Raw genomic sequence first — 1,153,433 nt, forward strand, 5'->3', positions numbered from 1 at the left:
GGGTTGAGGGAGGGGACGAGCGATAAATGGGTGGGGGGTAGGGTTGGGGGAAGGTAGCTGAGAATATGGATAGATGGGAAAGGTAGTGGATAGGTCAAGAGGGCCATGCTAAGTTGGAGGCTTGGCACTGGGATATGGTGGGGGAGGGGAAGTGAGGAAACTGGTGAAATCCACATTAATCCTGTGTGGTTATAGGATCCCAAGATGAAAGTTGAGGCATTCTTCCTCCAGATGTTGGGTCGTTAGGGTTTGGCAATGAAGGAGGCCCAGGACCTGCATGTCCTTGGTGGAGTGGGAAAGGAGTTGAAGTTTTCAGCCATGGGGCAGTGGGGATTGGGTGGTGCGGTGTTCAAGAGATATTCTCTGAAATGATCGTCAAGTTGACGTCATGTCTCTCCGATGTAGAGGAGACCACATCGGGTGCAATGGAAACTGTTGATGATGTTTGTGGAGGTACAGGTAAATTTCTACTGGATGTGGAAGGATCACCTGGGGCCTTGGACAGAGGTGAGGGGGAGGTGTGGGCACAGGTTTTGCAATTCCTGCAGTGGCAGGGGAAAGTGCCGTGAGTGGATTTGGCAAGGGAGTAGTGGAGGAAATAGTCACTCTTGAACGCTGATACGGTTGGGGAAGGAAATATATCCCTAGTGATGGGGTCTGTTTGTAGGTGGTGGAAGTGGTAAAGGATGATGCGATGTGTATGGAGGTTGGTGGGGTGGAAGGTGAGGACTGGGGGGTCCTGTCCATGTTGCATTTGGAGGGATGGGGTTCAAGGTGGAGATGCGGGAATTGGAGGAGATGTACTGGAAGGCATTGTCGACCACATCGGAGACGAAATTGCAGTCTTTGAAGAAGGAGACCGTCTGGGATTTTCTATGGTGAAGTTGATTATCCTGGGAACAGATGCAGTGGAGGCGGAGGAATTGGGTGTAAAGGATAGCATTTTTACAAGAGGTAGGATGGGAGAAGGTGTAGTCTAGGTAGTTGTGGGAGTCCATGGGTTTATAGTAGATGTCCATGATTGTTGGTCACAGGAGATGGAGAGGTCTAGGAAGGGGAGGGAGGTTTCCAACATGGTCCAGGTGAATTTGAGGTCGGTGTGAAAGGTGTTACTGAAGTTGATGCACTGTTCAACCTCCTCATGGGAGCATGCGGGAGTGCTGATACAGTCATCAATGTAGGGGGAGAAAGGTTGGGGGATGGTGCTGGTGTAGCTGCAGAAGATGGACTGTTCCATGTACCCAACAATGATGCAGGCATAGCTGGGGCTCATGCTGGTGCCCATGGGCTACCCCTTTGATTTGGAGGAAGTGGGAGGATTGGAAGGAGAAGTTGTTGAGGGTGAGGACCAGTTCAGCCAAGTGGACGAGGGTGTTGATGGAACGGTACTGGTTGGGGTGGTGTGAGAGGAAGAAACTGAGGGCTTGGAGACCTTTGTCATGGCAGATCGATGTGTACAAGGACTGCATGTCCATGGTGAAGATAAAGTGTAGGGGACCGGGGAAATGAACATCTTGGAGTAGGTGAAGGACATGGGTGGTGTCCCAAACGTGGGTGGGGAGTTCCTGGACTAAGGGGGACAGGATGGTGTCAAGGTGTGCAGAGATGAGTTCGGTGGGACAGGAGCAGGCTGAGACAATGGGTCGACCGGGGAAGTCAGGTTTGTGAATCTTGGGAAGGAGGTAGAATCAGGCGGTGCACGATTCGCGGACGATGAGGTTGGCCGTTGTGGATGGGAGATCCTTAGAGGTGATAAGCTTGTGGTTGGTCTGGGAGATGGTTTGGTGATGGGAGTTGTGGTTGTGGTCAAGGGGGCAGTGGGAAGAGGTGTCTGTGAGTTGGCACCTGGCTATCGTTCCTAACATGCTCCTGGCTGAGTGCACACTTAGAGGGCAAATATCCAATGGTTGCAGCCCAATTGCACGTTAATAGAGTGGTACCTTTCCTTGTTGATAAAAGATGCAGGCTGATCCTTATCATTCACAATGATCCTCAACCTCCCATTCCACCTCCCCACCTCACCCCCCATCACACACTGACTCTCATCCTCCCCACATTTGCCCTTAAGCTACCAGCGATGAGTCACTTCCTTGATCCACACCCACTTCCAAGAAAATCTCTGAGTTGGGAAGCAGGCAGTTCCAGTTAGTTCCCCTTCCCCTTTCATTTGCTCAGCATCCATTACATTTCTAACTTCTCCCAGTTACAGAGTCAAAGAGTCATAGAGTTGTATGGCACAGAAACAGAATCTTCAGTCCACTTGTCCATGCTGACCAGATATCCTAATCTAATCTAGTCCCATTTGCCAGCACTTGGCCCATATTCCTCTCAACCCTCCCCATTCATGTACCCATCCAGGTGCCTTTTAAATGTTGTAATTGCACCAGCCTCCACTTCCTCTGGCAGCTCATTCCATACACACACCACCATCTGCATGAAAACGTTGGCCTTGAGACCCCTTTTAAATACTTCCCCTCTCACCCTAAATACCTCCAACCCAGGGAAAATACTTTGTCTATTTACCCTATCCATGCCCCTCAATGTTGTTTAGTATTGCCATTTCCTGGCTCCATCTAAAAATACAGAAAAACAAACTGAAACATAGAATATGAAAGCAGAAAGATGAACAAATAAGGAAACGGTATTCAGCTTTATGATCCATCTTGTTAAGTGCACTGTCTTAGGCCGTGGGCCTGGTGGCCTGGTATCAGCTCCCTTTGCTGCTGCCACTGCTGAATGAAAGTTGCCATCCTTCGATGCCAACTCACCTCCACCAATGCCCTTACCACTATGAGTCCTCCCAATGCAGATACTGTTGATGCTGGTGGGTACCATAGGCCAAAATCGACTCCACCTCCACCACGAGTCCGCTGAGAGCCCACCTTGCCCTTGCAGCCACTGGGCTGAAACTCACCCCTGCTGCCACCTCCACGAATCTGCGCAGTAGATGCCGTCGGGAAGCCAAACCCCCCTCCGCCACAGCAATGACGCATCGTCACTCGGGACCACTTTGTCAAAAGCTGCCAGAAACCCAAACTTGCCTCTGGCGCCAACACCATGAGTCCGTGCTGCTGGGCCCACTCACCGCCGCCGATGGATGCTATCACCGTGACAGAGTTCGTCCCAAGAGAAAAGTAAAATAAAAAGAGAAGAAAAAACACAAGAAGGGAACAAAAAAAAGAGAAGCAAACAGAGCGGATGAACCCAGAGGACTGAAGCCCTACTCCACCAAAGACTGCCTTTCCTACATTTGTGTCAACTGTAAATTTAGTTACCATACAAACCTTCAGTCCATTCATCCAGATATAAATTGCAAAATGAGTTGAGATGCTGGCACCGACCCCTATGGTTCACCACTTGTAACATCCTGCTTGCTTGAAAAAGACTCATTTCTGATGAAAGGTCAAAGACCTGAAACGCTAACAGTGTTTCTATCTCTGCATAGATGCTGCCAGACCTGCTAAATATTTTCAGCATCCTCAAGTATTTTTCTTCGGCGTTAAGGTGAAGTGAGATGGGAAATTGCCCACGTAGAGTAAAATGAATAATATAGCTGGCCTGAACAGTCTATGCTCTAAATTCCACATAACTTTGTTAATTGAGAGAATTGTGACCCTGACTTAGAATCAGTTAGGAGGCTCATCAAAACAGATTGGGAAGGCTCAGCTCATAAATTCCACATGTTGTTGGAAGCAAATTGTTGTCCTTCCACGTTGTTCACCATCTTAGTATTTCTAACTAAACGACTAATTTGAAATGATTTTCTTTCCCCCAACAAGGTGATAAGGGCACACCAATGAATCAAATTCTTGTTTCATGTTAAGGAGGAAATATTATTTAAACCATTCCGTCTGTGAATATTTTGTGCAGCTATTAGCTTGGGAGTTTAGCCTACATCAAACAAGATTGGTAGAATTTCTTCTAACTTTGTCGCTGTGTTGCAAATCATCCTAGAATGTAACCTGTCAGAAGCCTGTCACAGCTAATCAGGAACAAAAAGGTGGCCTGCTCCTGGGAACAAATGAATAAGGTGTCATGAGCATGTCTGCTGTAATTAATACTGCATGTTGCGTTTATAGGCATTAAGTACAGGTTTCGCTTTTTGCTATTATTTCCTGACTATTATATCAAAAGTGACTCATTTACTCCCACACAGCATTTTGTCAGCATAATGATATGCTTTTTAAAAAAAACTTTCCAATTCTGGGTGCCCATGCAGACTAATTATTAATTACTTAGTATTCAAAAAAATAGTAAAAGTTTTGAAATCTAATTCCTGCTTATAATGTGTTGGATTTTTCAGATAATTTCCAATTGATGTTGGTAGAATGCAGTATTGATTCTGAATCTTACCAGTCTATTCAGTGAAGTAACTGATTGGGGTAGCAAATTCAAAAAGACTTGTACTGCAGTAGTCATTTAAATATTTTGCCTACTTCGAACATTTACAAAAGCATTCAATAAGGAAGTATTTTTTGTCTGAAAAGAAAGGAAAAATAATGTTGTGTTGTCACCTCCAGCAATACAAATTTTATTGTGAATCGTTCCTGCAAATTCTTTTCATCATAGTGGTCCTTTGCTTAGTCCAGACAAGAGGCATTTGTAAACAGAAAATTTAGTTGAACAAAATAAATTCCTGGGAATAACTGTGGTCAACTAAAAGTATTGGGGAAGATTGACTTTTGTGGAATAGCGCCATTTTTAATAGCAAAAGGAAATTGTATCTTAGATGGTCATATAGTGGATGATCAGAACTCAGTACCTGGCATAATAAATGTTAGGGACCCATGTGCTGCTCCTGGCCCAGGGTCTGAACTAAGCACAGCCCCTTTAACCCCAGGCCCCATTTATACATCCCTCATGTCCTGCATCCCGCATCCAAATACTCTTTCCTTCTGGAAGCCTGATGTTCCTATGAACTGAAACTTAACCATGTGTGTGTGTGAAGTTAATGGATCAGCTGTTATCTGCTGTATGTGACAGTCTGGGGATCTGACTTGATTCAGTGATAAAAGACTCAATAGAGCTAGATGCCACAGAATTGCAGAAGGATAATTGCAAAGAGGACGCCATTTGATCCATCATGCCTGCATTGGCTGCCCAAACTTTATGTCATTCTCCTGCCTTTTCTCCATATCCTGCACATTATTTGAAAAGAAACAATCACCTGTTGTCCTCTTGTATGTCTCATTTTCCTAAGAATAATAGTAGGTCTTTGAACTTGTTCTGCCATTCAATCAGATCATGAATATTCAGTAACTCAACTTCAGACACCTTTCTTTAAAACATAGATAACCTTAAACTTTGATAATCCTACCTAACAAAATTCAATTGATCTCATTTTTGTAAATGTTGAGGGAAGCAACTAAATTCATTGCTATTGCACCTGCATTAGACCTATAATATATTCTCATACCATTACAATAATATTATTTGGAGTGGTTCAAACATTAAAAAGAAGGGTTGGTGATGATAACATAACTGTAACACCATTGAATTAGTTATCCAGAACCTAGGCTAACGTTGTGGGCATTAATCCCACAATGACGAATGTTGAAATTTGAATTCAATAAAGAAGTCTGGAATACAAAACTAATGGCGACCTTGTAACTACTGTTGATTGTCATTAAAAATACATTTGGTTCACTAATGCCCCTTTGGCAAGCAAATCTGTCATCCTTACTGGTCTGGCGTACATGTGACTCCAGACCCACAGCAATGTTTTTCACTCTTAACTGCCTCTAGGCAATTATGATGGGCAATAAATGCTGGCTGAACCGTGACACTCATATTCCATGAACAAATGAAGAAAATGCTCAGTGTCCAGACATTTTCAGTAACTTTTACTTTATCACATGTTAACAAGCTGGGACTTGTGGAATACTTTTCAAATATTCAAATTAAGGCAATAAGGTTGATACATGATTTATGCTCTGTTCAAGTATTACTTGTCCCTAAATCTAAGATGCTCAGAGTTGTATCTTATAGTGTAAGCACTGGTGGTAAAACAGCTTATTATTTAGCAAGTCTTATTTACCAATGTATTAGATTACATTGTGAATAAGATAATATTTCCATTCATGGTGCAAACTTGCAGCAAGAAGGGACTGGGATGCCTATTATGTAAGGAAATGTTTATAACAGCTTCCACAACTTTAGGATATCCCAACATTGTTATAGCCAATGAAATTCTCTTTAAGTTTTGTCTGTATTGGAATGTAAGGAAGTGAAGGTAATTAATTTATTCATAGCAACTCCCAGAAATAATAATTAGGTATACGATCAGATAATCGATTATTTTCATGGTGTTGCTTGAGAAATAAATAAATTCTGGAACAACTATGATAATCATTCATTAGTGCATGTTTATGTTGACTTGAAATTGTGGTCTGGGTCTCATTGCACCTGAATAGTGATTCCTCAATGCTGCATTGACTGTCAGTCTGAAGTATCTGGTGTAGGACATGAAACAGCTGAATTGAGCTACCATTGAGCCAGTGAACTATCATTGTGATGATTGATAAATTAAGTAAACATTTCATATTTATTGCATACGAGAAAAGATCTGCTGGTGAGGAAGTTGTTATTCAATCCTATTTTAGCAAGCTGTTTTATTTTTATGGTTTTGGACAATATTAGTAACCCCTGAAGAAATAATGGCTTGAACTGCCTGCCTGTTATCTGATACACAATTATACATTGCCAGTTATTGTTGCTATAAATGCATTCATAGAGTTTTCTTCCACTTTGTATCTCTTATTTTCTCCATGATTCCCTCCTGTTTGTATTTTATAAATCTGTTATTCTTGGAAATAATTCACCATGAAACTCAAAATACTAGCCAATGGAAACCTTCACAACAATGTTTATTATGGTGCTGCAAATTGCAACAAAAGATGTTTTTTAAATTTCCCTGCAGGCATCTTTTGGTGGGCCAGAAAGTAATTTGAAATAGCTGTAAAAAAATCAGCAAAGGTCTACCATTATTACCTGGGTCATAGATATGAAATATTTATGGATGAAATATGAACCAAATTACTTTGTAAAGAATCAAATTTTCTTTTATGCTGCTCATAAATAATGCTTATAATCAAACTAAACATTGCATATGGCGTATCTAGCTATCTTCCTCACATTTTAATATATTTTTCACATGTACCTCACTGTCTTTACTAATATCATGCATTAACCTGAAAGCCATAGTGGTCTACAACATAGAAAAAAGGCCCTTTGGCCCATTATGTCCACACTGGTCAAACACAACCACTTATGTATTCCAATCCCATTTTCAAGTGTTACTTCTTAATCTAACAGCAGAATTTTTTTTGTGATAAGCCTCATGATACAAAATTATTAGAATCCCGGTGGTGTGGAAACAGTCAATTCAGCCCAACAAATCCACACTGATCACCCACCTACCCTGTATTTCCCATGGTTAATCCACCTAACTTGCACATCTTTGGACAATGGGAAGCAACCAGAACACCCAAAGGAAACCCATTTAGATGCAGAGAAAATATGCAAACTCTACACAGACAGTAACCCAAGGCTGGAATTAAACCCTGGTGCTGTGAGGCAACAGTGCTAACCATTAAGCCATCATGCCACTCAATGTGACACATGTGAAAATCAAAAAAATAGTGTTTATGGAATCCATGACTGATTGCTTGACCAACTGCATACATTGTTTCTTCTTTGGAAAACCAACAATGTTTACCTCAGAATGATTGGAGATGTTCAGACGGATCAACTAATGAAGTCAACATTTGTATAACATTCACACTACACAAGTACCAGGCAATGACCACCTCAAATAAAAGACTCTCTAACCATCTCCCCTGGATATTTAAGGGCATTACCATCACTATCAACATCCTGGAGTTACCATTGATCAGAAACTGAACTGGACTAAGCATATAAATGCTGTAATTACAAAAACAGGTCAGAGTTTGGCAATTCTGCAGAATGCAACTCACCTACTGACTCCTCAATGTCTCCCAGCGACTACAAGGAACAAGTCAGAAGTGTGATGGAATGCTTTCCAGTTCCTTGGAAGGTGCAGCACCAACAACACTCAGGAAGCTGGAGACCACTGTGTATAATATCAACAGTCTGTACATCTAGAAAATGCACTGCAGCAACTCATTGAGGCTCCTCTGAAGATAACTTACAACTCAGTCTCCACCAGCTAGAAAGATAAGGGCGACAAATGCTTGGGAATACCACCACTTGCAAGTTTCCCTCCAAGCCACACACCATTCTGACACGTAATATATTATCATTGCCTCACTGTCTTTGGGTCAAAATCTTGGAACTCCCTCCCGCACAGTGCTGTGAATGCAACTCCACACAAAGGACTGCAGAAGTTCAAAAAGGCTCATCGCCACCTTTTTAAGGGCAATTCAGGGTAGGTACTAAATGCAGGCTAGATTGAATTTAATCATGTTAAGTGTGAGGTGATGCATTTTGGAAGCAGTAGCAATACAAGGGAGTACTCAATGAATAGCAGGGAATTACGAAGCTCAGAGGAACTAAAGGATCTTCAGTTGCTTGTTAGAGATCCCTGAAGGTGGAGGGAGACATTAATGGAATAGTTAAGAAGGCACATGGGATGCTTGCTTTTATCAGTCAAGGCATTGATTCAAAGTGTTCGAAGGTTATGTTGGAGCTGTGCAGAACTATAGTTAGCCATGGCTGAAGTGCTATGTACAGTTCTGATAACCACACTATAGGAAGGATGTGATTACATTGCAGCAGGTAGAGTAGACATTCACCAGGATATTGTCTGGTGTGGAGCAATTTAGCTTTGAAGAGAGGCTGGATAAGCTCAGATTGTTTTCTTTGTAGCAAGGAAGGCTGAGGGGAGACCTGACTGAGGGTTTAAGAGTGTGAGGGGCATGGACAAGACGGACAGAAAGTAACCACTCCCCTGAGTAGAAGATTAAATAGTAAAGATCTATAATTATAAAGTGAAAGGCAGGAGGTTTAGACAGGATTTGAGGAGAATTATATTCATCCAGAGGGTGTTGAGAGTCTGGAACGCACTGCATGAGAAGGTAGTTGAGGAAGATAATCTCACAACCTTTAAAAATTCCTTAAATTAACCCTTGAAGTATAGTAACACTCGAGACTATGGGCCTGGTGGTGGAAGGTGGGACTAGTGTATGTTGTACTGTACTTTTGGCAATATAGACTTGATGGGCTGAAGGTTCTCTTTTGTTCCGTATGATTCCATTTTTAAAAAAATTTTCATCCCGAATTGCTCTTGAGAAGGTAGTGGTGAACTGACTTCATGACAACTGATTTGCTGGTTAGGTCATTTTGATTAAGATTCAAACACTTTGCCCTTGGCCTATAAATGAAACTGGGAACAGTAGATAGCCTGTTTGTAAAGAACATCAATGTACATGACAGGCATATGACAGTCTGGTCATTTTATGGTCACCATCATTGACACTAGATTGATTGTTCCAGATTGATTTAATTAGTTGAAGTTATATTTCTCAGCTGCCATCCTGGAATTTGAACTTAAGTCTTTCAATTTGACCCACAACATAACTTACAGTGCTACCCTCCTCAATTTACAAACGGATAGAATGGTTAAAAGTGATTAAAAATGGTTAAAAATGGTTAAAAGGATCTGTTCTGAAATGTTGAGAAAAATCATTGTGGTTTGGCTGGGCTGTGAAGGTTCTGGGGTTGGCAGGGATTATTAAATAGCTCACAATGTTGTTGCTACCATTTCAGATTATTATAGAGATTTTGTTTTGCCCCTGAACACTTTCTTGGCAATTTGTATGGACGAAATCTTGCAGACTTAGAGGAGATGAGACAAGAGGCAGGAATAGCATTTAATTTGGCAGTTAAGATCTGATCTGTGACACCTCCCTGCCTCCACCTGAATTAAATTTGGGTTGAACTTTCCAGCTCACTGTTAAGTAAATGACTGAAGTGGGTAATATGGATCACTTAAAAATCAGAGTCCATTGGTGTTGAGGTTAATACAGGTGCAAGCAGTCCTCTTAATATGATTCTTTCCTTGAGGTAAAAAGTGTGGCGGCTTATTGGCTTATGGGAGGAGGATCAATCAATGGTCATATTGCTGTGGCTTCCTGCCCCTACCCAGCCCCTAAACAAATCATTTATGTTTGCCATGAGTCCTTCATGTCTGGGATTGCACTACCAGTAGCAGACACAGCCTTCTATGTGGCACTACTAAGTTTGGGAACTGCTGGCCTATGTTTGGCTGGCATCTCCTTTCAGGAGAGTTTTCACGGCTGAGGGACGTGATTCCATATGAACGCCCAAAGTGTCCATGGATTTGGCAGATTGGCAAAAGATCTGGTGGGCGCTCATCTGAAGAGTTAGCATGCACGTCTCTCTTCTTTGTCAGGCAGTACAGGATACACCCACTTAACCCAGAAAATTCTGTCTATGAGTGAACATCACTGCCTTCCAAAGTGACCACCCTTTGTAAAGGAAATAATCTATATCTCATCTTTCTTGTTTCTCAAGATGTTCCAAAATGCAATTCACTCATTGCACATTAACAAATACTATACGCAGAGTTGACCGCAGGAACTGTAATCACAGCGCGATATTTGTAAATAATATGGAGTTATGAAGCATTAAACAGGTAACTGTTTGAAGGATCATATAACTACAATAATGAAAGTCTGAATTAATTTTTATAAGGATTGTTTGAAGTAAGAAAACAATGTTTTGTGCCTGTAATGGCAGATTCAGGCAGTTCTGCACTGTTTTCAGGATTGACAAGTCATATGACAATGGAAACCAATGTTGCGAATAAAATGCTTTTTAAAATTAGAGTGATGCGCTGAATAGATACCAAAATAATTCATTTCTTTCACAATCTGTTGGAAATTCAATCATAATTACCAAAAGCCATCAATCAGCAATTGATCAGTACAACAAATCTGTATATCAGATGACATCATCTGCTTGTTAAAGGCAAATGCAATGAAAATTGCTTGATAAGTTTATTGAGAGACAGAGAACTTTAACTGCAAGAAATAAGTAAAAAGATCACGCTTGTTGTAGTGCTTCAGGAAGGCACCGAATCTGGTTTCTAATGGGTTATTTGCATTTCAGGCAGTATTTTGGGTTTTTTCAGCATTCCTGAGTTTGATCGTGTCAAAATTAGTCAGAGACTCAGCTTGTGATTCCTGCTGGAAGGTGCATTCATGCAGACAGCACATACAGGTAGGGATATGATAAGCTGCCATTCATGCCTGAACTGACAATCATTGTCAAGTTTCGCCCACAAGAAATGGCTCCTGGTGGGTGGATCTCTGTCACGCAACAATTGCACCTCTTGAATAATCAGGCAGGAAGTAAAAAACAACAAAGGAAAACAACTTCTAAAGACACTTTTTATGGTTGAGATTGAATCAAATGAACTATCATTTAGGTCCCCTCATAGTCTTACTAACAACGTTTAACATTTGTCCATTTATCTAAGGTATAGGAGGCAGCTTAGCAAAGTTTCACTAGATTGATTTTGGGTATGGAGGAATTTTCTTATGAGGCAAGGTTGAGTAGGTTAGAAGAATGACAGGAAACCTCCTTTAAACAAATAAGATTCTAAGGGGGTTTGAGAATGTTGATAAAGTGTTTGTTTCCATTGTGGGAGAGACTAAGGCCAGAGAGAACAATTTCAGAGTGAGCACTAGCCCATTTAAGGCAACGATGCAGAGCAATTTTTTTTCTCTGAGAAGGTAGTAAATTCTTTGTTGCCGAGGACTCTAAAGGTTGGGTTGGTACGAATAGTCAAGGCTGAGATAAACAGATTATTAATCAATAAGGGAATCAAGGGTTATAGGAAAAGGAAAGTAAGGTTTGTGAATATCATAGAAGACATGATTTCATTGAATGGCTGAGCAGATGCATTGGACCAAATGGCCTACTTCTGCTCCTATCTCTATGGTCTCATTTGCTAATGTAAGTTGGACCTTATTACGATCATGCAGTAAACTACATCTTGCTTCAGAAGCTCAACATCATCTATGACAAAGTAGCCCATTTGATTGGCACCATACCCACAAACATTCACCGCCATGACTGATGCTCTGTAGAAGTATTATGCACTACCTATAAGATACATTTCAGAGATTGGCCAAGGCTTCCTAATTAGCACCTTCAAATCCCATGACCACGTCCATCTTGAAGAACAGTGCAGTAGATTTCACGACCTGCAAGTTCACCTCTTAGAAATACATCGCCGTTTCTTCAGTGTCACTGGGTCAAAATTTTGGAATTCCCTCCCCAATGACATTGTGGGTCTACCTACTCTAAATAGACAGGAACTAACACTGCCGCTCACCATCACCCTCTCAATGAAAATAGCTAAGGGCAATAAATGCTGGTCCTGCCTGTGATGCCCACAACCCATGAATGAGTTAGAAAAATGTCAACTGAGGCTTGATGAGGACATTAATTGATTATTTAATCAGAAACAATATGCAAGAGTTAACAAAAAAGGCAGAATAATGGAACAAAGTCATGGTGCTCATTTAGAGAGATGGTGCAGATATGATGTAACATTTTAGTCATTCTGCCTTTGACATTGATCCAGCTCCCCCAGAGCCAGCTCTCAGAATGAACAGAACCTCTGACACTCCTGTATAGATCTGTCAGCCAGGGTTCCCTGTTTGAACCAGATTAACAGCCCCATTCAGGGAACTCCTATTCTATGAGGTCAACCTGGCTAACCTTGTTACAGTCATCACAGTGATTATAAAAGCAAATTTCAATTTTGAGGCAAGAACATACATTTTCTGTACATCAACCATAATACAAATGCATTTGTATGTTGTACAATTGTAATTTGTTTTAGTCATATGACATCATCTGTAAATTACCTTTTTAGTATTAGTAGCCTTTAAAGCAAACAAAATAAAACATAGGATCAGAAGTGTCCAACTGAAATTGTGTGAGTTTTCATAGTTGTGATAAAGTCAGCTACGATAAAGTACAACAAAGAAAAATTAAAATAGCAGACTGCAGCTGGTTGACATGGGATAACTGTTAATTTCACAATCCCTGGTGCTGTGGAAATGAAAGATGATATGAGACAAAATTGGAATCAGTCTCAGTGGGAACACCATGAGTTGGATCACAATTCAATAAGAAACCTGATCAAATAAGAACAAATTTGTTATTAGTACTGCAGACAAGTGATACAACATTCTAGACCTCACTGAGGAGTAGACAAGCCAGACTGAAGAAATTGTGAAGGTTTTTAAGTCAATGTTTTAATTCTGTACTCAATAGTATATGCAGAAATGCTATAAAAAACATCAAGGTCTGAGTTCAGGATGTAAATATTGCAGAGAACTCATGACAAAAGATGAGAAAGCACGTCAAGTGAGGCAAAAGTTGTACTTTAACTGCAAGAACCTGAATCACTTTGTACGCAAGTATTTAGCTAGAAGGTTGACTGCAAGATAGATGTCAGATATTGCTGCTAATGAAGCACTGTATATCATATAACAGGTCGACATTGTTAGGTCTAAAGGTGAGAAGTGATTTGTGACTTCTGGAATGATGGCAGAAGGAAAGTTTCGAGTGAATGAGAAATACCAAGTAGATGCTGATGCAATTTGCAAGATCCTGAACTTTGCAGATCTGTCTGAAGTGGTTGAGATGGTGATCCCAAAATGGAGCTCTTGAAGATAAAGTTGAGGCTTTATGGTTAGATGATGCTCATTCAAAGATGCCAAATGGAGCCAGAAACTGTGCAATGTGGAGATTGAAGTTCTGCAGTTCCAGATAGTAGACTTTAAGAAGAACTCACTCAATTCAGCTAAAATGAGCTGAAACTTGGACTGGTAAGATATCATAAAAGATTTACAGTATTTGTCAGTCCATTAAGCCATTGGCTTAGGGGTTTGGTTAGCTCAATTGGCTGTACAGCTGATTTGCAATGCAGTGTTGCCAACAACATGGGTTCAATCCCTGAACTGGTTGAGGTCACAATGAAGGTCCTGCCTTCTCATCTTTGTCCCAAGCCTGAGGTATGGAGATGATCAGGTTAAGTTACCACCAGACTGTCTATAATCTGAGAGTAGCTGTATTGTCCTCTGCGACTATGGTAACTATGGTCATAGACAAGGAAATCTCCTGCTGATAACCATGTACCATCCTCCATCAGCTAATGAGTTAGTATTCCTCTATGTTGAACAACACTTAGAGGAAGCATTGAGGATGACAAGGGTGCAAAGTATAGTGCGTGTGGGGGATTTCAATGACATCACTATGAGTGGCTTGGCAGCAGGACTACTGATTGAGTTGGCTGGGTCCATACAGCATAACTGCTTGACTAGGTCTGCAGCAGATGGTGAGGGAGTCATACTTCACCTCATCCTCACCAGTCTGTTGGCTGCAGATGCATCTCTCCATGACAGTATCAGTAAGAGTGTTCACTGCATATGCCCTAATGGAGACAAAGTTCCACCTTCATATTAAGAATATGCTCCATTGTATTGTGTGGCACTATCACTGTGTTAAGTGGGACAAACTTCAAACAGATCTAGCAACTCAAGACTGGGCATCCATGAAGCACTGTGGGCCATCAACAGCAGCAGAATTATACTGCAGCACAATCTGCAACCTCATGGCCTGGCATATCCCCCACAACCAGTTGTGAATGGTGGTTGACAACTAAACAATTCACTGGTGGAGCAGGCTCTATAAATAATCCCATCCTCAATGATGGAACAGCCCAACACATCAGTGTAAATGGTAAGGCTGAACCTTTCACAGCAATCTTCAGTCAGAAGTGCTGAGTAGATGATCCATTTCAGCCCTCTCCAGTACTCTCTAGCATTACAGATACCAGTCTTCAGCCAATTTGATTATTTCCACATGACATTAATAAACAGTTGGAGACACTGGATTCTGAAAAAGACTTTGGGCTCTGACAACATTCCAGCAATAATATTAAGACTGGTGTTCCAGAAGCTGCCGCTCCGCTAGCCAAGCTGTTCCAGTACAGTTATAACACTGGCATCTACCCGACAATGTGGAAAATTGCCCAGGTATATCCTGAACGTAAAAAGCAGGCCAAATCCAACCAAGCCAATTATCACCCCATCAGTCTACTCCCAATTATCAGTAAAGTGATGGAAGGTGTCACCAACAGTGATATCAGCAGCACCTGCTCAGCATTAACCTGCTCTGTGCTGCCCAGTTTGGGTTCAGCCAGGGTCACTCAGTTCCTGACATCATTACAACCTTGGTTCAAGCATGGACAAAAGAGCTGAATTCTAGAGGTGAGGTCAGAGTGACAGCACATGACATTAAGGCTGAATTTGACTCAGTGTGGCAGCAAGGAGCCCCAGCAAAACTGGGATCAATGAGTATCGGGGTTGGAGTCATACCTGGCACATAGAAAAAATGGTTGTGGTTGTTGGAGGTCAGTCATCTCAGTTCCAGGACATCTCTGCAGGTGTCCTCAGGGTAGTGTCCTTGGCCCAAACATCTTTAGGTGCTTCATCAATGACCTTCCGTCCATTATAAGGTCAGAAGTGGGGATGTTTGCCAATTTTGCACAAAGTTCATCACCATTCATGACTCCTCAGAAACTGAAGCAGTCCATGGCCAAATGTAACAAGATCTGGACAATATCTAGGCTTGGGCTAACAAGTGACAAATAACATTCATGCTTCAAAACTGCCAGACTATAACCATCAAAACACTAATTTTTACCTTATCTCAGTACATGACAATTATAATTCAAATCAAATCAAATCACCAGTAAGAAACAATCTAACCATAGCCCCTTGATATTCAATGGTGGTACCTTCACTGAGTTCTCCTCTATCAATATCCTTGGGGTTGCCATTGACCAAAAACTGAACAAGATCCACTACATAAACACAATGGCCATAAAAGCAAATCAGAAACTACGAATACTGCAGTGATTGGCTCACTTCCTAACTCCCCAAAGCCTGTCAACCATCTACATAGTGCAAGTCAAGAATACGCCCCACTTGCCTGGATGACTGCAGCTCCAACAACACTCAAGAAGCTTGACACCATCTAGAACAAAGCAGACTGCTTGATTAACACCACATCCACAAAAATCCACTCCCTCCACCACCAACACTGCAGAATGTCACCAAAGATCCGTGACAAGGTGACTCAGTGATTAGTACTATTGCCTCACAGTGCCAGGGATCCAGGTTTGATTCCAGTCTCAGGTGACTACCTGATTGGAGTTTGCACATTGTCCCTGTAGGTGAAAGTGAGGACTGGAGATCAGAGTCAAGATTAGAGTGGTGCTGGGAAAGCACAGCAGGTCAGGCAGCATCTGAGGAGCAGGAAAATCAATGTTTAGAACAGGAGCCCTTCCTCAGGAATAATGAAGGGCTCCTGCCCGAAATGTCAATTTTCCTGCTCCTCGGATGCTTACCTGACCTGCTGTGCTTTTCCAGCACCACTCTAATCTTGACATTGTCCCTGTGTCTGCATGGGTTTCCTCTGGGTGCTCCGGTTTCCTCTACAATCCAAAGATGTGCAGGTTAGGTGAATTGGCCATGCTAAATTGCCCATAGTGTTCAGGAATGTTTAGGTTGGGTGCATTAATTAGGGGTAAATGTAGAGCAATAGGGTAGGGGAATGGGTTTGGGTGGGTTACTCTTTGAAGGGTTGGTTTGGACGTCTTGGGCCAAATAGCTTGTTTCCACACTGTAGGGATTCTAATTCTAATTCTAATCCTCAGGCAGCATCTTCTAAACCCACAAGCACTTCAATCTAGAAGGTCAATGGCAGCCGACACATGAGGTCACCATCACCTGCAAGTTCCCTTCCAAGCCACTCACCATCTTGACTTGGAAATATATTGCCACTGTTGCTGGGTCAAAATGCTGAAATTCCTTCCCTAATGGCATTGTGAGTCGACCCACAGCAAGTGAACTGCAGTGATTCAAGGCCATCGAGAGATAGACAATAAATGAGGGCCAACTTGCGACATCCACATCCTGCAAGTGAATATGTATAAAAAAACTCAAAACAGTCTGGAAGTCATCAAACTATCAGAGACATTGAATCTGAATGCCAAGAGTTTTGATCTGATCCAACACTTGCTACCAAGAAGACACACTCAAGAGAAGGATCATCAACCTAATGCAAGCAAATATTCAAGCGTACTGTGCATGTGCCATTAAAAGATCTAAACGCTTTTAAGACTGTAGAAGAAATGCAAGTGCGGAGATAGGCAAAAGTAAGTAACAATTTGTTTCTGTTCACGAATCATAATTTACTTTATTGACCATTTTACTGGGTTACTTGTGACTACAAATGATGCTTCATACAATTGTAACTTTTGTTTTTCTATGCCAAGGGTGGTATTCAGAGAAATGCATTTATACATTGTATACTTCTGGCTGCCTGTAATCATGATGCCTTTGCTGGGAAGTGGAGCACTTCAGAATCTGAAGAAGACTGCAGAATATTGTATTTTTGCACAGATCTCAGAAAAGGCACTATATCTTTAAGATAGCTAGATGACATGACATCATTGTCTCAAGATGGCATCAGGGTGGGATGCTTCAGACAGAGCTTGTCCATTCCATCTGCTTTATTTTTTTTTCTCTCTTTTTACTCCTTTCCTTTTTCTCTCTTCATCTCCTGGCCACAGACTCCAGGCCAAGAATTCCTGGCCTCTGACTCCCAGCCTTGGACTCAGCTCAGATATGACATGGCGGCCACCTGGCCTGGCATGTTGGCCTCAACAAAGGCCCAGACATTGTGGTATGTATTACATGTGCTAACACATAGAGAAGTACCAAACCATTACTAACTTTGGTGTCTTTCCCAAATAATCCTACATCACAAAATATCATGGATCAAGTAAAACCGAGAAGTTTAAATTATGGATTGAGCATGAACACTCAAAACGCAGAAATAATGGTTGTTAGCAGGAACACACTGAAAGAAACTACAGTAAAAATTGAAGTGAATATTGGTACGCTCGAATAAATCGATCAGCTTGTCTCTTTAAGACAAATGGTAACAGAAGATGGCAGTTATGATGCAGAAGTCAGGATAGAGACAGTCAGAAGTAATTTTGCAAAGATGAAAAACGTGTTCACAAAAATAAAACTCAAGCTTTGTAAAAAGAAAAAAACTCATAAGATGCTACATTCAATCCACTTACAATATGACTCTGAAACCTGAACAATAAATAAAGGTCTATGGAAGAAAATTAAGGCTTTTGAAATATGGGTGCTAAGATATATGTTGAAAATTCCACATGAAGACCATATGACAAATGACAATGCACATGAAATTTTAAAAGCAACAAGAACTCTTAAAAAATGACACCCAAATAAGAAAATATGAATAGATGTTCATTCAGAGCTAAAAAGCTACAGAGTTTTCTTTGAAAGGGCAAAATGTAGGGCAGTGGAAGTTGACCTGGTATAGTTGGTTGATGAATGTAACAGTGTGCTTGAAAACCAGCTATAGTCAAATATACAATGATGGCATTAGGCAGATGAGTGTGGCATACTGTGGCAGTAGATCTGGTCAGAGCAGCTACAAGCAGCAGTAACAGCATCTAATACCCCACCCACAAATAATTCAATTTAAAGTTCCTGAAAATAACTGCAGAAAATATTGTCAGTTATTTAAAGATAATAGGAGTGCACTAAACCACAGTTTCATCAAACTAAAAACTATATTCAAAAGTTTTTGCGCTGAGAAAAGTGCTTAATTTTGACAGCTTCCTCAAAGGTCTACAAATGGAAATTAATATCAACTCGAAATGAGGATCAACTTTGAGGATTTCTAGCAAGTATTTCAAGATGGATTTAAAAGATTGCAGACATGCAATTTGCATTTGCAATTCCTTAAATCTTTGTGCTGATAGAAAAGCTTTCAGGTTAATTGCATTTTTAAAAAATCAACACAACTTAGCAGAAACACCTGCTTACAATGCACAATAGGCAAGGACGCTTTGAAAGCTTATGCTCCATGATTATCGGTACATTCATCGAGAAAGTTTAATAGGTTTAAAATGCCCTTTCCAAGGACCATGGCAGAGTTGGCAAAGCAAAATTGCATACCGCTCTGTTTAGACACAGTTGTGTTGGTAATACCTCAGAGAAAATAAGGCCGTCTCTTGCTCATTTTTACAACAAAATGAATAGAAAGAACAACACTTCATTGCTGTGAAACATGAAAGCAAACACAGCAGAGCAGAATGCTGAATGCCATAGTGATAAAAGCTTTCAGACTGCCCTGAGTGGCAGGATCACAATGGAGTGGAAGAATCTCAATTGAACAAAAGCGATTCTCAAAATGTAAGTAGTCAAATAAGCAGGTCGTTGCCATTATGTGGAAGATAATTGGGGAAAAATGAGACCTTGAGAATTTTACAGATGAATTAGTTTGTTTAATTAAGCAGTCAGCAATTACGGGAAAACGTGCCATTATGCATAACAAAATATGAAAGATTTTGCTTGCCCACAAATCTATTATTACTTCTCACCTCTTCATTCAGAGAAAAACTTTTAACTTGATTCATTTATTGTTTATGGGAATGTTCTTGATCTTTGATCATTTTGAATTAAATGAAGATCAAATTTAATAGACATACAAAGAAGCCTGGGAAGATAAATATTTAAAAAATATAAAACCAGGAGATTTAGAGTCTGCTCAGTTTAGGGGAAAAAATATAATCAGGAGATTTAGAGTCTCCTCAGTTTAGGGCCCTGAAAAAAAAGCCTGGGAAGATTTTTATTTTGTAATGTGTTATTTCACATTACCATTTAGTTTTCCCATCAGAAAAAAGCTACATTTACAACCTAAGATCAAGAATTACTATTATTCTGAGTAGTAAACTTTTCAGTTTAGGAACCTAAGAACAGGAGTAGGCCATTCAGCCCCTCGAGCTTGCTTCACCATTCAATGGGATCATGACTGATCTGTGACCTAACACCATATATCTGCCATTGACCCATACCCCTTAATACCCTTCCTTAACTAAAATATATCTATCTCAACTGATTAACAACTAATCTGGCATCAATTGCCCTCATGGGAGAGAGTTCCAAACATCTACCATCCTTTATATATCAAAGTCCTTTTTAACATCTCTCTTGAATGGCCTGGCCCTAATTCTTAGACTATGTCCCCCTATTTTGCTGTAAGTTTTTATTTTATTTTACTTCCATTTATCCAATGCTGTTGATAATGTTAGAGAAAGTGAGGACTGCAGATCCTGGAGCTCAGAGTGTAGTGCTGGAAAAGCCCAGTCAGGTCAGGCAGCATCTGAAGAGCAGGAGAATCGACGTTTTTGGCATAAGCCCTTCATCAGGAATGAGGCTTGTGGGTCGTGGCTGAGAGATAAATGGGAGGGGCTGGGGTTTGGGAAAAGGTAGCTGAGAAAGTGATAGGTGGATGAAGGTGAGGGAGGAGATGATAGGTCAAGGGGAGTGATGGACATGTCTGGAGGTGTTGCCGAGTTGGAGGCTTGGGACTGGGATGATGTGGGGGGAGAGGAAATGCGGAGGCTTTTGAAATCCATTTCATCCCATGTGGTTTCAGGGTCCAAGATGGAATATGAGGCATTCCTCTTCCAGGCATTGGGTGGTGGAGGAGGCCCAGGACCTATATGTCCTTGATGGAGTGTGAGGGAGAATTGAAGTGTTCAGCCATGGGGTGGTGAGGTTAGTGGGTGCAGGTGTCCTAGAGGTGTTCTCTGAAATGATCAACAAGAAGGTGTCCTGTCTCCCTATGTAGAGGAAACCACACCGGGTGCAATGGATGCAGTAGATGACATTGGTAGAGGTACAGGTAAATTTCTGACGATGTGGAAGGATCTCATGGGATCTGGGATGGAGATGAGGGGAGTTGTGTGGGTGCAAGTTTTACACTTCCTGTGGTGGCAGGGAAAGGTACCAGGTGTGGGGAGTGGGCTGGTGAGGGTTGTGGATCTGATGAGGAAGTTGCGGAGGGAATGGTCTTTTTGGAACGCTGATGGATGGGGAGGGAAATATATCACTGGTGATGGGGTCCGTTTGGAGGTGACAGAAGTGGCGGAGGATGATGCATTGTATGCGGAGGTTGGTGGGATGGAAACTGAGGATCGGGGAGTTCTGTCCTTGTTGCTTTGGGAGGGGTGGGGTTCAAGGGCGGTGGTGTGTGAAGTGGAGGAGATGCACTGGCGGGGAAGGGAAGTTGCGAACGTGGAAGGAGAAGGCTGTCTAGGACTTTCTAAGGTGGGATTGGTGATAATGTTGCCTGATTAAAGTTACCAATGTCAATAGTATTTACTAGAAGTAGTGAGCTTGGCTTTGTGTAAACAAATGATCCTTCAAGCCAATGAACATTGTAACACTCTCAATCTAGCTTCCTTGATGGGCAGTAATAGTATCGTTACCTCTGAGTTTGAAAGCCTAGGTTAAAGTCCCACCCACGACAGAGGTGTGTAATAATATCTCTGAACAGGTTGATTAGGAAAAATCTCTAGCTTCCCTTGTTGAAATATTTGCATTGATCAATTTTTTTTTTGACTTTGAAGCACCAGGTTTGTAAATGGAATAAAACTATTCTGCTAAGGCCATCTCTATCAGTTCACTGCTACAGCAATGCAAGACTATTCCCACTGACGGCTTGCCCCTTTTCCCTAACTTTATCTATTTTGATAGCTTTCCACACATTCTCTTAAAAGATTTAACTTTCTTTGCCTCAAGCACACCCTGAAGTAAACACGCTATGCTTCAGCAGGGAGGTTTTTTCCTAATATCGGTTGTCATGTTGGCTGTGATCATTTTGAATTGACGACCTATCATCATTGACTCCCTAACCCAAACTGTCAAAACTCTTTGATAAGTTAAAAACACAATTACATGAAATGTCCTCTGATTCTTTCTGTCTTGGCTTTCTTGGAAATAGTCTCAAATTTCTCTTCATAAATGTAGCTTGCCATCTTTGCCTTATGCTAATGAACTCTTTATCTATGATCTGCCCTTATAGCAGACTTCATATTGAATGTAGTCCTAAATGATCCAGTCTTTCTTCATACATCAGTCCTGACATCCCAGGATTCAGTCTGGTAAACTTAAACACTTGCACTTTTTCCTTAACTGAATTAAAATTTCCTAGTTTAGGTAAGTGAAACATCAGTTGAAATAATGAGACAAATTTTCCATGCATTGGGTCATCAGATCTAGCAATTCTAGAAGAATTTCCTGGGACGTTTGATTATCTGGTGGACAATTCCTCTGCTGCCCTGGACTGTTAGTGACAGTCTCGAATAGATAGTTCTGTGATACTTACCTGAAGAGTTAACCTGGAAATGTTAAACTGAACCTACTGAATGGTGAAGCAGGCTTGAAGGGCCGAATGCCCTACTCATATTCCCTGTTCACATGATGTGCTTTGGCTTTGACTTTGTGCAGCAATGTTGTACATTTTCAAATCAACTGGGAGTTTCACATTACTCCCATTTTCAATTTTCTTGACCATGTATTTCAAACCTTCTCCAATCTTAAATCTTTTCCTACTCCCTTCAGCCCTTTCACTTCATTCTTTGTGTAAAGAATCACCAAATGTTACAGTACAGAAAAAGATCACATGAACTGCACCACCTGAGCCAATGAGGCTTTTTGAAAGAGTTGCCCAATTTAATCCCAGGCCTCATGTTTTTTTTTGCCCGACACTAAAAATTAGTTGGGTTCAAGTCTGTGTTGAATTCCCTTTTGAAATTGCAATGGAATTTGCTTTGACCACTCTTTCAACTTAAAAAACCTTTTCCCCAATTCTTCCCTTTTGCTACTGTAGCAGAAAATTTGGGCCCCCAACTTTGAAAATCCGCTCAAGTCCTACAGTTTTCAAATAAGCTTTCAATTGTGTTTTCTAACACATGTTCCACAGGTCATTGGTGATTCTTTCACTTCCTTTGATCCACGAATTTTGTCCTTGTTTTCAAAAAATGTCTTGGAATATTATCCACATTAAATAAAGTTCAAATTTGGCAGTTATTATTGTCATTACTGCATCCACTTTCATTCCAACAATGTTGCCTTAGATTACATTTGAACATAATAATTCAATTTACCTTCGAGTGTTCCGTTAAAGTGTTTCACCGTATCTTGTCTTGTTGCAATAATCTTTTTTCTATTGCTAACCTATTTTAATTTCTCTCCCACACTATTTTCTCCTTCTTTATGATGTTCCTGAAAATTGTGTAATCAAGCTTTTAGTCACATCATGTGCAGAACGAATTAAAATGTTTGCTTGATAACCCTCCTATAAAGTTCCTGGGGCCCTTTTACAGTGTTAATGTTGTTACATGCATGCAAGTTATTGTTACTATTCAGCAAACAAAACGATCACCATAAAACTATTCAGTGAAGACTGTGTCTCTTTATAGGTTGGTGTACTTACTGATGAAGTGTCTGTTCAATTTCGATTAGAGAAGTCAAGTCTTCCTTGAGGATACTTTGACAGAACATGTTCAGCTATGTTGTGTGGTAAGCCATCATAATCTTCAGCAGGTCAAGAGCTTTGCAGATTTATACTTGACATTGGAGTCAAGTAAAGTGTTTTAAAGACTGCAAACTATTGAGAAAGAAAGTGATGTTCAAAGGAGGACAGCAACAATTGACATTCATAAACAGATTTGCTTATTGTCACTTATTAAAACTAGACATTAATTGACAAACTCCATTACAAAAGCACTCGATGTAAAAAAGATTTATGGTGTTTTGCCGTATAGACCACTGTAATATTTGTCTCATGTGTAGCCTTTATTAAGGTATGAAAATGCTGTTCATGAAGAACTTCTTAAAGATACTTGCTAACTGTTTGTAAGGCACCCGGCCGATTGCTGGTGCAGTTTCAAACAGTGCACGAAGAGCAGATCTCCTCCTGCAGGCATGTTTCAAGTGATCATATGAGCAATGCCACCTAATGGCACAAAAAAAGTTATTTTGTTCCAACCAGCTAGATGGTCATGCAGGGAAGCTGGAGAGGGGGAGGAAAGTTGGTGCCATTTCAGGGAACACTTTAGATAATACAAATTGTTATTACTGTGAAATAATTACATTTTAAAAACTCACAAAACATGGACAACATATGTTGGTGAATCACCAGAAAATAATATCATCAATAAGGAGAGACACTCCAGTTCCTGAGAGTTTTAGAACATAGAACATCGAACATAGAATATAGAACATTGAACACAGAACAATGCAGCACAGAATAGGCCCTTCAGCCATCGGTGTTGCACCAACCTGTGAACTATTCTCAGCTCGTCCCCCTAACTATCTCAAAATTATCCATGTGCTTATCTAAGGATTGTTTAAATCTCCCTAATGTGGCTGAGTTAACTACATTAGCAGGTAGGGCATTTCACACCCATACCACTCTCTGCGTAACGAACCTGCCTCTGACATCTGTCTTAAATCTATCACCCCTCAATTTGTAGTTATGCCCCCTCGTACACGCTAATATCATCATCCTAGGAAAAATACTTTCACTGTCTCCCCTATCTAATTCTCTAATCATCTTGTATGTCTCTATCAAATCTTCCTTTAGCCGTCTTCTTGCCAATGAGAACAGGTTCAAGTCTCTCTTTCTTCATAAGACCTTCCCTCTAGACTAGGAAACATCCTGGTAAATCTCCCCTGCACCTTTTCCAATGCTTCCATATCCTTCCCAAATATGGGGACCAGAACTGTACACAATATTCCAAGTGTGGCCGCACCAGCATTTTGTATAGTTGCAGCATGATATTGCAGCTCCAGAATGCAATCCCTCTACGAATGAAACCTAACACACCATATGCCTTCTTAATGGCACTATCCACCTGGGTGGCAACTTTCAGGGATCTATGTACATGGACTCCAAGATCCCTCTGCACATCCACACTACCAAGAATCTTTCCATTGACCCAGTACTCTGCCTTCCTGTTATTCTTCCCAAAGTGCATCACCTCACATTTAGTTGCATTGAACTCCATTTGCCACCCCTCAGCCCAATTCTGCAGTTTATCTAAGTCTACCTGCAACCTGTAGCATTCTTCCACCGACTTTAGTGTCATCTGCAAATTTACTAATCCATCCATCCATGCCTGCGTCTAAGTCATTTATAAAAATGACAAACAGCCATGCCCAAAACAGATCCTTGTGGCACACCACTAGTAATCGGACTCCATGCTGAATATTTTCCATCAACCACCGCTCGCTGCTTTCTTTCAGAAAGCCAGTTTCTAATCCAAACTGCTAAATCACCCTCAACTCCATGCCTCTGCATTTCCTCCATCAGCCTACTATGTGGAACCTTATCAAAGGCTTTACTGAAGTCCATGTATACCACGTCAACTGTCCTACCCTCATCTACATGCTTGGTCACCTTCTCAAAAAACTCAATGAGGTTTGTGAGACACGACCTGCCCTTGACAAAACCATGCTGACTATCTGAAATCAAATTGTTGCTTCCTGGATGATTATAAATCCTATCGCTTATAATCCTTTCCAAAACCTTTCCTACAACAGACGTAAGGCTCACTGGTCTATAATTACCTGGGTCATCTCTGATGCCTTTCTTGAACAAGGGCACAACATTTGCAATCCCCCAGTCCTCTGGTACCAAACCTATAGACAATAACGACTCAAATATCAAACGCAAAGGCTTTGCTATCTTCTCCCTAGCTTCCCAGAGAATCCTTGGATAAATCCCATCTGGCCCAGGGGACTTGTCTACTTTCACTCCTTCGAGAATTGATAACACCTGTTCGTAACTAACCTCGATCCTTTCTAGGTCAAAACAATGACTGCAGATGCTGGAAACCAGATTCTGGATTAGTGGTGCTGGAAGAGCACAGCAGTTCAGGCAGCATCCAAGTAGCTTCGAAATCGATGCTTCGGGCAAAAGCCCTTCATCAGGAATGGGGCTTTTGCCCGGAACGTCGATTTCGAAGCTACTTGGATGCTGCCTGAACTGCTGTGCTCTTCCAGCACCACTAATCCAGAATCTCGATCCTTTCTAGTCTAATATCTCGTACCTCATTCTTCTCCTCCACAATATTCTCCTTTTCCTGAGTAAACACCGATGAGAAATGTTCATTTAGCATCTCTCCGATCTTCACAGGGTCCACACTCAACTTCCCACTTCTGTCTTTGATTGGCCCTATTCCTACCCTAATCATCCTATTATTCCTCACATACCTATAGTAAGTTTTAGGGTTCTCCTTTGTTCTATTTTCTATAGACTGCTCATCTCCTCTCTTTGCTCTTCTTAACTCTCTCTTTAAATCCTTCCTAGCTGATCTGTAACACTCCATCGCCTCATCTGTACCATCTTGCCTCATCAACACATAAGCCTCCTTCTTCTTCATAACAAGAGATGCAATTTCTGTCGTAAACCACGGTCCCCTTACATTATCACTTCCTCCCTGCCTGACAGGGACATACCTATCAAGGACATGCAATATCTGTTCCTTAAACCAGCTCCACATTTCCATTGTCTGTATCTCCTGCATTTTGCTACCCCATTCTATGCTCTGGCACAGAGTCTGTCCCTGCTGCTCAGAAGGGAAGGGGGAAGAGGAGCAGAGCAGTAGTCATTGGCGACTCCATAGTTAGGGGGACAGATAGGAGGTTCTGAGGGGACGAGAGAGATTCACAGTTGGTGTGTTGCCTCCCAGGTGCCAGGGTTCGTGATGTCTCTGATCGTGTTTTTGGGATCCTTAAGGGGAAGGGGGAGCAGGCCCAAGTCGTGGTCCACATAGGCACCAACGATATAGGTAGGAAGAGAGATGGGAACTTAAGGCAAATATTCAGGGAGCTAGAATGAAAGCTCAGAGTTAGGACGAACAGAGTTGTTTTTTTTTAGATTAGATTACTTACAGTGTGGAAACAGGCCCTTCGGCCCAACAAGTCCACACCGACCCACCAACCACCCATACCCCTACATTTACCCCTTACCTAACACTACGGGCAATTTAGCATTGCCAATTCACCTGATCTGCACATCTTTGGACTGTGGGAGGGAACCGGAGCACCCGGAGGAAACCCACGCAGACACGGGGAGAACATGCAAACTCCACACAGTCAGTCGCCTGAGGTGGGAATTGAACCCAGGTCTCTGGCGCTGTGAGGCAGCAGTGCTAACCACTGTGCCACCGTGCCGTTGTCTCTGGTTTGTTGCCCATGCCACGTGCTAGTGAGGTGAGGAATAGGGAGAGAGAGGAGTTGAACATGTGGCCACAGGGATGGTGCAGGAGGGAGGGTTTTGGATTCTTGGATAATTGGGGCTCTTTCTGGGGTAGGTGGGACCTCTACAAGTAGGATGGTCTTCATCTGAACCAGAGGGGTACCAATATCCTGGAGGGGACATTCGCTAAGGCTATTGGGGTGAGTTTAAACTAATCCAGCAGGAGATGAGAACCAAAATTGTAGTGTGAGTATAGAAAAGATTGAAAGTAGGGAGGTTCAAAATCAAGTTTCAGGGATGCAAGATGGCACCGGCAAGCATGAAATTGGTTTGAAGTGTGTCTACTTCAATGCTAGGAGCATTCGGAATAAGGTGGGTAAACTTGCAGCATGGGTTGTTACCTGGGACTTCGATAGGTATTCCTGATGAAGGGCTTTTGCCCGAAACATCAGTTTTACTGCTCCTCGGATGCTGCCTGAACTGCTGTGCTTTTCCAGCACCACGGTAATCTAGACCCTGGGACTTCGATGTTGTGGTCATTTTGGAGACATGGATAGAGCAGGGACAGGAATGGTTGTTGCAGGTTCCAGGATTTAGATGTTTCAGTAAGAACAGAGAAGATGGTAAAAGAGGGGGAGGTGTGGCATTGTTGGTCAAGGACAGTATTACAGTTGCAGAAAGGATGTTTGGGGCCTCGTCAACTGAGGTAGTATGGGCTAAGGTTAGAAACAAGAAAGGAGAGGTCACCCTGTTGGGAGTTTTCTATGGGCCTCCGAATAGTTCCAGAGATGTAGAGGAAAGGATAGCAAAGATGATTCTCAATAGGACTGAGAGAGACAGAATAGTTGTCAACTTTCCAAATATTGGCTCGGAACACTATAGTACGAGCACTATGGATGGGTCAGTTTTGCCCAGTGTGTGCAGGAGGGCTTCCTGACACAGTATGTAGACAGGCCAACAAGGGGCGAAGTCACATTAGATTTGGTACTGGGTAATGAGCCCTGCCGGGTGTTAGACTTGGAAGTAGGTGAGCACTTTGGTGATAGCAATCACAATTCTGTTATGTTTACTTTAATGATAGAAAGGGATAGGTGTATACCACTGGGAAAGAGTTACAGCTGGGAGAAAGGCAATTACAATGTGATTAGGCAAGATTTAGGAAGCATAGAATGGAGAAGGAAACTGCAGGGGATGGGCACATTAGAAATGTAGAGCTTATTCAAGGAATAGCTCCTGAGTCTCCTAGATAAGTATGTACCTATCAGGCAGGGAGGAAGGTGTAGAGCGCGGAAGCCATGGTTTATGAAGGAAGTGGAATCTCTGGTCAAGAGGACAAAGAAGGCTTATGTTAGGATGAGATGTGAAGGCTCAGTTCAGGCACTTGAGGGTTACAAGGTAGCCAGGAAAGACCTAAAGAGAGAGCTCAGAAGAGCCAGGAGGAGACATGAGAAGTTGTTGGCCGATAGGATCAGGGTAAACCTTAAGGTTTTCTATAGGTATTTAAGGAATAAAAGAATGACAAGAGTAAGATTAGGGCCAATCAAGGATAGTAGTGTGAAGTTGTGTGTGGAGTCAGAGGAGATGGGGAAGCACTAAATGAATATTTTTCGACAGTATTCACTCTAGAAAACGACAATGTTGTTGAGGAGAATACTAAGATACAGGCTACTAGAGTAGGTGGGATTGAGGTTCACAAGGAAGAGGTATTAGAAATCCTGCAGAGTGTGAAAATAGATAAGTCCCCTGGGCCAGATGGGATTTATCCTAGGATCCTCTGGGAAGCCAGGGAGGAGATTGCTGAGCCTTTGGCATTGATCTTTAAATCATCATTGTCTACAGGAATAGTGCCATAATAGCAAATGTGGTTCCCCTGTTCAAGAAGGGGAGAAGAGACAATCCTGGTGAGACCAGTGAGCCTTACTTCAGTTGTTGGTAAAGTGTTGGAAAAGGTTATAAGAGATAGGATTTATAATCATCTAGAAAAGAATAATTTGATTAGGGATAGTCAGCACGGGTTTTGTGAAGGGTAGGTCGTGCCTCACAAATCTTATTGAGTTCTTTGAGAAGGTGACCAAACAGGTGGATGAGAGTAAACCGGTTGATGTGGTGTATATGGATTTCAGCAAGGCGTTCGATAAGGTTCCCCACAGTAGGCTATTGTACAAAATGCGGAGGAATGGGATTGTGGGAGACATAGCAGTTTGGATCAGTAATTGGCTTGCTGAAAGAAGACAGAGGGTGGTGGTTGATGGGAAATGTTATCCTGGAATCCAGTTACCAGTGGTGTACCGCAAGGGTCGGTGTTGGGTACACTGCTATTCGTCATTTTTATAAACAACCTGGATGAGGGTGTAGAAGGGTGGGTTAGTAAATTTGGAGTTGTGGATAGTGACGAAGGATGTTGTAGGTTACAGAGAGACACAGAGACCCCTGCAGAGCTGGGCTGAGAGGTGGCAAATGGAGTTTAATGCGGACAAGTGTGAGGTGATTCACTTTGATTGGAGTAACCAGAATGCAAAGTACTAGGCTAATGGTAAGATTCCTGGTATTGTAAATGAGCAGAGAGATCTCGGTGTCCAGGTACATAGATCCTTGAACGTTGCCACCCAGGTTGACAGGGTTGTTAAGAAGGCATGCAGTGTTTCAGCTTTTATTAATAGAGGGATTGAGTTCTGAAACCATGAGGTTATGCTACAGCTGTACAAAACTCTGGTGCAACCACACTTCGAGTATTGTGTACAGTTCTGGTCACCGCAGAATAGGAAGGATGTGGAAGCTTTGGGAAGGGTGCAGAGGAGATTTACTAGGATGTGGCCTGGTACAGAGGGAAGGTCTTACGAGGAAAGGGACTTGATGTTGTTTTCGTTAGAGAGGAGAAGGTTGAGAGGTGACTTAATAGAGACATATAAGATAATCAGAGGGTTAGAAAGGGTGGACAGGGAGAGCCTTTTTCCAAGTATGGTGACGGCGAGCACAAGGGGACAGAACTTTAAATTGAGGGGTGATAGATATAGGACAGATGTCAGAGGTAGTTTCTTTACTCAGAGTAGTAAGGGTATGGAATGCTTTGCCTGCAATGGTAGTAGATTCGCCAACTTTAAGTACATTTAAGTCGTCATTGGACAAGCATATGGACGTACGTGGAATAGTGTAGGTTAGATGGTCTTCAGATTGGTATGACAGATCAGCGCAACAACGTGGGCTGAAGGGCCTGTACTGCACTGTAATATTCTATGTTCTATGTATGTCCTAATTCTTGCCTAATTGCATTATAATTGCCCTTGCCCCATCGATAACTCATGTACCTATTCCTTTCCATCGCTAAACTAAACGTAACAGAATTATGGTCACTCACTCCAAAGTGCTCACCTACAACTACATCAAACACCTGGCCTGGTTCATTACCAAGCACCAGATCCAGTTTGGCCTTCTCTCTTGTTGGCCCTATGATACAATGAGACAGGAAACCCTCCTGTACACATTGGACAAAAACTAATCCATCCGATGTACTGGAGTTATAGCATTTCCAGTCAACGTTGGGGAAGTTAAAGTCCCCCAAAATGACGACCCTGTTCCTTTCACTCCTACCCAGAATCATTTTGCTAATCCTCTCCTCCACCTCCTGGAACTCTGCAGAGGCCTATAAGAAACTCCCAGCAGTGTGACCTCTACTCTCCTGTTTCTAACCTCAGCCCACACTACCTCAGTAGATGAGTCCTCATCAAACATTCTCTCAGCCACTGTTATACTATCCTTGGCTAACAAGGCCACGCCTCCCCCTCTTTAACCGCCTTCGTGTTCTTATTGAAAAGATCTAAACCCTGGAACCTGCAACATCCATTCCTCACCCTGCTCTATCCATGTCACCGAAATGGCACAACATCGAAGTCCCAGGTACCTATCCATGCTGAAAGCTCACCTACCTTATTTCGGATACTTCTGGCGTTGTAGTAAACACACTTCAAACCACTGCACTATCTGCCATCACAATCCCGTGACCCTGAAATCCTGTCCCTGTCCGTCCTACTCCCATCCTCCTGTGCACTGCAACTACACCTCCGGTTCCTATCCCCCTTTTAAGCTAATTTAAATCCACCCGAATAGCACCAGCAAATTTCCCACCCAGGATATTAGTACCCCTCTGGTTCAGGTGAAGATCGTCCTGTTTGCACAAGTCCCGCTTTCCCCAGAATAAGCCCCAATTATCCAAGAACCCGAAACCCGCCCTCATGCACCATCCTTGCAGCTACATGTTCAGCTGATATCTCTCCCTATTCCTTTCCTCGCTATCACTTAGCACGGGTAACAAACCGGAGATAACAACTCTGTGTCTTTTAGCTCTCAGCTTCCACCCTAGCTCCCTGAAATCCTGCCTCACATCCCTATCCCTCTTTCCACCTATGTTGTTGGTACCTACATGGACAATGACTTGCGGCTGGTCACCCTCTCCCTTCAGGACCCCAAAGATACAATCCGAGACATCACAGACCCTGGCAGCTGGGAGGCAACACACCAACCATGAGTCTCGTTCGCTCCCAACAAACCTTCTATATGAGCCGAGGAATCGACGTTTCGGGCATAAGCTCTTCTTCAGGAATGAGGCTGGGGTGCCAAGCGGGCTGATATGAAAGGTGGGGGGGGTTGGGGAGGGGGTGGGGGGGACTTTGGGGGAGGGGCACTGGCAATACGATAGGTGGAAGGAGGTAAGGGTGAGGGTGAAAGGCCGGAGGGAGGGTGGGGGTGGAGAGGTTGGGAAGAAGATTGCAGGTCAAGAGGGCGGTGCTGAATCCGGGGGTTGGGACTGAGATAAGGTGGGGGAGGGGAAATGAGGAAGCTGGAGAAATCTACATTCATCCTGTGTGGTTGGAGGGTTCCTAGGCGGAAGATGAGGCGCTCCTCCAGTCGTCGTGTGACTAACTCTGCCCCCACGCCTAACTCCGCCCCCACTCCCAGCTCCAGCCCCACACCAGGTCCTAGCTCCCAGCCCTGCCGTATTTTCACCATCCCTCCAGACCTCCCCCTCTCTGAGGATGAATGGTCAGTCCTCAGCAGAGGCCTCACTTTCATCCCCATACGCTCCCGGATCAATGAGTTTGACACGCAGCTAGACATCAAGCATTTCTTCCGCCACCTTTGCCTCCGCGCCTACTTTTTCAACCAGGATTCTCGCACATCCTCTGACAACCCCTTCTCCTGCCTCCAACACACCCCATCCACCTGGAGACCCCGTGCTGGCCTCTTACCCACCCTTGATCTCTTCATATCCTATTGCCGCCGCGACATTGACCACCTCAACCTGTCCACCCCTCTCACCCACTCCAACCTCTCACCCTCACAATGCGCAGCCCTCCACTCCTTCCGCTCCAACCCCAACCTCACCATCAAACCGGCAGACAAGGGAGGCGCAGTAGTAGTTTGGCGTACCAATCTTTACACTGCTGACACCTCCTCCCGCTGGCCCCTTGACCATGACCCCACCTCCCACCACCAAACCATCATCTCCCAGACTATCCATAACCTCATCACCTCAGGGGATCTCCCATTCACCGCCTCCAACCTCATAGTCCCACAACCCCGCACTGCCCGTTTATACTTCCTGCCCAAAATCCACAAACCCAACTGCCCCAGCCGACCAATTGTCTCAGCCTGCTCCTGCCCCACTGAACTCATCTCTGCATAGCTCGACACTGTCCTGACCCCCTTAGTCCAAGAACTCCCCACCTACGTTCGGGACACCAGCCATGCCCTCCACCTCCTCCTTGATTTTCGCATCTCCGGTCCCAACGTCTTATCTTCACGATGGACATCCAGTCCCTATACATTTCCATCCGTCATCACGAAGGCCTCCAAGCCCTCTGCTTCCTCCTCTCCCATCGACCCAACCAGGACCCTTCCACTGACACCCTCCTTTGACTGACTGAACTGGTCCTCACTCTTAACAACTTCTCCTTCCAATCCTCCCTCTTCCTCCAAACCAAAGGAGTAGCCATGGGCATCCTCATGGGTCCCAGCTATGCCTGCCTCTTCGTCGGATATTTGGAACAGTCCATCTTCCGCAGCTACACTGGCACCATCCCCCATCTTTTCCTCCGCTACATCAATGATTGTATTGGCGCTACCTCATTCTCCCACGAGGAAGTTGAACAGTTCATCCACTTTACTAACATCTTCCACCCCGACCTCAAATTCACCTGGACTGTCTCAGGCTCCTCCCTCCCCTTCCTAGACCTCTCCATTTCTATCTCGGGCGACCGACTCAACACAGACATTTACTACAAACCGACCAACTCCCACAGCTACCTAGCTTATACCTCCTCCCACCCTTCCCCCTGTAAAAACACCATCCCATATTCCCAATTCCTTCGCCTCCACTGCATCTGCTCCCAGGAGGACCAATTCCAATACCGAACAGCCCAAATAGCCTCCTTCTTCAAAGACTGCAATTTCCCCTCCGACATGGTCGACGATGCTATCCACTGCATCTCCTCCACTTCCTGCACTTCTGCCCTTGAACCCCGCCCCTCCAATCGCCACCAGGACAGAACCCCATTGGTCCTGACATTCCACCCCACCAACCTCCAGATACATCGTATCATCCTCCGTCATTTCCGCCACCTCCAAACAGACCCCACCACTAGGGATATATTTCCCTCCCCACCCCTATCAGCATTCTGGAGAGACCATTCCCTCCACGACTCCCTCGTCACATCCACAACCCCCACCAACCCAACCTCCACTCCCGGCACCTTCCCCTGCAACCCCAAGAAGTGCAAAACTTGCTCCCACACCTCCCCCCTCACCTCCCTCCAAGGCCCCAATGTATCCTTCCATATCCATTGCAAATTCACCTGCACCTCCACACACATTATTCACTGTATTCGCTGCACCCGATGTGGTGTCCTCTACATTGGGGAGACAGGCCGCCTACTTGCGGAACGTTTCAGAGAACACCTCTGGGACACTTGCACCAACCAACCCAACTGTCCTGTAGCTGAACACTTTAACTCCCCCTCCCACTCTACCAAGGACATGCAGGTCCTTGGCCTCCTCCATCGCTAGACCCTGGCCACACGACGCCTGGAGGAAGAGCGCCTCATCTTCTGCCTAGGAACCCTCCAACCACACGGGATGAATGTAGATTTCTCCGGCTTCCTCATTTCCCCTCCCCCACCTTATCTCAGTCCCAACCCCCGGATTCAGCACCGCTCTCTTGACCTGCAATCTTCTTCCTGACCTCTCCGCCCCCACCCCCTCTCCGGCCTATCTCCCTCACTCTCACCTCATTCCATCTATCGTATTCCCAGCGCCCCTCCCCCAAATTCCCTCCCCCCCCCCGCACCTTTTATCTCAGCCCGCTTGGCACCCCAGCCTCATTCCTGAAGAAGGGCTTATTCCCGAAAGGTCGATTCTCCTGGTCGTCGGATACTGCCTGGCCTGCTGCGCTTTTCCAGCACCACACCTTTCAACTCTGGTCTCCAGCATCTGCAGTCCTCATTTTCTCCTTCTATCTGAGCCTCCAGCTTTTAAGTCCCCAATGACTAACACTCTCCTCCTTTCCATCCTTCCATTATGTGCAACAGGGACAGGCTCTGTGCCAGAGACCTGGGCCCCACTGCATACCCCTGGTAAGTCGTCCCCCTCAATAGTATCCAAAACGGTATACATGTTTTTCAGGGCAACAACCTGGGGGATCCCTCCACTGACTGTTTTTTTCCCCTTCGAACAGTCACCCAGCTTTCTTCATGCCTAGGAGTAACTGCTTCCTTGTAACTCTTATCTATCACAGACTCTGCCTCCCGAATGATCCGAAGTTCATCCAGCTCCCACTCCAGTTCCCTAACACGGTCTTGGAGGAGCAAGAGTTGGGTGCACTTCCTGCAGATTTACTTGGTTGGGACATGAATGGCGTCCCTCACCTCAAACATCATGCAGGAGGAACATTACTCTCCCTGCACTGCCATCCCTGCTAGTCCCCTTATCACAAAGTAAAAAAGAAGAGACGCTTACCTGATATGTCCCTGGTCTTTAAGGTTAGAGGAGGTGATTGGGTGGGAGGCCCTACAAAGGTAGGGTCTCGGGTTGAGAAGACACTGACTTATATAGCTGGATGGAAATAAAAATAAGAAGTCCCTCCTTTCCCTGAAACCTCTGCTCTCTGACTTCAAATTTAAAAGCACAAATCAGTGACTCACTGTTCCCGGCAGGCCCCTGGTGCAAGTTCCCGCCATTTAAGTTGTTGCTGCCATTCGAATTGCATTTATTAACTGCAGCGCATAGGAAGTAAATGAAATACTGGAATGTGTGCAATTGTAATGGCTTGTAAGTTATGTATGTACATATAAAAATGCAGCTTTCAGAGTTTAGATTTCAAACTAGTGGCATATGGGGGTTGGTTAGCTTTGTGCATGTTTTGAAAAAAATTAACTAGGTCAAAAGCTCTTTTCAAAACCATTACCCAATCTATGTTAGAGAGTAGGGAAACCTGAGCAATAATGGAAAATAGTTTGTGTTATACTGGATTTGCAACTGTGAATGTAAACATTGAGGACCAATACTTGTTTTTTTTTGTTGAGGATAATCAAAGACTGGTTTTGGCTTCAGATATCCAGAGATTGAAAGCTTATCAGCAGTTTGGAGGAAACCTGACTGAGATCAGAAGCACAGTACAATATTTCTCCTCGAAAGGAGTGTACAATAGTTCATGAAATAAGTTGTCTTAATTGAAACTTAGTTTCATTAACTGCCAAATCAGGAATGTTTGTTTAGAAATCTGACAGCTATTGAAATCTGAGGAAGTCTAAGCTCATAGTTTTGTGAAATTCCATTTAAGAGGACTTCACAGTTCCCAGGAAGAAAAAAGGAAAGAATGAGTAGAGTTGAACTTAAAGATGTGACATCGACTCTGAATGTGAAATTTAAAAGGAATGATGGCTATTCCCTTGCCTTTCCCCATTCCCAAGGAGAATAGTCCCAAAATCTCCAATTTCTTTACATAACTGAAGTTTCTCATCCCTAGATCCATCAGGGAATTATAGGCCAGTGAATGTGACGTCAGTTATGTGGAAGATGCAATGGTAGAATCAGACACAGCCAGCATAGATTTACAAAAGAGACGTCATGTTTAACAGATCTACTGGAATTCTTTGAGGATGTAACTAGTCGAGCTGATTGGGGGAGCCAGACAAGTTGGTTTACCTTGACTTTCAGAAGACTTTCAACAGAGATCCACCTGAGAGATTTATGTGTAAAATTAAAATGCTTGGGAATTTCACAGTACTAGTTAGAAAACTGCCTAGTAGACAGGAAACAACGACGAGGAATAAATGGGTCTTTTCCTCAATAGTAGGGAGTGACTAGTGGGGTACTGAAAGGGTCTGTGCTAGGATCCCAGCTATTCACAATATATGTAATTGATTTAGATGAGGGAACTGAGTGTAATGTCTCAAAATTTGCAGATGACAAAGCTGGGTGGAAGAATAAGCTGTAAAGAGGATCAGAAATGTTGTAGTGTGATTTGCACAAGCTGAGTAAGTGGGCAAATGCAGGGCAGATGCAGTTTAATCTGGATAAATATGAGGTCATCCACTTTTGTAGCAGAAATAGGAAGGCATATTATTATTTGAATGGCTGTAGATTAAGAGAGGGGAATGTTCAATGAAGCCTGGGTGTCTTTGTGTACTAATCACTGAAATTAAATGAGCAGAAGCTGCAGGCAATTTATTGTTAAATACAAGAGACTTCTCTTTTTAGACCAAGAAGTGGTTCCAATTATCACAGTAGACCAAGTAGACCCTGTAGTTTCCCACAACCTTTAGTGTAAGCAGCTCATACAGGCCATAGTTTGGATGCTCAGATAAAATCCAGATCTTAAGGCTGCGTAAAAAAAAAGTCCTCTTAAATGGTTATTTCTCCATTCATTAAGTGTCAATGTGTGAAAGAATTGAACCAGGCTCCTTGCCAGTGTGCTCTCCTCCCTTCCTGATCTTCCTTCGTGTATCATGTTCTCTTCATCAAACACTCCTCCCCAGTTCTGGGCACTGAAAAGCCTACCTATGTCGTTCTACTAACGTTAATATGAGATCATGAAAACAAATTTGCTGTATGTCAAAAGATATTATTCTGCTCAGAAATAAAAATAAAATTCTATTTTGGAAGAGTGAGAAATACTCATAAACATGATGAGTTCAGTAATCAGAAATGTGAAATTTAGCATGTCCCAAAGAAGAAAATTCTCTGTTAGTGATTTATGCATTTGCAATTATTGATTAAATGGTATCCTTTAAATAGCTTGACAATCTGCCATTGAAGTGAAAAGTAGACTTTGTCACATCAGAAATTGAGAAAAACATAAGGCTGGTCTCTCTGCCCAGAGGAAGCAGAATTTAGGTGAAACGTACAGAACATTAAGTTGGCATGTGGGGGCTGAAGGTATCAGCTTCAAACTTGGTTGAGGGGTTCTGTGATTGCTTTTGATCGCTGTTTTCAGAGGAACATTTGCAGGCATTGCAACTCTGTCCTTGAGCTAGGGCCTGCTTGTGTCAAATTTAATAACAAATTACTTTTAAAAACATGCCTCCCCAGGCAGTCTGAATGCAAGGAGATTGTAAACACATTTTCTATTGGTGCTGACCTGACCAAACAAGTTATAGCTGGTATGGGAGCACCTGCCATTCCCCATCTCTAATCATGCCTGCAAACCTTTAGACACCGTCTGAAGTTTTCAAAACATGGCTTTCCTTTGTAACAGCATGAAAGAAAATCAGAACAAGTGGGAAATACATAGGAGGACAGGCATTCACTTCAAAGAAAGGGAATTCTGAATTCTGGATCAATGTTTTGGCTTGTATCCGATTAACAGTATCGTGTCACGTACTGTTTCCAAGAGTGCTTCCAGGACTGGGACATTTGTAAAGTGAGGCAGAGAGACATAGCCACTGCATTCCATGAAGCTTGCAGGAAGGTTTCTCGTCCTCATTTACAGACACTCAAAATATCCTCCTGTCTACCCAAAGAGCTACCAGTTATCATATCAGCTTCATATTGTGGTGTCTCTGTGAAAGAGATGTTCAGACACTGCTAGACTGAATTAATCTTGGTAAAGAGCCAAGAGGCAGGAAGGCTGACCAGGTATCCCAAGGAAGGCATTTAGTAACATGTCCAATATCATCCCATGCCATGTCATTTTGCCAGCAGTGGGAAAGGTGAAGAGAGCTTGATCAGTTTAGACTTACACTATCTGGAGTTCAGAAGAATGAGAAAATATCTAATTGTCGTACATAAGGTATTAAAGGGGATTGACAAAGTAGACTGAGGCAAGAAGTTTCCTTATGTGGGGCCATCTAGAACAAGAGATCATGATTTCAGAGTAAGGGGTACCAATTTAAATCAATGATGAGGCAAAATAAATTCTCTCAACAGAACATGAAACTGTGGGATTCATTACTCCAAAGTGCAATAGCTACTGGGGCAGAGAGACAACTTAAGGAGGAGATAGACAGAGTTTTAAGCATTATTTTGTAAGGGTCGATGGTTACAGAAAGTTGATGTTGAGGCTGAGATGAGATTAACCATGATCATATTAAATGGTGGAGCAGGCTCCATGGGTTGAACTGCCTACTCCTGCTCCTAGATCTTATGTTCTTATGATCTACCTTTCTGAAGTCTAATTGATCCACTTAAGTGAGAAGTGGCAGATGGAGCTTAATTCCAATAAATGCAAGGTGCTGCATTTTAGGAAAGCAAATCTTAGCAGGACTGATACACATAATGGTAAGATCCTAGGGAGTGTTGCTGAACAAAGAGACCTTGGAGTGCAGGTTCATAGCTCCTTGAAAGTGGAGTCGCGGGTAGATAGGATAGTGAAGAAGGCGTTTGGTATGCTTTCCTTTATTGGTCAGAGAATTGAGTACAGGAGTTGGGAGGTCATGTTGCGGCTATACAGGACATTGGCCACTGTTGGAATATTGTGTGCAATTTTGGTCGCCTTTCTATTGGAAAGATGTTGTGAAACTTGAAAGGATTCAGAAAAGATTTACAAGGATGTTGCCGGGGTTGGAGGATTTGAGCTATAGGGAGAGGCTGAACAGGCTGGGGCTGTTTTCCCTGGAGCATCGGAGGCTGAGGGGTGACCTTATAGAGGTTCACAAACTTATGAGGGGCATGGATAGGGTAAATAGACAAAGTCTTTTCCCTGGGGTCAGGGAGTCCAGAACTAGAGGGCATAGGTTTAGGGTGAGAGGGGAAAGATATAAAAGAGACCGAAGGGGCAACATTTTCACTCAGAGGGTGATACGTGTATGGAATGAGTTGCCAGAGGAAGTGGTGGAAGCTGGTACATTTGCAACATTTAAGAGGCATTTGGATGGGTATATGAATAGGAAGGGTTTGGAGAGATATGGGCTGGGTGCTGGCAGGTGGGACTAGATTGGGTTGGGATATCTGGTCGGCATGGACGGGTTGGACCGAAGGGTCTGTTTCCATGCTGTACATCCCTATGACTCTATGACTCTAAGTGGACAGTTAAGGACCTCTTTCTGCCTCTGCATAAGGAAGGGTCACTACCACAAGGAGAGAGCACCAAATATGCACTGTAATTGTGGGTACACTTTGATGGAACAATTTAATGCCCCTTTAGCAACAAATCTGCCTTTGCTCAATTAACATTCCCCTCCACACTCCCCACCCTCAGCCACCTGTCTCATCCCCTCATTGGGCTTTCGGCCATCCACTCCCACAGAACCCACCACTGGTACTGCTGGGTCTGGTGAGCTGACTGGCAGTTCTTGGAGGCTGGGAGAGTGGGAGAGCCAGGCTGTCATCCTTTATCGCTACAGCAACTCCAGCAACAGCCACTTCTTTGGCTGGTTCTGGCAATATGTGTTCCCAGGTCTTGTTACCCACTGAAGTAGTGTCCTCTCTTTCTTCTATCACGGTTGGCGTACTTCTGTTACCTCTGCAGATTATCCCATTGAATATCATTTCATTTAATAACAAACTTAAAAAAAAGTAAAGGTGCGTTAAAGTGATTTGAGACCAAATATATCATCTGCTGGTGATTTACTCATACACTCAGGCCTCATGTTTCAGCATGGATTCTGAATGTGTTATAATGCTGCATTTACTGTACATTTTTGAGAGAGCTAAAGACTCTATCACTTCTGATGTTCTAGTTTCACCCACTATACTTGTTATGGTGTAGTCAAAGAACTTTTCCAAGATGTTTTGGAGTAAGTTCACAATGCTAAATTGAGGGGCAAAATACAACAATTTATGCTTTGCATGGCCAGTCACACCTTTTTAAGAAACTTTGTGTCAATATCATCTCTCTGTCATAAGTCTTCCAAATTAAAATGGCAATGAATGCGAACATGGTGTAAAGAGTAGCTGGTTTCACCTGGCAACTGAGAAATTTGCCAAGTGTAATACATGTGAACATTACTTTATGAAGTTCTCAAGGCCTGTTCCAAAAGTAGAGTTTGACAACAGGGATGGGGAGGGGAAGGGATGAAACCGAATACAGAGGAACCTTGATTAGTGGGCGGCACGGTGGCACAGTGGTTAGCACTGCTGCCTCACAGTGCCTGAGGCCCGGGTTCAATTCCTGCCTCAGGCGACTGACTGTGTGGAGTTTGCACGTTCTCCCCGTGTCTGCGTGGGTTTCCTCCCACAGTCCAAAGATGTGCAGGCCAGGTGAGTTGGCCATGCTAAATTGCCCATAGTGTTAGGTAAGGGGTAAATGTAGATGTAGGGGTATGGGTGGGTTACGCTTCGGCGGGGCGGTGTGGACTTGTTGGGCTGAAGGGCCTGTTTCCACACTGTAAGTATTCTAATCTAATCTAATTATCCAAAGAACATGGACAGGCAGTATTTCGTTCAGTTAATTGAATTCTGGATAATCGAATGGTGAATAACATGGTTTAGCTGAGCATTGGGACCATGCAATCTTGCCGGATAATCCGTTATTCAGATAATCGAATACCAGATAATCGAGGTTCCTCTGTAAACTGTTCTTTGGAAGATGTGGTACTGATAGTAGTTTACATCCAGACTTTCATTTGTTGGTGCCTGGAACATCAGCTGCAGATGGAATCTGAGGCATCCACCAAAGACTGCTCAACTGGCAGAGCAATTAAGTCTAAAATAAGTATGAGGATGTCTTGAAATCTTATGATGGACAGGTTTGAAGCGACTGTTATGGAATGGTGTGGCAGAAATTGTGCAATTCTTTTTATGGGTGAAAGTCTCAATGATGCCGTGTCAGTTGGGTTATCTGTCGGAAATGTCAGGAACAGCTGTTTTAAGATAGACACAACAGAGACCTAGCTGGTGGCTGATTTTCATTAAAATTAGGGTGTTTCTATCAAACCTAATGCAGTTTTTTTCAGCTGGAAACAATTTGGCCCACATTTTCCGGTTACATTTCCCTTATTCATACACAAAGGCTGAGTTTAATAGGGACTTGCAGTTCCCTGGGTTGAAACAACCAGTTCTGTTGTATGATTCCATTAGACTTCAGAATTTGTCCTTTTATACCTTATTTAGAATGGAAGGTTAATTTGTCTGGGGCAGTAAAAAGACATTAACTGAAGCTATTATCCTTCTGCTAATGTGCTCACAGAATTAAGTAACATTGTTTGCCTTTGTGAAGGGATTTCTTTCTTCATTTGTTTGCCCCAATCAAACAAGCATTTAATTTGGAGACCTTGAATTAAATAAGTCATTGGATGGATGACTTTCTTTAATTTTGGATAAATTAAAATTATGCATTAAAAGATGCACTAAATTACACCAGATGATTGAATGGCATTGATACCCACTGATGTCAAGAAAATTTCCATGCATGACTGACAAGTGAAAGTGGTCTTGTCATCATTAAGTCCTTTAATTACATTGTGGAGTCAGAGCTATTCAAAATGTTCACTGTCCCTGCTAAATTAAAGCTGAACACACTGCCAGCTTGGTTTATAATGCTAAATGGCCAGCACTTGTTAATAGCAAATTTCTTCAGGAAGATTCCCCAGTGTTGCAACTGGTCACTGAAAATGATGTCTGTTCATCTGTCTTTAAACAAATGAACATGCATGCTCTCTCCTAAATGTACTGACTCTTGCTCTGGTATATTTCCATGAGAATTGGTCACATAATTTAATTCTTTGCAATAAGACACTTTATTTATGAATGCAGCGAGTGATATTGGTAGTTTTATTAAATTCGTTTAAATGACACTATGTCCTCTAAAGTCACATTAAGCTTTCCTTTGGAAGAATATGTGGATGTTGTAGTGGAAGCAATTCAGTTGTTAAAAGAGATTTCTAAAACAATGACTAAGCAGCAAATACTCAGCAAGGTCAGCTATAGTTCACCATTTGTTCTGGTACTTAAGACTGTGGATTCAAGCCTCACTTGAACGCAAAATCTAGCTTGATTGTCCAGTGCAGTATTGGACAGGTGCTGCACAGCTAGAGGTGTTGGCTCTCTGCAGTGATGATTTTCTGGTCAAAACCTATTCCTCAATCAATAAGCTATTTTTTTCAGATTATTCCTTGTGAGAATTTGCTTTGCTCAAATTGTTTGCAACATTTTCTACATTATAATAATGACAGCATTTCAAAGGCAAATTAGTTCTGTAAATCACTTGGCATGTCCTGATGTGATGTCCTTAATGCGAGCTAAAAGACAGACTGTTCCACTGATGAGTTGATTTCACATTTTCCTGAGAAACCGTTTTTTTCAGTGTTTAGCAATATAGATTTTCGACTGGTACTACATTTGTGCACACATTGACAATTATAAGCTTACAGCGTTCTTTTAAGAATTGCAGCCCAACCTGTTGAGTGGAAATCTGGTTACTTCAGCTTATCTCACTACAAAATAGCATCTTAGGGCATCATCCATGAGTCCCAGCCACTGTACTCCACATCCATGGACATTGGTGTCCTCACGATCCTCATAGCACCTCCCCAATCCACTTGCATGATGTTTAGGAAGCACAGACATTCATAGTATGATACACCAGCGACTAACATTGAAAGGCTGCTGCAAGGAGACTTTGCAAACAGCAAAAGGCACACAGCCCATGATTGGACCAAGCTGGATCTGTGAGCAGCTTGCTTGCTCTCTTAATAATCACTTAACACCAGCTTGTATGCTCACAGCATCCATGCTTTCTCTTGCCAATTGATGTCGTCTCACAACCGGGCAGATCACCTTGCTTGGCAAGCAGTCCACAGCAAAAAAGGGCTTACATCTTGCTGTATGGCAGTGTGCTCCATCAACTCAATGAATGCATCAGATGCCTGCAGCTTATATCGCAAATACATTGCATGTGCAGCAATGCAGAGGTGCTGGCACAATAAAGGAAGGGCAGCCTTCAATAGCAGCCTTAATGATGCTTGTTTGCGGCCTTGGTACTTTCTTCCTCAGGGGCTGAGGAAGTGGCTTCTGGCAGAGCAGGCTATTTCTCCTCTGAGGCTGTGGACATCCTGCTGGTACCTTCCAATACACAAGGGAGTGAAGGTGTTGTAGTCAGTGGTTAGAAGTAGGATGCAATAAATGGCACTAACAGCAGAGTCACGGTGAAAATTACAGTGGAATAAAGAATGCTACTTGCACTGTTGGCAGATCATGGATGCCTTGAATCCTCAGTGGAGCATTCCCAGCCATTTCTTGTGATGAGCAGGATGCCCTCCCCATCTGGGCCCTTTCTGCCCTCTTGTGGGCCTGTGTTTTCCTGGAAAGAAAGAAGTGAAGAGACTGAGTGAGATGTAATTTGCTGCTGGCACAGAGGGTTGAAAGATGGTGAGGTCTCTGAGATGAGTGAGTAAACAATGCAGACACAATGGAGTATTAGTCACATGGGAAATTGGAGGGTAACAAGAGTGAGTGAGATAAGATGTTGCAGGTTACAATGAGAGCATCAGAGCATGATCCCTGAAGGGTTAGGGCCTAGTGGCAGTAATAGTGTTAACAGAGAGAAGAGTGAGGCGCTTACCTTGACAAGGTGGAGAAGGCTTTTTACCCATTTATGGCATTACTTGCTGCTCCTCCACATCATGGAGACTACACTGACCCAGCTGGCAACCGGGCTGCCAGGATCTAGTATCATGGCCTCCTCTGCCAGCCTCCAGGAGGAGAGCATCCCTCCTCTGTAACTATCTCCGCCCCAAGGATCTCTGGCTCCCTGTGGGAAAATTACAGTGCCATCTTCCCCTTCTCCAACAGCTTCTGATATCAGCAACAAGAGTTCAGAATGCTGCTTCACTTGGTGTGGAGTGGCCTTCCAAATATGGTGTGGGTGTCCAGGATACTGGTCTTTTGGCTGAAAGATTGCTGAATAACGAGTTGTTTTGGGAATGGCGCATGAAGACGGAGCTAAAATGTGACATGAGGGATGCCCCGTAGGAGTGGGCACCTGGGGTGTGTTTGGTCAGATAGGACAAGCAATCTCGCCAGGCTTCAAGGCAAAACAAAAAAACCACAAAAATTTTAAACTAAAACTGAAATTGCTGGAAAAACACAGCAGGTCTTGCAGCATCTGTGGAGAGAAAGCAGAGTCAAAGTTTTGGGTCCAGTGACCCTTTTTCAGAACTTGAGAATCTAAATTTGTTGCAGCTGATACTTAGCTAAGTAAGTAAAGAGTAATATTCAGCCCAAAATGATTGCTGCCCATCATTTTTGCCAAGTGTTAAACATGTTGACCTCTCCTCAGTAACCATTGCTTTCACCCTTTATTGCTTTTGTGTGTCCGAGAAGGTGCCTGTGACTCATGTGCACACTTTTGTTGTGGATTACAAGTCGGGTAGAGTTTTGTTTCAGGTGCAGGAGCTTGTACTTGAAACTTTTTTCTGAAGATCTGCATCAAAATAAAAGTAATTACTGGATTAATATTCAATGTGTCCAATTTCAAGTTCACAAACCCTATAATTTGAGACTGTGGAGGCTCATTTATGTAGTCATCTTAAAAAAGACCCGTGATATGGTGTGTGCAGACTATATAACTAAACCTCTAATATATTACAACCTAGGCACAAATTATACTGTTACATGTTTTATTAAAATACATGTACATTGTCAGTTTTCAGGAAAAAAATCCTTCAGTGTTATAGGACTCTGCTTAATTATTGTTATTAATGATACTTCCATTATTTTCATTACTGCCAGATCAGTTCGGGAAATGTGCTTTTTGCTGTAAATGCATATATTCATGATGGGATATTTAATTTTTCATGCAATTATAAATATCAATCCAGATATTCCAAAAGGCATTGTTTTAATGCCTTTCAATTTGATATGAACACCATTTATATTTTTAAAATGTCTGATTTTGAAAATTGAAGCTTTTGTCCTGCATCGCTGAACTGGAGAAAATTTCCAGATGTTCAGGGGAGTGATTCTTCAAACTGCTTGCACACTGTTACCTGCTATAGGCATGTGACCTCTCATCCAATTGCTTCCTTTATTGAGATAAAGAGAGAAGATTAGAGAGAAAAGGGCCCTTCAAACTTCAGCAAGGTGGCCTTTGTGTGGAGGCACAGGAGATGGGGAGATGCTAAACAAGTATTTTGCATCAGGGTTTACTGTGGAGAAGGACGTGGAAGATATAGAATGTGGGGAAATAGATGGTGACATCTTGAAAAATGTTCATATTACAGAGGAGGAAGTGCTGGATATCTTGAAACATATAAAGGCAGACAAATCCTCAAAACTTGATCAGGTATACCCTAGAACTCTGTACGAAGCTAGGGAATTGATTGCTGGGCCCCTTGCTGAGATAGTTGTACCATTGCTAGTTACAGGAGAGGTGCCGGAAGACTGGAGGTTGGCTAATGTGGTGCCACTGTTTAAGAAGGGTGGTAAGGACAAGCCAGGGAACTATAATCTGGTGAGTATGACATTGGCGTGGGCAAGTTATTGGGGGAATCCTGAGGGACAGGACGTACATGTATTTGGAAAGGCAAGGACTGATTAGGGATAGTTAACATGGCATTGTGCATGGGAAATCATATCTCACAAACTTGATTGAGTTTTTTGAAGAAGTAACAAAGAAGACTGATGAAGGCAGAGCAGTGGACATGATCTATATGGACTTCAGTAAGGCATTCGACAAGGTTTGCCATGGGAGACTGATTACCAAGGTTAGATACAGGGAGAACTAGCCATTTGGATACAGAACTGGCCTCAAAGGTAGAAGATGGTGGTGGTGGAGGGTTGCTTTTCAGACTGGAGACCTATGACCAGTGGAGTACAACAAGGATTGATGCTGGGCCCTCTACTTTTTGTCATTTACATAAATGATTTGGATGTGAGCATTAGAGATACAGTTAGTAAGTTTGCAGATGACATCAAAATTGGAGGTGTAGTGGACAGCAAAGAAGGTTACCATAGATTACATTGGGATCTTGATCAGGTGGGCAATGGGCTGAGAAGTGAGGATGAAGTTTAATTTAGATAAATGTGAGGTGCTGCATTTTAGGAAAGCAAATCTTAGCAGGGGGACTTATACACTTAATGGTAAGGTCCTAGGGAGTGTTGCTGAACAAAGAGACCTTGGAGTGCAGGTTCATAGCTCCTTGAAAGTGGAGCCACAGGCAGATAGGATAGTGAAGAAGGCGTTTGGTATGCTTCCCTTTATTGGTCAGAGTATTGAGTACAGGAGTTGGGAGGTCATGTTGAGGCTGTACAGGATATTGGTTAGGCCACTTTTGGAATATTGCGTGCAATTCTGGTCTCCTTCCTATTGGAAAGATGTTGTGAAACTTAAAAAGATTCAGAAAAGATTTACCAGGATGTTGATAGGGTTGGAGGATTTTAGCTCGAGGGAAATGCTGAATAGGCTGGGGCTGTTTTCCCTGGAGCATCGGAGGCTGAGGGGTGACCTTATAGAGGTTTATAAAATCATGAGGGGCATGGATAGGATAAATAGACAAAGTCTTTTCCCTGGGGTTGAGGAGTCCAGAACTAGAGGGCATAGGTTTAGGGCGAGAGTGGAAAGATATAAAAGAGACCTACGGGGCAACTTTTTCATGCAGAGGGTGGTACGTGTAAGGAATGAGCTGCCAGAGGAAGTGGTGGAGACTAATACAATTATAATATTTAAAAGGCATCTGGATAGGTATTTGAATAGGAAGGGTTTGGAGGGATATGTGCTGGGTGCTGGCAGGCAGGACTAGATTGGGTTGGCATATCTGGTTGGCATGGATGAGTTGGACTGAAAGGTCTGTTTCTGTGCTGTACATCTCTGTGACTCTATGATTGTACATAACCAGCAAACTCATTATCAAAAGAAAACTGGCCTTAGCAGTTTTGCACATGGGGGTAATAGCTGTTTGGCAATTAAATGTGGATGTTGTTCTTCTCTATGATTTTACACACTTTTTAAAAAATCTATTTTAAACACTTACCTCATTGCTGTTCCTTATATTGTCAAGGTTGTTCTTGTCTTTCATTTTATTTTATTTTACCCCTTCAAAAAGAATAACTAACACTGATAGTATCTTCGAGTAATCCATTAATGTTCCACAAGCTGGCCTACAACTCAGTAGTTGTTCATCTGATTGGAGATTTTAATTTTTACGTTCCATGAGAACCAAGGTGAAGTCTCTTCTTGAAAGTTCAGGATGTTGTTTAAAGGCAGAAAAGAGTAATAAAGATATAGACTAGGTAAGACCATTAACAGTAATAAGAAGGAATGAGAAGAGCTAGAATTAATATCAACCTAATTACTCTGCAATTGAAATCTGTAGTTTACAGAAATACTATTGTTGAAGTGCTCCTCAGATCATTACTTGCCCTAGTGGCTAAACCACCAGCTTTTTGCTCTGTTCCTGTTGCTTCCTTTCCTCTGTAACACTCTGGTTCTGCTTATTTTTGTCCATTCCTGCTCATCAATCTGTGTGCTTGGGTTGCAAGAAAAATGCTATGGAAAATGTAGCAGTCAATTATTCTTGAAATGTGTAAACTGTCTCTGACCAGTTGAAACAGCTGAGATGGTGCTTCAGGCTCCCAGCAAGATGTTCCTCAATAACTCCATTTGCAGCATGAGCTACATTGTACCTCTGCTCGGCTCCTGACTATGTTTCATGCAAGTTTTTTTTGTCTTTTTTTATTATTTTTTAGGCTGGCACAATTACAACATTTAAAAGGCATATGGATGGGTACCTGAATTGAATCATAGAGATGTACAGCATGGAAACAGACCCTTTAGTCCAACCCATCCATGCCAGCCAGATATCCCAACCCAAACTAGTCCCAGCTGCCAGCACCCAGCCCATATCCCTCCAAACCCTTCCTATTCATATACGCATCTAAATGCCTCTTAAATGTTGCAATTGTACCAGCCTCCACCACATCCTCTGGCAGCTCATTCCATACACGTATCACCCTCTGCGTGAAAAAGTTGCCCCTTAGGTGTCTTTTATAACTTTCCCCTCTCACCCTAAACCTATGCCCTCTAGTTCTGGACTCCCCAACCCCAGGGAAAAGATTTTGCCTATTTACCCTATCCATGCCCCTCATAATTTTGTAAACCTCTATAAGGTCACCCCTCAGCGTCCGACGCTCCAGGGAAAACAGCCCCAGCCTGTTCAGCCTCTCCCTATAACTCAAGTCCTCCAACCCTAGCAACATCCTTGTAAATCTTTTCTGAACCTTTCAAGTTTCACAACATCTTAATTGAATAGGAAGGGTTTAGAGGGATATGGGCCAAGTGCTGGCAAATGGGACTAAATTAGGTTAGGATATCTGTTTGGCATTGATGAGCTGGACAGAAGGGTCTATTTCGGTGCTGTATGCCTTCATGACTCTAGTCTTTGATGAGTCCTCTGCTTAGCTCATTCCTTGTTCTCAATGCTGCTGCAGCAGATAGTGGGGCGTCCTTCACTGGTCACTCTTCCCGTGTTGGGCCACGATGCCTTCGCTGCTGCTGTTGTAGCTGCCAACTTCCCAGTCACCCCCTGCTGTCTCTGGAACATGCCTGGGCAGAACCCCCCCGCATTCTGACCTACTGCCAAACCAGGCTGAGAGACTGCCATGGGCTGTCAAAAGACCGAACTGAGAGATTGCCAAACTGGGCCAAGAGACTGCCACCGGCCAGGCCAGGCCTGGCAATGCGGGGTCAAGAGACTGCCATGGGCCAGGCTAGGTTAAGCTGAGACACCACCATTCTGGGCTGAGAGGCTGCATTGGCCAGGTGAGGCTGGGCCGAGAGACCACCATTCTGGGCCTAGAGACCAACACGGCCAGACCAGGCTGGTTTGAGACACCACCATTCCAGGCTGAGAGACAGCCACAGGCCTGGCCAGGCTGGGCCAAGAGACCGCCATGGACAAGGACAGACTGGGCTGAGACACCACCTTTCCGGGCATGGAGACCACCACGGGCCAGACTAGGCTGGGCTGAGACACCACCATTCCAGGCTGAGAGACAGCCACAGGCCAGGCCCAGCTGGGCTGAGAGACTGCTATTCCGGGCCAAGAGACTGCCATGGGCCAGACCAGACTGGGCTGAGTGACTGCCATTCCGGGCCTAGAGACCACTGTGGGCCAGACCAAGTCTTCAGTATTCTTACTGAAGACCATAAACCATAAGAAGTAGGAGTGGAAGTCAGGCCATTTGGCCCATCAAGTCCACTCTGTCATTTAATCATGGCTGATGGGCATTTCAACGCCACTTACCCGCACTCTCTCCGTATCCCCGAATTCCTTGCGAGATTAAAATTTTATCAATCTCTGCCTTGAAGACTATGGGACTTCCCGGCCTCCACTGCGCTCTGTGGCAGTGAATTCCACAGGCCCACCACACTCTGGCTGAAGAAATGTCTCCTCATTTCCATTCTGAATTGATCCCCTCTCATTGTAAGGCTATGCCCACAAGTCATAATATCCCTGCCTGACAGAAACAATTTCCTAATGTCCGCCCTTTCTAAGCCATGCAATATCTTGTTTGTCTCAGCCCAGTCTGTCCTTATCCATGGCGGTCTCTTGGCCCAGCCTGGCCAGGCCTGTGGCTGTCTCTCAGCCTGGAATGGTGGTGTCTCAAACCAGCCTGGTCTGGCCGTGTTGGTCTCTAGGCCCAGAATGGCGGTCTCTCGGCCCAGCCTCACCTGGCCAATGCAGTATAAGAAATAAGGTAGGTGAACTTGCAGCGTGGATTGGTACCTGGGACTTCGATGTTGTGGCCATTACAGAGACGTGGGTAGAACAGGTACAGGAATGGCTATTGCAGGTTCCAGGGTTTAAATGTTTTAGTAGGGTCAGAGGTGGGGGTAAAAGAGGGGGAGGTGTGGCATTGCTTGTCAAGGATAGTATTACAGCGGTGGAAAGGACGATGGAGGAAGACTTGCCATGTGAGGTAGTTTGGGCTGAGGATAGAAATAGGAAAGGTGAGGTCACCCTGTTAGGAGTTTTCTAACCTCCTAATAGTCTGAGAGACGTACAGGAAAGTATTGCAAGGATGATTCAGGAGAAGAGTGAAAGTAATAGGGTGGTTGTTATGGGGGACTTTAACTTCCCAGATATTGACTGGGAAAGCTATAGTTCGAGTTTGTTAGATGGGTTGGTGTTTGTCCAATGTGTGCAGGAGGGTTTCCTGACACAATATGTAGACAGGCCAACAAGAGGTGAGGCCATACTGGATTTGGTTCTAGGTAATGAACCAGGCCAGGTGTTAGACTTGGAGGTAGGTGAGCACTTCGGGGACAGTGACCATAACTCGGTGACTTTTACTCGAGTGATGGAGAGGGATAAGTGTGCACTGCAGGGCAGGAGTTATAGCTGGGGGCATGGAAATTATGATGCGGTGAGGCACGACTTAGGATGTGTGGATTGGAAAAATAGGCTTCAAGGAAAGGACACAAATGATATGTGGAGCTTGTTCAAGGAGCAGCTATTGGGTGTCCTTGATAAGTGTGTACCAGTCAGGCAGGGAGGAAAGGGTCTTGTGAGGGAGCTGTGGTTTAATAAGGAATTGGAATCCCTTGTAAAAGGGAAGAGGGCGGCCTATGTAAAGATGAGGCGTGAAGGTTCAGTTGGGGCGATTAAGAGTTATAAAGTAGCCAGGAAGGATCTAAAGAGAGAGCCAAGAGCAGCGAGAAGGGGACATGAAAAGTCCTTGGTTGGTAGGATTAGGGAAAACCCTAAGGCTTTCTATAGGTATGTCAGGAATTAAAGGATGACTAGAGTAGGTATCGGTTCAGTAAAGGATAGTAGTGGGAAGTTGTGCGTGGAGGCAGAGGAGATTGGGGAGACACTAAATCAATACTTTTCGTCAGTATTCACTCAGGAACAGGACGTTGTTGCTGATGTGAATATTGAGTCACAAGTGATTAGAATGGATGGCTTTGAGGTATGTAGGGAAGAGATCCGGGGAATACTGGAAAGGGTGAAAATAGATAAGTCCCCTGGGCCTGATGGCATTTATCCTAGGATCCTCTGGGAAACTAGGGAGGAGATAGCGGAGCCATTGGCCTTGATTTTTATGTCATCGTTGTCTACAGGAAAAGTGCCAGAAGACTGGAGGATAGCGAATGTGGTCCCCTTGGTCAAGAAGGGGAGTAGGGACAGCCCTAGTAACTATAGGCCAGTGAGTCTCACTTCTGTTGTGGGCAAAGTCTTAGAGAGAATTGTAAGGGATAGGATTTATGAACATCTGGATAAGAATGATGTGATCAAGGATAGTCAGCATGGTTTTGTGAAGGGCAGGTCGTGCCTCACAAACCTTATTGAGTTCTTTGAGAAGGTGACTAAGGAAGTGGACGAGGGTAAAGCAGTAGATGTGGTGTATATGAATTTTAGCAAGGCATTCAATAAGGTACCCCATGGTAGGTGTACTGGGCTTTATTGGTAGAGGAATTGAGTTCCGGAGTCCTGAGGTCATGTTGCAGTTGTATAAGACTCTGGTGCGGCCTTATCTGGAGTATTGTGTACAGTTTTGGTCACCATACTATAGGAAGGATGTGGAGGCACTGGAACGGGTGCAGAGGAGGTTTACCAGGATGTTGCCTGGCATGGTAGGAAGATCATATGAGGAAAGGCTGAGGCACTTGGGGCTGTTCTCATTGGAGAAAAGAAGGTTTAGGGGAGATTTGATAGAGGTGTACAAGATGATTAGGGGTTTAAATAGGATTGACAGTGAGAACCTTTTTCCGCATATGGAGTCAGCTGTTACTAGGGGACACAGCTTTAAATTAAGGGGAGGTTGGTATAGGACAGATGTTAGGGGTAGATTCTTTACTCAGCGGGTTGTGAGTTCATGGAATGCCCTGCCAGTAGCAGTGATGGACTCTCCCTCTTTATGGTCATTCAAGCGGGCATTGGATAAGCATATGGAGGTTATTGGGCTAGTGTAGGTTAGGTAGGCTTCGGTCAGCGCAACATCGAGGGCCGAAGGGCCTGTACTGCGCTGTATTTTTCTATGTTCTATGTTCTATGTTTCTATTAGATCTCCCCTCAACCTTCTGAACTCTAACGAATACAATCCCAGAATCCTCAGCCATTCATCTTATGTCAGGCCTACCATTCCAGGGATCATCCGAGTGAATCTCGGCTGGATATGCTCCAGTGCCGGAATGTCCTTTCTGAGGTATGGGGCTCAAAACTAGACACGGTATTCTAAATGGGGCCTAACCAGAGCTTTATAAAGTCTTAGCAGCACCTCACTGCTTTTACATTCCAACCATCTTGACATTTGCTTTCTTAACCTTGTGAAGGCCTGTCGTGTTCGCAGGTTACAACATCTTCAATCAGTTATTGACATTATGCAGAGTGAATTGAGTCGGTTGATGAGTGCTATCCATAATGTGAGGACTTGAACACAAGACTGAAGATGGATACAAATACTTCAGTCTTGTCTTTGTATTAATTTGCTGGGCTGCCCTCAGACTGAGAATTGGTATACTTTTGGTGCTTTCAGTCTTGTTAGTTATTTCATTGCCTGAATGGTATCATTTGGCATTGTAAAAGTCTGTATGACAGTGTGATGAAAGGCAGATAATTCTTCACTGCTGTGGGATAAAGGAACCTGCCAGTATCCCTTTATAAAATCTGCTTTGCTAAGAAATGTGGCACTACTAACTCTATCAATACAATCTTCCAAGCAAGGAATTGAATAGGAGTCTTACTGCACTGGCCTTTCTATAGTCTCTGTAGAACTAGTCTGCACCATCAAACACATGACTAGGACACTCCAGTTGCTTTGACTGTGTTCAATTCAGAAATATTCCAACATGTATTGGATTACTGCTTTCAGCTGGATCTTCTGTTCCAGTGGTGAAACTCTAAGGTATTCCTGAGCCAGTTTGTGGGCTCAAATGGGCCAGTCAAGAAACACAAGTACACAGCCCAACTTGTAAGACTTGTTTGTCAGTTTTACAAATATTAGGTAGTTTCAGAGGATACCTTACCTCATCCACAAACTAATTCACATCAAGTAAAAACAGTAACTTCACTTGGTGAATACTGGGTGGAAAATAAAAGAAAATCTAGCCGTTTGTCTCATCATGAAAGCATTCCCTGATCATCGTTTTGATGATGGAATGGTATTATTTTCAAGTCCATTGTGCCTGCTGTGATATATGGAGGACTTTAACTGTGTTTCACCCTGACTGCTCGTAACTTCCTGAAATATATGAGAGAAAACGTTTGGAACTTCAATCCAACTAGGTCTCAATCCGTCATCCAGATCAGGTGAAGAACTGAATTAACTTCATTCCCATTACCTTGGTAGAATTTGCTCTCAAGGAATTGCTCGCTGGGAGCTGCATAGCCATATCCATAACAGTAAAGATATACTGATTTTTAGTCTTATTTTCAGTCAAGTCTTTCACCATTGTATTAAATGTTTCTGGAATGGAAATTAGAGGAGCTAGTCTGATGGCAAGTTGCAGTTTTCCCATCATATGGCACATATGACATGTTTTACAAAACTGTACCATGTCCTTGTGAAGTCCTGTCTCGTAAAGTTGAATGCATGCTTGCAACTAACCACACTCTTCAGTCCTTTGCTCTGAAATTCTCATTCAAATTTCTTCCTTTCCAATGTAATTTGTGCCATAGTAACCTTGTATTCTAATACTACTCATCCCTCTGACTCTCTCAATTCAATCTTCAACTTTTTCCTGACTTGTTTCTAATTTTCTGGTTTCCTGGTTATCGGTGTAATATCTAACTGTAAGTTTGTGCACAATACTCAGCAGCTGTGCAGTAGACACGTAGCTATTTTTCTACTACAAGTAAATGATCCTTTATCCGAAATGCTCAGGACCAGCTGTTTTTCGGAATCCAAAATTTTTCGGTTTTCAGAATAAGTGACAGTTTAATGGTGAAACTTTTAAAAAATCTTATCGGAGGAGCAGACTTCTAAGTAAAAACAAACCAGTCGGTGCTTGGCCCTGCCCCTCCCCCGTCGCATCTGAGTGACACGCATCAAGTGGGTATTGACTTGGGTTAACTGTTTGCATGCCAAACAACCTTGTTAATGAGAAAAATACTTCACAAACAAAACCTTTGGATTTCAGAGCTTTTCAGTTTTTAGATGTTTGGATAAAGGATCGTCTCCCTGTATAAGCTTTCCTCAAATACACAAAAACCTGATGTCTTTTTTTTCATTGTTTCAAACCATTATTGCCTTTGTCCAAATATGTTTTCCTGTATTTGGGTTATCTTTTAAGCCCTCAAGTATCTTATAAGATTGAGACGGGAGAGCACATTATCATTCTAATGTTTTATCCGATCATGTTATTGCCAATTTTAGACCATGATATAGGCACAGAATTAGGCTATTCAGTCTCGAAAGGCTCCTTGAGTCTGCTCTGCCTTTTGGTTATAACTGAAATGTTTCTCAACCTATTCCCCTGCCTTCTCCCCATAATCCTCAATCCCCTTGCCAATCAAGAACCTGTCTTAAATATGCTCAATGACTTGGCCTCCACAGCCCTCTGTGACAAACAGTTCTACAGATTAACTACACTGTGGGGAAAGAAATTCTCCCTCATCTCAGTTCTATAGGTTTATCCCCTTCACTCTGAGGCTGTTCCCTTGGGTCTTAGCTTCTCTGACTAGTGGAAACATCTTCTCAACGTCCATTTTATCCAGGCTTCTCAGTAACCTGTAAGTTTCAACCAGATCCACCCACCCCCATCCTTCTAAACTTCATCGTTTACAGACCCAGAGTCCTCAATCGCTCCTCCTATGACAAGCCCTACAATCCTGGGATCATTCTTGTAAACCTCCTCTGGATGGCCTCCAATGCTAGCATATCCTTCCTTAGCTATAGAGCCCAAAACTGTTCACAGTATTCCAAATGCGGTCTGACTAGAGCCATATACAGCCTCAGCAGCACATCTCTGCTCTTGTATTCTTGCCCTCTTGAAATTAATCCTTCCTAACTGCCAGCTGAACTAGCATGTTAACCTTTAGAGAATCCTGAACTAGCAATCCTAAGTCACTCTGTGTTTCAGATTTCTGAAGCCTTTCCCCATTTAGAAAATACGGTTGATGAGTTCAAAACCAAAGGGCATAGGTTCAAGGTAAGAGGGGTGAGACTTAATATAGATCTGTGGGGTAACCTTTTCACGCGGTGGGTGGTGCAGTATGGAAAAAGTTGCCAGAAGAAATGGTGGCGGCTGGTACAGTTACAACATTTAAAAGGCATCTAGATGGATATATGAATAGGAAAGGTTTAGAGAGATGTGGGCCAAATGCTGGCAAATGGGACTTGGTCAGATTGGAATGTTTAGTCAGTGTGGACCAGTTGAACCGAAAGGTCTGTTTCCTTTCTGTATGATTGAATGACTCTATTGGCTTCTCTGAATAATGCATAGTGTCTTTGGTCAATTTGTAGACAGCCAACTGGTTACGTTTCTGCTGGGAAAAGAAACCAGCCTTGCCCACATAGCTTCAACTAGCAGCTGAGACCTCCCACTGGGATTGCGCATTCTATTCATTTTGATATTGAGTGGACAATAGTTCAAGTACTCTAGCAATATAAAACAATTAAAAACAACCTATGTTTTCTCCTGTCTTTGAGACCATAGGTAGACAGACTGAAGTTATCTTGCCTGGGGCAGATTTCTACTTTTCCTTTCTCCTTAGGCTGTTTACTGAAAGAAGTCCTGTCTGGATATTCCATTTAAAAAAAACACATGAACAGTGAATGCATATAAAGGATAAATATATATTGCTCACATCCCAAAAGAAAGTCACAACAGATTGAAACTTAAAATAACAACATCATCATCATGATTTTTTTTGTGACAAATAATGGTGAAGTGGGATGTATATGTTTAAAATGAGTGACAAACATCCTAAGCATTGAGTTATTATGACCTGGAATACAGCACCACCAGTTGTAAGAACACACTCAACAGTAGCACTTGATTTTCTTCATCAATCTGTTTGGAAATATTATTAAACATTACCAGAGCAAGCAGGACATGAACCCAGCTCTTACTGGTTCAGAAGCAGGGACTCTACCACTGCACCACAAGAACCTGAATACAGTAATGCTTGAAAGCGAATTAGTTAACTACTTGCAAGAAAACAAATTACAGCATAATATGGAAAGCAGAAGTAAATGGGATTAATTGGATAGCTCTACCAAAGAGCTCTATCTACCCTATTAACTTATTTAATCATCCTAAGTACCTCAATTAGATCAATGCCTAGTCTTCTGCACTCAAGGGAATACAAACTAGTCTGAGCAGACTCACAATTTATCCTGTTGGTCCCACATTATTCTGGAGTAAATTATTTAGTTTACAACTATGTAAATTTGCACCAATGTTAACTGCTAACTTTTCATTACATGAGAAAAGATATGTTTTTCAATTATTTATTATTTCTCCAAATGAAGAAAAGAAATCGAGATTTGTATTACTTTCTTCAAGTTAAGTATTTTAAAACATGCAGAAAATTCTAAGCTTCCTATTGTCAGATATTTAACTATTGCCTACACCTGTTGTTGATGTCTATTACTTAGGAGAGAGTGCATGATTACAAAGGAAGATCAAATAATTTGGGCAAAATTCCATTTAGTGCAGTGAATCCATTCCTTCTGATTGCTATCATACTGCATTATGTAGTTAATTCAACACATTTTGCAATCTATTATGTTTTAATTAATCTATTGCTACCTGCTGATAAATTAAGATTGCATCATTATTTGTATTATTCTGTAATTCCAATTAGCCAATGTAGCTAAAACAAAACTGATAAAATGCAAAACAAAAAATTCAAATGATCCAATTGTAATCCAGATGCCTTGTCTAATGATCAAGAGCTCTGAGTTCAACTTCACCACAGCAGCTGGGAAATCTAAGTACAGCCAATTAATTAATTAAATCTGAAGTAAATAAGCAAGCATCAGTAATGGTGACCATGAAATTACTGCTTAGTTATAACAATTCATCTGGTTCACTCATGTCCTTCAGGGCATGCAAACTGTTATCTTTACAATGCATTTACAATACTGCCATCTGTCTGGCAACATGGAAGATTTCCCACATTTGTTCTGCTCTCAAAAAAGCAGGACCAATAGAATTCAGGCAATTTACATCCATTAGTCTACTCTCAATTATCAGCAAAATGATGGAAGGCATTATGAATAGTGAAAATGGTAGGAAGGAGAACTCACACACCAGTAACCTCCTCGCTGATGTTTAGTTTGCGTTCCACCAATATCTGCTCTTGAGATCAAAGAAGCACTTGACCAAACAAGAGGTTCCAGTAAAGTGTACAGTAGTGGGAATCAAGGGGTATGCGTTTCACTGGTGGGGTTATACCTAAAAAGAAGTAGGCTTTTAGTGGTTGTTGCAAGCCAATCTTCTCAGTCCTAGGACAATCACATTACAGGGAGAAAGTGAGGACTGCAATTGCTGGAGATCAGAGTCGAGAGTGTGGTGTTTGAAAAGCAAGCAGGTCAGGCAGCATTGGAGGAGCAGGAGAATCAATGTTTCAGGCATAACCCCTTCATCAGGAATGAGTGATGAAGAGCTTATGCACAAAACGTTGATTCTCCTGCTCCTCGGACGCTGCTTGACCTGCTGTGCTTTTCCCGCACCACAGTCCCATTACGACCAATCATGGAGGGTAAATTTTCTCCCTTCTTTTTCACTTTGCCAATTGGCCACAACAAGATTTAAGTTCTCTAAGGACAAGGCTATACTTCTCTCCAATCAAAAATGTTATGAGCTAATTTTTACTGCATCAATAACATAGTCTTCTAGAATGAAAGAAATAGCAATTTTATTATTTGCTAACCCCAGGAAGAAATAGTAACAACACAATTTGAAATGCACACACATAAAGGGACAAAGTTTGAAAGGGAAAGCATCCAGTACAAAAGGAGATGAAAGAAGTACACAGTTTAAATTTCTCAAGCAATCTTTGAAACATAAGGTTTAACTTGATTCTGCAATTGTTTAGTCTCTTGGGGCTTCAGCAGTGGCAAATATTGCATTCAGCTTTTGAGTTTTTCCTGTCCTGTTGTTTCCTTTACATTTTGTTTGGTACATTAACTGGGAAAAACTGAAGTTTGAACGATGTTGTATTGCAAAGAATGAACCAGGTCTTTACTTAAGCAACTCAAACCTCAAAAGTGGAAGTGTGCATTATTCACTTATTCATGACTCTTGGTCATGTAACATTTGGAGAAGCTTGACTTGATAGTTTTGTGGATAAGCTGGCACCTGCTGACTCTTTGGTTGAAAGGCTGCTAAGCAATAGTCTTTGAATTATTTTAGTTGAAGCTTATCATGGAATCCAGGTGAGGAAGGGGGGCATTGGATTTCAGACCTCCAAGAAGCCTACAAGAAGGGATAGTATGCTCTTTATTACCCTTTGTAATCAGGAAATGACACTCAAAGACTTTGAAAGAAAAAAGAACTACTCTAGAAAAGACCTAAATCAGAACTGACCATTGCCAAATTGAAGACTTTCTATCATTCTGTGATCAACACCACCATGGTAGATGGTGGAATTTGAATTAAATAAATAATCTGGAATTAAGGGTCTCATGATGACAATGAAACCATTGTGGATTGTCAGAAAAACTAATGTCCTTCAGGGAAGGAAATCTGCCATCCTTACCTGATCCAACCTACATGTGACTGTAGATCCACAACAATGTGGTTGACTCCCAACAGCCCTCTGGACATTTAGGAATGGGCAATAAATGTTGGCCTAGGCAGAAACATCTATATCTCATGAGTGCATAAAGCAAACATGATACCGTTACCAAGTACCAAAACAATTGTGAAGAAGTCATCCAATTCTACCCTTTTGTTGTGTGCATTTGATCCACTGGATTTGCTCCTTTTTGCCTAAGGTTTTCACCCTTGCTATTTCTTCTGAGATAGCTCTCTTGTCTATCTTAGTTGTGAATTAATTGTGCATGTTTAGGTATTGAGGCGATATAGTTTAAATTTGTATGTAAGTAATTAAATAGTGAATAGTCCATTTTTCCAACTGTCAAAGGCTAAAAGATTATGTAGAATAAATATGCCTTACTTTTTTGTTTAGTAATGAAACCTGTCTGCTGTCTGACTTTGGTGCCTTTTGATAAAGTGTCAACTCTATACAGTGCATCTGTTTCACTGTTGAAACATAATCACTTGTGGCCAAGTGATGCTTCTCGCTTTTTTCAGCCATGATGTGGAGGTACCAGTGATGGACTTGGGTGGGCAAAGTTAAAAATCACACAACACCAAGTTATTGTCTAACAGGTTTATTGGGAAGTACAAGCTTTCCCTTAGTCAGGTTGCTAGTGGGTCAGGATCACAGGACACAGAATTTATAGTAAAAGATCAAAGTGTCTTACAACTAATGTGGTGTATTGAACAAACCTAAGTCTTTAATCATTTAGAATGGGTTGCAGGTTTCTATTCATTAATATATAAATCCTAGAACTTCTTTCAAGTCACACTCCCTAGAATACTGAAGGTTTTATAAACAAAAATGACATCTCAGCTTAGAACAATGCATCAACGGTGTGAGGTTAGAGTCTGCCTGTTTCAAAACCTTGATTCAAAATGGTTCTATTTCCAAAGAATGAATTTATAATATGTCATATGGACTGACTGCCTATAAATAGTGTGCATTTTGAACAATATAGAATATATCTGCAAAATCACCCCATAGACCTATATGTGTGTGTTTGAATGAGTGTGTGCACATGAGTGTCTGAGAGACAACATGTGGATGAGATTAGATTAGATTCCCTACAGTACGGAAACAAGCTCTTCAGCCCAACAAGTCCACACCGACTCTCTGAAGAGTAACCCACCCAGACCTATTCCCCATATTTACCCTGACTATGGGCAATTTAGTATGACCAACTCACCTGACCCGCACATCTTTGGATTGTGGGAGGAAACTGGAGCAAACCCACGCAAACATGGGGAGAATGTGCCAACTCCACACAGACAGTTGCCCAAGGTGGGAATCGATCCTGGGTCTCTGGCGCTGTGAGGCAGCTGTGCTAACCACTGAGGCACTTTGCTGTGCCAAAGAGAGGGAGTCTATGTGAGTCTGTGAGTGTGATCATGTGTAAGAGTGAGTGTGCATGTGTGCAAGAGTGTATAGTGTAGTGGGGTCACCTGTAGTGTGACATGAACGCAAGATCCTGGTTGAGGCCATCCCCATGGGTACCGAACTTGGCTATCAGCCTCTGCTTGGCCACTTTGCGTTGTTGTGTGTCCAGAAGTCCGCCTTGGATAATGGACATCCAAAACTCCGAGGTCAAATGTCCTTGACCGTTGAAGTGATTCCCTACTGGCAATTGTTGCATGGTACATTGGCGAGACCAAGCGGGTGCTATGACGAAAGGACACTGCACAGCAATCGTCAGACAGGGATGTTCCCTTCCAGTAGGGAAACACATCAGCTGTCAGGGACATTTGGCCCTGGATCTTCAGGTGACCGTCTTCCAAGGCGGACTTTGGGATACGCGGCAATGCAGAGTCATTGAGCAGAGGCTGTTCGCCAAGTTTGGTACCCATGAGGATGGCCTCAACCGGGACCTTGGATTCACATCACACTACAGGTGACCCCACTACATTATATACACTCTCACACACACACAAGCACACATGCACATACACTCTTACACACGATCACACTCACTCAGACACCCTTTCATAGATTGTTTCTCTCAGAGACACACACACACACACACACACACATCTAAGGGGTGAATTTGCATTTGCAGATTTGTATTTGAAGGTACATTCCATTTTGTTCAAAAAGCACACTGTCGGCAGTCAGTCCATGTGACATTTTATAAATTCCTACTATGTAAGTGGAAACAGTCTGACCCAAGGTTGGGAAATAGATAGACTCTAACCTTACACCTTTAATGTATTGTTTGACCTGAGATGTCATCTTTCTTTTAAAAAACCTTAAGTTATCTTGGGAATGTGACTTGAAATAAGTTCTGGGATTTACATACCAATGAATTGAAACCTGCAATCCCATTCTAAGTGATTAAAGACTTAACAGCAATCTAGGTTTGTTCAGTATGTCGCATCAGTGTATGACACTTAGATCTTTTATGATAAGCTCTGTGTCCAATGATCCTGCCCCACTAGCTACCTGACAAAGGAGCAGCACTCCGAAAGCTTGCCCTTCCAAGTAAACCTATTGGACTATAACCTGGTGTTATATGATTTTTAACTTTAGCCATTTTAAGTCAGTGTTTATAGTTCCTTTCCAAAAACAATGTTAACTAATGGATGACTCAGGTATTAAATCAAAGAATAAAATTTGAAATTCACGAGTTCATACTTTTCTAAGTCATATCCAGCCATTTTCAGCAATGGCCCTCCATCCATTTGTACATAAGACATGGTATGTTTGCTCATGATTGCACAACGTTCATTTCTATTTGCAGTTTCTCAGACAAGGAAGTCGTCTGTGCCTGCAAATTACAATGCCAAGACAATGTTCTGATTTGGGCTGATAAGTGACAAGACATATTCCCTCCAAACAGGTCTTCGGCAGTAACCATCTCAAAGATGAATGAAAGTAACCACTAGCCCTTGATATACAATGGTATTACTACTATTGCTGAATCTCCCACTGTCAACATCTTGGAGGTCACTGCTGAACAAAACAAAACTGAACAAGCCATGGACACACCTATTTTTCTGCAGGGATGATTTAGAAGTTGGCAATCCTGTAGCAAGTAACTCACTTCCTATTTATAGTTATAGAGTCATAGAGATGGAGAGCACGGAAACAGACCCTTCGGTCCAACTCATCCATGTCAACCAGATATCCCAACCCAATCTAGTCCTACCTGCCAGCACCTGGCCCATATCCCTCCAAACCCGTCCTATTCATATACTCATCCAGATGTCTTTTAAAAATTGCAATTTTACAAGCCTCCGCCACTTCCTCTGGCAGCCCATTCCACACATGTACCACCCTCTGCATGAATAAGTTGCCACTTAGGTCTCTTTTATATCTTTCTTCTCTCATCATAAACCTCTGTCCTCTCGTTCCCAAAGAGAAAAGACCTTGTCTATTTATCCTATCCATGCCCCTCATTAATTTATAAACCTCTATAAGGTCACCCCTCAGCCTCTGTGCTCCAGGGAAAACAGCCCTCACCTATTCAACCTCTCCCTATAGCTCAAGTCCTCCAACCCTGGCAACATCCTTGTAAATCTTTCCGAACCCTTTCAAGTTTCACAACATCCTTCTGATAGGAAGACCAGAATTGCATGCAATATTCCAAAAATGGCCTAACCAGTGTCCTGTACAGCCGCAACATGACCTCCCAACTCCTGTACTCAATACTCTGACCAATAAATGAAAGCATACCAAACGCTTTCTTTTCTATCCTATCTACCTGTGACTCTACTTTCAAGGAGCTATGAATGTGTACGCCAAGGTCTCTTTATTCAGCAACACTCCCTGTGACCTTACCATTAAGTGTATAAGTCCAGCTAAGATTTGCTGTCCTAAAATGGAGCACCTTGCATTTATCTAAATTAAACTCCATCTGACACTCATCAGCTGATTGGCCCATCTGATCAAGATCCCATTGTAATCTGAAGTAACCTTCACTGTCCACTACATCTCTAATTTTGGTGTCATCTGCAAACTTACTGACTATACCTCTTATGCTCACATCCAAATCATTTACATAAACAACGAAAACTGGTTAAACAGGTCCAGTCTGAAAAACAACCCTCTACCACCTTCTACCTTTGAGCCAATTCTGTATCAAAATGGCTAATTCTCCCATGGGGGAGAAAGTCTTCCATGGGGAACCTTGTCAAACGCTTTATTGAAGTCCATATAGATCATGTCTACCTCTCTGCCCTCATCAAAGCTCTTAGTTACTTCCTGAAAAAACTAAATTAAGTTTGTGAGACATGATGTCCCATGCACAAAGCCTTGTTGACTACCCCTTATCAGTCCTTGCCTTTCCAAATATATATACATTCTGTCCCTCAGGATTCCCTCCAACAACTCCAACAACTGACGTCAGGCTCACTGGTCTATAGTTCCCTGGCTTATCCTTACCACCCTTCTTAAACAGTGGCACCACATTGCCAACCTCCAGTCTTCAAGCACCTCACCTGTGACTGTCGATGATACAAATATCTCAACAAGAGGCCCAGCAATCGCTTCCCACAGAGTTCTAGGGCACACTTGATCAGGTCCTGGGGATTTATCCACTTTTATGCATTTCAAGACATCCAGCACTTCCTCCACTGTAATATGAACATTTTTCAAGTTGTCACCATCTATTTCCCCACATTCTATATCTTCCATGTTCTTCTCCACAGTAAACACTGAAGCAAAATACTCATTTAGTATCTCCCTCATCTCTTGCAGCTCCCCACAAAGGCCACCTTATTGATCTTTGAGGGGCCCTAATCTCTCCCTAGTCACCCTTTTGTCCTTAATGTATTTGTAAAAACCCTTTGGATTCTCCTTACTCTATTTGCCAAAGTTATCTCATATACCCTTTTTGCCCGCCTGATTTCCCTCTTAAGTATATTCCTACTGCCTTTATAATCTTCTAAGGATTCAGTCAATCTATCCTGTCTATACCTGACATATTGCTTCCTTCTTTTTCAATCCAATCACAAACCACATGTCAAGGCTATGGTAGAATATAAGCACAACTGCATAAGAAGCTCAATAACACATAGAGCAACCTTTGCTAAATAATCCTGAACATGCAAATTATACTGTTTACCAATTTAAGTTTATTAGTTGGGCTCAAAATGTGGCACACTCACACATACGCCAAGTAATGTATAGTAATACATAAGACGCTGTTATTTGCAGGCATAAAGAACAGGTACACATGTTCAAACATTCTCCTATTTATTTCTCCGGGTGATGACTTGACCAATTAGAGTCAGCACATCTGGTTTAAATTTAAATAAATCTTGGCAGTTAATTGTCAGTGATCATCGAAATGGTGTTTTCCCTATGGCAGTTAATCTAACAAATAGACATTGTTTAGTGTTTTACTCACTGCCATATCTCTTTTAAATTGACCCATCTTTAAGAAGTTCTGTTCCTCTCTCTAAGAGGACTTTCATTTTGAACTTGTCTCTTCTTCACCAATAATTATCTTCATTGTCGATTCTGCTGTTCAGTTGTACTCCTTCTTTGTTGTAGATCACTGTACCGCCATCTCGAGTGGGTCTGTCCAGCTGGTGGGACATTACATACTGAGGAGTGATGATGGTGGTGTCTGGGACACTGTGAAGTATGATTCCCTGAATCTGATTATGTTATCCTGTTGCTTGATTAGTCTGACTAGTCAAATATTGGCACTAACCTCTTGATGTTGATAAGAAGATTTTGCAGGTTTGAGTTTTTCACTGTTGCCAATTTCATTACTTTTCCACATTGTCATGAATATTTAAAACTAGTTGGCTAAGTCATTTCAAAGTCTGTTTAAAGTGAACTGTATTGCTTGTGGACTTGAATTACACAGAAGTCAGATCAGGTAAGGATGGCAGATTTCCTTCCCCACAAGATGTTAAGAATGAGATAGGCTTTTACAATGATTGTTAGACTAGATGTTAATTCCAGATTCATTAAAAGCCTTCAAATAAAACAAAAATAAATATAAAATCTAGCTCGTGATCTGAATCAAATTGCTGGAAAAACTCAGGAGGTCTGGCATCACCTGTGGAGAGAAAACACTGTTAATGCCTGAAATCCTGTGACCCTTCTTCAGAACAGGAGAATCTGTTTTCTCTCCACAGATGTTGCAGATCTGTTTAATAAAAGACATATTGGTTTTGAAAAAAATAAACTGTACATCCACCAGAATGATACCAAAGTATTTTAGATTAGGTGCTTTTCCTTGACTATCAGTGGTTGAGTATGGAAGTAATAGAGTTATGTAAAATGATAAATGGATTCAATAGAGAAACAATTTTGCTTGGTGAATGGGGGTGATGGGGACATTTGCTAAATAAGACTTTAGCATATTAGCAGTGAGATTGAAATCAGGACACAAACTTGCACAAAAAACTCTGTCCCACAGAAGTCAGTTGACACTGGATCACATTTAATTTTCAAAGTTAAGGTTGTTTTCTCATTAGGTCTAAGTATCAAAGCAAATGAATAAAATATAGGTCAATGGAGTTGAGAAACATATCAGTCCTGCTTGACACACATTTACACAATTAGCTTAACTCTGAATGTGCTAATCATACTCCTAAACTGCAGTGATCAATATGTATGATTAAAAAAATTCCAAGTATCAGCCCAAGATGGTTAAATATTGTCCAACAAACTACAGTAAGTAAGTTTAACAGTATGTTAAGAATGATGCCATAATTATTGCCAGTATGTTTTGTATAGTAATTTGTAAAATACTGTGTTAGTGCAAAGAAGTGCACAATGGACACCACTGCCTACATAGTCTGTCATACATGATGCACATAACTTCTTAAAGGTCACAATGTTTGAAGGTTGTCAAGCCAGATGATTGACAAATCAGCAATAATTCTGAGATAAAATGAAATATGTGGAACTTCCAAAGTGTATTATGAGAGATTAGAAAAGGCAATTTTAAATTGATGAGCCATTAAGAATGGGATGATACCCTGTCCTTGTGCTTGGTGTCCCAGACAATATTTTGCAAAGAACAAGTTAGCTTATGATAATTATTTTTGCTGTAAGCAGAACTAGCTTTCAATTAGTTGTGATATAAAACATGTTTACCTCATAAAAATTCTATAGCTAAAAGAACACAGGTCTCTGGTTGTTTGAACCCTGAAGTTTTAAAGCACTTCTGCATATCTGGCTAGATAATAATTTCATGATAACACTATTCATTCAATTCAATGGAAGCTGTTAGTCAAGAAATGTCCTGTGCACTAATTTTATCACCTTCCTCTTTTTCATTATCCACAATGATGGCTGCATGGTTTTCAAAGCTATAAAATAGAAAAGAGTAGATGCTATTTTACTAGCTTCAAAAGGCTTGGAGGAGACAATTTTCTACAATAAAGGGAAACATTAAATGAGTTTTCATAGTTTCCACTGAGGTCTAGTTCAGCAAATAATAAAGGGAAGATCGAGGTGCATTTCTCGCTATCCGTACATCGGAGCTTGAGAATAGAGATTGGATATCTGCAGTACATTTATTCCTTTATCAATGTATTTGTAACAATCGTGTTATAATTTTCCAATGGATTTCCACTTAAAATTTTATCCTAAGTTTCTCATCTGACTATTTAAGGTTATATTGATTTTACAAACTCTATCTTGACACAACTGCATTTTTTGCTCTGAGATACTGATCAGAATTGCATTGCAATCGGCAAATTCATGAAACTAAATGAAAATATAATTTAAACATTGTCCACTGACATTTAAAGTATCAAGCTTGCTTCTGAACCAGAAGGTATTGGTTCAGGTCTCACTCCGGGGGTGTGTTATAATATGCAGACTGACAAATTGGGACAGTAGTGAGGCAGCATTGCTTTGCCCGAGGTATGCTCTCTTTCTAGACAGACATTAAACTGGGGTCCTGTCTGCATTCTCAGGATATAACAGATTCTGTTGCACCATTTTGAAGGCAAGCAGCTGAGTTCTTCATTGGTGTCCTTGGTCAAAATTCATTCTTAAACCAAAATGACTAAAAGATCATTTGGGCAAAATCTTAGGGTTCTTTCTGCTCAGACTGAATTGCGTTAAAGTTTTTGGGAGGGATTTTTTTTGCGAGGCTTAGTCATTTTTCTCATTGTATCATATCAAGCACATTGCATTAACTATCTTCTGAACAAATAAGTGAAACAAATAATCAGATTGTTATTCTCCAACAGGAATCTGGAGGGTCTGGTTAAGGGGCTGATGCAGAAGAAAGTCATCCTCTTCCTAGAGGACTGACACAGGTGGTCACATCAGCAAACCCTGGCAGCCTATCCTAGTCAGTGCTTTCTCTGTGGTCCACAGGAGTTGTGGCAGACCCAGAAGAAGGTCTCTGCACTGCCAGGGTATGTACTACATTCTACTGTTTTCTCACAGTCACTCTATCTCTTATACTACATTCACCCCCCATCCAAAGCTCATGTTCTGATACTCTCACTGTTGCTTGCAACATGTTTCCTCACTTGCTCTTCTAACCTCCCATGCCACTAACCCTGTAAGATCTCTGTGATACCTCCCCAATACCTTGGCAAATGCTCTCCGACTTCCTGTCTTTACTTGAATTCAATATGTGCTTTTTATTATTTATTCCTATTACCTCAAATGTGGAAATGTCAAGTGAAAACATTTAAGGAAGCTGAGAGTCAATTCGATTCTGAGAAAGAAGTAAGACTGCTGAACCATTTGTGAAAAGTAATAGTTTAATTTAAAATGCATCTCTTGTTGGACAATTTCCCACTTTTGTTTTAAATGTTATGAAAGCATTTATTTTTCTCTGCTAGTCCAGTATTTAATGCATTTATGTGCATATTTTAACAATTATTGACCCATCTATTTTCAGTGACTGTACAGGATAATTTCATGCAAAGATTTACTGACCGTATTTTCAGATGGAATTGAATTCTTCATGTACCTAGATTGCAAACTAATATTTGTAATGCACTACTTCTCGGCCTGTGTTTGATCGAAGAGACAGGAATTAAATAAAGATAATTACATAGTAATAAATGCTTTGTTGGAGTGGACTGGGAAAAGAATTTAGCAGAAAGCACAGTTGAAGAATAATGACAGACGTGAAAAAAATAATTCCTGAATCACAGCAAAGGTTTGTCCCATTGAGATAGGGGGATTCTAGGAAAGGGATAAATTGACTGCGGCTAACTGAGGAATTTGAAAAAAAGATAATGGTAAATCAGATGATTGGAAAGTTATAAAAGCCAGCGAATGATGACTTAAAAATATCAATAACATGGGAGAAAATAACGAACAGAAAACAGAATTAGGATAAAGAGGGTATTTTCAGGATAGCAACCTGTAAATAATAAACTGTGATAGAAATCAGTGCTGAGGCCACAATTAGTTACAATCTACAGTACTGTCTTGAATGAAGAAAGTGAATGTATTATTGTCAAATTTCTGGATGACTCAAAAATTAGTGGGAAGGCAAGTAATGAGGATATCACAGGAGTCTACCAGGGGTTTCGTATCGGTTAAGAGTGGGCTAAAAACTGGCAGATGGAATATAATGTGTGAAATGTGATGTTATGCACTTTGTCAGGAAGAATAAAAAGCTGAATATTGTTTTAATGGAGCAAGGCTGCAGAAACAAGCATCACAGTGGGATGTGGGATCTTTGTGTATGAATAACAAAATGCTCATATCTAGGGTCAGAGGTAACAGGAAAGACAGATGGACTGTTGACCTTTTATTTCAAAGGGAATAGAGTACGAAAATAAGGAGGCCTTGTTAAAACAATACAAGGCACTAGCCAGTCCACAACAAAATATTTTGAACTGCTTTGGTCCGCTTATCTGGGGAAGTTATATCGGAATTGGAGGCAATCACAGAATTGCACTCAGTTGACTTCAGGTATGGAGGAATTTTGTGTCAGATGAGTAGGTTGTGCTGATTCTCACATCGCTTCATAATGTTGTATCATAACCCATATTGAGTTTTGTGTCTATATTACCAGTAGGGTTGCTGACCTACTTTAGCTCTGAGTTAATCAATATCTTCATTTTAATATTCTCGTTGGGATTTTCAAATATATGCATTCCCTCCCCCTAATTCTTGCTGTTCATTTTCAATATAATTGCTCTGCTTCAACTACCAAGGACCCAAGCTCTAGATTCCCCCCTTATACATCTTAGCTTCTTTACTTTACTTTCATCATAAGTTCATATTAGGAGCAGAATTAGGCCATTCGATCATGCCTCATATGCTCCTCACCCCCTCCTCACCTTCTCTCCATATCCCTTCAACTCTTTACCAATTAAAAATCTGTCGAACTCGTCCTTTAAATTTACTCACTGTCCCAGCATCCACTGCATTTTGAGGTAGTGAAGTCCACAGACTCACAACCTTTTGGGAGAATTAGTTTCTCCTCAATTCTGTTTTAAATTTGCTATCCTTTATTTTCGGACTATTACATCTCGTCCTAGAATGCCCCACAAGAGGAAGCATCTTTTATCAACTTGAATACCTCAATTTGATCTCCCCTCATTCTTCTAAATTCCAGAAAGTATAGGCCTAAACTGTTCAACCTCTCTTCATATGACAAACCCTTCATCTCTGGGATCCGTCTAGTGAACCTCCTCTGAACTGCCTCCAATGCCACTACATCTTTCCTCAAATAAGGGAACCAAAACTGTGCAGAATACTCCAGGTTCAGTCTCAGCAATACCTTGTACAGTTGCCTCAATACTTCCTTACCTTTATATTCTATTCCTTTAGCTATAAAGGTCAACATTCCATTCACTTTCTTTGTTACCTGCTATACCTGCATGCTAACTTTCTGTTACTCATGAATGAGGATACCTAGATCCCTGTGCACGAGGGCATTTAAGGCATTTCTTAAAAGATTTACCTCTTCAGTCAAGCTTTATTTTGTCTGATCTGAGTTATGTTGTTCAGTGCCATACCTTATTTTGTAATGCTCTTCTGAGGTGCATTTGGACATGTCGTGTTGTTGAAGGATCTATAAGTTGCTATCAAAAATATCAAAATTTTCAAATTCTTCATGGCCTGGTTCCTCCCAATCTCAGTAATCTCTCAATCCTTTGAGTTATCTGTGTGTTCTGATAATCATTTTTGGCTCTATCATTGGTGGCTGAAACTTCCATTGCCTTTTCCCTAAGTTCTGGAATTCCCTCCCTAACGTTCTCTACCACATTTGCCTGCTTTCAAGACAGTCCTAAAATCTACTTCTTTGACAAATCTTTTGGTCATCTGCCCTAATATCTTTTTATGTGGGTTGGTATCCTATTTAATTTTACACTGCTCCTGCAAAGTGCTTTAGACTATTTTATTACAGTAAAGGCCTCATAAAAGTACAAAATATTGTTAAAAACTAAAAGAACTGCAGATGCTGTTAATCAGAAACAAAAATAGAAGTTGCTGGTAAAGCTCATCAGGTCTGGCAGTATCCATAAAGAAAAGTCAGAGTTAACATTTCGGGTCCAATGAACTTGATGGTAGCTAACAAAATGTTGGTTTATGTGCAGAAAATAGGGTGGAGAGGGGTAAGTAGTACACAACAGGTGGGGATAAAGCCCAAAGAGAGAGAAGAACAGTTAGACAGACAAAGGAGTTGATGACGATCTGCCTGGGAGGGTGAATAGATGTTAATGGAGCCTGTTAGTGGCTAACAATGGGTGGTGTGTATTGGCAGACTAACATGATAAAAAAAGCCTGGTATGTATGTTAGGGGGCTAAGACATGGAGGAGTTCAGGCACTAAAATTATTGAAGTTGATATAGAGTCCAAAGAGTCCGCAGGGTCCTCAAGTGGAAAATGAGATGCTGTATTTCCAGCTTGCACTGATCTTCGCTGGAGCACTGCAGCAAGTCTGAGGCAGAGACATTATCCAAGGGACAGGGTGGTGTGTTAAAGTGGCAGGCAACTGAAAGCTCAGGGTCTGCAAATATCTATGTTCTGTCGGCAAAAAATGTCCCTGAGCTTCCAATTGTCTGTCACTTTAACACACCACTCTGTTTCCTGGCCAACATCTCCAGTGAAGCTCAGCAGAAGCTGGAAGAACAGCATCTCATTTTCCACTTGGGGACCCTACAGCCCTCCGGACTCAATATCGAGTTCAATAATTTTATATTCCTGTATTCCCCCATGTCTCAGCCCTTACCCCACACACCAGGCCTTGTTATCACATATTCTGCCATTACACACCATCTATTGATAGGCATAACAGTCTCCTTTAAGAGCTATACACCCTCCTAGTCAGATTGTCACTGACTCCTTTGTTCTCTCCAGCTGTTCTCTCTCTTTGGGCTCTATCCATACCTATCTTTTGCTCCTTACTTCCTCTCTTCTGCATATAAACTGACAATTTCTGAGCTACCATCAGTTCTGAGGAAGGGTCACCGGACCCGAAATGTTAAGTTTGATTTCTCTTCACAGATGCTACCAGACCTGCTGAGCTTTTCCAGCAACTTCTGTTCCTGTTACAAAATATTGTTGTTGTCATGCTCACTGTACTACATTGCTTCTCTGTCCAGCTATGTTTACATTTAATAGGTACAGAGGAACCTGGATTACAGAGGACATGGGCAAGGAGTATTTTAGTTGGTTAATTGAATTCTGGATAATTGAATGCTGGATAATATAGTTTAGCCAAGCATCGGGACTTCGTGATCTTGCAGGATAGTCCGATGTTTGGATAATTGAATGGTGGATAATCGAGGTTCCTCTGTACATCCTTGTCATCAATTCCCTTACAGCCTCACTCATTCCCTACTTTTGTAAATTCCTCGAGGCCCACAACGCTGTATGAACTCTGTATTCCTCAAATTTGGCCTTTGCCAATAATATAGTAATTTGTAACCATGTGATGCTTTTCAGAAACTCATTGTTTCTTCTATTTTGACATCATTGGCCACTCATTGATAACACTAACATTCAACCTTCAACCTTCTGTCATATTCCCTGGATTACCTCTCCTCTTCCCAACTCATTTGCAGCTTTGAATGCCAACCTGTTCAATTCAATTTTGAGGACTGATAGAATCATAGAGTCAGAGAGATATACAGTATGGAAACAGACCCTTCGGTCCAACCCATCCATGTCGACTGGATATCCCAAACCAATTTAGTCACACCTGCCAGCACCCAGCCCATTTCCGTCCAACCCCTTCCTATTCATATACCCATCCAAATGCCTTTTAAATGTTGCAATTGTGCCAGCCTGCACCACTTCCTCTGGTAGCTCATTCCATACACGTACCACCCACTGCGTGAAAAAGTTGCCCCTTATGTATCTTTTATATCTTTACCCTCTCACCCCAAACCTATGCCCTCTAGTTCTGGACTCCATCACCCCAGGGAAAAGACTTTCTCTATTTATCCTATCCATGCCCCTCATAATTTTGTAAACCTCTATAAGGTCATCACTCAGCCTCCGACACTCCAGGGAAAACAGCCCCAACCTGTTCAGCCTCTCCCTGTAGCTCAAATCCTCCAACCCTGGCAACATCCTTGTAAATCTTTTCTGAACCCTTTCAAGTTTCACAACATCTTTCCGATAGGAAGGAGACCAGAATTGCTTGTAATATTTCAACAGTGGCCCAACCAATGTCCTGTGTCCAAATTATCTTCTATACTGTAAATGCCCATTGTTCTATGTTTTTCATGTCTTTACCATGTTAGATGTATTCCAACCTACATATCATACTTGTTTGTTGTGTCATTGGCATCCATTGATTTCAGGATCATAATATGTTGGAACCATCACAGAAAGATGTTTCAAAAGTAATTCTGAATCTGAGAAAATAATGAATAGGTTGAGAAAGCAAATTGATGATAAAGGTAAAGTAACAATAATAAACTTGAAATATCAGTTTAAATGAGCGAGATTGAAATAGCTTTAAAACAAATGGTTTTCCAGGGTCTGGGAATATTTTCAGGAGTGTGACCTCTGCACTTAAATGGGCAGTGCTCTTCAATGAAATAAATACTGAATGTTTGCAAAGCCACTAATTAATTCACTGGATTATATTTCTAATGAAAGGACAGTTTTGCAATTTTGTACAGAGTTAATGCATGGAATTTATACAGGCTAGACACCAGCATATAGTATGTAATGAGGTGTTAAACTGATCCATTTGAGGAAACAATTTACAAGATTTTGCTAAATTGAGAAAAAGAACCATTAATTTGTTGCTCAAATATGCATTGAATATATAGAGTATAAAATACATTTAAATGAAGACGACTTATTTTAAAACCACATGAAGCAATATTGGTCTTGTTTAATCATAATCATTCCATTAAAACCAAACGAACAAGTTTGATCACATTGACAAAAATCAAATTAGACTAAAACTGCTGAATTATTTTCATGGGAATATTTTTAAACACATATTTTAAAATTTGATGTATTCTTTGATAAGTTGGCAGAGAATTGCTGTTATTGTGGGGAGTTTATCTCTTACACAAACAGAAGTTGCTGGAAAAGCTCACCAGGTCTGGCAGCATCTGTGAAGAGAAAACGCAGTTAATGTTTCAGATGCAGTGACCCTTCCTCAGAATTTAGAACTGTTCTGAGGAAGGGTCACTGCACCTGAAACTTTGATTTTTCTTTACAGATACAGCTCAGCTTTTCCAGCAATTTCCGTTTTTATTTCTGATTTACAGCATCCGCAGTTCTCTCAGTTTTTGTTTGGACTTTATCTCTTAGAGTTACAGTCATAGAGATGTGCAGCATGGAAACAAACCCTTTGGTCCAACTCATCCACGCCAACCAAACATCCTAAATTAATCTTGTCCAGTTGCCAGCATGTAGCCCATATCCCTCTAAAGCCTTCCTATTCATATACCCATCCAGATGCCTTTTAAATGTTGTAATTGTACTAGCATCCACCACTTCCTCTGGCAGCTCATTCCATGCATGCACCACCCTTTGCATGAAAAAGTTTTCCCCTAGGTCCCTTTTAAATCTTTCCCCCCTCACCGTAAACCTATGCCCTCCAGTTCTGGACTCAGCTAAACCAGGGAAAAGACCTTGTCTATTTACCCTAGATTTTATAAACTTCGATAAGATCACCCCTCACACTCCAGGAAAAACAACCCCATCCTCTCCCTATAGCTCAAGCCCTTCAACCCTGGCAACATCCTTGTAATTAAATTCTTAACTCTTCCAAGTTTCACAACATCCTTCTGATAGGATGGCAATTGCTTACAAATCTCCACATCTTCAACATTGCACAATAAACTCGTGGTAAACATAGATTATTAAGGACAGACAATGAGAGGTGTGAAAGCTGGTTTGATTGGTATTAGCATTAGAAACCCACCACAAAATTATAATTAACCTGGAGTGTCTTCTTCTCTATTGCTAGAGTTCCAGACTAACCACGTGAACAGACATCAATTGTGGAAAGGCTCACATGATATAAAAGTTTACAAGCAAAGTCAAATGGAATCACGGATGGTAATCCCTTCTTGACAAGCTCAATGCATTCTGTGCTCATTTTGAACAGAAGGTCAGTGAAATCACTTGCCCTGAAATCCTTGGTTCTCTATACCCACAGGCACCACCACAGGTGTCAGATTGATAACCTTGAGAGTGAATCCTTGATAAATGACTAGCCCAGATGAAGAACCTGGCCATGCACTCAGATCCAACATGAAGCAACTGGTGCAAGTACTTGCAGACATCTTCAGTCCTCTCTTTAATAAAAAGTGAGGCTCCTACCAGCTTCAAGAAGACCTCTATCCTCTCAGTGCCAAAGAAAAATCAGGCAACATGCCTGAATGATTACCACCCAGGAGCTCTGACATCATTATGAAGTCTAGATTAGAGTGGTGCTGGAAAAGCACAGCAGCTCAGGCAGCAACCGAGGAGCAGGAAAATCGATGTTTTGGGCAAAAGCCCTTCATCAGGAATCATTTCTGATGAAGAGCTTTTGCCCAAAACATCGATTTTCCTGCTCCTTGGATGCTGCCTGACCTGCTGTGCTTTTCCAGCACCATTCTACTCTAGACCCTGATTTCCATCATCTGCAGTCCTCACTTTTGCCTAATCCAACATTATGAAGTCCTTTGAGAGGTTAGTCATGGCACATATCAGCTCCTGCCTCCCAGATTGCCTTGATCCACTATAATTTGCCTACCCTTGTAGTAGATCCACAGCAGACACCATCTCCCTGGGCCTCCAACCATCCCCTGGATGTCTGGATGAAAAGGACAACGACATCAGATTCCTATTTATTGACTTCAGCTCCACCTTCAACACCATATTTCCGACTAAATTTATCTCCAAACTCCGAGACCTAGGATGCTGCTTCCCTCTCCGTAACTTGATTTCCTGACCAACAGACTGCAGTCAGTAAGGTTGGTGACAACACCTCCTCTGCAATAATCCTCAACAATGGTGCCCTGCAAGACTGTGTACTCAGCCTTTGGGAGAAGATTTGTAGCTCGGGTGCTTGTTGTTGTGGTTCTGTTCGCCGAGTTGGGAATTTGTGTTGCAGATGTTTCGTCCCCTCTCTAGGTGACATCCTCAGTGCTTGGGAGCCTCCTGTGAAGCACATCTGTGGTGTTTCCTCAGGCATTTATAGTGATTTGTACCTGCCGCTTCCGGTTGTCAGTTCCAGCTGTCCATTGCAGTGGCCGGTATATTGGGTCCAGGTCGATGTGCTTATTGATTGAATCAGGATGAAGGACCCGATACCCAGCATGAGCAAAACCAACGTAGTGTACAATATCCCATGCAAGGACTGTACAAAACACTACATAGAACAAACAGGAAGACAGCTAATGATCCGCATCCATGAACACCAACTAGCCACGAAACTAGCCACACACTCAGATGACAAGCAACATGAGTTTGACTGGGACAATACTACTATTATAGGACAAGCCAAACAGAGAACAGCCAGGGAATTCCTAAAGGCATGGCACTCATCCACAGATTCAATGAAGAATTCTGCGATAGAGTAATTTGAAAACGATTCCATAGTTTGCAACAAAATAGCAGGTTGAAGATAATTGCAAAGAGCATTAAGGAGATCCATTTTTACCCAACCTTAACCCTCCAGATCTGTGGCACTCAATTTATAGGTTGGACATAGAACATAGAACATAGTACATAGAACGCAGAAAAGGCACTTGAGTCCTTGATGTTGTGCCAACCTTCTATCCTACTCTAAGATCAATCTAACCTACATTCCCTTCATTTTACGATCATCCATATTCCTATCCAAGAATTGTTTAAATGTTCCTAAAATATCTGATTCTACTACCACTGCTGGCAGTGCATTCCATACACCCACCTGTCTCTGAGTAAAGAATCTACCACTGACACCTCCCTGAAACTTTCCACCAATCACCTTAAAATCAGGCCCCCTTGTGATAGCCATTTCTGCCCTGGGGAAAACGTCTCTGACTATTCACTCTAACTCTGCCTCTCATCATCTTCTACATCTCTATCAAGTCACCTCTCACTCTTCTTTGCTCCAATGAGAAAAGCCTTAGCTTCCTCAACCACTCTTCATAAGTTTAGATTGGAGTGGTGCTGGAAAAGCACAGCAGGTCAGGCAGCATCTGAGGAGCAAGAAAATTGACATTTCAGACAAAAGCCCTTCATCAGGAATGGAGGCAGGAAGCCTCCAGGGTGGAGAGATAAATGGGGGGGTGCTGGGGGAGAAGATAGCAAAGAGTACAATAGGTGAATGGGGGTGGGGATGAAGGTGATAGGTCAGAGAGGAGGGTCAACTGGATAGGTGGGAAGGGAGATGAGCAGGTAGGACAGATCATGAGGACAGTGCTGAGCTGGAAGGTTGGAACTGGGGTAAGGTGGGGAGAGGGGAAATGAGGGAACTGGTGAATTACACATTGATGCCCTGGGGTTGAAGTGTTCCAAGGTGGAAGATGAGGTGTTCTTCATCCAGGCATTGGGTGGTGAGTGAGCGGTGGTGGAGGAGGCCCAGGACCTGCATGTCCTCAGCAGAGTGGGAGGGGGAGTTGAAATATTGGGCCACGCGGCGATGGCATTAGGGTGTCCCAGAGATGTTCCCTCAAGCATTCTGCGAGGAGGCGTCCAGTCTCCCTAATGTAGAGGAGACCACATCGGGAGCAATGGATACAATAAATGACATTGGTGGATGTGCAGATAAAACATTGATGGATGTGGAAGGCTCCTTTGGGGCCTTGGATGGAGGTGAGGGAGGAGGTGTGGGCACAGGTTTTACAATCTCTGTGGTGCCAGGGGAGGGTGCCAGGATGGGAGGGTGGGTTATTGGGTCACGTGGACCTGACCAGGTAGTCACGGAGGGAACAGTCTTTGCGGAAGGCAGAAAGGGGTGGGGAGGGAAATATATCTCTGGTGGTGCGGTCCGATTGAAGATGGCGGAAATGTTGGCGGATGATGCGAAGGTTGGTACGGTGGAAAGTGAGAACCAGGAGTTTCTGTCCTTGTTACGGTTGGAGGGGTGGGGTTTGAGGGCAGAGGTGCGGGATGTGGATGAGATGCGTTGGACAGCATCTTCAACCATGTTGTAAGGGAAATTGCGGTCTCTGAAGTAGGAGGCCATCTGGTGTATTCTGTGGTGGAACTGGTCCTCCTGGGAGCAGGTACGGTGGAGGCGGAGGAATTGGGAGTAAGAGATCACATTTTTGCAGGAGGTAGGGTGGGAAGAGGTGTAATCCAGGTAGCTGTGGGAGTCGGGTTTGTAAATATGTCAGTTTCAAGTCTGTTGTCATTAATAGAGATGGAGAGGTCTAGGAAGGGGAGGGAGATGTCAGAGATGGTCCAGGTGAATTTAAGGTCAGGGTGGAACGTGTTGGTGAAGATAATGAACTGCTCAACTTCACGGGAGCATGAGGTGGCGCCGATGCAGTCATCAATGTAGCGGAGGAAGAGATGGGGAGTGGTCCCAGTGTAACTACGGAAGATGGACTGTTTTACTTAGCCAACACAGAGACAGGCATAGCTAGGGCCCATAGAGGTGCCCATGGCTACCCCTTTGATCTGGAGGATGTAGGAGGACTTGAAGGAGAAATTGTTAAGGGTGAGGCCCAGTTCAGCCAAACGAATGAGAGTGTCAGTGGAAGGGTACTGTTGGGGACATCAGGAGAGGAAGAAATGGAGGGCTTGGAGGCCCTGGTCATGGCGGATGAAGGTGTAGAAGAATAGGATGTCCATGGTGAAGATGAGGTGTTGGGGGCCGGGGAAATGGAAGTCTTGGAGGAGGTGGAGGGCGTGGGTTGTGTCTCAAACGTATGTGGAGAGTTCCTGGACTAGGGGGGGATAAGACAATATCGAGGTAGGTGGAGATGAGTTTGGTGAGGCAGGAGCATGCTGAGACAATGGGTCGGCTGGGGTGGTCAGGCTTGTGGATCTTGGGAAGGAGGTAGAATCAGGTGGTGCAGGTTTCCCAGACTACGAGGTTGGAAGTTGTGAGTGGGAGATCTCCTGAGGTGATGAGGTTCTGTATGTCTGGGAGATGATGGTTTGGTGATGGGGGGGGTGAGGTCATGGTCGAGGGTCACGAGGAGGAGGTGTCTTCGAGTTGGCATCTGGCTTCAGTGGTGTAGAGGTCAGTGCACTAAACTACCACTGCATCCCCTTTATCCGCTGGTTTGATGGTTAGGTTGGGATTGGAGCAAAGGGAATGGACGACTGCACGTTGTGAGGGTGAGAGGTTGGAGTGGGGGAGGGGGTAGACAGTTTGAGGCAGTTAATGTCTCGGCGGCAGTTGGAAATGAAGAGGTCAAGGGCGGGTAATATGCCAGCGTGGGGTGTCCAGGTGGATGGAGTGTGACATGCCCTCCAGTCCAGGCAGCATCCTGGTAAATCTCCTCTACACCCTCTCTAAAGCTTCCACATCCTTCCTATTATGAGGCAACCAGAACTGAACACAATATTCCAAGTGTGGTCTCACCAAGGATCGATAGAGCTGCAGCAAAACTTCGCGGCTCTTAAACTCAGTTCCCCTGTTAATGAAAGCCAACATGCCATACGCCTACTTAACAACCCTATCAACTTGGATGGCAACTTTGAGGGATCTATGGACATGGATCCCAAGATCCTGCTGTTCCTCCACACTGCCAATAATCCTGCCTTTCACCCTATATTCTGTATTTGAATTTGGCCTTCTAAAATGAATCACTTCACACTTGTCCAGGTTGAACTCCAACGGTCACTTATCAGCCCAGTTCTGCAACCTGTCAATGTCCCATGGAAATCTACAGCAGCCCTCCACACTATTCACCGCTCCACCAACCTTTGTGTCATCAGCAAACCTACTAACACATCCTTTCACTTCCTCATCCAAGTCATTTATACAAATTACAAAGAGCAGAGGTCCCGAAACAGATCCCTGTGGAACACCACTGGTCACTAAGCTCCAGCCTGAGTACTTTCCATTTACTATCACCCTCTGTCTTCTATGGGTCAGCCAATTCTGTATCTAGACAGCCAAATTTCCCTGTATCCCATACGTCCTTACTTTTGGAATGAGCCTACCATGAGGAATCTTATCAAATGCCTTGCTAAAATCCATGTACACCACATCCACTGCTCTATCTTCATCAATGTGTTTTGTCACATCCTCAAAGAATTTAATAAGATTTGTGAGGCATGACCTGTCCCTCACAAAGCCATGCTGACTATCTCTAATCAAACTATGGTTTTCCAAGTGATTATAAATCCTGTCTCTCAGGAACCTCTCCAATAATTTGCCCACCACAGATGTGAGACTGACTGGTCTGTAATTCCCAGAATTATCCCAATTCTCTTTCTTGAACAAGGGAATAACATTTGTCACCTTCCAATCATCTGGTACTACTCCAGTGGACAGTGAACATGCAAGGATCATCACCAAAGGCACAGCAACCTCTTCCCTCACATCCTGTAGTAACCTAGGGTATATCCCGTTTTGCCCAAGGGACTAATCTATTCTCATGTTTTTCAAAGTTTTCAGCGCATCCTCCTTCTTAACATCAACCTCATTGAGCATATCAGTCGGCTTCACTCTGTCCTTACAAATGACAAGGTCCCTCTCAGTAGTGATACTGAAGCAGGTATTCATTAAGAACCTCCACTATCCTTAATTGGCTCTACTTTTATGTTGGCCATCATCTTTTTCCTCACATAACTGTAGAATGCCTTAGTGTTTTCCGTTAATCCCACCAGTTGAGGATTTGTCATGCCCCCTTCTAGCTCTCCTAAGTCCATTCTTCAGTTCCTTCCTGGCTACCTTGTAACCCTCTAGAACCCTGTCTGATCCTTCCTTCTTCCTCTTGACTAGATATTCCACATCCCTTGTCACCCAAGGTTCCTTCACCTGACCATCCCTTCCTTGCCTCAGTGGGACAAACCTATCCAGCACCATCAGCAAGTGCTTCCTAAACAACCTCCACATTTTTGACGTGCATTTTCCTGAGAAATTCTGTTCCTAATTTAGGTATCCCAGCTCCTACCTATTAGCATTGTAATTCTCCCTCCCTCAATTTAATACTTTCTCATACTGTCTGCTCCTTTCCCTCTCCATGACTATAGTAAGTGTCAGGGAGTTGTGATCACTATTACCAAAATGCTCTCCCGCTGAGTGATCTGACACCTGGGCTGGCTCTTTGTCAAACATTAAATCCAATATGGCCTCTCCTCTGGTCGGCCTATCTACATACTGAGTCAGGAATCCTTCCTGGACACACCTGACAAAATATGCTCCATCCAAACTATTTGAACTAAAGAGGTTCCAATCAATATTAGGGAAGTTAAAGTCACCCATGGCAACAACCCTGTTACTTCTGCATCTTTCTAAAATCTGCCTCCCATCTGCTCCTCTGTGTCTCTGTTGCTATTGGGGCAAGTGTAGAAAACTTCGAATAAAGTGACTGCTCCTTTTCTGTTTCTGACTGCCACCCATACTGACTCAATATACAAACCCACCTCTACGGCCTCCCTTTCTGCAGCTGTGATACTATTCCTGATTAGCAATGCCACTCCCCCACCTCCTTCACTTTCTCTCCTGTTCCTTTTGAAACATCTAAACTGTGGAACACCCAACAACGATATCTGTTCCTGTGATATCTAAGTATCCATAATGACCACAACATCAGAGTTCCAAGTATTGATCCATGCTCTAGGTTCATCATCCTTATTCCTGATACTTCTTGCATTAAAATTAACACACGTCAACCCATCACACTGACTGTAACTTTGCCCTATAAACTGTCGATTCATCCTCAAAGATTCTCTGCACACCGTATCTGACGTTTTTTTGAGATCTCATCAGGAAATCATGAAACAAAAAGATTTTTATAATCATGCCCATGGTATTTCACTATCCATTGATGATATTAAGTAGTGTGCAAACAATACCAGTGAGAAACAAGGTTTTGGAAGTTGGTGCCTTAACTGGGCAGGAGGCCTAGCATGTTTTCTCTGAAACACCATTGCTTCCAAACCATTGAGGAAAGCTCCCATTTCCAAAGAAGCTGTAATTTGCTTATTTACACTTATTGAGATTGTTCCATCAGAAGTAAATTGAAGGCACAATCAGAAGCTGCTGAACGAATGCAATATCATATGCAGGGCTTGGGAAAGAGAGGAAAATAGTGTCCAGCAGTAAACAACAGGAAGTCATGTTTCGTTACCTTGGAATGGTTATGTACAGTTCATAAAATGTAAAAAAAAATGTTATGTAAAAGAATGCCCAAGGGGTCAGTAAATGAGTGTTTGACTTTGACATAAAGAGTCAATATCATTTTAAACATCTGTTGAGTGCCACAATGCTGGAGAAAATGCATCAGCAAGAGTTGCTGAAAGGAAAATTGACTCCAATCCTCAAAAGTCCCAAAGCATTTTGCGAAAGTGGAATCCTAGTAAATATGAAACGCGATGTGTTGAGCATAAATGAAAACAAAGGTTTACAGGTTAGTCCCCGATGAGTGAAAAACAGCCTCAGACATTTGATAAGGCGAGAATACATATTCCTTTCTGCGCAACCCACCCAGTTCAATTAAATGCCTTGAAAGCACAGTACATAAATGGGACCGTTGCTAATACTGGCAATGTCCTCAAAGTCTACCACATACAACTAGCATTGTGTCTGCTGAAAAGCCACACTTCACATGCTTCGATATGACAACCACACCAATTGGTCCCTGCAAATCCACTGGAAAAGGTAAGGAGAGGACCTTTGGCTTATGAATGACTTCAAGTGCTGACCCCACCATAATTTACCAGATCAACTCAAATATTTGTTCAGAGTTTAGCTGTACAACTACCATCTAACAAAAGTGTAGGGCACTGAGGAGTTTTCAAAAATTATGTGTGCAGCCTTTCAAAAACCAAAACTTTTAACGGATTCCATGAGTGGAAGGCTGGAGAAGATTGTAAAATCGCAGAGGGAAGAACCCATACATACCAACGTGAAACCCATATGGCATTAATTCAAGATCTGCTGGCATATATTGGTTTCGATCTGGTCAGATCTGGACAAATACTGGAAGTGGTCACGACACTGGACATTCTTACTGGTCAGAAATATGGCACCAGTAGCTCTCATAACTTTTCAGTGTGAACCAACCGTACTCAGCATTAAACCACATCCCGTCTCCTTGTGTCTTTTCATGCCATCATATTTAAAGTCTATATGAGCACTCTGTCATTGTCACATTTGTCTCAAAGCCTACCCTCACAGCTCATATATTGAATAATCCCACCTCCAATCCCTCACAGCTCCTGCCTCTGACTCCCTCCCATCACAGCTCTGCACCCTCCTCAGTTCCCCACTGTCACATGTATTTATGTGGATTCTCCACTCTCACAGATCCTGCTCCATTACTCTCTGCTTTTACAGCTTCTGCTCCACCTCAATGTCTATTCTCTTTTCATTTGTGATGGCAGCAATAAACTCAAAATGAAAACACATTAAAGCCATATGTTCATCATGCTGTTTCTCACTTTATTACAGTATGAAGTTTTGAGAAGTTATGTGCAAATGGCAACTTATGTTTTCAGACATGGAAATTTTTTATCGTTTTTTAAATTGCCCAGTTAAGAGTTATCCATATTGTGGGTCTAGAGTCACATGTAGGCCAGATTGGCGAAGGATAGCAGTTTCCTTCCCTGAAGGACATCAGTGAACCAGATGGGTTTCCAACAAGCAACTCATGGTCATTATTTGACTCTTAATTCCAGATTTTTACTGAATTCAAATTTCAACCATATGACATGGTGAATCAGTGCTGTGATTTGTATTTATATAAAAATGATTTTGAAGAGAATGTGGCTGGTCTGATTAGTAAGATTTCAGATGACAAAGATGGGGAACCTGCAGATAGTGAGGAAGATTGCCAATGGGTACAGCAGGATATGGATAGGCCAGGACTGAGATGGAGAAATGGCAGATGGAGATTAATCCATTCAAATGCAAGATGATGCAGTTTGGAAGATCTAATGCAGGAAGGAGGTATACAGTAATTGGAGGAACCTTTAGATGTATCACCATACAGAGAGGTCTATATGTACAGATCCTCAGTTCTCTGAAAGTTGCAACACAAGTGGATAAGGTGGTCAAGAAGGTGTATGACATACTTGTCTTCACTAGTCAGGGCATAGAATATAGAACATAGATCAGAGAATAATACAATGCAGAACAGGCCCTTCGGCCCTTGATCTTGTGCTGACCTGTGAACTGAATCTAAGCCCATCCCCCTACACTATCCCATCATCATCCATGTGCTTATCCAAGGATTGTTTAAATCTCCCTAATGAGGCTGAGTTAACTACATTGGCAGGCAGGGCATTCCATGCCCTTACTACTTTCTGAGTAAAGAACCTGCCTCTGACATCAATCTGAAATTTATCACCCCTCAATGTGTAGCTATTTCCCCTCATACAAGCTGAAGTCATCATCCGAGGAAAAAGACTGTCACTGTCTACCCTATCTAATCCTCTGATCATCTTGTATGTCTCTATCAAATCCCCTCTCAGCTTTCTTCTTTCCAATGAGAACAAACCCCACAAGTCTCTCAGCCTTTCCTCATAAGACCTTCCCTCCAGACCAGGCAACATCCTAGTAAATCCCCTCTGCACCTTTTCCAATGCTCCCACATCCTCCCTGTAATGGGGCGACCAGAACTGTATACAATATTCCAAGTGTGGTTGCACTATCATTTTGTATAGTTGCAGCATGACATTACAGCTTCAGAACTCAATCCCTCTACCAGTTAAACCTAACATACCGTATGCCGTCTTAACAGCACTATCAACCTGGGTGGCAACTTTCAGGGATCTATGTACATGGACTCCAAGATCTCTCTACACATCCACACTACCAAGTATTCCTCCTTCCTGTTATTCTTCCCAAAGTAAATCACCTCACATTTAGCTGCATTGAACTCCATTTGCCACCTCTAGCCCAATTCTGCGGTTTATCCAAGTCCCCCTGCCTGTCCACTACTCCACCGACTTTAGTGTCATCTGCAAACTTACTAAGCCATTCACCTATGCCTGCGTCTAAGTCATTTATAAAATTAACAAATATCAGTGAGCCCAAAACAGATCATTGTGGCACACTACTAGTAACTGGACTCCAAGCTGAATATTTTCCATCTAGCACCACTTGCTGCCTTCTTACAGAAGGCCAGTTTCTAATCCAAACTGCCACATCACCCTTAATCCCATGTCTCTGCATTTTCTCCAACAGCCTACCATGTGGAAACTTTCAAAGGCCTGACTGAAGACCATGTACACCACGTCAACTGCCCTACCCTCATCCACACACTTGGTGAGTATAAAACTTGGTAAGCCATGTTGCAATTGTATAAAACTTTAACTAGGCCATGTTTGGAATACTGTGCACAGTTCTGGTCACCACACTGCCAAAGGTTTGTGGAGGCTTTGGAGAGGGTACAGAAGCAGCCTACTGGGATGTTGCCAGGTCTGGAGGGTATTAGGTGTGAGGAGAGATTGGACAAACTTCATTTTAACTTGAATGTCAAGAGCTGTGGAGTGACCAGATAGAGGTTTATGGGAGGCATGGGTAGAACAGATAGTTGAATCTTCTTCCGAGGAAAGGAATGTCAATTAATGGGTGACAGGTTTAAGTTAAAAGGGGGAAAGTTTAAAGGAGATTTTCTTTTCCACTGAGGGTGGTAAGTGCATGGAATGCACTGTCACAGAGGAGGTGGCGAAGGTGGATACAATAGCAACATTTAAGAGATGTTTTTATAGATATATGGACAGGCAGGGAATAGAGGGATATGGATTGTGTAGAGGCAAAAGCTTTTTAGATTAGATTACTTACAGTGTGGAAACAGGCCCTTCAGCCCAACAAGTCCACACTGACCCGCCAAAGTGTATACCACCCAGACCCATACTCCTATATTTACCCCTTCACCTAACACTACGGACAATTTAGCATGGTCAATTCACCTAACCTGCACATTTTTGGATTGTGGGAGGAAACCAGAGCACCCGGAGGAAATCCATGCAGACACGGGGAGAATGTGCAAACTCCACACAGAGAGTCGCCTGAGGTGGGAATTGAACTGGGGTCTCTGGCGCTGTGAGGCAGCAGTGCTAACCACTGTGCCACCGTGCCACCCTTTAGGTTAGAAGGGAATCATATGTCAGTGCAGTCTTGGTGGGCTGAAGGGCCTGTTCCTGTGCTGTAGTGGCCTATGTCCTTTGTTCATTCTTCCCATTGCTTTGGACTCACAGCTTTGGTGAGTAATGTTCCATCAGAAGGACTCAGGTTGGACAACTTCATATTTAGATCAATATCTTGAGCCAGTTCACAACAGTTGATGCCTATCTGGCTCTTCATGTTCACTTTCTGCAGTTATCTGTCTAATAATGACAGACTGTTTAGATTTGACTTTATACTTGACAATGCCAACCTTGCCATGTGGAGTGGAATGACTCGTCAGCATCATTGCCTCACATCTCTCGAACGAACACTTTTCTCTGCTGGCTATACTTTCTTCCAGAGAAGCATTTGCCTGCAATCCAATTCAGCTTTTCTCACAAAACATATGTCTTTTTTTTCTTTTGTGCAGTGCTCTGCACAGTATTTGATCATTTTCTGGTCATTTCAGTAAATGTTTTTCATAGACAATTCAGAATGTATCTCCAAGGCCTTTCAAAATTTTGGCAGTTTGGCTCGTCTTCTCTTCACTGGGGTCGAGAGTGCAGTGTTACTTCTAACACCTGTTCCCAGCACTGATGACAGAGTTGCTACCCTTATTTGTTTAGTCTTGCTTTTCAATTCTGCATCTACCCCACAGTCTTGATACCAAGACTGGAAGAATTTCCGATTCTGTGTCAGATCACCTTTCATTTCCATGGAACTAAGGGGTGGACAATTCACAGCTGTCACCCAGTCATTCAAAGTCACAGATTGCTGTTTTAGTTCTTTTTAAAGCTCTGAAACTCTTCCAAATTTCAACTGGGCACTTCTAACAGCATTTTTCATGTAATATGCTTGAATGGCTGTTCTGTTCAGTTACATCTGAGTTCACATGACTATGGTAAGACACAAATGCATTCCTCCAGACAGGCATAGTTCTTTGCTGGTGCTATTCAACACAAAGCATCAGCTAGATTATCGAGATAAAGAAATAGCAGTGACAATGTCAAATCATACTTGCATGCCAATGGATAAAACAAACCATCCACTCTACATGCTTCATTTCCTGCTTCATAAAGATTGCTGGCGGCATTTTGGAGTCAGCAAATATCACAAAACCAGAGGAAATGCAAAAAAAAAGGGGCAGGGAGAGCTTGATATATACGGGAGAGCTAGCTAGTACATAAAACAGAGAACATAGAAAATTACAGTGCAGTATAGGCCCTTGATTAGATTAGATTACTTACAGTGTGGAAACAGGCCCTTCGGCCCAACAAGTCCACACTGACCCGCCGAAGTGCAACCCATCCATACACCTTACCTAACACTACAGGCAATTTAGCATGGCCAATTCACCTGACCTGCACATCTTTGGACTGTGGGAGGAAACCAGAGCACCCAGAGGAAACCCACGCAGACACAGGGAGAATGTGCAAACTCCACACAGTCAGTCGCCTGAGGTGGGAATTGAACCCGGGTCTCTGGCACTGTGAGGCAGCAGTGCTAACCACTGTGCCACCGTGCCACCCACTAATGTTGTGGTGACCTGCGAAACCAATCTGAAGTCCATCTAACCTACACCAGTCTATTTTCATCCATATGTCTATCCAATGACCATTTAAATGATCTTAAAGTTGGCAAGTCTACTACTGTTCCATGCCCCTACTACACTCTGGAAAAGAAACTACCCCTAATATCTGTCCTATATCTATCACACCTCAATTTAAGTGTGTCCCCTCATGCTAGCCATCACCATCCGAGGAAAAAGGCTCTCACTGTCCACCCTATCTAACCCTCTGACTATCATATATGTCACATTTAAGTCAACTCTCAACCTTCTTGTCTCTAATGAAAACAGCCTCAAGTCCCTCAGCCTTTCCTCATAGGACCTTCCCTCCATACTAAGCAACATTCTAGTATATCTCCTCTGAACCCTTTCCAATGCTTCGACATCTTTCCTATGATGCAGTGACCAGAAATGTATGCAATACTCCAAGTGCGGCTGCACCTTTGTTTTGTATAGCTGCAGCAATGACCTCATGGTTCCAAATCTCAATCGCTCCACTAATAAAAGCTAACACACCGCATGCCTTCTTAACAACCCTATCAACCTAGGTTGCAACTTTCAAGGATCTATGTACCTGGACACTGAGATTTCTGCTTATTCACACTACCAAGAACCTTACTATTATCCTGGTACTCTGTATTCCTGTTGCTCCTTCCAAAGTGAATCAACTCATATTTTTCCACATTAAATTCAATTTGCCACCTCTCAGCCCAGCTCTGCTGCTTATCTATGTCTCTCTGTAACCTACAACATCTTTTGTCACTAATGACAACTCTACCAACCTTAGTGTCATCCTCAAATTTACTAACCATGCTTCTACACCCTCATTCAGGTCATTCATAAAAATTACAAAAGTGGATCCAAAACAGATCCTTGTGGTGTACCACTAGTAACTAAATATCTGGATGAATATTTCCCATCAACTACCTCCCTCTGTCTTCTTTCAGCTAGCCAATTTCTGATCCAGAAGAGTTCTGAAACAAGAGTTTTTTTCAGATATCTGCTGGAAAGTGAGGCTGGAGAGGTAGTATGGGGAACAAAGAAATGGTATCGGAACTGAATAGGTACTTTGTAACAGTTTTCACAATGGCAAACAGTAACATACTATTACTTCAAGAGAGTCACGGTCAGAAGTGAATATGATGGCCATCACTAAGGAAAAGGTGCTGAGGAAGTTGAAAGATCTGAAGGTGGATAAATCACACAGACCCAGATAGTCTACACCCTTAGACTCTGAAGGAGATAACTGAGGAGATTGTGGAGGCATTGGTGGTGATCTTACAGGGATCTCTGGAGTCAGAAAAGGTCCCAGAGGACTGGAAAATAGGTAATGTATCACTTCTATATATAAAGGGAGGGTGGCAGTAGATGGGAAATGGGAGGCCAGTTAGCCTGACATCAGTTGTTGATAAGATTTTAGAGTTCATTATCAAGGATGAGATTGCTCAGTGCTTGGATGTACATGGTAAAATAAGGTTGAGTCAGCACAGCTTCGTCAAGGGGATGACAGACCTGACAAATCTGTTTGAATTCTTTGAGGAGATAATGAGACCCAGTGGACATAATCTGTTCAGATTTCCAGAACACCTTTGACACAGGAGGCTGCCAAATAAGATGAGAAGCTATGATGTTAAGAACAAAGTACTTATATGGATAGAGGATTGGCTGACTGAGGGGATTGGCTGAGGCGAACCAAGGTATATGTTGTGTTTGAAATTCCAGGAGGCATTCGATTTCTCACAAAAGGTTAACTCATAAGATAAGAGCTCATGGACAGGAAACAGCGAGTGGAATAAGGGTTTCCTTTTCAGGCAATCTGTGACCAGTGTGGTTCCATTACTGTGACTGCAACTGTTTACAATACATGTTAATGACTTGGAGGAAGGAAATGAATGTGCCATAGCCAAATCAGAAGATGATGCAAAAACAAGTGGAAACACAAAATGTGAGAGGGCTACAAATAGTTTACAAAGAGATATTGATAGGTCAAATGAGTGGGCAACAACTTGGCAAATGAAGTATAATGTGAGTAAGTGTGACATTGTTCAGTTTGGAAGGGAGAACAAAAAAAATACTATTTCAGTGGAGAAAACCTGCGAAAATCTGCAACACAAAGGGACTTGGATGTACTTGTGCACAGAACACAGAAAAGTAGCATTCAGGTGCAGCAGGTAATCCGGAAGTCTATGGAATATTGGCCTCTATTTCAAGGAGGTTGGAGTATAGGAGGAGGGAAGTCTTACTGCAACTGTATAAGGTGCTGGAGAGACCAAATCTGGAGTGCTATGAGCAGTTTTGGTCCCGTTATTTTAGGAAATATATAATTTCACTGGAGGCAGTGCAGAGATTGTTTACTCAGATGGAAGGATCATTTTATGAGCAAATCCTGAACAGTTTGGGGTGCTACTCACTGGAGCTGAGAAGAATGAGAATTGACCTCATTGAAACATATAGGATTCTTAAGGGGTTTGACAGGATAAATGCTGAGAGAATATTTCTTTTATGGGAGAATATTTCTCAAAATAAAGGGGTGCCAATATAAGACTGAGATGAGCATTTTTGTAAGGTTAAGTACTTTTGCAGAAGGCTGTAGACTCTAAGTCATTGTTTTGTCTTTAAGACAAAGATCGATAGGTTCTTCATTAGTAAGGGAATCAAAGGTTATGAGGAAAAGGCAGGAGAATACAGTTAAGAAACATATCAGCCATGATTGAATGGTGGAGCATGCTCAGTGGGCCAGGTCAGATAATTTTGCTCATATATTTTATGACCATTGAAAAACTAGATGCTCAAGAGCATCTAATTTGTATATCCAGTTGTCTTCTGATAAATCAACACTATGCATCCACCATGGCCAACATTTTTTTTTCTACAAAAAGGGGGGCTAAAACTGAACTCTGTACTTCAAGATTTTGTGAAACTTTGGTATGGCTTCTAACCTCTTGCAAAGAGGAACTTTAAATGAGATGAGGAGAAATCTCTACACCCAGAAAGTGGTAAGCCTGTGGAATGTTCTGTCACAGAAATCGGTTGAGGTCAAAAGATTGAGAGAAAGTGAGGATTGCAGATGCCAGAGCTCAGAGTTGAGAGTGTGGTGCTGGAAAAACACAGCAGGTCAGGCAGCATCCGAGGAGCAGGAGAATTGACGTTTCAGGCATAAGCCCTTCATCAGAAATGAGGTTTGTCGGCTGGGAGGAAACTAGCTGAGAATGCAATAGGTTGATAAAGGTGGTGGGGGGGGGGGGGGGGGGGGAGAGGGAATGTGATAGGTCAGAGATGAGGGTGGAGCGAATATATGGGAAAGATGATGGACATGTCAAGAGGGCGGTGCCGAGTTGGAAGCATGGGACTGGGAAGTGGGGGGAAAGGAAATGGGGAAACTGATGAAATCTACATTAATCTCATGTGGTTGCAGGGTTTACAAGGTGAAAGTTAAGGCATTCTTCCTCTAGGTGTCGGGTGGTGAGGATTTGGCGATTGAGGAGGCCCAGGACCTGCCTGTCCTTAGTGGAGTGGGAGGGGGAGTTGAAGTTTTCAGCCATGGGGTAGTGGGGTTGATTAATGCGGTTGTCCCAGAGATGTTCTCTGAAATGCTCCGCAAGTTGGCGTCCTGTCTCCCCTATGTAGAGGAGACCACGTCAGGTGCAACAGATACAGGAGATGACATTTGTGGACGTGCAGGTAAATTTCTGTGGATGTGGAAGGATCCTTTGCGGCCTTGGACAGAGGTGAGGGGGGAGGTTTGGGTGCAGGTTTTGCACTTCCTGTGGTGGCAGGAAGTGCCCCTCTCAATGCAACTAGGACAGAACCTCCCTGGTCCTCACCTACCACTCCACCAAACTCCACATACATTGCATCTTCCTCCGCCATGTTTGCCACCTACAAACAGACCCCTCCACTAGGGATATACTTTCTTCTCCACCCCTATCAGCAATCGGAGAGACCATTCCCTCTGTAATACCCCCCCACTAGTCCTCACCCCACTCCCGGCACCTTCCCCTGCCACCACAGGAAATGCAAAACCTGCGCCCACACCTCCCCCCTCACTGCCGTCCGAGGCCCCAAAGGATCCTTCCACATCCAACATAAATTTACCTGTACATCCACAAATGTCATCTATTGTATCTGTTGCACCCGAAGTAGTCTCCTCTACATTGGGGAGTCAGGAGGCCAACTTATGGATTGTTTCAGAGAACATCTCTGGGGCATCTGCACCAACCACCCCACCACCCTGTGGCTGAATACTTTAGCTCCCCCTCCCACTCTCCAAGGACATGCAGATCCTGGGCCTTCTCCATCACCAAACCCTAACCACCCGACACCTGGAGGAGGAACACCTCATCTTCCACCTTGGGATCCTGCAACCACACGGGACTAATGTGGATTTCACCAGTTGCCCCATTACCCCTCCCCCTACTTATCCTAGTCCCAAGCCTCCAACTTGGCACCGCCCTCTTGACTTTTAGATTAGATAAGATTAGATTACTTACAGTGTGGAAACAGTCTCATCATTTTTCCCATCTGTCTACTCCATCCTCCTCTCCAGCCTATCACCTTCTCCCCACCTTCACCTAACTATTGCATTCCCAACTACCTTCCCCAGCCTCACCATCCCCCCCCCTCACATTTGTCCCTCAGCCCCCCGCCCACAAGTCTCATTCCTGATGAAGATCTTATGCCCGAAACATTGATTTTCCTGCTCCTTGGATACTGCCTGTCCGGCTGTGCTTTTCCAGCAGCACAGTCTCGACTGAGGGCAAAACATTGCATGGTTTCAAGAAGATTTAGGTATCATTCTTAGGTCTAAAGGGCCCTGATGCTATGGAGAGAAAACAGAAACAGGGCATTGAGTTGGACGATTAGCCGAGATAATATTGAATGGTGGAGTAGGTTTGAAGGGCTGAGTGGTTTAACCCTCTTCCTATTTTCAAAGCTTCCATGATATGAATATAACTGATAGCATTCCATTACATTTTTTTGACCACCATTTTGTGCCTGATGTTTTACGTCCATTATTTTAAGCATATGGACCCTGTTGTTTCTTTGAATTTCCACTCGTATTAATTTGTCACCATTTAAAATGATTTTGCTTTGGTTCAAATTAGGTGCCTTCACATTTGCCTCTATTGATATGGAAGTGTCAGAGAGTCTTAACCAACCAATTGATTAATATCTCGATGTAGATTTATGCTTCCAGTTCATAGTGCTGCTTATCTTTTTGTCAGCAGCAATTTAAATATGTGACTTTCCATCCCATGATCTACTCCCCTGATTCAGTGCACAGTTGAGGCCTCACTACGGGTGAGTGACTGTTATTTAAGTACTTACCTCAAAGCCAATGGTCTTTTTGTAGCAGAGAGCGGCGGGAGCTGGGCAGAAGTGAAGTCGGAGCGCAGAGACGGTTGGGAAGGTGAGTGACTGTTATTTAAGTAGGTGTGTTCTACAAAAATGAGTGGGAAAACGGAGGACTGGGAAGCTTTTAAAGAACAACAGAGGATTACTAAAAAGAAAATACGCAGAGAAAAAATGAGGTACGATGGTAAACGGGCCAAAAATATAAAGGAGGATAGTAAAAGCTTTTTTAGGTATGTGAAAGGAAAAAAAATGTGAAGACTAAAATTGGGCCCTTGAAAACAGAAACGGATGAATATATTACGGGGAACAAAGAAATGGCAGAAGAGTTGAATTGGTACTTCAGATCTGTGTTCACTGGGGAAGACACAAGCAATCTCCCTGAGGTAACAGTGGTTGAAGGACCTGAACTGAAGGAAATTTATATTTGCCAGGAAATGATGTTGGAGAGACTGTTAGTTCTGAAGGCTGATAAGTCCCCGGGGCCTAATGGCCCACATCCCAGAGTACTGAAGGAGGTGGCTGTAGAAATCATGGATGCATTGGTGATCATTTTCCAATGTTCTATAGATTCAGGATCAGTTCCTGCGGATTGGAAGGTGGCTAATGTTGTCCCACTTTTTACGAAAGGAGGGAGAGAGAAAGCTGGGAATTATAGACCAGTTAGTCTGACCTCAGTGGTGGGAAAGATGCTGGAGTCAATTATAAAGGATGAAATTACGACACATCTGGATAGCAGTAACAGGATAGGTCAGAGTCAGCATGGATTTATGAAGGGGAAATCATGCTTGACTAATCTTCTGGAATGTTTTGAGGATGTAACTCTGAAGATGGACAAGGGAGATCCAGTGGATGTAGTGTACCTGGACTTTCCAAAAGCCTTTGATAAAGTCCCACATAGGAGGTTAGTGAGCAAAATTAGGGCGCATGGTATTCGGGGCAAAGTACTGACTTGGATTGAAAATTAGTTGGCTCATAGGAAACAAAAAGTAGTGATAAACGGCTCCCTTTCGGAATGGCAGGCAGTGACCAGTGGGGTACCATAGGGATCAGTGCTGGGACCGCAGCTTTTTACAATATATATTAATGATATAGATGATGGTATTAATAGTAATATTAGCAAATTTGCTGATGATACAAAGCTGGGTGGTAGGGTGAAATGTGGGGAGGATGTTAGGAGATTACAGGGTGACCGGGACAGGCTAGGTGAGTGGACAGATGCATGGCAGATGCAGTTTAATGTGGATAAATGTGTGGTTATCCACTTTGGTGGCAAGAAGAGGAAGGCAGATTACTACCTCAATGGAATCAAGTTAGGTAAAGGGGCAGTACAACTGTACATCAGTTAATGAAAGCAAGCAGGCAGTGAAAAAAGCTAATAGTCTGCTGGCCTTCATAACAAGAGGAATTGAGTATAGAATTAAAGAGGTTCTTCTGCAGCTGTACAGGGCCCTGGTGAGACCGCACCTGGAATATTGTGTGCAGTTTTGGTCTCCAAATTTGAGGAAAGACATTCTGGCTATTGAGGGAGTGCAGCGTATGTTCACGGGGTCAATTCCCGGAATGGTGGGACTATCTTACACTGAAAGATTGGAGTGACTGGGCTTCTATGCCCTTGAGTTTAGAAGACTTAGAGGTGATCTGATTGAGACGTATAAGATTATTAAAGGATTGGGCCCTCTGGAGGCAGGAAACACGTTTCCGCTGATGGATGAGTCCCAAACCAGAGGACACAGTTTAAAAATTAGGTGTAGGCCATTTAGAACAGAGATGAGGAGAAACATCTTCACCCAGAGAGTGGTGGGTGTGTGGAATGCTCTGCCCCAGAAGGCAGTGGAGGCCAAGTCTCTGGATACTTTCATGAAAGAGTTGGATAGAGCTTTTAAGGATAGTGGAATCAAGGGTTATGGGAATAAGGCAGGAACAGGATACTGATTGAGGATGATCAGCCATGATCATAATGAATGGTGGTGCTGGCTCAAAGGGCAGAATGGCCTATTCCTGCACCTATAGTCGATTGTCTATTGTCTACATGCCCCTCTGGAACAGCACTAACTATGTTCTGTCAATGATAGGACCTGACTGCTATTCTGCCTCCTGCCGCTCAGCCAAGTGCATAACCAGATTAAAATTTGCCCCCAATTCCATGAACTTCAACTTAAGCTAGTAGCCTCTAATGAGAGATTTTAGCGAGTACTTTCTGGAAATAAATGACATCTTTTTAGACATTCCCCTGTTCAATACTTTTGTCACATCTTCAAAAAAAAATCAATTAGATTCATCAGGCTCTCTCATCAGCAGAACATTTTCATGGCTTTCAGCCACTCTACCCTTAATTACAGACTCTAGCAATTTCCCAACAACAGATGTTAGGCTAACTGATACCTAATTCCCTGTGTTCCCTCTCTTGGCTTTATTAAATTGAGAAGTGGCACATTCAATTCTCCAATAAAAAGCAACAGTTCCTGAACCTTTGGATGATTACACTTTTTGAAATCAGCAACACTTGCATCATGTAAAATCCGAGAATGCAAAGAAGCCATAATCACCTTAATAGCCATAGGCTGTGCTATAATTTAAATAACATAGTTAGTGCATTATTTGGCGCTGTCCAAGTGCTGCTTTGAGACTGCAAAAACACTAAAAGCATTGTTCCGCACTGATGGGCTGGTAAGTAAATTTCTCCCTGAAATCCATCAGCAGGCAAAGCTCCTTGCCGAATATTTTAGCCTACTTCTCCTCCTCCTCCTCCAGCAGCTTGTTCCACTCTGCAAAACCTTTGTTCCTTTCGTCACCCATGCTGAAATCCAAGAGGGAATCCTTTCAAACTGTACATATCTGGTAGCAATTCATATCTCTAGACTTTGTTAAATGATCGAGAAGATTCTTCAGCATCAATTGGATTGCACACTACGGGACAGGAACTTGAGCAGGAGGGCAGAACTGTCCAAACATACAGAATTATACCAGCATTCAAAAGAACCAGCCTATGAATTGTTCGTGATCCCTTTAAATAGCACAGGTGAGGTTTTTTTTATATCAGTTAATCATGTGATTGCAGTGATTATAATGAGGTCGCCAGGTAGGCTTCATAGAATATGAATTCCCTGATTATGGTTGTTAACTTGGTCCAATTAAGGAGCCTTGGCTGAAGAATAAGAACAGGAGTGTCAGACAGCCCTGTTCATCTGAGAGCTGCCTCTGAGGGAGCTGGATCAATGTCAAGAACTCTTCACCTGTAAATAAAAGGTGACATGTTGATTGGATACTGCCCTCTGCAGAGTTATTTCAGCGATCGCCATTTTAAATGTCAGTAGATAGCATAAGTTGGAGTGTTAATTGAAAATGACAGTAACGATATTGAGATAAACTTTGTCTGCTGGATCTGGCAGGCATGAGATGCACATATCCATTTCACTTCCCATTAGAAGTGTGAGTATGCTGCACCATTATACAAGACCATTGAGAAGGATGGATAAGAGGTGATTTTGTGCAAGTGAGGAACAATGCAGGACTTGAGGCACTGTGGGTAATCAATAGCAACAGAATTGATCTCCAGCAGAATCTTCAACCTTATATCCATTACCATAAAGCCAGGGGATTAAGCCTGGTTCAAAGTGTAGGAGCAGCACCAGACATACCTAAAAATGAGGTATCAACTTGGTAAAGCTGCTGAACAGGACTAGTTGCATGCCAAACAGCACAAGCAGCAAGTCCTAAGCAGAGCTATACAACCCCACAACCAAAGAATCGGTCCTGCCATGTTCAGTTGTGAATACCAGTGGATGATTAAACAACTAACTGGAGGAGAAGCCTCCACAAATATTCCCATCCTCTGACAGAAGAGCCCAACACACAAATGCAAAAGATAAGGCTGAAACATTTGCAGCAATCTTTTACCAGAACTTCCAAGTGGATGACCCATTTCAGCCTCCTCTAGTGCTCCCTAGCATTACAGATACCAGTCTTCAGCCAATTTGGTTCGCTCCATGTGATATCAAGAAATGGTTGGAGGCTCTGAATACTGAAAAGGCTATGGGCTCTGACAAACATTCCAGAAATAGTACTGAAGACTTGTGTTCCAGAACTTGGCCCTCCCCTAGCCAAGTTCTTCCAATACAGTTACAACATTAGCATCTATCAAACAATGTGGAAAATTACACAGTTATGACCTGCGCACAGAAAGCAGGACAAATCCAGCCCAGCCAGTTTCTAATTTGTCTAGTATGTTGTGTGTCATCAGTGGTTATCTAGCACTGCACTGGCCGATGTGGTCCTTAATTTTGTTACTCATTTTTGGCCAGCTAGGAATATCACTTGCACTTTTCAAATTCATTCATTTCAAAGAACAATGGACTATACATCCCATGAACAGGCCCTTTGGACCACCAAGATTGCACTGACATATGTGCCCTTTTTATACTAAAATCCTTTTGCCTCTATGCTGTCTAAACCCTTCTTATCCCTGCCTATCCATATATCTGCCAAGATGCCTCTGAAATATTGCAATTGGTTCTGCCTCCACCATGTCTTCTGGCAGAACATTCCAGGCATTTACTACCCTCTGAGTTAAAAAATTTGCTTTCTCACATCTCCTTTAAACTTTCTCTCTTTTACCTCAGTAATTGACATTTCTACCCTGGGAAGAAGACTAACTATTAATTCTATCCACGCTTTTAATACTTTTGTAAACTTCTATGATGTCCTCTCATCCTCTGATGTTCAAGTGAAAACAAAGCCCTTTTTTTCCAATCTCTCCTCATAGCTAACACCCTAAAAACCAGATAACATCCCAGTGAACTGTTTCTCTCCCCTCTCCAAAGCCTCCACATCCTTCTGCTGGTGTCATGACCAGAACTATACTCAATATCCCAAATGTAGCCCAACTGAAATTCTTATACAGCTGCAACATGATTTGCCTCTTTTTATATTGTAAGCCCTGACTAATGAAGGTAAGCATGTTGCATGCCTTCTTGACAACTTGACTCAGTTATGTTGCCACTTTCAGGGAACTGTGGACACATATGCCTAGGTCCCTCTGTCTCCTGATGCTCCTAAAAATTCTGTATACTTCCCTCCTGTATTAAGTCTTTGAAATGCATCACCTCACTTTTCCCTGGATTATGTTACATCTGCCCTTTCTCCACTGAAGTGTCCAGCCTATCTATATTCTGCTGTATCCTCTAGCAACCCTCCTCACTATCTGCAGCTTCTTCAAGCCTTGAGTTCTCCATAAACCTACTAATTGGACCACCTACATTCTCTTCTAAATCATTTATATATATTGCAAACAACAGGGGTCCCAGCATTGATCCCACTGAAACACCACTGGACGCAGATCTCTTGACAGAAAAAAAAACCTTCCACTGCTGCTCTCTGCCTTTTATGATGAAGTCAGTTCTATATCCATCTTACCAGCCCACCACGGATTGCATGTGACTTCACCTTTTTTTTTAGCTTTCCATGAAGGACATTGTCAGTGGCCTTGCTGAAGTCCATACAGACAACATCTACTGCTCTACCCTTATCAGTTATTTTTGTCACTTCATCAAAAACTTGAATCAAGTTTGTGAGACACATCTTTCTCTGCACATAGCTATTCTGCCTGTTGTTTTCGCAAATTTTTCGCAATATTTTCGCAAATGTGAATAAATCCTATCCCAAGAATCTTCTCCAACAATTTCCCTACTACTGCCGTAAGGCTCACCAGACTGTTATTTCTTGGATTATCCCTGTTGCCCTTCTTAAACAAAGGAACAATGTTGACTATTCTTCAGTCTACTGGGACCTCTCTTGTGACTAAAGAGGAGACAAAGATCTTATACAAGGCTCTGGCAACTTCCTCACCTGCCTCCCTCAGTGTTGTGGGACAGATCACATCAGGTCCTTGGGACTTGTCAGTTTTCAAAATGCCCAACACCTCCTTTTTTTATATTGACATGCTTTAGAATATACCCCTCTTTAGATTCACCATTCATCATGTCTTTATCCTTTGAGAACACTGATGCAAAATATTTATTAAGAACCTCTTCCACTTCCTCTGGTTCTACACATAAATTTCTTCCTTTGTCATTGAGTGAATCTACCCTTTCTCTGGCTACTATCTTGATCATTTTATACATATAAAATGCCTTATGATTTTCCTTAATTCTGCTGCAAAGGACATTTCATGGCTCCTTTCAGTCCTCGAAATCCTTTGTTTGAGGTCTTTTCTACTATCCTTGTATTCTTCAAAATCTCTGTCTTTCTTTAACTTGTCTGCCTCCTTTTCTTTTTGATGAATTGTTTGGTTGCATTTTAGCATCTCTTATGCTCATAGAGTCCCTGCAATATGACAACAGGCCATTCGGCCCAACAAGTCCACACCAACTCTCCAAAGAGCATCCCATCATCCCTGGACATTATATTCAAGTTAGCACGGCCAATCCACCTAACCTACACATGTTTGGACTGTGGAAGGAAATCAGACCACCAGACAAGTGCAGGGAGAATGTGTAAACCCCACACAGACAGTCTGCCAAGGCTGGAATTGAACCCAGGTCCTTGGTGCTGTGAGGCTAGCAGTGCTAACCATTGAGTCAGAGTGCTGCCCCAAATCTGTGCTCCTCATGAGTCCTTAAGGATAACAAATCCATTTCATTTATTCAATATGCCACATTTAGCTGTCTGTTCTTTTCTGTAATCCCAACATGCTCTTGTAGCAACACGTGTGTTCTTGAAGCTTTTGGACCATGCTTTTATGACCACTTTTTTTGCAACATTTGGAGAGTTGTGTCTTGTTGGATAGCTTGCTTCATTTGAGCAAGACACTAACTTGTTTTATTCAAAACCCTTGCCTTTCAAGATTGTTGCATAGCTCTCACACTGTTATTCTGTTCTCTAGGAGATATTAGTTCTTGATTGCCTTTCTTCTTTTCAATCTCGTTTATCTTGGCTTTCAGACCGACCTTGCCAGCAGATGGAATATTCCTCACCAGATGCTGTTTTAGATAGAGTACAGGACAGCTTAGTGGCATGGTGTGAAGACAACAATCTCTCTCTCAATGTCAGCAAAAATGAAAGAGCTGGTTACAGACTTTAGAAGCAGAATAGAGATCATGCCCCCTCTCTGTATCAAAGGTGCTGAGGTGGAGGTGGTCAAGACTTTCAAGCACTGAGGTGTAACTGTCACCAACAAACTGTCCTGGTCCATCCACGTCAATGCTATAGTCAAGAAAACACACCAACACCCTACTTCCTCAGAAGCCTAAGGAAATTCAGTCTGTCCACAATAACACTTACTAATGTTTGTAGATGCACCATTGAAAACATTCTATCCAGATGCATCACAGCTTGGTATTTCATCTGCTCTGCCCAAGATCACAAGAAATTACAGAGAGTTGTGAACACAGCCTAGTCAGTCACGCAAACCAGCCTACCTTCCATTGACTCTGTCGACACTTCTCTCTGCCTCAGGAAAATTGCCAATATAATCACAGACCCCTCCCAACCTGGTTATAGTCTTTTCCACTCTCTTTCATCAGGTGAAAATATAAAGGCTTGAAACCACGTACCAACAGAATAAAGAGCAGCGTCTTCAACACTGCTAACAGATTATGAACGGACCTCTCATATAGTAGAGTTTTAGATTAGATTAGATTACTTACAGTGTGGAAACAGGCCCTTCGGCCCAACAAGTCCACACCGCCCCGCCGAAGCGTAACCCACCCATACCCCTACATCTACATCTACATCTACCCCTTACCTAACACTACGGGCAATTTAGCCTGGCCAATTCACCTGACCTGCACATCTTTGGACTGTGGGAGGAAACCGGAGCACCCGGAGGAAACCCACGCAGACACGGGGAGAACGTGCAAACTCCACACAGTCAGTCGCCTGAGGCGGGAAATGAACCCGGGTCTCCGGCGCTGCGAGGCAGCAGTGCTAACCACTGTGCCACCGTGCCGCCCGTTGATCTTTCTCTACACTTTATATGTAGCTATAACACTATATTCTGCATTCAGTTCTATTACCCTGATGTACTTATGGAAGGTATGATTTGTCTGTTTAGCAAGCAAAACAATACTTTTCACTCTCAGTACATGTGACAATAATAAATTTAAAAATTAAATATTGGTCTTATACATTCATTTACTTTGAGATGATATTGTCCTGAAAGATATCCAAATCTTGTAATAACATCATTGGACTTCTCTAGGGTTGATTCGACAGTCGATGGTTCAGTTTGCTGCAACATGTTGCAAGTATCCTTTGGCATATTGAGGGTTACCAGACCAAGCGTTAGATTTGGTCCAATTAAGAAATAAGTGTCTTTTGTTTCTCATCCAGGATTTGGAACTCCAGCTCTACTGGTCTGTTCTGCTCAGGTTGTAGCATGATGCACCGGTATCTGTCTGACACTTTATGTTAATACAATGTTCTTCTTCTGCAATCCTCATTCCAACAGTCTCAACTATGTATCACCAACTGACTTGACTGAACCAACCTTTGATACAGAGTAAAATGAGACATCAGAATCTTCAGTGCTCCATGTACCCATACTTTGTGTTTCCTTCTAGCCACATTTGTTCGATAAATGATTCATCTTCATTCCAAGCTGGACATGACATGACCTCTTCTACTTTACATGCCGTTTTCCACAGTATTTTTAACCTACCTTTTACCTTTGACTGGTTTGACCTTTGTGCTGGGAGCATCTGCCAGTATAATGCAAGATCTGGTCTTTTCTGCCATGAATATGATCTAGCTACTGATTTACAACTGCAGCAATTCTGTGCATATCAACTGCTTTCTTGGAAGCGAGATTCTCCTCACTCAGTAGAAGTGGTTGTAATGTCAAATGCCTAATACTTTAATTGCATAAAATAAATTCACAGGATTCTGCAAACTGAGTTAATGAGGTCACATATTAATCATATGACCATAAGATGTAGGAGCAGAAGTAGGCCATTCGGCCTATCAAGTCTGACCCTCCATTCAATGAATTCATGGAGGATCTGAATTCTCCAATCAATCATGATCAATCAATATACTGTTTTTTGGCCTTGGGCTGGAAAATTGAGAAGGTGCCTTTCATAAGTTATGTTCACTTGGTTTCAAAGTGTGTTTTTAAGCCTTTCTAAATTTCTGCAATTTTGTTTCTGTTCTTTAGAGACATTCTGGGTGGAACATACTTTGAAACAGTCTCTTTCCAATGGTGATAAGAAGGTAGCAATGCATTGCTTTTCTGGATGTTGAAAAATCTGTTGCCAACTTATGTGCATGGACAAATGTCAGTTTTGCTTCATGTCACATTTCTTTTCTCCCAGAGTTGTGAAAGGAAAAGTTGCAGAGATTTTCTCTTACTTGTGTTTTACCGACATCCTTATTTGCTACATTTTAGTTTGATTCAGTTGCTTAGACCAATGCTCACAGCTCTGAATATTTCTGGGTCACTCTGCACTTTTTACTGCAATCAATCTCAGCTCCACTTCTGTCACAATGTTCTTTATTCAAGTGTCTGTAAGATCATGGAATAGAATCATAGAATTCCTACAGTGTGGAAGTGGGCCATTTGGCCCATCTAGTCCACACCGCCACTCTGAAGGGTATCCCGCCCCCATAACCTTGACCCTATACCTGTAAGCGTGCATTTCCCATGGCTAATCCACCTAGCCTGCACTTCCCTGGACAATTTAACATGGCCAATCCATCTAACCTGCACATTTTTGGACTGTGGAAAGAAACCCCCTCTGAAATGGGGGGAATGTGCACACTCCACACAGACAGTCACCTGAGACTGGAATCAAAGATGACTGCATGCATTGTGTATGTCTCAACATCGTAGAGGTCATATGACTACAACTGGCCTGCAAGGATATTTGCACATGATTGCATTTCAATCCAAAAAAAAATGGCTACGGTCTTCAATATACTTTCATAACTGCAGCCCAGAATTCTCAGCTCCTCTGTCTGTAAAAAGTTGATCAAACTCAACTTTGATGTTTTGTTAAAAAGACGAAGATTGTGAAGCAATGATAAACAATAGATATAAAATGAGTATGCATGTCTGTATGAGAGAGATGTTAAGAAGGGTTGAGTATTTGAGAAAGTCCACAAAAATGAATGTTGAGGGCATATACAACAGAGAGAATAGAGCCAATTTTAGCAGTGTGTGTACATACACCTGTATAAGGAAACTGGAATGTGAGAACAAGATACAAAATGGTAGAAGGCGATGTTGCTGTTCTCATTGATGAGGTGTCCTTTTCTACTTTTAACTAGTGTTGACTGAAGGAATGGATTAGTGCCATGTTATGTGTGTCACTTCACTGATTAAAATTGATTAAACAAGTTCAGCCCATGTGGAACAAGTACTGAACCTTTCATTTGAACTGAATTTGGACACTCATGGGTCTCTCTTAATTATGTCTCTGATAACAGAGAACACAAATCTTTAAAGGTTATCCTCCATCCACTAGTAGGATCCTTATGAATAAGATCCGACAGTTTTGTAACTTTTCAGTGGTAATTACCATTGAATTATGAAATAAAATCACTACACTATACATAGATTTGAAAAATGGTTATCATGTACTCATTAATATTGTGCTGGAGCTTTGTCTTTGTCCTAATTATTCTGTGCTTCTGGATGACTAGTCCCCATGACTATTTTCTATGTTAAAATATGCAAAAGTACAATATATTCAACTCAATTGATTAATTACACTTTCACTCTGGTTACACATTTCATATTTACTTGTATGGGATTAAAGACTAAAGAGGAACTTTTGTTTTGAATATGTCCATGTTAACACTGCAAAGTACTATTTCACCTTATCTTTGTTGTTCTGTTCATTAAACTAAACAATTCATCAGAAATAGGATCAAATTTTGTCCATTATTTGATTTCCATTGTGTATATATGTATATTTAAATTTCATAAATGGTGAAATGTTCTGCATTTTTCAATATGCTTTTATAATTATTTCTTATAATTCAATGCAAGATGCTTTTATGTCTACCCTATTACTGAAAACATGCATATCACATATCCAAGGTTACCACTGACTACAAACATTAACTGAATTTGGCATATAACTTCTGTAATTACAAGAGCAGATCAGAGGTTGGATATTTGAGCTGGGTTTACTGAGTCCCCAACATCTGTCCACAATCTACAGACAAAAGACTGGAGTGTGATGGAGTACTCTCCATTTGCCTGGATGGATTCAATTCCAACAGCACTTAAGAAGCTTGACATCACCCAGCTTAAAATAGCCACACTAGTTTGGTTTGATTATGTTATGTATTTCAAAATGCTTTGCTTTAGAATCCTTTATCCATAGGCTGAAACATTTTCTGCTGAGAGATGTTAAGCTAACTAATTTATATTCACTTGTTTTTCTTCTCCTTTTTGAATAAAGGTGTTACATTTGCAGTTTTACAATCTTTGAGATAGTTTCCCAAGTCTAACAATTGTTAAAAAGAATACCAGTACATCCATTGTCTCTGTAACTATATTTTTTAAAGTCCTTGAATACATCCAATCAAGCTCACAGGACTTATCAGGCTTTGATTTTAGCTTGTTATTGACCTAGTGTGTTTTCACTAGTAATAGTTATTGTGTTTATTTCCTCCTCCCTTTAGTACTTTGATTATTTAGCATCCTCTCCATGAGTATTTGCTTAACTCCTCTGCTATTTTCTGGTTTGCCATTATTATTTGCACATTCTCTGAGGGGTCTAAGTTCACTGTTGTCTCTCTCTTCATTTGTTTTTATTTAACGAAGCTTTTAATGACAGTTGTATGGTACTTGCTAGTTGGTTGGTAGTTTATTTTCTCCTTTCTCAATCCTGTTTTATTGACTTTTAAAATTTTCTCAATCATCAATTTACCACTAATGTTTGCATCATCTTTTTTAAAGAAAAATTGTACTGTCTTTAACTTTTCTGGTTAATAGTCTTCAGATTATTCTCCTCCTAGAATAATTTCCCATCACTAGAATATACCTTTACTATAAAGATCATGAACTATAATGTCTACCATTGTTCCTCAACTATCTTTTCTGCTAACCCCACTTCCCAATCCATTCCAGCCAACTCTTTCCTCAATCCCAAGTAATTGGTCATAACTTTTAGAACAATTGTTTCCAACCCAAGTCTCTCACTCTCAAACTGATTGCTAAGGTCTACCGTGTTATAGTCAATATGCCCCTGGGGATCTTTTACTGAGATAATTTATTAAACCTGGGTAAAAACAATGACTGCAGATGCTGGAAACCAGATTTTGGATTAGTGGTGCTGGAAGAGCACAGCAGTTCAGGCAGCATCAGAGGAGCAGCATTACACATAGCAGATCCAAAATAGCTTGAACCCTGTTTTGATCCACAGCATATTGTGCTATGGAACTATCCCAAATGCACTCTATGAATTCTTCCTTGTGACTGATTTGGCCAGTTTGATTTTCCTTATCTATAGTGAAGATTAAAACCATCCATGATTAAAATATTGTCTCTTTTTTACATGTTCTCATTATCAACTGATTTAAATTCTGTCTGGGAGAAAAGTTAGAGAACTATAGACTACTCTCGTCAGTAACTTTTTCCCCTTGTTATTCAGCACTTCTACCTAATTGGATTATACATTGCCCAGTCCAAGATGATTGCTAATGCACTAATTCCATCACATACTATCAAAGCCTCCCACCATCCTTCCTTTCCTGCCTATCCTTTCAATTGTGATGATGTTGCTCCTTTAACAAGGTTACGGTGTCCTTCGTTTTTCTTCAGGAGGTTGTGAAAAATGAGTCCCAAAAAGTCTAAGTTTGAAGGGTTTTAGGGCCAATTTGATTATAGCTACCATTTACTGCATCAGGCAAAGGACTTTCAAGATTAAAAAAAATTGTATAATGAAAAAGCCAGTTCTCCCAACTCAGCTTTTCTCTGGTTTGGCTTGGTCTGATTATTCGCTAAAAGCAGTCAGGCAGTTATGAAGCTGCTGGACCCAAGAAACAGGTCCAGGCTGATCCTCCTCTCTCTGTGACTTCTCTCCTGTAAGACCCTGTGTTTGATTTTACTTTTGGGCCATGGGATATTTATGGGCAGTGTTGCAAGTATTGGGAACAGCAACACTAAGTTGGAATAATTTGTTGGATTTTCAGATAGGTTAAATTATTCGGTGCTCTGTCCTCTTCTTTGTGTTTCATTCAGTAATCTTGTGAATAAATTCTGTTTTGTTTAAAACTAAGTGGTTTGATCAACTGCATCCCTCCTGGAATATCCACTTGGACCTGCTTAAAACAACTAGGAAAGTTAGGGTCTGGCAATTTTTTGAAATGTTTTGAGTGGGTCTGGCCTGGTCCATAACATCATATCCCTTTGAATGTTCACTTGTCAGCTTCAATCTCCTGTTAACCATGTCTCCATGGAGAGATTTATAAGACCATACATATAAACGCATATATTATCTATTAATTTATACATTTTGTTCTAAATATTCAAATGCATTTAAGTGCAAGCTATACACATTCGAGTAAACTGCCATTACTTTTGCTTTATTACATTTGGTTTCCCCCTTTTCCCCTATTTACTGCTTTTATTTCACACGTTATATCTTGTCTCATCCTGTCCTACTCTGGATACCATTTTCAAAACAGTTGTCTTGAAATGCTGCCAAGTCCTTTTATTTCCAAGTTGAGAGTGTGGTGCTGGAAAAGCACAGCAGGTCAGGCAGCATCCGAGGAGCAGGAGAATTGATGTTTTGGGCATATATCCAAGCCCATATTTCCCTCCTACCAAATTCTTACTGCAACCCCTTTCCCCAAGTTAGTTTAAAGCTCCCTCTCTACAGCCAGAATTATTCAATTCACCAGGACACTGGTCCCAGCATGGTTCAAGTATTTTCTGCCTGACAGGAAGAGTTCCTTTATATCCCAGTACTGGTGCCAGAGTCCCATGAACTGAAATCCTTTACTTCCATGCCGATCTTTAAGCTGCAAAATAAACTGCTTTCTTTACTTACCTGATGCCAGTTTGCTCATGGCTCAGGTAGTAATTCTGAGATGATCTTCTTGAAGGTGCTGCATTTTAGTTTCGCTCTTACCTGTTCAAATCATTTCAGCACAAACCCCTTTCCAGCTCTATCAGTGCTTGTAGTATCAACAGGGACAACAACAACTGGATCTCACTCCCACCCTCTCGAAAATCCAATTCATTTTCCACTGAGGAGATGGCCTTAATCCTTGCACCAGGCAGGCAACTCCTTTAGGATTCACACCAATGCTGCAGAGAACAATATGTGACCCTTAATTATATTTTTCACCAGCACCGCTACAATCCTACTTCCTGGCCCCAAGTGAATGCTCCCTGTAGCATGGTGCTGTTGTCAGGTTTCTCTCCCCCTTACATTTCCCTCTCTGATTGCCATATTTGCAACTTTAAAATCCATTTTTAGTCCATGAATGTATTAAAGTCAAATGATTAAAGTTGAATCTTGAGTCCATTTTCACTATTATCATACCACTTGTCAAAAGTATCAAGAGGATTTATTACATTCACTTGTGAAAGGGAGCTGTCAAGACATTTGAAAGTCTTGCCCTTTAAATCTTTGGAAATAAAGATACTAGAATGTTAAAATACATTGCCTGCAATTTCTCTTGGTCCATTGTCATAATTTTAATGGTTACCATTACTAGATTCATACTGTAGGACTGACTTCACAGCCATCCAATATCATAGGAAAGTGACTGACATTTCACAGTTTGATTGACAGCAAATAGTGATTATAAACTTTTTGAGTGAACAAGAGTATTCACACATGCTGTTCTAAAGTACTATGCACTTCTGATGAAATATTTGCAAAATGTTTTTTCCTTGAGTGAAGTCTGTGAAGGAAACTTCAAAATTTATTTGGTTGAATTTTATTTTATTTCATTTCTGCATGGGTCCTGAAGTCTGTCCGTGATGGATACTAGGTGTGTTGGCATTTTTCCTGTAGGGGCAAAGGCTGGTCGTGGGAGGGCTTTGGTTGATATGAGTTTGGACTGAGTTGGCATAAGAACTGCAAAGAGCAATATGAGGGTGGATGGTTAGCAAAGCTTGAGGAAGATGAATGAGTTTCTGACTCATTTCTGATGAAGAGCTTCTGTCTGCAACATTGATTCTCCTGCTCCTCGGATGCTGCCTGACCTGCTGTGTTTTTCCAGCAGCACACTCTCGATTCAAAGATGAATGAGTGTATGACAGCTAGAGTTCAGAGTGAAGAACTGATCAATATTAGAACCCAGAAAGACACATAATCTCAACACTAACTTTCATCAGTTGACTTCAAGAAAGGCAGATCCTTCCTGACTAATTTCTGCATATTCAACAAATTATCACACAGTGAATCATGTGTCCAAAAGAAGTCAAAGAGGGTGATAATCAAATACGGTGCTTAATCCACTCTAAAACTTGAGTGCTACATCAAGTTTAGTTGCTAGAAAAGAGAGAATCACCAAAGCATTTAAGGCAGGATGGTTAAAAGCCATAAGACTGATCACCAGTAGCATAAACCTAACTTGAGTCAGGAAACTAAATGAGTGAGACCTTCCTTTATGGAAAGGCAGCAACTAATGAGTGATTTTATGGTGATATATAGAAAACAGCTAACCTGAATCACATATTTCAATTAAACCACAACTAAACGAGAAAACATGAGTTCAAGTAAGTAAGTGGCCGTTTTAGGACTGATATCAGGAAATCCTTCTTCACTTGAAGATTAATTTTGGAAGAAACTTTCAGATTGAGGAATGGAAGGAAAAACTATTGAATGATTTAAGATATAGGCAGTTCCCAGGTTGTGAACGGTTTCTGTTCTTGAATTCATTCACAAGTCGTTTCCTGATAAAGGGCTTTTGCCCAAAACATCAATTTTCCTGCTCCTTGGATGCTACCTGACCTGCTGTCATTTTCCAGCACCACTCTAATCTTGACTCTAATCTCCAACATCTGCAGTACCCACTTATGCACAGTTCAGACAGTGTCCTCTCTACTAATACATGGGATGGGAGAATATATTCTGAAGAGAAATTGTGTCGGTTGAGCCTGCATTGACTGGAATTGGAGGAGTTGATCTCATTGTGACATACATTATCCCGATAAATTTAAGAGGATAGATGTTGAAAGGATGTTTCCTCTTCTGACAGAGACTAAAACGAGAGGAAACAGACTAAAAGTAAGATATCTTCCATTTCAAGTGAAGATGTTGAGAGTTTCTTTTCTTTGAGGATTGAGAGTATTTGGAACACTCTCCAGGAGAATGGTGAAGGCAGGATAATTGAATATTTAAAGATAGAGATTAGACAGACAGACAGACCACTCCTGCTTTTAACGTATATGTTCTTATATAAGACTATCCAGGCCTTGGTTTACTGTCTCAGTCAAAAGTGGCATCCCCAGAAAGTGAGCAAGTCTTTAAGCAGTCCCCTCCAGAAACTATATTATGTTAATTTCAGAACATAAATGTCCTGCATATTCATATGCTGCTTTCCAAAAGTAAGTACCTAAGTGTATTCTTATCTGGTTGAGGTCACATAACATTAACGTGTAATGGAATAACAGTCCATGCTGCTTACATACCAGGGAGAATCGTAGAATTGGTGCTGGATGCTCAAACAACTACAGTGATCAATCATTAACACATTATATATTAGCAAAGGGAAGTCAGTGGTGTACTTGTAATGTCATTGGACTAATAATCTGCAACCTCAGGCTAATGTTCTGGGATGTGGGCTTGAGTCCCATTCTGGCAACTTGTGAATGCAAATTCAATTTAATAATCTGCAATAAAAATCTAGCCTGTTGGTCACTATGTAATTGCTGTCAAATGTTGTTAAACTTTATCTGTGAGTTTTCCACCTTGTCGTTCACAGCATATTTGTAGACTTTGATTATACCATCCTCCTCAAGCTTTTCTCCAGCTGGACAGGAACACAATACAGAGCTACACCTAAGTCCAGGATTTGTATATTCCATTACAAATGGCAAATTATGATGCATTCCCTCCAGTGACCTAGAAATGGTGAATAACATAAAGATTGTGGTCAGTAGAGATCACTGTTGTTTTTTTTGAAGCACAGTATAAACCCTAGCCAGTCCACAGAAATCTGTATGCCAGTTACTGTTTCTCTATTCTTCTTGGGCTTTTCCAATTTAGTATTGTTTTCTCAGACCTAGGTTTCTGACCTTGCTGTGCTTGACATACTACTAGAGTAATGCATGTCTCAGTTATCCAACTCCTATGATAAATTACAGTGAGGCAAACCACCTGAGCCATCTGATTTCACTTATTCAGAGAGATCTTAACATCACAGTCCTGTGCTATTTGTTTGTGCAGGGAGTCCCTGATTTATGACAATCTGAACACTTATATTTATGTACTTCCGATTTGCAAACTGTGATGTAATTCTAAAGATCTGACATATGAACATTTCCTAACAATTACAAATGGTTACTTAATGTTGTCCTGTATTGTGTTCCAATTTGATATAAATTCAGTCTGGATGTTATCTCACAATGCCCTTTACAATAGTAGTAAAACATGCCTTTTATGTTCTATTCTTCATGCCATAAATGATAACATTCCCGTTGCCTTCCTAACTACTTGCTGTATATGCGCACTAGCTTTATTCAATTCATGTAGGACACCCAAATCCCTCTGTACCTCAGAGTTCTGAAAGTTCTCTCCATTAAAATAATATGCTGGCTTTCTAGTCTTATCTTCTCAAGTAGATGTAAAAACTTTGATGGCTCTACGTAAAAGAGAAAGGAGTGTTTGCCATACGTTATCCTTAACCACCATTCCAAAACCAAAGTCAAGAACTTACTAATTATAGGTGCATACATGCACAGAATGGTCTACACTACAGTGACTTCACTCTGGCCATATCAAATAAAAAGTTGTAAAGCATTTCTCTTGAGTGAAAAAGTGTGGTCAATCCAACTGTACTTCGATTTGTCTCCCAATTCAAGGTAGAATTTGTTTATTTTTGCAGCACTACGTATGACAACCACAAAATCATTTACAGCATTCTTTAACTTTACCACTTGCAAATTAATTAAACCTTGTAATCTGTTGATGATTAGCTGCCCAAAAATAAAGCTCGCACCAGTAGTATCAAAACCAGCCAGTCAACTTAATGATGAGAGTGAACCTAGTTTTGTGTTTACATAACTAACCTATTTCACTTAAATAGCCTACATAGTTTGTAGGTTAGAACAAAAAAACACTTTGAAAGCATTGCAAGAAAATCCAGACACTGTAGTTATTTATTAAAGAAAGGAGACTGCAGGCTAAATCTTATTTCTTTTGGCTAAGTATCAGTTTGGTCAATTTCAAGGAGGGCTTCTCTCGGTGAGGCCTGGTGAGTTCCCTTGTTGCATCTTACCCAACTCGTCTTGTTAATTACCCACCCTACCTCTATGGCCTCACCATTCCCCCCCCCCCCCCCCCCCCGCCCCCCCCCCCCCCCCCCCCCCCGCCCCCCATCTAATTTGAGCTCTATGTTATGACTTTTGATACCCAATGACTCACTACTGCTGGGATATCTCAGAATGAATCAACATCCCAGGCTTCAAAGTCATTAGGTACCTTGTCAAACACTGTCAGTCCACAGCTGTACTGGAACATTCCTAACATTTGCTCCTGACAATGGCAGACAAAGGAAAATTGGCACCACACTTTGCAAACAGGGACCTAAAAATCCCTGGTGGATGGTGTAATGTGGAGGTGAGACATTCTCTTCCATCAGGACCAGTAGTGGAGGCTACAACAGCATACCATGCCAGCCTGTGCCAACGTTGTCACCCAGATCAGTGCAGTCACAACTGAAAAATGTTCAATGACCATTCACACTTTGCCAGTGTGAGTGCCGCCATTTTTTCTCTGATGCCTCACACTATTCTGGAGCACTTGACCAGAGGTTATCTCCCTTGAGGATCACTGACAAAATAGAACATAGAACATAGGACAGTACAGCACAGTATAGACCCTTTGGCCCTCGGTGTTGTTTCAATCTTTAATCTTTCTGTAAGATCAAACTAACCTGCATACCCTTCATTTTACAATCATCCATGTACCCATACAAGAGTTGCTTAATTGTATCTGACTCTACCACACTGCTGGCAGTGTATTCCACACACCTATCATTCTCGGCGTAAAGAACCTACCTCTGACATCTCCCCTAAACCTTCCTCCAATCACCTTAAAATTATGCTCCACCACAATGGCCATTTCCGCCCTGGGAAAAAGTCTCAGGCTATCTTCCTGGTTTTGTGACTATGCTAAATGGCACAGGCATGCAGTGTTACTGTCAGTCTGGTATCTCTGTCTGAGAGATAAGGCACAAAAGTGCAAAACAAGGATGCTCTGAGTATTCAACTAGAGTCAAACTGAGTGAACACTAAGATGGACAAACCAAACTGCTAATGACATTATGGAGTAGGATTTCCTGGAATATGTACACAATGTTTTTTTTAATCAATACATTGAGGAACCAATCAGTGAACACGTTATTTTAAACTGGGTACTGTATAATGAGACAGGATTAATTAATAATCTGGTTGTGTGAGGTCCCTTTGGAAAGAGTGACGACAATATGATAGAATTATTCATTAAGATAGAGAGTGAAGAAGTTGAAAACGATACTGAGGTCCTGAATCGAAATAAAGGAAAATATGAGTATGAAATGAAAATTGCCAACGATGCACTGGGGAACCTTACTGGAGGAGTTGATGGTGGGGGGCAGTGGTTGATCTTTAAAGAACAAGAGCATGAATCACGGCAATTATTCATTCCTGTTGGATGCAAAAATAAAACAGGAAAGGTGGCTCATCCATGGCTTACAGAAGAAATCAGGAATAGTGATAGATTCAAGAAGGAGACAAACTAAATTACTAGAAAAAGCAGCAAGCCTGAGGATTGGGAGCGTTTTAGAATCCAGCAAACAAAAATAAAAAGTTTGAGAAAGAGGGGGAAAATAAAGTATGAGAGTAAAATTAGATGGAACATAGACACTGGCCTTCCAAATATATAGACTCATAGAGTCATAGAGATGTATAGCACAGAAACAGACCCTTCGGTCCAACCTGTCCAGGCTGACCAGATATCCCAACCCAATCTAGTCCCATCTGCCAGCACCCAGCCCATATCCCTCCAAACCCTTCCTATTGATATACCCATTCAGATACCTCCTAAATGTTGCAATTGTACCAGCCTCCACCACATCCTCTGGCAGCTCATTCCATACACGTACCACTCTCTGCGTGAAAAAGTTGCCCCTTAGGTCTCTTTTATATCTTTCCCCACTCACCCTAAACCTATGCCCTCTAGTTCTGGACTCCCTGACCCCAGGGAACAGACTTTCTCTATTTATCCTATTCATGCCCCTCATAATTTTTTAAACCTCTATCAGGTCATACCTCAGCCTCCAACACTCCAGGGAAAACAGCCCCAGCCTGTTCAGCATCTCCCTATAGCTCAAATCCTCCAACCCTGGCAACATCCTTGTAAATCTTTTCTGAACCCTTTCAAGTTTCACAACATCTTTCTGATAGGAAGGAGACCAGAATTGCAAGCAATATTCCAATAGTGGCCCAACCAATGTCCTGTACAGCTGCAACATGACCTCCCAACTCCTGTACTCAATACTCTGACCAATAAAGGAAAGCATACCAAATGCGTTTTTCACTGTCCTATCTATCTGCGACTCCACTTTCAAGGAGCTATGAACCTGCACTCCAAGGTCTCTTTGTTCAGCAACACTCTCTAGGACTTTACCATTAAGTGTATATGTCTGCTAAGATTTGCTTTCCCAAAATGCAGCACCTTGCATTTATCTGAATTAAACTCCATCTGCCACTTCTCAGCCCATTGATCCATCTGGTCCAGATCCCGTTGTAATCTGAGGTAACCCTCTTAGCTGTCCACTACATCTCCAATTTTGGTGTCATCTGCAAACTTACTAACTGTACCTCTTATGCTCGCATCCAAATCATTTATGTAAATGATAAAACGTAGAGGGCCCAGCACCGATCCTTGTGGCACTCCACTGGTCACAGGCCTCCAGTCTGAAAAACAACCATCCACCACCACCCTCTGTCTTCTACCTTTGAGCCAGTTCTGTATCCAAATGGCTAGTTCTCCCTGTATTCCATGAGATCTAACTTTGCTAATCGGTCTCCCGTGGGGAACCTTGTCGAACGCCTTACTGGAGTGCATATAGATCACATCTACTGCTCTGCCCACATCAATCTTCTTTGTTACGTCTTCAAAAAACTCAATCAAGTTTGTGAGACATGATTTCCCACACACAAAGCCATGTTGACTATCCCGAATCAGTCCTTGCCTTTCCAAATACATGTACATCCTATCCCTCAGGATTCCCTTCAACAACTTGCCCACCACTGAGGTCAGGCTCACTGGTCTATAGTTCCCTGGTTTGTCCTGACCACCCTTCTTAAACAGTAGCACCACGTTTGTCAACCTCCAGTCTTCCAGCACCTCACCTGTGACTATCGATGATACAAATATCTCAGCAAGAGGACCAGCAATCACTCTTCTAGTTTCCCACAGAGTTCTCAGGTACACCTGATCAGCTTCTGGGGATTTATCCACCTTTAACCATTTCAAGACATCCAGCACTTCCTCCTCTGTAATCTGGACATTTTGCTGGATGTCACCATCTATTTCCCTACAGTCTATATCTTCCATACCCTTTTCCACAGTAAATACTGATGCAAAATATTCAATTAGTATCTCCCCCATTTTCTGTGGCTCCACACAAAGGCTGCCTTGCTGATCTTTGAGAGGCCCTATTCTCTCCCTAGTTACCCTTTTGTCCTTAATATATTTGTAAAATCCCTTTGGATTCTCCTTAATTCTATTTGCTAAAGCTATCTCATGACTCCTTTTTGTTCTCCTGATTTCCCTCTTAAGTATACTCCTACTTCCTTTATACTCTTCTAAGGATTCACTCGATCTATCCTGTCTATTCCTGACATATGCTTCCTTCTTTTTCTTAACCAAACCCTCAATTTCTTTAGTCATCCAGCATTCCCTATGATAAGATTAATAAAGACAAATGTAAGCTCCTTACAGTCAGGTGCTGCGAAAATTAAATAGGGAACAAAGAGATGGCAGAAAAATTGAACATATATTCTGGTTCTGTTTTTGCAAAATAGGGCACAAATCACCTCCCAGAAATGTTAGCGAATCCAGTGACTAGTGAGGGGAAGGAACTGAAGAATAATTAGTGTTGATGTTAGTATTCATAAGAAGAATGGTACGAGAGAACATTTTTTATTTGCTCATAGGAAGTGGCCATTGCTGGATGGCCAGTATTTATTTCCCATGTATTGTTACCTTTGAGAAGGTGATGGTGAGCTGCCTTCTTGAACTGCTGAAGTCTATGTGCTGTAGATTGACCACAATGCCTTGAGGGAGGGAAGTCCAGGATGTTTGACTCGGCAACAATGAAAGAAAGGTGATATATTTCCAAGTCAGGCTATTGAGCAACTTGGAGGGGATTTGTAGGCGGTGGTGTTCCCATGTATCTGCTGCTGTGGTCCATCTGAATGGAAATGGTCATGGGTTTGGAAGGTGATGTCTAATGATCTTTGGTGAATTTTAGGAGAGCATCTTTTAGATAGTAAACACTGCTGCTACTGAGCATCAGTGGTGGAGGAAGTGGATATGATACAAATCAAGTGGTGTCAAGCTTCTTGAGTATTGTTGGCGCTGCACCCATCCAGCAAGTGGGGAGTACTCCACCACACTCCTGACTTATGCCTACTAGAAGATATTGGATATATCTTGGAGAGTCAGGAGGTAAGTTACTCACCACAGTGTTCTTCACCTCTGATTGTCTGTTCTAATCAAAAATCATAGAACCCTACAGCATTGAAGCAAGCAATTCAGCCTACTGAGTCCACAACACACCTCTGAAGAGCATCCCACCCAGACCCACCTCATCCCTGTGATCCTGCTTTTCCTATGGCTAACCCTCCTCGCCCCCACAATTTTGCACAGACAATGCACCTAACCCAGACAGGTTTGGACTGTGGGAGGAAACCAGAGCACCCGAAGGAAACCCACCCAGACACTAGGAGAATATGCAAACTTTACACAGGCAGTTACCCAAGGGTGGAATTGAACCCAGGTCTCTGGCACTGTAAATCAGCAATGCTAACCACTGAGCCACCATTCTACAGCGTTTATGTAGTGAGTCCAGTTGAGTTTCTGATCAAAACCCAGAAATGTTGAAAGTGGGTGATTCAGTGATGGCAACACCATTGAATGCCAAGAGGTGGTGGTTAGATTGTCTCTTATTGGAGATGGTCATTGCCTGGCATTTGTGTGGTGCAAATGTTACATGCCAATTGTCAGCCTAAGTCTGGATATTGTTCGGATCTTGTTACATTTGTACGTGATGCGCTTCAGCATCTGGAGTGTTGTGAATGATGCTGAACATTGTGAAATCATTGGGAAACTTTCCCACTCCTGAGCTTATGATGAAAGACCGGGCATTGACTGAAGCAACTGAAAATGATTGGGCCTATGACATTACTTTGAGGAGCTCTTGCAGCAATATCCCACACTGAGATGACTGATTTACAACAATCACAACCATCTTCTTAGATGCCAGGTGTGACTCTAACCAGCAGAGAGTTTGCCTCTGATACCCACTGATTTTAGTTTTGCAAGGGCTACTTGATATCACACTCAGTTGAATGCACCCTTGATGTCAGTAACTCTGAGTCTGTAACTCTGACCTCACCCTCTGCAATTCAACTCTTTTGTCAATGTTTGAATCAAAGCCGTGATGAGGTCAGGAGCTGAGTGGCCCTGGCAGAACCCAAACTGGGCATTGCTGAGCAGGTTAATGCTGAGCAGGTGCTGCTTGATAGCATTGTTGATTACACTTTCCATCACCATTTAATGGGGCTAAAGACTGACAAATTACCAGAACTTGATCATTTTCAAGCCAGAGTACTAATGGAAATGGCTCCGGAAATATTGATTGCATTGGTAGTCAACTTCCAAAATTCTGTAAACTCGAGAGCAGTTCCCAGATTGGAGAGTAGCTACTGTAAACTCTGCTTCAAAAAGGATGGAAAGAGAGAGAAAAAAAGCACAGATTTTACAGCCCAATTGGCCTAACTTCAATCTTGGGAAAATGCGAGCGTCTGTTATAAAAGACGTGATAACAGAACATTTGGAAATTAGTAACAGGATTCGAGAAAACCAACGTAGGTTAATGAAAGGCAAATCCTACTCAAAAATGTGCCAGAGTTTTTTGAGGATCTAACTAGTACAAAAGATAAGGGAAAACCATTGGAAATGTTTTTTGGATTTTCAGAAGGCTTGTGAAAAGGTTCATTAAACATGTTAGTGGGCAAAGTTATAGCACATGGGATTGAGTAATAAATTGACATGGATTGATAATTGGTTGACAGACAGGAATCTGAGAGTGCGAATAAATGAGTCTTTTTCTGAGCGAAAGTGATTGATGATCAGTGCTTGGGCCTCATGCGATATTTCCAAGTTTGCTGACAATGGGTGGGATTGTGAGTTCTGAGAGGATGCGAGAAAGTCGCAACTTGATTTTGACAAGTTGAGTGAATGGACAAAGACATGGCAATTGCAGAACAATGTGGAGAAATGTGTGAGGTTATGCATTTCAGTGTGATGAACAGTAAGGAAGCATATTATTTAAATAGTGATATATTGGAAAGTGTAGAAGGACAAAGGCATCTGGGTTTCCTTTTATATCAGTCAATGAAAGTAGACAGTAGGTTCAGTAACAATTTAGAAGGCAAATGCTATATTGGCTTTCATTGTAATTTTGTGCAGTTTTGGTGTCCCTATCTAAGGAAGGTTTTATTTCTCATAACAGTGTAGTGGAGGTTTATTGGTCTGATAAGGGGATGGTGGAACAGGCCTGTGAGGAGATATTGCTTTGACTGGGCTGTATTCACGAGAGTTTAGAAGGATAAGAAGATATCTGATTGAAATGCATTGCATTTTAACAGATTTGGACCGACCAGATGCAGGGAGGATGTTTCCCTCGTTTGGGAAGGACACCGTCTTTGGGTAAGGAGTTGACCAAATAAGACAGAGATGAGGAATTTTTTTTGACTTTAAGTGTAATGAACCTATGCAATTCTCCACCTTAGAAGGCTGTGGGAGTCAACTCACTAAATATTTTCAAGAGATATCCTCCTGCACTCACTGTCATCCACCCCAACCCTCAACACCACTAATCCTGCCTGCCCTCTGCACTGCCTACACACTTACTCAGGACACCTCCCACTGGCAACAAAACTAATAACTGCCACCCACTTCCATCTCTCGGAATATCTGCTTCTCTCTTCATTCCAGGAAGGAAGAAGCCCAAAACAAGACAGAAAGGCTGAAGCCAAGTAGTGTGCTGCCTGACATTCAGCTTCTCATCCCTTGTATGTGGAGAGTAGCCTGACTCTGACTACCCTAAGTGACTGCCTGACTGGGTCCAAGACCCCAGATTAGTATTAGATGCTGCCCTTTACTGGGCTGGGAGCCCCTGACTGAGGGCTATTCACTTTGACTTGATTGAGGCCTGCTAACAATCATCTCAACCCTCTGTGTCTGTGTTAAGCAGCAAAATCAAGACAGAAGTCATAAGGGCCAATCTCTGTCTGATAGTCAAAACATGCTAGGCAAGGTGAGGGTAGTGTGAGTATTCAGGTAAGCCATGACAAGGAGTGAAGAGCCAAGAAAGGCAGCTTTGTCAAGTTCATGTTGTGGTTATACTGGACATCGGTTGGGCCACTTTTGGAATACTGCATGCAATGCTGATATCCCTTCTATAGGAAAGATTTACAAGGATGTTGCTAGAATTGGGGGTGTGTGGGTTGAGCCATAGGCTGAATAGAATGGGGCTATTTTCCCTTGAAGTTTGGATAGGGTAAATAGACAAGGTTTCTTTCCCAGCGTAGGGGATTCCAAAACTAAAGGACATAAGCTTTAGGTGAGAGGATAAAGATTTAAAAAGGGGCAACATTTTCATACAGAGGGTGGTGCATGTATGGAATGAATTGCCAGAGGTGGTGGTCGAGGCTTGTACAATTGTGTCTCGATGGGTATATAAATGGAAAGGGTTTAGAGGGATATGGGTCAAATGCTGGCAAAAGGGACTAGATTAATTTAAGATATCTGGTTAACATGGATGAGTTTCACTGAAGAGTCTGCTTCCTTGCTGTACAACTCTATGACTCTATGAGCTATATGCATATCTTTGAGAACAGTGTCTTTGCTACAGCATTGCAATGATAATTGCTGGTGCAATCTGTGGTGCAGCATTGACGTAGAGAAGTATCCTGTAAGTGAAACAGAGATGTGTCATGAAGGTATTTAGAGGTTGCCAATATTGGATGCCAATGTCTATGGACATGGAATGCATGTGGTCTGTGCTCATGGAGCATGCCCTGAAATGTTGCCGCCTAGTGTCCAACATCGACTTCCTTTGGAGCAAGCAGTGAGCTTGCCAGGTACCTACTCTGGTTTCTATGTTAAGATTCCTTGAGGTCCAGCTTGTTTGAAAAGTTTGGGAAGATGCAAGTTAGACTGTGAACAAGCGATTTGAGAACCAATGATCCCCTTTAATTGGAAACTTGCTGATGCCTAATGAGAAACTCGGTAAGATGCTCATCAAAAATATTAAAGTTGAAATGCATTGCTCCCAACATCCTTGCCATCTGATTCTACTACAGATCTTGCCCTAACCCATGTTGCTCTCACCCCCATACAATTTCACCCAACCGTGTAGAAAATGTGCTCGCTGTAGCATGACAATGCTGGATGCTGTTTTCACCCTGAGGTGCTGTATTGAGCTGCAGTTGTTTATCGTAACTGGATCAGAGGCAGAAGGATACGATAGAACACTGCATATTAGTGAGGTGAGTTCTGTAGTTCATAAGCAATAATCCTTGTTAATAGTCAACTAACTCACTGCTGCCCTGCAAGACTCACCTCAATACCGGGAATCTAGTTAAAAGATGCAATAAATTGTTCCTGATGCTGAGATAGCCTCCTTGGATTTGCCTGATTCTAGTACATTATTTTGCCATGGCCCACATTCGTCGGGCCACTATAAGATTCCAGCTGGTGTCACTGACCCTCTCATTATATCTAAATCTCATTAGTTTCCAGTCAACCAGCATCTTGTGCTCCTTTACCTGTGTTGCTTCACGGAGAGCATTGGTAGCTATTTTGAAATATTGCATTCAATATGGTCATGGACTGTATGTGGCTCCAGAATCAAGTTAAAGTCCAGGAATTTTGCTCGCAAGTGCATATGAGCATAACCATTCAGCCCCTCAATCCTTCACTACCATTTAATAAGCTCATCATGAATCAAATCCTAACCTCAAACCTGCATTGCTGTCTACTCCTGATAACCTTTCACCTTTTGCTTATCAAAAGTCTATCAAAAGCCTTAAAAATGTTAAAGGTCTGTATTACCACCACCTTTTCAGAAGAAGGGTTCCAAATCACACAATCATCTTGGAAAAAAAGCCGTGTCATCTGTTTTAAAAAGATGGCCCTGACTTTTAAGTAATGACAGCCCAACTGCTGGAATCACATGAATAATTGGAAACATTCTCTTCACAGCTTTCTCTTTGGGATCTTATCCATTTTAATTTAATAACCTTTTTCTCTTCTAACCTTGCCCTGATACCATAATGCCAATTCATTCCATACAAGACACAGGTCATGAGTGTGATGTAATAGTGCCCACTTAGTTGGATAGGTGTAGCTCTAACAACACTCAAGTTATTTCAAATCATTGAGAACAAATCATTCCACTTGATCCACCAGCTTCAACATTGTTTCCTTCACCACCAATGTAAAATGGAAAGATGATAACCTAGTGGTATTATCATTGGGCTGTTATTTGAGAGACTCAGATAAAATTCGGGGGACCTGGATTTGAATCACATCATTGCAGATGGTGGCATATGAATCCAATAATATTTTGTAAATAAGAGTTTATTGTCAGTTGTTAAGAAAAACATCTGGTTCACTAATGACCTTTAGGAAAGGAAATCTGCCTTCCTTACTTGATCTAGCTTACATGTTACTCCAGACCCACAATGTGGTTGATCTTAACTGCCTTCTATGTAATTGGGGATGAGCAATAAACGCTGGTGCAGCGACACTCTTGTCTCTTGAATGAAAAGAAAATGGTTGCAGTGTGCACCCCTGCAAGATGCACTTCGGTAACAGACCAAAGCTCCTTTGACAGCACTATCCAAACCCACTACCTCTACCACCTTGAAGAACAGGGGTCATTGGATGCATGAGAACATTAACACCTACAGGGACCTCTCCAAAATGCACTCCATTCTGACTTGGAACTGTACTGCTGTTTCTTCACTGTCGCTGGGTGAGAATCTTGGGGATTTGGCCATAGTCTGGAATGGCACAAGATAGAATATTGCTTGGGATGTTTTCCCCATGAAAAAAAAAGTAGAGATGTTTTGTGGGATTGCTTGGAGAGATGAGAGACATCAGTGCTATTCCTAGTTAGGGACCATTACTTGCTTCCTGGGTAGCTCCATAAAGTAACAGTGTGGCCTACAATGTTTGAATAGCCTACGAGCCATTCTGGAAACATGATAACAATAAATTGACTAGGAATGCAATTTACTAACAAAAGGGTGGTTGACTCAGCATATTCTTTTGACACGAACCACCCGAATAATTATAAATATGAGAAAGAAGCAATTTCAGGGTACTAAATTAAAACTAGAAGTGAAATAATTAATATTCCCTGACTATCAGAGAGATTGCAGACAGTAGCTCATTTGTGTTGATGGTATTTACACAGATCATTTGTTCTCTTTCAGGAAGCTATGATCTTCAAGGCATAAAGGATGCATTTTTTTTCCTGCTTTTATGGCTCTGCAGGGATTCCCATCTGTTTGCTCTGTGGGTCAAATTCTCTTTGGAGCAGTCTTAAATCCAGTCTTCTGTCTCGGCACGTGCTGAGACAGATCATTTTTACCAAGTCTGTTTCTCTGCACCTTACGCTTTACTAACTTGGTTGCAAGTATCTCTTTCAGAACACTTACATATATCTCTGCAGTGTTGTCAAGATTGGAAGATATTAATGTAACAACATCAACCTCTGGCTGCTGAAGTTGCAACAAAGTAAAAGTAGAATTTTTATGTATTTGTCTAGCCAAATTCTAGTTACTTTTCAGGTAACTATTCATTACTGGAGGAAGATGCACCCGTTTATTATTCAGCTTGTGGCCTCTGAACTGTGGACCTTGACTTCTAAAGCTAACCAACTTAAAATGATTAACTGAATGATAATGGCCTTGTTATTCCACTGGTCTTTCATGTTATTATCCTAGTTTTCAATAGATTCTCCATTTAAGATTCATTACTTATTGCTAGCTCAGTGTCATTATATAAACTTACCAACTTCATGCCTTCAAGTATTCGAATGGAAGGCAGGTGGTAGGTGGATTACTGCCTACTCTCACTTTTAGCCATTAAGAAGTATGGAAAGCATAGCAATACTTGTACTTACACTATTTAATTGTTTTTAAATAATGGAAACATTAGAAGAGTGTAGTATCATCCCTATTCTTTTGTGATAATTTTATGAGAATTTTAAAAATATTTCAGGATAAAATTAGTTATGGCCCATCCTAAGACACAGGAGGTTGCTGTTCACAACCAGTTATTGTTGAGCCAGAGAATGCGCTAACTTGATGCTACATCCCCATTCATCCAAATTGCAGCACTGTTTTGACTAGGGTCCAGACCGATAGCTATCTGAGAGTTCAGTCTCGGGAAGAGCTACATTCATTGAGATCATGTAAACCTATTCCTCTTAAAGACAGTCTATCCCTCTTATAGGGGAACTGATCCCACTGGCAAGGAGCTGCTCTCTCTTGACACCTTTCCCCTCTTATGATATGAAGACATCATAAACAGACAACTAGAAATGTGTGGGTAGCCATGATCAGAAATCCTTGGTCAATTGAGAACAATGTATAAAGACGGAGAGAATCTCAGAACTGTTGGTACATGAAACATTATGTTCCTAATGTAGGACTGAATTTGATTTAAGTAAAAAAGCTTCTTGAAATCACTGAGAGCGCCAATTTGTTTGATACTATTTGCCAATAGTGGGCAGTTAAGCTGTAAACTATGGGTAAACTATAATCATTTGTGATTGTGTCAAGGGTGTGGGGATAAAACAGGAGATTGACACTAGGTAATGATGCTCATTTAACGAGCTGCTGCAAGTAGACTGTGCCAAATCATCTCCTTCGGTGCCTGACACTTTTTGATTTGGTGATACTGCGGTGGATACTGACAGAAACCCCAAAGATACAATTTAATTGATATGACGACAACATCTTCATTGTTTTGATGAAGTTACGGTGACATGAATTCAATTAAAAGAATCTCGGAAGTCAAACTGCTTTGTGCTAAAACATAAGCATCATACACTTTAGCGTCACTCAAGGATGGTATGCTGCCCCTCTGGTGCAAAGTTCAAGGATGCTACAGGGTCTCAGCAGCTCATTCTTTTGGGAGGGAATGAGTTGGCTGGACGCTGGTTTGCAATGTAGAATGATGCTAACAACATGGGTTCAAATTATCTGAGACATGGTGACCCTCAGGTTAAACCACCACCAGGCATCTGCCTCTAATGAGAGAAACAGAAGAATTTTTAATGGGAAACAGGTAAAATGCAGAAAAAATAATTACTCTGCCTGTTTTCACAAAAACAGACAAAAATACTTACCCAGAATGAAAAGAGATTAATGAGACTTGTGAATAAGGAAATTCCAGGATTAGTAATGGTAAAGAAGTAGATCCTCATCCCCGAATGTTCAGATCCCTTTGTAGATCTGTGCTCGCCGATATACCCCCTCCCCTGCCTCCACCAGCCTCAGCCTTTCAGTTTGTCACCCCCACTCCCACCCCAAGTAATCAACCTCAGGCCCACTCTCCCAATGCACCCCTGCTACCTTGTGACCTAAGCAAATCTTAGCAGGACTTATACACTTAGTGGTAAGGTCCTGGGGAGTGTTGCTGAACAAAGAGACCTTGGAGTGCATGGCTACTTGAAAGTGGAGCTCCTGGATAGTGAAGAAGGTATTTGGCATGCTTTCCTTTATTGGTCAGAGTATTGAGTACAGGAGTTGGGAGGTCATGTTGCGGCTGTACAGGATATTGGTTAGGCCACTGTTGGAATATTGCATGCAATTCTGGTCTCCTTCCTATTGGAAGGATGTTGTGAACTTGAAAGGGTTCAGAAAGATTTACAAGGACCTTGCCAGAGTTGGAGGATTTGAGCTATAGGGAGAGGTTGAATAGACTGGGGCTGTTTTCCCTGGAGCGTCAGAGGCTGAGGGGTTACCTTATAGAGGTTTATACAATCATGAGGGGCACGGATAGGGTAAGTAGGCAAGGTCTTTTCCCTGAGGTGGGGGAGTCCAGAACTAGAGGGCATAGGTTAAGGGGTGAGATGGGAAAGATTTAAAAGGGACAAGGGGCAACTTTTTTCACACAGAGGCTGGTGTGTGCATAGAATGAGCTGCCAGAGGAAATGGTGGAGGCTAGTACAATGACAACATTTAAAAGGCATTCTGATGGGTTTATGAATAGGAAAAGTTTGGAGGGATATGGGCAGGGTGCTGGCAGGTGGGACTAGATTGGGTTGGGATATCTGGTCGGCATGGATCAGTTGGAAGGGCCTGTTTCCATACTGTACATCTCTATGACTATGACTATATTATCAGAGACATTGATGAGACTGAAAGTTGACAAATCCCCAGGAGCTGTTGATCTATATCCCAGAGTGTTGTAAATGGTAGCTATAGATGTGTTTGTGGGCATCTTTCAATATTTTATAGATTCTGGAGTGGTGTCTGCAAATTCAAGATTACAAATTTTAGATACAAAATAACACTTAGGAAAGAAGGGATGGAGAAAACAGGTAGTACAGATGTACAGTCAGTAGTAGGGAACATAACAGAATCTTCAAAGTTTGGTAGAAGATTTGTAGCTCGGGTGCTCGTTGTTGTGGTTCTGTTCGCCGAGCTGGGAATTTGTCTTGCAAACATTTCGTCCCCTGTCGACAAGCAACATGAATTCGACTGGGACAACACTACCATTATAGGGGAAGCCAAACAGAGAACAGCCAGGGAATTCCTAGAGGCATGGCACTCATCCACAGACTCTATCAACAAATACATCGACCTGGACCCAATATACCGGCCACTACAGTGGACAGCTCGAACTGACAACCGGAAGCGGCAGAGACAGGCCACTATAAATACCGGAGAAAACAGCACAGAAGCGCTTTACAGGAGGCTCCCAAGCACTGAGGATGTCACCTAGACAGGGGACGAAACGTTTGCAAGACAAATTCCCAGCTCGGCGAACAGAACCACAACATAACAGAATCTATTGTAAAGGATGTGATAACTGGATAATTAGAAAATAATGACCTCATGAGGTAGAGTTGGTGTGGATTTAAGAAAGGGAAATCATGTTTGATAAACCTGTTGGAGCTATTTCTGGCTGTAACTAACTGAGCAGATAAGGGAAGCCAAAGGGTGTGATATATTAAATTTTCAGAGGGGCGTCAATCAGATTCCACATAGGATCTTGGAACAATATTAGACCCAATGGGATAGGGGGCAATATCCTCCATTAATTGAGGATTGGTGAATAAAACAAAAATAGAATATAGGACCAGATGAATCATTCTCAAGGCTGACTGAAACAGGTGGGGTGCCACGAGGATCAGTACTTAGGTCCCAGCTATTCATAATTTTGCATGTAGAAATGACATTTCCCCTGGCCATGGGACTCAAGAATTATAGGCTGCAGTCTCAGAATAAGAACAATTCATTTAGGACTGAGATGAAGAGGAATTTCTTCACTCAGAAAACAATGAATCTTTGGAATTCCCTACCCTAATGGCTATGGAAACTTGATCATTGAGTATATCTATGGATTTCTACATACCAGTGAAAGCTAGGGATATGAGGATAGAAAAATGACATGGGGTAGATGATGAGCCATGATCTAGAATGGCACCGCTGGGTCAAGCTAAGTGACCTATTCCTGTTCCCATGATCCAATTTTCCTGTATATTGCTCACTTTGCCCCTTCTGGTACTAATTATCTCATCAGATCTATCTGCTCTAGTTCCATTTTGCTGCTGTATCTTTGTTTACTTTAAATATATTTTGTTTTCAAGGTCACACATAATTTCCTATTTTACTTTGACAACAATAGTTTTATTTCATAAAAGATATGTTACTATATTGGAACAGTTAATTAATATTAGATTGTGTATGTATACACACACACACTCACATACACGTATACAAACTAATACTTCCTCAGGCAGATGAGGAAATTAGGCATGATGGTGAATACCCTTGTCAATTTTTGTAGGTGAATGATTGAGAGCATTCTGTCTGGATGTATCACAACCTGGTATGACAACTGTACCATTCAAGATCGGAGACGGTTACAGAGAGTGGTGAACTTGGCCCGGACAATCACAAAGGCCAACCTCCTATCTATAGAATCCATCTACCAGGCCCACTGTCAAAGAAAGGCTGCCAGCATTCTCAAAGATCCTTCCCACATGGCATTGTTTTTCTACAATCTCTACTATCGGGGAGAAGGTACAGAAGCCTGAACACACACACCAGCCGGTTTCGAACCAGTTTCTACCCTACGGTTGTTAGAATATTGAATGGTCTCACAAACTCTTAACATTCACCTGTACCTGTGTTTTTGTTTTTGCCACTGTTTGCCTATTATTTACTTATCTATGCTACTTCTGTGATCTGCCTGCATTGCTCACAAGACAAAGCTTTTCACTGTGCCATGTGACAATAAATTCAATTCAATTCAATTAACTGTTCCAATATAGTAACATCCCATAATCACTCTGTTGGCAAAAGCAAATTCATTAAAATAGATTGTTGCATATGCAATTCTCACAGTAGGAAGACAATCTCAAATTTTAACTGTAACAGAGAGTGGAAAAAGAGCTTCCACATCTAGCTTCAAGACTCCAGTAACTACTGAAAGTTAAAACTAAAAGTCCTGGTTCTGTGTGAGCTTGATCCACCAATTCAGGCTGCTTCTATTGTAACAAATTTAAAAACAAACCCAAGATGTCAAATTAGTTCACTTTATTGGTTTTGAGCAGACCATTCTTCACCTGTCTCAACATTTCTTCATTTAAAAAGGGACAAAATACACCTTTTATGAAATAGTATCATCACAATTCATGTGAATTTATATATAGCATATACAGCTCTACAAGCTGAGGCTGAATGACTCAAAGAATCCCTCCAAAAATTGGGTTGACTTATTTGTTAAATCTAACTGTGAACTACTGGCATGTGTGTGGGTGGTCACTATACTAAGATTACATTGGCAAAGTGTGGGTGTGCCTTATACTTCAGAGCATCTTTGCAAAATAAACCTGCCTGAAAGTTTTGTATCATGCTTGCAGGATATTGCCTGCTTGAACCTTTGTAACTAGTTCAGTGGAATCTTTAAATGAAATGTGCATTTGTGTGTGGAAAATTTAGTCTGAGTATGAGCACAAATATAACATTTCATGGCTAAAAATGTTGAATCTGTGTATAATGTATTGTCCAGACAAAGCTATTATATTTGGGGCCTATAAAAGACATGTTGTCTTATATTTTGCTGACTACAAAAAATAAAAAGCAGGTTTCACGATTAACCTGACATCATTGGTTGCTTTTTGAGAGCCTTGTACATTTATTTCATTACAATATTCTCCACTAAAAATGGTAAGTTATAAATTATATGTAATATATTTACTAATTTGCTAGTCATCTGGATTGGAATCCCTATTTACAATGCAGAGCAGATCCTTTGAGTGCAAATTTTCCCTACCTGGAGGTGTCACGATACTATGTGAGCAGGACGTATATTTCTTAGTGTTAAATGGATCAAAAAGGTCGGAGGGGAAAGCAGGAACAGGATACAGAGTTAGATGATCAGCCATGATCGTATTAAATAGCAGAGTGGGCTCAAGAGGCTGAATGGTCTACTCCTGCTCCTATTTTTACTGTTTCTGCAGTCAGTGATTTGATATTTCCATTGAGTCTTAACAAGTATCTTTTGGAGTATGTTAGATTTCTGACAACCTAGAGATGGAAAAATTGGTCCAATATCTCACTCAAACTGCCATGTTCGCTCTCAATGCAGAGCGATAGTGGAAGCAGATTTTTTCATGTGTTTGAAAGCAGGAGAGTTAGTAAAATACATTCCAACGTATGATTTCAGAACATAATATGATGTGAAACCTTTAGCCCTGAAAGGTATAACTGGCAATGATGATGGTTGACAGAAGCCTAACAACCTCTTCTTAAATCCGAAACCTCCATTGCACTGGTCAGGAAAGGATTCTTTACACTAAATCCAAAACAAGGACAAAATGGCTTGAATGTCCTTCCAAATTAGTTGCAGTTTTAGCCTGAGTTATTAGGTATCCTTTGAATAGTGATTCTGACATCCAGAAATCAGATTTCAGAATTCCCACCTCTTTGTTGTTCAAGGAATCAATTGTTGTGAACTTGAACTGTGGACAAGCAATAGCCCCAGGGAGGGTTGCATATGGTTTCTGTTTAATATGATAAAGACCTTCAAAGTTTGGGAGAAGATTTGTAGCTCGGGTGCTCATTGTTGTGGTTCTGTTCGCCGAGCTGGGAATTTGTGTTGCAGACGTTTCGTCCCCTGTCTAGGTGACATCCTCAGTGCTTGGGAGCCTCCTGTGAAGCGCTTCTGTGATGTTTCCTCCGCCATTTATAGTGATTTGTACCTGCTGCTTCCGGTTGTCAGTTCCAGCTGTCCGCTGTAGTGGCCGGTATATTGGGTCCAGATCGATGTGCTTATTGATTGAATCTGTGGATGAGTGCCATGCCTCTAGGAATTTCCTGGCTGTTCTCTGCTTGGCTTGTCCTATAATAGTAGTGTTTTCCCAGTCGAACTCATGTTGCTTGTCATCTGCATGTGTGGCTACTTAGATAGTGACTACTATTATAGGACTGGAACTGACAACCGGAAGCAGCAGGTACAAATCACTATAAATGCCGGAGGAAACATCACAGAAGCGCTTCACAGGAGGCTCCCAAGCACTGAGGATGTCACCTAGACAGGGGACGAAATGTCTGCAACACAAATTCCCAGCTCGGCAAACAGAACCACAACAATGATAAAGATCTAAAATGATTTCAGGTTAAAACAGGGAGGAAAGAAAATCAGGGAAAGGAAAGTCAAGATCACTAGATTAAAATGTGCTATTTTTAGAAAGATAAGGACTAGCTTAAGGTGAAATAGAAGATAAAAAACAAAGAACTGTAAAATACTATTCATAGCAATTGCCAAGAGTGAAGAAAAGTAATTAGAAAGGATAAAATCACTGTAAATTTCAGTATACCATGGATTAAAGAGAGCATTTTAAGATCGGGGATAACAAGATATAGACAGAAAGGAGAGAGCATGAGGAAAATAACTGCAAGACAAAGATTATATCGCGGTCTATAGATATCACAACACAGAAACAGTCTATTGCCCAACTAGTCAGTGTTAGATTTTACTCTTTAAGCCAGCAAAGAAACAAAATCATATTTAAATCACGTGTGACAGAATATTCTTTGCTTGCCTGGAAGGGTACAGCCGCAACAACACTCAAGAAGATTGACTCCATACAGATCCAAAGCATCTACAGAACAACCTAGATTATCCGAATGAGAGGGGCGGGGGTTATTTTGTTCGGATAATTGATCACTTGGATAATTTATCTGATCATAAACGAGCGGTAATTTATGAATGCTGTTTATCCGAATGTGCCTCAGTTATCCGACAATGCATGCCATAATGCTGTTTAACTGAATGCTGAGTTGCCTAATACTGTTTTAGGGGACCTTGAGATCTTGTTCGGATCATCCAAACTTCAGATAATTGATGTTTGGATAATTAAGGTTGTTTGGTATTTGGTACCTTGGCTACAAATATTTTCTCCCTTCACCACAGTAGCAGCAGTGTGTACCATTTAAAGATGCTCTGCAGTAATTCTCCAAAGTTCCTTCTTACCTTCCAACCATGCAACCATTACCATCTGGAGGAGGAGGGCAGCATATACATGGGAACACCACCACTTGCAAGTTCCTCTCCGAGTCACTCACCATCCTGACCTGCAAATATATCCCTGTTCCTTTAGTGCTGCTTTGTCAAAATCCTGGACCTCCCTCCCTAACAGTTTTGTAGATGTTCTTGTACGCGAAGGACTGCAGTAGTTCACAAAGACAGCTCATCATCAACTTCTCAAGGCCATTTAGGAATGGACAATAAATATTCGTCAAGCCATTCTAGCCAATTCACAGGAATGATGAGCAAAAAATACACTATCTGTTCCTGGGTTTGCTTAACATATCTTAATGTATCTATTTATCTAATCTATACCTTGAATATGTGACATGGTTTCTGTCTTAAATTTTAATCCTGAAGGTGAAATCTATGTTTTCACAAATCTGCATTTCTCCTGGCTCTTTTAAGTACATTCTTATCGTAATTCTGCATCTATATCTTCATGTTTTTGGTTCCTCAACAATCTTTTCCCATCTAAGATGTCCAGTCTTTTCATAATTCAAATTGCTTTCAGCTATCATCATGTTACCTGTCCCCTTCCTAAAGTTTCCAACAAGCCTCTTCGATTGTCATGCTGAATAGTGCACACTGTATTCAAATTGAGGTCATGAAGGTTTCTGATAGTTGCATTATTAGCCTCTGGCTTTTAAATTCTATACGTACTGTAATAAAACTTTGAATTCCATTAGCTTCTATTATCACCTAATCAATCTGATTTGCTACCTTTAATGTCCCAAGCGGCAATACTTCTAAATCCCTCTGCTCTTTCACAAATTTCAGCTTCACAAAATGCAGAATACCATTTTAAATCAAAAGAAAGTATTCCACAGATGTATCAGTCAAAGGGAATTGTTAAGTGTGGTTTAGACCATGAGAGAAGAACACAGTGAAGAAGATATCTAAAGGCATGCCTGGGTGGGCCCAGAGACACAGGGAATAGATGAAAATCGGAGCAAAATCATGTTGCCATGGCTTCCTGACATGTGCCTTCCTCTACAGGTATCAATAAGAGGGAGGATGATACCAAGGTGACGTATCTGATCAGTGACTGCCACTATTGAACCGTGCCCCTTGAGGGCAGCCTTCCAGTATCATTACATATTGACGTGCTTCAATGGACAGTTAATGACCATTGTTCATCCACTACCACAAACTTTAACACAGAGGAGGGAGGGGGCTTCACCCTCTGAAAGGCGAACCACAGGCAAGCCCTGGTGTATTTGCTGACAGGTTCTTTAGGTGGTTGTCTAGGACTCAGTGCATGTTTGAGGGACCCAGCTCTTGTCAATAGGAAATCCATAATCTGGTGTCCTTGATCGAGAAATGCCCACTTCTGGCCTTTTAAGTGCTTGAGCGGCACAAACTTCAGTGAATCTTGGGTGGTTTGGGTTGCTGGCTGGCTGGCCAGAACATGATTGAAACTCCCATCATCTCCAGAAGATACTACCCTATATTTATCAATTCAGTTATGTTGTCAGCCAGACAAGATTGGTGAAGAAACAAATCTCATCCATTTAGTGAAATGTGCCACATCGAATAGTAAACAAAAACACCCAAAGAACTGCAAATTCTGGAAATTAGAAGGAAAATCAGAAAGTGCTGGAAAATCTCAGCAGCTCTGGCAGCATCTGTGGAGAAAAAGCTGAGTTAACGCTTCTAGTCCAGTGATCCTTCTTCAGAACATGCAATGTAAAGTATTACCAATAGCTGTCGATACTGTTTGACAACAGTATAGAACAAAATGAGAGAAGGAATACAAAAATTAACTATGAGCAAAGAAGAAACAGAGCAAAAGCAAAGTATCATTTTGAATTACTACGTGCACAATTCAGCAGCTATGCAACTTGTCGTTCTGAGGAAAGGTAACTGGACCCAAAATGTCACTCTGCTTTCTCTGCACAGATGCTGCCAGAACTGCTGAGTATTTCCAGCAACTTTTGATTTTGTTTCACAGTAATAGTCTGAGAGAAAAGTAAAATAATTGCACAGTTGCTGGTGTTATGACACACCCAGAGATAGGGATACTGTGGTAAATAGTGAGTAGGATCGCCTTAGAATACAGGAGGATATGGATGGGCCGGTCAGCGGCAAATGGAATTCAATCAGACAAATATCAGGTGATGCACTTGAGCAGGACAAACAAGGCAAGAGGAATGCATTGCAAATGGTAGAACCCTGGGAAGCTTTGAGGATCAGAGGGACATGAATGTGCATGACACTGGCTCCTTATGGTAGTGGGAGAGGTAGTTAAAGTGGATCAGAAGGCATATGGTATATTTGCTTTTATTAACTGAGACAACAATTTTAAGAGCAGGGAGAGTATGTTGGAACTGATTAAAACATTGGTCAGGCTACATACAGAGTACTGACTCAAAGAGTGTGGTGCTGGAAAATCACAGCCGGTCAGGCAGAACCTGAGGAGCAGAAGAGTCGATGTTTCGAGCATAAGCTCTACATACAGAGTGCTGTGTGTCATTCTGGAATCCACATTATAGGAAAGATGTGATTGCACCGCAGAGGGTGCAGAAGAGATTTATCAGGATGTTGCCTGGGCTGGAGAGCTTTTGTTATTAATAAATATTAGACATATTAGGGCTGTTTTCCTTAGAGATTGAAGGGAGCATGGTTGAGATTTATATAGTTACTATGGGGAATAAAATGAATAGACAAGAATGACCTTTTCTCCTTTGTGGGGATCCATGACTGGAGGCATAGATTTAAGTTAAGGGGCAGGAGATTTAAAGAAGATGACAGAAAAAGATTTTCACAAAGGATAATGGGAATCTGAAAATGATTACCTTGAAGGATTGTACAGGCAGAAACATTTAAGAAGGATGTAGATGTGCCACAACAAACAAGGCTATGAACTGAGGGCTGGGAAATGAAATTAGAATAGGTAAGTGATTGGCACAGACTCAATCAGCTGAACGGTCTTTTACTGTAGTCGTGTGACTCTATGACTATCACTGCACCATAATAGCTCAGGGTGGCGCGGTGGCTCAGTGGTTGGCACCGCTGCCTCACAGCGCCAGGGACCCGGGTTCAAATCCCGCCTTGAGCAACTGCCTGTATGGAGTTTGCACATTCTCCCTGTGTCTGCGTGGGTTTCTTCCCGATACTCCGGTTTCCTCCCACAGTCCAAAGATGTGCAGGTTAGATGAATTGGCCATGCTAAATTGCCCGCAGTGTTAAGTGCATTAGTTAGGGGAATGGGTCTGGGTGGGTTGCTCTTCGAAGGGTCAGTGTGGACTTGTTGGGCCGAAGGACCTGTTTTCACACTGTAGGGAATCTAGTCTAATCTCACCAGAGCCTGGTCATGGCGATGTAAATTATCAAATGTGAGGGGGAGTTTGGGAGAGGAGGACAGGTCTAAACCCAAGTAGTGATGGAAGGGCGTGAACACCCAGCACTTAAATGAAAAGTCCAATGAATATTATCTACTCTAATCAACTCTGAAGCTATTCTGGCTGTCTGTTCAAGGGACCAGCATTTTTAACACTTGACAGCACTGGCAATACTGACTGACCTTTAGTGCAAGTAGGACATTCTCCCTCAACTACCGTGAAGCAGAGTCACAACCTCAGGTTGCCTCATGACTGCAAAACCTGCTGGTGACTTTTAAAGGAGATGGAGATGGAGCTTATTACCAATGTTCCTGCCAGTGAGCAGTGCCACCATTACCTTATAGGATATAGGCCTGAGGTTCTTTCAAGGTAGCCTTCTTTTAAGGAGGGCATTTATTTTATTCAATAAATAATAATAATGAGCAACCAGGAAATGGCAGAGTTGGGGTTGAATAAACACTTTGTATGAGCCATTACAATAGGAGACCTTGATAACATCTCAAAATTACTAAATAATGAAGAGACAAAAGGGAGATAGGAAACAAATATAATAAATATCACTGAAGACAAAGTGCTAGGGAAAAGAATGGGATGAAAGGCTAGTAGTTCACCTGAACCTGACAGCTATATATCCTAATATAAAGCTATTCAGATGATGGGTGCAATAACATTATTCTAAAAATCCCTTGATTTTGGAAAAGTCCCAGACGTTGGCAAACTTCCAATGTAACAACTTATTTAAAAAGAGAGGAAATGAGAAAATCTAACACTAGACCAGTTATTTTAACATCTGATATTGGAAAAATATTAGTGTCTATTACAAAGATATGATAACAGAACAAGTAGAAATAAATAATGCAATAAAACAGTCAGCACTGCTTTTTGAAAAGGAAATTAAACCATACAAAATTATTAGAATACTTTGAGGAACTATGGGCAGGATGGATAAAGGGGGTCCAGTAGATGTAATATATTTAAATTTTCAAAAGGCATTCAATACGGTACCGCACAAAGGCTATTTAATAGAATTTGAGACTATCGTGTTAGGGGTAGTACATTAGCATGGATAGAAAATTGATTAACTGATAGATGATAGAGCGTAAGGATAAATGGAGAATTTTCAGGATGGCAGCCTGTAACTTGTGGAATGCCGCAGGGATTAGGGCTGGGGGAATGACAATTATTTATGATATATATTCATGACTCAGATGAAGAAAGTGAATGGACTGTAGCCAAGTTTGTGGATGACACAAAAATAAATAGGAAGGCAAATCGTGAGGATGACACAAAAAAGTATTAATAACAGATATAAATGGGTTATGTGACAGAGCAAAAACTTGGCAAATGGAATATAATGTAATGTGAGGTTATGTGTTTTTGCAGGAAGAATAGAAGAATTAAATATTATTTAAATGAAGACAGACTATAGAGAGCAGTAGCAGAGAAAGGTTTGATATTTTTCTGAGCGAATCATAAAAAGCTAGCGATCAAATTCAGTGGGTAATAGAATGTTGTCCTTTACTTCAATGGGAGTGAGATTTAAAAATAGGAAGATGTTGCTGGAACTATGCATGCACTTGTCAGACTACATCCAGAACAGTGTGGACAAATTTGGTCTCCTTAATTAAGAAATGTTGATATTGGAGGCTGTCCAGAGAAGGCTCTGTGGCTTGATTCCTGACATGGAGGGATTTTCTCACAAGAAAAGTTTGTGTCATTGGACTTGTACTCAATAGAATTTAGAAGAATGAAAACCAATCTTTTTGAAACAAAAGATTCTTAGAAGATTTGACATGGTTGATGTAAAAAGGTTGCTTCCCCTTCTGGGAGGCCCTGGAAGAGAGCATAATTTCAGAATGAAGGGTCACCCATTTTAGGCAGAGATGAGGATGAATTTCTTCTTCCAGAGGATGATTTGGAGATGCTGAGCTTGGACTGGGGGTATACAAAGTTATAAATCACACAACACCAGGTTATAGTCCAATTGGAAGCACTAGCTTTCGGAGTGCTGCTCTTTCATCAGGGGATGAAACTGCATGGATCCATGTAAGATTCTGTTAATTCATTTTTTTTAGATTAGAATCAGTCTAACCATTATGGCACAGGGGAACTCACATCTTCAATATATTATCTGGGCTGACAAATACCAATTGTTAAAGCAAATTGTTGGGTGGCACAGTGGCACAGTGGTTAGCACTGCTGCCTCACAGCGCCAGAGACCTGGGTTCAATTCCTGCCTCAGGTGACTGACTGTGTGGAGTTTGTACATTCTCCCCGTGTCTGCGTGGGTTTCCTCCGGGTGCTCCGGTTTCCTCCCATAGTCCAAAGATGTGCAGGTCAGGTGAATTGGCCATGCTAAATTTCCCATAGTGTTAGGTGTAGGGGTATGGGTGGGTTTCGCTTTGGCGGGGCGGTGTGGACTTGTTCAGCCGAAGGGCCTGTTTCCACACTGTAAGTAATCTAATCAAATTTTCCTGCTCTTTCGATGCTGCCTGACCTGCCGTGCTTTTTCAGTACCACTCTAATCTAGACCAATTGTTAAAGTTCACTTGAGAATGTAACTTTTAAAAATCAGTTTTGTGATTTACATATGAGAAAAACTGATACCAACATGGTCATTCTAAAAGATGAGGGACTTAACAAACAATCCAGGTCTTTTTCAATATATAATTTCAGTTACATCACACTGTAAACTTTTGCTATAAATTCTGTGTGTTACAATCTTATACTCCAAAACCACCTGAAGGAGCAGCGCTCCGAAGGTAGAGATTCCAATTAAACCTGTTGGAGTATAACCTGGCGTTGTGTGATTTTTAACTTCTTCCAGAGAGTAGTGCTTCTATGGAATTCTTTACCATATTCTTTAAACATCTATTTAAACCATAACATCATAAGATATAGGAGCTGAATAAGGGCACTCGGCCCATTAAGTCTGCTTGCTATTCGATCATGGCTAATATGCTTCTCAACCCCATTCTCCTGCCTTCTCCCCATTATCCTTGATCACTTTACAGTCAAGGACCTATCTATCTCTATCTTAAATACACTCAATGACTTGGCCTCCACTGTCCCCTCCAGAAACACGTTCCACAGATTAACCACCCTCTGGCTGCAGAAATTCCATCCCATCTCACTTTTAAAAGGTATTTCCTTCACTCTGAGGCAGTGCTTTCAGATCCTAGTCTATTCTACTAGCGGAAAAATCTTCCACACATTCACTCTATCCAGGCCTCTCGGCATTCTGTGAGTTTCATTGAGATTTCCCCTCACCCTCCCAAACTGCATCGAGTGTTGACTCAGAGTCCTCAACCACTTCTCAGATGAAAAGGCCTTCATCTCTCGGATCATTTTTGTAAACCTTGTCTGGACCCCCTCCAACACCAACACATTCTTCCTTAGATACAAGGCCCAAAACTTCATAATATTTCAAGTGCAATCTGACCATGGCCTTATACAGCCTCAGCAGAACATATCTGCTCTTGTATTCTAGCCCTCTTGAAATGAATGCTAACATTGCATTTTACCTCCTAATTATCAACTGAATGACTGAACTGTGAAGAATATTCAAGGCTGAGGTCAGTAATGGAATCAAGAGTTAATAGGGAAAAAGCAGGAATGTGGAGTTGAGAGGTTTATTCAGATCAGCCTTGACCACATTGAATGATGGACCCATCTCCCTGGGATGAATGGCCTACATCTTATGATGTTACGATTTGCAAATGGCTAGACATTCAGCACTGCTGTGGAAAAGGTTTTGCAATGTGTATTCCATCTTAAATTGCTCTGAAGAGCAGGAGAAGCAGCCTCCAGGAACTTTGAAATTCTAGAAGGCACACAATTAATGTAAATTATGAGTGGCATGTGTTCAACAGTAGAAATCAAGAATAAATGCCGATTCATCAATATGTGACTGCATAACACAGCCCATAGACATTTGTGAATTTGGGCAGCTGAAAGATGAATTATTTTCAGCTAATCTGGCTGAGTAACTGCTGAGGAAAGAGAGTCTGATTCTTGAAAAAGTTACAAATACATGTAGAATCTTTGAGCTTCTAAAGTTACAATTACAGCCCATACACGAGAGGCAAAGCATACCTTCAAGGCTTCTCACGCCAATCCCAATTGACTCCCCTTTGTTATCCATGTGGTAAACCTGTGGAAGTTTCCCTTGCAGTTCTTAATTCTTCCTGTGATTTAACAGAGTCCTCAAAACAATTAATGAATGTGAGCATTGACGCCACAATTGTGCATGTAATTTATCACGATAAGTTAGCCTTATTCATGACTTATTGCAACTTTGCAACATTTTCATTTGACTAATGAATGTTTCAGTGGTAATAAACTAATTTCACTGATCTTGGAAGCAATGAGTACACTCCGTGATTTATAGAGAGGAAATAATCATTTGTACTTTGGGATTTGCTGCAGAACACCTGCTTCATGACCCATATGAAGGTTTTAACTAGTCTCTACACCAGTGGGAGTCAATAAATGTTGTAAAATTATCATAAATGCATATTCATTGTAGGCTAGATGTTAGCCCAATGGTTAGTGGCAATAATTCATGTTGCCTGATAGGTTTCTTCAATGTAATTTCATCCACCTGCATAATGCAGTTAACTTTTCTTTAAAACCAGGTCTGATCTCCTTTCTCAAGGGTCTCCTGATATTTTCAGTCTACTTTTGGTTCATTAACATACCATGCATCATTCCCAGGCAGAAGGAGCTGGCAGAAACCTGTTCCCAAGCAGCTAATCAGTCACAGGAAATGTTTGAAAGCAAACCATGATTGATAGAGAGTTAGGTTTACCTAATAAAGCCTGGCACCCATCATCTGACCACCGGGAGATTTTGCGTCACAAAGACCATTAAAACCGATGAAGTCTAGTTTCTTAAGGTATACATGCATGGCACAACTGGGCAGTGTGGTGTAATCAAAATGAAATCCAATGGAATTATCCAGCGATCATGTGTTCAGTACATGAACTGTGTGTATCAGTTGGATGGCTGTATTGGTTGGTGATGTGATAAATTGTGCATGCAATGTGATCAATGTTATGAGTTATGATAAGAATGAAGTACAAAGTTGTTTGAAATCGAATCGGAGAGATCATGGCTTCAGCCTGAATGAAGGCTGTTCTCTCCTGCATATGCTTGAATAAAAGTGGCAGAAAATTAGAACGCGTCTTGACTGGTCTGTGGGAGAATGCACAATAATAGCATAAGTGCTCAGGGAAGAGAAAAAGAAATTATCAACACATGCTCTGAGTCATAAGTTAACAGCTACAGTGCACACACAGGAGAAGAATTGAGTAGCAGGCCAAACCTATACACTATTTTGATAAGCAGCTCAGATCTGTCCACTGTATTGAAAAGCAAGTTTGGCATCTCAAATGCATCAATGTGGAGAAAAGGAAAAAAATAGCAACAGAAGGGCCAACAGTAACATCAATGCTGAAGGACAAGTTGCACATATTGTGCAGATTATCTGTTGCTGGACATCTGTGTGGAACCACTCTAGCAGTTTTACACTGGATATCTAAACGTTAGTGAGCACTACAGGATTGAAAAGGCCACATGTGCTTTTTTTTGTGTTCTGATACAATGCCAGGATTGCTGTCACTGGACCAGTTGAATTGGTTATTGTGTTTTTTGTGTTTTACTGTGCAACTTCAGGTGGCAGCTAAAAGTCAATAACAATGATTTAGGATTGGAGTCAAACTCCGATTGACTTAGTAATGACAGCAAGTTTCATTCCTTAAAAGCATCAGTGAACAGTTAAGGATTTTTAATAATTTGACAGCATCTTATTTCTATTAAATTGGATTCAACTTCTCAATTTACCATGGCACTTGAACTCAGGTTCTCTGATGAACTCTCAAACATTCTTGTGGGTGGCACAGTGGCTCAGTTGTTAGCACTGCTGCCTCATGGTGCCAGGGACCTGGGTTCGATTCCACCGTTGGGTGACTCTCTGTGTGGAGTTTACATATTCTCCTCATGTCTGCGTGGATCTCCTTCAGGTATTCTGGTTTCTGCCCAAAGTCCAAAGATACGTGGATTGGCCGTGCTAAATTGCTTATCGTGACCAGGGATGTGTAAGCTAGGTAGATTAGCTATGGGAAATGCAAGGTTACAGGAATAGGATGGGTTTGGGTGGGAAGGTTGGTGTGGACTTGATGGCCAAATGGCTTGCTTCAAACCAGTAGGAGTTCTGTGATCCGATGCAGAATGTACTTAATACCCTGGAAATTTAGGCTGTCTCATTCTTTCTCCACTATCATTATTCCAAATATAGCTGCTATTATATCTAAATCAATATAAATTACTTGTAATCTTAATAACTTAGGTTTTCTCCAAAAGATGAAATCAATTACAATAATCATGTTCAGAGGTTATCCAATGAGTTGAATCTGTATTCGTTTGTGGGTGAAAAACTCATTAAAGTCTTCACCAACCTGTTACAATTTCTTCAACTCACGTACCTTCCTGAGTAAAGATTTGAGGCTGCAGTGTAATTCTTTCCAACTTATCAGTCCATCCCCCTCCATATTGGTTCAAAAACCTGTGCAGTCATTGAAAAATGATATGCCAAATATGCGAGTGCAGAAGGCAGTCAGATAGGAGGACTCAGTGTCTGCTGAGGCATGTATGTATGGGAGCTATTGTACCTAGGCCACTTTGCAATTACCGCACAGTGCCATCAGGTGGAGATCAGAACGTCGTTTATTCTTTTTTGATACTGGATCCAGTTCTTCCATGGGCACCATGGGCACTAGCCTGTGTTGCAACCTCCGTTCAGGCAGAAGTACCTCCTGTTGTCAACCCAGCTAGCCTGGAGGAGAATCTGTAGTGCAATGGTGCTGAACTGTAGGCACCAGTTACTGTACCCTCAAGAACAGCAAAACTCCTGGTCAACAGGTGGAAAGGAAAAGCAGCATTGGCAGTTCCCAACAACGCCTCAGATAGAGGGAATACTGTTCTTGGCTTACAGCCAATGAAACCTGCCTGCATGGGCTTTAGATATGGCACCCAGATTATTGATCTGATGCTGGCATGTAATCACGTGTAGCTAATAATCCTGCCCCAACCCGAAAAAGTTGCTCACTTCCTCTTCCAACTCTGACAACCTCACTGCCAAGAGGGAGACAATGGTCTGGTGGTATTATCACTCGACTATTAATTCAGAAACTCACCTGGGGACCCAGGTTTGAATCCTGTCATGGCAGATGGAATTTGAATTCAATTTTAAAAATGCTGAAATTAAGAATCTATAGAGGACCATGAAACAATTATTGGAAAAACCCACCTGGTTCACTTATGACCTTCAGCCTGACAAAGTCATACTTATGGAGTCATACCTCACAGACAATCTCACAGACACCACCATCACACGGTGATTCAGTGGTTAGCACTGCTGTCTTACAGCACCTGAGACCCAGGTTCAATTCTGGCTTCAGGTGACTGTCTGTGTGAGTTTACACATTCTCCCCGTGTCTGTGTGGGTTTCCTCCAGGTGCTCTGGTTTCCTCCCACAATCCAGAAATGTGCAGGTTAGATGAATTGGCTATGCTAAATTGTCCTATAGTGTTCTGGAATTTTGAGTGCGAGCAGCAGCTGAGTTTAAATGAACCCGGAGGCTACAGCTAAGGTAAAAAGTTTGTTTTAAAATTACTTACCGGTAGCGGGCAGCGGTGTTTTTTTATATTGGAGCGGGAGGGGGAGGATCCAGTTGTTGTGGTCCACGTTGGTACGAACAACATAGGCAAAGCTAGGGTGGAGGACCTGTTTGGGGATTATCGAGCACTAGGAAGGAAATTGAAGTACAGGTCCTCAAGGGTCATAATCTCTGGATTACTGTCCGAGCCACGTGCCAATTGGCATAGGGATAAGAAAATTAGGGAAGTAAACACGTGGCTAAGGGATTGGTGTGGGAAAGAGGGATTCCACTTCATGGGACATTGGCATCAGTTTTGGAACAGGGGGGATCTGTACCGTTGGGACGGTCTCCACCTGAACCAATCAGGTACCAATGTTCTAGCGAAGAGGAATAGGGTGGTCAGTAGGACTTTAAACTTCTGAGTTGGGGGGAAGGGAAAGTGTAAGCGACAGGGAGTATGGAGTTAAATAAGCAGCAGAATAGCATGTGTGCAGGAAGATTTAAACTTGAGGCAGACTGGGAATGCAGCAAAAAGGAAGGATAACTTAGGACATCTTATGACTTCCTATATCTCTAATGATAAGAAAGTTAGCATTAAGGCACTTCACCTGAATGCTCGTAGCATTCATAACAAAGCAGATGAACTAATGGCACAGATCATCGTGAATGATTACGATGTGATAGGCATCACAGAGACGTGGTTACAGGGGGGTCAGGACTGGCAGTTAAACATCCAAGGGTTTTCAACTTATCGAAAAGACAGGGAGGTGGGCAGAGGGGGCGGGGTTGCCTTGTTAGTGAGGAACAAAATTAAATCGATGGCACTGAATGACATAGTGTCGGATGATGTGGAGTCTGTGTGGGTGGAATTGAGGAACCACAAAGGCAAAAAAACCATATTGGGAGTTATGTACAGACCTCCTAACAGTGGTCAGGACCAGGGGCGCAATATGTACCGGGAAATAGAGAAGGCATGTCAGAAAGGCAAGGTTACATTGATCATGGGAGATTTCAATATGCAGGTGGACTGGGTAAATAATGTTGCCAGTGGATCCAAAGAAAGGGAATTCATGGAATGCTTACAGGGTGGCTTTTTGGAACAGCTTGTCATGGAGCCCACAAAGGAGCAGGCTATTCTGGACATAGTGCTATGTAATGAAACAGACTTTATAAAAAATCTTAAAGTAAGGGAACACTTAGGAAGCAGCAATCATAATATGGTAGAGTTCAGTCTGCAGTTTGAAAGAGAGAAGGCAAAATCGGATGTAATGGTGTTACAGTTAAATAAAGGCAATTATGAGGGCATGAGAGAGGGACTGACGAAATAGACGGGAAGCAGAGCCTAGCAGGGAAGACAGTAGAGCAAAAATGGCAGGAGTTTGTGGGTAAAATTGAGGACACTATACTGAGGTTCATCCCCAAGAAGAGAAAGATTTTCCGGGGAGGGATTAGACAGCCATGGCTGACAAAGGAAGTCAGGAAATCTAACAAAGAAAAAGAGAGATCCTATAAAGTGGCCAAGAGCAGTGGGAAATCAGAAGATTGGGAAGGCTACAAAAACAAACAGAGGGTAACAAAGAGAGAAATAAGGAAGGAGAGGATCAAATATCAAGGTAGGCTAGCCAGTAATATTAGAAATAAGAGTAAAAGTTTCTTTCAATATATAAGAAACAAATGACAGACAAAAGTAGACATTGGGCCACTTCAAACTGATGCTGGAAGCCGAGTGATGGGAGATAAGGAAATAGCAGGAGAACTTAATAAGTACTTTGCATCAGTCTTCACAGTGGAAGACATGAGTAATATCCCAACAATTAAAGGGAGTCAGGGGGCTGAGTTGAGTATGGTTGCCATTACAAAAGAGAAAGTACTAGAAAAGCTAAAAGGTCTTAAAATTGATAAATCTCCTGGCCCCGATGGGCTACATCCTAGAGTTCTGAGGGAAGTGGCTGAGGAAATAGCGGAGGCATTGGTTGAGATCTTTCAAAAGTCACTGGAGTCAGGGAAAGTCCCGAATGATGGGAAGATCTCTGTTGTAACCCCCTTGTTCAAGAAAGAATCAAGACAAAAGATGGAAAATTATAGGCCAATTAGCCTAACCTCAGTTGCTGGTAAAATTCTAGAATCCATCATTAAGGATGAGGTTTCTAAATTCTTGGAAGAGCAGGGTCGGATTAGAACAAGTCAACATGGATTTAGTAAGGGGAGGTCGTGCCTGACAAACCTGTTGGAGTTCTCTGAAGAGGTGACAAGTAGGTTAGACCGGGGAAACCCAGTGGGTGTGGTCTACCTAGACTTCCAAAAGGCCTTTGATAAGGTGCCACACGGGAGGCTGCTGAGCAAGGTGAGGGCCCATGGTGTTCGAGGTGAGCTATTGGTATGGATTGAGGATTGGCTGTCTGACAGAAGGCAGAGAGTTGGGATAAGAGATTCTTTTTTGGAATGGCAGCCGGTGATAAGCGGTGTCCCGCAGGGTTCAGCATTGGGGCCGCAGCTGTTCACATTATATATTAATGATCTGGATGAAGGGACTGGGGGCATTCTAGCGAAGTTTGCCGATGATACAGAGTTAGGTGGACAGGCAGGTAGTACTGAGGAAGTGGGGAGGCTGCAGAAGGATCCAGACAGTTTGGAAGAGTGGTCTAGGAAATGGCTGATGGAATTCAATGTGAGCAAATGTGAGGTCTTGCACTTTGGAAAAAAGAATACAAGCTACTTTCTAAACGGTGAGAAAATTCATAAAGCCAAAGTACAGAGGGATCTGGGAGTGCTAGTTGAGGATTCTCTAAAGGTAAACATGCAGGTTGAGTCCGTGATTAAGAAAGCGAATGCAATGTTGTCATTTATCTCAAGAGGGTTGGAATATAAAAGCAGCGATGTGCTACTGAGACTTTATAAAGCTCTGGTTAGGCTCCATTTGGAGTACTGCATCCAGTTTTGGTCCCCACACCTCAGGAAGGACATACTGGCACTGGAGCGTGTCCAGTGGAGATTCACACGGATGATCCCTGGAATGGTAGGTCTAACATATGAGGAACGGCTGAGGATCCTGGGATTGTATTCATTGGAGTTTAGAAGATTAAGGGGAGATCTAATAGAAACTTACAAGATAATACATGGCTTAGAGAGGGTGGACGCTCGGAAACTGTTTCCGTTAGGTGAGGAGACTAGGACCCGTGGACACAGCCTTAGAATTAGAGGGGGTAAATTCAGAACAGAAATGCGGAGACATTTCTTCAGTCAGAGAGTGGTGGACCTGTGGAATTCATTGCTGCAGAGTGCAGTGGAGGCCGGGATGCTAAATGTCTTCAAGGCAGAGATTGATAAATTCTTGATGTCACAAGGAATTAAGGGCTACGGGGAGAATGCGGGTAAGTGGAGTTGAAATGCCCATCAGCCATGATTGAATGGCGGAGTGGTCTCGATGGGCCAAATGGCCTTACTTCCGCTCCTATGTCTTATGGTCTTAATATGTAGATTTGGCACATTAGTCAGGGGTAAATGTAGGGGAATGGGTCTGGGTGGGTTACTCTTTGGAGGGTCAGTGTGGACTTATTGGACCAAAGGTCCTGTTTCCATGAGATTCTATGAAAGAACCATCTCTAGATGTGTCCTGTCCCACCAACAGGAGAGACCCAGTAGAGGTGGCAGTACAGTGGTATACAGTCAGAAGTGAGTCCTCAAGCTTGACATCTGACCCAATGAAGTTTCATGGCTACGGGTTAAAAATAGGCAATGATACTTCCTGCACATTACTATGAAATGTCCTCCCTCAGCTGATGAGTCAGTACTTTGCATGTTGAACAACGTTGGAGGAAGCACTGAGGATGGTAAGGGTGTAAAGTGTACCCTAGATGGGGGATTTCAATGTTACTTGGCATTAACATCACTGATTGAGCTGGTTGGGTCCTAAAGGACATAGATGCCAGACTGGGACGGTGGCAGGTGGTGAAGGAAAAACATATGTGACCTCAATCTGTTGGCTGCAGATGGATCTGCCCATAAAAGTATTGGGAAGAGTGACCACTGCATAGTCCTTGTGGAGACAAAGTCCCACGTTCAGATTGACAATACCCTTCATTGTGTTGTGTGGCACCATCACTGTGGTAAATGGGAAAAATTTAAGATAGATCTAGCAACTCAAGACAGGGCATCACTCATGTTCAGCACCATTCATGACTCCTCAGATACTGAAGCAGTACATGTTCAAATGAAACAAGATCTGGACAATATCCAGGCTTGGGCTGACAAGTGGCAAGTTACATACACGCCACACAAATGCCAGGCAATGACCATTACCAAGAAGAGATAATCTAATCACCACCCTTTGACATTTAAAGGTGTTATCATCACTGAATCCCAAACTATCAACATCCTTGGGGTTACCATTAAGCAGAAACTCAACTGGTCTCATCACATATACAGTGTCTACAAGAGCAGGTCAGAGTGTAGGAGTACGGTGGCCAGGAACTAACCTCCTGACTCTGCAACGCCTCTCCGCTGTCTACAAAGCAGGAGTGTAGTGGAATATTCCCTACTTGCAAAGATGAGTGCGGCTCTAAAAACATTTAAGAAGGTTGATACTATCCAGGACGAAGCAGCCTCTTTGATTGGCATCACATCCACATGCCTCAACCTTTCCACTAACACCCATTAGCAGAAGGCATTGCAGAAATTCGCCAAAGATCCTTTGACAGCACCTTCCAAATCCACAACAACTTCCGTCTAGAAGGACAAGGGCATCAGATAGGTGAGATGTACCTGCAAGTTCCCCTCTAAACTACTCACCATCTTGACTTGGAAATATGTCAATGTTCCTTCACTGTCACTAAGTCAAATTCCTGGAATTTCCTCCCTCAGGGGATTGTAGGCAACTCACAGAATGTGGACTGTAGCTGTTCAAGAAGGCAGCTCACTACCACCTTCTCAAGGGCAACTAGAAATGGAAAACTAATGCTGGCCAGCCAGCGATGTCCACGTCCCATGAGTGAATGAAAAAAAGTTGATACCGGTTAAAAAAATTTTGCACGGAAAGTTAAATTGTAAAGTAAGCATTCTATGAAGCTATAACATGAGACTACCTCAGGGTACTGGATCTATGTTTAATCAAAGTTTTTACAAATTGTTACAGAAAAATACTCCTCCGTGTGCAGTTAACAAGTCAGTTTTTTGCAAATTTGCCCAACCGAATTCCATTATTAAGGTTCCAGTACATAGTGTCTCTCTCCAGCAGATCACGTACTGACTCTTTAGTTTGTCAAAATACTCAGTCATTTGCAGATAGTGGGCAGAAAATTTAACAACTTAAATAAAAAGATGCTAGATGCCAGTCTTTTAAAAAATAAACGTTACTGTAATTTTGCTGGCAAGGAAAGCATTTATTGCCTATCCCTAATTGCCCTGGAAATAAAGGGCTAGCCAGGCCAACTCAAAGGGCAGTTAAGAGGCAACATGTTGCTGGAATCACGTATGGTCCAGACCAAGTAAGCATAGCATTTAATAAAGACTCATTCTGAAGGAGGGTCACGAGACAGAAAACATTAACTCTGGTTTTGTCTTCACACATGCTGCCAGATCTGCTGATTTTTCTCCTGCACTCAGGGAACAAGATGATAGCCATCAGACTAGCTTTGTACCACTGAGTATTTTTCCCTCCCAATGTATTCAAATTCGAACCATCAGTTATGGTGATTTAAACCCACATCCCGAGAACATTAGACTGCAGCTTTTGGACTACTAGCGCAGTGTCATTGCCACAGTGTCACTGCCTCACCTCATGGTTTTGAGGTATGTGGCATTCTGTATAAATGCAGCAGATTTTTGTGTGATTACTAACTTCTTAGCTTGCATTAAATGTACAATTATATTACTTGCATATTTTGAGTTAAAATATGGCATTTACAAGCTATCATTCTCATGGCATGAAAGAGCTTCATTTCAGGGTCAAGATGGTTTTGGCATTTGGAATGATATGAAATAATTGCAAAGAGTCAGCTTGGATATGATAAATCCATCATATATTAATGTATTAGCTAAAAGATGTTAACAAGTACTACAATGGAAACATGGTTTGCTTGAGTCAAATCTAAGACTTTGATGAGGAGTCTGATGTGAGATGATGCCAGGAAATTCACAGGTGGTGGTATTTTTGGCAACAAGATAAGAAGGATTTACCTGAGGCTGGAAAACTGTGAAATGAGGGGATGGATGTTGTGGTTAACATGGTTTTGAGGGGGTTCATGTAAAACCCAAGGTGTACCCAGATCCTCACATTCCTGTCCAGTCCCGAGCTGTCTCCTGTAACATGGTGAGTGGATGAGTGCAGAAATCACCAACCTGCCTGCCTTATATACTCAAATAAATAGTTAAAGGCATACAACGTTATGGAGCAAGTGCTGCAAAATGGAAGTAGAATAGTGAGGTGGTTGTTTTTGATCGACACAGGCTCAGTGGACCAAAGGGCCTTTTTCTGTGATGGAGACCTCTGTGACTCTATAAAACTCAACTGAGCTTGTGACTCGTTCAATTTGATTAGAATATAGGAGGCTAGACATTGTGTTCATTTTTTTTGAGTCCAATTTGTACAGGGAAGCATCATTCAGGATAACATCCTGTTGCTTATCAAAGCACCCATGCCCCAAAGTTATCAAGCTTCAATCCTTCTATACTTTTATCCTCACCACCTACCTTCCAAAATGTGTTGCCTGAGGCCTCAGAATCCTCTTGCCTCAGAATGCCTGGGCTTAACATGTCTCCAGCAGCCATCAGTTTTCTTTCTGGTTCTGACTGAATTCTCAGTTGTGCCCACCTCTGAGCTCTGGTTGGCAAACTAATCTGATTGGCTGGTGGGAGATCTCAATAGTGGGACTTCCTCCCATTCAGGGGCAAAAGTCCCAATCTCACCATGTTCAGTGCCACAGCAACATGTTAAAGCTGAGGGAGCTGGCTTTTTCTCAGTGCATCAGTTGCTGGCTCACTTCTCAGCTAGAAAATAAGTTATAGAAGTAATACTTGGTTGGACTAGGATGTTGTTTCCAAGTCTGCAAGCTAAGTAAGAGCTTTATGTATCATTTCCACATGTTGCTGTTTTTTTTAAAGTTTCTGTGGGAGAGGCAGGATGAGCAACACATCCTCCCCAATCCCTGTAAAATTCTTTGAGATTGAACTCTTTTTATTGGAGTAAGATTAAGGAGTGATGTGCTGGAAACAAGGAGATAGTTCAAGGATGCTTGATTTGATGAAGTTTAGAATAACTAAGGAATATGAGTGTAAATTGAAACATAACAATTTGAATTTACATAGGGCACTTTATCAGAGAAAAATACGCCAACACACTTCACAGAAAGTTCCCAACTATGTCAAAGAAAGGTTACAGAGTAAGTAAAAACATAGTGGATTTTGCAATGGGTCTGCAAGGAAGAATGAGAGGAGGTGAGATTCAAAGAAGAAATTTGAAAGAACTGGAACCATGTGATTTGAAGAGAGAGCCCCTAATGAGGTGGATAAAATACCTGAAAAAATGGTGAGCAAGATTATGGACAAATATGGGATCTTGGCACAATGGGAGGAAATGGAAGCTGATGGGCATGAGCTTGATGGACACGTATGAGTTAACATATGGCAAAATATGAACAAGAGAGTTTTATATCAGCTGATGTTTACAGACGGTGGAGATTAGGAGATGCTCCAAGAGAGCAATGGAGTAATCAAATCTGGAGGATTGATTAAGAATATCATCAGCAAATAGATCTAGGCAGGTTTCGAGATGGTTGGGGAGTTAACCCACTGTTTTCTAATTTTACTTAATTGACCAACACATTCACACAGAAGGTGCAAATGAGAAACAAAACATGAATATAAAAGAATTAAAATAAGAGTCAACAGTTTAACACATATTTGATCAGTTCCTAAATATATTTTAGATGTAGTGACTTGCAGTGAAAATTGCAACATCAAAAATCTGTAAGGAGCTGTCCACCAATTCATAGTTAAAGGTCAATGATTGCAAATCAGTCTCATTCCAAAAAAAACATCATGGTATTCATTAAGGAGATTTTGAAGAGCCTCATTACTATTCATTACCAATGATCAAACCTTATAATTATATGGAGGAATTTTAATGCAACTAAAAGGAAAAACCACAGCTTTGAGGATAATGTGACTGCACAACTGAACATTGTTAATGACTGAAATCATGAATTACAAAATGATTGCAGGTGCAAAGTCTTGCTCTGGGACCTTTCCTTTCAGGCGATCTATCAAGTTGTGTGGTGTAAGTGAGAGATTTCAGTCAAGACTAAAATCCTACTTAAATTTTAAAATCTGAATGATGAGGTGAATTATAACAAGTATTTTCTTTCCCATCAAATTGCTAGCTTATTCTTACATTTGTGACACACAAGTTCAGAATTTAGAATTAGATTCCTTACAGCATGGAAACAGGCCCTTCAAAATCTGAAGGGTAACCCACCAGACCAATTTCCCCTCTGCCTAATGCAATGGCCAATTCACCTGACCTGCACATCTTTGGACTGTGGGAGGAAACCAGACCACCCACAGGAAGCCCATGTAGACAACGTGCAAATTCCACACAGGATGGAATTGAACCTGGGACCCTACAGCTGTGAGGCAGTAGTGCTAACCACTGAGCCACCATGCCACCCTGTTAGTTCTGTTGTTACAATGTATTTGAATGGGTGCAGTGATACGTTTACATTTGACACCTACAGTGCCATCATAGGTACATGGTACAGATTCTTGGGTACAATTTCTTAGGGATAGAAAATTAGAAAAATAAATTAAAAGTCCAGCATTACAGATCATTGGAATAAATTTCAAAAATAAAGAAATAATAAGTTCAGAATAACAGTTCTTTCAACCCAGTCCATGCCAGCACCGCGCCTCCAGTCCACAATGGGCCTTGATTCCAGATTGCACTGGGATTCACCTCAAAGCTTACAAGGCCTGGAGACACTCTGGAATCATCTTGAGAATGGAAATCCATGCTGAGGCTACACGCTGCCAAGAGACCACCATGCTGGACTAAGACGCTAGGTAAAAACAATGACTGCAGATGCTGGAAACCAGAGTCTAGATTAGAGTGGTACTGGAAAAGCACAGCAGTTCAGGCAGCATCTACCATGCCGGCTGAGAGACCGCCATGCTGGGCCACTGAGAGACCATCACTCCAGGCCACGAAGCCAGGCTGCCGAGAGACCATCATACCAAGCCAGTAGACTGCATCACTGGGCCAAGAGATAGCTACATTGGGCTGAAAGGTCTCCAACCATCATTCCTGATGAAGGGCTTTTTCCCGAAACATTGATTTTCCTGCTCCTCGGTTGCTGCCTGACATGCTGTGCTTTTCCAGCACCACACCCTCGACTCTAATCTCCAGCATCTGCTGTCCTCACTTTTGCCGAGCCGTAAACTGGAGGTGGGATAAGGCAGTAAAAAATTGCTCAATCTGGCTTCATAAATGAGAAGCATTTTGTTTCCTTTGGAGGTTATTCACTGAACATATTTTCAAGAGGTACTTCGAACAAAGAAGTTCCCTTTTTTACACAAAAGGAAGCACAAGCTGTGTTATACTATACAAAAGCTATTTTAAACAGTCTTGTTACAAATCTCAAAAAGAAAGGCTCGACCACTTTGTCTGCATCAACAATCTTACAGACACACAAGGTAAATCCTTGTTGACAGTTGAAAGCTCCTGTTCAGTTTGCACATTTGTCATCAGTTTCCTTTCAGTAAAGTTGTGATGCTTTGTTGTTCATCAATGTATCGTCTTGAGATGTTCAAGCAATCTGTTAACTCAGCCCACATATTAGGAGAGTCATAGAGTCATACAGCGTGGAAACAGACCCTTTGGTCCACGTCAACCATGTTCCCAAACTAAACTAGTCTCATCAGCCTGCATTTGGTCCATATCCATCCAAACCTTTCCTATTCATGTCCTTATCCAACATCTTTTAAACACTGCAACCACCACTTTCTGTGGCAGTCCATTCCACACACTAACTACTCTCTGTGTTAAAATGTTGCCCCTCATGCCCTTTTTAAATATTTCTCCCCTCACCTTAAAAATATTCCCATTAGTTTTCTACTTCACCACCTTAGGCAAAAGATCTTTGGTATTCAATATATCGATACCCCGCCTATGTTCCAGTGAAAGACGTACCAGCCTATACAGCCTATTTTTATAACTCAAATGCTCCATTGCTGGCAACATCCTGGTAAATCTTTTCTGAACCCTCCCCAGTTTAATAATATCCTTCCTGTAATAGGACAACACCCAGTACTCACCAACCTCAACATGACATCCAAACTCCTAGACTCAAAGATCTGAGCAATGAAGGCAAACCTGCCAAATATCTTCTTAACCACCTTGTCTACCTGTGACCCAAGTTTCAAAGAATTATGTACCTGAATCCTCCGATCTCTCTGTCCTACAACACAAGCCAGGGCAGAATCATTAACTTTATAAATCCTGTCCTTGTTTGATTTATCAAAATGCACCACCTTGCATTTATCCAAATTAAACTTCATCTGCCACTCCTCAGCTTATTGATCCAATTAGAGTCATAGAGTGATAGAGATCTACAGCATAGAAACAGACCCTTCGGTCCAACTAGTCCATGCCAACCAGATATCCCAACCCAATCTAGTCCCACCTGCCAGCACTTGGCCCATATCCCACCAAACCCTTTCTATTCATACACCCATCCAAATGTCTCTCAAATGTTGCAATTTTACCAGTCTCCACCACTTTCTCTTGCAGCTCATTCCATGCATTTACCACCCCTCTGCGTGAAAAGGTTGCCCTTTAGGTCTCTTTTATATCTTTCCCCTCTCACCCTAAACCTATGCCCTCTAGTTCTGGACTCCCCAACCCCAGGGAAAAGACTTTGTCTATTTACCCGATCCATGCCCCTCATAATTTTGTAAACCTCTACACTGTCACTCCTCAGCCTCCGATGCTCCAGGGAAAACAGCCCCAGCCTGTTCAGCCCTCTCCCTATAGCTCAAATCCTTCAACCCTGGCAACATCCTGATAAATCTTTTCTGAATCCTTTCGAGTTTCACAACATCTGTCCGATAGGAAGCAGACCAGAACTGCACGCAATATTCCAATGGTGGCCTAACCAATGCCCTGTACAGCTGCAACATGACCTCCCAACTCCTGTACTCAATACTCTGACTAATAATGGAAAGCATACCAAACGCCTTCTTCACTATCCTATCTACCTGTGACTCCACTTTCAAGAAGCTATGAACCTGCACACCAAGGTCTCTTTGTTCAGCAACACTCCCTAGGACCTTACCATTAAGTGTATAAGTCCTGCTAAGATTTGCTTTCCCAAAATGCAGAACCTTGCATTTATCTTAATTAAACTCCATCTGCCACTTCTCAGCCCATTGGCCCATCTGGTCAAGATCCTGTTGTAATCTGAGGTAACCCTCTTCCCTGTCCACTACACCTCCAAATCTGGTGTCATCTGCAAACTTACAAACTGTACCTCTTATGCTCGTATCCAAATCATTTATGTAAGTGACAAAATGCAGAGGACCCAACACCGATCTTTGTGGCACTCCACTGGTCACAGGCCTCCAGTCTGAAAAACAACCTTCCACCACCACCCTCTGTCTTCTACCTTTGAGCCAGTGCTGTATTCCGTGAGGTCTAACCTTGCTGATCAATCTCCCATGGGGAACGTTGTCGAACGCCTTGCTGAAGTCCATATAGATCACATCTACTTCTCTGTCCTCATCAATCCTCTTTGTTACTTCCTCAAAAAACTCAATCAAGTTTGTGAGACATGATTTCCCACACACAAAGCCATATTGACTATCCCTAATCAGTCCTTGCCTTTCCAAATACATGTACATGCTGCCCGTCAGGATTCCCTCCAACAGCTTGCCCACCATCGACGTCAGGCTCACTGGTCGATAGTTCCCTGGCTTGTCCTTACCACCCTTCCTAAAGAGTGGCACGATGTTAACCAATCTTCTGGCACCTCACCTGTGACTATCGATGATACAAATATCTCAGCCAGAGGTCCAGCAATCACTTCCCTAGCTTCCTACAGAGTTCTAAGGTACTCCTGAACAGGTCCTGGGGATTTATCCACCTTTATGCATTTGAAGACATCCAGCACTTCCTCCTCTATAATTTGGACATTTTGCAAGGTGTCACCATCTATTTCCCAACAGTCTATATCTTCCATATCATTTTGCACAGTAAATACTGATGCAAAATACTCATTTAGTATCTCCCCCATTTTCTGCGGCTCCACACAAAGGCTGCCTTGCTGATCTTTGAGGGGCCCTATTCTCTCCCTAGTTACCCTTTTGTCCTTAATATATTTGTAAAAATCATTTGGATTCTCCTTAATTCTATTTGCCAAAGCTCTCTCATGTCCCCTTTTTGCCCTCCTGATTTCCCTCTTCAGTATACTCCTACTTCCTTTATACTCTTCTAAGGATTTACTCAATCTATCCTGTCTATACCTGACCTATGCTTCCTTCGTTTTCTTAACCAAACCCTCAATTTCTTTAGCCTTTCAGCATTCCCTATACCTACCAGCCTTTCCTTTCACCCTAACAGGATTCTCTGGATTCTCGTTATCTCATTGCTGAAGGCTTCCCATTTTCCAGCCGTCCCTTTACCTGTGAACATCTGCCCCCCCATCAGCTTTTGAAAGTTCTTGTCTAATACCGTCAAAATTGGCCTTCCTCCAACTTAGAACTTTAACTTTGAGATCTGGTCTATCCTTTTCCATCACTATTTTAAAATGAATAGAATTTTGATCACTGGCCCCAAAGTGCTCCCCCACTGACAGCTCAGTCACCTGCCCTGCCTTATTTCCCAAGAGTAGGTCAAGTTTTGCACCTTCTCTAGTAGGTACATCCACATACTGAATCATAAAATGTTCTTGTACACACTTAACAAATTCCTCTCCATCTAAACCTTAACACTATGCAAATCCAGTGTATGTTTGGAAAGTTAAAATCCCCTCCCATAACCACCCTATTATTCTTACAGATAGCTGAGATCTCCTTTCAAATTTGTTTCTTAATTTCCCTCTGACTATTAGGGGGTCTATAATACAATCCCAATAAGGTGATCATCCCTTTCTTATTTCTCAGTTCCACCCAAATAACTTCCCTGGATGTATTTCCAGGAATATCTTCCCTCAGCACAGCTGTAATGCTATCCCTTATCAAAAATGCCTCTCCCCCTCCTCTCTTGCCTCCCTTTCTATCCTTCCTGTAGCATTTGTATCCTGAAACATTAAGCTGCCAGTACTGCCCATCCCTGAGCCATGTTTTTGTAATTGCTATGATATCCCAGCTCCATGTTCCTAACCATGCCCTGAGTTCATCTGCCTTCCCTGGTAGGCCCCTTGCATTGAAATAAATGCAGTTTAATTTATTAGTCCTACCTTGTCCCTGCCTGCCCTGACTGTCTGACTCGCTTCTGCTCTCAACTGTATCAGTTTCAGATTGACATCTTTCCTCACTATTTCCTTGGGTCCCATCCCGCCACCTTACGAGTTTAAATCCTCCCGAGCAGCTCTAGCAAATCTCTCTGCCAGTATATTAGTTCCCTTCCAATTTAGGTGCAATCCGTACTTCTTGTACAGGTCACTTCTACCCCAAAAGAGATTCCAATGATCCAAAAATGTGAATCCTCCTCCCATACACCAGCTCCTCAGCCATGCAAACATCTGCTGTATTCTGCTATTCCTGCCCTCACTAGCTCGTAGCACTGTGAGTAATTCAGATATCTGGATTAGTGGTGCTGGAAGAGCACAGCAGTTCCGGCAGCATCCAAGGAGCTTCGAAATCGACGTTTCAGGAAAAAGCCCTTCATCAGGAAGGGCTTTTGCCCGAAACGTCGATTTCGAAGCTCCTTGGATGCTGCCTGAACTGCTGTGCTCTTCCAGCACCACTATTCCAGAATCTGGTTTCCAGCATCTGCAGTCATTGTTTTTACCTCAGTAATTCAGATATTACTACTCTCAAGGACCTACTTTTTAAATTTCTGCCTAACTCTCTGTAATCACCCTTCAGAATCTCAACCTTTTCCCTTCCTATGTCGTTGGTTCCAATGTGGACAATGACCTCTTGCTGGCCCGTCTCCCCCGTGAGGACATTCTGCACCCTCTCTGAGACATCCTTGATTCTGGCACTAGGGAAGCAACACACCATTCTGATTTTTCGCTGCTGGCCAGAGAATAGAATCCCCTATATTTTCCAAAACAGCATACTTGTTTGAAATGGGTATAGCCACAAAAGACTCCTGCACTAGCTGCCTACCTCTCTTACCTTTCCTGGAGTTAACCCATCTATGTGACTATCTGAGACTTTCCCCCAATCCTATAACTGCCATTCCTTCCGTACTGTTGTTGTTGCAAATTCCTCATTGCTTCTAACTGTCTCTCCAACTGATCCATTCGATCTGATATGTTTCGCAACCAAGAGCATTTATGGCAGATATAATCCGCAGTAACCCTCTCTAAACTCCCACATCTGACAAGAAGCACATTTCACTTTACTAAAGGCCATTTTTGCTTCTTCACAATCTATAGACCCAGAAAATAACACCGTTATATTCCTCTACAAACACTGCCCCAGGTTAAATTAATAGTTATAGCTTATATTTTAAGTTTAATCAATTGATCAAGATCTCTTTGTCATCTTAGATAATCTGCTTCACTGTCCACTATACCACCAATTTTGGTGACATCTGCAAGCTTACTAACCATCTCTCATATATTCTCATCCAAATCATTTATATAAATAACAAATAAAAGTGGACACAGTACCAAACCTTGTGGTACACCACTGGTCCCAGGCCTTAATATATGTTCCTTAAAGGCAAAAGTGAGGACATCAGATGCTGGAAATCAGAGTCTGGATTAGAGTGGTGCTGGGAAAGCATAGCAGGTCAGGCAGCATCAGAGGAGCAGGAAAATTGATGTTTTGGGCCAAAGCCCTTCATCAGGATTTCCAGCACCACTCTAATTTAGACATGTTCCTTAAATGCTCACCTTCAATAGTGTTTGGTTTCTGGCTTTCTTCTGAACAACTCAGGACTTTTCCTCCTGTCCTGACTGCTTTGACGTCTGCTATTAATATCACTTCTGCTGTTACAAACTATGTCTTTTTGAGTTAACCTGCACACTGCACAACTGCTTCTGAATTATTCTCACTTTCTGTGTTAATGAATTCCAACACTTACTTTCTCTCTTCTACCCGTTCATTTTCTAATACACTAAACTCTTCACCTCAAATGTTTTAAATACCTCATTTAAACACATGTAAACAAAACAGATTACCAGGCACTGACATTGTTCACAAAACAAATCTGAAATGAAACTCAGTCATGTCCTCCCATGCATCATTGAATGATGACTGATAGTTGACGGCCAGGCTTTGTTTAAATTTTAAACAAGGGAGGATACCTCAGATATATCAAGGCAGTGCTCTCAGAAATTAACCAGAGAATTGCTGTCACTGATTTTGTTTGTTTGGCATGTTATCCATAACAATATATCTACCATAGTCCACTTACAAACTAATCAGCACACTACTCTCATACACTGTAAATGTTGCATTTCCTTTACATTGATAGTTCCTGAATTGTCCTGATGAGTACAAGATCAAAATGCATGTTTTCTCAGCAATGCTGAAGCTCTGTGCCAATAAATGACTTTCTCTGTTGTGGCTTCATGCTGTTATAACCAAAGAAGGATATTCCATTTGGCAAATACTTTCAGTGACAACACATGAACTTTTGAAACACTTCCACTTTTGCTAAAAATAACAAACATGAGAAATTGTCCTGTCATATTTACAGTGCCACTAACACATTGTGGCCAGAGGAAATTGTCTGCTGTATCCCTGCCAAGGGAAATCAGTTAATGAGCTTGCATGTGTTAAGGTAATTTTCCCACTAGCTAGAGATGAAAACTGTCATTAGAGAGATAATTGCAATAGATTGGGATGAATTTCACAGTAGAAACTACGGGTCCCTAGGATTACAATTCTCTTGAAGTTTTGCTGTTTCCACAAATCAAAATGGTCTTGATTTTTCACTGAATGTCCTCATGGAATTACTCAAATTTACATAATTGTGTCACATGACCAATCTGAAATGCCTTTAATATCCATTTACATTTCTCATATCTCATTTTTGTTTGAGGCTGCTGGGACACTTCGTTGCAGCCATTGTTTTAATCTGATAAACTATTTCGGCTCTTGTTTCGAATTGTCCATCGCACTTTGATCATCATTCTTTTGTAATTGAATTTGTCAGGGGAGATCATTTATGTTTCTTTTCCACATTTCAACTTAGGTGTGATCTTCCAAGACTTGCGTGGATTTTTTCAGAAACCCTTTAATTTCAATCTGCCTTACATCTGATTGAAGTTTTACAATTCAAGCTCCAGTTAAAGATCTTTGTGCAGGTGGCTTTGGTTTCATTAAAATTTCTCCTTTAAAGCAATTTTCAGAGTACCTGAGAATATGCAGGAAAAGATTTAAAGTTTCTGTGAAGATCTGTAGCTCGGATTGTGGTGGAAGTTGTTAGTTGGTTCGCCAAGCTGGTCGATCTTCTGCAAACATTTTGTCTCCCATCTGAGTGACATCTTCAGTGCTGTGTAGCCTACAGATGAAGCACTGTTGCTGTGACCTGCCCAGGATTTATATGGTTCTGTCTGTCACAGCAGTGGTTCTCTTTCTGGTTTTGTGCTGTAGTGACCTGTAGATGGGGTCTATTTCAATGGATGAATACCCGACCTGCAGGAATTCCCAAGCTTGTTCATAGAATCACTGCAGTGTGGAAACAGACCATTTGGTCCAACAAGTCCACACCGACCCTCCGAAGAGTAACCCATTTCCCTACCTTATTACACTACATTTACCCCAGACTAATGCACCTAACCCACACATCCCTGAGATCTATGGGCAATTTAGCACTGCCAATTCACCTAACCTGCACATCTTTGGACTGTGGCAGGAAACTGGAGCAACCAGAGGAAACTCACACTACACAGTCACCCGAGGTTGGAATCGAACGCGGGTTCCTGGCACTGTGAGGCAGCAGTGCTAACCACTGCACCACCATGCCACCTTTGTTTTGCATGTTCCAGTATCGTAATGTTGTCCCAGTTGAATTGGTGTCCTTCATTGATGAGGGAGAACTGGTCTTGTCATTTTGTTGCAAGCTGACGCTCATGTATTCTGGTGGTGGGACTCCTTCCCGTTTGTCCAAAGTAATGTTTCTCACAGTTGCTGCATGGCCTTTTGTATATCACATTTTTCCTCCACATTGTGGTATGAGGTCTTTTGTCTTGGATAGCAGAAAAAGATTGCTAAGTTCAAAAGCTAGAGAAGGAAGGAACATAAGTTGCTCCAAGGAAGGAAGGGAATCTCATGTTAAGTACCACCATTCACACCCATAGCACAAGACAAATTGTGCAAAGACATTCAAGAAGAAGTCTGGTAAGGTAGCACATTAAACATCTTGCCTTCATAACTATGACACCTTAGTATTGCACAGCCTCACTTGCAAAATTGATTGACTAAGCATAGCATAGTACAATTAATTGGTTCTTGATCTCTTCCATCTGTTATCTGGGGAACATCCAGAGGTAAACATTTCCAATAATTATTCAATCAAACCTGAGATATGTGTCTGGGAAGCATCTTCATTTGCATGAGTTTTGCCAGAATTGACTAATTCTGGCAGGATGCAAGAGTATGTTTCTGCGTTTGCCTTAAGATACTATTGCCCAAATCTCTGGAATACACTTCTTAAACCATCCTACCTATCCTGCCTTCTTCAAATGCTCCTTAAACCTCTATTTCTTTGACCAAGCTTCGCTCAGATGACATGGCTCCTCCTTTTGTGGCTCTTTGCTTGTTGAAGGTCTCTCGGTTATACAGATTGCTGCCTTTGAATGTACGATTTTTTTTGGATAAAGTGTCAGATTGAGACTCTGCCTTAAAATTGTCTACAGATAAGGAATTTCTCCCTGATATTCTTACCCATAATTTCTCAACCAGCCCCATTAAAACAATTTACCTGGTCATTTAACTCATTGCTACTTGTTGGAGTCTTGCTGTGAGCAAAATTGGCTGCATCATTTCCAACATTACATCAATACCACTGTACTTATAAATTACTTAATGAGCTGTGAAGTGCTTTGGGATGGCTTGTGGATTTGTAAGGTGTTGAGTGACTCATGCTTTCAGATAGGCTTTAAAGTCCCTTTAAAGACTAGGTTTCCCTGCAAGATGGTTTCTTGTAAAAGGCAACTTGCTTCCACTAACTGATCATGTGACCAAGCTGCATGGAAGAAAAATGACCATAGAAAAAGATAAGCAAAATTCCTGGATGAGTTTCTGTTTTCAAATAAGGTTTATTTTCGAGCAAGCTGGCAATAGCAAACATTTATTTCACACAAGATAGTTGAAGTCCTTTCTGCTGGCTAAAAGGTTTAGCTTTCTTGATAACAAATAACTCTATTAACAGTGTGTTAAAGTTTTGGAACTGCCAAACTAAGAGAGGGAGAATTTTATATGCAAGTTTCAAGAGTTAAAGAACATTATAATGAAAGAGTTCTGATCTAAAGTGGCTATGCACGTTGAGGGGGTAGGTTTAGCTCAGTTAGCTGGATGGTTGATGTGAGAAACAGTATGATGACAACAGTGTGGATTCAATTCCCATCATTGGCTGAGATTACCGTGAAGGACATTCCTTCTCAACCTCTCCCCTTGCCTGAGGTTAAATTGCCATCACTTAACTCTCTTGAATGAGAGAGCAGCCTAATGGTTTGGTAGGACTATAGTGACTTGATGCACACTGTAAGTTTACAACCATGAGATGATTGGAGGAAGTGTAGAGAGAACCTTGCTGGAAATAAAGAGAAAAGCAATAAATCTCAACGTTCCCAATTTCTGACAAGTGCCTGACTACTTAAGACAGAGTATAATTATTCATTTTCACTGTTCTTTGATTTTTGTTTTGGAACATTCTGTTGGTTTAAACTTTGTCATATCATTCTCAAATAAAAAACTGTGAATTTCTGATTTTCCAAAACTAAAATGTTACTGGTTTCTATCGAGATTATAACTGAACAAATAAATGAAAATATTTCTTTCTGGGGTCATGAGGTAGACCATTAAATATATTGATTTTCAACTCCACCAGTCAGAAAGGCATTTATAAAGTCAACCACTTATGGTAAAACTATCCAAACCAGATATATTCAGGTGAGTATATACTTTGATATTTTCTTGATCTATGTATTAAAATGCATAGAATGGTAAATGTGTAGTTACAAAACAGTCGACAAGTCTTATTCATTAATCACATGCATTCTGCGCACTATTCATAACATTTAGATTACCCTTGAGGCCCCTCTGTGATATAATAATACTTATATACGTTACTCACACATTAATAATTGTGGAATTACTGGGTGATTCACTGATTATGTTGTACTCCCACTTCCATTGTAGACAATAAAGGTTGGCGTTAATAGGATTTTCAAAGAAAGGGGAGAATAAACAATATTTTGTGGCTTTTGAGATTTAGGATCTAAAACATGCCCAATCAGTTCACCATTTCACCAAATGAAATGAAAGTGCAGCCCAAAATGAAGCATTTTCCTGACTGGCTGCAGACTCAAGAGAGGCTCACTGGTATATGTGACTTAGCATGATGGAAAATTAGCTTTAATCTCTTGAAGGTAGCATGCCTCCACTTGAAGGGATGTTATACTCAGGATAAAGCAGCTACTAAATGTATCTCTTTAATATTTGGCTAGATGGAAAAACACCGAAAATGAAGCAATGAGAAAGAGTGGGGACTAATGTGTTTGCTGATGCAGCTTTGGAGGCCTTGGTAATGGAGGTAGAAAGGACAAAAGTTATCCGTGAGGAGACGAAAAGGTTTCTGGGGGCACTCTAAGAAAAGAACAGCAGCAGATGGACAGGTTGATCAATTCCTGAATTCTGTACTGGAGAGTTTGACTGCAGTGCTGGATATAATGCTTGTCATGGACAGTGAGTGCACTTTCAAATGACACCACTGGACCACGTTTTCACATTGCCGCTCAGCCCTGTCACTCATTCGGCTGCTGTACAGTCATTCACCTAACACTGAGAGTTATCTTTGCACTCTCACACACTCATCAATGCTGTCTGCCTTATACTGTTGCCTGTTGCTGTTTGATGTACTTCTAGCTTTTCTGTTGTGGCAGGCAGGACATGAGAGAGCACTGCAACACATGCAGTCACAATTTTTCAGATTTGTAGCTCATTTTGATGATAAGTATGCAAGTTAGCTCGCTGAGCTTGAAGGTTTGTTTTCAAAAGTTTCATCACCATACTCGGTAATATCATCAGTGAGAGTCTCTGGTGAAGCGCTAGTGGTATGTCTCGCGTTTCTATTTATAGGTCCTGGTTTCTTAAGGTGGGTGATGTCATTTCCGCTTTTCTTTTCAAGTGAAGGTAGATAGGGTCTGCATCGATGTGTTTATTGATGGAGTTCTGGTTAGAATGCCATGCCTCAAAGAATTCTCGTGTGTGTCTTTGTTTCACCTGTCCAAGGATGTGTGTGTTGTCCCAGTCAAAGTGGTGTCCTTCTTTGTCTCTACGTATAGAAATTAGTGATAATGGGTTGAGTCTTTTGCTGGCCACTTGATGTTTAGGTATCATAGAACATAGAACATTACAGTACAGAACAGGCCCTTCGGCCCTCAATGTTGCACTGACCTGTGAACTCATTTAAGCAGGTCCCCCTACTCATTCCCATCATCGTTCATATGCCTATCCGAGGACTGTTTAAATGCCACTAATGTGGCTGAGTTAATGAGATTGACAGGCAGGGCATTCCACACACTTACCTCTCTCTGAGTGAAGAACCTACCTCAAACATCTGTCTTTAAATCTATCACCCCTCAATTTGCAGCTATGCCCCCTCGTACAAGCTGACATCATCATCCTGGGAAAGCAAAAAGCTCTCACTGTCCACCCTACAGATAATAATCTTCTATGTTTCTGTTAAATCCCCTCTCAGCCTTCTTCTCTCCAGTGAGAAGCTTCCCTCAGCCTTTCCTCATAAGACCTTCCCTCCAGACCAGGCAACATCTTGGTAAATCTTCTCTGCACCTTTTCCAATGCTTCCACATCTTTCCCGAAATATGGTGACTAGAACTATACACAATATTCCAAGTGAGGCTGCACTAGCATTTTATATAGTTGCAGCATGACATCATGGCTCTGGAACTCAATCCCTCTACCAATGAAACCTTACACACCGTATGCCTTCTTAACAGCACTATTTACCTGGGTGGCAACTTTCAGGGATCAACGTACATGGACACCAAGATCCCTCTGCACATCCACACTACCAAGAATCTTTCCATTGGCCCAGTATTCTACCTTTCTGTTATTCTTCCTAAAGTGAATCACCTCACATTCAGCTGCATTGAACTCCATTTGCCACCTCTCAGTCCAATTCTGCAGTTTATCCAAGTCTCCCCGCAACTTTCAACATTTTTCCACACAGTCCACTTCTCCACCAACTTCAGTGTTATCTGCAAACTTACTAACCCATCTACCTATGCCTGAGTCCAAATCATTTATAAAAATGAAAACAGCAGTGGTCCCAAAACAGATCCTTATGGCACACCACGAGTAACTGGACTCCAGGCTGAATATATTCCATCAACTACCACTCGCTGCCTTCTTTCAGAAAGCAGTTTCTAATCCAAACTGCTAAATCACCCTCAATTCCATGCCTTTGCATTTTCTCCAAAAGCCTACCATGTGGAACTTTATCAAAGGCTTTACTGAAGTCCATGTATACCACGCCAACTGCCCTAATCTCATCCATATGCTTGGTCACCTTCTCAAAGAACTCAATGAGGTTTGTGAGACATGACCTGCCCTTGATGAAACCATGTTGACTATCTGAAATCAAATTGTTATTTGCCAGATGATTATAAATCCTATCTCTTTTAATCCTTTCCAAAGCTTTTCCTACAACAGATGTAAGGCTCACTGGTCTATAATTACCTGGGTCATCTCTTCTGCCCTTCTTGAACAAGGACACAACATTTACAATCCTCCAGTCCTCTGGTAGTAAACCTATAGACAATGCCGACTCAAAGATCAAGGCCAAAGGCTCCGCTATCTCCTCCCCAGCTTCCCAGAGAATCCTCGGAAAAATTCCTTCTGGCCCAGGGGACTTATTTACTTTTACACCTTCTAAAATTGATAACACCTCCTCCTTACTAACCTCAATACTTTCAAGTCTAATAGCCCATATGTCAGTCTTCTCTGCAATATTCTCCTTTTCCTGAGTGAAAACAGATGGAAAATATTCGTTTAGCATCTCTCCGATCTCCACAGGGTCCACACACAACTTCTCACTTCAGCCTTTGACTGGCCCTATTCCTACCCTAGTCATCCTTTTATTCCTCACATACCTATAGAAAGCTTTAGGGTTTTCCTGCTAAAGACTGCTCATGGCCCCTTCTTGCTCTTCTTAACTCTCTTTTAAAATCCTTCCTCGCTACTCTGTAACTCTCCATCGCCTCATCTGAATCATCTCATCTCAACATCATATCAGCTTCCCTCTTATAATTATAAATTATAAATTATAAGAGATATAATTTCTTTAGTAAACCACAGTTCTCTTACCTTACCACTTCCTCCCTGCCTGACAGGGACATACCTATCAAGGATATAAAATATCTGTTCCTTAAACCAGCGCCACATTTCCATTGTCCCCATCCTCTGAATTTTGCAACCCCAGTCTAGGCATCCTAGGTCTAGCTTAATCACATCATAATTCCCCTTCCCCCCTCTGTAAATCTTGCCCTGTGGCATTTACCTATCCTTTTCCATTGCTAAACTAAACGTACCTGAATAATGATCACTCTCTCCAAAGTGCTCACCTACAACTAAATCAAACACCTGGCCTGGTTCATTACCAAGCACCAGGTCCAGTGTGGCCTCCCCTCTTGTTGGCCCTTCGGCATACTGTGTCAGAAAACCCTCCTGCACACATTGGACAATAACTGATCCATCCAATGTACTGGAGTTATAGCATTTCCAGTCAATGTTGGGGAAGTTAAAGTCCCCCAAAATGACCACCCTGTTCCTTTCACTCCTACTCAGAATAGTTTTGCCAATCCTCTCCTCCATATCCTTGAAACCTCCCAGCAGTGTGACCTCTCCTCTCCTGTTTCTAACCTCAGCCCATAACAGCTCAGTAGATGAGTCCTCATCAAATGTTCTTTCAGCCACCGTTATACTGACTAACAAAGCCACACCTCCCCCTTTTTTACTGCCTTCCCTGATCTTAATGAAAGATCTAAACCCTGGGATCTGCAACATCCATTCCTGAACCTGCCCTATCCATGTCTCCAAAATGGCCACAACATTGAAGTCCCAGGTGCCTATCCATGCTGCAAACTCATCCACCTTATTCAGGATACTCCTCGTGTTGAAGCAGACACACTTCAAACCAGCTTGCTGTCTGCCAGCACACTCCCATTACCATGAATTCCTGGCCATGTCCTCCCTACTCTCTTCCTCCTGTGCACTGAAACTACACTACAGGTTCCCATCCCCCTGCTGAGCTAGTTTAAACCCACCTGAATAGTACCAGCAAATTTCCCATCCAGGATATTAATACCCCTCTGGTTCAAGTGAAGACCGTCCTGTTTGTAGAGGTCCCACCTTCCCCAGAATGAGCTCCAATTACCCATAAACCTAAAACCTTCCCTCCTGCACCATCCCCGCAGCCACGTGTTCAGATGATATCTCGCCTCTCTATCATGTGGCATGGGTAACAAACCAGAGATAACAACTCTGTTTGTTCTAGCTCTCAGCTTCCACCCTCACTCCCAAAAATCCTGCCTCATATCCCTATCCCACTTTCTACCTATGTTGTTGGTACCTATGTGAACCACAACATGGGGCTGGTCACCCCTCACCCTTCAGGACACCAAAGATACGATCTGAGACATCATGGACCCTGGCACCTGGGAGGCAACATACCAACTGTGAGTCTCTTTCATTCTCAACAAACCTTCTATCGGACCCTCTCACTATTGAGTCCCCAAAGACTAACACTCTTCTCCTTTCTCCCCTTCCCTTCTGTGTAACAGGGACAGACTCTGTGCCAGAGACCTGCACCCCAATGCATGTCCCTGGTAAGTTGGCCCCTCCCAACAGTATCCAAAGTGGTATATTTGTTTTTCAGGGGAACAACCATATGGGATCCCTGCACTGACAGTTTTTCCCCCTTCTAACAGTTACCCAGCTTTCTTCATGCCTAAGCATAATGACTTCCCTGTAACTCTTAGCTATCACAGACTCTGCCTCCAGAATGATCCAAAGTTCATCCAGCTCCCGCTCCAGTTCCCTAATGCGGTCTTGGAGGAGCAAGAGCTCGGTGCACTTCTTGCAGAGGTACTTGGATGGGACACTAAGGGCGTCCCTCACGTGAAACATCATGCAGGAGGAACATTCCTCTCCCTGCACTGCCATCCCTGCTAGTCCCCTTACCAGAAAGTAAAAAAAGATTATCTTACCTGATGTGTCCCTTGTGTTTTAGGTTAGAGGAGGTGAATGGGTGGGAGGCCCTACAAGGGTAGGATCTTGGGTTTAGAAGACACTCACTTATATAGCTGAGGGGAAAAACATGTCCCTCCTTTCCCAGAAATCTCTGCTCTGCGATGTCAGATGTAAAGATTTGAATTAGTGACTCACCTTTCCCAGCAGGCCCCTGGTCCAAATTCCCACTCTTCCTGCTGCTGAAAACAGAAATGGAGGTCTCTGATGCTTGAGGTAAGGTTTTAAGGATTTAAATTGTCTGAGTGGAAAGCTTCCTGCTAGTTTGTCTATCGTGGTGTTTTTTATAGTTCTTATATGGTATCTTGTAAATGACATTAATTTTGCTGGTGGTATCCATTGGATCGTTTAGGTTCATTAGTCGCTGTTTAAGTGTGTTGGTAAGAGTCTATAGATTTTGGTTGTGTTGTGTTTCCTTGTTTGAGTTCGTTTCTGAGGAATCAGCAGATTGTGTTTAAATTGTGTACCCACTTTTCTTGAAAATGTTATATAGGTATAGTCACATTACCTTACATCAAAGACATATCAGAAATGACTTCCAGGCTACTCAGACCCCTTGGCATTGTGGTAGCCAATCCCACAACACACTTAAACACTTAAACATACTTAAAGGATCCAATAGATACAGTCAGCAAAACTAACGGCATTTACAAGATACCATGCAAGAACTGTAAAAAACACTACATTGGACAAATTATCAGGAAACCTGCCACCAGGATACATGAACACCAACTGGCTACCAAATGATGTGACCCACTCTCATTCGTTTTGACACATACAGACAAAGAATTGACACCATTTTGACTGGGACAACACACACATCCTAGGACAGGTGAAACAAAGGCACACATGAGAATTCTTACAGGCATGACATTCCAACCAGAATTTCATCAATAAACACATCCATTTAGACTCTACCTAACTTGCCTTGGAAAAAGAAGAACCAGAAATGATATCACCCACCTTATGAAACCAAGACCTATAAATAGAGAGGCGGGACATACCACCAGCGCTTCACCAGAGACTCTCACTGATGATATTGTATAGTATGGTGATGAAACATCTGAAAACAAGCCTTCAAGCCCAGCGAGCTAACTCACATACTGAACATGCAATTACGTTTTTCCTTCTCTCTTGCAGACCAAGGTGGCCAAAAACTGCATAAAGTCAGTTTGGGAGAAGATTTGTAGCTCGGGTGCTCGTTGTTGTGGTTCTGATCGCCGAGCTGGGAATTTTTCTTGCAAACGTTTCGTCCCCTGTCTAGGTGACATCCTCAGTGCTTGGGAGCCTCCTGTGAAGCGCTTCTGTGCCGTTTCCTCCGGCATTTATAGTGGCCTGTCTCTGCCACTTCCGGTTGTCAGTTCCAGCTGTCTGCTGTAGTGGCCGGTATATTGGGTCCAGGTCGATGTGTTTGTTGATAGAGTCAACAAACACATCGACCTGGAAGGTAAAAACAATGACTGCAGATGCTGAAAACCAAATACTGGATGATGAAGGGCTTTGCCCGAAACGTCAATTTTGCTGCTCGTTAGATGCTGCTTGAACTGCTGTGCTCTTCCAGCACCACTAATCCAGTACATCGACCTGGACCCAATATACCGGCCACTACAGCAGACAGCTGGAACTGACAACCGGAAGCGGCAGAGACAGGCCACTATAAATGCCGGAGGAAAAGGCACAGAAGCGCTTCACAGGAGGCTCCCAAGCACTGAGGATATCACCTAGACAGGGGACGAAACGTTTGCAAGAAAAATTCCCAGCTCGGCGAACAGAACCACAACAACTGCAGATAATCTGATGGGGAAAGTCAAACCTTTGCTGACTATGCTGTCTGAAAGAGATAACAATCCATATCACATAGGGAGTGCTATTGAAGATGTTGCAATTGGTCCTACCAAGAATATACAGAAGGATGGTATGATTATCAAGTCCAGCATTGCATTTCACCAGCTCAGTGAGTATGACTAGGCTGGGTGACAGCGAAGACACTGGAGGAATGGTAATGGTGGGATTAGTAGGGGAAATGATAGCAGGTTTGTGATCCATGGAGCTATTGCCATTCCCCCAGGACCATGCCTTGTCAGACTGTGTAATTCTTAAGTACCATTTCATCCTCAAGGTGCTGCTTCCCATGAAGTGCAAGCTGTAGATGGTGAAATAATGGACATCTTGGTTTCCAATGACTCACCATTCTTGACCACACCCTACTCTTCTGCCAGAGGAAGTGGTGGAGGCGTGTACAGACAGACAGACACACACACACACACACACACACTCACAGATACACTTGTGGGGTGAATTTATACTTGCAGAGTTACATTGTACTTTGCTCAAAAACTGCATGAATCCACATAAGACTCTGTTAACTCATTTTTTTAGATTAGAATCAGTCTAAACAGTATGGCACAGACAACAGCACACAGGGGGCTTAATACCTTCAACATATTATCTGGGCTGACTCTAATTGTTAAAGTTAACCTGAGAATGTAACTTTTAAAAAAACAGTTTTGTGATTTCCATATGAAAGAAGTGAAACTAACATGGTCATTCTAACAGATGAGAGTTTTAGCAAACAATCAAGGTATTTTTCAATGTATAATTTCAGTTACATCACACTGTAAACCTTTGCTATAAATTCTATGTCTTACAATTGTATACTCACTAGCGCTCTGAAAGCTAATGCTTCCAAATAAACCTGTTGAACTATAGCCTGGTGTAGTTTAACATTTAGAAGTCAGTCCCATTTGGACAGGCATGTGGAGAGGAAATGTTTAAAGGAATATAGGCCAAATGCAAGCAAATACGACTAGCTCAGTATAGGAAACCTAGTTGACATCGACAAGTTGGGTTGAAGGGCCCATTTCTGTATTATGTACCTCTATGTATCTATGACATCTCCTTTCAGATCCAATGAACATGTTGCTTGGCCAACCAGCAAAACCATGTCATGAAGTGTAAGAGCACTGATGACCATATAAGGACTGATTAAGGCCCTATTCATGACTGGACTGCAATTCTCTCAGTTTCAGACGAGGCAAAAAAAGAACAGGTCTACCCAACCACAAAACCAGTGTGGGCATGCTGTCTACTTGTCGTAGAGATGGTTTCTTTATTGTACATGACTGAGGGATTGGAGGTAAGGCAGGACTATGGTACCTGACACCTACTCATTGATATTATGCCAATCCCTTGCCCCAGCCTTCGCCAGTCTGGAAAAATGCGGCCAGCAAAGTATTACTTTACACATTGGTCCTTGTGATGTCAATTGTCCCCCATCAACATACACAACCTTCTTAGTGATGCTTCCAACTGTCTAGAGGTATTAACATCCGATTGGCTGACAGCTGTCGCTGGGCAAAATGCCTGACCGTTCCCATCCCTCATACTTAATTTCAGTGGAAGGTCCACTGCTGCCCTGAAAACTGCCTGATTGGAGAACCACAAAGGAGGCTTTGCTCTGAAAGGTCAGCCACCTTTCTCAGTAAACAACCAATTAAAAAAAAAACATTTCACTGAATGTGTCAGAAATTTAGTAAGTGGAAGCTCAGAGTTCATGATGTCTAAACTTTGTGTCATGCAGACCCAGACTGCTGGCCTTATGGCTGTGTACCTTGGTGTTCAAATGGAATGGTGGCCCTCACAGCAAGCAGAAATCTATCCTCTATCAGATCACTCAGACTGGGGAGGCATGGACCTAGGGATCACAAACCTGTTTTCTTTTCCTTTTCTCTTGTGATTCCACATTACCAACTTTCCAGTCTTTTTGCTGTCACCCAGCCTAGTCACACCCACTGAGCTGGTTAAATGCAACGCTGGACTTCTAGATCCAGGGCTAACTGAGGTAATCAAACAAGGCAGGCTGCAAACTTGCCTCGTGAAAGTCAGCATCCCTCTGGCAAAAACTTGGCAGGTGAAATATCATTGGGAACATATGAGGTTAACCTACAGTTTTGGTAGCTTTGCTAGAGAAAAGATGTTATTAAACTGGAAAGAGTGCAGAAGAAATCAACAAGGACGTTGCTAGGACTCAAGGGACTGAGTTATAAGGAGAGGTTGGACAAGCTAGGACCTTTTTCTTTAGAGAGTAGGAGACTGAGGGGGGATCTCATAGAAGTGGATAAGGTCATAAGAAGCATGGATAGGGTAAATGCTCTCAGTCATTTTCCCAGGGTTGGGGAATTGAGGACCAGAGGGCATCAGTTTAGGGTAAGAGGGGAAAAAATAAAAGGAACCTGAGGGGCAACTTTTTTCCACAGAGGGTAGTATGCATATGGAATGAGCTGCCAGTGGAAATGGTTGAGGCATTTGGAAAAATATATGGATAGGAAAGGTTTAGGTGGAAATGGGCCAAGTGCAGGGAAATGGGGTTAGCGTGGATGGACATTTTGGTTGGCATGGACCAGTTTGGGCCAAAGGGCCTGTCTCCACGCTGTAGGACTCTGTGACTCTATGACTATGACTCGAAGCACTTTGGCAGGAAGAGTGTGTGAAGCATTTACAAGGGCATTGGATGGTTATTTGGATATAAATAATGTGCAAAACTATGGGGAGGAAGTCGAAATTTGGCATTTTGGTGCTCATTCAAAGAACTGGTGCAGGCATGATGCACCAAATGACCTCCTTCTTCACTTGAACACTTCTGTGATTCTGTGTAGACTGAAGGAGTGAAGATTATTTAAATGGAGAAAGATTGCAGAAAGCCACAGGATTTGTAAGTCCTTTTCCAAGAATCACAAAAAGCTGGTATTCAAGTTCAAGGGTGTAATGTGAAATGCAAATGGAATGCCATCCTTTATTTCAAAGGGAATGGAGAATAAAAACAGGGAAGTTTTTGCTCAAGTTGTACAAGACACTAATCAGGCCACGGCTGGAACACTATGAACAGTTCCTTGTCTCAGGAAAGATATACTGGCTTTGGAGGCAGCCAGGAAAGTCTTCGAGGCTGATCCTTGGGTATGGAAGGACTGTATTATGAGGTGAGTTTATGCAACCTATATTCATAGGAATTTAGAAGAGTAAGAGACATTGAAAGATATAAGGTTCTTTTGGCCATCTTAACAGGGTTGATGCAAAGAGATTGTTCCCCTTGTGGGAGAATCTAGGACCATAGGGTGTAATCTCAGAATATGGCATGACAATTTTAAGAAACATTCAGGAAAAAGTTCTTTTAGAAGAGAGTAAATCTGTGAAATTTGTTGCCACAGAGGGCTGTGGAGGCTGGGATGGTAAGTATATTCAAGTCTGAGGCAGACAGATTTTTAATCAGTAAGGGTATCAGAGGCTAAAGGGAAAAGGCAGGAAAGTGGAGTTGAAGATTATTAGGTGAGCCAGAATCTCACAGAATGGTGGAACAAACCTAAAGGGCTGAATGGCCTACTTCTGCTCCTCCACTTTATGGTATGGTGATCTATAATCTGAAGCATTTGGAAAATGTTCCCAACAACAGAGAACAGAGTAACTCCACTAACTCGGCATCAGCAAATGTATGTCAAAAGCTCTTCACTTGAAATGCGGACGACTTTCCCTTGAAAACCTGCTGTGAGAGCCCTTTGTACAACTTAATGAATATGCAGCTCGGACTGTTCAAGACAGGGCATAAGCAGCACCTAAATCGTTCACATGACTGCTCATGTGTCAAATCAGAATTGGTGGCCGTTGGAGGTCCCATTTCATTCATTCTGTCTGCTTTCTGTGCACATGTGGTATGCCCCTGCTTGTCAAAGTATGCCAAACCTGGCAGAAGCATTCCAGCTGCCATTTTTGAGGATAGGTTTCCATAGTACTGTATCAATCCAGAGGGGAAAACAAAAGCATATAAAAAAAAGCAATATTTGGAAAACAGTGAACTGGGCATCCGAGAGCTCCATTTTGAAACAGACTAGTCAGACCAGTTTGTGACAGTAGAGACAAAAAAAACTGCAGTTGCTGGAATCCAAGGTAGACAAGCAGGAGGCTGGAAGAACACAGCAAGGCAGGCAGCATCAGGAGGTGGAGAAGTCAATGTTTTGGGTTAACTCTTTTTTAGGACTAGGGGTGGGTTAAAAGGGAGCTGCAGATAAAGACGGTGAGGACTGAAATGGGACAGTATGTTGGGTGGGGAGAGAGAAAGGGTGGTGGGGTAGGGATAGATGAACACAGGTAGAACACAGGTCTAATCTAGTTGATCGATGGAAAGAATGAATCTGATTGGTAGCTGGAAGGGTCAGTTAGAGGAATGGAAGGGAGGGGAAGGGCTGGAAAGGGAGTTCGGGAATGGAAAGGGAGGTCATTTGAAATTGGAGAACTCAGTGTTGAGTAATCCAGGCTGTATGCTGCCCAGGCAGAAGATGAGGTGTTCATAGATTCATAGAGAATCATAGATTCCCTACAGTGTGGAAACAGGCCCTTCAGCCCAACAAGTCCACACCGACCATCTGAAGAGTAACCCACCCAGACCCATTTCCCCTACCCTATTATTATATATTTACCCCTGACTAATATACCTAAGCTACACATTCCTGAACACCATGGGCAATTTAGCATGGCCTATTCACCTAACCTGTACTTCTTTGGAGTGTGGGAGGAAACCGAAGCACCTGGAGGAAACCTAAACAGACACAGGGAGAATGTGCAAACTCCACACAGACAGTCACCTAACACTGGAATTGAACTTGCATCCCTGGCGCTGTGAGGCAGCAGTGTTAACCACTGAGCCACCGTGTCACCGAAGGGCCTGTTGTTTCTCCAATTTGCAGTCTGATTCGCTGTGGCAATGGGGAATGCCGAGAATGGTCATGTTGGAGAGGGAGTGGGAAGGGGAATTGACATGAGTGGTCAGGACAGGTTGGCCCCTGTGGGCCCAGCTGACCTGCTCGGTGAAATGTACCCTGAGTTTATGCTGGTCTCCTTCATGTAGAGAAGACGACATTGGGACCACCGGATACAGTAAACTGTACAGTTGGAAGAGAGGCAGGCGAACCTCTATCTCACCTGGAAGGACTGTTTGGGGCTCTGGATGGAGGTGAGGGGGTGGTGTGCCAACAAATTTTTGCATTTTTTACGGTTGCAGGGGAAAGTACCTGGGGGTTCGTGGAGGTTGGTGGTTTGGTGGGGAGAGTGGTGCGAACCAAGGATTGGCAAAGGGGATGGCCCTTGCAGAAGGCAGAGAGGGGTGGGGAGGGGAAGACCTTCTAGGTGGTTGGGTTTAATTGGATTGGTGGAAATATTTAAGGATGATGCATTGGATGAGGTGACTAGTGGGTTTGGTACATGAGGACAAGGAGAACTCTGTTTTTAGTGTGTTGGGGGAGTGGATTTAGAGCAGTGGGGTATGGAATGGAGCAGGTGGAGTAGAGGGCTGCCTGGATGATGGAGGGGGGGAAAGGACGTTGTTCAAAATAGGTGGACATCTGGGATGCTTGGGAATGGAATCTCTCCTCATCACAGCAGATGCGGCAGAGGCAGAGGAATTGGGAGAACGGGATGGAGCTCTTGCAGGATACTGGGTGGGAGGAGTTATAGTCCAGGTGATTATGGGATTCTCTAGATGGAAGTGGCAAGGTCAAGAAAGGAGAGGTAGTCTTCCCAGATAGACAACATGAATTTAAGGGCAGGGTGGAAGTTGTGGGTAAAGTCGATGAACTGTTCCAGTTCAGCGTGGGTGCCAGGATGCTGAATCGATGCAGTCGTCGATGTAATGATGAATTGGGTCACAGTGCCTGTGTAGATACTGAAGGGGGAACTGTTTGATGTAGCTGACAAAGAGGCAGGTGCAGCTGGGGCTCTTCTGGGTGCACCTGGCTATACCTTGGATTTTGAGGAAATGGCAAAAGTTAAAGAAAACATTATTAAGGGTGAGGACTAGTTCAGAGAGGCGGAGGAGGGTACTGGTGGAGGGGGACTGGAATGGCTGTTGAAGACGAAGAAGCAGAGGGCCTGGAAGCCATTCTTGTGGAGTGTGGATGTGTATAAGGACAGCACATCCATTGTGAAGATAAAGCTGGGGGCCAGGGAACTGGAAGTTACTGCGGGGGGGTGGGGGGGCATGGTTAGTGTCCCGGATGTCAGTGGCGAGTGCCTGAACCAAGGGGAGAGGATGGAGTTGAGATAGAAAGAAATACGTTTGGTGGGCAAGAGCATGTGGAGATGATGGGTCGGGTAGTTGTGTTCGTGGATGTTGGGGAGCAACTAGAACCTGGCAGTGCAGAGCTGGGGGAACTATGAGATTGCAGGCAGTGGAAGGGAGACCACTGGAGGCAATGAGGTCATGGACAGTGCGTGATTTTGGCATGATGGGTCATGTTGGGGTCATGGTCAAGGAGGAGATAGGATGAGGTGTTGGTGTTGGAGAGTTGGTGTTTGGCCTCTGAGACATAGAGGTCCATCATCCAGGGTACCACTGCCCCACCTTTGTCAGGGGGTTTGATGGTGAACTAGCAGTTGGTGTGGAGAGATTGGGGCACTGCACATTTAGAGGGTGTGAGGTTGGAGTTTGAGAGGTGGTTGGAGAAATTGAGGTGCCCGATATCATGTTGGCAGTCAGCAATGAAGAGTTCGAGGGACGGTACGAGGCCAGAGGTTGAGAAGAGGCGGAAAGGGTGACCAAGTGGAGGAGGAAAGTTGGAGGTGGGAAAATATGTCCTCGGAGGGTGGCTGGGGGTTTTTGTCAAAGAAGAAGGCATGGAGGTGGAGGTGGTGATGAAGAGCTCCACGTCCTCGTGGGTACAGAACTCGTTGAGTTGGTGCTGGTGGTGGTGGGGGTGGGGAAGGGGTGTTGGGGGTGGGGCACAAATGTGAGCCCTTTACTACAGGGGGGTGGCGAATATGTGACAAAGCTCCAATTTCAAATAATCTCCCTTACCATCTCCAAACTCCCTTTCCAACCCTTCCTCTTCCCTTCCATTCTTCCAACCGACCCTTCCTTCCAGCGACCAACCAGATTCTTTCCTTCCATTGATCAACCAGATTGTACCCTCTATCTATGTTCACCAATCCTTACCTCACTACCCTGTCCTCTTCCCACCCAAATTTGTCCCCCACCCCCTCACCCCCTTTATCTGCAGCTCCTCTTACACCCACCCCAGCCCTGCAGAAGTGTTCCAGCCTCCTGCTTGTCGACCATTCTTTTTCCATTCTGAAAAGCAGCATTCCATTGTCTTACAGCTTGAATACACAGATCTGATAACACAGAGACCTTGTACATCTGTATCATCAGTATCATTTAAATTAGATACAGCAAAGTTTACCCTGCTTTGAGCTCTTATCATAACATCTGAGGATGTTCAGGAGGAAAGCAATGTACTGTGGATGCTGGAGATTTGAAATAAAAGCCACAAATGTTGGAAGTACTCAGCAGGTCTGGCAGCGACTGTGAGGGGACAATAAGTTTTTTCCCTCTTGTTAAGAGAGCTACCTGCTGAGTATTTCCAGTATTTTCTGGTTTGATTCCACAACACAATGTAACCTGGTGTAACTGCACATCCAACATTACAAGTTGACAATATTAACAAAGAAGGTGTGCAGCTCCCTTCACCATACTCAAGACTGCTTTCTTCACTGCTTACTAGTTAGTATGCTCACAGAAAGTTTATGTTCCATGTAAATATAGTTAGCAGCCTGTGAGTACTCTTTTTCCTATGACTCCATGAGAACCTTTGAACTTAAATTTTCAGAATTACCTTTACAAATTATTTATGGGGTGACAATAAAAAGAAACAGGTGAATGTGATTAATTGGAAAGCTCTATTGAAGAGCAAACACGGGCAATGATGGGCTGAGGGGCCGTGTTCGTTATCACTCTGAGTTAGCACTGGCTGAGGTTAACATGCGGGTTACCTCCTTCTCAATGACTCCCCTTTGCCTGAGACTTGGTGATCCTTAGGTTAAACCAACATCAGTCCTCTGTCTCTCTCTCCATAATAAGTGAGCGGTGGTATTATCCTGTAAACAATGGCAACTTTTATAAGTTAGAATATACAGACTTGCCAGGGTTGGAGGATCTGAGCTATAGGGAGAGGCTGAACAGGCTGGGGCTGTTTTCCCTGCAGCATCAGAGGCTGAGGGGTGACCTTATAGAGGTTTACAAAATTATGAGGGGCATGGATAGGATAAATAGGCAAAATCTTTTCCCTGGGGTTGGGGAGTCCAGAACTAAAGGGCATAGGTTTAGGGTGAGAGGGGAAAGATATAAAAGAGACCTAAGGGGCAACTTTTTCACACAGAGGATGGTACGTGTATGGAATGAGCTGCCAGAGGATGTGATGGAGGCTGGTACATTTGCAACATTTAAAAGGCATCTGGATGGGTATCTGCATAGGAAGGGTTTGGAGGGATATGGGCCGGGTGCTGGCAGGTGGGACTAGATTGGGTTGTGATATCTGGCCGGCATGGACGGGTTGGACCGAAGGGTCTGTTTCCATGTTGTACATCTCTATGACTGTGACTCTATAATGCTTGTAGAATTCATTAGTTTCTTTCTTTGAGTTTTTTTAGCTTTCACATGACCTCATCTATAATTTTCATGTTGCCTATTATTTGTCATCATATATTTAGCCACCAGAAGTATACCTTTTTAACCTGGTTTCAATAATTGTAAGAAGCTTGCAATTAACTTTGAAATTTCATTCAGGCTTCTATGAATATTATTTCAAAGCCTGGACATTTTATTCAGTGTTCATTTGGAATTTTCACAGCTTAAATTTGTCACTTCCTCAATTTCTGCAGCCTCAAGCATCCATTTCCTCTTAAAGTAAATTCAAATATTAATTCCTGTGCTACGTGTGACTGTAGCAATGCCAGCATTTGTCACTCATTCCTACATGTCCTTGAGAAAGTGGCGGTGACTCATTTGTTGAACCATTGCAATCTGTATTGCAAAGGTGCTCCCACGAGACTGGCAAATCTGATTCTGGAGTCATGGAAATTATTTTAAAATTAATGTTAATACCTTAATCCCAGTGTTCGACTTTCCCAGCCAATGTTAATAGCTGAATGTATTGTAAGTCACCTCAATGCTCACTGACCTACATGTGTTCCTCTTCCAACAAAGTCCTTAACGTTTCCATCCTCATGTTCAAGACTCTCCATAGCCTGGCACTTCCTGATATCTTCAATGCCTTCAATTGCATTTCAATTCCATTTTTCATACTATTTGTTTCCTTTGCCTGTCCAAGATGGCTGTGCCTTCAGATACCTAACACTTAAGCACTGGAATTTTCTCCCCAAGCCTGCTTTGACCCTCCGCTCATCCCTCTTTCTCTTTCTTAGCAACACTCCTTAAAAGCTATCTCTTTGACCAATTTTCACTGACTGGTTCTAATGTTCTTCTTTTATTTCATGTTGATCTTTCTATAATTAAGTCCCATATGGTTTAAAGCACACTGGGCTACTTTCACTGCTATTTAAATGCAAATTGCACTTGCTGTTACTTTTTGGTCCCATTCTCTCTATATTTAGATTTTGTTTGCACAGTTTATGATGATATTTTGATGGGGATGCAGTGATTCTGTTCCAGCACAAGGAACTGAATATACATTGTTCTCAGTCACTTAACTAATTCATCCCGGAGAAAAGGATATGTCAAGATGCAGAAATTTGGATCTCATTTTCAAACTGTGTGTAACAACAGGGGAAATCTCCAATATTAAATGTAGCCTGATTTGAAGAATGTGAGACAGTTATATAATTCTTCATTCAAAAGCTGGTGAAGTTTTGATATAAAGTCACTGACACCAGTACTTGCGTACTGTAGTACTCTAGAAATGACTATTTGCTCCATTTGAGTGTATTAAAGCAATCAGCTCATAAAGTCTGGTTGAAGAAAGGCAAATTGTATATAATGTTCTGGCTGGCTTGCCACTGTCACCTCTACCTCTGCTGTGCTTTAATTTCAGTTTTGTGGCAACCATTAAAACACATTACATGAAACAAATTCTGCAACAAAATGATTCATTAATTTTCTAAATTCTGTGAGACAGAACACTGCATTAGAACACATGAATAATGAGAGAAACACTTTGTGTTTGGCTTTATACCAACCAAGAGACTGATTTATTTTTTGGAAAATAGCAATCCTGTGCTCCAAAACACTGATGTAATGAATGAGGTTTTAAAGACAAACTTGCAAATCTAAGGACTTGAAAGTCTACAGAAATTATTTTGTCCAATGTAGATTGTAGCAATGAATATAATTGTTATATGTAAATGATATTCTCCACGTTTTGGAAAAGATTCTTATTTATTGATGATAAATCATAAAATGAGAAAAACATTGTGCTTACAATACAAATGGAAAGTCCATTCTTAACAATGTGTTAACATTCCTAACTGTTTACTCTTCTCTTACTAAGTTGTAATACAAAACCATAGAATCACAGAAATTCTACATGTGAAAGATGGTCATTTGGCCATCGAGTCTTCATCAATCCTGTGAAGAGAATCCCAAATAAATCCAGCCCCTTAACCTATACTCACAATCCCACATTTCCCATGGCCAATCCATCTAACCTGTGCAATTTCAATTGTGGGAGGAAACTGGAGCACCCCGTAGAAGCCCACGCAGACATGGAGAGAACATACATAGACAGTCGCCCAAGGTTGGAATCGAACCTGGGTAAATAAAATAGAAAATTTTGGAAACAGTCAACAAGTCAGACAGTATCTGTACAGAGAGGTGCAGAGTTTAAGATCTGAACTGGCCCTGAAAATAAGACCGACACATGGTTTTGTTCCAGTGGATTGTGGCATCCCTGAATGGCATTTTATCACACTGGCCAAAAGGGGCTATTGCCTGGTTCACCATCCAAATGAAGAGAGCAGTCTGCTTCCCAAGGTTACTAGTCAAAAGGTGTGGTGCTGGAAAAGCACAGCTGGTTAGACAGCATCCGAGGAGCAGGAGAGTCGATGTTTCAAGCATAAGCTCTTCATCAGGAATGTGGGCTAATGCTCGTAACATTAACTCTCCTACTCTTTGGATGCTGCCTGAATGGCTGTGCTTTTCCAGCACCATAGTTTTTGATGCTGATATGCAGTCTTCACTTTTTCCCAAAGCTACTAGCATGATTAAAGGGTCAGTGGCTCCACTGTTCGAGGTGACTACTTTACCATTTTGTAGTTTACTATACATGTTCTTTTTGATATTCATTCAAAGAACACTGGTGTCTCTGGCTAGACCAGTTTTTTTAATCCTCTCTACTTACTCAGAGGGTGGTGTAAGAGCCAATCGCAGTGCTGTGGGTCTGGAGTCACGTATAGGTCAGCCCAGGCAAGGGCAGTGGTTTCTTTCCCTAAAGGAAATCAGTGAACCAGATGGAATTTTTCCAGACAATCAATAATAGTTCATTGGTCATCATTTGACTCTAAATTCCAGATTGTTACTGAATGCAAATTTGGCCATCTGCCATGGCAGGATTTGAACGCAGGTCCCCAGGACATTTCTTAGGTCTACCAGATTAATAATCTAGTGATAATCCCATGATGCCATCAAATCCTAATAATCTATACCATGTGAAGTCAGGTTCTCTTTGAGTCAGATATCTTGAAGTTTATTATACCACTAATTAGGTTTGGGAGATGATGATCTAGTGGTATTAACAAACTCATAACTGCCCTCTAGGTAATTAGGGATGGGAAATAAATGCTAGCCTAGTCAGAGATGCCCACCTCAGTAGATGAATAACAAAAAATGATATATATAAAAGAATTATATATATGACGGATATAAACACATAGTCCTAATTCCGTGCATGTACAAATATGTTAATACACATTACACACATAATGACTGACTACACTAACTCCATTACACAAACAGGGTGGCTAAAGGTGAGGCAGATATCTCTGAACCATCGTGTCACATATCAGGAATTCATGTAAGTATCTTGAAAAGTAAACTGCTTACGTAGTTTTACAATCTCTACCATAATATAACTGCTATTGGTGAGGCTGCAGTATGCAGGAGAGGTCACGTCAATACTAAGGCCAAATCAAAGTCAAGTTTTCTTTCAAGTTTGCCAGGTCTTAGCAAAAAGGATGCTTTCACTCCAAAGACAATGTGTGGCTGCAGAATGGAGTTTTCCCTGAGATACTCCTCTGAGGGCCATGAGGTACCGTAGCAGAGAACCTCTCCCATCCAGGAACCTGTTGGATCACCAAAGTTTAGCCGTTCAGTGCTGACTGCCTGGCAAGGATAAATTAGATTTTACTCAGCTCTGTCAAAAAAATGACATTTTCATTGTCTCTGACAATGAATTGGAAAATTTAGTGGACAAATTGCATTATAAGTTTCAGTATTTCAAATGGTCAGCTGTCTCATGTACCTTCTAACCGTACAAGTAATACTTTTCTACTTTTATTGTAGTATGCTAACGTTTTGGCCAGCAATTGTTAAGTACGTAACATGGGCCTAATCTGAGTTTAGCTGAATTTTTGTAAATGTATAACTTTGTATTTAATAAGAGATGCACTTGGTAGACAGTGGAATCTAGAATCGTTATACAGTCGGGCATTTAAGAATAGTACAGTCAAAACCACAACGATGAATGGGAATACAATGTTGTCGTTCTATATTTGGATCCGATAGGTATGATTTCTCCAGGCTTTGAGCATGATGTTCATTCCACTCTTGGTAGTGTGAAGTGAAATTAGGTTTTCTCTTGTTGATTTTCTATACTATTTCCTTCTTTTGCAGTAATTTGGCTGTCATTTATCACCCGCAGATTGCAGACTTCTTACTGAATCTACTGTAGTTAATGAGATGCTGATTGGCAATTCTGAAATTCACTTGCAGATGATTATGTGTTATTTTAACAAGAGAATGATAATAATTTCCTGTAATGCCACTTGTTAAAATAACTATGCTGTAATTGCCTTATCAAGGTGTCAGAGAGGAGAGGAGGAAAGAATCTCAGGTTTTTTTTCAATACTGTTATCATGTTCTTGTAAAGCTGTGATATCTTGAAAATACATTATCGTCCATCAAGGTTTACATTCTGCTTACATTTTGAAGTAATTAAAATTATATTTGAGATATATTGCATCCTGTTCTTCATGACCTGCCCCTTCACCATACAATGCCCTTATAATCTTTAAATCTTTATTTAAATAAGTAGGAGCTTATTTATTGCTAAACTATGCAAGCATGCTCATAACATATATTTCAAATAAAACTAATGTTCCAGTCACTTTTATGGATTCAATAAATGTAATTCATCAAAAGTGTAGCTAATCAAACTACTTTTGCGTACAACACTGGATAGGTATGATTAGATTCAGTGTTGAAATATTTCTATCTGCTTTGGGGGAAATAAGTGTTAACAGTGCAACAGTCTAATTTGCAGATTAAATAGGTCACAAACATACTGACCCAATGCTTGTTGGCCAATTAATCAGTTCATAATATATGCAATTATCAATCTCAAATTGACCAGCAAGTTCACTTGAAGAAAAGATGTGAATGCTGGTGGACTTACACTGTTTTACTGGCAACCTCACACACATGGAAGATCTCACTTAATTTGTGTACTTTTATGATGAAATCATCTAATTTGTTTCAACTCAAAATAAACTTGTTACATACAGTTAGAACTTGTACTTAAGCACAAGTATTGTTATGTTTGTAGCAGTTACTATATGCCTTATTTATCTCAGAGTAATTCAGAAATAACTCTAGTTCTAAATCCAAACAGTTTATTTCCAAAATTTACAGGAATTTCAACTCACACATATGTTTACAGCTAAGTCCCAATCCTTTCTGAAATTGTGTATGTGTGGAGTCAGTCATTTGACTCTCTGGCTCCACCCACAGGCTTAAGCAATTAAAATATTTACAATGTTGTGAACAAGACTTGAGTATTCAAACACAGATGAATGCTACATTCAACATGCCCTTATTTTCAATTAATCCATTGTAAACTACAAACATATGCACGCCAAGTTATGTTTTATAGTTCAATGTACTTCAACACAGATGGGGTGGTACAATGGTTCGTAGGGCTCTGGGTTCAATTCCAGCTTCAGGCAACTATCTGTGTGGAGTTTACACATTCTCCCCATGTTTGTGTGGGTTTCTACCGGGTGCTCTGGCTTTTTCCCACAGCACAAAGATGTGCAGGTTCTGGAATTGGTCATGCTAAATTACTCATTGTGTAGGGATGTGTAGACTACATTGATTAGCCACGAGAAATGCAGAGTTAGAGAGATGGATGTTGGTCTGGGTGGGATGCTCTTCAGAGGGCTGGTGTGGACTCAATGGGCCTAATGGACCTGCTTCTGCTCTGTAGAGTTTTTATGATCTGCTTTCTTTAAGTACATAAATCATCTTGGCAAAATGAAGATCTCTTCAGCTGACAGTTAGATCCATGGATGTTTGCTGTGGTTCTGTGTGACATGATCAACATCACTCAAAGAATGAAGAACAATACAGCACGGAAGCAGGCCCTTTGGCCTTCCAAGCCTGCATCGACACATTTTGCCCTTCCACATTAAAGCTGTCATCACTTACAGGATCTGTATCCCTTTATTCCCTTCCTGTTCATGTATTCGCCCCGATGCTTCTTGATGCTGCTATTGTGTCTATTTCCAAAACCTCCTTTCAGATTCCCTACAATGTAGAAACAGGCCCTTCGGCCCAACCAGTCCACACCGACCCTCTGAAGTGTAAGCCACCCAGACCCATTTCCCTCTGACTAATACATCTAATACTACGGGCAATTTAGCATGGCCAATTCACCTGACCCATGCATCTTTGGACTGTGGGAGGAAACCGGAGCACCCAGAGGAAACCCACGCAGACACAGGGAGAAGGCGCAAACAGTCGCCCGAGGCTGGACTCAAACCTGGGACCTGGTGCTGTGAGGCAGCAGTGTTAACCACTGAGCCACCGCTCCACCATTTTGCAACACATTCCAGGCACTCAGCACCCTTTGTTTGAAAAACCTGTCTTGCATATCTCTTTTAAATGTCCCTCTTCACACCCTGAACCTGTGTTCCCTAGTAATGGACCCGTCCACCCTAGGAAAAAGCTTCATAGTTTCCTGTCTATCCACGCTACTCACAATCTTATAAACTTCTATGAGGTCGGCCCTCAATCTCCTGTGTTCCAGTGAAAACAAATCCAGTCTATCCAAATTTTCTTTGTAGCTAAAATCCCCCAAACCAAGCAACATCCTGGTAAACCTTTGCTGTACCCTCTCCAAAGCATCCACACCTTTCTGGTAGCATGGCAACCAGATGTGTATGCAGTATTTCAAGTGTGGCCTAACTAAAGTTCTACATAGTGTAACTTGTCTATCCTAATATTCAATGCCCCTGCCAACGAAGGCAAACATGCCATAGGCTTTTTTCCGACCTTATCTATCTGTGATGCCACCTTCAATGATCTGTGGACCTACACATCAAGATCTCTTTGCATATCAATACACGTAATGGAAATATTGAGAAATGTAATTTCATCACAACTGTTTTCCACGTATCCTGGGCTGTGTGTTAATGAGCCTCTCCCATACAATGTGGAGTTGCCATGTAATAGATAAGCATTGGGACCGAGCAGCTGCATTCCCAGCTTTGCAATCATTTTGCAATTTCAAATTCTTTTTCTTTGACATTCTCCTTGACGAGTGTTGATTATTTAAGAATGCGCAGTGGACTGCAAAATATTGATCAATCAGAAGTCCAGTTTGTAATTCATATGTTCATCAAGACCTCCTCTTCTAACTAAAGCTTTGTTACCTTCTGAGTGCTGTTAAGTTTGTTTCAATGTCTGTTTGAATATGGAAGGGGGAAGAGATACAGTCACATAGATGGGTCAGTTCCAGGAAAGGTAAGAGAGGTAGGCAGTTAGTGGAGGAATCTTCTGTGGCTATACGCATTTCAAACAATCATGCTGTTTTGGAAAATGTAGGGGGTGATGGATTCTCAGGGAAATGTAGCACGAACAGCCAAGTTTTTGGTATTGAGACCGGCTCTAATGCAATGAGGCGTACATCGGGTTCCAAAAGACAGATTGTGTAAGGGGACTCTTTAGTCCAAGGTACAGACAGATGCTTCTGTGGCCAGTAGTGAAAAATCAGAATGGTGTGTTACTTCCCAGGTGCCAGGATCAAGGATGTCTCAGAGAGGGTGCAGTATGTTCTCAAGGGGGAGAGGGGCCAGCAGCAGGTCATTGTCCACATTGGAATCAATGACATAGGAAGGCAAAAAGTTGACATTCTGAAGGGGGATTACAGAGAGTTAGGCAGGAATTTAAAAAGGAGGTTCTCAAGAGTAGTAATATCTGGATTACTCCCGGTGCTACGAGCTAGTGAGGACAGGAATAGGATGATAGAGCAGATGAATGTATGGCTGCAGAGCTGGTGTATGAGAGAAAGATTCACATTTTAGGATCATTGGAATTTGTTTTGGGGTAGAGGTGACCTGTACAAGAAGGATGGATTGCACCTAAATTGGAAAGAAACTAATATACTTGCCAGACCTTCTCGGGAGGGTTTAAACTAGTAAGGTGGGGGTGTGGAACCCAAGAAGATAGTGAGGAAAGAGATCGATCTGAGACTGATACAGTTGAGAGCAGAAGCGAGTCTTTCAGTCAGGGCAGGCAGGGACAAGGTTGGACTAATAAATTAAACTGCATTTATTTCAGTGCAAGGGGCCTAACAGGGAAAGCAGATGAACTCAGGGCATGGTTAGGAACATGGGACTGGGATATCATAGCAATTACAGAAACATGGCTCAGAGATGGGCAGGACTGGCAGCTTAATGTTCCAGGATACAAATGCTACAGGAAGGATAGAAAGGGAGGCTAGAGAGGAAGGGGATGTCATTTTTGATAAGGGATATCATTATAGCTGTACTGAGGGAGGATATTCCTGGAAATACATCCAGGGAAGTCATTTAGGTTGAACTGAGAAATAAGAAAGGATGATCAGCTTATTGGGATTGTATTATAGACCCCCTAATAGTCAGAGGGAAATTGAGAAACAAATTTGTAAGCAGATCTCAGTTATCTGTAAGAATAATAGGGTGGCTATGGTAGGGGACTTTAACATTCCAAACATAGACTGGGACTGTCATAGTGTTAAGGATTTAGATGAAGAGGGATTTGTTAAGTGTGTACAAGAAAATGTTCTGATTCATTATGTGGATGTACCTACTACAGAAGGTGCAAAACTTGACCTACTTTTGAAAAATAAGGCAGGGCAGATGACTGAGGTGTCAGTGGGGGAGCACTTTGGGGCCAGCGACCATAATTATATTAATTTTAAAATAGTGATGGAAAAGGATAGACCAGATCTAAGAGTTGAAGTTCTAAATGGGAGAAAGGCCAATTTTGACAGTATAAGGCAAGAACTTTAAAAAGCTGATTGGTTTGCAGGTAAAGGGATGGCTGAAAAATGGGAAGCCTTCAGAGAATCCAGCGAAAGTATATTCCTGTTAGTGTGAAAGGAAAGGCTGGTAGGTATAGGGAATGCTGGATGACTAAGGAAATTCACGGTTTGGTTAAGAAAAAGAGGAAGCATATGTCAGGTATAGACAGGATAGATTGAGTGAATCCTTATAAGAGTATAAAGGCAGTAGGAGTATACTTAAGAGGGAAATCAGGAGGGCAAAAAGGAGACATGAGATAGATTTGGCAAATAAAGTTAAGGGGAATCCAAAGGGATTTTACAAATATATTAAGAATAAAAGGATAATTAGGGAGAGAATAGGGCCTCTCAAAGATCAGCAAAGCGGCCTTTGTGTGGAGCCGCAGAAAATGGGGGAGATACTAACCAAGTATTTTGCATCAGTATTTACTGTGGAAAAGGACATGGAAGATATAGAACGTAGGGAAATAGATGGTGACATCTTGAAAAACTGTCCATATTACAGAGGAGGAAGTGCTAGATATCTTGAAATGCATAAAAGTGGATAAATCCCCAGGACCTGATCAGGTGTACCCAAGAAGCTAGGGACATAATTGTTGATCACCTTACTGAGACATTTTTATCATCGATAGTCACAGGTGAGGTGCCAGAAGACTGGAGGTTGGCAAACATGGTGCCACTGTTTAAGAAAGGTGGTAAGGACAAGACAGGGAACTATAGACCATTGAGTTTGAAATCAGTGGTTGACAAGTTGTTAGAGGAATCCTGAGGGACAGGATGTACTTGTATTTGGAAAGGCAAGGACTGATTAGGGGTAGTCAACAAGGCTTTGTGCATGGGAAATCATATCTCACAAACTTGATTGAGTTTTTTGAAGAAGTAACAAAGACAATTGATGAGGGCAGAGCAATAGGTGTGATATATATGGACTTCAATAAGGCGTTCGACAAGGTTCCCAGTGGGAGACTGGTGAGCAAGGTTAGATTTCACGGATTACAGGGAGAACTAGCCATTTGGATACAGAACTGGCTCAAATGTGGTGGTGGAGAGGGTGGTGGTGGAGGGTTGTTTTTTCAAATTGGAGGCCTGTGACCTGGAAAGTGCTGGGTCCACTACTTTTCATCATTTATAGAAATGATTTGGATGTGAGCAGAAGAGATACAGTTAGTAAGTTTGCAGATGACACCAAATTTGGAGGTGTAGTGGACAGCGAAGAAGGTTACCTCAGATTACAACAGAATCTTGATCAGATGGGCCAATGAGCTGCAAAGTGGCAGATGGAGTTTAATTTAGATAAATGTGAGGTGCTGCATTTTGGGAAAGCAAATCTTAGCAGGACCTATACACTTAATGGTCAGGTCATTGGGAGTGTTGCTGAATAAAGAAACCTTGGAGTGCAGGTCCATAGCTCCATGAAAGTGGAGTCGCAGGTAGATAGGATAGTGAAGAAGACGTTTGGTATGCTTTCCTTTATTAGTCAGAGTATTGAGTACAGGAGTTGGGAGGTCATGTTGAGACTGTACAGGACATTGGTCAAGTCACTGTTGGAATATTGCGTGCAATTTTGGTCTCCTTCGTATTGGAAAGATGTTTTGAAACTTGAAAGGGTTTCAGAAAAGTTTTGAAAGGATGTTTCTAGGACTGCAGAATTTGAGTTATAGGGAGAGATTGAATTGGCTGGAGCTGTTTTCCCTGTAGCATCAGGGGGTTTATAAAATCATGAGGGGCATGGATAGGATAAATAGACAAAGTCTTTTCCCTGGGGTGAGAGAATCCAGAACTAGAGGGTATAGGTTTAGGGTGAGAGGGGAAAGATATAAAAGAGACCTAAGGGGCAACTTTTTCACGCAGAGTGTGGTACGTGTAAGGAATGAGCTGTCAGAGAATGTGGCGGAGGCTGGTACAATTGCAACAGTTAAGAGGCATTTGGATGGGTATATGAATAGGAAGGGTTTGGAGAGATATGGGCCAGGTACTGGCAGATGGGACCAGATTGGGTTGGGATATCTGGTCAGCATGGATGAGTTGGACTGAAGGGTCTGTTTCCATGCTGTGTATCTCTATGACTCTATGCATTTTTAATCCATATGTCTTGCTGCAAGTGGGGATACTGGGTAGGGTGCTCATCAAATATACAAAAAAACTTCTATTACTTACAAATTCCTGTACACAGTCTGGACAAATCTCCTCTACACTATGTTTCTTTTGATGACTGGAAATCTGTTCACAGTTGTACATGAGTCGGGTCTCTGCAGGAAGTAGAAAATCTGACACAAAGCCATACACACCTCACACAGGATTGGTCTCTCTTCTGAGTGTGTCGTTTTGTGGATCTGGTGCACAGTTTTGTGAGCAAATTCTTTTCTGCAAGGTCTGCATTCTTTTTCTGTGTTTTCAATTCATTGAATGAATGTTAAAAAAATTGGTTCGTGTAGAAAACATACAAGTCAATTGTCACATATTGTTAAATGTATTGATTGTCTCCTAGCAATGTCTGACAGAATATTTGCTTAATTATTATATTTTTCTTTGGCATCAAGTATTTTTTGAGAACACTTACTGCTTTAGCAAATATGGCATATCTTCTTGTGAGCTCGTTGACAGTGTAAATTAATCCTTTTTTAAATAATTACTGCTATATCTGAAGCAAAAACAGAAATTGCAGGAGGAACTCACAGCGCCAGAGACCTGGGTTCAATTCCCGCCTCAGGCGACTGACTGTGTGGAGTTTGCACGTTCTCCCCGTGTCTGCGTGGGTTTCCTCCGGATGCTCCGGTTTCCTCTCACGGTCCAAAGATGTGCAGGTCAGGTGAATTGGCCATGCTAAATTGCCTGTAGTGTCAGGTAAGGGGTAAATGTAGGGGTATGGGTGGGTTTCGCTTCAGTGGGGCGGTGTGGACTTGTTGGGCCGAAGGGCCTGTTTCCACACTGTAAGTAATCTAATCTAAAAACTCAGCAGATCCGGAGAGAAAGCAGAGTTAATGTTTCTTCAGAACGGTTCCATCCAAACTGCAAATCGCTGTAGCAGGCAAGTCACTTGAACTCCTAAATTCTTTGCTCTCACAACAATGGGAGGATTTCTCAGAAATTGTTCCATTGAAGGCAAAGTTAAACTTTTCTCAACCATCCCTGTTGATGGCTGTTGTTATATTTTTGTTGGTTAACCACCCCGACACCCTGTGACTGACCACTTCAACTCCCCCTTCCACTCCACCCAGAACATGCAAGTCCTGGGCCTCCACCACTGCCAAATTCAAGCCATCCAACACCTGGAGGAAGAACACCTCATCTTCCGCCTTGGGACCCTCCATCCACATGGCATCAATATCGACTTTACCAGTTACTTCACCTCCCCTCCCTCTTCCTAATCCCAGATCCAACCCTCCTACGTGGCATCACCCTCATGACTTGTCCTACCTGTCCATCTTCCTTCCCGCCTATCCGCTCCACCCTCCCCTCCGACCTATCACCTTCACCCCCCCATCTGCATCTGTGTATCACCTTCCCAGCTACTTCACCCCCATCCCCACCCCCACCATCCTATTTACCTGTCAGCACCCCTCTTCTCCCTCTTCATTTCTGATGAAGAGCTTATGCCCAAAACGTCAATGCTCCTGCTGCTTGGATGCTGTCTGACCTGCTGTGCATTTCCCGTGCCACACTTTCTGACTCTGATCTCCAACATCTGTAGGCCTCACTCACTCCTTATCAAATATTTTGTTTATCTCAGAGCAATGTAGATGCACTCCAGTATTAAACTCAAAAATCTTACTTATGGAATTTTGGAAGGTCTCAGAATTTACATTGGCTTCAATACACACGTGTTTCACATTTCAGAGGTCAGATCCTTCAGCAATTTTTGTCAGGGGTCAGTCGCTTAACCCACTACTTCCAAAGATTTAAGCATTCAAGCAATTTTACAATGATTAGTGAACAAAACATAGAATCAGTAAACCATGGGAGACTATACACATTTTGTTTAACCTTGTGGTCAATCTTAAGGCAATGTTGACAAGCATTAAAAAAAACCAAAAGGACTACAGATGCTGGAAATCAGAAACAAAAAACGAAGTTGCTGGAAAAGCCCAGCAGGTCTGGCAGCATCTGTGAAGAAAAATTCGAGTTAACATTTCAGGTCCAGTGACCCATCTTCAGACCCTTCTGTCCCACTCATCCATGCCAACCAAGTTTCCCAAGCTAAACTAGTCCCATTTGCTTGCATTTGGCCCATATCCCTCTCAACTTTTCTTATTCATGTACTTGTCCAAATGTCTTTTAAATGTTGTAACTGCACCTGCATCATCCACTTCCTCTGGCAGTTCATTCCACCCAATGACCACCCTCTGTGTGAAAATGTTGCCCCCTCAAGTACCTTTTAAATCTTTCTCTTCTCACCTTAAAATATTCCCCCACCCAAAGGAAAAGACTGTTGCTATTCACCTCATGCATGCCACTCATGATTTATAAAACTCTATAAGGTCACCCCTCAACCTCCTTTGCATTTGCAAATCTTTTCTGAACTCTTTCCAATTTAATAATATCCTTCCTATAGCAGGCTGACCAGAACTGTACACTGTACTCCAAAAGTAGCCTTATCAATATCCTGTACACCTGCAACATGTACACCTATGCTCAATGATCTGAGCAATGAAGGTGAATGCATTAAATGCCTTCTTTACTGCTCTATCTATCTGCAACTGTATTTTCGAGGAACTATGCACCTGTACCCCTAGGTCTCTACTGTTTTCCCAAAATTCTCCAATTCCAGAAACTTACAGAGCAAAAGAATTTTGAACAAAAATGTACAGCAAACAGTTTACTAGCTCATTGTAAAATTTAGCAAAGTTTTGATCATCGTTTGTTAAATGTTTATTCAGAAAATATATGTTTAGAGGCTTTGCAGATAAAGTATTCCTGTGAATAACTTTTTACTTTTTTTGAATTTAAATTTCTCATTTTGTTTTGTTTTTAGTTCAGGATACTGGTACTCACATTCCACAAAGGAACAGACAATGACACCCCTATTTATCCATGGTGAGATCACATTGGATAACCCCTAAGCTTTCAACTCTTCAATCGGCAGACCTTGTGCTGACCAATGTCTAGTCTGATCAGTGCCGGTTGCTATATTTTTCTCTCTTTTTGTTTCTGTCAGGTTTACATTTACCCTGCAACTTCCTCTTCTCTCCTGAAACTATTGACACCTTGATTGAGGGATTTAATTTGATGTTTGAAGGTTGATGTAATGCTACAGTTCGTATGACTCCTGGAGCCCTGAGTGACCCAGACTTTAATGTGAGTGATCCGTCACAGACTGGACCTCTGCGAAGATAAGGATACAGATGAGAAACTGAGAAGGTCCTCATGAGCAAATGCTAGTTATCATCTCCCACCCCATACCATTACCCAAACTGATGATTCAGAACCCCAACTTAATGTTATGGGGACATGTGTTTGAATCCCGATATAGCAGATGGTCAAAATTAGATTCAATAAAAATCTGGTAAGGAACACTAGCCTCATCATGGTCAATTGTTGCAAAAACCCACCTGGTTCACTAATTCCATCCTTACCTCTTTTCCTCAGGAGGCTAAGGAAATTCAGCATGTCCATCCTGACCCTCACCAATTTTTACAGATGCACCAAAGAAAGCATTCTATCTGGATGCATCACAGCTTGGTATGGCAACTACTTTGCCCAGGACCATAGGAAATTATGGAAAGTTGAAAACACAGCCCAGTCCATTACGCAAGCCAACCTCCCATCCATGGGCTCCACTACGCTTCTCAATGCCTTGGAAAGGCAGCCAGTATAATCAAAGACCTCTCCCACCCTGGTTATAATCTCTTCCAACTTCTTGCATTAGGCAGAAGATGCAAGAGCTTAAACATACATACCAACAGATTCAAGAACAGCTTCTTCCCTGTTGTCATTAGATTTCTAAATGGACCTCTCAAATTTCAAACCTAATGTTGATCTTGCTTTTTGTGCACCTTCTTTTCAACCGTAACTTTGTATTCTTCACTCTGTTAATCATGCAATGGTCTTTATACATGATGATCTGCCTGTACTGCACACACAACAAAACTTTTCGCTGTGTATAGGTACGTGTGACAATAATAAATAAATCAAATCAAAACCTTACCTGGCCTGGTCAGCATGCGATTCCAGATTCATATCAATGTGGTCGACTCTTAACTGCCCTATGGTCAACTAGGGATGAACGACAAATACTGGCCTAACAAATACAGCTCCACACAAGTACCATGAATGACAGAAGAAAATGACACAAAGAGAATGCTGCAATGAATGTGGTATGGCACAATTAAACCTGTTAATCACACAACTGCTCAGTAAATGATCATTGTGAGCTCCATATAATTGGCAGAATGGCAAGGCCCAAGCAGGGAAGCATATAATGGAAACATCAGCAGCATTTGTCAATGGTGAGTGCTAAGGCACAGTGCAGGAACGTTGGGATATGTGAATTATCTCCCTTCTGGAAGAATGAATGTCTTTAAGGGAATAATTCCTGATAGGAAGAAAGGTCAGACAGACAAAGGAGTTCCTCATCCAGATGTAAATGATAAATGTAATTACATGTGAATCTTGTGTCTTTCATGGTTAACCTTAATTCCCTTTATGCCTGTAATCACCCAATGCCAGGAGAATAAGCCCATGATGTTTGGGCTGTTATGTGTTCAAATCTAATGTAGCACTACCTTGAGTTAGGTGCTTCAGGTTTTTTGAGAAACAGATCAATTCATGAGGATGAACTCAACAGTTTGGAAATTGAGGGTGAAATCAGAAGACATCAGATGCAATATTACTGCTCTGAAACTCCCAAAATGATATATTAACAAGTAGAATGTACCGTGACTTTCAAGGAACAAAATGCACTGTTCTGTTTTCAGCATTTGTGGTAATATTTAGGTTCTGTTGAACTGGTGGACTGAACATCTCCTTCAGAAATGCATGCTCTCAAAATATTGTTACCTGCAGATCTGTGACTAATCTTCTTGAAAAACTAAAATTAATTAAGTTACGAGAGGAAATGGCATGTCCTATCTGTTCCCACACAAAAACCATGTTCATTATACTTTCTGAGTCATCAACATGATTTACACAGCAGTACATCACACTCAACAATAGTATGCTATCACTCCCAAAGACACGTTTGGTTATAGTTCTTCATTTGAGTTTAATGAACAAGGATGGTGCCAATTATTCTTCTCCCAATCTCATTCAAACTAAAGATATTTTAAGCAAATATATTTCACAAAACATATCAGCTACAATGCAGCTTACAGTCATAGAGTCAAAGAGAAGTACAGCACAGAAACAGACCCTTCAGTCCAACTCGTCCATGCAGATATCCCAACACAATCTAGTCCCACCTGTCAGCACCCAGCCCATATCCTTCCAAACTCTTCCTATTCATATACCCATCCAGATCCCTTTTAAATGTTGCAATTGTACTAGCCTCCACCACTTCCTCTGGTAGCTCATTCCATACATGTATCACGCTCTATGTGAAAATGTTGCCCCTTAGGTCTCTTTTATATCTTTCCCCTCTCATCCTAAACCTATGTCTTCTAGTTCTAGATTCTGGCATCCCAGGGAAAAGACTTTGTCTATTTATCCTATCCATGCCCCTCATGATTTTGTAAACCTCTATAAGGTCACCCCTCAGCCTCCGATGCTTTAGGGAAAACAGCCCTGGCCTATTCAATCTCTCCCTATAGCTCAAATCCTGCAGCCCTAGAAACTTCCTGTCAAAACTTTTCTAAAACCCTTTCAAGTTTCAAAAAATCTTTCCAATAGGAAGGAAACCAGAATTGTACACAATATTCCAACAGTGGCCTAACCAATGTCCTGTATAGCTGCAACATGACCTCCCAACTCCTGTACTCAATACTCTGACCAATAAAGGAAAGCATACCAAACGCCTTCTTCACTATCCTATCTACTGTGACTCCACTTTCAAGGAGCTATGAACCTGCACTGCAAGGTCTCTTTGTTCAGCAACACTCCTGAGGACCTTATCATTAAGTGTATAAATCTTGCTAAGATTTGTTTCCCCAAAATGCAGCACCTCACATTTACCTAAGTTAAACTCCATCTGCAACTTCTCAGCCCATTGGTCCATCTGATCAAGATCCCATTGTAATCTGAAGTAACCTTCGCTGTCCACTACATCTCCAATTTTGCTGTCATCTGCAAATTTACGAACTGTACCTCTTATGCTCGCATCTAAATAATTTGTATAAATGATGAAAAGTAGTGGACCCAGCACCAATCCTTATACTGCTGCACTGGACACAGGCCTCCAGTCTGAAAAACAAACCTCACCACCATCTCCGTCTTCCACATTTGAGCCAGTTCTGTATCCAAATGGCTAGTTCTCCCTGTATTCCATGAGATATAACCTTGCTAACCAGTCTTCCATGGGGAACCTTGTTGAATGCCTTACTGAAATACATATAGGTAACGTCTATTGCACTGCCCTCATCAATCCTCTTTGTTACTTCTTCAAAAAACTCAATCAAGTTTGAGACATGATTTCCCATGCACAAAGCCTCGTTGACTATCCCTAATCAGTCTTTGTCTTTCCAAATACATGTACACCCTGTCCTTCAGGATTCCCTTCACAACTTGCCCACCACCAATGTCAGACTCACTGGTCTGGCTTGTTCCCTGGCTCATCCTTACCACCCTTATTTAACAGTGGCACCACGTTAGCCAACCCCCAGTCTTCTGTCACCTCACCTGTGACTATTAATGATACAAATATCTAAGCAAGAGGCCCAGCAATCACTTCCCTAGCTTCCCACAGAGTTCTGGGGTATGCCTGATCAGGTTTTGGGAGTTATCCACTTTTATGCATTTCAAGACATCCAGAACTTCCTCCTCTGTAATTTGGACATTTTTTTCAAGACGTCTCCATCTATTTCCCTACATTCTATATCTTCCATGTCCTTTTGCACAGTAAATATTGATGCAAAATATTTGTTTATTATCTCCCCTATCTCCTGCAGCTGCTCACAAAGGCTATCTTGCTGATCTTGAGGGGCCCTATACTCTCTCTAATTACCCTTTTCTCCTTATGTATTTGTAAAAACACTTTGGATTCTCCTCAACTCTATTTGCCAAAGCTATCTCATGTCCCCCTTTTGTCCTCCTGATTTCCCTCTTAAGTGTACTCCTACTGCATCTCAGCACTTCATAAAAATGTCTTTGAAAACTTGGCATGCTTTTCCTTTTATTTTGGTCATATTTTTCTCCATGAGGGCGAGGATGTAGGAGGAAATAAAAACAAACAGATTACGCCAAATATCTGCCCAAGATACATTTGATGCAACTGATGACATTGATCTCAACTGAGGCAGCCCTCATTCCAGCTGGAAAGCTTTTATGGATCTTTAAATATCACATCCCATGTTATATTTGTGACTCTAGTACAATTTGGGGTTGATGTATCACTGCCCCTCCTGAACCTTAAACGAGTCCAATACCCATGTATGATGCAGGTTGTGAGACAGCCAGAATGAGCAATATTTAAAGTGGAGCCCACTGCTGCAATTTAAAACATTTAGTGGACAGCTATTTGCACGTGACTGATAAAATGTTTTGAAGAGTGGAAAAGATCCATCACAGTTCATCCAGGACTCCCTGAAACAGCAAAATAGGGCTCTGGGGTTTCCAGATATTGCAGATTCCCCTGCAGCCTAGGTATGATTAACTGCACACACATTACCCAAAGGTCTCCGACCACATGTGATAAAGTTTGCAACCACCTCAGTCTTCCATGCTTCTATTCTTTGATACCTGCACAGAAAGTCAGATTTTCATTGCTTGGGATCTCGGACTATTCAGTACACTTCTGGGTCAGGGCAGAAATCCATTCTCGCTAACTGTGCTGCACTATAACTCCATCCTTAGATTAATTGGAATCCTCAATAAAAATATCAGGAGGGAAATAAAAATTTGACACTGAACCATGTAACGAGACATAAGGCCAGATGACTAAAGACTTGGCCAAAGGGATACATTTTAAAGTGACATAAAGCTTTAGGGAAGATATTCCAGAGATTAGTACCTTGTTTCATAACTACTGATGTCCCAAAGCATTTTACAGTCAACAAAGTGGAGTGACCGTTGTAAAGAAGGAAACGTGGCAGCCAATATGTGTACAACAAATTCCCTCAAACTGCAATGTGATAATCAGCAGATGATTAGTTTCTTGTAATGCTGATTGACGGATAAATATTGATTAGAATATCGAGAATACTTCTGCTGCTCTTTGAAATCATGCTTCGAAACTTTCATGGGTATATCAGAAGGCTGAACTAGGATCCTGGTTGAATGTTTCATACAAAATTTTGAACATGAAAGATGGACAATGTAGCACTTATTCAGTTTGGGTGTTGACCTGGATTGTTGTGCTCAATTAAGATGGTAGAGTATATTATGCTCGAAATGTCGAGTCTCTTTCTCCTTTGATGCTGCCTGAGCTGCTGCGCTTTTCCAGCAACACATTTTTAAGCTCTGATCTCTAGCATCTGCAGTCTTCACTTTCTTCAAGATGGTAGGGTACCCAAGAAGTGATTTTGCTGTGTCAGCTGTTTGAATGGTTTCCTCAAGTGCAGAGGGAATTCCAAATCACTTAGTTTGTTCTTCAATGCCAAATTTGGCTTTTCATGAGGGCCAACCTTCAGTTACCATTGGATGAGAATCTTCAAGCAAATGACAAAAATTACACATTGAGCAAAATGGCTAGACTGAAATTTGGCTCATCCCAGCAACTCAGCATTAATGACATGTCCAATTGTATAGACAATAGACAATAGGTGCAGGAGTAGGCCATTCTGCCCTTTGAGCCTGCACCACCATTCAATATGATCATGGCTGATCATCCTTAATCAGTATCCTGTTCCTGCCTTATCTCCATAACCCGTGATTCCACTATCCTTGAGAGCTCTATCCAACACTTTCTTAAATGAATCCAGAGACTGGGCCTCCACTGCCCTCTGGGGCAGAGCATTCCACACAGCCATCACTCTCTGGGTGAAGAAGTTTCTCCTCATCTCTGTCCTAATGGTCTACCCCGTATTTTTAAGCTGTGTCTTCTGGTTTGGGACTCATCCATCAGTGGAAACATACTTCCTGCCTCCAGAAGGTCCAATCCTTTTAATAATCGTATACGTCTCAATCAGATCCCCTCTCAGTCTTCTAAACTCAAGGGTATACAAGCCCAGTCGCTCCAGTCTTTCAGCGTAAGGTAGTCCAGCCATTCCAGGTATTGACCTCGTGAACCTATGCTGCACTCCCTCAATAGCCAGAATGTCTTTCCTCAAATTTGGAGACCAGAACTGCACACAGTACTCGAGGTGTGGTCTCACCAAGGCCCTGTACAGCTGCAGAAGAACCTCTTTGCTTCTATACTCAATCCCTCTTGTTATGAAAGCCAGCATGCTATTAGCCTTCTTCACTACCTGCTGTACCTGCATGCTTACCTTCATTGACTGGTGTACAAGAACACCCAGATCTCTTTGTACTGCCCCTTTATCTAAATTGATTCCATTTAGGTAGTAATCTGCCTTCCTGTTCTTGCCACTAAAGTGGATAACCATACATTTATCCACATTAAACTGCATCTGCCACTCACCTAACCACTCACCTAACCTGTCCAGGTCACCCTGCAATCTCCTAACATGCTCCTCACATTTCACCCTGCCACTCAGTTTAGTATCATCAGCAAATTTGCTAATGTTATTACTAATACCATCTTCTATATCATTAACACATATTGTAAAAAACTATGGTCCCAGCACTGATCCCTGCGGTACCCTGCCATTCCAAAATGGAGCCGTTTATCACTACTCTTTGTTTCCTATCAGCTAACCAACTTTCAATCCAAGTTAGTACTTTGCCTCCAATACCATGCTCCCTAATTTTGCTCACTAATCTCCTATGTGGGACTTTATCAAAAGCTTTCTGAAAGTCCAGGTACACTACATCTACTGGATCTCCCTCGTCCATCTTCAAAGTTACATCCTCAAAAAAATTCCAGAAGATTAGTCAAGCATGATTTCCCCTTCATAAATCCATGCTGACTCTGACCTATCCTGTTAATACTATCCAGATGTGTCATAATTTCATCCTTTATAATAGACTCCAGCATCTTTCCCACCACTGAGGTCAGACTAACTGGTCTATAATTTCCTGCTTTCTCTCTCCCACCTTTCTTAAAAAGTGGTACAACATTAGCCACCCTCCAATCCGCAGGAACTGATCCCGAATCTATCGAACTCTGGAAAATAATCACCAATGCATCCACGATTTCTCGAGCCACCTTCTTCAGTACCCTGGGATATAAGCCATCAGGCCCTAGGGACTTATCGACCTTCATACCTAACAGTCTCTCCAACATCAATTCCTGGCAAATATAAATTCCTTTCAGTTCAGGTCCTTCAGCTACTGTTACCTCAGGAAGATTGCTTGTGTCTTCCCCAGTGAACACAGATCTGTAGAAACAATTCAATTCTTCTGCCATTTCTTTGTTCCCCGTAATATATTCCCCTGTTTCTGTCTTCAAGTGCCCAATTTTAGTCTTAACCATTTTTTTGCCGTTCACATACCTAAAAAAGCTTTGACTATCCTTTTTATATTTTTGGCCAGTTTACCTTCTGTTGTTCTTTGAAAGCTTCCCAGTCCTCCGTTTTCCCACTTAACTTTGCTATGTTATACTTTTTCCTTTTTAACTTTATATGTTTCTTAACTTCCCTCATCAGCCACGGCCACCCATGCCTCCTCCTAGGATCTTTCTTCCTTTTTGGAATGAACTGATCCTGCATCTTCTGCATTATACACAGAAATATCTGCCATTGTTCCTCCACTGTCATCCCTGCTAAGGTATTGCACCATTGAACTTTGGCCAGCTCCTCCCTCATAGCTCCATAGTTCCCTTTATTCAACAGAAATATTGTCACTTCCGATTGTACCTTCTCCCACTCAAATTGCAGATTGAAGCTTATTGTATTGTGGTCACTACTTCCCAATGGCTCCTTCACATCGAGGTCCCTGACCAATTCTGGTTTGTTGCACAATACCAGATCCAGAATTGCCTTCTCCCTGGTCGGCTCCAGCACCAGCTGTTCTAAGAATCTACCTCTGAGGTACTCCACAAAGTCTCTTTCTTGAGGTCCAATACCATCCTGATTCTCCCAGTCTACCTGCATGTTGAAATCCCCCATAACAACTGTAGTAACATCTTTGCGACAGGCCAATTTCAGCTCCTGATTCAACTTACATCCGATATCCAGACTACTGTTTGGGGGCCTGTAGATAACTCCCAAGAGAGTCTTTTTACCCTTAGTAATTCTCAGCTCTATCCATACTGACTCTACATCCCCGGATTCTAGGTTCCCCCCTCACAAGGGACTGAATATCATCCCTTACCAACATGGCCACCCCACCCCCTCTGCCCATCGTCTGTCCTTACGATAGCACATATAGCCTTGAATATTCATTTTCTAGGCCCTGTCCACTTGAAGCCACGTCTCAGTTATACCCACAATATCGTATCTGCCAATTTCCAAAAGAGCCTCAAGCTCATCCATCTTATTTCTAATGGATCGTGCATTCATGAAACTATTTTTAATTTGTTACTGCCCTCACCCTTCCCATCAACTCCTATTTCACTCAACCTTACAGCATGATCCCTTTTTGAGTTAAAAATTCTTCATTCACGGGATATGAGCAATTCTGGCCAGGCCAGCATTTATTGCCCATTCCTAATTGCCCAGAGGGCAGTTAAGAGTCAACCATATTTCTTGTGAGTCTGGAGTCACCCGTAGCCCAGACCAGGTAAGGAAGGCGGTTACCTTCTCTAAAGGATGTTAGTGAACCAGATGGCCTTTTAAACATCAATGGATTCATGGTCATCATTTGACTTTTAATTCCAGATATTTACTGTATTCAAATTCCACCATCTGCCAGACAGGATTCAAACTTGGGTCCCCACAGCATTGCCTGGGTCTCTGGATTAACAGTCCAGTGATCAGACCACTCGGCCATCAGCCCCTCCTGAGGGATGTGTCTCATCTTCCAACCAACAAGCTTTGCCCAAAAACTAACCATGATGTATGTGTCGCCACAAATCGTATGGTCAGCTGGAAATTCGTTAAGCAACTTGATATAATAGAAGAAAGTGTCAATGTGTTAAGGATAATCATCTGCAGGAAAGTCAATATAACACATCGTGTGAAAGGAGGTACCAGAAAAACAAAACATATTTCATAATCAAAATGTTGGTCAGGCTATAGTGGGAGTATCACATGCAGTTATGGACTCCACATTATAGGAGGGATGTGATTGTACTGGAGAGGAGATTTAACAGGATGTTGCCTGGGCTGAAGAGTTTTAGCTATGAAGGGAAATTGGATAGACTAGGGTTATTTTCCCTGCAGCTGAAGAGACTGTGAAGGGACATGATTAAGATATATAAAACTATGAGGGGTATAGCTAGCTATACAATAAGGAACTTTTCCCCTTGGTGGAAGATCAATGACAAGGGGGCATAGATTTAAGTTAAGTGTTAGAAGGTATAAAGTCAATTAAGAAAAAGGTTTTATCACCCAGAGGTTGATGAGAATCTAGAACTCACTGCCTAAGGGTGATACAGGCAGAAACCCTCATAGTTTAATGTACACTTACCAAGGTATAGAAAGGCAAATTGCTGGAAAATAGGATTCCGTTTGGGATTCTAGTCAGGGCTTGAAAGAATATGGAAAGCTTGGATAAGGCCTGTGTTGTTTTCTTAATAACAAGGGATGCTAAGGGGTGAATGAATTGTGATGTACAAAATATTGAAGGAGTTAAATAGAATGGACAGGGAAGACCAGCTTCTTTAGCAGGTGGGCAAGATAGGGGTACTGATTTAATGCGATTGGCAGAAGGATTAGGGGCAACATGAGAGAAGGGTTGTTTCTTTGAGAGGCTGGTAGATGTCTGGAATTTACTGCCCAGTTTGGTGGTTGATGTGGAAGCTCTCAACTTTTTTAAAAGGAGCCTATACCTGCACTGAAATACAGTGACTGGCAAGGCTACACCAGACCAGTAAATGGAATTAGTGTGGACAGCCAGTTTATTTGGTTGGTGCAGATATAATTGACAGAATGACCCATCTTTGTGCTGTAACTTTTCTATGGGTCTTTTCTAAAAGGAGAACTAGTCATCTGAAATAAAATAAATCTTTTTATGCAACAAGTAGTTGCTATCTGGAATGCACTGTCTGAAAGTGAGATGGTAGCAGATGCATTTGAGGCTTTTAAAAGAGAATAAGATCGAAAGATTAAAACAATTGTGAGCAGGGCTACAAGAGGAAGGGCAGGGGAATGGGCTGGATGAATAGCTCTTGCAAGGAGTTCAAATGGGGATGATGGGCTGAATAGGTTCCTTCTGTGCTCTAACAATTCTCTGTTTCGATTTTATGATTTGGATGCTGTTCCACAGTCCACTTTTGTTACCCGTCTGGTTTTCAGTCAGTCACCCACTGTTTCTCTGGCATTGATTCAAGGTCACTTTACATTTACTTCATCTCAAGTGCATAAAGGAGCTGTGACAATCTGTAGGTCAGAGATGAATAACAAAATGAGAGCAGTTGTCCCGGTCATTAGCTATTTGATTCAGATTTCTGAACAATCAAAGTGCGGGCAAGTGGTATCATTATTTAAATTATATTTCCTGGCTTGATTCAAAGAGTCAAGAAAGAAGAAATTACAGGATAATATTAAGTATTAGTGGATCCCTCATGGCATTCTGGTTAAGGTAATTTGTGGTCTAGAGCACACTTATGATGTGAAGGTGTAAAACTAGCTTCTTCCATTAAGGACAATGCTCTCTGTTTTGCTGGTAATTGCAACTACTCAGAAAGTTATTCAGAGGTCAGTTGCAACCATTTGTATGGTTCAGTCTCCAATCCAGAGTGGCTTTCTTTCTTTTTGAATGATGCTGGAAACAGAAAAAAATGGAGCCAAAATACATCTTGTACTCAACAGGACAGACACCAGAAAGGCTTCAGGAAATGTTTGCAAGGATGTTGCCAGGGTTGGATGGTTTGAGCTATAGGGAGAAGCTGAATCGGCTGGGGCTGCTTTCCCTGGAGATTTGGAGGCTGAGGGGTGACCTTACAGAGGTTTATGAAATCATGAGAGACATGGATAGGGTAAATAGTCAATATATTTTCCCTGGGGTGGGCGAGGTTTAGGGTGAGAGGGGAAAGATGTAAAATAGACCTAAGGGGCAACATTTTCATGCACAGGGTGGTGCGTGTATGGAATGAGCTGCCAGAGGAAGTGGTGGAGGCTGGTACAACTAGAACATTTAAAAGGCATCTGGATGGGTATATGAATAGGAATAGTTTAGAGGGATATGGGCCCAGTGCTGGCAGGTGGGGCTAGATTAGGTTAGAAGGATCTGTTTCCGTGCTGGACATCTCTATGACTCTATGACTCTAAGAACGCTAAAAGTCAGGCAAGAAAACAACATTGCATAACCTCTGGCAGCAAATATCGATGCTAAGGGAGAACTCATTAATTCCTCTCGGTTCCTTGCTTCTGGGATCGATGTATTTGCAAACTTGGGAAAGTTGGCAACTGAGACGATGGCCAAGAGACAATTAGATACAGCCGAAGGCCAATATTAATGATTAGAAGCTTCTGATGGTGGCTCAAGAGCCAGGAAGCAAAACTGGCCTCAGCATGCACTGCTGTACAGTTAACCAGATAGACTTACAGCACGCCTGAGTTGGAGCAGATTCCTGGAGAGGAAGAGCAATATAGAGCAGGACAGCAACCAACAGTAGTAGCAGAATGTAAGACTGGTGGATGAGCATTGGAGCCAGGCCTATGAACATTACAAACCATAGACAGTAACCAAGGCTGGAAAGCTGCAAATACTGGAGTGAGCCGACAGCTACAAGAGACCTAGGTTAACCATCTTGGCAAATCCCCTGAACTTTAGAGATTCCAGGGAGAGAAATATTCCATTGAGTCAAAGAGCTTTGACATGTGTGATGAGCAAAAGGCTGACATTGGAGAGGTGATTGTAGGTGTGGATGGGGGTGTAGATTCAAATTGAAGAGGCAGGCAGTACAGATTGCTGTGCAGCAAATAACAGATCCCATTGTTGCTATCCTAATCCCTGAGATGGCAGGTCTGGTGTATGAAGAGAGATTAGATCAGATAGAATTGTATTCAATGGAGTTTGAAGAATGGGATCACACAGAAACCTAGAAAATTCAAACAGGACTTGACAGGAAAAACGCAGGAAGGATATTCCTGATGCCCAGGGAGTTCAGAACTGAGGTCACAGTTTAAGTATATGGAGTACGCCTTTTGGAGTGGAATGAGAAGAGGTTTCCTCATCCAGTGAGGATGAATCTGTAGAATTTACTGCTGCAGAAAGTGGCTGAGTCCAGAACACTGAATGTCCTCAAGAATGAATTAGATATAGTTCTTCAGACTAAAGAGATCAAAGAGACTAAAGTGAGAAAGTTGGAACAGGATATTGAATTGAGTAATCAGCCATGATCATATTCGATGGTGGAGCAAGCCTACCCCTGTTCCTATTTTCAATGTTTCATTGTTTCGATCTGTACAGTAAACCTTACGCCTGCGCCTGTCTGAGGGATGGTCTAAAGAGATGCTGGAATTTTACAGAGCTGGGCACAAGCAGAGACTCCCCTCAGACACCACGGGTACCACTAGCACCCAGTACCATGACCCTTTCCAGAGCAACTATATTTCTCACACTTCACCAGAGAAGGTTCTAGCCTGGCAAGGATGATGAAAGAGATGATGCCCTCAGTCAGAAGAATGATCATGAAAGGCAATTCTTCTTTATCAGTTCAGAAAGGATCATGCATGATGTCACGCCCAGGCTTCAAGCAAATGGCAGCATTCATCCTCTAATCTTCTGCAGAATCTAGGCAGGGAATTGTCAAAGTGTTGCATATGAGGAAGATCCACACTGATACATAGGAATAGAGTTACGTACAGTTTCATTCATTAGAGCTTCGAATGGCCTATGAAGGCATTGGGCCATTTCACTTCTACTGGAAGACCAAGCATCAACCAACCCAAAACTGCCTAAAGGAGAGTGTGTGTGTGTAATTTTCCTGTCACAGCAACAACAACTTATGCTTCAGGAAGAAAGCATTCCCTACAGATTGGCAAGCTGAGGCATTGCCCTGGAGAAAGCAACAGGAGACTGTAAGCCTCTCATGCTCCCAGATGAAAAAAACACATGGCTTGAACATATTCCTTTCGTTTCTGGAGAATGGGTACCTGCATTTCAAAGTATGTCACTACTAGCAAGTGTAAATGACCCACATTACGTGTTGACTAGATTTATTTTCTTAAACTGGTTGTTGGTAAATCTATAATGTGCACTCAAGATTATTTAACATGTGCTGCTTAATCACATCTAATAGTGAACATTTAGTTATGGCTGATTAAACTTTGGTATGCTTGCATTTGACAGCAAGATGGAAATCTTCAGTAAAATGTTTCTCTTTTCAGCAATATTGAAGTTTAGTATTACGAATAGCTACGTACAAAACTTGTTTCAGAAGTAGAGCAAAGCACGTCACTTCAAATGCGATAGCTTGTGTGTAATATCTACATGTGACATAGCTTGCATCCTCACATATTGTTGCTATTGTGTTGTTTTGGAAGAATTAGAGTACCTAATGTGAAGGTAAACTGTGTTCATATAATGCTGTAAGGAAGGAAAACAGAAATAACAACAACAACAAAAAGAGAAATTGCTGGAAAATCTCAGCAGGTCTAGCAGTGGAGAGAAATCAGAGGTAATGTTTAGGGTCTAGTGACCCACCCTCAGAACAGTGCTGGAGAAAGGTCACTGGATCCAAATGTTAGCTCTGATTTCTCTCCATAGATGATGCCATACTGGCTGAGCTTTTTCAGCAATTTCTGTTTTTGTTTCTGTTTTCCAGCATCCACAGTTTTATTTAGCAAAAGGAAGACTTGTGTTTGTGCAGATCCTTCCATAACCTCAAGATAACCCAAGTCTGTTTGAACCAATGAAATACCATTTGAGAATCCAGATTACTTACAGCATGGAAACAGGCCCTTCGGCCCAACAAGTCCACACCGACCCTCTGAAGAACAACCCACCGAGACCCATTCCCCTACATTTACCCCTTCACCTCACACTACGGGCAATTTAGCATAGCCGATTCACCTAGCCTGCACGCTTTTGGACTGTGAGAGGAAACCGGAGCACCCAGAGGAAACCCACGCAGACAGTTGCCTGAGGTGGGAATTGAATCCAGGTCTCTGGCACTGTGAGGCAGCAGTACTAACCACTGTGCGACCGTGCCACCCACTTATCGCATTCTTACAAAGACAGTTCAACATCAAACATTAACCTTGATGCTCTCCACAAATGCTGCCTGGCCTGTGTATGTTTAACATTTTCTGCTTTTAATTCAAACACTCGCATTTGCAAGATTTTGCTTTTGCGTTGAAGTCTATATCGAAGCGTGGTCAATATTGTGATGTAGAAAAAAAATTTATGTATGGTCCTACAAACAGCAATATGTTAATCACTTCCTTACGCGATTTAATTTTAAATTGGACGGAATATCAGAAATAACTCCCATGCTCTTCTCTAACATTGTGCCATGGGATATATCACACAGAGAAGACAAAATCTTCGTTTAACAGCTTATTCAAATTGATTGCACCTCTAACAGTTCAGCCTTCCCTCTGAGATATCAGCCAAATAAAAACTGACTCAAATCAATTAGAGTTTAATTATTTTGGGAACTTTGTAACTTGAAATGGTCTTTTCAGTTTCAAATTTTAACTCACGCTGAATGACTATAGTCATTGGGAGTACAAAACATGAGCATTGCTTAAAAAAAGAAGAAAATAGCACCTTCCTTCGAGTGTTTGCAACAGGTGAGTTATGAACAATATTCAACTAACTTGTACCTCCAAACTCAGATGAATGTAGCCAGCATTGGATGGGATTCTGTGATGAGACATTTTGGAAACAATCCTAAATTTGTGAAGAATTATGTTGAAAAACAATTTAATGATGTCAGTCAGAATCAGAGTGGGACACATTTACACATTCGGAAATGACATGCATCAATAGCCAGAGCTCTGTTCCTTGCGGACAGAAAGAACATGCATACAACATTGGGTGGCACGGTGGCTCAGTGGTTACCACTGCTACCTCACGGTACCAGGGACCCAAGTTCGATTCCAGTCTTGAGCAACTGTCTGTGTGGAGTTTGCATGTTCTCCTTATATCTGTGTGGGTTTCCTCTAGGTGCTGCAGTTTCCTCCCACAATCCAAAGACGTGCAGATTAGGTGAATTGGCTATACTAAATTGCCCATAGTGTTCAGGGATGTGTAGGTGAGATGCATTAGTCAGGGGAAAGGGTGTGGGTGGGTTTACTCTTCGAAGAGTTGGTGTGGACTAGTTGGGCTAAATGGCCTGTTTCCACCTGTAGGGGTTCTTTGATACTTTCTGGGGGTAGACCATTTCAACCTTGAAGAGAAGTCATATATTCATAGACTCCCTACAGTGTGGAAGCAGGCCACCTGACCTATAAGATCCACACTGACTCTCCAGAGATTCAACTCCCCCCTACCCCTGTAATTTTGCATTTTCCTAGACATTTTGCTGAATTTTAGCATGGCCAATCCACCTCTTTGGACTGTGGCAGGAAACTGGAGCATCTAGAGGAAGCTCACACAGACACAGAGAGAACATACAAACTCCACATAGACAGTTGCCCAAGGGTGGAATTGAACCAAGGTTCCTGGCACTATGAGATAGTAGTGCTAACCACTGAGCCACTGTGCCATACAGATAAAGTTGGATTATTTTCTTTGCAGCAGAGAAGGCTGAGTGGGGAACCCGATAGAGGTAAGATTATGAAGAACATGGACAAGGTAGATAGATAACAGATGTTCCCCTAAGTTGAAAGGTCAGTCACAAGAGGTGCATTTTTAAGATGAAAGGCACGAGGTTGAGAGGACATTTGAGGGAAATTATTTTCACCCAAGGGTATGGGAGTCTACCGTCTAGCAGGTTAGTTGATTAGAAAGAAAATCAAGGCAGAAAGAGAAGGCAGGAAAATATGGTTGAGAACAGATCCTCCATGATGGAATGGTGGAGTTGACACAACGGGCCAAATGGCCTAATTCTGCTCCAAATTTTATGCTCTGATGAGGCAGGTAACCTCACAATCTTTAAAATGTACTTGGATGCAATTCGAAATGTCATAACATTCAATGCTATGGTCTTACTGCTGGAAAGTGGGACTAATGTGGATTTCACTCATGTAAAGTTCAATGGAGAGTGCAGAAGGTCATACCAGGAGCATTACCTGGCATACCTGAAAATGAAGTGTCAACCTGGTGATGCTACCAGACTGGGCTACTGGTGTGCCAACCAGCGAAAGCAGGAAGTGATAGACAGGGCGAAGCGATCCCACAACCAAAAAAAAATTCACAGGATAAGCAGGTCACTAGCTAGGCCAACATTTATTGTCCATCTCTAATTGCCAGAGAGCAGTTAAGAGTCAACCACCTTACTGTAGGTCTGGGGTCACATGCAAGCCAGACCAGGTAAGGATGGTGGCTCTCTTCCCTAAAGGAAATTAGTGAAGCAGATAGGTTTTTCTGACAATCAACAATGGATTCATGATCATTATGAGCCTCTTAATTCCATATTTTTATTCAATTCAAATTCCACCATCTACAATGGTTGGTTTTGAACCCAGGTCCCCAGAACATTGTCTGAGCTCTGCAGTCCTGCCACATCCAGTCATGAATGGTATTGGATAATTAAATAATTCACTGAAGAAGGAGTCTCCACAAATATTCCCATTCTCAATGACGGAAGAGCCCAACACATCAGCAGAAAAGCGAAGGCAGAAGCGTTTGCAACAATCTTCAGCCAGAAGTACCAAGTGGATGATCCATCTTGGTTTCCTCCAATGGTCCCAACATTACAGATACCAGTCTTCAGCCAATGTGATTCTCTCCACATGATATCAAAAAAATGTTTGGAGGCATTGGATACTGCAAAGACTATGGGTCCTGACATCATTTGGCAAAAACACTGAAGACTTGTGCTCTCGAACTTGCTGCTCCCCTAGCCAAGCTCTTCCAGTACAGTCACAACATTAACATCCCAATAATGTGGAAAATTGCCAGCTATGTCCTGTAGACAAAAAGCAGGACAAATCCAACCCAGTCAATTACTGCCCCATCAATCTACTTGCGATCATCAGTAAAGTGATGGAAGGTGTCATCAACAGTGCTATCAAGCAGCACCTGCTCAACAATAACCTGCTGAGTGATGCCCAGTTTAGGTTCTGCCAGAGTCACTCAGCTCCTGACTTTGGTTCAAACTTGGATAAAAGAACTGAATTCCAGAAGTGAGGTGAGAGTGACAGACCTGGACCTCAAGGCTGCATTAGACTGAATGTGGCATCAAGGGACCCAAGCAAAACTGGAATCAACGGGAATCAGGGGGCAAAATCTCCACTAGTTGAAGACAAACCTGGCAGATAGGAAGATGGTTGTGGTTGTTGGAGGTCAGTCATCTCACCTCCATGTCAACTTTGCAGGAGTTTATCAACATAGTGTCTGAGTCAAGACATCTTCAAATGCTTCATCAGTGACCTTCCCTTCAACGTAAGTTCAGAAGTGGGGATGCTCACCTAATTGCACAATGTTCAGCATCATTCATGACTCCTCAGATACTGAAGCAGTCTAGGCTCAAACGCAACAAGATCTGGGCTATATCGAGGCTTGGGCTGACAGTAGCAAGTAACATTCGTACTACACAAATTATCATTTTTAATGAGAGACAATCTAATCACCACCCTTTGATATTCAGTGATGTTACCTTCACTGAATTCCCCCACATTTTGGGCTTATCATTGATCATAAACTCAAATGGATTCATGTGAAGATAATGGTTACAGGACTAGGTCTGAGGCTTGGAATACTGCAATGAGTATCTCATCTCTTGAGTCCCCAGTACACAGATCAGGAGTGTGACAGAATACTCCCCACTTGCCTGGATGGGTGCAGCTCCAACAACACTCAAGATGCTCGACACCATCGAGGATAAAGCAGCCGGCTTTATTATGACCACATCCACAAACAATCATCAATGCTCAGTAGTACCGGTGTGTACTATCTACAAAATGCACTGCAGAAATTCAATGAAGATCCTTAGACAGCATCTTCCAAACTCATGACCACTTCTATTTTGAAGGACAAGGGCAGCAGATACATGGGAACACCACCACCTGCAAGATTCCCCTCCAAGACATTCACCATCCTGAGTTGAAAATCCATCACTGTTCCTTCACGGTTGCTAGGTCAAAATCTTAGAATTCCCTCCTCGAGTCAACTTACAGCATGTGTATTGCAGCATTTCAAGAAGGCAGCTTATCACCACCTTCCAGAGGGCAATAAGGGATGGCAATAAGTGCTGGATAGCCAGCAATGCCCACATCTCCTGAATGAATTTTAAAAATGTAATTTTAGCAGTACAGACTTGACTGACTGAAAGGCCTTTCCAAACTTTATAATTCTATGATTCTATTTTTCACCTGAAAAGAAAAGACCATTCTATGCTTCATTCTTTTGGGCAAAGCCTTGAGCAATGCAAGTCAACTGGCTTGGTTCAGATTTTGAACAAAACTCAGCAGTTAACTGTCAGTCATCACTAACTGATGCATTCCCTGTGGCAGCGTCACTACCAATCAGAGTTCAATTGCCAAACCAATCAGCCACTCTCGTCTAATGTAATATAAAGTGATGTGCATTCTTAAGAATGTTCTGCTTTCTAACTTAATTGAAGTTTTTGAGAAACTAACAAGGAGGATTGATTAGAGTAGTGCACTGGATGTTGGCTGTACGGACTTTTGCAAAACATTTGACATGATCTGACATGGCAGATTGGTCAGAATAAATGAAGCCCATGTGATAAAAAGAATGTGGTGAGTTGGATCTAAATTTGGCTCAGTGGCAGAAACCATCAAGCAATGACTATTTTTATGACTGAAGTATAGTTTCCAGTGGTGTTCTCAGAGCACAGTGTTGGGTCACTTCCCGATGGTGATGTAGATTAAATAATTTAGACTTAAGTGTGGAAGGCCTGACTAGGAAATTTGCAAGCAATATAATCATTAACAGTGTGTTTGATAGTGAAGAGGATAGCTGCTCCTTCCACGATGACGCCAGTTGTTTGACTGAATATTTGAGTAGGAAAGTGGTAATGGAATTCAGTCTGGAGAAATTTGAGGTTGTTCATTTGAGGAAAGCAAGTACAGCAAAGGAGTACACAGTAAAGAGTGAAGAGATATAAATTTGGAACTATATAAGATACTGAAAACTTCACAGCTGAATTTGTGGTACAGTTCTTGACATCTTATTATTGGAAGGCCATGATTGTTCCAGACAGATTATCAGGGAGATTTTCTAAAATTTTGCCAGGGCTTAAAGATTGCAGCAATGCAGAAAGGCTCATTTTGTTTCCAATGGAAAAAAAAGGATGCTGAGTCAGTGAGGTGTATGACACAGCGATGGGGTTGTACAGAGTGGGTAATTTCTCTAAGCAGAAATTAGAAGAACTAGAAGGGGTATGGGGAAAATGTTTTCACTCAGAAGGTAATGGCCTTCTGGAATTCATTGCCTGGTTTGGTGATTGATATGGAAATCCTTAACTCATTTAAAAGGAACCTGAACTTGCACCTATAGAACGGTAAGCTGCAGAGCTATGAACTGGGTATTGGAAAGTGTGATTAGAATCAGCAGCTACTTTGTTCAGCCAGTGCAGACATGGGGGGCTGAATAGCTTCTTTCTGTGCTATAACATTTCAATGGTTTTATGAAATGTAAGATGGCAAATATTAACTACTGTATTGCATCTCAATGTTCTTCAATGGCAATAAAAATCAGATTCATTAATATAATTATTGCTCAGTTATAAAGAAAGGAAAGAGTGGGTGCAAGAATTTGCAAACATTATTCAAATTGATGTGACTGGTGTAACATTTCTTTCTTTTAATTGGTAGCTGCCACTTACTACCCATGTTTTACCCTAGTTTATATAACTTGATGATTGCTGGTTTTAATGTCTGTTTCAGTGTTGTGCTCGTCTATTGGGTTATGAATCATTGCTGATTAATGGAAGTAAGATTTGCAGCAATTCATTCCAAGGGGAACATTTACCAATCTATCTACACGGGTGAGATGTGGTGGAAGTGGGAAGTGTGGTGCCATGAACTGTCTGTAGTGCTTTATTGCATGAAAATAACTACAGGTATGAGTACACTGAATGCATTATGAGCAGATGATGTTCACTATAATCCTCTGCAATGTGCCATAATCTCTGGATATAACCTCTGGTACAAGAGATACAATGTTAAGATTTTTTGTGCCTAACAGTGCATTACCTGCCTAGCATTCCATTTATGAGTGAAACATTTCTTGTGTGGTCTCCAAAGCGGATTCAGAGACAGCACAGTTTACTAAATACAAAGCGAGTGAACATTTGGTCCAGTTCCATCATTTCCTTGTATCTGTATAACAGAATCACAATATTTTACAATATTAGACTAAGTGATAGTCACTTCATAGTACAGAACATGAGTATTTCTGAAAAAAGGTACGTTTTATTAAAGCGTTTTTGCTTTGCACATAGTGTCACAGAGAATCATAGTGATGCGGCATGGAAACAAATCCTTTGGTACAACTCCTCCACACCAATCAGACATTCCAATCTGATCTAGTCCCATTTGCTAGAACTTGGCCCATATCCCTCTAAACCCTTCCTATTCATATACCCATCCAGACGTCTTTTAAATGTTGTAATTGTACCAGCCTTCACCACCTCCTCTGGCAGCTGGTTACATACATGGAGCACCCTCTGTGCAAAAACAGGTCCCTTTTAAATCTTTCCCCTCTCACCTTAAACCTATATCTTCCAGTTGTGGACTCCCCCACCCCAGGGAAACGGCTTTGTCTATTTATCCTATCTGTGCCCCTCATGATTTTATAAACCTCTTATAAGGTCACCCCTCAGCCTCCGATGCTCCAGGTAAACAGTCCCAGCCCTTTAGAATCTCCCTAAAACTCAAACACTCAAGCCCTGGCAGCATCCTTGTAAATCTATTCTGAATGCTTACAAGTTTCACAACAATTCTGTAGCCAGGCTCTGGCACAAGAAGATGCTGTTTTGCTCCACCCATCCCTTTTCTATTTTCCTCCTTATTTTGCTCCTTTAATTTTCTTCCCAATTTTTGACTTGGACCTGCCCGGGGGAGAGCCTCAGAGGGGAGGCAGGCAGACAGACACGGGGAGGAGAGTCCCAGAGCGGAGGCCGGCTCGGGGAGATGAATCCTGGAGTGGAGGCCGGTGCAGGGAGGTGAGTCCCACAGTGGAGGACCGCACGGGGAGGTGAGTCCTGGAGTGGGGGACAGTGCAGGGAGGTGAGTCCCAGAGTGGAGGACCGCGCGGGGAGATGAATCCTGGAGCAGGGAGGTGAGTCCCAGAGTGGAGGTGAGTCCCGGACCAGAGGCTGGTGTGGGAGGTGAGTCCCAGAGTGGAGGCCAGTATGGGGAGGTGAGTCCCGGAGTGGGGGACAGTGCAGGGAGGTGAGTCCCAGAGTGGAGGACCGCGCTTGGAGGTGAGTCCCAGAGTGGAGGCCAGTGTGGGGAGGTGAGTCCCGGAGCGGGAGACAGTGCAGGGAGTTGAGACCCAGAGTGGTGACTGGCGCGGGGAGGTGAGTCCCAGAGGGGAGGCCATTGTAGGCAGGAGATGTCCCAGAATGTACAGGACATTGGTTCAGCCTTTTCTGGAATATTGTGTGCAATTCTGGTCTCCTTCCTATCGGAAAGATGTTGTGAAATTTGAAAGGGTTCAGAAAAGATTTATAAGGATGTTGCCAGGATTGGAGATTTTGAGCTATAGGGAAAGGTGTAATAGGCTGGGGCTGTTTTCCCTAGAGCACCAGAGGCTGAGGGGTGATCTTGTAGAGGTTTATAAAATCATGAGGGGCATGGAGAGGATAAATAGACAAAAAATCTTTCTTGGGGTCGGGAAGTCCAGAACTAGAGGGATAGGTTTAGGGTGAGAGGGGAAAAATATAAAAGAAACCTAAAGGGCAACTTTTTCACACAGAGGGTGGTACATGTATGGAATGAGCTGCCAGAGGAAGTGGTGGAGACTAATACAATTATGAAATTTAAAAGGCATCTGGATGGGTATATGAATAGGAAGGGTTTGGAGGGATATAGGCCGGGTGCTTACAGGTGGGAATAGATGGGGTTGGGATATCTGGTCGGCATGGACGGGTTGAACCGAAGGTTCTGTTTCCATGCTGTAAATCTCTATGACTCTATTCAGCCTCTCCCTACAACTCAAACCCTCCAGCCTTAGCAACATCCTTTTTGAAACCTTTCAAGTTTAACAACATCTTTCTTATATCAGGGAGACCATAATTGAATGCAGTATTATAAAAATGGCCCAAACAACATACTGTACAGCCGCAGCATGACTTCCCAACTTCTATACTCAATGCACTGACCAATGAAAGCAACATGCTAAATGTTTTCTTCTACCTGCGACTCCACTTTCAATGAACTATGTGCATGTACCTCTAGGTCACTTTGTTTGGGCAACACTCCCCAGGGCCCAACCATTTACTGTATAAGTTCTGCACTGTTTGCCAACCAAAATGTAACACCTCTCATTTATCTAAATTAAACTCCAACTGGCACTCCTTGGCCCATTGGCTCATCTGATCAAGATTCCCGTTGTACGCTGAGATAAATGTCTTCACTGTCCACTACACCACCCATTTTGGTGCCATCTGCAAATTTACTAACCATACCTCCTATATTCAAATGCAAATCATTTATGTAAATGACAAAAAGCAGTGGACCCAGTACTGATCCTTGCTGCACATCACTGCTCACAGGCCTCCAGTCCAAAAAACAACCTTCCACCACTGCCTGCAGTCTCCTACCTCCAAGCCAACTTTGTATCCATTTGGCTACCTCCCCCTGGATTGTATGCAATCTGTCTTTGCTAACATGTGGAACCTGGTTGAATGGCTTGCTGCAATCCATATGCACAACATTTACCTTCATCAATCTTCTTTGTCGGTTCTTTGAAAAGCTCAACCAATTTAGTGAGGCATGATTTCCCACGCACAGAGCCATGTTGACTATCCATAATCAGTCCTTGTCTTTCTAAATGCACTGACCAATGAAAGCAACATGCTAAATGTTTTCTTCTACCTGCGACTCCACTTTCCTGCTCCTCAGAGTCTCCTCCAACAAATTACCCACCACTGATGTCAGGCTCACCAGTCTATACTTCCCTGGCTTTTCCTTTCCATCTTTCTTAAGTAATGGCATCATGTTAGCCAACCTCTAGTCTTCCAGCATTTGTGGCTATTGATGATATATCTGAGCAAGGAGCCCAGCAGTGTCTGCCCTAGCTTCTATAAATACTCTGAGGTGAAAAGCTAAAAGCCAGGACCTGTTGGACGTAAAATTGACAGCAGATTATATGGATTCTCTTGTGTGTTGCCTAACAGAGAAGGTTACATTTTTAAATGAATTTTAAAAAAATCAATAGAAATGCTCTCTCCCTAACTTTTCCTGGTTTCATGCTACATTTTAAGATCTCAATGTTAAACATGAAATGGTTGCTATTTCCCTTCTCTCAGGTTACAGTGTAATATTGCGCATGGACCCAGAAGGAAAGTGGGAGGGGAGGTCACCAGAGGAGGTTTTCTGGTCTGCCAAAGTTATAATTTTTTTGTCCAATTGCATTTACAATGACAGACAGCTTCTACCATAATTAATGCAAAACCTAAACAAAAGAGCTTGATTGCTGTGTTATTATTCATTCAAGAGTGTGGCATAGGCCGCGTGGATTGGCTTAAATTAGCAGCCACTGGGACAAAAAAAAATCATTTAAAATCTTCATGTAATCACAGCATGAGACCATTTTGAGTCTTCAGTTTATGATTGTTATGTCTTATTTCCCTTAAAAAAATGATTATATAGCACTGGTAAAATCTTGCAAGAAGCATACCAGATGTTCGCATCTTTCAAATAATTAATTACCACATAGTCTGCCTCTTCAGTTTTGAGTTAATTTACAAAAGCAAGTGTGATGCTGAAAGCTAGTTGAAAAGCAGCATTCTATGCAGATGAAATAACATTTATTATCATTACCTGAAGTCTGTGGCCAACGGAAAAACATTTCAATTTGTAGAAATAATCTAAAGGATGAATAGCTTCACAATTTTTAAGAAAAATTCCACCTTATCATAGTGGGTTGCTACTGGTGGACTGACTATCTCGAACTGTAATTAAAGCAATACGGCTTCTTCATTACAAATGATGTGGAATCAAATTCCTAGTTGTCTTATTAAAAATTGATTAATTGTGTTGATATCTGACAGCATGCACCTGTACTAGATTGCTGCAGCCTGATTTTTAGTTTCATAATCATTTGAAGGCGAAGTTGAAACCTAAACATTCATGTTTGTCCTTCCCTGCTGTGAGCCTTGACTTTCTTCAACTTCCTATTTTTCATTAAAAACGCTTTCCGAGTTCCACAGAGATAAACACAGTTGAACCCATGTTCAATCACATACAACTTAAGGAGTAGGCCATTCAGCCCCTCAAGACTGCTCTGACATTCAGTGTGATCATGCATGATGTGATTGTAACTGCAAGTCGGCAATTTCTCCCATTCCTAACCTCTCACCTTCTCTTTTGTCAAGGATCTATCTCGTTGTAAGTGAGGACTGCAGATACTGGAGATTCAAGTTGAGAGTGTGGTGCTGGAAAAGCACAGCAGTTCAGGCAGTATCCGAGGAGCAGGAGAATCGGTGTTTTGAGCAAATTCCCGATGAAGAGCTTTTGCCCAAAACATTGACTTTCCTGCTCCTCGGATGCTGCCTGACCTGCTGTACTTTTCCAGCACCACACTCTCGACAAGGATCGATCTACCTCTGTCTTAAAACTACTCAGAGACTGTCTTCTTTCACCAGCTTTTCAGGAAGAGATTTCCCAGGATTCATGACCCTCTGACAGAATCCTTATCTAACCTGAATTCACCGGTAACAAAGGCACAAATGGGGTTTTTGTCTATTCATTGGTTACTTGCAAAACAGAAGAGAGCCATTAGTCCATTCACAATTCAGAGAATGGGACTGTTATATCCGGCCTGAGATGACTCGCAAAATACTTCCTGAGGTCTCACTTGACCCTACAAAAATGAAGGAGTAAAACAAGACAATCACTCGGAATTAGCACATGTAAAGCTTCTTGGTATTGTGATCATCAGCTAGGGAAAGTAGCATAGGACTGGCAGACTGGCATTAGCATAATATCTTTAACCATGGCATGCTCTGATTCCAATGATCAAGAGTTGATGGGGTAACAGAGTGATGGCAGGAATCCTTGCGAGGGATAGGGACACTGCAAAGAAACAATCACTATCAGAAATAACACATATAAAGGTGTGAGAAATTGTAACAGTGCTGAACAATGAGAATGAAAAGTCATAGTAGAACTAAGCTTACAGGAGAAACATTATGGAATTCTGACAATATGCAATGTCACCAGAAGACTGGGATCAGTTCCCAAACTAAATCTTTGGATACTCTCTTCCCTTTCTCAGAGATGGTGCTCACTGAGTAGAGTCCGCAATGAAATTAATGGACATAATCTGTGACATGACACATTTAATGGGAAGAACTTTTTTTCTGTTTGATGGGTTATTAAATTCTGATTCATGCACACCCATCACTTCACTAGCATGGATTATGTTAAGAGCTTGGTAGCATTCTTATTTTTATGTCAGATGTTTGTGGATTCAAGTCTTTCTGCAGGGGGTGAGCAGATAATTCAGGCTGGTATCTCCCCTTGCTATTGAATAACTGGTGTACTGCTGAAGTGCAGTTCAATATCTAAGATATTAAAACTAAAGGACTGCCCATTTATTCCGAAATATTACAAGTGGACATCAGTGATCCTGTGGTATTGTTTTCAGAAAAGCTAAGAGTTTAACTAACTGTAGTGACTAATATTTTCCCTAGGCAGATGCTCTAAAAACAAGTGATCTAACTTTCAATTTATCTTTGTGGAATGCTATGGTTTATGAGATCTTACTAGGTAAGTGTTGCACTTCACTTTAAGTGATTTATTCTATCTTATTAAAATAATTAGCAAAAGAACCTCTGGTGAAACACTTTATGCAGTCAGTTGTTAAGGTCTTAAATCACAGCCTGAATGAGTAGGGGAAGCAGATTCACTAATAATTTTCAAAAGAAAAATGAATAAATACTTTGAGTCGGAAACATTGCAAAGCCACTGGGGAAAGAGCAGAAGAGTGGGACTTAAGGAGCATATTTTTCAAAGATCTAAGGCAAACAAAATAATTAGAAGGCTCTCCTTCTGCACTGTATCATTCTGTGATTTAGCAAATCTAACTACAGTCTGTCCTGAAATAACGGAACAGTTCTGTTCCCACGCAATCCTACATTATAAAAAAGTAATAGCAGCGCCATTTAAACCAATTGGACCAGCACTGCATTATAGCCAGAACAGGTAAGGAAAGTTCACTTTCAACTAAATTCTTCAATCGCATTTCAGCCAATTTGCGTCAAGGAAAAGCACATTATAGCAGAACCGACTGTACAGAGCAATGCTTCTGTGAGCAAGTAGTACAACTCCAATTCTTGCTTTGTTTCACAAAATTCTGGGAGTAATGAAGGTAAGTGCAGTGATAACTCTCTCTGTCTTTTGGCTCATTCTCAATTTTGAGGATTGGGCCATGGACTTCCATGGGATTTCTTTTGGAAAGCCACAGCAGTGGTTTGCTATTGTCCCCTGTAAGATTAATGAAGATTAGTGTCAGGGTAATGGTTAGGACTAGAGATATGGTGAGAAATTCTTCTAGTTTTGCAGCTTTCAATCATCTGTGTTGGAAAGATGTACAGACTGACTGTAACCTTTTGGTAATTTTATGAATTCACCTTTTGTGGCAAACAAGTCCTGGCATGTGAGTCAAAACTGAAGTTTCTGACCTCTTACACAGATTTATGATTTTAATTAAAATACCTTTGAATATGCAGATCCGGGGAAGTCTTATGTTTGGATCTCATTCATTCTAGTGCTCTGAAGAAGAGTCATATCGGACTGAAAAAATAATTTTGTTTTTCTCTCTCCACAGATAAAGCCAGACCCGCTGAGCTTCTACAGCCTTTTCAGCTTTCACTATTAGCAGCTGTCATCTGAAACAGGGGCAGTATGTGTATGTATCTGTCCTGTATGGAGCATATGGAACCTCAAGTACACACAAGTGTGCCTTACTACACAGCTGATTGACAATTCTAAATTCATAGCCATTTTATCAGATAAAGGCCCATTGGTCAATTATTCCCTTGAAGGAGATATGGGGCTGGTGTAGGGAAATTTGTTATTTCTGATAAAGAAGAGAGGCCAATTGATGGTACCATCAAGACTAACTCTGCATGATAAGCTTTGCTAGTTAAACCAACATTATTGTCTATTGAACTCTAACTTCCATTGCAAGAGTAAATGTTCCCATGCTAGCAGGGTGTCTGGGGTTATTCTCAGTAATCACATCATAGCAGGCCTATTATAGGAACAGCTGTAGGCCATTCAGCCCCTTGAGCCTGTTCCACCATTCAATGAGATCATGGCTGATCTATGGCCTAACTCTACATACCTGCCTTTGGCCTATGTCCCTTCATGGAATTGCTCAACAAAAGTTTATCTATCTCAGACTTAAAGCTTACATTTGCCATTTGTGGAAGTGAGTTCCAAACATCTATCACTTTTTGCGTGTAGAAATGCTTCCTAACATCACTCCTGACCAGTCTCACAATAATTCTCAGACTACACCCCTAGTTCCGGAATCTCCAGCCATGGAAATCGTTCGTCTTTATCTACCTTGCCTTTTCCAATTAATATGTTGAAGATTTTGCTTAGATCATCTCTTAACCTTCTAAATTCTAAAGAAAAAAGTCCTAATTTGTGCAATCTCTCCTCATAACTTAACCTCCAAAGTACAGGTATCATTCTTGTAAAGCTCCATTGTAATCTCTCCAAGGCAATATATCCTTCCATGTTGATCAGCTCACAGTGTTCCAAGTGGGGTCTACCCAGTGTTTTGTATAACAGCAGCATAACCTGTGCATCCTTGTAACTCAGTCCTCTAGATATAAAAGTAAAGTGTTATTGCTATCAGTATCAATTGAATTGTAACTAGCAATCCATAATCTTGAAGAAAAAAATGTAAGCTGCAGTACACATAGGGAAACTGATGGGTGAACAGTTGTAGTGAATACTGGGCAGCTTCTTATTGCTAAGCAGATTGGGTTAGCTCAGCAGCTGCATCATTGATAGAAAAATCCATGAATCCGATGTATATGCACATTAGTTGTGATCACCATACAGATTTTAACAGCTGAGGGCTAGGTGGTGGTGGATATTGTCATAAAAATAGCAGCATCAACAAAGAACTTTGGCGACACATTATCTGTAAACTACAAGAAGAACGGAGTATTATTTTCCCTGAATATTTACAAAAAAAAAATCATTTCTTGTTGAATTTACTTGTAAGTTCAATAGCAGAGTACACCAGAAGGAACATTCTTTCAGTGTAAAGGTTTGTCTCATCAGCAGTAGTAATAAACAGTCATTAAAATCATTTAAAAAGGCAAACAAATTTGTTGTGGCCAGGATAATATATTCAATATAACGGCTTGGAAGAAATGCTTTTTCTTACAATTCTAAGTTAAAAGAAAATCGCTTTATCAATTTTATGAACAGGACTTACAGAATTCTGACCAAGGTGTCTTGATTAATTTGCAGGGCACAAGTCAGAGTGAGTCGGACTCGAGCCGGTTAGACCATATGTATTGTGTTCAGTGCTGGTCCTCTATACACAAGAAAGACATTGTCAATCTTAAACACCACTATACAAAAAGCTATCAAGGCTGATCCTGAGTGTTCAAGTTCGTAGTTATACAGAAAGACGAAAGAAATTAGGCTTTTTCGGCTCCAAAAAATGCACGATAGAGATGATCTGAGAGTGAGATATCAAATGTTATGGAAAATTATTTTAAAATATATTATGGGAATACGATAAGCAATGCAGGTTTAAACTAATTGACTCAAGTTCTTTGAGGAAGTAATATTCATCATGAATAATAGGGAGCTAGTGGCCGTGGTGGATTTAGATTTCCAAAAGCTTTTTGATAAGATACTACATTAAAGCATACGGCACAAAATAAGTGCTTCTCATGTAGGGTAACAAATTGGCACAGACAAAAGATTGGCTGGCTGACAAGAAGCATGGAGTAGAAATGAAAGGGTATTCTTGGGAGCTTTGGCAGGCTGTAGCTAATGGAATATGACAGGGATCAGGGGTGGAAGCCTCAATTATTTATGATTTATATCCAAGATGTGGATGAAGGAACTGAATGGCTGAATTGGCCGGTAAACCAGTACAATTAGGAACATAAGTTGTCAAGTCAAAGTAGGGTGTCTACAAAAGTACTTCGATAGGATTAGATTAGATTCCCTACAGTATGGAAACAGACCCTTCAGCCCAACAAGTCCATACCTGCCCTTCAAACAGTAACCCACCCAGACCCATTCCCCTACCCTATATATACCCTGACTAATGCACGTAACGCTAATCAAATTTATCATGGCTAATTCACGTGACCTGCACATCTTTGGATTGTGGGAGGAAACCAGAGCACCCGGAGGAAACTCACGCATTCACAGGAAGAATGTGCAAACCCCACACAGACAGTCGCCTGGGGCAGGAATCAAACCCAGGTCCTTGGTGCTGTGAGGCAGCAGTGCTAACCACTGGGCAAAAGTGAGGACTGCAGGTGCTGGAGATCAGGGTCAAGATTAGAGTGGTGTTGGAAAAGCACAGCAGACCAAGAAGCATCAGAGGAGCAGGAAAATCAATATTTCGGGCAGGAGTCCTTCATGAGGAAACCTTCATCAGTCTTTCCTGATGAAGCGCTCCTGCCGGAAACGTCGATTTTCCTGCTCCTTGGATGCTGCCAGACCTGCTGTGTTTTTCCAGCACCACTCTAATCAGTGCTAACCACTGAGCCACTGTACTGCCCTATTAGATTGGTGAAGAATAGGGAAAATGGCAGATGGTGTATACAATAACAAATAAAATGAATTTGTCCACTTTGGAAAGAAGAATGACAAAAACTAGTACTATTTAATTGGAACAATGATTCAGAATTCTGTGGCTCAGCAGGGTCTGGGTATCTTGATACAGAGATAGGTTACTATCTAAGTAGTTAAAAATCACACAATACCAGGTTATAGTCCAACAGGTTTAATTGGAAGCACACTAGCTTTCAGAGCAACGCTCCTTCATCAGGTGATTCCAATCACCTGACGAAGGAGTGTCGCTCCGAAAGCTAGTGTGCTTCCAATTAAACCTGTTGGACTATAACCTGGTATTGTGTGATTTTTAACTTTGTACACCCCAGTCCAACACCGGCATCTCCAAATCATATCTAAGTAGCAAGTGATTTGCAAATCATATCAAAGGTTGGTATTTATTGCAAGGGGAAAGAAGTGTAAAAGTGGAGAAGTATTACTGCAGCTGGACATGGTTTTAGTTAGACCACATTGGTAGTTCATGAACATCTGAGATTGTAATGCTGCTTTGTACACACCCATCTCCTGCAGCAGAATAGAATGCACCTGTGGGCTGTTCACTTGCTTTCTTAATGCTCACTCATTTTGCATCTACTTGGACATTCGTAGCATTTGTGTTTTGCCTTTTTGCACATTTTTGCTTCATTTACAACTTACAGACTCACCACAGTTGTATCTTGGCTTGCCTTTTTGTGCAGACAGAAAGTCAAGCGGCTTGTCATGTTTACCAGCAGTGAACAGTCAAGAGAACAGTGAACAGTCAAGAGAATGGACAAGTTGTTGTACAGCACCATGCTACATCATTGTCACAGCTATACCAGCAGCTTCCATGGTAAACCCACTGCATGTGCTTATCCAAAGTCAAAGGAGAGTAGTCCTTACTCCCATCTGTTGGAATTAAGTCAGTCAGATGATGCCACTGCTACTAGTCAGGCACATGTAATCAAGGTCCAGGAACCCATACTCTCATAGCCCAGGCATTGAGTTACTGTCTGTCCTGCAGTTTGACCCCAGCCAGATTGAGGATTACTAATACATTTATTGGGGAACTGCATCAAAATAAGTCAGGGATCTGTTGCATCATCAGTCAGGACTGTCCTCCCAAGTTGACTCAGTGACAGGGTCACTGCCAGCTCTTGGAGTTTGGGTATTAGATTTCAAGACTTTATCATACGGTACTGCTTTGTTGGGAAAAGTAGGGAAGTCAAGTTTGGGGATAGGAGATGCTGGGATATAGAGAGAAAAATCTCTGCAAAACTAGATCTAAAAGTGATATAGCATGGGAGGACAAGTATATCCAGTCAAATTCTGGAAAATAGGAAGAGAATAGATTGGTGGTTGTTTTTGTTGGAGCAGACCTAATGGACTGAAGGTCCTTTTTCTGTGTTGTGGGTCTGTATGACACTGTGAACATGCAGTGTATTTCAGAAGGGGGATTATTGACTGTTACCAGTGCTCTGGGCTTGATGGGGAGGTAGTGCAACACTCTGTTAGACCTTGGCATGCAGTAGTCTTGGGGCTCAGAAGGTAAATTGAGGCAAAGAATAGTTAAGTAAAAGGGTGGGTGTGAACAAGGGGAAGCAAATGGGCCTGACAGGGACTGCAAGGCAAAAAGGAACATGAAAGTTGGGGGTGATGGAGGGGAAGGGTACCGAGAATAACAGGTGGAGCCTGCAGGTTACTCTGTTAAGCACAATGTGGGAAGTCTTCTATCTTCAACTGATTCTCAGCTGTGCAATAAACATGAAAACGGCTGCCAGCACAGCCGTTGGGTCAAATAAGTTGTCTTTGTCTATGGGTTGGGCTCCATTTGTGGGTAACGTGAGGCACTTAAAGGATGCTTTCATTAATCAGGCACTCATAGATTCAAGATTATAGACCCTGACAATCACATCTGCACGTGCAGCTCATGCCTGACCCAACTAAGTAGATTACATCTGCTGACCACACACAATGCTGACCATTTTACTATTCATTATTACAAATTAATCTTGATAATCTCTGTGCAGCAGAAGTGAGTATTACAGGTGACCTTTAAAACCTCACCCGTGGTCAGTTGATAATTCACAAACATATTCCAAAGTCTAATAGACTTCATGACAGCACAGGGCTGCTTTGTTCTCACATTAAATGCTCTCACATTATTGTTATACCACATGCTTATATGAATTGTGGCCTTTCATGGATAATACTGGTTGCTGGGAGTGAGAGCACAAGGATTCTGTTTCCAAGTATTTAGTATCCAAATAGATGCAAAGGGGGTGAGTGCTACGAAACCAAACAAGGACCCCTGAGATGCACCTTGGTTCAATCGATGCACTGGGTACTTGCCCCTAGATGCAACGTAGCATTGCATTGAAAAGTGCTTTTGTGCTCTAAAGTGCAACATTGAAATGGGGAACTGTGAAGTAAATGGGTTGGAAATGTACCACGGCAATGTGGTAATCTCAAGCTTCTTGGATGAGGTTGCAAGTGGTCACTTCCTATAGTTCGGTACCCATAGGGAGGGCCTCAACTGGGACCTTGGGTTCATGTCACATTACAGGTGATCACTATTGCACTACACACACACACAGGTACTCCTACACACACACACACTCTCATACACACACAGGCACTCCTATTCACACATACACACAGACACACATATACACAGATGAGCACACAGATACCCACACACACCCTTACAGACACACACACTCCCACACATGCACCCCCTCACAGACTTAAGACACTCTGCACTCACTACACACACACATACACTTTCTCACACTCACAACCCCCAACCCAGACAGATAGACACACAGACAAAGTCCCACATGCACACATATATTTTGTGGAGTGAATTTGTGCTTGCAGGTTTACATTGTACTTTGCTCAAAAACTGCATGAATTCATGTAAAACTCCGTTATCTCACTTTTTAGATTAGAATCAATCTAAACATCATGGCATAGACAGAGAACACAGGGGGCCAACACCTTCAACATATTGTCTAGCTATCACCATTGTTAACAGCTAACCCAAGAATGCAACTTTTTTAAAAAAGGTTTTGTGATTTACACATGAAAGCAGTGAAACTATTACGGTATTCTAACAGATGAAAGGCTTAACAGACAATCAATTTTTCAATGTATAATTTCAGTTACATCACACTGTAAATGTTTGCTATAAATTCTGTGTGTTAGGATTGAGCCCTCCATTACCACCTGATGAAGGAGCAGCGCTCCGAAAGCTAGTGTGCTTCCAATTAAACCCGTTGGACTATAACCTGGTGTTGTGTGATTTTAATCTTTGTACACCCCAGTCCAACACCGGCATCTCTAAATCATGACTTCCTACAGGAAGGACCTTAAGATGTGGTGACTGTGTCCATGATGGAGATTCAGAGGAACAAGCTGTGAGTGGGAGCTATCAGGTACCCACTTTGAATTTCATGCCTGAAATTGTTGTCATCTAGTTTCTATCAGGTACTTGGGAGAATTGAAAACTGCATATCTATGAAGTGAGATTAAGTTTTAATGAAATTTAAATGCATGCAAATAGGCATTTCACTGCTCATTAGTGAGATTCTTGTCTCACTCTTCAAAATTTAGTTGCAGAATTGGACTTCTTTCCTTCAACATCAAGAAGCTCATTTCTGTCTATCTTGCATATTTTTCCAACTGACTTATCATTTCCACATCATTCAGGGACTGGGAAGATTTTTTCCAAAAGTACTTGCGGCAAATACACAATGAATTTACATAAAATGCCTATCTATGCACAGGTCCATTTTGATCAAGACATTTTTTTCTTCCGTATTTTGTCAAATGATATAGAGAAATATGACTTTGTCAGTGACATTGATATAGTTTCTTCCTGTTACTTGAATCAGCTTTATTTAATAATCGTATGGCTGTCATATCAAACTCAAAAGAAACAGATTCCTGGTATGAAACATTGCAAGGAACTCTGCAGAGTAACTGGATGTGTAAATTTATTTATATTGTTGAGCCAATGCAAAACTCAAAGTCTTTTTCTTTCGCAGATGAATAGTTCTGTTAGAAGAATTTATCTGTTGTGAAATGAAAAGGCTATTTGAAAAGGCTCTTATCCTTATGTAATAAAATTGTGCCAACAAACATGTTACAGTTATCAAAAGCCAATTTAAATAACTTTATGCTGTTAAACTGACAATCAGTACAATTGTCGTGACAAAAATAATCCAAAGAACTGCTGATATGGGACATCAGAAATAAAATCAGAAATTGCTGTAAAACCTCAGTAGGTCAGGCTGCATCTTTGGAGAGAAAACAGAGTTTTTCAGGTCCAGTGATCCTTCTTTAGAACTCAGTCATGAAGATAGTTTGACACTCTTCTGCCCATTCAAATTTCTTGCTTTTTCTTAACAATACTGTCAGGGAGCTACACAGTGCTGCAATTTGAAACAAGCAGGCAATAAATTTCACTCATACTTGTACACTCACGACCTCTTTTTGTTTCTTTTGCTTGGGAAATCCACGATCGTTCTTAATTTTGTTTCTCTGGTCCTGATTGGTCTTAACCCACAGTGTAGCCCAAACAAACAACATACACTTTGACAATTTCATTTTTTGTCAAGTGTACTATCAGATTGGCTCCTCATAACTGATGAAACAATCTGTTCTCATGTTGTCAATGTTTCTCCCAAGTTTGGCTGAACACAACAAAATCATCTCCATATCCAGGATCATTATATAATCCATCACGAATCTTGTTGGTGAATGTCTGAAAGGATGTTGGTGTTTTTCATTCCAAACTAAATGGACCTTTCATTGACAAAATCCACCTGGGGTTACAGAACTGGATATTTCTTAGTCTGTACTGGTCACTGGAACTTCCCAATATCCTTTTTGTAAATTAATAATTTTAATGAACCTTCGAAATTATTCTGCACAGTTCTCCACTTGTGGTAAAGAATGTGAATCCCGTGTGTCATCACATTAATTTTGCAATGATCTATACATAATCATTGTCATTCATTTGGTCTTGGCATCAAATGCTTTTAAAGTTTGGTCGTGGGGAAGATATTCAGAACAAGCTGGAAGGACAGAAATTTAAATAATTGGGTTAGATCAAGGGAAGAAGGTCAAGAATAAAAAGCATTGCTAAGTACAGTTAAACAGAGAAAGAAAACCAAATTTGGACACTGGAAATGAAGACCTGGCAGCCTTGTCCCATCAACAACTGTCGAAGAAATTGATGGTAAAAACGTAAGAAGGAAAATATTGAATGGATAACATTAAGACTGAAGGAGTTTTCAAGAAAGCCAGCAAAGAAACTAGACAGTCTTAACAACCTTCCTAAAGCAATAAATCTAACAAACAAACACATTGCAGACTCCTATACCTTCAAGATTGATTGGCTTTGGTGCTATTCCTTGGAAAGGAGAAATTTTGATTCACTGCAGACAGGCAGGTCATTTATCAAAAAATTCTTCAAAAATATGTTCCTTCCATCAACGAAAAGGCAGCCATTCCAGCTAAGATTAGGAAATCAGTTGCTCTCAGTCAGTGAGCAATTATTACTAAGGGAGAAGAAAAGCAAGACAATTAACTTATTTTTTCATATGTTAGCAAATAGCTAATCCTGCCCACTGGCATACTCGTCTCTTATAGGAATATGATGAAAAGGAGATGCCTTTGAGTAATCAAGCCCTAACTGGTTCCACTCAGGCACTGACAGAGGTTTTTAGTTGGATAGATTTGCAAAACATAAAAAGTTGAAACAAAAAGAATCAAAACAACAGTTGGTGCTCTTTCTGGTTTAGGTGGATGAAAAGCTGTTCTTGTGCACACTGAGAGGTGAGGAGCCCCCATGCAGACTTCAGGCAGAACCTGATGATAAATAAACCTACCCATGCAGTCCTACACAGCAGGTAGTGAAAGATGTAAGATTTTAACTAACCAGCTGGATTCCTAACCCTCTCTTTGAACATTGCCTGCAGAATTCCCTTCAGTTGCAGATAGGAAGATTTGACACTTGATTAAGCAATTAGATCTTTAAATAGTGAAAAATAGAAGGCAAAAAAGGATGAATTGGTTCCATAAATTTATTTTGAAAAAATTAAGTGGCGACCACAGTAAGAACCAAACACATTAAGAGATAAAATAGGTGGAAACGTGTTTAAATATGAATTTAGCACAAAACTTTAGCTGATGCCGATTGTTATGGAGCTACACAAACAAAATTTGTTAATAGCATTGAGGTCTTTGGATAGAGGGATAAGTGCTCATTGGAATTGAAATGTAGGTGTGGGCCTACAGAGTGTTGCATGTTTCCATTAGTAGGTCAGATTCACTGAAGTTACTCACTCTTTCATTGGTTATCCATCCCTCCAGTGCTGCCATTTCTGTTTAGTCATTATTAGGTTTTAATATCTCAGCTGCACCAAACTGCTATCTCTCCCATTTTCCTTGTCCACCATGAGCAGTAGCATTTCCTGGAAGCTACATGAATGCTCAGAGGTTCCCTTTATGCCATTCAGTGTGCCATCATTGTCCCAGCACTGAGTTCTGGTTTTCCAAGCTGCTACCACACATAGACCTCAGAGGATGCTACCTCCTGCATTCCCACATCAGCGACTTGTTTGGGGCATTGCAGGTTAGGTTGGCACTGATCTTCCAAATGTTAAAATCCAGGGCCTACAATTTAAGCAGAGGCTGGGTTGAGATATTACAGGACACCAATCCCACTGGATTCTAGGGCTTTCAACCCAAAGCAGGCTACAAGATGAGGGGAGGACTAAAATCTGGCGAGGGGCTTTGCTGTGTCATAGATGAGGCCTACACTACTCTGAGTGAATGTGAATGTTTTATGAATCATCATCATTGATAATTACACCCTAAGGAGCACTTTGGAAATCCTAGGTCACTGTTCTGTATGTCATTGAGTAGCTGATGAGCTCAATCCCAGAGCCGCATCTCCAATCTTTAGTAACGGTTTTGAGGAGGTGGAATTCCTCCTTGGCCTTGAGATCATTGGTGGTCCTTTCTCTGGTTTCTTTTCTATACTTCCTCTTACTGACAGTATTTCAATGGACATAGAGGGTTTCTCAAAGCCAAAAGTTCTTCACCAAAACTGGTGTGATCTGACACAAATTGCAACAACAGTCTGAATACATCTGTGGGTGGACTATTGCAGGTTCTCGCAGTTTCCCAGTGGATCCTTGGAAACAGCCAGTTGCAAAAGAATTTTGTGCAGCTATCACCTTGACAGCCACTGGGATAGGATAGAAACCCACCACTTCATGTTCTGAGTCCACTTCAGCAGTTGGCATAGTTCTGTAAATATCCTCAGTCTGTGGCAGCAACACTGTTCCTCACTCATCAGGGAGGAAATGGTATCTTCACGTTAAGGCTGTTTGGTGGTGCATCAGTTTTTCTTCTGTTTCTCTATGTCTTCATAGTACGGTAGCCACTGTAACTGAATCAATTGGTTATGACTCCCAGGAATTTACGTGAAGAATAGAACTGGTCTTTAGGAATGTCATCAGTCAGCATTCTCATCATTCACAAATGGCAGTCTTGGCATACTGTTCCATTCAGTGGGACATGGAGGACTTCGATAAGAAGGGCTATGGAATACCTTCACATGGAGCTTTGACACAGGAACATTATTAGGCCATTTCACGGTGACACTGACTACGAGGACACCCTTCCCAGACCAGTGCAGGAACCTAGCCTAAGATTTGGACAGGCTCCATCTCAGACCTTCCCACTTCCTCTCAGCACTCACTCACAACCAAAATGTTGACTTCTCTGTTTCCTGATGTTGCCTGGCTTGCTGTGTTCTTCCAGCCTCCTGCTTGTCTAATTTAATGTTTGCAGCATCCTGCCTTTCCTGTTTGCACTTTGACCTCCTCCGCCAGATCTTAAAGCACTTCTGAATTGCCTTGCCCTGTAGCAAAGACACAAAGCTCCTCATGGTTGTCAGCAGTGGTTAGTCAAGGAGCTGAGTGTGTAGCTGTGTGGCACTGTCTTGCATCAATCTCACATTTATACCATCCACAGCTGAGTGCCTGCACTGGCACACACAATGTTGTGGTAGCACCATTGCAATGAATGGTGCCAGTGTGCCTCAAAGTGCAGCCCTAAAGTTCAGAAACTGAGGGAAAGTGGATTGGTGATGTGATATAACAATGTAGTGAGGCCCATATGATATCTGTGAATGTGAGGTGCGCAAGTTCATTGCTCATTGGAATTTGCCTAGGGTGTTAGTGCCTGGATAAAGGGAGCAAGTGGGTGAGCTGGAGTTGCCAGGTACCTACTCTGACTTCCATGTTGGGAATTCTTGACATCTGGGCTCTAAATGGTGGCTGAGAGAATGGAAGCTTGCATAGTAAAGAAATCAGAAAAGACCTAAAAAGAGAGCTTAGAAGAGTCAGGAGGAGACATGAGAAGTTGTTGGCGGGTAGGATCAGAGTTAACCCTAAGGCTTTCCATAGATATGTCAGGAATAAAAGAGTTTGAAAGGGAGAAGGCAAAATCTGATGTAATGGTGTTACAGTTGAATAAAGGTAATTATGAAGGCATGAGAGAGGAACTGACTAAAATAGACTGGAAGCAGAGGCTAACCGGGAAGACACTAGAGCAAAAATGGCAGGAGTTTGGAGGTATAATTGAGGACACTGTACAGAGGTTCATTCCCAAGAAAAGAAAGATTAACCGGGGAGGGATTAGACAACCTTGGCTGACAAAGGAAGTCAGGAAATGTATTAAATAAAAAGAGAGATCCTATAAAGTGGCTAAGAACAGTGGGAAATCAGAAGATTGGGAAGGATACAAAAGCAAACAGAGGATAACAAAGAGTGTAATAAGAAATGAGAGGATCAAATATGAAGGTAGGCTAGCCAGTAATATTAGAAATAATAGTAAAAGTTTCTTTCAGTACATAAGAAACAAACGACAGGCAAAAGTAGACATTGGGCCACTTCAAACTGATGCAGGGAGCCTAGTGATGGGAGATAAGGAAATAGCAGGAGAACTTAACAAGTACTTTGCGTCAGTTTTCACAGTGGAAGACATGAGTAATATCCCAAAAATCAAAGGGTGTCACGGGGCTGAGTTGAGTATGGTTGCCATTACAAAAGAGATAGTGCTAGAAAAGTTAAAAAGTCTTAAAATTGATAAATCTCCTGGCCCCGATGGGATACACCCGAGAGTTCTGAGAGAGGTTGCTGAGGAAATAGCAGAGGCATTGGTTGAGATCTTTCAAGAGTCACTGGAGTCAGGAAAGGTCCCGGATGATTGGAAGATGGCTGTAGTAACCCCCTTGTTCAAGAAAGGATCAAGGCAAAAGATGGAAAATTATAGGCCAATCAGCTTAACCTCGGTTGTTGGTAAAATTCTAGAATCCATAATTAAGGATGAGGTTTCTAAATTCTTGGAAGAGCAGAGTCTGATTAGAACAAGTCAACATGGATTTAGTAAAGGGAGGTCATGCCTGACAAACCTGTTGGAATTTTTTGAAGAGGTAACAAGTAGGTTAGACCAGGGAAACCCAGTGGATGTGGTCTATCTAGACTTTCAAAAGGCCTTTGATAAGGTGCCACACGGGAGGCTGCTGAGCAAGGTGAGGGCCCATGGTGTTCGAGGTGAGCTGCTGGGATGAATTGAGGATTGGCTGTCTAACAGAAGGCAGAGAGTTGGGATAAAAGGTTCTTTTTCAGAATGGCAGCTGGTGACGAGCGGTGTCCCGCAGGGTTCGGTGCTGGGGCCACAGCTGTTCGCATTATATATTAATGATTTGGATGAGGGAACTGGGGGCATTCTAGCGAAGTTTGCCGATGATACGAAGTTAGGTGGACAGGCAGGTAGTACTGAGGAAGTGGGGAGGCTACAGAAGGATCTAGACAGGTTGGGAGAGTGGTCCAGGAAATGGCTGATGGAATTTAACGTGAGCAAGTGCGAGGTCTTGCACTTTGGCAAAAAGAATAAAAGCATGGACTACTTTCTAAATGGTGAGAAAATTAATAAAGCCAAAGCACAAAGGGATCTGGGAGTGCTAGTCGAGGATTCTCTAAAGGTAAACATGCAGGTTGAGTCTGTGATTAAAAAAGCGAATGCAATGTTGTCTCTTATCTCAAGAGGGTTGGAATATAAAAGCAGAGATGTACTACTAAGACTTTATAAAGCTCTGGTTAGGCCCCATTTGGAGTACTGTGTCCAGTTTTGGTCCCCACACCTCAGGAAGGACATACTGGCACTGGAACGTGTCCAGCGGAGATTCACACGGATGATCCCTGGAATGACAGGTCTAGCATATGAGGAACGGCTGAGGATACTGGGATTGTATTCGTTGGAGTTTAGAAGATTAAGGGGAGATCTAATAGAGACGTACAAAATAATACATGGCTTTGAAAAGGTGGATGCTAGGAAATTGTTTCTGTTAGGCGAGGAGACTAGGACCCGTGGACACAGCCTTAGAATTAGAGGGGGTCATTTCAGAACAGAAATGTGGAGACATTTCTTCAGCCAGAGAGTGGTGGGCCTGTGGAATTCATTGCCACGGAGTGCAGTGGAAGCCGGGACGCTAAATGTCTTCAAGGCCGAGATTGATAGGTTCTTGTTGTCTAGAGGAATTAAGGGCTACGGGGAGAATGCTGGTAAGTGGAGCTGAAATGCGCATCAGCCATGATTGAATGGCGGAGTGGACTCGATGGGCCGAATGGCCTTACTTCCACTCCTATGTCTTATGGTCTTATGTTCTTATGACGAGAGTTAAATTAGGGCCAATCAAGGATAATAGTGGGAGGTTGTGTGTGGAGTCAGAGGAGATAGGGGAAGCACTAAATAAATATTTTTCGATAGTGTTCACTATAGAAAATGAAAATGTTGGTGAGGAAGATACAGAGGTACTTGCATCTAGACTAGAAGAGATTGAGGTTCACAAGGAAGAGGTATTAGAAATATTACAGAATGTGAAAATAGACAAGTCCCCTGGGCCAGATGGGATCTATCCTAGGATCCTCTGGGAAGCAAGGGAAGAGATTGCCGAGCCTTTGGCATTAATCTTCAAATCATCATTGTCTACAGGAATAGTGTCTGAGGACTGGAGGATAGCAAACGTGGTTCCCTTGTTCAAAAAGGGTAATAGAGACAACCCTGGTAATTACAGACCAATGAGTCTCACTTCAGTTGTTGGTAAAGTGTTGGAAAAGGTTATAAGAGATAGGATTTATAGCCATCTAGAAAAGAATAATCTGATCAGGGACAGTCAGCACGGTTTTGTGAAAGGTAGGTCATGCCTAACAAACCTTATTGAGTTTTTTGACAAAGTGACCAAACAGTTAGATGAGAGTAAACCAGTTGATGTAGTGCATATGGATTTCAGCAAGGCATTTGTTAAGGTTCCCCACAGAAGGCTATTATACAAAATGCAAAGGAATGAGATTGTGGGAGACGTAGCAGTTTGAATCAGTAATCGGCTTGCTGAAAGAAAACAGAGGGTTGTAGTTGATGGAACATGTTCAACTTGGTGTCCAGTTACTAGCGGCATACCGCAAGGGTCGGTGTTGGGTCTACTGCTGTTCATCATTTTTATAAATGACCTGGATGAGGGCTTAGAAGGGTGGGTTAGTAAATTTGCAGACGACACTAAGGTTGGTGGAGTTGTGGATAGTGAAGAAGGATGTAATAGGTTACAGAGAGACATAGATAGGATGCAGAGCTGGGCTGAGAGGTGGCAAATGGATTTTAATGTGAACAGGTGTGAGATGATACACTTTGGACGGAGTAATCGGAATGCAAAGTACTGGGTTAATGGTAAGATTCTTGGGAGTGCAGATGAGCAGAGAGATCTCAGTGTCTATGACACAGATCCCTGAAAGTTGCCACCCAGATTGACAGGGTTGTCAAGAAGGCATACAGTGTTTTGGCCTTTATTAATAGAGGGATTGAGTTCCGGAACTAGGAGGTTATGCTGCAGCTGTACAAAGCTCTGGTACGGCCACACTTGGAGTATTGTGTACAGTTCTGGTCACCGCATTATAAGAAGGATGTGGAAGCTTTGGAAAGGGTGCAGAGGAGATTTACTAGGATGTTGCCTGGTATGGAAGGAATGTCTTACGAGGAAAGGCTGAGGGCCTTGAGGCTGTTCTCATTAGCAAGAAGAAGGTTGAGAGGTGACTTAATAGAGACATACAAGATAATCAGAGGGTTAGATAGGGTGGACAGGGAGAGCCTTTTTCCAAGTATGGGGATGGCAAACACAAGGGGACAGAACTTTAAAGTGAGGGGAGATAGGTATAAGACAGATGTCAGAGGTAGTTTCTTTACTCAGAGAGTAGTAAGATTATGGAATGCTTTGCTTGCAACGGTAGTAGATTGACCAAGTTTAAGTGCATTTAAGTCGTCATTGAACAGGCATATGGATGTACATGGAATAGTGTAGGTGGGATGGGCTTCAGATTAGCATGACAGGGCGGCGCAACATCGAGGGCTGAAGGGCCTGTACTGTGCTGTAATGGTCTATGTTCTATTGAGGTGAGATGAGGTAGTAATGAAGGTGATAATGAGCTATAATCCATGCAAGTAAGCCTCTCACCACTCATGAATAAGAATCACATCTTGCCATCTAACACTTGGTTGGAAACTGAGACTGGGAAGAATGTGTTGGAATGTGTTTGGCTTGAACTGAGACCATTAGTTGTAATGTCAGCTTGTCTGGCATTTTTTTAAAGTAAAGTACTAATTTTATCACTTGCAGATTGTTTGTTTTGCAGTCAATATCGCAAACACACTGCATGTTTATCAACTGAGTGGCTATGTTTTTTTTACAGGATCCCTACAGTGTGGAGACAGGTCATTTGGCCCAACAAGTTCATACAGAACTTCCAAAGAGCAATCCACCCAGACTCATTTCCCTACTACTCTACATTTACCCTGACTAATGCACCTAACCTAAACACCCCTGAGCACTATGGGCAATTTAGCATGGCCAATTCACCTAACCTGCACATATTTATTGGATTGTGGGAGGAAATCGGAGCATCTGGAGGAAACCCACACAGATCAAGGGAGAATGTGCAAACTCCACACAGACAGTTTCCTGAGGCTGCAATCAAAACCGGGTCCCTGGCACTGTGAGGCAGCAATGCTAATCACTGAACCACCGTGGCACCTTATCTTAAAGACTAAGGGAGGCTCCTCAGTGAAGTCAAGAGAGACACCCTTCATGCAGTAAGGACAGCCTGCAGTATTGGTCCAGGGACTCAGACGTGGTCAGTTGACTGCTCAGGGCAGACAGCCGTTGGCATTGGCCAGGGATAGTCTAATTGGTCCAGTCCAACTAGAAGACTGTGGGTTGACAGTCAACATGCTCGATGGATATCAATAAGAGGTCTGTTCAGTCATCATTTGGAATGTTGATCAAGGGGATGAGCCACAGTCCTGGGTGTTCATTCTTTCAAAAGCAAAGGGTCCTGTTATCAGGGCCAGTGCTACAGGACACAAGCTGAGGAGGTTAACTATAGGGATTGGAGGCTGCATGCTGAGAGATGATTAAAATTGTGAAGGTGGGGGTAAAGTTGTAAAAGGAGGGGGAGCTCAATATATAATTTAGGAGACAATTGAGCATTGAAGGGAAAGCTGTAATGCAGGAAGATGGTGTCATCATGGTTACAAAACTCTGGCATTCTTGCACACTTCTAATAGAACTTCTAGTCTGTGATCTGAAGATACAACAGAGAGAGGATGGTAGTGCTTCTTCTGGTGGAGCAGAGAAGATTATTGACCTTTCATGAGATCGATGCCACCTCTTGTAAAGTGAGGTGTTAATACCCCCTTGTCTGCCATGTCCAAGGTAAACATTATAAACTATGCAGGGCATGCCCAGACTGACAGCATTTGACCGCCATGTGCAACGACATTTTAAATACGATGGGTCCTGGGATGTCACGGCAGTGGTGAATCCTTCTGCCTAATGGGAGGATTGGGCTGGCATCAAAGTGTCGTTTGGGCCATGGTATATCATTAATGAGGAGAGATTCAGCTGATAGAGCTAGAAAACTTGCTGGAGAAAGAAATCCTTCATGAAACTCAATAAAACTGACACTCAGCTAAATTCTGGTAAGTTTCAGCTCTCTGATTTGGCCAACAGACAGTCCCAAAACAGATTTCATTTTCTTTAAGGTAAATCAGAAATGGAAGCTGGTGAGTATCAGCAGCAGTGAACACCTTCTTGATAACGGTAGCAGTATAAGAAGTGTATGTCAGCAACAGCAGCTGCCTGTATCCCCGGCAGTACAGTCTATTACCCCAAAGGCCAGAAAGGAGACAATTGCTAAAGGCTTGAATTGTACAAGGAATGTTGTTAAGGTTTCATACGGGTTGGGCTAATTTACTCCCCATTATATGGGAGCTTAGACTTAAAGGCTTACAGTGTCAAGAATTGTGTATTAATATTATTAACAAGTTAGGATGCACTAATGTAAGATGCTTTAATATAGGAACATGTGGTTATTGGAAGCTGATGGAGTGTCCCATTGACACTTTGAGTCCTGAGTATAGCATTATATGAGTAAGGAATCCAAAGACGATGTTGCTATAATGTCATTAGCAGTGACTTATAATTTAAAGTTAAAAGGTCAACTGAAGTAAGTCAATTGGCTTGACAGGGCGCAAATTTAATCAACTGATTGGTGACTAGTAGAATCGTATAGCTCAGTATGGAACCATATGTAATGAGAAAAGCAGAATATTTTTCTGTAGCACTAATTCAGTCCTCAATTCAAAGCAGGTCTTGAGTGTAAATGATTATGCTTCCTGGTAGCAGGCAAAGTGCTTAGGAATTGTAATTTGTGCCTTGGGGTATTTGTAACTGTAGATTTGTAAGAAGCACAGTTAGAACAATGAGTTAACACAATGTAATGGCTTGAAATTTAATTAGTTACATTGAATTGTATATTGTGAAGATCTGTTTTGGAACTATTCCCAGCCATGTATACATGAAAGTTCAGGGCCTGAGTTTGAATTATCCTGAACCTGGAAGGAGGGAACTATCAGTGACTCACTGAATTCAGGAATTTTGTGGGATAGCCTGTCCAACAAGTTGCAACACTGTTTTCTGGATTTAGATGGGATTGGTGCTACTAAATCTGTAATAGCCCTCAAAGACCCAAATCTGTGTTCTTTACCAAGTTGAACAAATCAAAATGATTAAATGATCTGATTATCTTGCATATTTCAATGACTTTATGCACCCCAGAAGGGAAACGTTTCTGAGGAATTAAACTGGAAAATTGCAGCATATGCCAAGATATGATTGTGTGCCCTCAAGGGTTATATCATGATCTTGAGACAACCTGTTGGTTAAACACAATTAACACCAAGGCCAATTGTACTATGGAAGTAATGGATGTCAACTATAAACAAACACAGGCTGTTTTTGCTTGTTAGGGAGCTAATTATCAAACGTATTTTAGCAATTGAGATAAAATCTGTGAGCCACCTCACACAACCTTATGCTTTATTCAGAAATCTGTACCCAAATTTAGTGCAAGGAACTAATAGAAATATACCATTACAGAGTCACAGGTGACGTATGGGACTATATTGAAAAATGTGTTGCTGGAAAAGCGGAGCAGGTCAGGCAGCATCCAAGGAGCAGGAGAATCGGCGTTTTGGGCATAAGCTCTTCTTCAGGAATGCTCACGGGACTTATGGGACTATGTCAATATGTTCAGCTATTAGCGCTTGATCTGACAAACCATCTGCTTGAATGTTGCAAAGACATTGGCAAACAGATTTGTTACCTACAACATGCAGCAGAAGAACAAGGCTGTTAAGAAAGATATTAAGGACATTAAGACCTCAACTCCTTTGCAGGATTTATGGAATAATGTGCACGTCTGTTTCTGGATACGCATCACCTCACGTGAGTTATGTAATTGGTAATCTTTCCGCATTTGCTTCCCAACATATATAGCTGGAGATGCCAAAGGTGGAATGAGTGTCTGGACAACATTGTAGTCAAGAAATAAGGAAAAAAAGGGGGTTGCTGCTCTTGAAGGGGATTGGTATAGATATTTATAAAATCTAGACAACACACCATCATTAGGATACAAGTCAGGTCATTAGTGGTACAATGTAAATGTTTAGAGTTGTGATACCCTCAGACTCTGGAAAGATCCCTCGACATCCATCACGTAGAATATCCAGATAGGTGGCCTTTCTGACTCAAAGGGTTTTGGTGAAGGGCAACCAGGAGGAACTGAACTGAGATAATTAATCAATGTTAATATTATATCCTGCATTGAAAACCTTAGAATGAACAAAGGTAGCTGTCAGCACTTTTTCTAAGTATGATGGAAAACATAGACAACACTTTAGAAACGACTATAAGACCATAAGGCAGAGGAGCAGAAATTAAGCCATTCAGCCCATCGAGTCTGTTCCACCAATGAATCATGGCTGATAAGTTTCTCAACTCCATTCTTCTGCTTTCTCTCTATAATCCTTGATCCATTTGATACTCGAGAACCTACCTATCTCAATCTTAAATATACTCAATGTTGGATTGAATAGTCAATTCTGTGGAAAGCTGGCTCATAATGCAAGTCAATAAATCGAACAACTTTCACAAGGTTGGGTAACCACCTTACGGTGATAATGCAACGAACAGAAAGAGAATACTCGGCCCACAATGTTAACATTATTTTGCAAAGCTTTTGTGGAGATGAAAGAGAAGTTCATGTGGACAACTCTATTTATCGATTAAGGATACATGATGCAATATGACCTCTGATGAGAAAGGAAAACATTGTTATAAAATGAGAGACGACAAAGGAAAACATTTTTATGAAATAAAAGATGAGAAAGGAAAATATTGTTATGAGATGAGAGAATTAAGACTATAAATCACTATGTTGACAATGTATCAGAGATACACCTTGGTAAAGTTAACAACTTTTGAGAAGATTTGTAGTTCAGGTTGATGGTAAGTATGTAAGTTACCAGCACTTCACCTGAGACTCTCACTAATGATGTTACCTAGTCATGGTGATGAAACATCTGAAAACAAACCTTTCATCTCAGTGAGCTAACTTACATACCTTGGTAAAGTCTGTCAACAATATCTCCAAGTATATGCTTGTAAAATAAAGCTGCATCCAGGACTTGGAGAGTCTGTTTAGACAGTAGCAATTGGGAAACCTACTGGATTTTATATGTTCCTCTCCATCCTCAGGTCCACTGAATTTTTATTATTTTGTTTTATAATATTTTATGATTTCTGATACTTTCACACAAGTTTTTACTTAATACATGGACCTTGCTCAAAACCTTGAATTTGTTCTTACTTTGACTTGAGCCTAGGCTGCTATCTGAATGCCTTTTCCACAGTGAGAATATAGGTATCATCCAAGATACATCGCAGGTAGGATTTTCAGAGGCTGATGGGTGTGGAGACTGAGCTGGACAGAAGCCTATTATTTTCTCATTCCTAAGCCATTCTTGTAAATGTTAGATCTGGCAAGCAATGACTACTTGACTGCAAGAAGTCGGCAACTTGGTAAGGCCAACTTCGACCTAAAGAAGAAGTTAAATTGTATTTTCCTGATAGTGAGTTACAACACCATGATGATGTGAGAATAGCAACTGCTTTGAGGTGCAGATGGGAAGGCTAGCAATTCCTCGAAGTAATTGCCAATAATTGATGAAGAGACAAATGTAGGTGAGGACCTGGAAACAACCATCACGGAAGACGTAGTGTTACGTAAGCTAATGGAATAAGGATAGACAAGTCTCCTGGCCCTGACGGAATGCATCACAGGGTACTAAAAGAGATGGTGGGAGAAATGGCAAGTGCACTGGTGGTGATTTTCCAAAACTTGTTGGGCGCTGAGCAGTTCCAACAGGTTGGAAAACAGCAAATGTGACGCCACTGTTTAAAAATGCCGGTAGACAAAAGATGGAGGATTATAGACTGGTTAGCCTAACATCTGTAGTAGGGAAGATATTTGAGTCTATTATTAAGGAAGAAATAGCAAGGCATCTCGATAGAAATTGTCCCATTGGCCAGACACAGCATGGGTTCATGAAGGACAGGTCATGCTTAATAAATCTTTTGGAATTCTATGAAGACATTATGAACAAGCTGGACAACAGGGACCCAGTGGATGTGGTATATCTAGAATTCCAAAAGGCCTTCGACAAGGTGCCGCACGAGAGGCTGCTGCATAAGATAAAGTTGCATGGTGTTACGGATGAAATATTAACATGAATAGAGGATTGGTTGACTAACAGAAAGCAAAGAATGGGGATAAATGAGTGTTATAATGGTTGGCAATCAGTAACGAGTGGTGTGCCTCAGGGATCAGTGTTGGGACTGCAATTATTCATAATTTACATAGATCATTTGGAGTTGGAGACCACATGTAGTGTGTCAAAGTTTGCAGATGACATTAAGGTGAGTGGCAGAGCAAAATGTATGGAGGACTGTGAAGCTTTGCAGAGGAACATAGATACTTTAAGTGAATGGGCAAAGGTTCGGCAGATGGAAAGCAATGCCAATAAATGTGAAGCCATTCATTTTGGTAGGAGTAGCAATAAAAAGGACTATCACTTGAATGGTATAAAATTGCAGCATGCTGCTATGCAGAGGGACCTCAGTGTCCTTGTGCATGAATCATAGAAAATTGGTCTGCTGGTACAACAGGTAATTAAGAAGGCAAATAGAATTTTGTCCTTCATTGCTGAAGGGGTTGAGTTTCATAGCAGGGAGGTTATATTGCAGTTGTATAGGGTGCTGGTAAGGCCACACCTGGAGTATTGTGTGCAGATTTGGTCTCCGTCCTTGAGAAAGGATGTACTGGCACTGCAGGGGGTGCATCATTCAGATGTTGATTCCGGAGTTGAGAGGGTTGGCTTATAAGGAGAGACAGAGTAGAATGGGATTATACTCATTGGAATTTAGAATAATGGAGGAGGGGGGGGGGGGAAATCGAATAGAAACGTATAAAATTCTGATGGGAATAGATAAGATTGACATAAAGATTATGTTTCCACTGCCAGCTGAAACTAGAACAAAAGGCCATAGCCTCAAAATTAGGGGGAGCAGATTTAGGACTGACTAGAGCAGGAATTTTTTCACCCAAAACGTTGTAAATCTGTGGAATTCCTTGCCCAGTGAAGTAGTTGACACTACTTCAGTAAATGTTTTTAAAGCAAAGATGGTTTGTTTTTTGAATAATTAAGGTTATGGTGAGAAGGCTGGTAAGTGGAGCTGAGGCCACAAAAAAGATTAGCTGTAATCTTACTGAATAGCGAAGCAGGGTCAAAATGTCTACTCCTGCTCCTAGTTCTTTTGATTAGGCCCCTCGCTACTTAATTGACCATAGATGCAATTTCTCTCCACAAACTGGTGGTCTAGCAACTATGACAATTTGTTATTTTATTCGTTTCAAAAATGTTGAGATCATCTTAAGATGAAAGCATGCTCTTTTCTCTTAACGGAAAGGTTTCGGTCCTTTCAGTGCTGGAGTGCCTCCTATTGTCACTCCAGTTTTGACAACTTACCTAATGTCCTTAATTGGATGGCAAATTGTATCTTTTGGCCATTAATTACTTAATTAAAGGCAATTCAATATCATGGTCCTACGCCTGGACTGTGTAGACTTCCATCTGATGTCAATCAACTTGGGGATCCTGACACAAAACAAAAGATTTGACCTTATGTTTCTCATTAGTTTGAGCAGTATCTATCCAGTTATTTTACAAACTAATTTGAAGAAAAGTTGACAGCCAGCTTCCAAAAGCTGGATTTCATGAAATACATTTGTGTGGACATTTAACAAGGTGGAGGTGTACATAAATACATGAGAAGCAGAATATGTATCTATTTCAAAGATTGTGTACTGTATTGAATGCACTGTGTTGATATTTTTGCTATGTTTCTGTTATCAACAATTAACAAACATATTCTTCAGTGAAATAATCCAAATCATGTTGCTGTCAATCTGTCAAAATTGGATTTTGAAGATGACTCAGACACAGATTGATAGGAGGTTTAAAGATTTTGTTTTTCCATTATAAAATGGGTAAATTGAGATTGAGATGATGAGAGAAAGAAAAAGATATAACACAAGTCAAGAAGACAGAGGGAAAGAGGCAGATTTCAACTGAATGCCCTTCATTACGGTCATATGATCCTTCCCATCTGATCTGCCTGTGTTTGCTGCAGCAGACAAATCAATCCATCCAGGCAAAACAACAGAAAAACCTGGATCCTTGTGCTTACTGGTATAATAGCCATGGGATCTGTGGCCAAGAAGAATAAATCTGTAGCATTGTCTCTGCGAAGAACTAGTCTGGCTTTGAATCATAAATTGTCTATTTTTTTCACTGACCCTTGCTGTCTGTATATGTTGAGAACATTGTTGACTGTGCTTAAAAGTCAGGCAATTCAGTATAAATACAGGTGAATAACTTGGAGGCAACCTGGCGAGATTTGTTTTGTGGAGAAGCAGTAAAACAGAAAAAAAAGGTCTGAACTATTGAACTATGTATCTGAGGTAGCTTACACAAGAATCTTCAAGTGAATTGACTTGACAGATGTCAGTAAGAGTCTGAGAAGGCGCGCATTCAAGTTGCAGCACTTGGAAAATGATTTAATTCCTTGGGACTAAAGCTTGTTTTCTTTCATGAGCACAAGGGGTTACCTGGGGAGATTTCAGATGTAACAATATCAAAAGTTCCTTTTTTTTAAGTGTTTGTTTCTTTGTGTCAAAGAGTGTCTCCCATTCCAGATGTCTTTTAATCAAACTGACACAAATAGAATTAATTAGTTTACATAAGAACAGAAGAGCTATTTGGGTGGCATGGTGGCTCAGTGGTTAGCACTGCTATCTCATAGTACCAGGGACCTGGGTTCAATTCCCACTGTGGGTGACTGGCTGTGTGGGGTTTGCACATTCTCCCAATGTCTGTGTGGGTTTGCTCTGGCTTTTACCTACAATCCAAAGATGTGCAGGTTAGGTGAACTGGTCATGCTAAATTGCCCATAGTCAGGGGTAAATATAGAGTAGGGGAATGTGTCTGGGTGGTTACTCTTTGGACGGTCGGTGTGGACTTGTTGGACTGAAGGGCCTGTTTCCATACAGTAGGGAATCTAATCTAAGCTAGGGCCAGGAGTAGGCCATCTGGCCCTTTGAGCCTGTTCCATCATGGCTGAACTTTTCGTGGACTCAACTCCATCTACCCACCTTCTCAGCATAACCCTTAATTCATTTGCCATTCAAAAATCTATCTTTGTCTTAAAAACGTTCAACAAGTTAGCCTCACCTGCTTCACTGGACAGGGTATTCCACAGATTCACAAGCTTTTGGGTGAAAACGTTCCTCCTCAACTCAGTCCTAAACCTGCTCCCGCTTATTTTGCAACTAAACCCCCTAGTTCTAGTTTCACTCATCAATGGAAATAGCCTCCCTACTTCTATCTTATCTGTTTCCTTCATAATTTTATATGTTTCTGTAAGATCCCCTCCCCCCCCCCCTATTTTTCTAAATTCCAAAGAGTATAGTCCCAGTCTTCTCAATCTCTCCTCAAAAACAAACCATCACAACTCCAGAATCAACCTAGTGAATCTCTTCTACAACCTTTCCAGAGCCAGTACATCCCTTCTCAAGTAAGGAGTCCAAAACTATACACATTACTCCAGGTGTGGCCTCACCAGCTACAGAATAACCTTCCTATTTTTAAATTCCATCTCTCTAACAATGAAGAACAATAATCTATTTGCCTTCTTAGTTACCTGCTGCACCTGCAAACCAAGTTTTTATGATTCATACACAAGGACAGACAGGTCCCTCTGCACTGCAGCATGCTGTAATTTTTCATCATTTAAATAATAGTCCTTTTTGGTGTTATTCCTACCAAAATGGATGACCTCACATTTACCAATATTGTAATCTATCTGTCAGACCCCTGACTACTCACTTAACCTATCTATATCCCTCTGTTGACTTTCAGCGTCCCCTGCACAATTTGCTCTAGCATTCACCTTAGTGTCATCTGTGAACTTTGACACACTACACTTGGTCCTCAAATCTAATGTTTCCAAGGAAATTGTAAACAATTACAATCTTAACACTGATTCCTGAGGCACACCCCTAGCCACTAATTGCAAACCAGAAGAACACTCATTTATGCCCTCTTTTTGCTTTCTATTAGCTGACCAATTTCCTATCCATGCTAATACATTACCTGTAATGCTGTGCACTTTTATCCCATGCAGCAGCCTTTTGTGTGGCACCTTGTCGAATGCCTTCTGGAAATCAAGGGTGGCTGATTGTGGGTTAACTTAATCAAGATTAATGAAAAACGGCCCTAACTTTTGCAATTAGATTTATTTAGCATTGGTACTGATTTATTTGGAATAAGGTTCAATTCCCACCTCAGGCAACTGACTGTGTGGAGTTTGCACATTCTCCCCGTGTCTGCGTGGGTTTCCTCCGGGTGCTCCGGTTTCCTCCCACAGTCCAAAGATGTGCAGGTCAGGTGAATTGGCCATGCTAAATTGCCCGTAGTGTTAGGTAAGGGGTAGATGTAGGGGTATGGGTGGGTTGCGCTTCGGCGGGGTGGTGTGGACTTGTTGGGCCGAAGGGCCTGTTTCCACACTGTAAGTAATCTAATCAAATATATTTATAATAGCTGGGTTAATATTGTTTGCAAAAAAAATGGATCAGAAACCTCTGCTCGTACTTGTTCACCCACAGAAAACAAATTCTATTCTTGAATTTGTAGGTTAATATGTCAAGAAAAAAACTCTTGCTTACTTTTATAAATGTTATCTTTCAGTAACGCATCAAAAAAGGGAATCACACATGGATCTCAGTAAGTGTCTGCAATATTACTATGATAGCGGCTGTTCCTATGTAAGGGATTCATATACAAATGAAAAACATTGTCACAAGGACCTAATATTGCTGCTGCTGGAGTGGTCTGGCTTAAATCAGCCACACCAGTGTCAAATATCATGGAATGTTATATGAGTTTCCACTACCTTTTGCATGAGGCCATGCATGGATTCATGAACAAGGATGATATTTTTAAACTTGAGGTATTGCTTTACCAGGAGATCGTGTACGTCAGTCAGCACAAGATGATGGGCGAATCAGGCATAAAATGAATTCAGGCACATAATGCAGAACCTTCCTAAATTGACGGAGAGTAAAATGCAACACATCTGGCAAGAGAACAATGAAATAGCCAAGACCAGAAAGAAAAGGCATATGCTGTGGAAGGGTATGGAAAGATTAATGCTGAGGAGTGCATTAGCTAACACCTAATTTGGTGACTATAAAACCGACGGTACAGAAAGAGGCCATTTGACCTATTAAGCCTTCACCCACCCTCCGAAGGGCACCCAGACCTAGACCCTCACCCTGTTCCTGTAACCCCATTTCCCATGGCTAATTCATACAGCTGGCACATTATGGGGCAATTTAGCATCGCCAATCCCATCTAATCTGCATGACTTTGTTCTGTGAGATGGGGTTAAAAGCGCACATGTGGAAGAATTGCCGGTAAGAATCAGAGCAAGATTTATGGTCGGGGAGCGTGCAGATATCCAAGATGACATGGAGAAGATCCACCCTGACCTGTGAGACCCACCTTCAATGGAAAAGAGCCAGCCTTACTTTGGACAGGAAGATTACGAAAGCATATCTCAAATATGTGGATCATTGCAGGTAATATCTTTTCTCAAATGGATAGAGCTAGACATAGTCCTGCACAGATTCCTGACGAAGAGCTCTTGCCCGAAACATCGATTCTCCTACTCCTCGGATACTGCCTGACCTGCTGTGCTTTTCCAGCACCACACTCTCGACTCTGTATGCCAGCATCTGCATTCCTCACTTTCTCCAAGAGCTAGACATAGAGTAACTATTGTGGGAATTTGGGAGCTGCTCATAGTGTTTTTAGTAAGGAATATTTTGCAAATCAAACCAAATTGAATTCAAACAGAAACACATGTCCCTTTGCCTGTCTCACCAACAGGAATACTTGAGTAAAGTGCTTTTCATCCAGAAAATCATCAAGGTTTCCAGAGCATGGACAACACAATATTGGACATCTTAGAGAAAACAGTTCATCAGATATGGAATGTTTCCAAAATTAAATACTAGACCTCAAGGTGAACACATAATTTCAATATTGTATTAGTTCGCATCTATAGCAAATAGTGTTTTAAATTGCCAAAAGTTAAAAGGTTAAAAAAAAGTATATTCAAGAAATTCTAAAATCTTTTGACAATTACATCTAAAAGGTTTCTTTTGTGATTTAAAAGATAATACTTTGATTATAAAACAAAATGAATTTCTTCATTAAAAAGTCACAAAAATGATTAACAACTAAGGTATAATCCAAAATTAGAACTATATCCTGTTTTAATTTAAATGCAAACAAACAACATAAAAGACAAAGACTCTTCAGAGATGATATTCAGGTAAAAACAACAACTACAGATGCTGGAAACCAGAGTCTAGATTAGAGTGGTGCTGGAAGAGCACAGCGGTTCAGGAAGCAACGAGGAGCAGCAAAAATTCAGAAAGACAAAAGAATAGAAACAAGCCGGCTGGATAATTGTCTGAAAACCATTGCAGGTGGACTGGGTAAATAATGTTGCCAGTGGATCCAAAGAAAGGGAATTCATGGAATGCTTACAGGATGGCTTTTTGGAACAGCTTGTCATGGAGTCCACAAGGGAGCAGGCTATTCTGGACCTAGTGCTATGTAATGAACCAGGCTTTATAAAAAATCTTAAAGTAAGGGAACACTTAGGAAGCAGCGATCATAATATGGTAGAGTTCAGTCTGCAGTTTGAAAGAGAGAAGGCAAAATTGGATGTAATGGTGTTACAGTTAAATAAAGGCAATTATGAGGGCATGAGAGAGGAACTGAGGAAAATAGACTGGAAGCAGAGCCTAGCGGGGAAGACAGTAGAACAAAAATGGCAGGAGTTTGTGGGTATAATTGAGGACACAGTACAGAGGTTCATCCCCAAGAAAAGAAAGATTATCCGGGGAGGGATTAGACAGCCATGGCTGACAAAGGAAGTCAGGAAATGTATTAAAGAAAAAGAGAGATCCTATAAAGTGGCCAAGAGCAGTGGGAAATCAGAAGATTGGGAAGGCTACAAAAACAAACAGAAGATAACAAAGGGAGAAATAAGGAAAGAGACAATCAAATATGAAGGTAGGCTAGCCAGTAATATTAGAAATGATAGTAAAAGTTTCTTTCAATACATAAGAAACAAATGACAGGCAAAAGTAGACATTGGGCCACTTCAAACTGATACTGGAAGCCTAGTGATGGGAGATAAGGAAATAGCTGGAGAATTTAATAAGTACTTTGAGTCAGTCTTCACAATGGAAGACATGAGTAATATTCCAACAATTAAAGGGAGTCAGGGGGCTGAGTTGAGTACAAAAGAGAAAGTGCTAGAAGAGCTAAAAGGTCTTAAAATTGACAAATCTCCTGGCCCCGATGGGATACATCCTAGAGTTCTGAGGGAGGTGGCTGAGGAAATAGCAGAGGCGTTGGTTGAGATCTTTCAAAAGTCACTGGAGTCAGGGAAAGTCCTGGATGATTGGAAGATCGCTGTTGTAACCCCCTTGTTCAAGAAAGAATCAAGACGAAAGATGGAAAATTGTAGGCCAGTTAGCGTAACCTCGGTTGTTGGTAAAATTCTAGAATCCATCATTAAGGATGAGGTTTCTAAATTCTTGGAAGAGCAGGGTCGGATTAGAACAAGTCAACATGGATTTAGTAAGGGGACGTCGTGCCTGACAAACCTGTTGGAATTCTTTGAAGAGGTGACAAGTAGGTTAGACCAGGGAAACCCAGTGGATGTGGTCTATCTAGACTTCCAAAAGGCCTTTGATAAGGTTCCACACGGGAGACTGCTTAGCAAGGTGAGGGCCCATGGTGTTCGAGGTGAGCTACTGGTATGGATTGAGGATTGGCTGTTTGACAGAAGGCAGAGAGTTGGGATAAAATGTTATTTTTCGGAATGGCAGCCAGTGACAAGCGGTGCCCCTCAGGGTTCAGTATTGGGGCCGCAGTTGTTTACGTTATATATTAATGATCTGGATGAAGGGACTGGGGGCATTCTAGTGAAGTTTGCCGATGATATGAAATTAGGTGGAAGGCAGGTAGTACTGAGCAAGTGGGGAGGATCTAGACAGTTCGGGAGAGTGGTCCAGGAAATGGCTGATGGAATTCAATGTGAGCAAATGCGAGGTCTTGCACTTTGGAAAAAAGAATACAAGCATGGACTACTTTCTAAACGGTGAGAAAATTCATAAAGCCAAAGTACAAAGGGATCTGGGAGTGCTAGTCGAGGATTCTCTAAAGGTAAAAATGCAGGTTGAGTCCGTGATTAAGAAAGCGAATGCAATGTTGTCATTTATCTCAAGAGGGTTGGAATATAAAAGCAGCGATGTGCTACTGAGACTTTATAAAGCACTGGTTAAGCCCCCCTTTGGAGTACTGTGTCCAGTTTTGGTCCCCACACCTCATGAAGGACATACTGGCACTGGAGCGTGTCCAGCAGAGATTCACAAAGCACAGCAGGTCAGGCAACATCTGAGGAGCAGGAGAATCAAGGTTTCGGGTATAAGCCCTTCATCAGCATCCTCGGATGCTGCCTGTGCTGCTGTGCTTTTCCAGCACCACACTTTTCGACTCGGACTCTCTAGTATCGATATCCTCACTTTCTTCGAGTTCTTTCAGCAGATGATCAGGTTTGGTTGAAATGACGGATAGTCTTCCAGGGGTGAAAGGTTTAGAGGGGGATTTCCAGAGCTTAGGCCTAGACTGATGAATGCACAACTGCCAAAGGCGAGGTGATTAAATTCAAGAGCTGCCTAAGAAGTCAAAATTGGAGGAGTGCAGAAATTCCAGAGAGGTGGAGATCTGGAAGAATCTTCCCCCCGCTCTTCCCATGGCCCCTCATCTTTCCCCTCACTTCTCCTGCCATCTGCCCCAGAGCAATGATGGAGCTGGGGGAGCAAAGGGGGATGCAGAGAAATGGTCGAGGGGTGTGAGCAGGAAGGAATGAATGCAAAATACTGCAGTAGTTGGGAAAGACGAGAGAAAAAGAAGGGCTGAGTTGTCTTTACAGTTTTTGTTCATCTATCGCTTCAGTTTCCTCAAAGGTTCTGACAAGAGACTGGAAAGCGATCAGGTGAGAGCCAGCCAGAAAACATTGGAGAAGCATCTCCACTGGCAGACAGCACAGGCACAATCAGTGAGCAACAATTACACTAGGATACAGGCAGGGAAGGTTTAGATCTATTTACGTAGGAGTGTGCAAGATGGGAGACTAAGACAGGTCAAATGGAGGTAACAATGACAGGAATGAGTGGAATGGATGTGGTAATGAGCAGCTTTCGTGATGGTATGGATACGTAGCAAAAACCTCGTCTCAGTCCAATGTAACTGCGAGGGTGAAAGCAGCCTCCTTTAGTCTCAGACAGTTGCCAGCAAGAAGGATGGAGTTGGTGGTTCAGGAACAGACATTGTGGTGGGGACCAAAGACAATAGTCCAGTCTGGAAACAAACAACAAAAACATGAAAGGCAGAGCACAAGTGATGGAAGTGACATGTCAGCATATCAGTGACAAACATAACAACTTTTCATTTGCAATGTAGTAAGATGTCCCAGGGTGCTTCATAGGAATGTTATCAAACAAAACTAGGCTCCAAGTCACATAAAGAGACAGTAAGGTAAATGATTAAAAGCTTGATTAAAGAGGAAGGCTTTGAGGAGCATGTTAAAACAGAGAGAGTGAGAGAATTGGTGAACTTTAGTGAGAGAATCCAACAGTTTAGGCCTGAAGGTGGCCAATGGCAGAGTGATTATAATCAGGCCTATTCGAGGGATCAGAATTAGAGAATTGAGAAACTGAAGGTGTAAGTTTTTATAAACCAGATCCCTCATCATCCCTCCTCACACAAGGTCCAAGTGCCCAGTACTCACTTGGAGAACGTTCTGGAAACTTTCTCGGAGTGACAGTACACTGTGTGGAAGAGCCAGGAGAAGCTGAGGCAAAGAACAGCTCCCAGGAAGAACATGCCAAAGACGACCTTCTCCTGCAGAGGGGCCATGAAGTACATGTTTGGCCTCAGCAAGGTCAGAATTCCCAGGCACAGGAAGAAGACAAAACCTGTGCAAAAGCTGCAATTAATGAAGGGTTCATCAACCAATACACTTTAAAGACTTCGTCTCACACCACACCGCCCTCTGGTTAGGAACAGAGTGAAAATGTCCACCAAGCATAACACAAGAAGACCTGTGCTACTCTTTCCTGTCCCCTCACACACACGTACCTGGAATGGTAGGTCTAACATACGAGGAACGGCTGAGGATCCTGGGATTGTATTCACTGGAGTTTAGAAGATTAAGGGGAGATCTAATAGAAACTTACAAGATAATACATGGCTTGGAAAGGGTGGACGCTAGGAAATTGTTTCCGTTAGGCGAGGAGACTCGGACCCGTGGACACAGCCTTAGAATTAGAGGGGCTAAATTCAGAATAGAAATGCGGAGACATTTCTTCAGCCAGAGAGTGGTGGGCCTGTGGAATTCATTGCCGCAGAGTGCAGTGGAGGCCGGGACGCTAAATGTCTTCAAAGCAGAGATTGATAAATTCTTGATGTCACAAGGAATTAAGGGCTATAGGGAGAATGCGGGTAAGTGGAGTTGAAATGCCCATCAGCCATGATTGAATGGTGGAGTGGACTCGATGGGCCGAATGGCCTTACTTCCACTCCTATGTCTTATGGTCTTATGGTCTTAACAACACCTTGAAGGTGGTTAGTTTTCACAATCCACCAGATTTCTTTTGTTGGAGAAAATAAATTGTGACAGCCATCGACTGATAGTAAATCTTCTCATCAAGCCTTAGCTTGGAATGAATTGGTTCTAAATAAAATGGTTATAAGCCTTTGAAAAGTTGACAACACAGCTCTTCAGGGTTTAGATGGTCATCAACATACTGACAGGTAGAAATGTTATTAATTTCTCAGTTGCTTCAACCAAGTGATGGACGGAGAGATTTGCAACTTTGGATGTTTGTATTCCCTCTGGCTCCCTTAGATTTTTAAATAAAAATCAAAACTAGAAAGCATTGATCAGTAGTCATTAGGTCAGAGCCCCATAATCACTTCCAGGTTTGTAGAAGATTGTGCAGCTTTGTCCCTGTCGACAAAAAAAAACTCAAAATAATTCTGACCCAAACAATTACTGCTCTATCAGCTCAACTATCAGCAAAGTAATGGAAGGAAGTCTCCAGCAGAGTGATGAAACAGTTTTTTCTGTCTGCCAAGAATAACCAGCACATGACTTCAAAACTAAAAGCATGACATCCAACATTAGATGTGATTCACAATTGAATAACATTTGTTAAATAATCTTGAGTGTGCTAAGAATTACACTGACAACCAACTGGAGATTGTTATTTGCACTCCAAGTTCGACACATATGCAAGGATTGTGTAAAGATATGTAGCTCAGGTGCCGGTTGCCATAGTAGTGGGTATGTTTGCCGAGCTACTATACAAAGAACAGAATCCTGTGTATTAATATACGTAACATGCAATTCTTGCATGTGTGTCATGGTTGTGGGCATGTTCGCTGAGCTCGGAAGTTGCTTTGCAGAAGTTTCGTCCCCTGTCTAGGTGTGATCCACAGTACTTTGGATCCTCCTGTGAAGTGCTGCTGTCCTGTATCTTCTGGAATTTATTTGGTTCCATTTCTGCTGCTTCCAGTTGCTGGTTCCAGTTGTTTGCTGTCATGGCTGTTATATTGGGTCTAGGTCAATGTGCTTGTTGACGGAGTCTGTGGCTGAGTGCCATGCTTCTAGAAATTCTCTGGCTCTCCTTTGTTTCACTTGTCCTATTATTGTAGTGTTGTCCCAGTCAATGATCGTAGGACAAGCGAAACATAGGGCAGCCAGAGGATTTCAAGAATCATGGCACTCAGCCACAGACTCCGTCAACAAGCACATTGACCTAGACCCAATATAACAGCCATTGCAGTGAACAACTGTAACTGGCAACTGGAAACAGCAGAAACTGAACCGAATAAATTCCAAAGGACACAGTACAGCGGTGCTTCACAGGGGGATCCAAAGCACTGAAGATCTCACCTAGAGGAGACGAAACGTCTGCAAAGCAACTTCCCAGCTCAGCGAACATGCCCACAATAATGACATATATGCAAGAATTGCATGTTACATATATTAATACACAGGATTTTGTTCTTTGTATAGTATTAACATATACATACATCAGGCCTTGGTCAACTCAGCAAAGCAGATAACAACAATTTTCTGACCATTTTTCTGAGTATTTGTTTAATCAATCTAAGTCAAACTGCCTGATTTTAAACTTGAAAGAAACTTGCCAGTTGGCTGCCCATCTCTTCAAATTAGTTTATTCTCTGTGGCTGCCCTGACTGATCAGACTCCACTTACCAATTCAGCAGTCACTTCTCATGCTTCATATAAAGGTTATTTTCGCTTTACATTGGCATTTATTGCTAATTGTCCTGATAAGTACAAGACAAAAAGCTTCAACAAAATGTGTCTTTTTAATCACCAATAATGGTTGTGGTTGTTAGGTGTCAGTCATCTCAATCCAGCGTATCACTGTAAGAGCGCTACAAGAAGTGGTGTAGCAGTATTGTCATTACGCAACTAGTTCTGTTCTAAAGGCCATGGGTTCAAATCCCACCACGATATATGGCAAAGCGTAAATTTGCTAAAAATCTGGAGTAATGATGATTGAAGCTATTGTTAATTATTATGAAAACTCCCCTACTTTATTGATATCCTTTAGATAATAAAAGTGAAAATCCTCATATGCTGTGACCTACATGTGACTCCAGAGACTTAGAGACTAGTACAGAGGAACCTCGAGTATCCGAAGGACACAGGTGGGGAGTATTTCAGTCAGTTAATCTAATTCTGGATAATCAAATACCAGATAACATAGTTTAGCCAAGCATCTGGAACTTGCGATCTTGCCGGATAATCCAATATTTGATTAGATTAGATTAGATTACTTACAGTGTGGAAACAGGCCCTTCAGCACAACAAGTCCACACCGCCCCGCCGAAGCGCAACCCACCCATACCCCTACATTTACCTAACACTACGGGCAATTTTGAATGCTAGATGATCAAGGTTCTTCTGTAATGAGAAAAACGTTCTGGCCAATAATGCACATATCTCATGAATTAATAAAAATAAATCAGCTATTAAATATTAGTCTTCAGGAATTTTGTAACTTCTGAGATTAAATTAACTTTCAAAACTTAAAGAATATTTTGAGAAGTATTTTTTCTTTTTTTGCACCTTAATGAGCTACAATATAATCAGCTATAGTCCCAATCAAATATTAAATTGTATTAAATTTTTCAGCTTTGATTTAATATGTGTTTTGGAAAAAAATCCATACCTTAAGAATTAATTTCTCCCAGATGTCTAACTGCATTCTATTTGGCCCATCTCTAATATATCCATTGAGTTTATCAATGTTATTTCTGCTGCCATATCTTCCTAATATGATTATTTATTTCTGTTGCGTGAATGGCATTGTATACAAATATAATGGAAGGATCCCCCATGCATTTGCAATCAAACTGGATGATTCTCACTTTCGATTAAGTAAAATAGAATATTTCCACCTTTTTGCAAGCAGCATTGATGATTTTCACATTCTGCATTTAAAATAAATGGCTCTGCCTTTCCATGGATTTTGCATCACTCTTGCTGTTTGCGCCCTGAATAAATGGTTCCTATTTTCCTGAAGACCTTACTTGAGGAATCCCACTGCTTGTGGTTTCAATAAACAATTCCCACTTCCTTACCACTTTTATTGAATAAATCCTACTGCCTGCAGCTTTAATAAATGACTTCAGTTCTCTTAACAACTGCATGGAATGAATCCACCTCTTTGCGTCTGTATTAAATGAATCCAGTTTCTTTTACTGGTTTCACAAGATAATACACGCCGTATGTAGTGCAACAAAATTCTTGTTTCTTTATATTTTATTCCTGAATGAATCCTGCTGTCGTTTAACAAAATACTTCCCACATGGTTTTAAATCATGGATCTCCTGATACTATTTTTGTGGCCTCAATAGTTTCCTAAATTCCTTCTTCCATTTGAACTTGTCTGCTTATGTTTCTAAAGTGATTCTTATCATTTTAATTCAGGCTTTATAATGTTCCTGGGTCTGCAACTTCTTTTTGATTTGTTTCTGTGGCCATTGATTTCCCTGACTGTATTCATGCCTTACAGTGTTCACTGACTATGCCACTCATAGAGTCTGAGAATCATACAGTGCAGAAGATTATCCATGCTGACCAGGTTTCCTAAACTAAACTCCTCCCATTTGCCTGTGTTTGTCCCATCTCCCTCTCAACATTTCCTGTTGATGTACCCATGCAGATGTTTTTTAAATGTTGTAATTGTACCAGCATCCACCACTTCTTCTGGCAGCTCATTCCATACATTTACCACCATCTGCATGAAAATGTTGCCCCTCTTCACCTTTTAAATCTTTCCCCTCTCTTCTTAAACGTACCCCCTCAATTTTTGGACTCCCCCTTCCCTTGGAAAAAGACCTTGACTATTCACTCTACCCATGCTTGTCATGATTTTAGAAACCTCTGTAAGGTCATCCCTCAGCCTTCAATGTGCCAGGAAAAAAGCTCCAACCTACTCAGCCTCTCAACAATATCTCTTCTATTGCAGGGACACTAGAATTGAATTGACTAGAAAAAATATGGCCTCACCAATGCCCTGTACAGCTGGAAGATGACCTCCCAACTCATATACACTATGCACTGACCAATGAAGGTAAGTGTGCCAAACACTTCCTTCATTACCCTGTCAACCTGCAACTCTACTTCCAAGGAACTATGCAGCTGCACTCCAAGGTGTCTTTGTTCGGCAACACTCCCCGACACCCTACCATTAAGTGTATAAGTCCTGCTCTGGCTTGCCTTCATAAAATGCAATGCCTCACATTTCTCTAAATTAAACTCTATCTGTTACTCCAAGGCCCATTGGCCTACCTGATCAAGGTCCCATTTTACTCTGAGATAACCTTCTTCATTGCCCACTACACCAATCATTTTAGTATCATCAGTAAACTTACTAACCACACCCCTGATATTCATATCCACATCATTTATATAAATGATGTAAATCAGTGGACCCAGCACCAATCTTTGCAGCACAATGCTGATCACAGGCCTCCAGTCCAAAAAGCCACCCTCTACTACACCCTCTGCCTCGAACCTTCAAATCAATTTTGATTCCAGTTCACTAACTCTCCCTGAATTTCATGCAGTCTAATCTTGCTAACCAGTCTACCATGCAGATCCTTGTCGAATGGCTTACAGGTTTATATAGACAACATCTACAGCTCTGCTTTCATCAATCTTCTTTGTCACCACTTCAAAAATCTCAATGAAATTTGTGAGATAAGATTTCCATGTACAAAGCCACATTGCCTATCCCTAATCAGCCCTTGCCTTTCTAAATGTCTGCAAATCCTGTCCCTCAGAATCCCCTCCAACAGCTTGCCTATGACTGATGTCAGGCTCACTGGGCGAGAGTTCCCTGGCTTTTCCTCGCCACTTTTCCGAGATAATGGCACCATGTTAGCCAACCTCCAGTTTTCTGTCACCTCACCCATGGCTGTCAACGGTACAAATATCTCAGAAAAAGGCCCAGACGTCTCTTCTTTAGCTTCCCACAAAGTTATCGGATATACCTGATCAGGTCCCAGGGATTTATCTACCTTTTCATTTTTTAACCATAAGACCATAAGACATAAGAGCAGAAGTTAGGCCATTCAACCCATTTAGTCTGCTCTGCTATTCAGTCATGGCTAATAGGTTTCTCAATCTAATTTTCCTGCTTTCTCCCGTAACCTTTGATCCCCTTGGCAATCAAGAACTTATAAAGAACAAAGAACAAAGAAAATTTACAGCCCAGGAACAGGCCCTTCGGCCCTGCAAGCCCTACTGTCTAAACCTGTCTCCCAATTCGTACGCATCTGTATCCCTCTGCTCCCCACCTACTCATGCATCTGTCCAGATGCATCTTAAATAAATCTACTGTGTCTGCCTCTACCACCTCTGCTGGCAACGCGTTCCAGACACCCACCACCCTCTGTGTGAAGTACTTGCTGTGTGTATACCCCTTAAACTTTCCACCTTGCACCTTGAAAGCATGACCTCTTGTTATTGAATCCTTCACCCTGGGAAAAAGCTTATCTCTATCTATCCTGTCTATACCCTTCATGATTTTGTAAACTTCAATCAGGTCTCCCCTCAATTTCCTTTTTCCAAAGAAAACAAACCTAACCTACTCAACCTCTCTTCATAGTTAGCACCTTCCACATCCTCGTAAACCTTCTCTGCATCCTCTCCAAAACGTTCACATCCTTTTGGTAATGTGGCAACCAGAGCTGTACATAGTATTCTAGATAAGTCTGAACTATTGTCTTGTCCAATTTTAACATGACTTGCCAGCTCTTATAGTCAATACCCCATCCGATGAAGGCAAGCATACTATATGCCTTCTTGACCACTCTATCTACCTGTGCAGCAACCTTCAGGGTACAATGGACCTGCACTCCCAGATCGCTCTGCCCATCAACATTTCCCAAAACTCTTCCGTTCAATGTATAATTCTCTCTAGAATTAGACTTGCCTAAATGCATCATTTTACATTTGTCTGGATTGAACTTCATCTGCCACTTTTCTGCCCAACTCTCCAGTCTACCTTTATTCTCCTGTATTCTCGGACAGTCCCTATGCTTTCTGCTACTCCACCAATCTTCGTGTCATCTGCAAACTTGCTGATCATATCAACAGTGCCCTCTTCCAGATCATTTATGTATATCACAACAACAGTGACCCCAACACTGACCCTTGTGGAACCAGTGGGTCACCTCTCTCAAGCCATGTGTTCATCCTGCCTATTTTTTTTCATTTCTATGCTGGCAAGCACGTGGCACTGGTAGTAATCCCGAGATCACTACCTTTGAGGTCCTCCTCTTTAACTTCTCTCCTAGCTCCCTGAATTCTTCTTTCAGGACCTCATCTCATTTTTCACTTATTTCAGATCATGGAGATCATTTAAGTTGCTGGAGACAGTACTGCGGGATAGGATCTATTTATATTTAGTAAAGAATGGGCTTATCAGTGATAGGCAACATGGTTTTGTGCAGGGTCACCTTTCTCTATTTCAAGAAACTGCCTTCAACTACTACTCTCTGTCTCCTGTTGCTCAACCAGTTCTTTATCCACCTGCTAGAACACCCTGCACACCATGTGACCTCACTTTCTCCATTAGTCTACAATGGGGAACCTTATCAAATGCCTTACTAAAGTCTATGTATATGACATCAACAGCCCTTCCTTCATCAATCAACCTGGTCACTTCCTCAAAGAAATCTATTAATTGGTAAGGCACGATCTACCCTGCACAAAACCATGTTGCCTATCACTGATAAGCCCATTCTTTACTAAATATAAATAGATCCTATCCCGCAGTACTGTCTCCAGCAACTTAAATGATCTCCATGATCTGAAATAAGTGAAAAATGAGATGAGGTCCTGAAAGAAGAATTCAGGGAGCTAGGAGAGAAGTTAAAGAGGAGGACCTCAAAGGTAGTGATCTCGGGATTACTACCAGTGCCACGTGCTTGCCAGCATAGAAATGAAAAAAAATAGGCAGGATGAACACATGGCTTGAGAGATGGTGCAGGAGGGAGGGGTTCAGATTTGTGGAACATTGGGACCGATTCTGGGGAAGATGGGAGTATTACAAAATGGATGGTCTACATTTGAACCAGACTGGAACCAATGTCCTTGGGAGAGTTTTTTGCTACTGCTGTTGGGGAGGTTTTAAACTAATGTGCCAGGGGGCTGGGAGCCAGAAGAGAAAACAAGTAGGCAGCGAGGTGGAGACTGGAGACTGTAAGAATCATGAAGATAGCATTAATAAGGAGAAGAGTAAGCAGAGAGCAGATGAATGCAAAAGAACTGGTGGCCTGAAAGCATTTAGATTAGATTCCCTATAGTGTGGAAACAGACCCTTAAGCCCAACCAGTCCACCCTGACCCTCCAAAGAGTAACCCACCTCTCTCTGATTAATGCATCTAACAGTATGGGCAATTCACCTGACCTGTACATCTTTGGACACATTTTCAGCCAAGCACCTGGGAGGCAATATACCATCTGGGAATTGGCCACAGAACTGCCTGTCTACTCCGCTCACAATAGAATCCCCTATGACTATGGCCCTACGAGTCTTTTTCCCACCCTTCTGAACAGCAGTGCCTGCCATGGTGCCATGATCCTGGTACTGCTGTCCTCTCCTGGTGAGTCATCTCCCCCAACAATATCCAAAATGGTATACCTGTTTTGGAGGGAGATGACTGCAGGGGACACCTGCACTGCCGCCTTACTCTTTTTTGGCCTTTTGGTCACCCATTCACTGTCTCCCTCAGCAACTCTAACTGCGGTGTGATCAGTTCACTAAACGTGCTATCCATGACCTCCTCAGCATTGTGGATGCTCCACGTGAGTCCATCTGCAGCTCCAGAGCCATCATACGGTCAAACAAGAGGTGCAGCTGGACACACTTCTTGTAAGTGTCAGAGTCAGGAACGTCAACCATGTCCCTGAGCTCCCACATCAAGCAAGAGGCACATGCCACGGTTCTGAGGTTCCCTGCCATTGTAAGCTTAGCTTTATATCAACTAACTAAAACCAAACAATGCACTTAAATGTATGAAAAAGAAGATAAAGAATAAAAGGTTTAGCTTACCAAGTCTTTTTCTTCTGGTTAGAGGAGGGGACGTGGGAGGGAGAGACGACACATGTAGTATCTCAGGTTTAGCCACTGCCCAAATATAAATTAAGTCTTTACCATTCCCAGCAGCCCTTGCTTCACTCCACCTTCTCTCCTTGCCGCTCTGTTAAAATGTAGGTCCGACTTCCAAGGTAAGTGCCTTTTTAAGTGGGAAAACGTACCCTTTCTGGCATTCCTAGCTTCACTCCACCTTTTCTCCTCGCCGCTCTGTCAAAGTGGAGGCCCGACTCCCGAGGTAAATCCTTTTTTAAGTCGGAGAACCTACCCCTCCCAGCAGCCCTTGCTTCACTCCACCTTCTCTCCTCACAGCTCTGTCAAAATGGAGGCCCGACTCCCAAGGTAAATCTATCTCTGTTTTAAATATACTCAATGATCTGACCTCCACATTCTTCTGTGGCAATGAATTCCATCAATTCACTATTCTCTGGCTGAAGGAGTTTCTCCTTACCTTGGTTCTAAAGGGTCTTTCTTTTACTCTAAGTCTGTACTCTTGGGTCCTCATCTCTGCTGTCAATGGAAACATCTTCCCAATGTTTTAAGGCCTTCAATACCTCCTTCTCTATAAAATAGACACTTCGTCTGAACACTGTAAATGATTTGCTTAATTCCAGCTCTTACAGCCTGAGATTGTACTATTTATTTGAAGCTTTTCCTTTGCCCAGCTTTATTCATATCTCCCCTGATATCCATTCACTCTTCGGCGGATAGTTTTACCTGGGAGTCTCGGCATCTGGGTGTGACATATATTCCAGCTCCAGGGAATTCCTAGTTGATACTTTCTCTGCACATTTCTTTAGAGGTTAGTAAGGGTTTTTTAAACCCTTGAGTGCAGATTCTGTTTTGTCCAATCCTGTCCTGAGCTTCTCTTCGATAGGGATCTTGAAGGTTCAGCTCTTTCAGCTGCAGGATCAGATTGTGAGATGCTGAGGCCCTGAGCTATATCAAAGCTTAAGAGGTCCCTGTACAATTACAAAATAAAGTATTACTTCATTAGAGATTATCACAAAAATAGAAATATCAAAATTTTATATTTGCATCGATACATAGACGAAGATGCAATAAAAATCTAATAATTGCAGTAAAATATGTATCTTGCTGTAAACCTACTTACATTGTGAATTGATTTAAAATGAAAATATTTCATGATTTCTTAATTAGCTATATGAACACTTTTAATCTAAGCAACATAGGAAGAGTTATACAGATCAGCACTTACTAAATGGAAGCGGCAAGACATTTTAAAATATTTTCTTTCATGATTTTGGAGAGGAAAGTCATTGATAATATTCTTAAATGATAAGCTATGAAGGTTATCACTTTCAATCCACACAATGCTTTGTGCAGACCCCTTTTCTGCTGCATTGTTGTCTGCAATTCATTCTCAATCATTTTCAACCAGAGAAGAAAATCTTTCACCTGAGCAGTTTGGTACCATTAGACTCAAAAATCAAGTTGACAATATTGCTTTTACATTAGGGAAAGCCAACTGAACCTTATCTTCGATGATGACTTGATACGGATTCTGATGGACTAAATGTATTTTATCTGAATAAATTTTCTTGATATCAGCTTGGCAATGCTCTATTCCTCCAATGAGCTTGACATCAACATTATCAGAATAATCTTTTTTTCAAAAGCTTTATACCTTCACATGGCTGTTTTTTGTGAGACATCTAAATGAAACAAATAGAAAAATTGTTTGCAACATTTTATGTTGCTAAAACATTAAAACGTATGTGCTTCCAATGCTTTTACTTTTGTGATCCGAAAGTTAATCGATGTTGCCTTGTCAAATATGTAAGCAAAGCTTTTCAATGATTACCAGAATTCTCATGATACTAATTGTGTTTCACCAGTCATTAAACCCATTACTAATCAGTATTGTCAAAGATGTTGAGAAGAGTTTGCAGACAAAACAGTAAACACAACTGCTTGTTTGACGGTGTGCTGACTACTCCCGCTTGTATTTTTGACATTCATTGAATGAAATAGACAATTTGAACAAATCGCATTTTTCTTTCAAGGATCACTTTGAGATCTCAAATGGGCAATTCCAATGTTGACACTCTGAGAGACCTTTCTGCATCCAGAATGAAATATTGTCCTCGGTCAAGACACCCCAGAGACCAAGGTCATTGAACTTTGTGTAATTATTTCCTTCAACTTGGATTTCAGGCATTACAATATCCTTTGGTGTAGTAGTCACATTCACAACTATTTCTTTTTACCCTAGAAGAAGAGTGGATATGTAGAGCTGGCTGACTCTTGTGAGTACAGGGCCCTTCCTTTACTATCGTGAAATCCTATCAGATTTTGGTAATGTTTTAGCCACACTTCAAAGCTGCAAGTTCTTTATTCTTTTCTGAAATCCAGTTCATTTCATTTCATGAACTTTTCTTCAGTTTGAACAGGCCTGTCTGTAAAAATGTCATGCTCATTATGGGATCACTTTGCCCATTGAAAGCTGCTTCCTTTGCTTGGCACAAAGTAGTCTTGTGTTATAGCTTCACCTGGTTCATCACAGTTTTAGGTAGGACTGGTGCACTTATGGCATGCCTTCCTAAACTCTTTATTTAACCAGGTTAATATTTTCATTTGCTGGTAATGATATAAAGAATGATAAGCAGGATCAAGAGGTTACAGATTGTGTTGAAATATAGTTCTGCTGCGAATGTCCAATAGCGCCTCATGAATGTCCAATCTAGAGTTGTTAGATCTGATAGTGCCACACAATACGTTGGAAGGTTTTCTCATTGCAGAGATGGCACTTTGTCTCCACTAGAACTGTGCAGTGATTCATCTCGAACAACACTGTCATGGACAGATGCATCTGTGACAGGTGGATTGGTGAGTCAGGGGTCAATTAAATGCTTGCCTCTTTTTTATTGCCTTACCATTTGTCTCGGACCGATCCAAAAGCTGTATTCTTTATACCTTGGCCAGGTCAGTCACTAGTGGTGCTACTAAAACACTATTTACAATGAACATTGCCTTGCCTTTGCCATCCTGAATTCATTTTCCAAAAGGTGTTCAACATGAATAAGCACTAATTACAGCTGAGGGAGGTGCACAAAGCTAGAAGCTGTTCCTTGGCTCAAGGAGAGTCTGTCCTTGATTTTTTTCAGTGGGGCAATAAACTGGGCCGGGCTCCGATCAGTCTGGTTTGGTACAGAGATAAAAAGGATTTGAGAGGCATTTTGTATATATGTAAACAGATGAGACTTCAGGCCAATGTGGTCATGTTTTTGAAGTGACCTGTATAAAGAGAGGGGAATGGTCAGCTCTTTAGCTAGCACAGCTAGGCTGAGCAGTTTTTGTTCAGTCTTGAACTGGGAAGTTCAACAGGCAGCTGTGTGGAAACTCTCTCTCTTTTCTGCCCTTCAATTTTAACCTGTAAGCATGTGTCTCATTTATGCTGGCATTTAGAGAGAGTTTGCTTATTGGGACTGTTGTATGTATTTGGAACAGTATAATTAAGCGTAGCTGGATTGGTTGAGTTCTGTGGGTTCTGGATTAGTGGTGCTGGAAGAGCACAGCAGTTCAGGCAGCATCCAAGTAGTTTCAAAATTGACGTTTCGGGCAAAAGCCCTTCATCAGGAATAAAGGCAGTGAGCCTGAAGCATGGAGAGATAAGCTAGAGGAGGGTGGGGGTGGGGATAAAGTAGCATAGAGTACAATAGGTGAGTGGGGGAGGGGATGAAGGTGATAGGTCAAGGAGGAGAGGGTGGAGTGGATAGTTGGAAAAGAAGATAGGCAGGTAGAACAAGTCCGGACAAGGTATGGGGACAGTTACTGAGCTGGAAGTTTAGAACTAGGGTGAGGTGGGGGAAGGGGAAATGAGGAAACTGTTGAAGTCCACATTGATGCCCTGGGGTTGAAGTGTTCTGAGGCGGAAGATGAGGCGTTCTTCCTCCAGGCGTCTGGTGGTGAGGGAGCGGCGGTGAAGGAGGCCCAGGACCTCCATGTCCTTGGCAGAGTGGGAGGGGGAGTTGAAATGTTGGGCCACGGGGCGATGTGGTTGATTGGTGCGGGTGTCCCGGAGATGTTCCCTAAAGCGCTCTGCTAGGAGGCGCCCAGGCTCCCCAATGTAGAGGAGACCGCATCGGGAGTAACGGAAACAATAAATGATATTAGTGGATGTGCAAGTAAAACTTTGATGGATGTGGAAGGCTCCTTTAGGGCCTTGGATAGAGGTGAGGGAGGACGTGTGGGCACAGGTTTTACAGTTCCTGCGGTGGCAGGGGAAAGTGCCAGGATTGGAGGGTGGGTTGTTTGGGGGCGTGGACCTGACCAGGTAGTCGCGGAGGGAACGGTCTTTGCGGAAGGCGGAAAGGGGTGGGGAGGGAAATATATCCCTGGTAGTGGGGCCTGTTTGGAGGTGGCGGAAATGTCGGCGGATGATTTGGTTTATGTGAAGGTTGGTAGGGTGGAAGGTGAGCACCAGGGGCGTTCTGTCCTTGTTACGGTTGGAGGGGTGGGGTCTGAGGGCGGAGGTGCGGGATGTAGACGAGATGCATTGGAGGGCATCTTTAACCACATGGGAAGGGAAATTGCAGTCTCTAAAGAAGGAGGCCATCTGGTGTGTTCTGTGGTGGAACTGGTCCTCATGGGAGCAGATCCGGCGGATGCGGAGGAATTGGGAATACAGAATGGCATTTTTGCAAGAGGTAGGGTGGGAAGAGGTGTAATCCAGGTAGCTGTGGGAGTCGGTGGGTTTGTAAAAAATGTCAGTGTCAAGTCGGTCATCATTAATGGAGATGGAGAGGTCCAGGAAGGGGAGGGAGGTGTCAGAGATGGTCCAGGTAAATTTAAGGTCAGGGTGGAATGTGTTGGTGAAGTTGATGAATTGCTCAACCTCCTCGCGGGAGCACGAGGTGGCGCCAATGCAGTCATCAATGTAGCGGAGGAAGAGGTGTGGAGTGGTGCCGGTGTAATTACGGAAGATCAACTGCTCTACATAGCCAACAAAGAGACAGGCATAGCTGGGGCCCATACGTGTGCCCATGGCTACGCCTTTGGTCTGGAGGAAGTGGGAGGATTCAAAGGAGAAATTGTTAAGGGTGAGGACCAGTTCGGCCAAACGAATGAGAGTGTCGGTGGAAGGGTACTGTTGGGAACGTCTGGAGAGGAAAAAACGGAGGGCTTGGAGGCCCTGGTCATGGTGGATGGAGGTGTAGAGGGATTGGATATCCATGGTGAAGATGAGGCATTGGGGGCCGGGGAAACGGAAGTCTTGGAGGAGGTGGAGGGCGTGGGTGGTGTCTCGAACGTATGTGGGGGGTTCCTGGACTGGGGGGATAGGACAGTGTCGAGGTAGGTAGAGATGAGTTCAGTGGGGCAGGAGCATGCTGAGACAATGGGTCGGCCAGGGTGGTCAGGCTTGTGGATCTTGGGAAGGAGGTAGAACCGGGCAGTGCGGGGTCCCCATATGAGGTTGGAAGCTGTGGGTGGGAGATCTCCTGAGGTGATGAGGTCCTGTATGGTCTGCGAGATGATGGTTTGGTGATGGGGGGTGGGGTCATGGTCGAGGGGGCAGTAGGAAGAGGTATCCTCGAGTTGACGTTTGGCTTCAGCGGTGTAGAGGTCAGTGCGCCAGACTACCACAGCTACCTGGATTACACCTCTTCCCACCCTACCTCTTGCAAAAATACCATTCCGTACTCCCAATTCCTCCACGTCCGCCGGATCTGCTCCCAGGAGGACCAGTTCCACCACAGAACACACCAGATGGCCTCCTTTTTTAGGAACTGTAAAACCTGCGCCCACACGTCCTCCCTCACTTCGATCCAAGGCCCTAAAGGAGCCTTCCACATCCATCAAAGTTTTACTTGCACATTCACTGATATCATTTATTGTATCCGTTGCTCCTGATGCGGTCTCCTCTACATTGGGGAGACTGGGCGCCTCCTAGCAGAGAGCTTTAGGGAACATTTCCAGGACACCTGCACCAATCAACCACATCGCCCCGTGGCCCAACATTTCAACTCCCCCTCCCACTCTGCCAAGGACATGGAGGTCCTGGGCCTCCTTCACCGCCGCTCCCTCACCACCAGACGCCTGGAGGAAGAACGCCTCATCTTCCGCCTCAGAACACTTCAACCCCAGGGCATCAATGTGGACTTCAACAGTTTCCTCATTTCCCCTTGCCCCACCTCACCCTAGTTCTAAACTTCCAGCTCAGTAACTGTCCCCATACCTTGTCCGGACTTGTTCTACCTGCCTGTCTTCTTTTCCACCTATCCACTCCACCCTCTCCTCCTTGACCTATCACCTTCATCCCCTCCCCCACTCACCTATTGTACTCTATGCTACTTTCTCCCCACCCCCACCCTCCTCTAGCTTATCTCTCCACGCTTCAGGCTCACTGCCTTTATTCCTGATGAAGGGCTTTTACCCGAAACGTTGACTTCGAAGCTACTTGGATGCTGCCTGAACTGCTGTGCTCTTCCAGCACCACTAATCCAGAATCTGGTTTCTAGCATCTGCAGTCATTGTTTTTACCTGAGTTCTGTAGGTGTTCTTTAATCTGTTAACTGTGTTTTATTGTGTAATTATGTGAATAAATTGTTTTGTCTGTTTTAAAATTGAGTAGTCAACCTACCTATCTTACTCCAGGTAATTTTCGCTGTACACTTACTGAAACAAGTCGCAAAGTTATGGTCTGGGGCTGCCTGTTTAAGAATGCTTTGCGTGGTCTGGCTTAGTTCATAACAGAGTGTTTGGTGATAATCAGCAGGAGGTTTCCTTGCACATGTTTGACTTGATGCTGTGTGGTCTGGAGTTGATGATAAGACTCTCAGGGCAAATCCCTCTGAAATATATACCTATGCGCCACCAGCTTTGAATATGGGCCAGATTATACACAGAGAAGGTGATGTTGTTTGGGGCGTTTTCTGTCACAAACAATTCCATGAGCATGGTTACATCAGGCTGTTAGTTAACTCGTCTCTGAAACATCTTGCCCAAATTTAGTGCAAGACCCAAATTTTGGTCAAGAAGAGTTTTCAAGTTCAATAGGGTGAGGCCCTGGAAGACTGGAGGGTAACAAATGTTGGGCCATTATTCAAGAAATGCAGCAAAGAAAAGCCTGGGAATCATAAACCAGTCAGCCTAACATCTATGGTGGGTAAGATTCTCAGATCAGATATACAGAGGAACCTCGATTATCCAAATGAGATGGGCAAGCACTATTTCATTTGGATAATTGGATTATTGGGTTAATCGATTCAATGCCTTTCCTCTGCAGTTCAGCCCACCTGGCCCCTGCCCCCATCCAACAACACCATCCGCTACCCCGCAACCCCGTCCAACACTGGCCCAACACTGGCCCCACCCCCACCCGCCCCTTGCCGGACCCCATTCCCATCTGCCTCCCAACCCTGTCCAACACTATCCCCACCCACCCACCAACCCCATCCAACACCTCCCCCATCCATCCTTCAACTCTGTCCAATGCCAACTCCCCAACCGCCTTCCCGCCCTCATCCAACACCTCCCCCTGCCCGTCCCCCACTCTGTCCAACACTGCCCCAGCCTGCCTCCAACTTCATCTGCCCCCAGTCCCGTCCAATACTGCCCCCTGCTCGCCCCCAACACCGGCCAACACCTCCCCTGCCCACCCCCCATTCCAACCCGACCCCGCCCTCGTCCAAGTTGGAGTTCAGGTGCACCGTTCTCTGAAAGTGGAGCCACAGGTAGACAGGGTAGTGAAGAAGACTTTTGGCACACTGGCCTTCATCATTCAGGGCATTGAGTATAGAAGTTGGGAAATTATGTTGCAGTTGTACAGGACGTTGGTGAGGCCCCACTTTGAGTATTATGTTCAGTTTTGGTCACCTTGCTATAGGAAGAATGTTATTATTTTGGAAAGAGTGCAGAAGAAAATTACAAGGACGTTGCCAGGACTCAATGGTCTGAGTTATAGGGAGAGGTTGAACAAGCTAGAACATTTTTCTTTCGTGCGCAAGAGACTGACGGGAGGGGGTGATCTTTTAGAAGAGTATAAGATCATGAGAGATATGGATAGGGTGAATGCACTCATTTTTTTTCCCCCAGGATTGGGAAATTAAGGACTAGAGGGCATCAGTTTAAGGTTAGAGGGGAGAAAATAGAAGGGAACCTGAGGGGTAACATTTTTACTCAGAGGATGGTATGTATATGGATTGAGCTGCCAATGGAAGTGGTTGAGGCAGGTAAATTAACAACATTTAAAAGGCATTCAGACAAATAAATGGATAGGAAAGGATTAGAATGATCTGGGCCAAGTGCAGTGAAATGGGGTTAGTGTTGATGGACATTTTGGTTGGCATGGACCAGTTTGGGCCAAAGGGCTGTGCTGTAAGACTCTATGACTCTATGGTTCTCAGATTGCTGTTGTTTCCAGTATCTGGGTCAATGTTTGGTACTCTATCCGGTTTCGTCCCTTACTTTGCAGCAGGTTTGACATAACCGACTGACATGCTGGAATATTTCCGAGGGCAATTAAGGGTTAATCATATTACTGTAGTTCTGGATTTGATTTGATTTGATTTATTATTGTCACATGTACCGAGAAACAGTGGAAAGTATTGTTTTGCTTGCTATCCAGACAAATCATACATTACATAAGTACACAAGGGTAATAGAAATGAATGTCATATATAGAATTGTAGATACAGAGAAGGTGCAGTGAAAGATCAACTGTAATATATGAGATTCCTGTTCATGAGTCTGGGTGGCTGGGTCAAAATTCTGAAATTACATCCCAAAATCATCCGTTGTGTTTCAACCCACAGCACATGGACTGCAGCAGTTCAAGAAGTCAGCTCACCACCAACTTCTCAAGGACAACTAGGGACAGGCAATAAATGCTGACCAACCAGCGATGCCCACATTCCACAAATGAATATGTTTTTAAAAAGCTGTTCTTAAATCTGTTGGTACATTTTCAAACGTTTGCACCTTCTACCCGAAAGAGGGTGAAAGAGAGTATAACGGCAGTGGGATGGGTATTTTGTTATATTACCTGTTTTCCCAAGACAGTGGAATCAATGAAAGGAAGGTTGGCTTGCATGAATGGACTGGGCTGCATAACTCTCTGTAATTTCTTGTTGTCTTGGACACAGCAGTTGCTGTACCAAGCTGTGAAGCATCCAGATAGGATGCTTTCTATGGTGCAGCAATAAAAATTGTTAAGAGTCATTGCGGGCATGTTGAATTTCCTTAGCCTTCTGAGGATGTAGAGGCATTGGCACGCTTTCTTGATCGTAGCAATATGCATAGGTGGACCAGGATAGATTGTTGGTGATGTTTACTTCTAGGAACTTGAAACTCTCAACTATCTCCACCTCAGCACCATTGATAGAGTAACAAGTATGCCAGACCAGGTAAGGATGATAGATTCTGAAGAAGGGTCACTGGACTTGAAACATTAATTCTGATTTCTTGACTAGATAGAGCAGGACTGCAGAGCTTAGACCTAACCCATTGGTTGTGGGATTGCTTAGCTTGGTCTATCACTCGCCGCTTCTGCTGTTTGGCATGCAATTGATCCTGTTTGGTGGTTCCACCAGGTTGACACCTCATTTTCAGGTATGCCTGGTGCTGCTCCTGACATGCCACCCTGTAGTCTCCATTGAACCAGAACTGACCCAATGGCTTTATGCTAATGATTGAGTGGGAAATATACTGGGCCATAAGGTTACAAATTGTGCTGGAGTACAATTCTGCTACTGTTAATGGCCCATGGAGTTTCATGGATGCCCAGTCTTGAGCTGCTAGATCTGTCTGAAGTCTGTTCCTTTAGCACAGTGATAATGCCTCAGAACATGGTGAAGGCTATTCTCAGTATGAAGAGTGGTCACTCTTAATGATACAGTCATGGGCAGATGCATCTGCAGCTGGCAGATTGATGAAGATAGGTCAAGTATGTTTTTCCCTCTTGTTTATTCCCTCACCACCCTACTACATTCAGAGTAAAGGGTGATAAAGGACTGCCAACATTTGACCAGATACACAATTGGAGCTCAAAGATGACGCATGGCCAAGGATGCCAGGATATCTTGGCAGTGATGAGTATTTCTAGCTGCAGTGAGTAGGAGAAGTGAGATGGCATTAGACAAGAGGAGCTAGCTAGGGGCATCCTAGGTAGTTAAAGATCAATATGTAAGAAAACCCACTGGGCCTCAGGGAGAGAAACCCAATGAAACTCGAGGTAAATGGCACTGAGCCAAAGTACAGCAACATTCAGCTGTTGGATTTAGCACCTCTGGCACCTCAAACAGATGTTTGTACTTTGTGGATATATAATTGTCCCACTTGTGTAATTTATAAACAATTTGACACAGTAATATTTGGTAAAATCCACACTTCTTTCTCTCTGCATCAGAAAAGCATTACCAATTCAAGCTGATTGTTGGGCTATTAAACTGGACAGATGGAAGGTGACAATTAATATGAGATCTTTAGATCTAATGATTGATTCTTACACGATCTGGAATTAATAGTCACAACTAAGGTATCTGTTTCTCTTGTTAAGTTAAGTGAACAAGATAGTCTCAGCTTTTTTAGTGGTGACAATCACGAGTTGGCAAGTTCAAGATGTGGTACCTGAGTATGGTGATTACTTTTTATCCTGTCCCCTTGTTCTTTCATGATATCATCAGCACCTTCAGATCCCTGTGGTGGCACAATAACATCAATCCCTCACCTCCATCTGACTTTTGGCTATGAACCCGGCCCTGCATATTTTGTGGCAGCAATGGCACTTCGACATGTCAGGTGAGAAACATTCAGGGTCCCTTCTCTTCTCATCCAAGAGATAGATTTGAGCAGAAGGTTCCAAGGCAAACAATGAAGCCATGAGATTATCTGCCAGACATCCTACCATTTCTACCTGTGCTGAATTTGACTGGACATACCCTTATACAAAACAGAAATTAGGTGATCTGCATAATTTGCCAAAAAAGAAAATGGCTGATTTGACACAGTCTGACTATCTGTAAACTTTACACAATATTTTAACTTTTACAGAACAGGAGTTGGGAGGTCATGTTGCAGCTGTACAGGACAATGGTTAGGCCACTGTTGGAATATTGCGTTCAATTCTGGTCTCCTTCCTATCGGAAAGTTGTTGTGAAACTTGAAAGAGTTCAGAAAAGATTCACAGGGGTGTTGCCAGGGTTGGAAGATTTGTGCTACAGGGAGAGGCTGACAGGCTGGGGCTGTTTTCTTTGGAGCGTCGGAGGCTGAAGGGTGACCTTATAGAGGTTTACAAAATTATGAGGGGCATGGATAGGATAAATTGACAAAATCTTTTCCCTGGGGTCAGGGAGTCCAGAAATAGAGAGCATAGGTTTAGTGTGAGAGGGGAAAGATATAAAAGAGACCTTCGGGGCAGCGTTTTCACGCAGAGGTGGTATGTGTATGGAATGAGCTGCCAGAGGAAGTGGTGGAGGCTGATACAATTGTAACAAATAAGAGGCAGTTTAATGGGTATATGATTAGCAAGGGTTTGAAGGGATATAGGCCGGGTGCTGGCAGGTGGGACTAAGTTGAGTTGGGATATCTGATCGGCATGAACAGGTTGGACCGAAGGGTCTGTTTCCATGCTGTACATCTCTATGGCTCTATGACTCTATGACAGGTAGAAGCTGTGGGCTGACAGTGTTGCAGACACTTCTCCTGTCCCTTTGTACACCCAGCAATGTAACTTCTCTCCCAGAATTACAAGGCTCTTTTTTTTTGCCAGTGTTCATTTGGCTTGCTTTTTCCTTTCTGCCTATAAACATCTTTAGTCTGCTCAGTATCAAGCCCCAGCTGAAATCAGGTATTTATCAATAGTGGAATACATGATGAATTTATTCTGTCGATCTGTACTCCAAAACACAAATGTTGAATGATTGGATCACCAACAAAGTCTAATAGAAAAGATGGACATTATTGTGATAAATCAAGGACTTCAAAACAAATAAATTAATGCTGAAGTATAAGCCTACACTTGTGTTGTAAGAAGAGATTTGTTTTAAAATTCAGTAATTTTATAATCCACATTACCTAATTTCCTCCAAATTGTCTTGAAGGTAAGAAAAATGTTTAATTGTTGAACCATAACATTTACCACAAATTTACAAAAGGAGCATTGTAATCTTTTATTTAGACATAACAGGGTTAAAGTTGGAGAAAATTGGTCTTATTAATGGTAGACTATTCAGACAGAACGTGTTAGGATTCAATTATTCCTTAATTGTTAGCACTTCTCTGAATTTAGCAAAGAAGGGACAAGTATGTTTAAAAACAAGGCTGGGATAATTCGCACAGATAGAGACTCATTCTAATTCTGAGAGACATTTCAGTGACCATTCTGATATTGCTTTTGATAGTAAGATTAGCCCCAAGAGCATTTCTGAGTTACCACCAACTGTTACTGCAAATTCACAAACCTGCTGTGGCAAAGGGTTCTCTCAGCCTCCGGCTTACTGTCATGTCATTCATGCCTTTGGCTCAGTCACATAGAATAGATATAAACATTTGAGACAAGCAGTCTATAGACACACTACACTGATGTAACAGCTACTATTCCATTGTATTGTGACCATGCTGAAAGCCTAGCAGGGTGCTTCCAAATATGTTCACATCTTTGTGCCAAAGGGCAGGCGTGACACTTATCATTGTATTTTTGAATATTTCCTCCTTTGTAAATAAGCATGGTAGTTTGACACTCTAAAAATGAGCTTAAAACTTATGGAATGGAATAAATCCCAATGACCCAGAGATAAACATGAGGAAGAAAAAACATGAAAGAAGAGAAAGAAGGAAAATTATCATCTTTCACAATCATTTTTTTCATACAGAAGACAGGCTGGACCTCTATGTAATGGCTCTTTGAGAGTACAACAAAACTCTCATGGCAACATATTGTGAAGATATGTTTAAGTTTAGATTTTTATTTGCAGTTGAGGAGGGAGTAGATGCCTGGATTAGGGTAGATAAATTGAACTAGTAAGTATTCCTCAGACTCTGTTAAATTTAACAGCAACTCTTGACCAACAGCTTTTTCTCTCTGCCCTGACAACACAAATTATAGAGAAAATGTTGCTGTCTATTATAAGGAATGTAATAGTAGAGCGTTTATGAATACATGATATAATCAAACAGAATCACAATATCTTCATGAAGGGGAAATCACAACTGACAAAATTACTGGAATTCTTTCGGAAGCAATAAGCAGGATAGATATAGGAGAGACAATGGATCTAATACACTTGAATTTGCAAAAGGCATTTGCTAACATATCACATTTGGTTATTTAATAAGAGCCCATGGTGTTGGATATTGTGCATTAACAGGGATACAGGATGGCTAACTAATAGAAAACAGAGAGTTGGAATAACAGGGACATTTTCTTGGTGGTAACCTGTGACTAGAGGTGTGCCAAATGGATCAGTGCTGGGGTCACAATTATTTACAATATACATTAATAACTTGGATAAGGAAATGAATATTCAATAGCCAGGTTTGCAGATGACATAAAAGTAGCTGGGTAGACACAGACTCTGCAGAGGGATATATAGACAGGTTAAGCAAGTGGCAAAAAGCTTGCCAGATGGAACATAATGTAGAATGTTTTAGTAAATCTTTATGAGATCTGGGTGTCACTGCCTAGGCCAGCATTTATTGCTCATCCATAATTGTCCAGAGGGTAGTTAAGCGTCAACAACATTGCTTTGGGTCTGGAGTGACACGTAGGTGAGACCAGGTAAGGATGGCAGTTTCCTTCCCTAAAGACATTAGTAAACCAGATGGGTTTTTTTCTAATATTCAACAACAGTTACATAGTCACCATTAGGCTTTTACTTGCGTACTGTTTTTATTGAATTCAAATTCTATCATCTGCCATGGTTAGATTTGAATCCATATCCCCCGTATATTACCTGGGTCTCTGGGATTAATAGTCGAAGGATGATGCCACAAGGCTATAGGCTCCCCATAAAATGTGGGAATGTACACATTGACAAAAGGAATAGAGGAGCTGAATATTATTTAAACAAATAAAGACTACAGCAAACTATCGAACAGAAGGGTATGGGAGTCCATGTGCTTGAAGCAAAGAAATCTAGCATTCAATGAGTAATAGGGAAGGCAAATGGAATTGATTTCAAAGGGAGTAAAGAAGTAGGTAAGTTTTGCTAAAACCAAACAACGCACTGGTCAGGTCACAGCTGGAATAATGTGAACAATTTTGGACTCCTCATATAAGAAAAGGTTGGAGGCAGTCCAGGGAAGGTTTGCTAGCCTCATACTGGGTATGGATGGACTACCTTGTGATGAGAAGTTGAATACGTTGGGCCTACCTCATTATTACATTTAGAAAAGTGAGAGGCAACTTTATGAAACAGTCAAGATTCTTAGGGGACATGACCAAGCAGATTCAGAAAGATTATTTCCCTTTGTGGGAGAGTTTAGGATCAGACAGTATAACCTCAGAAGGAAGACTTGCACTTTTAAGGGAATTTCTTCTCTCGGGTGGTAGTAAATCTGTGGAATTCTCTACTGCAGAGGGCTATTGCGCCTGGGTCATTTAGCATATTCAAGGCTGAGACAGACAGATTTTTAATTAGTAAGGGAGTCAAGGACTATGGGGAAAAGGTAGAAAGGTGGCATTGAGACTTCTCAGATCAGCCATAATTGTACTGAATGGGGGGCAAGATACAATGGGCTGACTGGTCTACTTCTATTCCCATATATTTTGGTCTTACAGGCTTATGACCTTCAGTGCCAGGCTACAGCAGAGCAGAAAGAGTGAGGGATCTTTGGCTGAAGTGGGAGCACTTTGGCTATTGGCAGCCCACTTGATTGGGTTTGCGTTGAGAGGCCTGAGGCATGTGGTGGACTCACTGGTTGGATTTGAAGAACTAAGATTTTGACAGTGGCCTTACGGAGCAAGTCAGATGGAGTGTCTGATTGGAAAGGCAGGTAAAAGTGGACCAGCAGAAATGTGGGACTCAATTCCTCCTGGATCCAGCAGTCCTTAGTCTTCTTCAGCTTCCAGGTTTCCTGAGGCCTGATTGGAAGCAGTTTGAGGTCACAGTCCAATTCTTAAAACCTTTAATCTCCCAGCAAAATCAAACCTGTCATTGTATTTAAGGTTCAACTTACCCCTTTAGCCTTTCTATTAAAACTAATGAGTGTCTGGATGAATTCTTTTGCATCCCCGTGATGATATTAAGACAAAACCTCAACACAATGAATCCAGATGGTTACAGACACATTACATAAGTTCAGCTCTGCAACACTAACAATACAGAAACTGGCATCAAAGCACTGAAGATTGTGCCTTAACAATGGAGCTCTGATTCTCCAATGCCTTTGAGATCAGATCCTCAGCTGGAGCACACAATGGAAACATTTATCCTTATAAATCGTGAAAAGGGAGGGCTAACTGGATTTAAAATTGTATTGGCAACAAGAAGCAAAAGGTGATGATGAGTAGAAAAATGTCTGTCAGAGCAGTAGTGATTAATGGAGTTATATCTCCTTCTGCTTTTTTTTTTGTCCTCTGCTGATCATATTATCCTTCAGTAAATTCAGAGAAACTACTTCCTACTCCATTATGGAATCTGTTGATGATATCAGGCTCTGTGCTCAAGTGACAAAGGTCAAGGACATAGGCAGTAGCCAATATAATCCAGATCAATAAATCAGATACAAAATGGAATGACAAATATCTTTCAGTGTAAGCTTTTGGGAGAGCCTGATTTCTTAATTTATAACAATGGCATCCCAAATTGTATCAAACCTAACAAGATAGGAATAACCAGTATTTGTGAATTAGATGAAATTTATTCAGTAAGATGTTAGCTTTATTTAATTAAAAGTGTTGAAGGTAGGGTTGAATTTGCTTATCCTTCAAGGACTCAGCAACATTTTCACACAGAGGGTGGTTTAAATGTGGAATGAACTGCCAGAGGGTGCAGGTACAGTTACAACATTTAAGAGACATTTGGACTGGTACATGGACTGGAAAGGTTTTGAGGGATACGGGCCAACTGCAGGCAAGTGGGAATAAGTTAGTTTGGGAAACTTGGTCAGCATGGACGAGTTGGACAAAGGGATCTGTTTCCAGATCAATGGCTCAATGACTATGACTTCATGACTGGAATTACTTGAATGTTGCCAGGAAGGAAGTGAGGACTGAAAATGCTGGAGATCAGAGTCAAGACATTTGGCATTGGAAAAGCTCAACAGATCAGGCAGGATGCTACCTGACCCGCTGTGCTTTTCTAGCAGTACGCTTTTCGACCTTAAATGTTACCAAAATAGGAAATACCTTTCTTCTGATGATGGAATGGCATTATGTTGAATTATTTCACAGATGAGTTACAACACAGAAACCATGGTAAAACTATTGGAAAAATGACCCTGAATTTTTAACCCTCAATCCCCATTTCTGACTATCTCATTGCTTTGTAGAAAATGGCCTCAATTACCTTTTTCCATTGAATTAAGGTGACGATCAAATATAAAGGGTGGATTGTGTGTGGGCTCCTTCAGTGACAAACTGATCGAGTATGGATTAGATTATCCACTTTTTTGATCTAACCAGGAGAGTCTAGCTGAGTAAACAATATGAAGACTATTGCAGTACTATAACTATTTGCATATTACATGAATGTGACCTATGTTGTTATAGACACTATAGGCACAAACTAGACCCAAGTTTCTCTTATGCAATATCTATCTTTACTCTAACCATGTGCCCATGCATCACGACATTGGGTGGTGATTACTGTCGTCAATCAAGTATGAATCCTTTCAGACCCATGTCCGACAATCCATGAACACTCCTGACACTGTAGGCTGAGATAAATATCCTTCATTTCCCTTATTTCTCAGAAGTTTTTTTTTAATTCACTCATGGGATGCATGTTGCTGGCTGTCCAGTATTTATTGCCCATCCCTACATTCCAATGTAAAAAAAAATTGACACATGCTTTCAAATACAGTAAAATTGTACAATATTACAGCTTGTTATCAGTAATGCTAACTATTGTAAACATTTCACATAAAGCGCACTAGCCTATCCCCATGGAAACTAAGGAAATTAAGAACAAATGTCAGTAGTATTTCCTCACAAATGTCAGGAAAGATTTTTTTTAAAATAGGTGTTTTGTACTACAGATATAATTAATATATCAAGACATTTGATAAATGTGAGTCTTATTAAAAGACATGATCCTGCCTGTTTAAAGATAAGGTGTAAAATTAAGTCGAAGCTATGAAGTACAAATCTTACGCTCATTTCCTTAAAGCTGAAAACGAAGCTTTGAATGGCACATAGCAAAACTAAAACAAATATGATGGGCTGTGTTGAATCACAAAAACTCACACCTAGGTAGCTGCTGTAGTTGTCAGGTTATTTTAACCATTCATTGTCTCATTTAACAAGTAGAAATTCAAAATTTAATAATTTAAGAAGATAGCTCAGGCAAGATCCTAAAATGCTAAGAAAAATTAATACAGAACCCTAAAAGTTAGTAGTATTATCAAAATATTGCAATGGAAGAAGAAAGTACATTGACAATGGAAGAGCAATCATCAGCTGAGTGAAAAAAGAACAATATCTGTTAAAGGTGAAGCTAGTCAAACGATCAAATATATCCTCAGATCTTCTGGATAGAAAGGAAACCTGATATTTCAACATTGTACCAATCATTGCTGAAGCTTTTCTTAAAACATTTCATACAATTTTGATCACCAAAATCTTCAATAGCACAAGAATTTATTCAACAAAATATAAAGAACATGTTGCATGTACAATCTTCTTCAGAACCTCAAGGATACCCCAAAGTGCATTATAACCAATAACCTACTTTGGAAGAGTCAATGCTATCACAACCAATTTGACCAGAGTCAGATCTGTAATCAAATAAATGATCTAATCACCTCTATTTAGATGTTTTTATTTTAAGCAATTCATTCAGTGGATCTGGACATTGTCGCTAAGGCTAGAATTCTAAATTGCCATTGAAAAAGTGATAGTGAGTTGTCTTCTAGAACCACTGCCGTGTATTACTCCTGTAATGCCCCACAGATAGGGTATTAGACCCAATGACAGTAAAGAAATGGGGATACATTTCCAAGTTTGGATTGTGTGTACCTTTGAATTAACTTATAAGTGATGGTATTCCATACACCTGCTGCCATTGTCCTTTAAAATGGTTGAGATAGTAGGCCATTAACGGAGCCCTAGTGATTTATTGCAGTACATCTTGTTACACATTGAACATATATTGCTGGGGTAATTAAGGAAGGGAAGCCTAAGGTGGTGGATCCAATTGGTTGGGCCATCAGGCAGCCTGCCTTGCTCAATAATATTAGAGATTCATGAATGCTATGGGAGTTATGTTAGGGTGAGCAGAGTCTTTTCCATTACGCTCCTAGCTCTTGTCTTGTAAGGAGGGTAAAGGGTTTGGCAAGTCAGGAGATGAGTCACTGACCACAAAATACTCAGCTTCATAGAATCCTACTCTATTATCCTATATTTACTCCTCACTAATGCACCTAACCTACACATCCCTGAACAATATAGGCAATTTAGCATGGCCAATTCACCTAACCTGCACATCTTTGGACTGTGGGAGGAAACCGGACCACTACGAGGAAACTCACGCACGGGGAGAATGTGCAAACTCCACACAGACAGTTGTCTGAGTCTGGAGTCAAATCTGGTTCCCTGGCACTGTGAGGCAGCAGTGCTAACCACTGAGCTACCATGCTGCCCTTTCTATATGGTCAGGAAAGTTGCATTTCTGTTCAAAGTTGAACACAAGATGTTAATGGTGGGGCATTTGATGATGTTAATAATGATGAGTGTCAAGAGAAAGTGTTTAGACTCTCCTTCATTGGAGATGTCCATGCTTGACATTTGTGTGCACAAATGTTACATCCATTTACAGCCTGAGCCTTATTCATTATCTCAGGTGTTGTTATTAGTACAATTGTACATTCATCAATTAACATTTCCAGTTCCGACCTGATGGTGGATGGAATATCACCGGTGAAACTGTAGATGGTGAGCACAATACACTGAACAACTTGGTTATTAGGCCTCCAGCAGCTATAACATTTATAACTATAACTGTGCACATGACTTCAGCTACTGGAGAATTTCCCATTGAATTTCCTTGCTTTCATTTCCTTAAACATCCTTTGCTATCACACTTTGTCAAATGTGATCTTGATGTTGTTATGAACCAGACCAGACCCCCTACCCAGACCTTGACTTTCTTTTATTTTAAAGGCAAATATAAAGTACTGTGATCCAGATGCAATGTGACTGGTCAAACGATTCACAACACGTAAAACACAATTTATTCAAACACTATAGTTAAAATACAAAAAAAAGGAACTTAGAATAACTTCCTCAATTGGAAAATTTAATTGAATAATAGATGTTGTAACTATTACTAATTAATTGATCCAATACAGTAACATTTGATAAACACATCCCTTGACAAATGCAGAAAAAAGATTTTTTTTACATGTGTTCCGATACAGGGTAAACTTTCCTGCTTAATTTAAACCAGCAACACAGAAAAGATTTATCCCATGCAGTAATCTGTGAAAATACAAGAAGCTAAGAACTATTCAAAGTAAAAAGTAACAACTTTATTTCTTAAAGCATGACAGAGAATAACTAATGAACAATTATTTACAACTCCTTCCTCTAACCTATCTTTTACCTTGCCCTTCTATAATACTAGCCCAATAAAACTCCCTGATTTAGATTTACCAAAATTTCAAGTTTTCAAACGCAGCCAGCTGTCGGATCTTCTATTTTGATCTTCCTGTGTCTTCTTTTCTTCTTCTTGGGGAAGTCTGCTTCACAGGTCATGGATCAATAAAGGTACCTTTAAGAGAGCTATTCTCCAGGCAGTGTGCAGTTGTCATTGACTTGGCAGTTCTCCTCCCAACAGTTCAATTCTCCCAGTCCTATACCCCCAAAGCATCGGATTGTATCATTGGCTTTTAAGATTGTCAATATACTAAATTCAAACTTGATTGGCGTTTGGTATTTTTCAGGGTATAAATTAAACTGATTGGCCTAATTTGAATCTGTTTTGTGGTTTCCAGGCAACCAGCTACACTAGCTTTTGACCAAGTGTTACATTGCTACCTTATTCAGAACACTTGGTGCTGCATCAGGTAATTCTGAGAGCTTTTAACTCTCTTAAAGGTACAGTACACCCACATTTTCATAACACATGCAAGATAGCAGCAGACAAATAGAAAAAATATCAAGTGAAAACTTAGCAACCAGGAGACATTTACTGCAGCTTCCAACCCTTTTGAGATTCCAACAGCAACTGTTTAAAGCTAAACCTAAAAAAAACTTAGAAAAAACTAGAAATCCTGGCCTGTGAGAGCTGGACCACACCCACTCAGTCTGCTTTTATTGTTACAACCTTTAAAACAAAACTCAAGGCCTTCCAAACTGTTTACTTTATGGGCCAGCTCGGCACCTCTGCCTGAAAACCTTTCTTCAATACCAGGACAAAATACACCTGTTAAAGCCACAGCATTGTCATAATGTTAAGAACAGTCACTCTCACCTTATCTCTGGAATTCAGTTGCTTTGTCTCTGCTTGGATACGTCTGTAATGAAATCAGGAGATAAATGGTCCCAGTGAAGCACACGCTGAGAAACAATGAGAAGGTTATTATTGAATAAATACTATTGATGCCACTGTCAATGATATTTTCCATCACTTTGCATATGCTTGTTGACAGACTGAAAATTAACTGGATTGCATTTGATGGCAATTTTCTACTTAGTCTGGGGGATAGAGTTTCATTGCTGTACATGATGGCTAGAGTTGTAGTTATTCTTCAGCACTAATGCTGGAATGCTTATGGTACTCGTTTCTGTATCCAGTGTGATCAGGCATTTCATGAGATTGCATGGAATTGGCTGTCGACAGCTTGATGCTGTGGATCTTGGAAAGAAATTGAGATGATAAATTCACACAGCCTTTTTCTGGTTCAGCATAGTTTCAGATTTCTCGAAACCCTTTACTTATTGGACTGCATCGTCATTGAGGATGAGAATGTTCATGAGCGTTTTCATCCCACCTCTTACTTTTTTGTTTAATTGTCCACCACCATTCAGGACTGAACTATGAATGAATATGATGTGAGGAATAAATAAGAGGTGGACACTGAAATGAACCCACTTCTCCTCTTCATATAATGATGAGGGGGGCCTCAAATTGACAGATGTCTTAGTTCAATGCCTCATTCAGAAGACAGCATCTTAAACAGAACAGTGAACCCTTAAAGCTGTACTAAAGTCTGGACTTTTACTGAAGTTCTTGAGTAGAAACTTGAATCCTGAGTACTGAGTGTGCTTCCAATGAGCCACAGCTAAAAACATTCAAAAAAAAAGAGGATTATAATATGTTCATTTGTTATAAATAAAAGCGTTCAGGTCAACTGGGACATGGGCATGCACTGTCTCTATTCCTCTGTTCTAATTGTCCACCATTCTGTGGAACAGTTCTGGAACTGATAAAGCTTTCTCATCTGTCATGGGTCATATCTTAACTTTCTTTCCCTAATTAACTAACGTATCATATCAAAACTCAATAATCTATCAAAAAATTGCTATAAGTTGTCAACTGCCTATATTAGGTAATCTTGATCAAGAAACCTTCTTGGTAACTCACGACCCTAAAATCAACAGGCCTGTGGTCTGTTGTGTCCTGCTGATCTCACAGCACATTTCTGCACATTTTCAAGCAGCCATTTTCTGCATTGGGAAGAATCACTCCCACGTGGTAAAGCTGTTCCCTCAATTTGCATTTGTTCATTTCCCAAAACACTTTAACTCTTGCCTGGAATTCCCTCCCTACATCTCCCCATCTCTCCGCTTCAACTCCTTTAAGATATTCCTTAAAATCTACATCTCCAAACAAGCTTTTTGTCATTTAACATAATATCTGCTTATGTAACTTGATGTCATATTTTACTTTATGTTTCCCCTGTGAAGCACTTTGGGATATTTCATGAGTTTAAATCCGTTATATTAATACAGATTGCTGTTGCTGGGGTGAAAACTAAGGGCTATAAATTTAAGACTGTGTTACAACTCACTCCTCCACTGGCTGAAAAAAGTTTGGATTCAATAAGGAATGTGATATTGTGAAATATATTAGATTATATAGAGCCCAGCATCAGAAACTATTTGACCATGTTCTTGGAATTAACAAGTGCTTAACTAAATAATTGCAAACAAAGACTTATTCAAGCGAAGATGCAAGAATTATTAACAAAATATACTTTGGCCAAGAAACTTGGAACAATCACAGTTTGTTCAAATGCCAGTCTGTAAACAAATTCACTTTGTGTATAAGTTTTTGGCACAGGATTTTCTTCTGATCACTACAGCTGGTTGAATTCTCTTTTCCTGGAGACAGTGGCGATTTGGTCTTCTTCTTCAACACATTTCCACTCGGGATAATGAAGATTCCAATTGTTTAATAATAAGTGTTTCAGAAAAAAAAAGAGAGCAGAGGCTGATATCCCAGTGGGCAATTTTCTAACATAGTGTTCAAACTCCTCATTTTATTTATACCCATAAACTGGGTCATATGACTTCTCTCAGAAAATGTTGCAAATTAGATATCCTCACCCTAGGAACTTTTTCTTTACAAATACATCTTTGTCACTGCTGTAGCAAGAACTTTAATGTGTTCTTTCCAAAGTAGTTTATGATATATATATCCAGTCAATGATTTAATAAATTCAACACTTTGGATAACAAGTCTTCAAAATAATTGTTAATAATACATCCAGCAGAGATGGAATTAGATGAATACGAGCTCATATGGACTGATGGTGGGTTTCTGTTCTTCATTTTCTGTGGGACTCTTGTCATTCTCTATCTGAGGTGAGAGTGTTCAATACGGACCTTGGGTGATGGAAAATAGAAAATTGTTCTAATTGTGTGGAATCAAAATTTCTCATCTTGCAAAATAGAAGGTTTATGAAAAAAAATTTTAAAAACAATGAAGATTAAAACAAACCCTAAACCTACACAAATACAGCCACACAGCGCTCTGTCTGAAACAGCATAGAGATCACATTGGTATTCATACCATTTGAACAGGCACATGCCTTGACATCAGTAGGAGACACTGCATGCCTTCAAGCTTTCTGTCACAAACAAAGATATCAGGATCATTCTACATTTGTACTGATACTGAACAAGACTCCTGAGGGCATCAAATTCAGCTTTGAACCAAGAAACAGTGAGCTGCTGCTATATTGCTTGAACAAGCTAAATATCCTGTGAACATTATACATTAGACTAAGTGAGACTAGAAACAACTCTAAATATTAATGATGCACAAAATATTTTGCAATCATTTAATTATAATTGGAAAGGATAAACAACAATGATGAAAAGCCTATTGAAGGAGCAACAAGAGTTTTTCTCTTGATATTCTTTCCTCCTGGGCTTGAGAATTGCATGAGATAGTCTATTTACAAAGCACTACCCCAATGGATGCAGATATACTTGATTGATTGATTTGTTTGTTTGTTTTATTTTCATGCATACCAGGTACAGTGAAAAGCTTTTCTTGCAAGCAGTACAGGCAGATCGTAGTAAGCAAGGATGTATGGATCAAAAAGACTTAGACAGAGGCATACAAGCTACATTGCACAGGGCATGCACTCAGTGACATCAATTTTTGTGAAATCTATATTATTTGAGGCTAAAGAGTCCATCTATCAGTATAATTAAGGCTGGGAAGAAGTTGTTCCTGAACATATATCTTCTGCCTGATGGAAGAGGTTGTAGGAGATCAATACTGGCATGGGAGGAGTCTTTGAGATGTTGGCAGCCTTTCTGCATCAGCGAGTCATGTAAATGGAGTTCATGGATGAAAGGTTGGTTTTCCAAAATTGTCTGGTCTGTGCACACAACCTTTTGTAGTTTCTTATGTTCCTGGTCAGAGGAGTTGCCGTACCAGGCCATTATGCACCCAGACAGTATGCTTTCAATGGAGCATCTGTAGACGTTGGTTAGGGTCCTTATGGACATGCCAAATTTCCCGAGTCACTGGTGGAAGAAGAGGCATTGCTGGGTCTTCTTGACTGTTGCATCTACCTGGGAAGTCCACAATAGATTGTCAGTTATCGTCACTCCTAGGAACTTGACAATCTCCACCCTCTCAACTTCAGTTCCATTGATGTAGATTGGGGAGGGGGTGGGGGGATGTCCTCCTCCTTTTTTTTCTGAAGTCAATGATCAGTTCTTTAGTTTTGTCAACATTGAGAGAGAAGTCATTCTCATTGCACCACATTACCAAGCCCTCTGTCTCCCTTCTGTATCTTGACTTGTCATTGGTAGATATCCATTCCACTACAGTGGTGTCATCAGCAAACTTGTAGATGGCATTCATTTGGAGTTTGGCAACACAGTTGTGGGTGCACAGGGAGTACAGTAGGGGGCTGAGGATGCATCTTTGGAGTGCTCCAGTATTGAGTGTTATTGTGGAGGAGTTGCAGTTACTTCAATCCATCTTGAATAATAGTCAACCACAAGTGTATACATCTACTCTCTGAAATCAAACAAACTCATTACTAGCCTTTCCCTACTGCCTTTCCAGAACTCTTAGTGGATGTTTTAGTGCTAGATTGTGTTTGGCACACTTGGCGTGATGAAATATAATCCTGGTCACATGTGTACTTTATGATAACTCGATACCCCTGTGGTATTTATGTAGGATTTCTCTTCACATTGAATTTGATGTAACCATTCCATAGTCATAACCAAATGTATCTTTCAGGTATTGATTTCACTTGTCATACATCTTCACCATTTCATCTGCTGAACCATTTTTGTGGTCAGCTTTATAAACAGAATTCTTTGACCTTTGTGCACTGCTTGTCAAATTTTCAATGTGTATGGGTTTGTCTGAGATTGCTGTCTGCTGCCAGTAAACTGCTTGTTATAATTATAGATTAGATTACTTTATATTAGATTCTCTCCAGTATGGAAACAGACCCTTCGGCCCAACATGTCCACTCTGAGCCTCCAAAGAGTAACCCAACCAGACCCGTTCCCCTACTCTATAATTACCCCTAACCAATGCACCTAACATTATGGGCAATTTAGCATGGCCAATTCACCTGACCTGCGCATCTTTGGATTATGGGAAGAAACCGGAGCACCCGGAGGAAACCCACGCAGTCACAGGGAGAATGTGCAAACTCCACACAGTCAGTCGCCTGAGGCGGGAATTGAACCTGGGTACTTGTTGCTGTGAGGCATATTTTACAGGAAAAACATCATTTTTGCTTGATGAATTGCGTATCTGCCATTAGTTGCATACAGATGGCTCAAACATTGTCATATTTAAGTCTGAATCCTCTAATGCGTACAGCATTATAGGGATTTCTTTGTCAAGGCATGTGGTCTGCCTTGACCTGGAATTTCAGGTGCATGAGATATTCAGCAAACCTTTCACTTCCTCATGCAATGACTCATTTTTCCTTCTTTATGGTTGCCCAACTCCATTCAGTCTCCAGCAAAATTCTGCATGTAAAATAAACTGGCTTTCTTCTTTTATCATTTTACACTTGAATGAGGATTGTCTTGCAGATGTTGCATTTGCAGCTATTATGGTGAATAAGCATGCACTGGATTGCAAAATATCAATAGAAGGTAGAATCTGTTTAATCCATTCAAAACCCATTGTAATCTGTAGCCCAGCCAGTGACCCTTCGTCAGAACATTCTTAAGAAAGATTATTGGACCCAAAATGTGAATTCTGCTTTCTTTCCACAGATGCTGCCAGACCTGCCGAGTTACCCAACAATTTCTGTTTTTGTTTGTTAGCCTTGAGTGTCACTGTGTCAGTTATGTAACTGGTGAAATTATATCACTTTTAGTCATGCTGTCTAAGATTCTATTTCTCCCCTCAAGAGATGAGGAATTTTCTTCAAACCGTGTATGAAAATGGGTTAAGCATCTTCTTGCAGCAATATGATAAGCCTGCTTCAGTTTTTCTGAAGTTTTCGATAGTTTTGGAAATACTTATTGAAGTGCTCATTTGTCTTTATTCTCTCTGAGACATCGAAGTAAATTTCTGTCTTTCTGCTCAATAATGAGTTCTTCTGATTCCTCAGTATATAAGGTATCATAAATATTTTGTCATCAGTGACTGAGATTTGCCAATACATCTGAATATCTGCACCTTCCAGACCATGGAGTTCTATGTTCGTTGGTCTGTCTCTTATAGATTTCTAAGATGGCTAGCTGTCTACCAACACTGAAACACTTTCTCCTCTGTAAGCTTTAAAATCTATTTCAGACATTGTTCCTTCAAATTACTTCTCTGGTATCTGGTTTCAGTCTCTTTGACTTTCCCTAGGAATATTTCACCTTCAATTCTAAACCTTTAACCTCTTTAAATCTTTGGTTGTGACAGCACACACTTTCAAATATCTTTAAATAAAAATAAAGTACTGTAGGTGCTGAAGATCTGAAATAAAAACAGGAGAACAGTATCCTTGGACACAATTCTCTCTCCACAGATTTTGCCAGACATGCTGAGCTTGTCTAGCACTTTATGTTTTTATTTCAAACCTTTGTGGTTACTTGCTGGGCTTTGTCATCAGTAAGGGTAAAGATTCCTCCTCCACCTCTCATTACATATCTAACACCAATCAGAACTGGTGATATTGAACTGTGAATTAGTCTGATATGAGGAATATATATGACCGTTGTTATTGGATGCCAATGTCTCAGTCTTAAGACTTCACTGCAGGAGTTTCTCATGAAAGTGCCCCAGATTCAGTCATCTAAGTTGCAAGCAGATCTCAGGATGAGTCAAAGGGTGAATTGTGTGCTGCTGGTGGCTGAAAGCTCTGGCCACAGGTGCTATCTTCCTGGATCGAGGGTTCTGGTGCCATGTATAAAGGCCATCAGGCATCCTTTCACTCACCACAAGCCAGGAGCAAGATGGCAGCCTGAGCTCATCATTCTCACCACAAATTCTCACCCATCTTTTCATCTCTAGAGGTGAATGCATGTTGCCAGAAGATGTTTCCTTGCTTCACTGAAGCCTCATTAGACAATCTGAACCAGGCTCTCCTAGCCAGAAAGAGATTTTCTCACTCAGTGATGGACACTAGAAGCCTTCTCATCTGACCTGGGTGACATATACCAAAGTCTCATGGCATGTCAGCTCAGAGCAGGCATGTAAGAAGAGGGACCCAATGCAGACAGGGGATGAATGATCTTCCACACGCTGTAAGGTTAAGTGTCACCATCTTCTCACTGTAACCTCAAATGTAAGACCATAATTCATCCCTCTGACAGTACAGTGATTAATCCTTCGCTATTTAAGCCACATAGATGAAAATTATATAAAGGGTTGGAGGCATAAAATCTACCCAAGGAAGATCTAATCACTAGCAGAAGCATGGTGCCATTCAATTCAACTTGGTCATTAGGCTGTTCGAGTGACCACCCACACACCTCCCCACCCTTCCCATTGACAGGTTGACGTGATTGTAACAAGGTTAGACAATAGACCTCACAGAATATAAGCTCCCTGACTGGGGCTGTTAATCTGGCCAAATCAGGGAGCTCTGGCTGACAGATAAAAACTGGAGTGTCAGATATCCTGTTCACCCTGGGAGCTGGCTCTGAGGGAGCTGGATTAGTAACAAGGGCTCTTTACATATAAATAAAGGATGACTTAGTGATGGGGTAATGACCTCTGTGGAGTTATTTCAGCATCTACAAATTCCTTCCACTCTGTTCCTTCGTCACTTGTTTCCAACCCCAATTACTCCTATGACCTCTGTCCTCCCCTCCTGACCACAGGTACAATCACTGTCTCCATTGAGGACTTCAAGCTGCCTGGAAAATCCTCACAATTGCGGTCACTCTGCCCCATTGCTTTTCTATCTTCCCCAATAAATCCCCCAGTTTTGTCCCAAGTCCTTTTTCAAGTGAACTGCAATCAAACAGTACAGCATCAAAGTAACACTACTGATATTTCAATGGAGAAATCTCCTGGAACAATGTTAATCAGATTTGATTTCAATAAAGGGTTTCTGTCGTGAAGATCCCTGCAGTTACATCTGTTCTGTTGTATGGGTATGCCAGCTCACTACACTGTTTGAATTGCTGTAAATTGCTGACACTATCTTCTTCTTATGCAAAAACTACAGGACCTGCTTAGTCTAATGTAGCAGAGGAAAATCACTTCCTGTCCTAACTGGGAGAATCTCTTGAAGAAGACCAGATGTTAGGTCTCACTCCTAGTAGTAGGTGGTTTATATGGAACTCTTCAACATTAACCCTGTCAGATCCATACATAGCAGCCTGTATTTCAACTTCCCTTTAGCTGAACAAATCAGACCATAAGATACGTAAATGTCAGATGGCAGAGGTAGTTTCTTTACTCAGAGAGTCACAAGGGCGTGGAATGCACTGCCTGCAACAGTAGTAGACTGGACAGGTTTAAGCGCATTTAAATGATCATTGGATGAACATATGAATGAAAATGGAATCGTATAGGATAGATGGACTTCAGATTGGTTCCACAAGTCAGTGCAACATCGAAGGCTGAAGGGCCTGTACTGCACTGTAATGTTCTATATAGGAGAAGTATTAGCCATTCAGCCAATCAAGTTTGCTCCACCATTCATCATGGCTGATATGTTTCTCATGTCCATTCTCTTGACTTCTCCCTATAGCCGTTGACCCGCTTACTAATAAAGAACTATCTATCTCCGTCGTACAGACACTCAATGAGATGGCCTCCACAGCCTTATGAGTTTCACAGATTCACCATCCTCTGGCCAAAGAAATTCCTCCTCACCTCAGTTCTAAAGGGTCATCTTTTCTCGCTGAGACTGTGCCCTCAGGTCCTCGTCTCTCTTACTAGTGGAAACATTTTCTCCATATCAACTCTGTCCAGGTCCCTCAGTATTCTGAAAAATTCAATGAGATACCCCCTCATCCTTTTAAACTCCATTGAGTACAGACCCAGAGTCCTCAACCGCTCCTCATATTATAAGCCCTTCTTCCCTAGACCACTTTTATAACCCTCCTCTGGAACCCTTCCATTGCCAATACATCCTTCTCTGAATATAGAGCCCAACATTACTCACAAGGTTCCACATGTGATCTGACTAGAACCTTATGCAGCCTCAACAGTATATTTCTGTGTTGTATTCTAATCCTCTCAAAATAACTGTTTACATTGCATCTGCCTTCCTAACTGCCCACTGAACTTGCGTGTTAATCTTAAGAGAATCCTGAACTAGGCATCTCAAGTCTATTTGTGCTTCAGATGTCTGAAGTTGTTTCCTGTTTAAAAAATAGTCTATGCTTCTGTTCTTCCTATGAAAGTACATGGGCTGGCACAGTGGCTCAGTGGTTAGCACTGTTGCCTCACACACCAGGGCCCCAAGTTTGATTCCAGTCTCGGGCCACCATCTGTGTGGAGTTTGCACATTGTCTCCATGTCTGCATGAGTTTCCCCCGCCCTCCCACAGTCCAAAGATGTGCAGGTCAGGTGAATTGGCCATGCTAAATTGCCCATAGTGTCAGGTACAATTTTTGGAGGAAAATGGGTCTGGATGGGTTACTCTTCGGAGGGTTGGTGTGGACTGCATGGCCCAGTGGGCCTGTTTCCACACTGTAGGTAATCTAATCTAATCATAACTCCATACTTTGCCACTTTGTATTCCATCTGCAATTTCTTTGTTCACACTCCTAGCCTGTCCAGAGTCTTTCTGCAACCTCTCCACTTGCACAATACTACCTGTCCCTCCACATATCTTAGTGTCACTGGCAAACCTCGCAAGAATTACCTCAGTTTATTTTCTAGATTATTAATGTGTTATGTGAATACTTCTTTGGCACTCCACTAGTTACTGTTTACATCCTGAAAAAGATCCCTTTGTCCCTATTCTCTGCCTTCTGCCAGTCAGCTGATCCTCCATCCATGCCAGTACTATGCCCCTAACACCATGGGATATTATCTTATTTAGCAGTCTTCTGTGTGGCAACTTGTCAAAGGCCTTCTGGAAGTCCAAACAGATCACTTCCACTGGGTCTCCCTTGTCTAACTTGCTTGTTACTTCCTCAAAGAATTCTAAGAGATTCATCCCCTTGATGAAGCCATGCTGACTCAGTCCTAGTTTATAATGCATTTCCAAATATTCAGCAATCTCATTCTTAATAATGGACTCTAAAATCATAGCAATAATCAGTGTCTGGCTCACCAGTCTACATTATCCTGTCTTCTACCTCCCTTCTTAAACAGGGTGTTACATTAGTCATTTTCTAGTCCTCTGGGATGCTCCCTGACTCCAGAGATTCCTGAAAGATCAACACCAATGTCTCCACTATCTCCTCAACTATCTCCTTCAGAACTCTGGGTGTAATCCTTCTGATCTGGGTGACTTATCCACCTTCAGACCTTTCAGCTTACCCAGCACCTTCTCCTTAGTAAGGGTTACTACACTTGCCTCTGCTGCTGACCCTTCTGAAGTTCTAGATGCTGCTGGTGTCTCCCATCATGAAGATTGACACAAAGTACCTATTTGGTACCTCCGTCATTTCTTTGTTCCCCATTACTACTTCTCCAGCCTCATTTTTCAGTGGTCCAATATCCAGTCTTGCCCTCCTCTTAGTGTTTATACATCAAAAAAAAAATTGCAAACTTCTTTTATTATCGCCTAACCTCATATTTCATCTTCTCCCAACAAATTGCTTTATTTTCTGTTATCCTCTGCTTGTTTTTAAAGGCATCCCATTTCTTTGGTTTCCCACCAATCTTCACGTTGTATGCTTTTCCTTTTGCTTTTATGCTGTTCCAGACTTCCCTTGTCCTCCCCTTGGTATCTTTCTTCTTCCTTACGATGAATTTCTGCTGTGCCTCCTAAATTACCCCCAGAGATCCCTGCCACTGCTACTTCACTGTCTTCTCTGCTAGGCCCCTTGACAGTTTAATAGCTAATTAGTTTCTCATGCTTAACACTGTAGTTTGAAATGTGCATCACTTCACTAGGTTGAGTTTTGACAGAATTAATGTGCCTCACATATTATCAGAATTCACCTTACTACATGCTTGCATCACATTTCATTGCAATTAATCAAGAATTAGCAATGGCAGTTGCGGTGGTCAACTGTGCAGGATAAATTCCTTTGGATCTTACAGATGGTAAACTTAGAAAACATAATGAGAAAATAAGAATCACTAATATATTGGCTGGGACCAGTTATACCCTATAGGTGTGCACCCGTGACACATTGTTCTGTTAAGTAATGCCAGGTGTGTGAGTAGGGACAATCATTGAATTCCTACTGTGTGGAAACAGGCCATTGAGTCCACACCAATCCTCCAAATAGCACCCCACCAAGAACAATTCCCATATTCTATTCCTGTAACCCTGCATTTCTCATGGATAATCCAAAAGACACTATGGACAGTTTAGCACAACCAATTCACCTAACCTGTACATCTTTGGACTGTGGGAGAAAACCACAGAACCTGGAAGAAACCGACACAGACGTACGGCGAATGTGCAAACACCACACAGGCAGTCACCCATGGCTGGAATCGAACCCAGGTCCTTGGTGCTCTGAGGCAGCAGTGTGAACCACTGTGCCACCCTTTGTGGCATGTGAGCTCCGAGCAACCACTATCTCCAACAAGACAGAATCTAACCATTGCTCTTAATGTTCAATGGAAGTACTATCACTGAATTCCCCCACCATCAACAATTTTGGAGGTTGCTACTGGCCAGAACTTTAACTGAACTAGCCACATGAAACCTACTGTTACAAATGCAGTTCAGAGGATATGAATCTTACAGCATGTAACTCAAGTCTTGACTCCCCAAAATCTGCCCACCATCTACAAGCTAGAAGTCAGGAATGTGATGGAATGCTCCCCACTTTCCTGCATCTCCAATAATGTCAAGAAACTTGACTATGTCCAGGACAAAATATGATTTGGTGATGCTGGTGTTGGATTGCGGTGTACAAAGTGAAAAATCACACCTGATGAAGGAGCAGCGCTTCGAAAGCTTGTGCTTCCAATTAAAACTGTTGGACTATGATCTGGTGTTGTGTGATTTTTAACTCAGGACAAAATAGCTTGCTTGATTGATTGGTACCACATCAACAAACATTTACTACCTCCAGCATCAACACTGAATAAGAACAATGTATGCCATCTAGAAGACACATTGCAAAAATTCACTAAGGCTCCTTAGCACTTTCCAAAGCAATATCACAATCATCTCGCAGGACAAGTGCAGCAAAAGCACCAAATGTAAGTTCCTTTCCAAGCCACTCACCGTCCTCCTTGGAAATTTATTGTCATTCCTTTTAGTGATGCTAAGTTAAAGAAAAATTGGAATTATGCGTCTGCCTACACAGAAATGCACAGTTTAAGCAGGCAGCTCAGCACCACTTTAGAGACATAGAGTCAGAGAATCCTATAGCACAAAGACAGGCCCTTCAGCCCAAACTGGTCCATGCCGAACAAAATGTCCATCCACATTCGCCACACTTCCCTGCACTTGGCCCATATCCTTCGAAGTTGAGAGTGTGTTGCTGGAAAAACTCAGCAGGTCAGGCAGCATCAGGGGAGCAGGAAAATCAACATTTTGGGCCAGAGCCCTTCATCCTGCTGTGCCTGACCTGCTGTGCTTTTTCAGCAACATACTCTCAACTATGAACTCCAGTATATGCAGACCTCACTGTCTCCATATCCTTCTAATCCTTTCCTATCCATGATTTGTCCAAATGCCTTTTAAATGTTGCTAATGTAACCACCTCAACCATTTTTGCTGGCAGCTCATTCCATATGCATACCATCCTCTGTGTAAAAAAGTTGCCCCTCAGGTTCCTTCTTATTCTTTTCCCTCAAACCTTAAACTGATGCCCTCTCGTCCCTGATTCCCCAAACCTGGGAAAAAGACTGAGTCATCCTATCCATGCCTCTTGTGATCTTATACATTTCTATAAGATCCCTCCTGGTTCTCCTACATCTAAAGAAAAAAGTACTCACTTGTCCAACCTCTCCCTATAATTCAAACCCTTCAGTCCTGGTAACAGCCTTGTAAATGTCTTCTGCATTCTTTCCAGTTTAATAACATCCTTTCAATAGCAAGGTGACCAAAACTGAACACAATACTCAAATGCAGCCTCACCAATGTCGTGTACAACTGCAACATGACTTACTAACATTTATATTCAATGCCTTGACTAATGAAGTCCATTGTGCCAAAAGCCTTCTTCACTACCCTGTCTACCTGTGTCTCCACTTTCAGAGAACCATGCACCTGAACTCCAAGATCCCTCTGTTCCACTACACTCCTTACGGCCCCACCATTCACCATGAAACTCCTATCTTGATTTGACTTCCCAAAATGCAAAACCTCACACTTATCTATATTAAAAACCATTTACCATTTCTTGGCCCACATCCCCAGCCGATCAAGGTCCTGTTGCAATTTCTGACAACCTTCCTTGCTGTCCAGGATACTGTCTATTTTTAGTGTCATCTTTCTCAAGGAAATAGACACAGGCATTACATGCTGACCCAATCAGCAATTCCCATATCCCATGATTGAATTAAAAAATAGACAAATGCAAGTAAGTAAAATGGTAGGCACAATCAGTGGGTTGTGGTTTAAGATAAATGGAAATAAAAAAAAGTGTTCATACCAGGAGACTTTATTTAAGGCCTGAATTCTACGGAACTGCCTATCAATGCCACTAGCACCTTTATCTGAAGCTTTCATGATATCAATTATATGAGTTATGAAAGAGAACACAATGCCTCATCACTGTTTCATTCTTCTCAATAACAGCCCAGAAAGCACATTTACAAAAAATATACAGCACTGATGGGTTGTTGTGCACTGTGGTCGATGAGCTCTCCCAGAGTTGAAATTAAAAGGCAGTTAAAGGAAAATTGTTTTCACTGCACGGTCATCAGTCGCATCCTGAAAGGTTTTTCCATGGTGATTAATTAGATACTGAAAAAAGTGAGGTTTAATAAAGTAGCTGAATGGTTTCTCAGTGACAGTATCACAGGTTAATGGACAGTGGCTTACCTTGACTAAGTGTCATTACTCAAGTCCATAATTTCATCTTGAAAATAGGTTAGAGAGTGAATCTTCCTCTTGGTAATTGAGAATTGATTTGAAAATAAATAGTCGTGAAAGTCCCACTGAACTACAGGACATCGTATAGTTTGTGACAATAAATGGCCTTGAGTGGATGTGTAAGTCATGGTTCTGGATGATGCAGTTTTATATAAGCATTCTGCAGCAATCTGTTTTTCAGTGATACGTTCATTTTAATATTAACGTTTGAAGCACACAAAACTGAGAACCAAGAGTAATTCAAAATGCCAAGGGAATTGATGATAAGTTACAGATACATCAAAGTTAATTTTTCATTGAATTTTGTCTCAAAAATATAAATGGAAATTGGATTTTTAAATAAAAATGCTTTTGTTCTGTAATTTTCTGTGAATCGGTTATTTCTAGATACAGATCAGAACAGCAATCCAATTATCATATTAATAGTATTTCAAAAGCTATTTTCCCCCTCTAAAACAAAGTCCATTAGTTTTCCAAACCAGAATGATACTTTAGTAAATTATAAAACTAAAGCATTTGTTCAATGTTATGTAACTGCTGAGGTTTGTTTATCATTTCTGGGTACTTTGCTGCATTAGAAATCTTCTGAGGATAAACTTTTTTTAACAAGTTCTTTACTTTATTAACTGTGTTTCAGATAGTAAATGCTGGAAATTAGATGCTAAGGCACACTTGAATTTTTATTAAGAACAGTGTTTAATGCTCCCTGTCCCTTGACACTGCTTGATTCTAAAAGGAGAGTCATTTTGCCCAGCAATACTTTTCATCCATTGCATGATAGACTTAAAACAAGGGATTAATCTTGATATACTTTTTGCCACAGTAAGTAAATGCACAATGCATTAGATTGATTGTCTACAACTGATACTGACCATAAGAGCCACAGAGTTTAAAAGCAAGAGGAGAAACAAGTAGGATAGAGTAGATTTCCTAAAATGAATTCATAACCAATGGCACTGAAATAGATTGGCTGCCCAGAAATTGAAATTAAAATATTTTCCTCATGGTTGATTAAATGAGAACTTGCATAAAATATGAAAGCTCTATGTTAATATTTAAATGTCTCATAAACAAACAGCAACAAGTACAAGTGTCATATGACAGGATTTCATAAATAAGATTGTCATTTGAACATCAATGCCACCAAATATTTCAAGTTTTTGCTCAGGGTAGACAAGTCATTTTATAAACTTTCAAATAAAGTTTATTAGGCAACTGGCTGTGTGGAGTTTGCACATTCTTCCCGTATCTGCGTGGGTTTCCTCTGGGTGCTCCGGTTTCCTCCCACAGTCCAAAAATGTGCAGGTTAGGTGAATTGGCCATGCTAAATTGCCCGTAGTGTTAGGTGAAGGGGTAAATGTAGGGGAATGGGTCTGGGTGGGTTGCTCTTTGGAGGGTCGGTTTGGACTTGTTGGGCCGAAAAGCCAGTTTCCACTCTGTAAGTAATCTAATCTAATCATAAACCTTTAGACATTGTTTTATGTGTGCTCAATGAGGCTGCTCACCCAATTTGTGCGACTTTTAGAATATAAACTGCAAGTGCTGGAGAAACTCAGCAGGTTCATCAGCATCTGCGGAGAGCAAGACAGGGTTAATGTTTTGAGTCTAATATGACTTTTTCAGAACTGTTGCCATTGGCATATCACTTTTGGCATTTGAACTATGAATTCTTCAATGAACACTTAATTTAACACATCCTTACTGATATCTGAGGAATTCACAAATCTCAATGTTTAAGTGGGGGACAACACGTAAAGATGATTTAGTGTCTGGTCTGTCTCCTTGCTTCATGCAGTACAAAAGGGAAAATTGAAACTCATTTGTGATAAATGGAAGTGAATGGCTGCTATCTGATTCTGTTTGTATTACAATGCCCTCCCAAAAAGGACTGATGTTTCTCAGACTTGCCAACCCACAAACAGCATGTAGAATCTATAATGGCATTTGGAAAAAAACCTTGAACTTGTGAAAAGCCACATGGTTGGAGAATGTTTGTTTTCTATTTGTTTAAAAGAGCAGTTTACTGCAGGCAGATCTTGCAGAGCTATCAGAATTATCAGTTGTCAGACAGTCTGAGAAGAAGATTCTGAAACTGGATTCAAGTCAACAAGCATGCATGTGTGCAAAGGTAAATAATTTGCTTAATTTGAACTCACAAAAGCTTGCGATTGGAGTATTTATAAGGTGTATATATAATAGCACTGAAAATTTGCACTCTGCAACAAACCATGCCACTAGTCAAACTGTTACAGGACAGTGAGAACACTGACATCATTTCAGCTAGTGTGGGGATTCATTGTCAGGTATGTCCTGTTCACAAAAATCAGAAAAAATACAACTCAACCAAATGCTTCCCTTCCAGCTATTTTCATTCATCTGCAAAACATTGGAAGGGGTAATCAATGGTATTATCAGGAAGGACTTATTCAACAATAACCTATTCTCTGAAGCTCAGATTGGGTTCTGCCATACCCAGTCATCTCCTGAATTTACTGGTCCAAATATGGACAAAGAGTGCTGAACCCCAGAGACGAAGTAAAGAGGACTGCCCTTGACATCATGGAAGCAAACAACCCAGTGTAGCATCAAGGAACACCAGCAAAATGGGCATCTTTAGGAATATGGGGAGAAAGTTTTTCCTGAGTTTGGAATCATACCTAGCATAATGGAAGATGCCTGTGGTTATTGTAGTCAATCAGCTCAGTCTCTGCAGAGGTTCCTATAGCACCAGGCCCAACGATCTTCAGCTGCTTCATCAATAACCACCCCTCCACCAGACGGTGAAATATGCAGATGTTTCTAATGATTGCACATTGTTCAAATTAATTCATGACTGTTCTGATTTTGGAGCAGTCCATGACTATATGCAAGAAGACCTGATCAACATTCAAGCTTATGGTGATAAGTGATAAGTATCATTTATGCCTCAGAACTGCCAGGCAATGACTGTCTCCGACAAGACAAAGTTGAACCGTTACTCCTGACATTTGATGCATTGTTGTTCTTGAATCCCCTATTATCACCATTGTGGGGGTTACTATTGAAAAGAAACTGAAATGGACTAGCCATATCAATACTGCAGCTGTAAGTATAGGTCAGAATCTGGGATGTCTGTGGCTCCCGACTCTCAACGTTTGCCCAATTACAAGGAACAATCAGATTGTAATGGAATACCTTCCACTTACCTCAATTAGTGTAGTTCTAAGAATACTCACAAACTCGGCATACCTGGGCAATTTTCCACTTAGTCGGGTAGATGCCAGCATTGTAACTATACTGGAAAAGCTTGGCTCAGGGAGCTGCAAGTTCTGGACCACAAGCCTTCAGTACTATTGTCAGAATGTTGTCAGGGCCCATAGCCTTTGCACTATCCAGTGTCTCCAATCATTTCCTGATTTCACATGGAACTGAAGACTGGGATCCACTGGAAGACACTGAGATGGATCATCAACTTGGCACTCCTGGCTGAAGATTGCTGCAAATGCTTCAACCTTATCTTTTGCATTGAGGTACTGGACTCTTCCATCATTGAGGATGGGAATATTTGTGGAGCCTCATTTTCCAGTGAGGTGTTTAATTGTCCACCACCATTCATAACTGGATGTGGCAGGATGCAGAGCTCAGATCTGATCCATTGGTTGTGGGATCACTGAGCTCTGTGTATCACTTGCTGCTTATGCTGTTTAGTAGTCCTGTTTGTTAGCTGCACCAGATTGACGCCTCATTTTCAGGTATGCCTGATATTGCTCCTAGCATGTCCTCCTGCACTCTCCATTAACCAGATTTGATCCCCTGGTTTGATGGTAATGGTTGAGTGAGGGATATGCCAGCCCAGGAGGCTACAGATTGTGCTGGACTATAATTCTGCTGTTGTTGATGGCCCACAGCACCTCATGGATGCATGGTTTTGAGTTGCTAGCTCTGTTCAAAGTCTGTCCCATTTAACCACACAACACAACAGGGTTATTCTCAATGAGAAGGTGGGACTGCATTTCCACAAGAAATGTGCCGTGGTCACTCTTATTGATACTGAGTTAACCATCTGGGTGCACCTCTGATGGAATAGTTCACATCTGGGGGCCTCTTTGGATTGTGATGATCTCAAACCACTTTGAACTGGAGTAGGAACTGCTTCTGCAACTATTTCTTCTGCATCCAATACATATTTAAGGAAGAGAACAAAATATACATATTGTTGCCCTGAGATGTAACAGCCTCAATGCTTGGCAGCTTCCTTTATTTCTCATAAATAGTCATTCTCTCAGAGTACCCATTCTTTTGTATGGAAGCAGATCACTGACCAGGAATGAAGGCAGAGAGTGAAATCACTCCCACCATCTGATTCTTAGCAGCACAGGCAATCCAGCTAAGAGTGAAGTCCACCCCTTGCCTGCCATCAAAGCATTCCTAAGAGATTATTCCACTGTGCAAATGGCCTCTTTCTATGGATTCAAATGCACATGACACTGAAGTTGATGCATAACCATCACATTTTAAATAAACTTAAGTAGTGCACAAGATAACGTAAGGTACCATTCCTTGCATGACACCTTGCATTGTATAGAACACCACAGTCACTCAAATGTTGGTGGTCATATCACTCACTTGGTTTAAATCCATGTGTCAACATTTTGTATTCAATAAAAAGGACAGAAGTCTTCTTCTCTGCCATATTCTGAGACTTTGACAGTGCACCACCCTCGAGTGGATACATTAATGCTGTTTTTGCTACAGAGATGGTACCTGACACATTCTGATGTCCAGTGTTTTTTTCCTGAGTGACTCCCATTTGGGGCAGATTGAGCTGGTTCTCTTGGGAACACAAGAAAATAGCACAACCTGTGTGAATGCTGTTATATGTTTCTTCTCCTTTTATTTATTAAACATCAAGGGATTGGTTAATACAAAAATGCACAGGTTCATTTATTTAGGGTTTGAAAATTTTTGACAGTATTACACAGTTGGAGAGTTGTATCTATCTGAGTTGTGGATTAGTGGTACTGGAAGAGCACAGCAGTTCAGGCAGCATCCAAGTAGCTTCAAAATCGACGTTTCGGGCAAAAGCCCTTCATCTTTATTCCTGATGGAAGGGCTTTTGCCCGAAACGTCGATTTCGAAGCTACTTGGATGCTGCCTGAACTGCTGTGCTCTTCCAGCACCACTAATCCAGAATCTGGTTTCCAGCATCTGCAGTCATTGTTTTTACCTTGTATCTGAGTTGTAACCATCCATAGAACAATCTGAAACTAGTTCTGAATCACCTGAAGATACATTCATTAACTCGATAGCAATCCATATAGAAAACATACGCATACTCACTTAAATGTGTACTACAAGAAAAGCTGGTAGTAAAATACCTTTCCAAGGACTGTTGACTTAACAGTAACATAGGTTTTTCTGCTGAAGTTGATAGAGTCAGCTCAATATTGGACATCCCGATACCAAATATATGTAAATATAATCTTGTACAAGCAAGTAATGCCTTTAGTTTGTTTGTTGGATAAAGTAAAACTCCAATGTTTGTTTGTTTCTTCATATGCTACTGTTCAGAACCGAACTGCTTCAGTGATTATGTATGTACATAATGATATTTTTATGAATATCTTTCCATTTTTTGAAATAATAAAAATGTGGTTGAGTTAGTAAAGCTTAGGCAGCTGCTAGCAAGGTGCAGTGGGGAAAGAGCACTGATTATTGTCTTTCTGCCAAACAATAACGAGGGTCCATTAAGATCCAAGATCTTCTCATTGCCTTGAGAGAATGTACATAGTGTCCTTGCATGATTAGAAAATGCTTTTTTGCAACTGGATTGAAACTGAGGAATGTCAAACTTTTGAAAAGCCTGTGTAGATCTACTTTTGGACCTTTGAATGAAGTTATGGATAACTTATGAAAGAAGTATATTTTTGGAATGGAGAATGTGGCTGAGTCACGTGCATGCATAAAACGTTAGTGATTGAGCAGAAAAATCAATCAAGAAAGAAACCATTACCTTCAGGGAATGACTTCACCAGCTTCACTCCTTCATTTTTCTCTTGTCCAAGACTGTCTGGAGTGGCCTGTATAATGAAGAGAGAGGGCAGGTTTTTCCATGCTGTGGAGTTGGAAAATGGAGGAAACAATTTTGCCAATTGTCTGGGAGAGACCCTTGTCCCTTTCTTGTGACCTCACTGATTATGCTCTGAACGAGGCAGTCTACTGGGGACGTTCTCAACCTCCTATCAATTATGTACCTTAAATAATCTGGACTGGAAAACAGCATGACCTGTCTATCAGGTTTGCTGCTTTTCTTTTCCAAATTGCTATCTTTTATCTTTCCTGAAAGCACACACGGATATCGGTCTGCAAAACTGCAGCATTTTAAAAGCAGCATTATTCATGTATGGGTTACACAATGAGCATTAGAAAACTGCTTGGAGACAGTAAGGACTGCAGATGCTGGAAGTCAGCCTCAAGAGATATGAAGCTGGAAAAGCAAAACAGGCTAGACAGCATCTGAGGAGCAGGAAAGTCAACATTTCAGTCCTGACAAAGGGTTTCAGTCTGAAACATTGACTTTCCATCTCCTCAGATGCTGTCTGACCTGCTGTGCTTTTGTAGCTTCATATCTATTGTTTAGAAAGCGGTTCAATGTGATGGGAGTTGGAGGCCCTGACCCAGTGTAATTAATACAATATATATTACCATTAAACTGAAGAGTGGAAAAAAAAACCTTTGTGGATGTTGAGGTTGATAACAGTGCCTTCATTATTGCTTAAGAAAGAAAATCAAGATTTGCACTTACATAGCACCTTTCCTTAAAAGCTCTAAAGTGTAGCTAATGAAATACATTTGGAGTGCAGACAGGGTTGTAATGTAGGAACGACACAACCACACCTTCTATAAACAGTGATGTGACAATGACCAGACATCTGTTTTAGTAATGCTGATTAAGGATCAAATATTGACCAGTTTCACTCAGACCATATTATATTCACCCATGAGGGACAGTTGAAAATTGGTTTAATATCTTATTCAAGACAGCCTAGAATAACTCAACACCAACGTGGGATCATGCTTTGTTGTACTTTATGCCTTGTTATAATAACTCTCAGAGACACTGAGAGACCTCAAATGAGAGCATTTTAAAGGCAAATTTGTGAGCCACGAGGATATGAAAAGAATGTTTAATCTCATTGCACAGGACTCTTAAAAGGAAGCTTAACATGGCTCCTTTACAGCATTTAGAGCACTTTACTATTGGTAATTATAGGAGAAGGTATCCTCTAGAAGTCTCTAACCAAAATTAATTTACCAAGAAGTCACTCATTCCCATTTAGATTTAACTGTAGCTTTCAGTTCATGATAATGTTTGTGCACATTGACCAGTTAGTGTATTCTAAACTCTGATTTATAGCTTGTATTTGATTCAACGTTTTCCTCTGATAGTTTACGAGATCTGACACTTATTCAGTTGTGCAGGCTCATTTGTTCTGTAGTTTTGTAGCTCCTCAGATGCTGTCTAGCCTGCTTTGCTTTTCCAGCTTCATATCTCTTGAGGCTGACTTCCAGCATCTGCAGTTCTTACTGTCTCCAAGCAGTTTTCTAATGCTCATTGTGTAACCCATACGTGAATAATGCTGCTTTTAATGCTGCATTGATGCTTCATTGGATTTTATTAGAATCTATGCTTGCAAGTGAATTGATGTTTCGGTACCATCCTTTAACATTCTAAGGTGTTTCTGTACAGTTTTGATAGTCACTCTCAGAAATGTTTTGTTTTTCATTCATTTAATTAAAAAATTGTTGTCCGATTAATTACCTTCACAGCTGAGAGCAATGCTTTGAAAATTTCCACTGCGGAGTTTGAAACGTTTCTGATTTTTCCATGATTCATATTTACACGAAGCCAGGCCAGGGTGGCATGGTGGCTCAGTGGTTGGAACCGCTGCCTCACAGTGCCAGGGACTTGAGTTCAATCCAAGCCTTGGGCAACTTTCTGTGTGGATTTTGCTTGATCTCCCCATGTCTGTGTGGGTTTGCCCCAGTTTTCTTCCATAGTCCAAATATGTCTAGGTTAGTTGGATTGGCAATGCTACATTGCCCATGGTGTTCAGAGGTGTGTAAGCTAGGTGGGTTAGCCATGAGAAATGGACAGTTATAGCGATAACGTAGGAGAGTGGGTCTGGGTGGGATGCTCTTTTGAGGGGTTGGTGTTGATCTGAAGGACCGAATGGCCTGCTTCCACACTGTAGGGATCCTATGATTCTATTTACTCCTACTCCCCATTACCTGAAGGGCAGTGAAGATTCAGATGAGGTGAAGATGGTTGATTGCCTTCCCTAAAAGGCATTAGGCAACCAGATAAGTTTTGACCACAATCAACAGCCATTAGACTAGGTTTAATTCCAGATTTTCACAGAGTTTCAATCTCACTGTCTACTATGGTGGTGTTTGAAACCATACCTTGTGGCACGGTGGCACAGTGGTTAGCACTGCTGCCTCACAGTGCCTGAGACGTTCAATTCCCGCCTCAGGCGACTGACTGTGTGGAGTTTGCACGTTCTTCCCGTGTCTATGTGGGTTTCCTCTGGGTGCTCCAGTTTCCTCCCACAGTCCATAGATGTGCAGGCCAGGTGAATTGGCCATGCTAAATTGCCCGTAGTGTTTGGTAAGGGGTAAATGTAGGGGCATGGGTGGGTTGTGCTTCGGCGGGTCAGTGTGGACTTGTTGGGCCAAAGGGCCTGTTTCCACGCTGTAATGTCACCTAATCTAATTTGTCTGAGGTTCAAGATTACTAACCCAGCAACATTACCACTTCACCCTGCCTCCCCATAACTCTCATCTAAATTCATGTTGAACAGCTGGATGCTCTCTCTTTTGGTATCCACTTGTGGTATTCAAAATGCCATCTTTTTCTACAGAGAAATATCCTGCTTTAGTACTTGAGTTCTGCACTGATCAGCACTGCTTTTGTGTTTATGTGGCTTACTGTCACGTTTTGTTTCAGAATACCTCAGTGAGCTGACTTGAAATATTTTATGATGCTAATGTCACTATACAAACACTGTTACTATTGTTGAGCTGTTCATTTTAAGGAGATTCACTTAGTAGGCTTGGGTTTGAAAATTAGGTGGCTATCCTTGCTTGAATGTTTGATGATATGGTGCCAAGGAAGTAGCCTGTGGCATCAGCACGAAGAGGTTAATTGAAATACACAGACCATTAAAAATGGGACTCATGGTAAATCTATTGACTGTGGACAAGGCTATGTGTTCTGTATGAGCCTTAACTATACAACTGTGTGCAGTGAGATCCAATGGTCACAGGGGTGAGTGATCACAGTTTATTGTTCCTCCCTGCTGCCTTTGGAAAGTTGCTTTAAGAGCAGGTTAATGTTACGTAGTTGTTTTCAAGAATCTCACATTAAAGTATGAATTTGCTGGTTTAATAGTCATAGAGATTTACAGCACAGAAAAAAAAAGCCCTTTGGCCCACCTTATCTATACTGGTCAAAAAAGACACATCTACTCTTATTAAATTTTCCAGCACTTAGCCCATAGCCTTGTGCGCCTTGGCATTGCAAGTGCACATCAAATGCTTCTTAAATGTTATGAGGGTTCTGCATCTACCACCCTTACAGGCAGTGAGCTGCAGGTTCCTACCACCCTCTGGATGAAAATATTTTCCTGACATCTCCTCTAAACCTCCTGGCCTTTACTTAAACCTATGCCCCTGGGTCATTGATCACTTCGTCAAGGGGAAAGGATTTTTCCTGTCTATTCTATCTATGATCCTCATACCTTTACACATCTCAATCATGTCCCTGCTCAGTCTCCTCGACTCTAAGGAAAACAGCCCCAGCCTGACCAGTTTCTCTTCATTACTGAAACTCTCCAATCCTGGTGGCATCCTGGTAAATCTTCCCTTTAACCTCTCCAGCACGATCATGTGGATTTCTGAACTAAACACACTACTCTAATTCGATTCTAACCAACGTTTTACACAGTTCCAGTATAACTTCCCTGCTCTTAAATTATATACTTCATCGATAAAGTGAACTTTACCGTATGTCTTCGTAATGACTTTACTCAGCAGTCCTGATACCTTAAGGGACCTTAATGCACATGAACACCAAGGTCCCTCTGATTCTCAGTGCAGTCCACAAGCCTACTGTTCATCATTTATTCCCTGGCCTTTCTTGTCCTGCCAAAGTACATCACCTCATGTTATCTGGATATATTTCCATTTGTTCTGATCAGCCCATCCAGCCAGCCAGCCTACACCATTGTATCATTTAAGGCTGTCTTTCTCATTATTTACCACCCCACAAATTTTTGTATTGTAAAAACATAGAAAATTCAGCCCTTCAAGCCTGCACCGCCACTCAATATGATAATGGATGAATGTGTAGTCTCAATATCCCATTCCCACCCTCTCCCCATACACCTTGATCCCTTTAGCTACAAGGGCCATGTCTGGCTCCCTCTTGAATATATCTAATGAACTGGCCACAATAGCTTCCTTTGGCAGAGAATTCCACGTGTTCATAACTCTCTGAATGAAGAAATTCTTCCCCATCTCAGTCTAGAATGGCTTAGCCTCCTTATGTCTAGTCTGTGACCATTAATTCTGGACTTGCCCAGCAACAGGAACATTCTTCCCGCATCTAGCCTATCCAGTCCCATCAGGATTTTATATGTTTCTATGAGATTCCCCCTCATTTTTCTTCTTCTTCGTCATCTGCATTCAAGTTTAAATCACTTACAGAACCCACAAACAGAAAGGGCAACAATACTGACCCTTTTGAGACCCAGTGGACACAGATGCCCAGTCAGTAAAACACCCTTGACCATCACCCACTGCTTCATGCCACACTACCAATTGTGGATCCAATTTGCCAACATTCCTTGGATCCCATGGGCTCTTATCTTTTCTCTCAGTCTCCGATGCAAAAGCCTTACTGAAGTCCAAGTAGACTACATCAAAGGTATTGCCAAAATCTATACAGCTTGACACCTCTTTGAAAAGTTCAATCACGTTGAACTGCCATGATTTTCCCTTAACAAAACCATACTGACTATTCTTGACTAATTCCTGCCTCTCCAAATACAGATTAATTCTGTCCCTCAGAATTGCCTCCAATATTTTCCCCATCACTGAGGTTAGACTGACTAGCCTGTGGTTTGCTGGTTTATCCCTTGCTCCCTTCTAGAATAACATGAATGGCTGTCCTCAAATCTTCCAACATCTCTCTTGTGGCCCGAATGTTTTCTTACTTCACCCAACCACCTGAGATACATTTTATCTGACCCCAGATATTAATGTACTTTTCAGAGTGCCAAACCACTCAGGACCTCTTTCCTGTCAATGCTAACTTCTTTCATTATATCACAGACCTTATTCCTGATTGGTATACCCATACATATACCTGTACCAAACAGTGACACAAGGTATTCATTTACAATCTTATCTACATTCTCTGAGTCCATGCACAAGTTTTTGCTGTCATCCTTAATTGCTGTCGTCTTTCCATTGTTACTCTTTTACTCTTTATATACCAGATAGGTGTTCATTTTTGCCAGGGATTGCAACATTTTGGTCTTCAATTTATGACTGGAAGCCTATATCCAATGGTGTACTGGAGGAATTGGTGTTGGGTTCTTTTCTGCTTGTTGTTTGCATTAGTGATCTAGACATGAATGGAGGCAGTATGATTAGCAAGTTTGCAGATGACATAGAAATCCTTCAGCTGTAGACTATAGATTAATAAAAGCAGATGTATCAGATGGATGAGCAGTGGAAAATGAATTTAATTCTTAAAACTTGAGGTGATGAATCTTGGGAAATGTAAGAAGGCAAGAGAGGACAAGTTGAATAGTAGGACCCGAGAAAGCACAAAGGATCAGAGGGACCTTGGTGTGGATCTCCATAGATCCTTGAAGGCAGCCGGACAGATAGGTAAGTTGGTTAAGAGGCAAAAAGGATGTTTGCCATCATCAGTCATGACATTGAAAACAAGAACAGGGAGGCTATGGTGGAATTGTATATATTGTTAATTAGGCCAGACTTGGGTTTAGTACTGATTGCCACACTATAGGAAGGATGTGTGGATAAAAGATATAATACTGGAAGGATGTGACTGCACTAGAGACAATACAGAAGTGATTCACCAGGATGTTACCCAGGTGTTTCAGTTGAAAAGAGATTAAATAGGCTGATACAAAAAACAGAAATTTCTGGAGAAGCTCAGCATGTCTGGCAACATCTGTGGAGAGCAAAGTCAGTTAATGATTCAAGTGACTTTTCTTCAGAACTGAACTGTTTTTCTTTCAGATCTTCAGCGTACGCAGTTCTTTATTTTATCTAAGAAGGCTGGTCTTATTTTCCATCAAGCAGAGAAGGCTGGGAGAGGATCTGATTGAGGTGTACAAAGGTGTGAGGAGCATGGATAGGGTTGAGAGGGAGAAATGTGACCCCTCACAGGAGGGATCAATAAGGAGGTAGTATTATTTTTAAGGCAAGCAGCAAGAGGTTTCCAGGATAATTGACGTTATGAACCAAGTTTGCCTAGTCTTTTGTTACCTCTCGATCACATCACAAAACCCAGATGACTTTTTCACATTGTTGTTCGTAAGCATGTGTTGTGTGCAAATTTCCTGCAGTACAACAGTACTACATTGGCAATGAAGTAATTTTAGCTGTTTGGTGATTATGCCCGACTTTATATAAGCAAAAATCTCGTTATCCTCTAATAAGCATCTTCCTCATATTCAATAGCTACAATAAACCTGAGTGATCAGTCTGGCTCAATATAAAATCTCCCTTCACTAGCACTGCAGTTGTGTAATAATGTAAGTCCAACATACAGCGATCCTACCTTGAAGTTTCTGCTACCGCAGGAACATCCTCATTCTATCAGAAGAAAATATAGCACGGTTGAAGACACGTCTCTTCTGCACCATTGCAAACAATTAATCAATCAGACTGATTTTCAAATGTTGAGCAGCTAGAGCTGTTGTGATGAAAGTTCATGAAATATTGTTATTGTTATTTGGAAACTTGGGTTTTAAATTAGTTTTAAATAAATAGTTTTACGTTTGATTTATATTTCTGTATAGTGAGTACTAAGAAAGGAAGGATGTAATTGAGTATCTCCTTTGACTTATGTGAGGGCTGCTAGGTTGACCAAAATTATATTGCCGTAACCTTTAAGACTTAGTTGGATAAATATCAAGTATCAAAGATCTCAGAAGCAGCAGTTCTGGCAACTACCTATAATTGAACATGCAGACAGCTACATGTGGGGAAATGGTCATATGGGAATCAAGAAGGAAACTGAAGGAATAGAAAGTCTGGGTATGGAAATCATTTTAGTTCTAGGGAACAAAATGCAGGATGCCAAAATAATAAAGGAGAAAGGCTAGAACTTTATAGGGATGAAAATAAAATGATATTATTTCCATTGTAATGCAACTCGACATACTGAGCTAATTAGTGGAAGCTAAATGGGAGACCTATTGCAGGTGTAGGAATGTCTAAATAATACAAAGAAAAGGGTGTATCTGAAAGAAAAAGGATATTTAAAACAAAAACAGTATTATATGTAAAGTGAGATTCCTCAGAACCTATCAGGAAAGGGGGATGACTCAAGAAAATTTCTCCTTGATCATTGCTAAAGATTATTCTGACTGTTTTATTTCGGCAGGAGAAATATTTCCTTCCTATCAGTCAGTCGCTGGTTCTGGCTGATAGTGTAATTTGTCTTCCAGTGAAACTAATGAAGGGAAAACTATTAACTGAAGGTATACATGGAAATTATAAACCAGTCCCATTATCTTGTTGGATTAAAGAGTGATTTAGTAAGTGGAGAGGTTCTGGATGCATAAGTTCAACAAATCTCTGTAGAAGGAATCAATTTTACCTTGAGGAATGATGGATCTGGTTCAAAAATATCGGGCTCACTGAGGCTGTTAGAACAACCAATGGCAGTAAAAGGAACTGAGTTGCTACAGGAAGAAATCCCTGGATTGTTTCCTGACTTTTGTAACTGGACCTCGGGCTAATAGGTTTAGAGAGGAAGAGTAAATGTCGACACAAAACAGAGGCAATGTGGAAAATCAGTTATTTGACACAACATTTTTTTTAAAATCGATGCAAAGGAGAAAAGAGAATGTGGCTGACATGTTTAGCCCATCTTCTTTAATATAAACATAAAAGATGGATCTTGAGTTGATACAACTGTATCAAACAGCAAAGTCAGAAAATCGATCAGAACCAGTGCCTAAGTTATTATTTAAAAATGCACAATGTCAGTGAGGAAATGGAGTCCACCTCAAATATCAGTCAATGAAGAATGAACAAAGATCCATCATGTTTCATAATGATGTCCGAATGGCGGATTACTTAAGTATTGGGAAAATGCAGGCTAATCTACAAAAATATTTTTATTTAAGGTATAAAGATATTACATTTTGCCAGCCAGGGTGTAAGTTTCGGTTAGTGGGAAGCACCAACCAGCATTTAAAAGAATGAATGAATCTTCCCAGCCTCTGAATGACATGCACCTTAGAAAAAAATTAGGAGCCTTTTGTGAGCTGGCCAACAGGGAGCTTCTTGCTGTCATAGAACAGTCTTCTTCAGCGATTACGTAGGTTGAGTACAATTGCCCTCCGTGAGGGCATCTATTTGTGGGTCTTCAGATGGTTGAAGTGGCCAGTCTAGAATTCATAGATTCTCCTGCAATGTGAGCATTGGTGGTTGGAGATGGTGGTGGATTGTCTCTCCTTGTGCGAGAATTGCTTCTGTTCAGCAGATATCGTTTTCATGGCAAATAGCTCCCTGCTCGAAGATGTCTCTCCAGTGATTCCAGCCATGTACTCTCAGGTGTTAATGTTGATATGGAATTTCTTGAGGATGTTCTTTTGGGCACCGGAGGTTGCACTGACCTTCCTTCAGCTGCCAGTGCATGATCTGTTTTGGGAGGTGTGAGTAGGGCATTCGTATGACATGGCCGGTCCATCACAGTTGCTGTTCTATCATGGTGGTGGTAATGTTGGCCTCCTCCGAGACACAGGGGTCAGTGTGCCTGTCGTCCCAGGTGGGGAAGTGGTAAACAAGGGTGAGGTTCTCGACAAAATGTGATCCATCAAGACCTCAATGGCACAGCAGGTGGAGCATGATAGCACAAACTTAAATTAGAGCATCACCATGTTTGTGAGGGGGATTGAAGGCTGAAAATAAGAAGGGCCACCAGTTGTTTTCATCTCTATGCTACTGAGCTTCAATTCCCATTTGCCAAGGTCTGTGTGGTGACTGTCTGTGCACCAGCCGCCCCACACGATAAGACATCGTGCACAAGCATCCTCCCAAGAGGTACCAATCCTACTTACATGCCGGATAAAAGTCCGATAGCGATCAGTTAGTGATGGAGAGGGCAGGACTGTGATATCTGGAAGTCCTTGGTCACAGATGGACACACGAGACAGCATGCATCAGATTCAGTCACCTTGCTCCTTGACAAGGAAAATAGAGCATTTCGGCAGCTTCAACCACAGGTGAGCAGCCCTGTGTAGGCTCACACTGCTCATCTCAGGAGGAAAGGTGCCTGGAAAAGTTGCCCGAAAAATAGCCTGCCTTGAAACTCCTGATTGCATTACCATGTCCAGAGGGATCACCCACACATAGTCAGAAAACAAAGAATAATAAACTTTGGAATCTGAAATGTAAGAACCTATATGGACCCAGTGAACTATGACTGACCTGAGGAAAGAACACTGAACAATACATCTTAGGAATAGACCCTTTGGCCTCCTATGTCTATGCTGTCCCTGATGCCAATCTAAACTAATCCCATTTGCACATAGTCCATATCCCTCTAATCCCTGCCAATTCATATGTGTGTCTAAATGCCTCTTAAATGTTGCAATGGCATCTGCTTCTGTCACCTCCCGGGCACTTAACAACCTCTGTAAAAAATTTTTTCCTTTAAATTTCCCTCCTCTCCTTAAACCTATGTACCTAGTTTTGACATCTCCCCCTGACTAACCACCTATCCATCCAAGTGTTGAAGGATTGGTGAGATTCTCATGAGTGAGCAGTGAGAGGCTGGTTGAATGCATTAGTTTGCATTAACATCCTCCTTAGTACATTGCCTTGACTCATTGACGTGCACTTTCCTATTTTCCAAACCACTGCACAGAAACTAGCCAGTAACAATTCCCTTCAGGAAAATCAGGAAAGCAACCTGGTAACACCAACTTGTCTTCTGGACTTCCAACAAGCATCAGGGCATGTTCTTTGGGCACTGACCTCACTCACCCTATCCAATAGGACCTCTATGTCCTCACTTGCAAGGCTGTGAGCCAATTACCCTTTGTCTGACAGGTTTGAGCAAATAAAATAGCTTCTAATGTTTGACCAGGTATGTGGCTGGTCTTTAAAGATGGTGCCAGCTCCAGGAACCCAAGGACATCTTAGCAGTGGCTTTTACTGCTGCCAGTGGTGACTGGGAGAATACAATGAAGAGGCATCAAGGGTACATGGTGCATAGGCAATAAGGTGACTTTGGGATCTTAGTATAAGAAAATTCTCTCAGGCTTGCGGAGAGAAATGCTTTATGAAACTCACTAAAATTGATAGGTTAGTAAAGATCAGCCCTGTACCTTTTATTTGATACCAGCTTCCAAAAAAGATCTTTGACAGAGACCTAATAGCTTATGTAGCGTTCACATTTAAAACCAGAAGTAGGGGTCTGTATCTTGTAACAATTGTGGATGATGCAACGAAATTTTACGAAGCAATGACTTGGGGGAGAAATACAGAAAAAACAATGATAACGGAGAAGTCAATTAAACTTTTTTTACAAGGTGTAGAATAATCAAAGAAATACAATCAAATCAGTGCCCCAAATTTCAGTCATAAATATTAAAGGAATAATGAATGGTTCGAGAATGAAATAGTTCACATCTTCACCTTACCCATAGACAATAGGCAATAGACAATAGGTGCAGGAGTAGGCCATTCTGCCCTTTGAGCCTGCACCGCCATTCAATATGATCATGGCTGATCATCCTTAATCAGTATCCTGTTCCTGCCTTATCTCCATAACCCTTGATTCCACAATCCTTGACAGCTCTATCCAACTCTTCCTTAAATGAATCCAGAGACTGGGCCTCCACTGCCCTCTGGGGCAGAGCATTCCACACAGCCACCATTCTCTGAGTGAAGAAGTTTCTCCTCATCTCTGTCCTAAATGGTCTACCCCATATTTTTAAGCAGTGTCCTCTGGTTTGGCACTCACCCATCAGTGGAAACATGTTTCCTGCCTCCGGAGTGTTCAATCCTTTAACAACCTTATATGTCTCAATCAGATCCCCCCCCGTATTCTAAACTCAAGGGTATACAAGCCCAGTCGCTCCAGTCTTTCAGTGTAAGGTAATCCCGCCATTCCAGGAATTGACCTCGTGAACCTACGCTGCACTCCCTGAATAGCCAGAATGTCTTTCCTCAAATTTGGAGACCAAAACTGCACACAATATTCCAGGTGTGGTCTCACCAGGGTCCTGTACAGCTGCAGAAGAACCTCTTTGCTTCTATACTCAATCCCTCTTGTTATGAAGGCCAGCATGCTATTAGCCTTCTTCACTACCTGCTGTACCTGTATGCTTACCTTCATTGACTGGTATACAAGAACACACAGATCTCTTTCTACTGCCCATTTACCTAAATTGATTCCATTTTGGATCTTAATCTGCCTTCCTGTTCTTGCCACCAAAGTGGATAACCATACATTTATCCACATTAAACTGCATCTGCCATGCATCTGACTACTCACCTAATTTGTCCAGGTCATCCTGTAATCTCCTAACATCCTCATCACACTTCACCCTGCCACCCAGCTTAGTATCATCAGCAAATTTGCTAATGTTATTACTAATACCATCTTCTATATCATTAACATATATTGTAAAAAGCTGCGGTCCCAGTACTGATCCCTGCGGTACCCCACTGGTCACTGCCTGCCATTCCAAAATAGAGCCGTTTATCACTACTCTTTGTTTCCTATCAGCTAACCAACTTTCAATCCAACTTAGTACTTTGGCCCCAATACCATACTCCCTAATTTTGCTCACTAACCTCCTATGTGGGACTTTATCAAAAGCTTTCTGAAAGTCCAGGTACACTACATCTACTGGATCTCCCTCATCAATCTTCAGAGTTACATCCTCAAAAAATTCCAGAAGATTAGTCAAGCATGATTTCCCCTTCATAAATCCATGCTGACTCTGACCTATCCTGTTAATACTATCCAGATGTGTCATAATTTCATCCTTTATAATAGACTCCAGCATCTTTCCCACCACTGAGGTCAGACTAACTGGTCTATAATTTCCTGCTTTCTCTCTCCCACTTTTCTTAAAAGGTGGTATAACTTTAGCCACCCTCCAATCCATAGGAGCTGATCCCGAATCTATCAAACTCTGGAAAATAATCACCAACGCATCCACGATTTCTCGAGCCACCTCCTTCAGTACCCTGGGATGTAGACCATCAGGCCCAGGGGACTTATCAACCTTCAGACCTAACAGTCTCTCCAACACCAATTCCTGGCAAATATAAATTCCCTTCAGTTCAGGTCCTTCAGCCACTGTTACCTCAGGGAGATTGCTTGTGTCTTCCCCAGTGAACACAGATCTGAAGTACCAATTCAATTCTTCTGCCATTTCCTTGTTGCCCGTAATCAAGGGCCCAATTTTAGTCTTAACCATTTTTTTGTCTTTCACATACCTAAAAAAAACTTTTACTATACTCCTTTATATTATTGGCCAGTTTACCTTCGTACCTCATTTTTTCTCTGCGTATTTCCTTCTTAGTAATCCTCTGTTATTCTTTAAAAGCTTCCCAGTCCTCCGTTTTCCCACTTATCTTTGCTATGTTATACTTTTTCTCTTTTAACTTTATATGTTTCTTAACTTCCCTTATCAGCCACGGCCACCCATGCCTCCTCCTAGGATCTTCCTTTTTGGAATGAACTGATCCTGCATCTTTTGCATTATACACAGAAATATCTGCCATTGTTCCTCCACTGTCATCCCTGCTAAGGTATTGCACCATTGAACTTTGGCCAGCTCCTCCCTCATAGCTCCATAGTTCCCTTTGTTCAACAGTGATATTGTCACTTCCGATTGTACCCTCTCCCTCTCAAATTGCAGATTGAAGCTTTTTGTATTATAGTTTCAAGAAGCAATGGAAAGATGTCGTCAAACTTTGAAGACAATGATTGCAGTTTACTGTCAAACATATCATAATAATTTAAAAAAAAATACCCTGCTACTGTTTGCCTAATGACATCACAGGATTTAACCTTTCCAACTGATAAATAAAATGAGGTGAGAAGCTCCCTAAATGTAAATTGAGCGAAAAAAATTATAAACCAAAGGCCAGCGACTGCACTCCTGACAAATGTCTCAAGATTCTGAGAAGAAAATCTAACCAAATTGTGTGAGTCGGCCAAAAAGCATTTGAAGTGTGCTCATCAAACAACAAAAATGATAGCAGACAAAAAAGCCAAAGTTCAGAATTTTGTTGCTGGAGACAAGATATTAATATTGTGAAACAGTGTGATGCCAACAGCGTGGGTTCAATTCCCTCACCAGGTGAGGTTACCATGAAGGCCTCTCCTTCTCAACCTCTCCCCTCACCTGAGGTATGTTGACCCTCAGGTTAAATCACCACCAGTCATCTCTCTGTAATGAGAAAGCAGCCCTATGGTCTGGTAAGACTGTGGCTACTTTATACATTAATATTGTTACCTGTCTCTGGGGAACCATTAAAAGCAAGCTTCACTGGGTCACATCAAATTGAAAGAAGCTCAGTGATGTGAGTTATCTAGTGAGTACTCCAGACAGCAGGAAAGATCAGCAAGTGGATCATGTTAATATGTTAAAGTGATACTATGACAGGGAAGGTAGTAGAGGAACATATTTGCAGTGGTTAAAGAAATAAGAAGTTAAATGAAAGCATTGGAAATGATTCATGAGAGAATCAGAGTTTGAAAATTCCAACATCAGATTTTCAGTCATCAGAATGGATAATACAAATGTGCTTGAACAACTGGATGGAACACCATGCCAACTCCTAAAAATACTACCTAAAGAAACTTCTAAAAGGCATTTCATGCTCATTAATTGCCTTAAGAGGTCAGGAAAAAAAATGTTTGTGGCTACACATGCTATTAATGTACAGAATGTTTTACCCTTAAAACAATGTTAGAGACTAAGAATCATAGAATCGCACAGTTGGGCAAAGGCCTTTCGCCCATCGAGTCTGTACTGTCAAAATACGCTGCTGCCTTCTCTAGTCCCACTTTCCTGCACTTGGCCCATAGCATTGCATATTATGATACTTCAAATGTTCATCCACATACTTATTAAAAGTTGTGAGGTTATCCCTCAACTACACTCTCAGGCAGGAGGCAGTGAGATTTGCAGATGTTGGAGATCAGAGTTGATGGTGTGGTGCTGGAAAAGCACAGCAGGTCAGGCAGCATCTGAAGAGCAGGAATATCAACATTTTGGGCCAGAGCCCTTCATCAGGAATGAGGCTGGGAGCCTCGGAGATGGAGAGATAAATGGGAGGGGGTAGGGTTGGGGAGAAGGTAGCTGAGAGTGCCATAGGTAGATGGAGGTGGGGTAATGGTGATAGGTCGGAGGGGAGGGTGGAACAGATAGGTAAGAAGGAAGATTGACAGGTGGGACAGGTCATGAGGACTGTGCTGAGCTAGAAGGTTTGAACTGGGGTAAGGGGGAGGAGAGGAAATGAGGAAACTGGTGAAGTCCACATTGATGCCATGGGGTTGAAGTGTTACAAGGTGGAAGTTACAGCGTTCTTCCTCCAGGCATTGTGTGGCGAGGGAGTGGTAATGGAGGATAGCATTGAATTTGAAGAAAAATTATACATGCGATGGGGCAAAGATTAGTGATAAGCCATAGGACTGGGAAGTTTAATAGCAAAAAACAACAAAAAGTGAACAAAGAAAAAAGCAGAAGGAGAAGAGTAGAGGAGCTGTATACTCGTGAAATGGCCATGAAGTAGTGTTTCAATTTTACTGGGGCGGACTCAGTATTTTGGTTCTCAATCATTTCTTTTCATTCATTTCATTTCATGCCCTAGTAAGTTTTAATTACAGAACTGTATTTCAGTGTGAGGATTTTTCCTGGTCATTTTTTTTTCTCTCACATATTGGGAAAGCTGAATCTTCCAGCTTCATTCTCAATTCCCATCAAATTGGCCTTGTTCATTTGAGCATGAGCTCCCACCCACATTCCTGTGCTGTGCATTACAAATACTGCCTGTGCCTGTGAATTTTATAATTCTTTTCCTGTCAAAGGCCATCAATTTGGAATTGGTATCCAGGTAAAATTGTGATTTTCTATCTTTGAGACCTCAAATGTTTGAAGTAAGTACACAGCGTCAAGCATTACTGTTTACAAAGAGGCATTCTTAATATATTCTTAGGACTTTGGAGACCACCAGTCGAATCACTGCAACCTCAAATGTTTCAACCAGTGTCTACAAATGTGAACACCTCACATCCTTTTCCAAAGGTAGTAAAAGACAACCTGGTCTTCTTTTTAATTTTTAAAAGCCATGTCACCCAGGATTGTCAACAAGTAGTCTTTAGAACAGATCACATTCCCTGTTTCATTGTATTCTAAATTAACGAAACAATCCAAAAACATTCTAATTTATTAAACCTCATTATTGTAAGCATGCCCAAAAGTGGATAGATTCACACTGGTTTACATGGCAATTTATGTGCCAAAATATCTTTCATTCACTTAAACTGTCATATCTTTTCATGATTTTGCACCTTTATCTACACTACTGACAATCTTTAAGCCATCAACAAGTTTTTAAGTATGTAACTTTCTTTCCCATCATCTATGTCAATACTAGATATTGTATTTTTAATAAGAATTAACCAATAGATTCAATAAATTATAAGTGTCTGAGTAAAACTCAGGGCAATGACATTGACTCAAAGGGTCAAGTGCCTTGTATTGTTTTTTATTCACTCATGGGATGAGGGCATTATTGCATAGGCCAGCATTTATTGACCATCTTCGGATCAAACTTCAGCTATTCTACAGGGCCACATTCAAAGTGAAGCATATTCGTTGAATAAGGTGCCAAATGTTTTTTCAGTGACTTCTGCACTTGCCTCGCTCAAAAGTCTTGTCATGTTTCAGGATAATTGTCAAGTGTAAATACATTTAACATGTTTTTGTTTAACAGAATATGATTGCCAGATGCGCTCTGCTAAATGTCCTTGTTCAGTGAGAGTGAGCATTTGAATTACTTAAGCAGTATTTACTCAGAAAATGATTAACTCTCTCCTCAAAGCCACTAATTTATGTAACATGTACCTCAGTGCATTTAACCACTGTTAGATTGCATCGCATTCAATCCCAAGTAAAGAGATTCATTTCCCTTTTCACTTCTTTTGCCAAGTGTTCTATGAAGTAAAATACGCTCCTAAAAAAAGTAGCCAGGTTACTGAACTAAAAGAATTGCTTTAATCAAAGAACTGTGGATGTTAGTGATCTGAAACAAAAACAGAAATTGATGGAGAAACTCAGCTGGTCTGGCAGCATCTATGGGAAGAAAGCAGAGGCTGGTGACAACTCATCAGAACGGTTAGAAACTAAAAAAATGTGGTATTTGCGTTGGAGCCAAGGTGGAGTGGAAGTGTTGGGTGGGGTTGGGGGTGCTGGAGTGGGGGAAGATGCAGGAAGAGAGAGGGAGACATGAAAGTGGTAGATAACCAAGGAGATTAGAGACAGCAGGCAAAGACAAGAAAAGAAGCTGAGTAAGTGTTGACACGGATACCACCATTACAGGTGGGGACACCACGCATCATGTACGCTGCAGATGCTCATGTTACTCGGCCAACATTGTCGATCTGATATGCTGCAGGTAAGGATGCCCTGAGACATGGTACATTGGCGAGACCGAGCAGAGGCTACTGCAATGGATGAATGGACACTGCACAACAATCAACAGACAGGAATGTTCCCTCCCAGTTGGAGAATGCTTCAGCAGTTCAGCACATTCGACCTTGGACCTTCGGGTGACCATCCTCCAAGACAGACTTTGGGATAGGCAACAATGAGCCGAGCACAGGCTGATCGCCAAGTTCGGTACCCATGGGGAAGGCCTCAACTAAGACTGTGACCTCACAGTGCAGGTGACCCATTGCACTACATACACGCACACACACACGCACACACATATACATTTGTGGGATGAATTTGTACTTGCAGAATTACATATAATTTTGCTCAAAAACTGTATGAATCCATGTAAGAATCTGTAAATCTCTTTTTTAGAAATAGAATCAGTCTGAACATTGGGCACAGACAGCCTCACACAGGGCACCTCACACCTTCAATGCATTATCTAAGCTGCCATGGCACCCATTGTTAAAGTTCACTTGAGAATGTAACGCTAAAAAAAAGTTCTGGTATTTACACGTGAAAGAACTGAAACCAACATGTTGATAAAAGATGAGACCCTTAACAAATAATTCAGGTCTTTTTCAATATTTAATTTCGGTAGCATCACACTGTAAACTTTTGCTATAAATTCTATGTCTTGCAATCTTGTACTCCACAACCACGTGATGAAGGAACAGCGCACCAAAAGCTAGTGCTTCCAAATAAACCTGTTGGACTATAACCTGGTGTTGTGTGATTTTTAACCTTTTACACCCCAGTCCAACACTGCCACCTCCAAATCGTATTTCTGGGATCATTCTCATGAACCCGGTATGTACTGGATCCACTCCATGGCCAGTGCATCCTTCCTGAGGTATGGGCCCAAAATTGCTCACAATTGCTTTAAATGTGGTCTGACCAGAGGCTCAAAAGTACATCCCTGCTTTTATATTCCAGTTGTCTCAAGATGAATGACAACATTATATTTGCCTTCCTAACTATCGACTCAACCTGCAAGTTAACCTGAAGAGGATCCTGGATTAGGACTCCCAGGTCTCTTTGCACTTCCAATTTCTGAATTTTATCCCCATTTAGAAAATAGCCCATGCCTCTATTCTTTCTACCAGAATGCATGACCTCACATTTTCCAATATTGTATTTCATCTGCCACTTCTTTGCTCAATCTCCTAACCTGTCTAAATCTTTCTGCAGCCTCCCTGAGTCCTTAATACTACCTGTCCCTCCATCTATCTTTGTATAATTTGCAAATTTAGCCAGAATGCCCTCAGTTCCTTCATGCAGATTATTAATGTACAAAGTGAAAAGTTGTCCCAACACTGATTCTTGTGGAGCACACTTGTCACCAGCTGCCATCCTGAGAAGGACCCATTTAACTCCACTCTCTGCTTTCTTCCAGACAGCCAAGCTTCTATCCATGCTAGTACATTGCCTCTAATACCATGTGCTCTTATCTTACTCAGTAGCCTCCTGTGCGACACCTTGTTAAAGGCCTTCTGGAAGTCCAGATAGATAACATCCATTAGCTCTCTTTGGTCTAACCTGCTCATTATCACCTCAGAGAATCTAAGATTTGTCAGGCATGATCTCCCCTTGATGAAACCATCCTGACTTTTCCCTATTTTACCATGCACTTTCAAGGATTCAGAAATCTCATCCTTCACAATGGATTTCAAAGTTTTTCCAATGACCAAAGTCAGGCAAATATGCCTCTAGTTTCCTGTCTTTTGCCTTACTCCCATTTTAAACAGGGGGGTTACATTAGCGATTTCCCAGTCCTCTAGTACCCTCCCTGACTCCAGTGATACCTGAAACATCACCACTGACACCTCCAATGCCTCTTCAGCTATCTCCTTCAGAATTCTTGGTTGTAGTCCATCTGGTCCAGCAATTTATTCACCTTCAGGACGTTCAGTTTTTCTAACAACGTCTCGTTGATGATGGCCACCATACTCAGCTCTGCTCCCCAACTCTCTTGAATTTTTGGGATGTTACTCATGTCTTTCACCATGAAGACTGACATGAAGTAATGATTCAGTTCCTCAGCCATTTCCTCGTTCCACTTGACCATCTCTCCAGTGTTATTTTCTTGTATCCTTAATGTCCACTTTTGCCTCTCTTTTGCCCATTACATATCTAAAAAAACTCTTGCAGTCTTTCCAAATATTACTGGCAATTTACACATATTTAATCTTCTCCCTCCTTATTTCTTTCTTTGTTGCCCTCTGTTGGTTGTTGTAAGCTTCCCAATCCTCTGTCTTCCCAGTTTGCCACATTACATGCTTTCTCTTTTGCTTTTATGCTATCCTGACTTCCCTAGTCAGCCATGGTTGCCTCACCCTCCCTGTACCATGCTTCTTTTTCCTCAGGATGAATCTCTGCTGCGTCTCTTAAATTACTCCCAGAAACTCCTGCCATTGCTGTTCCACTGTCTTTCCTGCTCGGCTCCTCTCCCTACACAGCTCCTCCCTCATGCCTCTGTCGTTGCCTTGATTTGACTGTAATACCATTACATCTAATTCCACCTTCCCCCTATCAAACTGCAGAGTAAGTTCTATCATATTATGGACACTGCTTCCTCAGGGTTCCTTCACCTTAAGCTCCCTTATCCAGTCTGTGTCATTGCACAACACTAAATCCAGAATTGCCTGTTTCCTACTGGCGTCCACTGCAAGCTGCTCCAAAAAGCCATCCAGCAGACATTCCACAAATTCCTTTTTTCATGATTCGCTACCAACCTGGTTTACCCAGTCCACCATTTTGAAATCTCCCATGATCAATTTAACCTTGCTATTCTTACATGCCTTTTCTATCTTCTGGTGTATCTTATGCCCCAAATCCCGATGACTGTCTGGAGGCCTGTAAATAACTCTCATTATGGTTTTCTTACCTTTGCAGTTCCTCAACCCTTCCCACACAGATTCTACATCATCTGACCCTACTTCATTTATTGCTATTGATTTAATTTCATTTTTTACTAATAAGGCAACCCCACACCCTCTGCCCACTTGCCTGTCTTTTCGATAGGATGTGCATTCTTGAATATTTAGTTCCCAGTCGTGATCCCCTTGCAGCCACGTCTCTGTGATGTCCACCAGATTAATACCTGCCAATATAGATCTGTACCACAAGCTCATTTACCTTATTTTGTATACTGTGTGCATTCAGATACAACACTTTCAGTCCCGCTTCTCATCGTTAATCAATTATACAGTGTGTTTAAATTTTTATTCCTCACCCTTTCCAAACACTCTGTCCTGTTTTGAGTTCTGGAGACTTTAATAACCTCTCCTGAGTTCTCCTTTCTTTTTCTCATATTTTTCAGTGCAGTTGAATCCAGCCCCACCTCCACCTGTAGCTTTGTTTCCCATTGATCATTATACTTCTTGGAGTTTTACCCTTCTCTTCCCCCTCACTATCTAGTGCTGTTGACCACCCTATTTACCCTTTTCACTAGAACATTGGTCCCAACTTGGTTCAGTTGGAGACCGTCCCAATGGCAAATATCCCTCCTGTTCCAATACTGATTCCAATGCCCTATGATAAACAACTTCTCTTTCCCACACCATTTTTAGCTACCTATTTGCTTCCCTTATTCTTGGGTCCCTATACCAATTTGTACATGGTTCAGGCAGTAATCCAGAGATTATAACCTTTGAGAATCTGTTCTTTAATTTGTTCCTGATAATCCCTAAACAAGGGAGTAGAGGGGAATAAGTGCTTTGTTGTGCCATCCCATTGGAGGTGGCATAAATAGTGGTTTATAAACACAGAGGCTGATGGGTAGTAAGTGAGGGCCAAGGGGGCACCCTATCATTGTTGTGGGAGAGAGGGGACAGGGTGAGGGCAGAGGTGCAGGAGGTGGGTCAAATATGCCTATTGGCCCTATCACACACAGTAGTTGGGAATCCTCAGCTGAGGAAGATAGAATTAGTTGCATTTCCTGTTGTGGCCCCCACTTCCAGTGGTGTGGCAGCACCTGGAAAGCCACTTCTTAGTTTGATGTCTGGCAGCTCATGGAGGAGGGATTTCACTGAACAAAGTCTTACTCTGATTCTGGATTAGTGGTGCTGGAAGAGCACAGCAGTTCAGGCAGCATCCAAGTAGCTTCGAAATCGACGTTTCGGGCAAAAGCCCTGACCAAAGTCTTACTCTGAGCCAAATAACGGTAGTTTGGTCATAAAATCAGCCTGGAACACTCCAGCTATGAGGATGTGAGCTCCTCCTGACTTTTCCATTGGGATTTAGGGTAGTGCCTCCACATAAGATTATGGTTATAGGTTGATTGTTTAATTTTTTTTGCTGAATCTTACAAATTTTCGATAGCCTTTGCCATGTGTCATTTCATTTTGCTTTTTGGAAGATGCTTTGCCTAAATTATTTACTTGACATCCTTTGTAGTTTAGTGCTGTTGTTTTGTTCCATCAATCGTTCGACTGACTGACTTTTTCTGGCAGTTCATTCTGTGCTCTCGTTTCTACATGCATTTTGTTCTGCCAGTCGAGTTTGCTGATCAGTTTGTCAGCTAGTTCCAGAATGTCAGCCATTTTCAGAAGCATATCAGCATTTGTGAGGCCAAAATAATCTTGACACTTCCTTCAAAATAGTTCAGGCAGACAGACGCTGCATACAGCAATTTGAATTAAAAAATGGTTCACAATGGGTATTCAATATATTTAAACACCTAAAATTCGTAGCAAGAATAGGTCATCTGAAATGTCTGCATGATTTTTGACTGAGAGAAGCAATGTACATTTGTTCCTTTTACAAAGAAAAGCCCAGTACAGTCTATTAAACAAATTGATATGATAAAAAAAACTGTTTATGAACATGCATTTTATATTGTATATTGTTATGATTTACTTTGAATCAGCCAAAGTTGCATGTTTCGTTCAAAAGCAAGTGTAGAGATAATTTATGCACATTATATATTTCAAGAAATGCAGCAATTCAAAATATGACTTGTGTGGGAGTGCTAATGTCATTTATTTGGCTGAAGTATGGGAAATAATCGCCATAATTAACTTTGACTTAATATTAGTGAGGTGTAATTATTAAGTATTAAACAGCACAAGGAGGGTAGAGGGCAAATGAAGGGGAGGAGACCATAACTTAGTTATTCTCTGCAGCAAATTAAACAGAATCAACAGACTGTTAATCCTACTATTATCTACAGTTAGTTGGAAGTCTGAGAAATGATATTCAAATACCATTGAACAGACAGTTTAAGTGAGATAATTGGGTGAGTTGGACTAAATGTCCTTTTAAAATGCAATGTGAAATTAGTATCCACATTGTATGAATAGATTATGGCGAAGATGCAATATAACAGAGCAAAAAGAAGTTTTTAAAAAAAATATTTTAGGGGATTTGAATCTGCAACAGAATTGTCTAAAGACATTCATTAGAAGTATTGACCAATCCTTCACATTGATTGAGAGATTGGATTGATTGGATTCATTTATTGACATGTGTATTTTGTTACAAATCCAGTGAGGTGTTGCAAACTGTCGCCACTCTTCAGCACCATCTTAAAACACAGAAAAACACATCAAAACACAGAATATAAAGGCACAAGGATAAATAAATGAAGAAAAGGTATTCAACTTGACAGTGCCTCTTGTTTCAGTGCTCCGTCATGGGCCAGTGTCCTGGTGGCCAGGCACACGTTCCTTTGCCATGTGGCCACTGCTGGAATGCAAGTCGCCAGTCTTCAGCACCATCTCACCCTACCAATGCCAGTGCCACTGTGAGCCCTCACCAGACGTACCAACAAAGATGCTATCGCCGCTGCCATAACCACACCTGCCCAAACCTGACCCTGCTGCCGCCATGAGTCTGCTGCAGGCCCGCCTCACTGATGCAGCTGCTGCTGATTCCGTCAGGTCTCATATTGGGCCCAAACTCACTTCCTATGTTGCCTCCATGAATCTACGTGGGATGCAGGTGCTGCCAGGGACCCAAATTCATCTCTGCTGGAACAGCCATGATTCAATACTAGAACCGCCTAATCAATGCAGAAGCCATTGGGAACCCCAACTCTCTCTGATGCTGATGCCAGAAGTCCACACTGGGCCCAATCACCGACTACCAAGAGTCCACGCTGTGCCCACTCATTAACCACCAAGAGTCCACACTGTGCCCACTCATTAACCACCAAGAGTCCACACTGAGCCCACTCACTGACCACCAAGAGTCCACACTGTGCCCACTCATTGACTGCCAGGAGTCCATGCTGTGCCCACTCACCAACCACCAGGGCTTCCTGGGGATTTAGATGTTTCAGCAAGAACAGAAAAGACAGTAAAAAGGTGGAGGTGTGACATTATTAATGAAGGCTACTATTACAGCAGCTGAGATAATATTTGAGGACTCAGCTACTGAGGCAGTTTGAGTTGAGGTTAGAAACAGGAAAGGAGAGGCCAACCTGTTGGGAATCTTGTACAGGCCTTTGAATTGTTTCAGAAATGTAGAGGAAAGAATAGCAAAGTTATTCTTGATAGGAGCGAGAGTAACAGGGGAGTTATTATGGGGGAGCTTTAACTTCCCCAATATTAGATTAGATTACTTACAGTGTGGAAACAGGCCCTTCAGCCCAACAAGTCCACACTGACCCTCTGAAGAGCAACCCACCCAAACCCATTCCCCTCCACTTAATACTAGGGGCAATTTAGCATGGCCAATTCACATTACCTGCACAGTTTTGGACTGTGGGAGGAAACCCACACAGACATGGGGAGAATGTGCAAACTCCACACAGACAGTTGCCTGAGGTGGGAATTGAACCTGTGTCCCTAGCACAGTGAGGCAGCACTGTGCCACCATGCCACCCATGAACATTGGCTAGCAATACTATAGTTCAAGTAGTTGAGATGGGTCAGTTTTTATTCAATGTGTGCAGGAGGATTTTCTGACACAGTATGTCGATAGACCAACAAGGGGTGATTCCATATTGAATTTGGAACTTGGGAATGAACCCGGCAAGGTGTTAGATTTAGAGGTAAGTGAACACTTTGGCAACAGTGACCATAATTCGGTTCCGTTTATAATAGCAATGGGCAGGAATAGGTATACACTGCAGGGAAAGAGATTTAACTTGGGGAAATTATGATGCGATTAGGCAAGATTTAGGATGCGTAGGAAGGGGATGGACACACTTGAAATGTGGAGCTTATTCAAGGAACAGCTCCTGGGGGTCCTTGATAAGTATATACCTATTAGGCAGGGAGGTAGTTGTCGAGAGACGGAACCATAGTTTACTAAAGAAGTTGAAGCTCTTGTCAAGAAAAAGAGGAAGGCTTTTGTGAGGATGAGATGTGAAGGTTCAGTTCGGGGGCTGGAGAGTTATAAGTTAGCCAGAAAAAGATCTAAAGAGAGGGCGAAGAAGAGCCAGGAGGGGACATGAGAAGTTGTTGGCGGATAGGATCAAGGAAAACCCTATGCTTTCTATTGGTATATCAGGAATAAAAGAATTACTAGAGTAAGATTAGGGCCAATCAAAGATAGCAGTGGGAAGTTGTGTGTGGAATCTGAGGACATAGGGAAGCACTTAATGAATATTTTTTGTCAGTATTCATATTGGAAAAGGGCAATATTAGTGAGAATACAGAGATACAGGCTACTAGATTAGATGGGATTGAGGTTGACAAAGAGGAGGTTTCAGCAATTTTGGAAAATCAGAAAATAGTTAAGACCCCGGGACTGGAAGGGATTAATCCTCGGATACTCTGGGAAATCAGGGAGTAAATTGCAGAGCTTTTGGCTTCGATCTTTCTGTCATCATTGTCGATAGAAGTGCTGCCAGAAGACTGGAGGATAGCAAATGTTCCCTTGTTTAAGAAGGGGAGTTGGGACAACCGTGGTAATTACAGGCCAGTGAGCCTGACTTCGGCTGTGGGTAAGGTGTTGGAAGATTCTAAGAGATAGGATTTTTAATCATCTGGAAAGGAATAATTTGATTAAGGATAGTCAAGGATGAAGGGTAGGCTGTGCCTCACTAACTTTGTTGAGTTCTCTAAGAAGATAACGAAACAGGTGGATGAAGATAAGGTGGTTAATGTGGTGTATATGGACTTCAGTAAGGCATTTGACAAGGTTCCACATGGTAGGCTATTGCACAGAATGAGGAGTTTTGGAATTGAATGTGGTTTAGCAGTTTGGATCAGAAATTGGCTTTCTGAAGGAAGACAGAGAGTGGTGGTTGATGGGAAATGTTCATCCTGGAGCTCAGTTACCAGTGGTGTACTGCAAGGATCTGTTTTGGGGCCACTGCTGTTTGTCATTTTTATAAATGATCTGGAGATCGGCATGAAGGCTAAGTTAGCAAACTTGCAGAGATAGAGTTGTGGATAGTACGGAAGGATGTTGTGGTTATAGAGGGACATAGATAAGATGCAGCGCTCAGTTGAGAAGTGGCAAATGGAGTTTAATGCGAAAAGGTGTGAGGTAGTTCACATCGGAAGACATAACAGAGATGCCAAGTATTGGGATAATGGTAAAATTCTTGGCAGTGTAGGTGTCCAGGTGCATAAATCCCTGAAAGTTGCCACCCAGGTTGATAGGGTTGTTAAGAAGGTATGTGGTGTGTTGGCACTTTTGGTAGGGGGATTGAGTTTCGGAGCCATGAGGTTGTGCTTCCACTGTACAAGACACTGGTAAGGCCACACCTCGAGTATTGCATGCAGTTCTGGTCACTGCATTTTAGATAGGAGGTGGAAGCTTTGGAAAGGGCTCAGAGAAGATTTACTAGGATTTTGCCTGGTATTGAGGGAAGGTTTTACAAGGAAAGGCTGAGGGAACTGAGGCTGTTTTTGCTGGAGAGAAGGAGGTTGAGAGGTGACTTAATTGAGACATGTAAGATAATCAGAGAGTTAGATAGGGACAGTGAGAGCCTTTTTCCTCGGATGGTGAAGGATAACATGAGAGGATTAAGCTTTAAATTGAGGGGTGTTGGATTTAGGACCGATATCAGGGGTAGTTTCTTCATTCAGAGAGTAGTAGGGGCGTGGAACGGCCTGCCTGCAACAGGAGACGACTCACCGACGTTAAGGGCATTTAAATGGGCATTAGACATACACATGGATAGTAATGGAATGGTGTAGGTTAGATGGGCTTCAGATTAGTTTTGCAGGTCAATAAACATCAAGGCCTAAAGGGCCTATATTGCACTGTAATGTTCTATATTTGTGGGCGGCACGGTGGCACAGTGGTTAGCACTGCTGCCTCACAGCGCCTGAGACCCGGGTTCAATTCCCGCCTCAGGCGACTGACTGTGTGGAGTTTGCACGTTCTCCCCGTGTCTGCGTGGGTTTCCTCCGGGTGCTCCGGTTTCCTCCCACAGTCCAAAGATGTGCAGGCCAGGTGAATTGGCCATGCTAAATTGCCCATAGTGTTAGGTAAGGGGTAAATGTAGATGTAGGGGTATGGGTGGGTTACGCTTCGGCGGGGCGGTGTGGACTTGTTGGGCCGAAGGGCCTGTTTCCACACTGTAAGTAATCTAATCTAATCTAATCTAATTCTATGCTGAGTCCACTTACCAACCACCACGTGTCCATGCTGTGCCCACTTGCCAACTGCCAGGATTCCATGCTGTGCCCATTCACCAAGTGCCAGGGTATCATGCTGTGCCCACTGACTTACCATCAGGAGTCCACACTGTGCCCAATCACTGACCACCAGGAGTCCTCATTGAGCCCAATCACCGACCACTAGGAGACCATGCTGGGCCCACTCACTGACCACCACAAATCCACAGTGGGTCCACTCATTGATCACCATGAGTCCACATTGTGCCCACTTACCAAATGCCAGGAATCCACACTGGGCCCACTCACCAACCACCAGGAATTAACACTAGACCTATTCACTTACCATCAGGAATCCACACTGGACCCACTCACTAACTACCAGGAGTCCACACTGGGCCCACTCACGGACCACCAGGAATCCACATGGGGCCCACTCACTGACCATCAGGAGTCCACACTGAGCCCACTCACCAACCACCAGGAATCAACACTAGGCCCACTCACTTACCATCAGGAATCCACACTGGGCCCACTCACTGACCACCAGGAGTCCACACGGGGCCCACTCAATGACCACCAAGAATCCACATGGGGCCCACTCACTGCCAATGATGTCACCGTGACCGAGCTCTTCAACAAGAGATAAGTAAAATGGAAAAGAAAATATCGAAAGAAAGAGAAAAAAACCCCAGAAAAGAGCGAGAAAAAATGGAAAAACAAAGAAGGAGTGCTGACATAGTGGATGAGCCCTGGGCTCTGAAGCTGACTGTACTGCCAACTTACCAGATTTTAGAGACGTTTTCCAGAATACTTTGCTTTTTTTCCAGATCACTAGCTATGCTCATTCCATTCCACCTTTTCCTTTTTCTGTCGATATCGTATGTCTAGTGAGGGTCTTGTGACAATGTAGTGGAGTTCTGAGCGAGAAACTATAAGTTCAGGTACCATCCCAGGATATGAATCCAGAAGTTGAATTCATAATGTGGCCAAGAAGGTGCATATTATCCTATACATTCCTATACATCCTATGCAGAGTTGGTCTCGATCAACAATATAAGATTCGATCCCCATTCTGTTGCATTGGATTTCGAACTTACCTCCTTGTCCTTCCTCTGGTAGAGGTTATAACGCTATCTTTGGCCACTGAAGAAGATATAATGTTGACATGAGGAGTTGAATATTTCTGTCTGTGGGAAACAGGAATTAGAAATATTTTCAGGTCCCAAATCTGACCCATGGGGAAAATAGTCATCCTTTGGGATTTTCCCAGAAGCATCTGCTTAACTATGATAGAGACATGTTACCTGTTCAATAAACAGTGGCTTCTGATTCTTCTGTTTGAATTATTCCAACAAAACAAAATAATATCAACATTGCGATGGATAGTACTTGCTAACCAGGCACATCCTGTTAAAATGGAAGTCCTGAAGTCATGAAAACATTTAAATGGAAATAATCTAATGGAAATTTCATGCAATGGGACTGTGACTATTTCCTTTGGCAGTTTGTTGCCCTGTAGAATTATCTCTAGAAAGAAAATATGTTGAATTATTTTCTTGGGAACAAATGCTCTTCATAATTTGTATGAATGGCTGTCTCACATTTTGTTGTTTCTAGAGACCACTGCTGTCAATTTCTATCAGTCCATTCCATATTTTATAGAATATATATTTCCTCCTATGGTCTCATGACTTCCATTCCCAATTATTGATAAATGACTTGATATTAATGCAATTTCCATTCTGATTATGTAACATTATACAGTACATCTTTGGATTACTTTATCTTGTTTATAACTCTCGCCATATACGGATCCCATGCACAACTTGCCCAACTTCCTGTATTGGATAAATAACCATTTAGTAAGCTATAGCTCTGATCTTGTTGTTTAATACTAAAGATTCCTTCTCAGAAATCCAAGTTCTCTTTTTCATGTTATCTGCAATGGCTTTGTATCTATAAATATGACTTCAGATTTGAAATTTGTGAGTTAGTGAATTGTTTTTGATGATGATGATGCACATAATATAATGCTTTGTTACATAGCATGCATTGTCCCATTGGTCCTGCCATTTTGCTATCACATATCACTCTTCATGTTCTGCTGGTGAGAATATACTGGACCAAATTTAATAATGTCCCTTTGATTTCATAAAAGTGCAGTTTGGACAAGAGCTTCTCATGAGGAATGTCGCCATGGGCTTTAGAGAAATCTAATATTTCCACATGAGTAGTTTTATCATTTTGGAGATTTGAAGCTTGGTTACTGACAGCTTCTAGAAGCTGTGTTTCGCTGCAACTTATCATCTGAAAAACATGCAGTCTGTCAGGATGTTGTGGTGAGCTCAAAATGCTTCATGACATGAAAATTAATGAAATGTTCAAACATTTTGAAAATGACACAGATGCGAAATTTGTGTCTAGAATTTTCTAGCTGGTCTTCTCTTGAATGTCTCATACGTGTTCTTTGTCTCCATTGATCTGATAAATGGTTGGTGTTGACTGTTTCTTGAAAGACATTGGTCAATACTGGAACCACTTTATCAGCTAATAGCCACAAAATCAGGGCTGGATTTCACTTAGAGTTTAATTGAGACTTATTTCAATTTCAAATACCACTTGTACGACACTGAGGTTTAGTTTATCTGAGAGGTACTCACTGTCTAAATTGAGTGCCTGTATTAAATTTTCTCCAATGAATATACCAGAAAATTTACTAATTATTGGTTCTACTTGATTCTCAGGATAAAGTATAATTCTATTGTCAACTTTGATGTGTGAAGAATCAAATTCTTTATCAATGACCTGAAGCTCTTTGGGTTCTCCTTCATGGAGATTGTATGATATTCCAAAATGTGATCTTTACTTGATTTGTTCCTTAGACCTAGCTTTGTTGTAGAGCTGCTGTTATTTCTGCATTGCTTATGGTGATCTCTGGGAACCATGGGATTTTTCTCCTGTTGGTCAAAAATATGGATGATGCCTATTTGTCTGTGCTCCTGTAAGGCATATTGAAGATTGTCCCATTTTTAATGCATTGACAAAAGCATTAAGTGAATAAAGTAACAGTTCCTAAACTTCTTAAGATTTTAAAACATTTTTCCCTTGTCAATTTTTTTCCGATGACAGAAGTGGAAATTTTCTCTCAAGCTTTTTAGCTATATTTCCATAAGACGTATAGCTTAGATAGGAGTCTGAGTATTCACCAATTCTTAGTTCTGTAGTGAGCTTTATGAAGATTTGTGCTGTTCATGAACACAAGGCCCAGAAAGTTTTTCCCTCTTGCTGGTTGTTCAGCCACCTGGACTCTTCCAGCAGAAACAATCACATCTAAGAAATCTTTCATAGTTTTTCCATAAATGTAGTGAATTGGAATAGCATCTCCTACACTACTATTAACTTTGGGTTGATTAAGGTCTTTTCCTGTCATGATGTTAGTTTAAAGAGTCTTATTATGGATCCTTTACAATGTTTTGTTAACCTCCTCTTTACCACCATGCTTTGGTTGATAGACTGTTCCTATAGTAACTATATGTCTCTGGACAAGGAACTGAGGGTATTGTTGTTAAGTTTGCAGATGACACAGAATTAGGTGGAGGTGCAGATAGTATTAAGAAAGCAGGACAGGCTGCAAGAGTACTTGGACAGGCTGGAAGGGTGCTGAAGGAGGTGGCAGAATTCAATGTGGAAAGTGAGGTTGTGCAGTTTGCTCGGAAGAATGGAGGCATAGACTATTTTCTAAATGGAAAACTGTTTCAGAAATCTGAAGCACAAAGGTACTTGGGAGTCCTAGTTCAGGATTCTCGTAAGATTAATAAATGGGTTCAGTTGGCAGTTAGGAACGCAAATGCAATGTTAGCTTTCATTTCAAGAGGGCCGGAAAGTAAGAGTAGGACTTTACTGCTGAGGCTGTATAATGCTCTGGTCAGACAGCATTTGTAATATTATAAGCAGATTTGGGCTCCTTATCTCGGGAAGGATGTGTTGGCCTTGGAGAATGCCCAGAGGAGGTTTCTAAGAATGAGCCCTTGGATGGAACATTTGTCATTTGTGAAGCAGTTGAGGGATCTGGGTCTTTATTCACTGGAGTCCAGAAGGCTGAGGGAAAATCTCATTTAAACTACAGAGTACTGAGAGGCCAGGATAGAGAGGACATGGAGAAGGGGTGGCATAGTGGCTCAATGGTCAGCACTGCTGCCTTACAGCACCAGGGACCTGGGCTTGATTCCATCCTCAGGTGACTGTCTGTGTTTGCAAATTCTCCATGTGTCTGATGGGGATTCTGTCAGGTGCTCCTGTTTGCTCCCACAGTCCAAAGATGTGCAAGTTAGGTGGATTGGCCATGCTAAATTACACATAGTGTGCAGGTTAGGTGTGTTAGCGATGGAGAAATGCAGGGTGATAGAATAAGGGGGGGTGGGTCTGGCTGGGATGCTTTTTGGAGGGTTGGTATGGACATTTGAGCTGAATAGCTTGTTTCCACTGTAGGAATTCTATAAATACACTTGTACGAGAGACAAGTTCCTGAGGCACAGCCTCAGAATGAAGGGACAACCCTTTAGAATTAAGATGAGGAGGAATTTTGTCAGCCAATTTGTGGTCAATCTGAATAACCCATTGTTGCAGCAGGCTGTGAAGTCCAAGTGGGCAAAAGTAAGTACGGCAGATGCTGGAGATCAGAATCAAACACAGCAAATCAGGCAGCATCCGAGGAGCAGGAGAATCGACATTTTGGGCAAAAGCCCTTCATCAGGAATGAGGGCCCATTCCTAATGTAGGCTTTTGCCCAAAACATCGATTTTCCTACTGCTTGGATGCTGCCTGTGAAGTCCAAGTCACTGAGTGTATTTCAGACAAAGATAGATAGATTTTTGGATTGGTAAGGTTTACATGGAAAAGACAGGAGAATTGGGTGAGAAATGTAGCCGTGATTGAATGGCAGAGTATATTCGCTGGGCTGAATAGCCTAAGTCTGCTCCTAGGTCTTGTGGTCTCCTTTTTATTTCTACTTGATGCCATAATCTTTCAATCCTCGCATGAGTACTCAAGTCTTTTTGCTGTATCATAAGCTGAGTCCTACAGGTTAATGGACTTCTCCTTGACCATCTGTTTTGCAGTCTTTACAAAACTGTGCACAACCTTCAGGGAATACTGAAGAGTTGGCAACATCTGGTTGGAGCCATGTTTCTGTCCCTTGAATAATATCTGTACGATGCAGCTGTATTAATGCTTTCAAATCTGCTGCTTTATACTTTATGCTTTGAAGGTTTACCATCCTCAGGTTGTGAAGTTTTTCTTCCAGATATCTCTGAACACAGCTTGTCCTGATGCCAGTAAATTGACCTTGACGGGTTTGATACCTGTTTGACAAGTGTTTCACAGTCCCTGCTTCCCATTTTACTTTTTCCCTTTATGCCCTTTTTCCAGCCTTTCACTTCTATTTTCGCAGCCTCCCACTCCCCTTTTCTTTTTTAGCACCACTCTCAACTCATAACAGACCCTTTTTCACCTTTTCACAACCCCTCACAATTTTTGTGGCCCCTATCTCTTGCCTTTATATGGCCCCTTTTTTTTTACCATTTTGGCAGCATCTCTCTCTCTTTCTCTCTCTCTCTTTCTCTCTCCTCCCCCTACTTTTGCAGCCTTGCCATCCCAGATTAACTTTGACTTCTAGGTTAAGTCTCGCATCCCTCCCTGTCTCATATTTCCCCTTTTCAAGTGGATCATAGTTCATCTAATTTCGAATCAAACCAGTGTTTGACAGACAGCATTTCAGCATCAGACCAAGGGGGCCAGTACTTCACCATCTTGACAGGAGAGATCTTGAAATTGGAAGGCAAGTCAGAGAGGAGCAGCAGGCTTCGGAATAGGTTAAATAACTGAAAGGGTACTTCAAGTAGTGCAGGCCCTGGCCCTCTCAGCATGTGTGGTTGGCATGGAAATTGGAAATGTCATACCGGTGAAATAAGCAGTTACTGTGAATGCACATTATTTGATGCTCAAAACAGCTTAGACCATGTTAAGTTAGCATTGTGTCTCATATGGGAATTCTTGATTCTCAGAAAACTACACTTTTGCAGATCTAAAATAGCATTGTGTTCTTGTTATCAGGTGGAGAGGATAATGGAACAGGTATCTTCAGTGAAACAAGCTCCAAAATAATAGCAAGGCCCATACAAGGTCCCTCACAAGCTCCTTGCATAAATTTTATTTAAACTAACCAAATTGACAATAGGACTGGGAGGTACGAATAATTGTACAATTTGTATTTTATGCTCGATAAAGCTGACTGGCCAAGGGAAAACGCTAGCACATGAGCACACTTTGAAATTTCAATAAATTGAAGGTAGTAATATCATAACGAATAGGTGTAGAGTGCACTTTGTTTTGAAAACCTAAAACAAAGGACTCAGCAACCGGACCAACACTAATACAAGGCAAGGGCAATGAAGAAATTCCTCAATCCATTTGCCTTTGGCTTCTCCTGCACCCAGGCAAGTAAAAAGCACAAATCCTGCCTGTTCTACTGGCTTCCATGTTGGCCGCTGTATATACTCCTCCGGGCAGTCATATTGCACTCCTACTGCATTACGAAAACTGAAGACTGACTGGAATAAAGCTCTTTAAATCTGGACAACAGGAATATTAATGACCCTGAAGAACTGCAGATGCTGGAAACCTCAATTAAACTCAGAAGTTGCTGGAGAGACTCAGCAATGGCATTATCAACTTGCAAGATGGCGGAGATGGAGTAGGCAAACTCTGCAGTCCTGTGCCCAGGCTTGTCCTCTTCGCCCACTTTCTTTTTACTTTCTCTTTTTTCTTCTTGCCCTTCTTTCTTTTGCAAACTTACCGGATAAAGACACCTCTTTGGTGGGAAGGCAGCTTCGATGGGCTCCGGAGCGGGGGCAGCATCTTCAGAGGCAGCATGGTTACAGAGTCAATCAGTCATTCAGTCAGCCTGTGAAGCCTGGAACAGGACTCTCACTTCCTCATGGAGTAGGCCCCTCGCGGCAGCACAGTGTGGGCTGGGAAGCCTGAAGTGGACCTTTGGCAATGGCATGGTGTGGCGAGGAAGCCTGAAGTGGACCTTTGGCAATGGCATGGTGTGGCTGGGAAGCCTGGAGTGGGACTCTGGCAGCAGAATGCCATAGCGGTGGTGAAAGAAAGGCTGGACTCTCTTTAGGCTATCTTTTCTTTATTGGATTCTAAGTTAATGTGAATGACACCTGTATAAGGCAATGGCACACACTTTTTACTGTGTTTTATAATGACTCAATTCAATTCAATTCAAATCAGTCTGTGGACAAAGAGGGGAGCTAATGTATCGGATCCAGTCATTGGATTCAAAACGTCAAATCTGCTTTCACTCCACGGATGCTGCCAGACCTGCTGAGTTTCTCCAGCAATTTCTGTTTTCGCTAATGACTCTTCCTGATTGCTCCCCTCCTGGGATCCAGTAGCTCTGTTGGTTGTGAATCCAGAAAGACAGAGAAACAGTAAAACATCAATCAATACTGGGATCTGACTGGTCCTGTGTACCTCAACACAGAGCTCGAGCATGACCAGTGCATTCTTTTCCAGGTATAACTGCTTTGTTTTACTTTTGGGAATCTCTCCCGTGGCCAGGATCGGGAATGGGGTCAGGACATTGGCACACTGGTGATTGGCTGCTTCATTTTGGGCCCTAGTTATTACAGCAGGTCAGAAGTAGACTTTGAGGAACTGGGCAAATATCCAAATTCTTGACATATGCTTCCAGCAGGAGAAAGTGAGGACTGCAGACGCTGGAGATCAGAGCTGAAAATGTGTTGCTGGAAAAGCGCAGCAGGTCAGGCAGCATCCAAGGAGCAGGAGAATCGACGTTCCTGAAGAAGGGCTTATGCCCGAAACGTCGATTCTCCTGCTCCTTGGATGCTGCCTGACCTGCTGCGCTTTTCCAGCAACACATTTTCAGATATGCTCCCAGCAGGCAAACGTATATGAGGCTGCAGGCATTTATAAAATTACCCCTACAAAATGCACACTACAGCCATTCTTTATGATATTATTACCTTCATTTTATTGATGATTTGGAGATGCCAGTGTTGGACTGGAGTGTACAAAGTTAAAAATCACACAACACCAGGTTATAGTCCAACAGGTTTAATTGGAAGCACACTAGCTTTCGGAGTGTCGCTCTTTCATCAGGTGGTAGACTATCACCTGATGAAGGAGCGACGCCCCGAAAGCTAGTGTGCTTCCAATTAAATCTGTTGGACTATAGCCTGGTGTTGTGTGATTTTTAACGTCAATTTATTGAAATTTCAAAGTGTGTTTGTGTGCTAGCATTTTCCCTTGTCAGTCAGCATTATTGTGCATAAAATACAAATTGTACAATTATTTATACCTCCCAGTCCCATTGTGAATTTGTTTAGTTTAAACAAAATATGTGCAAGGAGCTTGTGAGGGACCTTGTATGGGCCTTGCTATTATTTTGCTCCAGGTGTTGGGCTACATTAGAACTTGTTTCACTGAAGATGCCTGTTCCACTACACTCTCCACCTGATAACAAGAACGCACTGATAGTTTGGATTTGCGAAAGTGTTGTTATCTGAGAATCAAGAACTCCCATGTGACACACCATGCTAACTAAACGTGGTCTAAGTTTTTTGAGCACCAAACAATATGCATTAGCGCTGACTGAAGTGAGCTGCTTAGTCCACCAGTATAACATTTCTGATTTCCATGCGAATGACATTTTTATCCTCACTGAATGCATCTCTAAGAGCACTATAATATTAAACACTAACAAATTATACAGGTTTTTTGTCATTGAGAACTTAAGCAGTTGGGAGATTGTATTTTCTTACCTTTGTCAGACTTAGTTGAGTTCTCTTGACTCAACTGACTAAAGTCCTGGCGTCTGCTAGCGCATAATAATTCAGAAGTGAATTCTGACTTTGAACTTTCAGTGAAGTTCTTCACTAGGTTAAAAAAGAGAAACTGTTTCCACAGGACTGTTGATAACCAGCAGCCAGGTTTTTAAATACTTTGCTAAACTACCAAAGGAGAGATGGAAATAAATTTGGCTGGATTTGTTTTACCTCTGGAAGTTAACTAAAAAGCTACCATCAGGACTGCTGTCCAGTTAAGGATTATGAGGAGGTGCTGGTGTTGGAATGGGGTGGACAAAGTTTAAAAATCTCACAACACCAGGTTATAGTCCAACTGATTTATTTGGAAGTATTAGCTTTCGGGGCAGGATCATAAGGCACAGAATTTATAGCACAAGATCATTGTGCCATGCAACTGATATGATATATTGAACAAACCTAGATTGCTGTTAAGTCTTTCATCTTTTAGAATGGGTTGCAGGTTTCGATTCATTAATATGTAAATCCCAGAACGTCTTTCAAATCACATTCCCAAGATAACAAGGTTTTATTAAAAAAAGTGACATCTCAGGTCAGACAATGCATTAAAAGTGTGAGGTTAGATTCTGTCTGTATTCCAATCTTGAGTCAGACTAGTTCTATTCCCAAAGTAGGAATTTATAAAATATTACATGGATTGACTGCCTGCACTGACTGCCTGCAGATTGAGGTAAAAACAATGACTGCAGATGCTGGAAAGCAAATACTGGATTAGTGGTGCTGGAAGAGCACAGCAGTTCAGGCAGCATCCAACGAGCAGCGAAATCGACGTTTCGGGCAGGGCTTTTGCCCGAAACGTCGATTTCGCTGCTCGTTGGATGCTGCCTGAATTGCTGTGCTCTTCCAGCACCACTAATCCAGTGCCTGCAGATTATGCACTTTTTGAGCAAAATTTGCAAATTCACCCCATGGCCCTATATATGTGTATGTGTGCATGTAAGGGAGAGAGAGAGAGAGGAAGGGTGTATGTGTGTGGAAGACAGCGCGAGTGAGTGAGTGTGTATGTGTGTGTGTGTCTGTATCTGTCTATGTGTGTGTGCATGTACGCGCGCATGTGTATGTGCTTGATAGAGTGTGTGCATGAGTCTGATGGAGTATTAGCCTGTGAGAGGGTGTGCGCATGGGTGAGAGTGTGAGAGGTGTATGTGCAGGTGTGTGAGAGAGACAGCATGTGAACGAGAGAGGGTCTGCATGAGTGTGTGAGTATGTAAGGGCGTGTGGGTGTGTGGGTGTGAGATCGTATAGTGTAGTAGGGTCACCTGTAGTGTGACATGAACTGTGACAACTGATGAATAGACATTGTGCAACAATTGCCAGACAGGAATATTCCCTAATAGTCAGAGAACACTTCAGCAGTCTGGGACATTTGGCCTCAAACCTTCAGGTGATCATCCTCCAAGGTGGACTTTAGGATACACAACTTTGCAGACTGGCTGAGTAGAGGCTGATAGTTAAGTACGGAACCCATGAGGATGGCCTCAACTGGAACCTGGGGTTCATGTCACACTACAGGTGGCCCTCTACCTTATACACTCATCATGTATGCGTGCATGCATGCCCGTGCACACGCACACACACACCCTTATATACTGTTATGAAGTTAAAGGTGTGTACTGTACCTTTAAGAGAGAATTAACACTGTTTTGCACTGTGTGCTTACAAGCACCTGTCAAATGACTAACTAGCAGTCCCAGAGTATACTGGAAAATTGAAAATATGTAACATTTGGCTGTGAAATAGATACCTGAGTTGGTTGCTTTTTTGACAACAGTACAAATTTAAATTATGCCCCAGGATTCTAAAACCAATCAAGTTTGAATTTATTGTTTTTTGCCAAAATCAAACCAATGAGATGATCTGATGTTGTCGGTATAAAAAAACAGGCGTTTTGAAAGTCAAACAAAGTAACAGCCATTGAGAGAGTAACTACTGCTGAGCGACCCAAAAGATTGAAACCCTATCTATCAAATGTACCTTTCTCATATGAAACATCTTCACAGTAAAAGAAAACAGATAATCCAGGGAGATCTTCACACCAGAGATGACAGCTGCTGTATGGTTTTGAAATTAAGTTGATATAATTTTAATAAGTGTTTTATTGGAACAGTATATTGTTCTTGAGTTGGAGGCAGATAATAAGCAGTTCAGAAAAAAGGGGCTTAGAGTTGTGAATAGTTGCTGTCTAATGTTCACTTTTAGAGTTAAAGAATAAATTGATAGTATTTTCTTTAGATAGTGGAATTTGGAATTTCTTTGTCACTCATATTTTAACAGATTGTGAGGTGAAGTGAGCTTTTCTGGCCATTTGGTTTAGTTAACAGAGGGGTTCACTGTTGTGTCATAACAATACTCACACACTCACACAGGCCTTTTCTCATACACACACACCCCACCCCCACTCATACCCACATGCACTTCCTCTCACTGGCTTATACTCGTTCACACTCACTCACACACTCTACGAAGCACAGACTCTCCTCTCTCCCTCTAACCTTCCTCCTCTGCCCCACCCCCCACCCCCTCCCCTCCTTCCCCTTTCTCTGTGAGCCACCATATTTGCTCTAATAATGTCCGTTATGATAGACTGCAAGAATTGCCCAACAATAAATATTGAGCAAACTGGCCTATAGTTATCTGTGTTTTATCTCCAATCTTTTTGAATATATTGGCAGTTTCCCAGTTCTCTGGGACTTTTATTGAATCTTTGGCTTCTTGAACATTTGCTGCCTATGCATGCATCGTATCTATAGCTACTTGGAAACCCTTGGATGCAATCCTTCAGGCTCAGATGATTTATCAGCCATTAACCTCATCAGTTTCCCTAATACTTTCCCTCTGAAGATATTGTGTTTATTTCCTCTACAGACAACCTCCTTTCTTATCCCCTTGATTTTTTTAAAGTATTTTTTGGAATGAAGACTCATGCAAAGTATTTATTCTGAGCCGCAGAGAGATTTAGATTTTTTGGTGTTTAAATCAGAGTTATTGTGGCAGACTACTGGGATGCTCTCCCTCTTGCCATAAGAAATTGAAAGTTCAATGAAGGACATTATGCTTTTGTTATACATGGCATTGATGAGATTACACCACAAATACTGTGTGTGCTGCTTTGCTCTCTTTATTTCAGATTGATACCTGAAATGAACAGATTATCGACTGAGGACAGGTTAGTCAGACTGGGCTGGTTTTCTCTGGAGTTTAGAAGAATGATTTGATTAAGTTCCTGAATGGTTTTGACAAAGTGGATGTAGAAAGGATTTTTTTTCTCTTCTGGATCAGTCTAAAATGAGTGGGCACTCTTTAAAATCAGACATTGCCTCATGAGGAGAGAATAGAGGAAGAACTCTTTCTATCAGTGGGCTGTGTGACTTTGGACACTTTTGTCTTAAAAGACAGTGGAGGTGGAGTCATTGATTATTGTATTTGACCAAGATGGATAGATTCTTGTTTGGTCGGACAACCGAGGGTTATCAACACTAGATCAGAAGGTGGACTGAGTAATGTAAGCAGATCAGCCTGATCTTACTGAGTAGCAGAGAGAGCTCAAGTGGCTGAATGCTTTTCTGTGTTCCTGTTTGATATGTTTGCATGTTCCTTTTTGTCCTGTACTTCTTACATTGACAATGATAAACTGATACACAATAGTTCAACTGCTGCGTGAGCAAATGGACATCATCGAGTAGCTGGAACTGTAGGACTGTCGTTCCAGATTGTCAATGGTGAGCATCTCGATTTGGAGTAACATGTGATACAATTGTATCTCAGTGCTGTTGTTTTATCATTATGTTTGATGAGTGCCTTTTTTTGTGAATGCTTTAATATTAGTTCTCAAACAGAGCGTAGCAGAATAATGGGAAACTATTAGTGGCGGCATCCTTGTCTACATGATATATTGCACAGCTGGCTAGCTTTTACCTTGGCGGATCTCTGAGAATATTAATCTCTTTTCGCATTTACTCTGTCTTGTGTTTGACACCATATTAAATCCAGTCGTCACCTCCTGTTGAACAGCATGGTCATCAATGCATGAGAACAAGGTACTTGGATATCAAAGAGTGACACTCCTTTTTTATTTGTCAAACAATGAGTTAAGTACAAAGTTGGCACCTTTTGTTGAGTGCTATTTTCCATTTTACCCTGTGTCCTCAAACATTTGCTCCAGGGGGGGAAAGAAACTCACCTTAGCCAACAGCTCAATGTGAATAATAATAATAAGACCAAAAGATATAAAACCATAAGATAAAGCGGTCAATTAGGCCATTCAGCCCATTGAATTTGCTCCACCATTTGAACATGGCTGAAATGTTTCTCAGCCCCATTCTCCAGCCTTTTCCTTGCAAGTCTTGATCCACTTATCAGTCAAGAATCTATCCCTTAAATACATTCAATGACTGGGTAGAAATACTGTTCCATGACTTGAACAAGGAAATGTAGGCACTTTTGACATACTGGGGTAATCTTTTGAGTGATTTGTTAAACTGCAGCACTGCCTGTCATAATCTGTGGATGTATAAGGTTCCATTGGATGGATTTAAAGGAATATTATCCTGAATATCATGGACAAAGTTTATTTTCAATGCATGTTGCAAAAGCAGATTATCTGGTAACTATCACATTGCTACATGTAGAAGTATGCTTTGTACTAACTGGCGGTCATGTTTCCTGCTTTATAACCCTAACCACCTGTTAAATGTACTTCATTGTATGTAAAGCACTTTGAGATATCTGGTGTTTTTGAAAGGTGCTATATGAATGCAAATCTTTACTCTTTTCCTTCAAACTCTTACAAGGAAGTTGAATGTAGACTGGAAACCTAATGTGAGTTAATAGAATCAACATTTGAAAATTTTGCCACTTTGACCTAGATTGAGACCTGGTGAGCTCTGGATTTGTTGCTCTGTGTTATTGCCAGTTTATCACTCACTTTGGAAAATTGATCCTCATATGCTGAATACTTTCGAGTAAGATCATGGAATGGCGTTTAATGTAAAGAACCGCTGTCCTTTGGCTTGATTTTAACCCATGTAAGATCCATTCCCATTTGCAACAACTTAACTTTGAGAAAGCACGCAAACTGCTAGGGCATTTTGGCATATCATAACATGTAGCGAATGTACACACTTCTAGTTTATCGCATTGAAGTGTTTGAACAGCTGCATACTTTATGCTTGATACAGATTATCTTTATCTTCACAAGAAATATGTCAAATTGTATGAATAATTCCAATGATGTAATTAGCTTGCATTGTTTATTCATTTATTGTTGAGACTATTCCAGGCTAACACACACTGCTGGTTAACTAACTTCATTTCTTGCTTCAGAAACTTGAGAGGGCTCTGTACTACAGTAATCACTAGCAGCTAACACACAATTGTCTGGATTCTGCTCCAACATCCAACATGATTGTGAAGGAGACTGATAGGAACATTATGTAGAAACATAGCAACACAGGAGCAGGAGTAGGTTATAAACCTACTCTGCCATTCAAATAGATCACAATTGATTGCCCACCTCAATTTCACTTTCCCAGTCTATCCTCACATTTCTTAATATTAGGAGTATCCAAAAATCTATTGATTTCTGTCTTGAGAATAGTCTGGAGAATAATCAGACCTGTTGCTACTGTGCTGTCCAACTTCCTTCTTTTCGTCAGTCCCTTTGGCATTAGTTCCTGCCAGTGGAAATATGGAGTGGGATAAGGCAGGGCTAATCTGAGGTTCTGGATTAGTGGTGCTGGAAGAGCACAGCAGCTCAGGCAGCATCCAAGGAGCAGTGAAATCAACGTTTCGGGCAAAACCAGGAATAAAGGCAGAGAGCCTGAAGCGTGGAGAGATAAGCTAGAGGAGGGTGGGGGTGGGGAGAAAGTAGCATAGAGTACAATAGGTGAGTGGGGGAGGGGATGAAGGTGATAGGTCAGGAGGAGAGGGTGGAGTGGATAGGTGGAAAAGGAGATAGGCAAGTAGGACAAGTCCGGACAAGTCATGGGGACAGTGCTGAGCTGGAAGTTTGAAATTAGGGTGAGGTGGGGCAAGGGGAAATGAGGAAACTGTTGAAGTCCACATTAATGCCCTTGGGTTGAAGTGTTCCAAGGCGGAAGATGAGGCATTCTTCCTCCAGGCGTCTGGTGGTGAGGGAGCGGCGGTGAAGGAGGCCCAGGACCACCATGTCCTCGGCAGAGTGGGAGGGGGAGTTGAAATGTTGGGCCACGGGGCGGTGTGGTTGATTGGTGTAGGTGTCCCGGAGATTTCCCTAAAGTGCTCTGCAAGGAGGTGCCCAGTCTCCCCAATGTAGTGGAGACTGCATCAGGAGCAACGGATACAATAAATGATATTAGTGGATGTGCAGGTAAAACTTTGATGGATGTGGAAGGCTCCTTTAGGGCCTTGGATAGAGGTGAGGGAGGAGGTGTGGGCGCAGGTTTTACAGTTCCTGCGGTGGCAGGGGAAGGTGCCAGGATGGGATGGTGGGTTGGAGGGGGGCGCGGACCTGATCAGGTAGTCACAGAGGGAACGGTCTTTGCGGAAGGCAGAAAGGGGTGGTGAAGGAAATATATCCCTGGTGGTGGGGTCTTTTTGGAGGTAGCGGAAATGTCGGGGGATGATTTGGTTTATGCGAAGATTTGTAGGGTGGAAGGTGAGCACCAGGGGCATTCTGTCCTTGTTACGATTGGAGGTGTGGGGTCTGAGGGCGGAGGTGCGGGATGTAGACGAGATTCGTTGGAGGGCATCTTTAACCACGTGGGAAGGGAAATTGCGGTCTCTAAAGAAGGAGGCCATCAGGTGTGTTCTGTGGTGTAACTGGTCCTCCTGGGAGCAGGTACGGCGGAGGCGGAGGAATTAGGAATTCAGGATGGCAATGGGGGAGAAATCAACGAGGTAAAAACAATGACTGCAGATGCTGGAATTGGGGAGAAGTCCAGAGCTAGGACCCTGGTGACTGATGACCAGCAGCACTCTATGAAGGACCGTCAGGGGAAGGGGAGCAGGAGATATGAGACCAAGCCCAGGCCCTAGCTCGCACATGGTGGTTGTGGGAGTAGAGGCAAAGCAGAGGTGGGCCTGTTACCGAGGCCGTGGAGCCTGTTACCAAGACCCCTGCGAACAGAGGAGCAGCAGAGGGCAACATGAAGAAGAGGGAAAGATGAACTCTATTGCAGTAAAATCTTGTATTATATTCAATGTTTCAAGATAATACCAGAGCATGGTGACTCTTTGTGTTTTGTGTGTCAAAATAAATCTAAAATTAATAGAGTCATACAGCATGGAAACAGGCCCTTCAGTTCAACTAGTCCATATCGACCATGTTTCTAAACTCAACTAATCTCACTTACCTGAGTGTGACCCATATGCCTCCAAACCTTTCCTGTTCATGTAGTTATGGCAATGTCTTTTAAATGTTGTAACTTTTCCTGTATCCACCACTTCCTCTGGCTGTTCATTCCACAAATGAACCACTCTCTATGTAGAAACATTGCCCCTCATGTCAATTTTGAAACTTTCTCCTCTCCCCATAAAAATAGACCCCCTAATTTTAAACTCCCCACCGCCCCAGGGAAAAGACCCTTACTATCTACCTTATCTATGTCCCTCACGATTTAATAAATCTTTAATAAGGTCATCGCTCAACCTCCCATGTTCAAGTGAAAACATTCCCAGTTCAGTTTTGCCAGTCAAACCCTCCAATCCTGGCAATGTCCTGGTAAATCTTCTCTGAGCCCTCTCCAATTTAATAATATTCTTCCTGCAGCTTGGTGATCAGAACAGCATACAGCATTGCCAGAAGAGGCCTCACTAATGTGTTGTACAATTTTGACATGATGTCCCAACTCCGATACTCAAAGATGCGAGCAATGAAGGCATATGTGCTAAACACCTTCTTAATCAACCTGTCTACCTGAAATACAAATTTCAAAGAATTAAGTACCTGAACCTCTAGGTCTCTCTGTTCTACAATACTATTCAGGGCCCTGCCATTAATTGTACAAGTCCTGCCCTTGCTTGTTTTACCAAAATGCAAAACCTCACATTTATTCAAATTAAACTCCAGCCATTCCTCAGCTTAATGACCCAACTGATCAAGATTTTTTTTGTAACCTTTTCACTGTCCACTATTGCACCAATGTTGGTGTCATCTACAAACTTACATGCCTTTTATATTCTCATCTAAACTGCTTATACAAATGACAAACAAAAGTACGCCCATTATCAATCCCTGTGGAACATCACTGGTCATCGTCCTCCAATCTGAAAAACAATCCTCCCTCACCACTCTTTGTCTCCTGCGTTCAAGCCAATTTTGTATCTAACCGCCAGCTCTCCCTGAATTCCTTTCAATCAAACTTTACTGAATAATCGACCACACAGACCCTTGTCAACCATTTTACTAAATTCCATATAGACAGCATCTACCTCTCCGCCCTCAGCAATATTTTGAGTTACTTCCTCAAAAAACTCAATCAGGTTTGTGGGACACAATTTCATTGCACAAAGTCATGCTGACTATCCCTAATCATTCCTTGCCTCTACAAACGCATGTAAATTCTATCTTTTAAAATCACCTCCAACAATTTACCTATCACCAATGCCAGGCTTACAGGTTTATAATTCTCAGGTTTCTCCAAGGAACCTTTCTTAAATAAAGACACAATATTAGCCATCCTCCAGCCCTCCAGCACCACACCTGTGCTTCTGGATGATACAAATATTTAGGCCACGGACCCTCAATTTCTTCCCTAACTTCCCACAATGCCCTCGGATACAGTCAATCAGGTCCTGTAGATTTATCCACCTTTGTTTTCTAAGTTCTCCAGCACTACTTCGTCTGTCTTGTGGACTGTTTTCAAAACACCATTAATTTCTCCATTTGTTTCTCTGCACTAAAAATGGACACAAAATATTCATTTAGTAATCTCTCCCATCTGTTGAGAGGGTTCAGCACACAAATGACTTTGTTGATCTTTAAGTGGCCCTATTCTCTCTCCAGATATTCTTTTGCTTTTAATGTGCTTGTCGAATCTCTTTGGATTATCCTGGACTTTATCTGCAAAGGCTATGTCATATCCTCTCTTTGCCCTCTTGATTTCCCTCTTAAGAATGACCCAATACTCTTGGCACTTTTCAAGAGATTCATTGTCTATAACAAATATGTTTCACTCTTATTCTTGATCAGAGCCTCAGTATCTTTACTTGTCCATTGTTCCCTAATCCCACCGGCCTTCCCCTTCACTGCAACAGGAACATAATACCCCCTGAACTCTTGTTATCACTCTTTTGAAAGCCTCACACTTGTCAGTGATCCCTTTTACCTGCAAACAGTCTAGTCCAATCAGCCTTTAAAGGTTCTTGTTTCATACCATTAAAATTTGCCTTAGAACTTTAGCTTGCCAGTTAGAACTTTAACTTTTATAGATAGGCTTATCCTTACTCATAACTATTTTAAAACTAATAGAATTATGATCACTAGTCCCAAAATGTTCCCGTGCTAACACCTCAGTCACTTGCCCTGCCTTATTTGCCGAACAAAGGTCAGGTTTTGCTCCTTCTCTAGTAGGTACATTTACGTATTGATAAAGAAACTTTTCTTTGACATTTTTAACAAATTCCTCACCATCCAAACCTTTACTGCTATGGCAATCCTAGTCAATGTTTGAAAATTAAAATTCTTTACCATTGCAACCCTATTATTCTCACATCTATCTGAGATCTCTCTGCATATTTGTTTTGCAGTTTCTCTCTGACCATAGTACAAATCCATCAAGGTGATCATCCCATTCTTATTTCTAATTTTTATCCCTAGAGTTTGACTGGAGGATCTCTCAGAAATATCTCTCTAATTACGGTAGTAATGTTTATCTTCATCAAAAATGCCAGCTCTCCCTCTTCTCTTACTTACCTCTCTATCCTTGCTTTAGCATCTAAAACATCTAATTTAAATCTCTCCCATTATTTTATCCTCAATACTTCGCTGCTGAGAGCTCTGATGTCAGCCAAACAGTGCAATGAATATCTTTTCCAATGTTTGTCACACAATCATCATTATTTATCTACATTCTCCTCATTAAACTGCAGAAATTTACAAATTAAAGTCCAAGGAGATATAAGCAATCTAACCTTCTTAATAATGAAGCAATATCCATGGCAATGAGATTCCATCTAGGAATGGCACATGTCTGCTTGAGGATACAGTGTGGCACATTTATTTCCTATGTACAGTCAGATTCAAGCTTAAAGTCTTCTCTTCTCAGTAAATTACAATGTATGTGTGTGGAGACAGCTTTCTACTGAAATATAAATACATGTTCTGTGAATTTATTTGTTTAAAGTTATTTGTACCGACGAAGTTCACTGTTTGGTTGTCATGGTGTGTAAAGACAGTTGGTAACTAAAGCAAGAATAACAGCTCAAGTGCCATTGATGATGGCTTTGGTCTGGTTGTTTTGATTGATTTTAATAGGAATCAATTCCAATGTAATTAAACTGTCTTCTTGTCCATTTTTAATGGCCATTACATGAGGTATTAGAGGGCTGTGTACGATTGTATGCCATACTTTCCAATTAAATGGTTTCACCCTTGGTCCGTATCAATGATAATTAACAGTTCTGCCACAGGCAATGACCATTGTTCCAAATGAAATGCTTCAATGTTTAATTCCATGAATCAATCGAACTTAGTTTTGTACGTCTGGAATCTTTGTTTGTTCATCTATCCAGCGTTACAGCTGAAGAAAGGATAGTATAGAAGGATACTAATTGAAGCACAAATTAAAGCCAGCAATGACAAGAAACAGTTTATCTGCAGAAAAATGAAAACTGTCAGAAAAACTTGGAGCAGATCCCATCAACAGGAAAGAAGAACTGTTTGATTTGAATAGTCATTCCCTGTGTGAACATGAGTACAAATCTGTGAGCAAGTTGGCATATGACCATCACTTGTATGCTATTTTGGTCTTACATCTGCACTTACCTTTGAATTTTCTGCCCAACCACTACAGGTTAAAACTGAAGCCTTACCAATGACATTAGTGTTAGAATTTGAAAGAATTTCTATGTCTATTAGTGCATGCCCTCTGATGTCCATGCAAATGTCACCCATTTAAAACATGGAGTCCTTGATACTTGAATGTATTGGTAGATCTCCCAGTCCATCAAATTCAAAGTCAGGAAGTCAGCTGAAATTGAAATTTCAGGACTTGGAGAAAATTCAATTCTGCTTATTGTGGCTTATTAATCAGGAGGTAGGGAAATGGGATAAAAGTTGCTTCACAGGGTTTTCTCAGGAATTTCCAATTGACAAGACAGCAATGTGTCTTTTTCTTGAGAGACCCCTTGTCCTGTATGAGAAAGAGAATGAGAACATCTCTGCTTTTGGAGATTTAGATGTTAATATATCATCTGAACCTGCAGGAGGCACTGTAACTTCAACCATTTTGACACTTCCTCAATGTAAGTCTTCCTATGCATTCACAGCATCTCACATTGTGTGCATAGTGCCTTTTATTTCCAATCTCTTGAAGCCCAGCTATCCTAGACGTAGCAGGGAATTAACTTTGATGATTTTAGGAGGAGTTTCACACTCATCACTGTGTTAGGAAGGGTGATAGCATCATTGGAAACATTCAGAGTTGCCAATGAGTAGCTTCAGTCAGTGTATAAAGTTGGTTTAACATATGACGGACAATTTTGAACCTTGAAGATTCTTGCAGAACTCTAAGCACAAACAGCTGAGCATCAGAGAATGTGTAACAGAATTCTGATTTTCAACACTTCAATAACCTGTTTTTGTTTGTTTAAATGTCCTCCTTAGACTTTTTTTGTGGGAAACTGCAGTAGTGCTGGTGAGCAATGGGGATTTGGACAGTCATTCAGATCTGAGAGGGAGATTCACCATGTCCAATGTAAGCAGTTAGCAATCAGAATGTGCACATTGATGATGCTGAATGGACAACAGAAAGGAATGGTATACTAAAATGTTGGAGAAGGTGATGCACAGGCACTGTCACTGGAATAATAATTCAGAGCCCCAATTTTAATGGTTTGGACAATTGATTAAATCTCATGCCTCCAAATGAAGAAATTTGAATTCAATAGCATCTGCAGTTAATGGAAAAAGCTAATGGTGACAATGTAATGATTGTGGACAAAAAAAAACACTTGGCTCAGTAGTGCCCTTTATGGGTGCAAAATATTAGCTGACAAGATCCCAATCACAGAAATATGGTTGATTCTCAACTGCCCTCTGATATGACATAGACAGTGAGTCAGCTCAAGGGCAATTAGGGATGGACAACACCCACATGCTATATGAGAATAAATAAAAATTGTCTCTGCTTCTTTGATCATTGTGTTCACTGACGTGCAGATGGTCACTACCCCTGTCATGTCCAGGATGACAGCTCTGAAGTAGAGAAAGAAACTCAGGCTCAACCAAACCTCCACAGTTTGGCCCTACATACCAGGCCTGAGTTGAAAGTTCAATAGAATCTACAGCAACAATAGGCTGACATTCACAGGAGACAAAGAGAATGGTTCTTACATTCACCATTTTGTCAATTTTTTCACAGGAGGTGGGACTCACTGGCTCAGACACCATTTATTGCCCTGTGGAAGATGGTGATGATCTGCATTAGGGCAGAGTATGCAGTCTCTCATCCAACATTTAATGTCACAGTGGTGACTAAGGATGGACATTGTAGTGGAATCAAACATAATGGAGAAAGGTAATGTTTTATGTCATTGAACTTCATGTTCTGTTGTCAAATGTTATTGTTGCAGGACAGCACTGTCAGTGTAGATTAAAAAGGACCACAGAATGGACCCTGAGTTGGTGAATAATGCTTAAGGCAATGAAATATTGGTGTATATCATGATGTAACAGTGGTATTAACAACCATGTGCAAGAGTGTGAGAAGAGAACAGAAGAAACAACATAGAATACTCTATAGAAGAGTCAGATGTGCTTGCATGGAGGTGTAGAATATACTATAAAGTACATAAAGGATTTATGAAGAATGTTACACTTTATGACCAACTACAGCACTTTAATATTTCTGTGTTAACAATTCTGAGCAATTCTTGGATTTGTGGAAAAGTATAGAGTGAAATTGTGGGGCATTGCCTGACAATTAGAACTGGCCTGTTCAGGAGTGATGGTCGGAAGGACTTGTACAAACCTGCTTCCACAAATGGCAGTGGATGCTGGATCAAGTTGTTAATTGTAAATCTGAGATTTAACCTTTTGTTAAGTAAAGACATTATAGATATGGCCCAAAGGCTGACATTTGGAGTTAGATCACAGATCAGCCATGATCTCATTGGACAGTGAAACAAGCTTGAGGGATTAAATGGCATACTCCTGTCCTTACGTCCCTATAAAATGGAACTGCAAAAGATAGAAATCCAGTGTAAAACTGCTGAAACTGGGTCTTATCTGAAGAGAGAAAATATTTTGGGGACAAACACAACTTCCTCATTTTTTTTTTAGCCATGTTCCAGTTTCTGAGGTTCTATTACTGAATTTTGTCTTATAGCATTAGTGAATGCCACCAACATTTGCATATTTGAAACTCAATTTTCACCTATGTCCCTATAGGCCAGTTTCCACCTTTCAATTAATGACTCTGCTCTGAAATGGATTGCAGTCATTAAAATAGCATGCTATATCCACAAGTCAAACCTGACCTAAATGGTCTTGTGTGCTAAGTTGTGGGTGGATTTATTGTGGATTGATTGTGAAAGGTCTGTATTAAACAGTTAATTGCTTTGATCCATTAACTACTTGGACAACAAGCTTTTATTTAAAAAAAAGACATTCAGATATTCTGCCAGAAACATACGTTTTTAATAGATTGCCATTCCTAAGGATATCAGGTGAATTGCTTAACAATGGTCCTCATCAATAATTAAGTATACAGCAAAGTTTGATGGTAACAAAAAAAAGGTCATACTTCACTGCTGTTATTTGTCCACCAAAATAACAATCCTTTACGACAATGAGAGATCAGAAGCTTCTGCCTTATGATCAAAGTTACAATAATTTGGTAGTACAGGTACACAATCCTGTATCCGAAATCCAAAAAGGTCTGAAATCCAAATGTTTTCTCATGAATGTTTTTTTCTAGTATAACAGGGTTGTTTAGTTTGTGAGCATCCACTCAACCCACATTACTCAGATGTGATATGGCAGTGTGGCCCACCACTGGCAAGCATCAATTGTGTCTCAGCGCTCGTACTATTCACAAGTGGGTCTGCTGTTCGGTAAATTTTTCTTATTTCAGTGTGAAAATGTCATTTATTCCGAAATCTGAAACATTCCAAAATCCAAAAAGACAACTGACCCCAAGGGTTTCAGATAAAGGATTGTGTACCTGTACTGCTGATTTTTAAGATATTTGATTGGTTTCAAGCAACATTTTATGGGTTTGGCTTTAGCTACCTTTATCACGTAGTTTTTAGTCAATATTGTATGTGTTTCTGTTAGTGTAACAACTAACAGAGCAGCCATATATGCAGAACTAGCCTTTTTATCTGAAAGATACAAAAGGTGTGAAAGGTCTGTATTAAACAGTTAATTGCTTTGATCCATTAACTACTTGGACAACAAGCTATTTTTTAAAAAAAGACATTCAGATATTCTGCTCGAAACATATGTTTTTAATAGATTGCAGTTCCTAAGGATATCAGGTGAATTGCTTAACAATGGTCCTCATCAATAATTAAAAGGGTATGGTATTGTTTATACAACTTCGTTCAACCTTCAAAAAAAAAAGTTATGTCAGTCAGTCACAGTTCCTCAGACTTGGGAAACAGAAGTAAACATTTGTAACAGCCTGTCATAAAAGTGGATGATGCCAAAAGTTAAGTGTTTGAAATATAGGATGTTTTGTAGCACAGTATCATGGTTTCTGTGGTATTCTTCTTCCAAGACAGAGTTCAACATAACATCATGTAGTGACAATGCTACTCCTTTAACAAGGTTAGCTTGTCCTTGGTTTTTATTTCAGAGGGATCGATTCCCAAATATCTGAGTTTATCTACTTGAAGAAGCTTTTAAGTTTTTAAACAAACACTAGTACAATGAAAGGGGAGTTATCAGTACTACCAGCTCAGCTTTTCTCTGATTTGGTTTGGTTTCAGCGAGCAGTCAGTTTTGTTGAGGCTACTGATCAAAGAAACAGTGACATGGAAGAAGGTGTTCCACGCTGAATCTCTCTCTCTCTCTCTCTCTTTCTCTGTCTCTCTCTTTCTTTCTCTTTCTCTCTCTCCCTCCTGTAAGACTCTGTGTTATCTTTTTGCCAAGAAGTGTTTATGGGGATTGTTGTAGGGATTTGGGAAAATCTGTTGGATTTTCGGATAGGTTAGGTTATTCAATATTCTGTTCTCTTTAGTTTGTATTTCATTCGGTACTCTTTAACGAAATTATTTTGTTTAAAACCAAGGGGTTTTGACCTGCTGCATCACTCCCACAATATCCACTTTATACCTGCTCAAAACAATTAGAAAAGTTAGGGTCTGAGCTACCTTATGAAATATCTTGAAATGGTCTGGTCTAGTCTATATCAAAGTCCCTTCAAAAGTGAAGGTAAAAGGTGCTGTTATTGTTCATGTGAACAATATTAGATGAATTGCTTAACAATTGAGTTAAGGTGAGAGTTGGAAAGTTTAAGGGGGATACACATGGCAAGTACTTGTGAGGTAAGAAAATCTTGTAGTCTGCATTGCTTGTTGTTTTAAAAAATATTGTTGAATAAATTTGACTTGATTTTATAAACTTAATTGACATATCTCACACATAAGTCAAGTGCAGCAGATAACTTTACTGTTATAAACTAAGAATTTTAAACTTAAAGTTCTTAAAGGTTGCTGCACAGGTGGATAGAGTGGTCAAGAAGGCATATAGTATGCTTGCCTTGATTGGATGGGGTATTAAGTATAAGAGCTGGCAAGTCATGTTAAAATTGTACAAGACATTGGTTCGGCTGCATTTAGAATACTGTGTACAGTTCTGGTCACCACATTACCAAAAGGATGTGGATGCTTTGGAGAGGGTGCAGAGAAGATTTACCAGGATGTTGCCTGGTATGGAAGATGCTAGCTATGAGGAGACGTTGAGTAGGTTAGGTTTATTTTCATTAGAAAAAGGGAGATTGAGCATGGACCTGATTGAGATTTACAAACTCATGAAGGGTATAGATAGGGTGGATAGAGACAAACTTTTTCCCAGGGTGAAGGATTCAATAATGAGAGGTCACGCTTTCAACGTGAGAGGTGGAAAGTTTAAGGGGGATATATGCGGCAAGTACTTCACACAGAGGGTGGTGGGCGTTTGGAACACGTTTCCAGCAGAGTTGGTAGAGGCAGGCACGTTAGATTCATTTAAGATGCGTCTGGACAGATGCATGAGAAGGTGGGGAGCAGAGGGATACAGATGCTTAGGAATTGACTGACAGGTTTAGACAGTACATTTGGATTAGCTCAGGCTTGGAGGGCCTGGGCTGTAAATTTTCTTTGTTCTTTGTTTATCTTTGTTTAATACCTCAAAACCCCTTACAGTTAAGACTGATACTCACTAAGACAATTCCAGGACTACTTGCAGTGCATTTTCAGCTTATTTTTGTTTTAAAACTTAAAAATCAATGATGAAAGAGGATTGGCATTTCAGTCTTTACCAGTAAGATGCTTTCGATAACATTTTATGCCAACTGTCTTTTGTTGATAATGTATAAGTTCCAAGTTATCAGTTTTCAGTATTCATATGAAATAGCATAATTATAAATTGAGAACATCAAGGCACAATGATCAGTGACACCAGATACAGAACTCTCGGTAGATAGTTACCACAAATGCCTATGTAAGAGTCAGAAAGCTCTTTCAAAGATGGTCAAATGCAAAAGTATTTACAACTTGAAATGCTACCAGTTTCCAATCTGAAGAGTATGTATGTCTTACCCTCCCACACAGCTTCACAATACAGTCCCTATTACTTGCTTGAAACCATCTTCATTTATAAGAAAAGCGTGTATTTGTGAGGAATAAAAAGTCTGAGGCTGACTATGAATACGAGTAGCTGTCATGGCTGAAGGAAGGTGTTGAATTTTATGCCAGGCATAGACAAGATGACTCATGGAGTGAGAAAAATGGGGTCACTGTATATGCTAGGATAGTTTACACGTGGCAATTACAATATTTGTTATTTAAGGCTGCTACTGATAGGGACGTTTCAAGCTATAGTCAAGGAATGCATGTCCTTCACTTCCATCATTTGAAATAGTTTTGTCATTTATTCAGGTCTACATCAGAAAAGATATTCTTAACAAACTGGTATTCGTTTAACTACTTGACTGTGTCAGTTGAATATTTGACTTTAAAATCATAGAGTCCCTTAATATTACTTAAATATTTGAAAATGTCGACTTTAAACTTTTACACCACAGATTACTCTTAAAAAGGTATTAACAGTATATTCTGAGCAAGGCAAATAGGTATTTTTTTGTCTGACAGTTTCAGATAAAATGAAGCTGACTGGAAGATTTGGATGACTGCATATTAAAAGCAACACATCCTAAATTGTTTTTTTCAGCTTGCTCAAGTAGATTAAAGAGCAGATTTTCTGATCAATCCAGCTAATTACATAAATGCAGAAAGATGCAGAGGAACTAGTAAGTCTTTAGACATTTTTTAAAGTAATATTATCTAGCCACCTGCACATGTTTTGTTTTGTTACAGAGCTGCTATACACATACCAAAAGGCACATTTAAGATCTCTGATTGCAATATTATTTAAAAAGGATATTTGGTGCATTTTCCCCAATTATAGTAACAGTGTTGCATGTTGCCTTTCAAAGTCCATTTTGAACTGGTTTCTGAGACATTCTGTCTGCAGTTCTGAACAGGGATATTTTTGTTATAGGCTTGTACATCTTTTTTATGTTGCATTGTTACATTATAAATTTTTTGGGGTCTTAAATTGTTCTTCTTTTCATGATCTTACATATGCAGTTTTTGAAAGAAGGTGGGGATAGTCTGATAAGTTTCAATTATCTGTAGAATTGCATAAATGATCTTAAACATTGTTTCCTCTCGGGAGTGGCACAATATTAAATTGGTGGTGACCCGAAATGCCACCTCATACAGCAGTATGTCCCCTTTATAATCCATTAATCAGCAGCCTCGAGTGATGTACTGCTCCATCACCTCCCTATAGATTATATTTATGCCCTTGCATTAAATCATCTTGGCTTTCCTTATTGCTTCTTCAGTCCTTCCTCTTTTTCTGGTGTAAAAGGTTGACAAGTGAGGGATCTATCTTGAGCCTTCAAGAAGGCTCTTAGAATTTTGCTTCCAATGGCTTTTGTGGTTCAATTCATAAGGGTTGCATGCTTGTGAGGTTTCCAGCAACCTAATCCCTAACTATTTCATGTGACTGCCTGCCAATTCATATTTTAAAGATGCTGTACATTTTCTGACATTTGAAGCTGGTTTGTCTTTTATGACCTTTTATTCGTAACGTTTTTCAATCTTGTGTGAATCCAAAGATAGTTTACTTATTTATGCTTTAGGTAGCACTGTCGTGTAATGTTATATCACAGTGCTAGTTCCTGTGCCTTTCTAAAGTAAAGTAGACAAAACTGCAATTTTACAAAAAGGAAACATCAGATCGTTGTAATTCATTGGCTTCTGGTCCCAATAGTTTCTCTCACACTTGTCCTGTCTTGACTTTGATTACTCGAAGTTCCTCTCGCTCAGTTGTCACATGATTTCACACCTTTTTTCTTCTCTGCCTTCAGGAAATCTACCAACTCCCCTTTATTCACAACATGTGTTACCTCCTCAAGGACCACCTATAACGGAGTTAACCATTTAAGTTTCCTCCACATAACTATGCTGAATCTGCCTGATTATCTTGAATTTTCCCAAGTTACATGATAGAACATCTTCAATAATAGATATTAACACTTCTTCTTTGATACATTTTAAACCACCTTACTTGCATTTTTCACTTTACTTTCTTTCTCTGTTTTTGAACAAATGATTTTTTTTATTCCAATAAACCATACATCTGAATCTAGAAAATTTTAGAAAGTTGAAAACATTATATCAACTATTCCACCTACTACTTGTTTTACCACTCCAGAATGAAGTCCTTCAGTCCTTCAGTCTTGAGCTCCAACAATTTGTTCAGGACTACTTCTCTGGTGATTGTAATCTTCTTGAGTTCCTCCCTGCCTTTCTTTTCCTAATTAACAGCTACATGAGATATTCCTCAAATAGTCTGCAGTGAAAACTGCTTTTTTAAAAAAAAGCCTGCAAAATTGATCTGCCATCTTCTTATTTTCCATTATTAATTCCCCAGACTCACCTTCTGTAGAACTGATGTTCATTTTGTTAACTCTTTTTCTCACAGCGAGTTTTGAGAAGATTTGTAGCTCAGGTTGAGGTTTTGGATGTAGGTTTGCTCACTGAGCTGAAAGGTTCATTTCCAGACATTTCATTACCTTACCGACGGTACTAGGTAACATCTTCAGTGGACCTCATGCAAAGCAATGCTGAAAATTCTTGCTTTCTATTTATACATTTGGATTTCTTTGGGTTGGTGATGTTATTTTCTGTGGTGAAGTCACTTCCTGTTCCTTTTCTCAGGGGTGGTAGATGGGGTCTAACTCAATGTGTTTGTTGATAGAGTTCCATTTGGAATACCGTGCTTCTAGGAATTCTCATGACAATGAGCAAAACTAATGTCATTTACAAAATACCGTACAAAGGCTGTAACAAACACTACATTGGACAAACAGGCAGAAAACTAGCCACCAGGATACATGAACACCAACTAGCCACAAAAAGACATGATCCTCTCTCACTAGTATCCTCACATATGGATGAGGAAGGACACCACTTGGACTGGGACAATATATCCATCCTAGGACAAGCCAAACAAAGACATGCACGAGGATTCCTAGAAGCATAGCATTCCAACCGGAACTCTATCAACAAACACATCGAGTTAGACCCCCATCTACCACCCCCTGAGAAAAGGAACAGGAAGTGACTTCACCAGAGGGAATAACATCACCACAGGAAATGACATCATCAACCCCACAAAACCCACACATATAAACAAAAAGCAGGAATTTTCAGCATTGCTTTGTATGAGGTTCACTGAAGATGTTATCTAGTAAGGTAATGAAACATCTGGAAATGAACCTTCCAGCTCTTTTTTTCGCTTTTAAGTAACTCTAGAAACTCTTACTATTTGTTTTCATATTTCTACCTAGCTGTTTTCATTGTCTACTTTTTACTAACCTTGAATCAATCTATGCTTTTTTTAGATTAGTCTCTCTATTCTTTAAACCTGCCACCCAACTTTGCACAATCATATGCATTTTCTTTAACTTAAAACTTGCTTTAACTTTTATAGTTTACCACGGTTGGTGGATTCTCCCTTGGAATTTTTCTTTCTCAGTTTTCTTTCTTAATTCTGTGTACTCTAAAATATCCCCTTAAATGTCTGCCATGATATCTCTATTTTGAACTATCCTATAACCTAACTTAACAAGTTTGCTTTAATTGCTTTTATTTAATTTAAAATACTAGTTTTGGACCAATTTGTCTCTCCATCAAACTGAATGTAGAATTCAATCATATCCTGAATGCTACTACTTCTGAGGCATCATCTCCACAAGGTCATTAACTCATTATATCTTATTTCATAATCTTAGTTCTGGAATAACCTGCTCTCTGGTCAGCTACAGAACATGCTATTCTATGAAACTATTCCACAAACACAAAAACTCCTTATCTCGGCTAGCTCTGATCCTTGAACTTTTCCAGTCTATCTATAGCTTACAATCCTCCATGATTTTTGCCATACCTTTCCAACAAATTCCCATTATGTCTTACTGTTATACTCCATCTCACTGTATGACTACTTTAAGAGGCCTGTACACCACTCCCGCAAAAATCTTTTGCCTTTATCACTTCTTGTTTCGATCCATATCCTGGTTTCCTGAACTTGGGTCATCTGTCTCTATTGTGCTAATACAGAGGAACCTCGGCTATCTGGCATTCGATTATCCAAATACTGGATTATCGGGCAAAATCGCAAGGTTTAGCAATGCTTGGCTAAACTATGTTATCTATTAAACAAATGAAATGCTGCCTGCTGTGTCCTTTGGATAGTCAAGGTTCCTCTGTACTATGATTAGCTAACAGAGCTGTGTCTTCACATTTATAAAGCTTCCCGTCCTTCCTAAATATTTTTAGCCATCCAATGTTCAGGTTCCAATCCATATCATCCTGTCGCATTGACTTGTTAATGGAAAACAGATCGTACCTATGAATTTTTACTAATGTTATCAGTTCATCTGTTTTGTTCTGAATGCTACATGCATTCAGATACAGAGCCTTAATTTTTGTTCTCTTATTAATTTTGTAACCTTTAGCATTGTCTGTTGATTCACTATTTGTTTTGATAGTTGATAACTTCTGGTCACAATTTGTTCATCATTTTCCACATGTTCTCTCGTCTTGTCTATATTCTTCAATTTACCACACACCTACTGAATTATTTAATTGAAAACCCTCTCTGCTTCTCTAGTAGAAGTGTGGGTTATTTGAACACAAACCCCAGAGCAATTCAGACATAGACCATCCTCACAGTCGGGATCCCACTTTCCCCAGTGTTGGTGCCTCATGAACCAAAACCTATAGCGTTTTTTTGACCATGCTTTTTTCTTTTGTCGTATGCCAGTTTACCTGCGGTTCAGGTTGTAATTTAGAAATAATTACCTTTTGATGTTCTGCTTTTAAATTTGCTGTCTGGTTCCTCATACTAAGCAGAACCTCTTTCTCTGCCCTGCCTATATTGTTGGTACCATTGTTGATCCTGATGACTGTATTTTCCCCTTTCTATCATACCTGGGGCAACATGGTCGTTCAGTGGCACAGCACCAGGGTCCTAAGTTCAATTCCAACCTTGGGTGACTGTCTGTGTGGAGTTTGCACATTCTCCTTGTATCTGCGTGTGTTTTTTCCAGTTGCTACGGTTTCCTCCAATAGATCAAAGATGTGCAGGTTAGGTGGATTAGTCATAAGAAATACAGGATGACAGGGACTGGGTGAGTCTGGATGGGATGCTCTTCGATGTGTTGGTGTCGACTTGATAGACTGAATGACCTGCTTCCACACTGCAGGGATTCTACGATTTCCTCTTTGATCAGGCGCTGGACAGGCAGTACAGTCTCTCATTGTTGGAGTGAACAGTGTCAATCCATTTTACTGTAATTTTTCCAACAACAACTTCATTTCTTTTTGTTGCCTCCCTTAAATGTACCTGAGCATCACCCACCACAGCTGCATTTACCTTTGATCGCAATGACATTCAGGTGAACCCACATCCTGCATCATCTCCTCTACCAACTTTACCAAATCTTAGTTGATTTATTTGTATTCATTTATAATAATGTGTTGCTGCTTGCAATAAGATTATTACAAATGTTACTAAATCTAATGAAATCTCACAATTATCAGAAGATCTACTGCCTACACAAGGCCACCTGCAAACTAGACAAGGAACACCTCATCTTCCACCTCAGGAGCCTACAATCACATGGCCTCAACACTGAATTCACCAATTTCTAAGTTTCTAAATTTCTGCTTGCCCCAGCCCATCCCAGATCCAACCCTTGGACTCGACACTGCCTTCTTGACCTGACCTACCTGTCTGTCTTCCTTCCCACCTATCTGCTTCACTCTCCCCACTGACCTATCACAATCACCTCCTACCTTCACCCATCTATCACCATCCCAACTACCCCTTACCCCTCGCCCCACCACTCCCATTTATCTCTTAGCCCCCTTTCCCCTCCACATTCCTGATGAAGGATTGTGCCCAAAACATCAACACTCCTGCTCCTCGGATGCTGCCTGACTTGATGTGTCTTTTGTAATGCCACATTTTATCCACTCTGACTCTCCTGCATCTGCAGTCCTCACTATCTCCATTTTCTGAGCTTTAAATAGCAAGGCAAAAATCTCACCTGTGATGTTAACCTATATACTAATATAGAGCAACCTCGGTTAACCAATTGAGACAGACAGGGAGTAATTTGTTCAGATAACTGATTCTTTGGATAACTGATCTGGTCATTGTGCAACTGTAATGTCTGTAGTCCAGGCTCAGTTGGAGCATTGTATGTCATCTTTGTCCTCACTTTTCACCAAAAATGTAGAGATTAGAAAGGACACAGATAGGTTTTATAGGGCTGGTGGAAAGGATGTGGGAGTATATTCATGAGATCTTGGAAAGGCTGCATCTGAACCTGGGAAAATTGGGAAGTAAACTGACAGCGCTTTTCCAGATGGTGCAAGGTTCAGGGTGTCTAACAAAGTGGGGAGGGGGTGGGGGGGAGGGGGGGAGCTTTCCTTCTTTCGAGTGAATCAATGTCAGAGATTCAAAAGTATCAGTGAATGATAAAGAAAACAATGGAGCAGTGTTTCTTTCACTCAGAGTTATTTAAGTCGACAACAATTTCCCAGAAACAAAGGTAGAAGCTGATTTCAGAATGTTTTAAAAGACTTATGCCAAACAGACAAGGAGTGAATGTGACGGGCAGTGAGAGAGAGTCTATGGCTGGATCTGACTGGGAAGGGTGGTGAGTGGCAAGATAGGGCAGGGAAATCCACTCGAATTTGAATGACTTTAGGCGATCATTGCACCCGTGTTGGTAGCACATCTTTGATGTAATGTTTTTCGCAGGACCTTGAGATCTTGTTCGGATAATCTGAAATTTGGATAATTGATGTTTGGATAACCGAAGTTGCTCTGGACAAACGTTTGTAAGTGGGTGTGCTGTTCGGAGCTGACCTCTCACTGATTCTCTGTTTGTTCATGTGCAGAAGCTCAACCCACACACCCTTGAAGATTGAGAAAGTTAGAAAAAGTAAGGTGCATTTCTCTCCCCTCCTCACTGAAATCTGTTTGAAGTTGCTCACACAATCAAGATGCTGCCACTTTATTTGAAAGGTTTCTTGCTCCAAGGAAGCTTCTCTTTTTTTGAAATCTGGTATCAGCAGGCACGATCTAGACTCTGAACGTAACACAGAATGGCAGCATGATGATAATAATCAGTTCCTTTTTAAGTGCATAGTTCATCAAGAAGAGCCGCACAGGGAGATTCAGTTTAAAAGTAAAACAAGAAAAGAAAAAATTCCCCAACACACTTCATCATGATGAAGAGTCATTTGTGAGCTCCAACTATTAATCATCAGTAATCTCTCAGGTAGGCTGGTTGACAGGTATTTAAATTTTATCACAAGATGGATATGAATAAGTGTTTAGGTCTTTAAATCTTCACATTGATGTGGGTAAGGTGAGTTTGATTTATTATGGTTAATTCCTGTATATTGTGTGTCCAGCTCTCTGATCATGCACAGATGAACCTTAGGATTTTAACACATCTAATGTGGCATTTTCATTCTCCACTCATGATTACAAATAATTTATGACTCAGCTTTTATAAAAAGTGCATAATCTTGCACTCACAGCGTAGAGACTGTCCAGGTTGGATATTAAATTGGAAATGGAATTCTATCATCCCAGGTTCTCCAAGCTTAGTTCTCAATGCTCAAAAATCTATACAAAGTTAAAAATCACAACACCAGGTTATAGTCCATCAGGTTTATTTGGAAGCACACTAGCTTTTGGAGCACTACTCGTTCATCAGGTGGTTGCAAAGTATAAGATCGCAGGACATAGAATTTATAACAAAGGTTTACAGTGTGATGTAATTGAAATTTTATATTGAAAAAGACCTGAATTGTTTGTTAAGTCTCTCAACTTTTAGAATGGGCATGTTGGTTTCATTTCTTTCATAGAAAATTCCAGAACTTTCTTAAAGTTACATTCACAAGTGAACTTTAACAATAGGTGTCATGTTGACCCAGATAATACATTAAAGATGGAAGGTGCCTTGTGTGAGGCATACACACACTCTCACAGACACTCATACTCCCTGCCCCCGCACACACCCACACCCACACCCACACCCACTTGCACACACATGTAAGTTTGTGGGGTAAATTTGTACTTGCAGAATTACATTTTATTTTGCTCAAAAACTGTATGAATCCATGTAAGATTCTGTAAATCCATTTCTTAGATTAGAATCAGTCTGAACATTGGGGCATAGACAGCCTCACACAGGGCACCTCACACCTTCAATGCATTATCTGGGTCAACATAGCACCTATTGTTAAAGTTCACTTGAGAATGTAACTTTAAGAAAGTTCTGGAATTTACAAATGAAAACCCTGAAACCAACATAGTCATTCTAAAAGATGAGAGACTTAACAATCAATCCAGGTCTTTTTCAATATATAATTTCAGTTACATCGCACTGTAAAATTTGCTATAAATTCTGTGTCCTACAATCTTATACTCCACAATCACCTGATGAAGGAGCAGTGCTCTGAAAGCTAGTCTTTCTACATAAACCTGTTGGACTATAACCTGGTGTTGTGTGAATTTAAGCTTTGTACACCCCAGTCCAACACCGGCACCCCCAAATCAAAAATCTTTGGGTCATCAACTGGGTGAATTGCCTTACAGTAATTATCCAGTGTCATCAAGGCTGACACTGTGTACAATTCCCACAGTTGCATTGTTGCAACTTGAAAATTCTCATACTCTTAAGGGAACATATAAACACTTTGTCATCAAGAGCTATACACAATAACATGACCAGCAACAACATAAATTTATAAAACACTTTTAATGTTCCCAAGCTGCTTCACAAAAAACATCATCAAACAAAATAGGATGATGAACCACATGCAATAATAGGGCTGATCATCAAACTGGTCAAAGAGGTAAGTTTGAGGAAGCATGAAGAGAAGGATGTAGAAAGTATCAATGATTAGTGAGAGAATTCTAGGGTCTATGCCTTGGGTAGCTGGAGGCAGATGGTTCAAAGGTAGAGTGACAAAAATTGAAAATGTACAAGAGATCAGACGTGGAAAAGTGCAGAAAACACAGAGGGGTATAGGAGCTGGAGAGCGAAGAGAAATGGAGGAGCTTAAGCAAGGACGAAAAATTTAAATTGAAATTAAACAGGGAGCCAAGATAATTCAATGAATACAATGGATAAACCAGAATTAAAGTGACACAGGATACATAACAAAACAGAGAAAAGGATCATTGTTCCAAATAGCTTTATGGCTCAGCAGTAAGTCATCTAATTCCCATTTAATGAGAAACTGGGTATGTTTCCTACAACATCTTATAGAGTCCTTTGGACGGGAAGCATGGAAACAGCCTCTCCCGATAACTCAAACTCTCCAATCATCGCAACATTCTTGTTAATCTTTTCTGAACTCTTTCAAATTTCACAACATCTCTTTGATAGCAGGGAAATCAGTATTGTATGCAGTACTCTTGTGGGACTTAATATTAATCCATGAAGAAAACAAAGGATAACAGCATCAACTACCTTTTAGACCATTATCCTGAATTGTAGCAATTTGAATAATAGACTTTTATAATCTCTAAAGCTTGGTTATTATATTTTCAAGCTTTTGTTCAATATAGGCCAATTAAGAGCTTGTTTGTGGATAATAATACTGATTGGTACCAATTTTCAGTTGGGTAAAATGAACCCTTTGGTGAATCATGCTCATAGTATGAATTTGAGTTGCTGCTTTGTCAGACAGGGTATAGATGTTGGTCAGTGTACCTGCTGCAATATATCCAGCAGGAAGATGTAGCAACGAATACATTAGATACTGCCACTGTTTTTTGGAAGTATTTTTAAAGTAAGAAATATTTTGCAACCTTTTTTGGCATCTACATGTACTTAAAAATCTCACCACTCTTCAAAACAGAACAGACCATTATTACAACCATTAATCAAGGTTATGACTGGACATTTATACCATTTCATTGGTAACTCTCTTGCCACAAAAGAGTGATGTGACTTATCAGCCTTGGTCTAGTCATTGCTCGCGTGCAGCTGGATCAGTAGGTTTGGATTTAAGTCCCTTTAAAAACTTTACCACATAACCTTGACTACAATACAACAACTACTTATGCTCAAGAACTTGCCACTCCCCTAGCTAAGGTCTTCCGGTACAGTTAAAACTCTGGCATCTACCTGACAATGTGAAGAATTGCCAGGTACGTCCTGTACACACAAAGCAGCACAATGCAACCTGGCCAATTACTGCCCCACTCTTGATCATCAGTAAAGTGATGGAAGATGTCATCAACAATGCTATCAAGTAGCATCTGCTCAGCAGTAGCCTGCTCAGTGACACCCATTTTGAGTTTTGCCAGGGCCACTCAACTCCTGATCTCACTATAGCCTTGGTTCAAACTCAGACAAAGGAGCTGAATTCCAGAGGTGAGGTAAGGGTGACAGACTTTGACATTAAGGCCACATTTGACCGAGTGTAGCATCAAGAAGCCCAAGCAAAACTAGAATCAATGGGTATCAGGAGGCAAACCCTCCACTGGTTGGAATCATACCTGGCATTTAGGAAAATGGCTGTGATTGTTAGAAGTCAGTCATCTCAGCTCCAGAAAATCTCTGCAGGAATTCTTCAGGAGTATCCTAGACACAACCATCTTCAGCAGCTTCATTAATGACCTTCCCTCCATCTTAAGGTCAGAAGTGGGGCTCTTCACTGATGATTGCACAATGTTCAGCATCATTTGCGACTCTTCAGACACTGAAGCAGCCCATGTTCAAATGCAACAAGATCTGGACAATATATGGGCTGGAAATGAAGTGGCAATTAATATGTGCATCACACAAATACCGGACAATGATCATCTCCAATAAGAGACAGCCTAACCATCATCATTTGATATTCAATGGTGCTATCTTCAATTATTCCCCAACTAACAACATCCTTGGGTTGCCATTGACCAGAAACTCAACTCGACTCGCCACGTAAATACAAAGTCTACAAGAGTAGGTCAAAGGTCAGGATTAGGAGAAAGTAAGGACTGCAGATGCTGGAGATCAGAGCTGAAAATGTGTTGCTGGAAAAGCGCAGCAGGTCAGGCAGCATCCAAGGAGCAGGAGAATCGACGTTTCGGGCATGAGCTCTTCTTCAGGAATGAGGAAGGTGTGCCAAGCAGGCTAAGATAAAAGGAAGGGAGGAGGGACTTGGGGGAGGGGTGTTGGAAATGCGATAGGTGGAAAGAGATAAAGGTGAGGGTGATAGGCCGGAGTGGGGGTGGGGGCAGAGAGGTCAGGAAGAAGATTGCAGATTAGGAAAGTGGTGCTGAGTTCGAGGGTTGGGACTGAGACAAAGTGGGGGGAGGGGAAATGAGGAAACTGGAGAAACCTGAGTTCATCCCTTATGGTTGGAGGGTTTCTAGGCAGAAGATGAGGTGCCCTTCCTCCAGCTGTCATGTTGCTATGGTCTGGCGATGGAGGAGTCCAAGGACCTGCAGGTCCTTGGTGGGGTGGGAGGGGGAGTTGAAGTGTTGAGACACGGGGTGGTTGGGTTGGTTATTCCGGGTGTCCCAGAGGTGTTTCTGAAATGTTCCACAAGTAGGCGGCCTGTCTCCCCAATATAGAGGAGGCCACATCGGGTGCAGCAGATGCAGTAAATGATGTGTGTGGAGGTGCAGGTGAATTTGTGGCGGATATGGAAGTATCCCTTGGGGCCTTGGAGGGAAGTTAAGGGGGAGGTGTGGGCGTAAGTTTTGCATTTCTTGCAGTTGCAGGGGAAGGTGTCGGGAGTGGAGGTTGGATTGGTGGGGGGTGTGGACGTAACGAGAGAGTCATGGAGGGAGTGGTCTTTTCAGAATGCTGATGGGGACTGCTCCCAGGAGGACCAGTTCCAATATCTGCTCCCAGGAGGACCAGTTCCAATACCGAACAACCCAGATGGCCTCCTTCTTCAAAGACCGCAAATTCCCCCCAGACGTGATCGACGATGCTCTCCACCGCATCTCCTCCACTTCCCACTCCTCTGCCCTTGAGCCCTGCCCCTCCAATCACCACCAGGACAGAACCCCACTGGTACTCACCTACCACCCCACCCACCTCCATATACATCGTATCATCTGTCGTCATTTTCGCCACCTCCAAACGGACCCTTCCACCAGGGATATATTTCCCTCCCCTCCCCTATCAGCGTTCCGAAAAGACCACTCCCTCCATGACTGCCTTGTCAGGTCCACACCCTCCCACCAATCCAACCTCCACTCCTGGGACCTTCTCCTGCAACTGCAAGAAATGCAAAACTTGCGCCCACACCTCCCCCCTTACTTCCCTCCAAGGCCCCAAGGGATCCTTCCATATCCACCACAAATTCACCTGCACCTCCACACACATCATTTACTGCAACCGCTGCACCTGATGTGGCCTCCTCTATATTTGGGAGACAGGCCGCCTACTTGTGGAACGTTTCAGAGAACACCTCTGGGATACCCGGACAAACCAACCCAACCACCCCGTGGCTCAACACTTCAACTCCCCCTCCCACTCCACCAAGGACATGCAGGTCCTTGGACTCCTCTATCGCCAGACCATAGCAACACGACGGCTGGAGGAAGGGCACCTCATCTTCTGCCTAGAAACCATCCAACCATAAGGGATGAACTCAGGTTTCTCCAGTTTCCTCATTTCCCCTCCCCCCACTTTGTCTCAGTCCCAACCCTCGAACTCAGCACCACTTTCCTAATCTGCAATCTTCTTCCTGACCTCTCCGCCCCCACCCCCACTCTGGCCTATCACCCTCACCTTTACCTCCTTCCACCTATCGCATTTCCAACACCCCTCCCCCAAGTCCCTCCTCCCTACCTTTTATATTAGCCTACTTGGCACACCTTCCTCATTCCTGAAGAAGGGTTCATGCCCGAAACATCGATTCTACTGCTCCTTGGATGCTGAAAGGTCAGGATTACTATGGCCAGTAACTCATCTCCTGACCCCCTAAAGCCAGTCCACCATCTACAAGGCAGAAGTCAGGAGTGTGATGGAATATTCCCCACTTACCTGAAGCTTGTCACCATCCTGGACATAGTAGCACACTTGATTGACATTCCACCCACAAGCATCCACTCTCTTCACCATCAACGCTCAGTAGCAGCAGTGTATACTATCTACGTGATGCACTGCAGAAATTCACTGAAAATCCTCAGATAGCACCTTCCAAAACTACAACCACTTCTCTCTAGAAGGACAAGGGCAGCTGATACATGGGAACACCACCATCTACAATTTGGCTTCCAAGCCACTCAACATCCTGACCTGGAAATATATCACTGTTCCTTCATTGGTGCTGAGTCCAAATGATAGAATTTTCTCCCTAAGGTTATAGTGGGTCAACTCACAGTACATGGACTCCTCTGGCCCAAGAGGCAGCTCAACCCATCTTCTCAAAGGCGACTGGGGATGGGCAATAAATGCTGGCCAGCCAGTGATGTCTCCATGTCATGATTGAATAAGTAAATCCATGTGATACATACGTCATCATTTTGCATAGAATAAGCCAGGGGCTACCTTGCCTTTCAGACAGACATAAAATATCTACTGGCACTATCTGAAGACAACCAAAATTGTCCACTGTGGTATCGTAGTGAATGTTCATTCCTCAACTAACATCATTAAAACAGACATCTGGTCACATATCTCACTGATATTTGTGGAAATCGTGGACCTGGCACTTTCTTGTTTCTGGGATCATTATCCCTCTCGCTCCGTTATGTCGTCACCCTCAAGCGTGCATGTGATTTTGTGTCTTTCAATCAATTCCCCAAATAATCAAAGTTCCAAGTAAAATTATATTGTTCACTGTTGCCCCCTTTGTATAAATACAGCATGGGTTGTTAAGATTTAGAGAAACAGCAATATATTGTTCTGTTAGTTTGTGTTTGTCCAAATGGTGATCCCACAGTGATTATTAAACAAGCAGAGACTACAAATTTTATTTTAACAAAGCAAAATTGTTAATTTCGCCTGGAACATATCCCTTTAGATATGTACAAAACTGTGCAGGTGATGCCACAGATTTCAGTAATTGCCTTATTTAACACCCTCTGGAAATTACACCCATCATGTACATGGATGACAGTGAATTCACAGTTGGTGGAAACATGCTAGCATTTATAAAGTCTCTTGTAAGCTATGTTTCAAGTTTTGTTTTATGTATCTTGCTGATCTGTTCTGTATAGAAATGGAAGACCATGCACATGCTGTGGATCGCATTGTTTCATTTCTGGAGAGATATAGAAAGGAAAGAGAAAGGGAGAGGTGAAAAGGAAGTGGGAGTTGGGGGAATTGGTCCCAATCACATATTGCTGCCGAAACTCGCTCTACATTCCATGGACACATTAACACTGCAGTCACCTCACTCCAGGTAACTCTCTGTATCAGTAAACGTGAAGCTCCAATTCATCTGAAGTGGCTTGTACTGCAGATTTGGATCTCAATTATGGCCTGGAATGATGGTGATAGACACCTCACTGGGATCTACTCTGCCCACATTACTGGCAGGGACCCTACCTTCATCTTCAATTTTCTGTTTGTCTGCCCCTGTGATGGTGTTTCCCCTTTAGCAAGGTTATTTAGTCCTTCTCCTCTTTTTTTAAGCGAGGCCATAAAGGCAGAGGTGCCAAAGTGTCTGGAAATGCCTATTTTAACAATGGCAGTGGAGTAGCCAGTTCTCCCAGGTCAGGTTCCTTCTAGTTTGGTTAAATTGTAGCAGCCACAGAAGCTACTGCAATGAAGAAAAGGTTCTATGCTTCAGCAAATGATTCTTGACTGACCTTTCACTCTGAAATCTTTCCTGCCTGTAAGAACATGTGTTTGAATGTACCTTTTGCCAAGTGGAGTGTTTATGGGATGTTACAGGAATTAGAGCAACTCCTTAATTAATTTGTTGTATCAAGTCAGTTGAGTTTGCAAATAGTTGTTTTTCTCAATTCTATTTTCTTTGGTTTGTGTTAAACTGTAGCGTTTAAATTCTGTTTTGCTTAAAGCCGAGTGATTTGACCAGCTGCATCACTCCTGGGTGATCCACTTCACATCTGCCTTTAACATCAGAAAAAAAGTAGTGTCTCTGCTACCTTCTTAAAATATTGTGAAGGGGGCTGGCCTGGAACACGCTCATGGGTTCCAGGAAGATGTCAACACAAATAGATATGTACCTGGAGCACTCTTGCATGTCGAAATAACTTGTTAATTTCTTTATCGTACAGACAGCGAAGTTGCAATGGTCTGAAAAGGTTGTCCAGCTATCAGCAATGTAAGTGAGAGGAACAGACAGCAGTGCACAGAGCTCCTTGGAAAGACAGTTTTGTTTACCCCATGCACTTGGCGAAATAAATGTTGATGTCTTGCAAAACAGCCATATTGCAGAGGAGGAGGCGCTGGAGGCCTTGAAAAGAACAAAGGTAGGTAAGTCTCTGGGACCTGAGTTTGGTGTATCCCAGTGTATCCCTCACCCTAGTTCTAAACTTCCAGCTCAGTAACTGTCCCCTTGACTTGCCCGGACTTGTCCTACCTGCCTATCTTCTTTTCCACCTATACACTCCACCCTCTCCTCCTTGACCTATCACCTTCATCCCCTCCCCCACTCACCCATTGTACTCTATGCTACTTTCTCCCCACCCCCACCCTCCTCTAGCTTATCTCTCCACGCTTCAGGCTCACTGCCTTTATTCCTGATGAAGGGCTTTTGCCCGAAACGTCGATTTCGAAGCTACTTGGATGCTGCCTGAACTGCTGTGCTCTTCCAGCACCACTAATCCAGAATTAGGTGTATCCCAGAACTTTGTGTGAAACTAGGGAAGAAATTGTGGGGTCCCTTGCTGAGAAATTGTATCATTGACAGCCACAAGTGAGGTTCCGGAAGACTAGAAGGTGGCATTATTTAAGAAAGATGGCAAGGAAAGACCAGGAAACTACAGATGGGTAAGCCCAACATCAGTAGTGGGTAAGTTGTTGCAGGGTATACTGAGAGACAGGATATACATGCACTGGAGAGGCAAGAACTGATTAGGGATAATCATCATGGCTTTGCACATGGGAAATCGTGTCTCACTAACTCAATTAAGTTTTTTGAGGAAGTAACCAAAAAGATTGAGGGGAGAGTGGCAGAAATTGTTTACATGGACTTTAGCAAGGCCTTCAATGAGGTTCTGCGTGGTGAATTGGTTCATAAAGTTAGATCACGTGGATCCAGGGAGACCTAGCCAGTCGGATTCAAAATTGGCTTAATGTTAGGAGACAGAAAGTGGGAGTGGAGGGCTCTGTTTTGGAGTGGAGGCCTGTGAGCCAAAGAGATCGATGCTGGGTCCACTATTGTTTGTCATTTGAATAAATGATTTGGATCAGAATTTAGGAGATATGGCTAGTAGGTTTGCGATAATACCAGAATTGGTAAATGGTGAACAGTGAAGGGTACAAAGGGATCTTGATCAGATGGGCTAATGGACTGAGTAGTGGCAGATGAAGTTTAATTCAGATAAATGTGAGTTGTTGTGTTATGGTAAGACAAACAAAGGCAGAGCTTATGTAGGTAGGGGCCCTGGGGAGTGTTATCGAGCAAAGAGACTAGCGGTTCAGGTACATAGTTCCTTGAAGGTGGCAACACACACAGAAGGCGTTTGGCACACTTATCTTCATCAGTCAAAGCTTTGGCATATAGGATCAAAAACAGAAGTTTGGAAAAGCTCAGCTGGTCTGGCATCATCTGTGGAGAGAAATCAGAGTTTTTTTGGCTTTAGTCATTGAGTATCAGAGTTGGGACATCATTTTGCAGCTGTACATAATGTTGGTGAGGCCATTTTTAGTACACTGTGTGCAGTTCTAGTCATCCTGCTATTGGAAGGATATTCTTAAATTGGACAGGGTGCATAAAAGATTTTCAGGGATGATACTGGGACTGAACAGCTTCAATTAAGGAGAGGCTGGAAAGGGTGCACATCTTTTTTTCTCTGGAGTGTAGAAGGTTGAGGTGTGATCTTATTAAGGTCATTTTAATGTAACAGTTGTAATCCTCTGCAATCCCTCGCTATAGGAAATCATGTTATGGAAAACAGTCATAGAAAATCACGCTGTAGAAGATCACTAATAGAAAATCTCTTCCCATTCAGCAGAAAATTCATGTCATCCAAACAATATCCACAATTTGTCAATCATATTACAGCCAAATCGCGCTAATGAACCTCAAGGTATAGCAGATGTTTATGACATCATAAGGAGCATAGACACGATGAATAGCTGAGGTCTTTTTCCCGGGGTAGGTGATTTAAAACTAGAAGGCTTAGGTTTGGTGAGAGCAGAAAGATTTAAAAAGGAACCAAGGGGCAACTTTTTCACACAGAGGATGGTCCATATATGGAATGAACTGCCAGAGGAAGTGGTAGATGCAGGTTACAACATTTAAAACCTGTTTTGACAGGTACATGAATAGGAAAGGTTGAGAGGGATATGGGCCAAACACAGACAAATGGGACTAGTTTAGTTTGAGAAACCATGTCAGCATGTACAAGTTGGATGGAAAGGTCTGTTTCTGTGCTATATATCTCTTTGGCTCTATACCCCGGCGGGGGGGTGGGGGGGGGGGGGGGGGGGGGGGGTGGAGGGGGGGGCAGGGATCAACTCAGTAATACTTGAAAATAAATGTACTGGTTATACAGGAGTACTGTTCTGAGTATACAATAACAAGTCAGACTAGTTTGCAAAATTTACCCTTTTTACTGTTTCTCTCTCATGGGAACCTAAGCTCCAGAAATCTGAGAATGGAGGAGGAAGAACTTGCACATCTCCGCGTGTGAGCACGTGTGTGTATGAGACAGAATATATATATGTATGTAATTGGGAGAGACAGACTCTATATATATTAAATAAGGAGAGAAAGAATCTGTGATCAGCAGAGCAGGTCTGTCTCTCCCTTGTCTGTCGCTCCTCCAGTCATTGCTCTGCTGTCAATTCCAACTCCCAGCCATTGACTGTTGAACTCATGATTAATGTCCTTTTTTTTTCAGAAACGCTAACAATTACCAAGACCTTGTGGTTTCTCAATGGAATTTACTGAAAAAAAAGAAAAATCAGAACCACACAGCATCCCATAGATCAGTATTAACAGTTCCTGCTTTGAGGAAACTATGAGTGAAATTGACCATTCTAAATCTTCCCCTTCCCACTGCAGGAGAGTTGAAACTGGAAACTAAAGCCAGGATTTTCTGTCCTTTGGCTCAGATGCACCCCGGCAGGCTATTTTATTCAATCCTAGGATATGGGTGTCATTGACTTGTCCAGCATTTATTGTCCATTCTTAGTTGCCCTGGAGATGATTTGCTTTCTTGAACTGCTGGAATCCACTTGCAGTAATGCCATCTGAGACACTGGCTGATCTAACAGCTGTTTGACACCTGACTCCTTTTCCTCGTGTCCCACACTCTCTCAATAACGCCCTTCGCCAACTGGAATCATTTCAGAAAGTCACACTGTGTGCACTCACATTACCAGGTGCGTTTCACACCTCTCAAGGCACAAGCTCTTCCTCAAGTTCAGTCAGGACAGTGTACAGCTCACTCTTAAAGACCTGGAACATTTTGCAGTGTGCAAACTCTATCAAGATTAAGAAGTAACTTCTGGGTACAAAACAAGGGAACCTACAATTGCAATATCTTAGAATGAACAGGACAGCATTTTTCTGAGTCAATGTGCATGGTCCAGGGGCCCCTGTTTGGCAGCAATGTTTGGGAGGGTGCTTCAGCAAAGAAACTATGATGACTTTCTGGAGCAATAAGTTCCTTCCTGATTTGATTTTGTCTCAATATTGAAAAGCTTGTATTCTCTTACACCACCTTTTCATTCTCATTTAATTGCCAACTCCAGATGCAATTACATGAATTGCACTGACAGCCCTCCCAAAGAGTGAAAAAAGAAACACGATTTAGGTCAACACACAAACATTAGTTGCTGGAGGAACTTGGTAGGCCTGGCTGACTAGCTTTCAGTAATGGTGTATGTGGAATGTGCATCAGAACCATCAGTGAATAATATTGCCACCCAATAATCAATGACTGTGGTAGCCTTGATGGCAGAGTGGTCTTCAACAGAGTGAAGCTGTCTTGGTTGTTGCCAGGTCACATACCACGTGGAGTGTATTATATATAAAGCCTGAAATCGATGAACTGTGTAAAAGCCAGACGTACTATTAACAATATATGCACTAAGCTAAAGGGGTGAGCTGTAGACTACCCAGATGGGAGATAGCTCAGACTCAAGAATGTACAAGAACTACAAGTGCAGTCATCAGCTGAAACTTGCAACAAACTGGACAGATTTAATCGTTTTTTTGAGTCAAAGTGAGGCACTGTCTAAATTTTGCCTGTCACGGATGATAAATAATTAACAGCTAATCAAGTGAGCTGAAATTGACTTGTGGCCGAATATGGTCAGAAATAGCAGATATGCCAACATCAATATAACTGAACTACAGCCAAGGATTTTCAAAGCCAGATTGCGAAAAGGCTGCCTTTGATTTAGAAAAAAACAATCAGGTTAGCCAATGGAAGATATTCAAGGCGTCATCAGTGGGTTGACCCCCAGAAGGCAGGTCCCAGCACACAATTGTTTCCTGCAACTTGAAAAATAATGCTCTTTAAGCAGCTTATCTTGCTCTGTCTATGATAATTCTCCATCTGAAGGTGCACACCAAGAGCAATACCCACTGATGCACCCATCTATAAAAACTGGTCTGTGAAGAATCCTTTGAAATTCAAAACCCCTAAACACATTTCACATTACAACTTGAAGACTTCTGAAACTCAAAGGTCATGGAAGTATTTAAATATTTGTGGAATTGTGCCAAAGGCCATAAGGTTGTGAGGTCCATTCTGTTCCTTAGGGTGTGGTCAGCTATGAGAGCTGGAATGGCAAACTCCTAGATAACACCACTGACAGTAAAGCAGCTTTGTATATTGTTCTGATGTCTTTACATGCCGATACAGAATACACCAGAGTGGCTGACATTGGCTGAGGCACCGAAAGTCTTCAACAAGATAGTATCTAGCTCAATTCACAGACGAAGTGGCTCATGCATGTCAAGCACTGCTTTGATCTCTGAAGAGTATCTATGGTGCTGAGGCACTAAGACCGCTTTCAGACAGGAATGTGGAGAAATCTCTTCTCTCAGAATGGCGACTCTGCGGAAGTCTTTACTGCAGTCGGCCGTCAAGTTTACTCTACTTTGAGACAGATAGATTTCTAATCATTAAGGCAATTCAGAGTTATGGGCATAAGGCAGAAAGGAGGACTCTAGGATTATCAGATCCGCAATTATCTCATTGAAAAGTGGAGTGGAATGGAATGGCCAAATCGTGTTCCTCTGCTCCTACCTCTTCTGTTGTTTCTGAGCTAAGTTTGCACACATTTAGAGTTTAGAAGGATAAGGTAGGCAGCACTGAAACTTACAGATTACTAGGAGGCCTGAATAAAGTGGAAATGGAGAAGATGTTTCCATAAGTTGGGAGACTAGGATCCAAGGGCAAAGCTTCAAAGTAAAGGGATACCCTTTTCAAACAGATGAGGTGGAATTTCTCCAGCCAGAATGTAGTAAATCTGTAGAACTCATTGCCACAGAAGGCTGTGGTGTCATTGAGTGTAATTAAGACAAAGATAGGGGGATTCAGGGTTATGGGAGAAGGCAGAAGAATGGGGCTGAGAAGCATATTAGCTACGGTCAAATGGTGGAGCAAACTCAATGGGCCAAATGGCCTAATTCTGCTCCTATTTATGGTTTTATAGTCTTGTGATCAATTTCTTTTGTTGCAGTGTCACATATTTTTAGTGGTAGTATCTGACTGGGATCGTATAGTTCAAGTCTGCTGTCTGGAAAAGTGATCAGGTACAGACAATCTTGTCTAGTGGCAGTAGCTGGAAACAATACTCACTCTGCTCATAAACACTGCTTAGTTCATACCTTCATATTATCTGTTCAGCTCAGCTACAAAGTGTATGACATTGTCCCTGCCCACAACCCAGAAATGTATAAGACATATTGAACAGCTATTGGCAGAGATTTTCATCATGGAGGCAAGAATCAGGAACTGGGAATCTTCCCAATGTTACAACCAGACTTCCCTCTCCTCCCACCAGTGCCACCAGGGGGGATTGCCATCTACGGAATGGTGGAATAGCCTGGAGAAGGTCCCTGGGACTCTGGTGACAGGCCTGAGGCAGAGACAGAAGTGACCTGTGCCAAGTCTCCCGCCCCAGTTAAAAGGCCTGCTTCTAGTCCCAGAATCACAGACCTGGTTCTTCAGAATAGTGTAAAGCCACCTTCCCTCTCCCACTTTATTCCCTGTCTCCCTTACCATCTCCATGCCTCCCTCCCCATCAAACCCAAACTGCATATCTGCTCACCCCTACAACTCCGTCACCTCCTAACACTCCTCAGACCCCATCCCTGCAATCCACTCAACCCTAAAATTGAACTTACATCCCTTGTGAATTCTGTTTATAACATATAATAATATTTAGATCTGTTTGACATTTTCATATGTCAAAATTAACAAACATCACTTGAAGAGGCATTTTAAACAACTAATAGTTACACTGAAACTCATATAATTGTCTCGACAAACAAATATCACATAATTAGTCATTAGTTATCATCCTCTTCAGAAGTTCTTAAATGATCAAAATATACATTTTATGATTTGAAAAGATACTTGAAAAAATATAGGCCTCTTCAGTGGGCAGCACGGTGACACAGTGGCTAGCACTGTTGCCTCGCAGCGCCAGAGACCCGGGTTCAATTCCTGCCTCAGGCAACTATCTGTGTGGAGTTTGCACATTCTCCCCGTGTCTGCGTGGGTTTCCTCTGGGTGCTATGGTTTCCTCCCACAGTCCAAAGATGTGCAGGTCAGGTCAATTGGCCACGCTAAATTGCCCGTAGTGTTAGGTGAAGGGGTAAATGTAGGGGAATGGGTCTGGGTGGGTTTCTCTTTGGAGGGTAGGTGTCTACTTGTTGGGCCGAAGGGCCTGTTTCCACACTAAGTAATCTATCTGATCTTGTAAATCTGACAAAATAAACAAACTAACATTCCACAAGGTAGCTCTATAAACAAACTCAGGGTTTCAGAAAGTAGCCAAACCATCCAAACAGCTGCCTAAACTGGTTTGCAAAGAACAAATAAAAACTCATACTTTGGTCTGAGATATCGACTAGCCAGTCAAACTGATGGCTGTGTTTTTTTGCAGACAATGAATGACAGAAATGAGGTAATCTTAACATAAGCGTTGGATTTCATGAATGATCATTCGTTCAACATTGGGGGGAAGCCCAGAATAATAAATGTTGTTGCAATATACCCTGGCTGATGGAAATCCAAGCGTTAATATGAGAAACCATACTATTGCAAGCTTTTTCAAAAACTCTCTTCCTGTGAGTCTGGGGAACAGTGTATGGACTGATATCTATCTATTCTTAGCTTCAAGCTTGAAAAGGTATCCAGTGCCTGGGAAATAAGGAAATTACTGCGGATGCTGGAATCTGAAACCAAAAAAGAAAATGCTGGAAAATCACAGTAAGTCTGGCAGCATCTGCTAGGAGATAAAAGAGCCGACCTTTTGAGTCTAACTGGCCCTTTGTCAAAGCTTTGACAAAGGGTCAGTTAGACTTGAAACGTCAGCTCTTTTCTCTCCTTACAGATGCTGCCAGACCTGCTGTGATTTTCCAGCGTTTTCTCTTCCAGTGCTTGGGAACTTGGGTGTGGCATCCTTTAAGGCAGGAATATCATGTGGATATTTTTCTAGAGCAATGATCAATTGCCTTCAATGTAAACGTACATGCAATGGCCATTCTTCTTGAAAATAAAAGGAATGGCACTGCACTAATCATTGTGGTGCTCAATTTTGCAAATGATGTTAGTTTGACCATCGAATGATGCCCCAGTCTGAACTTTTCTGAAATGTGAATGCTGCAGTTATTATGAGAGTCAATGCTGAGATGGGCATCATGTTTCTGTTGCACTGCCTTTGAAATTACAAGTAGAATCAAACCAGTCTGGATAAAGTTTAATCAGGTTATGGATTGACTCAATGTTGTGGTTTGAAAGGTTTTGTGGTGGAATTGATGTATTTGTTACCTCGAATAAAAAAGGTGGCGCTGGAAGAGGAATGGCTGATGAAGGGGCTCATGCCTGAAACATCGCCTCAGATGTTGCCTGACCTGCTGTGCTTTTCCTGCCAGCACTCTTTTCAACTCTCACTCTCCAGCATCTTCAGTCCTCGCTTTCTCCATATTTGTTCCCTCATGGATCATAACAATACACAGGTCTGTGCATGCTGGTAAACCGGTGAAAGAAGGTCCTACTGGATCTGCAAAGTAAACAGATGTAAGTGTCTATCCAAGGAACTAAATTAACAGTTGAGATGGATAATGCCCAAACATGAGACGTCAGAGCCGTAGTAAGCAGAAAGCTTATTGTGTTAGGACTGCGTCACCCTGTGTCAGTCTCCTGAGTATATCTTGCAGACGATGTGTAAAGAAATGACATTAGATTCCTTACAATGTGGAAGCAGGGTCTTTGGCCCAACCAGTCCACACCGACCCTCTGAAGAGTAACCCACCCAGACCCATTTCCCACTGACTAATGCACTTAACACTACGGGCAATTTAGCATGACCAATTCACGTGACCTGCACATCTTTGGACTGTGGGAGGAAACCAGAGCACCTGGAGGAAACCCACGCAGACACAGGGAGAACGTGCAAATTCCACACAGACAGTCACCCGAGGCTGGAATCAAACCTGGGACCCTGGTGCTGTGAGGCAGTAGTGCTAACCACTGAGCCACCGGCCTGCCCTAAAAACAGAGAAGACATTAGTATTTGCAGCATTGTAAGTTTTGGCTTATAGCATGTGATTTCCATTCCTTTTCGGAGCACATAACATGGATGTAGATAAAGGATTCAGCTTTTCTGATGGTGTCCATGTGGCATTTCAAAGTCACCATATGTCCTATCCAGCTAGGGCTTTTGATGTCGCCGATACTGCTTGGATTTCCTTTGGCGTAAATGTGTATTGTGGATGGAGGTTTGGAAACATTTTGATATTGATCCTTGGTTGGCTCTTCTTCACGTACTGCAGTAGAGTATTTTATTACACTCTGGATTTCTCTGGACATTTGAACACCTTGCACATTTTAGCCCAATGTCATCTTGTAGAAAATCATAGCAGGTCAGGCAGCATCCTGACGGCACAGTGGCACAGGCGGCACGGTGGCACAGTGGTTAGCACTGCTGCCTCACAGCGCCAGAGACCTGGGTTCAATTCCTGCCTCGGGCAACTGACTGTGTGGAGTTTGCACATTCTCCCTGTGTCTGCGTGGGTTTCCTCCAGGTGCTCCGGTTTCCTCCCACAGTCCAAAGATGTGCAGGTTAGGTGAATTGGTCATGCTAAATTGCCCGTAGTGTTAGGTAAGGGGTATGGGTGGGTTGCGCTTCGGCGGGGTGGTGTGGACTTGTTGGGCCGAAGGGCCTGTTTCCACACTGTAAGTAATCTAATCATCCGCGGAGAGAGAGTAAGCTAACATTTCAAGTCCTGATGACTCTTCATCAAAGCAACTAGACTCAGTGTTAGCTTGCTCACTCTCCATGGATGCTACCTGACCCGCTGCGATTTCCAGCATTTCTTTGTTTTCAGTACAGATTACAGTATCTGCAGTAATTTGCTCCTCTTGTAGAACCTAACTTGCATGTGTCACAAAATGCTGGACACTGTTTTGACAGGTGTAACAACCCACATCTCATCTCGTACAAGATTTGGATGCTTTACTGACCCAATTGACACCTATAAAAGCCATTAGGAGAAAGTGAGGTCTGCAGATGCTGGAGATCAGAGTCGAGAATGTGTTGCTGGAAAAGCACAGCAGGTCAGGCAGCATCTGAGGAGCAGGAGAATCAGGAATCCTGCTGCATGAATGAATCATGATGCATTCTTTGTGAAGGGCTCCAGCCCAAAATGTCGATTTTCTTGCTCTTCGGATGCTGCTTGATCTGCTGTGCTTTTCCAGCAACACACTCTCGACATATAAAAATCATTGCAGAGTCAGATACTTGCAGAAACAGCTAAGCTGCTACAATTGTTTTGAACTTGTGTCCTCCTTCTAGCAATGTATCGATGATGTGATCGTTCAGATTTGACCAGAAGTGCCTTTTAGAAAGGTTTGATAACTATTTAGGTAACAAGTAGTTCCATGAGCCTTTTTAGCTAAGTTGGCTTCACTGAAATCACACTCTGTACCATTTGCATGAACTATGAATTTATCAATATTTTCGCCAGGCTGTTAGCAATATGACATGAATGTAATCCTGACATTGACTTGGGCCTGAAGCTGATCCTCATGATAGAATGGGATTTTCTTCACAGTCCTTCATTTCCAAAAGTGATAGGGCTTTTGACTGCCTGTAGTTTTCATAAGTTATCTCGTAGTCCTTGAAGCGAAGATTCATTCTTTCTTAGAATAACTTCTGTGGCGATCCGCTGAGGTAATCTGCCATTAGTCGAGCTTCATTATTCCTGGAATCATATCAAATGTTAATTTTGCTGATTTAAGGTATGCCCAGTATCTCAGTTTACCTGACTTTCAGACCAAGGTTAATTTAAAAAGCACAGACCAAGTTTGGTACCAAGCAGTAATTTTTGTTTGTTATGAGTAATTCGACTATCACTACAATTAAACAGATCAGTGATTATCGTAAGGGATCAAAGGATATAGAAGAATGCAGGAACGTGGTACTGCATTGGATCATCAGCCATGTTCGTTCCGAATGGCAAAGCAGGCCTGAAGGGCTGAATGGCCTTCTCCTGCTCCTATGTTCAATGTTTCTATTCTAGATATTGGCGTATAATCTTATTTAGTAAAACTTTAATACCCTCATAAACTCCTCCTACTTATATGTGCACATTCCTCACCTCCTGAGATTGGCACTCATTTGTCATTCTCTGGAAACTTCCTTTGTCTTGTAAGAAGTAAATTAAAGTTACCATTGCCCTACTGTGTTACAGAGACGAGATATGGTGATTTTAACCTGAGGCCCACCTCTGGTGAGGGGAAGCATTAAAAAGGAGAATCCTTCATGGTAACCTCAGCCTGTACAGGAATTGATCCCCTGCTGTTTGCAATACTCTCGACATCACAAGCGAGCCACACAGCCTGCTTTTGTAAGAAGTACAGAGCAATAATTCACTTGGAAAATGTCTCTGATTTAACAACTTGAAACTCTTAGTTCACAGCAACTGCTGCAGGAATGATAACTACTAGTTTTCTTCATGGCTAAACTGTATTTTCTTTTCTTTCGTTAGTGGAGAGAACAGGCAACTTCTGCTGGGAGAATAATTGCCCATGTTTCAGCGTCCTTTTCTTTCGGAGCTCAGTTCTGAAGACGAGTAATACCAGATTCTGTTTCTTTCAGATGATGCCACAACTATTGAATGTTTCCAACATTCTGTGTTCATTTCAGATTTTCAGCATTCACAGTATTTTTCTTTTATCCAAAAGTACTGTGCCTCAATTATTTGGAGGCCAGAGTTCCTGTCGTTTCCATGGGGATTTCACTTCATTTCCTCCTTTCATCTCTGTGAAATCAAGATACAAATGTATTCCTAATGAGTGATGAGTATGAAAATTAAAGCCCACAGTAAAATACATAGAAGCAGATATTGAAACAATGGACAGAGATTGAGCAAAACAACCTTTAAAATACTTTCACTCCAGCTATTCAAACCTCTTAAATTTAACTCTCTTGTGTTTTGATCTTTATAGAACTCTTTTGTAGAAGTAGGAAAAAATCCCAATGACAGAAAGAACTGAAGGGAAAAAAAAGCTTAAAACTCTAAACAACAAACTAAAACCAGCGTAACATCAAGTTAGAATCCCTACAGTGTAGAAAGAGACATTTTGGCCTGTTGAGTCTGCACCAACCCTTCAAAGTCAAAAGTCGTGGTGCTGGTCAGGAATTCCTCATTCCTGATGATGAGCTAATGCTCAAACCGTCGATTCTCCTGCTCCTCGGTTACTGCTGGGCTGTGTTTTTCCAGCACCACACTCTTGACTCTGATCTCCAGCTTTTCGAAACACTTAGAATGCTGCATTAAAGGATTAGTTTAATAGACACATCCATTTTTCTGACAGCATTTCACTTCTCCCTGTCACACCAGGTTGAAACTTCCAGTGTCCTTCCATAATTGTTGCTCTCCCTGTTCAAATTTTCCTCGTCATGATTATCCCGAGCATTGCACTCCTCAAACTCACCATTGTTTTGTTCCCTTTCTTTTGAAGAGCAGCTGAACTCTTTAAAAAATAATCCTGCTTGATCTTTAATGCAAAAGAGTTCACCCTGATGGTCTGGAGCAATTGTTTTATTGATTCTGAGACTTGGCTTCAGCTATCCTTTTTCTGTGAGAGATTGTGAGAAGATATTGCAACTTTCACCTGACAGCTCAATGAGCTTCTGTTTGAGTTTCTCTCCCTATTGCAACTGGATCACATCGATTTGAAGTAAAGTGTTTATTAAAAATTCACTCTTCCCTCTTTTCAGAATGTTTCGCCTCGCTTTGAGATAAAGGGATATAGAGCCATAGAGATGTGCAGCACGGAAACAGACCCTTCATTCCAACTCATCCATGCCGACCAGATATCCTAAATAATCTAGTCCCATTTGAATTTGGTCCATATCCCTCTAAACCCTTCCTAGTCATGTAGCCATCCAAATGCCTTTTAAATGCTGTAATTGTACCAGCCTCCACCACTTCCTCTGGCAGCTCATTCCATGCATGTACCACTCTCTGCATGAAAAGTTGCCCCTGAGGTCCCCTTAATATCTTCCCCTCTCAACTTAAACCTAAGCCCTCTAGTTTTGGACTCCACCACCCCAGAGAAAAGACCTTGTCTATTTACCCTATCATGATTTTATAAACCTCTATAAGGTCACCCCTCAGCCCCTGGTACTCCAGGGAAAATAATCCCAGTCTATTCAGCCTCTCCCTTTAGCTCAAACCCTCCAACCCTGGGAACATCTTTGTAAATCTTTGCTGAGCTCTTTCAAGTTTTAACATAATCATCTTTTGAAACTCAGTACTCATGCAAATATCAAATTTTCAGAACCATGACATAAGTAGCATCTGCTGTAGATGAGGCCATAATGACTAAAGATTCAGGTGGAGATATAACTATTTTCTCACATAAATGAACCTGCCTATATTTTGGGCTTTGGGTATATAGTAGGCTTGGTGATGACAAATATATGAATCAAAACATTCACTGCAATAATCACTGAGCCCACTTCTATTCTGACTGACATGAGCTGCCTGGAACTTAGATGATGTGATACACCTCTGTCTTAAAATGACAGAGATCTGAACTAGAGCTGAAAATGTGTTGCTGGAAAAGCGCAGCAGGTCAGGCAGCATCCAAGGAGTAGGAGAATCGACGTTTTGGGCATGAGTCCTTCTTCCTCATTCCTGAAGAAAGGCTCATGCCCGAAACGTCGATTCTCCTGCTCCTTGGATGCTGCCTGACCTGCTGCGCTTTTCCAGCAACACATTTTCAGCTCTGATCTCCAGCATCTGCAGTCCTCACTTTCTTCTAGAGATCTGAATTAATTTTGCCATCTCTTTCAAAAAGGCCAGCAAATGAGTTGTGTTATGGATTGAAAAGAAGATCTTGGAAACAGCTAGATGTGTTCTCCCAAGATTTGGAACTAAGACAATGTTAAAACAGAGAAGAGAGATCATTTACTCTGCATCCAATTTATATCAAACAGATCTGAAAATATTTAATGCTCATTAAGGCCTGAACAAATGTTTATGTGATTACTGTAGATCACATTACAAACACATAATGTTTTACACATGCGAAGGAAGTAAGCTCAGAATTAGTTTGATTTATTAGCCTAATATGGTCTTGTATATTAAGATCTATTTAAATGGCTTAACTCATCTTTGAACAGTATTGAGCGGCTTGTTTCATGAGCACATTATGCTTTGTGCAATGCTATAATCTGTAATCTTGGTTAAATCTATAAATCAGTATAATCCCACTAAGTAACAAATCCAAATTCTGCGTTCCAGCTCACCTGGCCACAGCAAGGAAAAACTGGTTTAAAATATTAACAAAAGCAGAAATTGCTGGAAAAGATCAGCAGGTCTGGCACCATCTGTAGGGAGAAACCAGAATTAACATTTCAGGTCAAATGACCCTTCCTCAGACCCTTCCTTGTGGTCTGAGGAAGTGTCACTCGAATTGAGACCTTAACTCTGATTTCTCTCCACAGATGCTGCCGGACTACTTGAGCTTTCCCAGCTTTTTCTGTATTTGTTTCTGATTTACAGCATAGAGTCATAGAGATGTACAGCATGGAAACAGACCCTTCGGTCCAACCCGTCCATGCCGATCAGATATCCCAACCCAATCTAGTCCCACCTGCCAACACCCGGCCCATATCCCTCCAAACCCTTCCTATTCATATACCCATCCAAATGCCTCTTAAATGTTGCAATTGTACCAGCCTCCACCACATTGTCTGGCAGCTCATTCCATACACGTACCACCCTCTGCATGAAAAAGTTGCCCCTAAGGTCTCTTTTATATCTTTGCCCTCTCACCCTAAACCTATGCCCTCTAGTTCTGGACTCCCCGACCCCAGTGAAAAGACTTTGTCTATTTATCCTATCCATGCCCCTCATAATTTTGTAAACCTCTATAAGGTCACCCCTCAGCCTCCGACACTCCAGGGAAAACAGCCCCAGCCTGTTCAGCCTCTCCCTGTAGCTCAAATCCTCCAACCCTGGCAACATCCTTGTAAATCTTTTCTGAACCCTTTCAAGTTTCACAACATCTTTTCGATAGAAAGGAAACCAGAATTGCATGCAATATTCCAACAGTGGCCTAACCAATGTCATGTACAGCCGCACCATGACCTCCCAACTCCTGTACTCAATACTCTGACCAATAAAGGAAAACATACCAGACGCATTCTTCACTATACTATCTACCTGCGACTCCAATTTCAAAGAGCTATGAACCTGCACTCTAAGGTCTCTTTGTTCAGCAACACTCCCTAGGACCTTTCCATTAAGTGTATAAGTTCTGCTAAGGTTTGCTTTCCCAAAATGCAGCATCTCGCATTTATCTGAATTAAACTCTATCTGCCACTTCTCAGCCCATTGGCCCATCTGGTCCAGATCCTGTTGTAATCTGAGGTAACCCTCTTCGCTGTCCACGACACCTCCAATTTTGGTGTCATCTGCAAACTTACTAACTGTACCTTTTATGCTCACATCCAAATCATTTATGTAAATGACAAAAAGTAGAGGGCCCAGCACCGATCCTTGTGGCACTCCACTGGCCACAGGCCTCCAGTCTGAAAAATAACCCGACACCACCACCTTTGAGCCAGTTCTGTATCCAAATGGCCAGTTCTCTCTGTATTCCATGAGATCTAACCTTTTCTGCAGTTTTATTTTTATTTTTATTTGATTTAAAATATTGTCTGGTATTTCTTACAATTTTTAAAAAACTAATGGACAAGCTAGATGCTATTACAGTTTGTCTTTCCTTTATGATCCAAAGAAATATATTTTGATATATCTGTGAGTCAGCCTTACTGCACATTATAAAATTCAGGCGGCTTGTGGAACAGCAAAGTCAGGGTCTTTGCTTTGCATTGATGCACAAGTCAACAGTCAGCAGAGTTTTGAAATAATTGATCATGACACCAAACAGCTCCGTGTCTCATTTAGTCTATCTTGCACAGCTTGGTGAGGGTAATGTGCTTTAGTGAACATGGCAGCAATTACTGTAAAGCAATGAACAGCAATTCTTTTCTTGTATGCCACAGTACACCAGAGTTTTTGGACAGATTCTGAATGTGACATTGCTAATCAGGTTTTTTCTAATCCCTGACAAATTCGCAAATTCAAGGAATTTATCATCCAGTAACTCTTCAGATTGTAGCTGGTGGCAAGAAGATTAGGATCATCATCTCAACTGGAAATGAAACAACCTGCTTTACTCGTGATGATTTTAAAAACAATGTTTCTAATATGTTGTTTCATTGACAATTGTATCAAAATTTAAAAAGTAGCATAATAATATTGTACATTTAATTATTACCTAAAAGGCAAGGTGATGGGAGATGATGTTTTGTGGAAATTATATTATTTAATCAATATAATCACTGTCATAATCCTATCTCTAACACAAAAATGGCATAGATGGATTTGTAAAGATCGAAAGCCCTAAGACAGGCCGTTCAGGCCAGTTGGTCAAGGTTTATTTTCCACATGACGTACTTGCAGTCTGCCTTACCTAACTCATCATCATACCCACCTCTGCTCTTGCCTTCAGTGGTTCCCAGACCTAATATGGGAAATATTTTTATTTTTGGCCTTTGCAGAAAATTCTGACTTTTTTTTAAGAAGTCCCTCTCTATTGGCAATAGGGGTCTACCTATACCTAACGAACTCTGGCAGTTCGAGAAGGCAGCTCACCACTGCCTCCTCAGTGGCATCTGGCAATGAGCAATAAACGTTGGCCCAGCCAGTCATGCCCACATCCTATGAATGCATAAAAGAAAAAGCTCTATATTTTCAGGGACATCATTCAGGGAGAACTGAAATGATTGGTATTTTCCTGCATGAAACTGATTGTAAAATCATTGCATTACAGCCAGTAATATTAAGAACCCTTCAGTCGTGTTTTGTTTTCGAAGTAGAGTTTATAGTTTCACAGACATCCCTATTCACCTCGCTATCTTTCAAGAATGAACCTTGACAACCACAGCAGACTACTTCACAATGGCACTATTGTAACTGACCCCTATACCTGATCTGACCTTGAGTCTACAAGTACACACTTCTAACATGAATGCACTGCACAGCAATAAGGAAACAAGGCTGACAAATGATTTTCCCTCTGAGTATGTGCTTCAGAAATCTACTGTACGGGGTTGGATATTACAGGACACTGTCATTTTTATAAATGACTGGATGAAAGCATAGAAGGATGGGTTAGTAAATTTGAGGATGACACCAAGGTCGGTAGAGTTGTGGATAGTGACAAAGGGATGTTGTAGGTTACAGAGAGATATACGGGCAGGGCTGGGCTGAGCGGTGGCAAATGGATTTTAATGTGGAAAAGTGAGAGATAATTCACTTTGGAAGGAGTAACAAGAATGCAGAGTACTAGGTTAATGGTAAGATTCTTGGTTGTGTAGATGAGCAGAGAGATCTCAGTGTCCAGGGACATAGATCCTTGAACGTTGCCACCCAGGTTGATAGGGTTGTTAAGAAGGCATGTGGTGTGTTAGCTTTTATTATGAGAGGGACTGAGTTTCAGAGCCATGAGATTATGCTGCAGCTGTACAAAACTCTGGTGCGGCCACATTTGGAGTATTGCGTAAAGTTCTGGTTACCGCATTATAGGAAGGATGTGGGAGCTCTATAAACGGTTCAGAGGAGATTTACTCGGATGTTGCCTGGTATGGAGGGAAGGTCTTACAAGGAAAGGCTGAGGGACTTGATGCTGTTTTTGTCAGAGAGAAGAAGCTTGAGAGGTGACTTAATTGAGACATATAAGATAATCAGAGAGTTAGATAGATTGGACAGTGAGAGCCTTTTTCCTTGGTTGGTGATGGCTAGCACAAGGAGACATAGCTTTAAATTGAGGGGTGATAGATAAAGAACAGATGTCAGAGGTAGTTTCTTTACTCAGAGTAATAGCAGAATGTAATGCACTGCCTGCAACAGTCGTAGACTTGCCAACTTTCAGGTCATTTAAATGGTCATTGGAAAGGCATATGGAAGTGAATGGAATAGTGTATGTGAGATGAGCTTTGGATTGGTTCCACAGGTCGGTGCTACGTCGAGGGCTGGAGGGCCTGTACTGCGCTGTAATGTTCTATGTTCTATGTTCTGTGTTCTGTTAAATGTTAATGGAGACTGACCCCACTCTGGAAGGCTGCTTCTCAGTCATTTCATGGTGAATTCTTTATTAATCAAAGTCAGAAGTCACACAACACCAGGTCATAGTCCAACAGGTTTAATTGAAATCACAAGCTTTTGGAGCCCTGCTCCTTTGTCAGGTCAGGCACTTCACATGATGAAGGGCAGTGCTCCGCAAGCTTGTGATTTCAAATAAACCCATTGGACTATCACCTTATGTCATGTGACTTCTGACTTTGTCCACCCCAGTCCAACACTGGCACCTCCACATCATTTTTCATCAAACAGACATGGGACTTCAGCCCCTCAGCAACAGAACGTTCTAGCTCAAAGAAATGCCAACAGAACTCATCAGCTCTCATGGTGGCAGTGCCACTAGGAATGTTGGCAATTCAGGAGGCCAATTCTGGTACCGGATCAGGATTGACAGGCCCTCGTGATGGGTGTCAAGTGTAAAATTGAGCAAAAATCTCCAATATTGAAACATATGGACAAAACCCTGGATGTTTTGGCAAATCCTTGGACTTTAAAAGCTTTTAAAAGAAAAGGTACAGTCTGCGGGAAATACACAATCAGTAGGCTTGGGAACAGAGATTGTTGCCTGGGACTATTGTTCAGCCTGGAACCCCAAATGACACCTCCCCTCTAAAAGAACAACTGATTGAAACCAGCAGGCCCTAGACCGAGACAGGTTTTACACCTTGGGCTACACAGCACAGACAGACTGCGGCCTACAGAGACATTCAACTTTCAACGTTGAGCAGAACCTATTCACACATACTCTAACTATCGGAAAGCCAATTAACCTCAGGAGAAAACATCAAGAGCCCAATGAAAATGACAGAGATGGTGCAGAGATAATGAGGCCCCACATTCAGTATAATGACCACACATAAGCGTTCCTTTTCAACAACAAGCTTCTGCATGAGGTGATTCCTCTCAGGCTTCCAACCCCAACCAGTGGTTTCGGAACCAAGAATCACAGAGGGTGAACCAGGAACTGGGAACCTGGAAGCTGAACCAAAGGCCTCAGTGGGACAAAAGACATCTGAGACCCAACTGAGAACTCTGAACAAAGAGCTTTCAAGCACGGGCCTTTCAGAACTGAGGACACTGATAGCAAGAACATCAACGACTGACCACGACCATCAGAACCAAGCACTGAAAAACCAGATCAATCAATGAATCCACCAAAGCTGCACATTCACATGCATAACCTGAGGTGAAAACCCACTCACAACACCCATCAAAAGTGGAAAATATCGGGCATTCGCCAGGTACGTCCAAAATGTGCCTTACCACATCAACGGGCTCGACCCAAACTAAGATACCTCCGCAGGCTGAAGTCTTCATCCAGGCTTCGGGTACGGCAAGCCAGAACAGTGAGGCACACTTTGAAACCACATTCAGAGTGGTGAGCATAACCTTCTGAGACCCCAAAATTCCAACCTAGTTAGCAGTGGGAGGCATCAGTGCCTTGGAATTAGAATAGATTCCCTACAGTGTGGAAACAGGCCCTTCAGCCCAACCAGTCCACACCGACCCTCTGAAGAGAAACCCACCAGACCAATTTCCCTCTGACTAATGCACCAAACACTCTGGGCAATTTAGCATGGCCAGTTCACCTGACCTGCACATCTTTGGACTGTGGAAGGAAACCGGACCACCTGGAGAAAACACATGCAGACACAGGGGACACAGGGAGAATGTGTAAACTCCACACAGACAGTCACCCAAGGCTGGAATCGAACCTGTGACCCTGATGCTGTGAGGCAGCAGTTCTAACCGTGCCACCCCTATAGCCAATTCACTTAACCTGCACATCTTTGGATTGTGGGAGTAGGAATTCTGAATGTTAGTGTATTTAAAACCTGGTGGGTTTTTTTGGGAGAAAGTGAGGACTGCAGATGCTGGAGATCAGAGTCATAAGATGTGGTGCTGAAAAAGCACAGCCAGTCAGGCAGTATCCGAGGAGCAGGAGAGTTGACGTTTTGAGCATAAGCTATTCATCAGGAATATCGGATGTTGCCTGACTGGCTGTGCTTTTCCAGCACCATATTTTTTGACTTTGGTGTTTTTTTCTGTCCACCAATAAACGATGTCTAATAGTCGTAATCTCTTTTCATCATATATTCTTAAGTACTAGTGTGTTCCTGTGTAATCATTGCACTAACTTCTTCAAATTTACTGAGTTATCCATTTTTGTATTATAATTTACCTTTTTGCACCTTAAACAAGAAGAGAGATTCTTTTGCCCTTAAACACCTATCTACTGACTCTTCATTCACATCCCCATAAATAAGTCCAGTGTCTAGAACTTGGGGTCTGGGAGCAATTCAAACTGCTTAAACAGAAGGAAAATAACTGACTGCAAACCAGAGCCCTACATAAGAGTAGTTGGGAAAGTGAGGGGAACATTCCAACAACTTAAAATATTAGATTGCATTTTCTTGGCTCCATGAGGAAGGTTGGAGAGAGTAGGGGTAAGGGAATCTATAAAATAAGGAAGCGATGCAATGGGGCAGCTTCCCAAAGCATTCCCACCTCCAGATGATTTTCCCACGAATAACTACAGTTTAGCCAGCTCCCTGTTTAACAGAAATGGCCAGCCAATTGGTCCAATTAAGACTCCACTTTCTGATGGCAACAATATGAGCTGCCTTAGGAGTGGGTCACAAAATGCCAACCCAATAGCGGCTGCCCCCTGGTGGTAGGCGATATGGTCGGGTCAAAGAGTCTGTGTCTAGTGACGAGGCCACACGTATTCTACGGTCATTATCTCAGATGTCAATAAACATGCTGAGAGGTTTCCCCTCCAACCGATTGTCCTGCCTGCTTTGGATCCCTTAATTTCAATACATCAAAGCATGGACACAAGGCACCTCCATCTTGAGGCATGACCCTTGGCAATCAATCACATGACCATTGCTGACCTCCCACTATTGGTTACCAATGAGCAGAGACCGCACTTTACAGCAAGTAATTCCCCTCCTGTCCACCATCTATAATACACAAGTCATGAGTATGATGTAATACTCTCCACTTGCTTGGATGTGTGCAATCCAACAACATTAACAAAGTTTGACAACATCCAGGATAAAGCAGCCCGCTTGATTGGCAGCTCATTCAAAGCTTTTCACTTCCTCTACCAGAATTGCACAGTGGCAGCAAATGTGCATCATCTACAAGGTGCATTGCAATAATATTTGACAATACCTTCCAAACCTACAGCCTGTATCACATAGAATGTCAAGGGCAAAGGATGCATGGGAACACTATCATCTACAAGTTACCCTCTAAACCACTCACCAGCCTGACTTGAAGATATATTGTCATTCCTTCAGTGTGGGGTCATAATCCTGAAAAACTGTCCTGAAAAACACTGTGGCTCTACACACACCACATGATGTGCAGTGGTTCAAGAATGGACCTCACAGATTTCTCAAGGGCAGTTACAAATGGGTAACACATTTGGGCAGACCTAATGATACCCACAGAGTTTTTAAAAAGATGCAAAAGTGTAAAGAACTTTCTTTGTTTGGCAACATTCCCGCTCCCAAAGGAACTGTTGTCCTAGCATCACTGTGGGCCCTCTGATTCTGCAGTCACGTGACCAGAAACACCATTCCTGACAGGATGCTGGCAGCTAATCAGGAGGTCGCCTCCCAGCAGGTTGCCCTGGTGACGGGAGCTGACAATATGGTCAAGCTCTCAACCCTCACTGGGTCCTGGTAATGGGACTCTGAGTGCAACAAACTCAACTTATTAAATTTGTTATTTTTTACACCACTTGATTTCTTGAATGTTGCCAGAATTTTCAGCTATATTACAGATTTCCATAATCCACATCTTTTTTAGTTTAAATTGTTCCTTTGGAGTGTTAAACAATTGTCTCTAAAAGGGGCTACATGGTCTTATCAAATGTCACCATTTCTAAGTATTTTTGAGTCTTTTCACCAGTATATGTTCTGATTAAATGAAAATTCCCAACTCACAACAAGCTCTCTGTTGATCAGCAATTAGATTAGATTACTTACAGTGTGGAAACAGGCCCTTCGGCCCAACAAGTCCACACCGTCCCGCCGAAGCGCAACCCACCCATACCCCTAACCTAACACTACGGGCAATTTAGCATGGCCAATTCACCTGACGTGCACATCTTTGGACTGTGGGAGGAAACCGGAGCACACCCACACAGACACGGGGAGAATGTGCAAACTCCACACAGTCAGTCGCCTGAGGCGGGAATTGAACCCAGGTCTCTGGCGCTGTGAGGCAGCAGTGCTAACCACTGTGCCACCGTGCCGCACTAATAACTACTTAGAGACTGATGCAGTGTTGCATGTAAAAGTAACTGGGGCCTTTCAGATAGCCAGTGTGTATTGGTTGTAACAAGGTCAACCATCTGTACCTCATAGAATGTGAGCTCCCTGACTGGGGTTGTTGTTAATTTGGTCCAATCAGGGAGACCTGGCTGAAATAAAAAGATGGATGTCATGGAATATTGAGTTGCTGAATACCTGATTCAGTGAAGGCAGCGCTATTGTCAAAGGCTATACATTTGTAAATAAAGGACGATTGGTGATGGGATGCTTACATCTGAAGAGCTATTTCACATAGGATGGTTGAAGAATCCAGGAGCATTGCCAGCTGTTAATTTCTATGGATACAAAGTCATGGGCAATGTGAAATAAGTCAGAAAGTACTGGAATATGAGTACCTAGCAGTGGACATGCATCCTCACAGAATTTGACCTCTGGTTTATTTCTGACCCTGGGTCAAGGACCAAGCAGCATTTTACACCATACCACTGAAATTTGAAAAACAGGAGAGAAAATGAAATCAATCAAGAACAAATCATTACAATGAACTACAACAGGAAATAATAATAATGACTGCCAATGTATCCTGATCATAAGGAAGAATGAGTTAGAACAGAAAATTGAATAATAGGCCTGTATTCTCAACAGTTTGAACATAGGAACATATAACAAAATAAGAGCAGGAGTAGACAATTCAACTCCTCTAGCCCTTTCCACCATTTAATACAATCATAGTTGATCGCATCTCAGCCTCAACTCCACTTTCCTGCCCAGGTTAACCCTTTAAACAGTTACAAATTAAAAATGTGCCTATCTCCTCCTTAAATTTATTCAGTGTCCCGGTGTCTGATATTCTCTGGGGTAATGAATTGTACAGATTAATGACTTTTTGAGAAATATAATTCCTCCTCATCTCTGTTTTAAATCTGCCAGCCTGAGTTTAAAGTACCTTTTATGTCCAGAAGGGTAAATATTCACTTTCTGTCTATTTTGTCAATCACTATTAACATCTTATGTAACTCAATTAGATCTCATCTGATTCTTCTAAATGCCAGCGAATATAGACCTAAACTGTTCAATCTTTCCTCATAACGCAAGCTTTTCATCTCTGAAGGTAATCGAATGAACTGCCTCAATGCAACTAAATCTTTCAATAAAAGGGGATCAAAACTTTGTGTAGTATTCCAGATGTGATTGTACCACAACTTGTGTAGTTGCAACAAAAATTCCCTACTCTTATATTCTATTTCTTTAACAATAAGGATTCAGAAAATAAAAGAGCAGTGTGGTACGTGAAATCTGAGAAGATGATGCAAAATCTCTAAGGAGTCCCGTTTTGTTATTTAACATTAATTATTAATACATTGACAACATTCTATGCACCACATTGTTAATAAGCTGGAGTATGCAACAACCTTAGTAATGTTGTTTATGGCAATATGCTGTTATTGCATTCTAAATTGCAGTTCGGTTATTTCAATTTGAGGTAAATCAAGTAAATAAATCATTCAAATGTTGACAGTGAAGAAAAATATGCCTTTAATGTTCCTGAATACAAATTACATTAAATATTTATGACAGATATCCTTTTCTCACTTCCCAGAACAAAGGATTCTCCCACCCCTACCATGTTATTGAAATTTTACATCATTAATGTCATTGTTTGTTTTCCTACATTACAACAGGGACTACATTACAAACATACTCCATTGTCTGTAAAGTGCTTGGGGATGGCCTGAGGTTGTGAAATATAATATAAATGTTTTTTTTACCTTTGTTATTGTAGCACAGGATCCAATTATTTTTCATTGTGTAAGAGCAGATTTCCATTCCATGTCAATGGTCGCAGCAATCTTGTATGCATTAATTTCACACAGAAATACATGCAGCAATATTTAAATGTAATTTATTTCACAATTAATCAGACAGAACTTCTATTGTGTATGATACTTATTGGTTTTCTATCTTACAACCTAAAAATGGTATTGGAGCTTTGAACCGCTCTTCTTTTGAGATCATTACTCTTTAAAGCTGTTTTTCAAAATCTAAAATTTTCAATTTTAATCACAGTTTCAGTTTTCTAACACTAGAGAGTTATTGCACTTTGACAATTCAAAAGCACTAAATACATTCATTTCAGTCACTGGTCCCTATCACACTCAAACTTTTCATCTATCCTTCATTTGCATTATTGCATGCATTTGATGTTAAAATCTTTTATTTTTCTATTGAAGCCTTTGATTATTGACTAACTAGTCACTGTCCTTGGTACATTTTCAGAAGAGACCAGTGAGACAGAGAATGCTGTTCTGCCACCATTGAGATGAAACAGAAATTTGCTTTTGCAAAAGCGAGAAAAGGAAATTGGTTTTTATATTGCACTGATGACCACCTATTACTGATGGGAAATTTGAACATAAAAATTGGAAAGATAATGATTCTAACCTTCATGATTTTCACCTTGAACAGCACATTTTAGGCACGCCATACTCCAGAAGACCAATCACTGGAGGGACAGAATTTCCTCAAGCAATGACTGAGGTGGGCTTTCGCGAGAAATTTCAGAGAATTGTGAGAAGTTGAGAAATTCCTTTCTCCGTGTTAGGGCTGGCAAAGTTCGCAATCTGGTTCCCATGACCTTGGACCTTGGTAGGCAACATATGCCAGCCTCTCTAAACCATCACAGCACAACTCCTGTTCACTTACAGCACACTGCCACACTTTTATGATGCACGCTATAGTACACTAGCACCTGTCATTGCAAAGTTGCTGCCAGGACACTTACAGTCAGGGTAATAGAGCATGGAAACAGACGCTTTGGCCCAATTTGTCCATGCCAACCAGGTTTCCTAAACTAAACCAGTCCCATTATCCTGTATTTGGCCCATATCCCTTTAAAACTTACCTATCCATGTACCTGTCCTAATGTGTTTTAAATGTTTTAATTGCACCTGCATCGACCACTTCCTCAGGCAGCTCTTTCTATATACACACCACCCTGTGTGAAAAAATTGTCCCTCAGGTCCCTTTAAATCTTTTCCTTCTCACCTTAAATCTATGTCCTTTAGTTTGGACTTCCATACCTTAGGGAAAAGACCTTGGCTATTCACCTTATCTATGCCTCTCATGATTTTATAAGTCTGTTATAAGGCCACCCCTACGGTCCAGGGAGAAAAGTCCCAGCCTATCCAACACCTTAAAATTCAAATACTCCAGTCTTAGAAAATCCTTGTAAAGTTGGTATGCACCCTTTCCAGTTTAATAGCATACTTTCAATGGCAGGACGATCAGAATTGTACGCAATACTCCAAAAGTGGCCATACCAACATCTTGCACAGCAGTAACATATTGTCCCAACTCCAATACTCGATGCTCTGGCTGCTGAAGGCAAGTGTGCAGAGGGACAGAATCTTAGTTTATAGATTAGGCCAGGCTGCATCTCAGAGCCTCTTACATGCTCTCTTAGTATTCACATGCTTTGTGCCTATGTGGATGATCACAACATCTCTGCCTTGCCTTATGTTACAGTGCTTTGTGCACTCAGCACATTTCTAGCACTGTTGGAATAAAAACAGCAAGGGCTGAAGAAACTCAGCAGTTCAGGCAACATATTTGAAGAGAGAAACAGCAGTAGGATATCAAGGCCACTATAATTCTTCTTTAAAACTGAAAGGCATTGGAAACAGTGGCTTTATGTTGTAGACAGGGAGGAAAGCGTGAGCGGAACTGATTTGTGAGAGTGCACAGAGCATGAGACAAATGGTATGCTAATGATGGCAAAGAAGCAATAGAGATACAATATCGGTGGAACTCAAGGTGTGGAAAGAGAAAATGGTTCTGCTCTGCTTAGGCAATAGTCAATAAGGTACAGATGGGGAGAGAGGGTCGGAGGATATTAGAAAAATGGAGGACGGAGGTGGTAGAAGTTATAGACTTTAATATTGAGTCTTAGCATGCCTAAGAGGAAAGTCAAATATTGTTCCTCCAGCTTGTGTTGAGCTTCAATGGAACTCTGTAGCAGGGCATGAATGTTAATGTGGGCTTCGATAGTTTAGTGAAATGGTACGCAAGTAGAAGTTCAGAATCATTCTTAAAGGAAAGTGGAGGTGTTCTATAAAGCCTGCATTTGGTATTGCCAATGCAAAGGACAGAGAATAGCAAATATAATAGACTAGGCTGAAAGTACTTCTGTCTTGCCTTGCAGTTTGTTATGTTTGTCAGCAGTCAGCAGTCAAGGAGGTAGACATGTTGCATGGCAAGGTGCCACAATAATCTCAAAGTTACTTCATGTGCCAGCAGCATGTGTGGCAAATAAATGACTGTGACAATGTCTAAGATGTATTCTTCAGTCAAGAGAGGGGGAACAGGCTTCCATCGGGGGTCCTGGCACATTAGGTTAACAGCAATATCCAATATAAGGCCAGGGACTTTATCATAGTCAGTGAGCTACTTAGAGCAGTCAAGGTCAGTATTAGATTAGATTCCCTACAGTGTGGAAACAGGTCCTTCGGCCCAACAAGTCCACACCAACCCTCTGAAGAACAACCCACCCAGACCCATTCCCCTGCATTTACCCCTGCATCTAACACTATGAGCAATTTAGCACGGCCAATTCACCTACCTGCACATCTTTGGACTGTGGGAGAAAACCGGAGCACCCAGAGGAAACCCACGCAGACACGGGGAGAATGTGCAAACTCCACACAGACATTTGCCTGAGGTGGGAATTGAACGCAGGTCCCTAGTGCTGTGAGGCAGCAGTGCTAACCACTGCTCATTGTCTGCTCATTGGATATGAAGAGGTGGATGTTGGACACCTCACCACCCAACCTACCTCTTTCTTCTGTTAAGTCCTCAAGTGAGAGAAAAGGAGAAATTGAAAGTAGAGACATAACTGTTCTGGTGCAGATGGGAGAAAGGTGAGCAAATGGGTAGGAGGCACAGAGACTCTGAAGTATCAGTGTGCCTGTATAATTTTACCAATTACCCACATCCCTGCACACCATGTGTACCCCAACAACCATCCAATGTTCCCTTGAATGTTTCAATTGATTCTGCCTCCGCCACATTTCCCAGCATTGAATCAGGGCAATAAATGTAAACTGAGTGTATAGCACAAGGGTAGATTCTTTGGACTAGCTGGTTCATGTCAGATTTGACACACTACTGCTGCCTCCTCTCATTCATATTTGTCCATACCTATTATTTCTTTCTCCTACTTGGGTTCATTTAGTATTCCCTTAAATATACAGGAAGGTTTCTCACGCGATGAAACAAAGGGATGGGTTAAAGTGTGTCTGCTTTAATGCAAGGAGTGTCCAGAATAAGAGTGACGAACTTAGAGTATGGATCAGTACTTGGGACTACGATGTTGTGGCCATAACAGAGACATGGGTTTCACAGGGGCAGGGGTGGTTGCTTGATGTTCCAGGGTTTAGAACATTTAAAAAAAACAGGAAGGGTGGAAAAAGAGGAGGGGTGTAGCATTGCTAATCAGAGAGTGCATCACAGCTACAGAAATGAAGGTTGTTGAGGAAGATGTTTCGACTGAGTCAGTATGGGTGGAAGTTAGGAACAGCAAGGGATCAGCCACTGCTTTGGGGGTTTTCTGCAGACCACCTAATAGCAGTAGGGAGATTGAAGATCGCATAGGTGGGCAGGTTCTGGAAAAATGTAAAAGTAGCAGGGTTGTTATTATGGGTGATTTCAACTTTCCCAATATCGACTGGAACCTCCTAAGTGCAGATGGTTTGGATGGAGCCGTTTTTGTCAGATGTGTTAGAGGAGGGTTTCCTTACTCAGTATGTAGGCGGACCGACAAGGGGAGAGGCCATTTTGGATTTGGTGCACGGCAACAAGCCAGGACAGGTGTCAGATCTTGCGGTGGGAGAGCACTTTCATGAAAGTGATCGCAACTGCCTCATATTTAGCCTTGGAGAGTGAAAGGTGCAGTTACCGAGGGAAGATGTTTAATTGGGGAAAAGAAAATTATGACGCTATCAGACAGGAGTTGGAAAGTACAGACTGGGAGCAATTGTTCCACAGAAAGGGCACAGCAGACAGGTGGAAACTGTTTAAGGAGCAGTTGTTGCGAGTGATGCACAAATTTGTTCCTCTGGAAGAGGTAAGAAGGGGTAAGATTAAGGAACCTTGGATGATGAGAACAGAGGAGCTTCTCGTCAAAAGGAAGATGGCAGCTTACGTAAGGTGGAGGAAGCAAGGATCTAGTACATCTTTAGTGAATTACAGGCTTGCTAGAAAGGAGCTCAGAAATGGACTGAGGAGAGCCAGGAGGGGCCACAAAAAAGACTTGGCAAGAAGGATTAGGGAGAACCCAAAGGTATTTTACTCATATGTGAGGAATAAAAGAATGATCAGGGAGAAGGCAGGCCCAATCAGGGATAGTGGAGGGAACTTGTGCGTGGTTCTGAGCAGAAATGGGAAGTCCTAAATGAGTTTTTTGCTTCAGTTTTCACCAAGGAAAGGGAACTTGTTGTAAATGAAAACTTAAAGGAGCTGGGATACAGTCTTGGTCAGATCAAGATGATGTTGTAGAAAATTTGGAAAACATCAAGATTGAGAAGTCCCCAGGGCCAGACCAGATTTATTCTAGGCTGCTCCAGGAAGAGAGAAAGGAGGTTGCTAAGCCGCTGGTGAGGATCTTTGCCTCCTCACTCTCCACGGCAGTCGTACCGGAGGATTGGAAGGAGGTGAATGTTGTTCCACCTTTCAAGAAGGGTAATAGGGAAATCCATGGCAATTACAGACCAGTCATTCTCATGTCTGTGGTCAGCAAAGTTGTGGAAAGAATTCTGAGGGATAGGATTTATGACTATTTGGCAAAGCACAGTGTGATTAAAGGCAGTCAGCATGGCTTTGTGAGGGGCAGGTCATGTCTCACAAATCTTATTGAATTCTTTGAGGAGGTGTCAAGACAGGTCAACGATGGTCGAGCAGTGGATGTGGTGTATGTGGACTTCAGCAAGGCATTTGATAAGATTCCCCATGGTAGGTTCATTCATAAAGTCAGGAAGTATGGGATACAGTGAGATTTGGCTATCTGGATTCAGAATTGGCTGGCTGACAGAAGGCAGAGAGTGGTTGTAGATGGAAAGTATTCTGCCTGGAGGTCAGTGTCGAGTGGGGTCCCTCAGGGCTCTGTTCTTGGGCCTCTGTTCTTTGTAGTTTTTATAAATGACTTGGATGAGGAGGTTGAGGGGTGGGTTAGTAAATTTGCAGATGACGCAAAGGATGGAGGTGTCGTCGATAGTATAGATGGCTACTGCAGGCTACAGCACGACATAGTTAGGATGCAGAGCTGGGCTGAGAAATGGCAAATGGAGTTCAACCTGGATAAATGCAAAGTGATGCATTTTGGAAAGTCAAACTCGAATGCTGAATATAGGATTAATGACAGGATTCTTGGCAGTGTGGAGGTACAGAGGGATCTGGATGTACAAGTACATAGATCCCTCAAAGTTGCCACCCAAGTGGATAGGGTTGTTCAGAAAGCATATGGTGTTTTGGCTTTCATTAACAGGGGTATCGAGTTTAAGAGTTGCGAGGTTTTGCTGCAGCTCTACAAGTCCCTGGTGAGACCACACTTGGAATATTGTGTCCAGTTCTGGTCGCTCTACTATAGGAAAGATACAGAGGTTTTGGAAAGGGTGCAAAGAAGGTTTACCAGGATGCTGCCTGGACTGGAGGGCTTGCCTTATGAAGCAAGGTTGAATAAGCTCAGACTTTTCTCTCTGGAGAGAAAGAGGAAGAGAGGAGACCTGATTGACGTGTACAAAATAATGAGAGGAATAGATAGAGTCAATAGCCAGAGACTTTCCCCAGGGCAGGATTAACTGGTACGAGAAGTCATAGTTTGAAGATATTAAGAGGAAGGTAGAAAGGAGACATCAGAGGTAGGTTCTTTATGTAGAGAGTTGTGAATGCATGGAATGTATTGCCAGCTGAGGTGGTGGAAGCAGAGTCACTGGGGACATTTAAGCAACTATTGGACATGCACATGGATAGCAGTGAGTTGAGGGGGTCTTAGGTTAAGTTACTTTAGGACTCAGACTCGGAACAACATCATGGGCCTACAGGTGAGGCCTTTTATTTTAAGTTGGAAACAGTAGAAGCAACCTGAATGGATGGAGATCAAGTTTCCACAGAACCAAGATTTTTAGTCTTAGTTGTCAGTAGCAGTTGTTGTTGGGGTCTTGAAGCTGGGCGGAAGTTGCTGCTACTTTCGCTCTTTGTGTTTCTCTTTCATCTGGGACTGGCAAATTATCCCAGAGACAGTCTATTTTACTGAATTTGCTTTGCCAAGGGTGTGTTTATGGAATATTACTATATTGGAGCAGTTAGTATTTAGTAGTTAGTAGTTAAATAATCTATTATTCTGGTAAGTTTTTCAATAGCATTAAGTTATATCAATTCTTATCTCTTTTGTTATATTTTAACTATAATGTATAAATAAAGTATGTTTTGCCTCAAGCTTAGTAATTTAACCAATCGATTTGCATCCAGAACAGAAAGCCAGACTGTTGTCTTTAAAATAAGAAAAAGTTAGGGTCTAGGCTATCTTCTTAATATATTTTGAGGGGGTTTGGCTGGTCCATAATATTATAAACTGTTGTTACTTACCTACAGTATTGGGAATATCTCTTTAAAAAAAATACAATTTTGCATGCTGTTGCTTATTTGTGAGTGTGACCAACGATGCTAATAAAAGTTGTAATGTATTACAATTCTCTCCACAGAAGAAAAATCTACAGTTATTATTTTAAAATTCTTGATCTCAGATGAGCCAGATTTTGAACATCAAGTATCCACATGAAAAAAGGGCATTTTTTTTTCTGATAGGTTCAAACTTCTTTGAAAAGAGATTAACATAACCAATAAATGTCAATGTTTATTTCACTGTCACTAATGACGATATATTTTCCATATTTCAGGCTCTATTTTTCTGTCTACAGTTTCTCTTCTCTACCACCACTTAATGTACTGTACCCAGCAACTCAATATCTCAATTCACAAGTGACATATTAGGAGTCAAACTGTTGCATTGCATTTATTAACACATCTACATCGAACTAGTGTAACATAATGATATGAGAACTCACTACAAATTGAACGATGTGAATAGCACTTTTAACAGTTATTTTAAAAATTTGTGCAGAAAGATTGTTTTTTGAAATGGCTTGTGGATGCTCTTTTCAACATCCTTTTCAATAGACACTTCATTGCAAGTAAATATTGTGAATTACTCATGAATATGAACCCCAAATAAAATGGATGATAATGTTATCATGGAAACCTTACATTTAATACCAGACCTTCCACTTTGATTCAATGTGTGAATGCATAAGAAACAAGGTTGGAGGTTAATAAAGTCGAGAGTCAGGAATGAAGGGCTTTTGTGTGAAACGTTGATTCTCCTGCTCCCCAGATGCTGCCTGACCTGCTGTGCTTTTCCAGCACCACACTCTTGACTCTAATCTCCAGCTTCTGTAGCCCTCACTTTCGCCTGTAGGATAATAAAATTGGGCCAGAATTTGCTGTCAGAGCGCTGCTAACAATCTTTGACATTAAACTAGTCCTGCCTTCTATACCTTTTAGGTATTTAAGCTTTAGCTTGCCCGGTTACTGAAAATACAAACTGAGAGAAGCAGGAAGTCTGGGAACTGACAGAAAAGGGGACATACAACTGAATAATTCTAATTTTAAGGTTAAACCAGGTACAGAGGGAAAACAAAAAGATGAAGTATCAGAAAAAAAGAACAAGAAAATGGAGACAGTCGGATAGGGCTAATGTCAGTGGACTAACAATCCAAAGATTTGGGCAAATTCATCAAAACATGGACTTAAGTCTTATTACAGCAGCTGGTAAAATTGATGTTCAATGAATGAATTGAATTAACTCACCGAAACCTATAGCAAATGAAAGTGAGGCTCAGTAACAGTGACCAAGCATTGAATTGAGGGTAATTTAAAGTGTTGGTCAACATGGTGACACCAGGAAGACACAGGAAGACTGCCATAGTGTTAAAGGTTTAGATGGAGAGGAATTTCTTAAGTGTGTACAAGACAATTTTCTGATTCAGTATGTGGATGTACCTATTAGAGAAGGTGCAAAACTTGACCTACTCTTGGGAACTAAGGCAGGGAAGGTTACTGAGGTGTCAGTAGGGGAGCACTTTGGGGCCAGTGACCATAATTCTATTTGTTTTAAAATAGTGATGGAAAAGGATAGACCAGATCTAAAAGATGAAGTTCTAAATTGGAGAAAGGCAAATTTTGACTGTATTAGGCAAGAACTTTTGAAAGCTGATTCGAGGAAGATGTTTGCAGGTAAAGGGACGGTTGGAAAATGGGAAGCCTTCAGAAATGAGATAACAAGAATCCAGAGAAAGTATATTCCGGTCAGGGTGAAAGGGAAGGCTGGTAGCTATAGGGAATACTGGATGACTAAAGAAATTGAGGGTTTGGTTAAGAAAAAGAAGGAAGCATATGTCAGGTAAAGACAGGATAGATCGAGTGAATCCTTAGAAGAGTATGAAGAAAGTAGGAGTATACTTAAGAGGGAAGTCAGGAGGGCAAATTGGGGACATGAGACAGCTTTGGCAAATAGAATTAAGGGGAATCCAAAGGGATTTTACAATTATATTAAGGACAAAAGGGTAACTGGGGAGAGAATAGGGCCCCTCAATGATCAGCAAGGCGGCCTTTGTGTGGAGCCACACAAAAAGGGGGAGATACTAAATGCATACTTTACATCAGTATTTACTGTGGAAAGGGATATGGAAGATATAGACTATAGGGAAATAAATGGTGACATCTTGCAAAATGTCCAGATTAGAGCGGAGGAAGTGCTGGATGTCTTGAAATGGTTAAAGATGGATAAATCCCCAGCACCTGATCAGGTGTACCGTAGAACTCTGTGGGAAGCTAGAGAAGTGATTGCTGGGCCACTTGCTGAGATATTTGTATCATCGATAGTCACAGGTGAGGTGCCGGAAGACTGGAAGTTGGCAAACGTGGTGCCACTGTTTAAGAAGGGCAGTAAAGACAAGGCAGGATACTAAAGACCGGTGAGCCTGTCCTTGGTGGTGGGCAAGTTGTTAGAGGGAATCCTGAGGGACAGGATGTTCATATATTTGGAAAGGCAAGGACTGATTCGGGATAGTCAAAATGGCTTTTGACTAACTTGATTGAGACTGATTAGCAAGGTTAAATCTCATGGAATAAAGGGAGAACTAGCCATCGGGATACATAACTGACTCAAAGGTAGAAGACAGAGGGTACTGGTGGAGGGTTGTTGTTCAGTGACCAGTGGAGTGCCACAAGGATTGGTGCTAGGCCCTCTACTTTTTATCATTTACATAAATGATTTGGATGCAAGCATAAGAGGTACAGTTAGTAAGTTTGCAGATGACACCAAAATTGGAGGTGTAGTGGACAGCGAAGAGGGTTACCTCAGATTACAACAGGATCTGGACAGATGGGCCAATGGGCTGAGAAGTGGCAGATGGAGCTTAATTCAGATAAATGCAAGGTGCTGCATTTTGGGAAAGCAAATCTTAGCAGGACTTATACACTTAATGGTAAAGTCCTAGAGAGTGTTGCTGAACAAAGAGACCTTGGAGTGCAGGTAGATAGGATAGTGAAGAAGGTGTTTGGTATGCTTTCCTTTATTGGTCAGAGTATTGAGTACAGGAGTTGGGAGGTCATGTTGCGGCTGTATAGGACATTGGTTAGACAACTGTTGGAATATTGCATGCAATTCTGATCTCCTTTCTATCGGAAAGATGTTGTGAAACTTGAAAGGGTTCAGAAAAGATTTACAAGGATGTTGCCAGGGTTGGAGGATCTGAGCTACAGGGAGAGGCTGAACAGGCTGGGGCTGTTTTCCTTGGAGTGTCGGAGGCTGAGAGGTGACCTTATAGAGGTTTACAAAATTATGAGGGGCATGGATAGGATAAATAGACAAAATCTTTCCCCTGGAGTTCGGGAGCCCAGAACTAGAGGGCATAGTTTTAGGGTGAGAGGGGAAAGAGATAAAAGAGACCTAAGGGGCAACATTTTCACGCAGAGGGTGGTACGTGTATGGAATGAGCTGCCAGAGGATGTGGTGGAGGCTGGTACAATTGCAACATTTAAAAGGCATTTGGATGAGTATATGAATAGGAAGGGTTTGGAGGGATATGGGCCGGGTGCTGGCAGGTGGGACTAGATTGGGTTGGGATATCTGATCGGCATGGACGGGTTGGACCGAAGGGTCTGTTTCCATGCTGTACACCTCTATGACTCTATGACTTAGTGAGCTGAAGCAGCTAGTCAACTGCTCTCCCTTTCATGCCCGGTGATGGCATGTTCTCTACCTGGGAGAACTGCAACCTACTTGTAAATTAGGCCATATTAGGTCGTAATGAGATATTAATGTGTGTAAATGGAGTGTTTGACATGTAATCCGATAGCAACTCCTCTGATACTGAATCAATCTATCTCCGAATGCAGCAAAACTTGAAACATAACCAGATTTGGACTAACAAGTTGCAGTACTCTTTATAATCGTCAAACACAATGATGAAACAATGTAACCATCACCTGTTGACATTCAGTGGCATCACTATCACTGAAGCCTGCCCTGCACGGGCAGCACAGTGGTGCAGTGCTTTGCACTGCTGCCTCACGCTGCCAGGACCTAGGTTCAATTCCAGCCTTGGGTGACTTTTTTTGCTTGTGGTTCGTTGGTCTACTGGTATGATTTTCACCTCGGGTCTTCAACTATACAGACTTGCAAGAAGTCCTGGGGGTAAGCCCGAATTTCTGGGGGTGGTATGGTGGCCCAGTGGTTAGCACTGCTGCCTCACAGCAGAAGGGCCCCAGGTTCGATTCCATCCTCGGGTGACTGTCTGTGTGGCACATTCTCCTCATGTCAGCATGGGTTTCCTTGGAATGTTCTGGTTTCCTCCCACAGTCCAAAGATGTGCAGGTGAGGTGAATTGGCCATTTTAAATTGCCCATAGTGTTAGGTGCATCATTCAGAGGGAATGGGTCTGGGTGGGTTACTCTTCGGAGGGTTGGTGTGGACTTTTTGGGTCGAAGGGCCTGTTTCCACACTGTGGAAAATCTAACCTAATCTATCAACATCCTGGGAATGAAGTGAACTAATCATATCACTGCTTGGCTGCAAGAAGAGACCAGAGGCTCGGAATACTGCAGCGAGTAGCTCACCTCACTCCCCAAAGCCTATCCACTACCAAAAGGGTACAAGTTAGGAATGTGATGGAATATTCTCCACCTGCCTGGATGAATGCAGCTCCAACAACATTCAAGAGGCTTGGGTCCATCCAAAGTATAACAGCCTGCTTGGTTGGCATCACTTGCATAAACGTTCGTTGCCTCCGCCATCAACGATTATTACCAGCTGTTTGTGCCATCTACAAGATGTACTGCAGAAATACAGGAAGGCATGGTAGAACTAAGGAGCAGTTCCTGTGCTGTATTATTCTATGTTTTCTGTTCTCAAACTTAAAGGTGACAGTGCATCTGCTATTTTTATTCTTCCAAATTTTTTAATTCCCAAGTTTGCAGACAGCTGTTGAAAAACAACTTTGACCAATTGCATAGTGCCCCTTGCAGATCTTCTATAACAGAATATTCAACAATAGAAATGTGCTGCAAGTTAAGAAAACAAGAAAAAAAGTGGGGAAACCTAACAATAAATGCTTTGAACAGGATACAAATCATCACTGAGCAGTTTAGGGAATCATACTATTACCAACAGTTTAATTCAAACATTTGTGAAAGAACCATCAGGAAGAATAAAGAAATTTGCTACACAATTGTTAATTAAATATGTGTAACTCTAAAATAAGTCTCTCATTGTTCAAGCTAACTTTGGGACTAAAGACAGGTTTGAGTACAGTAACATATAGCACTGTTATAGGACTTTGACTAATGGATTGGCCTGTCAAATACAAACAGCTGTAAAAGGAACTGCAGCTTGATATAAAGGCTCTGGAACTTCAGGTGACTGCAGATTCATTGCAGACAAGATACATTTGATGCAGTGACATTGGAAAGGCCATAAAAAGTACCAAATAAAATATGGATGTTGTTACCAAGTGCTAATAGGCTTACAGATTTTGAAGACATTCAGGCAGATTTAGGACAGGTTAGAATGAAAGACAGAGTATCAGTGTTTAGATTTACCAACCTGCGATGATTTCCAGAAAACCCAACTGAACACGTTTTGGAAATAACAGTTCTTCGTTACTAAAACAATAACACATTTGCTTTGATTCACTAATGAGTTGTAAAATCATTCTAGATAAAGGGCAATGGACTTGCATTTTTCTCCAATTGTGGTTTGGTGCAAATATTTTGTATGATTTAAAGGGGCACTGTTAAAATATTTGCTCCTTTTTTTTAATTTCAATGTGCATATTGTGTCAGTGAAAGTTTTAGGTTGTATAAAATATAACTCTTGTAAAGGGAATTTAGGGAGCGAGGGTTGTAATCTCAGGATTATTCCCCATGCCATATATTAGTGATGCCAGAAATAGGAAGATAATATATTTGAATGTATGGCAAAAGAGCTGGTGTTGGAGGGAGGGTTAAAAATACCTGGATGATTGGGAATCTTTTCTTTGAGGGCAGGAGGGGCCTGTACAAGGACAGGTTGCACCTAAACTGGAAGGGCACCAATATCCGTCAGGGGAGGTTTGTTAGTGCCATTCATGAGAGTTTGAGTTGGTGTAGCAGGGATTTGTAAACCAGAGCAGGAGATTAGCATGTGGAGTGACTTGAGAAGAAAGTGGAAGTCTAATTGGAAGAACAGGTTAGTTCAGATTAATGAACATGACAAGATGTGTAGTCTGAAGCTTATTTATTTCAATACAAGGAGTATAACAGGTAAGCTTAGATTCTGGATTTGTACATAGAACTAAAATGTGGTACCCACTACAGAAAGGTGGTTGAGAGAAGGGCAACTCAATGTTCCAGCATTTAAATGATTCAGGCAAGGTAGAGAGGGAGTTTTCTATTGGCCCCCAAATTGTTCCAGGGATGTAGAGGAAAGGGTAGCAAAGATGATTCTCAATAGAATAACAGGGTAATTGTTATTGGTGACTTTAACTTGGCTGGGAATACAATCGTTCAAGGAGTTTAGATGGGTCTGTTTTTGTTCAATATGTGCAGAAGGGTTTTTTGACACAGTATGAAGACAGGTCAACAAGGAGCGAGGCCACATGACACTTGGTATTGGGGCTAGGTGTTAGATTTGGAGGTAGGTGAGCACTTTGGCGATAGTGACCACAATTTGGTTATGTTTGCAATAGCAATGGGCAGGGCTGGGTATATACTACAGGGAAAGAGGTAAAATTGGGGGAAAGGTAATTATGATGTGATCAGGCAAGATTTAGGATGCATAGGATGGGGAAGGAAACTGCAGGGGATGGATATACTTGAAATGTGAAGCTCATTCAAGGAACAGCTACTGCAGGTCCTTGGTAAGTATATACCTATCAGGCAGGGAGGTAGTTGTGGAGAGAGGGAGCCATGGTTTACTAAAGAAGTTGAAGCTCTTACCAAGAGGAAGAAGAAGGCTTATGTGAGGATGAGGCGTGATGGGCCAATTACAGGACTTGAGAGTTAAAATTTAGCCACAAAATATCTAAAGGGCTAAGAAGAGCCAGGAGACGACATGAGAATTGTTGGTGGATAGGATCAAGGAAAACCCTAAGGCCTTCTATAGGTATATCAGGAATAAAAGAATGAATAGAGTAAGATTAGGGCCAATCAAAGACAGTAGTGGGAAGTTGTGAGTGGAATCTGAGGATATAGGGGAAGTGCTCAATGAATACTTTTCATCAGTATTATCATTGGAAAAGGGCAATGTTAGTGAGAATACGGAGATTCAGGCCACAAGATTAGATGGGAATGAGGTTGACAAAGAGGAGGTTTTAGCAATTTTGGAAGACCTGAAAATAGATAAGACCCCCTGACAGGATGGGATTTATCCTCGGATTCTCTGGGAAGCCAAGGAGGAGATTGCAGAGTCTTTGGCTTTGATCTTTATGTCATCATTGTCAATAGAAGTAATGCCAGAAGATTGGAGGATAGATGAAAGAAGACAGAGGGTGGTGGTTGATGGGAAATGTTCATCCTGGAGCTCAGTTACCAGTGGTGTGCCGCAAGGATATGTTTTAGGGCCACTGCTGTTTGTCATTTTTACAAATGATCTGGATGTGGGCTTAGAAGGATGATTTAGTAAATTTGCAGATGACATTAAGTTAGGCAGAGTTGTGGATAGTGCTGAAGGACGTTGTGGGTTACAGAGGGACGTAGATAAGATGCAAAGCTGGTGGAGACGTGACAAATGGAGTTTAATGCGGAAAAGTGTGAGGTAGTTCACTTCAGAAGAAATAACAGGAGTGCAGAGTACTGGGCTAATGGAAAGATTCTCCTGCAGTGTAGATGAACAGAGAGATCTCGGTGTCCAGGTGCATAAATACCTGAAAGTTGCCACCCGGTTGATAGGGTTGTTAAGAAGGCATATGGTGTGGTGGTGTTTATTGGTAGGGGGATTGAGTTTCAGAGCCACAAGGTCATGCTTCAGCTGTACAAGACTCTGATAAGGCTACACCTGGAGTATTGCATGCAGTTCTAGTCACCGCATTATAGGAAGGATGTGGAAGCTTTGGAAAGGGTTCAGAGGAGATTTACTAGGATGTTGCCTGGTATGGAAGGAAGGTCTTATGAGGAAAGGGTGAGGGAATTGAGACTGTTTTCATTGGAGAGAAGAAGGTTGAGAGTGACTTAACCGAGGTGTATGAGGTAATCAGAATGTTAGATAGGGCGGACAGTGAGTGTCTTCTTCCTTGGATGGTGAATGCTAACATGTAGCTTTAAATTGAGGGTGATAGATTTCTGACAGATATTGGGGGTAGTTTCTTTACTCAGAGTAGTAGGGGCATGGAATGGCCTGCCTGCAATAGTAGTAGACTTATCGACATAAAGGGCATTTGAATGGGCATTGGGCATACATATAGATAATAATGGAATGGTGTAGGTTAGATGGGCATCAGATTAATTTCACAACATCAAGGGCTGATGGGCCTGTACTGCACTGTAATGTTTTATGTCCTATGTTCTGTGGACGTAAAAAGGGTGGGAGAGTTGCATTTTTGATTAAGGAGCATATGACAGCTGCACTAAGAGAGGACATCTCAGAGGACTCATCCACTAAGTTCATATAGGTAGAACTCAGGAATAAGAGAGGTACGAACACTACGATGGGGTTATATTATAGGTATCCCAATAGCCAGTGGGAAATAGAGAAACAGATATATCGAGGAAGATCACAGATAGATGTAAAAACAACAAGGTGTTTGTTCCTGGGTGATTTTTGCTTCTATAATATTGACTGGGATTCCCTTAGTGGCAGGAGCTTTTTTTCAGGCAGGATTTGTTTGGTGCATCTCGGTGGGTTTCTTGAAAAAAAATGCATTCAGTTCAAATTGGGAAGGGGTCGTACTAGACCTTGTATTGGATTAGAGAGGTGCTGGAAAAACACAGCAGTTCAGGCAGCATCCGAGGAGCAGGAAAATCAACGTTTCGGGCAAAAGCCCTTCATCAGGAATATTGTATTGGCCAGGTGATTAAAATTTCGTTGGTTGAGCATTTTGGGAATAGTGATTAAAATTCCACAGGTTTTAAGATAGTTACAGATAAGACTGGTCCTTGGGTGAAAGTACTCATTTGGGAGAAGGCAGAGGGAATCTTCCTGGTCTAATGATTTCTTGTACTGAATAAGAAACAGTTTAGTGCATTTTGTCAGCAAGTTACAGGTTACACTGATGTGAGAGAAATTGTTACAGAGAGTATGAGGTAGACCTGGATGTTCGTGTGATGTCATCATAGCGGTGGTGTTTAAGAAACTCCTCTGTATTTACCCTTTCAGCAACAAATACATATTGCTCAAAATCTTCCACAGAAAATAAAACTGCTACGAGTTCATTTTATTTCAAAGAAAGGAGAGATTCATTTGAGGAAATAATTTTCACATGCCAAAATTTAAAGTAGCACAGCAGTATACTATAAATGCCCAGGAGAACTCTTCCCAGACTCTCTGGCAGCCAAATACCTGAAACATTACTGTTCAAAGGGATCCACACATTAAAAAAGCTTATTGACAATGTTCTCCACTGTCAGCAGTTGGATGAGGAATGCTCAGATGCTCATTCTGTTTTATTCGGGGGGTTGGGGTGAAGGATTCGGATCAGGCTGTTGACTGCAGGCGTGAGTGAGAGCCTGGGTTCATGTCCCACCTGATCTAGAGCTGTGGAGAAATATCGCTGAGCCGGTTAATTAGAAATCATCCCCTAAATTAGTTTAGCCCTTCAATTTGTAGCATCTTAATGAGAAGCAATCACTCTGTTTCAAGGGAAATGGGCACAGAAGTGACCATCAAAATGGCTGCCTTTGCATTCACAAATTTTCTGGTAATGTCAGTTATTGGCAAGCAGATGAAGACATCTACATATATGAAGTTGGTTTCACTTTGTTCCATGCAGAAAAATCTGAGAGAGGGAATTATAGGCCGGGGGTGGGAGCGGTGTGGCGCATGGGAGCAATGGCAAGGATAGGATCAAAGGCCAGAGAGCAATCCTGATTGGACCAGATTAACAGCCCCAATCAGGGAATTCATATTCTATGAGGTGCAACTGGCTGACCTTGTTCCAATCATTACACCAAGGGCTGGTTCAATGGACCATGTTTCAGTTGGAAGTCAGTTGAGTGCATCACTTGGCAGTCGCATAGCAATGTCAGGAGATTTTTCTGTGGCTATGCATTCCCTGTGTCACCTAGAGGTGGTATCCCCACAACACAGCCTTCTTTTAAATTAAATGACACACTTATGGACCCTGTATTTAACATAAAATTTGGTGATAGCTTTATGATCATCTTTTGTCACAGATGTGTCCAAGCAAGCACTGTACTCAGCCAAAAATGACACTGCAAAGAGTATCTTACAGAGGTTTTTCCACTCAGTACAAGCATCCACTCATACTTGCAGTCCAACTATTCACAAAAATGCTTTCATAAAAGATCATCATGTATTTGTTAGACGAATTTACAAAGTAATGACTTGAGTTTAATTAATAGCTTACTACCTCTGTCAGAAGCCTCCTTTATGAATTCACAAATATTGCATTATATTTAAGTGCAGTCGCTGTTGATATACAGATGGACATCAGTTTGATGTTGGAATAGTTGTCCTCAAGCAGCAATAAAATTCATGTCTTGGAGGTGCATCTTTAGTGGTTGATTAAGTGAAGAATACTGACCAGGAGAACAAGACTATTTCCTGTGGTGATTTGGATATTAGTGTGGAATTTTAAACATTCATCCAATTCACTGATTTAGAGAGATGGAATTTCACCTTAATGTCTAATGGAAGGTATCATCGACAATTCAAACTTTCTTTAATTTTTATTATCGCATCAGAGCCATGGAATGGACAATGGGGAAATTCACCAAAGATCCTCAGACAGCACCTTCTAAACCCACGGTCACTTCTTTCTAGAAAGACGAGAGCAGCAGATATATGGAACACCGTCATCGTCAAATTCTCTTCCAAACCACTCACCATCCTGACTTGGAAATAAATCACCATTCCTTCATTATAGCTGCGTCAAAATCCAGGAATTCCCTCCCTAATGGACTGCAGCTCACCACCATCTTCTCAAGGGTAATACTGAATGGGCAATAAATGCTGTCTAAGCCAGTGATGCCCACATCCCACAAAATGAATATATATTTTTTAAATCAGGTTAGTGTTTGTACTATGAGGCCATTCAGTGGTGATGCTCCTATTGGAATTTACAATGTCAGCTGATGTAAGTCCATTCTTCAGCTCGTTGTTTGCCATGTACAATGGGCAGATGTTATCAAAATAGACCCATTTCAACATTGTATCAGGTTGTGAAGGGAAGCCAACATTGAGTCGGGAGCCCATTTATCTTATCGACAAGCTCATAATACTGTGACAGTCACAGACCTCGCACCTTTCCCAGACTTCTTGACCAACTGGCCATTGCACCTTTCAATAAGCAGGTCTCTTCTTAAAGAACCTTGCTAGAGGTCAGAGATTTCTTGTAAAAGCACCTTGGTAGAGGTCAGAGTGTTTGAACTATACATGCTATCCAGCGCCAGCACAGAAAACAGCATATCTTATGTCCAACAGAGGTTTAGTGCCAGTATTGTTGTTTTGAAATGGCACCTTCCAGTCTATTTCTGTCTTAAGCTCAGAAAATGCGATTTAAATGAACCATCAAGTACTTAAAGTAGTTGCTGATTTATTCTATTTGTTGATAAAATTCTATAAGTTATGTGTGCTTTAAGTAGTTGATAATCTGCAGGGATTGGTGTGGGCTTGCGAGACAAACCAGCCCACACCTTTAAAAGGCCCTGGTGAAAATTGGGAAGGTCAGGAACCATGGGGTTATTTTTGAAATGCTTCCAGGTCATCCAGATTCGATGACTTCCAGGCAGATGCTAGTACTTGAGATGACTCCTGGATTGATGAATGTGTATAGCACAGAAGGAGGCCATTCATCCCTTCATGTCCCACTGGTCAACAAAGATCTGCCAACAATGATCTCATTTTCCAATGCTTGACTCAGTCCTGGAGGCTATGGCAATGCAAATGGATGCATACATGCTGCATAAATGTTATTGGAGTTTCTGACTCAACCATTCTTTCAAGCGGTGTGTTCTAGAGTCCAACCACCCTCTGATGGGGTAAAGAATCTCCTCAATTCCCCCCACCCCCCAACCTTCTGCCTCTTCCCTTAAATCTATGTGCCCTGGTTATTGGTCCCTTAAAAAAAAACAAAGGTTTTCCTAAGCACCCACCTTAGCCCCTCATAATCTTATACACTTTTCTAACAAATCCCTTTTCAGCCTTTGCTGCTCCAAGGAAAGTAACTATAACCTAATCTTAGTGAGTTTTGAGAAGATTTATAGCTCAGGTTGAGGTTCTGGATGTATGTTTGCTCGCTGAGCTGGAATGTTCAAACCCACCAACACACTAAAACAGCAGCTAATGAACTTGAAAGACCCTATACAGACAACAAGCAAAACTAATGTCATTTACAAAAGAATGCTAACAAACACTACATTGAACAAATAGGCAGAAAGATAGCCACCAGGATACATGAATACCAACAAGCCACAAAACGACCTGACCCTCTCTCACTAGTATCCTTACATACAGATAAGGAAGGACACCACTTTGACTGGGACAGCACATCCATTCCTAGGACAAGCCAAACAGAGACACACACGAGAATTCCTAGAAGCATGGCATTCCAACCAGAACTCTATCAACAAACATATTGACTAGGACCCCATTTGCCACTCCCTGAGGAAAATAACAGGAAATGACATCACTAAGGAAATGACATCACCAGACGAAATGGCATCACCAACTCAAAGAAACCCAAACATATAAATAGAAAGCAGGAATCATCAACAGTACTACATCCGGAGGCTCACTGAAGGTGTTACCTAGTATGGAGACAAAACATCTGAAAATGAACCTTCCAACTCAGTGACAAAGCCCACATCCATAACCTAATCTTTTCTCCTTCCTCAAACCTTCCAGACCCGGCAACTTCCTGACAGATCTCCTCTGTACTCTCTCGATTTCAATCACATATGATGTGGTAACCAGAACTTCATGCAGTACTTTTAGTTATGACCTAAACAGTATAGGCTCCCTCTCTTGTATTCGATCCCTCATGTAATCAAGTCAAATATCTCATATGCCACTTTAACCACATTATTACTTGCCCTGCTATTTTCAGGATAAGGAGATATGCTCTGATGAAGGAATGCATTTAATGAGGTCTATGTGGACAGTGAAAAGGCACTTTTTTGATAAGGTCCTTCATGGCAGGCTGGTTAAAACAGTAAGAGTCTATGGGATCAAAGGCTAAGTGATATGTTGGACTTTGATCTTCAGTGTTTTGCTGCAATTCATCGTGTAATCTCTTATCTTTGTTAATCTTTTTCAAGTGCATTAACTCACACGTTTCTGGCTTGAATTCCATTTGTCACAGCTCAGCTCACCTAACCAGTCTGTTGACATCCTCCTGTAATTTTTATCCATTCTCCTCACTATTTATCACACCAATGGTTTTTATACTATCTGCGAATATTTAGATCATAACCCTTACATTTAAGTCCAAGTCAGTATTGTACACCATAACAGGTAGGCCCCAGCACTGAGCCCTGAGGAACCACCAGCAACCACACTGCCCCCCCACCCCAACCCCCACTGGAAACATGTATCCAGTCACAGGGACATCTCTCTACCATCACTCTCTGCTTCCTGCTTTCCAGCCAGCTGTGAATCCAACATATCACTTAGCCTTTGATCCCATAGACTCTTACTGTCTTAACCAGCTTGCCATGAAGGACCTTATCAAAAAAGTGCCTTTTCACTGATCACTTAGACCTCATCAAATGCATTTCTTCATCAGAGTGTGTTGAATAATAGGTTTGTGTGGTTTAGATGTTATTATTGAATAGTTGCCACTGCGTTTAAGTAAGTTTGAGATTCAGAAATGTGCTACATGCACAAGAGTGAAGAAAGGCAAATGATTGTCAGGTATGAACCTTAAATAATAAAAATCTTCGATAGATGAGCATCAGGGAAAGGTGAATTAAACAGGGGCTGAGGAAATAGCACAGTTGATAGGACAAGTTATTTGAAGATGCATCCACTGACTGAAAGTCCATAGGTTTCAGCAGCTGAGTTAGGCGACCTGGCACATCAAGTCTGTTCTGCCATTCAATCATGACTAATATGTTTCTCAAAGTCATTCTCCTGTCTTCTCCCTGCAACCTTTGAACCCCTCACCAATTAAGAACTTATCTATTTCTTTCTTAAATGTAGTCAATAATTTGGCTTCCAAACCCTCTGTGACAATGAGTTCTACAGATTAATTCTCCGCTGGCTGAAGAAATTCCTCCTCATCTCAGTACTAAAGAGTCGTTCCTTCACTTTGAGCCTGTGCCCTTGGGGTCCAATGTCTCCTAGTGGTGGAAATCTCTTCTCCACATCCACTCTATCCCGGTCTTTCAGTAAGGTTCAATCAGATCCCCCTCCTCCATCTAAACTTCATGGAGTACAGACCCAGTGTCCTCAACTGCTCCTCAACTGACAGGATCTTCATTTCCAGGATTATTCTTATAATCCTCTTTGAGACCTCCACGAATTCCTGCACAGCCTTCGTTAGATTTGGGGCCTAAACCTGCTCACAATATTCCAAATAAGGTCGGAGGCCAGACTCAGCACTATATCTCTCCTCTTGCATTCTTGTTCTCTTGAAATGAATGCTAACATTATATTTGACTTCCGAACTACTAAATTAACCTGTATGTTAACCTTAAGAGAATCCTGAACTAGGACTCCCAAGTCCTTTTGTGCTTCAGATTTCTGAAGCCTTTTTCCCTGTCAGAAAAAATCTACACCTCTCTTCTTCCTACCAAACTGTGTAATCTCACACTTTCTCACATTGTATTCTATCTGCCATTTCTTTGCTCACTCTCCTAGCCTGGCCAAGTCCTTCGGAAACCTCCATGCTTCGTCAAAACTATCTGACCCCCCACCTAACTTTGTGTCATCTGCAAACTTAGCAACAATGCCTTCCGTTCCTTCAGCACAATTATTAATGTATGACATGAGTAGTTCTGGTCCCAACACTGACTCCTGCAGAATTCCACTAGTCACTGGCTGCCATCCTGAAAAAGACCCCTTTTATGCCTGCGTTCTGCCTTCTACCAGTCAGCTAATTCTCTATCCATGCCTGTAACTTGTCCATGACACCAATATCTCATCTTATTTAGCAGCTTCCTATGCGGCACCTTGTCAAAGGCCTTCTGGAAATCCAAATAGATCATGTTAACTGGATCTCCTTTGTCTAAATTGCTCATTATCTCCTCAAAGAATTACAATTGGTTTATCATATTGGGGGGGGGGGGGGGGCGCATGGTGACTCAGTGGTCAGCAGTGCTGCCTCACAGCACCAGGGACCCATGTTTGATTCCAGCTTCGGGCGACTGTCTGTGTGGAGTTTTCACATTCTCCCCGTGTCTGCATGGGTTTCCTCCGGGTGCTCCAGTTTCCTCCCACAGTCCAAAGATGTGCAGGTTAGGTGAATTGGCCATGCTCAATTGCCCGTAGTGGTAGGTGCATTAGTCAGAGGGAAATAGATCTGGGTGGGTTACTCTTCAGAGGGTTGGTGTGGACTGCTTGGGCCGAAGGGCCTGTTTCCACACTGCAGGGAATCTAATCAGGCATGTCCTTCTCTTCACGAACCTATGCTGATTCAACTTTTGTTTACAATGCACTCGGAATCTCATCCTTAAGAGATGACGACTTGTGTGAGATCATTAAGTTTTTACCTGCATTGTGTTTATGTTTTAAACCTATTTTCCTGATATTTACCTCCTCCTTTATCTATTGCCAACATCTTTTGTGCAAATTTCTGAAGGATTTTGGGCTTGCAGAGTATATAAGTCATTCTTCCTTCTTTCCAGGTCTTCATCCAAGACCTCCAGTTCTGATGTTGTCCAATGATCAGCCAGCCTTCAGTCTCATTCCTACTTTGGAAATCTCACTCAGCAGTTATAGGATATATCCTAGATTGTTTTGGAGTCAAAATGCATCTTCCGTTTGAACAGAGTAGCTTTAAGTAGTGAACAGCAGTTTTCATCACTCACAATATTGGGTTATGTAATAGCACAGAGACCACAGACTGTCAGCAAAAGTCATAATGATGCCTTGATTCACTGAAAAGGACAGATAAATCAAATAGCCATGTGATAACCTTGAACTTTTAGTGGCCAGATTGAGACTTAGCTGCACAAACCTGGAATGTTGTCAACAAATTATTGGATGAAAGTTTAACAATTTCTCCATTGCATCTTTTGGAATAATGGATGCAAGGCTTGTCTTTTTAATTAGATGTTGGCATGTGTTGGTGATTGTCACATTGAGGATCATGCAAAGTTCACTGATAGGAAAAGCCCATCTACTCCAGTAGCCTTGTCTCCGACCAAGATGATGTCAGCCAAGTCAAACTCCTTCTCCTCTCCTTACTTCCCCTTCCCTTCCCATAGCCATGGGGCAGGCACAAATGATAACTGTCTTGACAGAAAAAAATTGCAGGATCAGAGTTGTGAAGGGATTCAGGCTGATACGTTGCTCACATCTTCTAGAACTGTTGCTTAGCCCATTTTGTATCTGCTATCAGAAATTCTGTCCATGGAGAGTGGTGAGAATGCTCACTCCCCTCCTCCTGACCCAATAATCTGGAGTTCTTTCATTGCTGACAACAATGAACTGAGCAAACCAGTGAGAGGAGCATTCAATTTTATGCCACATTTAAAATGGAGACAATATTCGGACAACTCCCAGAGTTTAATTACTTGCATACAGCTTAAGCAATGGATTAACACAAGGTTTCAGTCTCCGGTGAGAAGGGGAAATAATAACAGCATCAAAGTAGGTATGTTGCAAGTCCAATTGGAAATCTCCCCATAGTGAGTCTCTTTGATGTGGTTGTACTCTCCAGGCTAACAAGGTACTGATAACTCCCATTACAACATCAATATTGTACTCCAAATGGGAAATAAAGGACTTTCAAAGCACAGTGTAATTTTATAGTAACATTGAACATGAAGCTTTCCACACAGATGCTTTTAGACACAGTTACAATAATATTTTTAAGCACTATTAGAGCTTGGAGAGAGATTTTGAAAGCCTCTTCTGGAAATGGTCTCAGTAAAATTTCTGCAATTGTTTCCAAGAAGCTTTTACAGAGCCCAAATGTAAATCTATTTGATGTAGATCCATGAAGAATATATTTGACAGCCTCATTCCCAAGTAAATCAGTAGTAATCAAAACAGCTGAGATGAAGGTTAATGGGATATCTTTCAGCATATTAGTAAGCAGCAGCCTAAGCCAGAGTAATAAGATGATGTGAGAAACTGAGAACAAAGCTTTAGAGATTTCTGCTTGTTATGTGAATTGGATTTCATTCTTCTTTCATCTAATTTTTGCCAAGTTCAAAATCCCCTTCTTCCTCTATTTAAAAAAAATTGTTTTAAAAATTTAATGGTATTTTTAATCAAGGCCTGATCCAGATATTGTTGTTCCCCAAACCAGGTCAGTGACAGGGCTATTGGAAACTTTTCCGTGAGCATCATTAGTTAGTACCAGCCAATTATATTACCAGAGGTGTTGTGGAAAGGATGGTGGAACAGAGATTGTCTTGCTGGTGATCGGGCTGTGGACACCTCTATCTTGGAGATAGCTGATTGGTAGTTACCCACAGGTGAGGGACAAGATTGGGCGGAAAGAACCTTCATGGTGACTTCATGTAGTACAGGAATTGAATCTGCAGAATTGGTTGCATTGTAAACAAGCTGAGCTAACAAACAACATTCAAGTACTGTTAATGTGACAATGAAAGTACAATACGCAGGTGCTGATATTGTCACTGTGAAAGTACAATACACAGTCACAGTTATTATCACTGTGAAAGTATGACACTCAGGTGCTGTTATTGTCACTGTGAAACTACAATGCTCAGGCTCTATTACTGACACTGTGAAAGTACAACACTCAGTCGCAGTTATTGTCACTGTGAAAGTACAACACTGAGGTACTGTTACTGTCACTGTGGAAGTACAACACTCAGATGATGTTATTGTCACGATGAAAATACAACACTCAGGTGCTGTTATTGTGACGATGAAAGTACAACATTCAGGCTCTGTTACTGTCACTGTGGAAGTACAACATTCAGATGATGTTACTGTCACTGTGGAAGTACAACACTCAGGTGCTAATGTTGTCACTGTGAAAGTACAACACTCAGGTACTGTTACATCTGAGCGGATTTGCTCTATAGGTCAGCAGTTAACTGTACTCTCCATTTTGCCCAGTCTGGTTCATAGTCCTTCACTTACCATATCAACTCTAATGTCCCAACTACACCCACTTATTTACTGAGACTAAAATGATTATCAGTGTATCAGGAAACATGTGTCTGGAGCGAAAGCATTTCAGGTGTAGGTCTGTAGTCTGCTCTGTTACAGAGCTCAAGCCTGACTCACTAATCTGCCTGTTCTCTTCCCAGAAGTTGTCTGACCTAAACACTTGCTTCACTTGCCATTTTCACTTCAGAAGAGTATGTTCTATAGACAGAAAGATGTAATTCCTGTCCTGTGCTGAGGTAAGGGGTGACATCACCATGTGGTTATCTCTGAAAGTCACACAAAAATCACATGATAAGGTCCCAGCCATGTCTCAGAGTTAATACTTTTGTCTCTAAGTTTGAACATGGCAGATTCCCACCCTGGAGAAATGAGCACAAATTCTGGTCCCACTGTGCGTTGTGTTATTGAGAGAGTCACAAAGGTCCCATTGTCTTGGGATGAAACTTTAAACTGATCTGCCCCTCCTCAGATGTAAAAGACCCCATAGCACTACTTCAAAGAAGAGCAGGACTCCCAGTCAACATTTATACCTCAATCAATGTCACGAATACAGACCATGAAACCAAAACTGCACTGTCTTTTGTTGATGGGGTCAGGTCAGTTAGCTGGATGGCTGGTTTACAATGTACAGTGATGCTAATAATGTGGGTTCAATTCCCACACCAGCTGAGATTACCATGAAGATCTCTCTATCTCAACTTCTCCCCTCATCTCAGGCATGGTGACCCTCAGGTTCAATTGTTGTCTCTCTCTAATGGGGCAGCAGCCCTGTAGCCTAACTGAACGATGATGAGATTACTGTTTGGGGGTTATTCATTGCAGCAGTGAAAACACTTGGAAAGAGTGTTGAATTGGTCATCAAGCCTACCCTAATCCCACAGATGCTGTGGTAAGTGTTACATAAAAACAAGATTTTTAAAAGAAAACTGGTGAAATAAACCAATCAGGCCCACAGACAAATAATATTAAATAGTGAGGCAGAATAGGCTGGGGCTATTTTCATTGGAACATTGGAGGCTGAGGGGTGATCTTATTGAGGTTTTAAAAATCATTCAGGACATGGGTAGATGGTCTTTTCCCGGGGTCGGGGAGTCCAAAACTAAAGGGCATAAGTTTAAAGTGAGAGTGCAGCAATTTAAAAGTGACCTAAGGGGCAACTTTTTCACACAGAGGGTAGTGCGTGTATGGAATGAGCTGCCAGAGGAAGTGGTGGAGGCTGGTACAATTACAACACTTACAAGGTTTTTGCATAGGTACATGAAAAGGAAAGGTTTATCGGGATATGGGCAAATGGGACTAGATTAATTTAGGATATCTGGTCAGCATAGATGAGTTGGACTGAAGGGTCTGTTTCTGTGCTGCACATGTCTGTGACTGTGACTCTCAGCTTCAGAAGAATTTCTACAAGTTGCATGTTCTGGGGCAAAAACTAGACTGACATTTTCCTAACTACATGTTCTCTTTTACAGGGGACGGTGTGCCATGGACTCCAGGTATTGCACAGCAAAACAACTTTAACCAAGGCAGCAAAAAGAATCAATGATAAATTGCCTCCACCTTATAAAAAGAAATCATGGAAAAGCTTCATAATGCTGTTTAAATTTAATGCCTCTTCGATTTGCACAGATAGTTCTGAGCCTTATTTTCAGTCAATCAAAACACTCACCATAAATTATCCTCATCGAATCTTTCTTGCTTTTTTTTCATTTCAAGTTAAAGAATAATGGAGGCTCACAATACAAGTCATTTTCTGGATCCATTTTATGTTTTTGCTGTCCTGTTATATTATTTTATACTGGAAGTATATTGTACTCAAGACTTTCAATTCTTTTTTTAAAGGACCATGTCCACATATTAAAGCAAATAGGTGTTCAACCTGTGTTACTGCTCTCACTATAATATCAGGCATTTGTGCCCTGCTATTTTTATGTGGTTTTCAAACAAATTAACATGGAAGATTCCCTCAGGACACGATGCTGGTGAAATCATGACCTTGTTCATAAACGTCAAGGTTATGATTTAGTGGCTGGGAGCTGAAATGGAAAACCCTTTCTCCACAAATCACAAGCAAGACCTGAAGCAAGAAAATGGAGAGATGACAGTGAGAGACTTATGCTGCAGTTGAAAGGAACTCAGCTGGATTTACATAGCGCTTTCCATGCCTTCAACATATCTGGAGGTTAATGAATTTCATTTGTAATATTTCATCGGAAATCATGCCAGCCAAACAGGATGTGCACACTGCTACAACAGCAGTCAGCCAAGTAACCAGTTTGTGCATTTTAGGACTGAAGGTTTTGTCATTCTCAACTCCTCCAGCTAACAATTTCAGCACCTCTTCTCAGAGGCCTGTAGAACTTGCATTTAAACTTGCGTTAAAGTCTGAAACACACAGTATGAAATAACTCCACAGAGGCACGTATCCTTTCAACCAGTCATCCTTTATTTACGTGTGCACGGCACATATGCTCTGACCAGCCAGCTCAGAGCCAGTCCCTAGAATGAAAAGACTCGCTGAATCTCCTGTTTATGGCTGTCAGCCAGAGCTCCATGATTGACACAGGGTTAACAATTCCAATCAAGGATCTCGTAATCAATGAGATCGACCTGGCTTTTGTTCCAATCACAACACCGCCCCTTACCATAATGATATTTTGGTTCAAACTCTAGACAGCAAGTAACCCTTCCAGCTCCTACCCTATTTCCATTACTTTAGGGAGAGGAATTTGGGAGGTCAATTGAGGTCAGGCTTCCAACTTAAAAAAATGTTAATCCTCCCTTATTCCTTTCCACACATGGTGGGAATTTAAAATTCACTCTTAAAACACATCACCACATGAGTTATTGATGGTGGTGGTTAGCAGTTTTATAAAAATGTCATGGTGATTTGGCGGTGGGAAAGCTGCTTTATTCTGTGTTATATGTATGGGTATAATGAAAAGAAAAAATATAAAATGCTTAACAACCTTAGAAATGATGGTGCAGTAGAAATGTCCCAGAGACTGGAATGCAGAGGCCCTGGCTAAGTTTCTGAGCTTATGAGTTTGAATCCCACCATGACATGAGTTTGAAATACAAATTGGTGAAGGTAGCCTTATTGATTGCTGTTAAATAAAACATATACTGGAGATGGCCCAAATACTATCTCTTACACTCCAATCTCCAGATTACAGTGCAATGCATTGCTTTCATAATATTTTTCATGGAATCATGATGACTCTGCTGAGACTCTAATTTGACAGACTCACCTTGGATTCAAAGTCTTTCCTATTTCCACTAGATCCCATTTTCATGATCTCATCTCACAGTTATTTCATGGTCCCAACTCAAGTGATATGTCATGACTGAATGCCATCTAAATTGATCAGGACATGGAATGGCATGTATGTCATGTGGGGGTGGAAGGGTTGGCATGTTGTATGTTGGCATGTGTAGATGGGCATGCAACGTGGGTGAAGGCTCAAGACTCTAATATTTGACAAGATAATTGGGTTGAAATCCTAGGTCTTTTATTGCCCTGATGGTTGGATGCCCAGCAGTTACATCTAATCTGTTTGGGTCCAAACGGTGTGACTCCGTCACACGTCCATTTCTCTGCCGTGAAGATCCCACTATTCCATTGTGTTTCTCTTGCGGTGTGTGCAACAAGCTATTGTAGCTAAAATCCGAGCCTTTCCTTCAAAGCAAAATGTTACCACCTTTGTCACTGTTTCTCGTGTCCAGATCCGTTGTCCTGTGAATGATCTTCCAGCCATTTTAGTTAAATATGTCAACACGGCTATCATTGCACCCAGTTCCACCTCCCTTCTAAATGCATCAAATGACCTCTTAAATATTCTAATGCTTCATTCCCCAAGTAGTCCATCAGGCCCTTGCTCCACCTGAAATGATATCATTCATTATGCAGAGCACTTAAAATGAAAAAGAAATGGAAAATGTTGTTTGCCAGAACAAACAATGAACAGAAGATAAAAAATAAAATTTCTCATGTTAGTATGAACAATTGCAGTTAAGGTTGTTTTCTTTTATTATTCATTCAGGGATGTGGGCACTGTTGGCTAGGCCAATATTTATTGCCTGTTCCCAATTGCCAGAGGGCAAGTAAGAGTCAACCACATCACTGAGGGTCTGAAATCCCAGGGATGCCATGCTAGGTAAGGTTGGCAGATTTTCTTCCTGAAAGAATGCTAGTGAATCAAATGTGATTTAATGACAATCGACGGTTACTGTTAAACTAGCTCGTTATTCCAGATTTTATTGAAATCAAATTTCACCATCTGCTATGATGGGATTTGAACCCATGAACTCAGAAGCATTAGTCTGACATTTATGGATTATTTAGTCTGATGATGTTACCACTACACCACCACTTGACATGAATCAGTCAAGTTGGTTAATCTCAAAATTTATTGTCAAAGATAATCCTTATGTCACCAAATTTCCTCACAAGTTTACAGTTAATGAATCCAGTTACTTATTGAAGATCTTATAACTTGACATAAGCCTGTGCAATCTCCTTCTCACTTTCCACTTTCTCCTATTATGCCTTCAATGCAAAGACAAACACATTGAATTGCTACAAAGATTCAGGGAATTGGCATTTATGTTTATGCATATTCTATTAGAGTTTTGTTACTTTCCTTTCTCTGAGTTATTTACAGAGTTCTTTACAGAGCCTGGGTAGCAAAATATATAGGGTAATTTACTTAGGATCAAGGAATGTCTGAGTGCTCCAAAGGATGAAAAGGATGGAAATAGTTGCTTCTTACCCCAACCACTAGAATAGAGGATGAAACCTAGATCTGTGAAGATTCTAACCTATTTAAGGAGCTGGGATAATTATATTTGAGGAGGCTGCTGATGTGTTTTTCTTCCACTAAATCAGAGAAGCATCCTGTAAGTGTTCCCGGAATTCCTCCATATGTAGCTGTGTAGAACACACATACAATGCATTTATATAGTACCTTTCATAACCTCCGAATATTTCTCCAAGTACTTCAATAATGCCATAATGCAGAAAACATGGTGATGTGAAAGTAGTCCAATTGCCTAAATAGCATTGGGGTAACGATCAGTTATCCTGTTTTTATCAACTATAAAATTATTGAGCCCTTGAGTCTTTTGAGACTTTATCCTAGTCACCTGTTTGTTCCATATCACCCTGAAAATGTTTTCTTAAGTGCTTATGTAATTTCTTTTGAAAGCCGGATTAGCTTTTAGCAGTGCAGTCCATATTGCTATCATTCACTGCATTATAAACGTTTTATAAAAACAAATTACTGCGGATGCTGGAATCAGAAACCAAAAGAGCTTTTGACAAAGGGTTAGTTGGACTTGAAATGTCAACTCTTTTCTCTCCTTACTGATGCTGCCAGTCCTGCTGAGATTTTCCAGCATTTTCTCTTTTGTTTATAAACATTTCGGTTCCTGTCACCTTTAGTTCTTTGCCATTCACCTTAAATCTGTGTTCTCCGGTTGTTGACTCTTCTTTGAATAGGAAATTTATTCCTATTTAATCTGCTTCGACCCTTCATGATTTTAAACACATCAAGCAAATGTGCTCCAAGCCTTCTCTTATTCAAGTAAAATCTCCAATTTTTCAAATATGTCAATCTAACTCAAGTTTTTTTTTCCATTCTGGAACCTCATCAATCTTTTCTGCAACCCTCTTTAAAGTTTTCACAGCCTACCTCAAGGACAGGCTCCATTTGAGAACAAATAAAAGCTTTAACATGTTCATGATAACTTCTTTGCTTCTGTACTCCATGCCTCAGAATGCGATTTGAGCTTTTAAACACATTCTCAACTTGTCCTGCGATCTTCAATATATTGGGCACATCCACTCCAGTCGTTGTGCTCCTGCACCCCATTAAGTTTAAATGCTTTGGTTTACATTGCCTCCCTTCTTTGAACCAACCATATGTAATATTCTGCATTAAATGTTATTTGTTCCATCATTCCATAAGCCTGTCTATATTCTCATGCAATTTATCACTGTCCATGCTCACAGTTCACAGTACTTCCATGTTTTGGGTTGTTGGCAAAAATTGAAATCCCTAGATAAATCATTAGTGGGCGGCACGGTGGCACAGTGGTTAGCACTGCTGCCTCACAGCACCGGAGACCCGGGTTCAATTCCCACCTCAGGCGACTGACTGTGTGGAGTTTGCACGTTCTCCCCGTGTCTGCGTGGGGGTGCTCCGGTTTCCTCCCACAGTCCAAAGATGTGCAGGTCAGGTGAATTGGCTATGCTAAATTGCCTGTAGTGTTAGGTAAGGGGTAGATGTAGATGTAGATGTAGGGGTATGGGTGGGTTACGCTTTGGCGGGGCGGTGTGGACTTGTTGGGCCGAAGGGCCTGTTTCCACACTGTAAGTAATCTAATTAATTTGTATCCAGAAAAACAATGATTTGTAACAGTAAAATATTGTTAACAAACAACTTAATATTTTCATTTTTGCTCCTGATACTGTGCCAGCTTCACACTCATGCTATTGCCTTTATTTCGTGAATTTTGATATTGTCAACATGCCTACTATATGGCGATCAAAAATTCGTATTACCTTCAACAATAGTCTCCATGACTTCATCAAGAAACTCAATTCAGCTAATTAAAGAAAAACCATAAAATCAGTGGTGGCTTTTCTTATTTTCTTTCATTTACTTGTGGGATTTGAGTCTTGCTGGCTGGCCAACATTTATTGCCCATCCCTAGTTGTCCTTGAGAAGATGTTGAATTAGTTTTACGGTCACACGTACTCACATGAGTGCAGTGAAAGGTTTGTTAATCACCACTTATGTACCATCTGGGCACAAGATACCCAGGTACAGAATCTCAGGTACAAAGCAGAAAAGTGAAAAAAACATTATGAGGTTAAACATTATTGTCCTTCATAAAAAAAGTGGAAAACAAATACAATTAACAGTTTAACACTACATGGTTTCCTAAGTTTACAGATGACACTAAAATAGGCAGTCTCATGGACAGGAAGGTTATCAGAAATTGCAGGAGGACCTTGATCAGCTGGGGAAGTGGGCCGAGAAATGGCAAATGGAGCTTAATATAGAAAATAATGAGGTCTTGTATTTTGGAAAGTGAAATCAAGGTAAAAGTTTCATGATGAATGGTAGGGCCTGAAGGAGTGTAGTGGAACAGAGGGATCTTGGAGTTCAGTTTAACAGTTCTCTGAAAGTGGAGTCACAAGTAGACAGGGCAGTGAAGAAGGCTTTTGACTCATTGGCCTTCATCAATTAGGGCACTGCGTATAGAAGTTGGGAAGTTACATTGCAGTTGTACAGGATATTGATGAGGCCACACTTGGGAATATTGTGTTCAGTTTTGGTAACCTTGCTGTAGGAAGGATATTATTAAACTGGAAAAAGTGCAGAGGAAATTTACAACCATGTTGCCAGGACTCAAGGGACTGAGTTATAGGGAGAGGTTGGACAAGCTTGGAAATTTTATTTTCTTTCGGAGACGGAGGGGAAATGTGTAAGATCATGAGGGGCATGGATAGGGTGATTGCACTCAGTCTTTTTCCCAGGGCTGGGGAATCAAGGATGAGAGGGCATCAGTTTAATGTTAGAGGGGAAAGAATGAAAAGGAACCTGAGTGACAACGTTTTGACACAGAGGGTGGTATACATATGGAATGAGAGGAGAAAACTGCAGATGCTGAAATCCAAAGTAGACAAGCAGGAGGCTGGGAGAATGCACAAGTCAGGCAGCATCATATTGACTGGCTTGCTGTGTTCTCCCAGCCTTCTGCTTGCCTGCCATGCATATGCAATGAGCTGTCAGCGGAAGTGGTTGAGGTATGTACATTGACAACATTTAAAAGGCATTTTGGGCAAGTACATGGACTAGAAAGGTTTAGAAGGATAAGGGCCAAGTGCAGGGAAATGGGGTTAGCGTGGATGGACATTTTGGTTGACATGGATCAGTTTGAGCTGAAGGGCCTGCAGTAGGACTCCATGACACTATGACTCTATGACCACAGTCCATAAGCACCTGGCCATGCTGGGCTCGCATTCCTCACAGGGTTTCAACGTCCCCTGCTTTCGAGTTGACCTTGTCGCTGCTGTTGCCTGGGGCTGCCTGTTCCCACTTTCACCATCTTAGACCCTGTTTCCGCCCCTGTCACCATTCCAGCATACCTGCTCCCGCTGTTGCTGTCAGCTACCTCGGTCTGCTTGTTCCTGCCCTCACCTCTGCTCAGGGGGACTGCCATCAATGTCGGTGATCTCTCGTGTAGCCATGTTGGGCTCTCCTTCCCCGCGCTGGCTCCACCTCCTCTGTGATGATCCCCTCCGCGTTGCACAAACCCACACCTCCCAAAAGATAAATTGATTAAACTAAGGAAAAATGTGGTGAAAGAAGATCAATAAGAGTGAAGGTGATGGTGAGGTGCCTTCTTGAACCATTGCAGTCCATGTGGTGTAGGTAGAAATTAATTCACATCTATCTAACTGGCTGTTGATGTCCCCTGGTTTAATGTTTCTAAATCTTTTTGCATCGTTATGGTTAAACAGACTGACCTGGACTTATCAAAGATGTAACATTTACAATTTTTCAATGATCTGGCACCATTCCAACACTGGGGTAAGATGGGATGATCACAGCCAATGCCTCCACAATATCTAATTTGGTTATAATTAACTTATTCCTAAATAACCTGCTCAGAGATGTTATTACACACCTTTGGGGTAGCTGAAACTTGAACCCAGACCTCGTTGGCCTAGGGTCAAGAACACTACCACTGCACCACAAGAGGGTCTAACTATTAGCCTGGCGCTCTCGATTACTAGCCCAGTGACATCACCACTGCACTTTTTATTAAGTTTCCTCAGTTGTATTTCATCTGTCCAGGTGATTTATCAACTTCTGAGTGCAGGCGGAAGTGGGTATTGCCGGTGCTGGAGGTTACAGTCAAGATTAGACTGGCGCTGGAAAAGCATAGAAGGTCAGGCAGTATTCAAGGAGCAGGAAAATTGATGTTTTGGGCAAAAGCCCTTCATCAGGAATTTTTCTGCTCCTTGGATGCTGCCTGACCTGCTGTGCTTTTCCAGCGCCATTCTAATCTTGACTCAAACTTCTGAGTGCAGCTAACCTTTTAAATGTAAGTATTTATTGGGACAGCAAGGGTAAACCCCCCCCCCCCTCCCCCGGTCCTGTTTTAATGAGAGAGGGGGATTGAGGGCTAAAAGGCCATTTCCAGCTCCTATTGGCCAGTAGTGTTTCTTTTCTAATAATTCTGCACTTAGTGCTGCCAACCCTCAATTAATATTTTGCTGGAGGGTTTAATCTTGCAATATTTTATTCCATGACACTTAATAATAAATTACTAAGGCCATTTCACTTCTCTCCTCAATGTTGAGTCCCCTGTAGCTAACTTGAAACTCTAATTTTCTCCTTTCAAAGCACCGAAACAATAACGCTTGTTCTCATATTTTAGCATCAAACCCATATTGACTAGTCAGCTAAACCATTGTAGCTTGTTAAACAGTTAAACAATGTCATGCCTTTAAAGAGGTATTCATCAAAATACAAAAACAAGCTGTTTGGAAAATTGGAAGCCAGAAAGTAAATGTTTCAGTCTGTGCAACAGAGCAGTGAAAAATCAGTTCACTGAACTGAAATCTTCATTGTTAAACTCCTGTCTCCTTCCTGACAGTGCTACATGCCCATTAAATGTACAGCACTGCAGTAGCCACTTTTGAAATCAGCCTGACATAAGAGGGAATTCAATAGAAAAAAAAGTCAGCAAGTAACTAATTTGTCTACATTTGTTCAAAGCGGCGGGTGGGACTATTGCAACCAGAGTTCTACGATAATATCAATAGTTAGGATACTCCAGTAACTTTCACCTCAGAACTGACAAAGCAAAGCTTCCATTCCTATGAGAAACAATATTCTGCTTTCTCTGAAGACAAAGAAGTCCGACACATGTTGGGAGGCACAGATGTACTTATAAATGCTTTTTGCTCTTGTTTAAAATGAAAGGAAAACAAATTGCCACAGATACAGCTAAGCGTTAAAAATGGATACCAAATAAAATTCTTGAATTGAAAATGGACACGGATTATTTGCATTTTGTTCATCTGTAAGTTAATAGTATGATCTGAATGGCCAAGAACACGGGACAGATCTCTTCCCAGTAACGCAACACCATTATAGGATTAAAAAAACAGCCAGTATTAAGATTGTTACTTTGAATGTATTGCATGAGCATTGTAATCCATTTAGGTTTTCAAAATGTTAGTTGTAATATCTGTCAGGAAAAATTAATACATAAATATAGAAAATGTATAAAGTTTACAGAGGTTCAGTAGAAGGGACATTGGTCCAGAAACATTAACTCTGCTTTCTCTCCACAGTTGCTGCCAGACCTGCTGAGATTTTTCCTGCAATTTCTGCTTATGTTTCAGATTTCCAGCATCTGCAGTAATTTGTTTTATAACAGTTTGTAGTGTTGTTTAAAGACAATAGCTTCAAGTTTGGAGTATTCAGATTGTATTAGTATTCAGATGGAGAAAACTTCTGTTCATCAAGCTGTGAATATTGAACAAACGGCTTGATAAAGATGGAGGAAGCAAGGACAGTGTTGACCAAATGGATATCTCATCAGCTAATATTATGAAATAAAATATTGCATTTTTGGATAAAGTTACAAGGGGAAGCCTTATGTTTTATTATTTTTCATGATATCAGTATTGCTGACTAGGCCAGAAATTATTGTCATTCTCTAATTGCCCTTCAAAGGTGGTGCTGAGCTGCCTTCTTGAACTGCTATAGTCCAAGGGGTGTAGGTACACCCACAATGCTGTTAGGGAAGGAGTTTCAGGATTTTGACACAGCAATATGAAAGGAGTGGTAATATATTTTCAAGTCAGGATTGTGGGTGGTTTGGAGGGGAACTTGCAGCTAGTGGTGTTCTCATGGAGGTAAAGAATATATTGTTAGGAGATATAACATGGGTGCATGGGTGTGAAGGTAAGCCACTGCAATGATTCTTTGGCTATGAATAATTTAATGAGAGTTAGGCCAGGTTAATGCAATGCTATCCTGCAGGAGATCAGTGGAGAGGCTATCAAGATGAATAATACACTCAACTTGGTTAAGAAGATGGACCCCTCCAGAAGAATGAGGAGCGCGTTTACCTTCAGTACTGTTACAGAGGATTTTTTTTTGTCTTCGATATAAACTAATTCGGTCCTGTCGGAGAGTTGGAAACTGTAAGAAGGAATTCAGACATGGAGCGCTTGGAGAGATGTCATACATTATGAAGTCAACAGCTTTTTGAAGGACTCAGAGAAAATAAATCAGAACCTTTTAGAACTTAAAGAGAATGCATATTACAAAGACACTTGTTTGCAAAAACATTTGCCCACGAAGAATTGCAATGAATTTTACCTCATGTGAGAGCTAGCTGTGGTTTAGTTGGTAGCATTTTTAGTCAGATTCTGTGGCAATTTATTGTCCACTCCCTGTATCAAAGCCCAACTTCTGTGTTGAACTCTTCAGTGAAATATCGAGTGAGAGCTGCACTGTTAGAGATGCTGTCTTTCAGCGGAGACATTAAAACAACCCTCGCGGATAAACACAAAAGATTCCATGGCAGTACTTCAGGGAAGAGCAGTTGTGTTCTGCTGGCCAGTATCTATCCCTCTTTGAACATGACAACAACAAGTTATCTGAATATTTCACGACATGTGGGAGTCTGTTGTGCACGAATTAACTGCCGCAATTCTCTTCACTACAATACTGAAAGTGCTCTAACATCAATAGGACCTCCGGAGCATTTTAGATTAGATTCCCTATAGTGTGGAAACAGGCCCTTTGGCCCAACAAGTCCACACTGACCCTCCGAAGAGCAACCCACCCAGACCCATCTCCCTCTGACTAATGCACCGAGTCTGTGGGCAATTTAACATGGTCAATTCATCTGGCCTGCACATCTTTGTGAGTGTGGGAGGAAACCGGAGCACCTGGAGAAAACCCACACAGACATAGGGAGAATGTGCAAACGCCACACAGACAGTCACCCAAGGTTGGAATTAAACCTGGGACCCTGGTGCTGTGAGGCAGTAGTGCTAACCACTGTGCCACCATGCCACCCCAACCAACACTATAATGTGTTGATATGTATGGCCTGAACACTGGGTCTCCACAAAGAATGCCCTGACTTGGCATGCTTGAAGAGACTCACATAATGCTCCTAAACTCGAATGGCTGTAAGGATGTTGATAGCGCCAGAGAAGAATGAATCTCCCGTAGCTTCCCAAAGCCTGTGACTTTTCCTTGAAGTTGAAATGTTTGCCTTGGTTCCACAGGGAGCCTTCAAATGTGCCCTCTCCACTATTGATGGATAGTACATTTCTCAAATTAAAATTATACCCAAATATTAGATTGGTTTCAGCCACTTGCTAATTATATTGATCTGATGTCCCCATTGCTACACTCACTGTACACTCAATGTACTCCATGTATGATTTTCTGCATCATTTAAGCTCATCTTTCTGAATATGTTGGCTTTCAGGAGAATTTGCAGCACAGTGGAAGACTGTGGAACACCATTGGAACCATTCTGTAAGCTGTGCATCGAGTTAGTTTCCATTTTAATTAAAATTTTCCCTTAACCTTTATCACAATGCTAGTTGCTCACCTACTGCATTGTATGAGTGGAATATATGAAAAGGCACCTAAATGATCTATTGCTGGCATTGACAATTTTCAGTCACAATTTGGCTGCTCATAACTTCTAATTTCGCCCTTTGCTGAGATATAAATCTTGTTCTACAGTACACTTGTCATCTGGTTAAACAGTGAGCACTGATGTGACCAGGCAAATAGGTTTAGACGAACTTATGATTTAGATTTAGATTTTATTATCATGTGTACTCGAGTACAGGAATACAGGAATACAGTGAAAAGTGTACACAGTCATAGTCTGGCCCATTTTAGTATACAAAAGACAGATTAAAAACAGAAGCAAACATAATAGAATTTGCCAAAAGTTAATTCAGCAGAAATACTTTGCCACCAGTGTTCAACATTATAACTTGTCAATTGAACATGTATGAACATAGACCCAATTCCTGGCCAAGTCCAAACTGAAGTGGCAGGGAAACCCAGATAAACGACCTCTTTGCACGTGGTCATGCACTGAGTGTTACTCATGGCTGAATTTCTTTTTTATTTCAAAAATATACTTTATTCATAATATTTAGATGATATGTACAATTGGTCATGGCATATATACATAAACATTCCATTTCTTTGCATACAGAGATCGAGTAATCATTCATATATACAAGTCTGTACATTGGCCATCCATATGTTTAGCTGAGGTGTCAGCGGGGCCCAATTTCTGAGTGGGCCCCCTGTTCTTAGGTAGGCAGACGTAACACGGTGGTCTTTCCCCACCGTGCCTTGGCGGCAGCTGCCCCAAGCTTCAGCACGTCCCCCAACATGTAGTCCTGGACCTTGGAATGTGCCAGTCTGCGGCACTCAGTCGGGATCAACTCCTTCAGGTGGAAGATCAACAGGTTACAGACAGCCCAGAGAGCGTCCTTCACTGAGTTGATGATCCTCCAGGCACAGTTGATATTCGTCTCGGTGTGTGTCCGGGGAACAGACCATAGAGCACAGAGTCCCGTGTCATGGAGCTGCTCGGGACGAACCTCGACAAACACCACTGCATTCCTCTCCAGACTTCTTCTGCATAGGCACATTCCAGAAGGAGGTGTGTGACAGTCTCGATCCCTCCGCAGCCGCTTCAAGGGCAGCGTGCGGTGCAGCTGAGAGTCCGGGTGTGCATAAAGGATCTCGCAGGCAGAGCCCTTTTCACCACCAGCCAAGTCATGTCTTGGTGCTTGTTGGAAAGTTCTGGCGATGAGGCGTTCTGCCAAATGACTTTAACAGTCTGCTCAGGGAACTACTCGATAGGATCCGCCCTCTCCTTTTCCCGAAGGGTCTCAAGGATACTACGTGCTGGCCACTTCCTGATGGACTTATAGTCAAAGGTGTTTTTCTTCATAAATTTCTCTATGAAGGATAGGTGATATAGAATGGTCTAACTACTCAGAGCGTTCGGCGGCAGCGAGGACAGGCCCATCCTTCGCAACACCGGGGACAGGTAGAACTTCAGTACATAGTGACACTTTGTGTTTGCGTACCGGGGATCCACGCACAGCTTGATGCAGCCACACACAAAGGTGGCCATCAGGGTGAGGGTGGCATTTGGTGTGTTTTTCCCCCATTGCCCAGAGCTTTGTACATCAAGTCCCTTCGGACCCTGGCCATCTTTGATCTCCATACAAAATGGAAGATGGCACAGGTGACTGCGATGGCACAGGTTCTGGGAATAGACCAGACCTGTGCCACATATAACATTACTGACAGTACCTCACACCTGATGACCAGGTTTTTACCCATGGTGGAGAGCGACAGTAGCTTCCATCTGCCCAGTTTCTGCCTCACTTTCTTGATACGCTCCCCACAAGACTTGGCGCACATCCCAGCCCCTCCGAACCAAATACCCAGCACCTTCAGGTGGTCAGTCCTGATGGTGAAGGGGATGAAGGATTGGTCAGCTCGGTTCCCGAAGAGCATGGCCTCGCTCTTGCCTCGGTTGACCTTAGCCCCCCGAGGCCCGTTTGAACTGGTCATAGATGCACAAGAGTCTGTGCATGGATAGCGGATCCAAGCAGAAAACGGTGACGTCATCCATGTACAGGGAGGCCTTAACCTGCAGGCCTCCACTGCCAGGAATAATCACCCCTCTCAGGCTTGCATCCTTCCTGATGGACTCGGCAAATGGCTCTATGCAGCACACAAACAAGGCAGGAGAGAGAGGCCAGTCCTGCCTGACTCCAGATCTGACTGGGAAGCTTTCTGATTCCCACCCATTGATTGAGACTGTACTGACAATGTTGGTGTAGAGCAGTCTGATCCAAATGCAGATTCCCTCCCCAAAGCCCATTTTGGAGAGAACATCTCTCATAAACGTATATGATATCCTGTCAAAGGCTTTCTCTTGGTCCAGGCCGATGAGGCAGACGTTCAACCCCCTGTCTTGCATGTAGGCGATTGTATTCCTGAGCACTGCGAAACTGTCAGCGATCGTCCTGCGGTACAGCACAAGTTTGGTTAAAGTGGATCACCGATCCCAGAGCAGACCTGACCCAATTGGCGATGGTCTTTGCCAAGATTTTGTAATCTGCATTTAATAGTGAGATTGGACTCCAATTTCTGATTTCCTCCCTCTCCCCTTTCGCTTGTCGATGAGGGTGATGATGCATTTCCTCATGGTACCTGCCTGAAGCATACTGACATACACCTCCAGCAGGTCCTGGCCAATCAAATCACACAGAGCAGAATCGAGCTTGACCGGTAGGCCATCGCTTCCAGGAGTTTTATTCTTTTCGAAGGACTCGAGGGCCTTGGTCAGCTCATCCAGAGATAGCGGCTGATGCAGCCTCTCCCATGTTCTGCCGTCTAAGACCTCCGTGATAGAGGACAGGAATGACTGGGAGGCCGCGCTGTCAGTTGGCTTCGAGGCACTTAATCATGGCTGAATTAGTCCACCTTGCCACTACTGACTCAACAGCTTATCTCACTTGAGAGCCAGGGTTGTATCAGGATGTGATAGCTCTGCCTCCTCACTGTAATGATCCTGCAAAATATGCATCCATCAGCATTGGAAGTCACTTTGGTTGGGAGGGAAGTTCTTTCAAGTTCATAAGTTGCCTGCTCAAAAGAATGCTATATTAACCATTGGCAGTGAGAAGAAGCACTTAACTGGAACTTATTTGGCTACTTAAGGGCCTCAATTGGTTTAATTGGATATATCCACCATCTACCCTGTTGCTTTTAATAACACCCCTCACACCATCCCACTCGATTCCAACACTGAGGCAAGGGTGTGACCAATTCCAGTGCAGGTCTTCAGCACAAAATCTCAGCGAGCATTGCCCTGTAGTACTGAGGGAAAACTATGCTGTCAGTGTTGCAAATAAGATTTCCAACTTTGGCCCCCTCTGCCTTCTCAAGTTGAGACAAAATACTGTATGGTCTTGGCACACTTAGTGTTCTGCCCATAATTATTCTTCAATCAATATCACATATAGGCAGTCCCTGGGTTATGAACCGAATGTGTTTTGTAAGTCGATTTGTATGCAAGTTGCATGCAACATAGTACAATAAAGAAGACCATTCATAAGTAAGAGCGAACGATCACATTTCAGATCCTTAAAATGAATATTAACATTAAATTTTATTTGTAAGTATGAGTGTTCATGAATTGGGGCTCACCTATAAGCCAAGATCGGCATGCTGGGCTCAGCGCTGAGCACTGCTGCCTCATAGTGCCAGGGATCCAGGTTTGATCTCAGCCTTGGGGTGATTATCTGTGTGGAGTTTGCACATTCTTCCCAGATCTGCGTGGGTTTCTGCTCGGTGCACCGGTTTCTTCCCACAGTCTAAAGATGTGAACATTAGATTAGCCATGCCAAAAATTATCCTGTAGCTTCCAGGGATGTGCAGGTTTAGTGGGTTAGGCATGATTAAAAACCTCATAGGATTTATGGAGGTAAATCTAGGTGGCATGGTCTTCAGAGGGTTGCTGCAGACTCGGTGGGTTTAATGGCCTCTTTCTGTAGGGATTCTATGACTTTCTCATGATTACTTTAGTGTTGTTTGTGGAATTTTGTGTTTGCAATTTGGTTGCCTATATTGGAACAATAACAATGCTTCAAATGTACTTTATGGCTGCAAAACATTTGAGATATCCAATGATCATGAAAGTCACTAAATAAATGCAAATCATTTTCTCATTCTCAGCATGACTGAGTTTCTTAACATAGTTAAAAATCACATAATACCAGATTATAGTCCAACAGGTTTATTTCGAAGCACTAGCTTTTGGAGCACTGCTCCTTTGTTGGGTGGTTATGAAGCAAGACCATAAGACACAGAATTTGTAGCAAAAGATTTCAGTGTCATGCAACTGAAATGATATATTGAATAAACCTAAATTGTTGTTAAGTCTTTCATCTTTTCGAATGGGTTGCAGGCTTCAGTTCATTAATATGTGAATCCCAGAACTTCTTTTAAGTCACATTCTTGAGATTACTTAAGGTTTTATAAAAAAAAGGTGACATCTCAGCTCAGACAATGCATTAAAGGTGTAAGGTTAGAGTCTGTATGCGTCCCAAACCTGAGCCAAAGTGGTTCAATTTCCAAAGTGGAATTTACAAAATATTACATGGATTGATGCCTGCATTGAGAGAGAATCTGTGTATAAAAGAGGGTCTGTGTGTGTGTGTGAGAGAGAGAGAGAGTGTAGAGTGTAGTGGTCACCTGTAGTGTGACATGAACATGAGGTCTCAATTGAGGCCATCCTCATGGGAATTGAACTTGACTATCAGCCTCTGCTCAGCCACTCTGCATTGTTGCCTGTCCCAAAGTTGCCTTGGAGGATGGTCATCTGAGGATTCGGATCCAAATGTCCCTGACCACTGAAATGTTCCCTGACTGGGAGGGAACACTCCTGACTGGTGATTGTTCCGCGGTGTCTATTTATCTGGTGCCATAGTGTCTGCGTGGTTTCGCCAATGTACCATGGCTCAGGGCATCCTTGCCTGCAGCATATGAGATAAATAACATTAGAACATTGGCCGATTTGGAAGGAATCAATTTGGGCCTCTCTGGAGGGCCACTGCCCTGGGCTTGTCATGTTTGCTCAAACCGTCAGGAAATGTGTAAATGCCAGATTCATCAGCTGCACTCACAAAGTAGAGCAAAACATCACCTGAACACAATGTAATGCCATCCATGCTCTCAAAACAAATCGCAACATTGTCATCAAACCAGCAGATAAAGAAGGAGCCATCATCATGCAGAATAGAACAAATTTCTGCAAGCAAGTGTACCGATAGCTGACCAACCAGGAACACTACAGGCAACTACTGGTCAATCTGACCAAAGAGCACACCTGTGAACTAAACACATTGCTCAGGACTTTGGATCCAGTCCTTTAGTTTCCCTACATGCTTCCATCCCATATACTGCTCTTGTATGCGACTTCTACTGCCTCCTACACAAAGCCAACACACCAGGATGTCCCATAATATCAGGCAAAGGACCCAATGTGAGAACCTCTCTGGCTATGTTGAAGGCACCTTGAAACCCATTATACAGGGAACCCCCAGATTCTGTTGCGACACAACAGATTTCACACAGAAACTCAGCTCCCACACATCAGTTGAACCAGGAACATTACTCATCATAATGCACTCTACACCGGCAACCTCTGGCTGACAGCATTGCTGTAACACCCTCAGTACTTAACACCAACAACTGCCAATCTCCGAGCACCGTCTTACAATTCATCCGCTTTGTACTCAACCACAACTTTTTCACCATTGACAACCAGTTCTTTATCCAGACACATGGAACAGCCATGGGGACCAAAGTTGCACTCCAAAATGCCAACATTTTCATGCACAACTTCAAGCAAGTCTTCTTTGCTGCACAGGACCTCCAACCAACATTATACATCAGACATATTGATAACACTTTCTTCCTCTGGACCCATGGCAAGGAGTTACTGAAGCAACTACCTGGTGATAGCAACAACTTTCATCCCATCATCAGACTTATCATGGACTACTCTTTAGTATCTATCTCATTTTTGGAGACATGCATCTCTATCAACTCAGTACCTCATCCTCCTGCAATCCGATGGATAGCCTCAGGATGCTGCATTTCTCTAGCTTCCACACTAAACAAGTAAAACAGCCATCCGCTATGGACAAGCCCTAAGAATACATTTCAGGTGAGGAAAAACGTAACATATAGCTGAAGGTGCTCAAGGTTGCCTTCATAAGAAAAGGGTATGATGCTCAATTCATTGATCACCACAGGAGAAACCATAATTAGGGGATTAGGAGGCAGACATGGGTTGCAACCGATAGGGTACCCATCGTTGTTCAGTACTTCCAGGGGCTGGAAAACTACTCCATATTCTATGCAGCCTGCAATACATTATCGATGAGGATGAGCACCTCGCCAAGACCTTCCCCACACCTCAACTTCTTACCTTAAACAACCGCCAAACCTTAAACAGACCATTGCTCACAGTAAACTGCCCAGCCTTCAGGACAGCTTCGACCTGTCACTGTATAACCCTGTCATGGCAACCACTGCAAGATGTGTTCGAGTGTCGACATGGATACCACCATTGCATGTGGGGACACCACCCACCATGTACATGGCAGGTACTCATGTGACTCGGCCAACATTGTCTATCTCATACGCTGCAGGCAAGGGTGGCCTGAGGCATGGCACATTGGCGAGACCCAGCAGAAGCTATGACACCGGATGTATGGACACTGCACAACAATCATCAGGCAGGAATGTTCCCTCTCAGTAAGGGAATACTTCAGCAGTCAGGGACGTTTGGCCTCGGATCTTTGGGTGACCATTCTCCAAAGTGGACTTCAGAATAGGCAACAAGGTGCCCAAGAGGCTGTTAGCCAAGTTCAGTACCCATGGGGATGACCTTAACCGGGACCTTGGATTCATGTCACACTATAGGTGACCCCACTACACTATACACTTTCTCTCTCACACACACACACTCACATACACACACTCTTACATACTTATACACTCACACAGACACTCTCTTATACATACGCTCTCTCTCATATGCACAAATATACACTCCCCACACTCACACCCATACACACACCCTCTCACAGGCTTATACTTCATCACACTCACACACACGCTTTACCAAGCTTGCACACATGCAAACACATACACTCACAGGTGCACTCACAAGCACACACTCACTCTCTCTCTGTCTCATGCACATGCACACACATATAAGTCTCTGGGGTGAATTTGTGATTGCAGACTTATACTTGCAGATGCGTTCTGTTTTGCTCAAAAAGGACACAATCTGCTGGCAATGAATCCATGTAACATTTTGCAAATTCCACTTAGGAAATAGAAACAGTCTGACTCAAGGTTGGGATATAAACAGACTCTAACCTCACTTTAATGCATTGTCTGAGCTGAGATGTCACGTTTTTCAATAAAACCTTAAGCTATCTCAAGAATGTGACTTAAAAGAAGTTCTGGGATTCACATTTTAATGAACTGAAACCTGCAACCCATTCTAAAAGATGAAAGGCTTAACAGCAATCTAGGTTTGTTCAAGATATCATATCTGTTGCGTGACACTGTAATCTTTTGCTATAAAGTCTGAGTCTTATGGTCCTTCTCCACAACTACCCGATGAAGGAGCAGCACTCTGAAAGCTAGTGCTTCGAAATAAATCTGTTGGACTATAATCTGGCATTGTGTGATTTTTAACTTTGTCCACCACAGTCCAACACCAGTTCCACCACGTCATTTCTTAACTTACACATTTTGGTCTTAAAAAGTAAAGTTGAATAATATGATTCGAGTGTGTAATATGAGTGTTTATTAAAAATGAAAGCAGTTAGTCCATCAATCAGTGAAGATTCCGTTTGTCATATATTTGAGCTAGACACTGCAAAACTAATTACAGAAAGTCTAACCTGGGAAGGCAGTGAATTGTAGATAGGAAGTGTGACTGCCAAATCAACCACGAATAAGCAATAAATTGAATTTGCAACAATTGCATTATGGTTAAAAACTGCATTGCTATTTTTGGTGAGTTATTGCATTTTGTAAATAAATAAAAGCACATGCAGAGAAACACAAACATTTTCACTTTGAGTTGGAGAAATTTGTTTATATTTCTCTTTTATGTTCAGAAAACATCATTTAAAAATGTCAACTGCGCTCCTCAATATTCAACATAATTAAAGATAAGGCTGCCCATGAACATAACTGTAAGATCCTTCAGGTCATCAAAGGGTCACTGGACTGGTCACTCAAAAACTTAATTCTGTTCTTCTCTTCATTAATGCTGCCAGACCTGCTAAGTTTCTCCATCTTTTTGTTGTGGATTCCCAGCATTTGCATTCGTTGTATTATTTTGATGTTTAAGTTACTGCCACATCTCTTCCAGGAATGCCCACTCTGAAATTCTACTCCTCTCTGAGAATAGAATTATCTCTAACATTGCATGCACTCAAGTCAGTTCAGTAAAAAGTTTATAAGTTGCCACTTGTGGTGCCATCTTAGGTACAAAGGGACCTGGGTACAAATTTTGAAGTACAAATTCTTAGGAAAAAAATTATAAAAATAAAGAGATAAAAAATTCAACATTACAGATCAAATGAATACATTAGAAAGTACAGAAATATGAGGTTCAGAATAATAGTCTTTTCAACCTCATCCACCTCAGCATCTAGCCTCCAGCACACAGCAGGCCTTGTCTCCAGACTGCACTAAACCTCACCTCGAGGTCAGGAGAGCGCTCTGGAATCACTCAAGATCAGAAGTCCACACTGAGGCCATGCTGGGATAAAAGACCCCACACTGGGCCACTGAGAAACTGCCAAGCCGGGCCGCCGAGAGACTATCATGCCAGGCCGAGAGGCAGCCATGTTGGGGTGGGAGGGCGAACAACGGGCTGAAAGGCTGCCATGCCGAGCCAAGACATCACCAAGCCAAGCTGAGAGACCACAATGTCCAGAGGCTGCCATCCTGAGCTGAGAGATCACCACGCTGCACCCACGCTGAGGAAGAGAGTTCGAGCCTGTGCTGAGGCCAGGAGTTCAGGGCATTGACCAGAAGAAGGAAGAAAGAAACACACTATGGAGAAAAGGAAAGAGAGGAATGATAGAAAAGAAATGGACAGAGCCGACAAGCTCTGGCTGAGGAGTCCTACTCTGCTGCCATCTCGGATTTGACAGCATTTCCAACTCAATCCTTTTTCCTGTTCACCTTCAATACTTCTGTTTTTGATCCAAGTGTTTGACAAGGCATTTGTCAAAACTCACTTCCACAGCCACACCTCATTCCTCAGTGACTACCTCTGACTCAGACTTACCCCAAATGGAATTCAGTGGAAGCTTCACCCTTTGTGTTTTGAATCCATGCAGGATCCTTGGTGATGTACAACGCTCCTCGTACAATTATTCTCACTGCATCCTGAGACCTACACTCACTGCCATGTGCCATAACTTGTTCACTCTCAAGCTCTCTGGGTAACATGTGAGCATAAATTTCAGATAACACAGATGCAGTCAGACCTGCTGAGTTTCTCCAGCACTTCCTGTTTTTATATCAGACCTCCAGTGTCCGCATTCTTTGTGTAATTCTGTTTCCTTCCTGGTATGCTTCTACCATGAAGGTCCTGCCTTCTCAACTCACTCCTCGCCTGAGGGGTGGTGTCCCTCAAGTTGAACTATCATCAGCCATCACTCTGTCATGAGAGAGCAGTCTTATGATCATCCAGGAGCATAGCGACTTTACTCTTCACTGCTAGTGTAGTCAACTTAGAGGATTATAATCTTAAAGAGCACTCTTGCTGGATGATAAATCCTTTTTGTGAGATTGGGCTTGACATTTTCGATTGTTGGAAATAAAACTGTGTTTCCATGCTGCAGTTATGAGTTAATGGGGGTCTGTGCCAAGCTCATGTTGAGAGTATTTTTAAAGACTGTGATCTTATCTGTGATACAGACAGACTTGGCCGATTCATGATGATAAGATCCATACATTGTTAAACTGGATCCTGGCTGATGGATAATCTATATGGCAAATATTTTTTTTAAAGTATTTGTGGGATGTGGACTTCTCTGTCTAGGCTAACATTTCTTGCTTATTCCCAACCTGAGAAAATAATATCAACTAAAATCAAAAGAAAGTATTGCAGATTCTGGAGATTTGAAATAAAAACAGAATGTACGGGAGAAATCCAACAGGATTTCTTTTTAATTCACTCACGGAATGTGAGCGTTGCTGGCTGGTCAGGGGTTATTGCCCTGTCCCTAGTTCCCTTTGTGAAGGTGCTGGTGAGCTGCCTCTTGAACTGTTGTTGTCCATGTGCTGTAGGTTGACCCACAATGCCCCTACGGAGGGAATTCCAAGATATTGACCCATGAAGGAATGACAATATATTTCCAAGTCAGGATGCTCAGTGACTTGGAGGGGAACTTGCAGGTGATGGTGTTCCCATGTATCTATTGCTCTTATCCTTCTTAATGCAAATGGTCGTGGGTTTCGAAGGTGCTGTGTCAGGATCTTTGTTGAAATTCTGTAGTGCATCTTGTAAATAGTACACACTGCTGCTACTAAGTGTTGGTGGTGGGGGGAGCGAATGTTTTCTTTACTCAGCGAGTCGTGAGTTCATGGAATGCCCTGCCAGTAGCAGTGGTGGACTCTCCCTCTTTATGGGCATTTAAGCGGGCATTGGATAGGCATATGGAGGATAGTGGGCTAGTGTAGGTTAGGTGGGCTTGGATCGGCGCAACATTGAGGGCCAAACGGCCTGTACTGCGCTGTATTTTTCTATGTTCTATGTTCTATGTTTGTGAATCTGGTGTCAATCAAGTGGCTGCTTTGTCCTAGATGGTGTCAAGCTTATTGAGTGTTGTTGGAATTGCACCCATCCAGGCAAGTGCAACGTATTCCATCACATTCCTGACTTGTGCCTTGTAGTTGATGGACAGGCTTTGGGGAGTCAGGAGGTGAATTACTAGCTGCATTCTTGCTAGCCTCTGAACTGTAACCACCAATGTGTATGGTGAGTCCAGTTGATTAACCTGCCAAAGGGACGTAGAAGGTGATTTCTAACACTGCCTACACTAACTCACTTTCTTCTTCATCAGCACTGGCTTCTCTGCCTCTCTCTGTTTCTCCCAGCTTTATTCAACCTCTTGTTTTCTCTCTCTCTCTCTCTCTCTCTCTCTCTCTGTATCCATCTCTGTCACACTCTGTCACTCTCCCTACCTGGATTGATAATCTAGCGATAATACCTTCACCTCTTAATTTGGAGATGCCTAACTAGTGTGCTTCCAATTAAACCTGCTGGACTACAACCTGGTGTTGTGTGATTTTTAACTTTATCACCTCTTAAAATAGACTTCTAAGATCTTATTCAATAATGCAACAAATCTCTTTTCTATTCTTATAAATAAATACTTTCCTACATTATATCAAGTTGCCAGCTTGTTACCCACTTAACCTACTTCCATCTCCTTCCAATCTCTTTGTGTCTCCTCACAACTTTCATACTTACCTAGGTTTGTATCATCAACAAACTTAAATACATTTGTTGTACAGCTGTCTCTGCATCTATTGTAGATTGCTCTGGTCACCGCACAACAGGAAGGATGAGTGCACACAGACAGTGCACTGAGGCGTTCCCTACCTTGTAATCTACCTCCACAGCCAGCAGTGTCTGCTCTGATTTTGGAATCCAATCACATCCCAGATTGCCCTCGTACACTGGAGCAAAAATGCAATGTCTACCTACCTTTCTTCCAGATTGGATATGTGAATCAAGAAAATGTCCTGACTCTGTATTGCTGACCTGGAAGCAAAGATCCATAGAACATAGAACATAGAACAATACAGCACAGAACAGGCCCTTCGGCCCACGATGTTGTGCCGAACTTCTATCCTAGATTAAGCACCCATCCATGTACCTATCCAAATGCCGCTTAAAGGTCGCCAATGAATCTGACTCTACCACTCCCACGGGCAGCGCATTCCATGCCCCCACCACTCTCTGGGTGAAGAACCCACCCCTGACATCTCCCCTATACCTTCCACCCTTCACCTTAAATTTATGTCCCCTTGTAACACTCTGTTGTACCCGGGGAAAAAGTTTCTGACTGTCTACTCTATCTATTCCTCTGATCATCTTATAAACCTCTATCAAGTCACCCCTCATCCTTCGCCGTTCCAACGAGAAAAGGCCGAGAACTCTCAACCTATCCTCGTATGACCTACTCTCCATTCCAGGCAACATCCTGGTAAATCTTCTCTGCACCCTCTCCAAAGCTTCCACATCTTTCCTAAAGTGAGGCGACCAGAACTGCACACAGTACTCCAAATGTGGCCTAACCAAAGTCCTGTACAGCTGCAACATCACCTCACGACTCTTGAATTCAATCCCTCTGCTAATGAACGATAATACTCCATAGGCCTTCTTACAAACTCTATCCACCTGAGTGGCAACCTTCAAAGATCTATGTACATAGACCCCAAGATCCCTCTGTTCCTCCACCTGACCAAGAACCCTACCATTAACCCTGTATTCCGCATTCTTATTTGTTCTTCCAAAATGGACAACTTCACACTTGGCAGGGTTGAACTCCATCTGCCACTCCTCAGCCCAGCTCTGCATCATATCTAAGTCCCTCTGCAGCCGACAACAGCCCTCCTCACTGTCCACAACTCCACCTATCTTTGTATCATCTGCAAATTTACTGACCCACCCTTCGACTCCCTCATCTAAGTCATTAATAAAAATTACAAACAGCAGAGGGCCCAGAACTGATCCCTGCGGAACTCCACTTGTAACTGGACTCCATGCTGAATATTTACCATCTACCACCACTCTCTGACTTCGACCGGTTAGCCAGTTTTCTATCCAATTGGCCAAATTTCCCTCTATCCCATGCCTCCTGACTTTCCGCATAAGCCTACCATGGGGAACCTTATCAAATGCCTTACTAAAATCCATGTACACTACATCCACTGCTCTACCCTCATCCACATGCTTGGTCACCTCCTCGAAGAATTCAATAAGACTTGTAAGGCAAGACCTACCCTTCACAAATCCGTGCTGGCTGTCCCTAATCAAGCAGTGCCGTTCCAGATACTCGTAAATCCTATCCCTCAGTACCCTTTCCATTACTTTGCCTACCACAGAAGTAAGACTAACTGGCCTGTAATTCCCGGGGTTATCCCTATTCCCTTTTTTGAACAGGGGCACAACATTCGCTACTCTCCAGTCCCCTGGTACCACCCCCGTTGCCAGTGAAGACGAGAAGATCATTGCCAACGGTACTGCAATTTCCTCTCTTGCTTCCCACATAATCCTAGGATATATCCCGTCAGGCCCGGGGGACTTGTCTATCCTCAAGTTGTTCAAAATGTCCAACACATCTTCCTTCCTAACAGATATCTCTTCTAGCTTATCAGTCCGTTTCACACTCTCCTCTTCAACAATACAGTCCCTCTCGTTCGTAAATACTGAAGAGAAGTACTTGTTCAAGACCTCTCCTATCTCTTCCGACTCAATACACAGTCTCCCACCACTGTCCTTGATCGGACCTACCCTCGTTCTCGTCATTCTCAGGTTTCTCACATACGCATAGAATGCCTTGTGGTTATCCTTGATCCTATCCGCCAGGGATTTTTCATGCCCTCTCTTAGCTCTCCTAATCCCTTTCTTCAGGTCCCTTCTGGCTATCCTGTATCCCTCCACTGCTCTGTCTGAACCTTGTTTCCTCAACCTTATGTAAGCCTCCTTCTTCCTCTTTACTAGACATTCAACCTCCCTCGTCAACCAAGGCTCCCTCACACGACCATTTCTTTCCTGCCTGATCGGTACATACATATCAAGGACACGTCGTATCTGCTCCTTGAAAAAGTCCCACATTTCCACCACATCCTTCCCTGACAGCCTATGCTCCCAACGTATGCTCCTCAAATCCTGTCTTACAGCATCGTAATTTCCCTTCCCCCAATTGTAAAAACTTCCTTGTTGTGTGCACCTATCCCTCTCCATAACCAAGGTGAAAGTGACAGAATTGTGGTCGCCATCACCAAAATGTTCACCCACTAACAAGCCCACCACTTGTCCCGGTTCGTTACCGAGTACCAAATCCAATATGGCCTCCCCTCTGGTTGGACAATCTACATACTGCGTTAGAAAAGCTTCCTGGACACACTGCACAAACACCGCCCCATCCAATCTACTTGATCTAAAGAGCTTCCAATCAATATTTGGGAAGTTGAAGTCGCCCATGACTACGACCCTGTGGCTTCTGCACCTTTCCAAAATCTGTTTCCCAATCTGTTTCTCCACATCTTTGCTGCTATTGGGGGGCCTATAATAAACACCCAACAAGGTGACTGCACCTTTCCTATTTCTGACTTCAGCCCATACTACCTCCAGAGGCAGATCTCCCTCAAACTTCCTTTCTGCAGCCGTTATACCATTTCTAATTAGCAATGCCACCCCCCCTCCTTTTTTACCACCCTCCCTAATCTTACTGAAACATCTGTAACCAGGAACCTCCAACAGCCATTCCTGTCCCTCATCTATCCATGTATCCAAACCCAAGACTCTGGACGGTGCACAATTGTAGCAAGACTTCTTTCTCCCTATACTCCAATCCTGTTGCATTAAAATAAAATAAATCACCTTCCTAATTCCTTGCTGCATTAGAATGCTGACTTTCTGTATTCATTGTATGTGCGCAGCTAAGACTCGATAAACGTAAACAATTTAAAGGTTTACATCTTTTCAAATGAAACAACCTGCTTCACTGTTCATTTGTGAATAATCTCACATATCCCCCCCATCAAGCTCCATCTGTCTTGTTGTTGACTTACATAATGTCTTTATATCCCTTTGGAAATTGTTTTGTGTCCTCCTTACACGCATACCAAAATAACTTTGCATTGTCAACAAACTGAGATACATTACTCTTGGCTACTTTCTCTAAAGTAGCTTGTAAAAAGCTCAGTTCTCACTCAGATCCTTACCACATTCCGTTGATTAAAACCTGCCAATTCGATAATACTCCATTTTGTCTCCTTTGTGTTTGTGGTCTGTCATCTGTTTGTACCAGAACAAACTCCATGACCTTTAATCATTTGTGGTCCCTGATTAAGTATCTTTTGGAAATCCAGGTATGCTACACCTATGATTTTATAATTTCTTCTTGGACAACTCAATATGACTGCCTGTAGGTGCTTCTTCTCAATCGTTGTCACATCCTGGATGCATTATTCTAGATTGATTTTTATTATAAATATAATTGCTGTTGCTGAGTGGTTTGGTGTTCTATGGAGCTCTGAGTCCTACATTTGATTATAGTATAGTGAATACGTTTAAGTATATTCACCCACATCTCTCTTTCAAATAATGTCATTGAAAATAACGTAAAATTGTTTTCTGATAGACAGGACTTCAGGCCCTTTCATCTTAGCTGTTGCACGGATTACCAGAAAACAACTTCCATTCGAGGCTTTTAGCTGGCTCACATCTTCCCATATCACCTCAAGGAGTTTCTTTGACTGTCTTGCTATTGATGAAAGCAAGTAGACAAAAGGTTTAATGCACACATCATTTCAGAATGATACTTGCAGGCTGCAATGAGCAAATAATTATTTTGAAACAAAAAAGTACAGCAACAGATGCTTTGATAGTAAATTATTAGACAACCGTAGATAGCTATGAGAGATGCTGCATATCAGATTTAGTTTGTTGAGGCACAGGGAGAACTCATCTGAAAGAGAATCTATCTATTTTACAAAAAAACTTGTATATTTTGCACATTTCTTCCACAAATCATGCTTCTCCATCATATGAGCTTAACTAAGCTTCTCCATGAAAATTCAGTCTGATGTGGTGGTCTCTCATCACAGTGTGGTAGTCTCTCCACACGGTAGGGTGATTTCTCTGCCCAGTGTGACGGATCTTGGCCCAGCGAGGTTGATTTTCAGCCCAGCGAGGTGGACTCTCGGCCCAGTGTGACAGACTTTCGGCCCAGTGTGACGGACTCTCGGTCCAGCAAGGCAGACTCTTGGCCCAGTGTAACGGACTGTCAATCCAACGAAGCGGACTCTCAGCCTAGTGTGACAGACTCTCAGTCCAATGAAGCGGATCTTGGCCCACTGTGACAAGCTCTCGGGCCAACGAGGTGGACTCTCAGCCCAGCGAGGTGGACCATCGGCCCAGCGAGGTGGACTCTCAGCCCAGCGAGGTGGACCGTCGGCCAACTGAGGTGGATTCTCGGCCCAGCGAGGTGGACTCTTGGCCCAGTGAGGCAGACTCTCAGCCCAGTAAGGCGAACTCTTGGCCCAGCGAAACAGACTATCGGCCCAGCGAGGTAGTCTTGGTCTGGTGTGGTGGTCTCTTGACATGGTGTGGTGGTCCTTCGGCCTAGCATGGTGGTCTCTCAACATGGTGTAGTTGTCTCTCAGCCCAGTGTGGTGGCCTCGGCCCAGTGTGGTGGTCTCTCGACATGGTGTGGTGGCCTCAACCCGGTGTGATGGTGTCTCGACATGGTGTGGTGGTGTCTCAGCACAGAGTGGTGGTATCTCGGCCCAGTGTAGTGGCTTCGCCCCAGTGTGGTCATCTCTCGCCCCAGTGTGGTGGTGTCTTGGCCCAGTGTGGTGCTCTCTTGGCCCGTTTTGATGGTCTCGGCCTGGCGTGGTGTCCTCCTAGCCCAGCATGGTGGTTCCTCAGTCCCATGGCCTCAGCGTGGACGTCTGGTCTTAAGATGTTTTCTTGAAGTACAGTTCCACTGTGGAACTAAACAGGCACTTACAAAGGACTGTAATGTTTGAACTTTCAGCTTTCTTTCTTTATTTTCTACCTAAAACTAAGAAGATCTGCAATGCTTAACTTTTAACCTTTTTTATGTTTTCCGCTTTACTATAATTACTGCAATGTTTAACTTTTAACTTTGTTCTTTCTTTCTATCTTGTTATTAAGATTGTGTACCTATGTACTTATGCCTAAGATGGCACCTTGTGTGGAGACGGTATACAATTTTCACTGTACCCCTGTGCTTTTGTATTTGAGTACACATGACAATATAATCAAAATTAAGATTTTAAAAAAATCACTATTGCAAGTTGCTATGTCTGATTTGTTCAATGCCAACTGAAGAAACTAGAAATGAAATGGGCAGTTCTGGACCACTGAGCCTGCCCTTATTTTATGGCTGATTTTGATCTCCACTCCACATTCCTGGCATCTTCCCATATCCACCTTCTTCTTAGAGAAAATATGCATCCAACACCCCCAGGGATAAGTGATTCCAAAGATTCTCAAAGCTTTGAGTGAAGATGCATTTCTTCATCTCAGTCTTAAATAATCAGGCCTTTATTCTGAAACTGCGCTCCTTTGCTTTAGATTCCCAACCCAGTAGGTGAAACCTCCCATCCCACGGAGCAAGCTAATGAACCTTCACTGTAAAGCCGCCAATGCATGTCTACCCTTCTTTACATGTTGAAACTAAGACTGTGCACAGTATTCTGATTCACTACAGCCCTGCACATTTAAAGCAAGATTTTCTCTTATTCCTGTACTTCAATCCTCTCACTACTTTGGCAAGAAGAACAGAAAAGTAGAATATTATTAAAATGGCGAAACTGCAGAATGCTGCAGTACAGAGGAATCTGTGAGTCTTTAGACATGAATTACAGACAAGTCAGAGTTCAGGTACTGCAAGTAACTCAGATTGCAAATGGAATGGTAATCTTCATTGCAAGAAGGACAATGTCTAACAATGGGGAGATCTTGCCACAAGTTTATGGTGGAAGACTGCCATAGTTCCCCTCCAAAACACATACTTCCTGATTAGGAACTGCATTGCTGTTCCTCCCCTGTTGCTGTGTCAAGATCTTGTATCTCCCTATCTTCACTGTGCATGGGTCATCACCAGCACATACCTGTCCAAACCACATGTATTGGAAAAAAACATTCTCTCCCTTCACCTTTTCTGAGTTAAAGTGCTGGGACTCTCTTACTAAGAGCAATGTCCTTGTAGCTACACCAAATGGAATGCAATATTTCACAAAGATGGCTCCTCACCACATTTTCAAAGGACACTTAATGATTAGCAACAGATGGTGGCCTTGCTAACCATGTTCACCTCCATGAAAATATTCAGAAAAACCCAGGTCAAACAAGATAACTTATCACCCCTGTGGTCATTGATTTACATCGGTTTTCTATTCAGTAATGCTTAAAATGTAAAATTCTCATCCTAAGTTTCATGTCTGTCCATGGTCTTATCCCTCCCTCTATATGAAATTTCCTCCAATCCTTCAATCCTCTGAGACATGAGTGTACCTGCCCCTTGGACATCACTGATTTTAATTGCTCCACTAAGAGTGACCTTTCCTAACAGCTGTTCAGCCTCTAGGCTCTGGAATTCCCTCCATAAGCCTCTTCATCTCTCTAACTTACTTCCCTGATTTAAAGTGCTCCTTAAAACTTAACTAAGTTTTTGACTATTTCCTCCTGGTATCTTGTTCCATGAATCAATCTCAAATTTTGATTGTTAATTTTGTTTTGAAATGCCATGAGATGTTTTACAACTTTAAAGATATCAGATAAATATATAGGGTGTAGGTTTGCTTGCTTAGCTGTAGGTTTGATATCCAGATGTTTCATTACCTGGCTAGGTAACATCATCAGTGGCAACCTCCAAGTGAAGCGAAGCTGTTGTCTCCTGCTTTCTATTTATATCTTTCTCCTGATCTTATGAATTCATGTAACCTCAGTCACATTGACATCAGCAGACTGTAAATACTTTAAAATCATAACGTGCATTTGCAATACAATTGCTAGAAGCTAAAATCTGAATATTTCACCATTACAAAGTTGAGTTTGTATAATTCGAATGAAAGAGCTTACCTTGAATGAAGGAAGTCTAAGTATGTGCATATTCAAGTCTAAGGATGTGCATATTCACATCTCATCTGCCAGATATTGTTTGAGACCAGAATGGAGGGCAAAGATTGAACAAGTTTTAGAAATTAGAAGAACAAGGAACGACCAGGTTGTCATCTCTAAAAGAAAGTGTTAGGTTGAATTATCTCTTTCCTTGTTATGCCTTCTATACAAGTTAGAGAGTGAGGTTGACAGATTGTCTGGTGCTAGATTATCAGACCTTTCCATTTTTGCGTGTAGAAATGCCCTGAGGCATAAGGCTCTTTAAAATGGAATAAATAATTAACCCTAAAATGGAGAATTAAACAAATGTCAAATTAGAATGCTATGGCCTTTTGTATTTGAATGATTTTATTTGTCGAGATTCATAAGGTCAGAGCTGAGGTTTTGGATCTCTGTAAGTCAGGAGGAGAAAAATAAACATTGCAGTTACTGGGATCACATTTTCACACAGTGTCTTTTTCTTAAAACGCATATTTCTCCTCAAGGCCTTCATTAAATTCTTACAATTATTTAACTGATATTAGATAAGCTGCCAGTCAATATAAAAATGATGTCCTTTTGCCATAAAACCCATAATGTAATAAAAGTAATAGTGACTGACTGAAGAATTATGCCATTATAGTGAAACACCTACTCTGTAAGTCTTTAATGTGTACATTCTAATAAATTAATTTAAGCTTAATAACTTAAGAGAGCATTTGTATTCCATATGTCTTACTTAAATCATAAAATGAATCAAGTCTCTAAGAAGGTTTTTCAGCTACCATTACGCATATATGATTTGCAATAAAGCTGGGCTGTAAAATTAAATTATTTGTAGGATTGTAATGATTTCAATTATTAATTAAAACTCACAATAGCATGGTGATAAATGATTACATCTAATTTAGAGCAGAAGGTGGGAATTAGGATTAGGAATACAGTGTTCAGCTAGTGCTTGATTAACTATTCTTTACTCAGAATTTTAAAAGAGAGATAAAAGGAATAAAGCCTACAAAAGTTATCAGATATAAACAGGAACTGCTGTGAAAACACAACCAATCAGCAACTGAAAAGAAGGAGAGGAGACTGCTGACTTAAAACCTTTTGATAGCATTTTCATTATATTTAGGAGGCCTTTTTAGGAAAATATTTTTTCAAGCATAAGGCTGCACAAAGAATAAATATAAACAGTAAAGCGGTGAAATCCATGTTGAGTGAATTCACAATTGTACATTATTCGTTCCAAGAAGGATAGGTTTAATGGCCAGTTGCTGGCAAGCTATTATTGTATAAGAAGTCATTCCTCAGGTAGACCAAAGCAAATAGTTCACTACTTATTTATGTGAAAGAATAGTTTAATGACGATTAGGCTAGACCCTAACTGAAGCTTATTACAGATAAGAATGAAAAGTGCTGGAGAAAAGCAATAACAGATAGTATCAACAAATGGCTGAACTTTGAACTTTTGTATACATGACATTATTTTGCATGTGGATGCTATCGTTACAATGTAGGGGATGCTCTTCAGTTCAGTTGTGTTGGCAGCTGACAAAGGCTGGATTAGGGAAAGGTTTTCTCCTTAGTCGTCTTAAACGAAATCAGAAAAAGGTTCTTTGTCAAAATACTGACAATTTCAAGATTCTTGAATGGCTTATGCCCGAAGCGTCGACTCTCCTGCTCCTCGGATGCTGCCTCACCTACTTCACTTTTCCAGCACTACACTCTCAACACCGACAACTTCAGCTTATTGAACAGTTTATTATATGGAATCATACCAGCATCCAACCTTACATTCCAGGTGTGATTCTTGGGAATTATGGCACACTGTCGTCATAATTCGTATCTTTTGATTCTTTCAGAGTGGCACGGTGGCTCAATGGTGAGCACTGCTGCCTCACAGTGCCAGGGACCCGGGTTCAATTTCAGCTTTGGGTAACTGTCTGTGGGGAGTTTGCACATTCTCCGTGTTTCATCCAGGTGCTCTGGTTTTCTCCCACAGTCCAAAGAATGTGCAGGTTAGGTGAATTGGCCATGCTAAATTGCCTGTAATGTTCAGGGATATGTAGGTTGATCAGGGGTAAATATAGGGTAGGGAAATGTGTCTGGGTGGGATAGTGTTCGGAGTGTTGGTGTGGACTTGTTGGGCTGATGGGCCTATAGGGATTCTAACATTTGAAGAACCTTAGTGACATTACAGAAAATAGATTCCAATGTCAGACTTATTAATTAATTTAATTAAATTCCAACAGATACTTTGTTGGGATTTGAACCTATGTCTCCAGAGCATGAGCCCATGCTTCTGGGTTATTGATTTATAACATTATCAGCACATCACCATCTCTCCAATTTAAAAATGCATCATAGTGGTGTTCACCCAAATGCCTGAGAGGTGCTTCGGGAAGGCAAAGCTGTACTGGAGAATGTTACATCCAGGTCTGGGTGCTGCACTTTCGGAAAGATATGTAAGTATGATCGTAAATGTAGACAAGATTTTAACAAATGGTTCCAAGATTGAGGCACCACAATTATGAATAAAGAGATGCTGGGACTATTTTCTCAGGGGAGCAGATGGCTGAGAGGAGATTTAATAGAGGCATCCAAAAACATGAGGAGTCTGGACACAGTGATGGACAGAAGCTGTCCCCACAAGATTGGGAATGGCAAAAGAAACAAAGACAACTTGACAAAGTGGGTGGTTAGGATCTGGATCAGACTGCCTGACAGTGTCGTGAGCTTAGGGTCATCCAAAGCTTTGTAAAGGAAATTAAGTTGTCATCTGGAAAGAAACAATGTGCAGGGTTACATGGAAAGGCTAGAGAGTGGCTTTAAGTGAATTGCTAATTCTGAGAACGGACACAGACTGTGTGGCCTCCTCCTATGTTGTATGAATTCTGTCATCTTGAATCATTACTTTATAAAACATCTCATCACAAAAAAGGAGGTCTTCCTCCAGCTATACTTCTGTCACTCCTTTGTTTTGCCCTCTGCTTGTTTTTTTAAAGAAAGCACTTGCTTTAACAGGTTGCTCAGAAATATTTCAGACTGATATTTCAGATCCCACTGAATTGATTTAAACTCTTTTGATCATCACTGGGGAGGGTTGCCTAGTGAAGTTATTGCTAGACAATTAATTCAGACTTATACTTGACCTTCAGTGAAATCACTAATATCCTTAAGGGAAAGAAATCTACCATCCTCACCTGGTGTGGTCTACCTGCAAATCCAGACCCCCAGCAATATGGTCGACTTTCAACTGTGCTTTGAAGTGGCCTAACAAGCCACTCAGTTGGATCAATCACTATGAAGTCTCAATAAAGAAATTAAAACCGGATTCAGGCATCGACCTAAGCTCTGGAAACGAAAACAGCAAAAACAGTCCTGTCAACTCTGCAAGGTCCTCCTCATGAACATAACAGGACTAATACCAAAACTGGGGGAGCTGTCTCACAGACTAGTCAAGCGAAAGTCCGACATCGTCATTCTCACAGAATCATACATTACAGACAAAGCCCCAGACACCACTAGCACCATCCCTGGATATGTCCTGTCCCACCAGCAGGACAGACCTAGCCAAGATGGTGGTATAATGGGACACAGTTGGGAGGGAGTCTTCAATCTTGACATTAGATCCTATAAAGTCTCATGGCTTCTGGTTAAACATGGACAAGGAAACCTCCTGCTGATTACCATGCACTGACCTCCCTCAGCTGATGAATCAGTACTCCACCACATTGACCAACACTTGGAGAAAGCACTGAGGGTGGCAAGGGCACACAATGTACTCTGGGTGGGGATTTTCAATGTCAACCATTAAGAATGGCTTGGCAGCAGCACTGCTGATTGAGCTGGTCAGGTCCTAAGGGACACAGCTGCTGGACTGGGTCTGTGGAAGGTAGTGAGGGAACAAACACAAGGAAAGAAAATACTTGACCTCGTCCTTACCAACCTGCCAGCTGCAGCTGCATCTGTCCATGATGGTATCAATAAGAGCAACCACCGTACAGTCCTTGTGAAGACAAAGTCCCGCCTTCACATTGAGAATATTCTCTATTGTATTGTGTGGCACTATCACCGTGCTAAATAGGACAGACTTTGAACTGATCTAGCAGCTCAAGACTGGAACATCTATGAGGCATTATGGGCCACCAACAGCAGCAGAATTGTACTCCAGCACAATCTGTAACCTCATGGGCTGGCATATCCCCCATTCAACCATTACCTTCAAGTCAGGGGTTCGACCCTGGATCAATGGAGAGTGCAGGAGGGCATGCCAGGAGCAGCAGAAGACTCATCTAGAAATGTGGTCCCAATCTCGAGAAGTTGTCAAACAGAACTGCTTGTATGCCAAGCAGCATAATCAGCAAGTGATAGACAGTGCTAAACAATGCCACAGCTAAAGGATCAGATCTAAGCTCTGCAGTTCTGCCATATCCAAACGTGAATGGTGCTGGACAATTAATCAATTCGCTGGAGGAGGAGGCTCCACAAATATCTCCATCCTTAATGATAGAAGAGTCCAAGACATAGATAAGGCTGAGGCATTTGTTCAATCTTCAGCCAGATGTGCCAAGTGGATGATTCATCTCAGCCTCCTCCAATGGTCCCCAATATTCCACTCGGTAAAAACAATGACTGCAGATGCTGGAAACCAGATTCTGGATTAGTGGTGCTGGAAGAGCACAGTGGTTCAGGCAGCATCCAAGTAGCTTCGAAATCGACGTTTCGGGCAAAAGCCCTTCATCAGGAATCGGCTTTTGCCCGAAACGTCGATTTCGAAGCTACTTGGATGCTGCCTGAACTGCTGTGCTCTTCCAGCACCACTAATCCAGAACCCAACATTTCAGATACCAGTCTTGAAACAATTTTATTCTCTCCATGTGTTTTAAAGAAATGGTTGCTGATACTGGATACTGCAAAGGCTATGGGCCCTGACAACATTCCAGCAATAGCACTAAAGGCTTGTGCTTCACAACTTGCCAGTCCCCTAGCCAAACTTTTCCAGTACAGTTACAACACTGACATCTATCCAACAATGCAGTAAATTGCTAGCTCTGTCCTGTAAGCAAAAGTCAGGATAAACCCAACCCAACCCCCAATTACACTCAGACTTCACTTGATCATGGAAGGTGTCACCAACAGTACTGTCAAGCAGCACCTACTCAGCAATAACATGCTCAGTGATGCCCAGGTGGGGTTCTGGAAGGGCCACTCAGGCCTGACCTTATTATAACCTTGGTTCAAACATGGACAAAATAGTTGAATTGCAGAGGTGAGGTGAGAGTGGCATCAAGGCTGCAGTTGACCGAGTGTGACATCAAGTAACCCGAGCAAACAGGAATCAGTGGGTGTCAGGGGACAAACCCTTCACTGATTAAAAGCATTACAGGCACATAGGAAGATGGTTGTGGTTGTTGAAGGTTGGTTTTCTCAACTTCAGGGCATCTTTGTAAGAGTTTCTCAGGATAGTGTCCTAGGCCCAACCATCTTCAGTTGCTTCATCAGTGACCTTCCTGCACCCATAAGGTCAGAGGTGGAGATGTTTGCTAAAGATTGTATGATGTTCAGCCCCACTCGCCACTCCTCAGATTCTGAAGGAGCCAATATTCAAATATAACGAGATCTGGGCAAGATCCAGGCTTGGGCTGACAAGTGGCAAGAAACATTCATGCCACACAAATGCCATGCAATGACCATCTCCAATAAGAGGCAATCTAACCACCACCCCTTGACATCAATTGTGTTCAATCGTAATTTGAATAGAAAGAACAGACACATCCTTAATGAACATGATGGGAGTGGTTGTTTGAATTGTATTTATTTCAATACAAGGAGTGTAACAGGTAAGCCATAGAACATAGAACATAGAACAATACAGTGTAGAAAAGGCCCTTCGGCCCTCAATGTTGTGCCGACCTGTGAATTAATCTAAGCCAATCCCCCTACACTATCCCATCATTTTCCATGTGCTTATCCAAGGATTGTTTATATGTCCTGAATGTGGCTGAGTTAACTACTTTGACAGGCAGGACATTCCAAGCCCTTATACTCTCTGAGTAAAAAGCCTTCCTCTGACATCTGTCTTAAATCTATTACTCCTCAATTTGTAGATATGCCCCCTCATACATGCTGACATCATCATCCTAGGAAAAGGGCTTTCACTGTCTACCCTATCTAATCCTCTGATCATCTTGTATGTCTCTATCACATCCCCTCTTAGCCTTCTTCTTTCCAATGAGAACAGACCCAAGTCTCTCAACCTTTCCTCAGGATGTTGCCTGTGATTTGAGTGTATTATCTGTAAAGTGAGCTTGCACAAACTTGAATTGTTTTTGCTGGAGTGTCAGAGGCTGAAGGACAACCTGACTGAAGAATACAAACTTATGAGAGGCATATATCAGGTGACAGGTCAAAGTCCTTTTTCCAGGGTGAAAATGTCAAATACTTAGGGTCACAGGTTTAAGGTGAGAGGAAAAGATTTTAAATGAGATGTGTAAGGCGGCATTTAGGTGCCTAGAATATGCTGCCAAAAGAGGTGGTAGAAGAAAATATATTAACAATGCTTAAGAGGCATTTAGACAGGCACATTAACAGGCAGAGAATAAAGGGACATGGACCATGTGCAGGCTGACGAGATTATTTTAGAATGGCATTACGGTGTAGATGTGGTGGACATGTTACTGTGCTGTAGTGTCCTATGTTTGTCTTTTACCATTACTGAATCCTCCATTATCAACATCCTGCAGGTTACCATTGGCCAGAAGCCCATTTGGACTTGCCATATAAATGTAGTGGCTGCAAGAGCAGGTAAAGAGTAGTAATTTTGCAACGAACAACTCACCTCCTGATTTCTCAAAGTCTGTCCACAGTCTATAACTCACAAACCTGGAGTGTGATGGAATATTCCCCACTTGCCCGGATGAGTGCTGGTCCAACAACACAACATGAAGCTTGATACCATCTACGACAAAGCAACCTGCTTGATTGGCACTGCATACACTCCCTCCAATACCGATGCTCAGAAGCAACAGTGTGTGGTATCTACAAGATGTACTGCAGAAATTCACCAAAGATTCTTAAATTGCATCTTCTAAATACATGACCACTCTTATCTGGAAGGGCAAGGGCAGCAGATGAATGGGGACACCATCATTGACAAGTTCCCCTCCAAGCCAGTCACCATCCTAACTTGGAAATAAATCAATGTTCTTGCACTGTTGCTGGGTCAAATTCCCAGAATTCTCTCCCTAAGGGCATTGTAAGTCAACATACAGCACGTAGACTACGGAAGTTCAAGAAAGCAGTTCATCACCACCTGCTCAAGGGCAACTAGGGACAGGCAATAAATACTGGCCAGCAGGGATAGCCATATCCCAGGACTGATTAAAACAAAATCATTGCTCCATTGTACTTTTATTATGTGTTTACAATGGGCTATTACAACATCATTTACCGAACAATGAGGAAATCAGTGAAGCAATGATTGAAGACCAATAATGTTAGAAACTATGAGATACTATTCTACGAATCCACTGACCACAATACTCCTTCATGGATGAATCAGAGGACTCTGCTTAAGGAGCCTTCAGTTGAATTAGAAAACCGTCCAGGAATTTGTCCTATTATGCCCAGACTGCAAAGTATACTTTCGCCATTCACACTCCAATCAAGTGAACAAAAGAGCGAAAGAAATGACAGTTACCCAATTTTTTTATGGCATCAGGGCATCACAAGAAGTGCTTCACAAATCAGAAAAGTACTTTCAACTTCAATCAGCTTGCAGCTAACACATTCACTTGATTGAGCAGATACTGCTGTAAAGGTCAAATCGTTCACTCTTTTTTTAACAGGACACCATGACCTTCAACTAAGAAAAGCAACTGATGGGTTCAAATGTCTCTCACGTGCTAATATTCTCCAGGAATACAAGGGACCGCAGACATTTCCCACGACACAATACTGTTCTGGTCTTGGACTTACCTGAATTTATTTCATTTCATGAGATTCTACTCCTCAACGTTGGGGACTGCAGCCTGACTGGTCTTAATATCCCACTGATGTTGGATGGCCCAACAGAGGCCTTGACTAATTCAAAAATAATTTCTAAGAACCCACTGTCACTCAGAAATGTTAGACTAGAACAGGAAAAGAAGAAAAGGGTTGAGGATTACCAATAAATGTGGGTAGGAGTGAGACGACAGAGACTTTTGGCTAGTTAACCAGGGAGCCTTTGAAATAATGAATTGACTGTCAGTTGTCTTGGAAATGGCCCATATGTGATTTTGAGTCAAGTTCATTATGCATTTTTAATCTTTAAATGGAGGATATCCTAGAGGCACTTGAGGAAACAAAAGAAGGCCTGAAAGATTCACCTAATTGATTTACAAATACAATCATAGAATGATTGAATTTTACAGTAAAAAACGAGGCTATTTGACCCATCAGGTCTGCACATGCCTGGCCCACCATCGCATGATAGATTATACAATGACAGGCTCGCACCATCGTTATGAAATGGGACCTCCAGCAGCAGTCATAATGGAGACAAGGAACAAGGGAGCTGTTAGCTTATTGTCTGTCATAGAGTTATGGAGTCAGCACAGAAACAGACCTGTTGGTCCAACTAGTCCATGCTGACCATAAATGCTGACCATTAGGTACCCAACTAATCCCATGCTCCAGCCCTCTCTCTGTAGCTGTATTAATTCATCACTTTCAAAGATATACCAGACTGTTCATTGTGACCTCCTTGATAAATAGTTCAGCAGATCTGTGGAGAAAACAGAAACTGCCAGGATTTCCCACTTCAGAATTAAGGTATGCCGGCAGGCGTATAAATTGATGTCACTTCCATCTTGGCCCATGGGAAGCTTTGCTTTTATTTGCAAGGACTGGTGTAGAGGCGAATTACATGTGGTTAGTGGTTAGAGTTTCTCACCCATGTTGGCACATTCCTGGATTGAAGTTTCTAACCCCATACCCAGAGGTCACACAGGTATCCCTTTGCTCATTGCAGGCCAAGAGCAAGACTGCAACCTGGGCCCAATTATCACATCCACAAGCTGTCCTGCTGCTTCCATCCAACTTCAACCCCCACTATCCCCTCCAGTACCCGATGATGTCTGTAAGATGTCAGCTCCCACTTCAACGAAGCCTTACTTGGGACTCTGCCAGACAGAAGGTCTTCCCCCTCACTGAATGAGAGAACTTCTCCCATCAGACCTGACTGACCAGGGCTGAGATCACACACGAGGTCAGCAACTCAAGCAAGAATAAAAGAAGAGGGACTCATTGCACAAGGTGGATGAATGATCTTCTACGTTCCAGGTGGATATATGCCAGCACATGCTCAGAGGACCATCACTTACTCGAATTCTTCCACTTTACTGCCATGTCACATGGACATGCCTGGCCCACCATCGCATTATAGAATATACAATGACAGGCTTGCACCATCGTTATGAAATGGGACCTCCAGCAGCAGTCATAATGGAGACAAGGAACAAGGGAGCTGTTAGCTTATTGTCTGTCATAGAGTTATGGAGTCAGCACAGAAACAGACCTGTTGGTCCAACTAGTCCATGCTGACCATAAACCCAAAATAAACTGGTCCCACCTGCCTGTACTTGGCCCACATCCCTCCAAACATATCTTATCCATGTGCTTATCTAAATGTAATGGTACCTGCATCCCTCACTTGTTCTGGAAGTTTATTCCACATGTGAATCACTCTTTTTTTAAATCTTTCACCTTTCACCTAGTATATATTGCTCTCGAATCTTGAAATCCCCCCTTATAGAGAAAAGATACCTGCCATTCACCATATCTATGCCCCTCATAATTTTATAAACCTCTCAACCTCCTATGAAAACAGTCCTAGCCTATTCAGCCTCTCCTTATAACTCAAACCCTCCAGTCCCAGTAACATTGTGGTAAATCTCTTCTGAGCCCTCTCCAGCTTAATAATATCCTTCCTATAACTGGGTAACCAAATCTGAACACAATACTCCAGAAGTGGCCTCACCAATATTCTGTACAACCTCAATATAATTGCAGAGGGATAGAGACAGGTGAAGTGAGTGCACAAAAACTTGGCAGATGGAGTATGACTAGGAAAATGTGAGCTTGTGAACTTTGGCAGAAAACTTAAAAGAGATAGATATTATTTAAATGGAGAAACACTGCAGAAAGTGACAGAATAGAGAGATTAAAGTTTACTCATCCACAAATCACTAAACAACGAAAAAATGTTTAGCAAATAATAAGGAAAGCAATAGAATGTTGGCCTTTATTTCAAAGAGAATGGAGTACCAAACGAGGGAAGGTTTTGCTAAAATAATCCAATGCACTAGTCTGATGACAGCTGCAAGATTGTGAATAGTTTTGGTCCCCTTCCCAAAGGAAAGATATACCATCTTTTGTAGCTATGGATTTCGGCAATGTGCAGACAATCAGGAACAGAGAAGTTGCATGCATGTGAAACTGATTGGTTCACAGCTAACTGAGCAGATTTGAACTGGAAACAAGTTACAGAGATGCTGGCATACATCCTGAGAAGGATGTGATGTTCTCTCCAGCAGAAGCTGCCTGTTCTCTGCAGTAAAAAAGGCTCAGCTTAAACTTGAAACAAACAAGTTACCTTTGCTGCAGCAATTGCTGTGAGTTGTGACTCTTAAATTAATCAGCCAGAGGCCTTTTCCTAGTGTCATTCTGGACTTCTTAAAAATCAGTAGAAGCTTCCAGAGAAAGACAACTAAACGCCAAGGTCCTGACTAGCCGAAGAAAGATCATCTCAAAGTTGGAAAAATAAGACCAATTAATAGATTTTCTAATTTTTTCAACCAATTAATTAATATTCATTTTGCATGTGCGTGTATAATGTTGAGTTGTAAAGGGATTAGAATTGTAGCCAGTAGTGAAATATGTAAATGGTTTGTATTGTCTGCTTATAGCTATTGTCTAATGACTTAGAATGGAGAAACTTTTCTTTAGTACAGAAACCTGGTCCTCACTTTTTATCTACCTTGGTCTAAGAGTCAGGTAAATTGGGTACTGGACACAAGTTAGAGAAAACTTTAACATTGGCTCCTACACCACAAATAGGGAGGTTTGATATGCAGTGTGCTACCTCAGTGAGTTGGAACAGTAGCAGCAAAGCATATCAATGATAATTAGGGAACAGGATTCTTAGAACAAAAATAAGAAATATTTCTTTATATAAAATGTGATAAGCATTTACAATAAACTATCCATCTTGAAAATGGAAATGAAATAATGAGCTCATTTGAACCTTTACAGAGCTTTGATTGACTGAATGGCATTTTTCATTCCTGAATTTAATTCCAATCTTTGCCATTTAGACTCATAAAGTCACAGAGATGTGTAGCCCAGAAATAAACCCTTTGGTTCAACTCATTCCTGCTGATCAGGTATCCAAAATAAATCAAGTCCCATTTTCCAGCATTTGGCCCATATCCCTCTTAACCATTCAAATGCAGGTACCCATCCAGATGCCTTTTAAATGTTGTAATTGTACCAACTTCCACCACTTCCTTTGGCAGCTTATTTCAAACACACACCACCCTCTGAGTGAAAAAGCTGCCCTTTAATTTCTCCCTTCTCACCTTAAACCTATGCCTTCTAGTTTTGGAGTCGCCCACCCCTTGGTCTATTTATTCTATCCATGCCCCTCATGATTTTATAAACCTTTATAATGTCACCCCCCAGCCTCTGGTGCTCCAGGAAAAATAGCATCTGCATATTCAGTCTCTCCTAATAGCTCAAGCCCTCCAACCTTGGAAACATACTTGTAAATCTTTTCTGAACCCTTTCAAGTTTCACAGCATCCTTCCTGTAGTAGGGAGATCAGAATTGTCTTGTACAACACCAACATAACCTCCCAACTCCTATACTCGATGCTCTGACCAATAAAAGCAAGCACACCAAATGCCTTCTTCACAATCCTATCTACCCATGACTCCAATTTAAGGAACTATGATCCTGCATTCCAAGATCCCTTTGTTCAGCATCATTCCCCAGGGCCTTACCGTTTAGTCTTGCCATGATTTGCCTTCCCAAAATTCAGACCTCACATTTACCTAAGTTAAACTCCATCTGCCATTCCTCAGTCTATTGGCCCATCTGTTCAAGATCCCATTGTATTCGAGATAACCTTCTTCGCTGTTCATTACACCTTCAATTTTGGTGTCATCTGAAAACTTACTAACCCCCCCCATACCTCCTATGTTCTCATCCAGATCATTCATATAATGACAAAAAGCAGTGGACCCAGCTCCGATCCTTGTGGCACACCACTGGTCACAGACTTCCAGTCTAAAAATTAATCCTCCACCACCATCCTCTGTCTTCTACCTTTGACTCCATTCTATATTCAAATGGTTAGTTCTCCCTGTATTCCATTTGATCTTACCTTGCAAACCACCCTACAATGTGGAAGTTTGTTGAACATCTTACTAAAGTCCACATAGATCACATCTACTGCTCTGCCCCCATCAAACCTTTTAACTCATTGATTGCATTAATTATTTTTAGGGAATCAATTGATGTTTTTTCAAAGTTTGCACAAATTCTAAAATGCGTAATGCAAGGAAGTAAAAATATAGCATAAGTGTAACTATTTTACGTTTAAAAATAGTGACTGGAGTCTACCGATTGGAAATAGGAAAGAGTTCAATATTGTCAGAGGAAATATAATTAAAGGCAGTTTGGCAGAAGGGAGAGCAATGCAAGATCGTTCCGACTATAGGAAATAATCTCATCAGAGTCTAAAAGAGAAAAGAAACTGAAACTGCGAACACAGCAGCTTTGATTTTGTTGTCTCACTAATCTCATTGTTGCATGAAGGAAGCAGTGTTCTGTTACATACGTTGTCAATATCATCCATTATTTATCTGACAGAAGTGTTGGAAATAGTAGATATAAAGGACAGGTCACCATTATTCCATGAAATTCTGCTCCCCTCATGCAATTATGCACAGAAATTAATTTATAAAGAATTGTAACAAGAATTTACTGCATAGTACTTGTTTGTTAGTGAAATAATCATTCTATGTGCGTTCCTTGAAAAAAAAAATCAGCTGGTTCCTTTCATAAACTGAGCTTTCCTTCATAAATGTTACAATAAAGTCTCATTGCTTGGAAAGAATCGACTCTGTTTCTTATAACAAAGAATCATTGATTGAAAGGCAGTGGCTGCTCTGTTTTATTTCTATGACAGCAGGTGTTACATATTGACCTTCTAGCCCCTGGAATCATGGAATATGAATTTCCTCCTCTAACTCCTGGTCAGATAACCTACTTGTGACATTTAATAAATTGGACTGACTGTTCATAGATTCGGAATTTAATAACAGGATGAAGCAGCTCAAATGAAGCCACTCAGTGTTTCTTCAATATGTGAAATACAACTGAGGCCAAATCCCATATTGTTTAAAGGTTTCTTTGCAAATGAAAACCAGGAAGCATTTGTGTGGTGCATTGTAAGAAATGCCAGCAGAGTAATCTCCATTTCACATCTAACTTCTTCAGTTCTGAAGATCTGAAGAAATTCCTTTGTTTTGGTGGCCATAAATTTTCAAGTTAATGACAACAGAGATGTCATTTTACTTATTCATATTTATCTGTTGCACAGAGCCATAGATAACTTTATCCATGAGTCAGATTCTTTATCCCAACTGTTGGGCATTTACGTATATTGCATCCATCAACCCACAAAAATTTGTTGTCACTCAAGTTTTCCACAATTTCTCATCCCGTGTCCAAACAGGTTAGTTTAAAATAATTTTAGTTTAAACCACCCCATTTAAACAACTCTCTCTCACCCCCCTCCTTTCAGGTGCTTCTTAAAAGCAACTTCTTTGGCCGAGCACATTGTCATCTGCCCGAGCATGTCATTGTTTTATTCATATGTCCATTATTGTGCAATAACAATCCTGCGAAGACCCTTGTGATTTGATGACTCATTGCAATTATAATGAGCATATAAAGGACTCTTATAGTGTACTGGTAGTGCTGCTATGTCTGGGTTAGAGTCTGGAATCCCCCAGACAAAAGTGACGACTGCAGATGCTGGAAACCAGAGTTTAGATCAGAGTGGTGCTGGAAAAGCACAGCAGGTCAGGCAGCATTCAAGGAGCTGGAAAATCGACATTTTGGGCAAAAGCCCTTCATCAGGAATAGAGGCAGGAAGCCTCCAGGGTGGAGAGATAAATGGGGGTGGGGGGTGGGAGGGTGGGACTGGGGTGAAGGTAGCAAAGAGTACAATAGGTGAATAGGGGTGGGGATGGAGGTGATAGGTCAGAAAGGAGAGTGGAGCAGATAGGTGGGAAGGAAGATTGGCAGGTAGGGCAGGTCATGGGGACAGTGCTGAGCTGGAAGGTTGGAACTGGGGTAAGGTGGGCGGAGGGGAAATGAGGAAACTAGTGAAGTCCACATTGATGCCCTGGGGTTGAAGTGCTCCGAGGCAGAAGATGAGGTGTTTTTCCTCCAGACATTGGGTGGTGAGGAAGCAACGGTGGAGGAGGCCTAGGACCTGCATGTCCTCAGCAGAGTGTGAGGGGGAGTTGAAATGTTGGGCCACGGGGCGGTGGGGTTGATTAGTGGGGGTGTCCAGACATGTTCCCAGAAGCACTCTGTGAGAAGGCTCCTTTGGGGCCTTGGATGGTGGTGAGGGAGGAGGTGTGGGCGCAGGTTTTGCAATTCCTGTGGTGGCAGGAGAGGGTGCCAGAACAGGACGGTGGTTTGTTGGGGGGCGTGGACCTGACCAGGTAGTCACAGAGGGAATGGTCTTTGCGGAAAGCAGAAAGGGGTGAGGAGGGAAATATATCTCTGGTGGTGGGGTCCGTTTGGAGATGGTGGAAATGTTGGCGGATGATGTGGTTAATGAGAAGGTTGATAGGGTGGAAAGCAAGGACCAGGGGGTTTCTGTCCTTGTTACAGTTGGAGGGGTGGGGTTTGAGGGCGGAGGTGCAGGCTGTAGATGAGATGCGTTGGAGGCCATCTTTAACCACGTAAGAAGGGAAATTGCGATCTCTAAAGAAGGAGGCCATTTGGCGTGTTCTGTGGTGGAACTGGTCCTCCTGGGAGCAGATACGGTGGAGGTGGAGGAATTAGGAATACGGGATGGCATTTTTGCAGGAGGTAGGGTGGGAAGAGGTGTAATCCAGGTCACTGTGGGAGTTGATGGGTTTGTAAAAAAATGTCATTGTCAAGTCGGTCGTCATTAATGGAGATGGAGAAGTCCAGGAAGGGGAGGGAGGTGTCAGAGATGGTTCAGGTAAATTTAATGTCAGGGTGGAATGTGTTGGTGAAGTTGATGAATTGCTCAACCTCCTCGCGGGAGCATGAGGTTGTGCCAATGCAGTCATCAATGTAGCGGAGGAAAAGGTGGGGAGTGGTGCCGGTGTAACAACGGAAGATGGATTGCTATAGACCAATGAGCCTGACATCAGTGGTGGGGAAGTTTTTGGAGGGATTCCTGATACAGAATTGGCTCAAAGTTGAAGACAGAGGGTGGTGGTGGAGGGTTGTTTTTCAGACTGGAGTGAGACAAAAAAAAATGCAGATGCTGGAATACAAAGTAGACAGGCAGGAGGCACAGCAAGACAGGCAGGAAGAACACACCAAGCCAGGCAGCATCGGGAGTTGGAGAAGTCGGTGGGAGAATTCTGAAGAAGGATAGAAACCAACTTTTCCACCTCCTGATGCTGCTTGGCTTTCAGACTGGAGGTCTCTGACCAGCGATGTGCCACATGGATCGGTGCTGAGTCCACTGCTTTTTGTCATTTACATATGTGATTTGGATGTGAACATAGGAGGTATACTTAGTAAGATGACACCAAAATTGGAATTGTAGTGGACGACGAAGAAGGTTACCTCAGAGTATAATGGGATCTTGATCAGATAGGCCAATGGGCCTAGGATTGGCTGATGGAGTTTAATTTAGATAAATGTGAAGTGCTACATTTTGGAAAGGCAAGTCAGGGCAGGAATTAGAGCATAGAATAGAGAGCATACAACATTACAACACGGTACAGGTCCTTTGGCCCTTGATGTTGCGCCGACCTGTGGAATCAATCTGAAGACTGTCTACACCAAATTATTCCATTCTCATCTATATGTTTATCCAATGACCATTTAAATACCCTTAAAGTAGGCAAGTCTACTACTGCTGCAGACAGACCATTCCACATCCCTACTACTCACTGGGACTTATACAGTTAATGGTAAGGTCCTGGGGAGTGTTGCAGAACAAAGTGACCTTTGTGTGCAAGTTCATAGGCACTAAGGTGGACAAATCCCTAGGTCTGGATAGGATCTATCCCAGACGACGGAGGGAAGCGAGAGAGGAAACAGCTGAGGCTTTAACAGATATCTTTGCAGCATCCTTGAACATGGGGGAGGTCCCAGAGGACTGGAGAATTGCTAATGTTGTTCCCTTGTTTAAGAAGGATAGCAGGGATAATCCAGGTAATTTCAGACCTGTGAGCCTGCCATCAGCTGTAGGGAAGCTACTGGAGAAAATACTAAGGGATAGGATATATACTCATCTGGAAGAAAAAGGGGCTAATCAGCATGGTTTTGTGCAGGGAAGGTCATATCTTACAAAACCAATAAAATTCTTTGAAAAAGTAATAAAGTTGATTGATGAGGGAAGGGGTGTAGATGTCATATACATGGACTTTAGTAAGGTGTTTGATAAGATTCCCCAGGGTTGCCTGCTGAAGAAGGTGAAATCACATGGGGTCCAGGGTGTTCTAGCTAGATGGATAGGGAACTGGTTGGGCAACAAGAGACAGCGTAGTAGTGGAAGGGAGCTTCTCAAAGTGGAGACCTGTGACCAGTGGTGTCCCACAGGGATCTGTGCTGGGATGAATTTTGTTTGTGATATACAGAAATGATTTGGAGGAAGGTGTAGGTTCCCTCAATAGTGAGTTTGCAGATGACACTAGGATTGGTGGAGTTGCAGATAGTGAAGGGGTCTCTTAGAGAATACAGCAGGATACAGATAGATTGGAGAGTTGGGCAGAGAAATGGCAGATGGAGTTCAATCTGGACAAATGCGAGGTGATGCATTTTGGAAGATCCAATTCAAGAGCGAACTATACAGTAAATGGAGTCATACAGTCATAGAGATGTACAGCATGGAAATAGACCCTTCGGGCCAACTTGTCAATGCCGACCAGATATCCCAACCCAATCTAGTCCCACCTGCCAGCACCCAGCCCATATCCCTCCAAACCCCTCCTATTCATATACCCATCCAAATGCCTCTTAGATGTTGCAATTGTACCAGGCTCCACCACATCCTCTGGCAGCTCATTCCAAACACGTACCACTCTCTTTTATATCTTTCCCCTCTCACCCTAAACCTATGCCCTCTAATTCTGGACTCCCCAAACACAGGGAAAAGGCTTTGTCTACTTATCCTATCCATGCCCCTCATAATTTTGTAAACCTCTATAAGGTCACCCCTCAGCCTCCGACTCCCAAGGAAAATAACGCCAGCCTGTTCAGCCTCTCTCTGTAGCTCAAATCCTCCAACCCTGGCAACATCCTTTGAAATCATTTCTGAACTCTTTCAAGTTTCACAACATCTTTTCAATAGGAAGGAGACCAGAATTGCGTGCAATATTCCAACAGTGGCCTAACCAAAGTCCTGTACAGCTGCAACATGACATCCCAACTCCTGTACTCAATACTCTGACCAATAAAGGAAAGCATACCAAACGCCTTCTTCACTATCCTATCTTCCTGTGACTCCACTTTCAAGGAGCTATGAACCTGCACTCCAAGGTCTCTTTGTTCATGAACACTCCCTAGGACCTTACCATTAAGTGTATAAATCCTGCTAAGATTTGCTTTCCCAAAATGCAGCACCTCGCATTTATCTGAATTAAACTCCATCTGCCACTTCTTGGCCCATTGGCCCATCTGGTCAAGATCCTGTGTGAGCTGAGGTAACCCCCTTCGCTGTCCACTACACCTCCAATTTTGGTGTCATCTGCAAACTTACTAACTATACCTCTTATGCTCGCATTCAAATCATTTATGTAAATAACAAAAAGTAGAGGGCCCAGCACCGATCCTTGTGGCATTCCATTGGTCACAGGCCTCCAGTCTGAAAAACAACCCTCCACCACCACCCTCTGTCTTCTACCTTTGAGCCAGTTCTGTATCAAAATGGCTAGTTCTCCCTTTATTCCATGAGATCTAACCTTGCTAATCAGTCTCCCATGGGAATCTTGTCGAATGCCTTACTGAAGTCCATATAGATCACATCTGCCCTCATTAATCTTCTTTGTTACTTCATCAAAAAACTCATCAAGTTTGTGAGTCATGATTTCCCACACACAAAGCCATGTTGACTATCCCGAATCAGTCCTTGCCTTTCCAAATACATGTACATCCTGTCCCTCAGGATTCCCTCCAACAACTTGCCCACCACCGAGGTCAGGCTCACTGGTCTATAGTTCCCTGGCTTGTCCTTACCACCCTTCTTAAACAGTGGCAGCACGTTTGCCAACCTTCAGTCTTCCGGCACCTCACCTGTGACTATCGATGATACAAATATCTCAGCAAGTGGCCCAGTAATCACTTCTCTAGCTTCCCACAGAGTTCTCGGGTACACCTGATCCAGTCCTGGGGATTTATCCATCTTTAACCGTTTCAAGACATCCAGCACTTCCTCCTCTGTAATCTGGACATTTTGCAAGATGTCACCATCTAATTCCCTAAAGTCTATATCTTCCATGTCCTTTTCCACAGTAAATATTGTTGCAAAATATTCATTTAGTATCTCCCCCATTTTCTGTGGCTCCACACAAAGGCCACCTTGCTGATCTTTGAGGGGCCCTATTCTCTCCCTAGTTACCCTTTTGTCCTTAATATATTTGTAAAAACCCTTTGGATTCTCCTTAATTCTATTTGCCAAAGCTATCTCATGTCCCCTTTTTGCCCTCCTGATTTCCCTCTTAAGTATACTCCTACTTCCTTTATGCTCTTCTAAGGATTCACTCGATCCATCCTGTCTGTACCTGACATATGCTTCCTTCTTTTTCTTAACCAAACCATCAATTTCTTTAGTCATCCAGCATTCCCTATAGCTACCAGCCTTCCCTTTCACCCTGACAGGAATATACTTTCTCTGGATTCTTGTTATCTCATTTCTGAAGGCTTCCCATTTTCCAGCCATCCCTTTACCTGCGAACATCTGCCTCCAATCAGATTTCGAAAGTTTTTGCCTAATACCATCAAAATTGGCCTTTCTTCAATTTAGAACTTCAACTTTTAGATCTGGTCTATCCTTTTCCATCACTATTTTAAAACGAAAAGAATTATGGTCTCTGGGCCCAAAGTGCTCCCCCACTGACACCTCGGTCACCTGCCCTGCCTTATTTCCCAAGAGTAGGTCAAGTTTTGTACCTTCTCTAGCAGATACATCCACATACTGAATCAGAAAATTGTCTTGTACACACTTAAGAAATTCCTCTCCATCTAAACCTTTAACACTATGATAGTCCCAGTCAAGGTTTGGAAAGTTAAAATCCCCTACCATAACCACCCTATTATTCTTACTGATAGCTGAGATCTCCTTACAAGTTTGTTTCTCAATTTCTCTCTGACTATTGAGGGGTCTATAATACAATCCCAATAAGGTGATCATCCCTTTCTTATTTCTCAGTTCCACCCAAATAACTTCCCTGGATGTATTTTGGGAATATCCTCCCTTAGCACAGTTGTAATGCTATCCCTTATCAAAAATGCCACTCCCCTTCCTCTCTTGCCTCCCTTTCTATCCTTCCTGTAGCGTTTGTATCCTGGAACATTCAGCTGCCAGTCCTGCCCATCCCTGAACCATGTTTTTGTAATTGCTTTGATATCCCAGTCCCATGTTCCTAACCATGCCCTGAGTTCATCTGCTTTCCCTGTTAGGCCCCTTGCATTGAAATAAATGCAGTTTAATTTATTAGTCCTACCTTGTCCCTGCCTGCCCTGACTATTTGACTTACTTCTGTTCTCAGCTGTACCCGTCTCAGATTGATCTCTTACCTCACTATCTTCCTGGGTCCCACCGCCCCCCCCCCCCACCCCCCCACCTTACTAGTTTAAATCCTCCCAAGCAGTTCTAGCAAATTTCCCTGCAAGTATATTAGTCCCCTTCCAATTTAGGTGCAATCCATCCTTCTTGTACAGGTTACTTCTACCCCAAAAGAGATTCCAATGATCCAAAAATGTGAATCCTCCTCCCATACACCAGCTCCTCAGCCATGCATTCGTCTGCTCTATCCTCCTATTCCTGCCCTCACTAGCTCATTGCACTGGGAGTAATCCAGATATTACTACCCTTGAGGACCTTCTTTTTAAATTTCTATCTAACTCTCTGTAATCTCCCTTCAGAGTCTCAACCTTTTCCATTCCTATGTCATTGGTTCCAATTCCTATCTCTTTGGTTCCAATGTGGACAATGACCTCTTGCTATGGAAATATCCTGGGGAAAATTGATGTACAGAGAGACCTGGGTGTTCACATCCATTATTCCTTGAAGGTGGCATCGCAGGTTAGTAGAATGGTCAAGAATGCATACTTATGCAGAGGGTGGTGGGTGCCTGGAATGTGTTGCCTGCAGAGGTGGTGGGGCAGGAATGATAGCATCATTTAAGATGTATCTAGACAGATACATGAATGAGCAGGGAGTGAAGGGATACAGATCCTTGGTGGCTGGTTTGGACAGACGATCTGGATTGGCACAGGGCCTGTTCCTGTGCTGTAAGGTTCTTTGTTGTTTGTTTGTTGTTCTTTGAAAGTGGAGTCACAGGTAGATAGGATAATGAAAAAGGCATTTGGTATGCTTTCCTTTATTGGTCAGAGCATCGAGTATTGGAGTTAGGAGGTCATGCTGTGGTTCTGCAGGACATTAGTTCAGCCACTGTTGGAATATTGCATGCAATTCTGGTCTCTGTCCTATCAGACGGATGTTTTGAAAACTGAAAGGGTTCAGAAAAGGTTTACATGGATATTGCCAGGGTTGGAGGGTTTGACCTATAGGGAGAGACTGAATAGGCTAGGCTGTTTACCTTGGAGGATCTGAGGCTGAGGGGGTGACCTTCTAGAGGTTCATAAAATCATGAGGGGCATGGATAGGGTAAATAGACAAGGTCTTTTTCCCAGCATGGGGAAGTGCAGAAATAGAGGGCATAGGTTTAGAGTGAGAGGGGAAAAATTTAAAAGGGACCTAAAGAGCAATTTTTCATGCAGAGGGTGGTATGTGTATGGAATGAGCTGTCAGAGGATGTATTGGAGGCTGGTACAATTACCACCATTGAAAAGGCATCTGGATGGGTATATGAATCGGACGGGCTAGTGCTGACAAATGGGATTAGGTTAGGTGAGGTTAGGACATCTGGTCGGCATAAATGAGTTGGACCAAAAGATCTGTCTCTGTGCTGAACATTTCTATGAGTCTATGAATCTTTGAATGGCAGATAGAGCTTAATTCAGATAAATGTGAGGCATTGTGTTTTGGGATGGCAAATAAGGGCAGAACTTATACAATTAATGGTAGGGCTCTGAGAAGTGTTGCCAAACAAAGAGACATAGAACACATTTAGCTTGCCTTCATTGGTCTAAACATTGAGTTTAGGAGTTGGGATGTCATGTTGCAGCTGTACAGGACATTGTTGAGGCCATTTTAAGAAAACTGCATATAATTCTCATCATCCAGCGACAGGAATTGTTAAACTTGAGAAGGTACAAAAATGATTTACAAGGGTATTGCCAGGACTGAGGCTGAATAGGTTGGGGTTGTTTTCACTGGAGTCTTGTAGGCTGAGGGGTGACCTTATAGAGATTTATATAATCACAAGGGGCATGGATAGGATAAATAGACAAGTTCTTTCTTCTGGGCTGAAGAGTCCAAATCTAGAGAGCATAGGTTTAAAGTGAAAGGGGTAAGATTTAAAAAGGACCTAAGGGGTAACTTTTTCATGCAGAAGATGGTGCGTGTACAGAATGAGCTGCCAGAGGAAGTGGTGGAGACAGGCATAATTACAACATTTAAAAAGCATCTCGATGGGTATATGAATAGGAAGGGTTTAGAGGGATTTAGACCAAGTGCTGGCAAATGGGTCTAGGTCAGATTTGGATGTCTGATCGGCGCAGATGAGTTGGACTGAAAGGTCTGTTTCCTTGCTATGTGACTATGTTTGGAAATGTCAATTAAAATATCTATAAAACATGGAACATAGAACAGTATAGGCCCTTCGGTCCTCGATGTTGCGCCGACCTGTGAAACCAATCTGAAGCCTATTTAACCTACACTATTCCATTCTCATCCATATGTCTATCCAATGCCCATTTAAATGCCTGTAAAGTTGGAGAGTCTACAACTGTTGCAGGTAGGGTATTTCACACCCCTACTACTCCCTGAGCAAAGAAACTACTGCTGATATCTGTCTTATATCTATCACCCCTCAATTTGAAGCAATGCCTCCTCATGCTAGCCATCACCATCTGAGGAAAAAGGCTCTCGCTGTCCACCCAAAAACCTGGAAAATGATTTTGGTATTGAATCCCTAATATAACAGAAGCATAAATGTTTATCGTGTTCCGCAGTGATCATTCAAAGGATCCTGGGCCTGTGTCCCTCTGATCTAACGTCAACACTTCAATCCTGAAATATTTGAGTGACAGCAATTGAGACACCAATTTTTGAGAGTTTTGACAAGCCATAAGACCAAAAGGTGGAGAGGTGTAAGTAGGCCATTCAGCCCATCGAGTTTGCTCCAACCTTCATTGAGGTCATGGCTCATCCGATCATCCTCAACTCCATTTTCCTCCCTTTTATTCATAGCCCTTGATTTCCTTCTGATTGAAAGTTGGTCAGCCTCAGCCCGGAATACATTTAAGGCTCCACCTTCAACAGCCTCCACATCACCTTAAATGTGAAATCCATACTCTGTGATTACGATCTAAGGTCATAGATTCTCCCACAAGAGGCAAAGATTGATGAAAGGCTTTTGCCTGAAACGTCAATTTTTTGGCTCCTCAGGTGCTGCCTGACCTGCTGTGCTTTTCCAGCACCACTCTCTTGATTCTAATCTCCAGCATCTGCAGTTCTTTCATTCACCTCGAAAAAAATTTCCGTCTGGCCATGTCTCCTGGTAAACTTGTACATATCAACCACATCGCCTCTCATTCTTCCAAAACCCAATGAGTATATTTTTTTAAAACCATAGAATAAAAATACATCATTCTTACACTAATTATAAATTGCATCTTGCATATTCCCATGTCAGTCTTTGAGGCCTTCTTCCATATTAATTGGCAAGTCATGAATATGTAGCAATTCAAACAAAAAAAAGCTTCATTTGTTGTCCTGTGGAGGTGCTGGCGTTGGACTGGGGTGGGCAAAGTTAAAAATCACACAACACCAGGTTATAGTCCAACAGGTTTACTTGGAAGCACTAGCTTTCGGAGCGCTGCTTCCTTGTGCCATCTGATGAAGGAGCAGCCCTCTGAAAGCTAGACCTTCCAAGTAAACCTGTTGGACTATAACCCAGTGTTTTGTGATTTGTTGTTGGCTCTGCTAAACTGTTTCAATTACATTGGTCTCAATGTAATCTACCTGCTATAAGCAGCAAACAGCACAAGCAAAATGCAAGTAACCAACATAATCTGTGGAAAAGATGAGAGGTCACTTGGCAACTGCCTCTGCTAATTGCTAGCAGTTACATCCAGAATTTAATAATGCAGGACATCATGCTTTAATGAGCCCTTGACAGATTATTGAAATTAATGAAAGAACCAACTTGATGGAGCCTTTAAATTGGTCAGCATCGGTGAAATACATATTGAATTGCATCAAATTATCTTTCAGTTTAAAATGGTGAAAGAAAGAAGGAAGTGTTGTGTTGATGAAGTGACTTCCCTGATACCAGGGCACCCAACGGCACTTCACATCTGATGAAATACTATTTGAACTTTAACTCTTGTGTTATTCTTTCCTGAAGAAGGGTTATACTTGAAACATTGACTTCTCCACCTCCTGATGCTGCCTGGCTTGCTGTGCTCTTCTAGCATCCTGTTTGTCTACATTGTAGCATATGCCCCACCTCACCCCAGTTCCAAACTTCCAGCTCAGCACTGTCCCCATGACTTGTCCTACCTGCCTCTCTTCTTTTCCACCTATCCATTCCACCCTCCTCTCTGACCTATCACCTTCATCCCCTCCCCCACTCACCTATTGTACTCTATGCTACTTTCTCCCCACCCCCACCCTCCTCTTATTTATCTCTCCACCCTTCAGACTCTCTGCCTGTATTCCTGATGAAGGGCTTTTGCCCGAAGCGTCGATTTTCCTGCTCCTCGGATGCTGCCTGGACTGCTGTGCTTTTCCAGCACCTCTCTAACCTAGACTCTGGCTTCCCGCATCTGCAGTCATTGTTTTTACCCATTGTAGCATATGTGGCAGTCAATGTACGCACAGCAAGATCCAATAATCAGAAATCCTGCTACTTAGTGGTGTTGATTGAGGCATAAAAACTGCACCTTTATCGTTGATTCCTACATTTGCTCAGTGTAGGCGCTTGTCCGTGATAAGCTTTTCAAGTCTAAATGCTGTTGCTTGTACAGGAAATAAGAATTTATTAAGCTGGATGTTTTCATGTTTAGTATCCATTTTATTTATAAACATATCAGCTTGTGGTAGGCTTTAATTGCACAGCCTTGCTTCATAAGTGCCTTGGTGAAATCTATTTTCAGCTCTCCAGATTTTCTAGCCTTTGGGATGTTTCACACAGGCAATGATGGAAGTATTGTAAAGTATGTTGTTGCTTTCTTATGTATGGAGATTTCTGTGGCATTGCTTCTGCAATTTAAATGATTACATTTTAACATTTACATTTTAATGACACTATCTTTGTGGCTGATAGTCTCGTTTGCATTTGAAGCAAACACAAAGCAAACACATCAGAGTTGCTAATAGGAGGGGAGTGGAACATGAAAAATGCAGAGGTTGTCCCATTATTATGTTGCAATGCAAATTGGATTTAAATGATTGAATAAAGTTATCAAGCATAGCTTGAAGAGGAAAAATTCCTGCTTTGCCTTAATTACACTAAATTTGAATATTCATTAAGGCCTTTCAGTGTAGATGGAACAAACTAGCCACCGCTGTTTACAAGATGTTCATCAAAGTCTGAAATGTTGCAAGATTAAGACTATTAAAAGCTGAATGTGCATTGCAGGTGGGAGATTCACCAGCTCGTACAGTTTATCCCATAACTTTCATTTTCTTTTCATCATGTGAGATGCTGAGTGACTTGGAGGGGAACTTGCAGGTGGCAGTGTTCACATGTCGCTGCTGCCCTTGTCCTTCTAAAAGGTACTCGTCGTGAGTTTGGAAGATGCTGTTTACAGAGACTTGTTGAATAAATAAATCACGCTGCCACTATTGAGCACCAGGGGTGGACAGAGTAAATGGGAACGTGGTGCCAATTAAGTGGCTTTGTCCAGAATCATATCAAGTTTGTTTTTAGTGTTGCTACAGTCATCCAGTCACATGAAATGCATTTCAACATATTTCTGCCTCGCGCCTTGAACCAGTTGGTGGACGTGCTTTAGAGAGTCCATAGACAAGTCACTTGCTGCAGCAATCCTAGCTTCTGACCTGCTCTTGCAGTCGCACTAATTACATGGAGAAAGTCAGGTCTGCAGATGCTGGCGATCAGAGTCAAAGAGTGTGGTGCTGGAAAAGCACAGCAGGTCAGGCAGCGTCCGAGGAGCAGGAGAGTCGACATTTCGAGCATAAGGTCTTCATCAAAAGAAGAGCTTATGCTCAAAATGTTGACTCTCCTGCTCCTCAGATGCTGTCTGACCAGCTGTGCTTTTCCAGGCCCACACTTTTTGACAATCATTAAATGACTGCCAGATTAGTTTCTCATCAATGGTAACCTCAGGTTGTTGATAATAGGGATTTAGTGTTGAATGTTAATGGTTAGATTGAATTGAATTGAATTTATTGTCATGTGTACGGAGGCACAGTGAAAAGGTTTGTCTTGCGAGCAATACAGGCAGATCACATAGTTAAGGAACATAGATAAGTAAATAGTAGGTAAACAGCGGCAAAAACAAAAACATAGGTACAGGTTGAACGTTAAGAGTTTGTGAGTCCATTCAGCATTCCTACAACAGTAGGATAGAAACTGTTATGAAACCAGCTGGTGCGTGTGTTCAGGCTTCTGTACCTTCTCCCCAAAGGTAAAGGTTGTAGAAAAGCATTGCCAGGGTGGATTGGATCTTTGAGAATGCTGGTGGCCTTCCCTTGACAGTGGGCCTGGTAGATGGATTCTATAGATGGGTGGTTGGCCTTTGTGATTGTCCAGGCCGAGTTCAGCACTCTCTGTGACCGTCTGATCTTGAATGGTACAGTTGCCATACCAGGTAGTGATACATCCAGACAGAATGCTCTTAATGGTGCACCTATAAAGGTTGGCACGGGTATTTGCCGTCATGCCAAATTTCCTCAACTGCCTGAAGAAGAAGAGACGTTGTTGGGGCTTTGTAACCAGAGTCCACATGAAGAGTCCAAGAAAGCTTGTTGTGGATGACCACTCCCAGGAGTTTGCCACTCTCCACTTGTTCCACCTCAGTGCTGTTAATGTGTCAGGGAGTGGGGGGGAGCATGAGTAACATCCCACTGAAAGTCAATAATGAGTTCCTTGGTTTTGCCAGCATTGAGGGCTAGGTTGTTCTCAGTGCACCATTTTACTAGGTCTTCCACCTCCCATCTGTAGTCTGTTTAGTTGCCATCTGAGATTCGACCAACTATGGTGGTGTCATCAGTCAATTGTAAATGGCATGAGTCTGGTATTTGGCGACGCAGTCATGGATATATAGTGAGTACAATAGGGGGTTGAGTATTGTAGGACTTTGGCTCAATCTACCAACTTACTTTGTTCTATGTGTGAGCCGAGTCCTGCGTGTTCTTTTAAATGAAGCAATAGGAGAAGATATTCAGTCTCACACTCTTAATTTATTTTAAACAGTAAGTGGACAAAGCATTCAGAGGTCTGGGTCTAACCCTTTTTCCCTGACAAACTACCACGTGTGCCAGTTCAAAAAGTAAGACCTCGTTCTGTCCCTGCCCCAGTCTTTTATACAATAAAAAACGTCATACAAACACTGAGGTAGAATTTATCTTCTCATTGGCTGTTGATCTGACTCCATTCCCCGCCTCCTCGCATTCCCGGATGTCTGACCCCACGTGAGCTTCTTTTGCCTGCGAAACGGAGCATCATGTGACCTCCTTGGCCCACTTCTGGGGCGCGAAACGGAACGTCACGTGACCGCCTCGCACTCTTCCGAGCGCGAAACAGAATGTCACGTGACTGCCTCCTGCGTGGGTTACACAGCGTCTCCACAGGCTTCTGACTGCTGCATAGATTCACAGTCGCAGCCAGCCTTCAGTTTTTCGAGTAAGCCATATATTTACAAGTCCCCCTTTTGGTCTCATAAAAATGAGACCAACCAACCAACCAGTTCTATACATCACATTCGCTCTCCGATGCATAGTCTTCCCCTCGTGCCAAAGCCATGGTTTCCGTCTCCAGCTGTGACATCAGATAGGGCGGGGGAGCCTTCCCTTCATTTGCTGTAATAATTACCCTGTTTAACAAAGATCTAATACAGGGAATACAACAACATCCACACAACACTAACACAATAATCATACCACCGAGGGACATAAACACAGAGGCAATTAATCCTTTCCATTTCCCAAACCATGAGTCAAAAATACCTCCTAAAGGGTTGTCAATACCGGAATGTTCATGTATTTCTTCAGACAGAGTTCTTAGTCCTTCCAGGGCTCTGGTTACCGAGCCATCAGGGGCCGTATTATTGGGGATAAACGTACAACATTGGTCCCCGAACATAGAGCACACTCCCCCCTTCTCTGCTAACAACATATCTAAAGCCATTCTATTTTGGACTGTCATCAATGAAGTCGCTGCCAATTGTTCAGAGAGTCCCGCCACCGCATCTCTCGTTCTGTTGGCTAGCCTAAGTACATTGTAATGTATATAATTAATTCGGTCAACGTTTTTATTCAGCGTAACTGGGAATAGAACACCGATAATTGGGAGATTCTCAAATCCTGCTGCTATTTGGTCTGCCAATTTATATTCATCAGGTACACCACGGGGAACATCTATTGCATCTATGTAAGTGTTTGAGCCAGATGTGACATCAAACAAATCCCTGCGAATTCGTGTATGCGGATTTATTCCCTGTCGTTGTTCTCCTAAAAGAAATAAGGGTACCCCTAGCTGGACCATTGCACAGGTTCCAGACCAATCTGGAGGTAGACTAATATGCAGTGTTCTATCTCCACAGTACCAAAAAAGATCAGCTCTGGCCCAAACCATTGTGCTAGCATTCTGCCAGCTGGTTACATGAATTGTATCCTGACACCAGTCAGCAGGCATGTCTCCCAAGATTATCTTAGACCTTCGAACAAAACATGTAAAATTGTTGGCCCTTGGTGTAAACACTGGAGGTAACGTGGAATTCTTTACAGGTGGAAAAATATCACTTAATGTAGTACAATTTGGAGGGTCCGCCTGCATAGTAATGACCATCATACAATGAAATCCGATTGGGTCTATATTTGGGAACAATGGAGCTGGGGTAGTAAACAGGGTTGGCCTTGCCGAAGAACACGCGACGCAATTACTCATATTCATTGAAGTTGCTGTCGCTGTCATCCAGTCTAGCCATAAGTTCTTATCCCCATACCCAGTAGCTAATTTAATAATATCCCTTCTCGTAAGGTTGTTGTGGTCTATTACCACAACTCTTGAACTTGATGCTACCTCCATACTTTGTATTTTCAGTTTGCAGCTGGCACCTAGGAGGGTCCACTAAGGTTACCTTCAATAATCCCATGGTATCCACTCCAGATTGATCTACACCTATTACAAGATAAAAGCTTCTGTCATCACTCCCACAGTAAATCTGTACCTCTTTTGGACTAGGATTAATGTCAAATTTCGTCAGGTTTAACAAAAGTGGATTTCTTAACTCTGAAGAATGATCAAGTTGCCCCTTTGCCAGGCTCACATGGTCTCGAATGTTCCATCTATTATCCGAAAGTGATGACCTCTTGGGGGTCCATCGCACCCCAGTCCATGTTAGTACATTATCCCACAATGGGCATGGGTCATAGTAAATGGCATAGAAGCAAAGATATACATCATAGTCCCTCCAGCTCCCTGTATCTTGACCACAATCAATTACTTGGCATAAATCAAACTGGTATGTTGTACCATGATTTCTATCGTGTCTGATGTGTACCTGGCTCCTCGTCTCCCTTAAACATTTATCTGCCTCTTGTCCTGTTGATCTTTTATTCCTGAACCTTCCTCCCTTGCCTGTGTGTTTGTCCCTCATGGTTAATACTCCTATTAACAGCAGTGTAACACTTATACATAAAACAATAACAAAGACTCCCAACCTCCACAGCCTAAGGTAATGTGGGCTGCTTACAACAGTAGACATTATATCCCTCACACAACTTTGCTTAGAAATTTTGAGGACCTCTCCCCCCTTTTTCCAGAACCTTCTTCTTACAAACATTAGAAGTTTAAGACCCTTCTACTCTTTTTCTGTTCTTATTTGTTCTAGAGTTCACGTTGGAATTTCCGTAGCTGCACACTGGCTCCAATGGTACCAGCTTTCTCCTTTCCCCTGTAATCTGACCGCATGCGATGTCCTCTCCACCACCTTATAAGGTCCTGTCCACCTCGGCCTGACCACTTCCGTTTGATGACCTTCAACAGGAGCAAGTCTGTAGTAGATGGCGTCTGAGTCTGTAGTTCCCCCTTTTCCGATCCAACCTGTTTGGAGAAAGCTGACACCAGAGCTGTTAGTTGGTCATAGTAAGGTTTGTACCTTAGAGAGGCTCCTCCCTCCTCTAAGATCTGTACTCCCGCTCCCGGTCCCGGGAACTGCTGCCCTGTTGTTAACTCATATGGAGTGAACCCAGTAATAGAGTTTACTGAGCTCTTAATGGACATTAAAACTAAAGGTAGGGCATCCACCCAGCTTAACTTTGTTTGTGCACACACTTTTCCTATTTTTTCTTTTATGGACTGATTCATTCTTTTCACTTTTCCCTGTGACTGAGGATGATACACTCTTCCAAACACATGTTTCAGTCCTGAAGCTGCTTCAACTTCTTGCAGGTCTTTTGTTCTTGAAATGTGTGCCATTATCTGACCTGACTCTCTTTGGAAACCCATGCGTTGGAATATATTGGTTTATCAAGAATTTAATCACTGTCTTTGCGTCTTCCTTTTTCGCAGGTATTGCTTCTGGCCAACCAGTGTATGCATCCACTGCTACCAAAAGGTACCAGTATCAGTTTACTCTCTCTATCATATCAGTGTAGTCGATCACTATTTCCTGACCTGTCATTCTTGGGAGAGGGAATTTTCCCTCATGTGGTTTCACTGTTGGTCTCACATTGTATTCTGTACATGTTCTACATTCTCTGATGTAATTTTCAATCATTGCTGGCAAGAACGGATGCCACCAATGTGTCAGATACCTCTGCATCTGTGTTTTTCCACAATGTGTCAACCCATGAGCCTCCTGAAGCATGGAGGCTATCAACCCTGGGGGTAGGACTGGTCTACCGTCCGGTGACCTCCACATCCCTTCTGACTCTGTGGCCCCTCTCTCTCTCCATACTGTCAGTTCCTGAGGAGAGGCTTTCTGCTGCTCTTTTATTGACACATTTGCATCGCAGGCAGGTAGCAGGTCATACACTGTTCTCTCTGTTTGCATCATTATATACTGTGCTGTATACCCTGCTGCTTTCTTTGCTGCTAAGTCTGCTTCCTGATTACCCTTTGCTACTACTGTGTCTGCTTTATCATGTCCTCTACACTTGACCACCGCCACTTCTGCAGGTTTCATTAGAGCCTCCACTAATCTTTTCATATCTTTTTCATGTTTAATTGGGGTTTTTGCTGCTGTTAAGAATCCTGCCCTGATCCATTGACTAAGTTCTACCTGTAAAGCCCCTGCCACATATGCAGAGTCGGTATAGATATTTACTCTTTTTCCTTCTGACCATTCTAATGCAGCTATCATTGCCTGTAGTTCAGCCAACTGGGCTGATTCTTTGCCTGTCACTTTTCCTGTCAACACTTCCTCAAATCCCTCACTTGTTCATCGCACCACTGCATAGGCCACTTTAAGTCCTTCAGTTGGATGTCTGTAGCAGCAACCATCTGTGAACAGCACTTCTTCTGGGTCTACTAATGGAATTGCCTGTAAGTCTACCCTAACTTTGGTATCTCTCTGTACCCTTTCCTCACACATGTGTGGCTCTCCTTCTCCCATGTTATCAGCCATGTTAATTCCTTCATGTGTAAAAGTTATATGTGGTGCATTCAAAATTTTTTCTAACCTGGTTTGCCGCAGTGATGTCATTGTAAAGGCCGTTGAGTTCACATAGGCCACTATACTATGTGTCGTCAGTACTGTTAGTGTATGGCCCATGACTATATGTGCTACCTTTTGGAGAATTTTTGCTACCCCTGCTGCATGTCTTGTACATGGTGGGTGTTTGTCTTCTATTGGGTCAAGGGTAACACTTACATACATCAGCACCTGCCTGCCTCCCCCTTTTTTCTGAAAAAGAACACCATTTATTGTGTGTAATTTTTCAGAAATGTCGAGGAAAAATGTCTCTTTGTAATCTGGGACTGCTAAATCAGCAGCCCGCGTTAGGGCCTGTTTAAGAGATATAAAACTTTCGTCTGCCTCCGTGATCCACTGCAAATGGGCCGACAAATTTCTCATGCCTTGTTCATTTACCATGGCCCTTAGAGGGAAGGTGAGCTCCCCATATGATGCAACAAATTGTCTACTGTACCCTGCCAACCCAAGAAATGAGAGCATGTCTTTTACAGTGACTGGTTTGGTATAATACAGAATGGAGGGTCTATGGGACGGAGACACCTGTTCCCTTAGCAGAAATAATTCTACCCAAAAAAGACACCGTTTGTCTGCAGCATTGCAATTTAACCCGTGAAACTTTGAAACCGACACTGTACAGGTGAAACAGCAACGACTTTGTGGCTTCCAAACAAGAAACATGGTCGGGTGCTGCCAAAAGAATGTCATCCACATACTGGATCAATACCACCCCCTTTGGGAGTGTCAGATCCTTGAGCTGCTGTTTCAATACCTGATTAAACACCCCAGGTGACAAAATAAACCCTTGAGGGACCCTTGTATAACGTAATTGTTGGCCTTTGTAAGTAAACGAAAAAATGTCCCTCAAATGATCAGCTAGGGGCAAACAGAAGAACGCGTTGGCCAGATCAATGCACGAGAACCACTTATGGTCAGGTGTCAGCACAGACATCGCAGTGTATGGGTTTGGGACTGGAACTGTTGGAGTAGAAACGACACTATTAATCTGTCTAAGATCATGCGCCATCCTATATTTGCCTGTATTCTGCTTATCTACAGGTAAAATAGGGGTGTTCCAGGCTGACTGGGAGGGTTCTAGCACCCCTGCTGCTAACAATCCTTCAATTGTGTCAGCCTCTGGTTTATGTGAATATTGTCTCTGCCAAATCGGAGTGTGGTCTATTAAATCAAATGTGATTGGTGTGACGTATCTGCAGTAACCAACATCCGTTGAACTTCTGACCACAAGGTATCTGGTAGAGTGTCAAGCAGCCTGTGGATGGTCTGTTTTTTTCCCTACCATGAAACCTTTCAATCTGCCTAAGTTCCAGCAGCACCTTGTCAGTTGTTCTGTACATAATTCTATAGGCTTCCTCTGATGGTGAATATTGTAAACCGGGTAACTGAGTCCACATCCAGTCTGTCACCACCATCAAGTGGGACATAGGTCCCAGATCCTTGGCCTGATATTCTGCCTGCACGGCCAATGTGACATGAGGTATGGCTTCTTCAGACATCTCATACCATTCCAAATGTTCTGCGGTTAATTCAACCACAGCCGCCATACCTTCTTTTCCGGCAGAATGCAACTGGAGGAAATCTCCCATTGAGTCCCTTCTAAGTGCTGATAGAATTCATACTGATATATTTCATTATCATCTCTATCATAATATAAGGTAACATGGAGGGGATCTTCAGGAGGAGCATATCGGTGCAGCATCTGAACCCAGGGTCGCCATTGGTTGTATAAGGACTGTATGCCGTTATTCTGCCCATTTTCGGGTTCAAGCAGTCCCCAGTATATATCTGCCCACTGTCCTTCTGCCATTGGTGATATGTCCGGTGATAGCATCATTTGGGATCCAGAGTGTATCATTGTCATAGAACAGTTGACAGAATGGCCATTTGGAAAGGTCACTACCAGTCCGTCTGGTCCGCACAGAACCGAGACCCCACATCTCACCAGCAAATCACGTCCCATCAAATTCACGGGGCATGCAGGTGATAAAATATACTGGTGACGAAACGTCTGTCCGGCCAATGATGTGATCAGTGGCGATGTCAAAGGCAGATTTTCTGGTTTACCCGAGAACCCTACTAACTGGACGCCGAAGGATGACATATTTGACCGAGGTATATCACAAGTGATGGTGGAAAATCTTGCACCTGTGTCAACCAAAAAAGACAGATTCTTGTCCATTACCCTCATTTGCATATAAGGGTCTGCCAACCCCACATGCCCCTGGGTTCTCGGGCCTCGTCAATATTCGTACCCCTGTCCTTCCGGCATAGTTTGGGGGTACTGTCCTTGCACCGGGGCTGCAGCTGCATTTGGGACTTGACAAGGCTGAACAGCCTGTTGGAAAAGAGGCTGACTTGAATGGACATACTGTCCTAGGATCAATCCCTGACCTCCCTGGGGTGCCCACAACAGGGAACAAGTTCTTCTCCAATGCCCGGGTTGGCCACATTCAAAACAGCTGTTGGATGGCAGACCTCTGAATCCTCCGCGGCCCCTTCCTCTATCACATATTCCTCCTGGAACACCTATAGGCCTGCCCCCATATTGGGGGTAGGGTGGCATCCAATCAAATGTTGGGCCTGAACTCGGCAAGTTGTTTTGTGGCGACGGTCGCTGAACCATCTGACTAGTCGTCTTTTGGGAGGCCTTCTTTATATCATTAGCCTTCCTTCTTGCCTCATCGAGTTGTAACTTCATCAACTGCACTTGATCTGACTCATTCCTCTGTTTATCTTCATCCTGTTTCGTCTTGTAACGCTTCATGTGGTGCGTCAAGTGTTTCTCCCACTGTTCTGTAGAACAACCTGGGATATCGGGATTACTTTCCATTGCCTCTTTTACTCCCTTAGGCATCCCTGCCATAACAGCATTCCTAAATAATGTGGTCTGTAGCTGACCTGACCCTGGATGGCTCCCCGCAGTATCTGTCCATGTGCCCTTACACCTAGCCAAAAAGGTAGACATATCCTCACCGTCCTTCATTGTGAAGATGAGTGAGTGCATCGCTCCTAGTGGAATCGGGAATCTCTCCCTCATTGCCCTTCCCACACAGGTAGCATGCTGCGCAAATGGGTCAGAATCAGGCAATAAGGTGGTCCCCGCAGACACTTAAATCTGCTGTATTTCCCACATACTCAATTGCTTACCCAACAATGCTCTCCAGTCACCCATAGCTAACTTGTAGCTTAATGTATATTGGGAAAATTTAGTCATCCAGGGCCCACCTCCCTCCATGGGTGGGGGCATTTTATCCAGGATGCAGTTCATATCAGTATATGTGAAAGGCTGATAAACATTCCCCAGATAAGAGTCTCTGTAAATCAATGGCATTTGGTGGTGCTGATACTTTATAGGTTGTCGTAATGTGTCTCTTTGACGCAGGTTGTAACTTGGTTCAGGTAGGGGCTTCAGTAAAGGGCTATGTTCGGTATGCATTGTGAGTGAGCCTTTCAAAGTGACTGGATAGGTGTTTGGATCATCGTCTGTCAGGGATTCTTCATCCTCAATATCTATACTACTTTTGGACTCCTCCCCATCCAATCTCTCTCTATCCCGTTCTTCCCTCAAATCTCTCCGTCTTCTGGCTGAGAACCCATCATCCAATAACTGACCTGAATCATGTAACCTTCCCCTCTTCTCATTCTCAGCACTATACAGTGTCAAGTGAGCCTCTGGCTCCTGCACTGCTAAACATCTCCCCTGTTTTGGCTGTTCTTTGTTTCTACTATGCGTCATCATCACCCTATTTGCCTCCTCTGCTTCCTTAACCCTCTGATCAACTTCTAGTGTTAATTTTTCTACTTTTCTGATACTTTCTTCTCCAGCTTCTGCCAGTCTCTGTTTTACTACTTTATACTCTCTTGTTCCTACTTCTTGCACATCTAACACCCCTTCTTGAACATACATAAGTGGCATTTGTATTACAAAATATGGGGGCGGTGATTGTACCACAGGAAATTTAGGATATAATGGCGCAGATGGTCCTGACTTCTCTGTCTCCTTTGTCAATTCTATTGTAGAGGTACCACCTACTCTCTTTTGTAATATTTCTACTGCCATACAGCTAACGTCATGTTATGCAGATGAATCCTCCTCTCTTCTTTCTCCTCACCTTCTTTTGTCCACTTTCTTCTAAGTAATATTGACCCTTTCTTTCCCTTCATATGCTCTTCTACTTCTAATTTAGCTTGGTCTTCTACTTTTCCCAAAAACAGTGACAATTTCTTCCTCTCCTCATCCTTAGGGACTTTGCCCTGTTTCTGTAATTCCTCCCAAATCTTATCATATTTCTCCATCATTGTTTTTTGTTTGTTCCTTGCAAGCCCACTGACTAACTGACTTCTGGCTTTACCCCACTGCTGTTTTACGGGCAACATTAAATCGGAAGAACACCCTCCGTATTCTTCACACTCTTGATCAAACTCCCCTTCCATTTTATGTATTTTTGTTTTAATCCTCCCGTCCAGTAGTCAGTTGGTTTAGATATAAATATAACCGAGCAACCAACCCAATTCTCTCTCACTGACACACCACCGTCTCTGTCTTCAAAACACTACTGGCTTTTATACCACCCTCCGTACATTCCCCAATATAATTCTTAAAACTTACAACACATCAATCATAAACCAAAATTTGTGAGCGTTGCTTTTATGAGATCCTGCTCAATGGACTTTAAACCTCCTCACCCATACGTACCTTGTTGCTTTTATGGGGACTCTAACCCCACGGGACTTTAAACCTGTACGTACTAAACTTTGTTGCTTTTATGGGGACTCTAACCCCAAGGGACTTTAAACCTGTACGTACTATAATCAATACTTTATACACTTACTCTTACTAGGACACTTGCAGTATAATGACAACAATCAATTTAGTATTTCCAATTGCAGAACTTCGATATAAACAGGCGTCTGCTCACCTTTTTTTTTATGCGGCGCCACTTGTTGTTGTCATCAAACATCAGTTGTCCGTTGTTTCTATTTTTCTCTCTTTACGTCACTTCTCCGTCTTCATCACGTCAGGTTCACCAAATTGTAGGACTTTGGCTCAGTCTACCAATTTACTTTCTTCTATGTGTGAGCCCAGTCCTGCGTGTTCTTTTAAATGAAGCAATATGAGAAGATATTCAGTCTCACACTCTTAATTTATTTTAACCAGTAAGTGGACAAAGCATTCAGAGCTCTGGGTCTAACCCTTTTTCCCTGACAAACTACCACGTGTGCCAGTTCAAAAAGTAAGACCTCGTTCTGTCCCTGCCCCAGTCTTTTATACAATAAAAAACGCCATACAAACACTGAGGTAGAATTTATCTTCTCATTGGCTGTTGATCTGACTCCATTCCCCGCCTCCTCGCATTCCCGGATGTCTGACCCCAAGTGAGCTTCTTTTGCCCGCGAAAAGGAGCATCACGTGACCTCCTTGGCCCACCTCCGAGCACGAAACGGAACGTCACGTGACCGCCTCCTGCGTGGGTTACACAGCATCTCCACAGGCTTCTGACTGCTGCATAGATTCACAGTCACAGCCATCCTTCAGTTTTTCGAGTAAGCCATATATTTACAGTATGCACCTCTGGGGGGCTCCAGTGTTGAGTGTTAGTGAGGATGAAATATTGTTCCCAATCTTCACTGTTTGAGGCCTATAGGTCAAGAAACTGAGAATCCAGTTGCAGCGAGTGGCGATTAGTCCGAGATCACTAAGTTTAGTAATCAGTCTTGAGGGGATAATAGTGTTGAAGACTGAACTGTAATCAATGAACAAAGAGACCTTGGAGTGCAGATTCATAGCTCCTTGAAAGTGGAGTCGCAGGTTGATAGGATAGTGAAGAAGGCATTTGGTATGCTTTCCTTTATTGGTCAGAGTATTGAGTACAGGAGTTGGGAGGTCATGTTGCGGCTGTACAGGACATTGGTTAGGCCATTGGTTGGAATATTGCATGCAATTCTGGTCTCCTTCCTATTGAAAAGATGTTGTGAAACTTGAAAGGGTTCAGAAAAGATTTACAAGGATGTTGCCAGGGTTGGGGGATCTGATCTACAGGGAGAGGCTGAACAGGCTGGGGCTTTTTTCCTTGGAGTGTCGGAGGCTGAGGAGTGACCTTATAGAGGTTTACAAAATTATGAGGGGCATAGATAGGATAAATAGGCAAAGTCTTTTCCCTGGGGTCAGTGAGTCCAGAACAAGAGGGCATAGGTTTAGGGTGAGAGGGGAAAGATATAAAAGAGACCTAAGGGGCAACTTTTTCACGCAGAGGGTGGTACGTATATGGAATGAGCTGCCAGAGGACGTGGTGGAGGCTGGTACAATTGCAACATTTAAGAGGCATTTGGATGGGTATATGAATAGGAAGGGTTTGGAGGGATATGGGCCGGGTGCTGACAAGTGGGACCAGATTGAGTTGGGATATCTGGTCAGCATGGACAGGTTGGACCGAAGGGTCTGTTTCCATGCTGTACATCTCTATGACTCTATGACTCTATGAGCAGCATTCTTACGTAGCTGTTCTTGGTGTCAAGATGTTCTAGGGAGGAGTGAAGGGCAAATGATATGGCATCTGACGTGCATCTGTTGGTCTGATAGGCAAATTGGAGTGGGTCAAGAGTGGTAAGGAGTTGATTAATGCTATGATCAGCCTTTCAAAGTACTTCATGACCACCGAAGTTAGGACCACTGGGCTGTAGTCATTGAGACATGCTGAATGAGCCTTCTTGGGCACAGGGATGATGTTAGCCCTCTTGAATCAGGCAGGGACAGTGGCCTGCCTCAGGGAGAGGTTGAAGATGTCCGAGAAGACCTCTGCCAATTGATCTGCACATGCTCTGCGTGCATGGCCTGGTATTCCGTCTGGTCCCATCGCTTTCCTTGGATTCACATGAAGGAAAACTGATCTGACTTCTGATGCAGTGACTGTTTGGATAGGTTTGTCAGGACTTGTTGGAATAGGTGTTACCTCTCTGCCGAAATTCTGTTCAAAGTGAGCATAGAAGTCATTGAGACGATCTGGGAGGGATGTGTGATGGTCTGCTATCTTGCACAGTCTCTTTTTAGAACCTGTGATGTCATTCAGTCCTTCTCATAGTCGCCGGGTGTCTGTCTGGGTCTCTAGTTTGGATCGGTATTGGTCCTTGGCAATCCTCATGATTCTGTGAAGGTCATACTTAGATTCCTTATATTTGAGTGGGTCTCCTGATCTGAAGGCTTCACACTGGTTTATTATCAGGTTCTATATGTCCTGATTCTTCCAGGGTATCTTGTTGGGGAACACCCGGATTGACTTCCTCAGTATGCAGTCCTCCATATAATTGCGGATAAAGTCTGTGACGGTGGTGGCGTACACGTCCAAGGTACCTGCGGATTGTTTGAACACGTCCCAATCAGCCAATTCCAGACAGTGCTGGAGTTGATCCTCTGCCCCCTCCGACCAGCACTGGACCTGTATCTGCGAGGGGATTTCCTGCTTGAGCTTCTGCCTGTGAGCCAGGAGATTCTGTTTTGTTGGCGATTCTGTGGTGCAAATGTTGTTTGCTACTTGTCAGCCCAAGCCTGGATATTATTCAGATCTTCATGCAGGTCCTGGGCCTCCTCCATCACCAAACCCTAACCATCCGATGTCTGGAGGAAGAATGCCTCACCTTCCATCTTGAGACACTTCAACCACAAAGAATCAATGTAAATTTCACCAGTTTCCCATTTCCCCTCCCCTTTCCCAGTCCCAACCTCCCGACTCGGCACCACCTTCTTGAATGGTCCTACCTGTCCATCTTCCTTCCCACCTGCCTGCTCCACCCTCCTCTCCAGCCTATCATCTTTACCCCCACCTTTATCTACCTATCACATTCCCGGCTACCTTCCCCACAGCCTCACCTCCCATCTCTCAGCACCACCCCCCCACCCCCGCCCACAAGGCTCATTCCTGATGAAGGGCTTATGCCCAAGATGCCGACTCTACTGCTCCTTGGATGCTGCCTGAGTAGCTGTGCTTTTCCAGTACCACACACTTTGACCCTGTTCTGCAGCATCTCCAGCCCTCATTTTCTGCTCCACATTTGGACATGGATGGCTTCAGTTTCTGAGAAGTCATAAATGGAGCTGAGCAAAGTTGCAAACATCAGCAAATATGCCACTTCTGACCTTATGATGGTTGCACATGCATGCACACACACGCACAAAGACACACGCATGCACACACACCCACACAAAAACACACACATACATACACACACACACACACGCACGGGTGCAAACACACACCCACACAAAAACACACACACACACACGCACCCACACACACATGCGCATGCACACACACACAGACACACACACATGTACACACACGTGCGGGTGCAAACGCACACACCCACACAAAAACACACACATCCATACACACACACACACACCCCCACAAACCCACATAAAAACGCACACACACACCCACACATATACACACTCACACAAATACACACACATGCACACACACATACACTCACAAACACACTCACACACATACACACTCATGCACATACACACACATGCACGCGCCCACACATGCACACACACAGACGCACACACATGCACATACACAGGTGGGTGCACACACACACCCACACAAAAACGCACACATACACCCACACATATACTCATACACACATACACATACACACACAAGCGTGCACAAAGACACGCCCACACGCACACTCACACACACACGCACGCTCACAAACATATACCTGCACATGCACACACATCCGCGCACACCCACACATATATCTGTGCACACACATACATTCACACACACAAGCACACACATGCACACACACACAGACACACACACTTGCACATACACGCGTGGGTGTACACACACACATATATCCATACACACGTACACACACACACATGAGCGTGCACAGACACGCCCACGCGCACACACTCACACTCACACACTCACAAACACACACACATGCGCACACTCACACACACATCCGTGCACACCCACACATATATCTGTGCACACACATACATTCACACACACACACTCACACACATATACACTCACACACATGCACACACATGCACGCACATGCATGCACACACACATGCATACACACGCACTCATACATACATGCACACACGAGCGCACACAAAGACACAATCATACACAGACACGCACACTCACACACACATGCACACACGCGTGGGTGCACACACACACACACCCACACAAAAACACACACACACATACTCACACACACACCCATACACACGAACACAAAAGACACACTCAGACACACACACGCACACACTCGCAAACACACACTACTATAAAAACATGCACACATACATACACACACTCCACATACACATTCCTACATACACACATGCGCATGCACACACACACTCCTACACACACATGCGCACATACACACATGCACAGGCACACACGTTCACACACAGACATGCACACACACATGTACGCACACATACACACACATGCGCATACACAGACACACATAAACGCGCAGACGCACACACGCACACACACGAGCGCGCACACACGCACTCATACACACATGCACACACACGAGCTTGCACAAAGACACATCCACACCCACACAAAAACACACACGCCCACACACGCCCATACACACATGCACACACACACACGTGCACGCACAAAGACACGCCCACACGCACACACTCACACACACTCACATACACATGCACACATGCGCACACTCAAACACACATATCCGTGCACACACACATATATCTGTGCACACATACACACACTCACACACATACACACACATGCACGTGCACACATGTGCACGCACACGCTCATACACACACACACAAGCGCGCATAAAGACACACACACATGCGCACACACACGCACACACTCACGCACACACGCACATGCATACGTATGCACACACACAGACACACACATGCACATACGTGTGGGTGCACACACTCAACCACCACACACACGTACCGGTGCACATACACACACGCACACACACACTCACACACATACACACACACTCACAAACATACATACACATGCACGCGCACACTCACACATGCACACACATGCACACTCATGTACACACATACACACACACATGCACATACACAGACACACATAAACGTGCACACACACACACTCATACACACATGTGCACACACACATGAGCGCGCACAGACACACCCACACACACAAAAACACACACACACACCCAAACACACATGCACGCACACACACATGAGCATGCACAAAGACGCCCACACGCACACACTCACACTCCCACATACGCACACACTCACATACACACATCCATGTGCACACACACACACACATATATCTGTGCACACATACACACTCACACACACATAGACACAAATGTAGGCACACACATGCACTCACACATTCATACACACATGCACACACACGAGTGCGCACAAAGACACACACACACTCACACACATGTACACACACACACATGCACACTCACACACACCACGCACACACATACGCATGCACACACAGACACAAACATGCACATGCACACAACCCCCACACACACCCACACAAAAACACGCACATATACCCACACGCACACACACACCCATACACACATGCACACCCAAAAAGACACGCCCACACACACACTCACACTTACACACACGCACACACTCACACACACATGCGCATACTCTCACACACACATAACTGTGCACACACACATCCTCTCACATATATACACACACACACTCACACACACACACACGGAGCGCGCACAAAGACACACCCACACATACACATGCACACATGCGTACGCACAAACATGCACACACACACATGCACACACATATACGCATGCACACACACACATGCATGCACACACACATGTACACGCGCAGGTGCACACAGACACACATGCACACACACATTCTCACACCCACACACACACACCCATACACACATGCACACACACAAACACTAGAGCGCACAAAGACACACACACACACACTCACAAACACACACTCACAAACACACACACACATGCACACACACACATCCACGCACACACGTATCCGTGCACACACACACACACTCACATGCATACACACACACATTGACACATGTGTAAGCACACGTACACACACATGCACATACACAGACACACATGCATAAACACGCACGTGCACACACACACACGCGAGCGCACACACAATCATACACACATGCACACACACACACATGAGCACGCACAAAGACACACACAGACTCACACACACGCACACATCCGCATGTACGCACACATCCGTGCACACACACGCACACTCATACACACACTCACACACATACACACACAAGTATGCACACATACACACACATGCACATACACAGATACACATATGTGTGCAGACACACATGTACACACGTGCGTGCACACACACTTATACACGCGCGCGCACATGCAAACACACGTGCATGCACATACATACCCACACCCACGCACGCACACACCCATACACATATGCACACACACAAGCGTGCACAAAGACACGCCCACACTCACACTCACAGACATGCACACACTCACAAACACGCACATGCACACACATGTGCACACTCACACACTCATACACACACATATCCGTGCACACACAAACACACACGCACACACATACACACACACATATACACGCACACGTACACACTCATGCGCATTTGCACACACACACATGTACAGACACATACGCACCCACATGCACATACACACACACATACGCACGCATGCACTCACACACACATACGTGCGCACGCATACACACTCATACACACACATATTCACACATACATATACGCGTACACGCGTACACACACACACACACACACACACACACACACACCCCGTGCAAAACGGGGAATGTCAGCTGTGGTCCAGGCTGATGTTGGAGAATTTTGTTTTCCCTCTCTGTTCCTGAGTTGAGATGAATGTGGTGGGGAGATGGTATTTAAGCAGAGCAGTGTTATAAGATTTTCATTCAAATCTCTTAGTTGCCATTGGTTGATGGTAACTCATATGTAATACTGTTAATAGTTATTTTTTTGTCAAACAGACAACACTAGGGATGAATTGTATATTTTTGGGGCTAACTGTCAGCATTTGTATTTTGCCACATTTTACTAAATGTTTCTCATTTCCTCCAATTCTAGTCCCATCTCCCCACATCTCATTCCTGGGACAACTCATCACTCAGTGGATAGCCACTGAAAGGCCAGCATTCCTGATGCCCCTGTCATCTTTCAAAGACCTGCTGTGCATCAGACAAGTGTTGGTAATTCAGCATTTCCCTCACTGTCAACGTCATGGCACATGCAACCAAACACCCTCGCCACTCCCAGCACAGAGCCAGCACGCTGACACTCCCTCACACGCCCAATGCTACCTCAGCAGATTTTCTAATCATCGCTCCTCTGCCCCTATTCCTACTGTAGACATTTATCTTCTCAATAGGAGAAAGTGAGGATGGCAGATGCTGGAGATCAGAATCAAAATATGTGCTGCTGGAAAAGCATGGCCAGTCAGGCAGTATCTGAGGAATTGACGTTTCCAGCAGAAGCCCTTCATTAGGAATGCTGATAAAGAGCTTATGCTTGAAACGTTGACTCTCCTGCTCCTCGGATGCTGCCTGACTGGATGTGCTTTTTCAGCGCCACACTTCCTGACCCTTACCTTCTCATTGTCCATCAAGGCAACATGATATTTAGGCAAATTGTCAGACGATTCTAAAGAGGAACTTGAACCAAAACAAAACCGAAATATTATAGTTCACCTTTGCAGTGCAAAAAAAATTCCTGACATTTTTAAAAAATTTCAAATATATAATTTATTCATAAAATATCTTTGCATACATACTTAGTCACTAGAGTAGTCTTTATTACAGAGAACTACCAACCCCAAGATATTTCTTACTTATATAAAAGTATATTTACATACATTGGAGGCACAGGGAGGACCCGATAACTGAATGGACTCCCCCACTTAACTTTGACAAAAAGGCCTTAGACAGAGATCTTTCCACACTGCACCTTGGTGACAGCTGTCCTTAGTTTTAGTGCATTTTTCTGCATGTAGCCCAGCACCTTGGTATGTGCCAGTCTTCAACAGTCCATCAAAGTCAACTTCTGGCATCATCACTAATGGCTATTCCATAGTTCATGACTCTCATGGAATACAAGGGGAGCTGGACATTTGGATACAGAACTGGCTTGAAGGTAAAAGACAGACGGTGGTGGTGGAGGGTTGTTTTTCAGACTGGAGGCCTGTGACGAGTGGTGTGCCACAAGGATGGGTGCTTTTTGTCATTTATATAAATGATTTGGATGTGAACATAGGATGTATGGTTAGTAAATTTACAGATGACACCAAAATTGGAGGTATATTAGAGAAGGTTACCTCAGAGTAGAATAGGATTTTGATCAGTTGGGCCAATGGGTTGTGGAGTGGCAGATGGAGTTTAATTCAGAGAAATGTGAGGTGCTGCATTTTGGGAAAGCAAATCTTAGGAGGACTTATACACTTAATGGTAAGGTCCTAGGGAGTGTTGCTGAACAAAGAGACCTTGGAATGCAGGGTCACAGCTTCTTGAAAATAGAGTCACAGGTAGATAGGATAGTGAAGAAGGTGTTTGGTATGCTTTCCTTTATTGGTCAGAGTATTGAGTACAGGAGTTGGGAGGTCATGTTGCGGCTGTACAGGACATTGGTTAGGCCACTTTTGGAATATTGTGTGCAATTCTGGTCTCCCTCCTATTGGAAGGATGTTATGAAACTTGAAAGGGCTCAGAAAAAAGTTACAAGGATGTTGCCAGGTTTGGAAAAGTTGAGCTATAAGGAACTATAATGTGGATTATATCTGCCAAAAATGCTGTTGGATGCGAATCTTATCAGATTGAATGGATCATTTGGAGAAACAGATAGAAGCGATGAGGAATTTGCAAAAGCAACAGTATGTGATGGATGGCAGTTATGGAAGGGGGAAAAGTCTCAGATACAGTAACATAGATGGGTTAACTCCAGGAAGGGTAAGAGAGGTAGGCAGCTAGAGCAGGAGTCTTTTGTGGATATACCCATTTCAAACAGGTATGCTGTTTTGGAAAATGTAGGGGGTGATGGATTCTCAGGGGAATGTAGCACAAACAGCCAAGTTTCTGGTATTGAGACTGGGTCTAATGCAACAAGGGGTACGTCGGCTTCCAAGGGATCAATTGTGTTAGGGGATTCTGTAGTCCGAGGTACAGACAAATGTTTCTGTGGCCTGCAGAGAAAAATCAGAATGGTGTGTTGTTTCCCTGGTGCCAGGATCAAGAATGTCTTAGACAGGGTGCAGAATATTCTCACAGGGAAGAGGGGCCAGCAAGAGGTCATTGTCCACATTGGAACCAATGACATTGGAAGGGAAAAGGTTGAGACTCTGAAGGGAGATTACAGAGAGTTAGGTAGAATTTTAAAAAGGAGGTCCTCAAGGGTAGTAATACCTGGATTACTCCCAGTGCTACGAGCTAGTGAGGGCAGAAATAGGAGGATAGAGCAGATGAATATATGGCTGAGGAGCTGGTGTATGAGAAGGATTCACATTTTTGGATCATTGGAATCTCTTCTGGAGTAGAAGAGACTTGTACAAGAAGGACGGATTGCACCTAAATTGGAAGGGGACTAATACACTGGCAGGGAAATTTGCTAGAACTGCTTGGGAGGATTTAAACGAGGTAAAAACAATCTCTGCGGATGCTGGAAACCAGATTCTGGATTAGTGGTGCTGGAAGAGCACAGCAGTTCAGGCAGCATCCAACGAGCAGCGAAATCGGCGTTTCGGGCAAAAGCCCTTCAGAGGTGGGACCCAGGGAGATAGTGAGGAAAGAGATCGATCTGAGACGGGTACAGCTGAGAACAGAAGTGAGTCAAACAGTCAGGGCAGGTAGGGACAAGGTAGGACTAATAAATTAAACTGTGTTTTTTTCAATGCAAAGGGCCTAACAGGGAAGGCAGATGAACTCAGGGCAAGGTTAGGAACATGGGACTGGGATATCATAGCAATTACAGAAACATGGCTCAGGGATGGGCAGGACTGGCAGCTTAATGTTTCAGGATACAAATGCTACAGGAAGGATAGAAAAGGAGGCAAGAGAGGAGGGGGAGAGGCATTTTTGATAAGGGATAACATTGCAGCTGTGCTAAGGGAGGATATTCCTGGAAATACATCCAGGGAAGCTATTTGGGTGGAACAGGCAAGATAAGAAAGGGACGATCACCTTATTGGGATTGTATTATAGACCCCTCAATAGTCAGAGGGAAATTGAGAAACAAACTTGTAAGGAGATCCCAGCGATCTGTAAGAATAATAGGGTGGTTATGGTAGGGGATCTTAACTTTCCAAACCTCGACTGGGACTGCCATAGTGTTAAAGGTTTGGATGGAGAGGAATTTCTTAAGTGTGTACAAGACAATTTTCTGATTCAGTATGTGGGTGTACCTACTAGAGAAGGTGCAAAACTTGACCTACTCTTGGGAAATAAGGCAGGGCAGGTGACTGAGGTGTCAGTGGGGGAGCACTTTGGGCCCAGTGACCATAATTCTATTTGTTTTAAAATAGTGATGGAAAAGGATAGACCAGATCTAAAAGTTAAAGTTCTAAATTGGAGAAAGGCCAATTTTGACAGTATTAGGCAAGAACTATCGAAAGCTGATTGGAGGCAGATGTTCGCAGGTAAAGGGACGGCTGGAAAATGGGAAGCCTTCAGAAATGAGATAACAAGAATCCAGAGAAAGTATATCCCTATCAGGGTGAAAGGGAAGGCTGGTAGGTATAGGGAATGCTGGATGAATAAAGAAACTGAGGGCTTGGTTAAGAAAAAGAAGGAAGCATATGTCAGGTATAGACAGGATAGATTGAGTGAATCCTTAGAAGAGTATGAAGAAAGAAGGAGTATACTTAAGAGGCAAATCAGAAGGGCAAAACGGGGACATGAGACAGCTTTGGCAAATAGAATTAAGGAGAATCTAAAGGGTTTTTACAAATATATTAGGGTCAAAAGGGTAACTAGGGAGAGAATAGGGCCCCTCAAAGATCAGCAAGGTGGCCTTTGTGTGGAGCCACAGAAAATGGGGACGATACTAAATGAATATTTTGCATCAGTATTTACTGTGGAAAAGAATATGGAAGATATAGACTGTAGGGAAATAGATGGTGACATCTTGCAAAATGTCCAGATTACAGAGGAGGAAGTGCTGAATGTCTTGAAATGGTTAAAAGTGGATAAATCCCCAGGAGCTGATCAGGTGTACCTGAGAACTCTGTGGGAAGCTAGAGAAGTGATTGCTGGGCCACTTGCTGATATATTTGTATCATCGATAGTCACAGGTGAGGTGACGGAAGACTGGAGGTTGGCAAATGTGGTGCTACTGTTTAAGAAGGGCGGTAAAGACAAGCCAGGGAACTATAGACCGGTGAGCCTGACCTTGGTGGTGGCAAGTTGTTGGAGGGAATCCTGAGGGACAGGTTGTATATGTAGTTGGAAAGGCAAGGACTGATTCGGGATAGTCAACATGTCTTTTTGCGTGGGAAATCATGTCTCACAAACTTGATTGAGTTTTTTGAAGAAGTAACAAAAAAGATTGATGAGGACAGAGCAGTATATGGATTTTAGTAAGGCGCTCGACAAGGTTCCCCATAGGAGATTGATTAGCAAGGTTAGATGTCATGGAATAAAGGGAGAACTAGCCATTTTGATACAGAACTGGCTCAAAGGTAGAAGACAGAGGGTGGTGGTGGAGGGTTGTTTTTCAGACTGGAGGCCTGTGACCATTGGAGTGCCATAAGGATCGGTACTGGGCCCTCTACTTTGTGTTATTTACATAAGTGATTTGGTTGCGGGCATAAGAGTACAGTTAATAAGTTTGCAGATGACACCAAAATTGGAGGTGTAGTGTACAGCGAAGAGGGTTACCTCAGATTACAACAGGATATGGACCAGATGGGCCAATGGGCTGAGAAGTGGCAGATGGAGTTTAATTCAGATAAATATGAGGTGCCTCATCTTGGGAAAGCAAATCTTAGCAGGTCTCATACACTTAATGGTCAGGTCCTAGGGAGTGTTGCTGAACAAAGAGACCTTGGAGTGCAGGTCATAGCTCCTTGAAAGTGGAGTCGCAGGTAGATAGGATAGTGAAGAAGGCGTTTGGTATGCTTTCCTTTATTGGTTAGAGCATTGAGTACAGGAGTTGGAAGGTCATGTTGCGGCTGTACAAGTTAGGCTACTGTTGGAATATTGCATGCAATTCTGGTCTCCTTCCTATCAGAAAGATGTTGTGAAACCTGAAACGGTTCAGAAAAGATTTACAAGGATGTTGCCAAGGTTGGAGGATTTGAGCTACAGAGAGAGGCTGAACAGGCTGGGGCTGTTTTCCCTGAAGCGTCGGATGCTGAGGGGCGACCTTATCGAGGTTTACAAAATTATGAAGGGCCTGGAGAGGATAAATAGACAAAGTCTTTTCACTGGGGTCGGGGAGTCCAGAACTAGAGGGCATAGGTTTAGTGTGAGAGGGGAAAGATATAAAAGAGACCTAAGGGGCAATTTTTTCACGCAGAGGATGGTACGTGTACGGAATGAGCTGCCAGAAGATGTGGTGGAGGCTGGTACAATTGCAACTTTTAAGAGGCATTTGGATGGGTATATGAATAGGAAGGGTTTGGAGGGATATGGGCCGGTTGCTGGCAGATGGAACTACATTGGGTTGGGATATCTAGTCGGCATGGACGGGTTGGACCGAAGGGTCTGTTTCCATGTTGTGCATCTCTATGACTCTATGACTCTGAGAGGCTGAAAAAGCTGGGGCTGTTTTCTCTGCAACATCGGTAGCTGAGGGCTGACCATACAGAGGTTTATAAAATAATGAGGGGCATAGAATGGATGGATAGACAAAGTATTTTCCCTGGGGTGGGGAGTCCAGAACTAGAGGGCATAGGTTTAGAGAAAGATTCAGATGGAACCTAAGTGGCAACTTTTTCACACAGAGGTGTGTATGGAATGAGCTGCCAGAGGACATGGTGGAGGCTGGTACAATTACAACATTAAAAAGGTAACTGGATGGGTATATGAACAGGAAGGGTTTGGAGGGATATGTGCCAAGTGCTGGAAAATGTGACTATATTAGGTTAAGAAACATGGATGAGTTGGACCAAAGGGCCTGTTTCCTTGCTGTACATCTCTATAACTGTACGTTTCTATGATGTTTGCTGAACCCACCTCTCATCTGCTGGAACTCAATATGAATGAGGTCCTGTCTGACTTGGTGCCCATTGCAGCTGAGCCTCTGTCATGTACAAGGACAGCTTTGTCTTCCTCAAAGTCATTATTCTCCTCCTCCTCCTCAGAGGAAGAAGAATGCTCCCAGTCTCCCAGTTATGCAGCATCCAGCTGTGTTGCCTACTCTGATTGTAGTAATGGATTGGTACTATAGCACATTCTGTCTGGATGGAACCCCTTCTCAACAGCCTTACCCACCATGGCCCTGGTGCACCAACTTGCTGAAGGTGCCATATTGACTGAATGACCAATAGCTTACATCAAAAAAGGTGTCTATTGTGATCGAATTCCTTTCCTATCCCAGACCCACATCTACTCCTCAGGTTTCTATGGATTGAAATCTGAAACAGAAAGTGTTGCTGGAATTGAAACTTTCTCTCTCTACAGGTGCTGCTAAGTTGCTCCAGCATTTCCTCTTTATGCTTCAGACATCTAAAATCCCCACTTCTTTGTCTCTTTTTTCGTGTTTAATTCACTGCCACATCTCTTCGAGCTATGCCCAATTTGAAGAATGTCCACTTCAGATTCCGTGCTAATCTTTCTTCTTCGTCACCATCATTACTATCGCATTCCCTCTTGCTATTTTCCAAAACTCGCATCCACAGTCAAATCTCATTCCACAGTGATTGCCTCCAGCTCAGACTCATCCCACTTGGATTACAACTGAAGTATCATGCTTCATGTTTCAAATTCACCCAGGATCACAGGTATCTGAGCAGATTACCAGGAAAAGAGTGGGGGTGTATTTTAAACCAAAGGGGCAATCTATGCATGGAGTCAGTGAGTATGGGTGAGGTTTTAACTGAATATTTCTCATCTGTATTCACAACGTAGAAAGTCATTGTCACTGAAAATTTCAGTTGAGATGGTAAGGTTCTACATTAAGATTAATAAGGAGGATGTAGTTGTTGTTTTAGCAGGCATAAAGGTCCATAAATCCCCAGGGCCTGATGAGATGTATCCCAGACTGCAATGGGAGATAAAGAAGGAGATTGCTGGGGCCCTGGCAGAGATATTTAATACTTTACTGGCCACAGGCGAAGGTAGCTAATGTGGCTCCTTTGTTCAAGAAGGGCAGCTGGGATAGGTCAGGTAATTACTGACCAGTTAGTCTGATGTCAGTGGTAGGGAAATTATTGGAAAAAATTCTTGAGGGCCTGAATTAATCAGCACACAGAGAGGTAAGGATTGATCAGGAATCGCATGGATTTGTCAGAGGGAGATTCTATATGACTAATATAATTGAATTTTCTTTAAAAAGTGACTGAACATATTCATGAGCATAATGCGGTTGATGCGGTTTACATGGACTCCAGTAAGGCCATTGCTGGTCCAGAAGGCAGAGCCCATGGGAGCCAAGGCAAGTCGACAAACTGAATCCAAAAGTAGCTTAAATTAAGAGGCAAAGGGTGCTGGTGGAGATTTGCTTCTGTAATTGGAAGCCTATGACCAGCAGTGTACCACAGGGATTAGTGCTGGGACCCTTGTTATCTGTCATGTACATTAACAACTTGGATGTGAATGCAGTTGGTATAATTAGTGAATTTGCAGATGCCACAAAAACATTTTTGGTGCTGTTGATAGTGAGGTGAATGTTCTCATTCCACAGTCTGATATTGGCAACTGGTCAATTGGGCAGAGCAATGGCAGATGGAATGTAATCCTAAAAAATCTGAGGTGATGCATTGAGAGGTCTAATAAAATATTCACAATGCAGAGTAGGTCTCTAGGCAGTACTGAGGAGCAAATGGACCTTGGTGTCCTGAAGAAGGGCTGATGCCCGAAACGTCGATTCTCCTGCTCCTTGGATGCTGCCTGACCTGCTGCGCTTTTCCAGCAACACATTTTCAGCTCTGATCTCCAGCATCTGCAGTCCTCACTTTCTCCTTGGTGTACAAGCCCATAGATCCCTTAAGGTGTCAGCACAGGTAGACAGGATGGTGAAAAAGGCATATGGGATCCTTGCCTTCATTAGCCTGGGCATAGAATATAGGACCAAGGAAGTCTTACTACAACTTCATAAAATTGGTTGGATCACAAATTAAATACTGTGTACTGTTCTGGTCACCTCACTATCAGAAGGATGTGATTGCACTGGAGAGGATGCAGAGGAGATTCACCAGATGTTGCCTGGGATGAAAAAGCTCAGTTAGGAGGAGAAACAGGATGGACTGGGTTAGTTTTCCCTGCAGTGGAGTAGCTGAAGGACAATCTGATTGAGGCATAGACAGGATAGATCATGTGAATCTTTTCCTCATGACAGACATGTCTAAGACCAAATGGTATAATTTTAACATAACAAGTAGGTGGTTTAGAGAGGACCTAAGGGAAAATGTTTCTACCCAGAGAGTGGTAGAAATATGGACCATGCTGCCTGAGGGTGTGGTGGGGGCAGGTACATTTATGAATAATCTAGGTAAGCATTTAAAATGCTAGAGCATTGTAAGGTATTGACAAAGTGCAGATAAATGGGATTCATGTTGTTTGGTGCTTATTGGTCAGCATAGACAAGGTGGGCTGAATGACTTGTACCTAGGCCTCATGACTGTCTGGTATGTGTGACTATATCTTTCTAGTCTATCTCAAAGCATGTACACTGCTCATTGGACAGCTGTCTTCACCACCACCCGAGATCCATACTCAGTGCTACATGCCATCATGTGCATACACTCGACCTCTCTCTCCACAATGTTGCTTCACAATATCTCAGTCAGTCCAAAGATGTGCAGGTTAGGTGAATTGGCCATTCTAAATAGCCCATAGAGTTCAAGGATGTGTAAGTTAGGGGTAAATGTAGAGTAATGGAGATTGGGTTTGGGTGGGGTACTCTTCGGAGGGTCTTGCCCCCAATTTCACTTCATCCTTTGGCTGGCACAACATTTTATCAAGTTTCTCTTTCTTTCAGTTGTTAAAGGAGTCAAGCTGCAACAATTCATATGTACTCTTCCCCCTCTCTTTCCCCTTTTCCTCTGACTTCAGCCCTTTCCCCAACCTTACCACCCTTCATGTACTTATCATACTTCCTGTCCTTCTGGTCTTGGATGCTGAACATTCAGTAATCTGCAGAGACCTTTGTTTATCCCTCTGTGCCTGTACCTCAATGAATTTCTGTGGTGACAACATGTCAAACTCACACATTTTTTTGTCCTCTCCCACCTTCACCTCCAACAGTTGTACCCCTACATGGCTTGCTGTTCCTTCCACTTAGACCCCTCCCCTGGGGAGTCTTTTACTTGCACTCAAACTGCTCACTGAGAACTGACACTGTGACATCAGTCCCCTTAATTTCTCTGCTCTCCTCACCCATTCTAACTTATCTCCCTCTGAGCTACCTGCACTCTGTGCTCTCAGATCTAACCGTGATCCAAACCCGCTGACAAGGTTTCTGCTGTTGCTGTTTGCTGTACTGACCTCTATTTTGTGGAGGCTGTGGACCAGCTCTTGTCTGTGACCTCCTCACCCCTGCTGGACCATGACTCCACAATCTAATGTTATTGTGTCCATAACTGTCACTAACCTCACCTAGTCTGGGTATCTCCCTCTGCCCCATAGCTTCTCGCCTCACAGGCCTTATAACCAAGACAGGCTGCTTTTACCTCCTTCCTAGAATCCAAAAGCAAGACTGCTCAAGCTGACTCATTGTTTCAACCTGCTTCTGTCCCACGGAATTTATTTCTTCCTATCTTGACTTGATTTCTTCTCTCCTTATACAGTCCCTTTCAATTGTGATTCTTCTGACAGTTCACATTGGTTCAAGATTTCCAACACCATGGATGTGCAAACCCTTTACACATCCGTCTCCTATCAGGTGGCCTGGGGGCTCTCTACTTTTTCCTGGAAAAATGTCCTGATCCATCCCCATCCACCATCACCCTCCTCCTCCGGGTCAAGCTCATCCTCACTTTGAACAACTTTTTCCTTAACTCCTCTCACTTCCTTCAGGTCCGAGGGGTAGCCATGGGTATCCACGTGGGCCCCAGGTATGCCTGTTTCTTGGTGGATTACTTGGAACATTTCTTGTTCAATCTTATTCAGGCCCCTCCCCGCAACTGTTCTGATGAGGAGGAGCTGAATTCAAAGCACTAACCCTGTTTCTGTATCTCTACAGATGCTGCCTGACCTGCTGAGTTTCACCAGTCCTTTCTGTTTGCTTTTTAAGTTTCCATTGCATTCAATAGTTTCCACCGTCACACTTAGAATACTCATGATGCAGCAATATTCCCTTCCGCTCACTAGCGATGGGAGGTTTTTAGCTAACATTTGCCTCCTTTTAAGTCATTGTTAATAACTTGTCTGTCATTGAGATGCCAACGTTAGATTTGTAAGCACAAATCATTTGACCAACATTGGAACCTTAAGCATGTTCACTCCACATGCAATGCAATTAGGCAAAGGGATTATTACAATAGAAATGTAGCTGGGTTTTATATTTGTGCATTTACTCCGTAGTATCCCAGCATCCAGAAAACATGGATCCCATGTTTTTGTCCAACTAAACTGGCGTTGACTGTGTCCACCCTGGGCAGGATCTCAGTCATTTTACAGTTGAATTTTGATTCTAATTAACAGCAAGTCATGCAGGGGTACAACTCATGGTGGGCACCATCAGTACTGAGCACCGCCTGGTCACTAGTTACCAGCCCACATACCCCACTTCATGTCTCCCTGTCTCTTTTACCTTGCACAATCCAGCCAGCCCTTTTCCCCCTCTCCCATTCACATGGAGACCCATGGCATTCAACTTTTCTTCCAACTGCCATCTTTGTCCTTGACCCCCAACCTTATTCCTTCACAAGCAATAATCCCCCTTTATATGGTAAAGGGGTGCTGGAGAGCTGAAGCATGCTGGAGAAACTCAGTGGGTCTGGCAGCATCTGGAGAGAGAAAGACAGTTATAGTTTTGAGTTTGGTGACTCTTCATTAGAAATGATAGCAGCTCGGAAAAAGTAGTATTTTCACTGAAGACAGGGTTGGCATGGGAGGGTGGGGATTTGGGGACAAGAGAGAGAGAGAGAGAGTAGAGAGAGAGGGGGAGGTGGGGGTGGAGGTGGGGGTGGGGGGCAGGGGATGGTGGGTGGGGGAGAGAGAGAAAAGAGAGGGGGGGGGGGGAGGTGGGGGTGGGGGGGATGGTGGGAGGGGGAGAGAGAGAAAAGAGAGAGAGAGAGAGAGATGAATGTGATAGGCAGACAAGGGGATTATTGAGAGTAACCCCAGGACAGAAAAGAAGCTGAAAATGTGATAATGAGGGATAAGAATTGCAGAGACTGTGCTGAAAGCAAACGGATGTTGGAGTGGGTTAAGAACCTGGAAAGATTATGCTCTAATGTTATTGAACTTAATGCTGAGTCCTGGTGGCTGCAGGATCACAAAGTGAAAGATGAAATGCGCTTTTTTGTGTGGTTCACTAGAGTACTGCAGCAGGCCTGAGGCAGAAATGGTGGCTAGAGAACATAGTGGTGTATGGAAATGGCAGGTAACTGGAAGCTCAGGGTCCTAATTAACTGATGTATTGTATCTAGACTGCTGCTTCTTAACAAACTTAATGAACTATCAGAAAACTATCACAAGTCATTGACTGCGTACATCAGGTTACTGTGGTCACAAGCCTTCTCACAAAATCAAAGGTGGTGTTAAGAGTAGGATATATCCAAAGGTGAGATTTAATAGACTTTGTGTTTGAGAAGCTGGGAAACAGCAGTCTTAGATTTCAGTTAACAGGCTGTTGAGTAAATCTTGATGTAAAACAGGAAGGCAGGTCTGATACAAAAACAGAAATTGCAGACAAAACTCAGCAGGCCTGGCAACATCTGTGCAGAAATAGCAGAGTTCAAGTTTCGGGTCTAGCAACCCTTCATCAGAACTGAGGTAATTCAGAAAAAATGGCGGATTGAGGATTTTGATTTGGGTTTTTTTTCTGTAGGGTTCTTAAATCATCAGTGTTTCCCTGCTGCTGACTGTTATATGAGCAGGCAACCTACAGTCTAATGATTATACAGTGCTGTTCACCATGTCTTGTTTAAGCGCTCAAATCAAATTCATTTTGTTGCTGCTCACATTGGTCTGTGGACATGACAACTAACTTCGTAGAGAGTGTGTTACTGGAAAAGCACAGCAGGTCAGGCAACATCCGAGGAATAGGAAAATCGACGTTTCGAACCAGAACCTTTTATCAGGAATGGTTGGGCTAGTCAGATGCTGCCTGACTTGCTGTTCTTTTCCAGCAACACACTCTGATCTCCAGCATCTGCAGACCTCACTGTCTCTTAGTTGATTTCAATTTACTTTGCTTTGTGAGCTGCTACTTATCATGAACGTTGCTTCTTGCATCCTCTTTAACTGCAGAAGATTACCAGGTTTGGTTGGTCAAGTGTGGTAGGAGAAATCCACTTTCTAGTCTAACTAGAAAAGTCTCTTTTGGTTATCACCTAGCACCTGGTTTCATTTATAAGATTGATGTTGTCACAGAAACATTGAGGAGGACCAGATGTAAGGTCTCACTCCTTCAGTTCAATGACCCCAACTGCAACACCTTTTCTTCAGTTGTGCACCAGGTGGTTCAGATCGTGGTGCTCTGCACTCTAAATAAATATACTAATGTATTCCCATTAAAAGACTATCTCTGTTCAAACAGCAGACAGAGGAATTTAGCAACATGTCAACATATGTATTATTATGAACAAAGGACTATGAATCCTGGAAATGAAAAAACAACACAAAATGCTGAAAATACACAGCAGGTCTGGCATCATCTGTTAATGGCCTGGATTATCCAAGGTCACTTTTGGACTGCCACTCTGCTCCTGTATTTTTGCAATGGGGACTGAGCTCTACATTTCTCACTGGCAGTTTTGAGATTTTGAAATTCGGAGTGTGTCTGAGATCCAAGTATTCTGTCGCATTGCAGGATGGTCGGGGCACACAAACCACACTTCCTGTTATATCACAGCGGTCGATGTCGCCTTTCTGTGAAGTTGAAATGTCACAGAAGTGTGCATATATGACAGCATATATCACACTGCTTCCATTTCAGTCTTCATTGTGAACACCCACCTCAATAACCACCCCATACCCTGACAGTGATGCCCCCACACCTGCCAACCCCCAACCCCATTACAGTGGGATTTTCCTTCCCTGAACCCCGATCCCCTCACAGTGATCCCCCTTCACTCACCCCCACCCCCTCACAGTGATCCCCCTTCACTCACCCCCTCACAATGATCCCCCTTCATTCACACACTCACAGTGATCCCCCTTCACTCACCCTCACCCACTCACAGTGATCCCCCTTCACTCACCCCCACCCTCTCACAGTGGGATCCCCCTTCACTCACCCCCACCCCCTCACAGTGATCCCCCTTCACTCACATCCTCACAATGATCCCCCTTCACTCACCCACTCACAGTGATCCCCCTTCACTGACCCTCACCCACTCACAGTGATCCCCCTTCACTCACCCCCACCCTCTCACAGTGATCCCCCTTCACTCATCCCCACCCTCTCACAGTGGGATCCCCCTTCACCCACCCTCACCCCCTCACAGAGGTCCCCCACTCCCCCACACACCCCCTCACAGTGATACCCCTTCACCCAACCCCACTCCCTCACAGTGATCCTCTTTCACCCACCCTCACCCCCTCACAGTGATCCCACACTCCCCAACCCTACCCCTCACAGTGATCCCCCTTCATTCACCTCCCACCCTCTTCACTGTGATTCCCCCACTCCCCCATCCCCCATCCCCACCTCCTCACAGTGATCCCTCACTCCCCCACACCCACCCCCTCACAGTGGTCCCCCACACCTTCACATCCACCCCCTCACAGTGATCCTCTTTCCCCCACCCCACCCCCTCACAGTGAACCCACACTCCCCAACCCCACCCCTCACAGTGATACCCCTTCACCCACCCCCACTCCCTCACAGTGATCCTTTTTCACCCACCCTCACCCCCTCACAGTGATCCCACACTCCCCAATCCCACCCCTCACAGTGATCCCCCTTCACTCACCCCCCACACTCCTCACTGTGATTGCCCCACTCCCCCGCCCCCATCCCCATCCCCTCACAGTGATCCTCTTTCACCCACCCCACCCCCTCACAGTGAACCCACACTCCCCAACCCCACCCCTCACAGTGATACCCCTCACCCACCCCCACTCCCTCACAGTGATCCTTTTTCACCCACCCTCACCCCCTCACAGTGATCCCACACTCCCCAATCCCACCCCTCTCAGTGATCCCCCTTCACTCACCCCCCACACTCCTCACTGTGATTGCCCCACTCCCCCGCCCCCATCCCCATCCCCTCACAGTGATCCTCTTTCACCCACCCCCACCCTCTCACAGTGATCCCACACTCCCCAACCCTGCCCCTCACAGTGGTCCCCCTTCACTCGCCCCCCCCCACCCGCCTCACTGTGATTCCCCCATGCCCCCAGCCCCATCCCCACCCCCTCACAGTGGTCCACCCAACTCCCCCACCCCCACCCCCTCACAGTGGTGCTGCACACCCCCACCTCCACCCACTCACAATGATCCTCTTTCACCCACCCCCACCCCCTCACAGTGATGCTCACACCCCCACCTCCACCCCCTCACAATGATCCTTTCACCCACCTCCACCCCCTCACAGTGATCCCACACTCCCCACCCCATCCCCTCACAGTGATCTCCCACTCCCCCTCACCCCCTCACAGTGATCCCTCTTCACTCACCCCCACCCCCTCACAGTGATCCCCCAACACTCAACCCAAACCCTGTCAGTGATCCCCCTTCACTCAGCCCCAGTGCTCAACAGTGAGATTCCCTTTCAATCACCCCATCCCCTCACAGTGAAATCTTCCATCAGCCCCACTCCCTGACAGTGATTCCCCCTCTCTCACCCCCAACCCCCATGACGGTGATGACTCTTCCCTCACTCTCAGTAATGATCAACTCTCCCCCCTTCCCCCCAACCCTAGAATGCTCTTCTCCCTCCTTCATTTCAGGAGATGGGGGGCAGGACAGGGTGTTGTCAGTGCAGCAGGTGCTGTCAGGGTCATTGGGTTTGTACAGAATGGGGTTGGCAGCGAAGTGAGAGCTGTGTCTGAGTCAGAATCTCAAGCTGACAGTGGAAGTGGGCATTGAGGCTGAGGGAGTGGGTTCAAGCCAGCAAAGGAATGGGCCCAAAGGATCATGCCGGTGGGCCGGGGAGGATGTTAGGTCTGGGAGAGTATACTTCAGGTAATAGCAGAGGGGTATCTGACTCTGGATGGGTGGCTTCAGGCCTCGGACTCTGAGGGGTTGGTCAGGCCAAGGGTTGGTCAAGCCAGTGTGGGGATGTTGTATCCCAAGCCAAAACATCTCATGAAAGAGTTATAACAACTGGAAAATTGGGAAAAAAAATCAATTTGAGAAAAATCTCAGAAATTATCTTCCTTAACCACAAAGAAAACCAAGCATGGCATCAGGTTACATTAAATGTTATGGCCTATGTTACAATCACTGATGGCAATCACTCAATCCACTGCCTCAGAATTCACTGTGTAAAAAAAAGCTCCTTTTCTCTGATGTACTCTGCACTGTTAAGATTTAATCACTTTACATTCTATCCATGTTGCCTTGTTCTACATTTTCCAATCATGGAAAGACTGAACAGTTTTGGTTTTACTCCAACAGAAACTTGCAACATGCCAATCCTCTTTCCTAGTATTGAGGAGTAGATTCCTTCTTTGTTGCTCCTCTTACCTTTACTATCCTATCGCACCCATGATGTGGAGGAACTGTTGTTGGACTGGGCTGGACAAAGTTAAAAATCGCACAAAAATCACATTATAGTTCAACAGGTTTATTTGGAAACAATAGCTTTCAGAATGATGCTGATGAAGGAGCATAGAAGGTTTGTTGGGAACGAATGAGACTCACGGTTGGTGTGTTGCCTCCCAGCTGCCAGGGTCCAAGATGTCTTGGATCGTATCTTTGAGGTTCTAAAGGAAGAGGGTGACCAGCTCCATGTCATGGTCCACATAGGTACCAGTGACATAGATAGAAAAAGGAATAGGGGTGTAAGGCAGGATTTCAGGGAGCTAGGATGGAAGCTGAGAGCTACAATAAAGAGAGTTGTTATCTCTGGTTTGTTTCCTGTGCCACGTGATAGTGAGGCAAGGAATAGGGAGAGATATCAGCTGAACACATGGGTGCAGGGATGGTGGAAGAGGGAGGGTTTCAGGTTTTTGGACAATTGGGGCTATTTCTGGGGAAGGTGGGACTTGTACAAACAGGGCCATCTACACTTGAACCAGAGGGGTACTAATATCCTGGGTGGGAAATTTGCTAGTGCTATTCAGGTGGGTTTAAACTAGCTTAGCAGGGAACATGAGGTGTAGCTCCAGCGCACAGGAGGAAGAGAGTAGGGAGGACATGGACATGATTGCACAGTCACAGGAGTGTGCTGGCAGACAGCAAGCTGGTTTAAAGTGTGTCTACTTCAATGCAAGGAGTATCCAGAATAAGGTCGGTGAGTCTGCAGCATGGATAGGTACCCGAGACTTCGATGTTGTGGCCATTTCAGAGACATGGATAGAGCAGTGTGAAGAATGGATGTTGCAGGTTCCAGGGTTTAGATCTTTCATTAAGAACAGGCAAGGCGGTAAAAGAAGTCGGGGAGGTGGTGGAGGGGGGGGGGGTGACCTTGTTAGTCAAGGATAGTATAACGGTGGCTGAAAGAAATTTTGACAAGGACTCGTCTACTGAGACAGTGTGGGCTAAGGTTAGAAACAGGAGAGGAGAGGTCACACTGCTGGGAGTTTTTTATAGACCTCCGCAGAGTTCCAGAGAGGTGGAGGAAAGGATTGGCAAAATAATTTTGGGTAGGAGTGAAAGAAACAGGGTGGTCAGTATGAGGGACTTTAACTTCCCCAACATTGACTGGAAATGCTATAACTCTAGTACGTTGGATGGATCAGATTTTGTCCAATGTGTGCAGGAGAGTTTCCTGACACAGTATGTCGAAGGGCCGACAAGAGGGGAGGCCACACTGGATCTGGTGCTTGGTAATGAACCAGGCCAGGTGTTTGATTTGGTGGTAGGTGAGCACTTTGGAGAGAGTGACCATAATTCGGTTACATTTAGTTTAGCGATGGAAAGGGATAGGTACATATCACAGGATCAGAGTTTTCAATGGGACATGAGTAATTATAATGCAATTAGGCAAGACTTAGGATGCATAGAATGGGGTAGCAAAATGCAGGGGATGGGTACAATGAAAATGTGGAGCTGATTTAAGAAACATATATTATGTGTCCTTGACAGGTATGTCCCTATCAGGCAGGGAGGAAGTGATAAGGTAAGGGAACTATGGTTTACTACAGAAATTGCATCCTTTGTTAAGCGGAAGAAGGAGTCTTACATGACGATGAGAAGAGATGGTTCAGATGCAGTGATGGAGAGGTAGAGATCAGCTAGGAAGGATTTAAAGAGAGGTTTAAGAAGAGCAAAGAGAGGACATGAGCAGTCTTTACCAGGTAGAATAAAGGAGAACCCTAAAGCTTTCTATAGATGTGTGAGGAATAAAAGGATGACTAGGGTAGGAATAGGGCCAGTCAAAGACAGAAGTGGAAAGTTGTGTGTGGACCCTGTGGAGATCGGAGAGGTGCTAAATGAACATTTCTCATGGGTTTTCATTCAGAAAAAGGAAAATATTGTACAGAAGAATGAGATACGAGATATTAGACTAGGAAAGATTGAGGTTAGTCAGGAAGAGATATTATCAATTGTAGAAGAAGTGAAAGTAGACAAGTCCCCTCACAGTGGACCCCCTTCACTCGCCGCCCCCCCCCCACCCCCCTCACTGTGATTCCCCCACGCCCCCGGCCCCATCCCCACCCCCTCACAGTGATGCCACACACCAAGAATGAGTTGCGAGATATTAGACTAGGAAAGATTGAGGTCAGTCAGGAAAAGATATTATCAATTGTAAAAGGAGTGAAAGTTGACAAGTCCCCTGGGCCAGATGGGATTTATCTGAGGATTCTCTGGGAAGCTAGGGAGGAGATAGCAGAGCCTTTGGCTTTGATATTTGAGTCATCATTGTCTACAGGTTTAGTACCAGAGGACTGGAGGATTGCAAATGCTGTGCTCTTGGTCATGAAGGGCAGTAGAGATGACCCAGGTAATTTAGACCAGTGAGCCTTGCGTCTATTGTAGGAAAAGCTTTAGAAAGGATTATAAGAGATAGGATTTATAATCATCTAGAAACAACAATTTGATTGGAAATAGTGAACGCGGTTTCATCAAGGGCAGGTTACATCTCAGAAACCTTATTGAGGTTTTTGAGAAGGTGACCAAGCATGTGGATGAAGGTGGGGCAGTTGATGCGGTGTATATGGACTTCAGTAAAGCCTTTGATAAGGTTCCACATGGTAGGCTGTTGGAGAAAATGCAGAGGCATGGGATTGAGGGTGATTTAGCTGTTTGGATTTCTGTAAGAAGGCAGCGACTAGTGGTTGATGGAAAATATTCAGCCTGGAGTCCAGTTACTAGTGGTGTGCCACAAGGATCTGCTTTGGGACCACTGCTTTTTGTCATTTTTATAAATGACTTAAATGCAGGCATGGGTGGATGGGTTAGTAAGTTTGCAGTTGACATTAAAGTGGGTGGAGTGGTGGCCAATGTGGAAGAATGTTGAAGGTTGCAGGGAGACTTGGATAAACTGCTGAATTGGGCTGAGAGGTGACAAATGGCGTTCAATGCAGCTAAATGTGAGGTGATTCACTTTGCGAAGAATAACAGGAAAGCAGAATACTGGGTCAATGGAAAGATACTTGGTAGTGTGGATGTGCTGAGGGATCTTGGAGTCCATGTACATAGATCCCTGAAAGTTGCCACCCAGGTGGATAGTGCTGTTAAGAAGGCATACGGTGTGTTTGGTTTTATTGGTAGAAGGAGTTGAGTTCCAGAGCTGTGATGTCATGCTGCAACTATAAAAAATGCTAGTGCGGCCGCATTTGGAATATTGTGTACAGTTCTGGTTGTCCCATTACAGGAAGGATATGGAAGCATTGGAAAAGGTGCAGAGGAGATTTACCAGGATGTTGTCTGGTTTGGAGGGAAGGTCTTATGAGGAAAGGCTGAGAGACTTGGTCTGTTCTCACTGGAGAGAAGAGGAAAAGAGGGGATTTAATAGAGACATACAACATAATCACCCATAGAGTGGACAGTAAGAGTCTTTTTCCTGAGATGATGATGTTGGCTTGTACGAGTGGGCATAGCTGCAAATTAAGGGGGGTGATAGATTGAAGACACATGTCAGAGGCAGGTTCTTTACTCAGAGAGTGGTAAGGGTGCGTAATGCCCTGTCTGCCAATGTAGTTAACTCAATCACATTAGTAGCATTTAAACAGTCCTTGGATAAGCACATGGATGATGATAGGATAGTGTAGGGGGATGAGCTTAGATTAGTTCACAGGTCAGTGCAACATCGAGGGCCGAAGGGCCTGTTCTGCGCTGTATTGTTCTATGTTCTATGTTGTGCAATTTTTAACTTTATCCCATGGCACAATAGTCTAGAAGATTAATACACTGGAACATCACAAAGCACATCCAAGAGTATCTTTTACATGTTATTAAGCCTCTCTATTATCATATAAGAGGTTAGCAAATTAAGTTAGTCTGTCATTCAGAAATTCCTGATAGCTCACGTCCTTTATTGTCATCTTCATCTCAGTAGCATTGAGATTAATTTGTATCCTGCATCTCAGTAAGTTTATTAATGATATCGAAGCTCGAATCATAAATTGATGATTTAGACTTCATTTGATTTTTTTTTCTAAGTAGCTGCTAAATATGAAGAAGAATGCACAGCTTTGAAACTTGCATTGTGCATTTCTCTAGAGGGAATGATGCAATGTCATGGGACAAACTCTCAGTTTGCTAATTCCGTTGCTGGTCTTTCAGCACCAAACGTCGACTCTTGTTTGTAAGAAGCATCCATCAGCCTTGAGGCATGCTTCTTTTGTTATCTGTAACCCAACATTTCACCCAGCCAATGACAACAAAACTGCGATTTGCACATTTCTTTCATTAACAGGAGCTGACGTATTGCACTTTGAGATATAACATGCCGAGATATCTGAAAAGTTCACGTAAAGTATATCTGATTCCAACAAATGCAGCTTTAAAGACAGCAGAAGTATAATAATAGTCTCCAGAGGTATAGCTGTTGCTGCCAGCTGGAAAATTCTTCACCATTCTGCTTTAAAATTCAACGAGGCTAGCTCATTTGAAAATTTAAGAGCTGTATTTGGTAGGATATTGATTTTTGCTTTGCAAGGATTTTGCGGGTTATGAAGCAAATGTGAGTTCATGGAATTGAGATGTAAAACAGATAAGCTCTAATCGAAATTTAAAACAGGTTTGAACAGCCAACTCTTGTATTTCATTGTTCCTTCTTATAGAATCATAGGAACACACAGCACAGAAACAGACCCTTTGGTCCAACTCCTCCATGCCAACAAGATATCCTAAACTGATACAGTCTCACCTTTTAGCATTTGGCCAAATATCCCCTCAACCTTTCTTATTTGTATACCCATCTAGATGTCGTTTAAATGTTGTGATTGTACCAGCCTCCTCCCCCTCCTCTGCCAGCCCATTCCAAACATGCACCACCCTCTGCATGAGACAGTTGCCCCTCAGGTCCCTTTTAAACCTTTCCCCTCTCACTTTAAACATATCCCCTCTAGTTTTATATTCCCCTACTCTGGAAAAAAGAATTTGGTTATTCACCTTATCCATGCCCCTCATGATTTTATAAACCTCTACAAGGTCATCTCTCAACCTTTGACGTTCCAGAGAAAAAAAGCCCCAGCCTATTCAACCTGTCCTATAGCTCAAACCCTCCACTCCCAGCAACATCCTTGTGAATCTTTTCTGAATCTTTTCAAGTTTAACAAAATCCTTCCTACAGCAGGGAGACCAGAATTGAAAGCAATATTCCAAAAGTGGCCTTACCAATATCCTATACATGCCAACTTCTATAGTCAATGCACTGACCAATGAAGGCAAGTGTGCCAAATGTCTTCACAACCGTGTCTACCTGTGACTCCACTTTCAAGGAACTATTACCTGCACCCCTACATTTCTTTGTTTAGCAATACCCCCCTAAAAGACCCACCATTAACTATATAAGTCCTGCCCTGGTTTGCCCAACTAAAATGTAACACCTCACATCTATCTAAATTTAACTCCATCTGCCACTCCTCAGCCCATTGACCCATCTGATCAAAGTCTTGTACACTGAGATAACCTTCTTCATTGCCCAATACACCATCGATTTTGGAGTCATAGAGTCCTACTGCATGGGAACTGACCCTTCGGTCCAATTAGTCCATGCTGACCATGTTCTCAACCTAATCTAGTCCCACCTGTGTTTGGCCCATATCTCTTCAAACCTTTCTATTCATGTACTTAGCCAAATGTCTTTTGTAACTGCATCCACCAATTCCTCTGGCAGTTCATTCACACACAAACCACTCTCTGTGTAAAAATGTACTAACCGTACCTCTTACATCACATCCAAATTATTTATATAAATGACGAAAAGCAGCGGACCCAGCACCAATCCCTGCTGGTCACATGCATCCAATATAAGAGTATACAGGGGCAAGATTAGGCATTCAGCATCTTGGTGCCTATCTTTTTCCATGGGATTTGAGCATCACTGGCTGGGCCAGCATTCAATGACCATTCCTGCCTGTCTGTGAGAAAATAGTGGTGAACTGCCTTCTTGAGCCACTGCAGTCCATTCGGTATAATGGACCCCCAATGCTGTTAAGAAGAGAATTCCTGGATTTTGACTCCGCAAGCTGAAGGATGTTTCCATAAGATGTCGGAGAAAGACAAGATGCCACTTTGATGCTCTGATAAGAGCCAGGAGGTCGTAGCCAAGGGAATGGTGTAAAAAAAGGGATTCCTTTTCCAAGAGGGCCAGCAGACAAAACCATGACATCAGACCAACTTTCATCTTTCTCAATTCCTCCCTTTCTCTCCTTCCAGGAGAAATTAGCTCATAACAGGACATTGAAAACTCATAAGATGAACAGGTGCATGAGGCATGAATAAAGAAATAGAAGTAAAAAGATCAAAGATGAATAATCTTAGGTCACAGGGAACGTTGCACATCCAGTAATTAAAAGAAAACAGAAAAATTAGAAGCAGGCAGTGGTCATGGTCCCTTTAAGTGAGAGAAAGTTTGAACTCACAGGCACAGTCAGTACCCACTTATTAAAAGTAAATCCTTTATCGATCACACTATTGTTACATAATTCACAAGAGCCCCAAGAAATCAAATTTCTATCCACACAAAGAGGTCAATCAAGAAGAAGTCTACAGCAGATTAAAAAAAAAGTAAAGTGCTCTGTTGGACAGGCCATGGATTTTTAGTTGGAATAAAGATGGTAAAGAAGATACTTAGCTGTAATAACAGAAATAGCTTGTTTAGCTCAATGCTAGAGTGAGATTGCACCATGTTAAGCATCATTTGCGACTTTTCACATGCTGAAGAAAGATATGTTGAAGTGCAACAAGACCGAGACAATATCATGGAGAGTTGGAAGTAGCAATCATGCTACACAAGTGCCTGATACTGACTATGTCCAGAAAGACAAAATGTAATCATCATCCATTGACATTCAATGGTATCACCATCACTGATACCCCCACTATTAACATCCTGGCGTTTCACTGACTGGAAACTGAACTAGTCAGGTAAATAAAGTTGGCAAGAGCAGGTCAGAGGCTTGGAACACTGCAATGGGTAACTGACTTTCTGACTTCTGGGCAATAAGCAATCGCCTAGCAAGCCATAGTCAGATATTATGAATGAGTTATTAAAAAAAAAGACTAGCAGCAAACATGTGTTGGTTTAATCAAAAAGGATTATTTATTTACATGTTCAGATCAAAACTATCACTCATGCATACATGCATATGCACAAAGTTCAAGAGAATAATGTACTTTTACAAGCTTTAGACAAAAGTTCGTAGTTCATGTGTTTCTTTCATTGAAGTGAAAACAGCTGTTGTAAGCTCTGTTGAGGGCAGCATCTTCATCCAAAATGATAGTTCATGTATGTTCAATATCTGGAGTCAAAGATCAGGATTATTGCAGGATTCCGTTCGGATTTGAAGTTCAGCAGGTTAGTCACCTGTAGTTTTTCTGGCCAGGAAGTCTCAAGTTCCTTTACAAGTAAAATAGGAATAAGGCTGGAATGATATTACAATGTGAAAGCCACCAATTTTAAAACAGCAACAGTGTGGCTGCCCTGTTCCCCCATTGATATTCTGCTTTGGGTGCTCTTTGCAGACTAATATTTCTCTTTGTTCTGTAGTGATAATCAATTTGGTGCAGATCAAAGCTTTTATTATTTGCCCAGTATGATTTGAAGACTCAAAGCCATCGTTGCATAATAGAGAATGGATGGGGGAATCTTTGCACTTATTTCATGGTCTGTGTCCTTTACAGTCTCCTTTGGCCATGTTTATTGATTGGGAAAGTTGAAGTCTGGAAATCTATTGATTTTGAATTTGGAGCAAACCACAAACCATGTCAGGTTTCAATCTCAGAAGGATTCTGTCTGGGTTTGTTTTTCCATTTAGAGTACCTTCAAAGCAAAGGATGGTTAAACAAGGAACTTTCTGGAATCTTCAGGTGATATTGGTTGAATTTTCAATAGTCATCCTCCCTTGGCAACCACCTTAGTAACCTGTTTAGGAAACGAGAGGCTGTTCCAGAATATTATATGCTGAACAGAGTTCATGTTTAAGCTTCTGAAGAGGATATGCTTTCACTGGGTATGACAAATGTCCAAAGACATACTTGATCATTTAGTTTTGTTTGCCAGTATATCATTAATAGGAGAAAGTGAGGATTGCAGATGCTAGAGATCGGAGTCAAAATGTATGGCATTGGAAATGCACAGCAGGTAAGGCAGCATCTGAGGATGCTGCACTTTTCCAGTGCCACACTTTTATACTGTCATTAATAGGAGTTAATTCAACTCACTCTTGTACAAAGAGCATGAATTTATACTCTCTAGCCTTGCATGAGAATTGCCAATATTGAACTTAATATTTTTGTGTTTGGAATTACAATTTAACCGAAGCAATCTAGTTTATTTATTAAAATTGCTTAGCTCCTCAAAGAATCTTGATAATATTCTAAGTTGGGCTGTAAAACTATGTTTGTTTCCTTAAGGTCTTTTACGGAATATCTATAAAATGCTCCCAACTGTTATGGCTTATATCTGACTCACACTAAACAGTTTAATATCCTCATATTTTACTTTACCCCTTTATTTTCTTATCAGAACCAAATCCATAAATTTCTAGTTTTCAGGTAATTTGAGGAAATCCTAAAGTATAATGCAGAATTATAAATCAAATCTATTTATTCTCTAAACCCCAGTTGAGAGGTATCCATCTGCTCTGTGTGTTCTCTGGGCATGCTTTCGAGATGTTTAGTTTAACACATGTAATGCTAATCTAAACATATGTTATTTATTAAGACGGATGTGAAAAATACATTAAACACATCTGCCACTGCTGATATTATTAACCACAATATTCCTTAAAGAATTTATCTGGATCTTTGAATTTCTATTTACTCTGAACATTACTGACAAAACATTTACGAGGAATGATATGGAGATGCCAGTGTTAGACTAAGGTGTACAAAGTTAAAAATCACACTACACCAGGTTACTGTCTGACAGGTTTATTTGGAAGCACTAGCTTTCGGAGCACTGGTCCTTCATCAGATGGTTGTGGAGTGTAAGATCGTAAGACGCAGAATTTATAGCAAAAGTTTACAGTGTGATGCAACTGAAATTATACATTGAAAAAGACCTGGATTGTTGTGACCGTCCTCCAAGGCGGACGTTGGGACAGGCAACAATAAAATGTGGCCTAGCAGAGCCTGATAGCCAAGTTTGGCCCCCATGGGGATGGCCTCAACTGGGACCTTGGGTTCATGTCATACTACAGGTGACCCCATTGTACTATATGCACACACACAGTCCTACAGACCCACACAGTCGTACAGACCCACACACTGATGCAGACCCTCTCCCATATGCTCACACATACACTCCCAGACTCAGACATGTAACCTCTCACCAACTTATACCCCTTTATACTCACATTCACGTACATACACACACTCTCTCACAGACATCCAAGATGGAGGACGGGAAAAATTTCTAGCTGTAAGAGCTGCTCCTTTTTTTGAGGTATTTTAGGTGCTGGAGGTGATTTCCTCGAATTCCAGGAGCAGCAATTACTGTTTTAGATGCTGTTGCATTGTTTTGGAACTTTGGAAAAAAAAAGTCAAACAACAGCAGTTTTAAAAGGGAGAAGAACAGACAAAGGAAGCACATGGTGAGGTCAGTGCAGAGAGAGAGAGAGAGAGAATCTGCACAGTTACTGCCTTTGCTGTTTTTGAATTCATGTGTCGCTGGACATCGGAGGGCATCTGGGAAAATTAACAAACAGTAAATTTCACAACTAATCTTGGAGGAACCGGTTTGGGTGAAGTTCACAGCACAGAATCAGATAAGTTAATTGTTGTTTTAAGTCTGTACAAGAGAAAGGCTGTATTTGTGAGTACAGTGGGTTTTTTCTTGATTGTATGTTTTTGAAGATATGTCTCTTGATTAAACTTAAAACATAAGCCATAACTCTTAATTTAACCTGGTGCAGTGTTTTGTAGAGAAATAAGATGGTGTTATTTTCTGGGTCTGTAGATTGTGAAGGAGCAAAAATGGCCTTTGCAGTGATATGTACTTCTTGTCAGATGTGGGAGTTTATAGAGAGTTTAAGGGTTACTGCGAATTATATCTGCCATAAATGCTGTTGGATGCGAAGCTTATCAGATCGAGTGGATAAGTTGGAGAGACAGATAGAAGCGATGAGGAATTTGCAACAGCAACAGTATGTGATGGATGGCAGTTATAGGAAGGGGGGAAGGTCTCAGCTATAGTCACATAGATGGGTTAACTCCAGGAAGGGTAAGAGAGATCGGCACTTAGGGCAGGAGTCTTTTGTGAATATACCCATTTCAAACAGGTATGCTGTTTGAAGGATTCACATTTTTGGATCATTGGAATCTCTTTTGGGGTAGAAGTAACCTGTACAAGAAGGAGGGATTGCACCTAAATTGGAAGGGGACTAATATACTGGCAGGGAAATTTGCTAGAACTGTTTGGGAGGATTTAAACTAGTCAGGTGGGGAGAGTGGGACCCAGGGAGATAGTGAGGAAAGAGATCAATCTGAGACTGGTACAGTTGAGAACAGAAGTGAAGCAAACAGTCAGGGCAGGCAGGGACAAGGTAGGACTAATAAATTAAACTTCATTTATTTCAATGCAAGGGGCCTAACAGGGAAGGCAGATGAATTCAGGGCATGGTTAGGAACATGGGACTGGGATATCATAGCAATTACAGAAACATGGCTCGGAGTGGGCAGGACTAGCAGTTTAATGTTCCAGGTTACAAATGCTACAGAAAGGATAGAAAGGGAGGCAAGAGAGGAGGGGGAGTGGCATTTTTGATAAGGGATAGCATTACAGCTGTGCTGAGAGAGGATATTCCCGGAAACACATCCAGGGAAGTGATTTGGGTGGAACTGAGAAATAAGAAAGGGATGATCACCTTATTGGGATTGTACTATAGACCCCTCAATAGTCAGAGGGAAATTGAGAAACAAACTTGTAAGGAGATCTCAGCTATCTATAAGAATAATAGGGTAGTTATGGTAGGGGATTTTAACTTTCCAAACATTGACTGGGACTGCCATAGTGTTAAAGGTTTAGATGGAGAGGAATTTCTTAAGTGCGTACAAGACAATTTTCTGATTCAGTATGTGGATGTACCTACTAGAGAAGGTGCAAAACCTGATCTACTCTTGGGAAATAAGGCAGGGCAGCTGACTGAGGTGTCACTGGGGGAGCACTTTAGGGCCAGCAACGGTGGCACGGTGGCACAGTGGTTAGCACTGCTGCCTCACAGCACCAGAGATCCGGGTTCAATTCCCACCTCAAGTGGCTGACTGTGTAGAGTTTGCACATTCTCCCTGTGTCTGCATGGGTTTCCTCCAGGTGCTCCGGTTTCCTCCCACAGTCCAAAAATGTGCAGGTTAGGTGAATTGGCCATGCTAAACTGCCCGTAGTGTAAGGTGAAGGGATAAATGTGGGGAATGGGTCTGTGTGGGTTGTGGGTCGGTGTGGACTTGTTGGGCCAAAGGGCCTGTTTCCACACTGTAAGTAATCTAATCTAAAATAATTCTATTCATTTTAAAATCGTGATGGAAAAGGATAGACCAGATCTAAAAGTTGAGATTCTAAATTGGAGGAATGCTGATTTTGACGGTATTAGGCAAGAACATTGAAAACTGATTGGAGGCAATGTTCACAGGTAAAGGGACAGCTGGAAGATGGGAAGCCTTTAGAAATAAAATAACAAGAATCCAGAGAAAGTATATTCCTGTCAGGGTGAAAGGGAAGGCTGGTAGGTATAGGAAATACTGGATGACTAAAGAAATTGAGGGTTTGGTTAAGAAAAAGAAGGAAACATATGTTAGGTATAGACAGGATAGATCGAATGAATCCTTAGAAGAGAATAAAGGAAGTAGGAGTATACTTAAGAGGAAAATCAGGAGGGCAAAAAGGGGATATGAGATACCATTGGCAAGTAGAATAAAGGGGTTTTACAAATATATTAAGGACAAAAGGGTAACTAGGGAGAGAATAGGGTGCCTCAAAGATCAGCAAGGCGGCCTTTGTGTGGAGCCACAGAAAATGGGGGGATGCTAAATGAATATTTTGCATCAATATTTACTGTGGAAAAGGATATGGAAGATATAGACTGTAGGGAAATAGATGGTGACATCTTGCAAAATGTCCAGATTACAGAGGAGGAACTGCTGGATGTCTTGAAACGGTTAAAGGTGGATAAATCGCCAGGAGCTGATCAGGTGTACCTGAGAACTCTATGGGAAGCTAGAGTAGTGATTGCTGGGCCACTTGCTGAGATATTTGTACAGTCACAGGTGAGGTGCCGGAAGACTGGAGGTTGGCAAATGTGGCGCCACTGTTTAAGAAGGCCAGTAAAGACAAACCAGGGAACTATAGACCGGTGAGCCTGACCTTGGTGGTGGGCAAGTTTTTGGAGGGAATCCTGAGGGACAGGATGTACATGTATTTGGAAAGGCAAGGACTGATTCAGGATAGTCAACATGGCTTTGTGCATGAGAAATCATGTCTCACAAACTTGATTGAGTTTATTGAAGAAGTAACAAAGAAGATTGATGAGGACAGAGCAGTATATGTGATCTATATGGACTTCAGTAAGGCGTTCAACAAGTTTCCCCATGGGAGACTGATTAGCAAGGTTCGATCTCATGGAATACAGGGAGAACTAGCCATTTGGATACAGAATGGCTCAAAGGTAGAAGACAGAGGGTGGTGGTGGAGGGTTGTTTTTCAGACTGGAGGCCTGTGACCAGTGGAGTGCCACAAGGATCGGTGCTGGCTCCTCTACATTTTGTCAGTTACATAAACGATTTGGATACGAGCATAAAAGGTACAGTTAATAAGTTTGCAGATAGAACATAGAACATAGAACAATACAGCACAGAACAGGCCCTTCGACCCACGATGTTGTGCCGAACTTCTATCCTAGATTAAGCACCCATCCATGTACCTATCCAAATGCCGCTTAAAGGTCGCCAATGAATCTGACTCTACCACTCCCTCGGGCAGCACATTCCATGCCCCCACCACTCTCTGGGTAAAGAACCCACCCCTGACATCTCCCCTATACCTTCCACCCTTCACCAAAATTGGAGGTGTAGTGGACAGCGAAGAGGGTTACTTCAGATTACAACAGGATCTGGACCAGATGGGCCAATGGGCTATGAAGTGGCAGATGGAGTTTAATTCAGATAAATGCAAGGTGCTGCATTTTGGGAAAGCAAATCTTAGCAGGACTTATACACTTAATGGTAAGGGCCGTGGGAGTGTTGCTGAACAAAGAGACCTTGGGGTGCAGGTTCATAGCTCCTTGAAAGTGGAGTTGCAGGTAGATAGGATAATGAAGAAGGCGTTTGGTATGCTTTCCTTTACTGGCCAGAGTATTGAGTACAGGAGTTGGGAGGTCATGTTGTGGCTGTACAGGACATTGGTTAGGCCACTGTTGGAATATTGCATGCAATTCTGGTCTCCTTCCTATCGGAAAGATGTTGCGAAACTTGAAAGGGTTCGAAAAAGATTTGCAAGGATGTTGCCAGGGCTGGAGGATTTGAGCTGTTGGGAGAGGCTAAATAGGCTGGGGCTGTTTTCCCTGGAGCATCGGAGGCTGAGGGGTGACCTTTTTGAGGTTTACAAAATTATGGGGGGTATGGGGAGGATAAATAGACAAAGTCTTTTCCCTGGGATCGGGGAGTCCAGAACTAGAGTGCATAGGTTTAGGGTGAGAGGGGAAAGATATAAAAGAGACCTAAGGGGCAACGTTTTCATGCAGAGGGTGGTATGTGTTTGGAATGAGCTGCCAGAGGATGTGGTGGAGGCTGGTGTAATTGCAACATTGAAGAGGCATTTGGATGGGTATATGAATAGGAAGAGTTTGGAGGGATATGAACCGGGTGCTGGCAGATGGGACGAGATTGGGTTGGGATATCTGGTCGGCATGAACAGGTTGGACTGAAGGGTCTGTTTCTGTGCTGTACATCTCTATGACTCTATGACTCTATGACACTCATAACCCTCGCCACCCTCCCACCCACCCCCTCACACACACCCACATGCACATATACACATATAGATATGTGGGGTGAATTTGTACTTGCAGAATTAAGTTTTATTTTGCTCAAAAATTGCATGAAACTATGTAAGATTCTGTAAATTTGTTGTTTACATTAGAATCAATCTGACTATTGTGGCACAGACAGCCTCACAGGGAGTTAACACCTTCAATACATTATCTGGGCTGACATGACACAAATTGTTAAAGTGCACTTGAGAATGTAACTTTTTAAAAATGTTTTGCGATTTACATATGAAAGGCCTGATATCAACATGGTCATTCTAAAAGATAAGAGAATTAACAAATAATTTGGGTCTTTTTCAATATATAATTTACATTACATCACACTGGAAACTTTTGCTAAACATTCTGTGTCTTACGATCTTATACTCCACAACCCCCTGATGAAGGAGCAGCGCTCTGAAAGCTAGTGCTTCCAAATAAACTTATTGGACTATAACCTGGTTGTGTGTGATTTTTAACTCTTTACTAGGAATATCTTCAAAGCTGCTTTTTCACAGTCATTATATCTTCTTGTTTCCTAAATCCTTCTTCATTATTTCAATAGCTCCATGCTTCAATCATTATTGCTGCAGGTGTGAACATATGTAATCATTCTTCATCTATCTCTTTTAACCTCTGCAGTCTTTGGCACAATTAGCCATGTATTGTTTCTTCAATAGATTTCCTCCATTGACCAGTTGGTAGGACTTCCATGTTAAGTTCAATTCTTCCCTGATCAATTTTAATGGAGGAACCTCCAGCACTAACTTTACTTTCGGATAGCCTCTCTGATATGCTTCTGGTGACCAAGAATCCTCAGTCATTTCACTTCTTCACTTCCACTTTGCTCCTTGGTAACACCAGTGAAAGACATTTCCTCTCTCAAGGTTCTGAAATGTAATTTGAACCTTTTCACGTCTTTTGAAACACACACCAGAATCATGCCTGACTTTATCTGACAACTCCATGTTCTTTAAAGAAGGGACAAACTCCATGCTCAGTCTGCAATGCAGTGTAGGAGGTGTACAGTGCTGAAACATGGTCATTATTAGGCTGTCTTCAGTTATTGGGTACAGTAGCTCAACTTCCAAAATCATTTTTACACCTTGTAAACCAGACCAACCATCCCCAACCACAGACCAGGCACTCTTCATATCTGTAATTCTCCCCGTGTCCTGTCACACTCCCCACCATCCCTACGCCCTACCTCCACACCCATGTCTTCTCATATTCCCCACGCCTCCTCTATATTTCCCATGAATGCTCAATAACATTTACTCATTAGGCACAGTGTTCAGGTGTGTAAGTACATGTAATAGCAATGGGTGCAGTTGAAAAATAAGAAGTACCTGTTACAAATAAAATTCACAATCAAACTTCTGTCTTACATTGCAAATAAGACTTTAGTATCAGATCAATAAATGTTTAATGCCATAAAGAGCTAATCCTTAAAGAGTTGTCTCACCAATGAAGTCTCACCAGATTTGAAACATTAACTGTTTTCATCCCACAGGTGCTGCCAGACCTGCTGAGTTTCTCCAGCATTTTGTTTTTTGTTTTTGTTTCAGATCTCCGGCATCTGCAATTCTTTGCTTTATTTTTTACATTTAGGTTAACAGAGCTGACTATTTCAGCAAGCTTTTGAATTAAGTAAAGCATTTATAATTCAAAAATATTAACTTTTGGCTACAGACCACACTCTCTCCCCCCTTAACCCAAATCAGAAAGTATAGAGGTTGCCTTAAAAGTCGCCTATCAATCAATGGAATGGGTCAAATAGTTACATCACTAAACATTCTCTTGCAAGACAAAATTTCTCAAAGTAAAAATCTATCATTCAGAACTGAGTCAAAATTATGAAAGTATTACTCTCAGATTGTTCCATAGTTTTTATGTTTTACAGGAATTTCTCCATGTCAGAAGTGCTGTTATGCATGTCAGTGCTACCATTATACTGGACAACATACTGTTACAGGTCAAACTTATGTAATCAATCACGAGATTAAAAGCACACATACAATTTCACATTCAACCGTGACATCTGAAGAACATTTAGCATGTGCCGTTCAAGATGGTCCTAACTCCACAGCTGGTTTCCCCAAGTCACTAAGGTTATGCATGTTCCAATGGACTTCCAAAACCTGTACAGCACATGACAACAGCACGGGTTAGACATAGAACATAGAACATTACAGCGCAGTACACAACCTTCAACCATTAATGTCGCGCTGCCCTGTGAAACCAATCTGAAACTCATCTAACCTAAACTATTCCATTCTCATTCATGTGCCTTTCCATTGACCGTTTAAATACTTGTAAATTTGGCGAGTCTATAACCATTGCAGGCAGTGCGTTCCTTGCCCCTACTACTCTGAGTAAAGAAACTACCTCTGACATCTGTCCTATATCTATCACCTTTCACTTTGAAGCTACCCCTCGTGCTAGCCATCACCATCCTAGGAAAAAGGCTCTCACTGTCCACCCAATCTAACCCTCTGATTATCTTATACATCTCAATTACATCACCCCTTAATATTCTTCTCTCCAACAAAAGCAACCTCAAGTCCCTCAACCTTTCCTGTAAGAATTTCCCTCCATTCCAGGCAACATCCTAGTAAATCTCCTCTGAACCCTTTCCAAAGCTTCCACATCTTTCCTACCATGCGGTGACCAGAACTGTGCATAATACTCCAAGTGAAGCTGCACCAGAGTTTTGTACAGTTGCAGCATGACCTCATGGTTCTAAAACTTTATCCCTCTACTAATAAAAGGCAACACACAGTATGCCTTCTTAACAGCCCTATCAACCTGGGTGGCAACTTTGAGGGATCTCTGTACATGGACACCAAGATCCTTCTGCTCATCTGCACTACGAAGGATCTTACCACTCGTCCAGTACTCTGCATTCCTGTTATTCAATCCAAAGTGAATCACTTCATGCTTTTCTGCATTAAACTCCATTTGCCACCTCACAGCCCAGCTCTGCAGCCTATCTATGTCCCTTTGTAGTCTACAACATCCTTCGGCACTTTCCACAACTCCACTGACCTTAGTGTCATCCACAAATTTACTAACCCATCCTTCTGCACACTCATCTAGGTCATTTATAAAAATGACAAACAGTAGTGGACCCAAAACAGAACCGTGCAGTACACCACTAGCAACTGAACTCCAGGATGAACATTTCCCATCAACCGCCACCCCCCCCACCATCTTCTTTCAGCTCGCTAATATCTGATCCAAACCTCTAAATATTCTTTAATCCCATGCCTCTGTACTTTGTGCAGTATCCTACCATGGGGTATCTTGTCAAATGCCTTATTGGAATCCATATACACCAGATCTTATCCACCTGTTTGGTCACCTTCTCAAAGAACTCAATAACGTTTGTGAGGCACGACCTAGTCTTCACAAACTGCGTTGACTATCCCTAATCAATGTATTCCTATTGCGATGATTATAAATCCTATCTCTTATAACCTTTTTCAACACTTTACCTACAACTGAAGTAAGGCTCACTGGTCTATAATTACCAGGGTTGTGCCTACTCCCCTTCTTGAACAATTTGCTATCCTCTAGTCTTCTGGTGCTATTCCTGTAGATAATGATGACATAAAGATCAAAGCCAAAGTCCCAGCAATGTTCTCCCTGGTTTCCCAGAGAATCCTAGGATAAATCCCATCCTGCCCAGGGGATTTATCTATTTTCATACCTTGCAGAATTTCTAGCAACTCCTCCTTGTGAACCTCAATCCCATCTAGCCTAGTAGCCTATTTCTCCTCAACAACATTGTCTTTCTCCCAGTGTGAATACTGATGAAAAATATTCATTTAGCGCTTCCCCAACTCCTTGGACTCCACGAACAACTTCCCACTACTGCCCTTAATTGGCCTTAATTTTACTGTAATCATTCTTTTATTCCTTATATACCTATTGAAAGCTTTAGGGTTTTTCCCTGAGCCTATCCGCCAACAACTTGCCATGTCCCCTCCTCGCTCATCTTAGGTCTCTCTTTCTGTCTTTCCTGGCTACCTTGTAACTCTCACTCAGCCTTACTGAGTCTTCACACCTCATCCTCACATGAGCTTTCTTCTTCTTCCTCTTGACAAGAGAATAAACTTCCTTAGTAAACCATGGTTCCTGTGCTCGACAACTTCCTCCCTGTCTGACATGTACATACTTATCAAAGACACACAGTAGCTGTTCGTTGAATAAGCTCCACATTTCTATTGTACCCATCCCCAGCAGTTTCCTTCCCCATTACATATAATCACATTGCATCCTAAATCTTCTCTAATCGCACCATAATTGCCTTTCTGCCAGCTGTACCTCTTGCCCTCCAGTGTATAACTATCTCTTTCCATTGCTAAAGTAAACATAACTGAATTGTAGTCATTATCACCAAAGTGCTTAACCTACCTCTAAATCTAACACCTGGCCAGGTTCATTACCCAGTACCAAATCTAATGTGGCCTCTCCCCTTGTTGGCCTGTCCACATACTGTGTCAGAAAACCCTCCTGCACACAATAGTCACAAACTGATCCAACTAAAGTACTTGAACCATAGTATTCGCAGTCAATATTTGGGAAGTTAAAGTCCCCCATAACAACTACCCTGTCACCCTCATTCCTATCAAGAATCATCTTTGCTATCCTTTCCTCTAAATCTCTGGAACTATTCGGAAGCCTATAGCAAACTCCCAATAGGGTGACCTCTCCTTCCCTGTTTCTAATCTCAGCCCATATGACCTCAGTTGATGAGTCCGCCAACATCCTTTCTGCAGCTGTAATACTGTCCTTGACTAGCAATGCCACACCCCCACCTCATTTATCATTTTCTCTATTCTTACTGAAATCCAGGAACCTGCAACAACTATTCCTGTCCCTGCTCTACCCATGTCTCTGAAATGGCCACAACATCAAACTCCCAGGTACCAACACATACCGTTCACCCACCTTATTCCGGTGGACAATGCAAATTTCTTGTGATCATTACAATAGCAACCCCATTGTCATCAACGTGTACATTTTACACCAGAGTCCTTATCTGAAAAGGCCAGACAAAAGTCACTTGGAGTCAAGAATACCAAGGATATTTGTTCTTGCAGGCAAGCAAAATGATATTTTCATGAATCCTGACTGGATTCCTTTCTCAACCGGGAGATGACAACCTGACACATGCTATCAGGTTCCACATGTACATGGATAGCAGTAAGCTCTGCATTTCCACCATCTTTCTCAACCTTTCCATGGTATCTACTTTGTCAGGCCACGATCCAAAATCCAGTGTTGAATGGATTATAATTCTTCTGGTTAAACCCCTTACATCTTCGATAGCTTTGTCACAAATTCCACCCAATTATTTCAAGTTGTAGCCGGCCAGTTGCCATCTCATGTGCTATTTGGTGATCATCTATGATCATATTAAATGACAAAGTATGCTAGATGGGTTGAATGGCCTTCTTTTCTTATTTGACCCGGAGCTTCCAATCACATTTGTTCTCCAACAGCCAGTTTGTCTACTTTTCTTTCTGTAACAAAATTGGCTTCTATTCTAGCCTTCTTGCTGTTGGAACCCTTAAGTTAGATTATTGTAATGATAGTGCCATATAAGCAAAAGTTGTTGCTGTTAGGTTCTGATATATAGAACATAGAACCTTCCAGCGCAGTACAGGCCCTCGATGTTGCGCCAGCCTGTGGAACCAATCTGAAGCCCATCTGACCTACACTATTCCATTCTTGCCCATATACCTATCTCGTGACCATTTAAATGCCCTTAAAGTTGGCGAGTATATTACTGTTGCAGGCAGTGCGTTCACACCCCTACTACTTTCTGAGTAAAGAAACTACCTCTGACATCTGTCCTTTATCTACCACCCTCAATTTAAAGCTATGTCCCCTCATGCTAGCCATTGTCATCCAAGGAAAAAGGCTCTCACTGTCCACCATATCGAACCCTCTGATTATCTTATGTATGTCAATTAAGTCACCTCTCAACTTTCTTCTCTCTAATGAAAACAGCGTCAAGTCCCTCATGTTTTCCTCATAAGACCGTCCCTCCATACCAGGCAAAATCTGAGTAAATCTCCTCTGAACCCTTTCTAAAGCTTCCTATAATGTGGTAACCAGAACTGTATGTAATACTCCAAATGTGGTCGCATCAGAGTTTTGTCCAGCTGCAGCATGATCTCATGGTTCTGAAATTCAATCCCATTGCCAATAAAAGCTAACACACCGTATGCCTTCTTAACAACCCAATCAACCTGGGTGGCAACTTTCAAAGATCTATGTACCTGGACACTGAGATCTCTCTGCTCATCTACACTACCAAGAATCTTACCATTAGCCCAGTACAGAGGAACCTCGATTATCCAATGAGATGGGCAGGCACTATTTCATCTGGATAATTGATTATTCGGTTAATTGGTTTCCTCTGGAGGCTCGGAGTTTTCTGTGAAGTCTGTGCCCTGTTCAGGAGACTAGGCTGCAGCACACCGTACACGAGCCCACGCCCAGTGCCTGCTCCCCAAACCTGCTCCCAACCCCTGCCCAGCCCATGCCCCTAACCACGTCTGAACCCCCCCAACACAGTCCACCCACACCCTGCCTCCAACTCCACCGCCATCCCACCCCCAACCCTGCCTGTCCCCACCCTGCACCCATGTGCACTTCAACCCTACTGCCCAGGCCACCAGTCCCCCTCCCCCCCCAACACTGTCTGCTCTCATCCCGACCCCAACCCTGCACCCCACCTCCACACACCTGTCCACCCCCACCCACTGTCTGACTTCCATCTGCACCCTACACCCCCCTTCCCCTGGCTAACCCGCATTCCCCCTCTCCGTGGCAGCTGGACTAGACACCTGGACACCAACAATAAGACTGCTGCTGCCTTTGTGGGGTAAGTCTCCAAATAGCGCACATACACACACGCACCAACACACACACACACACATACACACCGACACACACACACCAACACACACACACACACACACACACACATACACACACACATATGCACACACACACACACCGACACCGACACGCACACATACACACCGACACACACGCACACACATACACACACACACCAACACACTGACACACACACACATACATACAAACCGACACACACATATGCACACACACACACCAACACACACACACACACCGACACACACGCACACACATACACACACACCGACACACCCATACACACACACACACACATATGCACACAGACACACCAACACATACACACCGACACACACGCACGCACATACACACACACCGACACACCCATACACACACACCCACACACACAAACTGACACACACACACACACACACACAAACTGACACACACAGCTTTTTACGACAACATTTTGACAGTTTCCACCTCTGCCTTGTACCAGATAATATTGGAGAGATTATCTGGGGAAGGGGGGTTTAGGGTTCACCCCTACGTAGAACTCCAGGGAAAGTGTTGGGGGGGGGGGGTGTGGGCAGAGGAGAGAGAGGGAGGGAGGGAGGTCAGTCATTTAGAGACGGTGCCTGGACTGTGCTCGGCAGCATTTCAGTGAGCCGAGTTCATTGTACCTGTAAACAAAAGATGCAATCAGGGTTGAAACAGCTGTTGGATGTAATGTTTCTATCGGGATCTTGAGACCCCCTTCGGATAATCCGAAATTCGGATAATTGATATTCTGATAATTGAGATTCCTCTGTACTCCTTATTCCTGTTGCTCCTTCCAAAGTGAATTAACTCACACTTTTCCACATGAAACTCTATTTGCCACCTCTCAGCACAGCTATCTATGTCTCTTTGTAACCTACATACATAACATAAATGTATATGAGAGAATCAACAGCATGAACATTTCTCCTAAAGTTCCACATCCATCAATGCAGCACATGTGAAAACTACAGCTGATAATTAACAAATGCTTTCTGATATGACCCAAATACTCTGCAACTGTACTTTAAATAAGTCATAGAATCATAGAACTTTGCAATACAAAAGGAGACTATTCAAGCCATCATGTCTATACCAGCTCCCAAACATTTACCCAACTGGCCCCATTTCTCCATAGCCCGATATGTTCATCACTTTCAGATAAATAGGTAACTCTCTTTTGAAACCTCCCAGAGAATCCATGTCCATCACTCTCCCAGGCGGCACATTCCAAATCCTAACAACTCTCTCCGAGTAAAGACATTTCTCCTCATCTCACTCCTAGCTGGTAATCTTGCTTGCAAATCTTTCATAATTCAGATGAAGGACCAGACCTTCCAGTCTTCTGTTGGTTCGAGACTCTGTTGGAATTGCCCTGAAAGTTTAAACTTCCAATGGTCAATGATCTGGCATCTGGAACCTGTTAATAAAGTCCCCAACTCTGATTTGTGGTTGGAGACTTCACAGGGCTCTGACTCACTTACACAGTCCAAGTTAGGGGAATTAAAACCTGCTCTCGCACTTGGACAACAACTAATGTAAATCTTCCTCAGTCACCACACTGATCCATCTGACACATGACACACCTTATCACTTATCAGCGCACACACTCGACACATTATTCCTTTAACCAGCTGCCAATTGTACCTGCTTACCCACCTGCCTTCTGTACAGCAGCAGCCCCCTGGCATTCTACCCACTTCAGGCAACTGGTTTGTATATTTCCTCCCCCATCAGGTACTCAACTTGCCATCCATTTGGCACGGCACAGTGGCACAGTGGTTAGCACTGCTGCCTCACAGCACCAGAGACCTGGGTTCAATTCCCGCCTCGGGCAACTGTCTGTGTGGAGTTTGCACATTCTCCCCCTGTCTGCTCCGGTTTCCTCCCACAGTCCAAAGATGTGCAGATTAGGTGAATTGGCCATGATAAATTGCCCGTTGTGTCAGGTGAAGGGGTAAATATAAGGAAATGGGTCTGGGTGGGTTGCTCTTCGGAGGGTTGGTATGAACTTGCTGGGCCAAAGGGCCTGTTTCCACACTGTAAGTAAGTAATCTAATCACTTGCACTCCTTATTCACCTGCCACCTTACACTCTCAGACATTTGGCACCCTGGCCTTCTTGCACTTAACAGCCTATCCCGTTACATGCGTGCCATCTTTCAGCAGTTGGCAAAGTGGCTTTGGGACCTTTCAACTTCGAATATGGTAGTCATTGTCATAAAGTGTAAGTGTAGTACAGCGATGATCAACTCTTCTTCAATTATGAATGTTCCTGCCTCACACCTACAGCTGGAAAACCTCTGTAAATATAAATAAAGAATGTTACGCCTGATCTGCATCAGAAATAGGGATTCCAACCCAAATCAGGAGGTTCACGTCCATATAACAAAACGGATAACGTTTTACTTTCATCACAAAAATACTTTAATTTACATGTTAAAGACAGAATAGGTTGTTGATCAATTCAAATTCTGGTGTCTTCACGTGTCAACAAATGTTGTAAACATTTCAAAAACAAATGAAGTACGGTGAAAAAAGATTTATAACTTGTATATAAAGATAATTTTGTGAGGTAAATTTTACCACAGATACGGATTTCTTTTTCTTTCTTTGTTCACAGAATGTGGCTGTCGTTATCTAGGCCAGCATTTATTGCCCATTCCTAATTGCCCAAAGGGCAGTTAACAGTTATCCACATTTCTGGGGTCTGGAGTCACGTGTGGGCCAGACAAGATAGGGATGGCAGTTTCCTTCCCTAACGGACATTAGTGAACGAGATGGATTTAGTAAAGGGAGGTCATGCCTGACAAACCCGTTGGAATTTTTTGAAGAGGTAACAAGTAGGTTAGACCAGGGAAACCCAGTGGATGTGGTCTATCTGGACTTTCAAAAGGCCTTTGATAAGGTGCCACACGGGAGGCTGCTGAGCAAGGTGAGGGCCCATGGTGTTCGAGGTGAGCTGCTGGGATGGATTGAGGATTGGCTATCTAACAGAAGGCAGAGAGTTGGGATAAAAGGTTCTTTTTCAGAATGGCAGCCGGTGACGAGCGGTGTCCCGCAGGGTTCGGTGCTGGGGCCACAGCTGTTCGCATTATATATTAATGATTTGGATGAGGGAACCGGGGGCATTCTAGCGAAGTTTGCCGATGATACGAAGTTAGGTGGACAGGCAGGTAGTACTGAGGAAGTGGGGAGGCTACAGAAGGATCTAGACAGGTTGGGAGAGTGGTCCAGGAAATGGCTGATGGAATTTAACGTGAGCAAGTGCGAGGTCTTGCACTTTGGCAAAAAGAATAAAAGCATGGACTACTTTCTAAATGGTGAGAAACTTAATAAAGCCAAAGCACAAAGGGATCTGGGAGTGCTAGTCGAGGATTCTCTAAAGGTAAACATGCAGGTTGAGTCTGTGATTAAGAAAGCGAATGCAATGTTGTCTCTTATCTCAAGAGGGTTGGAATATAAAAGCAGAGATGTACTACTAAGACTTTATAAAGCTCTGGTTAGGCCCCATTTGGAGTACTGTGTCCAGTTTTGGTCCCCACACCTCAGGAAGGACATACTGGCACTGGAACGTGTCCAGCGGAGATTCACACGGATGATCCCTGGAATGACAGGTCTAGCATATGAGGAATGGCTGAGGATACAGGGATTGTATTCGTTGGAGTTTAGAAGATTAAGGGGAGATCTAATAGAGACGTACAAAATAATACATAGCTTGGAAAAGGTGGATGCTAGGAAATTGTTTCTGTTAGGTGAGGAGACTAGGACCCGTGGACACAGCCTTAGAATTAGAGGGGGTCATTTCAGAACGGAAATGTGGAGACATTTCTTCAGCCAGAGAGTGGTGGGCCTGTGGAATTCATTGCCACGGAGTGCAGTGGAAGCCGGGACGCTAAATGTCTTCAAGGCCGAGATTGATAGGTTCTTGTTGTCTAGAGGAATTAAGGGCTACGGGGAGAGTGCTGGCAAGTGGAGCTGAAATGCGCATCAGCCATGATTGAATGGCGGAGTGGACTCGATGGGCCGAATGGCCTTACTTCCACTCCTATGTCTTATGGTCTTATGGGTTTTTCCAACAAATGACAATGGATGCATGGTTACCATTAGAATCTTAATTCCAGACCCTTTTCTGCTGTTGTGCGACTTTAACCTGAGTCCCAGGGATATTATCTGGGTCTCTGGATTAACAGTCCAGTGATAATACTGGACTGTTAATGTGACTAATTTCCATGAAGGTTTTCTTTAAACCAAGGTCATAGTCCTGATGAATCAATGATCTTCCTCCAGCATTGAGCAGAAAACAAATGGTTCTAGACCCTTGAGGTGTAGTTTGTACTGAGGTGGTTTATAACAGGTAAGTTTATATTGAAGGCCATTAGCTTGCTTGTAGTTCAGTGTAATCAAAGATTAATTTCGGTTTAAAAAATCTAGAGACTAAAAGTGTTTAAGATAGTTCAGAGGCTGAGAGCAGAAACAAGATTAAATTTGTTTTCTTAAAGTTGTTCAGGGAGAATGCATTTTACTCAATAGAAAAGTTTAGTTTGTGCAGGAGAGTTCAGTTAGAAATCTTCAGATTATTAGAAGCTGAGAAAATTTAAGTTCTTGATATTTTGTTCACATTAATGCAAGAAGATTCTACATTTCACATGAATGAAACTAGGGAGAATTTCTAAGCCAAACCTAAATATTGTTATGGAAGAATAATCTCTCTGGACTTTGATCTCTGCAAATTGATGGCAGTGGGATATAACATGAAAACATTGTTTTGCTCTATGTTTTAAAACTTTTTCTAAACTATCTCCTGTAACGAGATTGCATGCTTTTCTTTTTGCTTTCTTCTTCTGTGTAATAAGATTTTGTCCTGTTGTTTAAGAAACTCTGCAGCCCCATGTGAATATGTTACAGTGACTGGCCACAGTGTTGACTAAAAATAAAAAAAAGTGTCTTGAGCTACATGTCACTTTGGGATCTGACTTGTCAATTAGTGCCATCAGTTGGGATCATAACAGTAGTCAGTGAATCCAACTGATTTCTCATGTACAAAACAGTACATCAATGATGTCCTTCATGAAAAAAAATTAATTAGACTGACAAATGAATTAACCATTATATCGTTAAGTTTCCAAGTTCTTGGAAAATTTTTTAAGTCTTAAGCACTTTGGAACATTTGTCATTGGACATTTCCACCAGGGTGTTCTGCAACCCTAACCTCAAAAACACGTGAATCATTTTCATCATACAGAAATGACTTGAACAGATGTTATTATAGAAGGACATTAGGTTAATTAATCACCCATGGATTTGTCTCCTATTCTATTTTTCAGTAACCACCATCAGGGAGGTTCAACACCAATTGTACAGAAAGCTGAAATGTGGCACTAACCTTCTGACATCTCTCTCACTGATATTTAATAAACATTGCTGAGGCATGGGATTCCATCAGTTTTGTTCAATAAGACAAATTGCCAAAGACAAAAAATATCTCATGTATGGTGCATATTTCATACTGAATAAGGAAAATAATCTACCACAGAAATAGACTGATAAACAATTAATTGTGATAATATCACCCAGGAAAAGGTGTTTGAACTGAAGTGGCAATAAGACCATAAGATAGAGGAGCACTATTAGGCCATTCAGTCCAGGCAATCTGTTTTGCCATTTGATCATGGCTGAAATGTTTCTCAACCCCATTTTCCTGCCTTTTCCCTGTAACCCTTGATAGGCCGTTTTGAATTAATAATCATAGAGTCATAGAGATATACAGCATGGAAACAGACACTTCGGTCCAATTTGTCCATGCCGACCAAATATCCTAACCTAATCCAGTCCCATTTGTCAGCACTTGGCCAATATCCCTCCAAACCCTTCCTATTGATATACCCATCCAGATGCCTTTAAATGTTGCGATTGTACCAGCCTCCACCACTTCCTCTGACAGCTCATTCCATACAGATACCACCCGTGCTGTGAAAAAGGTGTCCATTAGGTCCCTTTTATATCTTTCCTCTTTCAGCCTAAATCTATGCCCTCAAGTTCTCAATTCCCCTCCCCCAGGGAATAGACCCTATCCATGTCCATCATGATTTTATAAACCTCAATAAGATCACCCCTCAGCCTCCAACACTCTAGGGAAAGCAGCCCCAGCCTATTCAGCCTCTCCTTGTGGCTCAAACCCATCAACCCTATCAATATCCCTGTAAATCTTTATTTTACTTTTCATAACCCTATACCTTTGGACCTGACTCGTGATGCTAACTGGTGCTGAAGTATGCGAAAGCCGTCGCTCAATGTACCTCTGCCAACACTGCAACATAACACATTGAAGGACAGGAATATGCTGTTGTTAAAGAGTGGAGATTAAAATTGGAACACAGTGTGCAAGACAGCTGACATAGCAACAACTGCAGAGTCCTGATATTAACTCTATTATTATTGATTTGCTCAGTGTATTAGTTAAAGTAATACTTGGGTATCTATCAGGCTTCATTCTGTGTGAAAACTACAGTCCCCACAAGGTCACACCATCACCATCCGTTTATAGAGCCTGAAGTGGAGTTCTCATCATCTTGGGATTTGTCTTGGGTGCGCACTCTCTCAGTGACTCTTACATCAAGTTGGCGATACTGAAACGTTGGCAACATAGAATCACAGAAAACAGGGGCAGAAGTAGACAGTTCAGCCTTTTGAGCTTGCTCCACTAACCAATACGGCTAAGTTTGATCATCTAATTCAGTCCCCTGTTCCTGCTTTTCCCCCAACACTAGCTGCTCTGGTGCCTTTCCCCTGTGCTCAAACCTTTTAAAATTGGGTGTTGACAAAAATGGGTTGCTACGTCACTCAGATCATTCTCCATGCCTATGGGTTTTGTCTCCCAAACTCATCCCTAGAACCCACCCCCATGCAGGATTTCTATGTAGCATGAAAGCCTTGTGCTCCCAGGTCATTGCCACAAAAGTAACATCAGGCAGACTTGAAGATTTAAGCATCATTTTATAAGCTGTTTAAAAATGCATGCAGAAAATTTCAGGCCCGCACTTTGTGTTACAAACATGATATTGTTGTGGTTCTGTTCGCCGAGCTGGGAATTTGTGTTTCGTCCCGTGCCTAGGTGACATCCTCAGTGCTTGGGAGCCTCTTGTGAAGCGCTTCTGTGTTGTTTCCTCCGGCACTTGTAGTGGTTTGTCTCTGCAGACAAGCCAAACAGAGAACAGCCAGGGAATCCCTAGAGGCATGGCAATCATCCACAGATTTTATCAACAAACACATCGACCTGGACCCAATATACTGGCCACTGCAGCGGACAGCTAGAACTGACAACCAGAAGCGGCAGAGACAAACCACTATAAATGCCGGAGGAAACATCACAGAATCGCTTCACCGAGGCTGGGGACGAAACGTCTACAACACAAATTCCCAGCTCAGCGAACAGGACCACAATAACAAGCACCCGAGCTACAAATCTTCTCCCAAACTTTTAACAAACATGATATCCCATGAACTTCAACAGTGTTGGAAAGTACAACATGCTGAGTTCCAAAAGAAGGCCTTGGGTTGTGTGGGCTGACTCTCCAGTTCTGATGCTTCTGTCTGCACCACATCATTAACTCTCAGAAGTATTGCCGTGATGAGTTTGTTTGCAGCATCAAGAGTCCAGATACAGCATAAATGATCCAATTATAAGGTCAGCAACAATGTATTGCCTATTGATGGGTCTGAATTTCCCATTACTTTCCTTCTTAACTAACAGAAAATAAATTACAAATATATCCTAGTTTGTGGAGGTGCAGTTACGAGCTCTGTGCCCAGATGTTTTCTTTCACGTGTTACACCAGCATTACCTTTTGGGCTATTACAATATTTTGCTGACTGCATCACTGAGTGACAGGTTTGAGCTCATGGACATATGCTTGTGCAGGAGAGAGGCAGCAGAGCAGCTCACGTTGCCAACTCTTCAGTATTGTCAGCTTGAGGTAAGAGTCACTGAGAGAGTACACACACAAAACAAATCCCAAGATGATGAGAACTCAACTTCAGGCTCTGTAGACTAGCTGAGAAGTATTGAGCCTCTCAGGTCTTGGCGTTCCTACGCAGAATAAAACCTGATAGGTACCCAAGGACTACATTAACTCACTCTAATCTTGAATACTGAGCAAATCAATAACAAAGGAGTGGGTATTATGTCTCTGCAGTTCTATGAAATGACAGTTCGACATGGTGCATATCACCGATTAGAAAATAATTAAGTGTGCATTATCTGTTATGAATTTTCTACTAATGTGTGTTGAAGCTGCAAGCTGTACTTTGTCATGCATCAATAATATGACATTTGGTAACAAATGCTGACAACAAAGGAAGCCAAAGGGAACAGGAGCACTTTGTAATTTTCTAGCATATACGTTACCACAAATAACAGCTATCTTGGAGCAATAGAAACTTAATGTTTGGATAACCTTTAGGAAATTGAACATTTTCTTCCCCATCTTCAGCTTTCGAATTACACAGTTGCACGACTGTCTCAAAAATAATTGCCATTTCTCCTAAAATTACTGAAACATTTCCAGCGAAGAATTCCTTCAGCCAAACTCAGCAAGTAAACGAATCATTCAGTTTATTTACATGAGCCTGTGGGCGGTGAGATGATTAGGTATATCCACTTAGCCAACTGCTAAGTAATACCTGGCAATTCAAATGGGTAATAACATAATGTGGTGGTCTCCTAACTGCAGCAGGCAACAACAGGCTTGCTTTGACTTGCGGTGGCTGGCACCAAAGAAGCCATAAGTCTCAAAATAGGGAGTCAAAACGCCGCCTTCTTAACTGCAAGGTTATAACAACCATAGGACATTTTGGAGAGTCTTAGGAAGTTCTATGAAGTCGTAGTTGGAGACGGAAAGGTATGTCCACCCAAGGACAAAGGAGGGAGTTTATACACAGAGCTAGAGGAAGTCGGTGATGTCCTTAATGAGTACTTTGCATCAATATTCACCAAGGAGAATGACATGGATGGTGGTAAGATTAGGGAGTGGGCATGGTGATATTGTAGAACATGTCTGTATGAAGAATAAGGAGATATTGGGTGTCTTGAAACGTATTAAGATAGATAAGTTCCCAGAGATTAATGGGATATATCCCAGGATACTGAATGAGGCAATGGAGGAGATTGCTGGGACTTTGACAGAGATTTTTGCATCATCTTTAGCCACAGGTGAGGTCCTAGAAGATTGGAGAATAACCAGTTCCTTTGCTTAACAAGGGCAACAGGGATGGCCCAGGAAATTATAGGCAAGTGAGCCTTACATCAGTAGTCGGGAAGGTATTGGAGAAGATTCTTAGTGAAAGGATTTACTCACTTTTGGAGAAGAATTGACTTGTTAGAGACAGTCAGTATGGGTTTATGCAATCGAGACTTTACCTCACAATCTTGATCAGGACCTGACCCACTATGTCAACTTTCCTGTTCCTCCAATGTTGTCTGACCTGCTGTGATTTTCCAGCTCCACATTTGATCAACTCTGACTTGTAGCATCTGCAGTCTTTACTATCTCCAATCATTAGTTGAGCATTCTTTTAAAATTAATCCCAAATTTTCATTGAATTCAAATTTCAATGCCTGCCACAGTGTGATTTGAACACACATTCGAGAGCACTGAGCTGGGGCTCTGGACGATTAACCCACATTACCACTATACCACCGCCTCCCCCATACAGTATGGAGTTGCTTATGTATATACTTATCTTATTTATATACAACACATATTTTGTTAACTACGATAACAGCTTCTTCTGCTTAGACATATTTATGGCTCATCCTTCTTCACAAGCGACTGGAAAGTCCGAGACAAGCACAGGAGAAAGGATTGGTGACTGTCTTCTACCAAGGTATCTAACCTTATCAACACCATTGCACTTTATCGTACTTTGGGACAAAGGAAAACTTTGCCAAATCAGACATGGGGTATCTTGAAACATGATAGTAGCAATAATGCATCAGAACTTCCTTGGTTCCTTCTCTGTTTGTGTGAGAGCAGTGACATTCGGATCCAACAAGTGCTGATTGACCCTGCTGGAATTTGAAGGGAGTGATCTTGAATATAATGAAGAGGGCAGCTGACACCAGCAAGAGTACATTCCCTTCCTCAAATCCTCTCCAATGCTGGGTTGAAAAGAAACTGCATTTTTTTTTCTTTAATAGCTGAAAGAGAACAGTTGGAGCATTTTCTAGTTAATCCATTGGTAGGTTGGTGTTCCATCCCTGGACCAGTCCAAATGTTCTTTGCTACTGCGGACATTACACGGGCTGAAAGCTTGGCAACTACCTAAGATAAAGAAGTGGGAGCATAATTCTTTTCACCAGGTCAAAGACCGATGGGGAGGATGTGTGATTTCAGTTGGTGGTGGGGTTAAATGTTTGTATCCAGTTTAACTCACTGTTTTAACCACTGCATTGGTTACTGCTCATTACAATATATTAAACCTCACATCCCCCAACAGCAAACCTACCTTCACCCACCACTGGCCCCTCGCTTCAGTCAGTAAAACTGAGGTTTCAAAAATTATTTCAACATCAATGATGAATTTAAGGAGTATAAGAACTGAATTTTTCATTCAAGATAGTTACTTCAGTTTTGCTTGGAAGTTGAGCAGATACGCAGTGAGATCTGATCCATCTGGGTTGCAAACTCAGTAAGATTTCCCCGAGTATGGCTGTGTCATTATAAACTTACATCATTGGACAATAGGCTAAATTATCCTGAAAATGTCTGTTTATTTCACCATCAACGTTTATAAGCCAGCTCCCTCAAAGGCTTTATGACACTAAGTCAAAATGGCAGGATGTCAGGTTTACTGATCCTTAAAGAACATTTTCAGTCAAAATATTGCCGTGTAAGAGTTATGATGAGCATATTTATGCAAGCCAGCTAGGTTAGGACAATAAATGAAAAAGAAGGACATCTATAAGCACACTGGCTTTAAACAATAAACCGGAACATTTGTGAATGCTTTTGAACTCACCCAGTGCTGGCAGCTGGTTAAATAAAAGATTGTGCATTTTACTGGAGAACATAAATATCAATTAGAAAATCAAAGAACAGAGGGATTAAATGTGGTCCCTTACTTTACTGCTGCTTTACTGCATTCCCTAATGTATCGGGTTATTGATACAGATGTGCCCAGCCGGTAATCTGAAATGAGATTGCAGAGATTCCCCATGGCCACCTGAAAAACCATGAGTCCTAAGTGGTCCATGCAGATGGTTGTGATATATCTGTATTTAATGCAATTGCTGGCCCTGCTTGTCTGTTCAGTTCAATGCATTTTTTTTTTCAATAGAGAGCTCCTAAAAAGGTCTTAATGAAAGCTGTTCTGCCAAAATTATGAAATATTACAAAGTATTTGCTGCTTAGATACTGCTCAGCAGGTCATGTTGATACTTATGAGCTTCCCTTCTGCACTTAGTCCAACAACATATCCATCAACTCATCTCTCCCTCACATGATTATTTGGCCTGTGCTGATATGAATTCTTTGGAGAATACCTCAAAATACATATTTTCAAATTCTAGCTCACATTCCTTTTCTCTCTGCTTCTGTTCCTCTTCTTCACCCTGATAAATTGCAGGAAATCATTTGCATATCCTCCGGAGAAGTTTAACAATCTGTGTGTTTGGGCAGGGGGAAGGGATAGGGGAAGAGTATGATGCAGGTGAAGAAGGTGGTAACTTTGTGGTTGTCTCACTGACAAAACAAGAAAAGATCCGAGTTGAACTGTACTCTGTCATTAACACTAACTATTAACAGCTACTTTGGATATATCTTACTTCTGTACAACCATTACCAATCTCTTTGACTTTTGTCTGGTGATCCTTAATTTTGTTCACACTTTAATTTTTCCTAACCTTCCCTTATGATGTAATCACTCATCTTTATGCACATTCTAAAACCCATAGTTTTCCACTTTTCTCTTGAGTTCTGTAAAAGTATCTTATTGGAGTTAAAAAATGAACTGTTTCTCTCTCAGTAGATGCTATTAACACCAAAGGCATCCAGGATTGGTATATTAATAAGAATTGTTTAGAGGAATATGGGCCAAGTACTGCCAAATGGGACTAGATTAGATTAGGATTGCTGGTCAGCATGGACGGGTTTGACCAAAGTGTCTGTTTCCGCGCTGTACATCCCTATGACTCTATGACTATGACTCTATCAGACCTGCCGAACTTTCCCATCAGTTTTTGTTTTCATTCCAGATCCAATACTTTCTGGGCTGTAAGAAAAACAAAATATGCCCCCAAAAGTGATTCCATAAAGACAGCTGATATTGCAATCAAAAATAAAGAAATTGAGGCTTGCTAAATACTTGTCCATGGCTTAATAGTTTCTATACCAGTGAATTATTAAAAATACTGAATAAATTGTAAATAATCAACTGGTCAAATTGATTAGTAAAGGATTATGAAACAAAGGTGGGTTGAAGAAGTTAAAACAGAAATTTGTTATGAACTCATTGAACAATAGTGGAATAGGCTTGATGCTATTTTCCACCGGCTCTCAGTAAATGTATGTATGTCAAAAGTGATTCTCTGGGTGGATAAGTAAACTAATGGGGGGGGGGGAAACAAAGAAACTTGCCAGGAAAAGAAGTTGTTTGAAAATGTTGAACACTTCCGTGACCAGTATGTTACTGACTTTATAAAAGTTAGTCAAAGAAAAGTAAAAATAAAAGCATAGAGGGAAGCCATTGGATTCATCACCACATTGATCTGGAAAGAGCTATTCACCAGAATCATGTTCCATAGCTCTGTAGGCTATGGTCTTTCTGTGCTTTAAATGTAATGAGATATTCTCTCCTTACTATCCTTGTAGTTAACAAGTTTCAAATCCCTCAACAATTTTTATACATGAAAAACATTACTTCTCACTTTTTCTATAGTCCTTCACCAATTTTTTCAAACCTATAGCTGCTAATTTCTGCCTCTTAACCTTAAGGGAAATTTGCCTTTCCTATCCCTTTTACCTCAGCCCCTCATATATTTGTGTACCTTAGTTAAATTTCCTTTCAATCGGTTTTCCAAAGAACCCGAGCCTATCCTATCATTCCATCAGCTAAATTTCTCCTGGCAACACTCATCTTTTTAAAAGCCCTCTGTATTTCCTCTAATATAAGCACATTTCTTCTGTAATGCAGTGAGCGGCGAACTTTAAAGATATTGATAGTGAAAAATACAGGAGTGCCATGACTCAAAAAATCTAACTGCCTAACAGTATTCAGCCACAATCTGAATAAGTCTAAATTTATTGATGGAGTAATTTATGGTACAGAAGGAGGCCATGCAACCTTTTGGGTCTGTGTCTAATTTCTGGTAAACATTTCAGTCAATGCCATTTCCCCTATTCAATCCCCATGAACTTGCCAAGTTTATTTCCTTCAAGTATCTACCCAATTTCCTTCTGATATCATTGATTGTTTCCACATCCACTACACTGGCGGTGGGCACTGAATTTCTTATCATTATCATTCATACAATCATAGAGTTGTACAGCACAGAAACAGATCCTTCACTCCAGATCGTCCATGCCAACCACATATCCAAAGTTACTCCAACCCTTTTGCCAACAATTGGCCCACATTTCTGTCATGCGTTCTTATTCATGTACCCATCCAGATGTCTTTTAAATGTTAAAATTGTACTCGCCTCCACCACTTCCCATTTGAAATAGAATCAAAATCAGAATCAGAATCCCGACAGTATGGAAACAAGCCTTTGAGCCCAGCATGTCCGCACCGACCCTCCTAAGGGTGTCCACCAGATCTATTTCCCTATTATTCTGCATTTATCCCTGACTAAAGCACATCCCTGAACACTATGGGCCATTTAGCACGGCCAATTCACCTAACCTGCAAATGTTTGGACTGTGGGAGGGAACCGGAGCACCCAGAGGAAACCCACGCAAATACAGGGAGAATGTGCAAACTCCACACAGACAGTCGCCTGAGGCTGGCATCAAACCCAGGTCCCTGGCACTGTGAGGCAGCAGTGCTAACCACTGAGCTACCGTCCCATCCCGTTGCTTTGTAAAAATATTGTTCTTCATTGTCTCTCGACAATATCTTCTCCAAAGCCTTAAATCAATGTCTTCTAGCTCTTGTACATTAGTTAATGGGAACAGCTAGACAAATGCAATTGATTTCTCTTTGAACAAAAATAGTAAAGAACTGTACAAACTTTGGAAAATGCTTTGTGTTCACATTAAAAGTCAATAAAATTTGCTTTCAGGTCATCCAATCACTTAAAACAATGTTATCATCATGGAAAATTGTCACAGAAGGCATCTTACTCTTTGTAGTATGTACAATAACACAGTCAGATATTTGATGGCATGATTGCCACTAATTATGCCTGTCATGGCAAAATCTATCTTCACATCTGAGTAAATCTATAATACAAATGTACAAGTTTGCACTGCACTGGATAGAAGAGGATAGATGCAAGGGGTAACCTTTGTGCATTCAGCAGTTCTAATATATGCTGATTGGTACTCATATTGGCTTTTTCAGAGTCGAGAGTGTAGTGCTGGAAAAGCATAGCAGGTCAAGCAGCATCGGAGAAGCAGGTGAATCGATGTTTCTGGCGTAAACCCTTCATCAGGATTATCAGGTAAATTAAGTAACTCTTGCAGACTTTAGGAGAAGTAATTCCTCATTGCAAATAGAATGAAACAGATCTCAAGGACCCTGTAACTAACTAGATGTTGAAATAATACACTTGAAATAACTCTAAGTTTTCTCATGTTTGAACTTTAAAAAGGGCACTGCAAATTCACTGAAAAAGAAGACTGGAATCTGTGTTCTGTAGGAAATTTTTCATGCAAAGTATCATTATCCTACAAGGTGCATGTACATAGAGGGTTTCTGTTCCAAGCTATCTATGACTCAATTCTTGATCTATTTCTTTAAGATGACCACATAGAGAGCTTGACACAAAGACCGAAAGGATCAGTCATCTGCGAATCTTCAAAATAAGTGAAACTTAATTCAAGAGAAAACACTGAATTTGTATGGTGTTATTTCTCTGATTAAGTGGAAGTTGTGTTGTGATGATAATATGCCTTTAAGAGAGGTGTGTTCTGTCCTGTTTCTTTTGCAGAGTGATCTTGTTGCAGTGGTGCTGAAATGTCTCCTTCAGATGGGTAGTTTGTAAACAGCTTGTGAGTTCTCCCTCGTGTCTTTTTTCAAATGAAAGAATCACGAGTGGATAGGATCAGGGCTCACACAGACCCAGAAAGGTTTTTAGTTTTGCTTTCAGCTTGTTGAAGATTTCTGCTGGCCAATGAGCTAAAAACTTGAGTTTCATGCTGCTAGAGTGAGTTCTTGGATGACAGGCTTCCTCTTGGGAAAAGAAAGAGACAAACTGTTTTCTTTTGTCTAGCCTGGAGAAAGACAGCACAAGAGAACTCGAACTGTTTGCTGAATTGCATTTTTGCCTAAGGGTGTGTGTATGGGATGCTTCCTATATTGTAACAGTTAATGATTCATGGGTAAATCACATATTATTTTATTAAGTATTTCAATAGACTTAAAGTTGTGCACGTTCTTCTTTTTGTTTCTATATTGTTTGTGTTATAAAGTGTATTTTGACTACAAGTCTAGTGGTAGACCAATCAAATTACATCTGGAACACAGTGCCTTTAAATAAATATAAAAATTAAGGTCAAGGCTACCCCCTGAGTATCTTCCAGATGATCCTTCTAGTCTAATCTAACTCCATATGACACCATGGCTTTTATACCCAATGATGTGTAGCTCTGTGACATCACAGCCTTAATATCCTTACACAATAGAACTCCATCAGACTTTTCTCCTTGTCATAAACAATGATTAATGGTTGTATACAATTTCAAGAGAGTTACTTAAGTTGCTTCTATGTATAGCATTCACTGTACATTTGTCCTTATCTCTCTCACCCGCATCAAGTCTTTGTCTTTGTTCGTCAATGTCAATAGGTGGGTGAACAAAATTAATAATATACTTGAGGCGATGACCATAAGTCCAGAAGATATAGAAGCAGAATTAAGCCGTTCAGCCCAGCAAAACTACTCTGCCAATCAATCATGGCTATGTTTCTTGACTCTATTCTTCTGCCTTCTCCCCATAACCTTTGATTCTCATACGGAGAAAGGACATGTCTATAATAAAATAAAGAACTGTGCCTGCTGGAGTTCTGAAACAAAATCTGAAATTGCTGGAGAAAATCAGCAGGTCTGGCAGCAACTGGAGAAGAAAGCAGAGTTCATGTCTTGAGTTCAGTTCTGATGAAGAGTCACCGAGCTCAGAATCTACCCATCTCTGCCTTGGCCTCCCCAGCCTTCTTTGGCAATGGTTTTTGAATATTCGCCACCCTCTGGCTGAAGAATTCCTTCTCAGCTCAGTTCTGAACTTGGTGATTACCCTGTTTCTACTCTGGCTTCCTTTAGAATAGAGATTCAATCATACTAGCTGAAGGAACTGTGGTTATATAAATGCAGGAGAGTAGGAAACTTATGTAATTATAAACATATGAGAGTTATATGTCTTCTACTCCATTGAGATAACATTGTTAGTTTCCCTAGGAAGTAACAAAGTAGTTCATCTGTGTATTACTGTTCTTCATGTGAAGTTTGTTCACTTGCGATACTGACATGTTCTTCAAGGTTCTATTTCAAGACATGAACTTACATATTGGGTTGAGAATGATTTCAAACAATTCTTGTTGGACATTCTTCAGACTGTAGCACATTTTCGAGAAATTATCATTTTTGTCAAAATAAGCATGTTGTTGGTGGAAGGCTGAACAAATATTTTTGCTTGCAACAACACACGTGACAATATCTTACCGAGTTAGATTGAGAAGTATTTTGTGATTATCTTTCCACATGCAGCATATTGTTCAGATCATTTACTGTGCATTCCAATGAACATGAAGAATGTTCTGTATTACACTTTTGGTTTGAAATGCTTCTTGAACATACAGAAGAACCTCGATTATCTGAATGACATGGGCAGGAAGTATTTTGTTTGGATAATTGAAATTCGCATAATTGAATACTGGATAACACAGTTTAGCCAAGCATCGGCACTTTGCGATCTTGCCAGATAGTCCGAAATTCAGATAATCGAATGCTGGATAATTGACGTTCCTCTGTGTATCCATACTCTGTTTTAGTGCCATTTAGATGGCTTGTTCTGGAGTTAAATTTTCTTTTAATTAACGTGGTTCATTAAATGGTTTATCTAAGATCAGCAACAACTCTGTCACAAACATTGTAAGTTTCCAAAGTTACATGTTTTGCATTCGTGAAACTGTCAACAGATTCTCCTGGGAGTTGGCATCTGTTACTGAAGCCTGATCTCTCCAGTATCTTAATTGTTCCTGAAGTAAAATATTTCACTGAAACATAAGCACACAAGGCTTAGATTTGCTTTTAACAATATAACAGAAGTTCATCACACAAAATAAAATAACATGAGCCAATATAACACAGTTTGAAGTATTTCAAAACACACAGCAAATAAAAATGTGAATTATTTTCTAATAGCATTGTTTACAGTTGCTCAAATAAAAACATTCCTTTCTTACCAAATCCTTAGATTTAACTTAATTGCTCCTTTTCAGTTCTGGGCTTTTGAGCTATGAAGTCTTTTCTTTGAATCCTCATTCACCTAACATGTTTGATTTTCTCAAATTTTAATAACTATTGTAAATTTGTAGCCAAACACTGCTGGTCTGGAAATTTATGTAACCAGATGCTTTTATTGAGGTCACTGATTTCCTTGAACAATCTCCTTATTTTCCATGAAACAATATGTTGGCATCAAAATACAGTCAAGTCTCATTCGCCCAAATGCTTTCCAGTCTCTGGATTTTTCTCATTCACTTCTAACTGCCTGATATGACATGTTTTGGTTATTCTAAAATGAGCAAACTAATATTTTCCAATGTGTTCTCTCTCCTATTATAAGCCCCAATAATATAAACAAACCTCCATTAACACTCCAGGAAGCACATACTGTGTTAAAATCATGATTTCAAAAATATTGACCTTATTAATTTTTGAAACCCATTACATAAATAGGCTAATCCCTATCTGCCAACACTGTAAAATCCAAACTGCTTAAAACCAGGTGTCAGGGCTTCAGATCAGGAGACCCACTCAAATATAAGGAATCCAAGTATAACCTTCGCAGAGACATTAAGACAGACAAGAACCAATACCAATCCAAACTGGAGACCCAGACAGACACCTGGTGATGATGGCAAGCACTGAATGACATCACAGGTGCTAAAAAGAGACAGTGCAAGATAGCAGACAATGACACATCCCTCTCAGACCGTCTCAACCCCTTCTATACTCGCTTTGAGCAGAATTTCAGCAGAGAGGCAACACCTATTCTGACAAGTCCTGGTGAACCTAGCAAAACAGTCACTGCATCAGAGGTCAGATCAGTTCTGCTTTGTATGAATCCAAGGAAAATAATGGACCTGGCGGAGTACCAGGCTGTGCACTCAGAGCATGTGTAGATCAACTGGCATTGGTGCTCTTGGACATCTTCAACTCTCCCTGAGGCAGGCCATTGTCCCTGCCTGATTCAAGAGGGCCAACATCATCCCTTTGCCTAAGAAGGCTCATGCAGTATGTCTCAATGACTACCACCCAGTGACCCTAACCTTGGTGGTCATGAAGTGCTTTGAAAGGCTGGTCATGACATTAATCATTTCCGGCCTCCCCACTACTCTTGAACCACTCCAATTTGCCTATCGGACCAACAGATCCACATCAGATGCCATATCACTTGGCCTTTGCTCCTCCCTAGACCATCTTGACACTAAGAACAGCTACATAAGAATCCTACTGAATGACTACAGTTCAACCTTCAGTACTATTATCCCCTCAAGACTGATTACTAAACTTAGTGATCTCGGATTTAGTGCCACTCTCTGCAAATGGATCCTCGGTTTCCTGACCCACAGACCACAATCAGTGAAGATTGGGACAATATTTCATGCTCAGTAATACTCAACACTGGAGCCGCCAGGGGTGCGTACTCAGCCCCCTACGGTACTCACTGTGTAACCATGACTATGTCGCCAAATACCAAACTAATGCCATTTACAAGTTTGCTGATGACACCATCACAGTCGGTCAAATCTCAGATTGCGATGAAACAGACTACAGACGGGAGGTGGAAGACCTGGAAAAATGGTGCACTGATCTCCAGCATCTGCAGTCCTCACTTTCTTTTAGTTTCAGGCCCTTAGAATCAACTTTTTTCCAATGTATTCACTTTTTTTAAAATCTCATTTGTGACCAACTTAATCAATAGCTTAAAATGTATTATATTAAGATCAGTGTTGCCTACATTATGATCATATTGCTGAAAGGTCCCTTACTTTTACCCTACCTCTCTGCTCTGGTTAGCTTAACATGTGTCGTGGGGAAAATACTTGAATCTATCTTCAAGGAAGAACCAGCAGGATATCTAGATAGAAATTGTCCCATTGGGCAGATGCAGCATGAAAGGCAAATCATACTTACCTAATTTACTGGAATTCTATGAAGACATTATGAGCATGGTGGACAACAGGGACCCTGCAGATGTGGTGTATATGGATTTCCAAAAGGACTTTAATAAGATGCTCCATGAAAGGCTGTTGTATAAGATAAAGGTGCACAGTGTTATGAGTACTGTATTGGCACGGACGAGGGTTGAAAGCAAAGAGTAGAGATAAATGAGCACTTTTCAGGTTGATGATCAATGACTAGAGGTGTGCCTCAGGGATCAGTGTTGGGACCACAGTTGTTTACAATTTACATGGATGGTTTGGAGTTGGGGATCATGTGTCATGTCAACGTTTATGGATGACACTAAGATGAGTGGCAGAGCAAAGTGCGTAGAGGACTGTCAAACTTTGCAGAGGGAAATAGATAGTAAAGTGAATGGGCAAAGGTCTGGCAGATAAAGTACAATGTTGATAAATGTGAAGTCATCCATTTTGATAGGAATAACAGTGAAAAGGACTATTATTTGAAGGTTAAATAATTGTAGCATGCTGCTATGCAAAGGGATCTGGGTGTCCTTGTGCAATAATCACAGAAGATTGGTCTGCAGGTACAACAGGTAATTAAGAAGGAAATGGAATTTTTCTTTCATTGCTAGAGGGGTTGTATTTAAAAGCAGAAAGGTTATGTTGCAGCTGTACAGGGTGCTGGTGAGGCCACATCTGGAGTACTATGTGCAGTTTTGGTCTCCTTACTTGCAAAAGGATGTACTGGCACTGGAGGGGGTTTCACTAGGTTGATTCCAGAGTTGAGGGGGTTGACTTCTGAGGAGAGACTGAGTGGACTGGGATTATATTCATAGAATTTAGAAGAATGGTGGGGATCTTATAGAAACTTACAAAAATATGAAGGGAATAGATAGGATGGACATAGAGAGGTTATTTCCACTGGCAGGTAAAACTAGAACAACAGGTTCAAGAGATTTACTCCCTGTATGGGTGGGAATGGGGACTTCAGGGAGGAGGAGCCAACTGACTGCAGCACCATGGTGCAGGGAGCCATTCAAGCGGAGGGAGAGAAGGGAAATGTTGTTGTAATTGGGGATAGTATAATTAGGGGTAGAGACACTGTTCTCTGTAACCAGAATCCTCAAAGGTTGTGTTGCCTGCCTGGTGCTTGGGTGCGAGATATCTCATCTGGGCTGCAGAGGAACTTGGAGTGGGAAGGTAAAAATCGAGTGGTCGTGGTTCACGTAGGTACCAATGATATAGATAACACTCGGGCAGAGGCTCTGCTGAGGGAGTATTAACAGCTGAGAACTAAATTGAAATACAGAACCAAAGAGGGAATAATCTCTGGATTACTATGTGAGCCATAAGCTAATTGGCACAGGGTCAATAAGGTTAAGCAGGTAAATGCATGGCTCAAAGATTGGTGTAGGAGAAATGGGATTGAATTCATGGGACATTGGCACAAGTACTGCCTGGAAAAGGGACCTTTTCCAATGGGACGGTCTTCATCTGAACCGTGCTGGGACTAGAACTTGAGCAAATCTCATAATTAGTTTTGTAGATAGGTCTTTAAACTAAATGGGAGGGAGGGGGGTGCGGGAGAGGGTGTGTTGGTTCAGTTATAGAGGAAATTAATAAACCTAAATTAAAAGTGCAGTAAGATTGCCGAAACAGGAGATGTTATTAAAATCTCCAGCGCAGAGACAAGTAGGACAGAGTGTATGGAAAGGGTTAGCAATCAAACATCAAGCACGCTGGACAAACAAATGACAATGAGAAGAGGGGCGGTTAATACAGAACTGATGGTGTTATATCTGAATGCATGCAATTTAAGACAAAAGGTAAATGAGCTTGTGGCGCAGATCAAAATTGGCAGGTATGACGTGGTGGGCATCATGGAGATGTGGCTGCAAGGGGATCAGGACTGGGAGTTGAATATTCAAGGATATACATCCTATTATAAAGATAGGCAAGTGGGTAGAGTGGGGTGGGGTTGCCTTATTAGTAAGAAATGAAATTAAATGAATAGTAAGAAATGAAGTAGGGTTAGATGGTGTAGAATCTGAGTAGGTAGAACTGAGGAACCACAAACGTACAGGCCTCCAATTACAGTAGTCAGGAGCTGGGGTCAAGATACACCAGGAGATGGAAAAGATGTGCAGGAAAGGTAAAGTTACAGTGATCAGGGGGATTTTAACATGCAGGTGGACTGGGAAAATCAGGCTGGTAGTGGTTTGCAAGAAAAGGAATTTGTGAAATGTCTATGAAATGGCTTTTTGGAGCAGCTTGTGGTGGATCCCACAAGGGATCAGAGCTGAAAATGTGTTGGTGGAAAAGCGCAGCAGGTCAGGCAGCATCCAAGGAACATGAGAATCGACGTTTCGGGCATAAGCCCTTCTTCCTCATTCCTGAAGAAGGGCTTATGCCCGAAATGTCGATTCTCCTGTTCTTTGGATGCTGCCTGACCTGCTGCGCTTTTCCACCAACACATTTTCAGCTCTGATCTCCAGCATCTGCAGTCCTCACTTTCTCCCACAAGGGATCAGGCAATATTAGATTTAGCATTGTGCAATGAGGCAGACTTGATAAGGGAGCATAAGGTGAAGGAATCCTTAGGAAGCAGTGACCAGAATATGATTGAATTCACTCTGCAGTTTCAGAAGAAGAAGATAGAATCAGAGGTAACAGTATTAGAGCTGAAAAAAGGCAAATATAGAGGCAGGAGGGAGGAGCTGGGAAGAATTGACTGGGGGAGGAGCCTAGCAGGAAAGGCAGTGGAACAGCAATGGCAGGAGTTTCTGGGAGTAAATCAGGAGACACAGCAGAGATTCATCCCAAGGAAAAAGAAGCATGGTACATGGAGGATGAGGCAACCATGGCTGACCAGGGAAGTCAGGGATAGCACAAAAGCAAAAGAGAAAGCATATGATGTGGTGAAGGGCAGTGGGAAACAAGAGGATTGGGAATTAACAGAGGGCACCAAAAAAAGAAATAAGGAGGGAGAAGATTAAATATGAGGGTAAGCTAGCTAGTAACATAAAGGAAGACTGTAAGAGCAAAAGAGAGGCAAAAGTGAACATTGGACTGCTGGAAAATGACACTGGAGAGATAGTAGTGAGGAACATGGAATTGGCTGAGGAATTGAATCATTACTTCGAGTCAGTCTTCACAGTGGAAGACACAAGTAATATCCCAAAAATTCAAGAGAGTGAGGGGGCAGAGCTGAGTATGGTGGCCATCACCAAGGAAAAGGTATTAGAAAAACTGAAGGGCCTGAAGGTGGGTGAATTGCCTGGACTAGAAGGACTATACCCTAGAGTTCTAAGGGAGATAGCTGAAGAGATAGTGGAGGCATTAGTGGTGATCTTTTAGGAATTGTGAGAACAGGAAGGGTCCCAGAGGATTGGAAAATTGCTAACATGGCACCTGTGTTTAAAAAGGGAACAAGGCAAAAGATGGAAAATTATAGACCAATTAGCCTACCCGCACTCATGGGTAGGATCCTGGAATCGATTGTGAAGTTTAAGATTTCTGAATACTTGGAAGTGCATGGTAACATAGGGAAAAGTCAGCATGGTTTCATCAAGGGGAGGCCATGCCTGATAAATCTAAAATTCTTTGAGGAGGTGAGCAACAGGTTAGACCAAGGGTAGCCAATGAATGTTATCTACCTGGACTTCAAGAAGGCCTTCAACCAAGTGTACAAAGGAGGCTACTGAGTAGGATCAGGGCCCATGGTATCAGAGGCAAGATGCTAGCATGAATAGAAGCTGTCTGGCAGAAAGCAGAGAATGGGGATAAAAGGGTTCTTCTCAGGATGGCAGCTGGTGACAAATGGTGTTCAGCAAGGCTCAGTGTTGAGACCACAACTTTTCACTTGATACATTAACGATTTAGATGAAGGAACTGAGGGTGTTCTGGCTAAGTTTGCAGATGATACAAAGATAGGTAGAGGGACAGGTAGCATTGAGGAGGCAGGGAGGCTGCAGACGGATTTGGACAGAATAGGAGAGTGGGCAAAGAAGTTGCAGATGGAGTACAACGTGGGAAAGTGTGACATCATGCACATTGGTAGGAAGAATAGAGGTATGGACTATTTTCTAAATGTGGAGAAAATTCAGAAATTTGAAATGCAAAGGGACTTGGGAGTTCTTGTCCAGGATTCTCTCAAGATAAACTTGCAAGTTGAGTCAGTAGTTAGGAAGGCAAATGCAATGATGGCATTTATTTTGAGAGGACTTCAAAATGTTTGAGGACTCTAGGCCTTTATTTGATGGAGTTTAGAAGGATGGGGAGGGGGGGAAACTAATTGAAACATACAGAAACTGTAGGGTCCAGACAGAGTAGATGTTGGGAAGTTGTTTCCATTGGAAGGAGAGACTAGGACCTGAGGGCACAGCCTTAGAGTAAATGGAAGATCTTTCAGGATGGAGATAAGGAGAAACTTCTTCAGAGACTGGTGAGTCTATAGAAGGCATTGCCACAAAATGCTGTGGACATCAGGTCATTGAGTATACTTAAGACTGACATATATAAATTCTTGAATATCAAGGGGATCAAGGATTACAGGGAGAAAGTGGGAGAATGGGATTGAGAAATTTATCAGTCATGATTGAATGGCGGAGCAGACTTGATGGACGGACTGGCCTAATTTCTGCTCCTATGTCTTATGGTCTTATATATTTGTCTCAGTGATGGCCAAGCACATTTTATAACTACCATTATGTTATCCCAAATAATTACAAAGACTCCACTTTCCCATTTTCTTTTTGTCACAGTGACAGATCACAAACCCCTGCTGGGGTTACTAAGGGAAGACAAGGCGGTGTCACCCATAGCTTTTGGTAAAATTTAGTGTTGCATCTTTATTCTCAGCATGTAGAAGTTAGAACACCATCCAGGAAGCTCAGTGGTTAATTGTCTCCCACTGGCAGATGTTCTACCGGTAGTGCCTTCTCTGGAAGAGTCAGTTTTGGTTTTAAATTTCTTGGACACCACTGACAATATCCGACTGTGGACACAGCAAGATCTAAAACAGCTGGTAGTGCAAATGGCACGAGATTTATTTTGGATATCTGGTCAGCATGGATGAGTTGGACTGAAGGGTCTGTTTCCATGCTGTACATCTCCATGATTCTATGAGTCTATGGTGATAATGAGTCATCACAACCAGGATTGAAATCTTTCTGAACCTGAGGAGACCAGTACATTAGGTGGTATATTACTGTGGAGAGCCAGGGTGATTGTCCTGAGTAAAGATCGCCACCAGATACTGGCTGAACTCTAGCAAGTTCATCCAGGGGTTTCCAAGATGAAGATGTTTGCTAGAAGTTTTGTCTGATGGCCAGGGTTGGATGCCAACATAGCTGCATTGGTAGGGCAGTGACCAGAGTGCCAACAGGAACAAAAATTGCCACCAGGGGCACCCCACAATTGTGCGAATGGCTGGAAGAACCTTTTCTAAGCTGTGGCCTAACATCAATTTACACAGTTCAGTGTCAATTATTTTTTATCTCTAAAACTCTTGTAAAACACCTTAGGTCTTTTTTTTGTCTCATTAAAGGCATGATATAAATGCAACTTGCTCTTCTTATTATAAGTTTTATATTGTAGCTACAGACATTTTATTTCCATCTTGCAAACGTTTAGCAAAATGTCAATACAACAGACAATGTATAAATTCCGCCAGTTTAACCAGGTTGAATACTGACAAATTGGAATTGTGTCTTCAGCTGGCTTCAGAAAGTATTTATCATCAGACAGAGCCATATCTCACAGCTTAAAGATAGGACTCCTCTCAAACAACCAAAAAAATGACTGTTTTATTGAAATCTGTTTCCATCTAATACAGGTACTCGAATTACCCACAATGATGATCCAGCATAAGGAAAACAGCCTGGACAAGAATTGATAAGAAAGAAAGGACTATGTGCCTACTTCATAGGTAGATACCAGATCACTGCCACACAACCTACAATTAATATGATTTTCCATTAATTAGCAACAAATGTTTATTTTTAACAGTTTTTTCAGACTTCAGGAAGTGATTTAGTATGATTACTACTAAATTTGGGGTTAGATATCTGACAGCATAAGCACTATGCTGTTCACCGAAACACCTCAGATTATTTCCAACTAGACTCCTGTGGAAGAGTACATCAAAATGTTAGAGGGATTGGTAAGGAAAATGAAGTGTGTACTTTTCTGAGAGTGGCTGTATTATTCTACATCAAGGCAACTGTCATGTCACTTCCCAGTTGAGGGTGATAGATATGAGAGCATCAGCCACGATAACTACTCAAATATGCGACTATTTATAATGTTCAGTACATGTCTTGGTGGCACTGAGGAATTGGGCCACCTTGATTTTAACAAACATTGAGAAGAGCACATTGTATCATTGTCAGCTGCTTGAACAGTAATGAACGTGAGAGAGCACAGCAGGCTGTAATGAAGGATGTGCTACTTGACTGATGGATGAGAGTGTCAGATCGAGTGCTTCAATCAAGCTACTACCCAGGGGTGGCCTGCCAGTGGAGAACATTAGCACACTAATATTGCTGCTCATGCAGTGGTAAAACACAGCTTCGCTCCTTAAGATTTGCACCATGATGACTTCCTCTTCACTAGGGCTGATGTATAATTCAAATGTTCTACGCATGTGCAAGTCCTATTCTTTCTGATTGTAGAACACTACAGAGTTTGCATGTTTGCAAGACAGTACTGTGACATCTGCTTGAGATTAGATATTTGAAAGGAAGAAATAGCTGGCACGGTTGATGCCATGCACAGTTTAGTGGAACAATATTGAACTTCTACCGTACCAGGAAGGTCAGTAGGAAAATGGTAGCAGAATTTTCCTGGTGTAACAAACCAAAGGGCCTGGGCTAATGTTCCAGAGACATGAGATTAAATCCCATGACAGCAGACTTTGATGTGAAGGATTTAGTTATAAAGATGATATCAGTGATGGTGATCATGGAATGCTTAGATTCTTAACGGTCTACAGCACCCCCCCACAGGGGGGCTTCACCCCCTCATGACAGCCTCCAAACCCTCACCTCCAGTCCGCGTTGGATCCTTGCCTGCTCTCGACAGCCTTCAGCCCCTCACCTCTAGTTCATGATGGAGCCTCATCTCCTCGTGAAGGCCTTCAAACCCTCGCCTCCAGTCCTCGTTGGAGCCTTGCCTGCACTTGACAGCCTTCAGCCCCTCACCTCCTCTCCTCAAGGGCCTTGTCTCCTCACGATGGCCTCCAGTCCCTCGTCTCCAGTCTGCAGACAATCTCACCTATCCACGACATCGATTCACCTCCCTACAATGACCTTCAGTCTGGGGACTCTCCTTCACTCTGGAGTCTCCCTCCAGTTCACACTGGGGATTCACTCCTCACAATGGTCTCCAATCTGGGGATTTTACTTCAGTTCACACTGGGGACTCAGTCCCTGCAATACACTCTAGTCCACGCACTCTCCTCTATTCTCAACCAGATTCCATCCAAGCAAGTTTAAAAAGTTTAAGAAAAATGTTTAAAATGCTTAACAACACAAACGAAGGCAAAAAAAAGAGAAAAAGAAGCAGAAAGAAAGATGGAGCAGATGAGTTCCAGCAGGGGAGCCCTACTCTGTCGCCATCTTGATTGAATGTTCTGGCCCAGCAATCTATTCAGTTGTATTAAATGCAACAGAGAGAAAACAAAATCAAATAAGGCTCAAACTGCAGATAAGCCACTGTACAAAGAAAAAGCAGCAAATACAGAAAGGTGGATCCTGCCTTGTAAATTCTACTTTACTTTTGTAAAGCCCTCTTTACTAATACCTGGGGACTTGTCTCAAAATTGGGAAAGCTGTGCTACAAACACCAATTTGCACTTCACCACATCATCAAGACTCTGTTGACAACAGATTCCAAACACACAACCGTGACCAGCCAAAAACACAACAGCAGCAGACACATGAAAGTGATGTTGTTTAAGGCAATTAATACCTGATAGAGTTAAGTCACATTACAAAATGCTCTCCGCCCATCAGAATATAAAGGACTGTTCCTGGGACTTCATCAATGTGCTGAACCACTGCTCTTTGCAATCTTGTTATAGCTATCAGAATATTTCCACGGCAATAATGTGTAATTAATCTGAAATTAATCCTGATGTCTCAAATGAGACATTAATACTTCTCAATTTTAATGTAACTAGTTATTAAGTAATAGGCAATAAACTTTTTTTTTGTTTATCATCATTGAATCTATTCTCTGCATAAGGCATTAGTGGTATCTGTTATGTAGATTATTAACAAAAAGGATTGTTTGTAGTAAATATAGGAGAAAGTGAAAACTATAGATACTGGTGAGTCAGGGATCAGATTCCTGATGAAGGGCTTATGCCCAAAAGGTCAACTCTCCTGCTCCTCCGATGCTGCCTGACCTGCTTTGTTTTTCCAGTGCAACAGTTAGTGACTTGTAGTAAATACACCCAAGGCAACACAAACGAATCCATTAGATGAACACATCATTGCAATGAGGAAATGGGGAGGGCTTTCTAGTCTCCCTGCTTATGTATTTATAGGTGAATTAAGTGCGCTAGGATGGATGGCTTTCGACCACCTTTTGATCAACTCCTGAAATGCTCCACATCATGCCGTAGGAGGATGTGGAGTCGACCAGCCCTCACACCTTTAAGCCTATTGTGATCCTTAAAAAGCCATTACAGTGGTTGTCAGCTCTCAGGGGTGAGGACTTCCTTGTACTGAGGGGTGCAACCCTAATCCTAACCCTAGCTTTAATCTTAAACGTCACCACAATCCCAATCCAAACCCACTCTCAGTTTGCTATGGCCTCTCCCAGGATATACGTGCTGTGGGGCAGCCTTTCTTAAAATCAATCAATTCAGGTCTAACTGTGATAAGAGGGAGGGTAGACTAGGCAATGAGCAATATATCCTTCTGTAAGGTTCACTCTTGGGAAGACCTCTCCAGAGATCTACCAGCCTGACCATCACATCTCCTTTAAACCTGGAATACCGTCCACTAAAGCATCATGAGTATATCTACACAAAGTTAAAGAACAAAATACAACACTCAAGAAGACAGCCTATCGCTAGCACCTTCTCAAGGCAATTAGGGATGAGCAATAATGGTACTTACACCTGTGAATGAATTAAAAGAAAAGACCTTGCACCTCATTTGGTATCACTGAATGTTCATTACCAGTATTCAATGTAAATCTCTGTTGAAATGTCCTCAATCTAGAAGAGCATCTTTGTTTCTCATTTAGATGTTGTATGATCTGCTGAGAGTTTTCACTTTTCAATGCTTTTATGTCAGGTATCCAGCAGTTTTAACAAGAATCTATAAGGCCCCAATTTGCTGTCCTTTATTCATGTATATCACAGCAATCTCAGCTAAGGCCAGACACAGTTCAGAAAGCCAAAAGGGCTTTTGCCTGAAACGTTGATTTTCCTGCTCCTCGGATACTGCCTGACCTGCTGTGCTTTTCCAGCACCACTCTAATCTAGACTCAGGACTGACACAGTTAACATTTTATAACAGCATCTTAAGATATGGATTCAAATGCATTGAACAGCATGTAGCTCCTGTTCTTGCATCACAGAATAAACATGCTCCAGGCAGTTATGTTAACCCTTGTCATTCATTGCTTTCAAAGATATACTTTTAAAGCAAAGTGACTGTATTTAATATTTTTCTTTCTCTTTTCCATAATCTACCAAATTCTAATTGTTCTTTCCTTCGCTTTACTTCTCTTCCTGTAACTGATTGTCATTGTGTTCAGCCACTTTAACTATCACTTTCTGATTCAGACATAAAGGATGAAGAATAGTACAGTAAAGGAACAGACCCTTCACCCCATCAAACCTGCGCTGACACATGATACATTTCTAAACTAAAAACCTTTCGGCTCTACATGGTCTGAGTCCCTTTATCCCTTGCCTATTCACATATCTGTCAAGGTGTTTCTTAACCATTGTTATTGTACTTGCATCGCTTACTTCTATTGGTAGCATATTCCAGGCACTTAGCACCCTCTGTGTAAAAATTTGCATCTCACATATCCTTTAACCTTCCCCCTTTTTACCTATGTCCCCTTATAATTGACATTTCTATCCTGGGAAAAGAATTCTGACTATCCATTCTATCCACGAGTCTCATAGTTTTGTAAAAGTTTATCAGGTCGCCCATCATGCCTCTAGCATTCAAATGAAAACAAATAAGATTGTTCAATCTGTCCTCATTGCTAACATTTTCCAATTCATGCAACATCCTCATAAATCATTTCTGTACTCTCTCTGAAACCAACGTATCCTTCTGGTAGTGTGGCAACAAGAACGAGACACAATTTTCCAAAGGTGGCCGAATCAAAGTTTTGTACAGCTGCAACATGACTTGCCAATGTTTATGCCCCAACAGGTGAAAGGAAGCAAGCTATATGCATTCTTGACCACCTTATCCACTTGTGTTGCCACTTTAGAGAACTGTGGGTCTGTACGCCTTGATCCCTCTGTATGTCAATGCTTCTAAGGATTCTGCCATTTACTGCATTATTCCCTCCTGCATTAGACCTTCCCAAATGCTTCACCTCGCATTTGTCTGTATTAAATTCCATCTGCCATTTCTCTGTCCAAGTTCCCAGCCTATCTATATCCTGTTGTATCCTTTGGCAATCCTCCTCACTATCTCAGTTCCCCTAATCTTTGTGACATTCGCAAACTTACAAATTGACCACCTACACTCACCTCCAAACCATTTATATATTGCAAGAAAAAGGGATCCCTGCACAGCATTCCTGGTCACAGATCTTCGGTCAGTAAATTGCCCTTCCACTGCTTCTCTCTGTCATCTATAACCAGCTCACCTTGGATCCTATGTGATTTCACCTTCTGTATCAACCTGCTGTTATAGACCTGGCCAGACCCCCTCAAAACATTTTAAAAAGGTAGCCTAGACCCTAACTTTATCTTCTTTTAAAGGAAGATGTGAAGTGGATATTTCAGGTATTATGCAGCTGGTCAAACCACTCAAATTTAGGCAAAATAGAAGTTATTTAAACACTGCAATTAAAACATGAACAAAAGAAAATGGAATTTAGAGTAATGTACCTATTGGAACACATAACCATCCAATTCAGAACTACTACTAAGTAACTATTCCAATACAGCAACATCCCACCAACACACTCCTTGGCAAAAACGTAAATTTAAACACAGATTCTTCCAAGCAGGAAGGAACGACATCCAAAGAGGATTTCAGAAGAAAGTCAGAGGAATTCCTTACTAAAGCTTGCAACTCCCCTGGACTCACACATCTTGCGACTGCTACAGCTAAAAACAAACTAGAAAAAAAACCTGGGTGAATTGGCTACTCCCCTTGTGTTATTAAACTAGGCACACCGGCACCTCTGCCTTTATGACCTCTCTTGAAAAACATACAAGAACAAAGTGACTTTGTTAAAGTGACAGCATTATTACATTGTCACAAGGGACCTTGCTAAAGTCCATGTAGACAGCATCTACTGACCTGTCCTCATCAATCTGAAGATCCTCATTGGTCTTGATATGGTGGATGTGAAAAGGATGTTTCCTTTTGTGGGTCAGTCCAAAATTAGTGGACGCTGTTTTAAAATTAAGGGTTGCTCCTTCAGGACAGAGATGAGGAAGTGATGTTGTCGCTCAGAGGATTGTGTGACTTTCCAACTCTCTGTCTAAGAATGCAGTGGAGGTGGGAGCCATTGAATATATTTATGTCAGAGAAAAATAGATTTGGAGTTTTTGTAGCTCAGGTTGTGGGTGAGTTCGTAGACTTGCTCACCAAGCCGATATGTTTTTTCTGCATACGTTTCATCATCTCGCGAAGCAACATTGTTGATGTGACTGCCGTGAAGGTTGATGGTCTGTCCCGCCTGGTATTTATGTGACTCTGTTTTCTGGTACTTCTGGTTCTTTATCTGAGTGATTTGTGTATGAGGTCCAGTTCAATATATTTATTGATTGAGTTCCGGTTAGACTGCCAGGCTTCAAGGAATTCTCTGGCATGTCTCTATGTTGCCTGTGCTAGGATGGTTACATCATCCCAGATGAATTTGTGCCCTTTGTTGTCTGTGTGGTCAGGAATGAGAGAGTGCTGATTGTGTGTGGCAGTGGTGAGCTGATGTTCGTGTCCTCTTCTCATCAGTTTTCTTTTTGTTTATCCTATGTGGTGTTTTTCACTGTCCTTGCAGGGTATCTTGTAGATTATGTTCACCCTGTTGGATGTAGGTGTTGGGTTTTTAGTTTTTGTGAGGAACTGGTGAAAGGTGTTGACTGTTTTGTGGGCCACTATGATTCCAGGAGTCTAAGTGACTGGGTAGTCATTTCTGATATGTCCTAGATGTACGGTATGGTCACTATCATGTCTGGTCGTGAAATGTTTTTTTCTTTAGGTTTGTTGCCTAAAGAGGATCATGCTCTTTGGATACCCATTCTGTTTAAATCTCTTGAATAAGTATTCCTGATCTGTCCTTTGGAATTCTGGGTTGTACAAAAATAGCTTTGTATTAGGCAAGAAGTTCAAAGATCATGAGGGTAAATGGGACGGTAGAATTCAGAACATAAACTGATCAGCCATGATATGTTGAATAGTGGAGCAGGCTTGTGAGACCAATGGTCTATCTCTGCACTTACTTCATATATTCATATTCACAAGCACATAAGTGTCTGGGCTAATGTTAACCTATTGGATTTCAATGAAGATTATCTCCCAGTAGCATATCATACTTCAAGTGATCCCTGCAGGAAGATAGTTAATGATAAAAACAAATTACTGAGGATACTGGAATCTGAAACCAAAAGAGAAAATGCTGGAAAATCTCAACAGGTCTGGCAGCATCTGTAAGGAGAGAAAAGAGCTGACGTTTCGATTCTAACTGACCCTTTGTCAAAGATAAATAATGAGTCTTTTGAACCTCAAACACATGCTTTTGTGCAGTAATGATTTCATGAGCATGTTTATTAAAGGTATACTGTTTACTGAATCTGAGGCATAGCATAACAGTCACTAGCCTCTGTGTGAAATATTTCATCCTCGTCTCAGTTCAAAATAGCACACCACTTATTCTGACACTGGATCCGTTGGTTCTAGAGCCATGAGCCTGGGGAACCAATCATCTTACATCGATGATTTGGAGGTGCTGGTGTTGGACTGGAGTGTACAAAGTTAAAAATCCCACAATACCAGGTTGTAGTCCAACAGGTTTATTTGGAATCACTAGCTTTCAGAACACTGCTCCTTCATCAGGTGGTTGTGGACATCGGTTGTGTGATTTTTAACTTCCTGCATCTACCTTGTCAGAATTTTATATCCTACAAATGAGCCAAGTGAGAATGAAAAATTTACATTTTAACCATGGTGCTTTAGTGTGCAAGATATGCAAACTAGAACAGGTTTGAGCTGCAAAGGACAAGCATAGGAATCAATGAAGAAAATGTTACTTTCTAAAGTTAAAAGATGATGACAAATCTAACAGTCTAACATATCAATGTCTTACAGCCATCAGTTAAAACATTGCTCCCTGAAAATGCAACCAACTTAACCAGCAACTGACAATTTAGTCAGAGGTGGGAATTGGCAGCATGGTGGCTCAGTGGTTAGCACTGCTGCCTCACAGCACCAGGGTCCCAGGTTTGATTCCAGCCTCCGGCTGTTGGCGTTTGCACATTTTCCCCGTGCCTGCATGGGTTTCCTCTGGGTGCTTCGGTTTCCTCCCACAGTCACAAAGATGTGCAGGTCAGGTGAATTGGCCATGCTAAATTGCCCATAGTGTTAGGTGCATCAGTCGGAGGGAAATGGGTCTGGGTGGGTTACTCTACAGAGGGTTGGTTTGGACTGGTTGGGCCTGTTTCCACACTGTAAGGAATCAAATTGAATCTCATCTAATCATAACTGAAACATAAACATCAGTACTAACAGGATGCCATCACCGGAGGCACCCAAGAGCTAAGAATTATTTTAAGTCTCAAATTTATTTGGTTTATTTTTGAAGAAATATGTATTTCCACAGCAAGGTGCCAATCTGAACAATTTAAAATCTGTCACACACAAGAATGCAAAGACACTGAATGCTGTAAATCAGAAATAAAAATAGAAAGTGCTGGAAATGTTTGGCAGATCAGATAGCAGCTGGAGTCTTGAATATATACAATCCCTTAAATGGTCACTAATATGATTAAGTGGGTCTTGCTGGGGCCATGCATTCTGTAACTGTCCATCTTTTTCACTTTTGTTTGAAGGAAATTTGGTGACAAACACACATTGAGAAAAATCCAGCACTGAGAGTTGATGGGAGGAAGAAAGCGAGGGTAGATTTTGCCCATATGTCAAATACTGTGGACATCAGTTACAGCAATAGATGGATCCTCGGGAGTGAGGTGGAGTGAGGGGGAGGCAGGGGAAAGTGTAATTTTGCCTTACCCTTGCAAAGTTAGCTGAGCTCACCTCCTGCTGCCAATTCTGTTCAGAGAAATGTAACGGGTGTCCCACCTGAATCATTCCCATGCAGTTTGAACAACATCTGTACTAACGTCTTCAGCAAAACAAAAGTCAACATTCAGTTACGTAATTATCTTGATAGCTGGCCACACTAATTAACCATTTAATGACCCAGTGTGCTCACCTATTAAAAAGAAAGGTTCTTAGTGGAACACAACATTATGGCTTTATAATTTTAGTGGTCACATTCAGCGCAGTACAGAGATATCAGGCTATCAATAATCCTTCACCTGCTTAGGGATTAAGGTCCAACTGGTGCAAATTGAGTGTTCCAATGTTCTCATTTCCTGTTACGCAACTGCCTAACGTCCATTGTTGGATGAGCTGCAGTTCTCTTCTCAAGTTAAATATTTGGCTATAATATGCAAATAAACATGTACTTTATTGTAGTGATGTGAGATCCCTGATGGCAGAGAGGGGTGGGATTCGATTAGCTGAATGGCCAATGTGGTTTTATTGGTGCCAACAACATGAAGCTCAATCCTCATTCTGGCTGCCATAGGTTCAAGACTGTCCTTCTTCCTTCCTGTTATAGTCACAATTGTCAAGGTTGACGTTTCCTGTCCCTTTGATGGATATAGCTGGGTTGGCCTTGAGGCCACACAATGTTGTCAGACTTTGACGCTGCACATGAAATTTGAAAAAGACATTAAGAATACCGCAAAGTGCATGCCACTACAAGCAAGCCACAAAGATGTTCTACCTGTCACACAAATGAGAAAGGTGAGAATTGAATTTCAATGGCCAGGTATGTAGGCCTAACATCAAAGTCTGGTGGATCCTATAAAACAGTATGTACCTTTGACTACTTATAACAGGCAAATAATGACCATATCAAGCCAGTCCATGCTCGCAAAACCCAAAACTATGTAAAATACTAAATGTGATTCCACACTTGGACAGCATTTGCTCAATAATCCTGAGTGTATGAGGATTTTTTTCTTCATTAAAGTGATTTATTACCCATTCCTAATTGCTCAGGGAGCAGTTAACAGTCAATCACATTGTTGTAGCTCTGGAGTCACTCTAGGCTAGACCAGGTAAGAATGGAACTTTCCTTCCTTAAAGGAAAATTACATCATGAATTTACAGTAATAAGTTAGATTCAGAGTGTGACGCACTTTTGTGTTCTGGGGTTTCTTATAATGCTATACAGGGCTTGCAGTTTTGCAGACAGAACTGATATGTACACACCCTGCATCTATTTCAACTCATCAAAACAGGAGATCTTCATTGATCATTTCCTAAGCTGATGCCTTGCCTTGGCCAATCAGAGTTAAGAGTTCTGTTTTAAAACATAAACTAAGGCTAGCAGTTAACCGTCAGTTATCATCTAGATGACACATTCTCCATGGCTTGTATCACCCAAAATCCACTTGCTAAGTAATCAGCACTTTCCTCTTCTGCTGTATACCTGTTCTCCCTTTACATTGGCATTCTTTTGTATTTTTGCTGATGAGGGTAATTTTTTAAAAAAACCTTAATAAAATGCATACTTAAAATTTAGTGAAATTAAAATCCTTCATCGTTAGGTCTGCCATTGAACCCCTGCCAGCTTGGGAAAAACGTAGTGTTAGAAATTGTGACTTGAGCTGAAAACCTAGGTTGACAGCTTGGAGCAACATTGAGGAATTGCTGCATTGTTGGACTCAACGCTCTTCAGATGAGATATTTACCAAATCCCAATCTGCTGTTGCTGGTGGACTTTCATGGCATTATTTTGAAAAAAAGGAAGAAAGTTTTCCCTAAATTCCAAGCCATTGGTGATCGTTAATTGATATCAAAACAAATAAATTGCAAGCTCATTATTTCATTAATGTTTGCACAAATTACTTTTTTAGAGTCCACCACTGCAACAGCAACTACACTTTAGAAAAATATTTATTGGCTGTAAAATGTTTTGAGGCATTCTGAAATCGTTTCAGTTGTACATAATGTTCTTGCTTCTTTGTTCACAGCTTCTCTTTATGAAGTGTAACAAGATTGTTGCAGGATACATCATGACTTTTGTCAATTTCTTAAGGGCCTAAGAAGGGAAATCAGTAACAAGACTGACATCTCCACCTGGAAGAATTTTAGACGGGTAAAAGAAATGGGGTCTGGTGTTGAGGGGACCTTGATTATCACTGGCAATACAACACAAATGGTTTATTGTGTCCTCATGTCTTTTTGGATCAGTTGACATATGTCAGTCACATCTCCCGACAGTTTGAGTTTCTTCATGCGCTGTTCCCCCCTTGTGCCCAAAAGGCTAAATTGTTCGGCAGGCAGCTCATTGCTTATGCCATAATTGCTTGCTCCTACAATTCCCCTAAATCACTAAGTCACTCCCCACCTCCTGTAGTACAAGATTATTCCTCAGATCTGCAAAAACTCTGAGGGCACAGGTTCAAATTTGACCATGGTAACTGGCAGAATTTGAATTCGATGAATATCCCTGCTATGGGGGAGTCTCACTAGGGGACATAGCTAGAGAGTAGCGGGATGCTCCTTTCAAATAAGATGTGAAATAACATTTACTCCCACTGGGGAATGAATGCCTGGAACTCTCTACCTCCTAGAGAATTGCAGATATGTAAAGAGGCAGAAGATGAAATGTTGAAGTATAAGGAAATTAACAGCTATGCCAGCCTGGTGAGGAAGATGATGCCTACCTTGCAAGGATGCCTACCTTGAAGAAGTTCTCCTCTCTCTACAAGAATCTCAGTGAGTCTCTCTTTCTCACTGCAACCCCCAGGTCTTCTACCTATCACCTCCATCCCCACCCCCATTCACCTGTTGTATTCTTTGCTACCTTCTCCCCAGCATCCCCCCCCCCCCTCCATTTATCTCTCCACCCTAGAGGCACCCTGCCTCTACTCCTGCTGAAGGGCTTTTGCCCAAAACATTGATTTTCCTGCTCCTCAGATGCTGCCTGACCTGCTGTGTTTTTCCAGCACCACTCTAATCTAGACTGGTGAGAAATAGGAGCTAAGGCATGAGGAAGACCAGCCATGAGTTTGCTGAATGGCAGGGCAGGCTTGATCTGCCAAATAGGCTGCTACCCTTCTTTGCATTCTTATGTGCTATGGTCTGAAATTGAAGGTTTTTCTCACTCCTAGTGCCCATGAAACTGTCATTCACTTTTGCAAAGGAAACATTTGATTTATCACCTTGTAGAGACCAAAATCTGTTGCCCTTAACTGTTCTTATCAACATGTGACTTCAGACCCACTGCCATGTGGTTGACATTTAAATAATCTTTGTTATGGCCTGTCAAGCTACTCCATTCAAGGACAATTAGGGATGAGCAACAAGTGCTGGTCTTGCCAGAACTGCATACATCCCATGAAGGAATGCGTAAACCCTGGTTATGCATTCCCTGAAATACCTCCATCCTGTGTAGTTCTGCCAAATCTTGCTATTCATTCCATTGGATTTCAAGACTTACATTCCCCAGTGTAATTGTACATGAGGTTTTATTGATTAGCTTAAACTATTTCTTTTCTTTGCCTAATGTTGAATTGGCCTTGCTATTAGTTTACAGGCAACATGCATCTATATTTCTACCCATCTAAGTGTCAAAATTTGTCTCAGCCTTTGGTGGATTAGATTTTTTGCTTTGTTATTTATTGCTAGGAACAGCTATATGGTTAGGATCAAGATTTAATGTTGTAATTATAAAAAAGTGCCAAAATTGTTCAATGCTATTTTCTGAAATGTAAAACTTATTTAACCCAGCTAAGCTTTTTATGAGTTCAGAAATACATTGACTTTAAAGTTGCTGTGTTATATAAGGTAACATTTCTGAAAGGGGCAGTTTTGGAGATTACGTTGCACTCCCCCTCCCAAACCAATGCTGACGCAGTCTTTGCTGCAGAATAAGAAGTCGAGCATGAGACCCTGATGGGGTCAGGTGTATTATGCCTGGTTCCTCATAGTCTTAGTGTCAAAACATTCAAAGTAAATTGCACTTATTGCTAGCATGTAGCAACCTGTATCTCCTTGTTAAGAAATGTGCCTCTTCTTGTAAACGCTCAATCATGGTTCATTCTACCAGGTCATTAGATCCAGTATAAAATGGCAAATTCATGACAGCACTCAACCCCAACCATTAGTTATGATGAAAGGTCACTGGACCCAAAACATTGACTCTGTCTTCTCTCCACAGTTTCTCCAGCAATTTCTGTTTTGATTAGGAGTAATTAGTCACGCAGCACATAAAACAATAAGATGGTTTTCCAACAGTTGCAATTTTGGAAACTTACCATTTAACATTTGGAACACATGGAGTATTGGAATACATAAAATGCAATTTCATTAGGTTTTGTTTTCCAGTTATTTGTTATTATGCTCTCAGAATGGCAACCTTCCCCTGATGGTGCCTGGTGATTAGGGTCATATTGTATCCTTCTCATCTGTTGCAGAGTTTGTTCTTGAATAATGCGGCCAATCTTTTGATGAATATATTCCAGAGATTTTTCCAGATAATGCAGTTACCAATAGCTGAGTAATTTAACTGACTGCATCCCTTCTTAATGGATGGGATGTTATTCTGAGCCGTGCCAGTTTAATGGCAGCCATGGTTAAGATCTGTTTAACGAAAATACTGTACTCTTTCAATAATGTGCTAAACTGGTGTCAAGTTAGCAGCCCGTGTCTATGTGTTAGACCGAAGCTGCTGCAGTTCATTGAATCTGCAATTTATTTTTCACTGCATCAACAGCAGTTTCGGCCGAAATCCCTGGAGACTTTATAGTGGGTTTCTGTCTCTGGAAGGCTAATGATGAATCTGATTTCCTGCCAATTTACTAACAGCATGAGTCTAAATCTCTGGTGGTCCTGTGACAGATTTTTGCTTGAATTCCTGGTGGTCTTTTTTGTTGAGAAAACAATGGTGAGCTATTTATTTAAACTGCTGGAGTCCATCTGGGTGTGGATGCAGCAGTGTTATTTGGGAGGAGGTTTCAGGATTTTGGGACAGTGAAGGAACGATTATACAGTTTCAAGTCAGGATGGTGTGTGGGTTGGAGGGGACCTTGCAGGTGGTGGGGTTCCCCTTTGTCTCCTGCACTTGTCCTTCTCGAGACAAAAAAAAACACATTTGCTGGAATCCAAGATAGGGCAGCAGAAGACTGGCAAGCCAGGCAGTGTCAGGAAGTGGAGAAGTCGACATTTTGTGGTGTAACCCTTCTTCAAGACTAGGGGTGGGTGTAGGGGGTGGGGGTGGGGGTGGGGGGGCTGCAGGTAAAGGGGGGCGGCAGGGGCAGCGTGGTGAAGTGGGGATAGGTGAAGACAGATAGAGGGTACGACCTGGTTGGTCAATGGGAGGAATGAATCCAGTTGGTGGCTGGGAAGAATGGAAAGGTTGGGGAGGGGCTGGGAAGGGAGTCAGGGAATGGGAAGGGAGGTTATTTGAAGTTAGAAGGTACGATTCCCTTTCAAATAAGGTCAAAAGGGGACATAGTAGAAAAAATGCAAATTTAATGGCTCTTTACATAAATGCCTATAGCATTCAGAACAAAATAGATGAATTAATTACACAAATACATGTCAATAGGTATGATTTTATAGCCATTACAGAGAAATGGTAATAAGGAGATTAAAACTAGGAACTAAAATCTTGGGGTACGAGACATTTAGAAAGGATAGGCAGCGGGAAAGAGTGGTGGGAGCAGATGATGGAATAAGTAAAATAACAAGAAATGACTTTTAATAGGAAGATGTCAAATTCATAAAGGTAGAGGTAAGAAATAAAAAGGGAAAGAACACTTTGGTAGGAGTGGTCTATAGGTCCCCCTCCAGTAACTGCATGATGGAACAGAGAGTAAACCAGAAGTGAATGAGGGCAGGTAACAATGTCAGTACAGCAATAATTGGATGACTTCAATCTACATGTAGATTAGGAAAGTTGAGTTCGCAGAGGAAGCCAGGAGGAAGAGTATTTAGAGTGTATTCCTACAATAACATGTTGTTTTCCAACCAGGGATCAGGCTAGATTAGACTGTTGATAATGTAATGAGACAGGTTCGATAAATGATATCAGAGTAAAAGATCCCTTCAAAAACAACTTGGTGGAATTTAGCATTCAACTTGAGAGGAACCTGGATTGGACTACAATTGTGCTAAACTTTAATAAGGAAAATTACAAAGGAATGAGGGCAGAGCTGGCTGGATGGGCAGGGAAAGGAGTTTAGCAGCAAAAATAATTGAAGGACAATGTCAGACTTTTATGAAAACAGCAAAAACATTTTCCAGTGAGGCAAAAGGATTCGAGGAAGGGGATAAGCTAACCACAGGTAACCAGTGAAGTAAAGTAGAGCAACAGATTGAAAAAACAAATAGCATACAATGGAGGAAAGATTAGTGGTCAGCCAGAGGATGGGAATGTTTGAAAACAAGCAAAACGGTGATCAAAAAAAGGGATTAAAGCAAACTTTGAGGGTAAACTTGCAAACAATATCAAGATTGACAGGAAAAGCTTCTTTGGTTATATGATAACCAAGTAAGCCAAAGTAAACATAGGTCCTTTAAAGATGAGGCTGGGAAAGTAATAGCACCAAATCACGAAATGGCAGAGGAAATATATAAAGACCATTACAGCTGAATGTCAAGCAGCGATGGTTAGATTATCACGTGTTGGAGATGCCTGACATTTGTGTGGTATTAATGTTACTTGACAATCATTAACCAAACACTGAATATTGACCAAGTTTTGTAGCATTTATACCCAGTCTGCTTCAGTTGAGGTGTTGAAATGCTGTTGAACATCAGTGAATATCCTCTCTCCTGAACTTCCAATGGAAAGAAGGTCATTGATGCAACAGCTGAAGATCCGTGCACATAGGACACCATCCTGAGAAACTCCTACAGAGCTGTTCTGCAACTGAGATGATTGATCTCTACAATCACAGCCTTCTTCCCTTTTAGAAACATAGGAAGACCATTCAGTCTACTGAGAATCCTCCACTATTCCTTTAGATCATGGATGATCATATACTTCAATGCCACCTTCCTGCACCTTCTCCATTTGGAACACAGAACATAGAACGTCGAACAATACAGCACAGAACAGACCCTTCAGCCCTTGATGTTGCACCAACCTGTGAACGAATCTAAGCCCATCCCCCTACACTATCCCATCATCATCCATATGCTTATCCAAGGATTGTTTAAATGCCTCTTATGTGACTGAATTAACTACATTGGCAGGCAGGACATTCTATGCCCTTACTACTCTCTGAGTAAAGAACATGCCTCTGACATTTATCTTAAATCTATCACCCCTCAATTTGGAGCTATGCCCCCTTGTACAAGCAGATGTCATCATCCAAGGAAAAATAGTCTCATGATCCACCCTATCTAATCGCCTGATCACCTTGTATGTCTCTATTAAATCACTCTTCACCTTCTTCTTTCCAAAGAGAACCGACCTAAGTCCATCAACCACCACTTGTTGCCTTCTTACAGAAAGCCAGTTCCTAATTCAAACTGCCAAATCACCCTTAGTCCCATGCTTCCGCATTTTCTCCAACAGCCTACCATGTGGAACCGAATAAAAGGCTTTACTGAAGTTCATGTACACCACGTCAACTGCCCTACCCTTATCCACATGCTCGGTCATCTTCTCAAAACAGTTAATGAGGTTTCTAAGATACAACCTGCCCTTGACAAATCCATGCTGACTATTTCCAATCAAATTGTTGCTTGCTAGATGATTATAAATCCTATCTCTTATAATCCTTTCCAAAACTTTTCCTACAACAGACGTAATGCTCATTGGTCTATAATTACCTGGGTCATCTCTACTGCCTTCTTAAACAAGGGCACAACATTTGCAATCCTCCAGTCCATTGGTACTAAATCTGTAGACAATGACGACTCAAATATCAAAGCCAAAGGCTCTGCTATCTCCTCCCTAGCTTCCCAGAGAATCCTCGGATAAATCCCATCTGGCCCAGGGGACTTATCTACTTTCACTCTTTCTACAACTGATAATATCCCTTCCTGACTAACCTCAATCCTTTCAAGTCTAACAGCCCATATGTCAGTCTTCTCTTCTACAATATTCTCTTTTTTCTGCGTGAAAACTGATGAGAAATATTTGTTTAGCACCACTCCAATCTTCACAGGGTCCACAAACAACTTCCCACTTCTGTCTTTGACAGACCCTATTCCTACCCTAGTCATCCTTTTATTCCTCACATACCAATAGAAAGCTTTGGGGTTCTCATTATTGTCTAGATCAGAGTGGTGCTGGAAAAGCACAGCAGGTCAGGAAGCATCCGAGGAGCAGGAAAATCGATGTTTCGGGCAAAAGCCCTTCATTAATAATGGGGCAGGGAGCCTATAGGGTGGAGAGATAAATGGGAGGGGGATAGGGTTGGGGAAAAGGTAGCCAAGAGGACAATAGGTGAATGGAGGTGGGGCTGAAGGCAATAGGTCGGAGAGGAGGGTGGAGCGGATAGGTGGAAAGGATGATTGGCAGGTAGAACAGGTCATGAGGATGGAAGGTTGGAACTGGTGTAAGGTGGGGGGGGGGGGGGGGGAAATGAGGAAACTGGTGAAGTCCACATTGATGCCCTGGGGTTGAAGTGTTCCGAGGTGGAAGATGAGGCGTAATTCCTCCAGGCTTTGGGTGGTGACAGAGTGGCGGGTGGAGGAGGCCCAGGACCTGCATGTCCTCGGCAGAGTGGGAGAGGGAGTTGAAATGTTGGGCCACGGGGCAGTGGGGTTGATTGGTGCGGGTGTCCCAAAGATGTTCCTAAAGAGTTCTGCAAGAAGGCATCCAGTCTCCCCAATGCAAAGGAGACAGCATCGGGAGCAGCGGATACAATAAATGACATTGGTGGATATGCAGGTGAAACACCGATGGATGTGGAAGGCTCCTTTGGGGCCTTGGATGGAGGTGAGAGAGGTGGTGTGGGCGCAGGTTTTGGAATCCCTGAGGTGGCAGGGGAAGGTGCCAGGAAGGGAGGGTGGGTTGTTAGGGGGGGTGTGAACCTGACCAGGTAGTCACGGAGGGAATGGTCATTGCGGAAAGTGGAAAGCGGAAAGGGGTGGGGAGGGAAATATATTCCTGGTGGTGGGGTCCGTTTGGAGGCGGATGATGCGGTTTATGTGAAGGTTGGTAGGGTGGAAGTTGAGGACCGGGGGAGTTCTGTACTTGTTACGGTTGGAGGGGTGGGGTTTGAGGGCGAGGGTGCAGGATATGGATAAGACGCGTTGGAGGGCATCTTCAATCACGTGGGAAGGGAAATTGCGATCTCTAAAGAAGAAGGCCATCTGGTGTGTCCTGTGGTGGAACTGGTCCTCCTGGGAGCAGATACGGTGGAGGCGAAGGAATTGGGAATATGGAATGGCATTTTTGCAGGAGGTAGGGTGGGAAGAGGTGTAATCCAGGTAGCTGTGGGAGGCGGTGGGTTTATAAAAAATGTCAGTGTTAAGTCAGTCATCATTGATGGAGATGGAGAGGTCCAGGAAGGGGAGGGAGGTGTCAGAGATGGTCCCTGTGAATTTAAGTTCAAGGTGGAATGTGTTGGTGAAGTTGATGAACTGCTCAACCTCCTCACGGGTGCACGAGGTGGCGCCGATGCAGTCATCAATGTAGAGGAGGAAGAGGAGGGGAGTGGTGCTGGTGTAACAGATGGACTGTTCTACATAACCAACAAAGAGAGAGGCATAGCTGGGACCCATACAGGTGCCCATGGATACCCCTTTGGTCTGGAGGAAGTTGGAGGATTCAAAGGAGAAATTGTTGAGGGTGAGGACCAGTTCAGCCAAACGAATGAGAGTGTCAGTGGAAGGGTACTGTTGGGGATGTCGGGAGAGGAAGAAATGGTAGGCTTGAAGGCCTGGTTATGACGGATGGAAGTGTAGAGGGACTGGATATCCACTGTGAAGATGAGGCGTTGGGGCCCAGGAGAAGAAGTCTTGGAAGAGTGCATGGCATTGGCGGTGTCTTGAACGTATGTGGGGAGATCCTGGACTGGAGGGATTAGAATCGAGGTAGGTGAAGATGAGTTTAGTGGGGCAGGAGCATGCTGAGACAATGGGTCAGCCAGGGTGGTCAGGCTTGTGGATCTTGGGAAGGAGGTAGAACCGGGCAGTGCGGGGCTCCTGGACTATGAAGTTGGAAGCTGTGGGTGGGAGATCTCCTGAGGTGATGAGATTCTATATGGTCTGAGAAATGATGATTTGGTGATGAGGGGTGGGGTCATGGTCGAGGGGGCGGTAGGAGGATGTGTCTTTGAGTTGGCATCTGGCTTCAGCGGTGTAGAGGTCAGAGTACCACTGTGGACTTCACCAGTTTCCTCATTCCCACCGCCACCCCCCACACCCCCCCACCCGCCACCTTACCCCATTCCAACCTTCCATCCTCATGACCTGTTCTACCTGCCAATCTACTTTCCCACCTATCCACTCCACCCTCCTCTCCGACCTATCCACTGTATCCCTTTATCTGCTGGTTTGATGGTGAGGTTGGGATTGGAGCAGAGGGCTGTGAGGGTGAGAGGTTGGAGTGGGGACAGGGGTTGGACAGGTTGAGGTGGTTAATGTCCCGGCGGCAGTTGGAAATGAAGAGGTCGAGGGCGGGTAATAGGCCAACACGGGGTGTCTAGGTAGATGGAGTGTGTTGGAGGTGGGCGAAGGGGTCCTCGGAAGGTGGGCGGGAATCCTGATTGTGAAAGTAAGCTCGGGGGCAGAGGTGGCGGAAGAAGTGTTTGACGTCACGGCGTGTATTAAATTCATTGATGCGTGGATGGAGGGGGATAAAGGTAAGGCCTTTGCTGAGGACTGATTGTTTTTCCTCAGTGTGGGGGAGGTCTAGGGGGGATGGTGAAAACTTGACAGTGCTGGGAGCTAGGATCTGGTGTAGGTGTGGAGCTGAGAGTGCGAGCGGGGCCTGTGACCGGAGTGGGTGTGGTGGCAGGGGGAATGGGGGTGGAGTCATGTACAGGGGTGATGTTCCCCTCAGGGTTCTGGGGGGTGGGGATGGTGACAATGGGATCCATGGGAGGTGGGAGGGTGTCAGCTGCCTGCTAAAGATTGCTCATGTATCCTCCTTGATCTTCTTAACTCTCTCTTTAAATCCTTCCTTCAGCCTCAGCTGAACCATTTCACCTCAACGTCACATAAGCTTCCCTCTTCCGCTTAACAAGAGATACAATTTCTTTAGTAAACCATGGTTCCCTCACCTTATCACTTCCTCCTTGCCTGACAGGGACATACCTATCAAGGACACACAATATCAGTTCCTTAAACCAGCTCCACATTTCCATTGTCCTCATCCCCTGAGTTTTGCTACCCCATTCTAAGTCTTGCCTAATCGCATTATAAATGCCCTTCCCCCATCTATAACTCTTGCCCTGTGGCATGTACCTATCCCTTTCCATCGCTGAACTAAAAGTAACCGATTTATTGTCACTCTCTAGAAAATGCTCACCAACCACTAAATCAAACACCTGGCCTAGTTCATTACTAAGCACCAGATCCAGTGTAGCCTCCCTTCTTGTCAGCCCTTTGACATACTGTGTCAGGAAACCCTCCTGTACACATTGGACAAAAACGGATCCATCTGATGTACTAGAGTTGTAGCATTTCCAGTCAATGTTGGGGAAGTAAGTCTCCATAATGACCACCCTGGTCCTTTCACTCCTGTCCAGAATTGATTTGCCGATCCTCTCCTCCTCATCCTTGGAACTTTGCAATGGCCTAAAAAAAAACTCCCAGCAGTGTGACCTCTCCTCTCCTATTTCTAACCTCAGCCCACTCTACCTCAGTAGATGAGTCCTCGTCAAAAGTTCTTTCTGCCACCGTTATACTATCCTTGACTAACAAAGCCACATCTCCCCCTCTTTTACCACTTACCCTGATCTTAATAAAATATCTAAACCCTGGAACCTGCAACATCCTTTCCTGACCCTGCTCTATCCATGTCTCTGAAATGGCCACAACATCGAAATCCCAGGTACCTATCCATGCTGCAAGCTCACCCACCTTATTCCGGATGCACCTGGCGTTGAAGTAGATACACTTCAAACCAGCTTGCTGTCTGCCAGCACACTCCTGTGACTGTGAAATCCTGTCCATGCCCTCCCTACTCACATCCTCCTGTGCATTGAAACTACACCTCAGGTTCCCATCCCCCTGCTGAGCTAGTTTAAACCCACCCGAATAGCACTAGCAAATTTCCCACCTCGGATATTAGTACCCCTCTGGTTCAAGTGAAGACCGTCCTGTTTGTAGAGGTCCCACTTTCCTCAGAGTAAGCCCCAATTATCTAAGTACTTGAAACCCTCCCTCCTGCACCAACCCTGCAGCCACGTGTTCACCTGATATCTCTCCGTATTCTTCCATCGCTATCAAGTGGCACAAGTAACAAACCAGAGATAACATCACTGCTTGTTCTAGCTCTCAGCTTCCACCCTCACTCCCTAAAATCCTGCCTTACATCCCTATCCCTCTTTCTACCTATGTTGTTGGTACCTACATGGACCACGACTTGGGGCTGATCATCCTCTCCCTTCAGGGCCCCAAAGACATGATCAGAGACATCGTGGACCCTGACACAGGGGAGGCAACCCACCAACCATGAGTCTCGTTCATTCCAACAAACCTTCTATCTGACCTTCTAACTATTGAGTCCCCAATGACTAACACTCTCCTCTTTTCCTCCCTTCCCTTCTATGTAACAGGGACAGAGCTTGTGCCAGAGACCTGCACCCCAGTGCATGCCCCTGGTAAGTCACCCCCCTCCCACCAACAGTATCCAAAATGGTATGTTTGTTCTTCAGGGGAACAACCACAGGGGATCACTGCACTGACTGCTTTCTTCGTGTCTAGGAGTTACTGCTTCCCTCTAACTCTTACCTATCACAGTGTCTGCCTCCCGAATGATCCGAAGTTCATCCAGCTCCCGTTCCAGTTCCCTAACGCAGTCTTGGAGGAGCAAGAGTTGGGTGCACTTCCTGCAGATATACTTGGATGGGACACTAATGGCCTCAATCACCTCAAACATCAGGCAGGAGGAACTCCTCTCCCTGCACTGTCATGCTTGCTAGTCCCCTCATCAAAAAGTAAATTAAAAAGCATAGAAGCTTATCTGATGTTTCCCTGGTATATAAGGTTAGAGGAGGTGGAGACCCTACAAGGGTAGAATCTCAAGTTTAGAAAACACCCACCTATATAGCTGAGGGGAAAAAATAAGTCCTTCCTTTCCCAGAAACCTCTGCTCTCCAAGATGCTGCTGCTGCTGACGCCTGAAGTAAGCTTTTAAAGTTTTAACTCAGTGACTCACCTTTCCCGACAGGGCCCTGGTCCAAGCTCTTGCTCTTCCTGCTGCTGAAAACAGAAATGGAGGGCTCTGATGCTTGAGGTAAGGTTTTAAAGATTTAAATCAGTTACTCAGCTTCCTCAACAGGCCCAAAGATATCATCTAATGTCATTAGGCTCCAGAAATCTATTGATTTCTGTCCTCAATTTGTTCAATGAATGAGTTTCTAGAGCTGCCCGGAGCAAAGAATTCCAAAGACCCTCCACCTTCTAAGCAAAGCAATTCTTGTCTCAGTCTTTAATAGACTTCCCCTAACTCTGAGATCATCCCAAAGTAATCAGCCATGGAAACACCCTATTTACATCCACCCTGTTATTCCCTGTAGGATTTTTTAAAAAGTTTCAATAATATCCATTCTCATTCTTCAAAACTCTGAAACAGTGGTTATTTACTGGTGCACTGAGCTGAAAAACCTTTACATCTGTGATTCCAATCTCCTTGCAATCAATCAAATTGGCTTTAAACTGGTAAATGTGATGCTGGGAACTTCAGGTGGAGGTTGAGCCAGGTTTTCCACTGGTTACTTCTGGCTAAAGATGGTTGGAATGCATCATTTCAACCCTGTTGTCTTTAATGGTGTGCTGCTCTCCTCCATTGGTGACAGTAGAGACTTTTGAGTATCCTCTTCTTCCTTGTAGTTGTTCAATCGCCCACAACCATTCATGAGGTAGATCTGCAAATATTTAATCTGATCTGTTGGTTGTATGATTGTATAAATCTGACTATAACATGTTCTATCCCATCCTAATTGTCTTTTTTTGTCCTCTAGAGACTGTGTTAATGCAATGATTGAAATCTGTATGCTTTTAATAGGACAGAGCTGAAGAGCATCCTACTTACCAGCAAGTGATATATATTGGCTATTTGCACTTGATAGAAGGCTGATTGTTGTCAGACCTTGTCAAAACTTTTCTCTTTCAGGTTCCAGCCTCTACATGAGATCTGACATCACTGATGCACTCTAACAAATAACTATTAACCTCTATATCACCGGCACTACATCCATGCCCTATATGTATTAGATGCCATTCAGTGTCTAAAACTGACAGCCTTTTTGCTAAAGTATTGCAGCTGCTTGAAATCCAAACTAAAATAAAACACACAACTAGAAAATGCTCATTATGACAGGTGGCATCTTTGAATAGAAAACAGGGTAAATTTTTAAATCAATGACCTTTCCTGATATTGGGTCAGAATGACTATTGATTTTTTAAAAAATGGGACGAGGGTATGCTGTTGGAGATAATAAACCACCTGAAAAACAGTGTAAATACTAAACGAGAATGATGGCTTGTGGGATGCGTGGAGTAACTGTTGACTGCACGAATATTAGTTCCTGAACATGTGTATAAGGAGTTAAATCTTTGTAATGTCAGATTACATGGACTGATTACAGATTGAAGGAGGCACCAATGAACCTTTGCTGTACTATGCTTATGATATATTTTATGGGCAATAAATGTGCTCATTTTGAACTAGCTTCATGTCTGAACCTCTTGGAACTTTCTAATGATAGCCATTTCTAATGTAGCCATTCATATCATTTTCTTTTAAGGATCTCTCCAATCTCACATTGAACAGATGACAGGGAACTAGAATAATTTCACTGATATTTTAGGCCAGTGTTACTTTAAGAGACTAAAGGAAGGGAGAACAAGTTACATTTACCTTAGGTGAAAACAGGTGTGACACAAGGAAGAAAATATACATTCATGGCATCATCAATACTTTAAAACTTCTGAGCAGGGCAATACAAGTGTCAAGGCTTTTAAGGCAGTTGTCTGACATAGCCAGTGAGTTAGGCCTGTAAACAATAGATTTTAATGGATCAAATGGTCTTTTCTCATCTCTGATCTTCTTAGTGTTATGAAGTCATTCCCTCATACACACTTTTCCTCGTTACTCAATAGAAATCACTGTTGGTGATCACTTATTGAAACAAGTTCTCATATCCCTATTGTAAACTTGGTGTTATTAGGGATTGAACTTGAGATTTCTCCAGTTTATGCAGCTCAGTCCTTCGTAATCATCCTTGAGTCTGTATCAAAATAGTCACTTGCCTTGAATTGATGAAAAATGAACAAAAAAGAACCTATTACATGTCTTATGACCAGAAACAACTTTCTGGTGCATCATTTCATCACACAATCTTCAATTGTAATTAAATGAATTTAATGATATATGCTTTGCTTTGAATCTCTCATTATTCAAAGTTAGTGAAGGTTTTGCTTTCTTAATTGAGCCATAGCAGTCATTAATGAGCAAGTTCTTCTCACACGTAACTGTATATTTCTCTATTATGTCATGGGCTGCCAAAATCTTTTCTGTACCCCATCAATTTTCCCTTAAGCACCAACCCATTTATTAAATCTTTTATTAGGTCTTATATTATGTATGCAAGCAAAGATATTAATATCAACTGCTGTATTGTGGAAATCTCCATAAATCTCCATAAATTTCCTTTAATAAAGAACGTGTTTTCATACTGCATTCTAATTTTTACTCTATAAGATGTTAATATAATTTAATGAAGCTAATCTGATTTATATTTCAACTCACTAATAAGCTAATTTTAGTTTAAAACCTTTCTACATTTAAATTTGTTGGCAGTAATCGGAGATTGAGGTAATTATTATAAGACTCAGGGATTGAAGTATGTTTTCAGTTTGCAACAGAAGTGTAAACAGATACAAGGGAGAAACAATCTCCTTTTTGATTGCAATATTTCCTCAAGTTTACCACTATTTTGCATAGATGTTCCTCAATAACTAAAACTTCTTATTTGAAAAGAATGCAATGCATGGGACTGATTTTGACCTTACCTGCCAGGTGGACGTGGTGGTAGATGCAGGAAATGAGAGAATAAGTAAGTTCAAACTGCTTAATTTGCAACACAACATGAACTCACTAATTAATATTGTAAGACATCTCAAGGTGTTTCATCAGGGAGTTATCAATTAGTTATTATTACTGTAACATGTATATAGTTTGCAAGAATGGTAGTTGAGGAAAAAAATCTCTATAATTTCTACTAGCTGAATGCTAAGGCTGGATAGCCTTTATTCCAATCCATATACAACATGGTAGCAGCTACTGGAAGCTAGAAACAGCAGTGAAGAACCAAAGAGAAAAACTCAGCAATTGAGTTACATGAAGACCCAATGACTCAGGGTTAGCATTGCTGCCTCATAGCGCCAGGGACCTGGGTTCCATCATTGGGCAACCGTCTATGTGGAAATTGCATATTCTCTCCTTATCTGTGTGGGCTTCCTCTGGGTGCTCTGGTTTCCTCCCACAGTCCAACAACATGCAGTCTAACGATGGTGGATTTGTCATGTTAAATTGACCATCGTGTCCAAGGATTGTAGACTAGGTGGATTAGCTAGGGAAAATGCAGGGTTGCAGGGATAGGGTGGAGGTGTGTGTCTGAGGGGAATATTCTATTGAGGGGCAACGTGGATTTGATGGCCCGAGTGGCTTGCTTCCACACTGCAGGATTTCTAAGATTCAGCTGTAGAAAGGCTGGATTGTTAGCCTTTATAACAAGAGGATTTAAATGCAGCAATAATAATACCTTGCTTCAATTGTGCAGATACTTGGAGCGCTATGTGCAGTTTCGTCTTCTTATCTCAGGAAGAATATCATTATCAAAGAAAGAGTGCAATGGAAGCTCACCAGAGATGAGGAGGAATTTCTTTACCCAGAGACTATAAAGCCTATGGAATTCTCTGCCACAGCAAACCATTGAGGCCAAACATTGAAGATTTTCAAGAAAGTTGTACTTATATTTCTTCAGACCAAAGGGATCAAAGAAAGCAGGAGCAGATGACTGAGTCGGATGATCAGTCATGATCGTATTGAATGGCAGAGCAGGTTTGAAAGGCTGAATGGCCTGCTCCTGCTCCTATGTTCAGTGTTTCTCATTTTTTCTCAGAGGCAAGTGACCCTTTGAAATTCTTTACCACAGAGAGCTGGGTTATATTCAAGGCCAGGTTAGATGGATGTTTAATCAGTAAGGGAGCCCATGATTAAAGGGATAGAGCAAGAAAGTGGGGCTGAGGATTTTCAGACCATTTCAGATTCAATGAAGTGATTTGCCTACTTCTGCTTCCTAGTCTTATGAAAGCATGGTCTTAAGGAAACTATTTTGACAAAAAATGAGTCTTTTCTCAGCAATGCTGAAGTTTTACATTGCCAAATGACTATTCAAAATAAAGTTTCTTTTAATTTGATTTTATGGTAACCTTATGCCATATGTTCTAGATAACATTCCAGTTGATTACGACCACTCTGTAAGGTTGTTTTCATCACAGCACAGCAGACATTATGATAGGATCATAGGACCTTACAACACTGAAGCAGTTTGTTTTGTTTGCGACTCCATCCATTGAGCTTCTTTAGTTCAATCTGCAGAAGGCTCGGATGATGCACAAAATGATCTGTTCGATGACTGTTAATTGCTCACGCTCAATGCACCACTCCCGTCATTGCGAATCTGTTGCTTTCTTATTCGAGCTGGGTGACTGACACTGAAGCTGACTTTTGGGAGACAACATTTCCCTTTGGAAAGATGTGGTTCCAAGAATTGCACTCTGTTGCCTATTGTTCTGTGACAGCCGTTTTTCTGCCCTTACCTCCTGACATGCATCAAACTGTTCCCTGTTCAACACAAGCAGATGTGCAAAGCTCCTCAATCCACAGTAAAGTAAACTTTGTTTTACTTCATTAGAGACTTAAGGGTTTAGTATATTCAGCAGAGTGTTTTAGAGTAGGGACCACTATGTAACACTTAATTAAAGCTGTATTGAACTGGTTTGAATTCCCATGTTTAGTGAAGTGACTGAATGGGAGCTTATATTTTAAGTTAAAAGATTCTTAATAGGACAAAACAGAATCTTATGGAACTTTGTGAAGATGATTTATTAGTGCAGAAAAGAAGGGGAAGCCAGATCTCCAAGCTCTAATTAAAGCAATTGAATTAAAACAGAAAGTACTGGAGAAATTCAGCAGGCCTGGCAGTAACTGTAGAGATAGCAACACAATTAACATTTTGTGTCAGATTTATCTGTTGTTTGGAACTGAAGTTCAGAACTGAACTCGAAAAATAAATTTTGTTCCCCCTCCAGACCTTCCAAATTTCTCCAGCATTTTCTGTTTTCAGTCTAATGAGGTCTAATTACATTGTCTAAAAATATAACAATGACCAGAATTTTACACATCCCCCTGGGAGTGAACTGGTAATGATTCTATGTCCAATCCTTCTGCAACCCCATTGCTCCTCTAATTATTTTTTCTTTGGCAGTGACTTGTGTTTAAGCCATTTGACAAGTTCAGGCTCTCCCTTTTAGTTCCTATTCACATCTCTTTCTTCTTTCGCCATCATTAACAACCATCATTGTCTCCTGCATGGGCCTCCAGACCATCTGTCTTCTTGCTTCTCCTCGGCCCCTGTCTGGTGGCTTCCACAGGTATCGGTACTGGTTCCACAGTTGTTCATGATACGTATAAACAATGTAGGTGAGAGTGTGGTGGAATGATCAATCCTGAACCTGTGTGAATGAACGTGGGACAATAGAGGGATATTATTGGTGGTAGTCAATTAGAAGGCCACCTCTAGCTGGGACTGCTGACCTTTTAGGGATGATGGCTTGCATTTCCAAGCTGTTGGTCCAATCTACTTTGTAAAAGGTGGACCTGCCATGGTAGAGTTGGGGTGGTGGGATTGGTCACTGCCAACTGGGTCTGTGTGTGGGAGATAAAGCTCTGGAGAACGTAGGTGTATCTCAGGGAGCCACTGTGGGTTGTCTTGATGTAACTTAGTGATCTCCCCACGCATCCAGATGTCATTCCTTGCTTTTTATTCATTCTTGGATGTGTAGGTCTTGCTGACTAGGTCTGCATTTATTGCTCATCCCTAATTGTTCTTAAGAAGACAGTGGTGAGCTGTATTCTTAAACTCAAGATTAGAGTAGCACTGGAAAAGCACAGCAGGTCAGGCAGCATCCGAGTACCAGGAAAATGACGTTTCGGGCATAAGCCCTTCATCAGGAATGAGCTGAGTGGATTGTGTTAAATTGCTGACATCCATTTGGTGTTGATACACGTATAAAGCCATCAGGGAGGGATTCCCAGAATTTTGACCTGTGACAGTAAAGGGACAATGCTATATTTCCAAGTCTGGGTGGTGAGTGACTTGGATGGGAAATTGCAGGGTATGGTTCTGCAATGTGTCTGCTGCTTTGTTCCTTCTAGATGGTAGTGGTTGTGGATTGATCAGATCAAGAATGACCAAGTTCCGCCCCAGGTTCTATTCGCCTTCTGTGCTTAAATGTGGGGTCTTAAAACAGGGTAACTAAAGCATTGCTATAATTGAGATTATCACACGGTAGATCTGAAATTAGCCGAGGTTCTTATCCTGAACATTATTCAATAACATCTCACTTTGCCATACAATTGTGCGTTTTCTTGTGATAGCTAGAAAAGTGAGATTCACCTCTATCTCTCCATCACATCACTCAATGCTTCCACCAACTCTTGTCCTCCAGTATAATTTTATCAAACAAACTATTGAGACATTTTCAGTCCTTTACAAACCATGTAATTTCACTACCAATATTACTCATTTGGACTCTACATTATTTATTCTACAGGGTAAAGTCCATATTTGTCACGTTTTCTCCACATGTTCCAAGTTAAATTGCTCAAAAAAAAACTTTAAGTAATCTCACGTAAGATGCCCCATGTAAAAGAATTTCATTTTATTTCACCACACATCTTGCTCCAGGTGCAATTCTGGATTTACACTGCACAATTACAACTTAAATTTATATGGGATTTTTAAAATAATAAAATATCCCAAGGCATTTTACAGATTATTGAGAGCTTTAGTGTTGGTTCAAACAATTTCATTTTGCACTGAGTTGTAAAGCGAATGAATGCAAGCTAATTCTGAAACATGGGGTTAGCGAACTATAAGTCCAAGCTTAATGATATGTTCATATTAGTATTGTTGGAAAGGCACATACTCAAAGAGACATTCCAGATACCGCATAAATAATACATGATTTTCATTAGAAATTGAAAATAAAATGTGGCTGTGCATTAGTAAATGCCCAAATTGGAAAAATTTGAAGAATAATGACATAAATATGGAGGTTACAATAGCTGAAAATAAACTGAATAAGCTCCTTGCAACTTCAGGCAACTCAAACAATACACACAGGACAAAATTCACCAGGCAACTTTTCAAGATTTAGAAGATACATGTTATTAGCAACAGGTTGGGGATTAACACAGATTTTTGATTTTACAGCCAGATCCCAATAAATCTCAGAGTGTTACTCATTATTTTGGCGACATTTATAAAGTCCCATCAGATTTTCAAGCAATATGACCAGCATTGCTGAAAAAAGAACTCACTAAACTGTGACCCACAAAACATCCACTTAGAAATCTGAATCACAATTGTACTAAGAAATAACTGATAAATGACATATCTGTGGTTATTTTAAATTAAACGCTTTTGGATAAAAATAAGAGATTTAGATTGTGTGTCAAAAGATAAAACTTACAGTTGACCTATGAAAAACATGAAATACTCATTCATAATAACCATGTACATCATGGCCTGCTTTGTTCATTGTGTAGTAAATAATAACTTTATTTTGCATTCAGAGATGTGACAAGGATAAATGTCAGGCAATGTTGTAACAATGGCAGACAAAAGGTCAGAAAATCTGATTCTATTTTAGACTCAGTAGTTTCTAACTTGCTGCAAAATGGGAAAATATTTCTTAATCCTTTTACATTATACTAAGAGTAATTCTAATGTTTAACTTCTAACTTTGTTCCTTATTTCTACCTTGTTTTAAGAGTTGGTATCTAGGCACTTGTACCTATGATGGTGCCGTGTGTGGCAACATTGAAAACTTTTCATCGTACTCCTGTACTTTCATACTTGAGTAAATATGACAATAAAGTCTAAATCTAAGTCTAAAGTTTAATATCTAAAAGGTGGAGGAATTGGAGGAAATGCAGAAGGCTTTTAGAGTGCTGGCACACACATGATGGTAAAATTATATGAGTCTGCTTTCTGTATAAAAAAAATGATTTAACATGAATCATTACTATGCTGCTGGAAATCCTGTGGACAGTTCATTGACCTGGAACATGAGAGTGAACTGCTGACAGGATCTGCCACTGGGGCTGCAAGTGAAGACATCCTACTTTGGCAGGTGATGGGACTTGGAATGTCACATTGGCTGCAATGGCCAGATAACAGGCTTCTACGAGGACGGGATTAAGGACAGTCTGATCCCAGGAATTGCCAGCACCGTCAGAGAAGACAAGCAGGAGGCTGGAAGAACACAGCAAGCCAAGCAGCATCAGGAGGTTGATGTTTTGGGTGTTTATCCTGCCTCATGCCTGTCTACTTTGGATTCCAGCATCTTAAGTTTTCTTGTCTCTAGCACCATTAGAGTGGCAGGAGAGAGCAATGGCCAGTGCCTTGGCTGCAGCTCCAGACAGAGAACGGCTCAATGGCCAGACACTGTTGAAGTGAGTTCGGGCTGTAGGGCATGGCAGTCAGGCCCAAGTCACTGTGTAGAGAGAAGCTGAGTAACAAGAGTCAGTGTATCTGTTTTAAGGATTGGTGGTGGTGGTGGTGGTGGTGGTGGGGGGTGGGGGGGGGGGGAGGGTGGTGGTGAGTTATAGAAGACGGGAGGGGGCGCAGGTTCATCAATGAGAACCACAAGCTCCTCATAACCCTCACCAGAGCTGGCTGGAAATGACACTGAGCAGCCTTCCCTTGTGGCTATAGGACCACATGATGCAAGTGGAATGCTAAGGGAGGCAGAATTGACCTTCAATTGGTCACATAAACAGCTCCATTAGCTTCCAGCTACCTGGCCTGCAAATTTGCCAAGATTTTCTGTGTTTTTTTTCGTTTCAAATATCCTGCTATAATTTTATCTTTTGCAGTAAGCTGACAGTCTCACTGAGAAGGTGCAGTTCAATGATGATCTAATTAAATGGCATAACAGACTGAAAGGACTAATGGGCCTTCGCCTCTTCCTGTATTTGATGTTGGAAGTGGAAGGATACACATTAATATTGTGAAGCAGTCTCCTTTCATGCAGTGGCATAAGGTCCAATATGAGGCAAAAGAAGGAGAGCTGCACACTGCACTTCATTTTAAATGGTTGCAGCCTGGGACACCTCACTATCGACACCAAGTCCTATGGGCAGAAAGGTATTCTGTTTCCTAGCACAGACTACACAGGTAAGCATCAGAAGGAATAAATTTAAAGTAAATGGGTTTCCCCAGTTTTTACACATTATTGTAAAATGTCCTTCAAATTCGCTGATATAGTAAATGGCAACATTCTTTTTTCTTCATTTTATGAGCCTTCATACTCAGTCTCATATTGGGAAAATAATAGGTTATCGATTAAATATAGGATGAGCATGACAAGTGGAGACAGTGTTTGCAGAAAATGATGTGACACAATATCACTCAGCAGGTGTTTTCTGAGTCCGTTTATAATTCTCACACTTCACTTTGCCGTAAATGTCAATAACTGTTCATTTAATTAATAATGAACTCATTCCACCAACTGTTTCAGGCATTATCCCAAGAAGAAAAAAAAGTAAGAATTCATCACTGAAATAAAGCAACCGTTATGTTCTTGATACAGAAGAATAAGGAGGAGGTTTTAAAAAAGGCAATGTATAAATAAACAATGGTCCAGTAAGCCTCAAAGAACCTTGCCAATTGGGATGGCATAGCACATCTTTCTTTGCTCTGTAGATTGGGAGAAGGCTTTCAAAACTTTGATCAGAAAATTCCATTTCAGAATTTGGCAGAATCACCACAGGTCAGCAAGATAATGCACCCTCCAACGTCATGTGAAATTTTGAAATGCCAGTCTTGGTCATCAGGGATGCAAATAATAAAATTCCAGAGATTCAAATTTATTCAAAAATTATGGTCATTTCCATTCGGTTGGGTCAATGTTGCACTTTTGTCAGCTGAGGATTTAAAAGCTCAGGAAATGTCGCATGATAATCATTTTGATGTCGACCATTAGTAAACCCAACATGAAAAACAACAAATCAGCCACTTGAGGTATTGAATTTGTTAATATTTGCACGGCGGAGTTTTCAGCATTTTGACCCTGCAGAGAGACAACTCATTTTGAGGCTCTCCGAAGGAAGCACAAGAATTTGGATAGTCTTGAAGGGTAAGTGTTTTGAAACCTGTTTAATAACCACTGACTAACTCCAAGAAAAGACAATCTAATCATCACCCCTTAACATTCAATGGTGTTGTTATCACTGAATTCCCCATGATCAACATTCTGGGGTTACCATTGACCAACTGAACTTGTCACATAAGTACCACAAGAGCAAGTCAGAGGTTAGGAATACTGCAGCCAGTAACCCATCTGCTGACTTCCCAGACCCTGTCCACTATTTACAAGGAACAAGTCAAGAGTATGATAGAATATTCCCCATTTGCCTGGATGTGTGTATCTCCAGCAACACTCAGGGACTTTACACCATCCAGGAAAAAGCAGTCCGCTTGATTGGCACTACATTCACAAGTGTTCACGCTCTCTACTGCAGATAATCGATAGAATAATGTGTACTATCTACAAGATGCACTGCACAAATTCACCCTCCAAACCTACAACAACCTCCATCAAGAACATCCAGAGTAGCAGATACATGGGAACACCATCATCTGCAAGTTCCCCTCCAAGCCACTCTTCATCCTGGCTTAGAAATATATTGCCGTTCCTTCATTATCATTGGATCAGAATCCCAGAATTCCCTCCCTAAGGACATTGTGGATCTACTTGCAGTGCATGGATTGCAGCTGTTCAAGAAGGCAGTTCAGCATTACCTTCTCAAGGATAACTAGGGATCAGCAATAGATGTTGGTTAGTCAGTGACACCCACATCCCACAAGTAAATTTAAAAAAAGATTGTCCATCCCTAGATGCTGAGCTGCCTTATTAAACTACTCCAGATCATGTGCTTTAGGTAGACCCATACTACTGTTAGGGAAGGAGTTTCTAGATTCTGCCCCAGCAAGTTCTTAGGCAGGGTGTCTGCGTTATTGGTCCCACAAAAGTACCACTATGTCTCATCTCCCCAGTCAATGCTTGTCATAGAATGCTTCTTCTCCATAGTGCATCTGGAGCAATAAAGCATGGTTTTACTGGGTATTGTTTCTTAATTGCATTCGCCTGCAAAAGGTGGTGTGCTTGTGATCTGGCAGCTGATTCCTGAATAGAACCTGTTGCAGATCATTACACCAGATTGTGGCATATGTTAAGAATGTGAAGTAATGTCAGTTTCCTGTGAACTGCATTAACTTTAGATAGGTTATCCAGTGTTGTCAGTGATCCTTCACATTGTGAAAACAAATATATTGAATTGGACACATCTGGATTACTGTGTCTCATTGTTCAGGGAAGGAGGAAAGGCATAAGAAACAGTTTAAAGAGGTTTACCAGAGTAATACCAGGAATGGGCAGGTCGGCTCATGAGGGGCATTTGAGCAGCCGCAAGGGACAAAATGTGACTTGATTGAAATATCCAAACTCCTGAGGAGTCCTGGATATGAAGAGAATCATTACTTTTGTGGGAAACATAGAAATAGATATCACTGTTTCAAAATAAGCAGCCACCCATTTAAAACAGGGATAAAGAGATTGTTGTTTCACAGAGGATCATGAGTCTTTGGAACTCATATCTTGAACAGGCAGTAGAAGCAGCATCCTTAACTATTTTGAAGACAAAGCTGGATGGATCCTTGCTAAGTAAGAGGGCAAAAGTTTATCAAGAGTAAGCAGATCAGCCATGATCTTACTGAATGGCAGAACAAGGTCCCTTGAAGGGCCAAGTGACCTGGTCCTGATCCTAACTGGTATTTTTTTCTTTACCCACTTGTAGGATGTGAATGTCACTAACTTAACAGCATTTATTATCCTTGAGAAGGTGGTGGTGAGCTGCCTGCTTGAACTGCTGCAGTTCACGTGCTATAAGTAATCATTCAAGGCCAGCCCAGTGAGTGATGCCCACATCCCATGAATAAATAAATATAACAATGTTCTGGGAACCAGTATTTAAATCTTACCATAGCTAATGCTGGAATTTGGATTCAATAAAAAATCTAGAATTAGAAGTCAAATCAGGACTGTGGAACCAAAAGTGATTGTTGTCAAAACTCATCTCTTGACTAGTGTTCCATCGGGAAAGGGATCTGCCATCTTGATATGGTCTGCCAGACATGTGACTCTGGTAGCAAGACATTTAGCTGCATGAACCACTAGAAACTTAGAATAGAAATGAAGCTGCATGGATCACCTACCATTAATCCAGACACCAGCAGCAAAATGAACCCTGTTGATGAAACAAAGTCTCCTTTACCAATATCTGGGGAATTGTGTCAAAATGGGAGGAGCTGCCTCACAGACAAGTGAAGTAACATAGTCGTACTCACAGAATCATATCTTGCTGAATTTGAATTAGAATGACTACTCTTGAATGAAGACTGTACAACACCCTCATGACCTGTCTTACCTGTCCATCTTCCTTCCCATCTATCTGCTCCACCCTCCTCTGTGACCTATCACCAACCCCCCCCACCTTCATCTGCCTATCACACTCTCAGCTACCTTCCCCACAGCTCCACCCCTCTCCCATTTATCTCTCCATCCCCTTGGCTCACAAGCCTGATGAAGGGCTTTTACCCGAAATGTCAATTGCCCTGCACCTTGGATGCTGCCTGCCCAGCTGTGCTTTTCCAGCATCACACTCTCGACTCTGATCTCCAGCATCTGCAGTCCTCACTTTCTCCTATTTGACTAATCTTGTCAACAATGTATCCTGAGTTAATGGGAATGGGGGGATTCTCCATTGGTTAGAGCCATCCACCACACTCATTATTGCTTGCAAACTTTTCCCTCACTCACTCTAACCGTCAGAGTGAGGCACATTATTAGCCTTGTTTGATCCCTAGACTGCTGACTGATTCACCCAAGACATGGGAGGAAAGAGTGGTCTTGACCTCATTCCTGGTGCTATTCCTCACAAGGATGGTGGTGACAAGAAAAAAGCACTGTCCATTGCTGTGCTCATTGATGTTCATTACAACCAATGTCACTGCATTCTTAACATGTAAAATCTTCTTCCCTTGTTCATGAAGTATTCTCTCTTTGTTTTTTTTTAACAAGTACCAGTAACATTTGCATGTTTTGATGGCAAGAGGCTGGATGGCCGACACACCTCCTACTCATAATAACTGCATGTTACTACAGATACCATCAATCTGTGTACAGAGAATCAGAGTGAGCCTTTAGAATTGAAGATGAGTTATATTTGACAGGAAATGTTAATTTTATTTCTCTCGCCTCAGATGCTGCCTGAATTTCTCAAGCATTTCCTATTTTTACTTCATCTCTCCTCCTCCACCTCTGAGAAAGAAGTAACAAATCCCAAAGAGGATGCAGCAACAAGGCTGCCTCCCGCACCCTCCACTAGTTGAGATACTGACGTCCCTGTGGTAATTGTGCCAGACTACTGTTGGAAGCACATGTTGGTTGATGTATCACATCCTGACAGGGAAGACCTCCAGAGTGAGGCAATCATATTCCAAATTCACATCAGGTTCTGATAATAGTCAAGCCTACTTTATTAATGCATGAAAGATGGTTTCCACAGCAGATGAACTGAGGAAGGCTTGAAGATGGCCCTTTGCCAGTTTCCAGGTCGAGAGATGAAAGTGGTGTTTGGAAAGTTGAGTTCTTGATGGGGAATGAAAGCAATGAATTGAACTGAATTGAATTGAATTGAATTTATTGTCACGTGTACTGAGGCACAGTGAAAAGCTTTGTCTTGCGAGCAATACAGGCAGATCACAAAGTTAAGTAGCATAGTTAAGTAAATAATAGGTAAACAATAAGTAAACAGCGGCAAAAACTTTTCTCAATATTTAATTGGAAGATGTTTCTGTTTATCCACTTTATGGGTTAGGCAAAGCAGCCTGATCATTTAGACAGAGGGGAGGTGTGAAAGGTGGTGCAAAGCTGGAGTTGGGTGTAGCCAGCAAATCTGAAGTGTTTTCAGATGACATCATTGAGAAGCACCAAGTAGATGAGAAATAGGAAAGGAGTAAACATAAATCCTTGAAGGGAATGAAAATTAATGATGCAGGAGTAGGAAAATAATCCTTTGTAGGTGTTTCTCTGGTTAAACTTTGAGAGAAAAAGAATGCAATCCTATGCAGCTGGAAGATGAGATGGGTGGAGAGATGATGGAATATGCTGTGGTTAACCTGGTCAAAGGCCATGGATGCTTCAAGAAGGCTGAGGAGGTATGATTTACTTTTGGTACTTAATGATCAGATGTCATTTGTGATTTTTCAAAGAACTGTTTCAGTACTGTGTCAAGGGTGACAAGCAAAGCTGGAATAATTCATCAAGGCCACATACATTGACATTTGAGACTTAACAATTTTTGGTTGTTGCAAAACATAAAATGCATTCATTCGCACTAGTTTCCAATGTTATCCATTGCATTCATACCCCCAAAAGGAATGTTGCCTTTCCATTTGTTTGGTGCTAATTGTGAACATATGGATTGCTGAGACCAGCTGGAGGATGTCCAGTGTATGGTTGATTAGAGGTGTGTGTGTGTGTGTGTGTGTGACAGTCGATGACTTCCTAGTTACATTTTTGTTTGTTATTTATTTTTTACTGAGGAGATTCTAATCTCCTGGTTATTATATTTTTGTTTCCCTTGCACTCCTGCCATGTGGCAATAGTGCTCATATTCTGCAGCACCCATGTTTTGCGTGTATAGGTGCAAGACACAGTGAAAACACCAAGTGTAAAGATATTAATATTCCACCATCAGGAGAGACACCGATGTGGCCAAGAGATCAGTGACAAGCAAAGCCCAGAGCTTACATGAAAACAAAAGTGAAGGGGAGGGTGTGGACTAAATCAAGATAGAATTGAAGGGAGAAATACCACTCCCTGAGCTACCAACATCTCCCAAAAGGTAAATTTCCTAGCTACATTGGTCCTCGTGACTAATTGAACCTTGGAGTTGATTACAAGTGTATCCTTTACAACTGAAGCAACAGTTGGAATTGCTGGTCTGGTATTGAGCATCCATCATCCCCATTCTCTTCTGCTTCTGAATTTGAATGATCACCCAATGATAAATAATGGGTGCTTACTTCAATCGTGCTCCTAATCCTTGTGCTGTTTTGTGCCAAATGCAGGACACAATGAACATTCTGGAGATGCTTCATAGTGAATACTGAAGGGTTACTCTAGCTGTGGCCTAGACAATATAAATGCACCTTCAGTGTGCCAATGGCTTGCTCAAGGTCAGATCTGGTGGGCATGTGGCTATCATTCCACTGCTCTTGATCTTAAAATCATAGAATCCCTATAGCATGGATAGAGGCTAATTGGCCCTCACTCACAGGCCTAACAGATAAGTACTATTGAAGGTAGTGATTTTTGAGAAGATTGTAGGTCAGGTTGGTGATATGGATTTAAGTTAGCTCAATGAACTGGAAGGTTTGTTTTCTGACATTTCACCACTATACCAGGTAACATCATCAGTGAGAGTCTCCAGTGAAGCGCTGGTGGTATGTCCCACCTCTCTATTTATAAGTCTTGGTTTCTTACGGTGGATGATGTCATTTCTAGTTCTTTTTTCAAGAGAATGTAAATGGGTTCTAATTCAATGTGTTTATTGATGGAGTTCTGATTAGAATGCCAGGCCTTTAGGTCATTGAAGGTGGTAACTTGCTCCCTGAGAGTCACCCTTTAGTTTATTTGCAGCTTTGCAATGGTTAAGACTTTTAGACAGCTGTAGGATCACTGAATCACAGAATCACAAAATTGGTATGGAAAAAAGGAGGCTATCCAGCCCATCGTGTCTGCACCAGATCTTTAAATGAACATCATTATCTTGTGCCAATTTCCTGCGTTATCCCCATACCGTTGCACACTATGTCTACCATCATAATCATCCAATATGATATATAATAATTAGTTTAGATTCCCTACAGTGTGGAAACAGGCCATTTGGCCCAACAAGTCCACACCAACCCTCCGAAGGGTAACCTACCCTGACCTATTTCCCTCTGATTAATGCACCTAACACTATGGGCAATTTAGCATGGCCAATCCACCTAAACCTGCACATCTTTGGACTATGGGAGAAAAGCCAGAGCACCCAGAGGAAACCTGCACAGTCACAGGGAGAATGTGCAAACTCCACACAGTCACCCAAGGCAGGAATCAAACCCAGGTTTCTGGCCACTGTGAGGCAGCAGTGAGCTACCATGCTGCCTATTTTTCCGCTGAATTCCAAAACCCTCTTGAACATCTCTGTTAAAAGTGAGGTGACTGCTCCAAGTTATTAATGCTTACCTCTATAAACTGGCAAGAGCAAGAAAAATGGAGAAGCTTATTCAATTTGGAAGTTTTGGACCTAATGTTAACTGACCTTTTCAGGAAGAACAGGGAGTTGGGAGCAGTTACTCTCTTCTAATCCCATTGCCTTCTCACCATGTCCCAATGCTAACTGATCCTTTTGAGCAGTGAAGAGGGATAAAGCAAAGACAATGAGCCGAGCTTTAATTATGCATATCACATCCCAGTTACTGAATCCATTTACTGCAATGCATCCTGAGCTGTGGTCGTGCTCAACAGAGATGTTCTGCAATTTGCTACTAACATCAGTAGAGGGCTCTGCGATGACAGAGAGGAATCAGCTGTTCGGATAGTAATGATTTCTTCATGATTCAACGTTGCACAATTTGATTATTGGGCAATAAGATGAACTCAGAAATTCTTGTCCAAAATATTTCAGTCCTTGCTCTTTCCCATTTGCGAGTTAACTCACAGGATAACACCTCTGTCGACAGTACAGACAGAAACGTCTGGCACATTCACTTGTGTTCCTTTCCAGACTATGATGATTGAAATATAACTGCAGGCCAAGTTACCTTTCATAGAAATTATGTGGTTACCAGGCAACATGGGGTACTGTTGTTTGGCAGAAAAAATCTCAGGTGCTTAATAGGGATGAGTTTTTTTTTTGACGATTGCCATTTTGATATGTTTTGCCCGAAGTAAAACCTTACTTATAAGTTTGTGTTAACTTCTTCTAAGATTCCAATTTAATTATCCATATCTTCTTCTATCTTATACTGATGGAGAATCATTTCCTTTTAGGAGAATCAACTCCTGGGAGGACCAATTAATCTACTCTGACAATGCCAGTCACGAAAACCAATGCCGTTCTCTGGCAGACTCAGAAGTCACATGACTCAGGTCCAACAGGTTTATTTGATATCACAAGCTTTCGGAGCGCTGCTCCTTTGTCAGGTGAAGTGGAGGGAAGTGCACGTGCACAGAATATATAGGCAGAGAGATCATTGTCGAGACTGTGGTACTGGAAAAGCACAGCAGATCAGGCAGCATTCGAGAAGCAGGAAAATCGACATTTCCGTCATAAACCCTTCATCAGGAATTGATTCTCCTGCTTCTCAGATGCTGCCAATCATAATCACAATCATCCAATGTGATATATAATGATTAGTTTAGATTCCCTACAGTGTGGAAACAGGCCATTTGGCCAAACAAGTCCACACCAACCCTCCGAAGGGTTTTTCCAGCACCATGCTCTCGACTCTGATCTCCAGCATCTGCAGTCCTTACTTTCTCTCTGCAGAGGGATCTTTGCAAGATAATTCTAGGTAATTAAGAGTGTCAAAAGATGGTACAAATGGTGTGAGTATGGAACTTGGCTATCAGTTTCTGCTCAGCGATTCTGCATTGTTGTGTACCTTGAAGGCTGCCTTGGAGGATACTTACCCAGGAATAGGAAGCTAGATGTCCTTGACTGTTGCAGAGTTCCCCAACTGGAAGGAAGCATCCCTGTCTGGTGAGTGTTGTGGGGTGTCCATTCATCAGTTGTGGTTGCATCTGCATGGTCTAGCCAATATACCATGCTTCAGGATATCTGTGGTCACCAATGTATGCAGTAGACCACATTGGCATAGTCACATGAATATCTGCCATGTACATGATGGGTGGTGTTCCCACGTGTGTGGGTACTATCTGTGTTGATGATCTGACATGTCTTGCAGAGGCTGCCATGGCAGGATTATGTGGTGTTGTGGTTCATGTTCTCCTGAAGCTGGTAGTTTGAGGTTTGATGGTTGTTTGAAGAAGAGATGTGGAGGCCTTCATTTCAGGTAACAGTCCTCCAAGGCAACCTTCGAAATATAGAACAAAGCAGAATTACCCAGCAGAAACTAATAGCCAAATTCCATACCCATGAAGACAGCCTCAGTCATGATCTTGGGTTAACATGTCACCCCACCATACTGTTCTGCATTTGTGAAACCTTTTTACTGTTCTGTTTAGATACTAGTACCTTGATAACTTGTTATGATCTCTCTCCACCTTTATTAGTTTGTACAGTGTTGGATTACTTCTAACTTTGGTTAAACTCTCATCAGACAACTCTTATACCTATTATGTTATTCCAGCTATTTGGTTTGACTCTAGCACCACCTTTTTTTTTACTTTTTATTTCTTATAATTATTTTCTGCCTTCATTAATCAAATCATAAATAACTCCTTCACTTGCTATTCAGCCTTTGAAGTTTTACTCACATTATTTGACACTTTTGATTACCTGCAAAGACTTGTTTTTCAGTCTGTCAACACTCCACTCACACCATAAGACCATAAGACCATAAGACATAGGAGTGGAAGTAAGGCCATTCGGCCCATTGAGTCCACTCCGCCATTCAATCATGGCTGATGGGCACTTCAACTCCACTTACTCGCATTCTCCCCATAGCCCTTAATTCCCCGAGACAACAAGAATCTATCAATCTCTGCCTTGAAGAGATCTAGTGTCCCGGCCTCCACTGCACTCTGCGGCAATGAATTCCACTATTTGCACCACCTTTTGACACTTGTAATTATCTAAAATTATCTTGTGATGATCTCTCCACTTATATATTCTGTGTCTGTGCAATTCCCTCCACTTCACCTTATGAAGGAACAGCACTCCAAAAGCTTGTGATTTCAAATAAACCTGTTGGACGAGAACCTGGTATCATGTGAATTCTGACTTTGTCCATTCCAGTCCAACAGAGGTACCTCTGCAACATGTTCTCTGACAGAGCTGAGGAAGAAACAGGTGACAACAAATAACTGGAATGTAGTTTCCCTGCAGCCAAAACCAAACAGTGATTAAACCCATCGCAGTGAAGCGGCAAAACTTGTTGAAGCAGTTATGGTGTCATCACTCGAATGGGGAAAGTGCTGCTTTCCATTAACGTTAAGTGCTGCGCAGAGTGACAAACATCCTGTAACTCCTCACAAATAGATTTTAAAATAACATTCTTTAGTGCCTACTTCAGACATTCCAATGACTATTTGAGAGATCTAAGTGACTGACAGTATCTGATGTCTGGCATTATAAATGGGAAAGCAGTAAACAGAGTCTAAAGGCTAACAGTGTGCTATCCTCTGTTTGTTTGGCATCTAAGACGAATATTGTATTGCACAAGATGGATGTGGTGAGCTCAGGGCTGTGAGCTACTGAAAGGTAGCAGTGCAGTGATGAATAGCAAAAGATAGCAAACCAGGCTCAACTGTTTGTGGTAAAGCTCTGATGTTATCTCTGTGCAATGAGGTAGCTGGTGGGCGTGACAAACTCTCCTGAACATTCTAGCATAAAACTCAGGCTGTTAAAAAACCTATTACCATTCTCAAGGACTATTCCCCAGATGAGCCGGGGAGAATTTCGTCAGTGCTGTTCCTTCATAAGGAAATTGCGGCTGGCTGTGCTAGATTGGTTCACCAATCATGCCGAAAGCAGAATTAGATTGCACCTGCCTCTCAGCAATGGCATCAGAAAGGTAATCACAGGTTGGTAGAGTGGCAGGGGTTGGAGATAAAGGACATGAGGTATCCAGCGATGTTTTTATGGAACTAAGACAAGCTCCTCTGTCTGTAAGAAAAAGGGTATGGAGGTGCCAGTGCAAGCTTTCAGAGCACTGCTCCTTTGTCAGGGGAAGTCAGAGTGTTCTACTGTTTGGAATGGTACCACCAATGAGCCCCTTGTTATTTCTGGTCCAAAGAGCAATGCTCTTGTTAATCTTCAGTAGGCAACAAGATGAGAGTGTCACCTAATTTTAATCATGCCTGAATAAAAGAAATTGACATGTGTCATCAATATAGTAACTGAAACAAATGAGCTGAACTGGAATGAACCAAAGCTAAGGAAGCTGAATGAACAAGTTGTTTCCTAACTAATCCATTCTTATTTTGCAAGTTCACTGCAAGCATTATTGGGAAACATGGGCAGTGGTGGTAGAGAAAGTTGCTCTCTCCTGAAATTCACACAAGCTTCCAAACATGAGTTAGGAGGCACAGTGGCTTTCTTGTTAGTACTGTTACTTCACAGTGCCAGGGACCTGGGTTCAATTCCAGCCTTTGGTGACTGCCTGTGTGGAGTTTACACATTCTCCCCATGTCTTCCTGGCTTTCTGCTAGGTGCTTCAGTTCCCTCCTACAGTCCAAAGATGTGCAGGTTAGGTGGATTGGCCTATAGTGTCCAGGGGTATGTAAGTTAGGTAGCCATGATGTTGCACTGGGTTGGACAAGGTCAAAAATGACACAACACCAGGTTTTAGTCTAATAGGTTTATTTAAAAACAGAGTGCTGTTCCTCCATCAGGCAATTAGCACCTGCTGGAGCAGCGCTCTGAAAACTTGTGTTGGACAGGTCACTGTGATCATGTTTGATCGTCAAAGGGGAACTGTCCTTAATGGGGTGATGGGAAAATAAGTCCATCAGGAGGTGCCACCACAGTGAGTCAAGGGGCTCATTCACTTTCAGTCCAGGGGATTGGTGATGGTCAGTTAGGTGCTTGGTTCTACTGGTCTAGGTTCTCTGTCCTTGTAGTCCTGGAAATGAGCATGCTCAGTCCTGCTGGTCTCATCCTGCTGACAGACAAAATCCATCCCAGCTTTTAAACGCAAAACACATTAAGATGTTTTATGCCTCTAACACCATGTTAATCCAATGCAGCCACAGGTTTAACAAAATCTAATGTGCAGACAATATGGTATAAGTGAATTTGATTTTGCTGCCAGTTTCTCTCTTTCTGTTCAGGAAGGAGTGAAGAGTTGAACTATTCAGCAAAAACTGGACAAAAAAAAAGAAATAAAAACAAATGACAGCAAACCAACTTCAGCAGGGTAAAACAAGATTAATAAATTACATCATTTTTGTTCTACTATGTTCTTCTAATTGCATGTTAATGAGGGATAGTGTTTCTTCCAGGGAATCTCAGTGTTATAATCAAGAACAGGAATAACCACACAGAAAAAGGAAAAATGATGAAAATGACTTTTAGAAAGAGAAGGCATGTTGGTTGAGTCTTTGGGGCAGGTAATCAGACTTGGTGATAATGATTTTGCCTGAGAGAGGAAGATGATTTTGTCTTATGTTTGACCAGTTTCAGGCACAAAGATAATTCAAGACATGTGAACATTTGAAACCTTGTTCTGTTTCAGAGTTAATGTCAATAATACAATGCCTCTGGGAAATTGTGCACACATAGAAGTGAAGCTGAGCTGAGGAGACTTCAAATGCCTAGTTATGGCTTTGGATATTGCTAATAACTTTAATTGGAACCAAAAATTTGGCTCTCTCTGTTAAAATGTATTATGAATAGCGGTACATGACAAAAGACAAAATTATCTGAGCAGTACTCTGAAGAAAGCTTCTCAGAGAATTCCTTTCCTAGATCTTGTATTTATTCACCTGGATGTCTGAAATAGGTTGAATTCCATCACCATACTTTAAGTTCTCCATAGCTACACCCAACTGTAGAATCTTGGTTTTCCATATTTATATAAAGCTGCAAACTGTTCTATATGCTACTTGCTTTAAACTGAATGGACAGAAAACTCCAACTATTCCCTCATTACCACATTTTAAGTCCAATTACCTATCCTCAACCATACCTTCTGAACGTCAGGCACACACTGTTTGACCAGCATTTGATCTTTTTGAAAATCAAAGCTGACCTTTACAATCATAAGTCATTTATCAGTCCTCAATTACACTTCATTAAAATAGCCAACTAACAAATTTTCATACGGATGCAGAAGGAGTAATTATTGATTCTCATGAGAAAAAATTATATAGAGATGAGCAGTAAATGATGGAGCCAGAGGAAAAAAACAAAAAAAATCAATAAGAAGTATGATTGCTGCTGTCTAATAGTTTGAATGCTAATCTGCATCGCTATTTGCGTGACATCCAAGTTTTCGTTTTTAATCAAACAATGAAGGGGTCCATCTGTGACACATAGTAAAGATCAACATTCACCTCAGATTACATCACTTGGGGCCAATAGCATTCGGAACACCATTGACATAATCACATCATATGTTGCTATGATCTGACATGCCAATTTCAATCAATCACAGTTTATTCGAGTGCTGAGTATGACAACCCATACTTAAATGACTATTTTGCTGTTCTCATTTCTGGTGGAATTATTATTCATATCAGATACTTCCTTTCATTTATTTTGAACAGTTGGCACTCACCAGGAGTATTAACTCCCTTCTAGCCTTCTCCCTCCTATTAACAGCAGCGAAAGCCTGGATACTTCAAGCAAAATATTAATTGGCTTTCCAGCCATATCCAGATGCTGATACATTGGTTACCTGGCAGCAGGCAAATGTGCAATCTGCTATGTACTGTTTCTTCAACGATTTGACCCATCCCTGTCACTGATTCAGTGGAACAAGTGTAGGTTTAGTGTAATTTTGGCAGAACAGAATCCATGAGCCAAAGGAGCTCCCCTGTCCTGTATGATTCTATGACTTCATAGAATTTCTTCCATCTCACAGTGTGAAACACCGGATGACATGATATGTTATAGGCAACATATTCACGAAATGTGAGATTTAGGACTTCAGTAAGCTTAGGAAATTAACAACAGGTAAAATAACTCAAGCTGCACCATGCGACTTTCACAACTTAAATCATTTACATAATGCAAAGTACTTCACAGAAGGTTTAAGAGGGGGCCTAAAGAGATTTGAAAACTGCTAATGTAATGTCCCTGATCAAGAGGAAAGCAGAGAGCAATCAGGAAACTACTGGGCCAGTTAGACTAGCATCTATCATTGGAAAAATGCAGAGTCCATGTTAAAGTGCTAGGAAGGAAAAACTGGGCATTTAGAGGAGCTTAATTAAAGCAAACGGAGTCAACATGTTTTTGGAAAGGAAAGTTTAACAGACCAGGTATTGAGACGATATTTGCATCAGCTGGGCATTCTTGATTTGGGGAACACAGTTACAGAATAATGGAGCCCCCATTTAAAATTGAGATGTGAAAACATTTCTTTTCTCAGAGGGGAGTGAATGTGTGGAATTCTGTATTACAGAGAGTTTTGGGCTCTAGGTCCCTAAAAGGGCAGAGTGATAGATTTTTGGAAATATTGAGGAATTGAGGACTTTGAGCAGCTGGCCAAAAAGAGGAGTTGAGGCCTTGGGCAGACTGACCATGAATGGCAGTGCAGGATTGATGGAATGAATCTATCCCTGCAGACTTATCCCTGCTCCATTTATCTTCTGCTCACATTTACTGATCACAGGCAATCATTTATATTTAAGTGGTGTGTTTATTTATACCTGCGATTGACTAAATCAGCCATAACCAGATGATGTCTAAAGCTCTTCATTCTTTGTCATGGGCAAATGTAACCATTCTACTAACAGCAAGTGAACACTAATATAGAAAAGAGCTCAAGAGGGTCAATAAGACCCAGGTGGATGAGAGCAAGTGGAATTATACCTTAGATTCAGTTGACCAAATTAATTGTCAACAGTTAGAAATGTTCAGCTCTTATTGTTATCAACATTTTAAACTGATAAAAATACATCTCCCAGGAGGTCTGTAGGTGACATTCTAGATTCTTATGTCCCACTGTGTTCACTGTCAGAGAGTTTTACATAATTCAGCAAATGTGGTATCCTAATATACTACTGCAAAATCGATTTGCATTTATATAGGACTATTAATATAGGAGAACCTTTGAAGGTGTTTCACAGGAGCAGTCACCATGAAGTAAGAGGATATTTGAAGGGTTGATCAAAATGTAGTCACGGTGATTATGTTTAAGAGAGCTTTAAAGGAAGAGAGTGAGGTAGCAAGGTTTATGGTGGAATTCCATACATTTGCGGCCAACACAACTTAGATTTTATGCGATTGGTACTTGCTGATCAGAAAGATAAAAAAACTGTTAATTGATTCAATCGGATATCATGTTAGAAGAATGGGGAACAAATGACAAAAAAAAGGAAGAGGACACAATGCCCAATTTAATTCTCCACACAACCCCACCTTCATTCAGTTGATAATTTCTAAAAAAAACTGACAAATATATGTTGGGCAACATTTCACAAAGGAAGACCAGGCTACTTTTTTGTCAGAGATTATTAAAATCATCAACTCTTCCAAACTCCCAAAAGCAAATAATTCATTCAAAACATATTTGAGCTTTATAGGAGTGATCTGAGATTCTGGTCCTAAGCACTTGTCTTCCTGACCCAGTCTCCTCACAAATCATTCTTAGTGTCTTCTTTGTACCATTAAGTCATGTTTTCACTTCCTGCCAAGCGCTTCTCTGTGATACAGCTTTGCTCATCTGTCATGGCTTTTCTCACTTGAGTTTTCACTTGGAATATGAATAGAGAGTTGCTCTTATGTACGAAAGATCGCTTCAATCTTTGATTCAATTTCCTCAATGAACAACATTTCTCAGTATAACATTAATATCTGATTTTGTACATCACAGGAACATGATGAAGGTGGGGGTGGTAGAAATTAACATTCAACAGTCTTCATTGAATGGGGATTATGTGGGATTAGATAAAACACTAGTTTTGCAAGGCACCCAACATTCCCTGTGCTCTTGGTAAAATGATTATTGTAACTATTCCCTTCAGTTTCTCGATGGATAGGTTGTGTATAAATTGCCACCATGGATTAGAAACTTTGCAATGCACCCTTCTTAATTACCATCACCTTGGACAAAGAATGACCTTTTGTTATTAACTGCAGCAAAATGATAAATGTGATTTTTGCATCCATGTACAACAGAGCCACAAATAGGACCGAGAGCGAGGTCACGGGGAGCATATTCCTTAATGGCCATCATCAGAAATAATTGCTAATTACCTGTCTTTGTTTTCTGGGATTTTACTCCTTATTGGAAAATATGTTGCTTCATTTGCAGAAATTAAAGACACTTATCAACTAATACTTAACCTCCTCATTTACACCTTCTTAAGAACTGTTGAGGCTTGTGATTAAACTTTTTAAAATATTATGAGAATGGCCAGAACACTGGTCATTGGTGAGAGGCTTCACTAATCATCTATTCTGTATCCTCCCTGCTGGTTAGGGGGAATTAATCCTTATGAAATAAAACAAAGGACATTCATGAGAGAGACTGGGATGAGTAACAGTGTAGGGGTGGATTTACGGTATAGCTGGTGTAGGTTTGCTGACCATAAGAGCAGGAGTTAGGCTGTCCTGTTGAACAGAAGGGTAGGGTGATGGCATGGATGGCATTAAAAGCAGGTTGGATTTGCTGGTGACTAAAACAGGTGGTGGTGGCGGTGATGAGGGGGCAGAGGTTCAAGAGGTTACTGAACATGAGAGTGGAGTTGCAAGTGCTGATGATGATGCAAATGGGAGAGGGAGCAGCAGGATGACCTTAAAGATGATGGGTGCATCCAGAGAGTATGACAACCTCTGGTGGCCAAAGGTCACTATGCATATGCTCAAAAGGAAAACAAGGAGTTCACTCTCTCACACTCACCTACAAATATGATAAAAATACATCCTTCAAGGAATACCAAACAAACAGCCACAATGAAGGATGACTACTTAGGATTAGGAACAGCTGGCCATTTAGCCATGCTTTACCTCCCCTCACACAGCCCAGCAGCCCTTCCTATGCTTTCATACTCAAACATCAATGAAAGGTTGGACTACTCTTCAGAAATTCCACCTTCAGGCCATTCTCTCAATCTCAGCCAATCCTCTGTTCTTGCAAATCTGCTGTAGGTCCAATCACATCTAACACTTGTGGTGTCCTGACCTATACCCATTATTCCTCTCAGGCAGAGCTACCCTTGTTCCATACAACAAGGTCAGGCATATATTCATGCTCATTCCTAGGCCTGAACCCTAGGTATCCCTCATATCCTTATGGACTGCAATCACAGCAGTTGAAACTGCACTTATAGAGCTATCATCACAGCATAGACGCCACAGTTTAGGCCATTCTTCGTTCCTTTTTCACAACTCAAGCCTCAACTAGCAGCCTTTTCACCTCATACACATTTACTGAAGCAGGTAAACTCTCACCATCCAAACTTAACCTCTGACGTCTCCCCATCCAATCTCATTATACTGCTTTCTTACAATCTTGGCTGACATTTCTTATCTTAAATCAAGAAGTTTGAAAGTGTTCCAGTAGAGATATAACACTAGCATCTGTCTGGCAATGTGGTAAGTTGCCAAGGTATGTAAGTACACAAAAAGCAGGACAAATCCAACCTGACCAATTACTGTTCCATCAGTCTAATCTCAATCATCAGTAAAGAGATGGAAGGCATCACCAACAGAGCTATCAAACAACATTAGCTTAGTGACACAGTTTGGGTACCACAAGGGTCACTCAGCTCCTGATGACATTACAGCCTTGGTTCAAAGAAGGACAAAAGGACTGAATTCTCGCGGTGAGATGAGAGTGACAGCCCTTAACCTCAAGGCATCATTTGACTGAATGTGTCACCAAAGAACCCATGCAAAATTAGAGTCAGTGGAAAGTGGGAAGATAAATATCTGCTGTTTGGAGTCATACGTGACACAAAGAAAGATAGTTGTATTTGAAGATGGAGGTCAATCATCTCTGTTCCAAGACATGTTGCAGTTGCACAGGACATTGGTTAGACCACTGTTGGAATGTTGCGTTCAATTCCGGTCTCCTTCCTATCGGAAAGACATCTTTGTAGGAGTTCCTCAGGGTAGTATCCGAGGCCCAAACATCTGCAGCTGCTTCATCAATGGCCTTCTCTCCATCAGAGGTTCATCCCCAAGAAAAGAAAGATTATCTGGGGAGGGATTAGACAGCCATGGTTGACAAAGGAAGTCAGGAAATGTATCAAAGAAAAAGAGAGATCCTATAAAGTGGCCAAGAGCACTGGGAAATCAGAAGATTGGGAAGGCTACAAAAACAAACAGAGGATAACAAAGAGAGAAATAAGGAAGGAGAGAATCAAATATGAAGGTAGGCTAGCCAGTAATATTAGAAATTATAGTAAAAGCTTCTTTCAATACATAAGAAACAAACAACAGGCAAAAGTAGACATTGGGCCACTTCAAACTGAAGTTGGAAGCCTAGTGATGGGAGATAAGGAAATAGCAGGAGAACTTATTAAGTACTTTGCGTCTGTCTTCACAGTGGGAGACATGAGTAATATCCCAACAATTAAAGGGAGTCAGGGGGCTGAGTTGAGTATGGTTGCCATTACAAAAGAGATAGTGCCAGAAAAGCTAAAAGGTTTTAAAATTGACAAATCTCCTGGCCCTGATGGGCTACATCCTAGAGTTCTGAGGGAGGTGGCTGAGGAAATAGCAGAGGCGTTGGTTGAGATCTTTCAAAAGTCACTGGAGTCAGGGAAAGTCCTGGATGATTGGAAAACCGCTGTTGTAACCTCATTGTTCAAGAAAGGATCAAGACAAAAGATGGAAAATTATAGACCAATTAGCCTAACCGCAGTTCTTGGTAAAATTCTAGAATCCATCGTTAAGGATGAAGTTTCTAAATTCTTGGAAGAGCAGGGTCAGATTAGAACAAGTCAACATGGATTTAGTAAGGGGAGCTCATGCCTGACAAACCTGTTAGGATTCATTGAAGAGGTGACAAGTAGGTTAGACCAGGGAAACCCAGTGGATGTGGTCTATCTAGACTTTCAAAAAGGCCTTTGATAAGGTGTCACACAGGAGGTTGCTGAGTAAGGTGAGGGCCCATGGTGTTCGAGGTGAGCTACTGGTATGGATTGAGGATTGGCTGTCTGACTGAAGGCAGAGAGTTGGGATAAGAGGTTCTTTTTCAGAATGGCAGTCGGTGACAAGCGGTGCCCCGCTGGGTTCAGTGTTGGGGCCGCAGCTGTTCACATTATACATTAATGATCTGGATGAAGGGACTGGGGGCAGTCTAGTGAAGTTTGCTGCTGATACAAAGATAGGTGGACAGGCAGGTAATAATGAGGAAGTGGGGAGGCTGCAGAAGGATCAAGATAGTTTGGGAGAGTGGTCCAGGAAATGGCTGATGAAGTTCAATGTGAGCAAATATGAGGTCTTGCACTTTGGAAAAAAGAATACAAGCATGGACTACTTTCTAAACAGTGAGAAAATTCGTAAAGCCAAAGTACAAAGGGATCTGGGAGTTCTAGTTGAGGATTCTCTCAAGGTAAACATGCAGGTTGAATTCGTGATTAAGAAAGCGAATGCAATGTTGTTATTCATCAATGGCCTTCTCTCCATCAGAGGGTCAGAAGTGCGACAAGGTTCCCCATGGGAGACTGGTTAACAAGGTTAGTTGTGAAACTTGAAAGGGTTCAGAAAAGATTTACAAGGATGTTGCCAGGGTGGGAGATTTGGGCTCTAGGGAGAGGTTGAATAGGCTGGGGCTGTTTTCCCTGAGGGGTGACCTTATATAGGTTTATAAAATCATGAGGGGCATGGATTGGATAAATAGACAAGATATTTTCCCTGGAGTGGGGCAGTCCAGAACTAGAGGGCATAAGTGTAGGGTGAGAGGGGAAAGATATAAAAGAGACCTAAGGGGCAACTCTTTCATGCAAAGGGTGGTACGTGTATGGAATGAGCTGCCAGAGGAAGTACTGGAGGCTAGTACAATTGCAATATTTAAAAGGTACCTGGATGAGCATATGAACAAGAAGGGTTTGGTGGGATATGGGCCGGGTGCTGGCAAATCGGGCTAGATTAGGTTAGGATATCTGGTCGGCATGGATGAGTTGGACCAAGGGGTCTTTTTCCGTGCTGTACATCTTTATGACTTTATGACTCTAAGTGGGGATGTTTGCCAATGATTTTACAATGTTCAGCACCATTTGTGACTCCTCACATACTGAAGCAGTCCATGTTCGAGTACGCCAAGATCTGGATAATATGCAGGTTTGGACTGAGAAGTGACAAGTGATCTTTGTGCCATCTAAGGGCCAGAATATGACCACTTCCACTGATAGAGTACCTAACCATCACTCTTTGCTATTCAATGGCATTACTATTGCTGAACTCCCAACAATCAACATTCTCACGTTGTCATTGACCAGAACATGGATGGGTCTCGCCACATAAAATGTTGTTAAAACAGTAGTTCAGAGGTGAAGAATCCTGCAGTGAGTAACTTACCTCCTGACACTGCAAAGAACATGCACAAAGCACAAGTCAGGAGGATGATGGAATATTCCCCACTTGCCTGGAAGGGTGCAGCTCCAAGAACATTCAAAAAGCTTGACATTATCTGGGACAAAACAGCTGCTTGAAAGGCACCACATCCACCCCCTCTACCATCGACGCTCAGCAGCAGAGATGTGTACTGTGCATGGGGTACACTGCAAAACTTCACCAAATTCACTACCTTCCAAATCAACATCTAGAGGAAAAGGGCAGCAGACACCCACTAACCCTCCCAGATTTCCTGTCAAGTCACTCACCATCCTTGCTTGGAAATGTATCATCGTTCCTTCAGTGTCACTGTGTCAAAATTTTGGAATTCTCTCCACCAAGCATTGTGCCTATTAGACTGTAAGCATGCTTCACATTTCAGTTGGAGCTATGATTGAAATCCTGTGGCAGGAATGTGGAGCCCAAATGAACTGTAGTGGTTCAAGAAGGCAGCCCAATACCATGTCTTCTCAGGGTAACTAGAGCAATAAATGCTGGTGCAACCAATGAATCCCAGTTCCCATGAGTGAATTGAAATAAATCAAACAAAAAGATACAAAATAAGTAAACATTTATTAAGAACCATTTACGTTAGAAACAGGGAGATAAAGGGAGAAATGTCCTGAGGAAAGTGAACCAAGAAACAGAGATACATAAAGTTAGAAGAAAAAAACTTCAAGATAGAGATTGCCAGAAAGCCAGTAAGTACTTTGCAAATAAAGTGAGAAGATTAAACAGTGAAACAGGGAATACAAGTAAACAGGTCATCATAATGAAAGGGACATTGGTCAATTTCTTTATCAAGAAATGGAAAATTGTCACGCTTCTATTTCTGGGATAACAGAGCTCCACATTTCTGTCACAAAATTCAAATCACAGCTCCATTAGAAATGTGGAGCATTCCTACAATCTAATAGCCTACTTGTTGCGTAAGGTGGTCATGGAGATGAAAATATGTCCCCTTTTTCACAGCAGTGGTTGCTGTCTTCTGTGAGTTAAATATCTGGTATCACTGGCAGCCATTTTGACAGCTCCTATGAAAGGGGACCTATGTAATGTAAGCGTGGAGTTAGAGTGCCTGGTGGGTAAGGTGTCATGTGGGTAGGTTGCAACGTGGATAGGGTGAAAGGGTATCAAGTAGGTAGGTGCATGGTCATAGTCCTATAGTCATAGAGATGTACAACACAGAAACAGACCCTTCAGTCCAACCTATCCATGCTGATTAGATACCCCAACCCAATCTAGTCCCACCTGCCAGCACCCGCCCATATCCCTCCAAACCATTCCTATTCATATACCCATCCAAATGCCTCTTAAATGTTGCAATTGTACCAACCTCCACCACTCCCTCTGGCAGCTCATTCCATCCCCGTACCACCCTCTGTGTGAAAAAGTTCCCCCTTAGGTCTCTTTTATATCTTTCCCCTCTCACCCTAAACCTATGCCCTCTAGTTCTGCACTCCCCCACTCCAGGGAAAAGACTTTGTCTATTTATCTTATCGATGCTCCTCATAATTTTGTAAACATCTATAAGGTCACCCCTCAGCCTCTGACGCTCCAGGGAAAACAGCCCCAGCCCGTTCAGCCTCTCCCTATAGCTCAAATCCAGTTAAAAAGGATGCCAGGTGAATAGGGTGTTGTTGTTCAAGGTGGGGCAGGTGCCAAGTCGATATGGGCATCATGCATGTTTAAGGTAGATTTTCATTCATGGGGCCTATTAGGTCTACCTGGAAAAGAGTATTTGTTCTGTCTGGCAAGGGGGAGGAGACATGTGAGGTTTGGCGGCAGGATGAAGTGTTGGACTTAGTGGCAGAGGATTCCAGTGCTGGTGGATCCAGAGAGAACTACAGCACATAAAAAAGCCCTTTAGCCCATTACATCCATGCTAGTCAAAAACAACTATAAAATCCTGAGGGGTACAGATAAGGTGAGCGGCAGATGTTTTTTCCCTCGGGTAGGGGATTTCAAGATTAGGGGGACATATTTTTAAGGTTAGAGAAGAAAGATTTAAAAAAGGCACGGGGGCAACTTTTTTACACTGAGAGTGATTCGTGTGTGGAATGAACTTCCAGAGGAAGTGATAGATGTGAGTACAGTTACAACATTGAAAAGGCCTTTAAAAAAATGCATGATTAAGAAATATTTGGATGGATATGGGCCGAGCACAGGTTGATGGGATCAGTTTAGTTTGTGATTATGGTTGGCATGGACAAGTTGGACTGAAGGGTCTGACTCTGTGCTGCATGACTCTATGACTCTATAACTACATAATTATTCTAATTCTCACCTCTAGCACATTGCACATAGGCTTTTATGCCTTGCATGCAAATGCATGTCTAAATATTTCTTAAATGTCATGAAGGTTTCTGCCTCTGTCTCTCTTACAAGCAGTTAGTTCCAGATTCCTGCAACTGTCTGGGTGAAAACCTTTTTTTCATAAACTGCTTTTCACCCTCCTCCTCCTTACCTTCAATCTCTGTCCCCTGGTCAGTGATCCCTCCATCAAGAATAACATTGTTTTCCTGTCTACCCTATCTATGCCCCTCACAATTTTACACACGTCAATCATGTCCCCCTCAACCTCCTCTGCTGTAATGAAAACAACCCCTGTATAGCCAATCTCTCTCCACAAACGAAACTCTCCAGCTCTGGCAACATCCTGGTGAATCCCCTCGACACTCTCTGCAGTGCAATCATATCCTACCTACAATGTGGAGTCCAGAACTACAGGCAGTACTCTAGGTGTGGCTGAACCAACATTTTATACCCTTCCAGGATAAGCTCACTGTCCTTAAACTCTGTGCATCAGCTAATAAAGGCAAATATGCCACATGCCTTCTTAAAGTCATAGAGTCATAGAGATGTACAGCATGGAAACATACCCTTCGGTTCAACCACTTTATCCACTTTATGTCTCTTAAACATAAGAGATCAGTAGACCAGTGTACATCTACATTGAGGTCCCTTTGATCTTTGGTGATTCCCAGGGTCCTATCATTTATCAGGTATTCCCTTTTCTGTTTTGTCCTGATCAAGATCATTTTTGAACACTAAAGGAATTAAGGGTTATGGTGAGAGGGTGGATAAGTGGGGCTGAAGTCACAAAAAGATCAGCCATTATCTTATTGAATGGTAGAGCAGGCACAAAGGACCAAATGGCCTACTCATGCTCATAGTTCATATATTAGACCATAAAACTGAAAGACATAGGAGCAGAAATTAGGCCATTCGGCCCATCGACTCTGCTCTGCATACAATTACAGCTGATAGGTTTTTTAACTCCATTTTCCATCTTTCTCCCCATAACTCTTGATCCCCTTGGCAATCAAGAACTTATCGATCTCCATTTTAAATATATTCAATGACCTGGCCTTCACAGCCTTCTGTGGCAATGGATTCCACAGGTTCCCCACTCTCTGGCTAAAGAAGTTTCTCCATATCTTTGTTCTTATATTCATGCAGCCTTCAGATCCTGAATTGGCTTGTCAGCCATCTTTGCACCCATGGAAGATAGTCATTCTCGCCTGTCAGGTAAAGTTCATTTTTAAAATAAAATTGTGGTACTCAGAGTCTGGTCATGCATGCACTTCATGGTTTGGATGCTAAGCACAGGATAACCACCCGACTGCCTCAGTCATCTTGCTGTCCTTCAAAATTACATCATTCAACAACCAATACCCATCATTGCCAGCATATCCAGGAAATTCTATTTCACTAAGCTTCAGTCTGAGCTCTGATCGGATTTATTCTTATCTCACCTCAGTCGTTATCTGTGTGTCACTCAGACACATTGTGGATTTAAACTGGAGAGGAAAATTGTCAGGCAATATTTCACCTCCATCTCTCCTCCAGACCAAAACCTTTTCAAACTGTCTTTCATATTTCAGTCCAGGTAGCTGAGAGTTTATTTATGAGCTGTATTAAAAATCTAACGGCAGTAAAGGTCACGTAACCCAGGTTTATAGAATTTTGAGTAACTGTGTTGTTAAATTTAAAGTGTTAGTTTATTCGGAAGAATTAGAAGTTAGTAAATGAATGTATATTCTTCAAAATAATTAAATTAGCCTGAGATCAGAAACACAATACAAAAATAAATCAAAAAAGCTTCTTTATTTTACTGTGGCTCTTTGAACACAAATTAATGTTGATAGTCTGTAAAACAAATGTTCATTAAACTTTCTTAATTGAGAGAAATGCAATCCTCCATATCAATTTATAATGGATTCCTATGACTCTTGGTAACATAACCTGGCCTGGAGTTTCTTTCACAATTGTGGCCGGACACCCATACAATCTGGGTGAAAATCAAATCTGTGATTTAAAATAATTGTGGGTTTTCAGGCATAAAGCAGAACAACAGCATGCAATATCCAAGTCTCTTCAATTTTTTACATCCATCCATCAAACAATCAACTGAATCAGTTTCCATTCAAGCAGCTAGTCATGCTTTCAACTCCTAAATGCCGGCATCATCCAGTTGAGTTTGTTTAGGTTGTCTATACAGATTATGTTGCATAGGGGAAAATATCCGCTTTCCCATTTTGTATTTCAAGTTTTTATTCAAGTTTAAAACCTTATACTTACCGAGACCCGCTATGCATGATCTCTTGCTTTCATTACCTTTCTGTGAGCTAAGATGTGTAAACAATTCTCATCCTTAAGGATGAAATAAGTTATGCAGTTACAGTATTTCTTTAGGTATCAATGATTTATGTTGATTTATGTGCATTTACACCCTTTTATATTTTGAGTGCATTTTAATACTATTCAGGAGTTACTACCTAGATATCATTAAAATGGGCATAATATTAGGTACATTTTTCATTCTAATATCCAGATGGTGTCTGCAGTGTAAAGTTCAACTCCATATGTCAATCTACATCAGAAAATATTCTTAAAGTACAGAAGATCCAGAATTTGAACTTCAGAAGTTCAAAAACCCTGCCCACCTCCCTCCTCCCCCCCTCACCCCATCTTATTTTTCAGGCTTTTAATTCAGTTCATTATTGTGCCAATCACAATGGTGAAATCTAATTTTCTTCAGCCACTCAATATTGCATTCTTTGCCTTTTTTACTATGGCAGTTCTTTGTCAGTTAATCTCCTTATCCCATCCTTTACCCATCACGTTTACTCTCCCTCCCCTTTTAACTTGTTTAAAATTGGAATAAGTTAACGGAGTTGATATCCCATCACCAAGTCACCCTTCATTTACACTGATGTGGAGGAGCCAGTATTGGGCTGGGGTGGACAAAGCTAAAAATCACACAACACCAGGTTATAGTCCAACAGGTTTATTTGGAAGCCCTAACTTTCAAAGTGCTGCTCCTTCATCAGGTAGCTGTGGAGCAGAATGTTAAGACACAGAATTTATAGCAAAAGGTTACAGTGCCATGTAACTGAAATGATATATTGAACAAACCTAGATTGCTGTTAAGTCTTTCATCTTTTAGAATGGGTTGCAGGTTTTGATTCATTAATATGTAAATTCAAGAACTTCTTTCAAGTCACATTCTCGAGATAACTTAAGGTTTTATAAAAAAAAGTGACATCTCAGCTCAGACAATATATTAAAGGTGTGAGGTTAGAGGCTGTCTGTATCCCAATCTTGAGTAACACTGGTTCTACATCCAAAGTAGAAACTTATAAGATAGTACATGGATTAACTGCCTGTATTGCCTGCCTGCAGATTGTACGCTTTTTGAGCAAAATAGAATGTATCTGCAATTGAAAATTCACCCCATAGAATTATATATGTGTTTGTGCATGAGAGAGAGTATGCGCATGCGAGTGTGAGTGCGCGTGAGAGAGTGTGGATTTGCTTGCGTATGTGCTTGGTAGAGTGTGTGCGTGAGTGTAACAGAGTATAAGCCTGCAAGAGGACGTATATGTGTGGATGTGAGTGTGTGGGGTGTTTGTTTGTGTGTATGAGAGTGGATCTGCCTGAGTGTGTGATTATGTAAGAGTGTGCGTGTATACATGCACACATACACTCCCCACACTCACACCTACAAACTTTCACAGGCTTATACTCTGAAATACTTATGCACACACTCCACCAAACATGCACGCACACAAACACACCCTCTCACGTGTATTTTTACACACACAGACACACACACACACACACATGCATGCATACAAAACACACACATGCACACATTCACTCTTTGTCTCATGCACACAAACACAAGAATAAGTCTGTGGGGTGAATTTGCATTTGCAGAATTGAATTTGCAGATTCATTCTATTTTGCTCAAAAAGCACACAATCTGCAGGCAGTCAATCCATGTGACATTTTATAAATTCCTGCTTTGGAAATAGAACCAGTCTGACTCAAAACTGGGATACAGCCAGACTCTAACCTCACACCTTTAATGTATTGTCTGAGATGAGATGTCACTTTTTTTTCATAAAACCTTAAGTTATCTTGAGAATGTGAATTAAAAGAAGTTCAGAGATTTATATATTAATGAACCAAAACCTGTGACCTATTCTAAAAGATGTAAGACTTAACAGCAATCTAGGTTTGTTCAATATATCATTTCAGTTACATGGCACTGTAACCTTTTGCTATAAAGTCTGTGTCTTCTAACCCTGCTCCACAACTACTGATGAAGGAGCAGTGCTTAGAAAGTTCGTACTTCCAATAAACTTATTGAACTATAACTGGTGTTGTGTGATTTTTTAACTTTATTTACACTTGCACAGCACATAGACTCTGACTAGCTCGCTCAGAGCCAGTCCCAAGATGACCAGAAGCCTTGTCACTCCTGTTTACAGAGGAACCTCAATTATCCAGCATTCGATTAACTGAATTTTGGATGATCCATACAAGATCACAAGGTCCTGATGCTAGGCTGACTAAGTTATCTAGGGTAAAAACAATGACTGCATATGCTGAAAATCAAATGCTGGATTAGTGGTGCTGGAAGAGCACAGCAGTTCAGGCAGCATCCAACGAGCAGCGAAATCAACGTTTCGGGCAAAAGCCCTTCATCAGTAATAAAGGCAGTGAGCCTGAAGCATGGAGAGATAAGCTAGAGGAGGGTGGGGGTGGGGAGAGAGTAGCACAGAGTACAATGGGTGAGTGGGGGAGGAGATGAAGGTGATAGGTCAAGGAGGAGAGGGTGGAGTGGATAGGTGGAAAAGAAGATAGGCAGGTCGGACAAGTCAAGGAGGCAGTAACTGAGCTGGAAGTTTGAAACTAGGATGAGGTGGGGGAAGGGGAAATGAGGAAGCTGTTGAAGTCCACATTGATGCCCTGGGGTTGAAGTGTTCCGAGGCGGAAGATGAGGCATTCTTCCTCCAGGCATCTGGTGGTGAGGGAGCGGCGGTGAAGGAGGCCCAGGACCTCCATGTCCTCGGCAGAGTGGGAGGGGGAGTTGAAATGTTGGGCCACGGGGCGGTTTGCTTGATTGGTGCGGGTGTCTCGGAGATGTTCCCTAAATCGCTCTGCTAGGAGGCGCCCAGTCTCCCCAATGTAGAGGAGACCGCATCGCGAGCAACGGATACAATAAATGATATTGGTGGATGTGCAGGTGAAACTTTGATGGATGTGGAAGGCTCCTTTAGGGCCTTGGATAGAGGTGAGGGAGGAGGTGTGGGCACAGGTTTTACAGTTCCTGCGGTGGCAGGGGAAAGTGCCAGAATGGGAGGGTGGGTCGTAGGCCCTAAAGGAGTCGGTGGGACCTGAACTTCGGCCTCCTGGTTAGAAAGGTTTCATATAGTTTGATGTCAAGTGGCTTTCCAGGCCCTTATACTGATATGGGAAAAAGTGAGGACTGCAGATACTAGAGATCAGAGTCGAAGAGTGTGCTGCTGGAAAAGCACAGTCGGGTCAGACAGCATCCTAGGAGCAGGACTGTCAACGTTACAGGCATAAGCCTTTCATCAGGAATCAACTCTCCTGCTCCTCAGATGCTGTCTGACCTGACTGTGCTTTTCCAGCACCACACTCTTTGACCTTAAATTGATATGGCTATATTGGCCTGGGACTGGACTCACACATTGGCCATCCAAGTAACAAAGACAGAATTTCATTCCAAAAACCGCAAGTGAACCAGTTGAGTTTACATGGCATTCCGATATTTTTGATGGTCACATTTACCAATATGATGTTTTCTTGTTATTTCCTGCTTTTAAAACTAAACTCAATTGAAATTTTCAAGCTGTCATGGTAGGATTTGAATTTCCATTGTCATTCTGAAATTTCCTTAAACTGAGTGGCTCACCAGGCCATGTTAGAGCACAGTTAAGAGTCAACCATATTATTACAGAATCTACTTTTTTATATATAAACCATAGAATCCCCACAGTGTGGAAACAGGCCATTCGGCCCAACAAGTCCACACTGACCCTCTGAAGAGTATCTTACCCAAACCTGTCCTCATAGTCCTGCATTCCCATGGCTGACGCATCCAACCTACAAATCTCAGGACTCTAAGGATAATTTAGCATGGCCAATCCACCCAACATGCACATGTTTGGACTTATTGCTGTGGATCTGGAGCTGCATGCAAACAAGACAAAGTAAGAACATCAGATGTCCTTCCCGAAAGAACCAGATGGGTGTTTTCAATAACTGAGGAGCTACTTTTTATTATTTCACTTTATGTTCCAAGTTTAATAATTACATTTAGTTTCCACAGTGGGAATGCTATGATGGAATTTGAACCCATGAACAGCCATAAGAGTCTCATCAATTATTATTCCAGAGACAATATTATTACATATTCATATCTCCATGCAATGCTCACAATGTGGCAGTGAATTTACATACAGCAAAGCTTCTCTCTCACACACACACACACACACACACACCACAAACACACACACACACACACACACACACACACAGAAATGATAATGAGAAGATTGTTTATTTTCATCATGGTGATTGGGAGCGATCAAATTTGGCCAAAACACAAATGGAACTGCCTGATAATTGTCAAAGTAGTGCCATTCACCTGAAGGTGAAAGCAGGATCTTGGTTTAATGTCTCATCCAAAAGGTTGGTTCCTCTCACAAAGGAGCATTCACTCAGCTCTGATTTGAAGTGTCAGCCTAGATAATTTTGCTCAAGGTGGTTGAGTGAGCCTTGAACCTACAACTTTCAAGCCCAAACAATGCATGAATGTGTAATATAATATGTAAGGTCAACTGAGTGATTATGCTTGCTGTTCCATGATCTTCACCCTTGGGGTCAGAGATCATAAATTTCCTTGAGCATCAGCATCAAAGTTGGATGAAGGAACATCCCATTACCTGAGTGTTTATTTCTGCTTTTATACCTACCCCCACCCCCACCACCACCACCACTATGAATGCAAACATTCAAATCAGAAGCAGGAGGACCCCACTTAACCATGGATTCTGCTCTGCTGTTCAATAAGATCACTGCCGATTTTCCACATTGCAAGTATTTTATATTCCCTTCTACTGCCAAATGACTTCTAACCAATTTTCTAATCAAGAATATATCCACTTCAGCAAGAAAAAATGTTCAAGGACATTGCTCGTATTGACTTTTGAGGAAGAGTTCCAAGGACTTAGCACATTGGCTCAGTGGTTAGCACTGCTGCCTCACAGCACTAGGGACCTCAGTTTGATTTGTGCCTCAGGTGATCCTCTGTGAGTAGTTTGCACATTCTCCCTGTGTCTGTGTGGGTTTCCTAACACAATCCAATGATTTGTAGGCCAGGTAAATTGGCCATGCTAAATTGCCCATAGTGTACAGGGTAAATGTGGGGGAATGGGTCTGGGTGAGTCACTCTTTGGAGGGTCAGTGTGGACTTGTTGGGCCAGTTGGCCTGTTTCCATACAGTAGATTAGCTTATAGGCACGGTGGCTCAGTGGTTAGCACTGCTGCCTCTCAGGAACAGGGATCCAGGTTCGATTCCAGCCTTGGGTGACTGTCTGTGTGGAGTTTGCACATTCTCCCTGTGTCTGCATGGGTTTCCTCCCACAATCCAAAGATGTGCAGGTGAGGTGAATTGGCCATCCTAAGTTGCCCATAGTGTTAGGTGCATTAATCAGGGGTAAATAGAGGGCAGGGGAATGTGTCTGGGTGGGTTACTCTTCAGAGGGTTGGTGTGGACTTGTTGGGCTGAAGGGCCTGTCGGGATCTAATCGACTCACAGCTCTATGAGAGAAAATAATTTTCCTTGTCTCTGTCTTAAATGGTTGACCTCGTCTTTGTAAATGATCACTCCTGATTCTAAATTCTCCCATAAGTAGAAAAAATTCTCTCCACCTCTACACTGTCTCGACCTCTCAAGATCTTAAACATTTCAATCAAGTTGCCTTTTACTTTTGTAAATTCTCTGTGATGTGACAGTTCTTCCCCAGAAACCATGCTTTCAGCAGTGAAAGGTTTAAAAGCAAATTGACTTTTGTACCTGGCTACACAGAAATGTTGCAGATTATTATCTCCATGCTATTTAGTGCCAGCACTATTTCAGGTGCTAATTCTTCACTATTAGATTCTATGCAACGCCTCTGAACACCATTTATCTTTAAAAGTAAACTCAGATAGACAATTCCACTGACCTTTCCAATTCACAGCCAGATCAGTACATTAATTTTGTATTTATTAATACTTAAAGTGAGTTCAGGTAATCAGACATTAACGCATAAAATAGCTCTGCAGGTATTGAACTAATACTGCTCCCACATTGCTACTTCAAAGACCATAATTACACTGCAAAATAAGCTTAATGAAGCAGCACATACTCTTCTAACACTCAAATGCTGCTACATTTTATTAGCACAATAATAAAATGCCTAATACATTATCTGTACATTTCAAGACTAAATTTTTTAAATGGAACTGAAACAGTGGATGGCATGGGTGGTTAGCACTGCTGCTTCACAATACCACAGACACGGGTTCGATTCCAGCCTCAGGACACTACCTGTGTGGAGTTTGCACGTTCTCCCCTTGGGTGTCCTTTGGGTGATCTGGTTTCCTCCCAGTTAAAAGATGTACAGGTTAGGTGAATTGGCCATGCTATCGTGCCCATAGTGTTCAGAAATGTGCAGTCCAGGTGGATTAGCCATGGAAAATACAGTTACAGGGATGGGGTGGGTCTGGGTGAGTTGTTCTTTGGAGGAATGGTGTGGACTTGATGGGCTGAATTGCTTGCTTTCACATTGTTGGGGGTCTGTGATGAATTTCAAACTTCCAGAAAGTGATAAAATCTGCATCACAATAGCAGATTTTAAAAATATGACTTGGGTAATCAGATTTGCCAATAAATTGTCAAAGAATTTTATTTGAGGTGAAGTCTGTAAATAATCGAGGATCAAAGACCCAATCAGGAGAGTATTTGCAGTGTTAAACATAGAAGAAATAGCAAGAAGCTATTGACTCTCTGATCTGCTACTCAGATCCAGTATTGTCCATTGATCTGAGCAGGCAAACAAATAGGCAGTGTCTCTTTAAAATGCCTGATAGCATTTTAGATAAAATGAAACTAGCACACTGGAAAATAATAATGTTCTGAAATTATTAAAAACAACAAAATAAATTATTAAACTTATTATTCTGAGAATTGAAAACATTTAAATTATTTTTTAAAAGTTTGAAATGAAATGCTTGGGATTGCCACCTTTCCTAGAAATGACGGAAGGTGATATATAATTTAAAACACACTTTGATGTTGAGAGCAGAACAATTCAAAAGAACTGGGATCAAAATGTAAGGATGGCAAAGTGGCACAGTGGTGCCTCCCAGTGCCAGGGTCCCAGGTTTGATTCCAGCTTCGGGTGACTGTCTGTGTGGAGTTTGTACGCTCTCGTGTCTGTGTGGGTTTCCTTGGGGTGCTCTGGTTTCCTCCCACAGTCCAAAGATGTGCAGGTCAGGTGAATTGGCCATGTTAAATTGCCCATAATGTTAGATGTATTAGTCAGAAGGAAATGGGTCTGGGTGAGTTACTCTTCAGAGGGTTGGTGTGGACTGCTTGGGCTGAAGGGCCTGTTTCCACACATTAAGGAATCTAATCTTAAAAAAAGTGATCCAAAAGAAAGGCTACCTGTTTTGTCATTCTCCCCATATTGACTGCTGGATGTGTTTGTAAACAGTGTGTAACTCACTTTCCATCAATTTCTAGATTTGTTTTGTACACATGACCATTAATGTTTTACTTGTAGGCCATTCTCCACATCATTATTTGCCACTGAATAGTGTAGCATTTGTTGTACAAGGCGTTACAATTGAATAAGGAGAATTGAGTGTCTCTCTTCTTTTCCCACTCTTCATTTGATTGCAGCCAGGTTTTTGAAAGGGATTTACTTGCCAATTCAGTGAGTCAGAAATCACGTGACATAGTCCAACGAGTTGATTTGAAATCACAACCTTTCGGAGCATAGCTCCTTTGTCAGTTGAAGTGAGAGGGAAGGGCACACAGACACAGAATTTAAAGTCAAAATGATCAGGGCAGAGAGATCAAAACGTCATACAACTGGTGTGAGTGGAGTGTTGAATAATACGAATCTGCAGGTGACCAAGGGTATTAGGTAAAAACAATAACTGCAGATGCTGGAAACCAAATACTGGATGAGTGGTGCTGGAAGAGCACAGCAGTTCAGGCAGCATCCAACGAGCAGTGAAATCGACGTTTCGGGCAAAAGTCCTTCATCAGGAATAAAAGCTTTTGCCCGAAACGTCGATTTCGCTGCTCGTTAGATGCTGCCTCAACTGCTGTGCTCTTCCAGCACCACTCATCCAGACCAAGGGTATTAGACAGGGTGTGTAAAGTGTCCACAGCTGAAGAATGATCAAAGGGATGACCTATTATCCAATTAAATGAGGCAGAGACATAATTACAAAACAATTAAAACTAAGGTGATACTGCAGACAAACCAAATGACCGGAATAACATGGAACACCAATAGAAGCTGCTAGAAAAGCCCAGCAGGTCCTGACAGCATTTGTGAAGAAAAACCAGAGGAAGGGCCACTGGGCCTGAAACATTAACTCTGATGTTTCTTCACAGATACAGCTAGACTTACCATGGGCTACTCTTCTGAATCTGTCTCATTCTTGGACACACATAACTCCATCAAGGACGTACACGTTACTACTTCACTCTGCCATAAGCCCATGGATAACCTCACGATGCAGCACTTCTCTAGCGTCCACTCTGAACATATTAAAGAAGCCATCCCCTATGGCCATGCCCCGCACATACACAGGATCTGCTCAGGCAAGAAGGAACATGATGGACACCTAAAACTTTTGAAGGATGCTCTTACAAGAATGGGATATTATGCTCAACACATTGATCGCCAGTTCTGTCATGTCACAGTGAAAAACTGCAATGACTTCCTCAGAAGACAGGCACAGAGTACGACTGATAGAATACCGTTTGTTGTCCAATACTTCCCTGGAGTAGAAACACTACACCATATTCTTTGCAGCCTTCAACATGACGATGATAACAAGCACCTTTTCAAGATCATCCCTACGCCTCCACCTCTCAACTTCAAACAGCCACCAAACCTTAAACAGACTATTGCTTGCAGCAAACTGCCTAGTCCTCAGGATAACAGAGACCACAACACCATACAACCTGTCATGGCAACCTCTGCAAGACATGTCAGATCATCTTCACGGATACTACTATCACATGTGGGAACATCATCCACCATGTACATGGCAGATACTCATGTGACTCAACCAATATCGACTTCATACGCTTCATGCAAGGATGCCCCAAGGCATAGTATATTGGAAAGACCATACAGACGCTATAACAATGGATGAATGGACAACTACCACCATCGCCAGACCTGAATGTTCCCTCCCAGTCTGGGAACACTTCAACAGTCAAGGACATTGAACATCCAATCTTCGGATAAACATCCCCCAAGGTGGCCTTCGAGATGCACAACATAGCAGAATTGCTGTGCGGAATCTGATAGCCAGGTTTAGTACACATGAAGACAGCCTCAACAGAGATCTTGGGTTCATGTTGCACTACATGTAACACCACCACACCGTTCTATTTCTGTAAAATCTTCCTTACTGTCCAGTGTTACCACTATCACCTTGATAAATTGTTATGATCCCTCTACCTTAATTAGGTTGTACAAGTTTGGATTGCTTATTACTTTGGTTAGACCCTTGGCATGTGACTCTTATACCTATCATGTTATTCCAGTCAAATAAAAACCAAATCAACTGTGGATATGATAAATCAGGAGCAGGGGTTGTAGGAGGGATTCAGTGGGTCTAGCAGTATCTGTGAAGAAAACTCAGATTTAACGTTTAGGGTCTGGTGACCCTCCCGCTGGTTTTTCTTCACAGTTGCTGTCAGGACCTGCTGGGCCTTTACTGTGGCTCCTGTCTGTGTTCCATGAATTCCCAATCATTTGTTTTGCCTTCAGCACCACTTTATTTTTAATTTTTTGCAATCATGTCTCTGCCTCATTTAATCAGTTTATAGGTCATCCCTTTGGTTGTTATTCAGCTGTTGACACTTTACATACACCATCTAACAGTCTTGGTCACCTGCAGAGACTCATTATTCGATATGCCACTCATACCAGTTGTACGGTGTTTTGATCTCTCTGCCCTTGGTCTCTCTGCCTGTGAATTCTGTGTTCTGTGTGTTTCCCTGTCACCTCACCTGACAAAGGAGCTATGTTCTGAAAGCTTATGATTTCAAATAAACTTGTTGGACAAGTGTGATCTCTGACTTTGTCCACCCCAGTCCAACACTCCAGCACTTCCAATTCAGTGAGTCTTTGACCACTTGCATCCTGTGATCAGTAAATAAAGGATCAAACTCATTTTCTTAAACTTTAAAAAAGGCAATTAGGATTATGATTGACACTGGGGAGACTGGATGCCTTCTCGTAGAGCACTTCAGAGAACATCTCCGCGACGTCCGCACCAATCAACCCCACCGCCCCGTGGCCGAGCACTTCAACTCCCCCTCCCATTCTACCGAGGATATGCAGGTCCTGGGCCTACTCCATCATCATTCACTTACCACCCGATGCCTGGAGGAAGAACACCTTAGCTTCCGCCTCGAGACCCTTCAACCCCATGGCATCAATGTGGATTTTACCAGTTTCCTCATTTCCCCTTCCCCCACCTTACCCCACTTCCAACCTGCCAGCTCAACACTGCCCTCATGAGCTGGCCCACATGTCAATCTTCCTTCCCAACCATCTACTCCACCCTCCCCTCCGACCTATCACCTTTACCCCCACCTCCATCCACCTATTGCACTCTCAGCTTCCTCCACCCCAGCCCCACCTCCTCCCATTTATCTCTCCACCTCCAAGGGTCCCAGCCTCATTCCTGATGAAGGGCTCCAGCCCAAAACATTGATTCTCCTGCTCCTTGGATGCTGCCTGACCTGCTGTGCTTTTTCCAGCAATGCACTCTCAACTCTGATCTCCAGCATCTGTAGATCTCACTGTGAACCAGGTAATTATGTAGATGCTGTGGTATTGGTGCAAAAGATGATCCCCATTCACACTTTTGCAAGGCAATTCCTCTTGATGTACTTTGCAGTCAGGTTCATAATGGTATTGGAATGTCAGAGGTACAATGACTCTTCTGAATCTACTGATTAAGGTATTTCCAATTTTTCAGTTCAAATATAAAATTGAAGGTAGAATAAGCTGTCAAATTCTGCAGGAAACATAAGAATTACACAATAAAAATCATTTAGCTTAACTTCATCCACTCTTACAGCAGCATGAGGCGATAATAATTGATTGGTGATTTGTCATAGTGGTCAATCTTTATCAATAAGCTCACATCAGACATGATCTGGAAAACGTTCAGTGGAAGAAACCTCTGAGAAACTGGAGACTAAAAGTGACCTTTGCTACAACAAGCCAAAAATGAGGCCATTTATGTCATAGAATGGCACATGTAACATCATGTGACTTTAAACTTGTGGCAGAAATCTCCCTGGTGCAATTGAATGCAAAGCAAAACAGACCAATGCAGCCTCATCCAGTCAATGCTGGAAAGCAGACAATTAGGACCATTATGCAATCAAAACAGTTGAAGTATTAAGAACTCATGTAAAAGCAACTGAAATTAGAATTAACTGGTGCATTAAAACATCTACTCCATCTACAGCTTCAACAGTAAATGTTCCAGTTAGGATCCAACGCTGTAGCTTCTTTAACTTTTAACACATCTAAACAACTGTCTGTCTCCTAAGACAGAGGCTCCCAAGTGCAAAGCCCATTCACTGATCAACCCTGTGCTCACTAATCAACATTGGCTCCAATTCAGGTTGCTAGTATCAAGTAATTTGAATCATTTCCTTTCAATACACAATAGACAATAGACAATAGGTGCAGGAGTAGGCCATTCAGCCCTTTGAACCAGCACCAGCATTCATTATGATCATGGCTGATCATCCTCAATCAGTATCCTGTTCCTGCCTTATTCCCATAGCCCTTGATTCCACTATCTTTAAGAGCTCTATCCATCTCTTTCTTGAAAGTATCCAGAGACTTGGCCTCCACTGCCTTCTGGGGCAGAGCATTCTATATATCCACCACTCTCTGCGTGAAGAAGTTTCTCCTCAACTCTGTTCTAAATGGCCTACTCCTTATTTTTAAGCTGTGTCCTCTGGTTCTGGACTCACCCGTCAGCGGAAACATGTTTCCTGCCTCCAGAGTGTCCAATCCTTTAATAATCTTACACATCTCAATCAGATCCCCTCTCAGCCTTCTAAACTCAAGCATATACAAGCCCAGTCACTCCAATCTTTCAACATATGGTAGTCCTACATTCCCAGAATTGACCTTGTGAATCTACACTGCACTCCCTCAATAGTCAGAATGTCCTTCCTCAACTTTGGAGACCAAAACTGCACACAATACTCCAGGTGCGGTCTCACCAGGGCCCTATACAACTGCAGAAAGACCTCTTTGCTCCTATAGTCAATCCCTCTTGTTATGGAGACCAGCATGCCATTAGCTTTCTTCACTGCCTGCTGTACCTACATGCTTGCTTTCATTGACTGTTGTACAAGAACACCTAGATCTCCTTGTACTTCCCCTTTATAATTTTACTCCATTTAGATAGTAACCTGCCTTCCAGTTCTAGCCACTAAAGTGGATAATCACACATTTATCCACATTAAACTGCATCTGCCAAGCATCTGTCCACTCACCTAGCCTGTCCAAGTCACCTTGTATACTCATAACATCCTCCTTACATTTCACCCTGGCACCCAGCTTTGTGTCATCAGAAAATTTGCTAATATTACTTTTATCTATATCATTAGTATATATTGTAAAAAGCTGCGGTCCCAACACCAAACCTTGTGGTACCCCACTGGTCACAGCCTGCCATTCTGAAAGGGACCCATTTATCACTACTCTTTACTTTCTGTCCGTCAGCCAATTTTCAATCCAAGTCAGTACTTTGCCCCAATACCATGTGCCCTAATTTTGCTCACTAATCTCTTATGTGGGACTTTATCAAAGGCTTTCTGAATGTCCAGATACACTACATCCACTGGCTCACCCTTGTCCATCTTCATAGTTACATCCTCAAATAAATTCCAGAAGATTAGTCAAGCACTATTTCCCTTTTCTAAATCCATGCTGACTCTACCATCCTGTTACTGCTATCCAAATCAATCATAATTTCATCTTTTATAATTGACTCCAGCATCTTTCCCACCATTGATGACAGGCTAACCAGTCTATAATTCCCCATTTGCTTTCTCCTTCCCTTCTTGAAAAGTGGGACAATATTAGCCACCCTCCAATCCAAAGGAACTGATCCTAAATGAATAGAACATTAGAAAATGATTACCAATGCGTCCACGATTTCTACAGCCATCTCCTTAAGTATCCTGGGATGCAGACCATCAGGTCCCGGGGATTTATCAGCCTTCAGACCTAACAGTCTATCCAACACCATTTCCTGCCTAATATAAATTCCTTTCAGTTCATCCATTACCTTAGGTCCTTCAGCCACTATTACATCTGGGAGATTGCTTGTGTCTTCCCCAATGAAGACAGATCCAAATTACCTATTCAACTCTTCTGCCATTTCCTTATACCCCATAATAAATTCTCTTGTTTCTGTCTTCAGTGGCCCAATTTTAGTCTTAACCATTGTTTTTCTTTGCACAGACCTAAAACAAGCTTTTACCATCCTCCTTTATATTTTTGGCTGGTTTGCCTTCGTACCTCATTTTTTTCTCCACGTATTGCCTTTTTAGTTATCCTCTGTTACACTTTAAAAGTTTCCCACCCCTCGGTTTCCCACTCATCTTTGCTATGTTGTACTTCTCTTTTATTTTCATACAGTCCCTAACTTCCCTCATCAGCCACGGCCAGCTCTGCCTTCCCTTAGGATCTTTCTTCCTCTTTGGAATGAACTGATCCTGTATCTTCTGCATTATTACCAGAAATACCTGCCATTGTTGTTTCACTGCCATCCCTGCTAGGGTATTGAACCATTGAACTTTGGCCAGCTCCTCCCTCATAGCTCTATAACTCCCTTTGTTCAACTGCAATACTATACCATAAAACAAATATATATCACAAAAAGTAGTGGTCCTAATGATACTACACTATATATTTTGTTTTTTTTTAATTCATTCATGGGATGAGGGCATTGCTGGCTAGGCCAGCATTTATTATTTCCTAACCTTTAGTCTAAACATTAACCATTTTTGACTACACTATACTTTTTCCCCCACAGACCATTTAATCACTACGTTGCCACTGATCCTTGAAGCCTATGAGTTTCAAATTTGCTAACATATAGTATACGATGTGGAACTTCTGCAAGTTCTCTTTCAAAGTGCTCATATCTAATGTCAAACACACAACCTTTATTAATGTCTGTGAGTTTCTTACAGTGATGTTTGCTGTGAGCCTCTATTCAAATTATGACCAGATTTCCAGGTAACACCATCATTTTCCTGTTTTTTTTATTGTAATTGTTTTGAGCAGTGCTGTTAATGTTTCCTTTGACTAATCCTTGTGTTTATGAATCCTTTCAATGTTTGTGCGTTTGTTCTTGCATCAGTACAAGTTGCAATAAAAATTGAAAGGCATCCTGAATTGCTAGTTCTCAAACATGTCATCCGAATGTGTATGAATGGTGGTGAAATGGAATGAGACAATTATTTCCATACTTAGAGGGAAGAATGATATGGTGCTCAGGAAAGTCACTTAATTTGAAATATTGAGATTGTTTCTTGCTCTGTGGATATTGCCTAATGTGTGAAACAATCCAGAATTTTCTATTTCCATTTCAGACTTCTAGCTCCTGTGGTATATTGTGTGAGTTCAGCAATTTCATCAGACCCTGCTTGTTTATTCTGTTTTTACATTCCGGTGTATTAATGAACAAGACAGGAAATTTGAGCGTAAGTTGGCACCCTCAACCCTTCCAATTACCGTATAAGCCAGAGACCTTCAACACCTCGAAAGAAATGACAGTAGCTACATGGGAACGTCACCATTTGTATGTTCCCCTCTAAAACACTTGAAAATATATGTCACCACTCCTTTATTATAACTGAGTGTAAGTCCTGAAACTGTTTCCCACACTGCATGTAGGCCAATCTATGTCTTAAGGATTGCACCACGCTGACCGAGACAGTGATGGCTAAATCCACAAATAATTTGTAAAACAAAACTCCTGAGCTGTTTAATCATCTTGATCTATTTGAATGTCCAACCCGCTTCTCTTATTGCCTACTGTTTATTCCTACACCTTTAAGCTTTTAGTATCCATTCTTTGGAATTCCCTCAACTTGTACAAGGCATTGCTGAGACTGAACCTGGAGTATTGTGCGCAGTTTTGATTCCCTTATTTCAGGAAAGATGTAGTGGTATTGGAGGCAGTTCAGAGGACGTTCATTAAATTTACCTTATGAAAAGAGATCGAACAGTTTAGGCCGATATTCTCTGGAATTTAGAAGAATGAGGGGAGATCAATTTGAAGTATTCAAGACTAAACATTGTGGGTAAAGTAGACATGGAGCAGATGCTTCCTCTTGTGGGGCATTCTAGAATGAGAGGTCATAGTCTCAGGATAGGGGGCAGCAAATTTGAAACAGAGTTGAGGAGAAACTAGTTCTGCCAAAGGGTGTGAATCTGTGGAATTCGCTATCCCAAAGTGCAGTGGATTCTGGGACAGCGAGTACATTTTAGGAAAACTTAGACAGATTTCTAATTAGTAATGGGTTGAAGGGAAATGGTGAGAAGGCAGGAAATGGAGGTAAGGAGCATATCAGCCATAATCGATTGGCCTAATTCTGCCTCTATATCTTATGAACTTATGAACTTGTCTATGCTCTTCTCCTTGTCTATAAAATCCATATCTTTCACTGAACTTCTATCAGTTCTCATAATATCTCCTTCTTTGACCTGTAAGATGTGCATGGTCAGGAAGGAGAGCTGATATCTGGAGGGGAGCACAGCCCAAGTGAATATATAGGTGGGGGAATTTGGAGGCAGCATGGGAATTGTGCAGTGGGGAAGAGGTATTTTTTGTTTGCTTTTTTTGCTGTTTGTAAGGTCTTTTAACACAATAAATTTTTCAAGGATAAATTGAAACCAAGGATGAGATTAGAGAAGTAGTAATAGAGTCATAGAGATGTACAGCATGGAAACAGACCCTTCAGTCCAACTTGTGCATGCTGAGCAGATATCCTAAATTAATCTAGTCCCATTTGCCAGCAATTGGCCCACATCATTTTAAACCCTTCCTATTCATATACCCATCCAGTTGCCTTTTAAATGTTGCAGTTGTACCAGCCTCCATCACTTTCTCTAAACCGCTCATTTTCTGCATGAAAATGTTGCCTCTTAGATCCCTTTAACTTTTTCCTCTCTCACGTTAAACCTATACCCTCTAGTTTTGGACTCCCCCACCCCGGGGAAAAGACCTTGTTTATTTACCCTATTCATGTCCTTCATGCTTTTCAACTTTTTTAAGGTCACCCCTCATCTTCCTAAACTGCAGGGAAAATAGCCCCAGCCTATTCAGTCTCTTCCTATAGCTCAAACCCTCCAACCCTGGTGACAGCTGAACCCTTTCAAGTTTCACAACCCCCTTCCTGTAGGAGGGGGACCAGAATTGCATGCAGTATTCCAATAGTGGCCGAACTAATGTCCTGTGCAGCCACAACATGACCTCTCAACTCCAACACTCAATACACTGAGAATAAAGGCAAGTGCACCAAATACCTTCTTCACTATCCCATCTAGCTGCAACAAAGAAATGATGGAGAAACTGAATAAGTAGTTTTCATCAGTCTTCATGACGGAAGACATCAATAGCATACCAGAACTTCAAGAGAATCAAGGGGCAGAGAGTGAGTGCAGTGGCTATCACTAAGGAGAAGGTGTTGAGGAAGCTGTAAGGTCTGAGAGTGGATAAATCATCCAGGTCAGACAGACTACACCCCAGGGTTCTGAAGATGATAGCTGAGGACATTGTGGAGGCATTGGTGATGATCTTTCAAGAGTCACTGTAGTCAGAGAGGATCCCAGAGGACTGGAAAATTGTGAATGTAACACCCCTATTTAAGAAGAGTGGGAGGCAGAAAACAGAAAATTATATGCTGGTTTTCCTGTCCTTGATTGTTTGTAAGATTTTAGAGTCCATTATTCCGGATGAGATTGCAGAGTATTTGGAAGTATTTGGTAAAACAGGGGTCAGTCAGCACAGCTTTGTCAAGGGGTGGTCTTATGGGTGACTTCAACTTTCGCAATATTGACTGGAATCTCCTTAGTGCAGATGGTTTAGATGGAAACATTTTCGACAGGTGTCTTCAGGAGGGTTTCCTTACTCAGTATGTAGACAGGCCGACAAGGGGAGAGGCCATTTTGGATTTGGTGCTCAGCAATGAGCCAGGACAGTTGTCAGATCTTGTGTGGGAAAACACTTTGGTGACAGTGACCACAACTTCCTCACATTTACCATAGCCTTCAAGAGGGAAAGGAGCAGTTATCAAGGGAAGATATTTAATTGGGGAAAAGGAAATTATGACGCTATCAGACAGGAGTTGGGAAGTACAGATTGGGAGCAATTGTTCCACAGAAAGGGCACAACAGACATGTGGAGGCTGTCTAAAGAGCAGTTGTTGCGAGTGATGCATAAATATGTTCCTCTGATACAGGCAAGCAGGTGTAAGATTAAGGAGCCTTGAATGATGAGAACACAGAAGCTTCTTATCCAAAGGAAGAAGGTAGCTTATGTAAGGTGGAGGAAGCAAGGATCTAGCACAGCTTTAGAGGATTACAGGCTTGCTAGAAAGGAGCTCAGAAATGGACTGAGGAGAGCCAGAAGGGGGCACGAGAAAGGCTTGGAGGGAAGGAATAGGGAGAACCCAATCCTCATGCATGAGGAATAAGAGAATGATCAGGGAGATGGTAGGGCTGGTCAGTGATCGTGTAGGGAACTTGTGTGTGGAGTCTGAGCAGATAGGGGAAGCCTTAAGTGAGTTTTTTGCTTCAGTTTTCACTAAGGAAAGGGACTTTGTTGTGAATGAGAACTTTGAGGAGCTGAGAAACAGGTTTGAACAGATCGAGATTAGGGAAGTTGATGTGCTGGACATTTTGGCAAACATTAAGATTGACAAGTCCCAGGACCAGACCAGATTTATCCTAAGTTGCTCTGGGAAGTGAGAAAGGAGGTTGCTCAGCCGCTGGCTAAGATCTTTGCTTCCTCACTCTCCACGGGAGAACTGGAGAGAGGCGAATGTTGTTCCTCTTTTCAAGAAGGGAATAGAAAAATCCCTGGCAATTACAGACCAGTTAGTCTTACGTCTGTGGTCAGCAAGGTTTTGGAAAGAATTCTGAGGGGTAGGATTTATGACCATTTGGAAAAGCATAGCATTTAAAGGCAGTCAGCATGACTTTGTGAGGGGTGGGTCATATCTCACAAATATCACTGAGTTCTTTGAGGATGCAGCGAGACAGGTCGATGAATGTCAAGCAGTGGATGTGGTGCATATGGACTTCAGCAAGGCATTTGATAAGGTTCCCTACAATAGGCTCATACATAAAATCAGGAGGTATGGTATACATGGAGATTTGGCTATCTGGATTCAGAATTGTTTGGCTGACAGAAGGCAGAGAGTGGTTGTAGATGGAAAGTATTCTGTCTGGAGGTCAGTGGTGAGTGGTGTCCCGCAGGGCTCTGTTCTTGGGCCTCTGCTCTCTGTAGTTTTGATAAATGACTTGGATGAGGAGGTTGAGAGGTGGGTTAGTAATTTTGCAGATGACACAAAGGTTGGAGGTGCCGTTGATAGTATTGTGGGCTATTGCAGGCTGCAGTACGACATAGACAGGATGCAGAGCTGAGAAATGGCAGATGGAGTTCAACCTGGATAAATACAAAGTGATGCATTTTGGAAGGTTGAACTTGAATGCTGAATATAGGATTAAAGACAGGATTTTTGGCAGCGTGGAGGAACAGAGGGATCTTGATGTTCAAGTGCATAGATCCCTCAAAGTTACCCCCAGGTGGATAGGGTTGTAAAGAAAGCATATGGTGTTTTGGCTTTCATTAACAGGGGGATCAAGTTTAAGAGCCACAAAGTTTTGCTGAAGCTCTACAAGACCTTGGTGAGACCACACTTGGAGTATTGCGTCCAATTCTGGTCACCCTATTATAGGAAAGATTCAGATGCTTTGGAGAGGGTGCAAAGAAGGTTTACCAGGATGCTGCCTGGACTGGAGAGCTTGCCTTACAAAGAGAGGTTGATGAAGTTCAGACTTTTCTCTCTGGAGAGAAGGAGTAAGAGAGGTGACCTGATCGAGGTATACAAGGTAATGAGAGGCATGGATAGAGTGAATAGCCAGAGACTTTTCCCCAGGGCAGGATTGACTGGCACAAGAGGTCATAGTTTTAGGATATTAGGAGGAAGGTACAGAGGAGATGTCAGAGGTAGGTTCTTTACGCAGAGAGTTGTGAATGCATTGCCAGCAACGGTGGTTGAAGTAGAGTCATTAGGGACACTTAAGCGACTGCTGGACATGCACATGGACAGGTTAAATTAGGTTAAATTATTTTAGTCTAGATTAGGAATAGTCCTTGGCACATCATCGCGGACCGAAGAGCCTGTTCCGTGCTGTACTTTTCTAAGTTCTATGTTCTATGGGAAGTCACACCTGAAAAATCTGGTAGAATTCTTTGAGGAGGTCATGAGCAAGTTAGACAAAGGAGAGCCAGTGGACGTGATCTATTTGGATTTCCATAAGGCCTTTGACAAGATGCCACGGAGAAGGCTGCTAACTATGATAAGAGCCCATGGTGTTAGAGGCAAGGTACGGGCATGGATAGAGGATTGGCTGACCAGAAGATGGCAGAGAGTGAGGATAAAGGGTGCCCATCATTTCAGAATGGCAGCTGGTGACTGGTGGATTTCTGTAGTGGCCAGTTTTGGGACTGCAGCTATTCACATCATGAATTACCAATCTGAATAAAGCAACTGAGGGCATTATTGTTAAATTTACAGATGACACAAAGCTAGGTGGAGGGATAGGTAGTGTTGAAGAAGTGAGGAAGCTTCCAAAGCACGTGGACAAGCTAGGAAATTTGGTAAGAAGTGGCAGATGGAAGACAATGGGCGGAAGTGTAAGGTTTTGCACATTGGTAGGAAGTATAGAGCATTGGATTATTTTCTAAATGGGGTAAAGCTTCGGAAATCTGAAGCACAAAGGACTTAGGAGTGCTAATTCAGGACTCTCTTAAGATTACCATGCAGGTTCAACTGTCAGTTAAGAAGGCAAATGCAATGTTAGCATTCATTTCAAGAAAGCTAGAATGCAAGAGTAGAGATGTACTGCTGAGGCTGTGCAAGGCTCTGATTAGACCACATTTGCAATATTGAGGGCAGTTTCGGACCTATCTAAGAAAATGTCTGCTGGCATTGGAGGGTGTCCAGAGGAGGTTTACCCAAGGATGATGCCGGGGATGAAGGGCTTGTTATATGTGAAGCAGTTGAGGACTCTGGGTCTGTACTAAATGTAGATTAGAAGGATGAGGCTGGATCTGAATGAATCTTCCAGACTTGTTAGAGGCCTGGATAGCCAAGTCATTGAGACAGAGATAGGTAGGTTCTTGATTAGTAGGAGGGTTAAGGGTGACAGGGAGAAGGTGTGATAATGAGGTTGAGAAGCATATCAGCCGTGATGGAATGGTGGAGCAGACTTGATTAATCAAATGGCCTCCTACTGCTCCTATGTCCTATGGTATTTTGGAATCCATTTTGCCATGTTACAGCTTTGTGAAACATTTTTGTATGTCCCCTTCTGCTACTGAACCAATGTAAATCCAAATTGTTTTTGCACAAATAAAGAAAATAAAGGCAACCTGTAATATTTAGACATGCGATGGCCTGTGCTGATTAAGTTACTAAATTAAGTAATAATAAAGATATTTATCCACAACATGAGTGCTTCAGTTTTCAACACAGAGAAATGTATAATGTATAATTTCAAATTTTAAAAAAGCTATAAGAAACAACAGCTATGTGCTTTTTTTTGGTTAGGAGAACTGAAGAGACATCTGAACTCAATGACCCCCAGGGAGAGAGAAACCTGGGGACATATGCAGATAAATCTGTGGATGTAGTCGGATAAGTTGAGAAGTCTGGTAAGATAGCATGCAGAAACCTTGGCTTCATTAGTTAATGAATTAATTGCAGCAGTGAAATAAATATTGATGAATAAGTTGATATTTAAAATCTTGAAAAACTCTTATGAAAACAGAAGTCAACTTATATGCAGAGCATAAAAGTGAGCAACTAACATGAGGGGGTCTGTAGTAATATAATTAGACTAGTAATGCAAAATACTAGGTTAATGTTCTGGGTACATGGTTTGAGTCTTTCTGTCTGGATTAGAGTGGTGCTGGAAAAGCACAGCAGGTCAGGCAGCATCCGAGGAGCAGGAAAATCGACGTTTTGGGCAAAAGCCCTTCATCAGGAATGGAGACAGGGATCCTCCAGAGTGGAGAGATAAATGGGAGGGGGGTGGGGTGCGGGTGGGAAGAAGGTAGCAAAGAGTACAATACGTGAATGGGGTGAGGATGAAGGTGATTGGTAAGAGAGGAGGGTGGGGGAAAGTAGCAAAGAGTACAATGGGTGGATGGGGGTGGGGATGAAGGTGATAGGTCAGAGAGGCGTGTGGAGTGGATAGGTGGGAAGGAAGATTGGTAGATAAGACAGGTCATGAGGGCGGTGCTGAGCTGGAAGTTTGGAACTGGGGTAAGGTGGGGGAGGGGAAATGAGGAAACTGGTGAAGTCCACATGATTCCCTGGGGTTGAAGTGTTCCGAGGCGGAAGATGAGGCGTTTTTCCTCCAGACATCGGGTAATGAGGGTTGAATCTCTCTGTGGCAGCCAGTGAAATTTGAATTGAATTACAACCTAAAAGGGAGAGCCAGCCCAATGGCAACTATTATCAATTGTTGGAAAAACTTATTCGGTTCACTAATGTCCTATGGGGAGGGAAATCTGTCATCCTTACCTGGTCTAGTTTACATATGACTGTACATCCACAGCAATGTGGTTGACTCGTAACTCTCCTCTGGGCAATTTGAGAAAGTAATAAATGCTGGTCTAGCCAGCGATGCCTGCATCCTGTGAGCAAACAAAAAAAATTGTAATGTCATTGACAATCAATATATTGGGTCAGTGTGTCATAAACACAGTTGTGAGGTACTGCTATGTAAAACAAGCTGATTATGTACGTACAATATGTCGTGGCTGAAATGTCAGGTGGAGTGGGTTAATTTAAAAGCTGAGTACATGCCAAGGCATCATTTCTGGGGCTGGAATATTTGTATTTCAAGTGTATGTACATGCTGCATTTGTGCTTGATGAAACTTTATGAAGTCCTGCTTCAATTGACCTGGAGTATTGTGTTTACATTTGAGGATCACACCTTAAGAAGGAAGTCAAGACCTTGGTGAAAAGGTAAAGGAGATTGATAGAGCTGGAAAGATGAAGGGCTTATGCCTGAAACATCAATTTTCCTGTTCCACGGATGCTGCCTGACCTGCTGTGCTTTTCCAGCACCACTCTGATCTAAACTTTGGTTTCCAGCATCTGCAGTCCTCACTTTTACGTAGGAGATTGATGGGCTGTTATTGAGGCTGAGGGGCTTCAGTTATTGGGAGGAGCTGGGGTTGTTCATTTTTAATAATGTTCTATAATAATCATTTATATATATAATATATATATATATAATATATATATATAGACCAAACTGGTTTAATTGAACCAGACTCCAACCATACACACCAGTGCTCTTGTCCTACACTAATATCACATTGTTCGTGAATACAGATTTGCTCAACCATGATGCTGCATCTGATCACATGGTTTTGCCATCAGTGAGAAGGAAGACATGAGTTGGGATGAACATGTGAAGGGAGTGGTCTTAGCTACAGCATTGGCGAGGTATATTTGATAACCTTTTAGGTAGAGATATAAATAAAGTTAAAAATCACACAACCCCCAGCTTATAGTCCAACAGGTTTATTTGGCAGTACAAGTTTTTGGAGCGCTGATCCTTCATCAGGTAGCTAGCTGTATAAACCTGCTGGTCTACAACCTGGTGTTGATTTTTAACTTTGTCCACCCCAGTCCAACACTGGCACCCCTGTATCACAGATATAAATAAGATGTGTAAAAGTATATCAGAGAACAAAGAGTTTTATTTATTGGTAAAGACCAAGCAGTCTCAAGGACATGGAGTCATATTTCAGACTGGTAACTCAACGTGTTTATAGCAGTATAGGCCTAAAACAGAAGGTAAAGAAGGTATTCTGAGTACATACTGTTTCCAGTTATGGATGTGTTGGTAAACTGAGAACACAAATTTATGGAAATCGGCAAATTAATGATAAGTGGCATATAAAAATCTTTTTTTAAACACAAAAGTCATTTGAGCTATCATGCACTTTGTGAAATAGTCATGGAGCAACTGAGATGTTCAAAAGTTTTTAAAGGAGAATTGACTAAAGACATGAAGGTGAACAATGTGGAGGGGAGTGGCGTTAATTGAATAGCAACCTACAGATGAAATAAGCATGATGGCTCAATAGTCTCCTTTGCTGTGTCATACCGTGATGATGTGAATTGACCTTTCAGAATCTAAATGTGATGAAAAAGTCAATAAATGAATAACTCAAGTCAATTTAAAAGAACAGTATTTAAACATGCTGTCCATTGAAAAATCCTTTCTCATTTCTCTTCAGACTGATTATGCTTGTCCCTGGAAGTCTTGTAAATTTCTGTCATTCACTTGTCACCGTTAATCTGGAAAGCAACAATTCTCAGAACAATTGCGTGCTTATGTTTTACTTTCTTTTGGAATTGCTGACGAGTGCGTTTATCCAGCTGAGTCAGTTAACCGAGCAGATGGTTAGTCAAACAATCCAAGTGGAATCTAAATGAATTGATTTCTGCTGATGGGATTTTCCCATTTTCAGTTAAGGTGTTTACTGATTCATGTTGCAGGGGCTACTAAGGCTTGGGGTGACTTTTCAGATGTTACACCCGTCACCAGGTCACCGTTTATTTACAGGTATGTTCTACATGACCCTCCTAGCTCAGACCTGGCTCCTAGAATGAATGGGACCTTTGACATTCCTGTTTATATCTGTCAGCCAAGGCTCCCTGATTGGACCAGGTTGACAGCCTCAGTCAGAGAACTCATATTCCATGAGATCCAGCTGGCTGATCTCATTCCAATCATTACATCCTTCCTCCCTCCAAGTCCTTGGACGTATGTGTATTCTTTGTCCTGGAGCTTCCCCTAGGGCATTTTCACACCAGGTCCTGTTCCTTAGATATTGTGGTGTATACCAGACCATAGCTCACCTCTTGCACCCAGAGCATCTCAGCTGAAATTCATCTTCTTTATCAGGTGGTATTGATGTTGAGGTTGTGATATCTACTCTGACCATCTCATCCTCAGAGGTTTCTTCAACCCTAGGTGAAGGGGGACAACCCATAGGTTGTCAGAGGGTCAGATATGTTTGCTTCTGCCCTGTTTACAAAGTTGCAGATTTCATGTGGTCCATGTGCTTGTCCAGGATTGCCTCTTCTACCCAAACTTCATACATCACGGGACCTGATCTCTCGTCAACCATGTATCTTACTCATGCAGGGCCATTCCCATGGTTTCAACACCAGCACTTCATCCCCTGAAGTACACTTAGAGGGGTTTGTGTTGGGTATTGATGTTCCTGATGCCATTTCACCCTCCCTGCCAGGTAAAGGAGGATGCAGAGTCAGGAGTTTACCTGATGCAGAGTCTTCTCCCTATAATGCAACTCTGTTGGGGTTGTCCCTGTAGTTGTGAGTTGATTTCCCGAGGAGTGTGCTTTTCTCTTGTTGCCACTTAAAGAACTCCACAGAGACTGGTATCCTACTACTAAGTCACCCTTTATTTATACGAGGAGAGTCCTTGACACAGGTCCACATCACTCAGAGCCAGCTCTCAAAGTGAGCAGAACCTCTAACTGTCCAGTTTATATCTGTCTGCCAGGGCTCCCTGATTAACAGCCCCAATCAGGGAACACATATTCTATTCAGTCCACCTGGTTAACTTCGTAATAGTTGCTGCATTTTAAATGCTCTACTTGTTCCATATGGGCCATTTTACAGTTGGGAAAACATCTAGATTCCCTTCACAGGGACATAATCAGACAAAGAATTACTATCAAATCAAATAGGTTTTTCATGAGATATTAAGACCTGTGATGAAAACTTTGATCAAACAGGTGTTGTTTCACAAGGATCTGAAAGAAACTTCAAGGAGCAATTTCAAGAGCTTGGAGTTTTGTTGTGACAGCATCATCGCTGGGTAGAAGGGAATAGAGATACATAATATCAGAATGCAGATATCGAAGAGGATTGAAGTTATGGTAAAGATTATAGAATGAAGCAGGAACGAGGTCAAAGAAGGAGCTGAAACAAAAATGTGGCCATGTATTTGAAGGATTAATACCCAGGAACCAATGCTGGTTAGCAAGTTGGTGATGGGTAAATGTAGCCTTGATGTATGTTTGGATAGATCTTGCTGAGTTTTGGGCTTTCTCCATCTTATCGAAGGTGGATGAAAGGAGGCCATGGACACATTGGAATTGGAGACAATAGACACATTCATGAAATGTTTCAATTGTGGGCAGCACGGCGCGGCACAGTGGCACAGTAGTTAGCACAGCTGCCTCACAGCGTCAGAGACCCGGGTTCAATTCCCGCCTCAGGCGACTGACTGTGTGGAGTTTTCACATTCTCCCTGTGTCTGTGTGGGTTTCCTCCAGGTGCTCTGGTTTCCTCCCACAATCCAAAGATGTGCAGATTAGGTGAATTGGCCATGTTAAGTTGCCTGTAGTGTTAGGTGAAGGGATAAATGTAGGGGGATGGGTGGGTTGCGCTTCGGCGGGTCGGTGTGGACTTGTTGGGCAGAAGGGCCTGTTTCCACACGGTAAGTAATCTAATCTAATCTAATCTACATGTGCTGCGGCAAAAGCAAAGACTAGTGACATTAACCACAAAAGTTCAGGTACTGCTGCAACTGAAATTGAAGGAAAGTATTATCTCAAACAAATCTCACTACTCCACAGGTCCTGAAGTTGTTTTAATGTTTTACCCAGTTCCAATATCACTAATTGTATGCTTTCTGTACATTTGACTTACAATAAAAATATCCATCAACCATGTTTCTTTAATAACATACAATAATATATCAGTATAGTATGAATAATAATATTGATTTATTATAAATCGCAGGTTATTCAGTGAAGATTCAAAACTGGGTAACACAATTTGTAATATGAAATTTTAGATGTTTACCAACATAAATGACCAAAGACACACACACACACATTAAATGAAAAAAAAGAAAAATTGATTTTTCTATATCAAGATTCATTTTGAAAGAAATAAACTTTTGGAAATACTGGTTAGTTATTGGATGTAAAGAGAGGGCTCAGATCTTTATCACTTTGGCACTCTCGTCCATATAAAAAGGTCACTTAAACATACACAGTTGTCTCCGGGGTCTTGGCAAATGCAGCTTCCTCAAGAAATGAATATCAAGATGTCTTCCAGACTCTCGTCAAGGGAACAATCAGGTCTCCCACTTTATATGTGATGATTATGTTTCAGAAAGACAGAAGGATGCACTAGACAGCCAATTTAGAGTCATAGAGTGATACAGCATGGAAACAGACCCTTCAATCCAACCATTCCATGCTGACCATGTTCCCAAACCAAACTAGTCCCACCTGTCTGCATTTGGCCCATATGTCTCCAAACCTTCCCTATTCGAGAACTTATCCAAATGTCTTTGAAATGTTGTGACTTTGCTTGTATCCATCACTTTCTCTGGTAGTTTATTCCAAACATGAACCACTCTCCGTGTAAAAATGTTGCCCCTCATGTCCTTTTTAAGTCTTTCTCCTCTCACCTTAAAAATATACCCCCTAGTCTGGAACCCCTTCACCCAAGGGTAAAGACCATTGTCATTTATTATCTGTGCCCCTCATGATTTTATAAACCTCTATAAGGTCACCCCTCAACCTCCTATGCTCTGGTGAAAAAGTCCCAACCTATCCAACCTCTCCTTATAAATCAAAGCCTCCATTCCCGGCAACATCCTTATAAATCTTTTCTGAAGACTTTCTAGTTTAATAATATCCTGCCTCTAACAGGGTGATCAGAACTGCACACAGTATTCCAGAAGGGGCCTCTCCAATGCCCTGTAAATTTCAACATGACATCCCAACTCTTATACTCAAAGTTCTGAGCAATGAAAGCAAGCATGCGAAATGCCTTCAGCAGGCACTTCCCCATTACAAACCAAACCAAAATGAGCTTTAAAATCTAGGCATCCACTGAACTAGAAATAAATCGACTCTTCCACAATACTCATAAGTCCATGTCCTCAGAAGAAAGAGGCCCAACTCAGGGTCAAATAGAATGCAAATGTTGCAAACATTGAGTTTTTAGCTTACTCACGGACCAGGCTGAAGATAGCAGTAACGGGCAGGGAACTGAGTTTATGGTGGAGGCCAAAGAGGTATTTATAACCATCACATTGATTGTTGGTTTTGATGAGGTTGGGTAAGATGTTAAACCTTTAAAACTATCAAACTCAAAGTTCATCTCAATCACATCCACTTTTAGGGTTAGCAGAGATGGGAGAGGGCAACCAAGCGTGTCTGAGGAGGTGAGTTGGTTACTTAAATATTTAAATGTGAATGTGCCTCGTATTTAACATGTCGTTCAGATTTAACCCTGACCAGGAGGCAAGCAGGTTGTATTACATTATCCATTGCAGGTCAGGTGGAGTAGGAATGCTATCCCTACTCTCCCTCGCCGTGCTACCCAATCCCCACAAGTTTACCCTTTCACCTCAGCCATCATCATACCATTCCTTGGAAAGATACTGATCCAGGATTGAAACAGGAAGCTAAACTACAACTTAGCTTCCAATCCTGTCCCTCAGAATCAAACACCACAGAGTCGAGAATCTCACAACACAGACATCTTCCCCAAACAATGAACATTCATTAACTTGAAAACAAAAGGTACAATCTGATTAGTACAATTTAAGAGTTAATATTGGATTGGAGATTGTGCATGTGAATGTTTGTGTATGTGTGAGCTTTAGTTTACATTTTTTTTATTTTCTTTGTTCCTTGGTCCGTTTACCACTTGCCTTGATCTCTTCCTTTTCTATTTGTCTGTCTATTCATTTTAACATGCTTTCACAGACACATTTCAAATTGTGAGTTTCTGATGATGTTGCAGTGGCTGATAATCGCTGCCCTTTCATTTCTAAAAACTGTCCACTGGTCTGACCCTATGGATTGCAGCTGAAATCTCATTGTTCCCCTTTCACTTTCATTCATACACTTAGAAATTTCAATCTGTCAGCTCCAAGGACATTTGTTTATGGTCCTCACGACACAATTCCTGAGAATCATTTTGACTTGGTGTTTATTGATTCTTTCTTCGGATGTGGGTTTCACTGGCAAGATCAGCATTTGTTGTTCATCCCTAACTGCCCTCGAACTGAAGGCTTTGCTGTGTCCATGTCAGAGAATGGGAAAGTGCCAATCACTATGCTGTTGGACTGCAGTCACATGGGAGCCAGTCTAGGTCAGGATGGCAGATTGTCTTCCCTATGAACCAGACTGATTTTTAAAACAATCAGCAATGGCTTCAGGTCACTACATGACAGATATTGAACAGAATTTCTTAGCACAATATATTCAACTTAATACCTGGTATAGCAGGACAACTCTTAGGCTTTGACACATTGCAGAATTTCACCAAGGATCCTTAGGCAGCACCTTCCAAACCCACAACCACTTCCACCTCCAAGGTCAAGGGGAGCAGATACATTGGAAAACCACCACCTGCAAGCTCCCCTGAAAGCCATTCAACATTCTACTTTGGAAATATGTTGCCAATTTTTCACTGTCGCTCGGTCAAAATCCTAGAATTTCCTCCCTACAGACACTGTGGGTTTACTTACAGCACATGGACTGTAGCAGTTCAAGAAGGGAGCTCACTATCAACTTCTCAAGAGCAATTAGGGAACAGGTAATAAATGCTGGCCCAGCAAGCAACACCAACATCGACATCCCATGACAGATTAAAAACAACTTGGCTTTGTTAAACCTGGAACAGTACTGGCATAAATTCCAAGTTTGGAAAGTCAAGAATTTGGAGCTGTGCATCAGGTAAAGTTTTATTCATTCACAGATTGTGGGCAATGTTTTTCATTGTCCATCACAAAAGAACTGAAAGAACTGTGAATGCCATAAATCAGAGACAAAAAACAGAAAATGCTGGAAAAGCTCAGCAGGTCTCAGCAGCATCTGTGTAGGGAAATCAGAGTTAGTGTTTCACCCGGCTGACCTATCATTATTGGGCTTCCTTGGTGCTACTCCTGGCATGCACTCTTATTGGAGCAGAATTGATCCCCTGGCTTGCCGGTAATGGGAGTGAGGAGAATAAGGTCTTCACAGGATCAGTATGGACACGATGGGCTGAATGGTCTGTATCCATATTATAGGTATTCTATGATTTCTGTATGTATTCTCTCAATCCTCCTCTCCAACAATATCATTTCAATCACAGCGAACTTATTCTGTACCTCAGTCTCACTCCTTCATTTCTGCAGGTCTGACAGGAGCACCTACTTTGGTTTCATTAACCTGCGTTTTGTTTTAAAAGAAAATCATTCCATTTTGAGAAGCTGAGAAAGCTACTTTGTATTTTCAGCATTTTTCTCTTTCACCCCCAGAGCCCATTAATGCTACAAATGAGAGGACCTGACATCCGTTTGCCAGGGATAACTAGCGTTGCTCCCCTGGGCAATTGATTATGAATATATCCTTGCAGCAATCATTCCCCTTTACAGATATATAACCTAATGAATTGTGAAGGTGGAATATTGAGCGACTGTCCTCTGAGGTTTCTCCGCATTATAGGAAGGATAATATTAAACTGGAAAGGGTTCAGAAAAGATGTACCAGGATGTTGCCGGGAATGGAGGGTTGGAGTTATAAAATAGACTGGAAAGGCTGGGACATTTTTCACTGCGGTATAGAGGTTGAGGGGGTGACCTTACAGCGATTGATAAAATCATGGGAGGCATAGATAAGGTGAATGAGGATCTTTTCCCAAGGGTGGAGAGTTTAAAACTAGGGGGCATATTTTTAAGGTGAGAGGAGAAAGACTTAAACAGGACAAAGGGGGCAACTCTTTTACACAGGAAGTGGCTCGTGTGTGGAATGGACGTAAAGGGGAAGTGGTGGATGCAGGTAGAGTTACAACATTTAAAAAACATTTATTTAAGTACACACATAAGAAAGGTTTGGAGGGACATGGGCCAGGAGCAGGCAGGTGGGTCTAGTTTAGTTTGGGAATGTGGTTGGCATGGACTGGTTGGACCGAAGGGTCTGTTTCCATGCTGTATGACAGTATGGTGCCATTGGCATTCAGAAGGCCCTCTGTCCTTTCTGGAACTGGCAGCTCAGCAAGGCATTACTCACAGCCAAAGTGAAGCGACAGCTTGGGCCATCAGATGAGTAGTTTATTAGGAGAATGTGATCATCGGTCACAAATTAACCATCATGCGAGTAATCAGTGCAGATGTCAGAGCACAGAAAATAAAATGACAAACAGTGCAGCGTTCACCACTGTTGCAATTAAAACTAACTGCAGTTTCCTTATCAAGGAGACATTTGCAGAGCTGGTGTATATGGCATACATGACTAATCAGGTCATAAGTGTATGGGAAACATCAGCATTATTTTCCATACAAAACAATTGTGAAGTGTCACTTAGCATTGTGGTGGCCAAATCTTAGGTGGTGCTTCATATGAAGCTACTATCTGAAGCGTCTGATATACTGCACAGGAGTGTCACTGAATCTAGCTGCTTCTGGTCCTCCTCTATTGCAGTTTAGTCATCACATTGGTGATTCAGTTGGAGTTGCTGTAGTGTTTTGTGTAGACAAATGGTCCATTTAGCTCACTGTGCTGTTGGTAGATATTGACTTGACACCAACGCTGTCATATAAATCTGGTGAAAATGAATTCTACTCTATCAGAGGGAAGAGAAAATACATATATTTACATGGCATCTTTCATAATCTCAGGATGTTGCTTTATTATAAATGAAGTACTCTGTTTTCCAATAGAAGAACAAGGACAGCAGATATATGAAAGTGCCGCCATCTGCAAGTTCCCCTCCTGATCATACCCTATCCTGATTTTATGTTCGCTTGCATTCATGGTATGTGGGTATCACTGGCTAGTCCAGCATTTATTGCCAATCCCTGGTTGGCCTTGAAAAGGTGGTGCTGGTGACCTGTTTTCTTGAACAGCTGTAATCCATGTGCTGTTGGTAGACTCTTAATGTGCCAGGAAGGAAGTTTCCAGGATATTGACTCAGTGACACTGAAGGAACAGCAATAGATTTCCAAGTCAGGAAGGTGAGTGGTTTGGTGGGGAACTTGCAGGTGATGGTGTTCCCAATGTTTGCTGTCCTCTCCCTTCTGGATGGAAATAATCATAGGTTTGGACAGCATTGTCGAAGGACCCTTGGAGAATTTCTGCAATGCATCTTGTATATGGCACACAGTGTTGCAACTGAGCATCAGTGGTGGAGAGGATGGTTGCTTATGGACGTAGTCCCTATCAAGCAGGCTGCTTTGCTCTGGATGCTGTTGAACTTCTTGAGTATTATTGGAGTTGCATTCATCCAGGCAAGTGGAGAATGTATCTTGTAAATAGTGGACAGGCTTTGCATGGTCAGAAGGGGAGTTACTTACTGCAGAATCCCTAACCTCTGAACTAGCCATTAAATTTATAAGACTAGTTTAATTCAGTTTCTGTTCAATGGCAACTCCCAAGATGTTGATAATAGAATTTAGCATTGCTGTGTCAAGCGATGATTGCTAAATTTGCTTTTGCTGCATATAATCATTACTTGAATGCTACTTGCCATGTTTCAACCCAGGTCCGATATTATCCACATCTAGCTGCATTTAGACATGGACAGCTTCAGTATCTGAGAAATCACAAATGGCACTGAGCATTGTGTAATCATTGGCCAACATCCCCACTTCCAACCTTTTGAAGGAGGGAAGGTCATTGATGAAGCAATTGAAGATGGTTGAGCCTAAAGCACTGCCCTGAGGAACCCCTCCTGAAGTGTCCTGGAGCTGATAAACGAGCTACAACAAACACAACCCATTTACTTTTGTGCCAAGTATGATTTATACAAGTGGAGAAAATTTACCCGATGCCCATTGACTCCAGTTTTGCAAGAGCTCTTTAACACCACACTTGGTCAAATACAGTCTTGATGCCAAGTGCAATCAATTTACCTCCCTGTTGAAAGTCAACTATTTTGTTCATGTTTGAACCAAGGCTGGAAAGGGGTCAGGAGCTGAGTGGTCTTTCTAGAACAAAAACTGAACGTCAATGTTTTGGAACTAAATTTCTGTTCAGTCTCTGTCACTAGGTCAAAATTAGAACATAGAACATAGAAAACTACAGCACAGAACAGGCCCTTTGGCCCACAATGTTGTGCCGAAGTTTAATCCTAATGTAAAATATAATAACTTAACCTGTGCACCCATCAACTCACTGCAGTCCATGTGCATGTCCAGCAGTCACTTAAATGTCCGTAATGACTCTGCTTCCACCATCACTGCTGGCAACTCATTCCATGCATTCACAACTCTCTGCGTAAAGAACCTACCTCTGAGGTTCCCTCTATACCTTTTTCCTAATATCATAAAACCATGACCCCTCATCCCAGTCAATCCTGCATTGGGAAAAAGCCTCTGGCTATTGACTCCATCTATTCCTCTCATTATCTTGTATACCTTGATCAGGTCTCCTGTCTTCCTCCTTCACTCCAAAGATAGAAGTCTGAGCGTATTCAACCTTTCTTCATAAGGCAAGCCCTCCAGTCCAGGCACCATCCTGGTAAACCTTCTTTGCACTGTCTCCAAAGCCTGTGTATCTTTCCTATAGGAGCGTGACCAGAACTGGACACAATATTCCAAGTGTGGTCTCAACAGGGACTTGTAGAGCTGTAGCAAAACCTCACGGCTCTTAAACTCGATCCTTCTATTAATGAAAGCTAAAACACCATATGCTTTCTTAACAAAATTCTCAAACTCCCACTCCCTAAGATGCTGTGAGTGTAGCTACCAAATATGGACGACAGTGGTTCAAAAAAATCAGCTCACCCTGACCTGCGCAAGAGCAGTCAGGAAAGAGCAAGAAATGTTCGCCCAACCAGCAACACCACATCCTGTGAAAGAATAAAAAGGCTTAGTCACTGCTGTAGCACCAGTCAATTTGCACAATGTAAGGTCCCTCAAACAACAATCATCCAAATGACCACCGAATCTGCTTTAGTGATGTTAGTCAAGGGATAATTTTGTCTAATACTTCAAGGATAAGCTCCAAATTCTTCTTTGAAATAGTTCTACCCTTTAGTGTTTTGAATAGTTAGGTGATTGTTTTTGACCTGTGTGGATGTGATGGGTCAATGAGACCTTTTCTGTGCTGCAGCTGTGTCTGACTCTCTGTAATCACCTGAGAAGGCAAACATGAACTTGATTTAATCTTTCATCCCACAGACAGCACCTTCAAAAGTCCAACACTCCCTCCATGCTCCACGAAACTGTCAGTCTAGATTTGGGGCAAAGTTCTTTGCAGTCAGGCTTGAATCCAGACGTTTCTGGTTCCGAGTTCAGAGTTTTTGTAACTGAGCCATAGGTGGCAGGAAGAGAACCTTTTCTCAAGGGCCTTCTATTAAGTAGCTGCAAGAATTCTCTGAGCATTTGACCTTGCAACCAGAAAAAGCTGCAGCATTTGAGCAACAGGGCATGTTGCTGCTGTTATATGGGTCCCTGCAGCATAATAGAGCCAGATGCTTATTGCAATTGCTGCTGTTAGTGGTGGCACAGCAAGTTGGTACTTCAAGTGACCAAATTATGCACACACCAGGCAGAACTAGTTACAATTTTCACCACCACTGCCTGTCTCTCTCACCAGGAGCTTGACGGAGTGGATCACTAGACTCATATAGAACCTACCTGACTTTCAATATCTTGAAGGAAAGCACCAGCATCAAAACGTGTTTCGCTGCAAGTTGGACAGGGAAAGTGCTGCAGTATTCCTCAAACATCTCAACCTGAAAGACTTAAAGTGAAGGTTTTAACAAACGAAAGAGAGATTACAATCACACACACGCAATCCTCTTGAATTCTTTCAATTCAAAGAAAATAGATCTTAAAGTTGGACTGTATGACCCCTTTAGTGCATCTTGGCTCTGTTGACAGTGCAAAAGCCTGTTAAAGCTTCACTTCCAACCTTCTCACAATAACAATGAATATCACAACAGACAGCTTTGCTGACTGTACCTTTCACACTATCTTAAGAAAGGAGGATGGCTTTCACAATCGATGAGTTCTGAAGGTGTCTGTGAAGATTCCCTCTGGTCAGCATTTTTTTCCAAAGACAGAAATTTTTGTTCTTTCAAAGAAAAACTCCCACCCATTTCTGACTACAATGTCATTGCACATAGAAACCAGAGCGAAATCAAGCTGTAATGATAGACTGAGCATCATTGTCATTGACATTATGAAGTTCTACTTCTTATATAATTCTTACTGGAGGTATAAAGAAGGCCTCGTTTTTTGACATTCTGACATTTAAAAACACTATTCGTGTACAACTGAGATTTGCATTAAGTTGTGTCACCTGGTAGATCACAGCTATGCTCACATTCTTTTCACACCTTCAGTCAGTACATAGGCTTAATAAAAACAAGATAGTTTGTGTGCAGTTTGATTGTAGCTCAATATTGATTACATACAAACGTGTTCCCTAATTAATTTTCATAGCTATTCCAGATGGAAAATATTGGGCTGAGGAAGGGTAGGGTGATTAAAACCATTTAATTTCACATAACTATCAGTTAAAAACTCAACTGACCTTAAACAGTCACATTACGGTTTTTCTCTAGTCAGGGTCCAAGAATGGCAACAGATCTCAATTGAATGAGACAGTGATCAGCTAACGTTATATAGTCATGGAGTTCAGAGTTTTACAGCATGGATACAAACTCTTTCATCAAACTCATCCATGCTGACCAGATATCCTAAACTGATCTAATCCCATTTGCCCGCATTTGGTCCATATCCCTCTCAACCATTCCTATCCATGTACCCATCCAGATGCCTTTTAAATGTTGAAATTGTAACCATCTAAACCACCTCCTCTGGCAGCTTGTTCCATACACACACTACCCTCCGAGTGAAAAAGTTGCCCCTTTTAAATTTTTCCCCTCTCATCTTAAAACTATACTCTCTAGGTTTGGATTCCCCTACTCTGGGAAAAAGACCCTTGCTATTTACCCTATCCATTCCCTTCTGTTATAAAGCTCTATAAGATCACCCTTCAGTTGATGATGTTCCAAGGGAAAAAGCCCCAGCCAATTTAACCTGTGCCCATAGCTCAAACCTTCCAATACTAGCAACATCCTTGTAAATTTTTCTGAATCCTTTCAAGTTTCGCAATATCTTTCCGATAGCAGGGAGACTAGAATTGAATGCAATATCCCTAATGTGGCCTGAACAATGTCCTGTAAAATAGTGTACAGGTACACATTTAAAAAGTTATTTCATAGAATGTGTGTCAGTGGCTAGGATAGTCTTTATTGCAGATTATTAACTGGTCTGGAGAAGGTGTTTTCTTAAACTGCTGCACTCCTTGGGGTGTAGAGACATCCAGAGTGCTATTACAAAGGCAGTCCCGAGTATTTGAACCTAATGACAGTGAAGGAGCAGTTCCAAGTCAGACTGTTGCATGACTTGGAGACTGATGGTGTCCCCATGCATTTGCGACTCTTGTCCTTGTCAAGTGGAAACTTTACAAATTTGCAAAATGCTGTTGAAAGAGCCTTGGTGAATTCTTGCCTTGGTTCTTGTGAATGATATGGGCACTGTGCTTTAGTGGTACAAGTGAAAGCCGAAGGTGATCAAGGGCATACTAGCCAAGTGGACTGCTTTGTCCTGGATGTTTTCAAGTTTGTTGAGTGTTGCTAGAGTAGGACCCATCCAGGCAAATAGAGACTACTTGAGAAACTGCTTTGGAGATGTCCTAGGGCTGAGTTGATTGGCATCCAAGAACCACAGACATCTTTGTTTGTGTCAGGTAGGACTCCAGCCAGATAGTCTTTTCCTCCTGATTTCCATTGACTGCAGTTTTATGAGAAGTCCTTGATGTCACACTCAGTCAAATGTTGCCTTAGGAGAGGTATAGTGATTCTGTATTGAGCTGTGCTATATTGGAGCTGGTAATGCAGGTTGTTGCATGCCTGCTGTGGACAGGGTTTCATCCTTGAGCAATAATATTCTTTATTTGACATACACAACTCAAAATACGTTACATCTGTTCAGGACGTTATCTCAATATCAGCGGCAATTTGATAAGGCTTGTGCTGTGAGTAACATATTTTCTACCTGCTCAGCCAGGTCTAAGGTAAACCTATCCATGACCAGAGGACAATGAAGATCAGCTACCACGCACAATTTACACTTGACAATTGTAATCATCACCCCTTAAATATTAATTTTATGGAAGGGTCTTGGTGTCTATGAAAGCGCTTCTCCCATCTCGTTTATGAATCAGAGCTCTTTCACTGGCGATACCTTCAGGTAGTGCTGAAATACAAATGGTGTAAAAGCATAAGGGATTTTTCCTGCACATTGAAATTTTAGTATTATTTCAAAGATTTTCTTGTCTTTAATCCTAATATTTCAGGAAAAAGATTTCCTTTACCGCTCCAACAATTCTGGCTTGAAACCTTCACCACAATGAATAAATCGATGATTGAGTGGTGATCGCCCTCAATTATTACCTCTGGCTTCCACTCTCATCATATTTTCACTGACATCATATTTTCACTTCACTCTATTTTATCACTCATCTTAAAGTCAGCTTTCTTCAGAATTTTATTTTTTTATTCCTGTCAAAGTTGCAGATGCTTAGTTGAAGAAGGTCTTCCCCATCTAATCCCCATCCCAACATCTTCATCATGTTGAAATGAAGACTCACCCCGCAGCCACCTAATTTTAATTAACTTTTTCTTTTCCCCAGCACTTCATGATGATTGAGCTTGAACCACACTCTGTTTTACCTTCCTCCTACCACTTCCCAGATTTTATTTGTGGCATTATCTCTGATACCGAAACCCATTCAGCCTGCTCCACCATATATACATCTACATCAATGTAACTTTCCAGTGCGATCTCCCAGATCCCTTGATGCAATTTGTCTCCTGAAATCTATCTTGAGTATTTTCTATAATTGATATTCCACAGATCTCTGGAAAAGGAGGTTTCCAAAGGCTCACTGCCCTCTGACTGAAAAAATACCTCCTCATCTCAGTCTTAAATGGCCAATCCCTTAGTGTGAGATTATGTTTCCAAATCCTAGAGTGACTAACCATGGAAACAACCTATATACATTCAACCAGTCACACCTTGTCAGCATTTTTAAGTTTCATTGAACCCACCAGCCATTCTTCAAAGCTCAAATTAATGCAGGCTCATTTCCTCAATATATCTTCAACACACAAGATAGTCCTACCAAACCAGAGATTAGCCTGGTTAATCTCCATTGCATTGCCTATATGGCAAGCATAACACTCCTTAGATATAGAGACCAAAACTGTGCATAACCACTCCAAGTGCAATCTTGCCAATTGTAGCAAGTCATCTTCTATGCTTTAACACTGTTCTGAAAAAGACCAAGATGCCATTAAATTTCCTTATCAATTATTGCCTGTGTATGGAAAGGAAAACAATGTCCCTTTGCACACTAAAACTTCCCAACCTCTCACCATTTAAGAAATATTGACCTGTTTTTGTTGACCTAAGTGGCTAACTTCACACTTTTCCATCTGCTACATTCTGGCCCAAACACTTTTTCTGTCTATTTCAGCTCGACATATCCTTGCACCTCCATCCATGATTTATATTTTCCCATCTAGGTTTATATTAGCAATAAATTTGGAAATATTACATCCAAATTATCGATATGGATTGTGAACAGCTGTGGCCCAGCAACATTCCTCGTAATATCCCATGAGTAAGAGCCTGCCATTCTGAGAATGACTTCTTTCTTCTGACTGTCCTTCCAATTCCCACTTTAGACTTTTCTACAGGCAACAAGATGGCATCAATATCTGAGGACGTGCAGATTAGGGCATTAGGAAGAGATCTTTAATCATTAGTAGGGGATGTGACCTTGAATTAGAGAGGTGATGGTCGAATGATATTATGGCTAGACTATTAATCAGAAACACAGGTAATGTTCTGGCAATCAGGGTTTGAATCCTACCATGGCAAATCAAATCCCAGCTCGTAGACATTGAGAGAAGCTGCCATCCCACTCGATCAACTTGATTGTCTTCGAAGACAATAATAAAGAAATGCAAGGAAATATGTTGGCATTTCTTCACTGTCGCTGAGTCAAAATCCAGGAATTCTCTCCCTAGGGGCATCGTGGGTCAACTCATAGCAGGTGGACTGCTGCGGTTCAAGACGGCAGCTCACAGTCACCTTCTCAAGAGCAAAGTTAAAAATCACACAACAGCAGGTTATAGTCCAACAGATTTATTTTGAAGCTCTAGCGGAGCGCTTCATCTTCATCAGGTGGTTTTAACTTTGTACTCCCCAGTCCAATACTGACTTCTCCAAATCATGACATCGCAAGAGCAACTCGGGACCAGCAATAAATACTGGCCAACCAGCAATGCCCACACCACACAAAATGAATAAATAAAAAAGTTAAAAAAAACATAGAGCCTACACATTCTCCAAGACAGACAAGAACACTGATGGAAATTAATGGCTCAACTTCAAGAGACTTTGGAAGAAAGGAAGGTACAGGGAGAGAGTAAAGAGATTAATGGCAAAAAAAAATTGCCATCATGAAGGAACTTGGGGGAGTCTTTTTTCTGCAGTTCGTTCATGTGATGTGGGTGTTGTTGGCTTGACCAGTGTTTATTTTCCATCCCTAGACATCTTTGAGAAGGTTGTGATGAACTGCCACCTTCAACCATTGCAGTCCATTTCATATGGGTAAGCCCATGATGCTGTTGGGAAGGGAATTCTAGGATTTTGACCCTGACATTGAAGGAACAGTGATATATTTCCATGTCAGGAATGGTAGGTGGCTTGAAAGGAGTTTGCTAGTGGTGGTATCCCCATGTATCTGATACTCTTGTCTTTCCAGGTGATAGGTTTGGAATGTGGAGTAAAGGATTCTCAAATATCTTCACATTGGGAATTGCTTTAAAGCATGTGCATTAGGAGTTTTATTGTAGTGGCTTCAGATAACTGAAACTGGGACCTGGCTCTAAAGGGAGTTAATTAGAGTCATAGAGATGGACAGCATGGAAATAAACCCTTCGGTCTAACTTGGCCATGATGACCAGATATCCTAAAATAATCCAGTCTTATTTGCCAGATTTGGCCCATATCCCTCTAAACCCTTCCTACTCATGCACCTATCCAGATACCTTCTAAGTGTTTTAATTGTACCAGCCTCCACAACATCACATGAGAGTTCGTTCCATACACGCACCAGCCTTTGCATGAAAATGTTGCCCCTTAGGTGCCTTTTAAACCTTCCTCCTCTCACCTTAAACTCATGTCCTCTAGTTTTAGACATCCCCCCCCCCCACCTAGTACTTACTCTATCCATGCCCTGCATGATTTTATAAACCTTTATAAACCTTCAACCCCTGACACTCCAGGGAAAACAGCACCAGCCTATTCAACCTCTCCCTATAGCTCAAACTCTCCAACCCTAGTATATCCTTGTAAATCTTTTCTGAACCCTTTCAAGTTTCACATCATCTTCCCATAGCAGGGGCACCAGATCGCAGTATTCCAAAAGTGGTCTAACTAATGTCTTGTACAGCTGAAAGATGACCTCCCAACTGCTATACTCAGTGCTCTAACCAATAAAGGAAAGCATACCAAATGCTTTCTTCACTATCCTATCTACCTGCGACTCCATTTTCAAGAAACTATGAGCCTGCACTCCAAGGTCTCTTTGTTCAGCAACACACCACAGAACCTACCACTAAGTTGACAAGTCCTGCCCTGGTGAACCTTACTAAAATGCAGCACCTCACAATTATCTAGATTAAACTCCATCTGCTGCTTCTTGGCCCATTGGCCCATCTGATCAAAATCCCATTGTAATCTGAGGTAACCTTCTTCGCTGTCCACTACACCTTCAATTCAGTGTCATCTGCAAATATACTCCTGTGTTTACATCCAAATCATTTACATAACTGATAATATGTTCAATAAAGTCTCTTGGTGGTCACTATCCTGAATGTAGATCTAATCTTACTGCAGAAAGAAGGCAAACTGTATGAGCTTTGAGCTGTTATCTTTGTCTAGCAATTTGTATGTACCTATGAACTCAGCGTTTCAGCAGAATTATTGGATCAATCATGTTGAAATAGGCAAAAACTATTGACATTCACACTTTATAACTTTATTGGAATATTTATTTTCTTTGATGCCAAATTGAAAGGTTTTTTTGCCATCCATTCATTATATGGAAGGCCCTATTTAAACATTATACTACCACATTTCACGAAAATGTACATTTTTGGAAACAGTGCTGGATTTGCAGTTTACTGCTCCGTTGGATGCTGCTGAGCAGGGATCTTCCAAAATTACAAGGATTTCAGCTGCTCCTGCTGATAATACTTCTTTAATTTAACCCAATGCACATTATCGCATCTTGACTCTGGAAATCTCAGCCAGGTTCATGCTGTGTTAAAAATATAACTTGTGATTTACCACTCTCCGCATGACATCAAACCACCAGCGATGGGCCATTTGAACGTTATGCTACCTATGCATATCATGCTGGATTCGTTTTTGCAGTGAGAATATCAGAGCCAGTGCAGTTTAATCAAGCTTCAATTATTGTTTTTTGTTAACCACATAAATTGTCAAGAATGGAGGGAAAAGCTCAATAATAATTGGATGGCATGTTACCTTTCAAATTTGCGGCATGCTCCAGTTCACAGGGAACGCCCCCAGCACAAAGTAATTCATAATTCAGAACTAACAAGCATAAAGTTAGTAATGGCGGGAGTTAGCAGGACCCTGAAAGTAACTGGCGTGGAAATGGAAAATTTACATGAATGCATTGATAGCTCCTGTTCAAGGATTAGTGTAAAGCTATTTTGCTTAGCACTGCCATGGTATTTTAGATTATTTATTCTTACTTGGATGTAGGTGTCAGTGTTGAGATCCATGTTTATTGTCCACCCATATTTGCCCTTGAGAATGTAAGGCGGTGAACTGCCTTTTGGAACTGCTGCAGTCCGTGTGGTGCAAATACATCCATAATATAGTTAGGGAAAATTTGAGAGAGGAAGTGAGAGGAAGAAGCAACAGTCACAGTTCTGCATCAGGTATTTGGCTTGAAGGAGGACTTGCAAGTGGTGATATTTCCACGTACTTGCTTCCCTTGTGCTTCTTGAAGAGAAACATCATGAGTTAGAAAGCGTTATTTCAGCAGCATTAGTAAATTACTGCATGGTATCTTGTAAATGGGACACACTGCTGCCACTTCATGTTGATGGCAGAGAAAGTGAATTTTGAAGGTGGGCATTCCATCACACTCCTAATTTATGCCTTGTAGTTGGTGGACAGGTGTGGCAGAGTCACGAGATGAGCTACTCACTGAAGAGTTCCCAGCCTCTTAATGGCTCTGCTAGCCACTATATTGATATAGTTGGTCCTGTTTAATGGTCAATGGTAATCTCTGGGGTGTTTATAACAGAGCATTCAGTGAGGTTAATGCTATCGAGTCTCAAGGGACAATTGTTAGATTCTCTCTTATTGGAGACGGTCATTGCCTGGCATCTGTGTGGACTGAATGCAACTTTCCATTCATCAGCCCAACCTCAGCTGTTTTTCAGGTCTTGGTGCATCTGGTCATGGATTGTTTCAGTTAGCAATCATCAATGAACATCCCCTGCTTCTGACCTCATGGTGGAGAGAAGCCAATGCTGGAGGAGGTGAAGCTGATTGGGCATGGGACACTACGCTGAGAAATGCCTGCAGTGATTTCCTAGGACCTGAGATGATTGACCATCAACACCCAGAGCCATCTTTCTCTGCATTTATTATAACTCCAACCAGTTGTGATTTGTCCCGTGATTCTCACTGATTGCAGATCAACTGTGTCTGCTTGATGTCATACTTGATCAAATGCTGCCATGCTTTTGGATTTAGGTTTGCTCACTAAGCTGGAAGATTCCTTTGCAGATGTTTCGTCACCCTACCAGGTAACATCTTCAATGGGCCTCAGGTGAAGCACTGCTGAAAATTCCTGCTTTCTATTTATATGTTTGGGTTTCTTTGGGTTGGTGATGTCATTTCCTATGGTGATGTTATTTCCTGTGGTGAAGTCACTTCTTGTTCCTTTTCTCAGGGGATGGTAGATGGGGTCTAACTGGATGTGTATGTTGATAGTGTTCTGGTTGGAATGCTATGCTTCTAGGAATTCCCATGCATGTCTTCGTTTGGCTTGCCCTAGGATGGATGTGTTGTCCCAGTCGAAGTGGTGTCCTTCCTCATCCGTATGCAAGGATACTAGTGAGAGAGGATCATGTCTCTTTGTGGCTAGTTGGTGTTCATGTAACCTGGTGGCTAGTTTTCGGCCTGTTTGTACAATGTAGTGTTTATTACAGTTCTTGTTATAGGCCTTACAGACCCCTTGGCATCATATTAGCCCATAAACCCACCAACACACTAAAACAGCAGCTAATGAATTTGAAAGACCCTATACAGACAGCAAGAAAAACTAATGTCATTTACAAAATACCATACAAGGACTGTAACAAACACTACATTGGACAAACAGACAGAGAACTAGCCACCAGGATACATGAACACCAACAAAAAGACATGACCCTCTCTCACTAGTATTCTCACATACTGATGAGGAAAGACACCACTTCGACTGGGACAACACATCCATCCTAAAACAAGCACAACAAAGACACGCATGAGAATTCCTAGAAGCATGTCATTCCAACCAGAACTCTATCAACAAATGCATTGAGTTAGACCCCATCTACCATCCCCTGAGAAAAGGAACAGGAAGTGACTTCACCATAGGAAATATCATCACCACAAGAAATGACATTGCCAACCCAAAGAAACCCAAACATATAAATAGAAAGCAGGAATTATCAGCAGTGATTCGCCTGGAGGCCCACTGAAGATGTTACCTAATAGGGTGACAAACATCTGGAAATGAACCTTCCAGCTCAGCGAGTAAACCGACATCCAAAACCTCAACCTGAGCTCCAAATCTTCTCAAGACTTGCTGCCATGGTATCAAGGACAATTATGTTCTACTCACCTCTGAGTTTTTGCCAACATTTGAACAAAATAGTAAGCTCAGGAGTTGAGTGGTCTTGGCAGAACCCAATGATGGCACCAGTCAGTTGATGAGTTTTCCGGACACCTTGCAGATTTTGCTCCTTCTCTCTCCTCCAAAAGCCTTCACCTATCCCATTTCAAATAGTATGTGGAACCACAGGAGATGGAGAAAATACTAAATGGGCATTTTGCATCAGGGTTTACTGTAGAGAAGGATTTGGAAGCTGGAGAACTTGGGAAAATAAATAGCGACATTTGAAATAAGTCCATATTTCAGAGGAGGAGATGCTGAATGGTTTAAAATGCATAAAGGTGGATAAATCTTCAAGACCTGATCAGATGTGCCCTAGAACACTGTTGGAAGCTAGGGAAGTGGTTGCTGGGCCTCTTGCTCAGATATTTGTATCATCAATAGTCACAGGTGAGGTGCCAGGAGACTGGAGGTTGGCTAAAGTAGTGCCACTATTTAAGAAAGGTGGTAAGGACAAACCATGGAACTGTAGACTAGTGAGTCTGACATCAGTGGTGGGCAATTTCTTGGAGAGAATCCTGACGTCCATGATTTACATGTATTTGGAAAGGCAAGGACTGATTAGGGATAGTCAACATGGATTTGTATGTGGAAATCACGTCTCACTAATTTAATTCAAAGAAGATTAATGAAGGCAGAGTGGTGGATGTGATCTACATGGACTTCAGTAAGGCATTTTACAAGGTTCCCCATGGGAGATTGATTAGCAAGGTTAGATCACATGAAATACAGGGAGAACTAGGCATTTGAATACAGAACTGGCTCGAATGTAGAAGACAGAGGGTGGTGGTGGAGGGTTGCTTTTCAGACTGGAGGCTTGTGACCAGTGGTGTGCCACAAAGATCAGTGCTGGGTCCACAGCTTTTTGTCATTTACCTAAATGATTTGGATGTGAACATAGGAGGTATGGTTGGTAAGTTTGCAGATGACACCAAAAGTGATGGTGTGACAGCGAAGAAAATTACTTTAGGGTACAACAGGATCTTGATCAGATGGGCCAATAGGCTGAGGAGTGGCAGATGGATTTTAATTCAGATAAATGTGAGACGTTGCATTTTGGGAAAGCAAATCAGGGCAGGATGTATACACTTAATGGTAAGGTCCTAGGGAGTGTTGCTGAACAAAGAGACCTTGGAGTGCACGTTCATAGCTCCTTGAAAGTGGAGTCACAGGTAGATAGGATAGTGAAGAAGGCGTTTGGTAAGCTTTCCTTTATTGGTAAGTGCAATGAGCATAGGGTCTGGAAGGTCATGTTTTGGCTGTGGCCACTGGTTAGACCACTTTTGGAATACTGCATGCAGTTCTGATCTTGCTGCTATGGGAAGGATGTTGTGAAACTTGAAAGGGTTCAGAAAAGATTTACAAGGATGTTGCCAGGGTTGGAGGGTTTGAGCTGTGGGGAGAGGCTGAATAGGCTGGGGCTGTTTTCCCTGGAGTGTCAGAGGCTACGGGGTTTATAAAATCATAATGGACATAGATAGTGTGAATAGTCGTGGTCTAATGCCCAGAGTAGCGGAGTCCAAAACTAAAGGACATAGGTTTAAGGTGAGAGGGTAAAATGGACACCAATCCAATCTAAAGGACCTCAGGGGAAACGTTTTCACATAGAGGGTGGTGTGTGTATGGAATGAACTGCCAGAGGAAATGGTGGAGGTTGGTACAATTATAACATTTAATTAGCATCTAGATGGTATTTGAACTGCAAAGGTTGAGAGGGCTATGGGCCAAATGCTGGCAAATGTGGCTAGAGTAATTTAGGATATTTGGTCGGCATAGATGAGTTGGACTGAAGGGTCTATTCCCATACTGCACAGCTCTATGAACTCTAAATGCTTGTCAGGAATGCAGAACCCAATTGTCCTGAACTATTTTCCTCCCCACTATACTTTTATTGTTTTTCCCTGACATAGACAGGCCAGTGAAATGTACCTGTTGTCCTATTGGTGTCTCTTGTTATTTTATTTTGGCTAAATTTGTCTCTGAAGGCCTTCATTTGAAGCACAGCCATTAGTAAACACGTTTTACATTTTGAGAGCTCTTTTGCCTTTTTAAAATGTTCTTCTGATCTGGGAGTCTCACTACCAGGATTCCCTGATTGGTTTCGGTGTGACCTTAGTAAAACAAAACTTAATCCTAATCATGGGAGCATAGAGGCAGGTGGAAATAATTAATGTCTTAACCCTAACCCTAACCCATTCTGTCATTTCATATTTGGCTGATTTGGATTGCTATCCAGTTAATGGGGTGAATAGAAATTCTGATATGACACCACCTCCTGCAAAGTTGAGACTTGACATGCATTTCATAAAATCATAGAATCTCTACAGTGCAGAAGCAGGCCATTCGGTCCACATCAACTTTCCAAAAGCATCCCACTCAGACCCACCCCTATACTCCTACATTTCCTATGGTTAACCCATCTAGCCTGCCTGTCCCTGGACACTATGGACAGTTCAGCACAGTCAATCCACTTAACCTGCACAGCTTTGGACTGCTAGAGGAAACTGGAGGACCTGGTGGAAACCCACACAGACAATGGGAGAATGTGTAACCTCCACACAGATGGTCTCCTGAAGATGGAATCGAACCCAAGTCCTTGTCAGTGTGCGACAGCAGCGCTAACCACTGAGCCACTGTGCTGCCCCAACCTTGGCCTGTTGAATCACATACCCCCAGAAATATCATCAGATGAAACTCTTCCTGTTGTATGCCAGTCACCAAATATAAAGTTAGCATTATCTAATGGGCAGACACCATATTTTTCTCTTTTCAATTCCGTACCTGCCATTGCATTAGTTAATGGGACACAGCAACCAATATCTCCAAAATAAGAAAAAACAGAAATTGCTAAAGAAACTCAGCAGGTCTGGCGGCATGTGTGGGAAGAAAGCACGGTTCATGGTTTAAGTCCAATGAGTCTTTACTAGATAAAAGCAAATTACTGCGGATGCCAGATTCTGAAACCAAAAGAGAAAATGCTGGAAAATCTCAGCAGGTCTGGCAGCATCTGTAAGGAGAGAAAAAAGCTGATGTCTGAGAGAAGGTGAGTCATGGCTCCAGAAGCAAAGGTAGCAATAAAGAGATTATAATGACAGTGCATAGAGAGATTATAGGGAGATTAGAAGCTGTGAATGACCAAGGCTGAAGCCAATGCTATGTGACAAGATATGTGGGGGATGGGGGTGGGAGTGGGGGGTGGGGGGGGTCTGAAGCAGAGACAAAATGGAAAACAGGGGAGAAGGGTAGCAAAGGCGGAAAAGGAGAGAAAAAGGTGATGAGAGAGTGGGGAGGGAGAGAAAGAGAGACAATCAAGATATAAGAGGTACAGAACAGTGAAAAAAATATATTAAAAAAAAATAAAATAAATGAAATAAAATTATCTGAAGTTGTTGAATTCAATGTTGAGACCAGCAGGCTATAACGTGTCTAGTCGGAAGATGAGATGCTGTTCCTCCAGTTTGCGTTGAGCTTCACTGGAACATTGCAGCAGGCCAAGGACAGACATGTGGGTATGGGAGCAGGATTGTGTGTTGAAGTGGCAAGCCACAGGAAGGTCCGGGACCTGATTGTGTACAGACCGAAGGTGCTCAGCAAAGAGATCTCCCAGTCGGTGGTTTGTCTCTCCGATATAGAGGAGACCACATTGGGAGCAACGAATGCAATAGACCAAATTGAAAGAGGGACAAGTGAAATGCTGCTTAATCTGAAATGAGTGTTTGGGGCCTTGGATGGTGAGCATGGAAGAGGTAAAGGGGTAGGTGTTGCACCTTCTGCAATTGCATGGGAAGGTGCCGTGTGTGATGAGAGAGGTGTTAGGTGTGATGGGAAGGTGCAGTGTGTGATGAGAGAGGTGTTAGGTGTGATGGGAAGGTGCCGTGTGTGATGAGAGAGGTGTTAGGTGTGATGGGAAGGTGCCGTGTGTGATGGGAGAGGTGTTAGGTGTGATGGGAAGGTGCCATGTGTGATGGGAGAGGTGTCAGGTGTGATGGGAAGGTGCCGTGTGCGATGGGAGAGGTGTTAGGTGTGATGGGAAGGTGCAGTGTGTGATGAGAGAGGTGTTAGGTGTGATGGGAAGGTGCCGTGTGTGATGAGAGAGGTGTTAGGTGTGATGGGAAGGTGCCGTGTGTGATGGGAGAGGTGTTAGGTGTGATGGGAAGGTGCCATGTGTGATGGGAGAGGTGTCAGGTGTGATGGGAAGGTGCCGTGTGCGATGGGAGAGGTGTTAGGTGTGATGGGAATGTGTTAGGTGTGATGGGAAGGTATTGTGTATGATGGGAGAGGTGTTAGGTGTGATGGGAAGGTGTTAGGTGTGATGGGAAGGTATTGTGTATGATGTGAGAGGTGTTAGGTGTGATAGGAAGGTGTTAGGTGTGATGGGAAGGTGCCGTGTGCGATGGGAGAGGTGTTAGGTGTGATAGGAGAGGTGTTAGGTGTGATGGGAAGGTGTTAGGTGTGATGGGAAGGTATTGTGTATGATGGGAGAGGTGTTAGGTGTGATGGACGAGTGGACTATGTTGTCCCGGAGGGAATGATCTCTGCTGAATGCAGACAGGGGAAGGGAAGGGGAGATATGTTTAGTGGTGGTGTCGTGTTGGAGTTGGCGAAAATGGCGGAAGATTATTCTTTGCATTTGAAGGCAGGTGGGGTGAAAGATGAGAACACGAGGGACCCTATCCTCATTCTGGGAAGGGAAGGAGGGGATGAGGGTAGTGGCGTGGGAGATGGAGAGCATGCTGTCGAGAGCCCTGTCAACAACTGTAGGTGGGAAGCCACGGTTGGAGAAGAAGGAGCACATATTGAGAGCACCACTTTGGAAAGTGGCCTCATCGGAACAAATGCGGCAGAGGCGAAGGAGCTGAGAGAAAGGGATAGAGTCCTTACAGGATGTAGGGGGAGAAGAGCTGTAGTCCAGATAGCTGTAGGAGTGAGTGAGCTTGTAATGGATATTAGTGGATAGACTATTGACAGAAATGGAGACAGAAAGGTCAAGGAAAGGAAGGCAAGTGTCAGAGATGGTCCAGGTGAAGGTGATGGAGGGATGGAAACTGGAAGCGAAGTTTATGAATTTTTCCAGGTCAGGACGAGAGCATGAAGCCGCACTGAAATAATCATTGATGTACCGATAAAGCAGTTGTGGGAGGGGACCCGAGTAGGCCTGGAACGAGAAATGTTCCACCTATCCCATGAAAAGTCAGGCATAGCTAGGACCCATGCGGGTACCCATTGCTACACCTTTGATTTGGAGAAAATGGGATGAGTTGAAGGAGAAGTTGTTGAGAGAGAGAACAAGTTCAGCCAGGTGCAGGAGAGTGGTGGTGGATGGAGATTGTTCGGGCCTCTTTTTGAGAAAGAAGTGAAGAGCTTTCAAGCTGTCTTGGTGTGGGATGGAGGTGTAAAGAGATTGCACATCCATGGTGAATAGAAGGTGGTTAGGGCCTGCGAATTGAAAGCTGTCGATGTGTCGCAGGGCATCAGAGGAATCCCGGATGTAGGTGGGGAGGGAGTGAGCCAGAGGATTGATGATGGAGTCAAGATAGGAGGAAATAAGTTCAGTGGGGCAGGAGCATGCTGATACAATGGGCCTGCCGGGACAGTCCTTCTTGTGGATTTTGGAGAGTAGGTAGAACCGGGCTGTCCGGGGTTGGGAGACTATGAGGTTAGAAGCTGTTGGGAGGAGGCATCAGGAGGAAATTAGATCAGTCATGGTGTTGGAGACAATGGCTTGATGCTCAGTGGTGTGGTCATGTTCCAGGGGGAGATCAGAGGAGGAATCTGAAAGTTAGCGCTTAGCCTCTGCGAAGTAGAGGTTAGTACGCCAGACAACAACTGCACCCCCTTTGTCAGCAGGTTTGATGACAAGGTTGGGGTTGGACCTAAGGGAGCGAAGGGCAGAAAGTTCAGATGGAGAGAGGTTGGAATGGGTAAGAGGGGCAGAGAAATTAAGGCGGCCAATGTCCCGTTGACAATCGTCAATGGAAAGATCGAGGGCAGGAAATTGTCCTGGCAGGGGTGTCCAATTAGAGGTGGAATGTTGGAGGGATGTGAAAGGATCTATGGAGCGAGGGGGGGGGAGCTCTTGCCCAAAGAAGTGAGCATGAAGGCGATGGAAGAAGAGCTTAGCATCATGTCGAGCCCGGAATTCATTGAGGGTCAGTTAGACTTGAAACGTCAGCTCTTTTCTCTCCTTACAGAAGCTGCCAGAACTGCTGAGATTTTCCAGCATTTTCTCTTTTGGAGTCTTCACTAGAACTAAATATGTCCAAACACTGGCAAACATCAGAAGCAAATGCTTGAATTGAAAGAAGATGGCAACAGTTGCTAATAGACACCAAGATGCATGTATGATAAGTAAATGAATTTATGTGCGTGCATCTGCTTTGAAATTCATTCATAGTAAGTGAGTAACTGATTATGACAAGTTTATTCCGCTGAATATTCTTAAAGCACAGAAATGCTTCATTCTCACCCAGCAACATTGAATTCATGAAACTACTGGAGAAATGAAAGTAGGTGTAAGAAATGTTATATTCTCAGGACTAACATTACTGATCTCGTGGACTCTGGAAGAAGGTGAGGGGGAGAATAGGAGAATTTACAATAAATGGCAAAGGTTACTGGTAATGTCCGACATAAACCTAGAAGTCACCCAAGATAAAGATTTCCTCCATTTCTGTGTGAATTGATTGGGATCAAGCACATGACTGCACATTGACAGAACCCTCTGGATGTTACTGAATCAATCATCAAGGTTTTTCTTGCAATGGCTATCATCTTGTACTGTGACAATAATTTCAAGCACTCCACATTGCCTGGAGTCAATATGAAGAATTTCTTGGAAATGGAAAATGAACATTAAAATGATTGCTGTACCAAATTATGCCATAACCTAACCTTTGCAGTTAATTTCAAAGCAGCAAACTCTTTTCAAAATGTGTGGACGTGCGTGTGTAATATGTACATTCCCATACACACACCCATTTATCTCATTTAAACATATACTTTGTTATCCTATAAATAGATGCTTGACAGGACAGAACTTGAATATTGCTGAAATTGGAAACCTGTGACTGAAGCATTACATTCAGTACGCATCATAAAAAATGCATGCATGACAAATTTTATGTGATCATAGCAATTTATGAATGGGATCCTAATTGTTTAGAAAGCCCCATAGAGTAAAGCATTACCATGGAGTTGTCATGAGAAACTATTGGCATCCTAAGCTTCATGCAACCCAAAGATAGTGTGAAACTGAAACATATTCCTTTAATTGTAGAGAATGAGTGACTAATTATGAAGTTATATTGTTTCTAGCAAGCACATCGATGCATGTTACATTATGAACTACATCACAAGCTCTTAACTTGGTTGTTCATGTACTCAGGCTAGCTCAGCAAGTACTGTCCAACCACATCTAATAGGAGACCTCTTACTTCAGAAGTAAAGGATGATTACCTATAATCTATGTTCTTCATATTATGACCAACTAAAGAAACCTGTTGCTTGGTTGTTCTCATCAAACACTGGGAACCTCAGCCTCCATATCATCCATTGAAATACATACATAATGCTGCTCAATTATATAGTATACATAATGTCTTTTAGGACTGATAGCAACATCATTTTAGTGGAAAATATCATTCATTGAATAGTGGCAATTTAAAATAGCATTTTACAGTGTAATTTCGGATAGACTGGGCACGTTTCAGGTCTCAATGTAGCTGTTTCTGGCTGATTTGTCGGTTTCGAAAAGAGTGATGCTGGAAAACACAGCAGCTCAGGCAGTAGCTGAGGAGCAGGGCACTTGATATTTTGGGCATAAGCCATTCATTCCTGATGCATTAACAAATTTCTCATCCTTATGTCATCTTCGAATTCTGAACACAGTTGAAAGAACATTTTCTGTTACTATCATAATTGTCCACGGGTGTCTTTAATCTTTAACTAATTTAAAACAATTAAACTATAGTTTAATAATGCTCTGTACTTGTCATTGTATTCCTCAACATTAACAGCTTTTGAACAATGAAAGTATTATTATTCTAATTCTTATTTAATGTTAATCAGTTTTCTTGGTTTATTCCTCTTGCTTGCCCCAACCCAGTATGGCTTCCCAACTGACTTGATTTGAGTCTCCTTCTGTTTCAGTGCAGTTATCCCCTTTAAAATTCAAAGCTTTCTAATATTAAGACAGTGCCCATAATTTTAGAGTTCCTCATTAGTTGTAATGGGTTTACTGATGTCCAGAGGTCATGAAATGTGCTTTATAAATGTAAGTCTTTCTTTTCAATTTGGTTTCGTCACAACTTTGCTTCCTCAACACAATTGAAACCTTATACCTTTTGAGTCATTCATGTGTTCCCTCACATCAGGATCTGATACTAAGTTGGACCCATAACTAAGCATTGATTCTGTATTTATTGAGACCAGAATTCCCATTTGAGCTACTTGTCCTACTGTTACTTTCAAGTAGAAGTGGTGTTACTCATTTGCCTATTATTAATTCACAAGTATTCCACTGTCAAAAGCAGATTCCACTATTTAACACAGACTCCAGCAAATCAAGTTCAATAGCAAAGTTTGATTTTGGATTTCTGTATACAGCGAACAAGTTTATAATTGTAATGACTGTTACATTGTGGAGGCTGAGTGCTAGCTCTCGGACATCCCCTCTGATCTCCCTCTGGACCATAACCCCACCATTGAGCATCAGGCCATTGTGTCCATAACTGTCACCAACCTTATCTCACCTGGGAATCTCCCCACAACAGCCTCCTAGCTCACAGTCCCCCAACTTCTATCCTCTGTCTCTCCTTATAAGTCAAACCATCCAGTTTTGGTAACATCACTGTAAATCTTTCTGCACCCTTTCCAATTTAATAACATCCTTCCTTTCACAGACCAACCAGAATTGCATGCAATACTCCAAATGTGGCTTTACTAATGTCTTGTACAGCTGCACCATGATGCCCCAACTACTCTACACAATATTTTGACCCATGAAGGCAAGTGTGTCAAATACATTCTTCACCACCCTACCGATCTGTGACGTCACTTTGATGGAACAATGTACCCCGAAGTGTCTCTGTTTGACTTACACTTCCCAGGGTTCTCTCAGTAACTGTGTAAGTCTTGCCCAGGTTTGTCTTACCTAAAAGCGACAGCATACATTTATCTGAATTAAACCCCATCTGCCATTCTTCAACCTTCAGGCCCAGTTGATCAAGATCCTGGGCTGGAGCCTTTATCTCTGGAGTGTTGGAGGCTGAGGGGTGACCTTACAGATGTTTATAAAATCAGGAGAGGCATAGATAAGGTGAATAGCCAAGGTCTTTGTACCGGGGTAGGAGAGTCCAAAACTAGAGGACATCTGTTTAAGGTGAGGATAAGGAGAAGGGGAAAAACTTAAATGAGATGTGAGGGGTGCTTTTCACACAGAGGGTGGTGCGTATATGGAACAAGCTGCCAGAGGAAATGGTGGAAGCAGGTACAATTACCACATTTAAAAGCGATTTGGACCAGTATAGGTCATTTTGCTACAATGCACGTTTCATCAATGCAAATTCACTGTAACACAATTGACAGATAGGGGACACTGTTTCTAAAGCACAAACTTTTAAAAAGTGTATTGGCTGTAGCATGATTGCATCGCCAACATTTTAAGTGTTATTTGTATTGCATGATTCTTGTATAGTGCGGGGTCACACAGGAACGTGTCTCTCATGCTACAGGAGAAATGACTGTACATGAAGTGGAAAGGTTTAGAGCAACGCTGGGGAACCTATTTACATTGGAAGGCCATATTTTATTTAATCGAGATACTATTAGGCCGCCTGCTGAGAATTTAACATATATAACAAAATCTCATTATTATGCCAACATATTTGCTAATTTTAATTAAAGCCTGCTATTACCGTATATACTCGAGTAATAGCCAATTTCATGTACTAGTCGACCCCCTATTTCATAAATCTCATGTAAAAGTCAACCCTTGTTCTTCACAGATAACAGATCAACATTTATGAGTCAGTGTACCAGTTGTTCTGTTTCTCTCTGCTCCCGATCTTCCAGTCCTTTGGCTTTTGGGTTCTGCCCCAGGTTTTTGGAATTCCATAATTCATTTTTTCCCTTTATTTGTTTAGAATTCATTTGGGTTTCTGCTAATGATACAGCATCAATTTTGACAGGCATGAATTTCAACCTGTCAAAAATAGTCTCCATGTAATAGTCGACCCCAAAATTTAACCTTAAAAAGTAGTCAAAAAAATTTGACTGTTACTCGAGTATATACAGTATATGAGAATTTTAAACAAAATAAAAATTCAGCAAAGAAACATCCATTTATATGGCAAAGTTGACAATATAACTAATAATATGTTCTTTTCTTAGTTTTTGACATGACTAGATTACCAGTAAAAAATTTTAAATGGTACACAGATTTAAAAAGGTGGATTTATTATTTGCGGACAAATAGGTAGAAGGCTGCAACTCGTGCCCAAAAGATCGTGTGTGGCCTTAAGGACACAGGTTCCCTACCCCTGGCTTATGGACCAAACGCTGGCAAATGGGACACGACTAGTTTAGTTGAGGAAACCTGTTCAGCATGGATGAGTTGGGTTGAAGAGCCTGTTTTTGTGCTGGATAACTCTCTGACAAAATCCACAAACAGGTCAGCCCAGGAAGACCCTTTGTTGATGTCCAGTGGTGCCCTATGGAATCCATTTATTCCCTACCTCAACACAATGTTTTCACCAATCTTCAGTCCTCTCTCACTTACCTCCGTGATTCCTCTGCCGCTTTGTGTCAGTTTCAGAATTTCCAGTTTGGAGGCTCCAGCTACCTCCCCTTTATCATGGACGTGCAACCCCTTTTCACATCCATCCTCCATGACAACCCCCTGATGAAGGAACAGCGCTCTGAAAGCTGATGCTTCCAACTAAACCTGTTGGACTATAATCTGGTGTTGTGTGATTTTAAACTTTGTCAACTCCGGTCCAAAACCGACACCTTCAAATCATGATCGGCCATCAGGATGGTCTCAGGGCTCTCTGTTTCTTCCTGGAATAAAGGGCCTGAGCTGTTCCTATCCACCATCACTCTCCTCCACCTGGCCAATATCCATTCCAAAACCACCGACTCCCACAGATACCTCGACACTACATCCTCGTGCCTGACTTCCTGTAAAGACTCCATTCCATTCTCCCAGTTTCTCTGTCTCCAGTGCATCCGTTCCGATGATGCCACCTTCTGCAGGGGCATCCTCATAAACGTACATCACTGCTTCCACAGTTGACAGGGCATTCAGCCATTTTTGACCCACCTCCCGCACTCTGCCCTCACCCCTTCTTTTCCTTTCCACAAAAATGATCAGGTGCCCCACTGCATCCCAAGGATTGTTAACAGATATTTCTGTCACTTTCAATGGGATGCCATAACCAGAAACATATTCCCTTCTCCTCCTTTATGAATATTCCACAGGAACCATTCGTCTGGGACATCTTGGTCCACTCCTTCTCCATTCCCAATTCCTCCTCATACTACCACAACACCATCCTATGCAAACACAGAAGGTGTAATACCGTTTGCTATCCTCACTACCAACGACCCAAGATATCACTTCTAGGTGAAGCAGTGCTTTACCTGTACATCATTCAATCTACTGTAGTTGCTGCTCACAATGTGGTCTCCTCTACACTGAGGAGATGAAATGCAGACTTGGTGACTACATTGTAGAACACCAATGCTCTGTCCACAAAAATGACTTCAAGCTTCCAGTCGCCCATGACTTTACCACATCATCATGCTCCCACACCAACATTTCTGTCTCAGGTCTGCCACAGTATTCCAGTGAGCTTCACAACAATGTCAGAGAACAGTGTCTCACTTTCAACTTGGGGAATCTGCAATCTGTGGTACGCAACATCAAATTCAACAACTATAGAGCCTGATTCCATCCTTCTGTTTTTTATACGGCCCCACACCCAGTTCTGTTATGACGTTAAGTTGCTTTTTGTCACAGCCAAACCATTTTGACCCACTCTCAGTCCTTTTTTTTATGGGTTGTTATCAGCACAGACTACTCATTCTCTGCCACCCCTCAGGTCTCATTGCCAGCTTCTCTTCTGTCCTGGCCTGTCATTCATAATCTCCTCATTTATCTACCACTTCCATATCTTTCCCTTTCTCTCTGGGCTCCACCCCCACATATCCACTCATCTCTCCCTTCTGTCAACTCCAACTCATCTTCATCATAAATACCTTATCATATGAAGAGTCACCGAATCTGAAACATTAACTCTGCTCTCTGTCAGTTCCAAACTGTAACTGGATGGGTAGGTTGATGTGATTTGATGGGCTGAATAGCCTCTTTGCACACTGTAGGGATTCCATGATGCTATGAACTGAGTTCTGAAGAAGAGTCCCTGGGCCTGAAATGTTAATTCTGCTTTGTCTCCACAGATGCTGCCAGACCTGCTGCATTTTTCCCAGCAATGTCTGGTTTTGTTGTTTATTTATCTCTCTAATCTTTGCCAATTTGTACATGGCTCAGGTAATAATTCAAACATTACATCCTCTGAATCTCTTCTTGATTTGGCACGCAGTTCCTCATACTAACTACATAAAGCTCCTTCTTTGTCACAGGCAGTGGCAGTGCCTATGTCATCGGCACTTACATGGAACATGATAAACCCTTCCTCGTTTTTAAGGCAGTAATTCCCTGCTAGGGAAATCTGACACAAATGCTGACACTCCACCATTCTCTTCATGAAGTGATCATTTCCCATGAGTGCTTTTGCAGGCTATTCAACTTGGAGCTTTCCTTTATTCGTCAGGCAATGTGGGCTTTGTTGACTAGGTTAATATTTATTGCCCATCATTAGTTGCATGGAGAAGATGCCTTCTTGAAATACTGCAAGCTGTAGGAACATTATAGTGCTGTTCGGAGGGGTTTTGACCCATTAACAGTGAAGGAACAATCAAGTCACGATGATCTAACATTTGGAGGGAAACTTGCAAGTTTTACTGTTCCTAGATGCATCTGTTGCCCTTGTTCCTTCTAGTGTCAGTGATTGCAGGTTTGGAGGGTGTTGCCAAAGTTGTGGAGTCATAGAGATGAACAGCATAGAAACAGACCCTTTGGTCCAACTCGTTCTTGCTGACCAGTTATCTCAACTCAATCTAGTTCCACCTGCTAGCACCGGCCCATATCGCTCTAAGCCCTTCCTACTCATATACCCATCCAGATGCATTTTAAATGCTGCAAATGTACTAGACTCCACCCTTCCTCTGGCAGCTCATTCTATACATGTACCACTCTCTCCATGAAAACGTTGCCCCTTAGGTCTCTTGTATATCTTTCCCCTCTCACCCTAAACCTATGCCCTCCAGTTCTGGACTACCCCACCTCAGGGAAGAGACTTTGGCCATTTATTCTATCCATGCCCCTCATGATTTTATAAACCTCTATAAGGTCACCCCTCAGCCTCCGATGGTCCAGGGAAAACAGCCCCAGCCTGTTCAACTTCTCCCTGTAGCTCAAATCCTCCAACTCTGGCAACATCCTTGTAAATCTTTTCTGAACCCTCCCAAGTTTCAGAACATCCTTCAGACAGGAAGGAGACCAGAATTGGCAATTATTGCAGTGCATCTCATAGTTGATACACACTGCTGCTAATGTGCATCTGTGGTTGATGGAATGAATGTTTAAAGGGTGATGAATGAAGTGCTGATTAAGTGGACTGCTTTGTGCAGAATGGTGTTGAGTCTTTTGAGTGTTGTTAGAGCTTTACTCATCCAGACAAGTTGACAGTATTTTATCACACACCTGACTTGTACTTTGCAGACAGTGGACAGGCTTTGGGGAGACTTGCTGCCAAATTCTTAGCCTTAGATCTGCTTTTGTAGCAGTAGCATTTATATGACTGGTCCAGTTCAGTTTCTGGTTAATGGTAACCACTGGATACCGATGGTGGAGTCAATGTTAAAGCTGTTGAATATAAGCTTTTGTTACCAGAGGAACTAGGAACGCATCAAATTCAAAGCAACTGTTAAAAGAAATTGGTGAGCAACTAGCCTGCAGTAGTTGATCCTTTTTAATAGCTTGTTGGTTGGTGGGGAGTCATTCCTAGTGCTTTAGGCGTATTCAATCTTACAAGATTAGGAGAAGAAATTGGTTGGAGTATTACTCTTCAAAATAACTCAGCCAGTTCAATACTGCTCGTTGATTGTCATCATGTTTGATTTGTTTGTGCACTACTGACAGCTGTTGGCTACACCCGCACTAACTTCCTTCCTTACAATATTGCATCTGGCATGATTTGTGACAGAAAAGTGCATGCATGTGTTGGAAGCCATTTTGATCCCTGAACAACAGTGACTGCCAAACACATCTTCTTGCCCGAAGCACTTACAAAAACTCACAACTGCTTCTGAATCTATTGAATTATTCAAAGTGGTGTGTTTTTCTGTTTTTTTCAGAGTTCACTTATTGTCGGAAAGTGACTATAAACAGAAGTAAATGTGCTTTGTCGCCTGAAGAGTAACTATGTACAATAAGTATTCAAATCATGCCAGAGCCAAAGCAATTACGCAAAATATTTTCCTTCATTGTTCAAAGAGAAAATTGGATTTTCCCCTTTTTCACTTTATCATCTTTCAATGGATCTCCCACCCCTCATTAGCTTTCATTACTGGTTATTCTATTTTTATCTTTTTGTAAACCTTATTACTATCACTGTCTTAATGCCATGAATGTAGCAAATATATTGTCTATTGAAATAATAAAGGCACATTGTATCCTGACTTCAGACAACTCGATTGAGGAGACACACGCACACAGTCTTTTCACTCTGGTGCTGCTTCCAATAAATTTTCACATTAAAGTTTTGTGTATCACAGAACAGCACAAGAAAATGTGAGAGAATGAGTCAAGAAAGATAGTACCTCTAGAAAAATTAAATTTTTGCATTTTAAGTACAGATACATAAACTTTTAAAAGGAACTAAATTGCCCAATATTGAACACATTCTGCAAAGCTGCTCTAGTACCATCATACTTCAAAACACTTTGGTCATGAAAGACTTTGAGTGTAAGTGACACTTTACAAATTGTCTGCAAGCTATATTTGCAATGAGAAATAAGCCAAAGTCTCACATTGCAAGATGACTGTAAATAATTTTACATGACAGCTTACGCTGAATAATGGGATTTAAATTCAGTTCGCTACAATGGATACTTAATATTGTGTTATGGTTCTGGGGAAGAATCTCAAAATGACTGCTGAGGAAGGCATTAAAAGTTTAGTCAGTATATGAGCTTACTGATCATTGTCCAAAGAGTAAGTGGTTCTTTAGGGAACAGTAGGAATATTTATTGGTTCAATACTATCTGAAGTGATGTCTATTAGGTGAAATAGGTAATAAAACACTCCTGGTTTAGATTCACTGTGACCAGTTCCAAACAGGGAAATGTGATATAAGCAGCAGCACAAAAGAGAGACATCCTTGACACAGCAGATTAGGTGCTAAACAATATGTTATTGACCAGAATAAAAATCAGCAAAGCAAATAGAATACTGAGAATCAGTGCAACATCAGGAGAGGATAAACTGGGGGATATCGGCTACAAGTATGCTGTGCTGTGATAAAACCATTCCTTGAATATTGTGTCTCCTTTTGGGAGAAGAAAACGAAGGGTGCAAAATCCTGTGATAATGAGCTGAGGGGGAGGCAGAGCCAGGCATTTGTCAAATAATGAAAATTGGACAGTATTAGTAATACAGTGGCTAGGAGGTTTTTAAGAGTAGATTCCCAACAGTGTGGAAGCAAGCCCTTTGGCCCAGCAAGTCCACACTGACCCTCCAAAGAGCAACCCACCCAGACCCATTCCCCTCTGACTAGTGCACCTTACACTACAGGCAACTTAGCATGGCCAATTCACCTAACCTGCACATCTTTGGACTGTAGGAGGAAACCCACGCAGACACAGGGAGAATGTGCAAATTCCTCACAGACAGTTGCCTAAGGTAGGAATTGAACCCAGGTCCCTGGTGCTGCAAGACAGCAGTACTAATCACTGAGCCACCATGTGCCATTGGAAACTCATTTTAGGTTGATATATAACATTAAATTTGTGAGCAGTCTAGACATTTGATGAAGTTTGCTGGTTGGTCTTTGGAGACCTCAGTGATCACACATATCGGGCAATCACATTCTGTACCTGGCGATATCCAGTGAAGGTCCCAAAGCCAATGCTCTCACTGCTTTTGACAATCTGGATTGGGGTAGAAACTCACTCAACCTCTTCAAAAGAGTCTTAAACCAAAAGCAAAATATTGGTGATGGTGGAGGTCTGAAATAAAAACAAACAGGCAGTGGAAATGCTCAGCATCAGCGGAGAGAGAAACACAGCTAAAATTTCAGTTTGGTGACCTTTCTCAATAGGAAAAATGGAGCAGGGGCACAGTGGATAAAATACAAAGACAATGACGAGAAATAATATGGAAACAAGTGTAAACCCAGTTGAAGAAAAGACAGAAATTCCTGGAAGAAAACTGTTAGCAAATTGACTATGAATGTAAAATCAAAACTGCGGATACTAGAAATCTGGAATAAGCACAGGAGGTTGTGGAAATAATCAGTAATCTATTTTCTCAGGGTTTATAGCAATTTCAATTTTTTTTAAATTTCAGATTTCCAACTGCCAGGCTGGATGACAGGATTTCCATTTGAAGTCAGTGGCAGATAGCCCCCTTTTGGTTTCTAAGGTCTCTTTCTCTCATTAACCTCTATGGGACTTTGTGACACCCTCGGCAATTACAGCACCTTCATCCAGGCTTAGCTCGCTCACCCTCCCTGGTACACATTGTTAGCTCTCAAAAAGGTTGCCAGAGAGAGACTAGGCCCCACTCACTGCCACACCCGCTCCCCCTTTTCTTGGCCAGGAGCCGAAACTCCTGGCTCCCAAACAGAGTTGGTAATCATTTTTAAATAGATACTATTGTTCTCTGTTGGCCAACTAATCATTTTAGTTGCTTACTATCTGGATGATATGTCTGAGACAGTAAATGTGGAAACTGTTCACCTCTTATCTAGTGTATATCACCCAATCTCATCCCAGCTGAAGAGTTGGCTGAGGACACAGACATGGTAGATGCTCAGCTTGTTGTGCCCACTCACGACATTGTTTTTCCACACTCTCTTCCTCAACATGGACATAACAGCTGAAACCCTTGTGATGTGTTTGCTGATTTGAGCAAGAGGTGACAGATTGCTAGTGACTGTGGAGCTTAGATATTTGAGCTAATTTGATTTATTTATTGTCACGTGTACTTTGTTACAAAATACAATGAAAAGTGTTGCATAGTGTCACCACTCTCTGGCGCCATCTTAAATAAATCAAATCGTAGAATATTAAGGTGTAAAACTGAAGAAAGTTTATAGTGTCCAACTTCACAGTTCTTCTTGTTAAGTGCTCCATTATGGGCTAAGTGCCTGGTGGCCAGGCACGAGACTGTTTCATCGCACTGCCTCTGGAATGAAAGTCACCACTTGGAAGTCACAAGGGAGGGGATGGCTTAATGGTATTATCAGTGGACTGTTAATGTAGCGGCCCAGATACTATTCTAGGGACCCAGGTTCATATCCTGCCACAGCAGATGGTGGAACTTGAATTCAATAAATACGTGGAGTTAAGAACCTAATGACAACTTTGAATCCATTGTTGGAAAATTCTACGTGGTTCACTAATGTCCTTTAAGAAAGGAAACTGCCATCTTTTCCTGGTCTGGCCTACATGTGACCCCTGACCCACAGCAATGTGATTGACTCTTCAACCCCCACCTCGGACAATTAGGCAGTAAAAGCTGCCAAGCCAGTGATGTCCTCATCCCGTGAATGAACTTTTAAAAAAAATTCTTCGGCTCCATTAGTCAGAGGGAAATGGGTCTGGGTGGGTTACTCTTCGGAGGGTTGGTGTGGACTCGTTGGGCCGAAGGGCCCTGTTTCCACTCAGTAGGGAATCTAATCTAATCTAATCAAGGACAGTCATTCTCATAGCTCCCTTTCATCCCACAATACAAAAATTGGGCGCATCCGGTGAATTGGTCGCACAAAGTGTTAAGTGCATTAATCAGGGGTAAATATATAGTAGGGGAGTGGGGCTGGGTGAGTTCCTCTTTAGATGGTCAGTGTGGACTTGTTTTGCCAAGTGACCTGTTTCCATACTGTAGGTAATCTAATCTAATCTAATCTCGTCTCCACTTATGCCCTCGCCACTATGGGTCTTCACTGGACATCGCCAATGCAGAAACCACAGATAATGTCGGATACTGAATTAGCCCAAACTCAATTCCGCTGTTGCCATGAGTCTGCTTCAAGCCCACCTTGCTGCAGCTGCTGATGCCGCTGAGTCTCGTGCTGGGCCCAAACCTACCTCTGATGCCACCACCATGACTCTGCGCTGGACACAGATGTTGCTGGGAACCCAAACTTGACTCCACTGCAGCAGCATCAGCCATGAGTCAGCGAGAGGACTGCCTTGTCTAGGCAGAAGCCATTGGGAACCCAAGCTCTCCACTCGTGGCCAGTGCTGTCACCACAACCAAGCTCTTCATCAAGAGGTACATAAAATAAAATAGAAGGGAAACGAAAACAAGAGAGAGAAAAATAAGAAAAGAAAGTAAAAGAAAAGCAGATGGAGCAGGCAAGCGCTGGGCTCAGGAGCCCTCCTGCACTGCCATCTTACTGGGATGCGTGCAATGAAAAGCAACCTCCATTGAAAAAACTGGTAGTTTGCACAATGGCAGCATTTGACTCTTTGCTGAAGTTTAAAGCCAACTCCAAGTCTGTCTATCTGCAGGTATGAGACTGCATTAAAAGCACAGAGTAACTCTCTGTTGGGAACTTGGCATAGTTTTGGCCTGAATTTCAGGCAAGCAAGACTGAACAATTTACTGTCAGCTCTGGTATACTTACAAACAAACAAACTAGGAATAGAAGTAAACTATTCAGACCATGAACCTGATTCACCAATCTTAAGATCTGGGCTGATCTGCTTGAGTTTCTGGGAATTGTACATTCTCATCCACTGCTGATAATGTTGATTTCCCCAGCCTAAAAAAAATCTAAGAAATATCAATGACCCTGTTTCCTTCTCATTCTGAGTCAGGGAGCTCCAATGCCGCACAGTGTTCTGCAAGAAAAAAATTCTTTCATCTATGCCCTAAAAGGGAGCATCTCATTTTAAAATAGCTGCCCCTTGTTCTGAACACATACAAGACATTGGTTTGGCCACTTTTGGAATACTCCATGCAATTCTGGTCTCCCTCCTAGCGGAAGGATTTTGTCAAACTTGAAAGGGTTCTGAAAAGATTTACAAGGATGTTGCTGGAGTTGGAGGGTTTGAGCTGTAGGGAGAGGCTGAATAGGTTGGGGCTGTTTTCCCTGGAGCATCAGAGGCTGTGGGGTGACGTTATAGAAATTTATAAAATCTTGAGGGGATGCATAGGGTAAATAGATTAGATTACTTACAGTGTGGAAACAGGCCCTTTGGCCCAACAAGTCCACATCGACCCGTTGAAGCGCAACCCACCCAGATCCATTCCCCTACATTTACACCTTCACCTAACACTACGGGCAATTTAGCATGGCCAATTCACCTAATCTGCACATTTTTGGGCTGTGGGAGGAAACTGGAGGAAACCCACGCAGACACGGGGAGAATGTGCAAACTCCACACAGTCAGTCGCCTGAGGCGGGAATTGAGCCCGGTCTCTGGCGCTGTGAGGCAACAGTGCTAACCACTGTGCAAAGACTTTTCTCCAGGGTTTAAGGTATAGGTTTAACGTGAGAAGGGAAAGATTTAAAAGACATCTCAGGGGTAACTTTTTCACACAGAGGGTGATGCGTGTATGGAATGAGCTGCCAGAGAAAGTAATGGAGGCTGGTACAATTACAACATTTAAAAGGCATCTGGATGGGCACATGAATAAGAAGGGTTTAGAGGGATGTGGGCCAAATGCTGGCAAATGAGACTAAATTAATTTAGGATTTCTGGTCAGCATGGATGAGCTGGACCGAAGGGCCTGTTTCCATGCTGTAAATCTCTATGACTCTCTGACTCTCAGAGGAAAGATTCTTTCTCCAACTGCCTTGTCAAGAGTAACCAAGGCCTTACACACTTTAAACACCCCCTTCCCCACCTTTCTAATCTACCAGTTTATTAATCCTCCTCTGCATTACTTCCAAAATGTTTACTTCCTTCCTTAAATTAGGAGACCAAAACTACAAACAGTATTCATGATTTGGTCTCACCATTTCCCCGTATGTCTGAATTACTGGTATTTAGGTAGACATCCTCCATCAATGAATTGAAGGCATACAAAGAGAACATATGTTGGCACCACCTCACAACCCTATTTGGCTTCACTGTGGATTTCAAAAGTTCCAAAGATAGCCAATGATCTCTGTCCTTACCCACCTCTGTCTTGGAAAGAGAAGATCATGTGAATCAGCTTACTCCAGCAACTGAAACAGAATGTCTCTGCTCACATGGTCGAATATCCTGTTGAGTAATAAAGGCAATATAGAGTGCTCTCGTGTGTTCTCAGCATTTTTCTTGAAGCCATTAGATGGAGAAAATTGTGTCACTTGCACAGTTTCCTGTCCTGAAATCACACTGGCGTTTAGGTTAGCTGCATTCAGATCAAACCTGCAAATTAACAAGGGTACCATGAGCAAATGTACTCCTCACAACACTCAGCAGGGAGTTGTCTCATATGTGGCTGCAACTGCAGATGTCATATTCATTCTTGTACAGGGTTACTGCCTGTATTATGCACATTGTCAGGCACTGCCCCTATCTTCAGCAGAGACAACGAAGTTTGTTTTAGAGTGCCAGTTTTCTGTGCTTTCGGGTGGTATAGTTTTAACACCTGGTGGTTTACTCATGGCAAGAGTGTCAGTAGCTTTGGTATGCTCCTCCATTGTGAATTATATCTCCAACAGGCAAGCCTTCTACTGCATCTAGTGCTTCTTCAGGGACAGTGTTCTGACCACATTGGAGGCAAGGCGATGTCATTCTTGATATCAAGAAAAAAATGCCTGATTGTCAAACCACGTTTTGAAAAATGAGGTGAGAATCTCACTAAGGAGCAGCAAGGGGCCCATTTACAGACATTAATACAAAATAATCACCAGATCTCACCCCTTTGATATACAGTTTTCCATTCGCCCACCCACTGGTTAGAAACTAGACAGCCACAATGCCTGCCATGAAACTCAGAAACTCAGTACCTGGTGATTTCAGCTCATTGCTTGCTCCTGCTTCATCTTGGACACCAGTCCCAAACCTGTTAGGGAATGCGCCATGGCAGTGACCACCCACCACTCCCATCTGTGGGTATTGGCATCACCTGTGTTGGCACCAGCCTCTCTACTGACTTAAAGTGCATGGGCACCAATCATTCTCATGTTGCTGGCAGGCCACTTTCCACACAGGAACAAGCACCCAGATATCTCACCGATATCACTAGGACTCCTCACTTGCTCTCTTAGTGGCAAGAAAGGCAAGGAAAACAGGACAAGCAGGGCACCATCGATGCATGGTGCACACCAAGAGGACAAGTTGGGAGAATTGGATACAAAACCTTACTTGGGCTCACAGAATTCCTCTATGATTTGTGAAAATTGACACTTTGCTAATTTCTGATAAAATTCAGCCCAATATTTTACTTTCTGTGATCCATTCTCTGCAATCCTGGCCTCTTGTAGGGAGGCTATGTAAATATTCTGCCAATTAAGTTGCCCGTTCATCACAGCTTATTTCAGGAAAGTCATGATGTGGGGGAGTCTGTGTTGGACTGGGGTGGACAAAGTTAAAAATCACACAATACCCGGTTATTGTCCAACAGGTTTATTTGGAATCACTAGCTTTCAAAATCCTGCTTTTTCATCAGGTGGTTATAACCTGGGATGGACTATAACCTGGGATGTGATTTTAACTTATTTCAGGAAAAATATAGTTGCATTCGCAGCAGGACAGAGAATGTTCTGTCAGTTGACTATTGGGATAAAAGGCACTGTCCTTTTGACAAAGTTGAGCAGTCTGTGCCCATACTCATTGAAATTAAGGAGAATAAAATCTGATATTACAATACATTCCTACAGTCTGGAAACAGGACCTTCAGCCCAACCAGTCCACACTGACCCTCTGAAGTAACCCACCCAGACCAAATTCCCTCTGATTAATGCACCTAACACTACAGGCAATTTGGCATGGTCAATGCACCTGACCTGCACATCTTTGGATGATGGGAGGAAACTGGAGTACCCAGAGGAAACCCACACAGACATGAGGAGAACATGCAAACTCCACACAGACAGTTGGCCGAGGTTGGAATCGAACCTGGGACCCTAGTACTATGAGGTAACAGTACTAACCACTGAGCCACCATGCCATATTATTGCATCATATTATAGCCTGAGGTGGCTTGATAAAGCAAATGTTCAGAAGTTGTTTCCCTTGTGGGACATAAACAATTGGGAACAGTTTCAGAATAAGGGGACATCTGGAGATGAGGAGTAAATCTTTCTCACAGAGAGTCAAGAATCTTTAGAAATGTCTCTCCCAGGAAGCTTTATATAATAAAATATTGATGTACAAGCACGCCCAAATCTATTTGTACAGGGAACACAAGAAATAAATATGCAGGCTCAGCAAGCAAATAAGAAGGCAAATAGCATGTGTTGACTTATTGTAAGGGATTTGAAGTTCAAGAATTAAAAAAGTCTTGCTGCAGTTGTACAAGGAGAAAGTGAGGACTGCAGATACTGGAGATCAGAGCTGAAAAATGTGGTGCTGGAAAAGCGCAGCAGGCCTGGCAGCATCCAAGGAGCAGGAGAATTGACGTTTCGGGAAAAATTCCTGAAGAAGGGCTTATGCCCAAAACGTCGATTCTCCTGCTCCTTGAATGCTGCCTGACCTGCTGCGCTTTTCCAGCACCACATTTTGCAGTTGTACAAGGCTTTGGTTAGAATACTGTGTACAGCTTTGGCCTCCATATTGAAGGAAGAATATACTTAGTTGAGCACAGTGACTAAGGAGCAAGCCCAGTCACGAAAAGGAATTAAAATTGATAGCGAGAAGGCACCGGATAAACTGTCGATACTTAAATTTGATAAGATTCTGGAACTGGATAAAATGCTACCATTTGAATATTGAAGAAAGTGAAAGTATAGATTACAAAGGTGTTGGCATCTTTCAATCTGCCCAAGATTCAAGCAATGTGTCAGAGGACTGCAGATGACAAACATGACACCCCTATTCAAAATAAAATTAACATTGATCTGGCAAATAGAGATCAGTTAGTTAACTTTGGTGATGTGGCAACTTCTAGAAAACATATCTGTGATAGAATTAATAATCGCATAAAAAATGTGGATTCATTCAAAAGAGTCACTATGGATTTGTTGAACAAAAATTGTGTCCAACTAACTTGTTGGAACTTTTTTTTGACAAGACAGAGAGGGTTAATACGGGCAAAGCTATGGATGTGGTGAACATGGATTTCCAAATGCAGTGCTGCTCAGCAGACTTGTGAAAAAAGTCATAAATCATGGAATAAAAGGGCAGTATGGATTCAGAATTGGCTGTGTCATAGGAAGCAGAGTATTTCCCAGGCTAAAGAAAGGTTTTCAATGATGTTCTCTGGGGTCAGTATTGGGACCTATGCTTTTCCTGATAGATATTAGTGATCTGAATTTTATATACGGGGACAGTTTCAAAGTTTGCAGATGACTTAAAATTTAGAAGAATTATAAACTGTGAGGAAAACAATGTAAAACTTCAAAAGGACATTGACAAGTTGGCAGAGTGGGCTGATACATGATTGATACATAGATAAGCAAGGAATGGAGGATTATGGACCATTGATTGGCAGAAGGGTGTTTTTTAATTTGGCGTCATATTCAGCACAACATCGTGGGGTGAAGGGCCTGTTCCTGTACTGTCCTATTCTATGTTCTAGCTGAAGTTCAATGCAGAGAAATGTGAGCTGGTACATTTTGGTAGAAAGAACATGGAGGGTCAGTCAAAAAGAAAGGGTACTGTTCTAAATGATGTATAGGAGCAGAAACACCTGGGTGCATAAGTGCACAAGTCACTAACTGTGGCAACAGGCAGAGAGGCCTTGAGGATAATAACCAGCCATGTTTTACAATGGTAGAACAGGCTCATGGGACTTAATGGCTTACCCCTACTTAAGTGTTCTAATAGTTTGCTAACTGTTCTGTTACTATCCTACCCCATTTCAGTTGGAATTACAGGAGAGTGCAGTCCTGAAAGTTATCTTCTGCAAATAATATTGTGCTGTCTTTCAGTGCATTTATAATGTGAATTTAACAGGGAATTCTAAAGATTGCTCAAAAGCTCAAAAAAACTTTGATTAATGCATTTTGATAGGATATGTTGACATGAACAATTAGTTATATGTCAATATGTGTCAAACATTATGAGATGTTGAAGATCAAGTTAGATTTATTTTTCACATAATTCAGTAGAGAAATTATGGCACTAGATAATTCCTGCACATACAGAGACCATTAAAAAGGAATGTTTTTGCTTCCTCAAATTTGATTTTTTTTTGTTAAGAATGACGTGGATATGAGTTGTGCTGCATATTTTCATCGTCAAGTGTCCTCCACCTCTGAAAAAAGGTTTTACTTTTTAGTTTGTGATAGCCATTCAAAACATTATTTGAAGGATAGTGTTAGAATTGGGAAGCTGGGACTGAATTTGCCAATGATGTAAGACAGCCAGCTATTATGCTTGCTTTAATAAAAAGAACAAAGGATGAGTTAAACCCACAGAAGTGTTGGGTGAGGCAGAATGACAATGAATTTCCCATTTCTTGCTGCCGTGGGAACGAAGGGAATTATGAGATAGAATTGGACAGTTTACTAGCCTCTGTGGTACAATGATGAGACAGATATAGTGTTAAATTAAGAAATAAAACTGAGCAAATAGGAGTAGTAGCCCTGCATCAGTGCTTGGGAAAATCAAATTTTCAACTGAAACAACACTGAGAAGCAGAGAAACCAGACAAGAGAGTTTGAAGGCATTGATAACACACTCTGGACCCTCTATTAAAGGTATTTTTGAATGGCAAGTGTTTAGCACCAGAGTTCAGAGTGAGATGGGACTATTGATTATCAATGTTATCTCCAAGCTGTACATACTCACAGCCAATTCAACATTCCAAGATTGGTGATTGGCATGCTGACACACAACACAGCATGGACTTGCAGTACAAGAGGTCACTGCCACACAAAGACCTCGAATATCTGTGCAGAAGAAAATAAATTAAAGAGTACACTGTTGATTAGCATGTGCAATTCTGATACCTCTAGCTGATATTTCTTATTTTGGACAAATGACAGATGAATCTCATCAGAAATAGAATTGTTTTAGGCATTAGAGACTGTGTACAGGGGACAATTTTGAACTTTACAAATGCCTTAAAATGTAGAAGAATTGTCAACTGTGAGGAAGACATTGAAGAACTTCCAAAGAGTATTGACAACTTGGTGGAGTGGCCTGATACATGACAGATGAAGTTCAATGTACACCATTCTGTACATCATTCACCTGTTCCGTAAGAACAACTGAATATTAAATGGGGAATTTACTCTTTAAAAATCCATCAATATGCACAGAAGCTCTGAGGTCATGAATCATCAGTTAGGGCATATTAATTTGAGAATACATGAGTCTTTACAATTTGGTGACAGAAGTTCCAGGCTGAATGAGAACAACATAATTGGAAAAGACAAAGAAATACTCATAGAAGTATCAAGACCAGAGAGAGTGATGTAAATAGTGTGGATGACACACAAGAAAAGAAAGCACGTTCAGTATTGGAAAAGCAGTTCAAACTGCAGCCTGCAGAATCACTTTACTCGCAAATGTTTAGTTAGAAAGACAAAAAGCAAGCTTATAGATATAACTGCTATTCCAGAGAGACCAGGGATAAAATTTGGGCCAGAACTCTTCACTCTTAACAGAAGTGATTTACCTTGGTGCCATCGACAACTATGCTGTCAACTGAGAGTTCAGTCGACTAATGTATATGACTGCCATTGAGGGTGTAGAATACTGAAAACACACTTTTTAGTCATTCCCCCATTCCTAATGTTGTAATAGTTGACAATAGTCCCCACTATTTGAGTGAAGAATGTAAGTAGAACTTAGAAAAGTACAACACGGAACAAGGCATTTGTCCCACGATGTTGTGCTATGGCTTAACCCGAATGTAAAACATAATTATTTAACCTAGATTAGATTACTTATAGTGTGGAAATAGGCCCTTTGGCCCAACAAGTCCACACTGACCCTCCAAAGAGCAACACACCCAAACCCATTCCCTTACATTTGCCCCTTCACCTCACACTACAGGCAATTTAGCACAGCCAATTCACCTATCCTGCACATTTTTGGACTGTGCAAGGAAACTAGAGCACCCAGAGGAAACCCACACAGACAATGTGCAAACTCCACACAGACAGCTGCCTGAGGCAGGAATTGAACCCAGGTCTCTGGCACTGTGAGGCAGCAGTGCTAACCACTGTGCTACCATGCCACCCTATGCAGCCCTCAACTCACTGCTATCCATGTGCATGTCCAGCAGTTACTTAGGTGTCCCTAACGTCTCTGCTTCCACCACCACCGCTGGCAACACATTCCATGCATTCACAACTCTCTGCGAAAAGAACCTACCTCTGACATCTCCTCTTTACCTTTCTCCTACCAGTCAATCCTGCCCTGGGGAAAGGTCTCTGGCTACTGACCCTCTCTATTCCTCTCATTATTTTGTACACCTCAATCAGGTCTCCTCTCTTCCTCCTTCTCTCCAGAGAGAAAGTCCGAGCCTATTCAACCTTTCTTCATAAGGCAAGTGCTCCAGTTCAGGCAGCATCCTGGTAAACCTTCTTTGCACCCTCTCCAAAGGCTCTGTATCTTTCCTATAATAGGGCGACCGGAACTGGACGCAATATTCCAAGTGTGGTCTCACTTGTAGAGCTGCAGCAGCACGGTGGCACAGTGGTTAGCTCTGCTGCCTCACAGCGCCAGAGACCAGGGTTCAATTCCCGCCTCAGGCGACTGACTGTGTGGAGTTTGCACGTTCTCCCCGTGTCTGTGTGGGTTTCCTCCCGCAGTACAAGGATGTGCAGGCCAGGTGAATTGGCCATGCTAAATTGTCTGTAGTGCTAGGTAAGGGGTAAATGTAGGGGTATGGGTGGGTTGCGCTTCGGCGGGTCGGTGTGGACTTGTTGGGCCGAAGGGCCTGTTTCCACACTGTAATGTAATGTAATCTAATCTAATCTCATGGCTCTTAAATTTGATCCCAGTTAATGAAAGCGAAAACCCCATATGCTTATTTAACTGCCCTATCCAGTTGGGTGACAACTTTGAGGGATCTATGTACTTGCGCACCCAGATCCCTATGTTCCTCCACATTGCCAAGAATCCTGTCTTTAATCCTATATTCAACATTAGAGTTTGACTTTCCAAAATGCATCACTTTGCATTTATCCAGGTTGAACTCCATCTGCCATTTCTCAGCCCAGTTCTGCATCCTGTCTATGTCGCACTGCAGCCTGCAATAGCCTTCGATACTATCAAAGGCACCTCCAACCTTTGTGTCATCTACAAAATTACTTAACCCACCCCTCAACCACCTCATCGAAAGCATTTATAAAAACTACAAAGAGCAGAGGCCCAAGAACAGAGCCCTGCAAGACCCCACTCAACACTGACCTTCAGACGAATACTTTCCATCTACAACCACTCTCTGCTTTCTGTCAGCCAACCAATTCTGAACCCAGATAGCCAAATCTCCCTGTATCCCATACTTCCTGACTCTATGAATGAGCCTACCATGGGGAACCTTATCAAATGTCTTGCTGAAGTCCATACACACCACATTCACTGCTCGACCTTCATCGACCTGTCTTGTCACCACCTCAAAGAACTCAATAAGATTTGTGAGGCATGACCTGCCCCTCACAAAGCCATGCTGACTCCCTTTAATCACATTACGCTTTGCCAAATAGTCATAAATCCTATCCCTCAGAATTCTTTCCAAAACTTTGCTGACCACAGACTTAAGAAGGCCTGGTCTGTAATTGCCAGGGATTTTCCTATTACCCTTCTTGTAAAGAGGAACAACATTCGCCTCCTTCTAACCCTCCGGTACAGCTCCCGTGGAGAGTGAGGAGGCAAAGATCCTCACCAGCAGCTTAGCAACCTCCTTTCTCACTTCCCAGAGCACCCTAGGATAAATCTGGTCTGGCCCTGGGGACTCGTCTATCTTTACGTTTTCCAAAGTTTCCAGCACATCAACGTCATCAATCTTGATCTGGTCAAGCTTGTATCCCAGCTCCTCAAAGTTCTCATTCACAACAAGGTCCCTTTCAAGTTCCAAATACTTCATACCTGATTGAAAAATTCAACTCCACAGATCAGCTCCGTAATCCACAATCAACTGGAAAGGTTCCAGTAGGAGGGAAAATTGTCAAAGGAATCATAAATGCTGCACAGCTTTATATAAGGGCATCCTAAAGTGAATAAACAAACCAAATGAAGGCTGGAAAGTAGCCTAATGCAATGATGAATGTCAGGCCATATCAAAACTACTCTTTAAAAAGTGAATAAAAGCTGCTGAAGTCAGTAGCAATTAAAGGAGTAAATTACAAAATTAAGGTGAAGTGACAGCCAAGTTTCACTTTGATAAAACTGCAAACTATTACTGAGGCTGAGCATTTGAGAGCTGGTGAGAGTGCAAATGTCCAATGCTCCCATCAGCCTACTTGGCAACTTGGGACTAGTTTTGAGCAGTTGTCATCTCTATGCTTAGTGATGACCGTGAATGATCAGATGTATTGCCACCTCCACAGGCATATTTGTACAATAAGAGAAGTTAGTTTATCACTCATTTCACCATCTGCACAGGATCCAGTACACATATTAATCCCAGAGGTCCATATTTCCCTAATAAGTAAAATGAAACCACAACAATACAACTTGCCACAGAAACATCATTGTAAGAATAGCCAAATGGCCTACTCCTATTCCCATTTTCTGAGCAGGTACTAAATGATTAGCAAACAACAGCATACACAATAGAAGCATTCGAAGAACTGAATGATTTAAAGATTATAACTGCACTGTATGTGCAGAGATGAATGAATTTCAGCTTGAGTAGAACTAACACTTTTGTTTTGTTCCTGAATGAGGGTAAGTTATGAATGCAAATGACAATTCAAACGTTTTTGGTGTTTTCATTCATAAAGTGTGTGCTCAGAGAAATATATAGGGTCATAATATACAGGTCGTTCTGCTATAATGAACATTTTGTTAATGAGAATTCACTATAACATAATTGACGAATTGGGAACACCATTTCTATAGCGCAAACATTTAAAGCATATATTGGTTAAAATGTGATTCCATCCCCATTAGTATAAATGGTGCTGTTATTGCACAATTTTCTTTTAACATGGAGATTGCACGTGAATGGAATTATCATGCTGTAGCAGAATCAACTGTACTGGTTGGTTTTCCATAATTGGGTGACCTGTACTAGATTAGATTACATTACAGTGTGGAAACATGCCCTTCGACCCAACAAGTCCACACTGACCCGCCAAAGCGCAACCCACCCATACCCCTACATTTACCCCTTACCTAACACTACAGGCAATTTAGCATGGCCAATTCACCTGACCTGCACATCTTTGGACTGTGGGAGGAAACCGGAGCACCCGGAGGAAACCCACGCAGACACAGGGAGAACATGCAAATTCCACACAGTCAGTCACCTGAGTCAGGAATTGAACCCGGGTCTCTGGCGCTATGAGGCAGCAGTGCTAACCACTGTGCCACCATGCCACCCACCATGTACTACTGTGAGAGCTGCGAGAGCTTTCACTTTAGTTTATGGTAGCCATTAAAATACACTGCATGAAACAGTTAGTTGGATAGTTTCTTGCAGCCTTCATTTTGTGAAGGAATGCTCAATTGAAGCTTCAAGAGGGCATTGGACAAGTATTTGGACAGAAATGGTGTGCAGAGATGTGTGGAAAAGCAGGACATTTGCACTAGGTGATAGAACTGGACAGACAAGATGGACTGAATGGCCTCCTTCTGGTTAGTGTAGATACTGTAACAATTCTATAATTCTCATTATAAACTGCACCTTAATTTTCAGGCAAGTGCAAGCTGATCATGATTATAAATGCACTTAGTGACAAATGTACGTTGATCTTCACAACAAGATCAGTGTGTTGAACTGTATACATTTGTGTACACAGCACAATCAGACTCTTACCTGACAATCATGGAGGAAGTCCTTACATTGAGCGTTACATGACATGACCTCACTGCCTGCCAGCTACTCTATGAGACATACTGCCTTAAACTACAATAATGACATGCTGAGGCCAATGGAGCATTTGGGACTTTAGATATTAGAACCAACAGTCTATTTTGCTCAGTTACAAGTATGGAGAGACAAACAGGTTAATGATGGTGAAGAAAATAGCGTGAAGAAGAGTTAAATCAGGAAAAGGAGGAAAATAAAAGTTGGATTAAGAGACATAAATAAATGTGGAAGTATAAGGGAACAATTAGAATTTGAAAGTTTTAAATCTTGAATGGTATTTTGCTACAAGCAAGAATAAAACTCAACAGTTTAAGTTGTTTACAGGCATTCATCATGAACAATATACATCCACTGCTTGGATGCAGCCTTAACAACTTTGAGATGAATTAACAGAATCAAAATTGTCACGGTGCTAAAAGATAGCATTTGGTCTATCATGTCTGTGCAGGCTGTCCAATGAGCATTATGGCTCAGTACTAATTTCCTGCTTTTTCTCCACACCTCATATTCCATTCAAGGAATTGTCGAATGCCCTTTTTGAAGGTGTTGATTGAACCTGCCTCCACCACAAGTCTAGACAACACATTTCACCTGTGTAAAAAAAGTACTTGTTTATTTTGCAAAACACTTTAAAATTGCACCCTCTGGTTCTCGATTCTTTTACACTATCCAGAACCCTCATGATCTTGAAGCATGCTATTAATTCTCCTCTCAGCCTTCACCTTGCCTGGAAGCAAAGTCTGAATGTTTCCAATCTTTCCTTTTAACTGAACTATCTCATCCATGGCATAACTTTTGTAAAAGTTCTGTGCTTTTTCCAAACCATTAAAATCCGTACGAAATGTAGTATTCAGAACTGTATGTAATACTCCAAATCAGGTCTAACTAGTTACTTATACAAATTCAGCATAACTTATACACTAGGGTCTCTCAGCTCCTGCACACTCTAGAATTGTACCACTTATTTGATCACACCTGTCATGTTGTGTGCAGTTTTCATCTTCTTTTCAGAGGAACAATGTTCTGGCTATTGAGGGAGTGTAAAGAAGGTTTATCAAAGTGATTCCTGCAGAAGATGGGATTAATGTAAGGGAAGAGACTTGATCAATTCGGACTATATTCTTTGGAGTTTAGAATAATGAAGGGGGATCTCATAGAAACCTATACAATTCTAATGGGACTAAGTTAAAAATCACACAACACCAGGTTATAGTTCAACAGGTTTATTTGGAAGCACTAGCTTTCAAAGTGCTGCTCCTTCACCAGGTGGTTGTGGACTATAAGCTAATAGGACAAGGCTGGGTAGATGCAGGAAGGATGTTCTCAATGACCAGAGAGTCCATAACCAGCCAGTCCAGAACCAGACACAGTCAAAGGATAATGGGTAGATCTTTTAGGACACGATGAAGAGAAATTTCTTCACACAGAAACTGGTGAGCTGGTGGAATTGTCTGTTACAGGAGCCTAATGTGGTCAAAACATTGAAGATTTTAAAGGAAAGTGTAAATATAGCTCTTAGGATTTAGAGATCAAAGGATTGGGAGGAAAACACAAAAACAAGTTACTGAGTTGGATGACCAGCCATGATCAAATTGAATGGCAGAGCAGGCTCAAAGGGATGAATGGCCTACTCCTGTTGTTATATTCTATGCTTCTATGTTTACAAATGCCCTAATGTTGTTTCTCATGTTTCTCCATATTTAATTTCTTCTACCAATCATCTGCATGCTCTAAGTTAGATCAGTATGGTGCTGGAAAAGCACAGCAGGTCAGGCAGCCTCCAAGGAGCAGGAAAATCGACATTTCAGGCAAAGGTCCTTCTCCTGCCTGACCTGCTGTGCTTTTCCAGCACCACTCTGATCTAAACTCTGGTTTCCAGCATCTGCAGTCCTCACTTTTGCCTGCATGCTCTACCTTGTCAATGCCCTTTACTGGTCTGCACTGCCTCGCTCACCAATTACAATGTTTTCAAATTTTGTATCTTCCAAAAGCCTAGAAACTGTTCCCTGCATGACATGGCCTAGATTATTAATATAAATCAGGAAAAGCAAAGGTCTAATACCAAACCCTGGTGAACTCCAGACAAACCTTCCTTCAGCTTGAAAAATATTCATTAACTGTTACTCTCTGACTCCTATTACTCAGGCAATTTGAATCCATATTGTACAGCTCCTTGAATTGAGTAAACTATAAATTTTCTTGCAAGTCTGTTATGTAGCACTGAATTGAATGCCTTTTGGATGTCTAATGCACAGTGTAAAAGCTTTGCCCTCATCAACCCTCCATGTTGCTTCTTTAAAAACATTCTGGCAAGTTAATTAAACATGAATTTCCCTTAACAAATCCATGTTGCTTCACCAATTGCCATCTTTTTCTATCTAACTATCTTGGAAAATTGTTTCCAGAAGCTTCCTTGAAGGTATTGGCAATTTATGTGTAAATGTAACAAATGCCTAAAAATAACCAGGAGGATTAGAATGATATGCCATTTTTGTAAAGGAAACATGAGAGTGAACCAGATTGAACACTTATTGTGTAAAGGTAAGGTAAAATCCCCACTGTCAAGGGGACTGCTCTGTATTAGGGAGAGAGGGCTGGAGATGACCTTAACCTGAGGGTTACCACATCTCAGGGGAGGAACAAGGTTGAGAAAGGTGGGACTTTCTTGGTGACCTCAGCTAATACAGGAATCAAACCTAACCTGTTGGCATTACTTTGCATTACAAGCAGTCCATTCAGCCAACTGAGCTAACTGACCCCCGATAGGTTATGTTGCCATTGACCTTGCTCGTCATGTTATGAATTATGAACACACTGTTAACTTTCCATCAAAGTCTGTCACAATTACTTTCTAACATGCAAAGTTGTTTCAGTGAAATAATTAGATACTTAATGGAGAAAATTGGAAAGTTGTTTCAGTGAAACAACTAGATATTTAATGGAGAAAATTGGAAACTGATAATTTTAAATGATAGTGTTGCTGAGCTGGTTGGAATAATGCCTTTCCACATATAGGATATCATTCTGATATTATTTGGTTATGCAAAATGGGTTGAGTAAATCGAAACAACAACCCGTTTTACACTCCTTGCCATTCTTTTTTTGACAACAGTGGAAATGAGAACAAGGACAGATGTACATTGAGCTACTGCTGTGTTTAACACAATGGAACAAAGTCAATATTTACCACCACAAATTCCAAAGAGATTCTATTTTCATAAGCAACATTTAAAATGCTCCTACATGTCCAGCTCTTGTTTAAATTGTCATTTTGTAAGCCACCAGGTGGAGTGTTTAAAAACACAGGAGCATTATTCCCTTCAGAAAGTTAGTTAGAATGCTAAACTGACTTAGGTTCAGACAACTGAGATGGATTTTCAATTTATAGAAGTGTGCTCAGTTCTGACCATCATTGAAATCTTTGGCTGTAGCAAGTACACAAGAGTCACTTACACTGATACAATTCACACCATCTCGAAATGTGAATCTGAACAGTCTGTACGTGTTGCGACACTCTGTGCCACCAAGTGGCAGGAGTGTGGGTTAACAGAGAGTAAAATTCTGCTGTGCATTGGTTTAGTCTGGGAAGCATCAGGCCGAAATCAAGTATTACTGCAAGCAAGACAGAGAAGTTCGGTAGTATTTCAGTTTTTAGCACTATTCATGCAAAGCTGGCTACAAATCAATTTTAGCCAATTTTTACTGTTCAAAGTATTTAGTACATAATGATATAGATGAGAATGTGAGAGCTGATAATTAAGCTTGTGGATAACACAAAGATTGGCCTGGTCAGAGCCAATATAGGTTGCAGTAACACACAGATTGATAGATATTGGATTGGTCAAATGGCAGGTGCAAATTAACCCTGAAGAATGTGAGATAATGCACTTTGGAAGAAGGAACAAGACAAGTGAGCACTTGATGACACTTGGAGGCTCAGAGGAACAGAGGTATCAGGGATCAGTGATCAAGTGATGACAGATTCCTGAAGGTGGCAGAACAGGTTAATTGGATGATTAAGAAAGCATACAGGCCTACTTGCCCTGATCAGGACATAGTGAGGACTGCAGATACTGGAGAGTCAAGAAGATAATGTGTGGCACTGGAAATCACACAGCAGGTTAGGCAGCACGTGAGGAACAACAGAGTCGATGTTTTGGGCATAATCTCGACTCTCTTGCTCCTTAGATGCTGCCTGACCTGCTGTGCTTTTTCCAGTGCCAACTTTGTTGACTCTACACACCCTGAACAGTCATGGCATAGATTAGAAAAGGAGGGAGCTATGTTGGAGCTGTATAAAACTTTAGTTCATTCGCAGCTCAAGTTTTGTATGTAGTTTTGATTGCCTCACTAAAAACAGGGTGTGATTGCACTGGAGGGAATGCAAAGGAAATTCACCTGGATGTTGCATCCAGTGGTGTGTTTTAGCTATGAAGAAAAGCTGGATAAGCTTGGGTTGTTTTCTTAGAGCAGAGAAGGCTAAGAGTTAACCACATTGAGGTGTATAAAATGATTAGGAACCTGAGTGGATAGAAAGCAGCTGCTGAAGGGTCAATAACAAGAGGTGAAGCGGGTGGGGGGGATTAATTTTAAGACAGGAGATTTAGAAGGGATTTGAGGAGGAATATTTTCACCCAGAGGATGGAGGAAATCTGGAATTCAAAGCTTTGGAGGGTAATTGGAACTGGAAACCTCACAATCTTTAAAATGTACATGGATGAGCCCTTGAAATGGCATAACATTCAAATGGGCCAACTTCTGTAAAGTGAGATTAGTGTAGATGGATGACAGGGTTTTGGGTTTTTTTTATCAGTGCAGACTTGATGGGCTGAAGAGTCTCTTCTGTACTGTAAGACTCCATTAATCTCTATCTGAAAAATACAACAAGAGAATGAAGGCAAAACTGAGGTGTACCTGCCACATTAACACTATGAATATTGAACGTGGTGTTTAAACAGAGGAGCAGATTAAAGGTGGGGAATAACTTACCTCTGGACTCCACAAAGCTTCTCCATAACTTACGAGGCACAAGTCAGGAGTGTGATTGAAAACTCCCCACTTGGCTGGAAAACTTCAGATCAAAAAATACCCAGCCCCAATTTATGACCCACTCCCCAAAACTGGAATCAGACAAGGCTACTAACTAACTGTAGCACTCTCTCACTGACTGGAGGTGCCCTGGACCCCATGAAAGATTTCTTCCTTTAGAATTTTGTATGTTCCTTTGCATATGCATGGCTTGCCATGTAGGCTACTGGCACATACATATACCATGTGAATGGGCAAAATTGAAGCCTCTCTTCATAGCTAAAATGTACCATCAGAGGCAACATTCAGGTGAATTTCCTTTGCATTCCCTCCAGTGCAATCACATCCTGTTTTTAGTGAGGCAATCAGAACTGCATACAAGACTTGAAAGGTGACCGAGCTAAAGTTTTATACAGCTCCAACATAACTCCCCCCTTTTCTAATCTATGCCATGACTGTTCAAGGCCAATAGAGTTGATAAAGTGTCAAGTTATCCATTTTGAACTGAAAAAGGATAGATTAAGGTCCTTTCTAAATGGTATGAAGTTAAACACAGTTGATGTCCAGAGAGACTTGGGTGTTCAGGCATCTTTAAAATGCCATGAACAAGTGCAGAAAATAATTAAGAAGGTGAATAGAATACTGGCCTTTACATCTAGAGGATTGGAGCAGATTTTATGCTGCAGTTATATAAAATCCTGATTCGACTCCACTTGGAGTACTGTGAGCAGATCTGGACACCATATCTCAGGAAAGAAATATTGGCTTTGGAAGAAGTACAATATAAGTTTGAGAGAATGACTTCTAGATTTGAAGATGGATTATTCAAATTATGTCTGCTTTCACCAGAATTTATAAAGTTAAGAGGAGATATGATTTAAATCTCCAACATATTAACAGGAAAAGACAGAGCAGTTAAAGGCAAACTTCTTCCAATTGTTGGCAATTCTAGAGCTGGGGGTATAGAATGAGAATTAGGGCCAGACCATTCAAGAGAGATGTCAGAAGCACTTCTACACACAACAGTGGTAGAGGTTTGGAACTCTCTTCCATTAACTGCAGCTGATGCTTGATCTGTAGCGATTGTATTGAGGTCAGCCAGGGGGACCTCATAGAATATGAGTTCCCTGACTGGGGCTGTTAATCTGGTCCAGTCAAGGATCCTTGATTGACATATAAACACAGGAATGACAGACATCTTGTTCACTCTGAGAACTGGGTCTGAGGAATCTGGATCAGTGTTAAGGATTCTCCACATGTAAAGAAAACGTGATTTGATATTGGGATGCCAGCATCTGTTGAGTTATTTCAAGATGAGTTGTTAATTTTTGATCTGTGGTAGATTTTTTTGTGTGTGAAGCAAAGGTATTAACAGATATAAGCCAAAGGCAGATGTATGGAGTGAGGTTACAGATCAGCCGTGAGGCTCAAGATGCTGAATGGCCTACTCCAGTTCCTTTGTTCATAGAGTTAAAAATCACACAACACCAGGTTATAGTCTAACAGGTTTATTTGGAAGCACTAGCTTTTGGAGCGCTGCTCCTTCATGAGGCAGCTGCCTGATTAAGGAGTAGTGCTCTGAAAGCTCGTGCTCCCAAATAAACCTGTTAGACTATAACCTGGTGGTGTGCGATTTTTCACTTTGTCAACCCCAGTCCAACGCCAGCACCTCCACATCTTTTGTTCACATTGAAATAACACGGTGCTCCATGATATTGAAGTAACACAGTGCTGCACAGCCATATATCCATACCTTTGACTGTTAGTGTTCCATGCCATGTCAAGCGCCTGTCTCTGTCTCTGAACTTAAAAGTCAATGCAAGCCCCAGAGGCTGGCAGCTGGCAACTGAACACTGAAGATACCACATGAAAAAAACAGATATGAACCACTCGGAGTCTGATGGAAAGTGAGTAATGAAACAAAGACCCTTAAGATGCATCCAACATAAATGAATGAGACGTATGCATGCTCTTGCACACAAAGTTGCCTGGCAGAAGCTTGCAGCTTTGAGGTGTCCCTGACCTCCATATTGTGGTATTTGAGGCCTGAAGCAAGAGTATTGGTCCAAGTCTGGTGCTTTGACAATGTCAACTTACATAGACAAAGAGTAGAAGAGGATGACATCTGTGGAGCATTCAGGGACAGTAATCTGCAGACACAGTTGGATGACAGCCAGAATAATCAGCGAGTAGCACTGCCAGGTACCTGCTATGACTTGAAAGTTGAGAATTTGAGGTTTCTGGTTGCTTAGGGAAGGAAAGGAGAAATGGAAATGGCATAGAAATCAGGTGACTTTATTTGCAAATCCATGAAAATAAAATAGTGAGATTCAGAAATCAGCATTGGAAATCTAAGCAGAAATTTGAAAAAGCTTTTCTTGATTTTGAGATTCAGATATTTTTGTTCACACCTTATTTTCCCCAATTTTCTCACTATTGCTCACGTCACATCAGAGAAATTCCACCCTACTGTCTCTGCAATGACAACCAAACTGTAGTTACTATTTCTGTTTGGGCTCTGAATTTGCCCACTAAGGCCTGAATGAGGTAATTCTGTTTATCAGGAGCGGTGGTGGGGAGCTGCTTTGATTTACAAAGTTCAGTGTTACAATTATGTATCCTCTAACAGTGAAGTTGCAGACTGCTAAAATATTTGTAAAACAATTACAAGACTATTTCTTACCTCACCACATTAATGAGGTAAGGAGGCGATGTCTCATACATAATTAACTCAATTTTCTACAATGGTCCTACTGCAGTATTACCCCTCCATGTATATTCATCCTCATGAGCAAAACTGATGATAAAATTATGGGATTGCATTTGGTCAATGACTGATTAATAGAAGTAGAACAATCAAAGATTTAAGGTCAATTTCAGGTTTTAAGAGAGAGCTTTGTGAAATTTTGCAAAACTTGAAACCTGTGAATTGGGCTACCGATAATATGGGTATGAAGTAGACATCGAACAACAATGGAACATCTATGCAAAAACGTTAACATAGAAGAATGGACCAGTTCCATTTGAGTAAAGCATTCAAAAGACAGGTCAATGATACATAAATGATAATCTCAAAATTTTCTCCTGCATTAGTTTTGGTTGCTTCAAAGAAGATTGTAAGATTTCTTCACCTCCCTAAGTTAGTTTTGGCTGTTCTGTTTATTTTATTGTCCTTCATTGGTAACAGTGTTCTGAAGGCGATGTTACATTTTGGCATGGCTCCCAGGAAAAGTGGATTAGTTTTATTTTGTATTTGTCATGTTTTTTTTATGATGAAAAGATGTGTTCATCAGATTTTAAGAAAAGACAATTGAATTGAATGCAAAGTGCTCCAGATGCTGTGAATCTGAACTTGAAACATAAATGGTAGAAATACTTTGGATGTAAGTTTGCTCACTGAGCTAGAAAGTTCATTTTCAGACATTTAATCACCATACTAGGTAACATCATCAGTAAGTCTCCAGGGAAGCACTGGTGCTAGTGACCCGCTTTCTATTTATGTGTTTAGGTTTCCTTGTGTTGGTGATGTCATTTCCTGTGGTGATGCCAGTTCCTGTGGTGATGTCATTTCCTGTTCTTTTTCTCAGAGGTTGGTAAATAGGGTCCAAGTAGATCTGTTTTTTGATAGAGTTCTGGTTGGAATGTCATGTTTCTATGAATTCTCATGTGTTTCTCTGTTTGGCTTGCCCTAGGATGGATGTGTTGTCCCAATCGAAATGGTGTCCTTCCTCATCTGTATGTAAGGATATTAGTGAGAGTAGGTCATGCTTTTTTGTGGCTAGTTTTCTGCCTGTTTGTCCAATCTAGTGTTTGTTACAGTTCTTACAAGGTATTTTGTAAATGAAATTAGTTTTGCTTGTTATCTGTATGAGGTTTTTCAAATTCATTAGCTGCTGTTTCAGTGTGTTGGTGGATTTGTGGGCTACCATGATGCCAAGAGGTCTGAGTAGTCTGGTAGTCTTTTCTGAGATGTCTTTGATGTAGGGGAGAGTGGCTAGGATTTCTGGACGTGTTTTGTCTGCTTGTTTGAATTTGTTGTTGAGAAATTGGCAGACTGTGTTCATTGGGTCAGGCAGCATCCAAGGAGCAGGAATGAGGAGGGCGTGCCAAGCAGGCTAAGATAAAAGGTAGGGAGGAGGGACTTGGGGGATGGGCATTGAGAATGCGATAGGTGGAAGGCGGTTAAGGTGAGGGTGATAGGCCGGGGCGGGGGTGGGGGCGGAGAGGTCGGAAAGACCTGCAATCTTCTTCCCGACCTCTCTGTCCCCATCCCCTCTCTGGCCTATCACCCTCACCTTTACCTCCTTCCACCTATTGCATTCCTAATGCCCCTCCCTCAAGTCCCTCCTCCCTACCTTTTATCTTAGCCTGCTTGGCACACCCTCCTCATTCCTGAAGAAGGGCTTATGCCCGAAATGTCGATTCTCCTGCTCCTTTGATGCTGCTTGGCCTGCTGCGCTTTTCCAGCAACACATTTTTCAGTTCTGATTTCCAGCATCTGCAGTCCTCACTTTCTCCTAGACTGTGTTCATTGGGTACCTTCTTTTTGAATATGCTGTAGAGTGATTTTAGATTAGATTAGATTCCCCACAGTTCCTTACAGTGTAGAAACAGGCCCTTCAGCCCAACAAGTCCACACTGACCCTCTGAAGAGTAACCCACCCAGACCCATTTCTCTCTGACTAACGCACCTAACACTGTGCTCGTCGTAGTTCCTCTGTGCTGCAGTGTTTGGTGGTTCATTGAAATAGTGTTCAAAGGCAGCTTTGTTTGTGTATGTTGGGATGATTGTTTCTGTACAAAGTTTGTGAGAAGATTTGTAGTTCGGCGAACAGAACCACAACATTGCTTCTGTAGTTCAGTATTTGGTCCGTGTGTGTTGTTTTCCTGTAGATGCTGGTTTGAAGTTCCCTATTGACTGTTCGCTCTACTACGACATCTAGGAATGGCAGTTTGTTGTTGTTTTCCTCCTCTTTTTAGTGAATTTGATGTCAGTAAAGGTATTATTGATGATCTTGAAGGTTTCCTCTAATTTGTTTCGTGATGGCAAAAGTGTCATTCACGCAGTGGACCCAAAATTTGGGTTGGATGGTTGGCAGAGCTGTTTGTTTGAGTCTGATCCCAAGGGTCTTCCGTTGGTTTATCTGTAGGTTTTGTTATTGAAAGTGAAGTGGATGGAAAGGCATAGGTCCACTAACACTAGCGCTTCACCAAAGGCTTACTGATGATGTTCCCTAGCATAGTGACAAAACATCTGAAAATGAACCTTCCTGCTCAGCGAGCAAACTCACATCCAGAACCTCAACCTGAGCTACAAATCTTCTCAGAACCCGGTAGAAATACTTAGCAGGTCATGAATACTTAGCATCATCCATGGTGCAAGAAATGAAATGCAGGTTGATGGTCTTTCATTGGAATTGAGAGAAGATGAAGGTTTGACCATTTTTAGGTATCAGAACCAAATTAAATCAAGGTGGGTGGCTAATTGAAATCAAAATGGATCACCACTGATAAAGTGGAGGAGAGATTAGGTTAAATAAGAGAGGGGATGATGGTGAAAAGTGAAATAGGTTTGTAATGGTGAAAAGCCACAGTTAGAAGGGGGTTTTCAATGTTAGAAAAGAGCTAATAACCAAAAAGAAAGTTTAAGTGGAAAACAGAAAATGCTGGTAAATGCCACGTCTGCAGTATTTTGCCCTTGTCTTCAAGATATTAAAATGTTAAGTAGACAACAAAAGTTACTGTGTATGGAATTCCTAAAGAGCTACAAATCAGCTCTGTCCTTGTCTTTCCAGAACAAATGGAAAACACACAGAAATGTGACAAGAGAAAATAAAAGGTGGCACAACATTATCAGCCGGCAGATTCCTGCAAGGAGGGAATGCTAAGGATCATTAGGGAGATGGTGCTCTGATTGGCACTAATGCTGCAGAGCAGTGAAGTGCCATCTGATAGCTGTTGCTTTATTCTAATAGAAATAATGAGGGTGAAGGAAACAATACATTTGTCTTAAGTTGAAATCTTATCCGCTGTGTGGGATGCTCTTTAATCTGTATTCAGCAAACATTAAGCTCAATCAGCGCTATCTATTTAATGTTAGGAAAGTAGGTATGTTTCATGTTTATGTCAAACTAATTCAAAGCTGCTCTAGATAAGGAAAGAATGGAGGAGCTAGCAAATATATGGTGTTGTCCAGAACCTCATAATTGTGCAGTGCTTTGTACACTCTTAATAATGACCTGATTTGCACACAGCAAGATTTCAGAAACAACAAATGAATGAATTAATTGAACATTCCACAAAAATTTGAATGTTCCTGTAGTTCTTTTGAAGTATAGCCTTTGTTGAGATGAAAGTGCTGTTTACTGAGCCAAACTCACATAAAATGGGAAGACTACATGAATTCTATATCTTTTTTTCCTAATCCATTCAGGCCATGACAGAGGCACTATTGTGTTGCGAGTGTTTAGTTGAGAGAGTAGTAATACTGTGACCTCTGAAGACAGGAGGTTATGGGTTAAAATCTCCCCCCATTCCTCGAGTATGTGGTCCAGGATGACAACAATATGATAGTGAGAGAGTGCAGTCTGCTATAATTATCATTTTCCAGGTGACATGCTAATTTGAGGTCCCTGCTGGACTGGATGTAAAAGGTTTTGTGACACATTTGTGAAAGGGGAACAATAAGTCACCCTGTATCCTAACACCAAGATTTACCTTGCAGCTAGCCAAGACCATCAAAAGCAGAACTACCTTTAACACTGTTTGTAATACCGTGCAGTGCATGGCTCCAGAGATGGGGTGTATGGTAAGAATGAGGCATTATTTACAAAGTAAGGTAGGGCTGATCTCTTTGAGCAAATTATAATAGAGAGAAATTTGTTGAATGAATACAGGATTATGACAGATTAGACAAGGAAACCGCCTCTGACACAAGATCCAAGGGATACAGCTTAAAGACTTTGAGCAAGAGACGTGGGGCAAGTTTGAGGATTAATATTTTCCTTTTACAGAGCAAATAGACCCAGATTGAACTGCTCCCAAGGAGTTTGGAAGCAGAAATAATCAATGATTCTAAAATGAAATTGGTTGGGCATGTTGAAAAAATAAACTTGCAGTGCCGTGGGGAGTGCATCGAGCAGTGAGACTGACCAGTTTGCTCCATGGGGTACCCAAGTGAATTTGATAGGCTGTATGATCTTGCTCTATGCCATAAATAACTCCATGTAACAAGAGTGACTACATCTCGAAATTGATTAATCGATTGTAAGTTACTTTGGGGGTATTCTGAACATGTGCAAGGCATCAGATATAATCATTTTATTTCTTCTTGCCCCTGTATTGAAGTCTTGTTAGCTTAGTTTGAAGCGTTTTATTGGGTCCCCAAGATGATGGAAGTGCAATCAAATAGATAAAATGTATATTCATATAAGGAAGGCCTCAGTCATTGTAGATGAATTTCTACTAAAGCAACAGTCCTTTTTTAATGGATTTTTTTTGCAATAATGAATATAATTAGTTTCTCAACAAACCTGCAGTAACTGCACCAGAGCCACTTGGTGATTGCTGTGAACCAATGAGTGATATGAAATATACCGGCAGCTGCTGTGATCATTGTCAGCTTGCTACCAACTCAGAAAAAAAAGAACAAACCAGACATGAATCATTTGAACCCATAAAATTGAAATAAATCTCAGTGTTGAGTTGGCTGTGGTAAAATTGTTCAAATTTAACTCTCATATGTTACAATATAATTATGGATTCTACACACCCCTCAATTAAATTGCATCTCTAGCAGCCACATTTAAAACTCGGTTATTAGGATGGTTGAAATAAGAGGGAGTAAAGGAATGTGGAAATAAGATGACTATATGAAATTAGAACTATAGCTGATGTGTAGCAGATCAACTGGACAGAATGGTCTTTTCCTTTGTTGCAAACACAATGTTATTAATTCTGTGAGTTCATAGCCCCTCTATTTTTTGCTGTGGAATTAATTATACTATTTGCAGTATGATTTAGAGATGCCAGTTTTGGACTGGAGTATACAAAGTTAAAAATCACACAACACCAGGCATTCATGCAACAGTAGTGTGCTTCCAATTAAACCTGTTGGACTATAACCTGGTGTTGTGTGATTTTTAACTATTTACAGTGTGTATAACTTGTCTTTTTTATATACATTTTAATTTTTTAAGTTGGTACTATTACGTTTATTCTGTTTATGAACATCTTCGGCTTTGCTAGCCACTGGTCATTTGCAAATCTCCCCACTTCCTACCTTGTCACTTTTCTTGGTTTCTTTCCATGCTGTTTTTATAATGGCTTTGTGAACTAAAAAGCTAATCAGACAAACAACCGAGATACGGTGGTTGCTCAAGATCCTTCCCCAAGACGCAACCTTTTCTAAGACCATGAAAGCAGGTAGACTTCTTGCTGTAGGCAAAAGTGAGGACTGCAGATGCTGGAGATTAGAATCGAGAGTGTGGTGCTGGAAAAGCGCAGCAGGTGAGGAGCAGGAGAATTGATGTTTCGGGCAAAAGCCCTTCATCAGACTTCTTGCTGTACTAATTTAAGACTCACGTGAAAAAGATAAAGTTATGAAACTTAGAAGAAAGAGTGCCAGACCTCACAGATATTTAGAAAATAGGAGCAAGATTAGGCCATTCAACTCTTCAAGCCTTCTCCATCATTCAAAAGGGTCATGGCTGCTCGTCCAACTCAGTATCCTGTTCCTGATTTCTCCCCATAGCCCGAGGAACTATATCTAACTCCTTCTTCAAAACATTCAATGTTTTGGCCTCCACCACTTTCTGTGGCAGAGAATTCCACAAGCCCAGCACTCTCGGGTGAAGAAGTCTTTCCTCATCTCAGTTCGAAATGGATTACTCCTTATTCTGAAAGTCTGATCCATGGTTCTGGACTCCCCAGTGAGAGCGTTCTTCTTGCCGTTCTGAGGAGGGATGACTTAACCCGAAATGCTAACACTGATTTATCTCCACAAATGGTGCAAGATCTGCTGAGTTTTGCCAACAATTTTTATTTTTGTCTCTTCCTGCATTTAACCTGTCTAGTGATGTTAAAATTCCATAAATTTGAAAATATGGTGTCCCACCGAAAGTCCAGTGGAATACCATTCTTGGTTGCTCCTGGCTTTCATCTACTTCTTCAGTCTCATCATTATCCACTTCCTCCACCAATGAGTGCTATCAAATTGGCCATCTGCCAGCAGAATATTGCAAATGTCTTCCTGAATAGCAAGTTCTGCAATCAGCATTGCTACTTTCAGATATTGAAGAGCAAAGTATTTCTTTACTCAATGAACTTAGAAGTGAGAAAGGAGCTGGGAAAACCTGTTGTTCTCAGATCGGCTTGGCCTGTACACACTCTTTATAAATTGCAAAAATATATTTTATTTATAGAAATCTTTGGCACATGCACAGTTAATGGAGCGATTCAGATCTATACTCTCTTTACTTATAGAGAACAAATTAAGTCTTTGATGTTCATCATTCTCTATATTTACAATCAACCTCTTGGCCTTTAGTTGAGGCAACAGTGGAGCCCAATTACTGAATGGACCCCTGTTATTCTTCACCAGAAAGATCTTACACAGTGATCTTTCCCCACTGCGCCTTGGCAGCAGCTGCCCCAAGCTTCAGCCTGTCCCTCAGCACATAATCCTAGACCTTGGAATGTACCAGTCTGCAACACTCAGTCGGGGTCAACTTCTTCAGCCAGAAGAGCAGCAAGTTTTGGGCAGACCAAAGAACATCTTTCACTGAGTTGATGATTGTCCAGGCACAGTTGATGTTCATCTCGGTGTGCGTCCTGGGGAACAGACCGTACAGCACAGAGTCCCGCATCACAGCGCTGCTCAGGATGAACCTCGACAAACACTACTGCATTCCTCTCCAGACTTCCTTTGCATAGGCACATTCCAGAAGGAGGTGTGTGACAGTCTTGTCCCCTCCACAGCCACTTCGAGGGCAGCATGCGGTGCGGCAGAGAGTCCAAGCGTGCATAAAGGATCTCACGGGCAAAGTCCTTCTCGTTACCATGTCCCGGTGCTTGTTTGAAAGTACTGGTGATGAGTCATTCTGCCAAATGGTTTTGACAGTTTCTCCAGGGAACTGCTCAATAGGATCACCTTCTCCTTTTCCCAAAGGGTCTCAAGGACACTACGTGCTGACCACTTCCTGATGGATTTGTAGTCAAAGGTGCTTTCCTTCACAAATTTCTCCACGAGGGGCAGGTGATACAGAATGGTCCAACTATTAGTAGCGTTCCTTGGCAATGAGGCTCATCCTTCCCACCACCAGGGACAAGTAGAACCTCAGTACAGAGTGACACTTGGTGTTTGCATAGTGGGGCTCCACACACAGCTTGATGCAGCCACACACAAAATGTGGACATCAGGCTGAGGGTAGCATCGGGTATGTTTATTCCCCCTTTGTCCAGGTCTTTGCATATGGTGGCCCTTTGGACATGGCCCATCTTCGATCTCCACATGAAGTGAAAGATGGCCCAGGTGACCATGGCCATGCAGGTTCTGGGATTAGGCCAGACCTGCACCACGTACAACAACACTGAGAGTACCTCATATCAGATGGCCAGGTTTTTATCCGCCATGGAGAGTGACCTGTGCTCCCATCTGCCTAGCTTCTGCCTCACCTTAGTGACATGCTCCTCCCAAGAGTTGGTGCATGCCTCAGTCCCCCCGAACCAAATACCTAGCACCTTCAGGTGGTCTGCCCTGACAGTGAAGTGATAGAGGATTGGTCGACCCAGTTTCCAAAGAGCATGGCTTCGTTCTTGCCTTGGTTTACCTTGGCCCTCGAAGCCTGTTCAAACTGATCACAGATGTACATGAGTCTGTGCAGAGTCTGTACATGAGATCCGAGCAGAAAATAGCGATATCATCTATGTACAGAGTAGTCTTAACCTGTAGGCCCCCTCTGCCAGGAATTGTCAGCCCTCTCAGGCTCACATACTTCCTGATAGACTCAGCAAATGGCTCTATACAGCACACAAACAAAGCAGGAGAGAGTGGGCATCCTTGCCTGACTCCACAGCTGATTGGAAAGCTTCCTGATGCCCACCCATTGATTGAAACTGCACCAACTATGCTAGTATAGAGCATTCGGATCCAATTACAGATTCTATCCTCAAAGCCTGTTTTGGAGATGACATCTTCATGTATGTGTGTGATATCCTGTCAAAGGCTTACTCTTGGTCCAGGCTGATGAGACAGGCGTCCATCCCCTCTGTCCTGCATGTAGGCAATTCTATCCCTGAGGAGCATGAGATTCTCAGTGGTATTCAGGTATAGCACAGGTTTGGCCGGGGTGAATCACTGATCGCAGGGCAAAGCCGACCTGGTTGTCAATGACCTTTGACAAGATTTTGTAATCCACATTTAACAGTGAGATTGGTTGCCAATTTCTAATTTCCTTCCACTTCCCACTTCCTCTTGTAGATGAGCTCGATGATATCTTTCCTCATGGATTTGCTCATGGTGCCTGCCAGAAGTATACTGTCACACACTTCCAGCAGGTCCTGGCCAATCAAGTTCCATACAGCAGAATAGAATTTGACCAGTAAGCCATCGTATCCGGGTGTTTTGTTTTTTTTCAAAGAACTCCAGGGCCTTGGTCAGCTCATCCAGAGATAGCGGCTGGTCCAGCTTCTCCCACGTTCTGTTGGCTAACACCTCTGTGATAGAGGACAGGAACGATTGGGAGGCTGCTCTGTCAGTGGGCCCCGTGTCATATAGATTGGCATCTAAGGATTTGCTGATCCTCATGATGTCAGCCTGAGATGACATTACCGAGCCATCTTTTTCCCTGGACCGGAACATTATCTTGGAGGCCTCCAAGGCAAAGAGCAAGGCTTGTTGGCCCTTCACCTCCTGGAGGTCCTCTGTGACATCGACCCCCATCATCTGCAGCAGGAGCAGGTTCTGAAGGCTTTTCTGGAGTTTGGACAGTTTTTCCCACCTCTCTTTCACCTTCTTTGAGGATGAAGAATCTCTTGATGTTCTCTTTGACCATTTCCCACCAGTCCGCTGGAGTCTCAAAGAGGGGCTTCATGTTCTCCGACCTGCAAAATTCTCTTTGAGCTCCTCAATGTTTTTTGGGGTCAACAACTTCATGTTCAGCCTCTATATTCCCTTAGCAACCTACTGCTCATCTTGTAGGTGATAGTCGGCCAGCAGGAGGCAGTGGTTGGGGAAGAACACTGGCTTGGCGTCGGTGGATCTGACCGAGAATGCTCAGGACACAAACAGGAAATCTATCCTTGAGCGGATAGACCTGCCTATCCGTGACCAGGTATATGTACACTGCGCTCCATTTGCAGGGGTGCTGAAGATGTTGTGCAACTTGGTATCTTAGACCATTTCCCTCTGGACGTGGCGTCCAGCTTTCTGGCCTCCTAATCACCGGATCGTCCATCTGCATCAATGATGCAGTTGAAATCTCCGGCCAGAATGACTGACCTGGACATAGCCAGCAACAGTGGAAGCTGCTGCAGGATGGCCACTCTTTCCTGCTGAGCCGTACACATTAATTAGTCTCGGGACAGCATTTCTGTACATAATGCCTGCTATGAAGAGGCGCTTGCCCACCACCTCCTTAACCTCAGAGATGGTGAGGTTGCCTCCTCACAGCAGGATACCCAGACTGGAGGAGTGGTTATCATTGCCCCCCCCCCCCCCGACCAAACTGATGGATCATGAGCCCACAAACTCTCTTGTATCTCCTAAAGTGCAGTATCCCACACTCCTGCAGAAATAGTACATCTGCTTTAATGTTGGCGAGGAAAGGCAACATGGAGACACATTGTGCCCAAGATTTAACACAACGCACATTAATGCCAGCAATTTTAACACCCATTTTAAAATTTCTAAGGTTACCGATGCCCAATCACCAATGGTCCTGTCACTGGGGAGACTGTCCACATGCTCGTGATGTGGGCAAACCGGTAGACCCCCTCAGGGTTGAGGTAGCTGTCCGGTTCCTCACTGTGGCCATTTCCCTGCTCTGGTGTCATCAGGGTAAAGACAAGGTCAGCAGATTCCAGTTCTGAGTTTGACCGAGGGGCTGCCAGAGGCTCGCAGCGCCCAGTCGCCTGGAGCTTTGGGGAAGTGGGTACATCTGGTTCTCACCAAGTGGGGCCTGGGCTTTACCAGTCCCCTCGTAGGCTCCGTCATTCCTGGGTTGGAGGGGGTCTCCTTTCCACTTCCCCCATGGTGGTCTGCTTCTTTCCCTGATGATGACCATCCTTCCACCCCTCTTCGCCATCAGAGGAGCTACTGGTGCCATCCTCATGCAGATGTCTCTTTCCTCTTTGCCTTGAGGCTCTAGGGTCTGGCTGGTTTTCCTTTTCTTGTTGTATTTCTCCAGTATCCAATCCCCCACCTCCTTGGTTTCCTCCTCCTCCATTGACTCCATCTGGAGCTTGGGTCAGTTGCTGTGCCTCTGTGCTGGCTGCCGTCTGTTCCACTCCAGCTGTCCTTCTTTCTGGGTGCCTCTCGTCTCAGTCCCCTTGCTGGATGGTGATGCCTTACTGATCTCTGGGGTTCCACAGCTGACATTGTCACCTCCGGCCATCTGAGCATAAGTGGCGCCCCACCTTGAACATGTGACCTGCTTCCCCACAGAGATTGCAGCTTTTTGACACATGGTCAGGTGACCCTCCTTGGCCTGTACACTCAGTTTTGGGAAAAAAATAGACTGAAAGATGTGCAATTAAACAGAACCTTTCACAATCTCAGAATCTCTTGCGACAGTTGCACACCATGTGACAGTTGCAATACAAACTTCAGTAACTGTGTGTTCTGTAGGAAATGTGGTAGCTAATTAGTGCACAGCAATCTCCAGAAAATAGAAAAGAGATAATGATTTGTTTCTAGTGATGTAGTTTGAGGGATGAATGCTAATCAAAATATCAGTGCGAATCCTCTTATCTTCATATAGTACCAGGGGATACTTTATATTCGTTGGAGGGGTTTTGGTTATGAATTTTTTAAAAAATCATTCATAGAATTTGGGTGAGGTTCATGAGGCAAATACCTGCTTTCCTTCCTTGGTTGATATTGAGACAGTATTGGTGAGCCACATCCATGAACTGCTGCAGTTCTTGTGGTATTAGCTCAAATTCCTGTGCTGTGAGGGAGTTCCAGGATATTGGCTTAAGGACAGTGAAGGTATGTTGTCATGAAATTGTTATCTGCAACTAATCTTTAATTCCATTGGCTTATTTAATACCTGGTACTTTTCAATGAGCCAGGACACTTTGTTTTAAAATGGCTGCAGAGGTCACATAACCTACGAAGCTCAAGTCTCTAAATTTCTTCTTGATGACGAAACAGTGGACGTTTCTGGGCAGTTCCCTGCAGAATTTCTCATTTGTCTTTGTTTAATTCATCCAGGAGGGGAAAAAGAAACTATGTAACAGCTTCCTCAAAGACTAGGGAAATTCACCAAGACCATTATGAAAAACAATCCCCTGTCTTTTTCAATGGTAGCTTAACAGCTTTGACAATGGGAGACAAAAAATAGTCATTAATTTCATTATTATGGACTATCCCCATTGTAGGTCTCATAATAGCTGACAATTAGCCTAAGTACGCACTTATAAAATGCTATGATTATAAGCTTGTATGTGGATACAAAAGGGATAATATCAAGAAGGCCTTTTTGGTGGAACAACAGCATCTCTTTAGAAGTTCAGAACCTATCTGTGTTACAAATACTTCATAGACAAAGAATTTAGACATTCAAATGTATGATAACATCTGATTGTCTCCAGAAGAACAATCTCTTTTAAGTTGCAATCAGTTCACATTGGCTACCAGCCCACTGGGACCCCAATTCCAATAAAGGAAGTTGGAGAATGATTCCAGGGATGAGAAACTTCATTTATAAAGATGGATTGTTTCCCTTTGAATGGAGGAGGCAAAGAGGAGATTTCGTAGAAGTTTTCAAAATCTTGAGGAGTATTAACAGAGTAGACTGGCAGAAACTGTTCCCAATCATAATTACTAATAATGAAAATGATTTGCAACTGAAGTAAATAAAATGACGAGAAAAACAAACCTCTCATAACGAGTGGTTTGGATAAGAAATCCACTATATTACTAGAGGGCATAGGTTTAGGGTGAGAGGGGAAAGAAATAGAAGAGACCTAAGGGGCAACATTTTCACGCAGACAGTGATACGTGATGGAATTAACAGCCAGAGGAAGTGGTGGATTGCAATATTTAAAAGGCACTTGGATGGGTATATGAATAGGAAGGGTTTGGAGGGATAGGATCAGAATGAATTGGGATATCTGGTCGGCGTGGATGAGTTGGACCGAAGGGTCTGTTTCTGTGCTGGACATCTGTCATGACTTTATGACTATTTGTGGGATGTGGGTACTGCTGGCTGGGCCAACAATCATTGCCCATCCCTAATTGCCCTTGAGAAGGTGGCGGTGAGTTGCCCTCTTGAAATGTTGCAGTCCATATGCTTAAATAGACCTTCAATGCCATCAGGGAAGAAATTCCAGGATTTTGACCCAGCAACAGCGAAGTAATGGCAAGATATTTTAATCCTGGCATGGAAGGGAATTTGGAGGTAGTGGTGTTCCCATGTATCTGTTGCCCCTGTCCTTCTAGATAGTAGTTTGCTTAGAAGGTGCTACATAAGAATCCTTCTGCAGTATAACTTGTAGATATTGCACACTGCTGTTACTGAATATTGACAGTGGAGGGAGTGGATGCTTGTGGATTTGGTGTCCATCAAGTGGGCTGCTTTGTCCTGGATGGTATCAAGATTCTGGAGTGTTACTGGATTAGGTCATAATTCAAATTGGAAAGATGCCCAAGTTATGGATTAGAGTTGGAAAATGACACTCGCTCATAATGCTCATTCGGAGAATTGGTGGAGAGACAATGGGCCTAATGGTGGTCTTCTGCACTGTAACAATATTGTGATTTGTGACCTTTGAAGGCAAAGTTCTTTGTACTTACATACTTTTACTTATGTAGAAAGTTTTTGTTGACTTTGCACCCTCCTGCCATAACTTGCTCTGCTTTGTATGCTAGTGTGTGTACATGTTGCAGGATTCTGGGCCAGTTTTACCCTTTTAATAAGTTTTATACTTTACTTGAGTGAGTTTACAATAAAACTAACTCCTTGATTTAGATTAACTCGAGATCTGTCTGGGTTATTTCTTCTTACAGCTTTACACATGGTCAAGTACATATTGAATTGAAAAAGCACATCTCTCAAAAAAAAATTCAAACTCTGTTATAGCCAAGCTCAGAGGTGAAAAAACATGAATTTATTCACCCCTCTGGACTTTTTCATAACAATTTCTATGCCAGGATGATGCGTAATGTATAGGGATAGTTGATGTCCCTGCTGTGCTTTCTCTGAAAGCCAACACCTGCAACAATGCAGGATGCTTTCAATACTGTGTTGGCATGGCAACATAAAGGATGTCTTTTTGGTTCAAAGGTGCAACTTTTGTATGGCACCAAAGTAAGAAGATACATTTGCAATGCAATAGGTATACTCACACATGGAAGTACTTCTTCCTTCTAACTTCAGGGGAAGTAAATGAGGAATTAATTAAGCAAGTTGACAAAGGGATTTTCTTTCCCAGGTATTGAGATACTGAGAATGAGGAGGTGGGAGCTTCTCAATGCTATACTCTCTAACCACTGTTGCTTTGCCTATGACAGAGTGGCACTGTGGTTAGCACTGCTGCCTCTCAGTGCCAGGAGCCCAGGTGCAATATCACCCTCAGGTGACTGTGGAGCTCATACATTCTTCCTGTGTCTGCATGAGTTTCCTCTGGATGCTCAGGTTTCCTCCCACAATCCAAAGAAGTACAGGTTGGGTGGATTGGCATGATATAGTGCCCAAGTATGTGTAATTTAGGGGGTAGTCATGGGAAATGCTGGATTACAGAGAATTAGGTTAGGAGTGGTGACTTTGGTTGTGATGCTCTTCAGAGTGTAGGTATACTTAATGGGCCGAGTGGCCTGCTTTCACACTGTAGAGATTCTATGGCATCTTTCCAGGTAAACATCTGACAATGTCTGATCACATGATTGCAGAGCTAAGAGAAAAAACATCAACTCAGCAGAGGAAAATAATACTTTATAATACCTTACATTTTTATTTATAGTTGCTGAGACTGAATAAAGTACATGCCATGGGCTGACTTTACAATGTCATACAAATTGACTTTACATATGCATTCATGTGCTGTGTGAGTATTTGCTTACAATATCTAATAAAACATTTGTCTGATCATGTTAGGTATGTTTCAACAATAACTTTGGACTCACTTAGACTACACATGTGACTATACGAAATATTGACATTTGATAACATTGAAACCTATTTTTCTTCTGGAAATTGAAAGTGGAAGCGTGAGAAGGTGGATGAGAGGAAAAAGGTGGGATGGAGAAATAGCCTCATAGAGTTGAGAATGCGACAATTAGAGAAATAGTAATCTCAGACAGCACCACGCTATTTCAAGCATTGACTAGAAATCAGGGGCATATGTGGTTGTGAGCTGACAGGTAATCTAATATACACACAGCAGCAGGTACACACTGCTGCTGTAGATAGCAGCAGCACTGGCAGACAGCAGGGTAATCACTCTGATGTAGCTAATCCCATCTCTAGTGTGGCATGACGGGAGGATGTGAAATGGGTCCCAGTAGATGAGATAATAAGAAAAACTCTGCCCCGGTGAGAGATTGCTGGTCTAATGCCACCATGTGAAATGTGCAGAGATTTGCTTTTGAATCATGACAGAGTATAACAGCAAGCGAAAACATCAACAAAGATGGATTGGGTTGAAGTCGTCTACATGGCAGGTAATGATTATCACCTAGAGTATGCCGTTATGACATTGTCCTTCAGTGAGACACAGTTGGAAAGCTGCTCATTTATTTTCCAGTTTTAGGAAATGTACTTCATCTGAGTACTCCTGTTAATTTCCTTGAATTCCACCCTAAGTTTTGAAGCTAAATCACACATTATCTGTGTATTGGATGATTATACGATGCATTGACCTCATCATTAAGTCTAATCATGCAGGTTATTGATATGAAAGAACTACATGAATTGCTCTATGACTGAGCAATCCTCATAGCTCACAAAAACCCGAGGAGCTAGTGAGTCATCATAATGTTAGCATAAGTAAGAATGTGCATGACTCTGAATAAGTGGCAAGTAATTTAATCTATATCATAAGCATTTTGATTTTTTCTGATTGCACTGATTTTAAAACAAAACAACAGCTTGTTTCTAACTGTCTGAGCAGAATCTTAGAGAGATCTGAGTAATGTGGGTGATTGTGAGATTAGTGATATGATAAGTTGTTCCAGGCCCGTATCAACATGAGAATATCTTGCTCCAACTTTTAGGTACTTCACAAAGTAGTGAGACAAGTCTCTCACGAGACAGAGGTGAGTTGCCAATTAAGGAGGATTAGCACTTGTTAAATCCCTTATCACTACACTTATAGTCAGCATTCTATGTTACCAAACATGCAAAACATACTGGTTAAGAAAGAACTCAGTCGGGAAACCAGAGTGACTACTTATTGGATTGAGCTCACCACTCTCTCCAAATGACCTCAACATGATCCTGTTTGATCAAATAGCAACTCCAGGCAGGATCCATGGGCACCAGCAGCATCTCCCCATCTATAACACTGGTGCAGAGCATTCATTAACCCCTCATGACCATTACAGCATCCCTCGAATACACTGGCTGGCTGCTTTGGAAGTGCATTACAGGGAGCATTGATGACTAGCATTGAAAAGCTGCTACAAGGACTCTTTTAGTACATGGATAGGTATCCAGCTGAAGGATTGGACCAGGATGCATCTCTGTGCTCCTCACTTTCATTCTTAACACTTACTCACTTAGTGCCGACCTGAGCTCCCACACCACCCATCCTTTGACTTTCCTTGCTCCACAAATGAATGCAAGCACACAACCAGCATCCTGCCTTGCTGGTCAGCAGTCTTCAGTCAAGGGGACATTACTCTTGTTGTATAGCAGTGTCTGACATCAATGGCCCACCTACACCTTGTGGCAGCAGCTGATGTGGCAAACATGCTGCATGTGTAACAGTTTCAGACACTTCTCGTCTGCTTTGGGGAGTAGTGCATTACAGCACCCTTCAGTCAGGGGATCCGGCACAGGAAGTCAAAGGCAGTATCCGATACTAGACCAGTGTTTAGGAATCCAAATCGGCATGATCTCAAGCAGGGAACTTTGAACAGAAGGTTAGTGAAATGATATCACCTATCCCCACATCTTTGGGGGCACCTATAACTACTGTCACCGCCACAGACATTAGATCGACCTTCTTGAGAGTGAACCCACGGAAAACAACCGTAAGAATGGGGATGAGAACAACCAGACGGAGTCCCCGGTTGCACCCTCCCAGGTTGTGTAGATCAGCTGGCAGGAGTATTTGCTGACATCTTTAACCTCTCCTTGCTATGATCTGAACTCTCAACCTGCTTCAAGAAGACCACCATCATCCCAGTGTCAAAGAAAAATCATGCAGTGTGCCTCAATGACTACCGTCCAGTAGCTCTGACATCCATAATTATGAAGTGGTTCAAGAAGGTGGTCACGACCCACATCAACTCCAGCCCAGCGAATTGCTTTGATCTCTTGTAATTCACTTATCAGTGCCACAGATCTATTGCAAACACCATCTCCCTGGCCCTATACTCATCTCTGGAACACCTGGATAACAAGGATAGCTATGTCAGGCTCCTACTCATTGATTACAGCTTCTCCTTCAACACCATAATTCCAAACAAACTCTTCTCTGAACTCCAGGACCTAGGTCTCTGCTCACCTCTCTGTACCTGGATTCTCGATTTCCTGACTCATAGATCACAGTCAGTAAGAATAGGTGAAGACACCTCCCTCACAATAATCCTCAACACTGATGCCCCGCAAGGCTGTTTAATGAGCACCTTAGTATGGTCCTTATACACTCATGACAGTGTGGCCAAATTCCATTTGCAAGTTTTCCAATGGGACCATCTTTGTAAGTCTGAAGAGTGGTGTGTGAAGGAGGAGACCTCCAGTGGCAACAATGCCAGGATGAACCAGACGCAGGTGCACCTCAGCCCGACATCTCCCAGCAGGTGAGGAACAGGTCCCAAGCTGACTTCCCTGACCTGGACTTGCAGGCAAGGCTGAGGCTCCAGGTCCGCAGCTCGGCTGAGGCACCTGAAGGAGGAAGTGTGGCGGTCTTAGCATGGCATGGCAGCCTACCAGTGTGGCAATCGTGTTCTGGCCTAGTGGTCACATTCTGGGATGGAGGTATCATTTCCATGTGGAGGCCTTTGGCTTCCAAATATTCCATAAGACCATAAGACATAGGAGCAGAAATTAGGCCATTCAGCCCATCAAGTCTGCTCCGCTATTCAATCCTGGCTGATAGATTTCTCAGCCCCATTCTCCGGCTTTCCCTACATGAACCGTGATACTCAAGAACCAATCTATCACCATCTTAATTATACTTCCAACGACACGATAGGTGGTCTTGTCTAGGAATGATGGTCTCAACCCAGCATGGCAAGCTTCTGATGGAGACTTCCAACCCAATATTCCAGCGGCTGGGCTTCACGGTCTTGTCCCAGAGTGGTACCCTTGTCGCAGATGCATCTTCAAGGTATTCCATCGTTCTTCAATCAGTTTTCCCCAAGCCTAGGAGCTGTTAACTGAACTGTGATGGATTTTGTCTTCATTTTACTTTATTCAAATAATTATGATGTATGACTTCTGTCATTGATGTCATATCGTGGTGAGGTGATTTATAAAACTTTTCACTGCATTTTTCATGCAAGTGTCCGCGTAAATAAATTTATATTCTATTCTGGGTGGTGGATTGATTTATTGTTGAAGGGTAAAGTACAGCATGTTGTTAACCAAAAATGAAAAGGCCAAGGAAAATATGCCAACTTTGTGAAGCTAACAATGGACCAACACAGCAGTGAAAACAGAAATTACTGGAAAACCTCAGCAAGTCTGGCAGCATCTGTGGAGAGAAATCAGAGTTAACATTCCATGACGAGTAACCCTTCCTCAGAACAGGAACAACGCAGCTCGAAGAGCATCTTTTGGATATTCACAATTGATGAAACATTTTTCTCCTCACCTGAACTTAATGTGTTATTTACCTTTAAATAACTGCAGTGCCATCCATCTTACTGTAAGCTTAACTGGGAATTCTGGTCCAATATCTCATTTGTTAGAGATATTGTGCTGTAACTTGCATTCTGGACCATTAACATAATGTAGATTTTTAAATGTGTTCCCCATCAGCATATCTGCAGGTGGAGGGGAATGGGGACCTACTCATGATCTATTCTCCAGATAACAATAGGCAGTCAGCCACCAGGCTTTGGCTTATTAAGGCTCTTCACTGTCAAATCAATGAAGGCGTCCAGCAGAACCTTTATAACTTGACCTAAAAGATGGGAAGAAAATGAGAAGTATTTCCATTTGGAGATCTTCAGTGTCCATTGAGGAACTACCCAAGATGCACTCACCTACCTGACCTTTCTTGCAAAACCTGATTGGACACTCCCCCCCCCCCCCCCCCCCCCCTCACTCCTGAGGCTATCTGATCCCTCCCTGAGAAGAAACCATGGACTTGTCTTGAGGTTTAAGTGATAGTCTAATTGTATCATCACTCGGCTTTTTTCATCTTGAGACCGAGGTAGCATCTTCGAGACCAGGACACAAATCCCACCATGATAGTTGGCTAAAATTTGAATTCAATACAAATCTCAAGTTAAAAGTTTCTATAAGATCCCCTCTCATTCTTTTAAATTCTGGCAAGTATGGTCCCAAGCCATTCAACCTCTCTTCATCAGGTAACCCTCCCACCTCCAGAATCAACCTGGTGAACCTCCTCTGCACAGCCTCCAAAGCCAGTACAACCTTCCTCAAGTAAGGAGGCCAGAACTGCGTACAATACTCCAGGTGCAGCCTCACCAACACCTTGTACTTTTGCGGCAGAACCTCCTTGCTCTTAAATTCAATTCCTTTAGAAATCAAAAGCAATATTCTGTTTGCCTTCCTGATTCATGTAGAAACACACCTAAGTCCCTCTGCACAACAGCATGCAACAACCTTCCACCACTTAAATAAGACTCTGAACGACTATTCTTACTTCCATAGTGGATAACCCTCACATTTACCAACATTGTACTCCATCTACTAGACCTTTGCCTCATCTTCTGCCTCGGAACACTTCCCTCACCACCAGACGCCTGGAGGAAGAACGCCTCACCTTCTGCCTCGGAACACTTCAATCCCAGGGCATCAATGTGGACTTCAACAGCTTCCTCATTTCCCCTTCCCCCACCTCATCCTAGTTTCAAACTTCCAGCTCAGCACTGTCTCCTTGACTTGTCCGGACTTGTCCGACCTGCCTATCTTCTTTTCCACCTATCCACTCCACCCTCTCCTTCTTGACCTATCACCTTCATCCCCTCCCCCTCTCACCCATTGTACTCTATGCTACTCTCTCCCCACCCCACCTTCCTCTAGCTTATCTCTCCACGCTTCAGGCTCACTGCCTTTATTCCTGATGAAGGGCTTTTGCCTGAAACGTCGATTTCGCTGCTCGTTGGATGCTGCCTGAACTGCTGTACTCTTCCAGCACCACTAATCCAGTATTTGGTTTTCAGCATCTGCAGTCATTGTTTTTACCTTTGCCCACCCACTTAACTGATCTAAATCTCTCTGCAGACCCTCCACATCCTCTGCACAGTTTGCCTTTCCACCCAATTTAGTGTCATTAGCAAACTTGGATATATTACACTCAGTCTCCTTTGCCAAATAATTTATATGTATATATATAATATATATATGAACAGTGTGGGCCCAGCACTGACCCCTGTGGCACCCTGCTCACTGCTGATCTCCAACCAGAGAAACACACATTTACTACTTCTCTCTGCCTTCTATTGGTTAACCAGTCCTCTATCCATGCTAGTCCATTCTACGCAACTCTATGCATTCTTATCTTATGGAATGAGTCTTTTATGTGGCACTTTATCGAATGCCTTCTGGAAATCCTAGTATACAGCATCCACTTAATCTACTCTACCGACTTGCTTGTTACATCCTCAAAGAACTCCAGTCTTATAAACCCCAAAATGGAATTCCAGTATTCCAGAGTATTCGTTTTCAAGAATCATTGATTTTTCTTTTGGAAATACTATACCCATCACCACTTCACCTTTTCCAGTCACCCAGCCAGAAATGAAGTCTGGACAGATCATAACTTCATCTTTAAACAAATGTATTTTGCTGTGGGGCTGTTTAGTTGTCCTTGGATCTCTGTGCTTAAAGAATGGCAAGTGAGTGAAACCAGATAAGCACAGACCAGTTACTGACTGCTGTTGTGGGAAGCTTACATAGAGTTACTGAGTTATGGAGTTGTACAGCACAGAAACAGACCCATCAACCCAACTCGTCCATGCCGACCAGATATCCTAAACTAATCCAGTCCAATTTGCCAGTACTTGGCCCATATCATCCTAAACTCTTCCTTTTCATATACCCATCTAGATGCCTTTTAAACGTCGTAATTGTACCAGCCTTCACCATTTCCTCTGGCAGCTCATTCCATTTCACCATTCTGTGTGAAAATGTTGCCCCTTAAGTCTCTTTTATATCTTTCCCCTCTCACCCTAAACCTATGCCCTCTAGTTCTGGACTCCCCCACCCCAGGAAAACATTTTGTCTATTTATCCTATCCAAGTCCCTCAGGATTTTATAAACCTCAAAACTCACCCATCAGCCTTCGACGTTCCAGGGAAAACAGCCTCAGCATATTCAGTCTCTCCTTATAGCTCAAGTCCTCCAAACCTGACAATATCCTTGTAAATCTTTTCTAAATCCTTTCAAGTTCCACAGCATCCTTCCAATAGGTGGAAGACCAGAATTGCACACAATATTCCAAAAGTGACATTTACATTTTGTTAGATGGAGTTTTCACTCCTTTTCTATGCATGGACAAGGGTATTGAAAGAATGTACCAAAGTGGTCCAGCTGACTAGAACCTCAAGCTCTTGAGAATATGTCATTCATGCTGACATGAGTGAGCCTTTCAAAGTGCACAGATTAATTGACAAGTAAAAATGAGGCAAGTTTAGTAACAAGGCACTCCAGCACACCATCCTCCAAAGGAAAATGCTTAGGTTAATGTGACAAAATTGGAGAATAAATAAAGAATGAAGAATTTACTATTCAACATGAATTTGGCTCTAGTTAGCTCATTGTGCACAGTTTTAGATATTGAAGCCTTAGGGTAGCATATTCATTCATTCCAATGATGCCATGAATGAGAGTGAAATGTTGTGTTTACCTCGTGCATAATGAGGCATGAGCAGCATAGTATATAAGTCAATTTTTAAGGCTCTTGCTGTGTAGTTGTGATGTCTATTTCTGGACAAGGAAACGCAGGTTCCTACTTCCATTTGTTCGAAAATGGGCGTAAAAGCATTTCTGAACAACTTGATTAGGACAATAGATTATAAGTGATTATTCAAATTTTAAAAAATCACAAACAGCTGTAGTGTAGTTCTAATTTCATTATTACCTCCAGGAGCTCAAGTACATTTAAAACTTGGTAACAACTTATCAACAGAAGCCTCAGAATTTACATATCTTGGGGTCACTTGTACACGCGCGGCTGCCTGTTCATGGCAAAAGTAATTTATTTCTGCAGCACCACTGTCATTTCCATCTCAGTGCATGTTATTTGCAATATCCTGAAATTAGTAGAGTTTGTAGAGAGATCCACCATTGCATAATACTTAATCCCAATATCTGAATGTTTTAAAGGTTAGCAAATGTCAGCAAACAAAAAATTCGGCCTCCACTGCGAAGAATTAATTTAAACCAATGACCTCTTACAGAGAAGTTGAGCTTGGCTCCAGCTGGCGTCAGGTTAGGGTGGAGTTTGGATTAAAACGTTTCTCACAATTCAGTACATGGCTTTGATGAGTTGAACCCAGTTATTAAATTTGAAATTCCAACTGAAGTTCAGCGGTCAGTTAAGGGTGTAGAAGCAATTTTGCGGAAATGCTGCAATAAATACTCAGAAGTCATAGCTGCTCCTGGGAAAAGCAGTCGTGTGTCTCTGATGCATTAGGGGCTCTTCAGACCTCAGATTGGACGTCAGGCAAGGTGCAATATGCTCACCATCAGTACCGTCACTAACAGCACTGGCCTGCTATTAAGAAACATACAGCTGGATAGCAAAGAGGGAAGCAGCAGCTTGAAGGTGGTATTATCCGCTACACAGAGGAGTGGGCAGAAAGCTGAGGGTCTTTAAAATGGCCACACACAGATGGGCCAACACTGAGGGCCCAGGACTGTAGAGGTGCTCACTGTTCTCTCGTGGGGGTTGGAATTGGTGATGGGGCCAGTGGTTTCAGTCTCTGCCCCAATATTGCAGGCTCAGTTTCATGGCTGACATCTGCAGGCTCGAGGAAGTAGAATATCTACAAAACCGTCTCATTGGTCAGATATTACCAACGCCTTCCAAAACCATCGTGTTAAATGTTTTGCCTTTCGAGCCTTGCAGGGCACTGCGGCAATTGTATCTGGGATGTCCACTACACACAAGCCAAGAGACTGTTTCCAGCCTGTTTTCAAAAGCTGCTGTTACCCTCGCTGGAGTAATGTGCTTGAAGTCAAGCCCTGCCACTCCCAAGATCCTCACAAAGGTTAAAAAGATTTTTAAAAAGATATGCTGACAATATCCAAAGTACCTGACGTTCAGACCCAGATTGACAAAGATAAATGACCACATTTTTGTCCTGAACACGAATCACTATTTATAAGGTAATCAGATTGAATGAAGTTAAGAAAAAAATTGGAAATCTCGCAGAAGCTCCCATTACCGCAAAGTCAGAGAAATGTAGAGAGGAGAAACCAACACATAGGTAGAGAGAAACTGGGAAAGTACTTCTGTCAACTTTCATTCCAAGATCTGTTGGGTTGGTTCTTCCTGATTCAAAGGAATGTTTTTCCTCAACCTTCATCCAGAAATGTTCAAATCCTGCCTTGACGGATGGTGGATTTTGAATACATTAAAAATAGGAGTTATGGGTCTATTGAAGAAATCATTACCAATTGTCATGAAGAACGCTTATTAATCCCCTTTAGGGAAGGAAATGGCTGGTCTGACTTACAAGTGACTCCAGACCTACAGCAATGTGATTGACTCTTATCTAACCTCAGAACAGTGAGGGATGAACATTAAGTGCTTGTGATGCAGAATTTAAAAGGACTTAGATCATCTGCTGAAGGTTGTCTTCAAGTTCACAATTGTGTATTTCAGCAATTAGAGAGGTTTTTTTTGACTGCTGCAGATCTGCTGGTTTCTCTTCTGTTCTGAATTAGCTTCTCTCTGTCCTGCTCACAGCCCAGGCTGTTCAATTACCTAACAACCAATCATCTTGTTGTTGGCAAGCAGAGGACCTTTATCATTGATTGTTCATCCCTCATCCTCCATCTAATCAGCTTCACTTGTATTAACTCTAGTTTATCTGCACACTTTTTGGAACCCACAGCTACACAAACAAATTCACAATTAGTATCAAACTCCTTACTTTCAAGGCACACAGCCTTTCTCACAAATTTAGATTTTAAAACATTTCCGTCCTATTTCAGTCCACAGTTTTAATCAGCACAAAAATAAAAATACATTGTCTTTTTAAAAAATCATTCATGGAAATAAAAGCATCACTGGCTAGGCCAGCATTTATTGCCCAGAGGGAAGTTACGAGTCAACCACATTGCTGTGGGTCTGGAGTTTAAAAATGTGTTGCTGGAAAAGCGCAGCAGGTCAGGCAGCATCCAAGGAGCAGGAGAATCGATGTTTCAGGCACAAGCCCTTCTTCAGGAGATTCCTGAAGAAGGGCTTATGCCCAAAACGTTGATTCTCCATTCCTTGGATGCTGCCTGACCTGCTGCGCTTTCCCAGCAACATATTTTTAAACTCTGATCTCCAGCATCTGCAGTCCTCACTTTCTCCTGTGGGTCTGGAGTCACATGTAGGCCAGACCAGGAAAGGATGACAGTTTCCTTCCCTAAAGAACATTAGTGAATCGGATGGTTTTTCCCAACAATTGACAATAGATTCAAGGTCATCTTTAGATTCTTAATTCCAGACATATTTATTGAATTTAAATTCCAGCCTGGCAGGATTTGAACCCAGGTCCCCGGAACATTACCTGGGGCTCTTGATTAACAGGGATAATATTACTCAGCCATTTCCTCCTCAATTATGTCAAGTTCATCCCCTGATGATGCCAATAACATCACAAATTTTGATCCTGAAATGGAAATCAGCAAGTGTGCATCTTAATTCACATCATCACAGAATTTAAAGCTGGACTCCACCTTCCTGATCATTTCTATTGAATCCTTGCTGTCACCCATTCCTCCTGATAGTCGACTGCTCCCTTTCAATCAACCCTCTTCCCAGATATCCTCATTCTGGTGCTCTTCAGGGATTCACCTGAGAACCTCCACCAGTGTGGTCTACACTGACAAACTGCTGAAAGATGCCCATTAGATGTTCACAGCTAATAGCTTGGTAGTGTTGAGAATTAAGACTCAGTAAGATGTCATATTGGATGAAATGACTGGACCAACAGTCAATGGGGAGTCATCCCTGCGCCAACTGTGGTTGGATGGACTTGCATTTCTAGGCTTCTGATGCTGTGTTCCTACATGGGAACTGTGTTCCGTTTCAGTCATTTTCAATATCTTGGATAGACCAAATCCATTTCTCTTACTTACCCCTTCTGGCCTGTACATATTGGGATGTAACAGCTCGCCCTCTCGTTAATGAATCCCTCACTGGGATAATTTAGAATTGTTTACAGTGGAAATGGCATCCCCTTCTGATACCAGAGGAAACTAAAGGTCAGAGTAAAATTGGTTTGTTTCACACTGACAAATTGCTTTCTCTCGCGGACTGGGGAGAAAAAAAAGTTCTCGTGGAGGCCTGTGATTCTGGCAAAACTATTCTGTTTTTCCTCTGGATGTGCATTTGATCCTTAGATTCATAAACCAGTCTTTTATTCATTGCTGAACACTCATCCATCAAAGTGATTCAGCAGTGAATGTCTACCAAAAACTGAGGGCTGAGACTTACAGGAGCTTTAATGATATGGTTATGGTGACATACCTGGGAGAGTCCATTCTTGATGTTCGGATCAACTAGTTGCATTTTCAAACAAACTTCTGAGTGTCGAGACAAAATTCTTTCTAGGGAGCAGCGAGGTTCTGTTAATGGGAATTAATGCTTATTGATTAATTGTGACTCCTGCCTTATTACTGTGCAGCTTCTTATCCTAACACCTGCTATAAGGAAACCAGCTGTAAAGGATTGCTGACATGACAGTCAGAGTGGGTATCTTGTAAATTCAGCTCACTTTCTCAGGAGAAAATAAGGATTGCAAATACTGGAGATCAGAGTCGAAGAGTGTGATGCTCGAAAAATACAGCCGGTCAGGCAGCATCTGAGGAGCAGGAGAGTCAACGTTTCGGGCAGAAGCCCTTCATCAGAAATCAGGCTTGTGGGCCAAGGGGGCTTAGACATAAATGGGAAGGGGGTGGTAATAGCATCTCGGTGCATTCTCCAGGGCACCTACCGGTTTTGGGGGAGAAGGGTGTCTCTGCCCTGCACTATTCCTTCCACCAGGGCCTCCTGGTTCCTGTTCGAAAGGCAGGTTCCAATTTCCCCTTATTTGCTACATCCAGCGTAAATGTCACGAACTGTGCTCCAGACTGGCAGTGCTCGCCCAGGCACATAACAGCTTTTAAAGATGTGCCGACAGCTGGAACGCTAGTCTATTCCAGGACATCCTCACAGTGTGAGCTCTTCTGGGCATATGGAGTGGAAAAATCAGACTGGCATTGGATGAATGGGGAGGCATAGGAGTATTGTAGGTGTTTAATGAGGCGAGTTTGGGATGATAGCGTAAAAGAAGAAGTTGGGTCTCATGGTAAGACTTTCAAGAAACTCAACAAAAGAGTTATGTCAAGATTCCATTCTCAATGTTCTTTGAAGTGCAGCACTCCAGTTGGTAGGGCAATGAGTGTATTGCTCATGGGGATAAGAGCATCATTGGCTGGACCAGCATTTGTTTCCCATTTCTAATTACCCAAAGGACAGTTTAAACTCAGCCACATTGCTGTGGGTCTGGAGTCACATGTAGGCCAGACTAACTAAGGTCAACAGATTTCTTTCCCTACAGTACCAATGTTTTTATAACAACTGACAATGGTTACATGTTTACCATTAATCTAACTTTTTATTGAATTTTGAATTCACCAGCTGCCATTGTGGGGTTCAAGCCTATGTCCTCAAAATATTCCCAAGGGGTTAGATTGAATAGTCCTGCCACTTCCCCAGAAGGACATAAGGAGTCCTGATGAAGGGTCCTGCCCAAAATATCGATTTTCTTGCTCCTCAGATGCTGCCAGACCTGCTGTGCTTTTTCCAGCACCACACTTTATCGAATCCCACTTCCCCATAATAAATACCAGATTCTTTGACGTATTTTCTAAATGAAAATGTCACAAAGGTTGGGATTCACGTGTGGATTGTTTTTGAGACATTTTCAAAAGCACTTTAACTTAAGGGAAGAACAAAGCTTATTTAACACACAACAAGTTGAAATGATTTTGATGAGCATCTTTAAAACTTCCCAATCAGAAAGAAAATGAGGAGAGAAAGAACTATAGTATTGAAGTCAATAGACTGTAGACATTTAGTGCTTGAAAACAAGTAATAATACACTGCAGCACACTCTCATAAGAAATGGAATAAAATGTTTGCATTAGATGGACTGTTTTGGCCACTCTTCAATGGGTGAGCCTGAAACTGCTAAACTGCCATCATGTGCAGAATAAACTGACCTAGCCACTCAAAAATGGACCTATATATGTGCCTAAGATTTATGTCAAGAAATAGTTAGGGTGAAGGTGCAGTAGGACACAAAAATTAATTTTTCATTGATTGGGCCTAATTTAATCCATTCTTGCATTCCTGACCCCATACCATTTCCAGCAATTTTGGCCATGAGTGGGGATATCCAATCCACACATCATATTCTTGTCCTTGCTATTGCAACCCTGGCAATTTTATTGGAGTCAGGAGTCTTCTGTATGTATACATTGATTCACATCAATGCAGGGGAACACCAGTCTGTGTGGAGACCCAAAAACAGAACAGCCCCTACTCCAGAAATTATTTAGTTAACTGTCCCTTCGCTTTTAAATACAAAAAGAAGTTCCTTCAGTTCCAACAGTTCCATTATATGTTTTACTTGTTTTTAATGGTGTGATTACTGTATGAGCATCAATTAGGAGAAGTAACCCTTCAGCCTTTACACCTGTTCTGCCAGTCAGTATAATCATGGCTGATTTAATTGCATTTCAAATTCCCATATACCCCCCATTACTCTTGATTGCCCCATTTAAGAGAATCTATCCACCTCTGCCTTATAAATATTCAATGTCCCCACCTCTGCTACCTTCTGAGGCAAAGAGTTGCAAAGTCACCCAAGCCTCTAAAATTCACCGACCTTTGTCCTGAAACAGTGTTCCCATAGTTCTGACTCACAAGAAAACAAATATTGTCCTTTCCACATACATCTTGTGAAGACCATTTGGGATTTTATGCGCTTTAAGTAAGTCACCACTCATTCCTTTAAACTCCAGCGTAAACAAGCCAGTCTCTCCAACCTAGTCTTATAACACAACCCATTCAATCCAGCTGTCAATCTGGTAAACTTTCTTGGAGCTGTCTCCAACGCATTTATGATTTTCCTTAAATAAGGAGACTAAAGTTGCACACAGTATTTGTGATGTAATCTTATCCTTGCCATGTATAACTGAAACATTCATACTTTTAAGTTCAATTAATCTGTCCAGCCAAATTGAACAATTTCACATTTTCCTAAATTACATTCCATCTGCTCGAACTTTTCCCGTTCTTGCTAACTACTTACATATGTCTGCAATTTCCATCTTCATTCTTCACAACATGAATTCTGACCTATCTTGGTGTCATCTGCAAAATCAGCATCACGTCCTCACTCCACTCTTTTAAGTCAATTGTAAACTCAATGCAGACTAAGATAAATTTATGCATACTGTTTGTTATCTACCTATCTTCATTAATATGTTGCCAAAAAACAGGAGTTTTTAATTTCTACACTAGTCTGTGTTGCAACACCTCATCTAATGCTTTCTGCAAATCCAAGTGTAGTATCTCTACAGGCTTTGCTTTATCCAGTATCTGTTACTTTTTCAAGAAATGGTAATAAATTGGTTAAAGACAAATTCCCTTCGATGAAACCATGTTAATTCATTCATCTTGCATTTTTCTACATGTCTAGTTGTAGTCATTTTAATAATTGATTCTAATACTACTCCCATGACTGAAATTGAGCTAACCAATTGTATATCCCTCTCTTGTTGAGTAGACGGGTTATATGTAGTACTTGCCTGTTGGATGGAACCTGTCCTGAATCGAGAGAATTTTGGAAAAATCATAAAGCCTTCTTCTGCAAGGTTAAGGTGGCCCATTGTATTAATCATCACTGAATAAATGTTGAGGTGCATCAGAGTGTTTTTTTTCCATCCAGCCCACTGTATTCCACTCTTAAAGGAGAGTGGGTTGGAGAATAAACAGACTGCCCTTTCCATGACCTTTGCTCTCTTTCATTGTGGCTCTGTGCTGAGAACTCAGGGATGGGAAGTTCACTCAGTTAGTTTTCAAGCTTCTATTGTTACTAGATTTAATGAACTTTGAAATCATTCAGGTTAGCAACTCCTGCTCCTATTTTCATACCATCAGTGCTTATATAACTAAAAGTAGGCCTTGGATAATGTCGCAAATCAGAGAGCCTAATGGTTCAGGTACATTAGTCCTTGAAGTTTGCATCACACATTGCTATGGTGGCGAAGAAGGTGTTTAGTACATTTGCCTTCATTGCAGAAACCTTTGTTTATAGGAGTTGGGAGGTTGTGTGGAGGTTGTAAAGGACATTGGTGAGACCTCTTCTGGTATACTGCTCACCCTGTTATAGGAATGACATTATTAAACTGGAGAGGGTTCAGAAGAAATTTACCAGGATGTTGCAGGAAATGAAGGATTTCAGTTACAAGGGGAGGCTGGATAGGCTGGGAGTTTTATTCATTGGAGCATAGGAGGTTGAGACTGACCTTATTGAGGTTTATAAAATCATGAGAGGTGTAGATAAGGTGAATAGTAGGTATCCTTTCCCAATGGTGGGGATTTCAAGATGAGGGAGCATATTTTTAAGGTGAGAGGAAAAAGATTACAAAAGACATGAAGGGCAATTGTTTTTACACAGAGAATGGTCCCTGTGTAGAATGAACTTCTAGACAAAGTGGTGGTTGCAGGTACAGTTGCAATGTTTAAAAGATATTTGGATAAGTACATCAGTAGGCAAGGTTTGGAGGGATATGGGCCAAGTGCAGGCAGGTGGGACTAGTTTAGTTTGGGATAATGGTTGGGTACAGACTAAGGGTCTGCTTCCATGCTGTATGACCATATGACTCTGAGTACTTATGATGTATTTTGTCTCGACCATTTAGTTATGAATATTTAAATGTTTAAGCTTTCTTAATGACTAATTATGAATCTTTGATTTCCCTTCCAATTGGATGCATTTTTCTTAATTTGCAATAAATCTGATAATGCATTGATTTGTTATCCAAATATTAAATTAATTACTAAATGCTGACATTTGAACATTCCACAGATATGTTGATGTTGTAGTGGCCAACATGATTAAATATTTTGCAATTGTTTATTAAATTAATATCAATTATTTTTAGGAACCCCATACACTTTGAAAGCAAAGTGAACCTAATATAAATCTGGGAAAGGGTTTAAGACACAAATCTCTTGAAGTGACTCAATGAAATAATATGTATGAAGGTGTAACACTCTTAAATGGATGAATATTTCCAAGTCCCCTCAGAACCTGTGAATAAATCATGGTATGTAAATTAGCTCCTTCTTCTTAATTAGTGCTGTGGAAAAATGGGTTAAATAGTCTTAAGATGTGACAGCATCCTTGTGAACATTTGCTGTTCACAGACCTTCCCAATACAGGCTTAATGAGATTGGAGGCTGATAATGGTGGTATATACAACCACTAACCTTCCGTCTGATGAAATGTTCATCACCAAATTTAGCATGAGTAAGGACATAAAATGCCACCTTTCACCCTCTTTTACAGTTTTATTTTCATCATTTTGAAAAAATGAGTTAAAATAAACTCAAATCTTCAAAAAAATAGAAAATACTAACTTACTTAGTTATCTGATTTGACAACACATTTTAGGAATCAGAGGGTTAACAAGAAAATGAATTTATCTTCTTATTAGGAGAAAGTAATTAAAATCTACAGAGCTGTGGCATCATTTAATTGAAAGTGAGTAATGAACAGGCTGTATATGGAGAAAGAGCTCGTTTGGTAATTATGTCAGGAAGTTCAGGGCTAGAGGAATATAAAGAACTTGTCACCAAAAGCATAACTATATATTATTGATATGGAAGAGCTTGGCTTTCAACAAGGTACACAATGGACCGTGAGCTTGACAAGAGTGAGATACTAGTCTCTCAGATTGGTGGATGGCAAGGGAAATGCATTGTGGGCCACTAATTGAGAGCTGCCTGATGATATCAGGACAGCTAAATTAATAAAATTGAAATGCATTAAAACTTGAAATAGGTAGAGGCTAGCAATCATTTTAAACTTGCAAGGTTATTAATAATTCACCAGAATCTTTCTGCGGAAGTCACAGACCATTTATTGAGAAGAGGGGTCAAATATAATTTCACTTTAACACTAATTTATGCACATTCGGTTATGATCTTTGACTGACTTCAGAAAATAAAATGGCAATTCAAGTTTTAATAATGAGAGACTGGTGGAACATGTTCTGAATACACTTTCCTTTATATCTATTATTAAAACTGAGTTTTCAGGGATGAAAGTGCCTTTGACTTGTACAACACGTGTCATATTTTCAATTCCGTTTACATCTAAAGCGTAAGAGTGAGCTGTTTTCAATGATGAACAAACCATGTCAATAAACCGTGTTGTTGTTGATGTCCTAATGCACAACATTTTAGTTTAGGAATTTTACTGCCCAGTGCCCAAACTTAGGGAAGCTGAGGGTTATCTGTTCATTTGCACACACCGTACAAGCAATCAATTTTTACTGGATGTGTATTACAACCTGAACTGGGACAGGATTCCTCAAGAATAATACTTAAGAATCTATATTGGTTGAAAGAGTCTCAGGCAAAGTTGTTATGTGACAGCAATGGTTGCAACATTCATAAATTCATCCAGCATGTCAAGATGCTAACAATAAGGAAAGAGTCAGTTGGACAGATATTTAAGAGTTCATCATCTCTATTTCAGTAAATTGTTGATCTTTGGTCTTTTTCTTGATGATTTTGTACATAGGACAACCAACTTCTAAAAACAAGCTTTTGAGAAGTGAAGGAATGATTGCTTGTATAGTGTTAATACTTTATTTTGATTTAGTCATGGGATGCCAGCCGAGAACTTATTGCCCATCCCAGAAGGCAGTTAAGACTTAACTACAATACTGTGGGTCTAGAGTCACATGTAAGCCAATCCAGGCAAGGAATTGAACCAGATTGGTTTTTCCAACAATTGGTAATGAATTCATAGTCAACATTAGACTCTTAACTCCTGACTTTTTCGTTGAATTCAAATTCTACCATGTGCCATAGCAGGACTTGAAGCTAGGACCCCAGAATATTGCCTGGATTAACAGTCCAACAATAATACCATTCGCCTCACTTATTTGCCTGATGAGTACTCTATTGGTTCTGCTGTTAGGGCTAGAGGAAGTAGCAAAGAAGATTCCAAAGAGCACAAGAAGCTGACTGAAGATGAAGGATGAGGTGGCACTGGGTGTGACATTTTACTTGTTTCGGAGAACAGCTCTCAAACAGAGGGAGGAACAATTTATACGTAATTTGTTCTTCTTCACGGAGGCTGTAACTGACCATGTAATACAATTCATCCAATCACCTGAGATGGCAACTTCCATTCCCATGATCGTTACCTTTTAGAATGACAAGGGCCATCAGATAATCAGAGTACTACCACCTGTAAAATCTCCACAAGCCATTCACCATCCTAACTTGGAAGTATATCACTGTTCCTTCAATGTTGCAGGATTAAAATCCTGCAACTCCCTCATAAACACTATCGTGGATCTAGTTACACAAATGGTTCAAGAAAGCAGGTCACCACTTCCTTCTCAAAGATAATTCAGGAGGGGTAATAAATATTTGTCAGCAAGTGTATCCGCATCCCATGAATTAATATCAAGTATTAAAAAAATCTATTGGAACCCCAACTGGAGCTCCACATCAATACCTTAATAGTATTGTCTATGGTTATACATTGTTATGCCATTTTCAATAATTACTAATGGACTCTCGCACATTGTTAGATTACACAGGGGAAAATCTCATTTACCTATCTGATTATCATAGTCATGAATTTCCCCTCTCTACAATGCCACACAGCTTGAGGATATGACTTTATTCTGCTCCTGTCAGTGCCTACTCCTTCATATTCTTTGAAAACTTCTCCTGAAAGAATAAAATGTAGGCGCCTTTTGAGTTGTGTTGAGAAGGTGTCTATCAAAGTGGAAGAGGATGCATTTTGTGTGAAAGGTGACAGAGGTGGAAGGAAGTTTGATATCTTACAGTGAGGCAACTGGGAGCTGTGGTGAGGCAACAGCAGCAGAGGAATTGGAGCAAAATGATGTGCAGTACTTGCAATGAAAGGAATCAAGACAGAAATAATTGTGAATATATGGGCGACAGAAAGTATAGGTCTGAGCAGTTTCACCATTGCATCCCTGATGAGGCTAATAAATTTCTAAATTTCCATTTTGCAAGGTTTCAGGCTTTTATGTGCAATGATAGTAGCACTGACTTCTTGAGCTATCTGTTCTCACTTTCTGTGGACAAATTTACAAAACACCTTTCTGTGCCCCTTATCACTTCCTATACGCCATGGTCCTCTCATCCTAAGTAGAAGAAGAACCTTTCTTTTCCCTTATCCTACTGAGCTCTTTGACAAACACCTTCAATGCTGTATCCAAACATTAGTGGAGCCCTTCCTTTTGAAGCACTACTGGTCACTTTTCTACTTCAACATGTTTTATGCTGTTTGCAGCCACAGTGCACCCCCGCTTTAATATAAAAACATCAGCGTCCAATTCTCTACATTGTTTCTTCTAGCACATTTTAATGGCTACTAAAACTAAAATGAAGGCAGCTTACAAAATAAAATAAAATCAAAGATTACATGGCTAATACAAGCCACAAGTGTACAATGTTCTTCGGAATGCATCTCTCTAAACATCCTTTTTTTATAATAAAGAGAGTACACATTATTATTTAGTGAATAATGAGAATTATAATTCACAATCTAAACTGTGTGTTAATTCTTTCAGTCCCACTTTCATCAGTCTCTGTACACTATATACATAATTTTTAAATTGTGCAGATCTTCTCATTTGTACATGTGTCCCTTGTTATTAGCTGTGCATCTACTACCCGCTCATTCCTGGTTGATATTCCTTCTCTAGGAAATATCATTCCCATGGTCAGTGCTGTTGCCATGACTGTTGTTGCTGATCTATTTTTGGAGAACAGTGGAACCCTGGGACTTATAGTTATGTTGTACCGTGCAATTTGTAACATCACATCTTCCACATCAGTAATAAAGGAGTACTTACTCTGGTTGAACGTATAGGTCTCTGATTGCAGCAATAAAGTTGGTCGTTCATGTTAACCACAAACGGTCTACATGGGACCCAAGTTACCGCATAAATTGATTCTTTTTGAGACTGTTGGACATTTGTACAACACTGTCCAAAGCTCAGCTCCAGCAATTATTTGGAGATTTAACAAATCAAAATTTGGTTTTATGTCATTACACTTTGATCTTGTCACTCATTCCGGTTATTATTTCTGACTGTTGGAAGTGCGCTTCGAATTAGATTAGGTTTTATTATCATGTGTCCCCGACTACAGGAATACAGTGAAAAGTGTAAAGAGTCGCCACCCTGGAGTGCCATCTTAGAATGCAATAGTTTGAACATAACACAAAAGGCAGAAATTAAAAACACAGAACTGAAAGCAAAAGAAATGTCCAGATCTCTCCCGGAGGTTCCTGATTCCACCTCTTGCTGCTGGAAATCAGCTGGGATTGGGATCTGGAACCACTGCCACCTCTGGGGGACCCATCAATATCATTGTCCCTGCAGCAAATGTCGCCACTCTCAGGTGCCATCTTGCTGCTGATGCCACCACCACTGTGAGTCCCACATTATACCCACATTTGCTACCACGACCAATGCCACCATTGCAACTGAGTTCCCAAAGGGCAAAAAGGAATAACAAAAGACTGTAAAGAAATTGTAAAAACAAAGGAAGCAAGTTGAAATACGAAAAATAGATAGAAGAAAAGGAGTGGACGAGCCCCAGGTACAGGACCTCGAATGCTGCTTGTCCACCACTGCCACCCTGGAACCACCATCTTTCTTTGGGGCAGTGTGACTACAGTTATTTCCATTGCTTCAATAGGTGCATGTCTCTGCCTGAGGTTTCACCTTTTACATGCCCATATCAGATGTGCTTGATTTTGTCATGATCCTTTTGCTGATTTTTACTATCGCCTTAGTCTTTCCATTTGACTGGAAATAGTGCGGAGATAATATATATTCATTTCTCAAGCATTTATGAAATCACTGAATTCTTGTTGTGTTAAGTTATAGGTTATTGTTCCTCTCCACAGTATCCCATCGAATCTGGCAAAGTGCGCTTTTAGACTTTTATGGAATTTCACTGGCAGTCATTAACATTAGGTTGTCAATCTCTCATTAGACAGAACAGTAATCGAAGGTCACTTGATTCGTCCCTTCTTTTTCAACTCCTGGACTTTCTTAATCTGGACTTGAGGGCAGCTAGAAGTCTCCCCAGTAAACACTGAGCATGCATCTCATTTTCATCTACTTTGAAATGATGTTCACCAAGAAGATATCCAAGACCTAAAAGAACATCATAGTAGACTTTTAGAATCTGTGCAACAGTGAATGACTGTCATAGCTTGAGAAATGCTACAAATCTTTTCTGGCATGTATAAGGTTATCAGTTTAAGAGCTAGATTTGTTTTACTACAATGAGTAGATTTTACTCAATATCTACTGTTTAGAATTGCGGATCTATGTTACTCCCATTGTTTTGCATTCTAAGGACCAGTTCTCCTCTTGTGATGAGTACCATTCCATCATAGAAACCCAACGTTATCACTGAGGATTTCAATTTTGGGTCATTGCCTTGAGTCACTTTGTACGGGTTTATGAAACTCACAATGCTGCACAAAAATGTTGGTTTCCACATGATCACTTGATGCTCTCTGTCGGTTTTCATCAGTTAAAAACTATTTATCACCATAAGACCTCATGGTGCCAGTCTGTTGTATGGTGTAGAGTGATTCATCAGAATCATGATCTGATATGCCTTCTGCATCTATGTTTCTCAAGTTGCTCAACTTTTCTAGAAAATGACCACATCCAAAGTAATTCAGCTTTTTGTATTTAATGCACTGGTTTCTTCACATTTTTGTGTGGTGCACTCTTCAAGTTTTACACACATAGATAAGATGCCAATATATATCCTGTACCTGGTCTTGATTTCTCTGCTGGCCCTTCTGCAAATGTTTCTTAGTAAAGGGAGTTCAAAATATGCCTGCAAGGCTTCCAGAGTATCTCTAGTCTGCCTTTTCTACTTCTCAGTGTAGTCTAGAATGTAGTACAGCCTGGAACACTCATTCCACAGCACTGAGAACAGAGTTGCTACTCTTATTTGTTCAGGTCTCTTTGTTTAATTCTGTAGCTACTTCATAGTTTTGTCAATTTGAAGAAACACTAATTCTCTCTTGGCTTGCCTTTCCATTCCACATCACCAAAGACAAAAACATTGACAGCCATTTTGACTCACTGGTTAATTTAAAGTTACAAACTACTGTTCTAATCCTTCCATACAGATCCAGGAGTAGCTGTTTCACTTACAGTTCTGAAAAATCTAAATAACCTCAGTTGAACACTTTTGACATTGTTTTTGTACACTGAGTTTTGCTGGCTATTCCAACAGAACATTAGTTATTGTATAACTTACATGACTATGGCAAGCTGTAGGTATACAGTATCCTTTCAAATGATTTGTCCAAACACTTACAACCTTCAAAAGTATGGCAAGTAGTTAATTTGGGTTACCACTTAGGCTCACTGTACATCTGATTCTGTGTTATGAATGATCACTATGACCACATGAGCAATCACATACTGTGTTTGTGTGTATATAATCTACTGCAAATCCATATTTTTAAGCCCTAGGACAACTCATGTAATAAAGATGAATATACTGTAGACTTATAGGGAGGCATTAGCCGAGTGGCATTATCACTAGATTATTAATCCAGAGACCTAGTAATGGTCTGGGGACCATGATTCAAATTCAAACATAGCAGAAGGTAAAATTTACTTCTGATTTAAAAATCTAGAATGAAGATTATAAAGATGACCAAAAAGCTTTAGTGATTGCCAGGAAGAAAAAACATCTGGTTTCATAATGTCCCTTCGGGCTGAAAATTGTTCTCCCTACCTGGTCTGACCTTCATGTGACACCAGAACCACAACAATGTGGCTGATTCTTAGCTTAATTAGGGATGGTCAGGCCTAACCAGTAACACCCACATTCCATGAACAAACAAAGAAAAGACTTCAACATTTCATTATAACTTCATTCATTGGTGAAGACAGCACAAAAGGTTTTCAGGACAAAGTTCTGAGTGGAGAGGAAGGATGAAATGTAGTAATTTATTTATTTGTATTTATGAGTTCAGGATGTCCCAAAACATTTCACAGTCAATTAAATACTTGTGAAATTTAGTCAGAAGTATGATGTAAGAAACTGTTGCAGAATTGCACTTGATAATCAATTCAAACATATCATTTTCTGAGCATAATGATAAATCCTGTTGGGATTAAGAGGTAGATTGCTATGTCACTTGGGGAGTATTATCATAATTAGCCAAGCTTCAACCTTCTCCAGTATTGTAATAGAATTCCTTTCATGTGTGTTATCAGCACCAGAGTGTTTAATATACAGAAAGGTACACAGGAATGCAAGGTAACCTTCATACACATGTTTTCAATTGAGATTGAAGACAGACCATTCTTTGTTAGAAAAATTGCTATCTTAAATTACACTATCAATTACTCCTCTATATTTAGAGGTTACTCAAGCATGTGGAAAAATATGATTTATAGACTGCATAAGCATTATGTAACTTCATCTCTTTGCCCACTCTATGCATTAAAGTGGTTATTTCAACAAGTGATTGCACAGTGGCACACTGGCGATTTGATAAAACAGGACACAGTAGTGAGAATGGATCCGTCTCTGTAGTCTTCCACACAGTGCATTGATGCCATCAGTTAGACCACCGGAAGGAAGTAGAAAGTGGAAAATGAACTTTCCCCTCAATAAAGAGAGAAAATCTCATCCTGAAGCCCCCTGTCATGTCCACAGGCAGATCAAGTTGTTTTGCTACATAAAAGGGAACCAATTGCGAGTCAATAAATTGGCATTTCAGCCCAACTGATCTGTTTGTGTTCCTCTTCATTCCCTTCCACTCTACTTCAGCCCAACCTACCCCCAAATTCACCTGTTCCTCGCTCCCTCACATCCTTATCAAGCTGTTCTTTAAAAGGTACCTATGACTGGATGTAGGTTTGCTCGCTGAGCTGGAGGGTTCATTTCCAGACGTTTCATTGCCCTACTAGGTAACATCTTCAATGGGCCTCAGGTGAAGCACTGCTAATAATTCCTGCTTTCTATTTATATGTTTGGGTTTCTGTGGGTTGGTGATGTCATTTCCTGTGGTGAAGTTACTTCCTGTTCTTTTTCTCAAGGGGTGGTAGATGGGGGTCTAACTTACTGAAGATGTTACCTAGTAGGGTGACGAAATGTCTAGGTATGAACCTCTAGCTCAGCTAGCAAACCTACATCCAGAACCTCAACCTGAGCTATAAATCTTTGCAAAACTCACTAGGTATCTATGACATTCCCTTGGATTATTTGATTCAAAAGAAATAAAGGTCTGCATTATTTGTCATACAAAGAAGTGAAGATGGTAATGATTTTTTAAAAAAAACTTAGTGTGATGCAGGAAAATCAGATAATCTTTTCTCCATCTCATGCCTCTCTTTCTTTATCCCAATCATTCTTGTAACTTGTTGTTTGCCTCAAATGACCACTGTTCCTTTGAACTATCCAATCTGCAACCTTGTGCCAATAAACTTTCAAACTGTCATCTAATCCCTACCTATCCTCTGCATTGAAACAAAGACATAGTGTACTAACTCATTTCAATTCTTTGAAAATTCAAGCAGGTATAATGCCTGAATTCCCTCAGTCTTTCTTTTCTCTTACATATTATTTGGGGTTTAAAAATAATATTTACTGGGCCCTGATGATACTATTTGCCTCACATTTTTTGGTGGTGCTCTGCACAATTGTCATCTTGGATTCACCTTGGATTCTTCAGGGAAAAAATTACTACAGTGGAGTTTTAGAAAGTACATTTCCTGATCTCAATCTCCTGGTAGAGATCCTCAGTTGATACTGATCTGTTTATTTAATCTACATGCTTTCAAGATTGGCTCGCTGTCGGGTGCATGGAACCAAAGAATTTCCCATCAATGGGTGTCAAGAATAACTGTCTCTAGGAGCTCACCTTGCATGTCTCTGGTCCGAACATTTGATGTTGTCCTTCAGTTTTTCGGGTATTGTCAAGTTGCAGCTACTTCTTGAGGCTAATGAGCAACTCATTCCGCATTGTAGCCTGAATCAATATTTCAACTAGGTATAACCCTGTCGACTTCTGTTCAATATTGTAGTTTCTTCCTTGTAATCAATCGTCTTCTGGAACCAATCCTCCAGTTTTATTTCCTACTCTAATGAGAGCGGATTATGACTTTTTAAAAATGCATACAGTCTACAAGCAATGATTTGAACAGACTGATGCTGCTGAGAAGTTCTCAGGAGTGCAGCTGAAACAAAGTGTCAGCCTGAGAGTTTGGTGAATAGGGGAATAAATCTAAAAGGATAAGCTCTCTTCTAAAATCCGGCATCGCTCACGTCTAATTAACATTTATCTTAAATTTACTGTTTCAAGTTTTATCTTCCTTCCAGGTCTGTGCAGGGAGGAATATGATCTCTGCTGAAAAGCAATTGGGGGTAGTTAATTAAGTAACTGTGTGGAGCTCTCCAACAAAACCTCTTAACATTGAAGAATTTAGATGGTTGCAACTCACTCATATAAATGTAAATGGATTAAAAACTTATTATATCTCTGGGGAATTATTAATCTGAACTCTTGACTCACCACTGACACTCCCCTCCCCATGATACACACTCCAATTCCTGACAATTCTGAACTGTGTCAGTCACACAAAGATTGGATTTCCAGATGCTGGTGTGGCTGCAGTCCTGTAGAAGTGAAACTTTTTCAGGTGAAAACTTCTTCATCCTTTATTCATAGCCTAAGGTGACTGCTTGTAGGCAGTGTTACTTGTTTAGGCTGGAGAACTGACCCCTTTTGCCCTGACACTTTACAAACTGGCTAGTTATCCCAGAATTCGTTCAGTAGGGGGAGGACATCGCCTCGTGGTTTTATCACTGGAGTGTCATTCTAGGGCAGGAATTAAACTAAGAAACCTCTAACACAATGACAACTGTAGTCTCAACTTGGACAAAAACAGTAATTGGCTGGTATTGCACCAACTACCTGTTCCATGCCATGCTTCAACCCTGTTTAAGCCAAATAAAACAGATGGCTGAGTGGAGACTGTAAGAGACAGCCAATGCAATAATTACCCTTCACAGCGCTACTCAAGTGAGATTTTTAGCTCAACATATCTACAAGACTAACATTATCCCTCAGCCTGGTTACCTCAAAAATATATGTCCCAGTTGATAAGATATAACTTTAATTTATACAAATTATACAAGAATTTTAGAGCACAAGGAAAAGAAACAAGAGAAACCCATACTGCTCTCCAAACCTGCTCCACCATTTAGTAAGAGTCTGGCTGATCTTCTAGAACTCCACTTTGCTGCCTGACCTGCTAATCCCTCAATTTCCAAAAATGTATTGCTGTATGTCAGTTTGAAGTGTAATCAATGATTATGCACTCCCAATCCCCTATAGTAGAGCTTTTTTTTCAATTTCACAACGCTCTAAATGAAGGAATTTATCCCATTCCTGTTCCTTCCATAAATGAAGAGACCAAGGGGTAGATTTTTTTAATATAGATTCAGGCCTTTAAAAAAGATCTTTATACATTTTAGCTGCTCTTGTAAGCTATGCATGCATGAATACTGAGCTGACTGTATTCTCACCCAAAAGAAAAGTCCGTGTTTGAGGTGAGGACTGTGGTTTCCAGCCACTTCTGCTATTTTTCATTACATCCTTGGCACAAACCAAACTCATCCAATCATTTGTAATAAAGCCATTTGGGAGAAGCAGATGTCTGGTTATTTGTTTCCCCTACTATAGTTTACAGATGGCCTAATTATGAATGCTTGGCTGAGCTCCAAGACTCATTGATGATTTAGCTCAGCAGCAGTCTATTTTAAGCAGGTGGCAGTGAAGAGTTTGCTTTAATTTATTGATATCTTTATGTGGTTGAATGAAGTAATTATTTCATTATCTGTTTCTTCCAATATCCATATGTTTACTTAGAGAAGAGCAAGAGGTGTAAAGTGAAGTAACGCTCCTGTAACTGATATTAGAATGACTAAATTTGATTGATAATTTAATAGAGATGTAAGAGAAGCATGTTTTTCAAGGCAGATTTCAGAGTCTTTATGGAGTGTTGACATTGTTATTATATAGTTCATTGATTTATTGGTGAATACTGCATGAGTAGGCATGAATAGCGGGCATGGGATGCCTGGAAGGGCATGGAGGGACCATTATGAGAAGAAAAGGGCATGATGAAGTGAGGGAGCATGGGACATGGACAGGGCAATGAAAGCATAGTAGGGGGCTTGGCACTACTTAGGGATTTGATGGGGTCTGAAGTGTGAGGGATAGAGTGCCAAGCAGCTTTTAATACACTGGGTCAAGTGCAAGAAAGCTGAGATCTTCGAACAGCCCCCCTGAGGCACTTGCCTACATCAGCAACCATGTCTGAACTGCTGCCAAGGTCAAAAGGCCTGATTTGATATCTTGCTTGCACCCCTCCACCCCCCCCCCCCACCCCCACCCCACCCCAGAGCAAACATAATGCAGTGGGTCCATTTACATTTGGATGGGATTACTGTGTTGAAAAATTAGCATCTTGTCTTGACGAGCAAAATTCTGTCTAAAATTCTTGCATTGCAAACAATTCCAAGTTTGGTTTCACAAACTTCTTGTGTAGTTGTGGTAAGATGACTTCATTCCAATGAAAGCTAACATATTATTTAACATCTTGATTACCTGGTAAATCAGCATGTTAGCTTTCTATGATTCATGTACAAAAACACTCATTCCACCATTTACATGTCTAGCTCATTTTAAAACAGCTATCCCTGTGCTATCTTTTTTGCAGTCTTCTCAAATCTCACGTTCCATCTAACATTTGAATTCAAATATATTGTATTCATTCTCCCTCTCTAAGCCACCAATACGGACTTCAGACAGCAGAGGTCCAAGCAGTGATCATTGTAGCACTCCACTAGTTACTGGTTGTCAGCTCAAAATGATCTACTTATTCCTACTGCTTTAGTACGACCCTTGCCAAATTGGTTTACCCAATCGTCTCACTATTCTAATAATTTATATGCTGTGTTAGAAAACAGTCATTTATAACGTCTATGAGCTTTTCTGTGAAATGTCACTCATTTTAGTTTAAAAAATGTGACTTGTTTTAATTTATGCCACTGTTGAAAAAAAATAAACACAGTGCCATATGTTTCAATGGGCTTGCAATATGTGTAAGGCGTGCTGATCATAAATCTTGCTGATTGTAGGTGTCACTCCTAACAATACTATAATGTTGACAGCTGTGATCCGTTGGAAAGGGAGAGTGAGGGGCTCACCACACTGCTGTTCGTTTAATACCATCCCAACTTTGACTTGTGGAAAACCATTAGCTGTCATGGTAAAATTTCAAACATTTGCAAGGGACTGTTGTTTCTCAATTTAATGTAAGTCTGCTCTGAACTGTTTCACAGCAGCTGCATCATAGAGGATCAGAAATAAACCAGTGTGCTCAGAGTATAACCTTCTTGTCTGATGAAAGAAAACCTCAAGAGTCATTTTAACAACAATGGGTTTCAACCATTTACCGCATTCACCATGTTACTGCAAAATGGGAGCCCTGTGCCCAGCACTGACTCTGTTTTCTTTTTGAATTTAGCAGAGTGTACTGGAGATATTTAAGCAGCAGCTCAAATTACAGCTCAACAGTGGAGACATTAAAGGGTATAATTTTCAAAGTTCACAAGGACTTTGTGCGCTGGCACATAACATCAAGAAATCGGTCAATGTGCCCCTGATTTTGCAACAAGGCCTGATGAAATGGGAGGTTCCCTGTTATCATCACCTGGGTGGCCTTATTGACATTATCCCCAATGTCCACATTATCTCTGTAATCTCCTCCAGCACTGCAGCTCACCATAATTTCTATGCTCATTTATTTCTGGTCTCTTGTGCATGCTTAGTACAGATTTTGGTCTTTCAGGGAAACGAAGAGCTTTGGGATGAATGTGGTTAAGTAGATTTGAAGATCAAAATCAGAAATTATCTGATCAAAAGTTAAACAGACTGTATTGCCTCTTTCTGCACCTATTTCCTATGTTTTCACCCCTTTAACCCTTCCTGCCATTTTAACCTCCCTCAAGGCCTTGTGTCACATTATTAGCTGTTCCATCTCTGAAGCTCCAGATCCAAGTCCCAGCTCAGGAATGAAATGACCATGAAAGATGTGTTGTAAGATGGACAAACAAATCTGTTTTCATTTTTTAAATACTTTTGAGTGGGTGAGGTTGCAACAAACATGTTCCCATCACATACTCATAATGCTGGATTATGTTAAGCAAGCAGATGCAACTCTTTTTACTGCATCTTAAACAATTTGGTCATTATTCTTTATCACAGCATTCACTGCACATATATTCCCGAATACATGCAGCCTTAAGGGAGATATGCCACATCATAGAACATAGAATATTGAACATAGAGCATAGAACAGAAGAGCACAGTACAGGCCCTTCAGTCCATGATGCTGTGCCAAGCATTTATCTTAACTTAAGATCAACCTAACCTACACACCCCTCAATTTACTGCCGTCCATGTGCTTGTCTAGCACTCGCTTAAATGTCTCTAATGTCTCTGACTCTACGATCACAGCTGGCAATGCATTCCATGCACTCACCACTCTCTACATAAAGAACCTACTCTGACATCTCCCCAATAGCTTCCTCCCATCATCTTAAAATTATGACCCCTCATGACAGTCACTTCTGCCCAGGGGAAAGGTCACTGGCTATCTACTTTATTTATGCCTCTCATTACCTTGTACACCTCTATCAAGTCACCTCTCTTCCTTCTTTTCTTCAGTGTGAAAAGCCCGAGCTCACTCAATCTCTCTTCATAAGACAAGTCCTCCAATCCAGGCAGCATCCTGGTAAATCTCCTCTGCACTCTCTGTAAATCATTATATTCCTAAACCACTGAGTAATTGAATGTCTTCAGTTGTGAATTCCAGGTTAGTGCATCATGCACCAAAATAGTTTCAGATTTTTGTTCAGTTCTTCACTTTCTTTCTTTCAACCCAATCACTTCCGGTATTCAGTCTAATGTACACTTTTTGTTTCGGGCATGATCATAATATGTGAAACTTCATATCTATGTATGAAAAAAATTGCTGGAAAAGCTCAGCAGGTCTGGCAGCATCTGTAGAGAGAAATCAGAGTTAGCGTTTTGGGGTCGAGTGACCCTTCCTCAGAACTTTTCCAGCAACTTTTCTTTAAATTTTCATATCTAGGCCAAGATTTGCTGTCATCTTAAAATCATATTATTTCAAAATACAAACCTTTGCTTCAAACGATTTCTAGTTTCAAGCGCTGCCTTGAAACGACACAAAATCTTCAGATTATTTTGGTGGCCTCCGCTCAATCCACCCTCTGCCTGTTGTCCCAGGAATTCTGGTCACCACATCAGGATTAGGAAGTGTTGTTTTCCACCCCCAAGTGATGTCTTTCCCTCTGGAAAGCAGGTTTTCTGCCTGCCACTGATGTTGCAAGTGGATTGTTGAGAATATCAGCTTTACCTCAGCTCTTACAAACAGTTCATTTGATGCTGTGACTTTGCCAGATTGATACATTTTCACACATAAGAATTTCTGTCGTACAGTACTTTAGCTGATGAAACAAAGTCTCACTTTTTGGCGAAGTCTATTTTCAGCTGGGAACAAATATAATGGATGCACTTTACTCAGACTCTCCCATCTCAGCAGTGCTTCATTACCTGGCATTACATCAGACTGTCTAATTCTCCATCTGAGATCTGCACTGAATTTCTGCAGCACCCTTTTCCTCAGCAATAACATCTCAAAGCTACCGATCAATTCTGATGTCCCTCAGAATAGGCATCTTAGTGGACATTTTGCATTCAACAGCAACTCCACTGGTCACTTTCCCATCATGGTGTATGGAGTTGCTCTATACATGGGCATATATGACAACAATCCTTCCAATCTTCCCCTTGGCTTGAGCAATCCTCATTCATTTCGATTACAATTGGTTTTGTTGTTCCATTTAATTTTTTTGTCTACATGCATTTTGGCATTAGTCTGTGCTGATGAATGTCTGTGATTTGCATATAATCTGTAGAGGTTTGTGAAGTGAATTGTGGCCTATTATCTGAACAGAGTGACTGTTTGACCATGCCTTGTTGATATTTCAGTCAGTCAGTGCAAACGTTGTTTTCTCAGCTGTTGCAGATTTCATTACCGCACTCATAACAAGAACTGTAGTAGTCAATCACCACGAGTATGGTCCCTCTTGATGGAGTCAAAAAGTGTGGTGCTGGAAAAGCACAGCTGGTCAGGCAGTATTTGAGGAGCAGAAGAGTCGACATTTCGGGCATAATCTCTTTATCATGCTCCTCTGATGCTGCCTGACCTGCTGTGCTTTTCCAGCACCACACTTTTTGACTCTGATCTCCAGCATCTGCGGTCCTCACTTTCTCCCTCTTGATGGAGTCAGCCTAAGCAAGTAACAGCTACATCTGTCACTGCCTGACTCTACAATGATGCTCATTTCAAGTACACAAGCAATCACTGGAACTTTCTCATGGATTCTTACGACTGTTATATGCCTCCTTGCCTTCTGTATCTTCTTCAAATTAATTCATAGTTATGTTAGTTTCAGACTTCCCTCTGTTCAGCTTTGCTTCAGTACTTTTGTGAAAATGGTCTTTGTCCCCACACTCCCTCTACATATTCCCCTTCACAGAGGAAGCAGCTAGCCTCCTATGCTCCAGGTAAAACAATCCCAACCTATCCTGCCTACCTTATAACTCAAACCTTCCAGTCACGGTAGCATGCTTGTTAATCGTTTTTGCACACTTTCTAGTTCAACAACATCCTTCCTATAGCAGGATGGCTAGAATTGTAGCAATACTCCAAATGTGGCCTTAACAATGTCTTGTCCCTTTGTAACATGACATTGCACCTCCTGTGCTCAATGCTCTGACTGATGAAGGCAAGATGCCAAATGCCTTCCTCACCACCCTGCCTACCTTCTGACACCACTTTGCACCCCTAGGTCTATGTTTGACAACACTCTCCAGGGTTCTACCATTGAATGTGTAATTCCTGCCCTGGTTTGTCTTACCAAAATTCAACTTCTCACATCTATCTGCATAAACTCCATCTGCTACTCCTCAGCCCACTGGCCCAATTAATAAAGATCCTGTTGTACTTTTAGATAATCTTATTCACTGTTCCCTATACCACCAATTTTGGTTTTCTAGGTTTACTCAAATCATTTCCAGTCAAACAACAATTCCAAAAATTGGGCTTCCAGGCTGGTGAGATTATGTGTGAGTTTGCTCAAAAAAATGCTTTTTGGAAATCCATGTACATAACATCAACTGCACTACTCTCCTCTACACTTTATTATTCCACTAGAAATCTCAATTTTGTTCATCAAACTTGACTTGCACTTAAAAGTGTGCAAAATCTCCTTTATCTATCCATGTTTCTCCATGTGGCTGTTAATCTGTCCTAGATGATAGTGTCTTAAATTTTCTTCAACACTTTACCTTAAACTGATTGATCTGTAATTGTCAGAATTGACCTTCTCTCTTGAATCAGAGTGAAATCTGTGCAATTCTCCAGCATTTTTATCTCAGGTTATCTGAAAGATTGTGCACAGCAGCTCTGCAATTTCCATCCATATTTTCCTTGGCAATCTTGGCTATATCCCATTCTACTGAGTATCTTATTCATTTTAAGTATTTCCTGCTTTCTTAGGACCTTGCTTAAATCATTTTTAAGTCATCCAGGAATGCCTAACCTCCTTATGGAACATTGCTTAAGAGGTGTTTCTTGATATGGACCAATGCCTTTTCTAATACATCAGCATTTTTATCCCTAAATAACTGTACCATTCTTTCAACAACATTTTTCAATAACATAGGGTTATGTTAACCCTAGTCAACATTAGGTTGGTGCTGGAAAAGCACAGCAGGTCAGGCAGCATCTGAGGAGCAGGAAAATCGATGTTACAGGCAAAAGCCCTTCATCGATCTCCAGCATCTGCAGTCCTCACTTTCACCTAGTTTATGTTCACCCTAGTTTACTCTTGGGCTGTCTCTTTCCATGATTAACCTCCTATCTCATTTTACCTCTGTACCTTTTATACTCAGTGTGTTTCTCCTTTGCCAAATTAAACTAGTGTCTGCAATAAGAACTCTTTTTCCACTTCATCTCATTCCTGCTTTCATCATCTAGGAAGCTCTGGCATTGTTTCAACTCCCTTTCATACTAAATGATGTGCCTTTAAAAGATATTGTGCCATTGCATTTCTGCCTACCAGTCTTTGGTTCCAACCTCAGTCATTGGCCAGATTCTTCCTCAAGTTTATTTTATTCTATAGTACACCTCATCTTTCCCCGTAATTATATGTTGAATGCTGTGATCATTATTCCCATGATTTTCTCCAAATGTGAGATTTCCCATTGTACACACCACACTCCCAAGATCTAGATTCAGAGGCACAGTCTGCCTTATTGAGGAGGGAACATACTGATCAAGAAACTTCTCCGTGGAATATTTCAGAGGTTCCTTCCTCTCTGTCCCTAATATAGCCGCTGCAGCACTCAATACTGGGTAAAGTTCTCGTTCTAATGTCCATAGTTTTTGCAGCTCTCAGTAACTTATCTACAAATATTATCTCTTCCCCATATTTGGTGACCTACAAAATACAACAAATAGTGTATATCCCCTGTTTTTTTCTGAACTCCAACCAAATACGTGCAGTCTTTGATCCTTTAAGAAAATCTGGTTTATATGGCTGTTAATTGAACTTCCACACCTCTCTACCTTCACCTTTCTTGAATAACTTCAGTAGCCAGAAATGTGATCAAATGCAATTGGAAATCATCACAAAGTTGGCATCACCAGAGTTAGGACGAAGTATCAAAGACTGTGGGTGGCCTGCAGAACAATACTAAGATTTGGATATGAATCAGAGGGTAGGATGGAGAGATAATCTCTGAAATACGAATTCTATTGGAAAAATAACATGCCCATTTATCCCAAATAATAGAAATGCCAAAACAAAACTGCAGTGTTAATAACTTTGTTCTTTGAACTATTAAGATCAAGCTGCATTGTTATTAGGGTAGCATTTTATTTTGATATGGGATTTAGAATATTTGGGCTTTTATCTAGTGAAGGTTTTGTCTGTCTATTGTACGCCAGAATACATTCAATCGTGTTTCTTTCCAAACTTTACTGTTTCAGCATAAAATTCTAACTGTGCCACACAACACTATCCATTAGGTTAAATTCTATTTTGGTGTTCATTAAATGCAGAATAAATGATAGCAACGACTGCTAGGCTGTCACTTAATGGATGCGTTCAAATGACATCAAACCATGACAGTGAAACTCAAGTGAATTAGAACTGTCACCTGAACCTTGAGATAAGATTACAGCCTTGCAATTGCTCCAGGATATTTATTATCTTTTATAATGTGCCGTGAAGTTCATGCTGGTCACCTTACTCTGTTTTGGGTCCATTTTCTTTTTCAATAGCAGCTGTCAATGCTGATGCAGACAGCCAGTCCCTCCGACATGTGGACTGGAAGATTAATAATTGCAATGTCATCTGTACAATTTTATCTTGTGCTAATCATCAGTAGATTCTCGTGAAAACATGGCAGTATGGCTTATTTTCTTCCCCTTGGGCTTTAATTTCCTCTCTCCTGAATGGCCAAACATGGAACATGATTTCACAAGAATGGCATCGGCTCCTCGTCCCCCGTGAATATTATTACTCAGAAGCAGACCAGGAAAACAGGGTGAGGGTTATAAAGTAATGATCAGAAAGTAAAATTAAAGACAACAGAAGGAATTCTTTACGTAAAGAATCATGAGAATTTGGAATGGTCAGGGATATAAAGTAGCTAAGATGAAGCCATGCCATCTTCTCGAGATATAGTTAGACAAATGCAATAAACCAGTTAACAGGCCTGAGGGTCAAAGGGGAGAATGGCCTTTTCTTTTCTCATTAACTCTTTTTACTGGTTTCCACATTCATTCTTTGAGTGTAATGGGAATAATATGCTAAACACTAATGTTTAAATGTTTAGATATACACAGCTGAGACAAATACTTCTCTAGTCAAAGCTTATTTCCACTCAGAAATCACAAAATTCCAACCACACTGCTTACATGTTCCCCAGTCAACTAGCTCTTAATTCACATGTTGTCATCACCGGCCCCCTGGTTCCATTTGGTCCTGGGCATCTCTAGTCAACTTACTAGATGATAACAGACTATATTTCAAAGGAATTTCATTTACTTGAGGTTGTGCCATTCACTGTGGCAAGGTTTGGCCTCCAATTTCTGGATGCCATGGTGAGAGAATATCTGTTTTCTGAGTGGTGGAGGATCATCCACATTCCTGTCTTTTAACAGTCTGCCAGAGGTGCAGGTGGGTATTTCTGGTGACTGCTCAGTACCCAGCTCCGAAAGATGTCAACAAGAACTGTCATTGTCCGACCTGCAATTCCTCTAAAGAATAGGTTGGAGGCTGGAAGAACACAGCAAGCCAGGCAGCATCAGTAGGTGGAGAAGTTGACGTGTTGGGTGTAACCCTTCTTCAGGACATGGCATCCTCCAATGCCAAAATGAACCACAGCACAATTTGGAGGAACAACACCTCATCTTCCTCCTGGGCAGCCTACAGCCCAGAGGACTCAACATCGAGTTCTCCGATTTCAAATAACCACCCTCCCCATCCCTGACTCCCTTCCCAATCCTTCCCCATTCCTTTCACTCCATCCTGTCACCTACTGGATTTACTCCTCCCATTGACCAACCAGGTTGTACCCTCTACCCGTCTTAACCTTGACCCTGCCCCTGCCTCCCTCTTTATCTGCAGCTCCCCCAACATCCACCTCCCGTCATGAAGAAGTGTGACACCCGAAATGTCGACTTCTCCACCTCCTGATGCTGCTTGGCTTGCTGTGTTCTTCCAGCCTCCTGCCTGTTTCAGATTCTAACATCTGTAGTTTTTATTGTCTCTCAAGAATAGGTTAGCATTCTAGAACTTGTTCCTGCATGACACGAGGCAAACATATTTGAAAACCTGTTCATTTCAATGACATTCAAACACTGAGAATCAGGCAGATTTAAAATTAGAGCAAAACAAAGTTTTAAAATAACTGAAAATGATTACGTCTTTTAAATAGTCAGTTTGTACCAGGTGCTAAAACCTTTGGAAAGAGCCAGTTCATTATGATGTTGAAGTATTGTGGTTATGTGAGATAGGCTCGTCAGCTCTTTCACTGATTTTCAATTTCATAGATTTGTGCCCAAATTCATGTTTCTATTTCAGATCTTTAGTTTTTTCTCTTTGTTTTTTATTTTTTCATCAAAAGGGCAGCATGGCGACTCAGTGGTTAGAACTGCTGCCTCACAGCGCCAAGGACCCAGGTTTGATTCCACCCTCAGATGAGTGTGGAGTTTGCACAGTCTCCCTGTGTCTGCATGGGTTTCCACCAGGTGCTCTGGCTTCCTCCCACACTCCAAAGATGTGTAGATTAGATGGATTGGCCATGTGAAATTGTCTTGTAGTGTCCAGGGGTGTGCGAGTTGGGATGCTGTTCAGAGGGTCAGTGCAGACATGAAGGGCTCAATGGCCTCTTTCTGCATTGTTGGCATTCTATGATTCTGATTCTAAATCAGAATGTGGTTCAGTCAGGCTTTATTGCCCACCCCCAATGACCTTGAGAATATGGTTGGTGAGTCATGGCTGGAATCCATATGGTGTTGGGACATCGACAGTGCTATCAGGAAGGTGTTTTCAGGACTTTGACCCAAAAACAGCAAATAAATGGCAGAATATAGCTCCTTTCAGGATGATGCATGATTTGGAGGTGAACTTGCAGGTGATGGTGTTCTCCTGAATCTGATATCCTTGTCTTTCTAAGTCGCTGATAATGCAGCTTAGGAAGTGGTTATCTAAGGAGCCTTAGCACTTTACCATGATCCACTACTTTCTGATTACAATCATTATGATTGCATCAACATATGAAGCTAATAACAAGTCCTCCAATAGCATGACTCTCTGAAGCTCTTGTGGTACAGTGGCTGTGTCCCTGACTCTGAGAGAGACAGCTCCAGAGGTGAGACAATAGTATCTTTGAACAGGTTGGTTAAAAACATCTTGTACAGTTCTGGCTTGATGCCATGTGCAATTTATTGGAATCAAATTCAAGCAAGCTGTAACAGGAGTCAATCTCACGCAGATTTGACTTTGCAGTTTGCTGTGAAGTTGGGATTCTTCAATCTATTTATCTCATACCAGCCCAGCAGCCTAACTGCACCCTTCGTGAACACTGTTATTTGCTCCATATGAAAGGAAAATATTTGCCAATGTTTGTTATTGCTTCCAAACACATATAAAAATGTGGAGCTCTACTCATGTTCTGATTTTCCAGTTTGGCTGGTTGATTTTGATTTTAACCTAATTCAATCTTCACCACAGCAAGTGAAGATTACTCTTAAATATTTCAGAAGAGCCATCTTCTGCACTTTTTGAGCTAAAAAAAAACTTGAAACATAGCTGCCATACAATTGCTTTAAATAGGAACACAATTCTTTTCAAATGTACGTACGTCGCCTAAGTGGTTCCTTTAGTTACAGCCCTTTTTCTCCCCCCAGGCAGAGGCTAATTGCCTCATTAGGCCCCTAGGTTGGCCTTGTTCATTTTGCTTACACTTTGATACTTGAGTGATATTAAACTGGGAAATGTTGATTGCATCTGTCTGCGCTATACCTGTTTCCAGCGCTTCTATAAATACAACTGTAAAAGCTTCTATGGGCAAACAAGAGGCACAAATGTTCTATCAAAGCAATCAAATCCATTCCCAGAGTTAATTAGACAGTGGTTTCAAAGTTGTAACAATCTGTTATTAGAATACACCAGCAAGTCGCAAAAAAGATACACAGAGACATCTCAGTCTTAAATGTCAGGAGGTGACTCGAAAAAGAATCTAAAAACAGTCATTATTTGCAATAAAAGGCTTGATAAATATACAGCATATGCAAGATTTCCACTCCAAGCTATGTTATTCAAGATGTCTTGTTCCTTTTTAATGCCTGCTGATTTTGATTTCTCTCAAAAATCAGTGCAAGAAGTGAAGCTCATTTCCTGATCCTAATTAGGTTGATTGCATTCAGGAGTAGCAATGGTTAGGATTTAGGATATATCATTTAGAAGAACCTTAAAGAGATAATTGGTCATTTCATTCACCAGTTGTCTGACAAGTGGGCAGTCATGTATTAAATGGACAAATGGTCCCTCAGCACCTCCAGCAAAGATTATAATTACTTTGTTCCATATAAAGCGAAAAAAATGAACAATGGGCAGCAAACCGACATTTCAACCCTCAAAATGAGTCATTTTGGTTAATTTGCTGAATACTCAAATTTGGACTGGTTGCTGAAACTTTATGTTCAATAAGAATGTCTCTTTGAAGAAAAAGAATACTGTTCAGTTCTTTCACATAATATCTCACATGATTAGTTTTTTTTACTGCATCGGTTGTTCATGGAACATGAAGTACATTTAGTGCAAGTGACTTTTCTTTTTTAATCATTAAACGTTACAGAAGAAACAAAAAAGTTCTCCAAAAAAAAGAAATGACAGGATCCTGCATAGGGACAGTACTAGTGAGGGATTGAGTACATATTACAAATTTAAAATTCGATCTTGCAAGTCATTTGATCACAAGTTGTTCAGCTAGATTGTCTAAATCTGCAGATGTGGAGAGCTGCAGTGCTTTTTTGCTAACACAGCAAAGTGTACTGCTTGGTAGAAGAACCACGGGGACATGAAATTGTGACTCATTACTTTTCTGACTTCTCTCCAATATGATCCCATTGCTACATCAGACACACCCCTGGGCAGCATGGTGGCACGTCATTAGCACAGCCTCCTCACAAGTGCCAAGGACATGGATTTAATTCCACCCTTGGGTGACTGCGTGGAGTTTGCCCATTCTCCCCATGTCTGCGTGGGTTTCCTTCGGGTGCTCTGTTTTCCTCCCACTGTCCAAAGATGAGCAGTTTAAGTGGACTGGCCATGCTAATTTACCTGTAGTGTGCAGGCCAGATGGATTAGCTATGGGGAATGGGGGATTACAGGGATAAGGTAGGGGCAGGAGGCCTGGGTGGGATGCTCTTTGAAGGGGTGGCATTGACTTGATGGGCCAAATGGCCTGCTTCCACACTGTTGGGATTCTATGATTTCTCACGTATTATCTTATGAATCTGCCAATCAATTGAAAATACTTTAACCCACCCAGAGCTGACAGTAATTTGACTACTGTCTAACCATCGACATCCATGACTACTACCATCTGGAAAGGACAAGCAGATCCATCAAAACAGCACAATCTGCAAATTCACCTGCAACCCACTCACTATCTTGACTTATTTTCTTTTGAATCACTCATAAGATGTGGGCATCGCTGGGTGGCCAGCATTTATTTCCCATCCCTATTTCCCCTTCAGAAGGTGGAGGTGAGTTGCTTTCTTGAACCATTGCAGTCCATGTGCCTTAGGCAGACCTACAATGCCCTTAAGGAGGGAATTCCAGGGTATTGATCCAGTGACAGTTTGGAATGGTAATGTCTTTCCAAGTCAGGATTGTCAGTGGCTATAAGGGGAACTTGAGGTGATAGCGTTCCCATGAACCTGTTTCCCTGGTCCTTCTAAATGGTAAGGACATGGATTTGGAAGGTGCTATCTAAGGATCTTTTGCAGGGTATCTTGTAGATAATACATACTGCTGCTGCTGAGCATTGGTAGTGAAGGGAGTGAATATTTTGGAAGTTTTGTCAATCAAAATGTTTTATCTTGGATGATGTCAAGTTTCTTGAGTGTTGTTGGAGCTATGCCCATCCTGTTAAGTGGGGAATATTCCATCACACTCCCGACTGTGCTTTGTAGATGGTAGACACATCCTAGGCTGTCAAAGGGAGTCATAGACTTGGACACAGACAGACTGTTCCTTGACTATACCTTGTTCAAAATCCCAGAATTTTCTTTCCAACAGCACGGTCGGTGCCCCTACATCCCAAGGAATGCCATAGTTCAAGCAACACAGCTCCTCCCTACTTTCTCCAGGGCAGTTGGCATTGCCCAAAGGCTCAGCCAGCAATGTCTACATCACATAAATGCCTAAAAAACACAATTAAAATTGACAACCTTGTTCCAACCTTAGTTCCACCTGCTTTCCATTGCGTCAACCGAACACTTTTTATGAAGTGGCCAAGATTCCTTTATGTAAAGTGGGAAACCCCCCATAACATTTGAACCAGTCCCAACACCACTCTCTGGTCAACATGGTTAGTGGGGTCTGAGGCAAGTAAATTCTTAAGTTAGTTAAAAGGACATCACTAGTCCTCACAAAGAAAATTTGGGTCTTTGTTGTCCCAGGCTGCAAATGTAATTGACTCTTATGAGCCCTCTGGACAATTAGGGATGGGCATAAAATGTTGGCCTAGCCAGTGAAGCCCACACCCAGTGAAGGAATAAAGAAAAAAACCTTTTTTTTTCCCCATCCATGCAAGCTTTCCCCCAGCCCCAGCACTGATAGCCATTTACTCTTCTGCCTGACAGCTGCTCGTGACTATATGCTTGTTTTGAGTGCACAGTAGGATGTAAAAGAGGTTTACTTGTTAAAGTTACCCAGATGTTAAAATCAATGACAGTGATGCAAGTTGAGAGATTGGAGTCATGGAATCATAGATTCATAGAGATGTACAGCATGGAAACAAACCCTTTGGTCTAACTCATCAATGCTGACCAGATATCCTAAATTAATCTAGTCCCGTTTGCCAGCACTTGGACCATATCCCACTAAACCCTTCTTATTCATATACCCATGCAGATGCCTTTTAAATGTTGTAATTGTACCAGCCTTCACCACTTCCATACACCTCATTCCATACACGCGTCACCCTCCACGTGAAAATGTTGCCCCTTAAATCCATTTTAAATCTTTCCCTGCTCACCTTAAATTTATGCCCTCTAATTGTGGACTCCCTCACCCCAAAGAAAATACCTTGTCTGTTCACCTTATTCATGCTCTTCATGATTTTATAAACCTCTATAAGGTCACACTTCAGCTTCCAATGCTCCAGGGAAAACAGCCCTAGCCTATTCAGCCTCACCCTGTAGCTCAAACCTGATGAAGGGCTTTTGCCCGAAACGTCGATTTCGAAGCTCCTTGGATGCTGCCTGAACTGCTGTACTCTTCCAGCACCACTAATCCTGTAGCTCAAACTGTCCAACTCCTGCGACATCCTTTTAACTCTTCTCTGAACCCTTAAAAGCTTCACAACATGAGCAATTTGATTCTCAACTTTTCTTCTCTACAACATTGCAACTAATGCAACTAAATATAATTCTAATTCCATCAATTCACCTTTCTTGTTGCATGAAAATTTTCCCTCCCTGGGAGTAATTTTGTTTGCAGCAGTCATTTTTTCATCAATTTTCATCCCTTCACCTCCTCATCACGGTTTAATTGATTTCTAATACATTTTATACAATATACTTATTCACTGTTAATTTATATGCAGTTCATTTAACATGCACCAGTTCCTTCATCCTAAGAAAATTATTTTAAAAAGTAATACCCTCCCCATATGTACAATTTTAATAAATACTTATCAAAGTTGAATATTTGATCTTTTTGCCTTACTATCAGACAACATAGAAAGCACCCAGACTGCAATATCTCTGTATATTTATTTTAAGCCCATTATAAGACAACAATATATTTGAAGAAAAATAAGAAATGTTAATCATTGAATTACAACCACTTGGAAGATGGAGACTTGCATTTATATAGTTCCTGTCATGGAGGACATTCCAATGTACCTTATCATCAGTGAAGGATATTAGGAAGTGAAGAGACGTTACTGTTGAATTGAGGAAACATAAGAGGCCAGATTTTGATGACTTCCCACAATGGGAGTGGACTGGGAAGAGTGGATGTGTTTAAAATCAGTCGGGATGTCAAAGGGTGTCATATTCATTACCTTTACACCTCTGCTCATGTTTCACAAGCAGCAGGATATATTTCCTTTCCTAGACTGAGTGATAGGTGTCTGATTGTCTGTAGTATTCCTGTTTATTTGAAAAGTATGGGTTTTAAAAGATTAACTGCACAGTCATAGATTTATACAATTTTCAGAGTGTTTTCTCATTAAATAAAAATACACAGAACTGTTGCAGCGCAGAAGAATGACAGTCAGTGCATATCTGCGCTGGCTCTCCAAAAGAATATCATGTTTATTGCCACTCTCCCATCATTGACCCATATGATTTATATTGAAATAATTACCTAATGCTCTTTTGAATGCCTCTGTTAACTCATACTCCACTGCACTTCCAGACAGTGTATTACAGATCTACACCATTTTCACATTGCATTTACTTCTTTTGCAAATGATTTAAATCTGTGGTCTTTTGCCCTTGATCCTTCTATTAGCAGGAATAGCTTTCCCTCCTCATGATTTTGAAACCTTTAATCAAATCTCCTTTCAACCTTCTCTTTGCCTTTTCAAGGAAAGCACTCCCAACTTCTCAATCTATCTTCACAAATGATGTCTTCAGTACACTTTACAATGTTTCCAAGTTTTATATCATCTATAAACTGGGTTGTAACTGAATTCCAAGATCTGGATCATTAGTATAAATCAGAAAAGTTAAGGTCCCACTACCAATACCTGAGAAACTTTACATCAGCCTGAAAAATATCCATTAACTATTGCTTTCTGTTTCATCACATATAAATGTAGGAACATAGAAAATAGGATCAGTTATAGGCCATTGGATCCATTGAGCCCTTGACATGGTCATGGCTGATCCTCTACACTTTTGCATTCTCCCCGTACCCATTGACACTTTTAGTCTCTAGAAATCTATTTCTTTGATTAATATTCTATGATGAATCAGCAATTTTTTTATCCATGGGCTGCTCTCCCTTTCCTCCTATGACTAATTACTTTTCTCAGAAATCTACCCTGAGGCATTGTATCAAATAACTTTTGGAAGTTCACGTTCACCAGATCATTAACACTAGCCTCATCCACTTACTGTTGCCTCTTCAGACAACTCCAGCAATTTCAGTAAAAATAATTTTCTCTAACAAAATTCCTTATGGCTTTCCCTGGCTAACCCACATTTGTCCATGTGGCTATTAATTACTTGCAGAATTATTGTTTCTCAATGTTTCCTAACTACCAAAGCTGAACTGACTGGTCAGTAATTGTTGGAACCATCCTGATGACCTATTTGAACAAAAGTATGACATTTGCAATTCTCCATTTCTCTGGCAACACCACTACACATTGTCTCATTCCTTATCACACCCCACTTGCCTTTGCCCCCCCCCCCCCCCCTTTCCCCCTAGACCACTCTAACTGAGTATTATTGGCCTGAACGATTAATCCCAGTGCCTTTTCAATTTCCACTTTCACTTCTTTCATTGTCTTGAAAAATACTTCATCTGCTACAGATGCTTTGTCTATTCTAAGTACCAACAGCTTATGCAATGCTTCCCCTTGATCAATTTTCAACACTTTTGGTGACCTAATTTCTTCCTGTTTCACATTGCATGAGTAAAATCTGTTTTCTCTCTCTTCAGTTCACTCCGAATCGTGCACTCTTACTGTGTTAAATTAGCCCAATAAATTAGAGATCACAGAGCACAGTTCGAAGTGAAATTGACAAACAGTTTATTAGTACGGCGATATCGTGGAAGAGAAATTGACTAAGCCGAAACAGCACAGACAGTCCGTCCAGGTAGCTGAGATTTCTCATCCTCGTGCTGAGGATGAAGCCAGGTTTTATAAGAATCTTGTACAATAAGGTTAATTAAAATGGGGAAAGATACAATGTATTTAGAAGTGGAGTAATCTAGCTATAATGATGATAGTTGAAAAACAGTTGTTGGATTATTCCCGATACAATGCAACATCCTGAAAGTGTCAATGGGTCAGGAGATTCCAGTCTTCCTTGCAGATAGGTGAGAATATCTCTGTTGAAACAGTAAGGTGCTTCCACTGCCTTGGCCTGGGAGCGATGTCCTTGGTGGTGCCTCTCCGTCTGATCAGTTCTTTGTGTGGACTTGGTATTGCTGTGATATGAGACTGCCCTCAGGGCTTTGGGACAGCTGTGTAGATCTGGTATTGTTAGTGGGTTTGGGGAAGTGTATTCCCTTGTCTGCGAGTGCTATCTGGTTTCACTGGGCAGCCTGTTTGGTGCCTGCTGAGGCATTCTGGGTGTTCTTGGTATAGTTTTGCCAATTTTGATTTCCTATGTTTTGTGTGGGTCTATTATTGGTAGGCAGGGTGGCGGATCTTTTCGCACACTTACACAATCATCAAACCGTGATCATTTAGGATCACGTGATTAATCTTTCCCTCCACTGGATTTAGTAATGTGCAATGAGCCAGAATGGATAAGGGAGCTTAAGGTAAAGGAATGCTTAGGAGACAATGACCATGATATGGTAAAATTTACTCTGCAATTTAAGAGGGAGAAGCTGGAATCAGTTGTAACAGTATCATAGTTGAATAAAGGCAATGACAGAGGCATGAGGGAGGAGCTGGATAGAAGTGACTGGGAGAGGGAGAGAAGGAAATACAGTAAAACTGCAAAGGCAGGGCTTTCTGGGAATAATTTGGGAGACTGGGCAAAAATTCATTCTTAGGAAAAAGAAGCATACTGAAGAGATGATGAGGCAACCATGGCTGACAAGGGAAGTCAGGGACAGCATAAAAGCAAAAGCATATAATATGGCGAAGGGCAGTGGGAAGGCAGGGGATTGGGAAGCCTACAAAGGTAAAAACAATGACTGAAGATGTTGGAAACCAGATTCTAAATTAGTGGTGCTGGAAGAGCACAGCAGTTCAGGCAGCATCCAACGAGCAGTAAAATCGACATTTCGGGTAAAAGCCCTTCATCAGAAATAAAGGCAGAGAGCCTGAAGGATGGAGAGATAAGCTAGAGGAGGATGGGGGTGGGGAGAAAGTAGCATAGAGTACAATAGGTGAGTGGGGGAGGGGATGAAGGTGATAGGTCAGAGAGGAGGGTGGAGTGGATAGGTGGAAAAGAAGATAGGCAGGTAGGATAAGTCATGGGGACAGTGCCGAGCTGGATGTTTGGAACTGGGGTGAGGTGGGGAAGGGGAAATGAGGAAACTGTTGAAGTCCACATTGATGCCCTGGGGTTGAAGTGTTCCGAGGCGGAAGATGAGGCGTTCTTCCTCCAGGCGTCTGGTGGTGAGGGAGGCCAACAGAGGACAAATAAGAAATAAATAAGTAGTGAGAAAATTAATATGAGGGTAAGCTAGCCAGTAATATAAAAGAAGATTGCAAGAGTTTCTTTGGATATATAAAGGGCAAAAGAGAGGCAAAAGTGGACACTGGGCCACTGGAAAATGATGCTGTAGAAGTAGTAATGAAGAACAAAGAAATGGTTGAGGAACTGAACTATGGGTCAGTCTTCATGGTGGAAGACATGAGTAACAACCCAAAACCTCAAGAGAATCAAGGGACAGAGGTCAGCATGGTGGCCATCACCAAGGACACTGTGCTAGAAAAACTGAAATGTCTGAAGGTGGATAAATAACCTGGATGAGATGGACTACACCCCAGCATTCTAAAGGAGATAGCTGAAAAGATAGTAGAGGTGTTAGTGGTGATCTGTCAGGAATCAGTGGAGTCCGGAATTATCCCAGAGGACTGAAAAATTGTTAATATAACCCCTTGTTTAAGAAGGGAGCAAGGCAAAAGAGAGAAAATTACAGGCTAATTAGCCTGACCTCAGTTAAGATTTTGGAATCCATTGTGAAGGATGAGATTTCTGACTACTTGGAAGTGCATGGTAATACAAGGTAATGTCAACATGGTTTCATCAATTGAAGGCCATGCCTGACAAATCTGTTAGACTTCTTTGAGGAGCTAATGATCAGTTTAGGCAAGGGAGAGCCAATGGATGTTACTTACTTGGACTTCTAGATGGCCTTTGACAAGTTGCTGCACAGGAGGCTGCTGAGTAAGATAACAGCCTATGGTGTTAGGGCAAAGTACTAGCATGGATAGAAGATTGGCTGTTGGGCAGAAAGCAGAGAGTGGAGATAAAAGGGTCCTTCTCAAGATAGAAGCTGGTGACTAGTTGTATTCCACATTGGTCAGTGTTGGGACCACATCTATTCATTTTATACATTAATGATCTCGATGAGGGCATTCTGGCTAAGTTTGCAGATGATATAAAGATACGTAGAGGGAGAGGCAGTACTGTGGAAGCAGGAAGGCTGCAGAAGGACTTAGGTTAAGAGAGTGGGCAAAGAGGTGGCAGATGGATACAATGTGGGAAAGTGCGAGATCATGCACTTTGGTAGAAAGTATAGAGGCATGGACTATTTTCTAAATTTGGAGAAAATTCAGATGTCAGAAGTGTAAAGGGACTTCAGAATCCTCGTCCAGGATTCTCTAAGGTTAATTTGCAGGTTGAGTCAGTAGGTAGGAAGGCAAATACAATGTTAGCATTTATTTGAGAGGACTAGAATATAAAAGCAGGGATGTACTTCTGAGGCTTTATAAGGTTTTGGTCATACCACATTTATAATATTGAGAGCAGTTTTGGGTAGGATATATTTGCCCTGGAGCAGGTTCAGAGGAGGTTCATGAGAATGATCCCAAGAATTAAAGGCTTAACATATGTGGAATGTTTGAGGACACTGGGTCTGTACTCGATGGAGTTTAGAAGGATGAAGGGGATCTAATTGAAACTTACAGGATACTGAAGAGCCTGGACAGAGAAAACATTAGGAAGATGTTTCCATTAGCAGGAGAGACTAGGACCCAAGGGCACAATCTTAGAGTAAAGGGAAGACCTTTTAGAACAGAGATAAGAAGAAACCTCTTCAGCCAGAGAGTGGTGAGACTATGGAATTCATTGCCACAGAAGTCTGTGGAGGCCAGGTCACTGAGTACATTTAAGACAGAGATAGATGGGTTCTTGACTGTTAAGGGGATCAAAGGCTACAGGGAGAAAGCTGGAGAATGGGGTTCAGAAACTTATTAGCCACGATTGAATGGCAGAATAGAATCTATGGGCTGAATGACCTAATTTCTGCTCCAAAGTCTTATGGTCTTTTGGTCTTATATGCAGTAAGAACATGACCTCACAAACTTATAGTTGTCACATCAACAGAATAGGTGTGAATGTACGATTCTGGATTAGTGGCGCTGGAAAAGCACAGCAGTTCAGGGAGTATCCGAGGAGCAGTAAAATCGACGTTTCGGGCAAAAGCCCTTCATCAGAAATACAGGCAGAGAGCCTGAAGGGTGGAGAGATAAATGAGAGGAGGGTGGGGGTGGGTAGAAAGTAGCAGAGAGTACAATAGGTGAGTGGGGGAGGGGATTAAGGTGATAGGTCAGGGAGGAGGGTGGAGTGGATAGGTGGAAAAGAAGATAGGCAGGTAGGACAAGTCATGGGGACAGTGCTGAGCTGGAAGTTTGGAACTGGGGTGAGGTGGGGGAAGGGGAAATGAGTAAACTGTTGAAGTCCACATTGATGCCCTGGGGTTGAAGTGTTCTGAGGCAGAAGATGAGGCGTTCTTCCTCTAGGTGTCGGGTGGTGGGGGAGGGGCAGTGATGGAGGCCCAGGACCTCCATGCCCTTGGCAGAGTGGGAAGGGGAGTTGAAATGTTGGGCCACAGGGTGGTATGGTTGATTGCGGGTGTCCCAGAGATGTTCCCTAAAGCGCTCTGCTAGGAGGCATCCAGTCTCCCCAATGTAGAGGAGACCGCATCGGGAGCAACGGATACAATAAAAGATATTGGTGGATGTGCAGGTAAAACTTTGCATGTGGAAGCCTCCTTTAGGGCCTTGGATGGAGGTGAGGGAGGAGGTGTGGGCGCAGGTTTTGCAATTCCTGCAGTGGCAGGACTGGAGGGTGGGTTATAGGGGGGCTTGGACCTGACCAGGTAGTCACGGAGGGAATGGTCTTTGCGGAAGGCGGAAAGTGGTGGGGAGGGAAATATATCCCTGGTGGTGGGGTCTGTTTGGAGGTGACTGAAATGTCGGCGGATGATTTGATTTATGCAAAGGTTAGTAGGGTGGAAGGTGAGCACCAGGGGCGTTCTGTCCTTGTTATGGTTGGAGAGGTGGGGTGTGAGGGTGGAGGTGCGGGATGTGAACGAGATGCGTTGGAGGGCATCTTTAACCATGTGGTAAGGGAAATTGCGGTCTCCAAAGAAGGAGGCCATCTGGTGTGTTCTCTGGTGGAACTGGTCCTCCTGGGAGCAGATACGGCCGAGGCGGAGGAATTGGGAATACGGGATGGCATTTGTGCAGGAGGTAGGGTGGGAAGAAGTATAATCCAGGTAGCTGTGGGAGTTGATGGGTTTGTAAAAAATGTTGGTGTCAAGTCGGTCGTCATTAATGGAGATGGAGAGGTCCAGGAAGGGGAGGGAGGTGTCAGAAATGGTCCAGGTAAATTTAATGTCAGGGTGGAATGTATTGGTGAAGTTGATGAATTGCTCAACCTCCTCACAGGAGCACAAGGTGGTGCCAGTGCAGTCATAAATGTAGCGGAGGAAGAGGTGGGGAGTCATAGAGGTTTTACAGCACAAAATGAGGCCCTTCAGCCCACCATATCCATGCTAGTCATCAAACATCCAAACATCTATCCATTCTAATTCATGGTGATCAAAGCTGCAAAAATTATTAGCACAGAATCCTTGTTTAATGGTTGTAATTTCTATAAGAATGAGTGTCTGCTCCAACACTTGGGTGAGAAAAGTGCTCTCAAATATTTATTGAGACTTTGCTGGTTGAGATCATCTTGTGGTTCAGATAATCATTGAATCAGAGAATGATTGCAGCCTGTCAGCTCTGCAATAGCAAAGCTACTAATCCCATAGCCACAGCTTTTAACTTTAGCACTGTATATTCTTCTCTCTGTTCAGGTGCTAATCCAATTCCATATTGAGAGCCAGGTTTAAATCTGGCTCATTCCCACAGTCAGACTAGGCATTCGAGATCTTCACCAGTCACTGCATAACAGGTATTCCTCCTGTTACATTTGCCCCTTTTGTCACTGATGATTTCTGGTTCTCAACACTTTTTCTAACAGGAACTGTTAATCTCTTTTTGTCTAGACCATTTCAGATCTTGCATGCCTCTATCAAATTTCCCTTCAACCTTCTTTTCTCTCAGGAGTGCAAATCCAGTTGTCCAATCTATTTCTTGGAATTGAAGGCTGAACTGATCCCTGGAATGATTCTTGTACATTTTTCTGCACCCTTTACATTTACCCGAAGGTGGAGCATGAAGAGTTGGATACAATAATCAGCTGGGGCCAACAATGCTTTACAAAGATTCATCCTTTGTGGTACAATTCCTCAGTCCGTCACACTGTAAGAGAACAGTGGCCTATATATTGTAGAGTAGGTAAAAACAATGACTGCAGATGCTGGAAACCAGATTCTAGATTAGAGTGGTGCTGGAAAAGCACAGCAGGTCAGGCAGCATCCGAGGAGCAGGAAAATTAATGTTTCGGGCAAAAGCCCTTCATCAGGAATACAGGCAGAGTGTCTGCAGGGTGGAGAGATAAATGAGAGGAGGGCGGGGATGGAGAGAAAGTAGCATAGAGTAAATAGGTGAGTGGGGGTGGGGATAAAGGTGATAGGTCAGGGAGGAGAGTGGAGTGGATAGATGGAAAGGAAGATAGGCAGGTAGGACAAGTGATGGGGACAGTGCTGAGCTGGAAGTTTGGAACTGGGGTGAGGTGGGGGAAGGGGAAATGAGGAAACTGGTGAAATCCACGTTGATGCCCTGGAGTTGAAGTGTTCCGAGGCAGAAGATGAGGCATTCTTCCTCCAGGCGTCGGGTGGTGAGGGAGCAGCGGTGAAGGAGCCCAGGACCTCCATGCCCTTGGCAGAGTGGGAAGGGGAGTTGAAATGTTGGGCCACAGGGTGGTATGGTTGATTGCAGGCGTCCCAGAGATGTTCTCTAAAGCGCTCTGCTAGGAGGTGTCCAGTCTCCCCAACGTAGAGGAGACTGCATTGGGAGCAATGGATACAATAAATGATATTGATGGATGTGCAGGTAAAACTTTGATGGATGTGGAAGGCTCCTTTAGGGCCTTGGATGGAGGTGAGGGAGGAGGAGTTGGTACAGGTTTTGCAATTCCTGCGGTGGCAGGGGAAAGTGCTAGGATGGGAGGGTGGGTTGTTGGGGTGGCGTGGACCTGACCAGGTATGGAATGGTCTTTGCGGAAGGCAGAAAGGAGTGGGGAGGGAAATATACCCCTGGTGGTGGGGTCCATTTGGAGGTGACTGAAAGGTTGTCGGATGATTTGGTTTATGCAAAGGTTAGTAGTGTGGAAGGTGAGCACCAGGGGCATTCTGTCCTTGTTACGGTTGGAGGGTTGGGGTCTGAGGGCGGAGGTGCGTGATGTGGACGAGATGTGTTGGAGGGCATCTTTAACCATGTGGGAAGGGAAATTGCGGTCTCTAAAGAAGGAGGCCATTTGGTGTGTTCTGTGGTGGAACTGGTCCTCCTGAGAGCATATACGGCCGAGGCGGAGGAATTGGGAATAAGGGATGGCATTTTTGCAGGAGGTAGGATGGGAAGAGGTGTAATCCAGATAGCTGTGAGAGTTGGTGGGTTTGTAAAAAATGTCATTGTCAAGTCGGTTGTCATTAATGGAGATGGAGAGGTCCAGGAAGGGGAGGGAGGTGTCAGAGATGGTCCAGGTAAATTTAATGTCAGGGTGGAATGTGTTGGTGAAGTTGATGAATTGCTCAACCTCCTTGCGGGAGCACAAGGTGGTGCCAATGCAGTCATCAATGTAGCGGAGGAAGAGGTGAGACATAACATAATAAAAGTATATCTCCTTGCACCTCTGTGCATTATATTTAATCTGCCATGTATCCACCTATTCCAACAATATGTCTATAATTTTCTCATGGCAGCATGGTGGTGCAGTGGTTAGCACTGCTACTTCATAGAGCCAGGACCTGGGTTCAATTCCAGCCTCGGGTGACTGTCTGTATGGAGTTTGCATGTTCTCCCCATGTTTGTGTGGGTTTCCTCCCACAATCCAAAGATGTTCAGGTTAGGTGAATTGGCCATGCTAAATTGCCCATAGTGTTCAGGGATGTGTAGGGTTAGGTGTGTTAGTCATGAGAAATGTAGGGGAATGGGTCTGGGTGGGATCGTCTTTGGAGGATTAGTGTGGACTTGTTGGGCCAAATGGCCTGTTTCCACATCGTAGAGATTCAATGATATTACTTCTCCCGATACAACATTTCCAAATGTTGTGGTATCTGAAAGTTTTGAGATTGTGTAATGCTCCCAAGACTAGTTCATCTGTGCGCATCAAAATAATCAGTGGACCTGACACTGACTGCTGGAGAATCTTATTGGATATCTGCGTTCAGCCTAAAAGCCGTTCACCACTTCTCTCAGTTTCCATGGTCAATGCTGCCACAGTCATATTTCCCATGATTTTTAACTTTGCTGATAAGCTAATTGTGTGGCACTGTGCCAAGCACCTTTTGCAAGGCATTGCACACCGCAGCGACAAATGATACTGAATAATAATGAAACCACAGAAGAAATGCGGACACAAACATGAGAATGTACCACTTCTGCAAAAATGGAATTCCAGTAGATTTGCAGAATTGTAAATCTGAATAAACTTCCATTAAATTTAATTGTCTGAACCACTTAGATTTAGTTAGTTTTGCTCATACCATGCAGGAGATGAGTCCTGAATGATTCTGCCAAATGCATGACAAAACAAAACATCAAAGTGCAGCACTTCTTCAGTGTTTGTGGCAGTAAGTGGGTTAAAGGTTGATGTAAATAACGGCACCATTCATTGTGTTAGCTGTGTAATGGAATTTACTCTCCAGCTGTGCCCTGTATTAATTTATTGACTGCTGAAAAAGCATAAGGTATCATGGAGCTAGCAATCTGTACCAACTAGAAGATAATAGACTATCTTCAGAAAGAAGCCTTCCATTTCTTGCACAGCAGTCGTTGATAAATGGGTTTAATGCTGGTGCTTGCTATTTTGGTTCCTCACAATTTTTTTTTCCCCAGCATATAACAGATCAAAGTAATAGTCCCCACTGGGTTGATTATCTAAATACAATTCTACCCATCACTGTTGGTTCATGATCATCAAACATCCATCAGCTATTTGACAGAGGCTGCCACAGGGACTACCACTGGGCCCGCAAACTGTGTTTAGCAGTGGGAGAATGTAACGCAGATAAATAAAATAAAACAAAAAAGGAAAATAATGTTTAAGAAGTTATAATCCATCACTCAAATATGTGCTGAGTTTCAGATCACCATTAATGTCATCTGGACCAAAGCATGTATTTGATATTTTGTGAATTGCCTATTCCATCCCTTAAATCACAGTGAATTTCAAAGATTGAGCCATGGCCATCAAACTTAATTTATCATCTCTAGAGATTTACTAGAGCTACTTGGAAGGATTTAAACCAGTATGGTGGGGTGGGGGGTGTTGGATATGGGGTGGGACCTAGGGAGATAGTGAGTTAAAGAGATCAATCTGAGACTGGTACAGTTGAGAAAAGAAGTGAGTCAAACAGTCAGGGCAGGCACGGACAAACCAGAGAGCAAGGTAGGACTGAGAAATTAAACTGCATTTATTTAAATGCAAGAGGCCGAATAGGGAAGGCAGATGAACTCAGGACATGGTTAGGAACATGGAGCTGGGATATCATAGCAATTACAGAAACATGGCTCAGGGATGGACAGGACTGGTGGCTTAATGTTCCAGTGTGCAAATGCTACAGGAAGAACAGAAAGGGAGGCAAGAGAGGAGGGGAAGTGGCGTTTTTCATAAGGGATAGCGTTACAGCTGTACTGAGGGAGGATATTCCCAGAAATACTTCCAGGGAAGTTATTTGGGTGGAACTGAGAAATAAGAAAGGGATGATCACCTTATTGGGATTGTATTATAGACCCCTAATAGTCAGCAGGAAATTGAGAAACAAATTTGTCAGGCGATCTCAGTTACCTTTAAGAATAATAGGGTGGTTATGGTAGGGGATTTTAACTTTCCAAACACAGACTGGGACTGCCATAGTGTTGAGGGGTTAGATGGAGAGGAATTTGTTAAGAGTTTACAAGAAAATTTTCTGAGTCAGTATGTGGATGTACCTACTAGAGAAGGTGCAAAACTTGACCTACTCTTGGGAAATAAGGCAGGGCAGGTGACTGAGGTGTCAGTTGCGTAGAACTTTGGGGCCAGTGACGATAATTCTATTAGATTTAAAATAGTAATGGAAAAGGATAGACCAGATCTAAAAGTTGAAGTTCTAAATTGGAGGAACACTAATTTTGACGGTATTAGGCAAGAACTTTCAAAAGCTGATTGGGGCAGCTGTTCACAGGTAAAGGAACAGCTGGAAAATGAGCCTTCAGAAATGAGATAACAAGAGTCTTGTTAGGGTGAAAGGAAAGGCTGTTAAGTTTAGGGAATACTGGATGATTAGAGAAATGGAGAGTTTGGTTAAGAAAAAGGAAGAACATGTCAAGTATACTCAGGATAGATCGAATGAATCCTTAGGAAAGTATAAAGGCATAAAAGTATTCTTAAGAGAGAAATCAGGACGGCAAAAAGGAGACATGAAAAAGCTTCAGCAAACAAGATTAAGGAGAAACTAATGGGATTTTACAAATACATTAAGGACAAAAGGGTAACTAGGGAGAGAATAGGGCCCCTCAAAGATCAGCAAGGCGGCCTTTGTGTGGAGCCGCAGAAGATAGGGGAGATACTAAACAAGTATTTTGCATCAGTGTTTACTGTGGAGAAAGACATAGAATGTAGGGAAATAGATGGTGACATCTTGAAAAATGTCCATATTTCAGAGGAGGAAGTGCTGGATGTCTTGATATGCATAAAAGTGGATAAATGCCCAGGATCTGATCAGGTGTACCTTTTAACTCTGCGGGAAGCTAGGGAAATGATTGCTGGGCCTCTTACTGAGATATTTATATCATCAATAGTCCACAGGTGAGGTGCCGCAAGACTGGAGGTTGGCTAACATGGTGCCACTATTCAAGAGACGTGGTCAGGACAAGCCAGGGAACAATAGAACAGTGAGCCTGAAGCCAGTGATGGGGAAATTGTTGGAGGGAATCCTGTGGGACAGGATGCACATGTATTTGTAAAGGCAAGGACTGATTAGGGATAGTCAACATGACTTTGTGCGTGGGAAATCATGTCTCATAAACTTGATGGAGTTTTTTGAAGAAGTAACAAAGAGGATTGATGAAGGCAGAACAGTAGATGTGGTCTGTATGGACTTCAGTAAGGCGTTCGACAAGGTTCCCCATGAGAGACTGATTAGCAAGGTTAGATCTCATGGAATACGGGGAGAACTAGCCATTTGGATACAGAACTGGCTCAAAGGTAGAAGACAGAGAGGGGTGGTGGAGGGTTGTTTTTCAGACTGGAGGCCTGTGATCAGTGGAGTGCCACAAGGATAGGTGCTGGGTCCACTATTTTTTGCCATTTATATAATGATTTGGATGTGAGCATAAGAGATATAGTTAATATGTTTGCAGATGATACCAAAATCAGAGGTGTAGCGGGCAGCAAAGAAGGTTACCTCAAATTACAATGGGATCTTTATCAGATGGGCCAATGGGCTAAAGAGTAGCAGATGGAATATTGAGTATAGGGGTTGGGAGGTCATGTTGCAGCTGTACACGACACTGGTTAGGCCACTTTTGGAATATTTCATGCAATTCTGGTCTCCTCCCTATCAGAAGGATGGTGTGAAACTTGAAAGGATTCAGAAAAGATTTACAAGGATGTTGCCAGGGTTGGTGAATTAGAGCTGCAGGGAGAGGCTGAATTGGCTGGGGCTGTTTTCCCTGAAGCATCGGAGGTTGAGGGGTAACCTGAAAGATGTTTATAAAGTCATGAGGGGCATGGATAGGATAAATAGACAAAATCTTTTCCCTGGGGTGGGGGAGCCCAGACCTAGAGGGCATAGGTTTAGGTTGAGAGGGGAAAGATATAAAAGAGATCTAAGGGGCAACATTTTCATGCAGAAGGTGGTGCGTGTATGGAATGAGCTGCCAGAGGAAGTGGTGGGGGCTGGTACAATTGCAACATTTAAAAGGCATCTAAATAGGAAGGTTTGGTCCAAGTGCTGGCAAGTGGGACTAGATTAAATTGGGATATCTGGTCAGCATGGACTAGTTTGACAGAAGGGTCTGTTTCTGTGCTCTAAATCTTTATGACTCTACATCTGTTCTGAAGATTTCCCACTCACCCATCCACACCCACTCCCTGTTTCCAACAGGACTGTTTGATTAGATTAGATTAATTACGGTGTGGAAACAGACCCTTCAGCCCAACAAGTCCACACCGACCCACTGAAGCACAACCCACCCAGGTCCATTCCCCTACATTTACCCCTTCACCTAACACTATACTACACTAACACTAATATGGCCAATTCACCTAACCTGCACATTTTTGGACTGTGGGAGAAAACCGGAGCAAACCCACGCAGAAAATGTACAAACTCCACACAGTCAGTCACCTAAGGTGGGAATTGAACCCAGGTGCTGTGGTGCTGTGAGGCAGCAGTACTAACCACTGTACCACCATGCCACCCCTGTTCCTTATCCTCTCAGTGCCTCTTTCACCCCTGTTCCCCAAAATACATATGAAAAACTGTCCTGGTTAATTGATCATTTCTATGCTCATTAGGACAAAAGTAGCAAAAATTGAGCAGGCAGAAGCTTACCAGTTTCTGACTAAAGAAAAACAACATAAAACATTCACTTCTGAGCAATCATTAAATGTGAGAGCCAAAAACAAATTAGTGCTGCAGACTTCAGTCTTCAAGATCATTGAACGATTAAAAAAGCTGAGAAAAATTGATAAAACTCTTCCTGTGACTATCGGAACTGGTATTAGAGTAGAGAGGAATGTAGAGTAATCAGATCAACAATGACCTTATTGAATGATGGAGAAAATTTAAAGGACCTAGTTTCCTGTCCCTAATTTGTACTTTTGCATATTTGTGTGTCTACATTTTGTCTGCTGAAGAGAGGAATTCTCTGGAAATGTATTTTTCTCTTATAGGCCCTGGGTTTTCCAATTTCTTTGCATCTCCAAAGAGATTACAAGGGCTTGGTCAGAAGTGTGATTCTCAGTATAAGCTAAATGATTGAATCATCTTGTCTTCTTCCTACTCATCATTTTCACATGTTTACAAGGAAACAATTCAAACTTGAATGAAATGGTTTGGAGGTTTGTCACTTCATCTGATGATCCTTTACCATTTTGCTGAGGTATAAGTTGGCCGTTGTTGCTGTTGTTTGAGAAGTCTTACTATTGCCTGCTGTCACACAACATCATCATCATCATCATTGGAGTTTTCTTCCATTCTCTGTGCATAATTGATATGCCATCATAATGTGAGCTGCTTCCTACTCCTTTGCAGTGGAACACCGCTGAGCAGTAATATATTTGAATTGAATTGAATTGAATTGAATTGATTTTGTTGTCAAGTGTACTGAGGCACAGTGAAAAGCTTTGTCTTGCGAGCAATACAGGCAGATCACATCATTAAGTAGCATTGATAGTAAATAATAGGTACACAGCGGCAAAAACAAAAACATAGGTACAGGCGAATGCTAAGAGTTTGTGAGTTCATTCAGTATTCTAACAACAGTAGGGCAGAAACTGTTGCAAAACTGGCTGGTGCGTGTGTTCAGGCTTCTGTACCTTCTCCCCAGTAGTAGAGGTTGTAGAAAAATATAGCCAGGATGGGATAGACCTTTAAGAATGCTGATGGCCTTTCCTTGACAGCAGGCTTGGTAGGTGGATTCTATAGATGGGAGGTGGACCTTTGTGAATGTCCGGGCCAAGTTCACCATTCTCTGTAACCGTTTCTGATCTTGAATGGTACAGTTGCCATACCAGATAGTGATACATCCAGACAGAATACTCTCGATGGCGCACCTATAAAAGTTGGCAAGGGTATTTGCCGTCATGCCAAATTTCCTCAGCTGCCTGAGGAAGAAGAGACATTGTTGGGCCTTTGTCACCAGTGCATCCACATGAAGAGTCCAAGAAAGCTTGTTGTGCATGACCACTCCCAGATTTGTAAGATCTGTGCTGGTTACATATCCTCAAACTCTTTGCTGGTATTTGGTGTCATTTCTTTTATGAACGGCAACTGCTGTTAACATGAATGTGTGTATTGCCTCCAGGATATTTGTAACTGAGGCAACAATATTTCTGTTTCCATTATAACATTCTTCCACAATAAGAACCAGACATAGTTAACATGGTATTGTACATAGAAACATAGAAATAGAAATAGCTGATAGAATATTTAATGCTTTTTGCTCACCCCATTCCCATCACTCTGTGAACCATTGGAAATCAGAAATCTATGAATCTCTATTTTAAACATGTTCAAAGTCTGAGCTTCCACAGTCCTCGAGGTAAAGAATTCCCAATATTCACATAATGCTAATAATGAACAATTGATTTTTTTTTTATTTCAAAAATATACTTTATTCATAAAAAGATTTGATGGTCTGTACATTTGATCATGCCATACATATGTCCACATTTCCAAACACAGATTCGTATTTATTAATGTCATTTACAATCCTGTGCATTTTTCAATCTTGTACATATATTTGGCTGAGGCATCAGCAGAGCCCAAAAAACGTCCACATGGGCCCCCTGTTCTTCTTTAGGCAGGCCGATCTTACACGGTGGTCTTTCCCCACCGCGCCTTGGCGGCAGCTGCCCCAAGCTTCAGCGCGTCCCTCAACACGTAGTCTTGGACCTTGGAATGTGCCAGTCTGCAACACTCGGTCGGGGTCAACTCCTTCAGCTGGAAGATCAACAGGTTTCAGACCGCCCAGAGAGCGTCCTTCACTGAGTTGACGATCCTCCAGGTGCAGTTAATGTTCGTCTCGGTGTGAGTCCCGGGGAACAGGCCGTAGAGCACGGAGTCCCGCGTCACGGCGCTGCTCGGGACGAACCTCGACAAGCACCACTGCATTCCTCTCCAGACTTCCTCTGCATAGGCACATTCCAGAAGGAGGTGTGTGACAGTCTCGTCCCCCCCGCAGCCACTTCGAGGGCAGCGTGCAGTGCGGCAGAGAGTCCGGGCGTGCATAAAGGATCTCACAGGCAGAGCCCTTCTCACCACCAGCCAAGCCACGTCTTGGTGCTTGTTGGAAAGTTCTGGCGATGAGGCATTCTGCCAAATGGCTTTGACAGTCTGCTCAGGGAACCGCTCGACAGGATCCGCCCTCTCCTTTTCCCGAAGGGTCTCAAGGACGCTACGTGCTGACCACTTCCTGATGGACTTGTGGTCAAAGGTGTTTTTCCTCATAAATTTCTCCACGAAGGACAGGTGATACGGAACGGTCCAACTACTCGGAGCGTTCCGCGGCAGCGAGGCCAGGCCCATCCTTCGCAACACCGGGGACAGGTAGAACCTCAGTACGTAGTGACACTTGGTGTTTGCGTACCGGGGATCCACGCACAGCTTGATGCAGCCACACACAAAGGTGGCCATCAGGGTGAGGGTGGCATTGGGCGTGTTTTTTCCCCCATTGCACCGGTCTTTGTACATAGAGTCTCTTCGGACCCGGTCCATCTTTGATCTCCAAATGAATTGGAAGATGGCCCGGGTGACTGCGGCGGCACAGGTCCTGGGGATAGGCCAGACCTGTGCCACATATAGCAATACTGAGAGTACCTCACACCTGATGACCAGGTTTTTTCCCGCGATGGAGAGCGACCGTTGCCCCCATCTGCCTAGTTTCTGTCTCATCTTCCTGATCCGCTCCTCCCAGGTCTTGGCGCACGCCCCAGCCCCCCCGAACCAAATACCCAGCACCTTCAGGTGGTCAGTCCTGACGGTGAAGGGGATAGAGGATTGGTCGGCCCAGTTCCCAAAGAGCATGGCCTCGCTCTTGCCTCGGTTTACCTTGGCCCCCGAGGCCCGTTCGAACTGGACGCAGATGCACACGAGTCTGTGCACGGACAGCGGATCCGAGCAGAAAACAGCGACGTCATCCATGTACAGGGAGGCCTTAACCTGCAGGCCCCCGCTGCCAGGAATAGTCACCCCTCTCAGGCTCGCATCCTTCCTGATGGATTCGGCAAATGGCTCTATGCAACACACAAACAAGGCAGGTGAGAGGGGGCATCCCTGCCTGACTCCAGATCTTACAGGGAAGCTATCTGATTCCCACCCAATGATTGAGACTGCACTGACAATGTTGGTGTAGAGCAGTCTGATCCAATTTCCGATTCCCTCCCCAAAGCCCATTTTGGAGAGGACATCCCTCATATATGTATGCGATATCCTGTCAAAGGCTTTCTCCTGGTCCAGGCTGATGAGGCAGGTGTCCACCCCCCTGTCCTGCACGTAGGCGATCGTATCCCTGAGGAGTGCGAGACTCTCAGAGATCTTCCTGCCCGGTACAGCACAGGTTTGGTCCGGGTGGATCACCGATCCCAGAGCAGACCTGACCCGGTTGGCGATGACCTTTGACAAGATTTTGTAGTCTGCATTTAACAGTGAGATCGGTCTCCAATTTCTAATTTCCTCCCTCTCCCCCTTCCGCTTGTAGACGAGGGTGATGATGCCTTTCCTCATGGATTCACTCATGGTACCTGCCCGAAGCATACTGACATACACCTCCAGCAGGTCCTGGCCGATCAAGTCCCAGAGAGCGGAATAAACCTCGACTGGTAAGCCGTCGCTTCCGGGAGTTTTATTCTTTTCGAAGGACTCGAGGGCCTTGGTCAGTTCATCCAGAGATAGCGGCTGGTCCAGCCTCTCTCGTGTTCCGTCATCTAGGACCTCCGTGATAGAGGACAGGAACGACTGGGAGGCCGCGCTGTCGGTTGGCTTCGAGTCATACAGGCTGGCGTAGAAGGATTTGCTGATCCTCATGACGTCAGCCTGAGATGATGCATTTCCTCTGTTGGAAGAAAATAATTTTCCAAAAGATTCAACAGACGTTTATTAAACATCACTGACATGTATAACTATTACAGTCAGAGGCACTTCAGTGTCTGGGCTATGTGAATGAGTGGGGAGGTTTGGTAATTAACTTGTCAGTCTTTCTGGAGCCATGTTTATTTTTAAACTGAGAGTGGGCTTCTAAAGTGATTGTGGAAGTTTATTGTCATTGCAACAGCTTTGTGATTGGACAGAATAAACATTCAATAGCTTAGCCTACTTGTGGTTTAGAAAAATTAAAGGAATTGACTTTTTTTGGTCGAGCAAAAGAACCTGTTGATTCAAAAACGTTTGGTTGCAATTCACAGAAATCATGTTCGATGCTGGAGGTAAGAGCAGTTTCTGCTGGAAAAAGGAATTGTTCAGAACAATTAAGAAACACTATTTCTATATAAAGTTTTTTTAGTTTGAACCAGGTGCATTTGGTTAGGTCCCTGAAGAGATTATTTGAAGGTGTGAATAATCAAGGAAAAAGCTATCAAACTGTCAAAATCAGGAATTAAAAGAAATAGATGAGCCAAACCTCATAGATAAACATAGAAACATGAAAAATAGGAATGGGAGTGAACCATTCTGTGTTTTGAGCCTGTTCTGCCATTCACTATGATCATGGCTGATCATCCAACTCAGCATCCTGTGTCAATTTCTCAGTACAGAGGAACCTCAATTATCCGAATATCAATTATCTGAATTCAGATTATCAGAACAAGATCTCAAAGTCCCATAAAACATTGCATCGAAGAGGTAAATGAATTTTGATTATTACCTGTACTGAAGAACATGTGAAAACACTGGCAAAAACAAAAAAACACAAGCACCTCAAGCAACAGCGACTGGACCTTTTTTACATCAAGGTTAGTTACTCAGCCCTTTGCAAAAGTCAGTGCTTTATTCCCATCATTTTACTGGGCCTTTCATGATAACATGGCAGAGAACGTAAACAAATGCATGAGGCAGTACTTCTGCCTTTCTATCACCACACTGAGTTCAGCTGAAACTGACAAATGCTCCTGTGATTGTAGAAGCTGTTCGGGACCTTGCTCAATGATGGGATTTCATATATTTATGCGATAGTAAGGGTTTAGTCCTTCTCAGTTTAACCTGCAATTTGCAGAATGCAAAGATTAGTTTGCTTAAGTAGCAGAGTCATCAAAATTATAGATTTAAACAAACTCTCCGGTAGAGCACAGCGTTAGATCACTATGGCTTTCCTTGTTTAAGGTCAAATCGATTATCTGAATAATGAATTATCCAAATGAAATACTACCCACCCAACTTGTTTGGATGGATGATTGAGGTTCCTTTGTATATCCTCTGATGGTTTTAGCTCATAGAATTATATCTAATTCCTTCTTGAAAACATTCAATGTTTTGGCTTGAGCTGCTTTCTGTGGTGGAGAATTCCACAAGCTCATCACTCTCTGAATGAAGAAATTTCTCCTCAGCTCATTCCAAATTGTTTACCCCATATATTTAAACTGTGACCCCTGGTTCTGGACTCCCAGGTCATCATTTCCTGTGTTTATCCTGGCTGGTTCTGTTAGAACTTTATAGGTTTCTGTGAGATAGCCCTTCATCCTTTGAAACTTCAGTGAATATTATCCCAACCAATCCAATCTATGGGCATGGAAGATATAGAATATATGGAAATAGATGGTGACATCTTGAAAAAATGTCCATCTTGAAAAAAAGTGCTGGATGTCTTGAAACGCATAAAGGTGGATAAATTCCCAGGACCTGATCAGGTGTACCCTAAAACTCTGTGGGAGGCTAGGGAAGTGATTGCTGGGCCTCTTATTGAAATATTTGTATCTTCGATAGTCACAGTTGAGGTGCCGGAAGACAGAAGGTTGGCTAACGTGGTGCCACTGTTTAAGATATAGTTAGTAAGCTTGGAAGTTGGCAGATGACACCAAAGTTGGCGGTGTAGTGGACAGCGAAGAAGGTTACCTCAGATTGCAACGGGATCTTGATCAGATGGGCCAATGGGCTGAGAAGTGGCAGGAGTTTAATTCAGATAAATGTGAGGTTCTGCATTTTGGGAAAGCAAATCTTAGCAAGACTTATACACTTAATGATAAGGTCCAAGGGAGTGTTGCTGAACAAGGAGCACTTGGAGTGCAAGTTCATAGCTCCTTCAAAATGGAGTCACAGGTAGCTAGGATAGTGAAGAAGGCATTTGGTATGCTTTCCGTTATTGGTCATAGTATTGAGTACAGGAGTTGGGAGGTCATGTTGCGGCTGTACAGGACATTGGTTAGGCTACTGTTGGAATATTGCATGCAATTCTGGTCTCCTTCCTATCGGAAAGATGTTGTGAAACTTGAAAGGTTCAGAAAAGATTTACAAGGATGTTGCCTGGTTAGGAGGATTTGAGCTATAGGGAGAGGCTGAACAGGCTGGGGCTGTTCACCCTGGAATGTTGGAGGCTGAGGGGTGGCAAAATCATGAGGGGCATGGATAGGATAAATAGTCAAAGTCTTTTCCCTTGGGTAGGGGAGTCCAGAACTAGAGGGCATAGGTTTAGGGTGAGAGGGGAAAGATATAAAAGAGACCTAAGGGGCAACTTTTTAATGCAGAGGGTGGTATGTGAATGGAATGACCTGTCAGAGGAAGTGGTGGATGCTAGTAAAATTGCAATATTTAAAAGGCATTTGGATGGGTATATGAATAGGAAGGGTTTGGAAGGATATTGGCTGGGTGCTGGCAGGTGGACTCGATTGAGTTGGGATATCTGGTTGGCATGGATGGGTTGGACCTAAGGGTCTGTTTGCATGCTGTATGGCTCTATGACTAATCTCCCTTCATACATCAGTCCTAGCATCACAGGAATCAATTGGGTGAGGGAAGGGTAACCTCTCTGGTATTTCAGTACAGTAAAGTGATGTTATAGGGAAAGTTGGAATTGCACTTTTACCATATGTTTTGCAATTTTTTGAATTGTGTGACATGAATATAACTTGGTTTATTCATTTATTTTTGTTTCCTTTGCCTAATAAACTGCTCTTTTCATGTTAAAATCTGCAGCATTTCATACTTTTGTTTTGGTGAAATAAATTAAATAAAAGCAAAATAAAATATGATCTTTCCTGTCAGATTTCAGTACAGAATCCGACTTGTCCAACATGAATATAGTTTGGATTGTTCTTTTTTATCTTAATTTCTTTTATATAATAAGCTGTTCTTCTCATGTTAAAACAATATCCTCAGCATTGTGGCCTTTTGATTCACTGAAATAAACTAAACAAAATCAAAATAAAACTTGATTGATGAAGCCAGATGTCAATCCAGGATCAGATTTGTCCATTAATAACATCCATTAGAATCATAATGTTAACATGTATCCGTCAGCATATCATGCTTCAGGTGACATGGTGTAAGATGGAGTCTGAGACATTTAAACCCTAAGATCACTTACTACGATACAGTGATGATATCCTGAGTATGTCTCTTCATGTTATACTGACATACAAATGACAAGACATCCCATCAGTGAATAAAGAAAAACTTTTTAAACCAGAAGCTACATTTCTATAATGAAAAACTGATCATAAACAACTGAAAAGAAGGATGGCTTCATAATGTTCATTAATATGAAAAAAAATCATAAAAGATGACTCCAATGCCATCTTGCTCAGGGAGCTGACATAAAGCGGATTCAAAGTAATTATGTAATGCAACCAGCAATGGGTGTAGATTATGAATCATAATTTCAGATAAAGTTACAATAAATTGATTCTTGTTGGAGCTGGCATATTAGATACCTTTCAAAAGTAGTGAGGAATGGATTCATATTCAAATTACTTCACTGGAATGAATGCAGATATAAATGATTTTTAATCATATTCCTACATGAGGTTTCTATTTTCAAAGAACCACAGGGGCTGACAAAACTGCTACATATAGGAGTTAGTTAATTTATTGATGCATCGTCCTTAGGCAAGGATTTCCTCTGATTATTGTGAATCAGTGAGCTAATAGAATGCTGTTCCTTGATCTTGGTGGCTTTGGTGATAGGTTGCCATTTAATTAGGCAGCAGGTAGGAGTTGGGAATGCCCACAACCAATCCACCCCCCAGTCCAGTTAAGTCGATTGTGGCCAAGCTCATGAATGGCCTTCCTGTTCTGCTGCCAATTGAAATCTTAGGGGCTTCTCCTGTATTATCCAGTGGTTGCTTATGGCATTACTTGAGACTGTCAGTGGAACATTATCCAAAGAAATTTAGTATCTGATTAAAGGGCACGGATTTGTGAAGGGCACAGAGTTTCTGATAAAAGGATCTGAATTTGGGAAGGAGACTCAGTATTTGATTTAGGGAGCTGGATTCAGGAAGGACACTCAGTATCCAATTGTGGGACCTGGATCCGGAAAGGGGATCCTGCTAAGAGCCTAGTTTCTGACAAATCCAACCCTGTGAGTGCCTTCCCACCATTACTCACCTCTGACATGAGATCCAGGGACAATCCTTGGCCTGGGCTGGGAGCCATGTTGATTGTTCAATGGTAGTGCTGCCCTTTTGATGGGACATCCACCCTTGGGTGCTTGATCATGGATGTTAACTGTCTGAATGAAATGATATGCTGTGTTCTTTGCCTAAAAGATGTGCAGCAACAATCTTTTTATCTTTCCAGCTGGAGGCTGAGAATCCATGACATCCATAAAATTCTGCTCACTAAGTAAAGCAGTAAGATTTCTTTGGATTGGTTTTAATTGCCTCAAAATTGTAGGTGTGATAGAACATTGCCTATCCCCTGAGACTTTGATTAGAGTGAACAATTTTACCTCATTCCTTGCACCCTTTCTGCAGGTTTAAACATGGTTAACCACATGAGCTCCGCCAAAACATCTCCTCTCATTGTCCAGGTTGGTGAGGCTGAGTTTGGAAAGAAGATATAGCCAGGGAGTTATTATACATGGGTCTGAAAGCATGTGAATGGATTAATTTGTAATTTACGTTAGTAATTAATGCCCACTGTAGTGGTATCAGAGTAAAGGAGTTTGTCAGAGGCAGATCTGGAATAAGTGTGCTCCTCACAACCTCTGTTATAATTTGGTCAAAGTCATATACAATAAATTGTTGCAATGCAAGTTCCTATCATTTACAAAACAAGACAGTTCATGTTTGACCAGAAATTTGGATGCTCTAAATCAAACCTGAAGGAACTCATACATACAACATGGATTCAGAGAATACCTCCAGGACACACACAGGATGCAACCCCACCACCCCGTGGCCGAACACTTTAACTCCCCCTCCCCTCACACTCCACAGGTCCTGGGCCTCCTCTATCGCCAAACACTTACTATCCAATGCCTGAGGAAGAACGCCTCACCTTCCACCTTGGGACCCTGCAACCACACAGGATCAATGTGGATTTCACCAGTTTCCTCATTTCCCCTCACCTCACTTTATCCCGGATCCAACCTTCCAACTTGGCACCACCCTCTTGACAAGTCATACCTATCCATCTTCCTTCCCACCTATCTGCTCCAGCCTCCTCTCCGACCTAATACCTTCACCGCCCCCTACCTTCATCTACCTATCACTTTCCCAGCTACCTTCCCCCCAGCCCCACCCCCCTCCCATTTATCTCTCAGTCCCCTTGGGCCACCCTCTCATTCCTGATGAAATGTTTATGCTCAAAACGTCAATTCTCCTGCTCCTCGGATGCTGCCTGACTGGCTGTGCTTTTCCAGCACTACACACTTCGACATGGATATGAAGTAGTAAGGCCCATAATTTGTCACTGTTAACTGTCTTGTAGGTGTGGTGCTATGATTCCAATTCTGAGGTATTTCAGGCAGGCTGGGTTGTGTTGTTACTAAACCAGAAAAGCAAAGAACTGGAAATCAGAAACAGAAATTGCGAGAAAAACTCAGCAGGTTTGGCAACATCTGTGGAGAGAAAGCAGAGTTAACATTTCGAGTCCAGTAACCTTTCTTCAGAATGTCCCTGATTGGATACCAAGCCCATTCCCTGGGTTTTAGTTGGCCATCCCTTAAGAAGTAACATAGAAGCAAAGGATTCGGCCATTTGACCTTCAAGCCTGCTCCATCATTCAATATGATGATGGTTAACTTTTGTTTTAATTCATTCATGGGATGTGGGTGTTGTTGGCGAGGCCAGCATTTACTAACCATCTCTAATTGCCCAGAGGGCAGTTGAGAATCAATCACATTGCTGTGGGTCTGGAATCACACGTTGGTTAGGTCAGGTAAGATGGCAGTTTCCTTCCCCGAGGACATTAGTGAACCAGATGGATTTTTCCAACAATTGGCATTGTGGCAATCAATGTTTCTTAATTCCAGATTTTAAATTGAATACAAATTCCACTATTTCCATGGCAGGATTGAACTGGTGATAAGGTGATTGCTTTCTCCCAATATCCAAACCAGTATCCTTAGCCTGGTTTGCTAAACTGAAACTGCTAACTTTGGATAAGACTCCAAACTGCCAATCTTCTCAAATGGATGTGAGACATTCCATAGCAACAATGCAAAGTAATACAGGGACATCACCGTGTCAGGGCAATAGTTATCACTCAGTAGACACTATTACAAGCAGATTATGTGATCATTATTATGTTGTGGTTTGTAGGAGCTTGCTGTGAGCAAAATTGTTTTCATATTTCTTGCATTATAACAATGCCCCTACACTTCAACAGTGCTCCATTGACCGTAAAGTGCTTTGATATATTAAAAGCACACACTTCGACATGGATATGAAGTAGTAAGGCCCATAATTTGTCACTGTTAACTGTTTTGTAGGTGTAGTGCTATGATTCCAATTCTGAGGTATTTCAGGCAGGCTGGGTTGCGTTGTTACTCTTTTTTTTTAAATGGAAGTCTTCCTTCCTTTATCTTCTTATTCCTGCATCATTTCCTTTGGATTTCTCCTTGGATTCCTCCTATTTCTTATTTTAATGCTGCCATTCATCAGCATGCAAATGTATAATGGATATTGCAAATTAAATCTTAATACTTATTGCAAAAGGACTAGATAATAAAAAGTAAAGAAGTATTTTTACAATTATATAAGGTGTTAGTGAGACTGCACCAGAAGGATTGTGTTCAGGTTTGCTCTCCTTATTGGAGGAAGGATGTGCTGACACTGGCAGTAGTTCATAGGAGGTTCACCAGTTTGATTCCAAGGGTGAAAGGGCTATCTCACGAGGAGTGGTTGAATAGTTTGGGTTTGTACTCATTGGAGTTCAGAAGAATGAGGGGGAATCCGATTGATTTATATAAAATGCTGAAGGGGATTGATAAATTTGATGTTGAACAGATGTCCCCGCTGTGGGACAGTCTAGAAAAAAAATCATAGACATTGGGTGAGAGGTTAAAGATTCAAAATAGAGCTGAGGAGAAGCTACTTCTCTCAGACGGTTGTGAACCTGTGGAACTCAATACCCCAGAGTGCAGTGGAGGCAGAATCAATCAACAAATTCAAGAAAAACGTAGATATGTTTCTGATGAAAAGCAGGATAAAGGGCTATGGGGAGCAGGCAGGAAAGTGGAGCTGAGACTAGGATAAGATCAGTCATGATCACATTAAATGATGGAGTGGGCTCGGTAGGGCTGAATTGCTGCTCCTGCTCCTAATGCATGTGTTCCTGAAATAGCTGCACACTGGCCGGTGTCCCGTCACTAAGTCACCCTTTCTTTACATGATTTGGAGGAGCCGGTGTTGGACTGGGATGTGCAAAGTTAAAAGTCACACGACATCACCTGATGAAGGAGCGGCGCTCCGAAAGCTAATGCTTCCAAATAAGCCTGTTGGATTATAACCTGGTGTTTCGTGATTTTTAACTTTATTTACACATGCCTAGTACATGGACTCTGACTAGTTAGCCCAGAGCCAGCCCCTAGTATGAGGAGACTCTCTGAATCTGGAACCCCAATATCCTACACTCTCCTAATACCCCCAGGACTCACATTCAGACCTCACACTGCCTCTGGCAGACCCATTATATTACACTCAACCTGACTGACGTTTAAACACGTAATCAATTATCTGGCCACTTCGTACCTTTCCAGCCTATTTAGTCAGCACCCTACCCACTTGGCACCCTAACCATCTGGTACCCTCCCCTTCACCCACCCTATCCTTCCTCGCACTTTATCCTTCCTGTATGATATTCTCCCAATTCCCTTGCATACTTGCCTTTGACAGTAGCTGTCAAAGAAGCTATCTGTGATTCTGGACATTTACGTTTCAGAATACTACAGCTGATGGCTGTCACACTGGGGACATGCCTTCCCCAACGGTGAAGGAACTATCAGAATGGAAGTTTGGTTCTGTATTTTGGCAAGAATCCTGAATACAATCTCTTGTTAGAAAAGCAGAGCTCTTTCTTGACATAAAAAAGGACTGGGGTGGCAATCTGCGGAGATTGACATGTTAATTGGCTGCAAGGATAAAAACAAGAGATTGACTCAATGTAGTTAGGGATGCCTTTGAAATCTTTTCATTAAGTAATTTTTGACTTGATGATAAATTCTTTGCCGGACACCATTAGAGACATGTCCAGAAAAGAGATGGACACTAAACTTCTCAGATTTGAGTGGTGTGCCAGAAAGCAAATGTCTCAATTAGTCCCCAGGTTACAGTCACATATATGTCAGGGGAGAACTTGGAAGTTGTTGTGCTGGGTTACATTTCTTTGCAACAGAAATCTATTGCAGAGGGATAACTAACCCAGCTCTGCTTCTTGAAAATCATGTGTGATTCAGCGACCTTCTTTAATTCAAGGGTAGCTTGGCCAGGTTGATCAAGAGATTGTCGGTGCCCAAAGTAAATGATGCACATAGTCTTGCCAGGGCTCATGAATGCATAATTAATGACTGAAATTAAATTTTAAGCCCCAGGCAGTTGGGAAATTGAGGTAATTGTAGTGGGTACATATTATGCACAGAAAGCAACATCAGAATAAAAATGTAATATGAAATAATGGGTTCCAAAATGGCATTCAGCACAATTCCTTTCCTAATTGTTAAGACAAACACCTAATGTGTCTGTATCATGTATAAACTGTGTTGATATAAAGTTGGTCATTTTATAAACTACAATTGGAGGGTAGTAACTGAATTAGAATTTTCTACTTTTCGATACTAATCCCAGGTGTGACTTTTACATCAATATAATTGAATTATCTGTGAAATAATATATTTTCAGTGTTTCATTGTACAGGAGAGAGCACAAAATTCTTATTGTAAATTTTAAAAGGTGTCAAAGCTCTGGTCAATCCATGTTATATCGATTGTTGCTTAAATATTCTTACATTTTTTGTTGTTCCAAAACATCCATGGTTTCAAACACGTGTTCCTAAATTCTCTAGCATCCATAGTTCTTTGTTTTCTTATAATTTATTCATGCTTGGATTGTCAAACCAGATTTAAACTGGCAGAATACAACAGCGAATCAGAAACAGTAAACTCCTCTGCATTCTTCAATGGAGCTATAATAAGACTACTTCTTTCTGTAGTGTCACATTGACTAAGTTAGCAATGGTTTGCCCTGAGCCAAGGTTATAGATTCAAATTCCTCTTTGTATATAATCATTGCTGGTACTATTGTGCAAGACTGAGCGACTGCTGCATTTTTGGGAGTGCCACCTTTCAAATGAGGTAATGACCTGAGTATATGTCTGGACATGTATGTTGACGAAAAAAAACATCATTACATCTTTAAAGAAGGACCAGTGAGTCCTGGTCATAATGCTTCTTTTAATCCTTTCTTCTTCAGACTTTGGGGATTTATGCTTGGTGCCATCTATCAAACATTATTTACCATATATACTTGTGTATAGGTCGACCTCATGTATAAGTCAGCCTCTTATTTTTGGCCAACATATCTTACATTTTCCATATACCTCTTGTATAAGTCGACCCTAGTTCTTCACAGTTACAGATCGACATTTATGCGTCAGTGTACCTGCCTGTTGTGCTCCCCTCCAGCTTTCCAGTCTACTGGTCGTACCATTCCCTTCTGAGTCTTCCAGTCTGCCAACCATCACGCTCCACTCCAGGTTTTCAGAATCACTGTAGTGGTACGAGAGTACAGGGCGACCCCTGTATCCGCAAAGTCGGCTTCTGTGGTTCCAGTGACCTGCAGTTTACTGGCGCAAATATATTACAGGGAACATTCAGGGACAAGGGGGCTGCCTGGAAGATAAATTCCCCGTTTTAAATGACCATATGGATATTGACTTGTTTGTGATTGTCTTTCTCTCACTAATACTTTAAAACTTATTGCTACTCAAAGATAAATGCAAATGACTATCAAGACTTGAGTACAAACTCTTTTCTTCACCACGTGTCCTATACTCAACCACAGTAGATATTACCTATATAATATAAACATATTATAATTGTTTTAGCACTTTTTACAAGCAGGATCCACTTTAATTTGTTTAACTTTGTTAATATCCAAGATATTATTGTTTATTATTTTATGTAGAGGTCTGGCTCTTGTTTGTCCATTTCTTGACTCATGCCAAGCATGAATTTCATCCCCTCAAAAACAATACTTCGAGTATAAGTCGACCCCCTAATTTCAACTCAAAAAACCTTCAAAACCCAACATATACACGAGTATATATGTTATTTTGACTTGCTGTTTCACAGATGACAGAAAACCAAAAAGGTTGATTGATTGCACAGACAACAGAGCTTTCTCTTGCAATTAAAGTATACTAAATAACTTTGTTATGGACCAGACCAGTCTCCTTCAAAATATTTTAAACAAGGTAGCCTAGACACTAACTTTGTCTTATTTTAAAGATAACTGTGAAGTGCTGTGTTCCTGGTGCAATGTGACTGGTCAGATGGCTCGACATTAAGCAAAACACAATTTATTTAACATTACAGCTAAAATACAAACTAAAGAGTGAATAACTCTATTGGAAAACTTAATTGCATAATGGATACAGTAACTGTTACTAATTAACTGTTCCAATATATTAACATCCCCTAAACACCCACTTTGGCAAAAAGGAAAGTTCAAAAGTAGATTTGTCTCCTAGGTAACCCAGCAGCAGAGAGAAGCCCCAGCATCCTGCTGGAACCAAGAGAGGGAAAAGATATTTTCTACTTCTTCAAGCCGATAACAGCAACTGCTTAAAAGTAAACCTAAAAACTAAAAAAACTAGAAGGCCTGGTCTGTGAGAGTTGGTTACACACAGCGAGGCTGCCTCCACTGTTCTTACTTTTTAAAAAAGCCAAGTCCTTACAAACTGTTTACTTTCTTTCAGACAACTCACTGGTTCTTTTTCAATCTCTCTTTAAAGAAAAGGCCAAAACAATCTCTAAAAGCCACAGTATCAGCATATAAAAAAAACAGATAATTCATGAAATAGTTGGCTCTTCTGGAGTGAGGAGGGGTTTGATAACTAGTAAAAGGTGAGACTATGAGCAGATGATTAAAAAATAAGTGACAAAAGGTCAGAAAGGTACTTTTCATAAGTATTCAGTTAAATGATTCATTTATTGGACATACCCAGCAAGGCTGGCAGTACCTGTTGGAAGAAAGCAGGGTTCACGCTTGGAGTCCGGTGTCTCTTATCAGAACAAAGTTAAAAATCACACAACGCCAGGCTATAGCCCAACAGGTTTATTTGGAAGCACAAGCTTTTGGAGCACCGTTCCTTCATCAGGTAGTTTGGAGGTTAAGATCATGCTCACAGAATTAATAGCCAAAAAAGTTGAGTGTCATGGAGATGTGATACAGTAAACAATCTTGGATTAAAACTTTAATCTTTTGTGATGGGAGACGCTGGTTTCTGTTCTTTGATATATAAATCCCAGAATTTCTTTTAAATTACATTCTCAAGATAGCTCAGCTTTTTAAACCTATTAGAATATAACCTGGTGTGTGATTTTTAACTTTGTCGACTCCAGTTCAACACCGGCACCTCCAAGTCATGGCTTATCAGAACAGTTATGCTTTCTTCCCACAAATGCTGCCAGACCTGCTGAGTTTCTCCAGCAATTTATGTTTTTGTTTCAGGTCTCTTGCGTCCTCAGTTCTTTGCGTTATTTATTGTACATGTTGGCAGAAGTAGTTATATATCACATAGCAAAGTGCAAACACCTCAAATGGAATAAAACCCTGACTACAAGTAGCTGTAATGGTTATGATAAAACATCTTTATATCACACGTTCTCCTGTGCTTTCAATAGGAGCCACTGTCTCCTTATTTAGGACGCAATTTTTCTGTGCAGATCAGGCCATTGTGTAGATGAGTTGTCGTAGTTGTTAAAACATTTTGAGGTAATGACAATCTAATAGAGCTCTAGCTCTGTATGTAATCGATGTGGCTCATCATCCTTTTAAAAGTTGAGGCAATTTCAGGAGAAGTGCAGGCAGAAATCACTTTATATTATTCAAAATGAGTAAATAATGTACTATAATGACAGTTGAATGCTATCTGCCAAGCATCTGAAAAGCTTCAATGTGTTAAAAACTGAAGTTTCAAAATGGGGCAATAAATGAAAAATAGCTTGTCTAATCTTTGAGCGGTGTTAAGAAAATTCCTTGTGTTATGATTGTGCCAATGTTATAAACTGACGGGCTCAATAAATGGTTGAGTTGCTTCCAGTCAGGAAAAGTTAGTCACTTTGAGGTCAAGGCAATGGCCTAAATTATTTAAAATTGAATATGAAATTGATTTTTTATGATTCTAAAGAACCAATATCTGTATGGAGGTTGTAGTGTTTGGTTAGAGGTTCAATTTCCTCAACTATTCCACTTGAATACTGCTGTAACTCCAATCTGAATCTAAAAACTCAGTTACCCACCTCTTACAAGGTCAATAATATAGAGAGTCAGGCTCATGGTCAGGGACTTACTACACAAGACAATCTAAATTCTCTCTCTCTGTCTCTCAAAGTAGGCGAGGACAACCAAGAAAATCTGGTTCCACTTACAATAAAAAGGAATTGTACAAACATATCTAGTAAATTTTGGAATTAAAAACCTCCAATGGCCAACCTAATAGTCTTTGAGATTTAGGTTACTTTTTTGTCTTGGAGCGGCATGGTGGCACAGTGGTTAGCATTGCTGCCTCACAGTGCCAGAGACCCACATTCAATTCCCACCTCAGGCAACTGTCTGTGTGGAGTTTGCACGTTCTCCCCGTGTCTGCGTGGGTTTCCTCTGGGTGCTCCAATTTCCTCCCACAATCCAAAAGCATGCAGGTGAGTTGAATTGGCCGTGCTGAATTGCCCGTAGTGTTAGGGGAATGGGTCTGGGTGGGTTGCTCTTCGGAGGGTCGGTGTGGACTTGTTGGGCTGAAGGGCCTGTATCCACACTGTAAGTAATCTAATCTCTAATTACTTACCCCTAAGCCAAAATAGCGACATTTTAATTCTGAGGAAGGATCACCGAACCTGAAACATTAACTCTGATTTCTCTTCACAGATGCTGCCAGATCTGCTGAGCTTTTCCAGCAACTTCTGTTTTTGTTTCTGATTTACAGCATCCACAGTTCTTTCAGTTTTTATTTAACATCTTCATTGTGTTCAGTGTGGAAATCCATGGCATCAGAATCGAAAATTGCAATGATACAAGAAGGAGATCATTTGAGCCATCCCTCTCTGCTGGCTTATGGCAAGAGTCATTTAGCTAGTCCCATTATTCTGCTCCTTCCCTGTAGTTTTGGTAATTTTCTCTCTTTGGAGGCATTTCCAATTCCATTCTGGCTGAATCTGTTTCCACCCTGCACACTAAGGAAGATATAACCATTTGCTGCATAAAGATTTCTTCCCCAAGTCACCATTGCTCCTTTTGTCAATCACTTTGTATTCATGCCCTCAGGTTCTCAAAACTTCTGTCAAATGGCAAAAAGGTTTTTCTATTAAACTCTGTCTCAATATATCAGGATAGTGAACATTTCTGTCACAGCTCCTCCTGACCTTCTTTTGATGAAGGAGAACAACAGCAATTCCTCCAATCTATCCACACATCTAAAGCACCAGGGTATGGTTCCTGGATACTTCTTAAAAACTCCAAAGCTTTTACCTCTTTCCAAACGCACAAAGCCTGGTATTGTCCTGAATATTCTCATGGAGTACTTGAGTTTTTACAGAGCCTAATCCCAATTTCTGTGCTTTTGTATTATATAGTTTTAAAAGACCAGGATCACATATATTCTTCTTGTACATTTTCTCAACTTCAGCAATGTGTGTACATATACCTTCAGCTCTCTTTGCCTCACATGTATTTTACAATTAGGTTTAATATGCTGGGTGTAGTTACAGCTCTAAACTCTGGTATCCCCTCCCTGGCACTGGGTGATATCTTTCCAAATGCATGAGGTCAAATTTTACATCTACACTGATGACATGTTGCTGTACCTTTCCATAACTTCTCTTGACTTGTTCTTTGCCTTGAGACCATTAGACTGTTTGTCCAACATCAAATCTGAATGTGACACATGTTCTTTCAATCAAACATAAGGAAGGCAGAACATTCTCCAGGCTCCATCACAAACTCTATAAACTCACGTCTAATCAATTTCCCTTCTCTGCCCATGTTTCAGGTTGAAGTTGAGTGCTCTCAGCTTTGGTGATCTACTTGATTCTGAGGTCTGTTTGTCATCGATGCTTTTCTGTACCAAGATGACTTCAGATTTCAATTTCTGAACTATCATCAGTCATTGTTCCTGCCCCAGCCACTTGCTACTAATATAGTAATTAAAGTTTTGTCACCTCCAGACTCAAATGATTTTTTTTATATAGCCTACACTCTCTGTTCGCTTCACCGCATGTAATTGTCTACAACTTATACACTAACTTAGAATAAGACAGAATAGAATATTTTTAGAATAGAATATTCTTTATTGTCACATGTCCTTCAGTACAGAAGTACAGGAGTATAGTGAAGGGCTTTTTTTTGCAATGGCTGCCTTTAATGGCACCACCTTAGGTACAAGTGCCTCAGTATAAATCTTACAGAGTAAAATATGTAGTGTTGTTACTTGTACCATGTTCTATCCAGGCATCACCCACTGTGCTCACTGGCCTTAATTAGCTTGCAATAACCTCAACATCTTGAAATTAAGATTCTCACCCAATAGCAAAATACTGTGGATACCTGAAATTGGAAACAACAACAGAGCATGCAAGAAATACTAAGTGGTAGCATCTTTGGTGCGAGACACAGAACAGGTCCAACCATGTGGACATGGATTGGGAGGCAGGTGTTCTTTTAAAATAGTGGTGGACATGTTGGGAGGGAAAACTAATGTCCTCCCATGGGACATTATTAACATCAGGAACTTGCGTGGTCACTTCCTTTCCTCATCAGCACATAATCAGCAGAAGGGGATCACAGCGATACAGGAGGTACACCAGTTAAACCTTGTCAGTCTCTCTGTGGGTTCCAGGGAGGAAGCTTTGTTTACAACCCCTTCACTGCAAACAGATGAGTTCCCAGTGGTAATGATCACACCCGACGGTAGCATCGGCAGCAGTGGTGGATATAACCACACCACACCTCCCACCCTTGATTGTCAGCGTTTGCTGGATACAATAAAAATCTAGCTGGTTTTATGGGCCCTATATTAGTGGTGGTGCTGAGGTTTTTGTGTAGTTAGTCCTCTGATTGAGCTGCTAGCCATTTGGGGCTGGCCTCCACCCTCAGTTGGATGGTGAATTATGAGATCAATGCCAGTAAAATGCAAATTAGACTGCTGCCATCCGCCAAAGTCAAGTCAGATCCCACTTTCAGTCCCCTCAGCAGGACGACTTCCCTTATCATAAAATTCTGGCTGATGTTTAGGTCGATGACCTCTCCTCATCATGACTCTGTGCCTCTCTCCCATTGATATTGCCAGACTTCAAGCTTTTCCGATCAAATTCTCATCGTCCTATTCAAAACTCTTCTTGGTCTTGTCTTTCTGTCATATTTAACTTCTTAACTATGTTTTCTTTATTTTTCTGCTTTGTAAAAGACTCAGTACGTAGGTACATTTGTTCCTAAGATGGTGCCATAAATGGCAACTTGTAAACTTTTCACTGTACTCATGTGAATACTTGTAACAATAAACATAATTCAATTCAATTTAATTCAATTCATGTATGCTCTTCCAGTCATATAATTATTTGAAATCTCTGTGGTTTGCAACTCTAGGACTTGGTGCATTTTCCCCAAGGGGAGGTGATGGCCTAATTGTATTATTACTCGATTTTTAAACTAGGGACCTGGGTAAAGTCTGTGGATCTGGGTTTGAATCCCACCATGGCAAATGATGGAATCTGAATTCAATTGAAAAAAAATCTGGATTTAAGAGTCTAATGATGACAATGAAAATATTGTTGATTATCGGAAAAAAACATCTAGTTCACTAATGTCATTTAGGGAAGAAAACATTTATTATGACATGATCTAGCCTGCATGTGACTCTTAATAGAGGCTGATTCTTAATTAATAGGGTTGGACAATAAATGCTGGTATGACCAGCAGTACCTACAACACAATGAATAAAATTAAGTCGTTTTGCCGAGCTATTGTTGAGCTTGTTTTTAGTTGTCTTGGATCTGAGCTTTTCAGACTGGAGACCTGTGACCAGTGGAGTGCCACAAGGATTGGTGCTGGGTCCACTACTTTTCGTCACATATATAAATGATTTGGATGTGAGCATAAGAGGTATAGTTAGTAAGTTTGCAGATATTACCAAAATTGGAGGTGTAGTCGACAGTGAAGAAGGTTACCTCAGATTACAACAGGATCTTGATCAGGTGGGCCAATGGGCTGAGAAGTGGCAGATGGAGTTTAATTTAGATAAATGCGAGATGCTGCATTTTGGGAAAGCAAATCTTAGCAGGACTTATACACTTAATGGTAAGGTCTTCGGGACTGTTGTTGAAAAAGAGACCTTGGATTGCAGGTTCATAGCTCCTTGAAAGTGGAGTCAGAGGTAGATAGGATAGTGAAGAAGGTGTTTGGTATGCTTTCCTTTATTGGTCAGAGTATTGAGTACAGGAGTTGGGAGGTCATGTTGCAGCTGTACAGGATATTGGTTAGGCCACTGTTGGAAGATTGCATGCAATTCTAGTTTCCTTCCTATCAGAAGGATGTTGTGAAACTTCAAAAGATTCAGAAAATATTTGCAAGGATGTTGCCAGGGTTGGAGGATTTGAGTTATAGGGAGAGTTGAATAGGCTGGGCCTGTTTTCCTTGGAGCATCGGAGGCTGAGGGGTGACCTTATATATGTTTACAAAATCATTAGGGGCATGGAGATGGATGAGTAGACTAGGGTGGGGGAGTCCAGAACTCGAGGGCATAGGTTTAAGGTGAGAGGGGAAAGGTATAAAAGAGACCTAAGGGGCAACTTTTTCATGCAGAGAGTAATACGTGTATATGAGCTGCCAGAGGAGTGGTGGAGGCTGGCACAATTGCAACATTTAAGGGGCATTTGGAAGGGTATATGAATAGGAAGGGTTTGGAGGGATATAGGCCGGGTGCTGGCAGGTGGGACTAGAATAACTTGGGATATCTGGTCAGCATGGACGAGTTGGACCATTTCTGTGCTGTACATCTCGATCACTCTATGACTCTGTGAGCTCAAGAAATCCTTCCACTAAATTTTCTGCTTCTCTCTCTACATTTAAGACCCTTTCTAAAGCTAAGCTTTTTTTGCCAACTGTACGTTTCCACTTTCAAATAAAACTTCTTTTGGCTCAATGTAAGTTTGCGTTTCTGTGAAGGACTTGTGATGATTTTTCTTTATTAAAGACACTATATAAATGTAATTTACTTTTGTAGCTTATCTATGATTGTACCACTGTCAACAATGAGCTGGATAATGTACCTCTTTAAACCATGTTGACTTGTATTACAATGATAAGCATTAAATTCTATCTGGTTTTATTGTCATCCTGACTATAATTTTGCAGCAAAGCTGCTCTGCATTGCACCAATACAGTGCCTGAAGTCCACATAACGCTTCATTTCCTACTTATAATAAGCTCCCAGTGCAGGTTAACTGCAGAATGGAGAGGTTAATTTTTTTTTCTTGACGCTGAAAGACGGGTGAAATTGCCAGTATTTCAGTTTCTCAAAGTTACATAGTTTCATGTAATGGCAACAGTAAATACTTTGTGCAGATTACTGGAGAACTCTGAATTCCATTGCATTTAGATAAAATATTTGTTAACTTCTTTGGTTTTTGCATTACTGACTGAGCAACATTTGTATGGGAATCAGAGTGTGCAATCAAATTTAAATGGCTTTAATCTGCGTACATCTCAATGTATCAGAAAGCAAACATTTTCCTTGTTTCGTGGAAACAGAACGGTAGAATTATTCTGTGCATATTTATCACTTTGTAATACACAATCAATGCTTTAAAAGTGCAAACAATTTCCCCAGCGAGATGTTGGATGTGGGATAATGTGCTGAGGCCAATACATAGTTTTTGCCCCATTTGGAATATTTCTCTAAACGGTCTGCCTTTATGTTATAGTTTAGAGGAAACCGGAACACTGGATGGAAACCCACACAGATGCAGGAAAAATGTGCAAACTCCATGCAGACTGGCAGCCAAGGCTGGAATTGAATCCAGGTTCCTGCTGCTGTGAGGGCAGTAGAGCTAACCAGTTGGGAAAAACATTTAACTTTTGTTAGCATTACCATGGCTCTATCAACCTTTCAAATTTCTAACAATATTTATTGTTTGAAAACAGGATATACAATCAAAAAATGACAGAAAATGTAAGTTCTGAGCTATGTAATTGAGTGAGTGTCTGGGAAGTCTGTGTGAATTATTCACAACTGTAAAGGAGACCATGGAAAATCACATCAAATGGGTGCTAAGACGGCTTCAAACACAAAGACTTCAAAGGGAGAAATGTCATATTTGGTATCTAATAAACACACTCTTTCATTAATTCAAGAGAGCTTGGTCGGATTGGTTGCTTGTAAAACATATATTCTATGGTTTGTGAGAAAAGCAAGGAAAGGGATCTTTTTAAAATGAATCTCGTTATGACCAACTGTCAGAGCAAAGAATAAGTATTCCATCTGAAGTTGTAAAAAATTGGCATGTCCAGTATCATTTTGCACTTTGTGACTTGCAGACCTGTTAGAACACAGGATAGCGTCTATCCTGGTTAATAGAGCAATGTTGGGAATTGCACCTAATGTTGCAGATTTGTTATTGTCCAACCACATATTTCCTAGAAACGTTTATCAGTGTGTCAATGTCCTTTTAGTCCAAAAGGTCCTATTGGAATGTTTTGATTAACATTGGAACATAAACAACTCCATTATCCACCCAGATAATTCAGCCTCTCAGAAACTGCATTAATTAGAGCATTTTGTTGTGGTGCATTACTGTTTTTACAAAGGTCTCTTTCCTGCTGTGAACTTTGCACCATGTTTTACTCAATGCTTCAAAATGTTTTCTCACTTACGCTTACAACAACTTGCCTCAGTTTTGCTTATTTTTCAAATTCACATCGATCAGAATGGTGTGCACCTTTTGGGGCTTAAATTGGTTAAAACATGAACATGTTCATGGAATCATGGACCATGACTTATTCACAACCTCTCACTGTTTTGTAGATAGCACAGTAAATTTGCATTGTTTGCTGATTTTGTTATGGACCAGGCCAGACCCCCACAAAATATTTTAAGAAGGTAGCTTAGACCTTAACATTTTCTACTTTCAAAGGTAGATGTGGATGGATATTCCAGGTGTGATGCAGCTGGTCAAATCACTCAGCTTGAAGCAAAACAGCTTTTTATTTGAACACTGCAGCTGAAACACGAACAAAGAAAGCAGAATTTAGAATAGCTTAACAATTGGAAAATTTAACCGACCTGATTCAGTAACTATTACTAATTAACTGTTCCAATCCAGTAACATCCTATACACACACCCCTTTGCAAAAAGGTAAATTCAAACACAGGTTCTTACAGGCAGGAGGGAACAACATCCAAAAAGAGATCTTAGAAGAAAGTCAGAGGAAGTCTTGACGGAAGCTTGCAACTCCCCTGGACTCTCACATCTTGTGACTGCTATAGCTAAAACAAACTAGGAAAATTCTAAACTGGAAGAACTGGCCACTCCCCTTCCATTGATGAATAAGACCCTTCGGTATGTCTGCCTTTATAATCCTTCTTCAACAAAACCAAGGACAAAATAACCTTCTTAAAGTGACAGCATCATCACAATTTACATCTTTTCATCATCCAGCCAGTGTTACGCACTCTGAGTACCAGCTACCCCTATCGATGGGGGGTGGGGGGGGGGAGGTTTGGTAACATGTGGGTTAAAAGCTGCTACATGCCAACCTGCTTAAAGGATGGTGCATTGTAGTTGCAAGATGTTGTGGGAGTTCTTTGTGAACTGAATATTTTTTGTAATGTATTAAAGGATGACTGAATTGGTGAGAGAACAGGGACTACTTCTGCTCTTAATACATCCAAAAACCTTGGAGCTTTCTTTTTCATTTCAGAAGCATGAAGAAATGAAACAGGCCCAGACAGAGTAAGAATGAAGAAAGCAAAGACAAAAGACAGTGAAGAAGATGAGATACTGTCACTTGATCTTGCATTTGTAGCACCAGCACTGTGTAGTTTTCAGAAGGTGAGGCAGAGTGATGTACCTTGCATGGTGTGGAGGTGGGGAATGGGAGGTATATCAAGAGAGCCATCTATTGGAAAAACTGAGTAACAGCACAGCAGATGAGGAATTTGACGTCATAAGTTGGAGAAGAAGGTTGATGAATATACATGCCCATGGGCTGGTGCGTTGGAAAACCAAACAAGAAGCCAAACTAAACATCAGAAACCATGGAAAAGTGCCATAGGAATTTGGCAGAGGGGTTTGTACAGAGCTTGGAGCCATCCTTTCTGGCATGGTGGTTAGCATTGCTAACTCACAGTGCTGGGTACCTGGGTTCAGTTCTAATCTTGGATGATTGTTTGTTCGGAATTTCCACATTCTTCCTTTATTTGTGTGGGTTTCCTACTGGTGCTCTGGTTTCCTTTCACAGTCCAAGGATGTGCAGGTTCAGCAGATTGACCATTTTAAATTGCCCATCATCCCAAGGAGATGAGTAGGCTAGATAGATTAGCCATGGGAAATGCAGAGGTCGGGTAGAACGATTGTGTCTGGGTGGGATGCTCTTGGGAGGGTCAGAGAAGACTCAGTAGGCTGAATGGCCTCCTTCCACACTGTAGGGATTCTATGATTCCCAGCATGGAGGCCATGGTCACCTCCATGAGCTTACCATGTGAATCCAACATGACCGATGTCTGAGTTAACATTGTAACACAAATAGTTTACTCTAAATTCTGGAATATTGTATTGGAAATTCAGATTACTGCCAAACATCAACTCCCTCACCCTTCCAGAAGAGTGGCAGTTGTTCTATGTAACAGGAATATGCTGTCACCCCTCAAGATGACCGCAGTCCTGCTGTCACCCCGACATGCAGTCTGTGAACTTGCTTGATACTCGGCCTTTCTCCTAAGGTGGCATCTCAAACAATTTCCATTTGAATTGTGCATGTGCACCTCAGAGTCCATTTTGAAATCAGAAATGGAGAAGTAACATCAAAACAAAACGGTACTACATGGATCAATTTAACTACTTCAGCTTTAACAAGCTTACAGCGATTCAAGAAGCCAACTCACTACAATCTTCTCAAGGACAACTATGGATAGGCAATAAATGCTGAGCAAACCAATGAAGCCCACATCCCTTGACTGAATTAAAAAAGTACTTGGTGCAAGTCAATATATTGACAGTGGGGCTTTGACAATACAAAATATGCAATAGGAAATTAATAATCTACTTAAAAAAGAACAATGTGCTTGATGTAGTTACTCTTACCCAAATTCTAACAATGAAATAAAAGTGGAAAATTACCACAAAATGATTTTTTCTCCTTCAATGATACTTCTTGAAAGGAAATTTTTTTTCTTGTGGAAGAGAGAAGAAAGATTAATATTTTATCCCAATAACATATAACACAACGATTAATGAACACACAGTCTGCTCTTAATAGTGTTGGTGAGGAATAAATCAAGACATGGGGGATAATTACCATTCTCTTCTTTACAATGGCATCTTTCACATCTGATCCATAGTGGAACATCTGTGACACTACATTGAAGCATCAGCCCCTGTACTCAAATCTCTGGAGAAGGATTTGAATCACCAAATTCCTCATTCAATGGCAAAAGTGCTGCCAGCCATCCAGGATTGTAAGTTATAAATCAGCGACTGAAACAACAACTTTTATCTTCTGTAGATAATACAAACATTCTCATATCAAACTTTAGCACTGTAGCGATGTTATTTTTTTCAAGGACTGGCAGATTTATGTTTACTTCTTGTGAGTTTAATCTGCATTGATTTTCTTTTCAGATAGGATTACATTTGAGTTTGGAAAAAGTACTGACTTACTCTCATGCTGAACCCATTTCCAGTTTGTGTTGACGGCATTTAACAACTCAAAGTTGTTTTTGTATGAAGTGTTTTGAAACTAACTTAGCTTGTTTCTGGATGGATGCCGACAACACTGATCTCCAGCACATTGAAAGTCCCAAAGCATATGCAAACTAGGACAGGTCATATCGCTTAAAGAATGATCTTCCTGAAATGTAATGGGCTCAGCGAAATGGGTCATTGAATATGTGTTGAAATGACACCAAATCCGGGAGCCACAGTCCACATTATGGGTCCTGTAAAAGTGGTGTCCACAGGACACAGAGGGAGTGGTTTCAATGTGCTTCCAGAACATTCCCGGTAGGCCCAAAGGTGATCGGGGAGTTGGAAAGGGATCCGTGAATTCTGGAAAACATAACTAAGCAACCAGAAGATAACAGAAACCCAGAAAAAAAGGTAGAATCTCCTGAAAGACTGGTCTGAGATGATCATGAGGTGACCACCAGTGCAGGAAGCAAGGAAACAACTTCGAGCAATGAATTGGTTCTATGTGATGTCTCCCTGTGATCAGGGCTATGAAAGGCTGTAGGAGGCCGAGAGAAGCTGAAGGTTAGCCAGGGAGTTGGTGTTGGAGTGACATCCAGAAAAATGGGATTGAGCCATTAGGAGATGAGCAAGTGTTCAGGCATTCCAAGTTGGAGGAACATTGGAAAGAGTTAAGACTCAGAGTCTTCAAGAGTGAAGACTGAAATCTCTCTTGAGAAAGACCCAAATGCGAACGATACTTTTGTGATTCACAATAATTACTAATATTTGTGTGGGACACTAGGACATCCTTAGGATGCGTCTTGTTCACATCTTTTATTTAATGTGTAATTCTGTGCCTGACCACAGTTTGGTGATTAACTTATCTTTGCCTCATATTGATTTTAGATTTTAGAGTACAATAGATACTGTTTGCTAATTCACATTTATCTCATGCTATTGTTGGATATTCGAGTAAAAGATTGATACTGTAAGCTATTTACATTTTTCTCTTCATGTAGTCAGGTTTGTTTGATTGCTCTAACTTGTGGAATGCTGTTGATTTATTTTATTAGCAAGGTTTTGGAATTCTCAAACCTCATTAACTTTAAACTAGGTGACTGATCTCAAACTGGGCCATAACTAAACTATTGGATCTTCACTAACTGGATCTAGATGTATGCTCACATTAAGCTGGAGTGGCATCTGTTCTAGGTTTGTGTTAGCACCCATTTTTATGAAACTTTACTGGGACACAATATTCATGGAAACCACAAGATCCCAGTGCATGAGTAAATCTAAACATATTTGTTGAACAAACTATTTATAAAACATATAGATTAGTTTCTGTCAAGAGTGTGCAGTGTATCGTGCAGAAAACCATACTTTTATGTTGGATAAAGGGAAGAACTTCAGGGTGGTAAACAGTGCTAGTAGTTCATTGAGCAATGTAGGCTAGTGATGAGTATTATAGGTCATCCTGCTATTTCATGCATTTTGTTAATGCAAATTCACTGTCATGCAATTGACGAATTGGGGACACTGTTTCTATAGCGCAAACTTTTAAAGTGTCTTTGGATTATAACGTAATTTCAGCCCCATTATATTAAGTGGTGCTGCTATTATGTGACTTTCTTATAAGGGGGGATTGCACAAGAACGGAACTATAGCGTTATAACAGAACTGACTGTAGGATTGTTGAGGTGCAGTGAACTAAAATCGAAAGCAGTTTACACCTATGTTTAAAAACAGTGGAAAATTGCTGAACTAAACATGGATTTCCAGAGATTGTCTACTCAGTGCAGGAGGTGAAAGGATTGACATTGCTGCAATTGAAGTTGTTACTGGGTGTCACAGTAACCTCACAATGGTCTCACATTGTAGCTGGGATGAGAAGGCCTTAAGGCTCCTGTCTAAAACGATAAGATATCAGATTCGAACACAGTGAATGGAATGCACTTCTGTTTCACCGCTAATGGGAAGATTCAGTCCGTCGGTATGCACTTGTACATTATTAATCCCACAATGTTTGCACTGATGTTTTTGAGATGAATCTATTCAGGCTTGTGGGTTTTTGCCACGGCTCTTCATATAACCGAACAGATTGATTCGTGATCTGTAGATCTTTGGACACATGGAGCATTTCGGATGCAGAGGGCAGGATTTGCGTCCTCTTCTTCTTGCCACCGCCCTGACACAACATGAAGACACGAAGCATGATGCAACTTGATAGACAAGGTGTCACCTTGGAATTAATGTGAAGCTTCAATGTGTTTATAATTTTCAATCTTTTCCCTGGAATGCTGGCCATTGCGAAAACAGGAGCTGGTGGGGGTGATGTTCTTCTACCATTCAGGTGCAGTTTCTGATCCAAGTCTTAATTTCATGAGTATATGACCTTTCCTTGCGTTCATAAAGAAAAGATTGCCAATTCCCTTTCGATTATGGGATGGAAGATCAGGGCTAGAAAATTGTTACTGCTCACTTTGGGCAGAGAAATATTCAGGCTGCTGGGAAATGTGTCATTGATTTGTTTTGAGGAGAGCCACTTCAGTGAGTGGATGCCTAACACTGGAGTCCAAAGGCAAAATCAAACTTGAGCCTCAGGCATGTTACCAGTGGGCTATGGGCTTCAACTGGGAGGTTAGCAAGCTAAGAAGGAAAAGCCTCCTTCACGTTTTTGTCTCATAGCAAGCCAGCCAGTGCTAGCGGTTCTGACCAAGCCTAACATTGATTCACATTTCAGCTCCAGCAGAGTTGAAATCCCAAACTTGTACTTTTTTTGTCAACAGCTTGCCCTTATATAATACTTACGATATAGCTTAAAATTTCACAGGAGCAATTTGAATTGGGATTTGCCACTGAGCTAAACAAGGTAATATTACGCCAGATCACTAAAGGTTTGGTCGAAGATCTAGGTCTTTTAAGGAAGAAAGTGAACTTGAGAGGCAGAAAGTCCAAGTGCGGAAATTCGGGAATGTGGGACCTTGGAAGCTAAAGACATGGTTGCTCATGGTGGAGAGATTAAAATCAAGGCAAGGTAACAGACCAGAATGCAGATTTCTTCCAGGATTTTAATACTGGAGGAGGGGCACCAGGCAATGGAGATCTTTATAATCAAGGGTGAGAATCTTGAAATTATAGGCAGCAATATAACATTGGATATGTATTCATTCGTTCATTCATGGCCAGCATTCAACTCTAATTTTCCTTGAGAAGGTGATGGTGAGCCACCTTCTTGAATTATTATGAAGGTGTAAGGGTTACTGTACCTTTAAGAGAATTGAAAGCTAGCAAGGACTTAGAAAGGCACAGAGAGTCCGGAAAAGGTAACAATGTAGTGCCTGGTCAGAATAGCTAGCACTAGCTGGCTTGCTATGAGACAAAAACAAATTCAAATTCAGCCAATCAGCTTAAATTATGCCCCAAGATACCAAAGTCCAATCCAGATTGAATTTGGCATTTTGACAATATTAAAACCAATGAAACAATCCAATGTTTTGGGGGCAAAAAACAGGAAAAAATTGAACAGTTGAGAGATAACTGCCAATAGACCAACAGATGTAGGCTGCTAGTAAGAACTCTCTGAGAGGTGTATGTCAGGAGAAGGAGTTCACACAGGAAAAAAGATCGACACTAACCTGGAGAGCAAATCGACAGAGGAAGAACTAAAGAGAAGATTCAACAGCTGACTAGTTTTGAAATTTGAATTTTTCTGTAAATCTTAATTGGGGGTTTTACTAGACCAGTATTGGAGAGGGGAAGATAATAGATAGCCTTAGATATATGAGTTATAAATATCTGTTAGATAATATTCTCTGTGAGACTTAATAAAAATAAAGTTGTTAATTTTTACTTTAAAGAGTGACTTTTGGGATAGTTCTTTGTCTCTCGAATTTTCACAGATTACAGGATGGGGTGAATCTTCTCTGTGTTGCTGGTTTAAATTAGCAGAGGGGTCTACCCCGTGTTGTTACAGAACCATTGCTGATCGTAAAGTGTAGGTACATCAACAAAGCTGTCGAGAAGTGGCTGCCAGGACTTTTATCCAGTGACAGTGAAGGAATGGTGACATAATCCCAAGTCAGGAAGATATGTGACTTGTAGGCAAACTGACTGGTGTTCCCATACATCTGCTGCCCTTGAGCTTCCAGGTGGTAGAGGTCATGCATTTGGAAGTGTTGTCGAAGGAGCCTGGGTAAGTTGTCACATTATGGTGATAAGATAAAAATGAAAGAATTTGTAATTCACTCTTTGCAATAAGTTATAAGTACATGGAAATTGAAAACCTCACAGCTGCTGAGTTATTCCATTTCAAAATTTTTGAAATTGCCTTTAATAAATTTGCCTTACCTTTATCAGAAGCCATTAATCTACTACTTGCAAGCAAGACTGTGCCAACAAAGGAACCTACGCCTAAATTAGAAACTTAGAAATGTGGAAAGTAGGAGCAGGGGTAGATCAAGCAAGTCTTTGAGCCTGCTCTGCCATTTAATATGATCATGGCTGATCATCCAGTTCAGTACTCTGTTCCTGCTCTCTTCCCTCAACCTTTGATCCCTTTAGCCCTCAGAATTGGATTTAACTCCTTCTTGACCTCAACGAATTTCTGTGGCAAAGCATTCTACCAGCCCATCACACTGTGGGGAAAGAACTTTCTCCTCATCTCAGGCCTAAAGGGCACCCCCCACACACACTTAGTCTGTGACCCCTGGCTCTGTATTTGCCATTCATTAGGAATATCCTTCCTGTGTTTACATTGTCTAGATCTGTTAACATTTAAAAGGTTTCTTTGAGATCTCCCATTCTTGTAAGATGCAGTGAATTTAGTCCTAACCTATCCAAGCTCTCTTCATAAATCAGTCCTGCCAACCCAGGAATCAGTCTTTGTGGCACTCCCTCCGCAGCCAGAACATCCTTCCTCAGATAAGGAGAACAACACTGCGCACAATCTTCCAGGTGTGCTCTCACTAACGCCCTGCGCAATTGCAGCAAGACATCCCTGCTTCTGTATTTGAATTCTTTGTGATGAAAGTTGATGTACCGTTTGCCTTCTTCACCATCTGTTGCACTGGCATGCTTACTTTCAGTTGCTGGTGTATAAGGACACTTAGGATTCATTGCACCTCCCCCTTTCCCAATCTATCATCATTCAAATAATAATCTGCCTTCCTGTTTCTGCTACCAAAGTAAATAACCCCACATTTATCCACATTATGCTTCATTTGCCATGAATCTGCAAAATTATCAGAGAACCCATATGGTGTGGAAACAGGCCATTTGGCCCAAAAATCCACACTGACCCTCTGAAGAGTAACCCACCCAGACCCAGTCCCCTACCCTATTACTCTACATTACCCCTGACTAATGCCCCTAGCCTACCCATCGCTGAACACTACGGGCAATTTAGCTTGGTCAGTTCACCTCACCTACACATCTTTGGATTATGTGCAAACCCCACACAGACAGTTGTCTGATTGAACCTGGGTCCGTGGTGCTGTGAGGCAGCAGTGCTAACCATTGAGCCGCTGTGCCACAATTCTCTTGCAGTCAGAATGTAACAAAGAAGTGGCATACCAATTAAACACATATTTTGGTCTTTCTTCATAAAGGAGAACATAAATATCACTCCAAAAATGAGTGACTGGGAGGATCTGATGGAAATCAGTATTACTCAGTATCGCTATTGTGAGTCGGATGTTTCCAGTTCAGTTCTGAGCTTTCGATACCTTATTTGTTATCATGGACTAGGTTTTTGCTTTACTGCTTTGGATAGATCAACTTCTGGAGGAAGTGGAGTAACAGCAGTAGCCTCAAGAACTGGGGCAACCAAGGATCCAGCACATCAGAAAATAGAAAGTGAGTGGGTAAGGGAATAACTCATGGAACCATTGTGGGCCTTAGAAAGGCCATGATGTCTATAAACTAGAAGGCATTTATTTTCTGAGGAGCTGGATGCATTAGCAGTAGTAGGATTTAATGATTAAGTAGCAAATACTTTCTTACTTAAATGCCTTAATTGGCAGCAGAAGCAGCAAGGACCTTCCCTTCTTGATTAAATATCCCTCTGCCGCCAAACTAGCCACTGAAGAGGACATTAAATTAGCCTTAAAATTGTGAACACACTGGTGCAAACAAGTTTCAATGTATTCCACATAAGTTTCTCTACATTTGAATTCTGTTCCTGAAGGAATTATTCTGCAGATTTGTTTGCATTTTTTAATTACCTTTTCTAACTTTGATGAATTGTATACTCAAGTACGTAAGTCAGGAGTCTTACGGTGAAGCAGACAGTGTCCTTGACGCTATGTAATGAGCTCCAGATTTAAGTCATATTCCAGAACTTGATGGTCAAGGATAGTGCACTTGTCGTGTGGCCAGACAGTTTATTGTCCATCAATGGATCATTAAACATATGCTAAAAGCAGGAGAGATTCCTGGTCAGCCATGTGATGGTAGAGGCTTCAATGTTCTTGTTATTAATGTTTGCAGCGCCAGACTACCACAAGAATGCAAATGTGCAAGTTACCACAGCAATTACAATCAGCCTGAGAAGATCATCATTGTAGTATCTGCATTGGCACATTGACTTTCAAGTAGCTATTTACCGGCACTATCATATACATTTGCTCAATACCCTGGCTATTGCAAATGTAATATTGGCATGGCAAACAACACTGACCATGTAACAGAATAAATAAATCATCCAACAACTTCTGCCATCAGCATGTGCAGCTGAATGTGAAAATACAGAAGTTTCTCTTTGGTCACGTGGTTTTATGTCTGGTCAGATTGGTCGTGGAGAAGGCAAAGCCAAGAATTGTCTTTGGCCTTGGTGTTGGGCTTCTTTCTATTACTGTTTATTGCATATTAAGGCTAAGTACTACAACAGATGCTATTCATAAATATACTAAGCTCTAATCTTATTATTGAAAATTATTCCATTTACTCTACTGCCTAATTCTAGTTTGTTTACTCTACATACTTCTCTGTGTATGTTTCTAACATAAACATGGTTTGAATTCAAGCTTCTGCCTATCTCTCCATGTGTTACTCTCTGTCTCTGTCTCTCTCTCTGTCTCTGTCTCTTTCTCTCTTAACTGTGCTCATGCTGTGCTATTTATACTCAGTTAGAAGCAGCTCTGTGTCATCTCAGTCAGTTTCCTCCAGAGTCCAAAGCCTTTATACAGCAATTATAATCAGCGATACCACACACCTCCAGAAAGTGTACAGCTATTTGCCATTGAAATCTTATCGACCAGGTCCCCACTAATGATGGCTGGCAATGTTAGGGCTGCTCATTAATAGGTGACATTTTAATGTTGTGATATTGGTAAATACTTCTGAACAGCTTTCTGGTTCTTGAAAATTAATTTTGTACATGTGGACTATCATTCCTTCATAAGATAATTACTGCTGAAGCTTTTATGAACATGTTATTTTTATCTTTCCTCCCTGTATTCAGAGGAACATAAGAAGAGGAGTAGGCATTCAGCCCTTTCAGACTGTTGTACCATTCAATGAGATGATGAATAATGATGATTCACGGCTGCTCTGTGACCTAACTTCATATACCTTGCTTTTTTCCATATCCTTAATTTTTTTGTTAAGCAAAGGTATTATCCCAGTTTTAAAATTAATAACTGATCTAGCATCCATTCCTTTTTTGTGGAAGAGAGCTTCAACCCTCGACCAGGGTGTGTGGGGGTGTGGTCCTAACATTTCTCTTGACTGCATTTTTTGACTATGTCCCCTTAATTCTAGAACTCCAAGTAATGCAAATAGTTTATCAACCCTGTCTTTTCCTGTTAATATGTTGAAAACTGTTCCTTTCACCTTCCCTTAATCCAGTCAATCCTCCTCAATCTTTATTCTCCTCTGTATGCATGATTTAAGTCTAATTTTTACAGCCTGTTTTGTACTACCTGGTTTAGAGGCTTGTGGCAATATAAGATTTACACCCTTGTCAATGAACTACAACTGACTTAATGAATGTGGCTTTTTACAGAAGATGATAACAGGGAGTTTCTTATTTGGAGCCTGACAGGCCCAAATTACAACTCTATGACTTAACTCCATCTTCACATAGAATACACATAGAGTAAAGGTATGATTGTGTTTACTCTACTAGGCTGTAGGAAGGATTTTCCCTGTGTGATTTATGAACCTTGCTGAAATGTTGCCGCTTATGGGAAATGGTTAATCATTGTGATTTCCTCTCGCATGGCCAACTGACGGTCAGGGAATGGTCATCAAATTAAGGACAGTTGGTGAGCTTCCAAAACTGGTCAACCAATCAGAAACATTCCATCTTGAAAGGAGCAGCAAGCTACAGCAGAAGGCAAGCAAAGAGAGAATGTCACAACATGGCGTTGGCCTCTCGCCAACCATTTTCCTCGTAACTAAAGAAAAAAGTCATTCTCAGTCAGGTTGTGACTGTTGTGAAGATAGTGAGGACTGCAGATGCTGGCAAGTCAGAGTTGGTAAGATGTGGAGCTGGAAAAATCACAGCAGGTCAAGCAGTATCAGAGGAGCAGGAGAATCAATGTTTCGGGCAGGACCCTTCATCAGGATCAGCTTGACCTGCTGTGCTTTTCCCAGCTCCACATTTTGTCAACTACTACTTTATGCCTGGGCAAGCCAGAATGACCACTAGGTCTGTCAGAAGTGCTGACCCGGTCTGGTTTGCCACTGGCAACTGGCTTGTAAGCATTTGAATTCTCTTCTGTTGCCTCAAGTAACCTGGAGGTGCACTGGAAAATCCTAGTTGGCTTCTTTTAATTAGCCTTATGTGATCCTTAACAATCTCAGCTCCTGTAATGCCAAAGACCTATCGTTGTGCAGTTCTTCAATCTGATTGTCCAAAAGTGTCACTGTCTCTGGTCCTGTCCTCAAATGTTGCAGAACCCCTGGAACAGGCAGTGTCAAATTAGACAAAGTGTGTACTCAGAAACCTGAGATAACTTTTCTGTTGATGTCTCTTTAAATTGCCTACTGACGGTGAAATCAGGCTATTGTGATTCCTATTTCTTTATCTTTTGAGGAACACCACTCAACTAAACAATCTTCCTGCATGGGCAAGCAGATTGAATTTCCTGACAAAGTCACATTCATAAAAGCCGGAAAGGATTACATTAATAAACATGAGCAACATCCCTGTGCAGGAAGTCAGTTTCATCACAGTCAAATATGATATATTCTCTTAAATAATAGTCAGAGTATAATGATATGAGAAGGAGGGCATCCAGACACCTTAAAATATCTCCTGATATAAGATCCTGACCAAACCTGGCCTTTGCAATTGACAACAGATGAACTTCACTATTGAAGTGATTGTAGTAATACATCGGTCAACAGAAAACAGATACCAAGTTAGAGTGTATGACCCCAATAGAATCACATCTGAAACATTGCTCCAGGTTTCAGGTATAAGGGTACACTTTGTTCACACTTTCCACTTTTTAAAGTATTTATAAAAACAATAGATTAGATTAGATTAGATTACTTACAGTGTGGAAACAGGCCCTTCGGCTCAACAAGTCCACACCGACCAGCCGAAGCGCAACCCACCCAGACCCATTCCCCTACATTTACCCCTTTGCTTAACACTACGGGCAATTTAGCATGGCCAATTCACCTAACCTGCACATTTTTGGACTGTGGGCGGAAACCGGAGCACCCGGAGGAAACCCACGCAGACACGGGGAGAATGTGCAAACTCCACACAGTCAGTCGCCTGAGGAGGGAATTGAACCCTGGTCTCTGGCGCTGTGAGGCAGCAGTGCTAACCATTGTAGAACTGATTTAGATTTATATGCATCAAGAGAATTATCTGAAGTGTTTATAAAAACAATAGAACTGATTTAAATTTAGATGCATCTTGAATTAACTGGTTTTACTTTCCTTGATACTTTGTCACAAGGTGCTCACGACAATGATTTACTAAGTCTGTTTTTGTCCATTTACCATAATTAATGTATATGCAGCACTGCATCACGACAATGTAGGTAGTTCAGTTGAAATGATACATTTGGGTTATAAATTAAGCTGATCTCAGTTCTAGGTTTACATAAATTCAGTGTGAGCTAAAAGTGAGCTTACCTGAAGGGAATGTGGCATCAATAAGAGTAAGTCTGTGTTAAGTTTGTCCACCAGGTCCAAAAAAAAACACCAACGTTAAATTTCCAATTAATCAGAACATTATCTGATCATAAAATCTCTTAAGTAGGTGAAGTCTGGGTAGCTGCATTATTATAAACAAGATGATTTTCCTTGTTCAGTGCCATCAAGAGAAAAATATAGGCAGATACACCAGATAGGAGACAGATTCTTAATACTGTTCCTTTAGGTAAAAAAACAGTAAGTTGGAAATCATTCATCGCACTTCCATTTTATACTCCAATGAATTTAATTTAGCAGGTTTTATTCATGCAAAGGTTTGTTGCAGCACTGAGGGATGAGAGTATTCAGACAGAAACACAATTGCAAACTAATCCAGGTACTAATATTACAAATGGATGCAATTAAAGGCTGCTTTGTGTCATTAATCATCTTCCAATTTCAAGAAATGAAGTTACTTTGTTAACTTGTTATGACAATGTTGCTGGACTATTTTCTAAACTTGTACATTCAGAAATTGTGATAAAATCTAATGGATGTGCATTTAAAATGTCATCAGAAACATTTTTTAACATCACTTTAGAACATTTGACTGATTGCTTACAGAATACACTGCAGTTTCTGTCCAAATCATGTGGCTGCAGTGGAAATGGAATCTGCAGGTCCCAGTTGAACAGTGAACTTCAATGTTATCTCATTAAAGGTATGGTGAGATAAAACAAACAATTATTGTTCAAATACATTCCTTAAATGGAGGCAATAATAATGAATATTAGTCAATATTGCATTATCAATAACAAGGATGCAGTGTTGTGTTTGCTTCTGCATATCACAGCAAGTGTTTTATGAATAAATAAATATAGATAAATAATATGGGGCAGCAGAGAGGCTCAGTGGCTAGGACTGCTGCCTCACAGCGCCAGGGACATGGGTTCGATTCTCGTCTCAGGTAACTGTGTGGAGTTTGCACATTCTCCCCATGTCTGTGTGGGTTTCCTCCAGGTGCTCTGGGTTCCTCTCACAATCCAAAGATGTGCAGGTCAAGTGAATTGGCCATGCAAAATTGCTTATAGTGTTAGGTGTATTAGTCAGGGGTAAATATGGGGAATGGGTCTGAGTGGGTTACTCTACGGAGGGTCGGTGTGGACTTGTTGGATCTAAAGGCCTGTTTCCATACTGTAGGGAATCTAATCTAAAAGAAAACAAGAATCGCTAGTGTATCAATGGGTCGAAGTCCAGTCTAAACAATCACCCAAAGAGAATATAATCATATATGTTCATGCTTCATGAAAATTCAGTTCTGAAATATATTGACGTGATACATTTGTGATCTCACTTATACCACCACTTCATTAGGAGGAACACTCGACAGAATGGCTCGCTCCCCAACTCACACAAGGAAATATATCTTCAATGTCAAACGTCATCCTACACTGACAATAACTAAAGAAAGACATAGCACCTCTCATAGCCACAGACAGCCAGTTAAATACTTATGAAGCCACTGATGTCTGTCAAAGATGTGGCAGCCAACTTGCACACAGCAAGCTCCTAAACAAAACTTCCACAAGGTGTGGCAAAGTGGCCATAATCTGAGACAGTGGCTTTCTCATCATAGAGAGTCAACAGACTGTGAATAGAGCTGAGGGAGACCGCACCTCAGGCAAGAGGAGAGATTGAGTATAAGGATCCTTCATGGTAACCACAGCCAGTGCAAGAGCCAAACCTGCACTGTTGGGTCACTCTGCATTGCAAACCAGCTGTCCAGCCAACTGAGCTAAACAGCTCCCAGAAACAGAAGACCAGATAGTCTGTTGTAGTGATTATTTTGGCTGAGAGATAAATAATGAACAAGACACTGGGAAATCTTTTATATCCCAGTGAGTTAGTTTTAACTGTCAGTGGGTTATCACATCTAAAATTTCAAATTTGAACTCACTTTAAAATCACCCACATTCAGGCTTTAATGAAGGTAGACTTGGAGGGTGTATTGAGAGGTGGGACAGGTGATTTTAATGAGACTGTACGGCTAAGACATTGTGTGGAGTCTTCCCAGGTCTGAACAATGGGAGCTTTATTGGGGAATTTAGGGGAATCACATGGAAAGTTGAGTGAAGAGTTTATTAACTTTGAAATCGACAAGGTGCATTTCCCAATTAAGTTCTGGACACCAAGATGAGCTTCTCAAACAGAAACAGAAATTGCTGGAGAATGTCAGCAGGTCTCGTAGCACCTATGGAGAGAAATCAAAGTTAACATTTCAAGTCCAATCACTTTTGTTCAGAGCTGGTAGTTATTAGGAAAAGGTGGTACATATGCTGATTTTAGGGCTTGGGGGAACATGAGTGAGCAGATAGGTCGGGCCCAGAGAGAGAGAAATATGGTTAGACAGACAAAGGAATGGCTGGTTATAAGCCAGGGAGGGAGGAAAGCTGATAATGGGAACCCTTAGTAGGTGAAAATGGGTGGACTGTGCTGAAAGCAGCTCATGGCCACGACAGGATCTGGGGTGCGATGATCAGTAAAGGAGATATTCAGACTGTAAAATTGTTAAACTTGATATTGCATCTCAAAGGTTACAGGGTGTTCAGGCAGAAGATGAGATGCTGTTCTTCCAGTCTGCACTGAATCATGTTGGAGCATTGCAGCAAGCCCCACACAGAGAGCAGGTTCTCACTAGTGATCAACAAAAGGCTTATTAATGGGGATTATTGCACATTATAATCCTCATTACTACTTAATCCCACCTCATTAAAATGCACTCTCTTCTTCTACCGTCAACCGGATAGAAACCATACTCTGGGAATCCCCAACATGAAAAGCCAGAGCGGTTGGTTTGTGCTGCTGAGCCACTATATGCATAGTGAAGGAAAACACCAGACTGCCAACACTCGACTGGTTTACACAGCTTGGGTTCCAAGATTATGCCAGCACTGCGGATGACAATATATCCTGGCAGAGACCACTACTTCAAGCTACAGTGATTGGGGGCATTGGGCGAGCTAGCATCAGATAAGAGGAGAGCACCAGGGTAGGTAGGGAATGAGGCAAGTTTGGGATGTTAGTGCAAGAACTCTCTGTGAAATTGGACAAAAATAACACTTTACCAAATTATTGTGAGATTCAGCCTAGCATATCTCTTCCTGCTTTAGCACAGTTCCCCCCATACCTTGGGATCAGCAGCAGTTAAAGACAGCAGGTTCTGCATGAAACAAGTGCAGCCCTTTCCAGCATTGATCATGAATCAGGAACACTCATGCTCTACATGTCATCAACAATCAAAGCCTCTCTCCACTTTATGATTTGATTATGTTTTAATGTTTGTCATGGTGCCTTCTACCATTTCCTCCAAACTCCCCCACAAATACATCCTTCGGACCGCCTTCCCTGTTGCCCCCTTCATACTTCACTTCACCTCCTGCAACCTCTCCAACTCTCACCCCATGATCTCCCTTGCAGTCTCGATAAAATCTCCCTCTGCTCAGTCCCTGGAATCTTCCCCACACCCTCTGCAGTCTCCACAAGTCTTCTTCACACACGCATCTCCAATAAAGTGCTTCCAAGACCTGCTTCCATCGATCACACATTCTTGATGTCACTTGGGATCTTTCTCTATTTCCTCTTTTGTTGCCCAGCTGCAGCCTGGTGCTACAAGCTTCCCCACCAGCCAACATCTCAATCTTATCCTGAAGTTAAACTCAGCAAGACCTGAGGGACTGGCTGTCCTGCTCACTAACCTGACCAGACTCCAAACTCCTCCCTGTCTCCCCTTAGATATTGTTGCCTTAAATATTGATCTATTGAGGCCATGGCAAATTAGTCACCTAATAATTGTGACTACATTGACATGCTTTTACTAAACTGGTTATCGTCTTAAGAATTCAGAAATACAGTCACCCTATATAACCTTGTCAAGAGTGCGCTGCTGGAAAGACACAGCAGCTCAGGCAGCATCTGAGGAGCAGCAGAATCGATGTTTTGGGCATAAGTCCTTCATCAAGAATGTTTGCTTCTGATGAAGGGCTTATGCTCAAAACATCAATTCTCCTGCTCCTCGGATGCTGCCTGACCTGCTGTCTCTTTCCAGCACCACACTCTCAACTCTGATTTCCAGCAACTGTAGTCCTCATTTTTCCTCTCCTTTACCCAATCATCACACTCCAGACCCTATTATGACCATGGACTGCTTTCAGCACAGCCAACCCATTTTCACTTACTCAGGTTTCCCATTATCAGCTTTCCTCCCTCCCTGGCTTATATATATTAAATAGAAGCTGAATCACTGAAGAAAAATGCATTGGTACTGTTTCTGTTGATTCTACAAGTGTATTTGCAGAGTTCGTTTCTGAGTTCCTTAAATTTTTGCGCTTCACTATCTAGACCATCATAAAGCCCAAAATGAAATCTCTGCTGGTCGATCAATAGGACACTGACAGCTGTCATCTGTGCACTGTCTGGCCTTCCCTTCAGGTCACCTTCTCGTGATTAACCTTCAATCTGACTTATCTGTGATCAGTTATAACAAAACTCAAATATAAGGCTAGAGCATTTGTTAGAGAAGCCAAATATGAGACAGCAGGCATTGTGAATGTATGCACATAGATTAGGGTCACACTGCAGGATGTTAACAATGAAAATGTAATGTGCGTGTATATAAAATGAGACTTGCATGTAAAAAGAGATAATCACTAAAACTAAAAGAATGACTACACTTTGATGTAATTTAATACAGATAAATTTGGAATGCTTGTAAAATACATACTAAAGCTCTGTATCAAAAATTATTTTGTTCCTGTTATATCCTTTACAAATGTATAAAATGTTTCATTGAATCTGATTCAGTTCAGTTTGCTGCATTCTGTCAAGAAAACTGAGGCTGGAATCTTACCAGGCTCTGAGTTTTCTGGGCTATGGTGAGCTGATTGGTAGAACTGGGCGATGTTGGCTCAACAGCATCGTTATGATGCAGGGTAAACCCTCCTGCTTAATTTAAAACAGCACAGATTTATTCTGTGCAGTCACCTATGAAAATTCAAGAGACCAAGAACTATTTAAAGGAAAAATTAACAACTTTTTTTTCTTAAAGCATAACAGAGGATAATTAACTAACAACTATTTACAACAACTTCCTCTAACCGATCGTTTACTTTCCCCTCTACAATACTGGTCCAATAGAAATCCCGATTAAGTTTTACAAAACAAAACTTTTTATCTCAAAACCAGGCAGCTTTCAGTACTTCCCTGTATTCCTACCTTCTTTTCTTCTTCTTGGGGATTCTGCTTCACAGGTTACTGATCGATAAAAGTACCTTTAAGAGAGCTATTTCTCGAGCAGTCTTTACATGCTGGTGGCTTGGCAGTTCCCCTCCCAACTGTTTATTTTTTTCAGTCTTATAACCCCAAAGCATCAGGTTGTGTCATTGGCATCAGGTTGTGTCATCAATATCCTAAATTCAAACCTAATTGGAGTTTGATATTGTTGGGGATATAATTTAAACTGATTGGCCTAATTTGAATCTGTTTTTGTCTCCAGGCAACACAGCTAATCTAACTTTCAACCAAGTGTTATGTTGTTACCTTCTTGAGAACACTTGGTGCTGTCAGGTAGCTTTGCTATCTTTTAACTCTCTTAAAGGTACAGTACACCCACATCTTCATAACATCCCCCCTTAAGAAAAGAAATTAAAAGATGGCTTTTTTCCCTATTTTTTAAACACATTACCCCAACATATAGATAACTCTAATGTAAGCTCACCTTAACCTCTTCCCATATATCTGTATATATATATATATATATATAGCATTAAATAAATACAAATCTCATCTAAACTTTATCAGTTAAGTCTGCCATAATACATCTGCAATGATATTCTTACAGCCTGCAACATGTATGATTTTTAAATTAGAAGTCTATAACATAAAACTCAACTGAAATAGTCTCATATTGTTGTCTTTAACGCATTCTAAGAATGTAAGTGGATTGGGATCCATGTATACAACTGTCTCTGACACATTGTTTGTGACATACAAATTAAAATGTTGTAAGACCAGTACTAAACTCAATAGTTCCTTTTCGATTGTGGAGTATTTCCACTAGTGGATTTTGATTTTCTTCAAAAAGTAACCAACTGGCAGTTCAATCCCATCCTCACCTTCCTGTAGGAGTATAGCTCCAACTCCAATGTTACTAGCACTGATGCGACTTTAAAAGGTTTTGAAAAGTTTGCTGTTGCTAAAACTGATTTGGTGGTTAATATGGCTTTCAAATGGTTGAATGCCTCCTGGCATGGTTCTGTCCGCCAAAACTTTGTGTTCTTCTTCAGCAAATCAGTTAACAGTGCCAATACACTGCTGAAGTTTGGAACAAACTTCCAATAGAATCCATTCAGTCCTAAGAATCAAAGCACCTTTTTCTTCGAGGTTGGTTGTGGAAATTCCTCGATGACATTCCGTGGGGATCAACCTTCCATGACCAATGTTATGCCCCAAGAATGTCACCTCTGCATTCACAAATTCCATTTTATTTAAGTTTATCACCAGTTTTACTTTTCATAGTCATTTAAAGACCTCTGCCAACTGCATCATGTGATCTTTCCAGGACTTACTAAAGATCACTACATCGTTTGAATAGACTGCCCAGTTTGTTAACCCAGCCACAACTCTGTTCATGAGTCTTTGCAATGTGGCGGGTGCATTCTTCATTCCAAAGAGCAACACTTTAAACTGATATCACCCATTTTGGGCGATATTTCTTTCGCTGAAATTTCTTTCGCTGTCTCTGATAAAGGTACCTCCCAGTAACCACACAGTAAGTCCACATTGGTGATGTAACTGGCTTGTCCAACTCTCTCGATACAGTCCTCCAACATAGGAATTGGATATGAGTCCGATTTTGTAATGGCGTTGATTTTCCGATAATCGACGCAGTATTGTTGAGTCCCATCCGGTTTGGGAACTAAGATGATCAGTGAACTTCACTTGGTCGAGTTTGGTTCGATGATGTCCTCGTTGAGCATGGCCCCACCACCTTCTGGATCTGTCTGGCTTTGAAAGGATTAAGCTGATAGGGCTGTTGTTTTATCGGAGCAGTATTCCCTACATCTACTTCATGTATAATAGCATTAGTCCTCCCCATCTGATTCTTACATATGTTCTTGTACTGCAGTAACAAATTTTTCAATTACATTCTCTGCACCTGAGACAGATAGCTTACTCACCTATCCCACTCCTCAAGGACTTCTTTTTAAAATCTATTTTGAGGCACATCAAAATCCATATCATCTGGATTTGATTCCTCACTCTGCAGGGCAGTAACTAACACCTGTTTCTCCATTTCTTTCTCTCTAATATAATATGGTTTCAACGTGTCCACATGACATACCTGATACTATTTTTTTTCTATCTGGCACCTTTACTAAATAGTTCACCTGACTCAACTTTTTCTCAATTTGATAGGGACCACTAAAATTGGCTTTGAAAGGATCTTCTATCACTGGTAACCGTATTAACATGTCATCCCCTCGGGAAAACATTTGAGTTTCAGAGCTTTTATCTGCCACCTGCTTCATCTATACTGTGCCCTCTTTACGCGTTGTTAAACTAACTCACCTACTTGATTTAATCTCTTCCTCACCTTCGATACATAATCTAAGTGTGAGATCTCTCACTGTGGTCCTGTCAATTTTTCTTTAATTAATTTCAAAGGGCCTCTCACTTCATGCCCGAATATTAAGTCGAAGGGAGTGAACTGAGTAGGTTCACTTGGGGCATCTCTAATGGCAAACAATATGAATGGGATACCTTTATCTCAATCATTCAGGTAATCCTGACAGTATGCTCTCAACATGGTCTTCAAGGTCTGATGCCGCCTTTGTAAAGCTCCTGGGATCCAAAATGATACTGGATTTAAACTGCCGTATACCTAAGCTATCCATAACCTCCTAAACAGCCTAGCAGTAAAATTTGACTCTTGGTCTGACTGAATCTCTCTGGGTAGCTCATACTGTGTGAAGAAAGCTACTAACTCAGTTACTACCTTTTTTGCCTTGATACTCCGTGATGGAATTGTCTCCGGAAACCTGGGAGACACATCCACTATGGTTAACAAGTACCTGTTCCCATTTTTAGTTCTTGGGAAGGGACCTAACCAATCTAGGGCGGCACGGTGGCACAGTGGTTAGGGCGGCACGGTGGCACAGTGGTTAGCACTGCTGCCTCACAGCGCCAGAGACCTGGGTTCAATTCCCACCTCAGGCGACTGTCTGTGTGGAGTTTGCACGTTCTCCCCGTGTCTGCGTGGGTTTCCTCCGGGTGCTCCGGTTTCCTCCCACAGTCCAAAGATGTGCAGGTCAGGTGAATTGGCCATTCTAAATTGCCCGTAGTGTTAGGTAAGGGGTAAATGTAGGGGTATGGGTGGGTTGCGCTTCGGCGGGGCGGTGTGGACTTGTTGGGCTGAAGGGCCTGTTTCCACACTGTAAGTAATCTAATCTAATCTAATCTAATCTAATCTAAGTAATCTAATCTAATCAATCAATTATAACCTGCATGAAAGGTTCCTCAAATGCGGGAATTGGCAACAAAGGTGCTGGTTTTATTACCGCCTGTGGCTTACCTACCATTTGGCATGAAAATGTGTTGCTGGAAAAGCACAGCAGGTCAGGCAGCATCCAAGGAGCAGGAGAATCGACGTTTCGGGCATGAGCCCTTCTTCAGGAATGGAGCATAGGGGAATGAAGGTGAGGCCTCTGCCGAGGACTGATCTTTCACCCTCAGAGAGGGGTGGTTCTGGAGGGATGGTGAAAGCACGGCAGGAGCTAGGACCTGGTGTGGGGCTGGAGCTGGGAGTGGGGGTGGAGTTAGGCGTGGGGGAGGGAATCGGGACCATTTGGCATGTATGACCCATACGGCAAAAGTTAACCACATCCTTGTGCATTCCAGGCCAATAAAAATGTTTTAGCCTGAGTCTTTCATAGAACATAGAACATAGAAAAGTACAGCACAGTACAGGCCCTTCAGACCATGAAATTGTGGCAAGGATTAATTATTATCTAAAATAAAATGCTCCCCTCAATTCACTGCTATCCATGTGCATGTCCAGCAGTTGCTTAAATGACTCTGCTTCCACCACTACCGCTGGTAACACATTCCTTGCATTCACAACTCTCTGCATAAAGAACATACTTCTGACATCTCCTCCATACCTTCCTCCTAGCACTTTAAAACTATGACTCTTCATGCTAGTCAGCCCTGCCCTGGGGAAAAGCCTCAGGCTATCGACTCTCATTAGCTTGTACACCTCGATCAGGTCACCTCTCTTCCTCCTTCTCTCCAGAGAGAAAAGTCCAAGCTTAGTCAACTTCTCTTTGTAATACAAGTCCTCCAGTCCAGGCAGCGTCCTGGAAAACTCCTTTGCACCCTCTCCAAAGCCTCCACATCTTTCCTATCATTGGATGACCAGAACTGGATACAATATTCCAAGTGTGGTCTCATCAGCAAAACTTCGTGACTCTTAAACTCGATCCCCCTATTAATGAAAGCCAAAACAACATATGCTTTCTTAACAACCCTATCCTCTTGGGTGGCAACTTTGAGGGATCTATGCACTTGAACACCAAGATCCCACTGTTCCTCCACACTGCCAAGAATCCTATCTTTAATCCTATATTTAGCATCAAGATTGACCTTCCAAAATGCATCACTTTGCATTTATCCAGATTGAACTCCATCAGCCATTTCTCAGCCCAGCTCTGCATCCTGTCTATGTCGCGCTGCAGCCTGCAATAGCCCTCGCAACAATCAACGGCATCTCCAACCTTTGTGTCATTGGCAAATTTACTAACCCATCCCTTTACCGCCTCATCCAAGTCATTTATAAAAGCTACAAAGAGCAGAGACCCAAGAACAGAACCCTGCAGGGCCCCACTCACCACTGACCTCCAGGCAGAATATTTTGCATCTACAACCTTCTGTCGGCCAACCAATTCTGAATCCAGAGACCCAAATCTTCCTGTATCCCATACCTCCAGACATTATGAATGAGCCTACTGTGGGGAACCTTATCAAATGCCTTGCTGAAGTCTACGTATACCACATCCACTGCATGACCTTCGTCAACCTGTGTCATCACCTCCGCCCCTCACAAAGCCATGGTGACTGGCTTTCATCACGTTTCCAAATAGTCATAAATCTTATCCCTCAGAATCCCACAGACATAAGACTGACTAGTCTGTAATTGCCAGGGATTTCCCTATTACCCTTCGTGAAATGGGAACAAAATTTGCCTCCCTCTAATCCTCCAGTACAACTCTCATGAAGAGTGGGGAAGCAAAGATCTTTGCTAGCAGCTTAGCAACTTCCTTTCTCGCTTCCCAAAGCAGCCTAGGATAAATCTGGTCTGGCCCTGGGACTTACCAATCTTAATGTTTGCTAAAATTTCCAGCACATCAACTTCCTCAATCTCGATCTGTTCAAGCTTCTTTCCCAGCTCCTCAAAATTCTCATTCACAACAAGGTCCCTTTCTTTAGTGAAAACCGAAGCAAAAAAACTCATTTAGGGCTTCCCCTCTCTGCTCAGACTCCATGCACTCTCTCTACACTCTGCCTGACCAGCCCTACCTTCTCCCTGATCTTTCTCTTATTCTTCACATATGAATAAAATGCCTTTGGTTTCTCCCTAATCCTTCCCACCCAGCCTTTTTTGTCCCATGACAATCCCCCCAACCCCCACCCTCCCAACCACCACCCCCCCCGTCTCTCCTCAGTACATTTCTGAGCTCCTTTCTAACAAGCCTGTAATCCTCTAATGCTGTGCAAGACCTTTGCTTCCTCCACCTTACATAAGCTGCCTTCTTCCTTTTGACGAGAAGCTGCTCTGTTCACATCATCCAAGGCTCCTTAATCTTACCCTTTCTTGCCCGTCTCAGAGGAACAAATTTATGCATCACTCACAACAACTGCTCCTTAAACAGTCTCCACATGTCTGTTGTACCCTTTCTGTGGAACAATTGCTCCCAATCTGTACTTTCCAACTCCTGTCTGATAGTGTTATAATTTCCTTTTCCCCAACTAAATATCTTCCCTTGGTAACTGCTCCTTTCCCTCTCCAAGGCTATGGTCAATGTGAGGAAGTTGTGGTCACTGTCACCAAAGTGTTCTTCCACCGTGAGATCTGACACCTGTCCTGGCTTGTTGCCGAGCACCAAATTCAAAATGGCCTCTCCCCTTGTTGGTCCGCCGACATACTGAGTAAGGAAACCCTCCTCTAATACACCTGACAAAAATGGCTCAATTCAAACCATTTGTACTGAGCAGGTTCCAATCAATATTGGGAAGGTTGAAGTCACCCATAACAACAACTCTGCTACGTCTGCACTTATCCAAAACTGCCGGCCTATGAGTACTTCAACCTCCCTACTGCAGAAGACCTCCAATGAGGTGACTGCTCCCTTGCTGTTCCTACCTTCCACCCATACTGACTCAGCAGCCAGACTTTCCTCAACAACCTTCATTTCTGTAGCTGTGATGCGCTCTCTAATTAGCAATGCTACACCCCTCCTCTTTCACACCCTCCCTGTTCTTTTTAAACGTTCCAAACCCTGGAACATCTAGCAACCATTCCTGCCCCTATGAAACCCATACCTCCGTTATGGCCAAAACATTATAGCCCTAAGTGCTAATCCGTGCTCTAAGTTCATCACTCTTACTTCTGATATTCCTTGCATTAAAGCAGACACACTTTAACCGACTCTTTTGTTCGATCACATGAAAAACCTTCCCGATAGATTCACTACATCCTGTCACTGCCCCATTTGCAACTACCCCCCCCTCAGATGTGTAGCTCTGGTTCGCACCCACCTGCCAAACTAGTTTAAACCTTCCCGAACCAAACGAGCAAATCTCCCACCCAGGACATTTGTGCCCCTCCAGGTCAATGCAGCCTGTCCTTCATGTACAGGTCCCACCTTCCTCAGAAGGCATCCCAATGGTCTAAGTACCTGAAGTCCTCCCTCCTGCACCAGCCGTGCAGCCACGTGTTAAGCTGCACTCGCTGACTGCTCCTCACCTCACTGTCTCATGGCACCGGTAGCAACCCTGAGATCACCACTCTACTCATCCTGCTCTTCAGCTTCCATCCTAGCTCTCTGTAGTCACTTTTCAGATCTTCAATCCCTTTCCTGGCTATGTCATTGGTGACAATATGTACCACAATTTCTGGCTGCTCACCCTCCCTCTTCAGAATCCTGTAAATCCGATCGGTGACATCCCGGACCCTGGCACTAGGCAGGCAACATACCTTCTGGGAGTCCTGTTCCTGACCACAAAATCTCCTGTCAATCCATCGCGCTTTCCTATTCTCCCCCTTCCCTTCTAAGCCACAGTGCCAGGCTCAGTGCCAGAGACCTGACAACTATGGCTTCCTCCTGATAGGCCATCCCCACTAGCAGTATCCAAAACAGTATGCTTATTGATGAGGGGAACGGCCACAGGGGATCCCTGCTTTGTCTGTCGGTTCCCTTTCCTTCCCCTGACTGTAACCCAGCTGTCCTTATCCTGTGTCTGAGGAGTGACCACCTCCCTGTGCATCCTCTCAATTTCTTCCTCAGCCTCCCCGATGATCTGCAGTTCATCCAGATCCAGCTCCAGTTCCCTATCTCAGTTTTCGAGGAGCTGGAGTTGGGTGCACTTCCCGCAGATGTGGTCACCATAGACATGTGTCGTGTCTCTCACCTGCCACCTTATGCAGGAGGAACATGCAACTGCCCTAACATCCATATCCCGCTACTCTGAAGGCCCACACAGAACTAAACAAGGAAGAGAAAAGAAAAAGAGAAAACCTGAAAAACATACCGAGTGTACACACTCTTATTAAGGTTAGATGGGGTGGGTGGGAGGGAGGCCCTACGACGTAGGGTATTGGGTTTAGATTGCACCCACTTAAAAACCAATCACTTACCTTCCCAGCAGGCTCCGCTTCTTCTGCTCCTTGCTCCCGCCGCCCTAACTCCTAGGTTGTGCACTCTCCTACAGTTCCTCGGCTCTTCTTGGGGTCTCCTTTTATTACCTTCACTAATACCACTGGCTTAGTTTCTTTTATCACATCTTTTCCTACAGTGCCTTTCTTTAATGACCAGCACTGTGACTTTACGTGTACCACCTTCTAGTATTGAAAACACCCTTTCCCAGTGCCATTCTGATACCACTGGCATGGTAATTCGTACCCCTAGGTGACCTCCTACAGGTAATTCATGTGCTATCCTGTAACACCTCCTGTCTGTGTGCTACCGGCAACACTGGTGCACTTCAGTCCATTTCTCCTCTGCATTAACTTGTTGTGGTCTCCATTTCCATCTTGGGATTCTATCTTTCAGATACTAACCCTCCGGAATATTCTTTGCCTCCTTTTTGGAGGGCGCATCTTTTATTGTCTTGTCTTGGTGTTGCAAGTCTCTTAGTCTTTAAGAACTAAACACTTCTCTCTGACCCTCTGCCTGTTCAGGTTTTTCCTGCACCATTACATCAAACAGGGTGTCTGCTAACTGAACCTCAACTCCTTCATCTTTCTCTTTACCTTTTGCGTTGTGCTGTGACTATGCTGTGATAGTGGGATCTGGTTACCACACAGTCTAGGAAAATACCAGGATATTTCTGTTTTAACTCCTCAGTTTCTTGGTCTTTCTTGGGCTTCTCCACAACAAGGGATGTCACTCCCATCTAGGATCCTGCCAAATCATTCCCAAGAACAAACTGAATTCCTGGAACTGACACTCTGTCAATCACTCCCACTGTAACTTCCCCAGTCTTGAGTTGGCGCTCCAACCGGATCTTACATAGGGGAACACTAAATTTCTGTCCATCTATCCCAAAAATTACCCACTTTTGGATAACAGATCAGAAAGAGTGCAGATTTGCTCATCCCTTACTATCAGCGACTGGTTAGATCCTGTATCTCTCAAAATTATAACTTCTTGCTCTTCTCCCCCTGTTCTTTCTGAGTAAACTTTAGCCACAGAGGCAAATTCTTTGTAGAGATCAGGTACTAACTCCATATCCATCCCCTGCCTAGGCTGTGCACTCTCCTGCAGCTCCTCGGCTCTTTTTGCAGTCTCCTTTCCTACTTTCACTAATGTCACTGGCTTAGCTTCTTTTACCACATCTTTTCCCACAGTGCCTTTCTTTAATGACCAGCATTGTGACTTTATGTGTCCCACCTTCTGGAAGTGAAAACATCTTTTTCAAGTGTCCATCTGAACCGACCGGCACTGTAATGTTCTGTGTCCCACTCCATTACAGTGAAAACACCTGAGGCCTTTCACCTCCTGTCTACTCCACTCTTCTTTTTTATCCTGCGGGAAATTCTTACCAGTGCTCTCTACTCTTGGTTTCATAGTGTAGGATCTCCCTTTCCCCCAACTTCTATCCATCACAGGACGAGATTCTAGCCAGAAGCCTGTCTTATTCACCAACATGTACTCATCTGCAAATTCTGCTGCCCATTTCACTTTCTGAAATTTATGTTCCTCCACGTGAATTCTTATAATCTCTGGAAGTGAATTTTGAAACTTCTCCAGCATAATAATCTCTCTTAGAGTCACAAATGTCCTACCTATTTTCAAAGCACACACCCATTGATCAAAATGACTATGTTTAATTCTTTCAAACTCAACATGAGTCTGACCTGGTTCCTCCTTTGTGTTTCTGATTTGCTGTCTGTACGCTTCTGGGACCAATTCATAAGCATTTAAAATAGCCTGTTTTACCTCTTCATAATCTCTTGACCGCTCATCTGACAATACGGCAAATACCTCACTTACCCTGTCTACCAGTTTAGTTTGAACTAGCATTACCCATAAATGCTCCACTCCATCTGCCTAGCCAATTTTTCAAATGAAATAAAGAAGGCTTCAACATCTTTCTCATCAAAATGTGGCAGTGTTTTGACATATTTATATATATCACTACCTTCTCATTTAATCGCCATCCTGTTGACTTTGCTGACTAAGTTGCAACTTCCCAAGTTCAAACTTGTGGGTGGCACGGTGGCACAGTGGTTAGCACTGCTGCCTCACAGCACCAGAGACCTGGGTTCAATTCCTGCCTCAGGTGACTCTCTGTGTGGAGTTTGCACATTCTCCCTGTTTCTGCGTGGGTTTCCTCCCACAGTCCAAAAATGTGCAGGTTCGGTGAATTGGCTGAGTTAAATTGCCTGTAGTGTTAGGTGAAGGGATAAATGTAGGGGAATGAGTCTGGGTGGGTTGTGTGTCAGTGTGGACTTGTTGGGCCAAAAGGCCTGTTTCCACACTAAGTAATCTAAAAAAAAATTCTCTCTTTGTTGATCTTCCAACTCCATTTTCCTCAATTGTAATTTAAGTTTTTCTACCTCTACTGCACTTGTCTGTTTCTCTGACACACAAGTGTTTGAGTAATTCCCTTACAACTTCAGCTTTACTTTTGTTCTTGGTTAAACACAAATCTAACTTATTTGCTAATTCTAAAAGTACGACGTTTTTCTTTCCTTCTAAACTTCCTTGGCAAATTTGAGAACCTTCTTCAAATCCCAGAACCTCTTTAGCAATTTTAAGAGTTATTTCTCTCACTTTTAATTTAACCAACCACAAGTCACCAAAATTAAATAAATTGTCTCATATATGTTTTATTTAACTCCCAAACTGTTATGACACGGGATAAGCTCTCCTGCTTAATTTAAACTAATAACACAGAAAAGATTTATCCTGTGCAGTAATCTATGAAAATTTGAGAGGCCAAGAACTATTTAAATTTAAAGTTAACCACTTTATTTCTTAAAGCATAACAGAGAATAATTAACTAACAACTATTTACAACTCCTTCCTCTAACCTATCTTTTATTTTCCCCTCTACAATACTGGTCTGATAAAAATCTTGATTAAGATTTATGAAACAAAACTTCCTGTCACAAAACTTTCAATTTTTCTCTGTATTCCTGTTTTATTTTCTTCTTCTTGGGGATTCTGCTTCACAGGTTACTGATTGATAAAGGTACCTTAAAGAGAGCTATTTTTTGGGCAGTCTTTACATGCTGGTGGCTTGGCAGTTCTCCCCCCCCAACTGTTCAATTTTCCCTGGTCTTATACAATCATTGGATTGTGTCATTGGTTTTTAAGATTGTCAATACACTAAATTCAAACTTGATTGGAATTTGCTTTTTTGGGGAATAGAGTATCATGTTCAAATCTGGTCGCCACATTACAGGAAGGAAGTGGAGAATTTGGAGAAGGTATAGGCGAGGCTTACTAGAATGCTGCCTGCATTAGAAGTTATAAACAAGAAGGAGAGGCTAGACAGACCAAGGTTGTTTTCTCTGGAAGAATGGAGGCTGAAGGGAAACCCGATAGAAGTTCATAACATTATGATTCAATTATCTACAGTGTGGAAACAGGCCATTTGGCCCAACAAGCCCACACCGACCTTCCAAAGAGTAACTCACCCACACCCATTTCCCTCTGACTAATGCACCTAAACTCTAGGGACAATTTAGCATGGCCAATTCACCTGACCTGCACCTCTTTGGACTGTGGGAAAAAATGCACACAGACATAGGGAGAATGTGCGAACTCCACACAGATAGTCACGTGAGGCTGGAAACAAACCCAAGTCTCTGGCGCTGTGAGGCAGCAGTGCGAACCACTGAGCCACTGTGCTGCCCCTTTATGAGAGGCATAGATATGGTTGACAGTCAGAATCCTTTTCCCAAAGTTGAACAGTCTATTACGAGAGGGCATGCATTTAAGGTGAGAAGGGGAAAGTTCAACGGAGATGTGAGGGGCAAGCTTTTTACACAGAGAGTGGTAGGTGCCTGGAAGATAATGCCAGTGGTAATGATGGAGGCAGATATGAGTTTAAGGGGTTTTAGAAAAGCATATAGCAAGAAATGGAGAGATATGGACAAAGGGCAGGCAGAAGGGATTACTTTAATTTGGCATCACAACACTGTGGGCCGACAGGCCTGTTCCCATGCTATGCCAATATGTTTGTTTCAGATTTCCAGAATCCGCAGTATTTGCTTTTTTTTCCCTGAGCAGCCAGTATTGAATCTGTATTGGAACAGTTTTGCTAAGAGCACATGATCGGAGAAGAGGTCAGAAAGAAAGTGTTTTTAATGGCAAAGTCAGTGAAATAGACTTTACTGCATGCAATGCCATAAAACCAGTGATAGCAAAGCACTTGCATATTTTACATTTCATCCATTTTACAGTAGCACACAAGTCAAGGTCTAACCCACAATTTCATTTGTTAGGGAAACCATTCTGCAGCTCCTTTTGCTTTCACCAACTGGAGGGAACACATCAGAGAATTAATGTAATAACAGTTAGCTACACCTAAACTGACACTGTTATTAGATCTGGACACTGGAATGAAAACTCAAGAGCACAATTTAAGTAAAATCTCCGTGAACCATGTCCTTTCTAAGCAAATAGGTGAACTGAAAACAGTAATTCATCATTGGTTCAAAACTTTCTCCCCTTCATTTTCTTTGTTATGTTTATTATTATATTTAAAATTCAAAACACCTAATAAAGGAGCTTAATTCTGCAGAAAATTGTGCATTAATAAAGTACCAAATTAAGCTGATTTTAAATTAAGAATGATAATACATAGGTCAACCGAACTCATTGTAAATATTAGTCTGCTTGCATAGTAATTGTCATGGAACATGTGACTAGATCTTAGTTCAATAGATGCTTTGCATTGCTGTGATCCAGACATTACCTTAATTGGCAATCTGAGTGACCCACAAGTTATGGTTGAATTGTAAGTAATTACAATTTAGAGTATTATTAAAATGTAATATTTGGCAGATTGGATATGATTGCTTTCATTTATTTAAATTGTAAATTTAAAACCTGAATAGGAGAAACGTGATCTGAAGCTTAATCAACAGGAGGGACTGATGTGTATTCCAAAGTGCCCTATCCCCAAACCACCTCCTGTGGGTTCCTCTTGATTTCTTTGCCTGCTGTGCCATGGGTGGGGCAAGGAGGCAGGACCCAAATTAACTCCAGGGTAAAATGGACTCAATTTGGCAACTGCATGTCCATTCTACTCAGGAATCTGTGTTGCCACAGAAAAGTACATTTTTACATGCATGTTGTTGCCAGGAGCTATTGATACCTGATTGTAAAAGATCCAAAATTCTTTCTAGCACGTGGCTGACCAGGGATCTTTCTCACTTTTATCATCAACGATTAGCGTACTTCAGAAAGATTTATTTGCTGATATCCAATCTGTTTGGTATTGTTATGGACAAATCTTCCTTGGCCGCCATAACCTGGAGTGGGACTTGAGCTCAGTGATAGGGACATCACCAACTGTGCTACAATCTCTCATAGACATTTATAACACAAATGGAGGCTATTCAGCCCATCATGTTCATACTGGTCAACAAACATCTGATTACATTAAAGCAGTTTTCTAGCTTTTGCCCTATACCCTTGAAGGCTATGCCAAGACATGTGAACACTGCTTCAATGTTACAGGAGGTTCTGACTCAACCACCCTTTCAGGCAGTGAGTTAGATTCCTACCAACCTCTGGGTGTAAAAAAATCTCCTCAAATCTCTTGACAACCTCTACTTCTTAACTCAAATCTATGTCCGGCAGCTACTGACCCCTCTACAAATGTAAAACATACCTTCCTATCTAAAGCTCAAATAACTGTAGATGCTGGATTTTGTTTTCCTATTTACCTTATCTATGCCTCTCATAATCATATATACCTCTTTCAGGCCCCTTCACTGCTCCATGGAAAACAATCCTAGCCGATTTAAGTTTTCCACACAGCTAAGATCCTCCAGCTAGGCAGCATCCTCTCCACTGCAATCACATCCTTCCTATAATGTGGTAACCATAACTGAACACAGTATTCCATCTATGGTCTGCATTTCAGCATTTTATGCAGTTCTAGAATAAGCTTCTTGCTCTTGTATTCTATGCCTTGGCTAATAGGCATGATGTGGGGTGGGCAAAGTTAAAATTCACACAACACCAGGTTTTTGTGCAATACTTTTATGTGGAAGTACTAGCTTTTGGAGCACTGCTTCTTCATCAGGAGCTGTGGGTATAAAGGTGCAGTGTGGGCATCATTTAGATGTGAAATCGGGGTTTGGGGACAGGGAGAACAGTTGGAAGTAAAGTTTGATGTGGAGGGAATGGGTGGAAAGGCCTGTTGTCATCATGTGATGCAAAAGGGGACATGAAGGTTTATGAGATGAAACAAGGTTGAATGTAAGGTTACCCAGTATCCAAGAATAGCCCGGGATAACGGTGCCCACCCCTCCAAGAGCTACGTTCCCTGTCATCACTCCCCATTCTCTAGAGGTGAAGTGCTACTAAGAATTGGCGAGGGCAAAGCCTGGGCTAGTTGGAGTCACTGTTAATTTGATGGGTGAAAGCATGGCATCCACATTTGCTAGATGCCATGTCATTGAAGCAACAAATCCACAAAGCAAGCTGCTTGGAAACCCCAGCTACAGTTAGTTTGCAATAATTTCATCGTCTATTTGTTATACATGCAGAGTGAAGGTGCTTATGGGTCAGATGCTGCTCAATGGTGATTTGTAACTTGCTTGAAAATTGAACTCCGCCACCTCCATGATTTTGAAGCTGGCAGCAACGATGTTTTAAAAAAAGGCTCTTGTATGTCAAGAAGGAAACCGTCTTTGCGTAACTTCCAAGGGTGCTGTAAGAGATACAAAATACCATCTGTCATCTGAGTATAAGAGTGGTCTATACTGAATACAGTGAGAGCTTGAGTATTTGATGTAGATGTGGAGGAGGAAGAGTTTTGGAGTGCTGCAGATTACATTGGGTGGTCACTCAGTTGGTGTGGCACATTCGCCAAGTTGCTGCCCATTCGGAGCCCGGATGGATGATGGAGACATGTCTTACATTACTAGTATGCCCCTTAGCACACTGTGTGGAGAAACGTGCTCAGTACTCATCTGTAAGGAACGTCACTGATGAGTATTCTAAGAATCTCTTTCACTCTCCTGTTCCCATGTTCAGTAATTTCCACCGAGAATCCAGTTCCTTATGATATGTTGGTTGCTGTGCCTGCCTTCCTAAGAAGGTGGAGATGAATTCATGAGGACCAGGGTCAACAGCAAGCCCAGGAACAACAGCAGGCTGGCATAGAGGATAAGGAGCACTCAGCTGTATGATACTGTCATACAGCGTCTCAGAATGCACGAGGTCTGAAGAAGGCCCAAGGCTTTTCGATACCGACACCATTTCCCAGAGATGAATGAGGGTCAGTACTGAAACAGGCTCTTTGTTTCCCAGGGCATTGGGATAGAACAGTGTCGGGTGCTGGAGCGGGATCTGAAGGCTCCAGGACTGGGAGGCCATTCTCTCCCAGTGAAGGTGACAGCCACATAGAACTTCAATGCAGCTGGCTCCTTCCAAGGATAGCAGCTGTCCTGTTTGGGATCTCTCAGTTGTGCTCCCACAAACACATTAGGACAGTGACTGATGCCATCTGTATAGCTTCACACTGGCTCACTTAGAACAAAGAACAGTACAGCACAGGAATAGCCCCTTCAGCCCTCCAAGCCTGTACTGACAAATTTTGCCCTTCCATGCTAAAACTGTCTTCACCTACAGGATCCGTATCCCTCTATTCCCTTCCTAAGTATTAACTTAGCCACAGCCCCCCATAACATGGGTCAAGGCAGCAGCCTGGGTAGTAGGATTCAGGAACATGGTTGGCTTCTCCCAGGTGAAGGGTGGCATTAACTGTACACACATGCCACTGAGAGGGCTGTAACACAATGCCACACAATTCATCAACAGGAAGAGGTTCATGATCACTTGATCTGAGATCACCATTACCATTTCCGAGAGATGTATGCCCACTACCCTGGCAGCTGTTAGGAATGCTGGAACATTCTCGTGTACCCACTCCATATGAGGTTCAGGGGCATTACAGAACTGGTTATTGTCAGAAGGAGGGCTACCCACTGTGACCATGGCTCATGCCATCATTGAATAACCCGCTGAATGATGTAGAGTGCAGTTTTAATGTTGCCCATGGCTCAACCAGGGCCATGGGGGAGGAGGCCACAGGGCTGCTGAAGATGTGTTTCTGCTGCTTGGATTGGTCTGGGGAGGGGAAAAGGTCGTCCAATACAGTCCGGACAAATTGTACCATGTCATCCTGGCATACGGTGCTCTACACCATTACGGTAGGTAACAAGCTAAATACTGAGGAAATGTGGGAGTGGGAAGAATCTTCTAAGGAGGAGGATGAGGATTTTTGTGAAGGAAGCAACTCTTTTTGTTTATGATGGAGTTTAATCAGGCACACAGCAGGACAGAAGCTCATTGACACCCACTACCAATAGAGGAGAGCTGGATACAACAGAGCATCAGGGAGAGTAAAATTTTCCTTGATCATGATGCTAAAACTTGCTTTTTTATTATTGTATTATTAGTTTTGAATGTGTTCCCTTTTGTTGATTGTAAGTAAAAGCTTATTTTTGGCATTTTCCAAATTCCTGCCTGCATGTGACTTTCCTCTCCCGTACTATGCCAAGCTGCAGTGGGCATTGCAGACAGAGTAGCAGTGAATTACAGAGGGTGTGTAGACAGTTAAACTGTGCACCCTCGTGGTTAGTGAACAACTCAGATAAGGGAACGGTGATGTTTGTGTGAGGGAGTGTTAGCCATGTGTCATGGGCCCCATGACTTTGGGGCTGTTGCCATAACGTTGCCAGTAAGGGGCAGCACCAGACTGCCAACACTTGCCCAGCTGCACAGCTGTCTTTCAGAGATGGCACAGTCATAAGGAATGATGGTCTTCTGGCTGTTTTCTGCCGGGTGGTGAGCAGTTCTGGGAGTGGCATGTAGTAAGATTGGCGTCATAATCAGATGTGACATATACCATAGGGGAAGGGTAAATTGTTATTGAAGTGAGCTTGGTTAAAACCTGGTGAGAACCCTTTCCATGCCTCACAACAGAAAACCCTTCAAAATCCTGACAGCTCAGACTTGGCTAAAAAATGTAAAATCTATCCCTCTGTTTCTCTCTTCATAAATGCAGCCAGGCTTGGTGAATTTGTCCAGCACCTTCTGTTTTTCCTGATAACTTTTTGGTTCTTGAATACTTGCCACAGTTAGTTGATCCCATGAAGACACATCATTTAATATTTGATGGCCTCTGGAAATGGTTAACTTTGATTGTTAATATATGGTTCAGGTAAAACCAACAGCCCACGTTCAATTCCTATCCAGGTGAAATAGGCATTAGACTGTCATATTCATCATAATGCTCTTAATTGCTTATCAGAGCTGGATTAACTCCGTGACTGAGTTTATGTAAAACAGTAAAACACATCACAAGTTATGAAGCAGTCATTACAGCAAACCAACTGATTTATATGCAAATCCATAACAGACTGTCAGGCAGAGTCACAACATTGTACATATGTAGCACATTGAGTAATTAAAGAAGAATACCCTTCAAGGCACCAGATTCAACAAGGACCTGCCACCTTGCCTGACCCCTAAGGGTGGAAGGTAATGGCATGCCACCATTGGAAATAAAAATGTTATAAAAACAACTTCAGATAAAGTATCAGCAAACAATGAGCTAAGGACTGGCCTTCAGATACAGCACACATTATGTCAGGGTTTGGATAGTAGGTCCCTTCGTGTGCTTGATCATTTTAAATCTATAATAGGTACAACATACCGTATAATCCCCACGTAAGTAGCTAACTCAGTATAATTTTCTGACAATTCTCTTACCATTTAGTAAAATATTACAATCTTTTGTTTTAGTTTTGAAAATGCTTAAGTCATGCATTGAGAGGATAAATGTCAATCAAAATATTTAAATGAGACTGACCACAAGATTGATTACAATATCAGACTGTTCATTGCCCATTATTTTAAAAAAATTGGAAAATTTACTTTCAAAGACACTATGGTGTAGAATGAATTACTTCTCTCCTTTTCGATTTTAATGAATAATGATACCCACTTTCTCTGTGTGGTGTGTCAGGTTGGATCCAATATTCCTTATCTTCTTATTTCTAATATGATATTCATATTTGGAGGAGATGTTTCCACTTTCACAGTGTAACTTTATTTTTCTGTAACGTACTCTGCTGCAAACTCTCAATGAACTAAGTTTTATTGCTGGCATAATCTGACATATCTTATATCATTATATTACTCTGCAACTAAATTGAAAAAATAAAATGATCTTGTTGGGATATGAGGATTCAAGCAGCAGCAAAAATTAGGTGATGTCATTTTATTTTTAAAAGGTATGGTGTTTAATTCATTAATAACTTACATAACAACTTGCATGAAGACAACCATTTAAATATGGCTAAAACTTCCAATTGTGATTCACAAAGGAATAGGTCAGTATTATCTGGGAATAGTAGTATCCCTACTCTGTGGAAGCAGGTCTTTTGGCCCAGTGAGTTCACACCGACCCTCCAACGAGCATCCCACGCCTCAATCTTATCCTTGGAACCCTACATTTCCCATGGCTAATCCACTTAACCTGCACATCCCTGGACACAATGAGCAATTTAGCATGATCAATCCACAACCCACTTAGTAGGCAGGCAGTACTTTAGCAGAACAGCTGGGCTGTCGACTGATAGATAGTCAGGTAAGCAACTAAAATCTTGGATTAGGAGACACCTTTTAAGGAACATCTTAAGGGGAGAGAGAAATGTAAAGTGGCTAAGGGGTGGAACTCAGATCTTTGAACCAAATTAACTAATAACAGAGGGATTAAAACTAGCGCAGTGTAAGAGGCCAGAATTGGAGATCATTAAGTGCTAAGAGGATTGTAGTGCCAGAAAAGATCTTTGATAGAGGGCAGAGGCCACAGATGAGTTTGAGAACAAACATGAGAATTTAAAACTCTAACCATTGCCAGACTGGAAACCAAGATAGGACAGTCAACATGGGATGCTGTGCAGATCTGCCATAGCTATACAGATTGGCAGTTACAGTCTTGATTTACAGTGAGCAGCACTTAGATTCTATTGCCTTTCTGCAAAGATAACTAATTAATGAGTTCAGAGTGAAGGTGCCCTTAGGTATTGTTACCATAATAGGATTGTATCGTACATTCAGTTTAAAAGAGAGAACAGTGAGTTCAAGATTAATAATTTTAAAACTTAAGTAAGAGCAACTATGAAGACGTGAAAGCAGAAGTGGCTGAAGTGAATTAGCACATCAGACTCAGAGATATTTCAGTAGAGATAAGGTAAGGGACTCTTGGATAATGAGGGAGTTTGTGAATTTAATGAAAAAGACAAAAACAAATATGTGAGGTTTAGGAAGCTAAAATCGGACAGGGCCCATGAGGAATATAAAGAAAGCAGGAAAGAATTCAAGCAGGGAATTACAAGAGCAAGAAGGGGGCGATAGAATTACTTTGGTAAGTAGGGTTAAAAAGAATTCCAAAGCATTCTATAGATATATTAAAAACAAAAGGATAACTAGGGAGAAGGTAGGACTACATAAGGATAAAGCAGGGAACTTGTACTTCGAGACAGAGGACATGGGTGAGATCCTAAATGAGGACTTTGCATCAGTATTCGCCCAGGAGAAGGATATGGAGGTTAGTGTGGAGCATGCTGATATGTTACGGCATTTTGAGATCAAGAAAGAAGTGGTGTTAGGTCTATTGAGGAACATTAAGGTAGATAAGTCCCCAGGGCCCACTATATCTGCCCACGTTATTGAGAAAGGCAGAAGAGGAGATTGTTGGGAAATTGACCAAGATCTTTGTATCCTCGCTAGCCACTGGAGAAGTCATGGAATGTTGTTCCTCTGTTCAAGAAGGGAAATAAGGATAATCCAGGAAACTATAGACCAATGAGTCTCACTTTGGAGGTTGGGAAGCTATGCAGCTAATTCTTAGGAATATGATTTCTATGCATTTGTGAAAGCACAGCCTAATTGGGACAGTCAGCATGGCTTTAAGAAGAGCAGGTCATGTCTTACCAACTTGATTAGATGTTTCGAGGAGGTGATGAAAGTGATCAGTGAGGGTAGGGCAGTGGATGTTGTTTACAAAGAATTTAGTAAGGTTTTTGATAAGGTCCCTCCTGGTCGGCTCATCCAGAGATTAAGCTGCATGAGGTCCACAGTGACTTGTCGCGTTGGTTCAGAATTGACTTGCCCATAGACAGCAGAGGGTGGTGGTGCAAGGGTGTTTTCTGGCTGGAGTTTCCGTGACTAATGGTATTCCCCAGTGGTCCAAAATGGGACCTCTGTTTGTTTTATGTGTGTGTGTGTGACTTGGATGAAAATGTGGATAGGTGGGTTAGTAAGTTTGTAGAGACACAAAGAACTGTGGAGTTGTGGATAGTGTCGAAGGTTGTCAAAGGTACAGCAAGATATAGATCAGGTGCAGATATGGGCGGAGAAGTGGCAAATGAAGTTTTATTCAGGTAGATGTAAAGTGCTGCACTTTGGGAGATCATACATTAAGGAAAAATATACAGTTAATGGCAGAACCCTGAACAGCATTGATGTACAGAGGGATTTTGGGGTTCAAATTCATAGCTCCCTGAAAGCAGTCACACAAGTAAATAGGGTGGTAAATAAGGCATATGGCATGCTTGCCTTTATTGGTCAGGGAATTGAGTACAAGAGTCAAGATGTCATGTTGCAGCTTTATAAGACCTTGATAAGGCCACACTTAGAGAATTGTGTTCCATCCTGGTCACCGCATTACGGGAAGGATTTGGAGGCTTTGGAGAGGGTGCAGAAGAGGTTTACCAGGATGTTGCCTGGATTAGAGGGTATGAGCTATAGGGAGAGGCTAGAAAAACTCAGATTGCTTTCTCTGGAATGGTGGAGGCTGAGGGGAGATTTGATAGAAGTCTGTAAAATGATGAGATGCATTGATAGGGTTAATGGTCAGAATCTTTTTCTCAGAGTTAAAATGTTTAATACTAGTGGGCATGCATTTAAGGTGAGAGGGAGAGAGTTCAAAGGAGATGTGAAGGGCAAGTTTTTTTTGCACAGAAGGTGATAGGGGTCTGGAATGTGCTGTCGGGATGGTGGTGGAGGCAGATATGAAAAGAGCATTTAAAGGGCTTTTAGATAAGCACATGAATATGCAAGGATTGGAGTGGTATGGACCAAGGACAGACAGAGGGGATTAGTTTAATTTGGTGTCATGTGCGGCACAATGTGGGCTGGAGGTCTGTTCCTGTTCTGTACTGTTTTATGTTCTATGCCCTGAAGATGAAATGATAGACATTTCGGACGATATTTCACAAAATAGATACAAAGGTTCTCAAAATGATGACTAAGGAGAGAAAGATTTGAGTATGAGAGAAGGCAAGCTAGAAATGTAAGAACAGTAATCATACTATAAATATTTATCTGCATAAATATAAAAAAAAGTTAATAAAGTGAGTCTTGTTCATGTGGAAAGAGTGTTTGGGGGATTAATTAAACACATGAATTAAACAGGTATTTTACAATAATCTTCAATAAAGGATACAACTAACATCATTATAAATCAGCAAATGGAATGAACAAAGACATTCAAGAGAAATACAATCATGTTTGAAGTAGTATTGGGTTAATTGTTAGACTTGCATGACCAACATCCAGCTCCTAATGGATTTAGACTCATAGAATCACTATAGTGTGGAAGCAGGTCATTCAGCCCATCCTGTCCATGCCACACCTGCAAAGAGCACCCCTCTATCGTATCTCTGTAACTCAGCACTTCCCATGACTAATCCACTTAGCCTGCACATCTCTGACAATATGGCCAATCCACTTAACCTGCACATCTTTGAAATTTGGGACAAAACCAGAGTACCTGGAGGAAACATGGAGTGAATGTGCAAGCTCCACACAGACAGTCAACCAAGGCTGGAATTCAACCCAGATCCCTGGCACTGTGAGTTAGCAGTGCTAACCACTGAGGAACCATATTGCCCACCTAGGGCTTTATCTTAGAATCTTAAAAAAAAGTTTCTAGTGAGACAGTTGATGCATTCATTTTAATTTTCCAAAATTCTTTAAATATTCAGGGAGTATGTATGAATATAGAAGTGCGAAATGTGTCAGCGCAGGCTTGGAGGGCCGAAGGGCCTAATCCTGTGCTTTATTGTTATTTGTTCTAATATCCAATACTTTAGAAAATAGCAAAAATACCAAAAGGGAGGAAGACAGAAAGCAGGAAACAACTCTGCCAGTTTGTTTAACATCTGTCAAAGGGAAATGTTTTAAAGTGATCATTAACTTTTTTTGACGCATAAAGATTTAACTCAAGTTAATCAGGCAGAGCCAACATATTTTTTTGAAAGGGAGATCATGTTGAACCAAATTGGAGTTCAGTGAAGGTGTTACATGTCCTGTGGATAAAGGGGGAACTGGTGGACATACTGTACTTAGATTTACAGAAGACATTTGATAATTCGCCACATCAAAGATTATTGAAGAAAATAAGGGATAACACATTGATGTGGATAGAAGATTAGCTTGTTAACAGGAAGCAAATTAGACATAATCCAGTGATTTTTCTGGTTGACAAAAAAAGAATGATGTGGCACAGAGATCAATGTCAGGGCCTTCAAGTTTTTACAAATTATATAAATGACTTGGATGAAGGAAACATAAATACCTTTGCTAAATTTGTTGATGATACAAAAATAGTTAGGAAAATAAGTTGTGGAGATGTCATAAGGAGGCTACAACACATGTAAATTGGTTAAGTGAGTGGACAAAGATGTAGCAAATGGATCATAATGTGGGAAAATATGCAATAGTCCATTTTAGTTGGAAGGATAAAAAGTAACATATTAACTGAATGGTGAAAGATTGTATAGCTGCAAGTTTCAGAGAAATATGGGTGTCCTATCATATGAATCACAAAAGCTAAACAGGCAGGTACAACAAGTCATTCTGAAAGCTAATAGGATGTTAAAGAATTTGAATGCAAAAATAGTGGGATTTTGCTTCAGCTAGAGAACACTGCTGAGACTACATCTGGAGAACAGTGTAATGTGCTGATTTCCTTATTTAATGAAGTATGTAAATACTTTGGAAGCAGTTCAGAGAAGGTTCATTTGACTAATACATGGAATGACTGGGTTGGATTATGAGAATTATTATGGCCAGGATAGCCTTGTTAACACTGGAGTTTGGAAGAGTAAGGGTTTACTTGCATCTTTAAAAGGTACATGTGGGAAGGATATCCCTCTTGTGGGAAATTCTAGAATAATGACTCACTGTTTATAAATATGGAGTTGCCAATCTAACACCTAGGTTAGCAGATTTCTTTTCTCAAGGTGGGCATGAATATTTACAAGTCTTTACCTCAAAAAACAATTAAACAGTGTTTGGATATCTTTAAGGAAAAGACACATAAATTCTTTATAAGCAAGGGCTGAAAGGTAGGTCGGCAGGATTGGAGACTAATCTGATTTTCCATGGTCTAATTGAATGATGGAGTAGGTTGAAGGGCTGAATAGCCTACACATGATCCTAATTCATGTTTATAAGTGTAACTCATGGAACAGTCTGAGGTTAAACATTCTCACATATGAACACAAATTTCAGAAGTCGAAAGTGTTCTCCTGATCAATTTTGCAGTGAGCATCCCACTGATATGAATAAAGGTGGCAGAACACCTGTATTGGTACAAATGGGAGCAGCAAGAGCTACTGCTGTTTCTGCATTAAGCAAGATGGACTAAAATAATGTTAACCATCACAATTAATAACAGACAATTAATTAGAAAACCATCTCTGCTTCTGACTTTGTGCCTTGCTCCTGAGTAATGTTTATCTGCTGTTGATCTTGTCAGCATTCACGTCTCAGTTCTTGACCTTAACACGAAAGCTGCTACTCTCTGCTTATCTTAGAAAGTTTCATTCAGCTTGATTGGATTAATGAATTAAGGAATAATAGGTCTCCGATGTGATTTACATCCATTGATTAAATGTCAGGTTTGAAAAGCTGCAGGTTAAATTATGGCACACACACAGAATAAAGCTAAGGAGGTTGTAACCTTATTTTAAACAGCTACTTCTCAATCTTTCATGTAATTTGTAAGTTACCTTGTCACTTGTAATGCTTGAAATCCACTTTTAAAAATGTTTAACTGGTTTTCTTCCTCACTTGGATTTTGGGCCCAGGTGGAATGTTTTGCAGACATGCCGCTGTACATGATAATTTACCATTTGGCCCTATTTGCAATTTCTTTGGACATTGATAAGTAGCAAGCAATAGTTGTGATCTGGAGATATCAGGCAATTACCACCTCTTGCAGAGGGAACCTAACAAAGTTAAAAAAAATCACACAACACCAGGTTATAGTCCAACAGGTTTATTTGGAAGCACTAGCTTTTGGAGCGCTGCTCCTTCATCGGGTGGTTGTGGATTATACTCCACAAGAACTTGATGAAGGAGCAGCCTTCTCAGGAGACAGACATGTGCTACAACTGACAGGGTACCTTTCGTTGTTCAGTACTTCCCAGGAGCTGAAAAATTACGCCATGTTCTTCGTGACCTGCAACACATTATCAGTGAGGATGAGCACCTCACCAAGACCTTCCCCACATCTCCACTGCTTGTCTTTAAACAACCGCCAAACCTCAAACAGACCATTGTTCGTAGCAAACTGCCCGGCTCTCAGGACAACTCCATACAACCCTGTCACGGTGGACGCTGCAAGACCTGTCAGATTGTGGACATAGATACCACTATTACGCGTAGGAACACCTCCCACCTTGTACATGACAGGTACTCATGTGACTCAGCCAACGTTGTCTATCTTATTCGTTGCAGGCAAGGATGCCGTGAGGCATGGTACATTGGGGAAACCGAGCAAAGGGTACGACAATGGATGAATGGGCACCGCACAACAATCAACAGACAGGAGGGTTCCCTCCCAGTTGGGGATTCAGTAGTCCAGGACATTCAGCCTCGGACCTTCAGGTGACCATCTTCCAAGGTGGACTTCAGGACAGGCAGCAGAGAAAAATGGCCGAGCAGAGGTTAATAGCTAAGTTTCGTACCCATAGGGAGGGCCTCAACCGGGACCTTGGGTTCATGTCACATTACAGGTGATCACCATTGCACTACACACACACAGATATTCCTACACACACACACTCTCACATACACACAGACACAGGTACACAAAGACGTGCACACAGGCACCCACACACACCCTTAAAATCACACACACTCCCACACTCACACATGCAACCCTTCACAGACTTAAGACACTCTGCACTCACTACACACACACACACACACACACACACACACTCACAACCCCCACCCCAGACAGACATACACACACAGACAGGCAAAGACCCACATGCACATATATATTTTGTGGGGTGAATTTGTACTTGCAGAGTTACATTGCACTTTGCTCAAAAACTGCATGCATTCATGTAGAACTCTGAGCTCAAAAACTGCATGAATTTATGTAAAATTCTGTTATCTCACCTTTTAGATTAGAATTAATCTAAACATCATGGCATTGACAGAGAACACAGGGGGCTAACACCTTCAACATATTGTCTAGCTATCACCATTGTTAACAGCTAACCTGAGAATGCAACTTTAAATAAAAGGTTTTGTGATTTACACATGAAAGACGTGAAACTATCACTATATTCTAACAGATGAAAGGCTTAACAGACAATCAATTTTTCAATGTATAATTTCAGTTACATCACACTGTACATTTTTTGCTATAAATTCTGTGTGTTAGGATTGAGCCCTCCACTACCACCTGATGAAGGAGCGTCGCTCCGAAAGCTAGTGTGTAAACCTGTTGGACTATAACCTGGTGTTGTGGGATTTTTAACTTTGTACACCCCAGTCCAACACCGGCATCTCCAAATCATCTCCAAATTATGACTACCATCAAACCTAACAAAAGCCACCTTGACATTCAATAGCATCACTGTTAGTGAATCCTCTGCTATCAATAATCTGATTGGCAAAGTATGAGGGGTGGGAGAGAAATGATGTGATGTGAAGTGGTGTTACTATGAATCAGAAATGCAGTAGGCCAGTCTCTGAAATAGCTGAAAATGTGTTGCTGGAAAAACGCAGCAGGTCAGGCAGCATCCAAGGAACAGGAGAATCGACGTTTCGGGCATCAGCCCTTCTTCACGAATGAAGAAAGTGTGTCCAGCAGGCTAAGATAAAAGGGAGGGAGGAGGGACTTGGGGGACGGGCGTTGGGAATGCGATAGGTGGAGGGAGTTCAAGATGAGGGTGGTAGGTCGGAGTGAGGTGGGGGCGGAGAGATCAGGATTGCAGGTTAGGAAGGCGGTGCTGAGTTCGAGGGATTTGACTGAGACAAGGTGGGGGGAGGGGAAATGAGGAAACTGGAGAAATCTGAGTTCATCCCTTGAGGTTGGAGGGTTCCCAGGCGGAAGATGAGGCGCTCTTCCTCCAACTGTCGTGTTGCCATGGTCTGGCGATGGAGGAGTCCAAGGACCTGCATGTCCTTGGTGAAGTGGGAGGGGGAGTTGAAGTGTTGGGCTACGAGGTGGTTGGGTTGGTTGGTTGGTCTGGGTGTCCCAGAGGTGTTCTCTGAAACGTTCCGCAAGTAGGTGGCCTGTCTCCCCAATATAGAGGAGGCCACATCGGGTGCAGCGGATGCAATAGATGATGTGTGTGGAGGTGCAGGTGAATTTGTGGCTGATATGGAAGTGTCCCTTGGGGCCTTGGAGGGAAGTAAGGGGGGAGGTGTGGGCGCAAGTTTTGCATTTCTTGCGGTTACAGGGGAAGGTGCCAGGAGTGGAGGTTGGGTTGGTGGGGGGTGTGGACCTGACGAGGGAGCCACGGAGGGAGTGGTCTTTTCGGAACGCTGATAGGGGAGGGGAGGGGAGGGAAATATGTCCCTGGTGGTGGGGTCTGTTTGGAGGTGGCGGAAATGACGGCGGATGATACGCTGGACATGGAGGATGGTGGGGTGAGAGTGTGTTTGAAAAGAGCACTATCTATGAAAAAGTAATGTGTGATTTAAGCCCAAAGATCATGAAGCAGGAATTTGTTGTTCCACAGGTGTCATGTATTTCAGAAACTCAAAAGGAAAACAGAGCATTTCCATGGAATTAAGCATAGAGCTCACATCTGGTTGACCTTTCTTCCATTTCCTCCAGTGAGTGTCTATTTGACTGTTCCTGGACCTCTGTTTGGAGCCCACCCTTGCCATCGCTATTTGCTGAGAGAAGCACCATTACACAGTTCTCCACTTGATAGTTACTGTCTTAGCAACTATCCAGAATACACAGTGCCATTCCGGGAGGAAGTTGTGTGATCAGCATATTTGATTGGCTACGATGGTTAGAATGCTCAGGTTCAAAATTGTGTTAGCATTCTGTCCTTGCATCACTGATCTGGGCAATTGGTAAGAGTTGGAGTGATATCCAGCATTTGCTTTAGATGACCTCCTTAGCCATTTTTCTGTATTTCTTTGCATAGGATACAGATTCTGTAACAGATCCCTCGCACTGGGGTTTAGGTTGTTCAAGTCTCCAGAAGTTGTATGATCGGCAGCATTGGTTGCTTAAGTTGCCAACTCCCAGCAAGTACTCTTTAAACCATCTTCCAGGACAGGAATAGGCCTTTGCACACTTGATGCATCCCCTGGATTCACAACATATAGCTTATTCCAAAGTTCTACAACTTTAGATGCATTGCTTCTGTCTTTACCAAATTCAAAAATGGTGGCAGTGGTGTAGTTGAAAAATATGGGTGTTGGGTAACACCTGAACAACAGTTCCAAACCCTGGCACTGGGCAAGCAACACTCGCTCCTTTTTTCTGCATGGACGTGTCAATCCCTTTTACTATCCTATCACCTACGATACTACATTCTTCCAACTCACACTCTCCATTCCTAAACCACTGTCCAAATCAAGAAACTTACTCTCTGTGAGATCTCTTTCTGAGGAATACATGCTTTTTTTCCAAAGATGGTCTGTTTGACTGTTCAAGCTCCCCTGCTCAGTGGCTTGACTCAAAGTCATCACCTGTTGCTGGAAGCCCCATTACAAAAATGCATTTGAGAAGTTTGGACATTGTTTTTTCCACTGGAACAGAAATTTTGAAGACTTTTTTTCTTTTAATGAGTGACATTTTATGAACACTACTTACTTCACAAACATGAGACAATTATAACGTGGTTTCCTTATTCCAACAACCCCTGTGAGCTGATTTGGTTAACATCATATGGGTTACTTGCCCAGTTTGATTATGGCGATTTGCAAATTTGTCACTTTACTAGTCTGAATAGAGTGTCCTGCACCATGATTGGTTTCTACTGCTTTTAAAAAAAATCATCAAAATCTTTGGCTTACTTCTGAAGCAATGAAAACCTTCATCCATTCTTGTGCACCTTGCTGATCAATTTCTTAACTGCACTCCTCAGTCATCCCATCCCTCAAAAGCTCCAGCTAATCAAAAGTTCTACAAGTGGGTTTTTCTCCCATATAGTCTTCCACACCAAACACTAGTGTTCCTGAAACTTTTACGGAACTATACTAAGCCAGTCCTTTCATTATATGTCATTGCATTCTAGAAAATGGCCAAATTTGCCACCTTAGTATTTGATTCTGATCTTTTTAATACAAGTCAATGTAGAATGGAATACTTTCAATCTTCAAAGAAATCTTTTTCAGAGGCTGAATAGGCTGGGGCTATTTTCCCTGGAGCACAGTAGCTGAAGGCTGGCCTTATAAACATTTATAAAATCATGAGGGGCATGGTTAAGGTAAATAGACAAGGTCATTTCCCTGGGGTGGGAGTCTTGAACTAGAGGGCATAGGTTTTAAGGTGAGAGGGGAAAGATACAAAAGGGATCTAAGGGTTCCCAGGTATGGAGGCACTGTCTTATGAGGAGAGGTTTAGGTCTAGTCTGCACCCATTGGAACTTAGAAGAATGGAAGGTGACCTTGTCAAAATATAACTTTTTTCGTGCAGGAGGTAGTACGTGTATGGAATGAGGTGCCAGAGGAAGTGGTGAAGGCTGATACAATTACAGCATTTAAAAGGCATCTGGATGGGTATATGAATGGAAAGGGTTTAGAGGGATGTGAGCCAAGTGCTGGCAAATGGGACTAGATTAGGTTAGGATGCCTGGTCAGAATGGACGAGTTGGACCAAAGGGTCTGTTTCCATGTTATACATCTCTATGACTCTAAATGTCTAGCTCATTCACCTTTAAATTCTTTTTTTTTCTTCTCTAGTGTCGAAAGAATCCTGTGATAAACAATCTACTAAGCTATGTATTTACTGTAGTCTCTTAAAAAAATGTATGACAACCGCATTTACAGACGACACAATTAGATGGGAAAGCAAGTGGTGACGATGCCTAGAATTGTCTGCAGAAGACTATAGACAGATTAAATGGATGGGAAAAGAACTTGGTCGATGGAACTTAATTTGTGATCTTGTGAAGTTATCCTCTTTCAGAGAAAGAATAGAGGAGTTGATTATTATTGAAATGGAGCAAGACTGCAGAAAGCTACAGCACTGGGGATTTTGGGCATCCTCAGGCATAAATCACAATAAAGCTATCATACATGGTGCACAGGCAATAGGGAAGGCAAAGGGACTGTTACACTTTATTCCTTTTGAAATAAAGGCTAACAGTAGGGAGATCTTGCTAAAATGATTCAAGGTACTAGTCAGACTACAGCTGGAATACTTTGAACTGTTTTCAGTCTTTTATCTGAGGAAAGATGTACAAGTATTGGCGACAATCCAGAGAGGTTTCACTAGGCTGATCCTGGGTATGAAGACACCGTCTTATGAGGAGAGGTTTAGGTTGGGTCTACACCCAGTGGAATTTAGAAGAATGAAAGGTGACCTTATTGAAATATAAAAGATTCTTAGGGTTGTTGACATGAAAGATTCAGAGAGGTTGACCCTTTATGGAAGAGTCTAGGACCAGAGGGGATAATTTACCTTATGAGGTGAGGGTGAGTAGTTTTCTCCATCTGTCCTATTTTACATTCCTGCTCCTTCCCCTGAAAACACACTCAAAGGGGGCATGATAAATTCAGACCACCAGGCAGCCAAATTCAGTATTCAATTAAGGGCTACCACCAGTTCCTGTGGCATTTTAACAGTGTCAAGAGATTCTGGTGCCACATTGCACCCAGTTCCTGTAGTTGGCCATTCCTAATGGTTGGTGTATGACCTATAAAGGGGCCCTCCTCCAGACTGAAATGGCTGTCCCCATTGAAAAAGCAGGCACTGATGGAAGAGGAATTAATGGGGCTGTGCTTACTCCATTGACCGCTGCCAGTAAAATGCTGGTCCTGTCACTCCTCTGTGCAATGTGAGATGCCACTTTGACCCTGGCAACAGGACTTCATCAATCCTGGAACATTTAGTTTCTAGTGTACACACACAAAGAGTTATAAAAAAGAAACTGATGAGAATGATCAGAATGACCAGTCCAAAGAAGTGCAGGTTAGGTGAATTGGCCATGCTAAATTGTCCATTGTGTTCGAGGATGTCTAGGTTAGGCACATTAGACAGGCGAAACATAGAGTAATAGGGTAGGGGAATGGATCTGGGTGGGTTACTCTTTGGAGGGTCGGTGTGGACTTGTTGGGTCAAATGGCCTGTTTCCATACTGTAGGGATTCTACAATCAATGAATGTTGACCTTTGTCATAAAGATCTGGACCACAAAAATGAGGAAGTGATACTGTGTTCCAACCTTGGTCTGACCTCACGTGAAGTACTGAAACAAAAACACGGAATTCTAGAGAAATACAACAGGTTGGCAATATCTGTGGAGAGACAAACAGAGTTAATGTTTCTCAAAATGCTAACATTATTTCTGTCTCCACGGGTATTACCAGACCAGCTTCTCCAGTACTTTCTGATCTTATTTCAGACTTCCTGCACCTACAGTATTTTGCTTTTATTTGAGTGCGTTTATACAACTTGAGCTTTGGACCCAAGGTGCAGGAAGGATATTCTGGCCAAACCGAAATGTGTAAATCATTAGGTGAGCTGTCAAAAATGTGCTTTGTCTTCCCTTAAGTTTAGAATGTTGCATGTCATAGAATCTATACTGTGTGGAAGCAGGCCATTCGGCTAATCAACTCCACACTAACCCTTTGAAGAGCATCCCACCCAGACCCACCCCCCTTACCCTATCCCTGTGACACTGCATTACGCATGGCTAACCTAGCCTGCACATCCTGAGACACTAGGGCAATTTAACATGACCAATCCACCCAACCTGTGCATCTTTGGACTGTGGGAGGAAATTAGAGGACTCTGAGAAAATCCATGCACTCACAAGGAGAATGTGCAAACTCCACACTCTCGTCCAAAGGTGGAATCAAACCTGGTCCCTGGTGCTGGATGGCAGCAGTGCTAGCCACTGAGTCACTGCGCCCACTGCGCCACCCTTTTAACTTATAAAAGTTCATAGAAATAATAAAGGGATTTGATTGGGAGAAATAGTCGTTTGATGAGGTAATCCAAAACAAGGTAACCTAATCTTAAAATTAGGCTGTTTTAGGTCCCCTTTTTTACCCCACATGAGAAATAAAGGAAACTCAAATTCTCTGGATTGTTTGAACTGAAAATTTCAAGATTTATGAGCTTTTCAACAAATAGAGAGCAAAAGAAACAAAAGGAAGTTGAGATACTTATCACCCATGATAAGTACGGCACGGTGGCTCAGTGGTTAGTACTGCTGCCTCACAGCACCAGGGTTCCAGGTTCGATTCCAGCCTTGGGCTAACTGTCTGTGTGGAGTTTGCGCATTCTCCCTGTGTCTGCGTGGGTTTCCTCCCACAGTCCAAAGATGTGCAGGTCAGGTAAATTGTCCATAGGTTAGGTCCATTAGTCAGAGGGAAATGGGTCTGTGTGGGTTACTCTTTGGATGGTCGGTGTGGACTTGTTGGGCTGAAGGGCCTATTTCTACACTGTAGGGAATCTAATCTAATCATGAATAATCAAGCAGGCTTGAGAGGCTGAATGGCCCAGACAAATAGGCGAAAGTGGGTACTGCAGATCCTGGAGGTTAGAGTCATGCTGGAAAAAACACAGCAGGTGAGGCGGCATCCGAAGAGCAGGAAAATCAACGTTTCGGGCAAAATTCCTGTTGAAGGGCTTTTGCCCGAAACGTCGATTTACCTGCTCCTCGATGCTGCCTGACCTGCTGTGCTTTTCCAGCAACACTCTAATCTTGGCCCAGACAAATTCCTAGTCAGATTGAGTTTTCCATCTCTTAACATTGGGATGGATACAGTTAAAAGGATGATTTCTGATTGCTGTATCATTAGTTTTCTATATTACAAGTGCAATCATAAAATCAAAGTGACAATAAACGGTTGTGCAGGCTAGGTGGATGAGCCATGGGAAATGCAGGGTTACAAAGATAGAATAGGGGCGGGATGTTCTTTGGAGAGTTGGTGTGGACTCGATGGCCTGAAAGGATTGCTTCCACTTTGGAGGTATTCTATGATTCTGTGTACAGTTTTACTTGATACCATCATCTTCCTCTGGACCAGAAAAGCTTTCACACAATTCATTTTGTGGTGAATTTGCAGTGTAATAATTCAATGTTGGTTCTCAAACATTGCTAAATAGCTTCATGAATATTCTCTTAAAAATGAAAATGTTCTTTTTTTTGTGTTTGTATTGTGTCTGTCAGCCAATGATCATGAATTGCAGTTTGTACAGGTAGAATTGGTGTGATAAATTACAGGCTGAAGCTGATGACAAAGTGCAGTTGGAAGATATATACGGCCATCTACTTAAAGGAACTGAATAAAATAAACTAATAGTAATGGTGCAAAGTAACAATAGACTGCAGTAGCAATTGGAATATTATAGATTTGTTCCCAGAGTTTCACTGCAGCAGCATTAGAACTGGCTGATGAAGTGGCAAAATACCAGGACATCAGATCAGGGCACCTGAGTATCAAAACACACTAGAGAGTTGATACTTTCTTGGTCATCTGTTGACCTACATCAGAGAGACTGACAAAACAATGCAATTGTTTTATGTTTGGAAAACCCTGAATCAAATATTTAATTGGAATAACCGGTTTTTCTTAAATTGTGCACGCAGATTGCCAATCCGTAGAGATTGGAGCTTAATTGATCACTGTTGTAATTTTGACACTGTCATTCTCTGATCTACAGCCATGAGCTCATTAATTATAATTTCTTTCATTACTGATGAATTCATGCAGAATGAAGGCTTATCTAACGTGCTTCATCAAATTTGTATCATTGTTTTGCTTTTAGCTCAATTTTTAAAAAATTACTCCATCTGTTCTGGAGTCATAGAGTCAACGAGTCATATATAACATTGAAACAGACCCATTGGTCCAACTGTACCACAAGAGGGCCTAAACTAAAGGCACCACCGCTCTTTGGACACTGTGTGCACCTGTTCGACAAAAGTAGACAATGCATTGTAAATCAGCGGCATTGACAGTTCGTGATGATTTGGAGTGCTCTCACTTCATGAGCTGAGCTTTCCAGTGGATGTGCTTACTTGGCTTTTCAAAAGGATATCATATAAGAGATTAGCCTTTAACATTGAAGCACATGGGATTACCAACGTGGATAAAGAACTGGTTGTCAAACATGAAACAAAGAGTAGGAATAGCAGGCAGTGACTAATGTACAATCACAGAGATTAGTTTCTGGTAACAGCTATTCACAATATAAATTAATTATTTGGATGAGGGACCTAATTATAATATCACCAAACTTGCAGATGATACAAAGCAGTGTGGAAGGGTGAACTGAGAGGAGGAAGGATGGGTGCCAACCTGAACCTTCAACTCCCCTTTGACTCTGATGCTGCTTGACCCGCTGCGTTTTTTTCCAGCTTCACGCTTTATAGACTCTGAACTGTGAGGAGAATGAAGAGATGCTTCAATGTGGTTTGGACAAGTTGAGCGAGTGGGCAATTGTGCAGATGAATTATAATATGGATAAATGTAAAGTTGTCCATTTTGATACCAAAAACAGGAGGGCAAATTATTCTCTGACTAGCAATACATTGGGGAAAGGTGAGTTGCAAGAAGTCCTGGGTGTCCTTTGAAGATCATTTGCTGAAAGTAAGCATGCAGGTGTAGCAGATGAAGAAGACTAAAGGTATATTGGCCTTCATAGCGAGAGGATTCAAGTACAGGGGCAGGTGCATCTTATTGCATTATCCTGGAGTATTGTGCGCAGTTTTGGTCTCAATAGACAATAGACAATAGGTGCAGGAGTAGGCCATTCTGCCCTTCAAGCCTACACCACCATTCAATATGATCATGGCTGATCATCCTTAATCAGTATCCTGTTCCTGCCTTATCTCCATAACCCTTGATTCCACTATCCTTGAGAGCTCTATCCAACTCTTTCTTAAATGAATCCAGAGACTGGGCCTCCACTGCCCTCTGGGGCAGAGCATTCCACACAGCCACCACTCCTGGGTGAAGAAGTTTCTCCTCATCTCTGTCCTAAATGGTCCACTCCGTATTTTTAAGCTGTGTCCTCTGGTTCGGCACCCACCCATCAGCGGAAACATGTTTCCTGACTCCAGAGTGTCCAATCATTTAATAATCTTATATGTCTCAATCAGATCCCCTCTCAGTCTTCTAAACGCAAGGGTACAAAAGCCCAGTCGTTCCAGTCTTTCAGCGTAAGGTAGTCCGGCCATTCCAGGAATTGACCTCGTGAACCTATGCTGCACTCCCTCAATAGCCAGAATGTCTTTCCTCAAATTTGGAGACCAGAACTGCACACAGTACTCGAGGTGTGGTCTCACCAGGGCCCTGTACAGCTGCAGAAGAATCTCTTTGCTTCTATACTCAGTCCCTTATGCATGCTATGAGCCTTCTTCACTACCTGCTGTACCTGCATGCTTACCTTCATTGACTGGTGTACAAGAACACCCAGATCTCTTTGTACTGCCCTTTTACCTAAATTGATTCCATTTAGGTAGTAGGAGAAAGTGAGGACTGCAGATGCTGGAGATCAGAGCTGAAAATGTGTTGCTGGAAAAGCGCAGCAGGTCTGGCAGCATCCAAGGAGCAGGGGAATTCTTCATGAAAGGGCTCATGCCCGAAATGTCGATTCTCCTGCTCCTTGGATGCTGCCTGACCTGCTGTGCTTTTCCAGCAACACATTTTCAGCTCCATTTAGGTAGTCATCTGCCTTCCTGTCCTTGTCACCAAAGTGGATAACCATACATTTATCCACATTAAACTACATCTGCCATGCATCTGACCACTCACCAAACCTGTCAAGGTCACCCTGTAATCTCCTAACATCCTCCTCACATTTCACCCTGCCACCCAGCTTTGTATCATCAGCAAATTTGCTAATGTTATTGCTAATACCATCTTCTATATCATTAACATATATTGTAAAAAGCTGCAATCCCAGCACTGATCCCTGCGGTACCCCACTAGTCACTGCCTGCCATTTCGAAATGGAGCCGTTTGTCACTACTCTTTGGTTCCTATCAGCCAACCAACTTTCAATCCAAATTAGTACTTTGCCCCCAATACCATGGCACCCTAATTTTGCTCACTAATTATCTGAGGAAGGATGTTGTAGCAATGAAAGGAGTACAGCAAAGGTTTATCAGACTGATCCCTGAGGTGGCAAGACTGGCATATGACGAGAAATTGTATAGGTTAGGACTGTATTCATTGGAGCTTGGAAGAATGATGGGGATCTCAGAGGACCCTATAAAGTTTTAACACCACTGGATAGAGTAAATGCAGATGGGTGTTCCTGATGACTGGCAAGTCCAGAACCTTTGCTCCAAGAAAAACAAACCCAACCTATCGGGTCTTTCCTTATAACTTGGACCTCCATCCCAGGCAACATCTTGGCGAATCTCATTTGCTCTCTCTCCAGTGCAACCATGTTCTTTTGACAGTGTGGCAATTGGAATTGCACACAGTATTCCAATGTTATATAAAGTTTTCCAAGACTTCCTTGTTCCTATATTCTACACTCTGATGAATCAAGACAAACATCTCCTATGTCTTCTTCATCACCTTGCCCACCTATGCTGACACCTTTAGGGATCTCTGGACTTGGACACCAAGGTCCCAATTTCCTCAATACTCCATAGGGACCCAGCATTCATTGTGTATGAGCTTTCCCTATTAAATGTCCAATTTACCAGCTGATCAACATCAGACTATGCCCTGAGACCACCCTCCTCACTATCAACAATGGCAACAATTTTCATATCATCTGAAAATTTATTAATTCTACCTTCTACATTCATATCTAAGTCATTAATGTAGATAACAAACAGCAAGAGTTTCAGCACTGATCCATGTGGTGTACACTGATCAGAGGCTTCCAGTCAGAGAAACAACTCTCCATCATTACCCTTTGCCTCCTATTAGTCAGTCAATTTTGGACCCAGTTTGCCCATTTGCCTTGGATCCCATGGTCCAGCCAATATTTTTGGACCAGCCAACCTTTTGGACCAGCCTTCCATGTGGGACATTGTCAAAGTCCTTAATGAAGTCCGTGTAAACCACATCGACTGCAATATCCTCGTCAATATATTTAGTCACCTTTTCAAAAAACTCAATTGAGTTAGTCAGACAGAATCTCCCATAAACAAATCCCTGCTATTTCTGATCAATCCTTATCTTTCCATGTGTTGATTAATCTTCTCCCTCAGACTTTTTTCCAATAATTTCCCAATGGATGAAGTCATATTAACTGATCTGTAATTACCTGTCCCAGTCTTGTTGCCCATCTTGAACAAAGAAACCACATTAGCTATCCTTCAGTCACCTGGCACTTCACTCACAGGTAGCAAAATATTAAATATTTCTGTCAAGGGCCAGAGAAATCTCATCTTTAATCTCCCATAGCAGTCTGAGATACATTTCATCAGGCCCTGAGAATTGATGGACCTTTGTGCTTGCTGAAACAACTAATGCCTTCTCCTTGTTAATCTTAACATGTTTGAGAACCTAGCTATCCCACCTGAAATCTCTGGCTACAATAGGGTAAACCATTTTCTTATTCCCTTCCCACCTTTGTCAGCATTCTCCTGGGTCCACTTCCCCAGGACAAACTCGTTCTCTCCTCCTCCATTCCAACACCTCCCCAGAAGGTGTTACACCTGCCTGTTTACCTCTCCACTCCTCCACTACCCAAGGACCCAGATATACCTTCCAGATGAAGCAGGAATTAGTTTGTACCTCATTCAGTCTAACCTACTGTATTTGCTGTTCAGTGTGGTCTTCTCTATATTGAGGAGATGAAACGCAGACTGGGTGTCCACTTTGCAGAACACCTATGTTTTGAACATTAAAATGACCTAGAACTTCCAGTTGCTTGTGCCTTTTACACACCACTGTCTTCCCAGACCAACACTTCTGTCGCAGGCCTACTGCAGTGTTCCAGCAAATGTCAGCATAAGCTGGAAGAATGGCATCTCATTTTTCACTCAGGGACCCTGCAGCCTCTGGGATTCAACATCACATTCGATAACCTTAGAGCCTGATTCCATCCTTCTATGTTTTCTTTATCCACCGGACACCTAGTCCTGCTATGAGATGAGTTGTTTTTAGCAGAGTCTCCCCATTCTCACCCACTCTGAGGCCTGTTATCATATTACAGTACATGGTGTGCTTTCAGCACAGGCCACTTTTACTTTATTTCCTTCATTATCACTTACTGAGCTTCTGTCCTGGTCTGTCATCCATAATCCCCTCATTTACCTACCCCTTTCATGTCTCTTTCTGGGCTCTGTCTCCATCTACTCATTCTCCCTTTTCCCTCACCCCCTACTCTCACCTCATCATCCTGCTTTTTCCTAGCTGTACTCAGTTCTAAAGAAAAATTACTGGACTCAAAATGTTAACTCTGCTTTCATCCCACAGATGCTACCATACCTGCTGAGTTTCGCCAACAATTTCTGTTCTTGTTTCGAACCATCTTACTTGTACGATTGAGTCTCTAGTGAGATAAATAAGATAAATAGGCCTTCCAGGAGAAAGGCAGAAATGAAACTGTGTATGAATCATTATAAAGCAATTATTTTTTGGAGAGCCTGTAGATCTGCAATTTATTCAGTCTAGTTGTAATTATATTCCCTTAAAAATGTAAAATGTGTCACTTCACTTCGCACTATCTGCCTTCTGTTGGAACACAACTTGAACAAGGCAGTTGCCATTAATCTAAAGATTTGGGACTAAGATAGAATTCCATTTGTTTTATTTGTTGTAACATGGCAACCAGATTTAGTCTTTCTATAACAATCATAACAAAGGAAAAATGGGTGGTTGTAGTCATAGTCATGAAGTAATGAGTACTGAATGGACTTGAGATGGAGGGGAATTTGTTCATCATCAGTTTAGAGAAACATTAGACAACGTACATTGTGGTCACAAATACTAGAGTTGAAAGTCTCAAGTTCCTCTCAAATAACAAGGTTTATTAGACTAATGCCTTGGAATGGGCAGGTTGTCTTACGTGGAAAGGTTGGGCAGGATAGGTTAATACCTACTACAGTTTAGAAGGGTAATAGGACTTGATAAGAACTTAATCTAGGTTAGAGTAGTGCTGGAAAAGCACAGCAGGTCAGGCAGCATTCGAGGAGCAGGAAAATCTATGTTTCAGGCAAAAGCCCTTCATCAGGAATGAACCTTGATCAGAACTACTAGCTTCCTGCAGGGTCCTGACAGGAGGTGTGTCCTGTTATGGTAAAATCAACAATTAGGGGTCACTGATTCAAAGTCAGGTGTCACAGTTTGGAGAAGAAATTAGATAAATTGTTTACTCTTAATGTTCATGGGTCGTTGGACTGGTCTTCCTATAATGGTGATGAAAGCAGAGTTCTTCAATATTTTTTGGCAAGGTGAAAGGTAATTAGCAGTAGGCAGGAATGGGGATTTGTTAGAAGTATTAGTGTTGAAATTATTCATTACATTTTATTTGAAAAAACTTCCACCTGTTAATTTTATAAAAGAAGGTCCAAAGTGTATGGGTTTATATGATAAAGTGTGTCTGTGTGTGATTACAGTACCAAAACATTTTGCAGTAACAGAGTACAGTCCAGTTGGATGGATGAGTGGAATATTCACTGGACATAGCGAACTCAACACTAACTTTACGTGTATAGGAATGTGAGCTGGGAACTCAAACATATAGGAGCCCAAATCCAACTGGGACCGGGCTATGGAAAATTTCCATGCTGGCTGACTCACTGTGTTTGAAATCATTCTGGTCTTGGTGTGTCTGGGGGAATTGGTCTTGGTGTGTCCAGCAGAACTGGTCTCAGTGTGTCCAGGGTAACTGGTCTCGGTGTGTCCAGGGTAATTGGTCTCGGTGTGACCAGCAAAACTGGTCTCATTATGTCCAGGAGGATAGATGCAGTGTGTCCAGGGGAACTGGTCTCAGTGTGCCCAGAGGAACCGGTCTTGGTGTGTCCAGTGGAACTGGTCTCAGTGTGTCCAGGGTAACTGGTCTCAGTGTGTCCAGAGTAACTGGTCTCAGTGTGTCCACGGGAACTGGTCTCAGTGTGTCCAGACGAACTGGTCGTGGTGTTTCGAGGGGAACTGGTCTCACTGTGTCCATGGGAACTGATCTCGGTGCGCCCAGGGGAACCGATCTTGGTGTTTCGAGGGGAACTGGTCTCAGTCTGTCCAGGGGAACTGGTCTCGGTGTGTCCAGGGGAACTGGTCTCAGTGTGTCCAGGGAAACTGATCTCAGTCCGCCCAAGGTAACTGGTCTCAATGTGTCCAGGGGAACTGGTCTCAGTGTGCTAAGGGGAACTGGTCTCAGTGTGTCCAGGGAAACTGGTCTCAATGTGTCCAGGAGGACAGGAGCAATGTGTCCTGGGGAACTGGTCTCAGTGTGTCCAGGGGAACTGGTCTCGATGTGTCCAGGGGAACTGGTCTCAGTGTGTCCAGGGAAACTGATCTCAGTGTGTCCAGGGTAACTGTCTCAATGTGTCCAGGGGAACTGGTCTCAGTGTGCCAACGGGAACTGGTCTCAGTGTGTCCAGGGAAACTGGTCTCAATGTGTCCAGGAGGACAGGAGCAATGTGTCCAGGGGAACTGGTCTCAGTGTGTCCAGGGAAACTGATCTCAGTGTGTCCAGAGTAACTGGTCTCAGTGTGCCCATGGTAACTGGTCTCAGTGTGCCCAGGGGAATTGATCTCAGTGTGTCCAGGGGAACTGGTCTCGGTGTGTCCAGGGGAACTGGTCTCGGTGTGCCCAGGGTAACTGGTCTAATTGTGTCCAGGGGAGCTGGTCTCGGTGTGCCCAGGGTAACTGGTCTAATTGTGTCCAGGGGAACTGGTCTCGGTGTGCCCAGGGTAACTGGTCTAATTGTGTCCAGGGGAGCTGGTCTCGGTGTGTCCACGGGAACCGGTCTCAGTGTGTCCAGGGTAACTGGTCTCAATGTGTCCATGGGAACTGGTCTCAGTGTTTCCAGGGGAACTGGTCTCAATGTGTCCAGGAGCACAGGTGCAGTGTGTCCAGGGGAACTGGTCTCATTATGTCCTCGGGAATTAGTCTCAGTGTGTCCAGAGTAACTGGTCTCAGAGTGCCCATGGTAACTGGTCTCAGTGTGTCCAGGGGAACTGGTCTCATTGTGTTCATGGGAACTGATCTCGGTGTGTCCACGGGATCCAGTCTCAGTGTGCCCAGGGGAACCGGTCTCGGTGTTTTGAGGGGAACTGGTCTCAGTCTGTCCAGGGTAACTGGTCTCGGTGTGCCCAGGGGAACTGGTCTCAGTGTGTCCAGGGAAACTGATCTCAGTGTGTCCAGGGAAACTGATCTCAGTGTGTCCAGGGTAAATGATCTCAGTGTGTCCAGGGAAACTGGTCTCAGTGTGTCCAGGGTAACTGGTCTCGGTGTGTCCAGGGAAACTGGTCTCGGTGTGTCCAGGGAAACTGGTCTCGGTGTTTTGAGGGGAACTGATCTCGGTGCGTTCACGGGAACTGGTCTCAATGTGTCCAGGAGGACAGGTGCAGTGTGTCCAGGGGAGCTGGTCTCATTGTGTCCTCGGGAATTGGTCTCAGTGTGTCCAGAGTAACTGGTCTCAGTGTGCCCATGGTAACTGGTCTCAGTGTGTCCAGAGTAACTGGTCTCAGAGTGCCCATGGTAACTGGTCTCAGTGTGTCCAGGGGAACTGGTCTCATTGTGTTCATGGGAACTGATCTCGGTGTGTCCACGGGATCCAGTCTCAGTGTGTCCAGGGGAACCGGTCTCGGTGTTTTGAGGGGAACTGGTCTCAGTCTGTCCAGGGTAACTGGTCTTGATATGTCCAGGGGAACTGGTCTCAGTCTGTCCAGGGTAACTGGTCTTGATATGTCCAGGGAAACTGGTCTCAGTGTGTCCAGGGAAACTGATCTCAGTGTGTCCAGGGTAACTGATCTCAGTGTGTCCAGGGAAACTGGTCTCAGTGTGTCCAGGGAAACTGGTCTCGGTGTGTCCAGGGAAACTAGTCTCGGTGTTTTGAGGGGAACTGATCTCGGTGCGTTCACGGGAACTGGTCTCAATGTGTCCAGGAGGACAGGTGCAGTGTGTCCAGGGGAGCTGGTCTCATTGTGTCCTCGGGAATTGGTCTCAGTGTGTCCAGAGTAACTGGTCTCAGTGTGCCCATGGTAACTGGTCTCAGTGTGTCCAGAGTAACTGGTCTCAGTGTGCCCATGGTAACTGGTCTCAGTGTGTCCAGAGTAACTGGTCTCAGTGTGTCCAGGGGAACTGGTCTCAGTGTGTCCAGAGTAATTGGTCTCAGTGTTTCCAGGGGAACTGGTCTCGATGTGTCCAGGAGGACAGGTGCAGTGTGTCCAGGGGAACTGGTCTCATTGTGTCCTCGGGAATTGGTCTCAGTGTGTCCAGAGTAACTGGTCTCAGTGTGCCCATGGTAACTGGTCTCAGTGTGTCCAGGGGAACTGGTCTCGGTGTGTCCAGGGGAATTGGTCTCCATGTGTCCAGGGGAACTGGTCTCGGTGTTTTGAGGGGAACTGATCTCAGTCTGTCCATGGTAACTGGTCTCAGTGTGCCAAGGGGAACTGGTGTCAGTCTGTTCAGGGTAACTGGTCTCGATGTGTCCAGGGGAACTGGTCTCAGTGTGCCCATGGTAGCTGGTCTCAGTGTGCCAAGGGGAACTGATCTCAGTGTGTCCAGAGGAATTAGTCTCGGTGTGTCCACGGGAACTAGTCTCGGTGTGTCCAGGGGAACTGGTCTCGGTGTGTCTAGGGGAACTGTATGTCCAACGAAACTGGCTTCATACAGTCACGAAGGGAACATCACATTTGCAGTGATGTATAGTCGATGTAAATGTACATTTTAGCAAATTTTGAGTCAGTGAGGTAATTCTGTGCAGAGAGGAAGATATGCTTTTTGCTTGTTTTTTTTTCACTGAAAGTTTGTAAAGTTTTTTTTAACAGGATAAATTGTAACCTGGTATCAGGGCCCCACCACAAATGCATGTGATTACCTGTGAATCAGATAGAGGAATCCAGGACGTAGTGTTGAAGGAGCCTTAACCCTTGAGATTGTCTTTTTTCCTCTTGTGTCAATGAGAGTGAGGCCGTTGGGTGGATGAGCAAATTGAGCATGGCACTGTGGTACAGGGATCCATGTAAGAGGCAGGAGAAATGAGAAATATAACTGTATTTGGGGATAATGCAGTCGGAGGACTTTTCTCTGTGGCCAGGATCAAGAGAACCAAAGACTATCTGCCTTTTGCCTGCACTCAAGTTATCTCATCTGGGCTGCAGCAGAACCTGGGAGTGGGAGGAGAAAGATCCAGTTATTATGGTCCACATGGGGACCAATGACATCTGTAGATAAAGAAAAGAGGTTCAGCTGATGGAATATGGGCAGCTAGGGAACTAAGTGAAAAAACAGAACAAAGAAAAGATAATCTCTGGATTACTACCTGAGCCATGAGCACATTGGCACAGGTTCAACAAGATTAAGGAAGTAAGTGTGGGAGAAATGGGTTCATGCAACATTGGCACCAGGACTGGGGAAAGAGGGAACTGTTCCGATGGGACTGAGACTTCATAAGAAAAGGAGCAGGAGTAGGCCATGCAGCTCATTGAACCTACTATGCCACTCAATGATAACTAGGGCAGTGGATAATATTTTAAACTAAGTAGAGGTGGGGTGGAATTTTTATGCAAAAAGCTAAAGTGGGGAGGGCTTAGCAGAGGTTATGAAAGTTTCCAAAACAAGTAATAAGACAGAGAATGAAAAAGGTCAGGAATCTAACTTCAAGCATGGCAGATGAAATCGTAACCATGAGAAGGGAGCACTCAATGTAGGATGGATGGTGTTATAATTAAATGTACACAATATACAAAACAAGGTAAATGAGGTTGTGGCATGGATTGAAATTGGTCAGTACAATATTCTGGGACATGACATATGGCAGAGACAAGAAGGTCAGGACTGGAAACTAAATATCAAAGGACACACGTACTATCGGAAGGACAGGTGGATGGGCATGGTTGCTTTGTTAATGAGAAATAAAATTAAATCAATAGCAAAAAGGTATATAGAGTCAGAAGGCAAAAAAATCTGTGTGGATAGAGGTGAGAAACTGGAAAGGAAGAATGATCCTGATGAAGTTATGTACAGATCTCCTAGCAGTAGTCAGGATGTGGGGAAGAAAATAAATCAGGAGATAGAAAAGGAATATAAGAAAGGCATGATTAAAATAATAACGGGGGATTCAGTATACGAGTGGACTGGGAAAGTCAGGTTAGTAGCAGTTTTCTGGAGCATCACAAGCTGAGGGGTGACCATGTAGAGGTTGTGAAAATCATTAGGGCCATAGACAGTGTGAATAGCCGAGGTCTTTTTCCTGGAGTGGGGGAGTCCAAAATTAGAGGCTTAAGGTGAGAGGAGAAAGATTTAAGAAATGACTTGAGAGGAAACACTTAAACGCAGAGCATGGTGCGTCTATGGAATGAGCTGCCAGAGGACGTGGTGGAGGCTGGTGCAATTACAGCATTTAAAAAGGGTGGGTATATGAATAGGAAGGATTTAGAGGGATATGGGCTAAATGATGGCAAATGGGACTAGATCAGATAAGGATTTCTGATTGGTACAGACAAGTTGGACTGAAGGATCTGTTTCTGTGCTGTATGACTCCTGCAGCTCAAGAATAACCCTTGGGGAATTTCTTATGTGGAAATACAAATATTGCCCAGACTTGTGTATTCCTGGGGAAGCTGATGTGTGAATTTAGAGTAAGGAGGAATGTGCTGTTTGCTAACAGCCACTGGGTTATCTTGAAATTACTATACAGTTGGATAGAAATGGCTGAAAGGGTCAGTGCCACTACTTATCACCTCTATCTCTTTCAGGTCTTCAACTGGCATTTTGCCTTCCTCTTATCAACCACAAAATATATATTTTATATCCTTAGTGGTGACTTGCCATTAAGAGGTTGTTTAGCCACTTCATGCGGCAATGCTAATGTTATATCCTGTACCATTTTGACAGAGCACTAATGTAGGTTCACATTCAAGAAGTAGAATAGGAGGCATGCATTCATTCTATGAATAAGAGACTGAAGAAACAAAAGCATTGCATTTCACGGAACAAGCTCAAATCCATTTTTTAGTGAACTTCTTTAAATCACTTCCATTTCAACCGTAGGCTTTGTGGTTTCTCTCTCTCTCTCTCTCTCTCTCTCTCTCTGTCATTTTATTTGTGTGTGTAGTGCTTTCAGGTGAGGTCAGCAAGCTGGTTAATAAAAATGCATGTGTTTGTCAATCTTCCTGACCAATGTCATCAATATTTCACAACACAAAATAATAGCAATAAGGAGGAAGGCCTTCGGGTGATACGTGAAGCACAAAAGATCCTGACACTGGAATGCAGAATTGACGACTAGCTCCAGAAAATTGAAAGACAAGAGAATTTTCCATTACCTTTCAATATAGCCCTAGTAGATGGGGAAAGAAGTAGAACATAAAAGGAAAGTAGTTGTCAAGAGCTGCGTTTAACAAAACAAAATTTGTGCAGCCTCTTATTTTTGAATCTACATTTTTGTATATGATTGTCATTATACATCATCAAACCAGAAATTAGTTACAATGATGAAGGAGGCCATTTGGCCTTTAGTATCTATGCTGGCTCTCAGCAAGAACAATTCAGCTCGTCACATGTCCCTGTAAATTATTTCTTTTCTGATAATTGTCTCATTTAACTTTTGAAAGCTGGTGAGTTACTTGCCCTTTGACTTCCCAGATCCTGTTCACCATCTACAAAGCTTAAAAATGTGTTGCTGGAAAAGCGCAGCAGGTCAGGCAGCATCCAAGGAGCAGGAGAATCGACGTTTCGGACATGAGCCCTTCTTCAGGAATGAGGAAAGTGTGCCAAGCAGGCTAAGATAAAAGGTAGGGAGGAGGGATTTGGGGAAGGGGCGTTGGAAATGTGATAGGTGGAAGGAGGTTAAGGTGAGGGTGATAGGCCAGCAAGGGGGTGGGGGCGGAGAGGTCGGGAAGAAGATTGCAGGTCAAGAAGGCGGTGTTGAGTCTGAGGGTTGGGACTGAGAAAAGGTGGGGGCAGGGGAAATGAGGAAGCTGGAGAAATCGACATTCATCCCTCGTGGTTGGAGAGTTCCTAGGCGGAAGATGAGGCGCTCTTCCTCCAGGCGTCGTATTGCTCAGGCTTAGCACCGCCTTCTTGTCCTGCAATCTTCTTCCCGACCTCTCCGCCCCCACCTTCTCTCCGGCCTATCACCCTCACCTTAACCTCCTTCCACCTATCGTATTCCCAATGCCCCTCCCCAAGTCCCTCCTCCCTACCTTTTATCTTACCCTGCTTGGCACACCCTCCTCATTCCTGAAGAAGGGCTAATGCCCGAAACATCAATTCTCCTGCTCCTTTGATGCTGCCTGACCTGCTGCGCTTTTCCAGCAACACATTTTTAAGCTCTGATCTCCAGCATCTGCAGTCCTCACTTACTTCCACCATCTACAAAGCACAAGTCAGGACTGTGATAGAATACTTCCCACTTACTTGGAAGACTTCTGCTCCAATCACCCTCGGAGTTCAACAGGACCCTGTACAAAGCAGCCTGCTTGATTAACACCACCTTCACATCCACTCCCTGCATAACTGACACACAAGTGTGTGCCATCTACGAGATGCATTGCATCAACTCATTGACATCAACTCATGGCTCCTTGGACAGCACATACCAAACCTATAACCTCTGCCACCTACAGCAGCAGATGCAAGGGAGTATTAGCAAGTTCCCCTCCAACTCCAACAATATTCCGATTTGAAACAAAGTTATAATTTCTACACTGTTGATCTTGGAACTCTACTTAAAAATGTGAGGACATCAACACCACATGGTCTGATGCACTCAAGAAGACCATCACCTTCTCAAAGGCAGTTTTGGGTAATGCGCGCATTATATGAATGAATGAAATCTGCAGCCACAGATGTGAAAATAATTGTTTAACTTACTAAATTTGAGTGTTTGAGTTTATTTTCATATCAATTTCTATTTTCTCTTTGCAGATAACTTTGGCTCTTTTTGAACACAGACTGAGTTGCTGACAAATGCAGAATTTTGGGTTTGCCCTCTACTCCACTCTTACTCCTGAAGTCACTAATGTTCGTTATCTGTCAATGACTTTTATTTGTCAGGAAAGACGTTCCTGATAACAATTGTTCTAGTTATGCTGGGCATGACTGGTAAGACTTTGCAGTTGTATTTTCTGACGCAAAGGAACATATTTGTTCTGAGCCAGTTTGGTTCTGGGAAATTTATGTCCTAATCAAGCAAATGTAAATAATTCTCACAAATTAGCAACTTCACCCATTAATAATTTGCAGGTGTTTCATAATGAACATCTGGACTGCCTGCCAAATGTTTCATCAGCAAGTTCCTCACCACTGGTGGCACGGTGGCTCAGTAGTTAGCATTGCTGCCTCACAGTGCCAGGGACCCGAGTTTGATTCCAGTCTGTGTGGAGTTTGCACATTCCCCAGTGTCTGCGTAGATTACCTCTGGGTGCTCCAGTTTCATCCCACAATCCAAAGATGTGCAGATTAGGTGAGTTAGCCATGCGAAATTGCGAATAGTGTTCAGGGATGTGTAGGTTAGGTGCATTAGAATGGGTCTGGGTGGGTTAATCTTTGGAGATTTGGTTTGGGCTTGTTGGACCGAAGGGTCTGTTTCCACACTGTTGGGATTCTATATCACTTCTTTGCAAAACTTCAATAACAATGCATCAATTCGAAAAAAAACAAGATTGTTTGACTTTTTTTGCAGCTCTTCCGTACATTTATATTATTTGAGTTTAATATAAAACACGAACAAAGCTAAACCAATAGCGAGGTTGTGATGTTAGGTACAGGTTTAACGATTTGATGATGCTAAATATTTTAAAAGTTGTTTGAGAGGAAGTCAACCTTTAATAAGATAAGGAGACAACAAACAAGTCCTGAAAAGTATGAATTGAAACAGCTATTTGGAAAACACCCAACGTTGTGATAGTTTAAGCTAGATTTTATTAAAATTCTTTAATCAGTGTTAATTTGCTAGCCACAACCCCTTTGCAATGAGCAAGTTAGCGTCGACATTATGTTCAAATAAATCCGTAACTTTTCGCCTACAATGCTGCTCTAAAGAAAGACTTTGCCTGCAGCATTTGATCACCAAATCTTTGTATCTGCTCTGGTAAATCCTTTAAGAAGTTTAAAATGTTCAATCAGCTTCTCAATCTTCTTTACTCGCAGAATGCAAGCTAAGCTTATGCACCCAGACTTCATAATTTAACCCAAATGCTGATTCGTTCGTTCTGATAAATCTACACTGCACTCCAATGCTAAAGGAGATATTCGGGATGTTTGCTGCTCAAATCTTGAGCTGAGAGATTTGACTAAAGTTCCATTGCGTTGAAGCTTAACTTCCCCCTATCTGTCATTCAGCACTGATGATGTATAGTCTAAGCATAATTAACAATTTGATATGAAAAGTTGGAGTTTAAGCATGAATCAGCAACAGTTTAATTGAATGACAGAGCAGTGATAAGGATTTGCATTGCCTCATGCTGTCCCTTTCAAAACTAGGAGCTCTTATACGGCAATGGTAGTGTCTCTAGCTAGGAGACCGGATGTGGGTCCCAACTCTCCGGAGGTGTATGGCAACATCTCTGAAGGGGTTGATTAGAAAATATCTATTCCTATTCAAAATGAATATCATTCACTCCTACTGGTGATTATGCAACTCAGAATTGAACAACTGATGGTAGTCCATATGGTCCTTTCCAGCCCACATCAGTTAGTTACAGTGTAAATTACAAGCAGATAATAACCTAATTATCTTAGAGAAATAAATTTGGCTTGTACCACTTTCATTTTGTCCACCTCCTCATCGCTAACATCGAATGGCGTGTGATTTATTAAAAATTGGCTACGAGTCAATTTCGAGGAGTTTCAAGGAGTGCTTCTCTCTGTGTGAATTATCTCACGCAATTCTTTGTTGCTCACCTTATTATGTATGCATCACACCTCAACAGCATTCTCTATCTCGTAGTCTTTGGATTTCTGCAGCTGATGCCACATTTAAGTCCCCAGCTGTGCACCAGGTCAAACACTGCCAGACATGAATCACCCATCACAGAACACATAGCGGAAGGGAAATGTTCGAGAAAAGCTTGTGAATGCAAAGATGGCATGAATGACGCTTCAGTGTAAATAAATATTTTGCCATTTTAAATTTTGTTCGAAGAAACATGGAGAGATAATAGAGGCTCAACAGTACAACTTTGATGGGAGTACTGGTGAACAGGGAGCTTGCGATTCATGTGCATGATTCTCTGAACGTAGCCAGACAAGTTGAAACAGTTGTTAAGGAGGCTTACAGGATCTTTGAGTTTATGAATAGAGGCATAGGGAATTAAAGCAAGGAAGTGATATTAAGACCATAAGACCATAAGACATAGGAGTGAGGGTAAGGCCATTCGGCCCATTGAGTCCACTCCGCCATTCAATAGCTGATGGGCATTTCAACTCCACTTACCCGCATTCTCCCCGTAGCCCTTAATTCCTTGAGACAACAAGAATCTATCAATCTCTGCCTTGAAGACATTTAGTATCACAGCCTCCACTGCACTCTGTGGCAATGAATTCCACAGGCCCACCACTCTCTGGCTGAAGAAATGTCTCTGCATTTCTGTTCTGAATTGACCCCCTCTAATTTTAAGGCTGTGTCCACGGGTCCTAGTCTCCTCACCTAACGGAAACAATTTCCTAGCATCCACCCTTTCCAAGCCATGAATTATCTTGTACGTCTCTATTAAGCCTCCCCTTAATCTTCTAAACTCCAATGAAAACAATCCCAGGATCCTCAGCCGTTCCTCATATGTTAGACCAACCATTCCAGGGATCATCCATGTGAATCTCCACTGGACACATTCCAGTGCCAGTCTGTCCTTCCTGAGGTGTGGGGACCAAAACTGGACACAGTACTCCAAATGGGGCCTAACCAGAGCTTTATAAAGTCTCAGTAGCACAATGGTGCTTTTATATTCCAACCCTCTTGAGATAAGTGACAACATTGCATTCGCTTTCTTAATCACGGACTCAACCTGCATGTTGACCTTTAGAGAATCCTCGACTAGCACTCCCAGATCCCTTTGTACTTTGGCTTTACGAATTTTCTCACCGTTTAGAAAGTAGTCTGTGCTTTTATTCTTTTTGCTAAAGTGCAAGACCTCGCATTTGTTCACGTTGAATTCCATCAGCCATTTTCTGGACCACTCTCCCAAACTGTCTAGATCCTTCTGTAGCCTCCCCACTTCCTCAGTACTACCTGCCTGTCCACCTAACTTCGTATCATCTGCAAACTTCGCTAGAATGCCCCCAGTCCCTTCATCCAGATCATTAATATATAATGCGAACAGCTGTGGCCCCAACACCGAACCCTGCGGGACACCGCTTGTCACTGGCTGCCATTACGAAAAAGAACCTTTTATCCCAACTCTCTGCCTTCTGTCTGACAGCCAATCCTCAATCCATCCCAGTAGCTCACCTCGAACACCATGGGCCCTCACCTTGCTCAGCAGCCTCCCGTGTGGCACCTTATCAAAGGCCTTTTGGAAGTCTAGATAGACCACATCCACTGGGTTTCCCTGGTCTAACCTACTTGTCACTTCTTCAAAGAACTCCAACAGGTTTGTCAGGCATGACCTCCCCTTACTAAATCCATGTTGATTTGTTCTAATCAGACTCTGCTCTTCTAAGAATTTAGAAACCTCAACCTTAATGATGGATTCTAGAATTTTACCAACAACCGAGGTTAGGCTAATTGGCCTGTAATTTTCCATCTTTTGTCTTGATCCTTTCTTGAACAAGGGGGTTACAACAGTGATCTTCCAATCATCCGGGACTTTCCCTGACTCCAATGACTCTTGAAAGATCTCAACCAATGCCTCCGCTATTTCCTCAGCGACCTCTCTCAGAACTTTAGGATGTATCCCATCGGGGCCAGGAGATTTATCAATTTTAAGACTTTTTAGCTTTTCTAGCACTATCTCTTTTGTAATGGCAACAATATTCAACTCAGCCCCCTGACTCCCTTTAATTGTTGGGATATTACTCATGTCTTCCACTGTGAAAACTGATGCAAAGTACTTGTTAAGTTCTCCTGCTATTTCCTTATCTCCCATCACTAGGCTTCCTGCATCAGTTTGAAGTGGCCCAATGTCTACTTTTGCCTGTTGTTTTTTTTTCTTATGTATTGAAAGAAACTTTTACTATCATTTCTAATATTACCTGCTAGCCTACCTTCATATTTGATCCTCTCCTTTCTTATTACCCTCTTTGTTATCCTCTGTTTGTTTTTGTAGCCTTCCCAATCTTCTGATTTCCCAGTGCTCTTGGCCACTTTATAGGATCTCTCTTTTTCTTTAATACATTTCCTGACTTCCTTTGTCAGCCATGGCTGTCTAATCCCTCCCTGGATAATCTTTCTTTTCTTGGGGATGAACCTCTGTACAGTGTCCTCAATTATACCCACAAACTCCTGCTATTTTTGCTCTACTGTCTTCCCCGCTAGGCTCTGCTTCCAGTCTATTTTTGTCAGTCCCTCTCTCATGCCCTCATAATTACCTTTATTTGACTGTAACACCATTACATCCGATTTTGCCTTCTCTCTTTCAAACTCCAGACTGAACTCTACCATATTATGATCGCTGCTTCCTAAGGGTTCCCTTACTTTAAGATATTTTATAAAGTCTGGTTCATTGCAGAATCAACCCCTTGTGGACTCCACGACAAGCTGTTCCAAAAAGCCATCCTGTAAGCATTCCATGAATTCCCTTTCTTTGGATCCACTGACAACATTATTTACCCAGTCCACCTGCATATTGAAGTCTCCCATGATCACCATGACCTTGCCTTTCTGACATGCCTTCTGTATTTCCCGGTACATGTTGCGTCCCTGGTCCTGACCACTGTTAGGAGGTCTGTACACAACTCCAATTATGGTTTTTTTGCCTTTGTAGTTCCTCAATTCCACCCACACAGACTCCACATCATCTGACGCTATGTCATTCAGTGCCATAGATTTAATTTTGTTCTTAACTAACAAGGCAACCCCACCCCCTCTGCCGACCTCCCTGTCTTTTCGATAAGTTACACCTCAACAAATCATTGTTCGCAGAATTATTATGTTAAGTTCTGGACGCCTTCTTTAAGGAAGGATTTTAAAGCTTTGACGAGAGTTCAAAGATTTTCCAGAATGATACCAGGAATGAAGGATTTTAGTTCTAAGGAAATTTTAGAGAAATTGGGCTAATTCTCCTTGAAGCAAAGATTAGGAGATGACCATATTAGGGTATTCAAAAGTATGAAAAGATTTGACAAGGTAAAGCAGGATATTTTGTTTTGACTCGTTGGTGTGTTAGTAATTGGTGATCAAACTTTCAAGATTATTGGCAAGAGAGCTAGGAGTGAGATGACGGGCAACTCCTTCACTCATTGATTTGGAATGTACTGCCTGGGAGAGTGGTGGAAGTTTCCATGGGAGGTTGCAAAGGTATTTATGAAAGAGATACGTTTAGAGGGCTACAGAGATAGGGCTGAAGAATGGGACTAGCTGGGTAGCTCCTTCAGGAGCTAGTACAGATATGATGGGTCAAATGGCCTCCTTCTCAACTGTAGAGTTCTCATATTTTTATCATCAACTACCATTGATGCATCAGAAAAAGACTTGACAGGTTCAGTATAATGTGAGAAAATGTGTGATTATGCATATTGGCAGGTAAAAAAGGAGCTCATTTTTTTTTAAGTGGACATAGACTGCAGTAAGTTATGGAACAGAAGAACTTGGAGGTTCTTGTGCATGAATCTCAAAATCTCAAGTTCAGTAGGTAATAGAGAAGGTCAATGGATTACTGACCTTTATTTCAAAGAGAATGGATCATAAAAATATGAAGTCTTTGTTAAAACTATGTAAGGCACGAGTTCAATCACAGCTGAATTACTGTGAACAGTTTTGGGCCCCTTGTCAAAGAAAAGATGTATTGACAGTGGGAGCAGTTCAGTGAAGGTTCCTGGATATGGAGAAGAAGAGGTTGAGCAGGTTTGCCTGTACTCATTGGAATTCCGAAGAATGAGAGGCAGACTTATTGAAACATACAATTTCCTTAGACAACTTGACAGGATCAACACAGAAAGGTTGTTTCACCTTCTGGGCATGATCTCAAAATGAGGGGTCGCATATTTGAGTCAGAGATGAGAAGGAGTTTCACATCTCAGAGGGTAGGAGTTAGATTTACTTCTTGGGATGCAAGGAATCAAAGGGTATGGGGAGAAAGCAGGAATAGGGTACTGGGTTTGGGATCAGCCATGATCACATTGAATGGCAGAGCAGGCCTCAAGGACTGAATGACCTCCCACCCATTTTCTATGTTTGTATGCTACTATGACTTTTTGGAATTCTTGACCACAGAGGGCTGCAGAAGTTGGATTATTAAGTATATTCACTCTGGAGTAGACAGACTTAGAATCAGTAAGGCAATTGGGGATTTAAAGGATAAAGCTATAGAGTCACACAGCATGGAAACAGACCTTCGGTCAAAATGGTCCTTGCCAACCAAGTTTCCCAAACCAAACTAATCCCATTCGCCTGTATTTGGCCCACATCCCTCCAAATCTCTCCTCTTCATGCACCTGTCCTAATGTCTTTTCAGTGTCTGTGTGAAAACGTTGTCCCTCAGATCCATTGTAAGTCTTTCTCCTTTCACCTTAAAAATATACCTTCTAGTTTTGAATTCCTCTACTCTAGGGAAAAAGACCTTTGCTATTCACCTTATCTATGCCCCTCATGATTTTACAAACCTCTATAAGGTCACCCCTCCTACGCTCCAATGGAAAAATGGTTCCAGCCTACCCAATGGATAAAAGCAAATTACTGCGGATGCTGGAATCTGGAAAATCTTAGCAGGTCTGGCAGCATCTGTAAGGAGAGAAAAGAGCTGATGTTTCGAGTCTAACTGACCCCTTGTCAAAGCTCTATGATTTTCCAGCATTTTCTCTTTTGGTTCCAGCCTATCCAAACTTTCCTTACAAACTGTCCAGTCCCAGCAACATCTTTGTGAATGTTTTCTGAACCCTCTCCAATTTAAAAATATCTTCCCAGAGCAGGGAAACCAAAATTGTGCATAATACTGCAAAAGTTGCCTCACCCATGTCCTGTATAACCATAACATGACATCCCAACTTCTACACTTAAAGGTCTCAGTGATGAAGGTGAGCCTGCTAAATGCCTTCTTAACCACCTTGTCTACCTGCAAAATCAACTTTCAAAGAACTATATACTGAGATCTATGACACTATGAACTCCTAGGTCTCTCTATTCAACAACACTACCCAGGGCCCTACCATTAACTGTATAAACCCTGCCTTTATTCATTTTACCAAAATACAATACCTTACATTTATCCAAATTAAACTCCATTTACCACCCTTCAGCGCATTGGCCCAATTAGACAAGGTCCCTTGGTAATATTAGATAAGTTTCTTCACTCTCCACTATACCACTGAGTTTGGTGTCAGCAAAATTACTAACCACGCCTCCTAAATTCTCATCCAAGTCACTAATACAAATGACAAACAACAGAGGACCCAACAGTGATCCCTGTGGAACACTGCCTGACACAGGCCACCAGTCTGAAAAACAACCCTCCACTACCATCCTCTGTCTCTCACCATCAAGCTAATTCTTAGAGTAGAATAGAATATAGAATATTTTGTTAGTGTCACGTGTACTCCATTGTAGGTGTACAGTGCAAACCATTCACAATGTCTGCCTTCTTATGGCAACATCGTAGATACAAGTACCTAGGTACAATTTTTGGATACAGAAGAGGAATAAAAGTAGTTGCATTACTTACAGGGTTAAAAAAAAAGTTAAATTTAGGACATCATTAAAGAGTCGACATTATTATAAGGAGGAAATTTCAAATAGGCATAACGGTGTAGCAGCTCAGCACAGGGCCGGCACACATGGTCTAACCGTTTGTGGAAGACCCCAGTCTAACAGCTGTCCCCTCTCCGCTGCAAGCCCCTGACCTCTCCATATGGGCATTCAGCAGCTCCAAGGTAAGTGCCAGGACTGCAATGCCCCGCCCCAGTCTCCGCCCGGGACTTGCTGGCCACATGTTGCTCCGGGTCTGTTTCCCCACTCCCTGCTCAGTGGGCTGTTTCCTCACTCTCTGCTCCGTGGGCTGTTTCCCCACTCCCCGCTCCAGCGTTGTTTCCCCGTTCCCTGTTCTGGAGGCTGTTTCCTGCTCCCTGCTCCATGACTGTTTCCCGACTCTCTGCACCAGGGGCTGCTTCCCACTCCCTGCTCTGAGACTGTTTCCCGACTCTCTGCTTCTGTGACTGTTTCCCCACTCCCTGTTCCAAGGCTGCTTCCCCTCACTGTTCTGTGGCTCATAGCCCACATGGGTATATCAGGGCTCAGAGCCCACGTGCTGTCCAAGGGCTCGCTGCTCACATGTTGTCCCAGGGCTCGCTGCTTGCACTGTTCCAGTGTTCACTGTTCCAGGGTCTTGCTGGTGGTGCCTATTACTGCATCAGAGAAGAAGAAACTGACATGCTCTCCCTGACTCCCATGTGATCTAACTTTACTAACCAGTCTACCATGCAGAACCTTGTCAAAGGCTTCACTAAAGGCCATGTAGACAACATCTACCATTATTCCCTCATCTATCTTTTTGGTCACATCCTCAAATAACTCAATCAAGTTTGTGAGGCATGATTTTGCACACGTAAAAGAATGCTGACTATCCCTAATCAGTCCTTGCCTTTCCAAGTGCATGTAAATCTTATCTCTCAGAATCCCCTCCAACAACATACCCACCACTGATGTCAGACTCATAGATTTGTAGTTCCCAGGTTTCTCCTTCCAGCTTTTCTTAAATAAAGGCACAATATTAGCCACCCTCCAGTCCTCCAGAATCTTATCCATGGCTGTAGACAATACATTTATCTCTGTTAGTAACCCCACAATTTCGTTATCTACACTGCCAAGAAAAGAAAAGGCTATAAAATGGAGAAAACAGGAATAGGATCCGGAATTAGGTGATCAACACAATTTCATTAAATGATAGAGCAGATTCAATGGGCTGAGTGATCTACACCTGCTGTTATGGTCTTATGGCCTTAATGAAGGTATGCATATTATCCGTCCTTATCATGTTAGAACCCGATCTGAATGAATGCTACGCCTGCCCTAATGCTGACCATAACGTAACACCTTGTCAAAAGTTACCACATCCCTCACCAACTGTGTCAGTGCAGCTATAACACTGACAACTACCCCATAATGTGGAGAATTGCCCAGATATGTCCTGGTTACAAAAAAAGGTACAAATCCATCCTTACCCATGAGCCTCTCAATCATCAGCAAAGTGATGAAAAGGAAGTTCGGTGCTTTCAAGCACCACTTGTTTAGCCATTACCTGCTCACTGAAACTCACTTTGGATTCTGCCAGGGCCACTCAGCTCATGACTTCATTCCAGTCTTGATTCGAACACACGGCTGAATTCCAGAGGTGAGGTGAGAATGATTGCCCTGACATCAAGACTGCATTCAACTGAATGTGGTATCAAATAACTTGAGCAAAATTGGAGTCAATGAAAATCGAGGGGAAATCGGTCTGCTGGTTCGAGTCATACCTGGCATAAGGGGAGATGGTTATGGTTGTCAAAAGCCATTCATCTCAGCTCCAGGACATCTTGGCAGGATTCCTCAGGGTTATTTTCTAAACCTGACTATCTTCAATAGCTTCACTAGCCAGAAGTGGGGATGTTCGCTGATGTTTACACTATTTTCAGCACTTGTGTCTCAGACACTGTCACAGTCCATGTCCAAATGCAACCAGAACTTGATGATAACTAGGTTCAGACCAACATGCGGTAAGTAACATTTGTGCCACATAAGGGCAGGCCAATAATCATCTCCAATAAAAGAGAACCTAACCATGGTCACTTCACAGTCAGTAGTGTTACCAATAAAGTATTATCCCACTATCAACATCCTGGACACTGATAGAAACTGAACTAGGCAAGCTGTATAAGTACTGTGGCTACAAGAGCAGGTCATAGGCTGGGAATCCTGCAGCAATAACTCATCTCCTGACCCTCATCCAGCATCTACAGGGCACAAGTTTGGAATGTGATCAAAGACTCTGCACTTGCCTGGGTAAATGTGGCTTCAACAATACACAAGAAGCTTGACATTATCCAGGACAAAGCAGCCCACTTGATTGCACCACCTCCAGAAACAATCAGTCCCTCCACCACCAATGCTCATTAGCAGCAGTGTATATCCGGTGCTATCTATAAGATACCTTTTTAGTAGAGTGCATTCAGAAAGTTGAATGGTTCAGACCAGGAGCTGGTTTATTTAAGGGCAACCCAAGTTGTAAGTCCCCTACTAAAACATAAGCTAGCATTTTAACACTTATTTGGAAAGGCAAGGACTGATTAGGGATAGTTAGCATGTGCGTGGGAAATCATGTCTCAGAAACTTGATTGAGTTTTTTGAAGAAGTAACAAAGAGGATTTATGAGGACAGAGCTGTGGACGTGATCCATATGGACTTCAGTAAGGCGTTCGACAAGGTTCCCCATGGGAGACTGATTAGCAAGATTAGATCTCATGAAATACAGGGAGAACTAGCCATTTGGATACAGAACTGGCTCAAAGGTAGAAGACAGAGGGTGGTGGTGGAGGGTTGTTTTTCAGACTGGAGGCCTGTGACCAGTGGAGTGCCACAAGGATCGGTGCTGGGTCCACCACTTTTTGTCATTTATATAAATGATTTGGATGTGAACGTAGGAGGTGTAGTTAGTAAACTTGCAGATGACACCAAACTCGGAGGAGTAATGGACAGCAAAGAACGTTACCTCAGAATACAATGGGATCTTGATCAGATGGGCCAATGGGCTGAGGAGTGGCAGATGGAGTTTAATTTACATAAATGCAAGGTGCTGCATTTTGGAAAAGCAAATCTTATCAGGACTTATACACTTAATGATAAGGTCCTGGGGAGTTTTGCTGAACAAAGAGAACTTGGAGTGCAGTCTCATATTTCCTTGAAATTAGAGTTGCAGGTAGATGGGATAGTGAAGAAGGCATTTGGTATGCTTTCCTTTATTGGTCAGAGTATTGAGTATAGGGGTTGGGAGGTTGTTATGAAATTGAAAGGGTTCAGAAAAGATTTACAAGGCTGTTGCCAGGGTTGGAGGATTTGAGCTACAGGGAGAGGTTGAATAGGCTGGGGCTGTTTTCCTTCGAGCGTCGGAGGCTGGGGGTAAGCCCATAAAGATTTTAAAAATCTTTATGGGCATGGATAGGATAAATAGACAAAGTCTTTTCCCTGGGGTGCGAGGGAGTCCAGAACTAGAGGGCATAGGTTCAGGGTGAGAGGGGAAAGATATAAAAGGGAACTAAGGGGCAACTTCTTCACGCAGAGGGTGGTGTGTGTAGAGAATGAGCTGCCAGAGGAAGTGGTGGAGGCTGGTACAATTACAACTGGATATATGATGGATATATGAGTAGGAATGGTTTTGAGGGATATGGGCCAAGTGCTGCCAAATGAGACGAGATTAGGTGAGGATATCTGGTCGGCATGGTCGAGTTGGACTGGAGAAGCTGTTTCCTCTATGACTTGCTTGTCGGCAGTGACTTGGAATGTCTGAAAACAAAAGCACCTAACTGCAAAAGAGAGTGGACATATTTCAGGTACATTGGTGCTATCACTTTGATGCTTTTGCCATCTCAAACAACATGTTAAGTAGGCTTCATCATTTCCCTTTCCACCCCTTTCAGACAAAGAATAACCCAAGGTGCAGTGGATTATGAAAAAGGTACTAATTAATAAATTTGTGAAGTGCCCCCCAGTTCACCTTAAGACACGATAGGAAAATGAACCTATCATTAGAATGGGTTTCTTCGCAAATTAATCAGAAGCATAGGGCAGCACAGTGGCTCAGTGGCTAACACTGCTGCCTCACAGTGCCAAGGACCTGGGTTCAATCCCTACTTTGGATACTGTCTGCATGGAGTTTGCACATTCTCCCCTTGTCTGTGTGGGTTTTCTCTGGGTGCTCTGGTTTACTCCCGCAATCCACTGTTGGAATATTGCGTGCAATTCTGGTCTCCTTCCTATCGGAAAGATATTGTGAAACGTGAAAGGGTTCAGAAAAGGTTTACAAGGATGTTGCCAGGGTTGGAGGATCTGAGCTACAGGGAGAGGCTGAACAGGCTGGAGCTGTTTTCCCTGGAGCGTCGGAGGCTGAGGGGTGACCTTATAGAGGTTTACAAAATTATGAGGGGCATGAATAGGATAAATAGACAAAGTCTTTTCCCTGGGGTCGGAGAATCCAGAACTAGAGGGCATAGGTTTAAGGTGAGAGGGGAAAGATATAAAAGAGACCTAAGGGGCAACCTTTTCATGCAGTGGGTGGTACGTGTATGGAATGAGCTGCCAGAGGATATGGTGGAGTTTGATACAATTGCAACATTTAAGAGGCATTTGGATGGGTATATGAATCGGAAGGGTTTGGAGGGATATGGGCCGGGTGCTGGCAGGTGGGACTCAATTGGGTTGTGATATCTGGTCGGCATAGACGGGTTGGACCGAAGGGTCTTTTTCCATGCTGTACATCTCTATGACTCTATATGCAGGTTAGGTGAATTGGCCATGCTAAATTTCCCATAGTGTCAGGGGGAATGACTCTGGGTGGGTTACTTGTTGGGCCAAATGACCTGCTTCCATACTGTAGGGAATCTAATCTAATCATATACTTGTCTATCTTAAAAGAGTGCCTCTCCCCCACTCATGTTAATATGACATATGCAAAAGATCAAAGGCTCCAATTTCAAGATAGTTGACAATGTCCAAGCAAAGCAGGAGCACTAACTAACAAGTTGACTCATGACTAAATGTCTTTTAATTATCCAATAATAAACCATTAACTTATACAAGTTTTCGACTTTGTCCTCATATCCAATTGTGGTTCATTTTAAATTGAAAAATCCTGAAATGTCACCTCACCCAAATCAATGAACACGATAGAACACATATATAATATATCATAGATGATCTGGAAGCAACAGTGCTAACTGTTTCAAAACTGAGGAACAATTATGCAGGGTGTATCTCTGGAGGCCACAAGTCTCCTTCGCAAATTTTTTCATGTACACCGATACGTTACAAAGTATGTTTTCTGTTGCTTTGTAATTTTGATGGAATTTTGCACAGCCCTCATTTTATATTTGGGACATTATTTCAGAAAAAAACTAAAACAATAAGCTCTCATGAGATGGTGAATCACTTTCCTTGGTTTTGTGTAAATGGAGCCAGTGTGTCTGCACCAAACCATACATTGTAATCTTCCACACAACCCACAGTAGGGTTGTAGACATATTGTCGGTTTCATCTGCATCAGTGAGGGTAACAAATCTTGTCTTATAACTGATATTTTCCCTGAAAGAATTCCGACTCCATGCCCTTTTGTAACAGAGCAATTTTGTTAAACCTACTCCCATTTTCCCAAATGCTATTAATAGTGCTTGATTTCATTCTTGAATCATCAACTTGTAAGCTGGGTAATAATGTTTTCATGTACATATTTTCATATATGCAAGGTTCCCTCATTCTGCAGTGCCCTCTAATTTCTGCTGTCAATCCAAAAGCATGGGCTCCCTGAGTTCAGCCTAAATAAGGAGAAGTTCTGTGAAGTTAACCCTGACAGTTCAAGCAATTCAATCATGAATGCTTTGTCTCCTTCCTTTGTTTGAACTTTGAAGTCATGTAGGTTTGGAACATCTTTTTTAATCCCATCTGCCTCCTTAGTGTATTCAGTGGTCAACGCTGCGACCTCACAGCACTAGGGATCCGGATTCGATTCCACCCTCTGGCAACTGTCTGTGTGGAGTTTGTACATTTTTCCTGTGCCTATGTGGGTTTCCTCTTGGTGCTCTGGTTTCCTCTCACAGTTCAAAGATTTGCAGCTTAGGTGAATTGGCCATGTTAAATTGTCCGCAATGTTCAGGGATGTGTGGGTTAGTATTAAGTGCATTAGTATGGGGCAATGTAAAATAGTCGGGGAATGTATCTGGGAGGGATACTTTTCACTGGTTTGGTTTGGACTTGTTGGGCCAAATGGTCTGTTTCCACACTGTAGGGATTCTATGATTCTCTGAAATCAAAGCCTTTCAGTTACTGAAGATAATGCAAATTGAAATATGATTTGAAATTTGCACCTAGCACTCAGGAAATGCTCCTATAAAGCCCTTTGATGCAAAAGTATAGACCCTTAACTTGGGCAATATTCCTGGTTCTTTCTCCTTATGAATTTTTATCACTGCAGCACTTTATAATAACACCTAAAAGTGAAGAACTTAGCAAAATTTCATAACTGTAGATGTATCAACAGTACAATTATTACAATCAACAAAAAGTTCAAATGGTCATCAGAGAAAATAAAACAAAATAAAAGGCAGAAGAGGAAAGGGAATACGTACAGGTCATTCAGCCACTCAAGCCTGCTTCACTGTTCAATGAGATCATGATTGTCCTCAATATAAGCCAAAATTCACTTTTCTGCCTCTCCCTCAACATTAACACTATATTCCCTTGTTAATCAAAAATCTAACACAATGACCCAGCGTCCAGAGCTCATTAGGGGAAGAAATTCCAAACACTGACGACCGACTGAGATAAGAAATTATCCACATCTCCATGCTCTGTCTCCAGTGTAGTGAGTTTTATTTGAACAACCTTTGAAATCATTGAAAGGTTACTGCAGAGGGGAGGCCACTCAGCTTGCTGTGCACTTGCCAGCTCTGTTCCCCGATCGCTACAATGGACTGAGGAGGAGAGGAGCATGATGGGGGCACAGACGTGTCTGAAAAATATTGAGCATTTTCAGGTTTATGCAATTTTATTTTTGTCATTGGAAAATAAGCTCATAATGGAGCCTAATAATAGTCAGGGTGCACACTTCAAGCATACCAAATGGTTTTTGGTTAGCAAAAGAATTAGGCCCCCAAACTGATAATACAACCTTAAATAGTTGAGAAATGCATTTGATAGACATTGATACAGAATTATTTACCAATTATCAAAATATCACTTTACTCTAAAACTGCCTTCCATTAATGCCTTGGAGAATGTAACCAATAAATTTCACCAACTTCCTTTGAAGAGTAATTGGAGCTTAGATTTGTTAGAAATCATAAATATTGTACAGACATGTGATGCAGGAACCAATGTTCTCTTTTGTATTTCCAGACTTACATTGCAAAATTACTTACTTAATGCTGTGATTCTGCAAGACTCTAGTTCCCAAGAGACTAACTGAACTTGGTGCCATATATCTACAACATGAATGAACAAACAAATCAACAAGGCACACTATTATTTTCTGCTGCAAGTGTAATTACTATGCTTAACATATACTCCACACTTTGTCCAATTACACAAACTGGTAATTTCAACAAGTATTATACAGATGAAGAAGCTCTGATGACATTGTTGGCAGTGAAAGCTGCAGTAACTCTTTGACTGTCTGGCTGCAGACTTTTTTCAGCTAAATGGCACCAGTCTGCTATACTCTATTAATTTTGGAACAAAACCTTTCAGAAGTATCAATCTGAATGACAAATATATACTTGAAATACCCAGCAGGCCATTCAGTATCTGAAACAAAAGGAAGGTAAATCTAGCTTTCACTTGCTGTGTGCATCCAGAAGTTTTTTTTTTAGATTAGATTACTTACAGTGTGGAAACAGGCCCATCAGCCCAACAAGTCCACACCGCCCCGCCGAAGCGTACCCACCCATACCCCTACATCTACCCCTTACCTAACACTACGGGCAATTTAGCATGGCCAATTCACCTGACCTGCACATCTTTTGGACTGTGGGAGGAAACCGGAGCACCCAGAGGAAACCCACGCAGACACGGGGAGAACGTGCAAACTCCACACAGTCAGTCGCTTGAGGCGGGAATTGAACCCGGATCTCCGGTGCTGTGAGGCAGCAGTGCTAACCACTGTGCCACCGTGCCGCCCATATGTGACATTTATTTCAAATCATCCTTATTCTCATCAGTTTGAATTACTTTGAAACAGTGCTTAGTGTTTCAAGTGAGAGATTAAGATAACCCAGTTGGGGGCGGTAAGGAAGTTAAAGGCTCTTTGTAAAATGAACAAATAGAAGAGGTAGAATTCCTGATCTTTCACATCAAAACATTTGGAGGAAAATGTGTCATCTCCAGGAAATGACAGCAATAGCAATTTCCACTTTTAGTACAGGAATGAAAAGGATAACCCATTTAGTTCAGCAAATCCACATAACTATAATTCTCCACTTGATCCTCCTTTCCTCATTCTATTCCCTTCTCTCTCAAATATTTGTCTACCTTTCCCTTGAAATGTACCAACAGTATACTACTGCATTGGAGTCAAGAAAAGGCAGCTGATGTCCCTCAGAGAGTGAGATAAGCAAAGGATTCATCAAAGACTTTTGAACTTTTAATTTAGTTCCTTTATTTTCTAGTCTAAATAAAGAAAGAGTTTAATGCTATTTACCTTGTTTCTTTATGTTTCTATGAAGGTAATGGTAAACTTTTTAACTGTTTCTCTTACTACTTTATACCTGGGTTTTTTTAATACCTAAATATCTTTATATCTAAGATGGCGCTATGTGTGGTGAAATTATACACTTTTCAATGGACTCCTGTACTTCTGTACTTGAGTACACGTGACAGGAAAATCTAAATCTCAAAAAATTTAAAATACTGTTTGCCCCAACTTGTTGTCTATGGTAATGAGTTCCACATTCTCACTACCATTTGAGAAAGCAAGTTTTTTTTTTCTGAATTCTCTACTGAATTGCTTGTTGACTGTCTCATACTGATAGCCTCTAATCAGGCTCTTTCACACAAGAGGAAGCACTTTTTCTGCATTTACTCTATCAAAAGCTTTATTTTGATTATTTTATTTATGAAATCACTGGGCATCAGAGGTATCACGTGTACTCTCTGCTGGTAGGAGTCATACCTGGCACATAAGAAGATGGCCATGGTTTTTGGAGAACAGTCATCTCAGCTCCAAGACATCTCTACAGGAGTTCCTCAGACCCAACCATTTTCAGCTGCTTCATCAATGACCACCCTCCATCATAAGGTCAGAAGTGAGGATGTTTGCCAGTGTGAACAATATTCAACACCATTTCCAACTCAGATACAGAAGCAGCCGTGTTCAAATGCAACAAGATCTGAACAGTATCCACATTTAGGCTGACAAGTGGCAAGCAACATTTGCACCACACAAAGGCCAGGCTATGAACATCACCAATGAGAGGCAATCTAACCATTGCCACATAATATTCATTGGCATTATCTTCACTGAATTCCCCACTGTCAATTTCCTTGGCGTTACCATTGACCAGAAACACAACTAGACTCACCGCATAAACATAATGGCTACAAAACCAGGTCAGAGACTAGGAATACTGTGTGAGTAACTCACCCCCTGACCCATTAAATCCTGTCCACCATCAATAAGGTGCAAGTCAGAAGTGTGATGGAATACTTCCTACTTGCCTGGATGGGTGCATTTCCAACAATACTCAAGAAGCTTGACACCATCCAGACAAAGCAGCATACTTGACTGGTACTACATCCACAAGCATCCACTCCTTCCACCACCAACACTCAGTGGCAGCAATATCTACAAGATGCACTGCAGAAATTCATTGAAGATCCTCACGCAGCACCTATCAAACCCACTATCACTTTTATCTAGAAGAACAAGGGCAGTCGATACATTGGAAGTTCATCTGCAAGTTCCCCTGTAAGCCACTCACCATCATGGCTTGGAAATCCATTGCTGTTCCTTCATTATCGCTGGGTCAAAATCCCAGAATTTCCTCCCTAATGGCACAGTGGGTTAACCCACAGCAGGTGGACTGCAGCAGTTCTGGAAGGCAGCTCACCACCACCTTCTCAAGGGCAACTGGGACAGGCAATAAATGTTGGCCCAGCCAGCAGTACCCACAAGCCATAAAAATGAACCTTAAAACAATTTTAAAGACACCTATTTGCTTGCTCCCTTACCATCTACTTTGAAGAGAAAAGAGATTAATTCTATTCATTAATTCTGGATATTTATATTCTTGTATTTATTATCCCAGTAAATCTTCCCTTTGCAGTCAAACTAAGGTTCAAATAGGTTTAGCATAACCTCTCTACTTTTCAATTCTGTCCCACTAGCAGTGAAGCCTAGTGATTAGTTTGCTTTTAGTTTATTGACATTGCTAATCCATGATGCAACTTTTAATGATAGGTGTATTTGTACTGCAGATCTCTTTGTTTCTCTTCCACATCCAGGCTTGTACCTTTAATATGTGACACATATATTTATTCTAACAAAATGACAATTCTCTATGTTGGACTTAATTTCTTATGCATTTGCTTATTCAGCAAATGTGTTAAAATCTTCCTGTAATATGCTACAGTTTTCTTCTCAATGTTGACTGCACTCCCACAGTTTGGTATCCTCTACAAATTTGGAAATTGTGTTTTTGGTTCCGATGTCCAAATTATTCATATAGATTGAGAATAGCAATGGTCCCAGCACTGATCTTGGAGCAACACCACTTTCTGTCTTCTGCCACACTTTTGCTCCAACTGTCTGCTGTCTGTCCAAAAGCATGCGAGCAATCAGTTCTCTGACCTTATTCACTGGTCTATTGCAAGACTTCGAAAATCTAAATAAATTTAATCTACTACGTTATCATTGTCTACTCTCTCTGTTACGTCCTCAGGAATATAAATTAGTTAGCCAAGTGAGATTTTCTCTTTTGAAATCCTCTTCAAATATTCATTATTTATTTTTCATTTCCAGGTGTTCTTCCATACTCTCCTTTAATAAAAATTCCAATACTTATCCAATAATTTGGTTGACTGGCCTACAATCGCCTCACCAAGTTTTGGTCTTTAAAGTAGTCAAAAGAAACAAAGAATCATACAATTATACCATACAGAAGAAGCCATTCTGCCTATCAAATGTACACTGACAAAAGCTACTCTAAGTATGCACTGGTCCCATTTTCCAGCTTTTGGTCTATAGCCTTGAATGTTATGACATTTCAAGTTCTCATCCAAGTACTTTTTTAAAGGTTGTGAGGTTTCCCAACTCATCTATTTTCTTGGGCAATGCATTCCAGCTTCTCACTGGGTGATGTCTAGGTGTTTTTTTTAAATCTCAAAGCCTCTCTAAATGTCTTGAGTTCACCTTAAACTTATGCCCCCTTGTTATTGACTCTTCAGCCAAGATGGACGGCTGTTTTCTATCCATCATGTTCATGTCCCTCAAAATCTTGTGCATCTCATTCAAGCCCTCCCTTCACCTTCTCTGCTCTAAAGAAACTTAACCAGTTTCTCTTCATAGTTAAACTGCTCCATGCCAGGGAATGCCCTGGTGAATCTCCTCTGCAGCCCCTCCACATCCTTCCTCCTATTGTGTGGTGACCAGAACTGCAGATACTGGAAGGATCACTGGACTTGAACCATTAACTCTTTCTCTCCACAGAAGTTGCCAGACCTGCTAAGTTTCTCAGGCACTTTCTGTTTTTGTTTAAAATTACAGTGCTTACTCCTCTGCCATAAACCATTTTTCCTAATGGATTATCAAACATGGTTAGTATTAACTCTGTTTTCTCTTCCCAAGATTCTTTTTAAAATTTGGCATTTAAAGTATGGATGCAACCAATGCAGACCAGTGAGTTTATCCTCTCTGAGTTTAATTTCCTTCAACATGGTTAGGAACAAGGACATGGTTAGGAACATGGGACTGGGATATCATAGCAATTACAGAAATGTGGCTCAGGGATGGACAGGACAGGCAGCTTAATGTTCCAGGATACAAATGCTACAGGAAGGACAGAAAGTGAGGCAAGAGAGAAGGGGGAGTGGCGTTTTTGATAAGGGATAGCATTACAGCTGTGCTGAGGGAGGATTTTCCTGGAAATACATCCAGTGAAGTTATTTGGGTGGAACTGAGGAAAAAGAAATGGATGATCACCTTATTGGGATTGCACTATAGACCCTCCAATAGTCAGAGGGAAGTTGAGAAACAAAATTGTGAGGTGATCTCAGTTGTCTGTAAGAATAATAGGGTGGTTATGGTAGGGGATTTTAACTTTCCAAACATAGACTGGTACTGCCATAGTGTTAAGGGTTTTGATGGAGAGGAATTTGTTAAGTGTGTACAAGACAATTTTCTAATTCAGTATGTGGATGTACCTACTAGAGAAGGTGCAAAGTTTGATCAACTCTTGGAAGTAAGGCAGGGCAGGTGACTGAGGTGTCAGTGAGGGAGCACTTTGGGGCCAGCAAACATAATGTTCTTAGTTTTAAAATAGTGATGGAAAAGGATAGACCAGATCTAAAAGTTGAAGTTCTAAATTGGAGGAATGCCAATTTTGATGGTATTAGGCAAGAACTTTCAAAAGCTGACTGGGGGCAGATGTCGCAGGTAAAGGGACGGCTGGAAAATGGGAAGCCTTCAGAAATGAGATAATGAGAATCCAGAGAAAGTATCTTCCTGTTAGGGTGAAAGGAAAGGCTGGTAGGTGTAGGGATGACTAAAGGAATTGAGGGTTTGGTTAAGAAAAAGAAGGAACCAAATGTCAGGTATAGACAGGATAGATTGAGTGAATCCTTAGAAGAGTACAAGGGCAGTAGGGGTATACTTAAGAGGGAAATCAGGAGGGTAAAAGGGGGATATGAGATAGCTTAAGCAAATAGAATTAAAGAAAATCGCAGGAGAAGGGGCAGATACTAAATGAGTATTTTGCATCAGTATTTACTGTGGGAAAGGACATGAAAGATATAGAATGTAAGGAAATAGATACTGACATCTTGAAAAATGTCCATATTACAGAGGAGGAAGTGCTGGATGTCTTGAAATGTATAAAAGTGTATAAATCCATCGGACCTGATCAGATGTACCCTAGAAGACTGTGGGAAGCTAGGGAAGTGATGGCTAGGCCTCTTACTGAGATTTTGTATCATCGATAGTCACAGGTGAGGTGCCAGAAAGACTGGAGGTTGGCTAACATGGTGCTACTGTTTAAGAAGGGTGGTAAGGACAAGCTAGGGAACTATAGACCAGTGAGCCTGACCTCAGTGGTGGGCATGTTATTGGAGGGAATCCTGAGGGACAGGACGTACATGTATTTGGAAAGGCAAGGACTGATTAGGGATAGTCAACATGGCTTTGTGCATGGGAAATCATGTCTCACAAACTTGGTTGAGTTTTTTGAAGAAGTAACAAAGAGGATTGATGAGGGCAGAATGGTAGATGTGATCTATATGGACTTCAGTAAGACGTTCGACAAGGTGCCCCATGGGAGACTGATTAGCAAGGTTAGATCCCATGGAATACAGGGAGAACTAGCCATTTGGATACAGAACTAGCTCAAAAGTAGAAGACAGAGGGTTGTGGTGGAGAGTTGTTTTTCATACTGGAGGCCTGTGACCAGGGGAGTGCCACAAGGATCGGTGCTGGGTCCACATCTTTTTGTCATTTATATAAATGATTTGGATGTGAGCAGAAGAGGTGTAGTTAGTAAGTTTGATGATGACACCAAAATTGGAGGTGTTGTGGACAGCAAAGAAGGTTACGTCAGATTACAATGGGATCTTGATCAGATGGGCCAATAGGCTGAGAAGTGGCAGATGGAATTTAATTTAGAAAAATGTTATGTATTGCATTTTGGGAAAGCAAATCTTATCAGGACTTATACACTTAATGGTAAGGTCCTAGGGAGTGTTGCTGAACAAAGAGACCTTGAAGTGCAGGTTCATAGCTCCTTAAAAGTGGAGTCGCAGGTAGATAGGATAATGAAGAAGGTGTTTGGTATGCTTTCCTTTCTTGGTCAGAGTATTGAGTACAGGAGTTGGGAGGTCATGTTGCAGCTGTACAGGACGTTGGTCAGGCCACTGTTGGAATATTGAGTGCAATTCTGGTCTCCTCCTTATCGGAAAGATGTTGTGAAACTTGAAAGGGTTCAGAAAAGATTTACAAGGATGTTGCCCAGCTTGGAGGATTTGAGCTATAGGGAGAGGTTGAATAGGCTAGGGGTTTTCGGAGGCTGAGGGGTCACCTTATAGAGGTTTACAAAATCATGAGGGGCATGGATTGAATAAACAGACAAAGTCTTTTCTCTGAGGTCAGGGAGTGCAGAACTAGAGGGCATAGGTTTAGGGTGAGAGGGGAAAGATATAAAAGAGACCTAAGGGGCAACTTTTTCACTTAAAGGGTGGTATGTGTATGGAATGAGGTGCCAGAGGAAGTGGTGGAGGCTAGTCCAATTGCAACATTTAAAAGGCATCTGGATGGGTTTATGAATAGGAAGGGTTTGGAGGGATATGGGTGCTGGCAGATGGGACTTGATTGGGTTGGGATATCTGGTCAGCATGTGGATGAGTTGAACCGTAGGGTCTGTTTGCATGTTGTACATCTCTCTGACTCTGTGACTCTATGTCTTGTTTTTAATGTTAAGCACTATCATCTCATTTTAGTAATTCTACACTTGATATTGTTTGAGTCAAACATGCTTCATTGTACCATCGCTGACACAACAGGGAATGTACATGCATGTTAGTATCACACCCATCACTCTCATATCATTGGCCAGAGAGTTCTTGATTGATAGCCTGCACCTGTCAGGCTGAAGGTCTGAAATTTATCTTGATTAACAAGCTCAGTGAAAAAACAGCTCACAATGCAGACCCGATTAGGGATAACCTACTTGCTTCTCTTACCATTTTCTACCATGGATCTGCTTATAAATGGGGTCTCACAGCTTCTGTCAACAACCCCAGAATTCAGCCAAGGTAAAAGGACAGCTCAAAGGGGACCACTCACTGGCACTGAGGGTAGGAAGCTTTTCTCACCCTTCCCTCTCCCTTTGACCCTGTCTGTTTATGTAAATATTCATTATGTCTGCAAAGACGAGGACTTTTCTATTAACACATGTAGCTTCCAAATACATGTAAGTGCACTTGTGAGCCAAACCAGCAATCCTACACTCGTCATCAGCATAATTCTTCACAAACTCAGGATTATTTAGCAAATACTTTCCGAGTGCAGAAATATTGAATGTCCAACATGTTTCACCTTGCACCTGTTTCAGTTCAACAATGTAAGTGACCGCCACCCTCTAGTTCATTTAGTCGTGAGATAACCAGTCAATCATCATGAGATGGTGCATTTTCCATCTACCAATTAGAGTCTACTTGCCAATCAATCATCAGACAACTTACATGGGCTTTTTTCTTTGCTCTCTCTCATTAATTTTCCTGATAAGTAGAAGGTGAAAAGCTTCAATGAAAGTTCAGCAATACTCATTTAAGAGCAGTTAAAGTCTCCATTGATTAATTTTTAAAAGTTTTATTCATTCATTTCACTATTTTGTCTGTATATTTCTTCCTTTACCTCCCTTCTATCATGAGGAAATCTACCGGATTTAATCTGATTGATCTTTCGTCATTATTCCCAATGGATTCCATTTCCCGCTTATTAGTTTTTCTGCTGGTATTAAGTTAATTGTTATAAATGCTGTTACTCCACATTTCCAATCTCTATCATTAGGGTGGCATGGTGGTTCAGTGGTTAGCACTGCTACCTCACAGCACCAGGATCCCAGGTTCATTTCCAGCCTTGGGTGACTCTCTGTTTGGAGTTTGCACATTCTCCCCGTGTCTGCATGAGTTTGCTCCGGTTTCCTCCCACAGTCCAAAGATGTGCAGGTTAGGTGAATTGGCCATGCTAAATTGCCCCATAGTGTTAGGTCAATTAGTCAGAGGGAAATGGGACTGGGTGGGTTACTCTTCGGAGGGTCGGTGTGGACTTGTTGGGCTGAAGGGCCTGTTCCCCCACTGTAGGGAATCTAATCTTAAAAAATAATCTAATCATTTCTAAATATGTTATTTGTTCATGGCAGTGAATGCAATGTTATTCCTTGCATTACTTAATTCCCTGTCTTGATTATCCCATAGCCGTGTGTCAGTAATCCCTTGTGCCATTGTTCCTCCAGTTTCCATGAACAGTGTTATGAAGTATCTGAAGACAATCAGCATGAATCACTTTAAGGTAAGTTAAGCAGCAGTTTATTAACCAGTGCAAGTATGGATACAGATGTGAACATCCTCGGATGGCTCTAAGACAAATCAAATATGTTTCAAAGATTCCAATGGATATTTAAAGAATTTGCATGATACTTCAGCATTGAGCTAATTACAGAATAGTTCATATGCCTTTGTTTATGCTTTCAGTTCTGCATATACATGGTTATACAAAAGTAAATTACACAACTGCCCCTTGTTTCTCCATAATTCTCCGCCTCAATTCTAAACATCCTATCCTCTGACTTCTCAGCTTTTCATTTCCTTCTTTCTTTCCTCTTTTTCTTTAATGAGGAATGGTAATTTATCAAAAATAGTGAAGTCCTAATGAATCCAAACCTTATACTTGTCATTAGGAGGTCTTGTGGCACAGAGGTATTGAGTCCCTCTTATAAAGAAGTGTGTGAAAACATGTCTGAACAGGTTGATTAAAAATAATTATGCTTGTCATTATCAGCAAAACTGTTATCACCGTTATACCTGTGTCTGATGGTGCAGACCTTCACTAATCTGTTAGTCCTATGTTATTTCCATAAGTTCAGAAAGGCTCATTAAAATATGTAATCTCATGTGTCTATAAAACATCATTCACTCATCTCCTCAACTAGACTTGTGTTGAAGTATCATTTAGGAGAAAGTGAGGACTGCAGATGCTGGAGATCAGAGCTGAAAATGTGTTGCTGGAAAAGCGCAGCAGGTCAGGCAGCATCCGAGGAACAGGAGAATTGATGTTTCGGGCAACACATTTTCAGCTTTGAAGTATCATTTCCCATTTGGTTTAACAAAGTTTAAAGCCTTGCTGGACACAGTGAAACACAAACAAAAACAGTTCAATTCTCTCTTGCAGCTAATGTTTCCTCCTGCAGCCTGTCCATATGTATCATGCTGAACATTATTTTAATAACATGCAATCTGATTTATTTCAACAGGTATAATTTTGTTCTGACTTGTACTGCAGCATGCTGCCCACAGCAGTTTCTGTGTAGCTTTTGAAAGCAGAGTGATAAAAGGACAGAAAAATGAAATACAAAAGTCTTTTAAAAGTGGAAATGTAGGTGCTTCATGTCTGATGGTCTGGAATAATTGGCAAACCCCTAATGGCATTGCCAATATCATAAACATTGCTCTTGTTTGATGTAGATTGAAGACTTTGAAATGAGGGTTGTCAGGATTCAAATCAGCCTCAGGCTTAATATATCACAATAAAATCATAAGTTCATTTTGTTCAAAGTGAAGAACATAATAAAATCCATAGGGAGTAAAGACATTTCAGAAGATAGGAACAGAAGTGGAACATTCAGCCCATTGATCCTTCTGTGCTATTCAATTGTCTGATTCATAACATAAATCTATTTACTGACCTTTTGTTTCATAGCCATTAACATTGTTGTTGGACAAAATCTATTAATCTCAGTTTCGAAATGCTTAATTCATTCCCCAACCTCAACAACTTTCTCATGAAAGTGTTTGAGCATAGTACTCTTTGTGCTAAGAATTGCTTCCTGATGTTCACCAAATCATGATGGCTCAGTATCTTGAACTCTCTAAAAAGCCGGGGAATCCCAATTAGATCAGAGGACCATAAGCAGAGGAGCAGAAGTTAGGCCACTCTGCCCATGGCTGATAAGTTTCTCAACCCCACTCTCCGACCTTCTCCCCATAATCCTTGATCCTCTGAAACTATCTATCTCAGCCTTAAATATACTCAATGACCTGGCCTTCACAGCCTTCTGTGGCAATGAATTCCACAGATTCACCACCCTCTGGCTGAATAAGTTTCTCCTCATCTCCATTCGAAAGGGACTCCCCCTTACTCTTCAGCTGTGCCCACTGATCCTAGTCTCTCTTACAAATGGAACAATCTTCCCAACGTCTATTCTTCCAGGCTGTTCAATATTCCATAAGTTTTAGTTAGATTCATCCTGCTCCCCCCCAATCCTTCTAAATTCTATTGAGCACAGACCCAGAGTCCTCAAACATTCCTCATATGTTAAGCCATTCATTCCTGGAATCATTCTCATGAACCTCCTCTGGACCCACTCCAGGGCCGGTACATCCTTCCTGAGATATGGGGCCCAAATTTGCTCATTTCTGGGATCCTGGGGACTCCCAACCCTCTTTCTGGCCTTTCTGATTTTAAAGAATGCCTTTTACGGGATATGGGCGACCAGCCTAAATCCTGCACTCCCAAACTGGATAGCTCCACTGGACAGCAGAGGTTGGCATGGCTCCAGTTTTCATGGAGGGGCACCAGCGTTTTGCAGAGGCATGGTTTACCAAAGCTCGCACCACCACCGTCACTCCTCACACCCACCATCCCAGCCTCAGAAGGAAAGTCAACTAGCAGGTGATGTGTTGTGTCAAAAGCTGCTGACTATTCTGATTGGCAAGTAACAGAGGTCAGTCATGGTTGCTGTTAGTGCTACAAAGCAGTCCATGGTGAAGAGCAATGCTTGTTTGTACGTGTTCAATTGCAGCCAGTTAGTGTGGGGACAGGTCTATTATCTCAGGGAGTTTGAGGTGAATGTGGAGATGAGCTTTGAAAGGCAGGCAGCAATGAAAAAAGTAAAGCTTGACATTTGGCAGGCGATTGTGCTGCCAATGAGCACAGAGCACCTCTTAAATGATGGGCCACCCTTCCTTCTTACCCTTAGTCAATAGGGCATTCAAAAATGTAGTACCCACTCCCATGCATCAGCCTATGCCAAGTACATTATGGCTTGGGCAATTGGTTTGGCAACAAGGTCAATTCATCAATTATTTATTTAAATATGATGTGGAAGAGCCGGTGTTGGACTGGGGAGTACAAAGTTAAAAATCACACAACACAAGGTTATAGTCCAACAGGTTTAATTGGAAGCATGAGCTTTTGGAGCACTGCTCCTTCATCAGGTGGTTGTGTAGAAAGACCATAAAACAGAGTTTATAGCAAAAGGTTACAGTGTCATAATGAAGAAGACAGCGCTTCAAAAGCTGGTGTCTCTAAATAAACGTGTTGGACTATAACCTGGTAATGTGAGATTTTTAACTTTATTTAAACATGGTGTTTGAGCTCCACATTTTGGCACCTACCCACCTACAGGTCATTCTGCTACAATACAAGTTTTGTTAATGCGAGTTTGCTGAGACACAACTGACGAATTGGGGACTGTTTCTACAGCACAAACTTTTCAAGTGCGTATTGGTTATAACATGATGCCAGTGCTGCTATTATGCAATGCAGGGTTGCATGAGAATGGAATGTTATGGAATGTTATGGAATGTTATGGCAGAACTGTGTTATAGTAGTCACATCAGGGTCAAATGCAAAGTTGGTGGGATCCACACTACATGCATTTTATGTGCACAACTTACTGTCAGTGGAAAGTAGAATCAGCCAGCCCAAATACTACCAAGTCAAGCCCTTTTAAAATGGGCTTGAATTCTTTCATCTGCCCTCTCTTGCGTTCATTCCGTGTGACTATTGTTCTGAGAGAAGAAAGGCCACCCCCCCCTGAAGAAAATAGGGAAACAATAATGTGACACTGTCAATTAGAAATGTGTGGATTATTTGAGGAAAGGCAGCATGGATTTGTGAAAGGTAAATCATGTTTAAGTAGCTTGATTGTGCTTTTTGAGGAGGTGACAGTGAGTTGATGAAGACAATGTTGTCAGGACAGTGTACATAGACAGTCAAAAGGTCTTTCATAAATGTCATATAACAGGCTTGCCAACAAAACTAAGGTAATGGAATAACAGGGAATAACATGGATTTGGCTGAGACACAGGAAAAATTAAAGTGAGCAGTTGCTTTTCTGACTGGATGATGACATCCAGGAGACTTCCCCAGGGGTCAGTGTAATGATCATAGCTTTTCTTGATATATATTAACAGACTTTGGTGAAAGGGAATATAGTTTCAAAATTTGCTGACAGTGCAAATCCTAGAGGAATTGTGAATCATGAGGAGGATAGTGATGGATTTCAAGAGGACTTAAATGAGGGCAAATGTGATAAATGAAATCTCAAGCAGAGAAGTGCAAAGTAGTACATTTTTATAGGGAGAATGAGGAAAGGCAATACCAAATCTGAAGAGTGTATAGAAAAAGAAAAAAAGACCTGCATTTAAATCATTGAAGGTGTTGTAAAGTATGAAAACAAGTAAATCACAGCAAACCCGGCGCAGCCTTAACTAATGAATTTTAGAAAGGTTGAGAAGGTTTTAGAAAGTTGCTGAAAAGATTTAAAAATACCATTCTTGGAATGAAGGAACTCAGAATAGATTGGTGTTGTTCTCTTCACACAAGAGAAATTTGAAAGAAATTTACAGAGATGCTAAAAATCAAAAGAGGTCGAAACAAAATGGACAGAGATTCATTATTTCCATTGATAGAAGGGGCATAAAGCAGAAAACACAGATACAAGGTATTCTTCAGAAGAAAGAGATAAAACATGAAGAAAACCTGATTTTACACAGCAAATCGTCATGATCTAAGATGTATCCCTGCAAGAATGGTGGAGATTGATTCAATTATGACTTTCAAAAGGGAATTAGATAAAATCCACAAGCTTGACCATCCCAGCTGACCCATCGTCTCAGCCTGTTCCTGCCCCATGAATTCATCTCCACCTACCTCGATACTGTCCTAACTCCCCAGTCTAGGAACTCCCCACATACATTTGGGACACCATTCACACCGTCCACCTCCTCCAAAACTTCTGTTTCCCCGGCCCCCAATGCCTCATCTTCACCATGAACATCCAATCCCTCTACACTTCCATCCACATTGACCAAGGCCTCCAAGCCCTCTGTTTCTTCCTCTCCCAACATCCCCACCAGTACCCTTCCACTGCTACTCTTATTCGTTTGTCTGAACTGGTCCTCACCCTCAACAATTTATGCTTCAAATCCTCCCACTTCCTCCAGATGAAAAGGGTAGCCATGGGCACCCGCATGGGCCCCAGCTATGCCTGTCTCTTTGTCGACTAGATAGAACAGTCCATCTTCCGTAGTTACACTGACACAACTCCCCGCCTCTTCCTCTGCTACATTGATGACTGCATTGGCTCCATCTCGTGCTCCCATGAGGAGGTTGAACAGTTCATCAATTTCACCAACACATTTCACCCTGACCTTAAATTCACCTGGACCATCTCTGACACCACCATCCCCTTCTTGGACCTCTCCGTCTCCATCAACGATAACCGACTCAACACTGGAATTTTCTACAAACCCACCGACTCCAACAGCTACCTGGATTACACCACCTCCCACCCTACCTTCTGCAAAAATGCCATCCCTTATTCCCAATTCCTCAGTCTCTGCCACATCTACTCCCAGGAGGACCAGTTGCACCACAGAACACACCAGATGGCTTCCTTCCTTAAAGATGGCAATTTCCTGTCCCACGTGGTTGAAGATGCCCTCCAATGCATCTCATCCACATTCTGCACCTCCATCCTGAAACCCCACCCCTCCAACCGTAACAAGGACAGAAACCCCCTGGTCCTCACCTTCCACTCCACCAACCTTTGCATAAACCTCATCATCTGTCGACATTTCCGCCACCTCCAAATGGACCCCACCACCAGGAAGATACTTCCCTTCCCACCCCTATCTGCTTTCCACAAAGACCGTTCCCTCCATGACTACCTTGTTAGGTCCACACCTCCCAACAACCCACCCTTCCTTCCTGGCACCTGCCACCGCAGGAATTGTAAAACCTGTGCCTGCACAGCTCCCCACCCCCCCTCACCTCCATCCAAGGCCCCAAAGGAGCCTTCCACATCCATCAAAGTTTCACCTGCACTTCCACACATGTTATTTATTGTATCCTTTAGTCCTGATGTGGTCTCCTCTACATTGGGTAGACTGGACGCCTCCTAGCAGAGCACTTTAGGGAACATCTTTGGGACACCCGCACCAATCAACCCCACCACCTGTGGCTGAACATTTCAACTCCCTCTCCCACTCTGCCAAGGACATACAGGTCCTGGGCCTTCTTCATTGCCACTCCCTCACCACCCGACGCCTGGAGGAAGAATGCCTCATCTTCCACCTCAGAATCCTTTAACCCCAGGGCATCAGTGTGGCCTTCACCAGTTTCCTCATTTCTCCTCCCTCCACTTTCCCCCAGTTCCAACTTCCAGCTCAGCACTTTCCTCATGACCTGTCCCACTTGTCAGTCTTCCTTCCCATCTATCCGCTCCACCCTCCTCTCTGACCGAACATCATTACTCCCACCTCCATCCACCTATTGCACTCTTAGCCACCTTCTCCCCAGCCTCATACCCCTCCCATTTATCTCTCTACCCCCAAGGCTTCCAGCCTCATTCCTGATGAAGGGGTGATGTCAGAAACATTGATCTTCCTGCTCCTTGGATGCTGCCTGACCTGCTCTGCTTTTGCAGCACCAATCTAGTCTTGACTCTAATCTCCAGCATCTGCAGTAACCATTTCTGCCCAATTAGATGGGATTGCAAAGGGAGAAAAACCAACTGCTGGAGAGCTATGGGTTAGGAAATGGGACTGGCTGAATTGCTCTTGTAGAGAACCAGATCTGTCAACAAGACAAGTGGCTTCCTTCTCTGCTGTGACAATTCTATGACCCTATGATAGTCTCCACCTTCATCTAATTATTTTGAATATTATAATTTTGGGCCTAACTCCACAATCAGTGCCCAGCAGTGTCCAAACTGCTCCTGTTTAAGATGCAGTTGTTGCGAGTGAGGCACAAATTTGTTCCTCTGAGACAGGCAAGAAGGGGTAAGATTAAGGAGTCTTGGATGACGAGAACAGAGGAGCTTATTGTCAAAAGGAATAAGGCAGCTTACGTAAGGTGGAGGAAGCAAGGATCTAGACAATAGACTATAGACAATAGACAATAGATGCAGGAGTAGGCCATTCAGCCCTTCGAGCCTGCACCGCCATTCAATATGATCATGGCTGATCATTCCCAATCAGTATCCTGTTCCAGCCTTATCTCCATAACCCTTGACTCCACTATCTTTAAGAGCTCTATCCAATTCTTTCTTAAATGAATCCAGAGACTGGGCCTCCACCGCCCTCTGGGGCAGAGCATTCCACACAGCCACCACTCTCTGGGTGAAGTAGTTTCTCCTCATCTCTGTCCTAAATGGTCTACCCCGTATTTTTAAGTTGTGTCCTCTGGTTCGGCACTCCCCCATCAGCGGAAATATGTTTCCTCCTGCCAGAGTGTCCAATCCTTTCATAATCCTATACGTTTCAATCAGATCCCCTCTCAGTCTTCTAAACTCAAGGGTATACAAGCCCAGTCGCTTCAGTCTTTCTGTGTAAGGCAATCCTGCCATTCCAGGAATTGACCTCGTGAACCTACGCTGCACTCCCTCAATAGCCAGAATGTCTTTCCTCAAATTTGGAGACCAGAACTGTACACAGTACTCGAGGTGTGGTCTCACCAGGGCCCTGTACAGCTGCAGAAGAACCTCTTTGCTTCTATACTCAATTCCTCTTGTTATGAAGGCCAGCATGCTATTAGCCTTCTTCACGACCTGCTGTACCTGCATGCTTGCCTTCATTGACTGGTGGACAAGAACACCCAGATCTCTCTGAACAGCCCCTTTACCTAATTGGATACCATTGAGGTAGTAATCTGCCTTCCTGTTCTTGCCACCAAAGTGGACAACCAGACATTTATCCACATTAAACTGCATCTGCCATGCATCTGCCCACTCACCTAACTTGTCCAGGTCACCCTGTAATCTCCTAACATCCTCATCACATTTCACCCTACCACCCAGCTTTGTATCATCAGCAAATTTGCTAATGTTATTGCTGATACCATCTTCTCTATCATTTACATATATTGTAAAAAGCTGCGGTCCCAGCACGGATCCCTGCGGTACCCCACTGGTCACTGCCTGCCATTCCGATCTAACACAGCTTTAGAGAATTACAGGCCTACTAGAAAGGAGCTCAGAAATGTACTGAGGAGAGCCAGGAGGGGGCATGAAAAAGGCTTGGTGGGAAGGATTAGGGAGAACGTAAAGGCATTTTATTCAGATATGAGGAATAAGAGAAAGATCAGGGAGAAGGTAGGGCCAGTCAGGCAGAGAGTAGGGAGAGTTCATGGAGTCTGAGCAGATAGGGAAAACCCTAATTGAGTTTTTTGCTCCAGTTTTCACGAAGGAAAGGGACCTTGTTGCGAATGAGAACTTTAAGGAGTTGGGAAACAGGCTTGAATAGATCAAGATTGATGAAGTTGATGTGCTGTAAATTTTGGCAAACATTAAGATTGGTAAGTCCCCAGGGCAAGACCAGATTTATCCTAGGTTGCTCTAGGAAGCAAGAAAGGAGGTTGCTAAGCCACTGGCAAAGACCTTTGCTTCCTCACTCTCTACAGAGAGTTGTACCAGAGGATTGGAGAGAGGCAAACGTTGATCCACTTTTCAAGAGGAGGAATAGGGAAACCCCTAGCAATCACGGTCGTATGTCTGTGGTCAGCAAGGTTTTGGAAAAAGTTCTGAGGGATAGGATTTATGACTATTTGGAAAAGCATAGTGTGATTAAAGTCAGTCAGCATAGCTTTGTGAGGGCCAGGTCATGCCTCACAAATCTTATTTGTTCTTTGAGGTGACGACAAGATAGATCGTCGAAGGACGAGCAGTGGATGTGGTGTATGTGGACTTCAGCAAGGCACTTGATAAGTTTCCCCATGGTAGACTCATTCATAAAGTCAGGAGGTATGGGATACAGGGAGATTTGGCTGACTGGATTCAGAATTGGTTGGCTGACAGAAGACAGAGAGTGGTTGGAGATGGAAAGTATTCTGCCTAGAGGTCAACGGTGAGTGGTGTCCTGCAGGGCTCTGTTCCTCAGCCTCTGCACTTTATAGTTTTTTATAAATGACTTGGATGAGGAAGTTGAGGGATGGCAAAAAAAAGTTGGAGGTGCGGTCGATAGTATTGAGGCTGCAGTGTGACATAGACAGGATGCAGAGCTGGGCTGAGAAATGGCAGATGGAGTTCAACCTGGATAAATGTGAAGTGATGCATTTTGGAAGGTCAAACTTGAATGCTGAATATAGGATTAAAGACAGGATTCTTGGCAGTGTGGAGGAACAGCAGGATTTTGGTGTTCAAGTGCATAGGTCCTTCAAAGTTGCTACCCAAGTGGATAGGGTTGTTAAGAAAGCAGATGGTGTTTTGGCTTTCATTACAGGGGATGGAGTTTAAGAGCAGCGAGGTTTTGCTGCAGCTCTACAAGACCCTGGTGAGACCACATTTGGAATATTGTGTCCAGTTCTGGTTGCCCTACTATAGGAAAGATATGGAGGCTTTGGAGAGGGTGCAAAGAAGGTTTACCAGGATACTGCCTGGACTAGAGGGCTTGTCTTACAAAGAGAGGTTGACTAATCTCAGACTTTTCACTCTGGAGAGAAGGAGGAAGAGAGGTGACCTGATCGAAGTATACAAGATAATGAGAGGCATGGATAGAGTCAATAGCCGAGACTTTTCCCCAGGGCAGGATTGACTAGGACGAGGGGTCATAGTTTTAAGATATTAGGAGGAAGGTATAAAGGAGATGTCAGAGGTAGGTTCTTTACACAGAGAGTTGTGAATGCATGGAATGCGTTGCCAGTGGTGGTGGTGGAAGCAGAGTCATTAGGGACATTCAAGCAACCACTGGACATGCACATGGACCGCAGTGAATGGAGGGGTACGTAGGTTAGGTTACTTTATTTTTGATTAGGAATAATCCTTGGTAAAACATCATGGGCCGCAGGGCCTGTTCTGAGTTGTAATTTTCTATGTTCTAGTTTGAAATTTGACTTCGCTTACAGATCTCATGATGTAAAATCCTACACAGTGTCTGTGTTTTTTAATTAATTCAGGGAGTGTGGGCTTAACTGATTGTCCAGCATTTCCCAATTTTAGTTGTTGTTTAAGTCCTACCGCAGCTTCCCTTGAGACAATTACATTGTCAACTAATTCGCATATTAGGGCATCTGCCTACTTGGCTGTAATTTTCCAAGATTCAGGTAGGCATAATAACATTCAGCCTGCATGACAGGTTAAACAGTGGAGGCTACATGTCAGTCAGAGGAGACCGTCCTTCAATGTGCATTAATTTTCTCAGAAACATGAACGTGGGGCATGATAAGGAGTGACAACCGAAAGCCACCCTCCTGCTTCTGACCCCTATGGGCCCTTCTCCCTGCAATCTCTGGGCAAGGGGTTGTTTGAAATAAAGACAAAGTGAGATCTGAAGCTGAAATCCAGGGTCATTAATGAAGCAGCCGGATGGTGAGTTATTTGGTAAGGAATATGGTTTCTTCCTTACTGCTACAGCAGTAATTTAAACTGGGATTGTGAAAGTATATGTATTGTATTAAATTTATAATTTAACTGGTTAAATTAGTTTTGATAAAGTTACAAATAATTGTTGAAATAAGGTTTTAAACAATTAGAGAAAATTAGGCTAATCTAAGATGTATGTTTGAACTGCTGAATTTGGTAGTTCGTGGTCCAAGTCTGTCCTGAGTAAACATATCTACAAGAGATGTCTCCATCTTGAGCCACTCTGATTCCAAGTCATTGAACTGGAGTCAGAAAAGGAGACACTCTGACACTCAAGAAAGGAAGATAGGTTTTGAGACAGTTTTATCCAGAATAAAATCATATGCCAAAGTCAAGAAAACAGGTTCAGGAAAGGGAGGGTGTGACTGAAAATGAACCAGGGCATTTAGGAGGAGTTGAGAAGGAGGTTTGAAAGACTCTGGTTCTGTTCAAAACCAGCAATGAATCCACCACCTATATGAGGACATGAAGAGGACAGTCCCATTGCAGATTATGGCACTGCATCCAGAAAGTGCTTCAAGGGAGAGAAGAGATAATAAGAAATGGAGCAAGAATTGGAGATTCTGCAATTAGGGGGATGGTTATCATCCTCTAAAATCAAGAACGAGGATCCTAAAGGCTGTTTTGGCCCTACCTAGTGCGAGCAGGAAGCATATTTAAATGTAGAAGGAGAGGAATTTGGAAAGAGAAGGGATAAATTCATTCATCATGGTGCATGTTTGAACAAAGAACCCAAGCTGTGAAAGAAGACCTGCTGAAAGAATTTCAGGAGTCAGCTTGTAAGTTATAAAACAAGAGCATATTGCTTCCTAAGAAATACAAAAATTAGCATAGTAACAGACAACTCATAAGAATTAACACAATGGCTAAGGCGCTGGTGTGGGAAAGAAGGGTTTCCTCTTATGTGATATGCTGGGCATCAAGTTTGGAACAAGAAGGAGCTGTACTAATGGAATGGACTCCATCCAAACTGCATTACAACCAGACCCTGGAAAAGGTTATCGAGTCATAGAGATGTACAGCATGGAAACAGACCATTCGGTCCAACCAATCCATGCGGCCCAGATATCCCAACCCAATCTAGTCTCACCTACCAGCACCAGGCTCATATCCCTCCAAACCCTTTCTATTCATTTACCCATCCAAATGCCTTTTAAATGTAGCAATTGTACCAGCCTCCTCCACTTCCGCTGGCAGCTCATTCCACACACATACTACCCTTAGTGTGAAAACGTTGCCCCGTAGGTCTCTTTTATATCTTTCCCCTCTCACCCAAAATCTATGCCCTCTAGTTCTGGACTCCCCAACCCCAGGGAAAAGACTTTGCCTATTTACCCTATCCATGCCCCTCATAATTTTGTAAACCTCTATAAGGTCACCCCTCAGCCTCCGTCGCTCCAGGGAAAACAGCCTCAGCCTGTTCAGCCTCTCCCTATAGCTCAAATCCTCCAACCTTGTAAATCTTTTCTGACCCTTTCAAGTTTCACAACATCTTTCTGATAGGAAGGAGACCAGAATTGCACGCAATATTCCAACAGTGGCCGAATCAATGTCCTGTACAGTCGCAACATGACCTCCCAACTCCTGTACTCAATACTCTGAACAATAAAGGAAAGCATACCAAACGCCACATTCACTATCCTATCTTCTGCAAAATATTATGATTTCAGATGAATACCCCAAATCACCAAGCTCTTGGATGAGAAAAGGTGAACGAGCCGCTCTTCTTTATTACTTTTCTCCCAGCCCAAATCAATAAATGTTTTGAAAGAAGCCAATTTAATCAGGCTTTCTTAAGTTAATAAAAGTGTGTTTATGAGTTACTGTCAGAGACTTATCCAATTAAAAATCTTGTGAAATTGATGAACACTGGTTTATTCCTCAAGATATCGTGGGGAAGAGAATTTGACTGGATTGATAAAAATGGACACTTTGCACAGTTAAGTCAAGAATTCTCTTCCCTGGGCTTCAGATAGAGCTCTTATAGAGTTATAGTAGTGACATGTTAATTACAAGACAATACAGTTTCAATTACAGTTAATAGAAAACAATTGCTTGTCCAGCAGTATGCATCAGTTAACAATTGTAACAGAGATTTAGCTAATCTGCAGAAACGGGTGCTAATGGCTAGCATCCTGGCTTCAATAGGTCCCTCGGGTAGTACATAGAACATAGAACATAGAACATAGAACAATACAGCACAGAACAGGCCCTTCAGCCCACGATGTTGTGCCGAACATTTGTCCTAGCTTAAACACCTGTCCATGTACCTATCCACTTGCTGCTTAAAGGTCACAAATGATTCTGACTCTGCCACTCCCACAGGCAGCACATTCCATGCCCCCACCACTCACTGGGTAAAGAAGCTACCCCTGACATCCCCCCCCCATACCTTTCACCCTTCACCTTAAATTTATGTCCCCTTGTAACACTCTGTTGTACCTGGGGAAAAAGTCTCTGACTGTCTACTCTATCTATTCCCCTGATCATCTTATAAACCTCTATCAAGTCACCCCTCATCCTTCGCCGTTCCAATGAGAAAAGGCCTAGCACTCTCAATCTATCCTCGTATGACCTATTCTCCATTCCAGGCAACATCCTGGTAAATCTCCTCTGCACCCTCTCCAAAGCTTCCACATCTTTCCTAAAGTGAGGCGACCAGAACTGCACACAGTACTCCAAATGTGGCCTTACCAAGGTCCTGTACAGCTGCAACATCACTTCACGACTCTTGAATTCAATCCCTCTGCTAATGAACGATAATACACCATAGGCCTTCTTACAAACTCTATCCACCTGAGTGGCAACTATTAAAGAGCTATGAACATAGACCCCAAGATCCCTCTGTTCCTCCACCTGACCAAGAACCCTACCATTAACCCTGTATTCCGCATTCTTATTTGTCCTTCCAAAATGGACAACCTCACACTTGACAGGGTTGAACTCCATCTGCTACTCCTCAGCCCAGCTCTGCATCATATCTAAGTCCCTTTGCAGCCAACAACAGTCCTCCTCACTATCCACAACTCCACCAACCTTCATATCGTCTGCAAATTTACTGACCCATCCTTCGACTCCCTCTTCCAAGTCATTAATAAAAATTACAAACAGCAGAGGACCCAGAGCTGATCCCTGTGGAACTCCACTTGTAACTGGGCTCCAGGCTGAATACTTACCATCTACCACCACTCTCTGACTTCGACCGGTTCGCTATTTCTCTATCCAACTGGACAAATTTCCCACTATCCCATGCCTCCTGACTTTCTGCATAAGCCTATCATGGGGAACCTTATTAAATGCCTTACTAAAATCCATGTACACTACATCCACTGCTCTACCCTCATCCACAGGCTTGGTTACCTCCTCAAAGAATTCAATAAGACTTGTAAGGCAAGACCTGTCCCTCTCAAATCCATGCTGGATGTCCCTAATCAAGCAGTGACTTTCCAGATACTCATAAATCCTATCCCTCAGTACCCTTTCCATTACTTTGCCTACCACTGAAGTAAGACTAACTGGCCTGTAATTCCCGGGGTTATCTCTATTCCCTTTTTTGAACAGGGACAGAACATTCGCCACTCTCCAGTCCCCTGGTACCACCCCCGTTGACAGTGAAGACGAAAAGATCATTGCCATCGGCTCTGCAATTTCCTCTCTTGCTTCCCACGTAATCCTAGGATATATCCCGTCAGGCCCGGGGGACTTGTCTATCCTCAAGTTTTTCAAAATGCCCAATACATCATCCTTCCTAACAAGTATCTCCTCTAGCTTACCAGTCCGTTTCACATTCTCCTCTTCAACAATACGGGCCCTCTCATTTGTAAATACTGAAGAAAAGTACTCATTCAAGACCTCTCCTATCTCTTCCGACTCGATACACAGTCTCCCACTACTGTCATTGATCGGATCTACCCTCGTTCTCGTCATTCTTGTGTTTCTCACATACGCATAAAAGGCCTTGGGGTTATCCTTGATCCTACCTGCCAAAGATTTTTCATGCCCTCTCTTAGCTCTCCTAATCCCTTTCTTTAGCTACCTCCTGGCTATCCTGTATCCCTCCAACACTCTGTCTAAACCTTGTCTCCTCAATCTTATGTAAGCCTCCTTCTTCCTCTTTACAAGACATTCAACCTCCCTCGTCAACCAAGGTTCCCTCACACGACCATCTCTTTCCTGCCTGACAGGTATATACATATCAAGGACACGTTGTATCTGTTCCTTGAAAAAGCTCCCTATTTCAACGACATCCTTCCCTGACAGCCTATGCTCCCATCTTATGCTCCTCGGATCCTATCTTGCAGCATCGTATTTACCCTTTCCCCAATTGTAAAATCTACCCTGTGCACGCACCTATCTCCCTCCATAACCAAGGTGAAAGTCACAGAATTGTGGTCACCATCACCAAAATGTTCACCCACTAACAAGCCCATCACTTGTCCCGGTTCATTACCAAGTACCAAATCCAATATGGCCTCCCCTCTGGTCGGACAATCTACATACTGAGTTAGAAAAGCTTCCTGGACACACTGCACAAACACCACCCCGTCCAATCTACTTGATCTAAAGAGCTTCCAATCAATATTTGGGAAGTTGAAATCTCCCATGACTACTACCCTGTGGCTTCTGCACCTTTCCAAAATCTGTTTCCCAATCTGTTTCTCCACATCTCTGCTGCTGTTGGGAGGCCTATAGTAAACACCCAACAAGGTGACTGCTCCTTTCCTATTTCTGACTTCAGCCCATACTACCTCCAGAGGCAGATCCCGCTCGAACTGCCTTTCTGCAGCCGTTATACCATTTCTAATTAGCAACGCCACCCCTCCTCCTTTTTTACCACCCTCCCTAATCTTACTGAAACATCTGTAACCAGGAACCTCCAACAGCCATTCCTGTCCCTCATCTATCCACGTTTCCGTAATGGCCACAACATCGTAGTCCCAAGTACCGATCCACGCCTTAAGTTTACCCATCTTATTTCTGATACTTCTTGTGTTGAAGTATACACATTTGAGCCCATCTCTGTGTCTGCAAGTATTCCCTGTCAGTGCTACCTTCTCCACAGCCTCCCTACATTCTTGGACATCCTGTAAAACAGCTAACCTACTTGCTGGACTACAAGTCCGGATCCCATCCCCCCACCAAATTAGTTTAAACCCCCCCGAAGAATGCTAGCAAACCTACCTCCCAGGATATTGGTGCCCTTCTGGTTCAGGTGCCACCCGTCCTGCTAGTACAGGTCCCACCTTCCCCAGAATGCAGTCCTATTGTCCAAATACCTGAAGCCCTCCCTCGTACACCATCCTTGCAGCCACGTGTTCAACTGCCCTCTCTCCCTATTCCTTGCCTCGCTGTCACGTGGCACCGGCAACAACCCAGAGATGTCGACTCTGTCCGTCCTAACTTTTAGCTTCCAGCCTAACTCCCTGAGCTCCTGAATGACCTCCCCACCCCTCTTCCTACCTATGTCTTTGGTGCCAACGTGCACCACGACTTCTGTCTGCACACCCACCCCCTTAAGGATTCTGAAGACATGGTCCGAGACGTCTCGGACCCTGGCACCCGGGAGGCAACAAACCAACCGAGAGTCTTGCCCATGTCCACAGAACTGCCTGTCTGTCCCTCTATCTATACAGTCTCCTATAACTAGCGCTCTCCTCCTCTCCCCCCTTTCTGTACTGAGCCTCAGAGCCGGACCTCGTGTCAGAGACCCGGTCACTGCAGCTTACCCCTGCTAGGCCATCCCCCCCAACAGTATCCAAAGCGGTATACTTATTGTTGAGGGGAACGACCACAAGGGATCCCTGCAATGCCTGCTTCCTCCCCTTCCCACCTCTAACTGTTACCCAGCTACCTCTGTTCTCTGGCGTAACTATGTCCCTGTAGCTTCTATCTATCACCCTCTCAGCCTCTCGAATAATCCTCAGTTCGTCCAGCTCCAGTTCCCTAATGCGGTCTGTGAGGAGCTGGAGTTGGCTGCACTTCCTGCAGGTGAAGTCGGCAGGAGCATTGGTGGTCACCCCTACCTCAAACATCCTGCAGGAGGAACATTCCACTGCCTGCGTGGCCATAACTCTACACTTAGTATCCAAAACAAGAACACTTAGTAGCTTACCTGTTAGTGTTCATTCTTGTCAGGTATCTTGGTGCCACCTAGTCTGCGTGGACTTTGAATATCTGGGAAGACAAAGAATGCCCTCAGAGCATCAGGAGCGGTGATACTATTGTGAGGTAGGAAAACTAGTTTGCAGATCATTTAGGTAGTGTATTCCTTCAGTCAGGAAACTGCTTGGGTAATGTCTCATTTCACTGTTGGTTTCTGAGCTGAGAGTGGTCCAGTTAACATGCCAGTGACATTATGGGTAGGCTCTCTGGTTAACAGACATGGTTTTTGTGAGCAAGTGCTGGGCAGGCAGAGTGGTTTGCTTTTCTCCCACAGTTATGAAATGGAAAGTTATTTAATAATGTAACACATAGACACATCAGAAATGAAAAGTAAATCTAAGAAGAAATAAAACAGTAATAGATTTACAGATTAGTTCCTGTCTATTGTTGGTGGAAAATAGATGATGGAACATTGACAGTTAAACAGTCAATTAGAATATTGCCCACTTTGCAGTGTTAAAATCCTTTGTTTTGTTTCCTTTCTTTGTGGTTGGGTGGCAGCACTCAGTCTGACAGAGGCATTGTCCATTATGCTTCTGACTGGCTTATTGCCTCGTTGCCTTCTGGGTATTAAAAAGTGCGGGAATCATTTTACATGCAGTGTAGGGCTCTTTAACTATATTTCACAGCATACAAAGGCTTGAACCCAGACCATTACCCAAGAATACCTCAATTTACCAACACACTTTTTCTCCAAGCACGCTGTCTTCCACAAGCACACACAGACCCCTTGCAATCTGTTTGCATCCCTTCTTCTACATATTATTGAAGGGCTCAACACAGAAATGATTGCAAGGGACAGCTTTCTACCGGGGGTTTGGTCAAATCGGAGAAAGTCATTCTCTTGGTTCTTTCCTTCCTTTTCTTGAATTGTTCTCCCTGTTTGAAGTTTCCAGACACTCGACAGGTGCAACATTCCGTGGATCCCAAATTAGACTTTGCCAGACAGCACTGAAATAACATCCAAAGTCTCATTTGTTTATCTGCAGTAGTCCTCTTTTAAAAGAAAACACTATTTGGGATTAAAGCTTAAAATTTCCATAGACCCTTGGGGTTCTGATACTTTGTCATGACAATTGTGATGGAACACATATCATAGGAAGATAGGACTTAGGAGCAGGGTCATTTAGGCAATGAAACTAGCTCCACCATTCAATATGATTTACTTGCTTTCTCACCTTCACTTTCCTGTCTGGCTCTGTAACCTTTGACATCTTTTCCTCCTGAGAATCTAACTCCTCCTTGAGTAATGCTGACCAGCCTCCACCACTCCCTGAGAAAGCAAATGTCTGACCTTCTCAGAAAAAAACCAATTATTTTCATTTGTCTTAAACAGTAGACCTTGTACTTGTCCCCCACAATCCACTGTATTCAGTCCATTGAGTCCCCTCAGGATCTTTTATGTTTCAAGAATGTCATCTAATACTCTTCTAAACTCCAATAGGCGGAGGCTCAACTTGTTCAATGCTTCTTCATAAGACAATTTTGTCCTGTGGAGCTTGTACATTCTCCCTGTATCTGTGTGGGTTTTCTCCAAGTATTCCAGTTTCCTGGATGACATGTTAAGTGGATCGTGCTATATTGCCCATGGCGTCCCAGGGATAGGCAGACTAGGTGGGTTAGCCACAGGGAATGCAGGGTTACAGGGTTAGGGTATGGTAGTGGGTCTGAGTGGAATGCTGTTTGGAGGGTTGGTATGAACACAATGAGCTGCGTGGCCTGCTCCCATACAGTATGGATTCTATGATTCATCTCTGTGATATGAATGGTGGTGGAGGTAGACACTAGAAAAAGCTAGAGAGAGGGGAGCAGGTAGAGGAGAGGAGTTGGGCAATAATCACCAAACCAATTACCCATAACCTCCCACTTGGTATTGACCTGTAGAGCCCATGTTTCTGGACTGCTTCTTTATGCTGAACTAACTGGTACGTTTTCTGACAGCCACTGGGCTATTAGATTTACGATCGGAGCCACAGTAAAAGACAGAGGTGCTAAGAAGCAGCTTATCAGATTTATCAGCTGTACATTGTGAGATGTTTACTCACTGAGCTTGCTAATCAAGGTGAATCTCAGACCTTCAACCTTGTAAGTGCAGGCTGCAGTCTGTGAACCTCGTGGCAAATGACATAAAAGCAAATGCAATGCTGTTAAAGGAATATATTTTCCTTACTGCATCAGCAACATTACAGCAAATCAAGATCGATTGGATCAATGTTAATTGAAGAATTACTGTCTACATTAAAAACATGGCAGCAGAGATTAGCATGGTAAGGAGAAATAAGAAAAGACCAGGAGGGAATTACAAAGGAAAATGTAGGAAGGTAAGTAGAAATACTGAAATCGTATTATTCAGAAACATTCAGGGCGGCACAGTGGTTAGCACTATTGTCTCACAGCACCAGGGACCTGAGTTCAACTCCAGATGCTCTGGTTTCCTCCCACAGTGCAAAGATCTGCAGGTAAGGTGAATTGGCCATGGGAAACGCAGGGGACGGTGCCTGCGTGGAATGCTCTTTGGAGGGTCAGTGTAGAGAAAACGGGCTGAATGGCCTGCTTCCCCACTGTAGGGATTCTATAAAACAAAATCATAGAATATTGTTGAGATACATTAAATAACACATACTAAGGACACGATTAATGCCATTAAAGGATGGACAGTTTAAAATCATGGGCTATAATAGAGAAATATGAAATAATTGCTTTCTTTTAGTACTTGCAAGGAGACTGAGTGGACGTGATATTTTAAGGTGAAATTCGAAATGATATAACCACATTTAAAATTTAAAAAAGATCAAATACAGTTATCAATTTCAATGAGGGTAAAATGCCTCCAGACACGTTGCATTCCTGCCTTTTACAAGACTCCAGGGTAGGATAGTGGGAGGGTAAGGTTACTATTACAAATCCGTTCCTGCATTAGAAAAATAGTACAAATGGCTAAAGATTACATAACACCAGGTTTATTTGGAAGCACTAGCTTTCAAAGCACTGCTCCTTTATCAGGTGATTGTGAAGACACAAAATTGATAGCAAAAGCTTACAGTGTGAGGTAACTGAAATTATACATTAAAAAATACCTTGATTGTTTGTTAAGTCTCTCATCTGTTAGAATGACCATGTTAGTTTCACTTCTTTCACCTGCAAATGGCAAAACCTGTTTTTAAAAGTTACATTCTTAAGTGAACTTTAACAATTGGTGTCAGCCCAGACAATGTATTGGGTAATAGCGCCCCTCTGTCTGCCATCTGTGCCATAATGTTGAGACTGATTCTAATCTAAAAAATGAATTAACAGAATTTTACAATGATTCATGCAGTTTTTGAGCAAAGTATGATGTAACTCTGCAAGTACAGATTCGCTCCACAAACGTATATGTGTATGTGTGCATGTGGGTTTGTGTGGGGGGAGTTGGTTGGGGTGTGTGTGTGTGTGTGTGTGTGTGTGTGTGTGTGTGTGTGTGTGTGTGTGTGTGTGTGTGGAATTATGTGTGGAACCGTAATGACCACCTCAGGCGACAGACACAATCTGCAACCGACAGGGTACCCTTCATTGTCCAGTACTTCCCAGGAGCCGAAAAACTACACCATGTTCTTCGCAGCCTGCAACACATTATCAATGAGGATGAGCACCTCACCAAGACCTCGCCCACAACTCCACTTCTCACTTTTAAACAAAACACCGAACCTCAAACAGATCATTGTTTGTAGCAAATTGCCCAGGTTCAGGACAACTGCATACAACCCTGTCACGGTAGACACTGCAAGACGTGTCAGAGTGTGGACATGGATACCACTATTAAGGGTGGGGACACCTCCTACCATGTACATGGCAGATACTCATGTGACTCAGCCAACATTGTCTATCTCATAGGCTGCAGGCAAGGATGCCCTGAGGCATGGTAGAATGGGGAATCCGAGCAGAGGCTATGACAACGGGTGAATGAGCACCCCGCAATAATCAACAGACAGGAGTGTTCCCTCCCAGTTGGAGAACATTTCAGTGGTCCGATGCATTTGGCCTCGGACCTTTGGGTGATCATCCTCCAAGGCGGACTTCAGGACAGGCAGCAACGAAACGTGGCCGAGCAGAGGCTGATAGCTAAGTTCAGTACCCAAAGGGAGGACCTCAACTGGGACCTTGGGTTCATGTCACACTACAGGTGACCACCATTGCACTATACACACACAGACACACACACGCGCACACAGGCACTACCGTACGCGCGCATGCACACACACATGCATTCCTCCACACATATACACATAGACACACATGCACACATACACATACAAGTTTGTGGGGTGAATTTATACTTGCACACTTACATTGTACTTTGCTCAAAAACTGCGTGAATCCATGCAACATTTATTTCTTAAGTTAGAATCAGTCTCAACATTATGGCACAGACAGCAGCCCAGAGGGGCGCTAATACCCAATATATTGTCTGGGCTGACACCAATTGTTAAAGTTCACTTGAAAATGTAAATTTTTAAAAGTAAAGTTTTGCCACTTGGAGATGAAAGAAGTGAAACTAACATGGTCATTCTAAAGGATGAGAGACTTAACAAACAATCAAGGTATTTTTCAATGTATAATTTCAGTTACATTGCACTGTAAACTTTTGTTATAAGTTATGTGTCTTAGGATCTTATACTCCACAACCACCTGATGAAGGAGCAGCGCTCCAAAAGCTAGTGCTTCCAATTAAACATGTTGGACTATAACGTGGTATTGTGTGATTTTTAACTTTGTAGACCCCAGTCCAACACCAGTATCTCCAAATCATTATATTTTAGAGTTTAATTCCATGAACATGTTCTACCTATGAGCTAATGACATTAATATGAATAACAGAAGAAAATAATTCAGTCTCTATAAAAGGAAAAAAAATCTTGATATGTAAAGTAATAGTAAAAAAGATGGATTTCAAAAAGGGAATATCCAACTTGACCAAGTACATTGAATTTTTTTGAAGAGGGCAGAGAAACAGAAGATATAATTATCTAGAATAATGCAAGTCTTTGATACATTACTACACAGCACCTTAATGAGTGTGTGTGGAGTTGAGACAAGTAGGAGAACAAAGCTTTGTGACGGCAAAACTGAAATCAGAGAGTAGGGATGAAGTGTAGCTAGTCCGAGATACAGAAGATGAAAAGTGATGCCCAACAAAGATCATTGCTGGAACTACTGGTGTTCACAATTTATATTAATAATTTAAACTTTGGAGTCAATCTAATTGCCAATTACTCCAAACTGTGAGGGAATAATCCTTCATTGGATATGGGCATCATTCGGCAAGGGCAGCATACAGAAACAAAAAAACATTAGAAATAGGAGCAGGAGTTGTCCATTTGTCCCTCCTCACCCATTCCACCATTCAAAATTATCAATACCCAGTTCCTGTTTTCTCCCCAAACCCTTTGATTCCTTTAACCCTAAGAACTATATAAAACTCCTTGAAAACATTCAATGTTTTGGTCTCAACTGCTTTCCTTTGCGGAGAATTTCACAGGGTCACCACTCTCTTGCTGAAGAAATCTCTCCTCATCTCAATTCCACATGGGGTAAAAACAATGACTGCAGATGCTGGAAAGCAAATACTGGATTAGTGGTGCTGGAAGAGCACAGCAGTTCAGGCAGCATCCAACGAGCAGCGAAATCGACGTTTCGGGCAAAAGCCCTTCATCAGGAATAAAGGCAGTGAGCCTGAAGCATGGAGAGATAAGCTAGAGGAGGGTGGGGGTGGGAAGAGAGTAGCATAGAGTACAATGGGTGAGTGGGGGAGGAGATGAAGGTGATAGGTCAAGGAGGAGAGGGTGGAGTGGATAGGTGGAAAAGGAGATAGGCAGGTTTGACAAGTCCGGACAAGTCAAGGCGACAGTGCTGAGCTGGAAGTTTGAAACGAGGATGAGTTGGGGGAAGGGGAAATGAGGAAGCTGTTGAAGTCTACATTGATGCCCTGGGGTTGAAGTGTTCCGAGGCGGAAGATGAGGCATTCTTCCTCCAGGCGTCTGGTGGTGAGGGAGCGGCGGTGAAGGAGGCCCAGGACCTCCATGTCCTCGGCAGAGTGGGAGGGGGAGTTGAAATGTTGGGCCACGGGGTGGTTTGGTTGATTGGTGCGGGTGTCTCGGCGATGTTCCCTAAAGCGCTCTGCTAGGAGGTGCCCAATCTCCCCAATGTAGAGGAGACCACATCGGGAGCAACGGAGACAATAAATGATATTAGTGGATGTGCAGGTAAAACTTTGATGGATGTGGAAGGCTCCTTTAGGGCCTTGGATAGAGGTGAGGGAGGAGGTGTGGGCACAGGTTTTACAGTTCCTGCGGTGGCAGGGGAAAGTGCCAGAATGGGAGGGTGGGCCGTAGGGGGGTGTGGACCTGACCAGGTAGTCGCGGAGGGAATGGTCTTTGCGGAAGGCGGAAAGGGGTGGGGAGGGAAATATATCCCTGGTGGTGGGGTCTTTTTGGAGGTGGCGGAAATGTCGGTGGATGATTTGGTTTATGCGAAGGTTTGTAGGGTGGAAGGTGAGCACCAGGGGCATTCTGTCCTTGTTACGGTTGGAAGGGTGGGGTTTGAGGGCAGAGGTGCGGGATGTGGACGAGATGCGTTGGAGGGCATCTTTCACCACGTGGGAAGGGAAATTGCGGTCTCTAAAGAAGGAGGCCATCTGGTGTGTTCTATGGTGGAACTGGTCCTCCTGGGAGCAGATACGGCGGAGGCGGAGAAATTGGGAATACGGGATGGCATTTTTGCAAGAGATAGGGTGGGAAGAGGTGTAATCCAGGTAGCTGTGGGAGTCGGTGGGTTTGTAAAAAATGTCAGTGTCAAGTCGGTCGTCACTAATGGAGATGGAGAGGTCCAGGAAGGGGAGGGAGGTGTCAGAGATGGTCCAGGTAAATTTAAGGTTAGGGTGGAATGTGTTGGTGAAGTTGATGAATTGCTCAACCTCCTCGCGGGAGCACGAGGTGGCGCCAATGCAGTCATCAATGTAGCGGAGGAAGAGATGGGGAGTGGTGTAATTACGGAAGATCAACTGTTCTACGTAGCCAACAAAGAGACAGGCATAGCTGGGGCCCATACGTGTGCCCATGGCTACGCCTTTGGTCTGGAGGAAGTGGGAGGATTCAAAGGTGAAATTGTTAAGGGTGAGGACCAGTTCGGCCAAACAAATGAGAGTAAGGGAATCAAAGGTTCCCATAACCTTTGATTCCCTTACCAATCAAAAACCTTTTCATTTCTGTCTTAAAGACATTCAAATACTTGACTTCCACAGCCTTCCGTGGTAATGAGTTCCATAGAGTCACCATCATCTTGCTGAAGAAATTCCTCTTCATTTCATTTCTAAAGGGTCTTCCCTTCATTCTGAGACAGTGCCCTCAGGTCCAAGTCTCTCCCACTGGTGGAATCATCTTCTCCACTCTATCCAGGCCCCTCAGCATTCTATAAGCTTCAATGAGATCTGCCCTCATCCTTCTCAACTTTAATCGAGTACAGACCCAGAATCCTCAACAGCTCCTCATATTGCAAGCTCTTCATTCCCAGGATCATTCTTTTAAACTTCTTCCGGACCCCCTCAACACCGGCATATCCTTCCTTAGATACAGGTCCCAAAACTGCTCGCAATATTCCAAATGTGGTCTGACCAGAGCTTGATTCAGCCTAAGCAGAATATCTCTGCTCTTGTATTCTAACCCTCTTGAAATCAATAATAACATCACATTTGCTTTCTAACTGCCAACTGAACCTACATAGTAATCTTAAGGGAATCCTGAACTAGGGCTCCTAAGTCCCTTTGTGCTTCAGATTATTTAAGCCTTTCCCCATTTGAAAATCGTCTATGTCTCCATGTTTCCTACCAAAATGCATCTTGGCAGCAATCGATTTTTCAACTGGCAAATGCCAAATCTGACTGACGACTTCCTTGATCAATCATTTAAGGACTTTCAAAAATGTAGTCAGTAGATTAACTGCAATTCAAGGTTTTAAAATGTCATTTTAATCGTTTGCTTAATAACAACTATTAGCACCCCACTCTAGAAATACATTAAATTAGCATCTTGATTATTTTCCTCAGGAAAGCACAACAATTTATTTCGCTGAAGTTAATGGTTAGCACCAGAGTCAGCAAATGGTTAAACGACTTTTTCATGTGTTGAAGAGCTCTAGTTAACTGGTAATTTAATCGACAAGCTGTCTATAGGAGCTGAGTATGCTGAGTGAATATAAAAATCGAATGATTGGAGCTAATAACAAGAGGATATTGATTCTTCCTTCTTTGTAAGTCAGTGCCATCAACTTATTGTAACCATCACTCAAATGCTTAGAATCCAGTAGTGCAAACCTGTTAAAGCTGGGTAATTGCACATCATGATCCCTTTAAAATGAGGAAATGTTGGCTTTAAATTGCAGGTCAGGGTAATAAGACTGACATTAAAGAATTGTATTGCACAAATCATGAATCTCTTTTAAAGGAAGAATGGGAGAATAAGCCTCACAGTGCTCCAGTTTAGCCATTGATCTCTGCCTGTGTTTGTGTGTGTAAAACCAACATTTCTGAAAGCTGGAGTCAGTCAGTAAAATTCAGGGAAGTAATGCAGTCAACTTTAACTCCCACCAGGACTCTCCCAATTGAACTGGATGGGGATGTCAAACTCCAGATTATTTGGGGGGGTGCACTACGATTCTGTAGTTACGGGCAAGGATATGCTGTGGGAGGGAAGGGATGCAGCCCAGAGTAGGGGACGCCTCAATTATCCCTAAGGAAAATGTGTGGCAATGCACATTATGGCTGTATGAAGTGAAATACTTCCCGCAGGACCCCTTCAATTCCTTGACCTCTTCCATCCTGCTAATCACCAACAGGAAAGAGACAGAGACCTCCTGCTCAGGCCTGTTAAATTTGCAGTCAAAATTCAGTTCTGCCATTGTCTCTTGAATTGCACTGGAACAGCATCCAGAATATACTCCAGTACTTTTGTTTTATAGAATCACTTCAGAGTAGAAACAAGCCATTTGGCCCAACAAGTCCACGCTGACCCTCCAAAGAGTAACCCACCCAGACCCATTCCCCTATTAGTCTACATTTACTCCTGAATTATGCACCTAACCTACACATCCCTGAACACTATGGGCAATTTAGCATGGCCAATTCACCTAACTTGCACATCTTTGGACTGTGGGAGGAAACTGGAGCACACAGAGAAAACCCATGCAGACACAGGAGAATGTGTAAACTCTACACAGACAGTCGCCCGAGAGTGGAATCAAACCTGGGTCCCTGGTGCCGTGGGCAGCAGTGCTAACCACTGATCCACCGATATTTTTTACAACAGACAATAAATCAGTAGGTCATAAGGACACACAGAAAAACTAATATATCAAATAGCATTACAAAAATGTTCAAAAATCAAGGGGCTAAAGTGAGAGAGGAAATACACACAATAGCTATAACTAGAGAGAGAGTACTTGAGAAACAAATGGAGCTAAAGGCAGGTAAGTCAGTGGTGGGTGCCTTGCTGTTATTGGTAAATGATATAGATATGAACGTAAGGAGTACGAACCGTAAATTCACAAATGACATGACAATTACTGGTGTGGGAAATAGTGAGGAGAAAAGCCTTCGACTACAGGAGAATAGAGACAGATTGAACAGTGGCAAATGAAATTTAATCCTGAAAAGTACAACATAATGCATTTCGGGATGACTAACAAGTCAAGGAGGGTTACATTGAATGGTAGGACCGTAGGAAGCAGGGAGCATCAGGGAACCTTAGTATGCATGTCCATGCATGAAGGTATCAGGATAGGTGGGTAAGGTGGTTAAGAAGGCAAATGGGATTTTATAGTCCAGGCACAGAATATAGAAACAAGAAGGCTTTGATAAAGCTGAATACACTATCAGTTAGGCCACAGCTGGAGTATTATGTGCAGTTCTTGTGGCCACACCATTGCAGGGATGTGATTGTGAGAGAGATGCTTCCAGCAATTTCTAGAACAGACAGGGAGAAATGGTTTACTTTATTAGAGAAGAAAGTGAGGGCTGGAGATCAGAGTTGAAAATGTGATGCTGGAAAAGCGCAGCAGGTCAGGCAGCATCCAAGGAGCAGGAGAATCAGCGTTTTGGGCATGAGCCTGAAGAAGGGTTCATGCCCGAAACGTCGATTCTCCTGCTCCTTGGACGCTGCCTGATCTACTGTGCTTTTCCAGCAACACATTTTCAGCTACTTTAATAGAGGTGTCAATTAATAAGGGGGTACAGTTTTAAAATAAGGAGCAGAATGGGATTTGATGAAAAAAAAATCACTCAGAATCTGGATCTCAAGAACCCTCAAGATATTTTAAAAGTGCTTAGATTGCACATAAGATTACTTAAAAAGATAAGAGCATTCTGCATCACAGCTGAAGAAAAGAAGGTTGTTGAGGAGGGTTTGTCTACTGAGTCAGTAGATAGGAACAGGAAAGGAGCAGTTACTTTATTTGGTGTATTATATTGACCACCCGATAGCAGCAGAGAGATGGAAGAACAGATCATGGAAAGGTGCAAATGTAACAGCGTTGTTGTTATGGATGACTTCAACTTCCCCAATATTGATTGCAACCCCCTTAGTGCAGATGGTGTGGATGAATCCGATTTTGTCAGGTGTGTCCAGGAGAGATTCCTGACTCAATATATTGACAATGTGGTGCTGGAAAAGCATAGCAGGTCAGGCAGCATCCGAGGAGCAGGAGAATCGACGTTTTGGGCATAAACCCTTCATCAGGAACAAGGCTTGTGGGCCAAGTGGGTAGAGAGATGAATGGGAGGGGGTGGATGGGGGCAGGGTAGCTGAGAGTGCGATAGGAAGATGAAGGTAGAGGTAATGGTGATAGGTCAGATGGGAGGATGGAGTGGATAGGGTGGGAAGGAAGATGGACGGTATGACGGGTCATGAGGGCAGTGCTGAGTTCGAAGGTTGGATCTGGGATAGAGTGGGGGGAGGGGAAATGAGGAATCCCCCCCTCCCCCCACCCTAATCCCAGATCCAAATCTCCAATTTGGCACTGCCCTCATGACCTGTCCTACCTGTCCATCTTCCTTCCCACCTATCTGCTCCACTCCCCTCTCCGACTTATCACCATTACTCCCACCTTCATCTACGTATCACACTCTCAGCTACCCTGTCACCATCCCACCCCCTCCAATTATCTCACAAACCTCATTCCTATGAAGGGCTTATGCCCAAAATGTCGATTCTCCTGATCTTCGGATGCTGTCTGACCTGCTGTGCTTTTCCAGCACCACACTCTCGACTCTGATCTCCAGCATTTGCAGTCCTCACTTTCTCCTCAATATGTAGATAGGCCAACTAGAGAGGAGGCCATATTGGATTTGGTGCTCGGCAATGAGCCATGCCAGGTGTCAGTTCGCTCAGTGGGAGAGCATTTTGGTGACAGTGACCACAATGCCTTACTTTTGCCGTGGTCATGGAGAGGGATAGGAACAGACAGTATGGGAAAGTATTTAATTCGAGGAGGTGAAATTATACTGCTATTAGACAGGAGCTGTGGAGTATAAATTGGGAATGATTGTTCTGCTGGAAAGGCACAATAGAAGTGTGGAGGCTGTTTAAGGAGCACTTGTTATGAGTGTTGAATAACTTTGTCCCACTGAGACAGGCAAGGAATGGTAAGGTGAAGGAGCCTTGGATGACAAGAACTGAGGAGCTTCTCATCAAAAGGAAGAAAGAAGGTTACTTAAGGTTGAGGAAGCAAGGATCTGGCACAGCTTTAGAGGATTACAGGGTAGCTTGGAAAGAACTCAAAAATGGACTGAGGAGAGCTAGGAACAAGCATAAAAGTGCCTTGACAGGAAGGATTAGGGAAAAATCAAAAGCATTCTACAGGTACGCGAGGAATAAGAGAATGATCAGAGAGAGGCTAGGGCTTATCAGGGATCGTGGAGGAGACTTGGGTATGGAGTCTGAAGAGGTAAGGGAGTATTCACTAGAGAGAGGGACATTGTTGATAGTGAGGCAGTGTAGATCAAGTTGAACAGGTTGATATTAAGGATGTGTATGTGCTGGAAATTCTGGGAAGCGTCAAGATAGATAAGTCCCCAGGGCCAGATCAAATACTTCCAAGGTTACCACAGGAAGTGAGGAATGAGATTGCTGAGCCTCTGGAGATGATCTTTGCATCTTCACTCTCCACGGGAGTAGTACCGGATAATTGGAGAGGCAAATGTTATTCCTCTGTTCAAGAAAAGGAATAGGGAAATCCCTGGGAATTACAGACCAGTTAATCTTACGTCTGTAATAAGCAAGGTACTGAAAATGATTTGGAGGGATGGGATTTATAACTATTTAGAAAAACATAGTTTGATTTAGAATAGTCAGCATGGCTTTGTGACGGTTAGGTCATGGGTCACAAGACTTAGTGAGTCTTTGAGGATGTGACGAGACAGGTTGACCAAGTTCAAGCAATGGATGTGATTTATATGGATTTCAGTAAGGCATTTGATAAAGTTCTGCACGGTAGGCTCATTCAGAAAGTTAGGAGGTGTGGGATACAGGGAAATCTGGCTGACTGGATACAGAACTGGCTGGCCGAAAGTAATGGCAGTGGATAGGAAGTATTATGTCTGGAAACCATTGGCCAGTGGTGTCCTACAGGGATCTGTTCTTGGGCCTCTGCTCTTTGTAGTTTATATAAATGACTTGAATGAAGAAGTGGAAGGGTGGGTTAGTAAGTTTGCTGACGACACAAAGGTTGTTGATGTTGGAGATAATATCAAGGGCTGTTGCAGGCTACAACAAGACATTGACAGGATGCAGAGCTGGACTGAGAAGTGGCAGGTGGAGTTCAACCGAGTTAAATGTGAAGTGATTCATTTTGGAAGGTCGAATTTGAATGCTGAACACAGGGTTAAAGACAGGATTCTTGGCAGTGTGGAGGAACAGCGGGATTTTGGGGTCCATGTGCATAGTTCCATCAACATTGCCACCCAAGTTGATAGGGTTGTTATGAAGGCATGTGGTGTTTCGGCTTTCAATAACAGGGGAATTAAGTTAAGAGCCACGAGGTTTTGCTGCAGCTCTATAAAAACCTGGCTAGTCCACACTTGGTATACAGTGTCCAGTTCTGGTCACCTCATTATGGGACCATGCTTTAAAGAGGGTGCAGAGGATATTTACCAGAATGCTGCCTGAATTTGACGGCTTGTCTTACGAAGAGAGGTTGAGTGAGCTCGGACTTTTCACACTGGAGAGAAGGAAGCGAGGTGGCTAGATAGAGATGTACAAGGTAACGAGAGGCATAGATAGAGTAGATAGCCAGAGACTTTCCCCAGGGCAGAAATAGCTGTCATGAGGGGTCATAATTTTAAAGTGATAGGAGGAAGGTATCGGGAAGATGTCAGAGGTAGGTTTTTTACGCAGAGATTGGTGGGTGCATGGAATGAACTGCCAGCTGTAGAAGTAGAGTCAGAGACATTAGGGGAATTTGAGCGACTGCTGGACAAGCACATGGATGGCTGTAAATTGAGAGATGTGTAATTTAGGTTGATCTTAGATTAAGATAAATGCTTGGCCTGTACTGTGCTGTACTGTTCTATCATATTAGGGGCGGTATATCAGCATGGATAGAGGATTACTTATCTCATAAAAAATAGAAAATTGGGATAAAAAGAGCATTTTAGGGTGGCAACAGATAGAATTCTATGGGTATCAGAGATGGGGTCACAATTACATGGATTACATATGAATGGCTTGATTAATAATGTGAATGTATAATTGACAGGTTTGTGATTACATCAAACTAGGTGGGAAGGCAAGTGATGAAGGTGACTCAGGAGGTCTGCAAAGGGATAAAGACAGGTTCAGTGAGTGGGCAAAAGCTTGGCAGATAGAATATAACATGGAAAATGTGAAGTTGTACACATTGAAAAGAAGATTAAATGATTATTTGGATAGAAGAACAGAATATTATTTAAGTGCAGAAAGCTGCACTAAAGAGGGATACAGGGGTTCTTGTGCATAAATCATGTACAGCTAGCATGCAATTTCAGCAGGTGATAGGGAGGGAAATGGAATGACTGCCTTTATTTCAAAGGAAAAGGTGTGTGACAATGTGAAAACTTTGCTCAAACTGTACAAGGTATGAGGCAGACCACATTTGGAATACTCGAAAACAGTTTTGGTTCCTTTATCTAAGGAAAGATCCATTGGCATTGAATGCAGTTGATGGAAGTTTCATGCGGTTGATCCTGGGTATGGAGGGGTTTTCTTATCACAAGAAGTTAAGTAGGTTGGGCTTGCACCCATTGGAGTTGAAGAAGAATGAGAAATGACCTAAGTGAAACAAATAAGATTTTGAGGCAGCTTAACATATGTGAAAAGCTTATTTGCCCTTGTATAAGAGTCTAGGACCAAAGGCATAATTTCAGAGTTAGGAGTCTTTCTTTAAGAGAGTCTTCAGGAGGAATATTTTTGCCATTGAAGGGTAAGGAATTTGGTGGAATTCTTTACCATATAAGTCTGTTGAGGCTGGTTTATTAAGTGTAATAAAGCTGAGATACATTTGTAATCCGTAAGTAAATCAAGGTTTCTGGGGTAAATGCAGGGAAGTGGACTTGAGGATTATCAGGTCATCTATGATGTCATTGAATATTAGAATAGGTTTAATGGACTGAAGCACCCACTCTTGCTTCTGCATCTTATGGTCCTGTGTCTATTATAGAATGATCTAGCATAGAAGAAAAGGCATTGCCCAGCATGTTGTACTGGCTCTCTCCATGACCCAACCAGGAAGCTTCCCTTTCCAATCTCTACCTTTCTGAATATTGCCCACTTTATTATCTAACCTCTTGTACAAAAAACTTCCTCAGAATCCTGGGTGATTGTGAATCCAAAGCTGGTCATGCCACATCACTCTGAATATAACTAAACTTCTTAACTAAAGTCAGCTTCGTATTCGTGTTTTTATTTTTAAAAAATCATGAGATGTACAATTTTTGCTGACTTTAAAATTATTGGCCATTTTGTGATTTATTTTACTCTTTGTTAGTCACTGATAGGGCTACATCTTGAACAATACTCTAGTAAATTATATAAGGATTTGTCCACCCAGTCAACGTCTCACTGAAATAAAAGACTAGATTGAAATTGTAAGATTCGTGTTGACTGCTTGGGAGGCTCTGAGTACACCCACAATAAATGCCGATTTCAGTATGCAAAGCAGAATGTCGGATCTCGTACCAATCCAGCATTCTGTGCTCCAACATATTATTGGTTTTGCCAGGGTGCCACTTTTCCAACCCTTGCCGACCCTAGTGGCAGTGGCAGTAGTTCCATGGTGCACAAACCTGCTCTCTCCAGATGACAGCACTCATGCTCCCATGCCTGCCACGGGGCATCTCCCTCCTCACCGTATACTGCAGTGCCACCATCCCCTTTGCTGTATCTGCCCTGCCACCAGGATGGTTACGTGCTTGTATGTTATGATTTTCATGTACAGCACGCAAAACAAATTGTTGCACTGTACTTAGGTTCATGTGACAACAATAGATCAAATCAAATGTGGGTGGCTCAGTGGTTAGCACTACAGTGTCACAGCGCCAGGGATTCCCACCTTAATGACTGTCTGTGTGGAGCTTGCACATTCTCCCCATGTCAGTGTGGGTTTCCTCCCACAGTCCAAAGATGTGTAGATCAGTTGAATTGGCCATGCTCATTTGCCCATAACCTTAGTTGGGGTGAATATAGGGTAGGGGATTGGGTCTGGGTGGCATAATCTGCGGAGGGTTACTGTGGACTTGTTGGGCTGAAGGGCCTGTTTCCATACTGTAGGGAATCTAATCTAATCTCAATGGTTTGCGCTCTTCGTTTCATGGCTACATCGCCATATTATAAGCAAAGTCAAAATTTTTCAACAGCTTGTTATCCCCACATAGTTAAGATTGATTTTTTTTCTTGTTATGAAAGGATTATTCATCTAAATTTTTCATTAAAAAAAAACAAACTTCTACGTTAGGAAGCGATTTGACCCATCGAGCTTGCGGCTGCACTTTTGAAGAAGAGTGTCATTTCCCCATTCTTGCATGGCATGCCAGATTTTTACACAACGTTCCTCAATATTTTCTATGGCAAAATACTAACAATTTTGAAACACGCCAGGTTTCCACAGCCAGAAGAGATATACGCTTGTCTTTTAGTTTATTTTCAGAGATGTGTATTTTGGTTGTTTAATTGATACAATATCACTGTAGAAATATTATCAGTGCCACTCATATATAAACACCAGAGTCTCAAGGGAAGATCGATCTATCTGTTGGTACAAGTCCCAAGCTCACTGTGGAAAATCTTTAGCCTAAAGTCCTTTCTTTAATCTTCAGACTTCAGCAGAGAAAAACAATAATGGCTGTGTTCTATTCATACAGAATTTCTTTTAATGGAATTGTTGACCATTTTCTTTTAGCTTTTATGTCTTAAACAGATTCACACCTTCCTTAATAAGCAACAGTTAGAATTTCATATCAGCATGCTAACAGGTTTGGATACAAAAATCACACAGCACAATTTTCCCTCCAAGATAGAACAAATATTATCCTTTTTATAACTTTAGGAGGTAACAAGTTGTTTATTTCCAGTGAGGTACTTTAAAAGTGCAGTAACTATTGGAGTTTAGGAACTGCTGCATTGGACATGTGCACAGTAGGACTCCACAAATTGTAATAAAATAATAATCAAGCATTCTTTTAACTGAAGTTGTTGTAAAAACTCATATTGCCTGTGGCATCTTGGAAAACTTCCTTGTTCTTGATTGAAATAGAGACTTTGGATCTTTTATGCCTGCCTGAGAAGACAGATGGTATCTTGAGTTAACTTGTCATCAGAAAGACAAAGACAAGAACGAGAAATAGACGATAAAACGGAAAGAAAAAAGGCTTAAGAATACGTAAAAGAAACCATGGTTATTGACACTTTTTAAATCTCCCCACATTTCTTGCCTTTTGTCTGTGTGCAAGAATAATATATACTTCTGAATTTTAGCAAACATGTGAGTTACAAAAGGACAACAAAACAGCCCCAAACATTCGTAATGCCTGATAATTACTTCAGCGCATCAAATAAATTTTAGACATTAAAGACGCACAGCTCAGTAAATGCTGCTTGTCATCAGGTTAATTTAGGGGCAAAGCACCAAGCAGTAAACAAATGAGTCGATCAACATATAAAAGACATCATTATTGCATTGATTTAAAGATGTGAGGAAAATACTTATCTTTAATAGGGCCGCAAAAGGTTCAGGAAAGGAATAGTGCGGCTTTAATGTTACATAAATTACTTTCTTTTCTCAGGAATGATGCATTACATTCCAAGGTTCTTTTTTCAATATTTCTTTGCTTTGAGTAATTATTCTAGAGCTTTCAAAATGTTAACTGATGTCCATAACTGCGAATTTATGTGCTGCGACACTGATAGCAGCAGTTCTAATGATGTAATCAACAATCTGTGGTGTGATTTAAAACTGGTCTAAATTGGGCCATTTGAGAACATTTATAAGCAAAATAGCAAAAACCAATTCAAACAATTCTTTTACTTACAAATTGAGTAACTAAGTTAAAGCAGCAAACTCTAATCGTACATTCTGGCTGACAGGAATAAAGGAGATCATAGAATTAGGGCTCGATCATATTAAGGCCCTGTCATATCTCTGATCGGATCTGCACTCCTCCATGCCCATTGTGAAGCCATCCCAGCTGAGGTCAGGTGGGAGACAGTGCTGCACAGTTCAAAATATGGTGTAGTGCTTAAAATGACTTGACCATTCCCTAACCTCATCACCTCAGGAGATCTCCCATCCACAGCTTCCAACCTCATAGTCCGGGAACCCCGCACTGCCCGGTTCTACCTCCTTCCCAAGATCCACAAGCCTGACCACCCTGGCTGACCCATTGTCTCAGCATGTTCCTGCCCCACTGAACTCATTTCTACCTACCTCGACACTGTCCTATCCCCCCTAGTCCAGGAACTCCCCACATACGTTCAAGACAACACCCACGCCCTCCACCTCCTCCAAGACTTCCGTTTCCCTGGCCCCCAACGCCTCATCTTCACCATGGATATCCAATCCCTCTACACCTCCATCCGCCACGACCAGGACCTCCAAGCCCTCCGTTTTTTCCTCTCCAGACGTCCCCAACAGTACCCTTCCACCGACACTCTAATTTGTTTGGCTGAACTGGTCCTCACCCTTAACAATTTCTCCTTTGAATCCTCCCACTTCCTCCAAACCAAGGGGTAGCCATGGGCACATGTATGGGCCCCAGCTATGCCTGTCCCTTTGTTGGCTACATAGAGCAGTTGATCTTCCGTAATTACACCGGCACCACTCCCCACCTCTTCCTCCGCTACATTGATGACTGCATTGGCGCCACCTCGTGCTCCCGCGAGGAGGTTGAGCAATTCATCAACTTCAACAACACATTCCACACTGACCTTAAATTTACCTGGACCATCTCTGACACCTCCCTCCCCTTCCTGGACCTCTCCATCTCCATTAATGACGACCGACTTGACACTGACATTTTTTACAAACCCACCGACTCCCACAGCTACCTGGATTACACCTCTTCCCACCCTACCTCTTGCAAAAATGCCATCCCGTATTGCCAATTCCTCCGCCTCCGCCGGATTTGTTCCCAGGAGGACCAGTTCCACCACAGAACACACCAGATGGCCTCCTTCTTTAAAGACCGCAAATTCCCTTCCCACGTGGTTAAAGATGCCCTCCAACGCATCTCGTCCACATCCCGCACCTCTGCCCTCAGACCCCACCCCTCCAACCGTAACAAGGACAGAATGCCCCTGGTGCTCACCTTCCACCCTACAAACCTTTGCATAAACCAAATCATCCGCCGACATTTCCGCCACCACCAAACAGACCCCACTACCAGGGATATATTTCCCTCCCCACCCCTTTCCACCTTCTGCAAAGACTGTTCCCTCCGTGACGACCTGGTCAGGTCCACACCCCCCTACAACCCACCCTCCAATCCTGGCACTTTCCCCTGCCACCGCAGGAACTGTAAAACCTGCGCCCACACCTCCTCCCTCACCTCTATCCAAAGCCCTAAAGGAGCCTTCCACATCCATCAAAGTTTTACTTGCACATCCACTAATATCATTTATTGTATCCGTTGCTCCCGATGCGGTTTCCTCTACATTGGGGAGACTGGGCACCTCCTAGCAGAGCGCTTTAGGGAACATCTCCGAGACACCCGCACCAATCAACCACACCGCCCCGTGGCCCAACATTTCAACTCCCCCTCCCACTCTGTCGAGGACATGGAGGTCGTGGGCCTCCTTCACCGCCGCTCCCTCACCACCAGACGCCTGGAGGAAGAACGCCTCATCTTCCGCCTCGGAACACTTCAACCCCAGGGCATCAATGTGGACTTCAACAGTTTCCTCATTTCCCCTTCCCCCACCTCACCCTAGTTCTAAACTTCCAGCTCAGTAACTGTTCCCTTGACTTGCCCGGACCTGTCCTACCTGCCTATCTTCTTTTCCATCTATCCACTTCACCCTCTCCTCCTTGACCTATCACCTTCATCCCCTGCCCCACTCACCCATTGTACTCTATGCTAGTTTCTCCCCACCCCCACCCTCCTCTAGCTTATCTCTCCATGCTTCAGGCTCACTGCCTTTATTCCTGATGAAGGGCTTTTGCCCGAAACGTCAATTTCGAAGCTACTTGGATGCTGCCTGAACTGCTGTGCTCTTCCAGCACCACTAATCCAGAATCTGGTTTCCAGCATCTGCAGTCATTGTTTTTACCTCATTCCCTACCTACCTTGCACAGACTGGGAAAAAAAATCCTAGTTGATGTAGTGAGTTCAAGGATGTGGGAGAAAATTATGCGGAGAGGGCAGTTTGAAGGTTGTAGTAAAGAAGTAATATGAGTGTCTTAAAGGTGTCGAAGATTATATGACTGGGTACTTTGAGGACAATGTGAACACATTCTTGTCAATCAAACAATAACTTTTACTTGTATATGGGCTGGTTTTCCTCCTCGCAGCAAGGTGTTGATACACAACCTCATCACCTCAGAGGATTTCCCACCCACCACCTCCAACCTCAGAGTTCAGGAACCCCACACTGCCTGATTCTACCTCCTACCTATGATTCACAAACCTGTCTGCTCTGGCTGACCCATCATCTCGGCCCGCTCCTGCCCCACCGAACCCACCTCCACCTACCTTGATACTGTCCGATCCTCCCTGATCCAGGAACTCCCCATGTGCATTCAAGACACCACCCACACCCTCCACCTCCTTTTGTTTCCCCGGCCCCCAATGCCTCATCTTCACCATGGACATCCAGTCCCTATCTGTCTGCCATGATGAAGACCTCCAAGCCCTCCGTTTATTCCTCTCCTGACGTCCCCACCAGTACCCTTCCACTGAACACTCTCATTCAGTTGGCTGAACTGGTCCACACCCTTCATAATTTCTCCTTTGAATCATCCCACTTCCTCCAGACAAAAGGGGTAGCCATGAACACCCGTATGGGCCCCAGCTATGCCTGTCTCTTTGTTGGTTACATGGAACAGTCCATCTTCCGGAGCTACACCAGCCCCATTCCCCACCTTTTCCTCCACTAAGTTGATGACTGCATCGGCACCACCTTGTACTCCCATAAAGAGTTTGAACAGTTCATTAGCTTTACCAACATATTCTGCCCCAACCTTAAGTTCACCTGGACCATCTCAGTCACCTCCCTCCCCTTCCTGGACCTCTCCGTCTCCATTAACAATGACTGACTCAACATGGATATCCTCTACAAACCCACCAACTCCCACAGTTACCTGGACTACACTTCCGCCCATCCTGCTTCCTGTAAAAATGCTATCCCTTATTCCCAATTTCTCCGCCTCCACCGCATCTGCTCCCAGGAGGACCAGTTCCACCACAGAACACACCAGATGGTCTCCTTGTTCAAAGAATGCAATTTCTCCTCCCACGTAGTCGATGATGCCCTCCAGTGCATCTCATCCAGTACCTGCACCTCTGCCCTCGAACATCATCCCTCCAACCACAACAAGGACAGAATTCCCCTGGTCCTCACCTTCCACCCCACCAACCTCCATATACATTGCATCATTCTCTGCCATTTCCACCACCGACAAATAGACCCCATCACCAGAGATATATTTCCGTCCCCAGCCCTATCTGCTTTCCGTAAAGACCATTCCCTTGTCAGGTCCACATCAGGTGTTAGCCATCATCATCTGAGGAGAAAGGCTCTCACTGGCCACCCTATCTAACCCTCTGATCTCTATTAAGTCATGTCTTAACCTTCTTCTCTCTAGCAAAACAGCCTCAAGTTCCTCAGCCTTTCCTCATAAGACCTTCCCTCCATACCAGGAACATCCTAGTAAATCTCCTCTGCATTCTTTCCAATGCTTCCACATCCTTCCTATAATGCGGTGACCAGAACTGTATGCAATACTCCAAACGCAGCCACATTAGAGTTTTGTACAGCTGCAACATGACCTTATGGCTCCGAAACTCAATCCCCCTACCAATAAAAGCTAACACACGGTACACCTTCTTAACAACCCTGTCAACCTGAGTCGCAACTTTCAGGAATCTATGCACATGGACACTGCAATCTCTCTGCTCATCCAAGAATCTTATCATTAGTCCAGTACTCTGTATTCCTGTTACTCCTTCCAAAGTGAATCATCTCACACATTTCCACATTAAACTTCATTTGCCACCTCTCAGCCCAACTCTGCAGCTCTGTCCCTCTGTAAGCTATCCTTCAGCACTATACACAACTCCACCGACATTAGTGTTGTCTGCAAATTTACTAATCCATCCTTCTACGCCCTCATCCAGGTCATTTATAAAAGCAGCAATGGCCCCAAAACAGATACTCGCAGTATACCACGAGTAAATGAACTCCAGGATGAACTTTTCCCATCAACCAACACCCTCTGTCTTCTCACAGCTTGCCAATTTCTGATCCAAACCATTATATCACCCTCAATCCCATACTTCTGTATTTTCTGCAAAGCCTACCATGGGGAACTCTATCAAATGCCTTACTGAAACCCATATGCACCACAGCAACCAGTTATACAAGGAAGCAATCAAAGATCACGTAACAATCCACAACATGCCATTGGTGCATTCTCTTATAATGATTCTTTTTCGGCTAGTTCAGACAGGGAGAGGCAGGCCATTTTATTCACCACTGGAGCAACTAATATAAAACCATAAAATGTCAATGTGGAAGTAGGCCATTCAGTCCATTGACTCTGCTCCACCATTCAATGAAATCATGGCTGAATTGTTATAATTAACTCTACTTTCCTACCTGTTCCCCATAATTCTTACTGATTTAAAAACCCTTATATCTCAGACTGAATACTTAACAAAGCAGCCCACTATTGTAAATAACCCATAGATTGTGAGAGAAGACATTCCTCATCTCTGTATTAAAATGCATTCTGAAATTATGCCCTTTGATCTGCGACTCCCCCACATGAGGAAACTATCCTTTCGTACCTGCCTTGTCAACTTCCCTAAAATCCTTTGATGTTTCAACAAGGTTAGCTCTTGTTCTTCTAACTTCCACTGAGTACAGGCCTGACTTACTCAACAGGCCTGATTTACCCAACATTCCTCATAAGATAGTCACTCCATACCTGATAAAAAAATCAAGTCAATCTTCTCTGGACTACCTCCAATGCCAGAATATGTTTCCTTAGAAAACGCATCCATACTATTCCAGCTATGCATTATATTAGTGCCTTGAATAGTTTTTGTAAATCTCTCTACTTTTAAGCTTCATTGCTTTTGAAATAAAGGCCAACATTCTATTTGCATTCCCTATTACCTGCTGAACCTATGTGCTGGCTTTTTGTGATTCATGGATGAGCATTTACAAATCCCTCTATTCTACAGCTTTAGGCAGTCATTCTCCATTTAAATAATATTAAGCTTCTCTGCTCTTCTTGCAAAAGTGCTTAAGTTCACATTTCTCTACATTATGTTCTATCTATGATGTTTTTGCCCTCTCGCTTAACTTATCCTATTTCCCACTGCAGGCTATTTGTGTCATCTTCACCAGACAGTTCCCTCACTGCACTCAGTGCTCCCTCATTGTTTATTCCTTCCCCCTTCCCCCCTCCAATCCTTCTTGAATTTATATACAAACCTTTTCTTAGCTACAATCAGTTCTGAAAAAGGGTCACTGGATCCAAAATGTTAACACTGCTCTGTTTCCACAGATGCTGCCAGACCTGCTGAGCTTGTCCAGCAATTTGGGTTTTTGTTTCTGATTTCCAACCTCTACATTTCATTAGTTCTTAAGTTGGTATTTTCTGTACTAGCCTTCTAAAGTAAGATTTAATTGTTGCATAGTCTTGCAAATTTCAGAAAAAAAATCCAATTCCCCTCTGAGAGTCTCAGTTAACACTGTCTCCCGCACACTTTCAAGTCAGAGCAGCACAGTGGGAAAGATTTCCTCATATCTCCATTACTCCATTTACCAATTGTCTTCCATCTATTCCTTCTACTTCTCAATCCTTCCACCAATGGAATCAATGTCTCAATGTCTACCCTATCCAGATTTCGCATGATTTTGTACCAAACCTCATCTCATCTTTCTCTTATACAAAGAGAATAGTGCATGTTTCTATCAATCTTTTTACATATTTGAAGTTCCTAACCTCTGCAATGATTCTTGCGATTCCATTTTGTTCTTTGAAGTTATTTTGAATGTGCTTTTTTTCCAGCTATCTTATACATGTGTCCTTTGGTTACCAATGCTTCAAAAACTGGAAACAAATTCTCCTTATTCATTTTGTCCAATCCTAGCATTCCTAATTTCTGCATGTCACTGAAGTCTGATATCTTTCTGGTAGCCCTTGTCTGCAACCATTTCATGGCAGTGTCTGTTACAATTTCATCACCCATAATTAATCACAGGATAAACATTGGTTCTGAACAAATCTATAGTTGTAAGTACTCAAGCAACCAAATAACAATTTTCAGCAGCATTCTTATCAAGGATTATCAGTGCTGTAGCAGGATCTTCAGTTCAAGTTGCCTTCATGGTCTTAATGTTGCAATTATAAAGCTAACCAAATATTTCAATATATATTTTTGTGAACACCTCTGTTAAATCTCACCTGAATCTTCTCTTTCTGAGGAAAGCAACTCAGATTTTCTCTAGCTACTCCATGTAACTAAATCTTTCACCTCTGGAGCAGTTCAAGTAAATGTCCTGCTCAGTTTCCCTTGGGTCTTTCAAAGTACTGTAGAAATGTTTGGAACATTACTCCAGCTAGGCCGAGCAGGGTGTTGTAAATATTTAGCCTAATTCTATTGTTTCTGTTCAGAAAGCCAAGAAGCTGGAATAACTTTAACAATCTTTTCAACTGATCCACCATTTCCAAATGCTCTGTGTATTCCCTTTACAATTATGTCATTTAACTTATAATACTGGGTCTTATTATTTGTGCAAAAATGAATCATTTCATACTTTTCTGCATTAAAATTTTCACCTCTTTGGCTCTATAATTCTAAAAGTACTCCTCACTGTTTTCTACAATTGTAAGATCGGTGTCATCTGCAAACTTTAACTTTATACTTGATATACTACAGGAACTAAGCAAAGCTACCTGATGAAGGAGCAGCGCTCAGAAAGCTTGTACTTCGAAGCCTGTTAGGTGATAATCTGGTGTTGTGTGATTTTTAACTCTTTCATTAGAGACAGACAGTTGGTGGTGGTTTTAATCTCAGGCAACAATGAATGTCCCATCTTTTTGACCTTGCCCCTTGTCTGAGGTATGCTAATCTCAGCTGGTACAGAAACATAAACTGTGCTGTGGGCATAATTCTGCTTTACAAACCAGCCATCCAGCCAACTGAGCTAACTGACCTCTGTACCATATTCCGGTATAGCATGAATGTATGTCAAAAGGAGCAGTGGTCTCTATAGTGACCCTCTCAGAAAACCTTTGCACACTTTTTTGGGAAAAATAGCATTCACTATTGCTGTCAGAATTCTATCCAATTTCATAACTAGGGGATTGATGTCTCATTAATTGCAAATTTATAATTTTATAAGCATATGTATTGTGCAGTATTTTATCTTTTTTTTTGAAATTCCATATGCATATTAGCTATTCTAATCCTGTCCCCCTTCACCTTACTTCATCAAAGAAATGTATTCAATTTCAAATTGTCTACTATCTGTGGAAAAATGAAGATTTTTTTATTCGTTCATGGGATGAGGGATTTAGAACATGAGCAAATGGAGCAATCACTTATCTTCTTCTAGGCCATGATGCATGATGAAGGATGATTGTGTGTATCAAGGGCTATTTTTTCTGCAGAGTCCCATTAAGCATCTGAATAGGAGATTCTTGACCTATTGACAGCGAACACTTGCAATCATCACTCAAGTGAAGGAAGGAGTAATGATTAGTGCCATTAAGTGACATTTGCTCACCAATAATCTACTTATTGACACTCAGTTCAACTTCTGCTTGAACCCCTCAGCTCCAGACTTAATCACATCCTTGAGTTGGATGCGAAGTTTGAATATGAGAGGAGCTGTAAGGGTAACTGTCTGTGGCATCCTGGTAGCAGTTCTTCATGTATGGTCCTGAGGCAGGTCTCCCAAATCTGAGGTCAATAGAGATCAAGTGGAAATCTCTCTGGTAACTGCCATCTTACCAGCTACAAAGGAAGATGGTCATAGTTGTGAGCAGTCAATCTTCGGAGTGTCAGGATATGTTGCAGGGAGTTTTATATCAGGGAACGTAGCCTCAGCCCAACTATTTTTTGATCGATTGATAAATGGCCTTTTGTCTATCAAATGGTCAGGAATTACAACATTTACTGGCAATTTTACAGTGTTTACATCAATGCGTAGTTCCTCTGGGAAGAGTATATGCCAGCTTATAGCCAGACCTGAAAAGTATCATTGGGTACCAAATGGCTGGGCAGCCTGCTCTGCATCATTCCCAGATAAGCACCACCTACAAAAGATGTTACCTTTGATGATTGCATTATCATCAGCATGAGGTCACCAATGTTTGAACTTGACTATAGAAGTCAAGTAAATACATGACTAACAAGAGCAAACTGAGTATGCTTTCTGATCTTGCCACCTGTTAGATTGAAGTAGAAATGTGATGGATTGTCACCACTCACGACATCAAGACTCAAGAAGTTTGTCACCACAGATTACAAAGCAATTGATTTAAACACCCAGATGCTAGTGAACATATTTAAATGATAAGCCTACTTATTAATGAAATTTGGACAATTATATTATGAGTCAACTTTGCCTCTGCAAAAGTATTCTCACCTTTGAGGCAAAATTTGCATATCAAAAGATTTGAGAAGATCAACTCAGACTGTACTTAAGCATTGTAGTTTTAAATGAGATCTTATTAAGGTGAAACCTGCTTCTGAGATGTGGTCTACTATTACGTGGGAACAGTCCCGAAACCCTTTTTTTTTAAGTAAAGCTGGTCAAATATCCTGTTGAACATTCACCCATAACTGACATGATCAAAAACAAATCATCAAGTCAGTTAACTATTGCAGTTTGTGGGGCGTGGTACTCTTGATATTGGCTGTTGTGTTCACTTATGTAACATGAGCAGGCTCATGTGGTGCATTAATAATGTCCCAATCTTTGAGCCAGGAGGCTTGATTTCCCACCTCCTCCAGTATTGTGTAAGTAGAAAATATCTACATTACACCAGTGACTACTCTTCACAAAAATTACAAAAATCAGAGAAGTAAGTCATTCAGTCCCATGAGTCTAATCTGCTCACTATCAAGATCATTTGGCTGTGTTTCAAATTTCACTGTCCCATCTACATCCAATTACCTTGTTTATTAAGAACCGTTGTCTTAAATACATTCAATTGCCATCCCTCTATCATCTTCTGAATTTGAGAATTCCAAATTCTGTTTCTCCTCATCTCCTTTTCAAAAGGCTGGACTCTGGTTTTAAGACTGTGTCCCCTTGTTCTTGACTCACCGTAAGCTGAGACATTCTATCCACATTCACACTGTTAACCTCATTCAGGATCTTACACATTTTATTCTTCATTCTTCTACACTCCAATGGAATCACATCCAGCCTGTCTAACCTATCACCATAAAACAACTTCCTAACTCCAAGTTGCAATATAGTCAACTGCCTCTGAACCACTTTCAATGCACTTCCAACTTAAATACGGAGACCAAAGCTCCATGCAGTATTGGAGATGCTTTGTCATAAATGCCCTGTAAAACTAAAGCTTAACATCTTTACGGTTATGTTCAATTCTTCTCATAATAAAGGATAGCAACCTATGAAGCAATGGATAAGGCAGGAACGTGGAGTTGAGGATTATCAGGTCAACCATGGTGTCATTAAATGGTGGAACCGATGCAATAAGCTGAACTGCCTGTTTCTCCTCCCACATTTTCTGGTTTTATGCACTAGAACACATTGATCTCTCTGAGCCTTGGAATTCCACAGTCACTCTCCATTTTGGTAATGCTCTGCTTCGTCTTTACTATTCCTATCAATGTAAACAACTTAACATTTATCCACCTTATATGGTGGAGGGGTAACTTAGTGGTAATGTCGCTGGAGTAATAATCCATAATCCCAAAGTAATGTTGTGAGGGACAGGGTTCAAACTCTAAATGAATTCAGTACAATTCTGGAGCAAACATTTTTGGCTATTGATGATCATGTAACCACTGTCAATGATCATAAGAACCCACCACATTCGCTAATGACCTTAAATGAAGTTATTCTGTCACCTTTACCTGGGTTTGGCCTACATATGATGCCAGACTGTCAGCAATGTAGTTGACTCTTAACTGCTTTCTGGACAATTGAAGATGGTCATTAAATGCTGTTAATTCCTGTATTCCATGAATGAATTTTAAAAAAGCTCCATCACCAGATTTTTGCCTATTCTCTTAATCTAGCTCTGTTTGCAAACTTGTGTGTCTTCTTCACAACATATTTTCCAAACTACCACCATGTCATCTAACTAACATGCATTCAGTCCATTCAGCTTTTAACGTAAATTGTAAAATGTTGAGGCCTCAGCACCGAGGTCTGGAAGATTCCACTCATCAAACATGCCACTCAAAGTCCCATTATACATCCATCCATTCCGTTTTCTTGCCAACGAACCAATATTCTTCCCATGCTACTCTGTAATCTCCCTACTCCATGATTTTTTTAGTTTACACAACCTTTGATGTTTAAATAAGAGTGATGCTGGAAAAGCACAGCAAGTCAGGCAGTATCTGAGGAGCAGGAAAATTTTCTGGTTTCCAGCATCTGCAGTCCTCACTTTAGGTAAAAACAATGACTGCAGATGCTGGAAACCAGATTCTGGATTAGTGGTGCTGGAAGAGCACAGCAGTTCAGGCAGCATCCAAGGAGCTTCGAAATCGACGTTTCGGGCAAAAGCCCTTCATCAGGAATAAAGGCAGTGAGCCTGAAGCGTGGAGAGATAAGCTGGGGGGGTGGAGGGGGGGGGGGTGGAGATGGGGAGAAAGTAGCATAGAGTACAATGGGTGAGTGGGGGAGGGGATGAAGGTGATAGGTCAGGGAGGAGAGGGTGGAGTGGATAGGTGGAAAAGGAGATAGGCAGGTAGGACAAGTCCAGACAAGTCATGGGGACAGTGCTGAGCTGGAAAGTCCTCACTTTTGCCTAGTTGTTTACAATCTTTGATGTGACAACTTATCAAATACCTTCTGGGAATTCAAGTAGAGTATGTCTTGAAGTTCCCCTTTCTCAACACCATGCATTGGTCCTTTAAAAAATTCTAAAATCAAGCCTGATTTTCCCTTTCACAAAGTTATGCTGACTCTTTCTGATCACAATCAGTTTTACTAATTGGCCAGCGATAACCTTATTGTTTCTAACAACTTCCCTATGACAGACTGTTCTATAGTTTCCAGTTTTCTGTGCCCGTTCTGAAGAAGGGTCACTGGACCTGAAATATTGACTCTACTTTCTCTCTATGGATGTTGCTGAGTTTCTTTAGCAATTCCTGTTTTTGCCCCTAATTTCCTCCTCTTGATTATTCTTTTACACATTCTCTGCACTCTTTAAACGCTGATTAATTGTCTGCAATGCCACTCATCTTTGCACATTCATATGCTTTTTACTTAAGCCCAATTCTTCCCTTAACTCCTTTTGTTAACCATGAATTGTAGTTTCTCACTTTGGAACTTTTATTTATAGTGAAACCATAATAATTGACAATTCTGAAATACCTCCTTATATGACTGCTGCTGCATCTCTATTGATCCATCCCTCAGCTGAGTGTCACACTTCACTTCAGTTATCTGAACTTTCATGGCCACACAGTTGACATTTATTAACATTTAAAACACTAGAATTAGACTCTCTTTTTCTTTTCAAACTAGATGTATAATTCAATCAGGTAGTCTGCATTGCTACCTTGGAGTGCTGTTACTCTGAGACTAAGAATTAATCTTGTCACCTTATGAAATACCAAATCTAATATAACCTGCTTTCTGATTTGTTTGAAAACCTGCTGCTCAAAGAAACAATGAAAAACCATCCAATAAGCTGCTCTTCCAGAATGCTCCTGCCAATCTGATTTCTCCCGTTTTTAAGTAGATTAAAATTACTCCTACTTGTTATCTTCTCTGTGTCACAAGCAACTATTATTTCTTATTATATAGTTTATTCAACATTGTTACCATTAGGGATCTTGTAGACCATTCCAACCAGTGATTTCTTACCAATATCACTGCTCATCTCCTTCTTTACTGATTTTCCCTCCTGCTATCCTGAGTCAGTCACCTCTAACTATTACACAAATGTCATCTTTGATTAGCAACTAAATCTTTCCACCTTAATCTAGATGCATACTCTTCCTTACACCCCTCAGTATTTAGGATCAAATTCACATCATTCTGTAGTCACATTTCTGTAATCGCTTTCAGATCTGATTAATGAACTTCAATCTGCGCTATCAATTAAAATTCTCTCTTATGAATGCTACATGCACGTACAAAGTATTTAGTTTTGTCTTTTTTTTGTTATCAATGTACTATCTCATGAATATTGTCAAAGTCAAAAGTCGTACAACACCAGGTTATAGTCCAATAGATTTCTTTAAAATCACAAGCTTTTGAAGCGTTGCTCCTTCATCAGGTCGCATTTTGACTTTTGACTTTGTTCACCCCAGTCCAACACTGGCAGCGCCATCTCTTGACTAGGTGCTTTCTCTAAGTCCCTTCGTGCTAATGCTTGACTCTTATTTTCCATATTACTGTTTTCCTCTTTTGCTGTCTCAACTCTTTGATATGTCACATCTTCTCACATTTGAGCCCTTGCCCCATTTTGTGTGTTTTGAAAAGTCCTGAGATTACCCCATGTAAGTTAGTTCTTTCAAACTTTATATGCTATCTTCCAATAACTATTAACATACAATATTTCGAAGTATTATTATTTTCAATGTAAGAAAAAATACACAATCTTTAATAACAGGACTCTAGTCACTTCAATGCAATAAAAAGTTAATTAGTTAGTTTGTACGTTTTGTATTTTGCATGAAAGACACTGAAAAATAGGGAAAGTAGTGGCATTTGTGATCTTTTTTTTCTCAAGTAACCATTAAAAACATGTATGTGGTACATCATATGATGAGTTTATTAGGTTACATTTCCAATACGGATCCACTGAATGGTAAACATGAAAAGCATATTAGGTAATGGTTTTGCTATCACAGTTGTCACTGGGGTGGTGCAGTGGTTAGCACTGCTGCGTCACAGCGACAGGGACCTGGGTTCAATTCCAGCCTTGGATGACTGTCTCTGTGTGGAGTTTGCACATTCTCCCTGTGTCAGTGTGGGTCCCCTCTAGGAGTTCTGGTTTCCTCCCACAATCCAAAGATGTGCTGGCCAGGTGAATTAGCCATGCTAAATTACTCAGTGTTAGGTGCATTAGTCAGAAATAAATATAGGGTAGGGGGATGTGTTACTCTTCAGAGTGTCGGTGTGAACTTGTTGGGCCAAAGAGCCTGTTTTCATACTGTAGGGAATCTACTCTTGCGACGTTTTGAGAAGCTGCAGAAGTAATAGCTCTGGAGGCTACTTCATAGAGCACTCCATGTTACAGTTACATGCAAAACTAATAACTAAGAACCTTGAAACATCACTTACTCATGTCATTCCTGTCCAAAATTAGTTTTTGCCATCAAACTACCTTTCTATGCATGTTAGAGGGAGGCTTGTCATGGGTCCTTCCCTTCAAATCATTGTCACCTTTGTGGTAATGGTGGACTGACAAAGGTGTGGGTTGGCAAATTTAAGGTTACTAAAGCTGTCAAAGGTGAAGTTGGAGCAGAGTATGTATGAGCTCAGATGGGGTGTGGCATGAGAGGAACCTGAAAACAATGGTTGCCCCTGTTCTTTTTGGGGATAAAGATTGCACGAGAGGAACTATTGTTTGTACCACTGTGGAAAGTATCAGCAATGCATGCTACAAATCACATATACTGTAATCAACGTTCGCTGGTCATAGATGGAGTAAATATTGAGTCAGTAGGAAAGGCATTAATGAAAGGTACTGCATTGCCCTGTCACTGTGGTGTTGGAGGTGCACCCATTCCTGTGAGGTACCAGCACCCTCATCAGCTTCCAAAATGGAATACCGGTTCATGAGAGGGACCCCAGGGGACTCCTGTACTACTTGCCAACTCTTTCTGGACTGTCTGGTGGTCACCCATTTCCTTCTTTCCTCTGACCCCTTTAGCTGCGATGTGACCATCTCTTTAAACCTACTTTCCACATAGTTCTCAGCCTCTTGGATGTGCCACAGGGTCTCCGACCATTGCTCAAGCTCTGAGACCCAGAGCTCCAGCTTCTGCTGCTGGGAATGTAGTCATCCAGGACACTGGCAGCATCATTCCATATCAAATGGAATTAACTAACTGGTGAAAACTGGTACCTGTGAGCAGTGAGAACATTGGGACTTAATCAAGTCTACTTGTTCATGCTGCATTTTGACTGAAGCTGTTTGCTAGCATTTCAGAATTTAGAGTTTATTGCTGAAAAAGCACAGCAGGTCAGGCAGCATCCGATGAGCAGGAAAATCGATGTTTCGGGCCGTACCCTTCATCAGGATGACCTGCTGTGCTTTTCCAGCAACACACTCTCAACTCTGATCTCCAGCACCTGAAGTCCTCGCTGTGTCCTGCTAGCATTTCAGGCCTTGTCATTTGCTGGGTTCCAGCATAGTTGGAATTTAGCTGTCAGATGTCCAACATGGAATGCATGTGGTAGGGCTGCAGAGTTTGACACTGAACTCTATTCAGTGGGTATGATGCAGCTTATCTGTGTCTTTATCCTGCTGTTTTCATTTTTTGAACTTCTGTACCGCCTTTAATTGGGTTTAACAATTATTATATTTAACAAATGACTAAGGGAAATGCCCGACCTTAAACTGCATATGTAAAAACATTTCATTTTAATATGTGCACATATTTCATGAACACACAATTGTACCTATACAATCTATGCATTCACACAGATACCTACATAATATAAACACACTATGGACAAATATACATTGCATACATGCAAATAAGCTACATCATGTTGTCATGATGATGATAGATATGGACAATCGAATCTTAAGCTTTTTCATATTATTTTCATACCATAGAATTTCATGGACTGAAATGATTTTGCAAAAAAGACAAAAAAAGCATTGACTTGGAAATGGTCACACTATTCATCTGACTAAAGGTTGATACAGACTTCATGAAATTATCAATAAACAAGATCTAGTTTGAAGTGACATTAACATTTTTATCAAGTGAGGCTGAAACCAGTCAAACAAACCTGAATCTCCAGTTTGAGAAGTTCGCATGTTGAAGGTAAAAAATGTGCAATAAAACAAGAAATACCAACATTAGAATACATAAATCAGTTGTATTTCAGAGAGCTGCTTTTTGCAGAAGCAAAAAGGCTGAATTTGTTAGTGGAACAAATAGGAGAAATCACACTCTCTCTCTCTGCCTCTTGAAGGATAATAAACCCAATGATAAGGCAGATGAAATAACTCCTCAGAGGCCAGTACCCTGTCACCAAGTCTCCCTTTATTTACACATTGTGATTCCTTAATACCAGAATGTTTGACATTCCTGTTTTCTTTCTCCTTTTTTTCCAGTGAAGGAGAACCAGTATGTAAGACAGTCCTGTTTATACCTGTCAGCCAGGGCTCCCTGATTGGACCAGATTAACACCCCCAATCAGGGAACTCATATTCTATAGTGTTCAACTGGCTGACCTCATTACAATCACTACAGTAGACTGGAAAAAAACATATAAACAGTGAGGACTCTTAGATATCTGCATTATTGATCAGAGATATCCTTAAAACCTAACATCTCAAGAACACCCTAAGAACTTTAAAATGTGTATTATTTTAATTTCTTCTTTGAACTGAACACAATTCCCTTTTAACTTTGAATATACATGTATGTATGTGTGTTAGATATTGCATTTTTATGATTTTTCTCATTTTTAGCAAGAAATAGCATTCCTCTTAGTTTCACTCAAAAAATGCAGTAAGCTCCTTATTGGTGCCAATGAATTAAATAATTGCATTTTAATTCCAGCTGCATGTCAGAAACAAAATGAAAATTTAGGTTGTCAGCCAATCAAGGCGGTGAAATGGTGGGAGCAAGATCACCCCTTTTCACTAAATATTATTACAAAATATATAGACATATACAGTATACATAGACATGCATATTATGCATAGGCACACATGCGTGCATATGCTTTGCATACACATGCAGCGCACATGTATAAGCACATAATACCCCATTGCACGCACAAATGCAAGTGTACATGTTCACATGAACATACAAAATATCTCTTCAAATAATGAATGTTAAAAAATTCTCCAGCATGTCTTATGCTGTAAACAAAATGTGACCTTGAGCTAATTACTGCATTCAACTAGGCTTTGCACTTTTAACAGTTTTGATTTTCCTCCTATCAAAACATAAAGCACTGTGTAATGCTCATTGTTCAGTGTAACCACAGTAATGTGAAAGAGTGTGAAAGAAATGACGTATTGAGGGCACCAACACAATGGTTCAGAAATTCTGAGCAGCTGGTTACCTAATGGTTGAACACACTCTCTCCTTTTCCATTTCTGCTGTTTTCTGTATCATCTGATCTCCAGTGTATTCATCGAAGCATTTCATAATTTCTCTTTCTTTGCTGCAAATAGGCATATAGCATTAAACAACATTCCAAGTCAGAAATGCTTATCAGAATGTTCAAATATAAAGCAACTACAGCGCCAGGCACCTTGTTGGGCTATTGTTATTTTCTTCATTTTACAAACCTTGGTCTCTCAGCTGAGAAACAAAGATAACTGATGTGATACAAATGTGAAATTATCAATAACCAAGTATAGAGTGCCAGCAACATGACAAAGCCAGCCGGCTGGTCAAGGAGTGGATTTTTTTTTGCACTGAATCACCTAAGTAGATTCCATCTGTCAGGTAAAGTTGAAGAGTTTTCCTTTCAAGGAAAAACTTACAAGGCTTTAATTTCTGTAGATACCGTAAATACTGCTGCATTTAACAAGATGCAGAATTTTCTCAGTTATATTTTCCCACATTTAAGAATGATAAATCTTGCTGAGGAATAGTTTCATGATTGCCATTTTCCCTTCTAATTTGCACCTAAGCACCTGCTTCACATATTTGACAAGTTTAATTCATTCCGCACCTTTGATTCACCAGAGCCATTCGCAGGATGGCAGGCCTGTCCTATGAAGAGAGATTGGGCAAACTGGGCCTCTTTTTCTAAAGTTTCAATGAGATAATCTCATTTAAATGGTCGAAGCTGTTAAAAGGGAGAGAACAGGATGGGTGAAGGCAAATGTTTCCTCTGCTGGAGGAGTCTAGAACCATTGTGTACAGTTTAAAAAGAGGGGAATGCCATTTGGGACCTGGATAAAAGAGGTTTTTATTCAGGGTGGGGGGGTGTTTATCTTCACAATTCTCTAACCAGAAGGTTGGAAAGTTCAACTTCTGCATATATTTATAACAGAGGTTAATAAGTTTTATTTTAATTATCAATGTGCAAAGGTTACAGAGATCACATGAGTTAAAAGTAATGAAGTGTTTGATCAGCCATGATCACGTTGGAAGTCAGAGTGGGATCGATGGTCTATGCTTGATCCTACTCTCCTGTGCTACTATCTATACAAGTTTTTGCTTCAGCAGTGATTGGAGTGGTGAGAGACAAGACATAGGCCTGATCTGTCCTCTCCCTAATGTATGGGCATTGCAATTAGATATACAGCCTCACCTCCGTCAGCACCCTATGAGATCTGTTCAGTCACCAATGATAACAACTACACATGGGGTGGCACGGTGGCTCAGTGGTTAGCACTGATGCCTCACAACGCTAGGACCTGGGCTCGATTCCCGCCTCAGGCTACTGCCTGTGTGGGAGTTTGCATGTTTTCCCTGTGTCTGTTGGGTTTCCTCCAGGTATTACGGTTTCCTCCCACAATCCAAAGATGTGCAGGCCAGGTGAAGTGGCCATGCAAAATTGCCCATAATGTCAGGTGCTTTAGACAGAGGGAAATGGGGCAGGATGGGTTACTCTTTGGAGGGTCAGTGTGGACCTGTAGGGAATATACTCTAATCTAATACATATTGTCCAATCTAAAATTATAGATCCCATGATAATTCTAAGGTTTTAAGTGTTACAGACATGCCAGCATTTGTTGCCGATCCCTAGTTACTCATGAACTGAGAAGCGTGGCAGGCCATTTCAAGGGGAAGTTAAGAGTCAACTATATTGCTATGGGTCTGGAGTCACATTAGCCCAGAGTAAGGCCAAGTATATTTCCTACTCAAAAGGGCATTCAGGAACAAGATGGGTTTACATGACAATTAATGATATTCATAGAAGCATCACGGTGTGGAAACAGGCCACTCACTTCTTTGAGTCTGCAATGACCCTCCAAAGAGCATCCCACCTGAACTACCTCTACCCCTCCATTTCCCCAACCCTATCCTTGTAACCCCACATTTACTATGGCTATCCCACCTAGCCTGCACATCCCTGGGCAATTTAGCATGGCTGATTCCTGTAACGTGCACATCTTTGAATTGTAGGAGGAAACTTGGAGCACCCAGAGGAAATCCATTCAGATGCAGGGAGGAGACTGTCCACATAGACAGTCACCCGAATTGAACCCTAGGTCCCTGGCATTGTGAGGCAGCAGTGTTAACCACTGAGCCACCGTGCCACCCATTGTCTATAATTTCTTGGTCTCCATTACTATGATTACCTTTCAATATTAGCTTCAGTTCCCATGGTGTAATTTGAGGCCCAGAGTACTAACCTGGATCATAATAGTCAAGGAACATGTTGCTTTCTCCCCCATTCTGGGAAAATACTTTTCCTCCCAAATTCAGAAACATCCAAGCAGGGTATTTCTCCTGCGAAACAGCAGAAACTAATGATGCAAATTTGATTTTCATGGTGCTTTAAACTGATTTTCATACATTTATGATGATTGAAAAGAAGTCATCTTCAGTGTTTCATCTGTGACAATATGTCAACATGCCATTTCTTGAGAAATAAAGGGGTGCAGCTCATGGGTTTGGTTTCTGAAAGACAACCTCTTTGCTTGTTAGGATTAGAATTTCTACAGTGTGGAAACAGGGCCTTTAGCCCAACAAGTCCACATCAACTCTCTGAAGAGATACCCATCCAGACCCATTCCCCTACCCTATGCTATGCTTACCCCTGACTAATGCACCTAACCTACACATCACTGTGTACTATGAGCAATTTAGCATGGCCAATCCACCCTAACCTGCACATCTTTTGGATTGTGGGAGGAAACCTGAGCATCTGGACGAAACACATACAGACATAGGGAGGATGTGCAAACTCCACGTAGACAGTTGCCTGACGCTGGGATTGAACCTGGGTCCCTGTTGCTTTGAGGCAGCAGTGCTAACCACTGAGCCACCGTGCTGCCCTGAACTGTGTACTGTCAAACCTAATATTCAGTCTGCAATTTAAAAAAAACACAACCAGTTCCTTGGTCACTGCTTCGAGCAGGCAGGAGAAGACTGTGGACAGCAGAAAACATGAAATATGCAATGATTGTAATGAGAACATTAAACATAGAACATTACGGTGCAGTACAGGCCCTTCAGCTCTCGATGTTGCGCCAACCAGTCATACTAACCTGAAGCCTATCTAACCTACACTATTCCGTGTACGTCCATGAGGTTAGCCAGATGGACCTCAGAGTAGGAGTTCCCTGATTGGGGCTGTTAATCTGGTCCAATAAGGGAGCCCAGGCTGACAGATATAAACAGGAGTATCAGACATCCCTGTTCACTCTGACAGTTGGCTGTGAGGATGTTGGATCTGTGTCAAGCACTCTCCAGGTGTAAATAAAGGGTGACTTGAGATGGGATACCAGCCTCTTTGGAGTTATTTCAAAGTGGCAATCTATACACAAGCAAATATTCATAGCAGCCATGGAATAAATATAAACAAACAGGATGATAAATATTAAATGTTTGGATTCTCAGTCAGGTGATTGAATTTGAGAATATTTCCTCTTCCTGAATGCATTGTGGTCTTTCCACTGGAGTGCAGACCTTCCTTTCACTGTTCATTAATAATTTTCGGGAAGATCTATCACTACATTTTTATCTTTGTCAGTTTATTTCAATGCACAGCAAAAGATTCCGGAATAGACTTTGTGACACTTGGAAAGCTCAACCTTTACAAAAGGCTCAGATAGAGAGTTTTATTGACTACAGTCTTCAGTGAATATCCTATTCTCATAAATCTTCCACGGAACACAAAAGATTTTAGCAGAACTGTCATTATCTGCTTGTTTCGTGCTCGCTCAGATATGTATGGAGTTTGCCATCTGACCTGCCTGTGCTCTGTATTGACACGGTCTTGTGAGGTGAGGCTATTATCCCATTTCAAATGTACACTGTGAGGAACACAAGGGGCTAATTTATTGCCTTGCCACATATTACTCACAGCGACTTGGGAAGCAGTAATTTACCTGATCCGGTCCATTTGTTCAGCACTTAATAAATGTTAGAACCAGGTTCATGAGGGCGCAATGATTAATTACAGAAAATACTTTCCTGTAGCAGCATTATTTGTCTTAGACTACTGAGAGAATTAACACTAAACACTGGTTTGAGAAAAGGTCCCGTTGTGTTTTATGAAATCATTTGCTCCTTTGACATTACACTTCAGTCAGAGGTGGCATTTAAACCAACATTCAGGGCAGAGGATGATTTAGCAAAACTTTGAGAAGGGATTGCGATTCACACTCAGCTGCCTCCATTCACCACAGGAATCTTTCTCTTCTTTCATAAATCGTATGTGCTCTTCCTAACTGAAAAGTTAAGATTTATCTTAAAAAATGAATAACTTGATTCGACGGATTTTACTTCTACTCAGTAGATATCAGTTTTTCTTTAAAATTAGAAAATGACTTAAAATTTACCATTTTTTCCAACTATGATGAAATGGTTAATTCGGAACTCAACCAATGCTGACAATGTTGCCCTTTGAGATGGAAAAATACTCACCCTCAATTACCCTCTAGACATTGAAGTCAACTCCCCTTTTGAAGAAAATACAGATTTAAAGTGAAAATAAAATGGGGCATTTGGAAAGGAGAGCGCAGTATAAAGCACTATTGACCATTGCAGACTTAGACCTGAGTATCACATTTTCACTGATGAATAGGTTTTTAATTATAGAAATGGGTAAGGTTTTAAAATAAGAATGTTTGAAAACTTTTTTTCCCAGGACACTTTATGCCAATTGCACTTTAACTGTAATTTTTTTTAATATTAAGAATGCGTGGTTCACAGATGGTGCAAATACAAAGTACAGATCATAACAAACCATCAGATTGTAGGTTAAAGAATGAAAGAATGATTCTATTAATGTAGAACCTTGCATGATTTCAGGATACTTAGTGCCTTTCATAGCCAATGAAGTACTTTTTAAGTGCAATCATTGTTGTAATTTAGGTGAAATATATTGTGTACTGAATATGTTATAAACCCAAAACCTATAACATGAATTAACTGCACACTCCAGTCATTTTCATTCACTCTTGCTCAGATAATAATACAACAAAGAGAGCAGGAATATACAACACACTACTCCATCATTCACTTCAATCATGTTTAAAATTTCTTCATCACCTCCTGATTTGTCCGCAAATCCCTTGACTTAACTAGCATCCAAAAGCCTACCAATCTCAGCACTTACTGTAATTTTTGAATGACCATCCACAGCTCTCTGGACTAGAAGGGCCTGTTTACAGGCTAACATGCTACATACTGCTTAAATTTGAGTACTTATATAGAACATTATAGTGCAGTACAGGCCCTTTAGACCTCGATGTTGCACCGACCTGCGATATTAATCTGATGCCCATCTAACCTACACTATTCCTTTATTATCCATATGTATGGCCAATGCCCGTTTAAATGCTCTTAACATCAGCAAGTCTACTACTTTTGCAGGCAGGCCGTTCCATGCCACGACTACTCTCTGAGTAAAGAAACTACACCTGATATCTGTCCTAAATCTATCACCCCTCAATTTTAAGCTATGTCCCCTCATGTTAGTCTTCACCATCTGAAGAAAAAGGCTCTTACTGTCCACCCTATCTAACCCTCTGATTATCTTATATGTCTCTATTAAGTCACCTCTCAACCTTCTTCTCTCCAACGAAAACAGCTTCAGTTCCCTCACCCTTTCCTCATAAGACCTTCTTTCCATACCAGGCAACATCCTAGAAAATCTCCACTGAACCCTTTTCAAAGCTTCCACATCCTTCCTATAATGCAGCAACTAGAACTGCATGCAATACTCTAGTTGCAGCCTTACCAGTGTCTTGGACAGGTGAAGCATTACCTCGTGGTTCCGAAACTCAATCCCCCTAACAATAAGTGCCAACATACCATATGCCTTCTTAACAACCCTATCAACCTGGGTAGTAACTTTCAGGGATTTATGCACCTGGAACGTGATCCCTCTGTTCATTTACACTGACAAGAATTTTACCATTAACCCAGTACACTGCATTCCTGTTACTTCTTCCTAAGTGAACTACCTCACACTTTTCTGCATTAAACTCCATTGCCACTTCTCAGCCCAAGTCTACATTTTATCTGAGTCCCTCTGTAACCCACAACATCCTTTGGCACTATCAACAACTCTGCCTATCATTGTGTCATCTGCAAATTTACTAATCCATCCTTCATGCCCACCTCCAGATAATTTATAAAAATGATAAACAGCAGGAGCCCCAAAAATGATCCTTGCGGTACACCACTAGTAGCTGAGCTCCAGGATGAACATTTCCTGTCAATCACTACCCTCTGTCTTCTTTCAGCTAGCCAATTTCTGATCCAAACTGCTAAATCACCTTCAATCCCAAAACCCCTTATTTTGTGCATAGCCTTCACCATCCGAGGCAAAAGGCTTGTCAAACACCTTACTTAAATCCATATACACCACATCAACTGCCTTACTTTCATCCACCTGTTTTTCACCTTCTCAAAGAACTCAATAAGGTTAGTGAGGCACGACCTACCCTTCGCAAAACCATGTTGACTATCCCTAATAAAATTATTCCTTTCCAGATGATTATAAGTCCTATCTCTTATAACCTTTTCCAACACCTTACCCACAACCGAAGGAAGGCTCACTGGCCTATAATTACCAGAGTTATCCCGAATCCCCTTCTTAAACAAGGGAACAACATTTGCTATCCTCCAGTCTTCTGGCACTACCCCTGTCGACAATGAGGACATAAAGATCGAAGCCAAAGGCTCTGCAATCTCCTCCCTGGCTTCCCAGAGAATCAGAGGATAAATCCCATCTGGAGTTGGGGTCATACCTATTTTCAGATCTTCCTAAATTGCTGAAACCTCCTCTTTGTCAACCACAATCCCATCTAATCTAGTAGCCATATCTCTGTGTTCTCACTAACATTGCCCTTTTTCTATGTGAGTACTGACAAAATGTATTCATTAAGTGCTTCCCTTATGTCCTCAGATTCCAAACACAACTTCCCACTGCTATCTTTGAGTGGCCCTAATCTTTAGTTTAGTTCAGCTTTCAGCATTGCTTGGCTGGATAAATGATGGGTGAGGTACAACTATAAATAGTGGCACCGTTGTAAACCGGCCAGGGTGCATTGATGGGATAGATGTTCACCCTCCACATCTTTAGATTGTAATTGGGTGTTGGAGAGGAGAGAGCCATAGCAGTTTGTAATCCTGCACGGTGATCTCAGCTTACATCATGGTATCTTGGCCAGCTGATTCTAACTAACCTAGAAATGAGAAGCATTTGTATTGTGGAAGTGACCATGAAGCTGCTATGATTGTTTAAGTAAACAAAAACAAGTTCATTGATGTCCTTCATGGAAGGAAGCTTTGGCTGAGAGTGGGAGGAAATGGCATATTACTAATATCATTGACTACGTTATCTAGAATTCTTAGGCTAATGTTCTGGGCATATGTGTTTAACTCCCACCACACCAGGTGGTGAAATACAAATACAATTGAAAAAAATTAGACTAAAAAACTCATTGAATGATGACTGTGTTGGCACTGCCCATTGTCGAGGAGAAAGTGAGGACTGCAGATGCCGGAGATTAGAGCTGAAAATGTGTTGCTGGAAAAGCGCAGCAGGTCAGGCAGCATCCAAGGAACAGGAGAATTGACGTTTCGAGTATCAGCCCTTCTTCAGGAATGGGCTGATGCCCATTCCTGAAGAAGGGCTGATGCCCAAAACGTTGATTCTCCTGTTCCTTGGATGCTGCCTGACCTGCTGCACTTTTCCAGCAACACATTTTCAGCACTGCCCATTGTCACAAAGACTTATCCGGTTTACTATTGTCCCATGTGCCATCCTTACCCAGTCAGGCTTACATGTGGCTCCAGACCCATACCAGTGTGGTTGAATCCTGAAATGGCCCATGTAAGCGATTCACCACAAGGGGAGGTACGGTTGGGAAATAAATGCTGGCCCAGCCAGGGACAGCCTCAACCCAACATGTAATTTTTAAAAAGTCTAAAGTCCTCTATGGAAGTAAACTCTGTGGATGGTTGATGTATAACTCCAATCTTATATAACAGATGGACTATTCTAAAGTTTTCTCAGATATTTTCCCTGTGTGCATTTTTGGCTCACTCAATAGAAACACAGAAAATAGAAGCAGGAGTACGCCAGTGAGTCCTTCAAGCCTGCTCCTTCATTCAATGTGATCATGGCTGATCATCCAATGCATTGCCCGTTCCTGCATTTGCCCCATACCTTTCAATCACGTTCACCCAAAGAAATATTTGTAACTTCTCTTGAAAACATTCAATGTTTTGATTTCAACCACTTTCTTTGACAGAGAATTCCATAGGCACATGACAGTCTGGGTGAAGAAATATCTCCTCATGTCAGTCATAGAATCATAGAGATGTACAGCATGGAAGCAGACCTTTATCCTGCTTTTCATCAGAAACATATCTACTTCTTTCTTGAATTTGTTGATTGTTCCACAGATTGACAACCATCTGAGAGAAGTAGTTTTTCCTCGTCTCTGTTTTGAACCTAAGTCCTCTCACTCTATAGCTTTGACCTCTTGTTCAAGACTGTCCAACATAGATAAGCTGCAGAGCTGGGCTGAGAGGTGGCAAATGGAGTTTAATGCGGACAAGTGTCAGATGATTCACTTTGGTTGGAGTAACCAGAATGCAAAGTACTGGGCTAATGGTAAGATTCTTGGTAGTGTTGATGAGCAGAGAGACCTCAGTGTCCACGTACACAGATCCTTGAAAGTTGCCACCCAGGTTAACAGGGTTGTTAAGAAGGCACACAGTGTTTTAGCTTTTATTAATAGAGGGAATGAGTTCTGGAATCATGAGGTTATGCTGCAGCTGTACTAAACTCTGGTGCGGCTGTGTGTACAGTTCTGGTCACCACATTATAAAAAGGATATGGAAGCTTTGGAAAGGGTGCAGATGAGATTTACTAGGGTGTTGCCTGGTACGGAGGGAGATCTTACAAGGAAAGGCTGAGGGACTTGAGGCTGTTTCCATTAGAGAGAGGAAGGTTGAGAGGTCACTTAATAGAGACATATAAGATAATCAGAGGGTTAGAAAGGGTGGACAGGAAGAGCCTTTTTCCAAGTATAGTGATGGCGAAGGGGCATAGCTTTAAATTGAGGGATGATAGATATAGGACAGATGTCAGAGGTAGTTTCTTTAATCAGAGAGTAAGGGTATGGAATGCTTTACCTGCAATGGTAGTAGATTTGCCAACTTTAAGTACATTTAAGTTGTCATTGGACAAGCATATGGACGTACATGGAATAGTGTAGGTTAGATGGCCTTCAGATTGGTATGACAGGTTGGCGCAACATCGAGGGCTGAAGGGCCTTGACTGCGCTGTAATGTTCTATGTTCTATGTCCCACTGGAGTGATCATCTGTTCAATGTCAACTTTATCAATCCCCTTTGACATTTCGTACAGGTCAAACTGATCCCCCCTCATTCATCTGAATTCCAGTGAGTACAGGCCCAAGCTATTCAACCGCTTCTTGTACAACAGCCCTTTCATCCCAGGAATCAACCTGGTAAACCTCCTCTGAACTACCTCCAGAGCCACCACATCCTTCCTCAATGAAGGAGACCAGAACAATTCACAACATTCCAGACGTGGTCTCACCAATGCCTTACATAATTGTAGCAACATGACTTTTATAATCCACTCCTTTTGCAAAAAAAAACCAGGATTCCAGTTGCCTTCCATATTTTGTGCTGTACCTGCATACCCACTTCCTACGATACATGTATAAAAACACCCAGCTCTCTCTGCGCTGCCGTACTGCGAATCTACTTCTCATTTTAAAAAATAATCTGCCCTTTTATTTTTCCAGTTGAAATGTACAACCTACCACTTACCCACATTCAACTCCATCAGCCAGATTCAGGCCCATTTTCCTAGCCTACCAATATCCATCTGTAAATTTTTTATCTCCTCACCATTGCCAGCTTTCCCACCTATTTTAGAGTTATCCACAAACTTTGCTATGTTATACTTTGTCCCTCATTTATATAGATTGTAAATGGTTAAGGTCTAAGAAGTGAACCCTGCAGCATCCCACTAATTATAGTTCGCCATCCAGAGAAGGTCACATTTATCCTGACCCTCTGCTATCTATCAGTCAGCTAATTCCCTATCCAAGCCAATACTTCACATTTAAACTCCTCAGATCAAACCTTCTGCATCAGTCTTTTATGTGGCACCTTGTCAAAAGCCTTCTGGAAGTCTAAATATAATACATCTACTAGATCCCCATTATCTACCTTGCTGGTTAAGTCCTCAAAGAACTCCAGCATGTTTGTCAAGCACAACTTGTTCTTCCTCAAATGATGGTGACACTGGTGAATTGAACTTTGTTTTTCTATATGCTCAATTATCTCCTCCTTTATGACCGACTGCAGCAACTTCCCCACTTCAGAAGTCAAACTAACTGGTCTATGGTTTCCCACTTTTTGCCGATCTCATTTTTTTTAGGTTAGAGCAGATACCTTACTGTATGGTAACAGGCCCTTTGGCCCAATAGGTCCACACTGACCATCCAAAGAGTAACCCACCCAGACCCATTCCTCCAACATATATTTACCCCTGACTAATGCACCTAACACTATGGGCAATTTAGCCTGGCCAATTCACCTGACTTGCACATCTTTGGACTGTGAGAGGAAACTGGAGCACCCAGAGGAAACACACACAGACACGGGGAGAATGTGCGTGTGGAGATTGCACAGTTGCCTGAGGCAGGAATCGTATCTGGGTCCCCTGGCGCTTTGAGGCAGCAGTGCTAACCACTGAGCCACCATGCCATCCACATTTTCTGAATAAGGGTACCACATTAACATGTTTCCATGCCACTGAGAAGGGGCAGATGGAGTTTAATTCAGATAAATGCGAGGTGCTGCACTTTGGGAAAGCAAATCTTAGCAGGACTTATACACTTAATGGTAAGGTCCTAGGGAGCGTTGCTGAACAAAGAGACCTTGGAGTGCAGGTTCATTGCTCCTTGAAAGTGGAGTTGCTGGTAGATAGGATAGTGAAGAAGGTGTTTGGTATGCTTTCCTTTATTGGTCAGAGTATTGAGTACAGGAGTTGGGAGGTCATGTTGTGGCTGTACAGGATATTAGTTAGGCCACTGTTGGAATATTGCATGCAATTCTGGTCTCCTCCTTATGGGAAAGATGTTGTGAAACTTGAAAGGGTTCAGAAACAATTTACAAGGATCTAGCCAGGGTTGGATGATTTGAGCTATAGGGAGAGGCTGAACAGGCTGGTGCTGTTTTCCCTGGAGCGTCAGAGGCTGAAGGGTGACCTTATAGAGATCCAAAAAATTATGAGGGGCATGGATAGGATAAATAGACAAAGTCTTTTCCCTGGGGTTGGGGAACATAGGGTTAGGGTGAGAGGGGAAAGATATAAAAGAGACCTAAGAGGCAACTTTTTCATGCAGAGGGTGGTACGTGTATGGAATGAGCTGCTAGACGATGTGGTGGAAACTGGTACAATTGCAACATTTAAGAGGCATTTGGATGGATATATGAATAGAAAGGGTTTGGAGGGATATGGGCCGGGTGCTGGCAGGTGGGACTAGATTGGGTTGGGATATCTGGTCGGCAAGGACAGGTTGGACCGAGGGGTCTGTTTCCATGCTGTACATCTCTATGACTCTATGGTACCTTTCCAGAATCCAGGTAGTTTTGGAAAATTGTTACGAATGCATCCACGATCCCTGCTGCCACCTCCTTTGAAAACTTAGGGGGCAGCCCATCAGGACCTGGGGACATTTCTGCCTTTAAACTAACCAATTATTTAATACTTTCTCCCTAGTTACAAGCATTTTACCAAGTTCCTCTGTCGTAAGTGCAGTTTTTGGAGAAAGATTATTATTTTCCACTGAGAAAACAGACAATATATTGGTCTAATGTTTCTGCCATTTCAGAGTTTCCCATTATTACCTCACCATTTTCTTCCTCTAAAAGGTGAACATTTACTTTCACTATTCTCTTCTATTTTATATACTTATCAAAACATGTGGTGTTAGTTTTCTGCTAGTTACCTTTTGACGTTCATCTTCGCTCTTTTGATTTCGTTTTTGGTAACCCTTTGCTGACATCTAAAGTTCTCCCATCCTCCTGACTACCACTTACATTTGCAGTATGACATCCCTGGCTTTTGCCTTCATGTTATCCTTGACTTTCTTGTTAAGCCATGGACAATTTTTCACTTTTTAACAATTCCCCTTTTTCTGAGGAATATACTTTAATTGAAAAGCATTTAGTATCTCCCCAAACACTTGTCACTGTTCCTCAACTATCCTACCCTTGAATATTTTTGTCCAGTTCACTTGGGCCAACTCCTTCCTCAGGCCTGTATAATTGCCTATTTTGGAAGTACTGTTCAGGGGCCTGTAAATGACTTCTACCAAGGGATGTTTTTCCTTGCTTTTTATCTCCACCCAGACTGATTCAAAATTTGGGTCCCTTGTGCCAATATAATTTTTTATTACAGCTTTGGTATCAGGCTGAACGCAGAAAGCAACTCCACCACCTGCTCCTTGTCTTTTCTTTTGGAATGTTGAGTCTCCCTGAACATTGAAACCCAGTCCTGATCTTCCTGTAAGCACATTTCAGTAATTCCCATCAGGTCATATGCATTTGTCTCTGTGTGTGCTGTCAGCTCACCAAATTTATTCTGAATACTGTAAGCATTTAGGTACAAGGTTTTTAAATAATTTCTACTGATTTGTCTTTCTCTTCTAATATTTTCTTGTGCACTGCACTTTCCACACTCTCTATCCACATTTATTAATCTCTGAAAACAACTGAACCTCGCCTCTGTCATTTACACCAATTATCAACTCACATATACAGAGGAACCTCAATTATCCAAACGAATTGGGCGGGCAGTATTTCGTTCAGGTAATTGATTATTCGGTTAATTGATTCAATGCCTCTGCTCTGGGGCTCGAAGTTTTCTGAAGTTTTTTTTTCCTTGCTCGGCCTGCCTTGCTCCCTCTCTCTGTTTCAGGGTTTGTTTCTGAGCAGGCACACGCTTGCATGTAAGGGACCTGCAGCATTGGTGAAGCCCCCTACCCCATCAGTTCAATGGAATTGACACAGTGAGCACTTGGTAAGTCCACTCCCCGTTCAGGAGACTAGGCAGCAGCACGCCGTGTGCGAGCTCCCGCCCACCCCATCCACTCTCGTTCCCGTCCATCCCCCCAACCACTCCCCCCACCATTCACACCCCTGGCCCTGTCAGCCCCTGTGAGCTCCCCCGCCCTCTTCTCCAGGGTGGCCGGACTGGACAGCAACAGCAAGACTGCTGCTGCCTTTGGGATGTGAGTCTCAAAATAGCACTCACACACACACCTTTTTGACAGGTTTCACCTTTGACCTGTACAGGACAATGTTGGAGAGTTTATTTGAAGAAGGGGAGGGTTTAAGGTACATGCCCGTGTAGAACTCCAGAGAGAGAGGGGAGGTGGGAAGTCAGTCATTTGTCTGGGCTCCCATTGATGTCCAGCACTGTTCTCAGCAGCATTCCAGTAAGCAGAGTTCATTTTTAATCATTGTAAACAAAAGACGCGATCAGTGTTGGAAACACCGCTTTGCTGTAATATTTCTACCGGGACCTTGAGTTCTCCTTCGGATAGTCCGAAATTGATATTCGGATAATTGAGGTTCCTCTGTAGATCTATTCTGATCCTTCCCTCACCATGACCATTAGACTGGTCCTGCCTGATTATCCGATTAACCACTACATTTTGCTTACTTTCTGACCTGTTGCTTTGGTTCTCCTCCCCGCTGCCTTATTAGTTTAAAATCTACCAGCGTTGCACTCACAAACCTCCTGCCAGGATGCTTGTGCCTCTCTGGTTAAGATGCAACCCTTCCTTTTTGCAGAGGTCCCACGTGCCCTACAAAAGATCCCAATGATCCAAAAACCTGGAACCCTCCCCTGCACCAGCTCTTTAGCCATGTGTTAAGCTGTACTACCTTCCTATTCCTTGCTAACCATGTGGCACAGGTTACAACCTTGGAGATTCAGCTTTTCAACTTGAAGCCTAGCTCCCTGAACTCTCTTTGCAGGACTTTGTCACTCTTCCTTCCTATGCCATTGGACCTCCCCCTTCAGTCTGTCCCAAATAAGATTGGAAATATCCTTGACTCTGGCATCAGGGAGGCAATACACCATCCTAGAGTCTCAGTTGTGGCCATAGAAATGACTGTCTGTGCCTCTAACTATTAAATCCTCAACTCACCTTTGGTGATCTTGCACAGTTGTAATGTCATACAAGAATACAAAAGATGATTTTGATTTGATTTAATTCCCTGCAGTGTGGAAATAGGCCCTTTGGCCCAACAAGTCTACACTGACCCTCCGAAGAGTTACCCACCCAGACCCATTCCCATATCCTATATTTACCCCTGACTACTGCACCTAACCTACACATTCCTGAATACTATGGGCAATTTGGCATGGCCAATTCACTTAACCTGCACATCTTTTGCAAAGTGGGAGGAAACCAGAGCACCACAATTCCCTGGCACTGTGAGGCAGCAGTGCTAACCACTGACCCACCATGCCACCCCATTTATTGTCACGTGTACCTAAAAACAGCGAAAAACTTTGTTTATGAGCAGTATGAGCAGATCATAGTTTGTAAGGACGTACAGATCATAGGGTGAAAAGAAACTAGACAGAGGCATCAGAGTGGCATTGCGGAGGGCATGTGCAAAGCAAAATCAGCATTATTCACTCATCATCAAAATTAGAGTGGTGTTGGAGATGAACAGCAGGTCAGGATGATTCCTGATGAAGAGCTTTTGCCCTAAACATAGTTTTTCCTGCTCCTTGGATGCTGCCTGACCTGCTGTGCTTTTCCAGTATGACTCTAATCTTGACTCTGATCTCCAGCATCGGCAGTCCTTACATTTGCCTATTATTCATTCATCAGTGTATTACCGGCCAGGAAGAAGCTGCACTTGAACCTTCTGATTTGTGTGTTCAAGCTTCTGTATCTTCTGCCTGATGGAAGAGGTTGTAGGAGAGCATTGCTGGGGTGTGATGGGTCTTGATGATGTTGGCAGCCTTTCCATGACAATGGGCCATGTAAATGGAGTCGATAGATGGGAGGTTGGCTTCTGTGATGGTCTGGGCTATGCCAACCACCTTCTGTAGTCTCTTATAGTCCTGGGCAGAGTAGTTGCCATAACAGGTCATTATACACCTGGACCCCCAAGTATGCTTTCAATGGTTCATCTGTAAAAGTTGGTGAGGGTCCTTATGGACAGGCTGCATTTCTTGAGCCTCCTGAGGAAGAAGAGGTGTTGTCGTGCCTTCCTGACTGTCACATCTACAAGGGAATTCCAGGATGGGTTGTCAGTTATTGTTAAGTTCCTAGTAGTGACATTCTCCACCTGCTCATCGTCAGCATCGTTGATGTAGATGGGGGTGTGTTCTCTTCCCTTCTTTCTGAAGTCAATGATCAGTTCTTTAGTTTTGCCGATACTGAGAGAAAGGCTGTTCTCATTGCAGCACATCACCAAGCTCTCTACCTCCTTTCTGAACTTTCACTTGTCATTGTTAGATACCTGTCCTACCATGGTGGTGTCATCAGCAAACTTGTAGAGATGCTGATCATTCAGAATTTGGCAACACAGTCATGGGTGCACAGGGAGTACTGTAAGGGAACTGAGAAGACATCCTTGGGAAGTGCCAGTGTCAAGGGTCATTGTGGAGGAGGTGCTGTTTTCTATCTTCACTGATTGCAGTCTGTGGGTCAGGAAGCTCAGGATCCAGTTGCAGAGGGTGGAGCTGAGACCATGGTTTCAGAGTTTTGAGATCAGTCTCGAGGGGATGATAGTGTTGAAGGTAGAGCTGTTATCGATGAGTAGGAGTTTGATATAAGTGTCCTTGTAGTCCAGATGTTCCAGGCACGAGTGCAGGGCAAGGGAAATGGTGTCCACCGAGGACATGTTATGTATGTAGGCAAATTGCAGGGGACTGAGGCAGGCTGGAGTTAATGTGGACTATGACCAGGCAAAAGTAGGACTGCAGATGCTGGAAATCAGAGTCTAAATTAGAGTGGGGCTGGAAAAGCACAGCAGGTCAGACAGCATCCGTGGAGCAGGGAAAAAAAATCGACATTTCAGGCAAAAGCCCTTCATCAGGAATGAAGGCAGGGAGCCTCCAGGGTAGAGAAATAAAGGTGGGCTATGAGCAGCCTCTCGAAGCACTTCATGATTTTGGAAGTAAGAGCCACTGGGCAGTAGCTATTAGGGCATATTGCCTGCCCTTCCTTAGGTACTGGAATGATAGTGGCCTTCTTGAAGCAGGTAGGACTTTGGTTTGCAGGAGGGAGAGGTTAAAGATGTCAGTGAATACCTCCATCAGCTGGTCTGCACAGGATCTAAGGAACCGGTTGATGACTCCGTCTGGACCCATCACCTTCCTCGGATTGACTGCCAGGAAGACCAATTCGACGTCTGCAGCAGTGAGAGTGGGCACAGGTACGTCCAGGGCTTTTGGGGCAGATGATACCCCAGCATTGGCATTCTGCTCAAACTGAGCATAGAAAGCATTGAGCACATCTTGGTGAACAAATGGCTTTTCCTGTCCCACTTTTGTACATTTGTATCAAATATCCTTTAGTTTCTTATGGAAAATCCAAATTATTGTGAAATTCCCTCTGGAGGGTTGTGTAGCTACTTTCTTCCTTTGCTTAAGGATGGTTCATAAAGTAATTGAAAGAACTCTTCTGACAACGTTATGCATGTTCAGCAGCAGCTAATAACTAAAAGGAGATGGCCTGTTTGATAGACAGTAATGAAAATCATCCTTTCCAATTTCCATTTCAATGATATCTGTTAGGTATATTTGAATTATGAACTTATCAAAACCTAATACCTTCTGAATTATGACAGGAATGGCAGATATTCATGGTTTGTCAGGCAACATCCGAGGAGCAGGAAAATAGACGTGTGGGGCAAAAGCCCTTCATCAGGAATGAGTCATTCATTCCTGATAAAGCGCTTTTGAACAAAATGTTGATTTTCCTGCTTCTCGGATGTTACCTGACCGGCTGTGCTTTTCCAGCACCACACTCTAATCTCCAGCATCTGTAGTACTCATTTTCACCTAGATATTCATGGTTTGGCATTCTAGTGTAGATCAAGGCAGGACACCCATTCTCTTTTTCTAACTCAAGAATCTTGAGACTATAAACAAACCCATGAAGTACAGTAACTCAGCACAGATTAAACATGGAACCTGGATACCATTTTTCTGTCTTGCTTTGCTACATTCTGGATAAAACTTGGGCATCTCTCTTTCTCTCTCGCTCTGTGATAGCTAATATTATATTGATTGTTGCTTATCTATGATTAAAATGTTTAATGATATTTGTTTTGATGAAATCAAATAAGCCACTCATGTCAAATGATTCTTTAAATCAGATTCAGTTAAAAAGTAAAATAATGCAAAGTAAAATGTGGATGTATGAAGATGGAAAATACCATCTTTCAAGATCTCCGTTTTAAAACACAATGTGGAAATTGAGCTTTTGTTTTTTTTTGTTATCCTTCATGCACAGAACAAACCTGGTGTTAATGAGATTTCAGATGCAAATCCTGACCACAGGCTAGAATCAAAGTAAGATTGTTTAATTTTCTGTTGAGAGTTCACATTCTTTGTGGAGATGAGTAAAGGATGATAAAAAAAATAGAAAATTAATCTTGTATTAGGCAAGATTTTCACTGAATTGGGGTTGTGAAGTGGCATTGAATTTTTTAAAAAAGAAAGACAAGTTATACTAAATGAACATAGCAGGAATCAATTAAAGTAACCATACTACATTCCCATGTCATGCAAAGTCAAACAACCTAATAATTCAGAGGAGGTGAGTTCTTACCAACCATCCCCTTGATATGTCTTGAAGAGGAACTTGCATGAAAAACACAAGCATCTGGTCAACATCACAAATGGATGCTATGTTTACATCTCAAGGTTCAACAATCATACAAGTACATTTGTGAAGTTTGTGTCAATCTTGTTTAATGTTCTGAGAAACCGTGACTGTAAGAAAAATGAATACACCTAACTTTACAGCTTATCATTCAACAACAAAACCAAAAGGCTTTCAAAGAGCAAATTTCTTTGATTGGACACATAGTTGTACCTCCTGCTGAACAGTAAATTCTGGCTTAATCTTGCGTTCTTTCCTGGACCAAAGAAGGGCTCATGCCCGAAATGTCGATTCTCCTGCTCCTTGGATACTGCCTGACCTGCTGCGCTTTTCCAGCAACACATTTTCAGTTCTTTCTTGGACTGTCAATTTTGTCCAGTTTCATGGAGGGTTTCTCTCTGTGAAGGCCTAGTGAGTTCCCTGGCTATTTCCAGTGGGTTCGGAGAATCTTGGGCAGACAGCATTGGTGGTACAGCTCCAGTGCCTTGAGGTGTTTGCTGTAGATAGTCCACATCTCAGAGCCATATAGGAAGGCAGGAACTACTACAACGCTGTAAACCTTTTGATAGCAACCAGGGAATAAATAGCTATTTATAACACCCTGTCTGAATCCCAAGTACGATGGATATTTTAAACCTGTAATTCCAAAATGTTATTTTTAAGAGAGGGCTGAAAGAACCAGACATGGCTGTAAATATCAATTAAGTGACCAGTGAGAAAGTGGAATATAACACCTCAAGTGTCAAAGAAACTTCAAACAGACTGCACTGAGATCTCTTATGATTACAAAATCAATGCATCTCTTATCACACTCCACAAGTCCTTTCCCATTGATGAGTGCATTTTAAATTGCAAAATACAGCTCCAGAGAGCAAATAGTTCAAAAGTCCTTTATCAACAGACCATCGTGTGCAATGGAGCCTTTGATGTCACTGTTAAATATAGGGCTGCAATCTAATGATGGGCAGGCCTTGGGAAATCAGAAGAGTTACTCACTGTCACGTTCATATCACTGACCTGCTCTTGTAGCCATTGCAATTACTTGACCAGTCCACCTCAATTTCTGGTCAGTGGGAACCCCAAGACGATTGATAGTAGAGGATTCAATGATGGTGATAGAGTCATAGAGAGGTACAGCATGGAAACAGACCCTTCGGTCCAACCCGTCCATGCCGACCAGATATCCCACCCAATCTAGTCCCACCTGCCAGCACCTGGCCCATCTCCCTCCAAACCCTTCTTATTCATATACCCATCCAAATGCCTCTTATATGTTGCAATTGTACCAGCCTCCACCACATCCTCTGGCAGCTCATTCCATACCCGTACCACTCTCTGCACGAAAAAGTTGCCCCTTAGGTCCCTTTTATATCTTTCCCCTCTCACCATAAAACTATGCCCTCTAGTTCTGAACTCCCCGACCCCAGGGAAAAGACTTTGCCTATTTATCCTATCCATGCCACTCGTAATTTTGTAAACCTCTTTTTTTTATAGATATTTTTATTAGAAATTTAACATTTTTACAAGTTTACAAAAATAAACAAAACTCTCAAGTACAAATATTGATATACAATTAAATCTTAAATAAATAATAACCAAAATTTAACAAAAGAAAAATACTAAGAAAGAAAAGAAAACAAAACTCAACTAACTACTAATCTAACCTACAACTGACCAAAGTGTATAATGAAGTCTCTTACATTATTCAAATAAGAGAAAGAAAAAAAAACAACGGATAACATAGAAATTGGGTAGTGAGATACATGCTCGGAATGTGTTAACATCAAATATAACAAAACCCGTATTCGTGCGGGATTCCTCTCCCAAGAGGCCCCAGACCAGCCAGGTTCGTAATCTCAATTAAATAAAAGCCCTTGTTAGGATAGCCGAAATATCTGTATTCATATAGTTCAAGAAGGGCTGCTATATTTTTTGAAATAATTCGGTCTTTTGGTGCACCATATTTGTAAGGAAGTCAAGGGGAATACATTCCATAATTAATCTGTGCCAATTTGAAAGTCCAGGGGGGCCCTCAGCCACCCAGTTTACTAAAAATATTTTTCCTTGCACAGAAAGAGAGAATAGAAAATTATCTCTTCCTGTGCATATCCAGGGAGGGAAAGTTCAAAAAGCCCAAAAGGAGAGATACAGGGTCCACTTTAATTTCCGTTCCTAAAATCTCTGTCAGGGTACTTGCTACTTTAATCCAGTATTTGCGGATCTTATGACAGGTCCATAGGCAATGTACAAGAGTGCCCACCTCTATTTTACATTTGGGACACATTGGAGATGCTCCTGCCTTACATTTTGCCAATTGATCTGATGCTATTTGGGCCCTATGAAGTATCTTCAGCTGGATAGCCTGAGTTCTGTTACAGATGGTGATTCTTCTGGCATTTTCCCAAATGTTATTCCACGTTTCTATAGAGATTTCTAGTCCCAGATCCTGATCCCATGTTTTAAGCAGATTGTCCATATCTCCCGATACTTCATCATGTAGTAAATGATAAATAGTACTTACGGAAGTTACCCCCATTGGTCGTAGTACTCTACATTCTCTATCTGATTTATAAAGACTATCTAATAACGTAGTCTTCTTCTGTATATAATCTCGAATTTGGAAGTATCGAAAGAGGTCTCCATTAGGTAATCCGAATTTCTGATGCAGCTGTTCAAAAGACATCAGGACCCCTTCTTTAAATAGGTCCCCTAGACATGAGATACCCTGGATCTCCAGAGTTTAAAAGTGGCATCTCTAAACCCCGGTTGGAATCCCCATGCTCCCACTATCGGCGCATAGGGGGATGTTTTATGTGAGTTGCCCTCATTTTGCTGCATTTTATTCCAAGCTTTAACTGTGTTTAGTATTATAGGGTTTTTACAGTGATCTGTAATGGTTTTCCTCTTGTCTGAAAATAAAAGGTTAATAAGTGGGCATTTTACTTGAGAAGGCTCGATGTCCAGCCAGATTGTAGATCAGACAAGACCCAATCAGCTATGTACCTTAATAGGGAACTTAACTATTGTGGACGGCACGGTGGCACAGTGGTTAGCACTGCTGCCTCACAGCGCCGGAGACCCGGGTTCAATTCCCGCCTCAGGCGACTCTCTGTGTGGAGTTTGCACATTCTCCCCGTGTCTGCGTGGGTTTCCTCCGGGTGCTCCGGTTTCCTCCCACACTCCAAAGATGTGCAGGTCAGGTGAATTGGCCATGCTAAATTGCCCGTAGTGTTAGGTAAGGGGAAGATGTAGGGGTATGGGTGGGTTGCGCTTTGGCGGGGCGGTGTGGACTTGTTGGGCCGAAGGGCCTGTTTCCACACTGTAAGTAATCTAATCTAATCTAATCTTAACTGATATTTCCGAAAACCTGGGAAGTCCAATCCTCCTCTTGCCTGTGGAAGCTGTAGCTTCTTCAGCTTAATGAGGGGCCGTCTTTGTGCAAAGTTAGCCTTGTATAACTAACCAAATACTAGGGTAATAAAAATGCTTAAATATAAGAAACCCTCCAGGGACCACTGAAAGGGAAAGTGGGATCCATCCACTAAATAGGGTATCATAGCAAGGCCACCCATTGGCATATCCTCCGATTTTGAGAAATTAATTTTATAGTCTGAGAATGCACTAAACGTATTAATAACTTGGATTAAGTGGGTACGGACATCAGAGGATTACTGAGGAATAGAAGAACATCATCTGCATAAAGGGTAATTTTATGTTTACCTGTACCAATCCTCAGGGCCGTTATATTAGGATCAGCCCGTATTGCTTCTGCTAGTGGTTCAATTATTAGCGTAAATAACAATGGCGAGAGAGGACATCCCTGACGGCAGCCCCTACCCACACTGAAGCTATCCGAACATAATCCATTGGTAACCACAACTGCTTTGGGATCACTATACAATGCTGAGACCCATTTGGTAAACACCTTTTCAACGCCAAACCTTTCCAATGTGTAAAACAAATATGACCATTCAACCCTATTGAATGCCTTTTCCATGTCTAATGAGACTTCTACTCCTGGTATCTTTCCCTGATGGCAGGCTTGAATCATATTCAAAACCCTTCTAATATTATTGGATGGCCTACGGCCCTTAATAAACCCCATCTGATCCTCCTTTATGATATGTGGCAATACCCTTTCTAGTCTCAATGCTAACGTTTTAGAAAGGATTTTAAAATCTACATTTAGCAAGGATATTGGTCTATATGATGCACAATCTTCTGGATCCTTTCCTTTTTTAAGGATAAGAGAGATATTTGCCTCTTTCAGCGAAGGCGGGAGACAGCCCTGACTGTATGAATAGTTATACATGTCCATAAGTGGACCAGCCAATATTCCTGTAAATTCTTGATAAAATTCAGCTTGAAAACCATCTGGGCCAGGTGCCTTACCACTCTGAAGTTGCCTGATTGCATCAAGTATTTCTTGGACTGTTAGAGGAGCATTTAAGACCGATACCTGTTCCGGAGTTAGGCCCGGAAAGGTCAAATTTTTTTAAAAATGATTGCATCCTCCTCGTGCTATCTTCACAATCCTGTGATTTATATAAATCAGAATAAAATTTTCTAAAGATTGCGTTAATCCTTTTATGATCATGAGTCAAAATACCCGTACTTTCCTTGATTTAGACGTGATAGTTTGAGGGGTCCTTTTTTTCTTTGCAAGAAATGCTAAGTATCTACCTGGTTTGTCGCCAAATTCATATAACCTTTGTTTTGCAAATAATATTTCTCCCTTAGCCATTTGTGTAAGCGTGGCGTTTAGAGCTGTCCTAAGGGCCGTAATCCTTTGCAACTTGATAATAGAAGGTCTATCAGCGTATGCTGTTTCAGCTGCTTTTAAGCGAGCTTCGAGCAGACGCTGTTGTTCTCCCTTTAAACTTTTCTGGGTCGCTGAGTAGGAGATGATCAAACCTCATGCGTAAGCTTTGATGGTCTCCCACATCATTGATGGGTTGCTAGCCGTACCTAAATTAATTTCTAAAAAAGTTTTAAATTCTTGTGAGAAGTACTTTACAAATTTACTATCTTTCATCAGGAAGGGGCCCATATGCCAATGCCGAGGGGATGTCCCGTAGTTCATCGCCTTGATTTCCATATATACAGCAGTGTGATGTGAAATTGCTATACTACCTATTTTACAGGATGAAATGGAATTTTAAAAAATCAAGGGGGCAAAAAACATATCAATTCTGGTATGACATTTATGTGGATTGGAGTAAAAAGAAAAATCTCTGACCTGTGGATAAAGACATCTCTATCCATCTACTAATCCTAATTCTTTGTTCAGATCCACCAATTGTTTAAATCTGGGAGATACCCCAGCAGTACTCTTTGGAATCCTATCTATTTCTGGATCCATAATATAATTAAAGTCTCCCCCTATAATTGTATGACGGGCACCAAGAGCATTCAATTTTGAGAAGGCTTCCATTATAAATTTAAAGGGATGTGCCGGGGGGGACAGTACAAATTTAAAATCCCATATTCCTCTCCATTTATAAGGGCTTTAATCAGAATATATAGTCCAGATTCGTCTTTCATCTGATTTAGGATTTTGAAAGGGAAATTCTTCCGAACAAGAATAACAATTCCCCTACTTTTTGAGCTAAAAGAAGAAAAAAAGGCTTGATCAAATCCATCCTGTCATAATTTCAAGTGTTCTTTATCCAACAGGTGTATCTCCTGTAGTGGAGCTATATCAACTCTTTCTTTCTTGAGATTTGGTAATATTTTCTTCCATTTGACTGGTGAATTACTCCCCTTGACATTCCAGGTGCATCACTTAACCGACTGATCAACCATAATCGTCCGGGCAAATCCGAGACCCCTCGGGAGGGGAAGCCCTATCCAGAACATCCCCAGCATAGAGCAGATAAAATTCACAAAAATAAAGGCTCTCTAATACACTCACAACAGTATAATAAAAAACTATTTCTAAGTAATAAAAAAAATAAAAAACTTATTCAAATGGAGATTTTCCCCCTTGTTCCCAGGGGGTGTCACTTCCTTTCCAAAGGTCCATCGTATCCTCTCCCAACTAGTGCTCCACCCTTGACCCAGGCGCTCCTCAATAGGATGAGGAGAATTCAAATATACTACAAAGCTAGAGTTAACAGTGAGCACCCTACCCCCACCACCCCCCCCCACCCCCACCAACACCTGAATATATCTGGTAATGTTAATACCATGTATAAACATATATAACTATAAAATTACAACCTCAACAAATAATAATTAAATATAATAATACAAAATAACAAGGGAAAACAACCCTGCTCCTAGAGACAGAGGTAAAATAGAATAAGGTAACCACCTCCCCCCACCTACATTAACTAGACCTCCCCCCCCCCCGGCTTATACTATATATATATAGATTAACAAAAAAAACCAAGGTGGGGGGGGGAGATAATCGTTAAGTAGAGAACAAATAAATAAATCCCTCTCCCCACCCTCCAAGATAATATTAAACAGTAAGGTTAAAAAAAAGATAAAGGGGGGGATATAAACCGGAGTGGGGGGAAGGCAAACCAACATCCATTACCTCTTACAAGTTATCTAAGAGAGTCCAAAAATTCCTTAGCCTTTTCCGGCGATCTGAAGTTATACACGGATCCTTCATGGTTAAAGCGTAGCGTCGCTGGGTAGCGTAAGGAGTACTGAATATTTAAGTCCCTTAAACACTTCTTCGCCTCTCGAATGCCTTTGTCTTTTGGACCAGAGCTAGGAAAGGTCCTGGAATAACATGATCTTGGATCCTTTATAGATCATGGCTTGGGAATCTTTTCCAAGATTTCTAGAGGCTTCTAGGAGTATCTGCCTCTCCTTATAGCTCTGCAGCTGGAACAGGACCAGATGGGGGAGCTGGTTCGAGCCGGGCCCACGTATTGCGACCCAGTAGGCCCATTCTACCCTTACCTGGCCTGAACCAGCCTCCAGATTTAAAAGCTGTGGAAGCCACTGTTCGAGGAACGCTGTAAGCTGGCCTTACTCTTCCCGTTCGGGAAGGCCCAGCAAACGAATATTTTTTCGACGACCTCGATTATCGAGGTTGTCAATGTGATTCTCTAAGGTCCGGACTCGCTGTTCGAGAGTCTGGACCTGATCCACAGCCGATTGTGCTGTAGTTTCGGAGGTCGCGGCCTTTAGCTCCGCCCCTCCGACTCGGTGCTCGATTTCCTTGATATCTCGGTTGTGCTTTTGCAGCGCGGCCGAGTGTGAGTCCCATTGGCTTCGGGATTCTTCATTAAAAGCGTCGATCTTTGCATCCAGTTTGGAGATTATTTCCACGAGGCTCGCCACCGTTGGTAAGTCCCCCGGGACGGTTGTGGACGCCTGTGCTGCAGCTGGAGAGGGTGGGAGGGGTTCCTGCTTGCTGAGACCTGCGGGCTCCCTTCCCTTTAGTCATTTTTACTGAAAATTAGATTGTTTAAATTTAATACTAAGCAACTAATTAAATTAAACAGCTATTTTAAATGATTTGGTGAGTGTGGTGGGGGTGGGTGACCCACTTTGCCCAAGTCTTGGGAGGAGCACTGTAGACTCAGACTTGCTGGGTCGCCGCCATCTTGGACCACCCCTGTAAACCTCTATAAGATCACCCCTCAGCCTCCGATGCTTCAGGGAAAACAGGCCCAGGCTGTTCAGCCTCTCCCTGTAGCTCAGATCCTCTAACACTGGCAACATCCTTGTAAATCTTTTCAGAACCCTTTCAAGTTTCACAACATCTTTCCGATAGGAAGGAGACCAGAATTGCATGCAACATTCCAACAGTGGCCTAACCAATGTCCTGTACAGCCGCAACATGACCTCCCAACTCCTGTACTCAATACTATGACCAATAAAGGAAAGCATACCAAACGTCTTCTTCACAATCCTATCTACCTGCGACTCCACTTTCAAGGAGCTATGAACCTGCACTCCAAGGTCTCTTTGTTCAGCAACACTTCCTAGGACCTTACCATTAAGTGTATGAGTCCTGCTAAGATTTGCTTTCCCAAAATGAGGCACCTCGCATTTATCTGAATAAAACTCCATCTGCCACATCTCAGCCCATTGGCCTTTCTGGTCCAGATCCTGTTGTAATCTGAGGTAACCCTCTTCGCGGTCCACTACACCTCCAATTTTGGTGTCCTCTGCAAACTTATTAACTGTACCTCTTATGCTCGTACCCAAATCATTTATGTAAATGACAAAAAAATAGAGGGTGCAGCATCGATCCTTGTGGCACTCCACTGGTCACAGGCCTCCAGTCTGAAAAAAACAACCCTCCACCACCACCCTCTGTCTTCTACCTTTTGAGCCAGTTCTATATCCAAATGGCTAGTTCTCCCTGTATTCCATGAGAGCTAACCTTGCTAATCAGTCTCCCATGAGGAACCTTGTCAAATGCCTTACTAAAGTCCATATAGATCACATCTACTGCTCTGCCCTCAATCTTCGTTGTTACTTCTTCAAAAAACTCAATCAAGTTTGTGAGACATGATTTCCCACGCACAAAGCCATGTTGACTATCCCTAATCAGTCCTTGCTTTTCCAAATACATGTACATCCTGTCCCTCAGGATTCCCTCCAACTACTTGCCCACCACCGAGGTCAGGCTCACCGGTCTATAGTTCCCTGGCTTGTCTTTACTGCCCTTCTTAAACAGTGTGATGCCATTGAATGTCTAAGATTGATAGTTAGATTCACTCATTAGGAATAATAATTGCCTGGAACTTGTCTGATATGAATGATAATTGCCGCTTGTCAGTCCAAACCTGGATATTATCCAGATCTTAATGCATTTGAACATGGACTGCTTCACCAGTCACCAAGGGTGTTGAGCATTATGCAATCATCAGCAAACACCCTCACTTCTGGATATTTCCTCATCAACTTGTACAGAGAAGCTATTACCACATCTCTGGGGAAGGTGGGACTTGAATCCAAAACCTCTGGCTCAGAGATAGTGACACTGCCACGACACCATAAAAGTCCTCCCATCAATGGTTCTGACATTATGGTGGAGGAAATGCCATAATGAAATAGTGGGAAATGGGTGGGCCAAGGAACTTCTATGGAACATGGGGCAGTGGTTGTGTCCATATGTCAGAGTCAGAATTTCCAAGTCCAAGTCCCACCTGTCCCAGAGGTGTACCATTACATCCATAAACAGTTTGATAAAAGATATTTTGATGAACTCCTGTGGTGATATCCTGAAGCTGAGATAACTAACAACTACAACCATCGTCCTTTTGTGTCAGCTATGACTCCAGCTGACAGAGTTATTTTCTCCTGATTCCCACTGACTCTAATTATGCTCAGGATCCTTCATGCCACACTTCATTAGATTAGATTAGATTCCCTACAGTGTGGGAACAGACCATTTGGCCTAACCAGTCTACACCAACCCTCCAAAGAGTAACCCACCCAGATCCATTCCCCTCTGACTAGTGCACCTGACGCTAAAGGCAATTTAGCACAGCCAATCCACCTCGTCTGCACATCTTTGGACCGTGGGAGGAAACTGGAGCACCCAGAGGAAACCCATGCAGATAGTCACCTGAGGCTGGAATCAGCCAGGTCCCTGGTGCTGTGAGACCGTAGTACTAACCACTGAGCCACCGTACCACTCCAAATGTAGCCTTCACGTCAAGAGCTGTGACTCTTATCACACTTCAACTGAAGAACTAACCTTTGAGCCTTAACCGAGTTAACCAATGATAACCCAATTCATGACACTGAGTAAGAACTCTAACCATTTACTTTATGAACCAAGAGGAGAAAGTGAGGACTGCAGATGCTGGAGGTTAGAGCTGAAAATGTGTTGCTGGAAAAGCGCAGCAGGTCTGGCAGCATCCAAGGAACAGGAGAATCAACGTTTCGGGCATAAGCCCTTCTGCTTATGCCCGAAATGTTGATTCTCCTGTTCCTTGGATGCTGCCTGACCTGCTGCGCTTTTCCAGCAGCACATTTTCAGTTTATGAATCAAGAACCAAGTTCTAATCTCATGGAGATAACATAGCATGGTGTTAGCCATCCTGAGCACATAGTATCATAGAGTCATAGAGATGTACAGCACAGAAACAGATCATTTGGTCCAACTCGTTCATGCCAACCAGATATCCTAAATTAATCTAGTTCCAAGTGTCCCATATCCTTCTAAACCCTTCCTATTCATATCCCATCCAGATGCCTTTTAGTTATTGCAATTGTACCAGCCTCCACCATTTCCTCTGGCAGCTAATTCCATACACACATCACACTTTGCATGAAAACATTGCCCCTTAGGTCCCTTTTCAATTTTTCTCCTCTCACCTCTAGTTCTGGACTCCATGTTGAGAAATAAGGATATGCACCTCCTGCACTAATAGTGATGCAAATGTGTGTTAATGACTTTTCCAGTACGTAATTTGGAAAATCAACCTGAACGCAAAAATGAGAAAGTGAGTATTTTGATAACCTGTCATACTGTTTGAACTGGCAAGGATCTGTTTTCAGGGCACAAAGTTTGGAAATAACAAATTACACATTAGTTTATCTTGAACAAGGACACCAACGAGTGTCAGAAGCCTGTGCATTCCTAAGATTTAATGTAAGCAAATCTATTGAAGGTTTTTAGAGCATTTGCTTGATCCACTAACTGCATTGTCCTTGACTCATCCACACTCAATGATGATATAGTTCGTTCCTATGCTGAAACATCCCTCACTTTAACAGAAACAAACATTTACTGAAAAAAAAAATCAGCCATCGTCAGTCATTTTTGCTTACATTTTCACCCATTATCAAAGGCAAATACCAGGTTAGTCCTCTATTCATCAGCTGCTGCACAGAAGCAATGGGAAGATATGAAATCGTTTAGTTGCCAAGCACAAATGCTGCAGTGTTTTATGTCTGTAGCCTTTCAGATATCACAAACAATGCTTTAACCTTGAATTTGCAATGAATAATAATCCAGAGTGAAATGTCAGTTCTCAGAGGCTAGTGTTTCAGTCAATTATCACTACAGACAATTATAATGGAAAAATTGTTGGATCCTAACGTGCAACTCTTTTAAACAGCTCTTTTAACTGATTAAACATTGCCAGGTGGGCAACATACAGATGCATTCAAGACTTTCAGCTATGAAAGTCTTTGTACCTGTTTCGTCAGGATGAAGAAATCTGTGAATCAGTGCTGACTTTTCTTTGTCTTCCCTCTTGACCTTCTGACAGATACGTAGAATAATTTCAGGCAGCTGAGAATCAATCAGTTTCATAAAGGCACTGGCTTCCCTATTAAGCTCATTTCTATTAATGGCACGACTTGAATAACAAGCAAATGATGCTCAACCATTCTGTGTTTATTTCAGGTGCACAACATGACAGTCCTCGAAAGGGAACAAACCGACTTTATCCACTTTTAGAAGTCTAGTTGAAAGATTTGCTGTATTAAAATTTAATTTGGATGGAAGTGACTGAGGGATTCAGGACTGTGAAGATTAGGACAACTCCCGTAGTTATAATTGCATGTTCAGTTCGTCTGGCTTGCTGTTATTCAAGCAGCGCAGTTGCATTAACAGCTCTAATGATAATCTAATTCTCAGATCAAATTCCCATCTTCAATATATTCTCTAATAAAGCTTCCATTCCCTATCTTTTAGCCTTAATTATTGCATCTTGTGTCCCTTGATGACCAAATTAAAAGGTACCGGTTGCAATTAAAACCAGGCTCAAGCACTGCTTCTTCTATCCATACTCACCTTGTGAAAAGGATAGATGTCCTCTGATAGCAAGATTTTTCACATAGATTGTGGACACCGGCAGATAAAACATTCTGAAAATACACATTTTTATAATCAAGTATTGATTCTGCTTTCTGACATTTTCGAATTCGAGGGCATTGCAGAGATGCATCTGGGCAAACATCTACAGCTAATGCTGCAGGCTATTGAGTGTCTATTGAATTAATCTGTTGCATTTACAGATTAAAAAAAAACAACCATTGTAGGTGAATTCTGTGAGAGAGATAGAGGAAGCTGCACTTTGTGAGATAGGTGAAGAAAAGTTAGCTTGTGTACAGCCTGAGCTGAGTCCAATTTTACAGACTCTCTTACAAATATTTCACTGTATTGAAAACATTAACAGCTACCACCCATTTGTTTTTATTCAACTCGGACATTTTTCTTTCAGTTTTGAGATGAGGTGATGTAGCAGCAAGGTGCAAATAAAACTGACCTCTGCAAGAAAACATGCCATAAGAATATGATCATGTGTAGACCCCTCTAACCCACACTGTCCTTCATGTTCATCTTCTGCCTCAACTCCATTGTACAGTCCACTCCCCATAATCATTGGTTCCCTGAGAGATTTCCTCACATTTGCACTTCAATTCCCTCACAATAAAGACCACCTTACCATTTGCCTTGCTAATTGCTTGCTGTGCCTGAAGGCTACGTTTCTGTGTTCCTGTACAACAAAGACTTCCTAAACATTGACAAACTTTTTTAAAAATCCTGCATTTTCTTTTGTTCAGGCTCTAACTTTCTAAACTTGCACTCCAGCTGCCACCTTGTTGTCTACTAATTTAACTTGTCTATGTCCCTTTGTAGCCTCCTCACAGCTTACATTCCCATCTAGCTTTGTACTCACAACAAATATATTGGGCAGTAAAGAAAGTTATTTAAGATTACAATGGGATCTTAATCAACTACACCAGTGGGCCAAGGAATGGCAGATGGAGTTTAGTTCAGGTAAGTGTTGCAAAACAAGGCAGGATTTACACAGTTAATGCTTGGGCTATGGGGATTGTTATTGAACAGACAGACACAAGGGTGTAGGTACATAGTTCCTTGAAAGTGGTATCATAAGTAGACAGGGTGGTGAAGAAGTAATTTGGCATTCTTGCCTTCATTCATCAGAGCTCTGATTACAGGGGTTGGGATGTCTTGTTACACCTGTACAAGACATTGATGAGGCCACTTTTGGAGTATTACAGACAATTCTGGTCTCCTGGCTATATGAAGGATGTTATTGAACTAGTACAGGTGCAAAAAAGATTTACCAGCATGTTATTGGGATGGGGAGGTTTGAGTTATAAGGCTGAATAGGCTGGGACTTTGTTCTCTGGAGCGTAGGAGGCTGAGGGGTGACCTTGTAGAGTTTTATGAAATCATGCGGGGGCACGATAAGCTGGATAGCCAAGGTCGGAGAGTTCATACTGGAGGTCATAAGTTTAAGGTGAAGGGGAAAGATTTTAAAGGGACCTAAGGGGCAACTTTTTTCACATAGAGTGTAGAATGTGTATGGAACAAGCTTCCAGAGGAAATGGTAGAGGCGGGTACAATTACAACATTTAAAACTCATTTAGACAGCTACATAGATAGGAAATGTTTAGAGGGATTTGGGCCAAATGCAGGTAAATGGGGTTGGTTCAGCCTAGGAAACCTGTTTGGCATGGACAAGTAAGGCTGAAAGGTCTGTTTCCATGCTGTATGCCTTCATGCCTCTCTGACTCTAAATTTAGATACATTCTTCTGAGTTTTTTTTCCTCTGAGACATTAAAATCAATAGTTCACCCAACTAATTCCTGAGATAGGGGTGTGTTTGGAGGTAGAAAAATGAAATGTACTGCACCTGTAGTTTCTGGAGATTACATGACTCAGAGACGATCTCATTGAAACATACAAAATTCTACTTGCAAAGGTGGAAGTAACCACTATGGCTGAGACATCCTGCAATCCATCTTTCAACCTATTCAAGCAATGGCAGCCTGGACTTGCCCTTCAATATGCTCGTGGTGGGAAAGCAACCCAAAACCCATGCTTCTCCCAGCACATAGGTGGTGTGGCTGACCCTTCACTGAAAATGCAAGTGCCCCTTTGTATAATTATTATAATGTTCTCATTTTCCTCCTCTGAAGATTGCTCCCACTCTCCTATCCATCACCATCTCTTGTTGCCTCCTACAGATGTTCAGACTGCATCATGCCTGGAATCTGCAGCACACAGATTTCATGTATTGCAAGACCTCTACATCTTCATGCAAGCATTGGAACCTTATCTTTAGGAGACCAATTGTCTACTCTTCAGGCCCTGGCTGAAGAATAGGCAGCATTGCATCTACTGGATTAGTGGTGCTGGAAGAGCACAGCAGTTCAGGCAGCATCCAACGAGCAGCGAAATCGACGTTTCGGGCAAAAGCCCTTCATCAGGAATAAAGGCAGTGAGCCTGAAGCATGGAGAGATAAGCTAGAGGAGGGTGAGGGTGGGGAGAAAGTAGCATAGAGTACAATGGGTGAGTGGGGGAGGAGATGAAGGTGATAGGTCAAAGAGGAGAGGGTGGAGTGGATAGGTGGAAAAGAAGATAGGCAGGTCGGACAAGTCCGAACAAGTCAAGGAGACAGTTACTGAGCTAGAAGTTTGAAACGAGAATGAGGTGGGGGAAGGGGAAATGAGGAAGCTGTTGAAGTTCACATTGATGCCCTGGGGTTGAAGTGTTCCGAGGCGGAAGATGAGGCGTCCTTCCTCCAGGCGTCTGGTGGTGAGGGAGCGGCGGTGAAGGAGGCCCAGGACCTCCATGTCCTCGGCAGAGTGGGAGGGGGAGTTGAAATGTTGGGCCACGGGCGGTTTGGTTGATTGGTGCGGGTGTCTCGGAGATGTTCCCTAAAGCGCTCTGCTAGGAGGCGCCCAGTCTCCCCAATGTAGAGGAGACCACATCGGGAGCAACGGATACAATAAATGGTATTAGTGGATGTGCAGGTAAAACTTTGATGGATGTGGAAGGCTCCTTTAGGGCTTTGGATAGAGGTGAGGGAGGAGGTGTGGGCACAGGTTTTACAGTTCCTGCGGTGACAGGGGAAAGTGCCAGAATGGGAGGGTGGGTCGTAGGGGGGTGTGGACCTGACCAGGTAGTCACGGAGGGAATGGTCTTTGCGGAAGGCGGAAAGGGGTGGTGAGGGAAATATATGCCCGGTGGTGGGGTCTTTTTGGAGGTGGCGGAAATGTCGGCGGATGATTTGGTCGATGCGAAGGTTTGTAGGGTGGAAGGTGAGCACCAGGGGCATTCTGTCCTTGTTACGGTTGGAGGGGTGGGGTCTGAGGGCGGAGGTGCGGGATGTGGACGAGATACGTTGGAGGGCATCTTTAACCACATGGGAAGGGAAATTGCGGTCTCTAAAGAAGGAGGCCATCTGGTGTGTTCTATGGTGGAACTGGTCCTCCTGGGAGCAGATACGGCGGAGGCAGAGAAATTGGGAATACGGGATGGCATTTTTGCAAGAGATAGGGTGGGAAGAGGTGTAATCCAAGTAGCTATGGGAGTCGGTGGGTTTGTAAAAAATGTCAGTGTCAAGTCGGTCGTCACTAATGGAGATGGAGAGGTCCAGGAAGGGGAGCGAGGTGGCAGAGATAGTCCAGGTAAATTTAAGGTCAGGGTGGAACGTGTTGGTGAAGTTGATGAATTGCTCAACCTCCTCGCGGGAGCACGAGGTGGTGCCAATGCAGTCATCAATGTAGCGGAGGAAGAGGTGGGGAGTGGTGCCGGTGTAATTACGGAAGATCATCTGTTCTACATAACCAACAAAGAGACAGGCATAGCTGGGGCCTATATGTGTGCCCATGGCTATGCCTTTGGTCTGGAGGAAGTGGGAGGATTCAAAGGAGAAACTGTTCAGGGTGAGGACCAGTTCGGCCAAACGAATGAGAATGTCAGTGGAAGGGTACTGTTGGGGATGTCTGGAGAGGAAAAAACAGAGGGCTTGGAGGCCCTGGTCATGGCGAATGGAGGTGTAGAGGGATTGGATATCCATGGTGAAGATAAGGCGTTGGGTGCCGGGGAAACGGAAGTCTTGGAGGAGGTGGAGGGCGTGGGTGGTGTCTTGAATGTATGTGGGGAGTTCCTGGACTAGGGGGGATAGGACATTGTCAAAGTAGGTAGAGATGAGTTCAGTGGGGCAGGAGCATGCTGAGACAATGGGTCGGCCAGGGTGGTCAGGCTTGTGGATCTTGGGAAGGACTGCCCCACTGAACTCATCTCTACCTACCTTGACACTGTCCTATCCCCCCTAGTCCAGGAACTCCCCACATACGTTCGAGACACCACCCACGCCCTCCACCTCCTCCAAGACTTCCATTTCCCCGGCACCCAATGCCTTAAATTTACCTGGACTATCTCTGACACCTCGCTCCCCTTCCTGGACCTCTCCATCTCCATTAGTGACGACCGACTTGACACTGGCATTTTTTACAAACGCACCGACTCCCATAGCTACCTGGATTACACCTCTTCCCACCCTATCTCTTGCAAAAATGCCATCCCGTATTCCCAATTTCTCTGCCTCCGCCGTATCTGCTCCCAGGAGGACCAGTTCCACCATAGAAAACACCAGATGGCCTCCTTCTTTAGAGACTGCAATTTCCCTTCCCACATGGTTAAAGATGCCCTCCAACGTATCTCGTCCACATCCCGCACCTCCGCCCTCAGACCCCACCCCTCCAACCGTAACAAGGACAGAACGCCCCTGGTGCTCACCTTCCACCCTACAAACCTTCGCATCAACCAAATCATCCGCCGACATTTCCGCCACCTCCAAAAAGACCCCACTACCAGGGATATATTTCCCTCACCACCCCTTTCCGCCTTCCGCAAAGACCGTTCCCTCCGTGACTACCTGGTCAGGTCCACACCCCTCTACGACCCACCCTCCCATTCTGGCACTTTCCCCTGTCATCGCAGGAACTGTAAAACCTGTGCCCACACCTCCTCCCTCACCTCTATCCAAAGCCCTAAAGGAGCCTTCCACATCCATCAAAGTTTCACCTGCACATCCACTAATACCATTTATTGTATCCGTTGCTCCCGATGTGGTCTCCTCTACATTGGGGAGACTGGGCGCCTCCTAGCAGAGCGCTTTAGGGAACATCTCCGAGACACCCGCACCAATCAACCAAACCGCCCCGTGGCTCAACATTTCAACTCCCCCTCCCACTCTGCCGAGGACATGGAGGTCCTGGGCCTCCTTCACCGCCGCTCCCTCACTACCAGACGTCTGGAGGAAGAACGCCTCATCTTCCGCCTCGGAACACTTCAACCCCAGGGCATCAATGTGAACTTCAACAGCTTCCTCATTTCCCCTTCCCCCACCTCATCCTCGTTTCAAACTTCCAGCTCAGTAACTGTCTCCTTGACTTGTTCGGACTTGTCCGACCTGCCTATCTTCTTTTCCACCTATCCACTCCACCCTCTCCTCCTTGACCTATCACCTTCATCTGCTCCCCCACTCACCCATTGTACTCTATGCTACTTTCACCCCACCCCCACCCCCCTCTAGCTTATCTCTCCATGCTTCAGGGTCACTGCCTTTATTCCTGATGAAGGGCTTTTGTCCAAAACATCGATTTCGCTGCTCGTTGGATGCTGCCTGAACTGCTGTGCTCTTCCAGCACCACTAATCCAGTATTTGGTTTTCAGCATCTGCAGTTATTGTTTTTACCACAGCATTGCATCTACACCTGGCCTGAGTCAGGGGGTTGTAATAATGGAACCATCCATCATGGTTGCATAGTGTAGCAGCTTTCTCTTAGTAACCATCTTTGTAAAGCATCCAGTTCTCAAGGTACCGGGCACAAACCTCTAAGACGTGCTCTCATCGATCACAGATCACTTGTGCATTAACGGAATGGAACTCTTTTCTATTGCTTAACTCAGCTGCACTTTGAGATGGGTCCCTGAGCGTAACATGCCTGCAGTTTATCATGCCCTGCAGCTGGAGAAAGCCAGCCACATTGGCAAAAGCTACCTCCTGGCCTGCAGCACTGGCGTCATCACAAGGAAATGAGATGAAGTGGTGCCATCTGTCACATCTGTATGTCAAGGACTGAGAGATCCCACAGAAGTTGCCAGTGGCTCCTTGGAAACATAGAAGTTAGCAAAGCTGACACCTCGATGGCCATGGATATGTCAGAGAGTCTGCTCCAGCACTTGACATAACTCAATGACAGTGTCCTGGACACTGTCAGATTACAGTGACAACGGGTGTAAGGGTGGGGAGTGGCTGCATTGTCTTCATGTGGAGTCTGTGCATTATCTGCTGGAGGTTGTACTGGTCCTGAGCTTGCTGACACCTCAGATCCTTTGCATTTCTCTCTGATTTTGTTGCACTGCAGCAGTTTGTCATACTTCCAATGTATATGGAATCTAAGAAATAAACAAGTGCCTAAGAATATGGACAGTCAGCATTTGCGTCACTCTCAAATGATGGGTTAGTGAACTGCTCCATACTATGGGACATAGAGCACTCTGGAAAGGAGGGCCATGGAATATCTCTGCATGGAACTTTCACTTCTGACCTTCTAATGAATGTGGCACAAGTAATACCACTTGTGGGCGGCACGGTGGCACAGTGGTTAGCACTGCTGCCTCACAGCGCCTGAGACCCGGGTTCAATTCCCGCCTCAGGCGACTGACTGTGTGGAGTTTGCACGTTCTCCCCGTGTCTGCGTGGGTTTCCTCTGGGTGCTCCGGTTTCCTCCCACAGTCCAAAAATGTGCAGGTCAGGTGAATTGGCTATGCTAAATTGCCCGGAGTGTTAGGTAAGGGGTAGATGTAGATGTATGGGTGGGCTACGCTTCGGCGGGGCGGTGTGGACTTGTTGGGCCGAAGGGCCTGTTTCCACACTGTAAGTAATCTAATCTAATCTAAAAAAAAACCACAAGGAGACAGTAGGAGATTGTACGTGCTATGTGAGGACTGACCCTTTGTCCTCCCAGTCCCACCTAAGAAGGTGTCATTCCACAGAAAAGCAGGTTGCTGAATTCGTACAGATCAAGGTGAGAGGCAATCAGTTCTACACCCTTGTGCAGCCTATAAAATCCTTCATTAGCTTTCTATTTTGTGGCTGTGGGTCGCCTGAGATTAATTCTTCTTCACAGGGGTGACTAACTTCAAACAGCGATGACCAATGGCGTGGTCAAGATTCTTTGTGACCTGGATTTATACCCCACATGGTTAGATATATCTCACATGCACGATGCTATGATGATAAATGACTTCAAACTGTACTCTGCAAGTACGTGATTGATGCAATTGTTCCTTGAAGGGTATCGTATCACTCACAACTAAAACCTACACCCAGACAGAAAACAAATCACAAAATCTGCCCACTCCAAGTGTGGTTTCAGCTATTGTCCATGACCAGTGTGTACTTACTAATCGCCTGAAGGCAGCACTGATCACACTTGGCCCAGTGAAACACAGGCTCACCCTAGTAATTAAAAGCCCATCTCTCCTTCCCCCTGAACTTCCTTGCCCCTTCCTTCCTGGCACTCCCTTGCTAACCTATCATTACGGATTCCCACACCCCACCTGACATTATGTCTTTGGTTCTCAACATTAGCCCCTGATTCCCAGCTCTATGGTTTAATCATGTCCACCATCATGTTGCACATTGATAATGCCTAGCTCTACAGTATCCCATTTCTTCCAATGCACTATCGCTCTGTGATAGATGTCAAATGTCCCCTCTTCACAATTATTATCCCCTCTGTAAACCAGCTTGTTGCGTCCAAACCCCAGAATTCAGCTGCCCAACGTGCAGTGCGTCAGGATGAGAATTCTTGACTTCCATTGGGCTAATCTCCAGGACTGATTGTGCCCCATTCCTGAAACCAACTTGGACAGACAGCCCCAACCAATGACTGATCAGACCCCTGCCTGATCTGTGCACATTTCTCTAACTCACTTACAATGAATCCCCTGACTGTTTGCACTGAACCTATAGGTTTGGCAGTGGACTGCTCTTCAAGCTCTGCTATATTCCATTTGCCATATTGATTGAGGCCATTTATTCATCCTTTCATTTTTCTCACAAAATTTGTATCATCAGCAAATAGAACAGAACCTACTCTACATCTATATCATCAATCTACTACCATTTGCATTCCACTTCCCTTTGCTTTTATTTTCTGGGAACCCTCACAACCTGTTCCACTTACTGCTCCTCCCCCTTCAACAACAGCTTTAAAACCATCCTTGTCTCTTTCAATTCCGAAGAAGAGTGATATTGGATTCAAACATTAACTATGTTCCTCTCTCCACTGATGCTGCCAGACCTGCTAAGATACTTCAGCTCCTTTTTGTCTTTGTTTCACATCTCTAGCTTCTGCAATAATTTGGTTTCATTTGAGAGTTGCCCTTTTTCATGATCCAACCTATCTATTAGATGAGGTTCCATATCAAATGATTGGTGACGAGTGGCTCTTGCAACAAAGATGGTCATCTTCACATCAGCTGAGTCCTGTGAGGATTTGTTGCCACATTATATCATCTTTAGCAGCTTGGCCTGACATCCTCTGTGTTTATCGTTTGAGTCTGTCTCAAAGGGGAGAGGCTTGGCCAATTACTGTTTCATCCATGTGACTGGCCACAAGTACAATGGGGTCATTGACAGGATATTAATAGTTGTAATCACCCTCGCTATCTTTGTCTGTTAAGTACCTGTCACTGTGCAGATGTGTGAGGTGTGGAAGGCATTACCACCATCATAACTACGTATGTGCATGCGCTAACTAAGCATATAATCTGGAATAGCCTCAGAGCTGATTCTGCCACCATAATAACACCAAAAGAACTCATCGTTTCCATAATGTCCACAAAGGAGGACAGTCCTTTAAGAGCTATTTTAGCAATTGTCAGAAAATGTCACTCTTGAAAATAATTGTGTGAGCAAATGCTTTTCCAGTTTGAAAATTTGGAATTATATTACTCACTCATTAATTACGTCACAAACAGGTTAATCAATAAATAAATATTTAACAGGAAGTGGAATAAGTATCCACCAGGTGTATTGCTGAGAATTTGCTGAGCAGTTGGATATATAGAATACAGAAACATGGGAAACTTCTAAAGAAGCAGAGGTACCGCTGAATAGAATATGTGATCAGAATCCCTGGAATACATACCTACTGCTCATGTTATTACCTATAATTGTCTAGTCGGCTAGGTGTATAAGCCTCCCCAGATAAGGAAACAGAAATCCAGTCTTGAACCTTATAATTTGTTAGGGAGAGGGAAATAATTGATATGAAGAATGAAACAATGCTTACTGCAGACAGTCTATCGTGACAGAGTTCTTGATAATAATAATGGCCTATACTAATAGAGTTCCACTCTAGTTCAGAGAAACAGTGAAATCAAAAATGTTGATTGATGAAGAAGGAAGAAAGGTGAAACCATCAAAGACAAAAGGTGGAAGCTATTGGTTAGACTTGGAAGGGCCCTGAATAAACAGTGCCTTTGCAGAACTCAAAGAAAGAAGATATTCATTGCCTCATTATAAGACGTGGAGGCATTCAAGAAGTAATGACTCAACCAATCCATCATGAAAGTGATTGTGCGCTGTAAGGGTCGACAGTCTGAAGCAAGTTAATGAATACAGAGCTTGTGGCAAAAAAAAGGATGTGACATGAGCTGGCTAGCTAATCTGAGAATGCCCTCCCATTACCAATAATACTTTCTACTAAATACAGTGAAGGATTTCTACTGATCCATGTTCAATTTTGATGAACCAAGCATTTTAGTGAATGGCTTGCTAATGCACTGGTCTACACAGAAAATGGAGCAACCTCATCAATAATCAAGGTTTTTTGTTAGTTTCACAATCAGAAAGGTAATTTCATCACAGCTTCCCAAGACAGAATTCACGAATAATGATAGCTAAATGCCTGTGTGGCTGGTGCCTCACCTCTGGCCCAGCAAATAGTCAGGACTGTGATCTTTTCCCCACAGTGACTACCTTTCACGTTTTATTCAGCGATCCTCAGCAGGTTGTGACTGAATCTTTCAGTCCTGATGTGAATGGTTAAATCTGTTAAGATTAGTGTAAGTTGCAAATTTAAATCATCTTATTCTTGACACCCTTGGGAGGTCATCAGTGAATGAAGTGGGCCCTGATTGTCTGAGAAAAGCAAGCATTGACGTTTCTTGTGCTTTTGTTAACGTGCAGATGAACACTGTTTATTTCAGACAGCTACTGTTTTAACGCTATGTCACATGCAGGGTTCTGAAGCTGATAGAGCAACTTATAAATGCAACAATGCTACTTACACATTGCAAAGTTCTTTTCGTAATATATCTTAGGCTACTTATTGGAATTATGAGGGATGCCATTTTTGATTCTGAAAACATGGCAAGATTGGGTCAAGGACATTTCCAGTGTTCAAAAAAAAAAGAAGCTGAACAACATTCTTACTCCTGTCTGTGAAGGTAATCCCAAAACATCCTTGGCCATTTCATGGTTGAGTACTTCCCTATCTGGATGCTCCATAAATCCGAAGCTTCTTGTCTCCATAGCAACCACGGTGACCAATTGCTAACTTGCAGTTTCAGGCTTGTACTGATTGCATGTTATATGTGTCCATGATATAAATTGGCTTTCTTCTTCTTGTTATTATAGATTATAGACTAAAGGAAAATGAAGCAGAATGTGCAAAGACTGAGGATCAAATTTATTCAAAGCCTGCTCCCTCCAACGATCTAAGCATCAATCTTTATTACACTCATTATACTCTGCTCTGCTTATTTTATTTGAGTTTCAATGAATTAATTAGTTATTTTGAAGTATTTGTAAAATGTTAATTTAAAAGTTGTCAAAATGGGCTCACGAGATAACGGTTAAATAATTAAACGGCCTGGCACAGTTTTCTTCTGCTGCCTGCCACACGTCATCCATTGGACTAGGTACATTTTTGACATATTCACAATGCTTTTTTATTAATTCTGACATAAGAAGTTCTCAGATGGAAAAAAGTACTGCTGAGGATGGTATTAAGCTGCACACACCAACTGAACCAAGAAATGATTCCAGAACTATGTTCAGTTACTTGATGTTCAGGACTATTGTGAAAGGAGTGTCATAAGTAACTTCAAAGTAGCCAAACTCAAAAGGAACTAAAGAAAACAATCTATTTCCAATTGTGAATGCTGTCTAGTGAATGGAAAGTTTGCATATGTGGATATTGAATTTATGTAGCACCTTTCACAATGTTCCAAAGCATTTTACAGCTATTAATGACCCTCACCAACATTTACAGTTGAATCATAGAAAGCTTTCTATCTGGGTGCATAACATCCTGGTATGGCAATAACTCTGCCCAAGACCATAAGAAACTACAGAAAGTTGTGAACACGGCCCACATCATCAAGCAAGCCAATCTCCCATCCATAGACTCCATCTATACTTCTCGTTGCCACGGAAAGGCCGCTAACATCATCAAAGACCCCTCCCATCCAGTAATGATTCCTTACAACCTCTTCCATCAGGCAAAAGATAGAGAAGCTTAAGAATATGCACCAAAAGGTTCAAGAACAACATCTTCCCTACTGTCATTAAACTGCTGAATTAAGCTCTTTAATTTAAAATCTAATGCTGACCTTGCTTTTGTGCACCTCCTGAGCAGCAGTAACCTTGTATGCCTTGCTCTGCATGAACAGCATGGTGGCTCAGTGGTTAGAGGGCAGCAAGGTGGCTCACTGGTGAGCCCTTGTACCTCACAGCGCCAGGGACCCGGCTGCGATTCCTGCCTTGGGTGACTGTCTGTGTGTGGTTTGCACATTCTCCCCGTGTCTGTGTGGGTTTCCTCTGAGTGCTCTGGTTCCCGCCCCCCACAGTCCAAACATGTGCAGTTCAGGTGAATTGGCCATGCTTAATTGCCCATAGCATAAGATGTATTAGTCAGGAGTAAATATGGGGTAGGGGAATGGGTCTGGGTGGGTTACTCTTCAGAGGGTCGGTGTGTACTTGTTGAGCCAAAGGGCCTGTTTCCATACTGTATGGAATCTAATCTAAACTAAAACACCCTGTGATCTGTATATCCTTGTTTGCTATGATCTGCCTGTACTGCATGTAAGACAAAAATGTTTCACTATACTTACGTATGTGACAACAATAAATCAAATCAAATTTTGAAGTATCATCACTGTTGTAGAGCAGGGAAACATGGGAGCCAAATTTCACACAGAAAAATACCACTAACAATGACGTGATAAAGACCAAAGCATTTTATTTGAAACACATTCACTAAAATAATGATGGCCGAAAATCCAATAAGAGCTCTCAATAGAAAATTAAGCACACAATTGAAATTGAAGAATTGTAGGCATATGTGGAAAGAATGGGAAATTAGGAGTTCTTTCAAAAAGCAATCAGAAACCCATGGTGGGTGGGGGTGTCGAAATGCCATATGATTATACTAATTTAAAAAGATTGAAGTGAAACATTCCTTCTTTTGTAGACACCTCATAGCTCCAGAGTCATATGACTCTGACGCTCTCAAGAATTACCACCAATTCCATTTGATGTGATAAATTCTCAGGCCTGCATTTTTATTCCCGGTTGGGTATACAGAGGTGAATAAGTTTTCGGCTTTATGATCCTGGCCATTAAAATGGCTGCTTGTGCTCCTGTTTTCAGCATTGGAGGCCAGCTGGCTTGGAAATCAAGTTTCCTGTGAAGGGTTAGGGAGACTGTCGGGCACTGAGATGGTCTGACTGTAAAGCTTGTAGCACGGTAGCTCAGTGGTTAGCACTGTTGCCTCACACTGCCAGAGACTTGGGTTCACTTCCAGCCTTGGGTGACTGTCTGTGTGGAGTTTGGCACATTGTCCCGGTGTCTGTGTGGGTTTCGTCTGGGTGCTCTGCTTTCCTCCCACGGTCCAAAGATGTGCAGGTCAGGTGAATTGGCCATGCTAAATTGCCTAGAGAGTTCAAGGATGTGTGAGCTAGGTGCATTACTCAGGGGAAATGTAGAGTAAGGGAGTAGGTCTAAGTGGGATATTCTTTGGAGGGTCAGTGTGAACTTTTTGGGCCAAATGACCTGTTTCCACACTGTAAGGATTCGATGATTCCTTATTGGGAGTGCAAAAAGGGGCCATGAAATATCCTTGGGGATTTGGGTTAAGGAGAATCCCAAGATGTTTCACACATATATTAGAAGCATGGGGTAGCTAGGGAAAGGGTGGGTCCACTTAATAAAAAAGGGCAGAATTTATGCATGAAACTAGAGGGAGTGGGTGGGGTCTTTAACAAGTTCTTCACATCAGTATTCACCAAGAAGAAGGACTTGGATGATTTGGGAGAAGTACGTTGATATTCAGAAGAAAATGGTGTTGATGTCTTGTCAAATGTTAAAATATTTAAGTTGTCAGTGCCTGATGGGATCTATCTATGTAGCCTCTTTCGCCACAGGCGAGGTCCCAGAAGACTGGAGAATAGCTAATGTTATTCCACTGCTTAAGAAGGGCTAAAGGAAATTAAAGGTTGGTGAGCCTGATATTAGTGGATGACAAATTATTGGCAAATAATTGGCAAAGTATCTTAGAGACAGGATTTACTTGTATTTGAAAAGAGTGGACTTATTAAGGATAGTCAGCAGAGCTTTGCACAGGGGAGGTATTGTCTCACAAATCTGATTGTGTTTCTTTGAGGAAGTGACAAAAATAATTGATGAGGGTGGGCAATGGATGTTGTCAACATGAATTTTACTAAAGCATTTGACAAGGCCCCTCATGGTGGGCTGGTCAGAAGATTCAGTCACATGGTGAGTTGGTAAGTTAGATACAAAATTGGCTTGGTCATGGGCGACAGTGGGAAGTTTTGAAGGGGTGTTTCCTGACTGGAGGTCTGGAGGGATCAGTGCTGGGGCTTCTGTTGTTTGTAAATTACACAAATGATTTGGATGAAAATGCAGATGATCTGATTTGTAAGTTTGCAGGTGACATGAGAGCTGGTGGAGTTGTGGATAGTGAGGAAGGTTGTCAAAGGATATAGCAGGATATAGATCAGTTAGATAGTTAGGCTGACAAATAGCAGATGGAGTTTAATTTGAACCAGTATGAGGTGATGCACCTTGGGAGATCAAATACAAGAAGAAAGTACACAGTAAGTGGCAGGACCCTTAGGAGCATTGATACATAGAGTGCAAGTGCATGGTTTTATGTGGAGTTCAGATTGCCAAACTGTAGGTAGGATTAGATTACTTACAGTGTGGAAACAGGCCCTTCGGCCCAACAAGTCCACACCGACGCGCAACCCACCCAGACTCATTCCCCTACATTTACCTCACACTACGGATAATTTAGCATGGCCTGGATATGGAGGCTTCAGAGAAGGTGTGAAAGAGATTTACTGGGATGTTGCCTGGACTGGAGTTTATTAGCTGAAAGGAGAGATTGGACAAACTTATTTTCCCTCGAGCATCAGAGGCTGAAGGGTTACCTGATAGATGTTTATAAAATTATGAGAGGCATGAATAGATGGGATAGCTGGAGATGTTTTTTCCTAGGATGGAAATGTGAAAACGAGGGGGTGTGAGTGAGAGAGGGTAAGTTTAATGGAGTTTTAAGTCTCAACAAAGAAATACAATTGATTGATCATCTGGCATTGACCTTGGCAGCAGAAAGGGCAATGGCAGAAACAGCCGTTCAAATTTGCAATGTCCTATTATAAACTGCTGAGGGCTTGTGCTAACATTGGGACACCTGTCTCACTGACTAGTCAAGCAACAGCCTGACATAGTCATAGTCATGGAATCATATCTGACAGACAATAATTCACACATCACCTTCACTGTACATGGAAATGTCCTGTCCCACCAGCTGAAGAGACCAAGTAGGGGTGGCGGCACAGTAGTATGCAGTCATGAGGGAGTTGCTCTGGGATTCCTCAACATTGACTCTAGACATCGTGACGTCTCATGGCTTAATGTTAAATATGGGCAACAAAAGTTCCTGCTGATAACCATATATCGTCCTCCAGGAGTTGATTGGATCCATACTCATCCATGTTGAGCAACAGTTGGAGGAAACACTGAGGGTGACAAAAGGGCAAAATATATGCTAGGTGGGGGATTTCAATGTCCACCACCAAGAGTGGCTCTGCAGCATTAATACTGATTGAGCTGGCCAGTCCTAAAGTACCTAATTGCTAGACTGGATCTATGGCAGGTGGTGAGGGAACCAACAAGAGGTTAATGCATACTTAACTTCATCCTTGTCAACCTGTCAGCTCCAGGTGCATCTGTCCATGACAATATTGGTAAGAGTAACCACCACTCAGTCCTTGTTGAGACAAAGTCCTGCCTTAACATTGAGAATATTGTTCATTGGGTTGTGTGGCACTATCACTGTGCTAAATGGGACAGACTTTGAACAGAGCTAGCAACTCAAGCCTGGGCATCTATGAGGTGCTGTGGCCATCAACAGCAGGAAATTGTACTCCAGCACAATCTGCAACGACATGGCCTGATATCCTTCACTCAACCGTTGCCATCAACCCTGGTTCAGTGGAGAGTGCAGGAGTATATGCCAGCAGCAGCGCAGGCTTACCTAAAACTGAGGTGTCAACCTGGTGAAGCTACCAAACAGGACTACGTGCATGCTAAACAGCTTAAGTAGCATGTGATAGACAGAGCTAATTGATCCCACAATCAACAGAGTTGATCTAAGCTCTGCAGTCCTGCCACGTCCAATCATGAATGGTGGCGGACAAGTGAACAACACTGGAGAAGGAAACTCAACAAATATCCCCATTGTCAATGATGGAAGAGCCCAACACTTCAAGTGCAAAAAATAAGGCTGAAGTATGTACAGCAACCTTCCAGCATTACGTTTGCATTAGCAATCCTAGACTTACAGGCACCAGTCTTCAGTCAATTTAATTCACTCCACGTGTTATTAAGAAATCATTGGAGGCATTGGATACCACAAAGGCTATGGGCCCTCACAATATTCCAGCAATAGTATTGAACACTTGTGCTCTCGAGTCTGCTACTCCCTGAGCCAAGCAGTTCTAGTACTTTTGCAACACTGGCGTCTACCTGACAATGTGGAAAATTGCGCAGGATGTTCTGTACACATAAAGCAGAACAATCCATCTGGCCAATTACTGCCCCATCAGTCCACTCTCAATTGTCAGTAATGTGATGGAAGGTGTCATCAACAGTACTACCAAGCAACACCAGCTCAGCAACAACCTGCTTAGTGATGACCAGTTTGGGTTCCACCAGGGCAACTCAGTTCCTGACCATATTACAGCCTTGGTTCAAACATAGACAAAAGAGCTGAATTCCAGGGGTGAGGTGAGAGTGACAGCCATTGACATCAAGGCTGTATTCAACCAGGTGTGGCATCAAGAAGCATTTGCAAAACTAGAAGCAATGGGAATCATGGGGCAAGCTCTCTACCTGGCACATAGGAAGATGGCCTTGGTTGTTGGAGGTCAGTCATTTCAGCTCTAGGATTTCTGCAGGAGTTCCTCAGGGTAGTGTCCAACCATCTCCAGGTGCTTTATCAATGACCTGCCCTCCATCATCAGGTCAGAAGTAGGGATGTTTGCTGATTATTGAACAATGTTCAGGGCTATTCATGATGTCTCAGATTCTGACGTAGTCTGTGAACAAATGCAAGAAGATCTGGGCAATTCCCAGATAGCAAGTGGTAAGTGGTGACAAAAGTTAACAAGTAGAAAGTAATATTTGTGCCATTCAAATGCCAGGCTATGACCATCTCTAACCACAGCCTCTTGATATTCAATGGTGTTGCCATCACTGAATCCCCCCACTATCAACATCTTGGGGGTTATCATTGACCAGAAACTCAGTGGACTCACCACATAAACAAAGTGGCGGCAAAGCAGGTCAGAGGCTAGGAGTACCACTGCAAGCCACTCACCTCCTGACTCCCCAAAGTTTGTCCATCGTCTACAAGGTACACATCAGGAACGTGATGGAATACTCCCCACTTCCCTGGATGGATGCACTTCCAACAACACTCAAGAAGCTCGACACCATCAAGGACAAAGCAACCCACTTGATTGGCATCACATGCACAAGCATCCACTCCCTCTACCCCTGACTCTCAGTAGCAGCTGTGTGTACTATCTATAAGATGTATCGCAGAAATTCTATAAGATCTGTTGACATGACAGCTGCCATCTCGAAGGACAAGAGCAGCAGATACATGAAAACACCATCACTTGCAAGTTTCCCTCCAAGCCACTCACCATCCTGATTAGAAACATTTTGCTGCTCCTTGACTGTTGCTGGGTCAAAATTATAGAATTCTCGAAAGGCATTGTATTTCAACCTATAGCAGTTCAAGAAGGCAGCTCACCCCCACCTTCTGAAGGGCAACTAAGGATGGGGAATAAATGTTGGCCAGCCAATGACACCCATGTCCCATGAGTGAATAGAAAAAAAAGACATGTGATGCAAGTTTCTTTTAGATAGAGAGTAGTTGATGCCTGGGTAGATTATCAAGCAGATACGATAGCAACATTTTAGAGACATTTAGACAGACACAGGCAGTGAATAAAGGATATGGACAATGTGCATGCAGATCGGATTAGTTTAGAATGGTAACATGGTTGGTACAGACAGGTTAGACTAAAGGGTCTTTTCCTGTGCTCTAATCATTTATGTTGGCAGGTTTACACTTCTTAACAGGTCATCACATGTTTATACTTCTTAACAATCTGGACAAGCTTGACATTTCTTAATAATTCTTGATAGGTCTTGATAGTTCATGTTAGGTTTGACATTTCCTGGCAGGTGTAGAATAGTTTTCTGAAAACATCAAATGTTAGAGATCACAACGGGTCAGATAGCATCCGTGGAGAGAGAGATTAAGCTAATGTTTTGAATCTAGATGACTCTTCATCAGAGCTGATGTGAAATGTGGAGGAGGCAGTTCATCAGGGGGGAGGGGGGAGTGGATGTGGGGACAGTGAGTGTATGGTGCTGGTGGAGAAAAGATGTTGATAGTTCAGATTAAGTGATCAGAATGTGAGAATGGCAGGACAATGGTGCATCTAACTGTTAGACTTGGAAGAACGGACAGCCCCACTGGGGTGAAATGGGGGTGGGAAGGTGAGAGAAGACATGGGGACAGAGAATGTAACATGCTCACCATCCAAGGGCCTAAATAGTTTTTCCAGGTTAAGTAGCATTTCATCTGTACCTCCTCAATCTTGTGCATTATATTCACTGCACCCGATGTGGCCTACTCTACACTGGAGAAACCAAATACAGACTAGGTGACTGCTTTGCAGGACACCTCCAGTCCATGCTGAAGCATGACCCTGACCTTCCCATAGCTGGTCATTTTAACACAGCGTCCTGCTGGCGTGCCCACGTGTCTGTCCTTGACATGCTGTAGTGTTCCAGTGAATCACAACACAAACTGGAGGACTCATCTTCAGACTCGGCACTTTACAGCTTTCTGGACTTAATGTTGAATTCAGTGCTTTTGAATTATGAACCCACTCTCATCCCTTTCCTTTCTTTTAGCTTTACTTGTTACATTCGCTGTCAACATGTTTTCTCACCTCTCCCCTCCCCCACCCCAGTGGGACTGTGTTTTTTCCAGTCTGGCAGTCAGACACACCATTGTTCTGCCAATTCTCACATTCCGATCATTTGACCTGCCCTATCAGTAGCCCTTCTCCCCTAGCACTCCATCCTCCATCTCTCTGCCCATTTGCATAAATGATGCCCCCTCCATACTTCACATTAGCTCTGATGAAGAGCCATCTACACTTGAAACATTGGCTAGCTTTCTCTTCATGGATGTTGCTTGACCTACTGTGATCTCCAGCATTTATTGTTCTCAAAAGTAATCCAGGGACAACCTTGAGAGATGCGAGTGAAAATCCCACCATGGTAACAGTAGAAGATAACTTCAATAAATGAATTAGTTAAGAATCTTGCTTAAAACTCATTGGTTAATGAACTCCCTTGTGGAACTTAAACTTTCCCCATCCTTAGCTGGTCTGGGCTACATGTAACTCTCTATCCACAGCAATGAGATTGCCTCTTAACTGCCCTCTGAAATGGCTGGGCAATTCTCTTGGTGGTATTGAGTGACAAAGTGTGGTGATGATGACTCACCACTAAGTTCCCAAGAGCAAGAATAAATTATATAAAAGATACATAACTTGTCCAAATAAAACAGACATGAAGACCTGATACATGGTAATACAAAACTTAAAAAGGCAACAGGTTATTAAAAAGGAATAATAAAAAGTTAGCATCAAAGCTAATTTTATTCATATTTTGTTGTCTTTGCTGTTGACTTTCCTGAGCCTTAATGTTTATGACACCTGTTTAATATGGAATTTAATAACAGAGAATTTCAGAATGTAAATTAAACATATATATTTTCTTTACATGTCTGTATATATCCACATAAATTCCTTTCATCTATACAAATCTGATCAATCAGTCAATGCGCTTGAAAAGAACATTGTTAATCATTGATTAGCCCTGATTGACTTTTCGAAGAGTTCTTGATTTTTTTATCCCATATTACATTAATATTAATGCACGATCGAATACTTAATTTAGGAATACTCTGCTATCCTAAAATATTTTGACCTATGATATCAGAAAGCCTATAATCTCCCTAATACTTACCATCTATTCTCATGGATTGCTTCTTCTCTCAGTCATTCTGAATTATTTAGTGGCATTCCCACTGCTATATGTCACACAATCGATTGAAATGCATCGATTCCATGGGTGTGAATGATAACCTCATTGCCCAAAGGAACTCTTACTTCACAATGTGATAATAGAAAACAATATTTCTGTAAGATATGACTCATCTATGGTGTTAAATGGTGCACTGTGCACTGATTCACAGTCTCCAGTGCACTAACAGATCGATCGGGAGTTTCCTGTGGCTCTCCTCTTCCAATCCTACCAGAGATGTGCTGTCTTGTTTCCATGACTAACTGTGACCCTTACATTTTGTGAGATCCCAGACTCTGTACAGATGGAGTCATACAGCATAGAAACAGACCCTTCAGTCCAACCAGTTCATGCCGACCATGTTCTCAATCCAAACTAGCTCCACTTACATGCATTTGAACCATAGCCCTCTGATCCTTTCCCATTCACAAGTTTATCCAAATGTCTTTGAAACATTGTTCCTGGACCTGCATCCGTCACTTTCTCTGGCAGTTCATTTCACACAAAAATCACTCTGTGTAAAAAAAACGTTGCCCCTCACTTCCTTTTTAAATCTTTCTCCTCTCATCTTAAAAATATACTTTCTAATTTTGAACCCTTAAGATGATGATTTTAAAGCCCAGCTGTTTTTATACAAAAGAACTACTCCTCTGATACCCCAGTGTGGTACCAGAAAAGCTGGATTGCCTCTGCTTTGTGGTGAACAAGTGGTTCTGAGTCATTTTGACAGCAAGAATAGTTTGCCATACCTGTGAGTGGAGAATAAACAACATTAGCTATTCTTTCCATTCTTCACCACTACCAGTTGCAACAGCTGAAACTACTGTCTGCGCAAGTGTGTGTATATATGCATGCTGTAAAGGTTGGCATTAATTATGATACCTTATGGGGTCTAACAACCTGTTGCTTATTTAAAGTCATGTTGAGAATGAGTACTTCAACAAGACACTGAGCATGAGTGTCAATGCACTGTCAAGCTCATTCAGATTGCTGACAGAACAGACTTATCCAATCATAAGAGTAAAAACAAGGACTGCAGATGCTGGAAACCAGAATCTAGGTTAGAGTGGTGCTGGAAAAGCACAGCAGGTCAGGCAGCATCTGAGGAGCAGGAAAATCGACGTTTCGGGCAAAAGCCCTTCATCAGGAACCTGATGAAGGGCTTTTGCCTGAAACTTCGATTTTCCTGCTCCTTGGATGCTGCCTGACCTGCTGTGCTTTTCCAGCACCACTCTAATATAGCCCCTTATCCAATCATAATCCAATTTAAAATGATCCTTTATGCTCTCAGCATTATTTGTAGCTACGTCAAGTCTGACCTGTCCTAGGTATGTACATCAGAGTAAATCGGGGGCAGTCCACTCAACACAGGAGTAGTGTTGAAAGACAGAACTCGACCCCCTTCTTTTTAATGACACTTACTGCCTTATTTCAGGACTTAAAGGTTACAAGGACACTTGAAAAGTTAGTGAGAGGTCATTCTGCTGGCAGGTGGTTAGATTGAGGAGTTGAGTTCCAGGAAATGGAGGGCTATACTGTGCCAGTGGGATAATGCACCATATAAGTATATGAGTGTGTGTGTGTGTGTGTGTGTGTGTGTGTGTGTGTGTGTGTGTCCAGTTAGAGCAGATTTTTTACCTGCTATATTTTCTTGGGTAACAATTTAGCTTAACTGAATCAGAACAATACTTTTCTGGACTTTAATAGATGTTTTAGTAGATGTTTTCCGAGGGTTTCAGAGACAGTGGAATTGCCCATCAGAAAATTCAATTTCCAAGTAATTTTCACGTAGTCAGCTGGGTCAGGGATTCTGCACACTGTGTCTTGCCTGCACTGCTCCAACAATTCTCTGGACATTGAAACATCTAAGTGACCGAATTGAATTAGAAGGGAATTAACAAAGTTAGATGATCTGAAATGACTCCTCACCACTTTCAAAAAAGCAAGAAGATAAGAGATAGGAAGAGGAGCAAATCATATGGTCCAATGAGCCTGCCTCACCATCCGTATGGTCATGACTGATTAAGATCTTAAATTTCTCACCCACCAAAATCCCTCGATTCCCTGAAATGTAAAAATTCTGCCTCTCTCAGTCTTAAACATATTCAGTGATAGAATATCCAGAATCATTGATGTCGTGCCATAGAGTCATACAGCATGCAAACAGACCATTCAGTCCAAACAGTCCATGCTGACCATGTTCCCAAACTAAACCAGTCCAACCCACCTGCCCATATCCTTCCAAACCTTTCCGATTCATGCACTTATCCAAGTGTCTTTGAAAAGTTGCAACTGCACCCACAGTAACCACTCAGAAGTTCATTCCACACACAAACAATTCTCTGTTTCAAAGAATTGCCCTTCATGTCTCTCCTCTCACTTTAAAAACATGCTCCATAACCTCAAAATCCACCCCACCCCCGAGGGAAAAGACCGCTAACATTAACCTTATCTCTCTCCTCACGATGCTAAGAGAATAGGCTAGAATGAGATCGATTTCTGCCCTGAAGGGAGTTTCACTTCATCAAGTCAAATCTACAACAAAAACGAGAACCTCAAATGGAATTTGGCAGCAACTTTAACATGGGAAAATATCTGCGTTATGACTTTGATAACTGTGTCATCGAATAAAGCATGCCACCAAGCTGGTTTTAGCTTAAAACATCCAAACATCTTGTCAAAAAGTTAGCTTTTAAGGAGTATCTTAATGGAAAGGAGAGATGTGGAGGGCTTCAGGTTTAGGAAGATCATCCCAGAGTTCAAGAATTGAAAGCATGTCTGATAGTATTGGACTATTAGGGATAGTCAAAAGACCAAACTGATGGAATCCTTGGAGGACTGTAGGGCAGGAGGAGAGTGATAAAGATAGGGACGCGTGATGTTTTGAAGAGATTGGAAAACAATGCTGTGAATTTTAAAATTGCCACATTATTAGAACAATAACCAATGCTGGTCTATGACCACAGCTCAGATAACTGAAGAGGACTTGATTCCATCCAAATACTTCTAAAAATAACACAGCTGGCTGCATTCATAGAATTCCTACAGAGTGGAAACAGGCCATTTGGCCCAACAAGTCCACAGCGACCCTCCAAAGAGTAACCCATCCACACCCATTCCCCTACCTTATTACTTTACACTTCCCCTGACTAATGTACCTAACCTACATATCTTTGGACACTATGGGCAATTTAGCTTGGCCAATTCATCTAACCTGCACGTCTTTAGACTGGGTGGGAGGAAACTGGAGCATCTGAAGGAAACCCATGCAGACACGGGGAGAATGTGCAAACAAACAGTTGCCTGAGGCTGGAATCAAACCTGGGTCTCTGGTGCTGTGAGACAGCAATGCAAACCACTGAGCCACCGTGCTACGTTATTCGACCAGTCAAAATTAGAAAGAACTGGGACACAGCTTAAAGATAGTTTCACTTTATACAATGCAAAAGTGACATCACAAACCAATTTCTGACTTCAAAACTGTACCAGTACATAAAATAACTCAGTGTAATGGCAATAAACCTCAGACCTGCTTGGTTTAATTGGCAAAAACAGGTGAGAAATGGCTCATCCTGTAGCCTTGACATTTATTCAATGCACAAGGGCTGTTTATTGCCTCTTAAACTTGACAACATAACATATTTTATTTAATAGTCCTCTCTCTGTAACCAATAAAATAAATTATCCCTTTACCAATCCTGAAGAATGCAATTGTTTGCTAAACATTTAAGGGCACATTTTCGAGCAGACGTTCTCAGTTCTCGAGGCAAAGAGTGAATAATAAAGAATCCAGAAATTAAGTATGAATTATTTCTACCCAATTCCTTTCCCAATTCCAAAAAAGAAATTTGACTATATACAGTGGCATTCACAACTTCTATATGTTTCAAAGCACTTTACAACCAATAGTGTCTTTTGAATTATAGTCACAGGTGTAACATTGGAAATGCAGGAACCAACTTGCACACAGCAAGTTCCAGCAAACGACAATGACATCAATGACCAGATCATCTGACTCAAGAATAAATGTTGAACAGGGAACCAGGAAGACTACCCCCAGCTCCTTCATATACTGCCTTCAGATATTTGGCATTCACCCAAGAAGGCAGACTTCGGTCTTATGCCTCATTTCCAAGACATTACTTCCAAAAGTGCAGCGCTCCCCCAGTACCAAATCAATGTTTACTGCAATTACATGCTTGAGTCTCTAGAGTGGAACACAAACATACACATATCTGAATCATCACCTCTGTGACACAGCTAGCCATCCTTCTCTGTTCTGGCTTACATTGGAAAAGAATCAGTCTTATTATTAGGCCTTCTGTAATTCTGATTTATTTAAGATAGATTTGCATTGCATAACCTGTTTCCCCAACTGAAGTATACAAGATGAACATTCCACACACAAAGAAACACTTAAAAGGGCACAGATTATTTTTCTGATTGTTTAAAAAAAGTTTTTTTTTAATTTGGTGGAATTATTTGCCCTCTATTTCAAAGAGAATTAAGTAGAAAGTATGAAAAACCTGCTGAAACTATGCAAAGCACCAGTCAGACCTAAAACACTGAACAGTTTTGGGCTGCTTATTCAAGGAAAGATATACAGTACTGGCACCGAAGACAGTACGCAGAAGGTTCACTACATTGATCTGGGGTATAGAGAAATGTTTTTATGAGGAGATGTTGAGTGAGCTGAGCTTATCTTCATTGGACACTTGCAGAGTGAGGGAAGACCTTATTGAAATATATATGAATTTTAGGGAGTTTTACTGGGTACACGCAGTGACGTTGTGTCCCCATGTGAGACAGTTCAGCAACATAGGAACAGGAGAAGGTCAGTCAGCCCCTCAAGCCTTTTCCACCATCCAATCAGCTCATGGTTGATCTGTGGTCTAACTCCATATACCTGCCTTTAGTCCATATCCATAAATACCTTTGCTTAATAAAACATTATCTATCTCAGATTTACCATTAACAACTGATCTAGCATCTACTACCATTTGTGGAATAGTATTCAAAACACCCATCACCTTTTTTTGTGCAGAAATGCTTTCAAACTTTGTTCTTGTGTGGTCTGGCCTTACATTTCAGACTGCGCCTCCTAGTTCTAGAATCTCCAACCATTGAAAATAGTTTAACTTTAACTACTCTGTCTTTTCTTGTTATTGTCTTGAAGACTTCAATAAGTTCACCCCTTAACCTTATAAATTGTAGATAAAACAGGCCGAAGGAAATGGGTCCAGAACAAAGGGTCACCCATTTAAGTCAGAGAGAAGGAAGAATTTCTTTTCTTCAGAGATAATTGGGGCTCTTTCTGGGGTAGATGGGATCTCTACAAACAGGATGACCAGAGGGGTACCAATTTCATTGGGGGAGAAATTTGCTAATGCATTTCGGGTGAATTTAAACAAATTCAGCACTGTGTTGGGAACCAAAGTTGTAGTTCGAGTATATGGGAATTTGAAAGTAGTGATGTCAGAAATAAGATTTTGAGATCTCAAGAAGGCACCTGCAAGCAAAAGGTTGGTTTAAAGTGTGTCCACTTCAACGCCAAGAGCATCCGAAATAAGGTGGGTGAACTTACAGCATGGGTTGGTCCCTGGGATTTCAATGTTGTGGGCATTTCAGAGACATGGGTAGAGCTGGGACAGGAATGGTTATTGCAGGTTCCAGGATTTAGATATTTTAGTAAGAACAGAGAAAATGATAAAAGAAAATTGGGGTGTTGTGGTACTGTTAGTCAAGGACAGTATTACAGTTGCAGAAAGGATGCTTGAGGATTGTCTACTAAGGTAGTATGGACTGATGTTAGAAACAAGAAAGGAGAGGTTACTCTGTTGGGAGTTTTCAATTGGCCTCCAAATAGTTCCAGAGATGTCAAGGATAGGATAGCAAAGATGATCCTCGATTGGAGCAAGACTGACAGAGTAGTTGTTATGAGAGCTTTAACTTTCCAAGTATTGATTTGGAATACTATAGTTCAAGTGTTTTAGATGGGTCAGTTTATGTCCAATGTGTGCAGGAGGGTTTCCTGCCGCACTATGTAGACAGGCCAACCAGGGGAGAGGCCATATTAGATTTGGTTCTGGGTAAGAACCTGGCCAGGTGTTAGATTTGGAGATAGGTGAGCACTTTGATGATAGTGACCACAATTTGGTTCTGTTTACTTTCGTGATGGGAAGCGATAGGTATGTACTGCAGGGCAAGAGTTATAGCTGGGGGAAAGGCAATTACGATGCAATTAGGCAAGATTTACAATGCATAGGATGGAGAAATAAACTGCAGGGGATGGGCGCAATCGAAATGTGCAGCTTATTCAAGGACCAGCTACTGCATGTCCCTCATAAGTATGTACCGGTCAGGCAGGGAGGAAGTTGTCGAGTGCAAGAGCTGTGGTTTACAAAGAAAGTTGAATCTCTTGTCAAGAGAAAGAAGAAGGCTTATGTTGGGATGAGATGTGATGGCTCAGTTGGGGTGCTTGAGAGTTAAAAGTTAGCCAGGAAAGACCTAAAGAAAGAGGTAAGAAAAGCCAGAAGGGGACGTGGAAAGTCGTTGGTGGACAAGATCAAGGAAAACCCTAAGGCTTTCTATAGGTATATCAGGAATAAAAGAATGACTAAAGTAAGATTAGTGCAAATCAAGCATAGTAGTGGGAAGTTGTGCATGGAGTCAGAGGAGATAAGGGAAGTGTTAAATGAATATTCACACTAGAAAAAGATAATTTGGTCGAGGAGAATACTGAGATACAGGCTACTAGATGAGATGAGATTAAGATTTGCAAGGAGAAGGTGTTAGCAGTTCTGGAGAGTGTGAAAACAGATAAGTCCCCTGGACCTGATGGGACTTATTCTAGGATTCTCTGGGAAACTAGGGAGGAGATTGCCGATTCTTTGGCTTTGATGTTAATGTCATCATTGTTTATAGGAAAAGGGCCAGAAGACTGGAGCATAGCAAATGTCATTCTCTTGTTCAAGAAGGAGAGTAGAGACAAGTCTGGAAATTAAAGACCTGTGAGCCTTACTTTGTTTGCAGGTAAAGTGTTGGAAAGGTTTATAAGAAATATGACTTATAATCATCTGGAAAGGAATAAGTTGATTATGGATAGTCCACGTGGTTTTGTGAAGGGTAGGCCATGCCTCAGAAACCTTATTGAGTTTTTTGAGAAGGTGACACAACAGATGGATGAGGGTAAAACAGTTGATATGATGTATATGGATTTCAGTAAGGCGTTTGATAGGTTTCCCCATGGTAGGCTATTGCACAAAATACGGAGGGATGGGATTAAGGGTGATTTAGTGGTTTGGGTCAGAAATTGGCTAACAGAAAGAAGGCAGAGAGTGTTGGTTGATGGGAAATATTCATGCTGGAGTTCAGTTACTAGTGGGGTACCCCAAGGATCTGTTTTGGGTCCACTGCTGTTTCTCATTTTTATAAATGATCTGGATGAGGGCGTAGAAGGATGGATTAGTAAATTTGCAGACGACACTAAGGTCGGTGGAGTTGTGGATAGTGATGAAGGATGTTGTAGGTTACAGAGAGACACAGATAAGCTGCAGAGCTGGGCTGAGAGGTGGCAAATGGAGTTTAGTGCAGATAAGTGTGAGGTGATTCACTTTGGAAGGAGTAACAGGAATGCAGAGTACTGGGCTAATGGTAAGATTCTTGGTAGCTTAGATGAGCGAGAAATCTTGGTGTCCAGGTACATAGATCCTTGAAAGGTGCCATGCAGGTTAATAGAGTTGTTAAGAAGGCATTCGGTGTGTCAGCTTTTATTGGTAGACAGATTGAGCTTTGGAACAATAAGGTCATGCTGCAGCTGTACAAAACTCTGGTTTGGCCACATTTACATACTGTTCTGGTCAACGCATTATAGGAAAGATGTGGATGCTTTGAAGAGGGTTCAGAGGAGATTTACTAGGATGTTGCCTGGTATGGAGGGAAGACCTTATGAGAAAAGCTGAGGGACTTGAGGCTGTTTTTGTTAGAGAGAAGAAGGTTGAGAGGTGAATTAATAGAGACATACAAGATAATCAGAGGGTTAGATAAGGTGGACAGGGAGAGCCTTTTTCCTCAAATGGCGATGGCTAGCATGAGCGGACATAGCTTTAAATTGAGGGGTGATAGATATAGGACAGAGGTCAGAGGTAGTTTCTTTACTCAGAGAGTAGTAAGGGTGTGGAACAAACTGCCTGCAATAGTAGACAGAGACTACAGTAGATTTGCTAACTTTAAGGGCATTTAAATGGTCATTGGATAACCATGTGGACACGAATGGAATAGTGTAGGTTAGATGGTCTTCAGATTTGTTCCACAGGTCGGCTCTGTAATGTTCTATGTTCCAGCATGATGGATCTGTAGAATTCATTACTGCAGAGGGGCTGGGTGGTCAAATATATGCAATAGTGAAAAAGACAGATTCTGAAAGAATACGGGAATCAAGGGTTCTGGGGAAAAGACAGAAAAGGAGATTATCAAATCAATAAGAATCTCATTGCTAATTTGTATGCTCTTACGACACCAGAAATGTCAGGAAAATACATTTTGAAATATATGGTTTGAGTAAACTCTGCAGTAACTGTGTCTTGGATAGCTGCGGTTAGTTTATGCATAATGTTTCTCTCATTGACTCTGGACTGCCTGGTTGTCCCTTCATAGATGTTATAGAAACATAGAAAATGGGGAACGAGTAGGCCATTTGACCCCTCGCGCCTGCTCCCAACATTCAATCTGATAATGGCTGGTCATTAATGCCCTTCCCCTATATCCCTTAATCACTTAAACACCATCGCTATAGCTATCTCCTGAATGAAAACGTATTTTATTTTAGCCTTAACTACTTCCTGTGGTCAGGAATTCCACTGGCTCTCCTTTCTCTCAGTGAAGAAATTTTGCTGCATCTCAGTACTAAGCTGTGGTGACTAGTTCTGGACTCCCCTACCATCAGTCTCTCCCTGTGAGAATTTTACAGGTTTCTAAGGTATCGGTCTCATTCTTCTGAATTCCAGTGAGTACAATTCTAACCAACTCAGGCGCTCATCATCTGTCAATGCTGCTGTCCCGGACAATCACTTTGGTAAATCTTTTCTGCACTCCCTCTATAGCAAGATCATCCTTCCTGAGACCAAAACTGCACACACTATTCCAGGTATGGCCTCACCAATGCCCTGTAAAATTGCAGCAAGACATCCTGGGGACATTCTTGGTGCTTTGGAGCATTGGATATCTTCATTTGCAATCCTAGAGCCTACACTGTCTTCCTCAGTTGCTATTGTCCTGAAACCCTTGTGTCCATAATTAGAGTAAGTCTGTTGCATGCTCTATACTACTGTAAGTCTTTATGTACACTAAGATATATATTAGGCTAAATACAGCTCTCAGAACATGTCTCTTCCACTCCTTGTCAAGTCCTAATCACTGTTCCTCTATGCTATGCTGATGCCAGCCTGCTATCATCATTTATATTATCATCATTACATATTTACGTTTCATTTTACTCTGACACAAACAGCTAAATATTGACCTGGATATTCAATGACAGTCAGGATTTCCATGGATGACGATGATAATTTTTGTTCTCCTAACTTTTGTCGATGTTTTCAACAACACTTCAATCCTGATCTTTATGGTCAGGAAGAAAACCATTCAGTGCAGGAATACTGGTAAAGTACTCTAAGACCAATGTTTGTTTTATTTCAGGAGTTGAAGAGTTATAAAGATCCCAAAGCCACTTTGACAGCCACTGAGGATAGGAAAAGGGTATTGTGCCAGATGGCTAAAATTACCAGCATACCAGATACTGGGGTGGGGTGGGGGGGTAAGATTTCAGGGTATTAGGTACATTTCTTAAAATTTGTTCATGGGATGTGAGCATCATCGGATTGGCCAGCATTTATTGCTCATCACTATTGGTCTAGAAGAGTAATTTCTGGTGACCCGGAGCTGCAAAGGCTATTCATTCATTCAGTTATTCATTCATTCATTCATGAATTCATTCACTCATTCAATGTAGAACAGATTGGGCAAGGATAGCAGACCTCCTTAACTAATGACATTAGTGAACCAGGTAGGTTTTTATAATAATCAAGAGCAGTTACATGGTTCATGATTCTGTTTTTTGTTTCAATATTGAATTCAAATTTCACCATCTGTCATGACGGAATCTGAACCTGTGAACCCTGAAAATGGTCTGAGGTTCTGGATTGCTATTCCAGTGACATCATCAGTACACCACTGTCTTCCCAGTGTGATGGAGTGCCAAGGGTATGTTTTACGTCCAGGCATGGGTAAGGTTCAGATCCGACAGGTCTCAGGAGGTCAGTAATGTTTGGCCCAGGGGAATAGGGTTCAGGCTGGAGGCTGGAGGCATCTGGTCCAGGATGAGAGAGACCGGTGATGGGGAAGAAGCAGTCGTGGATATTTGTTCTGGGCAGGTCAAACTCTGGGGTTATTGGGATCATAAAGGGTAAGGGCTGTAAGTTGGCAGTGTCGGGTCCAGTGAATTCTGGCTGGTGGTGGGAGTTTCGGGCCAATTACCAGAGATGTACAACGGGTTGTTTATTAGGAGTCTGAGTCTGGGTGTTAGGGGTTTTGGGTGGTGTAGTTGAGGGTGTCAAGTAAATAGTTATCTAGGAACTAAATGAGATTTCTAACTCTCTAACATTCGCTGGGGAACTATTTGCTTAAGTAATTTGGAAATCTCTGACTTTAATGGACACTGTCAGAGGGTTCCAGACATACAGAAGTAACCCATTGGAAAATTTAATTTACCAAGCATCTCCTGTGTGGTCATCTGCACAGGGATCCCATGTGGTCTGGTGCACAGCTCCAATGTACATTGCTCCAATGACCTTATGGCCATCAGAATATCTGGTCAATTGTCTGCAAACACGCCAGAACATTCAAAGGACAAAGAACAACGAATAATGAACAAAGAACATTACAGCACAGGAACAGGCCCTTCGCCCCTCCAAGTCTGTGTCGATCCAGATCTTCTATCTAAACCTGTCACCTGTTTTCTAAGGGTCTGGATCATTCATGTACCTGTCCAGATACATCTTGAATGACTTAATCGTGCCTGCCTCTACCACTTCTGCTGGCAATGCATTCCAGGCACCCACTACCCTCTGCGTAAAGAACTTTCCACATAATATCTCCCTTAAGCTTTTCCCCTCTCACTTTGAACCCATGATCCCAAGTAATTGAATCTCCCACTCTGGAAAAAGCTTCTTGCTATCCACCTTGTCTATACCTATTGTGATTTTGTAGTCCTCAATCAGGTCCTCCCTCAACCTCCGAATTTCTAATGCATGTAATTGTAATCTACTAAACTTCTCCTCATAGCTAGCACCCTCCATACTAGGCAACATCCTGATGAACCTCCTCTGTACCCTTTCCAAGGCATCCACATCCATCTGGTAATTTGGCAACCAGAACAGTACACAGTATTCCACATGTGGCCGGACCAAAGTCCTATACAACTGTAACATGACCTGCTAACTCTAGTACTCAGTACCCCATCTGATGAAGGAAAGCATGCCGTATGCCTTTTTGACCTGCATTACCACCTTCAGGGAACAATGGACTTGAACACCCAGATCTCCCTATACATCAATGAAGCATTTAGAACAATTCACCAGAACACAAACAACACGAAATGAAGATTGATACAAAAAGCCTGTACAAAGTATGTTTTCACTGCATCTCAAGGAGAAATGAGGGAAACAAGTGCTGCAGAATCTGGAAATAGGAACAAAAAAACCAGAAAAGACTGGAAATATCTAGCAACTTACTCACAAATGCAGCCAGATTCCCATTTCATCAAATCTTGCAACTGAGCCGGGACTGCTTTATCTATCCTGGCTCTTTATCTTTTCTCTGGTCAACATTTTCGAGGGCTTGTCCATAGATTTCCATTGGATTAGTCTATGTTGAATGGCAAAGTACTGCATTGACTTGTCATTGCATTGAAAGGATGGCTGACCAGGAAACGCTCACTTTTGCCACACGTAATCAGGCATATTGGAAGGAATTGGAGGATGACAACCAAGCTACTTGTTATAAATACACTTTCTGTGGCTAACATGTCATGGCCAAGTTGGGCTTGAACATAGAGCCTTCTGATCCAAGGTTAGAACTGTTATCCCTCTCCCCCAAAGGCCTCCTCAGTTATCCATCCAACATTGGTCAAGTCATGAATTATCCCTACATCATGTATGCATGGAATTGTAGGGTTCAGGAGGGAAATGCATGTAGTGGGAGTAGCAGGTAAATCTGATATCTCATAGTGGACTGTCTACAATGTGCTCGCATCTTTGTTAACATTTCCTGATCCCGTATATTTGAGGAATGTTAAGAAAATAAGGAAAGCCATGAAACTATGAAAGATAGAACTGCTCTTATATAAAAGAAATGAACAAGGAAAGAATTGTTTATTTATTTTACTGACCATCTGTTTTATTCTTCTATGCACTCTCCATAAACTGAGGCATAAACTTGATGTGCCCTCCCTGATCCTGGCTGACCAATTTATGTGACAAATGATTTCCTATTGCTCATAAGGATTATTTGCTGTCTGAAAGCCAGTAATTCCTCCTCAGGGGTTGACTACAGTTTAAATTTATTACCACCATAATTCAGTGCGCAGAAAATCTGAACAGAAAATAAGTGAATTTCATCAATGAGCTAAAGCATTTTATGTCAGCAGCTGCTGTCAACTTTGGAGGGTATTATTGCATTCTCACTTGATGTTGAATATGGTGTAACAATAGAATCTTAAAGCCGTTTAAGGTGGCATGGCAGGACAAGTATTAAAGAAAGGTCTCTTTGAAGTAGCCGGCCATGGAATTGAGTTTCAGTCTAATCTGTCAGTCAAGCTTACCTCAACCCGCATTTGCCAATTCTTGGTCAAGCCACTGGATGGAGCACCTTTGTGTGTTTTAAATTCAGGATATGAGCATTGTAGGCAAAGCCAACATGGAGACATTGGTGAAGCATTTTCCTGAGGTTCCTCACAGTGCAGAGATTTGTAGACGTTTAACCTTTTGGAGATGTTGTAATGGGTATCAAAGAAATGGCAGAGGAACCGAATAGATACCTTGCAGCAATCTTCACGGTGGAAGACACCAGCAGCACAACAGAACTTAAGAGAGTCGAGGAGGGGTGGAGCAGAAGTGAGTGTTGTGACTAAGGTGAAGGTGCTGGGGAAGCAGAAAGGTCTGACAGTGGATAAATCAGCCAGATTTAATGGATTACATTCCAGTGTTTTGAAGGAAATAGCTGAGTAGGTTGTGGAGGCATTTGTGGTGATCATCCGGAACCACTGGAGTCAGGGAATGTGTCAGGGGACTGGAAAATTGCTGGTGTAACACCTTTGATTAAGAAGGAAGGGAGGGAGAAGACAGGAAATTATAGGAAATTTGAGGTTAGCCTGAGATTGGTCCTTGTTTTAGAGAATGCAGAGTACTTATAAGTGTATGGTAACAGTGTATGACACAGTTTTAGCATAGGAAGGTTGTGCCTGATAAATCAGTTAGAATTCTTTGAGGAGACAACGAGCAAGTTAGACAAAGGACAGCCAGTGAACGTGATCTATTTGGATTTCAAGAACGTAAGAATTACAGAACAAAAACCTGATGTGGCCACATTTGAAGTGTTGTGTACAGTTCTGGTCACAACATTATAGAAAAGGATGTGGAAAGTTTGGAAAGGGTTCAAAGGAAATTTACTCAGATGTTGCCTGGTACAGAGAGAAGGTCTTATGAGGAAAGGCTGAGGGACCTGAGGCTGTTTATGTTAGAGAAAAGGAGGTTGAGAGGTGCCTTCATTGAGACACATAATATAATCAGAGGGTGAGATAAGTTGGACAGTGGGAGCCTTTTTCCTCAGATGGAGTTGGCTAGCATGAGGGAACATGGCTTTAAATTGAAGGGTGATAGATATAGGACAGATGTCAGAGGTAGTTTCTTTACTCAGAGTAGTAGGGGTTTGGAATGCACTGTCTGCAACAGTAGTAGACTTGCTAACTTTAAGGGCATTTAAATGGTCATTGAATAGGCATATGGACGAGAATGGAATAGTATAGGTTAGATTAGATTACTTAGAGTGTGGAAACAAGCCCTTCGGCTGAATAAGTCCACACTGACCCACCGAAGCGCACCCACCCATACCCCTACATTTACCCCTTCACCTAACACTATGGGCAATTTAGCATGGCCAATTCACCGAACCTGCACATTTTGTGACTGTGGGAGGAAATTGAAGCACCTGGAGGAAACCCACGCAGACACAGGGAGAATGTGCAAACTCCACACAGTCAGTCACCTGAGACAGGAATTGAACCCAGGTCTACTGTTGCTGTGAGGCAGCAGTGCTAACCACTGTGCCACCGTGCTGCCCACTAAGATGGGCTTCAGATTAGTTCATCAGGTTGGCACAACATCGAGGGCCAACATTACAGCGCTGTAATGGGATACCGGCCTCTCTGGCGTTAAAAGAAAAGAAAAACAAAAAAGAAAAAAAAGAACAAAAAAAAAGGAGTGTCAGGGGTTCTAATTCACTGTAGGAATCGGCTCTGAGCTAGAATGTCGGTGTCATGCATTATGCATGTGTAAATAAAGGATTCCAGCCTCCATGGAGTTATTTCAGTGACAATGAGAGAAAAACACGACCCTGAAGAGATTCATTTGCAACAGTCATCTTTGAATTGGGACAAGCATTTCTGGTATCAGGCCGCTTTTTGGGAAGTTTGACTTATATGATCCTGCCATTGAAAACTAGGCCCAGTAGGTTATGTTTTTCCAGGCAAATGATATTGGGGTGGATGAAAAATTATGATAATTCTCCTGACAGCTTGTGGACGCATAGCTTTCTCAGTTAATAGAAGCCTAACTTTCCATCGAGGGCTCCAACCAGTCTTTCCAGGTGAGACAGAGGTTCACCTGCCTCTCTTCCAATCAAGCTTACTGTATCCAGTACTCCCGATGTGGTCTTCTCTACATTGGTGAGACCAAATGCAAACTCAGGGCATGTTTCATCGAGCATCTCAGCCAGGCCCGCAGGTGCTGATTTGACCTCCCAGTCACTGCCCATTGTAATTCTTCCTCCCACTCCCTTTCCAACTTGTCCATCCTCTCCCTCCTCCATTACCATTGTGAATCAGATCACAAATTGGAGGAACAACACTTCATCTTCTGCCTGGGCAGCCTACATCCCGAAGGACTCAACATTGAGTTCCCCAATTTCAAACAACCTCCCTTCCCATCCCCCAACTCCCTTTATAGCCCCTCCCCCTCCATTCCATTCCTCTGACCGACCCAGCTACCAACCGGATTCATTCCTCCCATCGACCAACCAGGTCGTACCCTCTACCTGTGTTCACCTATCGCTACCCCACCACCACACCCCCTCTTCCCACCCAAAACCCTTGCCCACCCCCCTTTATCTGCAGCCCCCAAACACCCACCCCCAGACCTGTAGAAGAGTTGCACCCGAAACGTTGACTTCTGCACCTCCTGATGCTGGCTGGCTTGCTGTGTTCTTCTAGCCTCCTGCTTGTCTAACTTTCCCTGAAGCATCAGATATTAAAACCTTTCAAGAGTTGACAGATTTAATTAAAGAATATTACCACCCTAAGCCTTCTCTAATTCTGAATCGCGATCAGTTTTACTCGGCGGTTCAAGAAACAAGGGATTTTTTTTGAGGTTAAGACAACTGGCAGAGGCATGTGATTTTGGGTTAACCCTTAATGAGATGCTGAGAGATGGGATGGTTTGTATGATTAATAATGTGACCATGTAAAAGCATCTACTAGCTGAAACCTAACCGGACTTCAAACAGGTACTGCAACTGGCATTGTTTTTGGAAAATGCCGCAAGTGGAGCAAATGACTTACAAGATATTCCAATGGAAGTGGACATCTTGCCAGGCTGACTAAGCTTGGGGAACACCACTTGGGTGAAGGCCATTGCATAGCCTCACTCAGCACATATCCTGAACAGAGGGACTCTAGGCCAGCCCATAGCAAAACACCAAAAAAAAATGCCAAGCTTCAGCCAAATGGTTAAAATTTTCTTAACGTTCCAGGGCGGCAATCCATTGTAGTTGTTGCCGGTATGCAGACTGGAGACAACAAAACAGTCCCACTAGCCCTGAATTGAGTAAGAGAACTCATAAATCAGTAATCAGGAGAAAGTAGAGCCTGAAAAGTCCATCTACATTTGGTTTGGAACAGTTAAATTGCTTAGCAACATTCAAAACAGAACCAATCAAAATAAGCATCTGGTTATATGGTCACCCGGTTCTAATGGACGTTGATACCAGTGCGGTCATGTCAGTGATTGTGGAACCAGTCTTTAATAAAGTTTACTTTGAAATCCAGCCTTAAAGTTTGAGCAAGACCTTGGCTAGACAGAGAGGATATTTTGGGGAATTTTTACAGATTAAGGGTACAACTTTGGTAGTGGTCTCTTATAAGAACCTTTGACAAAGGGTCAGTTAGACTTGAAATGTCAGCTCTTTTCTCTTCTTCCAGATGCTTCCAGAACTACTGAGATTTCCCAGCATTTTCTTTTTTGGTTCAGTTCCCACTGATTGTAACAAAAAACTCAGGCCCAAGTTTGACGAGGTGAAATTGATTGAGAAAGATTCAACCTGATTGACTCAATATTTTTCGATTAGAAAATGGCTGCCTGAGTGGAGTCCTAATTAAATTCAGGAAGGTCAAGGGAATGTAAAAGGGGCCAAGACTACCTTACATGTTGACCAGGAATTCCATGATTATACAAGGCCTGCCTAGTGCCATTTGCCTTACGTGTAAATGTTGAGGCAGAAATTAGGAATCTGGAAAGTGAAGGAATCATCAAACCTAGTCCAGTTCACAGAATAGGCAGCACTGGTCAGACCAATTGTGAAGCGCAATGGATTGGTTCATCTTTGTGGGGATTTCAAGCAAATGGTAAACCACTTTTCACAGCTGGATAAATACCCGCTACCTTGCATAGAAGGTTTATAAACAAAACAAGCAGGGATACTGTCCTTCACAAAGCTGGACATGAGCCAAGCATATCTACAACTGCAATTAGATGAGGAGTTCCAGAAGTATACACAATTAATACTCATAATGTTCGAGACTGCCATTTGGGGCATCATCAGCATGTACCACTTTCCAGCAGATAATGGAGAACATTTTACAAGGTCTACCCCAGGTCACAATTTATCTGGATAATGTGCTAATAACCAGGAAGACCAATAAAGAGGATTTAGAGAACATAGTACTTAATCATTTCTCCTTTAGGAAGGGTAGGTGTACCCCTTCAGAAGGAAAAATGTGTGTTACAGGCACCCCAAGTGACCTACACGGGCTACAGAGTTGACAAGACTGGGTTACAGCCGTTTGAAGATAAAGTGAGGGTGATCAAACATGTCCTGGCTCCCACGTCTGTACCGGAGCTGAGGTCTTTCCTTGGGTTGGTGAATTATTATGGAAAATTAATACACAACCTAGCCTTCATCCTAGCACCCTTACATTTACTATTGATTTTGGAAATAATCTCATAGCCTTTAGGGAAGTGAAAAAGCAGCCAAGTGAGATGTGGTGCTGACGTACGATGCAGTATCAGTGTAGTGTTGGCCCAGCGGAGAGGAATGCCTGAAAGTGTATGCTTCCCAGACTTTGGCTGATACCAAATGAAAATGCACTCAGATACAAAAGGAAGATTTGGTGGTCATCTCTGGAATGTGAAAGTTCCATCAATACCTTTGCAGATATACATTTGTCATAATAATGGACCACAATTTGGAACACCGTCTAGCAGGCCAACTGGCAAAGGTGGATGTCTTGGGCCACCTCCTACTGGCGGTTATACCACTGTCGTGTGAATCACCAGAAGAGTCTGTTCTGGATTCAATCTCTGTGGACACTCTTTCAGTCAGCACTGACAATACCAGACTGTGGACAACATGAAGATTTCACCCCCCCTCCCCCCACCCCAGTGAAACTGAAACAGCTGATGGTCATGGAGGACACCAAAGGCTCATCATAACCAGAGTTGCAACTTTCCCAGACCCAGTGAGACCAGATCACCTTGAAAGACAGCACATTACTGTGGGAAGCAAGAGTGATGGTCCTGATAAAAGGTTGCCACTAGAAACTGACTGAACTTCACCAGGGTCATTCAGGGGATTTCAAGATGTTTGTAAGAAGTTATGTCTGGTGGCTAGGACTGGTTGCAGACATAGCCAATTTGGGGACAAGTGCTCAGAGTGCCAACAAGGACAAATACAAATGCCAGCAGCTCCCCAACATGCATGGGAATGACACATTGACTATGCAAGTCCTTTCAGGGGCTGACTGTTCATGGTTATTGTGGACACCCAGTCAAAATGGTTGGACATGCATAGAGTTCATTGTTCAAATATGGGAATGACGCTTAAAAAGTTGCAAGCATTGTTTGCAATTCACGGACTCCTGGAGGCATTAGTCACCATAAACAGACCACCATTTACCATTAGGGAATTTGAGTATTTCCTAAAGTTGAATGGCATTTGGAATGTAAGAATAGCTCCATTCCATCCAACATCCAATGGTCTGACAGAAAGAGCAGTCCAAACTTTGAAAGTAGACTTAAAGAAACAGCCTATAACTTCACTAGTTACCAAATTGTCCCAGTTCCTGCTTGATTATGGAACCACCCTTCACCCCTCGAAAGGGAAGCTCCAGCAGAGTTGCAAATGGCTCCTGATCTTCCCAGACCTGGGCGAGGGTTGGGGAAACAACACCAGGAATGCCAATAATAAACATAAGACTCCTCTAAACCAGAGAGGTAGTTTAAATCAGGGGACAAAGTTTGGTGTCAAAACCATGGAAATAGCCCAGCATGGGTAAGAGGCATGGTCAACATGAGGTCAGGTCCCATGAGGTACAACGTTCTGGTAGGAGAGGCGGTCCTGCACAAGCATGTGGACCACATGAAAGCTGCAAAGTCGCAAATGAGGCAGGAGCAGAACCCGCGGCTAGGCTGTCGGAGTCCGTGGGCTCTCCCCTTCCTCCTCGCATTGAAGAAACTTCAAAGGATGAGATGGACACAGCAGGTGTTGTAGTCTTGACACCACTGCTTGAAGAAGTGGATAAATTTCGGCCGAGATGCTCTGGGCACAAGACGCGGGTTACTGTGTGGTAACCACCACTAGTATCTGAGGCAGAGTCAGAGGATCATGACCTGGTGTGAAAACACCCCAGGAGAAACTGCAGGGAAAAGAACAGGTTTACTTCCAAGGACTTAGATGGGGGGCATGTAGTCGTAGAGTCATACAGCACAAAATCAAACTCTTCTGTCCAACCAGTCCATGATGAACACAATCCCAAACTAAACTATTCCCACCTGTCTGCTCCTGGCCCATATCCTCCTAACCTTTCCTATTCATATACTTATCTGAATGTCTTTTAACTGTTGTAACTGTACCTTCATCTTTTAGGGGTTCAACACAAAGATGGCTTCCTGAATCTTTAAGAGGCCCCACCCTCTCTCTAGTTACCCTTTTGCTCTTAATGTATTTGTAGAATCTCTTTGGATTATTCTTAACCTTATCTGCCAAAACTATCTCATATCAAGTCCCGAAGATTTATCCATCTTCACGTTCTTTCAATCATTCTGAACTTCCTCTTCTGTAATGTCAAATGCTTTTAAAACATCAAAGTTTATTTCTCTGCATTCTCTCAGCTCCATTTCTTTTTCCACAATATAAACTGACACAAAATATTCATTTAGTAACTCTTTCACCTCCTGAGTTGACCACAAAGATGACCTCCTCAATCTTTAAGAGGCCCTACCCTCTCTCTAGTTACCCTTTTGCTCTTAATGTATTTGTAGAATCTCTTTGGATTATCCTTAACCTTACCTGCCAATACTACCTCATATCCCCTCTTTGCTTCATGATTTCTTTGTTAAGAATGCCCCAACACTCTTTATATTGGTTAAGAGATTCAATTGAATCAAGTAGTTGATATCTGAAATAAGATTCTGATTCGAAAGAAGATAGTCAGGTGGACCTCATAGAATATGAGGGAGTCAATAGACAATAGACAATAGGTGCAGGAGTAGGCCATTCTGCCCTTTGAGCCAGCACCACCATTCATTATGGCGATGGCTGATCATCCTCAATCAGTATCCTGTTCCTGCCTTATCCCCATAACCCTTGATTCCACTATCCTTGATTCTATCTAACTCTTTCTTGAAAGTATCCAGAGACTTGGCCTCCACAGCCTTCTGGGGCAGAGCATTCCATACACCTACCACTCTCTATGTGAAGAAGTTTCTCCTCAACTCTGTTCTAAGTGGCCTACCCCTTATTTTTAAACTGTGTCCTCTGGTTTGGGACTCACCCATCAGCAGAAACATGCTTCCAGCCTCCAGAGTGTCCAACCCTTTAATAATCTTGTACGTCTCAATCAGATCCCCTCTCAGCCTCCTAAACTCAAGCATATACAAGCCTAGTCGCTCCAATCTTTCAGCGTAAGATAGTCCTGCCATTCTGGGAATTGACCTCGTGAACCTACGCTGCACTCCCTCAATAGCCAGAATGTCTTTCCTCAATTTCGGAGACGAAAACTGCATACAATATTCCAGGTGCGGTCTCACCAGGGCCCTGTACAGCTGCAGAAGGACCTCTTTGCTTCTGTACTCAATTTTTCAATGTCCTGGCTGACAAATATAAACAGCAGTGTCAGGGGTTCTGTTCACTCTTGAAACCGACTCTGAGCTAGCTGGATCAGTGTCACGTAAAACGTATAAATAAAGGGTGACTTGGTGACTGGATACCACCTTCATGGAGTTACTTCATTCATGTTACTGAATGATAAGGGGAAGTGGTTAGGCAATGTTTTTGTAAAGTCGGTTATGTGGTTCATATGTTAGTGTTATGCATTAACCCAAAACTAACTGTCTCTGAAGATCTCTGCCATCAATATAAACAGACTGCAAAAGACGTAATTTAATGTTAAACAAATAATATTGTTGTCAATTTTATGTTATTGTTACATAACAATGTCCAATTATTTAATAGCTATTAAACTGTAAAATCCTTCCAGCAATTGTGGATTGTCTGCTTTTGATCAGTACCACTGTAAAAGTACACAAAAGATGTCTATTGTTACTTAAGACAGTCTAATTTTTAATCCTAAACATTGGCCATCTTCTCATAACAAACACACTGTTCATCTTCACAAAGCTTGACAATGCAGACTATCCTTCATTAGTCTTATTATTTATCAAGGCTTTGGAGCCACAGTCAAATTTTAATTGGGCTCACTTGAATATGAGAAATATATAATGTCAATGATAGCTACAAGACCTTACTTTCCGTAATTAGTTTCTTTTATTCTTCTCTGATCTTCCTATTCAAATGCTCCAATTCGTAGGGGTTATTTAGAAAAAAAATACATTGCGAGAAATCCTGTGTAATTCTGTCCTCACAATTTCCCCTGGCACATGCAAGCTCATTAGTATGGTCTGAAGAAAGGATTGCAATATCTTGATGTTCAGTTCGAGATAAATTTGGAATGCATTTGTGAAAATAACTGTTTAGCTTGCACTACAACAAAGGAGGTACATTTTAACAGATGCTATATATTACCACTCTTCTTGCACAGAAGGATTGACATCATCAAAAAGGAAGCAATTTTGGTAAATAATTCATTATTCGTCATTTGAGGGAATAAAAGATGTCCTAAAATGTGAAAGAAAGCATGTGATGAAAGACAAAAATATGATAATGGCGTCTACAAAAGAAACTGGACAAAGTGATGTAATGTGTTTGGACTTTGTAATCTGGTCAGGACAGTAGAAAGGGGAATTACATCATATCCATTCATGTGATGGTTTTCAGAAAACACGTGAAAGACATCAGAAAAGAGCCATCATCGTTCGATTTGAAGAATCTTTGACAAGCTTGGTAAACTTCTCCTCTGAAACAGGATGTCTTATATCATCAGTTTCTAAATTCTAAAAGAAGAGTTATCTGACTCACAAAATTATTGCAAAAGTAACCATTACAAATCAGTGTCAACCTGTAGCAGAGTATCAGTCATTTATCATATTGAAAGGTTGAGCAGGCTTGAGGGGCCATATTGTCTAGTCCTGCTCCTATTACTTATGTTCTTATGAGTAATCCAATACTTAAATAATGAAAATAGCTTCTAAAAAGAAGTGCAAAACATTTTTTTTCGAGTTAAATAGGATTGAAAAAAAGCCCAATACTTGAAAAAATACCAATTAATTTCCTTATGCACAAATTTTCAGCTACAGTTTTGAAGCTTCTTTCTTAGTTTCCCAATGAGCAGAACTGATATAGATTACCAGGAGTGAGGCATTAACCTTGGAATTATTGGCAGTTTTATGGTCCACTTTGATGGCAATAATTTTAAAACTAGCAACAAACATCACGGCAGTGCCAATTGTAATAAATCATGATTGGGTCTTGGGACATGGGCATCATCGGCTGGGACAGCATTTATTTCCTGTTCTGAGCTAAGCTTGAGAAGGTTGTGTGGAGCTGCCTTCTTGAGCAGCTGTACTTCATGTGCTGTGGTGCAACTTGTGTATGCAATTCTGCTGCCATTTGTTGTATTGTGTGTTCTGAAATATCCCTTTAAACATCAGCCGCTGTGTCTCTGTTGACCTATCCTTTAACTAAATTTGCTATTCACTTTAGCCAGCTCTGTTTCCATGCAGTCATAATTCCCCTTATTTAATTGTTTTTAAAGTCTCAGACCTACCTCCTCATTCCATCCAACCAAATATAAAAATTCAACCATATTATGGAGGCTGCTACATCAGAGTGCCTTCACTATGAGATCTTAGCTTGTTTGACCTCGTTTTACAATCGCAAATCTAGTATTTAGTGCTTACATTCAGTTCGAGTACATGCATTTCTAAGAAAGTATTCTGAAAAGATTCTATAAACACCTCCCGCACTATCTTTGTCCACCTCACTTTTTGGTCTCCATTTAGATTAAAATCTCCCATGATTGTCACCTTGCCTGTACAGAACATTGGTTCAACCACTTTTTGAATATTGCTTGCAGTTCTGGTCTCCTTTCTATCGGAACGATGTTGTGAAACTTGAAAGAGTTCAGAAAAGATTTACAAGGATGTTGCCAGGATTAGAGGGTTTGAGGAATAGGGAGTGGCTAAATAGTCTGGGGCTATATTGTTTGCAGTGTTGGAGGCTGAGGCGTGACATCCAAGGGATTTATAAAGTGATGAAGAGCCTGCATAGGGTAAATAGACAAGGTCTTTTACCCAGGGGTGGGGGAGTTCAAAGCTAAAGGGCACAGGTTTAGGAGGAAAGGGGAAATATTTAAAGGGACCTAAGGGGCAACTTTTTCACACAGAGGCTGTTGTGTGTAAGTAATGAGCTGCCAGAAGGAATGGTGGAGGCTGGTAAGATTGCAACATTTATGAAGCATCTAGATGGTTCGATGCATAAGAAGGGTTTAGAAGGATAAAGACCAAATGCTGGCAAATGGAACTACAAACAAAATCTCATATTTTTTTTCTTCTATGCTCCACTTTACTGTGTGATTAATGTTAGAGGGCTGGTACATTGTTCCAACAAGTGAGTTCATGTCCTAATTATTTTCAATATCTATCCAAACTTTTTTTGCATCTTGGCTTCCTGAATTTAGGTCACCTCTCTGTCTATGATGCTGAGATGATCATTAACTAACAGATTCAACCTGCCAACTTTTCCTAGTTTCCTGTCATGATGTAATGTCTTGTTCCCTTCAAGAATCAGGACCCAATCCACGTCATCCTGCAGTCATGCCTCATTATTGACTGGGACATTGTGTTTTTTCAGTGTTATTTCTGCTCTCAGCTCATCTGTTTTGTCTTGAATGCTATGTCCACTCAGATAGAAAGCCTGCAGTTTTAACATTTAATCTTTTCTAATCTTTGCTGTTGGTTATGCCTTCAAATTCTACTCTCTATCCTTTCCTGTAATGGTGTATATATTTATTATTTCTCAGAAGTAATAACTCTCTCTTTGACCTTGACTTTAATCTATGATCCCTTGCCCTCATTACAAAGTTTAAAATCTCCTTTCCCTTGTTATGTAGTGACAAGAACTCTGTGCCTAGAACGTTTCAGGTGAAGACCATCCTATCAATGCAGATGCCACTTGCCCCAGTACTGTGCCACTGGCTTATGAATCAAAACCAATTTTACCTACACCAGTCCTTGAGACACACACTTGTCTTTCTAATCTGATTCTTCCTGTGCCAATGTGCATGTGTTTTAGGTAATTATGTAAAGATATGACCTTTGATGTTGTACTGTTTAATTTGGCACCTAACTTCTCATTATGACTATGCAGAACCTCCTTTTTGTCCTGCTTAAATTGCTGGTATTTATACAGGCCATGGCAATTGAAACCTACTCCTTCTGATCCAGTTGGAGTGCCTCACTAGCCCTGAGGATATAGCCTGAACGCTGGTACTAGGCAGGAAGCATAGCCATCACACTTTCACTGTTTGCTGCAGGGAATGGGGTCAATTCTCCACACTATACTGTACTCTTATCCATTAGCTTCCAAATACCAAGCAGTTTGACTGGTTATCAGGATGGTAGCTGAAACAAGCCTGGACTATTAGGATAGAATAGGGTTAAACCACCCATTTTGAATTGAGACTGAGCAATTCTTCAAAGACAGAGGGGTTTGTTTTTTTTATGATTTGTAAACCATGAAACATGACAAGGGAAGGAGCCAGAAGGTCTAGCTTGTCTTGGATTCAGGGCTTCTTTTGAATTTTTCACAGCAGCCCACAAAAGCAAATGACAGCTTTTCTGCAAGGTCAGTGACCAGACATCCCTCATAAGGAAGAAATTCCTATAAAAGCCAATTACGCTGACAAATCTTGCAACCAGTGGTTGTTTGACCAATGTTTAGATATTAGACGTAATGGCACCAATAATGTCATCAAGAAGCATGTCTAACTCCTACGAAATGCAGAGAGTAAGTAAAGAATTCAAATGCTGACATGCAAAATAAGATAAACAGCATTCCTTTGGATATTTTCCAGTCTGAAATATACGAGAACACCATTCATTTTTTGAACAGTTAGAGTTTAAAATCTCTACTTTTTGTTTCTTGTTCAAATATTAATTCACTACACCAAGTAATATTCTCATATCAATCCAAGTAGAACAGTACTAATTTGTCTTTGATGTGGCAATGTTTCAGAAACCAGTACCTCACACAAACAATGTTAATGAGACATGAGAAACAATTTTGGGTTGGCCTTGGTCCTTCTGGATGGTATCATGCATTCTCTGTGCATCACCATTCAGCCCAGCCAGCCTATGTTGTCCATCCTTAATGTGAATAGTAGTCCTTTGCATAAACCAAATCATCCGCCGACATTTCCGCCACCTCCAAAAAGACCGCACCACCAGGGATATATTTCCCTCACCACCCCTTTCCACCTTCCGCAAAGACCGTTCCCTCCGTGACTACCTGGTCAGGTCCCCGCCCCCGACAACCCACCCTCCCATCCTGGCACTTTCCCCTGCCACCGCAGGAACTGTAAAACTTGCGCCCACACCTCCTCCCTCACCTCTATCCAAGGCCCTATAGGAGCCTTCCACATCCATCAAAATTTTACTTGCATATCCACTAACATCATTTATTGTATCTGTTGCTCCCGATGTGGTCTCCTCTACATTGGGAAGACTAGGCGCCTCCTAGCAGAGCCCTTTAGGGGACATCTCCGGGACACCCGCACCAATCAACCACACCGCACCGTGGCCCAACATTTCAACTCCCCCTCCCACTCTGCCGAGGCCATGGAGGTCCTGGGCCTCATTCACCGCCGCTCCCTCACCACCAGACACCTGGAAGAAGAACGTCTCATCTTCCGCCTTGGAACACTTCAACCCCAGGGCATCAATGTGAACTTCAACAGTTTCCTCATTTCCTCTTCCCCCACCTCATCCTAGTTCCAAACTTCCAGCTCAGCACTGTCCCCATGACTTGTCCTACCTGCCTATCTCCTTTTCCACTTATCCACTCCACCCTCTCCTCCCTGACCTATCACCTTCATCCCCTCCCCCACTCACCCATTGTACTCTATGCTACTTTCTCCCAACTCCCACCCTCCTCTAGCTTATCTCTCCACGCTTCAGGCTCACTGCCTTTATTCCTGATGAAGGGCTTTTGCCCGAAACGTCGATTTCGCTGCTCTTTGGATGCTGCCTGAACTGCTGTGCTCTTCCAGCACCACTAATCCTGAATCCCATGTGTCTCTGCTATTCCCATATATCTTTATTTCCAATTTACTCAAGCACCTGCCTATTTAAATGATTTGAAATGTCTGCTTCAATCACTTGAATCCAGGAACACATGAACGGAAAATTACCATTTATATCTGGTTGACTCATTTGATATTATTTACCCAGAATGGCTTTTAACCAATTTTTCTGCCAGGAGCGTTGGATCTCCAAGCCAATTCCATAGGCAACAGGCAATCAGTTCCTCACTTCAGCGAGTGGTTTGAATGACTGTGTAATAATAAAGGATTGTCAAATAGTCATGACTAAGAAGAATTTCAAGAATTTATGACTTGAATGAGCATGTATGCTTCCAGATTAGCTGAAACAAAGGAATTTAATTAGTGTAATCCTGTTGGGAATCGGTTAACTTAAAAAGAATTGGAATAAATAAGAAAGACAATCAAACTGCGAACGAAAGGAATTAAAGGCAAATGAAGTTGGCATTTATGAACAAAAGACTCAACTGAATTCGAGGTTAAAATTAATAATAATTAAATATTATAACACTAATAAACTACTTTTTTGTATTTATGCAAGTTTTCAAAATTTTCAGTTATAGAATGAGAAAATTAACAAAGCCTGGTTAATAATCCAGGTTTGTAGTTAAACTAATAAAAGACAATAGAAAGTGAGAAATTTCATAGATGACTTCTTATCGAAATCATGGAGTTGTGGAGCTGTACAGCATGGACCCTTTCATTCAACTCATCCACACCAATCCGATATCTTAAATTAATCTAGTTCCATTTGTCAGCATTTCACCCATATCCCTCTAAACCCTTCCTATTCATATACCCATCCAGATGCCTTTTAAATGTTATAATTGTACCAGCCTCCATCACTTCCTCTGGCAGCTCATTCCATACATGCACCAACGTCTACTGAAACAGTTCCATCTTAGGTCCCTCCTAAATCATTCCCCTCTCACCTTAAACATTTGCCCTCATGTTTTGCACTCCCCCACCCTGGAGAAAGGATCTAGTTTATTCACCCTATGATTTTACAATTCTTTATACGGTCACTCCTCAGCCTCCAACACTCCAGGAAAGATAGCCCTAGTCTATTCAGCCTCTCCCTATAGCTCAAACCCTCCAACCCTTGAGGATCTAAAATCTGGATTTAGGCTGTTGTCAGGAGCCACCATTACTCACTACAAAATGGCTTCTTAATGCAAGTGACATAAAATAACATAACAAAATGGCTTCTAGGAGCAATGGCATCTAACTCTGCTGAGAACTGCATTCCTAAACTAATTGAAAGAGATTAGCAAACAATGCCCTGTTCATATTATGAATTAACCAAGCAAGATATGACATTATTAAAATATCCGAGCTGGCCTTGTAAACACAGGTGGAGAGAGATAAAAACGTGCAAACAAGTCAGTTCCCAGGAAAACCCATTGGCTTAATTTTATGTCTATTTGTAATTTATTTCATTTTATTGGATTAATTTGTAATTAAGACTGATCTGTTTGTTAAGAGACCTATAAACGTTGCTTGTGTTTTAAGATTATGAGCAGCTTTTCCAGAGTACACAGAGGTGCTTAACCCCTATGTTGCTGGATAACCTATACCCGGTGTCATAATAAATTGTTAAAACTTGCTAAAAGCAATTGAGCTGCTAGTGTTTATTTGACTGATCGCGGAACCGAGAGGTTCATCTCAGGGACCAGATCTTCACCCTGGCAATATCCTCGTAAATCTTTTTTGAACCCTTTCAAGTTTCACAACATCCTTCTGGATATCAAAGAGGCTAGAATTGAATGAAGTATTCCAAAAATTGCCTAACCAATCATCTTCCCTGAGATCCCCTTCCCTGATGTTTCCTCCAGGGGTCGAGTAACAATCTTCAGTCTCGACCGATGTAGTGCTGGAAGTAGTCAGCAGTTCTGATGATGCTGTTGCATCAGCTACCTGATGAAGGAGTAGCATTCTGAAAGCTAATGCTTCCAAATCAACCTGTTGGACTATAACCTGGTGTCGTATGGTCTTTCAACGCTTTTGATAACAGAGACCTGATGGTACCTTAGTGACCAGCAATTGTTGGAAAATACCAAAAGGAACATCTCATCAACCATTTAAATCTTGCCAGGGGACCAACAATGGCAGTGGGGAATTGCATCAGTTAGTGCTTCAGGTTAATGACTTTTACTGGTGAAATGTAACCAGCCTGAAATTTTATTTCTCTCTCCACAGATAATGCTAAACCTTCTGAGCATCTCCAGCTTTATTTAGATTTCCAAGATCTGAGATTCTTTTATTCTTATACTTGTTACCAATAGCTCATTCTGGATAATGTAGGTAAAAACAATATATGCAGATGCTGGAAACCAGATTCTGGATTAGTGATGCTGGAAAAGCACAGCAGTTCAGGCAGCATCGAGGAGCATATTGCCTGAACTACTGTGCTTTTCCAGCACCACTAATCCATTCTGGATAATGTGACAAACTATTGAGTAATTCTTGCCCCACGACATGTAAGACATAGGTTTGCATGCTCTTGCGATACGTGTCAAAGTGTTTAAATAATGGACAGGGAATTGGGCACTTGATGTGATTTTCAAGCCTCCATTTTGCAAGATCATGGTACCCTAGGGTTCTCTATTTACAGCAATATACAGCCATTTCATCACAAAAACAATCATTCAGCTCAGCCAACCTATGTTGTCCATCCTTAATGTGAGTAGTAGTCTGAATCCCATGTGTCTATGCTATTCCCATATTTCTTTATTTCCAATTTATTCAAGCACCTGCCTATTTAAATGATTTGAAATGTCTGCTTCAATCACTTGAATCCAGGAACACATGAGCGGAAAATTACCACTTATATCTGGTTGGTTCATTTGATGTCAATGCATTTTCTCCTGCACTTACTGAACACATCTCTGATAAACCCACTCGAATTCAAAGAGGACGTTAATAGCTTTCCAACAAGTTTTCACCTAAAATATTTACAACTTCAAGCATCTCTCAGCTCAAATAAAAGGCAAATACTGTGCAGGATGGTAATCTGAACCGAACACAGAGAAAATTGAAGAGATTGGAGAAAGTCATGAGGGGCATGGATAGGATAAATAGACAAGGTCTTTTTCCTGGGGTGGGGGAGACCAGAACTAGAGGGCATAGGTTTAAGGTGAGAGGGGAAAGATTTAATAGGGACCCAAGAGGCAACCTTTTCACGCAGAGGGTGGTGCGTGTATGAAATGGGCAGCCAGAGAAAGTAGTGGAGGCTGGTACAATTAGGACGGGTTTAGAGGGATTTGGGCCACGTGCTGGAAATTGAGACTATATTAATTTAGGATATCTGGTCAGCATGGACGAGTTGGACTGAAGAATCTATTTGCATGCTGTATATTTCTAAGATTCTATGACTCTAAGAGAGGGTGGTCAGAATCTGGAATGCATTCTCTGGGAAGGCAGTAAAGTTGGGAAAACTCACAATATTTGAATAGTATGTTGATGAGCACTTGAAATGCCATCGCTTTCAACAGCATTAGCCAAGTGCTGGAAGTGGGATGAGTTTTGATGTGTCACTGCAGACTCAGTGGGTGAAAGTGCCTCTTCTGGTCCGTATGACTCTATACTCTACAGCTCATCAGGTCTGACAGTACCTGTGGAGAGACGTAGCATGAATGTTTTGAGTACACTGTGACGCTTCATTAGAATCTCTCAACTCAGCTTGTTTAAATATTGTCCTGATGATCGATCAGAACCCAGAAATACTTTTGGACATATCAAACTTCTAATTCCATACTGTATCTCAAAAAAAGATGACAGCTACAGCCAAAGGATATAAATTCAATGACTGATAGAGTCCTGTGAAGCACATGGATTCTCACACCTGCTGAGAGTTATTTAAAACTCCGACAGAAAGAGCAAAAAGGAAGAGATAACAAGAGGTTGACTACCCACACTACTCTCAGCAGGAAGCCATCTTCCACAAGCATGTTTGTGGTTTAACCTTTCAGGGATATACAAAACAATACATGGCCAAAGACCATTTGCAATTTATCTTAACAGTTGTTACACATCGTAATATATGGATTAAAGGCCAAAGCTTTAATACAGTCATGAAAGAGGCCTGAACTATCAGGTGTCATGGATGAGATCTAACCCCCTGAAAATATATTAAAAAGATAGCTAAGACCCTAATATTTTTCTTTTTTTAAAGGCAAGTGTAAGATGCTGTATTCCAGATGCGGTTTGATTAGTCAAACTACTAGACTTTATGCAAAACACACTTAATTTTTACACTCCAATCAAAATAAAGACAAAATAAAAATAAAAGAAGAGCATTGATTTCACTGTAACTCGATTGAAATGCTTAACCAAATACTATATTATAACTAGGACTAATTAACTAGTTCAATACAGTAACATCCCATAAGCACATCCTTGGCAAAGGCAAATTCAGTCAAATAGATTGTCTCACATGCAATTCCACCAGCAGGAAGAGATACCCAGTTTTTAGCTGTAACAGAGGCAGGAATAAGAGTTTTCACATCCAGTTTCAAGACCCTAGCAACTGCTGAAATCTAAAACTAAAAGCCCTGGTTCTGTGGGAGCTTGACCCCACCCAATCAGGCTGCTTCTATTATTCCAACTTTAAAGAAAAACCTCAAGGCCTCACAAGCTGTTTATTTTCTTGGCTTTGAGCAGGCTGCTCAGTGCCTCTGTCTCTCTTTCTTCAATAAAACAAGGACAAATTACACCTCTTAAAGTCATAGTCTTGTCACACGGTAACAAAAGAGTAAAGGCACTCTCGCACTCTAAGTGCTGCCAGCCAGCTGCTGTCAAAATGAATGATGACAAAATCATTTCAATCATCTTGTAAAACCAAGAATCTCAAAATCCACTGTTCAATTGCCATCATCAAAGCTACCAATACCATCCAATGTAACAAGTATAATTTCTACAATCTACTCTCCATGAAAAATTCATTTGTAAGTTCTGTTTTAACTTTGCTACAATTCCATTCTTATTCTTAATCTGTGTATATCTGTGTTCCGGTTCCAAGATGGCGATGGAGTAGCAGGGTTGGGTTCCAGCTCTTGCCCCTGTCTAATCTGCTCCCAACTGCTTTCTTTCATTTTTTTTTAACTTCTGCTCCTTTTTCTTTCTTTCAATTTTCTTTTCTTTTGCGGGTTAGTTGGCAGCATCGGTTTGGCAGAGAGCGCGGGCTGTGTGCGGATTGATGGCAGCCTCCCAGCGGTCAGATGACAGCAAAGTCTTCAAGGTGGTGCCACTGGGAGGGTGACATATTGGGGGAGTGCAGCTGGAGTGGGACTCTGAAGTTGACTCCTAGCCTCGCAACAGAACCAGGGAATTCCTGGTTGCGGGGGGAATCTGGGTTAAACTTGGAACTTGGCATCAACATAGCGGACCCAGCAAAGAGATGGTGCCTAAACGTGACAACTCCTTTGTGGGTAGGTCCGTGCAGGTGGCAGAGGGTTGGTGACGCAGGGGTCGTTGGTGACCGGGCTCAGGGACTATGGTGGAGGTGGTGGGATGAAGATGGACTTTCTTTCAGTTGTATCTTTTTACTCTTTTTATTCTTTAACTATTCAAAATGACACCAGATTCTGGTGACAGTTGAAGCTTTTAGAACATAGAACATATAACAATACAGCACAGAACAGGTCCTTTGGCCCTCAAATTTTTCACTGTATTTTAGATTAGATTAGATTACTTACAGTGCGGAAACAGGCCCTTCAGCCCAACAAGTCCACACTGACCTGCCGAAGCGCACCCACCCAGACCCATTCCCCTACATTTACCCTTGCACCTAACACTACGTACAATTTAGCCTGGCCAATTCACCTAACCTGCACATTGTTTTGGACTGTGGAAGGAAACTGGAGCACGCGGAGGAAACCCACGCAGACATGGGGAGAATGTGCAAACTCCACACAGTCAGTTGCCTGAGGTGGGAATTGAACCCGGGTCTCTGGCGCTGTGAAGCAGCAGCGCTAACCACTGTGCCATCGTACTGCCCACTATTTTATATACAGTAGTGCCCACCCCACCTCTCCGCACCTCCCCCCCTGTATCTGCAGGAGATATATTCCAAGACCTACTGCAGATGTCAAAACTGCAGATAGTAGCTAACCCATTCATTTAAATGGGAAACTTGCCCTCTCGGCAGCCCCCGGTTCCTGGTTCTGGAATGTTTTGGGCTGTGGTAAACCGTGGATAACTGAAATTGCAGAAGCCAATTCCATGGATACGGCAGTCGCCCTGGATTATTCACTGTAACATGCAAGTGACAATAAATCATTTAAATTCAAATAGGTCTGTTTGTTATTATACCATCTTATGGTTAATTAACTATCAAACTCACTCTTCTGTGAATTTAGGAAATCTTAACTGAATTTGAATGGAAATCAAAAATTGGCTACTTTTAAAATATGCATTCATCCAATCTGGGAGAAAGATATACAAGAGATTTGTCATTAACATAGTTACAATCATAGTGGCTGTGATTGAATAAAGAAAGGGAGTGAGTTTATCCCTCTTCATTTGGGACCTTAATGATTTGAGGTATCATATTTGGAACCACGATCACTTGGGGAACCCCCTTGCTCACATGTAGCACTGGGAGTAATCCTGAGATTATTACTTTGAGGTCCTGTTTTTCCATTTATTTCCTAGCTCTATACTTGCAGGAGCTTAGTCTTCTTTTTATTGTGTCATTGATACCAATATGGACAATGACCGTTGGCTGTTCTTCCTCCCCATTCAGAATGTCCTGCAACTGCTTACTGACATCCTTGACCCTGGCACTAAGATGACAACTTACCATTGTGGTGGCATGTCACTAAATGCAGACAAGTCTATCTGGTTTGCATACCATAGAACCCCCTATCATTCTCACATTCTTTCTTCCCTCCCAACCCCATGCAGTTGAGCCCCTGGTGCCACAGACTTGACTCTAACTGTATTCCACTGGGAAACCACGTTCCAAAATCAAAAGTCTGTTAGCGACATTGTGATGGTCCCATGGGATTTGTTCACTACCTTCCTGGTGTTTTGACTGTGTCTGGTGATTACACATTTCCATTCTGCCTGAGCATTCACTGTGACCATCTCACCTGCTGTTAGAAAATGTGATGCCATTGTTTCAGAAAGGGACAAAGGATAACCCAGGAAATTATAGACCTGTCAGTTTGATATGAATAGTAGGAAAACTGTTGGAGGTCATAATATGGATAAGGTAAGTACACATTTAGAGAAAAATAAGTTAATATTGGACAATACAAGCCCAAGGAGAGAAGATTCGAGACCTAAAGAGTTGTCTGGATGAGCACCAAGAGAAGTTAAATGGCACAGAAGAGATGTTGCTTACTCAAGAATGGAGCTCTTGAGTAGGACATCATTGGAGACTCAGAAATTGGATCTAATGGCTGAGGTGTCAAATCTGAAGATAAAGCTGAGTGCATTGGAAAAGGATAGGTTGGAATATGAAGAAAGGTATAAAGATACTGAGGGGTTATTTCAAGAAGTCAATGATCTAAGAGTAAAAGTGGTTGAAATGGAAAGTGAAAAAATTCAGTTTGAAAAGAAACTGAAATCAACCAAGGATGAGCTGGTGCAGCTGAAGGAATAGTTGGAACAGAAAGACGTTGCGATCAAGAGGCTATGTTCTGAAATGAGTTTCAAAACTAAAATGGATTAAAGTGACAATGGGACAGATCTTGAAGTATATAAAAAGAAGAAAACAGTTGAATTGCTGATGGCAGCAAATGAGGGAAAAGATCGATAGATAGAAGAATTGCGACAGTCCTTGAATAGGTATAAGAAGGTGCAGTATATGGTGATGTCAGTGGATCGTAGGAAAATGAAAGAAGGTGACAGTGACAAAAGCCTGAATGGGGGATCTACTGGAGTTAACATCAGTGAAACCTTGGAAATGGAATTGTGTTCTCCAACTACACCAACCCCAGCAGCAGAGGGAGTGCCAGCAGCAGAGCCAGTTGAAATCCACACTAGCATTTTTCAAGTACCAATTCCCATAGTGTCATCTGCTCCTAAGACTCATGCTCCACAGGTAGATAAGAAGATGGAGCCTGAAGTTGAAACAACATCTGATGTTGGTGAAATACAGCCAAGCGACATCTGTTCATTTATTGAAGAAACTGTCATATGTGACAGTCCTATATTGTCAGAAGTACATACGTTTGGCAGTCAGGAGAAACTGGGAACGGAAGAGGAGAACAAGAAATTATCTCTAGAACCTGTTCAGAGTCCATTGGAGAATAAAGCATGTAAGTTTGCATCTCTGCCATCAAAGCCACCAAATGGACATCAAAATTCTCTAGATGATGAAAGTGCAGCTTCAAAAAAAGCCAGAGCTTCTTTTGGCCATGGATTCTTTAAAATCAAAGGCGGCAAGCGAACAGCTAGTGCACCTAACCTGGGATATATACAAGAATACCAAGTTTCAAGATAAGCAGGCAATTTGTTCTGCCCAAGAAAGAGTGCTGATTGGCCGGCAAGTGTTCTCTAGTCAAGCAATGCTATTGAAAAACCATTACGAGAAAAGTACGCATTATAGCTTTTAAGTTGAAAAGGCACATAGCATAGTCAAGTTGTTTTCTTCTCGAGATGATAGGTCCATGGAAATAAATGTAGCTTCTAGCCAGCGTAAGGAAGCACTATTGTAAGCCTAACTGATAAATTAGTTTTTGGTATAATTAACACTCTTGGGGCAGTCCACTTTTGTCCAAATATGTGATCACATCTAATATTGGACACTATGTTCTTAGTTTTGCAAACACAAAGCAAGTGGCGCTAGTTCAGTTTGGGAAACCTGGTCGGCGTGGACAAGTTGGACCAAAGGGTCTGTTTCCATGCTGTATGACTCTATGACTATGACACAATCCATATGGCTTTGTCAAGGGCAAATCATATCTGACAAATTCCAATGAGTTCTTTGAGTTGAGATAGGCATTGGATAAGGGTACTGCTGTGAATTCTGTACACTTGGACTTTCAGAAAGCATTCAACATGGTGCCACATGGCAGGTTGTTAGCACGTTAGAAATGTTTGGGATTGGTGGCCCCTCGGCAGCATGGATTAGAGGTTTGCTAAAAGACATGAAATAGTGTAGGTATAGAGGGGCATTTCTCAGATTGGATATGAGTTGAAAATGGTACTCCCCAGGGACTGGTGCTGCGACTTTTGCTTTCCTGATTCATTTAGATAATTTGGAGATGGATGTTGAGCACAAAATCTCCAAATTTCCAGATGAATAGTGAACAAGGGAGAATAGTGAATTGTGAGGATGATGCTGAGCAAACTCAGAGGGACATTGACAAGTTGGCCAATGAGCAGACACCTGGCGAATGAACTTCAATGCAGAGAAATGTGAGATAATGCATTTTGGCCAAAGAAACACAGTGAGACAAGACAGGCTCAATAGTACAACGTTGAGGAGAGTACAGGAGCAGAGGGACTTTGGGGTTCTCTGAAGCTGCATAAACAAGTTGAACCAGTTGTTAAGTAGACTTATAGGATCCCAGAGTTTATAACTAGAGGTATAGAGCATAAAAGCTGGTACAGGCACAATGGGCCGAATGGCCTCATTCTGTACTGTAAAATTATATAATTCCATTTCTGGATTTCCCAACCTCACAAGAACTACCATGGCCTTGTTCCATCACCACATCCACACTAATATTCAGCCTTTGAGAGCAGATCAAGTTTTCAAACTGTTATGTCATATCACCATGAGAGAAGTTATTCTCTTGTGTCCACCTCATATACATGCTGTGAAAATTTCAGCAACTTGAGCCACTGTTCCACTTACAAATGGAGATTTCCAGCATCTGCAATTTAATATACATCCTGCCCACATGGTCACCCTAGACATTGAAAATGCCCCAGACTTCACAGTCTCAGGGGAGGACCACTCCATTGGGTCTGACTGTCCTGCCATCATGCACCCCTTAAATTACTCCTGTGTTTATTTTCTTCAGTTGAAAGAATGTTAAGCATATGGCAGGCATCTTCCTTTACCTTGCCCCGGTAACAGGTTCTTCACCTTGCTTCTCTCAGTGATATTGAATGCCTGTCTCAAGATTCTCACATTGTCCACTTCTCTTGGTGACAGTAACTGCCTCTGGGCCCTCAGCTGGCCCACTGCTCTCTATGATGGGATCTGTATAAGCACTCCAACAAGTTTAGTTACCAATATCAGCTCAGGGAATTCACTTGTACTGTGGGGGAGGGTTAATATTAAACTGGCAGGGGGACCAGAACCTTAGCAAAGGGCCAAGAATAAGAGAAACATCAATGGAAATTAAAGAAAGAAAAGTGGTGGGCATTTCCTTCAGGGCTTTTCCCACACCTCTTTCCCATTGATGGGTCTAACATTTGCTGCCACAATCTGTTATTGTTTTGGTGGGTCTTGAAAGAGTTTGGGTAATTGTCCAGATCAAGAGAAATGGTTTGAATCTAAATTATTGGTTGGATGACCTTTTATTTAACATTTGGTGAATTATGTAAGCATTTAGATGTAGCACAAAGTTTTGCACAGCAGCATCTCTTTGCAAAGTCTTGTGGTCATATGAGCTCTGAGTGCTGATACATCACTACCGATGTATCTGTCTATTTGCATATTTGTGTATTAATCCTTTACTTGACGGCTATATGTTAATTCTCCTGATCATGATTGATCCTATGTTAATATGCATATAATTCAAGCAATAATCTGGATATTATGAACTAAACTGTAGTTATCTTGATAATTGTGAGATGTACCTTTAGGGCTGAGTTCAGCCAACTGGATAAATAATAAACTGACAGGTTATCTATCAAGTCAAATTGCTTTATTAATCTCCACTACAGACAGTGAGCCTGACATCGGTGGTGGACAAGATGTTGAAGGGAATCCTGAGGGACAGGATCTACATGTATTTGGAAAGGCAAGGACTGATTAGGGATAGTCAACGTGGCTTTGTGCATGGCATGTCATGTCTCACAAACTTTATTGACTTTTTTTGAAGAAGTAACAAAGAGGAATGATGAGAGCAGAGCGATAGATGTAATCTATATGGATACTGGATTAGTGGTGCTGGAAGAGCACAGCAGTTCAGGCAGCATCCAACGAGCAGCGAAATCAACGTTTCGGGCAAAAGGGCTTTTGCCCGAAACGTTGATTTCGCTGCTCGTTGGATGCTGCCTGAACTGCTGTGCTCTTCCAGCACCACTAATCCAGTATTTGGTTTTCAGCATCTGCAGTCATTGTTTTTACCTTGTAATCTATATGGACTTCAGTAAGGCATTCAACAAAGTTCCCCGTGGGAGACTGGTTAGCAAGGTTAGATTTCACGGAATACAAGGAGAACTAGCCCTTTCGATACAGAACTGGCTCAAAGCTAGAAGACAGAGGATGGTGTTAGAGAGTTGTTTTTCAGACTGGAGGCCTGTGACCAGTGGAGTGCCACAATGATCGGTGTTGAGTCCACAACTTTTCGTCATTTATATAAATGATTTGGATGGGAGCATAAGAGGTATAATTAGTAAGTTTGCAGATGACACTAAACTTGGAGGTGTAGTGGACAGTGAAAAAGGTTACCTCAGATTACAATGGAATCTTGATCAGATGGGTCAATGGGCTGAGAAGTTGTAGATGGAGTTTAATTCAGATAAATGCCAGGTGCTGCATTTTAGGAAAGCAAATCTTAGCAGGACTTATACACTTCATGGTAATGTCCAAGGGAGTGTTGCTGAACAAAGAGACCTTGGAGTGCAGGATCATAGCTCCTTGAAAGTGGAGTCGCAGGTAGGTAGGATAGTGAAGAAGGCGTTTGGTATGCTTTCCTTTATTAGTCAGAGTATTGAGTGCAGGAGTTGAGAGGTCATGTTGCGGCTGCATAGGACATTGGTTAGGCCATTGTTGGAATATTACGTGCAATTCTGGTCTACTTCCTATCGGAAAAATGTTGTGAAACTTGAAAGGGATCAGAAAAGATTGAAAGGAATGTTGCCAGGGTTGGAGGATCTGAGCTACAGGGAGAGGCTGAACAGGCTGGGGCTGTTTTCCTTGGAGCGTCGGAGACTGAGGGGCGACCTTATAGAGGTTTACAAAATTATGAGGAGCATGGATAGAATAAATAGACAAAGTCTTTTCCTGGGTGGCGAGTCCACAACTAGAGGGCATAGGTTTAGAGTGAAAGGGAAAGTTATAAAAGAGACCTATGGGGCAACGTTTTCACACAGAGGGTGGTATGGGTATGGAATGAGGTGCAAGGGGATGTGGTGGAGGTAAGTACAATCGCAACATTTAAAAGGCATTTGGATGGGTATATGATTGGGAAGGATTTGGAGGGATATGGGCCAGGTGCTGGCAGGTGGGACTAGATTGGGTTGGGATATCTAGTCGGCATGGACAGGTTGGACCGAAGGGTCTGTTTCCATGCTGTACATCTCTATGACTATATGACTGCATAGAAACTAAGCAGCAACATGCCATGTGTTTTACCAGCTTAGTTAGAGGCAAAAAAAACTGCAGATGCTGGAATCCAAAATAGACAAGCAGGAGGCTGGAAAAGCACAGCAGGCCAGGTAGCATCAGGAGATGGAGAAGTCGACATTTCAGATATAACCCTGCGTCAGCATTCCTGAAGATGGTTTATGCCTGAAACATCAAGTTTTTCACATCCGGATACTCCCTGGCTTGCTGTGCTCTTCCAGCCTCCTGCTTGTCTACATTTTCACCAGCAGGAGGCTTCCCAAAAGAGCGAGGTATTAGAGAAAGCCCTCTCTCCATCAATAAAACGATGGCAGGTGTCCTTCTGGATATTAGGTTTAGAGGAATAGAATGCAAAAATAATGAACAAATGTTGAACATTTGACATCAAGTTCTTAAAAAGTTGCAGCAGGACTATCACGTACACGCAGAATGAGAGGACTTGAAAAACTGCAGAGATTACAGTCACTGAAACAAGATTACATACATTTATCACAGTGCAAGCAGTAGCTTGGGTCATTTGACCGATCAATCTCACCTCATCAATGTGGGAATTCCAATTAAAACTACACAAGTATATCCTTAAATTGTAGCTGTCCCATTAGCTTAAGCCTAAAAGATCCTTGAGATCGGCTCTTAATTAGAAGGTTAGCAATGCTGCACGTCATTGTCGATAAAGAGTCTAAAAAATTTAGCTGACCAGAATTGCTGACTGGTAAATTGTAGAAAAATTTATTTTGTCACCAATTACCTTCTAATTTGGGGCAACACGGTGACTCAGTAGTTTGTACTGCTGCCTCACGGCACCAGGGACACTGGTTTGAATCCCTCTTCGGGTGACTGTCTGTGTGGAGTTTGCACATTCTCCCTGTGTCTGTATGGGCTTCCTCCCACAGCCCAATGATGTACGGGTTAGGTGAATTGGCCTTGCAAAATTGCCCATAGTGTCAGATGTGTTAGTCAGGGATAAATTTAGAGGGTGTCACCCTTCGGAGGGGTTGGTGTGGATTTATTGGGCAACAGGGCCTGTTTCCATCCTGTAGGGAATCTAATCTAACCAATGGTACTTTCATGATATGAGGAACCAAACATACTTTACATAAAGTTATATCTAAACCACAGGATCAGTAGGAAGTTTCATAGCATGTTAGGTAGCATTGCTGCCTCTGAACTCAAGTCCCACACTAGAACTTGATGACCAAGGAAAGTGTGTTCATATGAAGACGTGAATGGTCAGCCTATAGATCCTTTCAACACGCCAGGAGCTTCTAGCAAGAGTTTCCTGGTCAGCCCTGCTAAGATTCTCAAGTCCTCCCAAAAATTAGGAAAGGTTAGCAGCTGGCAGTAAAACTAGTTGCCTAATCCAAAAATGATGGTTAACACCAGGGTGATCAACCAGTATTTTGGTGACCAAGTTAACATTGGAAAAAGCCAGAAATGAATAAAGCCAAGGATCAAGCCATTCCATTCAACTAGTCCATGCTAATTGTTATACTCCACACCAGTTTCTCCTATTCTACTTACCATACCTCAGCTGTAAGCATATCATTCCAGTCCCTAAGAAAGCACATACAATATGCCTCAATGATGACCACCCAGCAGCTTTTACCTCAATAACTATGAAATGTTATGAGAGGCTGGTCACAGCCCACGTCAACTCCAGTCTGTCTTGGTCCTTTACAATTTACCTGCTGATGTAATAGGTCCATGTCGCTAGCCCTGCACTCATCCCTGGAACATCTGGACAACAAGGACACCTACGTCAGACTCTTGCTTGTTGACCAAAGCTCCACCTTCAAAACCATTACCTCCTCCAGACTGATTTCAAAACTCTGAGACCTTTACTTGGCTCCGCCCCCTGCAACTGGATCCTCAGCTTTATACTGCAATCAGTGAAGATGGACAACAGCATCTCCTCCACGATAACCCTCAACACTGGAGTCCCCCAGGGATGTGTCCTCAGCTCCCTACTGTACTCCCTGTACCCCTGTGACTGTATCGGCAAATTCCAAACAAACATGATGTGCAAGTTTGCTGACGACACCACTGTAGTAGGACAGATATCTAACAACGAGTCAAAATATAGAAGGAAAATCGAGGGCTTGATGATGTGGTGCAATGAGAACAACATCTCTTTCAACATTGGCAAAACTAAGGAACTGATCATTGATTTCATGAAGAAAGGAGGAGAACATGCCTCCCCATTTAAATGAATGGAATTGAGGTTGAGAGGGTGGAGATTGTCAAGTTCCTCTGGGTGACAATAACTGACAAACTATCCTGGACTTCCCACCCAGATGCAACAATCAAGAAGGCACAACAACGCTTCTATTTCCTCAGATGGCTCAGGAAATTTGGCATATCCATAAGGACCCTCACCAACTTCTACAGATGCACCACTGAAAGCGTACTGTCTGGGTGCATAACGGCCAGTTATGGCGACTGTTCTGCCCAGGAACGTAAGAAACTACAGAAGGTTGTGTGCACAGCCCTGACCATCACGGAAGCCAACCTTCTATCTTTGGACTCTATTGACACAGCTCGTTGCCACGGAAATGCTGCCAACATCATCAGAGACCCATCGCACCCTGGTAATGATCTCCTACAACCTGTTCCATCAGGCAAGAGATACAGAAGCTTGCCCACCAGCAGGTTCAGGAACAGGTTGTTCCCGGCCATTATTAGACTATTCAATTGACTCTCCAACCTCAAAAATGCTGACCTTGCTAATGTTGATCTCTCCTAGTGCACACCTTGTGTGACGCAACCTGTATGCTTCTGTCAAAGATTTTTTTACAACCTTTGATCTGTACATCCCTGCATACTGTGGTCTGCCCGTACTGCTTGTGAACAAAGCTTTTCACTGTACTTCAGAACATGTGAATAAATCAAATCAAGTTTTTCTCTCCCCTTTGTTTTCAAATACTAAACCCATTTCCTTTTGTAGACTCTATTTGGTTAAACTACATCCTATGGTAGCAAAAGCCACGTCAAAACCATTCTTTGAATAAAGCGACTTCTCCATATTTCGATTCTGATATTTCCCAAAGGTGGAAACACTTTTTCCAAAGCTATCCTATCAAAACCAATGCTAATTTTTTTTTTGTTTGTTCATGGGATGAGGTCATCAATGGAGAGTTCAGTATTTATAGCCTATCCCTAATTACTCTGAGAAGGTGATGTTGAATCTTCTTGCATTATTGAATGCCAAATAGATCCATGACAGCGTTATGTGGGGAAAGGAGGGAGGGTGTCAGGCAGCATCAAAGGAGATTGATGTTTCGGGCATAAGCCCTTCTTCAGAAACGTCGATTCTCCTTCTCCTTTGATGCTGCCTGACCTGCTGCGCTTTTCCAGCAACACATTTTTAAGCTCTGATCCCCAGCATCTGCAGTCCTCACTTTCTCCTAAAGGAGGGAGGGTGTTGGGATCTTGCCAGACTTTGGCCAAACAGTAATGAAGGAACAGCAATATACCTCTAACTTGAATGGTCTGTGACCTGATAGGGACCTTGGAGATGGTGGTATTCCTACGCATCTGCTGCCATTGTCCTAAATATTGCATCAATGATGATATAATTAATGAGGTAATTTTAAACCTCTTATCATATCTAAGTCCTTTTTCTGAGGCAAAATGTCCAAACCGGTTAAATTCCAATAGCCATCATCCCTCAGTCTTGGTAGCATCCTCACAAATCTTTTCTCAAGTGTTTCTGTGGGCATTTTATAGTGTGAGGAGAGAACTGTATTGTTACTGTGGCCTCAGTTAGGGCTCCACACAAGTCAAACATATCTTCAGTCCTTTTGAATTATCTGTGCAAAGAAATAATTCTCTGTGTGTTTTGCTAACCTTTTTAATTGATTGCTTGATGCTGCTGTGAATGTTTGTTAATGAAAAGTGTGTATGTTTTCAAAAATAATCCACCCGGAGATCTATTCTGTATTATCTGCTGTTTTTCAATGGACTTCTATAGCGAGGGGCAGGTTAGAAGTTGCTAACCTCTCCAATCGCGGGTTCGGTGATTTTTTTTTTAGCAATGTGCTCAAGTCCTCCTAGATGGCTAAAATCTAGCCTCAAGCTGAGAAAACAACTCTTGTGATGTAATGTTGCAGCAGAATGCCCTGATCTAAGTACCATTGCTCCAGAGGTGTCATAACAAATCTGAAAAGTTAATTGTGAAAATAGGCTATCCCACATCAAGTGGAACATACCTTAAAAGGGGTTAAACCTTGTACTGTGAAACTGCCACATGGATGAATATTGAGAAGCCCGATTCTGCTTATTAAGGAGGCAATGTGACATTTTGACAGCTATTCCTCACTTGCCTCCTAATGCTGACCAGTTGTTTGGAAGAACACATACTTTTGATGGGAATTCAACTCCTACTTGAAGGAACATTCAAGACAGTTACTCGTCGAAAAGGTTAACTGACATCACAAGATAGACTTTGCCTGTCAGAATATAAAGTACTGTTCCAGGAGGCTTGAGTTCAAGTTCCACCTTCTCCAGAGCTGTGTAATATTATCTCTAAACAGGATGATAATAAATACCTATAAAGTACTGCTCCTTTCCTACAAGTTCTCGAGGTGTCCTAGAGTGCTTTAGTGCCTGGTCTAAGTACTAATAACATGTACCTAAAATATAATGTCTACTAATCCTGATGTTGAGCTATTGATACTGTTTGCAAAAGATCTAATATTCTTTTTAACACAAGGCTGATTAGGGATATCTCTCACTTTTATCACCAGCAATTGGCATACTTCAGAAAGATTTATTTGCTGATATCCAACCTGTTTGGCCATGTTATGGACAAGTCTTCCTTGGTCGCCATAGCCTGGAGTGGGACTTAAGCTCAGTAATAGGGACAATACCAACTGTGCTACAAGCTCTCATAGGCATTTATAACACAAATGGAGGTTATTCAGCCCATCATGTTCATTTCGGTCAACAAAGATCTGATTACATTAAACCAGCTTCCACTTTCTAGCTTTTGCCCTATACCCTTGAAGGCGACGCCAACACACGTAAATACTGCTTGAATATTACAGGAAGCTCTGACTCAATCGCCCTTTCAGGCAGTGAGTTAGACTCCTACCAACCTCTGGGTGAAATATTCTCCTCAAATCTCCTGTTAGCCTCTACCTCTTAACTCAAATCTATGCCCCCCAGTTACTGACCCCTCTACAAATGTAAAACGTACTTTCATATCTAAAACTCAAATAACTGTAGATGCTGGATTCTGTTTTTCTATTTATCTTATCTGTGCCTCTCATAATCTTATATACTTCTATCAGGCCCCTTCAGCAACCTTCACTGCTCCATGGAAAACAATCCTAGCCTATTTAATTTTTTTCACACAGCTAAGATCCTCCAGCTAGGCAGCATCCTCTCTATTGCAATCACATCCTTCCTACAATGTGGTGACCATAACTGAACGCAGTATTCCAACTATGATCGGCATTCCAGCATTTTATGCAGCTCCAGTCTAACCTTCTTGCTCTTGTGTTTTATGCCATAACTAATAGACATGATGTGGAGGTGCCAGTGTTGGACTGGGGTGGACATTGTGAAAAAATCACACAATGCCAGGTGATAGGCCAACAGGTTTATTTGGAAGCACTAGTTTTCGGAGTGCTGCTCCTTCATCAGGTGGTAAATAGATGAAGCATTGTGCCACTCTACCAATTGCATATCTCATAGAAAGAGAGTGATGGGCATTTTACTGGATATATCCTTCAGCCTGGTCAAGGACTGGGAAGAAGACTTGAAACCATAATTGTTTTACCACCTCCATAACATTGCTGAAATTCCCTTCCGTCTCAATTCATCGAAACCCACATTCATACCTTTACTACCTCTTGACTTCACTATTCTAATGCCATCCTAGCTGGTTTTCCAAACTGAGACCATCCAAAACCCCACTGTCCCATTTTCAATGATAGCAACTCCCATTCTCCTACTGCCCATGTGTTCATTGACCTGCATTAACTTCTGACTAAGTCATGCCTCAGTCTTTAAACTTTTCATATTTCCAAATCCATCCTTGGCCTCACACCTTCGTATCTCTAAACTCCTGTAGCGCCATAACACATTGAAATACTTCACTCCTATAATCCTGGCCTCTTAGACATCTCCAGTTTTACTTACTCCACTATTGGTGGCAGTGCTCAAATTTGCGCAGGCTCCAAGATCTGAAATTCATCCCTCACTTTTGTCTTTTAAGCTATTCCTTAAAAAAGGGCTTCCCAACGTGATTCCTAGTGAAGTTACAAGCTGGAATTTTGGGATTGTGACCTTTGAGATATCACTGATCTAAGCATGCACTCCCACCCATGTGATCATACATACTGCCCATCCTCATCCCATCCCGATCAGTCAATGAGAAGTCACAGTCAAAATGAGGTTGTGGTATGAAAGCATTTTTGTAAAAACCTACCTCATTGACCAGGTTTTTGGTTATCTGACCTAACTCCTCCTTATGTGGCTCAATGTCACAATTTATTTAATAATGCTTCTTTGAAGGATTAAAGACACTGTATAAATTAGCACGTTTTGAGAAGATTTGTAGCTCAGGTTGAGGTTCTGAATGTAGGTTTGCTTGCTGAGCTGGAAGGTTCATTTTCTTGAAAATTGGTGCTGGTGCTGTTGGGTTTTCTAGTCCACAAATCCAGACATGTTCAAATGATGCTAATAACAAATTAGAAGTGGAATTGTGCTAATCTCATCCTTTCAAACAGACAAGTACCATTTAGTAGATGCTTTCATTCTGATTGACAACATAATGCTACTTTTTTCCAATGTTCATTAATGATGGATACCCTAATGTTGAAAAATAAACCTTACTATTTGGAGAATTTTATATAAATGTATATTAAAATTATATGGGTTTGATATTTTCTTGAAACATACTTATTTAGGCTACTTAATGTCCATTTGTGCCCATTTTAAGTTTGGACATATTCTAATGAGCTTGGGAAGACACGGGAAACAGAATTGACACATTCAAAATAGAGTTGAGAGTGTGGTACATTTCTAATGAGGGGCTTATGCCTGAAACGTCGATTCTCTTGCTCCTCAGATGCTGTCTGACCTGCTTTGCTTTTCCAGCACCACACTCTCCAGCTTCTGCAGTGCTCACTTTCTACATTCAAATTAAACACAAGATCGGATGCATTCTTGAATCCAACTTCTGGGTTACATCCAAAGAAGGAACTTAAGGACAGGTTCTGTCCTTCACGTCAGTTCACATTGGATGCCTGCTGTCTCAGAACATGACTTCATACTGTCAATTTCTGTCTTGTGATTTTACTACCAGCAATCCAGTTAGCATTCCCATCCAGTTCCTTATACCATAAGGCAGCATTTCCTTGTGGTAGTTAGCTTTCGAACATAATCATTAAGTAAGCATCCTCTCGTTTCCTGTTAGACGTGGTGTTGATTCCTCAGTTGAACAATCACAACCAGGAACCATATTACCAGTTGAAAATTCACCAATCGGTGGACAGGCAAATTTTCTTTCTCATTTAAATTTACTGTCCACTAAAATCACTGAGGATACTTGTGTAAGTGTTATCTTTGTGAGAATTTATATTTCAGCACATTTGACTACCAGTTACACACATTGAAGTCCATATACGTACTGGGCTGACTGGTGGGATGGGTTGGTGACGATTCACCACAGCAGATTCGCCGCCAATGATTAGTCACTGCTAGTTCTCCACCAGCGTTTCTCCACTGGGGTCGTTTGACCTCTGGAGACTATTGGCCACCGGAAATATATATATATGTACTGACTGTTTTCCCTCCCGCCTGTTCTTTCATACTTCTCAGTCTCCTTTATTTATACAATTACATATTTCATATTGTTAAAAAGAAGTGATAAAATAAATATCATTTTATTGGTTTATATATAAAAATGAGTTACAAACTTTAACCAGAAAAAGGAAATATATTTAAAAAATCTTTATAGTGGCAGTAAAATCTATTAATATTAAACAGTGAAATTTTAGTTCATTTGATAGTTATGTGCTATTTATTTATAAAGATCAAAGCCAAAGCAATTAACATGTTTGCTTTTAAAGCATAATCAGGATTGGTGTTGTATTGACGAGTTGCTCCAACTGCAGCAATATGTCTATGCATACTTTGTGCCAAATGAAAGAAACATCCCTAATTCTAACTTCAGGAAAACATTCTCTCATAGCACTCATAGCTGCCTGCTCAAAGTCGCAATAGATATACTGTGGTCTGGGATTAGGTATCAAGGACTTCACAATTTCAAACATGCATACGTATGTTGAACGCTGCTTATTTGGTAGAAGTATATACACTATTGGATGGTCAAGGAAGTAATTGTATAATCATATTTGGTAGGGAATCTTGGATACATCATTTAGCAGAATCAACTTGGTTTGTGGATGGTACGTTCAACATAGCCCCTACTTCATTCTCTCAGGCATATTGTATTTTAGCAAAAAGACTTGATGGGGTTTATCCAATATTGTATATACTTCTATTTGCAGTTTTGCGGCGGTGAATCGTCCTCAGTGGCTAATGGCAGTGGCTAAGCGTCCGCGGTGGTCAAAGGGCGGTGGTTAAGTGGCGGCGGCAAATCTACTGTGGCACATGGTCCCATCTTGGGTGGGATACCTATGGTTAGAATATGAGTTTGACGTGCTGTTCAGCAATTGAGAACGACCAAGAGATGGGACATAAAAATGCACAAAAATATCTAAAACACATACAATAGGTCACAAATGACAAACAAATATTAAATCCAAGCTAAAATAAATCAGCAAAGGCAGTGAAACCTATGTAAAAAGTTACAATTTCAAGGAACATAGCCCTGAACCAACTGGTGCTTTAATGAGGCAATGATCAGAATGCTTCATATTATTTTTGAGAGTGAGGAAGTTAAAATGCCACAGAGGGGTCAGTTCCATGGTTTGCTTCTCTTTCAGGACACATTGGGGACTCAAGGGTTAAACATTCCACCACCAAAGGACTTGCTGCAGTATTAACTGAAAGCCTGTACTCTTATAATACAGACAGAACATCTCAGTAAGGGAGAGGCTGACTATATCTCAGAAATAGAGCCTAGTGGAACCACACATGTGGATTCCCCCTGTAGCCCCAGACAGAGGGATTTGCCCTTTCCAGACAAGACTGATAGCCTTGGCCACAACCCTGTTAAACTGCCCCCCATTCCCAGTGTCTTACTTCCCCTCCATATTAGCACAGGTATGTGAATCCCCCATATACAGCAGGCAAAACCCTTCTGCCTTAAACTCTTCCCATCAACACGTAACCATGAAGAATACAATAATCAGTTTCTATAATCCATTCACACGTTACCCCAGGATATCGACATTCATCATTCTTTGTAAATTCATAATTACCCACTTGAAACGATATGATGACAATCGACCATATGACCGATAAACCTTTTGTTTAATCCCTTTAAAATGTACTGTGTAGGGTAGAGATTCATGGAGAAGTGTCAACACGGCTACTTTGGGGGACATTTTGGAATCTCTTGGAGCTGTCTGATAATAAAGCATCTACCATTGTCCAGAAACTTGTGTCGTCTGGATTTGTGGAACAAAATTTACATCAACAAGATGACCTGTATATTGTCTGCATATTAAGCCAACAACCAGGTGTGGATCCTTTTTCAAAATCTAAAAATTAGTGATGGACAAACTTACGAAGATAATCAGGAGGAGATAACAAAGTGGCATATAATATAATAATTCAGTGAAGAATCTCAAGGGAAATGATTCATTAATAATTAGGAATAACGTTAGTTAAAGCAGAAACAGAAATATGAAAATAGTAAAAAAGTAAATGCAGTGAGAAAATACAATGAAGTATATTAGTTTGGGAAAATGCTTAACTCTTGTCAGCAAATGCCACTGAACAATAAGTAGAGGCGCCCCAAATTATTTAAGCTTCATAACCAGCATAGGGTAGGCAATTCAGTCATTCATACACAAAGGGCCATTTGAGTTCATAACACATAGGCAGACCCCCTGGAGATCTCTCAGAATTCCTTCAAAATTACCGTTCATGAGAACAACTAAAGTTGCCTGAGGTCTTTGGAGAGGTTGGGTGGCCTTTTGTAGAGATAACTTAACCCTTTTGGATAGATCCAGGTTTATACATGGGAAAGTGTAAACCTGGTCCCCAAAGTTAGTGGGCAGCACGGTGGCACAGTGGTTAGCACTGCTGCCTCACAGCGCCAGAGACCCGGGTTCAATTCCTGCCTCAGGCGACTGACTGTGTGGAGTTTGCACATTCTCCCCGTGTCTGTGTGGGTTTTCTCCGGGTGCTCCGGTTTCCTCCCACAGTCCAAAGATGTGTAGGTCAGGTGAATTGGCCATGCTAAATTGCCCATAGTGTTAGGTAAGGGGTAGATCTAGGGGTATGGGTGAGTTGCGCTTCGGCGGGGCGGTGTGGACTTGTTGGCCCAAAGGGCCTGTTTCCACACTGTAAGTAATCTAATCTAATCTAAAAAAGAAAGGTCAAGTACCCTTTGAATTTGTTAAAAGTAGAAATGAATGGGTGTAAAAAATTGATGAATTTGATTGAAATTTTCAAGGAAGCCATGAAGGGAACTGCGAAAGGAATTGTCAAGTTACATGTCTCATGATGAAAGTTCATGATATTATAACTCAAAAATTTAGAATTTTCATAGGTAGAACCATGTATAGTTTTACCTTTGATTTATGTCTCTACATTGTATGATTTAAGGAAGGAGAGATCTAACTTTAGTTTCCTTTTTGAGTTCTATGAGTGGCGATGGGTATGTGAAATGTTGGTTGTATGCATCTAAATTAGGTTTTTAAAACTCTTGAGCTGTTTAAATCAATGTCTTTAAAACTAGAGTAGAAAAAAAAATGTCCTGTGTACAACAACAAGGTTCCTTACCTCACAGGGAGACACAGAGACAGAGCCTAGTCATCTTTGAAAAAATGGAAACATCTAGAAGGCCAGTGAGTGGGCAGATCTTATTATTGAGGGCAGTGTGCCAGTTTCCTTTAAAGAAAAAGAACAGAACTAGAAGCAGTACAGTTTAACAAACATCAGAATAGTCAGATCAAAAAAAAAATTCAAGTGGTTTAGATGTTCATATGAAAAATGCTCCAGAAACAGAAATCCGTGGAAGAGGAGTTCAAGGAACTCATGTTAAGGAATAACTGAGCTGTGTTAATAGTTTATTTGAGCACCTCATAAAGAGGCATTAATTTTTAAAAAATAGAGATGGTTGAATATGAAAGTTTTCTACAAAGAAACAAAGTTAAGACATACCAACTGAACGAGGAACTTTAAAATGGAAAATAGGCTGACCTTTTACTGTGTGTTCAATGACCATAAGGGTAAAAGAGCTGAAACTTTATTTTTTGATATGTACATTAATACTTTTTCAATAAGTTCTTGCAAGTGTAATAGTTTGTCCTTTTTCCTTTCATGTATAATAAACTTTGATGTTCTTTTGTTAAAAGTGCATGGGCAGCTTCTTGTGTACATGTTCAATGTCTGACCAGCAAATGTCCCATGAATTTATACCAGCTTGTCTCACGCCAATCTTTGAACTACTTGGTAACCTTTTTATTCTTGTTGACCTTGTCCAATTTTCTAGTGGCTCAGGTAGTAATCCAGAGATTATTACCTTTTTGCTTCTATTTTTCAATTTAGCCCTGAGCTGCTAATATTCCCTCACCAGAACCTCTTTCCTCTTTCTTCCGATATCATGGAGCATGACAAACTGGATCTTTGCCTTGATATCCTGAACCTGGGCACCAGGCAGGGAACACAGTTTTCAGAACTCTCAATCCTAGCCATCAGAGAACAGTGTCTATTCTGCTGACTATACTAACCCCGCTTACAACTACATTTCTCTTTTCTCCCCCTCTTGAATCACTCCCAGCACTATGGTGCTATGGTCAGTTTGTTCATCCACCCTACAGGCCCTACTCTCATCCACACAGGGAGAAAGAATCTTGAATTATTTATTTGAATTAAATAAAATGATTTATTGTCACTTCTTTGTTATAATGAATAATACAATGAGGTAGAGTGAAAAGTTTCATCTGTCACCATTTTGAATAGTTTAAGAATAAAAAGCTATAGCTGAAAGAGAGTCCATCTTTATTCCACTGCATCCACCAACAGTCCTGAGCCACCATCGCTCCTCCACCACCTCGCTGCCTGAGCCAGACCCACCAACGTCGGAGCTGCCACTCTTCAGGCACCATCACCTCATCCCTGGCCCCACCTTGCCAATGCCACTGCTGAGGTCAATACCTGATCCTATACTGGACACACAGCCACCCTACAACCAAGAGATTCTTGGCTCCATTGCAGTCACTACCTCACCGATTACCAGGCATCCTCACTTTGGACCTACCACAACCAGGAGCTGCAGCCACCACCTCACTGATACCTGGAGTCTCCACTCTGGGCCTACCAATCTAGGAGCTGTTGCTGCCACTGCTCCAATGCGTGGAGTCCCCACTTTGGGCCAACCACAACCAGGAGTCCTTGGCCCAGCTGCTACCACCATTGCGCTGATAGCAAGAAGCCTCTGGCTCTGGGCCTACAACAACCCAGAGGTGCCGTCATTCCAATGCCTGGAGTCCCTGCTCTGGGCCTACCAGGACTCTCTGGCTCCATTGCCAGGCTAGGCTGCCAGTGCCTCACTAAGAGACCCGCTCCAGCTGCCCTCCTCCAAGATGTCTCTGCTGACAGGAAGAAGAGGAAGGAAAAGTAAAAGAATGAAGGTGAAAAGGGTAAGGAAAGAAGGGAGGAAGCAGCCAGCCTGGAGCAGATGAGCTCAGAGAGTCAAATGTTGCCGATCTCACCAGCAACCTGCTCGACAAACACAATTGCCTGGACTCTCTTACCTGCTTCACCCAGGATCATATCCTCCTGACCTCGACTACTGATAAAATCTGAGGTCATTAATCTAAGGGGTCTGACTGCCTCCCAAAACACATTGCCCAGGTAACGCTCCCACTCCTTGGATGTATCACACAGTGTTTGAAGCTCAGACTTCAACTCATCAGCTCAAATCCAGAATTGCTCACGTACCCAAAGCTTGCTTCAGATGTGATCCCTATGAACCACAGCGAGGCCCATCAGCGCCCATACAATTCAGGTGCAACACACCCCTGGCTCTGCATCTCTTTAACTTACTTAGTTCTTAATTTGATTTTTAAAAAAATCCTACTGGCCACTTAGATTGTAACCTAAATTTCCCCAATTTACCTTCAATCTGAAAGTAACCAATATTAGTTAGTCAAATTAGCAGCTATTACCAACCAATGAAATTACAGTTTTCCTGTGGTGTCAGTCCATTTTGTGGTGGTCATCTGATCCTGGGCTTAAATTTAACCTGTTAAAAGCATTTTTAAACTATGAACCGAGAAAGCACCTCTTCCTCTCTGCACTGAATTTCCACACTGCATCCAAAGTTCCTGAACTATATAGTCACTCAGGCCATTCACTCAAGAAACTTATCAGACATGATTGAATGGTGGAGCAGACTCAATGGGCTGAATGGCCTAATTTCTGCTCCTATGTCTTATGGTCTTATGGCCATGTCCCATTCCAGATATAATCCGTCCTTACTGACTATCCAGAATTTACTGCTGGCTGATTGACTGAGTCACAGTTTAATACTAGGATCAAAGTTAACATCTTGTTATTTAATGCCAACTCTCAAATATCCCACCCCTAAATGCATAACTTTACATGTATAATGGCTCCAATACATTCAGCAAAGTAAACACTCTTGAAAGGGTGCATGCTTTCCAATTAACGCAGCATGCAATCCTCCTTAGAATATCTCGGAAAAATGGGCTAATTCAAGATTATTACTGGACCACTGGCAAACAAAGAGCTTCATCATTTGTTCTGTGTCCCTTATTTCCAACAGTTTTCTTTTCAACATTCTTGTCCTTTATTCCTGCCTTACAACAGCATGGCAGTTTTTCCCTCTATGAATTTAGGAACCACTTGAAAATAGTAATGTAATCAAGACTTGCAAGCCAGGAACCTTTGAACTTTGGCAGACATCAGCAAATAATATCAGCCCTCTAGAAGCTTTGTCTAACTTCATCTATACACTAAGCAAATATAATTATAGCAACAGGTTTCATGAATTCTCTGAGGACCAGAAGAAGCTGGGAATCTGTATCTTGAGATGGGATTAAAATACTCAAGAGCTGGAAAAAGAATTTGTGTAGCAAAAAGCCGCTAAGGGCTTCACACATAAGAATTAATTCTGGGCCATCAGGATCACCAACTTATGGTCACTGGGTTGTATGATTATCTTCAACCTGCATTTCCCTGGAAATTATTTGTTGAGTGTGTTTTAAGGTAGCATTGATATTCTTTAATGTAATTACAGAATTCCATGAAGAGATTCTGAACTAACATCATCAACCTCAGTTCTGAGGAAGGGTAACTGGGCCCGAAATGTTAACTCTGCTTTCTCTCCTCAGCTGCTGCCAGACCTGCTGAGGTTGTCCAGCAAATTTTATTTTTTGTTTCTGATTTACAGTATCTGCAGTTCTCTCAGTTTTTGTTTAGAATCAATCTCAGTTGCTTTGTTTCAAAATATTTGCTTAGAAACCTGAAATGTACTCTCATTCTTTGGCATATTTCTCACTTAATTTGTCAAATTTGTATTTCTCTCCCTCTCTCCCAGTGTGGATAGATGGCCAGTTGCAGGAGTAGCTACCAGACTGGTTAAGACCTATAATCAAGCATCCTGGGAATTTTGGTCGAGCCAGTTTAAACTCTGACTTTGGTTAAAGCTGCACCCAGGGCATGTTGTAACCTGCAGTTTCCTGTGTTGACCAAATAAGGCACATGTCATAGTGGTCTCTAGACAGGCTAGCACCACTACTAACTTGGTTGTAAAGTGTGGTGCTGGAAAAGCACAGCAGGTCAGGCAGCATCCAAGGAGCAGGAGAGCCAACATTTCAGGCATAAGCCATTCCTGATGAAAAGCTTATTCCTAAAATGTCGGTTCTTCTGCTCCGCGGATGCTGCCTGACCTGCTGTATTTTTCCAGCGTCACATTTTTTGTCTCTGATCTCCAGCATCTGCAATCCTTACATTCGCCGAACCACTATTACCTTATATGGAGTATAGAATGTGGCTGCATATGACTTGGAATAAACACTTGGGAGTTTTTTTATACAGTAAACTCCATTGGCTGGAATTGTACAACATGAAGAGGATTTGGTCAATGAGTGCCAGGAAGGTTTCTAGAAAAGGAACACATTTTGAAATAAAAGCTAGCAGAATAAAGGATTTTCTGAAATAACCTTCAGGACTAACACTTGCAAAGTACTTGCCCTGAAGTGATCTTCAGAGAAGACAAAGAATCATGAGGTGAGATCGATAGCAAAGTTGGCCACTTCACTCAAATGGCAGAAGTATTTGATTCAAACCAAACTTACAGAATTGAATTTAGAGTTAGGGTAAAATGTTAATTAAGTTTAAATGGGGTAAAGTGAGTTAAATTGCAACTAATATATGTTTTTATTGTGTCTTCATGCTTAAAGAATTAAAATAACAAAGGGTTATTTAATAAAATTCTGTCACATAAGGGACAAATATCTGGGTAAAAAGTTTGAGCACTCCTTTTTGGGTAACACCAATCTCTCATTCCTCTCTCCTAAAATTTCTTTCATACTCTAGCTCTCTAATTACCTTTATTTGTACCTGTTTCTTCCTTGAAGTTTCCCATCTCCTGTTCATTTTGTTTCTTTCTCTTTTCATTCTCAATTCTTCATTCGTTCATTCCATTTTTCCATGAATCTTCCTTCTTTCTCCAAATTCATCAGCATTTCCTCACTCTATGATGATATATTTTCTCCCTGATGCCATGTCATTCACACTCTCCTAGTTTCTCATGTCTTTGCTGTCTCACATTTTATTTCTCCTTGACTCATTGAATCATCCCTGTATCATGCTGGCTCTCATTTGTGATTGGTCTTCTTCCCCTTTCCTTTGGCCTTGTTTATCTCCAATTCTATTCCTTGCCTGTCTCTCCCTCTCATTCACTCTGCTTTGTAGCATCATATCAGTGTATCATGAGACCATAAGACACGGAAGCAGAAATAAGCTATTCAGCATATTGAGGTTGTGCTGCCATTGAACAAGATCATGGTTGATCTTTGACTATACTTTGACTTTCCTACCTTTTCCCCATAACCCTTTGTTCCTTTACTGATTAAAACCCTGTCTGTCTAAGCTTTCAATACATCTAATGATCCAGCCTCAAAAGCCCTCTGCAGCAGATTTACTGCGCTCAGAAGGAAGAAATTCCTCTTCATCTCCATAGTCTCTGGTCCCAGACTCTCTTACAAGGGGACTCAACCTTTCCACAGCCATCTAGTCAAGTCCCAAAATAATTTTGTACTGTTTTACTCAGGTTATATCTCATACTTCTAATTCCTGGGAGTATCGGTCTAATTTAATCAACCTCTTCTCATAATACAAACCCTCCACACCCAGGATTAGCTGAGAGAACCTTCTCTGGACTGCTTTCAATGCCAGTATATTTTTCTTCAGTTAAGGGACCCAAACTGTTTGCAGTCTTCCAACTGTGGGCATATTAGCGCCTTGTATAATTTTAGCAAAACGTCCCACAGTCTAAAAACGTGCAGGTTAGGTGAATTGGCCATGCTAAATTGCCCATAGTGTTAGGTGAAGGGGTAAATGTAGGGAAATGCGTGTGGGTGGGTTGCTCTTCAGAGGGTCAGTGTGGACTTGTTGGGCCAAAGGGCCTGTTTCCACACTGTAATCTATTCTTCATGTCAGAGTGCACCGCCTCATAGTTTCTCACAATATATTCTGTTAAGGTTTTATTTCCAACACATTCAACCTATCTTTCCCTCAGATTCTTTATGTCACGTTCATCATTACCTCGCCCATTTTTGTGTCATCTGTAAACTTGGCTTCAATATAGTAAATAATTGTGGTCCAGTAGTGATCCCTGTGGAGTCATGAAGATGTATAGCACAGTGTTATGATGTTGAAAGTATGTACTGTACCTTTAAGAGAGTGTAAATGCTGTTTTGCACTGACAGCTTGCAAGCACCTGTCATATGACTAACTAGCAGTCCCAAAATATATTTGAAAATTGAAAATATGTAACATTTGGCTGTGAAATATATACTTGAGTTGTTTGCTGTTTTGACCACAAATCAATTTTAACCAACCAGTTTAAATTATGCCCCATGAAACTAAAACTTTGAATTTAATGTTTTTGCCAACATCGAACCAATGAGATGATCAGATGTAGGGGTTATAAAAAAGGCAGGCAGTTTGAAAGAAAGACAGAGTAACTGCTATCAGGGAGGAGGGGGGTTGGTGTGGAGAGAGAGAGAGAGAGCCAAAGATTGAAACACTCTCTATCAAAAGTACCTTTTTATATGAAACATAGAACATAGAACATATAGAAGAATACAGCGCAGTACAGGCCCTTCGGCCCTCGATGTTGCGCCGATCAAAGCCCACCTAACCTACACTAACCCACTATCCTCCATATACCTATCCAATGCCCGCTTAAATACCCATAAAGAGGGAGAGTCCACTACTGCTACTGGCAGGGCATTCCATGAACTTACGACTCGCTGAGTGAAGAACCTACCCCTAACATCAGTCCTATATCTACCCCCCCTTAATTTAAAGCTATGCCCCCTTGTAATAGCTGACTCCATACGTGGAAAAAGGTTCTCACTGTCAACCCTATCTAACCCCCTAATCATCTTCACAGTAAAACAAAAAAACCCAGGGAGATCTTCAGCTGAAAGAAGAAAGCTACTGATGATGGTTTTGCAATTAAGTTGATGTCATTTCATTAGTGTTTTATTGGAACAGCATATTGTTATAGAGTTGGAGGTAGATAACAAGCAGTTAAGAGAAAGGGGGGGGTTAAAGTTATGAATAGTTGTAGTTTAATGCTCACTTTTAGAGTTAAATTGACATTATTTTCTTTAAATAGTGGAATTTGGGAGTTCTCTGTCACTTATATTCTAAAAGATTATGTGGTGAAGTGAGTTTTTCTGGGTGTTTGATTTAATTAACAGAGGGTTTACCACCACGACATAACAATGGAAACAACGCTACAGTCTAACTCGTCCATTCCGACCAGACATCCTAAATTAATCAAGTCCCATTTGCCAACAGTTGGCCCATATCCTTTTTAACCCCTCTTACGCAGGTACCTTTTAAATGTTGTAACTGTACCAACTTTCAACGTTTCCTCTGGCAGCTCATTCCACACACACACCACCCTCTGTGTGAAAAAAGTGCCCTTAATTCCGTTTTAAATTTTTCCCCTCTCACTCTAAACCAATACCCTCTAATTCTGGATTCCCCCACCACTGGGAAAAAAACATTGTCTATTTTCCTCATGATTTTATAAGACGCTAGGAGTGGAAAAAAGGTCATTCGGCCCATCCGGTTCACTCTACCATTTCATCATAGCTGATAGGCATTTCAATGCTACTTATGTGCACTCTACCTGTAGCACTTAATTCCTTGCAAGATCAAGAATTTATCAGTCTCTGCCGTGAAGACATTTAACGTCCTGGCCTCCATTGTGCTCTGTGGCAATGAATTTCATAGGCCCACCACTCTCTAGCTGAAGAAATGTCTCCTCGCTTCTGTTTTAAGTTGCCCCCCCACCTCTAATTGGGCGGCACGGTGGCTCAGTGGTTAGCACTGCAGCCTCACAGTGCCAGGGACTCAGGTTTGATTCCAGCCTTGGACAACTGTCTATGTGGAGTTTGCACATTCTCCCTGTGTCTGCGTGGGTTTCCTCCGGGTACTCCGGTTTCCTCCCACAGTCCAAAAGATGTGCAGGTCAGGTAGACTGGCCATGCAAAATTGCACATAGTGTTAGGTGCATTAGTCAGAGGGAAACTTGTCTGGGTGAGTTACTCTTCAGAGGGTCGGTATGGACTTGTTGGGCTGAAGGGCTTGTTTCCACATTGTAGGGAACTTAATCATTTTAATCAAATTCTAAGGCTGTGTCTACGGTTCCTAGTCTCCCCGCCTAACGAAAACAAATCCCCAGCGTCCATCCTTTCTAAGCCATGCATTATCTTGTAAGTTTCTATTAGATACAAAGAACAAAGAGAACGATCACAATTTACAGCCCAGGAACAAGCCCTTTGGCCCTCCAAGCCTGAGCCGATCCAAATGTACTATCTAAACCTGTCAGTCACTTCTTAAGTATTTGTATCCATCTGCTCCCCACCTACTCATGCATCTGTTCAGATGCATCTTAAATGAATCTACCGTGCCTGCCTCTACCACCTCTGCTGGCAAAGCGTTCCAAACACCCACCACCCTCTGTGTGAAGTACTTGCCGCATGTATCCCCCCTAAACTTTCCACCTCTTACCTTGAAAGGATGACCTCTCCCCTCAACCTTCTAAACTCTAATGAATACAATCCCAGGATCCTCAGCCGTTCATCATATGTTAGGCCTACCATTCCAGGGATCATCCATGTGAATCTCCGCTGGACACGTTCCAGTGTCAGTGTACTTCTATAAGGTCACCCCTTGGCCTCCGATGTTCTAGGGAACACTGCCCCAACATATTCAGCATCTCGCCATAGATCAAATCCTCCAACCCTGGTAATATCGTTGTAAATCTTGTTTGAACCTTTTCAAACTTCACAACATCCTTCCAATAGGAGGGAGACCAGAACTGCACACGATATTCCAAAAGTGGCCTAACCAATGTCCTGTACAGCTGCAACATGACTTCCCAACTCCTGTACTCAATGCTCTGGCCAATAAAGGAAAGCATATCAAAAGCCTTCTTCACTATCCTATCTACCTGCGACCCCATAAACACATAGATCTAATTACCAACAGTGGCTCTTTTTGTAATGATATCAGCTAAACTGGATCAACGGACACATTTGATATTTGTTGACATCAATAGAGGTTGCTCTGCTAAAGACTAATCAAAAATTGATTCAATTGTCTGGGTATTTTGGTTACACATTTCTTAAATTGCATCAGAAATGTTTAATCTGTAAGAGGGATATGATTCTAGGTAGACATCAAGGTGGACAGTTGGAGTTTTGGAAAAGAAGGCAGGGAGTTAAATGTAAAGTAAAAGAGAGGGCCGCAGGAAGAATGATTTTTGCCTGGTCCTTAGGAAACTTGTATTTATTATTAATTACCAATAATCCAGGCACAATTGGCTCAATTTGACTCTAGTTATAATTTACTGTCCTATTCAATCTATCTGCAATAAAGCTACTCACCTCATTTAGTGCCAATGTAGCAATTGGAAACATAAAAGTCATGATAATCCATTCCTGACTGTAAAGGCATTCTACTGTTACATCAAGAAAGGTGAAATACTATGGATGTTGAAATCTGCAATAAAAGCGAGATGCTGGTAACACAACAGGTCATAGAGAATCTGTGGAGTAAAAGCACAGACTCAACTTGCACCATATCTACTGGAGCGAGTGGGGAAGATTCTGTACAGTTACATCGCACTGTAAACTTTTGCTGTAAGTTCTGTGTCCTACGATCTTATTCTCCACATTCAACTGATGGAGGAGCAGAGCTCTGAAAGCTAGCGCATCCAAATAAACCTGTTGAACTATAACCTGGTGTTGTATGATTTTTAACTCTGTCCACCCTAGTCCAACACCAGCACCTCCAAATCATCGATAGTTCACAGCTCAGTCCAAAAGTGTGCTTTATTCCAGGTTTGAAATGATATTGTCTCCTGACCTTGTTACCATTATGTGTCATTAAAACAGTAATTGCAGGAATTGAAAACAGGCTTCTTCACCCCAAGGTTTGGAACTAAATATTAGAATAAAGCATGAAGGGGAAACAGTAATAGATGTTACAATGCCACATAACTATAGACAAGTACTACTCACAACAGGATTGTGCACAAACTGTAACAATGTTACATTTGAGCTGAGCAAAGGAAAAGTGCTCAGTATTCAGGTGAGCACAAGCGAACAGTCAGATGTAGCACCTAGCTGGAACAGAATGACCTGCAAAAGGGCATAGCTGATTAAGAGGAAGATAAAATTAAATTTCCCTAACTGTGTGAGTACTGTTATGTTCATCATTGATTTGCATGGCAGAATAATGTATCACACTAATCATAGAATATACGATTCATCTCATACCTATCAATAGTCATGCACAGCTCTCTCTTCCCCCAGTCTTTCTGCCCTCCAGAACAAATGTCAAAGTAGAGTCACAGGTAGATAGGATACTGAAGAAAGTGTTTGGTATGCTTTCCTTTATTGGTCAGAGCATTGATTATAGGAGTTGGGAGGTCATGTTGAGGCTGTTCAGGACATTGGTTAGGCCACCAGAGGTGGGGTGTCCAGAACTAGAGGTTTAGGGTGAGAGGGGAAAGATATAAAAGGGATCTAAGGGGCAACTTTTTCACGTAGAGGGTGATGCATGTGTGGAATGGGCTGCCAGAGGAAGTGGTAGAGGCTAGTACAATATTTAAAAGGCATCTGGATAGGTAAATGAATAGGAAGGGTTCAGACGGATATGGGCCAAATGCTGGCAAATGGGACTAGATTAAGTTGGGAAATCTGATTGGTATTGGACACGTTAGACCAAAGGGTCTGTTTCCGTGCTGTCCAACTCAATGACTGTAATAAATTAATCTTTGCCTGAAAAACAGTGTCTTTGAAAGCAATGAATTGCTTAGGGATTTTCTGAGACACAAAGGAGTTGAGAGGTCCTTTGTGTCCTGTCCTGTCTTTCTATTGCAAAGGAGCTGGTTGACATTGAAAGGGTGACCACATGTTTAAGGTTCGAATATTTAGTTATGAATGATTTTGCCATTAAACGGAATGATTGAAACATAATTATTTACTGAAAGAACGTACTAAAACAGGATATCCTGTCATCAAACAGCTTGGTGCAATTTTTGCTTCCTCTAATTTACTTGTTATAGAGTCATAGAGTCATAGAGATGTACAGAATGGAAACAGACCCTTCGGTCCAACCCGTCCATGCCGACCAGATATCCCAACCCAATCTGGTCCCACCTGCCCAGACCCGGCCCATATCCCTCCAAACCCTTCCTATATATACCCATCTAAATGCCTCTTAAATGTTGCAATTGTACCAGCCTCCACCACATCCTCTGGCAGTTCATTCCATACACGTACCACCCTCTGCGTGAAAATGCTAGGTCTCTTTTATATCTTTCCCCTCTCCCCCTAAACCTATGCCCTCTAGTTCTGGACTCCCTGATCCCAGGGAAAAGACTGTGTCTATTTATCCTATCCATGCCCCTCATAATATTGTAAACGTTTATAACGTCACCCCTCAGCCTCCGATGCTCCAGGGAAAACAGCCCCAGTCTGTTCAGCTTCTCCCTATAGCTCAGATCCTCCAACCCTGGAAACATCCTTGTAAATCCCCCCTGAAGCCTCTCAAGTTTCACAACATCTTTCCAATAGGAAGGAGACCAGAATTGCACGCAATATTCCAACGGTGACCGAACCAATGTCCTGTACAGCCACAACATGACCTCCCAGCTCCTGTACTCAATACTCTGACCAATAAAGGAAAGCATACCAAACACCTTCTTCACTATCCTATCTACCTGCGACTCCACTTTCAAGGAGCTAGGACCCTGCACTCCAAGGTCCCTTTGTTCAGCAACACTCCCTAGGACCTTACCATTAAGTGTATAAATCCTGCTAAGATTTGCTTTCCCAAAATGCAGCATCTTGCATTTATCTGAATTAAACTCCATCTGCCACTTCTCAGCCCATTGACCCATCTGGTCCAGATCCTGTTGTAATCTGAGGTAACCCTTTTCACTGTCCACTACACCTCCAATTTTGGTGTCATCTACAAACTTACTAACTGTACCTCTTATGCTCGCATCCAAATCATTTATGTAAATGACAAAAAGTAGAGGGCCCAGCACCGATCCTTGTGGCACTCCACTGGTCACAGGCCTCCAGTCTGAAAAACAACCCTCCACCACCACCGTCTGTCTTCTATCTTTGAGCCAGTTCTGTATCCAAATGGCTAGTTCTCCTTGTATTCCATGAGATCTAACCTTGCTAAGCAGTCTCCCATGGGGGACCTTGTCGAACGCCTTACTGAAGTCCATATAGATCATATCTACTGCTCTGCCCTCATCAACCTTCTTTGCTACTTCTTCAAAAAACTCAATCAAGTTTGTGAGACATGATTTCCCACACACAAAGCCATGTTGACTATCTCAATTCAGTCCTTGCCTTTCCAAATACATGTACATCCTGTCCCTCAGGATTCCCTCCAACAATTTGTCCACCACTGAGTCAGGCTCACCAGTCTATAGTTCCCTGGCTTGTCTTTACCACCCATCTTATACTCAAAACTATTCTCGATCAACAAAGTGATAGAAGTTCTGTTAATGATAATACAGGTAGACAATCCTTTATCCGAAATTCTAAAATCCGAACAGCTCTGAAATCTGAAGTTTTTCCTGACATTTTTTTCCTCCGTAACGAGGTTGTTTGCCATGCAAGCAGTTAACACACTCTGCACCCATTTGACTCATGTCACTCCGATGTAATCTAGTGGCGTAGCCCAGTGCTGGCAGGCATCAATTCAGTCTCAGTGCTCATAATACTCACAGGTGGGTCTGCTGTTTGTTTTTTTCTATTTTACTATGAAAAAGTCATTTAATCCTTTTTCCAAAAATTTCTGAAATTCAAAAGACTGCTTCTCCCGAGGGTTTCGGATAAAGGATTATCTACCTGCATCAACTGGTACTTATTGTGTAACATCTTGGTTGCCTATGATCACTTTATGTTTCACCTTGTTCACTCAGCATCATAACTCATGACAGTCTTGATCCAGACATGGATGTAAAAGCTGGACTTATGAGGTGAGAATGATAGCCCTGGAGATCAAGTTTGCATTTGATGAAGTGAGGGATCAAGGGGTCCTACCAAAACTGAAATCAATCGGAACATGGGGAAATTTTTCCACTGATTTGGGTCATACATAGCACAAAGAGAGGTGGTTGTAGTTGTTTGAAGCTAATCATCTCAGCCCCAGGATATTGCTGTTGGACTTCCACAGGGTGTGTCCGAGGCTCAATGACCTGTAGTTGTTCATCAGTGATCTTCTCTTGATCATAAGGCAGGAAGTGGTGCGTTAACTGATAATTGCTCAGTGTTTAGCACCATTTCTGACTGGTCAGATACAGAAACAGTTCCTGCTCAAAGGTGACAAGATTTGGACAATGTTCAGGTTTGAACTGATTTGTGGCAAGTAACATCACACTAGTACAACAAAATGACAATCTGCAACAAGACAGGATCTGACCATCTCCCATTGACATTTACTGAATTCCCTGCTGTCCACATCCTGCGGTTGCCTTGGACCAGTACATTGAATGGACCAGATATACAAATAAAGCAGCTAAAAGAGCAAATAAGAGGTGACGAATTTGCTGCAAGTGCTTTACCTTCTGCTTCCTTAGAACCTCTCTACAATCCTCAAAATACAAGTCAGGACTATGATGGAATGCTGTCCACTTCCCTGAATAAGTGCAACTCCAGCAATACTCGAAAAGTTCAACATGATCTAAATTGCCCGTAGAGTTAGGTGAAGGGGTAAATGTAGGGGAATGGGTCTGGGTGGGTTGATCTTCGAAGGGTTGGTGTGGACTTGTTGGGCCAAAGGGCCTGTTTCCACACTGTAATCTAATCTTTTTTAAATCAGTTTGCTTGATCAGCACTCCATCCACCATCTTAAAAATCACTCCTTCCACAATTGATACACATCTGCAATGATGAGTGGATATACCCCAGCAACTGCCCAATCCCTTTCCACAGGTCCTTCGAAACCTGTGACCTCTACACCACAGAAACAACAGGCGCATGAGAAGACCACCATCGACATGCTCCCCTCAAAGCTGTACACCATCTTTACTTGGAACTACACCACCAATCTTTGACCACAACCCAGAAAACATCCTTGTACTCCATTTTAAAAGCATTGTGAATACACTTGCAACACATGGAGTTAAATGGAAAGATAAGCAGCAGGATAGCATATGTGCAGGTGGATTTAAACTTGAGACAGACTAGGAATGCAGCAAAAAGGAAGGATAACTTAGGACATCTTCTGACTACCAATATCTCTAACGATAAGAAAGTTAGCAATAAGGCACTTTACCTGAATGTTTGTAGTATTCGTAACAAAGCAGATGAACTAATGGCACAGATCATCGTGAATGATTATGATGTGGTAGGCATCACAAACTACGTGGTTACAGGGGGGTCAGGACTGGCAGTTAAACATCCAAGGGTTTTCAACTTATCAAAAAGACAGGGAGGTGGGCAGAGGGGGTGGGGTTGCCTTGTTAGTTAAGAACAAAATTAAATCTATGGCACTGAATGACATAGCGTCGGATGATGTGGAGTCTGTGTGGGTGGAATTGAGGAACCACAAAGGCAAAAAAACCATAGTGGGAGTTATGTACAGACCTCCTAACAGTGGTCAGGACCAGGGGCGCAACATGTACCGGGAAATAGAGAAGGCATGTCAGAAAGGCAAGGTCACAGTGATCATGGGAGACTTCAATATCCAGGTGGACTGGGTAAATAATGTTGCCAGTGGATCCAAAGAAAGGGAATTCATGGAATGCTTACAGGATGGCTTTTTGGAACAGCTTGTCATTGAGCCCACAAGGGAGCAGGCTATTCTGGACCTAGTGCTATGTAATGAACCAGACTTTATAAAAAATCTTAAAGTAAGGGAACACTTAGGAAGCAGCGATCATAATATGGTAGAGTTCAGTCTGCAGTTTGAAAGAGAGAAGGCAAAATCGGATGTAATGGTGTTACAGTTAAATAAAGGTAATTATGAGGGTATGAGAGAGGGACTGACGAAAATAGACTGGAGGCAGAGCCTAGCGGGGAAGACAGTAGAGGAAAAATGGCAGGAGTTTGTGGGTATAATTGAGGACACAGTACAGAGGTTCATCCCCAAGAAAAGAAAGATTATCCGGGGAGGGATTATCAGCCATGGCTAACAAAGGAAGTCAGGAAATCTATCAAAGAAAAAGAGAGATTCTATGAAGTGGCCAAAAGCACTGGGAAATCAGAAGATTGGGAAGGCTACAAAAACAAACAGAGGATAACAAAGAGAGAAATAAGGAAGGAGAGGATCAAATATGAAGGTAGGCTAGCCAGTAATATTAGAAATGATAGTAAAAGTTTCTTTCAATACATAAACAAACGACAGGCAAAAGTAGACATTGGGCCACTTCAAACTGATGCTGGAAGCCTAGTGATGGGAGATAAGGAAATAGCAGGAGAACTTAACAAGTACTTTGCATCAGTCTTCACAGTGGGAGACATGAGTTGAGTATGGTTGCCATTACAAAAGAGAAAGTGCTAGAAAAGCTAAAAGGTCTTAAAATTGATAAATCTCCTGGCCCCGATGGGCTACATCCTAGAGTTCTGAGGGAGGTGGCTGAGGAAATAGCAGAGGCATTGGTTGAGATCTTTCAAAGGTCACTGGAGTCAGGGAAAGTCCCGGATGATTGGAAGATCGCTGTTGTAACCCCCTTGTTCAAGAAAGGATCAAGACAAAAGATGGAAAATTACAGGCCAATTAGCCTAACCTCGGTTGTTGGTAAAATTCTAGAATCCATAATTAAGGATGAGGTTTCTAAATTCTTGGAAGAGCAGGGTCAGATTAGAACAAATTGACATGGATTTAGTAAGGGGAGGTTGTGCCTGACAAACCTGTTGGAATTCTTTGAAGCGGTGACAAGTAGGTTAGACCAGGGAAGCCCAGTGGATGTGGTCTACCTAGACTCCAAAAGGCCTTTGATAAGGTGCCACACGGGAGGCTGCTGAGCAAGGTGAGGGCCCATGGTGTTCGAGGTGAGCTACTCGTCTGGATTGAGGATTGGCTGTCTGACAGAAGGCAGAGAGTTGGGATAAAAGGTTCTTTTTTGGAATGGCAGCCGGTGACAAGCGGTGTCCTGCAGGGTTCAGTATTGGGGCCGCAGCTGTTCACATTATATATTAATGATCTGGATGAAGGGACTGGGGGCATTCTAGCGAAGTTTGCCGATGATACAAAGTTAGGTGGACAGGCAGGTAGTACTGAGGAAGTGGGGAAGCTGCAGAAGGATCTAGACAGTTTGGAAGAGTGGTCCAGGAAATGGCTGATGGCATTCAATGTGAGCAAATGCGAGGTCTTGCACTTTGGAAAAAAGAATACAAGTATGGACTACTTTCTAAACAGTGAGAAAATTCATAAAGCCAAAGTACAGAGGGATCTGGGAGTGCTAGTTGAGGATTCTCTAAAGGTAAACATGCAGGTTGAGCCCGTGATTAAGAAAGCGAATGCAATGTTGTCATTTATCTCAAGAGGGTTGGAATATAAAAGCACTGTTGTGCTACTGAGATTTTCTAAAGCTCTGGTTAGGCCCCATTTGGAGGACTGTGTCCAGTTTTGGTCCCCACACCTCAGGAAGGACATACTGGCACTGGAACGTGTCCAGCGGAGATTCACACGGATGGTCCCTGGAATGGTAGGTCTAACATATGAGGAACGGCTCAGGATCCTGGGATTGTATTCATTGGAGTTTAGAAGATTAAGGGGAGCTCCAATAGAAACTTACAAGCTAATACATGGCTTGGAGAGGGTGGACGTTAGGAAATTGTTTCCATTAGGCGAGGAGACTAGGACCCGTAGACACAGCCTTAGAATTAGAGGGGGTAAATTCAGAACAGAAATACGGAGACACTTCTTCAGCCAGAGAGTGGTGGGCCTGTGGAATTCATTGCCGCAGAGTGCATTGGAGACCGGGACGCTAAATGTCTTCAAGGCAGAGATTGATAAATTCTTGATGTCACAAGGAATTAAGGGCTATGGGGAGAATGCAGGTAAGTGGAGGTGAAATGCCCATCAACCATGATTAAATGGTGGAGTGGACTCGATGGGCCAAATGGCCTTACTTCCGCTCCTATGTCTTATGGTCTTATGGTCTTATGGAACAACTCAAGAAGGTCGACTCGGGCTGTTTTCTCTGGCGCATCAGAGGCTGAGGGTGACCCTATGGAGGTTTGCAAAATAATGAGGGGCATGGATAGGATAAGTAGACAAGGTCTTTTCCCTGGAGTCGGGAAGTCCCAAACTAGAGGCCATTGGTCTAGGGTGAGAGGGGAAAGATATAAAAGTGACCTAAGGGGAAACTTCTTCACGCAGAGGGTGGTACGTGTGTGGAATGTGCTGCCAGTGGAGGCTGGTACAATTGCAACATTTAAAAGGCATCTGGATGGGTATATGAATAGGAAGGGTTTGGAGGGATATGGGCCGGGTGCTGGCAGGTGGGACTAGTTTGGGTTGGGATAGCTGGTCGGCATGGACGGGTTGGACCGAAGGGTCTGTTTCCATTCTGTACATCTCTATGGTTCGACAGTGAAAAAGGTGGCTCATTACCACCATCACTGACAATTATAGATGGACAATAAATGCTAGCCCTAGTCAGCATTGTTACCATCTCAAAAGTAAATAAGGTTAAACATCAACAATAAGATGACTTACACTGCCATTTATATCTTTCACAATTATAACTTTCCACTAGGTCACTGGATATTTATTTTGCTGCCCTACTATATCATCACATTGTACTTTTGTATTAATTACAACTCAACATTTGTACCTCTATGTCAGTGTATTATGCCTCTGAATATCATGCTGCAATCTGTTGTTGCAGATACAGTCAGAGAGTCATAGAGTTATACAGCACGGAAAGAGACCTTTCAGTTCAAGCTGTCCATGCTGACCAGATATCCTAAACTGGTTTAAATCCAATTTGCCAGCATTTGGCTTTTATCCCTCTAAACTCTTCCTAATCGTATATCCATCCAGATGCCTTTTAAATGCTGTAATTCCACTACTTCTTCTGACAGCTAATTCTTTCACACACACCCTCTGCATGAAAGAGATACCTTTAATATCCTTTCCCAATAACCTCAAACCTATGACTTCTACAAAGAATAAAGAACCCTTCAAGCCTCCACCGATCCAGATTCTCTATCTAAGCCTGTCGCCTATTTTCCAAGGATCTGTATCCCTCTGCTCCCTGCCCATTCATGTATCTGTCTAGATACATCTTAAATGACACTGTCGTGCCCACCTCTATCACATCCGTTAGCAATGCATTCTGGGCATCCACCACCCTCTGCTTAAAGAATTTTCCAATCGTAGCTCACTTTAGCTTTTCCCTCTTATCTTGAACTCATGACCCCCTAGTAATTGAGACCGCCACTCTGGGAAAAAGTTTCTTGCTATCCACCCTGTCTATACCGCTCATGATTTTGTCAACCTCAATCAGGTCCCCCCTTCACCTTCATCTTTCTAATTAAAATAATCCTAATTTACTCAAACTCTCATCATTGCTAGCGCCCTCCATACCAGGCAACATCCTAGTGAACCTCCTCTGCACCCTCTCGAAAGAATCCACATTCTTCTGGTAATGTGGTGACCAGAGCTGCATGCAGTATTCCAAATATGGACAAACCAAAAGTCCTCCAGTCAGATAAAACAAACCTCCACCACCACCCTCTATCGAATTAAGGCATGCTGGGTATCTTAAACATAAAATTTAGTACAAGAGTGTGTTGCTGAAAAAGTACAGGTTTTTCCAGCAACACACTCTCAACTCTGATCTCCAGCATCTGCAGACTTCACTGTCTCCTATAAAATTTAGCAAAGCTAGTGATAGGATTAAAAGCTTTCATATCTATCACATACTCTAATATCCAAAATTAACATGAGGCAAAAATGAATTCAAAAGCAAAATCGCTTTTATAGTGAAATTAAAACAAGTAGAGGATACAAGTATCATCCCAACAAATTGCTGTGACTCAGTGAAGATTAACCCACATATGATTACCCTAGTTTTAGTAACTGTCAAATGTTCCAACTATTTGTCTTTAAACTCCAAGTGGGCACTCAAAAATTGATTTTAGGAATACTCAGTTTGTGTGCTGACAAAAAGTAAGAGTTCTTGAAGAGTAGCCCAGTGGTTAAGACTGCTGCTTCATAGAACCAGGGATCCAGGTTCAATTCCATCCTCAGGCAATTGTCTGTATAGTGTTTATACATTCTTCCCATGTCTGCGTGGATTTCCTCTGCGTGCTATGGTTTCCTCTCCCAGTCCAAAGATGTGCAAAATAGGTGGATTGGCCATGTTAAATTGTCCATAGTGTCCAGAGATGTGTAGGTTAGGTATATTAACTATGAGGGGAAAGTGAGGACTGCAGATGCTGGAGATCAGAGCTGAAAATGTGTTGCTGGAAAAGCGCAGCAGGTCAGGCAGCATCCAAGGAACAGGAGAATCGACGTTTCGGGCATGAGCCCTTCTTCAGGAATGAGAAAAGTGTGCCAAGCAGGCTAAGGTAAAAGGTAGGGAGGAGGGATTTGGGGGAGGGGCATTGGAAATGCGATAGGTGGAAGGAGGTCAAGGTGAGGGTGATAGGCGGGAGTGGGGGTGAGGGCGGAGAGGTCAGGAAGAAGATTGCAGGTTAGAAAGGTGGTGCTGAGTTTGAGGGATTTGACTGAGACAAGGTCTGGGGAGGGAAAATAAGGACACTGGAGAAATCCGAGTTCATCCCCTGTGGTTGGAGGGTTCCTAGGCAGAAGATAAGGTGCTCTTCCTCCAACCGTCGTGTTGCTATGGTCTGGCGATGGAGGAGTCCAAGGACCTGCATGTCCTTGGTGGAGTGGGAGGGGGAGTTGAAGTGTTGAGCCACGGGGTGGTTGGGTTGGTTGGTCCGGGTGTCCCAGAGGTGTTCCCTGAAATGTTCCGCAAGTAGGCGGCCTGTCTCCCCAATATAGAGGAGGCCACATTGGGTGCAGCAGATGCAGTAAATGATGTGTGTGGAAGTGCAGGTGAATTTGTGGCAGATATGGAAGGATCCCTTGGGGCCTTGGAGGGAAGTAACGGGGGGGGAGTGGGTGCAGGTTTTGCATTTCTTGCGGTTGCAGGGGAAGGTGCCAGGACTGGAGGTTGGGTTGGTGGGGGATGTGGACCTGACGAGGGAGTCATGACCTCAAATTCACCTGGACCATCTCAGACTCCTCCGTCCCCTTCCTAGACCATTCCATTTCTATCTCGGGCGACCGAATCAACACGGACATTTGCTATAAACCGACCGACACCCACAGCTACCTAGACTACACAGCCTCCCACCCTTCCCCCTGTAAAAACGCCATCCCATATTCCCAATTCCTTCGTCTCTGCCGCATCTGCTCCCAGGAGGACCAGTTCCAATACCGTACAACCCAGATGGCCTCCTTCTTCAAAGACCGCAATTTCCCCCCAGACGTGATCGACGATACCCTCCACCGCATCTCCTCCACTTCCCGCTCCTCCACCCTTAAGCCCCGCCCCTCCAACCGTCACCAGGACAGAACCTCACTGGTCCTCACCTACCACCCAACAAACCTCCATATACATCGTATCATATGTCGTCATTTCCGCCACCTCCAAACGGATCCCACCACCAGGGATATACTTCCCTCCCCTCCCCTATCAGCGTTCTGAAAAGACCACTCCCTCCGTGACTCCCTCGTCAGGTCCACAACCCCACCAACCCAACCTCCACTCCCGGCACCTTCCCCTGCAACCGCAAGAAATGCAAAACTTGTGCCCACACTTCCCCCCTTACTTCCCTCCAAGGCCCCAAGGGATCCTTCCATATCCGCAACAAATTCACCTGCGCTTCCACACACATCATTTACTGCATCCGCTGCACCTGATGTGACCTCCTCTATATTGGGGAGACAGGCTGCCTACTTGCAGAACGTTTCAGGGAACACCTCTTGGACAACCGGACCAACCAACCCAACCACCCCGTGGCTCAACACTTCAACTCCCCCTCCCACTCCACCAAGGACATGCAGGTCCTTGGACTCCTCCATCGCCAGACCATAGCAACACGACAGTTGGAGAAAGAGCGCCTCATCTTCCGCCTAGGAACCCTCCAACCACAAGGGATGAACTCAGATTTCTCCAGTTTCCTCATTTCCCCTTCCCCCACCTTGTCTCAGTCCCAAACCTCGAACTCAGCACCGCCTTCCTAACCTGCAATCTTCTTCCTGACCTCTCCGCCCCCACCCCCACTCCGGCCTATCACCCTCACCTTAACCTCCTCCCACCTATTGCATTTCCAATGCCCCTCCCCCAAGTCCCTCCTCCCTACCTTTTATCTTAGCCTGCTGGACACACTTTCCTCATTCCTGAAGAAGGGTTCATGCCCGAAACGTCGATTCTCCTTCTCCTTGGATGCTGCCTGACCTGCTGCACCATTCCAGCAACACATTTTCAGCGATATTAACTATGAGAAATGCAGGGTTACAAAGTGTAGGGAGTCTGGGTGAGATGCTCTTCGATGTGTCAGGATGGGCTGAATGGCCAGCTTCCACATTGTCAGGATTCTATCAAAATACTCCAGCTCAAGCTGCATACCAGTTGTACGTGAAATTCATGAGCCCCACCCTCACCCCCACTGGACTGGCAAGCTGATGTAGGTCATCACTTTAATGCACTCAGTGTTCAGGTATCTAACTGAATGAGGGAATAGAAATGAACCACTACAAAATAGTTGACCTGAACATGGTCCATTCACTTTGCCTGCAAGTTGGATTTTTGTCTGAAGATTAATGAGCAGACATGGCGTTGTTGATTTGTTCACCTATGATTAGCAAAATTAATGCATTCCCTGGGTGTGTAAAGAGCTTTTACACCTTTTCATAAAGCTTAACTTGCTTGTTAACGCACTTGAGTTTCAGGGGAGTCAAGAGTAGTCATTTTATTGTAGTTTTGTTTGTGAACAACAATGAAATCTCACATTCCTTCAAAAGGAATACTTCGTGCTTGTTCATTCCTGTGATAACAATCATTGCAAAGTGAGATCAAAAATGTATTCTTCCTTTCAAAATTAATTTGTTCCATTTTTCAAAACCACAGCAAGTCCCACATTGAGTCGCAGAGTCATAGAGATGTACAGCATGGAAACAGACCCTTCGGTCCAACCCATCCATGCCGACCAGATATCCCAACCCAATCTGATCCCACCTGCCCAGACCCGGCCCATATCTCTCCAAACCCTTCCTATTCATATAGCCATCCAAATGCCTCTTAAATGTTGCAATTGTACCAGCCTCCATCACATCCTCTGGCAGCTCATTCCATACACGTACCACCCTCTGTGTGAAAAAGTTGCCCCTTAGGTCTCTTTTATATCTTTCCCCTCTCACCCTAAACCTATGCCCTCTACTTCTGGACTCTCTGACCCCAGGGACAAGACTTTGCCTATTTATCCTATCCGTGCCCCTCATAATTTTGAAAACCTCTATAAGGTCACCCCTCAGCCTCCGACACTCCAGGGAAAACAGCCCCAGCCTGTTCAGCCTCTCCCTGTAGCTCAGATCCTCCAACTCTGGCAACATCCTTGGAAATCTTTTCTGAACCCTTTCAAGTTTCACAACACCTTTCCGATAGGAAGGAGACCAGAATTGCACGCAATATTCCAACAGTGGCCTAACCAGTATCCTGTACAGCCGCAACATCACCTCCCAACTCCAGTACTCAATACTCTGAACAAAAAAGGAAATCATACCAAACACCTTCTTCACTATCCTATCTACCAGCGACTCCACTTTCAAGGAGCTATGAACCTGCACTCCAAGGTCCCTTTGTTCAGCAACACTCCCAAGGACCTTACCATTAAGTGTATAAGTCCTGCTAAGATTTGCTTTCCCAAAATGCAGCACCTCGCATTTCTCTGAATTAAACTCCATCTGCCACTTCTCAGCCTATTGGCCCATCTGGTCAAGATCCTGTTGTAATCTGAGGTAACCCTCTTCGCTGTCCACAACACCTCAAATTTTGGTGTCATCTGCAAACTTACTAACTGTATCTCCTTATGCTCGCATCCAAAACATTTATGTAAATGACAAAAAGTAAAGGGCTCAGCACTGATCCTTGTGGCACTCCACTGGTCACAGACCTCCAGTCTGAAGAACAACCATCCACCTCCACCCTCTGTCTTCTACCTTTGAGCCAGTTCTGTATCCAAATGGCTAGTTCTCCCTGTATTCCATGAGATCTAACCGTGCTAATCAGTCTCCCATGGGAAACCTTGTCGAACACCTTCCTGAAGTCCATGTAGATCACATCTACTGCTCTGCCCTCATCAATCTTCTTTGTTACTTCTTCAAAAAACTCAATCAAGTTTGTGAGACATGATTTCCCAAGCACAAAACCATGTTGACTATCCCTAATCAGCCCTTGCCTTTCCAAATACATGTACATCCTGTCCCTCAGGATTCCCTCCAACAAATTGCCCACCACCGAGGTCAGGCTCACCAGTCTATAGTTCCCTGGCTTGTCCTTACCACCCTTCTTAAACAGTGGCACCACGTTTGCTAACCTCCAGTCTTCCAGCACCTCACCTGTGACTATCGATGATACAAATATCTCAGCAAGAGGCCCAGCAATCACTTCTCTAGCTTCCCACAGAGTTCTCGGGTACACCTGATCAGGTCCTGGGGATTTATCCACCTTTAACCGATTCAAGACATCCAGCACTTCCTCCTCTGTAATCTGGACAATTTGTAAGATGTCACCATCTATTTCCCTGCAGTCTATATCTTCCATATCCTTTTCCACAGTAAATACTGATGCAAAATATTCATTTCGTATCTCCCCCATTTTCTGCGGCTCCACACAAAGGCTGCCTTGCTGATCTTGGAGGGGCCCTATTCTCTCCCTAGTTACCCTTTTGTCCTTATTATATTTGTAAAACGCCTTTGGATTCTCCTTAATTCTATTTGCCAAAGCTATCCCATGTCCCTGTTTTGCCCTCCAGATTTCCCACTTAAGTATACACCTACTTTCTCTATACTCTTCTAAGGATTCACTCAATATATCCTGTCTATACCTAACATATGCTTCCTTCTTTTTCTTAACAAAACCCTCAATTTCTTTAGTCATCCAGCATTCCCTATAGCTACCAGCCTTCCCTTTCACCCTGACAGGAATATACTTTCTCTGGATTCTTGCTATCTCATTTCTGAAGGCTTCCCATTTTCCAGCCATCCCTTTACCTGTGAACATCTGCCTCCAGTCAGCTTTTGAAGGTTTTTGCCTAATACGGTCAAAATTGGCCTTTCCTCAGTTTAGAACTTCAACTTCTAGATCTAGTCTATCCTTTTCCATCACTATTTTAACTCTCACGGAATTATGGACACTGGCCCCAAAGTGCTCCCCCACTGACACCTCAGTCACCTGCCCTGCCTTATTTCCCAAGAGTCGGTCAAGTTTTGCACCTTCTCTAGTCGGTACATCCACATACTGAATCAGAAAATTGTCTTGTACACACTCCAGAAATTCCTCTCCATCTAAACCTTTAACACTATGGCAGTCCCAGTCGATGTTTGGAAAGTTAAAATCCCCTACCATAACCACCCTATTATTCTTACAGATAGCTGAGATCTCCTTACAAGTTTGTTTCTCAATTTCCCTCTGACTATTGGGGGGTCTATAATACAATCCCAATAAGGTGACCATCCCTTTCTTATTTCTCAGTTCTACTCAAATAACTTCCCTGGATGTATTTCTGGGAATATCCTCCCTTAGCACAGCTGTAATGCTATCCATTATCAAAAATGCCACTCCCCCTCCTCTGTTGCTTCCCTTTCTATCCTTCCTGTAGCATTTGTATCCTGGAACATTCAGCTGCCAGTCCTGCCCATCCCTGAGCCATGTTTCCGTAATTGCTATGATATCCCAGTCCCATGTTCCTAACCATGCCCTGAGTTCATCTGCCTTCCCTGTTAGGCCCCTTGCATTGAAATAAATGCAGTTTAATTTATTAGTCCTACCTTGTCCCTGCCGGCCTTGACGGTTTGACTCACTTCTGTTCTCAGCTGTACCCGTCTCAGATTGATCTCTTACCTCACTATCTCCCTGGGTCCCCCCTTACTAGTTTAAATCCTCCCAAGCAGTTCTTGCAAATTTCCCTGCCAGTATATTAGTCCCCTTCCAATTTAGGTGCAATCCGTCCTTCTTGTACAGGTCACTTCTACCCCAAAAGAGATTCCAATGATCCAAAAATGTGAATCCTTCTCCCATACACCAGCTCCTCAGCCATGCATTCATGTGCTCTATCCTCCTATTCCTGCCCTCCCTAGCTCGTAGCACTGGGAGTAATCCAGATATTACTACCCTTGAGGACGCCCTTTTTAAATTTCTGCCTGACTCTCTGTAATCTCCTTTCAGAGTCTCAACCTTTTCCCTTCCAATGTCATTGGTTCCAATGTGGACAATGACCTCCTGCTGGCCCCTCTCCCCCTTGAGAACATTCTGCACCCTCTCTGAGACGTCCTTGATCCTGGCACCAGGGAAACAACACACCATTCTGCTTTTTCTCTGCTGGCCACAGAAACATCTGTCTGTACCTCTGACTACAGAATCCCCTAACACAATTGATCTCTTGGAAGCCGACGTACCCCTCGTTGCATTAGAGCCAGTCTCAATACCAGAAACTTGGCCGTTTGTGCTACAGTCCCTTGAGAATCCAACCCTACATTTTCCAAAACAGCATACCTGTTTGAAATGGGTATATCCACAAAAGACTCCTGCTCTAGTTGCCTACGTCTCTTACCCTTCCTGGATTTAACCCATAAGTGTGACTGTATCTGAGATTTTCCCCGCTTTCTATAACTGCCATCCATCACATACTGTTGCTGTTGCAAATTCCTCATCACTTCTATTTGTCTCTCCAACCGATCCACTTGATCTGACAATATTTGCATCCAACAGCATTTATGGTAGATATAATCCGCAGTAACCCTTAAACTCTCTTTAATCTCCCACTTCTGACAAGAAATACATATCACTGTAAAGGCCATTTTTGCTCCTTCACAATCTACAGACCCAGAAAATAACACTGTTTTATTCTTCTACAAACACTGCCCCAGGTTAAATTAATAGCTATGGCTTATATTTTAAGTTTCCTTTGCCATCCAAGCATGCCACCTCACCATGGCCACCCCAAAACAGCCAACGGGGATAATATTTCAGAAGGGTTAGTTATAAGGTAGAAAAATCTGATATTCCCAGCAGAATGCAGAGGAAAGGCAAAGTAGCGGAGAAGCCAATTTCTAAAGTTGAATGTGTATAGGCCCAATCTGCTCAATCTAACTTCATTAGACTCCCCTTTGTCCCAGGAATCAGCCTTATGCACCTTCTCTGAACAGTTTCCAATGCAAGTATATCCTTCCTTAAATCATTAACTACATAGTGCTCTATATACTGCAATTCTCACTGATATCTTGTCCAGCCGTAGCAAGACTTCATTACTTTTGTCCTCTATTCTCTTAAAGGCTGACATGCCCTTTGCCTTCTTAACCACCTGCATTTCTTTTGTCTGACTCATGTACAAGGACACACAGACCCTTCCATATCATGACATTCTGCAATGACTCCCTACTTAAAGAATTTATTTTCCTATTCTTCCAATCAAATTGGTCAACCTTTCATTTTTACACTTTGTAGTCCATCTGCCAAATTTTCATCCACTCATTCAACCTATTGTTCGTATCCTTCTCACAGTTTGCTTTCTTACCTACTTAAGTGTCAGCACCATATTTGGCATCAGTAGTCTGCCCCTTTAACTAAGTCATTAAGATCATAAATAATTGAAGCTCAAGCAATGATCCCTGTTATAAATCACTTGCTAACAGTTAAAATTAGGCAGAAGTGAGGACTGCAGATGCTGGAGATCATAGTCAAGATGAGAGTGGTGCTGGAAAAGCACAACAGGTCAGGCAGCATCCAAGGAGCACTTTATACTGACTCTATTTCCCGTTAGTATGTCTATACTCTACTCATGTTAATTTCATAGAAGAATCCCTACAGTGTGGAAAGAGACCCTTCGGCCCAACAAGTCCACGCCAACCCTCTGAAGAGTAACCCACCCAGACCCATTCCCCTATCCTACTATTTTACATTTACCCCAGACTAACGCACCCAACCCACACATCCCTGAACACAATGGGCAATTTAACATCACCAATTCACCTAACCTGCAATTCTTTGGACTGTGGGAGGAAACTCACACAAGTACGGCGACAAAGTGCTAACTCCACACAGCCAGTCACCTGAGGCTGGAATCGAACCTGTGAGGCAGCAGTGCTAACCACTGATTCACTGTGCTGCCCAGTGAGTCTGATGCAGTACTCAAAATTCATGAGGGCAGTGTGAAAATTCACCTCAAAATATGAGTAAAAATTCAATCACAGGTATGACCACTTGCGGGAAAGTCAGCAGTTCGAATAAACAGCTCATCACTATATTCTTGAGGATCTCTCGGGGTGGGTAACCTAGCCAGTGGTGCCCAAATCCCATGAATAACTAAATTTAAAAAGTTAGCTTAACATTTGTTATTTGGAAAATATTAGTCAATTATAAAAGATGTGATAGCAGAAAATTTAGAAGTAAAGAAGATGGTCAACCTGAGTCAGCATTGCATGATGAAGGAGAAGTAATACCTGACAATTAATTAGAATTTTTTGAGGAAGTAACAAACAGGATAGATGAAAGAGAAGCAGTGGATGTAATATATGGGTATACAGAAGGCATTTGGCAGACTAATTAATAAAATAAGAGCCAGCGATGTTGAATGTAGTACATCAGCACGGATAGATGACTGGCTAACTTATAGAAGACAGCATTGGGATAAGTGAGGCATTTTCAAGATGGCAATCTGTAACTAGTAGAGAGTCACAGTAATCAGTGCTGAGCTCTCAGTTATTTACAACATACATTAATTACCTGGATAAGGTAAGTGAATGCACTATAGCCAAGTTTACAGATCACCCAAAATGGGCGGGGAAGGAAAGGCTAAGGATGACCGAGTCTACAGAGGGATATAGATAGGTTAAGCAAATAGGCAAAATCTTGGGAAATAGAATGTAATTCTTTAAAAGAAGTAATTATTTGTCCTTGGACTGTGAGCATTGGCTGGGAGAGCATTTCTTGCTCAGCCCTAGTTACCAATTGGGCAGTGAAGTGTCAGAGAGCCATAGAGTCATAGAGATGTACATCACGGAAACAGACCCTTCGGACCAACTCGTCCTTGCCGACCAGATATCCCAAACCAATCTAGTTCTACCTGCCAGCACCCGGCCCATATCACTCCAAATCCTTCCTATTCATATACCCATCCAAATGCCTTTTAAATGTTGCAGTTGTACTAGCGTCCACCACTTCCTCTGGCAGCTCATTCCATGCACGTACCACCCTGTGTGAAAAAGTTGCCCCTTAGGACTCTTTTATATATTTCCCCTCTCACCCTAAACCTAGGCCCTCTAGTTCTGCACTACCCCACCCCAGGGAAAAGACTTTGTCTATTTATCATATCCATGCCCCTCATGATTTTATAAACCTCTATAAGGTCACCCCTCAGCCTCCGACACTCCAGGGAAAACAGCCCCAGAGTGTTCAAACTGTCCCTGTAGCTCAAATACTCAAACCCTGGCAACATCCTTGTAAATCTTTTCTGAACCCTTTCAATTTTCACAACATCTTTCTGATAGGAAAGAGACCAGAATTGCATGCAATATTCCAACAGTGGCCTAACCAATGTCCTGTACAGCCACCAGGTGACCTCCCAACTCCTGTACTCAATACTCTGACCAGTAAAGGAGAGCATACCAAACATCTTTTTCACTATCCAATCGACCTGCAACTCCACTTTCAAGGAACTATGAACCTGCACTCCCTTGGACCTTACCAATAAGTGTATAAATCCTGCTAAGGTTTGCTTTTCCAAAATGCAGCACCTCACATTTATCTAAATTAAACTCCATCTGCCACTTTGCAGCTCATGTAAGGGATGACTATGTCGGAGACTAGCACAAAACATGAAAGCACATATCGCATGGCCTTAGGTAACCATTCTATGTGTATATAATCTAGATGTAGTGAAAACAAGTGCAAAAAAATTATTACAACAACTCTCAGTGTGGAAACAGGCCACTTAGTCCAACAAATCCACACTGAAGTGAATCCCACCAAGACCCACTGCCCTACCCTACCCTATTACTGTACATTTTCCATGACTAATGCACCTAGTCTACACATCTCCGAACACTACGGGCAATTTAGCATGGCCAATTGACCCAGTCTGCACATATTTGGACTGTGGGAGGAGTCCAGAACACCCAGAGGAAACCCGCGCAGACACAGGCAGAATGTGCAAACTCCACACTGCCAGTCACCCAAGGGTGGAATTGAACCTGGGTTCCTGGTGCTGTGAGGCAACAGTGCTAACCAATGAGCCACCATGCCAACCTTTTTTTCAAACCACTGTTACATTTCTGAGGGGCGACTGTGGACCCGCCAGCGGGTCATACCAAACTGGGACTCCCCACAACTTCAGGCCATTATGCATGCGTGCATGCTGCAGCCAAGGCCAGTCACTGCAGGCGGGCAGGGGGGTGTTGTGGTGCTGAGGAGCATATGTGTGCTCTGGGTCGTTTTCCTCTGGCGAGGAACATATGGTAAAGAAAAATCATAAACACATCCTAGTCTGCTTAATTCGCAGAGGTATATCGCTGGTCTGGGGTGGGGTGGGGTGGGGGGGTCGATGAAGAATGCAGCCAGCTGGGTAATGAATGTGAAAATAGATGGGAATATAACGATTTGTCATTTCTCATTTTTAGTTTCTCAGCTCAAATTCTGTCTCAATGTACTGACTTAAGAGAAGAAACTTAAAGCAGGAAAGTAAACAAACGGAAAGATTTATGTTTTTTTTCTCAAGTTTATTTGGAATGTATACAGCAGCTCAACAATAACCCAACAATATCTTCACAAGCTTCTAACATCCTACTGTCAGTGATACTTTGACCCTTTGCTTCTTAAGCAAAAGACATTTGTTTCATTCTGCTGTTAAGATGCTTGAAATGTGCTTTCCCTGAGCAGCAGATAGGATTTTCTGTAAATGCCTGTTCCAATTACAGAGGGTGATATTCTGAAGGTTAAACCATTTCACCACCTCTTTGTCAAATCTGCACAAAGGAATCATTCTAATTAACCGGCCTTTCACATGACTGTTAACATTGTTCTGTGAATTATGGTGAAACAAATCTTTTGAGTAGCTTTATTAAATTTCCAGAACAATATACAAGATAACTGACATCTCACAACATTTCTTATAAACATTATAATTTTAAAAATTACTTATATCATTTCTGAGACTACCAGGTTTCGTAAGATGAATCAAATTCTTTATCACCTTCTCATCCATTCATTATTAAGTAAATAAACCTACCTTCCAGCAGTTTGTATTGACATAAATTTAGTTTTGCAAGTAACGTTCACTATGTAAGTGAAATATTCTCGTGCTTCTGATTTCTGTTAGCCAAAGCAAGTTTGTTTGAAATGCCAGCAGATTGGAAGATATACTGCAATGGTAATAGGCGGAAACAGCTTCCACTGCTTTTTTCTCACAAGTCAGCGTCATGGCTCAAATTCCAATATTGTGTGATCCCAGACCAGAATGCCAATTTATTTTGTAATCCGGCTGAGGACAAGTAAATTTTCTTTGAAAGAAGACAAATTGTGAAATTGTGGATACAGTAAGCTTTAATTTAATTAACAGCTTATGAACCAGCACTCTTGAGAAACTGGCAAAAATTATATACCACAAAGTTTACTGTAATATTCTGTCTAATGATCAGAGTTTATTAAAATTTAACTACCTCAATGTAAATATATTTGTTGTTCAACTGATTGGCAACATGTAATATCAACAGTTGATTCAAATTCCAGTCAATTTCTCCTCAAATACCATGATCTACCACGATATCCAAGTAATCAGTTGAAGGTACAAGTGAAAAGGCTCTCTGCCAACACATTTTACTTAAGGCAAAGTTGGGTTACTGTTTAAGTGGTTTATTCTGTCAATAAAATATAACTGTGATGTGTATGCACCCTGCATTACATTTCAATTACTTAGTGTTTGTCTTTACATTGATTACACGGACCTCTTAATTATCTGGAATATTAGGGACAGTCAGCCTGGCTTTGTGCAGAGCAGGTCATGTCTTACTCACTTGATTAAATATTTTGAGAAGGTGATGAAGTTGATCGATGAGTGTAGAGAAATAAATGTTGTTTACTTGGATTTTAGTGAGGCTTTCGACAAGATGCCTTATGGTAGGCTCACCCCGAAGATTAAGATGCATGGGGTCCACGGTGACTTGGCCACATTGATTCAGAATTGGCTTGTCCGTAAGACACAGGGTAGTGGTGGAAGGGTGTTTTTCTGGCTGGAAGCCCGTTCCAAGACCTCTGCTGTTTGTGATATACTTCAATGACTTGGATGAAAATGTAGATGGGTGGTTTAGTAAATTTGCAGATGATATAAAGATTAGTGGAGCTGTGGATAGTGTAAAGATTGTCAAAGGATGCAACTGGATACAGATCAGTTGCAGATATGGGCAGAGAAATGGCAGAAGAAGTTTAATCTGGGTAAATGCGGGTGCTGTACTTAAGAAATTCAAATGTTAAGGAAAAGTATACAGTTAATGGCAGGACTCTGATCAGCGTTGATGTACAGATGGGTCTTAGAGTTCAAGTCCGTAGCTCCCTGAATGTGTCCATGCAAGTAGATAGGGTGGTAAAAAAAGGCTATTGGATTGCTTGCCTTTATTGGTCATGGAATTGAGTACAAGAGTCAGGATGTCACGTTGCAACTTTTAAGACTTTGGTAAGGCCGCACTTAAGAGTCATTCACCTCAATTGCTTCATTGGGTTAGACCTCCCTGGATTCTAGAAACTGTATCCAGTACTGAAACAGCTCCAGTTTTCACAGACTGTTAGTTTAACTGAGCACATGCTGCCTCCGGATATTTTCTCTGAGCTGTGATCTTGCTCAGTTACATTAAGTAGTTCCTGTAACTCCTTCCCAAGTCCTAATGGCACAGACTGTTCTTGAGAATTCCCATTGCAGAGAGCAAGTAAATTTCAGTTGTCTTCTCAGCTAAGTAGCAGCACAGTTTAACATGGAGCGTGCTTCTGTTTGCCTTTATATCCAAGCACTGTTTTAAAGTCTCATCACAACCACCTATAATCTTTCCATTGTTCTTCAGTGATCCATGAACTGTCTTGAGTGACCTTTTGAAATGCAACAAATTCTAACCTGTTCCCAGGGAGGATTAACTGATGGCACTGGAAAAGCACAGCACATCCGGCAGTATCTGAGGAGCAAGAAAGTCGATGTTTCGGGCACAAGCCCTTCAACAACATTCCTGATGACGGGCTTATGCCCGAAATATTGACACTCCTGCTCCTCGGATGCTGCCTGACCTGCTGTGCTTGACTAGCGCCACACGTTTGACTCTGATTTTCCAGCATCTGCAGTCTTCACTTTCTCCTAATATTTTGAAACACTCAAATGTAGAAGCACTGTTCCCTAAATGTTACTATTTTGCGACTGGTGACCTACATAGCACAAATTGCATGCAGCAAAAAAGGACTAATCCATTTCCACTGAGTGCAGTCAAAGTACTTTGCGGTTCCTTCACGTTTTACATTACCACGGAGAAGTTAAATGGCCCTAATGCCACAAAAGAGCTTTTTTTTTATTCCATGAGCCTAAGTTGGTTCAAGCACTGCCCCAAGCTCTCGTAGTCACAAAAAATACAGGGATGAATTGCATCCACATCAGCACTGCAAAGTGAACTTTTACAAAATGGTAGTCAATTTTCCACTGATGTTCACAGAACTATAGTTCAGAATTCTATTTATCCAGTTTCCTAGTCTCACAGTTACTATTGCTTGCCTTGAAGTTAAACATCTTGACTATATTCTCCAAGTGAAAGTGTAATAGAAACTGGTGCAGTGAATGGATATTTACCATTTCATTCCAGCCTCCAGCTCTTTGCACAGGTTATTTTAGCTTTGCTTAGCTAATCTTAGTACCTCACTCGATGGTTAGAAATAGTCTGTCTCTATCACCCAGTCATTTCCTTGCATAGTTTTGAGCTTCATGATATTGCCCAACAGTCTTTGGCATGCGAATAGAAAACTGCATGATTGCTATCTCTTTAATGCAGCAGGGGTAGAGGGCAGTAATATGCGATGCAGAGAATGCAGGACACACATTGCTCAAGGGACAAACTACAAGACGGAACATATCTACTCAAATAGAGGCTAGGCACTGGGGAAGAACAGCTCAGGCTAAGGCAGCAGATAGTGACAGAAGTGCACCACTTGAGCCAAACAAAGTGATCAGCCAAATTCACTGCACTACAGCAAACAGAGTAAGTCAGCTCTGCTTTATGCTGCAGGACCAAAAGAGGACATCTCAGGACTTTGTAATTTGTCTGTATATTGCTCCATATTTCATTGAAAACAGCAAACAGCAAAGGCAAATAAAATGTTTCAATTTGAATGTCCTCAATTTCAACTGATTGTTGCAGTAATAATTTTGATCCCCAGAAAGGTAAGTTTGGGTTGGGTGTGGCACTTAGGTAAAAACAAGGACTGCAGATGCTGGAAACTGCATTTGCCTATATAAATTTGTCTCTGTGCCTCAGATTTATCTCTCTTCCAGCTTGAATGATGTCCAGCTAATTTGCCATGGTTAAGTAGGCCAATAGCCAGAGGGAGTATCCGAGGAGCAGGAAAATTCCTGATGAAGGGCTTTTGCCCGAAACGTCGATTTTCCTGCTCCTCGGATGCTGCCTGACCTGCTGTGATTTTCCAGCACCACTCTGATCTAAACTCTGGTTTCCAGCATCTGCAGTCCTCACTTTTGCTCAATAGTCAGAGAGAGGTGAGGATTGTTGCATGAGAGATGTATGTGAATTTCCAACATGGACCAAGAAGACAGGAACTACCTCTCCAAGTAACTAGCTGGCTAAACTGCTTCCCCCATCATATTCAACCCCCTCCCACCCATCCCTGTCCTGTGATTAGACAACTCTTCATGTGGTTCAACCTAACGGAAATGGAATTATATTCACCCCTGGCACAGCAGTCACCTATCCCCACATATCTGGTCCCATCCCATATTTTTCTGTCATTCTCCTAACAGTAATACATGGTTAGTAAGTCTGGTCATGAAATTATCAAAAGACAAAGACAGGCACTGGGAAGAGAGCAGCAAAAATTTACTAACATCTGGTTCTTGGAGTAAGAAGCTGGTAGATTGATTGTTAAAAGCACTTCCTATACCATGCAGGCAGTCAGGCAATACATTGGGAATGAGATTCCAGACTCGATGGAGAGTGAGAGATGGAGAATACGCATTCATAAATTTCTTCTTCTGCATGTCTTCTTCTTTTGTTTTGAATGACATCAAAGAAATCCGGTTTCTTAATCACAAAGGGATATCAGTTGGCTCATCAGGTGTTCTGTTCTCCCCAGTCAGTCAGTTACTCAAACATGGTAATAGTAAGTTGATTCCAACTCTATACTTAGAGTCATAGTGTCATCGAGATACACAGCATGGAAACAGACCCTACGGTCCAACCTGTCCATGCCGACCAGATATTCCATACCAATCAAGTCCCACCTGCCAGCACCCGGCCCATATCCCACCAAACCCTTCCTATTCATATAGCCATCCAAATGCCTTTTAAATGTTGTAATTGTACTAGCCGCCACCACTTCCTCTGGCAGCTCATTCCATCCACGTACCACCCTCTGCATGAAAAAGTTGTCCCTAAGGTTACTTTTATATCTTTCCCCTCTCCCCCTAAACCTATGCCCTCTAGTTCTGGACTCCCCCACCCAAGGGAAAAGACTTTGTCTATTTATCCTATCCATGCCCCTCATAATTTTGTAAACCTCTATAAGGTCACCCCTCAGTCTCCGATGCTCCAGGGAAAACAGCCCCAGCCTGTTAAACCTCTCCCTATAGCTCAAATCCTCCAACCCTGGCAACATCCTTGTAAATCTTTTCTGAACCCTTTCAAGTTTCAATTAGGGTTGGAAGAATTCCCTTCAAGGCCAGAGTTTATTTTCCAAAGTGATTATGTCTAACAATTGATTCCACTCCCAGACAAATACGTGGGTTCTAGTTTGAATGTTTTGTGAATGGGTCATTTATATACCTCTAAGGTGATGGTCACTGATAAGTTCTTCCACAGAACTCTACCCTATTTTTAATGGCTTTGAAATTTGTAGGGTACAGTCAAGATTGAAAAGAAGCATCTATTCAATCTTTTGAAAATCAACCAGCGGTTTCAGTGCAATAAATAAGTAAACAAATTCATTTTTGATATAAAGCATATAAACAGATAATTAATTATCATGTAACCTAATTTCAAGTCAGGCATAAAATTGTTCCAGAATAGAACTGAGTCAAAATGTTTGAATACCTTTCAATTTATTTGAACATATCAAAATATTTTTAATAAAAGGTCAGATCTGATCTTCCACCATCATGTATAACCAGAATATACATTGATATTTCCAGGAACTGGATGAACATGTGATCATGTGATCACTTTGTACATCTTATGTCAGAGTTTCTTTTTTGTTAAAACCATTTTAATCTGTGAAAGGTACAAGATATTGAAAATGGGATGGTAGAAGTGGAAAATTGACTGTTTATTTTAACACATTTGCAAGAAACTAGGTACTGTATATTATAATTGTCAGGGGCATGGGATCTCTTTCAGTGAGCAACTCATGTCAGTGAGCTTAATACGCTATCAATAGCTGTTTTGAATTTGTAGTAATTTATTTCTGTTTTACTTTTATTTTGTCTTAATCTTCTACTCACAGAGGTGTTGCCTGCAGCCGCTGGGATCAGTACCTGAAGCTGCTCAATTAAGTTAACCACATTTCTCATTCAGTCTCAGTAAAGCTCGCCTCAGTGAACCTAACATGGTAACTCATGCCTCTAACTGTGCAAAAGTCTGTAAGTGTGAAAATAAAATCTCTAAAATCTCTTCTCTGATCACAAAGCTAAACATCCATTGGTAAATGCTAACTTGGCAGCTCACGTGCAACCATACATAGTGTTGTCTGTCTAGAATATTTGAAAGGTGATGATTAATTCAAATGCAAGATTATGGGTCATGACCAAACTAAGTGATGACAGATTGAACATTATGGCTATCAGGAATATTCACAAAGAAGAAACACCTTCACCATCAGTAATGAATTCAGTGAAGAACATAATTTAACATGTTTACCATCTGTAACCCTCAGGATGTTGATTAAACTAAGTACAACATTGAAATCTGAATCTGTTTTCCATTGCTTGTTGAAAAAAGATTATGTAAACTACTGCTGAAAGGAAGTCAGTTGTTGCATGTCTTTGATGCTGAAGGATATTAGGTACCCCCAAACTGAACATTCAAACTTCGTCTTTTTTTTTTCATTTTATTCATTCACAAGATGAGGGCATTGCTGCCTTGGCCAGCATTTATTACCCATCCCTAATTGCCCAGAGAGCAGTTAAGACTCAACCACATTATTGTGGATCTAGAGTCATGTGTACACTAGACCAGGTAAAGATGGCGGTTTCTTTCCTTCAAGGACATTAGTGAACCAGACTGGTTTTTCTAACAGTTGGCAATGGCTTCATGGTCAACCTTAGACGGTTAGCTCCAAGTTCTTATTGAATTAAAATTCCAGCATATGCCATCAAACCAAAGTCTGCAGAACATTACCAGGGTATTTGGATTAACAATCCAGTGATAATACCACTAGGCCATCACCTCCCCATTGTTTTCTATTAGCAATAAAGTAGAAATTCATTTTTGCACAGGCGAACTATATAGTTCTGGTGCATTGGCTCAGATTATGCAGAAATAGAGCAGAATTGTTTAGGCTATCTGGTATCATTGCCAATGCACTTTCCAGTTTCTTTCTGAATTTGATCTAAACTGTCCACTTCCATCCTATCTGTCACATGGCCTTTTCCAGGAAGTTACTACCCTTTCTATAATATCAAAAAATTTTATACGATAACATCCAGTGAAACATTTGGGATGTTTTATTATATATAAGGTACTGTAACAATGTAGGTTGCTTGCTCAGAAGTCTGAAATGCCCCATTAGACTGCAGAAATGCAGGGAACCCCTCCAGTGCAGCGGGAGAAATGGCAGCAATGCTCAAATTAAAAACCTTAAAAGCAAGAAAATAAATAATTACACTCGGATGAAGTGACATCGGAAATAATATTGTCAGTAAGATTTAATTTCAGAGATAAACCAAATAGAACACAAAGTTAGACATCTTGAAACAGGCCTTAGATGCAGAATGGCTTCTAAATTGGACAATTTAATACACTGCTGACATTATAGCATGCACCAAGGTGGAAAAGAAGCAACAGATACTTTTAAAGAAAACTGAAAGCCTTTGACAATTACTTTAACTTCAACAAAAATAAAATGCCTGAAAGAACAAAATTAACAAAACAGTTCAGCATTCAAGAGAATACTTCAATTACAACAATAACAATTCCCATAAATTAGTGAAAAAAATGTGACTATGGGGAGTTAAAGTTAGCATTCCTCATGGTTAGCTTTCATAAGAGACAAAATTGTTGGTGGAATTGCTAATGAAATTTGATCAAAATATTTCCATCAAAATAAATTTGGCTTAAGAGAAACATACATGCAATTCTCCGATAATGCGGTAGTTGTGCTCCCGGACAACATTGTGTTATGGAAAATTACGCAATAAGAGTAATGGAGCCTCCAGTTAGGAACTCCAGTTTAGTGAACCTGTCCATTTCTGATCAGTTACAGGAATGCCAAATTGTTACAATCAAATTTTCCCAATATATTGTTGTATCCCCGGTTCCCTATGGTGTGGAGTTTAGCCAGAACCCGGCTCTCTGCCGTTTCAGGTGCAAAAGCGGGGGTGGAGGATTAAACCGTGGGGGGGCATTGCATTGTTGACAAAGAACACCATCACTGTAATAATGAGGAAGTATGTCCTAGAACGGTCTTCAAATAAGGCCATCTGCATAGAACTTAGAAATAAGAAAGGATAACATTTTTGCTGGGATTCTGCTCCCAGCAAAAGTCATAGGGAGATAAAGGAGCAGGAATGTCATCAAATCACAGAAAGGTATGAGATACGGTTATATTTGTGGGGATTTCAACTTTGCTAACATTCTCTGTGGCAAGATTAGATGGGGTGGAGTTTTTAAAGGACATCCAGAAGAGTTTTTTTGGGCCAGAATATAAATAGTCTGACTCAAGATGGAGCAGTGTTAGACAGAGGGAATTAAGTCAGTCAAGTGACTGAAGTGTCAGTAGGTGAACATTTTGTGGATAGTGACCATAACTCTGTAAGTTTCAGAATCATTGTGGAAAGTGGTAAGGATAGTGCAGAAGTTAGATATCTAAATGGGGGGATAGCCAATTTCAATGTCATTCGACAGGATCTGGCAAACATAAACTGGGAGCATTTGGAAAGTGGGAGTCCTTTAAAAGTAGTACAGTGAGAATTCAGGGTCTGTATGTTCCTCTGAGAATGAAGGGCAAGGGCAACAAGTCCAGAGAATGCTGGAGGTCAAAAGATATCAAGAGTTTGATAAAGAAAAAAAAGAAAGCATTGTTAGATACAGTGTATTAAAAAGAGGGGAGGCCCTTTTGAAATGCAGAGTCTAAAAAATAAAATTAGGAACGCAAACAGGGGCCACAAAATATCCTTGTCATATAGAATTAAGGAAAACCCAAAGTCATTTAATCAATGTATTAAGACTAAGGGGGTTACCAGTGAAAAAGAAGGGCTATTAGAAACCAAAGGGACAAGCTATGCATGGAGCCAGAGGATGCACATGAAGTCTTAAATGAATATTTTTCATCTGTATTCTTACAGAAGAAAGACATTGTAGACAGGGATTTCAGACAGGATAGTGAGGTTCTAGAACATGTTAAGGTTAATGAGGAAGAGGTATTAGTTGTTGTAGCCTGACATAAAGATCCATAAATCACCAGGGTGTGATGAGATGCATCCCAGGCAGCTATGGGAGGCAAGGGAAGAGATTGCTTGGGCTCTGACAGAGTTTCTTAAAACTTCACTGGCCACAGGTGAAGTGCCAGATGACTGTCAGATAGCTAATGTAGTTCCCTTGTTCAAGAAGGGCAGTTTAGGGTTAGGCCAGGTAATTACAGGTAATTGTCAGTGTAAGGGAAGTTATTAGAACAAATTCTGAATGACAAAATGAATGAACACTTGGAAAGACAAGAATTGCTCGGGGTTAGCATGGATTTGTTAAAGGGAGACTCTGACTAATATAATTGAGTTTTTTGAAATGATGGCAAAATATATTGATTAGGATAGTGCAGTTGATATGGTTCCCATGGACTTCAGTAAGGCCTTTGACAAGGTCTCACATTGGAAGGCCGGTCTAAAAGATAAGACCCCATGGAATCCAAGGAAAGTTGTTAAACTGGATCCAAAATTGGCTTGCAAATAACAGGCAAAGGATGATGGTGGGGGGTTGTTTTTGTGATTGGAAGACTGTGACCAGTGGTATACCATTGGGATCAATGCTGAGATCCTTGCTGTTCATTGTGTACCTTAACAACTAGGCTATAAATGTGGAAGCTATAATTAGTAAGTTTGCTTAAGAAATGGAAACTGATGGGAGAGAAGGAGAAAGAGAGGTGACCTGATCAAGGTGTACAAGATAATTAGATGATTTGGAGATGCCGGTGTTGGACTGGGGTGTACAAAGTTAAAAATCACATAACACCAGGTTATAGTCCAACAGGTTTAATTGGAATCACACTAGCTTTCGGAGCGACGGTCCTTCATCAGGTGATATCACCTGATATCACTATCACCTGATGAAGGAGCGTCGCTCCGAAAGCTAGTGTGCTTCCAATTAAACCTGTTGGACTATAACCTAGTGTTGTGTGATTTTTAACTAAGATAATGAGAGGAATGGATAGAGTCGATAGCCAGAGACTTTCCTCCAGGGCAGGATTGACTGGCATAAGGGGTCATAGTTTTAAGATATTAGGAGAAAGGCATAGAGGGGACATCAAAGGAAGGTTCTTTATGCAGAGAATTGTGAATGCATTGAATGTGTTGCCAGCGGTGGTGGTGAAAGCAGAGTCATTAGGGACATTTAAGCGACTGCTGGACATGCACATGGACTGCAGTGAATTGAGGGGTGCGTAGGTTAAGTTATTGTATTTTACATTAAGATTAATGCTCGGCTCAACATCATGGGCCAAAGGGCCTGTTCTGTTCTGAGCTGTACTTTTCTATGTTCTACGTTCTATGATGGTGTTGTTGATAGTGAGGAGTATAGTCTCAGGCTCCAGTTCGATATTAAGCAGCTGGTAAATTGGGCAGAGCAATGACAGATGGAATTTAATCTTGATAAGATGGCAATGTATTTTGGAGGTCTAGTAAAGGAAATCAGAAGTCACGCTACACTCATGTACAGTCCAACAGATTTATTTGAAATCACAAGCTTTTGGAGCACTGCTCCTTCGTCAGGTGAAGTCCACCCCAGTCCAACACAGACACCTCCACTTCTAATAAAGGAAAGATACACACAATGAATTGTTGGTCCTTAGAGTGTACTGAGGATCAAAGAGACCTTGTTGTACAAATCCATTGATCCCTGAAACTGCACAGGTAGACTGGATACTTGTCTTCATTGGCCAGGATGTAGAATATAGGAGCAATGAAGTCTTGTTACAACTTTATAGAACATTGAATTGGCCACACTTGGAATACTATGTGCAGTTCTGGTCATAGAATCATAGAGTCCTACAGCCACAGAGACAGGCCCTTTGGCCCAAACTGGTTCATTCCGGCCAAAATGTCCATCCACGCTAACCCCATTTCCCTGCACTTGGTATATATCCTTCTAAACATTTCCCATCCATGTATTTGTCCAAATGCCTTTTAAATGTTGTTAATGTACCCAGCTCAACCACGTCCATAGGCAGCTTATTCCATATGCATATCACTCTTTGTGGAAAACAACTTGCCCCTCAGGTTTCCTTTCATTAATTCCCCTCAACCTTAAACTGATGCCCTCTGATCCCCAATTCCCCAACTCTGGGAAAAATATCCAGTGCATTCACCTAATCCATGCCTCTCATGATCTTATACCTCGATAAGGACCCCCTCAGTCTCCTACACTCCAATGAAAAACTCTTAGCTTGTCTAACCTCTCTCTATAATTCAGACCCTTGAGTCCTGGCAACATTCTTGGAAATTTCTTCTGCACTCTTTCCAGTTTAATAACATCCTTTCTCTAGCAAGGTGATCAAAACCGAACACAATACTCCAAGTGTAGCCTCACCAGCATCCTGTACAACTTCAACATAACTTCCCAACTTCTATACTCAGTGCCCTGACTGATGAAGGCCAGTGTGCCAAAAGCCGTCTTCACTGCCCTGTCTCTCTGTGACTCCACCTCTTGTCTACCTGTAGTCTCCACACTATTGCAAGAACATGGCTGCACTGGAAAGGGTGCAGTGGAGATTCACCTGGATATTGCCTAGGATGAAAAGTCTCAGTTATGAGGAGAGACTGGCAAGTGTGGGCTGCTTTTCCTTGGAGCAAAGGAGGCTGAGGGAGTTCTGATTAAGGTATAAAAAATTATGAGAGGCATAGGTAGGATAGATCGTGAGAATATTTTCCCCATGCCTAAGACCAGAGGGTTCAGGTTTTTGTTGAAAAGTAAGTGGTTTAGAAGAGATCTGAGGAAAGGTTTTCACCCTGAGAGGGGTAGAAATACTGAATGTACTGCCTGAGAGGCTGTTGGAGGCAGATATTCTCACAACATTTAAGAAGCAGCTGGATAAGCACTTCAAATGCCATGGTATGGTAGGCTATGGGCCAAATGCAGGTGAATGGGACTAGTGTGGTTTGGTGATTGTTGGTCTGCATACACATAGTGGTTGAAGAGCCTGTTGCTATGCTGTATCACTCTATGACTCTACGTTACTGACAAAATTGATAAATGAGAGCCAGTAGATATCTTATGCTTTGATTTTCAGAAGGCTCCTGAGCAAGTCCCCTACAGGAGGCTGATTAACAAAATTAAAGCACATGATATAGGAGGCAACGTACAGGCTTTGACTAATATTTAGCCAACAGACAGAAAACACAGAGTAGGAATGAATGTGTTGTTCTCACTTTAATAGACTATAACCAATGGGTTAATAGTGCTGGAAGAGCACAGCAGTTCAGGCAGCATCCAACGAGCAGCGAAATCAACGTTTCGGGCAAAAGCCCTTCATCAGGAATAAAGGCAGTGAGCCTGAAGCAAGGAGATCTCTCCATGCTCAGGCTCACTGCCTTTATTCCTGATGAAGGGCTTTTGCCCGAAACGTTGATTTCGCTGCTCGTTGGATGCTGCCTGAACTGCTGTGCTCTTCCAGCACTACTAATCCAGTATTTGATTTTCAGCATCTGCAGTCATTGTTTTTACCTTGTTGATTATAACCAATGGGGTACTGCAAGGATCAGCGCTTGGTCCCCAGCTGTTCTCAATACATGTCAATGACCTGGAATTGAGGAGTATATGTGCTATTGGGAAGAAGGCGGCAACTGGAATATAATGTGGAAAAATTTGAGCTAATCCGCTGGAGTAGGAGAAGCAGATGTGCAGAGCATTTCTTAAATGGTAAGAGGTTTAAAAGTGTAGATGTACAAAGGAATCCAGGTGTTCTTATTGATAAGAGACTAAAGGCAAACATATCGGTGCAGCAGCCAATTAGGAAGGCAGTTAGGGATGGTAGAGAACAAAAACAAAAACACGGCTGCATCTGTGGAGAGATAGCAGATCTAACGTTTTGGGTCAAGCGACCCTTCTTCAGAACTGGAATGGAATATTAGCCTTTCTTGCAAGAGGAATTGAGTAAAGGAGTAGTAAAGTCTTGCTTCCTTCTGAGGCCTTGGTTAGACCACAGCTGGAGTACTGTGTTCAGTTTTAGCCTCCTGTTTGCAAGAAAGATATTATTTCTTTAGAGGGAATGCAATAAAGGCAGACCAGACCTGTTCCCAGGCTGACAGGACTATCCTATGAAGAAAGATTCGGTAACTGAGATTGTATTCTCTTTAGTTTCAAAGAATGAAAAATTGTTTCACTGAAACATATAAAATACTTAAAGGGATAAACAGGGTAGATTCAGTGCCACAAAGGGACATGGAAGTTCAGTCTTTGAGTCTGTTCAAGGTATAGATTCACTGATTTCTGAATACCAATAGCAACCCTAATGCTAGCCCTAACCTTAACCCTAACCTTAACTTTAACGTTTTCACAAGTCATTAAAGTGTTCGATCATCCATGATCATATTGAAATACAAGACTAGCTCAATAGTTGAATGGCCTACTGTTGTTCTAATGTTCCTATAAAGGAACGTAAAATTCCCCAATTTACCTAACATTTAGTCCCAGGTTGACAGAAAGCTCAGACCACATTCCTGTACATAGCAAGAATGATCAATTACAAATGAATAGTTTTTGAGTTCAATGTAAACAACCATGAACCATAAACATCTGCTGTTAAATTATAATCCACTTCTAAACCTCCCAAACATACACACATGCAGGCAGAAACAGACAGACACAATAAACAAAATGGTGCTATGGGTGAAGGAAATAGTTGAGAAGGCAGTTCAGTGGTCCCTATCCCCAGAATTCACTGATCCTTTTGGCATATCAGGTCTTTCTGTTCATCAATCTCCCTCTTCTCCAGGTTCTTTCATTTTCTTCCAGAAGGCACAGAACAACTGGTTTACACTTATAAAGTCTCTGAATTATTGGTTAAAAACACGACTAAAGCAACTGTTGAGAGAAAATAAACTGGTTTTCTTCAAACTTAGGTGCTTTACATTGCAGGGAAAGGACTGCACCTTACTTTTCAGAAGTCTAAAACTTCTGACTAAATCCACAAATTGTTCAGATAGCTGGGAGCCAATCGCATAGTTGCTGACAGGCAGAAGATCTTTGTCAGCAACAACAGCTCACTATTCCCCAGACCAATCAGGTACTTGCTGCCATTTGAATCTCCCTTTAGACACATCCCAGAGTACCAGCTCATGTGAAACTTAACCTCTCTTGAGAAAATAACAATGTAAACAGCCACAGTCTTTACATAGAAATATTGATTAGGTTACTGGGGAAAGCTTTTGATGCAGACAGTCATTTTATTAGTCTCACCTCTGGCAGTGCATATGAGAAAATTAGATGGGCTTGGCCAGTATTCTCAGTAAAAAGTGAAGAGAGAAAGATTTGCATTAATGTTGTACCTTTTAAAACTTCAGGATGTTCCAAATGTTGTCACTGTTTTGACTGTAGGAAATATCATCCAAAATGACCAGATAATCTGTTTAATTCCTAGTCTTGTTCATTGGGCGATAAACATTAGGCAGAAAAGGTCCCCTGTAATTTCTATATCCACTTGAGAGGGTAGCTGGGGTTTAACTTAACATCTCCCTGAAAGGAGGAACAAGCTTTCTACTAAGCCCTGCCATAGTGCAATGAGTTGTTCTCTACTCTCGATACTCTATGTGAAATGAAAGAGGGAAAGGAACAATGAAGAACAATAGGAATTTAATGATTGCAAATAAGAACCATGCAGCATGCACCAATATTTTTCAGCATCTCCTAAGTGTGGACGAGCCATCGGTACAGCAATGGGCATGTAAAACTGCCTTTTACAAAGAGACGCTAAAGTAAATTCAATTCATTTCAAGAGGAAGACTGATTGATATATTTAGTGAAAAGGCAGGGGATTAATCTATTTTGAAAGAGATTGGTTTATTAGGTCTAACGGGCTTTATTGCCTCCTAAATATGGTTCTGGTTTTTATTCCAAGTGTTCCTTTTTTGGTTTAGGTCTTCTGAAACCATGAATTTTTTACAAAGGCAGCAGATGACCAGATCTTAGGCTTTTCTCCACTCCAGACTGTAACAAAGCTTTTGAATGACTTGCAGGAGAGGTGCATGATGGCTTCCTTTATGATTTTCTCCCTCCCTGCAGTGAAGGACTTGGTCTCCATTAAACATTTCCTCTGGATTGTGTGACTGAGACTGATAATCCATCTTGCAAGGAGCAGTGGGCGGACAACAATAATTTGCTGCTCCTCAGAGACCAGCTCCTCAGCACTAGCAGTTTTGAAAGTAAGTGCAGTTGAGGTCTGTCTAAAACAAGACAAGTTCGGAGGCAAATGCCATACAAAGAAAAATTAGCGTCAAGTTGTGATAAATCGTGAACAATTTCAAATGGATTTTACAGCCATTTTTCACGTGTCTCTCACTAAAGATTGCCTTTTCTTCCCTATGACATAACAATTTTAATTAAAATAATCTCAACATCACCAGTAGGAAGACGTGATTTAAGGCCTGTTTTGACAAGTCTGAGGAAAATTTCTCTTTCCCTGTGCAAATAGGAAAATGGTACTGGAATCAGGTACAAGAGGTTTCTGATCCATTTATGTGATGAGGAATGTATATGTGCTGCACCCGTAGCACATACAGCCATAAAGTCATAGAGTCATACAGCACTGAAACAGATCCTTCAGTCCAACCACTCCATGCCGGCAATGTTCCCAGACTAAACATGTCCCACCTGCCTGTGCTTGACCCATAACCCTTCAACATTTAGTAGTCAAGAATGTATCCAAATGCCTTTCAACCATTGCAACTATACACGCATCCTCCACTTCCTGTGAAAGTTCCTTCCAGACATGAACCACTCTGTATAAATCGGTTGCCACTCATGTCCTTTTTAAATCTTTCTCCATTCATCTTAAAAATATGCTCCCTATTCTTGAAATCCCCCATCCCAGGGAAAAGACACTTTTCATTTACCTTATGATTTTGTAAACCTCTATAAGGTTACATATGAATAACGGCTGAGGATCCTAGGATTGCATTAATTAGAGTTTAGACGATTGAGGGAGATCTAATAGAAACTTACAAGAGAATTCATGGCTTTGAAAGGGTGTATGCTGGGAAATTGTTTCTGTCAGGCAGGGATACTAGGACCCATGGGCACAGTCTTAGAATTAGAGGGGGTCAATTTAGAACGGAAATGAGGAGACATTTCTTCAGCCAGAGAGTGGTGGCCCTGTGGAATTCATTGACATGGAGTGCAGTAGGGGTCGGGATGTTAAATGTTTTCAAGGCAGAGATTGATAAATTCTTAATCTAGCAAGGAATTAAGGGATATGGGGAGAGTGCGGGTAGGTGGAGTTGAAATACCCATCAGCCCTGATTGAATGGTGGAGTGGACAGGATGGGCTGAATGGCCTTACTTCCACCCCTATTTCTTACGGTCTTATGGTCTTATAAGGTCACCTCCTCAACCTCCTACTCTCCAGTGAAAAATATCTGAGCCTATCCAGCCTCTCCCGCCAAATCAAACCCTCCTTTCCTGGCAACATCTTGATAAATCTCTTCTGAACCCTCTCCAGCTTAATATTATTTCCTATAAATATTGCTGCAATACCATGAAGGATATCTTCTCAAATCTTCAGCATCTCCACACAACGTTACAATGTAAATTAGCATACAATAGTCAGGTGGTGCAGTGAATAGCTTCCTAACTAATGGAGAACATGTTGGCAGGAAAATGGTGGTCCTCTATCCTTACTATGTGCTCCTCCCTCTTCCCTACATTTCTTGCAATTGGTCACATCTTGCTTAAATTCCATACTACCAGGGGAGGCATTAGGGGCAAGGATAGTGTAAATAGGCAAAGTCTTTTCCCTAGGGTTAGGGAGTCAAGAACTAGAGGGCATAGGTTTAGAGTGAGAGGGGAAAGATATAAAAGACACCTAAGGGGTAACTTTTTCACATAGAGGGTGATACGTATATGGAAGTGGTGGAGGCTGGTACAATTGCAACAGTTAAGAGGCATTTTGATGGGTATATGAATAGGAAGGGTTTAGAGGGATATGTGCTGGGTGCTGGTGGGTGGGACTAGATTGGGTTAGGATATCTGGTTGGCATGGATGGGTTGGACCGAAGGATCTGTTTCCATGCTATACATCTCTATGACTCTATGGTATTATTACTGGACCTTTAAACCAAGACCAAGATAATGTTCTGGGGACCCAGGTTCAAATCCCTGGTTTGAGGGGCTGATTGTCTGCTCATGCACATGGTGGAATTGAATTTGAAAAAAAATGTAAAAATCTAGAATTGAGAATCTACTGGTGATCATGAATTCAGAGTTGGAAAAACCCATCTGGTTCACTAATGTCCTTCAGGGAAGGATATCTACCATTCTCACATGGTCTGGTCTACATGTGACTTCAGACCCAGAGCAATGTGGTTGACTCTCATTTGCCCTCTGAAATAGCCTAGTAAGCCATTCTGTTATACCAGTCGTGACAAACTCTCAAAGAAATGGAGCTGGACCTAATCACCAGAAAAAAACAACAGCAGAAACAACCCTGTCGGCCCTGCAAAGTCCTCCTCAGTAACATCTCGGGGCTGGTACCAAAACTGGGAGAGCTTACCAGACGGCCTGCCAACTGAGTTAACCAACCCCCCCAAGGAGGAAATTACATAACAAAATTAAGGCCAATATCTTGTCTTGACCCTGAGGACGCTACCATGTTTTCTGACTCCTGCCTTGCCAAATATGATCGATTCAGAAAACATCTCGAAATACAACTGGAGGTCTTTGAAAATGTAAACTCTGAGCAGGAGTAGGCAATTCAGTCCCTCGAGCTGAATACAATGGAGCTGCAACATAGGAATCCATGCATGTTAGACATGGAACAACATGTTCTTTGCAGAGTTAAACAATCCAGTGACGAAGGGACTAGATCCAAGTACTATCACATCAGTCATGAATTTTGATGGACAATCAAACAACTATCAGTGGAGGAGGGTCCATGAAATACTCATTTATAAAAAGAAACAACTATACAATTGGTGGAACTCAATGAGATAGCATTTAATACAAGGGTGTAAGCCTGAAGTTCCATATGGTCAATTCTTCCTGGTCTATTAGAACCTCAATATCACAGATGCCAATCTTCGTCCAATGCAATTAACTCCATTTGATATCAATGTTGACTATTCTGGAGAAAGCAGAGGATACAGTTCCCCCACAGCACCCCAGCATTGAACTGAAAACTTGTCCTCCAGATTAATCTAATCCTCTAGCCAAGTTTGCCAATTTAAAACAGAGATGAGAAATTATTTCTCTCAAAGGATCTTGTATCTGTGGAATTCACTACCTTAGAAGACAGATCATTGAGTAAATGTAAGGAGAAGGTGGATAAATTTTTAGTTAGGAGTGGGTTGAAGAGTTATGTAGTGTGGGCAGAAAACTGGACTTGCGGCTGAGATGAGATTAGCCATGATTGTATCAAATGGAGGAGGAGGTTCGAGGGGCTGATTGTCTGCTCATGCACAGTTCATGCATTTTTATGTCATGTCCTGTTCACAAAAAGCTGGACCAATACAATCTGACCAATTACTGCCCCATCAGTCTAGACATGATTTTTTAAGCAAAATTAAGAAAGTTATCACTGATAGTGCTAATAAGCTACACTGACAGAGCAATAATTTGTTCATCAAAACTTGTTTGGTTTATGTACTTTCTGATAGAACATAAAGCACTACAGCACAGTACAGGCCCGTTGGTGTTCAATGTTGAGCCAACATGTGGAAACAATCTAAAGCCAATCGAAACTACGCTATTCCATTCTCATCCATATGCCTATCCAATGACCATTTAAATGGTTTTACAGTTGACGGGTCTATTCCTGTAGCAGGCAGTGCATTCGACACTCCTACTACTCTCTGACTAAAGAGTCTACCTTCAACATCAGTTCTATATCTATCATCCCTTAATTTAAAGCTATGTCCCCTCATGCTAGCTATCACCAACAGAGGTAAAAGGCTCTCACTGTCCAACTGATCTAACCCTCCGATTATCTTGTATGTCTCATTAAGTTATCTCTTGACCTTCTTCTTTCTAATGAAAACAACCACAAGTCCCTCAGCCTTTCCTCCATAGCAGGCAACATCCTAGTAAATCTCCTCTGAATCCTTTCCAAGGCTTCCACATCCTTCCTATAATAGTGATCAGAACTGAATGCAATACTCCAAATGTGGCCACACCAGAGTTTTATACAGCTGCAGCATGATCTCATGGTTCCAAAACTCAATCGCTCTACCAATAAAAGCTAACACACCGTATGCCTTCTTAACAGTCCTATCAACCTCAGTGGCAACTTTCAGGGATCTATGTACCTGGACACCGAGATCTCTCTGCTCATCTAGACTGCCAAGAATCTTATCATTCGCCCAATACTTTACATTCCTGTTACTCCTTCCAAAGTGAATCACATCACACTTTTCCACAATAAACTTCATTTGCCACCTCTCAGTTCAGCTTTGCAGCTTATCTATGTTTCTCTGTAATGTACAACACCATTCATCACTATCCATTCTACCGACCTTTGTGTCTTCAGCAAATTTACTAACCCATCCTTCTATGTCCTCATCCAGATTATTTATAAAATTGACACACAACTGTGGACCCAAAACAGATCCTTGCAGTACCCCAACAGTAACTGAACTAGGCTGAACATTTCCCATCAACCACCACCCTCTGTCTTCTTTCAGCTAGCCAATTTCTGATCCAAATCGCTAAATCACCATCAATCCCATGCCTCCGTATTTTGTGCAATAGCTGCTGTAGAGAAGCTTATCAAACACCTTACTGAAATCCATATACACCACATCAACGGCTTTACCCTCATCCATCTGTTTGGTCACCTTCTCAAAGAACTCGATAAGGTTTGTATGGCACAACCTACCCTTCACAAAACCGTGTTGACTATCCCTAATCAACATATTTCTTTCTAGATGATTATAAATCCTATCGCTTATAACCCCTTCCAACACTTTACCCACAACCAAAGTAAGGCTCATAGGTCTATAATTTCCAGGTTTGTTTCTACTCTCCTTCTTGAACAAGGGAATATTTGCGATCCTCCAGTCTTTTGGCACTATTCCTGTAGACAATGACTACATAAAGATCAAAGCCAAAGACTAGGCAATCTCCTCCCTGGCTTCCCAAAGAATCGTAGGATAAATCCCATCCAGCCCAGGGGATTTATCTATTTTCACACTTTCCAGAATTCCTGGCAACTCCTCCTTGTGAACCTTAATCCCATCTCTACTAGTAGCCTGTTTCTCTATATTCTCCTCGACAACATTGTCTTTCTCCAATGTGAATACTGATGAAAAGTATTCATTTAGTGCTTGCCCCATCTCCTCTAACTCCATGCGCAACTTCACACTACCATGCTTGACTGGCCCTAATCTTAATGTAGTCATCTTTTATTCTTGAAATACCGATAGACAGCCTTAGGATTTGCCCCGATCCTATCCGCTAACATCTTCTCATATCCTCTCCTCGCTCTTCTTAACTCTCTTTTTAGGTCTTTCCTGGCTAACTTGTAACCCTCAAGCGCCTGAGCTGACCCATTACATCTCATCCTAACATAAGCCTTCTTCTTCTTCTTGACAAAAGATTCAACTTGCTTCACAAACCATGTCTCCCTCACTCGACAACTTCTTCCCTCCCTGACTGGTACATATTTATCAAGCACATGCAGTAGCTGGTCCCTGAATAAGCTCCACATTTCAACTATGCCCATCCGCTGCAGTTTCCTTCCCCATTCTATGCATTGTAAATCTTAACTAATCGCTTTGTAATTGCCTTTCCCACAACTATATCTTTTGCCCTGTGGTATATACCTATCCCTTTCCATCACTAAAGTAAACATAACCAAATTGTGGTCACCATCACCAAAATGTTCACCTACCTCCAAATCTAACACCAGGCCGGGTTCTTACCGAGTACCAAATCTAATGTGGCCTTGTCCCTTGTTGGCCAGTCTACATACTGTGTCAGGAAACCCTCCTGCACACATTGGACAAAAACTATACCATCTAAAGTGCTTGAACTATAGTATTCCCAATCAATATTTGGAAAGTTAAAGACCCCCATAACAACTGCTCTGTCAGTCTCGCTCCTATCGAGGATCATCTTTGTTCTCCTAACAACTGAATCTCTGGAACTATTTGGAGGTGTATAGAAAATTTCCAACAGTGTAACCTCTCCCATCCTGTTTCTAACCTCAGTCCATTCTACCTCAGTAGATGAGTCCTCAAATGTACTTTCTGTAACCGTAATGTTGTCCTTGACTAACAGTCCCACACCACCCCCTCTTTTCCCATTATCTCTGTTCTTACTGAAACGTCTAAATCCCAGAACCTGCAATAACCATTCCTGCTCCTGCTCTACCCATGTGTCTGAAATGGCCACAACGTCGAAATCCCACATACCAACCCATGCTATAAGTTCACCCACCTTATTCCGGATACTCCTGGCATTGAAGTAGGCACACTTCAAACCAACTTCTTGCAACACACCAACCGTGGGTCTCTCCCGTTCCCACAGAACCTCCTACCTATCCCCCTAACTATGGAGTCCCCAGTGACTAATGCTCTGCTCCTCTTCCACCTTCCATTCTGAGCAACAGGGGCAGACTCTGTGCCAGAGACCTGTGCCCCACTGCTTAGCCCTGGTATGTCCCTCCCCCAACAGTATCCAAGACAGTATACTTGTTATTGAGGGGAATGGTCACAGGGGATCCTTGCACTGCCTGCCAGTTCCCTTTCCATCCCCTGATGGTAGCCCATTTACCTTCTCCTTTTAACAGAGGTGTGACTACCTCCCTGTAACTCATCTCAATAACCCCCTCCACTTCCTGAATGATCCGAAGTTCATCCAGCTCCAGCTCCAGTTCCCTAATGCAGTTTCCGAGGAGCTGGAGTGGGGTGCACTTCCTGCAGATGCAGTCAGCAGGGGCATTACTGATGACCCTTACCTCCTACATTCTGCAGGAAGGAACATTCAAGTGCCCTAACCTCCATTCCCACTATTCTAAATTCCCCACGAGACTACTGAAAATCTAAAACAAAAAGAAACTAGTTACCTTACCAATCCGGCACACAGAATCTTTTGTTTTGGTTCAAAGACGATTGGTGGGAGACACTACCAGAATAGTGTTTTGGGTAAAGCAACCCCTCAAATATAAAGCCTCACTTACCCAGCAGTCCCGTGCCTGTTCCTGCACAGTGTGCGCTCCACCCATACACAAGGTAAACTTTTATATCTTTTAAAATTTACCTTTCTGTTGGGCCTCTGGTCCTCACTGTCGCTCCTCCTACTCCATTTGCCGTCGAAAGAAATGGAGAATGCTGAACTCCCGAGGAAAGCTTTTATATCTTTTGAAATTTCCTTAGATAATCAAGAGAGGAGAGATTTTAAGTCTTTGATAGATTGTAACAAGAATTGGTTTATTACATGTTTATGTTCTATATACTGCTTTCCAAAAATATGACTTTCTCTACCAAAACCATGATTCTCTCTCCAAAATTTCCAGCTCTCTCCTATGATTGCTTACTTCATCTCGTTGGGAGCAATTACACACTGTCCGAAACATTTCCTCTTTCAATCCCTTATACTTTATCATAATCATTCATCGCAAGACCTTGTAACTGCCTCGCTCTTTGCATTGTTACACTTCACTCGGATAACACTCTGGAAATCAAGCCCCACTATTCCTGGAGTCTTTACAGAAGTTAAAGGTTTTTAAAAGTAAACAGAATTCCCAGTTTACCTGACTTTCACACCCAGGTTTTCAGAAAGAATGGACCAGGTTTGGGTACTTATCAAAGATGCATATTTACTGTAATGTAAAAGACTTTAAGTATGACTCTGCCATTTAAAGTTCTAATTTCTTTAAAAATTTTCCTCTTACAAATACATACACAGACACAAACTCACAGTCAAGAAGACAAAAACATGAGCATTTTGGATGAAGGGAAAATTGGGAAACAGTTCACTGGTTGCTGTTCACAGCATGTGCTGACACAGTTCTTGTGCTGATCAGGATGCTGCTTCCTCAGTCTTCCTGCTCTTGGTGTTTTCACTGGTTTGCAGGAGGCACAAGGTGGCTGGTTCACACTGATGGAAGTTATTAATTAAAAATGATAACTGGTGGCAACTGCTAAAGGGAAGATAAAAGTGATTTTTTTTCAGCCATAAAGTGCTGCTGAGTCTGTGGAAATCTGGTGACCTCTCAATATCATTTACAACCACAAGATGATTAGCGACCTGAGAACCAGTCACATAGTGGTTGGTAGGCCTTTGTCATCAATAACTCATCACTAGTTCATAAGCCAATTGACCATTTGTTACTGGGTGAAGCACCATTTGTACACTCCCTTGGCTCCAGCTCATCTGCTCCTTCTCCAACTACTGCTTGAGCCAACAGCTGTGTAAGCAGTACCTATAATGAGTGTCAGATTATTTGCAATCAAAACAAACATGCAGTCATCGGTCAACAGTCATTTGCTTTAAGATAATTATTTTCCCATTTCAGTTCACAATTAACAATACAGATAATAAAAAGACATTATTTTTATAATATGTATAAAGCAGCTGAACTCAAGACGTGAGGCAAGAGTGACGGCCCTTGGCATCGCATTTGGGTGAGTATGGAATTAAAGAGCCAGAATAAAACTAAAATAAATGAAAAAACTTTACAGTGGTTGGAATCATGCCAAGTACAAAAGGAGATCAATCATCTCAGTTCACCACTCAAGGAAGCCCTCAGGATAGTTACTGTAATTCACCTGGCTGGCTATGTTGTGAAACACCTCCAGAACAGAAGCAGAGACTTGAACCTGGATCTTACATTCCAAAAGTAGAGACACTACCATTGTACCATAAGAACCCTGATGCCAGGCTCAACTATCTTCAGCTGCTTCATCAAAGACTTCCCTGTAGCATAAGGTCAGAAGTAGGAATGCTGGTTGATGGTTGCACAAGTTCAGTACCTGTAACTTTTCAGATATTGAAGTAGTGCATGTCCATTATCAACAAAACTTGGGCAATGTTCAGAATTGGGCTGATCAGTGGTACCTAGCATTCATGCTGCACAATGACCATCCCCAACAAGAGAGAACCTAACTGTCACCACTTGCCATTTAACAGCATTACCATGCTAAAACCTCAGATCAAAAACATCCTAAGGATTACAATTGACTAGAAGCAAAACTGAGGTAAAAACAATGACTGCAGATGCTGGAAACCAGATTCTGGATTAGTGGTGCTGGAAGAGCACAGCAGTTCAGGCAGCATCCAAGTAGCTTCGAAATCGACGTTTTGGGCAAAAGCCCTTCATCAGGAATAAAGGCAGTGAGCCTGAAGCATGGACAGATAAGCTAGAGGAGGGTGGGGGTGGGGAGAAAGTAGCATAGAGTACAATGGGTGAGTGGGGGAGGGGATGAAAGTGATAGGTCAGGGAGGAGAGGGTGGAGTGGATAGGTGGAAAAGGAGATAGGCAGGTAGGACAAGTCCGGACAGACACCTGGAGGAAGAACGCCTCATCTTCTGCCTCGGAACACTTCAACCCCAGGCTATCAATGTGGACTTCAACAGTTTCCTCATTTCCCCTTCCCCCACCTGGCCCTAGTTCCAAACTTCCAGTTCAGCACTGTCCCCATGACTTGTCCGGACTTGTCCTACCTGCCTGTTGGATGCTGCCTGAACTGCTGTGCTCTTCCAGCACCACTAATCCAGTATTTGATTTTCAGCATCTGCAGTCATTGTTTTTACCTTATCTCCTTTTCCACCTATCCACTCTACCCTCTCCTCCCTGACCTATCACTTTCATCCCCTCCCCCACTCACCCATTGTACTCTATGCTACTTTCTCCCCACCCCCACCCTCCTCTAGCTTATCTCTCCACGCTTCAGGCTCACTGCCTTTATTCCTGATGAAGGGCTTTTGCCCGAAACGTCGATTTCGAAGCTACTTGGAGGCTGCCTGAACTGCTGTGCTCTTCCAGCACCACTAATCCAGAATCTAGAAGCAAAACTGAACCAGCCATATAAATACTGCACCGACATGAATACGTCAGAAGCTAGGAATTCTATGACAAATTAATTCACTTTCAGATTCCCCAAACTTATCTACAAAGAAGAAGACAAAAGTGTGATGGCATTTTCTCCACAATTTGGAGCATATCAGTTCCAACAACCTGCAAGAAGCCGAACAGTATTTAGGACAAAGCAGTTTGCTTAATTGACATTGAGATAGTTTTGGGATCAAAAAGAAATTAAGTATTGAGACTAGGGCTCATGAAAACATAAACTCTAGCAGAAAGATGAAAAGTAAAATAGAAGTGGCCACAAAACTGGTGAATCAAGTCCTTATCAGGCCCTTCAAATTTATTTCTAAATATTCATTACTTAACCACACAAAACAGCAATTCACACAACTATCCTTTGGAAGTATTGTAGAGATGGAAACACATGGCAGGGTGGCATGCTTGCTCAGTGGTTAGCACTGTGGCTTCACAGCACCAGGGATCTGAATTCAATTCCACCCTTGACTGTCAGTCTGCGTGGAGGTTGCACATTCTCCCCGTGTCTGCATGGGTTTCCTCCGGGTGCTCCGGTTTCCTCCCACAGTCCAAAGATGTGCAGGTTAGGTGTATTGGCTATGGGAAATTGCCCATAGTGTCCAGGGATATGCAGGCTAGGTGGATTAGCCCTGGGGAATGCAGGGCTATAGGGATCAGATAGAGGGTTTGGGTCTGGCTGGGATGCTTTTCAGAGAGTTGATGTGGACTCATTGGTCTGCTTCCACACTGTAGAGATTCTCTGACTCGATGACATAAACATACAACTTAGGAGCAGGCCACTTAGCCCCAAAGCCTGCTTTCCTATTCAATGAGATCTGATTATGGCCTCCACTCCACATTCCTATCTACCCCAATATCCCTCGCTAGTCAAGAATCTATCTACATCTGCCTTAAAAGTACCACTGACCTGACCTCCACTTCTTGCCTTGGAAGAGATCGACAGGCTCACGACCCTATGGTAGAAAAAGGTTACAAAACTGCTTTTAAATCATTTGTGTACCATAACAAAACTTGTGACTTTTTCAAATGAACTGCTGAAAATCTGTATCTTATATTTAAAAGGTGGAGATCTGGCATAATGGGGCTCTTACTCTATTTTTTGGATCATAGCACTATTAGATCTGACAAGTAATAGGCATCATGGAGTTGAAAATTAATGCCAGTTATTTACAAACTAACAATAGAACAAATCCTTCAATTCTGAAGTAATTGCCTCTAAGTGACTTTTAGCAGATGGACACTTAATGAGATTGAATGGTATTCCTTTGCCCATAATTTTAGCAGAAGCATTAACCTGTCTTAGTCAAAATAGTAAATGAAAGCAAGTCATATAAATATATTAATTACATTTAAAAATTGGAATCTATGTTTATTTTACTGAAGGATATGCAAATGTTTTTGTGAATAAATTAATTACCCATTGTAAAATGAGTAATCATTAGTTCTGAGTTAATAGATCATAGAATATATTTGGAACCAAATTATCATGAACTATAATCTATTTCGGAAAGAAATTAAATATTGGAACAGAGTGGCACATCCATGCATGTCCTCAGATGTGAAACCTTTCACCATAAAACAGTCATTATTGTCTGAAGCCTTCATAATGGACAAGAAAGTTATTATTTAATATTCTTGCTGTACAATAAACAGTTCCTGGGTCAACACTGTTAGGCCACAGGCATCTGTCAGTTGACAACACAGGATGACATAATTTATTTATGATAAACCCCATCCTTTAAAACTGTTAACTTATCATTTGTAACCCCTTTAATAAAATAAACACGGCTTTCATTATTAAAACCTGAACTATTCATCACATACACATTGTACTATAAACTTGAGCTGAATGGTCATATTTACCCTGTGAATGAAATTAAATGGAACTCCTTGGAGCAGCCATGATGGTAGGGTGGTTGGGAGAATCTGACTGGAGGGCTTGAATCTGATTCCCAGCAACAGGGAAATTGTATTGTGTTAAATGAGGGAAGTGGGAAGGATAGAATGTAGGAATCCATTCCGACTGGTGGCAGGATCTTAGTTTGCCTCTCTGCAGTAAATCACATATCTCTTTTGGCAAAGAATCATCCTAAAGGTCACTGAGATTTAATGGTGGCTCAGGAATATGATTAGACTCACATGTTTCTCCTACCACACCCAACTCTCACCCACAGTAAATCGCATTGTGTTTACCTATAGCATCACAGAGGAAGTGACAGGAGTGGGGGGTGTCACTTCTTCAAAGACACAAAATACCTCAAGGCATGAAAATGGGGTTGAGAAACATGTCAGCCATGATCGAATCGTGGACCAGACTCAATGGGCCCAAATGGCCTATTTCTTCTATATCTGATGGTCTTAGGGAAAGGGATGAAATGGAGAGTATTGTCAAAGGATGTAACCATGATATTCATATAAATAAAGAAGGGTGACAGGGGTAAAACATTTATGTTTTGTAATGCCTGAGTTCATTGATATATCTTCACTTACGTTGCTTTTCCTTTTCTCAAACATATGTCAGAACATCAAAACAAGTTTCTTGTTCCTTGAGGATTTGATAAGGTGCTATATGAATGCAAGTTCTTCTGTTTCTTTCTTTCACTGGATTTTTGACTTCTCTGTCCAAATCAAATCCTTGCACAATTTGACTTGTTCAGCACAAAGTTTCCTTGAATGAAAATAATTTGCACAAGTTAAATCCATTGATTTTGTTTGAAATATTTCTGTACTTTGAATGAGCATTTATGTTTCTGACTGAAATTTGATCTGATGCAAATCTCCGTGTTGTTGCACTTGAACTTTTATTGTATATTTGGACACAAAAAAAAAGCACAATGAAAAGACAGATAATTTTTTTTTCTGAATAATGTATAAATTTCAGGATTGCACTGACCTTTTTCTTTGACATGTTCATTCTCCACAGAGCATCATCCCATTTGCTGAACAAGTACAAGCCATGTCAGCCTCCATCTCCTTTGGCTCTCTGTACCATCAGCTGCACAAATACACCGAGCAAACAACCAACCCTAAACATTTCTTCAAGACAAGGAAATCTCATGTCTTTCTGACTTAACTGCTCGTGACCTGCTTGCTGTCGTTAGCATCTCTCAGAAGTAATGATGGAAAATGACATTAGAGTCTATCTCTCGCTGCACTACATTTATTTGTGATAAGCATTGTCACTTTGTGCTATTAAAACCCAATTTGAAATGCATCTCCCTGAGAAAGAAAGCAGAACCCTGTGAACAACTGAAGTATAAGGGAGTCAAGGGTACACATGCAAATTTAGCCTGAATGCTACGGTCTACCTAATGAATGTATTAATGCAGCCTTATACCAATTACCTACCTAAGTTAGCAGGGAATTTGAAATGATTCCATTATGACACAAGGCTATTGATATTGCCAAAGTGCAATAGAAATGTCTATGAGCTGGTTCCGCTGTCTTTCTTGCTAATGTAGAGTTCAGCAGCTGTCAGCCTTTCTCTTTGTTTTCCCTCATGTTTAATGTGGAATGACACCCCTCGTGTCTCTCTCTCTCTCTCTCTCTTTCTTTGATTACTCCTCCAACCTGACACTATTACCTGCCAATCCATCTACTGACCTTACCCATCAACCTCTGCTTACTGTCCACCTCATCCACTCGACACTCTACTCACTGGGCACACCCAAGGAAAGGGGCTTCAAGCAGACTGCAGCTTGGGTCCGTGTAATCTAGTGGGAGAAGGTGTATTCCTTCAGATGGTGGGCTAGTGAACTGAGGCTTATGTGTACTAACCTGGGTTTGATCGTTATTGTGCTAAGGTCCCAGTCAAAGAACCACCTATATGTTGCATGTTAAAAATATTCACAAACTAGGAAGATGGAAATAGGACAAGAATGATTCTATCAATATGACCATTGCCAGCTAACCACTGGAAACAAACTGGACAAAACAATTTCAAATGTAACTGTAAAAGCAAACAATCCTGAACTCAGCCATTCAATTATGAACATCTCACTAACGACTCTTCATGAACCATTCAGACAGACAGCTATTTCAACCTTTATCCTTTTTGTCACTTCTTCTTCCTAATCTGCATGACTAACTGGGTTTGTTAGGGAGAGGGGGTGTTGGGCTGGAAAAGTGAGTAAACCTCCTCTGCATACAGGAGGTTAACTGTTTGTTATTGATCTGGATTTAATTTGATTTATTGTAGTCACTTGTACCTAAGTACAGTGAAAAGCTTTGTTTGCAAGCAGTACTGGCAGATCAAAGCAGGCAAGTGTGAATGGGGTATGGAGCGGCAGATGTCTGTGATGGCTGTGTGGCAGTGGTCTGGGATGCTCGGTCTTGTGGTCGCGCAAGAGATGTGTTGGTGGTACTTTGGCAGCAACATCTTGAGGTTGGCTTGATTGAAGTCACTGTCTACAGTGGCGAAGGTCTCAGGGAATTTCATCTCCAGAGGGTTTGCAGCGGTGTAAATGTCATCCAGAGTGTAAATTTCATCCTGGAGTGGGTGGTACATAGACTGCTGTCAGGATGGTGGGGATGAACTCATGTGACAGATAGTAGGGATGGCATTTCACTGTTAGATATTCAATGTCTGGGGAGCAGTGGCTCACCAGGGTCACCATGCCTGTGAGGTGTTGATCAACAAGCATACCCCTTGATCCTTTGCCTTACAAGAGGTCACCATGCAGTTCAAGCCACAAGGTCATAGTTCAGGCCTGCGCTTGTCTGATCTCCTCCGGGGTCGGTCATGGTGGTAGTATTTTCACCCTTGGATGGTCCCGGGTGTCAGTGGTGTGAGTCTGATGCTTCAGAAGGTAACGGACTTGGTTTGGTATAGGCTGGGCCTCCCCAGGGCCACACACAAGGCATGTAGCGGGTACTTATGTGACTCAGCCAATGTGGTCAACTCATACCCTGCAGGCAAGGATGCCCTGAGGCATGTTACATTGGTGAGACCGAGCAGACGCTATGGCAATGGATGAGTGCACACTGCACAACAATCACCAGACAGGAGTGTTCCCTCCCAATCAGGGAACACTTCAGCGATCCAGGACATTCGGCCTCAGACCTCAGGTGACCATCCTCCAAGGCGGACTTCAGGACAAGCAACAAGGCTAAGTGGCTGAGCAGAGGCTGATAGCCAAGTTTGGTACCCATGGGAATGGCCTCAACCAGGATCTTGGATTCATGTCATACTGCAGGTGACCTCATTGCACGCACACATGCGCACACACACACCACACACACCACACACACACACTCCTGCATACTCACACACAGATATACACACAGACCCATGCAGACCTTCCTTCATACACAAGCTCTCTCTCACATGTACACACATACACCCCCCTGCACTCACCAACACACGCACCCTCTCACCATACTCCATCACACTCACACACACACTTAACCAAGCTTACACACACACATGTATACACACACACTCTATCACATGCACACACTCACATGCACACTCATTCTGTCGCTCCTACACGTGCACACATATAAGCTTATGAGGTGAATTTGGTTTTGCAGAATTATATTTTATTTTGCTCAAAAACTGCATGAATCCATGTAAAACTCTGTAAAACTATCCAGAGGGTTTGTCAGTCTGACATAACATTGGGACACAGACAGACTTCACAACTATTTGTTTAAAAAGCTGAGCTATCTTGAGAATGTAATTTAAAAGAAGTTCTGGGAGTTACATATCAAAGAACAGAAACCAGCATATCCCATCACAAAAGATTAAAGTTTTCATCTAAGATCGTTTACTGTATCACATCTCCATGACACTGGACTCCTTTGGCTATAAATTCTGTGATCATGATCTTAACCTCCACAACCACCTGATGAAGGAACAGTGCTCTGAAAGCTGATGCTTCCAAATAAACCTGTTGGACTATAACCTGGTGTTGTGTGATTTTTAACTGACTATAACCTAATATTGTGTTTTTTCACTTTGTCCACCCCAGTCCAACATCGGCACCTCCAAGTCAAGGCGACCCTTTATCACTAGCTAACAGGAAGAGCTTTACTTTCCCGATCTTATCTAAACTTGTTCTAGTGCTGACTCCAGCTCGTAAATCTCCCCTCTATCACATTCACTCCAAAGGAAACAACCACAGCTTCTCTCATCAAATCTTGTAGTTTAAAATCCCTCACGCCTGGAAATCCCTCACGCCTGGACCACTCTGGTATATCTCCTTGACATACTTTTAAGAATCTTTATTTTGATAATATTATTCAATATTTTGTATTTCTATAACCCCTTAGTAAAACATTCTAGGTGTTCCATAGGAGTTTAATCATCAAATAGTTGGTTGAGGCAAGGAGTCTCTCTGGACAAGAGACACTCAATCACCTGAAAGACATGACTTTTAAGAAGTATGTTAAATGAAGAGGAAGTGGAGAGGTGGTGAGTTATACAAAGAGAATTCCACTACTTATATTGCTGAAGGCCTGCCCAACAATGGGGAATTTGGGAATACACAAGCAACTAAAATTAGAAGGATGGATATTTTTCAAAGTTAAAAGTCACACAACACCAGGTTATAGTCCAACAGGTTTAATTGGAAGCATCAGCTTTCGGAGCACTGCTCTTCACCAGGTGGTTGTATGGAATGAGCTGCCAGAGGAAGTGGTGGAGGCTGGTACAATTGCAACATTTAAAAGACATCTGGATGGGTACGTGAATTGGAAGAGTTTATGAGAGATATGGGCCAAATGCTGGCCACAACCACCTGATGAAGGAGCGGCACTCCGAAAGCTAGTATGCTTCCAATTAAACCTGTTGGATTATAACCTGGGGTCATGTGAGTTTTAACTTTGTACAGAAAATAATAGAGAAGTAAAAGCATCCAGGGATTTCAACATAGATTCTTGGAGTCATAGAGTTATACTGTGAAAACAGACCCTCAGTTCAACTTGTCCATGCTGACCAGATATCCGAAACTGATCTAATCCCATTTGCCAGTATTTGGTCCATATCTCTCATGAACCCTTCCTATTCATATACCCATCCAGATATCTTTTAAATATTACAATTGTACCAGCCTCCACTACTTACTCTGGCAGTTCATTCCATACATACACCATCCTCTGCATGAATAAGTTGCCCTTTAGTTCATTTTAAATCTTTCCCCTGTCACCTTCAACCTATGCCCTCTAGTTTTGGGCTTCCTGATCCTGGGAAAAAGACCTTGTCAGTTTACCCTATCCATCCCCATCATGATTTTACAAGCCTTTATAACATGTTTTAAATTTGACCTGTTGTTGAACTCGTAACCCTTGTAGGTCATGAAGCTCATCAAATGAATAATGCAAGGCAAATAACATTTCTATTATTCAGCCAATTAGATTGACACCAGCAAAGGCCATGGGTCTTTGGACAGAAAATATGAACCTGTACATTTTAAGTTTTCAAATAAATGAAAATGTTTAACAGCAATGAACTGCTGATGTTATGATGGAAAACAAAACAGCACTCCTTGCTCTCAAAAACTGGTTTCATTCAGTTATGGTGTAGGCAATCTGTGTACACCTTAAAATCTGAGGGGACTTCCTTGCCATGGACTATTTAATCTTGGCATCATGTGTGCTAGTACCAGAAGGTAATCAGTTACGCAAGTCTAAACCAGAGCTCTAAACAAAACCTTAGTTCCAGAAATTCAGTCACATTACATCGGTTAAGGTTGCATCTTGTTTTTTCAAAATATTTTAGAATCCCTGCAGTGTGGAAGCAGGTCAATCACCCCATCGAGTCCACACTGATCCTCCAAAGAGCATCCCATCTCCCCCAACCTACTCAGTAACCCTGTATTTCCTTTTTCCAACCTACTTAATTCTGACATGTCCATCCTCAGCCACATCAATCGCCACAGTGAATCAGACTGCAAATTGGAGGAACAACACCTCATCTTCCACCTGGGTAGCCTACAGCCCGGAGGACTCAACAGTGAGTTCTCCAATTTCAAATAACTTCCCTTCCCATCCCCGACTCCCTTTTCAGCCCCTTCCCCTCCCTTCCATCCCTCCAACAGACCCCTTCTTCCAGCTACCAACTGGATTCATCCCTCCCATTGACCAATCAGATCATAACTACCTCCTATATACATCTATCACCACCTCACCACTCTGCCTCTCTCCCCACCCATAATCTTTCCCCCCCACTTTATCTGCATAAAATATGGGATCCATGTTTACTGGATGCTAAGACACGGAGGGCCAATTCCTTTAATGCAAACTCCAGCCACACTTTATTGGCGATTATATCATTGTTTATTTGCATTGTCCGCTGAGTGAACATGCTTAAGGTTCAAATGCTGATCAAAAGCAAATTTCACCATGTCATTTCTGATTGCAAATCTAACATTGATTGCTTTATGATGGAAAAGTTGGCAGCAATGTCTTAACGGGAGAAGAATATCAGCCAACAGTGTCCTATCACCTTTGAAATTTCCTGTGGTGCTTTGGAATGAGGAAACAAAGCTGTCATATAAAAATGATGGTGAACTGCACTGAATTTAATGATAAATTGTATGGTTGATGTTGTTCTGGAATGGGTAGATTCTCAGAGCATACCAGACACTCCCTTGGATGTAATGTGTCGGTTGCTCAGCTGGTGCAGCCGAGTTGGTGAAGGTGCTGAGAGCAGGGCCATTGTGGAGCAGATGATAGGGGTCCTGAAGCTGTAGGGGTCCTCCAGTAAAGTCTGGGCAGAGGGTGCTGCATCATCCTGGGGAGTTATGCACTTCCCAGCTGCAGCAGGCAATGGGGCAATGTGCTGAATGCTGAGATTTGGAGGAACTGGAGCAGTCTGCTGAAGAAGAGGGCATGGAGGAAGCTGTCCTTCTGCATGGCAGAGCTCAGTTGTGTCGGAGGCCACAAGTCAGACAACACCTGATTGACCTGGTTCCAATTGATGAGAGCTGGGCGCCATGCTGATTGGAGAATAGTGATTGGTTATCAGGCCAGAATTTGGCTTGTGACGTGGAAGTGAACCATAGCCCCTATTTGTTTTGCTTGTGTTTACATCTGCTGCATGTAAATAAAAGTTCGTGCTTGGAGTTATCGGATTGCTTGCCTGCACATGATGTTCCCCTGCTGGACAAAGTCAAGTAGCAGGACAACAACATGGGTGCTGGAGACATGTAATGTCGACTTAGAGAGCGTGTTGAGCTAAGAGCAGGTATACTGTGTGGCCTAGTGGTTAAACAGTGATTGGGGAGAGAATGGGATGGTATGTTCAAGTGATTGTCAGCCATGTTGGGCATATGCCATGAGCAACATAGCTCTGCAGCTGCCCATGCCATTAGTTTGCTACTGAGGGGCAACAAGGAATTGTCAATGATTTTTTTTTTGCACAGCACCCTTTCAAAGTTGGTGCTGATGCAGGGGATGGCAGTTTTTCAGTGGATATCCAATGAATGGAAATGGCACAGAGTAAAACGGGGCTGAGTCCTGAAGGAGGATGCCATAGGAATAAATTAGTTACTTCATGAAGTGAGTTTGGTACGATGGAGTGAGAAATCTTACTCAGCCTCACAGTGTAAAAAAAATCTCCAAAAAGATTGATGCCATTAGTATTTAGCCAAAAGAAATTTAAGATTCAACTCTAGCAGAGCATTGTCAATTTTGAGTGGGAGCAGCGGTCGAGGAAAAACGAACCCGGGAGACTACAGCTAAGGTAAGACAGTTTGTTTCAAAATTACTTACCTGTAGCGGGCAGCGGAAGTGAGGTTGGAGCGCATAGCTGGGCGGGAAGGTAAGTGATTAGTATTTGAGTGGGTGTGTTCTAGACCCCAGATTATTGACTCAGTGTTCTTGTTTTTGGAGACAGTGTACAGTCATGGCAGTGCAGGCGGTGGAATGTTCCTCCTGCAGGATGTTTGAGGTAGGGGTGACCACCGATACTCCTGCCGACTTCGTGTGCAGGAAATGCAGTCAGATCCTGATCCTCACCGAACGAGTTAGGGAACTGGAACTGGAGCTGGATGAGCTGAGGATTATTCAAGAGGCTGAGAGGGTGATCGATAGAAGCTACAGGGACATAGTTACGCCAGAGAACAGAGGTAGCTGGGTAACAGTTAGAGGTGGGAAGGGGAAGAAACAGGCAGTGCAGGGTTCCCCTGTGGTCGTTCCCCTAAAAAATAAGTATGCAGCTTTGGAAACTGTTGGGGGGGACAGCCTTGCAGGTGTAAGCTGCAGTGAAGGGGTCTGTGGCTCTGAGATTCAGAAGGGAAAGGGGGAGAAGAGGAGAGCGCTAGTTATAGGGGACTCTCTAGTTAGAGGGACGGACAGGCGGTTCTGTGGACATGGGCGAGACTCTCGGCTGGTTTGTTGCCTCCCGGGTGCTAGGGTCCGAGACGTCTCGGACCGTGTCTTCAGAATCCTTAAGGGGGAGGGTGTGCAGCCAGAAGTCGTGGTACACATTGGCACCAATGACATAGGTAGGAAGAGGGGTGGGGAGGTCATTCAAGAGCTCAAGGAGTTAGGCTGGAAGCTAAAAGCTAGGACAGACAGAGTCGTCATCTCTGGGTTGTTGCCGGTGCCACGTGACAGAGAGGCAAAGAATAGGGAGAGAGTGCAGTTGAACACGTGGCTGCAAGGATGGTGTAGGAGGGAGGGCTTCAGATATTTGGACAATTGGACTGCATTCTGGGGAAGGTGGGACCTGTATAAACAGGACGGGTTGCACCTGAACCAGAAGGGCACCAATATCCTGGGGGGTAGGTTTGCTAGCACTCTTCGGGGGGGTTTAAACTAATTTGGCAGGGGGATGGGATCCGGACTTGTAGTCCAGCAAGTAAGCTAGCTGTGTGTCAGGATGTCCAAGACTGTAGGGAGGCTGTGGAGAAGGTAGCACTGACAGGGACTACTTGCGGACACAGAGATGGGCTCAAGTGCGTATACTTCAATGCAAGGAGTATCAGAAATAAGGTGGGTGAACTTAAGGCGTGGATCGGTACCTGGGACTACGATGTTGTGGCCATCACGGAAACATGGATAGATGAGGGACAGGAATGGCTGTTGGAGGTTCCTGGTTACAGATGTTTCAGTAAGATTAGGGAGGGTGGTAAAAAAGGAGGGGGGGTGGCATTGCTAATTAGAAATGGTATAACGGCTGCAGAAAGGAAGTTTGAGGGGGATCTGCCTCTGGAGGTAGTATGGGCTGAAGTCAGAAATAGGAAAGGTGCAGTCACCTTATTGGGTGTTTATTATAGGCCCCCCAATAGCAGCAGAGATGTGGAGAAACAGATTGGGAAACAGATTTTGGAAAGGTGCAGAAGCCACAGGGTCGTAGTCATGGGCGACTTCAACTTCCCAAATATTGATTGGAAGCTCTTTAGATCAAGTAGATTGGATGGGGCGGTGTTTGTGCAGTGTGTCCAGGAAGCTTTTCTAACGCAGTATGTAGATTGTCCAACCAGAGGGGAGGCCATATTGGATTTGGTACTCGGTAACGAACCGGGACAAGTGGTGGGCTTGTTGGTGGGTGAACATTTTGGTGATGGCGACCACAATTCTGTGACTTTCACCTTGGTTATGGAGAGAGATAGGTGCGCACAACAAGGTAGATTTTACAATTGGGGGAAGGGAAATTACGATGCTGTAAGACAGGATTTGAGGAGCATACGTTGGGAGCATGGGCTGTTAGGGAAGGATGTGGTGGAAATGTGGGACTTTTTCAAGGAGCAGATACGACGTGTCCTTGATATGTATGTACCGATCAGGCAGGGAAGAAATGGTCGTGTGAGGGAGCCTTGGTTGACGAGGGAGGTTGAATGTCTAGTAAAGAGGAAGAAGGAGGCTTACATAAGGTTGAGGAAACAAGGTTCAGACAGAGCAGTGGAGGGATACAGGATAGCCAGAAGGGACCTGAAGAAAGGGATTAGGAGAGCTAAGAGAGGGCATGAAAAATCCCTGGCGGATAGGATCAAGGATAACCCCAAGGCATTCTATGCATATGTGAGAAACCTGAGAATGACGAGAACGAGGGTAGGTCCGATCAAGGACAGTGGTGGGAGACTGTGTATTGAGTCGGAAGAGATAGGAGAGGTCTTGAACAAGTACTTCTCTTCAGTATTTACGAACGAGAGGGACCGTATTGTTGAAGAGGAGAGTGTGAAACGGACTGATAAGCTAGAAGAGATACCTGTTAGGAAGGAAGATGTGTTGGACATTTTGAACAACTTGAGGATAGACAAGTCCCCCGGGCCTGACGGGATATATCCTAGGATTATGTGGGAAGCAAGAGAGGAAATTGCAGTACCGTTGGCAATGATCTTCTCGTCTTCACTGGCAACTGGGGTGGTACCAGGGGACTGGAGAGTAGCGAATGTTGTGCCCCTGTTCAAAAAAGGGAATAGGGATAACCCCGGGAATTACAGGCCAGTTAGTCTTACTTCTGTGGCAGGCAAAGTAATGGAAAGGGTACTGAGGGATAGGATTTACGAGTATCTGGAAAGACACTGCTTGATTAGGGACAGCCAGCACGGATTTGTGAAGGGTAGGTCTTGCCTTACAAGTCTTATTGAATTCTTCGAGGAGGTGACCAAGCATGTGGATGAGGGTAGAGCAGTGGATGTAGTGTACATGGATTTTAGTAAGGCATTTGATAAGGTTCCCCATGGTAGGGTTATGCGGAAAGTCAGGAGGCATGGGATAGAGGGAACTTTGGCCAATTGGATAGAAAACTGGCTAACCGGTAGAAGTCAGAGAGTGGTGGTAGATGGTAAATATTCAGCATGGAGTCCAGTTACAAGTGGAGTTCCGCAGGGATCAGTTCTGGGTCCTCTGCTGTTTGTAATTTATATTAATGACTTAGAGGAGGGAGTCGAAGGGTGGGTCAGTAAATTTGCAGATGATACAAAGATAGGTGGAGTTGTGGACAGTGAGGAGGGCTGTTGTCGGCTGCAGAGGGACTTAGATAGGAAGCAGAGCTGGGCTGAGGAGTGGCAGATGGAGTTCAACCCTGCCAAGTGTGAGGTTGTCCATTTTGGAAGAACAAATCAGAATGCGGAATACAGGGTTAATGGTAGGGTTCTTGGTCAGGTGGAGGAACAGAGGGATCTTGGGGTCTATGTACATAGATCTTTGAAGGTTGCCACTCAGGTGGATAGAGTTTGTAAGAAGGCCTATGGAGTATTATCGTTCATTAGCAGAGGGATTGAATTCAAGAGTCGTGAGGTGATGTTGCAGCTGTACAGGACTTTGGTTAGGCCACATTTGGAGTACTGTGTGCAGTTCTGGTCGCCTCACTTTAGGAAAGATGTGGAAGCTTTGGAGAGGGTGCAGAGAAGATTTACCAGGATGTTGCCTGGAATGGAGAGTAGGTCGTACGAGGATAGGTTGAGAGTTCTCGGCCTTTTCTCGTTGGAACGGCGAAGGATGAGGGGTGACTTGATCGAGGTTTATAAGATGATCAGAGGAATAGATAGAGTAGACAGTCAGAAACTTTTTCCCCGGGTACAACAGAGTGTTACAAGGGGACATAAATTTAAGGTGAAGGGTGGAAGGTATAGGGGAGATGTCAGGGGTGGGTTCTTTACCCAGAGAGTGGTGGGGGCATGGAATGCGCTGCCCGAGGGAGTGGTAGAGTCAGATTCATTGGCGACCTTTAAGCGGCATTTGGATAGGTACATGGATGGGTGCTTAATCTAGGATAGAAGTTCGGCACAACATCGTGGGCCGAAGGGCCTGTTCTGTGCTGTATTGTTCTATGTTCTATGTTCTATGTTCTATGTTCTATCATTAAAAGCTCACATAATTCACTAATGCCCCCAAGAGAAGGACGTTAGTCATCCTTATTGAAACTGGACTGCCTGTGAATCTTAATTGTCCTCTGTAAGGGCCTGGTAAGCCATTCATTGAAGGGTTATTAGAGATAAATTGCCCATAGTGTCCAGGGATGTGCAGGTGAGGTGGATTGGCCATGGGAAATGCAAGTGATAGGGTAGGGAGGTGGATCCGGGTGGGATGTTATTCGGAAGTTCACTGTGGACTCGATGCTTCCCCACTATCGGGATTCTATGATTCTATGAAACAAATGCTGGCCTGGCCTAGAAGGCTCCTGTCCCATGACATAGAAATAAAAATAAACCTCGAGCAGTGTGCAACAAGGACTGCCCAGTGTTGAGACTGGGAGAAAGTGAGGACTACAGATGGTGGAGATCAGAATCGAGAGTGGGGTGCTGGAAAAGCACAGCAGGTCAGGCAGCATCCGAGGAGCAGGAGAATTGACGTTTCAGGGAAGTGCCCTTCATCAGGAATTTTGCTCAGCCAGTGTTGAGACTGGCCTAACAAAAGGCAGGTAATATTCACACCTAATTTAAAAAACACAGGTCAATGTTGAGCTTGTCCTTTAGTCATATAGTCATTACTGAGAGCTCGGATGCTGCCTGAACTGCTGTGTTTTTTAGCACCACTCTAGACTAGATTCTGGTTTCCAGCATCTGCAGTCATTGTTTTTACCCATTACTGAGAGCAGCACCAGGCACAGCTGGAGGGTAACATTGACAATAAGCGATTTGAATCTCAAGTCTGCAAGAACTTGGTAAGCGCTGGGTGCTGTTATGACAGTAACTCAATTTCACACCATTCAATGCATGTGCACAATCTATAATGACTGACTCACTATCATGCTATTATTGCAGTGTACATGGTCTGCATGATGCACAGCAACTTCTAAAGTTATGTCATAAACACCTCCCACCCCTGGGACCTCAATTACTCAGAAGGACAAGCATCAACATTATTCCTGGCAAGTCACATTGAAAAGAGATGTGATGTATTTTGGCAGCAAGCATGAGGTGAGGCAATTAAGTAAGAGAAGCCAACTTTAAAAATGAACCTGTGGGCGTGTGTACAGAAATCTTTGGAAGTGACAGAAGATGATGAAAAGCCTTTTACAAAAATAAGTGAGATCCTTGAATTAATATTTTGTTCATTCATCCGTGGAATGTGGGTGTCACTGGCCGGTCAGCATTTATTATCCATCCCTAGTTGCCCTTGAGAAGGTGGCGATGAGCTGTCTTCTTGTACCGTTGCAATCCATGTGGCATCGATGTGTTAAAGGCAGAGTTGCATGTCATTGATAATAAAGGAAATTGTAGATAATGTTATTTTTATTCAGTTACAGGATGTGGCTAGCACAGGCTAGCCCAGCATTCATTGCCCATTCCTAGTTGCCCACAAGGCAGTTAACAGTCAGCCCCATTACTGTGCATCTGGAGTCACATATAAATCAGATGAGTAAGGATGGCAGTTTCTCTCTCTAAAGTGAACCAGATGGGTGTTCCCTTACAATTAGCAATAGCTTCATGGTCATCATTAAACTCTTAATATGAGACTTTCATTGAATTCAAATTCCATGATCCGCCATGATAGGATTCAAAGCCAAGTCCCAGAACATTATCTGGGTTTGTGGATTAATAGTTGAATGATAACACCACCAGGCCATCACCTTCTCAGTGGTGTTCCCTTTGTTGTGGTGACTGACTAGATCTCTTTCTTTCTTCCACTTCCTCCTTTGTTTGTCACAGGAGCTGCTTCTGGGATACTATCGTCAGGGTGTCTCTTGGCTTAAGAACTCCTTGCATACATCTGGACAGTAAACTTAAAAATCCTTATTTTGAAACAATCCAACTCATCAGCCTTGTTTAAATGGCTCATAGTTACTAGAAGGAGTATTCAAATTCATCTGAGCTCTTGGGTAATGCCGGTTAATTAAATGGACTCTTACAGTTTAAGGACAGAGTCTGTTTATCAATCACAGCATGAATGACGTATTTATCTTTTCAAACAGCATCTAATTCTGACAGTGGAAGCTGTCAAAAAACTTTAAGATTATCTTTTAGAAGGTTCCCAACTCCACGATATGCTTCAAAATTCTCAAAGTGACTTGATGGCTTTGCTACCTCACATGGCCAGGGGTTTGAGTTCGATTCCAGCCTCAGGTGAGTGCATGGAGTTTGCACATTCTCCCCGTGTCTGCGTGGGTTTCCTTCAGGTGCTCTGGTATCCTCCCACAGTCCAAAGATGTGCAGGCTAGGTGGACTGGCCAGGGAAAATTCAAGGATAAGGTGGGAGGGGATTGGGGTCGAGGTGGGATTGCTCTTCAGTGGATTGGTGTGGACTTGATGAGCCAAATGGCCTGCTTCCACACTGGAGAGATTCTACAGGTTAACAGATGTGGCTCCAGCAAGCTTCAGGAACCTACTAAACTCAACTAAACCCCCAGGGGAAGCTTGAATTTGGAGTAAACATTTCAATAGAGAACTCATTTCACGCGATGTAAATGGCTGATTGCTGTGTTTCGCAAACCAGGGGAAATTGCAGATGCTGGGAATGAAAGGAAAAGCATACAATAGTGTCCCAGTGAGTCTCCTATTTGAAAATCCCAACACAGGCTTGTTTAACAAGGGGGATATTCAATCTTTAGCACAACTACTGAAATATATTTTTAAACGCTTGTTTTACAGTAGCTTTCCATGTATCTCCCAGAATCAAAAGCAAGTTTTGCTTGCAAAGAGCTTACACTGTTATGATGGCCCAAGTGGCCTTCCTCTGTATGGTAATCTTGGATGAGTTTATATGATTTGAATTCTTCTAATGCTTGTCAGCAATGTTTACACTTCACTTATTAGGGATAGTCGGCATAGCTTTGTGCATGAGAAATAAAGTCTCACAAACTTGATTGAGTTTTTTGAAGAAGTAACAAAGAGGATTGATAAGGGCAGAGCTGTGGATGTGATCTATTTGGACTTCAATAAGGCATTTGACAAGGTTCCCATTGGGAGACTGGTTAGCAAGGTTAAATCTTGAATACAGGCGAACTAGCCATTTGGATACAGAACTGGCTTGAAGGTAGAAGACAGAGGGTGGTGGAGGGTTGTTTTTCAGACTGGAGGCCTGTGACCAGTGGAGTGCTACAAGGATCAGTGCTGGGTCCACTACTTTTCATCATTTATATAAATGATTTAATGAGAACATGGAGGTATAGTTAGTAAGCTTGCAAATGACACTAAAATTAGAGGTGGAGTGGACAACGAAGAAGGTTACCTCAGAGTACAACAGGATCTTGATCAGGTAGGGCAGATGGATTTTGGATAAATGCAAGGGGCTGCATTTAGGAAAAGCAAATCAGAACAGGACTTATACACTTAATGGTAAAGTCCTAGAAAGCATTGCTGAACAAAGAGACCTTGGAGTGCAGGTTCATTGTTCTTTGAAAATAGAGTCACAGGTAGATAGGATAGTGAAGAAGGCATTTGGTATGCTTTCCTTTATTGGTCAGAGCACTGAGTATAGGAGTTGGGAGATAATGTAGCAGCTGTACAGGACATCGGTTAGCCACTGTTGGAATATTGTGTGCAAATCTGGTCTCCTTCCTATTGGAAGGATATTGTGAAACTTGAAAGCGTTCAGCAAAGATTTACAAGAATGTTGCCAGGGTTGGAGGATTTGAGCTATAGGGAGAGGCTGACTAATCTGGGGCTGTTTTCCCTGGAGTGTCAGAGGCTGAAGGGTGACCTTATAGAGGTTTATAAAATCATGAGGGGCTTGGATAGGATAAATAGGCCAAGTCTTTTCTCTGGGGTGAAGGAGTCCAGAACTAGAGGGCATAGATTTAGGGTGAGAGTGGAAAGATATGAAACAAACCTAAGGGGCAATGTTTCCATGAAGGTACATATATGGAATGAACTGCCAGAGGATGTGATGGAAGCTGATATAATTGCGGCATTTAAAAGGCACCTGAATGCGTTTATGAATAGGAAGGGTTTGGAGGGATATGGGCCAAATGCTGGCAAATGGGACTAGATTAGGTTGGGATAACTGGTCGGCATGGACGAATTAGACTGAAGGGTTTGTTTCCGTGCTGTACATTCTATGACGCTTTGACTCTATAACTAAATGAATCAACACTTGTTAGATCCAAAAAAATGGACTGGATCTATAAGGTGCATCTTGCTCGAAACTTGTATTCAAAGATTACTGACATATGATAATGGAAACAGGTACAAAGAGCTGCCCTTGGATAAAGCAAAATTATGTTCTGGTTTTATATGTTATGGAGGATTGTTAATAAGAGGTCATTCAGCTCTTACTTTGTGCTCTATTTGTTTGCATAAATGTTCATAACTCTTCAACTTGCTAGCAGACACTGAGGCAACTGGAACAAAGCCAGGCAAATGGAGTTGATGTATAAATCAGCCATAAACTCATTAAATAACAGAACAGGCTCAAGGGACTGAATGGCCTATTCCTAGCAAGCAAAAACCTAACCAAAGAATGGCAATCACTGGCCAAGAATTCTTCTTAAATTTGTTGATCTATTACACTGTAAAAAACAGACATCAGAGCAATTTTGTGTTTCCTCATTTACATTTTACTTGTACACTTAGATTCCACCAGCCTTTAATCCAGTTAAATAGTGTCTCTGACAAGGCTGTCTCCTGTTCCTGTGTTAGTTATCGATGGCAGACATCATGGGGTCATCCTGTGCCTGGGGCTGAGCAAGTGCCAAGTCTCTAGCAGTCCTCTGAGTGCCAGTGACCTGGGGGGTGTTTCTTCCTTGACTAGCTGTGAAAACGTAGCAGCAACATACTCATCAGAACACTCTCCTAAGTCTAATCTAGCAGAAGAACCCACTGAGGTAAATGTATTACACTTGTTGGAAGGTACAGGAGGAAGCCTTGGCCAATGCTTCCACTGAGGCATTTGCTATTTCTTCCTCCAAGCTGGAGGAGGATTTTATGGGGTGAGGGGCTGGTCTGTTCAGTATAGGTCTGTATAGGTGCTGCTGGTAGCTGCAGCAGAAAGGACTGGCCATTCGTGGCTCAATAGGGGTTGAAGCTTGAGCATGTTACAAATATGTTCCCTGTGGTGGTCATGTGAAAGCAGAATTGCAAGGTATATGTCACCTACTGGTTTACCAGGACATGGAGGTCTTGGCATCCCCACATGAGTGGTTTTCATTCTCTCCAGTGGCTCACACGTCGTCTCCTCACAAGTCATAATGAGATCAGAGTCGAGAGTGTGGCGCTGGAAAAGCACAGCAGGTCAGGCAGCTTCCAAGGACCAGGAGAGTCAACATTTTGTGCAGAAGCCCTTCATCAGGGATAAGAAAATATATGTCAGCCACTCCACCACACATCTTAACTCTTTCCAACCTATTATGAGGCAATTGTAACGTAGTTGTTTTTTAATGAGACAAAGGGGTGAATTGAGTGGGATGCAAGTGACTAATAGCAGGAAAAGTGATGATGTGTGCTAATTAACTAAGTTCAATGGGCAAAGGCAGGATAGGGTGGTATTTTGGGAAGGATGGAGCAGGCGAGTGTGACTGAGGGAGGATACTGCATGCAATTGTAAGAGTTTTCATGTAACCAGCAGTTACAGTGTGCAGTAGCAGAGAGAAGATAGGGATACAGACACTTGTGGATCACAAAAAAAGGCTTAGTTCAATATTCCTCTGGACTGTGAACACCACACTCACCCAAATGGTTATGTCTGACCTGGCTGACAGGATTGGGTGCCATGATCTTCACTGGCAATGCCAAGGAATGAGGATGGCCCACTTCTCCATTGTCCCATCCACCAGGACCTCCAGGTTCCTGTGGGTGAAGTGAGGTGCCAACTTATTTTTGTTGGCCATTGCCTTCTGTAATGTGATATAGAAACAGACTTGGCATTATCCATCTGGCTTGTTGCATTTGATGTGCTGTGGCACGGTGGGTCAGTGGTTTACACTACTGTCTCACAGTGCCAGGGACACAGATTCGATTCCAGCCTCGGGTGACTGTCTGCATAGAGTTTGCACATTCTCCCCAAGCGGGTTTCCTCCCATAGTCCAAAGATGTGCAGGCTAGGTGGATTGACTATGCTAAATTGTCCATAGTGTTCAGGGATGTATAGGTTAGGTGCATTAATCAGGGATAATGGGTCTGGGTGGGCTACTCTTCGGAGGGACGCTGTGGACTTGCTGTTTCCACACTGTAGGGATTCTATGATAACTGATGCCGGCATTGTCCATGCCAGATCATCTCAGTTGCAATGAGCTTTCCCACCTCAATGAGCACGTGATTCAATGAGATGGGCAATGTGGAGGATGGTTGAATAATTCGCAAATTGAACAGTAGCGAATTTCATGAGAAACGTGACCAGGGCTCACAGAGTGAAACCTTCCATTAAACTCCCTTCAATTTCCACTTTGCCTAAAATAGGAAAATTCATTTTGATGAAGTTGCAAAAGCTGGACATTCTCCTGAAAAAGTGATGGAATCTGAGTACATAAATAATTTGAAAAGGTATTTGGACAACGAATTGAAGATATGGAACTTTCAGGATATGGACAAAACATTGTAATGAAGGCTGATTGGATTTGATATGATTTATTGTTGTCACATGTACCAAAATAAAGGGAATGGTGTTGTTTCATGTGTTCACCAGGTAGATTGTACCTTACAAAGTGCATCAAGTAGCAGAACAGAGTGCAGAATACTATGTTACAGCTGTAGAGAAGGTGTAGAGAGTTAGAGATTAGAATTAAGATTTGAGAGGCCCATTCAAAAATCTGATAATAGTGGGAAAGCAGCTGTTTTTGAATCTAGGGTGTGTGAGCTATGTGTGCTTTAATATAACTTATTTTAAGGTTGGACTTTGCATTTTGAATTAGTGACATTTGGGGTTGCCTAAGATTTTTTTTCATTCGTGGAGCATGGGTGTAGTTGGCTGAAAGTGAGGACTGCAGATGTTGGAGATCAGAGCTGAAAATGTGTTGCTGGAAAAGCGCAGCAGGTCAGGCAGCATCCAAGGAGCAGGAGAATTGACGTTTCGGGCATGAGCACTTTTTCAGGAATTCCTGAAGAAGGGCTCATGCCCGAAACGTCGATTCTCCTGCTCCTTGGATGCTGCCTGACCTGTTGTTGGCTGAGCCAATATTTATTGCCCACCTTATTTGCACTTCAAGGTTTGGTGCTGGTGTGTCTGTAAGATTTGATAATTAACTTGGAAATATTTCTGTAGCCATAGTGATTTCTTTTAAAACTCCCTTACAGCAGAGAACTGACTTTCAGAACTAATGTTTTTTTTTCTCACTGGAAGAGTTTATAACCAAGGTAGGTAAATCATCGTGGGTCAAGGTCTCTTATACAAATTTGTGAACTCATTTTTAAGCTTAGAGGAAACACACATTGATGGAAAAGAAAGGTTCCTTTTAATTTTAATTTGTGGTAGTTCTGCAGCAGTCATACAGCCATCGAGTCATGCAGCATGGAAACAGACCCTTCAGTCGAGCCAGTCCATGCCGAACACTTGGATGAAGATGGAGGTATAAACAGTACTCCAGGGAGGAGATAGTAAAAATAGATTATCTCAGATCAAGGAGTTTAATCATAGTTCCAGACCAGACTAGTTTGAATCAAACTTTGAAGAGGTTATTCGAAAGCAAGAAAGTATAAGTTGGGAGTTGAAGTTACAGTTAAATTAAATCTAATATTAAGGTGTGTGTATACTGTAGAAGGGTGTTTTGTGTACTGCACAAAAGATATTTCTGGAATTTTTAAAAGAGTATTTTGGGGAGTAATAAGTTATATATGATCATGACTGTCAGAATCTTGAAATTTCTGTTATAAGTAAGTAGTGTTCATTGTTTTATTTTATCTTACTTCTTTTGCTTAACGAGCTTCTGTTTGATTGTTAAAACCAAATCTGAAACATTCCATGTGTGTGTTTCAGTGAGTCTCTGCCTTGTTAAAGCCAACACAAAATATGATCTATCAAGCCTGATTTCAGTCTGGGATCTGATTTGTTTTCTAGTAATATCAGCTAGGATCATAACAACATGACTGCTCTTTCAGAGTGGCAGTGCCAGCAAAATGGATAAAATTGTTACCTTTTGTGCTGTAAATGTCTGTGATTCAGTATCTTATTATATGGTTGGAGTCTTGCTGTGAATTCTTTGGATTAGTACTTGGACTATCAGAGGATAATTTACTTGTGTAAGACATTGAAAAAGGATTTTTTTTGAAGATGAAGAAAAGTTCTAACAAGCTCATTCTTGAATTCAGACAGATCACTTAAGTTAAATAAATTCTTACTTCACAATAAAGATCTTGGTGTGTCTGTATGAATTACCACACATGTGTATTGAAAAGAAGTCATTTACCAAAATTTAGGTCTGAATTCTATCGAGGGCTAACTGTATCAATACTGTAACAAAGCTGCTGAATATACGCAGAAGCAACTATGTCATAATGATGATGTCAGTTCACTTGGGATTAAGCTCTAATTGAAGAAGGCACAAACAAAGTCTTGATCTGCCCTATTTCTGTGTAGAGTTGTATACAGAACAATCTCGGTTATCCAAACATCAATTATCCAAATTTCAGATTATCTGAACAAGATCTCAAGGACCCATAAATGCTTCCTTTGTTTAAGATCAGATCAGTTATCCAAACAAGCAGTTATCCGAACATAATACTCCCCGCCCACCTTGTTCTGATAACCAAAGCTGTTCTGTAGTTCAAAATTGTTACTAATATGCACTAGTGTTGTGTCTCAACCTCATCTTTCCTTCACACCCCAAAGTTGCTGGCAATATTTATACACTGAGGCGAGTGGTAATTAGACCAACATATGAGGAAAAGCCCATCACCAGTAGAAAGTGGTGAGTGACAGATATTGAGGCCTGCCCTGAAATCAGAGTAGAGAAAGCAAAATTGTGAGTTCCATCCAGCGACTAGCATGGACAGTACCACAAGAGTCACCAACTCAAGGCGAGCAATAAACTTCACCCTATTCGACCCCCCCTCCCCATTCAGAAATGTTCTGGATTTCAGGGGGTCCCAGACAGGCATGAACACAGGGTGAAGGGAACAAGAAGTTTGAGGTGATTCACCTAAAAGGACACAGAACCAAAAGCATCCCACAGCACAAAACAGGGAATCGCACTGAGCAGGTGTCAACCGCCATTTTAAAACATTTTTGCTGTGGCAGGAAGGAGAACCGTGGGCAACAGATGTCCATTTTGAATGCTATGGATACAGTGAAATCAATTGTCTTAAAAGAAGCATATTGCTCAATAAAACCTGCCTTTGTAAGACATAAGAAGGACACGCTTAATATAAATTCTGAAAGAGCAATAGGAATCATGGAAATTCTCCATCGTTCAGAGTCACATTGAGCACAAAGAAAGATGGACTTGGCCTTTCCAGTTCAACAACTCAGCCACAGAACATGACTGCAGACATTCCTCAGTGTACTATCCTGGTTCAAGGAATGAAGACCCTCAAAGAATGTGCTTGGCATGAACAAATTCTCAACAATGTCAAAAAAAAAGACATTCTGGGAGATTAGTGAAACAATCCCACAAATATGCCTTAAGGAGAATAAATGTTATCAAACAGTATTAACTCATCAATAACCCACTCACACTTTCAGCAATGGCCTTCCCTGCATAATAAAGTCAAGATAGGGATATTAACTGATGATTGCACAATATTCAGCATTATTTATAACTCCCAAGGTACTGAAGGGCTTCACCTCCAAATTCAGGCTTGGGCTGATAAGTAGCAAGAATCATTCTGCAATGTAAGTGCCAAGCAATAGCAATGTCCAACAAAGGAGAATCCAACCATCACCCAACCATTCAATGGCATAACCATCATTGAAACCTCCACTGTCAACATTCTGAAATTACCAATGATGGAAAACTAAATTTGGCTAGTCATATAACACCATATGATGCAGAGAAAGCCAATGATGAAGCTGTTGAAGATGTAAATGGGTTATTGATGAATAAATACCATTTGAAAGCATTTATTCTCCTTCAGGAATATATTTGGTTCAGTTTCATTCATCTTCTGGAATTTTTCTTGAGGTTATTGAGGATCTGTGCAATCCAAACACATTCTCTGAGGAAAATTGCTGGGAAAACTCAGCAGGTCTATCAGCATTTGTAGAGAGAAAGTAGAATTAACATTTTGAGTCTAATCCCTTTGACTGTTGCAGTTCGGGAAGGCAGCTGGGTCCCACTTTCTCCAGGGCCATTAGGGATGGAAAATAAATACTGTCCTAGCCAGCAATTCCCACACCTCATGAATGCTGTAAAATATATGTAGATATAAAGACTTGGAAGAGATGTATGTTATAGGATTAACTCCATCAATACTCTAACAAGACACTGAGCAAGTGTGTAAGGCACGCAATTGTGGCTAACAGATCACAAGAGACTGAAAATTGACAGAAGAAGTCAATGTCTTGCTCTACCGTGCTCCTGTTTATAGTTTTATAAACAATTTTAGGGTTTTAGTATTTTAGACTAGAGATCCAAAGGTTCGTTTGATTGGGTCTATATTCTCTGCAGTTGCGAAGAATGAGGGAGGATCTCACAGAAATGTATAAAATTCAAATACTAGATCGGGAAAAATGGAGGAAGGATACTTTTGATGACCTGGAAATCAAAAATCAGGGGTTGCAGTCCAAGGATACTGGATAGGCCAGTCAGAACTGAGATATGGAGACATTTCTTCACCCAGACAGTGATGTGTCTGTGGAATTCTCTGCCACAGAAAGCAGTTGAGCCCAAAATGGGGAGTATTTTCAAGAAAGAGTCAGATATATTTCTTATAACTAGCAAGATCAAAGGGTATGGGAAGAAAGTAGGAATACAGTGTTGAATTGGGATGGTCAGCCATGATCATATTGAATGGAGCATGCTTGAAGGGCACTCTGTTTCTAGTGTTAATAAATCTAGTAAATTCTTGTATTTTTGTCCAGTCTTCGCCTATTCCAATATTTACCCTGTTTGCAATATTAATAAAAATGTAAGTTTTAAAACTTGAAGAGGAAAAGCATTAAAGGGTGCCACGGAGAGGAAGTACAGAATGTATAGGGTCAATAGATCTGAAATGGAGGCATTGCTAGAATAAGCAAATCATATAATCATTGAATCTTGGGATCATTAAATCCTGCAGTGCAGAGAGCTGCCACTCAGCCCATGAGGTCTGCATCTACTCTCTGAACAGCATCCACCCAGACCCAGACCCTTACCCAATTCCTGTAACCTGCATTTACCATGATTAATCTACCTAGCCTGCACATCCCTCGACACGACAGGGCAATTTAGCATGGTCAATCCACCTAATCTGCACATCTTTGGACTGTGGGAAGAAACCTGAGCAGCTGGAGGAAGCCCACGCAGACATGAGGAGAACATGGACAGTCACTCAGGCCGGAATCGAGCCTGGGTCCCTGGTACTGTGAGGCATAGGTAAATGGCCTTTCTAATAGCATTTCGAGGATTTTAGTAAGGAGTGCCAAACAACATGCTTGAATCAATCCTATCTAGTATGAGAAATGATTCCTTTAACTTTTTCTCAGCATCTTTGTGTCAATCCAATGGGTGGTTGGCATTTAGCTGCAAGCCCCCTCAGTGATCATTTCCAGAATTAACAATCACAATTTACACTATTTTCTTTCCTGGATGCTGGCTTGCAGCCATCAGTCATTAGATAGTTCATTGTTGTTCTGATTTAACAAGGGATGGATATGGATAAGGGTCTCAGTCTAATGAGCTCCTTCTGATGTTGTAATGGAGCCAACTCATTCACCCAAAGCCAGTTCTGTTATCCCAAGTTCTCAGTGAAAGTAATCAATTTTCTATTCCATTCCCATTGCTTCTTGTCATTTTGGATAATTATTTTCTGATCAACTTGCACAGAGACATTACTACATACCTCTGGAAGAGATGGGTCTTGAACCCAGGCCTCCAGGTTCAGAGGTAGGGACATTATCCAAAATTGCCTGAATTTAGTTATAGAGTCATAGAGATATACAGCACTGAAGTCGACCTTCTGTCGAACTTGTCCAGGCCAATCAGATATCCTAAATAAATTTAATCCCATTTGCCAGCATTTGGCCCACATCCCTCTAAACCCTTACTATACCTTTTTACGTGCTGCAATTGTACCAGCCTCCACCATTTCCTCCGGCAGCTCATTCCATACACACACCACCCTCTGTGTGAAAACATTGCCCCTTAGGTCCCTTTTAAATCTTTCCCCTCTCACCATAAATCTATGAGCTCTAGTTTAGACTCCCCAACCCTGGTGAAAATACCTTGGCTATTCACACTTTCCATGCCCCTCATGATTTTCTAAAACTCTATTGGTGCAGCTTTATACAATTATTGGAAAGCCTTGCCCTGTGGATCCTTGTTAAGGGACTCCTTATGCAGCCTCAAAGTCCGATCGCCTGTTAAGACAAGAGTGAAAACATTTCCTTGGCTTGGAAAATCAGGTTTGCAGAGGCATTTGAAATTAAGATAATCCAACAAAGAGTTTCTTCCACCTGATTCCTGCCCAGATAAAGGTTGTCTTTTATTTTCATCCGTGTAAACTTGGAGAGTATAGTTTCTTTTAACCTGTGTCAAAGGCTCCCTCACTTTTAGCCCCTTAGTAACTGGAGACTGGAACCTCCATCCCAAGCTTACAAATCCTCCAGCAGTTTTAATCATATCTGTGCAGTTGTCATGAAGCAATGTTGCCATTTTTCAATCCTTCCTTTGTATTCCTATTTTCCTATGCCAGGTAAGTTATTCCACAAGATAACTTCTCTTTAACATCAATATTCTCCTGGTAATGTGGAACCCATTGTGGCACACAATCATAGAACATAGAACATAGAACATAGAAAAATACAGTGCAGTACAGGCCCTTTGGCTCTCGATGTTCCGCCAATCCAAGCCCACCTCACCTACACTAGCCCACTATCCTCCATATGCTTATCCAATGCCCGTTTAAATGCCCATAAAGAGGGAGAGTCCACCACTGCTACTGGCAGGGCATTCCATGAACCCATGACTCACTGAGTAAAGAATCTACCCCTAACATCTGTCCTATACCTACCATCCCTTAATTTAAAGCTATGCCCCCTCGTAATAGCTGACTCCATCCTTTAAAGCACAAATGCAGTTTCAACACACAGGGTGCTGAAGGATGTCTGCACAGTGAGAGATACTTACCCAGCTTGTGGGGAGTATTTTAACATGTGGAAAGAACTTTAGAGTTTGTTAGAACCTTCCCACCTCAAAAAATGCTAGACATGTCAGGAAGACAAGCAGGAAGCTGGAAGAAGACAACAGGCCAGGCAGCATCAGGAGGTGAAGATGTCAATGTTTCAGGTGTAACCCAGTAGTCCTGAAGAAGGGTTACACCTGAAACGTTGACTTCTTCACCTTCTAATGCTGCCTGGCTTGCTGTGTTCTTCCAGCCTCCTGCCGGCCTACTCAGGAAAAGCAAGGACAGCCATGGGACACATTTATTGTGGAACAGGAGGAACAGAATTATTTTCTTTTTGCTCCAAAGTTGCACTATCGCCAGATCCCATTTCCATACAACCCCCTTTCCCTCAGTGCACCCCCACACCCCAAGTTCTGAGTTAGTTGGTGCTATATCTTCTCCAGCATTCCCTGCATGTTGGAATGCATTCAGTAGTGCTTCTTTGCCTGTGAAGCACATTGCTTTGCACCAAGATCATGAAGGTGCTATGGAACTGTAACCAGTATCTGTTCTTCGGGTGAATGAGAACGCTCGACTATAAGGCAATGCATCTGGATGAACTGGATCAAAATTCTTTACAGGAAATATAACACTGTCTCTCAGCTCTCTAACGTGTCCAGAGACATTTTCTGTTGTCAAACGAATGGAAGATTCACTTCAAATCCATATCATTCACAAAATTATTTTGATTGCTGATGTTTTCAGAGAACATAGTTGCAGATTCAAAGGTTCTTGCACAGTCTTTTGCAATCACATTATCAAATGATGGCCATCTAACAGGTTGGCTTAAAATAGAAAATATCAAAAATGCATGTAAGTGTGTTGTTATGAGAAATCTGCATTGACTGGACATGAATAAAGATAATGAAGAAGTGCTCAAATGTTCTATAACTTGTATTTTCAGTGTTGGTTTAGCTCGATTGGTTGGATGGTTGAGTTGTGAAGCAAAGTGATGCCAACTGTGTGGATTCAATTTCCATCACCAGTTGAAGTTACCATGAAGAGCTCTCCTGTAGCCTGAGGTATAGTGGCCCTCAAGTCAAATCACCACTAGTCATCTCTCCAATGAGAGAGCAGCCCCATAAGTTTGGTAAAACTATGGTGACTCACAGGTTGTATTTTCATGCTCTGTTCACAGAGGTGTTTTCTGGAAAAGCTAAAATAAATAGTATCTCGGCAATGAAATCAGGCTTCAAGAGCAAGTCTTGAAATTGCTCAACATATGTTGATGGATAAAAGTTTCTAATGCACACAGCAAAGCTCTATAGTTCTTCGTGATCAAATAGATATAGAATCCATTCTTTTAATCCCACTTATTTGTAGCTCCTTAATCCTAGGCATTTCATACTTAGCTTCATTTTCCATCTTGAATTTCACATATTACACATTTAATTAACAAGCCTCTTTAAAGATATCCTTTGATCAACTGATTGTTTTTTTTCCAGAATATTTGGAGTCAAATATCCTAGTCGTTGATGCTTTGCATTCTGAATACCTCAGGGAAGAATTTACAAATAGCAAATGTACTTATTACAGCAGTGTTGATGCATCTTCAGTATTAGATTGTTACATGAGAAATTCCAATACATCCTAGACATTGTTTAAATGTTGATTAGCTGAGTCAATTTTGTCAAATGAGTGTAACTCCAATTTCTTACAGATTGTCAGACATTAGAATCACAGTTACAGAATGTACTTCCCTAATCCAGCACTCTGTGGTCAGGCTCTCACAAACCTTCCAGTTTCCAAGTAGTTGCATCTTGTAGCTTTGCATCCATCTTTGTTCATATTACATTTTACTATATTTTGTCCAGCTTGTCGTCGGTGTCCACTTAGAAAATCATTCATGCATTTGGTGTGTGATTGATACAAGTCAGGGTGAACTCTGAAACAAAAACAGAAATTGCTGGCGAAAGTCAGCAGGTCTGGCAGCATCTGTGGGGAGAAAGCAGAGTTAATGTTTCAAGTCCAGTGATTCTTCATCAAGATGAGCTCTGTTCTTTTAAGGTTTTTTACATTAGATACACTTGACCTTCCTGGGTCTGGAGAATTCTCCAGTCTGCCAAAGGCCCAGTCCCAAAGATGCCATTTTAGGATTGTACAACTGCATCTCAAACATGTTTGAAAAAATGCAGTGTTCTAATTTTACACAAATATTTTGAAATGGTACTCTGATTTTGAACAGTATTTCTAAAGTTTAAATCATACTTGACTATACATAGTGAAACATTGTAAATAATAAATTGATAGTTAAGTAACAGTAAGGAGCCATCCTTCTTGCCAGCTGCCATTTAATAGCCAGTAGTTTCTCACCTGGCACATCGCAACCTCAGGTCATCCAGCTAGACGTTAAGTGGCAGCTATTGGAGACAAAACAAATCAACCAATAACAATAATATGCATTGGAAATGCATTTTTGACACAGTAAAATCTTCTAACTTGACAAGAGCAATCGTCAAACAAATTTGACACCAAACCAATCAAGAGATATTCAGCTAAATAACCAAACTTTTGGTTAAGTGGGCTGGTTTAAGGGAGGACTTGAAGGAGAAGCATGAAGCAAGATATATGAATACTGCATTCAATTAGTAAGGGCATTTAAAAAAGTGTCTTCTTAAGTAGGATTATTCTGCCATATAGAATGTATTGAGTTTAGAATGTTCAAGCAAGTATAAAATAGCTCCATCAAACAATGTGGTTCAGTGTAGAGAGATGGAGAGGCTAAGAGAGGATTTTGAGAGTTCAAAAAACTATAGTCCTCAGTAAGTGAATGCAAACCCGCTAACATTGGAGCAAAAAAATTACCATTGGATTGCCGTTCCATTCCTGCCCTTCTTGTATTCTGAACAAGCTCAATCGATGGTCAATTCCCACAGAGATTAGTGTGTCAGGACTGTTGCTGCCTCCCAATGCACACCTTACGTCAAGTGTCCAGTCTCTGGCCCTCTGGACATTGGAAGATCCGGGCTATTATGATTGGTGAATAAATATCTGGTCAAAGAGTACTGTTTTAAGCAACATTTAAAAGAAGGAGAACAGTAATGTAGAGGTGGAGAGATTTGCATCTTATTATAACATTGAGGCTATATTATAAAAATGTGTCCCCAGTTCTGACAATAGAATACTTGTTTTCACACCACGTCATTTTGTTCACATCTTTGAGAAATTGAGATGCCATGGAAATTGAAGAGCCCTGTATGTAAGGTGTCATTAAAGGTAAGCTCTATAATTAATTTGCAAGAAATTATTGAACACGGATAAAAACTCCTAGCGAAAAGAAAAGAGTTGAAATCATTCCCATTTCCTGTTCTAACATTGACCCTACATGACACTGAACCACATTGTTTGATGGAGCTATTTTATACTTGCTTGAACATTCTAAACTCAATACATTCTATATAGCAGAATAATCCTACTTAAGAAGACACTTTTTTAAATGCCCTTACTAATTGAATGCAGTATTCATATATCTTGCTTCATGCTGCCATGTTTATAGAATCATAGAATCCCTATAGTGTGGAACAGGTCATTAAGTCCACAACAACCCTCCAAACAGCAAGTCACCCAGACCCAACCCCCTACCCTATCCCTGTTTTTCCCGTGGCTAATCCACCTAGACTGCAGATCCTTGGACACTATGGGCAATTTAGCATGGCCAATCCAGCCAACATGCATATTGTTGGATTGTGGGACTGGTGCACCCAGAGAAAACCCATGCACACATGAGGAGAACATGCAATCTCCAGACAGACAGTTGCCCAAGGGTGGAATTGCACCCAGATCTCTGTGAGACAGCAATGTTAACCTTTGAGCCACCATGCTACACATAATCACCTACATTAGATTCTCCCATCAACCTACAGGTCATTACAGAAGTGATTTAGTTTGCAGCAATAAACCTCAGCTCATGCTATTTCAATTCTGCTCTCTGTACCAATATATTTCTCTCCAAATGTGAATGTTCATGACAAATTTGAGAGGCTTCCTGCTTAGATCCTTGCTATTGAAGGAGTCCAGTGAAGGTTCACCCGACAGATTCCTGGGATGACAAGACTGACATATTAGAAAAGATTGGATCAACTGGGCTTGTATTCACTGGAATTTATAAGAATGAGGGGTATCTCATAGAAACATATAAAATCCTGATGGGACTGGGCAGGTTACATGTGGGAATTAAGTTCCCGATGTTAGGGAAGTTCAGAACTAGGGGTCACTGTCTAAGAATACGGGGTAAGCTATTCAGGACTATGTTCAGCAAGAATTTCTTCACTCAGAAAGTTGTGAACCTGCAGAATTCTCTCTCCCACAGGAAGGTGTTGGGGCCAGTTCATTAAATGTATTCAAGAGGGAGCTGGACATAGTCCTTGCAGCTAAAGGGATCAAGGGGTGTGGGGAGAGGGCGGGAATGGGAAACTGGGATTGCATGATCAGCCTCGATCATATTGAATGGTGATGCAGGCTCAAAGGGCTGAATGGCCTACTCCTGCACCTATTTTCTATGATTGTATGTTTCTATTAGGTTGGTCACTGTACTCAACCCCTCTCTGGTGCTTTGGACCATATAAATACATCTCAGCATTGGAAAGATTTTACCACATTCACAGGAACTGAAGCACCTGTTAATTTGATTCTTTCAAGTTGATGAGAACCTCAGCTTTCTATAGGTTGGAGACCTGAGTGGGGATACTTTTAATGATCTGACTGAGCATGTTTTTAGTCTGTGTTCAATATAGGCACTGAAAGGACAAGTGGACAATGTCTCATCCCACTGAGCTGAAAGCAATTAAGAGAGGTGTAGTGAAGAGAAAAAAGAGAGACAAGGAGGGAGAGAGAGAAATATAGATATAAAGCTGAATTGTTTGTTAAATGTAAAGTTGCAAAATTACTAATCATTCAAACAGTTATGGTATTTCACTTGCTTTAGCTCTGGGCATTTATTTATCCTACAATAAACAAAGGTGGTAGAAATGGCTAGATCCTTTTGTAATAAATATGTTAAACTCCATTTGATGCAGTGATTGGTTTTGATTATTTTCATGTGATATGAAGAAAATATTAATGGGATCCAGTTGAACAGATAATCCTGGGTCTTTCCCCCCTCATTATATGAAAGCTCCATTACCCAAATGGCATTTAGCCTCTTTAATAAATTCATGGTTTGCAAATAGTAATTGTAAGTAGAAAGTTGACATTAAAGGAGTCCAAACTATTGCATCTTTCAGAAATACATTAAACTATTTCAGGCGTAATGTCTTAAGAGATGATTTGGAAATGCTGGTGTTGGACTGGGGTGTACAAAGTACCACTACCACCTGATAAGGGACTGACAGTCTGAAAGCTAGTGTGCTTCCAATTAAACCTGTTGGACTATAACCTGGTGTTGTGTGATTTTTAACTTTGTCTTAAGAGGGGCAGGTGAGCACCTCAATGTGCAAGGCTCCCAATTACCCTGGCAGCTCTGAGCATGATTTATGCCTGCAGGGTAAAATGGTGTACAGACTCACTGTCCTGTACAGCAAACACTGCTGCAGCTACTTTGAACGATTGATTTTGCAGCAAGTTATAGATATGTAGAAAGGAGCTGGAGTAGGACATTTGGCCCACCAAGTCCACTCCACCATTCAAAATGACCATGGCCAGTCGTCTATCCCAAAGTCATGCTCCCACACTCTCCCCATACCCCTTACACCTTTTGTCTTCAAAGATCTTTCTACTGCTTTCATAAATACATTCAGTTGTGGCTTCTGCAGCTTTCTGTGGTGGAAAATCTTTCTAAGATAAATTTCTCCTTAGTTCAATCCAAAATAGCCATCCCCTGTATCCTTAGACTGTGATTCATACTTCTGCATCTACACCAGCATCACCAATACATTCTCCCCATCTTTTCCACCCCCTTTTCCTGCACAACCCATTTCACCTCATCTCTCCATCTAGTTTGTCCATTCCCATCAGAAATTTTTATATTTTAATGAGATCTAATTTCATTCTTCTAAACTCCAGTCAGTACACCATCCAGTCAAACACTTCTTATCAAATGACAAAAATGTCATCCTTGGAATCAGTATGGTGAACCCTCCCTGCGATCCCTCTATGACCAATATATCTTTTCTGAGGTAAGGACACCAAAACTGTACACATTGCTCTTGATGTGGCCTCAACAAGACCTCGTACAGCTGCAGTAAGACATCTTTGTACTTGTTTTCAAATCCTCTTGCAGTGAAAGCCAACATATCATTTGCCTTTTTAACAGCTTGCTGCATCTACATGCTGATATTGAGTGAGCTATCTACAAAGACACCCAGGTCCCTTTGTATAGCAATAATTACCAATCTATTCACAACTAAATAATACTCTATGAGACTTTGCTTTTCCAAATAATATGAACATATTTATTGACATTTTGCTGCATCTGCTATGCATTTGCCCACTCTCATAACTTATCTACCTAAATTGTCTGATGGATCTTGACATTTCCCTTATCACTCACAATCCCACTTAGTTTTGTGTCATTAGCACACTTAGAAATATTACACTTGATTCTTATCATTGATGTCTATTCTAAATAGCCGAATCCTAAGCACTGACCCAAGGCTTGGCAGATAAATGTAAGGTGCTGTATTTTGGTAAGAAAAACCAGGGCAGGACCTGTAGACCTAATGGTTGGGCTTTGGGGAGTATTGCCAAAACAAGAGACACAGGGAAAGTGGAATCGCAGGTAGACAGATGGAAAAGAAGGCTTTTGGCATGTTTGTCTTCATCGGTCAAAACATTAAGTAGAAGGATTGAGATGCCATGTTGCAGCTGGTCAAGACATTGGTGAGATCCATTTTACACCTTTATGCAGTTATGGTCACCCTTGTATAGGAAGGATGTTGTGAAACTTGAGAGGGTGCAGAAAAGATTTACAAGTATGTTGCTGGAACTAAAGTGTTTGAGTTACAGGTAAAGGCTGAATGGGCTAGGGTTTCTTTTCCCCCGGTGTGTCAGAGGCTGAGGGGTGACCTATTAGAGGGCTTTAAAATCATAAAAGGCATGGATAAGGTGAATAACCAAGGTCTTTTTCCAAGGGTGGAGGAACCCAAAACTAGAGGGCATAAGTTTAGGGTGAGAGGGGTAAGATATGAAAAGGACCTGAGGGGTAACTTTTTTCACACAGAGGGTGGTTTGTGATGCAATGAGCTGCCAGAAGAAGTGAGGGAGGCTGGTACAATTACAACATTTAAAAGACATCTGGATAGGTATATGAATAGGAAGGGTTTTGAGGGATATGGGCCAAATGCTGGCAAAAGGGACTAGGTCAGATTAGGATGTCTGGTTGACATGGATGAGTTGGAATGAATGGTCTGTTTAACTCTACAACTCTATGGTTCCTATGGTACATTATTTGTCATTGTCTTCTACAACAAAAAAAAGACCTATTTATTCCTAATCTCTGTTTCTTGTCTGCTAGCCAATTCTTACCCCATCTCAATGTATTACCATTAATCCTACATGCTTTCGTTTATCACATTGACTTCTAATATGGGACTTGATCACAAACTTTCTGAAAATCCAAACACACCACATTGATTGGTTCTTCCGAATCAATTGTAAGAGTTATGTTCTCAAAAACATCAATCATTTGATCAAACATGACCTCACTTTCATAAATTCATGCTGACTTTGGTGTAATACTGTTGGAAATGTCCAAATCTTCTGTTATCGCATCCTTTACAATAGACTCCATCATTTCCCTCCTACTTTCAGCTATAATTCCTGGGAGCTATAAGGTTAAGAGCCCTAGCAAAATTGGAATCAATGGGTGTCAGGGGCAAATGCTCCAGTGGTTGGAGTCATACCTGGCTCAATGTAAAATGGGCGTGATTGTTGGAGGTCGGTCATCTCAGTTCCAGGACATCACTGCAGGAGTTCTTCAGGATAGTGTCCTAGGCCCAAACATCTTTGTCAATGACATTCTCTCCATCATAAGGACAGAAGTGGGGATGTTTGCCAATGATTACACAATGTTCAACTCATTTCATGATTCCACAGATACTGAAGCAGTCCATGGTCAAATGCAACAAGACCTGGACAATATCCGGTGCAATGGTAGTCTGGCGCACTGACCTCGACACTGCTGAAGCCAAACGTCAACTCGAGGACACCTATTCCTACTGCCCCCTCGACCATGACCCCACCCCCATCACCAAACCATTATCTCCCAGACCATACAGAACCTCATCACCTCAGGAGATCTCCCACCCACAGCTTCCAACCTCATAGTCCGGGAACCCCGCACTGCCCGGTTCTACCTCCTTCCCAAGATCCACAAGCCTGACCACCCTGGCCGACCCATTGTCTCAGCATGTTCCTGCCCCACTGAACTCATCTCTACCTACCTCGACACTGTCCTATCCCCCCTAGTCCAGGATCTCCCCACATACGTTCGACACACCACCCACGCCCTCCACCTCCTCCAAGACTTCCGTTTACCAGGCCCCCAACGCCTCATCTTCACCATGGATATCTAATCCCTCTACACCTCCATTCGCCATGACTAGGGCCTCCAAGCCCTCCATTTTTTCCTCTCCTGACGTCCCCAACAGTACCCTTCCACCGACACTCTCATTCGTTTGGCCGAACTGGTCCTCACCCTTAACAATTTCTCCTTTGAATCCTCCCACTTCCTCCAAACCAAAGGGGTAGCCATGGGCACACGCATGGGCCTCAGTTATGCCTGTCTCTTTGTTGGCTACGTAGAACAGTCGATCTTCCGTAATTACACCGGCACCACTCCCCACCTCTTCCTCCGCTACATTGATGACTGCATTGGCGCCACCTCGTGCTCTCAAAACATACCACCCTGACCTTAAATTTACCTGGATCATCTCTGACACTTTCCTCCCCTTCCTGGACCTCTCCATCTCCATTAATGACGACTGACTTGACACCGATATTTTTTACAAACCCACCGACTCCCATAGCTACCTGGATTACACCTCTTCCCACCCTTCCTCTTGCAAAAATGCCATCCCGTATTCCCAATTCCTCCGCCTCCGCCGTATCTGCTCCCAGGAGGACCAGTTCCACCACAGAACACACCAGATGGCCTCCTTCTTTAGAGACCGCAATTTCCCTTCCCACGTGGTTAAAGATGCCCTCCAACACATCTCGTCCACATCCTGCACCTCTGCCCTCAGATCCCACCCCTCCAACTGTAACAAGGACAGAATGCCCCTGGTGCTCACCTTCCACCCTACCAACCTTCACATGAACCAAATCATCCACCGACATTTCCGCCACCTCCAAACAGACCCCACCACCAGGGATATATTTCCCTCTTCACCCCTTTCCACCTTCAGCAAAGACTGTTCCGTCTGTGACTACCTGGTCAGGTCCACACCCCCCTACAACCCACCCTCCCATCCTGGCACCTTCCCCTGCCACCGCAGGAATTGCAAAACCTGCGCCCACACCTCCTCCCTCACCTCTATCCAAGGCCCTAAAGGAGCCTTCCACATCCATCAAAGTTTTACCTGCACATCCACCAATATCATTCATTGTATCCATTCTCCCGATGCGGTCTCCTCTACATTGGGGAGACTGGACGCCTCCTAGCAGAACGCTTTAGGGAATATCTCTGGGACACCCGCACCAATCAACCAAACCACCCTGTGGCCCAACATTTCAACTCCCCCTCCCACTCTGCCAAGGGCATGGAGGTCCTGGGCCTCCTTCACCGCCGCTCCCTCACCACCAGACGCCTGGAGGAAGAACGCCTCATCTTCCACCCCGGAACACTTCAACCCCAGGGCATCAATGTGGACTTCAACAGTTTCCTCATTTCCCCTTTCCCCACCTCATCCTCGTTTCAAACTTCCAGCTCAGCACTGTCCCCATGACTCGTCCTACCTGCCTATCTTCTTTTCCACCTATCCACTCCCCCGGCCCCCGACCTATCACCTTCATCCCCTTCCCCACTCACTATTGTACTCTATGCTACTTTCTCCCCAACCCCACCCTCCTGATGAAGGGCTTTTGCCCGAAACGTCGATTTCGAAGCTCTTTGGATGCTGCCTGAACTGCTGTGCTCTTCCAGCACCACTAATCCAGAATCTGGTTTCCAGCATCTGCAGTTATTGTTTTTACCATCCAAACTTGGGCTGACAAGTGGCAAGTAGCATTTGCGCCATGCAAATGCTGGGCAATGATCATCACCAACAAGAGATAATCCCTTGCCATTCAATGGTGTTACCAACCCTAAACACCCCACTATCAATATCTTAGGGGTTAATATTGATCAGAAACTCAACTGGACTCACCACATAAACACTGTAGCTACAAGAGCAGATTAGAGGCTTGGAATACTGTGGTGAGTAACTCACCTCCTGACTCCCCAAAACCTGCTCATGATCTACAGAGGCACAAGTCAGGAGTGTGATGGAGTACTCCCCAATTGCGTGGATGAGTGCAGTCCCAATACCACTCCTAAAACTTATCATCATCCAGGAAAAAGCAGCCCACTTGATTGGCACTACATCCACAAGCATCACTCCCTCCATCACCAACGTTCAGCAGTAGCAGTGTGTACCATCTACAAGCTGCATTGCAGAAATTCACCAAAGATCCTCTGACAGCACCTTCCAAACCCACAACCACTTCTATCTCGAAGGATAAGGCCAGCAGATGTATGGGAACACTGCTACCTTTAAGTTCTCCTCCAAGCCACTCACCATCCTGACTTGGAAAAATATCACCATTCCTTCACTGTCGCTGGGTCAAACTCCTGGATTTCTGTCCCTAATCAGTATTGTAAGTCAATGCACAGCAGGTGGACTGCTGTGGTTCAAGAAGGCAACTCACCACCACCTTCCCAATGACAACTAGGGATAGGCAATAAATGGCAATAAATGCTAGTCCACCTGTAATGCTCATATCTGACAAATGAATTAAAAAACTCCTTGTTTTAGTTAGTGACATTACCTTTGCCATCCTCCAATATGGTGGACTGTTCTGGAATCTGAAGGATTTGGAAGATGTATCCATTATCTTCCTTCAGTACAATCTAGGATGTAGATTGCTCGACCCTGGGGATTTATCAGCTTTTACTGTCATTAATTTCTCAAGGAATTTTAGAAAAAAATTGAGTTAATCTCCTTCAGCACCTCCTTTTGAGTAGATTATTGCATCGTCAGTATTTCTGGGGAGTTATCTGCATCCAATGTTGTGAAAATAGACCCAAAGTACTTATTTTAATATTAAAAACTGAAATTGCGGGAGCAACTCAGCACATTTGGCCACATCTGTGGGAAGAGAGCAGGATTGAGGCCTTGAGTCAGTTCTGTTGAACAGTCTTTGGACCCGAAATATTTTCTCTGCTTTCAGTCCAGAAATGCTGTCAGACCTGCCAAGTTTCTCCAGCAATTTCTGGTATTTGCTTCAGATCTCCAGCATCTGCAGTGTTTGTCTTATTTTAGTCGTTTAATATCTTTGTCATTTACTTGTTTTCCATTAACAATTCTCTCATTTCAGACTGTAAAGGGCCTTCATTTGTCATTACTAATCTACTTTTTACACACTTATAGATGCTTTTATACTTGTTGTGTATCAATTTAAGTATGGTGGGCTGTCACTTTAAGAACCTGATCACACAACGCGACATCATCTGTTGTTTTGGGTGGACAAATAGCTCCCGCTATCTTGGCTGCCTGTAGAGTGAACATCTCCATTATAAAGATGTTTAACACATCAGCCTCCTGGTCCTTCTTGGAAAATAACACAAGAAGAAAACTGGTGAAAAGGATTGAAATCTACTTCCAGATCCACCCAGTCAATCCCCTGACTCAGCAAAATGTAATCATTCTAGGGCAGAGGTGAACAGTACAGAAGAAGCTCACATCCTGCTCCACCTTGATAAAACGCTATGAGTAATGAGGACATTACTCGGAGGAATATGTCTTGGACAAGGTATGTAGACACAGAAAGAAAAAGGCACATTTATGTTAAACGGGATATAGTGCGATAGAGCTAACATTTTTGTGATACATCGTGTACCACAGGCGTTTGCATGTGTTATGAAGGTGTAGAAATGTACTGTACCTTTAAGAGAGTGAAGGACTTGGCAAGTACACCGAGTGCTGGAGAATTTACGAAGTAACATTTGGTTCAGAACACATAGCACTGGTAGAATTGCTATGAGACAAAAAAAAACAAATTTGAATTTGGCCAATCAGTTTAAATTATACCCCAAAAATAACAAATTCCAATCAAGTTTGAACTGAGTATACTGACAATCTTAAAACTGACAACCGGAAGCGGCAGAGACAAGCCACCATAAATGCCGGAGGAAACATCAATCTTGACAAACTTGACACAATCCAAAGCTTTTGTAAGGGGGGGGTGGGGGGGTGGGGCGGCAGTATAAGACTGGGGAAATTGAACAGTTGGGAGGAGAACTGCCAAGCCAGCATGTCGAGACTGTCTGAAAAATAGCTCTCTTAAAAGTACCTTTATCAATCAGTAACCTGTGAAGCAGAATCCCCAAGAAAAATAAAAGACAACAGGAATACAGAGAAAACTAAAAGCTGCCTGGTTTTGAGATAAGAAGTTGTGTTGCAAACGTTTCGTCCCCTGTCTAGGTGACATCCTCAGTGCTGTCTTCACTCCAGGTCATTGGTCACTGGTTTTCTCGCTCCAGGCCACTGGTCATTGGTGTCCCCACTCCAAGCCACTGGTCATTGGTGTCCTCGCTCTGCCCTCTGGTCACTGGTGTCCCCACTCCAGGCCACTGGTCACTTGTGTCCTCGCTCTGCCCTCTGGTCACTAGAATACTCACTTTGGGCCACTGGTCACTGGTGTCCTCGCTCTGCCCTCTGGTCACTGGTGTCCCCGCTCCAGGCTGCTGGTCACTGGTGTCCTCGCTCAGCCCTCTGGTCACTAGAATACTCACTCTGGGCCACTGGTCACTGGTGTCCTCACTCTGCCCTCTGGTCACTGGTGTCCCCATTCTGGGCTGCTGGTCACTGGTGTCCTCGCTCTGCCCTCTGGTCACTAGAATACTCACTCTGGGCCATTAGTCACTGGTGTCCTCACTCTGCCCTCTGGTCACTGGTTTCCCCACTCTGGGCTGCTGGTCACTGGTGTCCTCGCTCTGCCCTCTGGTCACTGGTGTCCTCACTCTGCCCTCTGGTCACTGGTGTCCTCGCTCTGCCCTCTAGTCACTGGTGTCCTCACTCTGCCCTCTGGTCACTAGGATACTCACTCCAGGCCACTGGTCACTAGGATCCTCACTTTGGCCATCAGCATCTCCACCGATCCTGCTGTAGGATCCAGGGCCAGGTGTTCGAGGATGAGAGAAGGGAGGGAAGGGAGGAGAGACAGGAAAGAGGAAAAGAAATAGAAGAGAAAGAATGGACAGAGCAGAGTTGTTCTGGCTGGAGCATCCTACTCCACCACCATCTTACCATTCTGTAGGGTTTCTGTAGTTTTGGAATCCGGCTTTTTTGGTTTTATCAGACTCCTCAGGACTTTCTGTGCATCATATTGTCTGCTTCAAGTTTGTTAGCTTGAACAAAATATTGGAACCTCTCTGTGTGGAGGTTTCAACTCTCATCATATTGTCTTCCAAAATCCGTACTGTGTGGAAGCCAAATGGCCCATTGAATCCAAACTGAGCCTTCAAAGGGCATCTCACCCCGACTTTCCCCATCCCTGTAACAATGTACTTCTCATGGACAATCCAACTTACCTGTGCATTTTTGGAGGAAACCCACCTAGGCACAGTGAGAACATACAAACTCCACATAGAGAGTTGCCTGAGGTGGGATTTGAACCTGAGTCCCTGGCGCTGTGAGACAGCAGTGCTAACCACTGAGCACCAATGCCGTGTGTTACAACACAAGGTAAGCCTTCCTGCTTATTTTAACCTAGCAGCACAGAAAGTATTCAACCCTTGCAGTAATCTATGAAACGTTGATATGACAAGAACAAGTTAAAGTAAAATTAACAACTTTATTTCTTAAAGTATAGCAGAGAATAATTAACTAACAACTAGTTACAACTCCTTCCTCTAATCTATCTTTTATCTTCCCCTTCTACAATACTAGTCCAAAAAAGCACCCGATTAAGCTTTACTAAACAAAACTTCTTATTCAAAGTTTGGGAGAAGATTTGTAGCTCAGGTGCTCGTTGTTGTGGTTCTGTTCGCCGAGCTGGGAATTTGTGTTGCAGATGTTTCGTCCCCTGTCTAGGTGACAGCCTTAGTGCTTGGGAGCCTCCTGTGAAGCGCTTCTGTGATGTTTCCTCCGGCATTTATGGTGGCTTGTCTCTGCCGCTTCCGGTTTTCAGTTCCAGCTGTCCGCTGCAGTGGTCGGTATATTGGGTCCAGGTCGATGTGCTTATTGATTGAATCTGTGGATGAGTGCCATGCCTCTAGGAATTCCCTGGCTGTTCTCTGTTTGGCTTGCCCTATAATAGTAGTGTTGTCCCAGTCGAATTCATGTTGCTTGTCATCTGTGTGTGTGGCTACTAAGGATAGCTGATCATGTCGTTTCGTGGCTAATTGGTGTTCATGGATGCGGATCGTTAGTTGTCTTCCTGTTTGTCCTATGTAGTGTTTTGTACAGTCCTTGCATGGGATTTTGTACACTACATTGGTTTTGCTCATGCTGGGTATCGAGTCCGTTGGTCTGGTGAGATTTTGTCTGAGAGTGGCTGTTGGTTTGTGCGCTATTATGAGTTCTCGTGGTCGCAGTCGTCTGGCTGTCAGTTTAGAAATGCTCTTGATGTATGGTAGTGTGGCTAGTCCTTTGGGTTGTGGCATGTCCTCGTTCCGTTGTCTTTCCCTTTGGCATCTGTTGATGAAATTGCGGGGGTATCCGTTTTTGGCGAATACCTTGTATAGGTGTTCTTCTTCCTCTTTTTGCAGTTCTGGTGTACTGCAGTGTGTTGTGTCCCTTTTGAATAGTGTCTTGTTGCAACTTCGTTTGTGTGTGTTGGGGTGGTTGTTTTCATAGTTCAGGACTAGATCTGTGTGTGTGGCTTTCCTGTATACCTTTGTGCTGAATTCTCCGTTCGGTGTTCTCTGTACCATCACGTCTAGGAATGGGAGTTGGTTATCCTTTTCTTCGTGAATCGGATTCCTGTGAGTGTGGTGTTGATGATCCGGTGTGTGTTCTCTATTTCTGTGTTTTTAATGATTACAAAGGTGTCATCCACGTATCTGACCCAGAGTTTGGGTTGAATTTGCGGTAAGACTGTTTGTTCTAACCTTTGCATTACTGCTTCTGCTATGAGTCCAGAGATCGGTGAGCCCATGGGTGTTTCGTTGATTTGTTCGTATATCTGGTTGTTGAATGTGAAGTGTGTTGTGAGGCACAGGTCCAGTAGTTTAAGTATGCCGTCTTTGTTGATAGATTCAACGTCCTGTTGTCTGTTATGTCTGTCCAGCAGGTTGGCTATTGTTTCTTTGGCTAGGGTTTTGTCGATGGAGGTGAACAGTGCCGTTACATCGAATGAGATCGTGGTTTCTTCCTTGTCTATGTGTATATTTCTGATGATGTCCAAGAATTCCTGTGTTGATTGTATAGATTGTCTGGATCCGCTGATCAGGTGTTTCAGTTTCTGCTGTAGCTCTTTAGCCAGTTTGTGTGATGGTGTCCCTGGTAGTGATACTATGGGTCTGAGTGGGATGTCTGGTTAGTGCACTTTAGGTAGTCCATAGAATCTGGGGGTGTTGTTGCTTTCAGGTTTCATTCTTTGTAGGTCAGACCTGGTTATCTGTCCATTTTTTTGTAGATTCCTCAGTGTGTTGTTTATCCTATTGGTGAGCCGTGGGGTGGGGTCATACTCCCTCTTTTGGTAGGTGTTGCGACCTGCAAGTAGTTGTTGTGCTTTTTGGATCTACTCTGCTTTGTCCAGGATGACGGTCATTCTGCCTTTGTCTGCTGGTAGTATGATTATGTTCTTATCGTTTCTTAGTGATTTTAGTGCTTCTCTCTCCTTGGTGTTGAGGTTATGTGTTTGTCTTTTCCTTGTTGTCAGGGGTACGATACTTTATCTCACTGTTTGTTGTGTCTCTTCTGTCAGTCCATTGTTCCTGAGTGTGCATTCTAGTGCTGCTAGGAAGTCTGCTGTCTTGGCATCCCTGTGGTTGTAGTCGAGTCCCTTGGCCAGTATTGTTCTTTCCGTGTCTGTGAGCTGTCTGTGGGAGAGGTTTCTAACCCAGGTGTGTGTTGTGGTGTCCTCTCTGTTGTGTGTGAGTTTGGCCATTTTTTCTTTTAGTACCGTTTTTTTTGCAGTGTTTGGTCCTGTTTTGTCCTATGGTGACGGCCTGTTCTATGGTCCGGGTCCATTCCTGATTGGTGGTTTTTAAAATTAACGATTTTTGGCGCGCAATTTCTTGTCTGTATTTGTGAAGTCTGTTGTGAGCGTCTGTAATCACTACCTGGATCATCCTGAATCCGTTCTGTCTGGCTGTGTCCCTGGCTTGTGGGTTGTTGACTGGTGGTCTGTATCTGACACATGGTGGAAGGATTCGATTCTTTCGGCATTCATGCAGGAACCGGAGTTGTTCGTATGTGGTGCTTAGTTGGTTGGCACAGGATTCCCATTTCCTGGCTTGTTTTAGCGTCTCTTGCCCTTAGGTGTTCAAAGTTTGGGAGAAGATTTGTAGCTCGGGTGCTTGTTGTTGTGGTTCTGTTCGCCGAGCTTGGAATTTGTGTTGCAAACGTTTCGTCCCCTGTCTAGGTGACATCCTCAGTGCTTGGGAGCCTCCTGTGAAGCGCTTCTGTGATCTTTCCTCTGACATTTATGGTGGCTTGTCTCTGCCGCTTCCGGTTGTCAACCAGAAAATGTCGGGGGAAAGATCACAGAAGCGCTTCACAGGAGGCTCCCAAGCACTGAGGATGTCACCTAGACAGGGGACGAAACGTTTGCAACACAAATTCCAAGCTCGGCGAACAGAACCACAACAACAAGCACCCGAGCTACAAATCTTCTCCCAAACTTTGAACACCTACGGGCAAGAGACGCTAAGACAAGCCAGGAAATGGGAATCCTATGCCAACCGCCTAAGCGCCACATACGAACAACTCCGGTTCCTGCATGAATGCCGAAAGAATCGAATCCTTCCACCATGTGTCAGATACAGACCACCAGTCAACAACCCACAAGCCAGGGACACAGCCAGACAGAACGGATTCAGGATGATCCAGGTAGTGATTACAGATGTTCACAACAGACTTCACAAATACAGACAAGAAATTGCGCGCCAAAAATCGTTAATTTCAAAAACCACCAATCAGGAATGGACCCGGACCATAGAACAGGCCGTCACCATAGGACAAAACAGGACCACACACTGCAAAAAAAACGGTACTAAAAGAAAAAATGGCCAAACTCACACACAACAGAGAGGACACCACAACACACACCTGGGTTAGAAACCTCTCCCACAGACAGCTCACAGACACGGAAAGAACAATACTGGCCAAGGGACTCGACTACAACCACAGGGATGCCAAGACAGCAGACTTCCTAGCAGCACTAGAATGCACACTCAGGAACAATGGACTGACAGAAGAGACACAACAAACAGTGAGATAAAGTATCGTACCCCTGACAACAAGGAAAAGACAAACACATAACCTCAACACCAAGGAGAGAGAAGCACTAAAATCACTAAGAAACGATAAGAACATAATCATACTACCAGCAGACAAAGGCAGAATGACCGTCATCCTGGACAAAGCAGAGTAGATCCAAAAAGCACAACAACTACTTGCAGGTCGCAACACCTACCAAAAGAGGGAGTATGACCCCACCCCACGGCTCACCAATAGGATAAACAACACACTGAGGAATCTACAAAAAAATGGACAGATAACCAGGTCTGACCTACAAAGAATGAAACCTGAAAGCAACAACACCCCCAGATTCTATGGACTACCTAAAGTGCACTAACCAGACATCCCACTCAGACCCATAGTATCACTACCAGGGACACCATCACACAAACTGGCTGAAGAGCTACAGCAGAAACTGAAACACCTGATTAGCGGATCCAGACAATCTATACAATCAACACAGGAATTCTTGGACATCATCAGAAATATACACATAGACAAGGAAGAAACCACGATCTCATTCGATGTAACGGCACTGTTCACCTCTATCGACAAAACCGTAGCCAGAGAAACAATAGCCAACCTGCTGGACATACAGAACAGAGAACAGGACGCTGAATCTATCAACAAAGACAACATACTTAAACTACTGGACCTGTGCCTCACAACACACTTCACATTCAACAACCAGATATACGAACAAATCAACGGAACACCCATGGGCTCACCGATCTCTGGACTCATAGCAGAAGCAGTAATGCAAAGGTTAGAACAAACAGTCTTACCGCAAATTCAACCCAAACTCTGGGTCAGATACGTGGATGACACCTTTGTAATCATTAAAAACACAGAAATAGAGAACACACACTGGATCATCAATGCCACACTCACAGGAATCCAATTCATGAAAAGGATAACCAACTCCCATTCCTAGACGTGATGGTACAGAGAACACCGAATGGAGAATTCAGCACAAAGGTATACAAGAAAGCCACACACACAGACCAAGTCCTGAACTATGAAAGTAATCACCCCAACACACACAAACGAAGTTGCATCAAGACACTATTCAAAAGGGCCACAACACACTGCAGTACACCAGAACTGCAAAAAGAGGAAGAAGAACACCTATACAATGTATTCACCAAAAACGGATACCCGCGCAATTTCATCAACAGATGCCAAAGGGAAAGACAACGGAACGAGGAGATGCCACAACCCAAAGGACTAGCCACACTACCACACATCAAGAGCATTTCCGAACTGACAGCCAGACTACTGCGACCACTAGGACTCATAACAGCACACAAACCAACAACCACTCTCGGACAACAACTCACCGGAACAAAGGACCCGATACCCAGCATGAGCAAAACCAATGTAGTGTACAAAATCCCATGCAAGGACTGTACAAAACACTGCATAGGACAAACAGGAAGACAACTAACGATCCGCATCCATGAACACCAATTAGCCACGAAATGACACGACCAGCTATCCTTAGTAGCCATGCTGGGGAAAAAATAAGCACTACCGCCTAATGTGTGTGGGTTAATAAAAAAAACAGAAAAAAAACATCCTTCGTAGCCACACACGCAGATGACAAGCAACATGAATTCGACTGGGACAACACTTCTATTATAGGACAAGCCAAACAGAGAACAGCCAGGGAATTCCTAGAGGCATGGCACTCATCCACAGATTCTATCAACAAACTCATCGACCTGTACCCAATATACCGGCCACTGCAGCGGACAGCTGGAACTGACAACCGGAAGCGGCAGAGACAAGCCACCATAAATGCCAGAGGAAACATCACAGAAGCGCTTCACAGGAGGCTCCCAAGCACTGAGGATGTCACCTAGACAGGGGACGAAACATCTGCAACACAAATTCCCAGCTCGGCGAACAGAACCACAACAACGAGCACACGAGCTACAAATCTTCTCCCAAACTTTGAATAAGAAGTTTTGTTTAGTAAAGCTTAATCGGGTGCTTTTTTGGACTAGTATTGAAGAAGGGGAAGATAAAAGATAGATTAGAGGAAGGAGTTGTAACTAGTTGTTAGTTAATTATTCTCTGCTATACTTTAAGAAATAAAGTTGTTAATTTTACTTTAACTTGTTCTTGTCATATCAACGTTTCATAGATTACTGCAAGGGTTGAATATTTTCTGTGCTGCTAGGTTAAAATAAGCAGGAGGGCTTACCTTGTGTTGTAACACACGGCATTGGTGCTCAGTGGTTAGCACTGCTGTCTCACAGCGCCAGGGACTCAGGTTCAAATCCCACCTCAGGCAACTCTCTATGTGGAGTTTGTATGTTCTCGCTGTGCCTAGGTGGGTTTCCTCCAAAAATGCACAGGTAAGTTGGATTGTCCATGAGAAGTACATTGTTACAGGGATGGGGAAGGTCGGGGTGAGATGCCCTTTGAAGGCTCAGTATGGATTCAATGGGCCATTTGGCTTCCACACAGTACGGATTTTGGAAGACAATATGATGAGAGTTGAAACCTCCACACAGAGAGGTTCCAATATTTTGTTCAAGCTAACAAACTTGAAGCAGACAATATGATGCACAGAAAGTCCTGAGGAGTCTGATAAAACCAAAAAAGCCGGATTCCAAAACTACAGAAACCCTACAGAATGGTAAGATGGTGGTGGAGTAGGATGCTCCAGCCAGAACAACTCTGCTCTGTCCATTCTTTCTCTTCTATTTCTTTTCCTCTTTCCTGTCTCTCCTCCCTTCCCTCCCTTCTCTCATCCTCGAACACCTGGCCCTGGATCCTACAGCAGGATCGGTGGAGATGCTGATGGCCAAAGTGAGGATCCTAGTGACCAGTGGCCTGGAGTGAGTATCCTAGTGACCAGAGGGCAGAGTGAGGACACCAGTGACCAGAGGGCAGAGCGAGGACACCAGTGACCAGCAGCCCAGAGTGGGGAAACCAGTGATGAGAGAGCAGAGCGAGGACACCAGTGACTAGCGGCCCAGAGTGAGTATTCTAGTGACCAGAGGGCAGAGTGAGGACACCAGTGACCAGCAGCCCAGAATGGGGACACCAGTGACCAGAGGGCAGAGTGAGGACACCAGTGACCAGTGGCCCAGAGTGAGTATTCTAGTGACCAGAGGGCAGAGCGAGGACACCAGTGACCAGCAGCCTGGAGCAGGGACACCAGTGACCAGAGGGCAGAGCGAGGACACCAGTGACCAGTGGCCCAGAGTGAGTATTCTAGTGACCAGAGGGCAGAGCGAGGACACAAGTGACCAGTGGCCTGGAGTGGGGACACCAGTGACCAGAGGGCAGAGCGAGGACACCAATGACCAGTGGCTTGGAGTGGGGACACCAATGACCAGTGGCCTGGAGCGAGAAAACCAGTGACCAATGACCTGGAGTGAAGACAGCAGTGACCAGTGACCTGGAGCTGGGACACCAGTGACCGGCAGCCTGGAGTGAGGACACCAGTGACCAGGGGCCCGTAGCAGGGACACGAGTGACCAGGAGCCCGTAGCAGGGACATCAGTGACCAGCAGCTGGACAGGGGATGTAGTGACCAGAGGCTCAGAGCGAGGACATCAGTGACCAGTAACCTGGAGTGAGGACACCAGTGACCAGCGGCTGGACTGGGAATGCCAGTGACCAGAAGCCTGGAGCGGAGACATCAGTGAACAACGGCCTGGAATAGGGATGCCAGTGACCAGTGGCCTGGAGCAATGATGCCAGTGACCAACAGCCCAGAGTGAAGCGGGTGTCAGCCAATGGTCAGACCACGTAGAGGTGCCCTGTGTTGGTCTGGTAGCCGGAATTCATACTGGATAAGGCAAAGGGAAGAATTAGAGGGGAGATTAGGATATCCTTGCTGAAAGGGTTGACAAGGCAGATTGAGTGCTAATTTCTATTCTGAAGGCTCCATTGTTCATATTTTCTGAAGACTTGGAAATTGAAAAATTGTGAAAAAATTGACTTGTTTTAAGTTCTCTGGAGATTGCTATATTTTTAAAAGCGATCAATTGAATAAGGCATACTTAAAGTTGGACAAAACCAGGATGAAGGATTATGGGGAGTGCACTGATCTGCACATGAATTTCTGTTTTGAATTAGGTCTGCATTCTCTGGATCTCAAAAGTTCTTGAAGATCTGTTCAAGGTGAAGCTTTATCTCAGCATTAACAGCTCCAACTCATGTCACACAGCCAGCAACCAAGCTGCGTTTATTGACCAGTTTGTCAGATGATGCTGCAACAATGGACATGAGTGAAACTACTCCATGGAGAAATTGTCGAATTGAGTTAGCCTTCAGCTAGAATTATTTTAACTAGGCCATTGATGCATCATTGAGATGGACTCATGTGTGAATGCAACAAAACCTGCACATATTAGACACACCTAATACTATTTTTAGAGTCAGCAAAACACACCAAACTAATAAAAATTCTAAGAGATTTGGTTGTTGGATCTACCCAAAAATTATCCAACTTTTTCTCGCATCTGTAAAGCAAGAGGCATGAACACTTGCAGGAAATCTGGTGCCATAAGCATTGTCAAAACCCTGAATAAAACACAGGCAACCAACAAGATGGTACAACATCAGAGCACTATAGCAAGTTGAGAAGATGCGTAAACACAAATACATCAATGAGGTTCAGAGTGAAGCAAGCACAGAACAAGTCCGACACCAAAACAGTCAATGTTTGAGTGTAACACCGACATTGAATGTCAAGGGGCAGTGGTTACATTGTCTCTTGTTGGAGGTGGTCACTGCGTGGTATTTGTGTGGTGTGAATGTTACTTGCTGCTTGTCAGTCAAAGCCTGGATATTGTCCAGATCTTGTTGCATTTTAACATTTGGCATCTGAGGAGTTATTAACGGTGTTGAGCATTGTGCAATCATCGGCGAATATCCCCATGTTTCATGATGGAGGGAAAGTCATTGATGAAGCAGCTGAAGTTGGTTGGGCCCACCCTGAGGAATCCCTGCAGAGATGTCCTGGAGTGGAGATGATTGACCACAACCATCTTCCTGTGTGTTAGGTATGACTCCAACCAGTGAAGAGTTTACCCCTGATTCCTATTGATTCCAGTTTTGCTGAGGCTCCTTGATGCCACACTCAATTGAATGTGGCCTTGATGTCACTCTCACCTCACCTCTGGAATTCATTTCTTTCATCCACATTTGAACCAAGGCTGTAATGAGGTCAGGAGCTGAGTGGCCCTGGCAGAACCCAAGCTGGGCATCACTGAGCAGGTTATTGTTGAGCAGGTGCTGCTTGATAGCTCTGTTGATGGCATCTTCCATCACTTTACTGACGATCGAGTAGACTGATGGGGCAGTAATTGGCCAGATTGGATTTGTCCAGCTTTTTGCGTAGAGGACAGACCTGGCAATTTTTCACTTGGTCAGGTAGGTGTTGTAATTGTATTGGAAGAGCTTGGCTTGGGGAGTGGCAACTTCTGGACCACAGTGTTCAGAAATTTTGCCTGGACCTGTAGAGTTTGCAGTATCCAGGGCCTCCGTTTCTTGATTATCATGTGGAGTGAATTGAATTGGCTGAAGACTGGTATCTGTGATACTGGGGGCTGCTGGAGGAGGCCAAGATGGATCATCCACTTCACATTTCTGAATAAAGATTGCTGCAAAAGCTTCAGCGTTATCTTTTGCACTGATGCACTGGGCTCTTCCATCACTTGAGGATGGGGATATTTATGGGGCCTCCTCCTCCAGCGAGTTGTTTCATTGCCCACCGCCATTCATGGCTGGATGTGGCAGGACTGCAGAGTTTAAATCTGATTTGTTGGTTGTGGGATCACTTAGCCCTGTCTATCCCTTGCTGCTTATACAGCTTGGCATTCCTCTATATCTTCAAGAGTTCAGTTCCTGAGAACTCCGTGTGTGGATCTCATTAAAAGTATGTATCGCAGAAATGTAATTTTTGCTCGTGGATGTTGATTTTGGTTGTTTTTTCTTAGGCAGGGATAGGCAAATTTGTGATTTGTGATTTTGCAGATACAGAGAATTGACCATAGTCCTGTTTGGTAGCCTCACCAGGTTGACACCTCATTTTTACATGGTGCCTGGAGTTGCTGGGGTGGCGCAATGGTTCAATGGTTAGCACTGCTGCTTCACCCAACCAGGGAGCTGGGTTCGATTCCTGTCTCGAGTGACTGTGTGGAGCTTGCACACTCTCCCTGTGTCTGTGTGAGTTTCCTCTGGGTGCTCCAGGTTCCTCCCACAGTCATAAAGATGTGCAGGTCAGGTGAATTGGCCATGTGAAATTGTCCATCGTGTTCGGTGCATTAGTCAGAGGGAAATGGGTTTGGGTGGTTACTCTCCGGAGGGTCGGTGTGGACTTTTTGGGCCGAAGATCCTGTTTCCACACTGTAGGGAATTTAATCTTGCTTCTGGCATGGCCCCCTGCACTCTCCATTGAACCAGGGTTGATCCCCTGGCTTGATGGCAACGGTTGAGTTAGGGATATTGCTGATCATCGGTTACAGATTCTGCTGGAGTACAATTCTGCTGCTGTTGACGGTCCACAGGAGAGAATCATAGAGCCACAGTGATGTACAGCACTGAAACAGACCCTTCGGTCCACCTCATCCATGCTAACCAGATATCCAAAATTAATCTAGTCCCATTTTCCAGCACTTGGCCCATATCCCTCTAAACACTTCCGAATAATACACCCATTCAGATGCCTTTTAAATGTTGTAATTGTACCGGCCTCCACCACTTACTTTGGCAGCTCATTCCATACACCCACCACTCTCTGCATGAAAATGTTGCCCCTTAGGTCCCTTTTAAATTTTTCCCTGTCACCCTAAACCTATGGCTTTTAGTTCTGGACCCCCCACCACAGGAAAAATACCTTGTCTATTTACCCTATCCATGCCCCTCATGATTTTATAAACCTCTTTAAGGTCACCCCTCAGCCTCCGATGCTCCAGGGAAAACAGCCCCAGCCTGTTCAGCCTCTCCCTATAGTTCAAATCCTCCAACCCTGGCAACATGCTTGTAAATCTTTGCTGAATGCTTTCAAGTTTCACAACATGCTTCTGATCGGAGGGAGACCCGAATAGCACACAATATTTCAGAGGCCGCCTTACCAATGTCCTGTACAGCTGCAACATGACCTCCCAACTCCTATACTCAATGCTCTGTCCAATAAGGGAAAGCATACCAAACACATTCTTCACTATCTTATCTACTGGTGATTCTACTTTCAAGGAGTTATGAACCTGTACTCCATAGTCTCTCTGTTCAGCATCACTCCTGAGGACTTTACCACTAGTCTATAAGTTCTGCTCTGATTTGCTTTCCCAAAATGCAGCACTTCACGTTTATCTAAATTAAACTCTATATTCCACTCTTCGGCCCATTGGCTCATCTGATCAAGATCCCATTGTACTTCCTCGCTGTCCACCACACCTCCAATTATGGTGTCATCTGCAAACGTACTGACTATACCTCTTATGCTCACATCCAAATCATTTATATAAATGATGAAAAGTAGAGGACCCAGCACAGATCCTTGTGGTACTCCACTGCTCACCGGCCTCCAGTCTGAGAAACAACCCTCCACCACCACCCTCTGTCTTCTACCTTTGAGCCAGTTCTACAGGCTAGTTCTCCCTGTATTCCATGAGATCTAACCTTGCTAACTAGTCTCCCATAGGGAACCTTGTCAAATGCCTTACTGAAGTCCATATAGATCATGCCCACCACTCTGCCCTCATCAATCCTCTTTGTTATTTCTTCAAAAAGCTCAATCAATTTTGTGAGACATGATATCTCACGCACAAAGCCATGTTTACTATCCCTAACCAGTCCTTGCCTTTCATGGATGTCCAGTCTTGAGTTGCTCAATCTGTTCAAAGTCTGTACCATTTAGCACAGTGATTGTACCACACGGGTGCCATGGTGGCTCAGTGGTTAACACTGCTGCCTCACAGCACCAGGGACCCAGCTTCGATTCCTGTCTCGGGCGACTGTCTGTGTGGAGTTTGCACATTCTCCCTGTACCTGCATGGGTTTCCTCCAGGTGCTCAAGTTTCCTCCGACAATCCAAGGATGTGCAGGTTAGGTGAATTGGCCATGCTATATTGCCCATAGTGTTAGGTGCATTAGTCAGAGGGAAATGGGTCTGGGTGGGTTACTTTTCGGAGGGTCGGTGTGGACTTGTTGGGCCGAAGGGCCTATTTCCACATTATAGGGAATCGAAAAAAATAAATACGATGGAGAATATTCTCAATGTGAAGGCAGGACAGGTCAAGTATGTTCTTTCCTCTTGCTCCTTCCCTCACACTTGGTGCAGACCTAGTCTAGCAGCTACACCCTTCAGGATCCTACCAGCTATGTCAGTAGTGCTGTTGCTGAGCTACATTTGGTGGTGGATATTGAAATTCCCTACCTAGAGTACATTTTGTGCCCTTTCCATCCTCAGTGCCTCCTTCAAGTGTTGTTTAACGTGGAAGTGTACCAATTCACCAGCTGAGGAAGCACCACACATGGTAATAAACAGGAGGTTGGTCATGAGTTGAGGAGTTAATGTTAAGGACACCAACAACAACTCCCTCCTGACTGTGTTCCATTGTGCCACCATCTTTGCTGGATCTGTCCTGCCAGTGGGACAGGATATATCCAGGGATGGTGTTGGTAGTGTCTGGGACATTGTCTGTCAGGCTGCGGCTTGACTAGTCAGTGAGATAGCTCTCCCAATTTTGGCACTAGCCTCCAGGTGTTAGTGAGGAGGCCTTGGTTGGGTCAGCAGGGCTATTTCTGATGTCTCTTCCAGTGCTTAGATCAATGCTAGTTGGTCCACATGGTTTCATTTCTTTATTGAGACTTCATAGCAATTGATACAAGTCAGTAGCTTGCTCAGCGATTCCTGAGAGCAACTGAGAGTCAAGCATATCGCTGTTCGTCTGGAATCACATGTAGGCCAGACCAGGTGAAAATGGCAGATTTCCTTCCCTGAAATACATTAGAATTAGAATCCCTACAGTGTGAAAACAGGCCCTTCAGCCCAACAAGTCCACATTGACCCTCCGAAGAGTAACCCACCCAGAGCCAGTCCCCCTACCCAATATTTACCCCTGACTAATAACTGACATTATGTGCAATTTTAGCATGGTCAATTCACCTAACCTGCACATCTTTGGATTGTGGGAGGAAACTGGAGCACCCAGAGGAAGCCCATGCAGACACGGGGAAAATGTGCTAACTCCACACAGAAAGTCACCCGAGGCTGGAATTGAACCCTGGTCCCTGGTGCTATGAGGCAACAGTGCTAACTGCTGAGCCACCATGCCACCCTAGGTGAGCCAGCTGGATTTTCCACCAATACATTAAGATTTCATGGTCATAAGTAGAATCTTACTTTTAGATTTTTTTTACTGAACTCAAATTTCACCATCTGCTCTGACTGGATTCAAAGCCAGGTCCCCAGAACATTGGCTGAGTTTCTGAATGAATAGACTAATGATAATTCTATTAGGCCAACATCTCCCCTGGAGTCACTTTTGACCAGAATCAAATTGGACTAAGCCATGTAAATATCATCTCTACTAGAGCAGGACAAAGGTTGGGAAGCGTGCAGTGAGTAACTCACCTCCTAACTTCCCAAAGCCTGCCTCTGTCGACAAGGCACAAATCAGGAGTGTGACGGAATATTCCTCACTTGTCTGCATGAGTTCAGCTCTAACAACATGCAAGAAGCTCGACACCATCAGGGACAAAGCAGGCTCTACCACATCCACAACCACTCCCTCCACCACTAACAGTTGCAATAGTGTGTACTGTCTTCAAGATGTACAGCAGAAAATCACCAAGTCTTCTTTGACAGCACCTTCCAACCTACAAGGGTAGCACCTACATAAGAACATCACAACATGTAAGTTCCTCTCCAAACCGTCACCATTCTGGTTCGGAAATATGTTGCCGCAATTGCTTCATTATCACTGGGTCAAAATCCAGGAACTCCCTCCCCAGTGATGTTGTTGGTATATGTAGAATGGGTCTACAGCAATTTAATAAGGCAGTTCACTGGCACCTTGTGAAGGGTAACTAGGCACAGACATAAATACTGGCTATTCCATCAATGCCCACATCCCATTATGAAAGAAAAAAATGTTTCTGGGTTAGGTGACATGAACTACCATTTTTAAGAATTAAATTGATATACCAATGCCCTTTAGGGAAGGAAATCAGCCATCCCTAATTGTGACTCCATGTGTGACACCACATCCACTGCATAATTATTGACTCTTGGTTGCTCTCTGAAATGGCTCTACCAGTCCAAACATTTCAAGGACAATTAAGGACGAGCACCAATGCTGGCTTTGACAGTAGAATCCACATCCCATCATAGTATTTAGGAATAATGATTCCCAAAACACTGGAATCAGCATGCTTGGTGAAATAAATTATAAACATGCTCATAAAAGCACACATTTATGATTTTTTGGTATATTGTACAGAGACTGAATTCAATGTCAATAAGTTTGTTCCTGATAATCATAACTTTCAATCCCTGCAGCAAAAACACTTCTTTCACCTATCACCAGATCTCACCTTTTCTCTCAAATATTCCATTTTTCTATATTTTTGTCATCATTCTGACCATCTGCTGACCTCGTTCCATTCCCATAGCAACGGCAATATTAAAGGATCCCTCAGAGTGGGCTTTTCTGCCTTTGGATTTCATTATTGAAAGACTTGTTGCTAAGTGCATCTGCACATTTTTTTTTACATCAAATAAACAGGTTGGATGTTGATAACTTTTCATTGAGCAGGAGCAATCCACTTTCGGAAAGGTCTTTTTCAATATGCTGAAATGAAATGCTCTACCTTGCACCCTGGGCCTTAAACTACTGTATGATAGAGACATTCAGTTGATGATGGTGACCTCATCCACCACAGTTACCCTTTATTTTTTCTGCAATGTATCTTAGGTAACATAATCAGTCTGGCTAGTGTGTGCTCTTCAGCTAAGCAACATAGAATTCCAAAACAAACAATGGATGATAAATGCAATATCAGATCACTGTTGAAGCTGGATGTCTGAAATAAAAATAGAAAATGTTGCAAATACCTCATAGGTCATGCAGCACCTTTAGGGTCAGAAACACAGCGAACAGCATCAAACCAACACAGCTCCAGCTTTCAACTACTCTTTGTTTGATAAGTCCTTCGTGACATCAATCCTCTAAGGCATAGCTCTCCAAGAAGAAAATTGACAAAATTAGTAAATTGAGGAAAAGCTAAAATGTTGGGAAGGATAGGGTCAGAGAAAGGCAACACAGTAAAGGGAGGCCATTCAGTCTGTTGTGTGCCTGTTGTCTTTCTGAATTCACCTTGTGCCATTCCCCTGCCCATTGCCCTGCAATTTTTAGTTTTTAAGATAATGATCCAATTCCTTTTTGGAACCCTCCACTGATATTTCCTTTATCACAGTCTCAAAATGTGTATTTCAGATCTTAGACACACACACACACACACACACACACAGTCTCACGTGCACATACAAACACACACGCACGCGCACACAAACACACACACACGCTCGCGCGCACACACACACACATACAATGCTCGAAAACATTTTTCTCGTGTCCCTTTTGCCAATTGCCTTAAATTTCTGCTCTAGGGTTCTCGATCCTTCCAGCAATGAGAACCGTTTCTCCCCATCTTCTCTAAGGGGGTTTCATGGATACACAACAGGATTTGGAAGAAGGAAATTTGCAAACTGGGATTTTAGCAGGGTCTTGCACCACACTTTGTTTCTCAGTATGAGTTGAGAAAGGTAGCAGCTAGTAATTAAATTTACGTATCCAGAACATGTCCATGAGCCATATTGAAACTTACATCACACTTAAAAGTATGAGACTTGCAAAGTGTGCTTAATATCTGCAATGAATCTGCCATACTTGAAACACTGGTTGACTTAAATATCACATTCATAAAAAAGCAACATATCATTGTTAATTGAATAATGCTGATTACCTTAATTTGACATTCTGAAGGGAAGGTTTTCAGTTTAGGTATCGAGCAGTAAATATCCTTTAATAAACAGTCACGTTACAAATAAGAAGTCTTCAATCATTGAGATGCCAGCAAGGTTTAATGGTAAAAAGCAGACTCTAAAATTCCATGGAATGTCCCAACAGGTTTCTGCCAGTCTCACACCTCAATTTCAGTAAAATAGTGGAAATTTGATTCAGATTCAACTCCCACAGTTTCTGAAAATGTTTAACGAGGCTTTTAAGGGTCTGTACATACAAGGCAAGCTATATGCTGGAGTGAGATTAGGATGTTAAACCCTCCTGAAGCAAATAACTCCCATGACTAAACCTGAGCTTGAAACCAACATAACTTTAGTTACAAATACACCCAACTCCAAAATCTGATCTCAGCCTTTTTATTCACATTGACACTTGCGGAATTTCAAATCCAAACTACTAAACATAAGAAACAAATAATTCACTAGGATTTTGTGTTTGAAATTTCAGCAACATTTTCATTCAGCATTCTTCTCTTTTGTAAAAACATAAATTGCTAGAAAAACTCAGCAAGTCCGTGGAGAGAAATCAGGGCTAACATTTTGGGTCAGGCAACCCTTACTTAGAACTTAGATTTTCCAGCAATTTCTGTTTTTAGTTCTGAGTTACAGCAGCCACAGTTCTTTCAGTTTTCATCAAGTATTCTTCTCCTTTTCTCTCATCTGGGTCTTGAATCATATTTTAAATTAAAGATTAGATTACTTACAGTGTGGAAACAGGCCCTTCGGCACAACAAGTCCGCACCGATCCACAACCCACCCAGGCCCATTCCCCTACATTTACCCCTTCACCTAACACTACAGGCAATTTAGCATGGCCAATTCACCTAACCTGCACATCTTTGTACTGTGGGAGGAAACCAGAGCACACCCACGAGACACGGGGAGAATGTGTAAACTCCACACAGTCACCTGAGACGGGAATTGAACCTGGGTCTCTGGCACTGTGAGGCAGCAGTAGCTAACCACTATGCCACCATGCCAATGTGTTATGGGTCTTGATACTGAAAAGACAGAATAAGGTGGTGGTCTACAACTCCCAGAATGCATCACCTTGGTGTATACTGGTGTGTACTTAACTGATTTGAACTACAGGCCCAGAATCCAGTTTCAGGCTCTGCCTTTCTTTTGGAACTGGATAGGGGATGGAAAAAGTTGTATTGACATCATTATATTTTAAATGAAAACATGCTGCTGAGAATTACAGGAGCAATTCCATTTTGGTGGGGTGTAGGTGATAGCATAATGATATTATTGCTGGCCTAGCAATCCTAGGCACCTTCCTGGGGATCCAGGTTCAAATCCCACCATGGCAGATTTGGAATCTAGAATCAAAAGCCAAACTTTGAAACCATTGTGGATTGTTGGGAAAGACCCATTTGGTTTACCAATGGAAATCTGCTTTCCTAACTTGGTGTCACCCACATGTGACTGCAAAACCATAGTAATGGGCTAACAAGTCACTCTGTTACATCAACCGCTGAAAAATCTCAAACACAAAATGAAACTGAACAACTAGTGGTGTCGATGTAGGCACCGGATACAACAAAGACAAATACCGCCCCGTTGACCCTGCAAAGTATTTGCTAACAACTTGGGGCTACTGCCAAGATTGGGAAAGCAGTCACACAGACTAGTCAAGCAACTGCCTAACGTTGTCATACTCATGGAATCATACATTGTAGGGTAGCACGGTGACTCAGTGGTGTTGAGGACTAGGCCAGACCACTCAAAACATTCTTAAGCAGGTAGCCCAGACAATAATTTTGCAATTTGTTTTGGTAAATGTACAGTGAAAGTTACCCAGATTAAGTTAGCTAGGTTAACTACTAGATTTTAAAACAGACAAAACTTTATTCACAAAATTACATAGTGAAACACAAAGAACAGAACTCTATAGAACTCAGCCTATCCAACTTGACTTAATTATGCTATTCTGAATATTCAAACAGTCCCAATAAGTAAACTCCCTATAAAAACCAGTACATACTTACAGGTGGAAGTTGAAGAGTAGAAAGACAGAGAGAGTTTCTACACAGCTCCCTGTTGAACGTGTAAATAGGTCAAGACTGAACTAAAACTTCTCAGCTCAACTTGGGCGGCACTGTGGTTAGCACTGCTGCCTCACAGCGCCAGAGACCTGGGTTCAATTCCCACCTCAGGCGACTGACTGTGTGGAGTTTGCATGTTCTCCCAGTGTCTGCGTGGGTTTCCTCCGGGTGCTCCGGTTTCCTCCCACAGTCCAAAGATGTGCAGGTCAGGTGAATTGGCTATGCTGCACCCAATGTGGCCTCCTCTACATTGGGGAGATGGGCCGCCTACTTGCGGAACATTTCAGAGAACACCTCTGGGACACCCAGACCAACCACCCCGTGGCTCAACACTTCAACTCCCCCTCCCATTCCACCAAGGACATGCAGGTCTTTGGATTCCTCCATCGCCAGACCATAGCAACACGATGGCTGGAGGAAGAGCGCCTCATCTTCTGCCTAGGAACCCTCCAACCACAAGGGATGAACTCATATTTCTCCAGTTTCCTCATTTCCCCTCCCCCCACCTTGTCTCAGTCAAATCCCTCGAACTCAGCACCACCTTCCTAACCTGCAATCTTCTTCCTGACCTCTCCGCTCCCACCCCCACTCCCGCTTATCGCCCTCACCTTATCACCCTCACCTTAACCTCCTTCCACCTATCGCATTTCCAATGCCCCTCCCCCAAGTCCCTCCTCCCTACCTTTTATCTTAGCCTGCTGGACACACTTTCCTCATTCCTGAAGAAGGGCTCATGCCCGAAACATCGATTCTCCTTCTCCTTGGATGCTGCCTGACCTGCTGCACTTTTCCAGCAACACATTTTCACTTCTAAAACATGACCACTTTGGCCGGAAGTCTCACCTGTTTACATATAAGCAAAAGGCCTCTCAAAATCCTTTTCATCTCTGTGCCAAACCAAACGGATCAGAGCCTGGCCTGGTTTATTAACCCTCTGAAAAAAATCAAGGACAGAGTATCCTTGAGCCAAGGACCAGCTTTTCAAAAAAAAAGAGACTAGCATTGTGACAGCGGTTAGCTCTGTTGCCTCACAGTGCCAGGGACCTGGGTTCAATTCCACCCTCTGGTGACCGTCTGTGTGGAGTTTGCATGTTATCCCCACGTCTGTGTGAGCTTCCTCCAGGTGCTCCAGTTTCCTCCCACATATGTAGATCAGGTGTATTGGCCATGCTAAATTGTCCATAGTGTCTAGGGATATCAAAGCTTGGTGGGTTAGCCATGGGATATTCAGGGATAGGGTGGGGGTGAGTCTGGGTGGGATGCTCTTCAGATGGTTGGTATGGATCTGATGGGCCGAACTGTCTGCTTTCATACTGTGGGGATGCTATTTAATGTAGTTTAAGTAATACAAAATGTAGTTGGCTATGTGCCTATGTACAGTAAACTGACTGAAGCCAATCTGGATGAAAAGGGTGTGTTACGGCTCACAGTCAGTAAGTCAGAGACATGATCATGATATTATCACTGTATCATAGCATGAGATCTGAGCACTTAAAGATCTCAGACTCCATCTTATTAGGATCACTTGAAGTATGACATGCTATTGAAATAATTCTGCATTTTAGAACCCCATAACTTAATGTGCATGTAAATACAATGATTGTGTCTAATAGTTATTTGCAATAAATCACTGTTGTACTGCAGAAGACCTAATTTCTTATATTACGAGGGGTAACATAAGTATTGCTACATCAGAAAAAACCTTGTAGCAACAAATTACTGCAGATGCTGGAGTCTGTACTGAAAACAAAAAAAATGCTAGAAATCACAGCGGGTCAGGCAGCATTGACCCAAAAAAAAACTTGCTCTCTCTCCACAAACGCTGCCTGACGCACTGTGATTTCCAGCAATTTTTGTTTTCGTATAAAATACCTAGCCAGAAGCAAAACCCATATCATGGCTCAAAGCAGTGCTATCTATCAAAAAAAATGACTCCAAGATTTCAGTAGTAGATCATTGGAAACCTAATTGAAGGCTAATTGGACAATATCCCCAAACATCAAAGAATTCAAACAATCAGCAGCATCAGCTTCTGAGAGTACAGGCAGCCATCCAGATTTGTAAATCATGTATAATTTCAACCAAAAGTTACATTTTAATTTAATTACAATTTAATTAAATAGAAATTACCTTTAAGTTCCTTTAATATATAAGAAATATCTATGGTCCCTTAAAACTAAAAAAGACTAAGATTACACATACAATCAGCCCTTTGCCAGTCAGTTTTCTGTCCATCTCTTTGCTTTAAAAAAACAAGCGCCTTCAATACTCATTTTTAAAAAATAAAAATTAAGCAGTTCCAAAGCACTGGTCTCCTAAAGGAAAGAACTTGATTTTTTTTTAGAAATGGTTTTTCACACTGTGAAGACTTCATGCTGGACCTTGGTTCCACCCACCACTTATTTTCTGAAATTGGTAAGATATATTAAAAGCCACCAACAGGCACCAACAGAAGCTGAAAAAGGAATAACAAAAGGAGAGAAAAGCAAAATCAGTGAAATAAATAAACAAAGACTGTACTGCATTCTACTTCTGACAGAAAAAGCAAAGATCATTGAAGACAAATGGGAGGCTAACATTTAATATGGACTGGGCATTCAGTCTTTACTGAATTCTTTACTGAATTAATAAGTGCAGTTCTATTTTATAAATCAAGTGACGGATGATACCAAGGAAAGAATTCTGAAATGCTGAAGAGGCATGCTTATAATATTATCATCCTACCATAGCATACGATCTGAGGTTATAGAGGTCTCAGATACCATCTTACTTGGAATCACCTAAAGTATGACATACTGTTGAAAACATGCTTCTTTTTGTAATCGCTAAGTTTAAATTTAACCCAAACACTGATGCATCCATAACATAAAATAGCTTGTTATTATAAATATCTGTTGTGCTGTTGTTTTTATTCACATTGCCTACCTTTATTTGAACAAGCAAATAGATTTACCTACTTTGCAATGTGTAGCCAGTTAATAACATTCCTTCAATTTTCTGTTATCTTCATTCACTGATGACTATTCTTTATTCAATAGATATTTACAAAACTATAATTTATGGCATGTGATGTCTCATAAAATAAACACTATGGGTATATGGAAACTAATAGAATACAAGGAAAACATTCAACTACTATGAGCATTAATTCACTCTGATAGTGCACTATCCAAATTCATTCAGATAAAACTAATTGTGGGGTGTTCCAATAAATTTATATTTTTCATATGGAAACAACAAGTTGAGGTCAAAGGTTGACAATATTTGGAAACCAGACTTTGTTCTAAATTGTCCTTTTCAGTTTAGTAACTTAATTGTTCAGTTTAAGGCCAACAAAACTGAGGTGTTGGAAAGCTCTGCTTCACATAAACAGACAGTGCTGAGCAAAGTTTGTGGGTGGCATGGTGGCACAGTGGTTAGCACTGCTACCTCACAGCACTAGAGACTTGGGTTCAATTCCTGCCTCAGGTGACTGACTGTGTGGAGTTTGCACGTTCTGCCCGTGTCTGCGTGGGTTTCCTCCGGGTGCTCCGGTTTCCTCCCACAGTCCAAAGATGTGCAGGCCAGGCGAATTGGCGATGCTAAATTGCCCATAGTGTTAGGTACGGGGTAAATGTAGGGGTATGGGTGGGTTGTGGGTCGGTGTGGACTTGTTGGGCCGAAGGGCCTGTTTCAACACTGTAAGTAATCTAATCTAAATATGGAAAGGGCTTTCTGAAGCTTTAGCCTTTAATTTCTGTTCTTTCTAAGTTGTGTTTCTCACACTTTTGCTCATTCTCCTACCATTGTCTTTGCATTTCTATTTGTGTGCTTCATGTTTTCTCTGTGTGCGATAGGTGGGAGATTAAATAACATGCATTTAAAAAGAATCTTTTTTGTATAGAGAATGCCAAGATGCTTAAATCAGCTGCAATAAGAAGATACAAAAATGTGCTAGTACAATCTGAGCTTGTCCAGTGGTAATGAACCTATCTTTTAGCCAGTTGTTCTAGGTTCAAGTCCCACCTGCTCCAAAGGCATAACGAAACAATTCTAAACAGATTGATTTGAAATAACTACAAGCTGGGCTGAGCTTTGTAGTCAATAGTTATATTTGATGAGAACACAAATCAGGGAATCAGGCTAGGAGTTCATGGCACACATTATTTTTCAATTATTCATTCCAATAGAGACAGAATTCAATATGTACTGAGTTGGATGTGCTGGCCACCCTATTTGATCCTGTGATCTGTGTCCTGCCAAGCAAGGCTCCTACCAGGCACAATGTCTCAGAAAATGTAGCCCATTATTACATAAAGTTAACCAGTGCCTGATGATGTTAAAAAAAGATTCTGCAGGGTGTCTTATAATCACAATGCACCAGATGCATCATGTTCTGACACTGATTTAGTGCTTTGCACATCCTCCACTATAAATCTAGGTATAAAGCTGCTGTTCCATCAGAGAGCAGGCACTAAGCTGTAATTATTAACTGCATGGTGTTTTTACTCAGCAAGCAACAGCTTCCTGTTGCATTTACTCAAACGGAGTTTTTTTTTAATGTGGAAATTACTTGCAGCAGCCTTTTCTTTTGATTTACTTCCACGCTTCATCCAAAGCTATTTCATTACAAATGTTAGTGATACTAAAACCACCTACACACTGTTAAACTATTTAAAAGCTGCACTGGAAATTCTTCTTCATCAAACAATACTTTACCAACCATAGCTCTGCTGGTGTGTCAGCCATTGCTGAGTTGATATCATGCCTGGCTTAGTGTCAGAAGGTTCTCGGCTTGTGTCCAACTGCAGGACTTCAGCACAAAAATCAAGGTGAACACTTCAACCAAGTTCTGAGTGGTTGCTGAATTAATCGTCAGAGGTGCAATCTTTCAGATAAGATGTTAAACAAAGGTCTCAGCTCTCCACTTATTTTAATTTTAAATATCCCGTGACACTGTTTTGAAGATGAGGAGGGGAATTATCCCTGTTGTCCTGACCAATTTTCTTTTCCTCTATTTCTTCATGGGATGACAGCATCGCTGGCCAGGTCAGCATTTATTGTTCATCCCTAATAACATGGAGGGCAGTTGCTGTGGGTCTGAAGTCATATATTGACCAGACCAGGTAAGGATGGCAGTTTCCTTCCCTAAACGACATTAGTGAACTGGATGGGGTTTTCCGACATTAGATTCATGGTTATCATTAGACATTTAATTCCAGGTTATTATTGGATTCAAATTCCACCATCTTCCGTGATAGGATTCGAATCTGTGTCCCCAGAACATTACCACTAGTGATAATACCACTTGGCCTCCCTCAGTTTATCCCTCAATTGATCCCTCAATTGATATCATAAGAACATTCGGCTTACGTCATGGTTGAGTGAAATTTGGCTGCCAAGGTTTCAACATTACAACAAGTCAGAAACATTAAAGCCTATGAGGACTGTTTAGCTCAGGCTAGTTGGCAAGTGATACCAATGTGCAGGTTCCATTTCTAAATTGGCTGAAGTTGCCTTGGACAGCTTGCATTCCCAAGCTTGCCCCTTGTGTATGGTGACCCTCGGGTTCAACTTGCCAGCAGTCCTTCCCCCTCATTGAGAGAGCTCCCCTGGCCCTCTGGTGGCATTTACATTGCTTCAATTCAATTGAAGTCAATCAACTGTAAATGCTTTCAAATGTCCAGTGAAAGGTGTTCTATAACTTCCCGATTTCATTAACAAACCAGACTGTGAATGGGCCAGTTGTGCAAACTATTCACAGTGACGTGCTATAACTTATGGCCTACTTTGGATAATCAACGATGCAACATGAAATTTTGCATAATGTACACCTTGCCAGAGGCTATAAATCTAAGTTGTAAATGTCTAAAATGCAAAATTTATAAAGTCAGTTTTAATTTTAATCTATTACAAATTTGTTAGGATCCTGGAAGCATTTTGGTACTTGAAAAAAAATTGAAATAAACAGGATCATTCGAAAATAATCTGAGTCAAAGAATCAAACGAGGTTAATAGCTATGGGAAACAGAATGCATTGGAGCCAAATAAATCCAGTAGTTTGATAAGTTATACATTTTACCCATTGGAATTGACTGATTAGTATGTTTCTTGTTTCAGAAATGCTATGATGCTAATAAAATAATCGCAAGCTATAGGTCAACAGTAATGAGTCAAGTCTGTGGAGGTAAGATCCTCCAGCAGATTTCTTATGAAAGCACCAAAGTCTGCAAAAATAAACTGTCAATTCTCCATCCCACTGCTGTCCTAGCAGTGGAACCTTTCCACTTACCTGTCAGCTTGTAGTCTCTCCAACAATGCTGTTCAATGTATTAGCATTGTGAAGATGTGAAACTCAGCATCAATGGCTCTATCCTTTGTGGAGAAAAAGTACAGCTTTTGTGTAATGCACAACTATGATCTGTTAAACAACAGAATCGCGGCTTCAGCATGCCAATCTCAGAGATTCTAACAGAAATAAAGTAGAAATGTGAATGCCCAGTCTTCAGCACAGCATCTTTACAGCATGGCTTAATGGTTATGTGCTTGCCCTGTAAATAATGAAAAAAATTTGGAATCTTGTAGTGCATGCCACAAAGGCATCCCAAATTAACTTAGACCGATTATCATCAGGTGGAATTTTACAGGTTGGAACAGAGGACACCCCCTCTTTGCCATTCAGGTTTCCACCTGCAAGGGCTGGCCCTCCTGAGTACTCACCTCCTACTGGTGTTTTATCTCAGCCCCATACCCATTTCTCCCACAGTTCAACCCTCCCGGTGTCTCCCCTGTAGTCTTCACGCTCTCTTTAATTATGCCCAAACCACATGGAGTCCTGTTTCCTGAACATTTCAGTTGGACAATAGTAAACAATTGCTGACATTTTCAGTTCATGATGACTACTTAATGCTGAGGGTGCAGAAGATAATACAATGACCACACACCCAGTCCTTTTTCTCCTGAAAATGAAAAGGTGATTCAAAATATCACACAAATATCACACACAGTGCTTATTGTGTCTCGATCCAAATTAACTGGACTTTGTATAACGATACCACGTCTGAAAGAGTTAAGTTATTAGGGTGGATTGCATGTAGTAGATTTGTATTCCCTTACATAGAGAAGATTAAAGGGTCATCTAATTGAGATTTTTCAGATGAGTAAATGCCTTGGTAAGACAGATAGAATAGCTAGCCAATTCCTCTTGTGGGAGGCATATCCTTAAAATGAGGAAATGTAGCTCTCAATCATTCAGTAGTGATATCAGAGAGCATTTCCTCACACGTGGAGTGGCAGAAATATGGCTTTTGAGGCTGAGAGTCAATTGAAAATTTCAAAGCTGGGATCAATAGATTTTTGTTGGACAATTCCATTGATTGTTACAGACCTAGTGCAGCGACAACAAAAATGTGTAGATACATGGCAACTTTAACTAAATGACACCTCCCAAGGAACTTTACAGAGGCATTATGAAACAAAATATGACCCCAGACTCCATTTTAAGGCAGATGATGAAAAGCTTGGTCAGATTAGCCACTGAATAGCAGAACAGGCTTGAAGGACTGATTAGCCTGTTCCTATATGCCAATGTTTCTATACGAACAACCATAATCTTTCCGTTTATGAAGGCAGTGGAATTGATCTTTTGGAGTGCATTTTTTTAAACTGCTTTTCATGCTCCCGTTCTCATTTTTCAGTCTGAACTTCATTTACACAATCCACAAAAGTTTTCCTTCTCTCCCCTCACTGTTAGATACAATTCTAGTTTGGTTGTTTCTGAATCCATGCAAAGTACTATTTATATATACTTCCTCCCAGCACAAAGGTTCAATTTTTATTTGCGCACTGTTTTTATTTATCTGCTCTGCCCTGTCTAATGTTCGATCTTATCATCTCAGCAGCCTAGTACTGAGAGAATTATCTCCGACTTCACAAATGGTCCTATCCATAATTAGTGATTCCGTCAGTTCACAAAGCTTTGAACAAGTTCCTAATTCAATTCTGTACCAATCTATGGTGTCACCACATAAGTTCACCCAAAACCTTTTGTCGCTGCCATTTTGTTTTGGATTTATGATCTTACATCTTTCAATTTGGTATACAGTTTGGAATATAGTACCACATTCTCCTCTTTTTCAAGCTTGATGTTACTATACATATCAAGTGGTACTCGCTCATTAATGTCCACTCACATTAGATTGAGGTTAGTGCACATTTGCTTTAGCATCCATTTGGAGAGGTTGACATTGGAAGACATGGTATAAAATCATTTGTGACACCAACCTGTTTTGCTGAATCCCTTACTGCAATTCCTCAGCCCCATTTTCTCGCTTCCTTTTCATTTAGCATCTATAGAAATATATGGTAGAAATTACACTTGTTATTAGCAATCATTTAACTTGCTCATATAATGCTGACAGTCACTTGGCAGGACAAAACTTGACTGTTGCTGAAGAAAGACATGTTTCACTGAAGTTTTTCATCTTATCTTCAACAGGATACACACAAGAATTCCAAATTAGAGTCACATAGTCAAAGAGTCCTACAGCACAGAAATCAACCCTCTTGTCCAACTTGTCCATGTTGACCAGATCCTAAATAAATCCAGTCCCATTTTCCAACATTTGGCCCATATCCCTCTAAACCCTTCCTATCCATATACCCATCCAGATGCCTTTTAAATGTTGTAATTGTACCAGCCTCCACCACTTCCTCTGGCAGCTCATTCCATACATGCACCACCCTCTGTGTGAAAATGTTGTTCCTCAGGTCCCTTTTAAATCTTTCCCCTCTCATCTTAAACCTATGCCCTCTAGTTTCAGACTCCCCTACCCTGGGAAAAAGATCTTGCCTATTTTCCCTATCCATGTCCCTCATGATTTTATAGGCATTTATAAGGTCACTCCTAAGCCTTTGATGCTCCAGGGAAAATAGCCCCAGTCTATTCAGCCTCTTATTATAGCTTAAACCCTCCAACCCTGACAACATCCTTGTAAATCTTTCATGAACCCTTTCAACCCATTCTCCCGTGTCTGTGTGGGTTTCCTCCAGGTGCTCCAGTTTCCTCCCACAGTCCAAAAATGTGCAGGTTAGGTGAATTAGCCATACTAAATTGCCCGTAGAATTAGGGGAAGGGGTAAATGTAGGGGAATGGGTCTGAGTGGGTTGCACTTCAGCGGGTCGGTGTGGACTTGTTGGGCCGAAGGGCCTGTTTCCATACTGCAAGTAATCTAATCTAAAGTTTCACAATATCCTTCCTACTTGTCTGGGCAATCAAACAGAATTCACACTATTCCAAAAGTGGTCTAACCAATGTCCTGTATAGCTGCAACATGACCTCCCAACTCCTATACTCAATGCACTGACCAATAAAGGCAAGCAAATCAAACACCTTCTTCACTATCCTATCTATCTGTGACTCCACTTTCAAGAACTATGAACCTGCAAGTTGAGACCTCCTTGTTCAGAAACACTCCCAAGGACCTTACCATTAAGTGTATAAGTCCTCTTCTGATCTGCATTTCCAAAATGCAGCCACTCACATTTTTCTAAACTAAACTCCATCTGTCACCCCTCGGCCCATTGGTCCATCTGATAAAGGTCCCGTTGTAATCAGAGGTAACTTTCTTGACTGTCCACTGCATCTCCAATTTTGGTGTCATCTGTAAACTTACTAATCATACCTCCTATGCTCATATCCAAATCATTTATATAAAATTTCAAATGACCACAATGTACACAGCAGGCAAACACCGATATAGATTGGTTAGCAAGTCAACTCTGATGAGCTAAGACATTGGCACAGAGAAAGTGGAGAACTATAGAATCCCCATGAGTAATTCAAAAAAGGCCCATCGTGCACCCTAGCTCATTTTTCAGATGGAACAGTCTAACACTCCCCTTTTTCTCAACGTGTTGATTGCAAAATCTACTAATGGATTTTCTTCTGATCACGATAAGGCTATTATCATCAGTAAATGAAAACATTGGGATTCTTCAAGCTCCATGTGCTGTGGGATTAGCCTCAGCAGTAATCTTGTGAATAGCCCCCTTACCATATTCTCATCTTGCAGGTACAATGCAGAATCAAGCACATCATATTATCATGTGGATAATAGCTATTCCAATCAGATAACATTTCCCTGTGTATTGCACAGGCTTGAAAATAGGCCAAAGGCATGAAATGTGGCAGAATTGCACAAGACGACCAGCGAAGCCTATCTCAACATCGGGAGCAAAGTTTTGCATCTCTTAATTACAGTCTGGACATTCTTTGCCATCTTACCATTCACCCAATATCTGCCAAAAGACCAGCATCCCTGGTGCCCACATCAATTTCAAAAGATGACTGTGCTCCTGGATAAGGTCTGGCATTCCCAGTGTCCCATTGATCCGAAGGACTGTTTTTCTGCAGGTGACTGAGAAGAGGAAAATGGCACTATGATTCTCCAACAGGAGCCTGCAGCTGCTGCTGGATGAGGTGGCCCACAGAAGAGTCATCCTTTTCCCAGAGGAATAACAAAGGAAGCCATGCTATGAGAACCTGGCAGCCTGGTCTGAGTTGACCACTTGGATCAGTGGTGTTTCTACATCTGCAGGAATGGCCAGCACAGCTGGAAGAAAGTCCACAATCTTCTCCACTCCATCATGGATCTACCACACTCCATAAATGACCATAACACTGACTCTACCCATGATTTGGATCAAATCACACTGTATGTTCCACCAGGTGAAGCCCTGACATTCAAATATGACCAAATTAACTCAATGTTGCAAAGCTCAAAACAAAATGTTTACTGTTAGATGTATTTTCTGATTGGGCAGCACTTGTCAAACAATCCAGAGTGCGCTAACATAAGCAAATAAGTTGAGTTAATAATTTTCATTTATGCTAGAGACAATACATATTCATATGAACGTACTTATTCTTTACAAGCAAAAGGAACATTTTCAAACCTTGAACCTTTAATTACGGACAAAGAAGCATGCGAAGACTATCATTCACAATTGCTTTCTCCATGGCAATGCCTCAGCCAATCAGAATTGATTTGCCAACCAAACAACACCCCTTTTTCCAGTAGTATTAGTCATTTCAATCATTTGAAATTGCATTTGCCCTGATGAGTACAAAGTGGAAGCTTCCACAACACGTATCTTCCTTCAGCGATATTCATATCATGTTCTTATATCTGTTATTCTATTTGAGTCAATGACTTGAGTAAAGTAGCAGACAGGACTGTATGGTAAAATTTGCAGTGATTATCTTGGCAATAATAATTCCTATCCGTAACTGTCACTTTTATATCTACATTATTTTGGGGCTTCATAACAATTTGCCATTAAATGATAAAGGAATATCAAATAGATTTATCATTGTTGCTTAATCCTTGGGACAACTTTACACTCAGACAAGCAGTTCTCTTGCATCTGTACCTCCTTCGCATTATACATACTCCTCCAGTTTGTACCAACCATTTGTGCATGATTGACATGTGCAATGAGGCTTGCTGATGTTAAGGGACTGTCTTTAAATTATTCTACTTAAACTGCTGAAGCTCTTTGTTGTGACTAACACATGATTAATGGCTATTCTGAGTTACAGAACAATAGGGGTGATTTTCTGATCTGATATTACCAGCAAAATGCAACCAGAGTTTACAACTCATTTTTTAATCCACTTATTAAAAGAAGTGGAAAATTAGAGATATACGGCCGCAAATTGCAATGATGTAACTTCATTAATTGCCAAAGCCCAGTGAGGCATGAAAATAGCATATCTCCTTTCTCCCCTATCCAATCCCCTTCCCACACAGAAAGACATAGGAAATAGGAGTAAGAGTGGACCATTCAGCCCTTCAAGCCTGCTTCAACACTCAATATGATTATTAATAATATGATCAAACCCACACCAAATGGTGAAACAAGGATTCAACATCTCAGGAAACCTAAGAAACATAAGTTCTTAACTGTCCACAAAACCCAAGTCAATTGAAAAACTTTGAGTGTATGCATTTGCTGAGTAAGAAAGTGTCTACATATTTAATTTGTGCAAACCAAATTTAGCCCAACTTAAACAATAACTTATGGTTGGCATTAAAGTGAAATTTGTCATCTAAAATTCTGTAGTTTGAGCAGCATTTTCAAGGGGTGCATTGAAACAGCAGTCTCATTAAGAACCAATTGAAACCGGATCCCCCTCAATCAACTCAGATAGGTCCTTTTGTGTTGGGAGCATATACAAGTAGTCAACATTGTGTGACTTAGCATTAGAGAATGCAACAGACAAAAGAGTGCAAGAAGTGAGCATCTCAAAAGGGTCAGCAGATGAAGAAAGGTGGTGTTTGACTGTTTTTGCTGATTGGTGAGTATTTCTAGTCTTCAAAATAAAAAATTCTGTTTGTGTTTAGGACGCTACTTGGTTCTTTTTATAGAAAGGAGAAAAAAATTGTTAAGGATAAGATTGATCCCAGCACAATAAAAAAAGTAAAAGACAATACAATAAAGTGTTAAGGCTGGGGAATTTTTTTAAGAGTAAAAATCAGGGATTGTAGACTGACTTAATTACTAACTTAAATAAAATGCAACAGGGATAGCAGGTCACATGATGTATTACTGCTGGAGCATGTGAGAATTCATAAATCATAGAATCCCTACAGTGCAGAAAGAGACCATTCAGCCCAACCCACCCAAGAGTATCACACACAGATGCACCATGCTACCATATCCCTGTAACCCTGCATTTTCCCATGGCCAATCCACCTAACCTGCACATCTTTAGACTTTGGGAGGAAACTGGAGTCACCAAAGGAAAACCATGGGGAGAACATGCAAACTTCATGCAGATAGTCACCTGAGGCTGGAATCGACCCAGGTCCCTGACACCATGAGGCAGCAGTGCTAACCACTGAGCCACCATGCCACCCAGTGGACCCAATAGAGATCCACTGTGGAGATGTTTGTGCAGTGACTGTAATGAGGCCAGCCAGGTGGACCTCATTGAATATGAGTTCCCTGATTGGGATCTGTTAATCTAGTCCAGTCAGGGAGTCCTGGTTGGCAGAGATAAACAGGAATGTCAGGGGCTCTGCTCACTCTAAGAGCCAGGTCATTACTAGCCAGTTAAAAACAATGACTGCAGATGCTGGAAACCAGATTCTGGATTAGTGGTGCTGGAAGAGCACAGCAGTTCAGGCAGCATCCAAGTAGCTTCGAAATCGACGTTTCGGGCAAAAGCTCTTCATCAGGAATAAAGGCAGTGAGCCTGAAGCGTGGAGAGATAAGCTAGAGGAGGGTGGGGGTGGGGAGAAAGTAGCATAGAGTACAATGGGTGAGTGGGGGAGGGGATGAAGGTGATAGGTCAAGGAGGAGAGGGCGGAGGGGATAGGTGGAAAAGAAGATAGGCAGGTAGGACAAGTCCGGACAAGTTATGGGGACAGTTACTGAGCTGGAAGTTTAGAACTAGGGTGAGGTGGGGGAAGGGGAAATGAGGAAACTGTTGAAGTCCACATTGATGCCCTGGGATTGAAGTATAGCTTCAGGGCAGAGGAAATGACCTGGGAGTTGCAGTGGGAGAGGGACTCCCTGAGATTCTTGTAGAGAGAGGAGGAAAACTTCTTCAAGGCAGGCATCCTTGCAAGAGGATTTGCAGTAGGGTTAAAATCAACGAGGTAAAAACAATGACTGCAGATGCTGGAAACCAGATTCTGGATTAGTGGTGCTGGAAGAGCACAGCAGTTCAGGCAGCATCCAAGTAGCTTCGAAATCGACGTTTCAGGCAAAAGCCCTTCATCAGGAATAAAGGCAGTGAGCCTGAAGCGTAGAGAGATAAGCTAGAGGAGGGTGGGGGTGGGGAGAAAGTAGCTTAGAGTACAATGGGTGAGTGGGGGAGGGGATGAAGGTGATAGGTCAAGGAGAGGGTGGAGTGGATAGTGTCTTGCACTATGTACATGTAAATAAAATGTGACTTAATGACAGGATACTGGCCTTTGTTGAGGTATTTCTGTTTGTAACAAAATGTTTGCAACTTGCACAACTTCAAATCAAGTTGAAGTGATGTAATTCAAGCTACAGACATCGTGTCATATCAGGGAATATGAAAGTTGGCTTGAGTAGACAGGCACGCCCCATAGATTAGATCATTCAAATGTCGTCTGTGATCTAGGACAGGGGAGTATGAATATGGGCAAGGCAGATATAGGGATTGAAAGGGCAGCTCTCAAGGAGCCTCTGTCTTTGTAATTGTCTAATAGTTATGCAGTTCTTTCAAGCTGCGTGGATAAGCGTAGGGATTGTGCAGACACTGAGTAAACTGACCATGTCAAAGCAGTGCATAGACCCTTTCACTTGGAAGGGGAAAATAGAAAGATAGTAGTGGTAGGGGAAAGTTGAATGCAGGGGATGGATATAGTTCTTCGCAGCCATGAGCAGGAGTCCCAAAAGCTGCACTGTCTACACAGTGCCGAGGTAAAGGAGTTCTCCTCAGGAATGAAGAGGAATTTGAAGTGGAAGGGGCAAGGTCCAGATGTCACCAGCCATGTTCCTATGAATGATTTAGATAGGACCAGAGAGGAAAGAGATTTTAAACAGTTAAGAGACAAATTAAAAGATAGGATCTCCAAGACAGTAATCTTACATTTACCATCTGAGTCTCAAGCAAGCCAGCAGGAGGTAAATAAGGTTAAGGAGTTAAATGGTTGGATTAGAGGTTGCTGTCGGAGGAATGGCTTTCAGTTTGTGGGATATTTGCACCAGTACCGGAATACACATACTGTTGTAGTAAAGGGTGACCCCTTGTATCCGTGGAATCATTTTCTGCAGTTTCAGTTGCCTGCGCTTTATCAATCAGAACATATTATAAGGAATGTTCTGGAGGCTGCTGGGAAGGTAAATTTCCCATTTAATTGAATGGGCTATCTCCTATCCATGGTTTTGGGCTTCTGTGGTAGGTCCTGGAACTTATCCCCCAGGGGTACAGGGGGACCACTGTAGCTGTTTCAGTTGGACGAGCTTGACATGAGACATGTTGGGACCAGTATTCTAGAAAATCGACTGACAAGAGCTGGTGAGATGGCTTTGTACTAAATGGGTGGGGGAGTTGGCTGATACATAAGCTGAGGAAGCAAAAGGGCAAAATATGTGGTGGCACTGCAGAGCAAAAATTTTGATATCGATAATCAGAGTGAGACCAGAAGGGACAATGTGTACAGGCATTATTAAAAAACAATAGACAGGGTCAAAGGAGGAACAAAAAGAAGAGTAAAAAGACTAAATTCATAGCGCTTAAATGCCCAATGTAGTCAAAATGAATTACCATATATACTAGTAAAAGTTAATCTCATGTAAAAGTCTAGCCCTTATTCTTGGCCAAAAAATCTGGAATTTTCCACACATCTCATGGAAAAATTGGCCCTAGTTCTTCACAGATAACAGATCAAATTTGGTTTTCAAAGTATTATTTTGTACGTAAATGTTTCAATGAGGAAATGAATTTTTTGTGCTATTATGTGTTATGATGTACAATTCACATCAATTTGGCACAAATATTTAAGACGGATCAGGTCAGAGTCAGATAACAACCTCCCTTTGTGTGCAGCTCAGCTGAGCTCAGTTCCCCTGCAACATTTGTGCAATACAGTCATATTACTGTCGCTCATTGCATTCTTCAATTCATTTAGAGATCAATTGGGCTTCTGCTAATGATATGGTATTTTGCACTGTAAAATGAATTTCAGTTCCTCAAAAGTAGTATCCATGTAATAGTTGACTCCATAAATTTAACCTTTAAAAAAGTCCAAAAAATTCAATTTTTACACGAGTACATATGGTACATGAATTAATGACATGGGTATGATCTTATTGTCGTTACGAAGATGTGGTTGCAGGGAGATCCAAGTTGGGAACTAAATATTTTGGTGTATATGAAAGGACAGACAGAAAGAAAAGGGTGACAGGGTAGCTTTGTTAGTATTTGATGTAATTAATGTGTTGGCAAAAGATGATAGAGGACCAGATGATGTAGATGCCATAGAGGTGGAGATAAAGAATAACAAAGGAGAGTAGAGACAGATGGGAGAAGTCTGTCGCTCCCAATAGCTGTTCTGTAGGGCAACAAATAAATCAGGAGATAATGAAGACCTAATAAAATGGAAGTCCATTAATCATGGGTGACTTTAATTTCATGAAGATTGAGAAAAGCATATTTGTAGAGGTAGCCATACGAAAGAACTCTTAAAACCTTTAAACAGTACCTTAAAACAATATGTTGTGGATCCTACCAGGGATAAAGCTATTTTCAAAGTCTCTGAGAAGATTTGTAGCTCGGGTGCTCGTTGTTGTGGTTCTGTTCGCCGAGCTGGGAATTTGTGTTGCAGACGTTTCGTCCCCCGTCTAGGTGACATCCTCAGTGCTTGGGAGCCTCCTGTGAAGCGCTTCTGTGATCTTTCCTCCGCCATTTGTAGTGGTTTGAATCTGCTGCTTCCAGTTGTCAGTTCCAGCTGTCCGCGGCAGTGGCCGATATATTGGGTCCAGGTCGATGTGCTTGTTGATTGAATCTGTGGATGAGTGCCATGCCTCCAGGAATTCCCTGGCTGTTCTCTGTTTGGCTTGTCCTATAATAGTGGTGTTGTCCCAGTCGAATTCTAATGAGGCAATTTTAATGAATGATTTTGAATTAAAATATCCTTTGGGAATGCTGACCATAATGTGGTAGATTTTGACATTCAGTTTGAGAGTGAGAAACTTGGGTTGGAAAAATTGTGTTCACTAAAATAAAAGTAATTACATACCAACAAGGTGGCTGGAGTGTACTGTGCAAGAGGTTTAGCAGAAAATATAATTGAGGAACAACAGTGAGTTTAAGTTCCTCAAATGTAAGACGGCCACATTTACCATGCTTAGATATTTTTTCTAAACTGTTTCAGTTTTTACGTTAATGACATTCCCATCATGGTGTTCAGTGAGAAGCTTCAGGATCACGACCCACTGTGATTCAGGAACCAAGACGTGTGTCTAATTTAGGATA

At 42.1% G+C, this 1,153,433-nt stretch overlaps 1 pseudogene; it reads left to right on the forward strand.

Moving 5' to 3' along the window:
- Positions 1-1,006,365: 1,006,365 nt before the first annotated feature.
- Positions 1,006,366-1,007,558, forward strand: LOC140480285 (liprin-beta-1 pseudogene; annotated as a pseudogene).
- Positions 1,007,559-1,153,433: the final 145,875 nt, after the last annotated feature.

The sequence above is a fragment of the Chiloscyllium punctatum genome, chromosome 8, assembly GCF_047496795.1.
Source record: "Chiloscyllium punctatum isolate Juve2018m chromosome 8, sChiPun1.3, whole genome shotgun sequence".
Classification (NCBI taxonomy): domain Eukaryota; kingdom Metazoa; phylum Chordata; class Chondrichthyes; order Orectolobiformes; family Hemiscylliidae; genus Chiloscyllium; species Chiloscyllium punctatum.